Source organism: Mastigoproctus giganteus, chromosome 7 (assembly GCF_048544385.1).
Source record: "Mastigoproctus giganteus isolate SK-2022 chromosome 7, ASM4854438v1, whole genome shotgun sequence".
In the NCBI taxonomy this organism is placed as follows: domain Eukaryota; kingdom Metazoa; phylum Arthropoda; class Arachnida; order Uropygi; family Thelyphonidae; genus Mastigoproctus; species Mastigoproctus giganteus.
The window spans coordinates 51,356,525-52,293,491 of NC_143581.1; the positions used below are offsets into that span (position 1 = coordinate 51,356,525).

At 37.8% G+C, this 936,967-nt stretch overlaps 3 protein-coding genes across 5 annotated transcripts; 1 reads left to right on the forward strand and 2 right to left on the reverse strand.

Annotated features, from left to right (window-relative positions):
* Positions 1 to 62,023: 62,023 nt before the first annotated feature.
* Positions 62,024 to 435,147, reverse strand: LOC150082890 (deubiquitinase OTUD6B-like). Of its 2 annotated transcripts, XM_090376895.1 has the most exons (11): positions 435,061 to 435,141; positions 425,686 to 425,760; positions 203,780 to 203,925; positions 178,018 to 178,137; positions 167,153 to 167,290; positions 152,794 to 152,813; positions 113,715 to 113,760; positions 105,236 to 105,344; positions 90,686 to 90,747; positions 75,320 to 75,426; positions 62,024 to 62,124 (listed from the first exon to the last, which is right to left on the reverse strand). In XM_090376895.1, the coding sequence occupies exons 2-11, from the start codon at positions 425,696 to 425,698 to the stop codon at positions 62,034 to 62,036; spliced, it is 852 nt and encodes a 283-aa protein (XP_090233021.1). In that variant the 5' UTR covers positions 425,699 to 425,760; positions 435,061 to 435,141; the 3' UTR covers positions 62,024 to 62,033. The 2 variants fall into 2 exon arrangements, with proteins under 2 accessions (XP_090233021.1, XP_090233019.1); XM_090376893.1 differs by lacking the exon at positions 425,686 to 425,760 and having other exon boundaries at positions 435,061 to 435,147.
* An 8,708-nt stretch (positions 435,148 to 443,855) lies between these two features.
* Positions 443,856 to 620,589, forward strand: eIF2beta (eukaryotic translation initiation factor 2 subunit beta). Its single transcript, XM_090377660.1, has 9 exons — positions 443,856 to 444,047; positions 469,941 to 470,121; positions 487,101 to 487,195; positions 502,483 to 502,675; positions 517,355 to 517,434; positions 540,111 to 540,259; positions 588,973 to 589,029; positions 612,329 to 612,414; positions 620,198 to 620,589. The coding sequence occupies exons 1-9, from the start codon at positions 444,030 to 444,032 to the stop codon at positions 620,371 to 620,373; spliced, it is 1,035 nt and encodes a 344-aa protein (XP_090233786.1). The 5' UTR covers positions 443,856 to 444,029; the 3' UTR covers positions 620,374 to 620,589.
* A 210-nt stretch (positions 620,590 to 620,799) lies between these two features.
* On the reverse strand, positions 620,800 to 880,787 carry Ptp61F (Protein tyrosine phosphatase 61F). 2 transcript variants are annotated; one of them, XM_090377659.1, is made up of 10 exons: positions 880,585 to 880,787; positions 817,048 to 817,144; positions 761,238 to 761,338; positions 745,865 to 745,963; positions 721,444 to 721,593; positions 688,233 to 688,442; positions 675,396 to 675,593; positions 645,361 to 645,782; positions 623,439 to 623,549; positions 620,800 to 620,943 (listed from the first exon to the last, which is right to left on the reverse strand). In XM_090377659.1, the coding sequence occupies exons 1-10, from the start codon at positions 880,639 to 880,641 to the stop codon at positions 620,886 to 620,888; spliced, it is 1,503 nt and encodes a 500-aa protein (XP_090233785.1). In that variant the 5' UTR covers positions 880,642 to 880,787; the 3' UTR covers positions 620,800 to 620,885. The 2 variants fall into 2 exon arrangements, with proteins under 2 accessions (XP_090233785.1, XP_090233784.1); XM_090377658.1 differs by lacking the exon at positions 620,800 to 620,943 and having other exon boundaries at positions 623,311 to 623,549.
* Positions 880,788 to 936,967: the final 56,180 nt, after the last annotated feature.

Consider the following 936,967-nt stretch of genomic DNA (forward strand, 5'->3'; position numbering starts at 1 on the left):
GTCATTCTAAGTACAGGTTCACATCTTTTCCGCAAAAGGATTCTGGGGTAGCTGGACTCGTGAAATTTTTACTATATCTCAAGTATTGAAACGAAGAAAACCAGTTGTGTACAGAGTACAAAACAAAACAGGCGATACGATCGAAGGTACCTTTTATGAACAACAGCTACAGCTTGTTAATATCCACGACAAGTTGCCACTCGACACATATCTTATTGAAAAAGTACTTAAGGAGCGATGTGTGGGTGGAGAGCGTCAATTGCGTGTTAAGTGGTTAGGATATCCAGCTTCCTACAACAGTTGGGTTTCGGCTAAAGATGTTCTTCTTAACCCTACCGAGTAATGCGTGTATGGATTTCCATCCCCAGAATACGCAATCTAATTTTACCATCGTCTTACCCGACACTATAGCGCTCAAAGGCAAGTGGGAGGTAGCACTTGCAGAAATACACGTACCTAAGTCATGGGACAATATTTCCGAAGGTTGGGCTGAGTTTGCAATTCTGCAGAAAGAACCGACAGTTAGGAACCCCGAGATTTACATGCTGCACGACGAGTACGAAAATTCGACTAAATTGATTGAGCATATGTGTGGTCTTAACGACAATTTAGAGTTAAAGTAGAAGAGACAGAATTCAAAGTGAGATTCACAATTCGTGTTAAAAATGGCTGTGAGTTGCGTATGACTTTACGAACTGCCAGAATTCTAGGGTTAGTCCATAAAGCATCGAGCGATATTGCTGACAAATCTAGAACTTTCAAAGGGGAGTACATTGGAAAGTGGATACCTAAAGGTAAAATAGTGTTACCATCAATAAAGCCTAACAGTGAGTGTGCTGATAGGAAGCTTGTGCTCGTACAACCGCCGACTTGTGATGTTCGCGAGCATAAAATTCATTATGGTAATTACAAGAGCGTCTCCGAAATTCTAAAGGTTATGACTTTTATAGCCCCCGAAATTAAAGGTTCTGTTAATGCACATGGTTTTGTTTCTTTCGAAATAGAAAGCAGTGTGCGTCTTCGCTTCCCTGAGACTGGACTCGGCGAGTTACTCGGTTTTGAACGTATGCCCGAGGGTTTCGAAGGAACTGCGAGATCGAAATTTCCGTGCGATATAAATAGAGGTGTTGGTTCTTACTTTGTTTATAGTGCCGTGATCGAAGATCAGCTTGTGGGTGATACGAGAGCACCTCTTTTGCGAGTAGTACCGTTCGGAAACAGTGGTGAATTCTTACATTTGGATTATTACCCTGTGCTTCTCTCAAACATTCAATCCATTTCTATTCAAATTCGCACAGACAGCGGTCAGTTATTTCCTTTCAGAGGTGGTAAAACTCTAATTAAGTTGCATTTTCGACCCCAATGAGTGCGTACGTAGAATACTACAAAGTGCAGGTGGGGGGAAATCCCTTCTTTGCAGGAGCAGCGATCCAGAGAGGCCAAGGCTTAGGTAGTATATTCAGATCTGCATTTACATTTCTCTCTCCACTTCTGAAACCCGCTGCCAAGTTCATCGGTCGCCAACTGTTGTTGGCAGGCCGTAATATGATCGATGATGTCATTTCGGGAGCACCCGTGAAACGCTCATTTATAAATCGAGCTTCTGAAGTAGGACAGGCCATTAAGCAAAACGTCCGTAGCCAGAATGGAGGCAAGCGTCGAAAAAAAAAATATCAGGACATCTTTCAATGATGGCTGAAGTCATGATGTCAGAACTAGACCTGTTTGCCCAGCCTGCTACTAATCTGTGCGTCGAACGATCTTCATACGTTATTTTCTTGCCTTTAGCACCTGTGGATACGCCTGGGCCAATAGAATTTTCCATACCGGGAACATCGGAAGAATATCTGGACCTGGGAAAAACTTATTTGCGACTCAAAGTACAGTTAACTCAAAGCGACGGAAAAGAACTACAGTCAAGTGTGGGCGTTGTCAATAACTTTTTTCACTCCATGTTTAAACATGTGGATCTTTTCGTTCAAGACAAATTAATAAATCCAAGCAGTGACACATACGCCTATAGAGCTTATTTAGAAACGCTTTTGAATTTTGACAGAGGAGCAAAAAAATCCCAACTCACTACAGAACTGTTCGTAAAAGACAATGTTTGCGATGTATCACAAATGTTTTCTCAGCCCGACAGCGGTATGAATCAACGTATAAAGTTTTTTTCGAAAACCAAAACTGTGGAACTTTTGGGCCGTCTCAGACTAGATTTGTGCCATCAGGCCAAATATATTATTAATAGTGTATAGCTCCGTCTGAGAATGGTTCGCAGTTTGCCCGAGTTCTGTCTGCTGTCTCTCGACAATACGGCGAAGATTCACATACGCGAGGCGTGTCTTTTTGTGCGTAAAGTTAAACTAAACCCCAGCATACAGCTAGCCCACATGAGTGTTCTTGAAAAACACCCCCTTGTATATCCTGTTAACAGAGTTGATGTTACTTACTTCTCAATTCCAAAAGGTATGTCAGATTCTACCAGAGACAATATATATCTAGGCCAGATTCCTGCTCGTTTAATAGTCGGTATTGTGTCCAGTGATAGTTTCAATGGCTCCCTCAAAACCAACCCCTTTAATTTTGGTCACTACAACCTGTGTTATTTACTTCTGACTGCTGATGGAATCCAACATCCTTCCGTACCGCTAACACCCGATTATAAGAACGGACATTATACCAGATCCTACATATCTCTTTTTACTTCACTAAACAAGTGGAATTCAGACTGTGGAAACGGCATATCACTCTTGGATTATACTGAAGGGAATGTGCTTTATGGTTTCGACCTGACTCCAGACAGCAACGCTGTCGGCGAACACATCAGTTCTTTACGATGAGGTGGAGTTCGACTTGAACTGAAATTTGCAGAACCTCTACCCAAAAACGTAACAGTGATCTTGTATGCCGAATTCGAAAACATTCTTTCTGTGACTAAAGACCGATCAATCCTAATTAATTATGAACACTGATCAAATTTTGAAGGTTTTAGAAGCAGACAGTGAATCGAGAAAACATCTGATCGGTGTCTGTGCCAGGGATCAATTACCGTCAAGAATATATAGAAAACCTGCACTACTAGTCATCAATACGGACTTTTCCCATATGCTAGGTACTCACTGGGTGTGCATTTTCCTAGGAAAAAACGAATGTCAATATTTCGACAGCTTTGCAAGACCGCCGACACAGGACATTGCAGATTTCCTTATCCTGAACAGTAAAAAATGGACTTATAACAAAGTGATAATTCAACATACAGAATCTATAGCTTGTGGACTACACTGTATTTTTTTTCTAACTCATAGATGTAGGGGCATTTCTATGCCAAAGATTGTAAACAAATATTATTGTAAAGATTTGTGGGCAAATGATGTAATTGCCACATTACATGTAATTCAGCATTTACTTACAAAATAAAATTTTATTTATTTTAAAAAGTGTATTTTATTTGAAAAAAAACTTACCACAACGATATCCACGTATGTTTACGTCTCAGACGGCGAGGTGAAATCAGCGCTGTATATCGGCGCTTCACCGGCTTACGGGATTTTAGCAATCCTAGCTCGGGCTGCTGTTGTTGCGCAAAGGGAATTGTGGGCAACGATGTGGCGACGGCGGTGGTTGAGGTTGATACGGCCGTCTCGATGTTGTTTGATACCGACGACGTTGCCTGTTTTGCAGCATTAGTTTTCAGACCTAAATATGCCTGTAGTATCTGAAGATACATTTTAACTTTAGACTCAGGCTGCAAATCCTGTCTTTTTAAGATTGCAGACATTTGCTCGTCTAAAGAGAGCATCTGTTTTTGTTCTGGCGGTGCAGCTACAAGCAAGAATTTGCGGAAAGATTCGCTCATCTTCGGATCAAACTTGCAATTAGTGGTGCTACTATGCTCACTAATAATGGAAACAGAGCATCTCCTTGTTGAATTATTAATTTCCGCCTGGTCTTAAATGCCACTTTTTTATCTGCTAGTGTTCTGAGCAGACGTTTTTTGCGTTGTAACTTGCTTTTCACTCTGTCTGGCAAAGGAATGCTGCCTTTGATTATGTTTTTGCATATTTCTCAGAGCGAATTTATTTGTGTGGGGTCTGAGCTCTTTAATAGAGCTGTTGCCTATTTTGGTCGAGCTTCCAACAGATACTTTATAAAGTTGCGTTTTAGACGTCTACCCATGAGGGTACATATATAATAGTAGATCCTTTGCTTGGCAATACGTGTGAGCACAGCCTGAGTATATCTGCAGTATCCTGACAAAAATCAAACAGCAAATATGAATGTGGATCTCGTGTTGCATGTTTATATATGTCGACTAAAACACATGACCTTCCGGGAAACACTTGACTAGCTAGATGTGAGATTTGTCTCGAGTCGCGAGGGTTTTTAAAAACAATCAGATAGTGCGAATTCAAGCTAATAGTGTGGAACTGAGTGCCTTGGGAGAACAGATTTTGCGTTAATAAAATAACACTCAGACTTCTGTGGTGCGATCCCTTTATAAATATTTCAGACACTATAACACTATCTTTTGCCTGGTTAATGAGATCGTCTAAAACAAGTAAATTGTTTACTGTTGGATCGAATTCGGGGATGTTTAAACCCTCCACGAACTCGATTTGTGGGTAACACCGAAACTTATCTTGAAGTTCTCAATAGCAGTAGACGATTCTTTGAGGTGGTGGCGAAATTAAATTTTCACTATTTTCTAACAGTGACAACACAAACGTTGTCTTTTCACTCTGTGTTGCTCCCGAGACTATCGCTGTGAAGGGGTGCTTGAACATTTTGTAAATGATCGTGCGCGAGTCTGGACCATGTATTTATGTGTGTTCGTGCATCGATGCGAGAGGCAGGACTAGCAACGGTAAAGACAGAAGGTGACGTCTCCAGAAAAACAAAACATTGTCCCCTTTTTAAAAAAAAAAAAACTATGAGTTATGAAAAAGGTATTCCACGACAACACGAAAAAGGATTCCCTTCATCTAAGCGCGCGTCACTTCGTGATGGGTGGGAAGGGTGCCGCGATCCCCCCGTGCGCGTGCCCATCACAACATGATGGGTGGGAGGGTGTTGCGATCCCTCCACGCCCTGGCGCCCCGCGATTCCCATCCGAGTGCCGTCACGAATGTGATGTCGGTGGGAATAGGATGGGGAAGTACGTGCCCGATCGACTTCGCCGACATCCTGAAAAAAAGGAGACGTCACCAGAGGTAGCCACTGAAAAACTGCTTAGTGTCAAAAACATGGGGATTTCACTGGGTTTTTTTTCTAATGTTGATAGTATGGTGATTAGGTGGTTATCTTTCACTATGTGTCTTGGAAATATCCATAAGGGTAAGTGCGTGTGTCGTCTCCTACCACACGTTTAGCGAAAGTAAATCCAAACCTTTTTGTTACTGAGGACTCAAGGAGACGAGAAGTACATTTGTCTCTCTGGACAGAAAGCGGTACCTCAACAGAAACATCATGTTCACCTTTTGCAGCAGCGATCATAACGTTCATGTTGACCAACTTCGCGTTTTTGGCATTAAGGGTCACACCCTTGCATTTCGTCACTGTTTTACCCCCTTGGGTGCGGAAGGAGTAAGATTTGGGACCGGTCGAGGCAAACTCAACAATGTGGTCCCCAGACAATTCGTCTGTGAGCTGACCCAGCGAGTGACCTATGGGTGGACGTTCGTCGCCCTGTTTTTGGATGCTATCAGTATCGGAATATAATAAAGATTGGCGTAGAGGGGCCATAGCTTTGTAGAGCTCTATTCGGCCATAGGAAGCGATGAAAGAGCCAATGACTGCATTTCCCCGACGGTATGGTTCCTCCGTTCTATCGATCGGGGTGAATGCAATTTGCATTATTTCCTCCAACACTAACATGGCATTGTGTATGATTTTTGTGTCATCCATAAAAATATCTACAACGCTTTCATAAGTGTTACATACTGCTGTGCTCACCCTATTAGTTCTCATTGCGAGCCGTCCCCATAAAGAATTCAAACATAATTTTGCGAGCGAGCGCTTAGCGGGGTTCGCCTTTATTTCGTGCCTATCCATAGAGATACCTTCCCTACTTTTAAATTCGGTGATGTATGCATCGGGTTCAACCCCTTTGGGCCAGCCCGACACCTCCTGTTTGATTTTCAAGAAGGTGTCTGTAGCCACTAAATAAAGACTTATGGCTCTCTTTGAAATGCCAAACTTCGTAGATGTTATCAATTTTATAACCGCTCTCAACAGCCAGGTAAAACTCAGGCGTGCACCAGATTCCCGAAAAGCTCCGATCCTCGTGATTACATGTGGGCGACATCTGCTCGGCACAAGCACTGCATAGCGGGAACACTAGCTTGCCATTGGAGCTTATTGGGAGGACGGGTAAGAACTCCTTTTCGGGCGCTGTCACCCTAGTATGAATAATACCAAAGTATGCATTGTGACTATAGTGAAAGTCGCTAAGAATGACTTCGGGGTGACCGCAAGGAAATACGCCGTATTTGCAAACCCACGGATGCAACGAACAGAAATCCACATAGTGAATCTCCTCGTTATCCGCCACCTGGTGGTAAAGTTTAAAACAGTCAACTCTACCTCCTCTGAGAGCACTACGAGGTGTAATCCATTCATGCATTATGAATGCTGAAACAAATTCTTTCATGGCAGGGTCGTTCTTCTGTTGGATGTCAAACTGGCATTCCCATATGGAAACCACATCATATCCCTGAGCCCTAATGAAGGCCTCACGGTCCATGGTTTCAGCGTATAGGGCACCCATAGGCTTGTTTCTCTGTGTCTGTATAGTACTAGGTCGAAAACACTTCTTGCACCCATGATAGTAACAACCGTAGAACTCGTAAGCAGTGCTACCACATACCCCATCTAAAAAAAAGGACCTACTCTTGCTTCCCCTCCCTGTGATCGAGCGTGTTGAATTTTAATGTTGTTCTGTTGTTCCTGCCACGAAAGCCAAGCCAACGCCTTCCTACTCTGTGTGTTACTCCCTATGTAGCCGCCAGGTGGCAGGATAGCCATTGTGTTTGGTTCTAAATAGTTTCTGGCAAAGATCCTGCTACAAGCACCGGCGATAGTAATGTCCTGACAGAAAGGATCAACTTGCGAGACTGCTATAAAGAGAGAACGGAACCTATTGCAGGAATCTCGCAAAACCCTCACGTCATCTAAGGCATAGGCCAATAGCTCACATTTCAGGTTGTAGGTATCTCGTGACTTCTCTTGGTACCATAACACGAATTCCGTACGGGTTTCTTCGCTCATGAATTCCGGTTTAAAATATTTTTGATCAGGCAAAGCTCCCACATAATCTAATGTATCTATCTTGTGGAATTCGTGAGGGAAGAAGCCCTTACGCACCTCTGGCAGCTCGAACATAGCTGGCAGTTTTCGGAGTGGAACTGTTAGAAATGAATAAGAGTCCAAGAAGACTATGTTTAACGATGCCAGAAAGATGCCCAAAATCTTCGACCCATCATAGATCGTGTGAGGAACTATGTGTTTCGCGAAAATATAAGAAAGCACAAAGTAACCGTCAAAACCACGAAGGTTGTGGGCGATTACTCGCACATTCCTATATTTTGGCTCTGTGTGTCGAAGTTTTCGGCCATCACTGCCTCGTTTCAAGGTCTCTCGGACTCCTAACAATTCATCCAAAAACTCAGCCATGCAATTTCGGCCCCAGTAAACAACAAAAGAAGCAACACAGAGCACAGCCACATGTTCGCCATCCAGCAAGACTGTTTCTGTGTCAAAGTAAACAACAGAAACATCGTGCTTCGGGTCCTCAAGTTTTTGAACAAAGCAATGTTGTGTTTTGTGCACAGTCTTACAATGGCTACAGTAGTCGGGATCGACGCATTTGTGTGCTGTATTGGTAAGAAAAGTGCACATACAAACGCTACAGCGATGCACTTCAGAGCAAGTTTTGTTTGCCCTGTGAGCGTTAATGCATGCTTCGCCTTGGAAAAACGATTACAAAAATTACACAAGAGAAGGTTGTCTTCATTATGAACGGCGACAGCTCTGCATCTATTACATTTGAAAGAGCAATTGTGGGTGTTTAATCTCTCTCGAGTAGGTCAAACTTTAAGGCAGAGGGGACAATAGTAATCACTGCCAAACAGAGCTTTCAAAGATTGCACAAGATCATAATGTCTGTCGTGACTGAGTAGAAATATCTGTTTTTGAAGTTGCGTATCGGGCCCCGATACGCAACTTCAAAACCACACTCTGCGGAAATTACCACCAGTTGGTAATCGGGGATCGCACGCTGAAACAGCTCAACTTCATTCAAGCCACAACTTTCTAAAACAACCCCTGCGATTCCATGTAAATTTGTAGCTCTGATAGTTTGCATACTATGTTTATCCTCTTGCACCTGTCTGTATGTTTTAGCATTGTCCTGATGGGCTGAAATACCAACAGCTATAGCTCGGGCAAGACATAAACTATCGGTATTGTTGATTTGAATGACAGCTTTTTTTTTTTTAAAAAATCATTCAAATTCAACATTGCCCTTTTTTATAATCTCAGAACGATTACCACCCTCCCCCCTATTCGTGATATTAATAAGAATTACGTCCAGACTCAAGTCGTCCGTTATCATAAATTCACTATTTGATTGATCGACTGCTATGAAAGCTGCCATCAGACGGTCAAACGTTAGATCCGTTAGGGGCATAAAAGGTAAATTTATGGGACTTTTTAGACTGGGGGCGTCTAAACACAGCCTAACGTGGGAATAATCGCCTTGATTGCTTAAATTGGCGATTATTTCCTCTAGCATCCGTTGAAAGTTCGAAAAAAACAGATCTCCGTTCTGCTAAATCAGCCATGTTTCTAAAGATTTAAATAAGATTTTAAATAAGGGCCGGTATAAGATTTAAAATCTTATTTAAATAAGATTTTAAATAAGGGCCGGTATTTCTGGGAAAAGCGAACTATCCCATCCTGTATCTGGTAGTTGCTCTGGAAAGCTTGTGAGCCTGCTTCTCTTTCTTCCATCTAAAATTTAAAAAAAAAACGTCGCATAAGATTTAGGGAATTTGTTTTCGTGAAAAAAAAAAAAAATCTATAGATATACTTACATCATAGTCATCAACGTTAAAACATCCAGACTGTAAAGATGAACTATCGAGCTCAGCTTCATCTATACCAGCACCTTCTAAAGTGCCGTCACGAGAGCATCCTGGATTATGCTCCACATTATCTTCGCTGTCATGCGAACATCCGGGTCGAGCCTCCACATTATCAGCACTATTAAAGACCTCGGCATTCTGAAAGAGTAACGTAAAGAAAACATAGTTACCAAACAATAATTCTATAAACATTTTTTTAAAAAAAATCAAATAAAAATTTTTCAGTAATGAAAAAAGAAATACTCACACTAGTATACACTAAGCCTTGACAGTATTCAATTTCCGCCTTCATCATCTCAGCTTCTTCATATTCTTTTTCAATCTTAACGTCATCTAGGAAGGCTGAATCGTCATCCATGGTGAGAAAAACCTCTTCGGTGTTCATAATGATTCTTTGTAAGCAGGTGTGAAATGTGGTCGTATTGACCCCTCTTTTAAAGCAAACTCGTGGATTGAAACGACACTTGACGACAACCAATCAGTGTTTAGATTCAAGAGTATGTGAATGTCACAACCAATAAGAAATTACTACAGTATGAGAGCTAAAGTTACAACCTATAGGAAACCACTATGGTATGAGAGTGAAATCCTTAATCACCAGTAAAGGTGGTGGCGGGCGTGACATCTTTGAAGGTAATCTTTGAAGCTGAGATATCTTTTGCTTTTGTCGAACTAAATTTGAACAAAGGCTTTCGGAGCGATACAGACGTTAGTTATGTGAGATTATATATCCTTTTGTATGACATGTCACAAACAGGCACATTTGAAGGTGAGTTATCTTTTTTTTCCCATCCACCCAGGAATGCTATAGAATTGTGGACAGCTGTGCAGCAAGCATTGATGGAAATACCTGTGGAATGTTTTTGTGAACTAGAAAGACTCAATGCGGACTCAATGTCTCGCCATTTGTATGACATCTCCCAAACAGGTACATTTGAAGATGATTTATCTTTTTTTTTCATACCAAATTTGAACAAAGGCTTTGGGAACGATATCAATGTTAGTTATGTGAGATTATATATCCTTTGTACGACATGTCATAAACAACCACATTTGAAGGTGAGTTACCTTTTTTTTGTCTGCTTTTACCATACCAAATTTCTTTTTGGGAGGGATACCAGCATTAGTTATGCGAGATTATATATATATCCTTTGTACGACATGTCACAAACAACCACATTTGAAGGTGAGTTATCTTTTTTGCTTTTGTCACACCAAGAAAGGTGTTGGGAGCGATACCATCGTTAGTTATGTGAGATTATATATCCTTTGTACGACATGTTTCTACCTGCTCCTGACACGTCACGAGTTTATGAGCCAATAACCAAGCGACAAGATTCTAAACACATGATGTTATAGCCACTGGATCACATTTACAGTTTGGAGCTTTCTCAGTGTGGTTGCTTTTCCCAAAATGTCTCGCCATGAAATCTTTGAAGACATAAGAAAACCTAATGTAACTTTCTACAGACGTTTGAGTCACAGTAGCACAGTTCGTGTTTATTGCCACGAATTCGAGCCACATGTTGCGATCGAGACAGCTAATACGCATATGATGTTATCGAGAAGACAATGGGATGAATTCAAAGACAAAATGGATGATATCTTACTTTCCGTAAGAGCTAGATCTAAAGATGAAATACAGCTACATGGACTCCGAATCATTACCGATGGTGGCGTTTGTGATTTCTATTGGAAGCAATTCTCACTAGCAGCAGAAAGACGAATGACTCTACACCTTTCTGAACTTGAAAGTATATCTACTAGAATCATAGACATAGATTCTTTTCTTCAACGTCTAGAAGACGAAAAACCTGCATTTCTGTTAATGCACGCTGTTATATTGGAACATCTTGACTGTGTTAGAGAGCGTATAAAGAATGACCTGTTTATCCCTTCTATCGATGTTTCGTTTAACGATGTCTATGCGTATTACGTTAGAAACGCTGAACCATCTACAAGTGTTAAAATTTTTTCTGCTAAGTGTTTGAAAGAAGGTGTAGTTACTGAGTGCAACTATTATGGTTTGTACAATGCTGTAATTTCAATGATCGAAGAACTTCAAACTGCTTACACTGCGACATATACGAAGTGTTCTGATCAAAGCAATGTACATATGTAAGTGTTTGTGTTAATTTTTTTGTGATTAGCAACTACTTCTGTAAAACTTATCAATAAAAACATATCTATTTGAAAAAAAATATTGTCTGTCTTTTTTCCTTAGAAAAGAGAAATTAAGTTTTAATTTTCCATTAATCAATAACCTTTTTTAAAAAACAAAAATTGAGAAGTTACTTTTAGGAATGAAAATGATTTCAAATATAGATTAAAAAAAAAGTTGCAGACAGAAAACAGAAGATGGCATCAGCGTTTTACTTTTCAGGTTTTTTTTTCCAGGATAGAAAGACTCTAAGCATCAGGATACAATTTCAACTTGCAGAGGAAACATCATAAATAGTTATGGGTAAAAATATATACATATAAATTTAACCATCAAAAAAAAAAAACATAACATTAAACATATAAAATGAAATAAAAATACTTAATTTTCAGATTTTCAACTTGCAGAATGGATCGGAAGATGGCGACAAAGTTTCTTGGTTGTTTCAAGTGTCATGACAGTCTCCGTGCTTTTGGTAAAAAAATTTAAACATCAAAGTAACTTAAAAATAAAATCTCTAATTTAAGCTTTCAGAATGGCTCAACAGATGGCGACACATCCTGCAAAGCTATGGAAATATATTTAAAACGTTAAAGTCATAGCTATTGAGAAAATATATTTAAACGCCTTAAATAAAATCTTTAATTTCAGCTTTCAGAATGTTTCAACAGATGGCACCACAGTTTTCTGGGTCTTCCTTTGTCATGGCAATCTCCGTGCACGAACTGTTGTGGCCCCCAAGTACCTGCATGTGGGAAAAAAAAATATATATTTAAACATCTTAAATAAAATCTTTAATTTCAGCTTTCAGAATGCTTCAACAGATGGCGCCACAGTTTTCTAGGTCTTCCTTTGTCATGGCAATCTCCGTGCGTGAACTGTTGTGGCCCCCAAGTACCCGTATGTTGGGAAAAATATATATATATTTAAACATCTTAAATAATATCTTTAATTTCAGCTTTCAGAATGCTTCAACAGATGGAGCCACAGTTTTCTAGGTCTTCCTTTGTCTTGGCAATCTCCGTGCGTGAACTGTTGTGGCTCCCAAGTACTCGTATGTGGGAAAACAAAATATATATTTAAACATCTTAAATAAAGTCTTTAATTTCAGCTTTCAGAATGCTTCAACAGATGGCGCCACACTTTTCTAGGTCTTCCATTGTCACGGCAATCTCCGGGCACGAACTGTTGTGGCCCCCAAGTACCCGTATGTTAGTCGAAGTCTAGAGTGCCCAAGTTTTTACAGCCAAATCCTTTGTTCTTGGGGATCTGCTGTTCAGTGTGTGTGTGTGTGTGCATGCGCGAGCCCACAATTCATTGCGCACCTTCCAACGCTACCTTGAAAACCAACGCGGCAAAAAACAGACGATTTCTATGGCATCAACCGACCAGAAATCACCGGCAGACACAGAGCCGTACAGAGCCGCGAGACCAATCAGCTGAGCCTTTTCCACCCAGTATGGGGAGGACGCTGACGATACCACTGTGCTACTCGGGTAGACACAGGCAATTTACAGATAAAATAAATATATAGGTAGATGTAATCATTGACGGGTGATCCTAATACACCACAATTTTTTTGTGGTGTATTAGGATCACATTTTTTCGGCCATTATGAGTCTCGCGCTAGTCATCGAGGAGATAAAGCATGCCGTGGTGAGCAGTGCTTGATTGTTTTGGAGGAAGGCAGTACCAAATAATCCATGTTTAGATTTTTTTTTTTTTTTTAAGATAGCATTTTCCAACATGGACCAGAAGAAACTAGAAGTAAGTGTTCATGCCTGCAGTTGAAGCGTCACAGGTAAATGGCTATTATAATATTAGCCTATTTACATATGTGTGACCGTTTATGTTGCGTCCCGATCACCGTATCACTAGCGATAGTGATTGTGCAGTAACCGCCTACTATTTTGTCCATACTCAGAACTGTGGAAATAATAGAATTATTATTATTATAAATCTGCACGGTAGCACAGTGATATTGTCACAGTCCTCTCCACACCAAGTGGAAAAAAATGGTTTCAAATCCCATCGATGAAGCGAGGAACATTAATGGACTTTTTTCACTCCGTGGCTGAGTTAGTCGGTCTCAGGCATATACAGCAAGTTCCTCCCCCCCAGAAACTGTGGTTTTTTTCATCCAGCAAATCAGGCAAATCGAGAAGAGAACACACGCAATTTAGAGACATAATACAATACCTCAGGGGCTCACATTTGGTGAGTATGGGCTTTGCACACCCAGGGTCCTGAGCTGGATACCATCATTCTTCTCTATCTTGGTGATTCCCTTCTACTTTTGACTCTCTTCGGGTAATTCGGGAATTTTTTTTTTTTTTTTTTGGCTGGTTCAGCATAAACCGCAGACTTCCTTCCACAATATTAACTAATAATAACCATAAACGGGTACATGCAAACATTTACACATAATAATTTGATTAGCATTATAAAGGGTGAAAGAGGGTTTATCTATCATATAGAGTACATTAATATACTTTACTATGGGATTTTACAAGAAAATTAAAATAGTTCTCCTTGTTATAGTAACCCCAGGGGCTCGCATCTGGTAAGTATGGCTTGGCCCACCCAGGGTCCTGAGCTGGTTATCACCATTCTTCTCTTTCTCTTTCTTGGTGATTCCCTTCTAGTTCCCTATCTCTCTCTCTGTCAGGGTAACCTGGGCAATTTTTTTTTTTTTTTTTGGCTGGCGCAGCATAAGCCTCAGGCTTCCTTGCACCATACAGCTAATTATAAGAATAATAAAATAATTCCAAAATCTTCCATCCGCCCACAAATTTAAACGCTAATATCTCTAGTTATTCTATGAATTTTACAATACCTTTACTATCCCTGGACACCTCTCAATGTCTCTTAACAGCTTATAATTTATTTAAGATACAGAAATTCCAAACAAACGCAAAAAAAAAAAAAAAACGCGCGAAAGTACGTAAGATGCCGATTTTTAAACCGAAAAAAAAAAAAAAAAGCACTAGAAACAGACAGCGAACGCGAAACGTGGTAAAGTACTCCCGCAGGCGAAACTAATGATGAAATAGAAAACCAAAAAACTGCCTACCTTGGCCTCTTAGAGCTGAGGGAAACTGAAAGCTAAAAACTCAAGAAACAATTGAAATGCAAGAAATCCTGGGCAAAGAAATTGCAGAAAAGCTGGCCTCTATTGCAAATATAAAGTGAAATTTTATTTGAAATTGAATCGAAATTATGACTCAGATTGGAGCAGCAAAGCAAAAGGCCCAAGCTAATGGGAGTTCTGTGGCTCAGGGAAGAACTGAGGGTGGGGGGGGAGAGACAGTTGTTCTCTGAATCACAGCCTTTTGAAATGTACTGCTTGTTTGATGTTTGTAGACATGTATAGTATCTTCTGTATAGCAGCTCCAGGAACATAAGTTCATCTCCGTCCTGTTACTTTGTGATAATACAAAACTCTGTAGAGCGGCCAGAAACATGTAGTGTTATGTTTGTGTATATTATGTGTTATTGTGTTGTTTAGTTGTTTCTGGCTTCTTTGCCACCGGGCAGGCGATATCCTGGAAAGCGTGCCCGGTGCCCGTCTACACCACGAGGAGGTGGGCCACAACTAGCTATTTCAAGTGGAGATACACCATTACAATCTTTGTCTGCCCTAAAGAGGGCAAAGTCTCGCACCCACTGGAGATAGTGCTATACCAGTGGGTGCCAGCAAATTCCCGGTACCCACAGCTACCCAAACGTAGGGTATCAGCATAGAGAAAAAAATTAATAAATAAAATCATAATTTAAAAAAAAAATAAATAAAACAAAAAAAGTTAGTTAAAAAGAAGAAAAAAGTAAATTAAAATAAACTAAGATAAAAATTTATAGATGAGTAGAAAAAAATTAAATTAAATTAAAAATAAATAAAATAGTATTAAAAAACAAAAGAAGTAAAATAAAAAAAATATATATATATATTATTTACTATATACTAAAATAAAAATATATATATATTATTTACTATATACTAAAATAAAAAAAAATATACATATTAAAAAATAAATAAATAAAATATATTTAAAAAAATAAATAAAATATATTAAAAAATAAATAAATAAAATAAAAAGAAAAGAGAAAAAAAATATACAAATAAATTTAAAAGAAAAAAAAAATAAAACTGAAATGTCTAAGATTGGACAAATCCAGCACCCATTGGAGGCAATGCAATACCAGTCGGTGCCAGCAATCATCGGGTTGCCCGGGCCTGAGGGGATAAAAGTTAAAAAAACAAAAAAAAACTGGATCTATGTGATCTTCTAAGAGCTATTCAACTAGAAACAGTATTCAACTTGACAATATTTTACCTTTGCAAGACACCGCTCACCATTGAGGCTGACATTATTGAAGGTGCTGGAGGCACCGCAGGAGGTGAAGCTGAAGCAGGATTGGCCAACAGAAGTTTTCTTCTAGCATATAAATCAGAAGCAAATTGGTGTAGGATTCCAAGGTGTGAGGCAGATTCTACTAGATGTTTTACGTTGCCAGGTGAGGTGTTGGTTCCAGTCTTCCAGTTGGAGACAAAGGCAAGAATCGGTATTGCTTATTCTGAACTGAAAGAGTTTGGAGTTGAAAGAGTCTTGTCCAGTTATGATAAATGATGTGTAGAGGTTTGGAGAGAACCATAGGGAATTTTTCTTGTTGGCAGTAAAGGAGACGTCTGGTCTAAATTTACATGTAGTTCTGCCTTTAGGGGTTGTATTCCAGAGATCTTGCCAAATTTTTGTTAAAGCAGACCAAATCCGGGTTTTTTTTTCAGCTTTGGTGTCTACAAGGACATCATTCTATATTCCATTTAATTCCATGGAGATCTTGATGTTATTGGAAGTAGCAGAAGGCACGATGTAAAATGTGCAAGTCCAGAGGTAATACTCCAGCTATGACCTTCAGGGCATCAGTTGAGGCAGTTCTGCAGGTACGGAGCATTGTAACAATCATGGATCTTTGCAAGGAGAGTAGTTTTGATTTCAGTTTGACGTTCCTAGTTCTGCCATACCAAACCGGAGCAGCATAGGTTGCAATAGGTTGTAATATAAGAGAAGAACTCTTGAGTCCAAGCCCACAGTCGGTTCTTGTAATCCGAAAAACAGCCATAGTAAATTTCTTGATTTTATCTATTAGGTGGTTTACGTGGAGAATAAAATTGAGTCTATCACCAATGATCACACCTAGATGTTTTAAGTGCTTGACATATAGTATTTGCTTCCTAGCTATTTTCAAGATAGGAGGATGATGGATATTTAGTTGACCTTTAAAGATCACGAACCGGGTTTTGGATGGAGATATTTTAAGTTTGTTGAGAGTTGCGTATTTAATGAGATCGTTTAAAATCAAGCAGCTCTTTCTTGAATTTGTTGCCTGAGAAGACGATGACAAGGTCATCAGCATATGAGAATGATGTTTGTGGATAATCAGGAATGGGCCATGATATTGCCAAAGGGAATGTCTTTGTGTCCGCGCGATGTAAGGATTGTGAGGAAATCAGGAGCCAAACACAGCGTTGTTATGTGCCTATATGAGAGCATGAAGAACAGGGTGGATGGCCTCGAAGGACTTATATTGAAGGGTCCATCAAGCTCTCAGCTCCCAACATCAACGCCAGAGCTTGCACTTGACACCACGAAACGCAACGGCAACCCCCAAGGCAGAATGCGCTGGTCCCAAAGGAACTAGTTGTTGTCAGTTATTCGATTGTCAGGGAAGTGGGGAACATATTGCGCAAAAAGGATAGGTGCAGCAGGACAAGGGTATGTCTGCCAGAGGAAAACGTTGATAACGTTGTAGAGCAAATATCATCTTTAAGGGGCATAAAATGTGATATTGTTGTACACGTTGGCACGAATGACATTAATAGTAGGAGACCGGCGGAATTACTTAAAAAGTACAAGTCAAAGTTGAAAAAAAGCTGAGTTAGGGTTGAATTTCAGTGTCTGCAATTCTGCTCAGACACGATAAACTGACCGGAAATTGACAAACTAGTCAGGATAATACATCAGGAGCTAGCGAGGAAATACCAGTTGACCAAAGAAAGTGTCCCATACCAAGTACGAACCCCAGGCAGTACTAGAGACCCGAACCCACAAGCTGTACTGGGACCGCGCCATAATAACGGATAAGACCATCCCGCACAACAGACCGGACATAACCCTTGTGGACAAGATGGAAAAGTCTACCTACCTGATTGACATAGCAGTGCCCAAAACTAGCAATGTCCCGAAAACCCATGAGGAAAAAATTAGGAAGTACACGAACCTGAGACATGAAGTCAAGGAGATGTGGCATATGCAAGAAGTATCGACTATCCCGATCATCGTGTCAACCACCGGTATGGTGCCAAAGACTCTACATAGCTGCCTAGTAGCAATAGGTCTCATAGAGAACACCAACAACGAACTCCAGGAAGTCGCAATCCTAAACACCTGTAGGACAGTCAGATTAACTCGAGTAACAGTAACACCAGACATTAATACCACCCTGTGTACTTGGTATCAGTACCCGTCACGGAGTTGAATCCCCCAACCAGGGAGAAATAATATAAGAACAACAACAATAATAATTATATCCAGGCCACTCCTATGAGAAGATACAGGTGAATACCTGACTGGTCCTTAAATTTTGCACACCAGTGTGGTTAAGAAACTCATAAAATCCAAGGAAGTACAGCCAGTCGACATGCCTGGACAGTGCAGTGTCGAGTCAGTTTGGTGCGACATAACCACTGGGCAAGCAAAATTAAAAGTAGGAGTGTGTAATAGGCCTAATGACTCTGATGAGTATAAAAAATAACTGTACAGAGAAATAGAGTGGGCCAGCAAATCAGAGTATCTGATAATGGCGGATTTTACCTTCCCAAATATTGACTGGAATTTGTGGGGAAGTCACTCGCACACTAGAAAGGCTTTTGTGGATTTAGTGGATGATTGTTTTCTACTGCAGGATTTTTGTGCCGCAGTTAGAGGGAGTAATACTCTTGATTTGATTATCAGCAATGATTCTTCACGCATTAAGAATCTGCAGATAAAGGAACCACTAGGTAGCAGTGATCACAGTGTGCTGATGTGGGATTTTCTCGAGAGGTAGCCACCGTTAAGGGAAGGTTTTTTTGGTAAAGGTGACTACAATGGTCTGAGAAATTATTATTATTATTATTATTAGCCGTATGGTGCAAGGAAGCCCGAGGGTTATGCTGTAAGAAGGAAGCAATCACCAAAAAACAAAAAAAAAGAAGAATGATGATGTTAACAACAGCAAATTCAAAGTGGGAAGAATTCAAAGAATTAACCTTGGAAGCTAAAAACAAAAGAAAAACTTATTATTTTAGGCCACCCGAATAATTCATTTCATCCGGTGCTGTGTCTCAGTCTGTTAATGCATGTGTTCTCTGGTCGGTTTGTCTGAAAGTGAATAGCCCTAGGAAAACCAGAAACAATGGTGTCCTAATTGAAGCAGCCGCTAAAGAGGATATAGAAACGATACAGGGACATCCTGAAATCGAAAAACTAGGATTACAAGCTGAAAAGCCAAAGGATAGAAACCCCAATAACATTATAATTTATCTTTAACATGCCTGAGACCACTTCCATGAGAGAAGTTCATGATGGACTTTTATTATAAAATTTCAGTGAGCAATTAACATTGGATGAAATGGCTATGGAAATTTAGAATCAAACAACAAATACAAAAAATGGCCAATTAAATGCAATTGTGGGACTTTCTCCAATGGCATGGACAATACAATCAAGCTTAAAGCAGAGGGAAATAATATAAATATCCTGGTAATCCAAGTCACATACTCATCAGGGTAGAGTTCACGGATACCCAAGAACAGTGGTCGGCAACCAGTGGTCCGTGAGAGAATTTTGGTGGTCCGGGAGTAATCTGAATATATTTGCAATTTTTGTGTTTATTGAAATGTTTCATTATATTCTGATTCTACTTTTTTGCAATTTTCGCCTTATTACGTTGCATGTTTATAAAAGACTTAGTACAATCTCCGGTATTAGCGATGCTTTTATTGTAAAAAAAATATAGAAAACTATTTCTAATCGATGGCCTAGCCTGGACACGGCGCGGTTCGCAGTTCTTAGGTAAGTGACCAGTGATATTTTTATTTTAACTGTGCACAGTGTGATATTTAAAGGCATCAAAGAGCTTGAGTTTGATAACTATCTTATTTCTTGTTTGGTTTTAGATTCAAATAAAATAACTCCAATGAGTGAGAAAAAACAAGCAAGCATTTTGCGTTTCTTAGGTAATACATCGCGTTGTCACGAGTTGATTAATGAATCAGAGCCTCCGCGGCCACCGTCTTGCGGTGGCTGCGGAGGACATTAGAACTGGAGGCGGAGAGAAGAAAAAGTTCAAAGTTTCAAGAAAATATGATGCGTACTACTTGAAGTTTGGATTTATTCAAGAACCTGGAAGTGAACTGGATCCACGGCCGTTTTGTATCATATGTTCTGAGCGTTTATCCAATGATGCCATGAAATCTTCGAAACTTGGCAGGCACTTGCAGTCAAAACACCCAGATTTAGCTAAAAAGCCAGATGAATACTTCCAAAGGATGCGTAAAAATTTGCAAAAGCAAAAAAGTTCATTAGCAACAATGATTGTTGAGAATAAGACCTTAGTAAAATCTTATTTAATAGCACTTAAAATCGCGAGATGTAAAAAGCCGTATACAATTGGAGAAGAATTAATTAAGCCTTGCTTGTTACAAGCCTGTGAAGAGGTTTTGGGGAAACAGGCTGTTCCAAAACTGAAAGGAATTCCTATGTCTGCTAACACTGTGAAGCGCAGAATTGAGGACATTACCGAAGATATTGAAAATCAAGTGATTGCACTTGTGAAAAATTCTACGTTTTATTCAACTGGACGAATCAACAGACATAACTGACATGGCAGTTCTTCTTTGTTTTGTGAGGTTTGATTGCCAAGGAGAATTAAAGGAAGAACTCCTCTGTTCGCTAATCTTGTAGGGTAGACCAAGAGGCTCTGAAATTTTCAATGCACTTAATGGTTATTTCCTGAGAAACAGTATTGAATGGAAGAAATGTGTTGGGATATGCACAGACGGTGCCGCAAGCATGACTGGACATCGTTCAGAAGTTGTTTCAAAAGTGAAAGACCTTGGACACCCAGACATCTTGTTTACTTATTATATTATACATCGTGAGCAACTTGTGGAGAAAAGATTATCTCCAGAACTGCACGAAGTATTCTCTGATGTAATTAAAATTGTAAACGAAATTCGCCACAAAGCGCTCAATTCTCGAATATTTGAGGCACTTTGTGAAGAAATGGGCTCTCAGCATACTCATGTTCTTCTTCACGCTGAGGTGAGATGGCTGTCGAGGGGCAAAGTACTAATCTGATTGTTCGACCTGCGCCACGAAGTCAAAGTTTTTCTTCCAGCAGCAAAATAATTCGAAGTTCTATGATCTCTTGTCCGACAATGATTGGCTAGCCAAGCTTGTATACCTGGCAGATTTTTTTCTCTGTTAAACGAACTGAACACGTCCTTGCAAGGACAGCTTACGGACGTGTTCACACTTCAAGGCAAAATCAATGCATTTCAAAGGAAGATATTGCTGTGGGAAACGCGGTTGGCTGAAGAAGATCTGCAAATGTTCCCAAATTTTGATGATTATATGAAACAGGAGGATGTCAACCAACAGGTAATAACTCTTGTTCGATTGCACTTACAGTCGCTCACTGACTCTTTTGGTCGTTATTACCCAAAGGAAGAGGACCTCAGACACGGAAATACGTGGATAATTTTCGGCGAAAATCAAGGATAGTAATTTGAGCATGAAATAAAAAGCTAGCCTAATCGATCTATCATCCGACGACAGTCTCAAAGGTAAATACCACTCGTCCCTAACAAGATCTCATTTTTGGCTTTCCGCATAAAGTGAGTACAGAGTGCTGAGTGAAAAGGGCATCAACATTTTAATTCCATTCGCCACGAAGTCAAAGTTTTTCTTCCAGCAGCAAAATAATTCGAAGTTCTATGATCTCTTGTCCGACAATGATTGGCTAGCCAAGCTTGTATACCTGGCAGATTTTTTTCTCTGTTAAACGAACTGAACACGTCCTTGCAAGGACAGCTTACGGACGTGTTCACACTTCAAGGCAAAATCAATGCATTTCAAAGGAAGATATTGCTGTGGGAAACGCGGTTGGCTGAAGAAGATCTGCAAATGTTCCCAAATTTTGATGATTATATGAAACAGGAGGATGTCAACCAACAGGTAATAACTCTTGTTCGATTGCACTTACAGTCGCTCACTGACTCTTTTGGTCGTTATTACCCAAAGGAAGAGGACCTCAGACACGGAAATACGTGGATAATTTTCGGCGAAAATCAAGGATAGTAATTTGAGCATGAAATAAAAAGCTAGCCTAATCGATCTATCATCCGACGACAGTCTCAAAGGTAAATACCACTCGTCCCTAACAAGATCTCATTTTTGGCTTTCCGCATAAAGTGAGTACAGAGTGCTGAGTGAAAAGGGCATCAACATTTTAATTCCATTCGCAACTACATATATGTGTGAAAAGACATTTTCATCAGTTATGGCAATTACCGCTGTCGGCTAGAAATACAAACGACTCTCCGTGTTGCAGTAACGTCATTGGAGCCAAGAATCCAACGACTTATTTCAAACAAGCAGCAACAAATGTCACACTGATTATATTGCTATAATTAATTCTTTACACACCTCTATGTCGAGGTGCACTTGATAATTGTTAATATTAATTGTTTCTGTTAATTATTTTTTTAATAAAATGAAATTTAAAATGTTTTTTCTTTTTGCATTTTTCATAATGAATATATCTGCGTTTATTTATTATACTTTTTTATCATTATAAGGCCATTATATTATTAATTATATTAACATTAATGATATCCAATTTTTTGGATATCATTAATGGCTAGCCAAGCTTGTATACCTGGCAGATATTTTTTCTCTGTTAAACGAGCTGAACACGTCCTTGCAAGGACAGCATTTCATATTTAGGGTACCATTTCATATTTAGAATGTTGCTTTTATGGAAAAAAAATTATGCTCTTTCCCATTAACTACAGCTTGTTGATTATTCGCATCTGGTACTTCTATTTGATTAGTCCTAGGGCATTTCACCCGTCTTCTCATTTCCAATCTTGCTTCTCTTCATTGTTTTTTTGTCCGTCTTCATAGTCGTAGAGTCTCGTTTCGGCAATTGGATCTCTGCTCTAATACTTCATTAGCATTTCTTCTACATTTTCTCAAAGTTATCACACACTATTCAACCATTTTTACACTTCTTGAAACTTAGAACGGTTTATTAAAATTGAAGACAGATAAAATAAAGAGTTAAAATAAATACACATCGATAGCTTTCAGGAAGAGGTTGCCTTTCTCAGTCGAAAAACGTTAGTATAAAAATTAATAAAGAATGCCTGGTTTGGTTATCATGCAAGATGAACCGAATGAACGGGTGCTGGCAACAATTAGCAGTTGGAAAATTTGGGAAGCATGCCTAAGCATGTTATATACTGTATACAGGGTGTCTCAAAAATATTGGTACAAACGTCTAGGGGAGGTAGGTAACGTCTAAAGGAATGTGAATCGCATAGGAACCCATAACGGGAAACATCACCGTAAATTGGTAGACTGCGCTGTTTATCAGTTCACAAGAGGGAAAATTTCCGGTTTACTCATTGCCGCACGAAGAGCATGCATCGATATACGAACTGTGAGCTGGCAGACATACACCTAATGTATGGATTAGCAGAAGGCAATGGACGAGCCGCTCAACGAATTTATGGAGAATGCTTCCCAGACAGACATGTACCAGACCACCGTTTGTTTGTGCGAGTGCATCAAAATTTGTGCGATTATGGGTCATTTAGAGGTAACAGGAGTAGTACGGGCAGACCACATTTGACGCGAACTCCCACCATGGAAGAAAGTGTGTTGAATGTCTTCCAGAATAATCCTACCAGCACACATGCCGTTGCCTCTGCCTTAGGATTGTCTCGTTGCAGTGTACAGCATGTCTGGCATGACGATTCCTTACACACCTTTCATCTCCAAAGGGTTCAGTTACTGCTCCCCCAAGATCTTCCTGCACGTGTGGCTTTTGCACAGTGGTTTCTCCAAGAAAGTGTTCAAGACTTGAATTTTTCATCCTGTTTTGTTCATGGATGAGGCTTATTTCACTCGGGAAGGCTTATTCAATCAGCAAAATGCTCATGTGTGGGCTCACGACAATCTACACGGTGTGCACCCCCATGCGGCACATCACTTCGCAGTAAATGTGTGGGCAGGTATGGTCGGTGACTGCTTAGTCGGCCCATACCTGTTACCATCCCGCATGAACTCCGCTAAATATCAGGTCTGTCTTGAACAAGTTCTACCAGTGTTACTTGACGATGTTCCAGCAAATGTGAGACACATTTGGTTTCAACATGATGGGGCGCCTGCCCATTATGGAAGGTGTGTTCATGACCATTTGAACAGGCATTTTGGGCATCGATGGATTGGCTGTGGTGGACCCGTTGCTTGGCCCCCTTGCTCACCTGATTTATCGAGCCTTGATTTCTTTCTGTGGGGGGGTCCTGAAATCTATCATGTATGAATCGCCTGTGCAGATGGTAATGGATCTCGTGGCGAGACTAGTCTGTGCTGCTGCTACTGTCAAACTCCAGGTACGTTCGACCGTGTCCGGCAATCCATGCTGCGTCGGTGTCACACATGCATCGCGTCTCATGGTGGAACCTTCAAACATCTGTTGTAACATCATGAAATGCATCCATCTCGTACTCCATTGTTAATATTATATTAAATAAATGTTTGACACTAATTACTGTCTTGTGTTTTCTGCTTCTTTTGCCTCTGCTACTACTTTCCCGTGACGTTTCCGGTTATGGGTTCCTATGCGATTCACATTCCTTTATATGTTACCTACCTCCCCTAAACGTTTGTACCAATATTTTTGAGACACCCTGTATATATTACTGCAATGCTTATAATCAGAGACCGACTGGCCATAACACTTACCGGGGAAACCCCGGTGGGCCGGAAGCCAGTGTGATTTTCATTTCTACACTCTGACGTCCGATAAATTTATTTTTTGAATAATATATGAAAACAAAATGTACAAAAATCATAGGAAAAATATCGATCTTCCTTATCCACAGTAATATGAGCCAAGTTGTTTGGAAATGTTTTGTTTGCCTGTATAGTATTCACATCAATGCTGTTAGAGTTCATTTGATATTTATATATATACACCGATGAGCCAAAACATTATGACCACCTACCTAATATGACGTTGGTCCTCCACGTGCAGCCAAAACAGCTCGTACCCGGCGAGGCACGGATGCTACAAGATTTCTAAATGTCTTGTGGTATCTGGTACCAACACGTAACCAGCAGATCCTTTCTCCTGTAAGGTCCATGGTTGAGACGTTGCAGATTCGAGTTTCTGTTGAAACACAAACCACAGATGCTCTATGGGATTGATGTCTGGGGAATTTGGGGGCAATACCTGGAAGTCTTCATTTTCCGTGAACCAGTCTCGCACAATCCGGGAGGTGTGGCATGGCACATTATCCTGCTGAAAGACCTCACAACCAGAGGCGAAGACTGTTGCCATGAAAGGGTGTACCTGGTCAGCAATGATGTTTAGGTAAAGTGTACTTAGGGTCAAACGGTGCCAGGGGTTTCCCCATCTCCTCGTAGTTTGCTTTTTGTGGTGATACAGTTAGCTCTAAAGGTGTATGGACCTTGGAGTGTGTGGTGTCATCTACAGTTGTTCTTCTGGCCATTTAGCCGCCAGGCCCCTGCTGAGACCTGACGTTGATCCAGTTTCGTCCTGTGGAGGCAGACCATGTATCCAGTCGTTTGCATTTACTGTGACAGGTTCTGCCACCTATTTTTCTGAGATTTCAGTGGAAAGGACCTAAAAAAAATTTTTTTCGTATTGTAAGTAGATCACATACACATTTCCAGGTTTGAAGGGGTTGCTTTTGCGAATTTAATCGAGGAGCGGGCAAAATAATTTTGAGAAGCTAGAATGTTGTTGTGGGTCTTGTGCTGGTGTACAGATAGAGAGGAGATTGAAGGCTTGGGGGAATAGCTAGGAAGGACTGGGGTCAATAGAGTAGACAACCCCAGTATATGTCAGTGGGGCATGTTCATGCCCAGTGGCAGAATAAAGAAAATTCGTGCACTAGGCAAGAATCTCATTTCGGGACCCAACTTTTAGAAATTGTAATGGAGGATACAATTGAATGGGTTAAAAAATGTCTTCTATTACTAAATATAAAAATACAGGTCTTGTATTATGTTTAAAGCTAAAAGGAGTCCTCAGCCTATAAAAATATATACTTTAATTCAAAATCTAAAAATAGAGGATATTTTCATTGCAATGGAGGACATTATTAGGCTAATTGACGACTGTCATGCACAAAGGAGGACGGCTGGCAACCCTACCAGTTCAAATTCAAATTCGGTCCTGCTTTGTTCGATTCACTGGATTATTGATTATCTAGTTGAGAAGTTTCATCCTGAAAAGAAGATGTCTTTGAGATGAAAATGAGCATGACTGTTGCGAGGGTTCTGTTGTTAAAAAATTTAAGTTTTTCAGTTGTTTTGCTCCTTTGTCTTTTTCGGCGGATTTTTTTTTCATTTCATACTTCCACTTAAATGTTTATACATTTTGTATATAAGGCTTACACTGAAAGAAAATAAAATAAAATGTAATCTTGAATTGAACTGTCAAAAGTGACAACTGTGGTATCAACTGGGTCAAGTTAAATAAACTTACATTTAGAGTACTTCAAAAATTACAAATCCGGAAAGTTGATATTGTTTACTTGAAATTCACTAAAAATTGTTGTTGAAGGTGCCAACTTAAATCAAATAGTTCATACCAACGTACAACAGAGGCATTGATTAACTAAATCTACCTAATCAATGTGTGACTAGCACTATCTGGTGAATCATTGTGTAAACATTATAAATTTATTTTAAATAAAATAATGAAAAAAATTATAATAAAATCGTTTTACAGGCCCTAGGCCACCCCTGCTCCAACAGAAACATGTGGGGGAGGCAGCAAGAGGACGGTCGCCTCTCCAGGGGAGGAAGGAAAGTTTGCCTGGCAAGGGAGCCGGCACAGGTCGACGTATGACCCGGCAACTGCATGATCGGTTGAGTCAGATCCTTTGTTGGTTCCGAGTTTGTCCAATCCAGGTGTAGGTTCCTGTCTGTGGTTTTCACTTAGCAGCAGGACAGGTCCCTTAGTCAGGTCAGGAATTGTGGGTATTCAGTCCAGTCTGTGGTTAGTTATGTCTCTGTCTGGAGTCATTGTGGTTAGTTGTCGGATTCTGGGTCCATTTGTTGGATCTGAGTTTGTAGAGTCTGGGTGTAGGATCCTGTCCGCAGTTGTCACTTAGCACCAGGACAGGTCTGTGGTTACAGGTGTTTGGTCCAGTCCGTGGTTACTTAAGTTTATGTTTGGGTCGAAGTCTTTAGTTGTTGGATCCTGGGTTTTTCCCATCCATGGTTTGTTTATAGCAGCGTTACTACTGAAATTGTCCATTCCTATGGTTGAGTCAACATGTTCCGTTCATTGTTTCTTCCTGGGAAGCAGCCCGTTTGTGGATTGTCTTCATGGTGACAGTCCATGCACCTTATTTGGTTGCAAAGTCATATATTGTGGCTATGGGGCCAGAAGAGTATGCCTTCTGTCAAAAAGATCTTGTGCAAAGTTTGCAGTGCTTTGTAGCTGTGCTCCTCTTGATTCTCTGGTACATAATGTAATTCCCTAATTAGTTGGCATCAGAGGTCTTTATAAAGCCTGCAGTGATGCATTCAATGCTCCCACCTTTCCACAAAGCCACAATGACAGAGGGGAGTGTTGCTCAGTCCAAAGGATATCAGTTTGAATCTGATGGTGCCATGGCCAGTTAGAAGGTCAGCAATCCTGTTGAGAGCCAGCTTGGGGATTTCAGGTATACGGCTGAGACAGTTGGGAGGAATTTTTGTGTTATTTGTCCTTTTGTTAAATTTTGCTACTGTGTTTTCCAGGTTTGCTGGAGATTTAGTCTTCTTTTCTCTATTTTCGGGTCACTGGTTATATTTAGTGTGAAATTAAGGCAGGTATCTGGTACACCTTTGGAAAGGCTGTAGAGGAATCCACTGCATATCACTTCCAGGTTCAAGGGAAGGGCACTGGTGAGCTTGCAACACAGTGAGCACACATGCACGAGAGTGCATGTGTGTATTCACTGTGTTGCAAGCTCGTGACATAGTCAGCAAGATGGTTTCTATATGGTTTCTAGTCTTCTTTTATTAGTTGTGGTGGTTGCTTTCTTGTCGAAGATCCCCGAGGCATATAGGATAACTGGCAGGAAGACAATTTTGTGAAAAAGAGCAAGGGTTTTCTTTGTTTTGTTTTTCTTTATTGGTTTTTAGGAGCACTAGCAACTAAGGCCATATTGCTCCGGGATATGTGGTGGTCATTCCTTGACCTTTCCGCATCCTCCGTATTTGGTGGTGACGGGCTCGAACCCCGGTCTAATCAAAAAGCGTGTGCTACTCACTGCTGCTCCTTCCCACCTGGCTACGGAGGCGCCTTGGGTTTTCTTCTTTATGCCCCAAGCCTAGCAGGTGATTCTAGCAAATGGTGACGAGCATGGGCGTCCACAGAAAATTTTTCGTGGGGGGGGCAAAGCTTGGAGACAAATAATTACATCAACAAATTTTTATTTAATTTTTTTTGTTTTTTTTTTTCACCAGTAGGTTACAGAATACAGTATTAATCACTAGAAGAACACATACATAATGTACATAAATTTCTCAATCACTGCAAGGCTCAAGGGGTAGAATTTTTTTCAGCCTGGTCTGTACTTGTTAACAGGAGAGACTGCTTCTACACTGATGAGATACACTTAAATAGAAAGGGTGCAAGAATATTTGCTGATGCTATCGAGGCAGTGTTAGGTGGGTCGGAAAACTACTAGCTTGGGGGGAATACAAGGACTAATAGATTAACAGTAGCCACTGGCAGGGGTGAAAGTGATTCTTGCACTGCTTCTATTGGAATGAGCAGAAGCCTGGAAAACAAGATGCAGGATATTTCAGACTGCTGGGAGTCATTGCAGTACAAGTAAACACATGAGTTGTGTGAGGGTAGCTAAGAATAGGAACAGGTGCAAGTATACCAATGCTAGGAGTTTGGTAAATAAATTTGATGAATTTAAGGTATTGCTCAAAGGATCAAAGTTTTTTTTTTTTTGATTTGGTAGTTGTTGGCGCATCGGCTTCTGTGGCCATATTGCACCTCCCAAGGTTTTTGCAGTACTTTGATCCAAGTCCGAGGCGGGAATCGAACCCGCGACCTTTGGGTTGCCGGGAAGGTACTTTACCCACTCGGCTAGCCCGGTCGGCGGATCAAAGGTGGATATTGTTGAGATAACACAGACATGGTGTTACACAGATATAAGGAATGCAGAACTGGAATTTGGGGAGTACAATGTGTACAGAAAGCATAGACATAATAGAAAGGGAGGAGGGGTTATGCTATTAGTTAAGAAACACATAAGATCCAAGGAAGTGAAGCCAGTCGACATCGCTGGACAGTGCAGTGTCGAGTCAGTTTGGTGTGACATAAGCATTGGGAGATCAAATTTGAAAGTAGGAGTGTGCTATAGGCCTAATGACTCTGATGAGTATAATAAGAAACTGTACAGGGAAATAGAGTGGGCCAGTAAATAAGAGAGTCTTATGATGGGGGAATTTTAATTTCCCAGATATTGACTGGAATTTGTTGGTTGGTCACTCACACACTAGCAAGACTTTTGGGGATTTATTGGATGATTGTTTTCTATGTTAGCATGTTTGGGAGGCAACTAGAGGCAGTAATACTCTATCTGATTATCAGTAGTGATTCTTCATGCATTAAAAATCTGCAGATAAAGGAACCACTAGGTGGCAGTGATCAGTGTGCTGAAGTGGGATTTACTCAAAGAGGTAACTACCATCAGGGGTAAAGGGAACAGCTTTTGCTTTCGTAAAGGCAACTATGATGGTCTGAGACAGTATTTAAATTCTATACAGTGGGACCAACTAATGATGTTACCAACAGCAAATTCAAAATGGGAAGCATTCAAAGAAATTATCTTGGAAGCTACTAGGCTTTACATGCCAACTAAGAAATATTGTTCAAGGTTTAGGCCTAAATGGATGTCAGATGAACTAATAAGACATATGGCAGAGAAGAAAAATGCATGGGATACATATAAATTAACATGTGACACAGAAGCCTATGATAGATATAAGTTGATCTGTAACCAAGTAATAAAGGAGGTTAGGTAGGCGAAGGCAGATTACGAGAAATGTTTGGCAAAGGCTGCAAATTAAAACAGCAAAGAGTTCTTTACTTATGTAAACTCTAGAAGGAAGGGGATGAATCAGATTGGTCAACTTGATATCGATGGTTCAACTGTTGATGTTCCTGCTCAGGTAGCTAACAAACTAAATGAATATTGTGCATCGACATTCACACATGAGGAGTTATTCAGCGAGGGGAATGCCAGAGGTGTATTCAACTCTGGCAGTAAGCTGGATAATCTTGGACTAACTGAGAGTAAAGTGCAGAAGAAATTGATGAAGATAAACACAAGAAAGGCACCTGGGGTGGATATGATCTATCCAGTTATATTAAAGTAGGCAGCAAAGGAAGTAAGCAAACTCTTTGCCATAATTATGAGAGCTTCCTTGGACTCAGGGGAGGTACCCATAGACAGGAGTTGTGCAAATGTGACCCCAATTCACAAAGGATGATAAAAGTCTGACACAAGTAATTATAGACCTGTGAGTTTAACTTCTGTTCCAGGAAAATTAATGGAGGCACTGGTTAAAAAACTGCATGATAATCTAGATAAGAATTCAGTTATAGCTCGGAGACAACATGTTTTTGTTAAGGGAAAGTCTTGCCTGACCAATTTGATTGGATACTATGATGCAGTCAGAAAAGAACTGGATGCAGGGAATAACTTTGATATTATATACTTGGATCTTAGAAAGGCTTTTGATACTGTTGGACATGGAAGACTGCTGCACAAATTGGAGCAGTGTGGCATTGGAGGCAAATTGCTGTTATGGATAAAGGGGTGGTTGAGTGGGAGAAGACAGAGAGTGGTAATCTATGGACACTGCTCATCGTGGACTAATGTTATTAGTGGAGTCCCTCAGGGTTCAGTGTTGGGTTCATTATTGTTTTCTGTATTTATAAATAATATTGATGATGGTATATCAAGCTTAATGTCCAAGTTTGCAGATGATACAATGGTTGGCAGGGTTGTTAAAGACAGTACTGACGCTGTGCTGCTGCAACAGGATCTGGAAAGGTTGAGCAGATGGGCTGAGAAGTGGCAAATCAATCTTAACATTGACAAATGTAAAGTACTACATATGGAAAACAGCAACTCCAGAGCAATGTATCAACTCTGTGGTACTACACTGACAGTGGTAGAGAATGAAAAGGACCTGGGAATAATTGTGTAGGCAGATATGAAGTTTTCTGAGCAGTGCAGATGGACTGCAAGAGCAGCTCATGGTGTCTTGTGAATGATATACAGGAATTTTTCTAGCAGGTTGGTTGGTTGGTTTGGTTTTTAATGGCGCATTGGCAGCTAAGGCCATAATGCGCCAAGACAAATTTAAAATGTTATTAAACAATTTGGTAGCAAAGGCTACCACGTCAAACAATTAATTATTATGTTTAAAAAGGTATAAAAGTAAAAGCATAAAACTTAGATCTTTGTATAAACATTAATAATTTGTAAAAAGTTAAAAACGTCAGACATATTGTCTCTGTCACATATTATCTGACTGAGTGTAAATGGCTCAGTCAAATTATTAAAATCAGTAAAACACAAGCGTCGTGCTTCAATAAAAACAGGACATTCTACAAAAATGTGACTGACGGTTAAAATAACATTACGTATCTCGCACATAGGTGGGTCATCCGCCCTCAGCAAGTAGGAATGGGTTAGATGACTATAACCGATGCGGAGCCGAGCAAGAACAACTTCCTCTCTTCGGACCCTGCGTAGACTGGACTGCCATTGCGCAATTACAGGCTTAATGCGATGTAATTTATTTGTTACCTGTCCGTGCCAAGAATCTTGCCATTGGGAGAGTAATTTAGAACGTATTATTTGCCTGTAGTCTGTATAGGGGACTGACAGGCAATGATTATCCAGGGAAATGGCTGATTTAGCAGCGGCATCAGCCGATTCATTTCCCCGGATCCCAGTGTGGCTTGGGATCCAGCAAAAGCGAATATCATATTCCAATTCTATGAGAGAAAAAAGAATCTGCCGGATCCTGGACAGGATCGGATGAGGGTTAAAACTCACCGATACCAGAGCCTGTAACGCGCTTGATGAATCGCAATAAATCATATACCTCTGGTAGTCGCGATTTTTAATGTGATCTAGGGCTGATTGTATTGCATGCAACTCAGCAGTATAGATGCTAGTTTCTTAGCATTAGCATTAGCATTTAGCATTAGTAGAGGCATTTGATGCAAGAAAGCAAGCTTATGCAGCATCAGCCAAGAAAAAAAAAAAAAAAAAAAAAAAACCCACTTCCACTTCACCCCTCTGTTCGTTCAAAATACCTGTCCAGCTGAGCCTTAAACCTATTTAGGCTATCAACCTCCACCACAAGGGATGGAAGTCTGTTCCACCAACCAACCACCCGCTGGCTAAAGGCAAATTTCCGCACGTCTATCCTACATCTGTCTTTCCTCAATCTGAATTTATGCCCTCTCAGGTGATTTTTCTGAGCTAGAGGAAGAATCCCATCAGCATTGAGCATGCTTAAACCATTCAAGGCTTTATACACCTCTATCAGATCACCTCGCTGGTGCCTAGCCTCCAGACACTGTAATTTGCAAAATTTAAGCCTTTCTTCGTAAGAGCACCCCTTTGTTCCATTCACTAATCTTGTTGCCCTTCTCTGTACTCGTTCCAGCAGCTCTACATCCTTCTTGAAATGAGGCCTCCAGACCTGTATACAGTACTCTAGGTGTGGCCTGACCATCGCCTTATACAATGGAATAATCACATCCTTATCCCTGCTGGAAAAATTCCTGTATATCATTGACAATACTCCATGAGCTACTCTTGCAGCCCGTCTGCACTGCTCAGAGAACTTCATATCTGCCTGCACAATCACCCCCAACTCCCTTTCATTCTCTACCACTGTCAGTGTAGTACCACAGAGTTGATACGTTGCTCTGGGGTTGCTGTTTCCCATGTGTAGTACTTTACATTTATCAATGTTAAACTTCATTTGCCACCTCTCAGCCCATCTGCTCAACCTTTCCAGATCCTGTTGAAACAGCATAGTGTCAGTAGTGTACTTGACAACCCTGCCAACCTTTGTATCGTCTGCAAACTTGGACATTAAGCCCGATATACCATCATCAATATCATTTATAAATACAGAAAACAATAATGGACCCAACACTGAGCCCTGAGGGACTCCACTAATAACATCAGTCCACGATGAGCAGTGTCCATTGATTACCACTCTCTGTCTTCTCCCCCTCAACCACCCCTTTATCCATAGCAGCAATTTGCCTCCAATGTCACACTGCTCCAATTTGTGTAGCAGTCTTCCATGTGCAACAGTATCAAAAGCCTTTCTAAGATCCAAGTATATAATATCAAAGTTATTCCCTGCATCCAGTTCTTTTGTGACTGCATCATAGTATCCAATCAAGTTGGTCAGGCAAGACTTCCCCTTAACAAAACCATGCTGTGTCTGAGCTATAACTGAAGTCTTGTCTAAATGATCCTGCAGTGCTTCTTTAACCAGTGCCTCCATTAATTTTCCTGGAACAGAAGTTAAGCTCACAGGTCTATAATTACTTGTGTCAGCCTTTGATCCTCCTTTGTGAATTGGGGTCACATTTGCACATTTCCAGTCTATGGGTACCTCCCCTGAGTCCAAGGAAGCTCTCATAATTATGGCTAAGGGTTTGCTTACTTCCTTTGCTGCCTCCTTTAATATAACTGGATAGATCCCATCCACCCCGGGTGCCTTTCTTGTGTTTATCTTCAACAGTTTCTCCTCCACTTTACTCCCAGTTATTTCAAGATTCTGTAGCTTAGTGCTAGAGTTGAATACACCTCTGGCATTCCCCTCGCTGAATAACTCCTCATGTGTGAATGTCGATGCAAAATATTCATTTAGTTTGTTAGCTACCTGAGCAGGATCATCAACACTTGACCCATCAATATCAAGTGGACCAATCTGATTCATCCCCTTCCTTCTAGAGTTTTACATAAGTAAAGAACTCTTTGCTGTTTTTCTTTGCATCCCTTGCCAAGGATTTCTCGTAATCTGCGTTCGCCTGCCTAACCTCCTTTGTAACTTGGTTGCATATCAACTTGTATCTATCATAGGCTTCTGCGTCATGTGTTAATTTGTATGTATCCCATGCATTTTTCTTCTCTGCCATATGCCTCATTAGTTCATCTGACATCCATTTTGGCCTAAACCTTGAACAATATTTCTTAGTTGGTATGTAAAGCCTAGTAGCTTCCAAGATAAGTTCTTTGAATGCTTCCCATTTTGAATTTGCTGTTGGTAACATCAGTTGGTCCCACTCTATAGAATTTAAATACTGTCTCAGTCCATCGTAGTCGCCTTTACGGAAGCAATAACCCTTCCCTTTACCCCTAATGGTAGTTACCTCTTGGAGTAAATCCCACTTCAGCACACTGTGATCACTGCGACCTAGTGGTTCATTTATCTGCAGATTCTTAATGCATGAAGAATCACTGCTGATAATCAAATCAAGAGTATTACTCCCTCTAGTTGCCTCCCGAACATGCTGATGTAGAAAACAATCATCCAATAAATCCACAAAAGTCCTGCTAGTGTGTGAGTAACCAGCCCCCAAATTCCAGTCAATATCTGGGAAATTAAAATCTCCCATTATAAGACACTCTGATTTACTGGCCCATTCTATTTCCCTGTACAGTTCCTTATTATACTCATCAGAGTCATTTGGCCTATAGCACACTCCTACTCTCAATTTTGATCTCCCAATGTTTATGTCACACCAAACAGACTCCACACTGCACTGTCCAGCGATGTCGACTGGCTTCACTTCCTTGGTTTTTATGTGTTTCTTAACTAATAACATAACCCCTCCTCCCTTCCTATCCTGTCTATCCTTTCTGTAGACGTTGTACTCCCCAAATTGCAGTTCTGCATCCCTTATATCTGTGTGACACCACGTCTCTGATATCCCAACTGTATCTGCCTTCAATGTTTTGAGCAATACCTCAAATTCATCAAATTTATTTACTAAACTCCTAGCATTGGTGTACACGCAATTATACCTGCACCTGTTTCTATTCTTAGCTACCCTAACACAACCCATGTGTTTACGTGTACCGCAATGGCTCCCAGCAGTCTCTGAAATACCATGCATCTTGTTTTTCAGGCTTCTCATTCTAATAGAAGCAGTGCAAGAATCTCTTTCACCTCTGCCAGTGGCTACTGTCAATCTATTGGTCTCTGTCTCCCCCCAAGCTAGCAGTTTTCCGACCCACCTAACACTGCCTCTGGTGGGATCTTATAGGATAATGTTTTGTGAGGGAACACAACAGCAGATCCCACATGACATTCTAACTTTGAGCCATCTGTATAGATTGGCAGAAAGTCAGAATACTGCTGTCTATGTGATGCAAAGAGTTGCTGGTAGACAGATGGCGGTGTCGTAGCCTTCTCCCAGATCTTAAGGGAGAAGTCGCAAGTTGGAAAATAAGCATGCCAGGGTGGAAAGAATTGCCTTGGTGACTGGGCAACGTTGTCTACCGTCAAGTTTAGCTCATTCAGCAGCCCTTGAATGCGAATACCAAAAGGTTTGTTGGCAGTCCGACGGGTGTTGTAGAGGTTTTCCCAGCACGGCTCAAAAACGGATGGCCACGTGGGATGATCGTGCAGGGATTTTAATTTGAAGGCGTACTGTAAGGACAACTGCTTACGTCGAAGAGACAGAGATGGTTCATTTGCTTCAACATAAAGGCTTTGGACAGGAGATGTGCGAAATGCTCCAGTGGCTGTCCGGATGGTGGATTGGATCTAACCACCAAAGTGCACTATCTCTAGCAGAACCATAAACCTGAGACCCATAGTCGAGTTTGGAACGGACAAGTGCTCGGTAAAGGCGAAGAAGGGTAGAACGATCTGCGCCCCATGAAGTTGACGAAAGGGCACGAAGGATGTTAAGCCCTTTGACACATCTTGTCCTCAGCTGACGAATGTGTTGTAAAAATGTCAGCTTTTTGTCGAAAATAAGTCCAAGGAATTTGAATTCTGCTACAACTGGGATGTTATTTTGCCCAAGCCTTAAATCCGGTTCAGGATGAAGATTACGTTTGCGACAGAAGTAGACACAAACAGTCTTCTGTGATTAAAATCTGAACCCATTAGCCAATGACCAAGATGTAAGGTGGTCAATGGCTTTCTGCAGTTGCCTTTCAATGACCCTCATATTGCATGAATTACAAAATATAGCAAAGTCGTCTACATAGAGGGCATTGTTTACAGTGGGTGGAAGTTGTTCTGCGATAGAGTTTATTTTGATTGCGAAAAGCGTAACACTTAGAACGGATCCTTGTGGGACTACCCCTTCCTGAGAGAAAACTCGAGAGAGGGTGGATCCTAAACGGACTTGGAATTGGCGATTCGAAAGAAAGTTTTTAATAAAAACAGGAAGGTTACCTCTAAGATCAAAATTATAGAGATCTTTTAAAATTCCAAATCGCCAGGCTGTGTCGTACGCTTTTTCAATATCAAAGAAAACTGCTGCCAAATGCTCGGATTTAATAAAAGCATCACGAATGGACGTTTCCAATCGGATTAAATGATCCAGAGTGGATCGATTTCTTCGGAAGCCGCACTGTGTCCTGGAAAGCAGACCATTCGTTTCTAAATACCATACGAGGCGTGCATTAACCATTCTTTCCAGGACTTTGCACAAACAGCTTGTCTGAGCAATCGGACGATAGTTACTTGGATTGCTAGGATCCTTTCCTGGTTTTGGGAAGGCAAGAACGATTGCCTTCCGCCAGGAATCCGGAAATTGTTTATTAAGAAAAATTCTGTTAAACAGAATTAAAAGGTGATCCTTACATTGTGGTGTGAGGTGTTTTACCATTTCGTAGTGGATGTCATCGGGCCCCACAGCACTTACGTGCGTGAGAAAGAGTGCAGCATTTATCTCCTCCTGTAAAAAGGGCTTGTTATATGATTCAAGCCCTTTTGAATAGAAGTTCAGTGGGTTTTCTCACTTTTCTTTTTCAGGACCAAAAACTCTGCAGGAAAAGATGTTATTGCCGAGATTTTTGCAAATGTTTTCCCTAGAGTATTTTCAACTGCAATTCGGTCTGCAATTGGACATCCATTGTGTTCAAGGATCACTGAAGGGCATGGTGGATATTTTCCCTTCATTTTCTGGATCTTATCCCAGACTACTTTTGAGCTAGCAGCCTGAGTTATGGAAGATGTAAAACGAATCCAAGATTTCCTTTGGCTCTGATGTCGTACATAACGCGCTTTCGCACGTGCACGTTTAAATGTTATTAAATTTTCAGTTGTGGGATATCGGCGGAATATCCCCCAGGCTTTGTTTTGTGCTTTTTTTGCTGCTGTGCATTCGGAATTCCACCAAGGTTTCGGAAATAGTGGGAACCGGCTAGATGATTTTGGGATTGCAATTGCAGCTGCTTGGACAATTGTTTCTGTGACGTACACGACTGAATCATTGATTGGCACCTGACTGACTGTAGCGATGTCAATATTTGCCAGATGTTGAAAGGCATTCCAGTCAGCCTGATCAAGCTTCCACCGTGGTAAACTAAATGGAAGACACGGTCTACCACTAGTTAGGGTGATTATCACGGGGAAGTGATCGCTTCCATATGGGTTCTCTACCTCCCAAGCAAGTGAAGGAAGGAGAGAAGGGGAGCAGATAGAAAGATCAATGGCAGAGAAAGTACGGGTAGGCATGTGGAAGTAGGTGTTTGTTCCCACATTTAGGAGGGAGAGATCATTGTCAGTGAGCATATGCTCTATGACTCATCCCCTTCCATTGATGTCAGCACTACCCCACAGAGTGTTATGTCCATTGAAATTCCCAAGAATTAAACAAGGGGAAGGCAATTGCATAAGATCATCAAGGTCTTTCTGGGGGATGTCAATCCCAGGTGGCAAATAAACAGAGCTGACAGTTAATAAGAACCCCACTGTAAGGCGAATTGCTACAGCTTCAATGCTAGTTGTAAGCTGCAAAGGCTGAAATGGGATCTGGTTGCCGACGAGGATTGCGACTCCTCCGTGGGCAGGACCATCCACAATTCTATCCTTACGAATGATGGTAATGTTATGCATGGTGGGGTCATCATTTGCCTTTAAATAAGTCTCCTGTATGCAAAAGCAAACTGGTTTGTGCTTTTGCAGGAGTGCCTTGATGTCGTCAGTATTTTGCCGGAATCCACGACAACTCCACTATAGGAATTTAGCCATTATTTGGACTTGGTGGGTCCACCATCAGGCGGCTTCCGAGGTGCTGAGGGCTTAATTTTGTCAGTCTTGGATTTATCTTTCCTGGGGAAGTATGGACGCTGTCCTGTGTCCATTTCTTCCTCAGCGAAGAGTTCCAAAACTGACTCATCATGTACCTCCTTCTGCTCGACATCCATGTTACTTACCCTTTCTTCTTTTCTTTTGCTTTTGTTACTTGTGGAGCATTAGGAGGTACCGATATAGGAGTGGCAGCTAATTGGTCCTTCTGTGCAGGTTTTTGGGAGCTTAAAAGATAACGTGCAATGGGAGTAAATGATTCTTTTGGAGGGACGGACATGTCCGTCTGAGTCCCAATCGAACACCTCCCTGCTACCTTCTGGGCGTAGGTAGGTTTTTTGATGTTAAGAGGTTTCACTGCTTTTCGTGCCTCCTGGTATGATATGTTTAGCTCTGCCTTCAGCAGTTGAATTTCTTTTTCTTCTTTCCACCTCTGGCATGCCCTTGAATAGGCCGGATGTTCTCCCTCACAGTTAATGCAGGTGGGTTTAGTGGCTGAACATGCTGTTGTTTCGTGGTCCTTTGCACCGCACCGTGTGCATGCAAGGACTCCACGGCAGGCCATTTGAGAATGTCCATACTTCTGACATTTAAAACACCGTAAAGGGTTCGGAATGTATGGACGTACTGGACAGTTGATGTATCCAGCTTTAATCTCATCAGGAGGTTTGGGAGAGTTAAAAGTCAGGATAACACTCCTGGTTTTAACAATTTTTCAATCCCTTCGCGCAGTGATTCTCTTGACGGCAGTAACTCCCTGTGGTTTTAATTCGGAGCAGATTTCCTCCTCGGTGACGTCGAGAAGGTCCCACTCTGAAATGACACCTCTCGATGAATTTAGTGTTCTGTGTGGTGTCACTGTTATGGGTATACCTCCGATTGATGTTACTCGGAGTAGATGTTCAGACTGCCTGTCATTTTTTGTTTCAATCAAGAGGTCCCCAGAACGGAGCCTCTTCACTGACTTGGGTGTACCTGCTAACCCATCCAACCCTTTTTGTATAAAAAAGGGCGACATTTTACCAATCGGTGTTTCGTTGGTGGAATGCATTATTAAGAACCTTGGGACAGGCTCTGATGGTAGTCCGGTTCGCTGCCTCTTTGTAGCAATAATGCTATCTGCCTCTCCGTCATTATTTTCAGATAGGGACCGGGTTGGGGCCCCTGAAGGAATATGTTTATCAGGATTCATGAAGTTTTTTAAATTGTTCAGTGCCCGGGCTTCCCACCCACCATGGAGCCCAAAGGGACGCCCACTACCCGGCATGCAATAAATGCGCTCGGGAGTGGAACGCCAGGGCTACCCAGACACTATACCCGCACCGCCGCCAGCCTGAATCCTGTCCCTAGGACCACGAGGGTAGGGGCGTGGCATTGACACGGTTGACCCTCGCAGGCAAGCCTACTAGCCAATTGATCCTAGCCGGGCCTTCCAGGACTACCCATCTTGTCGAAGCAGGGGCCAAAGTGGTGTATTGAAGCTGGGCCCCTCAACCACCAGGATCCCCCTTTCCGAATTTCCACGGGTCGCAGCGCACGGCAAACACACCGGATTCCATTGATGTAAGCCTGGAACCTGGGCTGTGGGCGTTGGATCCCAGTGATGCTAGTCTGGAAGTCCAGCAGCGTCACTGGGAGGTCCCCTCACCAAGTACAGGTGCCACGTCGAGGGGTTTTCTAGCAGGAATAAGGTGATTATTCAGTTGTATAAGGCAATGGTCAGGCCACGCCTTGAGTACTGTATACAGGTCTGGAGGCCTCGTTTCAAGAAGGATGTAGAGCTACTGGAACGAGTACAAAGACAACAAAATTAGTGAAGGGAACAAAGTGTTATTCTTACGAAGAAAGGCTTAAGTTTTGCAAATTACAGTGTCTGGAGAATAGGCACTGGCAAGGTGATTTGCTAGAGGTGTATAAAGCCTTGAATGGTTTGAGCATGCTGAATGCTGATGGGATTCTTCCTCTTGCTCAGAATAATCACCTGAGAGGGCATAAATTCAAATTTAGGAAAGACAGATGTAGAATAGATGTTCTATTCTACATCGGGTAGTTATTTGGTGGAACAGACTTCCATCCCTTGTTGTGGAAGTTTATAGCCTAAATAAATTTAAAGCTCAGCTGGACAAGTATTTCGAACGAACGGAGGGGTGAAGTGGAAGTGTTTTTATTTATTTATTTTTTTTTTTTAGGCTGATGCTGCATAAGCTTGCTTTCTTGCATCATATGCCTCTACTAATGCTAATGCTTCTATTGAGGACAACCCAGCGAAATTTCTTTTCTGTGGTCAGTTTTACGGCATTTCCCTTTACTTTTATTTGGGGGAGGGTCACCTGCTGTTCAGGGTTTCCAGCAGCAGGATCGAGCTTATCGTAGCGGATATCTTCAGGTTATTTTTTCAGCTCATTGTTGTAGGGTGGCAATCGCCCGGTTTGTTGTTTGACAGCTGTGCCCTGGAGTTATCCGCCAGCATCAGGACAAGGTCGTCTGCCTATGCCTGGGAGGCTGCATTTCTGAGTTTGAGGTATTTGTCCAGGAAAAATGTTCCAGAGCAGTAGGCACAGGACATAGCTCTGTGGCCATCTTCTTTAGATATGTCTGGTTATTATACAGTAAGGAGCGATGTCTTTTACAGATGTGTTGCACAGGTAAGTGCTGATGCAAATATATAGATTACTTGGGAGTTTGGCCTCATGGCACCTGCTGAGGATGCTTGGCCACCAGAGGGTGTGAAACATCCTGTCAGAGTCAACCGCGATGCTAAGAAAGCATTTGCGGTCTGTGTTTGTTGCAGTGTTGATTCTGACTTGTAAGGCATCGGTGGTGGAATATCCTTTTCGTAATCCAAATTGTTTGGGTGACACTAGGCCCGTGTTTGTGTAGTTCTCTATCCTGTTTTGCAGGAGATGTTCAAGAAGCTTGCTGAGAACTGTCAGGAGAGCTATCGGGTGATAGGACCCTGGGAGGTCATGCCTCTTTGTGGGATTCTTCAAGATTAGCCGAAGTGTAGCCACCCTCCAACTGCACGGAAAGTAGCCTTCTTTGAGACATTTGTTATATAGTTTCAATATTTCCTCTGGGATGGTGTCCACTGTTTTGTTAATGATGTTTAGGTAGGTGGTAGATGCCAGAGTGCCCGGCACAGGGATGACTAGACCCAGGGTATCCCAGGAGAACATCAAAGCATGACACCACTGCCATTGGCTTCTTTTCGTCCCAGTGCATCCAGGTGCCATTCCTTTCACAGGTAAACGATGCACATGTACCCGGCCATCCACATGGTGCAACAGGAAACATAATTCATCGGACCAGATGACTCCCCCAGTCAATCAAGGTCCAGTTTTGATGCTCGTGTGCCCATTGCAGGCGGTCGCCACTGAACCATGGTTAGCATGGGCACTTGGAGTGGCATGCGGCTTTGCAGTCCCATTTTCAGCAGGGTTTGATGTACTGTGTTGCGACACATTATTCCGTCACAGGCATTCCAATTACCGGCGAAATGCCACAGTCACCCTTCTGTTGCCATGTATCCTCCAGGAGAGCCTTCGCTCACCTCAATCATCGATGAGCCATGGTTGCCCAACACATTGCTGGCGGTTCATTGATTTTCCCAACTCTGACCACTTTCGGTAGGTACTAACAACAGCTGAATGAGCATTCCACCAGCTGTGCCGTTTCGATATGCTCTGATCCAGTTGTCTGGCTATTACAATTTGGCCTTTGTTAAACTCTTAAGTCCAATGTCTTTCCCATTTGAAGAACGAAAGTAACACTGATTAATGCAGTTCAGTATCAAGTGTTTTTATACCGTGTCCTGACCCGGGCATACACCATAGTTCACCTACAGTTGCTTCGATTTGCATAACAACTCGCTGGTCATGATGTTTTGCCTCATCGGTGTATATCTCTGTGGATGAAATCCAATAAAAGATTCCACCTGATATACCTAACTGCTATAAATATCTTCCCAAAGGGTAAAATGTGCAATTAATGGAAATATGTGAAATCATGCAAATGGCAATCATGACAACCAAACATACATTTTCTATATTTACGTGTACAAACTGAAATGAAAAGTTAAAAGTAATAGAATTATGTACTGTAAATCAGCAAAATAAGTCCTCAACATTGTTGTTCCTCCTTGAGTTGCAATTACAGCCTTGCAACAATCTGGCATAGATTTAATCAAGTTCTGGATATACAGTTGCCCAATTTCGTGGTACCACCCTTAACAATGTGCTCCTGCAGCTCAATTTTACTTGTTTTAGACATTATGTTCCAGCAATTTTCGATAGGGTTCAAATCTGACCTTTGCTGGGCTAGTCCAACACTGTAATGCCAACATTTCAGTGTTTGACTGGCCCAGCAATGAGATATGACTGCACCTAAAGGGAGAAAAATGAGGGAAACTTTGGTGTAAGTATATTTTAAGTCTTGTGAGACAAGAAGACAAACTTATCATTAAATTTACCATATGGCAAGGCGCTGTCCTGTTGAAAAATGCAGTTTTGGATGTCTGTGTGGTGAACCTTAATAACGGGTTTCAGGCACTCCTCCAAGATAGCAGTGTAGGTTTCTGCATTCACCATTCTGTTAATAAACTTAATTCACCCCACCCGATTGCTTGTTATGCACCCCCAGACCATCTGACTGGTAGGGAAATTTACACTCAGCATTATGCAGTCAGGATGATATGCCTCCAATTTTCATCTTCTGACATCGCTTCCCATCTGAGCCATGCAGGTTGAATTTCGATTGGTCAGAAAAGATGAGTGTCCATTGCTCTTTTTTCCATAAAACATGCGTTTTAGCCCAAGCCAGTCACTTCTTCCTCATTTGTTGGGTCAACAAAGGCTTCTTATTTCATATGGCTTTCGGAATGTGGCAGACCACATTCCGAAAGCCGTGTCCGGATAGTTTGTGCACTTGTTTCAACACCAGAGGCCATCTCAAAGTCCAGTTTCAGATCAGAATCACTAGCTTAACAATTACGAAGGCATAGCCATTCAAATATTGATCTTGAGAAGGCGTAGTCACTCTCTTATGGCCTGATCCAGATCTTCTCTTCACATCACCAGTTCCACACTTTAATTTCAGCACCAGGTATACTGTTGGTTGGTTGCAGATTATTTTATCAGCAAAAGCATGCATTCAAAATACTTCCTGGGACACAGCAACGGCTACACCTTTTTTTTCTTGATGTCAACGGAACATATGGATCCATGCTTACAGTTCTGCAAAACAGGATACTAATGAGCGTATATACCCTTCCAATGCTGTATTTATAGAAACGGCTGATGCAATACCTTTGCTTTGTGACAAACAACATAACTGTAATGAAACAATAACTTGTTTCACTACAAATGTTACTTTTTTTTTCAAGGTGATGCAGTTTATTAGTCCACCACTGTAGACTAACTTGTGCATTGAGGGATTAATTATACATATGAGGGATTAACACTCTTGATCTGATTATCAGAGATTGTGATAATTCATGCATTAAGAATTTACAGGAAAAGCTAGGTGGCAGTGATCGCAGTGTACTGATGTGGGATTTACTTAAAGACGTAACTACCATCAAGGCTAAAGGGAAAGGTTTCTGCTTTTGTAAAGGTGACTACAGCGGTCTCAGAGATTTTTAAGTTCTATTCAGTGGGACCAACTGATGATGTCATCAAAAGCAAATTCTAAATGGTACGTATTCAAGGAAGTAATTTTGGAAGCTACTAGGCTTTTTGTTCCAACTAAGAATTATTGTTCTAGGTTTAGGCCCAAACGGATGTTAGATGAACTAATGTGACTTGTGGCAGAGAAGAAAAAGGCATGGAATGCATAAAAATTACCAGGCGACACAGAAGCATATGATAGATATAAGCTAGTCTGTAATCAAGTCACAAAGGAAGTTATGCAAGCAATGGCAGATTACAAGAAACCTTTGGCAAAGAAAAACAACAAAGAATTGTGTACTTACATAAACTCTAAAACGACGAGGATGAATCAGATTGATCCTCTTGGTAACAATGGTTTTACTGAAGATGATCATTCTCTGATAGCTGCCAAACTAAATGAGTAGTTTAGCATTAGCATTAGTTGAGGCATATGATGCAAGATAGCAAGCTTATACAGCATCACCCAAGGAAAAAAACCCTTCCCATTTCATCCATCCGGTCACTCAGGATGGATGAAATGGGATATTTGTCTAGTTCAGCCATAAATTTATTTAAGCTATCAACTTGCACAACAACAGATGGCAGTCAGCAATCAACTACCCCTTGGCTAAAGGAAAATTCTGCACATCTATTCTACAACTGTCTTTCCTAAATTTGAATCTATGCCCCCTCAGGTTCTTAATCTGAGCAAACGGAAGTATCCCGTCAGCATTGAGCTTGCTCAAACCATTCAAGGCCTTATACACATCAATCAGATCACCTCGCAAGTGTCTAGTGTCCAGATGCTGCAATTTGCAAAATTTAAACCTTTCTTCATAAGAGCAACCCATTGTTTTCTCACCAATCTTGTTGCCCTTCTCTGTATTCTTCTAGCAACTCTACATCTTTTCTAAAATGAGGCCTCCAGACCTGTGTCAAGGTGTGACCTGACCACTGCCTTATACAAAGGGATAAACACCTTGTTTGTTTCTAGCAAAATTCCTATATATTATAGAAATAACTTCATTACCTGCTCTGGCAGCCCATCTGCACTACTCAGAGGACTTCCTATCTGACTGCACAATTACCCCCAGGTCATTTTCATTCTCCTCCTTTCTGAGTGTGTACCAACTGTGTGTATACATTGTTCAAATGCAAAGTATTCCATTGCTACTTATATGGAATACTTTGCATTTGTCAATGTTAAACTTCAGTTGCCACTTCTGTCCATCTGTCTAACTTTTCTAGATCTTGTTTCAGTAGCATACTATCTTTAGTGTCATCAACAACCCTGTCAACCTTCGTATCATCTGTAAACTTGGACATTAAGTCTGATTTACCTTCATCAACATCATTGATAAATACATAAAACAAAAATGGGCCCAGCAGTGAACCATGGGGACTCCACTAACAACATTAGTCCATGTAAAGCAGTGTCCATTTATTACCACTCTCTGCCATCTCCCACTCAACCATTCCTTTATCCATTGCAGTGACTTGCCCCTAATGCCATACCGCTTCAATTTGTACAGCAGTCTTCCATGTGCAACAGTATCAAAAGCTTTCCTGAAATCCAATATATGATATCAAAATTACTTTTTGCATCCAGTTGCTTTGTGACAAAATCGTAGTATCCAATCGAAGTGATTAGACAAGACTTCCCCTTAACAAACCCATGCCGTGTCTAAACTAGAACTGCAGTCTTGTCTAAATGATCCTGCAGTGCATCTTTAACCAGTGTGTCCATTACGATGGAACAGAATTTAAACTAACAGGTCTGTAATTACTTGTGTCACCTTTTGATCCCCCTTTGTGAATTGGGCATACATTAACACATCTCAAGGACATGGGGACCTCCTGTGTCCAAGGATGCTCTCATGATCACGGCTGAGGGTTTGCTTACTTCCCTTGCTGCCTCCATTATAACTGGACAGATCTGCCCCAGGTGTCTTTTTTTTTTTTAATCTCCTACACATTGCTCACAGTTATTACAAAATCACTTAGATCCCTGTTAGAGACTGATAAACTTCTGGCATTTCCCTCTTTGAACAACTCCTGATGTGTGAATGTAGATGCAAAATGCTCATTCAGTTTATCAGCTACTTCAGCAGGATCATCAATAGTAGAACCATCTATATTAACTGGATCAATCTGATTCATCTCCTTCCTTCTAGGGTTTACATAAGTAAAGAACTATTTTCTGTTTTTCTTTGCATCTTTTTTCCAAAGATTTCTTGTAATCTGCCTTTGCCTGCCTAACCTGCTTTGCAACTTGATTACAGACAAGCTTATATCTGTCATAGGCTTCTGTGTCTTCTGATAAAGAGGTGGCAAAGGAAGAAAGCAAACCCTTAAAAGGAAGTTTAGCCATAATTATGAGAGCATCCTTGGACTCAGGGGAAGTCCCCACGGACTGGAGATGTACAAATGTATCTCTAATTCACAAAGTGGGATCAAAGGGTGACACAAGTAATTACAGATCTGTTAGTTTGATTTCTGTTCAGGGAAAATAATGGAGTCACTGATTAAAGTATTGCAGAATCATCTAGAGAAGACAGCAGTAATAATTCAGACTCAGCCTGGGTTTGTTAAGGGGAAGTCTAGTCTGACCTATTTGGCTAGTTACTCTGACGTGTTCACAAAGGAACTGGTTGAAAAAAATAAATAAATATATCATATACTTGAATTTCAGGAAAGCTTTTGATAATGTTACACATGTAAGTCTACTGTACAAACTGGATCAGTATGGCATTAAGGGCAAGTTGCTACAATGGATAAAAGGATGGTTGAGTGAGAGAAGACACAGTGGTAATCAATGGATATGCTCTACGTGGAATAATATTATTAGTGGTGTCCCTCTAGGTTCGGTGTTTGGCCCATTGTTGTTTTGCATTTTTATCAATTATATTGATGAAAGTATATCAAGCTTAATGTCAAAGTTTGCAGATGATACAAAGGTTGCCATGGTTGGTAATAACAGTAGTGACAATATGCTGCTGCAACAGGATCTGGAAAATTTGGGCAGATGGACTGAGAAGTGGCAACTGAAGTTTAACATTGACAAATGCAAAGTATGGGTAGCAGTAACCCCAGGGAAATGTACCAACCGGGTGGTGTTGCACTCAGTAGGTAGTGGAGAATGAAAAATACCTGAGGGTAATTGTGCAGTCAGATATGAAGTTTTCTGAGCAGTACAGACGGGCTGCCAGAGCATGTCATGGGGTCTTATCAGTGATACACAGGAATTTTGCGAGCAGGGATAAGGAGGTGATTATCTCCTTGTACAAGACAGTTCTCAGGCCGCACCTTGAGAACTGTGTACAGGTCTGGATGACTCATTTTGGGAAGGATGTAGAGTTGCTAGAACGAGTACTAAGAAGGGCAACAAGACTGGTGAGGAGAACAAATGAGTGCTCTTATGAAGAAAGGCTTAAGTTCTGCAAATTCAGCTTGTGGAGACTAGGCACTTGTGAGGCCTGTGATTGAGGTGTATAAAGCCTTGAATAGATTGAGCAGGCTCAATGCTAATGGAATTCTTCCTGTTGCTCAGAATACAAACCTGAGGGGGCACAGATTCAAACTGAGGAAAGACAGTTGTAGAACAAATGTGCAGAAATTTGCTTTTAGCGAGTGGGAAGGTGATTGGTGGAACAAACTTGATAGCTTAAATAAAGTCAGGGCAGAACTAGGCAAACATTCAGAATGAATGGATGGGTGAAATGGGAAGGTTTTTTTTGGCTGATGCTGTTATCAGCTTGCTTTCTTGCATCACGTCTCTTCTAATGCTAATACGTGTCACCAACTGGACTGACAACATCTGACTGTACACTACCAGGGCCCCGGAGGCGACGCTGGGCAATGTTTTATTTTTGCTGATACTGTGCCATTTAGCTTGTGCGAGACATAAGTTATTGATTGCATTCTAGGCAAATAATACTAAGCGTCTAAGGCTCACACCTCCTCGTGGTCCGGGGCGGGCAGGTAGGGGTGATACCCCTACCTGGCGAAGTTGAGCCACACAGATCAAAGGGGGCGTAGGTCTCGTTAATTTTCTCAAGAGGGGGGTGTTTAAATTTTCTTCCTCTTGAGGTGTGTTAGAGCATTTCCGTGCCCTTTGGCACAGTTTGCCTTTTTTGGCACAAATTTGTGAGTCGATCCTCTGGGACCTTTGTCCGTTAAACTTGGGCAAAGTGTTTTAGACGCATTTATTAAATAGATTTTCTAAGTGCAATTTTAATATTCCATTTTGACAATTGGATTGTGGCTCCTTGTTTGCTTACATTGATTGTATATTTGTAAATAGTTACTGACTCTGTTGTTAGATTTCAGTTTTTAATTGTAAATAAGGAGTTTTATATTATACACTATGTCTTCCTCATCTTCAAGTGAGGAGGATTTGATAAGGATGGATGATCAAGAAGTGCAACCAGTTGTGAAAGTTATTACTGAAAGTGAACGACAAGACTTGACAAAGGAAACTTTTTCTTCAGCCCAGGAACTAGTGGAACAGGATATTTTCATTGGAAAAACTTTACAGAGAACACCGGTAAAGACAAGATCAACATCATTACCAGGTACTTCCCAATCTTTGCAAAAAGGAAGTAAAAGTAAAAAGTCTAAAAAATTGGAAGATAAACAAGAATTAAGTGATGGTGAAAAACATAAGAAGAGAAAACAAAAGAACAGTGTAAGTGAACGGCCGAGTATGGAAGGTTTTGATTACGTTAGAGAAATAAGGAGTGAATTAAGCTCGTTTTTATGGAATGAGCAAAGTAAAGTTCCTATTGCAGTGATAAGAATTATACTGGAAAAATGGGATAAACTGGAACAAAAGGCGCAAGAAGTGTATCTTGAAAATGTTCTACTGAAGGAGAAAGTAAAAAGAAAGCAGGAAAAACAAAGTTATTCTACTATTGTGAAAAATAAACTTGAAGATACGGTGTCAAAGGTTATGATCATAAAAGCAATAACAGATAAACATAAAACGAGTGAAGATGTTAAAGTGGATATTTTAAAAGAAATAAGGCCGATGTTATCAAATCTTAAAGTTCGGAATTTAAAACCAATAAGAGATAGGGGAGTACTGGTAGAAGCTGAGACAAATAATGATTTGATAAAATTAAAATCGTGTTCCAAAATTCAGGATTTGGGATTAAAGTATATTGTGCCTAAACCTGTGTATCCAAGGATTGTATTATTTGATGTGGAAAAGGATGTAGAAAAAGAAGAATTGTTGCAGCAACTGTGGGTGAAAAATTTCAAAGATTGTGATATAAGTGAAAAGATGTTTAATGAAAATATTGAGATTTTAACTGTTAATAGGAATAAGAATACGCAGTTGAATAATTGGATTTTACAGTTATCTCCTATATTATGGAATAGTGTTAAGGATAGAGTAAGATTATTTGTGAGATGGATGGCTTACAAATTTAAGGAGATATACTCAATTACTCAATGTTATAAATGTCTTGCTTTTGGCCATGTTGCAAAGTACTGTCGGAGAGAGATGCGGTGTGGTCACTGTTCTAAAGAACATTTGTTTAAAGATTGTCCAAATAGAGGGAAACAGCCAAAGTGTTGTAATTGTAAAGGGAAGAATGAAGATACTGCTCATGCTGCCGTGGATAAAAAGTGTATTGAGTATCAAAGGGCCTTAGATATTCATAAAAGAAAAATTAATTATGGATAAATATATTAAAATTTTGCAATTAAATGCACAAAGGGCTAAGGCAGTTGCATTGCAAATAAATCATATAATGGAATGTGAAGATTTCTCGGTAGCTCTCTTGCAGGAGCCATATGTAATTAAAGGTAAAGTAGCAGGTTATCCTATTAGATATAGAGTTGTTTCTAAAGGTGATAATCCAAAGACGGCTATAATAATTAGAGATCCTGAAGTGGTTGTAACACAAGTGTTATCCTTGTGTGACGAAAAACATGTTTGTTGTGAAATTATAGGGAAATGTGGTAAGTTGTATGTTGTTACAATATATTGTCAGCCATCAGAGGGAATGGAACAACATATAAAGTATTTAGATAAATTATATGAATTAGTTGGCTCTTGTAATGTGGTGGTTGCCTTGGACTCTAATGCTTGTTCTCCATTGTGGGGTAGTGATGTATCCGATGAAAGAGGAGTGATGCTGGAGGAATTCATTGCTGCCTCAGGTGTAGAGGTGTTAAATGTGACAGGACATGCTCCTACTTATTCCACGGTACATGGTCAGTGATGTATTGATTTAACTTTGGCAACTACCTCTATTGTGGATAGTATTAGAAATTGGAAAGTGATAGAACATCATACCACTAGTGATCATAATAGCATCTCTTTTTCCTGTGTTATAAAAGATTCAGTAAGAATACTGAATGATATTGATAGATTTATGGATAAAACTGCAAAGTGGCCAAAGTTTGAGCAGGTATTTTTGAGTAGTATCAATGAAATAAATTGGGTAGGCCTGACATCAAATGATTATGTTAAACAATTAACTGTTATTTTAATAGATGCATGTTCTTGTAGTATGAAGAAAAGGTATTTTGATTTGGTAGTTGTTGGCGCATCGGCTTCTGTGGCCATATTGCACCTCCCAAGGTTTTTGCAGTACTTTGATCCAAGCCCGAGGCGGGAATCGAACCCGCGACCTTTGGGTTGCCGGGCAGGTACTTTACCCACTCGGCTAGCCCGGTCGGCAAGAAAAGGTATAAGGTTAATAGGCCAGTATTCTGGTGGAGTACTGAATTATCTGAAAAAAGGAGAGAAACATTTTGTTTAAGAAGAAAGTTCCAGGCTGTAAGAAGAAACGGAGATTTAGATTTGTGTGAGATGTATAAAAATATGTATAAAGCTTGTCGTAAAGAATATGTTACAGCTATCTGTAAAGCTAAACAGAATAAGTGGAGGGAATATGTGAGCAAACAAGGATCTAGGGATCCATGGAATTCCATTTTTAAATTATTAACTAATAAAAGAAGCCTATCGGAAATAATGAGTACTATCGGCAATGAAAATAGTCAAACATTAACTTGGGAAGAATCAGTGAACAGGATATTGGACGATCTCTTTCCAGATGAAAATGAAAAAGTCAATGATTTAGAAATAGATGGTCAGAATTTTATCGTGACACCAGAAGAACAGTTTACATTAGAAGAACTGACAACGGCCATGGGCCAGGCGAAGGATGGTAGATCGCCGGGCCTAGACAAAATAGAAGTATTGGTGATGAAAAGATCTTTTCAAATGGCTCCAGAGTTATACTTAAATCTGTATAATCGATGTTTAGAAGAGGGTGCCTTTCCGGATGAGTGGAAGAGAGCACAGATAAAATTACTTATAAAAGGGACAGATCGTATGCTTAACGAAACTGGTACATATCGTCCAATCGCTCTCCTCTCCGTTTTGGGTAAGATATATGAAAGATTATGTATGAACCGTCTTATGATGAGATATGAAACAAGAAATATGTTATCACAAAACCAATAATGTTTTAAGAAAGACTCATCAACTGAAGATGCGGTATATAGATTGCTTCAAGCGGTGGAGGACAGTGAGGAACGGTATTGTTTAGGTATATTTATTGATTTTAAAGGTGCTTTCGACCACTTATGCTGGGATGGCATCATGTCTAGAATTAAAGAAGTATGTAAGACAAAATTATATAAAGTGTTTAGAAACTACTTTTCCAATAGGGTTGTAGTAGTTAAAACTAGATATACAGAGATAATTAGGAAAGTTGTTAAAGGATGTCCACAAGGCTCGGTGATAGGCCCCTTTGCGTGGAACATGGTCTTTGATGAATATTTAAATGAAGAAATGGCTGGAGTCACAAAAATAGCTTATGCTGACGACTTGGTAATGATGGTTCAAGGAAATTCCAGATCTTCCATAGAAAGTAAAGCAGAAGAAGCTTTGACTACATTGGAAATATGGACAAAGAAACATAAATTGCAGGTTTCAAAGGAAAAGACGGTTCAGATGTTGCTTAAGGGAAGACCAAGCATGAATAGAGCTCCTACTGTACGGCTGATGGGGAGTGCCGTTCGATATGCACGAGTAACGAAATATCTTTGTTTAATGATTGAAGAACGTTTGTTCTTTACAGAACACGTTAAGTATTTAAAAGTCAAAATTAAAACCTTATATGCCAAGCTCCGGAGGGTGATTAGAAGAGATTGGGGCATAAAAGGTAGAGGCCTCAATCTGTTATACGATTGTTTGTTTTCACCTATAATGTGTTATGCTGCCGGGGCTTGGGTTCATAGGATTGGGAATAAGATTATTAAAAAACACCTAGTACAAGCACAAAGATTTGCATTACTAGGGATTACTCGGGCATGTCGGACGGTGTCCACAGAAGCCTTGCAGGTAATATCAGGTAGGTTGCCAGTCCAGTATATAGTGTTAATAGCTGGAGTAGGATATCTTACTAAACGGAATATTAGGAAGACGATAGTAAGAATAAGAACTTGTCCAGAACCAGATAAAATTTATACAAGAGCAGATGTTAAGTGAAAAGAATAGAGTTTTAGAAGAAGTTAAAATAAGATGGCAAATAGAATGGGAAACATCTGAAAAAGGACGACAGACCTTTATGTTTTTGCCGAAAATAAATATAATTGATACTAAAAGAAAGACTTGGCAACAGTTTGGTCTTTGTTCTATGTTTCTGTTAACTGGACATGGATTGGCATTGAAACTCTTTCAGCTTGGACTTAAAGAAAATGGGTTATGTAAATGTGGAGAGCTTGAGACATCTGAGCATGTTATGCTTGACTGCAATTATTATGTTGACTTCAGAACGGAATTGGAACTATCAATTGGCTATCTGGAGAAGGAGAGACTCCATGTCATGTTCACTGATAAAAGACTATTTACTTATTTTAATAAGTACATTTTGGAAGTATTTAAAAGGAGATTTAGATTGCTGGGTAGTAGAGGCACGCCTCCAAGTGGCAGGGATGTCAACTCATCCAATTAGGATCAATGATAGAAAATCAAAGTTGATTCTCCTTGCATGAGGCTAAGTGGCCAGATAGGAATTATTTGTTTGGTTATTATTATTTATTTATTTATACTAACAAAATTGAATTCTAAAAGTTAGGAAAAATCCCATTCTCTGATTTTACCGCGGATAGGCCACGGCCTAGGGAGCGGATTTGGCGAATGGAGGTTAAAATGGTAATGTACACTACCAGGGGAATACCACTGCCAAAACCTCTTCGCAAACTTGCACTATAAGAAATGAAGAATTAGAATTTGGGGAGTAGAATTTGTACAAAAAGGATAGACAGGATACGGAGGGAGAGAAGAGGGGTTATTCTGTTAGTTAAGAAACACAAAAATCTAACGAAATGCATTGAGTTGACATGGTTGGACAGTGAAATGTTGAGTCTGTTTGGTGTTATTTAAGCAATGGGAAAGCAAAATTGAGAGTAGGAGTGTTATAGGCCAAATGACTGACGAGTACAACGAACAACCGTAGAGAGAAAGAGAGTGGCCAGCAAATGAGATTGCCTAATAATAGGGGATTTTAACTTCCCGGCATATAAACTGGAACTTGTGCCTTGGTCACTCCACACTACAAAGAATTTTGTGTATTTATTGGATGACTGTTTTCTAAAGCAGCATGTTGAAGAGGCAACTAGTGGGAGTAATACCTTTGATCTGATTATCAGCAGTGATTATTTATGTATTAAGAATCTGCAGATAAATGAACCAGTAGGTGGTAGTGATCATAGTGTACTTATGGGGAATTTACTTAAAGATGTAACTACCATAAGGGGGAAAAGGGAAGAGTTTTTTGCTTTCATAGAGGTGACTAGTGGTCTCAGACGGTTTTTAAATTCTATACAGTTTGTGATCAAATTATGATGTTACCCTCAGTAAATTCTAAATGGGAAGCATTCAAGAAAGTTATCTTGGAAGCTACTAGGCTTTAGGTTTAGGCCTAAATGTATGTCAGATGGACTAATGAAACTCGTGTCAAAGAAGAAATGTGCTGGCATGCATATAAATTATCTGGAGACACAGAAGCCTATGGTAGATATAAACTAGTCTGTATTCAAGTGACAAAGGGAGGTTAGGTAAGCAAAGGCAGATTATGAGAAATATTTGCCAAAGGAAGCAATGAAAGTAGCACAGACTTCTTTACTGTTGCTGGTGGCCAACAAATTGAATGAGTATTTTGCATCTACATTCACACCTGAGGAGTTATTAAGGGAGGAGAATACCAGATGTTTATCAAACTCTAAAAGGGAGCTAAAGGATTTTGTAATAACTGAGAGCAAAGTGAAGGAGAAATTGTGAAGTTAAACATAAGAAAGACACACGGGGTGTATGGGATATATCCAGTTACATGGGTGCCTGCATTATATATGGTGCACATGGGAATAAATTTTTTGTTCACAAAATTTTCAAATAGATGCAATATCTTATGTTTCAATAAATTAATGAAAATATTAAAAATTGTTATTACTTTGAAATCTGGTGCACTCGCAGCATGTTGCCGGCACTCATGTTCAGTTATATTAAAGGTGGTAGCAAAGGAAGTAAGCAAACCCTTAGCCATAATTATGAGAGCTTCCTTGGACTCAGGGGAGGTCCCCATGTACTGGAGATGTGCTAATGTATCACCAATTCACAAAGGGGGATCAAAAGGTGACATGAGTAATTACAGACCCGTTAGTTTAACTTCTGTTCCATGGAAAATAATGGAGACACTGGTTAAAGATGAACTGCAGGATCACCTAGATAAGACCGCAGTTATAGTTTAGACAAAAGCATGGGTTTGTTAAGGGGAAGTCTTGTCTGACCAATTAGATTAGATACTAAGATGTGGTCACAAAGGAACTGGATGCAAAAAATAATTTTGATATTACATATTTTGATTTTAGGAAAGCTTTGATACAGCATTAGCATGAGCATTAGGAGAGGAATACGTTACAAGAAAGCAAGGTTATGCAGCATCAGCCAAAAAAAAAAAAAAAAAATGCTTTGCTTTCACCCCTCCGTTTGTTCCAAATACCTGTCCAGCTCAGTCTTAAATTTATTTAGGCTACCAACTTCCACAAAAAGGGATGGCAGTCTTTTCCACCAATCAACCACCCGCTGGCTAAAGGCAAACTTCCGCACATCTATCCTACAATTGTCTTTCCTCAATTTGAACTTATGCCCTCTCAGGCGATTATTCGTAGCAAGAGGAAAAATCCCATCAGCATTGAGCATGCTCAAACCATTTAAGGCTTTATATACCTCAATCAGATCACCTTGCAGGTGCCTAGTCTCCAAGCACTGTAATCTGCAAAACCTAAGCCTTTCTTCGTAAGAGCAACCCTTTGTTCCATTCTCTAATCTTGCTGCACTTCTCTGTACTTGTTCCAGCAGCTCTACATCCTCCTTAAAATGAGGCCTCCAGACCTGTATACAGTACTCAAGGCATGGCCTGACCATTGCCTTATACAAGGGGATAATCACCTCTTTATCCTTGCTAGAAAAATTCCTGAATATCATTGACAAGACACCATGAGCTACTCATGCAGACAGTCTGCACCACTGAGAAAACTTCATATCTGCCTGCACAATTACTCCCAGGTCCTTTTCATTCTCTACCACTGTTAGTGTAGTACCAGAGAGTTGATACATTGCTCTGGGGTTATTGCTTCCCATATGTAGTACTTTACATTTGTCAATGTTAAACTTCATTTGCCCCCTCTCAGCCCATCTGCTCAACTTTTCTAGATCCTGTTGCAGCAGCGTACTGTCATTAGTGTCCTTAACAACCCTACCAACCTTCGTATTGTCTGCAAGCTTGGACATTAAGCCTGATATACCATCATAAATATCATTATATTGAAAAAGGCCTCTGAGGTTGGGCAAATTCATATTTTAGCATTAAATCAGCTGACACACCAGCCATGAGAATAAGTATTTACTGTAACTAAAATATTTACATATTAAAATAAAATAATTATTTACAAAAACTGCTATTATATTAAATTAAATTATATACATGTAAAAAAACATTAAAACTATGATAAAATCCTTGAGATAAAATTCACTAAAATAAACCAAAAAATTAATATAATAGCAGTTTTTGTAAATATTTATTTTAATATGTAAATATTTTAGTTACAGTAAATACTTATTCTTATGGTTGGTGTGTGAGCTGATTTAATGCTAAAATAAATATCATTTATAAATACAAAAAACAAGAATGGACCCAACACTGAACCCTGAGTGACTCCATTAATAACATTAGTCCACGAAGAGTAGTGTTCATTGATTACTACTCTGTCTTTTCCACTCAACCCTCCCTTTATCCATAGCAGCAATTTGCCTCCAATTCCACACTATTCCAAGTTGTGCAGCAGTCTTCCATGTGCAACAGTATCAAAAGCCTTTCTAAGATCCAAAAATATGATATCAAAGTTATTCCCTGCTTCCAGTTGCTTTGTGACCACATCATAGTGTCCAGTCATATTGGTCAGAGAAGACTTCCCCTTAACAAAATCATGCTGTGTCCGAGCTATAACTGGTCTTGTCTAAATGATCCTGCAGTGCTTCTTTTTAACCAGTGCCTCCATTAATTTCCCTGGAACAGAAGTTAAACTAACATGTCTATAATGACTTATAGTAGTAGTAGCAGTCTCCCTTTGATCCACCTTTCTGAATTGTGGTAACATTTGGACATCTCCAGTCCATGGGTATCTGTGTGACGCCACGTCTCTGATATTCCAACAATATCTGCCTTTGATGTTTTGAGAAATTCATCAAATTTATTTACCAAACTCCTAGCATTGGTGTACACACAAGCATACATGCACCTGTTCCTATTCTTCACTACGCAAACACAACCCATGTGTTTACTTGTACTGCAATGACTCCCAGCAGTCTCTAAATTCCCCTGCATCTTGTTTTCCAGGCTGCTGCTGATTTCAATAGAACCAGTGCAAGAATCACATTCACCTCTGCCAGCAGCTACTGTTGATCTATTAGCCCATGTATCCCCCCAATCTAGCAGTTTTCTGATCCACCTAACACTGCCTCGATAGCATCAGCAAATATTCTTATACCCTTCCTATTTAAGTGTATCTCATCAGTGTAGAAGCAGTCTCTCCTGTTAACAAGCAAAGACCAGCCTGAGAAAATTTCTACCCCTTCAGCCTTGCAGAATCTCTCCAGGGTCGAAGTGATCGACAAGGCTCTCATTATATACTCCCTCCTATCGTGTCTAGGTAGAATTGCAGACACTTTCAAATTCAATCCTAATTCATGGCTTTTTTTCAACAGTGACCTGTATTTGTTAAATAATTCTGCCAGTCTCCTACTCTTAATATCATTAGTGCTGCACATGTCGTTCAATGGAATGCATATTCTGTGAATGGCAAGATATTGCAAGATCACCAGCATAAAGATAGATTTTTACATTACCCAAAATGTTCTGTGCTAAATTGTTTATCCTAAGAGCAAAGAGTGTTGCGCTGAGTACCGATCCTGTGGTACACCTTTTCTTTGGACAAGAGCTTGCGAAACAACATTACGATAACTCACTTGAAAAGTTCTATTTTTACAGTAACTGTCTATGATCATTGGGAGTCGACCTCTGAGTCCTATGGCCTACAGGTCTTGCAGAATACCATAGTGCCAGGTGGTGTCAAAGGTTTTTTCAATATCCAGACACCATGACAAGATGTTCTTTTTGAATATAGGTGTTCCGTATGTTACACTCAGCTTTCATCATAAGGACTAATGTGGATCGGTTTTTGCGGAAGCTGTATTGATTACAACTGATGACTGAGTGGGATTCTACATACCGTACAAGTCTATTGTGTACCATCTTTTCCAATGTCTTGCCCAGGCAGCTGGTAAGGGATATCGGTCTATAGTTGCATGGATTCGTCTGGTCTTTTCCTGGTTTTGGAAAAGATAGCACTGTTGAATGACACCATGAGCGAGGATAGCAGCTTTCGTAGAAGATCCGATTCAGAAAATGCAATAGGGAATTTAATGCCTTTTTTTGTCTAGGCATTGCAACATGATGTAATAAAGATTATCAGGACCTGATGCCCCATTTGTTGATTTGTTTAGAACATCCTGTAGCTCCAACATTGTAAAGGCTTGATTATACAGGAGTGGTAGATAGTCTTGTGCTAAAATTTAACTTGCCTTGTTCAGTTCTCCTTTTATGTTGCTGAAAAGATGGTTCGTATGCGGATATATATCTGAAATTTGTGCAAAAGTTTCTGCCAGAGCATTAGCTATTTCAACTGGAGATGATAAGTCTTGTCCATTCCATCTCAGTATTGGAGAGGGTGCTGGAAGAAATCTACCATTCAGATTTTTTTATTTTATTCTAGTTATTCTGCTCTTTGTGTTCTTCGTTATAGTAAAGGCAAACTGAATCCAAGAATCTTTTATTGCCTTTTTCCTTAAGAATCGCTTTAAGGTTTTTGAAATTTATAAGGTTCTCAGTAGTTGGATTTACGAAACAGGTTCCATGCCCTTCCTCTTTTTTTGGCAAGTTGACACGCATCACTCCACGAAAGATTGGCATGTTTAAAAGAACCAGTACGGATTTTTGGTATGGCCTTGTTTGGGGTATTTAGAATCTGAGATGTGATGTGTGGCATCATCGATGGATTGGAATTTGATAATTTCATCATTAAATGAAGATACTTGAAGCAAATAACTTCCAACAGCCTTGGAAAATTTCCATTTTAAGCTGGAATTATTTGCCTGAGGGATTCTAGTTGTTTGGATTTCACAAATTATTGGATAATGGTCACTGTTTAGTGGATTGTCCAGAGTTGTCCAGCAGATGAGTGGATACAATGTTGGAGAGCAGATTGTTAAGTCTATAGCTGTAGTTGTTCTAGTGGAGAAATGAATGTAAGTATCAGCACCAGTATTCAACAGTGTTAGATTATGTTTGTCAAGCAGCGATTCCTGAACTTTTCCTCATCTGTCTGTATGTGGGGAGCCCAGATTGGGTGGTATGCATTAAAATCTCAAAAACCCAAAATGGAGGAGGGATCTGTAGCAGAAGTTCTTCTAGGTCATTATAAGTATATTCTTTGTTTGGTGATAGGTAGATGGAAACTACTGTTAACATGATTCCTAAGGAGACACTTACTGCTACTGCTTCTAAGGAAGTCTGCAGTGAATGTGTTTAGTAGGGACTCTTGAGTTTGCATCCCCTTGACAGACGGTCTGAGAGTGCCCAAACTTTTGACACTTATAACACCTGATGGGATTAGGAATGTAGGGTCTTGTATGGCAATTGAGATAGCTGGCTTTAATACCCAATGGTAAATTTGGTGTGCCAAACGTAAGGATGTTCCACATGGGAACAAGCTGACCATCTTTTCTGTTCATAATCTGCTTAGCATGTGTGACTTTTTGTTCTTTTAACACTTGGACTAGTTCATCTTCTGTGACATTGATCAAATCCCACTCAGTGATGACTCCTTTGGAGACATTTAGCATTGCATGTGGGGTAACTTGCACAGGAATACTGCCAAAGGTTGAGAGGTTCAGCAGAGTCTCTGTTTGCTTACGACTCACACTTTCAGTTAGTAAATCAAAGTCTTTTCACCATCTTAGGTGAACCTGCTGAGCTTTCCAAACATTTCTGTATCAGAAATGGGGAGTGTGCGCTCATCAATTTGTTTGACAAGGAGTGGAAGATAAGGAAAGATGGACATTCCTTCTGCAATATGTCAGTATGCAGTCTTTTCAACTGTGATGTGCCATGGTCATTATCATTTAATTTAGGACATGGTGAGCATCGAGGCTCAATTGGAGGAAAATGGCAAATTCCATGTTTGTTCCTTTTAGCCCCGGGAGAGAGGCTTTCTTCTCCCAGATTACCGGCCCCGCCACGTGGAGGCAGGGGTGGTGCCACCAGTGACCAAGCGATTAGAGATTACTGTGTTATGTAGGTTAGTTCTATATGCAAGAAGAAGAAAGGTACCTTTCCTTTCTTTTTACAAAGCTTACTTCTTTATTTAGAAGAGAGAAAATAAATAACTTTATAACTAAATTCTCGAAATTTCTCTGAAAACTGTTAATTCTGGAGAAGGCGCTTTGAAATTCACTTTTAGATTTGCTTTGATCACTTGCTTGGCACTTGGGGCCTTAACAATTTGTAATTATATATATATATATATATATATATATATATATATATATATATATATATACACAGCAAACTCTCGATTTACTGGGATCAGATTAAATGGACACTTCAAATCGGGGAAAAAGAAAAAAAAAAAAAAACGACCAGAAATAAAATTCAAGTAATAACTAGAATAGGTTTAAACAGATGTTTTGCAAGTCGTAAATAAGCGACAAGAAGTGGCGTTATGTCGTCAATGGGAGATTACCGTACCTATTATTTTGCAACCTCCGCTGTCTTCACACCCTCTGCTCAAAAAAAAAAAAAATAATAATAATAAATAAAAAAGTAAACAAAAAAGAGATCAAATGTTTAGTTTGTTTTAGTGCTTTGCATTGATTGTTGTGTTCTGTTGCACCGCAAAAGGAAAAATTTTATTTTGCTATTTATGTGAGGGATGTCACATTTTTTTTTTTTTTTTTTTTGTTTAGAAATCGCAAAAATGATGGGTAAATGCAAGACTTGTGCTTTCAATTAAACAAAAACTTGAAATTATTCAAGTTTGAAAACAGTGCATCCGTTAATTAAATGTCTAAAAAACCATTATAATATGTTGGTGACCAAACTATGCGCAAAACTGTAAAAAATAAAGGGAAGCTATCAGATTTAAAATCGACATCATAAAAAATAAAGGGAAGCGACTGGACACGCGGTAAGTTTATTCGTTTTTTATCTATCGCCATATTCAAGGCCAGATTTACACATAAGCTAAACAAGCTACAGCTTAGGGCCTCACATTACAAGGGGCCTCACTCCATCTTAATAAAATCCTTTTTTTTTTTTTTTTTTAATTTTGTCACAGGTGAACTGTAAGAGAGAAGGGTCTCATACATGTTATAGCTTAGGGCCACAACAAGTTTAAATCCGGCCCTAGCCATACTTTTTACGTTGGTTGCTGAACATTTTTCGATACAGAAAGTCCCCAGACATCAATCCCATCGAGCATCTGGGGTTTGTGTTGGAACAGCAACTCTGATTTGTGGCTTCTCAACCACAAATTATGTTTACTTTACAGGAGTTAAAGGATCTGCTGGTTACATGTTGGTACTAGATACCACAAGACACATTTAGAAATCTTGTAGCGTCCATGCCTCACCGAGTATGAGCTGTTTTGGCTGCATGGGGAGGACCAACATCATATTATGTAGGTAGGTGGTCAGAATGTTTTGGCTCATCAGTGTAGATCTGCAGAAATTTGTCTTTAGCCAGCAGGTGGTTGATTGCTGAAACAAACTTTCACCTGCTGTTGTGGAAGTTGACAGCTTAAATAAATTCAAGGCAGAACTAGACAAATGTTTGGAGTGAATAGATGGATGAAATTGGAAGGTTTTTTTTTTTTTTTTTTTTTTTTTTTTTGGCTGATGCTGCATAAGCTTGCTTTCTTGCATCATATGCCTCTATTAATGCTAATGTGGCACCAGAGGAATAGGGAATGGTATGTTGCAATACACACTACAGCATCTTGAGTTGCAGTCTTTTAATATTTGATACATCTAGTAGATGTCATCGTGGCACTATGTGAGTTCTCATCATATTCATGGTACCGCAAAAGGTATCATGGAACTATCTCTCTCTTTAACGTTGACATGTAACAACTGCAACAGAAAAGAGGTACACACAACTTGTCTTGATCACCAATAGACATTCCAAAATGGGCTTTATATTTACTCACAACTTGGTGCCACCAATGAAGTTTTGCTTCACCTGCTTCAGACCTATATAATATCCACAGTCATAGCAAAAAAAAAAAGTCTCAGGATAACTTGTACCTTCATTTGGTAGCCACGGTTACCTGCGAGACACTTAATATACATATTCATCAGGCTATTATACACCAAAGTAATTGTATGAATTTATGTAGTTATAAATGTTGGAAAAAACATAAAACCTTCATTGCTACCAAAAGAATGATACCTGAGAAAAGCCAATGACACTGCTGGATTTAGCACACGAAACAGATATAAGAAACATTTAAATATAAACAACTCTTTGTTACATAGCGTAATATATTTTAATTATAGATGAATATATAAATAAAACCATAAGCTAATAAAGCAGTTTATTTCTTCACTTCCTGACCAAAGCAATGTTTTTCATTTAAAACCACAAATTTTTCAATACATTGATTAAATAATCCAGTTTCACATTATAAAACTGATTAACAATCCATTACTTAATTCACTTTATTCTTTAGTACTCGAATAACAGACTTATCATAATACATCTTCAGAAGTTTTTTCCAGTAAACTGTGAGGTACTACTGAATTGTAATGCTCACCCAGTCCATATGCATGTCTGTGATAGCTGCAAACAAAGTATAGTTCTCATTAGGTGCAAAATATATAAACTGCAATCTCATTAAACTTGTAATAAAATTTTCAAAAAAATGAGATAAAATTATATAAATTCTTACATACATACATACATACATACATACATACATACATACATACATACATACATAAGTCAGATAAAATTTGCATAGATGGAGGTGAAAAATACACAAAGTGCCAAGGACTAGAAGGGTAAGGATAGCAGAAAAAAGAAGTATAGTAGGTTTGTAAAAGGTGAAAGAATGTTAATATCTTAAAAGTTAAGATGAATTAAGAAAATTATGAGCTGAATTGCAAAGCCAATTAGAGGTAAGGGAGATGTAGAGTAAAATGATTGATACCAAATGATTAAACAAAATAAAGTAAAAATAAAAAGTGGTAGAGCCGTCATCAGATATGGGTGGGCAAATTTAGTTATAAGTTGAAAACAGGGATAGCAAAAATGCAAAATCTGATGTCAGCAGAAGTAAATATTGATACATGGTCCGGTATTTCATCAGGGGACTACACCTGACCATACATCAGGAACTGCATTTCTATACTTGTCCATAAAAGTGCAAGAGAGGTGAGATACAGCCAAAAAAGTAAAAAGAATAAAATTAGCAGTTTCTCTTACAGTATGGACAAGGTAGTCCCAATGATATGAAAATTATTAAGGTAAAAATAAGGATAAAGCAAAAATAAAATATAATTATGTGTTTTCAGAGTGGGAAAAAAGGTTTTTGAATTATATGTGGATTTTTAAGTAAATCTGGAAAATATATTGGTGTTGGAATTTTGTAAAAATTAGAGGAATTAAAATTATTTAGAACAAGCATATGGTATAGGGTGAGGTATTAAATTGAGGATGGGGAAGAGATAAAGGAGTGGTTAAATAAAGAAGAAAAACAGCGACAGAATGAGGATAGTTGGAATGTTCGTATTACCCTTGTATTGCACTAATAGTTTTATGAATGGGAAAAAAGTAGAAGTGAAAAGGTAATAGCCTACACTGAGTAGAATTAGCACACTCTTTGGTGAAATAGACGGCTAAATACAGTTGATCTGTCAACCTGCAATAGACCATAATCTACCATGCTGGTCCAGTGTGGGTTGGCAGATTGAATGTATTTAATAGTCAGGGGCTTGAACCCCAGTCTACTCAAAGAGCATATTCTATTTGACCACTTGGCTATGGAGGCCACACACACATTATATAATTAATAATGGGTTGTAGTGATAAAATGAAAACATAATAATAATAATATATAATAATGGATTATAGAACTGGGACACTGCTAGTGACAGTAAAAATGCCCAGCAACCATAATGAGATATAGGCAAATGAATTAGATAGTGTATGGGTAGGAGTGCTGACCTGACAGGTTTAGCTACAATGAAAAAAATTAAAAAATTAAAAGTGCCTGAAATATAAAAGCAGTTTACCTAAAAAATTATAAAATTTAAAAAAAATATATATAAATGGTACTTAATGCTGCAGGTCCTAAGATTTTAATTATGTCAACAAGGGCCAGCAGCCAAAACCAAAGGAAACATAGTAATAAGCAAGGCCTCTGTTTCTGTTATGATATATATGTGGCAGACAGAAAAAGCAAGCAAACGTATACATCATAGCTGACCCGACAGAGACAAAAAAGAAAAAGAAATAAAAAACAAAAAAATATTATAATAATAAAATAAGTAAAATGCAAAATTAAGCTAAAACCAAATGATTCCAGTTAAAGAAAAAATTAATGAATAGCACTCTCGACCACTCAGCTGCACAATTATGGTAGCTCGTGTCATGCAGCATCTTGTGCACTATACTAGTGCTGACATGTGTTCCATTTGTCTCATTGAGGGTCTGGTCAGTGCTGCTTGAACTTGAGAAAAGAACAGTAGAAGGCTCAAAGACTATTGACCTGAATTCTTTTTAACAGTTTAAGATGCTGAAATGAACAGTGTAATTGACCTTGTAGTTATTTATCATCATGTTCCTTTGTAAACAGGATAACATTATTGGACAATTTATGTAGTTACTTGTGACCATACTGCTATTTGTCTTCATCTCATATTGACCTCATAAGATCAGTGGCTCGTTGTGTCATGTTTGGTCTTATTCATGTCATATGGCTCACTGTGCCATGTCCTTGTCTTGTGGTTCCTTGTGCCACAAATTATATTTCTGACTAGTTCTAATATGTGATGTGATTTACTGCCTGGACATTTTATATGTTCATTTCACTTTATGAGATTCTAATTCATATGCTTTTGAACCGGTATATCACCTGTATATAATATAATATGTACGAATGTATACCAGATTTGCCAGTTTCTGGCTAGGGGCTGCTTGTTAATAAAAATGTAAAAAAAAAATGTAATGTGTGTGTGACCGCTCAGGTGATAATGTCATGAATTCCAAGGTTTGTTTGTTAGTTATTTGGTTTTTAGGAGCATTAGCAACTAAGACCATATTGCTCCGGGATATGCTGTGGTCATTCCCAGACCTTTCCACATCCTCTGTATTTGGTGGTGACAGGATCGAACCCTGGTCTAATCAAGAAGCGTGTGCTGCGCACTGCTGCTCCTTCCCACCTGGCTACGGAGGCACCTTGAATTCCAAGGAGATGATATGATTCTTTAAAGGCCTTCTCTGTCATCTTTGGAGGTTTATCAAGTTGTTTTGTGACAGCTTTAGCACCAGTCTGTTTCCATTTGTGGAACACATCACTAATTGTCAACATAGGTAACTTCACTGCCATTGAATTTCCTTGTACAGACTGATTGCTTATGTGGCACCCTATTATCATTTTGTGCTAGAAGTCTGTTAACTTTGTCAGTTACCACATCTTGCATTCACAACTATACCATAGTCTCCTTGAAGGCCTACAAACATATTTATAGTAATGTTTGACATGTGGTGCTTGGATAGAACATTACCAACTATCAAAGGAGGGGTGTCTAGATAGTAATGGTAGGACAGTGTATATAATCAGGCAAGGTGACCAATTTACTGTACAGAGAAAGTTTTCTTGGCCATCAACACTGTTTTTAATCATGTTTTTGCAATCACTGGAGTAATAATCCTTATAAAAATCACAAGTTAAGTTTTTAGTTTCATTTAAAGATAGTTTTTCACACTGACTTAATATGTATACAATATAAGAATATTATATTATGCAGGTAATTCCCGACTTTACGAGTTCATTCGTTTCTAGTGTATGCTCCGTAAAGCGAAAACTAGTAAAGCAGGAATTTATTTCCCATAGACACAATGTTAAAAACAGTGGTTACATTCTCAACAATGAAATTTGACTATAATATTGTTAAATAAAGGCCAATGAAACAGTAGTTTATGCTTAAACAATGAATTATTTAAAGAAAGTAATGAAAACAAAGCCTTTAAAAATCAAGAAAATGATAATAATAAAGAAATTATTCACGTGATACAAACGTTAAAGAATGTTTATTCTTCAACATCACTGACTAAATGCACACTCGTTCAATGACAGTCATCATCATATCTTTTCTTTATAAATTTCACGATAGCAACGTTTAACGTCAGTGTGGTAACTGCTTTATGTTATGCAAGTTCAGGCAGTCATGAGCTTCTCATCTGCCTGAACAAACAAGATGCATGCACAGTACTACTGTATTGTATAGTTACAGTTTGTAGTTTGAAATGCTGTTGTATTTATGAAAGTTTAGCATTTATTTATTGCAATTAATTTTAATATTTTCAATTTTGTTGATACTTGAAAGAAGAAAAAAAAAAACCCACTGGGAACTCTTAAAGCGGAAATTGCCTGTGTAAGTAAATATAATATAATATAATAGAATAAATAAAATAATATAATAGCATAGAATATTATATAAGTAAATGTGTAAAATATTTAATTTAGAAAGTTTCATTTCTGCATTCAATTTTGTTGTTACTCTATTTAAAGAAAGACAGTATTTCCATTAAAACTGATAAATGTGGATTAGTCAGAAAGCAATGCCTCCTAATTTTTATTTCATGCATTTTAGAAGATACATGTAAAAATTAAGTAGTACGTAGCCACAAAATTGACGATTTCTTCATCAATGTTATAGTATTTTTTAAAAAAGTTCCTGTCTCATTGAACAGTTTTAAAGTTAGTATTAGTATTAACAGTGTCAAAGGATGCAAAAAAGCAAAATGATACATCATCAGTCAAAAAAATAAAATTAATTAAATAAAAAAACTCCCATTTCATATATCCATCCTTCCCCAATGAGATGTCTACTTCTTCCTTGAATTTATTCAAACTATCCACTTCCACAACAATGCATGGGAACTTGTTCAAGCAATCAAATTTGGCTGAAGGCAAATTTCAGCATATCTATTCTGCAACCATCCTTCCTCAAATTCAATTTATGCCCCCTCAAGTGCATAGTCTGAGCAAGGGGAAGAATCCCATCATAATTTAGTTTACTAAAGCCATTCAAAGCCTTAAACATCTCAATCATATCAACCTGCAGGTGCTTTGTCTCCAGACTCTATAATTAGCAGAACCAAAGAATTTCTTAGTAAGAGCACTCCTTTTTTTGTTCCCCTTCCCCAATCTCGTTGCCCTACTCTGCACTTGTTCTGGCAGATCTAAATCCTTCCTGCAGTCAGACCTCCAGACAATACTCAAGATTCAGCCTAATTATAGGCCTAATGACTGATGAGTACAACGAAAAATTGTGCAGAGAAATAGTGGGCCAGTAAATCAGAATGTCTTGTAATGAGGGGTTTTAACTTTCCAGATATTGACTGGAACTTGTGGATTGGTCACTCACATGCTAGCAATACTTTTGTGGATTTAGAGGATTGTTTTCTACAGCAACATGTTCGAGAGACAACCAGAGGGACTAATAATAGTCTTGATCTGATTATCAGCAGTGATTATTCATGCATTAAGAATTTGCAGATAAAGGAAACACAAGGTGACAGTGATCACAGTGTACTGATGTGGGATTTACTTAAAGATGTAACTACCATCACGGGTAAAGGGAACGGTTTTTACTTTCGTAAAGGTGACAACAGTGTTCTCAGACAGTTTTTAAATTCTATACAGTGGAATCAACTGATGATGTTAAAAACAAGGCCTTCAAGGAATTAGTCTTGTAAGCTACTAGGCTTTTCATACCAACTCAGAAATACTGTTCAAGATTTAGACCTAAATGGATTTCAGATGAAGTAATGAGGCATGTGGCAGAAAAGAAAATTGCATGGGATGCATATAAATCATCAGGAGACACAAAAGCCTATGGTAGATATAAGCTAATCTATAATCAAGTCACAAAGGAGGTTAGGCAAGTGTAGGCTAATTACGAGAAATCCTTGTCAAAAGATGCAAATAAAAACAACAAAGACTTCTTTACTTATGTAAACTCTAGAAGGAAGGGACGAATCAGATTGGTCCACTTGATATTGATGGTTCGACTGTTGATGATCCTACTCAGGTAGCTGATAAATCGAACAATTATTTTGCATCTACATAGCTGTCAGTTGCAGGCTCCGAAAAAAACGATAAGTGTTTGCCTTTTTATTTACATAATTGTTATTTTATGTTGTACTTAATATGTAGTCTTATAGTTACGCTGGTTATTTTTATTTTAATTTAGATAAACAGTTTTTGTAGATATACTTAATACTTAATAACCGTTATTTCATTCGAATCTTGCAGCCATTGTTTTTGTATATAGTGGTAGGGAATTCAAATTTTTAATTGAGGTAGTTAGGTAGCTCTAACGTATAATTTATAGAGTATTACGCTTCACTGTTTCTATTAGATAGCGTAGTTTTGACATTTAATTAATTTAATTTATTGATTTTATTAAATTAAAGTATCATGCCCCAAACTAGAGTAGCAAAGCAACGGGCTCAAAGTGGCAGGAGTGCTGTGACTCGGGGTAGAACTGGGGGGGGGGGGGGTTCTCCAACGCATCACAGCCTAAAAAAAAAATTAGCAACTTGTGAAATGTTTGCCGAACTCTCTGGAACGGAACATGACATTGCCATGGGGGATGTCTTTGTGTGTGTGTGTGTGTGTGTGTGCAATGTAAGGAATGTAAGGAAATCAGGCGACAACTAAGCGTGGCAAAGGTTGATGACGTTGTAGAGCGGATATCATCTTTTAAGGGCACAAAAGGTGATATAGTTGTACACGATGGCACTAATGATATCAAGAGTAGGAGACCGGCAGAATTGCTTAACAAGTACAGGTCACTGTTGAAAAAAAGCCATGAAATAGGGTTGAATTTGAAACTGTCTGCAATTCTGCCCAGACACGATAGGAGGGAGTATATGATGAGAGCCTTGTCGATCAATTTGGCCCTGGAAAGATTGTGCAAGGCTCAAGGGGTAGAATTTTTTTCAGCCTGGACTGTACTTGTTAACAGGAGAGATTGCTTCTACAGGGATGGGATACACTTAAATAGAAAGGGTGCAAGAATATTTGCTGATGCTATCGAGGCAGTGTTAGGTGGGTCGGAAAACTGCTAGCTTGGAGGGATACAAAGACGAATAGATTAACAGTAGCCACTGGCAGAGGTGAAAGACATTCTTGCACTGCTTCTATTGGAATGAGCAGAAGCCTGAAAAACAAGATTCAGGATATTTCAGAGACTGCTGGGAGTCACTGCGGTACAAGTAAACACATGGGTTGTGTTAGGGTAGCTAAGAATAGAAATAGGTGCATGTATACTTGCGTGTACACCAATGCTAGGAGTTTAGTAAATAAATTTGATGAATTTGAGGTATTGCTCAAAACATCAAAGGCAGATATTGTTAGGATATCAGAGACTTGGTGTCACACAGATATAAGGAATGCAGAACTGGAATTTGGGGAGTACAACGTCTACAGAAAGGATAGACTGGATAGGAAGGGAGGAGGGGTTATGCTATTAGTTAAGAAATACATAAAATCCAAGGAAGTGAAGCCAGTGGACATCGCTGGACAGTGCAGTGTCGAGTCAGTTTGGTGTGACATAAGCATTGGGAGATCAAAATTGAGAGTAGGAGTGTGCTATAGGCCAAATGACTCTGATGAGTATAATAAGAAACTGTACAGGGAAATACAGTGGGCCAGTAAATCAGAGAGTCTTATAATGGGAGATTTTAATTTCCCAGATATTGACTGGAGTTTGGGGGCTGGTCACTCACACACTACCAAGGCTTTTGTGGATTTATTGGATAATTGTTTTCTACACCAGCATGTTCGGGAGGCAACTAGAGGGACGAATACTCTTGATTTGATTATCAGCAGTGACTCTTCATGCATTAAGAATCTGCAGATAAATGTACCACTAGGTGGCAGTGATCACAGTGTGCTGAAGTGGGATTTACTCAAAGAGGTAACTACCATTAGGTGTAAAGGGAAGGGTTATTGCTTTCGTAAAGGCGACTATGATGGACTGAGACAGTATTTAAATTCTATACAGTGGGACCAACTGATGATGTTACCAACAGCAAATGCAAAATGGGAAGCATTCAAAGAACTTATCTTGGAAGCTACTAGCCTTTACATACCAACTAAGAAATATTGTTCAAGGTTTAGGCGTAAATGGATGTCAGATGAACTGATGAGGCATATGGCAGAGAAGAAACATGCATGGGATAACATACGAATTAACACATGACACAGAAGCCTATGATAGATACAAGTTGATCTGTAACCAAGTTACAAAGGAGGTTAGGCAGGCGAAGGCAGAGTACGAGAAATCTGATGATCCTGCTCAGGTAGCTAACAAACTAAATGAATATTTTGCATCGACATTCACACATGAAGAGTTATTTAGTGAGGGGAAAGCCAGGGGTGTATTCAACTCTAGCAGTAAGCTAGAGAATCTTGTAATAACTGAGAGTAAAGTGGAGGAGAAACTGTTGAAGATAAACACAAGAAAGGCACCTGGGGTGGATGGGATCTATCCAGTTATATTAAAGGAGGCAGCAGAGGAAGTAAGCAAATCCTTAGCCATAATTATGAGAGCTTCCTTGGACTCAGGGGAAGTACCCGCAGACTGGAGATGTGCAAATGTGACCCCAATTCACAAAATTCATTTGGTTTGTTAGCACTGCAGGATCATTTAGACAAGACTTCAGTTATAGCTCGGACACAGCATGGTTTTGTTAAGGGGAAGTCTTGCCTGACCAATTTGATTGGATATTATGATGCAGTCACAAAGGAACTGGATGCAGGGAATAACTTTGATATTATATACTTGGATCTTAGAAAGGCTTTTGATACTGTTGCACATGGAAGACTTTTGCACAAATTGGAGCAGTGTGACATTGGAGGCAAATTGCTGCTGTGGATAAAGGGGAGAAGACAGAGAGTGGTAATCAATGGACACTGCTCATCGTGGACTAATGTTATTAGTGGAGTCCCTCAGGGCTCAGTGTTGGGTCCATTATTGTTTTCTGTATTCATAAATGATATTGATGATGGTATATCAAGCTTAATGTCGAAGTTTGCAGATGATACAAAGGTAGGCAGGGTTGTCAAGGACACTACTGACACTATGCTGCTGCAACAGGATCTGGAAAGGTTGAGCAGATGGGCTGAGAGGTGGCAAATGAAGTTTAACATTGACAAATGTAAAGTACTACACATGGGATACAGCAACCCCAGAGCAACGTATCAACTCTGTGGTACTACACTGACAGTGGTAGAGAATGAAAGGGACCTGGGGGTGGTTGTGCAGGCGGGCTGCAAGAGTAGCTCATGGTGTATTGTCAATGATATATAGGAATTTTTCTAGCAGGGATAAGGAGGTGATTATTCCCTTGTATAAGGCAATGGTCAGGCCACACCTAGAGTACTGTATACAGGTCTGGAGGCCTCATTTCAAGAAGGATGTAGAGCTGCTGGAACGAGTACAGAGAAGGGCAACAAGATTAGTGAATGGAACAAAGGGGTGCTCTTACGAAGAAAGGCTTAATTTTGCAAATTACAGTGTCTGGAGACTAGGCACCAGCGAGGTGAACTGATAGAGGTGTATAAAGCATTGAATGGTTTGAGGATGCTCAATTCTGATGGGATTCTTCCTCTCGCTCAGAATAATCACTTGAGAGGGCATAAATTCAAATTGAGGAAAGACAGATGTAGGATAGACGTGCGGAAATTTGCCTTTAGCCAGCGAGTGGTTGGTTGGTGGAACAGACTTCCATCCCTTGTCATGGAAGTTGATAGCCTAAATAAGTTTAAGGCTCAGCTGGACAGGTATTTTGAACGAACAGAGGGGTGAAGTGGAAGCGGTTTTTTTTTTTTTTTTGGCTGATGCTGCATAAGCTTGCTTTCTTGCATCAAATGCCTCTACTAATGCTAACTTAGTTGATTTCAACCCTTCTAAAACTCAGTCTTGTCTTATATCTCGCAAAAAGGAGTCTTCTGCTCCTATGCTTATCTTTAGTGACACTCCGATTTCTAAGCAAAATGATATATCTCTTTTGGAGATTACCTTGACTTCTAATCTCTCTTGGCACAAGCACATTACAAATATTGCTTCCTCTGCATCTAAAAAACTTGGTTTTTTCTTTCACTCTCGGCATTACTTTTTTTCAAAACAGCTGCTCACTCTGTATAAATCGCAAATCTGCTCTGCCATGGAATATTGTTCTCACATCTGGGGCGGTGCTCCCAAAACCTCTCTCAGGCTTCTTGATTCCATTCAGAAGAGGGCAGTTAGGTTAATTTATGATTCATCTCTAACAGAGTCTCTCCATTAGCTCTCTCATAGACATACTGTTTCTGCTGCATGCCTCTTCTAGAGATACTTCCATGGGCACTGTTCTTCTGAATTGGCTTCTATAATTCCTGCTCTCTCTTTCAAAATGGTCCAAACACGTGCTGCCACCAGCCAACATCCATTTACTGTCCAACTTCGAACTCATAGAACCAACTTTTCATCTTCCTCATTTATTCATTCAACTGCCGTTTTCTGGAACAACCTTCCTTCATATGTATTTCCTGAAAATTACAGTCTACAGAAGTTCAAGTCCAATGTCAACAAATATCTTCTTTTGTCTTCTCAACCTCCAATCCAACCATGGTACTAAGTACTATAGGTTCTAATACCTCTTGTGTTTGGGGTTTACATAAAAAAATTAAAAAAAAAAAAAAAAAAAATTGAAGGATGCTCTCATATTTATGCCTAAGGGTTTTCTTTTTTCTTTTGCTGCCTCCTTGTTTCTCTTTTTAATGTTTATCAACAATTTCTCTTCCACTTTCCTTTCAGTTATCGCAAAGTCATTTAGCTCACAGTTGGAGTTTTATAAACTTCTGACATTCCTTCCCATAAAGAATTCCTCGTGTATGAATATATATGCAAAATATGTATTCAGCCTGTCAGCAACCTGAGCAGGGTCATCAACAGTTAACCTATTAACATCAAGTGGCCCAATGTGATTCAAACACTTTCTTCTACTGTTAATATAAACATAGAAGTCTCTGCTGGATTTCTTGGCATTCTTTGCCATAGTCTTCTCATAATCTGCCTCAGCTTGCCTAACCTCCTTTATGACTTGATTACAGACTAATTCATATCTATCACAGGCTTCTGTATTGCCTCATAATTTATATGCATCCCATGCACTTTTCTTCTCTGTCATGTGTCTCACTAGTTCATCTGACATCCATTTAGCCTTTAACAGTATTTCTTCAATGGTATGAAAAGGCTAGTAGGTTTTATGATTATTTCCCTCAATACTTCCCATTTAGCATTTGCTGCTGGTAACATTATCAGTTGGTCCCACTGCATAAAATTTAAAGTTGTTAGAAACCACTGTAGTCACTCTTACAAAAGCCTTTCCCTTTACCCTTGATAGTAGTTATGTCATTAATTAAATTCCATATTAATACAATGTGATCGCTCCACTGGGTCTTTTACCTGCATATTCTTAATGCATATAGAATCACTACTGATAACCAGATCAAAAGTATTGCTTCTTCTTGTTGCCTCTCTAACATGCTGCTGTAAAAAAAAGTTATCCACGAAATCTACAAAAGTCTTGCTAGTGTGTGAGTGACCAAGCCACAAATTCCAGTCAATATATGGAAAGTTAAAATCACCCATTATAAGACATTCAGTTTTATTTGGCCCACTCTATTTCCTTGTATAGTCGTTTTGTATACTCATCACAGTCAGGCCTATAACACACTACTACTCTCAATTTTGTTTTCCCAGTGCTTATATCACACCAAACTGACTGAACATTGCACTGGTCACCCATGTTGACTGAATGCACTGCCTTAGATTTAATATGCTTCTTAACTAAGTGCATAACTACATATATGGGAGGAAAGACAGGACAGGAGAAGTTGAGGGGTTATCTCCATCCCTCCTGTCCTATCTTTCCTCCTGTACACATTGTACTCCCCATATTCAAATTCAGCATCACTTATGTCTGAGTGACATAATGTCTCTGCTATCTTTATAATGTCTGCATTTTATGACTTAATTAGTAAGTTAAATTCATCAAGTTTATTTAAAATGCTCCTAGCATTAATGTACATGCAAGTATGCATGCAGATTTTCTTACTCTTAATTACCCTTATACAGTCCATGTATTCACTTGTTCCACGATGATCCACAGCAAAGCCCGAAATCCCTGACACCTTGGTTTCCAGGCTGCTGCTACTGCATTTTCCAATAGAAGCAGTGAAAGCATCATCTTCACACCTCTGCCTGCAGCACTGGTTAATCTATTATTCTGTGTATTCCCCCCCAAGCGAGCAGTTTCCCGACCCACCTATAGCTGCCTTGATAGCATCAGCAAATATTCTTGCATCCCTTCTATTCAAGTGTATCCCATCTCTATAAAAACAGTCTCACCTCTTAAAATACAGACTATGTTGAGAAAAATTGTACCCCATGAGCTTTGCATATTCTCTTCAGGGCTGAATTGATTGACAAAGACTCTCAACAGGTACTCTCTCCTATTATGCCTGGGAAGAATTGCAAACAGTTGCAAATTCAATCCTAACTCGCGATTTTTTCTCAACATTGCCCTGTACTTGTTAACATCATTAGTGCAAACATATATAACAATATCACTTTTTGTACCCTTAAAAGGTGTCCTTAAAAGGTACCCTTAAAAATCTGTCCTATTCCACCTATCCTTCTACCCCAATATATTTCCTGTTTCCTCAACAACAGAGTCACTGACAATTACCACCTCCTGTGGGACCAGTGCATTCTGCCTTGGAGATTGCACCGCGTACCTGATGCACAAGTGTGAACCCTGGCATTGAGTTGGGCAGCTGAGAGCTTGATGGGCCCCATTTTAATTCCTTAGAGAGCATCTACCCTACTCTTCAAACTCTCATAAATGCCCATCAGAATGCTGATGGGCATTTATTCTCACCTAATTTCTTTACACTCTGCACGAAACACACACAAAGACATCCCTCTTGGCTGTATCATGACAATGTTCAACACTGTACAAATTGCATATTTTTTAGGCTTTGATTCATAAGAGAATCGCCCTCTTCATTTCTCCCCCAAGGCACAACACTCTTGCTACTTTGTGACTGTTGCTTTGCTGCTCTAGTGTGGGGCATGATTTCTGTTTAAATACAATTTAATTGATCAACAATGAACATTAATAAAATCGTGTTTAGCAATTTTTTTGAGTATTAATGTTTAAAAATGTTGATCCATCCAATCCAAAATCTTTGGAATTGTCATTGATTCTGATATAACTTGCTAATGCACCAATAAAACCCAACCAACCAACCATCTGATATAACATGTGCCTGTTGGTAAACTTTCTCCAAATACTAAGCCTAACAACTATGGGGACTAAAATTACTAAAACATAAGAACTAAGTAATAAGATATCTGCTGTTCATTTGCAACCCAAACATAGTGTGTAAAAGACCATTTAATATTTGCTCTCTGAAATATCCTTTAGACTCAACATTTAGTAACAAAAATATTTCTGGACTAACTGGTTCATTATTGTTTATCAATTATTACAGATTTTTTTAATGTCAATTTTGGCCAGAATAAGATGGCACACAGAAAACTTATAGGGAAAAAATATCTTCCCGAGAAACATTGTATTAAACGAGCATTTTTTAAATAAAAACTGATCTACTGCTTTTTTACCCCTCTTACTGACTCCTTCAAAGAAATATGAATATTTTACAGTGATTCTCACAATAAGCATGTACCTGAGCAACAAAGAATTGGTTTTATATTCCAGTCCAGTTTTGATATTAGACCCATCTGCTTGCAATACTTCAATAGGAACCTGATATATACGTGATAATGCTTGAAGCTGGAAAGGTAGAAGAAAAAATTACATTTAAGATCTGTACTTTGATATTTTTTCCAATAAAAACTTTTATAGAATATGTTTTAGTTATTATTTCAAAATTTATCTTCCCTCCAAAATGATTTTTTTTAAGCATTTCATGGTTATACAAAATAACGCTGCTGACATTTTGGCTTTGATAATCTTTATCTTAGCTCAAACATCTAATTATGCTGAATAATAATAAAAAGATATTAGTTTATTGATTAGTTTACCAGCATATAAAAGATATACATATGAATATTTTATGAATGCAAAAAAAGGCTTCTTCCATGGAAAGACAAAGGAGTGAATATATCATATCAAATTAACTAATAATGAGTCAGCACTATTTTTAGTGACTTAAAAAAATTATTAGTAAGTCACTAAAGATCTTCAGATTGAATTTTTGGGACAAATTTTGCTAAAGGTAGAGGGAAAGCAAAGGTGAGCCAGAAGCAGGGTATACATTAAATAATATATATTTTGTATTATATTTATAAGGTAATTTTTTTTGTCCGTTGCAAGAAGAAATGAAGTTTTATACGCAACATGGCTAAAATAACATACCAGGGCAGAATTCATATAGCAAAACTTTAACCCCTTCCCAGAACATTTTTTTCCTGAAAATGTGCCATAACAGATTGACTTTTTTTATTTTACATATTAAAAGTATGCATCATGCAAATACTCATTGTATAGTTTTTTTTGTGTTTTTTTATAAATTTTTTAGTAGAAAATACATGAGTAATTAACCAATTTCGGCTATCCCAAGTTATCTCGTGTATGCCAAAGAGTGTGCAAATCATACAGATTTTTTAAATAAATTAGTGATTGAGCTAAAAGGAAGAGAAAAACACACACAAAAAAAGGTATTCCATAAAATAAGTGGCATTTCATGAAAAACAAACAGTAATTTTACTTGGTGTGGTAGGTCTTGAAGAAAGAAGTGATGCAAAGGCCAATTTCACATGTTTCACACGCCGACTGGGCTAACCAGGTAGGTAAAGTGACTGCCTGGCAACCCAAAGGTCGCAGTTTCGATTCCCACCTCAAGCTTGGATCACAGTAAAATGCAAAAACTTTGGGAGGTGCAATATGGCCATAGGAGCTGATGCACCAACAACTAACAAAAAATGTTTCACACATGTAGCATGTCTCATTTCAAATTTTCTTGCCATCTCTGTTCCACTTTTTGGAGCATACCTGACAAGTTCTAGTTGGAAAGTTCTTCTTCTTCTCAGTTGGTGGAATATCAATGGGGTAATGGCCTGGTGAATAGCGAGTTGAGTGGGATATTGAGGATGGTCTCCCTTTCTAACTGGTGGAATTTGCGGGTGATATTTCTTGATAAGTTCATCAAACAGGTCCAATCTGAAATTGAAGGGTGAAAGAGCTTTTTGGCCATCTGAAATCGTGGCTTTATACAGTAGAAATGAATTCCACACAGCTAGGTCTATTAGGTGAAAGAAAACCTTCCTGTAGTATTTTTTAATGTTTCCTGGGCAGGGGATAGTTTGCCAAATGCTGATCAACTTTATCTACACTTCCCATGGAAAAGTTATAGTCACAAACTACTTTGGGTCTCTTCACTACTCCTGTTCAAGTTTCTATTTCTTCCTGAGAAGGATTATGGACTGCAGATAACAACAATACATCCTTTTTATCTTTCCAACGTAAAGCCATGACTTTCCCTCTTTGAAAAGCAGCAACCTCTTGCCTTTTCAGCTTTTCCTTCTTCAGCATTTTGGGCATTTCCTTTCTGTTTAGTCTCACTGTACCATAAATATCAGTTTCTTTGTGATGAGAATATCAGCTAATTCGGGATTGGTATAATAATTGTCAACTGTGAGGCAATATCCTTTTCCAAACAGAGACTTCATGAGAGTCAAAACCACTTGCGTAGACATTGGAAGACCAATAAATTCTGGATCCATTTCTGTACCTTTTCCTACATATATTATGAAAGTTCAAACATAGTCACTTTCGGATTCACACAGCATATAATACTTTATGCCAAACCTTGAGTCTTCAATGGTATGTACTGCACCCAACCGAGTCTTCCTTTGTACAGCATCAAGCTTTCATCTATTGTTATGTCTCTTTTAGGAACATACTTCTAAATTTATTTTCTAAGAAGCAATAGACATCATAAATCTTGTTTAGTTGTGGATTTGGGTGTGTATTTGCATCATATGATTCATTATCTGAGAAATGAAGGTACTGTTTTATCTTTTTATAATGCCTAAGACCCATCGTAGTTCCAAACACTAGTGTCTCAAGTAATGGCTTTTTTTGACCAGTGCATATATTCTTCAGGCTTTTTCACAATACCTTGCAACATTTTCAGAGCAAAAAATACCCTTAATTCAGCATGCATCATTGCAGTCCAACTAGAATCATGAGTACCACTTTGTTCTGCAAATTTATTAGTCTCAGAGCATACTAGATTGATTAGTTCTTCATCAAAAAAGTCTATGGGAGTCATTTCATCTGTATTGCTTTCAATGCACAAACCTGGCTGTACAGAAAATGGAAATCTTGGAGGTGGCGTGGGAAGGTCTTCAGTGCAGACCTTTTGAACCACTGTCTAGCATCTAAAACACTGACATCACCATCTTCTTCATATCTGAATCAAAACTTGAAACAGATTCATCAGAATCGGATTCACCAGAAGTTCAAATTCACTATACGAATCGTCACTAATCCCTTCTTCACTACTCATTATATAAATAAATTTAAAAAATCAAGTGGAATGCACAAACAGTAACCTCCCCCCATAAGCAATAATTTTGAACTAACTACATTTGATATTGCTGTAAAATATAAGTAAAATGAAAGACAGTCGTCTGTTGCCGGGTATAAGAAAATCCCAAGAAATCTTGGAGTTCACTTGGAGAAATCTCGGGATAAATTTCTTGAGTAATTTTATATGGCTAATGCAAAATTATCCAGATAAATGCCCGAGAAAATACATTTTAGTCCTAAATTTGGAGGTATTATCGTTTGCTTTTATCCCACGATATCTCGTGTAGTTCCAAATAACTTTTAAAACTAAAAACGAGATATCTCAGGATAATCCATGAAGGGATTAATACAAATTTTCAAGTATAAAGAATTCTGACATTATCATCTCAAGCACACTGTCTATCAAACAATTAAGTGCCATGAGGAGGAAGGAGTGCTACTAATCTTCCTAGAAGTGGAAGTCCAATTCAGGAAGGCTACATAAGCAAGCTCTGGATCAAATTCCCAAAAATCCACAAGAAGCTTTTCGTGTCAGCTATAAATACTCCAAATATCAGAAGCAAGAAGAATTTTAAAATATTCAAGTGACAAAATTTATATTCAAAAATTGCATTATGTACAGGGTGGCCATATTTTGAAAATTGGTAAGTGGGTCAACCTGAAACAAAATGTGTAGCATAGCATTTTTTCCTTCAAAAAGTAAAAGAAAAATATAAAATTACAATTAAAATACATTTTTTTAAAAAATCAATCAATCACAGTATTTATTTATTATATGATTGTTGTTAATATGTATTTATCCTATATAAACTGTAATATTATTTATAACAGTTATTTTAAAAATAGTGAAGAAGACTACTTTTACTTTATATATTTTTCTTTAGATTTCGCTAGTTTAAATTTCTTCTCCTTCTGAAGATTTAAAAAGTTCTTAAATTCTGAACAGGACATGTTATAGTTTTCCTTATCCAAAAGTGCAGCTTCTAAATTTTCTAGATGGTTTCTCTCTTTTTGCCAAACAGTTTTCATTAAGCTGAAAACTCTTTCTGATGAAGTATTTGAATGTGGAATGCTTAATATGGAACTTACAATTATTAGAAGTAATTTTTAACTCATCCATTAGATTCCAATAAGCATTAATTAAAAATATGTAAAATCAATAAATTAACAGTTTTTTTCCTCTCTTATTGAGACAAATGATGGTATTATCAAGAAGTGGGACTTGAAGTTCTATTGGGACAATTCTGGCCATACTGGGATGGGTGGCCACCCTGATTATGTACTTTAATAAGGATGATCAAGATAGGAGAGTTAAATTGCAGAAAACTCTTCAGATATGCAAAAATAATAAAAATTTGTACAATGAAATTTTTTAGTCAAATTTTTGTAGGCAAATGAGGCAATTTTTTTAGAATTAATGGACATCTTAACTGACTAGTTGTATTTACTGAGTCACCAAGAACCACAATATCTCTGAGGGAATTGTTGGATAATTTTTTTTTAAATGAAAATGTTACTATTTACTAATATTATAAGATTTTGCTTATCCTATAACTGCAAGAAAAGACCTTTTTCATGAATGGTGTTCCTGTACTCAGTCAGATAAGTCCTAAATTAAAAATTTTCCAACAGGCATCAGAGTTTTGTTGAGTAGCAGCTTGATAGAACTATGTCGTCCAAGTTAGCAATTTAACCCCCGCAGAAATTTTTCTGTGGAATTTTTTGAAGTCCAAACCTGTGACATCATTTTAGAACGCATTAGAACCCACTAGTTGTGTCCTCAATCATCTACATTCATTGGCATTGCATCTCACTTATGGGGGATTTCAATCTGCCTACTCATATGGCCAACCTCTAATTCTTCTTTCACAACTTGCATGCATGCACTAGTCTTTGGTTAGTCAATAGTCTCCCCAATAGAGTTCACAAAACCAACTGGACCTCCTCATTGCCTTCATGCCTTGCACTACTGAGGAGATGAGGAGGATAAAATGAGGAGATGAGTCACCCTCATCTCCTTATTTTATCAAAAATAAAAATTCTTGAGAGTGGACAGTTCTAGACTTGTGGAACCCCAATTTGAATGCCAGTTTCAAGTTAAAGCAAGAGTTGCACACGGCTTAAACATGTTCTCAAGGTATACAGGGTAGAACTGCATATTCCAGAGTTCCCACAGAGGTTAATCACCTTATGTCAAGTGCAATAACAATTTATTTTGATAACACTCTGCACAGAGGAAAAACTGCTTACTGTCATGCTGACCAAGATTATCCTGCAAGATTGGATTCCAATCAATGGTTCAATCACATCAGATTCAACACGAGTGCTGAACAGCAATCTACATTCTCTTTACCATCATGTGAATCTCAGGCTGATCCACTAACATCATTGGTCATTACCAAGGATCAGCTTATTGCTGCAATCAATTCCATTTCAGTCTCCAGTACTGCCAGTGATGATGAAGTCACACAATTCTTATTAAGATAACTCAGCCCTTATACATCATCATTAATCCTTTGGTATCATAAATACCTTGGTATCATAAATATATTCTTTTATTCATTTCTTTATTTCATATCTAAGTTTGAATTTTTTTACTTGCAGTGTGGGCTCCTTTACCTTGATGTTGGGATCTACCCTACTAATCTTCTGTGTCACTTCCCATAAAACTCCTGTCCTTGTGACTGTGAAGAGTTAAAATTGTTAACTACAGTAGAGCATCATTAATCCAAACTAATTGGGACCAGAAGTAGTCCTGACTTCTGATTTGACTGGATTTTTGAACTTATCAAAAATACTGTTCTTCAAGCTAAAAAAAAAAAAAAAAAGTTTAGTAATTTTAGAAATAAAAACACTAGCTTTAAAATCTGAGAGACCACTTAATTTTTTTGTTAAAATCCAGTGCCTTTTTCACAAACAAAGATCTCGTTATGGTTTCTCCTAAACTCTGTCTCTGTGTAAACAACAAATAAACAGCATCTTCAAGGGATGGATCATTAGCTAGCTGTTCTCGTAGTTTTTCTTTTCTTTGCACCATCTCAATCAAGTTTCGATGTGAACTTTAAAATGTTTTCCTTGTTCAAAAAATATTTCTTGACTAAATGTTTAAGAGTAGGAAAGAAGTTGTTTATGCATGGGTATGGCACTTCCATCATTTCTACTACCCAGGTAGTATATGAATGCATCGTTTATTCATATCTCATACTGTGAACATCTTCACGAGTTTCCTAGGTATTGAACTACTTCGAATAAGTAACACTTCTCTGGTAGAGAAGACTGTTACTTATTCTCAGATGGGCACTACCACCCAGGCGGTAGGTGGGCAGGTACCCTGTTGCAATAGTGACAACCCAGTTATAAAGTATAACTCCACAATATGAGAGATGCTTATTGGTAAAAAAAAAAAAAGGTAAAGTGCAGCCATTATCAACCCACTGCAGTATGGAAGTCTCCTCAACAATTCATGCTGAGGGAAATGGACCATAATCTGCCATGCTGGTCCAGTGCTGGTTGGCAGATCGATCGTATTTAGCAGTCAGGGGCTTGAACCCAGGTCAAAGAGTGTGTGCTACTGCAATCCCGCTCATGACCACTCAGCTACGGAGGCCGTCTTGCTTGATGGTGTGCATGGTTTAATCGAAAAATATTTCTTGACAATGTCTAGAAAGAGGTTGTTTATGCATGGGTTTGACACTTCTATGATTTCTACTACTCAGGTAGTATGAATGCTTCTCTACCAGAGAAGTGTTACTTATTCGAAGTATTGCAATACCTAGGCAACTCGTTGTGCAGGTGTTAACAATATGAGATATGAATAAATGATGCATTCTTACTACCTGGGTAGTAGAAATGATGGAACTGCCATACACATGCATAAACAACCTCTGTTTTCCTTGTTGTTTTTAATGTCTGTTATGGTTGACTTTTTAATCTTGTAAACTTTTGCTAATGAAGGCCCACTTTCTCCCTTTGAAAATCTGTTTAAAATCTCAATCTTGGATTCAATTGTTAAAAATTTCTATTTCCTTTTAAAAGACAAAGAAAACAACAGTATGGTGAAATAAAATTCTGTTCAGAACCTTTTTACTCCATATCTCACTTGCACGTATCATGATAGTTGCAATTTCTGTGTGCTTTGTTTGATTGACGCTGATCTTTTTTTTACTGATTTAGATTTTACAACCCAAAAAAAAAAAGTCAGTGAACAGAAATATTAGATTACAAAGTGTGTAGAATAACAAATTACAAAGCGTTGTGTTGTGTTTAGTTAGTACCGTATGTATATTAACCTCTTCCCGGAACATTTTTTTTCGGAAAATGTGCTGTAATGGATCGACTTTTTTTATTTTATAGATTAAAAGTATGCATCATGCGAATACTCATTGTATAGTTTTTTTTGTGTTTCTATTAAATTTTTTGTAGAAAATACATGGGAGTAATTAACCCATCTCCGCCATGGACGGTCCCAAGCCCGGCTGCGAAAGGAGGAGGGTGGTCATCCTGCCGAAATGACCAGAACTGGGAAACCGGGGAAACTAGGCAAGAAACCGTATGAAATTCGGAACAAGCTCTTACAACAATGTTACCGCATCCAGGGTAGCCGATGCGCCAGCACTGGGGACCCAGTGTACTGGTGTGAAGTGGACCACTGGCCACAGAACAAGCTCTTATAACAATGTTACCGCATCCGGGGTAGCCGATGCGCCAGCACTGGGGACCCAGGGTGCTGGTGTGAAGTGGATCACTGGCCACAGCAATAAGCTTACTACGCCGAAAAGGACAATTAACATTGGCGAATGGAATGTTCGAACGGGGCACCATGTTGGACAAAAGGAAATCATTGCCCAAGAACTACTTAGGTGCAAGATATCAATCGCAGCATTATCCGAATTAAGGCTCACCAGGTCTGGAACGATGATCATCCAACCACCAGCACCTAACGAAGCGGTTATGCTATTCTACTCTGGTGGTGAGAAACGAGAAGCAGGAGTGGGCTTTATGGTCGATGCTCAGGCCACCGGTAGTGTGATCGCTTTCCAACCAATATCAGACTGCCTGGCAGTCCTTACTGTCAAGGGCACCATCAAGACCCATATTATCTCCGCCTATGCGCCAACTGAGACTAGCCTGGACCCAACCAAGAATGACTTCTACAACCAGCTCCAACATACGCTGGATTCAATTCTGCAGACAGAAGCGATCATCCTCGCAGGGGACTTTAATGCCCACATTGGCATGGACAGATCTGGTTGGGAAACAACAATGGGCAAGTTTGGCCATGGGAAGATCAATGACAACGGACTACGTTTGTTGTCCTTTGCCGCATCTAACAACCTGATCATTGGAAACAGCCATTTCCAGCACCCTCAAAAACATCAACTTACATTACATGGCGAAATCCATCTGGCAAGGACTCAGCAATCCTGGACTACATTTTGATCGATGCCAAATTTCGCTCATCACTCATGGACGTTCGTGCCACGAGGGGACCTGATTGCGGATCTGATCACTACCTCATCCGGGCTAAGGTGCAGCTCAAATTACGGCATGCAAAAAGATCATCTCGGTCAGCCAAGCTGGACTGGAGGCAGCTAATGAATGCTGCCAACAAACAGGCATATCAGATCGCCCTATCCAACCGCTTCGAGATGCTGGCCGTGCCCGAGGATATAAATGAAGAAGAAAAGCAGATCTCTGATGCCATCCTGGAATGTGCCAAGCCCCTATGTCCACCTGCCCGATGTCGAACGCAACCATGGATATCAGACGAGTGCCTCGACCTCGTGGACAAACGGAAACAGGCAAAGTTGGTCGACTTTGAACGGTACCGGCAGCTAAACCGAGAAGTCCGACAAAGAATGACAGCAGAAAGAGAAGCATACTGGAACCAAGTGGCAGACGATCTTGAAGTGGCGGCATCCAAGAACGAGTACCGCACTCTATACCGCACCCTCAGATGTCTGAGTGGAAAGACCAAATTGACTAGTGACAACATCAAGAATGCTGATGGGACCTTCGTGCGATCACCATCCGAACGCCTGCAACAGTGGAGTGAATTCTTCAAAGCTTTGTATAATCACGACCCACCTCAGGGACCGCCAGCAACAGCACCCCTGAGGTCTTCATGGTCGATGTTGAACCTACAGTAGAAGAAGTGAAAGCAGCCATACAATCCCTGAAGAATGGCAGGGCACCAGGAGTGGACCAAGTCACCACAGAAGCGATCAAAGCTGGGGGAGATGTACTGCTTCGCCGACTACACTCGCTCCTCAAAACCATCTGGTGCACTGAACAAATTCCGCTAACATGGAGGAAAGCCATTATCGTACCGATCCACAAGAAAGGTGATAACCGGGACTGCAAGAACTACCGTGGCATCAGCCTCCTTTCCATCATCGGAAAGGTCTTTATGAAGATCATCCAGTCAAGACTGCAAAAACATCGCGAGCAAACTAGTCGAGAAGAACAGGCAGGATTTAGACCAGGGTGAGGATGCTGTGATCAAATCTTTGCCATTCGTCAGCTGATGGAGGAGAGGATCCGGTGTGGACAGCGAACCGTCATTGTTTTCATTGACTTTAAGTCTGCTTTCGACTGTGTCCACCGGCCTGCCTTATGGAAACTACTAGAGGTTGAACATATACCTCGAAAAGTCATCACACTCCTCCAAACTGCATACAGCGGTTTAACCAGCCAGGTGCGCATCCAGAACGATTTATCTGAGGAATTTACCATCCAAACTGGAGTCCGCCAAGGGGATGTAGCCTCCCCGTTGCTTTTCAACATCGTGGTCGACGCCATTATGAGGCAAGCATTCAGAAACAGACAGGGCATACAATATGACAAGGATCACTATGTGACTGACCTGATGTTTGCTGATGATAGTGCTATCCTTGCCAGTAACGACGCTGAAGCCACGGACATCCTCTACGACATTGCCCACATTGCACGGCCATACGGTTTGAAGATCAATGCTGGTAAAACAAAGGCCCTGACAACAGATGGGTCGCAAGCCACCATCTATCTCAAAGGCGTCCAGATCGAGCAAGTGCAGGACTTTAAATACCTTGGGTCGCTGGTCCAGGAGAAGAAAGTTGCATCCACCATGGAAATCCACAGCAGAATTGGACAGGCGGCCACTGCGTTCGCCTCGCTCAAATGGTGTCTGTGGAAGAGGACCAACATTTCCACAAAGACTAAAATCCGACTCTTCCGGACTTTGATCCTGCCCATTCTTCTTTACGGATCGGAAACATGGATTTGTCTCAAGTTAGATTTGAACAAACTTGAGGTATTCCAAATGCGATGCCTGCGGCAGATCTTGGGCATCTCTCTTCGCGACCGCATCATTAATGATACCATCCGTGCCAGATGCCAACAGCAACCAACCATTGCCGACCAAATCCAGAAGCAAAGGCTTAGATGGTTTGGCCACGTATGTAGAATGGGCACGAACAGAATACCATCCACACTCATTTGGAGACAACGACCCACCCAATGGAGCATCCAACGGATCGCGCCTAAGAAAACGTGGACCAAGCAAGTGGGAAATGACTTGAAGAGCCGACGTCTTGACCTTAACCAGGCCAGGACTGACGCCATGGATCGTAAGGTATGGAAGAACATCACAGAGCAAGTCCGAAACCCTGCGGCACCTACAGCAGCATACTGGTTGCGTGGCCAACCGCCTCCCCCAGCTGCCAGCTAAGGACCAAAGAAGAAGAAGAATTAACCCATTTGGGCTATCCCGAGTTATCTCTTGTACGCCAAAAAGTGTGCAAATTATACAGATTTTTTAAAATAAATTAACGCTTGAGCTAAAAGAAAGGAACAGAAACTCTTCATTACTCATTATATAAATAAATTTAAAAAATCAAGTGGAACGCACATGCAGTAACCTCCTGCCACAAGCAATAATCGTGAACTAACTACATTCTGACACACAGTTGCCCCAAGTGGATAGGCAAAGTAAGCATCACTTACAGGCAGCAGTGCAAGAGGGTGGCGAAATATTTTTCGAAATTGTTTTTGTGAATTATTTTTATAGGTTCAGTATTCTGCATTTAGGATGGCAAATTATATTTTGTTTACTGGCGGCACAGGAACGCACGCTACCGTTCTTACATTGCTGTATGACATAAGTAAAATGAAAGCCAGTCGTCTGCTGCCAGGTGTAAAAAAATCCTGAGAAATCTCGGGATTTAACAGTCTGTCTAATACAAAATTAGCCAGATAAATGCCCGAGAAAATGTTTCAGTCGTAAATTTGGGGATATTATTGTTTGCTTCGGGTATTATTGTATCCCGAGATATTTCATGTAGTTCCAAATAACTTTTTGAACTAAAAAAGAGATCTCGGGATAATCCATGAAGAGGTTAATTAAAGCTATGTACATAAATTTTTATTTTTCTGACCTGTGGATAATATTCTTGCAATTTTCACGTATCATTTAATTTTGTTAATTGGCGAGGGAAAAAAATGGCGTAAATTTGTGCTTTATATCTTCATTTTTATAGCCTGTGGATAATATTCCTCTGATTTTTGTTGTTTAATAGAATTAAAAATCAATTTGCAAACATGATAACAATAACCAGTGCTTACTGTAATTAATTTAAGGCACCAGCATAAAAAAAATAAATGCTGGCTCATTCGATTATTGATGTTTAGAATTATTGACATGCGGATTTTTGCCACCCTACTGCACTGTATATGGTATTTAGCAATTTAACTGTTGTCCAAATTTCGCCTAATTTAGGGTGGATGATCTGCCCGCCCACTCCTTTTTCCCTCAATTCTGACCTCTACTTCTCTTACTAGTGCCTCCTTTCAACAAAAAAAAAAAAAAAAAAAAAATTGTTTTTGCCTGCGCTTCCTCTGTCAGGAAGCTCAGGTGACCCAGGCAGAGGCCAGCCATAGTATAAAGGGCAGCTTGGCTCACCTCGCAGTGGTGGTGGTGGCAGGCAACGCAGGGTCCCATCAGGGGGCCCAGTGGCCAAGAAGCCAGAGGCACAACTGAACATAATGCTATTCTGACACAAATCAGACATTACACTTTTCTGGCTTTTTCACAGATTCTGTACTACTTCACAAAGTACTATGGTGCAGATGTCGGAAACCACCAGTGGCACCATCCACAAAACACTATGTCGCCCAGGTCTAAACCTTACATTCCTGCTGGCAGGCCACGGAAGCATCAACTTCATGCTGTTTGCTCTTAGGCTCTCTGACACTCAGAATTGCTCCTATGGCCTCCCAGAAACAGTGTCTCACATAATCTTTGATTGTCATCTCTACCTGGACATCAGAACTGAAATACATCTGGAAACAAATATCTACAGCTTGGAAGAAGCATCACAGGTGGTCTCCAGTAAAGAGACATTCATGACAGTCACCAATTTTGCGGACAAAGTTTTCAAGAGAAGATGCAGGATACTGCACTTAACACCCAACTGAAGAAAACTGCTACCCCATTCACCTGCTGTACAACTACTTTCTACTTCTCAAATTCTTTGTGGGGATGCCTCAACTCTATCTCTCCACTCTACCTACCATGTATTCCCACACTCATACACCACTTCTCCCTTCTGTAATGCATGCTCCTTTCAGGAGGGTGGGAGGCCCAGGGGGAGGCTGCTCTCCAGAGGAACCTCTTCCTGGGCATAATGTCAGTGCACTGTGTACAACCTGGCACACCTCCTCATAGCTAGGAATGGGAGGCAGGGGGCAGTGAACAAACTCTTTCTCTGCCCCATGCCTGTGAAGATGCCAGGAGCTGACAAACAACACTCACCAGAACCAGTTTCTCAGTAACGCACATGCTCTTTTCACCCGTGCCACAGATGAAAGACACGATGACTTCCCACAATGATAACATGATCTCAACTTCCTGTATCCCCTATTATCCTGGCATATCGTAATGCCTCTCTAAAATTCTACACACCCAACAGGTAAAATGTTTACAGCTACCAGGTAGAAAACTGCGATCTCTCCTCTTGAGAGTGAAAATGGTGATCCCCTCCCTGTGTTACAGAGTGGCTCAGCGTATCGCATTTACTGCCATGGCTGTGGTGGTTGTTACATTGGGGAATCTAACAGAAGACTCCGAGACCAGATCTCAGAGCAAAAGAGAGCAATCTGGTCTGCTGATTCGGAGCAATCGTCGGCCGCAGAGCATTATTGGTCATCTCAGCACAATCTTGACCCACTCCAAGACATCGAAGTCATCAACCACATGCGAAATTACTACCAATGATTGTGGCTAGAATCACTCCACATATCACATTGCCATGGTGCTTTAAACTTTAATAAAGGGGCACATATTCATTCTATTATGGAGGCAGTTATCCTCCAGCGTGATGAATGTTGGCCCGCACCCCATGTACGTTCTTTGCACTGCAATCACAGCCAAATATGTCTAACTCCAACCAGTAATTGTTGCTTGCACTCGTGCCATGCTTTATCTCACATGACCACAACCAGGCAGTCTTTGTTTTCGTTCTAACGTATATTCAGCTGATGAAGAGTCTTCTTAACTTGAAAGCTTTTGTACTAATTTGTTTGTTTTTGCTTTAGTTTACCTTATTAAAGGATTCTACCTACAACATATTTGTTTTCTGTTTGTCTGGAGTAAACAGTAATTTTAACCTTAAGGCTAAATAAACTAATTTTTAAAAATCCACCTGATATAAGAGTGGCTATTTAGAGAAAAATTTCACCACATAATGCCATTTTCTAATTATGTCATAATGTTACTGGAAAAAACGATTAAAAACAAATAAAGAAAACATTAAAATTAAGAATGCAGAAAAGGGTCAATGGCGAATGCTGAAAGATTAGGACCCACTGAAAGGGCCACAGACTTGTAATGATTGAGGACTTATTTAGAATGCAACAGAGGAACTATCAGCAATTCCAAAAGATGTCTAGTAGAAAACAATTCAGAAGTTGTGAATTGTTGGAAATAGTGTATACAGTGTCAAGAAAACTACTTTGAAGGAGATCCATCTGAATAACAGATAAGTATAATCATTTTCAAAATACTAGTTCTGTCCCAGAAATTTTTAATAACATCTCATTGTATACATAAATTCAGTTTAGAGGATTTTGTAGACTTATATGCTTCTTGACTTAACTAATTTTCTCATTTCTGTTGTGGTTTGAATTTGGTTTAGTTGATATTACAATATACTGTCCCTTGTTTACATAGTATAAAGGATACGGCTATTCAATCAGTTGCCTTCTGCATTGATTTGATGTTTTTGAAATACTACATTTCAACAGATATTATTTACGCATGTAAATAATATCTGTTGAATATCTGTATGTGTGCAATAAATAATGAGAAATAATAAAAATATAATGATAAAGGGACGTGATAATCCCATTATATAAGGTTTTTGTTAGACCACGCTTCGAATACTGTGTTCAAGTATGGAGACCACACCTAAAGAAAGACATCGAGCTTCTTGAAAGGGTGTAAAGACGGGTAACTCGCCTGTTGAGATTGACAAAAGGGCATCATTAGGAAGAAAGACTTCGAATATGTGGGTTGCAGAGTTTGGAAACTAGACACCTTAGAGGAGATTTGATTGAGGTGTTTAAAGCTCTGAGAGGCATCAGTAAAATGAATGAGTACGAAATTTTCAAGATTATAAATGATGCTAAAACTAGGGAACATAAATTCAAGTTACGGGGGGGAAATGCTTAGATTGGACTGCAGGAAGTTTTATTTTAGCCAGTGAGTTATAAATTACTGGAATAAGTTGCCTACATGGGTGGTAGAGGCTGACAGTTTGGGGAAATTCAAAGGTCATCTGGATAGTACCTTCGGGTCAGGGAAGTGCATAGGATGATAGGTTTAATTTCCTTTTCTTTTATTAATGAATTATTTATTTTATTATTTTTTTTATCATTGTTTTACTCATTTTTTTTTTTGGCTGGTGCAGCATAAGCCATAGGCTTTCTTGCACCATGCAGCCATTACTAATACTAAATGATATTTAGTGCAAACAATGTCTAGTGTGTGCATGCATATGTATATTGCACTAAATAATTTAGAGTAACACACACACACACACTAGACATTATTTCATAAGATATTACAAGTGAGTGTACATTAAATAATATTCAGTATACACATACTAAATAATTTTTATCTTTATTCCAAACTATTCGCATTTAGCATGTTATGTGTGAGAGCATACATATAATCCAGTGGAACTCACACGACTGTGACAAATTAACTGACAACATAAATTAATACAAAATGTTACATCTTATAAACCAACAGAGGGCACTCAGGACTTAAATGGGGCAGATAACAAAATAAGCAGTATGAAAAATTACTAAGATTAAAAATTCTGTACTTCAATATAATGCTATTGAAAAAAAATAACTATGGTATAACAATTTTAGCAAGAGAAACAGCAAGAATATGAAGATTCACATACATATTACTGCAAATGGTAAAAACATAGTTATGGTTTTTCAAAAATACCTCAGCATGTCCACCCCATACCGGTGTAGTGGCGACATCATTGCAGTATTCTCTGAATTCATCTGTAACACCATAAAAGTGAAAAAGATTAATATTAAAATGAAATGGTTTTACAATGCCAATGGTCACTTAAAATATAATGAAAACAGATTGAGCAAAATGAATCCATTTTATTTTAGATATTTAATTATGAATGAGCCACCATTTTAATTATATATGGGTGGGGGATGTGAAAAGTTTTTAGTCCATTACAGATTGCAAAAGTTTTCATGAAAAACAATACTGCCAATCTGTGCTGTGAATTTTCTTTTGTGTTCATGGAAATTTTCAGGTTTGTAACTATATTCTTCTTCTTTACATAGGGCATTGAAGTGTGGAAGGTGAATGAAGATGGCGAATGTTGAAAGAATCAAGCACCATGAAATCATTGGGTACCTTCATTTAAAGGGAACATCGCCAAAATAAATTCATGAAGACATGCAGCAAACATTAGGGGAATCTTGTCCCTTCATACGCCATGGTCAAAAAGCTGAGTTACAGAATTTAAATGTGAACAAGACAGTGTTGAAGATGCATCCTGCAGTGGGAGGCCTGTTACTGTGTCAACACCAGAAATTGCAGATGCCATTTATGACCTGACCATGCAAAGACCACAGAATAACATTTAAACACATTGAGACAACATTTAACATCTCCCACGAGTGAGTTCACGATACTGTTATGAATGTTTTAGGAATGAAGAAGGGTTCTTCGAGGTAGGTCCTTAAAGCATCAAATGCAGATCAGAAGTGCGAAAGAGTGAGGTGTTGTCACGAGACTGTGCAGCATTTTGAAGCTAACAAAGCTCAGTTTTGGGGAAGGTATGTCATATCATCTGATTATGCCCATCAGTAATTTCAAGTGCTATAAGTAAATGGTAGTCTTAATTCACAAAATAGAACAAACTTCTGTAACTGTTTAGTTTGAGCGATGTTGTTACCAGAGATAGATATGGGCAAGTCCTCCACAGTGAATTTTTTATAGCAGAGGGCTCTGTACATTAGTATTTTTATGAAATTTTGAAAGAAATTAAAAAAAAAAAAAAAAAAAAACACCTCTTTTAAAGCAAAATGTTAAATTTTTCTTATTTCCACTTTATTTCCCAATTCTTGAGAAAAATTACTGTCAAAAATAAAATCAGAATTAAAAAAATCATTAAAAAAATTTAAAAATAAAATCTATCATTGCTATTTTATGCAGTGTACATGTATTTATATTTACTTGATATGATTTTATCAAATTCTGGATCTGAATTCCATGGAAACTCTTCAATTTCAGTTTTAGTAAGCCCAAATCAGACAACTGTGGTCAACGGTTGTAACTTTCGCAATTTTCAGTAATTTTCATGCTGGCATCTATAGGATGTCTGAAAATTCTGGGACCAATGGGATTTATATTACATATGCTTACTCTCATTTATGATATGTGTTCAACGTGTCCACCCTGATTCTATATGCATTTTCTCAGCCGGTGCACCATGTTTTTTTGGATTCTTTTCAGCACATCAACAGCACACAAGTCTTGGTAAATTTAAATTTCTTCACCAGTTTCCCAACTGTGCTGCGTGTTATTGGATTCCTTTCAGGATATCTAGCATTAAAAACTCATTTGCCACTTTCCTCGGGGTCCACCCCTGATGACCACTAAGAAGGACTATCTCCATCCTTTCATATCCTGTATTAATTCCATTTTTCACCTGCAAAGAAAAACATTTTTACCATTGGTTCCAGACTTTTCAGACACCCTGTAATATAAATTGTGTCTACAATTAGTTTAACATGGATTACGGATGGCAGCACGTACTATAAAAATTTTGGAAGGGGTGGGGGTATGTATATGGATCTACATTTCAACCTTCAAAATGTAGATCTTTGTACATTCCCCCCCCCCCACATGAAGAAAGTTAATCTTCTTCAAATGTTAACCATGCATTATTAGAAGAAGCATTATTTTTAACCAAATGCTGTAATGGTCTGTTTTCACTGCTCTTTCATCATATAGCAGGCAGTTATTTGTGAATCTGATGACTTGTGTGAAATGTATCTGAACTGACATGTGGCATAAAGATAAAACTTTGATTATTTTAATATAGCAAAAATTTGTACAAAAGCTATGTTAGATAATGAAAAAACAAGTAGTAGGTTGATTTCACAGGTCAATAATGCTAAGCCAAGGATGCAATGACCTAAAAATATTTCATACTATATAAAAACAGACAACTCTGTTTTATATTTAACACATTGAAAGTTTCATGGGGTTACACTAGGTGGTGAAAAGCAATTATATGAAACAATGCAGGCCACAAAATCTTCATTTGAATTTAAAATGTTATCACCTTTTTATTATATCAATAAAGACAATTTAATAATTTCTTCTCCCCCTCCCCATGTATGGCACATGAAAATTATTAAAATTTGGCTTCAGCTTATTTTTGGCGTGCAAACTGGAAAAGCTGCTTTACCATCACTGTCATAGGTAAATTACACTGGCCAATAAAAAAAAAAAAAAAAAAAAAAATGTTTTTGCTTTTGCAATTCCAGAGGAAAAATTACAGATTCTAAAGAATGATCTGCTGATTCCAAAAATATGTCTGTAACACATCTTCAGATTACATGGTTAACAACAGCATGCCACGCAAAGAGGAAAAGAATAGGCTTCAGAACCACTCACCCGGATCTGGCAACGTCGTCAGAGTGAAACCACCAAAGGCTGTATCACCAAAAAATTCATCCAGGACCTGGGGAAAATATTCCCACAAACACCCACTTCGAGTCCTCTATTAACTGCTACATGTCCTTGGCATCAAACCCATCTTATCCTATGGATCAGGGTGTTATTTCGAATTTAAACACATACTATTTAGGCAAATTTGCTGAGGCATCATCTACAGTAGTAAGAGACTTTTGGAAATCTTACAATATTTACAAAGCCATCTTAAACATTAATAAGGCTTGGGCGGAAATTACTGAAAGTTGTTTAAATGGCGCATGGAAGAAAATATGCCCATGGCACATAAAAGGCTTCGAAGGATTTGAAAAAGACGAATCATATGAAGAGGTTACAGATAAGATTGTAAAGGTTGCAGGGCTACTTCAGTTGGAGGTTGATGCCAAAGACATGGAGAAGTTAATAGAGGAAGAAGAGAAGGAATTATCTAACGAAGAACTTATTGACAGGCAGCTATAGTGAAAGGAGAAAATGCTGACGAAGCTCAAGATGAACCAAATGAGGAGTCGAGATGCTTTATCACAAGAGAGATGGCAATGTCATTTCGTGAAATTACATCGGCAATGGCGAGGTTTGAGAAGATGGATCCCGACAGTGAATGATCCTTAAAAGTAAACAGAGGGGTGAATGATATGCTTGCTACAAAGAAATCTATGATGAAAAGAAAAAAGCCACCGTCGAGTCATCCATTAATGTGTTCTTTTGTAAGGTTGAGCGACCAACCCCTTCTAAATATCCACAGCCCTCAACCTCCACAGTGGCGTACTTATCAGCTGAAGATGTCAATTCTGGCAATGATGTTCGAGAGGTAAAACTTACTGACATGATGCCTCCTGTCTCCTCTCTTTTATTTAAATTTATAATTTTGAAATTTTTTTAAATTGCGTGCTTTTGTAATTTTTCCTGTGCACGAGATAAAAAATTTAATAAATATAATAAATAATTCTATTCACATGTTCGTCGAACATTTCTTTTTTGATTCAATCAATTCAACAAGAACAGTTGTGAGTGCTGCACAAGCATGGGGGAAATTCCGACTTACGTTGCGTTCCGCGGAACACAACCCTTATGTAAGTTCGGGTGTTCCTGTACCTGTAAAGCAGTAGAAGCCAAGAACACACACACACACACACACACACACACACACACACACACACACACACACACACACACACACAGTCCCGAAGACCTGCAATAGTCTGTGGTGGAGGATCCAAACGCTGTATCTGTTGATCCATGTAATCAATCCCAAAGATATTCTATGGGATTCATATTGAGTGAATTTGGCAGCCAAATTAGCACCTGGAAGTCAGTTTTGTATTCAATAAGCTGCTTTAGAACAATACTGGCAACTTGGTAGGGCACATTATCCTGCTGGAACACACCTGTACATCTGGGAAGACAGTTGCCACGAAGGGATGTACCTGATCAGCCACAATGGACAGATAGTATTTGGCATTCAGAGTGTGCAGTTTAGGGATATGAGGGCTCCAAGAGATTTCAGGACAACATCCCCTATACCAAAACACTGTTGCCATACTTTCCATCTACCGTCCAAACATGATTTGTTGGAAAAGGCAATATTTTCCAGTCAACAATGGCCCAATGATGCCATTCCGATGCAAACTTTAGGTGTTGTTAGAAAAAAGGTGGCTGTAAGCATGTGTACTTTTACTGAGCACCTACAGAGGCCCATATACAGAGGAAGGCTTGTTGGATTGTAGTTTTGCAATCACTGCTGATGGTTCCCTGGATAAAGTTTGTGGTCAACCGTGCCACTGTTTTGTGTCTATCAGCACTCTGTAAACAACCCAAAATATTCACAGTTTCTATAATACTGCCACCCTTCAACCAGGATCTGACAATCAAACTTTTTTGAAGACCGTCAGACCACACTACATTTATTGTTCTCACCATGATATATGTATTACCAGGCAGGGAGGAATGGCTGACTAGTAAAATGCATGGGTGATCATAATGTTTTGACTGGAGAGAGTGTGTGTATACACCATTAAGAAAATATAGCATGAGAAGGATGCTAAGATAAATGAAAAATGAGCTGGCCAGTTTAAAAGAACAAAAAAGATGGCATGGCAAGTTACAGAGATATAAACAAGTATTGAAGCCTACAACAGCTATAAGATAATTTGTAATAGTACTGCAAAAAAGATTATGCTGGCAAAGTCTCTAATGATGAGAAATAATTAGCTAACAGAGCAAAGAATGTAAACAGACAGTTTTCATCTTTACATTCATATATAAAGATGGGTGAGATACTGCAACAAGATATAGAAAAATTAGGTAAATGGGCTGAGAAGTGAAAACTGAAGTTTAATACTGCAAAATGCAAGGTACTGCATATGAGTAGCAGTAATCCCAGAATTAATGTATCAACTGTGTGGTATTACATTAAACATAGTAGAGAAAGAATAAGATGTAGGGGTAATTGTGCAGACAGACATTAAATTCTCTAAGCAGTGCAGACAGGCTGCTATGACAGCTCACTGGCTTTTGTCAATGATATATAGGAATTTTGTTAATAGGGATAAGAGGTAATTATTCTGCTGTATATGGTAATGGCAATGCTGCACCTTGTCTATTGCATAGTTTGGAAGCCTCATTTCAGGAAGGATGTGGATCTGTTGGAGTGGGTGCAGAGAAGAGCAAAAAGATTACTCTTGCCAAGAAAGAATTCAGTTCTGAAAATTATAGAACTGAAGTATTGCAGTGTCTGGAAAGTAGGCACCTGTGAGCAGATTTGGTTCATACTTAACATGTTTGCTGCCACTAAATGTGAGATAACCCATTCAGTGTGCTTAAATTTGATGGCATATACCCAGTAATTTTCAGGAAGGCCACTAGGAAGTGTATGAACCATTCAAGTTAATTATTATCACATTAGCCATATGGTGCAAGGAAGCCTGAGGCTTTTGCTGCACCAGCCAAAAAAAAAAATTCTGAGTTACCCTGAGAGAGAGAGAGAGAGAGAGAGAGAGAGAGAGAGAGAGAGAGAGAGAGAGAGAGAGAGAGAGAGAGAGAGAGAGAGAGAGAGAGAGAGAGAGAGAGAAGATGGTAACTACAGACCAGTTAGTCTGACTTCAATGGTGGGAAAAATCTTAGAAGCAATGATTAAGAGTGCAATCCAGGGACATTTAGACAGATATGGCATACTGAATAACACAACATAGTTTTGTTAAGTGAAAATCATGTTTAACTATCTGGTGAGCTATTTTTGGCACAGTTACTCATGAGCTGGATGTAGGGAACAATTTCAACACAGTTTATTTGGATTTTAGCAAGGCATTTGACCCAATCCCTCATGAGAGGTTATTGTATAAGCTGGAACATGTTGGGATTACCGGAAAAAAGCTCTAAGATGGATTGCCAGGTGGCTGCAAGGCAGAAGGTTGTGATTAATGGATATTTTTCAGATTAGTGTAAAGTTAGAAGTAGGACCCTAAGGATTACTTTTGGGACCACTGTTGTTTTTGATTTTCATAAATGACATCGATGATGGGATTCAAGGCTTGATGTCAAAATTTGCAGATAACAAAGATTGGTAGAGTAGTTAATGATTAGTACCAAGCAGTGCTCCTTCAGAATGACTCGAACAGGCTACAAAAATGGCAGCTATGTTTTAATGCAGCAAAATTCAAGGATCTTACACTTGGGGAATAGTAACCCCAAAATAAATTATACACTTGGTGGGGTTGAATTAAAAACAGCAGAGGAAGAAAGGGATATGGGAGTCATAATATGAACAGATATGAAGTTTACTGAAGTGTAAACAGGAAGCCAGAAAAGCCAATGGTGTCCTATAGATGATTTATCAAACATCCTGTAGAGATATGGAGGTCATCATCCCACTGCATAAGGCAATTGTAAAACCAGATTTATAATACTGTGTTCAAGTAAGGCGACCTCATTTGAAAAAAGACATTGAGCTTTTTGCAAGATTCCAAAGACAGGCAACTAACATAGTGAGTTTGGCAAAAGGGCAAACGTATGAGGGAAGGCTCTGAATACGTTGGCCACAGAGCTTGGCGACCAGGCACCTCAGAGGTGACCTGATCGAGGTTTTTCTAAAGCTCTCTGTGCAGAGTTAGTAAAATGAATGAAAGCAGAATTTACACTGTCATACAGAATTTCAGAAATTGGGGGAAAAAATTCAAATTACAGGGGAAGAGGTTTAGACAAGATTGTAGGAAGTTTTCTTTTAGCCAGCGAGCTTGTTGATTGCTGAAACAGGTTGCCTTCACAGGTGCTTGAGTCTGACAGTTTGAATAAATTCAAAGGTCAACTGGATAGTTACCTATGTGAGCAGGAAAGCAAATAATTTGTATTTTCTTACCTATTCGTTTTTTTTTTTTTTTTTTTTGTTGGCCAGTGCAGCAAAAGCCTGTGGCTTCCTTGCTATTATTACCACTACCATTACTATAATTTTGTAATGTTCAAGAAAAAAATTAATATTCCAATTTATCTGGCTTTCCGAAAATTTATATATAATGGTTGAAAATTAAAAGTTTGGAATTTGTTGCCAAAATGAACATTTACTTTTGTGCTGTGATATAAATCAGAACAATTTTAAAAACTTCTATAAAATGTTTATTCATGTACATAAACTAATATCAACAAAAGCAAAAAAAAAACAAATAAAACTGTGTGTTAAGTCTATAAACCAGCGGTTCCCAACCTTTTTTGACTGGGGAATCCCTTTCAAAATAATATTTTTTATTGCGAACCCCTTTCAACGTAAAATGTTTTTTTTTAGCGAACCCCTTTCAACATAATATTTTTAAAGCGAACCACTAAGCCTATATTATCTGAAATCGTACAACATTTCTGAATTTTTATTACAAAATATTTCCAGTACTACGTTTTTATAAGCGACATAGCATAGTAATAATTTTTATTATTAAGTATCATTTATACTTTGTAAAGCAGTTATTAATCTGTCCAAACTAGATTTCGAACAGGCTAAGAGTAGAAAACTTGCTTCATGTCCAATTATAGCCGACCATTCTGGTCTCTTGTCAAAACTATTGGCTGCAATTTTTGCCCATCTCTGTTCCTACTTCTGTCAAAACTAGATGGATCTGTTGCCACATCAGCCAAAGATAAAGTTGACCTGCTGGCATCCTATTTGTTTCCAACTCATGTATTGATGATCTTGGTAAATCCCCTCAAACCATTCCCAGTACACTCCATTCAATGCCTCTTGTAGTCTTTATTCAAAAGGATATCAGAAGGATTTTGATGAATCTGATGCTAAAAAAGATCCAGGTCCTGACAGTATTTCTCCACTTGTTCTCAAAACCTGAGCTCCTGAACTTATCTCTGTTCTTTGCTGCCTTTTTCAGTTTCTTATTCCAAAGGTGTTTTTCCTTCTGCTTGGAAATTTGCTCATATCCAGCCAGTTCCTAAAAAGGGTGACAAATCCCTCCCATCCAATTATCGTCCCATTGCAATTACTTCTACTTTTCTAAAGTAATGGAGAAATCAATTAACTGCCAACTCTTAAATATCTAGAAACATTCTGTCTGATCAACGATTGCCAGTATGGATTCCGTCAGTGTCGATCCACTGGTGATATTCTGGCTTATGTTACCTATTTATGGACAAATTCAATGGAAAATTTGGATGAAATATAAGCAGTTGCTCTTGACATCTCAAAGGTTGTTGTTATTTGGTTTTTAGGAGCATTAGCAACTAAGGCCATATTGCTCCGGGGATATGCAGTGGTCATTCCCTGACTTTTCCGGATCCTCCGTATTTGGTGGTCACGGGCTCGAACCCCGGTCTAATCAAGAAGCGTATGCTATGCACTACTGCTCCTGTCCACCTGGCTATGGAGGCGCCCATCTCAAACGCTTTCGATCGTGTTTGTCATAAAGGTCTAAATAAGCTTCCATCTTATGGTTTGCCTTATATCCAGTTTTATCTCTGACTGCTCACTGGTTAATGGTAGATGTCTCTTTGTCTTCTAACTATTCCACTTATACTGGTGTTCCCCAAGATTCAGTTCTTTTCCTCTTGTATATTATTAACTTTCTTTCATTGTCCGGAAATCCTATCAATAGTTTTGCTGATGATAGCACATTGCATTCCACCTTCCAATTTGAGAAACCTTGCCTTGCTCAAACAGCTTCAACTTCTTGAATATCCACTTCCACTACCATTTCCTTAAATGCTGATATCCAGTGGGACAAAGATAACTTAACTTAATTTCAATCCTTCTGAAACTCAGTCCTGTCTTATATCTCGCAAAAAGGATTCTTCTGCTCCTATGTTTATCTTCAATGACACTCTGATTTCTAGGCAAGATCTTGGGGATTACCCTGACTTCTAATCTCTCCTGGCATAAAGCACATTACAAATATTGCTTCCTCTGCATATAAAAAAAAATTGTTTTTCTCTTTTTCTCTTGGCGTTACTTTTCTTCCAAACTGTTGTTGACTCTGTAGAAATCGCAAATCTGGCCTACCATGTAATATTGTTCCCACATCTGGGGCGGTGTCTCCCAAAATCTTTCAGGCTTCTAGATTCCATTCAAAAGAGGGCAGTCAGGTTAGTTAATGTCTCATCTCTAACAAAAAAAAAAAAAATTTGATATTAGGGTCACCCGTAAATGATTACATCTACCCATATATTTATTGTGTCTGAAACGGACTAACTCATGCACGGAGTGAAAAAAGCCCATTAAAATTCCTGGCATCATCGACGGAATTTGAACCCGGGCCTTTTCCACCCGGTGTGGGGAGAACAGTAAAGATACCACTATTCTACCGTGCAACAGTTTCATCTCTAACAGAGTATCTCCACTCTCTATCTCATAGACCTTTCTATAGATACTTCCACGGGCACTGTTCTTCTGAATTGGCTTCTATAATTTCCACTCTCTCTTTGAAAACAATCTGAACACGTGCCGCAACCAGTCAACATCCTTTACTTCTTCCTCATTTATTCATTCAATTTACATTTTCTGAAACAACCTTCCTTCTTATGTATTTTCCGAAAATTACAAATCAACAGAAGTTCAAGTCTAATGTCAACGAATATCTTCTTTCAACTTTCAACCCATGCACAGTACTATAGGTTCTAAAAAAAAAAACAAAAAAAGTACCTGTACATAACAATGGTCCTTGAGAATTAAAAACAAAATTAGTATGGAAAACATTTATTTAACATGATATACTGTAAGATAGTGAACTAATTATAAGGAATTGTGGGACGTGGTTTTTTTTTTGGCAATTCTTTACTTTTTATTTAATTTGATTTTACTTTATTGTTTATTATTAGTTATATTTTGTAGTTTACAATATGTAAATCTAATTTACCTATGTAAATTTACATTATAAATTTAAATTTACCTATATCTAAGCAGATGCCATTATAGAATTTTTAGTGCGAACCCCCTGGAACACTTGCAAACTCCTGGCACACTTTTGCAAACCACCGGTTGGGAACCGCTGCTATAAACAAATGCCAAGCATTACTGCAAACCATTCATCAGAGTGTAAATACTAGGTAAGTATTAATTTCACGTGCCTTTATGTACCTTTAATTTCACTGAATTTGTTAAAATTTCATTGAATTCATTAATTTCATGTGCCTTTACATTTACAGCACTCGGTGGCTCACTATTCGAGAAAGGCCGCTTGTATGTGTTATAGCACAGCATTTGGGTGCATTTTGAATGAGTAAGCTAAATGTTGGTGGCATCCATACTCTTGCTCAGAGAATGCAGACAAGAGGGATATAAATTTAAACTGAAGAGGAATGGTTGAAGGAGAGATGTGCAGAAATTTATTTTCAACTGGAACTTGACTGTTGGAACCAACTTTTATCTAAGGTTCTGTTGAAGTTGGTAGTTTGAATAAATTGAAAGGGGAATTAGACATAATATAATATCTGTACTTGTTGCTACTGAGCATGGTGGACAGTGGATTGAGTGCTAGACAGAACCATAGTGGGCTCAGGGCATCTCCCTAGAAGATTCCTCCTCTGATTGGTATTTGTCTGGTCATTATGTTCTCAACCTTGATGGTGGTCCTCCATTTTTCCATGGTTGCTTCTAAGAAGTGTGTCAGTGTCGGGTTGACTTTATAAACCTTCAGTGTTTCTATCAGCTAGCTATGGGGCAAGGAGTTGAAGGCCTTGAAACAGCTGACGTAGGCCATGTACAGGTTACAGTGCTTCTTGTAGGCCTGCTCCATAACTTTGACATCAATATCAATTTCCCCTGAGCAGCAGAAGGATCTGCCAGCAGATCCTTCTGCTGCTCAGCTATGATGTTCTAGCTCTCCAAGTGGTTTGATATCTTCTTGGTTATGCAGTTGGTCAGGATCTTGTATATTGTTGGGCATCAAGTAATTGGTCTGTATTTTGCTGGGTTTGTGTCAGGGTACCTTATCATCTGGGCAAACTGCTCTGCTATGTGCCTGTGCATGCAGCTGAACTTCTTGCAACAGTAGTTATTATTATTATTAGCTACATGGTGCAAAGAAGCCTGAGGCTTATGCTGCACCAGCCAAAAAAAAAAAAAAAAAAAATTCCCAAGTTACCCTGAGAGAGAGAGAGAGAGAGAGAGAGAGAGAGAGAGAGAGAGAGAGAGAGAGAGAGAGAGAGTGTCAAAGGTAGAAGGGAATCACCAAGAAAGAGAAGAATGATGATATCCAGTTGTGGGACTTCCTGATCGACAGTTGTACTTCTTTCTCCCGAATCTCCCATTCTGTAATCTCTTGTAAATCCTTAGTTTTCTTCAGCTCTAGGTCTATCCAGTGGACATGGCCATCATGGCTAATTTTGCTGCTCCACAGGTTGCCCCATAACTCCTTGAGTGCCTTTTGGTGGGGTGTCCATTGCTCTCCTTCTCCTCTTGTCTGATTTTCCTGTAGAAGGCTTTTTGGTTTTCATCAACATTATATCCTGTTATCTGTTTCTTCTGGGCACTCTCCCTGTAACAGGGAATTCTCTTGGTGAGTACCAGAAATTTCTCGCTTCTGGTACTCCACTGAATTAGCTGCATGGAAATCCTTCAGTGCTGTTATTAGTGGGTTTTTAAGGAATAAAAAAGTAAAGAACAAAAAAGAGTTGATAGAAGAATTGTTGCTGAAGATACACTTCTTACATTTAAACCTGGACTTCTTTCAGACAACTTGAGATCTGTCAGTGACAAGAGGGGGAATGATTCCACAAAGATATCCACACTATTATTATTAGCCATATGGTGCAAGGAAGCCTGAGGCTTATGCTGCACCAGCCAAAAAAAATTCCCGAGTTACCCTGTGTGTGTGTGTGAGAGAGAGAGAGAGTCAGAAGGAGAAAGGAATCACCAAGAAAGGGAAGAATGATGATATCCAGCTCAGGACCCTGGGTGTGACAAGCCCATACTCAACAGATGTGAGCCCCTGGGGATGTATGAAGCAGAGGTATCAAGGACGATGGGATCCAGCAATGATGGGTGACTATTGCTGATAAGGAGGACCATGCTGCTCATAAATGAAAAAATAACTGTAAGTAGTACGATTTCGTATATTTGCCTCTACTTTTGCAGGTTAATTGTTTACTTAAATCCAATAGGTGTTTATAAAGTTTTGGAAAAAAGGAGCACGAAACTATAACATGAAAACATGGTGTGCTATGAATGTTCTACTGTCATTTTCGTTTCCAGCACATGCAATTTAGTCAAAATCAATTGATTTCGTTCATGTTACCAAAAAAAGTTTAAAATCGTTGGCTGGTGTTATAATTCTATAAAAAAAATTCTGTAAAAAATGTCCTTTTAGGCAGTCTGCCTGTAAAATGTTCAAATTAGCAATTCCACTTTTGACAAAAAAATTTTGTATATTTTTGTTTTCTTTCTGAAATGTGTTTTGAATGAATTTTGTGTATGAAAGTATGAATGTATTTTGTGTACTGGCGAGTATGGGATTGGCACACCCAGGGTCCTGAGCTGGGTATCATCATTCTTCTCGTTCTTGGTGATTTCCTTCTACTTTTTTCTTTCTCTCAGGGTAACTCGGGAATTTTTTTTTTTTGGCTGGTACAGCATAAGCCTCAGGCTTCCTTGCACAATATGGCTAATAATAATAAGTCATATCACTTTTCCTGCCATATGAAATATTACATCAGCATAAGCTGCAATATGCACATTACTTCCTTTTTCTGATTTCAAAACACAGAAATACACTGGTATATTCATGGGCATCTGCAGAGAGGGAAAAACGGGGCACTTGCCCCGTTTTTCTGCTGAGACTTAATCTACTCTCTTCAGTAAAGAGTACCTTTAGTTAAGATTTTGTGGTTGAAACCTTTTGAAATAGTGTTGGTCCTTAAGTTTTGCACACCAGTGTATTTATTTATTTTTTCCTTATCAGTTAAAAAAAGAAAGATTGCTGTACTAATGCTGAATAAGAAACTAATTACAAAATATTTTCCAGGTAACTTTAATTTTTTGTGTGATGCTGTAACTGGTTATGAGAGATGGATATAATTGGTTGGGCTATTATTCATTATTGCCACGTTCCTTCATCCAATAAGATTTATTTTATAATATAATGTTGTCAATGGTTTGACACCTGTACCAAGAATCCATTGTATTGTATCTTTATAAAAGTCAGTCCAATTCTTGCTAGATACAGACCATAGCAATCATAAAACTAAGAACTTGTAGTTTAACCACAATGCCATTAGACTGATCTGGAAAACACTAGGTATTAAAGTATTACTGTAAAAGATGGATTTCTGAGTCAACACAGTGATTGTTTGTCAAATCTAGGCAAAACTATTGATAAGTCTGTACATATTACTACTATACAGCAATTGTAAAAATTATATTCTACAGTAACCTATACCTAACCAATAACCTAAATTATGAAAAAAATACAGAAAAATAAACTTAAATAGTTGTCATGCTGTTAATAATATTTTTGATGTAACAGAAAACAACATACAATGTATAAAAAATTCACTTTAAGAAAATATGTACACCAAACACATTCAACTTATGTATGTACTAGGTGTTTCAATTAAAATGTGCCCGGGTCTATATTACTTATTTTTAGTTTTAGGCTATTTGTTATTACAATAGTGAAATTATAGTAACCTTATTTGTTATCCGGACCTCTTTTGCCACATTTTGCTGGAATGTTTGAATTTGATGTTAAAATTGAACTAAGTATTACCATTTAGATTTTATTATTTCTAAATTAAAATATTGCCTAATAAACTGCTTTTTTTTTCAATGTAACCCAATTTTATTTGAATTAAAAAACAAAACAAACACAATGGTTGTGCAATGTTCACCCTTCAGTACACACACACACACACACACACACTGAGCTGTAATCAGGTAGCTGCAAAACAAAGACTAGGAAAAAGTGCACATGCATCACTTCTTCTCATGTTACAACTGTTTTTATTTTTTTTTTCAAATAAAAATTGGTTACTGTTCATTTCTGAAGTACAGAGATAATGTTTTTAGACTAGGCCAAAGATGGGAAACAACTTTACAATTGTGAGAGGAAAAAAAAAAAGTCAAAATCATCAAACAAAATTTTAATTTAAAAATTGGAAAATCTAAATGGTAATACTTGATGCAATTTCAAAGTCAAATTCAAGAATTTTAGTCCAAATATGACAAAATAGGTCCAGATAACAAATAGCCTAAATCTTAATTTAAGCAAGATAGACCCTGGTGCCTTTTATTTGAAATACCCTATATTTGTATCATATTTCTAACAAAATTATCTATAATGATAAAAATAACTTATACAAACTTACCCAATGTCATAACTTCTCCAGTTTTCAAGCTTGTCAGAAAGGGAATGAAATCATCACAGTGATTTAGCATATATTCAGCTGTCTGTTCACGTATGCTTTTGATACTACACTAGAATTGAAATTTAAAATAATGGAAATAACTTGAAATAAATGAAGAATTTAATTTATCTAGGATTTATGCACATATTTTACGTTCACACAATTTTCTATTCTTTAATCAATACTGATGTTCAAAAGCTAAGGACAAATGCAAAATCATGAATACAACAACCCATGTGGAAAGTTAGTTTAAAAAAGGTTAAGCACGAATTCAGCATTCTGACAGGCTTCTATGAGAACTTGAAGAATAGGTTTGATGCCTTAGAAGGATTAAAAGAGAGGGGCCCATCAAGCGCTTAGCTACCCAGCCCAAAGCTGGAGCTCATGGTCCAGCATCAGATAACACAATCCTATCCGTCACGGTAGATATCCCTGATCCCACATGAAGTAGCTACAGTTGGTGACTTGAGTGTCAGGGAAAAGGGAAATATATATTGGAAAAAGGACAGGTGGAATAGGGCCAGGGGTATGCCTGCCAGGCTCTAAAGTTGATGATTACAGAGCTTGTTGTTATTGTTATTTGGTTTTTAGGAGCATTTAGCAACTAAGGGATATGCGGTGGTCATTTCCTGACCTTTCCACATCCTCCGTATTTGGTAGTCACGGGATCAAACCCCAGTCTGATCAAGAAGCGTGTGCTCCTGCCCACCTGGCTACGGAGGCGCCGATTACAGAGCATCTTTTAAGGGCACAGAAGGTGATACTGTTGTACATGTTGGTACTAAGAATATTAAGAAATCTAAGGATTTCCTTAGCAAGTACAGGGCAATATAAGGATAAAGTTGCAAGTCAGGACTAAATTTGAAAGTGTCTTAATTCTGCCTGGACAGAATATATGGGGTAGAATTTTTCACAGCATGGTCTGTGTTTGTTAACAGGAGAGATGTTTTTAAAGCGACGGGATACACTTAAATAGAAGGATGCAAAGAATATTTGCTGATGCTATGGAGGCAGTATTAGGTGGGTTGGAAAACTGCTAGCTGGGGGAGGGAGGGGGGGAATCATACACTAATAGATTATGAAACAACGGGGATTACCTCTATTTTCGATATAGGAAGCTTCTTTTCCAACCAACTCTCCTAGTCCAGTGCGCTAATAATTCTTTGGGAAGGCGATATCAATTTTACAAAACAAGTGGGACATCTTCCCCACTGTCAGAACCGTAGTGTTCAGACCCCTCGGTCTCAACATTGAGCGCTCAAGACTTCTATCTTCAAACACCATACCTCTGGCAGCAAGGAAACCATTACGTGGATTGACATAAAATTAAATTTAGAAGGTCTAAACCGCTTAATAAATATGGACTGATTATTTTCTTTGGTCCTGTAGCTTGACATTAGAATTAAATTTAGGGGTCTAAAAAGTTTAATGGATATGGGGAGATTATTCTCTACATTCCTTAAGTCAGACTAGAACTTTCCAGGGCGTCACGTTCACAGGAATAGAGCAACTCACAATTAATCCAAAACTTTTGTCTTATGTTGTAGTGTTTGTTCTTCATGCATGCATATAAGTGACCAATCTGCAGACAATAGGAATGGTCTATGGATATTGATTGAAGTTTCATGTAGTTCAATCTTCAATCAATAGGCCATTCCTATTGTCCGATGAACTGTTTTTTGGTAATTCATTCCACGACCTCGGAAGTTCAAATCTTCACTATATAACTACCTAAAAGGTCTCTTTTATAGTTTAAACTGTATTAGTTACCGATTAAACGCATATTCTTTCATCGTTATCATATGTTATAAGAACCAATTTTGAACGGCTTTGTGATATTTTTCTAAAGCACATTTCTGGAAGTCACGACCATAAAACAATAAAAACAATTTGCACTTTCTGGTTTATTGGGCTTTTCTGTTACTGCAAGCAATTATAAATGGGTAGTAAATGCGATGTTATTGCATTTGTGAAAATACCGATAGCGGGAATTGTGTGGGTTTTTACGTTATCATGGTGAAATGTGTTTGCCCTTTACTGAAATCTTCAATCGTATAAAAAACAAATTTTCAGAATCTTCTCTTCATTCCTTTTTTTTCTAAGCTTGTAAACTTGTTACTCTGCGCAAATTGTGTTAGTTGCAATTTGTGCGTTCCGTTAAAAAATGCTTATGCACGCTATTGAAATTTATAAAGAAAAGAGAAGATTATCTTGAAAATAAACACCTCTTGAAGCATTTCTGAAGAAGACTAACTCCTTGTGCAACAAACCAACGAGTGCTGAGCCAATAATGAGTAATCAACGAGTGTGCATTTAGTCGATGATGATGATGATGAAGAAGAATAAACATTCTTTAACATTTGTGTCATAAATAATTTCTCTATTATTATAATTTGCTTGATTTTACAGGCTACATTTTCATTTCTTTGGATAAATCAATCATTGTTTAAACAAACTAATCAGCTAACTAATTTCATTGTTGATAATGTAACCCCTATTTTTAACGTTATGTCTATGGGAAATAAATTCCCGCTTTACGAACGCGCACTAGGAACAAAATAACTCTTAAAGTCCAGAACTACCTGTATATTATCTTCCAATGCAGGCACAAGTAACCTGTATGAAAATATTGCACAGTCAGAAGATTTTATTCAATCCAGGCACAAGGAACTTGTAGCATGCAATATAATACAACTTATGGAAGCAGGCCAAAGCAGCAAGCACAAGGAACGTGTGATATCTCCAATTTATCTGTGGGTATCAGCCATCATCCACAGATAATTTATCCAGGGATACTGACTGTCATCCATAGTTAAAGTTCCACAGGTGAATAATTTTGTCCCTCCAAAGCACTGTCCTCAGGAGTGGACATCCTCAGTATATAAAGAACAGAGTACCACACATCCTAGCTACTACCAGTCATAATGCTTAAATGACAATCTATGTTCAATATATACAATTATATAGTTATAAAAGATGTGTAAATGTTCAGCAAGGAGCCAAAGGGTCCTTAGCCAGCAGCAGATGCTCCTAAGGTATACTGAGACTCTCCACTAACATGTCTGTTATGAATCACTGTAGCAGATTTTCCCTAAGCAGTTCTGGGTATGAATAGGAAATTCTATTCATGATCTGTGAACATTGCAATTGGGTCTGAGAACACTGTTCCAAAAAAGAGAATACATGACTTCTAAAGATCACCACCAACAGTTCTTTGAAACACCGAATAGAATAGCTTCTGACTTGTGTAGGGTTGCTTCACAACCAGGGAACAGGCTATTGGGACATGGTAGCTAACCTACCAATTCTGCCCTTAGGTCCTGATATTCCTCACATTTACTGAGTATATGTTGACAAGTTTCTGTCTCCCCCACGATGGCAAGATACCCAACTCGTACAGCATATATCAGTCTGTGATCGGTCAGCAAAAATGTTAGGGAGACAGTGTAAACCATTTCATATTCAAATAAAAATTCCTTACATTCCTCACTTGTGGAAAGAATCTAAATATAATTCTTCCTTTGTCACATTGTGTCCAGTGCTCCTGCCATTTATCCACTAGTCTCTCCTATACAAACAAATTTTATTTTTTTAAATCTGAGGTGAGATCCAACCTGATGTCTTCAAAAGATTCCATGATAGCTCACAAGAAGAAACAGCACAATACTAAATACAGGAAACCCTTGATTAGTGCGGTTAATGAATCCTTGAAATATACCGCACATATTAAAACCGCACTAATCAAACTTAAGAAACAATGGGAATAATTATAATGAATCCTTGAAAATTATAAAAACATATTTTTTTTACTCAATACGTACCTATAATGCACTGCATAATTCTTAAATTATTAAGGAATAAATTTAAACAAAGATAGTATGATTTAAATTTTATTTTTTGCAAAAAAACGTATCTAACTTCGATTGAACAGTGGTAGCTTTCTTCCTTTCCTCCATGATTTTGCGATAACAATCAATTTGCTTATCTAATCCTCGACGAACGTTCATGCTTCTCTCTGCATCTGGATCAATCTCTAGTATGAGTTCTTTTGCTTTTTCAAGTGTATTAAATAGTTCAAGTTTTTTGAATGAAATTTCTTTGGGAGCAAATTGCTTTTCTTCTGCTTCATTTTCGTCTTCTTCCTCGTATGCACGTTGATGCTCAATTTCAAGAAGATCGTCGTTACTTAAATCTTTTGAATGCGATTCCAATAATTCTCTAACGTTTTCTGAATCTACTTCCTCAAAGCCGAGGTCTTTTCCAATTGTAGTAATTTCATCAATAACTTTGTTGACAGGATTAATGAAACCGCAAAGATCACTTGTGCATTCAGGCAAAAGATTCTGCCAGACTGCTCTCATGCAGCTGTTCGTCATTTCTTCCCACGATTTGTGTATATTCTCAACTGCTTCTTTAATATCGTGTTTTTTCCAAAATTCATCGAGAGTGATTGCGTTATCTCCAGTTGTAGCTTGAATTGCCTGAGCAAAAGTTCGTCTCAAATAATATGCTTTGAATGTAGAAATAACTCCTTGGTCCATTGGCTGGAGTAAAGAAGTCGTATTTCGTGGTAGAAATATAACCTTCACATTGTTATTTAAATCAGTGAGTGAGGTAGGATGCCCAGGGGCATTATCTAAAATTAAAAGAACTTTGAAATCTAAATTATTTGCCTTGCAGTATTTTTCGACTGCAGGACAAAAATGCATAGTGAACCATTCTTCAAACAACTGCTTTGTCACCCAAGCCCTTTTATTTGATTTCCAAATTACTGGAAGGGATTGCTTGTTACAGCCTTTTAACACTCTTGGGTTCATTGTACGATAAATTAGCATTGGTTTCAATTTGCAATCTCCTTCAGCGTTACCTCCAAGTAGAAGTGTTAATCTATCTTTGGATGCTTTATGACCTGGTGCGGTTGCTTCTTTTCTTGCCAAAAAATGTTCTTGTTGGCATTTTTTTTCCATAAAAGGCCAGTTTCGTCGACATTGAAAATCTGACGATAATCATACCCATTTTCTTCAATTATTTTCTTCAGTTCAATGGGATATTTAGCTGCTGCATCTTTATCGGCACTGGCTGCTTCACCTGTTAATTTAATATTTTTTATGCCAGATCGAGCTTTGAAATTTTCTAGCCAGCCTTTACTAGCCGAGAATGTTGAAGTATTCCCTTGATATTTGTTTTCTTTTAATGAAGAAAAAAGGCTCAAAGCTTTAATCTTGATGTTATTTCCATCAATAGGAATGCGTTTCTGATTACAATCTTCTAACCAAATAAAAAGCAAATCTTCCATTTCAATCATTAATGGACTTCTATTCCTAGTGCATTGCATATTTAAAGATGCAGATGCCATTTTGCCTTTTTCCCGATACTCATCTGCTTTGTTCAAAACGGCGCGTATGGTTGACTCACCAAAGCCTAGTGCCCTACCTATGTTTGCTTCACTTTCGCCATTATCAAATCTCTTAATGATGTCAAGTTTAGTATCCAAAGTGATGAATTTTCGTTTATTACCCTTTTTCCTGTCCATAGCTATGAAAGGTAATTTAAAAAAAAATTTGTTTTGGTAGGATGAGCGATAAGCCTACCGCACTTCTACACTCGTCGAGGATTGCTGAGGAACTGCCCTGCGACTAGTGAGAACTTTACGGAGCACTTTCCCACAGCTTTCATACAAGATGAAATATTAGCGCCAGATCCTCGCTAAACGCTACACAAGAATCACTAAAACTGAACAAATTGTGAAAAATCAGAGCGAAAATAATACAGAATCAAACATACATCATGTACTACTTAAACTACATTAATTGTACTTTTAGCATGATGTAATATCTGTGTTAACGTTAAAATTATACAAGAATATGAGTTACCAGAGAAAATTTCAATTTCAGAGTGGTATGGGGTGCTGCTGTCGAGCGTTTCGGAGTCGATTCCCATGCATTTAAGTTGGAAGACCCTGGTGAGTGCGTGTCACGTATTTGCCGCTTCAGGCGCCGTTGTGAGTTGCCAAGCACCGCAAGAAAAAAACAGCGCACTAATCAAATTTGATAACGCATATATTAAGGGGATAGTATCAAAAAAATTTTGCGCACTAATTAAAACCGCATTAATCAAGGGTTTCCTGTACTAAATACAAACCAATTGGGAGTTTTCCCGAGAGTACCTATAATGTCGGAGAAAAAACTGTTCTGTTTCTTGCTAAGTTCAGAAGCATTACCCATTGTATCAAATTCAATCTTATTTTCATCATAACATGATCTACATGCCCTAAACCAATTACCAGCACCATAAGTGGCTAAAGGGACAAACATGTAATCATATAGCAGGTTTAACACTTTTCCTTTGATGGCCCAATTCACTCATGTGATTCTGGTAATCACGCTAACAAATTTCTTCACTTTCTCTGAGATATCATCCAAGTGCAGAAGAAATTTCAGTGATCTATCTGAAATGACACTCAGATATTTATGTTCACTTGTTGCTTGCAATCTCATCTCATGTATGCACACCACTGGAGCCTTGCACTGTTTACATAAGTGAAAGAGCCTTTGGTACTTTTCTTTGCCAGAGACTTCTTGAAATCTACTTTAGCATGCCTAAACTACTTTGTGACTTGATTGCAGACTAGTTTATATCTACCACAGGTTTCTATATCACCTGATAATTTATATGCATTCCATACATTTTTATTTGCAACCACAAGTCTTGTTCATCTGGCATCCAGTTAGGTGTATGCTTTGAATGGTATCTCTTAGTTGATAGAAAAAGCCTAGTAGTTTCTACAATAGACATCCACAAATGGTTTCCATGTAGAATTTTCTGTTGGTAACTTCATCAATTGGTCCCACTGCATAGAATATAAAATCTGTTTGATACTGTTGTAGTCACCCTTACAAAAGCCATCTCTCTTGTATTTGACAGTAGTTACATCTTTAAGTAAATTCCACATCAATACATAGTGATCACTGCCACCTAGTGAGACCTTTTAATCTGCAAATTCTTAATGCAAGAAGGGTATTGGCAAGAGAGGTATTGCTTTCTCCTGTTGTCTCTCTAACGTGCTGGTGTAGGAAACAATCAACCAATAAATCCACAAAAGACTTGCTACTGTGTGAGTGACCAACCCACACAGTAGAAGGGTCCATTCAATATTTGGAAAATTAAAGTTCTCCATTATCAGACATTCCGATTTACTAGCTCACTCTGTATGTCTGTACCACTGTTTATATACTCATCATCACAATCATTAATCCTATAACACACACCTACCCTCAGTTTTGTTTTCCCAGTGCTTATACTGCACCAAACTGACTCAACATTGCACTAGCTACCATTTCAACTGGATGCACTGCCTTAGATTTTGTGCTTCTTAACTAAGAGCATAACTCCACCATCCCACCATCCTGTCTGTCCCTTCTGTACACATTGTATTCCCCATATTCAAATTCTGAATGCCTTATATCTGCGTGAATAGGTATCTCCAAGTCCCTGATATCCTTACAATGTCTGTATTTGTTGATTTGATCAACACTTGAAATTCAAAAAATTTATTTAGTACGTACACTAATGCTCCTAAGCATTAGTGTACATATAGGTATACCAGCAACTTTTTTTACTCTTAGTTAGACACAACTTAGTCCTAACACAGCCCACATATTTACTTGTTCCACAAGGACCCCTAGCACATCTTAAATTTTCCAATTCCTTGCTTTCCAGGCTGCTGCTTTAGTAAATAAATTTTGTGATAATAAAGTGTAATAAAAAACTAATCAAATAAAAATTCTAAAAGAGAATGTTAAAAAAAAAATAAAATAAGCTGATTGGCAGAAACTATAAGCACATGGCACTTATAATAGATGCAGAGTTAGAATTTTATGATATAAAAATCTAACTCTGCAAGAGGAAGAATCCCATTAGCATTGAGCTTGATTAATGCTAATGGGATTCTTCCTGTTGCTCAGATCACTCCCCCCATGAGGGGGCATAAATTCAAATTGAGGAAAGACGATTATAGAATAGATGTGCAGAAATTCACCTTTCCAGTGGGTGGTTGATAGTTGGAACAAACTTTCATCTGTTGTAGTGAATGGATGGATGATGAAAAGGGAAGGGTGTTTTTTTTTTTTTTTTCCCCCTTTTGGCTGATGCTATATAAGCTTGCTTTCTTGCATCATGTGCCCTACTAATGGTAAAAGCCATTTTTTTTTTTTTTTTTGGGATACACTATGTTTCATTATAGTATCATAATACCATTTAAAATATATATACAAAAACTTCCTGGTATTCTATTTGTAGTTAAACCACTTTCTCAGTAAATGTAACATGGTCATCTTTCATTTATGAAATGAGCTCCAAGCTATATAAAAACTAATATTCATTTATTAAGTTTTAAGTAATCCTAGAAATATATAATTTTTTAATCAAAAATATCCCTTACCTCAATGTTTTGCACCTTCAACTGATGCTGAATGGCTCTGTACATGCTGTAATTAGAGTGTTAAAAAAAAGTACAGCATATTAACTTTTCTGCCTGCTCCTGTTTTGTTTTGGTCAGCATGTCATAATGAACAGATGTTTTCATCTGTTCATTATAATTCACTAGCCAAGGAATTGATTGCAGATGAGTTTAATGATTTTTAAATTGCTAGTTGGAAATTTTTAATCTGACTTCTAAATTTATCATATACACAAATGGGAAGTGAAATCTAAATAGAAATGAGGGGAGGAGAGAAATGGAACAAGAACTGGAATTAAAAATTAAATAAAAATTATATGATAAAGAAATGCAATTTCATTAGCTATTTAAGCCATATCAAATAATATCATTTCATTTTAAAAAATTTCATTTGAAATTTTAAAAGCCCTTTAGAGGACAGTGGCAGAATAAAAAGAAAATTGTTGTAGACACTGACCACATAAAGACAATAACCAGATATAAAAACTTAAAAAGCCTGTTGGGAGAGCATGTTTCTGTCTATCTGCAAGCTTGAAATTTATTAACAGCAAAACTAAATTTTTAAATGCAAAATTTTAAAAATGAAAAGTCAGCCTGAGAGAGAGAGAGAGAGAAGAACAGCTAACAATTTCAGAAGGGAACAACTCTTAAGAGCTTGTTGAGATGGTATTTCTCTTTTACCAGTTAAAAGTTTATCACAAACTGTAATGTTAAATTTAGAGAAAGGATAAAAATAAAGTTCACTTAATAAAATGCTGATGGAAGTTATGCATCATGCATAAAAGTATGAAAATACTTGTGAATAAATAAAATGGGAATTCAACTGCTGAAGGCTCATCTCCTCAGGCAAACTTACAAGACACAATGACCAGAGAAACACCCATAGCCAAGAAGAATGAGTAAAAAAAAAAAAAAAAAAAAAAAAAAAAAGCAGAAATATGAATACTCATTAACAAAGTGCCTCTGGTGAGGCAGTTTTTAATGAGTATTAGCATCATTTGTAATAGTATTAGCATCATTTGCCATTACTGCTGACAATAAATAACAATTATGCTTCAGACTTCTTATAGTAAAAGCTGCCACATAATCACTAAAATATAAATTGATTAAAATAATATTGCAATTTGTGAGAATGATACAATTCAGTTCTTCTTTCTTACAAATTGTAATAAACTGTGATGAAATTCAATCATAATTTTGAAATGTGATGATATAATAGATGGAAAAAAAAAAAAAAATGCTAGGAAGAAAAACTGCTTAAACCAGGCAAAAGTGTAGGAAGTAATGAAGAGTTTGTCTATTTAAGCAATTTTTCTATCTATTTATATATACAGTAGAACACTGATTATCCGAACCACCCCCCCCCCCAATTACAGTATCTACTTTTTAGAACACTGGTTGTTATGCTGAAATACAAAGTATTACTCTTGATGCTTAATGAATTAGTTTCCAATTATTTATTCAAAGATATATGAAGTACAGCATAGAAAGTCTTAATTTGTCATTACAGGAGTTAAAAATCAAATGTTGGCTTTAGCTACTGTATGGACCCAGGACTATCTCCTGTGATCCTGATGTGTCATTGTCTGTTGTGAGTGAAGGCATATGGTGAGGGGGGGACGGTTAGCTTTCACTCAGTCTGCTGTGAGCCACTGCAGTGTGAGGTTATTGCAGGCATTTTGTTTCTATTCACACAATGTTTGCGCGTTTGTTCATGACTATTTCAAAATGAAATACTGTTTCATTTTGCTTTTTAAATTTAATACAGCTGCCCCTTTGTGTTTTTGGACTGGTTTAGCCAAGATTTTATTCCAAGTGTGAAGAAGCATCGAGCAAATGAGGGTAAAGCTGGTAAAGTTTTGCTTATTATCAATAATGCACCATCCCATTGTCTTCTTGAAAAACAGAATTCAATTGACGAGAACTTCATTGTCAGGGTTTTACAGCCAATGTTTCAGCCCTGCTGCAGCAAATGGATCAAGGTGTTATTGAAAAACTAAAAAAGATGTACAAACAAACAAGTCTTGTGTTGCTTGATGCTACCAGAGGGAGATGAAGAGAGTGTGGTTAAGTTTCAAAGAAGCTCAACATTAGGGATTGTTGCTACATGTTAGCAGAAGCCTGGAACATGTCAGAGGGAAATCTGAAAAAGGAATGGCATAAACTTTGGGGTACTGCTGAATAGATGGTCATACGTGTAAGATTTGAATGAAGACATAGGTGACATTGTAACTTTATTTCATGGGATTCCCAGGTTTTCAGAGTGTGGGTAAGACGATGCAGGGGCATGGTTAAACAACGATGCTGATGATCCTGGTTATCATGTTTTAGCAGAAGAAATTGTTTCATTAGTCCAGGATGAAAAACATGCTGACTTTAACCAAGGTGAGTCTGATGATGAAGAAAAAAAAGGAAGCGGGGAGTGAGCCCACTCAAGTGGAGGCCTTCACTGCACTAAAACTGCAATGGCATGGTGGTGAGCAACAGTCTGAATGCAGTTCTGGGGAGATAATTCTATTAAAGAGGATGAGAGGCTTGCTGCGAAAAAAAGACAATCTTGCATGGTTCGAAGAAAAATTCAAGATTACATATTTTAAAATAAACCTTCCTAAGATTCATTATACTCTTATTTGTGTGTAATTACTTGTGTTTGTTTATTTCTGTTTATGTAAAAAAAGTGTGATTTGTAGTTCAAACCATGTAAAACAATTAGGTAAGTTCAAAATAAATATTATTATTAATATTTATTTGCCTAACACTTAGGTGGAAGGGGGGGCCAGGAGTGATGCTGTCGAGGTGGTCAACTGATGCTGTCGAGGCGGTATTGGGTGGGTCTGAGGGCTACTAGCTTCAGGGGGATGCAGGAACTGATGGATTGGCAGTGGCCGCTGGCGGGGGTGAGGGTGATTCTTGCACTGCTTCTATTGAAGTGGGCGGTGGCCTCGAGAGCAGGATGCAGGGTGTTTCAGGGACTGCTGGGAGTGATTGCAGTACAAGTAAGCACATGGGTTGTGTTAAGATAGCTAAGAATAGAAACAGGTGCATGTTTTGAGCAATACCTCAAATTTGATGAATTTGAGGTATTGCTCAAAACATCAAAGGCAGATATTGTTGGGATATCAGAGACGTGGTGTCACACATATACATAAGGAATGCAGAACTGGAATTTGGGGAGTTCAATGTGTACAGGGACGATATACAGGATAGGAAGGAAGGAGGGGTTATGCTATTAGTAAAGAAACACAAAATCCAAGGAAGTGAAGCCAGTTGACATCGCTGGACAGTGCAGTGTTGAGTCAGTTTGGTGTAACATAAGCATTGGAAGATCAAAATTGAGAATAGGAGTGTGTTATAGGCCTAATGACTCTGATGAGTATAATAAGAAACTGTACAGAGAAATAGAGTGAGCCAGTAAATCAGAGTCTTATATTGAGGGATTTTAATTTCCCAGATATTGACTGGAATTTGCTGGTTGGTTACTCATACTCTAGCAAGGCTTTTGTGAATTTATTGGATGATTGTTTTCTACATCAGCATGTTCGGGAGGCAACTAGAGGGAGTAATACTCTTGATCTGATTAACAGTCTTCATGCATTCTTCATACAGTCTTCATGCATTAAGAATCTGCAGATAAAGGAACCACTAGGTATCAGTGATCACAGTGTGCTGAAGTGGGATTTACTTAGAGGTAACTACAATAAGGGTAATGGGAAGGGTTTTTGCTTTCGTAAAGTCAACTACGGTGGTCTGAGACAGTATTTAAATTCTATACGGTGGGACAAACTGATGATGTTACCAACAACAAATTCAAAATGGAAAGCATTCAAAGGATTTATCTTGGAAGCTACTAGGCTTTACATACCAACCAAGAAATATTGTTCAAGGTTTAGGCTAAATGGATATCCGATGAACTAATAAGACATATGGCAGAGAAGAAAAATGCATGGGATACATATAAATTAATAGTTGACATGGAAGTCTATGATAGATATAAGCTGATCTGCAACCAAGTCACAAAAGAGATTAGGCAGGCAAAGGCAGATTACGAGAAATCTTTGGCAAAGGATGCAAAGAAAAACAGCAAAGAGTTCTTTACCTATGTAAATTCTAGAAGGAAAGGGATGAATCAGATTGGTCCACTGGATACTGATGGTTCAACTGTTGATGATCCTACTCAGTTGGCTAACCAACTAAATGAGTATTTTGCATCTACATTCACACATGAGCAGTTATTCAGAGAAGGGAATGCCAGAGGTGAATTAAACTCTGTCAGTGAGCTAGATGATTTTGTAATAACTGAGAGGAATGTGGAGGACAAATTGTTGAAGATAAACATAAAAAAGGCATCCCGGGTGGATGGGATATATCCAGTTATATTAAAGGAGGCAGCAAAGGAAGTAAGCAAACCTTTAGCCATAGTTATGAGAGCTTCTTTGGATTCATGGGAGTTACCCATGTATGCAGATATTGCAAATGTGACCCCAATTCACAAAGGACGATAAGTAATTACAGACCTGTTAGTTTAAATTCTGGTCCAGGAAAATTAATGGAGGCATTGGTTAAAAAAGCACTGCAGAATCATCTAGACAAGACTTCAGTTATAGCTCGGACACAGCATGGTTTTGTTAAGGGAAAGTCTTGCCTGCCCAATTTGATTGGATACAATGATGTAGTAACAAAGGAACTGGATGCAGGGAATACCTTTGATATCATATATTTGGATCTTAGAAAGGCTTTTGATACTACTGAACAAATTGGAGCAGTGTGGCATTGGAGGCAAACTGCTGCTATGGATAAAGGGATAGTTGAGTGGGAGAAGACAGAGTGGTAATCAATGGACACTGCTCATCGTGGACTAATGTTATTAGTGGAGTCCCTCAAGGTTCAGTGTTGGGTCCATTATAGTTTTCTTTATTTATAAATGATATTGATGATGGTATATCAAGTTTAATGTCCAATTTTGTAGATGATATGAAGGTTGGCAGGGTTGATAAGGACACTAATGACAGTATGCTGTTGCAACAGGATCTAGAAAAGTTCAGCAGATGGGCTGAGAGGTGGCAACTGAAGTTTAACATTGATAAATATAAAGTACTACATATGGGAGACAGTAACCCCAGAGTGACGTATCAACTCTGTGGTACTTCACTGACAGTGGTAGAGAACGAACAGGACCTGTGGGTAATTGTGCAGGCAGATATGAAATTTTCTGAGCAATGCAGACGGTCTGCAAGAGTAGCTCATGGTGTCTTGTCAATAATAAACAGGAATTTTTCTATCAAGGATAAGGAGGTGATTATCCCCTTGTATAAGACAATGGTCAGGCCACACCTTGACTACTGTATACAGTTCTGGAGGCCTCATTTTAAGAAGGATGTAGAGCTGTTGGAATGAGTACAGAGGAGGGCAACAAGATTAGTGAATGGAACAAAGGGTTGCTCTTAGGACGAGAGGCTTAAGTTTTGTAAATTACTGTGTCTGGAGACTAGGCACCTGCAGGTGAGATGATTGAAGTTTTTAAGGCTTTGAATGGATTGATCAAGCACAATGCTGATGGGATTATTCCTGTTTCTGAGACTACACACACATGAGGTGGCACAAATTCAAACCATGAAGGACGATTGTAGAATAGATGTGCAAAAGTTTGCCTTTAGCCAGTGGATGGTTGATTTCTGAAACAAACTTAGTTCTGTTGTTGTGGAAGTTGATAGTTTAAATAAATTCAAGGAAGAATTAGGCAAACTATTGGAGGGAATGAATAGATAAATGGGACGCTTTTTTTTTTTTTTTTTCTGTTTAAGCTTGCTTTCTTGCATCATTTGCCACTGCAAATGCAGTAGTATCGTATTTTCAGATCTCATGTATATCACTGCACACCAAATGTGAGATAAATCTGCAAATGGAAGTAATAATGTCAAATATGTGTTTTAATTTTTTAATAATATTTATGTAAATAATATGCATAAATATATGCACATAATTGAAATTTTGCATGCTTAATGGTCATTTAAACTGGGGGAAAAAAAAAAAAGGAACAAACAGACCATTGTTTATATTTTATGTCTAAAATGTCATTTTTTAATTGTGAGCAGAGTTAACATTTTTTTGTTTTTTAACATACAATAATTCAATATTTCAATCCTCTAGGAAAAGATGAAATATTGGTATTGTCGAAGCAGAATTTAAAAAAATCTGAAATTTTCAGAAATTAAAAAGTAAGTTGGTCATCTGTCGGGTAACCAACACAGAATTTTCTTAATTTTCAGCAGAATTATTTTATTTTAAATAAAAGGTGAAAAAAATTTTTTTAAATATTTGTTTTATTATTAAAAATAAAAAATAACATATAATTAATACTGAAATCCATCAAGAAAAGATGAAATAATGTTATTGTAGTAGCAGAATTGAAAAAAAAAAAAAAAAAAACCCCAAAACTTTTTCCAGAATTTAAAAAGAAAGTTGGTCGCCAATCACATTTCCTGATAAGTGAACAACTGCAGTCTTTAGAAACTAGGCTTGTGCATGGTGAACTACTGTGTGCAAGGCTTTAAAAGGGTTATGTAAACTAAATGCTTAAGGTATCTTTACGTTTTCACAGATGAAATACACAAAGGGGCAAAAGTTTAAACTGGAAAAGGTTGGTTGCAGAATAGGTGTGTAGAAATTTGCATTCAGGCAAAGAGTAATCAATTGTTGAATAAACTTCCAACTAATATTGCAGAGGTGGATAGTATTTAGGAGAGGTCTGGACAAATTGTTTAAAGTAATGGGAGATTAAGTTTTTTTTTTTTTGATAAATCTAATATCAATATTGAAAGTGCTGGAAGCAATGAAGCTTGAAATACTGAGGGCATGATCACATTAACTTGAAAAATGCTGAAATAGAAAAAACGCAAAAGGTTTATACTATTAAATAAGGCAAAATTAGACAAATACAAAAAAAATGTAAAACAGGATGTCATGCATCTGGCTGACAGAAGCTAGATCACATCAATGATTTGATTCTTTTCTTTCTTAAGAATTCAAATATTTTATAGCACCTTTTACTATAAGAAGTCCGAAGCAGAGTTGTCTTTATTATCATCAGAGTATTTATATATGTGTTCCCCCCCACTCATTCTTCTTGGCTATAAGTGTTTCAAGCATGTGCTTCTTTGCCAGTAGTCATGCACATATTATATTCACTCAACTCAACTTCTTGCAGGGTTGAGAGATCATCAAAACACTTATGGTTTATCTTTGGCAGCTCATTAGCTGTTTTGCTTTGTAGCTTTGCCCAAAGAGATGAGCCCTCAACACCGAAATTCTCATTTTGCTTCATCATTTTATCATTATTTTCATTTTCTTTTGTATATAGTGCACAACTTCCATCAGCATTTTATAAGGTGAACGTTATTTTTTTATCCTTGTTCTAAATTTAGAATTTCAGTTTGAGATATACTGTAAACTGATAAAAGATACATAACAATCTCAACAAGCACTTTTAGAATTTTCACATTTGAAAATTCCCCCTAGTCATTCTTCTGTACTTCATTCTTTTATATATTGGGAGACCCATTTGATTATTTCTCTAATATGTGGAGTTTTGTTTTCCGCAAATTTAGCATTGTTATTGTTCATAAACTGTGAACTGGCAGACAGAGACATACCATCTCAGTTCTATATCTGGCATCTATTAGAATTTCCCATCTTTATTTTACCTTTTTTATTTATTTTATTTTCTTATAGCTAATTTTAAACAAAAATTTAAAAAAGAATAATTCAAATTTGCCACATAAATGAAAAACAAAAAAAAAATCATAAATAAATTTTCCACTATATATCATGCTTAAGGTCAATATGTGAAGTGTGATGAATTTCAGCAGAGTCCAGATTTTCAGAAAACAGCAAATTAACAAATCCAGTGGGAGTAGCATACTGTCTTTACTGTTGTAAACAACCCTGCCAACCTTTATATCATCTGCAAACTTGGACATTAAACCTGATGTACCTTCATCAATATCATTGATAAATATACAAAACAACAATGGGCCCAACACCATACCCTGGGGAACTCCACTAATAACATTTGTCCACGAACAGCAGTGTCCACTGATTACCACACTGTCATCTCCCACTCAATCATCCCTTTATCCATTGTAGCAACTTACCCTTAAATGCCATATCTCTCCAATTTGTACAGCAGTCTTTCATGAGCAACAGTATCAAAAGCTTTCCTGAAATCCAAGTATATGATTTCAAAATTATTTTTGGCATTCAGTTCTTTTGTGACCACATCATAGTATCCAATCAAATTGGTCAGACAAGACCACCCTTTAACAAACCCATGCTATATCTTAACGCAGTCTTGTCTAGATGATCCTGCAATGCTTCTTTAACCCGTGATTACATTATTTTCCCTGGAACACAAGTTAAACTAACAGGTTAGTAGTTACTTGTGTCACGTTTTGAACCCCTTTTGTAAATTGGTGATACATTTGCACACCTCCAGTCCATGGGGATCTCCCCTGAGTCCAAGGAAGCTCTCATAATTATGGCTAAGTGTTTGCTTACTTCCTTTGCTACCTCCTTTAATATAACTGAATAGATCCTGTCCACCCCAGGTGCCTTCCTTAGGTTCAACTTCCACAATTTCTCCTCCACTTTGCTCTCAGTTATTACAAAACCACAAAGCTCCCTGTTAGAGTTTGATAAACTTCTGGCATTCCCCTTATTGAATAACTCCTCATGTGTGAATGTAGATGCAAAATACTTATTCAGTTTATCAACTATCTGTGCATGATCATCAATAGTCAACCCCTCTACGTTAAGTGGTCCAATCTGATTCATCCCTTTCCTTCTAGAGTTTACATAAGTAAAGAATTCTTTGCTGTTTTTCTTTGCATTCTTTGGCAAAGATTCCTCATAATCTGTCTTTGCCTGCCTAAAACTCCTTTGTGACTTGAATACAGACTAGTTTATACCTGCACATAGGCTTCTGTGTCACCTGATACTTTATATGCATCCCATACATTCTTCTTCTCTGCCACGAGCCTCATTAATTCATCTGACATCCTTTTAGGCCTAAACCTTGAACAGTATTTCGTAGTTGGAATGAAAAATCTAGTAGCGCTTCCAAAATTAAGTCCCTGAAGAGACTTAATTTTGATGTTGCCAACATTGAATTCAGAATTCAATGTTGGTAACATCATCAGATGATCCCACTCTACAGAATTTAAAAACTGTCTGAGACCTCTGTAGTCATCTTTACGAAAGCAAAAGCCCTTCTCTTTAGCCTTGATGGTAGTTGTACCTTTAAGTAATTCCCACATCATACATTCTGATCACTCTCACCTAGTTGTTCCCTTATCTGCAAATTCTTAATGCATGAATAATCACTGCTGATAATCAGACCAAGAGTATTACTCCCTCTGGTTGTCTCTCGAACATGTTGCTATAGAAAAAAGTCATCCAGTAAATCCACAAAAGTTTTGCTAGTGTGTGAGTGACCAACCACAAGTTCCAGTCAATATCTGGAAAGTTAAAATTCCCCATTATAAGACATTCTGATTTACTAGCACTATTTCTCTGCACAATTGCTCATTATACTCATCAGATTCACACACACACCTACACTCATTTCTTCCTTTCCCAATGCTTATTTCACACCAAACAGACTCAACACTGCATTGTCCACTAACATCAACTGGATACACTTCCTTAGATTTTATGTTTCTTAACTAACAGCATAACACCTCCTCCCTTTCTGACCTGTTTATTCTTCCTTTACACATTGTACTCCCCAAATAGGCACCTCCGTAGCCAGGTGGGAAGGATTAGCAGTGTGTAACACACGCTTCTTGATTAGATTGGGGTTCGAACCCATCACCACTAAATACGGAGGATGCGGAAAGGTCAGGGAATGACCACTGCATATCCTGGAGCAATATGGCCTTAGTTGATAATGCTCCTAAAAAAAAAAAACCGCCCCAAATTCCAATTTTGCACTGCTTATATCTGTGACACCACGTCTCTGATATCCCAACAATATCTGCCTTTGATGTCTTGACTAGCACTTCAAGCTCATCAAATTTATCAATTATACTCCTAGCATTGATGTACATGCAAGTATACATGCACCTGTTCTTACTCTTAGTTACCCTAACACAGCCCATGTACTTACTTGTTCCACTATGACTCCCAGCAATCCTGGAAATCTCCATTACCTTGCTTTCGGGATGCTGCTCATTCTAATAGGAACAGTGCAAGAATCACTTTTGCCTCTACCTGTGGCCACTGTTAACCTTTTAGGCTGTGTTTCCCCCCAAAGCTAGCAAGTTTCTGACCCACCTAACTCTGCCTCGATAGCATCAAGAAATATTCTTGCACCCTTTCTATTTAAGTGTACCCCATCCCTGCGGAAGCAGTCTCTCCTGTCAACAAGCACAGACCACACTGAGAAAAATTCTATCCCATGAGCCTTGCACAATCTCTCCAGGGCCAACTGATCGACAAGGCTCTCATCATATACTCCATGCTATCGTGTCTGGACAAAATTGCAGACACTTTCGCATTCAACCCTAACTTTTCATGACTTTCTTTCAACATTGACCTGTATTTGTTGAGTAAATCTGCAGATCTCTTACTCTTAATGTCATTAGTTCCAACGTGTACAACATCGCCTTTTGTGCGCTTAAAAGATGGTTTCTGCTCTACGTCATAAACTTTTGCTCCTTGCAGACATACCCTGGTCCTGTTCCACCTATTCTTCTTTCCCTGTCTCCCTGACAGTAAATAGTCCCTTTGGGATGAGCACATTCTGCCTTGGAGATTGCCTCTGTTTTGCCTGATGCATAGGAGTGAGCTCTGTTGTTGAGCTGGGCAGCTGAGAGCTTGATGGGCCCCTCATTAATTTCTTTGTGGGCATTTACCCTACACCTCAAGCTCTCATAGAGGCTCATCAGAAAGTTGAGTTGGCGCCTAATTTCTTGACACTCTAGACACCTAGCACACACAAACGCATCCTCCTTGGCTAGATCATGTCCTGTTTTAGAAAGGTCAGCAAACATTTCACATTTCGCACATTTTTTTGAGACTGATGTGTTGGGAATCGCCCCCCCATTTCTCCCCCAAATCACAGCACTCTCGCTAGTCTATGATCTTTGCTTTGCAGCTCTAGTCTGGTTCATGATTTCTGTTTAAATACAATTTAATTAATAACAAATTTTAATAAGATTAATTTTTTTTTGATTAATTGATAATACTATAATAAGCTAACAGATTCCCAATACAGTGCTTCGTATTATGCTATCTAGTTTTACTTTATACCTTACTCTGTCAGTTTGAGATATATACAAGTTAAGCTATTTCTTATTGACTACAATATGGCGGCTAGTTTAACAACATTGGCGCCAACACTGGGAGTCGCAACTTCCAACTATCACTGGTTAAATTCAAAATAAGAAACTAACGAACGCTACTAAACCTATTTAATATCTCTGCAAAACACAATGTACTATATTAATTAATGAAGAATAAAGTAAAAATTTAAAAATACTTATCCTTTTACAGCAGCCAAAAATCCATTGACTGTTCTGTTCTGCAACCCAAGTGTCCTCCTATTGTACCTGTGTGGTGTCATGTACTGTTGTTCATCTGGTCATTTAGCCGCTGGATCCCTACTGAGTCCCACATTGTCCCACTTGTCAGACCAGGAAACCCACTAGTTTTAGTTGTACTCTGGTGGGTCCTGCCACCTAATTTCCTGAGATTTCAGTGGCTAGGACCTAAAAAAAAAAAAAAAATTCATGTGCTCATGAGGAATGGGAGGATTGATTTTAGATAGTTTAATTTAGATTGTGTAGGGCATTCACTTGAGTCCAGGTAGAGTGGGGAGGGAGACTGAAGACTGGGAGAAGGAAGGTAGAGAGACATGGAGCTGATAGGGAAGTCAGCTCCAGTTTACAGTGTGGCATGCCCATGCCACACCAGACAGTAAGAATGGGGGGTGGCGGGGTCGACAGCAGAACCGTCACCTCCCCCACCTGCCAGGGAGGGATGGAAAAGGTGAGCCAGGCAAGGAAGCTGGCTCAGGTCACCAACAGGGTGCTGTGTGCAGAGACAGTGATTTGTTCACGTGGCATTTGGTATAGACCAGTAGGATTGATTCCCTTCCAGGATTTAAGTTTGGGTTCTCTGATGTCCATGCGGACCAAGTTTGGCTGCCTACTTGGAGGTCGCTCATGGGAGCTGGGTCCTGTCCTCTCAAATCAGATTTTGGCGTCCATAGAATATTATGTAGAGGGATGCTCTTCGCTTTTGGTGTACACTATGTCTGTAGGTCAGGACTGAGTATTCAAGAACCAAGTCGGGTCCATTTGATGCTGGAAATGTAGGATCAATAAGTCCAGATCCATAGATTTGTAAGGTTCTCCCCGACACTCTTCTTGTGACACGTGTTCCATTTGGTTATCCTTAGTGATGAGTTGGCATATTTTATGGCCCAAACCCAAGTCTGGTGTTGATGGAATTGTAAGTTTCCACTTGGTCATGGAGCTTTCAGGTTCGGGGTGCATGGAGTACTACATTTGTCCTTGTTCTTGGTTTACAGGCAGTGGAAGGGTTAGTTGTCTAGCGTGTAGGCTCTGGGAAAATTCAGTTAAGGCTTTGTAGGTGGCGCTCCTGGTCTTTAGGGTTGCAATGCACTTGCGTCATCAGCTGGGCACTTGGGTCGTCATACAGTTCACACTCGTACATCTGGTGGTCCCAGGTCTCAGGGGAGCCACAGACACACACACGGTTGTTTGAGATTCCAAGGAGATGAAGCTTGTGACGGATCGCTCCGTGTCCTGTAAGGAGGTAGGTTGTTGTTGTTGTTATTGTTATTTTTGGCGCAAGGGCTGCTCAGGCCATATTGCGCCAAGGAGGTAGGTGAAATGCAGTCTGGGGCAAAACCATGTCAGAAATTTTGGGCACACTTGCTCTAGATTTGGAAGGAACTTTAGCATGACTTCCCCCTTGTCAGTTTGTCCAGTGCTGTTGCCAGATCGATCGCAGGCAGATTTGAAGCTTGGTCTTCTCGGCTTTCCGATTAATTGTCGGATCTATTGTGTAGTCCAGGTATGTTGTAACCTTTCCCCATCAAAGTTACTGCTGGATGCCTGTGCAGGTCACCTCGAGGTCGAGGGGGAGAGCCCCTGCAATCACTTGCAGTGCATGGGTCGACACTGTTTTGCATGCTCGGGTGAGGGTCAATAGGATGGGTTTATGTATAATATCAAGCCGTCAGCGATTTACCGCGGTTGAGGCCTTGTGGTACCAGGTGGCAGAGGCATATGTGATTGTCGGGATGATTGCTGCTTTAAAGAGGATCATCAGGGTGCACCTTTTCAGCCCCCAGTCTCGGCGTGTAACTCTGGAGAGCATGGCTGCATAATTTTTAATCTTATTCTGTTCATACTTTAGGTCTGGAGTGAATGACCAGTTCCAATTCAGAATAACTCCAAAGTATTTCAGTTCAGTAATTAGCTTGACCGTCCTGTCATGGATTCTAATCTGTGGTGGTCTGGTTGGGATTAACTAGCCCTTCAATAGGATAGACTGAGTTTTGGTGGGCAAAATAGTGAGACGGTGCCTATCTGTCCATTCTTGGAATTTGGTTAGAGCTGTATTTGCATGAATTTCCATTTGGGCTCTTGAGTATAGGGTTAGGACCAGGGAAAGGTCATCAGCATATGCTGGTGCTTGTAAGTTCCCTAGGTTGAGGTGGAGAAACTCATCCAAGACAGTTTCACAGGAGAGGACCCAATACAGAGTCCTGCAGGCATTCCCGTTGTACTTGGCACTCAACCTTGAAGTAGGAGGCCTGAACCAAGACCCTTCTTCTGCTCGAGTAGCTTTTTATGCAGCTGTAAAGATTTATCAGCAGATGATCTGTCCTTAGTCTGGCGAGAACACTCGGCCACCAAAGGGAATCGAACGCCCCTGCAAAGTCGATAGAGATGAGGAGTATACATTTCTGTGGACAGTTTTCTGCCTTGTTCAGGATGCGCTTCAGTGGGTGCAGGGTGGCTTTTCCCGACTTGAAATCATATTGCCCATTTGCAGGTAGATTTGCTGTAGAGTAGTATATTTCGATTCTCTGTTTGAGCAGTTGTTCTAGAACTTTACTGAGCACAGAGCAATTAGTCAGTAGGATTCCAGTATGTGTGGCTGTTTAGTCAGATTTTTGAGGATTAGTTTTAGGCTAGCAACTTTTCAATCTGAGGGGACGTGCCAGAGCGGAGACAGTGGTTATACAGTTCCAAGAGCAGGTCCGGGATAAATTCAGCCACCTTCTTGACCAGTTCTGGCTCAAGCATGGCAAGTCCAGGGGGGAAGGGGTCTTTTTTTCTGATAGTTTGGAGTTCTAGTTGAGTAAAGGAATCCTCCACTTGGGAGGGGGGGGGATTGGTAAGCCTCATTGGCCTGGCATATCTGTTGTTGTTCATGGGTATTGTCTCCTTCTACAGGTTTGAAATTGGCATTTAAAATATTACTGATGGTATCCTGCCAGTTGTTGGTCATGATGTCTTGGGGGGTGATGGTGGAGGGTACCACCTCTCTCCTGGGCAGCTTATTTGTAGTTATTCGGTAGATGATGCTCCATGGGCTCGAGTTGCCCACAGTGGAGACCAGATGCTCCCATGACAGCTTTTTCCGCTGGCTGACCATTGCGTGTATGTGTTTCTGGCCTCCTTTAACTGTTGCCTGAGGAACTTCACCTCACAGCAGGGCCAAGTTCCCTGGCTCTTTGTAAGGCGTGTCTCTCCTGATTTATGGTTCTCCTGAGCAGATTGCGCTCTAGCGACCACAATGGGATAGTGACGGGCATCGGGATCCTCTTCTTGATTGTTTGATTGGCTGCAATGCAATTTGCACAGAGGGACCATTTCCTCTGTTGGGGCAGTTTCCAAAGTTGTGCCCTTTCTCAGCACAGTGTCCGCAGATTGCCTCCTGCTGAGCACATGTGTGGGTGGTATTGGTGACCACATGTTGGTGTTGATCCGGGGTCTGGTTCTGTAGTTGGTTTGTTGTAAGATTGTGTGCATTGTTGACAATGGCCACTTTGAATGCATCCCAGTTTGCTTTGTTACCTGCGTACCTGTTCCGTTTGAGGCTGTTTATCAGAGCTTGGTAGAGTGATCTCTGCATGGTAAAGGTGATGGCCCTGTGGTCAGAGCTGGTCCAGTCTGTCAAGTGGCTGGCAAGGATTCTGGTTCCTATAGTGGCATCGAGGGTGGCCTCCCATAGGGTTGAGCTGAATGTGGGAAGGTTGTTAGGATGATTAATAACAACAAAACTGCTCTTTGCGAGGAACTCCTCCAATATGCTGACCGTTTCTAGAGCCTCTGCGCTGCAAAATCTCGCTTTGCCATAGTGACGAGCGGCAGTTGAGGTAAGCAGAGACAAGAATTTTTGCTCCCGACAGCTCAGTTTGGATGTTGTGAGTATTGAATTGCTGGAAGGATGTCCTCCCCCCCATATGACAGTATAGTGAAATTGCATAGAGTTCCCCCAAGGAGGAGACAATGTGTGCACAGGAGGCACAACTCGGAGCACACGTGCGAGCACCTTGGACCACTAGGAGCACAGGTGTGAGATCCTGGTGACATTTATATCTGGATTGCTGACCACCACAGAAGCCCCGGGGATCGTGCCATCCACCTGGACAATCTTGTAGTTAGGTAGATATCTCCGGACGGCACCCGCACAGGTGTAGGGTTCCTGTAGCAGGAGGATATCAAGGTTTTCCTCCTCAGCCTTCTGTCTGCTCTGTTCAGTTACAGCAATTGCTTGCTGTGCGTTAAATTGTAGGAATTTGATGCAACTAGTGTTATATCTTTTAGGGAGAGTCCCCATAATGGATTCTTAGTTGTTGGGAGCATCTTGCTTTAATATAAGCAGGGCATTTGTTGTCTCTGGTTGAATGTGTGTGTGGGGAAGCTTTTGCCACTTGCAATTTGCACAGAGTGGACCATTTCCTCTGTTGGGGCAGTTTCCAAAGTTGTGCCCTTTCTCAGCACAGTGTCCGCAGATTGCCTCCTGTTGAGCACATGTGTGGGTGGTATGGCCAAATCGGCAACACCAGAAGCACAGCAATTCTGCCCAGACACGATAGGAGGGAGTATACGATGAGAGCCCTGTCGATCAATTTGGCCCTGGAAAGATTGTGCAAGGCTCGAGGGGTAGATTTTTTTCACCATGGTCTGTACTTGTTAACAAGAGAGACTGCTTCTACAGGGATGGGATACACTTAAATAGAAAGGGTGTATGAATGTTTGCTGATGCTATCGAGGCAGTGTTAGGTGAGTCGGAAAACTGCTAGACTGGGGGGGATACAAGGACTAATAGATTAACAGTAGCCACTGGCAGAGGTGAAAGTGATTCTTGCACTGCTTCTATTGGAACGAGCAGCAGCCTGGAAAATAAGATGCAGGATATTTCAGAGACTGCTGGGAGTCATTGGGGTACAAGTAAAACATGGGTTGTGTTAGGGTAGCTAAGAAAAAGAACAGGTGCATGTATACTTGCGTGTACACCAATGCTAGGAGTTTGGGAAATAAATTTGATGAATTTGAGGTATTGCTAAAAGCATCAAAGGCGGATATTGTTGGGATATCAGAGACATGGTGTCACACAGATATAAGTAATGCAGAACTGGAATTTGCAGAGTACAATGCCTACAGAAAGGAAGGAGGGGTTATGCTATTAGTTAAGAAACACAAAATCCAAGGAAGTGAAGCCAGTCGACATCGCTGGACAGTGCCGTGTTGAGTCAGTTTGGTGTGACATAAGCATTGGGAGATCAAAATCGAGAGTAGGAGTGTGCTATAGGTCTAATGACTCTGATGAGTATAATAAGAAACTGTAAAGAGAAATAGAGTGGGCCAGTAAATCACAGTCTTATAATGGGGGATTTTAATTTCCCAGATATTGACTGGAATTTGTGGGTTGGTCACTCACACACTAGCAAGGCTTTTATGGATTTATTGGATGATTGTTTTCTAAATCAGCATGTTCGGGAGGCAACTAGAGGGAGCAATACTCTTGATTTGATTATCAGTAGTGATTCTTCATGCATTAAGAATCTGCACAGGAACCACTAGGTGGCAGTGATCACAGTGTGCTGAAGTGGGATTTACTCAAGGAGGTAACTATCATCAGGGGTAAAGGGAAGGGTTATTGCTTTCATAAAGGCAACTATGATGTTCTGAGACAGTATTTAAATTCTATACAGTGGGACCAACTGATGATGTTACCAACAGCAAACTCAAAATGGGAAGCATTCAAAGAACTTATCTTGGAATGCTACTAGGCTTTACATACCAACTAAGAAATACTGTTCAAGGTTCAGGCCTAAATGGATGTCAGATGAACTAATAAGACATATGACAGAGAAGAAAAATGCATGGGATACATATAAATTAACACGTGACACAGAAGCCTATGATGGATATAAGTTGATCTGTTACCAAGTAACAAAGGAGGTTAGGTAGGCGAAGGCAGATTACGAGAAATGTTTGGCAAAGGATGCAAATTAGAACAGCAAAGAGTTCTTTACTTATGTAAACTCTAGAAGGACGGGGATGAATCAGATTGGTCAACTAGATATCGATGGTTCAACTCTTGACGTTCCTGCTCAGGTGGCTAACAAACTAAATGAATATTGTCCATCGAAATTCACACATGAGGATTGCCATAGATGAAGTAAACACTGGCAGTGAGCTAGATGATCTGGTAATAATTGAGAGTAAAGTGGAGGAGAAATTGTTGAAGATAAATTCAAGAAAGGCACCTGGGGTGGAGGGGATCTATCCAGTTATATTAAAGGAAGTAGCAAAGGAAGTAAGCAAACCTTTAGCCATAATTATGAGAGCTTCTTTGGACTCAGGGGAGGTACCCATAGACTGGAGATGTGCAAATGTGACCCCAACTCACAAAGGAGGATCAAAGGCTGACACAAGTAATTATAGACCTGTGAGTTTAACTTCTGTTCCTGGAAAATTAATGGAGGCACTGGTTAAAGAAGCACTACAGGATCATCTAAACAAGACTTAAGTTATAGCTTGGACACGGCATGGTTTTGTTAAGGGAAGTCTTGCCTGACCAATTTTATTAGATACTATGATGCAGTCACAAAAGAACTGGATGCAGGGAATAACTTTGATATTATATATTTGGATCTTAGAAAGGCTTTTGATACTGCTGCACAAATTGGAGCAGTGTGGCATTGGTGGCAAATTGTTGCTATGGATAAAGGGATGGTTGAGTGGCAGAAGACAGAGTTGTAATTAATGGACACTGCTCCTCGTGGACTAATATTATTAGTGGAGTCCCTCAGGGTTCAGTGTTGGGTCCATGGTTGTTTTTTGTATCTATAAATAATATTGATGATGGTATATCAAGCTTAATGTCCAAGTTTGCAGACGATACAAAGGTTGGCAGGGTTGTTAAGGAGGCTACTGATGCTATGCTGCTGCAACAGGATCTAGAAAGGTTGAGCAGATGGGCTGAGAGGTGGCAAATGAAGTTTAACATTGACAAATGTAAAGTACTACATATGGGAAACAGCAACCTCAGAGCAACGTATCAACTCTGTGGTACTACACTGACAGTGGTAGAGAATGAAAAGGACGTGGGGGTAATTGTGCAGGCAGATATGAAGTTCTCTGAGCAGTACAGACAGGCGAAAGAGTAGCTCATGGTGTTTTATCAATGATGTACAGGAATGGTTCTAGCAGGGATTGGGAGGTGATTATTCCCTTGTATAAGGCAATGGTCAGGCCGCACCTTGAGTACTGTATACAGGTCTGGAGGCCTCATTTCAAGAAGGATGTAGAGCTGCTGGAACGCGTACAAAGAAGGGCAACAAGGTTAGTGAACGGAATGAAGGGTTGCTCTTACAAAGAAAGGCTTAAGTTTTGCAAATTACAGTGTCTGGAGACTAGGCACCGACGAGGTGATCTGATAGAGGTGTACAAAGCCTTGAATGGTTTGAGCATGCTCAATGCTGATGGGATACTGCCTCTTGCTCAGAATAATCACCTGAGAGGGCATAAATTCAAATTGAGGAAAGACAGATGTAGGATAGATGTGTGGAAATTTGCCTTTAGCCAGCTGGTAGTTGTTTGGTGGAACAGACTTCCATCCCTTGTTGTGGAAGTTGATAGCCTAAATAAATATAAGGCGCAGCTGGACAGGTATTTCGAATGGACGGAGTGGTGAAGTGGAAGTTTTTTTTTTTTTTTTGGCTGATGCTGCATAAGCTTGCTTTCTTGCATCATATGCCTCTACTAATGCTAATGTGCACCCTGAAGTGATGTGAGCTCCAGTTTATGTAGATTCTCTCTTGTTTTGTTATGAGTTTCCATACATCATGGACCAGTCTGACCACCCAGTCAGTTAGGTTGTCTTTCCTGCTCTTAGTTTGGTGCTTGGGCATTAGTAGAGTTGTATGGTCTCTATTGGGTAAGTCTTGTTGGAGTTTGCATATATATATCTCCTCACTTATGGCAGTAGGGGTCAGGTCTTTGTCAATATCGAATATGACAATGGTTGGTCCTTTTTCTCTGGGCAGCTCAGCAGACAGTCCAAGCAACGGAATCTTGGAGTTATTGATGAGATCTGCATCACTTTTGGTTTTGGTCTCAATTACGACCCCTGTGTTTCAGGTCTTCCTAATGGCTCTGATTTTAGCCATTCTAAACTCTTGAGTTAGGGAGTCAATGACCTTTTTCTTGACCTCTTCACTAGTTTTAAGAGTGTCAGTGGTAGGTTTAAGAACCACAAGGTGTGGTGTAGGGAGCAGTGTCTTCCTGGGTGCTGGATTGGTAGTGGTGACAGTTGTAAGGTGTATTTAGTGTCAGACGACATCAGGGGTTTCCCCCATCTCCGTGTTGCTTTCATTGTGGATGTACCAGTTTGCTGGAAATGCCAGAGGTTTAAAAGTGTATGGATATTGTATATGTGTAGTGTCATGTACCGTTGTTCATCTGGTCGATTAGCTGCTGGACCCCTACTGAGGCCCAACGTCGCCCCACCTTTGCCCCGTGGAGGCAGACCAGGAACCCAGTAGTTTTAGTTTCACTCTGGCAGGTCCTGCCACCTAATTTCCTGAGATTTCAGAGGCAAGGACCTGAAAAAAAAAAAAAAAAAAAAAAATGTGCGTGCTCTTTTATATGCACGTACGTACAGACAGATACATATATCCATCATCGTCGGTTTGATGATCGTTAGGTGATGGTGATAATGCTTGCTTAATAAAGGCCAAAAGAATGGGCGAACGGGAATTTTGACATAAGATTTTGTGTGTGGGACATTCGCTAGCATAAAGATAGAGTGGGTGGGAGACTGAAGGCTGGGGGGGGTTAAGGCAGAAATATGGGCATGATAGAGTAGGCAATCCCAGAAGTCAGTAAGGCAGGCTCATGCTTGACTAGGAGAAAGTAGGGGCACTGGGGGGGGTGTCCCACCACTGGCGCAGGGGAGGGGAACGGAAAGGCACCAGGCAAGGGATCCCGGTGTGATCGCCAACAAGCGTCTGCAGGAAAACTATACAATGACCCTGTTGGTGGTGTCCAATCTGTTGTCATGTCCGAGTTGTCATCCGTCGGACCTAGGTCGCATCCATGTTAGTCTTTTACCTTAGTGTGGCATATTTCCTAATCTTTCCAGTTCTAAGGAATGTGTGTTGTTCACATAGACCCAGCTGGTGGGGTGTCTAAGTTTGGAAGTCATCTCCATTTGTCTTTCATGGGACATGGGTCCCGTCCATGTTAGTCTATTTTGGTATAGTTTGTTTCCTGAGTTTTCTAATTCTTGGGGGTGGATCATTTCTGGTGTCCCAGTCCAAGCGAGCTGAAGAACAGATGTTCTTTGGTTATAATGGTAGTGAGTTGTGGGGGCTGCCGCCATTTGGTTTCTCCTTCTCCTCCTCCTCGCGAACAGTGTCTGTGCATAATCCGAGAAGGCTTGATACTCCTCCTCCATGTCTAGGTGATGTTCTTGTCCCTGTGGTAAGTAGTGGATTCTGGTGAGTAAAACATCAAGTAGGTCTTCATAGAGCCTGCAGTCATAGGTGCTGCCAGCTCTCCAGTCCCCCACCAGTGCAAGTTGGATCAACCTGAATCCCAAGTAAACAGAGTTTGCATTAATCACTCCATGTCCAGTTAAGAGGTACGTTACTTGTAGACCTGGGGAGAACTACTTGGGCGAGGTTGGGTAGTTTTGTTCAATATTGGGTAGAAATTTCTTTGTGATCTCTCCCTTTTGAGAGTTGCTCCACCTTTCCTGCCATGCCTGCTGCAGGTGAGCTTGTATCCTCTTTTCCACATTTCTGTTGCTGGTTAGGTCAATAGTGAACCCCAGAAAAGTCTGTGGGGTACCTTTGTCTAGGTAGTACAGTAGGCCGCATTGTATGATTTCTAAGTCCAGCAAGAGAGTGCCTGTGGGCACTTGCAGGGCATGGGTGTTCACCGTGCGGCAAGCGCGAGTGATGGTTAGGAGGATGGATCTGTGAATTTGGTCTGTGATACGTCTGTTTACTGCTGTTGTAGTTTTTTGAAACCATGCGCTGGATGCGTAGGTGACGATCAGAGTGAAGATAGTTTTGTAGAACAGTTTGAGGACTCGCTTTTTCAAGCCCCATTCTTTACGCGTGACCCTGGCAACCATGGCTGCGTAGCGTCTTATTTTTTTACGGAGATATTTCAGATGGTCCTGAAATGACAGGTTTTGGTCCAATATCACGCCTAGGTATTTCAGTTGGTTGGAGAATTTGATTGTTTCCTGCCCAATTGTTATTTGTGGATGCTGCCTAAGATCATGGCATCCCTTTAGTAGGATGGAGTTTGTTTTTGTGGGGGATATTTTGAGTTGATTTCTGTTTGGCCATTCTTGGAGAGTGGTCAGGGCCTGATTTGCGAGGACCTCTAACGCGGTTCTCGAGTTTGCCTGTATCGTCAGAATGAGATCGTCTGCAAATGCCTGAAATTGTACTTCATGGAGATCGATGTTAAGAAAGGTGTCCAAGACAATATTCCACAGTAGTGGGCCAAGGACCAAACCTTGAGGGCAGCCCCGATGGACATGCCTGGAGAGTGTGCCATAGGGGGCAGTGACTTCGATGGTTCTGTTGCTTAGGTAACTTTTGATGGTGTTATAGAGGTTTTCCGGCATGTTGGCTTCACACAGCCTCGCCAGGATGCTTGGCCACCAAAGTGAGTCGAATGCCCCAGTGAAGTCCACGGCTATCACTAGGAAGTACTTTGTATTACATCTGTTTACCTTAGTCAGGAGTTAAGGCTTCCACGACAGAGGTTCCCTTTCTGAAGCCGAATTGGTTTGCCGAGGCCAGGCCTGCCTCATCATCATAGTAATGTTGGATCTGTGTGCAAAGTAGTCGTTCAAATAGCTTACTGATAACTGTCAAAAGTGCAATGGGCTGGTAGGAGACCGGAAGGTGTGGTGGCTTTGTTGGATTCTTTAGGATGAGTTTAACGTTTGCCATCTTCCAGGAAGTCGGGAAGGTACCTTCTCTGAGACAGGGGTTATATGGGTTTAATAGTAAGTTCGGAGCGTACTCTGTTTTTTTGATAATTTCGGGTTCCAGAAGGTCCGGTCCAGGGCATCTATTTCCCTTTATTAGGTCTGCTGCATTACTGATCTCTTCCATGGTGAAAGGGTGCTCTTTTGTTGCCATTTGATGAGTCTCGTTGGCCTGGCAAACTAGGCTCTGTTCTGTTGTCATTGTTTGTATCTCTGGATGAAAGGCAGCATCAAGGATATTGTTGATGGTGTGTTCCCAAGTGATAGTCAAGTATCCTTCAGGTGTTTTTGTGGCTTCAACTACTTCCCCTCAGGGGAGTTTGTTGGTGACAAGCTTGTATACAAATCCCCAAGGGTCCTTGTTTCCAGTGGTGGAGACCAGGCACTCCCAGGATTGGTTTTTGCTTTCTCTAATTTGTGTTGTATAGGCGTTTTCTTGCCTCTTTGTAGCTCTGTTGTAGGGTTTCAATTTCCGCCATTGGCCAGGAGCACCTGGCTCGCTGGAAGGCCTTTCTTCTTTCCTGTGCCTCCTTCCTGAGTTGCTGGAGGTTTTGATTCCACCAGGGCACTTCCCCTGGTGTTGAATTTTTGTTCCTGATGGCTGTGTCACTGGCTTGTTTTATGATTTCACTCGTTTTAATTTGGAGGATTCTTAGAATTCTCTCTTTCGTTGTTGTATGATATTTCGTAGGGTGGTCTGGAAGAGTTCCCAGTCTGCCTTTGCTATGGCATATCTATGGGCGGTTTGTCTGTTCACAGGTACTGAGGCCAGTGATTTGTTTAGACTGAACGTAATGGCGCAATGATCAGACGTTGTCCAGGCCTCATGGACGGTCCAATTGGAAATGTTGTTGGCAGCATTCCTCATTGCCATGGTGACGTCTATAGTGGCCTCCCATAATGTGTTGCAGAATGTAGGCAGATTATTGGGTAAGTTTAGTACAGTTAATGTTGAGGTTGCCAGGAACTCTTCCAACTTGGTCCCGTTTCTGGTACCCTGTCTATCTGGGGTATGGCTGTGCCACATTGTGGTGGCAGGTCTGGTCTTCAGCACTTCAGAATATGTCGGGGCATGCTGTGGCATTTGTCTTGCCCCGCATTCTGCATCTTGTGAAAGATGGTGACAATCTGCAATCTCAGGCTTGAGGATATCCTATTGGGATTCTCCTTGAAAATGGTTTCAAGGGCCATTTTCAGAAAGAGTTTTCTCGTATACAGAGCCCTCTGGTATGGTATGGTCCAGGGATGGTTACTGTTGTTTGTCATCATTTGTTTCTTTTTGCGATGCAGTGGCTTCTGTCTGGTCCAACCCGAGATAGTGTTTCCCTTTCCGATTCGGGAACCACTTGCTTGCGGGTTTTCTGCTTGGTTGAGGGGTCCCAGGTTTCTCTATTTCCTCTGATTGGTCAATAATGATGGGGTCGTCATTTTGTGTCTCAGTCAGGGGATCTGTGCGCTTGTCTAATTTCCCCCTCCATTTCTGTGGATTCCGGATTACCGGTTCTGTTCGGTTAATTGGGTTTACAATGTTGGAGTCAGATAGTTTGCTCAAAATGATGGCGATTGATGTCAACCACAAGTTCGTGGGTATATTTGGAGGCACATAGTGGCCTGTGGAAGTTTTGGGTGTTTCCCCACAGCACTTTGGTGGTGGTGGGGGGGGACACCAGATATAAAAATTCCCCTAGAAGGACGGGACTACTTTTTCCGGGAGGTATCTAATGGCAGCGAAGTTGTTGGTGGCATTAAAATTTCTGGTAGAAGCACAGGTGCGAAGATAGCCTCTCTCCATGGACAGTTTATAGTGGGGGGGAACATTAAAGTCATATTTCTTTGATGATATTGTTCAGTAAAAGCACAGATTGATGGAGCATAATAACTGCTCAGTTTGCACTAGTTGGGGCACTTCCCCAGTCAAGGAGTTAGGTGGAAACGCAGCCGCTGCGTTATATCGGTGGCCGATATAAAGCAAACAATTTTGATGGTGGTATGGTTATCTCTGCTTGTGTTCTGATCGTACACTTTCCAGAAATTTTCTGAGCATATGACAGCTAGATGCATTTATTGGGTGGATGTGTTTTTTGGCCTCTTGATGACAGATGTTCAGCTCTGTTTTCAAAATTTTTGAATTTCATTTTCTTCCTTCCATTGCTGGCATCCTTGAGAGCATGCAAGGTGTTTCTTCTTGGCAATTTGTACAAATTGGCTTTGAAGCTGGGCATTCCTTGCTCTCGTGGTCTTTGGAACCACATCAAGCACAGACAAGGTTGCCACGACAGGCTGTTTGTGAGTGCCTATACTTTTGGCATTTAAAAAAACCTCAGTGGATTTGGAATGTACATCCTTACTTAAGTAGGCTGCCTTGATGTAACTTGGAGGTCGTGGAGTATTGAATGTAAGAGAAGAATTTGAGTGGGAATGAGGTTCCCATCCTTGAGCATTGATATTCACTTGACAGGTGTCACAGCTTGATGTTTTATTTCAGAGCAGATCTCTTCTTCAGACATTTAGAAGATTCCACTCTGATACGACACCACACGAAGAATTTGGAGTTTTATGGGGGGTTTACAGTGATGGGTATTCCCACTATGGATGTGACTTTCCAAATTTGTTGTACATGTTTGGCACATGACGATTCCACTAAAACATCCCCAAATTGTAGCATTTTCACAGATTTTGAAGATCCTGTCAACCCGTCTAATCCTTTCTGGACGAAGAAGGGTGACATTTTCTCTATTTCCTGTTCTCCAGTAGAATGAATAATGAGGAAAAGTTGGGGTCATTGATGGTTTCATATCCTCAGTTCTAGGTCTTCTTATACAAGTGTTGTCTGTATCATCTAAGTTATTCGGTAGAGCCTTGAATTTAAAATTCCCCTTCTTTTTCTGTGGCCCAAGAAGAAGAGGGATTTTAAATACTCATAGGGGAAAAAATATATTTTTGATGCCCTAAGTACCCACCATTGAGCTCTATGAGGGGATGCTCATCAAATAGCAGGTACTGCATATGCAAATGGGATCCCAAGTTCACTTAGAGCAGTGGTCGCCAAATTGGTTGATATCGACCCCCAGGGGTTGATATAACATTGTTAGGAGTCGATTCGGGCTCAGGGGTTGATAGAAAAATATAAGAGATCATTGTACGGGTAATATTTAATTTGGTTAACTTGGATTAGCTCCATCCTGAATGACAATGCAATTAAGAGTGAATCGTGGGAACCGTGACATGAATAGGAACTGTAAGATGGAGCAAGGTCATGAAAATAGTTACGGAGGCCAATCAAGTAGGCCAAAATGACGTATTTACCAATAAATGGATGTTGGTGGTTCCCGCCCAGCTGGTGCAGCGGGAGCGAGATTGCAACACATGCACGGTTGCTTATTTACTTACACGTATTCGATCCCAGTCTCATTTTTGCACATACAAGTGAGCGTTAATGTTCTGAAATTCATCAACATACATATTATAATTCAATCGTTATTTATTCACGAACTAAACTTCTCTATGTTGAAGAGTTGAGCAGGGCTGGTAGTTTTGTACATCCTATAGAAATACGTGAGTAGGTATATTATTTAGACTTATTACTTTTGCTTACTGACTATTTTGTTACAACCACAGTAACCACAATGGCAGCTTCAGATTCTAAAAAGAAATGCAGACAATATTCGTTAGAATATTTGAAACTTGGGTTTATTGCTTCATTAATAAATGAAACGAGGCCTATATGTCTTCTTTGTGAAAAAACTTTTAGTAACAATGCAATGAAACCAGCAAAAATGAAAGATCATCTTCAAAGACTCCATCCCGATATGAAAGATAAAAAGATCTTGACTTTTTTTTAAAGAACTGAAAGAGAAATACACACATTGACCAACTATAAAATCATTTATGAAAGCACCTGCCGAAGCTGACAATAAACAAGGATTAACAGCCTCCTACAATATTTCTTTTAATATAGCGAAAAAAGGAAAACCATATAGGACATTGTTATACCCGCAATCAAAGAAGTAATTGAAATAATAATGAAAAAAGATTCTGGCCCTGTTTTAAAATGCTTACCATTGAGTGTGAATACCGTGAAAAGACGTATTGGTGAAATGGCTACTGAAGATGTAGAAAAAACTGCAGTATCAGAACTCAAAAATAGTAAGTTCTCCATCCAACTTGATGAATCTACATTCGATAGTTCTTCTATTCTTATGGCTTATGTAAGATATTATAGTAAAACCAAACATCAAATTATTGACGAATTTTTATTTGGAAAATATCTTGAAAGTGATGGAACGGGGTTGACAATTTTTCAGCGATTGGAGGAATATTTAAATAAGTATGATATTTATACAATAAACACTAACTATAAAATAAACAATTTAAAAACTCACATAAGCGTCTTTTTTGCTTGTCCTATTATAATTACGTAATAGTAAAGTAGAGGGAGTCGATAAAAAGTCAAGAAACTCTTGAAGGGGTCGACGGTCAAAGAAGTTTGGCAACCCCTGACTTAGAGCATCATATCCACACATCCAATATGTCTTGATCCTGTCTGGAACCAAAGGGAAAGAGACTTACTGGAATGAAGTTTCCCGTAGCAGTAAGAACTACCTGCTGAGTGATGCCAGTTAGGCTGGTCCAGGACCTCCTGTCTTGTGAAAGCAGGGGCCAAAGTGGTGTATTAGGGATGGGCTCCCTCATCCACCAGAAACCCCCTTTCTTAATTTCACGGGTTGCGGTGCATGGCTGCACATACCAGATTCCAATGAGTTAACTCTGGAACCAAGGTATGGGCACTGAACCCAAGTGATACTAATCTAGAAGCCCATCAGCATCACTGGTCAGTTTCCTCACCATGTACAGGTGCCTCTCAGTGTCCATGATACATGCTGAAGCAAGTCTCATGAACACTGCCTCTCTGCTGGGGTATTCATGCAAAACAATGTCCACAGCATAGCAAGATAATGCAAAACAATGTCCAAAGCATAGCAATGGAAGGTGAAAACAAATGTACAGTATAACAGTGGTGTGCAAAGGGATATATTAGAATGCACAAAACATTGGACCCTGTCATAGAAGGGGTATAGCAGTAGGCACCCTAACTGGGTTTCACTTATCAGCTAAAAAAAAAAAGCTATGGGCACAGTGACACTAGACATTTAAGAAATGGAAAAGGGAAAGGTTGCTTGGTCCCTATGCTTGGTTCCAATTGTTACATGCTGACAGCAGCAACCAGGGTATGGTGATAGCAACACAAATCAAAGGACCCATCTTCAAGGCATTAACACTAAGCTAGTGGTGGAAAACCTGATGGTGTAGCAAGTGTATTCATGACAGTTTCCTGAAACAAGAAGAATCCATGCTAGGAACAGCACATGCCTTAGGCACTCAATCTAGTTGAGAATACTCAATCTAGTATGCCCCCTTCATCATCCTGTTGGAAATAACTATTATTAGATGGATGAACTACGAGCAAGGAACACACTTGGATTGGCAACGATGTTCAAGTATGCTGTATTATTTGGGATTGATTCTCCGGCACCCAATAAGGTAAATGCAGAATGTGATTAAGCCTAATGGACCACAATCACTGTAAAATGCTTTCAGCATCTTGTGGAATATATGATCTGCTGATTTAAGATGGTTCTGAATGTTACTTGATGCTACATCAGTTGTTGTTGTGCTGAGAATTTTTTGGCACAAGGGTCTCCTGGGCCATACATTGTGCCTGTTCACTATTAACTTATGACTAAATATTTTATATTATAGTTATCAGAGACGATTATATATATTTATGCGTGTCAAGTATTGAAACAGAGCTTTGAAATGTGCACAATTGCCAAGTATATGTTGTAAAGTTATAGATTCCTGAAAGTTAGCTAGAGAGGGAAAACTGGATTTCCGGATACTTGAATATTGAGGACACTATGAGAATATATTTGATTGTTAATTGGGATTGCCAGAAGGAACATTGAGGAGGATTCTCTCCCCTAAGCAAGAACAGACGAGTTATATATATGAATGACCAATTCAGAGTCTTGCCAAAATGACTTCTTCTCGCCTGATTCTCATGAAACTAGAGGTTCTTTTTTTAATCTGGAATAGTCTGTTATTGATTTGAGTTGCCACAGTTCAGCCCATTGATTCCAACATGCTGTTCTAATAATGGATCTATAATCAGTGTATAGCACTTTTTGATGGCAGAAAGATCTATTATCAGGATGTTTAGCAGCACAATCTGCACTTTCATTACCTGGGATGCCAACATGACCAGGGATCCAACAGAATGTGACCATTGGAAATTGGGGATGATGAGTTTAAGTACAGCTTGTATAATGTATTTAGGAAGGATAGGGTAGATAGAAGGGGTGGTGGGGTAATGCTTCTTATCAGAAGCAGCCTGAGTGCGACGATAGCTTTCCCGGATTCAGACATTTCACATGCTAGTATAGAGTCTGTATGGTGTGAGATAGTTGGAAACAAAAAGGTATAATGCGAGTAGGAGTAATCTATAGATTAGGTGATTGTGAAGATTATGACAAAAACCTCTACATGCAAATGGAATGGGCAAGTAAGCGTCAATGCCTTATTATGGGTGATTTCAATTTGCCTCTAATTGATTAGAGTAAATGGGAAGGAAACTCGACATGGGGAACAAAATTTTTAAATCAACTAGATGACTGTTATTTGTATCAACATGTCAGGGAAAGTACTAGAGAAAAGAATATCCTAGACCTCATCATCACACATGAATCAGATGACATAACAGGGCTGACAGTAGAGGAACCAGTAGCAGGAAGTGACCACGGAGTTCTACGGTGGATGATGACGAGAGAGGTAGCAGAAGTAAAAGGCAAAGGAATGGGTTTTAATTTCAGAAAAGGAAATTACAATGCCTTAAGGTACTACATGGCCTCTATTAACCGGGTAGATATCGTGCAAAAAATGAATACATTTGAACTGTGGTAGGCTTTTAAAACATTAATCACAGATGCCTTGAATGCATATACAGGGTGTTTCAGTTAAACGTTTCAGAACTTCTAAGGGGAGTAGGGTACATCCTGACAACTCAAAATCATATAGCAATGTGGGGTCGGAAATGCTTTCCTGAAGCGGTGTTGTACACAGAAGCACCATAAAGAAAACAGACGGTAAGTGAGAAATCGTTTTAATAATACATGAAAAGAGGCAAAAAGGTACATGGATTAAACTAAGTGTTCGAAGTTTCTTCCACGGGCTACAATGCACGCCTCACATCTCCGACGCATGGACATCCGAACATTCTGGAATACTCCAGGCAAATTTCTTCGGCAGCTACTGCGATTCTTGCAACCAGCTCCTCAGCATTGTCAACAGGGGTGTCATAAACTAGCGATTTCATATGACCCCAGAAATAAAAATCAAGACATAATTGGTCGGGTGACCGAGCAGGCCCAAGCACGGGACCACCACGTCCGATCCACTGTTGACCAAATGTGACATCCAGGTAGTTACGAACATCTCCGCTATAATGGGCAGGGGCTCCATCGTGTTGGAACCACATTGTCTGTTGCGTCGATGCAGAAATCTGTTCATCTCTCAAAAGTTGTGGCAATACTTGCTGCAGAAAGATCAAGTAGATAGGTCCGGTTAGACGACACGGTAACAGGTAAGGTCCGATGAGGTGATCTCCCACAATACCGGCCCATACATTGACCGAAAATCGAATCTGTGCTGCACGACGTCGTATTGCATGCAGGTTCTCGACCGCCCAGATATGGTCGTTATGCGTGTTGAAAATTCCTTCCCTTGTGAAGGATGCCTCATCGGAAAACAACACTTCAGCAGGAAAAAGGGATTTGTAGCACATTTTCCAAGGTACCACTGTGCGAAAGCAATACGAGGTGAATAATCCTCCGGTTCCTGTGTCTGGACACGCTGCACGTGAAACGGATGCATGTCTTGTTCTCGGAGAATCCTCCAGACGCTGCAATGGGAAACCCCGACTGCGTTTGCTAGACTTCGTGTACTCGTTCTTGGATTCCCCTGTACATGCTGCAGCACATTCTGTACGACGGCTGGAGTCCGTGCTGTTCTTACCCTGTCCCTGTCAGCTCTTTCAAATGAACTTTTCTCAGCTAACCTCTGGTGCAGTCTTGCAAAGAAATTACGACTGGGAATACGCCTCATCGGATATCGTTCCGCATACAAATGCTGTGCGGCTGGCTCACTACAATTTGCAGCCCTGTACGCCAAATGCATATCGGCTAACTCTGCGTTCGTGTAATCATCCATCCTACTAACTTGGCGTTCTTGTTCAAGAAATTCGAAATTCGCCTGGAGTATTCCAGAATGTTCGGATGTCCATGCGTCGGAGATGTGAGGTGTGCATTGTAGCCCGTGGAAGAAACTTCGAACACTTACTTTAATCCATGTACCTTTTGCTTCTTTTCATGTATTATTAAAACGATTTCTCACTTACGGTCTCTTTTCTTTATGGTGCTTCTGTGTACAACACCGCTTCAGGAAAGCATTTCCGACCCCACATTGCTATATGATTTCGAGTTGTCAGGATGTACCCTACCCCTCTTAGAAGTTCTGAAACGTTTAACTGAAACACCCTGTATACCATTAAAAAAAAAAATACTCCACGAGTAGGGTTCCAAGTTGGATAAATAGTGATGTTGCCACATTACTTGAGCAGAAAAAGGTGGCATGGAAAGGTTACAGAGAAATAAAAAGCACTGAAGCCTATAACAGCTACAAGGTGATGTGTAATAGAGCCACAGAAAAGATTCGACAGGCAAAGGCAGATTATGAGAAATCACTAGCAAACAGAGCAAAGAGGGGGAGATAAGGACTTCTTCACATATATAAATGCCAAGAAGAGCAGGACAAACCAAATCGGACCTTTACGTAAGGGAAAAATAAGGGAAACGTAAGGGACAGTATTAAATACACCAGCTGCCGTTGCAGATGAACTCAACAGTTATTTTGCATCGATATTTACAAATGAAAAACCTTTTGTGGCAATGGGAAATTGTGGGAGCGAAGTTAAAAAAATATGTAATTAATGATATTGAAATTTCGCAAGATTATTTAATGAAAAAACTTTCGAGCCTACAGACCAGGAAGATTCCTGCAGTTGATGGAATATACCCTATAATCTTAAGGGAGGCGGCTAGCAAGTGCATTGAACCATTGAGGCTAATTATGCGAGCATCACTAGACTCTGGGGAGATTCCCTTGGATTGGAAACGTGCAAATGTATCTCACATACATAAGGGTGGCTCTAAAAGTGAAGTTGGAAATTATCGACCTGTCAGTCTGACTTCAGGAGTAGGGAAAATCATGGAGGCAATGATCAATGGTGGAATTCAGGATCATTTGAATCGAATGGAAATTCTCAAGGATCCTCAGCATGGTTTTGTAAAGGGAAAATCATGTTTAACAAATCTGGTACGGTATTTCAAAAGGGTCACTCACGAGCTGGATTTAGAGAATAATTTTGACATTGTTTATTTAGATTTCAGCAAAGCTTTTGACTCAGTCCCACATGAGCGGTTGCTTTATAAGCTGGAACATGTTGGACTCACGGGGAAAATCCTTAGATGGATAGAAGGATGGCTTCAGGGCAGGAAGCAGAGGGTTGTGATAAAAGGCTATTTCCTCAGATTGGGTTGATGTAAGAAGTGGGGTTCCCCAAGGATCAGTATTAGGACCACTGTTGTTTTTAATTTTCATAAACGACATCGATGAAGGGATAGAGGCCGTGATGTCTAAATTTGCAGATGATGTTAAAATTGGTAGAGTAGTTAATGATCACTGTCAAGCTGAGCTTCTTCAAAGAGACCTAGCACCTGATGGGATTTGGGATGTATGGTCGGACACGGCAATGCAAATAGCCTGCTTTCACAGACGTTAGTAAGCTAGGAGTGTTAAAAGTGAGAATTATGCTCCTTGTTGGAACAAGATTACCATATTTTTGAGTCAATTCTCCTTGCATGGATGACCTTTTGTTTGTGAAGCTCTTTGATGATTCCCTCCTCTGACACATTTAATAAATCCCATTCCATTATTACTCCCTTAGAGGGGTTTAGGATGGTATGGGGAGTAACTTTTATTAATTGTCCTGCAAATGTTGTGAGCTTTAATAGCTTAACAGAATGTTGAGGTTGGGTAATCTCAACCAAAAGATCACCAGACTGGAGTCGCCTAACTGTTTTAGGTGAACCTGCTGCAGTCTCAATGCACTTTTTCACAAGGAATGGTGATAATATACTCACAGGTTGGTCAGATAATGAATGTAATATGAGAAAAGCTGGTATCTCCTCATCTTCAGGGGTTGTTTTCAACCTCTTCGGTTGAGAAAAGTCCTTATCTGTGTGATTTGTCTCTATTCTTGAGCACGATGGCTCTAAAAGGTAGAAACATTATGTTATCCATCTTTGCTCCTTTCAGCCCTGGGAGAGTGGATTTCTTCTCCCAGGTTACTGGCCCCATGGCAGGGCCGGTAACCTGGGAGAAGAAATCCACTAGCAGGAGCAGCGCTGCTAGAGTGACCAAGCGGTATGTAAGTTAGTGTTAGTTTAAACAAAAAAAGAAAGGCTATTTAACTTTCTGAAACTAGCTTACAATTTGTAAGACTATGTTATTTATTAAATAAAGTGCAAAAAATTTTTAAACTAAAGAACTGTGGCCTGGAGTAAGTAAATGCTCTATGATTCACTTGATCACTATAATGCTTGGCACCCGGGGCCACTACATCAGTGTTCCTAAACAAGTTTATTAAAATTCCTTTAACAAACTCACCACTCAATGAATGTTTTTTTTTGTTTTTTTTATGTGAACCCCAAACACGAGAGGTATTAGAACCTATAGTACTTAGTACCGTGCTTGGGTTGGAGGTTGAGAAGACGAAAGAAGATATTTGTTAACATTGGACTTGAAATTCTGTAGATTGTAATTTTCAGGAAATTCGTATGAAGGAAGGTTGTTCCAGAAAACGGCAGTTGAATGAATAATTGAGGAAGATGAAAGGTTGGTTCTGTGGGTTTGAAGTTGGACAGTAAATGGATGTTGGTTGGTGGCGGCACGTGTTCTGACTGTTTTGAAAGAGAGATTGGTAATTATAGAAGCCAATTCAGAAGAACAGTGCCCATGGAAGTATCTGTAGAAGAGGCATGCAGCATAAACAGTACGTCTATGAGAAAGCGAGTGGAGAGACTCTGTTAGAGATGAATAATTAATTAACCTAACTGCCCTCTTCTGAATGGAATCAAGAAGCCTGAGAGAGGTTTTGGGGGCACCACCCCAGATGTGGGAACAATATTCCATGGCAGGGCGGATTTGCGATTTATACAGAGTGAGCAGCTGTTTGGAAAAAAAGTAACGCCGACAGCGAAAGAGAAGACCAAGTTTTTTAGATGCAGAGAAAGCAATATTTGTAATGTGCTTGTGCCAAGAGAGATTAGAAGTCAGGGTAATCCCCAAAAGAGATATATCGTTTTGCCTAGAAATCGGAGTGTCACTAAAGATAAGCATAGGAGCAGAAGAATCCTTTTTGCGAGATATAAGACAAGACTGAGTTTTAGAAGGGTTGAAACCAACTAAGTTGTCTTTGCTCCACTGGAGAATTATCTGGAGATCGGAATTTAAGGAATTGGTAATGGATATTTAAAATAAATAAATAAATAAATTTTCTGTTTATACTCCGGGACGACCAAACGGTCAGAGGAGTTCACAAGATAGACAGAATACAAGACACAGCACCGTATTCAGCAGTCACGGGCTTGAACCCCGGTCACTCAAGGCACGTGTACTTATGCACCCGCACGCCTGACCACTAGGCTACGGCGGCCTCTAATTTGAGAAGTTGAAGCTGATTGAGCAGGGCAAGGTTTCTCGAAATGGAAAGTGGAATGCAGTGTGCTATATTCGGCAAAACTATGGAGAGGATTTCCAGTCAATGGAAAACGATCACTAATATACTAGAGAAAAAGAGTGGGAGAAAGAAGTGAACCTTGCGAGAAGCCAGCATTAGTGGAGAAGTTAAAAGACAGAGAGCCATCTACCATCAATCTCAGTGAGTGATCAGAGAGAAAACTGGATAACCAATTATAAAAACAGTTGGCAAACCATAAGATGGAAGCTTGTTTAGAAGACCTTTATGCCAAACACAATCGAAAGCCTTTGAGATGTAAAATAGCAACTGCTTGTGTTTCACCAAACTTTTCCATTGAATTTGTCCATAAATGAGTATAATAAGCCAGAATATCACCAGTGGATCGACACTGACAGAATCCATACTGGCGATCGTTTATCAGACAGAAGGTTTCTAGGTAGTTTAAGAGTTGGCGGTTAATTGATTTCTCCATTACTTTAGAAAGAGTAGAAAGTAATTGCAATAATTGGATAAGAGGGATTTGTCACCCTTTTTAGGAACTGGCTGGATATGAGCAAATTTCCAAGCAAAAGGGTTTTTACCTTTGGAATAAGAAAGTGAAAAAAGGCGGCAAAGAATAGGAGTAAGTTAAGGAGCACAGGTTTTGAGAACAAGTGGAGAAATACCATCAGGACCTGGAGCTTTCTTAGCATCAAGATTCATCAAAATCCTTCTGACATCCTTTTGATGTGAGAACACAGGAGGCATTGAATGGAGCGTGTTGGGAATGGTGGGAGGTGTTTTACCGAGATCATTAATACATGAGTTGGAAGAGAAATGGGATGCTAGCAGGTCAGCTTTATCCTTGGATGAATTGACAACAGAACCGTCTGGTTTGGACAGAGGTGGGAGCAACGACGGGCAAAAGTTGCGGCCAATAGCTTTGGCAAGAGACCAGAATGCTCGGCTACCATTAGGTCAAGAAGCAAGTTTTCTACTCTTAGTCTGTTCAAAATCTAGTTGGACTGATTAATAATTGCTTTACAATTGTTGCTAGCTTTGGTGTAGTAAGAAAATGAAACTGAAGAATTAGAAACAACCCAATTACAATATGCACCATTCTTCTCTTGAACAGCCTTAGCACATTTATTGGAAAACCAAGGTTTAGATAAAGGAAGAGATTTTAAAGTGGAGTGTGGGATAAAGAATTCCATTCCTGCAAGAATAATTTCACTGACACGATCTGAGCAAAAGTTGACATCAGAAGTTTTGAAACAGTAATCAGACCAAGGGAAAAGAAGAAAAGAAGTCTCACAGGTCATCCCATTTTCCATTCTTTTTATGCCAAACAACAAGAGGGTGGGAATAGCCATGAGATAAAGGTTCCATTGGAGAAGAGATAATCACCAAGTTGTGATCTGAGGTGCCTAAAGGACCACTCACTTTGACCGTGTACTTAGAAGGGTTGTTTGTGAGAAAAAGATCAAGTGTGTTGGCTGTATGATTAGAATTGTCCGGTATTCTTGTAGGTAAATGAACAATCTGTGCTAGGTGATTAGTAATTGCAAAAGCCTCAGTCTCGACCTGCTGGGTCAGTGTGACTAGAAAAGAGAAATCAGCTGGAGTTGTGAACTTTAAAATCACTAAGAAAAATTACCTTACTGTTAGGAAAGTTTAACTGCAGAAAGTCAAGTTGCAAAGAGAGGAAATCAAAGAGTTCCAAGTGATTAGTGGAGTTGGGAGAACGGTAGAGACAACAGATGAATTTGACACAATGAGGCAGAGAGATTTTAAGCCAGAGAAGATCAAAGAGAGGAGATTCCAAATTGCCAAGTCTCTGACAGGGAATATCAGAACGGACATATGCACAAGTACCACCTTTGAGGCGAAAGGAATCATACAGCGAATAATTTGGGCATCTGAGATGAGCAGTAGTTGAATCAACCGATAACTGAGATTCTGTCAGAAAAAGTACATGGGGTTTGGCAGACTGCAAGTGGAAATGGACATCGTTGAGATTAGAACTGAGACCACGTATATTTGTGAAATAAATTAAGAAGTGCTTGGGAGGTTTAGATCTTTTCGCAGATAAGCTTGCTCTATTATAGTTTGACAATTCATGGTGTATTCAATAGTAAGAAAAAGTGGGTGGGACATGCTGTATGAAGTAATGTAATTTTTGGATATGGCGTACATGTGGTAAGAATATACCCAGATCCTTGACATAATGTGGCCTCGACAATGCTCCCCGCATACACACTACTTGGACTCCCTCCAGTCACTATCTGGTAGAATAGAGGTAGCAAGATTATATACTAGCTGATCCGGAAGCCTCCTAGAGAGTTACCAATAGGTTCGGTCCAGTGTACTAACTAGCGGCCGGCCTGCGAACACCGTTTTAGAGCTGTACCCTCGAAATGTAAGGAATATTGGATCTCGCCACGACATTCATCATAACCTCAAAAGTCATCAGTCATACTGCATGATGGAAGAGAAAGGGAAGGGTTGATTGGAACTTAGCTCTAGAGACTAGCCATGGGTTCCACCACTTTAAGCCTCCAATAAGCAAAGTGGTGGTATTTCATCGGTTGATGAGTCATCTACCACCTAGTGGTTCACACCTGGGTGGTCACCCACCATGTACTTGTGCATGGAAGTTATACCCAGGATTACTAACAGTCCCACCATCGTGAAGGTGCAAGCAGAGGATTTGGCTGTCACACACCGTCCGGACTTCGCCGAAATTGGGTCTACTTGACTTGAGTGTCACCCGAATATCAGTTCCATCAGCGTTTTAGACTCCCAGGTAGCAAGTACAGCTTGTCTGGCATATCTGAGAGAATGTCTGTGACAAACTCAAGGACCATCTGATATTCCTTCTGAGATGCTTCTAATATAGTCTACTCTTTCTGATATTCTTTGGCTGAAAATATCTTTAACACATTCTGTCAAATTCATTTGCTGTTTCTATCACTCTCCCAATGTGACAAATCACACAAAATTCAACTTTCTCTAGTGATGCTTTCCTAACATTTAAGTAGGTTTATTGGTTATTTTAATGTGCATAACTTCAGCTAGTTTCAATTTTCTATGTACAATCTGAGGAGCAGGCAGAGATGTTGAAGCTTTAGCTGCTGCTAATGACTATATGCAATTTGTTACTTTAGCTACTAAAATATCATATAATCCCAGTCGCAGAACTAATACTCTTGATTTTTGCTCTAACAACTATTCAAATTATACATTTCATCTGAGGTACCTAAAAGTAGCTTAGATGAAAATTTGATTGCAATTTCTTCTCCATAGGAGCCTCTCACCCACGACTATTATCAGAATAGTCATTGCCATTTGGCACTGCAATAATGAAAAAGTGAATAAAGTGTGGTTTTGCTTCCTCTTTAAGAGGTTAGTTTCAAATGACCAGATCCTAATAGACTGTGTCATAAAAATTATTCTTGTAAGCACAAAATCCCTTATTCCTCATTCTCTTCTACACTCTTGTCAACTAAGTTAAACCATAATTTTCTATAAATATAGTAAGAACGTTTTCTACCTATGATAAAGCTTTCAACAGTTACTGATAAATCAAAACTTGATTTTGTAAAGTCCAAGGGTAGGAAACTTGCATCTTGTCAAAATAGTAGTCAGGTGTCTACTGGTCTCTTTCCAAACTTATTGGCTGCAACTTCTCTCCATTCATATTTCCTCCATCCATATTTCCACAAAAGGTAAAAACTTATCAGCATCTAACTTTCCTCAAATTCTTGAGTTGGGAGTCTTATTAAATCACCACTTATCACCTATCATATGAACACAATGTCTACTTGGTTTTCTGAACAGAAAGAGATTGGAAGAATCTGGAAGTTGTTGTTGTTAACAGGGTTTAATGGCACAAGAACTTCTCCAGCCATATTGCACCTGTCCATTATATACTGGTAGGAAATGATATAGGAATAAATTAAATGTGATCATATAGGTAAATTCATTTTAAGTAATTAGAATTCAGTCAAGTTGGCATTGTTTCCCATCAACTGATGCAGTGTTAATGGTTGAGATAAAGTTGACAAATATTTGAAGGCTACAGTCCTACAGTGTGGTAATGAGGACAGTTGATAAGGATGTGTTTTATGGTTGACAAGGCATGGCAGTGTACACACTGTCACTTTTTGATGCATGCCTTTTCTACACTTGATACCATTCTTCTGAATTAGCATCTGTATTTCTCTCCTCTTCTTAAAAACCAATCTGAACATGTAGTTCATCAGATAGTTAGCATTCATTCACAGGTCAACTCTAAACACACTGGACAACTTTTCTTTTTCTTCATTTATCCCTTCTACTTCTGTTCTTTGGAGCAATATTTCTTCCTATGCATTTTTAGATGTCTACAGCTTCCAATAACTTTAGAGTTTGGGGTTACCAATGAAAAAAAAAAGTATTTGGTTATCAGTTTAATTTATTACCTATACAGCACTTTAATTCAAGTTAATTCTATTAATCCTTAACTCAAAAGTTTATTCTTGAATTTGAAAATAAAAAAATCTTTAATTTTTATCATTTTACGCTTTTGAAAAATCTATCATGGATAATCATAGAAAGAGCAAGCAAAAGCAAAAGCAGAAAAAAATGTCTTGTACTTACCAATCTCCATCTGATGGTATCTAAGAAGGGGAGAAAAACTTTTAATTTTATTACACTTTGCAACTTATTAAAACAGTACATTATCTCTAAAAAAAAATAGTAATGAGAAAATAATATCTCTAAAATAAACTATGCTACACAAGTTTATATGTACAAAGGGTACTAGGAAAGTTTTGCAATACAGCTTTGTTTATTTAATTTTTTCAAAGTAATTTCCTCTACATTCAATACACCTCTCCATCCTCCGAAACCAATCTTTAAACCAGTTCTGCCAAGTTTCACTAGGGAGTAAAGCACACTCGTTGTCCCAAGCCCGCAGAAGGTCCTCATCACTGGAAAACCGCCTCCCTTTTAGCGTCATTTTCACATGCGGGAACAGTGCAAAGTCGCAGGGAGCAAGGTCTGGACTGTAGGGAGGGTGCTCGAGAAGTTTCAGTCCTGTCGTGGTCAAATATTCGGTGCAGGCTTTGGCGTGGTGAGCTGCAGCATTATCGTGATGGAGGTACCAGGTGTCCATTCTTGACTTTGGCCGCAGGTTCTTCATAGATCCAATTACTTTAGGCAGGCATTGTTCAGTATACCACTTAGCTGTGACTGTCTTCTGCGTGTCCAAAACGACACGTTCCACAATTCCACTCGATTTGAAAAATACAGCTATCATTTTCTTCTTTACAGATCGGGATTTTCTGACAATTACGGGTGTGTCGTCATCATCAAAGACCCAAACTTTGTTTTGAGCCTTGGTCGGCAGATCGTAATAGTACAGCCAAGTCTCGTCACCTGTCACGATGTTGTTCACATACCGAGATTGTCCCTTATCAAACTTTTTTAACATCTCCCGGCACCAAGTCACACGTCGTGTCATCTGCTCTTCAGTCAGTTGATGCGGCACCCAGAGAGAACAAAGTTTCTTCACGTGCAAATGATCTTGCAGAATCGAACGAATTGCTGGTGCATTTAGGCCCAAAGTATCCTCTATCTGTTGGTAGGTCACTCGCCTGTTTTCGTCAAGCATTTTCCTCACAGCAGTAACGTTTTCCTCCGTAACTGACGTTCGTGGCCTTCCCGGCCTCTCAGAATCCTCCAGAGTGAAATTTCCCCTTTGGAATTCTCTATACCACCTGAATATCGTTGTACGATGTGGACAATCATCATCTAGTGCAAGAGTCATTTCTTCTAAGCACTGGTCTATGGTTAAACCACGCACGAAATTATACCGCAAAACTGTCCTTATCTCATTTCGTGACCACGATGCCATCGCAAGCACTTTACACTCTCACTACTAATGAATAACTGAGCCCATCGACTTGGCGCGGCGGCTACTATGCACGTATGAACATGTCACAACATGCAGCAACAAGCAGCTTCCTGTGATTCATTGTTGCGTCATATTGCAAAACTTTCCTAGTACCCTTTGTACAGCAGAGTGCTAACCCTTGCAGGCTAATTGAGCATTTCTCCACAACTTTCAACCACAGCAATAAACATTTTAAAAATGAATAAAAAAATGCAGTCAAAATACAAAAGAGTACTCCTTCTAGTAAAACCATAATACAAAGTTTAGGCTTAGAGTCCAAGCCAGAATAAAAGTGGTGCAAAATATGAATAGTTTTGAAGCCTTTCGCATGCATTTTAAGGAGACTAACTATAACTCAATCGAAAGGAGCATGAACAGCCCATCAGTTCTCCCAGCAGATCTATTTAATAAGACAAAATAATCACTTACCTGAGCCTTTATGTTACTTTATGATATTATATATTATGTTGGAAACAGTGAGTAATATTACTATATGAATATTTAGTTCTGTGAAACAAACCTGGGGTAATACTTTCTGGAATTCCCTAATATGCTGTACTGCCAACATATTTTACACATATAGCAACACTACTGGCATCTGAGTAGAACAGTTTGTTTATTTATTTATTTCAATATAAATCAAAAATTTAATATGCTATCTAGATGAGAATAAAATACGAATTTAGAAAAAAATGAAAGCATGCACTCTTTGAGTGGACCAGGATTCAAGCCTGTGACTGCTAAATACGATTATCGTTTACATTAATGATTTGTTATAAACTCTACTGACCTGGTGGTCATGCCGGAGTATAAACAAGAACAATTTGAAGTATAAGTTTGAAATCATCAAATGCAGACATTATAGGAATATCGGAAACATTATAGACATTATAGGAATATCATCATTCTGACAGAGCAGAAGCAGATTTGAGTATGTGATGACTATAACATAAAGGACAGATTGGACAAGCAGTGGGCAGAGGTTATGCTCTTAGTTAAGCTTCTTATAGAATCTGTAGCACAGATTCTAAAACAATACACTCAATTGAAATGCTGAGTCAGATTGGTGAGACAAAAACTGGGAAAAACAAAAATGAAAGTAGAAGCATACTGCAGGCCAATTAGAGCGTGACAAGTATAACTAGAGTTGCCAGATGTCGTTTATTTCAAAGGACAATCCTTTATTTTAGCCAAACTGTCCATGTCCTTTATTGAAACGAGAAAGGATGCAATTTGTCCTTAATTTTCATTTCTCAATGCCTGTGCCTTGTAATGGCAGCGGCATATGCTTCGGACCCCTCATGCACAGGGACCCCCCAAACTGATAAAAAATTACAATTTCATTTCGAAGCTTTAACAGGGGATATGTTAAAAACCCCCTCAAATGTAAAATCTGCCACTGAGAAATGAATCATAAAGAGATAATCCTAACCTATTCTAGCCTCTCCAGCTCATACATGTAGTTTCATGAACACCACGCACTTAACTTCATACTTCTCGATGAAATCATATATTTTTTTGAAAAAGCATAAAAACTTGCACCCGTGTGGCCATGATCTAATTTTCACGAAAATTGTGCGACTGGTAGATAATAAAATTATAGGTATCGGCAAAATCACTTTTTATAATATGGAGTTCAATGGCATTGTTTAAACTGTTTTTCCTATAACTTTACAAAGAAACATTTATCATTTCATTTATATGGTTATAGGCACCTACATATTTCATGTTATATACAAACATTTTTTTTATCTATCAAAAATGGAATTTCCTCCAAAAAAGGAGGTTTTATTCTTATAACAAAAATTGGGAGCAAGAACACGAATGGCTAGCTTCAACAAATGATCCTCATGACGCAAGATGTCTCCTATGCAGAAATGTATTTAAAGTTGGTTATATGGGCATCTTAGCAATTACTCAAGCTCATAAACCGGCAAATTCTTCAAATCTTGATAGGTTTCTTGTGAAAAAGAATACGAAAGAAGAGGATTCAACTGCAGCTGAAATAACTCATATTTATTATTCAATTAAGCATCACCATTCTTATAACTTATTAGATTGTAGCATGAAATTGAACCATAAACTTTACAATGATTCAAAAATTGCACCAAACTGCCATGTCCTTTATTGAAACACGAAAGGATGCAATTTGTCCTTAATTTTCATTTTTCATGTGGAAGAACTAAATCTGCTGCCATTGTTTGTAATGCTTTAGGTAAAAAAGCATTGTAAATTGTTTTGGATGATTTAAAACATCATGATCTAACATTATTTTTTTGTTTACAGATTGATGCTTCTAATAGAAATGAAAATGTTTCGTCAAATCAGTACTTCAACAAAGGACATGGTCCTACAAACTACTTAGTTGATCTTTTTGAAAATGCTGATGAAAGTGCAGATGGATTGCAATTTAGGAGTAATAAATCCTTATTCCAAAATATTAAGAAATTAAATTAAGATGTAATTAAAGAAAACTGCATGCTCACATTATTCATAATTTAGCTAAATATGCTTTTGGTAATTTATATTGTCTTGAAAATATATGGTCACTATTGTCTTGGAAATATATGGTCAATATTGCCTTGGAAATATATGGTCAATATTGCCTTGGAAATATATGGTCATTTTTCTGTTTCAGATAAAAGAAGGGATAACCTTAAAGAATTTCATGAGTTTTCCAAAACAGAGTTTAAGGAAATTTTAAGGCATGTACCAACTACATGGCTTTCTTTACAACCATGTAAAGAACGAAGAACGAATTTTGCTTTCATGGAGGACTTTGAGCTTTTATTTCGTAAGCAAACCAAAAGACTTCTAAACAGCTTTTAAAATCCTTCAAATTAATGAAAATTCAACAGCGGTCCCTATAATTATAAAATTATATTTTATTTTCTCAATGTATGCGATCGAAATAATTTGCAAAGAAATAAGAGCTTGAAAAGAATGAAACATGTGTAGTGATACTTTTTATATAATGAATGATCTAAAAAATTCACTGAAGATTCACGTGAATGTCTTGATCAAGAATTTTTTGGGTATCAAGTTCATCAGCATTTTCAGAAATTAGATCCTGTAGTTAAAAGCACAGTGATGAATAATTTCAAAGCATTTTATAATACTGCATTGAAATATTTAGGAAAGAAATTTAACTGTAATAAAAATACCACTTTTTTGAAACTCAGCAAATTAAGCTTTAAAAATGGTTTTCCTAACTATGACTCATTTGTTGAAGTAGCAAAATATTTTAAATTAATAGAAAAACTAAAGTTGGATATGAATGATTTATTTGATGAGATTTCAGTACTGAAAACAAATTATGAAACTGTGTCAAATTTAAAACTTGTTTGAGTACTTCAAGTCAATGGCATTTAATTTTGAATTGTTGATTTTAAGCTTTCAAGTGTTTTCAAGGTCATCGCGTAAGTTTTTTCAGTGCCCGGGACTTCAGCAAATTCAGAAAGGATTTTTAGCATAATGAACTCAAAATGAAGGGATGGGCGAAATAGATTATCATTATTATAGAGCCACATGGTGCAAGGAAGTCTGAGGCTTTTGCTGCACCACGTAAAAAAAAAAAAAATTCTGAGTTACCAAGAGAGAAGTAAATCATCAAAAAAGAGAAGAATGATGATATCCAGCCTCAGGACACTGGGTGTGCCAAGCCCAAACTCACACCAGATGTGAGTCCCTAAGGTTGAATGTTCAGTTTCACTCATAAAAAGTGAACTAATGATCGACTTCAATTTTAAAGATAATTGGTAGATTTTTCTGAGAAAATTAAAAATGATCCTGAAGTTCTTAAGGCTGCTCGAAGTAGTACAAAATATGTTCAATATGAATGATTTTTAGCTATTAAACTAGGATATTTTATTTTTTGCTTTTTTCCACCTACCTAAAATTACTTTAGCTTGATGTTAATTAATACACCAGACTTGTATTAAAATATCTGGATCAATTCATGCTTTTTATATCATCCATATCGTTCATTATACTTATATATCAATCTATATCCTTCCCCATGGAAAACCAAAATCTAAAAAATATAAACAAAATGTTTAATTATAACTAAAAAAAAAAATCATTCAATTTTCCTTTTTTGGGGTGGGAAGGGGTGGTGGAGTGAGATTTGGAGAGTGGTAGCATTAATTATATTTGAGTGTCCTTTAATCCAATCATAGAAATCTGGCAACCCTAAGTATAACCTACAAGTGGATCAGAATCAGAACTTTAATACCACCACGCTCTTATCAGGTGATCATCAACTGTTGCCTCTCTGTGCATCACACAAGTTGTCGCCCCAAACGTGTCTTCAATACTGTTGCATTAATCCTCGAATACGGCTGGGTACTGGACGATTTGTTCTCTGTGAGATTCCAACTTTTTGTGCAGTATGTGTTGTATAAGACTAATAAGCCCTGTAACTGTGTGAATAGTCCAGATGACTTCTGTTACATATGTGGAGAAGTCATATTAGCTTCAAGAAAGCATCCCTTAACTCAAGCCATAAAAAAAGGCCACTTCTTGTACTTTGGGTACAAGAAGTGGACAAGAACTAGGCTCACACATATGCTGCACTACCTGTTCACCAAAATGCAACATGTGGGTGAATCGAAAGAGACGTTTTATGCCTTTTGCAGTGCCCATGATATGGAGGGAGCCAACAAATGATGTCACAGACTATTACTTCTGTATGGTGCCTCCTATTAGAAATGGGATGACAAAGAAGAAAAAGTTGACAGTGACATACTCAAATATACAATCTGCAATTCATCCTGTGCCACACAATGAAGTTGACAGTGACATACTCAAATATACAATCTGCAATTCATCCTGTGCCACACAATGAAGTACTACCTATTCCTGAACGACACGACCATTTTTCTGTACACTCTGATGAAGATACTGAAACATCAACTTGATATACATGAAGTACAGCAGCCATCTACATCAAGGGATCCACCATCTTGTCCAAACCTTTATCCATTTGATCCACATAAGATCACAGAAAGTGAGCTTAATGATCTCATCAGGATCTCGAACTATCGAAGAATAAGGCAAAACTTTTGGCCTTCAGGTTACAACAGTGGAATCTTCTAGAACATTCTGTGAAAGTGACAACATTTCATATTCAAAATAAAGACTATGATAAATTCTACCAAACAGAAGATGAACTCAGTATTTGTAAGGATGTTATTGGTCTAATGGCAGCAATGAACATGGGGCACATTCCTGAAGAATGGTGACTATTTACAGATGCTTCTAAGGTTAGCCTTAAAGGATGTGTTATTACACAAGGGAAACATGCTGCCTTCAATACCTCTTGCATATGCCATCCACAAAAAAGAAAAAAAGCAAACATGGAGAACATCCTCTTAACCACTATCAGAAGCTATTTTTTTTTCGTTTTTTTTTTTTTAGAAGCATTAGCGACTAAGGCCATATTGCGCCGGGGATATGCGGTGGTCATTCCCTGACCGTTCCGCATCCTCCGTATTTGGTGGTCACTGGCTCGAACCCCGGTCTAATCAAGAAGCGTGTGCTATGCTTTGTTGTTTGTTATTTGGTTTTTAGGAGCATTAGCAACTAAGGCCATATTGCTCCAGAGATATGTGGTGGTCATTCCACTGACCTTTCCGCATCCGCCGTATCTGGTGGTTATGGGTTCGAACCCCAGTCTAATCAGTGTGCTACGCACTGCTGCTGCCTACAGAGTACTATCAGAAGTATGAGTGCCCAGATATGTGGTGATTTAAAGGTAATCACCATTTTATTATTTTATTTTTTTATGAAAACCCCAAACAGGAGAGATATTAGAACCTATAGTAATTAGTACTGTGCTTGGGTTGGGAGGTTGAGAAAATGAAAGAAGACATTTGTTGACATTAGACTTGAACTTCTGCAGACTGTAATTCTCAGGAAATATGTATGAAGGAAGGTTGTTCCAGAAAACGGCAGTTGAATGAATAAACAAGGAAGATGAAAAGTTGATTCTGTGAGTTTGAAGTTGGACAGTAAATGGATGTTGACTGGTGGCGGCACGTGTTCAGACTATTTTTGAAAGAGAGAGTGGAAATTATAGAAGCCAATTCAGAAGAACAGTGCCCATGGAAGTATCTGTAGAAAAGGCATGCATCAGAAACAGTACGTCTATGAGAGAGCAAGTGGAGAGACTCAGTTAGAGAGGAGTCATTAATTAACCTAACTGCCCTCTTCTGAATGGAATCTAGAAGCCTGAGAGAGGTTTTGGATGCACCAACCCAGTTGTGGGAACAATATTCTATGGTAGGGTGGATTGGCAATTTGTACAGAGTAAACAGCTATTTTGAAGGAAAGTAACGCCGAGAACGAAAGAGAAAACCAAGTTTTTTAGATGCAGAGGAAGAAATATTTGTAATGTGCTTGTGCCAAGAGAGATTAGAAGTCAGGGTAATCCCCAAAAAGGTGCCTCCGTAGCCAGGTGGGAAGGAGCAGCAGTGCGTAGCACATGCTTCTTGATTAGACCAGGGTTCGAGCCCATCACCACTAAATACAGAGGATGCAGAGAGGTCAGGGAATGACCACCGCATATTCTCGGAGCAATATGGCCTTAGTTGCTAATGCTCCTAAAAACCAAATAACAATAACAACAAATCTCCAAAAGAGATATATCATTTTGCCTAGAAATTAGAGTGTCACCAAAGATAAGCATAGGAGCAGAAGAATCCTTTTTGCGAGATATAAGACAAGGCTGAGTTTTAGAAGGATTGAAATCAACTAAGTTCTCTTTGCCCCACTGGAGAATTATCTGGAGATCGGCATTTAAGGAATTGGTAGTGGATATTTGAGAAGTTGAAGCTGATTGAGCAGGGCAAGGTTTCTCAAAATGGAAAGTGGAATGCAGTGTGCTATAATCGGCAAAACTATGGTGAGGATTTCCAGTCAATGGAAAAAGATCATTAATATACAAGAGAAAAAGAGTGGGGGAAAGAACTGAACCTTGAGAGATGCCAGCATTAGTGTAGAAGTTAGAAAACAGAGAGCCATCTACCATCACCCTCAGTGAGTGATCAGAGAGAAAACTGGATAACCAATTATAAAAAGTCAGAAAAAGTACATGGGGTTTAGCAGACTACAAGTGGAAATGGACGTCGTTGAGATTAGAACTGAGACCACGTATATTTGTGAAATGAACTAGGAAGCGTTTGGGAGGCTTAGATCTTTTCGCAGATAAGCTTACTCTATTTGTTTGACAATTCATGGTGTATTCAATAGTAAGAAAAAGTGGGGGGGGGGCAAGCTATATGAAGTAATGAAATTTTTGGATATGGCATACACATGGTAAGAATATACCGAGATCCTTGACATAACGTGGCCTCGTCAATGCCCCCCCCCCCCCCGCATACACACTACTCAGACTCCCTCCAGCCACTATCTGGCAGAGTAGAGGTAGCAAGATTATACACTAGCTGATCCGGAAGCCTCCTAAAGAGTTACAAATAGGTTCGGTCCAGTGTACTAACTAGCGGCCAGCCCGTGAACACCGTTTTAGAGCTGTAACCTCGAAATGTAAGGAAGATTGGATCTTGCCATGATGTTAGCATTTAGCATTAGCATTAGTAGAGGCATTTGATGCAAGAAAGCAAGCTTATGCAGCATCACCAAAAAAAAAAAAAAAAAACCACTTCCACTTCACCCCTCTGTTCGTTCAAAATACCTGTCCAGCTGAGCCTTAAACTTATTTAGGCTATCAACCTCCACCACAAGGGATGGAAGTCTGTTCCACCAACCAACCACCCGCTGGCTAAAGGCAAATTTCCGCACGTCTATCCTACATCTGTCTTTCCTCAAATTGAATTTATGCCCTCTCAGGTGATTATTCTGAGCTAGAGGAAGAATCCCATCAGCATTGAGCATGCTTAAACCATTCAAGGCTTTATACACCTCTATCAGATCACCTCGCTGGTGCCTAGTCTCCAGACACTGTAATTTGCAAAACTTAAGCCTTTCTTCGTAAGAGCACCCCTTTGTTCCATTCACTAATCTTGTTGCCCTTCTCTGTACTCGTTCCAGCAGCTCTACATCCTTCTTGAAATGAGGCCTCCAGACCTGTATACAGTACTCTAGGTGTGGCCTGACCATCGCCTTATACAATGGAATAATCACCTCCTTATCCCTGCTGGAAAAATTCCTGTATATCATTGACAATACTCCATGAGCTACTCTTGCAGCCCGTCTGCACTGCTCAGAGAACTTCATATCTGCCTGCACAACCACCCCCAAGTCCCTTTCATTCTCTACCACTGTCAGTGTTGTACCACAGAGTTGATACGTTGCTCTGGGGTTGCTGTTTCCCATGTGTAGTACTTTACATTTATCAATGTTAAACTTCATTTGCCACCTCTCAGCCCATCTGCTCAACCTTTCCAGATCCTGTTGCAGCAGCATAGTGTCAGTAGTGTCCTTGACAACCCTGCCAACCTTTGTATCGTCTGCAAACTTGGACATTAATCCCGATATACCATCATCAATATCATTTATAAATACAGAAAACAATAATGGACCCAACACTGAGCCCTGAGGGACTCCACTAATAACATCAGTCCACGATGAGCAGTGTCCATTGATTACCACTCTCTGTCTTCTCCCCCTCAACCACCCCTTTATCATATGTTCATCATAACCTCAAAAGTCTTCAGTCATACTGCATGTGGAAGAGGTGGGGAAGGGTTGAGCAGAACTTAGCTCTGGAGACTAAACATGGGTTCCACCACTTCAAGCCTCCAATAAGCAAAGTAGTGGCATTGCACCGGTTGATGAGAGTCATCTACCACCTAGTATTGTCTGGTAACACAGAGGGGCAGCATTCCTCCATGTGGTGTGGGCGCCTACAGTGTGCTTGTGCATGGAGGTTATACTCAGGATTACTAATAGTCCCACCAACGTGAAGGTGCAAGCAGAGGATCTGGCTGTCACAGACCGCCCAGACTTTACTGAAATTGGGTCCACTTGACTTGAATGCCACCCGAATATCAGTTCCACCAGCATTTTTGACTCCCAAAGACAAGCTGTACTTGCTACAGAAAAGCTGTAGCAAGTACAGCTTGTCTGTAGCTGAACCTCTGGTAGATCCAAATAAAGTTTTGCTTCCACCATTCCAGATCAAACTGGAGCTCATGAAAAATTTTGTGACGGCTTTGGAAGTGAATGGTCCTGCATTTACATACTTTAAAGAGAAATTCCCAAGATTTAGTACAGAAAAATTAAGGCAGGCATTTTCTTTGGTCCACAAATAAGGCAACTTTTCAAATATGAACAGTTAGAATGTGCCCATAGTGATAGCAAGAAATCAGTGTGGAAAGCCTTTTGAAATGTTTCAACTGGTTTATTAGGAAATGTTAAAGCTGGCAACTACAGGCAGTTTGTGGAAGATCTCATTACTTCTTATGAAAAATTGGGGTACAGCATGTCATTGTTGAAACCTAGATTTCTTTCCGCCAAACTGCGGTGCCATCAGCGATGAAATGGTGAGTGCTTCTATCAGACATCACAGTGATGAAACAAAGATACAAAAGCAAATGGAGTGCCACCACGTTAGCCGATTATTGTTAGATGGTGAAAAGGGATGCTCCCAAAGATGAATACAAGCGTATAACGAAAAGGTCACGTGTTTGACACGTATGTTCGTGGGAGTGATAGGTATATTCGTAACTACATCTTACTTCCATATAAATAAAAAATACCTTGTATAAATATAAAAAAACTACTTTTTTTGAAAACAAGAACCAATCTTCCATTTTCAGAACTTTTTCTGTGTTTAGCACCCCAAAATCTATAAAGTAAACTTACTTTCATGCCCGTAACAAGATATGACCCAAAATTTGTTCAATGTTATCGGCAATGAATCTTCATATATTAATATTTTCAGTGGTAGGTATGTAGCACTACAGTTTTCATGTGGAGGCCTGGGAAATATGTACACAGATCTACATTTCAAGGTGTCACTCCATACATACTGCCATATCTTATCTTCATTTCCAACTAATTACAAACAGTTTATTTGGGCTTACAAAAGCTGAAACTGAAGAACTTCTGTGGAATACACATCTAGAATTTGATAAAACTAAATATACCACTTATGTTAACAAACTCAAGGTAATGGAAAATGAAAAAGACCCAAGAGTAATTGCACAATTCAACATTAAGTTTGCTATGCAATATAGATAAGCTAGTAGGATAAATCATTGGATTCTCATCAAAGATATACAAGAATTTTGCCAGCAGGGAGAAAAGTGATTATCCCATTGTATAAGGCAATGGTTAGGACACACCTGGAGTATTGCACACGGATTTGGAAGACTCATTTTAAGCAGGATATGGATCTGTTTGATTGGGTACAGAGCAGATTAAAAAGATTAGGTATTGGAAATTGGTGAAAATAATAAGCACTTAAATCTGCATGGAGTGTAATCTGTCTTTAATTTCTTAAAGAATTACAGATTATTTTCAGACGTTTGTAAAGACAGCAGAACTGGTAAATTATAGTGACTAGGACTGAAGTTTTTTTGAAATCCCATTGGTAATGGAAGCACAAGGCGTGGAAACTTGAATAAAATTTTATTTGGTTATATCATATTTATGTTCTTTAATTCTTTTGAATAATCTTCTACCAGTTCATCTAATGTATGATTTCTGGTAATCTTTGCATAAAGAAGAATAATCTCTTGTTAAAGAAGCATAATAAGTCTCTCTTAACAGAAATATACAGAAACTAACAGACACCATAGCTATTATAAAGTTTAATACCAATCAGTCCGTGAACACAAAAATAGACATTCTAAAAAATATTTTAACATATGTATAAATATACATATTTTCAAAAGCAGAGTATTAGAGCCGATAAAAAACAAAAATAAGAACCATATAAGTATAACTTGAAAAAACAACCTCCATCCCCCCTTAAAACATAATCTTGAACCCACCCACACAATTAAGATGCTCACAAAGATTAGCAACCAAACAGTTATCCAATCCTACAATGGTCAAATCCCCTCATCCTCAGTGATAAACTATGATTAGAACCCGAAGACTTTAACTGGAATTTTAATTCAAAACATTCTTTGTTTGAGAGTACAGTACAGAAAATATAAATATAATGAATTGTAAACGACTCTCTTGACATATGAGGCTAATGGTATCATAAGGACAGCATTACAACAGTGTAAGTATTCATAGTTATCCATTTACTTAAAGTTAATTTATTTAATTTCGATTATTAATCAAAATTATTTTAATTTTAATTAAAATTATTAAATTAAGTTTTAAATCATTTTTAAAATTATAAATAATTATTTAAAACTTAAAATTTAATGTTCACATGATATTTGCTAACTAATTCAAGACTAAACCTTAACAAGTAAGAAATGTGTAATCAAATTAACAAGTTTATGTAAATCAAGTCACCATAATTTACCAGTTCTGCTATCTTTACTGTCACTAAAGAAGTGGTACAGGAAGTACCATGAAACGTCTGATAATAATCTGTAATTCTTTAAGAAATTAAAGGCAGATTACACTCCATGGGCAGTTTAAGTACTCATTATTTCACCACTTTCCAGTTCTTGATATACCTGCATACCACACTGCTAAAAGAATATTTAAGATTAGATATGTTTCTCAAGAAAGAAGCAAGTCCCACAAATTACAGCATCTTGAAACTAAGCATCTGCAGGGCGATCTTATTGAAATGCTGATGGCATCCTCATTCTTTCTTGGATGACACACATGAAGGAACACAGTCCTTTTGTTTGTGAACATTATATGATACACTGTGCTGCCACTTTATTAGGTACACCTACCTAGTAGCGTGTTGAGCCTCCTTTAGCCTTCAAAACAGCCTGAATTCATCTAGGCATGGATTAAACAAGATGCTGAAAATGTGCAGAAATGGAGTACGATGCAGACATGAGTGTGTTATGCAGATCCTTGAGATTCGACAGAGGTATAGGCCTGCAGCGAACAGCCCTTTCCAGCTCATCCCAAAGATGTTCAATAGGATTGAGATCCGTGGACTGAGCGGGCCACTGCAGCAAAGAAAAGTCATTGTCATGTTCCTGGAACTATTCCATAGTGATTTGGGCTTTGCGCACCGGCACATTATCCTGCTGGAAGTAACCATCTGACTGAGGATAAACTGTCAACATGAACGGATGCACTTGGTCAGCAACGATGTTTAGGTATGATGTGGCATTCACACGAATTTATGAGTATCAATGGACCCAACGTGTGCCAAGAAAACATTCCCCACCACCTTTCACAGTAGTTGTCAGACATGACAGGTCCATGGATTCATGTTGTTTTTGCCAAATTCTGAGTCTTCCATCAACATGATTCATGAGGAACTTCGACTCATCAGACCAAGCAACTGTTTTCCAATCCCCGATAGTCCAGTGCTGGTGTTGCTGTGCCCACAGGAGGCGTGCTCTCTTATTCTTCATTGATAACAAAGGTAAGCGATGTGGCCTTCAGCTGTTGTAGCCCAGTCATGATAAAGTGCAACTAGTGGTCTGTTGCAATATTTTGTTTCACGCCCCAAGGTTGTATTCTGACATGATGTGCGGCATTGTGGCCCGTCTGTTTGCTTGCACAATTCTAGCCATCCTCCTCTGACCTCTCTCATCAACAGGCGATTTTCTTCCATAGGAGTGCCATTGGAGGATGGCATTCTGTTTGCTGTACCATTCTCGACATACCCTTGAAACTGTGGTGCATGAAAAGTTCAAGAGAAGTGTCGTTTCAGAGATGCTTTGTCCAGCACGTCTTGCATCTACTACCACGCCACGATCAAAGTCCGTTAGATCACTCCTTTTCCCCATTCTTGCTACGGTTTGTATGCTTAACTGTTACTAGAAAGGTTGTTCTGCTGCTTTTATATCCAAAACTGTGGTCATGTGATTTGCAATGTTGTCGGACAGACCATTAGTGTGCACAGCAGAGGTGTACCTAATAAAGTGGCACACAGTGTACATCATAGTTATTTTGGAAAAAAATAAATAAATAAAAAAAAATAAGAAAAAACCTGCTCACTTCATATATTGCAAGATCTCTTTTTGACAGAATTACTTTAAATTTCTCAGCTTCTGTATTTCTAGCCCCTTTCAAATTTTCAATTTCCATCTGTGCTATGAGCTGATCTCGTTCTTTTTCTTTAACGGCTTTTTTTTCCTTGAAAAATCAAAACAACAAAAAAGTAACAATATTAAACGAAGTTTTAAGATGCATTCCTTACAAAAAACATGCTTCTGATATAAAAGCATACCTCCTCTCTTTCACACACACACAAACCTATTTCAATTGTAAGAAAATTCTATAAAACACAATATTCGTAACTTCGGCGGCAGCATTATCTTACTCCACAAAACTAAAATACTACTACTGCTATTATCCCACAACTACTACCAGCACTGAGTAGATAAATCAGTAGCATCTGGAAAGTATCATGGGACTGTCCCCACATGTATTAGTCAGGGAGAAAAATTAACATGATCAGCTGGCTTCTCCCTTCTGTATGTGAAATTAATGAGATCACAAAATCTGCCAAAAGCCCTCAATATTGTACTTTCATTTGGTTTATTACTTACCTTATTTATCCAAATCATGACTTTAAAGAGTTATTTACTTTGTAGGTTATTTCCATTAAGAGATAATTACACTGGAAATGTTACCTTTATTAATAGCATCATGTTCAAGAACCTTTCTTAGTTTCTTGGTCGCCTGCATCACTACTTGCAATTATCAGGATGAGCAGGAAGGTAAGAGGAGCAAAATGATACTAATGGACTGAATGACTCCTCATTGGTTGATCAGAGGTTCCATTAACTCAACCTACCCTCAAAAGATCACTTCTCTTGAAATCACATGCAATGATTTTAATCACTGAGCAAAAAAAAAAAAAAAATCAATGTCTTTTATATTTATTATAAGAAATACGCATTTAGTCAAAGCTTAATAAAGAGATGGCAATCACATCAATAATCCGTTGTAGTTATGATTCATAAAACAGTAGTATGAGAAATCATTGGTTAAACTAAAAACAGTGTTTAAAAATCGTGTTAAGGAAGCGTGGTTTCAAAAGAGTAATTGAAAAACTTAGCCTAGAGGAGGAGGGGTGCACCATATCATCTTTTAGTTGTCTGAAATTATTTGAAACTAAAAAAGGATTAAGGCCAATAGTCAAGAACGACTGACTTTCGATGGTTCATCTTCAGTTGGCAATAAAAAGAAGAGTGAAAGGGTTGCTGTAGATCTTAAGTATCCGAAATTTTGTGCTGGACATGTGGTAATTTTTTAATTCACACGGTAGACAGGGTAACCGGATTCCAAATGGTAGACAGGGTAACCGGAAGTTTTGTGTTTAAGACATCAAGATCAGTGTTGAGACAATACCATTCTATTATAAGGGTTTCGTTTAGAAGGAGTTTGTAACTTGAATTTAATTTGACAATGGTTGTTGCGGAATCAACTGAGGGGTTGTGGTTAGGAGTGTGTACATGTTGAGACAGTTCAGTATTTCCTTGCTGTATCCAAAAAATATGGACGTGGTAGTAGGCACGTGTGTTTGTGATGGTAGGTGATCCAGATTTATTAGTAGTGCTCCCGACGTAGCATGCGTTACAGTCGGGTTGACATTTGATTAAATGAACTATGTTGTTGATGTCTTTAGTGTCATAAATGTGGGTTTCTTTATATTTATTAAAAAGGGGCTCCTAACTTATTATTGGTAGAAAAAAAATTATAGAGATATTAGTGTTAGTGAAGATAAGACATAATCGTCTAGCGGTTTGGCAGTAGTAAGGGAGAACAACGCGAATGTTGGATGGGTTGGGTTTTTTAAAACTGGGTATAGAAACACTTAAACTACTAATCTTATTTTTAACAGTTGAAATAAGTTGTTGGATCAGTTTGATGGGATATTTTCTGGTTGTAAATTTTTCAGTCAGATATTTAAGCTCTAAAGATAGATCATCCTGTGATTGGCAGTACTTGACGGCATTAAAAACTTGGTTGTAAAGAACTGAATTCTTTAACTAAGGGGGCGATGTGAGAGAAAATGTAGGTATTGGCCTGTGTTGGTTTTTTCCTGTAGATTTTCATCTTAAGCCTGTTATTTTGTTTATATATGGTTAAATTAAGAAAATTGATTGCGTTATTAGTTTCTAGTTCAAGGTGCGTTTTTAATTTTGGGTGTACTGAATTAAAACTGGTAAAAAGATCGCTGATGGTGTTTTGGTCTCCAATTATTAGAATGTTGTCTGCATACTGGATGTAAAGTTTAATATTTGCTGGAAAAGGTTGAAGAGTCTGGTGTTTGACCGTGGCAAGGTATATCTCAGATAAGGGTGCTGAGATACCTAGGCCCGTAGCGAGTCCGAAATTCTGTTCATATACTTGGTCTTGAAAATAGAAGTGTCGAGCTTCTAATTAGTACAGTAACGAGCTCCAGAAGGCTGTCAATGTTAAGAGAAGTCAGATTCGCTAAGGTATTGTCCAAAGTTAAAAGGTTGCATAGGGCCTGTAAAATGAAATCGAGGTTTACATTAGTGTATAGGGACACTGCATCAAAGGAAGCCAGTAAATTGCTCCGGAATAACGTGATAAGGCTTATGTGTTCCAACGCTTGGCATGTGTTGTAGATCCGGAATTTAGAAAATTTCATGATGGGAGAAATGATCTTGACCAGGAAGGAAGATAAATTTGCGAAGGTGGATTTGCTATAGGAAACAATCGGGCATAAAGGGTGGTCTGGTTTATGGAGCTTAATAACACCAAACATATGGGGTAAGATGTTGTTACGGATACCTATTTGTTTTAAGGTGTGTAAATTTATTTCATGATTTGCTCATAGCCTTCTAAGCAGGGTATTTAACTTGTTTTTCAGCTTTGAACTGGTGTAATTATTGTCAATTTTATAAGTTTGGGAGTCAGAAAGAACTTGTTGTATTTTATTAATGTAGTCCTGTTTATCCAGAATAACGATGGTGTCGCCTTTGTCGGCTTTTTGGATAATAACATTGGGATTATTTCTTAACTTACATATATTAATTTGTTGCTGTTTAGACATATTAGACTGGGATGTAAGACTAGTGTTTACAACAGTGTTTGTTTCATGGAAAATGCAGTTTTTATCTGGATGATTCCTGAGTTTAGTTTGTAGTTCTGTTATACAATTTTCTATAGGATAGTATTTACTTTTAACTGCAAAATTGAAACAATACTCGAGGCTATAGAGTTCAGAGGGAGGGAACGTTTGGGATGAAATATTAATGATGGAAGGTGTGCAAGGTTTGTGGTGTACTTGAGCAAGCTTATTCCATTTCTTCAAATGCTTTTGGCTGACTTGATAGGTTGCTGCATTGATACGTATGTTGTTTAAATCAACAAACTCAATCCACTCTGTTGGGGTCATGCTCCTTTTTAAATTATATTTTAGGTAACGTATGTGGTGTCACAGTTTATGTTTGTTGTGAAACCTGTTCCGTAATTCTTCTTTAATGATAGCTAAAGAAAATTGATGAGTAAGGTGTGGATATTTACTACAAACAAGCTTGGAGGATACATGGGTGAATTTAGGAATTCTGTTGTGCGAGAGGCATTTCTGAAGAAACAAAATAAGCAGTTTGGACACGAAATATTTTACAATAGTTTTTGTGAACAGAAACTGTCTATTGACTGTGTCCGCATTCATTATTAGGTTTGGGAATAGGCAGTCCGGATGAGGTGTATTAGATCAACGTTAAAATATCATAATTAATGACCATAAAAGAGTTAGCAAAAGCTTAAGATGCCGAAGTTCATGACAAAAAATATGACAAGGAACAGGTTTTACAACAAACAAACTATTACACCACATACATTACCTAAAATATAATTTAAAAAGGAGCATGACCCCAACAGAGTGGATTGAGTTTGTTGATTTAAACAACATACGTATCAACGCAGCAACCTATCAAGTCAGCCAAAAGCATTTGAAGAAATGGAATAAGCTTGCTCAAGTACACCACAAACCTTGCACACCTTCCATCATTAATATTTCATCCCAAACGTTCCCTCCCTCTGAACTCTATGGCCTCGAGTATTGTTTCAATTTTGCAGTTAAAAGTAAATACTATCCTATAGAAAATTGTATAACAGAACTACAAACTAAACTCAGGAATCATCCAGATAAAAACTGCATTTTCTATGAAACAAACACTGTTGTAAACACTAGTCTTACATCCCAGTCTAATATGTCTAAACAGCAACAAATTAATATATGTAAGTTAAGAAATAATCCCAATGTTATTATCCAAAAAGCCGACAAAGGCAAACACCATCGTTATTCTGGATAAACAGGACTACGATAATAAAATACAAGTTCTTTCTGACTCCCAAACTTATAAAATTGACAATAATTACACCAGTTCAAAGCTGAAAAACAAGTTAAATACCCTGCTTAGAAGGCTATGAACAAATCAGGAAATAAATTTACACACCTTACAACAAATAGGTATCCGTAACAACATCTTACCCCATATGTTTATGTTATTAAGCTCCATAAACCAGACCACCCTTTATGCCCGATTGTTTCCTATAGCAAATCCACCTTCGCAAATTTATCTTCCTTCCTGGTCAAGATCATTTCTCCCCTCATGAAATTTTCTAAATTCTGGATCTACAACACATACCAAGCGTCTGAACACATAAGTCCTATCATGTTATCCTGGAGTAATTTACTGGCTTTCTTTGATGTAGTGTCCCATTCCACAGGCTTCCTTCTGTTATAGCGTGCCTGCTTGTCTATATAATGTTCTCTGTGAATTACTCGGCTTCTGACAAGGCTGGACGCTAATATGTATTTCCAGAAGACCTGGGTTTCAAATGATAGTCCAGTAGTTGGATTAGGAAAAAAATCTTACGCCCTCAAGCCCACTCAGACTTAAATAAGAGTAAACCCGCAGCATCAAGATCGCGTTGTGATTAACTCAAAGGTTCTCCTTAAGTTGAACTTTGAGCCCGCATAACTCAAAGTCTACTCAATAAATTATGTGTAACAGAATTGTCACAAGGCAAAATGATCAACAAAACAAGATTTATTAAACATATAAGTCATATACATGAGTACATTTGAACTGGTCAAAGCTTTAGAATAATTGGTATGTGGTTACTTGGTAAATTAACTGAATAACAAGCGTTAGCAGTATTAGAATTTTGGAATGTTTTTCATGTGCTTTTCCACTATTTCTCTTGCGAAAATTCACAATCACTGATGACAGTCATGTCATACAACTGTTCCATTATTAGAATAAGAATACATCTGTCAACCTAACAATTACAGTGAGTATTATAACAACTAATTGGTCAGGTCGCGTTAACTGTTAAATTCTAACTATGTAAAGTAGATACACATATGTCAGAATGATTTTTATGAGAAGAGAGGTCAGTGTGTGTGTGAATTTAAGGCAAGGGAAAATTATAATTAACTTCTAATGGTTGAGTTTGTTTGTTTCAGAAAAAGGCTAATCACTTACCGACAAAATGCCTTTCTTCCTCGGCGCTCCTTGGTATTACCGTTTGATCCATAATTACGACTTTGGGCTACCATCCTCGATTTTCTTTCTCGGCTGATCTTCTACTCTCACACTTCACTACTTTCGGCACTAGAAAAACTCTACCAGATAGTGGAAAAACCTCTTGTAAATCTTCAACTGTTTTCTAAGTCTCTCAGATCTCACTCTGACTTTTCCAACACTGAATCCCACAAAATCTATGTTAAGACTGGCAAGCCCTCTCAGTTTCTTTTCCCTTTCCCTATAAATACCTCTACATTTCCCCTACCTATTCTGACCTCACGGGTCAATAATGTGGGGCAAGGAGCTAACTTGGGGACTGTCGACTTTGGAATTTGACGCAACTGAAAATGATATATATTAAATACATACAGGAAATCTCATATTTTTGTAAGGTAGTTTCTTTTGTTTTGCAATTGCGGCCATTGAACATAAATCAATACACTCATACGAACAGAATTTTAGAATGACAGTCATTGACTTTATTAGTTTCGATCTGGTAAGGAATTATGTCTCATGTTCTAATTTCTCACTGTGTTCTGTCACAAGTCGCAATCTGCTCTTTTCGTTCCTGAGGCAATCACGTGTCGCTGCCCGCCTGCCTGCTATCGGGAGGGGGAGTGATGTCACTAATTGATCCGGGCACAACGCGGTGTATCGTTTCAACAACTTCCCCATAGGGCGGCGACTGACTGCTGCTACGAAATCGAAAGTTAAACGGCATTCATTCCGTCAGATTAGTTGTATAGACCGTGGAAAAAAGTATAGGACACTTTGAAGAATAAATGCTTCTTAAAAGCAGGTGAAAGGGATAAAAAAAATGATGGCATTTTTTAACACTTTAACAGTCCCTATACACTAATGTAGCCCTCGATTTCACTTTACAGGGCACACGCAACCTTTTAACTTTGGACAATACCTTAGCGAATCGGACTTCTCTCAACATTGACAGCATTCTGGAGCTCATTACAGTACTAATTAAAGCTAGACACACCATTTTCAAGACCAAGTATATCAACAGAATTCCGGACTCGCTATGGGCCTAGGTATCTCAGTGCCCTTATCTGAGATATACCTTGCCATGGTCAAACATCAGACCTTTCAACCTTTTCCGGAAAATATTAAACTTTACATCCGATAGGCAGATGACGTTCTAATAATCTGAGACCAAAACACCATCAACGATCTTTTTACCAGTTTTAATTCAGTACACCCAAAATTAAAAACACACCTTAGAACTAGAAACTAATAACGCAATCAATTTTCTTAATTTAACCATATACAGTAATACCCCGACTTACGCTACCCTGACTTACGCAATTCTTGATTTTTTCGTTTGGCAACGCTGCCGCCCACTATCTTCAAGGTCGTTTTTCATATGTTATCGATATACGGTGCGACGGCGGAGAATGAGAGTGAAAGATGAACAAAATTCAGCTTTGCTGCTTTTATGTCTTTTATATCAGTGAAGGGGAAACACATTTCACCATAATAACGTAAAAACCAACACAATTCTAGCTATCGGTATAATCGCAAATGCAATTAGATCGAGTTTACTACCAGTTTATAACAGATTTCACTAGCAGAAACCAACTGGATTTTTATTGTTTTATGGTAGTAACCCCTAGAAATGTGAGGTGTTAATAGCGTATCTCTGCCTTTATGGTGTTGTTTATTCAGTTGCTACATGCGCGCAGCTTTGTTTATGCGTATCAAGCGTGCCTCCTCGTTTTGTAATTGTGCTTTATTCCCTAAAAATGAGTAAAATACTTAATTAAAAGGAGTGAAAAGGAAGCGTCCTGGTGAAGACACTGCAGATTCAGAGAGAAAAAGAAAAGCAATTATCGATAAACAGAGGCGGACTGGGTCAAAAAGTCTTACCCGGGAAAATTTATAGTGGCCTCATGCTATGGTTTATGGCCAAAATCACACTGGCCCACCGGGGTTTCCCCGGTAAGGCTTATGGCCAGTCCGCCTCTGTCGATAGAGAAAAAATATGAAATTGTGAAACGTTTTGAGCGAAATGAAAGACCATGCGATATTGCACGTGCTACAGGCCTAAATGAAGCAACGGCGGAAAGCACATACAATTGCAAACTTGACAGGTTGAAAATTGAAAAGGGCTCAATTGTAAAGGGCTTAAAAATTTTAGAAAACATAGACTCCAATGAAGAACGCGTTATAGCTACAAAGCAAGGAATAAAAAAATTATTAGCTTGCTACGAAGAAATTCTGCGTGAAAAAAAGAATGCGCTGTGTCGGATGCGAAAAAAAGAATGCGCTTGCGAATTTGTTAGATTTTATGAAGCCATCGACATCGAAATAACTTTTTAACGTAAGTCATTTGTTTTTTTAATACATATTTTGTATTAATATGTATAAAGAACTGCAATTTTATTAATATTTTTCTTCCAAACTAGTGTTTTTGTTAGTCCTTGGTCCCAATTAAGCAAAATTTATATGTATTTATATGCAAAGTTGTACCCCGACTTACGCGAATTCGACTTACGCGATTTTCGTCGGACCCACCTATCGCGTAACTTCGGGGTATTACTGTATAAACAAAATAAGACTTAAGACAAAAATCTACATGAAAAAAACCAACATAGGCCAATACTTACATTTTCTCTCCCATCACCCCCTCAGTGTAAAGAAATCAGTTCTTTACAACCAAGTTTTTAATGCCTTCAAGTACTGACAATCACAGTATGATCTATCTTTCGAGCTTAAATATCTCAGATTAGTAGTTTAAGTGTTTCTAAACCCAGTTGTAAAAAATCCAACCTGTCCAACATTCTTTAGCATTAGCAGAGGCATATGATGCAAGAAAGCAAGCTTATACAGCATCAGCCAAAAAAAAAAAAAAAAACCTTCCACTTCACCTCTCCGTTCGTTCGAAATACCTGTCCAACTGGTCCTTAAATTTATTTAGGCTATCAACCTCCACAACAAGGGATGGAAGTCTGTTCCACCAACCAACTACCCGCTGGCTAAAGGCAATTTTCCGCACATCTATCCTACATCTGTCTTTCCTCAATTTGAATTTATGCCCTCGCAGGTGATTATTTTGAGCAAGAGGAAGAATCCCATCAGCATTGAGCATGCTCAAACCATTCAAGATACCTCCACTTATCGTGAAGTAGATCCGGCACTGTTTACCAATTTGGTCAATCAATACAATAAAATGTTAACCACGTATTGAAAAAACAACTACATTACTATGGTTCAGTTAAAGGAATTGAAGTCCAGAACATACAATATTCCTGCACTTTTCGGTCATGTAAAATTACACAAAACTGGATTTCCTATTCGACCTATTGTTTCCTACAGGAACTCTGCATTTTCATCCTTAGCCACACATGTATATAACATTATAAAACCCTTTAAACAGGTAATATAATTTGGGATTAAGAACTACGATACATTATTTAATAATCTTAAAGACTGTAGACTCGACGACTATGACAATTTATTCTCAATAGATGTTACCTCGTTATATACGAATGTAAACGTTGAATACACATTAGATATTTGGGATATGTTAAATAAAAAAACTCGACACCGATTAATTATACGAAGCTAATTAAGGAAATTTTTCACTTAATTAAACTGTTAGTTAAGGCCAACTACATCACCTTTCGAGACAAGGTGTACAAACAAATTTTTGGATTACAAATGAGCCCGAGTGGCTTAATGTCAGAGATCTATCTCTCAACGATTTAGCATATACATTTGACACCTTTTCGACCCCGTATCACATACTATGGGAGGTATTTAAACGATGTTCGAGTTATTACCGATAGTAGTACTATCCAAGACATTTTACATTCGTTTAATAATATTCATTCTAGACTCAAATTTACATTGGAAAGGGAGGATACGGATACAAAGTCATTAAACTTTCTAAATTTCACGCTTACCCGGCACTCAAATAAAATACAATTTAGCATCTATCGAAGACCTACAAGCAACGGTATGCTTCTACATTATAATAGCTATCACCCGTTCACCTACAAAAGATCGATTATCTTTAATCAATTTCTAAATGCCTATAAATATTCAACGACGGATCTGCTTTGGACTCAGAAATACAGATATTAACTAGCAGATTCTTAAACAGGGGTTATTCCATTACCACAATAAACTGAATTAGGGTACAGGCTAAGGATAGGATACAAAATACTGTACCAATCAACAATAGTAATATCAAAAAATACTTTATTTCTGTCCCATATGTTGAACAGTGGCACAAACAGCTTAACAGATTCTTTAAAGATACCGAATTTAAAATTGTAGCTAGGCCAATATGGAAGTTACACATTATACTGAACAATCGCTCAGTTCTTTCGAAGTTCGCAACACAAATTAATGACCTGGTATACAACATTTCTTGCGGTGATTGCGACTCGTATTACCAAGGTTCGACGCGATTTTCTCTTAATATTAGTGTAAATCAACATGAAGCCTCAGTTCGTGCTTCTCGTTCAGCAGCATCAGAATTAGCCTTTCATGCCATTAACGAAAAACATACTTTTTTTTATTTAACGAGGCCAAAATACTTAATGTTCAACGCAATTATACACGACTATTAATTGCAGAAACCGTTGAAATTAAATTACACGAGACTTCTGCTAATGTTCGGCAGCCATATTTGATCTCTGATGCGTGGACCTTTAAGCGCATGTGCGAAGACAAATAATCACTATTTAAGTTTCAGGTTTAACCTGATTCGGTAATTTTCATTCCTGTGATCACGACATACGGTCGAAAAGCGTTGTCAGCTTCAGGAAGGAAATCGTTTTGAATATTTTCGTTAGATTCATTTAATTGCATTAATTTGATTTTTAATTGTTTTAAATCGATTTGAATTGTGTTAAATTGATTATTTAATTATTTATATTTTACTCTAATGTACCGGTAAGTTGTCGATTTTTTCGTTTTAATTTCTGGAGGTTATCATACGGAAGTTTTCTACGTACTATATTGAGGTAAACTCCTCTTATTATTTTACTAATATTATTATCAACTTAGAACATATTCAGTATTACAGCTCCAGCTCTGATTCATACTATCTAGTTAAAAATATATGTGGAGTGTGTTTTTTCAACTTTGAAATTTAAAACATTTCATTTTTCACATAAATGGTTTTTCTAACCTATAAAAAAATTCTCTTTTTTTTTAAATTTACACCAAACTTTGAGAATTAACTAGGTGGCAGTCCTAGTTTCCAATCACAGGACAAAAATATATCTATACCTTTATCTGAGAGTTAAAAATCGAATGATTATTAGTTCAACTAAATCAATGCACTGTACCCTATACACTAGGCAATATTAATTGACATACCCTTCGTTTCTGCGCCTTAGTAAGTCTTGGCAAACTTTCCTGAAGTGGAATCTTACTTTCATTATCAACTTTCATATCAGTGGCAGTAACAGTGCTGAGCTGTCTTTCAATAATTTCTACCTAAAAGGGAATTAAGGCTGAATTAATTTTTTATAAAAACTCATCCAAATATAAAGTGGAAAATGATTGCAAATTATAAAAATTTCCAACAAAGCAATATTTGAGAATTCAAAAACAATTTTTTAAGCAACTAAAGTAAACTTAGCAATATAAGTAAATAAGTTACTACATGACATTTTTCATTAATTAATTCAAGCATAATCTTATTTATTAATAAAGCAGTGTCAGAAAGTAGAGATTTTCCTCACCACCAGGCTGCCAAGTTGTCATTAGTAGGTAGCCACTGAACCTACAGTGATGGTACCAGAGTTTCCCCAGACTCTGAATAAACTTTAATCAGAGTGATTATTATACAATATAAAAATATTTCATGCTCTTCTAATCCAACTGGTAAATAGTAAAATATAGTATTACAGAATTTAATGTTTCCCCCGCCCCATAACATTATAGAAACTTCAGTGACATTCTAGTTTAATGGATAATCAGATTTAATAGACAAGCCTCCTCTCTCAGATTCTGTTAAATCAAGATTTATTGTATACATTTTTTTTTAAATATTTTGTACTACTTCACCAGGCCTGAAGATGAAATTAAGTAAAATCTTGAAACACAGCCAATACTACATTAAGTTTAGATATGGCAGTGATCAACTACAGTATTTCAATAAATTGACTTAATTCATAACACATGGCATGAGTGCTTTCCCATTAGTTTAATCTTTTGCAAGATTAAAGATTAAATTTTACAGGATAAGTGATAAGCCACATATCACAGCCCCCTTAAAATAATTAACATAAGGGTTGTTCCACTAAAACATATCTGGGTAGAGTCAGACACTAGAAAATTTACAGGTTGACTTTCCCTTCCCAATCTGTAGACCACTAACAGCAAGATCTAACAAATATATGACTGAAAAATTAACTTCCTATCGTACATTATTCTGAAATTTATCAACAAGTGCTGGATAAGAGGATTTAAATAAATATGTATTGGTGTTTGTTGTTGCTTTGGGTATTTTTGGCTCTGACTACTTTAGTTACAGTTTTCTGGTTAATATGATTTACCATGTGTTTGCTGTATCATGGTATTTACACACACACGCACAGTAAAAGTGGCATGTGAACTACACACTACAGTGTAGTGTTCAAATGCCAATTTGAATTTTCTTAATGCTGAAAGATCTGGAATAAGTCACAGGGAGAACTCTGCTCTTTTCATATAACCCAGGGTCCTAAGCTGGATATCATCATTATTCCTTTTCTTGCTTTCTTGGTGATTCCCTTCTACTTCTGACTCTGACTCTCTCTCTCAGGGTAATGCGGGAATTTTTTTTTGGCTGGTGCCGCATAAGACTCAGGCTTCCTTGCACGATATGGCTAATAATAATAAATTATTAGCCGTATCGTGCAAAAAACAAATTTATGTTTACATCATAACTACTTTTATAAATTTAAAAAATTTATGTCATGTACCCCAAAATAAAACAACTCATTACATTATGGTTTCAAATAAATCACAGGTTGAATTATGCCCACCTCAGAGTACACTGTGTAATGCACAGTTCATAATTTTATAAAGTTATGTTAATTTTATTTTATAAAATTAAGTTAAACTGTAAATGCAGTGTCCTGTTCCATTGTTCAATATAGCAGTGTTTAAACCAGCTATAATGTACTTGACTTGAGACATTTTGGAAATAATGTCAAAAAATGTAGGCTCTAAAAGATGGAAGATGCCAGTTTTAAAGAGAACAGGTTTTTTTTTTTTTTTTAAAGTTAACATCTAATGAGGAGAAAATGTTTGCTTTAGCTGGTCAGATTTTTTCAGCTTTTTTTTCTGTGGATGTGTGCATTTTTAGGTGTATTGATAAGGAAACTTTTTTTTTTTAAACTTAAGTATTATTATTTTCTCAGGTTAGTATATTTTTGTCTTATTGTTTGAACATATTCTCCATGTTTCCTTTTTCTTTACATGTTCTTCCCCCTCCATATCACTTTTTTCCCCTACTGGCCGGTCTTAAACAGAAGAAAAGAAAATTTAATTTTTTCTTTTTTTTTAGTTCTAACATTGTTGCTAAAATATCAGAGTAAGGTGATCCATTGGTCCCAACACAGCTGAACTGAGGGTTTTGTAAATGCCAGCTTTGATTTTTTAAAGTTGAAAAAAAAAAAAAAAAAAAATTTTTTTGTTTGTACTGATGTACATATTGGGAAAAAAAAAAATTTAGATTTCATGTTGATTTAAAAAGTCACACGGTTGATTTAAAAAGTCACACCGTTTTCTAGTCACACTGATCCAGCAGGTCGAGATGCTGAGGCTTTTGCAATTACTAATCACCTAGCACAGATTGTTCATTTACCTACAAGAATACCGGACAATCCTAATCATACAGCCAATACGCTTGATCTTTTTCTCACAAACAACCCTTCTAAGTACACGGTCGAAGTGAGAGGTCCTTTAGGCACTTCAGATCACAACTTGGTGATTGTCTCTTCTCCAATGGAACCTTTATCTCATGGCTATTCCCAACCTCGTGTTGTTTGGCATTACAAGAATGCAAAATGGGTTGACCTGCGAGACTTCTTTTCTTCTTTTCCTTGGTCAGATTACTGTTTCAAAACTTCTGATGTCAACGTTTGCTCAGATCGTGTTAATGAAATTATTCTTGAAGGAATGGAATCCTTTATCCCACACTCCACTTTAAAATCTCGCCCTTTATCTAAACCTTGGTTTTCCAATAAATGTGCTAAGGCTGTCCAAGAGAAGAACGTTGCATATCGTAATTGGCTGTTCCTAATTCTTCAGATTCATTTTCTACCTACACCAAAGCTCGCAACAATTGTAAAGCAGTTATTAATCAGTCCAAACTAGAGTTTGAACAGGCTAAGAGTAGAAAACTTGCTTCTTGCCCTAATGGTAGCCGAGCATTCTGGTCTCTTGCCAAAGCTATTGGCCGCAACTTTTGCCCATCTCTGCTCCCACCTCTGTCCAAACCAGATGGTTCTGTTGTCACTTCAGATAAGGATAAAGCTGACCTGCTAGCATCCCATTTTTCTTCCAGCTCATGTATTAATGATCTTGGTAAAGCACTTCCCACCATTCCCAACACGCTCCATTCAATGCCTCCTGTGGTCTTCCGTCAAAAGGATATTAGAAGGATTTTGATGAATCTTGATGCTAAGAAAGCTCCAGGTCTCGATGGTATTTCTCCACTTGTTCTCAAAACCTGTGCTCCTGAACTTACTCCTATTCTTTGCCGCTTTTTTCACTTTCTTATTCCAAACGCGTTTTTCCTTCTGCTTGGAAATTTGCTCATATCCAGCCAGTTCCTAAAAAGGGTGACAAATCCCTCCCATCCAATTATCGTCCCATTGCAATTACTTCTACTCTTTCTAAAGTAATGGAGAAATCGATTAACCGCCAACTCTTAAACCACCTAGAAACCTTCCGTATGATCAATGATCGCCAGTATGGATTCCGTCAGTGTCGATCCACTGGTGATATTCTGGCTTATGTTACCCATTTATGGACTAATTCAATGGAAAGGTTCGGTGAAACACAAGTAGTTGCTCTTGACATCTCAAAGGCTTTTGATCGTGTTTGGCATAAAGGTCTTCTAAACAAGCTTCCATCTTATGGTTTGCCAACTGTTTTTAGTAATTGGTTATCCAGTTTTCTCACTGATCGCTCACTGAGGGTGATGGTAGATGGTTCTCTGTCTTCTAACTTCTCCACTAATGCCGGTGTCCCCCAAGGTTCAGTTCTTTCCCCCACTCTTTTCCTCTTGTATATCAATGACCTTCTTCCATGGACTGGAAATCCTATCCATAGTTTTGCCGATGATAGCACATTGCATTCAACTTTCCATTTTGAGAAACCTTGTCCTGCTCAATCAGCTTTAACCTCTCGAAAATCTGCTACCAATTCCTTAAATGCCGATCTTCAGGTAATTCTCCAGTGGGGCAAAGACAACTTAGTTGATTTCAACCCTTCTAAAACTCAGTCTTGTCTTATATCTCGCAAAAAGGATTCTTCTGCTCCTATGCTTATCTTTAGTGACACTCCGATTTCTAGGCAAAATGATATATCTCTTTTGGGGATTACCCTGACTTCTAATCTCTCTTGGCACAAGCACATTACAAATATTGCTTCCTCTGAATCTAAAAAACTTGGTTTTCTCTTTCGCTCTCTGCGTTATTTTTCTTCCAAACAGCTGCTCACTCTGTATAAATCGCAAATCTGCCCTGCCATGGAATATTGTTCCCACATCTGGGGTGGTGCCCCCAAAACCTCTCTCAGGCTTCTTGATTCCATTCAGAAGAGGGCAATTAGGTTAATTAATGATTCATCTCTAACAGAGTTTCTCCGCTCGCTTTTGCATAGATGCACTGTTTCTGCTGCATGCCTCTTCTACAGATACTTCCATGGGCACTGTTCTTCTGAACTGGCTTCTATAATTCCCGCTCTCTCTTTCAAAACAGTCCGAACACGTGCCGCCACCAGCCAACATCCATTTACTGTCCAACTTCAAACCCACAGAACCAAATTTTCATCTTCCTCATTTATTCATTCAACTGCCATTTTCTGGAACAACCTTCCTTCATATGTATTTCCTGAAAATTACAATCTACAGAAGTTCAAGTCCAATGTCAACAAATATCTTCTTTCGTCTTCTCAACCTTCAACCCAAGCACGGTACTAAGTACTATAGGTTCTGATACCTCTAGTGTTTGGGGTTCACATAAAAAAAAAAAAAAATTAACACAGGATTAGTGATTTATTTGCTATATCACAATGATCTATAGAAATTTTCTTTCACATAATTAAGGTTTGTTATTTTACATTTAATGTACATACTTCATGTAAACTTACCGACAACAGGAGACCTTTGTCATTTTTGTAAATAGTGCATATGCAAAGTCCAAGCAAAATGTTTGAGTGAAACCGTATCCTGAAATTGTTGGTCATAGCAAGCTATGGCTTATCACATGTTCATTGGCTCACCTTGACATAACAAAGTATGAATCACTTGTTTATCTGCAGTCATTTAGGGTGTACTGAACAGAGAATGTTTTATGTGTTTCATCACATTTTAAAATGAGTGATTTTACTGAGCAACAAAATTGCATCAAATCTATATGGCTGATATATGTAATGCAAAACAAAAACAACTATGTTGTTTTTGTTTTGCATTACATTTGATATTCACAGGCAAAGTTCAAAGACAGCGAGGAACTGCATTTGACATAAACCCCATCATGAAGAACAATTTATGAATTCACAGAGAATGAGACATACAGTACTGTGCAAGATTTATGCAAGCAATGATCTGGGAGGTCCTGCTAATCAGTGAGTGAGGAAAATTCTGATATGGTGTGGCAGTACTCTACATGATCAAACGAAAATTTGTAAGGTGAGCTGTTAAGTGAGATAGAGTTAGCAGAACAAGTGCAGACCACATTCTCAAAAGAGCTCAGTGAAAATTTTTAATGTACCAGATTGCTACATGATATGATCAATGATTACCAAGTTGAGCTTTTATGAATGGTTTAATGATGCAAAATTTTTGAAAGGTTGTTTGATTGGTTGCTGTAATGTTAAAATTGAAGAGTACAGTGACCCAATATAATTATGTGTATTGTTCCCTAAAAATTCAAACAATCATATAGAGAAGGTAGTAAATTTACCAGGAGTTTCAGTCTGGTGTGGTGTCTCGTCCAGCAAAATTGTTAGCATATTTTTTGAAGGAACATTACTAGTGATATGTGTACCTCCACATGCTTAAATGTTTCCAATGTGCCTGCCAATCATCATGAGCTGTTTGGGGATGAAATGATTTACTACCAACATGATGAGGCAGTCCTACATTATCAGATAATCCCTTATATGGATTAACTCATTGTATGTATATATATACGGACTATCTCAGTATATATGATATCACTGACATAGTGAGAAATAGTGTAGCATTACCGGTTACATGCACTAGATGCTTAATATTAAAATTAAACTACAAGTAACAAAATGTATAAGGCAAACTGAATAGTTACTACCAACAGGATGGGGCACTCCTACATTATCATCATGATGTCAAGTCCTATCTTGGTAATCACCCTAGGGTCCTGAGCTGGATATCTTCATTCTTTTCTTTCTTGGTGATTCTCTCTCTCTCTCTCTCTCTCTCTCTCTCTCTCTCTCTCTCTCTCTCTCTCTCTCTCTCTCTCTCTCTCTCTCTCTCTCTCTCTCAGGGTAACTTGGGAATTTTTTTGGCTGGTGCAGCATAAGCCTCAGGCTTCCTTGCGCCATATAGCTAGTAATAATAATTTCACAGACTAGTGGGAGGCTGATAAGTGTTGGCTATCCCCCATGTTCAAATGATATAATTCAATCTGACCTCTACTTGTGGAGCTACCTGAAAGTTGTAGTGTACAGCAGCCACACTTCAAAAATTCAAGGATGAATTAAAAAAACATGTGAAGCTATCCCAGCCTTAATCCTTAGTACATCCTTTGACTTAGGCTCAAATGATGAATACAAGTTTCACTGCAAGTCACAATATGAGGAAGAACAGCCTCATTTTCAAATGAATAGTGATTTTTTTGGTAATTGGAAAATTCTGAGTCTTCAATCCTTATGATCCGTCAGCATTCTCGGTACGAACCTTGCATGTTTTTCAGAAATTAGTTTTTCAGAAATTAAGCTTATTATGAATGAAATAAACTGTCTCTACGCTTGATGATAACATCTCTGAAATTTGTTCATTAGGCACATATTAATTTTTCGAAAATCATTTGTTTGATTAGATCCCAATGCTGTTGAATGGAGACTTCAACTGGTCTGCCTGGGAGATGTTCATCATTTCAGTGATCCATGCAAGAAATGCCACACTACATTACATTCAACTGTAGATGTTTATGGGTAAAACACTTTCATAATTCCCAAAATTCTGATTACACTATATTGTCAAACCAAATTACAATCTTTAAGTGGAACTGTCACCATGAAAACAACTGTTGTGTACAAACCGCTATAAAACACATCTTCACTGCAATTCAGATTCTACAGACAGCATCTGAATTGCAGTGATGTCAGGGTATGATAAAATTCTCTCTATTTCTAAAATTATGACATTTATACCTTTACTTATTGAATCACACACATATATATTTGTAGTTTTGTTTTGCTATCAATTTTATCACATTGACAAAATTTATCTTAGTCTATTACAGGTCACCTCAGCTACTCCAGCTAGAAGATCATATCAAAATTATAGTTCACTATCTTAGAAAATGCTTAACGTGCACAGCTGGGTAAGTATTATATGTATTTCCTGAGCAAATTAGAGTGTTATACAGATTTTCAGATTACATTAATGTGTTTAATGTTAGCTTAAATTTAAGTGTTTTACGTTAGTTGTATATAAGATAGCGAGTTGAAAATTTTATTATTTTTATTCTTATATTTATTTTATAATTTTTGCAATTAACCTTATCTGTAACCAGTAGCTACAGAAACCACACTATAAATTAAAATCATAACAGTTAACTCAGAAAAAGTAAATATATTTCTAGTGTATCCCATAACAACAGATTAACAAATGCTGTACTGAAAACAATAAGGCGGTCCTTGCAGAACCTGAAACTCAAGCATATAAGAGACGTGCTGACACTAGTCACAAATGAGTAACTGGTATGACTGGTGTAGTAGAACAAAACTATCATCTCAGTGTTGGTATGTACATTTTGTACTGTTTAAAATTAAAGCCCAATTTATACACTGATATTTTTATAGTAGAAATTTGAACATAAAAATGTTTTGTTATTTTACACAGTCTTTAATTTATGATTAATTTGATATCCTGGAAATAATCATTTGAGACATGTTTAGAGGAACTTTCTTAGTTATAGTTGAAGAATATGCTCCTATATTTGTTCAAGTTTGAAATTTGCAATTTTGAAAGACCTCGTACATAAGTGTGTGCATGTGTGTAAGTACATACAGTCAAAGCTCTTTATAGCGACCCTCTTTTTAACATCACAGAATGTTAAAACCACCATGTGGGGTCTCAGCCATAAACCTAATGCTATTTCTCATAAACATAGTGCTATTTTACATTCATTATAATGAACTTGAAAGATGAACAAATTCTCATAGTGACCCAAAAATTTCCAGCACTCTTATCTTGTTTTTATTACAACATTCACATTTCGAAATGAAAGAACACTAATTTACTGAAGCTAATGACCAGCTTTCAGGTTGACTGTGAGAAATGCAAATTTTTTGGCATATCAAAATCAACTTTCAACTAGAAGTTCATTTCATTATACAGAATGCATTGATTCAATATGGCACATGGAAAGTAGTTAGCTTTGCTAATCACAAAAAAATTAAGCTTTTACAAGTCATAGACAATAGAATGTTCTAAACATCACTAAACAGTTCAGCCTTCCCACACTGTTCACCATTCTGAAAGTAAAAAAAAAAAAAAACTGAAAGAGAAATCTGCTGCACAAGGTAGAATCACAATACGAAAGGTGAAGTATATGTATTTGAAAAGGTACTCTTGGAATGACTAATGGTGTTGCATAGAAAAAAACATTTAAAAACTAATGCAGAATCATTTGAACAAGGAATAAATATTGAAGATTAAGTCTTCAAATGGATGCTTCAGAAATTTAATACTCATTGTGGGTTTATGTGCAACAAAAGTGCAGCCACTTACACTGACATTATGAAGGAATGACATGAAAATTGTTTAAAAATGTTTTGTCAATATATGACAGGAACGACATCTTCAATGCTGAAGAAATGACAGTTTTTTTTTTAGTGCTACCAGATAAGACGCATATTTAAAGGTGAGAATAAAGTGGCAGAAAAAAGGCAAAACAACAGATTACCATTCTCATAGTGGCAAACATGTCTGGCAATGTGAATATTCCTTTCTTAATCATTGAGAAAGCCTAGAAACCATTGCCTATTACATATTCAGTAAACCAAAAGGCTTGTATGTCATCAAAAATCTAAAGAGACTTAGATTGCAAGCCAAGCAAGCAGGAAGAATAGAAAAAAAAGGGTCTATGGTGAAAAATGGCTTGAATGGCCTACATGTTGAGTACCTGCCATCTAATATGACAGTTCTTCAACCATTTGATCAAGGTGTAATCTAGTTCTTTAAGAAAACTATCAAAGAATGCTATTAAACAAAATTACGCTGTCTCAAAAGCAAACACAATATGAAATCAATGTGCTGCAGGAAATGTAATTATGTGTCAAAAACAGGATGAGGTTGATGAAAAAGTGATCACCAACTCTGCTTCAAGAATGCTGGATTTGTTATTTTGAATGATGCAGTGACAATGCTTTGTGTGCTTCTTCTTCCATTAAACATGAAGAAAAGCTCAATAAAGTGAAAAAAAAAAAAAAATTGGAGATTATTAGCCATATGGTGGTGCAAGGAAGCCTGAGGCTTATGTTGCACCAGCCAAAAAAAATACCCAAGTTACCCTGAGAGAGAGAGAGAGAGAGAGAGATATATTGGCAGAAATAGAAAGGAATCACCAAGAAAGAGAAGAATGATTATATCCAGCTCAGGACCCTGGGTATGCCAAGCCCATACTCACCAGATGTAGGAGCCCCTGGGGTAATGTGCTTCATTGCCCAAACTTAGAGAGAAAAGTGTTTTGAAGACTAGACTGAAGTGGTTGAAGACACTGCATGTTTCAAGATATGTAAAAATGAAGAGAGTTCAATGCAGACATAATGGAACCTGAAATTTGCAGTGATGAAGAAGAGGAACATACTGTAGTTGAGCAAAACATTTCACTGATAGAAGATTAGAACTTGACATTGCTTTTTTTAAAAGAACTGGCCGACTTTGAACAAAATTAACTGCTATCATATGCCTTCATAATTCACTTTAAAAACATGCTCTGGCACTGAAACGGCAGGTTTTAAAAGACAGCTTTAAAATATACAACTAACTCCTCTGTCTATGGTTAAACTTTTATCAGGGGCAGCTTGTTGGTAGGCACTGAGGAACTGCAGCACCCCCAGCTTTTTAAATCTAAATATACAGTCAACTGAGTTGCATGAAATTTTGTGAAGAACAACGCAACGTAATGAATATTTTTATTAACAGGTACCACATATAGTATAATCATCCTCTATTTCCAATAATCAAAAAAATAAACATACTGCTTTATTTAATACAAGTATTAAACAGAGCCTGGGCCATACAGGCCCAACCATAGCCTAAGGCCTTTGGTTCATGGGAAAACAACTATTTACAATAAACATTTCAATAATAAATGAATAAAAACACAAAATCGTTTTCAACTTTTAAATTTAACCGTTGGCAAAACTGTGCACTACACAGTTCCACATTTTGCTTCTAGTGGTTGGGTCAATGCCTGGTCATTGGGTTGCCAATATGCAATTTTTAGAGGTGACAAAATGAGTCAAAGGAATTGCGAAGTGAGCAGTGCCGATTTGATCGTTCACCATGAAGGGTGTGTTGCCACAATGTCGGTATCTTATTGATATTTGCAGGATTTGCCCGAATTCTCATTAAGTAAATTATATCAGTGTTAAGTCAATATTGCACATTCAACAGTGTAATTATGTATTTACAGCTGAATTGCAAATTGAGCTTGAACTTCCTAAGTTGAAGTTATGTTAAGTAGTTGTTATTTGGTTTTTAGGAGCATTAGCAACTAAGGCCATATTGCTCTGGTGATATGCAGTGGTCATTTCCTGACCTTTCCGCATCCTCCATATTTGGTGGCTCATGGGCTTGAACCCTGGTCTAATCAAGAAGCTTGTGCTATGCACTGCTGCTCCTGCCCACCTGGCTATTGAGGTGCCAGTTATGTTAAGAGGAGATAAGTAATACATTATTTCTACAACAGGCGGTTTTGTGAAATTGATTCAATCATTGCCTCCATGCTTCTCCATGAAGTAAGTCACGTGACAGTAAATATTCTTGGTGAACTTACGAAATTCATAAAAATTCTTTTGACCATTTCGATGACGTACTTCTGAGCCCGAACGCTACCATTCAACATTAAAAAGAATAAAAAAAATTTTAAGGAGCACTATGAATCAGGATAGGCTGGATGCTCAAGTAATGCTTTCAACAGAGAAAAGCTTGGTCAACAGGGCACCAAACTTGAATGAAAAAGTTATTAATCTATTTTCAACAAATAAAAACCAAAGAATGGATTTTATTTTAAATAAAATTTCAAGATTAACCAAGTCTGTTAATGGCAAGTGTCCAGTTAATGTTTTGTAGTAATTTTAACTTGCTTATTATTATTACTATCTATGGCTACATATCTTATAACCACGGCAATTTAATGTAACTTTAAGAAGCAGCACTCCCATACAGAGTCACGAGCCGCCACTGACTTTGATATGTATGCACATGTATACAGTAATTACTGTACAATATGTAATTTACAAATTAATCTTACTGCACCATATAATCAATTAAAAATGTACAGTCTTCATTTTATTGTTTAATACTGTAGTACATATTCTGAATTGTATTATAGGATTACATTAACCTCCACTGGTAGCACCTACATTTGTAGAAAAAATAGTGGTGGGGCACCTGACAGGTGTTCATTTTCTTTTTAATTTTTGGAAAATGAGTTTTTTTTTTTTTTAAATTAAACTTCAAGAACAATGCCAATATTTCATCTTTTCTTAATGGATTGAAATGCTTCTATTAGACATAAATTAGATTCACCCATTTCTTAATCTCTTTCATTTTCCAATTTAAATGACTTATTGCACATTTGTGTATATATATTTCTACTTACTATGTATATAAATATTATTAAAAAATAAAAATAACTCATTTTGTATATTTGATACTATTTTTACTTAGATTTTTTGGCTTATTGCAAACTTTATTTCAAATTTAATGCCCTTCAGAGTGTGCAAAATTTGAAATTCCATATGTCACTTCCCTCAGAGTTGTGGCCACTTTGAGAGAATGCTGGGTTTCACATTATCATCTCTATGCTACTGGGAGAGGAAACCAAGTAAACTGGAAATTTAACAAATACAGCATCAGCAGATGTCAGGTACCATGACATTCTTCAAGCAAAATCCAAATACAGTAAATTCTGCAAAACTTGGCACTCTAAAATCCAAAAATATTAAGACAGCAATCCAGAATGCATATCAATGATAACATTTGTCTTTTAAGGATCCATGCAAAAAAGTGTGACATTTCTTTCTTTATAAGATGCTTGCAGGACTAGTTCATCCTTTAATCTGATTTCACAGTCAGCAGGATTTAAACTTAAATAATTTAATAGTCTTAATTCTCACTGAACAAACCTGCCTTTGTAATGAGTAGACCTAGTCTGGCATTACTTTCAAGCAGATGATCTCCAAAAGGCTAACTGGTCATCTGTTTAAAAGATGAGATTGCCATGACATCCTGTTTCAGGACTAACTGGTCCCTCAACATATAGTAGGTGTAAAGAACACTGTTCCACATTTTGCCACTTTCATATAAATAGTTTTTAAAGTTGCAGTATAGCTAAAGTTATCTGTTGAAAGTTGTGCAATATCAGGGCGACTCGTTACAAATTCATGTTTGTTCCACTGTGGGAGAATTAAAACTATTGCATTATTCATGCAGTTTAAATTCTTCTGAATCCAAAAATAAATGAAAGGACAAGGTAATCACTATAAATGTTTTAACAAGGATACGTTCATTTGTTTGTTTAACGCTTATTGAAATTTGCTCCTCTAAAACTGCTCAGTCACTAGGTATACTTCTTTAAGATTAAGAAAATTTTAAAATCCAGTACCTCTCAATCACCAAGAAATGGAATAAATTTGGAAAAAAAAAAAAAAAAAGTGGCACAAAAGTCTTTGCCGATATCACATGGGAAGGCAAATACAGGAAAATTATGAAACATCTTTAAAGCCATAATCAGAGATGCCACATATGCATATATAACATTAGCACAACATAGCACATGGAAGATGTCAAGATGGATGAATAATTAGTTAGCCAGTTTAATTGTTGTTCTGATCGAGGGTTTTTTGGCACAAGGGCTTCCTGGGCCATATTGTGCCTGCTTATGATTTACTTATATTTGAATCTTTTATATTATGGCTTTCAGAGACAGTTATATAAATTTATGGGTTTCAATTATTCAAACAGTTCTTTTCTCCTGAAACTAGAAGTCCACAGCTGAGGTTCTTTTTTAATCTGGAATAGTTTATTATTAATTTGGGTTTGCCACAGTTCAGACCACTGATTTCTACATGCTGTTTTGACAATGGATGTATAATCTGTGTATGGCACTTTCAGATGGCAGAAAGAACCACTGTCAGGTTGTATAGCAGCATGATCGGCACATTCATTACCTCAAATGCTGACATGACAGGAATCCAGCAGAAGGTGACCATTTCGGTTGATGATTCATATTGATCTAAGCGAGATGCGATCTGTTTCAGAATGGGACAGACTGAACGGCAATGACCGAACTTAATGAATCTATGTATATCAGCGCTTGCTTGAAATGCTGCTTACTTATATTATCTAGAGCTAATTTTATTGCATACAATTCTCTGGTATAGATACTGCATTCGGGAGGAAGAGACACAGTTATTAAAAAGGTAGAAGAAACTGCTGCAGCACCTACAGCTTCATCATAGAAAATTTGAGCAGATGGGCTGAGAGGTGGCGAATGAAGTTTAACATTGACAAATGTAAAGTACTATATTTAGGAAGCAGTAATGCCAGAGTAATGGTATCAACTCTGTGGTACTACAATGATAGCAGTAGAGAATGAAAAGGACCTGGAGGTAATTGTGCAGGCAGATATGAAGTTTTCTGAGCAGTGCACACATATATGAAGTTTTCAGAGAAGTGCAGATGGTCTGCAAGAGTATCTCATGGAAAAATTAAGTTGATTATCTAGATATAAACACAATAAATGAAAATTGCGGGTAAGAGGAATCCGTTTACAATGATATACAGGAATTTTTCTAGCAGGGATAAGGAGGTGATTATCCCCGCGTATAGGGTCAGGCCACATCTTCAGTACTGTATACAGGTCTGGAGGCCTCATTTTAAGAAGAATGTGGAGCTGCTGGAATGAGTACAGAGAAGTGCACAACAAGATTGGTGAATGGAACAAAGGGTTGCTCTTACAAAGAAAGGCTTAAGTTTTGCAGATTACAGTGTTTGGAGACTAGGCAGCTGAGAGGTGATCTGATTGAGGTGTATAAAGCCTTGAACGGTTTGAGCATGCTCAATGCTGATTGGATTCTTCCTCTTGCTCAGAATAATCACCTGAGAGGGCATAAATTCAAATTGAGGAAAGACAGTTGTAGAATAGATGTTCGAAAGTTTGCCTTTAGCCAGCAGGCAGTTGATTGGTGGAACAGACTTCCATCTTTTGTTATGGAAGTTGATAGCCTTAAGTAAATTTAAGGCTGAGCCGGACAGGTATTTGGAACGAATGGAGGGGTGAAATTGGAGATTTTTTTTGGCTGATGCCGCATAAGCTTGCTTTCTTGCATCATGTGCCTCTACTAATGCTAATCTGATTTGGAGCAATCAGTATAAAAAACTAGTTTCTCTGAGATTTCTAAGGTGTGGGCTTCATGCAGCTGCCATAAGTTGTTGTTTAGCAGGGAGCCTTTTCCCCATCTCAGAAAGAAATTATCACAACGAGGTGAGAACTGAATCCAGGGTAGTTCAGGAGGCGCAACATCTTCGAGGATATGCTGCAGGTTAATAATGTTCCAACTGATAATGAACTCTTGCAATTGAAGATCTGCAGGGCAGTTTTCATTAGGTTTATGGCAGTATAGCATTACATACTGGGGATCAAACAGGTATTCTCAGCTGGAATGAGATGAAATACATTTTAATTTTTGCAGCATATTTACATAGTAAGGATTTTTGTCTGTGGACCAGAGATGTTCTGACGTCTCCCATGGCTATCATTAGGGCACTATGCAGAACAGTATTCTGCATAATGCCCAATGCCCTAAGGGGGGAGGCATAAATTCAAACTGAGGGTTGCAGGAGAGATTGTGAAATATAAGGCGGTACTGTCTTATATTTCACAAAAAGGTCCTGAGTTTTAGAAGGATTGTAATCAACTAAGTTATCTTTGCCTGACTGGAGAATACCTTGAGATCAGCATTTAAGGAACTGATAGTAGATACTCAAAAAGTTGAAACTGTTTATGCAGGACAAAATGACAAATTTCTCAAACTGGAGGGTGAAATGCAATGCGCTATCATCAGCAAAATTCTGAGTAGGATTTCCAGTCAATGCAAAAAAGTCATTAATATACCTCTGAAAATTCAAGAGCAAATGTTTAAATTTCTGTTTATACTCTGAGATGACCACACAGTCAGAGGAGTTCACAAGAGAGAGAGAGAGAGAGAGAGAGAGAGAGAGAGAGAGAGAGAGAGAGAGAGAGAGAGAGAGAACAAGAAACAGCACTGAATTTAGCAGTTGCAGGCTAGAACCCCAGCCACTCAAGGCAAGCGTACTTACGTACCCTAGTGCCTGACCACTTGGCTATGGCGGTACTTGAGTTTCACGAAACTTTTCCATTCAATTTGTCCACAGATGGATAACATAAGCCAGAATATAATCAATGGATCGACACTGATGGAATCCATATTGATGACCATTGATCAGATGGAAGGTTTCTAGATAGTTTAAGAGTTGGCGGTTAATTGATTTCTCCATTACTTTAGAAAGAGCAGAAGTAAGTACAATGGGGTGATAAGTGGATGGAAGGGATTTGTCATCTTTTTTGGGAAATGGCTGGATATGAGTGAATTTCCAAACGGAAGGGGAAACTTCTTTGGAATAAGAAAGTGAAAAAAGGCAACAGGAGTATAGGTTTTGAGAACAAGTGGAGAAATACCATCAGAACCTGGAGCATTCTTAGCATTGATATTGTTCTAATTCCTTCTGACATCCATTTTATGGAAGACCACAGGAGGCTTTGAATGAAGTGTACTGGGAATGGTGGGAGGTGGTGTACCAAGATCATCAATACACGAGCTGGAAGAAAAATAGGATTCCAATCATCTGATTTTGACAGATGGTGGGAACACAGATGGGCAAAAGTTAGCACCAATATCTTCGGAAAGAGACCAGAATGCTTGACTACCATTTGGACAAGAAACAAGTTTTCTATTCTTAGCCTGTTCAAAATCTAGTTTAGACTGATGCTAACTGCTTTGCAATAGTTGCGAGCTTTGTTGTAGGCAAAGATCATCAATACACGAGTTGGAAGAAAAATAAGATTCCAACCATCTGATTTTGACAGATGGTGGGAACACAGATGGGCAAAAGTTGGCACCAATAGCTTCAGCAAGAGACCAGAATGCTTGACTACCATGTGGACAAGAAACAAGTTTTCTATTCTTAGCCTGTTCAAAATCTAGTTTAGACTGATGCTATCTGCTTTCCAATAGTTGCCAGCTTTATTGTAGGCAGAAAATGAACCTGTTGATTGGGATAAACAACCTATTACAATATGCAGCATTCTTATCTTGAACAGTCTTAGCACATTTATTGGAAAACCAAGGTGTAGATAAAGGACAAGATTCTAAGAAGTGTGGAATAAAAGATTTCACACCTACAATAAATAATTTCATTGACATGATCTGAGCAAACATTAACATTAGATTTGAAACAGTAATCCAACCAAAGAAAACAATAAGAGAAATCTCGAAGGTTATCCCATTTTCAATTCTTAATGCCACACAATGTGAGGTTGTGAATGTGAATGGCCATGAGAAAAAGCCTCCATTGGAGAAGAGACCATCACCAAATTGTGATTTGAGATGCCAAGAGGACCGGTCACCTTGACTGAGTACTTAGAAGGGTTGTTTGTGAGAAAAAAGATCAAGCATGTTGGTTACATGGTTAGGATTGTCTGGTATTCTGGCAGGTAAAAGAACAGCCTGTGCGAGGCCATTAGTAATTGCAAAAGCCTCAGCATCTCGACTTGCTGGGTCTGTGTGACTAGAAAATGGAAGACAGCTGGTGTTGTAAACATTAAAATTACCAAGGAAAATTACCTCACTATTAGGAAAGTTGGACTGGAGAAAGTCAAGTTGCAAAGAGAGGAAGTCAAAGAGTTCCAAGTGATTAGTATAGTTGGAAGAATGATAGAGGCAACAGATGAAGCTGATAGAACGTGGTAGGGAGATTTTAAGCCAGGGAATATTGAAAAGGAGATTCCAAATTACTGTCTCTGGCTGGTAATGTCAAAACGAACATAGGCATAAGTACCACCTTTGAAGCAAAAGGAAGCACACAGTGAATAATTCAGTTAACTGAGATGAGCAGTAGTTGGATCAACTGATAATTGGGCTTCTGTCAGAAAAAGGACATGGCATTTGTAAGTTAAAATGGACACCACTGAGATTAGAACTGAGATCACGTATATTTATAAAATGTACAAGGTAGTGTTTGGGAGGTTTAGATCTTTTCATAGATAAGTTTGTTCTATCATTTTGACAATTCATGTGTATTCAGAAGTAAGAAAAGGTGGCAAGGACATGTTGTACGAAGTAACAAAATTTTTGCATATGGCACACATATGGCAAGAATATACCTAGCTCCTGGGGCTCACATCTGGTGAGTATGGGATTGGCACACCCAGGGTCCTGAGTGGACATAATTATTATCATCATCATTCTTCTCTTTCTTGGTGATTCCCTTCTACTTCTGACTCGCTCTCTCAGGATAACTCAATTTTTTTTTTTTTTGGCTGGTGCAGCAAAGGCGTTAGGCTTCCTTGCACCATTTGGCTAACAATAATAATAATAATAATAATAATAAGAAGAAGAAGATTGACATAGCAGTACCCAACACTGGCAAACTGCAGGAAACCCATGGGAAAAAAATCAGGAAGTATACGAACCTAAGACAGGAGATCAAAGAGATCTGGCATATGCAACAAGTTACAACCATCCCAATCCTCGTGTCAACCACAGATATGGTGCCAAAGATCCTACATAACAGCCTAGCAGCAATAGGTCTCCCAGCAAACACCTGCAAAGAACTCCAAAAATTCGCAATCCTTAACACCTGTAGGATAGTCAGTGTTCCTCGACCAACAGTAACACCGAACAAAACAACCACCCTGTGTACTTGGTGGCAATACCAGTCAATTTGGTATTATTGGGTGTAACCCCCAATCAGGGAGAAATAATATAATAATAATAACAACATGGTCTCAACAATGTCCCTCCACCTGCATACACACTACTCTGACTCCCTCCAATCATTATCTGGCAGAGTAGAGGCAGCAAGTGGAAGAATGCCATTAATATTCAACTTACTCAATCTATTCAAGGCTTTAAACACTCAATGAGATATCCTGCAGGTGCCTAGTCTCAACACACTGCAATTTTGCAGAACTGAAACGTTTCTAGGTAAGAGCACCATTACGTTCCCTGTACTAGTCTGGTTGCCCTTCTCTGCACTCATTCCAGCATATCTACATTCTTCCAAAAGCGAGGCCTCCAGACTTGTATACAGTACTCACGTTGCGGCCTAATCATGGTTTTTTACAAGGGGATAATCACCTCTTTATGCCTGCTAGCAAAGTTTCTGCATATGATTGACAAAACCATGAGCAGACCTGGTAACATGTCTGCACTGCTCAGAGAATTTCATGTCTCACTGCACAATTATCCCCATGTTTTTTTCATTGTCAACTATCCTGATTGTAGTACTACAGAGTTGATAAGTTATTCTGAGGTTACTGCTACCCATATGTACTACCTCACATTTTTCAATATTAAACTCCAACTGCCAGTTCTGAACCCATGCACCCAATTTTCCAAGATCTTATTCCAGTAGTGCACCCTGATGACTGCCATTAACCACTCTGCCAACCTTTGTATCATCTGCAAACTTAACACATTAAATCTGATATACCAGTAATAATATCATTGATAAATACTGAAAACAACAATGGACCCAGTACTGAACCCCAGGGAACTCCACTAATAACATCAGTCCATAAACAGCAGTTCCCATTGATAACTACTCTCTTCTTCCACTTAACCATCCCTTTATCCATAGCAGTAACCTGCCCTTAATGCCACATTGCTACAGTTTGTACAGCAGTCTATTATGTTGCATCAGTATCAAAAGCCTTCCTGAAATCCAAGTACAGTCAGTGCTCGTATAACATGTGTTTACACTACACGAATTTGATCATACATGACTTATAAATAGGGAGAACAATATCGTATATAACACAAACCGAATTCGCTTATGCACGATTCGCCTTTGTGTTTACAAGAAACAGCAGTCGAATGCAGAATCACCCCAACTGAACGCAACATGATAGGAATGAAGAGAAGATTCTGAAAATGTATTTATGTTTTTTATATCAGTGAAGGAAAACACATTTCACCATAATAACGTAAAAAACCTACACAATTCCAGCTATCGGTATTATAGCAAATGCAATTAGATCGAGTTTACTACCAAGTTTATAACATATTCCACTAGCAGGAACATAACTGGAAATTGTTTTATGGTAGTAACCCCCAGAAATGTGCTTTAGTAAAATGTGAGCTAGTGAGGTGTTCATAAAGTGTCTCTGACTTTATGGTGTTGTTTATTCAGTTGCTACATGCGCGCAGCTTTGTTTATGTGTATCAAGCGTGCCTCCTCATTTTGTAATTGTGCTTTATTCCCTAAAATAAGTAAAATACTTAAAAAGGTGTGAAAAGGAAGTGTCCTGGTGAAGACACTACAGATTCAGAGAGAAAAAGAAAAGCAATATCGATAAACAGGGGCGGACTGGGTCAAAAATTCTTAGCTGGGAAAATTTTCAGTGGCCTCATACCAGCGTTTATAGCCAAAATCACACCTGCCTCCGGCCCACCGGGGTTTCCCTGGCACGGCTTATGGCCAGTCCGCCTCTGCTGATAGAGAAAAATATGAAATGGTGAAACGCTTTGAGCGAAATGAAAGACCATGTGATACTGCACGTGCTACAGGTATAAATGAGGCAACGCCGAGAATTACAAAGAATGCAGAGAAAATAACTTTCACAGCAGGAACAACTCAAAGTGTAATTAAAATCCATTAGATTAAGACAAAGAATTGGAAGAGATGGAACGGCTGTCATCTGTTTGGATAGAAAATAAAACAAAAAACAAGTTTGCTTACGATAGAAGCAAAAGCATTAGCAATATTTTATTACGTAATAGTCATAATAAAATACTTATGTATTTTATCACGATAATTTATTGTGTTTGGTAATGTTTTGGTTACAAATGTGTGTTCAATCTTGGGTGGTCAGCACCTAACCATATTTTTCCCATAGGGCTTGTTGTTTATATTGCACAATTTTGCATTGCACGAGGGTTTCTAGGAACACAACTATCATGCTATACGAGGACTGACTGTATATGATTTTAAAATTATTTTTTACATCCAGTTGCTTGGTCGCTGTATCGCAGTAACTTATCTGATTTGTTTGACAAGACCACCCGATAAGCGTGGATTTTGCCTGTCCAGATGGTTCTGCATTACTTCTTTTAATCAGCGATTCCATTACTTTCTCTGGAACGGATGTTAAGCTAACAACTCTGTAATTACGTCACCTTCTGATCTCCCTTTATGAATTGGAGATACTTTTGCACATCTCCAGTCCATAGGAACCTTCCATGTATCCAAGGATGCTCTCATATTTATGACTAAGGGTTTTGCTTACTTCCTTTGTTGCCTCCCTTAATATAATTAGATAGTTCCCATCCACCCCAGGTGCCTTTTTTATGTCCATCTTCAACAATTTCTCCTTCACTTTCCTTTCAGTTATCACAAAGTCATTTAGCTCCTCATTAGTTTTATAAACTTCCTTCCCTAAAGAATTCCTGGTGTGTGAATGTAGTTGCAAAATACATATTCAATTTGTTTGCAAGGAGAGCAGGGTCAAACAGGTAACCCATAGACATTAAATAGCCTAATGTGATTTGATCCATTTATTTTATTGTTAATATAAGTATAGAATTCTGTGCTGTGTTTTTTCGAATTCTTTGTCAGAAACTTCTCATAATCTACCTTATCTTGCCTAACCTCCTTTTTGATTTGATTACAGACTAGTTTATACCTATAATAGTCTTAGGCATCAACTGATAATTTATATGCATTCCATGCATTTTTCTTCTCTTCCACAAGTCTCATTAGTTCATCTGACATCCATTTGTCTAAAGCATTGATCAGAATTTCTTAGTTGGCATGAAAAGTCCAGTACTTTCTACAATGATATCACCGAATGCTACCCATTTAGAATTTGCTGCTGATAACATCAGTTGGTCTAAATGCATAGAATTTAAAAACCGCCTGAGACCACTGTAGTCACCCTTACGAAAGCAAAGGCCTTTCCCTTAACCCCAACATTATTTAAAATTTCACATTAGTACACTGTGATCGCTGCCATCCAATGTGACTTTGACCTGCAGATTCTTAATACATGATGAATGACTGCTGATAACCAGATCAAGAGTATTTCTTCTTCTTGTTGTTGCCTTTCTGACATTCTGCTGTAGAAAACAGTCATCCAAGAAATACACAAAAGTCTATTGTGTGAATGACTAACCGATAAATTCCAGTAACATGTGGAAAGTTAAAATCCCCCATCATGAGACATTCTGATTTGTTGGCCCAATCTATTTCTCTGTACAGCTGTTTATTATATGCAATAGACGCAGTCATTAGCCCTATAACACACTCCTACTCTCAATTTTGTTTTTCCAGTTAATATCACACTAAACTGACTCAAAATTGAACTTGTCAACAGTGTCAATTGGATGCATTGCCTTAGATTTAATATGCTTCTTAACTAATAGCATAACCCATCCATTTCTCCTGTGCTCTCTGTCCTAGATTTCTCCCTTTCCCTGTATTGTCTCCTTGACATACACTGTACTCCCCATATTCAATTTCATCATCATTAATGTCGAAGTGATACCATGTTTCTACTATTCCTACAATGTCTGCATTTGATGACTTAATCAGTACTTCAAATTCATCAAATTTATTTACAATGCTCCTAGCACTAGTGTACATGCACATGTTCTTACTCTTAGTCACAGCCCATGTATTTATTTGTTTCATGATGACCCACAGCACAGCCTGAAGTCCCAGACACCGTGCTTTCCAGGCTGCTGCATGTACCAATAGTAACAGTGCAAGAATCACTTTTGCCTCTGCCTGCGGCTCCAGTTAAGCTATTAGTCTGTGTATCCTCTCCTCCGCAAAGTAGCAGTTTTCTGACCCACCTATGCATCAGCAAATATTTTTGCACCCTTTCTATTCAAGTGTATCCCATCTCTGTAAAAACAAACAGTCTCTCCTGTTAACAAGCACAGACCACTTTGAGAAAAATTCTATCCTAACAGCCTTGCACAATCTCTCCAGGGCCGAACTGATTGACAAGGCTCTCAACATATACTCCCTCCTATAGTGTCTGGGCAGGATTGCAGACATATTTAAATTCAATCACAAATAGCGAATTTTTCCCACACTCTTCAAACAGGCCTCTGAGGTTGGGTATATTCATACTGTAGTTTTTAGTGTTTTGCACCAACCTTGCGTAGAAATAAAAATAAAAACACCAAGGAAACTGAACTGTGTTTATAATAAATTACAATAACCTGTATTTACAATAAATTTAACTTTACAATAAACTATACATATGAATTATTAAAATCTGCTACATTACAATCAATAAAATGCATTAAAATATACTAGATTAAAAGCGATAAAAATCGTAGCTTTCAAAGGCTCCAGCCTTCTTCTTCAGCGGTGTTTTCTTGTTCTGCAGTACATCTTTAAATATCAGTAGGTTAATGGTACTCCTCACGTGTTTTCATTCACACGTGTTCCGTTCTCTTGCGTTGTGGAACCGGAAGTGGCTCGAGCGGAAGTCATACGGAACCGTTCATCCCTTCTGAGATCGACAGCTAAAGACTAGGGTATATAGGAAGTCCATGTGTAAAGGGCAGTATTCGCATTACAGCTCAGCTCAGACCAACCATCATAGGAACAGTGTGATAAGAACTTTAGTTGATAGAGCAAAATCACATTGCAGTACCTCCGATGATAGAAAGTTAGAGTATGAACGGGTCACGACGGATCTTGCAAAATGTGGTTACCCCCAGAGGATTATAGAGAAATATGTTAAAGGAAATCAGAGGAGAGGCGAGCCTTTTACACCAATAGCCACTGCATACATTCCCTACTATCCGGGTTTGACTGATCATATAGCTAGAATACTAAGAAAATACCAGACACGTTGTGTGCAGCTTCCAGGGCGGAGGCTGCACACAATCGTGTCTCAGGTTAAAGACCCCATTCAAAAAGAGAACACAAGTGGGGTCGTATATAGCATTAGATGCCCGGATTGTGGGGAATGTTATGTAGGGGAAACAAAACGCCGTCTTAAAGATCGTCTGGGGGAACACACTAAGGCAATAAGAAATGCGGAATATGGCAAGTCCGCCGTGGCCGAGCATTTTTGGGAGAAGCAACACCAGATCTCCCCGGACGATGCTATCATCACCGATCGGGCGCATAAGTTCTGGGACCGTAAGTGGCTCGAGAGTTTGCGGATTTGTTCTACAATTAACATTAATAGAGACAGAGGTACGCGGATTCATCCCATCTTTGAGACCACTATCCTCAGAAGGGATGAACGGTTCCGTATGACTTCCGCTCGAGCCACTTCCGGTTCCACAATGCAAGAGAACGGAACACGTGTGAATGAAAACACGTGAGGAGTACCATTAACCTACTGATATTTAAAGATGTACTGCAGAACAGGAAAACACCGCTGAAGAAGAAGGCTGGAGCCTTTGAAAGCTACGATTTTTATCGCTTTTAATCTAGTATATTTTAATGCATTTTATTGATTGTAATGTAGCAGATTTTAATAATTCATATGTATAGTTTATTGTAAAGTTAAATTTATTGTAAATACAGGTTATTGTAATTTATTATAAACACAGTTCAGTTTCCTTGGTGTTTTTATTTTTATTTCTACGCAAGGTTGGTGCAAAACACTAAAAACTACAGTATTTTCCCACACTGCCCTGCACTTGTTAAGTAAGTCCTCAGATCTCCTATTCTTGATATCCTTAGTACACAATTAGTGTACAGCGACATCATTTTTGGTGCCCTTATAAGATGATATCTGCTCTACATCATCTACTTTTGGCACGGGCAGACATATACTGGTATAGACGTATTCCACCTATCATTCTTGCACAACATATTTCCCTGACAATAGTGTCTCCGACAATAACCACCTCCTGTAGGAATAGTGTATTCTGTCTTGGGGATTGCCGCTCTGTTGTCTGATACACAAGTATGAGCTCTGGCATTGAGTTGGGTAGCTGAAAGCTTGATGGGCTCCTATTTTATTTCCTTTGAGGGCATCTACCCTACTCTTTAAACTCTAATAAATGCCCATCAAAACACAAAGTTGGCACCTAATATATTCACACTCCTTGCACCTAGCATGCAAAAAGAAATCCCCTTTGGCTGGATTATGTTCTGTTCCAGATAAACATTTTACAAATTGCACATTTTGTTGGGCTGTTATACGTTTGAGAATCACTCCTTTCGGTTCTCCCCCAAGACACAGCACTCTAGCTACTTTGTGCTGCTCTATCCTGGGACATGATTTCCATCTAAATACAATTTAATTGATTAAAAATGAAAATTAATAAATTTAATTGATTAACTAACAATACTACACTAGGCTAATAGATTTCTAAATGCAGTGATAAGTATTATGCTATTGAGTTTTACGTTATACCTTATGCTATCAGGTTCAAGATATACGTTACAATCGCAGCATTAAATTAATTACATCCTTACTAAAATGTAATATTCCTTAGCTAAGCACAAAAATATATATGCCCAACAAGTGATTCAAACCTTTGAGCTACTTATATATCACAATTAAAACCCTGCTATTCCACTGGACTACTTGTTATGTGCTACGATATTCGCACCGTCACTTACCAAATCATCACTAGCCAAATTTAAAAATAAGCTAATGAATGTGACTAAGACCATTTAAAATTTTTGTAAAACACAATTTAGTATGTTAGTTAATCAAAAAAGGTGGTAAAAATTTCCAAAAAACCTATCGTTGCCACGAGCTTAAAATTCTGCATCCTGACACTTATCATACATGACTTGTATAATAATAATAATAAAATAAAAAAATAACATTTTAAAAATAATAATAAAAAAAAAAAAAAAAACTGTTGCAAAGAAGCCCTAATGCATATACTGTTGTTGTTGTTATTTGGTTTTTAGGAGCATTAGCAACTAAGGCCATATTGCTCCGGGATATGCGGTGGTCATTCCCTGAATGACCTTTCCGCATCCTCCGTATTTGGTGGTGACGGGCTCGAACCCCGGTCTAATCAAGAAGCGTGTGCTACGCACTGCTGCTCCTTCCCACCTGGCTACGGAGGCGCCAATGCATATACTACCAAATCAGAACCTGAAATGTCTCACGGTGGTATATTCTTAGTAATAATGTGTGAAATTATTAAACTGATATAAGCGAAAAAAAATTTTACACACCTGAGTATTGCTGTGCTGTAATTCAGCTAACTCATTTTCTTGCTTAGCATGTAGCTCTGCTTCTAGTTTTGCAATTTCAGCAACAATTTCCCTCTTTTTCCTTTTGTCTCCCTTTGGTATACTGTGTTTTAGACTTTGAATTTTAGCTACAGATAAACATCAAAAAAACAAGGAAAATGGGCATATATATAAAATGCTGTGCCCAAGAATAAGGGAGAGAGAGAAAAAAAAAAAAAAAAAAAAAAAACTTAACTATATTATCAGTAGTATCAAAAATGCCAATGAAATATGTAATGAAACCATTACATAATTAAATAATTACAGCTTACCAACAGGTCAAATTCCATACTTAGTTCACAAGAGTACCATAAAAATATTAATAAAATAATTAATAATAATAAAAGTAAACAAATATATAAAATTATTAATATTAAAAAATTATACAAGCATTAAAAATTATATTTAAGAATCAAGCATAAAAATATTGTTCATAAAAATAGTCTGGATAATATATTATTAATAATACAGGCATACAACGGTTCTCCAGATCTGAGTAATTATGTATGTCCTTTAGTAATTCATGTATAATGATTTAAAAATATGATATCCATTTTTCACAAACACATTCAACAACCTTGCATATTATAAATAAATTTCTTTCTGTTTATACTCTAGAACAGCCATGTAGTATCAGAGCAGTTTACAAGGACAAAGGGCAAGAACAAGGTGAGAACATCATCGCTCTATTTAGCAGTCACATGAAGAGAACCATGGTCAATTTAATCATCTGTAGTACTGTTCCCTTGAAGTTCTCTATTTAGGCCATGGTTCTTTGATTTACTAGATTTTTTTTTTATCCACAATACACTATTGTGGATTTTGAAATGGAACAATAAAATAATATCTTTGATCCGAGGTGGATGAGCTGATTTTCGTATTTTTTAAAAAATGAAGCCACTTTTGAAAATTTTAAGCAGAGGATAGTGAGTATTAAACTTGCCAGGAACTAATGCAGCTACTGAATGTTTTTTTTTTTTTAATAGTGAATAAAATTACGACCACTGAAAGGAAGCAATTACAGTGAAAACTGTTACCGTATAATTTTACACTTTAACATGTATTCTAATTATATATTCACAAATCTGGGACTCCCCATTATAAACAATGTTCCTGATTTGCTTTGCAGAAGATCCGGTCAGCAAAAACATTCCCAGAATTTTTTCACATGCAATTTTCACACACATATATATAAGTCCCAAAGGTAAAGAAGACATTATTATTAGCCATATGGTGCAAGGAAGCCTGAGGCTTTTGCTGCACTAGCCACAAAAAAAAAACAAAAAAAAAACATTGAGTTTCCCTGAGAGAGAGAGAGAGAGAACAAGAGTCAGAAGTAAAAGGGAATCACCAAGAAAGAGAAGATTGATGATATTCAGCTCAGGACACTGGGTGTGCCAATCCCATACTCACCAGATGTGAGACCCTGGGGTTGCATATAAGTTTTTTTTTTTTTTTTTTAATGCAAACCCCAAACACTGGAGGCATTAGAACATATAGTACTTAGTACTGTGCTTGGGTTGGAGGTTGAGAAGACGAAAGAAGATATTTGTTGACATTAGACTTCTGTAGACTGTAATTTTCAGAAAATACGTATGAAGGAAGGTTGTTCCAAAAAATGGCAGTTGAATGAATAAATGAGGAAGATGAAAAGTTGGTTCTGTGAGTTTGATGTTGCACAGTAAATGGATGTTGGCGGCACATGTTTGGACTATTTTGAAAGAGAGAGAGAGAGGGAATTATAGAAGCCAATTCATAAGAACAGTACCCATGGAAGTATCTGTAGAAGAGGCATGCAGCAGAAACAGTACGTCTATGAGACAGCGAGTGGAGAGACTCTGTTAGAGATGAATCATTAATTATCCTAACTGCCCTCTTCTGAATGGAATCAAGAAGGCTGAGAGAGGTTTTGGGGGCACCACCCCAGATGTGGGAACAATATTCCATGGCAAGGCGGATTTGCGATTTATACAGAGTGAGCAGCTGTTTGGAAAAAAAGTAACGCTGACAGCGAAAACCAAGTTTTTTTAGATGCAGAGGAAGCAATATTTGTAATGTGCTTGTGCAAGAGAGATTAGAAGTCACGGTGATCCCCAAAAGAGATATCATTTTGCCTAGAAATCGGAGTATCACTAAAGATAAGCATAGGAGCAGAAGAATCCCTTTGGCGAGATATAAGACAAGACTGAGTTTTAGAAGGGTTGAAATCAACTAAGTTGTCTTTGCCCCAATGGAGAATTACCTGAAGATTGGCATTTAAGGAATTGGTAGCAGATTTTCAAGAGGTTGAAGCTGATTGAGCACAAGGTTTCTCAAAATGGAAAGTGGAATGCAATGTGCTATCATCGGCAAAACTATGGATAGGATTTCCATTCAATGGAAGAAGGTCATTAATATACAAGAAGAAAAGAGTGGGGGGAAAGAACTGAACCTTGGGGAACACCGGCATTAGTGGAGAAGTTAGAAGACAGAGAGCCATCTACCATCACCCTCAGTGAGTGATCAGAGAGAAAACTTGATAACCAATTACTAAAAACAGTTGGCAAACCATAAGATGGAAGCTTGTTTAGAAGACTTATGCCAAACACGATCGAAAGCCTTTGAGATGTCAAGAGCAACTTGTGTTTCACCGAACCTTTCCATTGAATTAGTCCATAAATGGGTAACATAAGCCAGAATATCAACACTGACGGAATCCATACTGGCAATCGTTGATCAGACCGAAGGTTTCTAGGCAGTTTAAGAGTTGGCGGTTAATTGATTTCTCCATTACTTTAGAAAGAGTAGAAGTAATTGCAACTGGACGATAATTGGATGGGAGGGATTTGTCACCCTTTTAAGGAACTGGCTGGATATGAGCAAATTTCCAAACAGACGGAGAAACACCTTTAGAATAAAAAAGTGAAAAAAGGTGGCAAAGAATAGGAGTAAGTTAAGGAGCACAGGTTTTGAGAACAAGTGGAGAAATACCATCGGAACCTGGAGCTTTCTTAGCATCAAGAATCGTCAAAATCCTTCTGACATCCTTTTGACGGAAGACAACAGGAGGCATTGAATGGAGCGTATTGGAAATGGTGGGAGGTGTTTTACCAAGATCATTAATACATGAGATGGAAGAAAAATGGGATGCTAGCAGGTCAGCTTTATCCGTGGCTGAAGTGACAACAGAACCATCTGGTTTGGACAGAGGTTGGAGCAGAGATGGGCAAAAGTTGCGGCCAATAGCTTTGTCAAGAGACCAGAATTCTTGGCTACCATTAGGGAAAGAAGCAAGTTTTCTACTCTTAGCCTGTTCAAACTCTAGTTTCGACTGATTAATAACTGCCTTACAATTGTTGCGAGCTTTGGTGTAGACAGAAAATGAAACTGGAGAATTAGAAACAAGCCAATTACGATATGCAACATTCTTCTCTTGAACAGCCTTAGCACATTTATTGGAAAACCAAGGTTTAGATAAAGGACGAGATTTTAAAGTGGAGTGTGGGATAAAGGATTCCATTCCTGCAAGAATAATTTCACTCACACGATCTGAGCAAACATTGACATCAGAAATTTTGAAATAGTGATCCGACCAAGGAAAAGAAGTCTTGCAGGTCATCCCATTTTGGATGACCAAATGCCAAACAACGAGGTTGGGAATAACCATGAGATAAAGGTCCCATTGTAGAAGAGACAAACACCAAGTTGTGATCTGAAGTGCCTAAAGGACATCTCACTTCGACCGTGTACTTAGAAGGGTTGTTTGTGAGAAAAAGATCAAGCCTATTGGCTTGATGATTAGGATTGTTCGGTATCCTTGTAGGTAAATGAACAATCTGTGTAAGGTCATTAGTAATTGCAAAAGCCTCACCATCTCTGCCAGCTGGGGCGGTGTGACTAGAAAACAGAAGCCAGCTGGAGTAGTGAACATTGAAACCAACAAGGAAAATTATCTCACAGTTAGGAAAGTTGGACTGGAGAAAGTCAAGTTGCAAAGAGAGGAAGTGAAAGAGCTCCAAGTGATTAGTGGAGTTGAGAGAACGGTAGAGACAACAAATGAATTTGACACAATGAGGTAGAGAGATTTTAAGCCAGAGAAGATCAAAGAGAGGAGATTCCAAATTGCCAAGTCTCTGATAGGGAATATCAGAACGGACATATGCACACATACCACCTTTCAGGTGAAAGGAATCATACAGCAAATAATTTGGGCATCTGAGATGAGTAGCAGTTGAATCAACCGATAACTGAGATTCTGTCAGGAAAAGTACATGGGGTTTGGCAGACTGCAAGTGGAAATGGACATTGTTAAGATTAGAATTGAGACCACGTATATTTGTGAAATGAATTAAGCAGTGCTTGGGAGGTTTAGATCTTTTCGCAGATAAGCTTGCTCTATTAGTTTGACAATTCATGATGTATTCAATAGTAAGAAAAAGAGGGTGGGACATGCTGTATGAAGTAATGAAATTTTTGGATATAGCATACACATGGTAAGAATATACCCAGATCCTTGACATAATGTGGCCTCGACAATGCTCCCCGCATACACACTACTTGGACTCCCTCCAGTCACTATCTGGCAGAGTAGAGGTAGCAAGATTATACACTAGCTGATCTGGAAGCCTCCTAGAGAGTTACCAATAGGTTCGGTCCGGTGTACTAACTAGCACCCAGCCTGCGAACGCTGTTTTAGAGCTGTACCCTCGAAATGTAAGGAATACTGGATCCCACCACGATGTTCATCATAACCTCAAAAGTCATCAATCATACTGCATGATGGAAAAGATAGGGAAGGGTTGACCGGAACTTAGCTCTAGAGACTAAACATGGGTTCCACCACTTCAAGCCTCCAATAAGCAAAGTGGTGGTAACATAGAGGGGCGGCATTCCTCCATGTGATGTGGGCGCCACACCTCGACCCCTGCTTACGTTGGTTCACATCTGGGCAGTCACCCACCATGCACTTGTGCATGGAGGTTATACCCAGGATTACTAATAGTCCCACCATCGTGAAGGTGCAAGCATGTCACAGACCGTCCGGACTTTGGCAAAATTGGGTCCACTTGACTTTAGTGTCACCCAAATATCAGTTCCATCAAGTAAGTCTCCCTTCCTCTTCCAAATAATTGTCTCCCATTGATCAATGGCACTTGTGTGCCATTGATCCTGCCTTTCATTTCTTATTGATCAGTTAAGTCCTTATTTCAATGACTTTAAGAATAATATTTAATGTTAGTTAGTACTTAATGTTTAATATGTTATGTTCCTTAAGTGAGAATTACAGGTCACTGATGAAAAAAAGCCGTGAATTAGGGTTGAAATTGAAAGTGTCTGCAATTCTGCCCAGACACGATAGGAGGGAGTATATGATGAGACCCCTGTCAATCAATTCGGCCCTGGAAAGATTGTGCAGGGCTCAAGGGGTAGAATTTTTTTCAGCCTGGTCTGTACTTGTTAACAGGAGAGACTGCTTCTACAGGGATGGGATACACTTAAATAGAAAGGGTGCAAGAATGTTTGCTGATGCTATCGAGGCAATGTTAGGTGGGTCGGAAAACTGCTAGATTGGGGGGATACAAGGACTAATAGATTAACAGTAGCCACTGGCAGAGGTGAAAGTGATTCTTGCACTGCTTCTATTGGAATGAGCCGCAGCCTGGAAAATAAGATGCAGGATATTTCAGAGACTGCTGGGAATCATTGGGGTACAAGTAAACACATGGGTTGTGTTAGGGTAGCTAAGAAAAAGAACAGGTGCATGTATACTTGTGTGTACACCAATGCTAGGAGTTTAGTAAATAAATTTGATGAATTTGAGGTATTGCTCAAAACATCAAAGGCAGATATTGTGGGGATTTCAGAGACGTGGTGTCACACAGATATAAGAAATGCAGAACTGGAATTTGGGGAGTACAATGTCTACAGAAAGGATAGACAGGATAGGAAGGGAGGAGGGGTTATGCTATTAGTTAAAAAACACATAAAATCCAAGGAAGTGAAGCCAGTCGACATCGCTGGACAGTGCAGTGTCGAGTCAGTTTGGTGTGACATAAGCATTGGGAGATCAAAATTGAGAGTAGGAGTGTGCTATAGGCCTAATGACTCTGATGAGTATAATAAGAAACTGTTCGGAGAAATAGAGTGGGCCAGTAAATCAGAGAGTCTTATAATGGGGGATTTTAATTTCCCAGATATTGACTGGAATTTGGGGGCTGGTCACTCACACAGTAGCAAGGCTTTTGTGGATTTATTGGATGATTGTTTTCTACATCAGCATGTTCGGGAGGCAACTAGAGGGAGTAATACTCTTGATTTGATTATCAGTAGTGATTCTTCATGCATTAAGAATCTGCAGATAAATGAACCACTTGGTGGCAGTGATCACAGTGTGCTGAAGTGGGAGTTACTCAAAGAGGTAACTACCATTAGGGGTAAAGGGAAGGGGTATTGCTTTCGTAAAGGCGACTACAATGGACTGAGACAGTATTTAAATTCTATACAGTGGGATCGACTGATGATATTGCCAACAGCAAATTCAAAATGGGAAGCATTTAAAGAACTTATCGTGGAAGCTACTAGGCTTTACATACCAACTAAGAAATATTGTTCAAGGTTTAGGCCTAAATGGTTGTCAGATGAACTAATGAGGCATATGGCAGAGAAGAAAAATGCATGGGATACATACAAATTAACACGTGACACGGACGCCTATGATAGATACAAGTTGATCTGTAACCAAGTTACAAAGGAGGTTAGGCAGGCGAAGGCAGATTACGAGAGATCCTTGGCAAGGGATGCAAAGAAAAACAGCAAAGAGTTCTTTACTTATGTAAACTCTAGAAGGAAGGGGATGAATCAGATTGGTCCACTTGAGATCGATGGGTCAACTGTTGATGACCCTGCTCGGGTAGCTAACAAACTAAATGAATATTTTGCATCGACATTCACACATGAGGAGTTATTCAGCGAGGGGAATGCCAGAGGTGTATTCAACTCTAGCAGTAAGCTAGAGAATCTTGTAATAACTGAGAGCAAAGTGGAGGAGAAATTGTTGAAGATAAACACAAGAAAGGCACCTGGGGTGGATGGGATCTATCCAGTTATATTAAAGGAGGCAGCAAAGGAGGTAAGCAAACCCTTAGCCATAATTATGAGAGCTTCCTTGGGACTCAGGGGAGGTACCCATTGACTGGAGATGTGCAAATGTGACCCCAATTCACAAAGGGGGATCAAAGGCTGACACAAGTAATTATAGACCTGTGAGTTTAACTTCTGTTCCCGGAAAATTAATGGAGGCACTGGTGAAAGAAGCACTGCAGGATCATCTAGACAAGCCTTCAGTTATAGCTCGGACACAGCATGGTTTTGTTAAGGGAAAGTCTTGCCTGACCAATTTGATTGGATACTATGATGCAGTCACAAAAGAACTGGATGCAGGGAATAACTTTGATATTATATACTTGGATCTTAGAAAGGCTTTTGATACTGTTGCACATGGAAGACTGCTGCACAAATTGGAGCAGTGTGGCATTGGAGGCAAGTTGCTGCTATGGATAAAGGGGTGGTTGAGGGGGAGAAGACAGAGAGTGGTAATCAATGGACACTGCTCATCGTGGACTAATGTTATTAGTGGAGTCCCTCAGGGTTCAGTATTGGGGCCTTTATTGTTTTCTGTATTTATAAATGATATTGATGATGGTATATCAGGCTTAATGTCCAAGTTTGCAGACGATACGAAGGTTGGCAGGGTTGTCAAAGACACTACTGACACAATGTGCTGCAACAGGATTTGGAAAGGTTGAGCAGATGGGCTTCGAGGTGGCAAATGAAGTTTAACATTGACAAATGTAAAGTACTACATATGGGAAACAGCAACCCCAGAGCAACGTATCAACTCTGTGGTACTACACTGACAGTGGTAGAGAATGAAAGGGACCTGGGGGTGGTGGTGCAGGCAGATATGAAGTTCTCTGAGCAGTGCAGACGAGCTGCAAGAGTAGCTCATGGTGTATTGTCAATGATATATAGGAATTTTTCTAGCAGGGATAAGGAGGTGATTATTCCCTTGTATAAGGCAATGGTCAGGCCACACCTAGAGTACTGTATACAGGCCTGGAGGCCTCATTTCAGGAAGGATGTAGAGCTGCTGGAACGAGTACAGAGAAGGGCAACTAGATTGGTGAATGGGACAAAGGGGTTCTCTTACGAAGAAAGGCTTAAATTTTGCAAATTACAGTGTCTGGAAACTAGGCACCAGCGGGGTGATCTGATAGAGGTGTACAAAGCCTTGAATGGTTTGAGCATGCTCAATGCTGATGGGATTCTTCCTCTAGCTCAGAAAAATCACCTGAGAGGGCATAAATTCAAATTGAGGAAAGACAGATGTAGGATAGATGTGCGGAAATTTGCCTTTAGCCAGCGGGTGGTTGGTGGGTGGAACAGACTTCCATCCCTTGTCGTGGAAGTTGATAGCCTAAATAAGTTTAAGGCTCAGCTGGACAGGTATTTCGAACGAACAGAGGGGTGAAGTGGAAGTGGTTATTTTTATTTATTTATGTTACTTTTTTTTTTTTTTTTTTTTGGCTGATGCTGCATAAGCTTGCTTTCTTGCATCAAATGCCTCTACTAATGCTAATGCTAATTAAATTTGTCTGAGAAAATTAAAACAACTTCAAATTTTAAAGTTAAAATTTTAAAACAACTTCAGAAAACAACAATGCACCCATCACTGAACCTAGGGCTACTCTACTAATAACATTAGTCCACGAAGAGCAGTGTCCATTAATTACCACTGTCTGTCTTGTTCCACTCAACGATCCTTGTATCCATTGCAGCAACTTGCCCTTGATTAGACCGGGGTTCGAGCCCGTCACCACCAAATACGGAGGACGCGGAAAGGTCAAGGGAATTTCCATTGCATATTCCCGGAGCAATATGGCCTTAGTTGCTAATGCTCCTAAAAACCAAATAACAAACAAACAACTTGCCCTTAATGCCATACTGTTCCAGTTTGTACAGCAGTCTTCCATGTGCAACAGTATCAAAAGCTTTCCTAAAATCCAAGTATATGATATCAAAATTATTTTTTTCATCCAGTTTCTTTGTGGCCACATCACAGTATCCAATCAAATTGGTCAGACAAGACTTCCCGTTAACAAACCATGCTGTCTTTGAACTGTAACTGCAGTCTTGTCTAGATGACCTTGCATTTCTTCTTTAACCAGTGACTCCATTATTTTCCCTGGAATCAACATGGCTGTAATTACTGTGTCACCCTTTGATCTCCCTTTGTGAATTGGGAACACATTTGCACATCTCCAATTCATGGAGACCTCCCCTGACTCCAAAGAAGTTTTCAAAATTATGTAAATTATAAAATTAAAAATTAAATTATATTTCTTAATTATGTATAATTTTATCCTTCAGTGTAAATTTAATTTTTTTTAAATTATTTCTTACTACTGCTAAATGAATATGGCTGGGCCCATTATTTTTAATATTTATTAATGATAAAGTTTGCAGATGGTGCAAAGGGCACAGGAAGGTTAATGACAGTAACCAGTATATGTTACTACTAGATCTTAAAAAGACTATGTAGGTGGGTTCAGAAGTGGCATTTGAATTTTATTATTGACAAATGCAAGGTATTTCTTATGGACAGTAGTAATCTCAGATCTTCTTAACTGTGTGGAACCACACTCGCGTTAGTGGAGTGTGATACCTTGGGGTAACTGTGCAGTCAGATATAAAGTTCTCCAAACAACGCAGACAGGCTACTAGGGCTGGTCATTTGGTGTGCGTTCCGTGCACCGATAATAATAAGTGAATTTTTCCAGCAGATATGGAGGTGATTATCCTGTTGCATGAGGCAACAGTTAGGACACAGCTTGTGTACTCCATACAGGCTGGAAGTTTTATTCGAGGAAGGATGTGAATCTGTTGGAATGGGTGCAGAGGGCAACAAGATTAGCGAGGGGAACAAAAGGGTGCTTTTACAAAGGCTTCAGTTCTACAAACTGCAGGATCTGGAGAGAAGTCACATGCAATGAGATCTGAATGAGGTGTTTAAGGCTTTGAATGGACTAGGCAAGCTGCATCTGGATGGCATTCTTCCTGTTGCTCAAGCAGCACACATGAGGGGGACATCAACTCAACTTGAGGAAGGATGGTGGGAGTATAGCTGTGCAGAAATTTTCATTCCACCAGCAGGTAGTTGATTGTTGGAACAAACTTCCACCTGGTGTTGTAGAAGTGAGTAGTGTGAATAAATTTAAGGACAGTTTGGAAAGTTATTGGAAGAAATGGACTAATAACGGTGGGGTTTTTTTTTTTGCTGAGGCTGTATACAGTTTTCTTACTTGCATTATATTATTGCCAATAATGAAGTCTACAAGTACTAGTAAGCTACAAAAAAGTTCAGTGTAGTTTGTCATTTTTAATATTGTTTGTTTTTTCCAAACTAGTCAGACTTTATTATTTATTTATTTTTTTTACTCCTATGCTGATGATGTTTACTATTACAATTTCTTTCAAAATTGCCGATATTTTGTTGGTCTCTTTACAGGTGACACTCTTAACTGATGAATTTTTGATTTGTTTCTTATTTTTAAATCAATTATACAACAATTCACTTGTGTTGAATTCCTCATACTGAATCAACATCTGGTTGAGGAAAATACCTGAATTTGAATATAAGAGATGTTCTCAAGCCATCTCTTACATTCAAATCCAAAGACAGTTCAATGAAATAGATCTGAGTCTCAAGGAGAATAAACTGTTTTGCTTGACAATATGTAAGGTAGGTGGACACACAGGAACTCCACCACTTACGTATGGGTTATGTTCCGTGGAACACTATGTAAGTCGGAATCTGTCCCATGCTTGTGCAGCACTCGCAACTGTGCTCGTTGAATTGATTGAATCAAAAAAGAAATGTTTGACGAACATGTAATTAGAATTATTTATTGTATTTATTCAATTTTTTTTATCATATGCGCAGGAAAAATTATAAAAGCTTGAAATTTCAAAATTATAAAATTACAAAAAGAGAGGAGACAGGCATAACGTCAGTAAGTTTTACCTCTTGAGTATCGTTGCCAGAATCAACATCTTCAGCTGATAAGTACGCCACTGTGCAGGTTTAGAAGGGGTTAGCCACTCAACCTGACAAAAGAACATTAATGGATGACTGGATGGTGGGTTTTTTCTTTTCATAGTAGATTTCTTTGTAGCAAGCAAGCATATCATTTACCCCTCTGTTAACTTTTAAGAATGGTTTGCTGTCAGGTTCATTCATCTCAAACCTAGCCATTGCCAATGCAATTTTACATAATGCCATTGCCATCTCTGGTGGTGAAGTGTCTCAGCTCCTCATTTGGTTCACCTTGAGCTTAGTCGGCATTTTCTTCTTTCACTATCGCTGCCTGCAAGTGAATAAGTTTTTCGATAGTAATTCCTTCTCTTCTTCCTCCATTAACTCCCCCACGTCTTTGGCATCAACCTCCAACTGAAGTAGCTCTGCAACCTTTACAATCTTATCTGTAACCTCTTCATATGATTCGTCTTTTTCAAATTCCTCCGAGGCCTTTTATGTGCCATTTAAACAACTTTTAGTAATTTCTGCCTTATTAATGTTTAAGATGGTGTGGTAAATATTGTAAGATTTCGAAAAAGTCTCTTAACATAAAATTTTTCCCATTGTCTGCTGCAGACAATGCCTGATCAAATGTTATGCATAAATAGTATGCTTTTAATGTTGTTGTTGTTATTTGGTTTTTAGGAGCATTAGCAACTAAGGCCATATTGCTCCGTGGATATGCAGTGGTCATTCCCTGACCTTTCCGTATCCTCCGTATTTGGTGGTCACGGGCTCGAACCCTGGTCTAATCAAGAAGCGTGTGCTACACACTGCTGCTCCTGCCTGCCTGGCTATGGAAGCGCCCTATGCTTTTAAATTCGATATAACAAGCTGATTCACAAGTTGGATGAGTGAAGTCTTATTTGGCGGTAGAAATTATTCTCACATTCGAATTGAAATCATCTAAATGTGTAGAATGTCCAGGAGCATTATTTAATAGAAGCAAATACTTGAAAGGAACGTCATTGTCTTCACAATATTTTTCAACCTCAGGAATGAAGCAGCATTTAAACCAATCTTCAAAGAGAGATACTGTTATCCATGGTCTCTGGTTCGATCGGAAATGCATGGGTTGGGTAGCTTTATTGATGCCCTTAAATGCACGAGGATTTCCAGAATAGTACATAAGCAGTGGTTTTAATCTGTAATCTCCCACTACATTAGCCCCAAGCAAGAGTGTGGCTCTATCTTTTGACGCCTTGAATTCTGGAATTGTATTTTCCTCTTTGGCAATTTATGTTTGATCCGGCATTTTTGCCCAATACAGAGCAGCCTCGTCAACGTTAAAAATTTGCTGCATTGAATAGCCACCTTCATCAATAATTTTTTCCAACACATCACAAAATTTCTCTACAGCTGCTGAATCGACACTGGTGACTCCACCGCATACTTTAACATTGTGGAAACCAGCACGATGCTTGAACCTATTAAACCACCCATTACTTCCCACAAACTTGCATTGGGGTTTGCCGTACTTATCCTTAATATCTTTATAAATACTTGCTGCTTTTGCTTGAATGGTCATTAGACTCAGGGGCACTCACTTCTCAATCTGATTTTCCATCCATATTATTAACAGCTGTTCCATCTTCGATATGGCACCTGAATGCTGTTTTGTGATCACTGTTGATCCAAGTGCGTTGATCCTTTGACATGTTCTTTTATACATGCAATGTCCTTTAAAACAGTATTCACTGTTGAAGCAACGAGACCTAATTCTCCTGCAGTAAATGAAAAACTTTGTCCTGCATCGTACTTCGTAATCATTTTCATCTTCATTTCTAAATCAATTTTCTTTTGTTTCCTGGCACTACCACCACTTGCACTTTTCGTTGATCCCTTTCCCTTCATCATTGTAATACATATCTAGAATGAAGAGCAGTTTCTGAAAATTTGTTTTTTGTATGATTGAAGATTTCAGTGAAGGGGAACACATTTCACCATAACAGCGTAAAAACCCACACAATTGCAGTTATCGGTATTATCGAAAATGCATTAAGATAGTTTACTACCTGTTTATAATTAGATGCACTAACAGAAAAGCCCAATAAACCAGAAACTGCTAATTGTTTTTGTTTTTTTTTTTTTGGTTGTGACTTCCAGAAATGTGCTTTAGAAAAATATCACAAAGGCGTTCAAAATTGATTCTTATAACAGGAGCATGTGATAACGATGATTGTTTGTTTTGTTTGAGTTTATTGGCGCATCAGCAACTGAGGCTATAATGCGCCAAATACAGGTCATATGTAAAAAATTAAAATATTCAGTGACCTAAGTAGTTAGGCCACCATGTCCAGATGTATAATAGCAAAGATATAAAAAATAAACCAATAAAGACGTAACAATAACATAAATTTTATATACAATTAAAAACTTTTATTGATTTAAAATAACTAAAAACAGCAGACACGTTGTCATTGTCGGATAAAATCTGACTGAGTGTATAAGGCTCAGCCAGATGATTAAAAGCGGTAGAACGAGTGCTGCTAAAATCTGGACAGTCAATTAAAAGGTGTCTGATCGTTAACATTGTGCCACAGGACACACACATAGGAGGGCCATCAGCCCTCAATGATAACGATGAAAGGGCAGTGCAATTTCCATTATAAATATGATCTTTTAGAGAGATAAATAGTTTAGTTATATAGCAAAACGTTCAACTTACAAGGAATTGGAACGAATTAAAAAAAAAAAAAAAAAAAAAAAAAAGCAGTGTGTTCTTGGGTTCACATTACAATATTTTCATGATACTTCTATTTATTCCTACGGGATGCAAATTATGTTTCCACAATTGTTTTAAGTTTGCACCGGCCACGAAAAACTTACGTAAAGTCGAATTTCTGTAAGTCGAGTATTACGTAAGTTGGGGAGTTCCTGTATTTAATTTCTGTGGTTGTGCTGGCTAGAGAAGATTTGGTTCTAGAACAGTAATCTGGTCCTCCATAAGTATATGAAGTACACAATAAATCTCTAGTGCTGAATTCATCTTACTGAAATAAATCAAAATCACGTTGAGGAAACTATGTTCTCCAGGTATCTCTTATACTCAAATCTGAAGATGGTTCTGTTGAAAATCATTCTGACCATAATGGATAATAACCTATTTTGCCCAACAGTATGGACATTAACTTCTGGAGCTGTGTTGGTTGGAGCAACACAAGTTTTGGATCAAGAGTGGATCTGCCACAGCTGACCCCCTTTGATTTCCAGATTGTGAGGCTTGATGCATATTTTGTAAACACTATAATTAAAATTATAATTATTCTAAAAATTAAGCTACTTTTCTGGATCAACAGAACTCTATACATTATGGGCTTTATTGATTTTACAGAATTGGAATTTTTCAAGATTACTGTATGTGCACTGTTGTTGTTAAATGTGAAAATTAATTTTATTTTATAAAATAAAACTACATAGCGTAATACAAAGCACTCAAATTAGGAATCTTTTAGCTTAATTTATCAATTAATTAAAATATTATTAATCATATTAAATTTCATTGTTAATTAAATTGTATTTAAATGGAAATCATGACCCAGACTAGAGATGCATAGCAAAGATCAGAGTAGCGAAAGTGCTATGACTCGGGGGAGAAACGAAGTGGACAATTCTCCAATAAGTCAGTATCAAAAAATGTGCGAAATGTTTGCTGACCTTTCTAAAACAGGACATGATCTAGCCAAGGAGGATGCCTTAATGTGTGCTAGGTGTCTACAGTGTCAAGAAATTAGGTACCAACTCAATGTTCTGATGGGCGTCTATTAAATCTTGAGGTATAGGGCAAATGCCCTCGAAGAAATTAATGAGGGACCCATCAAGCTCTCAGCTCCCAGCTCAATGGCAGAGCTCACTCCTGTGCGTCAGGCAACAGATAAGAAACCTCCAAGGCAGGATGTGCTGGTCCCAAAGGAACTAGTTATTGTTGGTGAATCTATTGTCATGGAGACAGGGAATATACTATGCAAGAAAGATAGGTGGAACAGGCCCAAGGTATGTCTGGCAGGGGCAAAAGCTGATGATGTTGTAGAGCAGATATCATCTTTTAAGGGCTGAAAAGGTGATATTGTTGTACACGTCGGAACTAATGACATTAAGAGTAAGATATCTGCAGATTTACTCAACGAGTAAATCTGCAGATATCTTACTCTTAGAAAAAAATAGAAAAAAAGTTGAAAGTTAAGGTTGAATGTAAAAGAGACTGCAATTCTGCCCAGACACAATAGGAGGGAGTATACAGGGTGTTTCAGTTAAACGTTTCAGAACTTCTAAGAGGGGTAGGGTACATCCTGACAACTCGAAATCATATAGCAATGTGGGGTCGGAAATGCTTTCCTGAAGCGGTGTTGTACACAGAAGCACCATAAAGAAAAGAGACCGTAAGTGAGAAATCGTTTTAATAATACATGAAAAGAAGCAAAAAGGTACATGGATTAAAGTAAGTGTTCGAAGTTTCTTCCACGGGCTACAATGCACGCCTCACATCTCCGACGCATGGACATCCAAACATTCTGGAATACTCCAGGCGAATTTCTTCGGCAGCTACTGCGATTCTTGCAACCAGCTCCTCAGCATTGTCAACAGGGGTGTCATAAACTAGCGATTTCATATGACCCCAGAAATAAAAATCAAGACATGATAGGTCGGGTGACCGAGCAGGCCAACGCACGGGACCACCACGTCCGATCCACTGTTGACCAAATGTGACATCCAGGTAGTTACGAACATCTCCGCTATAATGGGCAGGGGCTCCATCGTGTTGGAACCACATTGTCTGTTGCGTTGATGCAGAAATCTGTTCATCTCTCAAAAGTTGTGGCAATACTTGCTGCAGAAAGATCAAGTAGATAGGTCCGGTTAGACGACACGGTAACAGGTAAGGTCCGATGAGGTGATCTCCCATAATACCGGCCCATACATTGACCGAAAATCAAATCTGTGCTGCACGACGTCGTATTGCATGCGGGTTCTCGACCGCCCAGATATGGTCGTTATGCGTGTTGAAAATTCCTTCCCTTGTGAAGGATGCCTCATCGGAAAACAACACTTCAGCAGGAAAAAGGGATTTGTAGCACATTTTCCAAGGTACCACTGTGTGAAAGCAATACGAGGTGCATAATCCTCCGGTTGCTGTGTCTGGACACGCTGCACGTGAAACGGATGCATGTCTTGTTCTCGGAGAATCCTCCAGATGCTGCAATGGGAAACCCCGATTGCGTTTGCTAGACTTCGTGTACTCGTTCTTGGATTCCCCTGTAGCTGGTTGCAAGAATCGCAGTAGCTGCCGAAGAAATTCGAAATTCGCCTGGAGTATTCCAGAATGTTCGGATGTCCATGCGTCGGAGATGTGAGGCGTGCATTGTAGCCCGTGGAAGAAACTTCAAACACTTACTTTAATCCATGTACCTTTTGCTTCTTTTCGTGTATTATTAAAAACAATTTCTCACTTACTGTCTCTTTTCTTTATGGTGCTTCTGTGTACAACACTGCTTCAGAAAAGCATTTCCGACCCCACATTGCTATATGATTTCGAGTTGTCAGGATGTACCCTACCCCTCTTAGAAGTTCTGAAACGTTTAACCGAAACACCCTGTATGACGAAAGCTTTGTCGATCAATTCAGCCCGGGAGAGATTGGGGCAGAATTTTTTTCAGTCTGGTCTTTGCTTGTTGACAGGAGAATCTGTTTCTACAGGGATGGAGTACACTTAAGTAGAAAGGGCGCAAGAATATTTGTTGATGCTATCGAGGCAGTGTTAGTTGGGACAAAAAATTGCTAGCCTGGGGGGATACACAGACTATTATTAGATACATGGTGCAAGGAAGCCTGAGGCTTATGATGCATCAGCAAAAAAAAAAAAAAAAATCCCGATTCACCCCAAGAAAGAGAGAAGGATAATGATATTTAAGCTCAGGAACCTGGATGTGCCAAGCCCAAACTCACCAGACTAAAGGGTTAAGAGTGGCCACAGGCAGAGGCAAAAGTGATTCTTGCACTGCTTCTACTGGAATGAGCAGCAGCATGGAAAGCAGGGCAATGAATATTTCCAGGACTGTTGGGAGTCACAGTGGAACAAATAAATACGTGGGCTGAGTTAGGGTAACTAAGAGTAAAAAAAAGAGGTGCATGTATATTTGCTGCTGTTTTTATTTGGTTTTTAGGAGCATTAGCAACTAAGGCCATATTGCTCCGGGATATGCAGTGGTCATTCTCCGACCTTTCTGCATCCTCCGTATTTGGTAGCTCATGGGCTCGAACCCCAGTGTAATCAAGAAGCCTGTGCTACGCACTGCTGCTGCTGCACACATCTGTCTACGGAGGTGGCATGTATATTTGCACCTCTTAGCATTGGTGTACGTGGCCCAATGCTAGGAGGATAGTTAAAAAATTTGATGAGCTTGAAGTGCTAGTCAAGACATCAAAGGCAGATATTGTAGTGATAACAGAGACGTGGTTTCACACAGACATAAGCAGTGCAGAATTGGAATTTGGGGAGTACAATATGTACAGAAAGGATAGACAAGACAAGAAGGGAGGAGGGGTCATGCTGTTAGTTAAGAAACTAAATCTAAGGAAGTGCATCCAATTGATGTTGGTGGACAATGCAATGCTGAGTCTGTTTGGTGTGACATAAGCACTGGAAAAGGGAAATTGAGAGTGGTGTGTGTTATGGGCCTAATGAATCTGATGAGTATAATGAGCAAAGAAACAGAGTGGGCCAGTAAATAATATTTTGATTTGATTTTTAATGGCACATTGGCAGCTAAGGTCATAATGTGCCAAGTCAAATTTAAAAGGCTACTAAACATTTTGGTAGCCTAGGCTACCACATCAAGCAATTAACTATTATGTAAAAAAAAGGTATAAAGTAAAAGCATATAAAGTATAAAACTTAGATCTTTGTATACAAATTAATAGATTGTAAAAAGTTAAAAATGTCGGACATATTGTCTCTGTCACCTATTATCTGACTGAGTGTAAATGGTTCAGTCAAATTATTAAAAGCGGTAAAACACAAGCATCATGCTTCTATAAAAACAGGACATTCTATAAAAAGATGACGGATGGTTAAAATAACGTTACACATCTTGCACATAGGTGGGTCATCCGCCCTCAGCAAATAGGAATGTGTTAGATGACTGTGACCTATGCGGAGCCGAGCAAGAACAGCTTCCTCTCTTCGAACCTTGGGTAGACTGGACTGCCATTGTGTGATAACAGGCTTAATGTGATGTAGTTTATTTATAGCCTGTCTGTGCCAAGAATCTTGCCATTGGGAATATAATTTAGAGCATATTATTTGCCTGTAGTCTGTATAGGGGACTGACAGGCAATGATTATCCAGGGAAATGGCTGATTTGGCAGCAGTATCAGCTAATTCATTTCCCCGGATCCCAATGTGGCTTGGGATCCAGAAAGTGAATACCAAATTCTAATTCCATGAGAGAAAAAAAGAATCTACCGGATCCTGGACAGGATCAGATGAGGGTTCACCTCACCGATACTAAAGCCTGTAACACGCTTAATGAATCACAATAAATCATATCTTTGGTAGTCATGATTTTTAATGTGATCTATTTTTAATGTGAAACTAGCATTTATACTGCAGAGTTGCACGCAACTCTGCAGTATAAATGCTAGTTTCTTGTGGGATCTTATTGGATAACGTTTTGTGAGGGAACACAACAGCAGATCCCACATAACATTCTAATTTTTGAGCCATCTGTACAGACTGGAAGAAAGTCAGAATACTGCTGTCTATGTGATGCAAAGATTTGCTGGTAGACAGATGGTGGTGTAGTAGCCTTCTCCCATATCTTAAGGGAGAAGTCACAAGTTGGAAAATAGGCATGCCAGGGTGGAAGGAATTGCCTGGGTGACTGGGCAACGTTGTCTACCATCATGTCTAGTTCATTCAACAGTCCTTGAATCCGAATACCAAAAGGTTTGTTGGCAATCCGATGGGTGTTGTAGAGGTTTTCCCAGCATGGCTCAAAAACAGATGCCCATGTGGGATGATCGGGCAGGGATTTTAATTTGAAGGCATACTGTAAGGACAACTGCTTATGTCGAAGAGCTAGAGACGGTTCATTTGCTTCAACGTAAAGGCTTTGGACACGAGATGTGCAAAATGCTCCAGTGGCTCTCCGGATGGTGTATTGGATCTAACCACCGAAGTACACTATCTCTAACAGAATTACAAACCCTAGACCCATAATCGAGTTTGGAACGGACAAGTGCTCGGTAAAGACAAAGAAGGGTAATACGATCTACACCCCACGAAGTTGTTAAGCCCTTTAACACATCTTGTCCTAAGCTGACGAATATGTTGTAAAAATGTCAGCTTGTCAAAAATAAGTCCAAGGAATTTGAATTATGCTACAATTGGGATGTTGTTTTGCCCAAGCCTTAATTCTGGGTCAGGATGAAGATTACGTTTGCGACAGAAGTATACACAAACAGTCTTCTGTGATTAAAATCTGAACCCATTAGCCAAAGACCAAGCTGTAAGATGATCAATGGTTTTCTGCAGTTGCCTTTCAATGACCCTCATATTGCATGAATGACAAAATATAGCAAAATCGTCAACACAGAGGGCATTGTTTACTGTGGGTGGAAGCTGTTCTGTGATAGTTTATTTTGATTGTGAAAAGCATGACACTTAAGAATGGATCCTTGTGGGACTCCCTTTCCTGAGAGAACACTCGCAAGAGGGTGGATCCTAAAGACTTGAAATTGGCGATTCAAAAGAAAGTTTTTAATAAAAAGGGGAAGGTTACCTCTAAAACCAAAGTTATAGAAGTCTTTTAATATTCCAAATCACCAGGCTGTGTCGTACGCTTTTTCAATATCAAAGAAAACTGCTACCAGATGCTCGGATTTAATAAAAGCATCACGAATGGACGTTTACAATCGGATTAAATGATCCAGAGTGGATCTATTTCTTTGGAAGCCGCACCGAGTCCTGGAAAGCTGACCATTTATTTCCAAATACCATACAAGGTGTGCATTAACCATTCTTTCCAGGACTTTGCACAAACAGCTTGTCAGAGCGATAGGACGATAGCTACTTGGATTTCTAGGATCCTTTCCTGGTTTTGGGAAAGCAAGAACGATAGTCTTTCATCAGGAATTCGGAAATTGTTAATAAAAATTCTGTTAAACAGAATTAAAAGGTGATCCTTAAATTGTGGTGAGAGATGTTTTAACATTCCATAGTGGATGTCATCAGGCCCCACAGCACTTGCATGCGTGAGAAAGAGTGCTGCATTTAACGCTTCCTGTGAAAAGGGCTTGTTATATGATTCAAGCCCTTTTGAATAGAAGTTCAATGGGTTTTCTCACTTTTCTTTTTCAGGGCCAAAAACTCTGCAGGAAAAGATGTTATTGCCGAGATTTTTGCAAATGTTTCCCCTAGAGTATTTTCAACTGCAATTGGACATCCATTGTGCTCGAGGATCACTGAAGGGCATGGTGGATATTTTCCCTTCATTTTCTGGATCGTATCCCAGACTACTTTTGAGCTGGCAGCCCGAGTTATGGACAAATGTAAAACGAATCCAAGATTTCCTTTGGCTCTGACGTTGTACACAATGCGCTTTCGCACGCACACATTTAACACGTTCGCTGCCGGTCATGGGTCAGCATGCTATCGTCAATAGCGCGGCACAGAAGGAGGAGACTGTCGCTAGAAGCCAACAGTGTTTCCATAACGAAAAAGCTTGAAAATTGGTAATAAGGGATTGTTAGGTATACCATATCAATATTCAACTGTCGTATAAGCAGTTTCCAAAAGATTTTTTGATTCACGAGCCAGCGCGTGATAGGCACTGGAGGTCAAATTTGGCTTTAAATGCCACATCACGCGCTGGCACGTGACACAAAAACATAATATAGTATGTAAATAAAACAAAAAACATGGTAACATTAAGAAATAAGTTTTATTTCATACCGAACCAATACAGATTACAAATACTATGTGTAAGAATGTTACTTATGTATAATGTTCGCACAATCTAAGCAATAGCCGGGTGATCCTTCACAAACACTGCAGATATAGATTGTATCCTTACATTTCCCTTCGGAATAGCAACGTTTGCATTGCTTCCTCAATATCTTTCCACCTTTTCTTTCTTCCCGTGGTTTGAGCACATGTTCCAGTTCAGGTTGCAGCAAAGACTCGGATTTTGTGAAACGAAACTGTTTCATCGATGTTATGTCATTTTCCCACATGACGTTTTCCAACTTACCGGAATCCTGCAGTGGAAGTGTAGCCTCTTCCACAATATCTTCATCTACACTTTCCGAATCGTCCTTTAAAATCTTCGTCATCGTCGTAACTGATGTCACTGGGATATACGTCAGATAAATCCTCCAACACATTTTTGCAATTTCTTCATCTGTAAGGGATTTTTTATATTGCACTTTTCTTCTTTTTGGGCACGACTGGCCTGCTAAACTGTCACCTGCACAACTCAGATTACAAGGCTTTTCTGCACGTCACGTAACAAAATGTTCAACACCACATACAACTACATATAGTTTACACCCTTTACTTGATGCCGAAACAAATATACACAGCAGAAACACAATGCCAACTGAAGTTGACAACTTCATACAAAAGTCTAATGAATCCCACGCCCACACGTGATTGGCTACTGGGTAATGATGCCACATCCCGTGCCTGAGTGATTGGCTCTTCAATACTGTTGCGACATCACGCACTGGTGCGTGATCGGCAGCAAATGTGTTAAATGTTATTAAATTTTCAGTCATGGGATATCGGCAGAATATCTCCCAGGCTTTGTTTTGTGCTTTTTTTGCTGCTGTGCATTCTGAATTCCACCAAGGTTTGGGAAATAATAGGAAGCAGCTGGATGATTTTGGGATTGCAATTGCAGCTGCTTGGAAAATTGTTTCTGTGACATACATGACTGCTTCATTGATTGGTTCCTGACTGACTGTAGTGATGTCAAGATTTGCCAAAAGTTGAAAGGCATTCCACTCAGCCTGATTAATCTTCCACTGCAGTAAACTAAATGGTAGACAAGGTCTACCACTAGTTAGGGTGGTTATCACTTCCATATGAGTTTTCTTCTACCTCCCAAGTAAGTGAAGGAAGGAGAGAAGGGGAGCAGGTAGAAAGATCAATGGCAGAGAATATATGGGTAGGCATGTGGAAGAAGGTGTTTGTTCCCACATTTAGGAGGGAGAGGTCAGTGGAAACCAAGGGACCCCTATATTGGAGAAGCTGAAGTTAAAAATCTTCCAATTATGATGTTATCAGTTCTTTTAACAATAAGCAAGTCTTATAAAAAATATTATTAATATGAAATTTTAATAAAGGAGTAAAAGAAAAAGATTTGAAAAACAGATGAGTCAAATCAATAACTTGCTACAAAACTTAATGCACAGTAATATATCTGTTTCAAAAAAGCCTGAAATGAAAATGATATAATTTAAGCTGGTGACATTTACATAAAAATCACAAGAATATAGAAGTAATTTATCTTCAATGAAAACTTGAATTTTCAGTAGAAAAATTTTTTTTCAAAGTTATTTTCTATGACAGCTGGGTAATCGAAGTGGCTTCACCATGAAAATGAGCAAAAAAAAAAAAAAAAAAAAAAACTGACTGTACAAACAGGCAAAAATGAATTGTGTTGCAGCCCATGTATTATATAAAGATGTTTCCTATTTGACTTGAAATTAAGTTTTCATATTCTGTGAGACTTATAATAAATCTAAAGAATTGATTACTGTTAACAATGAATTCTATTCAAAAAGGACCAGTCAGTTTAAATGAAAAGTGAACACCTAACAGTGCAATATTTTATTGCAATTAGATATTACATAATGTAAAAAATGTCAGGACATTAATATGAAAAAATGTATACTTTCAAGATACTTTAAAAACATTATGAAATGTGCAAAAATTACATTAAGCCAAACTATTTGACAACAATTGAATTTGACAGCTATTCATAACGATTGATATTGCAATTAATTTTACTTTCTCCAGTATCATGTCAACAATAAATACGTACATAAAAATTAATTTATTGTACATGATATCTGTATTGCAGCATTTAACAAAGTTGGAAATTTTTTTCACTGGGAAGGGGGGGGGATAAGCTGTATTAACATTTATGCCCAGGTATGTCAAGTATACAGTAACCATGGCATAACTAAATATTATTTTTGAAACATTTCTTTTAAAATTATTTGATAACTGAAGTCCACTGATAGTAATATTTAACACTTAACTATCACAATGTAGTCTCTCCAACCAGGCAGGACCTATTTAAATTTGTTGCTTGTACCGGTTTTACATTACTCAGTCATGAATACTTTATCTTTTTTTTTTACCATCTGGTCACCAGTATTCTTTAAAATTTGTAACCTGCTGATATTGTTTATTTTTGTGTAAATAATTTTTGAATTCTGCTTGCAGTCTGACAGAATACATTGTACTATTTACATAATTTTTGAGCATAATAATTAAGGTATAATTAATTTTTTAATTTGAACCAATTTTTTCATATTACATGTATTTCTGTTCTTCCATTTTTTCACAAACTGGTAATATATAATCTTTTAGGTTTCAATAAAACTGGTACAATTTCATAATATTTAATTTGTTTTGTCTTATCTAAAACTTTCCATAAAACAAAAAAAAAATTAAAGTTTTCTACAAAAGTCATTTTATAGAAGTTAATACAATTTTATATAGTTGAAAATATATTACTGTTTCACAAGAAAAATTTTTTTTTTAACAAAAACTGCATCAGTTGGAAAAAAACTATAGCAGTCTGTGAGAAGATTTCTATACTGCTAACACAACAAAAGCAATATAATAGTTAAGGGCTATAACTAAAAAAAAAAACTGTCCACTTTTGTATTTTATACTTTAAGATTAGGCCTTTGATATAATAAATGATTTCATTAAAAATTTTCTGGCATAATAAACAATGATTAGTTAACATATAATAAATATCCATTTTATTAAAAGATAAAATATCTTTTATTCAATCAGCAAATGATCGCAAAGGCTGTCAATGTTATACAGCAACACTACACACAATTTTAACAGCAGTGCAGCCTTTTAATAAAATACTGTACTATAATTTTCCATCTGTAGAATTTGTGTTTTTCTTCAAAGTGCAACATTTTTTTAAAAATCGCAATCAAAATTTCGGCTGACTATTGTATCACTGATATACAAAGGGGGTTGGAGTTCAAAAAAGATTTGTATTTACCCAGAAGTTGTTGTAATAGTTTTTTTTTTTTTTTATACCTTGAAGAATTCAAGATTAAGATAATCTCTACAGCAACCTGAAAAATTTTTGGTTTTGATTTGAGTTAATTTTTTTCTTTGTAGTGCTGAATGAAGAAGTGTTACAATGGATAAAGTGGAATACAGATCAGTGATTTGGTTCATTCTTCCTTCTGCAAGAGAAAACAATCGAAACAATTCACGAAGAAATGGTCACTTTTTATAGGGAGAAGACTACCCAGGTTACAGTGCTGTTGTTGGACACTGGTATAAACAATTCAAATTTGGAAGAACCCCAGTGCATAATGAAGAAATACTAGGATGCCCATCACCTGCTGTAACAGAAGAGTGTTGCAAAAATTTAAGCACTAATTCCGGAAAATCTCCATACTAGCATCAAAGAACTAGTTGAAAAGTTCCAAAATAGTGTAGGGTCTGTGGAGATCATCATCCATCAACAGTTGCATACGAGTAAAGTGTCTGCTAGATGGGTTACCAGACTTCTTACCCCATACCAAGAAGAATGAAAAGGCACAATGTGCATATGAAATGTTGTCAATATGCTAAGTAAAACTAAATATTGCTGTATCTTGCATATTCTCCACAGCCTTTCTTTTCTTTGTGGTCCTTTCTTTGTAGAAAACTTTACTGCTGATGATTTCTGCTGCCAAGTCATGGTTTGAAGGGCAGTCAGGAGACTTCTACAAAACTGTCCTGCAGAAGTATATTAAGAGGTGGCAAAAATGTGTCATTTGTCTGGTGACTATGTTGACAAAGTGTAATCCATGTTTGCTACAACCTTCTATCACAACTACTTCTAGGTGAATACAAATCTTTTTAGAACCCCCATGTATGTTATTTCATCAGGACTTCTCAATTAAACAGACTTTGTTATTCAAAAATAACACTGTTTATAATAAATACTATTTTAGAAATTCTAAAACAGACATTTAATGAATATGTTAGTAGGAAATTCTAAAGATTTCTTGAATTAAATGAGTGAACGCATCACTATAACTTTTTAATGATCAGAGCTATAAGATTTTAATGACCAGTGAACACATCACCATAACTTTTCAATGACCTATGATTGTGGGTGTTGTGACTGAGGCACCTGTCTCCTATGCAGGACCAGAAGAAATTAAACAATTAAGGGATTTAATGGATTTAATTTTATATAAGTTCATATGATACAGTTAGTTGGAGAGGTGCACTTCCGAGTAACTGTCTCAGGTATAGAAATAGCTCACCAGCTGCTGATAATGTTGTGTTATCAAGCTTCACACAAAAAAAAAAAAAAATTCACATGATAATATTCAGTAATTTCCTAAACAAATTTACATAATATAAAAATTTGCCCTATCACTACTCTTCTGACAATAACTGTTTTAATAAATAGCAAACTTGCTAAAGTAAAATTAATGCATTTCTAAAGTGAACAGAAACAAAACCATCACCAATTTCAAACTTACTTAGTGACACATTACAGTAGTACAATACTTCTAAGGCAAAACTTTTCAAAAACATTATCTGCTAAATTTTAACACACATGAAGTACTGATACATAATGAAACCAACACCATTTACAGAAAAATTAATTAATATAATACAGTCAGAGCTGCAAAAAAAAAAAAAAAAAACAACCTATTTATCCATTCTCTACTTAATATTTTTGCATTCTTTTCTTCTTAGGTGGAATCAGCATTATCTCAAGGTTATGAGATTGCTGCCAGATGTATTACATTCTCCTATGATTGTTGAATCACATATGGCCCTCTCACTCAAATATACTAATGCATATTATGTACTATGTTTTAGAAAATATAGGGATAATTAAAGTATCCCTATTCAGAAATGTTTGGAGTGGTATCTAATGGTCAGTGATATCTAATATCTAACAGACTGAAATAAAATTTGGTGTATGTGTAATCCACAACACAGGGGAAAAAGAATGGCAGAAAAAAAAAAATTTGCACATCATCCACAACAAGGGAAGAAATGAGAAAAAAAGGTGTTGCTAATGGGTATCAACAAAAAACATGTTCAATGTACGTGTATGCCATCAGCAAACATGTTCCATGTGAGTCACAGTGCTTTCAACAGCCAATGGTAACACATCAAGGGTGACAGCAGTTGCATGGAAAGAAAGTCTACCTTTCAGGTTGGTGGGGTACAGACTATATCACTGTAAACTGGTTGTGTCCAACCTACAGCCCGCTGGCTGGATCCAGCCAGTGAATAATTTTTTTTTATGGTCCATGCGGAAAGTGAACTAAAACAGCATCGATCTCCACTGAGGGTACAGACATGCAAGCGTCCAGCTCTACTGTATCAAACATGTACATGTAGTTCAGTGCAATCATATGTACGCTAAATACAGTTATGTATTTTGATATAGCTTGTTTCATTGCATTGAATTAATTTGTATTGAATTAAAAAAAAAAAATCATTCTTAAAAATGTTCCAAAAGGGGAAAATCGGTTTTGAGTGTCATGTTTTTGATCCAAGCTGAACTGAAGCCTATTTCTTCATTGTTTACCACGAAAAAGCGGCGTGTTTGGTGTGTCAGGAGACTGTGTGAGTTTTTAAAGAAAATAACACTGATTCCAATCAAATCTTATGATCGACATAAAGGAGTGCTGCAAAACAAGTGTTCAAAGTTACAAAACGAATTAAGAAAACAACAAAACATACTGAAAATGTATCAAGAAATTTATCGGCTGTATGTGCCAGCTATCAAGATTTTCTAGATCTTGTTACATATTTGATTGCTTTTGAAAGTAAACCGTTCAATGATAGTGAATTCATTAAACGTTTGTTAAAAGTTGGAGAAGAAATTTGTCCAGAGAAACCAACAATGATACAAGACATTAGTTTGTCACAAACAATTATGCGAAATGTAGAAGATATTGGAAAGAATTTATTCGAACAACTTTTTGAAAACATAAAACAAATGAAATATTTTAGTGTGGCACTGGATGACAATACTTGTGTAAATGACACAGCCCAAGTCCTCATCTCCATACATGGAATTAATGATAATTTTGTGACTGGTCAGTTGAAGATTTAGCTGATCTCCAGAGTACACGCGGAACAACTACAGGTGAAAATCTTTTTGAAAATTTTTGCCAATCTATGGAAAAGTTAGGATTAAATATTAAAAACCTGGTAGGAGTTGCAACTGGTGGTGCAAAAAATATGATTGGTAAAAACAGTGGGCTTATGGGTAGAATAACCAAGAAAATGATAGATATCGGAGCTAAAACTTTGACTGGAATTCAATGCATCAAGAAGCTCTCTGTGGGAAAGTATTGGATTGCCAACAAGTTATTAATGTGGCTGTTGAAAAAAGGAAACCAATAAAACAACTATCAAATATGAAGTGGCTGTTTGATCTTGCAATTCATACATATATTTCTAGTCATTTAAATGTTCTCAATTTAAAACTACAAGGTAAAGAAAAATTGGTCTGATTTGTTTTGTGACATCAAATCATTTCAGAATAAGTTATTATTTAAATTCCAGTTAAGCAAGACAATTTAGTTCATTTTTAATGTTGAACTGAGCTAAAGGAGAAACATTTCCAAAGAATCGTTGCCCTTCATTATTATGATTACTTTTTAACAAGTTTGAAAGTCAATTTTCTGATAAAAAAGCTTTTGTTTAAGAACCCATTTACTTCTGTGGCTGAAAACTACAATCCCAGATTGCAACTTTAAATTACTGATGTTCAAGGCAAAATATGATTCAAAAATAAGTATACAGACTGCAAAAATAAACTATTTGAATTCTACAAGGTTTTCCCATCTTAAGATTTTCCACTAATAAAAGAAAATACCATGAAAATGGCTACTTAATTTGGATCAAAGTATGTTTACAAGCAGATTTTTTCATTCATAAAATCAAATAAATATTTAAAAAGAAACAGAATAACAGATGAGTATTTTTTTTTTTATGAAACCCCAAACACGAGAGGTATTAGAACCTATAGTACCGTGCATGGGTTGAAGGTTGAGAAGACATTTGTTGACATTTTGACACATTATGTGTCAAACTTTTGAAGTTGGACAGTAAATGGATGGTTGGTGGAGGCACATGTTCAGACTGTTTTCAAAGAGAGAGTGGGAATTATAGAAGCCAATTCAGAAGAATAGTGCCCATGGAAGTATCTGTAGAAAAGGAATGCAGCAGAAACAGTACGTCTATGAGACAGCGAGCGGAGAGAGACTGTTAGAGATGAGTCATTAATTAATCTAGATGCCCTCTTCTGAATGGAATCTAGAAGCCTGAGAGGTTTTGGGGGGGCACTGCCTCAGATGTGGGAATAATATTCCATGGTAGGGCAGATTTACAATTTATACAGAGTGAACAGCTGTTTGGAAGAAAAGTAATGCCGAGAGCGAAAGAGAAGACCAAGTTTTTTAGATGCAGAGAAAGCAATATTTGTAATGTGGTTGAGCCAAGAAGGATTAGAAGTCAGGATAATCCCCAAAAGAGATATCATCTTACTTAGAAATTGGAGTGTCACCAAAGGTAAGCATAGGAGCAGAAGAATCCTTTTTGTGAGATATAAGACAGGACTGAATTTTAGGATTGAAATCAACAAAGTTGTCTTTGCCCCACTGGAGAATTACCTGGATATCGGCATTTAAGGAATTCATTGCGGCTATTCGAGAAGTTGATTGAGCAGGGCAAGGTTTCTCAAACTAGAAAGTGGAATGCAATGTGCTATCATTAGCAAAACTATGGATAGGATTTTGAATCAATGAAAGAAGGTCATTAATATACAAGAGGAAAAGAACTGAACCTTGGAGGACACCAGCATTAGTAGTGAAGTTAGAAGACAGAGAGCCATGTTCCATCACCCTGCGTGAGTGGTTAGAGAGAAAACTGGATAACCAATTATAAAAACAGTTGGCAAACCATAAGATGGAAGTTTGTTTAGAAGATCTTTATGCCAAACACGAATGAAAGCCTTTGAGATGTCAAGAGCAACTGCTTGTGTTTTACCGAACTTTTCCATTGAATACGTCCATAAATTGGTAACATAGGCCAGAATATCACCAGCGGATCGACACTGACAGAATCCATACTGACAATCGTTGATCAGATGGAAGGTTTCTAGAGAGTTTAAGAGTTGACGGTTAAGTGATTTCTCCATTACTTTAGAAAGAGTAGAAGTAATTGGATGGATGGGATTTGTCACCCTTTTTAGGAACTGGCTGGATATGAGCAAATTTCCAAGCAGAAGGAAAAACACCTTTGGAATAAGAAAATGAATAAAGGTGGCATAGAACAAGATTAAGTTCAGAAGCACAGGTTTTGAGAACAAGTGGATAAATACCATTAGGACCTGGAGCTCTATCAAGAAATACCATCAGAGCATAATCTTCATTATGTATTGAGATTGGCATCACAAATTTGCAACCAAATTTTGAACAATTTTTTTAAAATATCCAGTCTCAATCATCTCATTAAATGTTAAGTTTTGTCCAGTAAATGTTATTTTGTATTGTACTTAATAAAATTCAGTTTATCATTATATTTATTTATCTTAATATTGAAATGAAGTGATGCTTTTTCAGGTTGTAAATTTTCTAAAATGAGCATTTAAAAACAAAAGTAAAGTTATTTTTTATAAACAAAAGTAAAGTATTTAAAAAAAAAACATAAGTCAGTCATATTTTTATAATTTTAATAAAATCTAAAAAAATAAATCACTGACAGATTTGTTGCACATAAAATTGCTGGGAATTTGCATATTTTTATATATAGCTTGAAAAGAAAACACGGTAACATGAAAATAGAAACTTCCTTTTATGAGTAAAAAGATATAGAAAATGTGACAATTTTTTCTTGAATCGCTCTGTGCGGCTCGCGAAACAAATCTAACTTTGAATGCAGCCCCCATATGGGAAAAGATTGGACACCACTGCTGTACACCATGCTTTTTCAGTACCCCCACAGCCACAAATCATATGGGGTAAATTCAGATGAACGGGACAGCCATGATGTTGGCCAAGAGCAACCGATCGTTTTGTCACTGGTTATTGTTGTGATGGAATTTTACGACACATAGGCTACCAGGGCCATATTGTGTCTTTCAAATGGTTAGTATGAAATACTAACTTTATTGTAATAGGTATTACATTTTATGATATATATCTATACAGTTTAGGAAGGTAAACAGTTCTGTTTTATTATGATCATCTTCGAGAATCTGGATTAATGATAATGATGAGTGTGAATTGGCAATGATTTAAAGGTGTTTGAACAGATATTTAAAAACTGGGGACAGTCTACTAATAAATGACAAACAGTCAGTTGTACATGACATGAGCATTGCAGAGCACTGTCATTCATTAATAGATACATTCATTCAACTCACCTTCAGCAAGTCCACCTCCTAAGCCTAGGCTTATATTTGGATTATGCTTCTTCAGTGATATTATCTTAAGCTGTTCTTAAAAATATATTATAATAATAAAAAATTACTATTTAAAATTCAACATCACAACACATCTTAGGAGAGCACCAATCCTCTTAGCCGCAGCCAAGGAGGATATAGTGTTAGCTATCGTCGTCTTACATATCCTAATTGGCTGTGTTACTGTCCCCAGCCACGAAGAGGCGGGAATGTGAGTATGCCCAATTCTTAGGCTTCCTAAAATTATTTCATTTCGCCTGTTTTTTCGGAAGCTGGAGAGCCACAGCTTTGGTTCTGATTTTATTTACTGGAGTTTGTTTCCTGGATAACCTTTCCAGATTAGTGACCAGCTATTATAACATGCTTTACAGATAATGAGTTTGTTTTCAAGTTCCATATACAGATATGGAACTTGAAGTTTGCAAAATAGTAGTTTCTGGTTGTTTGGCTGCAAGATCTGCTCTTTCATTGCCAGTTATTCCAGAATGTCCTAGGATCCAGCAGAATGTCACAGTTTGGTTCACCTCATTACAAGCAAGTAACTTGGATTCTGTCACTGGTGAAATACCATCAAAACATCGAGAAATGTGAGATGGTGCTCCATCCCACAGGAACAACATGAATTCCAAGCACTACCACTGATGTTATCTAAATGTGATGAAATGCAATGAAGCAGGTCAGCATATTTTGAGCCATCAGACCTTTGAAAGAAGCAAATGACAAGCCCCTCAAGGTTGAATATCCTCAAAGGAGAAAGCAGTATAGCCACGCCAAAAAGTTACTTTCAGAGGGTGTAACAGAACTAAGTGTACCACAAGAGGACTTTCCAATGTACAAATGTGGCAGTTACAGAAACTTGTGTTCAGAGTGAAGTGGGCCTTGCATCTCCAGAGCATATTCCACTACCACTGATCATCCATCTGCATGCTAGTCAGGAGTATTAGCATCAGCAGTGGCAAATGATTCAAGAAAGCAAGCTTATACAGCATCAGCCCCCCCCCCAAAAAAAACCCTATTTCACCTATCCATCCCTCCAATAGTTTGTCTAGTTCTTCCTACAATTTATTCAAACTATCCACTTCCACAACAACAGATGGAAGCTTGTTCCTGCAGAAAACCAGTTGCTGGAACAAGAAGGCAAGGCAAGAAAACTTCTGCATGTCTGTTCTATAACCATCCTTCCTTAATTTGAATTTATGTCACCTCATGTGCATAGCCTGAGTAAAAAGGAAGAATCCCATTAGCACTGAGTTTCCTCAATGGCATTCAAAGCCTTAAACATATCATCAGATCACCTCACAGGTGCCAAGTTTTCAGATGCAAGAATTTGCAGAACTAAAGCTTTTCTTGGTAAGTGCACCCTTTCTTCCTCTCATTAATCTCATTGCTCTTCTCTGTACCCATTCCAACAGCTCTGCATCCTTAGCATTAGTAGAAGCATATGAAGCAAGAAAACACACTTAAACAGCATCATCTAAAAAAGCCTCTCTTGGTAAGAGCACCCCTTTCTTCCTCTCACCAATCTTGTTGCCCTTCTCTGTACTCGTTCTAGCAGCTCTACCTCCTCCCTAAAATGAGGCCTTCAGACCTGTAAGCAGTACTCAAGGTGTGGCCTGACCATTGCCTTATACTAGGAGTGGCCTACTTAATTTGTGATGCGATCTACTTTTTTCCTTCAAAAATGTGCCAAGATCTACCATCTCAAAAATTACATTGCACAAATCGAGGGATGACTGTATATTTAAAATTCATTGTGATCGACAGAAATTAAATTCACGATCAACTCTCTGACCACCTCTGCCTTATAAAAAGGGATAATCACCTGCGGCTAAGGTAAAGAAAGCCTGCACGAGAATGACGAGAAACATCAGATAACTTACGCGGAAAATTAGTTTCCCAGCACTGGACTCTTAGCGCTGCTTGCTCAGTAAACAGATGGTTAGTGTTATCGGTCTGGAGCAGAAATCGAGAAGGATATATTGATTGACAGGTAGGCATGGCAAACGATAAAATGATTGGTGGTGGGCACAACAGACGACAAGCTATGTGTAATCATTGGTTGGCATTATGATGTGTATTTACCAGTAAAGAATGGTGCATAATAGTTTTGAAATGAACGGTGAACAGGTAATAGTAACAATGAATCTTTTAAAGATGGAAGAAATTTATAAGGAAAATAAAACATTGCTTGTTTTTTTGATGAAAACTAAATTGATAAGACCGAAATTGCACTGTTTTCAGTGCAATGATTATTTTGAACTAATTGAATCACAAACAGAGTCATGTGGAAGTTGTGGTGTTGTAAAAAATGTTCTCTGCGAGTTTCTTTATTGAAACAGTTTTATGGAAAATACAAAACTTTCATTGAAAAAGATAACGTACATTATATACTTTTGGTCAGCGTACACGCCAGTAACTACAGATTCCATCTGGAGATTTCGAAAGTGACAGCAATTCAGTTTCATCAGAAACTAAGAGATATTTCCAAATTGCAGTTGATAAAAAACCCATTAAGTTGGGTGGATCGGGGAAAATTGTAGAAGTAGACGAAACTGTATTGGTAAAACCAAAACATCACAGAGGACAAAATTTAATTGCTAAGAAGAAATGGGTGTTTGGTGCATTCAAAAGAGAATCTAAATTCTTCTTCATGAAATTGATAAGAAAGCGGAAAGCAAAGACTCTTTTGTGCATTATTAGAAAAGTAGTGAAGAAAAATACTACCATCATAACAGATGAATGGCATGCATATAGCCGTATTACGGCCTTAGAAAAAAAGAATTACAAACATTTAACGGTGAAACACAGGGAACATTTTGTAGATCCAGATACAGGAGCACATACAAATAATATCGAAACCCAGTGGAAGAAACTAAAAAGTGTAACTAAAAGAGTAAATGGCAGCTGTAAACATGTTGATGGGTCACATCAATGAATATATGTGGTATCAAATTTATGAAGATACTTTTCACAATATTTGTTACTCAAATTGCAAATAACTATTCAGGTCCAACTGTATGATCTGTACTCACGAATTTTTTTTCTCAGAAAGTTTTGTTCTGTTCATTTTTATGTTCTTCATTATGATTTTTTTTTCCTCATTATTGAAAGCAGATTTTTGGAATTGAGTTTTTACTGTATTATTGATTTATGTTTGGTTATGAAAAAAAGGAAAAGGTTTTTGTTTTTCATTGTATTTCATAACCTGAGCTTAAATGGTAGATTAGGAAATAAAAGAAAAGGTTTCCTTCTATTTCACGACCTACACTTAAACGTTAGGGTGGGAAATAATAGAAAAAGATTCTTTATATATATATATATATATATATATATATATATGGAATAGCTATTAAGGTGCTGATTGACATTATGATACGTGTGTATCCGCACAAGTTTTTATTTTTAAAGATGTGTGTATCTTTAAAAATACGTGTATCTTTAAAAATAAAAAAAACTTCTTTCTCATTAATACATTCATAAAAAAATTTATTTTTTTATGAATGTATTTCTAAATATGACTGATTCTAAAGAAAATAGGTTAGGTTGCCCCCTCCAATTTGGGAGGGGGGTTCAAGTGCCCATGGGATAAAAGTTGAGGTAACCTGACCTTTTTTCACCATTACGAAATACTGTAATGGTGAAAAAAGGTTAGGGCTTGTGCGATTAGGACAAGTTAACATTAGTGCTGCTAAAGTGAAACTAAACCAATGTTATCGTGTGTTGTGTTCGTGCACCAATCAGCACATTGTTTGCCACGCCTACCTGTCAATCAATATATTGTTCTCGACTTTGCTCCAGACCGATAACACCTACCGTCTGTTTACCAAATGAGCAGTGCTAGAGTACTGTATCAGAAAACTAATTTTCTGCATAAGTTATGACGCTTCTCGTCGTTCTTGTGCAGGCTTTCTTTACCTTTGCCTCACCTGCTTGTCTCTGCTAGCAAAATTCCTATATATCATTGATAAAACTCCATGACCTGCTCTGGCAGCTCATCTGCACTGTTCAGAGAATTTCATATCTGACTGCACAATTATCCCCAAGTCTTTTACATTCTCCACCTGTCTGAGTGCAGTACCACACAGTTTGTACGTTTCACTTGGGTTACTGCTACCCATATGCAGCACTTTGCATTTGTCAATGTTAAACTTCAGTTGCCACTTCTCAGCCCATCTGCCTAACTTTTCTAGATCCTGTTGCAGTAGCATACAGTTTTTACTGTCATTAACAACCCTGCCAACCTTTGTATCATCTACAAACTTGGACATTAAGCCTGATACACCTTCATCGATATCATTGATAAATATACAAAACAACGGGCCCAGCACCGAACCGTGGGGGACTCTGCTAATAACATTAGTCCATGTAGAGATGTGTCCAATTATTACCACTCTCTGCTGTGTCCCACTCAACCATCCCTTTATCCATTGCAGCAACTTGCCCTTAATGCCATACCGCTCCAATTTGTACAGCAGTCTTCCATGTGCAACAGTATTAAGAAGCTTTCCTGAAATCGAAGTATATGATATCAAAATTATTTTTTGCATCCAGTTCCTTTGTAACCACATCTTGGTATCCAATCAAATTGGTCAGACAAGACTTCCCCTTAGCAAACCCATGCTGTGTCTGATCTATTAATGCAGTCTTGTCTAGGTGATCCTGCATCACTTCTTTTACCAGTGAGTCCATTTTCCCCAGAACAAAAGTTAAACTAACAGGTGTATAATTATTTGTGCCACACACTTTCAGCTTTTGTGTTTTGTTAATATAATAGTTTTAGTATAGTAAAGTAGTGATAAATGATGCTGTAAGTAAGCAAACTTGAATAGCATTGTAGGGGGGGGGGGACTAAACACCATAGTTCCCTCTAATTTTTTTTCTCAGTGCACAATATGATTGTGTGCTAATTTTTTTTACTTCTTTAAAGTTTTTATTATTTTCAAATTTAATTTTTCATCATATGATTACCATAATTAATGGTGACCAGAACATTGGGGATATAATTAATGATTAAAATCATTAATGATAATAATTTTGTGTGACTTTTACATGCAAAATTGAAAAAATAAACAATTTAATAACATAATTATGAAAATAAAACTGGCTTTAAGAAAATGATTCTTGACAGTTTTAACAAATTTTATAAACTACAGAGTGAACATTTGGAAAATAATCCTCATATTCCTCATATATATCCTTTCACTGACAGCAACACAACTTCTAATTGTTGGGGGTTATGAGGTACAATTTATGCAAAAAATGATTTATCTGAATTGTCTGTGTTGTGGTTCTCCTGAATTTTCCTGCATATAAACAGATATAAAACAATTTGTATTCCAGTAACACAAATGTATGAACTATTCATGATGAGTCCCTGGCAGGCTGGAACCTGGATATAGCCATGTTTGGTGCATTCTAAAATGTAGTTCATGCTAAAAAAAAAAATTTTAGTATGCTGCACTTCCAAAACTGCTGTGTGGCTGTGAAGCTTAGAGAAACCCTGCTAACCACTTCAGATTATCCACTCTAATAAACTATCAAGTGTACAAGTTAGTGCAATTGCATCATTTCTGTACGTAGCCCTTTCAGGAGTTAGGTTAGTGAGAATGATTGGTCTGCACAATGCTATTATTCAGCAATAGAATATAATAACTATCTTCTTTACGTGTAACTGTTATGTTTATAAATTAGCATCATTAAGTATATCTCATTTTGTGATGTAGTTGGCTACGTACAGAACCGATGCAATTGCACTAACTTGTACGCTAGATAACTCCCTACGTAACCTGAGGCTTTAGCCCTAACCTATACTGTAATCTAAATTACTCCACACCATCAGGCATATCTCATATTGCGGAGTTATACTTCGAAACAGGGTTGTCATCATTGCAACACCAGGGTACCTGCCCACCCAATGATGAGAAGCCAATAAGCTCGGAAACGATGCTGTATAGGTGATGGTATCCGCTGAGAATACGTAACAATAGTCTTCTCCTATGATGAAGCGTTACTTATTCGAGGTAGTGCAATATCATGAAAACTCATTGTGAATACCTTCACAATGAGATATACTTAATGATGCCAATATATAACTACTTAAGTAGTTCGCTATGTACAGAAATGATGCAATTGCACTAACTAGCACACTAGTTAACATCCTAAGTAACCTGAGACTTTAGCCCTAACCTATACTGTCTACTGCTTTAAATTTATTCAAACTGCCCACTTCCCAAAACACAAGGGGGAAAGTTTATTCTGACAATCAATTACTCTTGTACTAAAAGCAATTTTTACACATCTATCCTGCAACCATCCTTTTTTAATTTAAATTTACGTTCCCTATATGTGTTGCCTGAGAAACAGCAAGGATACCATTGGCATTTAGTTCACTCAATCCATTTACAGACAAACACATTAATCAGGTCCTCCTTGCAGGCTCCTAGTTTCCAGGTGGGTGTTGCAATTTGCAGAACTGAAGCCTTTCTTGGAGAAAATACCCTTATGTGTATCCTTTACTAATAAATTTGCTCTTCCCTGCACCTGTTCCAACAAATCTGCATCATTCCCAAAATTAGGTTTCAAGACTTGTATGCAGTATTCAGGATGTGGACTAATGCTTGCTCTATTAGTTTGTTGTCAAACTAATAGAGCAAGCTTACCTGCAAAAAGATCTAAACCTCCCAAGGACTTCCTAATTCATTTCACAAATATACGTGGTCTCAATTCTAATCTCAACTATGTCCATTTCCACTTGCAGTCTGCCAAACCCCATGTACTTTTTCTGACAGAATCTCAGTTATCGGTTGATTCATCTACTGCTCATCTCAGATGCCCAAATTATTCACTGTATGATTCCTTTCGCCTCAAAGGTGGTACTTGTGCATATGTCCATTCTGATATTCCCTGTCAGAGACTTGGCAATTTGGAATCTCCTCTCTTTGATCTTCTCTGGCTTAAAATCTCTCTACCTCATTGTGTCAAATTCATCTGTTGTCTTTACCATTCTCCCAACTCCACTAATCACTTGGAGCTCTTTGACTTCCTCTTTGCAAGCTGACTTTCTCCAGTCCAACTTTCCTAACAGTGAAGCAATTTTCTTTGGTGATTTTAATGTTCACAACTCCAGCTGGCTTCCGTTTTCTAGTCACACCGACCCAGCAGGTCAAGATGCTGAGGCTTTAGCAATTACTAATGACCTAGCACAGATTGTTCATTTACCTACAAGAATACTGGATAGTCCTAATCATAGAGCCAATACGCTTGATCTTTTTCTCATAAACAACCCTTCTAAGTACACGGTCGAAGTGAGAGGTCCTTTAGGCACTTCAGATCACAACTTGGTGATTGTCTCTTCTCCAATGGAACCTTTATCTCATGGCTATTCCCAACCACGTGTTGTTTGGCATTACAAGAATGCCAAATGGGATGACCTGCGAGACTTCTTTTCTTTGGTCGGATTACTGTTTCAAAACTTCTGATGTCAACGTTTGCTCAGCTCGTGTCAGTGAAATTTTTCTTGCAGGAATGGAATCCCTTATCCCACACTCCACTTTAAAATCTCATCCTTTATCTAAATCTTGGTTTTCCAATAAATGTGCTAAGGCTGTCCAAGAGAAGAATGTTGCATATCGTAATTGGCTTGTTTCTAATTCTTCAGTTTCATTTTCTGCCTACACCAAAGCCCGCAACAGTTGTAAAGCAGTTATTAATCAGTCCAAACTAGAGTTTGAACAGGCTAAGAGTAGAAAATTTGCTTTTTGCCCTAATGGTAGCCGAGCATTCTGGTCTCTTGCCAAAGCTATTGGCCGCAACGTTTGCCCATCTTTGTTCCCACCTCTGTCCAAACCAGATGGTTCTGTTGCCACTTCAGCCAAGGATAAAGCTGACCTGCTAGCATCCCATTTTTCTTCCATCTCATGTATTAATGATCTTGGTAAAACACCTCCCACCATTCCCAACACACTCCAATCAATGCCTCCTGTGGTCTTCTGTCCACAGGATATCAGAAGGATTTTGATGAATCTTGATGCTAAGAAAGCTCCAGGTCCTGATGGTATTTCTCCACTTGTTCTCAAACAAGTTCATCTCTAACCTAACCTGAACTTACTCCTATTCTTTGCCGCTTTTTTCACTTTCTTATTCCAAAGGAATAAGAAAGCTTCTGCTTGGAAATTTGCTCATATCCAACCAGTTCCTAAAAAGGGTGACAAATCCCTCACATCCAATTATCGTCCAATTGCAATTACTTCTACTCTTTCTAAAGTAATGGAGAAATCAATTAACCGCCAACTCTTAAAAGACCTAGAAACCTTCAGTCTGATCAACGATCGCCAGTATGGATTCCGTCAGTGTCGATCCACTGGGGATATTCTGGCTTATGTTACCCATTTATGGACTAATTCAATGGAAAGGTTCAGTGAAACACAAGTAGTTGCTCTTGACACCTCAAAGGCTTTTGATCATGTTTGGCATAAAGGTCTTCTAAACAAGCTTCCATCTTATGGTTTGCCAACTGTTTTTAGTAATTGGTTATCCAGTTTTCTCACTGATCGCACACTGAGGGTGATGGTAGATGGCTGTCTTCTAACTTCTCCACTAATGCCAGTGTCCCCCAAGGTTCATTTCTTTCTCCCACTCTTTTCCTCTTGTATATCAATGACCTTCTTCCATTGACTGGAAATCCTATCCATAGTTTTGCCGATGATAGCACATTACATTCAACTTTCCATTTTGAGAAACCTTGTCCTGTTCAATCAGCTTCAACTTCTCGAAAATCTGCTACCGATTCCTTAAATGCCGATCTTCAGGTAATTCTCCAGTGGGGCAAAGTCAACTTAGTTGATTTCAACCCTTCTAAAACTCAGTCTTGTCTTATATCTCGCAAAAAGGATTCTTCTGCTCCTATGCTTATCTTTAGTGACACTCCGATTTCTAGGCAAAATGATATATCTCTTTTGGGGATTACCCTGACTTCTAATCTCTCTTGGCACAAGCACATTACAAATATTGCTTCCTCTGCATCTAAAAATCTTGGTTTTCTCTTTCGCTCTCTGCGTTATTTTTCTTCCAAACAGCTGCTCACTCTGTATAAATCGCAAATTTGCCCTGCCATGGAATATTATTCCCACATGTGGGGTGGTGCCGGCAAAACCTCTCTCAGGCTTCTTGATTCCATTCAGAAGAGGGCAGTTAGGTTAATTAATGATTCATCTCTAACAGAGTCTCTCCACTCGCTGTCTCATAGACGTACTGTTTCTGCTGCATGCCTCTTCTACAGATACTTCCATGGGCACTGTTCTTCTGAATTGGCTTCTATAATTCCTGCTCTCTTTCAAAACAGTCCAAACACATGCCACCACTAGCCAACATCCATTTACTGTCCAACTTCAAACCCACAGAACCAACTTTTCATCTTCCTCATTTATTCATTCAACTGCCGTTTTCTGGAACAACCTTCCTTCATACATATTTCCTGAAAATTACAATCTACAGAAGTCCAATGTCAACAAATCTTCTTTCGTCTTCTTAACCTCAAACCCAAGCACGGTACTAAGTATTATAGGTTCTAATACTTCTCGTGTTTGGGGTTTACATAAAAAAAAAAAACCACTGCCGTGTACAAAGCGATAATCACCCTACTTGTCCCTGCAGGCAAAATTCCTGTCATTGAGAAAACCCCATGAGCTGTCGTAGCAGCCAATCTACACTGCTCAAGAACTTCAATGCCAGATGGTGCAATTTACCCATAGTCCTCTTGTTCAATTGAGTGGTAAAACCTTGAATGTGATACAACCCAACTGATGTTATCCTGGGATTACTGCTACCCATATGCAGTACCTTTCATTTATCAAATTTAAACATGAACTGCCACTTCTCAGTCCATCTACCTAATTTTTCTATGTCTTGTTGCAGTCATATGTTTTGAATCCTGTCACTGACCATCCTGCCAACTTTTGTATCATTTGAAAACTTAGACAATAAGTTTGATATCCCCTCATCGATATTATTAATAAATACTGGAAACAGTAAGGGGCCCAGCACTGAACCCTGAGGAACATCAGTAATAAAATTAGCACAAGAAAGGCATTGCCTATTTATAACCATCCTGTCTTCTGCCAATCAAGCATGCCTTTATCTATAATACTAACTTACCTCTAATGCCACGCTGCTTCAATATGTACAGTAATCTTTCAATTGGTACACATTCAAAAGATTCCATGAAATCTAAGTACATTACATCAAAGTAGATGTAACAAATCTGTTACATCTACTAACACAAGTTCTCACAAGAGGACTTTTGTTAAAAGATACAAATCTACTATATTCCTGACTTCTAATTTCTCATGGCATAAGCACAAATATTGCTTCTCCTGCATCTAAAAATTTGGGTTTTCTCTTTCACTCTCGGCATTACTTTTCTTCCCAATATGAGATATACTTAATGATGCCAATATCACTCTGTGCAAATTGCAAATCCAGCCTACCCATGGAATACTGTTCCCTTATCTGGGGCAGTGCCTCTAAAACCTCTCTCAAGCTTCTAGGTTCCATTCAAATGAGGGAAGTTAATTACTTAATTAGATTAATTAATGACCCATATCTAACAAAGTCTTTCCATTCTATATCATAGACATTCTGCTTCTATAGATGCTTCCACGGGCACTGTTCGGCTTCTATAATTCCCACTCTCTTCCTATCCAGTACAAAGATGTGTAGTCAGTATCTTTTTACTGTCCAACTTCTAACACATAGAACCAACTTTTCTTCATCCTAATTTATTCCTTCAACTTCCATTTTCTGGAATAGCCTCCCTTCACACATATTTCCTGAAAATTATGGTCTACAAAAATTCATATGTAATGTCAACAAGTATCTTTTTTTCATCTTCTCAACTTTCAACCCATGCATGGTAATAAGTAGTATAGATTGTAATACCTTTGTGACTGGGGTTTTCATTAAAAAAAAAAAAAAAAACAGTAAGGGGCCATATATACTGGGTGGACCACATATCAGTTTACTGATAAGTAAATTATCAAAAATTTACCTAAAGTTTCTGTAATTTGTTTCAATATCATAAATAGCATCACATAAACAAAATATTAATAAAGTAATATGGACATGAACTACAAATTATAAATTACTGTACAAATGAACAAGTTGGGGCAAAGCATCGTTTTAGTTCTTAGAAAATCACCAAGTAGGTGTACATTACTGTACAAATTATTCCTCAGCAAAATGACATATGGCTCAACATGCATATTACAGAACTACCACCGAATCAACTCAGAAATTAAATTTTGGGCTAATAATTTCTTATAAATAACAATGCCACCTTTATGTAGTCCAGATTAGTATTCATAAAATGTATTCATATGATATATCAATTAAAATAATGAATTTATACAGATGAAAAATGATACCATATTATAATCATTAATGAATAATGGAGGGGAGAAATTTATAAATTATTAACACTTTTGCTCCCAGCTTTTCCAACCGTGGTTTTAACCAGGGACTTTTTTTTTCTCACTATAACTGAATTACTCAGCCCGTGGTAAAGGATGCTTCAAAAAATTGGATATTTTTGTGAAATGTGAACTGTGATCCTATCTAGGATCACAGTTTGAACATTTTAACCTTTTGTAAGAAACACAACATCACATTTATGATGTGGCATTGAAAGAGCATCCCTCTGCAGGTGGAGGAACATTGGTACAACATGTACTGACACAAGGAACTGGCAGTCTTTAAATGTATCTTCATGGAAATGTCTTCAAGAAAGCATTTCTTCAGTAAGGCCTCTAATACTCATAACCAATTTGCAAAATCCAGGGTTTGAGGGTGGGGGAGGGGTGAAACACTGCAAACTGATGAAAATGATTACTTTAAGCATTAGTAGAGACATATGATGCAAGAAAGCAAACTTATATAGCATCAGACAAATAAATAATTAAATAAATAGAAAACTTTACGATTTCACCCATTCATTTGCTCCAAGTGTTTGTCTAGTTCTGCCTTGGAACTTATTTAAGTTGTCAATCTACGCTATAACAGATGGAAGTATCAACCACCTAAAGGTGGTTGATACTTTCAGCCTTTTAAGATGCACTGTTTGCTTGATGTTTGCGGAGCAATCGGGTACAGGACATGATACTGCCATGGGGGATGTCTTTGTCTGTGCACGATGCAAGGAGTGCAAGGAAATTAGGCGACAACTCAGCGTTGTTATGGGCCTATATGAGACCTTGAAGGACAGGGTGGATGCCCTCAAAGGAAATAAATTGTGGGGCCCATCAAGCTCTCAGCTGCCCACATCAACGCCAGAGCTTGCACTTGGTCATCTTGCAACGCAGAGGCAGCCCCCAAGGCAGAATGCGCTGGTCCCAGAGGAACTAGTAGTTGTTGGTGACTATTGTCAGGGAAACGGGGAACATGCTTTGTAAAAAGGAGAGATGGAACAGGACGAGGGTATGTCTGCCAGGTGCGAAGGTTGATGACATTGTAGAGCGGATATCATCTTTTAAGGGCACAAAAGGTGATATAGTTGTACATGTTGGCACTAATGATATTAAGAGTAGGAGACCGGCGGAATTACTTAACAAGTATAGGTCACTGTTGAAAAAAAGCCGTGAAGTAGGGTTCAATTTGAAAGAGTCTGCAATTCTGCCCAGACACGATAGGAGGGAGTATATGATAAGAACCTTGTCGATCAATTCGGCACTGGAAAGATTGTGCAAGGCTCAAGGGGTAGAATATTTTTCAGCCTAGACTGTACTTGTTAACAGGAGAGATTGCTTCTACAGGGATGGGATAACACTTAAATAGAAAGGGTGCAAGAATATTTGCTGATGCTATCAAGGCAGTGTTAACTGCTAGCTTGGGGGGGGAGACAAAGACTAATAGATTAACAGTAGCCACTGGCAGAAGTGAAAGAGATTCTTGCACTGCTTCTATTGGGATGAGCAGAAGCCTGAAAAACAAGATGCAGGATATTTCAGAGACTGCTGGAAGTCATTGCGGTACAAGTAAACACATGGGTTGTGTTAGGGTAGCTAAGAATAGAAACAGGTACATGTATACTTGCGTGTACACCAATGCTAGGAGTTTAGTAAATAAATTTGATGAATTTGAGGTATTGCTCAAAACATCAAAGGCAGATATTGTTAGGATATCAGAGATATCAGATATATAAGGAATGCAGAACTGGAATTTGGGGAGTACAACGTCTACATAAAGGATAGACAGAATAGGAAGGGAGAGGGGTTATGCTATTAGTTAAAAAACACATAAAATCCAAGGAAGTGAAGCCAGTCGACATCGATGGACAGGGCAGTGTCGAGTCAGTTTGGTGTGACATAAGCATAGGCAAATCAAAACTGAGAGTAGGAGTGTGCTATAGGCCTAATGACTCTGATGAGTATAATAAGATACTGTACAGGGAAATAGAATGGGCCAGTAAATCAGAGAGTCTTATAATGCGGGATTTTAATTTCCCAGATATTGACTGGAATTTGTGGGTCGGTCATTCACACACTAGCAAGGCTTTTGTGGATTTATTGGATGATTGTTTTCTACACCAGCATCTTCGGGAAGCAACTAGAGGGAGTAATACTCTTGATCTGATTATCAGTAGTGATTCTTCATGCATTAAGAATCTGCAGATAAAGGAACCACTAGGTGGCAGTGATCACAGTGTGCTGAAGTGGGATTTACTCAAAGAGGTAACTACCATCAGAGGTAAAGGGAAGGGTTTTTGTTTTCGTAAAGGCGACTATGATGGTCTGAGACAGTATTTAAATTCTATACAGTGGGACCAACTGATGATGTTACCAACAGCAAACTCAAAATGGGAAGCATTCAAGGAACTAATCTTGGAGGCTACCAGGCTTTACATACCAACTAAGAAATATTGTTCAAGGTTTAGGCCTAAATGGTTGTCAGATGAACTAATGAGACATATGGCAGAGAAGAAAAATGCATGGGATACATACAAATTAATGGGTGACATGGAAGCCTATGATAGATATAAGTTGGTCTGTGACCAAGTCACAAAGGAGATTAGGCAGGCAAAGGCAGATTATGAGAAATCCTTGGCAAAGGATGCAAAGAAAAACAGAAAAGAGTTCTTTACCTATTTAAACTCAAGAAGGAAAGGGATGAATCAGATTAGTCCACTGGATGTTGATGGTTCAACAGTTGAGGATCCTGCTAAGGTGGCTAACAATCTAAACTAGTATTTTGCATCTACATTCACACGAGGAGTTATTCAGGAAGGGGAATGTCGTAGGTGAAGTAAACATTGGCAGTGAGCTAGATGATTTTCTAATAACTGAGAGGAAAGTGGAGGAGAAATTGTTCAGGATAAACATAAAAAAGGCACCCGGGGTGGATGGGATCGATCCTGTTATATTAAAGGAGGCAGCAAAGGACGTAAGCAAACCCCTAGCCATAATTATGCGAGCTTCTTTGGACTCAGGGGAGGTACCCATAGACTGGAGATGTGCAAATGTAACCCCAATTCACAAAGGAGGATCAAAGGCTGACAAGTAATTATAGACCTGTTAGTTTAACTTCGGTTCCAGAAAAATTAATGGAGGCACTGGTTAAAGAAGCACTGCAGGATCATCTGGACAACACTTCAGTTATAGCTCGGACACAGCATGGTTTTGTTAAGGGAAAGTCTTGCCTGACCAATTTGATTGGATACTATGATGCAGTCACAAAAGAACTGAATGCAGGGAATAACTTTGATATGATATACTTGGATCTTAGAAAGGCTTTTGATACTGTTACACATGGAAGGCAGCTGCACAAATTGGAGCAGTGTGGCACTGGAGGCAAATTGCTGCTATGGATTAAGGGGTGGTTGAGGGGGAGAAGACAAAGAGTGGTAATCAATGGACACTGCTCATCGTGGACTAATGTTATCAGTGGAGTTCCTCAGGGTTCAGTGTTGGGTCCATTGCTGTTTTCTGTATTTATAAATTATATTGATGATGGTATATCAAGCTTAATGTCCAAGTTTGCAGACGATACAAAGGTTGGCAGGGTTGTTAAAGACACTACTGACGCGATGCTGCTGCAACAGGATCTGGAAAGGTTGAGCAGATGGGCTGAGAGGTGGCAAATGAAGTTTAACATTGACAAATGTAAAGTACTACATATGGGAAACAGTAACCCCAGATCAACGTATCAACTCTGTGGTACTAAGCTGACAGTGGTAGAGAATGAAAAGGACCTGGGGGTAATTGTGCAGGCAGATATGAAGTTCTCTGAGCAGTGCAGAAGAGCTGCAAGAGTAGCTCATGTTGTCTTGTCAATGATATACAGGAATTTTTCTAGCAGGGATAGGGATGTGATTATTCCCTTGTATAAGGCATTGGTCAGGCCACACCTTGAGTACTGTATACAGGTCTGGAGGCCTCATTTCAAGAAGGATGTAGAGCTGCTGGAACGAGTACAGAGAAGGGCAACAAGATTAGTGAATGGAACAAAGGGTTGCTCTTATGAAGAAAGGCTTAAGTTTTGCAAATTACAGAGTCTGGAGACTAGGCATTGGCAAGGTGATCTGATACAGGTGTATAAGGCTTTGAATGGCTTGAGCATGCTCAATGCCGATGGGATTCTTCCTCTTGCTCAGAATAATCACCTGAGAGGGCATAAATTCAAATTGAGGAAGGACGGATGTCGGATAGATGTGCAGAAATTTGCCTTTAGCCAGCGGGCAGTTGGTTTGTGGAATAGACTTCCACTTGTTGAAGTTGATAGCCTAAGCAAATTTAAGGTTCAGCTGGACAGGTATTTCGAACGAACGGAGGGGTGAAATGGGAGTAGTGGTTGTGGTTTTTTTTTTTGGCTGTTGCTGAATAAGCTTGCTTTCTTGCATCATATGCCTCTACTAATGCTAAAGGCAAATTTCCGCACATATACTCTACAATTGTCTTTCCTCGATTTAAATTTATGTAACTCAGGTAAGTAATCTGAGTAAGAGGAACAATCCCATTATCATTGAGCTTGCACAAACCATTCAAGACCTTATACACCTCACAGGTGCGTAGCTTCCAGATGCTGCAATTTGCAGAACTTAAGCCTTTCTTCGTAACAGCAACATTTTGTTCCATTCACCAATCTCATTACCCTTCTCTGTACTTATTCCAGCAGCTCTACATCCTTCCTAAAATGAGGTCTCCACACCAGCATGCAATACTCAAGGTGTGACCTGACCATTGCCTTATAAAAGGGGACAATCACCTCCTAGCAAAATTCCTGTATATCACTGACAAGACACCATGAGCGTCACTTGCATCCTGTCTGCACTATTCAGAAAACTTCATATCTCACTGCACAATTACTCCCAGGTCCTTTTCATACTCCACCACGATGAATGTAGTAATACACAGTTGGTATGTTTCTCTGGGGTTACTGCTATCCAAATACAGTACTTTAGATTTGTCAATGTTGAACTTCAGTTGCCACCTCTCAGCCCATATGCTTAACTTCTTTTCTAGATACTGTTGCAGTAGAGTACTGTCATTAACAACCCTGCTAACCTTCGTATCATCTGTAAACTTGGACATTAACCCTGATATACTTCCATCAATATCATTGATAAATACAGAAAACAGCAAGCAGTCCAACACCGAACCATGGGAGACTGAACTAATAACTTAAGTCCACGAAGAGCAGTGTCCACTCATTACCACTCTGTCTTCTCCCACTCAACCATCCCTTTATCCATAGAAGCAATGTGCCCTTAATGCCATACTGCTTCAACCTGTATAGTAGTCTTTCAAATATAAGAGCATCAAAAGCTTTCCTAAAATTCAAGTATATGATAAAATTTTTTTGCATCCAGTTCCTTTTTGACTACATCATAGTATTCAATCAATTTTTTCAGACAAGACTTCCCTAATCAAACAAATGCATGCTGTGTATGAACTATAACTGCTATCTTGTCTAGATGAACCTGCACTGCTTCTTTCACCAGTGACTCTATTAGTTTCCCTGGATCATAAGTTAAACTAACAGGTCTATAATTACTTGGGTCACCCTCTGATCCCTTTTGTGAATGGGGGACACATCTGCAAGGGAGGTCCTCATGGACTGGAGATGTGTTCAGTACGTGAGGACCTCTGTTGAGTTCAAGGAAGCATTCATAATTATGGCTAGGGGTTTCCTTACTTCCTTTGCTGCCTCCTTTAATATAACTGGATAGATCCCATCCGCCCTACGTACCTTTCTTAGGTTCAACAATTTCTCCATCACTCTGCTCAGTTATTACAAAATCATTTAGCTCTCTCCTAGAGTCTGATAAGCTTGTGGCCTCCACTTCCCTACAGACTTTCTCATGCATGAATGTAGATACAAAATACTCATTCAGTTTGTCAGTTACCTCATCAGGATCATCAACAATTGACCCCTCGATATCAAGTGGACAAATCTTATTCATCTCCTTCCTTGTAAAGTTTATGTAAGTAAAGAAAGTCTTTGCTGTTTTTCTTAGCATCCTTTGCCAAATATCTCATAATCTGCCTTCACTCGTCTCACCTCCTTTGTGTCTGATTACAGACTAGCTTATATCTACCATAGTCTTCTATGTCACCTGATAATTTATATGCATTCCTGCATTTTTCTTCTCTGCCATAAGTCATTTCATCTGCCATCCATTTAGGCCTAAATCTTGAACAGTATTTCTTAGTTGGTATGAAAAGCCTAGTAGCTTCCAAGATTACTTACTTGAATGCTTCCCATTTATAATTTTCTTCGGTAACATTATCAGTTGGTACTATTGTATAGAATTTAAAAACCATCTGAGACCACTGTAGTCCCAAATGGTTTTTATATGAAATATCGTTACGTAAATCCCACATCAGTACACTATGATCACACTACCACCTAGTGGTTCCTTTATCTGCAGATTATTAATGCATGAAGAATCACTGCTGATAATCAGATCAAGAGTATTACTCCCTCTGGTTGCCTCTTGAATACGCTGCTGTAGAAAACAATCATCCAATAAATCCACAAAAGCCTTGCTAGTGTGCAAATGTTCAACCCACAAGTTCTAGTCAATCCTCAATTAGAAGACTATCTGATTTATTGGCCCACTCTTTCTGTGTACAGCTATTGATTGTACGCATCAGCGTCATTAGGCTTATAATGCTCTCCTACTCTCAATTTTGCTTTCCCAGTGCTTATGTCATACCAAACTGACTCAACATTGTACTGTCCAACCATATCAGCTGAATGCACTTGCTTAGATTTTATGTTTTTTTTTTAACTAAGACAATAACCCCTCCTCTCTTCCTATCCCGCCTATTCTTTCTGTACACACTGTACTCCCCAAATTCCAATTCTGCATTTCTTATATCTGTGCTACACGTCTCTGATATCCCAACAATATCAGCCTTTGATGTCTTGACCAGCACCTCAAATTTATTTACTATACTCCTGGTATTGGTGTACATTTAAGTATATATGCACCTGTTCTTACTCTTAGTTATCCTAACACAGACTATGTATTTACTCGTTCCATGACTTCCAGCAGTCCTGGAAATCCCCAGCATCTTGCTTTCCAGATTGCTGTTCATTCCAATAGAAGCAGTACAAGAATCACTTTTACTTCTACCTGCAGCTACTGTTAATCTATCAGTCTATTGAATCCCCAAAGCTAGCAGTTTTCCGATCCACCTAACACTGCCTCAACAGCATCATCAAATATTCTTGAACCCTTTCTATTTAAATTCCTATTTCTTCAGTATCAGTCAAGTGTGGTGAATTATTCCAGTGTGTTCTGTCACATTGGGTCACAAAGTTGTATTTCAGCCTTTTAGAAGCATTCATAAGCTACTGTTCATGGATTGACAATGAAACATACAGTTCAAAAATATGTATGTTTGTGTATATTTTATTGATTTTTTTTAAACTTTATATTCTTAAATTTGTGTGAGTATATTATTGTTTTCATGTGTGTTTTTACAGTTGCAAAGTGGAGGAGAAATTGTTGAAGTTAAACATAAGAAAGGCACCTCAGGTGCCTGGGATCTATCCAGTTATATTAAAGGAGGCGGCAATGCAACTGACAAACCCTTAGCCATAATTATGAGAGCATCCTTGGACTCAGGGGAGGTCCACACGGACTGGAGATGTGCAAATGTATCCCCAATTCACAAAGTGGGATCGAAGGGTGACATGAGTAATTACAGACCAGTTTAACTTCTGTTCCGGGTAAAATAATGGATTCACTAGTTAAAGATGCATTGCAGGATCATCTAGACAAGACTGCAGCAATAATTCAGACACAGGATGGGTTTGTTAAGGGAAAGTCTTGTCTGACAAATTTGATAGGATATTATGATGTGGTTACAAAGGAACTGGATGCAAAAAATAATTTTGATATCATATATTTGGATTTCAGGAAAGCTTTTGACACTGTTGTGCACGTAAGACTATTGTACAAATTAAAGTAGAATGGTATTAAGGGTAAGATGATACAATGGATAAAAGGATGGTTGAGTGGGAGAAGACAGAGGGTGGTAATTAATGGGTGCTGCTCTTTGTGGACTAATGTTATTAGTGCAGTCCCACAGAGTTCGTGTTGGGTCCTCTGTTTTGTATATTTATCAATGATATTGATGAAGGTATATCAGGCTTAGTGTTGAAGTTTGCAGATGATACAAAGGTTGGCAGGGTTGTTAATGACAGTAATAGCAGTGTGCTACTGCAACAGGAGCTAGATAATTTGGGCAGATGGGCTAAGAAGTGGCAACTGAAGTTTAACCTTGACAAATGCAAAGTACTGCATATGGGTAGAAGTAAGCCCAGAGAAAACGTACCAACTGTGTGTTACTACACTTAAGGTAGTAGAAAATGAAAGACTTGGGAGTAATTGTGCAGTCATATATGAAGTTTTCTGAGCAATGCAGACAGGCTGGGCAGGTCATGGGGTTTTGTCAATGATATATAGGAATTTTGCTAGCAGGGAGAAGGTGGTGATTGTCCCTCTGTATAAGGCAATCGTCAGGCCACGCCTTGAGTACTGCGTACAGGTCTGGCGGCCTCATTTTAGGAAGGATGTAGATTTGCTTGAGTGTGTACAGAGAAGGGCAACAAGATTGGTGACAGGAATGAAGGAATCCTGTTACCAAAAGTTCTGCAAATTGCAGTGGCTGGAGACTAGGCACCTGCACGGTGATCTGATTGAGGTGTATAAGGCCTTGAATGGGTTGAGCACGCTGAGTTCTGATGGGATCCTTCCACTTGTTCAGATTATGAACCTGAGGGGGCATAAATTCAAATTAAGAAAAGACTGATGTAGAATAGATGTGCAGAAATAAATTTGCCTTTAGCCAGCGGGTGGTTAATTTCTCGAACAAACTTCCATCTGTCGTGGAAGTTAATAGGTTAAATAAATTTAAGGAGGAACTGGACAGGCATTTGGAGGGAATGGTGTGATTTTTTTTATTTTGGCTGATTCTGCATAAGCTCATACACTTGCTTTCTTGCATCACATGCCACTACTACACTCTTCAAATTCCATAACTTTTTTATGAAGCCTGCCACTGGTCAATTTACTACCAATGGTACTCATCATATAGATGGTGGGAGGTGTCCATAATAGTTCTGAGTTATGCTTCCTCCATGACAATTTTCAAATATTTTTATTTCCACAAATGCAACAGTGCTACCAAATATTCCTAATAGTGGTGAAATATGCATTATGAAATCTCTAAGAACTGCAAAATTTTTGGTGTGTATGCTTTTTTTATGGTATTTTATTATTTTTTTTAAATTTCGTCTAGCTATTATTTTATGCAATAAAAGTAAAACAATAACACTGAGTTGCTTTGTATTCTAAATTAACTTATAAAAATTATCTACACAAAGTTAGAGCTTCAAAATAACATGACTAAAGTTTAGATGGGAGGAGTCAGATTACAGTAGAGTCATACACCTATTTCAGTGTAAGAAACACTAGTGGTAATGCAGTCGGAGGAAGTGTTCCAGGGAATCATTAAGCTTTAATCATCATGGAGTAGAAAAAAATAAATAAATAATAAAAAAATCCACATTATCTTAATTGTGGGTTGGGGTATTAACCCTTTAAAATTGGGAGTTTACTGAAAATCTTGTTTGATGCAAATTTTTTAGTAAAACAGGAGAAGGGAGAATTTGATTTATGGGTTGTGGCTAGTGATCATGTATTAGCTAGGGAAAAAAAAAAAGTGCTAAAATAAATTATGAAATAAAATATAGATTGCACATATTGAACAAAAAAAAAAGTGAAAATAAAGTAAGGTGGTGAAGATAAAAAAGGTACCTCACAGTTCTGAGAAAGCAATCTTATAGAATCTATAGGGAGCAACCTGGATGATTACTTTTAAAAAGACTATTGAGGCCCTTATTATATAAATTACTTTATATAAAAGGCCAAAAAAATAAATAAAATAAAAAATAGATATAAATTTTGGTAAGCCAAAAAGATAATCAATTAAGCTATATAATTTTTATATATTTTGAGCTAAAAAATTAGAATATACAGAATACATTATACTAAGATGGCTTTCTTGCATCATGTGCCCTTGATAATGCTAAAATGAAACAACCAAAAACAAGATGTTGATGCCAGCCAAGGGTTGAGCATTTATAGTAATTTAGAAAGAAATTATTGGGCATATGATTATTGTAAGGAGTGAAAAATAAAAATTATATAGAATGAGGTAAATTACTTAAGCAAGATAAGGTGCAAAAGGTAAAATAATAAAGCAATTCCTGAGATCTCTCAAGCACTGTTGCACACATGCTTCTGGAATACTGAGAGTGTTGCTAGTGGCATGCTCCATTATAATTCCCTTTACAATTAATTTTACCTCACTATATAATTTTTCTTTTCCTTCCTTGCAATCATATAATGCCTTTAATTTCTGCCCTTCTAAATTACCTTAATGTTCACCTCTCGGGTGAGTCAACAATGTCTTTGTATCATCTCAAATATTTTTAGGTTTACCTTGAAGTTCTTTACAGAAGTTCCATTGTATTTATTATTTCACTTCAATGTGATTTAATTTTTACCACTGAAATCAGTTTCATTTATTTTGTTTAGTCAGTGTGGCAAGGATTTTATTATCAATCATTTCTGTCATATTTATAAGCAGAAATTTTGAATCTGATATTAAAAATTGGACTCTGTAGTATTACCATTTAGATTTTAGGATTACAAAATTTATATTTTGCTTAAAAAATAAGCAGGTGAATAAGAGTTGGAACAAACTTCCATCCGTTATAGTGGAGGTCAACAACTTAAATAAGTAAGACGGAACTAGGCAAACATTTGACATTAATGGATGGGTAAAATGGGAAAGGATTTTTTCCCCCCTCTCACAATGGGAAATGTTTCCCATCCTCAGTTCAGCCTAAAAACATCATTGGTATACTTCTGTGTTTTCATAATAGATTATGAAAACAACTGATTTTATTTAAATTAAAAAACAAACCCACAGCAGTTATGTGTATAACAATTACAAGAATAATTATGTGTTGTGCTCCCCATATTACAATTGTTGTGTTTTTCCCCCTTCAAGTAAAGTCATTTATATACATTTTAGAATGTACACTGATGAAATATTAAGACTAAACATATGAGGAACAACTTTTGCAGTCGGAAAGTTGTTCCTCATTCTAATTTTACCTAAAAACACAATTTATTAGGCAAAACTTAAATTTAGACATACTGAAATCTAAATGGTAATATTTATTCAAATTTTAATATCAAATTCAACAAAAAAATCTGACAACAAATAGACTAAATCTAAAAATACAAGTGACGAATCTGATGCCTTTTAATTTCAACACCCTGAAACAATAATAGCTGAATACGTAAAACTACCTTATATTTCAAGAGCTCTGTGGCACCTTCTTCTAAAGTAAACACAAATTGTTTTCAATGCTGAGCCAAATTTTGGCTCAGCACCAAAAACAAATATTCAAGGTATTTAAAGCCGTGAATAGATATACAATGTGCATCAAGAATGAATATCATATTAGTTAAAATATGCAATTTACTTAAAATCTGTAATTCACTTAACTATTAATACAAAATGTCTCTGTTTATGTAAAGAATAATTTGGTATATGCATTTAATAATATAAATGCTTAAGATGTATTATTTTTTTTATTATTTGCTTTTTGTAACTTTTGATAAAATAAATGTAGTCATTTTTTTCAGTACTTTAGTTTAGTGGAAGAATTTGCTGATTCCATTTAAAAGATTTTTTAGCTTTCATATTTCAAAGATAGCAACACAATTGGTTATATAGTGTGCAAAATCATGCATTTGAAATATGCAAAGCTGAAAGCTGGAATGAAAACAGTGTCACTGTGGTTACAGTGCATTATCCAGATCTTTTTTTCTAATAGCAACTTCTAGAACATTGGAAGAGAAATTTGAATTTAAGGAAATGATGAATACTGTATGTTGGTGATTTACATAAAAATGAACAAACCTCATTTTAGCTCTTCTTAAAATAAGTAAAGTACAGCCTGAAAAAAAAACAGTATATTTACTGTAATATTTCAGCTGTTATGCCACCCTTTGACTAACAGATAGAAACTTTTGATGTCACTGGTATATGCCTGTGACTTCCATTTCCCTCTTTTTCTATGCTCATATTTCACCTTTCGCTCTGGCATTAGCATAGGCATATGATGCAAGAAAGCAAGCTTATTCAGCATCAGCCAAAAAAAAAAAGCCACTACCCCCATTTCACCCCTCCGTTCATTCGAAATACCTGTCCAGCTGAGCCTTAAATTTGTTTAGGCTATCAACTTCAACAACAAGTGATGGAAGTCTATTCCACAAATTAACTGCCCGCTGGCTAAAAGCAAATTTTCGCACATCTATCCGACATCCGTCCTTCCTCAATTTGAATTTATGCCCTCTCAGGTGATTATTCTGAGCAAGAGGAAGAATCCCATCGGCATTGAGCATGCTCAAGCCATTCAAAGCCTTATACAGATGAGCCAGATAAGCTGGCAAAAGTCTGATGTCTCTGAAAGACACCAGTGACTTCAGACATTTGTTCCTGTAAGCCAAGGGCTAACGACATAACAGCACACAACATAATGGTAAATGTACTAGTTTCTCTGAACTTCTTTACTTATTTTAAAAAGAATTAACTTGGTTTTTAATTTTTATGTGCACACAAGAGAATAAAAGTAGTGATGTTATACAAAGCATATATTATTAGGAGAAAGGCATTAACTGCACCACTATATAAAAAAGGGAAATAAAACTGCTTAATACAAATTTCACTACTTAGTATATCAGTACAAGTAATTTCTATACCTAGGAAGAAACTTTAATGAGGATAGAAGACTAGGAGGATAAAAAAGACAGAATAAGAAAAGAGTTCATTTGGAGAAAAAGAGAAGTTAGCAAAAGGGCCAAGGGCTGTTCATTATGCAACTGGTTTTTCTTATTGAACTAGGAGATGAGTAAAAAAAAAAAAATTAAAGGGATTCTTCCAAAATTTAAATTTTCTGCAATGACAATTTAAAGAAAATAATAAATAAAGTGAATCTTTTGCTTCCATCTGTTAACAGATGGAAAAAATTGCAAGAACATATATAAATGAGAAAATCCTTGGGATAAGAAAGGTTAGTAGTATTTAGTTAGTGGCAAATGATACAAGAAAGGAAAGCAAGCTTATATAGAATCATCAAAAAAAAAAAAAATTTCCCACATCTGTTGTCCATCCCTTCCAATAGTTTGTCTAGTTATTTGCATTTATTCCAACTATCCATTTCCATAACAAGATGGAAGTTTGTTCCAACAATGAACCATCCACTGGCTGAAGGTACACCACACATCTATACTGCCGCCATCCTTCAATTTGAACTTATGTCCCTTCATGTGTGTGTGAGCAAGAGGAAGAATGCCATTAACACCAAGCTTGCTCAACCCTTTCAACACCTCACTTTAAACACCTCCCAGATGCCTAGTCTTCAGACAACACTATTGCAGAACTGAAGCTTTTCATGATAAGAGCACCAAGGGCACAGCAGGAGTGAATGCTTCCCCTATCATAAATTTTGTCCTACTTGGCATCTTCTTCCCAAGCTCCCAATGAATCCATTTTTCATCCTTTAACATCTGAAGATATTTCAATAATGACATAGTAATTTTTTTAGCTTATGCTTAGCAATTTATTACTTGATGAAAGCCCATAATGTGAAAGTTTTGCAATAAAATAACCTATTCTGGTACAATTTTTTTTTAAAATAATGTCCTTTAAATAAAAGTTACATTTCTTATTGGTTAATAGACTTATTTTCTTACAGTCTTTGCTGATAAATCCTTGAAACGTATCTTCGGATGCCAATTTTTTTTTTTTTTTTTATTTACAAATATGCCAGGCCAGGGAGCAACTAGTAGCATTTAGCAATAGTGCTGAGTATTATTCAATTCACAACGATAACATAAAATCCAATAGCTTGGCAGCACTGGACCCTGCCTATTATTGACTTATTCTCTAAATATTAGATGAATCTGACATTATTTTAGTATTTATTTATTTTTTGCAATTATTTAAAGATAATGAAATTTATCAAAAGCTGTAAAATAGAAAAAGTAGCATAAAAGAGAAATTTTTCAAAAAAAAGTTTTATATCTGAATGCAACTGGGATTTTTATCATCCACATTTTTGTTTATAAAATATATATAATAACAAAAATGGAATAAAAAAAGGGGGTGATAATTTATGGGCAATGCTCATATTTTGCTTTTTCTTTTCCGGATAGCAGCAGTTTCACTACCAGACTTGCGCTTAAAAAAAGATGGATAAACAAGACAGAAAACCAACTAATTGAACCAACAAAGACTACAATAAAGGATAAAAGTAGTGACAATAGCATGGGTACAGTAAGTAAAGTTATTGTAAAAAAAAATGCACGTTATCAGAGTGAGAGAGAGGAAGAAAGTAAAAGATAGCAAAGCATGGAAAAAAATATCAAAGATTGGACACTTTTTTTTGCACCTCTTTACTTTCTCTGAACCAGTAGTGTTGGAATACAGCCCAACAATGTACAGGAGTTTAAGCAGTCACTTAATGAGTTGGACACAGTTACTGTTAATGAAATGGGTGGAGGAAGTGGTCACAACTTGTGCAGGAAGAGCCCCGAGTCTCACCAAACTCATGAGTAGCCTTGCCCTTAACCCACCTGTGCATGAGCACCAGCCTGATGTGAACCCTGAACACATGTCAGTGAAGCTGAGGTGCCAGAAGCAGATGTTCTACAGATTAAAGATCATAATCATCAGAATGTGAGAATTGCATCTATAAGTCTTAAGTCCGTTTAATACAGAAGTAAGGTTTCCTACTGATCCACATCTCTTCTGTGAGAAAACCGTAACGCCTGAGTGGAGAAGAGCTGTACTTGAGCTTGGCCTATGCCAGCCAGGCCATACTAACAACTTCAGAGATTTCCCAAAAGGTTTAAATGGGCAGCATTGCAGTGCCAACTGATATAAGAGAAAAACATTAAATGGTACCAAAGGAGAACATGAACTCAAGCGACACTAGATAGTGTATTCACTGAGAGCTGGCCACATGTTTTGTTTTGCATGTTTGCTAATCGATCTGATTCATGGAGCAATCCCAAAACTGGTTGCAAATCTTTCAAAGGCGTTGATAAGATTGAAAAACATTAAAAAAGCATCAGTCACAAAAACGCAGAGAAAGAGCTTTTTTGGACCAAATTTCAATTATTTAAAGACAAAACAGTAGTAGGCTGCAGAAAAAAAGGAGACAGAAAAGAACAGGATGATACTTAAACGAATTACAGATGTTATACTGTACTTGGCAAAGCAAACTCCAGCTTTTCGTGGGCACCGTGAATATGGCAGGTTAAGCTCACTTGATATCAATGAGCGCAACTTTTTGGAACTAATTAAACTACTTGCTAAGCATAATTCTGTTTTAGAGCAGCATTTCTTGCTAACTGACCGTAATGTCACATATCTAAGCATAGAAGTACAAAATGATCTGATACAATCTCTAGCTGCTGAGCTGAACAAAGATAAGTTCTGAAATAAAACATGCCAAATACAATGCAGCAATTGCGGTTTCCACGATAGATATTAGTAGAGTACATCAGTTTTCTTTGTCATTATGCTATGTGACAGAGACAGTGTAGGGAAATTTGTTCGGTTTTTAGAGTTTGAGTTTTAGAGCAAAAATTTTTTACAAATTGCTTCGCTCTGCTTTATCAGAACTATATATTCCTATAGAAATGTGCCATGGTCAGTCATGTGATGGTGCCAGCACAATGTCAGGTGAACTATCAGGGCTCCAAGAAGTTACACCTTCTGTACTGTTTTTGCATTGCTGTGCACATAATTTAAACTTGGTTTTAATTGATTCAGTTAACTGTAACATTCAAGCCAAACTATTTTTTTGGAACTCTATTTATACTTACTTTTCAGGTAATTTGCCAAGATTAACAGTTCTTAAAAAAGAGTAACGTAAGAGCCTGAAATGTTTTTCTGACACTAGGTGGGCATCTAGAAAGGCAGCAGTAGAATCAGTTTTTCAAAATTTATCTGCATTGGTTACTGCCTTGAAGAAAATTGCTGCTGGTCAATTGAAAAGCTGTATTCCTAAGCAGTTAGCAGAAGCAACAGGGATTTTGACAACACTGCAGCACACACATATGAATTTTTTGTTCTGATTGTATTCTGGAAACAATTATTAAATAAAGCTTTTCAGTTGTCATCCTATTTACAGAGGAGTTCAATAGATATGGTTACTGCTGCAATATTTATTCAAAGTTTTGAAGTGTATCTGGCAGAATTTAGAAGCAACTATGATAATAAATTAAAAGAACTGGAGGAAGAAGCAACTGCTCTTGCTCAGAAATGTACTAACAATTACATATAAACAGCAAAGAATGCGCAAGAAAAAGGGGTATCATGAAGAACTTGCTCAAGATGAAGGCCCAAGGGATACCAGAAAAGAAATTTGTGAAACTTTTTTGGTATCACTAGATTCCATTATAAACAGTACTAAGAGTAGATTTGAAAAGTTTAAAGATTTAGCTACAAAAAAGTTGGCCCCAAATATTTTGAAGAAGATGATAATTTATGCACAATTGAATTTTTGGCAAATGAATACCCACAAGACATTGATTGTAAAAATGAACTTGTGCAGGAGTTTTTGTCATTTAGAAATCTTTGTAGAGAAATGTTGGGCAGCAAGTATTCAAGTGACAATGAACTGACCATAAACAATGTACTGAAGTTCTTAATTGCAAATGATTTTTTGTGTGCTATCTACCCCAATCTTTCAACGATGCATCAAATTTACATGACACTGCCCACATTCTTTCAGCAGACTTAAGCTTGTTAAGTCACATTTGAGATCAACTATGGCAGAAGAAAGGTTGTCAGGTCTTGCTCTGTTGTCCATTAAAAGATTCATGGCTAATGACATTGATCATGAGACTAATAAACCACTTTGCAAGAATGAAACCTAGACAAAAGAGGCTGTTGTGAACTTGTAAATAATGCTGTTATGCTGCCTAAGGCAAGCTGTAGTTATAATTCAATTTATGATAAGCTAGATAATTGATTTAAGGTCAATTTATTTATCTGAGTCAATGATTCATATATTTTGTATTCAGTCTTTTAAATTACGTGTACACAGGTGAATTGGTTTAAGGCAGTGGACGGCTTTCTCCTAACAAAGAGAAGATTTACAAGAATACTTTTCAAATATCATTTGTACAGCTACATCCTTTAATTTGATTACTTTGCATAAATGAAACTTTGATGCAAAAAATTTTAAATTAATAGGAAATTACTAATCTTTAACCAGCGACTCCATTATTTTCCCCGGAACAGAAGGTTAAACTAACTGGTCTGTAATTATTTTAAAATTTTAAAGAAATTTTGAATTACGTGTACACATGTGAATTGGTTTAAGGCAGTGGACGGCTTTCTGCTAATAAAGAGAAGAGTTACAAGACATTACTTTTCAAATATCATTTGAATAGATACATCCTTTAATTTGATTACTTTGAATAAATGAAACTTTGATGCAAAAAAGTTTAAATAATAGGAAATTACTAATCCTGATGTATGTTTTGTAAGTTTACATTTAATAAAGCATTAAATAAGATTATATTGTATTTGTATCCTTCACTACACTAGTAATAACCAGTAAGTAAGATTACCAATTTAAAGGCTTTTATTCACCAAAACCTAATGGCTTACAGGCTCTCATATGAAATAAATTATTTTTTCATAATTTTCTTAACTGAAATAGTGGAATGAAAACTATTAAAAAAAAAAAATGACATTCAAGCAAGCAATTGGCACTTATTTTATCCCTTTGTTCCTCCTCGCTTCAAAACCTGGCTACATCCATTGAACCCTTTGTTACCCTTCTCTGCACCCTAAAATGAGGCATTCAGACCTGGATGCAGTACTCAATAGAGTACCTAACTACTGCCTTGTACAATAGGATAATCACCTCCTTATCCTTGCTATCAAAATTACTATATATATATCATTGACAAAACCCCTATGAGCATTAACAACAGCTAATTTGCACTGTTCAGAGAACTTTTATCTGGCTGCACAATTATCCCCAGGTCTTTTTCATTTTCCACACCTTGAGTGTAGTACCATACTTGTTACTTTAATCTGAGATTACTACTACCCATATGCAGTACCTTGCATTTGCAGAATGGCTGAGAAATGGTAACTTCAATTTCCATTTCTGAGCGCATCTGCCTATTTTTTTTTTTTTTTTTAGATCTCGTTGCAGCATACCTTGATTACTGTCATTAATCAACCCTGCCAACCTTTGTAACATCAGTAAACTTAGACATTAAACTTAGTATACCTCTATCACTAATAGATATAAAAAACAACAATGGGATCAAGATTGACCTATGGGGACTCCACAAAAAAAAAAAAAAAAAAAAAGCAGTGTCCATTGATAAACACTGTCTTCTCTCATTTATATGTACCAGTAACTTGCCCTTAATACCACATTCCTCCAATTTCTATAGCAGTCCTTTACGTGCAACAGTATCAAAAAGGTTGAGAAAATGGAGATTAGCTAAACAAATAATTAGAGACCAGTTAGTTTAACTTCTGTTCTGGGGAAATAATGGAGTCGCTGGTTAAAGATGCATTGCAGGATCATCTGGACAAGACTGCAATAATAATTCAGACACAGCATGAATTTGTTAAGGGAAAGTCTTGTCTGATAAATTTGATTGGATACTATGATGTGTTTACAAAGGAAGATGACTTTCATCAACCGGTGAAATACCACCACTTTGCTTATTGGAGGCTTGAAGTGGTGAAACCCATGTTTAGTCTCTAGAGCAAAGTTTCCAGCATCCCCCTCTCCCCCATACTTCTCCTTCAACCCATGCACGGTACTATAGGTTTTGATACCTTTCGAGTTTTCATAAAAAAAAAAAAAAAAAAACTGGATGCAAAAAAAATAATTTTGATATCATATAACTTGGATTTCAGGAAAGCTTTTGACACTGTTGCACATGAAAGGCTGCTGTACAGATTGGGAGGAGTATGGTATTAAGGGCAAGTTGCTACAATGGATAAAAGGATGGTGGAGTGGGAGAAGACAGAGTGGTAATCAGTAGATGCTGCTCTTTGTGGACCAATGTTATTAGTGGAATCCCCCAGGGTTTGGTGTTGGGCCCACTGTTGTTTTGTATCTTTATCAGTGATATTGATGAAGGTATATCAGGCTTAATGTCAAAGTTTGCAGATAATACAAAGGTTGGCAGGGTTGTTAATGACAGTATGCTACTGCAAAAGGATCTAGAAAAGTTGGGCTGGTGGGTTGAGAAGTAGCAACTGAAGTTTAACATTGACAAATGCAAATTACTACACATGGGTAGAAGTAACCCCAGAGTAATGTACCAACTATGTGGTACTACACTTAGGGTGGTAGAAAATGAAAAAGACCTGGGAGTTATTGTGCAGTCAGATATGAAGTTTTCTGAGCAGTGCAGACAGACTACCAGAGTAGGTCATGAGGTATTGCCAGAGATATACAAGAATTTTGATAGTAGGGAAAAGGAGGTGATTATCTCTTTGTAGAAGGCAATGGGCAGGCCACGTTCTGAGTACAGGTCTGGAGGCCTCATTTTAAGAAGGATGTAGAGTTGCTTGAGTGAGTACAGAGAAAGAAAAACAAGATTGGCAAGGGAAACTAAGGGGTGCTCTTACGAAGAAAAGCTTAAGTTTTTCAAATTGCAGTGTCTGGAGACTATGCACCTGCAAGGTGATCTGATTGAGGTGTATAAGGCCTTGAATGGGTTGAGCAGGCTCAATTCTGATGGGATTCTTCCTCAGATTACAAACCTGAGGGGGCAAAAATTCAAATTTAGGAAAGACGGTTATAGAATAAATGTATGGAAATTTGCCTTTAGCCAGTGGGTTGTTGATTGCTGGAACAAACTTCCATCTGTAGTTGTGGAAGTTGATAGATTAAATAAATTCAGGGAAGAATTGGACAAATGTTTTGAGGGAATGGATGCGTGAAATGTTTTTGGGTTTTTTTTTGTGTGATGCTACACAAGCTTGCTTTCTTGCATCATATGCCTCTACTAATCAAAACAAAAATGAATGACAACAGGATTACAGGCAAAGCATGAGGACGGTGAATTTCTGGTACGAGACAAACATTACAGGAAAGAGGCCTTACTCTTATTTGGATTAAAAATGCAGCAGAAAATAGGGTAGCACATAGGAAAAGGGGAAACAGAAGTCTAATGGTCCAGGACTGATTTGTACTACCATAGTAGCCAGAACACCCACTGGATAAACTAAATGAGGAATCTATGGAAAAATGTCCACAGTAAAAATACCAACAAGAACGAGGGTGAATAGGTAAACATGTCTACATAAATGAAATAATAATATAGCTCACACATAACAATGGTATGTTCCATAAAATGATATCGAAACTTCCGATGGTTGTTAATTATGATTTTTAGTTGAATGATATAAAATAATATAATAAATGAATAATATAAAGCTCTAAAATAATATGATATCAAAAGATTTAAACAAGTAGACCATTCTTGAGCTTACTGAGCTACGATTATTTAATATTACGAAAGAGTTGTTAAGAAAAAGTGAATAACTGAAAACAGGGCCAGTCCGACAATTCAGAGGACCAGGGTACAAGAATTAAGTTTGGTCCAGCTGTTCTTCTTACCAGTTCCTAGGGTACTCCCAGTTGGGATTTTGAATGTGGATACTAATGATCAGTTTGTAAAGATTTTAAATTTTATCTTTAAATTTGGTATTAGGCAGAAAAGAAGTGTGGAGAGAAGTATATTAAAAGGTGTTTAGTTTTTTTTAAAAAGTGTTAGGTTCAGAGAAGCAGTTCATTATCAATTATGAAAGAAATAATCATGACCCTGAACTGAGACTTTTAGAGTCACAGAAAATGTCTACAATGGCAAAGGCAATCCAAATGTTCAAGATGCAATGTTAAAGTGAATAGACAAACAGTTTTCTTCAATTTCTGAGAAATTTTCACCCTTACATGTCATTTTTTCTTTAATGGACTGCATTACTTATTGTATGTAAATTTTATCGTGAATAAATATCACCTTCCCTGTTTTCGTGCATATTATTCAAAAATAATAATGAATCTATCAAAAATACATCATTTACTACCATTAAAACTATTGGCAGATACAGATAACATGGGTAAATTCACTAAATGACTACAGACAAGAAACACATAATTCCAAGCTTCACAGAATCAGCCAGGTTTCTAAGTTAGCATTACTACAAACCTAGTAGTGCATGACCACATAGGTCCTTTCAAACAATGCAATAACTATGGGAAACCGATCAATTAAAAAAAAGGAAAAGAAAAATCAACACGAAGTAAAAATTTTCTATATTTAGGAATGTACAGAAGATTTATGCAAACTTGAACAGTATTCAAAAGCCATAAACATTTCAAAACCTCAAATCTGCAAAGCAATATAGATTCCAGATTATATTCTAATTTTGTGATGTCATTTTATGAAGGCCTTTACTGTAACATTTACAGTTGCAAGAAGGTATATATCTCAACTTCATATTCAGCCCTTATATATATATTATTCTTTTGTATTATAATTCTTTTGTATTATCATTCTATTGTTTCTTAATCTGTCTTTTGTGCATCGTTAATGCCATTGTTATTGCCATGTTGGCCAATTGAACATTATACGTGCCAGTGTATATACGTTTACAATAGTTCGATTTTCTTAATTGTTTTATACACATAGGTATTGGCGTTAATACAATACTGGTCTTTAAGTTAGCCTAGTCTCGGTTATCTTAAATTCACATGGCCTATACATTTAGAAACTTATTGTTTAAAAAAAAAAAAATCGAAAAAATTAAGAAAATCGAACTATTGTAAACGTGTGTGTGTATATATATATATATATATATATTGCCTTTTGACAATATTAGTTAACTGACCGTAGCTTGCCATACAGGATGTTTCTATAGTATGGGCAACAATTTCAGAGATATACTCTAAGATGCAAAAGTAGAAAAAAAAAATAGTAAATAAAAACATGACTCTGATTCCGAACAATTTGAATGTTAAAATGGCTGAATGCTAAAAATCTTTAAAATAATAAAAAATAAATATGAATAAGCAATGCACTTACTATGAATAAACATTTTACTATGTATTTACAAGTCACCCCCCCCCCCAACTGAAAAGGTCCTAAATCCTAACCTGGCCCATCCCCCCCAACAATACTGGTAAGGATCAAACTTTAATTTTTGTGCACTGGTTGTCCGAATTGTCAGACTAGCCTTGCCTTCTTTCATTTATTTACTTATATTCTAAAATAACATTATTTTAGAATATTAATTCATTTATTATAATATTATTATTGAAAAATTAGCTGATTAACCACCTCCTTGAAGTTTGTCTTTTTGTTTCATTAAGCACCCCATTTATGTGTATTGCTCTATATATATATATATATATATATATATATATATACACATATATATATATATACACACACACACAAACTAAAAATAGTATAAAATAAAAACTCACACCAGTAGCAAGGCAAAACTGTAGAGTGAAAATAATAAACATAATAATCAAACCTATCACCAATGGGGAGGGAAGAGAAAGGTAATTTAGAAAATCTACATAATAAATGAATAAAAGAAATCAATTAAATTTAGATGTCAATTACATAAATTTAACATTGAATTTATGTAATTTAACATTGAATTTATGTCATTGACATCTAAATTTAATTGATTTCTTTTATTCATTTATTATGTAGATTTTCTAAATTAATTTGGAGTTTCTGCTACAATATTTTTAGTCTTGTTACTTTTTTCTCTTCCCTCCCCGTTGGTTTGATTATTATGTTTATTATTTTTGCTCTACGGTTTTGCCATGCTACTGGCATGAGTTTTTATTTAAAATTTATTTTTAGTACTACAGGTTGACCATCACTAATCCGGAAGCGATGGGACCTGTGGGGTGCCAGATTAGTTTGCCGGATCACCAGTGGTTATTTTAGCACATACATTTTACCCAACAGCTAACTTCTACCTTTAACACGTTGACTGCCAAGCTAGTTAAGAAAAAAAAAATTCCCCAGAGCCCAAAAAATATTTAGGAAATAATTTGATTAGTAAAAAAAAAAAAAGTTTTTTTTTTTTTATGTCGCATATATGTGGCCAAAGTGACCACATATGTTGGTTACTTTATTCTTGAGATGCCATGTCGGCCCCATACGTGTAATGCTATTACGGCATACATATGAAAGTCGTTGGTGATTAGTTTATTGCATGCACGGCGAGCACTGCAATAAAATTAATTACGATAAAATAAACTCCAACATCGCAATAAGTTTGTCAGTATTGTTAGAGATTTTGTGAAAACAAGTTCGTTAGCGCGCTGTATTATCCATCATATGTTGGGTTTTTCCTCAAGTTTGTATAACTGTTGTTAAAAAAAAAAAAAAAATCTAAAAAGAAAATTACTAAGATAAGAGGAACTAAGAGAAATTGCTGGAATTTACAATTAGGCAGAGCTAAACTTCTCACAGACACACCACTGTCGAGTTTTTTCAGAAGTTCAACTTTATCTGTTATGGATAATGTACAGTGTTTGCGCTTTACACCACGAGAGGCACTTCCTTTATGCATTGGAACCATGGCTGGGGCTAAATGTGAGCGAAGGTTATAATAATAAATGCAGAAAAACAAGTGGGAATGGCTTGTCAGTATTTACGCCAACAGCTGATGGTGCAACCAATGCCACCAAAACAGTAGCGGGAAGTCGGTGTGCCAACTTCGGAAATTTGAAATTACATTCGCGAAAATTAGGTCCGAATTAGTGATGGTTGACCTGTATTTTTAGATTGTATTAGTTATATTTCAAGCATCCTGTAGAGGAATATGCATTTTGCTGCCTCTGATGTTTGCTTATTTCCTTCATTTTTATTATTTTCTTTCACTACTACCGTTTTCAACTATTGTTCATTATTCAAATATATATCTTATTTTTATAATATTATGGGGAAGATTATAGTAAGATAATCATATTAAGACATACTTAGATAGAAAACGCATTGGATAATATAATGGACAAAAGGATAATTTATACAGAAGAGGATAATACACAAAGGTCAATGAGCATTATGCAGTTTTTTAAAAATCTTTTAATGTATTATAGTTTAAATAATTCAATTTATTTAACCTCTAAATGCTATTATATGTTATATTACACCAAATTATATTATAGATTATTCAAACTCAAATTTATATTATTACACCAAATTATATTGTTTATTCAACCTAAAAATTGATTTCACCTTAGTGCATGTTGATCATCACAGAAACAGAGAACCCCTTATTGATATTTTACTTTCAATTTGGTGGCTGACCCCAGACGAAGTCACCTAGATTGTGGGTAAGCAAAGAGAAGTTTTATATATTATCCTTTTGTATATTCTATTATCCGACACAATATAATAGCGTAGCTTAATTTAATTTATTTTAGTACTCACCTTTTTACAATCTGCATTGATGTTAGAATAAAATGGATGATAATTTTAAATTTAAGTTAGGATTTAAAAATAGAATTAAAATATGCGCAAGGAAGTAGAAGTGCACGTCTTCGTCCTTGGTTGTCAATGTTGAAATTGGAACAATTGAAGTTATATGGTTGAAAACAGAAGGCCAATAGCCGTAACAGGTGGCTTTCGTTTTACACGTCTTCAGTTGCAATGGTAGAATGAGAGTGAACGAGTGTATTTAAGAAGTTCCCGTGATGCTCCTGGATACACATGGGAATCTCAGGTGCATGAGATTCAAGACCGGTGCTATGTTATAGGGTAGTTTGGAATTTAATACTTGGAGAGTGGAATGGCGGCGAAACCATTCTATGACTAGGGCTTCATATTGGAAAATTTTAAAACTGGATTTTAATTTGATAATAGGAATAGCTGAATCTACTAAGGGGGTGGGATTGACATGTGTTGCTAATTCGATATTGGACTGTCCCGTCCTAAAGCTATTGTAGTGGTAGTACGCAGGTGTGTTTGATGTTTTGATAGAACCGCATTTTGTGGTGGTGCTACCAATGTAGCAAGCATTAGTTATGTTGATATTTTATTAAGTAGACAATATTATTCGTGTCACTAATGTGACAATTTTGTGTATTGTTTATATGAGTTGAATAATGAACCTAGTTTATTATAAAATGAGAATGTAAGGGTGATATCGGTACCTTTGAATAAACTGCGGCATTGATTGGCAAAATTACTATGGTAAGGGAGGATAATACATACGTAAATTATCATTGGAAATGTGTTTGGGTGGGTTGTTAATATTATTTTGGACTATGATAATAGTTTGTTTGATTAATTGAATAGGATATTTCCTAGATATGAATTTACTTGTAAGATATTGAAGTAGTTCATTATTAAGGTCGTAATGTGTGGAACTGTATTTTATAGCATTGTAAATTTGATTGTAAAGGACTGCTTTTTTTGTGGTAAGGGGATGATGCGATTCAAAGTAAGTATTTTTTTCTGAAAATTCTTGTTCCTAGTTTTGTATCGCTTCTGTATATAGTGAGGTGTAGAAAATTAATTTGTCCATTTTCTTCTAATTTCAGGGTATATTTTAATCTATTAATTCCTAGTTTTGTATCGCTAGGAAAATTCTGACAAGAATTTTCAGAAAAAATACTCGCACTTTGAATCGCATCATCCCCTTAACACAAAAAAAGCAGTCCTTTACAATCAAATTTACAATGCTATAAAATACAGTTCCACACATTACGACCTTAATAATGAACTTCAATATCTTACAAGTAAATTCATATCTAAGAAATATCCTATTCAATTAATCAAACAAACTATTATCGTAGTCCAAAATAATATTAACAACCAACCCAAACACATTTCCAATAATAATTCACGTATTATCCTCCCTTACCATAGTAATTTTGACAATTAATTCCCCCGTTTATTCAAAGGTACCGATATCACCCTTACAATAAACTAGGTTCATTATTCAACTCATATAAAGACACACAAAATTACCACATTAGTGACATGAATAATATTGTCTACTTAATAAAATGTCAACATAACTGTAATGCTTGCTGCATTGGTAGCACCACCACAAATACGGTTCTATCAAACACACCGGCACACTACCAGTACAATAGCTTTAGGACGGGACAGTCCAATATCGAATTAGCAACACATGTTCACAACCACACCCCCTTAGTAGATTCACCCATTCCTATTATCAAATTAAAATCCAGTTTTAAAATTTTCCAATACGAAGCCCTAGTTATAGAATGGTTTCGCCGTCATTCCACTCTCCAAGTATTAAATTCCAAACTACCCTATAACATAGCACTGGTCTGGAATATCATGCACCTAAGATTCCCACGTGTATCCAGGAGCATCACGGGAACTTCTTAAATACACGTTCACTCTCATTCTACCATTTCCAACTGAAGACGTGTAAAACGAAAGCCACTTGTTATGGCTATTGGCCTTCTGTTTTCAACCATATAACTCCAATTTCAACATTGACATGTAAGGACGAAGACGTGCACTTCTGCTTCCTTGCGCATATTTTATTTCTGTTTTTAAATCCTAACTTATTCACGCTAACTTAAATTTAAAATTATTAACCATTTTATTCTAACATCAATGCAGATTATAAAAAGGTGAGTACCATAATAAATTAAATTAAGCTACGCTATTATACTGTGACAGTTATAAATGGTACTTTAAGGGATATACAATTTTCGAATTGACATTGTATTATCCTTAATATGATTATCTTACTCTAACCTCCCCCATAATATTATAAGAATACGATATACAACACACTATGGACATTGTGCACCAACTGCAAGTGCATTAGCCCATGAATTCAGTTTATTAATGTTACTGTATTAATAAATACCTTCAATACTACTTATTTAATATACAGTAGACTCTAGATTTTCCGGAATAGATGGAAAAAAAATTATTCCCGGTTAATCCGAAAATACAGTAAGTCCCCGAGATACGTTCCAGGACTTCCTACGCAAGCCGAGATTTGCGTAACTCGGGAATGACTAATAAAATATTGCTGCTATATCCCTGATATGCCAAAATTACAAAAACCACATAATATACTCAGACGAATGAAGAAAAATAGTTACATATTTTTAATTAATTCGATTAAAAACTTTATCTGGGAACAGCAATGAAGTAACCGGAGTGGCACATAAGAAATGAAAACATAAAAGGAAGAAAAAACGCATCTTTTTGTACTGTAAAAACTTATGTATTTATTATAGTTGACCCTCATTGCCGACTGCTCTCGTATTCTGTCTTTCTCCTTTGTGTTTACCATTGCCACTGAGAAATCTGAATTCCGCGCGATAACATATGGACATTTTCGTACAACCTTATTTTAATTTTCTGACCCAACTCGTTCGCTTTCCTTTTCTTGATTGACTTACTAGTACCGCTGTCACTTATTCTTTTAGTCAGCACCATGATAACGGTCAAAACGAAATTTTCTGGAAAAAACTTCACGGGGTTAGGGCAAAAACTCACTATCACACCACACTTTACTAAAGCACATTTCTGGCATAAAACAATTTGAACTTTCCGGGTTACTGGGCTTTTCTGTTGTAAATGGGTATGAAGCTCGATCTTATAGCATTTGCGATAATACCAATAGCAGGAATTCTGTGAGTTGTTACATTATGGTGAAATGTGTGTCACCTTCTCTTAAAATCTTCAGTCATTTAAAAAAATTATAAATGGCTGAATATAAGTCCAAAGCTACGTAAGTCGGGGACTTGCTGTATCGAAAAATGTTCAGCAACCTACGTGAAAAGTATGGCGATAGATCACATGTCCAATACAATGCTTACCTTTACTTTTTACAATGCCAGGTATGGTTAAATCACCAACATTATAATAGTTCTTTAGAGATTTAACAGATGCATCGTTTTCAAACTTCTGAATAATTTCAAGTTTTTGTTTAAATGAAAGCACTCTTACGTTTGCCCATCATTTTTGGGATTTCTAAACAAAAAAGAAAAAAAAAAATTACATCCCTGACATGCATAACGAAACAAAATTTGTCCTTTTGCGGTGCGATGGAATACAACAATTGATGCAAGGCACTATAACAAACTAAACATATGGTTTTTTTTTGACATGAATACGTCCTTAAATTCAGAACAGTACTAGGGGGTATGGGACGAAAAGTTGAGTGTAACGAAATCATTCGATGGTTGAAGGAATAAAGATTCATCAGTGACCTTCAGATAGCGACCTCCCCCCACCACTTCACACAGGTGGGGGTCCGCCATTTTTTTTTTTTTTTTTTTTTTGTACGATCCGCGGCGCTTCGGAAACTTCGCACTCAGTCATGGTATGACGCTCGTTTTAGTGTCAATCAACAGCTCTCGTCAATATCTATCGGTTCAATGTGAAATAATTAAATTTCAACACAGTGTTGGTAAAGACAATGTGGATTGAAGTTGAAAATTTTTGAAATTTCACAATGTCCGCCTATACTTGCCGGAAAGGAAAGCGAGCCAGAAATATGTCTAATGCATACAACGGGAAAGAGCAGCTCGTCAGCTTTCCAATAATACCCCAATGTCTGGGTCGGAATGAATAAGGAAGTATCGGGAGCGAAAAAAAAGTGGAAGCGATGCAACGCGCGGCTCACAGTGCTAGCACTTCGGTGCAAGAACCCATGGATGTAAATGATGTGATTATGCCACCACTTCGGAAGTTGGATTGGACGAAATGGATGTGGATTTCGCAAGATCAGTGACAACTGGAGGTCAGCGAGTGAGCGTTTCGAGAGAACGTTTGTGAACAATCCATTAGGTCATAAATGTGATGTGTGTGGCAGACCATGGTTTCTGCGAAAGCCAGTGAAGTCAAAACACATGTTACTGCTCCATAACACATTCCCGTGCGAAGCGGTTGCAAATTTCAAGTTGAGCAGTGCTTGCAGAAAATCATTGGACAGCAATAAGATTCAAAACTTGTCGCAATTGAACGGTTTCAAGTATCCACCAAAATCCAGCAGACTGCCACTATTGGACCCGATCGGTGCATGGCTGATTTCACCACGTCTGCCATTCATGCAGATTCGAAGGCTTCGTTATGAGGGCAACTACAGCATAAAGAACTTGATACACAAATCTACATATTTGAATGGCTTCGTGAAGAAATCTGTCGTAAAGGTTTGGCTTCGTTACTTGGTGAATCAACCATTGTACAAACATTACAATAAACTGGGAAGCATTCGACGACAGCGAGGTGATGGAGAGCAACAGCCCCATTGAATCAATGGAGCCAAATTGGATGCCGGAGTCGGCACCGAATCAGGCTCCATCGTTTCATTCAGCAATAGAATGTTGTATCTATCGATCCCTGCTGCAATACTCGAAAATCATAAAGAAAATAATCCCAGTATCGAGCCAGACCTGCATATGCTGATCATCATCACCGGTGACTTCAATGTCGATGTGTCACAAAACCGATCACTCTAGGACTTTATGCAACACAAGTTTAACCTCACTTGCGTTCAGACCACGCTCGATAACACTTGTATAGATCTGACTTTCGCCAGAAACTTTAATGTATCTTGTCTACCCTTTGTATCTTATTTCTCTTATCATAGACCTATGATATATAAAATTTTAATCAATTAAACTTGTTTTCATTTATTTACACTTCCCAACATATATATAATCTGCTGTCGTGACGTATTCACGTAAAACCCCTCCGGCCGTGCTCTGACACAGCCACACCAGATTTTTTTTTTTTTTTGAGCGGTAGGTGTGCTGACAGCGGGGTCTGAAGACAGAGTTGGAAGATAATAGGCACACTAATCTCGTAATGACGACTTATAACGAAGCTTCGTCACTTATTTTCGGCTTGCCAAACATCTATTTATACCTATTCTATTTATTACTTGAATTTTATGATTTCTAGTTGGTTTTTTTTTTTTTTTTTTAATTTGGAATCTTTAAGTGTTCCGGTAAATCGAGAGTCTGCTATATATAATTTTTCTTTTTTTTTTTTTTTTTTTATTCGTGTGAACATTTATCTGTGCACCCTTATTCTCTTTAAATACTGGGTATTTTTACCCAGTACCCTATCCAGGATTTGGATAATGATGCTGAATTTTTTTTAGCATGCATTGACTGTGAATAATGAAAGACAATAAATTCATGCACTACCGCAAACATTTCTTTTATAATTCAAAGTGTTAAATAAGTGTTGAAGTGTTAATTTGGAATATGGGGCATTTCAGAAATCTGTACCACCTATTCAAATTTTATATAACTTGATAAAAGTAGTAGTGGGTGTGCTGTACTGTACGTGTATGCAGTTTTTTAAACAACATAAAGGTTTGTTTCAGCTGTATAACTCTGCTTCAACTTATGAATTAAAGCAGTAATTTTAAAAGAAAGAAATTAACAGTAGTGTACTGACATAAAGTTCTAAATATTAATGAATAAATAACTTTATATAATACAAACAAAGTATTCAATCAAATATTTTTAAAAAAACAATTACTTTATGATATCAATTAGTCCAAAATTCTAAATTTACATCCAGCTATTGAGGAAAACAGATTTGAATATAAATCTGGTAAATATTTGTGCACTAAAAACACATGAAAAAAGCAAAATTCCAAGATTAAAAAAAAATTTAGAAACTGAAAGGTTCTTATCTTTTATATAAATGCTTTTCTACTTCATATAACTTAGAGTAAAACACTGCAGGAATATAAATAAGCCATAACATATCAATAACCAATTCTTCACAAAAAATTCTTCACTTTTGTTAATTCATGACACTGTATTCTACTCATACAAAACTTAACCGTAAGCTGCCAGTAACAACACTGGGGGAAGGGCCTCTGTACACTATGTTCTATTTCAAAAACTATAAATCCAATTGTAATGTGTAACAGTTTTCATATAATCTAAAATGATGCATATATATAAATATAAAATACATGTGTATGGGCATTACGGGATTATTTGTGTGACTGTGTGTGCACACTAGGGCTTGCATAAAACCGAGAAATTTCAAAACCGAGTTTATCCGAAGTTTACTCTTAAAACCAGTTTTAAAACGATTTTCTCAGACTTAGGGAAAATAATTAAAAGCTTATAACACAGGTATTTATTTTATCTTGGGTAGATTGTACAACTCGTAATCAAATCTTTTAAACAAAATCTATCACCTCTTATAGTAAAAAAAATTAAAATGCTCCAAAAAAGTAACCAGCTTGAAATTATACAAAATTACAAATTGTATTCAAATCCTTTGAATAAAAACTATCTTCTCGTATAGTAAACAAACAAATAATAAGCCCTATAATAATAATAATAAATAAATAAAAATAATCTGAAAAAAAATAGCTTGGGGAAATTACTATTTATTGCTCAGTTTTTTTCTGAAAATGATCCCATAAAAAACACAGTATATTAAGAATTTTTCCTGATAGACTTGACCTTTTTGTGTTAAAGAGACCAGTTATCGAAAACACTGTCTCAGATTGGACACTTGTTGGTCAGCAGTGCTCTATAAACTTTCTCCAGCTTTTCACTTCTACTGCTAGTTGCCTCCAAAATTTAAATTCTTTGCTGATTTCCAATTCACTCTGATATTTTGAAGGCTCTTCGGTTAATCTTTTTATTACATTATCATACTCTCGCATGAGTATATCTCCAACATCGGAACTAGACGAGTCTTTGTTTTCTTCTAAAAGAACAGTTCGTTTATTTTCAGCTTCTTCATTCAACGCTAAGACTCCTTCGGAATATTTTGCAAATAATCTTTGATAAATCTCTTCAGCATGCTTTTTCAAAACTTGCTTACTTGGAAAATCAAAAGTTCTTGAACCGGAATCTTCTTTCCTAAACTTTTTGGGGTTGTGTAGATAGCTCAGCAAAGCCACAGTTTGGCAATTTTGTCTTGCATTGTAACGCTGCAAAAGGCTTTGGTGAAACTTTAAAGCAAATGGGTTTTCTGCTGTATCAAGCTTAGCAAGCAGAAATTCTATTGAAGACTCTGCTTTAAGTAAGTCTGTATCTTCTGAGGTTATAGCCTTCAGAATCATTTCAACTGGTTGCAAAGTTTCACATAGCAATTCAAGTGTTTTCCAGTCATCGTCAGACACAGCTTCAGTTGGCAGTACTGCACATAGAGCATTTGGAATGCAATTTTTCAATTTCAAAAATCTCTCAATCATATAGACTGTGCTATCCCATCTAGTCTTGCAATCTAATATAAGTTTATATTCTTTCCCATTAAATTTTGCTTTAACAAAATTTAGTAATGTCATTTTTGGTAGGCGATTTTCGAAAAGGCTTGCAAATTTTTGTGACTTTGTTAATAGTTTGTGCAACATTGGCCATTGGATTGAAGAAAGTTTCAAAATTTTCACGAAAGAATTTTTTTATTTATTTACTTGCAATTTTTTTACCCCAATTAAATCTATTGTATTTTCAAAATTACATAAAAGCTAAAAACTTTCTACGATTGAAATTTTATGCAATATTTTTATGCAATATTCAGCGAATCTGTTTCTAGTGAGTAACCATCAATAAGGCGCGTTCCATAACTTGCCTGGCGAACAAGACAGATGGAACGGAGAAATGGTGAGCATTTTCTTTAACGCTATCACTCCAACTCACTGAGTCGTAAATGAGTACACCTGCATCGTGCCATGATACAGGTGGGAAGATAAAAGGTGCCCCTCCTAGATTTGGGCCACTTTCCCATGAGATTCTTACCTAAACAAAAAATAAAATGAAAAACATGTTTAAAACATAAAGCAGTTGAACGATCCAGACAAACGAACAAACAAAAGACAATGTGCGTAACAAAAAACTATATTCGAGGGCTAACTAAGAAAACATTCGAATTCGGTTTTAGAAGCTCGGTTTCGGATTTAAGAATTCAATATGAAAACCGGTTTGCAAGCCCTAGTGCACACAGATTCTTCTGTTTGGTTTTCCTCTTAAGAAGTTATATTTGTATAAAATTGATTCATCTGTGAATCAAACATTTTAGAGAATTCAAACCTACTCACTGAATCTGTGCTAATCCAGGAAATACAGCATTAACATAGCTATTGTATAATATTGTGAAATGTCATTAAAGAACTACTTGCAGTGTATTGTATAACAGTCTGACTCCTAAAAAAAGAATTCTTCCAGTAGTGATGACTTGTCTTAAGGCAACTTGAATGCTGACCAGACATACCTATATGCACTGTGTTCAGGTGAACCAGAATTCATGCAGATCATTCATGGATGTGTCAATTCCAAGAAATAAAAATTATGTATGATACAGTATTTATGTTTCTATGGTGTTTACCACTGCTCAATTTTGTGCACAGTTTTTTTTTTTTTTTTTTTTAAATTCACATGAGTTACTTGAAATGGCAAACTTCAGCTATCCTAATTTTATATACAAAAATATTTCACACATTTGAAGTTAATTTTAGTAAATTAATCAAGTACAACAATATCTTTCTGGGGATTATCACTTGCATTACTTGAATTATCACTTGTATTATCAGCAGGACTAGCTAGAACGCTGTCTAAAAGTTTATCCGGAAGAACATTAAAGCATTTATCATAGTCCCTTTCAGTAACTCTTAATTCTGCCAGCAAATTTTTTTGTTCTTGTGCTAATTCTTGATATGCTTTCTTTCTAAACAGATAGTGCCGCTGATTTTCTCTTGTTGGTCCTTCATTTTCACCAAATCCCAAAGCAGCAACCTTTGATAAAAAATGCCGTGCAAACCCACATGTGTACTTTGGTCTTTTAGATTCTTCAGCAGCTGGAGAAGTTTGAGGTGGATCTGGGGTTAATTTTAGCTGAACACACCTTGATGGTGTCAATTCAAAGATGTGATGAGTAAGAAGTCTTCGAATTTGTGATCTGTATGTATTGACAAACTCTTCGTCCGATCCCCAATCAGCATATTGTGGCTGCTGCTGCTGTTGACCATTCTGTTGTGGTGAAGAGATGCTGACCATGGCATCATTAGCTGGTGATGGCGAATTCAAAGCAGATGGCATGATTGGAGAATTCAATGTTGACTTTGATGCTGGGGAATTCAATGGCAGTTTTGATGTTGGTGAATTCAATGGCAGTTTTGGAATTGAGCAATTCATTGCTGCTGATGTCACTGGTGATGAATTAGATGCTAATAAACCTTCGTTATCTGGAATGGATGATATATTTTTGTGGGGAGCAGAACAAGAAGGATGTGACTCAGAAACAACAGACACAGACAATGATGATGGTAAATTAAAATCATAAGGCAAACCATTGTCATCTGATTTACCAGTAACTGCTGAGAGTGTTATTTCTTTTCTACGAACTGGTAATCCAGCTGATCTTACACTAACAATACTTGGTAGTTCACCAGAAGGTGAGCTTTCACTAATCCGTCTTATACTTACAGCTTGATTTGGAATATTTGATGACCCTTCGTTTCTGTGCTCATTGGATACATTATATCTTAGAACAGGTCTTCTTGGCATTACTGCATTATTTACAGCATTTGGGGAAGGTGGGACAGCATGTCTTATTGGTGAAGAATTTGCAGGATTAATTCTTGGTGGAGTAGTTACAACTGTTGATGAAACAGCTGGACGAGAAGTTAATACTGGTTCTACAACAGTACTTTCAAGTAATGACAGTCTCTGTTCTAAAACAAAATTCAATATTTGCCTTGCATGCCACACAGTATTAGCTGTAATTTCTATATTCCATGTAAGTGGGTCTAAAGTTAAATTCCAATTCACAGTTTCGATGATGTTTTCAAGCACATGCAAAACACAACATAACCTCCCTAAATAACGTAAAGTATTCTTAAAAGTTTTGCACTGTGCATTTTTTCGTGCAGCAAATCTTGCTACTTCAGAAAACTCATCATGAAATTGACCAAACTTATATCGTGCCTCTGGGCTTAATTTGTAAATTATTTGAGAAGAAGAATGAAGTTCATATATTCCCTGAAGAACTCTTTTGAGATTCAAAGATGATGACTCAGAAGGAAACTGATTGAACTTGAAGTATTTTTCTTCAGAACATATAGTTAAAAAGCATTCCCTGAGAAGAGAAGAGAATGAGTTATTTTTCATATAGAGTTGATGCAATGTTGATGGCTGAGAAAATGCAGCAAAATTTACACAGGTTTTAGTCAGCAGCTCAGCATTGGCTTTTGAAGTTATCCATGAGGATCCATCATGTAATTTAAACATGACCTGAACATCTGTGGAGGATGGTAAAATTTCACGCAACATTTGAATGTTACTATAAAGTCCAACTGCATGTCCTCGGCTAGCAATCAAAACTTCATGCAATTCTTCAGTTTTAAAAAAGTCTATAACAAATTTGCTGGAATTTGACACTTCTGCATTCTCAGGGAGCACTTCATCACTGCAGTTTTTTTTCACTTCGTGTTGAACTTGCAGCAATACCTGGCGCATATATTCAATGACATCAATTCTTTGTAGTGTAATTGGTGTGACAATCAATGTCCAGAGAATTGGTGGTTCGTGCCATTCAGCAGCTAATTCTAAATAAGTATCCACTCCCATACAAGATGTGCAACATGTCAAAAGAGAAAAAAAGAAACACTTCTCACTGCAACCCAGAGAAGATGCATAAGATGCCACAAACTGATATACTGCAGTTGAACATACTTGATTTAAACTGAAGGGAACTGATAGAGCTTTCCTGAAGCGCTTCATAAACTCCATTGAATTGGCACTTGAAAAGGTAGATTCAGAATCAGCAGCTCCTGAGGAAGTAAGAAAATGTATTATTGAAAAGATTAAGCTCAGATAAGAGCTTCAGCCTGTGTACCTATTCCTTTAAAATTGCATAGGCTTCCTACCTTCCCAGTTTGACAACGAAAAAACTGAGGTCCGTAATTAGTTCCCTTACGTATGACACCTCATAAACAGTATGTCTCAAAAAGATGTGCACACATTTTAGGAAATAAATGAAATTAATTACAATCCTCAGAAATTTTATTATTTGGTGTGTACAGAAAGCAACAGTTTGTTGCACATGGTTACCTAGTATAGATGTTCAAATTGGCAAACAACTGAATGACAAACATTTCTTCAATCTAACTAATGGGTTAGATTAGCATGCTGGTTTAATTTCATCCTTTTAGTTGAAGTGTGGCTGGTTTTCTATCATATACTGTTTTGTGGAAGTGGATAGCTTGAATAAATTCAAGGCAGAACTAAAACTGTTGGAAGAGATGGATAAGTGAAATGAGAAGTTTTTTTTTTTTTTTTGGCTGATGCTACATAAGCTTGCTTTCTTGTATAATTTGCCACTACTAATACTAATCCTTCAGGTAGGACCACAAGAATGGTGAAACTGAGTGGTGTTAAAGCAAGATAATGTGGGAGATACTCAATACTTCATTGTTAGACTATCCAATTATCTGCCAGTCTACAAAATGATTATCTAGATAGAGCCCCAACATCATGACAATTTCTTGGTGGTACCCTGTCCTACTAGCAGCAAACCATTTCATCCCCATACAACTCATAAATGGCAGGTACAATGCATACTTAAGCATGTGGAGATACATATCAATGGAAACTGTCCAAAAAAAAAAAAAGTTCAACAGTTCCCCTGGATGAGAGAACATGACTAGACTAACTCCTGGTAAATTCATACCTTCCTTACATGACAATTTGCATTATCAGGGGGACCAATGCACAATTATGTTAAGTCCACTGAGCTTGAACATTTCCTCATCTGACCAAACAACATTATCTGAAAAGCTTGCATCTCATTCATCTTAACCATTCATAAAACTCAGCTTGGTGATTGAGATCATCGTCACTCATATCATGCAGCAATACTGGCACATAAGATTTCTGCTCAGCTCTTCTGAGAATGCAGCATTCACTTGCTCTGCTGATTCCAGTCTCACAATCAGACTACCTTACAGACTTTCGTGGTGATTGAGCAAATCACTAGAACAGCCCAGAGGTTTTCCTCACCTGTTGATTAGTGGGATCTGCTGAATCATTACTTGCAAGCACAAATCTTGTCCAGTACTATACGTCTCAAATTTACCATGAATTCTTGAAATTATTCTTCACAATATAGTTTTCAGGCAAATTCACATCTCCACTAGCTTTGAGCTTCATACTCATTCTCAGATTTCCAGTATAGTTTTAAAATTGTTTTGTACTGTTCAAACATGAAACATCCAGCCACCATGTTGTTTACACTAAAGCATTAATTTAAATCATTTTACTTTTGTTTTAACAACCTTTACAGCAAAACATACTAATCAAAGATGAAAAAATTTAAGTTTAAACTACAAATAAGTGATTTAAATATTTAAGATGAAAATGTGTGTACACCTTTTTAAGACACTAGATAGAGGATTTTCTTTCATTCTCAGAACAATGATAAAATTCTTAACAACTTAATTCAATATATTTATTTAAATGCAAGAATAATATTATGCCTGTTACAATACTATTTGTGCTATTTAAAGATTTGAAATATATCTGAACTGATAAAGTATGAACTGTACACCTAAATATAAAGATCTCTTTGAAATTGCTTTTCTTCAAAATCATAACAAAACTATAGCTTTAAATCTCAACAATACTTTGAGAATTTCTCTCATACTGAATTAAAGGTATGAAAAAGTAGGATTTCCTTTTTCCCTTAGGTATTTGGGACTGGAAAGGTTTAAACTGTCTAGTAAATGTGAATCCTAATGCTCACAGCAGAATAACTTTGAGATTTACTTTTAAATAAATAGCATTAAAAAAAGGTTTATCTGACAATTATTTAAAGGATGAATTATTAATATGAAAGCCTCTACTGGCCATCCCATTTATTGGCCTTTCATCATATAGCAGGTGGCCTCTAATGACAATTTCCTGATTAAACAAACCAGTAATAACAAAATTGTTTTATATGTACTGCCATGTGTTATGTGAAGTTATAACTTTGAAATTATAAAATAATTAATGACATAAGTTAGTGTTATTTCATCATTTTAATATGTAGCAATCTACTAAAGTAGTACAACCCCAGGGGCTAACATCTGGTGAGTATGGGCTTGGCACAACCAGTGTCCTGAGCTATATATCATCATTCTTCTCTTTCTTGGCAATTCCCTTCTACTTTTGATTCTCTCTCAGAGTAACTCAGGAATTTTTTTTTTTTGGCAGGTGCAGCATAAGGCTCAGGCTTCCTTGCACCATATAGCTAATAATAATTGGCATAATTTAAGTATATCTCATATTGTGAAAACCTTCACATAGAGTTGCCATGGTATTGTACTATCTCGAATAAGTGATGCTTCACCAATGGAGAAGACTACTGTTACTTAATCTTAGCGGATACCACAACGCAGAAGGCAATCTTTGAAGCTTGTTGGCTTCTCCTTGGTGGGTGGGCAGGTACCCTGGTGTTCCAATGATGACAACCCAGTTATGAAGTATAACTCCAAAATATGAGAGATGCCTGACAGTGTTCAATTGGTTTTCAAACTGAAAACCTTTTAGGGCTAAAGCCTCGTTTTGCGAGCAAGTTTACTGACATATAAGTTAGTGCATATTGCATCATTTTAATATGCAGCAACCTACTAAAGTAGAAAATAATTGGCATCATTTAAGTATAACTCATTGTGAAGGTATTTGTGATCACTGTGAATACCTTCACAATGAGTTGGCATGACATTGAACTAGCTCGAATAAGTAACGCTTCACCAATGGAGAAGACTATTGTTAAACATGTATGCAACATAAGGCTTTAGTTGTAAAAGGTTTAAGTCTGATAACCAGTTGCACACCATAAGGTATCTCTCATATTGTGGAGTTATACTTCACAACTGGATTGTCGTCATTGCAACACCACAGTATCTGCCCACCCACCGAGGAGAAGCCAACAAGCTTCAAAACAGTGCTGTCTGGGTGGTGGTATCCATTGAGAAGTAACAATAGTCTTCTCCATTGGTGAAGCATCACTTATTCGAGGTAGTGCAATATCATAGCAACTCAGGAAGGTATTCAACTATATGAGATATACTTAAATAATGCCAATTATGTACTAATTTAGTAGGTTACTGCATATTAAAATGATGCAATAGCACAATATATGATACATCAATACACTTGCTCTCAACTCGAGGCTTTAGTCCTAAAAGGTTTTCAGTAAAATAATTAGTCATTTTGGCCTTTCAGGATTATGAAAAGTAGGACTCCTTCATTCTCATGTGTTTTTGCGGCCAGCAGAATTTCAACTGACAAGAAAATGCAATGGTTTGCATGTTCCCACCAGAATGAATTTTATATTACTACCAGTTGCCTTGTATTAACATAAAGTTGGTACTACGCAACTTGTAAACAAATAGCAACACTGAAAGGTTTATCTGCCATTTATTTAAATGATGAGACTATGCTATTATATAGCCTATTTCTGGGTCTTAATTGTCCCTCTGATAGCAGTTTTTGCTGGTGACAATTCCCTAACAAAACAATGGTAATGATTGTTTGATGTGAGCTGATATGTGGTATAGGATACTCTTATGTTTCATAGTTTTGAAAGGTCACAATGGTTAATACTACTGCAGCCTTTATTCAATATGAAATTCAGAAAATGCCACACTTTTTACCTTCAGAAATAATTCAGAATAATTGTCCCTGCAGCAAAAACGAATCCCAGTTTAATGACTGAATAACATGCCTCACTGCACGCATATCCATTGTTTAAACTCTGTTGAAGAAGAGACACGGTTGTCTGGAAAGCTCCAAAGTATTCATAATTAAAGATATTTACTGGATTTACACTTATCTTATTTAAGAAATAATTCAATTAAACTCCTTTACAATGTCTAGTACATCAATTTTTCACTGCTAAATCCATGAATTGTTATAATCAACATTGGAAGGAACTAAAAGCGTCACAAATCTATAAATAAACAAATGATAAAAAATATTTTCTGCATTCCAAAGGCATATTGAAATTTGCGCATATAACAGGTGAGACATTCAATCTTACAACTGGTCTCTCATTACTACAGTTTTGGCAATTTTCCGCTTCAGAGAGAGAGAGAGAGAGAGAGACTTCAAGAGGGGGAGGTCATTAATTACCGGACTGCCCCCTTATGAATGGAATCTAGAAGCGTGAGAGAAGATTTGGGACACCACTTCCAGATGTGGAAACAATATTTCACGGCAGCAAAGGTTTGAGATTTGTATAGTGTGAGTAGTTGTCCAGACAAAAAGTAACATTGAGAGCAAAAAAGAAGAGTTTTTTTTTTGATGCAGAGGAAACAATATTTATGATGTGCTTAGGACAAGAGAAATTAGCATCAAAATTCAAGGCATATGATTGCAAGAAAGCAAGCTTATACAGAATCAACCAAAAAAAAAAATTTCACCCATCCATTCAGTCCAAAATTTTGTACAGTTCTTCCTTGAATTTATTTAAGCTATCCTCCACTTCCACAACAACAGTTGGAGGTTTAGTTGCAGTAATAAACCACCCACTTGCCAAAGGAAATTTCTGCACATTTATTCTAAAACTGGCTTTCTCAATTTGAATTTATTCCCTCTCGACTGCATAATTTGAGCAAGCTCAATGCCATCAGCATTGAACTTGCTCAAACCATTCAAGGCCTTATACAACTCAATCAGATCACCTTGCAGGTGCCTAGTCTCTAGACACTGCAATTTGCAGAACTTAAATCTTTCTTCATAAGAGTACCCTTTTGTCTCCCTCACCAATTCTGTTGCCCTTTTCTGTACTCATTTCAGGAGCTATACATCCATTCTAAAATGAGGTTTCCAGACCTATGTGCAGTACTCAAGTTGTGGCCTGACTACTGCCTTATACAAGGGGACAATCACCTCCTTATCCCTGCTAGCAAAATTCCTGTATATCAGGGGTGGCCAACTTAAATTTTTTTTTTGTTTTTTTTTTTTCCCAAAAGCAGCCACGATCTACCATCTCAAAAATTTCATTGCACATGGTTAAAAAAGTTAATCAACACAAATTGAAAATGTTTATAAATTTTAAAATTAAATACAATTCAGAATTCTTATTTTAAATTCATAAGTTTTTAATTTATGTGAAGTTTGTGTCTTAATGTCATCTGCCAAGCTTTGAAAATTAGGGATATACTGTGACAAGGCAAACAGTAAAGAATCTTCCTTACGCAAGGCCATAAGAGTAGAGTGAATCTTCATCTTTGTTTGTTTCAAATATGAAAAGGCCAATTCACATCAATATATGGAACCAAAACAGGAATTAAAAGTTCACTGCATTTTTTTTTACATTTGGCTACTTTTCTTGGCAAAACATATTTCCAAGTCTTTTTCTGATCATATAGCTTTTAGGGAGATATCGCAATGTAATAAAAGTAACCCTCGTATAACACAGAGTTAGGTTCCTATAAAACGTTGTGTTGTGCGAAACAGTGTTATACAAAACTAAGAAAAACTACAAAAGCTAACAAAAATACACCATTCTGGATTTTGTAGATCTTCTGCTTTCTTTAAAAAAATCAGTAATCTGGTTTTGTTTCTTTTTGCTTGATAAATCTTTGTGAATTTTGTCGTATGGAACTAAGCATTTTTGAATCTCCCTCTTCAACTTTGGGCTTCTTTCATTCAAGAATCTGCATTCAAAAAATAAGATTCTAATTGCTCAGCTAGTAACTTAAATAGTAATAACCGAAACATCTTACCTTACAAACTGTAATACTTATATGTGAGATTGTGCGTTCATTTAATTTTCTTCCTCTTCATCGCTGCTAAGCACAATCTCATCTGCAGCATCTAGGTTTCATATACCTTGTCTCTTTAAAAGCGACGAACTGCACTCTTTGAAGACACATATTTTGTATGGTCTCAAACAAGCAGAAGTGCAATAGAACAGAACCTAACTCAGGGATCTCCAAACAAAATATAGCAGACCCTCGCTACGTGAAAATCAGAATATTTTTCCAGATAGCAAAATAAAAATAAATTTAAGCTTACATACATAGCTTAATCAATACTTCTGTTCACTGACTTTTTTTTTTTGTTGTAAAATTTAAAACTGTAAAAATGATAAGCAATTAATAACAAAGAACACGGCATGCACAAGTGGCAGCAAACAGGATACAGAGTAATGAGTTTCTGAAAATTTATTTATGTTTTTATATGATTGAATATTTCATGGAAGAGAAAACACATTTCACCATAATAATGTGAACGTGAAAACCCACAGAATTCCAGCTATCGGTACTATAGCAAATGCAAGAAGATTGAGTTTACAACCCATTTATAATTGATTACACTAACAGAAAAGACCAATAAACTGGAAAGTGCAAATTGATTTTATTGTTTTATGGTAGTGACCTCCAGAAATGTGCTTTAGAAAAATATCATGACGGTGATAATGAGCAGCAGCCTAGAGAGCAAGTTGCTGGGGACTTCAAGAGCTGCTGGGAGCCATCATGGAATATATTAGGGTAACTAAGAGAAAGGTCAAGTGCATGCATACTTCCATGTACACTTAGGCTAGATATAAAGTATATAAAATTGATGAATTTCAAGTGCCAATCAAAACATCAAAAGCAGTTAAGTGTTGAGATATCAGAGACATGGTGTCACACAGATATAAGCAGTGCAGAATCGGAATTTGCAGAGTACAATGTGGACAGACAGGGTAAGAAGGGAGGAGGAGGGGTTATGCTGTTACTTAAGAAACAAAATCTAACAAAGTGCATCCAGTTGACACGGGTACACAGGTGGACAGTGCAATGTTGAGTCTGTTAAGTGTGACATAAACACTGGGAAATGATAGTAGGAGTATGTTATAGGCCTAATGACTCCGATAACTACAATGACCAGTTGTGCAGAGAAATAGGATGGGCCAGTAAATCAGAGTGTCTTGTAATGGGGGATTTTAAATTTCCAAATATTGAGTAGAACTTGTGGGTTGGTCACTCAAAGGCTAACAAAGCTTTTGTGGATTTATTGGATGATTGTTTTCTACAGCAACATCGAAGGGCAACCAGAAGGAGTAATACCATTGATTTGATTATCAGCAATGTTTATTCATGCATTATGAATTTGCAGATAAAGGAACCACTAGGTGACATTGATCACAGTGTACTGATGTGGGATTTACTCAAAGATGTAACTACCATGAAGAGTAAAGGAAAGGGTTTTTGTTTTCGAAATTCTATGCAGCAGGATCAACTGATCGTGTTACCAAAGGGGAATTCTAAATGGGAAGCCTTCAGGGACTTAATCTTGGAGCCTACTAGGCTTTTCATACCAAATAAGAAATACCGTTCAAGGTTCAGGCCTAAATGGATGTCAGTTGTTGTTGTTATTTGGTTTTTAAGAGCAAAACAACTAAGGTCATATTGCTCCAGGGATATGCATGGTCATTCCCTGACCTTTCCGAATCCTCCATATTTGGTGGCGCCTCTAGCCAGGTGGGCAGGAGCAGCAGTGCATAGCACACACTTCTTGATTAGACCGGGGTTCGAGCCCGTGACCACCAAATATGGAGGATGCGGAAAGGTCAGGGAATGACCACCGCATATATACCCGAAGCAATATGGCCTTAGTTGCTAATGCTCCTAAAAACCAAATAACAAACAAATCATATTTGGTGGCTCACGGGCTCGAACCCGTCTAATCACGAAGTGTGTGCTACGCACTGCTGCTCCTGGTTTTGGAGGCACCAATGGATGTCGGATGAATTAATGAGACTTGGGACAGAGAAGAAAAATGCATAGGATGCATATAAATTATCAGGCAACACTATGGCAGATATAGGCTAGTCCGTAATCAAGTCACAAATGAGGTTAGACAGATTATGAGAAATCTTTGACAAAGGACAAAAAGAAAAACAGCAAAGAGTTCATTACTTATGTAAACTCTAGAAGGAAGGGGATGAACCAGACTGGTCCACTTAACTTAGATGGTTCGACTATTGATGATCCTGCTCAAGTAGCTGATAAACTGAATGAGTATTTTGCATCTACATTCACACATGAGGAGTTATTCAAGGAGGGGAATGTCAGAAATTTATCAAATTCCAACACAGAGATAAAGTGATTTTGTAATAACAAAGAGCAGAGTGGAGGAGAAATTGTTGAAGTTAAACATAAAAAAGGCATCTGGGATCTATCCAGTAAGAAAGGAGGAGGCAGCAAGGGAAGTAAGGAAACCCTTAGCCATAATTATGAGGGCATCCTTAGAGTCAGGGGAGGTCTCCATGCACTGGATATGTGCAAATGTATCCCCACTTCACAAAGAAGGTTCAAAGGGTGACAAATAATTATAGACCTGTAAGTTTAAATTCTGTTCCAGGGAAAATAATGGAGTCACTGTTTAAAGAGGGGCTACAGGATCACCTAGTAAGACAGCAGTAATAGTTCAGACACAGCATGAGTTTGTTAAAGGGAAGTCTTGTCTGGCCAAATTTGATTGAATACTATGATGTGGTAACAAAGGAACTGGATGCAAAAAATAATTTTGATATCATATACTTGGATTTCAGGAAAGCTTTCGATATTATTGCACACGGAAGACTGCTGTACAAACTGGACCGGTACGGCATTAAGGGCAAGTTACTACAATGGATAAAGGAATGAGTTGAGCGGGAGATGGCAGAGAGTGTTAATAAATGGACACTGCTCTACGTGGACTAATGTTATTAGCAGAGTTCCCCAGGTTTCAGTGCTAGGCCCATTGTTGTTTTGTGTATTTATCAATGATATTGATGAAGGTATATCAAAGCTTATGTCCAAGTGTGCAGATGATACAAAGGTTGGCAGGGTTGTTAATGACGGTAAAGATATTATGCTACTGCAACAGGATCTGGAAAATTTAGGCAGAGGGGCTGAGAAGGAGCAACTGAAGTTTAACATTGACAAATGCAAAGTACAACATGGGTAGCAGTAACCAAAGAGGCATTAGCATCACTCCCATTTCAACCCTCTGTTTGTTCGAAATACCTGTCCAGCTGAGGCTTAAATTTATTTATTTATTTAGGCTATCAACTTCCACAACAAGGGATGGAAGTCTGTTCCACCAACCAACTACCCGCTGGCTAAAGGCAAATTTCCGCACGTCTATCCTACATGTGTCTTTCCTCAATTTTAATTTATGCCCTCTCAGGTGATTATTCTGAGCAAGAGGAAGAATCCCATCTGCATCGAGCATGCTCAAACCATTCAAGGCTTTATACACCTCTATCAGATCACCTCGCCGGTGCCTAGTCTCCAGATACTGTAATTGGCAAAACTTAAGCCTTTCTTCTTAAGAGCAACCCTTTGTTCCATTCATTAATCGTATTGCCCTTCTCTGTACTCGTTTCAGCAGCTCTACATCCTTCTTGAAATGAGGCCTCCAGACCTGTATACAGTACTCATGGTGTGGCCTGACCATTACCTTATACAAGGGAATAATCACCTCCTTATAGCTGCTAGAAAAATTCCTGTATATCACTGACAAGACACCATGAGCTTCTCTTGCAGCCTGTCTGCACTGCTCAGAGAAGTTCATATCTGCCTGCACAATAACCCCCACATCCTTTTCATTCTCTACCACTCTCAGTCTAGTACCACAGAGTTGATACGTTGCTCTGGGGTTACCGTTCCCCATATGTAGTACTTTACATTTGTCAATGTTAAACTTCATTGGCCACCTCTCACCCGTCTGCTCAACCTTTCCAGATCCTGTTGTAGTAGCATAATGTCAGTAGTGTCCTTGCCAATCTTTGTATCATCTCCAAACTTGAACATTAAGCTAGATATACCATCATCAGTATCATTTATAAATACAGAAAACAACAATGGACTCAACACTGAACCCTGAGGGACTCCACTAATAACATTAGTCCACAATGAGCAGTGTCCATTGATTACCACTCTGTCTTCTCCCCCTCAACCATCCCTTTATGCACAGCAGCAATTTGCCTCCAATGCCACACTGCTCCAATTTGTGCAGCAGTCTTCCATGTGCAACAGTATCAAAAGCCTTTCTAAGATCCAAATATATAATATCAGTTACTCCCTGCATCCAGTTATTTTGTAATCATAGTATCCAATCAAATTGGTCAGGCATGACTTTCCCTTAACGAAACCATGCCGTGTCCGAGCTATAACTGAAGTCTTGTCTAGATGATCCTGCAGTGCTTCTTTAACCAGTGCCTCCATTAATTTTCCTGGAACAGAAGTTAAACTCACAGGTCTATCATTACATGTGTCAGCCTTTGATCCTCCTTTGTGAATTGTTGTCACATTTGTACATCTCCAGTCTATGGGTACCTGACCTGAGTCCAAAGAAGCTCTCATAATTATGGCTAAGGGCTTGCTTATTTCCTTTGCTGCCTCCTTTAATATAACTGGATAAATCCAATCCACACAGGGTGCCTTTTTTTTTATGTTTATCCTCTACAATTTCTCCTCCACTTTCCTACTTCACCTCTAGCATTCCCCTTCCTGACTAACTCCTCATGTGTGAATGTAGATGCAAAATACTCATTTAGTTTGTTAGCCACCTGAGCAGGATCATCAACAGTTGAACTGTCAATATCCAGTGGACCAATCTGATTCATCCTTTTCCTTCTAGAGTTTACATAGGTAAAGAACTCTTTTCTGTTTTTCTTTGCATTCTTTGCCAAGGATTTCTCATAATCTGCTTTTGCTTGCCTAATCTTCTTTTTGACTTGGTTACAGACCAGCTTATATCGATCATAGGCTTCCATGTCACCCATTAATTTATATGTATCAAATGCATTTTTCTTCTCTGCCATATGTCTTTGTTGGGATATAAAGCCCAGTAGCTTTCAAGATAAATTATTTGAATGCTTCCCATTTTGAATTTGCTGTTGGTAACATCATCAGTTAGTCGCACTGTATAGGGCACCTCTGTAGCCAGGTGAGCAGGAGCAGCAGCAGCAGTGCGTAGCACACGCTTCTTGATTAGACCGGGGGTTCGAGCCCGTGACCACCAAATACAGAGGATGCGAAAAGGTCAGGGAATGACCACCGCATATCCTTGGAGGAATATGGCCTTAGTTGCTAACGCTCCTAAAAACCAAATAAAAAACAAAACAAACAAACCACTGTATAGAATTTAAATATTGTCTCAGACCATCGTAGTTGCCTTTACGAAAGCAAAAATCCTTCCCTTTACCCCTGATGGTAGTTACCTCTTTGAATAAATCCCACTTCAGCACACTCTGATCACTGCCACCTAGTGGTTCCTTTATCTGCAGATTCTTAATGCATGAAGAATCGCTACTGATAATCAGATCAAGAGTATTACTCCCTCTAGTTGCCTCCCGAACATGCTGATGTAGAAAACAATCATCCAATAAATCCACAAAAGCCTTGCTAGTGTGTGTGTGAGTGACCAACCCACAAATTGTAGTCAATATCTGGGAAATTGAAATCCCCCATTATAAGACTCTGATTTACTGGCCGACTATTTCCCTGTACAGTTTCTTATTATACTCATCAGAGTCATTATGCCTATAGCACACTCCCACTCTTGATTTTGATCTCCAAATGCTTATGTCACACCAAACTGTCTTGACACTGCACTGTCCAGCGATGTCGGCTGGCTTCACTTCCTTGGATTTTGTGTGTTTCTTAACTAATAGCATAACCCCTCCTACCTATCCTGTCAATCCTTTCTATAGAGCCATACTGTTCCTTCTTGACTTGGTTCCACTGAGAAACAACAGAGCAAGGCCAACTGACTTCATTAGATTCTCTTCGAGAAACGTCAATTGGGAAGCATATGACAGCTCCATAGAACTGGACTTTCCAAATACAGACCCATCACAGATGTCCTCGCTAAATGCAGGGGACTTGACCACCTTTATCCAGCACTCCATACTCAGAGCCTCATACAGGTCCTCAAGGAAGGTGTTTTGCCCATGGTGGACCCGGGAACTCACCATCCTTCATAAGTCAGTCCACACTGAGTGCAGGAACTACCAGCGACACCGTGATTGGCCAGCTCCTGAGGTTGAACGCCTTCATAGGGATTATATCGCCAAAAAGAATGAGTATACCAAGGCAATTGCAGCCAGAAAGAGAGAAACTTGGGCAAATTTCGTAAAAGAAACCAACCGTTCAAATCCATGGGGCCTGGCATATAAGATCTAGAGAGAGAATACCTTCTCCCAGAAATATTCAACACTGTTTCAGTAGACGCTCAGGAAACTAAGTGTTGGCAGGATTCTGCCAACCTTATTCTAGACAAACTGTTTCCACCTGATGACATCTCTGACGATCACCCAGAACATTCAGCAATTATATAGCAAAAGAGCAAGCGAACCCATTCTCACTAGAAGAACTGGGAGCAGTCCTTAAAAACATTAATGCCAAAAAGTGTCCAGGCCTTGACCTAATAGAATACATCTTTATCATTTGCTTTCACACACTGCGGCCTCACCATCTATTCCTTCTCTTCAATAAATGCTTGGATGCTTCCCAAAAGAATGGACATTTGCTCTCATTCGCCTCATCAAGAAGCCTCACAAACCACCAACAGACCCCCGCAGCTTCCGGCCTATTGCCCTGCTGGCTAACCTTGGTAAGGTTCTCGAGTGACTCATGGCTCTCAGGGTTGTCTCCATGCTACAAATGCATGATTTGGTCACACCATGCCAGTATGGCTTCACCTGTGGAAGGTCGTGTGAAGAAGCTCTTTTCGATTTGGTCTTACATATTGAAAGTTCTGAAGAAAAATTCGAATTGATCATCTTCATAGACTTCGAGGGAGCCTTCAACACTGTCTGGTGGGATAGGGCCTAGGCACGTCTTTGAACTGCTGCTTGCCCCCGGCAATTATACAGCCTCTTCCAGAATTATTTTTCCAACCGAGCAGTTATTCTCAAGTCAAAATTCCAGCAAATCACCAGATCAGTAAATTGAGGTTATTCCCAAGGGTCAGTCCTGGGACCCCGCATTTGGAATATAGTCCTCCAAGACTGGCTCTCCTGCACCTTCAGGAATGCGAAAATTGTGGCCTTCGCTGATGATCTCGCAGTGGTGGTGTCAGGGCATTCACAGAAGGCCATTGAAGTAAACGCAAACTAGGTCCTCGACGATCTCTTATCTTGGGCCGCACTTAATAAGTTGTATATCAACCCAACAAAAACTAAAACAATGATATTCAAGAATAGACTGGATCTCAGGCACCCACCCCAGGTAAAGATATTTAATGCTCAACTGCCAATCGTCACCGAAACCAAGGTACTTGGGGTGATTATTGACCACAAACTCAGCTTTCTCCCACATCTTGTTAATCTAAGAAACAAACTTAAGAGATTCTCAGGAACCATCATACGCATCTCTAAAAATGATTGGGGACTCTCCAAAAGGTCCCTGCAGTATTACAACGCAGTATTTTTACCAATTGTGACCTACGCAGCCGGAGCCTGGTTCCATCGGGTAACTCTTGTAAAGATGTGAGAGAAGCTTGGAACCATCCAGAGGTCAATGTTAATGGCAATCTGCCGAGTGTGTAGAACAGTCTCCCCTCCTGCCATTCAGGTCATTGCGGGAGCACTTCCGCTCGATCTATATGTCATCTTCCGAGGATTGTGCTTCCGAATTACAAGAAATATCCCAACAAGGATCCTCGACATTGAGGTTAATCTGGATGCAGACCCCAAGGCTGAGATGACCCATTGCTACAACGAGCTCTTCAACATTTGGCCAACTCGATGGCATAACTCAACACTGGGCATTTTCACAAGAAGATTCCTACCTGATGTAACCTACGCTGCTACTAAATCTGTAGTCTTGGTTTACCCCTTCACTAGAAACGTCATACCTAATTACCAGACACGGATCCATGAATGAAAAATTACACCATCTGGTTCAACACCCAACAGATCTCTGCCATTCTGGAGCCAAGGAGAACTGGTGGAATGTACTATTCGGGTGCATCACGTATGCTGATCTGAGACACAACCTTGTCAGCTGTACACAGATCTCTGGCGAGCATCTAGAGCTCTTCCTACAGAACCCTAGCAATCTCCCTGCACTGCAAATCTACTCAGCTGAAGTCTTTAAGCACAGACGACGGATTAACAGGCCCCCAGTGGCAAACATCGATGACCCAGCACTGAACTGAAACCGATCATGTATTTCCCCCTCCTCGTCGTGCTACATGGGCTGTGCAGCTTGTTTCTGCGGCCTGTGTGCAGGACGGGAAAACACCATCTCTCTCTCTCCCTTTTTATTTTTTCTCTTTTTTTATTATTATTTTTTTTTCCCCCCATCTTTTCTTTTCTCGTTCTACAATCAGTCACATGGCCTTTTTTTTTCTCTTTTCTTTTGTGTTCTTAAGTGTTGCTTTTTTTTTTAATATTATTTTTGTTTTGTTTCGCATTCTACAGTAATATCACATTTTATTTTATTTATTTTTTATTTTTTTCCCCTCTCTCCTTATTGCGTTCTTCAGGGTTGCTGTCATACTGTTGGGTTTTTTTTTTAGTTTTTTTTTAATTCTTTGCACCACGGAAAAATCAAAAAAATATATATTTGTATTTTTTTTCTTTCTTTTCTTTTCACCGTGGGAAAATCTAAATTTTCTCTTTTTTTTTTCCTCTCCTCTGCAGTTGGGCCCCTTGAGGAATCTGGCCCACCTTTTGGCAACATCAGGTGGATCAGAGTCTCGTATTGAGACAGTACATGTTTAGCTGGGATTGGCCCATCTTCCTGTGGTGTGGAAGAGTACCCAGAATCATCTGTCCAGGTGACTGATGCTTCTGGGTAGCTAAGTGGCCAGAACATAACAACAGAACACACGCAAAATACACACAAACCTCCATCACACACATATCTGGCCCATTTGTAGTGATACTGTTCTTCACAGAGATACGAGGCGGAGTTGAACTAACATTCTAGGAGCCGCCCCTTACAAAAACACATGTACACATTGTACTCTCTAAATTCCAGTCCAGCATTACTTATATCTGTGTGACACCACGTCTGATATCCCAACAATATCTGCCTTTGATGTTTTGAGCAATACCTCAAATTCATCAAATTTATTTACCAAACTCCTAGCATTGGTGTACACGCAAGTATACATGCACCTGTTCCTATTCTTAGCTACCCTAATACAACCCATGTGTTTACTTGTACCACAATGACTCCCAGCAGTCTCTGAAGTACCTTGCATCTTGTTTTCCAGGCTGCTCCTTATTCCAATAGAAGCAGTGCAAGAATCACTTTCACCTCTGCCAGTGGCTATTGTTAATCTATTAGTCCTTGTATTCCCCCCCAAAGCTAGCAGTTTTCCGACCCACCTAACAGTGCCACGATAGCATCAGCAAATATTCTTGTACCCTTTCTATTTAAGTATATACCATCCCTGTAGAAGCAGTCTCTCCTGTTAACAAGTACAGACCAGGCTGAAAAAAATTCTACCCCTTTAGCCTTGCGCAATCTTTCCAGGGCCGAATAGATCAACAATGCTCTCATCATATACTCCCTCCTATCGTGTCTGGGCAGAATTGCAGACACTTTCAAATTCAACCCTAATTCACGGCTTTTTTTTTTCAATAGTGACCTGTACTTGTTAAGTAATTCTGCCGATCTCCTACTCTTAATATCATTAGTGCCAACGTGCACAACAATATCACTTTTGTGCCCTTAAAAGATTGATATCCGCTCTACAACTTCATCAACCTTTGCCCCTGGCAGACATACCCTGGTCCTGTTCCACCTATACTTTTTACATTTCATGTTCCCCTGACAATAGAGTCACCAACAACTACTAGTTCCTGTGGGACCAGCGCATTCTGCCTTGGGAGTTGCCGCTGTGTTGCGTGATGTTCAAGTGCAAGCTCTGGCGTTGATTTGGGCAGCTGAGAGCTTGATGGCTCCTCAATATAGATCCTTTGAGGGCATCCACCCTGTCCTTCAAGCTCTCATATAGGCCCATAACAATGCTGAGTTATCACCTGATTTCCTTACATTGCGTACACACACACACACATCCCCCATGGCAATATCATGTCCCATACCCGATTGTCCACAAACATCATGCAAGCAGTGCATTTTAAAAGGCTGTGATTCAGAGGGCAACTGCCCCCCTGAGTTCTGGTCTGAGTCATGATTTCGATTTAATTTCAATACAAAATTATAACCCTATATATCTATATATATTTCAGTATCGAGTATTATCTAAGAGTTCCGTTTATAACTTCCGTATCAAGTTATGTATTAATTAATTATGTTACGTTTGTAAAATCCAAGTCGTTATATGTATTTAGTTAAAAAGTACAATTTAATTGACAATGAAGTTTAACAAGATTAATAGATTTTACTGATTAATTGCCAATATTATATAATATACTAAGCTAACGCTATCTAGTTCGGGATATACCATTATATCGTATAACAATGGCGGCAAGTTATGAACGGTAAATCTACAGACACTTAAGTATTAAATTAACTTCAAATATCGCTGTCTCAATTCAGAATAAACCAAGGCTCTTGACAAGGTCTATAAGCTACTTATAGAAAATATTTTAATATAACAATTGGTCAATAAAGCGACTAAATATGGCCTTGTACAACTGTGTGGAACTACACGCAGGAAGGTGAAGAATGAAAAAAGACCTGGAGATAATTCTGCAGTCAAATATGAAGTTCTCTGAACAGTGCAGACGGGATGCCAGAGGTCATGGAGTTTTGTCAATGATATAAAGGAATTTTGATATTAGCATTAGCATTAGTAGAGGCCTATGATGCAAGAAAGCAAGCTTATTCAGCATCAGCCAAAAAAAAAAAAAAAAAAACACACCACTCCCATTTCACCCCTCCGTTCGTTCGAAGTACCTGTCCAGTTGAGCTTTAAATTTGTTTAGGCTATCAACTTCAACAACAAGTGATGGAAGTCGGTTCCACTAACCAACCACCTGTTGGCCAAAGGCAAATTTCCGCACATCTATCCGACATCCGTCCTTCCTCAATTTGAATTTATGCCCTCTGAGGTGATTATTCTGAGCAAGATGAAGAATCCCATTGGCACTGAGCATGCTCAAACCATTCAAAGCCTTATACACCTGTATCAGATCACCTCGCCAGTGCCTAGTCTCCAGACTCTGTAATTTGCAAAACTTAAGCCTTTCTTCGTAAGAGCAACCCTTTGTTCCATTCACTAATCTTGTTGCCCTTCTCAGTACCCATTCCAGCAGCTCTACATCCTTCTTGAAATGAGGCCTCCAGACCTGTATACAGTACTGAAGATGTGGCCTAACCATTGCCTTATACAAGGGAATAATCACCTCCTTATCCCTGCTAGAAAAATTCCTGTATATCATTGACAAGACACCATGAGCTACTCTTGCAGCTCTTCTGCACTGCTCAGAGAACTTCATATCTGCTTGCACAATTACCCCCAGGTCCTTTTCATTCTCCACCACTGTCAGTGTAGTACCGCAGAGTTGATACGTTGCTCTGGGGTTACTGATTCCCATATGTAGTACTTTACGTTTGTCAATGTCAAACTTCATTTGCCACCTCTCAGCCCATCTGTTCAACCATTCCAGATCCTGTTGCAGCAGCATAGCGTCAGTAGTGTCCTTAACAACCCTGCCAACCTTTGTATCATCTGCAAACTTGGACATTAAACTTGATATCCCATCATCAATATCATTCATAAACACCGAAAACAACAACGGACCCAACACTGAACCCTGAGGCACAACATGGTACTACTTCAACGTGGACTAATAACATTAGTCCATGTTGAGCAGTGTCCATTGATTACCACTCTGTCTTCTGCCACTCAACCATCCCCTTATCCATAGCAGCAATTTGCCTCCAATGCCACACTGCTCCAATTTGTGCAGCAGTCTTCCATGTGCAACAGTATCAAAAGCCTTTCTAAGATCCAAATATATAATATCAAAGTTATTCCCTGCATCCAGTTCTTTTGTGACTACATCATAGTATCCAATCAAATTGGTCAGGCAAGACCTGCCCTTAACAAAACCATGCTGCGTCTGAGCTATAACTGAATTCTTGTCTAGTTGATCCTGCAGTGCTTCTTTAACCAGTGCCTCCATTAATTTTCCTGGAACCGAAGTTAAACTAACAGGTCTCTAATTACTTGTCAGCCTTTGATCCTCCTTCGTGAATTGGGGTTACATTTGCACATCTCCAGTCTATGGGTACCTCCCCTGAGTCCAAAGAAGCTCTCATAATTATGGCTAGGGGTTTGCTTACTTCCTTTAATATAACTGGATAGATCCCATCCACCCCAGGTGCCTTTTTTATGTTTATCCTCAACAATCTCTCCTCCACTTTCCTCTCAGTTATTACAAAATCATCCAGCTCACTGCCAATGTTTACTTTACCTACATCATTCTCCTTCCTGAATAACTCCTCATGCGTGAATGTAGATGCAAAATACTCATTTAGATTCTTAGCCACCTGAGCAGGTTCCTCAACTGTTGAACCATCAATATCCAGTGGACCAATCTGATTCATCCCTTTCCTTCTTGAGTTTAAATATGTAAAGAACTCTTTTCTGTTTTTCTTTGCATCCTTTGCCAAGGATTTTTCGTAGTCTGCCTTTGCCTGCCTAATCTCCTTTGACTTGGTTACAGACCAACTTATATCTATCATAGGCTTCCATGTCACCCATTAATTTGTATGTATCCCATGCATTTTTCTTCTCCGCCACATGTCTCATTAGTTCATCTGACAACCATTTAGGCCTAAACCTTGAACAATATTTCTTAGTTGGTATGTAAAGCCTGGTAGCCTCCAAGATTAGTTCCTTGAATGCTTCCCATTTTGAGTTTGCTGTTGGTAACATCATCAGTTGGTCCCACTGTATAGAATTTAAATACTGTCTCAGACCATCATAGTCGCCTTTACGAAAACAAAAACCCTTCCCTTTACCTCTGATGGTAGTTACCTCCTTGAGTAAATCCCACTTCAACACACTGTGATCACTGCCACCTAGTGGTTCATTTTTCTGCAGATTCTTAATGCATGAAGAATCACTACTGATAATCAAATCAAGAGTATTGCTCCCTCTTGTTGCCTCACGAACATGCTGATGTAGAAAACAATCATCCAATAAATCCACAAAATCCTTGCTAGTGTGTGAGTGACCAACCAACAAATTCCAGTCAATATCTGGGAGATTAAAATCCCCCATTATAAGACTCTCTGATTTACTGGCTCACTCTATTTCCCTGTACAATATCTTATTATACTCATCAGAGTCATTAGGCCTATAGCACACTCCTACTCTCAATTTTGATTTCCCTATGCTTATGTCACACCAAACTGACTCGACACTGCCCTGTCCATCGATGTTGACTGGCTTCACTTCCTTGGACTTTATGTGTTTCTTAATTAATAGCATAACCCCTCCTCCCCTCCTGTCCTGTCTATCCTTTCTATACACATTGTATTCCCCAAATTCCAGTTCCGCATTACTTATATCTGTGTGACACCACGTCTCTGATATCCCAACAATATCTGCCTTTGATGTTTTGAGCAATACCTCAAATTCATCAAATTTATTTACCAAACTCCTAGCATTGGTGTACACGCAGGTATACATGCACCTTTCTATTCTTAGCTACCCTAACACAACCCATGTGTTTACTTGTACCACAATGACTCCCAGCAGTCTCTGAAATATCCTGCATCTTGTTTTTCAGGCTTCTGCTCATTTCAATAGAAGCAGTGCAAGAATCACTTCCACCTCTGCCAGTGGCTACTGTTAATCTATGAGTCCTTGTATCCCCCCCCAACTAGCAGTTTTCCAACCCACCTAACACTGCCTCAACAGCATCAGCAAAAATTCTTGCACCCTTTCTATTTAAGTGTATCCCATCCCTGTAGAAGCAATCTCTCCTGTTAACAAGTACAGTCCAGGCTGAAAAAAATTCTACCCCTTGAGCCTTGCACAATCCCTGCAGGGTCGAATTGATCGACAAGGCGTACTGTATACAGGTCTAAAGACCTCAATTTTAGGAAAGATGTAGAGTTACTAGAACGAGTACAGAGAAGTGGAACAAGATTGTCGAGAGGAACAAAGGGTTGCGCTTATGTAGAAAGGCTTAAATTCTGCAAATTGCAGCAGCTGGAGGCTAGGCACCTGTGACGTGATCTGATTGCAGTGTATAAGGCCTTGAATGGTTTGAGCAGGCTCAAAGCTGACACAATACTTCCGCTTGCTCAGATTAAGAACTGAAGGGGCATAGATTCAAAATGAGGAAAGACAGTTGTAGAATAGATGTGTGCAAGTTTGCCTTTGGCCAGCGGGCGGTTGATTGCTGGAATAGACGTCCATCTGTTGTGGAAGTTGTTAGCTTAAATAAATTTAAGGCTGAACTAGACAAACATTTGGAGTGACTGGATAGGTGAAATGGGAAGGGTTTTTTTTTTTTTTTTTTTTTTTGGCTGATGCTGTATAAGCTTGCTTACTTGCATCATATGGTTCAACTAATTCTAACTAGTGAGTCAACAGCAGGAATTCACAAAAGGGAATGAAAACGTTCATTTTTTACAGCTAACATAATAGCAGGGTTTTCCCAGCACAAATTCTCAAACCGTGTTAGAGCGAAACCTTGTTGTAGAAGTACCATGTTGTACGAGGATTGCTGAAATTTATCAATCGTGTTAGAGCGAAACCATGTTGTAAAAGTACCATGTTGTGCGAGGATTGCACAACATGGTACTACTTCTAATTTATCAATCGCGTTAGAGCGAAACCATGTTGTAGAAGTACCGTGTTATATTGGGGGTTGCCTGTACTGAAGATCTCAGGATCAGTAAATGATAATCTACAAATGGAAGCATACTGGTTTTCTGAAAATATCATGATATAACCCAGAAAACCTCTGAAGCTGATGAAATGTGATAGGAGAGTCCTACAAAGCATCGTCGGCTCAAAATGCAGGTCAACGTTGTTGCAGGTCAACATACAGGCCATCAGTGTGATGACTGGAACACATGTCAGCACTAGTACAGTGAGGTGAAGGATATGAATTATCAGTGTCATGCAGCCACCCACAAGCCACTAATCATACTAATTAATGGCAGCTGCCATCTAGCTTGGTGTAAGGTTCACCATTCTCAGACTGCCGATAAAGGGAATGCTGTGCTTTGGAGTGATGTGTCATTGTACATGGTTTACCTGCTGAGGGTTGTGGGTGGTATAGAGGCCAGGAAAAATTTACCCACCATACTGTATCATCCTTACAATGAAGTTTGACAGAGGCAGCATAATGGTCTGGGGCTGTTTTCCATGGCTTTTCCAGGGACCATTGGTTATTTTAGACAAAACATGAATGCTGAGGTCTATTTAGACATCCTGGACAAATAATGTCTTACCTACACATTAGATATTTTCCGGAAGTAATAGGACATATTGGAAGAGACCAGGTTCATTAACACAAATATGAAAATTGGCAGGGCAACTGGTCCAGATTAAATTTCTTCTTAACTGTTTAAGAAAGTTAAACTTAACAAGGAATTTAATTGTTTCCTTCAAGTTATGTTTGTCATTTGGTTTTTAGGAGCATTAGCAACTAAGGCCATATTGCTCCAGGATAAGCGGTGGTCGTTCCCTGACCTTTCCGCATCCTCCGTATTTGGTGGTCACAGGCTCGAACCCCGGTCTAATCAAGAAGCGTGTGCTATGCACTGCTGCTCCTGCCCACCCAACTACGGAGGCACCTGTCCTTCAAGGGATTGACTAATATTGTTACATAGAGGGCAAGGCTTCAGAGTAGATGAATCACTAATAACCATATCTAAGAAACCCAAAGCATACTAGGTATAGAACAATCAGCTTACTGAACCGTGTCCGCAAAATCCTTGTTAAAACAATACACAACAGAATTTATTCAAAAGTGAATTTCATTAGAAATACCCAATTTAAATTTGCAACAGGAATTGGAACAAGAGAAGCTATTTCACACAATGTTCAGAAGGCATATGAAAGAACTGTCCTACTCTTACTGTTCTTTGTAGACTAAAAATAGGTATTTGAAAAGATCATGGAAACTACTAATTGAAATCCTATATAACACAGGATTTCAATTAGTTTGCCATACCTTGGGTTGAGAAATGGAGAAACATTTGACTGAGGTCAGAAGTGCAACACAAGGTCCTAACACCAATTCTCCATAATTTATATACAGAAAAAAATAATATAAGAAACTCTGGATGAGATTAGTATTAATTTAACACTTCACCAGCTTCCCTTACTCATATAGTAATCAGTATCTTTGTGTGTGTGTGTGTGTGTGTGTGTGTGTGTGTGTGTGTGTGTGTGTGTGTGTGTGTGTGTGTGTGTGTGTGTGTGTGTGTGTGGGCACATTACATTATGTTGATACTACATTTATTACCTTTGTACAGTTGGCAAAACACTCAAGACATGTTTAGATTAGTTAAACAAAAGCTTTTTATCAGCATTCAAAAAAAGCTGAAGGTGTCAAAAAAGCAAGCATAGTACACAGCATAGTGTTCAAGTTTTCAACTTACTCTTGATTTTTAAGGAGTCCTTATGTGCTGTAATGTAATAACTAGATTGTATGTATAGCTTAGCTTAATTTTCAGTACTCACCTCATAGTACTTAGGTAGTGGAAAGTTTTACCACATACATAGTGGTTATAGGATTCTAATAACTTACAGGGATTATGGGTTTAAACTAAGTTATGGGCTATAAAAATTTTCCTAAGAAAGGAAAGTGCACCTTCCATTCTATGGTTGCCTAATTAAATTAAATTAAATTAAGAAAAAAGTAAAATAGAAGCTAATAGCCTTGTTTAGACTCTTCATTCAGTGCTTGCGGGAGTGAAGCATAGTATTGTGCCTTTGTTATCTTCAATATTTTTATTTAAAATTGTAGGTGATATAAATTCCTACTAATTAATATTTATTACTCTTAATATGGCTAAGATGAAATCAAATGTATGGAATTATTTTGCTCGAAAGAGCAAAGATGAAGCACAATGTTCGAAATGTCAGAAGATAATGAAATCGTCTGGAGGATCTACATCATCTTTGATGTTGCATTTAAAGAAAATGCGTCAGATTGACATTAAACAAGATAACAGTGAACCTCCCGTAAAAATGGTAAGAACATTAGAAAACTTTATCGTTAAAAAATCTATGGAAGAAGAGATTTCAAAATTAGCTGCTTTAGATGGATTTTCTTTTAATTCAATTGCCAAGAGTGAGTTTATACAATCAAGCCTTCACCTTCAGAGAAATAAATACGATAAATTACCACCAGCCTCAGTGAATGGAATTAAAAATATGGTTCTGAATTATTATAAAACTAAGAAAGAACTCGTTCAGCATTTCAAAAATTCATTGGTTTTGGGTGCATGGTATTCATTGACTCTAGACGAATATACATGTATAGAAAATAACAGGTATATGAATATAAATGTGCATTCAAAAGACAATCATTGGTCGTTAGGTCTTATTGAGATTAATGGTTCACTTGATAGCAGAAGAACTGAGCAAATTGTGAATGGACACTTGAAGGAATTTGGTTTGACCTTGGATGAGGATATTGTTGCCTGCACCACCGATGGAGCAGCAATGATGATTAAGTTTGCCATTACGCCTAATCATCAACAATGTATAGCCCATTGTATACATCTGTCACTTACAGATGTACTTTATGAAAAAGCAATCAATCATGGTGCCACAGTCTCTGAGTCTCCCAAAGACGATGAAGAAAATGAAAATAATGAAGAAAGTAGTGATGATCAAGTTGAAGAAAGACAGCAAGGCATGCTTTATCAAACCGACTTTACCAATGAGCTCATTTATTTCTTCAATCCAATGGCCAATATTGCACAAACTATTAACAAAGTCAGAAAAATTTGCAAGCTTTTTCGAAAATTGCCTACCAAAAATGACATATTACAAAATTTTGTTAAACCAAATTTAATGGGAAAGAATATAAACTTAAAAAACTTATATTAGATTGCAAGACTAGATGGGATAGCACATTCTATATGATTGAGAGATTTTTGAAATTGAAAAACTGCATTCCAAATGCTCTGTGTAGTACTGTCAACTGAAGCTGTGTCTGACGATGAATGGAAAACACTTGAATTGCTATGTGAAACTTTGCGACCAGTTGAAATGATTCTGAAGGCTATAACCTCAGAAGATACAGACTTACTTAAAGCAGAGTCTTCAATAGAATTTCTGCTTGCTAAGCTTGATACAGCAGAAAACCCATTTGCTTTAAAGTTTCACCAAAGCCTTTTGCAGCGTTACAATGCAAGACAAAATTGCCAAACTGTGGCTTTGCTGAGCTATCTACACAACCCCAAAAAGTTTAGGAAAGAAGATTCCGGTTCAAGAACTTTTGATTTTTCAAGTAAGCAAGTTATGAAAAAGCATGCTGAAGAGATTTATCAGAGATTATTTGCAAAACATTCCAAAGGAGTCTTAGCGTTGAATGAAGAAACTGCAAATAAACTAACTGTTCTTTTAGAAGAAAACAAAGACTCTTCCAATGTTGGAGATACACTCGTGCGAGAGTATGATAGTGTAATAAAGAGATTAACTGAAGAGCCTTCAAAATATCAGAGTGAATCGGAAATCAGCAAAGAATTTAAAATATTGGAGGCAACTAGCAGTAGAAGTGAAAAGCTGGAGAAAGTTTTTATAGAGCACTGCTGACCATTAAACCAACAAGTGTCCAATCTGAGAGAGTGTTTTCGATCACTGGTCTCTTTAACACGAAAATAAGGTCAAGTCTATCAGGAAAAATGCTTAATATACTGTGTTTTTTTAAAGGATCATTTTCAGAAAAAAGCTGAGCAATAAATTGTAAAGTAATTTCCCCAAGATGTTTTTTTTCACATTATTTCTATTTATTTATTATTATTGGGCTTATTATTTTCTTGTTTACTATACGAGAAGATTGTTTTGATTCAAAGGATTTGAATACAATTTGTAATTTTGTATAATCTCTAGCTGGTTACTTTTTTGGAGAATTTTAATTTTTTTATTTTTTTTACTATAAGAGGTGAAAAAAATTTTTAAAAGATTTGATTACAATTTGTACAATCTACCCAAGATAAAATAAATACCTGTGTTATACGCTTGTAATTATTTTCCCTAAGTCTGAGAACTTCGGTTAAACTCAGTTTTGAAATTTCTCGTTTTTATGCAAGCCCTAGTGCCTACTCTCAAGTCACTGCAATTTACAGAACTTAAGCCTTTCTTGGTAAGAGCACCCCTTTGTTCCCTCACCAATCTTGTTGCCCTTCTTTGTACTCTTTCTAGCAACACTACATCCTTTCTGAAATGAGGCCTCCAGATGTGTGCACAGTACTCTAGGTATGGCCTGACCATTGCCTTCAACATCAGGATAATGACCTCCCTGTCCCTGCTAGCAAAACTCCTATATATCATTGACAAGACTCCATGATCTGCCTTGGCAGCCCATCTGCACTGCTCAGAAAACTTCATATTTGACTACGCAATTACCCCAGTTCTTTTTCACTTTCCACTTCCGAGTGTAGTGCCACACAGTTGGTACATTTCTCTTCAGTTATCGCTACCCATATGCAGTACTTTGCAGTTGTCAATGTTAAACTTCAGTTGCCACTTTTCAGCCCATTTGACCAACTTATCTAGACCCAGTTGGAGTACAATACTGTCTTTACAGTTGTTAACAACCATGTCAACCTTTGTATCATCTGCAAAACTGGGCATTATTCCTGATATACCTTCATCAATATCAATGATGGGCCCAGCACCGAACCCTGGGGAACACCACTAATAACATTTGTCCACGAAGGGCAGAGTTCATTGATTACCACTCTCTGTCGTCTCCCATTCAACCATTCCTTTATCCATTGTAGCAACTTACCCTTAATGCCATACATCTCCAATTTGTACAGCAGTTATCCATGTGCAACAGTATCAAAAGCTTTCCTGAAATCCAAGTACAGCAGGCCCTCGTTATAAGGGGGTTCGGTTTACGCTGATTTGCTATAATGCTGTTCTTATATTATAACCCATATCTGACTATTACACTGTTACAAATCGCTATAATTCTCTTTTACCAGCGTACAGATTGCTTTTTTGCCATATTTAACAAAAACGTTTCATCTGATGCAGTCGATAGCTTGAAAATGAATAGTTAAACAGCATTAAAATGTTTCCCGCTCTCAGTGAAATTTTCTTGCATGCTAATTTAATTACAGTACAGTGACTTGTTACGTATTCAGATATCAACATTTTAAAAAATGATCAAGTATATTGCTTGTAATATTTGCGTTATATGCATTTCTCCGAAGTCTAGTCATCATTCAGTACAGTATTAGACATCATGCGTAACGGACAGTTTACTGGAACGGTGTATCATAATTAATGTAACCAACACAGTTACATATTCAAAGAGTTTAATAATGGTGGATAAGAATGAAAAAGCACCATCTGGATGCAGTACGAGACTACAAATGTAAGAAAAAGAATGAATTTAAAAATTAAATTAGTCGTTTTTAAGCGAATCAATTCCGGTCAACGACAAGCGGATGTGTGCCATAATTTAGAACGGGCAAGTTTAACTGTAAGAACAATTATAAAAAATTAAGAATTAAACTTAGCAGCAGGGAAGACAGCTGTCCACTGCAAGCAACTAGGGCTAGGTCGGCTATTAGGATTGAAATGGAAAGACTAACTAATTTTATTGGAGATAATATCCAATGAAGAATTCAGTAAGTTAAATATTATTAAAAAGATGGAGAAAGATTAGCCTATAATGACGATCTGAAGAAAATTCACCTAAAAAAAAAATGTTTAACCATTTAAAACTAGTAAGGGCTGGTTGAATAGATTTAAAATTCACAAGTGCAGATCAAGGAGCCGAAACTTTCAAAAAAGAACTTGTTAAAATTATTGAAGAGGGGTATTATGTGTTGAACTTCTCAACGAGTTTTTAACGTAGGTGAAGCAGGACTTTTTTTGGAAACGAATGCATAAAAGAAGTTTCATATTGAAAAAAAACATGCCAGGTTTCAAAGTGGCAAAGGATGGTTGACTTTATTGTTGGGTGTTAATACTACAAGAGGTTTTAATTTAAAACCCCTTTTAGTTTATCAGGAAGAGGGCCAAAGTACAACCCAAAATCAACACATTTTTCATGATTAAATTAATCAATTAAATTAAATCAATTAAAATCATGATTAATTGGAATTAAGTTTAATTTTGATACGTAAGTAGTTACCACATAAATATATACTTATGTAATGCAAAATATTTTTATTCAAATATTTGTACAAATATTTGAATATTAAATATTTTGACCTAACATTTGTTCATCTTTTTTAATACCGTTTATTATTGATTAGGAAATATCCTATGGCACCAACCGCATCTCACAAATACATATGTTACCATATGGTAATGTGGCGCTCGCTTAGCGGAGATTCACTTAGCGCCGACCAGGCTAGCCGAGTGGGTAAAGTACCTGCCCGGCAACCCAAAGGTCGCGGGTTCAATTCCCGCCTCGGGTTTGGATCAAAGTACTGCAAAAACCTTGGGAGGTGCAATATGGCCACAGAAGCCGATGCGCCAACTACCAAATCAAAAAAAAAAAAAAAAAAATTCACTTAGCGCACTATTTTTCTGGAACGAATTATCAGTGTTAAGCGGATAAGGTTTACCTGTATATAATATCAAAATTATTTTTGACATTCAGTTCCTTTGTGACCGCATCATAGTATCCAATCAAATTGGTCAGACAAGACTTCCCTTCAACAAACCCATGCTGTGTCTTAACTGCATGTCTTATTACTGCAGTCTTGTTTCGACGATCCTGCAATGCTTCTTTAACCAGTGACTCCATTATTTTCCCCGGAATAAAAGTTAAACTAACATGTCTATAGTTACTTTTGTCACCTTTTGAACCCCTTTGTGAATTGGTGATACATTTGTAGACCTCCAGTACATGGGGACTTCCCCTGAGTCCAAGGAAGCTCTCATAATTATGGGTAAGGGTTTGCTTACTTCCCTTGCTGCCTACTTCCTTATAACTGGATAGATTCCATCTGTTCCAGGTGCCTTTTTTTGTTTAACTTCAACAATTTCTCCTCCATTTTGCTCTCAGTTATTACAAAATCGCTTAGCTCCCTGTTAGAGTTTGATAAACTTCTGGTATTCGCCTCCTTGAATAACTACTCATATGTGAATATAGATGCAAAATGTTCATTCAGTTTATCAGCTACTTGAGCAGGATCATCAATAGTCGAACCAACTATGTTAAGTGGACCAATCTGATTCATCCCCTTCCTTAGAATTTACATAAATAAAGAACTCTTTGGTGTTTTTCTTTGCATCCTTTGCCACAGATTTCTCGTAATCTACATTCGCCTGCCTGCCTAACCTCCTTTGTGACTTGATTACAGACTATTTTATACATGCCATAGGCTTCTGTGTTGTGTGATAATTTATATGCATCCCATGCATTTTTCTTCTCTGCCACAAGCTTCCTTCATCTAACATTCATTTGGGCCTGAACCTTGAACAGTATTTCTTAGTTGGTATGAAAAGCCTAGTAGCCTCCAAGATTAAGTCCCTGAAGCCTTCCAATTTAGAATTCACCATTGGAAACATCATCAGTTGATCCCACTGTATAGAATTTAAAAACTGTCTGAGACCAATTTAGTCACCTTTATGAAAACAAAAACCTTTCCCTTTACCGTTGATGGTAGTTACATCTTTATATAAATCCCACATCAGCACACTGTGAGCACTGTCATCTAGTGGTTCCTTTATCTGCAAATTCTTAATGCATGAATAATCACTGCTGATAATCAGATCAAGGGTATTCCACCCTCTGGCTGCACCTCGAACATGTTACTGTAAATCCAATAAATCCACAAAAGTCTTGCTAGCATGCGATTGACCAACCCACAAGTTCCAGTCAATATTTAGAAAGTTAAAATCCCCCATTACAAGGTATTCTGGTTTACTGGCCCATTTTATTTCTCTGCAGAACTGTTCATTGTACTCATCAGAGTCATTAGGCCTATAACATACTCCTACTCTCACTTTCCCTTTCCCAGTGTTTATGTCACACCAAACAGACTCAACATTGCACTGCCTAGCCGTGTCAACTGGTTGCACTTCCTTAGATTTTGTGTTTCTTAACTAACAGCATAACCCCTCCTACCCTTTCTGCACACATTGTACTCCCTAAATTCCAATTGATCAATGCTCAGTGAAGAATTTCCTAGTGTCCACAGTACACCATTAAGGACAGATGCATCAGCTGCATCGGCAGTCACGATCACAGTGACCAACACTCAAATCAAATCCTGCTTTTGTGGAAGCAGTTTTTAATTGTAGAGAGCCTCACTGCGTTCCATATTGCACTAACCAAGATTATAGCTTGTAGTACAACTATACTTTTGCAAAATTTTGAATTTTTTTCTTTATCAAGTTTTGAAATCAGGTGTTAAAGAATGCATTTATTATTATTAGCCGTATGGTGCAAGGAACCCTGAGGCTTTTGCTACAGCCAAAAAAAAAAAAAAAAAAAAAAATTCAGTGTTACCCTGAGATCGAGAGAGAAGTAGAAGGGAATCACAAAGAAAGAGAAAAATTATGATATCCAACTCCAGAACCTGGGTGTGCCAAGCCTATACTTAAACTGGGTTGTCAATATTTCACTTTAAGTTTGCAATATTCTTTGATCTAGTTAGTGGTTGAGAAGTGGATATAATGGTGGGTGGGGAAAAAAAACACCATTTCAGCATTAGTCAGTTTAATGTGTGGGTGAAATGTGGCATTATCAAGAAATAAATTAACTTTTCTATTCTGGCTTCTATTCTATCAGTCTTTTATCCAACTAGATCAGCTATTCTGTCATTATCTCCTTAGTCATCCAAGTCTCATTGTTTGATTTCCAATGTACATTGAGTTTGCTTAAATCTAAACTTTTAAAACATCTTGTTTTCATAGATTTGACTATAACAAGAGGTATTTCAGGCATGTCCATCCTGCCTATACACAAAAGCACAGTTAGATGTTCCTAGCACATTTCCTCTCTATGGCACATTATTTTTTCTGTAACTGCACAAAAAAACAAAGGACCCACTTCATCAGCATTCAATATGTTTCCTGGTAAGTATACAACAAGTAATGACAGCAGCCTTTTCCCCCCATCGGCAACGGTTTCCAAATTAACATCAGGACACTCTCTATATCTCAATGTTTCCTTTAAAGGAAATGCTGTGATGTCTACAGAACTTGCCTAACCAGCCATTAGATGCTTTTAAAGTCAATGGTGCCAATTTCTTTAGCAATTTCTAAAGTTTTCGTTTGAATCTAGACCCAGAGATGGGAATGTTTTGACTGCATACCCAACTAAACAACTCAAATGTCAATTTATCCATCAAAGTACCTTTGCCATAAGAAAATGTATGGTACTGCTTTCCATTTCTCCAACACTGTTTTAACAAGGTTTCTTGATTCTTAATAATAATTGTTCCAATTTTGAAAGACTTCAGCAGCAGCTTTTTTTTTTTTTTTTCCCCCTATAATATTCTATTACTTCTACTTTTTCTTTAAAAGTTAACTGCTTTTGAAATATAGTGCAGTACAGTAAGAGTAACTGTAAATTCTTACCTGGGCCAGGAACTGCACAGAATTTCACAATCATCCAGAACCTGTCCACTTGAAATTGACTACAGTACTGTAACAACTACACATGCTGAGGAAACAAAACCATGCCTTACAGAATAGATAGATGGCAATGGCAGATAAGCAAGTCGGTTTTCACACTTTGAAGATCTAGACATACCATGTTTAGTGGTGATAGACTACAGAGCAGTTTTAATCAAAGTATCTGATTAAGTTTGGCTGACAGCTTTATTAATGTAGCATGCACTTTATAGAGGACTCTAATGCAAATGCATTAGAGTCGGTTTGTAGAGTGTTAATTTTTTTTAAAGAAATTTATTGTACAGTACTGTACTGTTTTACAACTGTATTCTCACATTCACACTAAAACTCTCCCCTTTCTCTCCCAGAAACAGCACGTCTCTCACATTTATGATTTATTGCCTTGCCAAGTGATGTTACATGCCAGTGGATCCACTTCAGGCAGTCAAAACAAAGTCTGTAAATTCTATATCACCAGTGGTGACCATATTATTAGCCATATGGTGCAGCAGCCAAAAAAAAAAAATTTCTGAACTAGCGAGAGAGAGAGAGAGAGAGAGAGAGATAAAAGGGAATCACCAAGGAAGAGAAGAATGATGATATCCAGCTCAGAACCCTGGGTGAGCCAAGCTCATACTCACCAGATGTGAGCCCCTGGGTAGCATTAATAATATATTCTGCAATCTATTCCGTAAGTAATTCGTTACTTTCAGAAGTCTAATTAGTGTCAGTTCTGTAATGACCATGATGTTCACTTGCCTCTTCATTGCTAAATGAAGAGGCAAGTGAACATCAAGAAAAAAGACACGTGAATGTCTTTTTCATGTGAGTCACCAAGAGTGAACGTGTTCATACAAAATGTTACCACTGAAAAAAATTTCCCAGCAGTGGACACTGCTGGGAAGTTGAAACTCAAGACGGCCAGCTATCAAAGTGCCTGCATCTGTGCTAGTGCCCACTTTGGAGAGGTCACTTAACATGTAATTTCAAATATGTATGGCCGGGACTAAGCTTGGGTGACCACAAGAGGTGGTGTCTGTTGAAGAATATTTCACTGTAGCAGCAAATGATTCAAAGAAGTAAGCTTATATAGCATCAGCTGAAAAAAAAAAACGCTTTCTACATGTAATAATTTATCTTATTCTTCCTTAAATTATTATTTATTAAAACTATTCACTCTTTCACAACACTAGATGGAAGTGTGTTCCAACAATCAACTATCTGCTAGCTGAAAACAGACTTCCACATATGCAGCATCCTACAACATATGCATCACTGGATTAGAAATGCTACTAAAATGAATGTTCACATTTAGTGGACAACCAATTAAGGAAATTGTGTGGTGGATAGAAGTACAAGTGAGTGAAAAGAACATCTTCCTGTTCACTTGACTCAACTAGCCTTCCAGAATAGATAGAAGGGATTCTGGGATCCAATAATTTACATATTACTAATATGTACTAAAATTACCAGTCTAAATGCCAACTAAAAATTTTGAAAATCAGTAACTACAGTGATTTCTTACGCATGTTTAAATTACACATTTAAAATAATGAGCATCAACCATATTTACAGAAAGTGCCGCAAGAGGGTGTACATACCCAAACAGATATTCAACTTCGACAAAACAGGTTTACATTGGAAACAAATGCCTGATCACACTTATATTTCCATTGCTTAAAAGACTGTGCCTGGCTTTAAGGCTGCAAAAGATCGGCTAATGGTCTTTCCCGGCCAGATTACGACCCACCAAACTTCTGTTTGATGGGTCGTAATCTGGTCTGATGTGTGGAGGGTCTAATAATCTGGTCTAATATGGAGGGTGGTCATAAACTGAAACCTGTGTGCATTTACCACTATCGAAACCTTCGCGATCTTAAAGGTTACAACAGGTCGTACCTGCCTGTGTATACTGGTACTCAAACCCTAAAGGGTAGGCGACTGCTGTTATTTTCAGAAGTTATTTTGGATCTAGTTACAATCAAAATTCAGAAGTGTATTGCAAGGCAGAAGAATTCCATTCAACATTTTACTTATTCTTGATAATGCCACAAGCCATTGACCCATTATTTCTGATGTCTGTTCCAATATCAAGGTTGTTTTTTTTTCCCGGCAAATACAAACTCAGTACTCCAGCCTATGGACCAATATGTGATTAAATCTTTTAAGGTTCAGTATTTAAAGTGCATTCTGGCTGATCTAATTAACAAGACTGACCATGAACAGATGAGTATGCAGCAATATTGGCAAGCCTTCAATATATCAAATGCTTTAAAATTCATTGATGATGCGTGGAGTGAAGTTCCACATAACTGTATCCAAAATTCAAGGCATAAGTTATGTCCAGACCTTAAAAATTCCTTCAAAGGCTCTGATACCAATGAAGACTATGCACGAACTAAAGACAAATGCATGAAACTCTGAAAAAGAGAGGGTTCCCTGAAGTGAAGGCAACTGATTTTGATAACTTAAATGATTCGCATCATCAAGAATTGTCAAATGAAGATCTGTTTGCTCTGGAGCAGCATCACATTCAAGAGGTGGCGGCAGCCAGCAAAAGCCCAGAAATTAAAGATGAATGAAAGCATTGAATCTTACAGATGAAGGCCTAAATCTGTTAGCTCATGAAGACCCTAATCTTGAACAATGCCCAAAGTGCAAAGTAAAGTTATGCTAGAACTTGATTACTACTATGGGCTGTTGCGTGAGAAAAGTCAACATGCAAAGCAACTAATTGTGGATTCCTTTATCAAGCACTCAAGGGAGCAGTCGAGTGAATCCTCCACCTCCTGGGTTAGCAAAACACTCCCATCTATCTGGTAAAAATCCAAGGGAATGGAATCTGACCATGATGATCCCTCTCATCAATCTGCCTAAGGCCACCCTCCACCCCATTCTCTCTCAATTGTTGTTTGTGTGTTGTACTATATTTGTTGGGTATAGTGAACATACTTTTTCTTACTGTACAAAAAAAAAATCAAAATAATAATACAGGTCGACCATCACTAATATGACAGCGTTGGGACTTGTGGGGTGCCAGATTAGTGAGTTTGTCGGATCACCGGTGGTTATTTTAGCACATACAGTTTGCCCAGCAGCTAACCACCTCCTCCTACCTTTAACACGTTGACTAGCTAGTTTAAGAAAAAAATTCCCCAGGGGCCAAAAAATATTTAGCAAGTAATTTGATTAGTAATTCTAAAATAAATATTGTAATGAGTCAATAAGTCAGTATTGTTGTCGGTTTTTCGCTTAAAATATTAAAAAAAAAAAAAAAAAGTTTTTTTTATGTCACATATATGTGGCCAACGTGGTCACATATGTTGGTTACTTTATTTCTTGAGAAGCCGTATAGGGTACATACATGTGACGCTTTTACGGCATACATATGAAGGTCATTTGCGATTAGTTCATTGCACGCGTGGCGAGCACTACAATAAAATAAACTCTCAAACATCGCAATAAGTTAGTATTGTTAGAGATTTTGTGAAAACAAGTTCGGTAGGGTGCTGTATTATCCATCATATTGTGTTCTGTTATTCCGCAAGTTTGTACAAGTGTGCTGTAAAAAAAAAAACTAAAAAGGAATGGCTAAAAGAAAATTACTAAAATAAGTGGAACTGAGAGAGATTGCTGGAATTTACAATTAAGCAGAGTTAAACTTCTCACAGACACATTGCTGTCAAGTTTTTTTCAGAAGTTCAACGTTATCTATTATGGACAACATATGGTGTTTGCACTTTCCATCATGAGAGGCACTTCCTTTATCATTGGAACCATGGCTGGGGCTAAATGTGAGCAGGTTATAATAATAAATGTAGAAAAACAAGTGGGAATGGCTTGCCAGTGTTTTCACACTGATGAGTTCGTGCCAACAGCTGATGCTCCAACCAATGCCACCTAAACAGTAGCAACAAGTTGGTGCACCGACCCAGGAAATTTGAAACTATGTTCACGGAAATTATGTCCAAATTAGCGGTGGAACCAGATTACCAGTGGCCAGATTAGTGATGGTCAACCTGTAATAATAAATAAGTAAATCAATAAAGATGAATGAATCTCTTTGGTTGCTCATTATTTTCTTTAGAGTGCCTAGTCTTCTAACCAAAGAAAACAAATAGTATGTACTGGTAGGGATAACTTAACTAGATGCGAGAGTTACTCTCATAGGCCTATAATGGCTTTTTTTTTTTTTTTTAAATTATTATTTATGTTACGTGTTAATTTAAATTGCACGAGACATTCTGGAATGTAACCCTCACGTAAATTAAGAGGTCACTGTATATATATTATGCCACACTTTTCCATATGTAAATATCAAAGAGAGTGGCATATACAAATATATAGTATATAAATATATAGTATATTCAATTTAACAAAAAAGGCAAAAAAAAAAAAAAATTTTTTTTTTCTAAAAAACTGAATCCAATAAATATCACATGAGCATTTATGCTCAACATACAAAGGGTACTAGGAAAGTTTTGCAATACAGCTTTGTTTATTTAATTTTTTCAAAGTAATTTCCTCTACATTCAATACACCTCTCCATCCTCCGAAACCAATCTTTAAACCAGTTCTGCCAAGTTTCACTAGGGAGTAAAGCACACTCGTTGTCCCAAGCCTGTAGAAGGTCCTCAATCAATGGAAAACCGCCTCCCTTTTAGCTTCATTTTCACATGCGGGAACAGTGCAAAGTCGCAGGGAGCAAGGTCTGGACTGTAGGGAGGGTGCTCGAGAAGTTTCAGTCCTGTCGTGGTCAAATATTCGGTGCAGGCTTTGGCGCGGTGAGCTGGAGCATTATTGTGATGGAGGTACCAGGTGTCCATTCTTGACTTTGGCCGCAGGTTCTTCATAGATCCAATGACTTTAGGCAGGCATTGTTCAGTATACCACTTAGCTGTGACTGTCTTCTGCGTGTCCAAAACAACACGTTCCACAATTCCACTCGATTTGAAAAATACAGCTATCATTTTCTTCTTTACAGATCGGGATTTTCTGACAATTACGGGTGTGTCGTCATCATCAAAGACCCAAACTTTGTTTTGAGCCTTGGTCGGCAGATCGTAATAGTACAGCCAAGTCTAGTCACCTGTCACGATGTTGTTCACATACCGAGATTGTCCCTTATCAAACTTTTTTAACATCTCCCGGCACCAAGTCACACGTCGTGTCATCTGCTCTTCAGTCAGTTGATGCGGCACCCAGAGAGAACAGTTTCTTCACGTGCAAATGATCTTGCAGAATCGAACAAATTGCTGGTGCATTTAGGCCCAAAGCATCCTCTATCTGTTGGTAGGTCAGTCGCCTGTTTTCGTCAAGCATTTTCCTCACAGCAGTAACGTTTTCCTCCATAACTGACGTTCGTGGCCTTCCCAGCCTCTCAGAATCCTCCAGAGTGAAATTTCCCCTTTGGAATTCTCTATACCACCTGAATATCGTTGTACGATGTGGACAATCATCATCTAGTGCAAGAGTCATTTCTTCTAAGCACTGGTCTATGGTTAAACCACGCACGAAATTATACCGCAAAACTGTCCTTATCTCATTTCGTGACCATGATGCCATCGCAAGCACTTTACACTCTCACTACTAATGAATAACTGAGCCCATCGACTTGGCGCAGCGGCTACTATGCATGTATGAACATGTCTCAACATTTTTTTTTTTTTTTTTTGGATGGTGTTGCATAAGCTTGCATTATTTGCCACTACTAATATCTCACACTAACACCTTGTTGATTTGATGCCAAAATGAATCTAAGCAGTTCTGAGAGCTAAAGAGGGTCTTTAGCCCTTAGAAGCCTACCTCAGAACTTTCCCCTCAGACATCACTATTAGTATATACCTTTGTAAATTCCTCAGTAAAGTATGTTTGTGGATGGCTAAATGATTTTTATGGGTATTACAGATGTCTGAATATAAAGCCTGAATATTTTACTGATTTTACAGTAAAAAAACAGAACAACTTTACAGTCAAAAGTTTTTAAGGTCAATCTATACACTCAGTATAAATTCCTAAACCTGAATTAAAAGTACTTGCTTAGAATCAGAAATACATGAATCAATATCAACCTAATTGCAATTTATATTTACAAGTATTATTTTTAGTGTGCAGCAGCATTTTCACTATGGGACCAGAATCAACATCTGTGTCTCTTCTATACTTGAATAAAAATTTATTACATACAGGGAACCCTCGCCAAGTGCGGGGGTAACGTTCTGACCAAAGTCCATGCAGGTGAGTCCACATTCAGAGGGGTACTGTTGTTATGGAAAAACAGAGGTTAGGTTCTGAAAATTTTTATGTAGAAAATTAAAACCATAATCTGTGTTACAAATCGTACAAAATATTTTTAAAAGAAATTAATAATTTCACTTTATAAATTAAAATGTATTCCAACTAAAAACATAAAATATACAGAAGTAATATTTTTCTATGCAGATTTTTGCTGGAATGGGGGTTTTAAAAATGAATGACGAGACTGACTTCCTCCATAATTTCTCATCTCCGATTCCATTGATCCAAATGAGTGACGAGTTCATGCCTCTGATGTAAATGTAAAGGGCCCCTTGTTAACAAAAAACAAGATGAAAGAAAACTAAACCCCAAAAAAATAAATTAAATTATGAAAGCAACAAAAACTTAATCAGATATACTTCCATTATGGAATCGAAATGAATTCCTACATAAATTTAAAATAAAACTGCATGCTGAAGAAAGTGAAATAATGAAATAAAACTTTTAACTGAACAGGACTTACCAACACATATGTTATTGTTATTTTTGGTTTTTAGGAGCATTAGCAACTAAGGCCATATTGCTCCGGGGATATGCGGTGGTCATTCCCTGACCTTTCCGCATCCTCCATATTTGGTGGTCACGGGCTTGAACCCCAGTCTAATCAAGAAGCATGTGCTACGCACTGCTGCTCCTGCCCACCTGGCTATGGAGGCACCCAACACATATGAAGAAACGTTCAATTGATGAAACTGCTAGCAGAAGGTGAACATGCCTTTGAAGTTGATTTACTTACAAAATTCATAAATTTTGTCTGTCGCTGTTTTGTCATGATCTTTCTCATTTTCAACATAAGAAACCATAATATCGTCAATGGCTCTCTTAATTTTTGTACTCCTATGAAAGGTTGGATCTTCCTGCATAACCTTCTCCTTCAGGAACTCAGCTGCTTTTGGAATCTCTGATATACCCATGTTTATCAGTTCAGGTTTCTTCTGCTCTTCATTTTCTTCTTCTTCTTCACAAACATCTTTATTCGAGTCTAGTAGTCCTTCTTACGCCTCATTTTTAAAATTCTCCTGATGGGAATGAATATGTTCTAAAATTTCTTCCTACTCTATATCACTAAATCCCTCGCCTCCAATAATGTTTGAAAGTTTAATAATTTTCTCAACTTCTTTCTGAATAATACTGAAGTCTTGTGAGTCACTCCCTGTTTCAGAGAGTAGTTTCTTCGAACAGGTCTTAAAAGTTGAGTTCTTCATTTCAGTCCATGACTGTTCAATTATTTCAGTACCTGTTAGTATTATCAATTCAGCTCAACATTGGCACACGTTTTTATATGGAAATTTTTCAATTTTATCAACAAGATTTACCAAGCTGCTGCTTAGATAATAAGATTTAAAAGTGGAAATGATACCTTGGTCCAGGGGCTGTAAAATTTATGTTGTGTTAGGAGGAAGAAACAAAATTTTACATCTGGATTACAATCGAGAAGTGACACTGGGTGACTTGGAGCACAGTCTAAGATAAGGAGCACCTTGAATGATAAATTCTTATTTTTCTTTAGAACTATCCGTGTATATACACAATACATGTATTCTGTTCGTAGTAGTGAACTACAAAGTAGTGTAAAAGGCATCAATTTTATAGCATCTCATATCAACTACCTTCACAACAAGTTACCATGATATTGCCTACCTCAAGTAACAATAGTCTTCACCAATGGAGAAGACTATTGTTACCTATTCTCGGAAGATACCACCACCCAAACTGCACCGTGTGAAAAATGGTATGGGATAAAATGCTGTGTTATCTGCATATTGTCCCTATTAGACATAGGAAAGCAAAAAAGGCATAGGAAAGTGATAGTAGGAGAGGAAAAATAAATGCCAACGAAAGAGAAAAGGGACAGCTACTCCTTGCACTCACTCACTAAATTAAGCCACTCATAAATTCCCTGAATAGGCAGTGCTTCCCGATTAGGGAAGACTGTTGTTACCCATTTGCAGTAACGAGGGCCCCATCAAGACCCCTTCCCAGATATCACCATCTCAAGGCTAATTGGCCTATCCCCAGTGGGTGGGTGGCTTCCTGTTGCAATCATGCCAACCCAGTTGTGAAGTATAATCTCACAATATGAGATACCAAATGGTGTACATAGTAATAGTACTAGGAAAATAAATGCACAGGACGTAATAAACTACAAATTTGAAATTCACTATGGAACTGCCAGGGTATATACATAATATTTCATTTGTTGCAGTGAACTACAACAGTAGTGTAAAAGGCATTGATTTAATTGTATCTAATATTGTGAAGGTAGTCACAATATGAGACAATTAAATCGATGCCTTTTACACAACACCAGGGTACCTACCCACTCACAGAAGATAAGCCTTGAAACGGTGCCATCTGTGGTACTGCCCACCCACCGATGAAAAGCCAATAAGCTTCGAAATGGTGCCATCTGGGAAGGGGGGGGTCTCGACGAGGCCCTCATTACTGGGAATAGGTAACAACAGTGTTCCCTAATTGGGAAGCGTTGCCTATTCAGGGAATTTATGAGTAGTTCAGCGAGTGAGCAGGATGAGTAAATGTCTCTTTCCTCTTTTGACGGCATTTCTTCTTCTCCTACTATCACTTTTCTACACCTTTTTGCTTTCCTAAAGTCTAATAGGGACAGCATGTGGATAACACAGTGTTTTACTCCATGCCATTTTTCAAACTGTGCCGTCTGGGTGGTGGTATCCTCCGAGAATAAATAACAATACTGTAGTCTTCTCCATTGATGAAGCATTACTTATTCGAGGTAGTACAATATCATGGTAACTCGTTGTTGAAGGTAGTCACAATAGGAGATACAATTAAATCTATGCCTTTTACACTACTGTTGTAGTTCACTACTACGAACAAAATATTGTGTATATTGTGTACACTGGCAGATCTGTGGTGAATTTCATATTTGTAGTTTAATATGTCCTGTGCATTTATTTTTCTAGTACTATTCTTATTTTTTAGATATCCTTCAACTTCAGGTAAGAAACAATGCTCAATCCAGTTACTAAATAGTGAGCCGGTCATCCATGCTTTTCTGTTTGATTGCCAGTAAACAGGAAGAAAGGATTTATTTTTGCCTTTCAAAGCCCTTGGGTTTCTAAACGATACACTAATAAAGGCTTGCATTTATAATTACCAGAACTGTTACTACAAAATAGGAGAGTAATTCTGTCCTTTGACACTTTGAATCCAGGTGCAATTCATTTGTACCTGGATTCAAAACTGCCAGTGTTCACAAACTCCTTCTTTGGATAAATGTGTCCTGTCAGGCATTTTTTTCCAATAGAGTCCAGTTTCATCACAGTTAAAAATCTGATCTGCCATGTATCCTCCCTCTTCTATTATATTTTTCAATTCAGGTAAAAAATTTTCCACTGCCTCCACATTAATATTGTGCAGATTTGCTCTTTTTTTAAATCTATCGAACCATCTCTTGGATGCACTGAAACTTAATTCACCATTTGCACTACCAGCATGAGACAATGTGATGATAAATATGTATGTATAAGGCAACGGTCAGGCCACACCTTGAGTACTGTATGCAGGTCTGGAGCCCTCATTTCAAGAAGGATGCAGAGCTGCTGGAACGAGTACAGAGAAGGGCAACAAGATTAGTGAATGGAACAAAGGGTTGCTCTTATGAAGAAAGGCTTAAGTTTTGCAAATTACAGTGTCTGGAGACTAGGCACCAGCGAGGTGATCTGATAGAGGTGTATAAAGCCTTGAATGGTTTGAGCATGCTCAATGCTGATGGGATTCTTCCTCTTGCTCAGAATAATCACCTGAGAGGGCATAAATTCAAATTGAGAAAAGACAGATGTAGGATAGATGTGTGGAAATTTGCCTTTAGCTAGCAGGTAGTTGGTGGAACATACTTCCATCCCTTGTTGTGAAGGTTGATAGCCTAAATAAATTTAAGGCTCGGCTGGACAGGTATTTCGAACGAACGAAGGGGTGAAGTGGAAATTTTTTTTTTTTTTTTTTTTTTGGCTGATGCTACATAAGCTTGCTTTCTTGCATCATATGCCTATGCTAATACATTGAGCCTTGCACCTGATCATATTAAAACTGGGGGGCACATTTCTATTCCTTTGCTCTTCGATCCAAACATTCAATAACTGTTCCATTTTTTAAATAAGTGTATCATGTCAACTAACAAAAGTGTATTTTGCATTGCAGAGTTTGTTGCCAATCTAATGCTTGCTTTTTTGTCTTTACCTTTTTAACTGTTCATATTGATGATTCATTACACTCATTCTTTAGCTAAAGATGCATACATTCTTCCTTGCTCTAATTTCCCCAAAATAATCATTTTCTCATGCAATGACAGAATTTTTCTGTATTTTTCTTCCTGGAATCACTTTCACATGTAGAGGCACACTTTGAAGCCATTATTTTAGAGTTACTATTGAAATTAAATGTAAATTCACTCAATGACAAAATACACACAATGAAGTCGCTTTTCACTTAACTCGGAAACTCATACTGAAATTGTCACTAGCAAAGATTCAAGCTGACTAAGGGGTCGTTCAAGTATTAATTAATGCTGTTTCTGAGAACTACTGAGTTGAAAGATACATAACGAAAAATATAGTAGACTTTCAGAATAACGACATCTTCAGGAATTCAAGGGGCCATTATTTCAATTTTTCCGTTATCTAGAACATTTTATTTTAAATACATTTAATGCAGAAATAATGAAGATAAAAATAAGAAATAGAGATTAAGAATGCAATTTTATTAACTGCATATAAAAAAAAAAAAAAAAAAACATGTTGACGATCCAATGTTATATTCTGCCATTAATAAACTCCTGCTTCTATCTCATTCTATTTTCTTTATTATATCAAGTTTAGTCTGCACGAGTAACAGTGGTATTGTCACCATCCTCTCCACACCGGATAGAAAAGGCCCAGGTTTGAATCCCATCAATGATGCACTGCCATAAAAGGGCTTTTTTCACTCCCCGGCCATGTTAATGGGTCTCAGGCATAGATAGCAAGGTTTTAACCCCAGAAACTAAGGGTTTTTGTCCAGCAAAACATGCAAATCGACCAGAGAACACATGCAATTTACACACACAATACACATAGGTATATGAATTAAGTTTGTCACTAACTTTAATGTTTTTGTTTGTCACTGAGCTTTAATGTTGTTCATCATATCTATCTTCTCTATATGAGGTTTATTAATTGTTAAGAGTCATATTGAGGGGTTTTTAATTTAAAATAAATGTATAATCCATGATATTAGTACAGAATTCACTTTCAAAATGGCAAACATAAACAAATACAGTAATCACAAGACTTGCCGTTTTCTTTTTTCAGTACTGCAAGACATCTGTGCTGTATTTAAACATCTGATATCACTGTGCTATTAGCTCAAATGTTCCTTTATTTGGGGTACTGTTATTTCGACAGTCTACTGTACATTGTAATAAAAAATTTATTTATTTATTTGCCTGATTGCTAGTTACAATCGTCCCCCTTGTATGTCGTGCAAGCTAGAGGGGTATACAGGTAACCCCCGTATAACACAGTAGTTTGGTTTCTACAAAATCTCGTGCAATGCAAAACTGTGTTATACAGGACTAAGAACCAGTACAAAAAGGGGGGGTTACTTTCCAAAAGCTAACAAAAGTACACAACTTTTTTTATAACTATCGGAAACTTAATTTTTATATAGTAGTAATAACTTAATATTTTAACTTTATTTTTATAATAGTAGTAACTTAAATAGTAATAACTGAACAAACTGTGATACTTATATGTGAGATAATGTACCTTCATTTAATTTTCTTCCTCTTCATCGCTGCTAAGCACAATCTCTTCTGCAGCAACCAGATATCGTGTACCTTCTGCTCTCTTTAAAAGTAGTGAACTGCACCCTTCAAAGTCAATTTTTTATGGTCTCCAATAAGTAGAAGTTCAATAACACAGAACCTAACCCAGGGATCTCTCAACAAAACAGTGGATACCCCGCTTTAAAAATATAAAGCACAAATTTAACTCTATTACCTTACCAATTAACAAAGTTAAATGACGTGAAAATCAAAAGAATATTTTCCGGTTAGCAAAGTAAAAATAAATTTATGCTTACATACATGGCTTAATTAATTAATATGTACATACTAATTGATATTTCTGTTCACTGATTTTTTTTTTTTTTTTGGTTGTAAAATTTAAAACTAAAAATTATAAGCAATTAATACCAAAGAACATGACACGCACAAGTTGCAACAAACACGATATACGTTCGAGTTTACTATCCATTTAATAATTAGATTACACTAATAGAAAAGCCCAATAAAACGGAAAGTGCAAATTGTTTTATGGTAGTGACCTCCAGAAATGTGCTTAACAAAAAAATCTCAAAGGCAATAACAACTAGCGAGTCAACACTGAGGATTCACAAAAAGGAATGGAAATGTTGAAAATCACATCTAACATAATAGCAGGGTTTTATCAGCACAAAATTTGAAAAATACCATGTTATGCAAGATTTCCTGCAATTCTCAAACCATGTTAGAGCGAAACTGTATTACCTAAGTACTGTCTTGTACGAAGATTGCCGCAATTTATCAATCTTGTTAGAGTGAAACCATGTTGTAGAAGTACCATGTTATACAGAGGTTGCCTGTATTTATAATGCAGAGTCTAAATTTATAAAAAGATTTACAGTTTAGAAATAAAGGAAAAAGATATTTATATAAAAAATTTGTTCTTCATTTCTGGGTGTCTTCATAGAGGAGCATTTGCAACACTAAAACTTTATTAACTTCGCACCTGAATTCTGTGATGACAGCATAACTCAGAGTAACTAGAAGATGGAGGGTTCCAGCTAACTAGTGTTGTGACTCAGTTGTCTGCTGATAGGTAGTCTTTCTGTAGGCCTTACTGGAGCATAGTTTTTCGCAATTAAATAGAAACCAGTTCAGGCTTTCTATGGTATTTAGTGGGAACATCCTATTTATACTTTACAAGGAGATTAGATTGGAGCGAAATGTCCTAATTTGCAGACTGTGTGATTGTTTCTGACTTGGTGTGTGAGATAATGCCTGTTAGTATGGTACATCATATCTACCTATAGTTTGACCAGGATATGAATATTTGTCCTAATAACAAACATCCAGGGTGTCCACTCCATATTTGCATACAAATTGCTTTTGAAGACAGTGAAGGGGAATTGGAAAATCTTGTTTAGCCACCTAAGTGTCCAATATTCTAGGTTAAGGAAGGTTTCAACGTTCATTCTAGGACCAAATGACTGAAGTGTATAGGGCAACTGGGGCAAAATACCTAACAATGTATTCCTTCACCAGATGAACATTTTGAATCCCAGTCAATTCTTGTCTTGAGCACCAGATGTTTTTCCTTGTGGTAGTGAAATGCTCAATGAAGGATAATTTGTTGTCCCAGGTAATTCTCAGATCCTTGTGACGTTCAATTTTTTTGATGGGTATTTAACAGTATGTGCGTTTTCATGTTTTTTATGCTTTCTAGAGAAGGACATCTGGGCAGTTTTAAGTGGGTTAATTTTGAGCCCAATCGAGGCAAGGAAGTTGGCCAGATTAGTTAATTGCCATGTGACTTGTAGAGCGACGTTATGCTATCATTATTGCTGGATGGGAAGAACATTTTCAGGTCATCCGTATACGCTAGGATGTTATTGCAGGTTGAGCAAAAAGGTTCAAGGGCTGTGGCGAATAGTGTCACAGAGAGCACCCCTCCTTGGGAAACTCCACTATTTAGTGTGTAATTGAAGTTAAAATCTTCATGCTTTACTATTATGAGCCACTCTGTAAGTAATTCTTGCCGTAGTGTGAGTAAGTTTCCTGTAATGTATCGGTGAGATTCCAGGAAGTGGAGGAGGATATTACCTGACGAATGTCATAAGTGGCTTTGATGTCCAGGAATAGGACATCCATCTGGCTTTTACTGTGCAGGGTGGTTTGGATCCTGCAACTTGTCTCTAAGAGGTTAGTTCTAGTTTACCTGTTTTGATGACTGAGTGAAGATAAGATGGACAAAACATTGATTATTCATTTGCTTGATTATGGATTTCTTAAAAATTTTAAAAATATTGCATCCTATGGAAATAGGCCTGTAAGTACAACATAGAGAGTAGTAAAAGAGTAAGACATTAGTAGAGCGTAGAAAAAATAAGTACAATGTAGAGAGGCTAAATTTTGACTGAGTGCGAAACTGCAGAGTGCCACAAGCTGTCTCTGATAACAAAGTCGATGACACTATTTTTTAAATCGTGCTAAGGCAACTACATACTATGTAATAAGGTAGCACAGCTGAGTCAGATACACCGTGCCAAAGAGAACCTTGGGCCGCGTACAGCAGGATCCATGTCACAGGGTGAAGCAGCACTCAGTGGGGGGGGGGCACCGGTATATATATTTCTACACCAATATGTATTGCTACTCTCCTTTTATAACATAAGAATTTGTTCATCTTCATTAGAAAAAAATAGTTCAGGAAATTTATCAGGAAGTGTGTTCAAGCATTATTTCTTGGAAAGTTTGTCAATTTCTTTATAGCAATACTTCCATGTTGAAACAATGCCTACTGAGAAACTGATTAGCAGTACAACACAGTACTATACAGGCAATGAGGAATGGCTTAATTACATAAAATCTCTCACACATGCATAGCACCAATAAGAGTGATGTCATATTATATTTGTGCTTGTAGGTTTTTGGTTTTGTGTCCTACATAAGGGAGAGCTAAATACACTGTTTTCTTTACAATTTGTGTAGTGCAATAAAATGTCACAATGTAAACTTTTAAAAGAAAGAGTAGAAATAATTGAACTGAAAATTAGACAGTTCTTAATTAGCATTAGTAGAGGCATATGATGCAAGAAAGCAAGCTTATGCAACATCAGCCAAAAAAAAAAAAAACTCACTTCCACTTCACCCCTCTGTTCGTTCAAAATACCCGTCCAGCCGAGCCTTAAACTTATTTAGGCTATCAACCTCCACGACAAGGGATGGAAGTCTGTTCCACCAACCAACCACCCACTGGCTAAAGGCAAATTTCCGCATGTCTATCCTACATCTGTCTTTCCTCAATTTGAATTTATGCCCTCTCAGGTGATTTTTCTGAGCAAGAGGAAGAATCCCATCAGCATTGAGCATGCTCAAACCATTCAAGGCTTTGTACACCTCTATCAGATCACCTCGCTGGTGCCTAGTCTCCAGACATTGTAATTTGCAAAACTTAAGCCTTTCTTCGTAAGAGCAACCCTTTGTTCCATTCACTAATCTTGTTGCCCTTCTCTGTACTCGTTCCAGCAGCTCTACATCCTTCTTGAAATGAGGCCTCCAGACCTGTATACAGTACTCTAGGTGTGGCCTGACCATTGCCTTATACAAGGGAATAATCACCTCCTTATCCCTGCTGGAAAAATTCCTGTATATCATTGACAATACTCCATGAGCTACTCTTGCAGCCCGTCTGCAGTGCTCAGAGAACTTCATATCTGCCTGCACAACCACCCACAAGTCCCTTTCATTCTCTACCACTGTCAGTGTAGTACCACAGAGTTGATACGTTGCCCTGTAATGTTGCTGTTTCCCATGTGTAGTACTTTACATTTGTCAATGTTAAACTTCATTTGCCACCTCTCAGCCCATCTGCTCAACCTTTCCAGATCCTGTTGCAGCAGCATAGTGTCAGTAGTGTCCTTGCCAACATTTGTATCGTCTGCAAACTTGGACATTAAGCTTGATATACCATCATCAATATCATTTATAAATACAGAAAACAATAATGGACCCAACACTGAGCCCTGAGGGACTCCACTAATAACATTAGTCCACGATGAGCAGTGTCCATTGATTACCACTCTCTGTCTTCTCCCCCTCAACCACCCCTTTATCCATAGCAGCAATTTGCCTCCAATGTCACACTGCTCCAATTTGTGTACCAGTCTTCCATGTGCAACAGTATCAAAAGCCTTTCTAAGATCCAAGTATATAATATCAAAGCTATTCCCTGCATCCAGTTCTTTTGTGACTGCATCATAGTATCCAATCAAATTGGTCAGGCAAGACTTCCCCTTAACAAAACCATGCTGGGTCCGAGCTATAACTGAAGTCTTGTCTAAATGATCCTGCAGTGCCTCTTTAACCAGTGCCTCCATTAATTTTCCTGGAACAGAAGTTAAGCTCACAGGTCTATAATTACTTGTGTCAGCCTTTGATCCTCCTTTATGAATTGGGGTCACATTTGCACATTTCCAGTCTATGGGTACCTCCCCTGAGTCCAAGGAAGCTCTCATAATTATGGCTAAGGGTTTGCTTACTTCCTTTGCTGCCTCCTTTAATATAACTGGATAGATCCCATCCACCCCGGGTGCCTTTCTTGTGTTTATCTTCAACAATTTCTCCTCCACTTTACTCCCAGTGCTAGAGTTGAATACACCTCTGGCATTCCCCTCGCTGAATAACTCCTCATGTGTGAATGTCGATGCAAAATATTCATTTAGTTTGTTAGCTACCTGAGCAGGATCATCAACAGTTGACCCATCAATATCAAGTGGACCAATCTGATTCATCCCCTTCCTTCTAGAGTTTACATAAGTAAAGAACTCTTTGCTGTTTTTCTTTGCATCCCTTGCCAAGGATTTCTCGTAATGTGCCTTCGCCTGCCTAACCTCCTTTGTAACTTGGTTGCATATCAACTTGTATCTATCCTAGGTTTGTGTCATGTGTTAATTTGTAAGTATCCCATGCATTTTTCGTCTCTGCCATATGCCTCATTAATTCATCTGACATCCATTTTGGCCTAAACCTTGAACAATTTCTTAGTTGGTATGTAAAGCCTAGTAGCTTCCAAGATAAGTTCTTTGAATGCTTCCTATTTTGAATTTGCCGTTGGTAACATCATCAGTTGGTCCCACTGTATAGAATTTAAATACTGTCTCAGTCCATCGTAGTCGCCTTTACGGAAGCAATAACCTTTCCCTTTACTCCTAATGGTAGTTACCTCTTTGAGTAAATCCCACTTCAGCACACTGATCACTGCCACCTAGTGGTTCATTTATCTGCAGATTCTTAATGCATGAAGAATCACTGCTGATAATCAAATCAAGAGTATTACTCCCTCTAATTGCCTCCCGAACATGCTGATGTAGAAAACAATCTTCCAAAAAATCCACAAAGCCCTGCTAGTGTGTGAGTGACCAGCCCCCAAATTCCAGTCAATATCTGGGAAATTAAAATCTCCCATTATAAGCCTGTCTGATTTACTGGCCCACTCTATTACCCTGTACAGTTTCTTATTATACTCATCAGAGTCGTTAGGCCTATAGCACACTCCTACTCTCAATTTTGATCTCCCAATGCTTATGTCACACCAAACTGACTCAACACTGCACTGTCCAGCGATGTCGACTGGCTTCACTTCCGTGGTTTTTATGTGTTTCTTAACTAATAGCATAACCCCTCCCCCTTCCTATCCTGTCTATCCTTTCTGTAGACGTTGTACACCCCAAATTCCAGTTCTGCATCCCTTATATCTGTGTGACACCACGTCTCTGATATCCCAACAATATCTGCCTTTGATGTTTTGAGCAATACCTCAAATTCATCAAATTTATTTACTAAACTCCTAGCATTGGTGTACACGCAAGTATACCTGCACCTGTTTCTATTCTTGGCTACCCTAACACAACCCATGTGTTTACTTGTACCGCAATGGCTCCCAGCAGTCTCTGAAATATCATGCATCTTGTTTTTCAGGCTTCTGCTCATTCTGATAGAAGCAGTGCAAGAATCTCTTTCACCTCTGCCAGTGGCTACTGTCAATCTATCCAAGATCAGATCCAAATATATAATATCAAAGTTATTTCCTGCATCCAGTTCTTTTGTGACTGCATCATATTATCCAATCAAATTGGTCAGGCAAGACTTTCCCTTAACAAAACCATGCTGTGTCCGAGCTATAACTGAAGTCTTGTCTAGATGATCCTGCAGTGCTTCTTTAACCAGTGCCTCCATTAATTTTTCTGGAACAGAAGTTAAACTCACAGGTCTATAATTATTTGTGTCAGCCTTTGATCCTCCTTTGTGAATTGGGGTCATATTTGCACATTTCCAGTGTATGGGTACCTCCTCTGAGTCCAAAGAAGCTCTCATAATTATGGCTAAGGATTTACTTACTTCATTTGCTGCCTCCTTTAATATAACTGGATAGATCCCATCCACCCAGGGTGCCTTTTTTGTGTTTATTCTCAACAATTTGTCCATCACTTTCCTCTCAGTTATTAAAAATCATCTAGCTCACTGCCTGAGTTACTTCACCTCTGGCATTTCCCCTTCCTGAATAACTCCTCATGTGTGAATGTAGATGCAAAATACTTGTTTAGTTTGTTAACCACCTGAGCAGGATCCTGAACTGTTGAACCATCAATATCCAGTGGACCAATCTGATTCATCCCTTTCCCTCTAGAGTTTACATAGGTAAAGAACTCTTTTCTGTTTTTCTTTGCATCCTTTACCAAGGATTTCTCATAATCTGCCTTTGCCTGCCTAACCTCCTTTGTGACTTGGTTACAGACCAGCTTATATCTAGGCTGGTATGTAACCAAGGCTTCCATGTCACCCATTAATTTATATGTATCCCATGCATTTTTCTTCTCTGCCATATGTCTCAATAGTTCATCTGACATCCATTTAGGCCTAAACCTTGAACAATATGTCTTAGTTGGTATGTAAAGCCTAGTAGCTTCCAAGATAAGTTCTTTGAATGCTTCCCATTTTGAATTTTCTGTTGGTAACATCAGTTGGTCCCACTGTATAGAATTTAAATATTGTCTCAGACCATCATAGTCGCCTTTACGAAAGCAAAAACCCTTCCCTTTACCCCTGATGGTAGTTACTGAGTAAATTCCTCTTCAGCACACTGTGATCACTGCCACCTAGTGGTTCACTTATCTGCAGATAAGGGAACCACTAGGTGGCTGTGATCTTAATGCATGAAGAATCACTACTGATAATCAAATCAGAAGTATTACTCCCTCTAGTTGTCTCCTGAACATGCTGATGTAGAAAACAATCATCCAATAAATCCACAAAAGCTTTTCTAGTGTGTGAGTGACCAACCCACAAATTCCAGTCAGTCAGTATCTGGGAAATTAAAATCCCCCATTATAAGACTGATTTATTGGCCCACTCTATTTCCCTGTACATTTTCTTATTATACTCGTCAGAGTCATTACGCCTATAGCACACTCCTACTCTCAATTTTGATCTCCCAATGCTTATGTCACACCAAACTGACTCGACACTGCACTGTCCAGCAATGTCGACTGGCTTCACTTCCTTGGATTTTATGTATTTCTTAACTAATAGCATAACCCCTTCTCCCTTCCTGTCTATCCTTTCTGTACACATTGTACTCCCCAAATTCCAGTTATGCATTCCTTATATCTGTGTGACACCATGTCTTTGATATCCCAACAATATCTGCCTTTGATGTTTTGAGCAATACCTCAAATTCATCAAATTTATTTACCAAACTCCTAGCATTGGTGTACACGCAAGTATACATGCACCTGTTACTATTCTTAGCTACTCTAACACAACCCATGTGTTTACTTGTACCGCAATGACTCCCAGCAGTCTCTGAAGTATCCTGCATTTTGTTTTCCAGGCTGCTGCTCATTCCAATAGAAGCAGTGCAAGAATCTGCATAATGCAGATTTTACTGTATACAGTACATACCACTATGCAAGATGTGAAAGATGACTATAAAATATTTAGTGGGAAGGTCCATGTACATCGTGAACATATGGTTTAAGCATGGATTTTCATGATAAAATATAAGCCATCTTATATGATAGTTTTGTACAGTTTTTGTCATACAGTGTTTTCTATATGGAACTCTTGCAACATTTTACAAAGTACTACACAGAATACATCTACAAAGTACTCCACAGAATACATCTAAACTCTTTAATTTCTGCTTTTAACTCTTGAATGATATGAGAATTGCCATAGTAGACATGGTCTTAAAAAAATTCCACATAGAAATGAATTGCAGGAGTTAAGATCTAGTAACAAGTTAGGTAATGTACAGTACACATTACGGGTGGGTTAGATTTTTTCCCCTAAATGAACTGATTTTTTTTTTTTTTTTTTTTCAGTGATTAACAGAAGTGAAAAGTAAACAATAACTAAAAGTAAATAATAAATAATAATTATCTTCTTATCAATTAATTACTAAGAAAACTTCACAAAACGTTTAATAAAACTTTATGGTTCTACATTCTTCGAACTTAGTTGTTCTGCTTAATTATGATTGTTATTACATTATATACTATTTTTTTTTTTTTTAAGTTTTTTTCTTTTTCTCTCTCTATATCCATCCTCTGACGAGGTACCATGTTCACAAGTTTCACATAACAATACACAAAGCACGTACAGACTATCTACACCTAAGGCCTGATGTAGCCAAGTGGTCAGGAGCAAGAGTGCACAGCACACGTTCCTTGAGTGGACTGGGGTTCAAGCCCATGATTACTAAATATGATAAATATTTGTATTGACAATTTATTGTCAACTCTACTGGCTTGGTTTTCGTTCCAGAGTATAAACAGAAAATTTAATTTAATTTTTAACAATACTGCATTAAATCATGTTTAATCTATGAATTTCTTTTTCCCCACAAACTCTGTGGAAAGAAGAAATGAGCTGAATTTCTCTTTGTTCAATATTAATGATATTTGGGATGGTTCAACAAATCTTTCTAAAAGAACTAAATATAAAATTTCATGAAAATCCATCCACTGGAAGCCAAGTTGTTAGATGCTGATGGACAAACAGATAGATGGATTGAGATAGTGAAGACAATATGCACTTATGCATATAAATATGTGAACACATCAAAAATGGTGACCATGACTGGAAATGTGCAAATGGGACCCCAATTCACAAAGGAGGATCAAAGGCTGACACAAGTAATTATAGACCTGTGAGCTTAACTTCTGTTCCAGGAAAATTAATGGAGGCACTGGTTAAAGAAGCACTGCAGGATCATTTAGACAAGACTTCAGTTATAGCTCAGACACAGCATGGTTTTGTTAAGGGGAAGTCTTGCCTGACCAACTTGATTGGATACTATGATGCAGTCACAAAAGAACTGGATGCAGGGAATAACTTTGATATTATATACTTGGATCTTAGAAAGGCTTTTGATACTGTTGCACATGGAAGACTGCTACACAAATTGGAGCAGTGTGACATTGGAGGCAAATTGCTGCTATGGATAAAGGGGTGGTTGAGGGGGAGAAGACAGAGAGTGGTAATCAATGGACACTGCTCATCGTGGACTAATGTTATTAGTGGAGTCCCTCAGGGCTCAGTGTTGGGTCCATTATTGTTTTCTGTATTTATAAATGATATTGATGATGGTATATCAAGCTTAATGTCCAAGTTTGCAGACGATACAAATGTTGGCAAGGACACTACTGACACTATGCTGCTGCAACAGGATCTGGAAATGTTGAGCAGATGGGCTGAGAGGTGGCAAATGAAGTTTAACATTGACAAAAATGTAAAGTACTACACATGGGAAACAGCAACCCCAGAGCAACGTATCAACTCTGTGGTACTACACTGACAGTGGTAAAGAATGAAAGGGACTTGGGGGTGGTTGTGCACGCAGATATGAAGTTCTCTGAGCAGTGCAGACGGGCTGCAAGAGTAGCTCATGGAGTATTGTCAATGATATACAGGAATTTTTCCAGCAGGGATAAGGAGGTGATTATTCCATTGTATAAGACAATGGTCAGGCCACACCTAGAGTACTGTATACAGGTGTGGAGGCCTCATTTCAAGAAGGATGTAGAGCTGCTGGAACGAGTACAGAGAAGGGCAACAAGATTAGTGAATGGAACAAAGGGTTGCTCTTACGAAGAAAGGCTTAAGTTTTGCAAATTACAGTGTCTGGAGACTAGGCACCAGCGAGGTGATCTGATAGAGGTGTATAAAGCCTTGAATGGTTTGAGCATGCTCAATGCTGATGGGATTCTTCCTCTAGCTCAGAATAATCATCTGAGAGGGCATAAATTCAAATTGAGGAAAGACAGATGTAGGATAGACGTGCGGAAATTTGCCTTTAGCCAGCGGGTGGTTGGTTTGTGGAACAGACTTCCATCCCTTGTGGTGGAGGTTGATAGCCTAAATAAGTTTAAGGCTCAGCTGGACAGGTATTTTGAACGAACAGAGGGGTGAAGTGGAAGTGGGTTTTTTTTTTTTTTTTTTTTTGGCTGATGCTGCATAAGCTTGCTTTCTTGCATCAAATGCCTCTACTAATGCTAATGACCAAATGCACTCAAAATTTTCTAGAAAGTGATTCAACAAAGCATATTATCAGAATTTTCGTGAAGAAAATTCCAAACCACATTTGATATATGGCAATGTGCATGTTCAAGAAGACTTGTACATTCATTCTGACACAATTATTTGTTATTTTCAATTTTTATTGGTCAGGTTTGTAAAGTAATCAGCTGGTTAAGTAGGTAATTAAAAACAGAACACTGGTTAAACAATGGTCAGTTAATTGCAACTCTACTATATGTACATGACCAGTGCATTTGATTTTTTCCTAAACAAAGGGATTTTAGCATTCTAAATGCCCATTAATTGGTAAATATATTAAAAGTGCTACTATGTGCTTTTTTGCGGCAATTATCTTTCTTTCCACGAACCAGAAGCATTTGACCTTCAGAGCTGCATTTCTTTATCCAAAGCGAAGCTGAAATATTTAAGAAGTGTCTGAAAGAATACAATATTTTTCAAAAGTTTTATTTAAATTAAATGCTGGCCTTTTAAGAGTTAGTTAAGAGCCAAAAGGATGTTTAACATGTAGCAGCAAGAATACAATGGAGACATGTATTAAGATATGTGAAGCTGAACTGAGTGAATTATATTCGGTGACTCTCTCTCTCCCTGGTTTTATACATAACCATGGTGATTTTTATTTCTGCTTTAAGAACAAAGAGACATATCTGTAAACATGACTAAAATTACCATTACTGACCCACTTGACAAAATGTCATATAGGCATTAATGTACTCCTAAGAAAAGGCATAATATTATTCTTGCACTGGTCAAACAAAATGTATCAAAATTTTCAATACAAAAAAATGAAAATATGGATATGCATGTGTGTGTTTATCTACACACACATGCATGCTAACACACAGTACATAGATGGCCCATGTTACAGTAAAATAATCCTTGGGAAGTAAGAGCCTACACTAAGAAATTACATAAGACACAATCTAAGTAAAATGAACATGAATAACAACTGATATATTGTAAATTAAAGTGCATACTATCACTTTCCAAAGCTATTTTGATAGGAAAGGACAGTGATTTCCAACAATAAATTTTAAAAAATTTCATTAGAAGATCAATACAAATTTATCAAAATTATTTCAAAATATATTCTACATGTATATAAATCATGTAAGTTCAGAATTATCTCTGAAGAAATAATTCTGCACAATCTTTTTCTCTGTATCTCTCTCTTTTTATATATTTCAATTATTTTCTGAATTAATTTAATATAATTAATTTGTTATTTGATGATATTACAGTTATAAATGAAAAGAGATTAATTTCCATTTATTCTGGCATACTTTCTTTAAAAATACATATGTAACAGCTCAGTAATTACAACTGTAATTCCTTTCACTTTCTGGACTTTTAAGAAAAGCCAGAAAAGTGAATAATGTTAGGGAAGCAATTATTATCAGGTTTTCTATAATAATAATTCATGATGAAAACTAATTAATTATATATCATTTATGGCGTTGCCCATAAAGCAACTGACTGAACAGCCACTGGTGATTCAAAGATGCTGAGCCAATCATCATTCTGTCATAACAGTGTCAATTTTACCATATTTATTTTTTATTTCTTTCCATAGTATATTAAAATTTTATCATCATTCTTTGTTTGTATCTATATAAACAGCTGTTTAGATATTTAGAAATTTCCTATTTATCTGAAAATAAATCTCTAAGAAATCTCTAAAAAGAATCTCTAAACAATTATTTATACAGATGCTGTCCTAAAAGTACAATTATGTTGTATAGATGTATCTTTAGTTTTATTATTGGCAGTCAGCACTCATTAAACAGTTACCGCCTTAGAGTGTATTAAGCCACAATTTTCCCTACCCTGATGTTCAGATTCGGGGAAAACAAATTAAAAATCTAAATTCATTCGTTACTGATATTTTTAATAGTCAGGCAGCCTGTTGTTTTAAGTGTTAAAGTGTACTGTGGTTGAAACTATATAGAAATAACTAATTGTAAGGTAAATTCCTAAAAAAAAATTAGATAAGGTTTTATAAAGGCAAAATAAATTTTCAGCTGGCTTATGAGTTTAAGCAAAAAATTAAAAAAATGGTTTAGTAAAATATTATATTTAAAAAAGTCATTTACTTCTTAAGTTAATTTATTTAACCTTAAGAAACCTGGTATTAGAGTTTCTTAAATCTGAAATATCTCTTTAAATGATTTGATTTACAAAAATCACTGTTATTACAAAAGTAATTAAGAACTCTGTTATCTACAACTTTTATTAAAATTTTTTTTTTTCTAACTCTTGGTTTATCAAATTTTTTGCCATAGTAGACATGATTGTCGTATAGAAAACATAACTGTAAGGGAAGTTGTTAAACACAGATTTTTTTTTTTTTTTAAATCAATACAGCCTTTAATTATTTAAAATATTTTAATCCTTTAGATATCAGATGCCAGAAAAAGATTGTCAGGGACCTCATATAAAAAAAAAATTAGGAAAGGAAGAAAAGCTTAATAATTTTACCACCACAATTACTAATTTTTTTGAGCCAAGGTTGACACTTTCAACAAGTATTGTGAAAGTTCAAGTGCAACAGTATCAAACCTAAGCAGTGAAGATAAAGACATAGTAGAGGTGATCAACAATCACAAACTTCAGACAATATTTTCTTAGAATCATCGTCCATTTCTTCACTTACCACTTCTAATGTACATAACGGTATAGATGGCAATATTACAGATAACCTAAGTTTACATGATGAAAACAATTTAAATGATCCAGGTGTATGGCCTGAAATTATATAGTAAAATAGAGCCTATTCAAATCTAAAATTTAATTTTCCACTGGATGACAATAACAGATATTTTCTACAATTTATTTTATAAGAAAATTAATAAAAATTGGTTAATATATTAAAAGTTTAAAAATTCTGTACATTGTTTTCTTGTAAACTTTTTAATAATAATGTAAAGTTTTTAATAATAATGTAAACTCATTTAATCATACTGATATTTACAATGATTGGAGACATTTGTCATGAAATTTAGAAAGATATAAATAACGTATTTGGCATTTGAAAAGTTTCAAATAATGGGTTGATTTAAAAAAGCCAATAAAGAATTGTTGATGCATTCAATGAAAATACAATAAATCTAGAAAAAAATTGTAAATCTTTCACAGAAAGAATTATTCACGTAGTTATATATTTAGCAGGGCAAAATTTAGTGTTCAGGAGTTACACTAATAAGATGCATGAAGATAGGAATGGAATTTTTTTTAAATTAATGAAAACAAATATCTCAGCAGCCTGACAATGTTTTGGTTGAACATATATGCTGCATAGAAAATAATAAAAATTGCATGCCGCATTATTTAAGGTAATATAATACAAAAAAAAAAAAAAAAAAAAAATGGGGGCTTAGAGGGGAACAGGCATTCTGTGGGTTATCAGACACTCAGTCTAAAACACTGATGGAGCCAATATCTTTCTATTTTAGAAGATTTAGGAGAAGTCCAGTTGGCCTGCCTCCCTAAAATCCACTCGTGCACACCTTCTCGATAGTAAGCCCTGTTATGTCACTTAGGTGGCAACGAACGTTTAGAGTGGTTCTCTTCAAGACGCCTGGTCAGTGTGAAGAGGAAAAGATCAAACCCTAGCACATGATAGCACGACAAAACAAATGGCCCTCAGTCCCCAGCACCTTTCACTCCCCCTCTTATGGCAGCAAGAGGATCAGAGTGGAAGCAGAGGGTGCTAAGAATCTCTGGATGCAACCAGGCTGCCATGAACAGAAAATGAACTTGGCCTGTTACAACATAAGATCGCTCATCGGTGAAGACAGGATATTAGAGCTGGAAAAGGAATTAGAAAATGTAAATTGGAATATCATCAGTTTGGCTGAAACAAGAAGAAATGAATCACTTATAAGATTATCAAGTGTAAATCTGCTGTACACCAACGGAAACAGTGAAAGGCGCAAAAGTGGAGTTGGCTTTCTGGTCCATAAAGATTTTAAAAATAACATTTTGGAATTCAAAAGTACATCACCAAGGGTGTCAAGACTACTACTCAGGATTTCTAAGAGGTATAAGCTAAAGGTTATAATGATTTATGCACAAACATCGAGCCATGATGATGAAGAGGTTGAAGAAATGTACACTGAAATTGAGAGTCTTCTAGATGAACAGAAAACTCACTACACTATCATTATGGGGGACTTCAATGCTAAGGTTGGAAAGAGACAAAACAGTGCAGAAAGGGGAACTACAGAAAATTTTGGAATTGGTGAAAGAAATGAAAGAGGTGAAAGACTTGTGGAATTTGCAGCATCTCGAGGAATGTCAGTAATGAACACTTTTTTCAAGAAAAGCGTGAACAGAAAGTGGACATGGAAAAGCCCAAACGGATTAACAACTAATGAAATCGACTCCATCCTCACTAAAGAAGATATATTGTGAATGATGTTACCATCCTGAACAAGGTAAATGTTGGAAGTGGTCACAGAATGGTAAGATGCACACTTGATATAGATGTAAGTAAAGAAAGGAAAAAAAACTCACTCAAGTAAATAATATGAAGTAAATAATATAATTGAGATAACAGAAGAGGAGAAGAAGCAGTATGTACTGGAACTTAAGAACAAGTTTGAGCTTCTGCAGATTGTTCAGGACCAAGATATCAAAGTGAATATTACAACTTTCTGAAAGTGATAAAGCACAAGAAACCTATAAGTAAAAATAAATCCAAATAAAAAAAATTAACCAAGAAACACTTGTCATGATGAACCGAAGACAACAAATGAAGAGCTAGATAAACACTGACAAGGAGAAAATTGAGTATGAGTTATGCAAAGCCATTAGAAAAAGACTCAGAGAGGACATAAGAATTAACACAAGAAAAGCAAAAGAAGCAATAAGGGAAAACAAAGGACTTAAATCAGCAGCCATGAGCAGTAATACAGAAAGACAAATGACACTGAAACTGAAGAATAACGATGGTGTACTTATAAATTGCAGAAGACTACTATAGAGAATTACACAAGGAGCGAGGGAATGATGCTAGCAGTGGGGAAGATGGATCGCAAATTAGTAACACATACGACATACCAGATATTCTTCCTAATGACGTTGAACATGCATTGAAGAAAATGAACAACAAGAAAGCCCCGGGGAAGATGAAGTTACTGTAGAGTTGTTAAAATTGGGAGGAAGAGACATGACACAAATACTGGCAAGATTCTTCACAAAATGCATTAGAAAAGGTGTGATGCCTAAGGAGTGGAATAATGCAAGCACAGTTTTGCTGCATAAGAAAGGAGATAAATCAAAAATTGGAAATTAGACCAATTAGCGTCTTATCCCACATCTACAAGTTGTTCACAAGGGTCATTACTAACAGATTAGAAAGAATACTTGATGAGAATCAACCAACAGAGCAAGCTTACTTTAGGACAGGATTCTCAACTATGGATCACCTTCACGTAATATCACAACTAATGGAGAAAGCAAATGAATATAAAACACCATTATGCCTGGCATTTGTGGATTATGAAAAGGCTTTTGACTCCATACAGCATAATGCAATGTTTTGGGCACTCAAAATACAAGGCATAGATACCCCATATATTATGATTTTGAAGAAAATATATGAGAACGCTACCTCTTTTATTAGACTAGACAAAGACAGTAGCAAATTTAAAATTGAGAAAGGAGGTCGACAAGGAGACAATATTTCCGAAGTTGTTTGCTGCCCATGAGGATGCTTTCAGAAGATTAGACTTGTCACAGAAAGGAGTCAATGTGAATGGAAAGTACCTAAACCATTTATGATTTGCAGATGACATTGTGATCATGGCTTATGATCACAATCCCAAAGAATTAGAAGAAAATCTTAATCAGTTATGCAAAGTTAGTAAGGATTTTGGACTAAAGATGAATATGGCTAAAACAAAAGTAATGATGAATAAGTATGCCACAGAAAGGGATATAATGATTGAAGGAGCAGTAATTGAAAAGGTGGAGTCATATACTTATCTGGGACAAGTCATTAGCTGTAATAATGATAAATGGCTGGAAGTCATGAGAAGAATAAATTTTGGATGGATAGCATTCAGAAAATATAGTCACATACTGAGCAGCAATATCCCAATTTGTCTGAAACTTAAAATAATGAACCAACGTATACTCCTCACCATGACTTATGGAAGTAAAATTTGGGCACTCACCAAAAGAATGGAAGAAAAGCTGAAAACTACACAGCAAAGAATGGAATGAATTATATTGGGAATCAGACTGTTAGATAAGAAGAGAAACACATGGATTACCCAGCAAACTCAAGTAAAGGACATTCTTATCAAAACTAAAGAACTAAAATGGGCTTGGGCAGGACACACAGCTCAAAGATATGATGACAGATGGACTAAGAAAATAACAGAATGGTACCCAAGAGGAGCTATAAGAAAACCTGGAAGAATACGATGGAGATGGACAGATGAAATTCATGAGTTTGTGGGTAGTAAATGGATGGCCATTGCACAAAACAGAAGGAACTGGAAATTTGATGGAGTGGCCTTCATCCTGCAGTGGATTGAAAATCACTGACGATGATGAATACAAAATTAAATAATTTTTCTAATTGCCAAAAAAAGATTCAATAACTGCTAAAAACATCAAAATGTTTTTCAATTATACTACATTGAACTCCTGACAAGCCACAAAAAACAGATAACAATAGCTGTTTGATTTGTACATTTGAATGACGATACAAAAAAAATTAAATTGGGGAACATGTTTGGGGTTTTTGTCCAATAATGGATACAATGGCTGGGGGATCGACAACAATTTTGTTAGATTATTTGAAAAACAATAATATTAAGGACTGATGTAGTCAAGTGGTCGAGAGCGAGAGTGCAGTAGCACATGCTCTTTGAGTGGACCGGGGTTCAAGCCCGGTCCACTCAAACTACTGACTGCTAAATACAATTAATGTTGGTATTGATAATTTATTGTAAACTCCACTGACCTGATGGTCATGCCAGAGTATAAACAATAACTTTTTTTCTTTTCTTTTTTTTTTTAACATTAATGATGTGTATGGCCAAGGCTATGTAATGGTAAGACTAAAATAATGGGGTGAACATGAGAGGCAAACATAATAACTTCAAAAAAAAATTTTTGAATTTAAAGTTGTAAAGTTGATACCTTATTTTGAATTTAAATAAGGTATCAGGCATTTGAAAATTTTCAAATAATGGGTTGATTTAAAAAAGCCAATAAAAAACAGTTGATGCATTCAATGAAAATACAATAAATCTAGAAAAAAATTGTAAATCTGTCACAGAAAGAATTATTCAAGTAGTTACATATTTAGCAGGGCAAAATTTAGTGTTCAGGAGTTACACTAATAAGATGCATGAAGATAGGAATGGAATTTTTTTTAAATTAATGAAAACAAATATCTCAGGAGCCTGACAATGTTTGGTTGAACATGTATTAGTATTAGTAACGGCCGCATGGTGCAAGAAAGCCCATGGCTTATGCTGCACCAGCCAAAAAAAAAAAAAAAAAAAATCCGAACAAAACAATGATAAAAACAAAAAATAAATAAATAACTAAATAATAAATAAAAAGGAAATTAAACCTATCATCCTATGCGCTTCCCTTACCCGAAAGTACTATCCAGATGACCTTTGAATTTCCCCAAACTGTCGGCCTCTACCACCCATGAAGGCAACTTATTCCAGTAATTTATAACTCGCTGGCTAAAATAAAACTTCCTGCAGTCCAATCTAAACATTTTCCCCCGTAACTTGAATTTATGTCCCCTAGTTCTAGCATCATTTATAATCTTGAAAATTTTGTCCTCATTCATTTTACTGATGCCTCTCAGAGCCTTAAACACCTCAATCAAATCTCCTCTAAGGTGTCTAGTTTCCAAACTCTGCAACCCACATATTCGAAGTCTTTCTTCATAAGGACGCCCATTTGCCGATCTCACCAGGCGAGTTACCCTTCTTTGCACCCTTTCAAGAAGCTCGATGTCTTTCTTTAGGTGCGGTCTCCATACTTGAACACAGTATTCCAAGTGTGGTCTAACATAAGCCTTATATAATGGGATTATCACGTCCCTATCGCTACTTGCAAAAGTTCGATAGATCATCGATAGGACACCATGGGCCTTCCTTGCAACCTGTTTACAATGCTCAGAGAATTTCATGTCTGACCGTATCGTAACACCCAAGTCCCTTTCCTCCAGTACTGGGTTTAGTTGAACTCCACCAAGTGAATAAGTTTTTTTGGGATTACTGTTTCCCAGGTGTAATACCTTACACTTTGTTGGATTAAAGCACAGCTGCCATTTTTCTGACCATTCCTGAAGTCTATCTAGGTCTCTCTGAAGAAGCTCAGCTTGACAGTGATCATTAACTACTCTACCAATTTTAACATCATCTGCAAATTTAGACATCACGCCCTCTATCCCTTCATCAATGTCGTTTATGAAAATTAAAAACAACAGTGGTCCTAATACTGATCCTTGGGGAACCCCACTTCTTACATCAACCCAATCTGAGGAATAGCCATTTATCATAACCCTCTGCCTCCTGCCCTGAAGCCATCCTTCTATCCATCTAAGGATTTTCCCAGTGATTCCAACCTGTTCCAGCTTATAAAGCAACCGCTCATGTGGGACTGAGTCAAAAGCTTTGCTGAAATCTAAATAAACAATGTCGAAATTATTCCCTAAATCCAGCTCGTGAGTGACCCTTTCGAAATAGCGAACCAGATTTGTTAAACATGATTTTCCCTTTACGAAACCATGCTCAGTATCCTTGAGAATTTCAATTCGATCCAAATGATCCTGAATTCCACCCTTGCTCATTACCTCCATGATTTTCCCTACTACTGAAGTCAGACTGACAGGTCGATAATTTCCAACTTCACTTTTAGAGCCACCCTTATGTATGGGAGCCACCCTTATATATGCCACATAGAAAATAATAAAAATTGCATGCCGCATTATTTAAGGTAATATAATACAAAAAAAAAAAAAAAAAATGGGGGCTTAGAGGGGAACAGGCATTCTGTGGGTTATCAGACACTCAGTCTAAAACACTGATGGATCCAATATCTTTCTATTTTAGAAGATTTAGGAGAAGTCCGGTTGGCCTGGCTCCCTAAAATCCACTCATGCACACCTCGATAGTAAGCCATGTTATGTCACTTAGGTGGCAACGAATGTGGGGTGAACATGAGAGGCAAACAAAAATAAAGTTGTAAAGTTGATACCTTATTTTGAATTTAAATAAGGCATCAGGCATTTGAAAATTTTCAAATAATGTGTTGATTTAAAAAAGCCAATAAAGAACTAAAAAACAGTTGATGCATTCAATGAAAATACAATAAATCTAGAAAAAAATTGTAAATCTGTCACAGAATGAATTATTCATGTAATTATATATTTAGCAGGGCAAAATTTAGTTCTTGTGCATTGCAGATAGGAATTCCTATCTCCAGCGCACAAGTTAAATTTAGTAGCAAATGATGATGCAAAAGTTTTTCCAAAGGTTACAAACTTCAGTGTTGTGTCAGAAATATATAATTTTTTTTTGGCATCACCTGCTTGCAAACTTTAAAGAAACAGTATCAACTATTAAACCACTTCCTGAGACTAAATGGGAAAATAGGGTTGATGCAATTAAAGTATTAAGATACAATTTAGACATAATATATGATGCATTATTTTTTTTATATAATGATTCTTTTAGGGATAGCAACACAAAAATTTTAGCACAAACTTGAAAAGAAAAAAGTCAAGCCCTATAAATTTGTTCTATTGTAATTTGGTACAATATTTAGTCAAAAATAAATGTTGTTAGTAAATTAATTCAGAAAAGCAATGCAATTATACCATAACTTAATTCAGAAAAGCAATGCAGTTATACCATAACTTAGTAAATTATTTCAAGGAATTGAGATCAGATGAAGGTTTTAAAAGAAAATGCTGGATGAGGCTAAGAGAACTGCTGAAGAAATAAATTGTGAAACAATATTTCCGAGTATTGGAATAGTAAGACCACAAAATAAAATAAGAATGTTTTCTTATGAAAGTACAAATGAGAGTATTCACTTGCTGGAAATATATTATAAAATAAACTATTTTTCTATTTTGGATACAACAATATATAAAAAAGAATGGTTTGAACAGCTGAACATGCATAATGAGAGTTTGTTTTCTGTCCAACTTGAATTTTTTACAAAAAAGATAGTAGAGTCAAAAATGAAATATTGTAAAGATTTGGAAATTAAATTATCAGGCAATACAATAAAAGACAATGACATAAATGCCATAAATTTGTGTGACAAAACTGAAATTATTCTAACTTACACTAAGACTGGTATGAATCCATTAACTGCTTTAGAATATATATTTGTAAATGATCTCATAAATATGTTTCCAAATATTTTCAGAGCTCTTATTTTCAGAATCTTACTGACTGCCTGTAAGAGTGGCAAAGATCTTCTGGGGAAAGATATTTTTCCAAATTAAAAATCATTTAAGATCAACTATGAAACAGAAAAGGCTATCCAATTTAGGCATAATCAGTACTGAAAGTAAACTTCTTCCAGTTGGGATGTTACAAATCTCGTTAATGTATTTGCAATAAGAAAATCTTGAAAATAAAATATGATGTATGTGAACAATTGATTTGGTCTTGGTACGCTACATATGTAGTTGAGAAAGCTAGTTTTTTTTTATAATATGTATAAGGGAGCTAATTATTCATAATTAAGCTTATTATGTTTTTGTTTTGCTAAAAGTATTAAAGAAAGCTTATTTTTATATTCACTGTTACTATCATTATTAAAATAATAAATTTTTAAAAATTTTGACTGTGGCTTTTTTTTTTTAGGTGTAATTGGTACAAGGGACAAATTTTAACTAGCACCCTGGTGGCAACAAATACCCTTGAAACATCCCTGCTTATAATTATAACTAACAACTAGAGAACAATATGAGAAAACAGAAAAAAGACATCTTTAAAATTTTAAAACTGCAGTAAACTGTTGACCTGTTTGAATTATATAAATTATTAATGTTTATAGAGGGGTATAAAGTTGCTAACATAGCATATCATTCGCAAGGTGTATTAAGTATGTATATCTGTTTAAACAAGACTATTTTTTGTATATCGTTACTAAGAAAGAAATACATTTCTTTCGGGTTTAGTTAACATGGTATTATTTTTTCAATGATTGATATATAATTCAAATTCAGCGGAAAATTGTGGAGAAGGGGATATGGACAACAGCACGTATTGCATTCTCACTGAGTATCCACATGCTAGTCAAAGAACTTTCAGCTCCAGAGAAGTGAGTTTTTGAAAAATGTTTACCTTTTATTGACCTAATTACAATATTAAATCGTATTCGATATATAGCTTTATTGTCCTAGTCACGTTCATTAGTTTATTTTTAAAAGTAGCTACAGATTTTGTAGGTTACTACTTAATATATGTAGAACTTTTGTATCAGAAATTTGATGTGAATATGGCTTGTTTGTTTGTTTGTTAGGAGCATTAGCAACTAAGGCCATATTGCTCCGGGGATATGCGGTAGTCATTCCCTGACCTTTCTGCATCCTCCATATTTGGTGGTCATGGGCTCGAACCCCGGTCTAATCAAGAAGCGTGTGCTACGCACTGCTGCTCCTGCCCACCTAGCTACAGAGGCACCAATGTGAATATGGCATCTCATAACTTTGTACTGTAGCAGCAAATAGGTATCTAGAAAGTTTGAATCACGTTGGCATTAGCAAAAAATTTCTATTATAATTAACTTAACTTTACAAGTGTAACGGCATAGCATAAACTTCAAAACATAATAAGCTTGGTAATGTAGTATATATTTAACAACATAAACTTGATAGTGTAATACATATTATTACTGCATAATGGGAGCATAGTGTTATTACTGCAATTAAGTACAAGTTACCCTCATATAACACAGTAGTTAGGTTCCTATAAAATGTTGTGTTGTGCGAAACCGTGTTATACTGGACTAAGAAAAAGTACAAAAAGGAGGTTACATTCCAAAAGCTAACAAAAATACACTATTCTAGATTTTTTTTTTTTTTTTTTTAGGAGCATTAGCAACTAAGGCCATATTGCTCCGTGATGTGCGGTGGTCATTCCCTGACCTTTCCGCATCCTCCGTATTTAGTGGTGACGGGCTCGAACCCTGGTCTAATCAAGAAGCCTGTGCTACGCACTGCTGCTCCTTCCCACCTGGCTACAGAGGCGCCTGATATTCTAGATTTTGTGTATCTTCTGCTCTCTTTAAAAAATCAGTAATCTGGTTTTGTTTGCTTTTGTTTGACAAATCTTTGTGAATTTCATTGTATGGAACTAAGCTTTTTTGAAGCTCCCTTTTGAATTTTGGCCTCTTTTCATTCAAGAATCCGCTTTCAAAAAATAAGATTCTAATTGCTCGGCTAACTTTATGCCTTCCCATATGCTTTTTAGTGTAAAATTTGTAAGTTTAGAATTTTCATCTGCACTATCATCCTCTGAATTGATTTGGTTTTACTTTTGATGGCATTTCCACCAAATCCACTTTGTCAGCTTCCTTTCCTACCAGTAGTTCTTGATTGTCTTCAGTAATTGTATCTTTTTAAATTTTTTTAGGAGCATTGGCGACTAAGGCCATATTGCTCTGCATATATGATCTATAAATTACAGGAAATCCTTGATTAGTGCGGTTAATGAATCCTTGAAATATACCGCACATATTAAAACCGCACTAATCAAACTTAAGAAACAATGGAAATAATTATAATGAATCCTTGAAAATTATGAAATTGTAAAAACATTTTTTCTTACTCAATAGATACCTATAATGCACTGCATAGTTCTTAAATTATTAAGGAATAAATTTAAAAAAAGATAGTATGATTTAAATTTTATTTTTTGCAAAAAAAACTTATCTAACTTCAATTGAACAGTGGTAGTTTTCTTCCTTTCCTCTATGATTTTGCGATAACAATCAATTTGCTTATCTAACCCTCGACGAACGTTCATACTTCTCTCTGCATCTGGATCAATCTTTAGTATGAGTTCTTTTGCTTTTTAAAGTGTATTAAATAGTTCAAGTTTTTTGAATGAAATTTCTTTGGGAGCAAATTGCTTTTCTTCTGCTTTATTTTCGTCTTCCTCGTATGCATGTTGATGCTCAATTTCAAGAAGATCGTCATTACTTAAGTCTTTTGAATGCGATTCCAATAATTCCCTAACGTTTTCTGAATGTACTTCCTCAAAGCCGAGGTCTTTTCCAATTGTAGTAATTTCATCAATAACTTTGTTGACAGGATTAATGAAATCGCAAAAATCATTTGCGCATTCAGGCAAAAGATTCTGCCAGACTGCTCTCATGCAGCTGTTCGTCATTTCTTCCCACGATTTGTGTATGTTCTCAACTGCTTCTCTAATATTAATAATAAAAGAATAAAAGAATAGGAGTTATTCTTTTATTTCAAACAAGCAAATTTCAATTTCAGAGTGGTATGGGGTGCTGCTGTCAAGCGTTTTGGAGTCGATTCCCATTCATTTAAGTTAGAAGACCCTGGTGAGTGCGTGTCACGTATCTGCCGCCGTTGTGAGTTGCCAAGCACCACAAAAAAAAAAAAACAGCGCACTAACCAAATTTGATAACGCATATATTAAGGGGATAGTATCAAAAAAATTTTGCGCACTAATTAAAACTGCATTGTTCAAAACCGCATTAATCAATGGTTTCCTGTACATGTCCCGAGGTCGACTTTCTGTTTTGATGGACGAAAAAACTGTTTCCGGGAGAAAAAACCATGCTACCATCGCCTGAGCCCAACTAACTGAGTCATGTTGTGAAAAAGACCCATAAAAATTTCCCCCATCATCAACAGGATTTGAACTCAGGTCTTTTCCACCCGGTGTGGGGTGGAGGGCAATTCTATCAACTGTGCTACCCACAAGGGCTTCAGTAGTCATATCATCAAAACCTTCCCCTCCTACTGACGTAGCAAGTTCTATTATCGCACCGATTCTGTTTTCTGCCGGTTCGACCACATTTCTTGAATGAACTGACTCTGGCCATACGTTTTTCCACGTGCATTTAACGTTGACGATTTTACTTCTTTGAGTGATAAAGCTAAGATTCTGATACAGTTCACAATTGAGAAATGCTTCCATGATTCCATTACTTCAATAGATTGGGAATCAATTTTTTCCAAAATCTATTGTAACGATTTTCTGATGTAATGAGTTTTAAACGTGGATATAATGCCTTGATCTAATGGCTGAATGAAAGAAGTTGTATTAACCTGGTACAACTGTGGTGGTAGAAACAAAACCTCAACGTTTGGATGACTTAAATCTTTTGGATGGCCTGGCGTGCTATCCAATAGTAATAAAAATTTGAAATCTAGATTTTTCCACAAGTTCAATAGCAATAATAAAATATGGGTATTTCTCAATAATTTTTTTTTGACTAGCGAGTCAACAGTAGGGATTGAAAAATTAAATCCAACTTACAGTAATAGCAGGGTTTTCCCCGTACAAAAGCTCAAAAATACTCTGTTATGCGAGGTTTACCGAAATTCTCTAACCGTGTTAGAGCTAAACTGTGTTGTAGAAGTACCATGCTATGCTGGGGTTGCCTATATATTACTTTAGTGTAGTATTCCCAATTAAACTGCATTTGAACAGAAATTATGCCTCAGACAAGAGCAGCAAAGTAAAGGGCTCAAAGCAATGGAAGTACTGGTTCAGGTGAGAACTGAGAGGGGTGGTTGTCCTCCGAATAATGGTCTCACAAGATGTACTGAGTGTTTGATGTTTATGGATCTGTCTGAATTAGGACATGACACTGCCAAAGGGAATGTCTTTTATGTGTCTTTTGTGTGTCCGATGTAAACAGTGTGATGATATTCTACATCAACTCAGCATTCTGATTGGCTCTTATGAGAGCTTGAGGAATAGGGTAGATGTCCTCAAAGATCAAACTCTTGGCTGCTGACAGAGCTTGCACTTGTGCATCAGGCAACAAAGCAGCAATCCCAAAGCACAATGTCTTGTCCCCACAGAAGGTAGCTATTGTTAGTGACTCTATCGTCAGGGGAAACGGGAAATATACTGTGCAAAAAGGATAAGTGAAATATGACCAGGGTATGTTTGCCAGGAGCAAAAGTTGATGACATTGTAGAGCACATGGAGTAATGAGTCTGAGTACTTACTTAACACATCAAGAGCAATGTTCAGGAAAAGTCACAAGTTAGAGTTAAATTTGAAAGTCCCTACAATTCTAAAACATGATAGGAGGGAGTATGTGATGAGAGCCTTGTCAATCAATTCCACCCTGGAAAGACTGCACAAGACTCATGAGGTAGAATGTGGACTGTGCTTGTTAACACGGGAAATAGAATCTACAGGGATAGGATACACTTAAATAAAGAAAAGGGTGCAAGAATATTTACTGATGATCTCAAGACAATGTTAGGTGGGTCAGAAAACTGATAGATTAGGGGGAAGGAATATACAAACTAATTGATTAACAACAGCCACAGGCAGAAGCAAAAATAAAAATGAGCTGTTTAGGTCAACTACGAGCAAGAACAGGTTCAAGTATACATGCGAAAACACCAAAGAACAGAGCATAGTAAATAAATTTGATGAATTTGAAGGGCTGATCAAATCGCCAAATGCAGGACACTGTTAGGATATCAGACACAATATTGTTCAGATGTAAGGAATTTGGAATTTAAATATGGGCAGTACAATGTGTACAGAAGAGACAGACAGGATGGTGGGGGGGGGGAGTGCGAGTTATGATCTTATTTAAGAAACACAGGAAATCTAAGGGAGTGCATCAGTTGACATGGTGGCCAGTGCAAAGTTGAGTCAATTTGGTACAGCATAAGCACTGGGAAAACAAAAATAAGTGCACGAGTTTGTTATAGGCCTAATGTTTGTGATGTTAAGTATAATGAACAGAGTGTTCATACAGAGTGGGCCAGTAAATCAGAATGTCTGATAATGGAGGATTTTAGCTTTCCAGATATTGACTGCAACTTGTGGCTTGGTTACTCTCATATTAGCAAGGTTTTTGTAGCAATATTTATTGGATGACTTTTCTACAGCGGGTCACAGAGGCAACAAGAGAGAGTAAAACTCTATCTGATTATCAGCATTGATTCTTCATGCGTTAAGAATCTGCAGATAAAAGAACCACTAGGTGGCAACGATCACAGTGCATTGTTGTGGTATTTACTTAAAGATGTAACTACTATTGAGGGGGTAAAGCAAAGGTTTTTTGCTTTCATAAAGCAGACTAGAGTGTTCTCATTCTTTAAATCCTGTACAGTGGTATCAACTAATTAGCATTAACATTAGTAGAGGCATTTGATGCAAGAAAGCAAGCTTATGCAGCATCAGCCAAAAAAAAAAATAAATAAAAAATAACCACTTCCACTTCAACCCTCTGTTCGTTCGAAATACCTGTCCAGCTGAGCCTTTAAATTATTTAGGCTATCATTTCCACGACAAGGGATGGAATCTATTCCACCAACCAACCACCCACCCGCTGGCTAAAGGCAAATTTCCTCACGTCTATCCTACATCTGTCTTTTCTCAATTTGAATTTATGCCCTCTCCGTTGATTATTCTGAGCAAGAGGAAGAATCCCATCAGCATTGAGCATGCTCAAACCATTCAAGGCTTTATACACCTCTATCGGATCACCTCGCTGGTGCCTAGTCTCCAGACACTGTAATTTGCAAAACTTAAGCCTTTCTTCGTAAGAGCACCCCTTTGTTCCATTCACTAATCTTGTTGTCCTTCTCTGTACTCGTTCCAGCATCTCTACATCCTTCTTGAAATGAGGCCTCCAGACCTGTATACAGTACTCTAGGTGTCGTCTGACCATTGCCTTATACAAGGGCATAATCACCTCCTTATCGCTGCTAGAAAAATTCATATATATCATTGACAATACACCATGAGCTATTCTTGCAGCCTGTCTGCACTGCTCAGAAAATTTCATATCTGCCTGCACAACCACCCCAGGTCCCTTTCATTCTCTACCACTATCAGTGTAGTACCACAGAGTTGATACGTTGCCCTGTAATGTTGCTGTTTCCCATATGTAGTACTTTACATTTGTCAATGTTAAACTTCATTTGTCACCTCTCAGCCCATCTGCTCAACCTTTCCAGATCCTGTTGCAGTAGTATAGTGTCAGTAGTGTCCTTGACAACCCTGCCAACCTTCGTATCTTCTGCGAACTTGGACATTAAGCTTGATATACCATCATCAATATCATTTATAAATACAGAAAACAATAATGGACCCAATACTGAACCCTTAGGGACTCCACTAATAACATTAGTCCACGATGAGCAGTGTCCATTGATTAGCACTCTCTGTCTTCTCCCCCTCAACCACCCCTTTATCCATAGCAGCAATTTTTTGCCTCCAATGCAACACTGCTCCAATTTGTGCAGCAGTCTTCCATGTGCAACAGTATCAAAAGCCTTCTAAGATCCAAGTATATAATATCAAAATTATTCCCTGCATCCAGTTCTTTTGTGACTGCATCATATTATCCAATCAAATTGGTCAGGCAAGACTTCCCCTTAACAAAACCATGCTGTGTCTGAGCTATAACTGAAGTCTTGCCTAGATGATCCTGCAGTGCTTCTTTAACCAGTGCCTCCATTAATTTTCCAGGAATAGAAGTTAAACTAACAGGTCTATAATTACTTGTGTCGCCCTTTGATCCTCCTTTGTGAATTAGGGTCACATTTGCACATCTCTAGTCCATGGGTACTTCCCCTGAGTCCAAGGAAGCTCTTATAGTTATGGCTAAGGGTTTGCTTACTTCCTTTGCTGCCTCCTTTAATATAACTGGATAGATCCCATCCACCCCAGGTGCCTTTCTTGTATTTATCTTCAACAATTTCTCCTCCACTTTACTCTCAGTTATTACAAGATTCTCTAGCTTACTGCCACAGTTGAATACACCTCTGGCATTCCCCTCGCTGAATAACTCGTCATGTGTGAATATCGATGCAAAATATTCATTCAGTTTGTTAGCTACCTGAGCAGGATCATCAACAGTTGACCCATCGATATCAAGTGGTCCAATCTGATTCATCCCCTTTCTTCTAGAGTTTACATAAGTAAAGAACTCTTTGCTGTTTTTCTTTGCATCCCTTGCCAAAGATTTCTCGTAATCTGCCTTCGCCTGCCTAACCTCCTTTGTAACTTGGTCACAGATCAACTTGTATCTATCATGGGCTTCTGTGTCACGTGTTAATTTGTATGTATCCCATGCAATTTTCTTCTCTGCCATATGTCTCATTAGTTCATTTGACATCCACTTAGGCCTAAACCTTGAACAATATTTCTTAGTTGGTATGTAAAGCCTAGTAGCTTCCAAGATAAGTTCTTTGAATGCTTCCCATTTTGAATTTGCTGTTGGTAACATCATCAGTTGGTCCCACTGTATAGAATTTAAATACTGTCTCAGTCCATCGTAGTCGCCTTTACGGAAGCAATAACCCTTCCCTTTACCCCTAATGGTAGTTACCTCTTCATCACACTGTGATCACTGCCACCTAGTGGTTCATTTATCTGCAGATTCTTAATGCATGAAGAATCACTGCTGATAATCAAATCAAGAGTATTACTCCCTCTAGTTGCCTCCCAAACATGCTGATGTAGAAAACAATCATCCAATAAATCCACAAAAGCCCTGCTAGTGTGTGAGTGACCAGCCCCCAAATTCCAGTCAATATCTGGGAAATTAAAATCCCCCATTATAAGACTCTGAGTTACTGGCCCACTCTATTTCCCCGTACAGTTTCTTATTATACTCATCAGAGTCATTAGGCCTATAGCACACTCCTACTCTCAATTTTGATCTCCCAATGCTTATGTCACACCAAACTGACTCAACACTGCACTGTCCAGCAATGTTGACTGGCTTCACTTCCTTGGATTTTATGTATTTCTTAACTAATAGCATAACCCCTCCTCCCTTCCTATCCTGTCTATCCTTTCTGCAGACATTGTACTCTCCAAATTCCAGTTCTGCATTCCTTATATCTGTGTGACACCACGTCTCTGAAATCCCCACAATATCTGCCTTTGATGTTTTGAGCAATACCTCAAATTCATCAAATTTATTTAATAAACTCCTAACATTGGTGTACACGCAAGTATACATGCACCTGTTCTTTTTCTTAGCTACACTAACACAACCTATGTGTTTATTCGTACCCCAATGATTCCCAGCAGTCTCTGAAATATCCTGCATCTTATTTTCCAGGCTGCGGCTCATTCCAATAGAAGCAGTGCAAGAATCACTTTCACCTCTGCCAGTGGCTACTGTTAATCTATTAGTCCTTGTATCCCCCCAATCTAGCAGTTTTCCAACCCACCTAACACTGCCTCGATAGCATCAGCAAACATTCTTGCATCCTTTCTATTTAAGTGTATCCCATCCCTGTAGAAGCAGTCTCTCCTGTTAACAAGTACAGACCAGGCTGAAAAACATTCTACCCCTTGAGCCTTGCACAATCTTTCCAGGGCCGAATTGATCATCAGGGCTCTCATCATATACTCCCTCCTATCATGTCTGGGCAGAATTGCAGACAGTTTCAAATTCAACCCTAATTCACGGCTTTTTTTCGAACAGTGACCTATACTTGTTAAGTAATTCCGTCGGTCTCCTACTCTTAATATCATTATTGCCAACACGTACAACTATATTACCTTTTGTGCCCTTAAAAGATGATATCCGCTCTACAATGTCATCAATCTTTGCCCCTGGCAATAGAGTCACCAACAACTACTAGTTCCTTTGGGATCAGCGCATTCTGCCTTGGGGGCTGCCGCTGTGTTGCGTGATGACCAAGTGCAAGCTCTGGCATTGGTGTGGGCAGCTGAGAGCTTGATGGGCTCCTCACTTTTAATGATTCGAGGGCATCCACCCTGTCCTTCAAGCTCTCATATAGGCCCATAACAATGCTGAGTTGTCGCCTGATTTCCTTACACTCCTTGCATCGCGCGCACACACACAAAGACATCCCTCATGGCGGTATCATGTCCATACCCGACTGCTCCACAAACATCAAGCAAGTAGTGCATTTTAATAGGCTGTGATTCAGAGGGCAACTGCCCCCCTCAGTTCTCCCCTGAGCCACAGCACTCCCATTATCTTGAGCCTTTTGCTTTGCTGCTCTGGTCTGAGTCATGATTTCGATTTAATTTCGATAAAATTTCAATTTCAGTACAAAATTAAAACCCTAAACTTATATCCCAACACAGTTATAACGCTATATTTATGTTTCAGTATCAAGTGTTATCTACGAAATCCCTTTATATAACTTCCGTATCAAGTTAAGCATTAATTATTTATTTTTTACTAATTATTTATGTTACGTAACCCAAGTCGTATATGTATAGTTAATATGTATAGTTAAAAGTACAATTTAATTGACAGTGAAGGTCAACAAGATTAATTATCTGATTAATTGACAATATTATGTACTATACTATACTATATTAAGCTTATGCTATCTATTTCGAGATATTTTGTATCGCGTAACAATGGCGGCTATTTACGAACGGTAAACACGTGGATTTGATACCCTTTCCGACACTAAGTAATACCTACAAAATCTCTATCTAAGTTACTTTAATCTAAGTATCGTAAATAGGAATATAAAGCTACTCTAGAAAATAAGTTAATATGCCAATTTAAGCTAATAAAGCAGAAAATAAATCAGAAAAAACTTCTCTGTTCAAGGAGCGGCAAAAAAAGCGGTAATGATATTACCAACAATAAATTCTAAATGGGAAGCATTCAGGGAAATAATCATAGAAGCTACCAGGCTTTTCATACCAACTAAGAAATACAGTTTAAGGCTTAGACCTAAATAGATGTCAGATGAACTGTTGAGACACATGACAGAGAAGTAAAATGCATGGGATGTACACAAATTATCAGGTGCTACAGTAGCCTATGGTAGATATAAACTAGTCTGCAATCAAGTCACAAAGGAGGTTAGTCAAGCCAAAGCAGATTAACAGAAGTGTCTGGCAAATAAAGCCAAGAAAAGCAGCAAAGTCTTCTTTATTTATATTAATAGTAGAAGGAAGGGGCTGAATCGCATTGGACCACTTCACTTCAATGGTTTAACTGTTGATGAACCTGCTCAGGCTGCTGACAGGCTGAACAGGTATTTTGCATCTACAATTACACATGAGGAATGCTTTAGGGAAAGGGATTGCAAAAATTTATCAAACTCTAACAGGGAGCTAAATGCTTCTATGAAAACTAAGAGGAACGGGAAAGAGAAATTGTTGAAGTTAAACAGGAAAGACACTTGGGGTGGATGAGATCAATTCAGTCATATTGAGGGAGGCAGCAAAGGAGGTAAGCAAACCCTTAACCATAATTATGAGAGCATGGATTAAGGACTGTGGACTGGAGATGTGTGAATATATCCCCAGTTCACAAAGAGGTATCAATGAGTGCAGTGACATGAGTAACTTTCAGAACTTTTGTTGTGGGGGAAAATAATGGAGTCACTGGTAATGCAGGGCCATCTAGACAGGAGTGAAGTTATACTTCAGTCACAGCACGGGTTTGTTAAGGAGAGATCTTGTCTGCAAAATCAGATTGGATTCTATGATGCACTAACTAATGAACTGGATGCAAGAAATAATTCTGATATCATGTAGGATGTTGCAGAATAAATGTGTGGAAGTTTGCCTTTAGACAATGGCAAACTTCCACACATGGTTATTTACTGGATAGTTGTGGAAGTGGGTAGCTTGAATAAATTCAGGGAAAAAGTAGACAAACTACTGGAGGAGATGGATAGGTGTTTTTTTTTTTCTTTTTGGGCTAATGCTGTATAAGGTTGCTCTCTTGCATCATTTGCCACCATTAATATTAACACAAACAGAGATAATCATGTTACAATTAGTATTAGAACCTAAGATAACAATATGAATGACCAAAAACAAACCTGAAAGTAAATGCTGAAATGCAACATTTTGCAGCATAGTCTCTCCACTTTTTTTTTTAATATACATCACATAACATTGTCGACTGTTGAATCAGACTGTTGTTCAATATAATGTAAATCTATATCTAGGATGTTTCTGGTGGTTATATGAGAAATTTTTTGCTTCGGATTTGATTAATTCTATTTTTCTTATTTAGATTTATATGACTTCACATAAAAATCTAAATATGATTTCACATATATGACTTCTATAGCAAATAAAACTTAATTTTCTAACAAATCAGTAACAATTTGTTTAAAAACATGTCTTCTTGCCATAAATCTTTGGTCCTTTCAATTTTCCTGAAATCAATTAATAAGCTATGTTGTTCATTATTTTCTTGTAGTTCAGGAATTTCCTTAGTTGTCAACCACAAGCCAAACATTCATTAAATATTGAATATCTTTTCTCCAAGATTTAGTAAATGTTGAACTTTGAATTTTGTTCCATGCTAGTGTTATATTATAAACACATCTTTTAAATATTCTACAACAGTGGTTTTCAACCGGGGTGCTGCAACAACATTCTAGGGGTGCCATGTAATTTGGGTTTAAGTTACTTAAACTTAATATTATTTATTTTTTTTAAAATTTATATATTCATTTCATTATAGAAAGGTGTACAGAATCCATTGTACCGTATATTTTTAATTTTGGGGTGATCTATAATTGATGTTTATTTAGTACCTCTATATAAAGAATAAAATCATTATATAAGTATATATAATTTGTATTATAAATTGTAATTTTTTTTATAATTATATTATAATAATAACTATCATATAACATATTTTTTAAATATTATATATATATATATATATATATATATATAGAGAGAGAGAGAGAGAGAGAGAGAGAGAGAGAGACAAATATATTATTATCAGTGTATTAGGTGGAGGTGCTGAACTGTCAAGTGTAATTACCTTAAGGTACAACATAAAAATAAATGATAGTACCTAAAGCCGTTGGTCCTAGGACTTTTAACTACTTCGTCAGTGGGATCGGCAGCAAAAATCATAGGAGCCACCGCAATAAGCCGGGTCTCTTTCTGTTATGATGTAAACGTTAAAAAGTATGTGTACATATACATCATAGCCGACCAGATAGAGACCAAAAGGAAGGATTAAAATTAAAGAATATATAAAATATATAAAAAATAAAAATAAATAAAAAAGGTAAAGCTAAAATAATGCCAGTAGAATTATGTAAAAAGAAAAAATTAATGAAACCCAAAAGAAGGCAAAATAAAAAAACTTACTGTGTGCATGGACAGGAAATCATTGAATTAGCTGAGTGCCATCGGAGACCAAAGAAGAAAACAGGAAGTTCATTGGTAATACACTGATAAAAATATATTTGTCTATATTTCATTATGCTTGCCAGTTTTTTCTGCTATAACTAGTAGTACCCCAGAACCATAACCCAGTTGAATAATTTTTAATTTTAATTTTTTAATACCTTTTCTTGTTTGCTAACAACTTTCAATAATTTAATTATATTTTTATCAATATTATATACAGTCGATTCCAGTTATTTGGGACACATCAGGACTAGTGCATTTTGGCCTGATTAAGCAGCTACCCCAATTATCCAAAGTTTCACGTAAATAGTTAAAAATACAATGTAACCCCCCCCCCCCTTTACAATTAGTTCACTGTACAATCATATCACACTACAACGAACTTACCATAGTAAAGTACTGTTCGCTATATAATGTGTAATAAGCGCCGGTCATTGTGTTCACGTTTGTGAATTGAATTTTAATTCTATTAAACAGCAATTCTAATTAGAGAAAATAGGAGGAATATTATCCACAGGCTATAAAAGTAAAGATATATTAAGCACAAATTTAGCCTTTATTATCTTACCAATTAAAAAATTAAATGATGGTGAAAATTGGAAGAATATACGTGATAATGGAATAATTAATATGTACTGTAATATGTACATACGAACTAGTTGACATTTCTGTTCACTGACATTTGTGGGTGGGGGTTAAAATTTAAAACAGTAAAAAGATAAGCAATCAATAACAAAAAACACAGCACACACAAATTGCAAGTAATACGGTATGAGCAAGTGAGAACAGAGTAACCAGCCACGAAGCTTTAAATATAGGAATGAATAGAAGATTCTAAAAATTAATTTTTTTATATGATTGAAGATTCCATGGAAGTGTAAACACATTTCACCATAATAACCCACAGAATTCTAACTGTCGATATTATCACAAATTCAATAAGATCGACTTTATCCGTTTATGATAGATTTCACTAACAGAAAAGCCCAATAAACAGGTGACTGCTAATTGTTTTATGGTTGTGACCTCCAGAAATCTGACCAAACCACGTGTACGGTCGGAGACAATCATAGGGTAATCTCCAGTGCAGCGGTCTCCTGCCCCAATTAAACGCCATGTTGTCCTAATTAAGCGAAGTAAACCCTGCCTATTTTCTCGATTGGGTTCTGTTTTTTAAGATTTTCCCCAAATAAACGGCTGCTCCAATTAACCGGTGGCCCAAATAACCGGAATCTACTGTATATATATAGTCCAGTCACATTATTATAACCACCTACCTAATATCCAGAATATGCACCTTTCGCAGCATGCACCGCAGCCAGCCACCGTTGGAGGGTCTCGATAAGTCTGTGGAAGGTCGCAACAGGTATCTGTGACCATGCAAACTGCAGTGCATCCCGGAGTTCCTGTAGGTTCCTTGGTGGAGGATTCATCCATCTGATGTGTCGATCGAGGTGGTCCCATAGATTTTTAATTGGGTTAAGGTACATGGAATTCGGTGGCCAAGGGAGTAGCTTGAAGTCTTCGTCATGCTCCTCAAACCACTCACGGACAATTCTGACGACATGACATGCCGCATTGTCGTGCTGATAGATACCATCACCCCCCAGGGAATACAGTCAACATGTACAGGTGTACCCAATCAGCGACGATCGATAGGTAACCATTTGAGTTCAGGGTGCCCTCCAGAGGTATCAGCAGACTCAAGCCATGCCATGAAAACATTCCCCAGACCATAACGCCTCCACACCAGGCTGCCTTCTGCCAACAATCGTGTCCAGGTGTCTGTTCTCAAAGGTTTCACACCTAATATGCCACCGTCCATCCACTCGGAGGAGCAGAAACCATGACTCATTGGAGAAGGCCACCCATTGCCACTCGGCCGGGGTCCAGTGTCAGTATCGCTGTACAAACTAATGGTTTTGTTTGCGATGAACGACCGTCAGCATGGATGCTGTCGCCAAGCGTCTGCTCCGGAGCCCAATTCACAACAGGATTCGCTGCACTGTCGTGTTGGAGACATTTCTGGTGGCTCCACGGTTCATTTGGATGGTCAGTTGAGCAACAGTACCAAGCCTATCAGTCCTGACCAACCATTTCAGCCGATGTTCATCTCTGGGATCAATGGCACATGGGGCTCCACAATTTGCATGTCTGGTCATTAAGACTGTCCCATTCATCCAGTCTTGATACACTTTCACCACTGCAGCATGTGAATATTTCACAAAGTCCACTGTTTCAGAAATGCTGGCACCCCTAGCCTGATAGCCGATGATCATGCCTTTTTCCAGGTCTGATAGGTCGCGTGTGTTGCCCATAACAGAGGTGTTGCTGTGTTTGGATGCCAAACATCAAGCCTTATATGCTTGCAGTGTGTGATCTTAACACATGCGCTGTATGATTCACTAGGCATCTGTGATGTCTCCATTGGGGGGTGGTCGTAATATTGTGACTGGACTCTGTGTGTATATATATATACACACACACACACACACACACAGCCACAACACACGGAGAATCGGATTATTAAAAGGTCGAAAACCACTGTGTTAGGTATTTCTTTTGGCCTAGGGGTGCTGTAAAAAAATTACCAGTACACTAGGGGCGCCGTGAACCGAGAAAGTTTGGGAACCTCTGTTCTATAAGAACAGATCTATATGTGTCTTCTATTTTTTCCAAAATTGAATTCAAAAGGTTTTTGCCTGTCATCTCTTTTAACATTCTAGAACAGCTGGACGCTTTGATTCATAAGGATGTTACATTCAGTGATGTTACCTTACATTAAAAACACTTCCTTTATGCCTTTTCTTTAACTGACATGTGAAGGAGTGTAATCTCAAAACTGAACAGCCATTTCAGGCAATTTTATTTTCTTCAAGTGATTCCCTACACTAAAAAAAAGGTACAAATTCATGAAAAAGCCATTCTTTAAATACAGTAATGTCCATCCATGTTAATTTTTGTGAATGACAGTAAACCATCAAAGATGAACAATTTATTTTTTAAAAGCATTATTAAAGCATATTTTTAAAAGGATTAGTTGATTTATCAACAATAAAAAGTGGTAATTTGGGAGTTCTAGTTAACTCAGGTTCTGCACTTTTTTTGGCAACCTTTTTTGTAGGTAACATCTTATAATTTAGACATTTTGTCTATGTTGTAGAGTTGTTCTAAATAAATTTTTCTCTGTTGATAACTGACCCTAAATTGTCTGTAAATTTCTGAACAGTAGGCTTATCAATGGATAATCTCTTCCCACTAATACTCAATACATGACTTTTCTAATGTCCAAACCATCCATCACTTGCTGAAAAACCTTCTCCACCATTAATTTTTTTGATGTAAAAAGCCAAAGCCTTTTCTTTGATGCTGCTTTTATGAGTCTGAACTGATTGGAATTACATATAGCAATCATAATACATTGTTGACTATCCTCTAATTCTGGTCAGGTTTAACCCCAGGGGCTCTCATCTGGTGAGTACGAGCTTGGCACACCCAGGGTCCTGAGCTGGATATCATCATCATTCTTCTCTTTCTTGTTGATTCCCTTCTAGTTCTGACTTTTATTCTCTCTCTCTCTCTCTCTCTCTCTCTCTCTCAGGGTAATTCAGAAATTTTTTTTTTTTTTTTTTTTTTTGGCTGCTGCAGTATAAGCCTCAGGCTTCCTTGCACTATATGGCTAATAATTATAATAATAATAAAAAAAGTGGAGCAAGAACACATATCATTGTGAAATAAAACTGAGAGCAAAATCCTTCTAGTTCTTAATTTTTTTCAAACTTTTTACAGTAGTCTCACCCACACCTAATTCAACAGCAGTATTTTTATAGACTCTCCTTTATCAAGTTTTTCCAGAGCATCCAACTTAATTTCAAAGAAACTACTCTTGTTTTCCAATCCACATATCCTTAAATAATATTAATTATATTACATACCGTAATTACAATAACAAATACTTTTACTGATGCACACAATCTGGAACAAACACACAACTGTCCTGTCAGAAAGTAAAAACCTCAACAGGCAGGCATGGTGAACTACACTAGCTCCAAACATACTGGATTGGTGCACATGTTCCAGTTATACTACATACTGTGATTATTCAGTGTAGTATGAATAATCTACAAAAGTAGATTATTCATACTACACTGAATAATGTAGAAGTGGATAATCAAACAGTATGTTTTAGGCAATAGTTATTTTATTTCTACAATATCAATTATTCAATTACATAATTGTTCATATGTAGCATAATATTCAATTACATAATTACATACAATGGCAGACAAAAAAACTGCATCACTTTAAAAAAAGAAACATTTGTAGTGAAACATATAAGATATTGTTTTGCTTTGCGACAAACAAAACAGTCATGTTGTTTGTCGCAAAGCAAAGGTATTGTGTTAGATAAGGCTTCTATTGCATCATACAGTAATTGCAAGGTAATGCATCAGCCATTTATATAAATACGGCATTTGAAGGGTATACATGCTCATTAGTATCCTGTTTTGTGGAGGTGTAAGCATGGCACCATATGTTCAGTTGACACCAAGAAAAAAAAGCATAGCTGTTACTCTGTCCCAGGAAGGGCTTTCTACACATTCAATCGCTGATAAAATAGGCTGCCAACCAGTCAACAGTATACCAGGTGCTGAAATTAAAGCATGAAACCGGTGATGTGAAGAGAAAACCTGGATCAGGCTGTAAGAGGGTGACTACGCCTTACCAAGGTCGATATTTGAGACGGCTATGCCTTTGTAATCGCCATGCTAGTGCTCCTGATCTAAAACTGGACTTTGAGATGGCCTCTGGTTTTCTGGTTTGAAACAAGTGCACGAACTATCCAAAGAAGGGTTTCGAATGTAGTCTGCATACCTATTGGCCCAAGAAGAAGCCTTTCTTTACCCAACAAATGAGGAAGAAGTGACTTGCTTGGGCTAAAATGCATGTTTCGTGGACAAAAGAGCAATGGGACACTGACAACTCTACCATTAGATGGTAGATTCGTCTTTTCTGACGAATCGAAATTCAACCTGCATAGCTTGGGTGGGAAGTGATATGTCAGAAGATAAAAATTGGAGGCATACCATACTGACTGCATAACACAGATTGTAAAGTTCCCCGCCCGTCAGATGATCTGGGGATTTTTTATTTATTTTTTTATGAAAACTTCAAACATGAGAGGTATTAGAACCTATAGTACTATGTACCATGCATGGGTTGGAGGTTGAGAAGAGGAAAGAATGATATTTGTTGACATCAGACTTGAACTTCTGTAGACTGTAATTTTCAGGAAATATGTATAAAGGAAGGTTGTTCCAGAAAACAGCAGATGAATGAATAAACAAGGAAGATGGAAAGTTGGTTCTGTGAGTTTGAAGTTGGACAGTAAATGGATGTTGGCTGGTGGCGGCATGTGTTCGGACTGTTTTGAAAGAGAGAGCGAGAATTATAGAAGCTAATTCAGAAGAGCAGTGCTCATGGAAGTATCTGTAAAAAAGGCATACAGCAGAAACAGTATGTCAATGAGACAGAGAGCGGAGACACTGTTGGAAAGGAGTCATTAATTAACCTAACTGCCCTCTTCTGAATGGAATCTAGAAGCCTGAGAGAGATTTTGGGGGCACTGCCCCAGATGTGGGAACAATATTCTATGGTAGGGCAGATTTCCAATTTGTACAGAATGAACAGCTGTTTGGAAGAAAAGTAATGCTGAGAGCAAAGGAGAAAACCAAGTTTTTTAAATGCAGAGGATGCATAACAAGCAAAGAGTAAAGGGGCGAATTAAGTTTATTCATGGAATGGTGAATGCAGAAACCTACACTGCTATCTTGCAGGAGTGCCCGAAACTCATTATTAGGGATCACCACACAGACATCCGAAACTGCATTTTTCAACTGGACTCAGCACCTGCCACACAGCAAAATTGGTAAGTTTTATGCTATTTAGATTTAATGAGTTTGTCTTCTTGTCTCACAAGGCTTAAAACATACTTACACCAATGTTTTCCCTCGTATTTCTTCCTTAAGAGTCATAGCTCATAAATGCTGGCATTACAGTGTTGGACTGATTTCAGTTTGAACCCAATTGAAAATTGCTGGTACATAATGTCGTCTAAAATTGCTCAGAAGAAGCCAACAAGTAAGATTCAGCTGCAGGAGAGCATTGTAAGGGTGGTACCACGAAATTGGGCAACCGTATATCCAGAAGTTGATTAACTTTATGCCAGATCGTTGCAAAGCAATAATTGCAGCTCTAGGAGGAACAACAAAATATTCAGGACCTTATTTTGCTGATTTACTGTACATAATACTATTATGTTAAATTGTCATTTCAGTATGTACATGTAAATACAATAAAATGTATGTTTGGTTGTCATGATTTCTCATATTTCTATTAATTATGCATTTTTCCCTTTGGGAAGATATTTATGGCAATTAGGTATATTAGGTGGAGTCTTTTTATTGGATTTCATTCACAGAGATATATATCCTATTTAACAAATCATTTCGAACCATTTCTGTAACCCACAATGCAGTGCAAAATTCACAAGTGATCCAGTTTTTTTTTGTCTGCCACTGTACATCTCTTAAATTTTTGCTGTTTTACTGACTTAAATTGGCATATTAATTTATTTTCTAGAAGTAGCTTTATATTCCTAGTTACGATACTTAGTTTAATTTGAACTTCGATAGAGATTTTGCAAGTTATTACTTAGTATTGGTAAGAGTATCCAATCCACGTGTGTTTTACAAGTTTTTGCAGCTCTGGAGAAAGCTAAGTTTTTATTTATATTTAGCAGTTTTGCGGAGAAATCATTGATAGGACATGATATTACCAAGGGGAATGTCTTTGTGTGTACGCGATGTAAGGAGTGTGAGGAAATCAGGCGACAATTGATTTCTCATATTGACATAATTGTGATATTAAATTATTTTCTATAAGTAGCTTATAGACCCAGTCAAGCTCCTTGGTTTATTTTGAATTTAGATAGCGCAATTTTGAAAGTTAGTTAATACTTAATGTCCGCAGATTTACCGTTCGTAACTTGCTGGTATTGTTATTCGATGCAACGAATAAAAATACCAGCAAGGTATTGTTAAGGTAAAACTAGATATCTATTCAACAGTACAGTACAGCACAGCACAGCATAATCAATTAATCAGTAAAATTTATTAATCTTGTTAAACTTCATTGTCAATTAAATTGTACTTTTTTAACTAAATACACATAACTTAGATTTTACATATGTAACATTATTAATTAATACATATAGCTCGATAGGAGATATGGAAGTTATATTACGAAACTAGGAGATAATACTAGATACTGAAAAAAAAAAAAAAATATATATATATATAGTGTTATAACTGCATTGGGATATAAGTTTAGAGTTATAATTTTGTATTGAAATTGAATCAAAACCATGACTCAAACGAGAGCAGCAAAGCAAATGGCTCAAGCTAATGGGAGTGCTGTAGCTCAGGGGAGGGCGGTTGTCCTCGGAATCACAGCCTTTTAAAATGTACTGCTTGTTTCAAGTTTGTGGAGAAATCATTGATAGGACATGATATTGCCAAGGGGAATGTCTTTGGGCGTGCGCAATGTAAGGAAATCAGGCGACAACACAACATTGTTATAGGTCTATATGAGAGCTTGAAGGACAGGGTGGATGCCCTCGAAGGATCTAAATTCAAGGTCCCATCAAGCCTCAGCTGCCCACATCAATGCCAGAGCTTGTATTTGAACATCACGCAACACAGCGGCAACCCCAAACGCAGAATGTGCTGGTCCCACAGGAACTAGTAGTTGTCGCTGACTCTATTGTCAGGGAAACGGGGAACATACTGTACAAAAAGAATAGGTGGAACAGGACCAGGGTATGTCTGCCAGGAGCAAAGGTTGATGACGTTGCAGTGCAGATATCATCTTTTAAGGGCACAAAAGGTGATATTGTTGTACATGTTGCCACTAATGATATTAAGAGTAGAAGATCGGCGGAATTCCTTAACAAGTACAGATCACTGTTGAAAAAAAGCCGTGAATTAGGGTTGAATTTGAAAGTGCCTGCAATTCTGCCCAGACACGATAGGAGGGAGTATATGATGAGAGCCTTGATGATCAATTCAGCCATGGAGAGATTGTGCAAGACTCAACGGTTAGAATTTCTCTCCAGCCTGGTCTCGGTTTGTTAACAGGAGAGACTGCTTCTACAGGGATGGGATACACTTAAATAGAAAGGGTGCAAGAATATTAGCTGATGCTATTGAGGCAGTGTTAGGTGGGTCAGAAAACTGCTAGCTTGGGGGAGGATACATGAATTAATAGATTAATGGCAGCCGCTGGTAGAGATTAAAGTGATTCTTGCACTGCTTCTATTAGAATGTTTTGTTGTTATTTGGTTTTTAGGTGCATTAGCAACTAAGGCCATATTGCTCCAGGGATATGCGGTGTCATTCCCGCATCCTCCGTATTTGGTGGTCACGGGCTCGAACCCCACCTGGCTACGGAGGCGCCTTTTATATTGGAATGAGCAGAATCCTGGAAAACAGGATGAAGTGAATTTCAGAGACTACAGGGAGTCACTGCGGTACAAGTAAACACACTGGCTGTGTTAGCATAGCTAAGAATAGGAACAGGTGCATGTATACTTGCGTGTACACCAATTCTAAGAGTTTTGTAAATAAATATAAATTTGATGAATTTGAGGTGTTGGTCAAAACATCAAAGGCATATATTTTTGGGATATCAGAGACATAGCGTCACACAGATATAAGGAATGCAGAAATGGAATTTGGGGGGGGGAGGTACAATGTGTACAGAAAGGATAGACAGGACAGGAAGGGAGGAGGGGTTATGCTATTAGTTAAGAAACACACAAAATCCAAGGAAGTGAAGCCAGTCGACATCGCTGGACAGTGCAGAGTCGAGTCAGTTTGGTATGACATAAGCACTGGGAAATCAAAATTGAGAGTAGGAGTGTGTTATAGGTCAAATGACTCTGATGAGTATAATAAACCACCGTACAGGGAAACAGAGTGGACCAGTAAATCAGAGAATCTTGTAATGGGGGATTTTAATTTTTAGATATTTACGGGAATTTGTGGGTTTGTCACTCACACACTAGCAAAGCTTTTGTGGATTTATTGGATGATCGTTTTTGACAGCAGCATATTCGGGAGGCAACTAGAGGGAGTAATACACTTGATCTGATTATCAGTAGTGATTCTTCATGCATTAAGAATTTACAGATAAAGGAACCACTAGGTGGCAGTGATCACAGTGTGCTGAAGTGTGGGGGCTCACATCTGGTGAGTATGGGCTTGGCAAACCCAGGGTCCTGAGCTGGATATCATCATTCTTCTCTTTTTTTTTTGGTGATGCCTTTCTCTTTCTCTCTCTCTCTCTCTCTCACACACACACACACACCACACACAGGGGGTAACTCGGGAATTTTTTTTTTTTTTTTTTTTTGGTTAGTGAAGCATAAGCCTCAGGCTTCCTTGTACCATATTGCTAATAATAATAATAAGTGGGATTTACTCAAAGAGGTAACTACCATCAGGGGTAAAGGGGAAGGGTTTTGCTTTCGTAAAGGCGACTACGGATGTCTGAGACAGTATTTAAATTTTATACGGTGGGACCAACTGATGACGTTACCAACAGCAAATTCAAAATGATAAGCCTTCAAAGAATTAATCTTGGAGGCTACTAGGCTTTTCATACCAACTAAGAAATATTATTATTATTATTATTAGCCATATGGTACAAGGAAGCCTGAGGCTTATGCTGCACCAGCCAAAAAAAAAAAAAAAAAAGTTACCATGAGAGAGAGAAAAGCAGAAAGGAATCACCAAGAAAGAGAAGAATGATGATATCCAGCTCAGGACCTGGGGTTTGCCAAGCCCGTACTCACCAGATGTGAGCCCCCGGGGTTGTTTAAGTTTTAGACCTAAATGGATGTCACATGAACTAATGAGACATGTGGCAGAGAAGAAAAATGTGTGGGATACATATAAATTAATGGGTAACACGAAGTCTATGATAGATATAAGCTGGTCTGTAACCAAGTCACAAAGGAGGTTAGGCAAGCAAAGGCAGGCAGGTTACGAGAAATCTTTGGCAAAGGATGCAAAGAAAAACAGCAAAAAGTTTTTTACTTATGTAAACTCTAGAAGGAAGGAGATGAATCAAATTGGTCCACTGGATATTGATGGTTCAACTGTTGATGATCCTCCTCAGGTAGCTAACAAACTAAATGAATATTTTGCATCTACATTCACACATGAGAAGTTATTCACGGAAGGGAATGCCAGAGGTGATAAACTCTTGCAGTGAGCTAGATGATTTTGTAATAACTGAGAACAAAGTGGAGGAGAAATTGTTGAAGATAAACATAAAGGCACCAGGGGTGGATGGGATCTATCCAATTATATTAAAGGAGGCAGCAAAGGAAGTAAGCAAACCCTGAGCCATAATTATGAGAGCTTCCTTAGACACAGGAGAGGTACCCATGGACTGGAGTTGTGGAAATGTGACTCCAATTCACAAAGGAGGATCAAAGGGCGACACAAATAATTATAGACCTGTTAGTTTAACTTTAGTTCCAGGGAAATTAATGGAGGCACTGGTTAAAGAAACACTGCAGGATCGTCTACACAAGACTTCAGTTATAGCTTGGACAAAGCATGGTTTTGTTAAAGGGAAGTCTTGTCTGACCAATTTGATTGGATACTATGATGTGGTCACAAAGGAACTGGATACAGGGAATAACTTTGATATCATATATTCGGATCTTAGAAAGGATTTTGATACTTTGCACATGGAAGACTGCTCCACAATTTGGAGCAGTGTGGCGCTGGAGGCAAATTGCTGCTATGGATAAAGGGATGGTTGAGTGGGAGAAGACAGAGTGGTAATCAATGGACACTGTTCTTTGTGGACTAATGTTATTAGTGGAATCCCTCTATGTGTTCAGGGTTGGGTCCATTGTTGTTTTCTGTATTTATTAATGATACTGATGATGGTATATCAGGCTTAATGTCCAAGTTTGCAGATGATACGAAAGTTGACAGGGTTGTTAACGCTGCAGCAACAGAATCTATAAAAGTTGAGCAGATGGGCTGAGTGGTAGCAACTGAAGTTTAACATTGACAAATGTATAGTACTGCATATGGGAAGCAGTAACCCCCAGGGTAATGTATCAACTGTGTGGTACTACACTGACAGTGGTAGAGAATGGACCTGGGGGTAATTGTGCAGGCAGATATGAAGTTTTCTTAGCAGTGCAGACGGTCTGCAAGAGTAGATCGTGGTGTCTTGTCAATGATATATAGGAATTTTTCTAGCAAGGATAAGGAGGTGATTATCTCCTTAAAGAAGGCAATGGTCAGGCCGTGTCTTGAGTACTGTATACAGGTCTGGAGGCCTCATTTAGTAAGGCAACAAGATTAGTGAATGGAAAAAGGGTTGCTCTTACAAAGAAAGGCTTAAGTTTTGCAAATTACAGTGTCTGGACACTAGGCACCTGGGAGGTGATCTGATTGAGGTGTATAAAGCCTTGAATAGTTTGAGCATGCTCAATGCTAATGGGATTCTGCCTCTTGCTCAGAATAATCACCTGAGAGGGTATAAATTCAAATTGAGGAAAGACAGTTTTAGGATAGATGTGTGGAAGTTTGCCTTTAGTGAGCGGGTGGTTGACTGCTGGAACAAACTTCCATCTGTCATTGTAGAAGTTGATAGCTTAAATAGATTCAAGGCAGAACTAGACAAACATCTGGAGCAAGTAGATTGATGAAATTAATTTTTTTTTTTTTTTTTTTTTTTTTTGGCTGATGCTATATAAGCCTGCTTTCTTGCATCATGTGCCTTCACTGATGCTAATCTCTTCTATCATGCAGTATGATTGGTGTCTTTTGAGGCTATGATGAACATCCTGGCAAGATTCAATCTTCCTTACATTACATGGTAGATGGCTGTCTTCTTTGTGGGAGAAAGAACTGAACCTTGGGTTCAGTTCTTTCTCCCACTCTTTTCTTCCTATATATATTAATAACTTTCTTCCATTTGACCATAAATCCTATCCATAGTTTTTCCGATGATAGTACATTGCATTCGACCTTCCAGTTTCAGAAACCTTGCCCTGCACAAACAGCTTTAACTTCTTGAATATCCACTACCAATTGCTTAAATGCTGCTCTCCATGTAATTCTCCAAGGGGGAAAGATAACAATTGATTTCAATGCTTTTAAAACTCGGTCCTGTCTTATATCTCACAAAAAGGATTCTTCTGCTCCTATGCTTATCTTCAATGACACTCTTATTTCTATGCAAGATCCCCAACAGAGATAGAAATCTCTGTTGGGGATTATCCTGACAATCTCTCTTGACATATGCACCTTACAAATACCATTTCCTCTGCATCTAAAAAACTGAGCTTTCTCTTTCGTCCTTGGGATTACTTTTCTTCCAAACAGCTGTTCACTGTGTACAAATCGCAAATCCACCCTACTATGGAATTCTGTTCCCACATATGGGATGGTGCTCCTAAAACCTCTCTCAGGCTTGTAGATTCCATTCAAAAGAGGGCAGTTATGTTAATTAATGACTCATCTCTAATTCTCTCCATCCTCTATCTCTAGACATTCTGTTTCTGCTGCATATCTTTTCTATAGATACTTCCATGGACAATGTTCTGAATTGGCTTCTATAATTCCCGCTCTCTCTTAAAAAACTAGTCCAAACATATGCTGCAACCAGTCAACATCCTTTTACTGTCCAACTTAAAACTCACAGAACAAACTTTTCTTCTTCCTCATTTATTCATTCAACTTCCATTTTCTGGAACAACCTTCCTTCACACATATTTCCTGAAAATTATAACCTTCAGAAATTCAAGTCTAATGTCAACAAGTAAGAAAGGCTTCAGTTCTGCGAACTGCAGCATCTGGAAACAAGGCACCTGCAAGGTGATATCATTGATATCTTTAAGGCTTTAAAAGGAAATTTTATGCCCAATGCTCATCAAATCCTTCCTCTTGTTCAGACTATACACATGATGGGACGTAAATTTAAACTGAGGAAGGTTGTTGTTGTTATTTGGATTTTAGGAGCATTAGCAACTAAGGCCATATTGCTCCGGGGATATGCGGTGGTCATTCCCTGACCTTTCCGCATCCTCCATATTTGGTGGGCACTGGCTCGAACCCTTGTCTAATCAAGAAGCGTGTACTACGCATTGCTGCTTCTGCCCACGTGGCTACGGAGGCGCCCAAAACTGAGGAAGGATGGTGGTAGGATATTTGTGTGTAGATTTGTCGAAGACAGTAGGTAGTTGACTGCTCGAACAAACTTCCTACTGCTGTTGTGAAAACACAAAGTTGGAATAAATTCAAGGAAGAACTAGATTAACTATTAGAGGGGACTGATAGGTGAAATGGGAAGTTCAGTTTTTTTTTTTTTGTTTGTTTTTTTTTTTTGCTGATGCTGTATATGCATACTTTATTGCATTATTTACACGTATTAATACTAATACCAATTTGGAAAGGGTAGAGGTAAGGGCAATAGGATGATAATTATAATGGTGAGATTTGTCGAACTGACTGAATGTGAGCAAACTTGGAATAAAAAGCGTAAAAGAGCAAAACAGAATAGGTGCAAGCTCATAAGCATAGGTTGTGAGAATAACTGAAAAATTCCCATCAAGATCTAGAGCTTTCTTAGCATCAAGATTGTTCAGAATTCTGAGCTTCTGTACAAAGATCATATGGGTTTATGAGTAGAATGTACTGCTCATAACCCCATATGATCTTTGGTATGGAAGGTGGCCTATGAATGTTGTCATTACATGAGTTTGAAGAAAATCAGGATGTCAGTAAGTAGCACAATCTTTAGGTGAGTATGCAAGGAAACCATCTGGATTTAACAGATGGGAGTATAGATGGATATAAGTTGTACCCGATAGCTCTACCAAGACACAAGAATGTTAAACACCCTTTTTGACAAGAAACAAGTTTATACTCTTAGCCTGTTCAAAACTGAGTTTGGACTGATTAATAACAGTATTACAAATTTTGAAAGCTTTAGTGCAGGCAGAAAAAGAAACTGGAGATTTTGAATCAAGCCAACTGTGATACGCTAGCATTCTTAGCTTGAACAGCCTCAGCACAATTATAGGAAAATCAAGTTTTAAATTTGGAATGAGGAATAAAGAATTTCATCCCTACAAGAATAATTTCACTGTCATGATCTTGAGCACAAACTGAGATCAGAAGATTAAAAAAAGGGTATTACAACAAAGGAATGGAAGAACACAAATCATGCAAATCATCTAATTTTGCAATCTTGTCCACTGGTGTTTTTCCTTCTGCTTGGAAATTTGCTTGTATCCAGCCAGTTCATAAAACAGATGACAAATCTCTCCCATCCAATTATCCTGTTTCACTTACTTCTACTCTGATTAGGAGTTGACATTCAACTCCTAAACTATCTCAAAACCTTCTATCTGATCAATGATCACCAATATAAATTCCGTCAGCATCGATCCACTGGTGATATTTTGACCTATGTTACTCACCTATGAGCACATTCAATGAAAAAGTTTAGTGAAACTCAAGCAGCGACACTTCATATTTTTAGGGATTTTGATTGTATTTCGCATAAAGGACTTCTTAACAAGCTTCCACCTTACTGATTTCCAACTGCTTTTTGGAAATGGGAATCCAGTTTGCTATCTGAGAGTGACAGTAAATAGCTTCTCCACTAATGCTATTGTTCCCAAAGGTTGAGATCTTTCTCCCACTCTTTTCCTCTTGCATATTAATGACCTTCTTCCACTGACTAGAAATCCTATCCATACTTTTACTAATGATAACATTTTGAATTTCACCATTCAGTTTGAGAAACTTTGGCCTACACAGTTTCAACTTCTCAAATATCCACCACCATTTCCTTAAATGCTGATCACCAGGAAATTCTCCAATGGGGTGATGATAACTTAGTTCATTCCAATTCTTCTATAACTCAATCCTGTCTTATATTTTGCAAAAAAGGAGTCTATAGATCCCATGCTTATTTTTAATGACAGATTTCTATACAAGGTAACATATCTCTATCAAGGATTACCCTGACTTCTCATCTCTCTTGGCATAAGTATATATCACAAATATTGCTTCCTCTGCATCTAAAAAAGTGGGCTTTCTCTTTCGCCCTCAGTATTAACTTTCTTCTAAACAATACTCTGTACAAATCTCAAATCTGCTGTACCATGGAATACTCTTCCCACATCTGGTGTTGGTGCACTCAAATCCTTTCTGAGGCATCCAGACTCCATTCAAAAGATGGGAGTTGGGTTAATTAATGATCCATCTCTTATGCAGTCTCCACTCTGTCTCATAGATGTTTCTGCCACATGCTTTTCTTCGTATATACAAAGGGTACTAGGAAAGTTCTGCAATATGACGCAACAATGAATCACAGGAAGCTGCTTGTTGCTGCATGTTGAGACATGTTCATACGTGCATAGTAGCCACCGCGCCAAGTCAATGGGCTCAGTTATTCATTAGTAGTGAGAGTGTAAAGCGCTTGAGATGGCATCGTGGTCACGAAATGAGATAAGGACAGTTTTGCGGTATAATTTCGTGCGTGGTTTAACCATAGACCAGTGCTTAGAAGAAATGACTCTTGCACTAGATGATGATTGTCCACATCGTACAATGATATTCAGGTGGTATAGAGAATTCCAAAGGGGAAATTTCACTCTGGAGGATTCTGAGAGGCTGGGAAGGCCACGAACGTCAGTTACGGAGGAAAACGTTACTGCTGTGAGGAAAATGCTTGACGAAAACAGGCGACTGACCTACCAACAGATAGAGGATACTTTGGGCCTAAATGCACCAGTAATTCGTTCGATTCTGCAAGATCATTTGCACGTGAAGAAACTTTGTTCTCTCTGGGTGCCGCATCAACTGACTGAAGAGCAGATGACACGACGTGTGACTTGGTGCCGGGAGATGTTAAAAAAGTTTGATAAGGGACAATCTCGGTATGTAAACAACATCGTGACAGGTGATGAGACTTGGCTGTACTATTACGATCTGCCGACCAAGGCTCAAAACAAAGTTTGGGTCTTTGATGATGACGACACACCCGTAATTTTCAGAAAATCCCGATCTGTAAAGAAGAAAATGATAGCTGTATTTTTCAAATCGAGTGGAATTGTGGAACGTGTCGTTTTGGACACGCAGAAGACAGTCACAGCTAAGTGGTATACTGAACAATGCCTGCATAAAGTCATTGGATCTATGAAGAACCTGCGGCCAAAGGACACGCAGAAGACAGTCACAGCTAAGTGGTATACTGAACAATGCCTGCATAAAGTCATTGGATCTATGAAGAACCTGCGGCCAAAGTCAAGAATGGACACCTGGTACCTCCATCACAATAATGCTCCAGCTCACCGCGCCAAAGCCTGCACCGAATATTTGACCACGACAGGACTGAAACTTCTCAAGCACCCTCCCTACAGTCCAGACCTTGCTCCCTGCGACTTTGCACTGTTCCCGCATGTGAAAATGAAGCTAAAAGGGAGGCGGTTTTCCAGTGATGAGGACCTTCTACGGGCTTGGGACAACGAGTGTGCTTTACTCCCTAGTGAAACTTGGCAGAACTGGTTTAAAGATTGGTTTCGGAGGATGGAGAGGTGTATTGAATGTAGAGGAAATTACTTTGAAAAAATTAAATAAACAAAGCTGTATTGCAAAACTTTCCTAGTACCCTTTGTATATATTTCCTTCATATATTTCCATGGGCACCATTCTTCTGAACTGGCTTCATGAATCCCCTCCTCTTCCATAGCAGTCCAAGTATGTGCTGCAACTAGTCAACATCCATTTACTGTCCAACTCACAGAACCAACTTTTCTTCTTCCTCATTTATCTTTTCAACGTGAGCTTTCTGAAACAACCAACGTTCACATGCATTTCCTGAATATTACAATCTACAGAAATTCAAGTCTAATGTTAACAAGTATCTTTTCTGTCTTTCCAACCTTCAACCCACGTATGGTAGTAAGTACTATAGGTTCTAATAGCATTTGTGTTTGGGATTAAAAAAAATTAACAAGTTGTAATGAAATCATTAATAATTGCAAAAGCTTCAGCCTTTTTAACAAGCTGGATACACATATTTTGATATTCTTCAATTTGGTGTAAAGTCAGAATTGGACTCCCCACGGATCATTCTTGGACAACTGTTGTTCTGATTTTCATAAATGACACTGACGAAGGGATAAACGGGACCAAGTCAAAATTTGCAAATGACGTAAAGATTGGGAGAGTTGTTAATGATTAATGACAAGCAGCACCCCTTCAGGATAACTTGAACAGGCTTCAAGAATGGTCAGAAGAGTGACAACTCTATTTTAATGCAGTATAATGTAAGGTTTTACACTTGGGAAATAGCAACCCAAGATAACTTTATACACTTGGAGGGGTAAAAGTAAAAACAGTAGAGGAAAAAATAAATCTGGGACTTATGATTTATCAAACAATACTATGTAGAGATAGAGAGAGATCATAATTCCACTGTACAAGGCAATTGTAAGACCACATTTGGAACACTATGTCCAAGCATGGAGATCTCACCTAAAAAAAGACACTGAGCTTCTTAAAAGGATCTAAAGATGGACTACTTCCACAGGATAGCAAATACCATGTGCTGGTCCCCCATGAGGTAGTTACTGTCGGTGACTATTATCAGGGAAATGGGAAATATATTGTGCAAGAAGGATAGGTGGAATAGGACCAGGGTATTTCTCCCAGGGGCAAAAGTAGATGATGTAGAGCAGATACCATCTTTCAGGGATACAAATTTTCTAAGTATGGTCTGTGTTTTTTAAAAGGAGAGACTGTTTTTACAGGAATGTGATACACTTAAATAGAAAGGATGCAAGAATAATTTCTGATGATATCGAGGCAGTGTTAGGCGATTTGGAAATCTTCTAGCCTGGGGGATATGCAGACTAATATATTAACATTAGCCGTAGGCAAAAGTGAAAGAAATACTTACACTGCTTCTATTGGAACACAACACAGGCAGAAAGCAAGGTGTTGGGAATTTCATGCCCACCTGCTGTGAATCATCATGGAACAATTAAATACATGCGCGGACTTAGGAGGAACTAAGAATAAGAACATGTTGTATACTTGCATGTACACTAATGTTAGGTGCATTGTAAATAAATTTGATGAATCCGAAGTACTGATTAATTCATCAAATGCAGACATAGTAGGGACAGCGGAAACCCCTGAGTAACATAACAACTATGCAGTACTACACTCTGGGTAGTGGAGAATGAAAATGACCTGGGGGTAATTGTGCAGTCAGATATGAATTTTTCTGAGCAGTGCAGATGGGCTGCAAGAGTAGCTCATGGGGTTTTGTTAATGATATATAGGAATTTTGCTAGCAGGGATATAAGGAGATGATTATCCCCTTGTATAAGGAAATGATCAGGCCACACCTTGAGTACTGCATACAGGTCTTGAGTCCTGTATTCAGTACAGGACAAAGATGTACAATTACTTGAATGAGTACAAAGAAGGGCAACGGGATCAGTGAGTGGAACAAATGGTTGCTGTTACCAAGAAAGGCTTAAATTCTGCAAACTGCAGCATCTGGGGACTAGGCACTTGTGAGGTGATCTGATTGAGGTTTATAAGATCTTGAATGGTTTGAGCAAGCCCAATGCTGATGGGTTTCTTTCACTTCCTCAGATTCCACACCTGATGGGACATAAATTCATACTGAGGAAAGACAGTTGTAGAATATATATGCGGAAATTTGCCTTTAGCCAGTGGGTGGTTGATTGCCGGAACAAACTTCCATCTGTCATTGCAGAAGTTGACAGCTTAAATAAATTCAAGGCTTAACTAGACAAATGAGGAAAAGTGGAGTGAACAGATTGGTGAAACAGGAAGGGTTTTTTTTTTTCCCTGATGCTACATAAGCTTGCTTTATTGCATCATATGCCTCTAGTAATGCTAATAAGCAATGCAATTTGAATATGACAAGTACAATTTATCTAGGCAGAAGTGGTAGTGGGGGGGGGGTTATGCTTTAAATTAATAAGCATATTAAATCTTAGGTAATGCATTCAGTCAACATGGATGGTGAGTGCAATGCTGAGCCAATTTGGTGTGATATAAGCACTGGGAATGGACATGTCATGTCCTTTGTTTTAAAGCCTGTCGCTGTCACTGGAGGGAATAAAGCTTCCCAAAGACAGCAAAACAGAAAAAAATAAAACTGAGAAATGATAATCATCATATTACTTTTTATACTTGCAATGAAATATAACCCTGTTCCATTATTTTATTGTTGCAATAGGCTCAGTATCGGAGGTTTATCAGTTTGAGTAGACTTACGCCAGTTAGCTTTATCACAATGTTCATGAGGATTAAAGGAAGACTGAATTAACAGTTGAGTAGAAATACAGTATATATATATATTATTATTTTTTTTTTTTTCTCTAAATATCTTGTAAATTTAATTTCTGTAATTTTATGAATTTAACTTTAGTAATTTTGTTAAGTTATTTTCTATTAATACTTTGGAAATTTAATTTGACCCTTTCCTAAAACTAATTCTGCTAAGTTAAATTCTTTTCAGTATTATGTAAGGTTAAATTTAAGTTCAGTTGCAGATAAAGTTTTGATGATTGCTTAATTACCGTAATATTTTGTCAGTTTAATTTTTACCTTAATGGTTGTTATAAGATCCACTTCAAACACTTCATCCAAGGATAACATGACTGGGGCTAGCATGTGACAGGCTACACAAGTACATTACTTGTATAGCTTGTCACATGCATTCCAAGGTTGTCTAGCAGATAATCCTAGTTCTACTGTTGATTCTCTTCTTTGATCCTGATTGCAAAACGTACCGGCTACAAAACCTGGTGCATTACTATATGAATGTGAGTGACTGAAGAAATAGGCAAGTGAGAAGAATAAAACTGGGAACTAGTCAGAGATCCAAGTATCTAGTAACCTACCAGGTGAATGCATCTCAAGTCAGAGCTCAGAACAGAACAGTCAAATTTAATTTTTTTTTTTTTTTTGTTGTTGTTGTTAGTTGTTGGCGCATCAGCTTCTGTGGCCATAATGTACCTCCCAAAGTTTTTGCATTTTACTCTGATCCAAGTCCGAGGCGGGATTCGAACCCGCGACCTTTGGGTTGCCAGGCAGGCACTTTACCCAACTAGCTAGCCTAGTCAGCTAGATTTTTTTTTTTTTTTTTTTTTATGTAAACCCCAAACACGAGAGGTATTAGAACCTATATTATTTACTACCGTGCTTGGGGTGGAGGTTGAGAAGATGAAAGAAGATATTTGTTGACATTGGACTTGAACTTCTGTAGATTGTAATTTTCAGAAAATACGTATGAAGGAAGGTTGTTCCAGAAAACGGCAGTTAAATGAATAAATGAGGAAGATGAAAAGTTGGTTCTGTGGATTTGAAGTTGGACAGTAAATGGATGTTGGCTGGTGGCGGCACATGTTCGGACTGTTTTGAAGGCGAAAGGAATCATACAGCAAATAATTTGGGTATCTGAGATGAGCAGTAGTTGAATCAACTGATAACTGAGATTCTGTCAGAAAAAGTACATGGGGTTTGGCAGACTGCAAGTGAAAATGGACATCGTTGAGATTAGAATTGAGACCACGTATATTTGTGAAATGAATTAGGAAGTCCTTGGGAGGTTTAGATCTTTTTGCAGATAAGCTTGCTCTATTAGTTTGACAATTCATGGTGTATTCAATAGTAAGAAAAAGTGGGTGGGACATGCTGTATGAAGTAATGAAATTTTTGGATATGACATACACGTGGTAAGAATAAACCCAGATCCTTGACATAATGTGGCCTCGACAATGCTCCCCGCATACACACTACTTGGACTCCCTCCGGTCACTATCTGGCAGAGTAGAGGTAGCAAGATTATACACTAGCTGATCCGGAAGCCTCCTAGAGAGTTACCAATAGGTTCGGTCCAGTGTACTAACTAGCAGCCGGCCTGCGAACACTGTTTTAGAGCTGTACCCTCGAAATGTAAGGAATATTGGATCTTGCCACAACGTTCTTCATAACCTCAAAAGTCATCAATCATACTGCTTGATGGAAGAGATAGGGAAGGGCTGACCGGAACTTAGCGCTAGAGACTAAACATGGGTTCCACCACTTCAAGCCTCCAATAAGCAAAGTGGTGGTATTTCACCGGTTGATGAGAGTCATCTACCACCTAGTACTGCCTGGTAACATAGAGGGGCGGCGTTCTTCCATGTGGTGTGGGCGCCATATCTCGACCCCTGCTTACATTGGTTCACACCTGGGTGGTCACCCACCATGTACTTGTGCATGGAGGTTATACCCAGGATTACTAACAGTCCCACCATCGTGAAGGTACAAGCGGAGGATTTGGCTGTCACAGACCATCTGGACTTCACCGAAATTGGGCCACTTGACTTGAGTGTCATCCGAATATCAGTTCCATCAGTGTTTTAGACTCCCAGGTAGCAAGTACAGCTTGTCTGGCATATCTGAGAGAATGTCTGTGACAACCTCAAGGAAGAACAGAATAGTGAAATGCATTCTGATCTAGTTCAAGGTGATTTAGTTTTATTGAAAGGCTCCATTATCAGGAAATGGGTAACATTTTTTTGTGAAAAGGATAGGTGGACTAGACCAGGATGATCCTTGAGGCTTGTCACAGACATTCTTCCAGATATGATAACTAGGGCTTGTAGTCTAAAATGCTGATGGAACTGTTATGCAGGTCCCAATTGTGAGTCAAGTAAATTTTTCACCAAAGTCCAGTCATTTTGCAAAAAAAAAAATAATAAAATAAAATTCTCTGCTTGCACCTTCACATTGATAGAACTGTTAGTAACCTTAGGTATACCCTTATGTGCAAAGCACGAAACACTTGACCTAATATAGAGGAGGTGACCATCCAGGTGTGAACCAATGTAAGTAGGGGCTCAGATATGACACCCACATCACACTCCTCTGTGGCACCAGTTAACACTAAGTAGTAGATGACTCGAATTCATTGCAACACTATGACTTTGCTTCTTGGTAGCTTGAAGTGGTGACACCTAGGTTTAGTCTCCAAAGGTAAAGGTATGGCATGCCATCTCTTCCAACATATGGTATGAGCAATGTCTTTTGAGATTATAATGGAGCATCATAGTAAGATCCAATATCAGCCAGGGTATAATTTCTCTGCCTCTACAATGCTGGCTAGTGATTGCAGAAAGTCTGAGTAGCATGTATACAGAGGTTGTTGTTGAAATCACAATATATCAAGAAGCTGGGTATATTTTTGTTGTATATACTTTATCCACTGAATGCTGTTGTTGTTGTTAGGTTTGTTGGTGCATCAGCAACTGTGGCTATAATGCACTGATTTCTGACTAGTATATCTTTGCTGTTGATGCTGATTCTGATAAAAATTTAAACAAGGTGATATTTATCAATTGATTTTAGGAAAACAAAAACGTCATCCATATCTTGACGATCTTCCAGAATATTACGTAGTGTTAATTGATTGCAATTTTTGGAAAGTAAGGAGAAAGCAGTTTTTCGTTCTCTTAGATATAGCGGGCATTCGATAACGATATGCTTTACAGTGAGTGGACATGAACAGTTACTGCATTGTGGGGCATCTTCCTTTCTTAATAGATAACTGTGAGTGAGGTATGTGTGACCTATGCGCAGTCGTGCTAGTACAGTTTCTTCTTTTCTATTTCCTCTCAGACTGGAGCGCCACTGTTTGGGTTCTTTCTTTATTTCAAAAAGTTTATTATTTGTTTCTTTTTCCCATATATGTTTCCACTGTTCTTTAGAGGTCTGCTGTATAATGGATTTATAGTCAACATAAGGTGTCTTGAAATTGTAAGAAATAGGATTTGAAGCATTTTTGGCAGCTAAATCTGCCTGTTCATTTCCTGGGATTCCAGAGTGACTCCACTGAATGCGTCATTAATAATAAAACAAACAGAACAAAGTTATCTGAAAAAAAGATCTGAACCTCCCAAATACTTCCTCATTAATTTCACAAATATACATGGTATCAGTTCAATCACAATGAAGTCCATTTCCACTTACAGTCTGCCAAGCCCCATTTGCTTTTTCTGACAGAATTCCAATTATTGGTTACCTCAACCACTGCGCTACTATTATGTTTTCTGCTTCACTTAATCCATTAATAAATTATGCCAAAGTCTTGGGGATGTCAGTTTTCCTTGTGGACACTAGACTCAACATCCCTGTAATCATTTCTGAAGCGATTTCTTTGAATATAGTAAAGAAGCACTTATAGTTGCATACTGCTCTACTTGCACTGACTATCTTAAGAACTGTTTTAGGCATTTGCCATTCAATTTTTTTAGAACTGTGAGAAATTATTGATGGATTCCCACAATAAAAATGGACTGGCTTCCCACAGCCAAGAAGACAATGCACCACAAAAACAACTATATTCTTTGGTGATGATGGTGGTGCTGCTGCTTAGTAAATCTTGAGGAAAAACCATTCTGGATATCTTTAATGGTTTTAATTCATAGTCACTGTTCAAAACTTAAACATACATGGAGATGTCCAATGAACTATCAAGGCTCATGGCAGAGAAAAAATATGCACGGAACACATATAAATTAACAGGTGACACATAAGCCTATGGTAGATATAAACTAGTTTGTAACCAAGTCTCAAATGATGTGAGACGAGCTAAGGCAAATTATGAGAAACATTTGGCAAAGGATGCAAAGAAAAATAGCAAAGACTTCTTTTCTTATGTAGAATAGAATCTTTAATTGTAGCAATGATAGACATACAATTAGTCCCGTCACGGCATGGTGGTGCCAGGGGTTAACTAGAAGGACGGGGATGAATTACATTATTCCATTTGATATTGATGAAAGAGAAATTGCTAAGTTAAATATAAGAAAGGTGCCTGGGGTGACAGAAAAGGAGGTAAGCAAACCCTTAGCCATAATTATGAGAGCATCTTTGGATTCAGGGGAAGAACCATGGACTGGAGTTGTGCAAATGTATCCCCCAATTCACAAAGGAGGATCAAAGAGTGACACGAGTAATTACAGACCTGTTAGCTTAACTTCAGTTCAGGGGAAAATAATGGAATCAATGGTTAAAGACAATGCAGGACTATCCAGACAGAAGTGCAGTTATACTTCAGTCACAGCACAAGTTTGTCATGTCATGATCTTGTATGAGCAATTTGATTGGTCATACAAGATCATGATACTATGAGGAAGACACAAATGAATGGGATGCAAAAAATAATTTTGATATCATATACTTGAATTTCAGAAAAGATTCTGAAACCATTGCACAGAATAGACTGCTGCACAAATTGGAAAAGAGTGGCATTAAGGGCAAGTTACTGTTATGATAAAGGAATAGTTGAGTGGGTGAAGACAGTTGTTATCAATGAACACTGCTCTTCGTGGACCAATGTTATTAGTGAAGTCACCCAAGGGTTTGGCTGTGGGCCCATTATTGTTTTCTGTATTTAGTAATGATATTGATGAAAGTATATCAGACTTAATATCAAAGTCTGCAGGGTAGTTAAAGACAGTAATTACAGAAAAAAAAAAAAAAAAAGTTATGATGGCATGCTGCTGCAGCAAGATCTAAAAAAATTAGGCAGTTGGGCTGAGAAATGGCAATTGAAGTTTAACATTGACAAATACAAAGTACTGCATAAGGGTAAAATTAATTCCAGATTAACATAAAAACTGTTTGATACTACACTAAAGGTAGTGGATAATGAAAAAAAATCCTGGGAGTAATTGTGCTGTCCTGACAAGCTGCCAGGACAGCACATGGGGTTTTGTCAATGATATACAGGAATTTTGCTAGCAGGGAGAAGGAGGTGTTTATTCCACTATATAAGCAGTAGTCAAGCCACATCTTGAGTACTGCATACAGGTCTAGAGGTCTCACTATGGGAAGAATGTAGGGCTGCTGGATGGGTACCAAGAAAGGCAATGAGACTGTGATGAGTACAAAGAGATGCTCTTATCAAGAAAAGCTTTAGTTCTGCAAATCGAAGGATCTAGTGGGTAGCTGATTGCTGGAAAAAACTTCCATCTGATGTGAAAGTGAACAGTTTGAATAAATTTAAGGAAAAAGAAATTGAAAGGTTTCTTTTCTTTATTGCTGGTGCTACATAAGCTTACTCTCTTACATTATTTGCCACTACTAATACCAAGTCTATTCACAAATTTCCTGCTAAATGCTCAGTAAATGGAGAAACTTGGTTAACAACATTCAATATTCCAAATTCCAAAACAGCAAAATACAAACAGGAATAAATGAAGAACACGGGTGCTAAGTCAATACAACAATGTTCCACAAAAACAATGAAGGAAACTTGATGAAATGCATATGAACACTATCACATCACTGATGACAAAACTGTACATTTCAACAAAATCTAAAGGTATTCTACTAACCAGCCATTTTACAAATTTCTCTGAACTGTCATAACGTAATGAAACATTTAATTTTAGATTATGAAACCATTGCCAATGTATAATACAACGAACTTCTGAATGTGTATATTTGTATGGCCATTTGAGGACTATCAACTAAACAAAGAATACCCCCAATAGCAAATAAATGCACTTTGTTTAAAAAAAAAAAAAAAAAAAAAAACCTTTGAATATGTTTGTTACACATTCATAAGTCTGCACCATAAAACTGATACCTTACTTCATAATAGCTGGATATTGTCTTACACCATTATTAAGCACAAATTGACAATTCATGACAATCTAGTTATATCACACTCTGGCAAACATGTTTCGACTTTCACACAGAGCTATGATGGAAACTAGTAAGTCTCACACACCACTTAGAAAATGTTTAACAGTGCTGAGGTAATATTGTACATAGAGGAACATAAGTTAAACAGTCTATCACAAATAAAACATCTCCAATCAAAATTAGAAAGTTCAAGTGAGACTACAAATTATTTTTACAATGACATAATATCCCACATAGAGTAAAAAAAAAAGAGTAAATGTTAGTTCATTAGTTTAGAAATAAAAGTTAGAAGAGTAAAATAGTTTGATATTAAGAGGAAAAACAGACACATATACCACATACTTGTGTGCACACCAATGCTAGGAGCATAGTAAATGAATTTGAAGTACTCGTCAAGTAGTAAAATGTTAACGTTGTGGGGTTAGCATTAGTAGAGGCATTTGATGCAAGAAAGCAAGCTTATGCAGCATCAGCCAAAAAAAAAAAAAAAACCCACTTCCACTTCACCCCTCTGTTCGTTCAAAATACCTGTCCAGCTGAGCCTTAAACTTATTTAGGCTATCAACCTCCACCACAAGGGATGGCAGTCTGTTCCACCAACCAACCACCCACTGGCTAAAGGCAAATTTCCGCACGTCTATCCTACATCTGTCTTTCCTCAATTTGAACTTATGCCCTCTCAGGTGATTTTTCTGAGCTAGAGGAAGAATCCCATCAGCATTGAGCATGCTTAAACCATTCAAGGCTTTATACACCTCTATCAGATCACCTCGCTGGTGCCTAGTCTCCAGACACAGTAATTTGCAAAACTTAAGCCTTTCTTCGTAAGAGCACCCCTTTGTTCCATTCACTAATCTTGTTGCCCTTCTCTGTACTCGTTCCAGCAGCTCTACATCCTTCTTGAAATGAGGCCTCCAGACCTGTACTAGGTGTGGCCTGACCATTGCCTTATACAATGGAATAATCACCTCCTTATCCCTGCTGGAAAAATTCCTGTATATCATTGACAGTACTCCATGAGCTACTCTTGCAGCCCGTCTGCACTGCTCAGAGAACTTCATATCTGCCTGCACAACCACCCCCAAGTCCCTTTCATTCTCTACCACTGTCAGTGTAGTACCACAGAGTTGATACATTGCCCTGTAATGTTGCTGTTTCCCATGTGTAGTACTTTACATTTCTCAATGTTAAACTTCATTTGCCACCTCTCAGCCCATCTGCTCAACCTTTCCAGATCCTGCTGCAGCAGCATAGTGTCAGTAGTGTCCTTGACAACCCTGCCAACTTTTGTATCGTTTGCAAACTTGGACATTAAGCTTGATATACCATCATCAATATCATTTATAAATACAGAAAACAATAATGGACCCAACACTGAGCCCTGAGGGACTCCACTAATAACATTAGTCCACGATGAGCAGTGTCCATTGATTACCACTCTCTGTCTTCTCCCCCTCAACCACCCCTTTATCCATAGCAGCAATTTGCCTCCAGCGCCACACTGCTCCAAATTGTGGAACAGTCTTCCATGTGGAACAGTATCAAAATCCTTTCTAAGATCCGAATATATGATATCAAAGTTATTCCCTGTATCCAGTTCCTTTGTGACCACATCATAGTATCCAATCAAATTGGTCAGACAAGACTTCCCTTTAACAAAACCATGCTTTGTCCAAGCTATAACTGAAGTCTTGTGTAGACGATCCTGCAGTGCTTCTTTAACCAGTGCCTCCATTAATTTTCCTGGAACAGAAGTTAAGCTCACAGGTCTATAATTACTTGTGTCAGCCTTTGATCCTCCTTTGTGAATTGGGGTCACATTTGCACATTTCCAGTCTATGGGTACCTCCCCTGAGTCCAAGGAAGCTCTCATAATTATGGCTAAGGGTTTGCTTACTTCCTTTGCTGCCTCCTTTAATATAACTGGATAGATCCCATCCACCCCGGGTGCCTTTCTTGTGTTTATCTTCAACAGTTTCTCCTCCACTTTACTCCCAGTTATTTCAAGATTCTGTAGCTTACTGCTAGAGTTGAATACACCTCTGGCATTCCCCTTGCTGAATAACTCCTCATGTGTGAATGTCGATGCAAAATATTCATTTAGTTTGTTAGCTACCTGAGCAGGATCATCAACAGTTGACCCATCAATATCAAGTGGACCAATCTGATTCATCCCCTTCCTTCTAGAGTTTACATAAGTAAAGAACTCTTTGCTGTTTTTCTTTGCATCCCTTGCCAAGGATTTCTCGTAATCTGCCTTCGCCTGCCTAACCTCCTTTGTAACTTGGTTGCAGATCAACTTGTATCTATCATAGACTTCTGTGTCATGTGTTAATTTGTAAGTATCCCATGCATTTTTCTTCTCTGCCATATGCCTCATTAGTTCATCTGACATCCATTTTGGCCTAAACCTTGAACAATATTTCTTAGTTGGTATGTAAAGCCTAGTAGCTTCCAAGATAAGTTCTTTGAATGCTTCCCATTTTGAATTTGCTGTTGGTAACATCATCAGTTGGTCCCACTGTATAGAATGTAAATACTGTCTCAGTCCATCGTAGTCGCCTTTACGGAAGCAATAACCCTTCCCTTTACCCCTAATGGTAGTTACCTCTTTCAGTAAATCCCACTTCAGCACACTGTGATCACTGCCACCTAGTGGTTCATTTATCTGCAGATTCTTAATGCATGAAGAATCACTGCTGATAATCAAATCAAGAGTATTGCTCCCTCTAGTTGCCTCCCGAACATGCTGATGTAGAAAACAATCATCCAATAAATCCACAAAAGCCCTGCTAGTGTGTGAGTAACCAGCCCCCAAATTCCAGTCAATATCTGGGAAATTAAAATCTCCCATTATAAGACTCTCTGATTTACTGGCCCACTCTATTTCCCTGTACAGTTCCTTATTATACTCATCAGAGTCATTAGGCCTATAGCACACTCCTACTCTCAATTTTGATCTCCCAATGCTTATGTCACACCAAACTGACTCAACACTGCACTGTCCAGCGATGTCGACTGGCTTCACTTCCTTGGTTTTTATGTGTTTCTTAACTAATAGCATAACCCCTCCCCCCTTCCTATCCTGTCTATCCTTTCTGTAGACGTTGTACTCCCCAAATTGCATTTCTGCATCCCTTATATCTGTGTGACACCACGTCTCTGATATCCCAACAATATCTGCCTTTGATGTTTTGAGCAATACCTCAAATTCATCAAATTTATTTACTAAACTCCTAGCATTGGTGTACACGCAAGTATACCTGCACCTGTTTCTATTCTTAGCTACCCTAACACAACCCATGTGTTTACTTGTACCGCAATGGCTCCCAGCAGTCTCTGAAATACCATGCATCTTGTTTTTCAGGCTTCTGCTCATTCTAATAGAAGCAGTGGAAGAATCTTTCACCTCTGCCAGTGGCTACTGTCAATCTATTGGTCTTTGTCTCCCCCCAAGCTAGCAGTTTTCTGACCCACCTAACACTGCCTCGATAGCATCAGCAAATATTCTTGCACCCTTTCTATTTAAGTGTATCCCATCCCTGTAGAAGCAATCTCTCCTGTTAACAAGTACAGTCCAGGCTGAAAAAAATTCTACCCCTTGAGCCTTGCACAATCTTTCCAGGGCCGAATTGATCGACAAGGCTCTCATCATATACTCCCTCCTATCGTGTCTGGGCAGAATTGCAGACACTTTCAAATTCAACCCTAATTCTCGGCTTTTGTTCAACAGTGACCTGTACTTGTTAAGTAATTCTGCCGGTCTCCTACTCTTAATATTATTAGTGCCAATGTGTACAACTATATCACCTTTTGTGCCCTTATAGGAAGTGATGTGTCAATGGGATGAATATGGGAGGTACAATTTTAAATTCCAAAACAAAACAACAAAAACCTTTTCACATCACCTGTCCATCCCCTTCAAACAGTCTGTCTAGTTCTCCCTTGAATTTATTCAAACTACTGACATTCACACACAACAACAGATGGAAGTGTGTTCCAATGATCAATTAACTGCTGGCTGAAGGCAAACTTCTGCACATCTATCCTGCAATCATTCTTCCTCAATTTTAATTTATGTCCCCTCATGTTTGTAGTCTGAGCAAGACTTACTCAATCCATTCAAAGCTTTAAACATTAAACAACTCAATCAGAACACTTTGCAGGTTCCTATTCTCCAGATGTTGCAATTTGTAGAACTGTAGCCTTTCTTGGTAAGAGCACCCTTCTGTTCTCCTCACCAATCTTGTTGCCTTTGCACCCATATTATTTTATTAAAGGACCTACATCCTTCTTAAATAAAAGACTCTAGACTTGTATGCAGTACACAAGATGTGGGCTAACCATCCATATACAATGGGATAATCAACTCCATATTCCTGCTAGCAAAATTCCTATATATCATTAACAAAGCCCCCATGCACTGTCCTGGCAGGTCACAAACTTCCTTTGTGATTTGACTGCAGACTAGTTTATATTTACCACAGGCTTCTGTGTAAACAGAGCTCATTCTTGTGCACCAGGCAACACAGTGGCAATCTCCAAGGCAGAATGCTCTGGTCCCGCAGGAGTTAATTATTGTTGGTGACTCTATTGTCAGGGAGATGGGTAATATATTGTGTAAAAAGGATAGGTGGAATAGGACCAGGGTATGTCTGCCAGGAGCAAAAGGAACATTTCACTGGATATCACCAGTGACTCACTTTTTCTATTCCCAGTTTGAAGATGGATGTTGTTCGAGTTGGATGTATTGCGTATTTACGTATAGTGTTGATTGTGAGTAGAAAGAAAAAACAATGATGGTGGATTCATCCAGCAAATTCAAACAGGTTAAAAAAAAGTTTTATATTATGTTTGAAACACACAGGAAGTCTCCTGAGAAATTTTTTTTTTTATTTTACAAAATGTCAATACAGAGTTTTGATGAGCTTCTAATATTAATTAGTGGGGGAAAAAAAAAAAAAAAAAGCAAAATTTGATAATACTGATGTGGAAATCAATACCGATGTTTCCATCTATGCTTTATGTGCTGTACCAACAGGCCAACTCCCACTAACTGAAATATTTTTGATATGTTGTTTTCTTTGTTTGTAAAATTATTTTATTTCTACCAGCTATTCTTAATCAGAGATTAAGGTATTTGTAAGACTTGGTGTCTTACAGAATTACTTTCAGTAACATAAAGGGTAACTTCCTCTTTGATTTTACCACACAGGACTTTTCAGAAAAAAACACCTATGTTCCTGTATTTCCACCACTTGATATTATTTCCAGATGGAATATTTACGAGTCCTTTCCATCCTTTTGAAGCAGAAAACATTTTTTTTTTTTTATCAAATGAGCATTGCAGTGTTATCAGTTTTACACCAGTTTTTCCCATTTCCAGTGTGGCTTCCAATAGATGAATTTTTTCGATTTTGTGACAGTAGATGCAATACACATTGAAGAAAGGAAGTATGATCTTTTCGTTTTTCAAAAACAATTCATTGCAATTCTTTCGGTGATGTTTTTTTATGCCAAGAAACAACTGCATGCATTATTTTTTTATTATTATTTTATTTTCTCCTTTATCACGCTGGCAACGACTCTGTACTTTGCGGCTTACTGCGTGCTTTCATTGCTTTCACAATTCTTTTCAAAAATGAAAGACGTTGAAGTTATGTTTGAAACGAAAGATTCAAAATTCGTTTGGGAAGAAGACAGAGACTGCACATGATTCTCATTTGTTAACGCCGACATTATAATTGTACTGTTGCAGTGGATATTCTTCTTATTTAATAATAACAAGGTTCTTTATTAACTTAAATTATGTACATTTGTGAATCCGTACATAGATAACCCAGAATCTACCAATAAATTGTCACTGCAAGTGAACAAACTTGTATTTCATCAACTAATGAAACAGTACAAAAATAGAAGTAATATTTACAATAAATTAAAGGTTCAGAACTGAGCTTTCTGATTCTTCTCATCATTACATATAGTTCAACCCAATTCAGAAACATTTATTTTCCAATTTCAATACAACACTCTGCCTTTATTTCTTTGTTGGAGTAGTCTTTTAATGGCTTGTACAAGGGAGGCCTCCTGTCCACCTCACAAATAAACTCCTCTGTGTCAACCGTATAATAAACAAACTAATTAAGGCCAACCACCCCATGCACGGGGAGAAAGTTTCCTCAGGCTATGCAAATGCCAAGGCGTACATGCTTGTAACGCATCAGAAGGCGTTTTGCGCCAGCTAACGTCATCATATGCGGGGTTCGAAGTGCCCATCTAGTTTGCATGCCTTTACCATCTGCTTCCTGTAGAGCTGGGCATTGGAAGGCGTCGCTGATGCCACGCTTCAAGTGCTCGTCTAGTATAGACCTAAGAGTAGGAGATCTACAGATTTACTTAACAAGTATAGGTCAATGCTGAAAAAAAGTCGTGAATTAGGATTAAATTTGAAAGTGTCTGCAATTCTTCCCGGACATGATAGGAGGGAGTATATCATGAGAGCCTTGTCGATCAATTCAGCCCTGGAACGACTGTACAAGGCTCATGGGGTAGAATTTTTCTCAGCATGGTCTGTGCTTATTAACAGGAGAGACTGCTTCTTCTACAGGGATGGGATACACTTAAATGAAGGGGCGCAAGAGTGTTTGCTGATACTATCGAAGCAGCATTAGGTGGGTTAGAAAACTGCTAGCTTGGGGGGGGGGGGATTCACAGATTAAAAGTTTAAGAGGTGAATGTGATTCTTGCACTGCATCTATTAGAATGAGCAATGGCCTGGAGGGTAGGGTGCCAGGGGTTTCAGGAACAGGTGGGAGTCATCATTAAACAAATAAATACATGGGCTGTGTTAGGGTAACTAAGAATAAGAATAGGTGCATGTATACTTCCATTTACACCAATGCTAAAAGTATTGTAAATAAATTTGATGAATTTGAAGTGCTAGTAAAGACATCAAAGGCAGTTATTGTTGGGATATCAGAGACATGGTATCACGCAGATATTAGGAAGGCAGAATTATAATTTGAGGAATACAATATGTACAGAAAGGATACACAGGATAGGAAGTGAGTAGGAGTTATGCTGTTATTCAAGAAAAACATAAAATCTAAGTAAGTGCATTCAGTTGACATAGATGGACAGTGCAATGGTGGGTGAGTCTGGCGTCACATAAGCAATGGGAAATCAAAATTTAGAGGAGTGTGTTATAAGCGTAATGACTCTAGCGAGTAAAACAAACAATTGTACAGAGAAATAGAATGAGGTAGTAAATCAAATTGTGTTATAATAGCGGATTATACCTTCCCAGATATTGACTGGAACTTTTGGGATGGTCACTCAACGCACTAGCACGACTTTTGTGGATTTATTGGATGATTGTTTTCTGCAGCAGCATGTTCGAGAGGCAATCAGAGAGTGTAATAGTCTTGATCTGGTTATCATAAGTGATTATTTGTGCATTAAGAATTTGCAAGATAAAACAACCAATAGGTGGCAGTGATCACAGTGTACTGATTTGGGATTTACTTAAAGATATAATTACCATCAGGGTTAAAGGGAAGGGTTTTTGCTTCGATAAAGGTGACTACAGTGATCTCAGACAGTTTTTAAATTCTGTACAGTGGGACCAACTGATGATGTTACCAACATTAAATTCTAAGTGGGAAGCATTCATGGAACTAATCATGGAAGCTACTGGGCTTTTCATACCAATTAAGAAATATTGTTCACGGTCTAGGCTTAAATGGATGTCAGATGAACTAATGAGACTTGTGGCAGAGAAGAAAATGCACGGGATGCATATAAATTATCAGGCGACACAGAAGCCTATGGCATATATAAGCAAGTCTGTAATCAAGTCATAAAGAGATTAAGTAAGCGAAGGCAGATTACGAGAAATCTTTGGCAAAGGATGCTAAAACAACAAGGACTACTTTACTTATATAAACTTTAGAGGGAGGGGAATGAATCAGATTGGTCCACTTGATATCGATGGTTCAACTGTTGATGATCCTGCTCAGATAGCTGTAATCTGAATGAGTATTTTGGATCTACATTCACACGATGAGTTATTAAGGGAAGAAAATGCCGGAAGTTTATCAAACTGTAACAGTGTACAGTCAGTCCTCGTATAGCACGATAGTTGTGTTCCTAGAAACCCTCGTGCAATGCAAAATCATGTAATATAAACAACAGGCCCTATGGGAAAAATAGGGTTAGGTGCCAACCACCCAAGACTGAACACACATTTGTAACCAAAACATTACCAAACACAATAATTAAAATCGTAATAAAATACGTAAGTATTTTATTACGACTAGTATGTAATAAAATATTGGTAATGCGTTTGCTTCTATCGTAAGCAAACTTGTTTTTTGTTTGATTTTCTATCCAAACAGATGACAGCCGTTCCATCTCTTCCAATTCTTTGTGTCTTAATCTAATGGATTTTAATTACACTTTGAGTTGTTCCTTCTATGAAAGTTGTTTTTATTTTCTCTGCATTCTTTGTAATTCTCGGCGTTGCCTCATTTAGGTCTGTAGCACATGCAATATAACATGGTCTTTCGTTTCGGTCAAAGCGTTTCACGATTTCATATTTTTTCTCTATCGACAGAGGCGGACTGGCCATAAGCCTTACCGGGGAAACCCTGGTGGGCCGGTGTGATTTTGGCCATAAACCACAGTATGAGGCCAATATAAATTTTCCCGGGTAAGAATTTTTGACCCAGTCCCCCTCTGTTTATCGATGCAGTATTGCTTTTCTTTTTCTCTGAATCTGCAGTGTCTTCACCAGGATGCTTCCTTTTCACACCTTTTAAGTATTTTACTCATTTTTAGGGAATAAAGCACAATTACAAAACAAGGATACACACGCTTGATACACATAAACAAAGCTGCGCGCGTGTAGCAACTGAATAAACAACACCACAAAGGCAGAGATACACTATTAATACCTCACATTTTAATAAATGCACATTTCTAGGGGTTACTACCATAAAACAATAAAAACAATTTCCAGTTGCATTTCTGCTAGTTTTTTTTTTTTAGGAGCATTACCAACTAAGGCCATTTTGCTCCGGGATATGCGGTGGTCATTCCCTGACCTTTCCGCATCCTCCGTATTTGGTGGTGATGTGCTCGAACCCCTGTCTAATCAAGAACCATGTGCTACGCACTGCTGCTCCTTCCCACCTGGCTACAGAGGCGCCTACATTTCTGCTAGTGGAATCTGCTATAAACTGGTAGTAAACTCGATCTAATTACATTTATGATTATACCGATAGCTGGAATTGTGTTGGTTTTTACGTTATTATGGTGAAATGTGTTTCCCCTTCACTGATATAAAAAACAAATACATTTTCAGAATCTTCTCTTCATTCCTATCGTGTTGCGTTCAATTGGGGTGATTCCGCCTTCGACTGCCATTTCTTGTAAACACAAAGGCGAATCGTGCATAAGCGAATTCGGTTCGTGTTATATAAGATATCATTCCCCTATTTATAAATCGTGCATGATCGAATTCGTGTAATGTAAACACGTGTTATACGAGGACTGACTGTACTTAATGATTTTGTAATAAATGAGAGCAAAGTGGAGGAGAAATTGTTGAAGTTAAACATAAGAAAGGCACTTCGGGTGGATGGGATCTATCCAGTTATATTAAAGGAGGCAGAAAAGGAAGTAAGCAAAACCATAGCCATAATTATGGAGAGCATCCTTGGAGTCAGGGAAGTCTCCACAGACTGGAGATGTGCAAATGTATGCCCAATTCACAAAGGGGGATCTAAGGCTGAAACGAGTAATTACAGACCAGTTAGTTTAACTTCTGTTCCAGAGAAAATAATGGAGTCACTGACTAAAGATGCATTATAGGATCATCTAAAGAAGACTGCAGTAATAATTCAGACACAGCCTGGGTTTGTTAAGGGAAAGTCTTGTTTGACAAATCTGATTGGGTACTATGATCACAAAGATTTGCTAGTTACAAAGGAACTGGATGCAAAAAACAATTTTGATATCATATACTTGGATTTCAGGAAAATTTTTGACACTGTTGTGCATGGAAGACTACTGTACAAATTGGAGAAGTATGGTATTAAGAGTAAGTTGCTATGATGGATAAAAAGGGTGGCGAGTGGGAGATGACAGAGAGTGGTAATCGATGGATGCTGCTCTTCATGGGCTAATGTTATTAGTGGGGTCCCCAAGGGTTCGGTGTTGGTCCCACTGTTGTTTTATATATTTCTCAATGATATTGATGAAGGTATATCAGGCTTACTGTCGAGGTTTGCAGATGATACAAAGGTAGACAGGGTTGTTAATGACAGTAATGGACGTGTGCTACTGCGACAGAATCTCTAAAATTTGGGCAGATGGACTGAGAGGTGGCAACTGAAGTTTAACATTGACAAATGCAAAGTACTGCATATGGGTAGAAATAACCCCAGAGAAGCATACCAACTGTGTGGTACTACACTTAGGATGGTAGAAAATAAAAAGGATCTGGGAGTAACTGTGCAGTCAGATATGAAGTTTTCTGAGAAATGCAGACGGGCTGCCAGAGCAGGTCATGGGGTATTGTCAATGATATACACAAATTTTGCTAGTAAGGAAATGGAGGTGTTTATCCCTTTTTATAAAGCAATGGTCAGGTTACGCCTTGCATACTGTATACAGGTCTGGAGGTCTCATTGGGGAAAGATATAGAGTTGCTTGAGTGTGTACAATAAAGGCAACAAGATTGGTGAGGGGAACGAAGGGGTCCTCATACCAAGAAAGGTGATCTGACTGAGGTGTATAAGGCATTTAATGGGTTGAGCATGCTGAATTCTGATGGGATTCTTCCACTTGCTCAGATTACAAACCTGAGAGAGGGGCATAAATTCAAATTGAGGAAAGACAGTTGTACAACAGATGTGCAGAAATTTGCCTTTAGCCAGTGGGTGGTCATTTTCTGCAACAAACTTCCATCTGTCGTTGTGGAAGTTGATAGCTTAAATAAATTCAAGGAGACACAGGACAAAGTTTCAGAGGGAATGGATGTGCGAAATTGTTTTATTATTATTGGATTTTTTTTTTTTTTTTTTTTTTGGCTGATGCTACATAAGCTCATATGCTTGCTTTCTTGCATCAGATTCCTCTACTATTATTACTATTTATATGCATCCTTGCACTTTTCTTCTCTGCCACACATCTCATTAGTTCATCTGATATCCATTTAGCTCTAAGTCTTGAATGGTATTTCTCAGTTTTTATAAAAAGTCTATCTGCTTCTATGAATGCTTCCCATTTTGAATTTGCTATTGGTAACGTCGGTTGGTTCTAATGCATAGAATTTAAAACCAGTCCGAACCACTGTAGTCCCCTTTAAGAAATCAAAAGCTCATCCCTTTATTCTTGATTGGTAGCTACATCTTTAAGAAAATACCATATCAATACACTGTAATCACTGCCAGCTAGTGATTCTTTTAACTGCTGATTCTTAATGCAGGAAGATTTGCTGCTGATAATCAGATCAGCAATGTTGTTTTCCCATTTTCTCTCTCTAACATGCTGATTTAAAAAACAATCTTCAATAAATTCACAAAAGTCCAGATACTGTGTGGGTAACCAACTCACAAGTTCCAGTCAATATCTGAGAAGTTAAAATCCCCATTATAAGACATTCTGATTTACTAGCCCACTATTTGTCCATACAGTTGTTTATTATACTAGTCACACTCAGTAGACTTTAGAACACACTCCTACTCTTATTTTTGTTTTCAAAGTGCTTATGTTACCCAAAACTGACTCAACATTGCACTGCCCATTCATATCAATTCGATGCGCTTCAGATTTTTTATGATTTTTAACTAAGAGAATATCCCCCCCTCCTGTCTAATCTGTCCTTTCTATATATATTGTACTCTCTATACCGAAATTCTGTATCCCTTACATCTGAGTGATACTATCCCTAAAACATCTGCATTCTGTGATATAACCAGTACCTCAAACTCATCAAATTTATTTACTGTGCTCCTAGCATTTGTGTACACGCAAATATATGTGTAACTGCTTTTATGCTTAGTTACCTAACACAACCCATGTATTTTTTGTTCCATGATATTTGGTTTGGTATAAGATTTTTCTGGTTGTTGTTCGGTTTAACGACACAAGGGCTACTAAGGCCAAATTGTGTCTCTTCAGCGTTAATTGACAAAAAGCATATTGTTAGAGAAATTACATTATATGCTTCCGTACAAACCAATATGTTTTAGATATAATAAAAGTTCTTCAATATTTGCTTCATTTCCTAAGATGCGAGATAAATCAGGTGATATATTCAATTTAGAGAGAGACTGAAAATTGTTTGACCGGATGGTTGAATGTAAGGGACAATCAACCAGGAAATGACGGACTGTAAGTTGCGTCTGACAGGATGGGCACTGGGGACTGTAAGTTGCGTCTGACAGGATGGGCTTTCACCCAATAATAGAAAGAGATGTGTATGGTGAGTGTGTCCAATTCTGAGTCTTGCCAGTACCACTTCCTCTCATCTGTTTCTTCGGAAGCCAGACAGCAACAGCTTTGGATCTTTTTTTATCTGGTAAAGTTTATTGTTAGGGTCACTTTTCCAGGTCTGTGACCATTTATTGTAGCAGACTTTGCGTAAGACAGACTTAAAATCAGAGAAAGGAACCTGAGGATGTTGTGAGAGAGCGGGTTAAGGATGTTGCGAGAGAGCGGGTTAAGGATGTTTAGCGGCAAAGTCGGCACTTTCATTTCCCGGAATGCCTGAATGGCCAGGAATCCAGCAAAAACTAATTGACCGATTGGACACACTGCAAGCAAATAGCTGGGAATAAATCTGTTTCAATGTAGGGTGAGAAATGGAGGAATTCTTCCTTATGGCAGAGACAGCACTAAGAGAATCTGTGTAAATTATGGCAGATGAGATGGAAAGCTCAATTACCTTACTAAGCGCCAACTTAATGGCATATAATTCAGCTGTGAAGACGCTGCAAGCAAGCGGTAGTGTGGCTGAAATTGTACATAAAGGAAAAACTGCCACAGCACCTACCATACTCTCAGTTTTTGAACTATCGGTATAAATTTTACAGGCATGGTTGTCCGTAGCATGAGTTGAATGTAACTGTCTGATGTTGCAGGAAGGTATATTTTTCCCCCACTGGAGGAAGTATGTATCTTGAGAGACAGACACATATGTCCAAGGAGCAACAAGTGTAGTTGTGTCTTGGAAGATTTCATTTAATTCGACGTTCCAAGTCTGAACAAGCTCTCTGATCCTGAGAGAGGCAGGTCTATTTTCATTTGACTTGCTCTCATAGAAGATATCCCAACGAGTATTATAGAGATACTCCCAACTTGGGTGCGATGGTAGACTCTGGATCTTAGCAGCGTAGTGAAGCAGTAGTGTTTTTCTACGCAGGTGTAATGGAGGATCATGCGCTTCAATATATAGACTTTGGATCGGAGAAGTCCTGAAAGCTCCCAACGCAGTCCTCAGAGCACTGTGATGGATCATATTTAGCCGTTTTAAAGTAGTGCTCCTGGCAGAGTCATACACTGGACAACCATAATCTAGCCTTGAATGGATTAAACTTCTATAAAGATGCAGCAAAGTACACCGATCAGCTCCCCATGACATAGATGATACCGAACGAAGTATATTCAAATGCTTTAAACAAGAAGTTCTCAAATAAGTGATGTGAGCTTGGAAATTTAGTTTGCGGTCTAATAGTAGTCCAAGAAATTTAACGGTAATAACGAGAGGGATTGGAGTATTGTTTATTTGTAATTCAGGTTCAGGATGGAGAGCTCACTTCTTGCAAAAGTGAGTGACAGTGCATTTATTTTCTGACAGTCTGTAACCGTTCCGTGAAGTCCAGGATTCTATTTTGGTTATGGCAAGTTGTAGCTGCCGTTCAATGGTATTCATACTTTGAGATTGACAGGAAATGGTAAGATCATCTGCATACATATAAGTTTGAACAGTTTTTGGGATATCTCGTGTCATGCTGCTAACTCGGATTGAAAACAGTGTTGGACTGAGTATTGATCACTGCGGGACTCCCTCTTCCTGAATGTGAGATGTAGAGAGGACGTTTTTGTATCGGACTTGAAAAGAGCACCATTGCAGGAAATTCTGAATTATTTCTGGCAAATGACCCCTAAGCCCCAGATGGTAAAGGTCCATAATAATACTATGCCGCCATGTAGTGTCAAATGCCTTTTCAAGATCTAAATTTACCATGACTAGATGTTGTTTCATGACAAAGGCATTTCGGATATGAGACTCGGCTTTAATGAGCGCATCTAGGGTTGATCTATTTTTTCGAAAGCCATATTGGTGATCTGGAAGGAGATTCTCTGACTCCAGGATGTAAGTGAGCCTAGTATGACCCATGCAGCTTGTAAGAGATATTGGCCTGTAGTTTTCAACTCAGGAATGATTTTTTCCTGGTTTTGGTAAGGCGATAATGAACGAATGGCGCCATGAAGATGGATAGGCATTTTCAGAGTAGATCCGATTGTAAAAAATTAATAGGGTTCTCAAGTCTTCTCCAAGTAAATCCTTTAACATAATGTAATTAACTTCATCTGGACCTGCAGCACTATTGGAAGATCTGTTTAATGATTCTTGAAGTTCTATTAACGTAAACGGTTGGTTGTACGGGAATGAACGGCGCGTGGAGAAGTTAATTTTATACCGTTCTGCACCTGCTTTGATTTTCTGGAAGGTGGAGGCATAGGTGGCAGAAGCTGATATTTTTGCAAATGATTCTGCTAATGCATTTGCAACTTCTTCGGGAGTAGAAATGTCTTTCCCTTTCCAATGAAGTATCGGAGAGGGCAGCCGAGCAAATTTGCCATTTAGTGCCTGTATTCTTTTCCAGATCACTTGTGTGTCCGTGTCTTTGGTAATAGTGGAGGCAAAAGCAATCCATGAATCCCGTTTCGCTTTCCACCTAACTTGTCTAGCTTTTGCTTTTAGTCTTTTAAAAGCAATTAGGTTACTAGTGGTGGGATACTTGCGGAAATGATTCCAGGCACGGTTTTTATCCTGTTTGGCAATTAAACAATCTGTATTCCACCAGTTATTTCTGTGTTTTCGATATGGTGTGGATTTTGGAATGGAGGCCTTAGCTGCAGTCAGAATCTGATTGGTTATGTAAGTGTTGACATCATCAATATGTTGCCTTTGAACATAAAATCTGTCTAAGCGTATCTGGGCAGAATAGCCACCCCAGTTTGCCTTTTTAAACTGCCAAGTGGATCGTTGGTCAGGATTTGAAGTTACCCCTGTTTGTAGCGAGCAAATAATTGGAAAGTGATCACTGTTGAAGGGATCGGTTAATACCGACCATGTCATGATTGGAAATATGGATGGTGAACAAATTGACAAGTCTATTGCGGAAGCAGATCCGGTTGCTAAGTGGATGTAGGTAGAAGATCCAGAATTTAATAAATTAAGATCATTATTATGCATGAATTCCTCCATCAATTTGCCTCTTATATCCATTGTGGCCGATCCCCACAATGGATGGTGTACATTAAAGTCACCAAAAAGACAAATTGGAGTTGGGAGTTGTGCAATGAGGTTGTCAAGTTCTGAAAGCAGAAGTGGGGCAGATGACGGAATATAAATGGAAACAATGGTAAATGACATACCAACTGCAAGGCGAGCTGCCACAGCTTCTAGGGTAGTTCTCAATTGGATCGGCTTGGATGGTATGTTAGCGTTAACAAGAATAGCAACTCCTCCACGTGCAGGTGATACCGAGTTCCTATCTCGTCTGTAAATGGTATAACTTGAAAATTTTGGCAAAACTTGGGGTGACAAGAACGTTTCCTGTAAGCATACACCTATGGGATTAAATTGAGCTATTAAATCTCTTACGTCATCAGAATGAGTGCTTAGTCCTCTGCAATTCCATTGTATGATCTTATTCATTATTTAGGTTTACCTGAGGGTGATTCATCTGACTGTTTTCTGTACGTGGGACATTTTTTCCGGTCCTTTTTTGAGAATGTGGGGCGTCCAGTATCCATGGTGTCATCTGCATGGAGTTCTAGAATAGGTTCCTCATTGTCTAGCAGCTCATCTACATCCATGCTTTTGGAGGGAGATTCCGTTTTTTTAGAGACTGATTCAGATTTTAATTGTTATTTTCCAACTGGGACTAATGAGGTATGAGTAGGAATGCTGATTGGAGTATTTGTGGCTTCGCTAGTTCTTTTTGGAGGATTATCTTTCTTTGAGGTTGAAAGCGTAGATTTGAGCCAGTTCGCTAGAGAGGTGTTAGGTGGAACTGATACATCTGTTTGAGCTGCAGTAGAAACGAAGTTCCGAGCGCAAGCTGCATAGGAACGACTACTAGGCAGGGTCGACATAACTTGTCTACGTGCCTCAGGAAAGGTGACTTTATTTTCTGTTTTGTACTTTTGAATTTTCTTTCCTGTAATCCATAGCTCACATGTTTTGGAAAAAGCTGGGTGGCTTTCTTTGCAGTTTGGACAAACAGGGGTTTTGACAGAGCAATCCGCTTGAGTGTGATCTTTAGAGCCGCAGATGGGGACATATGGCCTCACCTCTACATGCCTGCTGCGAATGCCCGTATTTCTGGCATTTGAAGCAGCGAACGGGATTCGGGATAAATGGTCTTATACGACAATCCAAATAGCCAGCTTTAATTGAGGATGGTAAGTCTGGCGTACTGAATGTTAAGATGATCGATCTCGTTGGAGTGAGATTTCCATCTTTTTTAGTCATAATCCGTTTCACATTTGTAACTTTTTGACTACTTAGTTCTTGAAGTAGCTCTTCTTCGGAGACTGTAATTAGGTCCCACTCACTGATTACACCCTTTGATGAATTTAAGGTTCTGTGTGGAGTAATTGATACTGTCAGCCCACAAAATGATGTTGTGTTTAAGAGCCGCTCAGAATGTTTAGCGGTGGCAGTTTCAATGAGGAGATTTCCGGATTGTAGTCTTTTCACCATTTTTGGTGATCCAGTAATTGATTCCAAATATTTTTGAATCAAGAATGGTGACAATTTTCCTACAGGTTGGGAGGATAAGGAATGAATCAACAAGAAATTTGGTAATTCATCGTGGCATTCAGGTTCCCTTCTAAGCCTTTTGGGCTGGTTGGTGTCACGGTCGTTGTCAGGAATTTCTGACCTTGAGCTTGATGGCTCTAAAGGTGGATAATTAGTCGTATCCATGTTAGCTCCTTTTGGCCCTGGGAGTATATTTTTACCACCCAGATTACCGGCCCCACCATGGGGAGGCAGGAGCAGTGCCGCTTGTGGCCAAGCGTATAGGTTAGTACAATTAGTAAGACTAATTTAATTAAAGAAAAAGGTTCTTTCCTTCTTCTGGGCTCTCTTCTTAGTGCTTTTAAGAAAAAGGGCTACTTAACGAAAAAGTTTAATAATCAAGGGAGAAAACAAAAGAGAACCTAGTCACTTAGAGGAAAACGCTTTTCAATCGCACGAGAATCGCTTGGCCACGGAAACGCTTGGCCACGGAAACGCTTGGCACCCAGGACCGATTTTTCTGGTGAATTAGCAACAACGGCTATTATGCACCATGACAAGCTCCATGAAAACCCCCAGCAGGCTTTGTAATCCCAACAACTTTCTCTCCAGACTGCTGCACGTTCCAATAGAAGCAGCACAATAATGACTTTCACCTCTGCCAACAGGTGTAGTTAATCTACTGTAGAGGAACTCCCTGACTTACATAATACTGAACTTAACGGAAATTCGACTTTACCTAAGTTTTTGCTGGCCAGTGCGAACTGAAAAAAATATGGAAACGTACTATGCATCTGTAGGGATAAATGAAGGTATTGTGAAAAAATCGTAATGTGAACCCAATAACATATTGTCGTTTTTTTTTTTTTTCTTTTTTTGTAATTCGTTCCAAGTCCTTGGAAGTTGAAATTTTCGCTACATAAGTGAGCTATTTATCTCTCTAACAGGTCATTTTTATAATGGAAATTGCACTATACTTTCATCCAGGGCTTTTTTTGTGATGGTACGCAACGGTACAGAGTACCGGCACCTTTTTTACAGGGTGCCAGCACGGGTGACACGCCTGGCATGCAGTCTGTGTCAGCCATGCCAGCTGCCTCCATCTACTAAGGAGATCACGTGACAATGGGCGGAGTCAGCACCCGTCAATCATGGCCGTATCGCTAGCAGTCTGGAAGGGGTATCCGTTTCTTAATAAATGTGTGTTAATAAAATTAATGGTTGAGATTCAGTATCGGATATAGTGTACCAACTGCTAGCGATACGGCCGTGATTGACGGGTGCTGACTCCACCCAGTGTCACGTGATCCTTAACAGACGGAAGCAGCTGGCATGGCTGACACCCACTGCGTGCTAGCACGGAATTTTTCTTGATAGCAAAGAATGAGTACTGGCACCTATTTTTTTACAAAAAAGCACTGCTTTCATCGTTATCATATGTTCGGTTATAAGAATCAATTTCGAACACCTTTGTGATATTTTTCTAAAACACATTTCTAGAAGTCACGACCAAAGAACAATAAAAACAATTTGCAATTTCCAGTTTATTGGGTTTTTCCGTTAGTCTATCAGTTATAAATAGGTAGTAAACTCGATCTTACTGCATTTGCAATAATACCGATAGCTGCAATTATGTAGGTTTTTACGTTATTATGGTGAAATGTGTTCCCCTTCACTGAAATCTTCAATTATATAAAAAACTAATTTTCAGAAACTTTTCTTCGTTCCTGTTTACGTATTACAATGATGAAGGAAAGTGACCAACAAAACGTGCAAGTGGTGGTAGTGCCAGGAAATGAAACAAAATTGATTTAGAAATGAAGATGAAAATGATTAAGAAGTACGAAGCAGGACAAAGTTTGTCATCTACTGCAAGGGAATTAAGCCTCGCTGCTTCAACTGTGAATACTATTTTAAGGGACAGTGTGCATATAAAAGAACATGTCAAAGGATCAACACATTTAAGATCAAACAGTGATCACAAAACAGTGTTCAGGTGCTATATTGAAGATGGAACAGCTGTTAATAATATGGATGGAAAAACAGATTTAGAAGCGAGTGCCCCTGAGTCTAATGACCATTCAAGCAAAAGCAACAAGTATTTATGAAGATATTAAGGATAAGTACAGTGAACCCAAGTTCGTGGCAAGCAAAGGGTGGTTTAATGGGTTCAAGCATCGCGCTGGTTTCCACAATATTAAAGTATGCAGTGAAGTCACCAGTGCCGATTATGCAGCTGCAGAGAAATTTTGTGATGTGTTGGAAAAAATTATTGATGAAGGCGGCTATTCAACTCAGCAAATTTTTAACATTGATGAGCCTGCTCTGTATTGGAAAAAAATGCCATATCGAACATACATTGCCAAAGAGGAAAAGACAATGCCAGGTTTCAAGGCTTCAAAAGATGGGACCATGCTCTTGCTTGGGGCTAATGCAGTGGGAGATTACACATTAATACAACTGCTTGTTCTGGAAATCCTCGTGCATTTAAGGGCATCAATAAAGCCACCCTACCCATGCATTTTCAAGTGAACCAGACAGCATGGATAACAATATCTCTCTTTGAGGATTGGTTCAAATGCTGCTTCGTTCCCGAGGTTGAAAAATATTGTAAAGACAACGATGTTCCTTTCAAGAATTTGCTTATATTAGATAATGCTGCTGGACATCCTACACATCTAGATGATTTCAATTCGAACATAAGAGTCATATTTCTACCGCAAAACACGACTTCGCTCATCTAACCTTTGAATCAGGGTGTCATTTTGAATTTAAAATCATGCTATTTACGCATAAAAAAAATAAATAACTATTATTTTTAGGCCACTCGAATAATTAAATTCATCTGCCGTGCTGTGTCTCTTATGTCTGTTAATTGCACGTGTTCTATGGTTGATTTGTCTGTTTTGCAGGACAAAAAACTCCAGTTTCTGGGGGGAAAACCTTGCTGTCTATGCCTGAGACCGACTAACTCAGCAACAGAATGAAAATAGCCCATTCAATGGGATTCGAACGAGTCTTCTTTTCCACCTGGTGTAGGGAGGATGGTGACAATACAACTGTGCTACCTGCGCAGACACTATTTACGCACAACATTTGCTCAGGCATTGTTTGCAATAGATGGTGAGAAAAATTTAACACTAAGAGACTTTTGAAAATCTAAAAATATTTACCATGCCATCTTAAATGTTAATACGGCCCGGGGCAGAAATTACTAAAAGTTGTTTAAATGACGCATGGAAGAAAATATGCCCACGGCACGTAAAAGGCTTCAAAGGATTTGAAAAAGATGGATTATATGATGAGATTCATATATATATTCATATGAATATATGAAAATATATATGAAAAAATATATGAATATATATTCATATCTTCATTATATGAAGAGATTATATGGAGATTGATGCCAAAGATGTGAAGGAGTTAATGGAGGAAGAAGAAAAGGAATTATCTAACGAAGAACTTATTGACTTGAGGCAGTGATAGTGAAAGAAGAAAATGCTGACAACGCTCAAGATGAACCAAATGAGGAGCTGAGATGCTTCATCAGAGAGAGATGGCAATGGCATTTTGTGGAACTGAATCGACAATGGCGATGTTTAAGATGGATCCTGACAGCAAACGATTCTTAAAAGTTAAGAGGGGTGAATGATACACTTGCTTGCTACAAAGAAATCTATGATGAAAAGAAAAAAGCCACTGTCCAGTCACCCGTTAATATGTTCTTTCATAAAATTGAGCGGCCGACCCCTTCTAAATCTCTACAGCCCTCAACCTCCGCAGCGGCGTCACACTTAAAGAGGGAATATGAATTACACTACCAAGTTTATGTTATTATACTATACACTATACAGTTACACTTGTAATGTTATATATTAGTTAAAAACCCTTCTAAAAATGCTAACTGACACTTGTGAAACTACCAAAGAGAATTTGAAACAGTGATATGGACATACCACTATTTCACATTCTATGTAATAAGTAGGTGTATACCAGCCTGCGTTCTGTCAAAAAAGGAGGTTAGGCAAACTAAGGCAAATAACAAGGAATGCAAAGAAAGGTAAGAAAGACTTCTTTACTTATGTAAATACTAGCAGGAAGGGAATGATTCTCACTGGTCCAATAGATATGAATGTTTTAACTGCTGCTGATGATCATGCTTGGGTTTCTCACAAATTGAATTGGTATTTTGCACCTATATTCACATTTGAAGAAAATTTTAGGGATAAGGATACCAGAAGTGTATCAATTCTAATAAGGAGCTAAATAAATATGTGATAAGTGAGAGCAAAGTGGAAGAGAAATTGTGGAAGCTAAATGTAAAAAACACAGCTAGAGAGGATGGAAAGTATCTAATTATATTGAGAGGCAACAAAAGAGGTAAGCAAATGTTTAGCCATAATCATGGGAGTATCCTTGGATTCTGGGATTAAGGAACCCTCAATTCACAAAGAGGGGATCAAAAGGTGACAAAACCTCTTAGTTTGATTTCTTTTCCAAGGAAAGTAGTGGATTCACTGTTCAAAGAAGTAATATAGGATCATCTAGACAGAAATGCTACAGTCACAGCATGGATTTGTTCAAGGGGATATCTTGTCTCACCATGATCAGATATTATGACTCAGTAACAAATCTGGATGCAAAAAAAATAATTTTAATATCATATATACATATAATAGATTTCAAAAAAGCTTTTGATACTGTTGCATATAAAAGACTGCTATATAAATTAGAGCAGTGCAACATTAAGGGTAAGCTACTGCTATGGATAAAGGGATAGTTTTGTGGAAGAAAACAGAGTGCTTTTCAATGGAATTACTGTTCTTGGACTACTGTCAGGATGGGTTTACTTAATGCTGGGGCCACTGCTGTTTTCTATAAATACAGTGACTATAAAAAACTATATAAAAATATATAAATATTACATAAAAATATACTATATAAATATAGAATATTTATTAATGATATTGATGAAGGCTTAATATCTAAGTCTGCATACGATACAAAATACTGGTAGGTAATCAGTAAGTAATCAGAGTATGCTAATGTAACAAGTTCTAAAAAAAATTAGGCAGATGGGCACAGCACCAACAAATGAAGTTTAACAATGACAAATGCAAGGTATACATATGAATATGCAATCACAGATTTACAAAAACTGTGTAGTACCACAGTCATTGTAGTGGAGAATGAAAATTTGCCCAGGGCAGCAGTTCCCAAACTGTGCACCACGGCACTCCAGGGTGCCGCACCGAAATCACAGGAGTGCTGCGGGATATTTTAAATTTTCAAGGGAAACACAGTGATCTGTCGGACACCACCTGAACTACTAGCTCAAGGTAGTTCGCAGTTTCAATATTACTTATTAAGTTGTTTGGACATAACTACTTAATGAACGGAACTATTAGGTATTTCTTATGACCTACAGGTGCCGTGAAAAAATTATTGAGATACTAAGAGCGCCGTGAACCGAGAAAGTTCAGGAACCTCTGGCCTAGGGTATAACTGTGCTGTGCAGTCAGATATGAAGTTCTGAGCAGTGCAGACAGGGTGCCACAGCTCATGGGATTTTTTCAATTGATATAAACAAATTTTGTCAGCAGGGATAAGAAGATGATTAACTCACTGTATGAGGCAATTGACAGGCCACATCTTGAATACTGCAGACGTCTGGAAGCCTCATTTTAGGAAGGATCTGGATCTGTTGGAATGAGTGCATAGAAGAGTAGAGACCAATGAAGAGAACAAACAGGCACTGGTTCTGCAAACTGCACAGTAAAAATTTGATTGAGATGCAAAGGCTTTGAATGGATTGGGGATGGAATTTTGATGAGGGTACAAATTCAAAATGGGGAAGAATGGTTGCAAGACAGATATTAGCATTAGAAGAGGCATTTGATGCAAGAAAGCAAGCTTATGCAGCATCAGCCAAAAATAAAAAATAAATAAATAAATAAAAAATAACCACTTCCGCTTCACCCTTCTGTTCGTTCGAAACACCTGTCCAGCTGAGCCTTAAACTTATTTAGGCTATCAACTTCCACGACAAGGGATGGAAGTCTGTTCCACCAACCAACCACCCGCTGGCTAAAGGCAAATTTCCGCACGTCTATCCTACATCTGTCTTTCCTCAATTTGAATTTATGCCCTCTCAGGTGATTTTTCTGAGCTAGAGGAAGAATCCCATCAGCATTGAGCATGCTCAAACCATTCAAGGCTTTATACACCTCTATCAGATCACCTCGCCGGTGCCTAGTCTCCAGACACTGTAATTTGCAAAACTTAAGCCTTTCTTCGTAAGAGCACCCCTTTGTTCCATGCACTAATCTTCTTGCCCTTCTCTTGACTCGTTCCAGCATCTCTCCATCCTTCTTGAAATGAAGACTCCAGACCTGTATACAGTACTCTAGGTGTGGTCTGAACATTGCCTTATACAAGGGAATAATCACCTCCTTATCCCTGCTACAAAAATTCCTATATATCATCGACAATACACCATGAGCTACTCTTGCCGCCCGTCTGCACTGCTCAGAAATCTTCATATCTGCCTGCACAACCACCCCCAGGTCCCTTTCATTCTCTACCACTGTCAGTGTAGTACCACAGAGTTCATATGTTGATCTGGGGTTGCTGTTTCCCCATATGTAGTACTTTACATTTGTCAATGTTAAACTTCATTTGCCACCTCGAAGTCCATCTGCTCAACCTTTCCAGATCCTGTTGCAGTAGCATAGTGTCAGTAGTGTCCTTGACAACCCTGCCAACCTTCGTATCGTCTGCAAACTTGGACATTAAGCTTGATATACCATAATCAATATCATTTATAAATACAGAAAACAGTAATGGACCCAATACTGAACCCTGAGGGACTCCACTAATAACATTAGTCCATGATGAGCAGTGTCCATTGATTACCACTCTCTGTCTTCTCCCCCTCAACCACCCCTTTATCCATAGCAGCAATTTGCCTCCAATGCCACACTGCTCCAATTTGTGCAGCAGTCTTCCATGTGCAACAGTATCAAAAGCCTTTCTAAGATCCAAGTATATAATATCAAATTATTCCCTGCATCCAGTTCTTTTGTGACTGCATCATAGTATCCAATCAAATTGGTCAGGCAAGACTTCCCCTTAACAAAACCATGCTGTGTCTGAACTATAACTGAAGTCTTGTCTAGATGATCCTGCAGTGCTTCTTTAACCAGTGCCTCGATTAATTTTCCAGGAAAAGAAGTTAAACTAACAGGTCTATAATTACTTGTGTCGCCCTTTGATCCTCCTTTGTGAATTGTGGTCACATTTGCACATCTCCAGTCCATGGGTACTTCCCCTGAGTCCAAGGAAGCTCTCATAATTATGGCTAAGGGTTTGCTTACTTCCTTTGCTGCCTCCTTTAATATAACTGGATAGATCCCATCCACCCCAGGTGCCTTTCTTGTATTTATCTTCAACAATTTCTCCTCCACTTTACTCTCAGTTATTACAAGATTCTCTAGCTTACTGCCAGAGTTGAATACACCTCTGGCATTCCCCTTGCTGAATAACTCCTCATGTGTGAATGTCGATGCAAAATATTCATTCAGTTTGTTAGCTACCTGAGCAGGATCATCAACATTTGACCAATCGATATCAAGTGGACCAATCTGATTCATCCCCTTTCTTCTAGAGTTTACATTTTTTTTTTTTTTTTTTTTATGTGAACCCCAAACACGAGAGGTATTAGAACCTATAGTACTTAGTACCGTGCTTGGGTTGGAGGTTGAGAAGACGAAAGAAGATATTTGTTGACATTGGACTTGAACTTCTGTAGATTGTAATTTTCAGGAAATACGTATGAAGGAAGGTTGTTCCAGAAAACGGCAGTTGAATGAATAAATGAGGAAGATGAAAAGTTGGTTCTGTGGGTTTGAAGTTGGACAGTAAATGGATGTTGGCTGGTGGCGGCACGTGTTCGGACTGTTTTGAAAGAGAGAGCGGGAATTATAGAAGCCAATTCAAAAGAACAGTGCCCATGGAAGTATCTGTAAAAGAGGCAAGCAGCAGAAACAGTGCGTCTATGAGAAAGCGAGTGGAGAGACTCTGTTAGAGATGAGTCATTAATTAACCTAACTGCCCTCTTCTGAATGGAATCAAGAAGCCTGAGAGAGGTTTTGGAGGCACCACCCCAAATGTGGGAACAATATTCCATGGCAGGGCGGATTTGCGATTTATATAGAGTGAGGAGCTGTTTGAAAGAAAAGTAACGCCGAGAGCGAAAGAGAAAACCAAGTTTTTTAGATGCAGAGGAAGCAATATTAGTAATGTGCTTGTGCCAAGAGAGATTAGAAGTCAGGGTAATCCCCAAAAGAGATATATCCTTTTGCCTAGAAATTGGAATGTCACTAAAGATAAGCATAGGAGCAGAAGAATCCTTTTTACGAGATATAAGACAAGACTGAGTTTTAGAAGGGTTGAAATCAACTAAGTTGTCTTTGCCCCACTGGAGAATTACCTGAAGATCGGCATTTAAGGAATTGGTAGCAGATTTTCGAGAAGTTGAAGCTGATTGAGCAGGACAAGGTTTCTCAAAACGGAAAGTTGAATGCAATGTGCTATCATCGGCAAAACTATGGATAGGATTTCCAATCAATGGAAGAAGGTCATTGATATACAAGAGGAAAAGAGTGGGGGAAAGAACTGAACCTTGGGGGACACCGGCATTAGTGGAGAAGTTAGAAGACAGAGAGCCATCTACCATCACCCTCAGTGAGCGATCAGAGAGAAAACTGGATAACCAATTACTAAAAACAGTTGGCAAACCATAAGATGGAAGCTTGTTTAGAAGACCTTTATGCCAAACACGATCAAAAGCCTTTGAGATGTCAAGAGCAACTACTTGTGTTTCACCGAACCTTTCCATTGAAGTAGTCCATAAATGGGTAACATAAGCCAGGATATCACCAGTGGATCGACACTGGCGGAATCCATACTGGTGATCGTTGATCAGACGGAAGGTTTCTAGGTAGTTTAAGAGTTGGCGGTTAATTGATTTCTCCATTACTTTAGAAAGAGTAGAAGTAATTGCAATGGGACGATAATTGGATGGGAGGGATTTGTCACCCTTTTTAGGAACTGGCTGGATATGAGCAAATTTCCAAGCAGAAGGAAAAACACCTTTGGAATAAGAAAGTGAAAAAAGGCGGCAAAGAATAGGAGTAAGTTCAGGAGCACAGATTTTGAGAATAAGTGGAGAAATACCATCAGGACCTGGAGCTTTCTTAGCATCAAGATTCATCAAAATCCTTCTGATATCCTTTTGACGGAAGACCACAGGAGGCATTGAATGGACCGTGTTGGGAATGGTGGGAGGTGTTTTACCAAGTTCATTAATACATGAGCTGGAAGAAAAATGGGATGCTAGCAGGTCAGCTTTATCCTTGGCTGAAGTGACAACAGAACCATCTTGTTTGGACAGAGGTGGAAGCAGAGATGGGCAAAAGTTGCGGCCAATAGCTTTGGCAAGAGACCAGAATGCTCGACTACCATTAGGGAAGAAGCAAGTTTTCTACTCTTAGCCTGTTCAAACTCTAGTTTGGACTGATTAATAACTGCTTTACAATTGTTGCGAGCTTTGGTGTAGGCAGAAAATGAAACTGAAGAATTAGAAACAAGCCAATTACGATATGCAACATTCTTCTCTTGAACAGCCTTAGCACATTTATTGGAAAACCAAGGTTTAGATAAAGGATGAGATTTTAAAGTGGAGTGTGGGATAAAGGATTCCATTCCTGCAAGAATAATTTCACTGACTCGATCTGAGCAAACATTGACATCAGAAGTTTTGAAACAGTAATCCGACCAAGGAAAAGAAGAAAAGAAATCTCGCAGGTCATCCCATTTTGCATTCTTGTAATGCCAAACAACACGAGGTTGGGAATAGCCATGAGATAAAAGTTCCACTGGAGAAGAGACAATCACCAAGTTGTGATCTGAAGTGCCTAAAGGACCTCTCACTTCGACCGTGTACTTAGAAGGGTTGTTTGTGAGAAAAAGATCAAGCGTATTGGCTGTATGATTCGGATTGTCCGGTATTCTTGTAGGTAAATGAACAATCTGTGCTAGGTCATTAGTAATTGCAAAAGCCTCAGCATCTCGACCTGCTGGGTCGGTGTGACTAGAAAACGGAAGCCAGCTGGAGTTATGAACATTAAAATCACCAAGGAAAATTACCTCACTGTTAGGAAAGTTGGACTGGAGAAAGTCAAGTTGCAACGAGAGGAAGTCAAAGAGCTCCAAGTGATTAGTGGAGTTGGGAGAACGGTAGAGACAACAGATGAATTTGACACAATGAGGTAGAGAGATTTTAAGCCAGAGAAGATCAAAGAGAGGAGATTCCAAATTGCCAAGTCTCTGACAGGGAATATCAGAACGGACATATGCACAAGTACCACCTTTGAGGCGAAAGGAATCATACAGTGAATAATTTGGGTATCTGAGATGAGCAGTAGTTGAATCAACCGATAACTGAGATTCTGTCAGAAAAAGTACATGTGGTTTGGCAGACTGCAAGTGGAAATGGACATCGTTGAGATTAGAATTGAGACCACGTATATTTGTGAAATGAATTAGGAAGTCCTTGGGAGGTTTAGACTTTTTGCAGATAAGCTTGTTCTATTAGTTTGACAATTCATGGTGTATTCAATAGTAAGAAAAAGTGGGTGGGACATGCTGTATGAAGTAATGAAATTTTTGGATATGGCGTACATGTGGTAAGAATATACCCAGATCCTTGACATAATGTGGCCTCGACAATGCTCCCCGCATACACACTACTCGGACTCCCAGGCGCCTCCGTAGCCAGGTGGGAAGGAGCAGCAGTGCGTAGCACATGCTTCTTGATTAGACCGGGGTTCGAGCCCGTCACCACCAAATACGGAGGATGCGGAAAGGTCAGGGAATGACCACCGCATATCCCGGAGCAATATGGCCTTAAGTTGCTAATGCTCCTAAAAACTAAATAACAAACAACAAACTCGGACTCCCTCCAGTCACTATCTGGCAGAGTAGAGGTAGCAAGATTATACACTAGCTGATCCGGAAGCCTCCTAGAGAGTTACCAATAGGTTCGGTCCGGTGTACTAACAGCGGCCGGCCTGCGAAAACCGTTTTAGAGCTGTACCCTCGAAATGTAAGGAATATTGGATCTCGCCACGACGTTCATCATAACCTCAAAAGTCATCAATCATACTGCATGATGGAAGAGATAGGGAAGGGTTGACCGGAACTTAGTTCTAGAGACTAAACATGGGTTCCACCACTTCAAGCCTCCAATAAGCAAAGTGGTGGTATTTCACCGGTTGATGAGAGTCATCTACCACCTAGTACTGCCTGGTAACATAGAGGGGCGGCATTCCTCCATGTGGTGTGGCCGCCACACCTCGACCCCTGCTTACGTTGGTTCACACCTGGGTGGTCACCCACCATGTGCTTGTGCATGGAGGTTATACCCAGGATTACTAACAGTCCCACCATCATGAAGGTGCAAGCAGAGGATTTGGCTGTCACAGACCGTCCGGACTTCGCCGAAATTGGGTCCACTTGACTTGAGTGTCACCCGAATATCAGTTCCATCAGCGTTTTAGACTCCCAGGTAGCAAGTACAGCTTGTCTGGCATATCTGAGAGAATGTCTGTGACAACCTCAAGGACCAAATAAGTAAAGAACTCTTTGCTGTTTTTCCCTTGCCAAAGATTTCTCGTAATCTGCCTTCGCCTGCCTAACCTCTTTTGTAACTTGGTTACAGATCAACTTGTATCTATCATAGGCTTCTGTGTCACGTGTTAATTTGTATGTATCCCATGCATTTTTCTTCTCTGCCATATGTCTCATTAGTTCATCTGACATCTACTTAGGCCTAAACCTTGAACAATATTTCTTAGTTGGTATGTAAAGCCTAGAAGCCTCCAAGTTCTTTGAATGCTTCCCATTTTGAATTTGCTGTTGGTAACATCATCAGTTGGTCCCACTGTATAGAATTTAAATACTGTCTCAGTCCATCGTAGTCGCCTTTACGAAAGCAATAACCCTTCCCTTTACTCCTAATGGTAGTTACCTCTTTGAGTAAATCCCAGTTCAGCACACTGTGATCACTGCCACCTAGTGGTTCATTTACCTGCAGATTCTTAATGCATGAAGAATCACTACTGATAATCAAATCAAGTGTATTACTCCCTCTAGTTGCCTCCCGAATGTGCTGATGTAGAAAACAATCATCCAATAAATCCACAAAAGCCTTGCTAGTATGTGAGTGACTAGACCCCAAATTCCAGTCAATATCTGGGAAATTAAATCCTCCATTATAAGACTCTCTGATTTACTGGCCCACTCTATTTCCCCGTACAGTTTCGTATTATACTCATCAGAGTCATTAGGCCTATAGCACACTCCTACTCTCAATTTTGATCTCCCAATGCTTATGTCACACCAAACTGACTCGACACTGCACTGTCCAACAATGTCGACTGGCTTCACTTCCTTGGATTTTATGTATTTCTTAACTAATAGCATAACCCCTTCTCCCTTCCTATCCTGTCTATCCTTTCTGTAGACATTGTACTCCCCAAATTCCAGTTCTGCATTCCTTATATCTGTGTGACACCACGTCTCTGAAATCCCCACAATATCTGCCTTTGATGTTTTGAGCAATACCTGAAATTCATCAAATTTATTTTCTAAACTCCTAGCATTGGTGTACACGCAAGTATACATGCACCTGTTCTTTTTCTTAGCTACCCTAACACAACCTATGTGTTTATTTGTACCCCAATGATTCCCAGCAGTCTCTGAAATATCCTGCATCTTATTTTCCAGGCTGCGGCTCATTCCAATAGAAGCAGTGCAAGAATCACTTTCACCTCTGCCAGTGGCTACTGTTAATCTATTAGTCCTTTTATCCCCCCAATCTAGCAGTTTTCCGACCCACCTAACACTGCCTCGATAGTATCAGCAAACATTCTTGCACCCTTTCTATTTAAGTGTATCCCATCCCTTAGAAGCAGTCTCTCCTGTTAACAATGCAGATAATGTTAAATATGCAGAAATTTGCCTTCAGCAGGTAACTGATTGTTGAAACAAACTCCATCTGGTGTTGTAGAAGTGGTCATTTTGAATAAATTGAACGAAGAACTAGCAAACTATCAGAGGGGAAAACTATTAAAGGGCATACAGACGCAAGGTGATCGTCCAAAGAACAAGCTATAAAATCTTTGTTCTTACAAATAACAAAAGTTCAAGAAGTCTTAATTAATATTAAAGATACGTCTGCAAATGTGGAAACTATTAGTATTGCTCAAAGTCTGCTTGTACAAATAGACTATCCATTTTTATGTACACAATCAATATTATGTTGTGGAATAAAATTCTTCATAATACTGACTGTGTGAAAAAAGCATAGCAAGCTAAAATGTATTGCATATGTTACTCTTAACAATTAATAAGAGGATTGATAAAAAAAATCTTGAAGAAATACAGGAAAGTATATTGCAAGATATTTTCAGATATGCTGTTACCACAGAAGGAAAAATGAGTATACCAGCTACATTTTTCCAGAAGAAAGAAAAAAAGAATGATACTTTATGAATATTCAGATGATTTCAATTTAAATGCCGAACAACAATTTTGTATTGAAAGTAAATAAGTTTTGCATGTTCTTATCAATGACTTAAAGCACTATATTTGGAAAACCGAATACTATTTCTTCAGTATTCAATACTGAATACTGAAGAAAGTGTTGTTTTCTATTTGTAACTCCACTCGCATTAATTAATAAACCTGACTTGCAAAAGGTTGCTTTACACCCTGCATTTATATTCAACAAACAGCCCTCTTGGGTAGCACAGTTGGTAGGATCACCGTCATCCTCTCCTCACCAGGTGGAGAAGACCTGAGTTCAAATCCCGTCAATGACGTGAGCAATTTTTATTGTCCTTTCTCATTTCATGGCTGAGTTAGACGTCTCAGCCAATGGTAGCATTGTTTTTTTCCCGAAAAGCTCGAGTTTTTCATCCAGCAGACAGAAAATCGACCTCAGAACACACGCAATTTATAGACAATATACACAGAGCAATGTGGCCTTAGTTGCCAATGCTCCTAAAATCCAATAACAACAACAAGGATTTAAATGCGTCAGATATTTCAACAGAAAATTAAAGTTTCAAAAATCATGTTTTACCAAATTTGCACGATCCAGGGGCTCACATCTGGTGAGTATGGGCTTGGCACACCCAGGGTCCTGAGCTGGATATCGTCATTCTTCTCTTTCTTGGTGATTCCTTTCTACTACTTCTCTCTCTCTCTCTCTCTCTCTCTCTCTCTCTCTCTCACTCTCACTCACAGGGTAACTCAGGAATTTTTTTTGGCTGGTGCAGCATAAGCCTCAGGCTTCCTTGCACAATATGGCTAATAATAAAAAAAAAAAATAAAATAAAATCTATAACCCCTTTTCAACTTCTCCAATTCATTCATGAGTATTGTCTAATAGAACCTTATCCAAGCATAGAAATAGATTTAGGAATTTTTCTTACCCTGCTTGTATCAGAAGCTTCTTGTCACTAAACTTGTTACTAGACTGTGATCATTGTCGCCTAGTGGTCCATTATCTGCAAGTTCCTAATGCATGAGTCATCACTGCTGATAATCAGATCAAGAGTATTACCCCCTCTGGTTGCCCCTCGAACATGTTGCCATAGAAAACAATCCTCCAATAAATCCACAAAAGTCTTGCTAGTGTGCGAGTGACCAACTCACAAAAGTTAAAATCCCCCATTATAAGACATTCTGATTTACTGGCCCACTCTATTTCGTTGCACAATTGTTTGCTGTACTCATCAGAGTCCTTAGGCCTATAACACACTCCTACTTTCATTTTCCCTTTTCCAGTGTTTATATCACACCAAACTGACTCAACATTGTACTGTCCACCCAGGATCCGGAAAAGTTGTCCCCCGCATTTCGCCCCCGGCACATTTCGCCCCCAGTAGATAATGAATAGGCTATAGAAATGTAAATAATACACCTAATTTTTTATTAATTCTAATTTATTTTGTTTTAATAGAATGAATCAATCAAAGGTAATCAATCATAGAATAAATGCACATTATTATTGATTACCTTTGATTGATTCATTCTATTAAAACAAAATTTTGATTTAATAGAATGAATCAATCAAAGGTAATCAATTATCTTTTGATTCTAGCAGAAATTGCAGCATACTTCTTGTTCCATCAGAAAACCACTCCTGCGTACGCGCCAATAACTGAAGATTGTTGCTAGTGGAAAAAATAAGCATGCGACCCGGGAGTAGTTCGTCCTGAGAATCATACATTAAAAATTGTTTAATAGATTTAATAATTGAGCTATTAAGTGCTCGATAATTCCTATATTCTATTATATTATAAATCAACAGGGATTACCTTTATTTTAGATATAGGAAGCTTCTTTTCCAACTCTCCTAGTCCAACTTGCTAATAATTCTTGATGATGGCGATATCAATTTTGCAAAACAGGTGGGACATCTTCCCCACTATCAGAACTGTAGTGTTCAGACCATGCGGTCTCAACAATGAGCGCTCAAGACTTCTGTTTCAAACACCATACCTCTGGCAGCAAGGAAACCGTTACGTGGATTGGCATAAAATTAGATTTTTGAAGGTCTAAACTGTTTAATAAATATGGACCGATTATTTCTTTTGGTCCTGTAGCTGGACTTTAGAGTTAAATTTACGGGTCTACTCATTATCTACTGGGGGCGAAATGCGGGGGGGGGGCACTTTTCCGTAAACCGTCCACCAATGTCAACTGGATGCACTTAGATTTTATGTGTTTCTTAACTAACGGCATAACCCCTCCTCCCTTCCTACCATGTCTATCCTTTCTGTACACATTGTATTCCCCAAATTCCAATTCTTATATTAAGGTAAGCCTCTTCAATTAATTAAATCAAGTGAGAGTGCAGATGACAATAATAATGGCATCATAATTGTAAAAACTATATGTATCCATCAGTAGGCAGTAAACATACCTCAAAATATGGGCACATATGGGAAGTTATAAAACTGGTGGTCTTTCATTTGGGCATGCACCACAAAGGAACATTATTCATGATAACCCTGGGCCAACTCCTTATGCAAGATAAAATGTGTGTATGGATTTTGTGGCAAGTGTGTTTTGTTTATTTGTAGTCATGTCAATAATAAAACACATAGAACTGCACTAAAATCAAAGCATGAAGACAACTAAAGGATAACAATCCTTTAGTTGTTTTGTGCTTCCAACTTGACACTTTCATCACTGTACTTTTAGCTCATGATGCATATGGCAATAGAAATTTAGAACTGGTTAGTTTGTGGTTTGTAATATATGGGAGCCTCAATTTTTTAAAGATACAATGTCATGTAACAACTTTTGTGAAATTAAATAGTTCACAAGATTCAACATACATTTCTCAAAAAAGGTGAATCTAGGAAGTGATAATTTTGCTTTAGCTTCAAAAAAAAATGTGCAAATTTATTTCCAACTGTGATATATACCTGGAGCAAACATTACAATAGATGAGCAACTATTTCCAATTGAAGCTAGATGCTGATTCACCCAATATAAGGGCAAAAAAAAAAACAAATTTGGTATAAAGTTTTTGGTTGGTAGCTGACACAACTTCAAATTATTTACTCAGTGGCTTTCCTTATTTAGGGAAAGACAACATATGTCCAGCTAGTCAACCACTTTCTGAATATGTCATCCTAAAACTAATAGAACCATTTTTGAATTGAGGGAGAAATGTAACCACTGATAACTTCTTTACCAGTTTTGAACTAGCAAAGAAATTGGTCCAAAAAAAATACTACTCTAGTGGGAACTGTGAATCATGCTCGTGAAGACTTTCCAACGTTCATAAACAACAAGAAGAAGGCAGAATTATGTTCCACTTCAGTTTTCAAACTTGACAAATTATCAGGCCAAAGCAATAAAAATGTCATAATCTTTAGCACTTCATACAAGTGTTACAATAAATAATGGTACAAAGAAGAAGCCTGCACAGTATCATATTACAATGAAACAAAGTACAGGTTGATGTTTTAGACCAAATGGCTACAAAATATTTAACAAAAACAGGTTCATGCAGATGAGTTCATATTGTTTAAAATATATTAGACCTTGCAGTAATCAATGCTTGGATTATTTATAAAGAAGTGGCAGGGAGAGTTATGAAGAGAAGAGATTTTACGTTAATCTAGCTGAAGAAAGATAAAAATATTTAGATTCATAGAAACCAGGGCTCAAATTAGTAACAATAGCAGCCAGGTCAAACCTCTCAAAAGGTATCAATGCCAAAGTGGGCGATGCAAACAAACAAAACTACAGAAATATGTACTGTGTAAAAAAGTATGTTAGCATTAGCATTAGTAGAGGCATTTGATGCAAGAAAGCAAGCTTATGCAGCATCAGCCAAAAAAAAAAAAAAAAACCCACTTCCACTTCACCCCTCTGTTCGTTCAAAATACCTGTCCAGCTGAGCCTTAAACTTATTTAGGCTATCAACCTCCACCACAAGGGATGGAAGTCTGTTCCACCAACCAACCACCCGCTGGCTAAAGGCAAATTTCCACACGTCTATCCTACATCTGTCTTTCCTCAATTTGAATTTATGCCCTCTCAGGTGATTTTTCTGAGCTAGAGGAAGAATCCCATCAGCATTGAGCATGCTTAAACCATTCAAGGCTTTATACACCTCTATTAGATCACCTCGCTGGTGCCTAGTCTCCAGACACTGTAATTTGCAAAACTTAAGCCTTTCTTCGTAAGAGCACCCCTTTGTTCCATTCACTAATCTTGTTGCCCTTCTCTGTACTCGTTCCAGCAGCTCTACATCCTTCTTGAAATGAGGCCTCCAGACCTGTATACAGTACTCTAGGTGTGGCCTGACCATTGCCTTATACAATGGAATAATCACCTCCTTATCCCTGCTGGAAAAATTCCTGTATATCATTGACAATACTCCATGAGCTACTCTTGCAGCCCGTCTGCACTGCTCAGAGAACTTCATATCTGCCTGCACAACCACCCCCAAGTCCCTTTCATTCTCTACCACTGTAAGTGTAGTACCACAGAGTTGATACGTTGCTCTGGGGTTGCTGTTTCCCATGTGTAGTACTTTACATTTGTCAATGTTAAACTTCATTTGCCACCTCTCAGCCCATCTGCTCAACCTATGCAGATGTATGCAGAAAGTGTACAGGAACTGTTGAAAAACCTGTCATTTGTTTAAATTATGCATACTAATTTTTAAACTTCAGTTTATTTGAACACAAAAAAGTTTTTTGTTCAAATTTTTGTTATCAGAAATATTACTTTTATGTGTATTACCATAAGCACAACACTATGAACTATTGCTAGTTACTTTATATCAATGCTTATAATAAAATATTGAAGACAACTTAAAAGCCTATTTTATGCACAGCAGTCAAAATGACCAGCAATGACGATTTCAGCTATTTTTTCTTAGCTGGTGGTTCTAGTGTTAAAAAACACCATGTTTTTTCTCATTTTATTTTCAAAAACAAATTCTGCAAAAAAAAAAATTCAGTCAAAAAATATTAACATAATATCTATTAGATTTCCCACTTAAAAGAATGTTAAGTGCACAAAATCTCAAACATGCACATAATATTTCTACTTATTATGTACATAAAAGTTGTTTTAAAAAAATTAAAAATGAATATATATATTGTACTATTAGTTAATTGCATTTTCAGATTTCAAAATTTAGTTCAAATCTGTTATGCTGTGAAGTCCAAAAACTGAAAATTATACATGCTTCTACCCACAGAGTAGTAGAGTGAACGTCTCATGTTCTTGGCTTTCTCATTTGAAAAGAATAACAAGCATTAGCATGGGCACATGGCCGCAAGAAAGCAAGCTTATATAGCATCAGCCAAAAAACAAACTTTCAAGAACAACTCATATAAGACTGCAGATATTGTTAAAGGTAGTGGGAGATGAAAAAGAAGTAATAATGAGCTGTGCACAAATGCTACATTGTGAAATTTATAACTTGGTAGCATTGGTAATGTCCTTACACTGTGATTTTCAAATATTTGCAAACGGATTGGTGAGGAACCCAACAGGTTCTCACACTCAATTACTCAATCTATATTTAGGAAGGTGGTGGTAGTAGTAGTGGCATGTGAGGCAAGAAAGCAAGTGTATGAGCTTATGCAGCATCAGCCAAAAAAAAAAATTTCACACAACCATTCCCTCTAAATGTTTGTCCAGTTCCTCCTTAAATTTATTTAACCTATCAACTTACACAACGACAGATGGAAGTTTGTTCCAGCAATTAACCACCAGCCGGCTAAAGTCAAATTTCTGCACATCTATTCTACATCTGTCTTTCCTTAATTAATAAGGAAAGACAGAGGTAAAAAAGTTTTGCAACTTGAATTTATGGCCCTTTAGGTTCGTAATCTGAACAAGTGGAAGAATCCCATCAGAATTCAGCGTGCTCAACCCATTCAAGGCCTTATACACCTCAATCAAATCACCGTACAGGTGCCTAGTCTCAGCTGCTGCAATTTGCAGCATTTAAGCCTCTCTTGGTAAGAGGATCCCTTCATTCCCCTCACCAATCTTGTTGCCCTTCTCTGTACACGCTCAAGAAAACCTACATTTTCTAAAATGAGGCCTCCAGACCTGTATGCAATACTGAAGGCGTGGCCTAACCATTGCCTTATACAGAGTGACAATCACCTCCTTATCTCTGCTAGCAAAATTCGTGTATATCATTGACAATACCCCATGACCTGCTCTGGCAGCCTGTCTGCATTGCTCAGAAAACTTCATATCTGACTGCACAATTATTCCCAGGTCTTTTTCATTTTCTACCACCATAAGTGTAGTACCACACAGTTGGTACATTTCTCTGGGGTTACTTCTACCCATATGCAGTACTTTGCATTTGTCAAGGTTAAACTTCAGTTGTCACTTCTCAGCCCACCTGCCCAAATTTTCTAGATCCTGTTGCAGTAGCACACTTCCATTATTGTCATTAACAGCCCTGCCAACCTTTGTATCACTGCAAACTTCGACACTAAGCCTGATATACCTTTTTTTTTTTTATGTAAACTCCAAACACGAGAGGTATTAGAACCTATAGTACTTAGTACCGTGCTTGTGCTGGAGGTTGAGAAGACGAAAGAAGATATTTGTTGACCTTGGACTTCTATAGACTGTAATTTTCAGGAAATACGTATGAAGGAAGGTTGTTCCAGAAAACAACAGTTGAATGAATAAACGAAGAAGATGAAAAGTTGGTTCTGTGAGTTTGAAGTTGGACAGTAAATGGATGTTGGCTGGTGGCGGCACGTGTTCGGACTCTTGAAAGAGAGAGAGAGAGAGGGAGCGGGAATTACAGAAGCCAATTCAGAAGAACAGTGCCCATGGAAGTATCTGTAGAAGAGGCTCTGTTAGAGATGAATCATTAATTAAACTAACTGCCATCTTCTGAATGGAGTCAAGCCTGAGAGAGGTGTTTTGGGGACACCAGCCCAGATGTGGGAACAATATACCATAGCAGGGCAGATTTACAATTTATACAGAGTGAGCAACTGTTTGGAAGAAAAGTAACGCCGAGAGCGAAAGAGAAAACCAATTTTTTAGATGCAGGGGAAGCAATATTTGTAATGTGGTTGTGCCAAGAGAAATTAGAAGTCAGGGTAATCCTCAAAAGAGATATATATCATTTTGCCTAGAAATCGGAGTGTCACCTAAGATAAGCATAGGAGCAGAAGAATCCTTTTTTGCAAGATATAAGACAAGACTGAGTTTTAGAAGGATTGAAATCAACTAAGTTGTCTTTGCCCCACTTGAGATTGGCATTTAAGGAATTGGTAGTGGATATTCAAGAAGTTGAAGCTGATTGAGCAGGGCAAGGTTTCTCAAAATGGAAAGTGGAATGCAGTGTGCTATCATCGGCAAAACTATGGATAGGATTTCCAGTCAAAGGAAGAAGGTTATTAATATACAAGAGGAAAAGAGTAGGGGAAAGAAGTGAACCTTAGGGGACAACAGCATTAGTGGAGAAGTTAGAAGACAGAGAGCCAGCTACCCTCACCCTCAGTGAGCAATCAGAGAGAAAACTGGATAACCAATTAAAAAACAGTTGGCAAACCATAAGATGGAAGCTTGTTTAGAAGACCTTTATGCCAAACACAATCAAAAGCCTTTGAGATGTCAAGAGCAACTACTTATGTTTTACTGAACCTTTCCATTGAATAAGTTCATAAATGGATAACATAAGCCAGAACATCACCAGTGGATCAACACTGACGGAATCCATACTGGTGATCGATCATCAGACAGAAGGTGTCTAGGTAGTTTAAGAGTTGGCGGTTAATTGATTTCTCCATTACTTTAGAAAGAGTAGAAGTAATTGCAATGGGACGATAATTGGATGGGAGGGATTTTAGGAACTGCTGGATATGAGCAAATTTCCAAGCAGAAGGAAAAACACTTTTGGAATAAGAAAGTGAAAAAAGGTGGCAAATAATAGGAGTAAGTTCAGGAGCACAGGTTTTGAGAACAAGTGGAGAAATACCATCGGGACTTGGAGCTTTCTTAGCATCAAGATTCGTCAAAATCCTTCTGACATCCTTTTGACTGAAGACCACAGGAGGCATTGAATGGAGCGTGTTGGGAATGCTGGGAGGTGTTTTATCAAGATCATTAATATGTGAGTTGGAAGAAAAATGGGATGCTAGCAGGTCAGCTTTATCCTTGGCCGAAGTGACAACAGAGCCATCTAGTTTGAACAGAGGTGGAAGCAGAAATGGGCAAAAGTTGTGGCCAATAGCTTTGGCAAGGGACCAGAATGCTTGGCCACCATTAGGGCAAGAAGCAAGTTTTCTACTCTTAGCCTGTTCAAACTCTAGTTTGGACTGATTAATAACTGCTTTACAATTATTGTGAGCTTTGGTGTAGGCAGAAAATGAGATTGAAGAATTACAAACAAGCCAATTACGATATGCAACATTCTTCTCTTGAAGAGCCTTAGCACATTTATTAGAAAACCAAGGTTTAGATAAAGGACGAGATTTTAAAGTGGAGTGTGGGATAAAGGATTCCATTCCTGTAAGAATAATTTCACTGACTCGATCTGAGCAAACATTAACATCAGAAGTTTTGAAACAGTAATCTGACCACGGAAAAGAAGTCTCACAGGTCATCCCATTTTGCATTCTTGTAATGCCAAACAACACGAGGTTGGAAATAGCCATGAGATAAAGGTTCCATTGGAGAAGAGACAATCACCAAGTTGTGATCTGAAGTGCCTAAAGGACCTCTCACTTCAACCTTGTACTTAGAAGGGCTGTTTGTGAGAAAAAGATCAAGTGTGTTGGCTGTATGATTAGGATTGTCTGGTATACTTGTAGGTAAATGAACAATCTGTGCAAGGTCATTAGTAATTGCAAAAGCCTCAGCATCTCGACCTGCTGAGTCAGTGTGACTAGAAAACGGAAGCCAGCTGGAGTTGTGAACATTAAAATCACCAAGGAAAATTACTTCACTGTAAGGAAAGTTGGACTGGAGAAAGTCAAGCTGCAGAGAGAGGAAGTCAAAGAGCTCCAAGTGATTAGTGGAGTTGGAAGAATGGTAGAGACAACAGATGAATTTTACACAATGATGTAGAGAGATTTTAAACTAGAGAAGATCAAAGAGAGGAGATTCCAAATTGCCAAATCTCTGACAGGGAATATCAGAATGGACACGTGCACAAGTACCACCTTTGAGGCGAAAGGAATCATACAGCGAATAATTTGGGCATCTGAAATGAGCAGTAGTTGAATCAACTGATAAATGAGATTCTGTCAGAAAAAGTACATGGGGTTGGGCAGACTGCAAGTGGAAATGGACATTGTTAAGATTAGAATTGATCAATATCACTACCTTCATCAATATCATTGATAAATATACAAAACAACAGTGGACCCAACACCGAACCCTATGAGATTCCACTAATAACATTAGTCCACGAAGAGCAGCACCCATTGATTACTACCCTCTGTCTTCTCCCACTCAACCATCCTTTTATCCATTGTAGCAATTATGTAAGTATAATTGTTATGTTAATGGTTTTCAAGTATAACTTATATTCTGGTGTATTTTGTCTGTGGAAGTGTTCAGAAAGTTATCATTAACAATTTTAAGGCACTCTGTATGAAGCTGTTGTTGACTTCAGTTCTTGAATGGTTAGAATATTGACTGCAACTGAATTTTCCTAAACTGTAAATGTATTGGATAATGTGAGATGCACAAGATAAAGTTAACCAAGAAATAAATGTTTCAGCAAAGCCAGTTTTGCAGTTAACCTTACATTTACAGTATAGCACCTGAAAGATGCAACTTTTTAAAATTTTTCTTTTTCGTTTTTTATTTTTTAAATTAAATCAAATCCCTCCCCATGTACTTGGTTATACAATATTTTCTGTTATCATTTTGATATACTATGAATAATGAGCCATACATTTTCTGTTTGGCATCTAATGGACATCAAAAGCATCTAGCATTCTTCAAGGCAATTATCATTTTCACATGGCATCTGTGAGATGCAAGCTTTATGGCAATTTAGACAGGTGTCTAAATTGCCATAAAACTTTGATTTTACCAGCTAAATGCAATAAACAAAATAAATAGCTAACAAAAATACAAACATTCACGTTGCATTTGCCAGATACCATCTGAGCATCTGGGTTTCAATCCAGGAGATCAATGGCAGGAGATAAATTCTAAAAAATACAATAAAAACTATTATTATTATTAGTTGGTTTCTCTCATTTATTTCCGTGCAATATTTTTAATTGAGTTTAGCAAATCATAATTAATATATCACCATTTTCACTTCAGTAAAGAAGCTAAAAATTAATATTTTAAAATTAGAGCAAAAAGGAGTAACAGATGCCATACGAGTCTTTGTTAAATTGAGGATGCGACCAATGGAAAATTAAATATAGTTTTGTACTACACAAAAAGGAAAGTGGTGAAGTGGTATTTTGTTATATGAAAATAACAATTCACTTCCAGAAACTACTGCATACCATCCCCACCCCAATGGTATACAGTAGATTCTGAAAGTGAATCGTTACGGTATCACTACCCCAATAGAAAAACTTATCAAAGAATTTTTAAGGCAGTCTACAAGAAGCTGTTGTTAACTTACTGCTTGAATGATTAGACAATATCCAGTCTTAATGAATTTTCAAGATAGTATAAATGTACTAGTAAGGCAAGGGGATTGTAGATGCACAAGATAGTTATTAACTTTTGCATCTTTAATATGCTGTTGTTTTTTGGACAAAGACCAAGAAACAAGTATAGATGTTTCACAGAAGCAGGTTTCATAGTTAAATATTGCTCTGTACTAAACTTAACTCAAAGTGACTGTGTGTTACCTGACAGGTGACCCTGGAAAATAATGATCCTGTGTTAACTAGTTATTAAAAATCTGTATATTTTTCCACCTTCATAAATACAGACATACTTTTTACTGCAATCATCTCCGAAGTGATTTTCATGAAGTAATTGAGTGTGAGAACCTGTAAAGTGCCCCTACCACCTTATGCAACTATTGGTGCAGCTGGTCACCTGTCAGGTGGCCCGCCACAAAGTTTTGAGCTGAATATATATTTATAGTTTCAGGTTACTTGTTCTTACTGTCCCACTAGTTTAATAAAAAATCTAATCTTACCCTAGTTGCTTTTGAAAGATCTATTATTATTTTTATAATAGCAAACATGAGAAGACAAAAACCAAAATTCTCTCAAGATGGCTGCTACTCTTGCAGAAAGCAACATAAGTACTATAGGCTAAACTCTGGTGCACTATGAAGTGTGCGAAAATTAAAATAAATTTTGAAAATTGAAATGAATACATCTATATAATATATAGATGTATTCATTTATATAATAGAAATCATTTATATAATATATATAAATTATTAATTTTTTGAAAGTATTTAAACACACCATACACAGAAATATATGCACATGTTTAAAATTTAATGAGCTTAATGGTGTTTACAACAGGAAAAATGAGTTTAATAGATTCATGTTTATATTTTATGTTTAAAATGTTTTTTTTTGTTTTCATCAGAATTATTTATTATTATTTTTTTGAAAATAAAAGATGTAAAAAACAGCATTTTTGAAATATTTAATTTTTTATTAAAAAATAAAGTTATATACAGTAAATATCACTATACATTAAGAAAGGATAAAATATATATACTGTCAGCAAATTTAAAAAACTCCAAATTTTTTTCCATAAATTTAAAAGAATGTTCGTTTCTTTTAAATTTGTTTAGCAGCTCACAACCCTGTTTGCTACAATTTGGGTTGCCACCATCACCACCAAGTTATATCACCAAATATCTGAAAAAAAAACTGATTTTCATGTAGAACTTATATCACCGTGCAGTATCACTTCCAGGGAACATATTAACATTGATATTCTGGTATTTTCAAGAATCAGTGAAGAGGATGTAATATTATGTATTAGATTATTTGAACAAAGAAAGCAAACTGAAAGCTGAAGAACAGAACAAAGGATTAAAAATATTTAATCCTTTTATTTTAAAATAAATATTACTGTTAGTAATACAGTGGATTCCAGTTATTTGGGCCACCGGTTAATCGGGGCAGCTGTTTATTTGGAACAAATCTTAAAAAACAGAACCCAATCAAGAAAATAGCCAGGGTTTACTTCGCTTAATTGGGACAACATGCTGTTTAGTCAAGGCAGGAGACTGCAGCACTTTTTTTTTTTTTGTAGTTGTTGGCGCATCGGCTTCTGTGGCCATAGTGCACCTCCCAAGGTTTTTGCAGTACTTTGATCCAAGCCCGAGGCAGGATTCGAACCCGCGACCTTTGGGTTGCCAGGCAGGCACTTTACAAACCTGGCTAGCCCGGTCGACGCTGCAGCACTGGAGATTACCCTATGATTGTCTCCGACCGTACCACCTAGTTCGGTCGGATTTCTGGAAGTCACAACCATAAAACAATTAGCAGTCACCTGTTTATCGGGCTTTTTTTAGTGCAATTTTTGATGAACGGATAGTAAACTCGAACTTATTGAATTTGCAATAATTCTTTGCCGCCTTTTTTCACTTTCTTATTCCAAAGGTGTTTTACCTTCTGCTTGGAAATTTGCTCATATCCAGCTAGTTCCTAAAAAGGGTGACAAGTCCCTCCCATCCAATTATCGTGCCATTGCAGTTACTTCTACTCTTTCTAAAGTAATGGAGAAATCAATTAACCGCCAACTCTTAAACTACCTATAAACCTTCTGTCTGATCAATGATCGCCAGTATGGATTCCGTCAGTGTCGATCCACTAGTTATGTTACCTATTTATGGACAAATTCAGTGGAAAGTTTTGGTTGTTGTTGTTGTTTGGTTTTTAGGAGCATTAGCAACTAAGGCCATATTGCTCCGGGATGTGCGGTGGTCATTCCCTGACCTTTCCACATCCTCCGTATTTGGCGGTGACGGGCTCGAACCCCGGTCTAATCAAGAAGCGTGTGCTACGCACCGCTGCTCCTCTCCACTTGGCTACGGAGGCGCCTAGGAAAGTTTTGGTGAAAAGTTTGAGATATCAAGAGCAATTGCATAAAGCAATTGCTCTTGATATCTCAAAGGCTTTCGACAGTGTTTGGCATAAAGGTCTTCTAAATAAGCTTCCATCTTATGGTTTGCCAACTGTTTTCTCTCTGATTGCTCGGTGAGGGTAGCTGGCTCTCTGTCTTCTAACTTCTCCACTAATGCTGTTGTCCCCTAAGGTTCACTTCTTTCCCCCACTCTTTTCCTCTTGTATATTAATAACCTTCTTCCTTTGACTGGAAATCCTATCCATAGTTTTGCCGATGATAGCACACTGCATTCCACTTTCCATTTTGAGAAACCTTGCCCTGCTCAATCAGCTTCAACTTCTTGAATATCCACTACCAATTCCTTAAATGCCAATCTCAAGTGGGGCAAAGACAACTTAGTTGATTTCAATCCTTCTAAAACTCAGTCTTGTCTTATATCTTGCAAAAAAGGATTCTTCTGCTCCTATGCTTATCTTAGGTGACACTCCGATTTCTAGGCAAAATGATATATCTCTTTTGAGGATTACCCTGACTTCTAATTTCTCTTGGCACAACCACATTACAAATATTACTTCCTCTGCATCTAAAAAACTTGATTTTCTCTTTCACTCTCTGCGTTACTTTTCTTCCAAATAGCTGTTCACTCTGTACAAATCGAAAATCTGCCCTACCATGGAATATTGTTCCCACATCTGGGGTGGTGACCCCAAAACCTCACTCAGGCTTCTTGATTCCGTTCAGAAGAGGGCAGTTAGGTTAATTAATGACTCCTCTCTAACAGAGTCTCTCCACTCTCTGTCTCATTGACGTACTGTTTCTGCTGAATGCCTTTTCTACAGATACTTCCATGGGCACTGTTCTTCTGAATTGGCTTCTATAATTCCCACTCTCTTTCAAAACAGTCCGAACATGTGCCACCACCAGCCAAAATCCATTTACTGTCCAACTTCAAACTCACAGAACCAACTTTTCATCTTCCTCATTTATTCATTCAACTGCTGTTTTCTGGAACAACCTTCCTTCATACCTATTTCCTGAAAATTACAGGCTACAAAAGTTCAAGTCTAACGTCAACAAATATATTCTTTCGTCTTCTCAACCTCCAACCCAAGCACAGTATAAGTACTATAGGTTCTAATACCTCTCGTGTTTGGTGTTTTCATTAAAAAAAAATATATATATATATATATATACCAACAGCTGGAATTGTGTCGGTATTTCAACTTAAAATTTAAAAATTCAATTTAAAAGGAGAATTCCCTTGCTCGGTATACTGCATGTTGTGCACATAATCTTAATTTGGTAGGCGTACATGCAAACAGCATTAATGCAGATATTGTCACATTTTTCAGAACTATACAGTCATTGTCCAATTTCTTCTCTTCATCCACTAGCAGATGGGAAAAACTATCATCGGTCATAAAAATCAGCCTGAAGAGACATACCGATACAAGATGGTGTTCAAAAGTAAATGCCATTTTCCGTGCCATATATGGACAACTCAAAGAAATTATTTTAATATTAGACCAAATGAAAGATGATTATTTACTTGGTGACACATTATCTCTTGCCTGTCAAATGAGTAGTTACAAGTTTATTGCGTTTTTAAGCCTGTGGAATTTGATACTGGAAAGGATAAATAGAGTCAACGTATCACTGCAAAAAAAAGATCAGGATATTTATCGATCATCCATATTAATTAAAGGACTTGTAGATTATTTTAAAGATCTAAGAAATAATGAAATTTATAATGTTTTTACTAAAATCGAGGAAACTTGCAAAAAAATGAAAACAGCACGAGTTGAAAAGAGGAAGGTAAAAAGAAAGAAAATGTCAGATGTGTATGCTGAAGATGAATCGTCGAACTTCGATGGAATAAAAATTTCTTGTTTTTCAATAATTGATTCCATTATAATGCAGTTAAATGAAAGATCTGAATGTCTAAAGATGGCAGAAGACTTTCATTTTTTGACTGGCAAAGCGTTCCATTCAATGACAAATGAGGATTTAAAAACTAAAGCTATTTTACTATCAGAAAAATACCCTGAAATTAACCAAGACCAATTTAAAATTGAAATTAAATGCTTTAAACACCAAATAATTGAAATATTAGAAAACAAAAATCCCGGTACAATATACCACTTAGATATTTTGAATGTATTGGCTAAATGGGAGTTGCAAGAAACCTATCCAAATATTGAAAGGGCTCTTAAAATATCCCTTACAGTGCCAACAACAGTAGGCACTGCAGAAAGAAGTTTTAGCAAGTTAAAACTTGTTAAGAATTATTTGAGATCAACATCAGGACACATCACATCTATGTCTCCTTTCAATTGAACATGAAATTGCTAGCAAAATAGACTTCAATGAAATTATCACAAATTTTGCTAACACTAAAGCAAGAAAAATTAAACTTTGATGTAAGTTAATAATTTTATGTTACTATATAATAACTTTATGTACCTATCCATATAAATCTGTGATTTTATGTATTTCTTCCTCTAGAAGTATTTCTTCTGTATTATTTTGTTATTAAATAAGAGAAGTTTATTTGTTTTACATTATATATGTATACACATATAACCAACTTCTCCGTATGTAGGACAGGTAATCGGACAGGTTTTATGGGTCCCACTGAGTTGCAGATGGTAATCTCTTAATTCGGGTGTAGCAACAGCACTATTGCTTGCTTGAAGGCCATGGGTGCGAACAATGTTTACCCGGTTAAGTCTGGTAATGCAGTAGTTACATGGAAAATTTTCGTTTCCATAAAATGAAGAAATAAAAAAATTCGGTAAAGATTAAAATTCTATTTAGCGAAGTCTAAAAAAATTCGTACAGTCGGTAAAAAGAAAACATTTATCTCTATATAGAAAAATTCGCTATAAAGAAGTTGATTAAACAGAGGTCCGACTGTACTTATTATTTATTCTGATTTTAACAATTATCAAAAAAGGTGCTTAGCCACGAATTTACCAAGGGTACCGAAAACCTGGCTACGCCTCTGGGTACAGGTATATTTGACTTACTAGAGGAGGCATCCGTAAACGAGTGGTCAGGAGCGAGAATGCAGTAGCACACGTTCCTTGAGTAGACCGAGGTTCTGCCCCATCAGTTGGCAGATCGACTGCTAAATATTTAGCAGTCGATCTGCCAACCCTTACTGGACCAGTGTGGCAGATTATGGTTCATTCTCCTCAACATGATTTGTTGAGGAGGCTTTCATCCTGTAGTGGATCGAAAATGGCTGCAGTTTACCTTTTTTTTTTTTTTTTTAGAGGTATACTTACTCCATATACCTCTACATTTTACATAGAAAATCGTGCGGGGGTGGGCGAGCAAAGCAAGCAGGGGGCGAAGACCACTAGTATTTATTAAAATATTTATTTTGAATGTTGATTTATAAAAGTATTAATATTAAATTTATTAAAATCTAAAAATATACGATAATTTTTTAATTATATAATATAATTTATATGTACAAACATAATTCTTTTGTAAGTAAAATATAACCTTTACCTCATTGTTTCTTTTCTAATTAACTTTTTAATTTATACTTTTTATTGGTTGTGATTTTGTAAATTTTGTTGTCAATAATTATATTACTTTTGTTATTAATTATCATTAGATGAAAAAAGTACGACAAAATATATATTGAGGGGGACACAAAATTGCCATTGATGCCCTAGGAATGCCCCTGGTGCTATTAAAATACAAATAATAATAAAATAATTTTTAAATATTTTTTTAAAGGAAGATTTTTCCACCTGGGAGGTAGGGTGTGCTTGCCAAATATTTAGGAAGACAAGATCGTTTGTTTTGAGCAATCCCTGTAGAGCAGCAATCAATATACAGTAGACTCTCGTTTTTCCAGGACAGATGGTAAAAAAAATTTCCCGGATAATTGATTTCCCGGTTAATCTAAAAATACAGTAAATCCCCGACATACGTAAGAGATACATTCCAGGAATTCTTACGTAGTCGAGTTTTACATAACTCGGGAATCACAAATAAAATATTGATACTATATCCCTAATATGCCAAAATTTTAAAAACCATATAATATCCTCAGAAGTAAAATAGTTATATATTTTTAATCAGTTCAATTAAAAACTTTATCTGGGGACAGCGATGAAGTAACCAGAGTGGCACATAAAAAAAGAAAACATAAAAGGAAGAAAAAATGCATGATTTTGTACTGTCTATTGTCTATGGTGTTTTTACGCTGATATTATATAGTTTTCATACTGTAAAAACAAATTTGTATTTCATAGGCTTGGTTATTATAGTTGACTTCATTGGTGCTGATCACTTCACCGCTTCTCGTATTCTGTCTTTCTCCTTTATTGTGTTCACTGTTGCAACTGACAAATCTGAATTTCATACGATACTTGTTAATGTTTGGCCATTTTCGTACATCCTTATTATTTTAATTTTCTGATCCAAATCGATTGATTTCCTTTTCTTGATAGATTTACTAGTACCGCTGCCACTTATTCACTTAGTCTGCACCATGATAACAGTCAAAATTAAATTTTCTGAAAAGAACTTCCCAGGGTTAAGGCAAAAACTCACTATTATCACCTCACGCGAGCATACATTTTACTAAAGCACATTTCTGGAGGTCACTGCCATAAAACAATAAAAACAATTTGCACTTTCCGGGTTATTGGGCTTTTCTGTTAGTGCAATTCATTATAATTGGGTAGTAAACTCAATCTTCTTGCATTTACAATGATACTGATAGCTAGAATTCTATGGGTTGTTACGTTATTATGGTGAAATGTGTGTGTCCCCTTCACTGAAATCTTTAGTCATAAAAAATATGTAAATAGCATAATGTAAGTCTGAAGCTACATAAGTCGGGGACTTACCGTATCGAAGAATGTTTGGCAACCTACATAAAAAGTATGGCGATAGATAAAAAACGAAAAAAACTTACCACGCACTACTTGCGTGTCCAATATGCAAGTAGTGCGTATTGGATATGCATTTATTTTTTACGATGTTGATTTTAAATCTAATAGCTTCCCTTTATTTTTTACAATGTCGCATATGGTTTGGTCACCAACGTTATTACGGTTCATTAGAGATTTAACGGATGCGCCATTTTCAAACTTTTGAATAATTTCAAGTTTTTGTTTAATTGAAAGCACAACTCTGATCAATAGTATATCTGCACGCACACTTGAATTACATAGTAGTAATCTAAGACAGGACTAATCAAATTTTTGTATGATAAGATTTCCTTTTATTTAGTACTAGGAAGGCTAAACTCTTGCGTTTGCCCATCATTTTCGCGATTTCTAAACAAAAAAATAATAATAATAAAAAAGTTACTATAAAAAAAAATCCGACATAAATAACGAAACAAAATTTGTCCTTTTGCGGTGCGACAGAACACAACAATCAACAAGACGAACTAAAACAAACTAAACATTCGGTCCTTTTTTTTTTTTTTTGAGGGGCGGGTGTGAAGACAGCAGTGGTTGCAAGATACACAAATCTCCCAATGCAGCCTTATAACGCCGCTGTTTACGACTTTGCTTGCAAAACATCAGTTTATACCTATTCTAGTTATTACTTGAATTTTATGATTTCTGGTTGATTTTTTATTTGAAATTTTGAAGTTTCCCGATTATTCCGATCCCGGTATATCGAGTCTGCCGTACCTCTATTTGGCACGAATACACCTTTTCCTCAATTGGCCACATCACTTTACTCCCACTTGGTGCGAGTAATGGGGCGCCCTTTTCCTCGCACCAAATGGGAGTAAAGGCGAAGTCTAAGTTTCCTACCAATGATCCTACCAATATCATCAAGCCCGAATAAAATGTAATTTATTATTTTTTTTTTTTTAATTTATGTGGTTCTCACTTAGAGAACCACTTAAATTCGAGGCCCCTGCCCTGCGGACAAACTTTTGATTTAATTCAACAAAACGTTTTCCTCCTGCCCACATCATAAGTTATCATAAAAGCTTCTTTGAAGCACTCATATTCTTGGATAAAATTACACAACTTAAGTAACTATGCTTGCAACAGTTTTTTTTTTTTTTTTTATATTATTCAAATCGGCGAATACCACAATTGTTATCGTTACCGAAATCGAAGTTAATCGGGTGTTACGAGTTCATTGCTGAAGTTTTACTACTAGAATACAGGCAATGAATAAGCCAGGTAATTACAAAATTAGATACAACATAACTGATATATTAACCCCGCTTGAAATATTCTACAAGTGATTAACAATGTTCAATTTCACAATACCGTTCGTAACACGAGTGCTTATACTGTATCTAAAGAAAACAATCCAAACTATATTTCTGCTCCAACTAATTGTGCAAATCACACAAGTTTGAACTTGTTACACAATAAGCGACGTTACTGGTCTATATTTGAAAACAAAAATTAATTGCATATGAAAATTTAACATAAACGTACCTTGCAAATCTTTTCTTTCTTTTCTATGAACTTGGAAAAGTCTAGCACCGGCATTTAGCTCTTGAACTTCATCATCTTCCGCCATCTTTAAACTATGGATATTAATATCTGACAGTTATATTGGTGGCTCCATCTACTAGACTTTTTCAGCAATATGCATCGGGGTCGAGCGAAGGAGAGTGTAACACTGTAACGAGGAAGAAACACATCAAACTATTATCACGTAATGTGAATGTACTGTGATGTGAATGTGGCTGTATTATGAAAACTGTGAAATCTGTCGTAGAACACACATTATTATCACGTCATGTTACATACAACCCCAGGGGCTCACATCTGGTGAGTATGGGCTTGGCACACCCAGGGTTCTCAGCTGGATATCATCATTCTTCTCTTCTTGGTGATTTACTTCTACTTTTCTCTCTCTTTGGGTAAGTTGGAAATTTTTTTTTTAGGTTGGAGCAGCATAAGCCTCAGGCTTCCTTGCACTATATGGCTAATAATAATAATAATATGTGTTGTTCCCTTTTGGAAAAGCTCAACGAAAATTAATTGCCACAGTTCACTCTTTTCAGATTTTGAAGAAGATTTAGAAAAGTTTTAGTTTCCAGTTAGGTTTCAGTTCGAAACTTAACTGGAACCACAGAGTACTACAATATCTTACTGCTATGTGACTGGAACAGTGATCGATGCGTGTGACGCCATCTGGCATAAATTGGGATCCATTGCAATGCCAGAACTCTGTGGCCAGAACCAAGCAAAGAGCTTTGGAAAAAGTCAGCAATTAAATACAAGGAACTATGGAATTTCACAAACTGCATTGCAGCCATAGATGGAAAACATAAATATTCAATTCCCAATTAATCCAGTCTCAACCTTTTACAATTATAAAGGAGCTCATTCTATTGAGCTGTTAGCACTTGTAAATCCTGAATATAAATTTATTGCAATTGATGTAGGTTCATATGCCAGAAATAGTGATTTAAGTGTTTTTTCAAACTCAAATTTTGGCAAAAAAAAAACTCGAGTCCAATCAAAACTCTCTCTCGAGGTAATTAAGAATTTTTTTTTTACATTTAAACAACATTCACAAAGGAGGATCAAAGGCTGACACAAGTAATTATAGACCTGTGAGCTTAACTTCTGTTCCAGGAAAATTAATGGAGGCACTGGTTAAAGAAGCACTGCAGGATCGTCTACACAAGACTTCAGTTATAGCTTGGACAAAGCATGGTTTTGTTAAAGGGAAGTCTTGTCTGACCAATTTGATTGGATACTATGATGTGGTCACAAAGGAACTGGATACAGGGAATAACTTTGATATCATATATTCGGATCTTAGAAAGGATTTTGATACTGTTCCACATGGAAGACTGTTCCACAATTTGGAGCAGTGTGGCGCTGGAGGCAAATTGCTGCTATGGATAAAGGGGTGGTTGAGGGGGAGAAGACAGAGAGTGGTAATCAATGGACACTGCTCATCGTGGACTAATGTTATTAGTGGAGTCCCTCAGGGCTGGGTCCATTATTGTTTTCTGTATTTATAAATGATATTGATGATGGTATATCAAGCTTAATGTCCAAGTTTGCAAACGATACAAAGGTAGGCAGGGTTGTCAAGGACACTACTGACACTATGCTGCTGCAACAGGATCTGGAAAGGTTGAGCAGATGGGCTGAGAGGTGGCAAATGAAGTTTAACATTGACAAATGTAAAGTACTACACATGGGAAACAGCAACATTACAGGGCAACGTATCAACTCTGTGGTACTACACTGACAGTGGTAGAGAATGAAAGGGACTTGGGGGTGGTTGTGCAGGCAGATATGAAGTTCTCTGAGCAGTGCAGACGGGCTGCAAGAGTAGCTCATGGAGTATTGTCAATGATATACAGGAATTTTTCCAGCAGGGATAAGGAGGTGATTATTCCCTTGTATAAGGCAATGGTCAGGCCACACCTAGAGTACTGTATACAGGTCTGGAGGCCTCATTTCAAGAAGGATGTAGAGCTGCTGGAACGAGTACAGAGAAGGGCAACAAGATTAGTGAATGGAACAAAGGGATGCTCTTACGAAGAAAGGCTTAAGTTTTGCAAATTACAGTGTCTGGAGACTAGGCACCAGCGATGTGATCTGATAGAGGTGTATAAAGCCTTGAATGGTTTGAGCATGCTCAATGCTGATGGGATTCCTCCTCTAGCTCAGAATAATCACCTGAGAGGGCATAAATTCAAATTGAGGAAAGACAGATGTAGAATAGACGTGCGGAAATTTGCCTTTAGCCAGCGGGTGGTTGGTTGGTGGAACAGACTTCCATCCCGTGTAGTGGAGGTTGATAGCCTAAATAAGTTTAAGGCTCAGCTGGACAAGTATTTTGAACGAACAGAGGGGTGAAGTCGTTTTTTTTTTTTTTTTTGGCTGATGCTGCATAAGCTTGCTTTCTTGCATCAAATGCCTCTACTAATGCTAATGCTAATGACTAAAATAATTATGCAATTAAAATTTGCTTATTAATAAAATTTCTGTTTATGCTCCGGGACGACCACACGGTCAGAGGAGTTAACAAGATACAGAGAATACGAGAAACAGCACTGTGTTTAGTAGACACGAGTTTGAATCTCGCTCATTGAAAGTGAGTGTTCTTGTGCACCCATTGCTTGACCACTAGGCTACAGCGACCGATATTCGGGTACATATACCATGTAAATTTATTGTTAAATTAATGAATATATGTAACAATGTATAAAGTCATAAGGTAATTTGTAAATAACAAATGTAAGGCTTCATGCTGCTGCTGTTGTGATTAGTAAAGAAAATAAAACCCAACTAAATTCACAATAATTTCCTATTATAGTACAAGAAAATATACATTATGTAAGTCATTTACACTAAATTTAAGATGTTTATTAATTAATTATAATCATACACCTGAATATAGCCAATATAAAAGTATACTCTTAAATTTAACTGTCATTTCGAAATCTTTTGTTTCTTACTGCATATGTTCATCTAGATAATTTGTAATTTAATACTATACAGCACCTCGTGCAATCTCACTTTTTCTATCAACATCTCTTCCATTTTCCTCTGCTCACGCTATCACACTCCGCGAAATTTCTGTTTCGAACAGAAAAATGAGCTCTTGAAAACGTGAGTTGGCCAACAACATCACTCGATGTCATGTACGAGATTACGTATATGTACTAGATTACGGTTGACCGGAATATAATAATTTGAATCGAATGATAGCAGTGTGTCTCCTACCAATACAACTAAATGTGAAATATGGCTCTCACAAATTTGACGTTTGACATGTTTTTCTCGCTCACGTGACGAGATAGTGTGTTTCTACTACACTGGTGTCCTAAACTTAATGTCCAAAACTATTTTAAAGGTTACAACCACAAAAGCAAACGAAACAGCCTGTTGCGATTTGCATAACTGTGGCCGTTCAGTAGAAAGCTGGTGCACATGCAAAAAGGATGACTTTACCCGGGGTCGAAGAGCGAGGAGTGTGGCTGCAGAGTTCGGTATCGCCAATAGCTTCGTCTCACGTGCATTGTCGACCATCAGATACATGTTCAAACGAATAGTTGTGGTCGTCCACGAAAAACAAAGCCCAATGATGATCGCTATATACTCCTACAGGCCAAGATGGACCGACACCAGACAGCAGGATCCATTGCACACCAGCTGAATAGGATGAAGGATATCGCGAATTGCTGTCGCCAGGAAACTCCACAATGGTGGACTGTTTGCCCGATGGCCAGTACGCTTTGTCCCTATAACACCTGCCCATCGGAAACACCGTTTACAGTGAAGCATCGAACGCAAGGACTGGACAGCAGTGAAATGGGGTAAGGTACGCTTTACTGATGAGAGGAGATTCAAACTCAGCAGAGATAATCTCTGCTGAATTTGAATCTACGCTGAATCGACGTCAGCTAATCTGGCGCGAGGTTGGCACACGGGATCACCCCGCAAACATCACTGACAGGGATTGAGGTGTTCTCGTCTGGGGAGGCGTTCCCCTGGATGGACGAACACAAGGCCAGATACAGTACTGGAAGGTGGTACTGTAACCGGTGCACGCTAATGTACTGAGGAAATCCTTCCCCGTGTGAACCTGTTCCGAGGTGCCATTAGCCCCGCGTTCGTGTTTATGGATGGTAAGGCCACACCCCATCGCACTGGAGCTGTTGATATGCTTTTGGAACGTGAGTGCATCGTTAGTATGGATTGGCCTGCCCGTTCCGCGAGCTAAATCACATCGAACACATATGAACGCTTGGGGGAGATGCCTATTGGCACGTCCACACCCAACAGAAAATGTTTACCAGATGAAGACGTGCTGAAAGAGGAATGGACGATCTTACAGCAAGACCTTATTACTATTATTGTTATTCTTGTTGCTCTTATATTATTTCTCCCTGATTGGGGGATTCCACTCCATGACGGGTACTGCGACCAAGTCCACAGAGTGGTTGTTATGTCTGGTGTTACTGTTGGTCGAGGAACTTTCTGAGTATCCAACAGGTGTTTAGGATTGCCACTATCTGGAGTTCCTTTTGGTGTTCGCTGGGAAACTTACTGCTAATAGGCTGTTATGTAGTGGTGTTTGGCACCATACCTGTGATTATTATCATTGTTGTTGCTCTTATATTATTTCTCCCTGATTGGGGGATTCCACTCCGTGACGGGTACTGCTACCAAGTACACAGGGTGATTGTAATGTTTGGTGTCACAGTCGGTGGGGGAACACTCTGACTGTCCTACAGGTGTTAAGGATTGCGACATTCTGAAGTTCCATGTAGGTGTTGTCTGGGAGACCTATTGCTGCTACGCTGCTATGTAGAGTCTTTGGTACCATACCGGTGTTTGACAAGATGATTGGGATGGTGATACGTCTTGCATATGCCACATCTCATTGACCTCATGTCTCAGGTTCGTGTACTGCCTAATTAAGCATAAAACTTCCTCGCTTCACTGATAGGTTTCGAACCATTTAGCATTAGCATTAGTAAAGGCATTTGATGCAAGAAAGCAAACTTATGCAGCATCAGCCAAAAAAATAAAAAAATAAATAAAAAATAACCACTTCCACTTCACCCTTCTGTTCGTTCGAAATACCTGCCCAGCTGAGCCTTAAACTTATTTAGGCTACCAACTTCCACGACAAGGGATAGAAGTCTATTCAACCAACCAACCACCCCCTGGTTAAAGGCAAATTTCCTCACGTCTATCCTACATCTGCCTTTTCTCAATTTGAATTTATGCCCTCTCAGGTGATTATTCTGAGCAAGAGGAAGAATCCCATCAGCATTGAGCATGCTCAAAACATTCAAGGCTTTATACACCTCTATCAGATCACCTCGCTGGTGCCTAGTCCCCAGACACTGTAATTTGCAAAACTTAAGCCTTTCGTCGTAAGAGCACCCCTTTGTTCCATTCACTAATCTTGTTGCCCTTCTCTGTATTCGTTCCAGCAGCTCTACATCCTTCTTGAAATGAGGCCTCCAGACTTGTATACAGTACTCAAGGTGTGGCCTGACCATTGCCTTATACAAGGGAATAATCACCTCCTCATCCCTTCTAGAAAAATTCTTATACATCATCGACAATACACCATGAGCTACACTTGCAGCCCGTCTGCACTGTCAGAAAACTTCATATCTACCTGAACAACCACCCCCAGGTCCCTTTCATTCTCTACCACTGTCAGTGTAGTACCACAGAGTCGATACGTTACTCTGAGATTACTGCTTCCCATATGCAGTACTTTACATTTGTCAATGTTAAACTTCATTTGCCACCTCTCAGCCCATCTGCTCAACCTTTCCAGATCCTGTTGAAGTAGCATAGTGTCAGTAGTGTCCTTGACAACCCTGCCAACCTTCGTATCGTCTGAAAACTTGGACATTAAGCTTGATATACCATCATCGATATCATTTATAAATACAGAAAATAATAATGGACCCAATACTGAACCCTTCGGGACCCCACTAATAACATTAGTCCACGATGAGCAGTGTCCATTGATTACTCCTCTCTGTCTTCTCGCCCTCAACCACCCCTTTATCCATGGCAGCAATTTGCCTCCAATGCCACACTGCTCCAATTTGTGCAGCAGTCTTCCATGTGCAACAGTATCAAAAGCCTTTCTAAGATCGAAGTATATAATATCAAAGTTATTCCCTGCATCCAGTTCTTTTGTGACTGCATCATAGTATCCAATCAAATTGGTCAGGCAAGACTTCCCCTTAACAAAACCATGCTGTGTCTGAGCTATAACTGAAGTCTTGTCCAGATGATCCTGCAGTGCTTCTTTAACCAGTGCCTCCATTAATTTTCCAGGAAAAGAAGTTAAGCAAACAGGTCTATAATTGCTTGTGTCGCCATTTGATCCTCCTTTGTGAATTGTGGTCACATTTGCACATCTCCAGTCCATGGGTACTTCCCCTGAGTCCAAGGAAGCTCTCATAATTATGGCTAAGGGTTTGCTTACTTCCTTTGCTGCCTCCTTTAATATAACTGGATAGATCCCATCCACCCCAGGTGCCTTACTTGTATTTATCTTGAACAATTTCTCCTCCACTTTACTCGCAGTTATTACAAGATTCTCTAGCTTACTGCCAGAGTTGAATACACCTCTGGCATTCCCCTCGCTGAATAACTCCTCATGTGTGAATGGCGATGCAAAATATTCATTCAGTTTGTTAGCTACCTGAGCAGGATCATCAACATTTGACCCATCGATATCAAGTGGACCAATCTGATTCATCCTCTTTCTTCTAGAGTTTACATAAGTAAAGAACTCTTTGCTGTTTTTCTTTGCACCTTTGCCAAAGATTTCTCGTAATCTGCCTTCGCCTGCCTAACCTCCTTTGTAACTTGGTCACAGATCAACTTGTATGTATCATAGGCTTCTGTGTCACGTGTTAATTTGTATGTATCCTATGCAATTTTCTTCTCTGACATATGTCTCATTAGTTCATCTGACCTCCACTTAGGCCTAAACCTTGAACAATATTTCTTAGTTGGCATGTAAAGCCTAGTAGCTTCCAAGATAAGTTCTTTGAATGCTTCCCATTTTGAATTTCTTTTGGTAACATCATCAGTTGGTCCCACTGTATAGAATTTAAATACTGTCCCAGACCGCCGTAGTTGCCTTTACGAAAGCAATATCCCTTTCCTTTACCCCAATGGTAGTTACCTCTTTGAGTAAACCCCACTTCAGCACACTGTTATTACTTTTTCTTGTCGGATACCACCACATCGACGCACCGTTTCGAAGATTATTGGCTTCTCATGGGCGTGTAGGCAGGTACAACACCAAGTAAAGTGTAAAGCGTATTGATATCTAGCGGCACCAGGGGTTTCTCCAATCTCCAGGAGGAGGCAAAATAACACTAAACGCCAGCCTCTTGGATGCACTTCTTGTCTGGGATAATGGATCCATTACCTGATAGTAACTGTTGATATTGGCGACCTGAACGGGGCACTCTAATCTAGTTCACTTTTAATCCCCATCCCTTGGGAGGGGGGAGAGGACGGTTTCCATCCCTTCCCCTCATTTCTCCTGGCGGGGTTTGTCCCCACTGACCACGTTGGTGTTGTCTGCCCTATCATCCCAAGTTTCTACATGTGCCCCCTCTCCTTCAGACTCTACCCCTACTCTTACTTGTCACATTACAATTTTTTTACTTTATTTATTTATTTATATTTTTTTCATTATTATTATTATATATTTTCATTATTATTATTTTATTATTATTATTATATATATATATTTTTTATTATTACTTTATTTTATTTTTTTAGGCCATTGCCATGAAATTTTCAGAAATTTGGTGGCAGGGCCTGCCAGAGTACTTAAGCGACCCCTCTACTTCCTGAGGTGCTTCCTAGGGGCTAAGTGTGACAATGGGGGTCCCACTGAGGGCCCAATGGCTAAATGGTCAGAAGAACAACATATCACGACCGTACACAACGCTAACACATACACATTACACTTTTTAAACCTCTGGCATTCACAGAGTGCGGTGATACACAGAGTACACAATGCGGAGATGGGGAAACCCCTGCGGCAGTTAGACATCGAACGCTTTACACTTTACACGTTTCTACACTAAACCAGGTACAGATAGATACCACCACCCAGACGTCACCAATTGACAATACATAGTACCAGGGTACTGTGACGTCTGAGTGGTGGTATGCGCCGAGAATAAGTAACAATAGTCTTGTCCATTGGTGAAGCGTTATTTATTCAAGGTAGTTCAATATCATGGAAACTCGCTGTGAAGGTGTTCAACACATCAGATATAATTAAATGATGCCAATTGTTAGCTACTAGTTTGCTGCTTACTAAAATGATGCATTTGAACTAACCTGTTCATCATAATTATATATATTTTTATTATCGAATTAATTATAATATTATTTAAATTATAAGCACTGTAATTTATAAAAAGTAGTTATTAAATTGTCAATGAGATGGAACTTTTATAAAAGAGAGAGAGAGTGAGAGTTATAATATTTTTGATTTATACCTTATTTTGAAAACTTCAATTGTAATTTTTTTTTAAATAAATTTTAAATTCGGTTAGTCTGTTTTTATATACAGTTGGTTCTCTCGGACTGAGTTCGCACTCGTCGTACCCTAGTTACACCTATGCTTGTTAGTATTTTACTATATAATTGGGCGTGATTTCGGCTTTAACCTGCTTGTAATAAATTGGGGAAAAATTGATATTATGCCAGTACAGTATACGATTCCTTCACTATTACTGTTCGTATGCGTTGCCTGATGCAATTTTGTTTAGTTTGAAGTATTTTTTCTTTAAGGTGTTAAAAGGAATGTGCTTATTGTTATAATTTAAATGGTAGATTTCAAGCAACGTATAGATTTTGTAATTCCGTATTTCAGTGGCCCATAATTCTTTTAATTTCTTAACAGTGTTTTCGCAATGGCTGAAGATGAAGCGGTAAGTGAATATATATGCCGCACATATGGATTAGTCCAATTTATTCTTTTCATTTTTATGTTATGACTTCCATGATTTGTTTTGCCAGTAAATTATGATTTATACTTGATGCTGTGTGTCAGACGCTTATTCAAAAAAAAAAAAAAAACAACCCTTTATGACAGTGGATAGTGTATAATAATAAATATGGCATACGCTGGGTTATGAAGGATAAGTATGCAATTACTGAGTAGCCAGTTCATTAGCTAGTAGTAGTAGTAGTGGCACATGATGCAAGAAAGCAAGTGTAGGAGCTTATGCAGCATCAGCCAAAAAAAAAAAAAAAAAAAAAATCACACCATTCCCTCCAAATGCCTGTCCAGTTCCTCCTTAAATTTATTTAACCTATCAACTTCCACAACGACAGATGGAAGTTTGTTCCAGCAATTAACCACCCGCTGGCTAAAGGCAAATTTCCGCACATCTATTCTACATCTGTCCTTTCTTAATTTGAACTTATGTCCCCGTAGGTTGGTAATCTGAACAAGTGGAAGGATCCCATCAGAATTCAACGTGCTCAACCCATTCAAGGCCTTATAGACCTCAATCAGATCACCGCGCAGGTGCCTAGTCTCCAGCCACTGCAATTTGCAGAACTTAAGCCTCTCTTGGTAAGAGAATCCCTTCATTCCCCTCACCAATCGTGTTGCTCTTCTCTGTACACGCTCAAGCAAATCTACATCCTTCCTAAAATGAGGCCTCCAGACCTGTACGCAGTACTCAAGGCGTGGCCTGACCATTGCCTTATACAGAGGGACAATCACCTCCTTTTCCCTGCTAGCAAAATTCCTATATATCATTGACAAAACCCCATGACCCGCCCTAGCAGCCTGTCTGCACTGCTCAGAAAACTTCATATCTGATTCCACAATTACTCCCAGGTCTTTTTCATTTTCTACCACCTTAAGTGTAGTACCACACAGTTGGTACGTGTCTCTGGGGTTACTTCTACCCATATGCAGTACTTTGCATTTGTCAAGGTTGAACTTCAGTTGCCACTTCTTAGCCCATCTGCCCAAATTATCTAGATCCTGTTGCAGTACTGCCATTACTGTCATTAACAACCCTGCCAACCTTTGTGTCATCTGCAAACTTCGACATTAAGCCTGATATACCTTCATCAATATCATTGATAAATACACAAAACAACAGTGGACCCAACACCGAACCCTGTGGGACTCCACTAATAACATTAGTCCATGAAGAGCAGCACCCATTGATTACCACCCTCTGTCTTCTCCCACTTAACCATCCTTTTATCCATTGTAGCAACTTACCCTTAATACCATTCTGCTCCAATTTGTACAGTAGTCTTTCATGCGCAACAGTGTCAAAAGCTTTCCTGAAATCCAAGTATATGATATCAAAATTATTTTTTGCATCCAGTTCCTTTGTGACCACATCATAATAACCAATCAAATTTGTCAGACAAGACTTTCCCTTAACAAACCCATGCTGTGTTTGAATTTCATTTCGAGTTTCAGTTACCAGTATTCTTCGGTGATATACTTTATTTTTAATCTTTTCGAATTATTTTCCTCCCTAGACTTACAAATCAAGCATATCTAAATTTATTGAATTATTTAGATATTCAATGGTAATATAACCTTTCTTGCCTACTTGATATATCATCGACTTAAGTGTTGATGATCCTGCTCAGGTTGCAGACAAACCAAATGGATATTTTGCATCTACATTCACACGTGAGAAATATGTGAATGTAGATGCAAGATACATTCACACATGAAGAATTCTTTAGGAAAGGTGATGTGAGAAGTTTATCATATTCTAACAGAGATAAATGATTTTGTTGTAACCGAAAGAAAAGTGGAAGAGAGATTGTTGAAGCTAAACATAAAAAAAAAAAAAAAAAATTATCTGGGGTGGATGGGATATATCCAGTGATATTAAAGTAGTAGTAGTGGCATGTGATGCAAGAAAGCAAGTGTATGAGCTTATGCAGCATGAGCCAAAAAAAAGAAAAGAAAAGGAAGTAAGTAAACCCTTAGCCATAATGAGAACATCTTTGGATTCTGAGTAGATTAGTGTGCACTGAAAGAAGATTAAGTGTTAACCAGTAAAAACAATTTAATTACAAATAGATACAGAATACCTTAGATTAAATAGATACTGTAGCTTTCGAGACAAATCGTGTCTCTTTTTCCACAGTACTTAACCTGCAAAGACTGTGACAGCTGCTACATAGGAGAGACTTGGAGACGTCTTCAAGACCGCCTTGCAGAACACGACAGAGCAATTTGCCTTGCTGAGACCAACCAGTCCGCAATCGCAGAGCACTTCTGGGCTACCCACCACAACCTCAATCCCAAGTGAGACTATGAAATAATAGACCACTCCCAGCACTTTCGCCACCGCTTCTGGTTAGAGTCACTCAATATATTGAACAATTTGAGAGCCATGAACCGCTGCAAAAGCATGAGACTACACCCCATCTTGGAGACAACCATTTTATGCCTAGACAAACGCTGGAGAAAAACTGTGCATGTCCATGCAGCAACAGTAAACACCAGATTAATGATTGAATGACGTGCCTTCACACGTCTCACTGCACGCATATCTGTGTCCGTTAAGTTCAAATTCTGTTGAAAAAGAGACATGATTTATCTCGAAAGCTACAGTATAAACAATTTAATTACAAATAGATACAGAATATCTTAGATTAAACTGTATCTATTTGTAATTAAATTGTTTTTACTGGTTAACACTTAATCTTCTTTCACCATGGATCCTAGTACAACAGGCCCATTTGTCCTCATGCACTGAAGATGTACAAATGTATCCCTAATTCTCAGAGGGGGAAATCAAAGGGAGATGAGTAATTACAGACCTGTCAGTTTGACATCTCTTCCAGGGAAATGATGGGAGTCACTGATGATTATTATTATTACTCTTATATTATTTCTCCCTGATTGGGAGTTCCACCTCATGATGGGTATTGTTACCAAGTACACAGGGTTGTTGTCATGTCTGGTGTTACTGTTGATTAAGGAACTCTGACTATCCTACAGGTGTTCAGGATTGCAACTTTCTGGAGTTCCTTGTAGGTGTTCGCCGGGAGACCTATTGCTGCTAGGCAGTTATGTAGGGTCTGGCACCATACGTGTGGTTGACACGATGATCGAGATGGTCATAACTTGTTGCATATGCCACATCTCTTTGATCTCCTGTCTTAGGTTGGTGTACTTCCTGATTTTCCCCTCCCGGGTTTTCTGCAGGTTGCCAGTGTTGGGTACTGCTATGTCAATCAGATAGGTAGCATTTTCTTTCTTGTCTACAAGGGTTATGTCCGGTCTGTTGTGTGGGATTGTCTTATGCATTATTATGGCGTGGTCCTGGTACAGTTCGTACTATAAGTATGAACCTGGGGTTCGTTCTTGTAGTACGGTACAATTTCTTCGATCAACTGGTATTTACTTGCTAGCTTCTGATGTGAATTATCTTGGCTACCTGGTCATGTCTATGAGTGTACTCAGTCTGGATGATTGCTTTGCACCCCCGTGGTGATGTGTTGGATAATTTCTGAGGCTAGGTGGCATCATCAACGTGTCATTGGACACTCCGGATTCCTTGGCGATGTATTTTCTATAGTTCTTGGTGTTGATTACTTGGTCTTAGATGGCAAGCATGACTCCTTCAATCTCAGGTAAGTGTCCTGCTCGTGAGCCATGCATTGGAAGCAATTTTATTTATGTGATCGTGATGGAGGTCATTGTGGTGTCTGCCCTGGAGAGTGTCTTCTCTGCCCATCTTTCTAGCTTCGTTTCTTGTACCGTCTGGGTGGGAAGGGTTTCCTCGCTTAGATTGAGAGGGGGTATACCACTTATCTATCTTCCTTATGTCCTGGTGGAGCACTGCTGTGTGTTTCTGGAAGTAATCCTCCAGGTTAGCAGTCGCTGTTTTCTGCTGCCCGATGAGGTCTATCAGGCCCCTTCCTCCTTCTTTCTGAGCAATTGTTAGTCTCTCCACGGCTGATTTCGAGTAGTGTTGGCAGTTCTTGGTCATCATTGTCCTTGTTGTTCTCATGATATTCTCCAGCTCGGTGTTAGTCCAATCTATGACCCTGAAGGAGTGTGTTAGCACTGGGACTGCATTATTATTATTATTATTAGTCATATGGTGCAACAAATCCTGAGGCTTATGCTGAACCAGCAAAAAAAAATTTGAGTACCCTAAGAGAGAAAGAGAGAGATAAAAGTAGGAGGGGAATCACCAAAAGAGAGAAGAATGATGATATCCTGCTCAGGACCCTGGGTGTGCCAAGCCATACCCACCAGATGCGAGCCCTTGGAGTAAAGAAGTAATGCAGAACTATCTAGATAGGAATGTCATTATATGGTAGTCACAGCATGGATTTGTTAAGGGACAGTCTTGTCAAACTAGCCTGATTGGATACTATGACACAGTAACAAAGGAACTGAATGCAAAAAATAATTTTGACATCGTATACTTAGATTTCAGAAAAGCTTTTGATACTGTTGCACATAAAAGACTGTTATATAAATTGGAACAGTGTGGCATTAAGGGCAATTTGTTGCTATGGATAAAGGGATGGTTGAACGGGAAAAGACAGTGGTTATTATTATTAGCCATATGGTGCGAGGAAGCCTGTGGTTTATACTACACCAGACAGAAAAAAATTCTGAATTACCCTGAGAGACGTAGAAAAGAATCACCAAGAAAGAGAAGAATGATGATATCCAGCTCAGGACCCTGGGTGTTCCAAGCCCATACTTACCAGACGAGCTCCTTTTTTGTGGGCTAGTATTATTAGTGGGTCTTCTGGTTTAGTGATAGACCCATTGTTTTTCTATATTTATTAATGATATTGATGAAGGTATATCAGGCTTAATGTATAAGTTTGCAGATGATGCAAAGGTTGATAGAGTGGTTAATGGCAGTAATAAAGGTATACTATTGCAACAAGATATATAAAAATTAGGTAAATGGGTTTAGATATGGTAATTGAAATTTAACATTGACAAATGCAATGTAATACATATGGGTAGCAGTAATTCCAGATTAACCTGTCAACTGTATAGTACTCAGGGTAGTTGAAAATGAATCTGCCTAGACAGCTCATGGGATTTTGTCAGTGATATACAGGAACTTTGCCAGCAGGGATAACATGGTGATTATCTCATTGTAAAAGGCAGTGGTTAGTCATATCTTGAGTGCTCCATACAGGTTTGGAAGCCTCATTTTAGGATGTCAGTTTGCTGGAATGGTGCAGAGAATGGTAATAAGCTTGGTTAGGGGAGGGGGAGGAACACTTACCAAGAAAGGCTTCAGTTCTGCAAATTGTAGTTTCTGGAGACTAGCCACATGTGAGGTGCTTAAGGATTTGAATGGACTGACCAAGCTCAATGCTGATATTATTCTTCCTCTTGCTCAGACTGTGTACATGAGGGGACATAAATTCAAAATGAGGAAGGTTGATTGCAGCATAGATGTGCAGAAGTTTGCTTTCAGCCAGCAGATGGTTTATTATTGGAATCAAATTCCATCTATTGTTGTGGAATTTGGTAGTTTGAATAAATTCAGGGAAGGACTAGAAGAATTACTGGAAGGGATGGATCAGCTGATGTGGAAATTTTTTTTTAGCTGATGCTGTATAAGCTTGCTTTCTTGCATCATTTGCCACTATTAATACTAGTTTTAAATGGTTGTTTTTTTAGCAATTCAAGTTTTAAACTAACATAATGTTTATATAGCAGAAATATTAGCTAAAGTATGTATTCTCAAAGTGAATAGGATTCTTGATTTAGTACAAAATTTGCTATTATGGGTTGGTTTAATATTGATATATAGTTTTTTTTTTGGTTAGTCTTTATAATCTGGTACCCCTTCTGATCAATCATTGCAAGTAGCAGTGATTCACAGGACCAGTCCCTCCCACCCTTTGCTTTTTATTAGTGTTAGCGATTCCACCCACACCGTTTTTTTTAAATCAGAAAAATCCTGTTAATTACTGCTACTTGCAATGGTTGATGGGAAGGAATATCAGATTGTAAAGACTAACCACAACCATTATCGGGACTGATTTGACTATCTAATTATTGAAGAGTTAAATAAAGCTTTAAGTTAATTTGAATGCTCAATATTGTATCCTACTAAAATTATATATTTGCTATGCTTCTGAGCCCCACAAGGTTTCACTGTGGTGTTTGCTATTCATACTTGAATTGATTACTGCAGAATCAGTACAGATGGGTAGACCAGAAAAAATTTTGAGATAATAGACATGAGTAGACACTACCATCTCAGTAATGGTAGTAGTTTGGTTGCTGATTCTAATAATTTTTCAAATGATAAAAATACAAATTTTGTATTTTATTTTTTTTCAGTTTTGACTACATAAAATTTTGTTTGAAATGCATATGGGGAAATTATTCTCATATCTAAGTTTTAGTTGAGAAATATAATCATTTGTGTTAAAGTGAAAAGAGAAGTGCTGTTTTGATATAGTAAACTCAGATTATTTCACTGTTTACTTCCAGTGTTTAAGCATTGGCATCTGATATTTGTAATGTATTGGTTTAATTTCCTCAATGTTGGTGGAGTACAGAGAGAGCTGCCAAAATTTGCTTGATGTTTTGAAGGTTAAGAGATTGTGATTAACAACAGGAACCAGGATGTGTTGCTAGAATGACAGGGACCAGTTTGTTTCAAGGATTTCAATCCCTGATTTTGATGTCACTTTTTTTTTATAATATGCCATATGTCTGTTACTGAAATGATTTTGCAGGCAATTACTTTAGTAACTTTGCACTGGTAAAAATGCAATTAATCATACGATGGACAATTGAACGTGAAACTGTGACTTACCTTTGGCGAAGGGAAGAGGGAGTAGTGGAGACTGTGCCCGCTCATTGCTTTCCCCCTCTTCTTGCCTGCATGTTACTGAGATGTCATGCGACATCACAATATGTCGGACCGGGGTTCGAGCCCGTCACCACCAAATACGGAGGATGCGGAAAGGTCAGGGAATGACCACCGCATATCCCCGGAGCAATATGGCCTTAGTTGCTAATGCTCTTAAAAACCAAACAACAAACAAACAATATGTCGGAGCTGAAATGAAGAAAAACGGAAAAATGGCAATTTTTTTAAGCAACTAACAAAAATTAACACCACTTAAGCCACTGATTCTTCTCACCCGTACATTACTAGATGATTTCGCATGCATTAACAATGAGAATTGCTTTTGCATGTCAACAGAAAAGCTTTTTTTCTTCTTTTTTTTTTTTTTTTTTTTTTGTTGGGGGCTACCGCTCCCAAACTCCCGCTTTTGTGGCCATACATTACTAGGCAATTTCAAACAATGAGAATTGCTCATTCACGTCAAGAGAAATGACTTTTTTTTCTTGTGGCTACTGCCCCTAGACCCCCGCTTTTATGTGGACTGCTGTCCCCACATCCTCAATACTATAAAGAGAACCTGATACTAACAACTCATACAGTTACTGCGAAAAAAAATTAAATCATCAAGAAACAACTTGAAAACAAAAAAAACTCGCTTCATCAGTCCTCGAATTCTGGCTGGTTTCGTCAAACAACCACACTGAAAAAACTTATTCCGAAGTTATCAAATTCATACTCATACACCATTTAATTACAGTCTTACATCCCTTTGCAAACCATGAACATGGAATAGCAGTAACCTGACAGGATAGCAGCACGACGATGACTAAACAACAACATGAAAATTTTTCGCATTTCCCACATGGAAATCAACTTATCTTTCAACTTTATGGCTTCAACAGACTATCTATCAAGTTTAAACTGATATATCAACTTTAAGGTTTCACGGTCACATTCAATATTCAAACACAAAGAAAGAACCAGAAACACAAAATTATATGTACAGTGACATTAATTAATGACCTACCAGTCAAAACTAAGCACCTCCCCCTCAGTGACACAAACAGAAAACCACATAATTTCACATTTAGTTGTCCATTGTATGCTTACATGGAAGAGTCCAAATGGATTAACTACTAATGAAATCGACTTCATCCTCACTAACAGAAGATATATTGTGAATGATGTTACTGTCCTGAATAAGGTAAATGTTGGAAGTGATCACAGAATGGTAAGATGTACACTTGATATAGATAAAGGAAAGGAAAAAACTGACTCGAGTAAATAATACAAAGGTCTTTGAGATAACAGAAGAGGAGAAAAAGCAGTATGTACTGGAACTTAAGAAAAAGTATGAGCTTCTGCAGAGTGCTGAGGACCAAGATATCGACGAGGAATATTACAACTTTTTGAAAGTGATAAAGCCCAAGAAACCTATAGGGAAAAAGAAATCCAAAGAAGAAAAAATTAGTCAAGAAACACTTGTCATGATGAACCGAAGACGACAAATGAAAAGCAAGAAAAACACTGATAGGGAGAAAATTGAGTATACTGAGTTATGCAAAGCCATTAGAAAGAGACTCAGAGAGGACATAAGAAGATTTAACACAAGAAAAGTAGAACAAGCATTAAGAGAAAACAAAGGAATTAAATCAGCAGCCATGAGCAGTAATACAGAAAGACAAATGATACTGAAACTGAAGAATAGCGATGGTGTACTTATAAACAGCAGAGAAGGCATAATTCAAATAGCAGAAGACTACTATAGAGAATTATACAAGGAGCAGGGGAATGATGCCAGCAGTGGAGAAGATGGATTGCAAAGTAGCAACACATACGACATACCCAATATTCTTCCTGATGAGGTAGAACATGCATTGAAGAAAATGAAGAATCAGAAAGCCCCGGGGGAAGATGAAGTTACTGTAGAGTTGTTAAAATTGGGAGGAAGAGACATAACACAAAAACTGGCAAGGTCTTCACAAAGTGCATTAGAAAAGGTGTGACACCTAAGCAGTGGAATAATGCAATCATAGTTTTTCTGCATAAGAAAGGAGATAAATCAGAAATTGGAAATTATAGACCAATTAGCTTGCTATCCCACATCTACAAGTTGTTCACAAGGGTCATTACTAACAGATTAGAAAGAATACTTGATGAGAATCAACCGAAAGAGCAAGCTGGCTTTAGGACAGAATTCTCAACTATGGATCACCTTCACGTAATATCACAGCTAATGGAGAAAGCAAATGAATATAAAACACCATTATGCCTGGCATTTGTGGATTATGAAAAGGCATTTGACTCCATACAGCATAAGGCAATGTTTCGGGCACTGGAAAGACAAGGCATTGATACCCCATATATTATGATTTTGAAGAAAATATATGAGTGCTACCTCCTTTATTAGACTAGACAAAGACAGTAGCAAATTTAAAATCGAGAAAGGAGTTCGACAAGGAAACACAATATCTCCGAAGCTGTTTACTGCTGCCCTTGAGGAAGCTTTCAGAAGATTAGACTGGTCGCAGAAAGGAGTCAATGTGAACGGAGAGTACCTAAACCATTTACGATTTGCAGATGACATTGTGGTCATTAGCCATGATCCCAACGAATTAGAGGAAAATCTTAATCAGTTATGCACAGCTAGTAAGGATTTTGGACTAAAGATGAATATGGCTAAAACAAAAGTAATGATGAACAAGTATGCCACAGAAAGGGAAATAATGATTGAAGGAGCAGTAATTGAAAAGGTGGAGTCATATACTTATCTGGGACAAGTCATTAGCTGTAATAATGATAAATGGCTGGAAGTCAAGAGAAGAATAAATTTTGGATGGATAGCATTCAGGAAATATAGTCACATACTGAAGAGCAATATCCCAGTTTGTCTGAAACGTAAAATAATGAATCAATGTATACTCCCCACCATGACTTATGGAAGTGAAACTTGGGCACTCACCAAAAGAATGGAAGAGAAGCTGAGAACTACACAGCGAAGAATGGAACGAATCATATTGGGAATCAGACTGTTAGATAAGAAGAGAAACACATGGATTAGGCAACAAACTGAAGTAAAGGACATTCTGATCAAAACTAAAGAACTAAAATGGTCTTGGGCAGGACACATAGCTCAAAGACATGATGACAGATGGACTAAGAAAATAACAGAATGGTATCCAAGAGGAGCTAGAAGAAAACCTGGAAGACAAAGGCAGAGATGGATAGATGAAATTCATGAGTTTGTGGGTAGTAAATGGATGGCCAGTGCTCAAAACAGAAGGAACTGGAAAGTTGCTGGAGAGGCCTTCATCCTGCAGTGGATTGAAAATGGCTGATGATGATGTATGCTTAACTGCATTTTAGCCCTTTGTGCCCGAGTTTTTTCTCATTTTCATATTTTAACCAATAACTTAAGGAGATAAAAGAATAAGGAATTTTAAGAAAAGAAGGGTAAAAAAACATTGTTGAACATAATTCAATATCTTTTGCACCTCCACTCTGTTGAAGAAATTTTATATTACAATAAGACAATGAACTGAAGCACAGGTCTTAAGCTGTGCAGGGACTTTCTAGCCAATAAACAGCAGGAGGGGGAATTGGAAATTATGGTGTGGCCACCCCAGTCGCCTGGGTTAAATCTAATAGAGCTTTTATGGAATCATCTAGACCAGTGGTGTCCAACCTATGATTTGATCGCTTTTGAAAGTAAACCGTTCAGTGATGGTGAATTTGTTAAAAGTTGTGGAAGAAATTTGTCTGGAGAAATGAACAATGATATAAGACATTAGTTTGTCTTGACAAACAATTATGCGAATTCGAACAACTTTTGGAAAACATAAAACAAATGAAATATTTTGGTGTGGCACTGGATGACAATACTAATGTAAATGACAGCCTAACTCGTTAATTTTCATATGTGGAATTAATGATTTTTTTGTACCAGTTGAAGATTTAGCTGATCTATAGAGTATGTGCAGAACAACTATAGGTGAAAATATTTGCCAATCTATTGAAAAGTTAGGATTAAATATTTTAAAAACCTGGTAGGAATCACAACTGGCAATGCAAAAAATATGATTGGGCTTATGGGTAGAATAACCAAGAAAATGATAGATATCCGATTGGAATTCACTGCATTGTGCATCAAGAAGCTCTTTATGAGAAAGTATTGGATCTCCAACGCATTATGAATGTGGTTATTTCAACTGTAAATTTTACAAGATCACATGGCCTTAATGTGGCTTTTAAAACATCACCGAATGTTACCAACACAGAAAAAGGGAAACCAATAAAACAACTATCTAATACGGAGTGGCTGTTTGACCTTGCAATTTATACATACATTTCAAAACTATAAGGGAAAGGAAAATTGGTCTGATTTGTTTGGTGACATCAAATCATTTTCAGAATAAGTTGCTGTTATTTAAATTCCAGTTGAGCAAGACAATTGAGCAAGCTTCCGTGTCACCTGTTAATTTATATGTATCCCATGCATTTTTCTTCCAGATGCCCTCCCAGTCGATTATTCTGAGCAAGAGGAAGAATCCCATCAGTGTTGAGCATGCTCAAACCATTCAAAGCTTTATAAACCTCAATCAGATCACCTCTCAGGTGCCTAGTTTCCAGACACTGTAATTTGGAATACTTAAGCTTTGGTTCTAACATCCATTTAGACCTAAACCTTGAACAATATTTCTTAGTTGGTATGAAAAGCCTAGTAGCTTCCAAGATTAGTTCTTTAAATGCTTCCCATTTTGAATTGTGCAATCAGATGTGAAGTTCTCCTAGCAGTGTAGACAAGCTTTCAGAAGAGTTAATGTGGTTTTGTCAGTGAAATACAGGAATTTTGCTATCAGGAATAAGCAGGTGATTGTATAAGGCAATGGTTAGGACACATTGAGTACTGCATACAGGTCTGGAAGCCTTATTTTAGGAAGGACATGAATCTGTTGGAATGAGTGCAACAAGACTGGTGAGGAGAACAAAGGGTTCTTTTATCAGGAGAGGGTTCAATTTTGAAAATTTCAGCATCTGGAGACTAAGGCATCTGCAAAGAGATCTGATTGAAGCGTTGAAGACTTTGAATGGATTGAGTAAGCTCATTGCTGATGGAATCCTTCTTGCTCAGACTAAACACAATTCAGCATAAATTCAAATCGAGGATGGATTGTTGCAGGTCAGATGTGTGTGGATCTGCCTTCAGCTAGAGGGTAGTTGATTGTTAGAACAAACTCCCATCTGGTGTTGTAGAGGTGGGTAGTTAAATTAAATTTGAGGAAGAGCTAGATAAACTGTTGGAATGGACGATTAAAATGGTAAGTGTTGGCTTTTTTTTTCTGATGCCGTATAAGCTTGCATCGTTTGCCACTACTAATGTTTAATGTTAGAACTAGTTAAAACTAGTTTAAAACTAGTTAATGTTAAAACTAACCTTACCAACTGGGCTAAGATTAACAAACTGCACATCAATCCTCACAAGACAAATATGATGATTTTTAAAACTAAACTGGATCTTCGGCGGCCCCCTCAGGTGAAGATAGATGGAATACGGCTCCCCCTGGTGACACAGACCAGGGTCCTTGGGGTCGTTATTGATCACCGGCTATCCTTCTTACCACACTTGCAACATTTATATGCCAAAATCAGAAAATTCTCTGCCTCAATTATCAGAATTTCCCGAAGTGACTGGGGTCTCTCTAAGCGTACCTTACAGTTATACTATAAAGCTGTTTTCTTACCTATCGCCACGTATGCTGCAGGAGCATGGTTTCACAGAGCAACCAATTGCAAAATCAAACAGAAGCTTAACTCCATCCAGAGAAGCATTATTCTTGCTACCCATCATGCTTGTAGAACTGTGTCAACTGCAGCATTGCAAGTAATATCTGGAAACATCCCCCTGGATCTATTCCTTATCTATAGAGGACTTGCCTACCGCCTGAAGAAAAGAATCCCAACTGAAATACTGGATATTGAACTCAACCTGAACAGTGATACCAAACAGGAAAGAGCTCGTTGCTATAACGAGCTAATCAATTTCTGGCAGACAAGATGGGACACGACCACAAAAGGCGTTGTTACGAAAAAATTTATACCGGATGTCACATTCGCAACCAGCAAAGCGGTCAACAAGTGGTTCTCAGTCAGCATGGAGACATCCTTTCTGGTCACTGGACATGGATCTCTCAACCAGAAACTCCACCAACTAGGTCTACTAAATACTGACCTCTGTTTTTGTGGGTCTGTCGAGAGTTGGGAACATCTACTCTTTGAATGTACTATCTACGAGGACCATAGACAACAACTCCAGGCAGCAATTTTGGGATTTTCTCCTGACCAAGCAGAACTCCTTGTCCATTCCAAAAGGAACTTAGGTGCACTACAGCACTTTGTGGCAGAGGTATTCAAGCGTAGAAGGAGGATCATCCTAGAAGCTTCTGCAATTCAATAACTAGTTATTTATTTTTATTATTTTTTACTCTCTCTCTTCTTCTCATAATCTGCTAGCATTAGTAAACTAGTGCTAGCAGATTATGATCTAGCACTCGCCTGATAGCCTTTTCCTATCCACCCTGTGTGGGATAATTATTTAAAAAAAAAAAAAAAAAGAAAAAAAAATCCCTCTTTATTTTTTATTTATTTGTTATTTTTTTTCCCTTTAACATCATTCTGCTTGCTGACATCCTGGCTCTATTCCTTTCCTTGACCAGGTTGTGGGATTTAAATCTTTTTTTTTTTCCTTCGGGTTCTGACCTGGGCTGGGGCTCCCCAGACCAGGAAAACTCCTCTCTCACACTAATTTTTTTTTTTTTTTTTTAAGTTTATTTTTTTATTTTATTTTATTTTTTTATTATTATTTATTTATTTATTTATTTATTTATTATTTATTTGTTTGCATTGTTGTTCTAGCTATCCATCCTGGATTGGGACTTCCCTGGGCCGGAACAGTCCTTCTCCTCTTTACTCCTTCCCTCTCTTCATCTTATACAAGTTTTTCTTTCTTCCCTGGGAACTCTTTCCCCAGGGAGGAGGGCGTGCCCTTCTTCTGCTAGGGACGAGTACCTGGAGGAATCGTCCAGGTGATCACTCCTTCCAGGTAGCCAATAGGCCAAAACACAACATCATGCTACAGAACACACACACACATAAGCTCACAAACAGTTTTTCTTTCCTATCACTTTCTCCCGTGCGGGATGAAAAGCTTTTCCTTTTTTTTTTTTTTTTTTTCTCTCTCTCCCTTCCTTTTCATCTATCTTCATCCAATCTGGGATATTCCTGTGTGGATTTGGTTTGAAAAAAAAGAAAAAAAAAAAAAATATATATTATTTATTTTTATAAGACACACACCGGCCTTACCTTTACAGAGTTTATAAAAACTGAACAGAGCAACGAGGCGGAGATGAACTTCTGTTCTAGGAGCCGCCCATACAAAAACATAAAAATACTAATGTTTAATATATTTTAGTTATTAAATGATTTTGAAACTACTTAGAAAAGGAAATAATGCAACAAAAAACAAAATTATCCAGACAAACTGTTACCCAAATATTTCAAAAAATAAAAATATTTATTATATGTTTAGCTTTAATATTTTTATAATTAAAGTAAATAATTAATTAAATAGCAGGCTATACCTTCATTATCTGAACAATTTATGAAAAAAATCAAATGCTTCTGAAATGTAATGCGCTGTATCAACTTGTTTTTATGTTCTATAAATGGAAAATGAAGTCTTATGTTTATATTTACTGGCATATTTATTGTTATTCTTCTAAATTCCTATTTTCTGTGGGACATTAAGTAAACACTACTTTTCTGGAACATATCCCTTGCAGTTAGCAAGGGATTACTGTACTCTGATAATAGTGTGTCATGACGACAAATGCACTGTTTGTTGCACTTGAACTGTCAAGAGCAGTTCCATTTAAAGTTCTTCCCTTATAGTCCCTGTAATGTTTTATATGAATTTCAGCATCCATGCATGCAATGAATTTCTCATGGAGTTTTCTAGTTTTAAGTAATTTTTTCTTTTCACACATTAAAAAATGTTTGTCATCTTGTTCAGTTTGTGAGGGTTTAATTAATTTAAATTGGTAATGAAAGAGCTATCTGTTGAAAAACCTTGTGTAAGAAAAAATAAGCTATAAAAAGATATTTTTATTGTTTAATTAGGGGAGGGAATCATAATACAACTTATATGTGTATGCGCACACTGCATATATACTTGAAACTTTTTATAACAACCCTGTTTTTAACATCACAGCATGTTATAACGATTTATGCTATAGGTCCTGGGTTATTTCCCATAAACCTAATGCTATTTACCTTTCATTCTGATGTTGAAAGATGAATGAATTCTCTATAATGACCCAAAAATTTCCACCATCCTATCTTGTTTTTTCTTTATTACAATTTTTCAAGGAAAAATTAATTAAAAATTTTCCTCTAGGTGGAAATCTTAAAAACTAGAGATGACTCATTTGTGCATCTGATGAATATTGAAGATTAAGTCTTCAGATGGAATAGTTTTAGAAATTTGAGACTTGTCATGGACTATCTTCAAAAAAAGTGTATGGTGAAAGTGCAGTCTTCAACACTGTGAAGGAATGGAAAAAGAATTGTTTAAAAAATGTTTGGTTGACATACGATCAGAAAAGTATCTTTAATGTTGATAAAACTGAACTTTTTTTTTAAAAATTTCTGCTTGATAAAATACTTTCACTTAAGAGTGAGAAATGTATTGAGAGAGAAAAAAAAGGCAAAACAATGTATTACCATTTTCCTTGTAGCAAACATGTTTGGCACATAGAAGCTCTCTCTCTCTAATCAGTGGGAAAGCCCATGAGTAATGATGCTCTAAAGGTATGAAGACATTTTCGACTGTGTATCAATGAAACCAAAAGGCTCCTGAATGTCATCAAAAATCTATATAGGATGGATATTGTGCTGTATCTCAAAAGCAAAAACGATGCAAAATGATGAGATATGCTGCAGGCAATGTATTTATATGTTTCATCATGGGATGAGATGGATGAAAAAGTGATTAGCAACTTTCCAACATGCTGGACTTCGTTACCTTGATTGATGTAACGACTGAAGCTTGCATTCTTCTTCCTCTATTAATTGCATAGAATGGTCTGATAGTAGTGAAGAAATATTTGAAGATATGCCTAATTGCCTATCTTAGAGGGGAAATGTGTTTTAAAGACTGCATGGAAGTAGATGTGGGCATATTTCAGAATATTGATTAATTGCGGATGTAATGGAACCCGAAATATGTAGTGGTGAAGGTGAGGAGTTTACTGTGGTTGAGCAAGAAACTTTATAGAAAAATCCAACAAGGATTAGAACTCATTTTTTTCAAGTGCAGTCTAACAGTGAAAGTGATTGAACTGGTGTGTTATCCTGTTGAGAAGGAGTGCTAATTCAAGTAGTGCAATACCTAGGCAACTATCAAGTATGTCATGTTAAAAAAAGCTCTTTCTGTTTTGTGCTAAAAACTTTGATTGGTATTTTTGACTTAGCAATACTGAGGCAACTGGTACACACACACACACACACACACACACACACACACACACACACACACACTGTGTTTTAATTAGAAATGTATCACGGTATTAAAGGTGCGTATGAAGAAAATCCTTTCATTTCTTGGCGCACTATGGCCATAGTTCCCGATGCGCCTAATAAATCCTGAAACAAACAAACAAACCTTTCATTTCTTCTCCATATGGAAACTGCAAAAGATGAACTTTTAAGTCCACTGTCATAATTTTCCTTGAAGTTTGTTACACATCATCTATATACTATCTTTTGTCTTACTTTTAATATAATAATTATAAAAGTCCAGTGATTTGGTAACTTCAGTTTTCACACATCATTCAACATGTCTGTATAAAGTTTCAGAGACTGCTGGGAATCATTGGGGTACAAGTAAACACATGGGTTGTGTTAGGGTAGCTAAGAAAAAGAACAGGTGCATGTATACTTGTGTGTACACCAATGCTAGGAGTTTAGTAAATAAATTTGATGAATTTGAGGTATTGCTCAAAACATCAAAGGCAGATATTGTGGGGATTTCAGAGACGTGGTGTCACACAGATATAAGAAATGCAGAACTGGAATTTGGGGAGTACAATGTCTACAGAAAGGATAGACAGGATAGGAAGGGAGGAGGGGTTATGCTATTAGTTAAAAAACACATAAAATCCAAGGAAGTGAAGCCAGTCGACATCGCTGGACAGTGCAGTGTCGAGTCAGTTTGGTGTGACATAAGCATTGGGAGATCAAAATTGAGAGTAGGAGTGTGCTATAGGCCTAATGACTCTGATGAGTATAATAAGAAACTGTTCGGAGAAATAGAGTGGGCCAGTAAATCAGAGAGTCTTATAATGGGGGATTTTAATTTCCCAGATATTGACTGGAATTTGGGGGCTGGTCACTCACACAGTAGCAAGGCTTTTGTGGATTTATTGGATGATTGTTTTCTACATCAGCATGTTCGGGAGGCAACTAGAGGGAGTAATACTCTTGATTTGATTATCAGTAGTGATTCTTCATGCATTAAGAATCTGCAGATAAATGAACCACTTGGTGGCAGTGATCACAGTGTGCTGAAGTGGGAGTTACTCAAAGAGGTAACTACCATTAGGGGTAAAGGGAAGGGGTATTGCTTTCGTAAAGGCGACTACAATGGACTGAGACAGTATTTAAATTCTATACAGTGGGATCAACTGATGATATTGCCAACAGCAAATTCAAAATGGGAAGCATTCAAAGAACTTATCGTGGAAGCTACTAGGCTTTACATACCAACTAAGAAATATTGTTCAAGGTTTAGGCTTAAATGGTTGTCAGATGAACTAATGAGGCATATGGCAGAGAAGAAAAATGCATGGGATACATACAAATTAACACGTGACACGGACGCCTATGATAGATACAAGTTGATCTGTAACCAAGTTACAAAGGAGGTTAGGCAGGCGAAGGCAGATTACGAGAGATCCTTGGCAAGGGATGCGAAGAAAAACAGCAAAGAGTTCTTTACTTATGTAAACTCTAGAAGGAAGGGGATGAATCAGATTGGTCCACTTGAGATCGATGGGTCAACTGTTGATGACCCTGCTCGGGTAGCTAACAAACTAAATGAATATTTTGCATCGACATTCACACATGAGGAGTTATTCAGCGAGGGGAATGCCAGAGGTGTATTCAACTCTAGCAGTAAGCTAGAGAATCTTGTAATAACTGAGAGCAAAGTGGAGGAGAAATTGTTGAAGATAAACACAAGAAAGGCACCTGGGGTGGATGGGATCTATCCAGTTATATTAAAGGAGGCAGCAAAGGAGGTAAGCAAACCCTTAGCCATAATTATGAGAGCTTCCTTGGACTCAGGGGAGGTACCCATTGACTGGAGATGTGCAAATGTGACCCCAATTCACAAAGGGGGATCAAAGGCTGACACAAGTAATTATAGACCTGTGAGTTTAACTTCTGTTCCCGGAAAATTAATGGAGGCACTGGTGAAAGAAGCACTGCAGGATCATCTAGACAAGACTTCAGTTATAGCTAGGACACAGCATGGTTTTGTTAAGGGGAAGTCTTGCCTGACCAATTTGATTGGATACTATGATGCAGTCACAAAAGAACTGGATGCAGGGAATAACTTTGATATTATATACTTTGATCTTAGAAAGGCTTTTGATACTGTTGCACATGGAAGACTGCTGCACAAATTGGAGCAGTGTGGCATTGGAGGCAAGTTGCTGCTATGGATAAAGGGGTGGTTGAGGGGGAGAAGACAGAGAGTGGTAATCAATGGACACTGCTCATCGTGGACTAATGTTATTAGTGGAGTCCCTCAGGGTTCAGTATTGGGGCCTTTATTGTTTTCTGTATTTATAAATGATATTGATGATGGTATATCAGGCTTAATGTCCAAGTTTGCAGACGATACGAAGGTTGGCAGGGTTGTCAAGGACACTACTGACACTATGCTGCTGCAACAGGATTTGGAAAGGTTGAGCAGATGGGCTTCGAGGTGGCAAATGAAGTTTAACATTGACAAATGTAAAGTACTACATATGGGAAACAGCAACCCCAGAGCAACGTATCAACTCTGTGGTACTACACTGACAGTGGTAGAGAATGAAAGGGACCTGGGGGTGGTGGTGCAGGCAGATATGAAGTTCTCTGAGCAGTGCAGACGAGCTGCAAGAGTAGCTCATGGTGTATTGTCAATGATATATAGGAATTTTTCTAGCAGGGATAAGGAGGTGATTATTCCCTTGTATAAGGCAATGGTCAGGCCACACCTAGAGTACTGTATACAGGCCTGGAGGCCTCATTTCAGGAAGGATGTAGAGCTGCTGGAACGAGTACAGAGAAGGGCAACTAGATTGGTGAATGGGACAAAGGGGTTCTCTTACGAAGAAAGGCTTAAGTTTTGCAAATTACAGTGTCTGGAAACTAGGCACCAGCGGGGTGATCTGATAGAGGTGTACAAAGCCTTGAATGGTTTGAGCATGCTCAATGCTGATGGGATTCTTCCTCTAGCTCAGAAAAATCACCTGAGAGGGCATAAATTCAAATTGAGGAAAGACAGATGTAGGATAGATGTGCGGAAATTTGCCTTTAGCCAGCGGGTGGTTGGTGGGTGGAACAGACTTCCATCCCTTGTCGTGGAAGTTGATAGCCTAAATAAGTTTAAGGCTCAGCTGGACAGGTATTTCGAACGAACAGAGGGGTGAAGTGGAAGTGGTTATTTTTATTTATTTATGTTACTTTTTTTTTTTTTTTTGGCTGATGCTGCATAAGCTTGCTTTCTTGCATCAAATGCCTCTACTAATGCTAATGCTAAAAGTGATTATAATATTTTTTTGGCTATAATACAATAGCTAACATGACTTGTATCAGCATATGTTATAAGTACCAAGTGAAGATTCCAACAAAGCCTATAATGTTGCCATCCACCTTGTGACGTCAAAGAATAATGTAAGTAGCACATGACCTTCATATTATGGTGGCCTTGCTGTATAACTGAATCAACACCTTCATGGATAGAATGAAAATAATGAAGACAAGATATCAACAGATATTTTGGTATTTTGGGGGACTGATAAAAAAAAGAGCTGTAGTTGAGCCTCAGTTCTTGGCACGTTTTCTTGGAATGTGCTTGAATGGATTAGCAGGACACTTTAGTAGTGCATACATTGTGGCATCTGCAGACAAACTACTTTTACATGTGTAGAACTCATACTGAATTGAATTGGAGAGAAGAACAAACATATTACTACTAACAACTCATGACTTCATTGCACAAACTGAAGGCCTCCACTTCCAGAAGCAGAGCCATGATACTGAAATTTAAACTTAGCATGAATTAGCATTAGCAGAGGCATACGATGCAAGAAAGCAAGCTTATACAGCATCAGCCAAAAAAAAAAAAAAAACCCTTCCCATTTCACCAATCCATTCACTCCAAAAGTTTCTCTAGTTCAGCCATGAGTTTAATTAAGCTGTCAACTTCCACAACGGCAGATGGAGGTCTGTTCCAGCAATCAACCATCCGCTGGCTAAAGGCAAATTTCCACACATCTATTGTACAACTGTCTTTCCTCAATTTTGAATTTGTCCCCTCAAGTGTGGAATCTGATCAACAGAAAGAATCCCATCAGCATTCAGCTAGTGCAAACCATTCAAGGCCTTATACATCCCAATCAGATCACTTCACAGGTGCCTAGTCTCCAGATGTTGCAATTTGCAGAACCTAAGCCTTTCTTGGTAAGAGCACCCTTTATTCCACTCAACAATCTCGTTGCCCTTATCTGTATTTGTTCTAGCAGCTCTACATCATTTCCTAAAATGATGTAGAGCTGCTACAAGGTGTGGTTTGACCTTTACTCAAGGTGTGGTTTGACCATTGCCTGATACAAGGGGATAATCACCTCCTTATCCCTGCTAGCAAAATTCCTATATATCAATGATCAGACCAGACCCCATGAGCTACTCTTGCAGCCTGTCTGCACTACTCAGAAAACTTCATATCTGACTGCACAATTACCCGGGGTCTTTTTCATTCTCTGCTACTCTGTGGTTACTGCCACCCATATGCAGTATTTTGCATTTGTCAATGTTAAACTTCAGTTACCACCTCTTAGCCCATCTGCTCAACTTTTCTAGATCCTGTTGCCATAGCGTACCATCCTTGCTGTAATTAACAATCCACCCACCTTTGTATCATCTGCAAACTTGGACCTTAAGCCTGATATACCTTCATCAATATCATTGATGAATACAGAAAACTAAAATGGGCCTAACACAGACCCCTGTGGGACTCCACTAATAACATTAGTCCACAAATAGCAGTATCCATTGATTACCACTCTGTCTTCTCCCACTTAACCATCCATTTATCCATAGTAGCAACTTGCCCTTAATGCCATACAGCTCCAACTTGTACTGTAGTCTTCCATCTGCAACAGTATCAAAAGCTTTCCTAAAATCCAACTATATGATATCAAAATTATTTTTTGCATCCACTTTTGTGACCACATGCTATCTAATCAAAGTAGTCAGATAAGACGTCCCCTTAACAAACCCATGCTGTGTCTGAACTATAACTGCAGTCTTGTCTAGATGATCCTGTATCATGTCTTTAACCAGTGACTTAATTATTTTCCCCAGAACAGAAGTTAAACTAACAGTTATATAATTATTTGTATCACCCTTTGCATCCCCTTTGTGAATTGGGGATACCTTTGCACATTTCCAGTCTGTGGGGATCTCCACTGAGTCCAAGGATGCCTTCATAATCATGGCTAAGGGCCAGCTTACTTCCTTTGCTGCCTCTTTTAATATAACTGGATGGATCCCATCCACTCCATGTGCCTTATGTTTAACTTCAACAATTTCTCCTCCACTTTGCTCTCAGTTATTACAGAATCATTTAATTCCCTGTTAGAATTTGATAAGCTTCTGGCCTCCACTTCCCTACAGAATTCCTCACGTGTGAATGTAGATGCAAAATACTTATTCAGCGTGTCAGCTACTGGAGCAGAATCATTAACAACAGAACCATTGATATCAAGTGGACCAATGTGATCCATCTTCCTTCTAGGGTTTACATAGTAAAGAAGCCTTTACTGTTTTTCTTTGTACCCTTTGCCAAAGATTTCTCATCTGTCTTTGTTCCCTAACCTCCTTTGTGACTTGATTACACACTATTTTATATCTACCATAGGTGTCTCTGTCTCCTGATAATTTACATGCATCCCATGCATTTTGTTCTCTGCCACAAGTCTCATTAGTTCATCTGCCATCCATTTAGGCCTAAACCTTGAACAGTATTTCTCAGTCGGCATGAAAAGCCTAGTAGCTTCCAAAATTAATTCTTTGAATGCTTCCCATTTAGAATTTGCTGTTGGTATCATCATCATCATCAGTTGATCACACTGTATAGAATTTAAAAACTATCTGAGACCACTGTAGTCACCTTTATGAAAACAAAACCCTTCCCTTTACCCTTGATGGTAATTACATCTTTAAGTAAATCCCACATCAATACACTGTGATCACTGTCACCTAGTGGTTCCTTTATCTGCAAATTCTTAATGCATGAATAATCACTGCTGTTAATCAGATCATGAGTATTACTCCCTCTAATTGCCTCTCGAACATGCTGCTGTAGAACACAATCATCCAATAAATCCACAAAAAACCTTCCTAGTGTGTGAGTGACCAATCCACAAATTCCAGTCAATATCTGGGAAATTAAAATACCCCTTTATAAGACACTCTGATTTACTGGCCCACTCTATTTCTCTGCATAACTGTTTGTTGTACTCATCAGTCATTAGGCCTATAACACACTCCTACTCTCATTTTCCCTTTCCCACTGTTTATGTCAAACCAAACACTCAACATCACACTGTCCACCCATGTCAACTGGCTGTATTTCCTTGAATTTTGTGTTTCTTAACTAACATAATCCCTCCTCCCTTCCTATCCTGTCTATCTTTTCTGTGCACATTGTACTCCTCAAATTCCAATTCTACACTGCTTATATCTGTGCGATACCATGGCTTTAATATCCCAACATTACTGCCTTTGATGTCTTGATCATCACTTCAAATTCATCAAATTTATTTACTATACTTCTAGCATTGGTGTACATGCACCTGTTGTTACTCATAGTTACTCTAATACAGCCCATGTCTTTACTTGTTTCGTGATGACTTTCAGCAGCTCTTGAAATCCTCAGCAACTTACTCTCTAGGCTGCCGCTCGATACAATAGAAGCAGTGCAAGTATCACTTTCGCCTCTCTCTGCAGCTGCTGTTAATCTTTTAGTCTGTGAATCTCCCCCCAAGCTAGCAGTTTTCTGACCCACCAAACACTGCCTGGATAGGACAGCAAAATATTCTTGCACGCTTTCTATTTAAGTGTATCCCATTCCTGTAGAAGCAGTCTCTCCTGTTAGCAAGCACAGACCATGCTGAAAAAAATTCTATGCCTTGAGCCTTGCACAATCTCTCCAGGGCCGAATTGATTGACAAGGCTTTCATCATATACTCCCTCCTATTGTGTGTGGGCAGAATTGCAGATACTTTCAAATTTAATCCTAACTTGCGACTTTTTTTCAGCATTGACCTGTACTTGTTAAGTATATCTTCCAATATGTACAAGAGTATCACCTTTTGTGCCCTTAAAAGATATCTGCCCTACAACTTCATCAACCTTTGCCCTTGGCAGACATACCCTGGATCTGTTCCACCTATCCTTTTTGCATAATATATTCCCCATCTCTCTGACAACAAACAAACGACAATAACTAGTTCCTGTGGGACCAGCGCATTCTGCCTTGGATATTCCTGCTGTTCCCTGATGCACAGCAGTGAGCTTTGGCGTTGAGTTGGGCAGCTGAGAGATTGATGGGCCCCTCATATTAATTTCTTCATGTGCATCTACTCTGCACCTCAAGCTCTCAGATGCCCATCAGAACACTGAGTTGGCGCCTAATTTATGCGCAGCCTCTGCACCTAGCACACACACACACACACACACAAAGACCCTCCTTTGCCAGATCATGTCCTGTTCTAGAAATTTCTGCAATCATTTCACACACTTTTTTAGACTGTGATGCATTGGAAATTGATCGCACCCTTTGGTTCTCCCCTGAGCCACAGCACTTCTGTTACTTTGTGCCTGTTGCTTTGCTGCTCTAATCTGGGTCATGATTCCGTTTAAGTATAGTTTAATAAGATTGATAAATTTTGTTGATTAATTGATGAACTATACTAATCTAACAGATTTCTAATACAATGCTACTTATTTTGCTGTCTAATTATGTTAAACCTTATGCTACGAAGTTTGGGATTTACGTTATGCTATTCTGTATCGTATAATATTGGTGGCAAGTTACGAACGGTAAAATCTATGGACACTAAGGATTAACTTTCAAAATCCCTATCTAAATTCAAAATGAACATGGAGCTTGACTAGAGCTATAAAGCTACTTATAGAAAATAATTTAGTATAACAATAAGTCAATAAAACGACTAAATATAAATAAAAATTCTCTGTTCGCCGGAGCTACAAAAATCTTGGCTAACACGAGAATACCCTTGTACCCAACGAAATTGGTTGCCTATAGTCAAATACTGCCAGTAACCTCTCCGCTGAAACATCTTCGCATCATCCTTAATAAGCTTCTCTTAAAGCTAAGCATTAAGCACACCAAAGAAGCTGAATAGTGAAGTGATTCACTGCATTACACTGATTGTATGTGTTACCAAAAGAGACTAGTGCCTTAAGGGGAACAAGAAACTGGATCTGCTTTACAAGAGTATTTATTCCATTGTCATGTACAGTGCTAGCATCTGGTCCATAGAGTTGCAGTAGAAAGGCTTCTTGAACAGTCTCAGTGACTTGTGCTTCTGCAATCTCAAGGGCATATATAGCACTGTCTCAGTGGCAGCCCTGTTGCTACTGACTGGAAATCATATACTGTGATTTGTCATACCAAAGAAAGAAAATTGAGTAGCATAAACTTTGAGTATTCAAACAAATAGTTGCCATGAATTAAACCAAGATCTAGAAATCTAAATGGGACACTACTCTGAATGGCAAGGCCATCAAATGTTACATTCCTGACATATGATTTGTTTGGACATCTGCAAAGACATGGATCTGCCTGAGCCTAATTTCATGTTCATGGGCTCAGCTCATTTAACCATAAATTACTTGCAGTTCGGATTGCTACCCTCTTTACCTGAACCTATTGAGCAAAAGACTGGACTCGCAATTTGTGTGCTGAGTGCTCCAACTGCCATGATGTCCACAGTGTACTTCCCAGAGATGAAGAATACATGTTCCTTTGAACTGAGTCGGTCTTCACCAGCTACATCCAGTATCAGAACCAGAGCAGACATGGAAAGTATCAACAAATCACCAAAGGTAACAGAAGAATAGAGCAGCTCACTCTCTCTACTGAATCGAATCCCCCTTCCCAATCTTTTTATTTATTTATTCATTATTACTATTTTTTTAAGTGGATGAGATTACATTTTGGGTAATGTTCAAATGGAGAGGCATATTATCAGGGAGGGGATATCTTATGAATCTCAAATATATCTCTCTGGGACAGAATTTGTTGAACCCCATCCTCTGTTTTTAATACTCTATAGATTCCCTGGTTTTTTTATGGTGTAATTTACCATGAGTGACTGTCTCCCCCCCTCCCCCCCAATAGATTCATGGTGCACACAAGGAAAGGGTACTGCAAAGACATGAGAAACAAACAGTAAATGACTTATCTTTAAAAAATTCTTGTAGGATATCGATGAGTACAAAAAGAATTTTTTTTATGTAAATTTTTTTTCTCATACTGATGATATAATTTTGGTTGTGTTTTGTGTATAAATTGATAGTCTGCAGTATTATTATTATTTATTTATTTACTTTTAGATTTTTGATCCATCTTTGAAAAAGAAGAAAAAGAAAAAGAAGACTCCTTTTGATATAAGTGCCCTGGAAGATGGCAGTACTCATGTTGATATTTCTGAGTCTCAGGTTGATAATGAAGCTGATCATATAAGGGAAGAAAATGAAATTAGTGAAGAGAAAGAGGGCAAAGAAAGAGATGAAGGTATAATTGATAAGCCTTAAATTTTTTTTTAATAACTTGAGTAGAATATTGCTGTGCTTCTACCAGTAATAAGAAAACATTTTATATATATCCTTATAGGTAGTGTGACTGCAGTTGATGTTTTTCCACACTATCTAGAAAAAGTGCTAGAGTTCAAATCCTGTGTGAAAATTTTATGGGATTTTGTTACACTGACTACAAGTCAGTTGGTCTCAGATGAGAGTTTCATCACCCCTCCCCTCCATTCTCTTGCAAATACATCAAATATGGATTTAATTTGATAATTACATCCAGTGGAAAGACCACCCTGCATCATTTAAATTGCAGTAATTAAAATAAACACTGCCAATTTAATAAGAGTGATGCATTTTTTTTTTTTTTTTTTTTTCTGTGTAATATGAAAATAGCCTTCATTTGGCATATTTTGCCATAATTTTCAAGTTTTTCCCAGTGGAGGATGTCTTCCCCCCTGTCAAATTTTGACTTAACTTGGGCATGAAGCTTTACCAAATTAAAATTGGTTGCATTCTTGGGAAGATTGGGAACAGCTGACCTACTGTAATGGAGTCTGGGAGGTTAAGGCAAGAGCCTCCTAATTCAAAGGTTTGAGCTTACTTGTGGACTCTGGTATTTTTAAATTTTTTATTGTTTTAATTTTTATTTAATTTTGTGTTTTCTGTTATTTGTTTTCTTTGTTCATAAAATTTTTAAACCAATTTTTCATTGTAAAAATGTTGCAACATTGTTTTGTAGTGACTATTTTTGTTATTAGATTCTTTCCAGTTTTGCAAATACAGGCAACTCTCAGTTTACGAACGAGTTCCGTTCCCAGACGTTCATTATATGTTTTGTTTGGTATGTGTATCTTTCATTCCTGAGCTTTTACAATACGTATCGTATAAATTAGCAATTAGCAGCCATTTTAAAGGATTAAAACCGTGTACTAATCATTGAATGGTCTATACAATACGTTTTATTATAATGTATGCGTTATTGTATACGATAAGTAACATAAAATAAAAAGGAATAAAAAAAACAAGATATCTTACTTTAATTTTAATTAAAAACATAGAGTTACAAAATAGAAATAAAGAAAATGAGTACATAACATGATATATGTACTGTACTGTACAGTACATACATATGTATTCAACTTTTATTTGTCAGTATCTTCATCAGAGTTCAATATTTTCCACATAAGTGACACTAGGTGCAGATGAGGTAGATGGAAGGGCATCTGATAATGAAGAAACAGCTGGGTTTTCCACTTTTTTAAAATAAGTTTTTATAGAAGATTGCACAGTTAGTCTTCCCCCCCCCAAAAAAAAATTTTACTGTAGCATGCTAGACAGTCATAAATGCCTCTTTTCACTTTTGTAATTCTTTCTATATTTGTGTCTTCTTCTTTAATGATTGCCAACCCCTCAGAAATTGATTTAAAAGCTGCAGCCATTTTCTGCCTTGTAAATGTTCTGGGAAGCTGTGGAATATCAGGTTCTTCCGCTTCTTCAGAATTTAGATGTGTCTCTATTTCAGTTATTTCATCGGTTGTTAATTCCTCAAAATGCGAGTCCAAAAGCTCCCTCAGGTTAGTCACATCAAGGACGAGGGTTCATTTTATTGCCGAGTTCAACAATTTCCTGATAATTATTATAATAAATACATTTTTTAAAAGTATATTTGTTTAAATCTTACAATTATGTTCACTCTACGTTTGGCATTTCATTTTATAAGGAACTCTATCTATTGGCGACTTTAAAAAAATTTGAAAGATTGTGACGTTTGTTATAGCGCATGTTCGTAAATCGAACGTTCATAAACCGAGAGTTGCCTGTGTACTTTATTTTTTGCATGGCCTTTTTAAATGTAAAAGTAATTAAAATACAGTATTTCACTTTTTTAGGCATGTTAGCATATATGCATAATGTGCCTGTTTTCACCTGTATGTCTGCATGTATGTAGCAGCTTGGCTCCCAATGGACAGATTTTCATGAATTTATATTTGGGGCTTTTAAAAAGGTTTTTAAAGCCATTCCAAATTTTCCTTAAAATTGGACCAATAGAAATACAGCTATTATTATATATTTTTTTATTTTCTGTTTTTTTTCCCTTCCCCATCATTCAATAATTTTAATCGCAGTGGATGAATTGTCATCAAATTTTATATTTGGTTCTTTTAGAAAGATATGTAGAGCCATTCCAGATTTTATTAAAATCACATAGCCACCACAAATTTCATTTAAAATCAGAGCAGAAGAAATCCAGCAAGTGTTATTTATTACTTTTTTCATATGTGTCACGTAAGCTAATCTGTATACTGTAGCTGAAACACTAGATATTATGTTTGTTGCCTGCACTGGTTGGAGGAATGAATGGGCAATGTGTTGAATGCATATAAACAAGATTTTCTTAGCTTGTGCATAAAAGTAATTGCTTTTTTGCTTGTTTTTTCTGTTATAAATCATGAATTATTACTATTTAGTTACACGTTTGAAATATAAGCATTATGTACATTAACTTATTTGTTTTTATGGTGAATTAGTGTTGAACTGAATATGAATCAAAAAAAAAATAATGATAAATAAATAATGGTAAAATAAATATAGAGTAAACCCTCACTTTCAGACCTCAATTCAATGGGCTTTGGATTTAAAGACAAAAAAAAAAAAAAAAAATACTGGCACCAGAGTGTATTTATGAGATGGGAAACTGGGAGCTCAGAAGTCATGGTACCCAACAGCAAGTGTCCCAGTCTGTTTATGGATAAACTTGCTCATATAATGCATGTTTCTTTATTACAGCCTCATTTACAGTGTATCATCATAGCCCATAAGAAAGCACGTGCATCTAAGTGTTGTGCCGAAATTTAAACTGCTCTAGAAGTTTGACTCTGGTTTGTGTGTTTTTTGCATCTGTGAGGAATACAATATAAAAAGAAGAAAGTTTCAGATATTGTAAAAGGAAGGCGAAGCTTAAAGAGTCTGACTGTGAAGCATCAACAGTATCTCAACTTAGGCTTCTTAGCTCCAGTTTTGAACAAAGTTCTTCCAGGCACCACTACAGCTATGGCAAATTATTTAGAACTAATTATGCATTCCGTATTAACCAATAAAGTAAAGGTAAATAAAATCTTGTTTTTTATTGTTTAACTTTATTTCAGTGTTTCTAATACATATACAAAGTAAATCTTTTAATTTTCAATTATGTGGTGGTACGAATAATCTCAAAGAATTTTTGATTTAACAGACATTTGTCTCTAACTAGCATCCCTTCCCCTTATTAGTCTATAAGATCGAGGGTTTACTGTATAGAAAATTATAAGCAAGAAATATATTTGGATAGATGAGTTATCTACAACCCTTGTAGTAATAGACTTTTTCACCTTAACACCTAGCCCAAGAGACCAATACCAGTAAGTGAACTACAAGGTGATTTAAAATCACAACAGAAATTATAAGTGTTAATTTATCATTGATAGCTTCATGGAATTTGAATCTTACAGCTACATTAGCAATATTTGTCATCCCTAGGTTTTCAACAGTTTTTATTATATGTTAGCTTTCAGTTACTAACCATTAGTGAAGGCAGCACATTGTTTTCCCAGGTACAGAACATGTTTATAATTGGACATTCATGATTTCTGGATTATTTTTTTTTTCAGATTACTTAAAAGGAGTACCATACATTACCATCTTCACAAGAATTAAAACTCAATATCAACAGAATTTCAACAATTAAATCAAATTCTAGGTCAGGTCTCGTCCAACATGATGATGAATAGAGTTTGTACTTATATTTGGGGAAGGACACTTTCAACATTTATTACAGCCTCTGTTATAACTGTTTATAATAATAATTGAAATAAAACTGTAAGTATAATATGAGTTGCTTATTTATTTAATCACCCTGTACAAGTAGTGAGAAGAAGCAAGGCAGATCTTACTCTTTCTTCTTGGCAGTTTCTGAATATGAAGTTATATTGCTTGGTCATTGTGCTTTATTTAAGGAGTACTTAGTCCATCAGCAGACATATGACCAAGTTTGAAATAAATGGGAGATGAAATAGTAGTAGTAATGGAGAAGCTCTCCATAGCCGAGAGGTCAGGAGCGGGAGTGCAGTAGCACATGCTCTTTGAGTAGACCGGGGTTCAAGCCCCTGACTGCTGAATACGGTCGATCTGCCAACCCGCACTGGACCAGCGTGGCAGATTATGGTCCGTTTCCCTCAGCATGAATTGTTGAGGAGGCTTCCATCCTGCGGTGGGTTGATAATGGCTGCACTTTACTTTTTTTTTTTTTTTTTTTTTTTTTAGTAATGGAGGCATGTGATGCAAGAAAGCAAAGTGTATGAGCTTATGTAGCATCAGCCAAAAAAAAAACCTCTCATTTCACCCATCCATTCACTCCAAATGCCTGTCTAGCTCAGCCTTAAATTTATTTAAGCTGTCAACTTCCACAACCAGAGATGGAAGTCTTCACGTCGATTGTACCACTGTCTTTCCTCAATTTGAATTTATGCCCCCTCAGGTTTTTAATCTGAGCAAGTGGAAGAATCCCATCAGAATTCAGCGTGCTCAACCCATTCAAGGCCTTATACTCCTCAATCAGATCACCTTGCAGGTGCCTAGTCTCCAGCCACTGTAGTTTGCAGAACTTAAGCCTTTCTTGGTAAGAGGACTCCCTTCGTTCCCATCACCAATCTTGTCCTTTTCTATACATGCTCAAGCAACTCTACATTCTTCCTAAAATGAGACCTCCAGACCTGTACGCAGTATTCAAGGCATGGCCTGACCATTGCCTTATACAAAGGGATAATTACCTCCTTTTCCCTGCTAGCAAAATTCCTGTATATCATAGACAAAACCCCATGACCTGCTCTGGCAGCCTGTCTACATTTTTCAGAATACAGTTGGTCCTCGTATAACACGTGTTTACATTACACAAATTTGATCATACACGATTTATAAATAGGGGAACGATATCTTATATAACATGAACCGAATTCGCTTATGCACGATTCGCCTTTGTGTTTACAAGAAATGGCAGTCGAACGCGGAATCACCCCAACCGAACGCAACACGATAGGAATGAAGAAGATTCTGAAAATGTATTTATGTTTCTTATATCAGTGAAGGGGAAACACATTTCACCATAATAACGTAAAAACCAACACAATTCCAGCTATCGATATAATCGCAAATGCAATTAGATTGAGTTTACTACCAGTTTATAACAGATTCCACTAGCAGAAACGAAAATGTGGGGTGTTAATAGTGTATCTCGGCCTTTACAGTGTTGTTTATTCAGTTGCTATACGCACGCAGCTTTGTTTATGTGTATCAAGCGTGCCTCCTCGTTTTGTAATTGCATTTATTCCCTAAAAATTAGTAAAATACTTAAAAGGTGTGAAAAGGAAGCGTCCTGGCGAAGACACTGCAGATTCAGAGAGAGAAAAAAAAACCAATATCGATAAACAGAGAAAAAAATGGGTCAAAAATTCTTACCCGGGAAAATTTATAGTGGTCTCATACTGCGGTTTATGGCCAAAATCACATCGGCCTCTGGCCCACCAGGATTTCCCGGGTAAGGCTTATGGCCAGTCCGCCTCTGTCGATAGAGAAAAAAATATGAAATTGTGAAACGCTTTGAGCGAAATGAAAGACCGTGTGATATTGCACGTGCTACAGACCTAAATGAGGCAACGCCGAGAATTACAAAGAATGCGGAGAAAATAAAAACAACTTTCATAGCAGGAACAACTCAAAGTGTAATAAAATCCATTACATTAAGACAAGAATTGGAAGAGATGGAACGGCTGTCATCTATTTGGATAGAAAATCAAACAAAAAACAAGTTTGCTTACGATAGAAGCGAAAGCATTAGCAATATTTTATTATGTAATAGTCGTAATAAAATACGTAAGTATTTTATTATGACTATTTTATTTAATATAATTTTTTTGTATTAAAAATACTTTATTATAATACTGTATAATAAAAAATACTTATTATTTATTATATTATAATAAAAAAATATATATTTTTTATTACGTATTTTAATCGTTATAAAATACGTAAGTATTTTATAACGATTAAAATTACCCGATTATTTATTGTGTTTGGTAATGTTTTGGTTCCAAATGTGTGTTCAGTCTTGGGTTGTCGGCACCTAACCCCACTTTTCCCATAGGGCCTGTTGTTTATATTGCACGATTTTGCATTGCACGAGGGTTTCTAGGAACGCAACTATTGTGCTATACGAGGACAGACTGTACTTCATATCTGACTGCACTTCCAGGCCTTTTTCATTTTCTACCACTCTGAGTGTAGTACCAAAGGAACGTGCCACACAGTTGGTACATTCCTTTGGGGTTACTTCTACCCATATGCAGTACTTTGCATTTATCAATGTTAAACTTCAGTTGCCACTTCTCAGCCCATCTATCCAAATGATTGTGAATTCCACTGTCAAATAAACAACAAACAGATTGGTGTTATACAGTATAATGGTTATAAAAATTGCGTGTCTACGTTATTTAAAAAATGCAATAAGGTGTAATTAGTATTTTTCCTAAGGCCAAATGTTGAGTTGATCAGTTGATCCCTTTGTTCAGAGTATTATAACTAATATACAGTCAGCGATCACTGAATTATGACCACCACCATCCTTACTGGACTATGTTGCATAGCTTGCAATATAAAAATCAAACAGGCATCATATGCTAGAACAAAGGTTATTTTGTGTCTGGCTGTCAGGCAAAGTTATAAAAAAACAGTTATGGGATGTAGTATGGAGTTTCAAAAGGGCATGATTATGGGAGCTCGTGTGTCGCACACTACCATGTTGGAAGTGGCATGTCTTGTTGGTTGCTCAGAGCCCAATATTGTTAAAGTGCACAAAGAATGGTGTTGAAGGTCAGACCACCTCCTGCTGACAGAACTATAAAAGATTACGCAAGGTTGCACAGGATGTTCGTGGTAAGCGAAGGGTACAGCAGCAGAGCTCAGTGACAGGTCACTGTGTCACAGTTGACATTGTAATACAATATGTGGAATGCAAGACCAATATCCCAAATGATTATGTACTGCACACTCATATATATGGTGTTCTACAGCAGACTATCAAAGAGATCTCCTCTTGTCATTGCTGATCATTGTCAGTGGCAAATTGTCATCTATTCCAACACTGTGGTAAGCCTTGCAGGCAGCATGGCTGCAGATCCCTTTGGATGTCTTCTTACATCTAGTAGAGTCAGTGGTTAAGTGAATAGTGGCTGTTACCTATGGGAGTGGTCCAACACGATATTGGGTAGGTGGTCATAATTCAGTGTATATATGTATCTGGGATATATGTATGTATTTATCTTGTCAACAATCATGTGACTATCGCTGGCAGAATCAGTAATGGTTACTCTTCCCCCCTGCCTGTCAATTAGATTACCTAATGTGCAATATTAAAATATCATAGTCATTGCAGCATTAATTATATACAGAAAAAACCATCTTATATTCTGTATCATTTGCATTGATGGCAACTTTAAGAAGTTTATACCCATAGATTAACTTTAAAAGGCTTATATTGGTAGATACCACATACTATATCAATTTCCTTGAAATTCTGTTACAATTACTCACTACTATATGCAGTTCATTCAGAACTTGCTATAGCACTTTGCATTTCTTGATATCCTACCCTCCCCTAGGATTGTGCTCTTTTCCCCTTCTATTCACTACGTGCACTTCTGGGGGAGTTGCCTATTAGTAGATGTTTTGGTGCCTGGGGTTCCCTGTTGTGGGGAAAAAAATTTAATGCTCCTCAATTCTATTTTACAGTCAATTGCAATTCACAATGCTTGTCTTCAAAGGTGTGCTGTTTGATTTAAATTGGCTTTTAACTGTTATTGTAATTAATGAGAAAACAGCCAAATTGCCAGATAAACAGGAAATGCTGTAAACTTTGAAATTTTGAAAGTGTCTGTTTTTTTGCCTCAAAAGTTCTTTCTCACGTCCATAAGGTAATTTACATTTCTATGTTAATTTTCTGTAGCCATTTGTACTGGCAGAAGTTTCCTATGTTCATGGCATATTAATTAAAATGCTATGATCAGTGCTATAGGCTGAAAATACATCTAAGTGGTCACTGCACCTTTTTCTTGCATATTACAAAAATATGCACTTTATACATCCTCCCACCTGATGGTATTATGGAAAAGAGAGTACCCATTCAAGGGTTCTAATTAAATGAAATTTATTGAAGTGTTCTCATAAAAATTCTCTTTAGGAACTGTTGTTTCATGATGGGAAGTTGCTGCACAGTAGCATCTCTCAGCAGTGCTGTTTTGAGTTTACTTTTTTTGTTTCCAGTCATTTCTGGTTTATATATGGTTTGTTGTGCAGTTTGTGCCCAATTGATTTATTTTAGTTTACTGGGTAGTTTCAATTTTTTTTTTTTTTTTTTTTTTTTAACGGCCTCAAAGAGATAAAGTGAGTCAGCTAGTGCTAATAACACACACAAAAAGAGTGAGAAGCTATCAAAAGTACTTGTCATTGGAAACTAAATTGGACATTCTAAAAAGACTAGGTTTGGGAGAGCTCTAGATTTATGCTATTTTAGTGGTTTTGAACAATCTGAAAATTAATGGTATCACAAGCTGTTATTGTAAATAATGTAAATAAAGTATACATACAAAGGTCTGTAATTTGAGGGTAATATTTCTGTCATTTTGGCATATGTGTTTCTGTTACGTAGAGAAATAGTACTTTGAAATCAGACAGAAATTAGTCACTTCCGACCATTAGCCAACCGTTAGAATTATTTACATTATATCATATGGATAAATCTCCAATTAATGCAGATTTACTTAGCACCCTGGTTTTATGACTCCAGTTAAGAGTGTTAACACTGTAGTGGAACACTATTAGGAGTAAAGCTCACTGAAGAAGGAACATATGATAGGTTGTTTTTCCCCTTTTTCCCTAAAAAAAAAATAATAATAATAACTGTTTGCTATGAATGCTGTACACTTTTTTCCCCTTAAGCACAAACAAAAGTAGTTACAAATGTTTTAAGATTCACATAATTTTTGGCAGTTTGTGATACATGTATATCATTTTCGCAAAACAATTCCATTTGAGTAATGCAACTTTTTTTTTTTGTCCTGTGGGCAATGTGGGGTTGGACACGTGTTTTTGCAATTTATAATAAGTCTTCCAGTAAATGAATTTCCTTGAAATTTTGTTATTGGATGCAAAACACACTAAAAAAAGAAATGTATGTATGTACAGTATATATTTTACTTTTTTTCTATTCTTGCAAAGAAACAGTTAAATGCAGTTGCATTTCATGCCCTCACTGACTTCTGTTCGGCCACTGTTTCCCAGGATAATTGCACAAACAGGCTTTGTTTTATGAAATTTTTGTACTATTACAGAATTTTAGGCCTACTTGGTGGCTTCTTTTTAAACAGTGTTCCAAATTTGCACATAACAGAAATGACAGACTGCAGCTTGTGGAACCAATGTAGCGATGCACTTTCTTGGGGTTGGTAAATTCCACTGTGATTACAGTATTGTTGCCATTTACTGTAGACTCACTTTTTTGGTTGGTAAATAACTGGAAGATATCCTTTAGTGGTTTCAGATTTATATAAAGGTATCACAAGTAATTTTGGGTTTGTGAAGAAGATTTGGGGATGTTGAAAATCCTCATAGGTTACTGGTTAAAATTATCTCTGCAGTCAGGTTGGTAAATTTCTTTTTTTTTTTTTTTTTTTAAAGAAATGTATTATAGCAACTATTATAGTAATGTATTATAAACTTAACTAAACTTAACTGTTCTCCACACTTTTTTTTTTTTTTTTTCTTTTCTTTTCTTGTTTACATATCACAAACAGAATTCTGTATACAGACTTGCTACAGTATTTTATATATATATATATATATATATATAAAATTCTGGAAACAGCATTTCTCAGTTAAGCCATTTTATTGCCTTGCTGAGTGATACACAACAGTGGAGGTAAATCAAACATTTTTATTTTAGAAAAAACAAGTTTGTAAAAATTCCTTACTAGCAGTGGTGAATGTATTAAAGAATATTGTGCCATGTGCTCTATGAGTAATCCATGACAATCTCAAATTTAATTTTCTCTCTCTCTCTCTAAGAGATATTGAGGAAAAATGCACACGTGAGAAAGAAGTAATGACAGGACAGAGTAGTCTGAATAAACATTTGTTAAGAAACAGTGAAAATCAGTTATTGTTTGTACAATAATAGATTATTTATTCATGTAAATAATCTTAATGCCTGACCTGAATGTTGCCCACAAATATGGAGTTGTTTATTCTTGGTGGAATCCCAAGGCTTATATTTTAGTTTTACTCTGTTTTATTAGTAATTAGAATTTACTTTTAAAACCATGATTAAAATATTAATGGAAATATACAGTAAACTTTCTAAAAATGGTACTATACAATCTGGAATTCTTTAAAATCTGGCATATTTTTACAAAAAAAAGAAAAAATAAATAAATTACAAACCAGAAATATTAAAAAAGTAAGCTGGCATTTGTCTTTAAGAATCTGCAGAAAAGAATATTTCTTTCTTTATAAGATGCTAGCAGAATTATCTTGTCCTTTAATCTGTTTTTGTAGCAGGCATAATTTAAACTGCACAAATAATGTAATGGCTTAATTCTCACAGAACAAACTTGCTTTGCAACAAGTTGTTTTGGTATTGCTATAGTATCAAACATATGGTCTCTCCAAAAGGCATTAGTCAACCATTAGAATTATTTACATTATATCATATGGATAAATCTCCAATTAATGCAGATTTACTTAGCACCCTGGTTTTATGACTCCAGTTAAGAGTTTTAACTCTTCACTCTCCAGTTAAGAGTGGGACACTATACTTAGGAGTAAAGCACACTGAAGAAGGAACGTATAATAGCTTTTTCCCCCCTTTTTCCTTTAAAAAAAAAAAAAAAAAAGTTTATGAATTCTGTACACTTTTTTCCCCTTAAGCACAAACAAAAGTAGTTACACTTTTTAGAGGATGGGTGTGTGGCAACTGGGAACAATTGCAGGTGTTGTATTGCTTTACTAGTGTGAAAGTTTTGATTTAGAGGGCTGTTGGCTCTTTTATTTGTTTAAAAAATGAGACTGCTATGATAGCCTAATCAACATGATATTTCTTTCCTTATAAGATGCTTGCAGAGTTACCGTGTCCTTTAATCTGTTTTTGTAGCTTGTTGTTTGTTTGTTATTTGGTTTTTAGGAGCATTAGCAACTAAGGCCATATTGCTCTGGGGATATGCGGTGGTCATTCCCTGACCTTTCCGCGTCCTGATCAAGAAGCGTGCTACGCACTGCTGCTCCTGCCCATCTGGCTACGGAGGCGCCCGTTTTTGTAGCAAGCAGAATTTAAACTATGCAGATAATGCATTATTATTAACATTATCACAAAAAACCACTCATTAGATAGTGGGTGGTCTTTGCTGATAACATGCAGACAAAGTAGTTACAAGAGTTGTTTGATGTGAGCTGCGATGCAGTATGCAAAATCAGTTTTCAGAATTGTAATATAGCTAAAGCTATCTGTTGAATGAATTACCAGAGAAATTTATTATAAAGGCAACTTTGTTCTTCTGTCAGGATTAAGTCCATTGCATTATCCATGCAGTTTAAATCTTGCTCGATGCAAAAGTTGTAGGATTTGTAAATGTTTACAGATGTAAATAAGTTCAGCTGTTTGTGCTTAATCTCTATTAAATGTGATCTAGAACTGTTCAACCACTAGCTATACCTAGTATACTTCTTTAAAATCTGGAAAAATTTTAAAATCCAGCATATCTCAATCCTCGTGGTTCCAGATTTTACAGATTTTATTACAAGGTCTTCTTTTATACCCATAAAGAAACCATAAAATATAGTTTAAATCTCATTTATTTATTTTTGAGAGGTATGCCAAGTGATTATCAAATAATAGGAACAATCTCATTATGACAGACATCTAACAAATGTGAATGCATAATTGTTAAAATTAGTCTTCCATTCTTAACATTTTATTCCTTTTCTTATAGCTTAATAAACTTCATTGTCTGATCAAAGTTTGTTTCCCTTTAACTAAGAGTTTTGTTATTGCTAATTTGGTTCAGTTTTCTTTTGTTCATGTCTAAAAGAGATAACTGGTTTACACCTTTTTACAAAATTAAAGTAATCTTTTAATAATGCAAATTTTTAATAAGTTAATAATGCTCAAAAACATATACAATTCATATCCAATCTGCATTTTAACTAAGCCAAAATAATAAATATTCAGGTTGCTAATTAAGAAACTAAAATTCATACTCTTACTTCATACATTTATAAGTTCCATATAGAAATATTTTTATCTTATCAAAATTCAGATACATATGTGTCTGTTAAGATAGAGACATATAATGTCATTAGGTAAACAATTAATATAATAACAAATTTCAAGTCTCAGGATTGTTCCTTATGGTTAAGATTCACAATAGCTTCTCACTAACAGTGTTCCCTGAAGAACTCCATCACATTGCAAGATAAAAACACATGAAAAAAAGAAGTTTATGTTATTTTACATAGCTTCTGCTTAATATATGGGAAAATGTATGAAGGAATGTGTATGTACACTTAATATTTATTTAACTTTCTAAATTACCAGCATCCATAATATAATGCATGAATAAACAAGCAGTATTCTGAATTTATCATCCTTGTCAATGCTCAGTCCTTTAAGAACACAATTATCAAAAAAAAAAAAAAACACCTAATAGTACACACATTTTCCTTTTAACTGGCAACTAAAATAAACAAATATAATTATTTCATTCTAAACTGTTAACAGCTTGGTAAGGTCTTTAAACAAAGTTTTCCATTGAGATTTCCCTAAATTTTTTTCCAGGGTTCAAGTGGTTAATCACACTGTGGTCATTATCATTTTAACACAACTAAATAACATAAACAAACAATACAAAAAATTAAGAATCAAAAATTTTTAATTTCTTCAAATTTTAACATAAATTAATTTCAGAATGTATACTTTTTTTTGGGAGAAAACAACTAATTAGTAAAACATGCCATTTCATCAAGAAACAACAAAAAATCCTTTGCTTTTAGTAAAAACATAAGCCAAATATCATTTAATGAAAGTATTCCAGTTTACCTTCAAAATAGAGTTTAGAGTTTATAGAGTTTACAGAGTTTATAGAGTTTACCTTCAAAAGAAAATTCTTCCTGCTTCCACTCAAGAGAAACAATAAAGTGGCTTACATTTTCTTCATTTTTTAGAAAAATCAACAACAGTGTATTTGTGCTTTCATCAGATCATATTTTCAAATCTTCATTATGTAACAATAAACACTTTTTGTACAAGAGACCGAGACCTTTTCCAAGGAAAGAAATCATCACACCAAAATAAAAGTGATCTTGTGCATATTCAAAGCACAAACAGAAACCAATATCAACTTTTATACAAAACTTATGAGGACCGGTTTCGTCAACCTAACTTCCAGTTATTATTACCTCTACTAAATATTAGGCGCCTCCGTAGCCAGGTGGGCAGGAGCAGCAGTGCATAGCACACGCTTCTTGATTAGACCGGGGTTCGAGCCTGTGACCACCAAATACGGAGGATGCGGAAAGGTCAGGGAATGACCATCGCATATCCCTGGAGCAATATGGCCTTAGTTGCTAATGCTCCTAAAAACAAATAACAACAACTAAATATTATTCTGACATAACAATGTTTGTAGCTACTCTTCTCAACAATTATCTAGATTCTAAAAATTCTAGCTCTCTTTCTTAACTTAATGTTTAAAGTTGCCAGCTGTAATATTCTAAACAGCGATGCATTCCAGTTGTGGCATACAGGAAAACATATTCAGCAAGTCATGAATATAGCTCTTTTAGTTTTGCAGCAGCCATTATTTGTTTCTCTGTGTAGTGTAGTTAACAAAGAGTTGTGTAATCAGGGTGCCCATATTTTGAAAATTGGTAAGTGGGACAACTTGAAACAAAATGTATGGTATAGCGTTTTTTTCATTCAAAAAATAAAATAAAAATCTAAAATTACAATTAAAATACATTTTTTTGTCAATCAATCATAGTATTCATTTGTCATATGATCGTTGTTAATATGTAATTTGTCCTATATAAGTTATTATATTATTTATAACAGTTATTTAAAAAATAGCGAGGAAGACTATTTTTACTTTATATATTTTTCTTTAGGTTTTGCTAGTTTTAAAATTTCTTCTCCTTCCAAAGATTTAAAAAAGTTTTTAAATTCTGAACAGGGCATGTTATAGTTTTCTTTCACCATAAGTTTGGCTTCTAAATTTTCTAATAAAAGATGGTTTCTGTCTTTCTGCTAAGCAATTTTCATTAAGCTGAAAACTTTGATGAAGCATTTGAATGTGGAATGTTTCATATTGAGCTTACAATTTGAAACAAATTATTTGGGAAATTTTGAGAAAAATCTCACCCATTTTTTTATTAACATGCATTTTCTTTTCTTCGTTACTCGGTGACGAACAAAATGCTTTTTTGTTCGTCACCGAGCTGTATAAACTGGAGAAATGCCACATTTCTCTAGTTTATACAGCAGTTTTATGTGTAACAGTAGCAAAAGCCTTCCTGAAATCAAAGTATGTGATTTTAAAATAATTTTTTTTTGCATCCAGTTTCTTGGTCACTGCATCATAGTAACCTATCAGGTTGGTTAGACAAGACTGCCCCTTAACAAATGCATGCTGTGACTGCAGTGCAATTCCATTCTTCTCCGGATGGTCCTGTATTACTTCTTTAACAAGTGATGCCATTGTTTTCCCTAGAACTAATTATGGCTAAGGGTTTCCTTTGCTGCCTCCTTTAGTATAATTGGATAGCTCCCATCCATCCCAGGTGTCTTTTTTAAAGTTCATATTCAAAAGTTGTCACACCTTTATATTATATAAATTTCCATTCCCAGAGCCAATCCAGAGCAATAAATTCTGATATTTATTGCTCTGAATTGTATCAATTATAGGTATGTTTGTTATAATATCAAATCTTCAAATCTGTGTGTTTAGCGCTGAAATTATGACTTGACTAGAATCCTATCTTTTTCTTTTGAAGGAATCATTTAAAAATTATTGTACAATTATATAGTATTGTGTTTATACTTATACTTCATACCCTCTTTTTTGCATCTTTACCACTGTGGTGCAGTATCTTTTCAATGTCAGGGTGTTGTCAACATGCGGCTTGTGAGCCGCATGCAGCTCTTTGAACATGTAACTTCAGCTCTAACTTTTAGCTCACATGAAGCACAATTTGAAATGAAGTTAGAGGACTTAAAATTCAAGGACATGTGGAGTGCAAGACTAAAACTGAAATTGAGGATTTGGAGAGGCAAAAGGCTGCCCTTGCAATTCTACACAAATGGATGGTGATAGATGAATTGAAAATGCAAGGCCAAATTATGTTCGATGTGTGGAGTAGCTTACCGGACAAGTATATAAATTTGAAAATATTTGCGTTTGGGCTTCTCAATTTTTGGTTTGATTTATTTCTGTGGGCAAATATTTTCGAACATGAACTATATTAAAAGTAAATCAAGAAATCATCTGAACAATGCGATTCTCTCAGCATGTTTAAAGATGAAAATTACGGCATACTCGCCTGATGTTGAGAGACTTGCTCAAGAAGTTCAGCAGCAAAATTTACATTAATTCATATGTAATTGGACGTTTGTTACTTTTTTTTTTTCAGTATTAATGAATAATATTTCGAAATATATTTTTTTTAATAAAACACCTTCCCACTCTATTCCATTTCTTAAACCCCCCCCCCCTCCTCCCCCCAGCTTGAGCTGAGGTGTGGCTCTTTGGATTTTCTTTTTTTTTTTTTAATTAGATCAAAAATGGCTCTTCCCTCAAAAAAAAAAAGGTTGGCGACCCCTGTAGAGCCTTACTTATTTCTAAACTTTCACTTTAGTTTTACTTTCCCTGTGGTATGAAATCAGAACAAGACTGATATATGTGGCATAAGCTGAATTCTCTTCCACTTTCCTTTCAGTTATCACAAAGTCATTTATCTTGTAGTTGGAGTTGGATAAACTTCTTACATCCCCTCCTGTAAAGTGTTTGTCATGTGTGAACGTAGATGCAAAATATCTATTCAGCTTGTCAGCAACCTGAACAGGATCATCCACATCAAGTGGACCAATGTTGTTCAAACCCTTCCTTCTACTGTTAATGTAAAGAAGTCTTTGCTGCTTTTCTTGGCATTCTTTGCCTGAGACTTCACATACTTTGCTTTGCTTGCCAAACCTCCTTTGTGACTTGATTGTATGCTAGTTTATATCTACCATTCTGTATTACTTGATAATTTATATGCATCCCATGCACTTTTTTTTCTCTGCTACCTGTCTCAATAGTTCATCTGACATCCGTTTTGGTCTGTCTTGAACAGTATTTCTTCGTTGGTATGAAAAGCCTCGTAGCTTCTTTGATCACTTCCCTGATTGCTTCACATTTAGAATTTGCTGTCATCAGTTGATCTCACTGCATAGAATTTAAAAACTGTCTGAGATCACTGTAGTCACCCTTATGAAAATAAACGCCTCTCCCTTTACCCTTGATAGTAGCTATGTGTTGAATTCCATATTAGTAGAATTCATGCTTTTCTTTGTTAAAAGGGTTATTCGTCTCTTTAACATAACACATTTTGGTGTGAATTTACAATTATTTATTATATATATATTCTCTGACAAAACAATATATTCTTTTTCAGAGAATATATTCCATTTTCATCTGTATGTCCTTGATTTATTAACTTCTTCAAAAACAGTTCTCACTTGGAACGTTTTAACTACAGATTAGCTCTTGCCAGCCTCTCTGTAAGTTTCTCAAGCAATCTTATAGTGTTCCCTATAATTATTTTTTAACTAATAACTGTGAATTCTTTCAATAGATCCAGCTCTTGATTTAGATGACTTTTCTGGTTTAAAAAAAAAGAAGAAAAAGAAGAAGCCTTTTAGTTTAGAAGAACTAGAAACTGCTTTACCAGTAAGTAAAAAACATTACTTCCACAGGTGAAAAATGTACAGTATTGCATTTTATTTAGCATGCACCAATGGTTAACTCTCTAGGTTTTGATTTCAGGAAATTTTATGTAGAAACCTTTTTAGCTGATTTTTCCTGAACTTTTAATGTATCTAATCAAACTTGATATAAAGTTTATAGCTAAATCATGTATTTTTTTTTTTTTTTTTTTTGTTTTTGTTTTTTTTTATAATATGAACACCCTATACACGAGAGGTATTAGAACCTATAGTACTTAGTATGGTGCATGGGTTGAAGGTTAAGAAGATATTTGTTGACATTTGACTTGATTATAATTGAATATCCACCACCAGTTCCTTAACTGCTGAACTCCAGGCAGTTCTCCAATGGGACAATTATATTTTAACTAATAACTATAAATATTTTCAGTAGATCCAGCTCTTGATTTAGATGACTTTGCTGGTTAAAAAAAAAAAAAGAGAAGAAGCAGTTCAGCTTAGAAGAACTAGAAACTGGGATTGAACTTAGTTAATTTCAACCCTTCTAAAACTCAGTCCTGTCATATATCATAAAAAGGAGACTACTGCTCCTATGCTTATCTTTGATGCCACTCACATCTCTGTTAGGTATTATCCTGACTTTGGTAAGTCAGGATAATACCTTTTGGTACGCACGTCACAAATATTGCTTTCTCGTCATCTAAAACATTGGGATTTTCTCTTTTGCTCTTGGCATTACTTTTCTTCTAAACATCTACTCACACTACAAAATTTAAATCTGCCTTACCATGGAATATTGTTCCCACATCTGGGGTTGGTGCACCCAAAGCCTCTCTCTGGCTTCTAGACTTCTTTCAGAAGAGGGCAGTCAGGTTAATTAATGACCCATCTTTTGCACAGTCTCTCCACTCTCTGTCTCATAGATGTTCTGTTTCTGCTGCATGCCCTTTCTATAGCTTATTGGTGCTGTTCTTCTAAAATGGCATCTATAGTTTCCCCTTCTCTCTTCCAAAGTGTGAAAACTTGCCACAACCAGTCAGTATACATTTACTGTTCAATTTCAGACTCACAGAACCAACTTTTCTTCTTCCTGATTTATCCCATCAATTTCTGTTTTCTGGAAGAACTTTCCTTCACACATTTCCTGAAAATTACAATTCAAGTTTAATGTCAACAGGTATCGTCTGTCTTGTCATGCTTCAACCCACACACACAGTATTAAGTGCTATGGGTTCTAATACCTTTCTTATTTGGGGTTTTAATTTAAAAAAAAAAAAAAAAGTTTCATTTGTTTGCAGAGAGATTAAGATGTACATTCCTGCCTAAAAGTTTGGAATCACAGTGTATGACAACAGTGAGAAAACGACCGGTGGTCGTGGAAGTGTATGGACGCATCTACACGAAGCTCCACTTGATGTAAACGGCGGACGATGATATTGCGCGATCTTCGATTTAGGCAAGTATTACAACATGGATTTTTCAGGTTTGAAGAGGTATCACAGATGAAGGTAAGTAAATTAGGTCGGGCAAGAACAGTTTTTGTGATAGTATTTGCCTATTTTAGCTCAGCACGATCGCTACAGCTTCAGCGGTAGCGAGCCCACTGGCATAGCCACTGATTTGAGTACATCTCAAAAGTCCAAAAATTTTGAATATATTATACTTCAAACTGCTTGTGATAAGGTTATTTTGTATAGAAAAATAAAATACTACTGACAGAATTAACTTATACTTAGTTTATAAGATAGTTTTCTTTATCTACAGGCGTTTCCTGCCAAATCAGAAATCGCGATTTTCTGGAAAATCGCGATTTCTGATTTCTAGTGGGGCTACACTGGAAATAAGTACCTCAAACCACTACTTAAAATGTCAGAAATTGACTTATTACTACGAAAGTGAATTTAATGCAGAAATTATGGCTGAAAAATCAAATAATGACAAAATTCTGGACAAAGACTTAAGACTCCTCTGAAAATGAAGCTAGAGTGCTCAGGGAGAAAGCCCCTGTTAATGAGGAAAATGGTAATGAAATGGATAGCTAGCCTCCTCAGTATTAAGAATGCCCTACTTAATGGGCGGGAAAGGAAAAAATTAAGAAACTAAAAAATTCCAGCGATGCAACAAAAGACAGAAGAAGAAATAAAACTAGCCTACCTAATAAATTTGACTGACCCTATCAAACAGGCAAAGGAAACCAGAGTGTATCTAGAAGAATATATGCACAAGCAAACCAACAGGATTACTTCTGCAATTAGGCTACAGATAGTGAACTATTGGTCACTGCTTGAGCAGCGCCTGATTGAATTAAACACAGAGAACCAAGTGTTGAAATCAAAATTAGAGGTTACAACTGAGGAGAAGAACAACTATAAAACAACGAACACATTAACCTATGCCAAATGTGCAAAGGTTAATGCCAAACAGGACATAACTAAAGCAAAACAAATAGCTACTAAGCAACCTAATATAAACAAGGAAAGCAACATAATTATTCTGAAAGCAAAAAGTGACTCTACCCATAAACCCAGTGAGGCAGTTAAGGACACAGTGGTAACAAAGTTGAGGCCTCATCTGAGAGAAATAAAGATGAACAACATACGGAAAATCAGGAATAATGGAGTCCTGATCGAGGTAGCAAGCAAAGAAGATCTAAGAAAAATAGAAAAACATCCTGAGATAGAAAAACTGGGCTTGCTCCCTGAAAAACCAAAAAGGAAAAACCCTTATATTATAATCTTTGATGTACCTGTGTCAGTAATAGAAAAAGAATTCATGATGGATATCTACTTCAAAAACTTTAACAATGAAATGACAATAGATGAATTTGCTGCTGAATTCCTGCTGAAAAGAGCAACAAAAAACAAAAGGAATGGACAACTCAACATAATTGCAGAAATTACACCAAAAATTTGGAAGGTATTGCAGAGAATCTATGCTGGCTGGACCAGTCATAGATTTAGGGAACACTTCCCTATCCAAAGTTTCTTTAACTGCCATAAATATGGTCACATTGCCAGAGACTGCAGTCAGAAAGAACCTGTTTTTGGTCACTGTGCAGTAACTGGCCATTATTACGAAAATTGCAAAAATAAGTCTCAGCAGCCAAAATGTGCTACCTGCAAGGCAGCAATGGCTGACTGACTATACACGTAGTATCAGGGATGATAAATGCCCCAGTTATAAAAAAAAAATGGCAAAACTTATTCTATCTAGGACCAACTATGCGCCAGATTGAAAACGTAAATGTGACTAGGGCTCTAAATCTCGTCTAGTTGAATGCTCAAAGAGCAAGAGCTATTGTAGATCTGATCAAACTAAAATTGGAATAAAATAATATAGATATCTTGGTACTCCAGGAACCCTACACACATATGGGTAGGGTTCAGGGATACCAAGAGGCTATAAAATAATAGAATACACCTCAGGTGTCCCTTCTACAGCAATAGTAGTTAAAAATACTGACCTTACAGTCACAAAGGTGGGTCACCTCTGCTCCCCAGTGTGAGTGTGTGTGTGCCCATATCACCAGTGCTGTAGGACAGTTTTACATTATTTCAGTATATTCCAGACCAGGTGAAGATATAAATTCAACTATTGAATATCTACAAGTAGTCACAAACTTGCTACCTACTGAAAATATCATAGTGTGTGCTGATGTCAACCGCCGGTCAGCCTTACAGCATAGCCGTACGGAAGACAGAGCAGGCACACAGAACGGCCAGATACTTTCAGACTATATAGCCACCTCACCCTTTCAAGTGCTAAACCAACCAAATAACTTCCTAACTTTTGGCAGTACCATGTGGGAGAGTGACATTGATGTTACTCTTGCCACCAATTCAATAGCTTATAAAATCACAGACTGGTGTGTCCAGCCAGCCTGGACCACATCAGATCACAGAGCCATTTTCTTCGAACTAAACAGGCAATTACAAACAACCTAACACTACCTGTTGGATATCAAAAGGTATAACCTTAAAAAAGGCAAACGGGCAGATTTTTGCAGAACATACAGCAGCTGAGCTGCAAAAACAGGAAAATGAGTGGTCTAGATTAGGCAACTGTAGCCCGGATGAGCAAACACTGACTATGACAAGCATTTTAACAAAAACAGCAACCCTGTCTATCCCACGGAAAAAACCGAGGAAGCAGACAGTTCCCTGGTGGTGCCCTGAACTGACTATACTCAGAAGTAGGGTACACCAGGCGAGGAGACATTTTCAAAGAGCCAGAACATCTTGCCCAAAATTGAGGTGGATGCACTGAGAGATGTCTCGGGAATCAGTACACAGCCCTCATAAGAGACAAGAAAAAGGAATGCTGCAGGCACTTGGTGGGAACTACTGAAAACAATAACCCTTGGGGAGTTGTCTACAGAATAGTGACCAACAAGCTGCCAAGAGGAGATGTCTTAGAAACTACTGTCAAACCAAATGGAACCCCAGCCCTGTGTTGGGTGGATTCTGTAAATAACATCCTAGACAGTATCATTCAGACTGAAACTGGGAATCATTCCCCCCACCCAGCTAGACATTATAAAAGAAAACACTGAATATCACAATGCCAATATTGAACCTCTGTTCACTATACAAGACTAAGAAATAGCACTATCTAAAACCAAAAACAATAAATGCCCAGGTTTTGACCTCTTAGAGGTTGAGATTATTAAAAAATTACCGGAAATAGTGCCAGATAAATTAATAGCACTATATAATAACTGTATGACAGAAGGTATATTCCCAAAAATATGAAAACAAGCTGTGTTAAGATTAATTCTCAAAAACCCTGAAAAACCCCAAATCATATAGACCAGTGCTTCTCAAAGTGGGCGATATCGCCCCCTGGGGGCATTTGAATTATCCATGGGGACGTTAGGCATGAAAGGGGGCGACAGGGAGCACCATCAATGATTGGCCATTAGAAGGGTTTTATGACTTATTTAAAAAATGCTGTGCCAAATATTATTACTGTTCATTGTGTCATTCACTGTCAGCATTTAGTTGCGAAAAAACTTGGTGATCAACTGCACAATTCTCTACAAACTGTTATTACTGCTATAAACAAAATTAAAGCACATTCTTTGAATGATCGTATATTTCAAAAGCTTTGTGATCAAACAGTGAAGATTTTGAACGATTGTTATTTCACTCCGAGGTTCGGTGGCTGTCAAAAGGCAACTGTCTCAACAGATTTTATGAACTCTTTGATACTGTTGTCGAGTTTTTTGAAGATAGGAACAATGACCTTAGTAATGACCTCAAGAAAATGAAAGCTGATATTGCTTATCTTGCAGATTTATTTACTAGATTCGACTCAATGAACTTACATTTACAAGGACAAGATGTAACTCTTATTAAGGCAAAAACTCAAATTTCAGCATTTATTTCAAAATTAAAGCTTTTTATGCGCAACATGGATGACGTGAATTGTATCAATTTCCAAATCTGTTGGAAATAGAGAAAAAAGAAAAAATAGCTGATGAAACTAACTTTTTGTAATCATCTAGAAATGTTGCACAGAGATATGCAGGAAAGGTTCGAAGATCTCCTTAATTTGAAAATTCCAGATTGGGTTATAAATCCTTTTTTAAATAATGACGATGGTGAACATTTTGCAGAAGAATTGATTGAGTTACAAAATGAAGTTGAACTGAAGCCAAAATTTCAAAATTCATATCAGGAATTTTGGTTACAAAAGAAAATCCCTGACCATTATCCTGCATTGTGGGGAATTGTAAAAAAATTACTTATTTCTTTTCCAACATTATATCTAGTCGAAACCAGTTTCAGTGCTGTATCTCAATTGCTGACAAAACAAATAAATTGGCTGGATGTTGTTAAACGTGGTTATTTACGACTTCTACTTAGATATTAAACCTAATATTGATTAGCTAATAAATCTCCATATAATTAACTATTTCCATTAATATCATGACTTATTTATGTAATTAACTTTAATTTTTATGACTTAATTTAAGTGACTATAACTGACTTTATTTATCTAGTTGTAATTTTTTAAGAAGATGGAATAAAGTGCAGTAAATAGTTTTCTTTATAATTCACACACATACATGCAGGGCCGCATTTATGTTTTTGGAGGCAAACAGATAAATATTCATTTCAGTTATTTAGCTTCACTTTATATTGGTGGGCTAAAAAAAACCCTGGCAAGGGCTTTTTTTTAGGGGGGGAGGACAGTGATCCAAAAAAGTTTGAGAAGCACTACTGATATAGACCAATAGCCCTACTTTCCTGTACTAGGGAAAATATATGAAAGACTAATATATAGCAGATTAGCTCAATATTACACAGAAGCAGGTTTGCATTCCAACAATCAGTACGGTTTTAAGCAGGGCAATTCTACGGAGGATGCCATGCACCACCTATTGACAACAGTTAAAAACACAGAGGAGAAATATATGCTGGCAATCTCCATTGACTTTGCTGGGGCATTTGACTCACTCTGGTGGCCTAGTGTCCTTAGGAGACTTTGCCAGGCAAATGCCCCACAAAACCTCTATAAGGTAATAAACAGGTACCTTACAGACAGAAATGTCTCAGTACACACAAGGTTCCAGGAATTAACATGTCCTGTGAATAAAGGTTGCCCACAGGGTCAATCCTTGGCCCTTTCTTTTGGAACATTGTTCTGGATGAATTTCTGGCCTTGGATCTGGTCCCCGTGGAAAGCCTGGCCTTTGCAGATGACATGATTTTCCTTGTAAAAGGTAACTCACGAGTGGTTGTAGAGCAAAGATCAAATGCCGCCCTCTTGCAGCTGCAGGAGTGGGCACAAATGCACATGCTCAAAATATCGCCTGAAAAAACCAAACAAATACTTCTAAAAGGCAATTTGGACATGAAGAAGACTTCCACAAATCAAAATTAACACAACCACTATAAAAATGGTAACAACTAAAATATCTTGGAGTGGTCTTTGATTCAAAATTAACTTTTTACCCCCATTTGAGCTACTTGGCAAAGAAAGTGAGAAATCATGCAGGTATGATTGCCAGGATCAGTCGAGCAGACTGGGGACTCAAAAGAAAGACCCTGGCAATCATATACCGTGCAATGTCCCTACCTGTTATCACCTATGGAGCCGGTGCGTGGTTCATCCGCTCGGCCATAGTAAGAAATAGGAATAAATTAGAATCGATACAAAGGACAATACTACTCACTATTACCAGAGCATGTCGCACAGTAAGCACACCTGCACTACAGTTGCTGGCCGGAACTCTCTCACTTTACCTGGAAGTAGGCAAAAGAGGCTTATATTATAGATTTAAAAAGGGCATATCCACAGAATTTCTGGGGATAGCCCTTAATACAACCAACACCTTCAATGATGAAAGAAAAAGAATAGCCATAAAGCTCCATGAGCTATGGCAAACAAAGTGGGAGCAGGAAACCAGAGGTCTGGTTACCAAACGGTTTCTGCCACAGGTGTCATTGGTTAGCCCAAAGCCACCTAAGTGGTATGCCCCTGGACTTTTTACAACATTTATATTGACAGGTCACATCTCCCTAAAGGCGAAACTAACCTCCTTAGGCCTGACTGATGACCCAAACTGCACCTATGGCGAAAGTGAAGACTGGGCACATATTCTATATGAATGTATAATATATGACATCCCCAAAACAGAGCTAATAGCACAGATTGGTCCCCTTCCCAGGGGAGAAGAACATCTGTTCATCATAGAAGAGCAAAATTATAAAGCTTTTACATCTTTCACACAGAAAGTATTCGAAATGCGCAGAGCAATCCAAAGAATGGCAATTCAGCCCCCCCAACAATTAAACAATAATCAGTAGTAAAATTGGCCAAGTTTCCCACCACGCCCAGACAATGACTTAAAAACTGTTAGGATAGCAGTATTCTGTGCCCTGACAGAAACCTGACATGACAAAACTCCCCAGGGCTCTGTCGTGTGTGGGCACCTCCGTAGCCAGGTGGGAAGGAGCAGCAGTGCGTAGCACACGCTTCTTGATTAGACCGGGGTTCGAGCCCGTCACCACCAAATACAGAGGATGGTGGAAAGGTCAGGGAATGACCACCACATATTCCCGGAGCAATATAGCCTTAGCTGCTAATGCTCCTAAAAACCAAATAATAAATAACAAACCTGCCATGTGTAAGAACCTGGGCCCCCACACCAAATAAGTAACCATGTAGGGGAGGGAGATGTACAGGCAGCCAGGGAAGCAGGTTAACTGAAAAATATCAGTAAGCTAGTAGCAAGGGGATGCAATGTAGAATGAAAGAAGAATGAATGAATGAGAATGAAAGATAGAATGAATAGGCTGGGCACTGAGTGAACTAGGAATTATGGTAAAAGGGAATAAATGGCAGTTTTGGTGAAAGAAAGAGTGACCTAGCATGAGGGAAAGAGAGAGTGAATGGGAATGAGTGGAAGAGCAAATGTAATTGGCTGAAAGAATACAAAGTTAAAAATAACTTACATTACTTTATATATACTGTACTAACAAACATTTACTAACCACATAAACACTCACTGCATTCTCCCTTGGCCTGCAAAAAAAAAAACAAAAAAAAAACTTGCAGCTAGGCCTGCACCACAACTGAAGAATAACAGTAAGTTGAGGTGCCCAGAGAGTGCAGTGCAGAAATAAGAGTTGAATAAATGAGATGAGAACTAGAAGAATGAATAAAAGTGTAAGCGTGTGAGAAAAAGAACACAAACCATAAATGCTACAGTTAAGTACACACTAACCCTAGTTTTAATTAATATTTAAATTTACACTGCACATCATTGCATCCCCTCCTGGTGTGTGAGAAAAAGATGAATGAGTTGAGTGGAAAAAAAAACAAAAAAAAAAACATATATATATATATATATATATATGTGTATGTATATACAGTAATACCCCGACTTACCCGAACTCGGAGTTACGCGGTTCTTGATTTTTTCGTTTGGCAACACTGCCGCCCACTATCTTCAAGGTTGTTTTTCATATTTATCGATATACGGTGCGACGGCGGAGAGTGAGAGCAAAAGATGAACAAAATTCAACTTTGCTGCACGTGAGCTGCACACATATACAAGAATTTGTATTCCACCTGTCATATTTATATGTGTGCGTTCGAATTTGGGCTGAACTTTTGTCGGAAATTACATCGTTTTCACAAGAGAAATGGATCGCGTCGTTCGAGCCGTATACAGTCAGTCCTCGAATAACACGTGTTTACACTACATGAATTCGATCATACACTATTTATAAATACGGTAATGATATCTTATAATATAACACGAACCGAATTCGCTCATGCACGATTCGCCTTTGTGTTTACAAGAAATGGCAGTCGAACGCAACACGATAGGAATGAAGAAAAGATTCTGAAAATGTATTTGTTTTTTATATCAGTGAAGGGGAAACACATTTCACCATAATAACGTAAAAACCAACACAATTCCAGCTATTGGTATGCAATTAGATCGAGTTTACTACAGTTTATAACAGATTTCACTAGCAGAAACGCAACTGGATTTTTATTGTTTTATAGTAGCAACCCCTAGAAATGTGAGGTGTTAATAGTGTAGTGCTGCCTTTATGGTGTTGTTTATTCAGTTGCTACATGGGCGCAGCTTTGTTTATGTGTATCAAGCGTGCCTCCTCATTTTGTAATTGTGCTTTATTCCCTAAAAATGAGTAAAATACTTAAAAGGTGTGAAAAGGAAGCGTACTGGTGAAGACACTGCAGATTCAGAGAGAAAAAGAAAAGCAATATCGATAAACAGAGGCGGACTGGGTCAAAAATTCTTACCCCGGAAAATTTATAGTGGCCTCATACTATGCTATGGCCAAAATCACACCGACCCACCGGGGTTTCCCCGGTGGGTCGGTGTGGTCACCGACTTATGGCCTTAAGGCTTATGGCCAGTCCGCCTCTGTCGATAGAGAAAAAATATGAAATTGTGAAACGCTTTGAGCGAAATGAAAGACCATGTGATATTACACGTGATAAAGGCCTAAATGAGGCAACGGCGAAAAGCACATGACAATTGCAAACTTGACAGAAGGTCTCAGCTCAGTTGAAAAGGGCTTAAAAATTTTAGAAAACATAGACTCCAACGAAGAACGCGTTATAGTTACAAAGCAAGGAATAAAAAAATTATTAGCTTGCTAAGAAGAAATTCTGCGTGAAAAAAAGAAGGCGCTGTGTCGTCAGACGAATTTGTTAGATTTTATGAAGCCATCAACATCGAAATAACTTTTTTACGGAAGTCATTTATTTTTTTAATACATATTTTGTATTAATATGTATAAAGAACTGCAATTTTAGTAATATTTTTCTTCTAAACTAGTGTTTTTGTTAGTCCTTGGTCCCAATTAAACAAAATTATATGTATTTATATGCAAAGTTGTACCCCAACACGCGAATTCGACTTAAGTGATTTTCGTTGGACCCAGCTATCACGTAACTTTGGGGTATTACTGTATATATATATATATATATATATATATATATACAGTAATACCCCGAAGTTACGCGATAGGTGGGTCCGACGAAAATCGCGTAAGTCGAATTCGCGTAAGTCGGGGTACAACTTTGCATATAAATACATATAAATTTTGCTTAATTGGGACCAAGGACTAACAAAAACACTAGTTTAGAAGAAAAATATTAATAAAATTGCAGTTCTTTATACATATTAATACAAAATATGTATTAAAAAAACAAATGACTTACGTTAAAAAGTTATTTCGATGTCGATGGCTTCATAAAATCTAACAAATTCGTCTGATGACACAGCGCGTTCTTTTTTTCACGCAGAATTTCTTAGTAGCAAGCTAATAATTTTTTTATTCCTTGCTTTGTAGCTATAACGCGTTCTTCGTTGGAGTCTATGTTTTCTAAAATTTTTAAGCCCTTTACAATTGAGCCCTTTTCAATTTTCAACCTGTCAAGTTTGCAATTGTCATGTGCTTTTCGCCGTTGCTTCATTTAGGCCTGTAGCACGTGCAATATCACATGGTCTTTCATTTCGCTCAAAGCGTTTCACAATTTCATATTTTTTCTCTATCAACAGAGGCGGACTGGCCATAAGCCTTACCGGGGAAACCCCGGTGGGCCAGTGTGATTTTGGCCATAAACCATAGTGTGAGGCCACTATAAATTTTCCCGGGTAAGAATTTTTGATCCAGTCCGCCTCTGTTTATCGATAATTGCTTTTCTTTTTCTCTCTGAATCTGCAGTGTCTTCACCAGGACGCTTCCTTTTCACACCTTTTAATTAAGTATTTTACTCATTTTTAGGGAATAAAGCACAATTACAAAACGAGGAGGCACGCTTGATACGCATAAACAAAGCTGCGCGCATGTAGCAACTGAATAAACAACACCATAAAGGCAGAGATACACTATTAACACCTGACATTTCTAGGGGTTACTACCATAAAACAATAAAAATCCAGTTGCGTTTCTGCTAGTGAAATCTGTTATAAACTGGTAGTAAACTCGATCTAATTGCATTTGCGATTATACCGATAGCTGGAATTGTGTTGGTTTTTGCGTTATTATGGTGAAATGTGTTTCCCCTTCACTGATATAAAAAACATAAAAGCAGCAAAGTTGAATTTTGTTCATCTTTCGCTCTCAATCTCCGCCGTCGCACCGTATATCGATAACATATGAAAAACGACCTTGAAGATAGTGGGCGGCAGCGTTGCCAAACGAAAAAATCAAGAACCGCGTAACTCCGAGTTCGCGTAAGTCGGGGTAGCGTAAGTCGGGGTATTACTGTATATATATATCTGATAATTCAAAATAAAAAAAAAATAAAAACATAAGCCAGTAGTATGGCAAAAAATGTAGAGCGAAAAATTAACATAAAAATAACATAAAATAAAATAAACCAAACAAGAAAGGGAAGTAAAAGTAATAAGACATAAACAGTAACCGATTGTACCCTATATAATTTAGCACTTTAAATCCAATTAATAAAACTGATTTCAAATTTAAAATAATGCCAATTATTATATGATTTAGCGGTACCCCCCCCCCTCAAAGGTACCAGTTCCAAAAAACGTGAAATATCACCACAACAGTGCCAAAATAATAGACTGACCATTGTGCCCCATATCAACAGGACCACGAGGCCAATAATGGTCATGGAATCACTGCATTTCAATCGCCATACAAATCGTCGCAAAGGCGAAAAGATCGAAGAACCCAACCACCCATTCCTCCTCCTCCGATCGGAGGAGGAATGGGTGGTTGGGTTCTTCACATCCTATGGACTTCAAATTTTAATCACGAATTTTGATTTTGAGGTGAGTTCTGCTATAATAAGCCATTGCTGAATGAATTAATTATAATTCCACGAAACATGAGATTCAGCTTTGTGTAAACTTCAAGAAATGTCACTGAAAATTAAAGCCATCTGCTGGGAGATAGCAGTAGACTGCTGGAGGATGGGTGTGTGGCAGCTGGGAACAGTTGCAGGTGTTTTATTGCTTTACTAGTGTGAAAGTTTTGATTTTGAGGGCTGTTGGCTCTTAAGTGCTAGCAATTCTCTTTTTGCTATGGCCATCTCAGTACAAGCAGTGCAACATCAGAATCCAAAGCAAATTGATGAGCAGATAATTAATTGAAGTCATTCAGAAAAGCATAGAGACTTGAGAATGAACCCCCAATTTTTTTGGTTCACTTTCAATGTCATCATTAAAGATGAGTGAGGTTGTTCAGTAGTAGAACTCAGTCAGTTCATTTACTCAATAACTTACTAAAATGTAGTTGAATTCTGTGTGGTATCCAATAAATTTTTCAATTTCCCATCAAACTTTATGTAGCGGTAAGGCTCTGTTACTTCAGAATTCATTCTAAATAATAATAATAATAATATAGACTTGAATTCCCTTTCCTACACGTCTTCAAACAACATTTAGGTCACATTTTCAGCCTCCTCAACACCATCCAAGCTAACTTCATTTGCTATGTTTCTTTGTATTTTCTGAGCTGAGCTCTTCCCATCCAAAGTAATTTTGATTAAAACTAGACTATAGCTTTCTACAAGATCCACCCACATTTTATGTCTTACCTTATTTCCATGTGCTGCATCTACCATTCATGAACATTTTGGGCTTACTTAAAAGGGACCATTAAAGTGAAATAATTTAATGAATCAAATATTCAATAACTTGAATTTTTCTGTTTATACTCCGGGACGGCCACAGAGGAGTTCACAAGGTACATGGAATACGAGAAACAGCACTGTATTTAGCAGTTACAGGCTTGAACCCTGGTCACTCAAAGCACATGTACTTATGCACCCTTGTACCTGACCACTTGGCTGTAAATTTTACTAAAATATAGTTGAATTATATGTGTTATCCAATAAAAAATTTTGAGGTTAGGTTTGAGGTAGTGGTAAGGGTCTGTTACTTCAGGGTTCATTCTAAGTGATAATAATCTAGACTTGAATTTCTCTTCCCCACACATCTTCACACATTTAAGTCAAATCTGTAGCCTCCTCAACATCATCCAAGCTAGTTTCTTTTGCAATCTTCACTATGTGCCTTTGTATCTACTGAGCTGACCTCTTCCAATCCAAAGTACTTTTGGTTAAAACTAGGCCATACTTTTCTACAAGATCCACTCACATCTTTCATGTCTTAACTTATTTCCGTGTGCAGCATCATCCATTCACGAGTATTTTTAGCTTACTTTAAAAGGACTATTAAAGTGAAATCATTTAATGAATCAAGCATCCTGAAGAAGTAAAAATCATATATGTACAGTACTTTCTACTTATGAATAAAGATTTATTTTTGCTTCACTGCTATTCAGTGGGGCACACTTTTTAATATTTGTGCAAAATTGTTTTTAAAGTGTCACTGTAACAAGGTGAGCAATGCAAACCAAATATTGTTGGTAATTTTCCAGTGCCATTATAATGAAATGTCATTAAGCAAGGTAAATCTGTACTACTTATGGCATGTTATTTAGCATGAATCTTACAGTAACCAGATTACTAGTCCTATATATATTTTTTCTAATTTTTGGAGTAACTAATGCTAAAGAGGACAGATTGATATGCTTACAGCCAAAGTGTGAAACAGTGATCTCTGTATATTACGTAGTTATTATAAATCAAAATAGTACATTAATTCAAACTGCATTCATTGATTGTAGTTTTGAATTGCTGTCTCATCCCCTTTATTCTTCAGATTTAGCACCTCATTCTTCTTTATGCTTAGATCAGAGGTTGCCAAACTTTTATACTTTGAGCCTCATTAAATTTTTTCATAAATTTTCTCGTGTCCCCCCCCTCCCAAGTTCCAGAATGTGTAAATAAACCGATTCGACAAAATTTAGCTATTAATAAACATACTTTTATAAATTAATATGTACTTCAGTACATTTAATCTCAAATGCTTTTCATTGAAAAAAAAAGAAGAAAGTAGCCCGTTTGTGGAAAAACATACAGTACAAGAAATTTCACACAATGGCATGTGAGATAAGTTTTGTAAGTCATAAGTAATAAAAGACCAGTTTCAAAATGCTAGAAATTTAATTTTATATAAAAAAAAGCCTTTGTTATATAGTAGCCATGTGGCCATTCATGTTCCAGTTTGGTGCAACCACAGGTTAGTTAAGCTAAAATCTAAAAGAATGTCTTTCACTAGTGTTCTAAACATTAACTCAGATATCTTCACATTCATACCCTGTTTCCTTATTTCTTTCATCTCTTTACAGCAGTGGTTTTCAACCTTTTTTTTTTTAATAATGGCACCCCTAAGTAATTTATTTTATTTTGCGGCACCCCTACTCAATTTACTCAATATATAATATTAAAAAATATATATGCTATATGATATTTATTACAATAATATAATTATAAAAATTACATTTCATAATACAAATTTTATATATATATATATATATATACAGTATATAATTTTATTCTTTATATAGAGGTAAACATCAATTATAGATCACCACAAAATTAAAAAGATACTGTATACCTTTTTTATAATGAAATAAACATATAAATTAAAAAATAATAAGTTTAAGTAACTTAAACTCAAATTACGTGGCATCCCTGGAATGTTGTTGCAGCACACCGGTTGAAAACCACTGCTTTACAGTATGATTGATAATTTGTAACATGGTTACAATTTACCAATAAAAAAGATCAGTAACCAACTTAATAAAGAAATAGTTTACTGTGTTTAATAAATTGGATAACTGTTCTCAAAACTTTATTTCTTTAATAATTTTGAATTGGATTTTCATTTCTTTATTTATTTGTTTTATAAACTAATAGGAGCCAGAACCAAAAGAAGAAATGCCTGTTTCATTTGGAGACGAGCATGACGGTGAAGATGGAGGAGCCATGGATGATGATTTGGATTTCAATCTTCCAAAGAAAAAAAAGAAAAAGAAGAAGTTTAATATTGATGAGCTAGAATCTGAACCTATTCTCTTGGATGAAGAAGATGAAAATGAACCAAAATTTGGTAATACTTTATTTACTTTTATATTCCTATTTAATCCTGTTTTCATACTGCCAGCTACCAATACTACATATACAAGTATGCACTACATATACAAGCCCAGTATATACTGGGCTTGTACAAAGGGTACTAGGAAAGTTTTGCAATACAGCTTTGTTTATTTAATTTTTTCAAAGTAATTTCCTCTACATTCAATACACCTCTCCATCCTCCGAAACCAATCTTTAAACCAGTTCTGCCAAGTTTCACTAGGGAGTAAAGCACACTCGTTGTCCCAAGCCCGTAGAAGGTCCTCATCACTGGAAAACCGCCTCCCTTTTAGCTTCATTTTCACATGCGGGAACAGTGCAAAGTTGCAGGGAGCAAGGTCTGGACTGTAGGGGGGGGGTGCTCCAGAAGTTTCAGTCCTGTCGTGGTCAAATATTCGGTGCAGGCTTTGGCGCGGTGAGCTGGAGCATTTTCGTGATGGAGGTACCAGGTGCCCATTCTTGACTTTGGCCGCACGTTCTTCATAGATCCAATGACTTTAGGCAGGCATTGTTCAGTATACCACTTAGCTGTGACTGTCTTCTGCGTGTCCAAAACGGCACGTTCCACAATTCCACTCGATTTGAAAAATACAGCTATCATTTTCTTCTTTACAGATCGGGATTTTCTGACAATTACGGGTGTGTCGTCATCATTAAAGACCCAAACTTTGTTTTGAGCCTTGGTCGGCAGATCGTAATAGTACAGCCAAGTCTCGTCACCTGTCACGATGTTGTTCACATACCGAGATTGTCCCTTATCAAACTTTTTTAACATCTCCCGGCACCAAGTCACACGTCGTGTCATCTGCTCTTCAGTCAGTTGATGCGGCACCCAGAGAGAACAAAGTTTCTTCACATGCAAATAATCTTGCAGAATCGAACGAATTGCTGGTGCATTTAGGCCCAAAGTATCCTCTATCTGTTGGTAGGTCACTCGCCTGTTTTCGTCAAGCATTTTCCTCACAGCAGTAACGTTTTCTTCCGTAACTGACATTCGTGGCCTTCCCGGCCTCTCAGAATCCTCCAGAGTGAAATTTCCCCTTTGGAATTCTCTATACCACCTGAATATCGTTGTACGATGTGGACAATCATCATCTAGTGCAAGAGTCATTTCTTCTAAGCACTGGTCTATGGTTAAACCACGCACGAAATTATACCGCGAAACTGTCCTTATCTCATTTCGTGACCACGATGCCATCGCAAGCACTTTACACTCTCACTACTAATGAATAACTGAGCCCATCGACTTGGCGCAGCGGCTACTATGCACGTATGAACATGTCTCAACATGCAGCAACAAGCAGCTTCCTGTGATTCATTGTTGCGTCATATTGCAAAACTTTCCTAGTACCCTTTGTATATGTAGTGCATGCTGGGCAAATTTCAAGACAATTCATATATAAATATACTTGGAGTGGTCTTGGAAAAATAGTAGATCTAATTACATACTCATAAAAAGGCTAAACTGTAAATATTGCAAAGTACCTGTTCAATTGTCTGCCACTTCTGCTGGATTTTCTCTTACTTTTCCATTTCAATCAAGTGAGGGTGGGGGCCTGTCTGATTCAGTCTCGTCTTTTTTGTATTCATGTATAATTCCTTATCTTCATTTTTAGCTCTCTTTGTTGGCAATTTCTTGTATTCAACTTTTGCCCTTTACCCAATCAGAGGTTTTGTTACCTACTTGCTTATAATAGTTATAATTCAGGGTTTCATGATTATTTATAACTGTTTCACTTTTTCATTTTGCTCAACTAAATCCAGAATCTCTCTTGTCGTAATTTTGAATTTTTATTTTATGAGACTTCTCTACTGGAATGAATGTGTTTTTTGGCTTCCAAAATAAATCTCTTGAATGCTTCCCATGTCCAGCAGCATATAGTTGTCTCTCCAGTTCCTTCAGTCAAGTTATGTATGGAACAACTTTTCTTTCATGTTCCTCTGTTTGAATCCTTTACTAGGTGATATTCCACTTTGTGATTAATTTAATCAAACAACTTTAGCATGAAAGAAATAACTTATTTATATTCTCAGTAACTTATATACATAAATAAAAATTAGAGTATGCAGTGTTGAAACATGTTTGTGCGTGTACTTGTTTTACACACACACACACACACACACACACACACACACACACACTATAATGTAGATGGGCCTGTTTACTTAATTTACCATATTTTTTTGTGTACACACTTGGCTAAAAGGTACGAATTATTAAAAGTGCTATTCCCTTTACATTTTATATATTCTGTTGACACATCTCTGTAATGTGCTTCTGTTTTATTAATCTTTTTTGAAATTTATTTGGAAATAAATGAGAAATTTTATTTTATCAGGATCAGGATAACTGATGACACCAACACCACTACATAAATATCAAAAAAAAAATAATAATAATAATGTATTTAGTCGAAAAGGCTAAACGGCAATATTGTATGCACTTATTAAAAAACTTTCAGAATTCTCACTTTCTTCTAAAATATGCAAGAGAATGCCAGAATCTCTTCACTCCAGCCACAACAGAAGACCCTCGTACACTTCTTTCACTTTTAGGCAATAAAACAAATGTCTGAAGCATTTTTACCTTTCTCAAAATGATTAATGTATAGCACCTCCTTTAACTAGTTAAAAACTAACTTTGCTAGTACAATTTTTTGCAATTATCTCTATCTGACAGGAAATAGCATAAATACTTGCCATATGTATGGTGCACTATGGCCATAGTGGCCAATGCACCTAATAAATCCCTAAACCAACAACAACAGCCTCACTTTCTTCTAATGATCCTATGTAATAACAACTTCATAAAGGAGTATGTTAACTTCATAACACTACCATTTTCATTGCAGTTTATTGTTATGTAGTATGGGGGCTGGTCTTTGAGTGTGTTGGGGGGGAGTGTAATGCACCCTGGCTCTGGGCTGAAAATGACCCCAAATCCCAAGAGGTTGCACCTCTCAATGTAAACAAAGAAAACTACCCCCCCCCAAATTTGGGCTTTATACATGAACTCTTGTACTACTACTGGCCCTGTGTGTAGCTATTAAAAATGTTACAGTTCAGTTCTAGAATCAAAGATATTCAAATTCTAATGTATGCCATTGTGAATTGTTTGTTTGGCATAATTAACATATATCTCCAAATAGGCTTAAAAGGCTGGGACAATTCATATTGAGCAATTAGACTTCACACCAGCCAGTATTTAAATAAACAAATTTCAATACTGCAACTAAAACACTTTATTTACAATAAAATAAAATAAAAAGTATAAAAATGTAAATATAAGCTAAAACTGATGTGGTTTAATTTACAATAAAATAAAATGTGAAATAATATACTAAAATACCGTAACAACTGTAGCTTTTGGAGATGGCGATCTCCTTTCTCAACAGCATAATTCTGCTGTGCAGCACATCCTTAAATAGCAGATCCATGGCACTCGTCACATGGTTCCTCAGGAATATGGTTGGAATTTCCCATTTTCGCACCAGAACCGGAAATGGCTTGGGAGAGCACTAGCTGAAACCGTTCATCTCGTCCAATAACAACAGTTTCAAAGAGGGGATGTAAGCGTACACCCCTGTCTCTATTAATGGTATTGCTAGCTGCCCCAATACGTAAACTCTCAAGCCATTTACGGTCCCAGAACCCCTGTGCGTGATCCGTGATGACCACATCCTCAGGGGAAATTTGATGTTGCTTCTCCCAGAAGTGTTCTGCCAAGGCAGACTTCCCGTAATTTGCGGACTTTATTGCATTTATATGCTCCCCCAGACGGTCTTTCAGTCGTTGCCCCATCTCACCCACATAACACACCCCACAATCCTGCCATTTAATTTCGTATACCATCCCACTGTTGGCTTCTTTCGTTATGGGGTCTTTAACACGGGATATCACTGTGTGCAACCTCCGTCCCGGGAGTTGCACACAGTGTATCTGACACCCCCGAATTATTCGTGCAATGTGGTCTGAAAGGCCCGGATAGTAGGGAATGTATGCAGTGCTCACAGGAGTGAACGGCTCATTACGGGTGGACTCTGCTCCTCTAATAAATCTGTCCAACACCCTCTGGGGGTAGCCGCATTTCTTGAGGTCTGCTGTGACACGAATAATTTCATTATCTTTATCCTCGGAGGTGGTACAGTGGGATCACACTCTGTCTATTAAAGCCTTGACAACACTATCCTTGTGTTGGCTGGCTTGTGCAGAGGTATAATGGGTATATTGATCCTGGCACATGGGCTTTCTGAACACCTTTGTCTTGAGCCTACAACCATCCCTAATTACCAAAACATCAAGGAATGGTAGGATCCCCTCTGCTTCCACCTCCAAAGTAAATTTGATAAAAGGGGAGAAGCTATTAAGTACATCAAGTACCTGATCCTCCCTCCCCTTTTGTATAATGGCGAATGTGTCATCAACAAATCTTTTCCATTTGGGCATGGGAAATTCCAAACCCTCAAAAATTCTGACTTCCAATTCTTCCATAGCTAAGTGGGCCACTATGGCACTAATGGGGGAACCCATGGCTGTGCCATGGACCTGCCTATACATGACGTCTTGGAAAACCATGGTGGTGCTGGATAAACAAAAATCCACACCTTCACAAATTTCATTAATACTTAGAGGAGACCTAGTACTTAACAATACATCCTTTTCTAATGCCATTCTAACACATTGGACTCCAAATTTGATAGGGATACAAGTGAACAGTGATGTAACATCGAAAGAAAGAAATCATAATTTCATCTTCTCATATAGTCTGTCCTTTTATAAAATCCACAAACTCTTTGCTATTCTTGATGACAAAGTTGGAAAGTCCTACTATGGATGCGATCAACTTAGCTAGGTACCTTGATAGAGCGTACGTGGCACTATTTACGAATGATACAATTGGCCTGAGTGGTATGCCCACTTTATGTATCTTAAGGAGCCCGTAGAATCGGGGTAAGCATCCTTTTCTAATGCCATTCTAACACATTGGACTCCAAATTTGGAGTCCAATGTGTTAGATTGGCATTAGAAAAGGATGTATTGTTAAGTACTACGTTTCCCTCTAAGTATTAATGATATTTGTGAAGGTGTGGATTTTTGTTTATCCACATACGATGGTTTTCCAAGACGTCATGTATAGGCAGGTCCATGGCACGGCCATGGGTTCCCCCATTAGTGCCATAGTGGCCAACTTAGCTATGGAAGAATTGGAAGTCAGAATTTTTGAGGGTTTGGAATTTCCCATGCACAAATGGAAAAGATTTGTTGATGACACATTCACATTATACAAAAGGGGAGGGAAGATCAGGTACTTGATGTACTTAATAGCTTCTCCCCTTTTATCAAATTTACTTTGGAGGTGGAAGCAGAGGGGATCCTACCATTCCTTGACGTTTTGGTAATTAGGGATGGTTGTAGGCTCAAGACAAAGGTGTTTAGAAAGCCCATGTGCCGGGATCAATATACCCATTATACCTCTGCACAAGCCAGCCAACACAAGGATAGTGTTGTCAAGGCTTTAATAGATAGGGTGTGATCCCACTGTACCACCTCCGAGGATATAGATAATGAAATTATTCGTGTCACAGCAGACCTCAAGAAATGCGGCTACCCCCAGAGGGTGTTGGACAGATTTATTAGAGGAGCAGAGTCCACCCGTAATGAGCCGTTCACTCCTGTGAGCACTGCATACATTCCCTACTATCCGGGCCTTTCAGACCACATTGCACGGATAATTCAGGGGTGTCAGATACACTGTGTGCAACTCCCGGGACGGAGGTTGCACACAGTGATATCCCGTGTCAAAGACCCCATAACGAAAGAAGCCAACAGTGGGATGGTATAGGAAATTAAATGGCAGGATTGTGGGGTGTGTTATGTGGGTGAGATGAGGCAACGACTGAAAGACCATCTGGGGGAGCATATAAATGCAATAAAGTCCGCAAATTACGGGATGTCTGCCGTGGCAGAACACTTCTGGGAGAAGCAACATCAAATTTCCCCTGAGGATGTGGTCATCACGGATCATGCACAGGGGTTCTGGGACCGTAAATGGCTTGAGAGTTTACGTATTGGGGCAGCTAGCAATACCATTAATAGAGACAGGGGTGTACGCTTACATCCCCTCTTTGAAACCGTTGTTATTGGACGAGATGAACGGTTTCAGCTAGCCTCTCCCAAGCCATTTCCGGTTCTGGTGCGAAAATGGGAAATTCCAACCATATTCCTGAGGAACCATGTGACGAGTGCCGTGGATCTGCTATTTAAGGATGTGCTGCACAGCAGAATTATGCTGTCGAGAAAGGAGATCGCCATCTCCAAAAGCTACAGTTGTTACGGTATTTTAGTATATTATTTCACATTTTATTTTATTGTAAATTAAACCACATCAGTTTTAGCTTATATTTACATTTTTATACTTTTTATTTTATTTTATTGTAAATAAAGTGTTTTAGTTGCAGTATTGAAATTTGTTTATTTAAATACCGGCTGGTGTGAAGTCTAATTGCTCAATATAATTAACATATGTGAAGACTCTTCTCAGTCTACTTTGTACTACAAATTAGCAAAGTCTTTCAGTGAGTAGATTGTGTGGTACACTGACACTTGGTTTAAACGTTTTTTTCCCCACTCCCTAATATTAAGTGTTACTTGAGATATCGCTCAAGTAACACTTAATTTTATGCATATACAGAAAAGTAATAAAACTGATGAAAAACTTTAGCCTGCCCTGAAAGCTATATTATACATCCATACTTCTATTACGAAAAAAATTGTCGCATGCATAAATTATCTGATAAGAGACTTGTAAGACCAGGTTTTCACAGTGTTGGCTAATCTTAGGCAAATACTATTTTAGGCCTTGCAGTGATGGTACTTGCTTAAAAGTAGTGCTTTTTGTGGCAAGTCATGGGTGTATATCATAGTTATTAACCTTGAGTATTTTAACCATATTGTTCACTTATGGGAGTTTAAAATCTGCTAACCACCAATTGTTTAGAAGGACAAGGTCCTTGTTTTATTACTGATTTTGCCTTCCCAAATAATTTGAATTGTCAAGGAAAGTTTACTTTTCCTTTTTATTTTGCTCTTGACTTACAAATATTGCTTTTTGTCCACAGCATTTTTGAGCATTTTCTGCCATGCCAAATGCACTTTACCATTTTGCTATGGTTTTTTTTTTTTTTTTTTTTTGTAAACCCCAAACATGAGAGGTATTAGAACCTATAGTACTTAGTACCATGCTTGGGTTGGAGGTTGAGAAGACAAAAGAAGATATTTGTTGACATTGGACTTGGGGACATGGTTCCTTTAATGCCAAACTTTCGACCTTCGGAATAAAAGAATCACCACTATGCCACTGCGGTGAAAATCAGACATGGACACATTTGATGCATGAATGCCCCCTCTTTGATGATATAAGATGTCACTTTATAACAAAAATATGTTTCAACCCGAAGGATCGGGAACACCTTGTACTGTGGGAGGAGGAGTACTATAAAGCCCTCTCGAAATTTGTGCATGAACTGTTCAGCAGACTATGAGCATTACCACAACTTCCCTAAACTCGACACTGGAACTCTGACAACTGAAACGGACAACAATGACTAGGACTTTACTGGATGAGATCTATACCCCTTAGTGACACCATCCCACACTGACATCCTGATTATTGGAACAGCAGTGGATGGGATCCTATCCCAACACTGACCAACTAATGGATTGTACACTGTCACGGACCTGATGAAGCCACAGCTTTGCTGCATACACGCCATGTTAGTGATCTGAGCCGGCTCCCTTGTTCGGCCCTTTCTTCTCCCTTACCCTGGCGGGGGAAAGGCAATGGCTTTCCTGTCTCCTCCCCTCCTTGCCGACCCCACTCTTCCCTCTGGTGGGGTATGGGCATGCCCCACTGATTCCACCTGGGGTCATCTTCCCTATTGACCCTATTCTTCTGTATTTATCCCCCCAGTCTTCATTCTCCATACCCAACTCTATCTGTATGCAAGCGAATGCCCCACACGCCAAAAATAACCATGTATAAATTACGCTGTTCGCCCACCATTTTGGCTTTTCCAATTCTAGCGCAATATTCCCATGCAATTTTTTTTTTTTTTACGGTCCTAGCCACTGAAATCCCAGTAAACTAGGTGGCAGGACCTGCCAGAGTGCAAATTTAAACTAGTGGTTACCTGGTCTGCCTCCACGGGGCGAAGTGCGGGCAATGTTGGGTCTCAGCTGGGGTCCAGCGGCTAAATGGCCAGAAGAACAACGGTACATAACATAACACTCACATGATCCACACACTTTTTAAATCTCTGGCTTTCCCAGTGAACTGGTACACTCACAATGAAGGCAACGCGGAGATGGGGGAAACCCCTGGTGCCGTTAGACACTTAACACACTTTGCACTTGATAAAGGACATCTTTATCAAACAATTCGACAAATTACGTCCGACTGCTCTTCCGACTGTATTCAACAAATGTCTCAATGGAAGCACATTCCCTGTTATCTGGAAGACAGCTCTTCTTAAACTAATTCCTAAACCTTCAATCACCCAAAGTGGCAAGTCCTTCCATCCTATAGCTCTGTTATCACATTTGTAGACTGTAATTTTCAGGAAATACGTGTGAAGGAAGGTTGTTCCAGAAAACGGAGTTGAATGAATAAACAAGGAAGATGAAAAGTTGGTTCTATGAGTTTGAAGTTGGACAGTAAATGGATGTTGGCTGGTGGCGGCACATGTTCAGACTGTTTTGAAAGAGAGAGCAGGAATTATAGAAGCCAATTCAGAAGAACAGTGCCCATGGAAGTATCTGTAGAAGAGGCATGCAGCAGAAACAGTATGTCTATGAGACAGCGAGTGGAGAGACTCTGTTAGAGATGAATCATTAATTAACCTAACTGCCCTCTTCTGAATGGAATCAAGAAGCCTGAGAGAGGTCTTGGAGGCCCCACCCCAGGTGTGGGAACAATATTCCATGGCAGGGCGGATTTGCAATTTATACAGAGTGAGCAGCTGTTTGGAAGAAATGTAACGCTGAGAAAAAGAGAAAACCAAGTTTTTTAGATGCAGAGGAAACAATATTTGTAATGTGCTTGGGCCAAGAGAGATTAGAAGTTGGGGTAATCCCAAAAGAGATATATCATTTTACCTAGAAATCGGAGTGTCACTCAAGATAAGCATAGGAGCAGAAGAATCCTTTTTGCGAAATATAAGACAAGGCTGAGTTTTAGAAGGGTTGAAATCAACTAAGTTGTCTTTGCCCCACTGGAGAAATTACCTGAAGATCGGCATTTAAGGAATTGGTAGCAGATTTTCGAGAAGTTGAAGCTGATTGAACAGGGCAAGGTTTCTCAAAATGGAAAGTGGAATGTGATGTGCTATCATCGGCAAACCTATGGATAGGGTTTCCAGTCAATGGAAGGTCATTAATGTACAAGAGGAAAAGAGTGCGGGAAAGAACTGAACCTTGGGGGACACCAGCATTAGTGGAGAAGTTAGAAGACAGAGAGCCATCTACCATCACCCTCAGTGAGCGATCAGAGAGAAAACTGGATAACCAATTACTAAAAACAGTTGGAAAACCATAAGATGGAAGCTTGTTTAGAAGACCTTTGTGCCAAACACGATCAAAAGCCTTTGATATGTCAAGAGCAACTACTTGTGTTTCACAGAACCTTTCCATTGAATTAGTCCATAAAAGGGTTACATAAGCCAGAACATCAACAGTGGATCGATACTTACGGAATCCATACTGGCGATCGTTGATCAGACGGAAGTTTTCTAGGTAGTTTAAGAGTTGGCGGTTAATTGATTTCTCCATTACTTTAGAAAGAGTAGAAGTAATTGCAATGGTACAATAATTGGATGAGACGGATCTTAGGAACACCCTTTTTAGGAACTGCTGGATAGGAGCAAATTTCCAAGCAGAAAGAAAAACACCTGTGGAATAAGATAGTAAAAAAAAGGCGGCAAAGAATAGGAGTAAGTTCAGGAGCACAGGTTTTGAGAACAAGTGGAGAAATACCATCGGGACCTGGAGCTTTCTTAGCATCAAGATTCGTCAAAATCCTTCTGACATCCTTTTGACGGAAGACCACAGAAGGCATTGAATGGAACGTGTTGGAAATGGTGGGAGGTGTTTTACCAATATCATTAATACATGAGTTGGAAGAAAAATGGGATGCTAGCAGGTCAGCTTTATCCTTGGCTGAAGTGACAACAGAACCATCTGGTTTGTACAGAGGTGGGAGCAGAGATGGGCAAAAGTTGCGGCCAATAGCTTTGGCAAGGGACCAGAATTCTCGGCTACCATTAGGGCAAGAAGCAAGTTTTCTACTCTTAGCCTGTTCAAACTCTAGTTTGGACTGATTAATAACTGCTTTGCAATTGTTGCGAGCTTTGGTGTAGGCAGAAAATGAGACTGAAAAATTAGAAACAAGCCAATTACGATATGCAACATTGTTCTCTTGAACAGCCTTAGCACATTTATTGGAAAACCAAGGTTTAGATAAGGGATGAAATTTTAAAGTGGAGTGTGGGATAAAGGATTCCATTCCTGCAAGAATAATTTCACTGACATGATCTGAGCAAACGTTGACATCAGAAGTTTTGAAACAGTAATCCGACCAAGGAAAAGAAGAAAAGAAGTCTCGCAGGTCATCCCATTTTGCATTCTTGTAATGCCAAACAACACAAGGTTGGAAATAGCCATGAGATAAAGGTTCCATTGGAGAAGAGACAATCACCAAGTTGTGATCTGAAGTACCTAAAGGACTTCTCACTTCGACCGTGCACTTAGAAGGGCTGTTTGTGAGGAAAGGATCAAGCATGTTGGCTGTATGATTAGGATTGGCCGGTATTCTTGTAGTTAAATGAACAATCTGTGCAAGGTCATTAGTAATTGCAAAAGCCTCGACCTGCTGGGTCAGTGTGACTAGAAAATGGAAGCCAGCTGGAGTTGTGAACATTAAAATCACCAAAGAAAATTACCTCACTGTTAGGAAAGTTGGACTGGAGAAAGTCAAGTTGCAAAGAGAGGAAGTTAAAAAGCTCCAAGTGATTAATGGAGTTGGGAGAATGGTAGAGACAGCAGATGAATTTTACCGAATGAGGTAGAGAGATTTTAAGCCAGAGAAGATCAAAGAGAGTGGATTCCAAATTGCCAAGTCTCTGACAGGGAATATCAGAACGGACATATGCATAAGTACCACCTGTGAGGCAGAAGGAATCATACAGTGAATAATTTGGGCATCTGAGGTGAGCAGTAGTTGAATCAACTGATAACTGAGATTCTGTCAGAAAAAGTACATGGGGTTTGGCAGACTGCAAGTGGAAATGGACATCGTTAAGATTAGAATTGACACCACGTATATTTGTGAAATGAATTAGGAAGTGCTTGGGAGGTTTAGATCTTTTCGCATATAAGCTTGCTCTATTAGTTTGACAATTCATGGTGTATTCAATAGTAAGAAAAAGTGGATGGTACATGCTGTATGAAGTAATGAAATTTTCGGATATGGCGTACACATGGTAAGAATATACCCAGATCCTTGACATAACATGGCCTCGTGCAGTGCTTCCCGGATGCACACTACTAGGACTCCCTCCAGTCAATATCTAGCAGAGTAGAGGTAGCAAGATTATACACTAGCTGATCCGGAAGCCTCCTAGAGAGTTACCAATAGGTCCAGTCCGGTATACTAACTAGTGGCCGGCCTGCGAACACCGTTTTAGAGCTGTACCCTTGAAATGTAAGGAATATTTGATCTCGCCACGATGTTCATCATAACCTCAAAAGTCATCAATCATACTGCATGATGGAAGAGATAGGGAAGAGTTGACCAGAACTTAGCTCTAGAGAATAAATATGGGTTTCACCACTTCAAGCCTCCAATAAGCAAAGTGGTGGTGGTGTTGCACCGGTTGATGAGTCATCTACCACCTAGTACTGCCTGGTAACATAGAGGGCCGGCATTCCTCCATGTGGTGTGGGTGCCACACCTCAACCCCTGCTTATGTTGGTTCACACCTGGGTTGTCACTCACCATGTATTTGTGCAGGGAGGATATACCCAGGATTACTAACAGTCCCACCATCTTGAAGGTGCAAGCAGAGGATTTGGCTGTCACAGACCATCCGGACTTTGCCGAAATTGGGTCCACTTGACTTGAGTGTCACCCGAATATCAGTTCCATCAGCATTTTAGACTCGCAGATAGCAAGTGCAGCTTGTCTGGCATATCTGAGAGAATGTCTGTGACAGCCTCAAGGATCAATGTGTAATAAGTACTTATGGAATTCTGAGTTTACTGCTATGAAATTTGGTTGTGATTTATAAAATAGGGAGTATAATTTATACAGTATGCAGAGGAAATTGTTTCGCAAGATTGAATCATCAGAAGCAAGTAATTTCTAATTTTTGTTTTGCTCTGTTCTTGCTCTACTGCTTAGGAACTTAATTGAAATAGCTCCCCATTTACTGGTGAACACTAGTACTGCCTGGTAACATATAGGTCATCTTTGATATGAGCTTGAATGTTCTGTAGTGAAGTGAATTTAAGTGTACTCCTATTTTACAACAAATTATTGCAGTTCATTTTGCATTAAAAGAATTGCTGTAATCAACTGTCAGCAGTTTATTGAAATGAAGACTTTTAAAGCTTGTAGAACTAATATCTTAGTACATAGGCAATCAGCACAGTCCTTTTCTTTTAAAATGAGCATAGATTACCTTGAATGAGTAAATGGCAGTCGTGCTTAGCTGGAGGCTAACCAGTATTCATCTTTATTCCATTAACAGGGCTACATTAAACATAAATACAATCAGACATGACATAGACATATCCTCTGAGTTCACTTGCGAAAAGATGTGGCAAACCCATGGAAGCAGTTTCTTTCTCCTGTGTATGGATCTCCATGCACTAATTGATCATTCACCAAGTAATAGCATTATAGGTGCCACTTTGTGTACAGAACTAAAGGTGTGTAATGCATCACAGCTGAGATCGACATGCCTATCCTGCATCCTTCATCAGCTATGAGAACGTCATCAGATCTAGCAGATCTGATGATGATGAATCCCATCAGCATTGAGTCTGCTCAGTGCTAATGGGATTCTTCCTGTTGCCCTGATTACGACCCTCGGGGGGCAGGGGGTTATAAATTCAAATTGAGGAAAGAAAGTTGTAGAATAGATTTGCAGAAATTTGCCTTTAGCCAGCGTGTAGTTGATTGCTGGAACAAATTCCATCTGTTGTGGAAGTTGAAAGCTTAAATAAATTCAGGGAAGAACTGGACAAATTTCTGGGGCGAGTGATGGGTGAAATTGGAATTTTTTTTCTTTGGCTGATGCTGTATAAGCTTGCTTTCTTGCATCATATGCCTCTACTAATGCTAAATGATATTCTGATGATATTTGTTAAGGAATCTTGGCTAAACTTCTTATCTATTTTGACAGAGTCACTCTTGATCCCATATATAGTTGTCAAGTTCGTGTTAAAAGTGAAAGATACTCGACATTTTCTTTTTGGTGCCCACTGGTCCTGGAAATGATTATCAAGATAGGTGCTATGAAATCACAATGATAACATGGGGTGTCATTCAATCCTGTTAGTAAACCACATTATTCCCATACAGTTCATAAATGGCAGGCACACAGTGGATACATTAAGTATGTGGGGGTACATATTAGTAACTGTCCCTTCAAAACAGTACACAAATACCCCTGAATGAGACACCACAGCATACTGTAACTCCCAGTAAATTGCCTGCCTTTTTTACACGAATGTTTGGGTTATCAGGGAACCAGTACGTACGTACACACACACACACACACACACACACACACACACACACACACACACACACACACACACACACACACACACACACACACAGTTCTAACAGTTCACTGTACCAGTATGTGACTATTGCCTGATCTGACTAAACAACCTTGTCTGAAAATCTTGCATCCTCATACATCTTTGATTTAAACTATTCACAAAAATCAAGTTAATGATCAGGATCATCATCATTCATAACACAGCAGTCTTGGCACATAAGGTTTCTACTGTTCTGTTGAGCATGCAGAGTACACTTCCATTCTAACAAGCTATTCACCTTACAGTTTGTAGTGATCACGGAAATCACTGCAATACCATGCCAAAATTTTCTTCACATATTGATAGTGGTGTCTCTCAGATTTTTACTCGTACAAATCTTGTATGACTCAAATTTATCATGAATTTTTGAAATTGTTCTTCATACTGATGATGGGGCAGATTCATGTCTTTGCTGTCTTTAAACTTCAGAGTGATTCTCTGATTTTTAGTGTCACTTTAAAATTTCTTTTTGTTGTTCGAATTTCAAATATCCAGCTAACGGGTATTTGTTTTATCTTTTATCAGCAAAACACTAATCAAAGATGAAAATAATATTTAAAGTTCTACTAGAAACATATCATTAAATACTTAAGATTAAAGTGTGGGTACGGCTTTTGGAGACAAAGAAAATCTGTATTCTAATAAATGTATTTCTAAGTACATAATAAATACTGCTGCTTGTATTATTTTTGCATGCACGAATCCAAAAAAGATTAATATATCTAAAATGAAATTAAGTAAATAGAAAATTTAAATTATTCTTTTTCAGAAGATGAAAGTGAAATCAAACCAATGATAATAACATCAGGAACCTGGGCTGGTACAGATAGAGATTACACATATGATGAGGTAAGTAAATTAACCTAGTTTCATGGATAACAAGTTTTAATTACAAAAATAATTAACCTGTCACATAGCTTTTTGTCTTTAAGGGTAAATCAGAGAATAAATTAATGTTCATTAATAATCTCTGTAATATAATATTCCTTTTTTAAGTAATATGACATAAACCTTTTAATTAATTATTTTTGTATTGCAAAAATGAGTCGTATATTTTCTCCGTATGATGGTTAATTTAGGATATTGACATACGTAGAATGTAATTCACAGCTTTAATGTTTGAATAACCTGTTCTGCAAAGAACTGACTTAATCACTCGCTCACTCACAAAAATGTGTATTGAGTGACCATTTTATTAGGTACACCTATAGAACTGATTAGTGAAGCATACAATAAAAAAAAAAAGCTTGATTAAGATGTAGGATATTTGAATGTTACATGTTTCAAAGATGGATATGACATCATTCGGGATTGTGAATAATAAATTAAAGCCTGAAATAACATATTGATGGTATAGTCCAGGGGTGTGAAACCTTTTTACATTTGAAGGCCATATTTTATTTAACTAAGATACTATCCCAGTTCTCGTGTGATCACCAAAATTAAGCAACTCCCATTTCACTGCACCGTTCATTCCAAATAACTGTCGAGCTCAGCCTAAAATCTATTTAGGCTATTAACTTCCACAACAAAGGATGGAAGTCTGTTCCACCAACCAACTACCCGCTGGCTAAAGGCAAACTTCCGCACATCTATCCTATATCTGCCTTTCCTCAATTTGAATTTATGCCCTCTCAGGTGATTATTCTGAGCAAGTAGAAGAATCCCATCAGCATTGAGCATGCTGAAACCATTCAAGGCTTTATACACCTCAATCACATCACATCGCAGGTGCCTAGTCTCCAGACACTGTAATTTGCAAAACTTAAGCCTTTCTTCGTAAGAGCAACCCTTCATTCCATTCACTAATCTTGTTGCCCTTCTCTTTACTCATTCCAACAGCTGTACATCCTTCTTAAAATGAGGTCTCGAGACCTGTATACAGTACTCATGGTGTGGTCTGCCATTGCCATGGCAATGGTGTGGTCTGCCATTGCCATGGATAAGGAGGTGATTATCCCCTTATACAAGGGGATAATCACCTCCTTATCCCTGCTAGAAAAATTCCTGTATATCATTGACAAGACACCGTGAGCTACTCTTGCAGACCATCTGCACTGCTCAGAGAAGTTTATATCTGACTGCACACAATTACCCCCAGGTCTTTTTCATCTCCACCTCCCTAAGTGTAGTACCATACAGTTGGTACGATACTCTGGGGTTACTGCTTCGCATATGTAGTACTTACCATTTGTCAATGTTAAACTTCATTTGCCACCTCTCGGCATACTGTCATTAGTGTCCTTAACAACCCTGCCAACCTTCATATCGTCTGCAAACTTGGACATTAAGCTTGATATACCATCATCAATATCATTCATAAATACAGAGAACAACAATGGACTGAAGCCTGAGGCACTCTACTAATAACATTAGTCCATGATGAACAGTGTCCATTGATTACCACTCTGTCTTCTCCCACTCAACCATTCCTTTATCAATGGTAGCAATTTAAGTCCAATGCCACAGTGCTCAAATTTGTTCAGCAGTCTTCCATGTGGAACAGTATCAAAAGCCTTTCTAAGATCCAAATATACAAAGGGTACTAGGAAAGTTTTGCAATACAGCTTTGTTTATTTAATTTTTTCAAAGTAATTTCCTCTACATTCAGTACACCTCTCCATCCTCCGAAACCAATCTTTAAACCAGTTCTGCCAAGTTTCACTAGGGAGTAAAGCACACTCGTTGTCCCAAGCCCGTAGAAGGACCTCATCACTGGAAAACCGCCTCCCTTTTAGCTTCATTTTCACATGCGGGAACAGTGCAAAGTCGCAGGGAGCAAGGTCTGGACTGTAGGGAGGGTGGTCCAGAAGTTTCAGTCCTGTCGTGGTCAAATATTCGGTGCAGGCTTTACCGCGGTGAGCTGCAGCATTATCGTGATGGAGGTACCAGGTGTCCATTCTTGACTTTGGACGCAGGTTCTTCATAGATCCAATGACTTTAGGCGGGCATTGTTCAGTATACCACTTAGCTGTGACTGTCTTCTGCGTGTCCAAAACGACACGTTCCACAATTCCACTCGATTTGAAAAATACAGATATCATTTTCTTCTTTACAGATCGGGATTTTCTGACAATTACGGGTGTGTCGTCATCATCAAAAACCCAAACTTTGTTTTGAGCCTTGGTCGGCAGATCGTAATAGTACAGCCAAGTCTCGTCACCTGTCACGATGTTGTTCACATACCGAGATTGTCCCTTATCAAACTTTTTTAACATCTCCCGGCACCAAGTCACACATCGTGTCATCTGCTCTTCAGTCAGTTGATGCGGCACCCAGAGAGAACAAAGTTTCTTCACGTGCAAATGATCTTGCAGAATCGAACGAATTGCTGGTGCATTTAGGCCCAAAGTATCCTCTATCTGTTGGTAGGTCACTCGCCTGTTTTCGTCAAGAATTTTCCTCACAGCAGTAACGTTTTCCTCCGTAACTGATGTTCGTGGCCTTCCCGGCCTCTCAGAATCCTCCAGAGTGAAATTTCCCCTTTGGAATTCTCTATACCACCTGAATATCGTTGTACGATGTGGACAATCATCATCTAGTGCAAGAGTCATTTCTTCTAAGCACTGGTCTATGGTTAAACCACGCATGAAATTATACTGCAAAACTGTCCTTATCTCATTTCGTGACCACGATGCCATCGCAAGCACTTTACACTCTCACTACTAATGAATAAACCTGCCAGAGCAAATTGTTGTGATACTGGATACACCCGGCTAGCCTCCACGTGGCAGGGTATGGGGAACGTCGGGCCCCACTAGGGGCCTGGCGGCCAATAAGCCGGATAAACAATGGGCACAACATATCACACTGCACAGACACGACCCACACATTTTCAAGTCTCTGGCTTGGCAGTGTACTGTCCTCGATACAGCGAAACACACGCGGAGATGGGAGAAATCCCAGGTGCCGTCTGACACGAACATACCTTACTAATGAATAACTGAGCCCATCGACTTGGCGCGGCGGCTACTATGCACGTATGAACATGTCTCAACATGCAGCAACAAGCAGCTTCCTGTGATTCATTGTTGCGTCATATTGCAAAACTTTCCTAGTACCCTTTGTATGATATCAAAGTTATGCCCTGCATCCAGTTCCTTTGTGACCACATCATAGTATCCATCAAATTGGTCAGGCAAGACTTTCCCTTAACAAAACCATGCTTTGTCCGAGCTATAACTGAAATCTTGTCTTGATGATTCTGCAGTGCTTCTTTAACCAGTGCCTCCATTAATTTTCCTGGAACAGAAGTTAAACTAACAGGTCTATAATTACTTGTGCCGCCCTTTGATCCTCCTTTCTGAATTGTGGTCACATTTGCACATCTTCAGTCCATGGGTACCTCCCCTGAGTCCATAGAAGCTCTCATAATTATGGCTAAGTGTTTGCTTACTTCCTTTGCTGCCTCCTTTAATATAACTGGATAGATCCCATCCATCCCGGATGCCTTTTTCAATTCCTACTGTTAGTTCACACTCTCCCTATATATATATATATATATATATATATATCTTGTTCAAATTTTCAATCGTTAATAAAATACTTTTTATTCATCCACTCAAGTTCAAATAAATTTTTTTAAACTTGTAGTGGATGACACTTGATGTTAATACAGTTTTTTCAAATATGAATTCATTAATTAAATTTAATTAATTTTAGTTTTATATGGGTGAAAAAAAATTTCTCTTATATAAGATATTTAGCAGCATATAAATTTAGAAATAAATACAGTCAGTGGCGAAGCGTGTAGATCGCTGGAAAAAAATTTCTTTTTCAGATTCTTTTTTCATTCTGGGTTCTAGTCTCAGTCAAGGAGGGAACAAAATGGAAAATGAAACATGTGAATAAAAATAATAGTCCAACACCATATATAGAAAGGAAAATGGAAAATTGCAAGGAAATTCGCTTTCTGTTTTGCCACTTAATATTGTGATTCTGTCATATGTATATACATATTTATATTAATTGTAATTATTTAATAAAAAGTAACTAAAATAAAATTTTTCTTTGTTGACTTAAGTAGGAATTGACTTTAAAAATTTTTTTTTATATTACTTGTTTATGTTTATCTTCAACAATTTCTCCTCCACTTTCCTCTCAGGTATTACAAAATCATCTAGCTGATTGCCAGACTTAAATTCACCTCTGGCATTCCCCTCCCTGAATAACTCCACATGTGTAAATGTAGATGCAAAATACTCATTTAGTTTGTTAGCCACCTGAGCAGGATCATCAACAGTTGAACTGTCAGTATCCAGTGGACCAATCTGATTTATCCCTTTCTTTCTAGAGTTAGGTAAAGAACTCTGCTGTTTTTCTTTGCATCCTTTGCCAAAGATTTCTCATAATCTGCCTTTGCCTGCCTAATCTCCTTTGTGACTTGGTTACAGACCAGCTTCCATGTCACCCATTAATTTATAGGTATCCCATGCATTTTTCCTCTCTACCTTATGTCTCATTATCTGACATCCATTTAGCCCTAAACCTTGAACAATTTTCTTAGTTGGTATGTAAACCTAGTAGTTTCCAAGATAAATTCTTTGAATGCTTCCCATTTTGAATTTGCTGTTGGTCCCACTGTATAGAATTTAAATACTGTCCCAGACTACCGTAATTGCCTTTACGAAAGCAAAAACCCTTCCCTTTACCCCTGATGGTATTTACCTCTTTGAGTAAATCCCACTTCAGCACACTGTGATCACTGCCACCTAGTGGTTCCCTTATCTGCAGATAAGGGAACCACTAGGTGGCAGTGATCTTAATGCATGAAGAATCACTACTGATAATCAAATCAAGAGTATTACTCCCTCTAGTTGCCTCCCGAACATGCTGATGTAGAAAACAATCATCCAATAAATCCACAAAAGCCTTGCTAGTGTGTGAGTGACCAGCCCCAAAATTCCAGTCAATATCTGGGAAATTAAAATTCCCCATTATAAGACTCTCTGATTTACTGGCCCACTCTAATTCCCTGTACAGTTTCTTATTATACTCATCAGAGTCATTAGGCCTAAAACACACTCCTACTCCCAATGCTTAAAGTAAAGTGCAGCCATTATCAACCCACTGCACGATGGAAGCCTCCTCAACAATTCATGCTGAGGGAAATGGACCATAATCTGCCACGCTGGTTCAGTGTGGGTTGGCAGATCGACATATTCAGCAGTCAGGGGCTTGAACACCGGTCTACTCAAAGAGCGTTTGCTACTGCACTCCCGCTCCTGCCCACTCAGCTACAGAGGCCGGTTCCTAATGATTATGTCACACCAAACTGACTCAACACTGCACTGTCCGGTGATGTTGACTGGCTTCACTTCCTTGGATTTTATGTGTTTCTTAACTAATAGCATAACCCCTCCTCCCTTCCTATCCTGTCTATCCATCCTGTACACATTGTACTCCCCAAATACCAGTTCTGCATTCCTTATATCTGTGTGACACCACGTCTCTGATATCCCCACAATATCTGCCTTTGATGTTTTGAGCAATACCTCAAATTCATCAAATTTATTTAATAAACTCCTAACATTGGTGTACACGCAAGTATACATGCACCTGTTCTTTTTCTTAGCTACACTAACACAACCTATGTGTTTATTCGTACCCCAATGATTCCCAGCAGTCTCTGAAATATCCTGCATCTTATTTTCCAGGCTGCGGCTCATTCCAATAGAAGCAGTGCAAGAATCACTTTCACCTCTGCCAGTGGCTACTGTTAATCTATTAGTCCTTGTATCCCCCCAATCTAGCAGTTTTCCAACCCACCTAACACTGCCTCGATAGCATCAGCAAACATTCTTGCCTCCTTTCTATTTAAGTGTATCCCATCCCTGTAGAAGCAGTCTCTCCTGTTAACAAGTACAGACCAGGCTGAAAAAAATTCTAACCCTTGAGCCTTGCACAATCTTTCCAAGGCTGAATTGATCGACAAGGCTCTCATCATATACTCCCTCCTATCATGTCTGGGCAGAATTGCAGACACTTTCAAATTCAAACCTAATTCACGGCTTTTTTTTTCAACAGTGTCTTGTACTTGTTAGGTAATTCCACCGGTGTCCTACTCTTAATATCATTAGTGGCAACATGTACAACAATATCACCTTGTGTGCCTTTAAAAGATGATATCCGCTCTATAACGTCAACAACCTTTGCTCCTGGCAGACATGCCCTGGTCCTGTTCCACCTATCCTTTTTACATAACGTGTTCCACGTTTCCCTGACAATAGTCACCAACTACTAGTTCCTGTGGGACCAGCGCATTCTGCCTTGGAGGTTGCCGCTGTGTTGCATGATGATCAAGGGAAAGCTCTGGCGTTGGATGTGGGCATCTGAGAGCTTGATGGTCCCCTCAATTTAGATTCTTCGATGGCATCCACCCTGTCCTTTAAGCTCTCATATAGGCCCATAACAACGCTGAGTTTTTGCCTGATTTCCTCACACTCCTTACATTGTGCCCACACAAAGACACATGACATGGTATTCCCCTTGGCAATATCATGTCCCGTATCTGATTGTCAAGCAATCATTGTATTTTAAAAGGCTGTGATTCAGAGTGCAACTGCCACCCTCAGTTCTTCCCTGAGCCACAGCACTCCCATTAGCTTGAGCCTTTGGTTTGCTGCTCTGGTCTGAGTCATGATTTCGATTCAATTTAAATACAAAATTATAACCCTAAACTTGTATCCCTATGCAGTTATATAACACTATATATCTATATATATATTTTTTTTCAGTATCGAGTATTATCTCTGAGTTCCGTTATAACTTCTATATCCAGTTATATATTAATTAATTATGTTACTTAATTAATTAATTTGTAAAATCTAAGTCGTTATGTATATAGTTAAAAAGTGCAATTTAATTAACAATGAAGTTTAACAAGGTTAATAAATTTTACTGATTAATTGATAATATTATATACTATACTGTACTAAGCTAACGTTATCTAGTTCGGGATATTATGTATCGTATAACAATGGCGGCAAGTTACGAATGGTAAATGTATGGTCACTTAAGTATTAATTAACTTCTAAAATCTCGCTGTCTCAATTCAGAATAAACCAAGGATCTTGACTAGGTCTATAAGCTACTTATAGAAAATAATTTAATATAACAATTAGTCAATAAAGCAGCTAAATATACAGTAAACCCCCGCTATTCGTGGTATCTGTATTCGCGGTTTCGCGTATTCGCGATCGCCGATTTAATATAAAATGAAACCTAAAAAATGTGAATTTTAAAGCGCCGTGAATATTTTCCGCCATAAAAAACACATGGGAGTGGCTAAAATTATCTTTCCCGGTCAAAACAGCGCTCAGTGGGTGGGGGGAGAGGGGTGGCAAAATCGCGAGCGTGAATGTTTCTCGCTAATCCTTGTTCAATATGTGTTATGCGCTTGTTATGGAAGGTTTCGTCGTTTGCTTTTAATTTATATGCTTATAAATTGAATAAATTTATCAATTTATAAATTGATATGCTTACAAAAGTGATAAATCTACCGTTTTGCGGTGAAAAACAGACTTTTTCGAGTGTGTTAACGGAAGAAAGTGACTGTTGTGGACAAGTTCTTTCTAACCCCTACAAAAATATCACTACGAATAACAAGAGAAATGTGAAAATATCAAAGAAGGTGATGACATTAGCGAATAAAATTGAGTTATTAGATAAAATTTCTAATTCCTCAGTGGCAAAACATTATAAAATCAATGAGTCAACGGTACGATCAATCAAGAAATCGGAAGAAAAAATCTGCCGTAGTGTCCGTGAAAACGCGCTAATTGCTTCAAAAATTTGCTCTGTAACTCGTGATGTTAAATTAGAAAAAATGGAAAAAGCTTTAAATCTGTGGATAGAAGACCGAACTCAAAATAAAATTCCGTTAAATTCACTCATCATTCGTGAAAACGCAAAACTCCTTATCAACGCTTTAGCGAAACTGGTGATAGCACTGGCGGGATAGGTTTTTTAGCTAGCAAAGACGCTGGTTTGAAAGATTTGTTTGAAATTTCTAATAAATATTACATTTAATATTAAATTGTTTCTTATTTTCATTTCGATGCCATATGCTTGCATTTCACTATGTACTGTCTATGTATATAGTCATATTATGAAGGTACATATAATACATACATAGACAAAATTTTAGACTAGTTTTTCTTATATATTTCATACTTTGGAACGGAACCCCTTTATTACTATGGGAGCCATAACTCAGTATTCGCGTTTTCAGTATTCGCGGCATTTCTGAGGAACGTAATCCCCGCGAATAGCGAGGGTTACCTGTAGTTAAAAAGTTTTCCATTTGCTGGAGCTGCAAAACTTGTAAAACACGTGGATTGGATACGCTTACTGATACTAAGTAATAACCTACAAAATCTCTATCTAAGTTAAAATTTAAACTAAGTATCGTAACTGGGAATATAAAGCTACTCTAGAAAATAAGTTAATATGCCAATTTAAGTTAATAAAACAGAAAAACTTCTATTTTCGGAGCCGTATAAACTTCGCCTGCGCAAGGCTACTCTCGTTCCCAAAATGTTTACATTTTGGGAACGAGAGTAGCCTTGCGCAGCCTATTTACAAAATATGAATTTGTAAATTCATTACAAATTCATAATTTGCAATGAATTTTTACTATGAGGTAATACTCTTAATAAGACTGCATGCTTACAAATCATTAAGCATTTGAAAGAGATGCAGTCAGAAGGAAAAGACCTAGAATGCAAATAATTGTTTGTTTATGTTAACACTAGAAGAAAAGGGATGAATCACATTGGCCCACTAGATGTGAATAGGATAACTGTTGATGAACCTGTTTCAGGATACTGACAAACTGAATACATATTTTGCATATACATTTGCTTGTGAAGAAGCTTTTAGGGATGGGAATACCAGAAGTGCACTAAGTTATAATTAGGCACTAATTGATTTTGTGATAACTGGGAAAAAAGTGAAATGGAAACATATATAGAATATTCTTTAGCTAAACAGTGAACATACAATAAAATGAAACAGGAATCCAAAACAATGTAGTAGTATTGTTTAAAAGTACATATGCTTTAAAGGATACACAACAGTCCTAGATACGAGTCAGTCTGTAAAGATTAGCATATAAGTCAACATGCTAGGTGGGAAAACAAAAAATAAATAAAGTAAGAACTGTCTATCTCCCACCTTTCTTTTAAAAAAATTAAAATATATAAAATAATTTTTTAAAATAAACTATGCACCATTACAAACTACCACTGAAATTCATTAGACCATATATATACATTTTTACACTAGTTATTTACACCATTACAGCAGATGCATTTCAATTTTTTTTTTACAGTATTATGATTTCTCTGATTGTGCCTTTGTACTTTTCAGATGTTTGATTTTTTTTTTTTTTTTTTTTTTTTTTAATACTCCGGCACGACATCCAAGTCAGAGTTTACAATAAATCGTCAATACAAATATTTATTGTATTTAGTAGTCACGGGCTTGAACCCCAGTCACTCAAGGAACGCGTGCTATGCATTCTCGCTCATGACCTCGCTCGGCTACGTCAGGCCCATTTCTGAGTTTCAATCAGATTTGTTTTGCTATCTATTGATATTTGCTTGTTGATTTATATTATTTTAATTTTCTGTAACTGGTGCTTCAGAATTATCTGTTTATCTTGATTGTAAACATTTCCTTCAAGGTTAACTTCTATATTAATATCTTGAGATGCAGATATAAAGAGATGTTAAAAATTCTCTATAGTGTCTTAATGTTTTTCTCTTCCATATATGAAGAGAGAGAATCATTATAATCAAGGTCAAGCTCTGTTTTTGAATGAGTCAGTTTCATGCCTTAAAAGGAATTTGTAATGAACAGCCAGAAATAACGTTGGTGTCATTGGCAACACAATATTTATATTTGCTGAATAAATCGTCTTATCTTCTAAATAAATTCTCCCTTAGTTTCTCAGTTATAGTATTAATATTAGCAATGGTCACATGGTGCAAGGAAGCCTGTGGCTTATGCTGCACCAGCCAAAAAAAAGAAGAAAATTTTTTAAAAAATAATTAATAAAAGAAAAGGAAATAGACAACCTATGCCAACTTATACCAAATCATGAACCTTAATTGCCCAACATGTCTGGTTCTATTTATGTATGCACTATTTCTCTCACCAGTTGTTTCACTTACATGTTTGACTATTTCATTTATCAGTCTGAATTTTTATGTTAGCTCCTGCAGATGTTCATCAATATCAGTCTAAAATTCTACCTCCTTGCATCCAGTCTCTAGTCTACAATGCTCAGAGATCATTGTAGACTGGTTGCAAGGAGGGCCCATGGTGTCCTATCGATGATTTATCAAACAATCACTAGTAGAGATAAGGACGTCATCTCTACGTCCTCTCTACATAGAGATAAGGACGTCATAACCCTCTATATAAGGCTATTGTTAGACCACACTTGGATTGCTGTGTTCAAGTATGGAGACCACACCTAAAGAAAGACATGGTGCTTCTTGACAGGGTTCAAAGACGGGTAAATCGCCTGGTGAGATCGGCAAAAGGGTGTCCTTATGAAGAAAGACTTTGAATGTGTGGATTGCAGATCTTGGAAACTAGGCACCTTAGAGGAGACTTGATTGAGGTATTTAAGGCTCTGAGAAGCATAAGCAAAATGAATAAGGAAGAAATTTTAATGGTTATAAATGATTCTAGAACTAGGGGCCATAATTTCAAGTTATGGGGGGAGTCGTTTAGACTGGATTGCAGGAAATTTTATTTTAGCCAGCGAGATATAAATTACTGGAATAAGTTACCTACCTGGGTGGTAGAGGCTGACAGTCAGAGGATATTTAAAGGTCAGCTGGATGATTACCTAAGGGAGGAGGGAAATGCATAGGTTGTCCATTTCCTTTTCACTTATTAATTTTTATTATTATATATATTTTCAATTTTCTTATTATTAATTTGTTTTATTATTATTTTTTTTATTTTATTATTATGTTTTTTTTTTTTTTTTTTTGGCTGGTGCAGCATAAGCCATGGGTTCCTTGCACTGTGTGGCCATTACTAATAATAATACTAATCATCATAGCCTGGTTCCAAGTTAATGTTACATCTGATGGCATTGATGTATCATGTCCATACAGTATAAAGAATGTCCTTTCTCGGACACTAGAATGTAATGCCGAGTTTTAAGAAAAGTTACATAAGAATAAAAATTTATCCCAAGAGGTAACCATTTCTTTCACTACTTTAGCTAGAATTCCTTTAATAGTCTTATTCGGGTGCTCGACAAGACCATTACATTGGGCTTGCAGCTGGTTGTAAAAATTTTCGTAATGATTTAATAGCTTACAAATTTGAATTAATTCTGAGACAAATTTTGTCCCTCTGCCTGAAATAAGAATCTGCTGACTATTATGTCTACAGATAATTGATGGTAACAAAAAGCATCTGCCACTGTTCCAGCATTTTAGTTTTCTGAAAGGTACTAATTCCCTCCATCATTAAAACATGTCCACAAACACATTTCATTTGTTGCCATTTTCCATCTGAAAGTACAGCAAATACATTTGGAAGGTCTCCTTCCATCATTTTGTTGGAAGGGGACCTATCATATTCTGAAGAGAATAGCTTGGACTGCTTGAATAGGGCCTTGCATATGAATTGTGCTCTGATTTGCAAGTATGGCATTTTTGAATAAATGTTATAACATTTGCTAGAGTAGGCCAGAAAAATCTTTCTACTACTCTATCAGTTGTATTCTCTGCACCAGGATGACCTGCTATATCTTCATTGTGATAGTGCTCAGCCGAGTCCACAGTCTCGTAGATTTTGGTGCAACTGCTTGATCAGCTAGTCTACTTTTAGCATTAGCATTAGTAGAGGCATTTGATGCAAGAAAGCAAGCTTATGCAGCATCAGCCAAAAAAAAAAAAAAAAAAAAAACCACTTCCACTTCACCCCTCTGTTCGTTCAAAATACCTGTCCAGCTGAGCCTTAAACTTATTTAGGTTATCAACCTCCACGACAAGGGATGGAAGTCTGTTCCACCAACCAACCACCCGCTGGCTAAAGGCAAATTTCCGCACGTCTATCCTACATCTGTCTTTCCTCAATTTGAATTTATGCCCTCTCAGGTGATTATTCTGAGCTAGAGGAAGAATCCCATCAGCATTGAGCATGCTCAAACCATTCAAGGCTTTATACACCTCTATCAGATCACCTCGCTGGTGCCTAGTCTCCAGACACTGTAATTTGCAAAACTTAAGCCTTTCTTCGTAAGAGCACCCCTTTGTTCCATTCACTAATCTTGTTGCCCTTCTCTGTACTCGTTCCAGCAGCTCTACATCCTTCTTGAAATGAGGCCTCCAGACCTGTATACAGTACTCTAGGTGTGGCCTGACCATTGCCTTATACAAGGGAATAATCACCACCTTATCCCTGGTGGAAAAATTCCTGTATATCATTGACAATACTCCATGAGCTACTCTTGCAGCCCCGTCTGCACTGCTCAGAGAATTTCATATCTGCCTGCACAACCACCCCCAAGTCCCTTTCATTCTCTACCACTGTCAGTGTAGTACCACAGAGTTGATACGTCAGTGTTAAACTTCATTTGCCACCTCTCAGCCCATCTGCTCAACCTTTCCAGATCCTGTTGCAGCAGCATAGTGTCAGTAGTGTCCTTGACAACCCTGCCAACCTTTGTATTGTCTGCAAACTTGGACATTAAGCTTGATATACCATCATCAATATCATTTATAAATACAGAAAACAATAATGGACCCAACACTGAGCCCTGAGGGACTCCACTAATAACATTAGTCCACGATGAGCAGTGTCCATTGATTACCACTCTCTGTCTTCTCCCCCTCAACCACCCCTTTATCCATAGCAGCAATTTGCCTCCAATGCCACACTGCTCCAATTTGTGTAGCAGTCTTCCATGTGAAACAGTATCAAAAGCCTTTCTAAGATCCAAGTATATAATATCAAAGCTAATCCCTGCATCCAGTTCTTTTGTGACTGCATTATAGTATCCAATCAAATTGGTCAGGCAAGACTTCCCCTTAACAAAACCATGCTGTGTCCGAGCTATAACTGAAGTCTTGTCTAAATGATCCTGCAGTGCTTCTTTAACCAGTACCTCCATTAATTTTCCTTGAACAGAAGTTAAGCTCACAGGTCTATAATTACTTGTGTCAGCCTTTGATCCTCCTTTGTGAATTGGGCCGACCGGGCTAGCCGAGTGGGTAAAGTACCTGCCCGGCAACCCAAAGGTCGCGGGTTCGATTCCCGCCTCGGGCTTGGATCAAAGTACTACAAAAACCTTGGGAGGTGCAATATGGCCACAGAAGCCAATGCGCCAACAACTACCAAATCAAATCATTTGTGAATTGGGGTCACATTTGCACATTTTCAGTCTATGGGTACCTCCCCTGAGTTCAAGGAAGCTCTCATAATTATGGCTAAGGGTTTGCTTACTTCCTTTGCTGCCTCCTTTAATATAACTGGATAGATCCCATCCACCCCGGGTGCCTTTCTTGTGTTTATCTTCAACAATTTCTCCTCCACTTTACTCCCAGTTATTTCAAGATTCTGTTGCTTACTGCTACAGTTGAATACACCTCTGGCACCGATTTATAAATACATGATATAAATGTGTGCCATGACATTTACTCAGCAACCACTCTTAGAAAATAAAATATATATTCTCTGACAAAGCATACAATATATATATTGTGTGTGCATTGTCACTGGTTATATATATATATTAATCAGTGATTGGCTTCTAAGAGTACTGCTAAACTTATAGTGACTTATAAGTCATATGGCATTCCTTTAAAAGGACTTTTTTCACTACCACTTCTTTCTAAAGTGCTCCAACTTTAGATTCCAATTTCCTGATCAGTAAGAATATGTCCTACCTGCTTTCTTTTTCATTTTGATAAAACTTTGCATTCTAGAGAGAGAGAGAGAGAGAGAGAGAGAGAGAGTCCAGGGAAAACAAAATTTGTTACAAAGTATTCCAAGTTGCAACAGGCATTGGAAAGAGGAGTCTACAAAGAGTTCAATGTTCAAGTCAATATACAGGATGGGAAAACATTGCATACAGGTGTATAAGTCTCATTTTAGGAAGAATATGGATCTGTTGGAATGGGTGCAGAGAAGGACAATGAAATTAGTGAGGGTCACAAAAGTCTTCAGTTCTGCATATTGCAGGTCTGGAAACTAGTGACTTTTGTTTTAAGGTTCGGACTGGATTGATTAAGCTAAATATTTTGGCATCCTTATTCTAGCTCAGACAACACACATAAGGAAGAACAAATTTAAATTGAGTTAAATTTGTAGGATAGATGAGTAGAAATTTGCTTTCAGCTACCAGGTAGTTGATTCTTGGAATAAACTTCAATCTGTTGTTTCTTAGGTGGTTTGAATAAGTTTAAGGAAGAATTAGACAAATTATTATAGAACATACACAGGTGTGGGGGGGGGGGCATGGCCAGTGCTATAATTTTTATTTTTTATTTTATTTTTTTATGTGAACCCCAAAGACGACAGGTATTAGAACCTATATTACTTACTACCGTGCTACGGTTGGAGGTTCAGAAGACGAAAGAAGATATTTCTTGACATTGGACTTGAACTTCTGTAGATTGTAATTTTCAGGAAATACATATCAAGGATGGTTGTTCCAGAAAACGGCAGTTGAATGAATAAATGAGGAAGATGAAAAGTTGGTTCTGTGGGTTTGAAGTTGGACAGTAAATGGATGTTAGCTGGTGGTGGCATGTGTTCGGACTGTTTTGAAAGAGAGAGCGGGAATTATAGAAGCCAATTCAGAAGAACAGTGCCCATGGAAGTATCTGTAGAAGAGGCATGCAGCAGAAACAGTACGTCTATGAGAAAGCGAGTGGAGAGACTCTGTTAGAGATGAATCATTAATTAACCTAACTGCCCTCTTCTGAATGGAATCAAGAAGCCTGAGAGAGGTTTTGGGGGCACCACCCCAGATGTGGGAACAATATTCCATGGCAGGGCGGATTTGCGATTTATACAGAGTGAGCAACTGTTTGGAAGAAAAGTAACAAAGAGCGAAAGAGGAAACCAAGTTTTTTAGATGCAGAGGAAGCAATATTTGTAATGTGCTTGTGCCAAGAGAGATTAGAAGTCGGTAATCCCCAAAAGAGATATATCATTTTGCGTAGAAATCGGAGTGTCAGTAAAGATAAGCATAGGAGCAGAAGAATCCTTATTGCGAGATATAAGACAAGACTGAGTTTTAGAAGGGTTGGAATCAACTAAGTTGTCTTTGCCCCACTGGAGAATTACCTGAAGATCAGCATTTAAGGAATTGGTAGCAGATTTTCGAGAAGTTGAAGCTGATTGAGCAGGACAAGGTTTCTCAAAATGAAAAGTAGAATGCAATGTGCTATCATCAGCAAAACTGTGGATAGGATTTCCAGTCAATGGAAGAAGGTCATTAATATACAAGAGGAAAAGAGTGGGAGGAAAGAACTGAACCCTGGGGGACACCGGCATTAGTGGAGAAGTTAGAAGACGGAGAGCCATCTACCATCACCCTCAGTGAGCGATCAGAGAGAAAACTGGATAACCAATTACTAAAAACAGTTGGCAAACCATAAGATGGAAGCTTGTTTAGAAGACCTTTATGCCAAACACGATCAAAAGCCTTTGAGATGTCAAGAGCAACTACTTGTGTTTCACTGAACCTTTCCATTGAATTAGTCCATAAATGGGTAACATAAGCCAGAATATCACCAGTGGATCGACATTGACAGAATCCATACTGGCGATCGTTGATCAGACGGAAGGTTTCTAGGTAGTTTAAGAGTTGGCGGTTAATTGATTTCTCCATTACTTTAGAAAGAGTAGAAATAATTGCAATGGGACGATAATTGGATGGGAGGGATTTGTCACCCTTTTTAGGAACTGGCTGGATATAACCAAATTTCCAAGCAGAAGGAAAAATACCTTTGGAATAAAAAAGTAAAAAAAAGGCGGCAAAGAATAGGAGTAAGTTCAGGAGCAGAGGTTTTGAGAACAAGTGGAGAAATACCCTCCGGACCTGGAGCTTTCTTAGCATCAAGATTCGTCAAAATCCTTTTGACGAAAGAACACAGGAGGCATTGAATGGAGTGTGTTGGGAATGGTGGGAGGTGTTTTACCAAGATCATTAATACATGAGCTGGAAGAAAAGTGGGATGCTTAGCAGGTCAGCTTTATCCTTGGCTGAAGTGACAACAGAACCAATGCTTGGGTTGGAGGTTGAGAAGACGAAAGAAGATATTTGTTGCCATTGGACTTGAACTTCTATAGACTGTAATTTTCAGGAAATACATATGAAGGAAGGTTGTTCCAGAAAACGGCAGTTGAATGAGTAAACAAGGAAGCTGAAAAGTTGGTTCTGTGAGTTTGAAGTTGGACAGTAAACGTGTTGGGAATGTTGGGAAGTGTTTTACTAAGATCATTAATACATGAGCTGGAAGAAAAGTGGGATGCTTAGCAGGTCAGCTTTATCCTTGGCTGAAGTGACAACAGAACCATCTGGTTTGGACAGAGTTGGGAGCAGAGATGAGCAAAAGTTGCGGCAAATAGCTTTGGCAAGAGACCAGAATGCTCAGCTACCATTAGGGCAAGAACCAAGTTTTCTACTCTTAGCCTGTTCAAACTCTAGTTTGGACTGATTAATAACTGCTTTACAATTGTTGCGAGCTTTGGTGTAGGCAGAAAATGAAACTGAAAAATTAGAAACAAGCCAATTACGATATGCAACATTCTTCTCTTGAACAGCCTTAGCACATTTATTGGAAAACCAAGGTTTAGATAAAGGACAAGATTTTAAAGTGGAATGTGGGATAAAGGATTCCATTCCTGCAAGAATAATTTCACTGACACGATCTGAGCAAACGTTGACATTAGAAGTTTTGAAACAATAATCCAACCAAGGAAAAGAAGAAAAGAAGTCTCACAGGTCATCCCATTTTGCATTCTTGTAATGCCAAACAACACGAGGTTGGGAATAGCCATGAGATAAAGGTTCCATTGGAGAAGAGACAATCACCAAGTTGTGATCTGAAGTACCTAAAGGACTTCTCACTTCGACCGTGTACTTAGAAGGGCTGTTTGTGAGAAAAGGATCAAGCATGTTGGCTGTATGATTAGGATTGTCCGGTATTCTTGTAGGTAAATGAACAATCTGTGCTATGTCATTAGTAATTGCAAAAGCCTCAGCATGTCGACCTGCTGGGTCAGTGTGACTAGAAAACGGAAGCCAGCTGGAGTTGTGAACATTAAAATCACCAAGGAAAATTACCTCACTGTTAGGAAAGTTGGACTGGAGAAAGTCAAGTTGCAAAGAGAGGAAGTCAAAGAGCTCCAAGTGATTAGTGGAGTTGGGAGAATGGTAGAGACAACAGATGAATTTTTCCGAATGAGGTAGAGAGATTTTAAGCCAGAGAAGATCAAAGAGAGGAGATTCCAAATTGCCATGTCTCTGACAGGGAATATCAGAACGGACATATGCACAAGTACCACCTTTGAGGCAAAAGGAATCATACAGTGAATAATTTGGACATAAGAGATGAGCAGTAGTTGAATCAACCGATAACTGAGATTCTGTCAGAAAAAGTACATGGGGTTTGGCAGACTGCAAGTGGAAATGGACATCGTTGAGATTAGAACTGAGACCACGTATATTTGTGAAATGAATTAGGAAGTGCTTGGGAGGTTTAGATCTTTTCGCAGGTAAGCTTGCTTTATTAATTTGACAATTCATGGTGTATTCAATAGTAAGAAAAAGTGGGTGGGACATGCTGTATGAAGTAATGAAATTTTTGGATATGGTGTACATGTGGTAAGAATATACCCAGTTCCTTGACATAACGTGGCCTCGAGAATGCTCCCCGCCTACACACTACTCGGACTCCCTCCAGTCACTATCTGGCAGAGTAGAGGTAGCAAGATTATACACTAGCTGATCCGGAAGCCTCCTAGAGAGTTACCAATAGGTTCGGTCCAGTGTACTAACTAGCTGCCGGCCTGCGAACACCGTTTTAGAGCTGTACCCTCGAAGTGTAAGGAATATTGGATCTCACCACGACGTTCATCATAACCTCAAAAGTCATCAATCATACTGCATGAAGGAAGAGTTGACCGGAACTTAGCTCTAGAGACTAAACATGGGTTCCACCACTTCAAGCCTCCAATATAAGCTTGCTACTTATCATCACTTGCCAATACTAATCCATGGACAAGAAAAAATCAGAAATTTGTCCATAACAGTGCTTCTGCTTATTATGCAACTCCAGATACCTTTATGAACATTCTTTATAGTCTTACAGTTAAAGAACATCCCTGCTTATTCATCTGATCTTGTGCCATGATATTTATTTTTTTTGAAACTTTGAAACACATTAAAAGTACAACATTTTTCCTTTTGAAACAAAAGTTATCAGCTATGACAAATGCAGCCAAGGAACCTTTGAAAAACAATTTTGAAGAAGCTTTTTAGTGATTATATAACTAATGGAAATAATGATGAGTGGAGGGCATATCTTTAGAACTGCTGCAGTGTGGGCCGCACTACATCCAATGGTCTGAGTCTGAACCAGGAATATCAGCCCAACACCATGATCCACATCTGCTGAATTTCATTGTGAGCACAATTTACTGCAGTGCCGACATTTCCCAAACATTCTTTTCAGTCACACTCAACCTGAAAAGAGTGTATTTTGTAACTTGTAGCGCCATAGTACAGTCAGTCCTCGTATAGCACAATAGTTGTGTTCCTAGGAACCATCGTGCAATATAAATACAGTCGGTCCTCGTATAACACGTGTTTGCATTACACGAATTCGATCATACACGATTTATAAATAGGGGAACGTTATCTTATATAACACGAACCGAATTCGCTTATACACGATTCGCCTTTGTGTTTACAAGAAATGGCAGTCGAACGCGGAATCACCCCAACTGAACGCAACACGATAGGAATGAAGGAGATTCTGAAAATGTATTTATGTGTTTTATATCAGTGAAGGGGAAACACATTTCGCCATAATAACGTAAAAACCAACATAATTCCAGCTATTGATATAATCGCAAATGCAATTAGATCGAGTTTACTACCAGTTTATAACAGATTCCACTAGTAGAAACGCAACTGGAAAATGTTTTTATTGTTTTATGGTAGTAACCCCTAGAAATGTGCTTTAGTAAAATGTGAGGTGTTAATAGTGTATCTCTGCCTTTACAGTGTTGTTTATTCAGTTGCTACACGCGCGTGCGCAGCTTTGTTTATGTGTATCAAGCGTGCCTCCTCGTTTTGTAATTGTGCTTTATTCCCTAAAAATGAGTAAAATACTTAAAAGGTGTGAAAAGGAAGCGTCCTGGCGAAGACACTGCAGATTCAGAGAGAGAAAAAAACAATATGGATAAACAGAGGCGGAGTCAAAAATTCTTACCCGGGAAAATTTATAGTGGCCTCATACTACGGTTTATGGCCAAAATCACACGGGCCTCCGGCCCACCGTGGTTTCCCCCGTAAGGCTTATGGTCATTCCGCTTCTGTCGATTGAGAAAAAATATGAGATTGTGAAACGCTTTGAGCGAAATGAAAGACCATGTGATATTGCACGTGCTACAGACCTAAATGAGGCAACGCCGAGAATTACAAAGAATGCAGAGAAAATAAAAACTTTCATAGCGGGAACAACTCAGTGTAATTAAAATCCATTAGATTAAGACACAAAGAATTGGAAGAGATGGAACGGCTGTCATCTCTTTGGATAGAAAATCAAACAAAAAGCAAGTTTGCTTACGATAGAAGCAAAAGCATTAGCAATATTTTATTACGACTTACGTATTACGTATTATGAAATACGTAAGTATTTTATTACGACTATTTTATTTAATATAATAATTTTTTTACGAATAAAATACGTATTTTGTTCGTATAAAATACTTCTTTAGTATTAAAAAATACTAAAAATACTTTATTATAATATAATATTATTTTTATTACGTATTTTAATCGTTATAAAATACGTAAGTATTTTATAACGATTAAATACGATAAAATACGTAAGTATTTTATAACGATTAAAATTACCTGATTATTTATTGTGTTTGGTAATGGTTTGGTTCCAAATGTGTGTTCAATCTTGGGTGGTCAGCACCTAACCCCACTTTTCCCATAGGGCCTGTTGTTTATATTGCACGATTTTGCATTGCACGAGGGTTTCTAGGAACGCAACTATCGTGCTATTCGAGGACAGACTGTAATGCCTTATGGGAAAAATAAGGTTAGGTGCCGACCACTCCAGATTGAACACACATTTGTAACCAAAAAATTACCAAACACAATAAATAATCGTAATAAAATACTTACCCATTTTATTATGACTATCACGTAATAAAATATTGCTAATGCTTTTTCTTCTATTGTAAGCTAATTTGTTCTTTGTTTGATTTTTTTTTATCTAAACAGATGACAGTAGTTCCATCTCTTACAATTTTTTGTGTCTTGATCTAATGGATTTTATTACACTTTGAGTTGTTTTTATTTTCTCTGCATTCTTTCTAATTCTCGGCATTGCCTCATTTAGGCCTGTAGCACATGCAATATCACATGGTCTTTCATTTCACTCAAAGTGTTTCACAGTTTCATATTTTTTCTCTATCAACAGAGGCGGACCGGCCATAAGCCTTTCCGGGGAAACCCCGGTGGGCCGGAGGCCAGTGTGATTTTTGCTAAAAATTCTAGTATGAGGCCGCTACAAATTTCCCGGGTAAGAATTTTTGACCCAGTCTGCCTCTGTATCGATATTGCTTTTCTCTTTCTCTCTGAATCTGTAGTGTCTTCACCAGGACTCTTCCTTTTCACACCTTTTAAGTATTTTACTCATTTTTAGAGAATAAAGCACAATTACAAAATGAGGAGGCACGGTTGATACACATAAACAAAGCTGCGTATGTGTAGCAACTGAATAAACAACACTGTAAAGGCAGAGATGCACTATAGACACCTCACTAGCTCACATTTTACCAAAGCACATTTCTGGGAATTACTACCATAAAATAATAAAAACAATTTCCAGTTGCGTTTCTGCTAGTGCCAGAGTTTACTACCTGTTATAAACTCAGTCTAATTGCATTTGCGAAAATACCGATAGCTGGAATTGTGTGGGCTTTTACGTTATTATGGTGAAATGTGTTTCCCCTTCACTGATATAAATACATTTTCTGAATCTTCTCTTCATTCCTATCGTGTTGCATTCAGTTGGGGTGATTCTGCGTTCAACTGCTATTTCTTGTAAACACAGGCGAATCTTGCATAAGCGAATTCAGTTTGTGTTATACACTATATCGTTCCCTATTTATAAATTGTGTATGGTTGTATTTGTGTAGTGTAAACACGTTATACGAGGACTGACTGTACCTAGTTCTGTTTGAGGATGATGGGTTAGGCACCATTGCAAATAACTGAAAGTTTCTGATTCATGGAGAGCACCAGCTCTCCTATGGAAAACTCATGGCATCCCCCCCCCCCACAACTGTGGATACTCTTTTAGACATTTAGAACTCCAGATGATGCAAGCACTAAGTTCTATTGCAGTAAGTTGCTTATGGTGTCTCAACTGTTTTAAAACTCCATACGCAGCTTGCAAAAACTTAGGCTAGTTGCTTTCCATGCACTTTTAAAGTTGTTTTTTTTTTTTTTTTTGAAACATATCATTCTCTGCATTGGGAGGGTGTGTCTAAATATTTTTGATATGGTAGTGTGTGTATACATATAATATGATATATATATTAATACGTTTAATATGGACATGTTTTTATAATATTTTGTTTAATGACATTCATAAAATTAGTACTGTCTGAATGGCCTAAGATCATACAATCATAATTAGTAAATTACATGGCACTTCATAAATTAATTACATGGCACTTTGAATGCTTCAAGTGGTGGGAACTTTATGTTGGAGATCCCTTCGCATGTGAGGAGTGACAAATGACTTGCTCTTTAATAAAACCTTCCTCTCATTCTTCCATATTCCTATAGGTCGCCTTCTCCTTTCTTCCCTTACCAATTGTATCTATTCCTCCTCTTCTGAATATCATCTCTTTTCCATTTAAACATTCTTTCGTAGGAGGTTCATTTATCCTTCCTAGGTGAATGAGGGATTTGGTACCTAATCATGGGTACAGCAGTGATGAGGTATGATCATCCTCTTCCTGGTAGCAAGCTGGCTAGTAAACAACAGAATTGCATAACCCAGTGCTGTGCATGATGGAATTCACTGACACTGTGATCTTCATAGGAGCATCTTATAGGTGGTGAAGGAAACTTTGGGTGCTGCTTACATATGTACATATCTAAATGGTGCTTAATCAGAAAAGTGCTTTTCATTGATTTTTTATAATTTATAGTTAATCGTTCTTTTTTGTAATATAGAAATGCATTCAGGACCTTTAAAAAAAATTATAAATTTTTTATTTGTCAGTTGTTACAACGTGTATTTAGTATAATGAGAGAGAAAAATCCTGATATGGTTGCTGGAGAGAAAAGAAGATTTGTTATGAGGCCTCCTCAGGTTCTGAGAGTTGGAACAAAGAAAACTTCTTTTGCTAATTTCTTAGAAATATGCAAAATGTAAGTGGTAACTGCTGAATTCATATTTGCTTAATGTTTTATTTAAATATAATAGAAAATTCCTTTTTTATTGTGAATTTTTAACTAATGCTATCATTTCTAAAGTGTGAGCTTTTATGTAGGAGTAGCCTTAAAATATGTGATCATATCAGAAGTTATTGATCAGAGATACTGCTCTTAATGGCTCTTAAGCACCATTGATTAATCCGGTTAGCTGCTAACCAGACTGGAAAAATCTGGACCTGGACTAATTTTCACTGCAGTGGTTTCTGAGTAATTTTTTACGGTTTTAACAGTAATGCCATGCATTTGTCAGGTTCCTTCCTAGAATCTTTTAACTATTTGAAAAGTTGAAGAGCATTTTAAATATTTATTTATTAAAAAGTTTTTACATCAGGTATTGCAATCCATTAAGAAATATTTGGTATTGTTTAGGCAGAATTCAAAAAAGCACAAAACTTTTTCCAGAAATTAAAGAAAGTTGGGCACTTGTTAGGTCCCTGCTATCATGCTTGCTGCAAATGATGGCACCATGACTGCTGGATTAGAAGCATTGACTGTTGTTAGAATATCTATTAATATACATATGAGTAATACAGTCTGGCTTAACTTTACGAAATTCATAACTTACAATCTGTTTGAGTTCTGTGAAACCAGAACAACTTGGTAAATGTTGGATAAATTTAATTTATTTTTTATATGAAGTCTGGCTTTATATAAGATTTACTATGACTTATGATGCATCCCACAGAAAGTAAATTGTTGCCATTATTATTTAAATAACACATTAGCAGCTAAGGTCCTAATTTTGCTCCATGCATTATGTCTGTACAAGTGTATGTTCAGTCTGATTTTCTTGTGCAGGCTGAAAAACCTGGAATAACCATATTTCTCTGCATGAGATAGGATAATTGCATCTCTGGATGAAGAGACCTCTGCAAACGAGCGACAAGTGGCAAAATCATTATGCTCTCATGGAGGATAGAAAAAAAATTTAATGTTAGTTGAGCTGTTTTACTTTAATTCATACAGTGTTATTAGTGAAATCCCTCATGGTTGGTTCAGTGATGGGATCTTACTATTTTCAATATTTATTAATAGTATTGATGAAATCAAGCTTGTCTCAATTTGTAGTTAAGGCAAAGGTTGGCAGAGTGGATAATGGCAGGAATAAACACTTTATACAGTCAGTCCTCGTATAGCATGATAGTTGTGTTCCTAGACACCCTTGTGCAATGTCAAATCGTGCAATATAAACAACAGGCCCTATGGGAAAAATAGGGTTAGGTGCCGACCACCCAAGATAACCAAAACATTACCAAACACAATAAATAATCGTAAAAAAATACGTAAGTATTTTATTACGACTGTTACGTAATAAAATATTGCAATGCTTTTGCTTCTATCATAAGCAAACTTGTTTTTTGTTTGATTTTCTATCTAAACAGATGACAGCTGGTCCATCTCTTCCAATTCTTTGTGTCTTAATCTAATGGATTTTAATTACACTTTGAGTTGTTCCTGCTATAAAAGTTGTTTTTATTTTCTCTGCATTCTTTGTAATTCTCGGCGTTGCCTCATTTAGGTCTGTAGCACGTGCAATATCACATGGGCTTTCATTTTGCTCAAAGCGTTTCACAATTTCATATTTTTTTCTATATCGACAGATGCGGACTGGCTATAAGCCTTCCCGGTGAGCCGGAGGCCGGCGTGATTTTGGCCCTAAACACTAGTATGAGGTCACTACATATTTTCCGGGTAAGAATTTTTGATCCAGTCCGCCTCTGTTTATCGATATTGCTTTTATTTTTCTCTCTGAATCTGCAGTATCTTCACCAGGATGCTTCCTTTTCACACCTTTTAAGTATTTTACTCATTTTTAGGGAATAAAGCACAATTACAAAACGAGGAGGCACACTTGATACACATAAACAAAGCTGCGTGTGTTTAGCAACTGAATAAACAACACCGTAAAGGCAGAGATTCACCTCACATTTTACTAAAGCACATTTCTAGGAGTTACTACTATAAAACAATAAAAACAATTTTCAGTTGCGTTTCTGCTAGTGGAATCTCTTATAAACTGGTAGTAAAGTTTATCTAATTGCATTTTCGATTATACTGATAGCTGGAATTGTGTTGGTTTTTACGTTATTATGGTGAAATGTGTTTCCCCTTCACTTATATAAAAAACAAATATATTTTCAGAATCTTCTCTTCATTCCTATCATGTTGCGTTCGATTGGGGTGATTCTGCATTCGACTGCCATTTCTTGTAAACACAAAGGCGAATCGTGCATAAGCGAATTCGGTTCATGTTATATAAGATATCGTTCCCCTATTTATAAATCGTGTATGATCAAATTTGTGTAATGTAAACACGTGTTATACGAGGACTGACTGTACTGTAAAAGACCCAGAAATATTGGACAAATGAGTTAAGTGGCAGTTGAGTTTAACAACTGCAAGGACTACATATGGGCAGAAATAATTCTATACCGACTGGGTGGTACCGCAATTAATGTGAAGGAAAATGAGGGAGACTAATTGTACGGTCTGACGTGAAGTTCTCTGAGCAGTGCCGAGCTTACTCTTTTAGAGATATTGCTTTGCTAAAAAATTAATAATTAATCTTTTAGCAAAACAATATAATCCCTTAAAATAAATGCCAAATCTGGCAGTTGAATTAAAAACAGTAGAGGAGGAAATGGATTTGGGAGTTATGATGTCGTTGGGCATAAAGTCCTCCAAACATTGCAAGTCAGATGACAAAGAAGACCCATAGTGTCCTATTGATGATTTATTGAACGTTTGCATGTAGAGATAGAGGTCACAATCCCATTGTATAATACAATTGTAAGCTCACACTTGAAATATACTGTGACCAAGTATGAGACCATGTTTAATAGAAAGATAGAGGTTGAAAGGGTCCAAAGATGGCATAATCCTTGGTGAGATCTGCAAAAAAGTGCTTGTATGATAAAAGACTTTGAATATGTTGGCTACAAAGCTTTGTAGCTTAGAGGTACAAAGCTCTACCAGATACCTTACGGAGGACCTGATTGAGGTTTGTAAGGCTGTGAAAGGGGATAGCAAAATGGTGAAGACAAAAATTTTCACTTTTATGAATGACTTCCAGGACTAGGGCCATAAATTCAAATTATATGAAAAGAGATTTAGACTAGATTGGCAAATGTTTTTTAAATTCTGTTTAATTTGCCAATGTCATGTCTCACGAAAACAGTTATTTTGAATAACACTGCAGATAAAACTATACTGCAAATTATGAATAAAATATTTATTCTTAAGTTATAAATAAGAATAAGTGAATAATTTATTATTCTTAATAGAATAAATTTCATTTCGAATAACAAAATTATTTTTATTTATGAATAAAATTCTCATTTGTTTTTAATGAATTTTGCTCAACACTGACTTGCACCACTGATAACAGCAGCAACTGTTACATGTGTCATCTTCATAGTTGAAATTCCAAACAGTATTAATAGAATCTGTTTAAAATCATACAGCTTGAAGTCCATTTTTGCACTTCTTTTTCCTGAAATTGTTTTCTCCACTATCTAGTGTAGGAAGAAAATACTGAAGTTACATAGAAGGCTCAGCTTTTAAGACTTCATGTAAAAATTAAATAATATTGTAATTTAATATTATTATTATTTTTTTCAGTTTCAGTTTATAATTTAATTATAAACTGAAAGGGAGAAGGGTACCATGAAAAAAAAAATTTGTTCCAAAATTTGCTGATAGGGGATAATATGGCATTGTACAAGAGGAAAGACATGACAAAGTACCGACAAATAAATAATTACAAATTTTTTTGTGCTCTTTGCAAAACAACAGAAATAAACTGAATTGCAGTAAAGTTTTAAATCCAAACTAAAAACAAGATGCCTAAAAGAGCAGAAAATTTGTATAAATCTGAGTTAATTTAATTTTCCTAGCAGCAGAGAGCTATAAAGGGAAAAAGCGAACATTGCAAGCGTATCTGTAAGTTTACTGTTAACAATGTGTCTCACTCTGCCTGATCGTGCTTTAATTGCAAAGTTCTATGTTGTTGTCTGCGTTTTCATTTCTTGCATTTTGCAGAAATTAGCATTGCATTCTAGCGAGCAAACATTCGCCGCCCATCTGCAGTCGGGAGCTGCCACCGGCAGTCCACATGGGGCCACTCTGCCCTCCATTGCCGGTAGGAGAAAGACCGTCAGTCTCTTCTCTCATAAATCCCTCCATCTCCAACTTGAAAGGAGTGCACTGGTCGAAGAAGGCGGCAGTGCCCACCCACTGCCCTCTCATGACATCCTCGAGGGCTGCTCTGATCACAGGAGTAAGGCGAACTCCCATCTACGGGCATTAAAGAGAGCATTCTAGCGCCAGCCTGTTTCTTTTGTCTTCGGGTGTCTCTGTTTACGACTGCCCTGTGGCTGGGAAGGCATTAAGAGTCAGTCTGACAGTGTCAGTGGTGCGATCACTTCACAGCAACCCCTATGATCATTCTGCAGGTTCACCTACGGAAACCTTGTTACAACTTTTACTTCCTCTAAACGATGAAGTTTGCTCATCTTTCAGGCACAACATGGTGGCCACCCCGAACACCAGTCTGAAGACCTCACTAAATCATTCAATCGGCAGTAGCAATGGGCAGGCACATAATCAACAAGAGCTTATGATTCGTGCTTACTGAGAATGGATGCAATGCAGCAGCTGCTCTGCATGAATTTAGACACTATATGAACTTACGTCAAGGTCCTTTATCAGCTGTGGCAGTTAGGAGGATGATTAACAAATTTGAGGAAACTGGGTCCTTTGTTGTTAAGCCTGGAAGAGAAAAGAAACCTGTTTCACCTCGGGTAGCAGAGGAAGTTGCAGCGCCTGTCATCGACCAATCCATGGATACAGCTGCTGGAATCAGTAGCAGCGCATGGGAGTAGCAAGGCATTTGGATGTCCCATATTCCACTGTGGAAAAATTCTTTGGAAACTAATCTACTATTATCCATACAAGATCAGTCTCCAGCAGCAGCTGCAAAGAGATGATCCTGAAACACGAATGGCATTTGCTCTAACATTTTCAGCCAGAATGGAAGTGGACGATGCCTGGCCATGGAACATTCTTTGGAGAGATGAGGCCCATTTATTCATCCTAATTATCTGCTCTGTGGTTCTTTCCACTTTAAAGGCAATATCTATTGATAAGTCCCTTTGATATATCTTTCAGGAAATTCCCGATCTGGAATCTTATATTTTTAATTTCTTTATCTCAAAAATCTCTTTACTTTCTGTAAAATTTTTGCTAAGGACAAAATTTTCTTCTAGATTATTAATGGTCGCAACAACAACGAGCTTCAATTTTTTTTTCTTTTATGGACACATCTTGGACATGTGGAGTTTTTTGCTGTTACCAATGCCCCTCGCCATTTGTTCCTTTACACGCTAGAATACGAGGCAGTCCATCTATATGCTTAACAGTCTTGATCTTTCCCTAATGAATGATCTTTCAAAGTATACATAATTAATGTTAGTTGTCTTGAGATCACAACTTGGCAATGATTGCTTCACCAGGGTCCTGTGGCCATTCTCAAGTCACTTTGATTTTCCATTAGTAGAGTAAATAGAATTATGTGTTCTCTTTTTCTTAGTTGACCTATTTTAAACCTCCTTTTCAGCAATGTTTATATTTTTGTTTATTTAAATTAAATTTCTTTTTGCAACTTTCTTTGATCCTAAGTACAGGTAACCCTCATATAACACAGTAGTTGGGTTCCTATAAAATGTTGTGTTGTGTGAAACTTTGTTATATGGGACTAAGAAAAAGTACCAAAAGGGGGGGGTTACGTTCCAAAAGCTAGCAAAAATACACTATTTTACACACCATTCTAGATTTCGTGTATCTTCTACTCTTTAAAAATCAGTAATCTGGGTTTGTTTGCTTTTGCTTGATAAATCTTTGTGAATTTCATCGTATGGAATTAAGCATTTTTGAAGCTCATTTTTGAACTTTAGGCTCCTTTCATTCAAGAATCTGTATTCCAAAAATAAGACTCTAATTGCTCAACTAACTTTATGCCTTCCCGTATGCTTTTTAGTGTAAAATTTGGAAGTTCAGTATTTTCATCTATGCTATCATCCTCTGATTTGGCTATTGAAATTACGAAGCTTTAAAAATAGGAATGAAGAGAAGATTATGAAAATTATTTTTTTTATATGATTGAAGATTCCATAGAAGTGTAAACACCACCAAATACGGAGGATGTGGAAAGGTCAGGAAATGACCACCGCATATCCCGGAGCAATATGGCCTTAGTTGCTAATGCTCCTAAAAACCAAATAACAAACAAACAAACAAGTGTAAACACATTTTACCATAATAACCCACAGAATTCCAGCTGTCGCTATTATCGCAAATTCAATAAGATCGAGTTTACTATCAGTTTATGACAGATTTCACTAACACAAAAGCCCAATAAACAGGTGACTGCTAATTGTTTTTATTGTTGTGACCCCCAGAAATCTGACTGAACTACATGGTATGGTCGGAGACAATCGTAGACATCTTCAATGCTGCGGTGTCCTGCCCCAATTAAACGGCATTTTGTCCCAATTAAGCAAAGTAAACCCTGGCTATTTTCTCGATTGGATTATGTTTTTAAAGATTTGCCCCAAATAAATGGCTGCCCTGATTAACCGGAATCCACTGTGTCTATATATATATATATATATATATATATATATATATACACACACACACACACACACAGTCCATTCCGGTTATTTGGGACACATCGGGACTAGTGCACTTAGGCGCCTCCGTAGCCAGGTGGGAAGGAGCAGCAGTGCGTAGCGCACGCTTCTTGATTAGACCGGGGTTTGAGCCCGTCACCACCAAATACGGAGGATGCGGAAAGGTCAAGGAATGACCACCGCATATCCCGGAGCAATATGGCCTTAGTTGCTAATGCTCCTAAAAAAAAAAAAAAAAAAAAAAAAAACCAACCAATAACTAGTGCACTTTGGCCCGATTAAGCGGCTGCCCCAATTATCTGAAGTTTCATGTAAATAGTTAAAAATACAACATACCCCCCCTTTACAATTAGTTCACTGTACAATCAAATCACGTTACGACGAACTCACCACAGTAAAGTACCGTTCACTATACGATGTGTAGTAAGCGCCGGTCATTGTGATCACGTTTGTGAATTGAATTTTAATTCTTTTAAACATTTTCTAATTAGGGAAAATAGGAGGAATATTATCCACAGGCTATAAAAGCAAAGATATATTAAGCACAAATTTACTCTTTATTACTTTACAAATTAAAAAATTAAATGATACGTGAAAATCGGAAGAATATACATGATAATCAGAATAATTAATACGTACTGTAATATGTACATACTGGTTGACATTTCTGTTTACTGATCTTTGTGGGTGGGGGTTAAAATTTAAAACAGTAAAAAGATAAGCAATCAATAACAAAGAACATGGCACACACAAATTGCAAGTAACATGATACGTGCAAGTGAGAATCGAGTAACGAGTTACAAAGCTTTAAAAATAGGAATGAAGTGATCTGAAAATTAATTTTTTTTTATATGATTGAAGATTTCATGGAAGTGTAAATACATTTCACCATAAAAACCCACAGAATTCCAGCTGTCGGTATTATCGCAAATTCAGTAAGATCGAGTTTACTGTCCGTTTATGATAGATTGCACTAACAGAAAAGCCCAATAAACAGGTGACTGCTAGTTGTTTTTATTGTTTTATGGTTGTGACCTCCAGAATTTCGATCGAACCACGTGGTACCGTCGGAGACAATCGTAGAGTAATCTCAAGTGCTGCGGTCTCCTGCCCCAATTAAGCAAAGTAAACCCTGGCTATTTTCTCGATTGGTTTCTGTTTTTTTAAGATTTGCCCCAAATAAACGGCTGCCCCGATTAACATGGCCCAAATAACCTGATTCCATTGTATATACAGTCGAACTTCCCTATAACGAATTCGATAAATCCAGCGAAAAAATTTGTTATAGAGAAATATCTTTTTTTATTAGAAATTGTTATTTAATTAGAAAATGAAAATGAATCTAAATTTATTTTTAATGTATTTTATTTCAAAAATACTTTGTTAAATTACATTTACACAATTTTTGCCGGTAAGTATCACAAATTAAAAAAATCTGTAATTTTCGTTTGCACAGTACAATTAAAAAATGTCTGATTCTCAAAGAAAACCTCACATTTGTTCAGAGCATTAAAACCATTATCAGGAACATTTTCACAAAAACTGTAGACCCATACGGACCGTTTTAAAAGCGTGAATCATTTTTTCGCTAGTCGGCTTTTCTATGGGTTGTTCTGATGCATCTTCAGTGTCATCGTTAATTTCTTTGTGATCATGGTCACGTCTAACACTGTTCAGCAGTATTTCATCTTCATTTGGATGTTCTGTTGTAGTCAGGCGCCTCCGTAGCCAGGTGGGAAGGAGCAGCAGTGTGTAGCACACGCTTCTTGATTAGACCGGGGTTTGAGCCCGTCACCACCAAATACAGAGGATGCGGAACGGTCAGGGAATGACCACCGCATATTCCGGAACAATATGGCCTTAGTTGCTAATGCTCCTGAAAACCAAATAACAATCTGTTGTAGTCAGATCTTGATCTACATAAACATTAACTATCCAGTGTTATTTCATTTTCGATGTTTCTGGACGATTCTAATAATGTCCAAAAGTTTTTCAGTTGTGAAAGGGGCAGTTCATCTTGTTTGTCCAGTTGTTGTTCGACTTCTGTATTCAATGCAAATCCCGCTTTCGAAAAACAATTTTGAATAGTGTATTCAGTGACATCGTTTGTCTAAACTTTTGCCAGTTCACAGATGCAATCTCTAAGGTTAATTGTAACCTCCAAGTTTATATTTTCTGATAACGCATTGACAATCTTCATTATTATTCTCTTTTGGTGATGAAATTTAAAATTTTTAATAATGCCCTGGTCCATTGGCTGGAGTTTTGACGTCATATTTGGCGGTAAAAACAACACCGTCACACTTTTAAGTTTGGCAGAAATACTGGCAGGATGTGCCGGACAGTTGTCAGTTACCAACACGATTTTCCTTTTTTCTTTTGTTATACGCTTGTCTAGTTTTAATATCCAGTCTTCAAAGGTATCACTTGAAATCATGCTTTTTTATTAAAGGTGTAGTGAACTTCCAAAGATTTTATGCCTCTAAAACATGGTGGGTTTTTTCATTTTCCGGTGACTAAAAGTCTTAATTTTTCACTTCCTGTCATATTTGCTCTAACTAGCACAGTGATTCTTTCTTTGCTTTCTGCCAAAGCATTTATCATACTTAAAAGCAAATGTTCTGTTCGGTAAACATTTAAAGAATAAACCCATTTCGTCAGCATTAAAAACATCCTTAGGTTCATATTCTTCCAAAATCTTTAAGGTATTGTTTCTTGAACTTGCAATCTTTTTCGCTTACATTAATACTTTCCCCACAAATAACCTTTTTCACAGTTCTGTGGCACTTCTTAAATTTATCTAGCCACCTAGTGCTCGCATTAAATTCTGTATGTCCAAGGGACTGTGCAAATTTCAGAGCTTGTTGCTTAATTATTGGACCCAATATTGGTGTATTCTTTTCACGTATCATTTGCACCCGTTTTAGAACAGCTTTATCAACATCTTCGTATATACACAACTTAATTCTCTTCTTGTCTGCTCCTCCTTCAATTGCATTTAAAATTGACTCTCAATTTTTTAAAATCGTAGATAAGCTGCTTGCAGGTATGCCATATTTCTCCACAACATCTTTTTTCTGAAAACCCTGGTCAATATCATGAAGAATCTTTACTTTATCATTAATACTTAAACAATTTCTCTGCAACTTAAATTACTCTACTGCAGCTCTTGCCGATACACACACCGCAAACTTCGCTGCACTGGCCATATAGTGAATTGTTAGTACCACCTTCTCAATGACATTCGCTTGCCAATTCAAGAGTATCACGTGACCTTTCCTATCAATCACTTTGAAAAAATATACGACTTTGTGAATTTCTTTTATTGTGCTTTCATTCATATGTACACGAAAGAAAATTTAACGGTTAATGTATGCTGTATGTTACTTTTCAGGAAAAAAAAAAATACAAGAGCATATAACCTATGTGATTGATGACAAATTGTTCTAAAAGAATGAAATTAAAAAAAAAAACAAAAAACAAATTCATGAAAACCATCTACTGGAAGTCCAGTTAGATGAGAACGGGCATATCATATAATGATTGACAGGAAGGTCACATGGTACCATTGAGGTGAGAAGCGAATGTCACTCAGAAGGCGTTACTAAAATCCGATTATGATAGTAATCGGATTTACAATTATGTGGTAAACCTTTAGTGTGCTGCAGCCGCAGCACACTAAAGGTTTACCACAGCGAATTTCGTTTTCCCGTAACGTGTGGAATATAATAATATTCCCACACGTCACAGTTTCCAAATCACCAGCCTTATTTTCTGACAGCATAGAAGCTCACAACACTTTCAAACAAGTTAATTAATATAAACTTTATTTGAAAAGATTAAGAGCTGGAGAAAACATGCTTCTTGTTCAAAATGGTAGTTGAGCTTCTGGCCTCTTCTCAGGGTTATTGGAGGTGATTTTTGTAATCTTAATTCTACTGTTATTTACATCTGGTACTTCTGTTGCATTTTCATCTAAGGAGAAAGTTGATTCATTAGCATCTTATGTTTCCTCTAATTCTTGCATCAATGACTATAATATAAATCTTCTGCAATTCTGAACAATCTGTTCACTGGCTCCATTGGTCTTCTGCCAGGAGGCACTGAATGGATAGTCTTGATAATATTTCTCCACTTGTTTCTTAAAATCTGTGCTCCCGATTTAACTCCTGTTTGTGTTAACTTTTACCCTTTCTTATTTCATTGGTATTTTTTCTGCCACATGGAAATTTGTCCATATTCAGCAATTGCCTAAAATGGATGACAGAACTCTATTCCAGTTTTCATCCCATTTCATTTAGCTCAACTCTTCCAAAGTCCAAGGAGGTGAAAAGTTTGTGGCCCCTGAGTATGAAAGGGTATTGGTGCAGTGTTACAAATTTCAGTATTTAACGCTTCAAACAGTAACCCACCAAATTTCACGTAGTTTCAGTAAGCCCTTTTTTTTTTAATTACAAGTCCTGAAGCTAACAAAGTTGTGTGAACGAGGAAAGATGGGCAAAATCAACCACAGTGCAGTCATCCAATATTTGGGGAAAGAGGGACCAATGAAAACGGCAATACATGTGGATATGGTTACAACATTAGCATTAGCATTAGTAGAGACATTTGATGCAAGAAAGCAAGCTTATGCAGCATCAGCCAAAAAAAAAAAAAAAAAAAAACCCACTTCCACTTCACCCCTCTGTTCGTTCAAAATACCTGTCCAGCTGAGCCTTAAACTTATTTAGGCTATCAACCTCCACCACAAGGGATGGAAGTCTGTTCCACCAACCAACCACCTGCTGGCTAAAGGCAAATTTCCGCACGTCTATCCTACATCTGTCTTTCCTCAATTTGAATTTATGCCCTCTCAGGTGATTTTTCTGAGCTAGAGGAAGAATCCCATCAGCATTGAGCATGCTTAAACCATTCAAGGCTTTATACACCTCTATCAGATCACCTCGCTGGTGCCTAGTCTCCAGACACTGTAATTTGCAAAACTTAAGCCTTTCTTCGTAAGAGCACCCCTTTGTTCCATTCACTAATCTTGTTGCCCTTCTCTGTACTCGTTCCAGCAGCTCTACATCCTTCTTGAAATGAGGTCTCCAGACCTGTATACAGTACTCTAGGTGTGGCCTGACCATCGCCTTATACAATGGAATAATCACCTCCTTATCCCTGCTGGAAAAATTCCTGTATATCATTGACAATACTCCATGAGCTACTCTTGCAGCCCATCTGCACTGCTCAGAGAACTTCATATCTACCTGCACAACCACCCCCAAGTCCCTTTCATTCTCTACCACTGTCAGTGTAGTACCACAGAGTTGATACGTTGCTCTGGGGTTGCTGTTTCCCATGTGTAGTACTTTACCTTTATCAATGTTAAACTTCATTTGCCACCTCTCAGCCCATCTGCTCAACCTTTCCAGATCCTGTTGCAGCAGCATAGTGTCAGTAGTGTCCTTGACAACCCTGCCAACCTTTGTATCGTCTGCAAACTTGGACATTAAGCCCGATATACCATCATCAATATCATTTATAAATACAGAAAACAATAATGGACCCAACACTGAGCCCTGAGGGACTCCACTAATAACATCAGTCCACGATGAGCAGTGTTTATTGATTACCACTCTCTGTCTTCTCCCCCTCAACCATCCCTTTATCCATAGCAGCAATTTGCCTCCAATGTCACACTGCTCCAATTTGTGTAGCAGTCTTCCATGTGCAACAGTATCAAAAGCCTTTCTAAGATCCAAGTATATGATATCAAAGTTATTCCCTGCATCCAGTTCTTTTGTGACTGCATCATAGTATCCAATCAAGTTGGTCAGGCAAGACTTCCCCTTAACAAAACCATGCTGTGTCTGAGCTATAACTGAAGTCTTGTCTAAATGATCCTGCAGTGCTTCTTTAACCAGTGCCTTCATTAATTTTCCTAGAACAGAAGGTAAGCTCACAGGTCTATAATTACTTGTGTCAGCCTTTGATCCTCCTTTGTGAATTGGGGTCACATTTGCACATTTCCAGTCTATGGGTACCTCCCCTGAGTCCAAGGAAGCTCTCATAATTATGGCTAAAGGTTTGCTTACTTCCTTTGCTGCCTCCTTTAATATAACTGGATAGATCCCATCCACCCCGGGTGCCTTTCTTGTGTTTATCTTCAACAGTTTCTCCTCCACTTTACTCCCAGTTATTTCAAGATTCTGTAGCTTACTGCTAGAGTTGAATACACCTCTGGCATTCCCCTCGCTGAATAACTCCTCATGTGTGAATGTCGATGCAAAATATTCATTTAGTTTGTTAGCTACCTGAGCAGGATCATCAACACTTGACCCATCAATATCAAGTGGACCAATCTGATTCATCCCCTTCCTTCTAGAGTTTACATAAGTAAAGAACTCTTTGCTGTTTTTCTTTGCATCCCTTGCCAAGGATTTCTCGTAATCTGCCTTCGCCTGCCTAACCTCCTTTGTAACTTGGTTGCATTTCAACTTGTATCTATCATAGGCTTCTGTGTCATGTGTTAATTTGTATGTATCCCATGCATTTTTCTTCTCTGCCATATGCCTCATTAGTTCATCTGACATCCATTTTGGCCTAAACCTTGAACAATATTTCTTAGTTGGTATGTAAAGCCTAGTAGCTTCCAAGATAAGTTCTTTGAATGCTTCCCATTTTGAATTTGCTGTTGGTAACATCATCAGTTGGTCCCACTGTATAGAATTTAAATACTGTCTCAGTCCATCGTAGTCGCCTTTACGGAAGCAATAACCCTTCCCTTTACCCCTAATGGTAGTTACCTCTTTGAGTAAATCCCACTTCAGCACACTGTGATCACTGCCACCTAGTGGTTCATTTATCTGCAGATTCTTAATGCATGAAGAATCACTGCTGATAATCAAATCAAGAGTATTACTCCCTCTAGTTGCCTCCCGAACATGCTGATGTAGAAAACAATCATCCAATAAATCCACAAAAGTCCTGCTAGTGTGTGAGTAACCAGCCCCCAAATTCCAGTCAATATCTGGTAAATTAAAATCTCCCATTATAAGACACTCTGATTCACATTGGGGAGGATACCTCTTGCATAGTTAATAAGTGGGCAGCAGAATTTAAGTGAGGGAGAGAGAGTCTAGAACATAGGTTCCCAAAGTGGGTGGTACCGCCCCCAGTGGGCGTTGAAGCCTTCTAGGGGGGCGATAGTGGGTTCAGAAGCAATTGGGGGGCATTCAGGCAGTCTAGGGGTCGGTGGCTCCTTATCTGTATTTTTATCTCCTCATGGTCCAGTGGACCCAGTTCAAAGGTCAACTAATAAATTCTATAATTTTTACTCTATGGACACAGCTGAAATTCACTATAGGTGAAGCCAGAACTGTTTTCTTCGATTTTCCCACTTCAATTTTCAAAACCTTCTATTGAATTTCACGCAAATGACAAAAATGTGACATTGTGTGTATTTTTTTAGGCCTTTTTCTGTTATTTTTCTAAACCCACCCTAAATAGCCTAGGGCCTTTGAAACGCAAGCTACTGTGAGTTGACACAAGAAGCAATAAAGCGAAACAGTAGCAACAAATGTTTTTGAAAGGTGTATATTTTTGCTGTTAGGAATAAGTTTCATTACAATCATCAGTCAAAAGTGTGATAGATAAGTGGAGTCATACAAAGTGTAAATTAAATCTTTTATTTTGTGATTATTGTTGCAAATTTTATTACTTCATTATGTCTGAATCTAAGAAGAAATGTCGACAGTACAGTATTGAGTATTTGAAATATGGCTTTATTCAGTCTCCTATGAACCAATTATTACCTGTGCTTGATTTGCCAAAAAGTATTTTCAAATGAAGCAATGAAGCCTTCTAGGCTACAAGAGCATTTGACTAAAATGCATGCTGACGAAAAGGATAAAGATTTGTCCTATTTTCAAGTACTAGAAGAAAAATATTTTAAACGTCCAACTATATCAAAACTTTTTGCATCGTCCACTAAACAAGATAATGACGGATTACAAGCTTCTTATAATATTTCATTATTAATCGCAAAAGTGGGAAAACCACACACAATTGGTGAGGAATTAATCTTGCCGGCAGTAAAAGAAGTAATAAACACTGTGCTTCATAAGCTAGCATCAGATATCATTAGGAAAATTCCTTTGAGCAATAATTCAGTGCAAAGAAGAATTGATGAAATGGCTGAAGACTTTGAAAAATCATTGTGCGATTATTTGAAGACATGCCAATTTTCCATTCAACTCGATGAATCAACTCTCCCAAATAATGAAGCACTACTCTTATCATATGTACAATTCATAAAAGAAGAAAAAGTTTGTCAAGAATTATTATTTGCCAAAAATTTGGAAGCGGATACAAAAGGAAAATCTATATTTAATACCATGAATAAGTTTTTTCAAGAGAAAGACATTCCTATTCGTAATATTTTGTCTGCTGCTACTGATGGTGCTCCAGCAATGACAGGGTGCCACAAAGGTTTCATAGCGCATTTGAAACAAGTAGTAACAAATGTACTCACTATACATTGTGTTCTTCATCGTCAACATTTGGTTGCGAAGAATTTAAGTGAACACTTGCATACGTCACTCCATTACGTTATTAGAGCAGTCAACAAGATTAGAAGCAATTCATTGAGTGACAGATTGTTTAGCCAACTTTGTAGTGAAAACGATGAAGATTTCAATCGTTTGCTGCTTCACACAGAAGTTCCGTTGGCTTTCAAAAGGTATTTGTCTGAATCGATTTTACAATTTGTTTGATTCAATATGAGAGTTCCTAGAAAACAGAGACGACGGATTGCAGGCCAACCTGATTACAACCAAAAATGGCATCGCTTATTTTACAGACCTCTATAAAATATTTAATGAAGTCAATCTACAATTACAAGGTGATGAATGGAATTTAATTAAAACAAAAAACGTTACTGCTGCTTTTGTGGGGAAACTTCTTCTGTTCAAGCAGAATCTAGGCCGAGGGGAATATAGCCACTTTTCAAATTTATCAGCAGTGTCTCTCAAAAAGGAAGATTTACTTACATACTGCCAACACTTGGAGATTCTCCATGCTGATTTTAATGAGCGATTCAAGGATATTCTAAACATGAATATACCAAATTGGGTTCTAGATCCTTTCTCACATGTTAACACAGCAGGATCATCAAATTTAGAAGAGGAACTCATAGAACTCACAACAAATGAAGAACTAAAAATAAAATTCAAAAGTGGATACCAAGAGTTCTGGCTTTAGAAATCAATACTGACACTGTACTCTGGATTATGGGAAATAGTGGAGAAATTTTTGATTGCATTTCCATCTTGTTATTTGGCTGAGCATGGGTTTAGTGCTGTAGCGAATTTTCTATCTAAGAAAAGGAACTGATTGCATATAACCGAGCGTGGCGATTTATGACTGTTTTTAATGAAAGTTGAACCCGATATTAACAAACTTTTAAAAATGCATCAGGCTTATCCTTCACATTAATTTGTTATTTTTTCTTTGTATTTTCACTTTGTAAGTTTGAAATAAACAATTTTCTAATACATTTGATGGTGTTTTAATTATTACAATAAGATTCTTACTAATGTAATACAATCTCCTAATATGTATTCCGAATTTTCATATTTAAACTATTGTATGAAACTGTGCATAATGTTATTCCAGCATACACTCTACAATCTTTACATATGGGCTATGTTTCATCAAAATCGGAATAGCAATAACTGTGTTCGAGATGAAGCACATATTGGTCACTACTTTTTCAATAATTTAACGGCATAAGCAGTAATGTATCATTATTTGCTATTTACGTCGAAAATATCAAACAGCTTGAATGCTGAAAACTGTTATAATGGGGGCGCTACAAAATTTGTCTTGCAAAGTGGGCGGTGGCCCGAAAAAGTTTGGGAACCTATCGTCTAGAAGATAACCGATGCAGTGGAAGATCTGCAATGTCCGTCACTCCAGAAGTTATTGACAGTGTGCATCATCTGATGAGCATCTCATCTGAACATATGTATCACCTATCAACGGATGCTCTTGCTATAAAAAAGTTGTCAGCATGATGGGTCCCAAAGTTTTTGACAGTGAATCAAAACCTCACAAAGTTGTAAAGTCAGGTGAATATTTGCATGGTTTTCAAGCATATCCAGCAAATTTCCTAGCAAGGTTTGTGATCATGGATGAGGCATAGGTCCATTACAGTCCAAATAGTGGAAACAGCTCTTCTTCCCCTTCAAAGGAAGCCAAATTAATTTCTTCTGCTGGAAAGGTGATGACATCAGTTTTTTGGGATGATGATGGAGCGTTGCTAATGGATCACATTGAGAAAGGCCACATAGTCACAGGGGTATATTAGCAGACCTTGTGAGGCATTTCTGTGGCAACATAAAAAGACAAAAGCCAAGGCAAAGGAGTCTTATTCCACCAAGACTGCATTTGTTCACAAGTCTCTCATTGCCATGGCTACACTGTACGAGTGTGGAAAAAAATCAACCAGAAATCATAAAATTTAAGTAATAACTAGAATAGGTATAAACAGATGTTTTACAAGTCGTCATTGTGAAATTAGTGTCTATTTTCTTGCAACTGCCACTCAAAAAAAAAAAAAAAAAAAAGACCAAATACAGGCATACCTCGATTAACGAATAGGATGCGTTCCACGAAATTACTTCGTTAAGCGAAACTTCGTTTTCAGAGGTAAAAATACTATGGCCAGAATAGGGATACGTTCCTACGTAAAGAAAATGAAAAGCTTTTTTTCGAACAAAGAAAAGTTTTATTAAATAAACAGTCAACTTACATACAAAGTGAAATCACATTTTAAAATATGAGGTTAAAGTCGATTGTTTATGCTTTTTTTCTCTTTCATAATTGCCTATACGGAGTTATTGCATTTAACACTGATCGCTTAACAATAACACTTCTTCCTAAATCAGGATCATTTTCACTAAAAAAATTTAAAACATTTTCAATATCATTTAAGCACCTTTTTAAATCTTTGGTTGTTAACACTTTTTCGGCAGGAACTTCTTTAACTTCGCATTCATTATCTTTGTCTTCGTTGCTAACAAGGCTTTCTAAATCTTCCACTGAAAAACCATCATCTTCTACATTCAATAAATTTCTAACATCCTCTTCATCGACATTTTCGAAACCTATTGATTGAGCCATCTGGATAACTTCATTTCTAATTTCTTGGATGTTATTTTCTTCTTCTAGTACAACTTCTGGCCATATTTTGCGCCAAACTCCATTTAAGCATTTCTTAGTGACTTCTTTCCAAGAACTATCAATGCTTTCTTGCGTTTTTAATGGTGTAGTTTTTCCAAAAAGCTTTAACTGTCATTTCCTCTTTATCCTCTAGTTCAGTTAAATTGCTTAAAGTTCGACGCAGATAATAAGCTTTAAATGATGCTATTACTCCCTGATCCAATGGTTGAATCAGGGAAGTTGTGGTTGCTGGAAGAAACACAACTTTGACAGGAATGCATGTGTCCAATGTGTTAAGATCAGTAGGATGTCCCGGAGCATTGTCTAACAACAAAAGAGCTTTTTCTTCAAAGTTGTTTTTTTGACAATATGTACTGTTTTACTCCAGGACAAAAGTGGTTAACAAACCAATCAGTAAATAACTCCTTGGTAACCCACGCTTTTCTATTTGCTTTCCATATTACAGGTAAATTCATTTTTATGTTACCTTTTAACGCCCTTGGATTTTCTGAATGGTAAACTAATAACGATTTTAATTTATAATCGCCAGAGGCATTTGATCCAAAGAGTAACGTTAAACGGTCTTTGGCTGCTTTGAACCCAGCAGCTGATTTTTCTTCAATAGAAATGAAGCTTTTTGTTGGTAGCCGTTTCCAGAACAAACCGCTTTCGTCAACATAACACCAAATTTGGTGGAAAATTTTCACGTTTAATTGTTTCCTTTAGTTTTTCTGGAAACTTATTTGCAGCTTCAACATCTGCACTTGCAGTTTCTCCTGTTAATTTTACACTATGAATCCTGGCCCGTTTTTTAAATTTCTCGAACCAACCACGAGAAGCCCCAAATGTTTCCGTAATTTCTTCAGTTTGTTTAGATTTCAGGTGATTAAACAAAAATGGAATATTTTTTATGTTAAATGGGGCTTGAAATTGCGGACTTCGTTATAGCGAGGCTTCGTTATCAGAGGTAACGTTAACCGAGGTATGCCTGTATTTTGTTTGTTTTAGTGCGTCGTATTGATTGTTGCATTCCATCACACTGCTAAAGGACAAATTTTGTTTGTCGGAATTTTTTTTTTTATAGTAACTAATTTTTTTTTTATTTTTTTTGTTTAGAAATTGCAAAAATGATGGGCAAATGCAAGAGTTGTGCTTTCAATTAAACAAAAACTGGAAATTATTCAAAAGTTTGAAAATGATGCATCCGTTAATTAAATCTAATGAACTATTATAATGTTGGTGACCAAACCATATGTGACATTGTAAAAAATAAAGGTAAGCTGTTTCCATTTAAAATCGACACGTAAAAAATAAATGTGTATCCAATACGCACTACTCGAGTATTGGACTTGTGGTAGTGCATGGTAAGTTTTTTTTCATTTTTTGTCTATCGCCATATTTTTTATGTAGGTTGCTGAACATTTTTTGATACAGTAAGTCCCCAACTTGCGTAGCTTCGGACTTATGTTACGTTATTTATATATATTTTTTATATGACTGAAGATTTCAGTGAAGGGGTCACACATTTCACCATAATAATGTAAAAACCCACAGAATTCCAGTTATCGGTATTATCGCAAATGCAAGAAGATAGAGTTTACTACCCGTTTATAATAGATTGCACTGACAGAAAAGCCGAGTAACCTAGAAAGTGCAAACTGTTTTTATTGTTTTATGGCAATGACCTCCAGAAATGTGCTTTAGTAAAATGTAAGCTTGCATGGGGTGATGATAGTGAGTTTTCGCCTTAACCCTGTGAAGTTCTTTTCAGAAAACTTAATTTTGACTTATCGTGGTGCCGACTAACAGAATAAGTGACAGTGGTACTACTAAATCTACCAAGAAAAGGAAAGCGATCAATTTGGATTAGAAAATTAAAATAATAATGATGTATGAAAATGGCCAAACATTAATAGGTATCGTACAGAATTCAGATTTGTCAGTGGCAATGGTGAACACAATAATAAAGTAGAAAGACAATATGAGAAGCGGTGAAGCGATTGGCACCAATGAAGTTAACTATAATAACCAAGGCTACGAAATACAAATCAGTTTTTACAGTACAATAACGTGCGTTTTTTTCCTTCCTTTTATGTTTTCTTTTCTTATGTGCCACTCTGGCTACTTCACTGCTGTCCCCAGATAAAGTTTTTAATTGAACTAATTAAAAATATATAACTATTTTTCTTCATTTTTCTGAGGACATTATGTGGTTTTTGTAATTTTGGCTTATCAGGGATATAGTAGCAATATTTTATTAGTAATTTCTGAGTTAGTTACGTAAAACTCAACTTACGTAAGAAGTCCTGGAACGTATCTCTTACGTATGTTGGGGACTTACTGTATTTTTGGATTATCCGGAAACTTTTTTTTTACCATCTATCCCGGAAAATCAAGAGTTTACTGTATTAAAAAAATACTTGGCTGTCATCCATTTCCTCACTGACAGTGATATCATTGCTGCAGTGAATGCATTCCTGGAGGCCCAAGAGAAAATTTCCTTCACAGCTGGAATCAGTGCAGTGTATTGACTCCAAAGGGGACTATGTTGAAAAGTAACGTTACCAGACTCCTCAGGTAGACTCTTCATACTTAGCTATGAACTTTTCAAACATCACTTGTAATGGAGAAACCCATCAACTGCCAACTGTTACACTATCTTGAAACCCTCCATACAATAAATGATCACCAATATAAATTCTGCTAGTGTCAATCTGCTGCTGACATTTTTACTTATGTTGCTCATCTTTGGATAGATTCCATAGAGACGTAATAACTCAGACATTACTCTACATTTCTAAGGCTTTCATTGATGTTTGGAATAAAGGCCTTTGCAAATATGATTCAATATATCTTGGTTATTTCATCTTCTGCTTTTTTATTCCCATTATTCACTTGTCAGCATTAGTGTCTGCTTTCTGATTTTTTCAGTTGAGTTGCTACTTTTCTCCCTTACTTTTAACTGCATGTGATGGCTGGTGATTCTGTCTTCTTATTTTTCATTCACTCTTTCCTCCTTTATATTATTGATCGTCTCCCATTGACTGAATTTTGGAATACTCTCTATCCCAGTTTTTTAAATCAGTAGTATCATCATCAGTAATTCAGTCTTGTGAGTGGTCAGTTCCTCTGATGAGCTGTTTCCATCTTTTTCTCTCCTGTGCCATTTGTCTTAGTTCCTCAAAGTTTTGAAATCCTGCTTCGTCCAGCAGCATCCAAATGAAGGTCTTTTTTGGTCTACCCCCTAGGGCATTTTCCCTCCCTAGTCCCCTCTATTGCATCTAGAAGCAGTCCACCATGTCGAATCACGTGGCCCACCCAATTATTCTAGTTGATCTTATTCTACCTAAAATTTTCCTTTGTTCTTGGACACATCTTAATACTTCCAAGTTTGACACTTTTTCAGTCCATTTAATTTTTTCCATCCTGTGCCAGCACCATATCTCAATGGCCTCAAGTCTCTTTTTTAGAATCCATATCTCTGTTGCATATAAGCCACTGTCTAATTTCTTGAGACATCTTCTTCTGTGTAATCAAGGACAGTTTATTCTTGAAAGATTGTTTTGCCTTTGCAATTCTGGATTTAATCTCAGTTTGACATGAAATGTCCTGTGCAAATAACTGCCCAGATACCTCTAAAGTCCTCTACCTGTTCTATTCTTACTCCATCAATCTCAATTTGGAAGGGAATTAACCTTTCACCAATCATCATTGCCTTTGTTTTCATAACGTTTATCTTCATTCCATACTTCAGCATTTTCTTATTTAGTCTTTTGATCATTTTTTTTCAGCATAGTAAGGCAACCTGCTAGTATGGTCTGATCATCTGCAAACTTAATAGCCTGTACGTACTTTTCACCTAGTTTAATCCCCCACTTCCTATTCCTAAGTGCCTACTTTATTATCACTTCGGCAAAAGCATCGAACAAACCAGGTGAAAGTAAGCATCCCTGTTTTATTCCCTTTTTAACTTTAGCTTTTTCTGTTAGTTCTCCCCTCACTCTTATCACTGCATTTTGTCTTCTATATAAGTCATAGATCAGTCCAATAATCTTCTTGCATCCAATTTTCTCAAGCAATGATTACTCTATCAAACGCCTTCTCGTAATCCACAAAACACACAGAGGTTTCTTCCCATGTTATACACTTTCTCACCCAACACTCAACGTTCCAATAGCATCTCTTGTCGACCTGCCTCTGTGAAAACCACTGTGAGTCATCCAGAAATTGTTGAATATGACTCTCCATACGAACTTTTGATAACTTTCAGCAGAATCTTGGATGCATGGGTAATAAGATTTATAGTTATGTAGTCTTGGCACACTGTTGATGACATCTTTTTTTGGGTATGAGGATTGATTGATGTGCAGAAATCCTCCGACCAATACTCATCCCTGTATATCATCTTATCAGTTCAAATAAGGCTTTCTTCAGATTTTCTCCACTGTATTAAGAGTGCCTCCATAACCAGGTGGGCAGGAGCAGCAGTGCATAGCACATGCTTCTTGATTAGGCCGTGGTTCAAGCCCGTGACCACCAAATACGGAGGATGCGAAAAGGTCAGGGAATGACCACTGCATATCCCCGGAGCAATATAGCCTAAGTTGCTAATGCTCCTAAAAACCAAATAACAACAACAACCACTGTATTAAAGCTCATCAGGTATGTTGTCAATTCCTGGTGCCTTGTTATTGCTAAGGGACTTTAAGGCTGTGTTGAATTCATCTTTAGATATTTCCTCCTCCATGTTGTCTTGTTTGGATTCCGCTATTCTTTCTTGTTAATTCTCTGATTTTTTTTTATGCACCAAGTTCACCCAGCCTTGTTGTTCAAGCGGTTCAATCTCTTGACAGTTCTTTACCCACCACTGTTCTTTAGCCTTCCTACATTCCCTATCAATTTCATTCTTAAATCTACGATAGTCTCTTTGATAATTTTTTTGGCCTTTTGGTCCCCTCCTCTCAAGAATCCATTTTTTGCAGTAAAATATCTGTGATCCAAGGCTTCCTCCTAATTTTTTCAATCTTACCCAGAGCTACCGATGCAGCTTTACAAGACATCTCGTTGATTAAAGACCAATTTTGCTCTAGATCGTTCGTAGTCTCCTCAGCAGCAATAACATTGGTCAGATCTTGAAACACATTTTTTGCACTCTCCTGCCTAAATTTCTCAATGTTCCATCTCATGAATGATTTCCTTTTATTCAGGCACTTCAATTTTAGTTGCACATTTATCTTCACAAGTGAGTGGTCTGAATCTCCGTCCGCTCCTGGATAGGACATTGCTTTCTTCACTTGGTTACGGTATCTCTGTTTAACTAAGATGTAATCAATTTGGTACCTTTGTGAGTCGTCGGGATTCTTCCCTGTATATCTTCTGCGGAGTGGTGCCTTAAACCACGTATTTGATACCAGTAGACTCTATTGTGTACAAAACTCCAGTAATCATTGACCTCTTGTGTTTCTCATACCCAGACCAAAATTCCCCACAGTCTTTTCTTCCTTTTTCTCTCCAACCACCGCATTCCAATCCCCCATAATTATCACATTGTCTCTTGACCTGGTTTTCTGTATTAATTACTCCAACTGTTCATGTCTCCTCAACTAATTCGTCAGCACTATCTGAGGTTGGCATATAAACTTGTATAATTACCATGTCAATTGGATTTGCTGCAAATCTGACCATGGTAAGTCTGTGTCCCAACGATTACACATCTACTAGTGCTCTCATGAATCTTCTTGTTGTAATTATTGCCACCCCCCCTGTCCACCACTACTTCCAGAGTGCACAACTTTGTAGTCTCCACTTACAAATTTGCCCACTTCACTCCATCTTGTCTCTGCCACTCCAAACACATCTTTGTGCATTTCTCTCCTGGAAATTCCTGATACTTCCCCTTCCGGGCCTGACATCAGCATTTTGTTCTGCTACAATGATTTCGTAGCTGCCAGATCCTTCCTTCAGACATATCTAGCTCGCTCATCATAAGATTACTAGGGATATGCTTTTTTTTTACAGGGTAGTTTCCCTTCCCTGTCCCGTTTATTTTTATATATATATATATTCAAATAGTGTGTGTGTGTGTACACACGCAAGTATTATTCAATTAGCTTTGCACTATTTAATTTTTATTTTATTTTATTTTTTAATCTTCAGTGAGGTGGTGCTATTGTCCCTCTTCCTCTCTCAATCTTTAGCTAAGCATGTCAAAATATTAATGATTTTTGAATTTTCTTAAACATATTTTCATGGTGGTTCATACAGGCTTTCTTCACTTGGTTATGGCATCTCTGTTTAACTAAGATGTAATCAATTTGATACCTTTGTAAGTTGCCAGAATTCTTTCATGTATATCTTCTGCAGACTGAAGATAGGCAAAAACCACGTATTTGCTACCATTAGGCTCTCTTCTGTACAAAACTCCAGTAAGCATTGACCTCTTGTGATTTCTTGTACTTTCTGATCTTCCTTAGCATAGGTGCAGCACATCACAAAAAAAAAAAAAAAAAAAAGTCCCAACGAATGAATAAATTAAATTATAGCCAGATAAAATGTTAAGTATTTATGCTATGCTGTATCATAGGCAAACAGTCAACTGACTGTTAGAACTAAGAATGTTCCAAAAAAACACGTCTATAAGTAGTTAAATAATACCTGATATGGTGCAAAAAGACTCAACCCTAACTATAATGCAACTCGTTAACAAGGTGGTCACTAAGAAAATCAATTAACTCTTCTTAATATCACATTTTCAACATTAAATCCAGGAGCACATAGTAACTGCATTAAGCATAGACAGTGGCCAGTAGCACCATTATCTAATATAAGTATACAGTATATTAATCCATAGTTTTGCAGTGAGAGTGTATCAAATTTCAAATATCTGCCACCAGTTTCCTAAATGCTGATCTCTATATCTGTTTCTTCACTGTGATGAAGCAACTTTTTCTTATCTGTAATTTTTATTTCAATAACAACCTACCTTCTGATCTTCCTTATCATATGCACATCACATGTATTGCTTTTTCTGCATTAAAAAAAAAAAAAAAAAAAAAGTTTTCTGCTTTGCTCTTGCTGTTTTCCTTCTAAATAGTTACCAGCCGTACAGTTGTATGGAATATATTTTCCATATTTAAGATGATTCCCCAAAACCTAAGCTCCTATACTGTATCCAAAAGTGGGTAGCTAGGTTAATTGACAATTCCACACTTAAAACTCACTGAATTTCCTATAACACAGACCTCCCAGTTTTTTACAGTTTTCCTTTTCTGTAGATATTTCCATGGATACTGTTCTTCTAAAGTAGCATCTATAATTCTACCCTTTTTTCCACTACACTCCAAACATATGTTTCAATTATTTAACACCCGTACTAAACTAACCTAACTTTTTCTCATTTACTGCTACTTCTGTTCAATCTATAGAAATTTGTGTTCATTGTTAACACTAATTGCTGTCTTCTCAGGTTTCAGCCTTACATGGTACTAGAGTACCTATCAGTTGTACTGCCTTTCATGTGTGTGGTCACCATTTAAAAAAAAAAAAAAAAAACACATGACTACCTATCTAATTTTGTGTTGGGCTGCTTTCTGCTGTGACAACTGCATGTATCTGATGTGGCATTAACTACACAAGACTGGAAAGTATCCACAGGTATCCTGGACAGAAAGACATACTGGAGTTTTGCAATGGAGTGAGGCAGTGGTGTGGGACTGACGAATGCTGAATTTCACCACAAATGTTTGATAGGATTGATGTCAAGGGAATTTGGTGGCCCACAAAATGCTTGGACACGATCCTCCATCTTTTCCTGCAAAATGCAAGCCTCGTGTTGTCTTGTTGAAAGAGTTCAGTCCAATCTGGATACAGTCATCATGTAGGACAAAACTTGATCCAAAAGAATGCAGGATCTGGTGGTGAGGGTGTGTTCAGCAGGGACAAGGTCACCCAATAATGTCAATGAAAATGTCCCTTGAACATATTACTGCTGCCAGTTTTCATTCAACCATGCAGTTTGATTGCAGTTTTTTCATCTGCTCACCGTTCAGTGCTCACCTGTCCATTGGCGTAATTGAGCTGGAACCTTTGTTCATCATACCAGGTGACTCTTTTGCCACTTGTCCAGTATCTGGGAACAGTGCTCCCATGCACACTGCAGGCAGAGGTATTGATGACAGTTGGTAAATATGGGCACATGAACAGGTCCCCTACTTCCATAGTATAGCATGCTCTGAAGCATTTCTCTGCACACCCTGGTTGTCTCTGTACCTTTTGAATCAACAACAGCTCTAATTTCAGTCACCCTCTTGAATTATGTGATGGCATTTCGATTCATATCTATAGATAGCCTTTTGATTAGGCCACAACTAGGGATTGGCAGCATTCATATTTTGACTCCGAGGTTGCGACTTTATTTCAAAAGCTCTACTGATGTTTCTTCAAGTGAATATGCAATTACACTCAATCATGTTGAAAGATTACCTGGTTCAACATTGTCTTTCGCAAGGTCAAGGACATTTTCCAACATTGGCATAATTGAGCTGGAACCTTGGTTCATCATACCAGGTGACTCTTTGCCACTTGTCCAGTGTCTGGGAACAGTGTTCCCATGCACTGTTCACAGAGCAGTGAACTCTATTTGCAGATTCAGTAACAAATTGTCCTTTAATAATTCCTTTAAAAAAAATTCCAATTATGAAAGCCTATTTACTTTGATGCACACAATACAGTTAGCCTGAAAATAAAAGTTATAACTGCTTGTTACCATAAAACATAGTCTCTCTTTTTTGGTTATATTCAAGTCGGGCAAATACATCGGCAATAACCAGTGAACTGTTTTCAGGTTATAAGGGGTGAATTTTCAGGTTCTTCTCCAGTGTTTTAAGTACCAATGTCTTGGATATTTGCAACTGTCTTTATACCTTTTGAACTGCTTTCTTCTAAAGATGGAATTGATAATTTCATCTTTGTCAAGCAAATATTTACAACGGACTATCTATTTAGGTGGCATTTTCATTTTTTGATAGTAACATATCCACACCATTCAAACTTCAATAACAATTTTGAGGATTGGATTGGGCAAGAACCTTTATTCTTCTATTATCTTTGAGAACAGTTATAACATTATTACTGTTTTAATATCAGCTGACAAGAAAAATGGATTTTTCCATCAGTTTTTTTAACTACAATTCTACTTATTTATCTCTTGTTCCTTATATGTCAATCATAGCAGCATATGATGTTCACCTTGAAAGTGTTTTTAGCAATATGCATACCAGATAATTTGCATCGTATAACTTGATGCGCCAGAAGGGACCTTATCGAATTGGGATAAAATAAATGTATAACATTGCTGCTGATACTGACTAAACAAGGAATGACATTAGAAAAGTCAACTGAGGTGGTATGTCTCTATATGCTGACAGAATTTGACAACTAAATGCTAAATTTAAGAAGGTAAAATAAAGTCTGCCTATAGGTGAAGTACTAAAGTACAAAGGGAGAGAGGAAGAAATTATTAGATGTGATACATTCCAAAATGTTAGTGAGACTGTATGTTTCCTTTATGAACCTAAAGCTATTACAAGCTGAAATGATGAATTTAGATAACATTAAGTTGGTAAAGGAGACTTGCCAGCATTTCAGTTTTTCACAACTGAAACTTTCTTCCAGTCATCCTTTGTAGTTTAATACCTCATAGGCAGACTTTATTTTATATTTTACTTTCTTAATAGAGGAATTAATAGTAGTTGACTTTTATGTAATGATATATATGCATTGGTTAGCACATAAATAAATCATTTATCAAAGGTTTTCATTTTTGGCAAAATTAAATAGTTTATTGGTTTCATAAAATAGATACACTCAGTAAAAGATACCACCCCGATTTTTTGATATCTTGACCTTGATTTAACTGTATTTCAGTTAAACCTTTTATTTGGAGGGGGGGGGGGGGCAATTCATTGGTTTTTTGGTCCATTGGTATAAATTGTTCATTTTCACATACTCAACAAATTGGTTTCCTTTTCCTTATGATAGATTATTCAAGGTATTTAGATTCTGCCTTCCAATATTCATCTCAAGTTGGTTTCTGGATCCTCACTCAGTGGGAAGGGCATTCATATAATCACCAAACCAAACCTCCGACAATCGGGTAAAATCTTTACAGAAAACCCTTTCATCACCAGATCTTGGAAGGTTATTCTCGCATGCCACAAGTAAAGTTCTCATATTTCACTGACGGCTTACTCCAGTTCATTCAGCATTGGTAAGTCTAGAAGTTCTGCTCTGAGTCACTCAGGTTAGCAATCCTATATCATACAGATATATAATTTTAAGAGTAGCATCACATACTCAACAAATTGGTTTCCGTTTCCTTCTGACAGGTTATTCAAGGTATTTAGATTCTGCCTTCCAATATTCATCTCAAGTTGGTTTGTGGATCCTCACTCAGTGGGAAGGGCATTCATATAATCACCAAACCAAACCTCCGACAATCGGGTAAAATCTTTACAGAAAACCCTTTCATCACCAGATCTTGGAAGGTTATTCTCACATGCCACAAGTAAAGTTCTCATATTTCACTGACAGCTTACTCCAGTTCATTCAACATTGGTAAGTCTAGAAGTTCTGCTCTGAGTCACTCAGCTTAGCAATCCTATATCATACAGATATATAATTTTAACAGCAGCAACTTTATTTGACATTCTGCTTTTTGCCTTCAAATTTCTGGGTAGTGAATATCTTTCAGTTAGCCTTTGAAGTTTCATATTATAATTTTAAAAATTTCAGGCTTGATAACAAAGTAGTACAGTATTGATCTTCATCTTTTATTTTATTTTTTCTGTTGTTTCTTGGTTTCTCATCCTTTTCTTTCATTCGTTCTTTGTAGAATATATTATGACCTCCAGAGTGAGGTTGAAATACTCTTAAAGAATAAGGCATTGAAGTGTTTTATGGGGAGTAATGGCCTCTGTAGTGGAGTGGTCAAGAGCGGGAGTGTAGTAGCACACACTCTTTGAGTAGACTGGGGTTCAAGCCCCTGACTGCTAAATACGGTCGATCTGCCAACCCGCACTGGACCAGCATGGCAGATTATGGTCCATTTCCCTCAGCATGAATTGTTGAGGAGGCTTCCATTCTGCAGTGGGTTGATAATGGCTGTAGTTTACCTTTTTTTACCTGTTTTTTGAAACAAATAAATTGTTTGTTTTTGCCAAAAATGTGGAATTTGTTAAGCTATTACTGTATTTTAAAACTTTAATAGTGAGAACATTATGCCTTTTGCACAATATTTAAAATGATAAGAATAAATTTCAAACACTTAAAAAGAGAATTACAGCATTTGGCTTCTTTCCAATAATGTCAATAACTAATGTATGGTTAGTACAAAGCATCAGCTTGTATGTTTCAAGCAAACTGCGTTTACCTGCCTGCCTAAACTACCGAAGAGACAGTGATCTCTGAACTAGTCCATTGGGGTGTTGGTGGTGGTAGCAGCAATCAACTGAGAATAAATAGCAGTATTATTCTGTTTCTGGAAACTGCTGCTTTTTGGAGGGCATGAGTAGGGTAAGCTAACATGAACATCCCCCCCCCCTTGTTCATAATTTTTTTTTTTATTATTATTATTCAAACTTAGTTTTCTCTAATTTATGCTGTGTAAAACCTAACACTTTGTATTGCATTAACTGTATTATTACTGTTTGAAAAAGACTTTCCAAATGCTGCATTTTTTTCCCCCCCAACAAACATTGCTGTTTGTAATTTATTTTTATTACTTTTAGATCTTGTGAAAAAAGGCATACCATGTGTTAATGTTTTGTTAGTCTTAACAAAATAAATTGCACATTTTTGGCAAAAATAAATATTTTATTGGTTTGTTTATTGTTTAGAATTGTTTTTGTGTGAACATTTTAGAGGTGTATTCTGAATGGATAGCTCTGCTGTTATTGTAACCCCTGTAAACCTTACTCTTAACTTACTGGTTCACAAGTTATAGCTGTCTGTTAGAATTCAGTTATCACTGAATTCCAACAGGCAGCTAAGAACTATTTACTCTTAACTGAACTGGTCAGTTAAGAGTAAATATACAGGAGTTAGAAGATCAACAGAGGTATTCATTTAGAATTCATCTGATTTTAAAATAAAAACAATGCCAGCCAATAAACAAACGAGTAAAGTATTTATATTTTGCAAGAAATGTGTAATTTCTTATTATATTAAGACAAGTTAAATTCTTTCCATACTGGCTGGAATGTTGACATATTTTAGCTTGTTTTAAAAAATAACTGATTTTATAAGCATTGAAAAACATATGTAATATCATAAATATAACAGTATAATTCTCAGATTAAATTTAGTTTGCTGTCTACAAATAATGTCTACAATTCCAGCCTTTGGTCAACACCTATGAAAGTATTTGACATAAAATACTGGCATAGTGTTAAATGTTCTTTTCCTGATTATTCAAAACTTGGTAGATTCACTTTTGATCATTTATCATTTCTGTATATCAGCAGTTCTACAGAGATGCTGTATGTTATATGTGTGCAAAAAATTTTATTAAATATTATGGTATGTACATCCACAGAGAAGGCTGTACCAAGCTTTTGATTTTAAACATGAAAGAGAGCAAAATACAGTAATAAAGAAGTTTTATAGCCGATGAACTAAATATTTGCATTATTATTTACATCTGTCAGGCACAAAAGAATGTTGGCATGCTTTAGGCTTAACACTTGTAAGTATTTGCCCAGATAGTGAATATTAGAAATTAGACAATTATGTGGTTATTGAAAATGGATTAGAACAAAAACTATTAAGATTGAATATAATAAAGGCATGAGGGACTGATTTATCCACTGATATTAAAAGGAGTAGGATGCATCTCTGAACTTGGTGAATTTTCAGGAGATTTCAAAGGAATCTTCAATTTACTAAGGTTTTTAGAATTGACATTAGCAGTGGCAAGAAAACAAGCCTATACAGTATCAGCCAAAAAAAAAAAAAAAAAAACACCTCCCATTTCACCTGTTCATTCCCTCCAATATTTTGTCTAGTTCATTCTTGTATTTATTTAAGCTATCAACTTCCACAACAACATATGAAAGTTTGTTCTGACAATCAACCGCCCACTGGCTAAAGGCAAACTTCTGCTCATCTATTCTGCAACCATTCTTCCTCAATTTGATTTTTGTGCCCCCTCATGTGTGGTCTGAGCAAGAGGAAGAATCCCACCAGCATTGAGTTTCTCAGTCCATTTAAAGTCCTCAAACACTTAAACAGATCACCTTGCAGGTGCCTAGTCTCCAGAGGCTGCATTTTGCAGAACTGAAGCCTTTCTTGGTAGGAGCACCCTTTTTTTCCACTCCCCAATCTAGTTAACCTTCTCTTTATTTGTTCAAGCAGCTTCACATCCTTCCTAAATGAGGCCTTCTGTAGACCTGTACGCAACACTCAAAATGCTGCCTTATATAATAAGATAATACCTCCTAATCCCTAGTAAAATTCCTGTATATCATTGACAAAAGCCCATGAGCCACCCTGACAGCCTGTCTGCATTGCTCACAACATGGTTACCTCCAAAGGCATTATTATTTTCTCCTACACAGTTATTACAATACTCCGGGGTTACTGCTACGGAAATGCAGTATTTCACGTTTATTAATGTTAAACTTCAATTACCATTTCTCAGCTCATTTGCTAGATACTGTTGAAGTAGCATACTCTCATTACTGTGATTAAACACACTGCCAACCTCTTTATCATCTGCAACCTTGGACAATAAGCCTGATGTGCTATACCTTCATCAATATCATTGATAAATATAGAAAACAATAATGGGCACAACACCAATCCTTGGGGGACTCTACTAATAACATTAGTCCACAAAGAGCAGTGTCCATTGATTACCACTTTCTGTCTTCTCCCATTCAACTCTCACTTTATCAATAGCAGCAACTTGCCCTTAATGCAGCAACTGCTCCATTTTGTACAGCATTCTTTTACATGCAACAGTATCAGAAGCTTTCCTGTAAACCAATACTTTCCAGAAAATATAATATCAAAATTATTTTTTGCATCCAGTTTCTTTAAGACTACATCATAGTATCCAATCAAATCGGTCAAACAAGATTTCCCCTTAACCAGCCCATGCTGTATCTGAATTATAATTGCAGACTTGTTTAGATGATCCAACATTACTTCTTTTACCAGTGACTCCATTATTTTCCTTGGAACAGAAGTTAAACTAACAGGTCAGTAATTAATCGCGTTACCCTTTGTGAATTCGGGATACATTTGCACATCTCCAGTCCATGGGACCACCCCTGAATCCAAGGATGCACTCATAATTGTGGCTAATTGTTTGCTTACTTTCATCACTGCCTCCCTTAATATAATTGGATAAATCCCACCCATCCCAGATGCCTTTCTTATGTTTAACTTCAACAATTTCTCTTCCACTTTCCTTTCAGTTTTTACAAAATTGTTTAGCTCCCTGTTAGAGTTAGATAAACTTCCGGCATCCCCTTCCCTAAAGAATTCCTTATGTGTGAGGATAGATGCAAAATACTCATTCAGTTTGTCAGCAACTTGAGCAGGATCATCAATTGTAATCTGCCTTCACTTGCCTGACTCTTTTGTGACTTGATTACAGATGAGTTTATATCTACCATAGGCTTCTGTGTCGATCGATAATTTATATGCTTCCCATGCATTTTTCTTCTTTGCCACGAGCCTCATTAATTCATCTGACATCCATTTAGTCATATACCTTGAAGGTATTTCTTAGTTTATATGAAAAGCCTAGTAGCCTCCAAGATTAAGTCCCTGAAGGCTTCCCATTTAGAATTCACCATTGGTATCATCATCAGTTAATCCCACTGTGTAGAATTTAAAAACTATCTGAGACCACTGTAGTTGCCTTTACAAAAGCAAAAACCCCTCCCTTAACTCTTGATAGTAGTTACATCTTCAAGTAAATCCCAAACCAATACTGCTGATAATCAGATCAAGAATATTACTCCTTGTATAAAACAGTCATCCAATAAATCCATAATAGTTTTGGAAGTGTGTGAGTGACCAGCCCACAAGTTCCAGTCAATATCTGGAAAGTTAAAATCCCCCATTATAAGATATTCTGATTAGCTGGCCCACTCTTCCTCTGAATTGTTATTAGTTGTACTCATCAGATTCATTAGACCTATAACACAGACCTTGATTGTCACGTCAACCGTATATGGCTGACATATATGGTTGATGTGACAATCAAGTCGGAGTGCTGACGATTATGGGAATTTACTACATTATTTTTGAAAAGCATGGCCCCTGGTAATACATCTGATGAATTTTGCTTGGCTCTATGGCAAAAATTAAGTGAGTAACTGCTGATTATTTTTTATATGAATTTTACAATTACAAAATTATGTAGATTTGTGGTGTTGACATGAAAGGCTGATGGTACAGTTTGGGCAACAAGTACAAATCTTTTTGTTTGTTTTTCTAGAAAGAAGGGGAAAAGAGTTTTTACTCTTTCCTCTTCTTTCTAGCAGCAGATCTTCCTTCAGACTCTTTTAATTTTGTATAAAAAAAAAAAAAAACACTTGTTCTTCTACCACTTTATCCCCTTTCTTAGAATTGTGACATGAAACTATTAGTCAGACAGATCAATGCCTGCTTTATCTTTATTATTAGCTAGAATAGGAAATGGTTTTTGTTTGGCTTCTTTTCATCTTTCTTTACTGGAGCAGGGTTCATCAACCATTTCTGGGACATGCTTTGTTGACATTAAAACATTTATTTTAGAATTACTGATCAAATTATTTACTAAATATTTTTGGCCCCAAGGGGAAAATTTTTTTTAAACTAGCTTGGATGTCAACGTGTTAAAGGAGAGTAAGGCTTATTATTAGCCATATGGTGCAAGGAAGCCTGAGGCTTATGCTGCACTAGTCAAAAAAAAATTCTGAATTACCCTGAGAGAGAGAGAGAGAGAGAGAGAGAGAGAGAGAGAGAGAGAGAAGTAGAAGGGAATCACCAAGAAAGAGAAAAAAAATGATATCCAGTTCAGGACCCTGGGTGTGCCAAGCCCATACTCACCAGATGTGAGTCCCTGGGGGTGTTGATGGCATATACCCTGTAAATTTGAAGAAGAGCACGAAGGTGTATTCAACCTATGAGGATAATTATGAGGGCATCTTTGGACTCAGGAGGAGAGATTCCTTTGGATTGGAGAAGGACCAATGTATTACCAATACATAAAGGCAGTTATAGGAGTGAAGTTGGTAACTACAGACCAGTTAGTCTGACTTCAGTGGCAAAATCTTAGAGGCAGTGTGCAATCCAGGGACGTTTAGAGAGATATGGCATTCATTCTGAAGAACACACAATATGGCTTTGTTAATAGTAAATCATGTTTAACTAACTTAGCAGGCAACTTAGACACAGTAACCCATGAGCTGGCTTTAGGGAATAATTTCAATATAGTTTATTTGGATTTTAGCGAAGTGTTTGACTCAGTTCCTCATGAGAGGTTATTGTACAAGCTTGAACAGGTTGGGCTTACAGGTAAGATTCTAAGATGTATTGCTGGGTGGCTGCAGGGCAGAAGGCAGAGGGTTGTGATTAATGGATATTCTTCAGATTAGTGTAACGTCAGGAGTGGGGTCCCTCTTGGATAGGTTCTTGGACCACCTTATTTTCATAAATGACATTGGTGAAGGGATAGGTGTGATGTCAGACTTTGCAGATGACACATAAAAGTTGGTAGAGTCGTTAATGATCAGTACAAAGTAGCACTCCTTCAGGATGACCTAAACAGACTTCAAAGATGGTCAGAGTGGCAGGTATGCTTTAAAGCTGCTAAATACAAGGTCTTATACTTGAGGAATAGCAACCCACAAATAAATTATACGCTTGGTGGGATTGAAAACAGTGGAGGAAGAATGAGATCTGGGAGTTGCTATCCGGGGAAATAAAGTTTTCTGAACAGTGCAAGCATGCAGCCAGGAAAGCCCATGGTATCCTATCAGTGATTTATCAAATGCTATCCTGTAGAGATAGGGCGGTCATAATCCCACTGTATAAGGCAATTGTAAGCCCACATTTGGATACTGTGTTCAAGTATGGAGACATCATCTGAAAAAAAAGACATTGAGCTTCTTGAAAGGGTCAGAAGATGGGCAACTCGAATGGTGAGATCGACAGAAGGATGACTATGAGGAAAGACTGTGACTATGTGGGGTATAGAGCTTGTCAACCAGGCACCTCAGAGGTGACTTGATTGAGGTTTATAAGGCTCTGAGAGGGATTAGTAAAATGAATGAAGGTGGAATTCTAATTGTTTTAAAGAATCTCAGAACTGGAGGCTATAAATTCAACTTACGGACTTGAGGTTTAGATTAGATTACATTGTAGGAAGTTTTCTTTTAGCCAGTGAGTCGGTGATAGCTGGAACAAGTTTTCCTTGCACATAAACTACCTGCAAGGACAACTTGCAGTTGAGGCTGGCAGTTTGAATAAATTCAAAGGTAAGCTGGATACTTGCCTGCATGAGGAGGGAAGCATATAATTTGTGTTTTCTTATCTATTTGTTTTTTTTTTTTTTTTTTTTTTTTTTTGTACCAGTGCAGAAAAAGCCTGTGGTTTCCTTGCACTATATGACTATTACTAACACACTCCTACTCTCATTTTTTTCTTTCCTGTGCTTGCTTATGTCACACCAAATTGACTCAACATTGCACTGGCCACCCATGTCAACTGGATGTGCTGCCTTAGATTTTATGCTTTTTAACTAAGAGCATAACCCTTTCCCCTTCCATCCTGTTTGGCCTTTCTGTATACATTCTACTTCCCGTATTCAAATTCTGCATCTCTTATGAGTGATACTACATTTCTGAAATCCCAACAATTGTTCCAAGTGGAAAGTGGGTAATTATAGATCTGTAATTTTAACTTTTGTGGCAGGGAAAAATATTCTTACTCATGGAATCCATGATTAAAGATGTTTTGCTGGAGCATCTGAACAGGAATGGAATTGTACAAAAATAACATGTCTAACTTACATGCTATTATGAGATTGTCAAAATGAATTTTTTTTTTGTGTGTCCCCTTGTATCAGGGTGGCTCCTAGGCATAAGCCCATCTCCACCTAGTTCATCTGTGATGCTGCAGAATTTCTGCAAAATGGGCCTGATAAAAGTATTAGTGTGTCAGTATTGTTTGGTGTGCAGTTCGAGATTTCAGGACACTTTGTCACCAGGGTGCAGCCAACATCTGGGCAGCTGCTGCCTGGTGCCCATCCCTAGGCACAAGGAGGCAGCTCAGGTCTCCTATTCTCTGTTAGTGCTGTAATGCATAAATCCCCACTCCCACCAGAAGTAGTGCAATACCAGTGGGTGCTGTCAAAAAGAACTGGATGTCAAAGTTTGCAGATGTTATCAAGGTTGGCAGAGTGACAGAAATCAGTGTATCATGCTATAACAAGACCTAAAAGTATTAGCCAGATGGACTGATAAGTGGAAATTTATATTTGATATAAATTTCCACTTATCAGTCCATCTATATTTGAAAAATGCAAGGTAATCCCAGAATATTATGGGAGGCAGTAATCCCAGAAAAACATCCCAGTTGGGTTATACTGCACTCAAGATAGCAGAGAAAGAAAAAGGCCTTGGGGTAATTGTTCAGTCTGCCGTTAAGTATTCGAGCAGTGTAGGCAGGCTGCTAGGTCAGCTGATGGTGTTCTGGCAATGATATGCAGTAATTTTGCCATGGGGACAAGGAACTATTCGTCCTGTTGTATAAGGTAATGGTTAGGCTGCATCTTGAGTACTGCATACAGGTTTGGAAGCCTGGTTTTTGGAAGGATGTGTTACGTGTTGGTAGTATAGGGAAGAGCAACAAGATTAGTAAATGACATGAGTACTCTTACCATAAAAGACATCATTTCTGCAAATTACAGTATCTGGAAACTAGAGACCTGCAGGGAGACTGATTGAAATATTTAAGGCCTTTAATGAATTGAGTAAATTAAATGCAGATGGCACCCTAACTCTTGCTTGGATGACACACGATGGAATACATAAATTGGGGAAAAAAAAAAAAAAAAAAAGGATGGTTGTGGGATGGATGTGCAAAAATTTAGTTTAATCGAGAGAGTGATTGATTGTGGGAGCAAATTTCCAGCTGGTGTTGTTGAGGTGCATCATTTGAATAAATTTAAGAAAGAATTACACGAATTATTTGGGTAGGGGAATGAACAAATGAGGTGGATAGCATTTTTTTTTTTTTTTTCGCTGATGCTATATAAGCTTGCTTCCTTGCAATCACTTGTTAATACTGATAATAAAAGTAATTTTGGCATTCTATATTTTGACTTGCTTAAGAATTTGGATGCTGTTCTACAGGAACATCTTTTGAATTGTTTGAAAAGTGGATAATAAGTTGTTTAAATAATGTGAGCCAGAATTGTTATAAATGGCTGTTACTTTGAGTGAGCAGGGATCAGGGTTCATTCCTGGATTTCTTATTGTGGCTGATATTCGTTAATGGCATTCAAGAAAGAATACCAAATTTGATGTTCATGTTTGGTACAAAGGTTGGGAGGGGTGGTAAGTGATAGTAACCAGGGCATACTATTTCATCAAGCCAGGAACCTTTTTTGATCCTTGAGGAGGATGTCTTCCTTTAATGAATTCCTGTGAATGAAAGACAGGAAATTCCTGAACAGTCTTGAACTTGCAGTTGCAATTTTCCCTGTCTACATGTGTAATCTGGGGATATTAGAAATAAATTCTAGCTAAAAATTTTTATAGATGACTTGTTCTTCACCATATCAGATTGTTCCGTCTTTTTTCAAAATTTGTTTTAGCCTGTTGCCTTCATAACCTGAACAAAAGTTTTCAGGTAATATTCCTTAATCCTGGAATGACTGCATCCAGAAAAAGTTGCATCGGTTTGCTTTAGTATAAAGTAGACCATTCACTGTTTTATTAATTAATAGGCTAGAAATAATTTAAAATTGTTCACTTTGTAACATCATTATTTATTTTATCATTGTAATGAATACAACTGTGAATGCTTTTAAACTGAAAATATATTTTAGATATTTTTAAATGAAAATGCCTTTTGGCACACTTTGCATAAAGTGCATCTACTTGTGTAACTATCTTCAAGCAGACATGTCAAAAACATGTTATGAAGCAGATGTATATGGCCTTAGATGCTAGTGTGTTATATAAATTATAATAACAGCAAGAAATCCTAAAAAAGATTAGTAAGTTATGGCTTACTGATATTCATAGAGCACTCCCATCTGACGTGATGATTTTGTTGTGAATATCATATCTTCTAATTATAAACTTGTAGAGTTGTACATCACCTCTGTGACCACTAAATATGGAGGATGCGGAAAGGTCAGGGAATGACCACCGCATATCCTTGGAGCAATATGGCCTTAGTTGCTAATGCTCCTAAAAACCAAACAAACAACAACATCACCTCTGTATAGTGATTGAAGTATTTTAATTGTTCTAAATATGTAGCTTTAATGTTCTAATCACATAGGTTGGCTTTTTTTTTTTTGTAGTTTTCTGGAAGAAATTAGAAAGGATTGTTATTTAAAATTGTTATAACATTGCATGTAATAGGGGGAAAAAAATCTGGTAATAGCATGCATTGCTATACTTTTACCTCTTAGAACCTTGCCTTAAACAAAAGTGGCAAGGCAAAAAGTGGTAATGCTTTTGCCCTTACTGCTTTGAGCAGGAGCCAAAGTAGTGGATGCCTGGCTATGGTAGTTCTATTGCAAATCATAGCTACATTTGTTGTGATAATTTTGGCCTTTTTGTGGAGTTAATCTGTAGTGAGGCATGATATGGCCAAGGGGAAATCTGTGCTTTTGTTGCAGAGTATAATGGTTTTATATGAGGGCTTGAAGAAAGAAATTAAAAAGAGGGACATTCAAGCTGAGCTGACCAGGAAATGCTGGATGCTGCACTCGTGCAACAGAAGACAGTATGATCCTTCACTGTAGCATGTGAAGGATCATACTGTCCTACCTTCTGTGGGACCATGTGCTGGTCCCACAGAAGATAGGGTGAATCTATTGTCAGAGAAATGGGAAATAAAATTTGGTTTATTGCTCTATAATATCATCAACAAAAGTTGATGATATTATAGAGCAATTGTCATAATTTAAGGACACAAAAGGTGATAAAGGTGGTACGTGATATGTGATGCTAAAGAGAAAAGGTCACGAGTTAGGATTAAATTTGAAACTGTGCGATTCTGCACAGAACATGATTTGGTTGTTACGAAACTGTGATGAGTTTGTCAATCATTTCAGCCCAGGGTCCTCTGCCTGTAAACTGAAGACTATTTACAGTCTCTCCAGTTTAAAGGGATAAAATGCACTTAACTTCAAAGGAAGCCAGAATATTTGCTGATACTTTTAAGCAGTGTTAGGTGGATTGGAAAATGGGCACAGACTACTAGATCAACAGCAGCCACAAGTAAAGGTGTAAGTGGTCCTTGCACTGCTTCTATTGGAACATGCAGCATGTGGCAAGAAGGTTGTCAGGGATTACATGGGCTGTGTTAAGTTTATTAAGAGTAAAAAACAGGTGTATGTATTCTTCCATAGACACTAATGCTAGTAGCATAGTAAATAAATTTGAAGTATGGTTAAGTCATCAAATGCAGTCATAGGGATATCAGAGATATAGTGTAACTCAGACATAAGAGATGCAGAATTTTTGGGGAGTATAACATGTACAGTATCAGCAAATATTCTGGCTTCCCTTGCAGTTAAGTGCATTTTATCCCTTTAAATCTTACTCTGATTGTCAAGTGGCACCAGGTATCCCACCCTCCAAACTCTTGTGTTTGTATTCTCAGTACAAACTCTGCAAAGGCCAGAGATAGTTGAGTTTTAGTGTTGGCCTACATAGTATAGTGTTAGCCATTCACTGCCCATAGTATTACCCATTCACTGCCCTGAGGAGGCAAGTCCAATGTAGTAGGGAACAGAAAGGTATATGGTTGTGTGAACCCTGAGCTGCTTGCTGGGGGGGGAGACCCTCGGGAAAGTGAAAAGGGGAATGAGATGACAGGGGAAGGGGAGAAACAGATGAAGATAAAGAAGGTGGATGATAGGAAGATTCCACCTGGAAATGGGAAGTTAAAGGGCTAGAGAGACACTCCTGTGGGAGGAGACCATCCTCCACAGGTAGAAACTGTCAAGAACAGAAAGATTTTTTGTTGGGAGTGGGGGAAGGGAAAGAGGGATTGTAGGGGAATAAAGTCGTAGGGCCAGGGGAAGAAGATAACACTGCGGACATGCAGTGCTTATCTGTTAGTAATCCCACACCATGCCTCAGATCAGGGGACATGATGTTAACAAGACAGGGACGTTTCCTAATAATTTGCCCCACTGAAACAAATGGGGGGGGACTGTTAGAACAACACACTCACATGCACTCAGCCCAATTGCACACCTGTCATAATTACATTTACACAGTCACACTTTTTTTTTAATCTATTTAGGAGCAGAACGAATAATAGCACATAACAGAACACTCCCCCACATATATGTCATCTTACCTTCATCATTATACAGACAGACAGAACACAGGTGCCACCTAAATATAACAACCACCAAGACATCACATGTTACTTTTTGAAGTGAAACTTCTTTAGGCATGGCCCAGGCAGTTTTCACATGGAAGTAACTTGTGTCCGTGGATTAACAAAAATCACCATGAAAATGCGACGCAAAATGATTCAACGCCCCCACCATTGTACCAAGCGTGAGTAATGTAGCAGCTTACATAGCATCAGCACATGACGTAATCAGTACCCCTACAGTGCACTGGTGCATTGTTGTGAAGTAGTAGTACACCTATGGAAAGTTTTTCATGGCATTTTTCTTTTATGACAACCCTTAGGTTGTACCAGTAGAGATGCATATGACTAACCAGTGACTGTCTGCTTGTGTTCCAAGTAGTAAATATATAAAATTCCCTCAGCATCCCAAAAATGATGGCCATAATTTTTCCAGCTGAAGTTTGTGTCTGAAATTTTTTGGGTTGGGGGAGAATCCTTGTGCTTCCATTGCATTGATTCTTGCTTGATATCAGTGATGAGCCCATGTTTCATCACCCACAACAATTCTGGAGATGAAAGTCTGAATTGCTTCTGTTGAGGGGTCAGAAATCTGGGGACTCACCTTGCACCAACCTTAGTCATCCCCAAACGTTTATGGAGTATGGTTATAACTGTTACTCAGATATGTCACATTTCCTAGAGATTTGGGACACCTTTAAACATCTCTCATGCAGCACAAGTTTCCACAGCCTGGCACATTTCTGGAGTGGTTGCTTGTCACAGGCATTCGTGGTCGTGGATTATCTTCGGTGGACCCTACCCCACTTTAATTGGTTTCACCTGGTACTCTGAAGGCACACTATTGCCATACTCAGCCACCATTCTTTCATGAATGGCCTTTGGCCCATTTCCTTCTTTGGAGAGAAACTTGATGACTGAACAATGCTCTAATTTCAGCAAATCCATAATTTGATACAGATGTCATTTTTCTGTTACGGTAGCACAACCTGAAAACATAATGGGATCAAAATTAGTATAATTCAAATTGAGATATGGAGGAATATGATAAATCATGACTCATTGAAATATAACAATGGGAATTACCTTAGGTAGATAATTAGCAAACCCTTAGCCATAATTATGAAATCTTTCTTAGATGCAGGAGAGGCCCCCATGGATTGGAGGTGTGCAAATGTATCCCCAATTCAAAAAGTGGTTTAAAAAGGTGACACAAGTAGCTATAGACCTGTTAGTTTAACTTGTGTTGTGGGGAAAATAATGGAGTCACTGGTTAAAGAAACATTGCAGGATCATCTTGACTAGACTGCAATAGAAGTTAAGACACAGCATGGATTTGTTAAAGGGAGGTCTTGTCTGACCAATTTGATTGGATACTGTGATGTGGTCACAAAGGAACTGGATGCAAAAAATAATTTTGATATATACTTTGATTTCAGGAAAGCTTTTGATACTGTTGCACATGGAAGACTGCTGTACAAATTGGAGCAGTATGGCATTAAGGGCAAGTTGCTACAATGGATAAAGGGATGGTTGAGTGGGAGAAGACAGAGTGGTAATAAATGGACGCTGCTCTTCATGGACTAATGTTATTAGTGGAGTTCCCCAGGGTTATGAAGTTCATTATTGTTTTGTGTATTCATCATGATATTGATGAGGGTATATCAGGCCTATTGTCCAAGTTTGCAGATGATACAAAGGTTGGCAGTGTTGTTAATGACAGTAAGGACAGTATGCTACTGCAAATGGATCTAGATAAGTTGGGCAAATGGGCTGAGAAGTGGCAACAGAAATTTAACATCGGCAAATTCAAAGTACTGCATATGGGTAGCAGTAATCCAAGAGAAACGTACCAACTGTGTGGTACCAAACTCAGGGAAGTGGAGAGTGAAAAAACCTGAGGGTAATTGTGCAGTCAGATATGAAGTTTGCTGAGCAGTGCAGATGGGCTACCAGAGCAGGTCATGGAGTCTTGTCAATGATATATAGGAATTTTGCTAGCAGGGACAAGGAGGTGATTATCCCATTGTATAAGGCAATGGTCAGGCCTCATTTTAGGAAGGATGTAGAGTTGCAAGTAAAGTTACAAAGAAGGGCAACAAGATTGGTGAGGGGAACAAAGGGGTACTCTTACTTAGATTGGCTTATGTTCTGCAAATTGCAGTGGCTGGCCTGGCACATGCAAGGTGATCTGATTAAGGTGTATAAGGCCTTGAAGGGGTTGAGCAAGCTCAGTGCTAATGGGATTCTTCCTCTTGCTCAGATTAAGAACCCGAGGGGGGGGGGCATAGATTAAAACTGAGGAAAGACAGTTGTAGAATAGATGTGCGGAAATTTGTGTTTTATAGAACAAACTTCTATCTATCGTTGTGGAAGTTGATAGCCTAAATAAATTTAAGGCTGAGCAAGATGAGCATTTTGAGTGAATAGATGAGTGAAATAGGAGATTTTTTTTTTTTGGCCAATGCTGCATATGCTTGCTTTTCTTGCATTGTGTGCCTTTTCTAATACTAATGTTAATTCATTGAATGCCTCTCATATATGTAGTCAGTCCCAGTCATTTTAAATAAGATGTTTGTTATTTGGTTTTTAGGAGCATTAGCAACTAAGGCTATATTGCTCCAGGACATGCGGTGGTCATTCCATGACCTTTCCACATCCTCCATATTTGGTGGTCGTTTTAAATAAGAGAACATGATGATATTTGTTGCTCTATGCCAGTGGTTCATTTGTGTGTGTAAATGTGCTTTTTTTTTTTTTTTTTTGTTGTTTTTTATAAATTTTTCCGCCCTATTGTATGGGCTAGTCTATTATTGTTGATATGTTTTATAAATGGAAAGTGAAGTTTACTGTGTTTTTTATAAATTTTGCCATATTTGTCTTCCTTAGCCCTCTATTTTCTATGGGATCTTTGTCTTGCTGAACAAAATAGTTTTCAGGAATGTATCTCAGACAGTTGGCAAAAGATTGTTGTACTCAATGCAGTACAACCACATTGGTTTTAATTCTAATAAATTCTTTAAATTTTTTGTTTTTAGTGGTAACAGCATAGATGTTATTGTTTCACGCTCATTGCCATTATTTTCTATTAATTTTATATATTAAATTCAAATTTTAATTCCCTTTTCTAGTTTTGACCTTAACATGAAATAATTTACTTGATGTATTATACAGTGGTAAATGAATATTTGTGAAGAGTCTGTAGATAATTGAAACTGTAGTGCTTGAAATATGGGGATGGTATGGCATCATAATGTTATTTCAGTGGTTACCTCTTTAGTTTTGAAATCAGTTAACAGTGTTAATATATATATATAAATAATAGCTTAAAAATTAAGAAAATATAAATAAATAAATATTAAGCTATCATTAGAGGCAGCAAAATGCACATCTGACCATCATGCTCCATATCAACAGTGGCCCACAAGGCTAATAATGGTCATGGAATGACCATTATTAAAGGGGAAAAGATCAAAGATTTGTATTGCGATTGAAATGCAGCGATTCCATGACTATTATTAGCCTTGTGGTCCTCTGTCGATATGGGGCATGGTGGTCTGTCTATTATTTTGATATTTTGTTTTCTCCTTTCTTCTTTTAACCCCATTTTTGGTGATATTTCATGTTTTTCGGAACTGGTACCTTACGAGGGGGATACTGCTAAATTATCATATAATTGGCATTGTTTTAAATTTTATATCGGTTTTATTAATTTGATTTAATGTGCGAAATTATATAGGGGATTTTCGGCTACTGTTTGTGTCTTATTACCTTTACTTCCCATTCCCTGTTGGTTTATTTTGTTTTACGTTATTTTTATGTTAAATTTTCGCTCTACAGTTTTTGCCATACTACTGGCTTATGTTTTATTGTATTTTGTTTTATTTTGAATTATTGGATATATATATATATATATATATATTTTTTTTATTTTATTTTTTTTTTTTTTTGTAAATTTCCCAATTTCTCACTCTTTGTTATTTTCCTTTTCTTTATGCTTAAATCTCTCTTTTCAGGGTTGCTGAAGGGATGGGTATTAGAAACTTGTGTTACCTGACTAGATACACATTTGTTATTTCATTCCTACATTTTTGCCTTATAATTGTTGTTTTGCTACTTTCTAAGCTATAAAAGTGCTCAAGGTACAGAAAGTACTATTTTTTATAATTTACTACGGTTATACATCTTATGTTTACTGGCAGAAATCTATAAGCTATGGAAATTGCATATTGCAGTTAGTGCATAGTATCATTTCACTATTTGCTATAATTTGAAACAAACTGAAGTTTGCAAGAGGGAAGCACTCCAAAAATGAATAATGAAAATCAAATATAAGTACTTGAACCTGTTTAAAATGGAAACACAAGCATTTTTTCTGGCAGATACTAGGTGTGATCAAAAAGTTTAGGACCTGAACTGGTAAATAAAGAAGATACCCTGATTATATTTTTGAAACATCTGGAAGAGAAATATTCCTGGTAGTTTCTTTTGGAATTGCTAATAATTCCTGTGTCATTTTCTGAATAATTTCTCAATCTTTGCAAATCTATGACCTTTCAAGGGGACTTTAAATACCCAAAAAATGCTATTTCTATTTGGTATTACAGATTGGGGACCACAGTGATGGAGTGCTTCACAAGAAATTGTTGAATAGAAATTGCAGATTGTCTTGTGGTGTTCATGATGCAAGTTTTAATTTCTTCAAAGCCCACTTTCCTGACCATTTTCTCTGAACAGCTTCACAAAATTACCATAGAATTGTTTTGTAGTATTCCTGGTTCATTGTTTGACCATGTAGAACAAATTCATAATGAACAATAATACCCTGTGAGTAAAAAATATCATGATCTTCACGTTTGATTGAATTTTTTATTTTCTTTTTTCAGGAAATTGGAAAGGACCATTTGTTTCTTGGTCACAGCCATACACCCACAATCTGTTGCCAGTATGATGGAAGATACAAATGTGGGTCAACTAGTAGCAAGTTGACAAAGATCTTAACATAAAAGAACTTGCTGTTCTCTGTGATCATCAGCGAGGATGTGAGGCACAAACTTGGCTAAAATGCATCTCGTTCTCAAATTTTGTGTTAAAATTGATTGACATATTCATAAGAAATACTCAATTCAATAGCAACTTTGCTAATAGTGAAATGTTACTCACTCCTAATCAGATCACAAACACACAAGTTATTGAATAATATAGCCTTAGTTGCTAATGGTGACCAGAGTGAGGATCATCTTCAATTGACAAGCAGTCCTCTTTATACTTTGTGAACCACTAAAAAGTCTTTGAACAATGGAGAGCATATTCTTTGAAAGTGTTTTTAACATTCTGTGGGTTTCTCTTGCACTTTTCCATAATTTGATACAAATTTTTTGCAGATTTGCTACTCAGTAAAATCACTTATTTTAAACTGCAACGAAACAAATAAAACACCTTCAATGCAAGCTGAATTCGGACTGACTACAGGTAAATGGGTGATTAATGTGTTACTATGTCCAGATAAGTCACCAGGTGTCGCAACTCATTATGACTGTTCAATTTGAAGATGCAAAGTCAGTTCCTAAACTTTTTGTCACACCTTATATTTATCCTCCATGGCAGCATAATGGGTTTGTTACTTGTCATTGATTTGGAGAGTTCTGGGTTTGAATCTCATTGGAAATTGGAGGAATTCTCTTTGGACTAACTGTAGCTTTGATTGAAGATCTCTGGCGTCTCCGTAGCCAGGTGGGAAGGAGCAGCAGTGCGTAGCACACGCTTCTTGATTAGACCTGGGTTCGAGCCCGTCACCACCAAATACGGAGGATGCGGAAAGGTCAGAGAATGACCACCGCATATTCCAAAGCAATATGGCCTTAGTTGCTAATGCTCCTAAAAAAACCAAAAAAAAAAAAAGATTGAAGATCTCTTCAGTCAAGGCATGGTAATCCCAAGCTAGTCTTGGGTGGAGGTTTGGGTTTCCCTTTGTTACTTAGTTTTTTTTTTTGTTACTTAGCCTGCACGATACTCATACTGTCCCCCCTCACACACACACTTGAACAAAATACACAATGAAGACCATATATGGTACTTCATGAACCATCACACTGTGACAAAAGTAATTGATATTCCATGGAACCAAAAGTCTAAACAACATACAAGTGACAAGAATAGTGTGCATAAGTTGTTACTTATTAATATTGTCCATTAATTGTCTATTGCTGTTCAGTAATACTTACTATTACATTGATTGCACCTCGGGTTCTTTATTACTATCTTTATCATTCAAAGCAGTTCTTTGCGTCTTGAGCTATTTTTAGGCAAAAAATAAGTTATTTAATTTTTATATATATTGTTTATAATTATACTGTTTGCAAAGTGAACTATGAATAAGTAGTGAAAAACCCTACCTAGAGGAAGAACTGAAATGGAACATGCTATTCAGTTTCATTCGACTGTTCTCTGAAGAGTAGGTGATTATGCTACCTAACTGCTTTTATAATTACCAGAGTAATTTCCATAATTTGATACAGTAGAACCTGTAATTTTTCAGTAGAACCCGGATAAGTTTTTCCAAGGGACTGGAGGTCTAGAACTTATGTGGGAAAATGACCTAAGGGTATGAAATATTAACTACACAAATAAAAATGAAAATATACACATGCATAGGTAAAAGATCATTTTTAAGTACTTCAGAATTTATAAATATTTTACTCTACCTATGGGAAGCATTTTTAAACTGATGATTTCTAATTGCTTAAACTCATTACCAAGTTGGAAGAATGAGCTCCTTTGGAGTTTCAACACACCTTAAAAGGTCACAATTACAATAAGACAGAGCAACAGTCCACTAAATAATTCAGAACTGTTCACAACCATCAGAACTTAACTCTTAATATGGTTGACATATCCAATCATGGATATCGATAAAGACAATTGCAATATGTCACTTCCATTATATTAAATTGTTTATACAAAAAAGGTTTTAGTGCTGAAAGCCTCAGACTACAGAAAATTCACTAATCGAACAAGTTCGTAGTAAACCACCGAAGTAGGTGATATGGCATCGTTTCTGTTATGTCTCATATTGTGAAAGCCTTCACAAAGAGTTGCCCTGAAATTGCACTACCTATTCTTGGCAGATACCACCACTCCATCACCCCTGGGTGGTTGTGGTATCCACCAAGAATAAGTTGTGCAATTTCAGGGCAACTAGTTGTTGAAGGCTTTCACAGTATGAGACATAACAGAAACGATGCCATTTCTACCTACTTTGGTGGTTTATTATGAACTAAAATGATGCTTGACACTAACTTGTTTGATTACCAAATGTTTATATTGTTTTATATTAAAAATAAATAATTTCTATATTTAAAAAATGTATTAAGTGGGAAAATGTCATTATAATAATACACTGTGTTGTTTATCACAAACTTTTTATGCGGAAAAACCTTTTCCCCGGGGAAATTCTTAAGCAGGAAAATGATACATTACAACATATAGAGTTGAAATTGGGACTTAAGAAATCAAACCTGGTACAGGGGAAAACTTATGCAGGAATTTCTGATCCAGGTTCTACTGTATTTGTTTTGCACAATAATAGTATAATTAGCCCAAACTTGGAACTATTTTAATGACAAAGTTACTATGAGATTAAATTGTGTTCACAATATGCATTAAGTGGCCACTTTATAACATATACACCATCATCCAAGCAATGCTTACTCTGCTCTGCCAGAGGATTCCTTGGAAGATGTGGTGCAATATGCCTCTATACCAGGCTGTAGAAAGTATTTAGTGTGATATGAAGGATATGTGTGGATGTGCATGTCCAAAGTCACTGTCATACTGTCTTCAAGTACAGAGTGATAGTTGACGCAAGGCATGTTGGTGCAGTTCTCACAGCCACTGTCAAGTTGCTAGGTATTCATGTGCAGCAGTGTCTAGTGCACCAAGAATAGTCCAACTAGAAAACATCCGGCCAATAGAGGCCGGATGTTTTCTAGTTGGACTATTATTAGGTGATGCACCTAATAAAATAGCCATTCAGTATATGTCAAATGCTAATTATTACAAAAATATAGATTAAAAATCGGTCACTTTTTTTCATTACAATAGTGTTTATTTTTTTACTTTTAGGTTACATAGGCAGCCACGACATCTACAGGCCTTTTTGTTAGCTGAATTGGGAACAAGGTAACATCAAAGGAGCATAATGTTGTTTCTAGATGTGATTTATATATAATATATACTATTAAAAATATGCATAGAAGTATTTTAGGACTGCTCAGGTACATGTGGCTTTCTGTTTTTCACCATTTTCACATAGTCAAATGTGAAAGTACTCACGTTACATTGATAATGTAATGTGAGTACAGTAAACTGCAATAGATAGTGATTGATAGTTTCATGATACATTATTCTGCCAAACAAACACATCTTTTTGTAGCTTCAAATTAGAAATAAAAATATTAACCTGTCTCCATTTTGCCAACCTAATTGCATGTAAGTTTCATTATGATAATTCAGGTTATGGAATGCCAGAACTACAAGATTATTGATTGTGACTGTTTCAGAGTCACTGGAAAACTTTGCTACTAGTATGAATTGGCTATGTGACCTAAGCTGATTTGAACATGATATTTTTCCAAGAACTGAGTCATGCAGTAAATTATAAGAAGAAAATGGGCAACTCATTTGTGACTGGCAATAACAAGCTCCAGCAATATGTAAAATATGTTGGGAGTGAACTCCTGTAAACTTACGGTTCTGAGCTTGACTCGGTATAGCTCTTTTGTTTGCTGTTGTAGTGTATCAGCAAATGTATATCTTGGTATATCATAAAGTGTAGTATATTGCTATTGCTCCTTCTAACAACTGATGTTAAGAAACTGGCTTTTACTGCCACTTTCTTTGATAACAATAAACTTGGTAACCCAGATCTTTAATTTCAAATAGGTTCAACTTTTTTTATATTTGTTATTTTTTCTGTTATTAAAGTGCCATTTTTATAAATTTCAAGTGTTCTAAAAGCCACTCTTACAGTTTAATCCAAGAGTGTTAATTTTCAATATAATGCGCGCACATATTATTATTATTTATTTTTTTTTTTTTATGCCACTGAATGAACTCCTTTCCTTCCTTTTTTTTTTTTTTTCTTTCTTTTTCTTGGCAACTTTATTGAGTTCACATTGTCACTCTGGATTGGTAGCTAGAATGGGTGACTTCTAGCTGTCAGTCTTGATTAATTATAGCCAACAACAATTAACTTCAGCCTGCAACACGCAGTTATGAGATCTGTTGCAAAGTTTTCTGTAATGGTTAAAAGGGTCACTTTTGATACTGTTATGTTTTTACTCCCTCATCTAACTTATCTTGATAAAATTGTTACTCCACTAAGGTTAAGAAAATGGATAAATTAATAAAATTTATTTCTAATTTGCAATTAAAAGAACACAGTGTACTGACTTGGCAGTCTAATGTTTTATAAAACTTATGAAGTGTCACCTGCAGTTAATCATGCCGGTAGTTGGACTATCGACGAACCCAAGAGAAAATACCAAAGAGTGATGTGCTGCATATCATTGTATCTGTGCACAGTTTTCAAAAAACACACATGTGTAATTACACCTGCATATTAAGCTCTGAAACATAGCATGCTTTTGTTGTAGGTAGGTCATTAATAGAGGCGAAATTGAACATCCTGCCTTCCTGTGCATTTTAACACCCAACAATCAGTGAATTGATGGTTTAGTGTTTAAGCAATGTGTTTTGTGTCATGTAAAGTAAAATTTATTTGATAGCTAGCACAAATTTATTTTATGGTCTAATATTTATTTTATTTTATGGATTAATAGGGAGAAGGGATGCCAGTTATTGGCAAATGTTACATTAAATGTAGTTATATTAAATGAGGCAGCAAAAGAAGTAAGCAGACCCTTAGCCATAATTATGAAAGGTTCCTTGGATTCAGGGAAGGTCCCCTTGGACTGGAGATGTGCAAATGTGTTCCCAATTCACAAAGGGGGATCAAAGGGTGACACGAGTAATTACAGACCAGTTAGTTTGACTTCTGTTCCAGGGAAAATAATGGAGTCACTCTTTAAGGAAGCAATGCAGGATCATCTAGACAACACTGTAGTTATAGTTCAGACACAGCATGGGTTCGTTAAGGGGACGTCTTGTCTGACAAATTGATTGGATATTATGATGTGGTCCCAAAGGAATTGGATGCAAAGAATAATTTTGATATCATATACTTGGATTTTAGGAAAGATTTTGATACCGTAGCACATGGAAGACTACTGTACAGATTGGAGCAGTATGGCATTAAGGGCAAGTTGCTACAATGGATAAAAGGATGGTTGAGTGAGGGAAGACAGAGTGGTCATCACTGGACACTGCTCTTCATGGACTAATATTATTAGTGGAGTCCCCCAGGGTGTACGGTGTTGGGCCTATTGTTGTTTTCAGCGTTTATCAGTGATATTGATGAAGGTATATCAGGGTTAATGTCTAAGTTTGCAGACGATATGAAGGTACGCTACTGCAGCAGGATCTGGAAAAGTTGAGCAGATGGGATAAGAGGTGGCAAATTAAGTTTAACATTGCGAAATGTAAAGTACTGCATATGGGTAGCAGTAACCCCCGGAGTAACGTATCAACTGGGCAGTACTATCCTCAGGGTAGTGGAGAATTGTGTACTCAGGGTAATTGTGCAGGCAGATATGAAGTTTTCTGAGCAGTGCAGATGGTCTGCAAGAATATATCTAATGGCATCTTGTCAATGATATATAGGAATTTTTCTAGCAGGGATAAGGAGCTGATTATCCCCTTGTATGAGGCAATGATCAGACCACACCTTGAGTATTCTATACAGGTCTGGAGGCCTCATTTTAAGAAAGATGTAGAGCTGCTTGAACAAGTACAGAGAAGGGCAATGAGATTAGTGAGTGGAAGAAAGGGTTGGTGTTACCAAGAAAGGCTTAACTTCTGCAAATTGCAGCTTCTGGAGACTAGGCGCCTGCAAGGTTATCTAATTGAGGTGCATGAGGCAGTATTTCTCAACCTATATGCCTCAGCACATTAGTGTGCCGTGAATATGCTTTGGTTTTTCCGCAAAAAATGCAAATAAAAAAATTAATAAATCCAAGTTTTATAATAAAAATTAATTCAAATAAAAAATTTGTTTATTTAAGTTGCACCAATCCCACCCCTTCCATTGGTCAATGAGACATCACATTTTGATTCCTAGTAGTAGATCTGTTCACCTTTATTCAGCCATTCTTATCAATTGAGAGACTCTCCTAGGCACCCTACAGTTGTATAAGTGCAACTTGTAAGCAGCATAGTAAGAAATTTCCTTTGTGTTTCAAAAGTACTTTTTGTGTTTTTATATCGCTAAAACGTCATATTCAGTTAATTCGTATAGAACAGGTATTAATACATTCTAGAAGTAACTTTAATTTGTTTAGAAATTATTAGCAATGGATAAATATTTAGTGAAAGGAAATGAGAAGAGGCAAAAACAACAAGCTTGGAGAAAATGACAAAAACGAGCAACCATCAACATCAAAAAAGAAAACATGTTGTCATAAATATGACGGTTATTTGGTGATGGGATTTTTGTATACTAATACCCAAGATTGTCCTCTACCTTTATGCTTGGCATGTGGTTTAAAATTGTCGAATGAATCAATGGTGCTAGTAAATTGCAGTATCATTTACACGAGAATTTATTGCCCAAAACTATGGAATATTTTAAGATTGCAGGGCTCTACTAGAAAAGAAGGTACAGAATTTTATAGTAAGGCTAAAATATCTGATAAAGCTTAAGAAGCCTTTTGAGTAGCCAAACTGTTGGCAAAAAGGGGTCGGGGGGGGGGGGGGAAATCTCGCCTAATTGCAGAAAGTCTGGTTTTACTAAAATGCCAGGTAATCAGAAGTATTTTGGGAGAGGAAGCTGAAAAAAAAACGACAGTACCACTTTCGAACAACACAATTAGCAGGTGTATAAAAGAAATGGCTGATGATATTGAATGACAATTTAATCGAAATATTAATAATTTGGGTGACTGTTTGCATTGCAAGTAGATAATTGTACAGATATTAGCAGGAAAGTTCAATTAATAGCATTTGTCAGATTTATCGAAAATGACAATTATTTTTTTTTGTTGTTGTAAAAAACTCACCGAAAGAACAACCAGCCAAGATATTTTCAAAGTAAATATCTTGGAATATTTACTTCAAATAGTTTAAAATGTAAGAAATGTATTCATTGGGAGTTAAGTTATGCTGTGCAAATCAACATGAAAATATGTTTATGGTAAGGAAACGTTGCATACTTTATGGTTTAGTAGAAAATTATTTTAAAATATATTTGACATAATTAGGTGGGAATACTGGACATTAATTAGACATTGAAGAAGGAAGAAGAGGGTTAATAGCGTCACCTTATGAATAAATTCGTTGACTGAAGATATAATAACTACTTGTGTGAATCTAATGAATAATATATATCTGTTTATGTACATAAATGACCTCTGAAAACCAGGCGGAAAACAGTTGTAATCAGCCTTCTGCACTAAGCGGGGCTCTGTTGTACACCTTTCCTCTTCAAGAGGATCTGATGGGATGCATGATGATTAAAGCCAGCCATGTGGTAGGCAATGGCCTACCACCACATTATCTGATGCCATAGAGACCATAACAAAACCAACTCCAAAAACTGCTGTTAAAGGAAGACCTGCAACTAGGTGGAAGGATGGGATCAGTGAACTTTTGGGCATTACATTTTGCGATGCCACTTGTATAGCACATGATCGATGCAGTTGAAGGAATTTGTTGGTGGCCACAACAGCTCCTCGGGGGAACTATGTGACTGGAAGAAGAAGAATGGTGTATTATGGAAGTCATGTGTCAGCATTTGCACTGACAGTGCTCCCGCAATGACAGCACTAAAAGGATTTGTAAACTCAATAAAAAAAAAGAATTCAAATATTATTCAACACACTATTTTATACACAGAGATGTTCTAGTAGCAAAGACAGTTGTACCCGATTTAAAATTTGTACTTGATCAAGCTGCTAAAACAGTCAATTATATCAAAACTAGACCACAGAAATACGTATTTTCAGAAAGTTATGTGAGGAACTGGAGCCTCATCATTTTTATTTAATAATGAACACTGAGCTTTGGTGACTATCAAAAGAAAACGTACTTATGCATATGTATGAGTTGCATGAGGAAATGCTCATTTTTTTTTCACTGGAGTAATCAGAATTTTGTGATTATTTAAATGATGAAATTTGGTGCTGCTAATTAGCTTTTCTAGAAGATTTATTTGTGCAGCTTAATAAATTAAATAATGCAAGGCCCTTAGGAAAATTTATTCACATCTACTGACAAGTTGTTCGCCTCTAAAGAAGAGTTGAGTATATGGAAAAAATATGTAAATCTAAAAAATTTAGAAATGTTTCCCTTGACTGTCAAAACCAATTATACTAAAATAATTAATGTAATAAGCGAAACATCACAGCTGTTAAAAGACAAAAAATGAGCAATACTTTCCATCTCTTGATACCAAAAAATATTTGTGGGTAGAGACCTATTTGCAACAAGAAACCTTCCAACATTAGAACTTAATCTGCGAGAGTAAGAATTGGCTGAGATCTGTAGTGACCAGTTGCTGGAAATTCACTTTAATAACACTAATATTAGCAAATTTGGAACAATCCAAAATGAATATCCACGAATTTCCAAAAAGGCAATTAGAATTTTTTTGCCATTTTCCACTTCCTAATTGTGCGAAACAGGGTTTCCACTTTAAACGAGATTAAACAAAAAGAGAGAGAGAGAGAGAGAGGGAGAGAGAGACTAAAGTCAGTAGAAGAGGAGATGAGAGTAAGCCTATCCACAATAAACCCTCATATAAAAAAACTGTGCCTCCCATCAAACCCAACCATCTCACTGAGTAAAATGTTATACTTGTATATTTGTTTGTTTTTATATAATTATGGTAATTTTTTTTAATATTTTCTTTTAAATTTCATGCAATTCATGTATGTTCAAAAAAGAACATCAAAGCATTTAAAACAAATAATAAATGTATTGTTAATTATACCCAACATAAATAACTTCCAGTTTGTGAATATATATATATATATATATATTTTTTTATTATTTATAATATGTATAGATTTTTATAACATGAGTATAACAGTGATTGTAGTGCCACAAGATTTTAGTGTCTTTAAAGGTGTTCCGCAACAACGAAAGGGTTGAGAAACACTGGTATAGGGCCTAGAATGGATTGAGCAAGCTCAGTGCTAATGGGATTCCTCCTCTTGCTCAGACTACTCACCTGAGGAGGCATAAATTCAAATTGAAGAAAGACAATTGTAGAATAGATGTGTGGAAATTCACCTTTAGTCAGCGGGTGGTTCATAGTTGAAACAAACTTTCATCTGTCGTAGTGGAATTCAGCAACTTAAATACGTTCAAGGCAGAACTAGACAAACATTTGGAGTGAATGTAATGGTGAAATGGGAAGGATTTTTTTTTTTTGCTGATGCTATATAAGCTTGCTTTCTTGCATCATATACCATGCTAATGCTAAATGTCTGTCGGACTGCAAGCTCCCACCCCGAACCAATTGTATCCCCATAATTGACAATTTAAACAGTTATTTGCTGTGTATGTTAATTAGAAACACTGAAATAAAATTAAGCAAGGAAAAAAAACAAGCTTTTATTTACCTTTACTTAGTTGATATATAGTACATAGCAGATAATAATTTACTGTGATGTTCAGTGGTGCCTGGAAAAACTTTATTCCAAGTCAGAGAGTATGGCATATATTATAAGTCATACTTCTAAAACTTATCCTTGCTTGTTACAATATATAACAGTTTGTTTTTTCATGGCATATTTGTCACAGATGTGGGACATGCATTGCACACACACACACACACACACACTAGTCTAATTTCTCAATGAGTTCCTGGCTTCCCTATCTCTTGAGAATTCTCAGACTTCACTTTGTGGCCGGTCATATTTTTTTTAGTCATAAAATCTTAATGTGCTATAGTCTTTGCACACTAAATTAAGGTGTTAATAGACTGGCTACCAATAAATATTGCTTAATTTTTTTTTTTTTTTTTTTTTTCCTTATCTGAACAAATGCACACTAAATTGATATTTTAAAAAAACTTCCCAGAGAGCCATTAGTATTGTGTTTCATAGAGTTTGTGAGATAATATGTTAGACTCCCAAATCAGATGCTTATAACTTGGCCATTCATAAATATTGCCCATTGAATTTTTTTGCCACCAAATAACTATAAAAACACTAATATTAAAATATCTTATTCGTAATGGTAATAATTATATAAAAACTTGTTTCCTAACTGGTCAAGTTTGCATGCTTAGTGGACTGATTTTTGAACACATTACATAAAGACTTATAGTTCAGTTACAACTAGAGAATAATAATTGAAATACATGCTCGAATTATAAACTCTGTCTTCACTCATTTTGATCCAGTCTCAGTCTAACCCCCACTACTACTTATTCTAAAAGAGAGAGAGAGAGAGAGAGATAGAAATCAAGATAATCCCTAATTAGGTATATGATTATATCTAGTAATCTGAGTGTCATTGATGAAGAGCAGAGGACCAATAGATACTTTCTGGCAAGAAATAAGGCAGGACTGACTTTTAAAAAAGATTGAATTTAACTAAAGTTTTCTTTGTTATATAATTACCTGGACATCAATTCCTTGAACTTCTCAGGAGATGCCTATAAACTATAATTTATACCAATACAAATGCATTTTAATAACATGAGTTTATTATGTGGTACATAATACAACCACTCCCCGAATTATGTAAGGGTTGCGTTCTGTGGAATTTCCCTAAATGCTTATGCAGAGCACCGGGGTTCGAGCCCATGAGCCACAAAATACGGAGGATGCGGAAAGGTCAGGGAATGAACACCGCATATCCCCGTAGCAATATGGCCTTAGTTGCTAATGCTCCTAAAAACCAAATAACAACAACAACAGCTTATGCAGCACTCGCAAATTTAATTGAAGCAAAAAAGATGTGTGACAAACATGTAAATAGAATTATTTATTCAATTTTTTTTTATCTCATGCTTAGGAAAAATTACAATTTCAAAATTATAAAAAGAGAGAGGACACAGGCATAATGTCAGTAAGTTTTACCTTTCAAGGATTGCCAGAATTAAATCTCCAGCTGATATGCATGCCGCTGCAGAAGTTGAGGGCTGTAGAGATTTAGAAGGGGTTTTTCCAACATATCACAAAATTTCTTTGCAGCTGCAGAATCAGCATTGGTGACTTCACTGCATACGTTAATGTTTTGGAAACCAGCACGATGCTTGAACCTATTAAACTACCCGTTGCTTGCCACGAACTTGGCTTGGGGTTCGCTGTACTAATCCTTGATATCTTCATAAATAATTTTTGCTTTTGCTTAAATGACCATTGGACCCAGGGGCTCTTGCTTTGAATCTGATTTTCCATCCATATTAATAGCTTTTCCATCTTTGATATAGCACCTGAACGCTGTTTTGTGATCACTGTTGATCTTAAATGCATTGATCCTTTAACATGTTCTTTTATATGCACCCTGCCCCCTAAAATAGTATTCACTGTTGAAGCAGCGAGACCTAATTCCATGCAATAGATGACAAACTTTGTCCTGCTTCATAATTCTTAATTAATCGTCCTCATTTCTAAATCAATTTTGTTTTGTTTCCTAACAGTGCACCTTCCATTAGTCCTTTGTAATAAGTAAATAGGAATGAAGAGAAGATTCTGAAAATTTGTTTTTTATATGATTGAAGATTTCAGTGAAGGGGAACTCGTTTCACCATAATACCATGATCTAAAAACCCACAGAATTCCAGTTATCGGTATTATCGCAAATGCAATGTGATCGAGTTTACAACTTGTTTATAATAGACTGTGCTAACAGAAAAACCCAATAAACCGGAAAGTGGAAATTGTGTTTATTATTTTATGGCAATTACCTTCAGAAATGTGTTTTAGAAAAAAATCACAAAGGCGTTCAAAATTGATTCTTATAATGGAACATATAACGATGAAAGTGTAGTGCAATTTCCATTATAAAAATGACCTTTTAGAAAGACAAATAGCTTAATTATATATCGAAAATTTCAACTTCCAAGGTCTTGGAATGAATTACCAAAAAAAATAAAAATAAAAAAAAAATGTATTATTAGGTTCACATTGCAATGTTTTCATGATACCTCTTTTTATTTCTACGGGATGCAAAATATGTTTCCACAATTTTTTTTAAGTTTGCACCGGCTGGCAAAAACTTACGTAAAGTCGAATTTACGTAAGTTGAGTATTACGTAAGCCAGGGAGTGGCTGTATATGATATCAAAATCATTTTTTTCATCCAGTTCCTTTGACTGCATTGTAATATCGCATCCCTGGTAGAGGTATCACTCAGACATAAAGATGCAGAAGGCTAAGAGTGTAGAAGTGTTTAGGGTGGTAGAGGCCATCGGGAGAAAATTGAGGGCAGCTATCATGGCCCTGGGGAAGAGAGGTTAAAGTCTTATGGCCAGAGTGCTCTAAGTGAAGGTACAGGCCACTGACCGTTCAGCCTAACAGAAGGAAACAGCATGGAATCATTAGGGCATTGGGGGTCTTCGAAGGTAGGTTTGAACATGTAATCAGGTACACAAGTAACCCTAACACTGATACAGTTGCATCCCTCATTATTTGTTCATCATTCACACCTTGCACTCCAGACAAAGCCACCTGAATAAAAACATAAAACATCACACAATTTTTTAATTTATATAATAGACAGGGCACGCAACGTTCACTTGGTCATTGCAAAGTTTACACACATGACCAATTCATTCATTCTACAAATTACATCTCATCCTGCAAGGAAATATATATATATATATACAGTGAAACTTCCCTTTAACGGACAGCCATGGGGACTGAAAATCTGTCCGTTAGAGAGGAGTGTCTGCTAACAAGAAGTCTGAGGGAGAGAAAAAAAAAAAAGAAAGAAAGAAAAATCGTTAAACATTTAATGTAAAATTAAATTAAAATATATACAGATTTTGAACAATATTTTTGTAAATAAAATACAATTACATACACAAGAGATAAAGAAAAATCGTTAAACGTTTAATGTAAAATTAAATTATATACAGATTTTGCACAACATTTTTGTAAATAATATACATACAATTGTGCTATGAATATTATGACTTTATCTTAAGAAAAATACATACAGTAATCACTTATTTTCTTCTGCACCTTCTTCCGGCTGATAATTTTGTTTTCAACATTTGTTTGGAGTGAAGAAACCATCGAAAGTCCTTCAGTATCTTCTTCAGCGGCGAAAAACATTTTTAAAATTGATTTGTACGAGCGCTTCTTCTATTTTCATCGGTGGTTCGTCGTTAATATGTTCTTCGACAGAATGACCTCCTTCCATTTCTTCATCCTCATGAGGAACTTCTTGAAAAATATCGATGATAATGTTGTTGATATCTAGAGCACCATCTTCTGTCGTTAGGTTCGAGTCTATATCTTTGTAGCCAGGGTCACTTGTAACTGAAGTATCGTACATTATCAATAGATGTTGAAGTTCTTGTTCTTCTTGGTGCTCCACATTGCTGTTCACAATTTCAATTTTTGCGTTTGAGAAGCCAGACTTTACAAAACGGTTCACGACAGTTTGTTTTCTAATTGCGTTTACTGAAGCGGAAATCCATTGAATCGCATCTAGGATGCTGAGTTTCTTTGCAAGGTCACTCGCACATGTTACATCGTTCATGTTTGCAATGAGATGTCTTAAAACACGTTTTCTGTAGTGAAGTTTAAATTTTTTTATTATCCCTTGATCCAAGGGCTGACACTCTGCAGATGTGTTTGGTGGCAGAAAAACGATTTGAATGTTAGACAATTCAATGTGCGGGTGAGATGCAGCATTATCCATGAAAAGAATAATTTTTCTGTTTTGACGAATCGTGTTTTGGTTAAAGTGACTTATCCATTCGCTCATGATATCTTGTGTCATCCACGCTTTTTTTATTAGACTTCCAGTCAACATTCAAAAGATTCAACTTTATGCCCTTGAAACAACGAGGATTTTGTGGTTTTCCTATAACAAGAGGTTGTTCAAAGTCTCCCGGCATATTTGTACACAATTGTACAGTCAAGCGTTCCTTAGAAATGTTTCCGCCCTGGCACTTTTCGTTTTTTAGACTCATTGTTTTTTCAGGAAGAGCTTTAAAAAACAACCCTGTTTCGTCACAGTTGTAAATATCCTTAGCTTCAAAATAATGACATAAATCTTCCAATTTGACGGTCCACTCTGTTACAACCCCAGTATCAACAGATCCACCTTCACCACTTACGATTTTCCAAGAAATTTTATGCTGAGTTTTGAACTTGTCTAGCCATCCCGCAGAAGCTTTGAAATCATTTACTCCCATAGATTTTGCAACCTCCAAAGCCTTTTCCCTAATAATAGGCCCATTAATGGGAATTTTTTTAGCACGTTCGCGACAAAACTACTCATACGTAACATTGTCAATTTGAAGTCCAACAGTTTTCGGGAATGATTTTTGGACCTGATCATTTCCGTGTTGCCAAAATTGTTTGAGCAGTTCATTTGTTTTCTTTAGGATGTCGCTTACCTGCGTCTTCCCGATTTTGAATTTTGCAGCGAGATTGCGAACGCTATTTTTTCGCCGATCATATGCATTAATGAGTTCGACTTTATCTTTTAAAGTTAAATGTTTGCGAGAAGACGTGCACTTCACACGACACTGAAAACTGAAACTGAAAAGGCGAAAGGCCGACCATATTCCCCCTCCCCTCCCTGCACACACCGAATTCATCAGAAGTTTTACACGTGCCTTAAAATTCTTGAAAAAGGGTTTAGAACCGCAACGTAAACCTTGATTAAATTCAGAGAATAGGAAATAGAAAATAAACACACGATTGAGGCAATACGTGGAAGAGACATTCCTAGAAAAAGGGCCGTGAGCTTGCCCGCTGTCCGTTATGGGGAGATCAAATTAAGTGCTAATCTAAACGAAACAGTGCAGATTGCCTGTCCGCGTCCATTACAGAGAATGTCTGCTAGACAGAAGCTGCAAACACGTTAAAACCAATGGAGGTGAGTTGGGGAATTTGAAAATGTCCGTTGTAGAGAGATGTCCGTTAACTAGAGGTGTCCGTTAGGAGAAGTTTCACTGTATATATATATATATATATATCCAATATTTTAAATTAAATAAAATAAAACATAAGCCAGTAGTATGGCAAAAACTGTAGAGCAAAAATTAACATAAAAATAACCCAAATAAACAAACAAATGAAAAGAATTAATTATTTATTTATTTATTCACTTTATTATAATTTAACTTATGTTAATATTTAATATAATTCAATGATAGTACACACACACACACACACACACAGTAGATTCCGGTTATTTGGGCCACCAGTTAATCGGGGCAGCCGTTTATTTGGAACAAATCTTAAAAACCAGAACCCAATTGAGAAAATAGCCAGGGTTTACTTCGCTTAATTGCGACAAAATGCCGTTTAATCGGGGCAGGAGACCGCAGCACTGGAGATTACCTATGATTGTCTCCATTGTACCACGTAGTTCGGTCGGATTTCTGGAGGTCACAACCATAAAACAATAAAAACAATTAGCAGTCACCTGTTTATTGGGCTTTTCTGTTAGTGCAATCTATCATAAACGGATAAAATCGATCTTATTGAATTTTTGATAATACAGACAGTTGGAATTCTGTGGGTTATTATGGTAAAATGTGTTTACACTTCCATGGAATCTTCAATCATATAAATCTTCTCTTCATTCTTATTTTTAAAGCTTTGTAACTCGTTACTCCATTCCCACTTGCACGTATTGTGTTACTTGCAGTTTGTGTGTGCCGTGTTTTTTGATATTGATTGCTTATCTTTTTACTGTTTTAAATTTTAACCCCTACCCACAAATGTCAGTGAACAGAAATGTCAACTAGTTTAGTTAGTATATACATATTACAGTACATATTAATTATATCACGTATATTCTTCCGAATTTCACGTATCATTTAATTTTTTAATTGGTAAGGTAATAAAAGGGTAAATTTGTGCTTAATATATCTTTACTTTTATAGCCTGTGGATAATGTTCCTGCTATTTTTGCTAATTAGAATCGCTCTTTAATAGAATTAAAATTCAATTCACAAATGTGATCACAATGACGGGCGCTTACTGCACATTGTATAGTGAACGGTACTTTACTATGGTGAGTTTGTCGTAACCTGATTTGATTGTACAGTGAACTAATTGTAAAGGGAAGGAACATTGTATTTTTAACTATTTACATGAAACTTCGGATAATTGGGGCAGCTGCTTAATCGGGCCAAAATGCACTAGTCCTGATGTGTCCCAAATAACCAGAATTGACTGTATATATATTTTATTATTTTTTACGTAGAGAAAGGATATCTTTGTATACTCCGTGTTGCAGTACAAACTCTGTAAAGGCCAGAAATCGTATTAGTCTGGTTTTCCTGCAGCCATTTAGCCATAGGGCCCCTAGTGGGACCCCATGTGGCCTATTCACCACTGTGGGGAGGTAAGTTAGGTGTAGTAGGAAATAAAGGTCTCTGGTGAGGGGGGCAAACCCTGAACCATACCTGAGCTTGCCAGGGAAGAGAATGGGGGAGACAGATGAAGAGGAAAGGAACAGATGGGGACATCCCCGTGGAAGGAGCCAATCCTTCGCAGGGGGACTGTTTAAAACAGGAAAAGATTTGTGGTGGTAGAGCCAATCAGGAAAAGGTTGGGATGGGAGGTGGGGATCATAGGGGAGTAAACTCGTAGAGCCAGTGCACTCTATGGGGGGGAGGGTTGGAGATTACACTGTAGAAATGCTTCTCTGTTAGTAATCCCACACTGGCCAGGCCAGTTGATGTCATGCCACAGAAGAAGAGACATGTCTGCAGGATAGTTGGGTTTCCTGGTAGATTGCCACCATTGCAGTCTAATTTGGAAGGGCCCGTGTGTTATTCTAACATGCACTCAGCCCAATTTCACGCCTGTCATACTTACAATTACTCTTTTACATGTATTTAGGGGCAGACTGAATAGCAGCATATAACAATCTCTCACATATTTATCATCTTACTTTCATCATCATACAGACAGCAGGGCTCAGGTGCCACCTAAATATAATACCAAAACATCATATATATACAGTGGAACTTCTCTATTACAAACTTCCATTTAACGAATTACTCTATATTACGAATTTTTTCGCAAAACATTGCACCTTGAAACGAAATTACATGTAAAATTAACCCCATATAACGAAGTGTTAGTCTCTCTATAATGAATTTTTAAAAAAATTAGTAAAAGCATTTTTGAAGATGTTCAAGCATTTACTGCTAAACAAACACTCAAATATACTGCCTCCTTCCTTCCGAAATTGCACATTAGCATCTGGAATTAAATAATCATCGTTTTAGTGAACACTTGTGGCCATTGACGCCCATAGGAGGGTCTTTATTTCATTTTTGTTACAGTTATTAAACCAAATGGCTTTTCTTAAAAGTGGTCATAAACTTTACAATAAATAGGGTAGATTTGTAAATTGATGTTGGCTCAGGGGAAAACAAAGTTCGCTGCGGTAAACCTTTAGCATATTGCGGCGGCAATACATAGAATACTATGCTACCATAGTCGGTTTTTAGTAATGCCTACTGAGTGACATTCGCTTCTCACCTCAATTGTACCACGTTACCTTCATGTCAATCATTATATGATATGGCTGTTCTTGTCTAACTGGACTCCCAGTAGGTGGTTTTCGTGATTTTTTTTTTTTTTTTTTTTTTAAATTTCGTTCGGCATCAATCACATAGGCTATATGCTCTTGTATTTTTTTTTTTTTTTCTGAAAAGTAACATACAGCATACGTTAATCATAAATTTTCTTTCGTCTATATATGAATGGAAGGAATAAAAGAAATTCACAAAGTCGTATATTTCTTCAAAGTGAGTGATACTGTTGAATTGGTAAGCGAACGTCATTGAGTAGGCGGTACTAACAATTCACTATATGGTCAGCGCAGCAAAGTTTGCGGTGTATGTATCGGCAAGAGCCAGTAGAGTAATTTTTACAATTACGGAAACAATGTCGGAGAGAAAGTGTTTAAGTATTAATGATAAAGCAAAGATTGTTACGACATAGACCAGGGTTTTAAGAAAAAAGATGTTGTGGAGAAATATGGCATATCTGCAAGCAGTTTGTCTAAGATTTTAAAAAAATCAAGAATCAATTTTAAATGCAATTGAAGGAGGAGCAGACAAGAAGTGAATTAAGTTGTGTGTATATACGAAGATGTTGATAAAGCTGTTCTAAAATGGGTGCAAATGATACATGAAAAGAATATCCCAATATCGGGCCTAATAATTAAGCAACAAGCTCTGAAATTTGCACAGTCCCTTGGACATACAGAATTTAATGCGAGCACTGGGTGGCTAGATAAATTTAAGAAGTGCCACAGAATTGCGGAAAAGGTTATTTGCTGAGAAAATGTTAATGTAAGAGAAGAAGATTGCAACAATTGGAGGAACAATACCTTAAAGAAGATTTTGGAAGAGTATGAGCATAAGGATGTTTCTAATGCTGACGAAATGGGTTTATTCTTTAAATGTTTACTGAATAGAACACTTGCTTTTAAGGATGATAAATGTTTTGGCTGAAAACAAAGCAAAGAAAGAATCACTGTGCTAGTTGGAGCAAATATGACAGGAAGTGAAAAATTAAGACTTTTAGTCATCGGAATATCAAAAAACCCAAGATGTTTTAGAGGCACACAATCTTTGGAAGTTAACTACACCTTTTAATAAAAAAGCATGGATGACAAGTGATATTTTTGAAGAATGGATATTAAAACTAGACAAGCATATAACAAAAGAAAAAAAAGGAAAATTGTGTTGGTAACTGACAACTGTCCGGCACATTCTGCCAGTATTTCTGCCAAACTTAAAAGTGCGAAGTTGTTTTTACCACCAAACATAACGTCAAAACTCCAGTCAACGGACCAAGGCATTATTAAAAATTTTAAATTTCATTATCGAAAGAGAATAATGATTGTCAATTCGTTATCAGAAAATAGAAACTTTTAATTGTACTGTGCAACCTTAGAGATTGCATCTCTGAACTGGCAAAAGTTTGGACAAACGATATCACTGAATATACTATTCAAAATTGTTTTTCGAAAGCGGGATTTGCATTGAATACAGAAGTCGAACAAAGACTGGACGAACTGCCCCTTTCACAACTGAAAAACTTTTGGACATTATTAGAATCTTCCGGAAACATCAAAAATGAAATAACACTGGATAGTTATGTTTATGTAGATCGCAGCAGAACATCCAAATGAAGATGAAATACTGCTGAACAGTGTTAAACGCAACCATGATCATGAAGAAATTAACGATTCGTATGGGTTGTTTGGTTGGTTTTTTTTTTTTTAGGAGCATTAGCAACTAAGGCCATATTGCTCCGGGATATGCGGTGGTCATTCCCTGACCTTTCCGCATCTGGTGGTGACGGTCTCGAACCCCGGTCTAATCAAGAAGCGTGTGCTACGCACTGCTGCTTCTTCCCACCTGGCTATGGAGGCGCCGGTTCGTATGGGTCTACAGTTTTGTGAAAATGTTCCTGATAATGTTTTTAATGCTCTGAACAAATGTGAGGTTTTCTTTGAGAATCAGACAATTTTTTAATTGTACTGTGCAAACGAAAATTACAGATTTTTTTTTAAATTTGTGATACTTACCGGCGAAAATTGTGTAAACGTAATTTAAATAAGTATGTTTCTGAAATAAAATCATTAAAAATAAATGTAGATTCATTTTCATTTTTCTAATTAGATAATTTCTAATAAAAAAGATTCTCTGTATAACGAATTTTTTCGCTGGATTTATCGAATTCGTTATAGGGAAGTTCGACTGTATATATATATATATATATATTTTTTTTTTTTTTAAATACAGGCAGTTCATGCTTTACGAGTTTTTTCTTCTTCAAAGTATCAGTTATCAACAAAATCGAAAATATGAACATTAATTTCAAAAAATAATGTTAAACATTCATAAATACCGCATTTCAAGCCACGCATGTAGCTATACAATACAGTGTACCCAACTTTATGATATTAATCCATTCCAGAGACACCATCGTTTTGTGAAAATATCGCAATGTGAACCTAATGACACATTGTGTGTGTGTTTTTTTTTTTTTTTTGGTAATTCGTTCCACGATCTGGGAAGTTGAAATTTTTGCTATAGACTGTCTAAAAGGTCATTTTTATAGTGCAAATTGTATTAGTTACCAATTCAAATCACTAAAATGCACTACGCTTTCATCGTAATCATACGTTCTGTTATAAGAACTAATTTTGAACGTCTTTGGGACATTTTTCTAAAGCACATTTCTGGAGGTCATGACCATAAAACAAAAACAATTTGCACTTTCTGATTGCAAGCAATTATAAACGGGTAGTAAACTTGATGTTATTGCATTTGTGAAAATACCAATAGCTGGAATTGTGTGGTTTTTTGTGTTACTATGGTGAAATGTGTTTCCCTTTACTGAAATCTTCAATCGTATAAAAAACAAATTTTCAGAATCTTCTGTTCATTCCTTTTTTTTAAGCTTTGTAAACTTGATACTCCGCACGAATTGTGTTAGTTGCAATTTGTGCGTTCTGTTAAAAAATGCTTATGCATCTATTGAAATTTATAAATAAAATAGAAGATTATCTTGGAAACAAACACCTCTTGAAGCATTTCTAAAGAAGACGACTCCTTGTGCCACAAACCAACGAGTGCCGAGCCAGTAATAGGTCATGAATGAGTGTGCATTTAGTAGAGGATGAAGAATAAACATTCTTTAAAATTTGTAAGTCATAAATAATTTCTTTGTTATTATAATTTGCTTGATTTTACAGGCTACATTTTAATTTCTTTGGATAAATCAATCATTGTTTAAACTATGTACAAGTTATTTCAACTGCATCATATTAGTACACAGCCAATTCTAGATTAGCAAATTATTTGCAAAAGCGGCATTGTTTAAGTCATATCTCATATTGTGAATACCTTCACGACAAGTTGCCACGACATTGCACTACTTCAAATAAGTAACGCTTCACCTAAAGGAGAAGACTGTTGTTACTTATTCTCAGTGGATACCACCACCACCCAGACGGCACCGTTTCAGGGCTATTTGGCCCTTCTTCGGTGGGTGGGTAGGTACCCAACTGATGTAATGATGGCAAAACAGTTACGAAGTATAACTCCACAATATGAGAGATGCCTGATGGTGTATAAGATGAATTAAGACTATAAAGCATTAAGGGCTTATGGCTCAGGCTGCAAGAGAGTTAGACTATGTACAAGTTAGTGCAACTGCATCATATTAGTAAACAGCCAATTCTAGATTAGCAAATTATTTGCAAAAGCAGCATCGTTTAAGTGAGAAAATGTATCACCAATTCACGAAGGAGGTTCAAAAGATGACATAAGTAACTCCAGACCTGTTAGTTTAACTTGTGTTCTGAGGAAAATAATGGAATCACTGGTTAAAGAAGCATTGCAGAATCATCTAGACAAGACTGCTGTAATAGCTAAGACAGAGCATGGGTTTGTCAAAGGGAGGTCTTGTCTGACCAATTTGATTGCTTACTATGATGTGGTCCCAAAGGAACTGAATGCCAAAAATAATTTTGATATCATATACTTGGATTTCAGGAAAGCTTTTGATACTGTTGCACGTGGAAGACTGCTGTACAAATTGGAAAGGTATGGCATCAAGGGTAAGCTGCTACAATGGATGAAGGGATGGTTGTGAGAGACAACAGAGAGTGGTAATTATTGGACACTGCTCTTCCTGGACAAATGTTATTAGTGGAATTTCCCAGGGTTCGGTATTGGGCCCATTGTTGTTTTGTATATTTATCAATGATATTGATGAAGGTATATCAGGTTTGAAGTCCAAGTTTGCAGATGATACAAAGGTTGGCAGGGTTGTTAACGACAATAATGACCGTATGCTACTCCAACTGGATCTAGATAAGTTGGGAAAATGGGCGGAGAAGTGGCAACTGGAGTTTAACATTAACAAATGCAAAGTACTGCATATGGGTAGCAATAACCGAAGAGAAACATACCAACTGGGTGGTATTACACTCAGGAAAGTGGAAAAAGACCTGGGGGTAATTGTGCAGCCAAATGTGAAGTTTGCTGAGCAGTGCAGGTCATGGAGTGTGCCAGTGCAGGCCACACCTGGAGTACTGTGTACAGGTCTGGAGGCCTCATTTTAGGAAGGATGTAGAGTTGCTAGAACGAGTACAAAGAAGGGCAACAAGATTGGTGAGGGGAACAAACGGGCGCTCTTACCAAGAAAGGCTTAACTTCTGCAAATTGCAGTGCCTTGAGAGTAGGCACCTGCGAGGTGATCTGATTGAGGTGTATAAGGCCTAATGGGTGGAGGAAGCTGAATGCTGATGGGATTCTTCGTCTTGCTCAGACTAAGAACCTGAGGGGGGGGCACAGTTTCAAATTGAGGAAAGATAGTTGTAGAATAGATGTACGGAAATTTGCCTTTAGCCAGCGGGTAGTTGATTGGTGGAACAGGCTTTCATCTTTTCTTGTGGAAGCTAATAGCCTAAATAAATCTAAGGCTGAGCTTGAGCTGAATAGGCACTTGGAACGAATGGAGGGATGAGATGGGAAGGGTTTTTTTTGCATAAGCTTGCTTTCTTGCATCGTATGCCTCTACCAATGCTAATGCTCTTAGTTAAGAAGCACATAAAAGCTACGGTAGTGCATCCATTTGAAATGGGTGGCCAGTGCAACGTTGAGTCAGTTTGGTATTACATAAGCGCTGAGAAAGCAAAATTGAGAGTGTGAGTGTGTAATTGGCCTAATGATTCTGATGAGTACAATAAACAACTGAACAGAGAAATAGAGTGGGCCAGTAAATTATGTCTAACAATGGGGGGGTTTTAACTTTCCAAATTTTTGACTGGAACTTGTGTGTTGGTTACTTCCAGACTAGCAAGACTTTTTCTGGATTTATTGGATGACTGATGTTTGTGTAATGGTTTACTGAAATGTGTATTCTGTAAAGAAAGAATACTGTCAGTCATTTAAGGTGACAAATTCAGCTGAGAGCTATATGAGGGCTGTTCCGAAAATACGCGGACTGGCAACACTGCTTTGTTGCTATGGAAATGAGTGACAAGTTTTTGGTCTAGGAATGTTCCCCACATTTTCTTAGTTTGTGCAAGCTTATCACGTATTCATTTTTGTGTTCTTTATAACAATTTATGTTAAGTGTGTTTTATGATGGGGATGAGAAAGATATTTCATTAATTATTAGACAAAGAATCACAATTGAATTTTGTGTAAAGGAGGCAAAAGTGGTTTTTGAATAAATTAATCACATGCGATGAGTCCTGGATTAAACATTTTGATCCCGAGTCCAAACAGCAGTCAAATGGAAACACCACAATTCACCGCCTCCAAAAAAATTGATGTTGACTTTATTTTTTGATGCCTGCAGAATAATACTACAGCACTGGGTTCCTGAGAAAAAAACTCAAAGGAGAAATTCGCAAAAAAAGACCGGAACTGCTTGTTTGTTTGTTATTTGGTTTTTAGGAGCATTAGCAACTAAGGCCATGTTGCTCCGGGATATGCGGTGGTCATTCCCTGACCTTTCCGCATCCTCCGTATTTGGTGGTGACGGGCTCGAACCCCGGTCTAATCAAGAAGCGTGTGCTGCGCACTGCTGCTTCTTCCCACCTGGCTACCGAGGCGCCCCGGAACTGCTTAATCGGGAATGGTTTCTTCTTCAAGATAACACTAGGCCACGTGTCGCACAACCAGTCCAGATCTTCAAATCTTGCACCATGCGATTTCTGGGCTTTCTCGGGACTCAAAAATGAGCTGAGAGGAAAACATTTAACACAAATGATGTGGTTGTTGTTTTGGATTTTAGGAGCATTAGCAACTAAGGCCATATTGCTCCAGGGATATGCGTTGGTCATTCCCTTACCTTTCCGCATCCTCCGTATTTGGTGGTCACAGGCTCGAACCCCCGTCTAATCAAGAAGCGTGTGCTATGCACTGCTGTTCCTGCCCACCTGACTACAGAGGTGCCACAAATGATGAAGTCAAATCTGCCACATCCGCTATCCTGCAACACCTTTCAGAAAATGGGCTGCAGCACTTTTCAGAAACTAGTGAAATGCTGTATAAGGTGTATAGAATGTGAAAGATGCTATTTTAAAAGGGAGACCCATATCAACCTCCCAAGTGACTCAGACTCAGAGCAATGATCTGTCTGTGTTTTCGGAACAGCCCTCATACATTTAATTTAATTTAATATGATATTTAATTTAATGTATTTTGTTATTTGTGTCCAAAAAATACACGTTATCTGGCAGTCTTATAGTGTCAGTCTAATTCTTGTTCAGTTCTTGAAATTGATCACAGGGAAATTAACAAATGGAAGTTTAAACAAGAACTTGTTATTACAGCCCACCTGGGTCTTTTAGACCCAGATAAAATTTCATTGATTTCTTGCTATAATTCCTACTCTTTCCACACAGCTGAAATTCCTACTACTTACTAACAGTGTTTTTTTAATTTCCCCACTTAAAATTCCATTAATCTCCATTAGTTATTGAGAAAAAGGGAAAAAATACTGGATCAAGTATGAAAATGATATTAAGCCCTTTTAGTTTACTTCTGTTATAAGAAAGTGGGTGTGGCTTTTGCTAAACTGGCATCGGAATTTTTGACACATCAGTAGTTTGCTCAGCTAAGGCATCTGTGTGCTCTCACTTGTTTAGATTGGAAAAGAAACTACACTATAGTAGTTTCTTCACATGCAAATTAAAATAAAAGTTTGTGCTCTTCACATCGAATTGCATTAAAATATATATATATATATATATATATATTTTGACAAAATTGGGTCCACTTGACTTGAATGTCACCTGAATATCAGTTCCATCAGTGTTTTAGACTCCCAGGTAGCAAGTACAGCTTGTCTGGTGTATCTGAGAGAATGTCTGTGACAACCTCAAGGACCAAAAAGATAACAGAAGAGGAGAAAAACAGCATGTAGTGGAACTTAATAACAACCTAACATAACCTAACCTATATATGCATTATTTCTCAGACTTTTTTTAAAATTGCCAGTAGATAAATTTCCTCTCAAAAGTTTGAGGAAAATTGGGTCCACTTGACTTGAATGTCACCTGAATATCAGTTCCATCAGTGTTTTAGACTCCCAGGTAGCAAGTACAGCTTGTCTGGTGTATCTGAGAGAATGTCTGTGACAACCTCAAGGACCAAAAAGATAACAGAAGAGGAGAAAAACAGCATGTAGTGGAACTTAATAACAACCTAACATAACCTAACCTATATATGCATTATTTCTCAGACTTTTTTTAAAATTGCCAGTAGATAAATTTCCTCTCAAAAGTTTGAGGAAATTTAAACTTGTAAACTCACAAGAACTGAAACTTTAGCTGGTGCACAAAAACAAAAAAAAAGCTATTCATAATGAACTTTATTCCCTCCTCCATGTATGGTTACACAGTCTTTCTGTTATTTATATTATTTTATAACTGCTATGACTATTAATACATTTTTTTTGTGTGTGTGTGTGTGTGTGTGTGTGTGTGTGTGTGTGTGTGTGTGAGAAGTAGACAGTATTAGTAACTAGAGGGAAAAAATATTCTTAAGAAATTTTCATAAATGTCGATGTGGTTAACATCTTTTTGACCCAGTTTTTAATTTTTAATTACTTTCTTCGTCATTTTGACCCAGGTGGACTACCAGTGTAACAATTGCAGATGTAAGTACAAAAGAATTAATAGTGGTAACCTAAACAAATACTGATTGTTATTCTGGAAATCTTTTTAAGAAGCTATATGAAGGATGAAAGCCATTTTTATCACATGAAATTTAAATTATTGAATATTTTAAGGTAATCATGGTTACAAACTAAAACATAAAATCTACCCCCTCCCCGTTAGGATAATAAGATTTCAGAGTTGAAAAGCTATTTTGTTAGTTATTAATCGAATGCAGTAGGTTATGAGTTTTCTCTTTATTGAAGTTAATCAGTGAATTTGTTTATTTCACTTGGAAGAAATATTCCAGAACCACTTTCTATTTGGAAGATGGTTCTTGATAAAAAAAATTCCAGTTTGTAATTCTCCTCACAACATAGGTTTTGTTCCATATGAATAAAGAATGTAGAGTTCAAGTTATATTTCTTATTACAAAGATATTATTTTCTTAATGTCATTAATAATATATTTAAAATATCACTTGTTTATTCTTCCCCACCCCTAGTGGCTCTGTAGATGCAAATAATCAACTGATAATAAAGGGCAGGTTTCAACAAAAACAAATTGAAAATGTGCTTAGGAGATATATTAGTAAGTATATTTATTTACAGTTATTTAAACTTCATTTCCTTTTATGTACAAAAAGTATTTATTCCTATTTATACGAGTACTATCCTCAAAACAATGGTGTGTTGCCCATCCTTTCGGGTCTCCAAGTGCCAGGCCTTTACTTGTGACAAAGAGCCTATTATGTCTAAAGTTAGTTAATTTTATTTTATACACAAAATATACTCAAATGAAATAGGTTCAGAAAGAAAAGACTTTTTTTTTTTTGTGGGCTAAAACAATGAATACCACTCACTAACTTTATATAGCTGCCTGGCCACTAGGTGACAGGACTGGAAATGTGGGAGAAAATGCACTCACATCCAGGGCAAATTGAGGCAACCACACATCAAATACAACCAGCTTATTTGACCTCTCTGCACTTTCTAATATGGTCCAAATAAACCATAAGAATAAAGAAGGCAGCTTTACAACAAAAACCACACCGTTTATAGTACTAGAACACGAAAATCAGTCAAGCAATTAGTGGGTCTCAACTACTCAAGTTGTCTGTTTAATAAAGTTTTGAGACTTTAGACCTCCACATATTTTTTTTTTTTTTTTTACAACTCAAGTGGGGTGATAGCTTAGTTTAAATTGATAACACAAAACAGTAATAAAGGTAACATCCCCAGAACACTCAATTTGTTCAAGGAAGTATTTTGAATTGGGATCTCCTAACCTTCACACAAGGAGAAGTAAGAAATGTAAAGGGAGTTTGAAGAAAAAGGAGTTTTTTTAAAAGAATTTCTATCAGAAATGATGACAGTGTTATCAAAACTAGAAATATCATTTTAACATATCCCAACCTCCAGTACCCATTGAGCTGAATGCCTGAAGTATGTTTGGGAGACCATATCTCCCAAATCTGCTGTACTACTTTAGATGCTAGATCATGCTCAGACAGTTTGTAGGATAGCATCCATCTATACCACATGTGGCAATAAAGACTGCAAAAGTGAACATATGGCCTACCCCTTGATGTGTGACATCTGGAAGGCACCACATATTCAGGAGTATGCCAGATGCGAGTCAGCAGAAATGCAACGTGCATAAAAATGCTGCCAGGCAAGTCTTTCTCTCAAATGAAAGTACAGGGTTGTTAAAATTAAAGTATCCCTATGTAGAGGGCTCTGGAGCGAGTTCTAAGGCTCGTACTGAAGAGAAATTTGGACAACAGGTACAATAAAGAATGCGCTCGCCATTTATTGGGGGAGGGGGAAATTAGTTACAAAATTTGCCACTTTATGGTGCGTAACTATTTTAGTTACGATTATGCAAATAGCTTACGTCGTTTGCATAATCATAAGTTATTGCCACAGTACCACTACTCAGCTCTACTGTACTGTATAAAAGCAAAGCAGTCTCTTCAAAATCATACAATAGATGTTTACAGCAGCAATGCAGCTGTGGCTATCCCGAATCAGAAGCGCATAAGGCATGGACCTATGACTGTTTGCAAAATGATTGCGAAATTTGAAGTGACAGGACATCTTAGTCCTGTCGCTTCAAATAAGTCTCCATGTGGTAGCTTAAGTGTGCCAGCTGTTTCTCGTGAAGTGGACATGTTGTATTCCACTTTAAGGCTAGTGATGTATCAGGCGTTGCGGTACTATCCTTACAAGATGCACATGCTACAGTAGCTAAAGCATTGTGATGTAGATATTCGTTTCACATATGCATTTGTTTCTGCCGCGAATTATAGTGGATATCACTTGGCCATGGAACATCCTTTGGAGTGATGAAGCCTACTTCTGCTTAAACAGACAAGTGAATACGTACAACTGTTGCATTTGGGCAACAGAAAACTCTCGAGTTATCCAGGAGGTCCCGTTGCATTCTCCAAAAGTGACAGTGTGGTGTGGATTTATGGCCACATTCATGATTGAGCCATATTTTTTTGAACAGGTTTGCACCTGTTCCGTCACTAGACAGCGATACTATGAAATGTTGGCAAATTTCATAATACCAGAGCTACAACAATGTGGAGGCCTTCAGGATATCATATTCATTTAAGACGGTGCACCACTGTTGTCCAAAGATTGCTAAGGCAACATTTTACAGATGAACAGGTCATCAGCCATTGTTTCCAGACCTCTTGGCCACCCCTATCACCGGACCTCACCCATGCGACTTCTGGGTGTGGGGTTTTTTGAAGAACCAGGTGTATTGGGGAGGATGTCAAACTCTGGCAGTTCTGAAAGACAGCATTAGATGTCACGTGTTGGCCATTCCAGTTGACATGTTATGTTCTGCTATGGAAACTGTTGTTGACCAGAATGGAGGACACATTGAACAGTTGTAGCGCTGTTCAAGTGATTGGTATTGCCACAGTGCCATATAGTGACAAATTTTGTAACTACATTTTTTTCCCCAATAAATGGCGAGTGTATTCTTTATTGTACCTGTCGTCCAAATTTCTCTTCAGTACCAGCCTTAGAACTTGCTCCAGAGCCCTCTAATCTAGGGATACTTTTAATTTTAACAACCCTGTATGTTAATTACCTCATGCCATCCTAACTAGTTGGGGAACATTTTAAAAAAAAAAAAAAAAAAAGAGAGGATACTAGTAAAACTAAACTTGACAGGGGTAACTGTCAAGATATTCACAGCATGTCCCAATACACCTAATTCTGTTTTTACATGATAGATTCATGTAAAAAAAGACATTGTATTTATGGAAGAAAAGAATTGGTTCCGGATCTAAAAAATCAGTAAAAATAATTTTTAAAAAAACACATAAAAATATTCGTTTTAAGCTTATGTAATGAAAATGTATTAAAGTAAATTTGTATGCATATGAAATGAAAAAAATTCTTCTTGAACAAAAAAAATCTGTTTTACACATAACAAGATTTTATTCATTTTCACTTTCTGATAATAAACGGCGCATACATTTGCGTACGACTAGAATATCACTACCATCACTAGAAATGTTGTTGACATCTTCTTCCTCTATTAATGAAATTCTTTCTGTGATCTCTTGAACAAAATCAGCACTAGTCTTCTCTGGTGCTGATGTTTCACTGGTTTTACGAATGAATTCAGTTATTAATCGTTGTGTTCATGTTTTGGTTAGGCTGTTATATAATTCTCTGTAAGAGGCTGTCAACAACTTCAGTTCACGTTGAAACTTCCCAGCACATTCCTAGGGTCATGTTTGACAAAATGATTATTCTATGGCCAGTTCCAGACCTTTTATTAAATCTGCATTTAGAACAGGATAATTGGAGGTAGTCCCAAGGACAACCTCCAATATTTCATCTTCGCTTAGGGCTTTGTCGGTTAACAATTCTTCAATATCTTCAAACGATAAATCATCAAATCCTTCTCCACCAATTTTGTGTGCCATTGTAATGATGTTGGGAAATTCGGTCATATTAGGGATGATGGGATCTTTGCTTTTTACACATTGTGGCCAAACCGTTTCAACATGCATTTAAAGTTGCTGTTTTTAATTCAGTTAATGCTAATCCAACTTGATTGATACAATCCATAATTGAGAATTTCTTCCACACATCAATGACTGTTAGTGTTTCATCATTCAGTTTGTCCAAAATGTGTTGGAATGTTCATTTTATGTAGTATGTTTTAATTGTCGCAATTATACCTTGGTCTAGCAGTTTTATCAGAGATGTAGTATTAGGTGGCAGAAATAAAATTTGTACGTTTGGGCGTTCCAAGACAGGATGGCCGGGTGCATTGTCAAGAATCAGAAGAACTTTAAATTCGAGACCTTTCAAATTCATATAACGTCTGACACGAAACATTTGTTGAACCATTCTGTAAAGATAGCAGTGGTTTCAACATACGATCTCCTGAAGCGTTGGAGGAAAATAATAAGGTCACACAATCCTTAGCTACCTTAAAACCACCAGCAGTTTTCTGCGATTTGGCTACATACTTTCTGTTCGGCATTTGTTTCCAGAAGAAACCAGTTTCATCTGCATTCCACACTTGATCAGGAGTTTATCCTCCATCTTCAATAATTTTTGCAAGTTCCTGCGGGAATACTTTAGCAGCCGATTCATCTGCAGATGCAGTTTCACCTTTAATTTTTATATTATGAAGAGCATTCCTTTTAAGAAATCCTGTCATCCAACCTGTACTCGCAGAAAATTCATACTTTCTGTTTAACTGAGATGAATTGCTTGGCTCCTTTTCTTTAATCTGTCTGTAAATTCTTAGTGCTGTTTGTTTGATGGCATTTCCATCTACTGGTACTCTTTTTTGTGACTGATCTTCTATCCATATTACCAGAGCCTTTTCCATTTTTTCCTTGACAATATCTCTTGTATATGATGATGAATTAACACTTACTTTTGTTCCAGAACATACCGACTTCCTAATTGCAGCTTCATTTTTCTTAATAGTTCTTACGGTAGGTTCATGTACACCAAAATGCTTTCCTATAGACGTAGCCCCTTGTCCAGTTGCAAGACGATCTAAAATTTTAATTTTAAGTTCCAAAGAAAATCGCTTTCCTTTTCATTTTGGTAATCGGTGAATTATTCGACATTATATAAGGGCTACTGAAAAATATCTCAGTTATCATTAATAAAAAAAGGTATGAAAAATTTGTCAACTTACAATTTGACTATTGGCAAAATTAATAAATTTATATGTGCACAAATTTCACTAAAGATTCTTTCACTTTGAAATAGAGCTTACTACTAAATGTCTTCCGAAGATACAATGCACATTCTAGTGTGTCTTAAACTTAAAATGCATGACAAATTTTTTTAAACCACAGGTTTCAGGGGTGCCTTTAGAAATTAAGCAATTCCTAATTTATTAGCAAAAATGTGAACAGTCACTGATGTGTCTACATATTGTATAAATTTTATGTTTTTTTTTTTTTTTTTTTTTTTCATATTACTACTAATTAGATAGATTCCTTAGCATACTTGATATGAGAATGAGAGGTTTGTTAATAAATAAAATAAAAACTTTATTTACTGTTTAAATTTTTGAGAACTAAATCACAAAAAAAGACATACATAGATAGACATACCTTACTATCTTCTTTTTTAGATAGTGTTGTAAGAATAAAAGACAGACTGAGAAGTGTTAAGCTGCTAACTTCCATGTCTAATGTAGCTGAAACAAATGACTGTAGGGGAGTAATTGGCTACCAGTAGAGCATTTCTTAACATCTGTACTATAATACAGTACCATATATAGACTACACCAGTGCCAAAACAGCACAGTTGATAAGCAGTATTTTACAGGTTAATCTAGTGACTTTATATGGGCACTAAGCATCATTATTTTACAGAATGAATCTTATTTGTTGAAATAATGTGGCAAAGAATAATAAACAACTAATCATATTAAGCTTTTGTTAGGCTGGTGCAAGATAAAGATAGGTATTTTCACCTTATGTCATTTGTGATCTTCGAGAATAAAATTAAGAGAGAAAAAAAAAAAAACATTAACTTATGTGCAACTTAATTTTTCAGTCTTCATTTTATTCTTACCGCAGTCATCTCAAAGAAGAAATAGGGAAGTATAGTTGTGTATGTCTTTGGTGATTGTTTAGTTTTTTTTTTTTTTAATTTAATTTCTGATAGTAGAATTCATATTTAAGGTAAGTTTTCTCAAATCAAGAAAATTTAAATGGGGGTTGTGCAAGATTGAAACAGAAGCCATTTCGTTGTTAATTACAAATATCTGATCAACTCATTCTACAGTAACAAAACCTTTTTTTTTTTATATCTAAAGTGCTTGTGTCATTTCTTCCACAATATTTAAGCATAGGTTACATAAGTTTATAATATAATGACAGTCTTCCCATCTGTTCTTTTTCTGCCAACAGAAGAATTAATAACTTATGTCTTCTATCAGTTCATGCTACAATTACTGTAAAATAAAAAAAATAAATAAACTCACATAAATATCTTATATATAATTTTTTTGAAATAACCCAGAAGCTCTGCCTACACTTGACCAGTTGTCTGTCAAGCACAGGGCACCATTCTTATCGATTAAGCTGAAACAGACTGGCATTAAAGTCAGCAACTGCTTCTTCAAAACAGTTAACACATCTGCTGCCATAATGCTAACTTGCATCAAAATAAACTGTAATTTTTGTTGTCATTAAATGAGTGCTGTAAAATGAAAGGCCCATGAAATTAACAACTAGCAATATTGGTACTAAGACCCTGGGATTTTGCTTAGTGTTTGTTAATCACACTGTCTGGAGTGCTATAAAAGCTGTATACTTGGTTTAGTTTCTTATATTCTTTGCTTATATTGAAGTTATTTTATCTAGTTGAGTATTTTCCACAAGAAAAAGTAAATTGAAGAGTATACTTGCTGAATTTTAATTCTGTAGTTTATAAAAAACAAAATATCCCTAGTGTGTGGCAACTGATAAAATTTTGTGTAAAAAAGTGTTTTCCTATAAAATTTTACCCCAAAAGGTTGTTATAATGATCCACAGGATGTTGAAGCTGATGACATTGAATCAGTTTATAACATGTCATCTGATACTGAAACAATTCTGTTCAAGCAGTGCAGATTCAGAATCTCATTCAAATGATGATTCTTCACAGATGAAAACCAGAAACGCAGTGCCTACTTGTTCCAGTACTTTCTCCCCCCCCTTATCTTTGGAAGACACACACAAATGATCCTTTCAAATACCAGTGGCAGTAAATGTAACAGTATAAAATTGGTTGAGCCCCTTTTCTTAATGCTCAGTCTTGCTATTTCTTAATGTCTGAATCAGAAGTATCTCATTTCTGGGTTTAGCTAAGCTAAGAATCTTTTGATTCTTCACTTTTCTTGTATCAAATTAGCCAAAATCTGGGGCTAGTTTGATTCATAGTCTCATAAAAGATTGGTTTGACATTCCTCAAAAATGCTGTCTGGTGGATGGGATGCATCACGTTTGAGGACATTAGTCCACAGAGTAGTATTATTAGTCATTCTGTGATTTATTTTTAACCATTTCAGGCTTTAACAGCCAGTCTTATCTACATTAAAGCTTTCGGTTTCATAACAATGCATGAGGAAAAAAGCAGTGATTCATTGTTTCATCAATTGCCTAACACTTTTACCACATCTTAAGTCATACCTTTGTAATCATCTGAGGCTTCAAAATTGTATAATAGTGATCATCTACAAGATAAGTTCAATGCACACTTTAAGATCTCATTTACTGGGACCATTCAAACAGAATCTTATATTTGTTCATTTCTGAGACTACGTTTGATTTGGCTTCTGCATTGAGTTTGCTCTAATTTAAGCATAATGATTTATAATATACACCATGTGTTAGTATTTACAGAGTAACCTTCCAATATCAAGGCAAGGGATTTTAGTCAGCTGCCATTCATCGAAAATGAAGACTGGTGTCTGCTCTCGTAACTGATATCCAAGAAATCTACAGATTTTCTGATTCATCAGTCTTCAAGAATGATAGCACAGGACTGAACTACCACCTTTGTTCTTCAATCACTGTGGTCTATCTTACAAGGACTTTTAATATCATTTTTCTTTAGAGGGAATCTTATTGGGTGCAGGTGCATTACAAAGAATGATAACCCAACCAGCCAATGTGGCTTTCATTCAAGTTCACGATTTCTGAAACACTGTTACAGCAAACCTTATCCTTTTTTACTTGAGTAGGAAAAATATATATTAGGTAATTCTAGAAAGTGATATACTTTGATACTCAGATGAAAGGAGTTCTTTTCACAGCTTGGCTTTATTCAATTTTACTTTATAGAAATTTAATTAATTTTTTTTCATCCATTTGTAGAAGAATATGTGACATGCCATACGTGCCGTTCACCTGATACCATTCTCCAGAAGGATACAAGGCTGTTTTTCCTGCAGTGTGAAACATGTGGATCCCGCTGTTCTGTTACTAGCATAAAGTCAGGTTTTCAGGCGGTTACTGGGAAACGTGCAGCTATTAGAGCAAAAATTGCATAGAATTTACAATTTGTATTGAAGACTGGTTTCACCTTTGGGAATTCACAGCAGCCAGTTCTAAACTAACATCAAGTAGCGTGATAACCTTGAGTTGATCATATTATGACTTGGCTATGAATTTTAGAATACGTGAAAATGAAAGGCATAAAAGTTGAGTGGTGTTGCTTTGTCTCAATGCTTGTATTCTGGGTAAAATAAAATTAAATGTACAGTGAATTGCTTTGCTTTCAATGGTTTTTATGATAATGGGGAGCATGCTAACACATGTAAAAATGATGTTTAAAAGATCAGTGTAGTTGTATTGATACTGCAAATTTTATTAACTTACTTTTGTTATTCATTGCCAAGATAATCAGTACTGAATGTAGTTCTTTTCAGGAAGAGGCAGCCAATATTCAAACAGATAAGTTTATTTTTGTAGTATGGTAGTACAAGTACATAAAGTGGCATAATCAATCATAGTGGTGGACATCTTATAATTGTTGCAGGATAGCTCTTCCTGAAAAGACCATTCACTTCCTTGCCTTTTTAGCTGGTCTGATTTTTCTAACCCTCTCTTTTGTTCTTGACCTGTGAGAAAGAATAATCAAGCTTTCAGTGTTGTGCAATTTCTATTACATATTTTATAAGGCTGTATAACGGAACAACATTAAAAACAAGGAATATGGAGCCTGAGTTAATTTCCTGAAGATGTTGCAAAATGTTTAAGAAAACTACAGTTTTAAGAACACTAAATACATTTATTAAAAATTGCATAACATTACTAACACTTTACATATTTAACTAATTGTGACAACCATAGTTAATGCATTTTGATTGTTACAATTTTTGCATTCATTAAAATTATGAGTAGAAATTGGCATTAACATTTTTTACATGATGGCAAACAAATTTAACAGTATGTTATTGAGGATAAAAAAAAAATGAATAAGTTAATGGACTGGTAATAGTCCTTCCCCCTCCCCACCCCAGTTAGCTTATTTATTGTAACATTATATTAAGAAAATTTGATATAATAGTCCAGAAGTGCAAATGTATTGCACTGGCACTTTTGTAAATGATCAGAAACACAACACTCAACTTTGGCATAAAATGTTTTCCTTCTTTTCACTGTATTGAAGTTGTCCTCCCAATCTCCCCATAAATTTATCAATTTTATTATTTAAAATTAAACTATTCTTAAATAAAGAAAACTTCATAACCCATATCATGAAGTGTATCATATTAAGTAGAAACGAGGTATAAGAAATGCCTGTGGTATGATAAAAGAATGAATGCAATATATAATATATATATACATACATACATATATACCTCCTCCATCATACTAAATTTTACTGCTAATGTTTGCTATTAGATATATTAATGTAAAGCACTATACAATATATGGTCATAGAAATATCTTTAATGACTATTGGAATATGCAAAGTATGAACTATATACATAAAGTATGGTCAAAGAATTTCAACAGATGCCATGCTAAATTACAGAATGTGTTTGTGTAGTTATTCCAATTGTTATATTTTTACTTATTTTTTAAAAAAAATATATGAAAGATAACCTGCAATTTGCATCTAATCATTGTGAATCTATTCTATTAAACATAGCACAGTTTAAAAACAGGATGGTGGACAAGTTTGCATGTCTGTGCACAAAAAAAAAAAAAATAATAATTAAATAAAAATAAACTTTTACACAATTATTTTACATGGAAACAAAATTGCATTTTATGGCTAGTACCGCAACATGTTCTTCTGTTGATATTACATGTCTTATTTTCAACAACTATACATCTACAAAAAGTTCATGTTCAACCATAAATTGCATGAAATATCGAAGAGCACAAATAGAAAATTTCAGTCGTGTCAAAAATGTAAAACAATTGTACTCATACAATGGTTCAGATCATGTACAGTATAACACAAATCTGACCAAAATCTCCACCATATCTTAAAAAGATACAGTGATAGTAATAGAAAAATGAGTAAGTCTTACAAATTTTAAAAAACTACAGATTTTTCCCTCCAGGAACCATTAGAGGTAACACTATAAAAAAAGTAGCAGTATTTTTAAACACCAGAACTATGGACATGTATCAAAGTTCTAGATTCTTACTATTCAACTATAATGAAATAAGAATTTTTACATTCATATTACTTCACTAGAAATAAATCATATCTTCATCAGTATAAAAATTTACTGGCTGAAAAAAAAAAAATTTGCATACAAGTGAAAAAGCCCTTAATCCTGCAGAGCAACAACAATTTCATTGAAATCATCAAATAAAATCCACCTAAAACATAAGTTTTAGTTTCTATTGAACTTCGATAAGTAGAATATGTATAGGTAACAAAAGAAATTCTCTGTATCAATACTGTTTAAATCATTAATGCAAAAAACTGACTAGAAATGTGATCCCAAAAGGTAGTAAAGATTTCACTTATCTCACAGAAATAGACAATACTGTTTAGATCCCAATTAGTTGGGCCTTAAATTTTGTTCTCCAACAGTTTTACACGTAGTTAACTTTATTTTTTATGAACTTCTTCGTACTCTTCAACTTATTGAAGTTCTACTGTTAGGAAACCAAAGTAGCTTTGTTGACATATGTAGCTAATAGTATGTTTCCTAACAGAAACTAGTATACTAAGGCACAAATCTGAAGAAACCAACATTTCTGTTCTTGTATTTTAATCAATCAACATAAATGAAACCATATGTTACTGTTATTTTTCTTTTTCAGAAATAAGATTACTCTAACATGCAAATTTTAATAAAGGGCTCTTCCTCTAAAAAAAAAAAAAGAAAAAAAAGTACCTTGTTATCACAGAGTATATACTATTGAAGTTAAAACTTCAAATACTGTATCATTATTAAAGAAAAGTTTATTATAACTTAACGTATGAACTTGTCTACAATTGTGTTTAAAATGTACTGCTATGCCTGGCATATAGGGATTGTGTTTCCTAAGATAAAACACTTAACTTTTTGAATAATATCTATATACCAAGACACCTGTGCCAAGTAATAATACTAAGCCTATTGAAATATGTTTTATTAATGACCTGCGTCGCAACCATGCTTCACACTCTTGTTGCTTCAGCCGCATTTTCTGCACTGTTGCTGCAGTTTTTTCTAAACGTTCCCTACGTTGCCGCTTCCGTAATTCAGCTTCTCTGTAAAACAAGGTTTAAAATTCAAATAAATAAATTAAAATAAATACATATATAAATAAACACTTGATATAAGGTATGATTTTTGGATTAAATAGGAGTCCTCAATTTCAGCCCACAGGCCAACTGTTTTTGGTTACTGACATTTCAAAATGTTACTGTTTGTATCTGTGATGACATTATTATAACAACTTACCAATAATGTTAAATTAATAAAATTTAATAGAATGCCTAAAACTGCAGTAGAACAAATAAGGTTTTTTTTTTTTTTAACATACCATAATTTTTGCATTAAATATGGGAAATACTGTTAAATGCACAGGCTGTGTGGAATCAAAAATACTTCAACACATTTTTATCTTATTCAAGTTTTTTTTTTTTTTTTTTTAACTTAAAAATTCAAGGTTCAAAAAATTTACATGAGAGGAACTGAAAAAAATTACCTAGGAAAATATATTTTTTTTAAAAATGGAGTCAAAATGATTACTCCCACCCATCCATGGATACGCAACATTGCTTTATCAGATCATCTCATCAGCAGCATCATAATACATAGAATGTTTCTAAGGTAGCAGAAAATATATGAGGATGTCAGAAGAACACATTAGGCATATAGGATACATTGTGACCATTGGGAACCTACAGTTCTAATTTTTTACATGGAGTAAATTAAATACTTTCAATCATTTGAATCAAGCACTAACAACACGATAAAAGATATGCAACAGCATTTACCTTCTGTTATGTCGTTTGTCTTGTTCGCTTTCTTTGAATAACCTTGTGTACTGTGGTTTCCATTTGCTTTTTTGTTAATTTTATTTCGAAGAATACAGGTAAGCTCAGCTGTCTTATGGCTAGCCAGAGGGAAAAAAGAAAGATAAACTAATACAACTACAACTGGTTGCTCTTTAACCTATGATGATATGCCAATATATCAGAATGCCAGGAATCCTTGTGAAAAAAAAATGTGATTTAGCCTGCAAGTGGAAGAGATTGTTTGTGGGGGGGGGAGACCTTATTTTCTTAGAGATGTTCCTTAATTTATGCCTGGTTGGTATTGCACTGATGGCCCTCGTCAGATCAGGAGATTTGTGCTGTAATGAATTTATAAAAGAGAGTGTAACATTTGCTTCCTTTAGTAGTTGTAAAAGTTTAATTTTTAAGTCATACATCTGGGTCATGGAGATTGTAAATGGATATCTCATCTCAATATTAACCTTCATTAAGGTTATCAAGTGAGTAATTAATTTGAGCTCAGTTGATTTAATGACACTGATAACTAGATTGAATGGTGATAAGCGATTGTAGATGCCATTAAATTATTTTCCTCGTGACTGATCCTGTCAGTGGATTTCATGAGACTGGCTGGAGAGCTGCTGCAGAAATTATTACATTCCTCCTTATGTAATTCCTTTGGTGGTTGAGACAATGGTGGCTTTAATGTTCAGTGTGAAAATGAAAATCTAAGTATAATAGATAGCTACTGTTGGGTTTATCTTGAAATAATAATTCAGTATTTTGGGCATTTGTTTTAGGTTCAGGTTGTCAAATGCCGACAATCTTTGGGTTTTCTGATAAAGAAGCATATAACTGTTGTTGAGGGAGAGATTGTTTTTTATCAGCATATCTTCAAAGGTGAGCTTAAGGACTTAATTACCTCTGATAAAAGAGGAATCAAATTTGTGAATTCCTAGTGCATGAAGAGTTTGAAGCTCTAGAGAAAGTAATCTATGTTTGAGAAGAGGAAGGTTAATCATGTTGAATAAGATTTTCTTTTTTCTTTTTTTTTTTTTTTTTTTTGTTGGAAGTGATCTGTGCTAAGATTTCATTAATTGCATCATTAGGGTGGGATAGATTGTTAAGATTAAAGATGTCATTGATGTCAATCCTTTCAAAATTTTCAGATGATGAAGTCATTTTTTTAAATGGTTATTTTCCACCACCTTTGTGCTCTGTATGAGAAATGACATAGAGAATGTAGTTAATCTGATGGTTATCACCCAGTTCAGATTCAGTTAGCACTGAAAGAACAATAAACAATTTGTATTTTATGCTCCTAACATACGGCATATCTTTGTATTAATTCCAATGTGTTTGATGTTTGTAGGATGCTGGTAGCAATATATCAACCACATTTTCTCCCCTGAGTCTAAGTAACTTCTGAAGTGGCAAGGTTAAAAAAAAAAAAACCATAATAAACCATTACTACTAGAATATCTTCTGGCCACATTTCATGATCTCAGTAGTGTTGCTTGTCACTAGCAGTTTCTACCAAAACTTGCATACGTTGGGTGTTTAGCTTTTGAGTTTGGTGGCTGTTCCTGAAATACTGTTCAATAATGTCAGGTGTGTGAATGACTTATATGTTGCAACTATCTTTTCTTTTTTGTAAGGTTTTGGTGAGCTATGCAAAGACATCACTGTCTTTGCATAGCTCACCATTATACAGGTATCAAACAAATATTAACAGCACAGCTAAGCTACTGACATCAGTGTTCTTATCGAGTTGCAAGGTAAAATAAATTCAAGCATAACAGTATAGCCTAATATGTTACGTATAACACAAACTTGGTAGCATTGCTGTGTAACTGGTATTTCAATAAGATCATTTGAATTTTAATTATATATAGTTTGTAATGTAAACTGCATAGCGAACAGGTGTATAGCTTACTACTGCATTACATATATTTGTTTATTGAATTTGAACAAACACCATGACTCAGACTAGAGCAGCAAATCAAAGGGCTCAAGCTAGTGAGAGTGATTTGGCTCTCTAGGGAAGAACTGGGGGGAGCAGTTGTCCTCCAAATTCTCCTTATGAGATGTATGGCTTGTCTGAAGCTTGCAGAGCTACCAGGAATAGGACATGATATTGCCAATGGGATGGCTTTGTGTGTGCTCAATGTAAGGAGTGCAAGGACATTAGGCACCAACTCAGCATTGTGGTAGGCTTTTATGACACTTTAAAAAGAGGATGGATGCTTTTGAAGGAATTAAACTGGGAGCCCATCAAGCTCTCAGCTGCCCACATCAATGCCAGAGCTTGCACTTGATTATCAAGCAACACAGTGACAACTCCCAAGGGAGAATGCAATGGTCCCACAAGAGTTAGTCATTGGTGGCTCTAATGTCAGGGAAACAGGAGCAGGGTATGACTACAAGGGGGAAAAGTTGATGTTGCACAGCAGATATCTTTTAAGGGCACAAAATGTGATATTGTTGTACACATTGGCACCAATGACATTAGGAGTAGGAGATCCACACTTAACTAGTACAGGCCTGTTTGTTATTTGGTTTTTAGGAGCATTAGAAACTAAGGGCATATTGCTCTGGGGATATGTGGTGGTCATTTCCTGACCTTTCCGCATCCTCCGTATTTGGTGGTCATGGGCTCGAACAACAGTCTAATCAAGAAGCGTGTGCTATGTACTGCTGCTCATGCTCACCTGGCTACGGAGGTGCCTTAAGTACATGGCAGTGTTGAAAAAAGTCACCACGAGTTAGGGTTAAATTTGAAAGTGTGCAATTCACAACAGGAGGGTGTATATGATGAGAGATGTCAATCGATTTGGCCCTGGAAAGATTGTGCAAGGCTCATGAGGTAGTATTTTTCCAGGCTTGGCCTGTGCTTAACAGGAGAGACTGCCTCTACAGGGATGGGATATTAATTTTTTTTTTTTTTTTTTTTTTGTTATTAGTTGTTGGCACATCAGCTTCTGTGGCCATAATGCACCTCCCAATGTTTTTGCGCTACTCTGATCCAATCCCGAGGCAGGATTTGAACCCGCGACCTTTGGGTTTCCAGGCTGCATTTTTTAATGTCACCCAGCTAGCCTGGTCGGCGGATACACAGAAAGTGTGCAAGAATATTTGCCAATGCTATCAAGGCAGTGTTAGGTGGATCGAAAAACTGCTCGCTTCGGAGGAAACGGACTAATACATTAATAATAGTGGCAAGCAGAGTGAAAGTAATTCTTGCACTGCTTCTGTTGGAATAATCAGCAGCCTTGAAAGCAAGGTGCTGAGGATTTCAATAACTGTTGGAAATCATCATGCATGTATACTGGCATATACACCAATGCTAGGAGCATAATAAATAAACTTGACCAATTAGAAGTGCTGGTCAAGACGTCAAATGCAGACATTGTTGGGATTTCAGAGATGTGGTGTCACTCAAATATAAGGGATGCAGAATTTGAATATGGAGAGTACAATGTATACAGAAAGGACTGTTAAGCGCCACTGGGGGTTTCCACAATTTCGCATAGTAATTCTGTGACAAATACATGACTGTAAAAGTTAATGTTAGTTTTTTTTTTTTTTTTAAGGAGCATTAGCAACTAAGGCCATATTGCTCCAAGATGTGCGGTGGTCATTCCCTGACCTTTCCGCATCCTCCGTATTTGGTGGTGACGGGCTCGAACCCCGGTCTAATCAAGAAGCGTGTGCTACGTACTGCTGCTCCTTCCCACCTGGCTACGGAGGCGCCCGTTAATGTTAGTCTGTTGTTCATCCGGCCTTTTAGTTTAGTGGCCCGTGGGACACCACCAACCCCTAATTACCATACTTTGCCATGGGAAGTCGGACCAGGTCAGTAGGGAGAAATATACTCTGGCAGGGTGAACCCTGGCATTGCCTAAGCTTACCAAAGCCTGAGGGGGGGGGGGAGCAGTAGCCAAGGTGCCTGCTTGAATGGAATGAAGTGACAGTGGGTACACAGGGAGGAGGCCCATGGTGAGTGAATAGATGTGATGGTATTAGCCACCAGGCAAAAGGTTAGGTAGGAACCACACAAGTTGGGAGCAGGGATCCATATGGTTGTAGGCCACCTCTCTGAATGAAGTGATCCCACTCTGACCTGGACCAGCCAAACAGTCAGCATAAGCTCCCAATGCCATTTGCAGGGACTCACTTGGCCATCAGCCTTGTCTGGTGATGAGAGCTGAAAGAAATGTGCAATTTGTTCCATTCACACTTTTTATTTTTTTAAATATTTTGTGCTTTTCATATATTTCATTTTTATGTATTGCATATTTATTAAGCTTTTTTCGTTCCTTTTAATATATATTTCCTCCCCCCCCCCTTTTTATTATTATCAGCATTCTTCATTATCACTCACGTGGGGGGAAGGTGCTGTTATGTAATATAAATTTTAAAAAAAGTTTTTATAAACAAAATCTCTTGTGTAGCGCTCTTCCCCGAAAATAGTAGTAGTAGCAGGTGATGCAAGAAAGCAAGTGTATGAGCTTATGCAGCATCAGATAAAAAAAAAAAATAATAAAATCACACCATTCCCTCCAAATGCCTGTCCAGTTCCTCCATAAATTTATTTAATCTATCAACTTCCACGACAGATGGAAGCTTGTTCCAGCAATCCCACTGGCTAAAGGCAAATTTCCGCACATCTATTCTACATCTGTCTTTTCTTAATTTGAATTTATGCCACCTTAGGTTCGTAATCTGAACAAGTGGAAGGATTCCATCAGAATTCAGCGTGCTGAACCCATTCAAGGCCTTATACACCTCAATCAGATCACTGTGTAGGTACCTAGTCTCCAGCCACTGCAATTTGCAGAACTTAAGCCTCTCTTGGTAAGAGGATCCCTTCATTCCCCTCACCAATCTTGTTGCCCTTCTCTGTACACGCTCAAGCAAATCTACATCCTTCCAAAAATGAGGTCTCCAGACCCGGACGCAGTACCCAAGGCGCGGCCTGACCTTGCCTTATACAGAGGGACAATCACAACCATCTCCCCCAGCTAGCAAAATTCCTATATATCATTGACAAAACCCCATGACCTGCCTGGCAGCCTGTCTGCACTGCTCAGAAAACTTCATATCTGACTGCCCAGGTCTTTTTCATTTTCTACCACTCTATGTGTAGTACCACACAGTTGGTACGTTTCTCTGGGGTTACTTCTACCCATATGCAGTACTTTGCATTTGTCAAGGTTAAACTTCAGTTGCCACTTCTTAGCCCATCTGCCCAAATTATCTAGATCCTGTTACAGTAGCACACTGTCATTACTGTTATTAACAACCCTTGAGTACTGCGTACAGGTCTGGAGGCATCATTTTAGGAAGGATGTAGATTTACTTGAGCGTGTACAGAGAAGAGCAACAAGATTGGTGAGGGGAATGAAGGGATCCTCTTACCAAGAGAGGCTTAAGTTCTGCAAATTGCAGTGGTTGGAGACTAGGCACCTGCATGGTGATCTGATTGTGGTGTATAAGGGTTTGGAATGGGTTCAGCACGCTAAATTCTGATGGGATCCTTCCACTAGTTCAGATTACGAACCTAAGGAGGCATAAATTCAAATTAAGAAAGGACAGATGTAGAATAGATGTGAGGAAATTTGCCTTTAGCCAGTGGGTGGTTAATTGCTGGAACAAACTTCCATCTGTCGTGGAAGTTGATAGGTGGTTGAATAAATTTAAGGAGGAACTGGACAGGCATTTGGAGGGAATGGTGTGATATATACATATATTTTTTTTTTGGCTGAGGCTGCACAAGCTCATACACTTGCTTTCTTGCATCACATGCCACTACTACTATCTCCTTTGTGACCTGATTACAGGCTAGCTTAATCTGCCATAGGCTTCTGAGTCACTTGATAATTTATATGCATCCCATGCATTTTTCTTCTCTGTCACGAGTCTCATTAGTTCATTCGATAACCATTTAGGCCTAAACCTAGAACAATATTTCTTAATAGGTAGAAACTTTTAGTAGCATCCACGATTAATTCCTTGAATGCTTCCCACTTAGAATTTACTGTTGGTAACATCGTCAGTTGGTCCCACTGTACAGAATTTAAAAACTGTCTGAGACCGCTGTACTCACCTTTACGAAAGCAAAAACCCTTTCCTTTACCCCTGATGGTAATTATATCTTTAAGTAAATTCCACATCAGTACACTGTGATCACTGCCACCTAGTGGTTCCTTTATCTGCAAATTCTTAATACACGAATGATCACTGCTGATAACCAGATCAAGAGTATTTATTACCCTCTCTGGTTGCCTCTCGATCATGCTGCTGGAGAAAACAATCATCCAATAAATCCACAAAAGTCTTACTAGTGTGTGAGTGACCAACCCACAAGTTCCAGTCAATATCTGGGAAGTTAAAATCCCCCATTATAAGACATTCTGATTTACTGGCCCACTCTATTTCTCTGTACAACTGTTCATTGTACTCATTCGAGTCATTAGGCCTATAACAATAAGTGCTACTTTATTTTCACTTTTGCAGTGCTTATGTCACACCAAACTGACTCAACAGTGCACTGTTCATCTATATCAACTGGATGCACTTCTTTTGATTTTGTTTTTCTTAATTAACAGCATAACACCTCCTCCCTTCCTATCCTTTCTGTACACATTGTACTCCCCAAATTTCAGTTCTGCATTCCTTATATCTGTGTGACACCACGTCTCTGCTATCCCTACAATATCTGCCTTTGATGTCTTGACCAACACTTCAGATTTATCAAATTTATTTACTATACTTCTAGCATTGGTATACATGCAAGTATACATGTTCCTATTCTTATTATTAGTTACCCTAACACATCCCATTTACCCACCTGTTTCACGATGATTGCCATCAGTCCCTGAAGTCCCCAGCATCCCTCACTCCAGGTCGCTACTTATTCTCACCTTCACCTCTGCCTGCGGCTACTTTTAACCTTTTAGCCTGTGACTCCCCCCCCCAAGCTAGCAGTTTTCTGACCCACCTAACACTGCCTCGATAGCATCAGCAAAGGACATGGTTAGTTCATAAACTGGCTCCTAATCCGATATGGGCAGTCAAAAAAGCTGTTGTCCATTTAAGTTGTTGTTGTTGTAAGCTCTTGTCCATTTAAGTTGCTGTTGTCACACCATTTAAGTAATTTTATTCTTAATAATAGAAGTAAATAATAAAATAATTAAGTACAGTCGAACTTGGTTATAACGAGCACAGAAATAACAAGGTCATGGCTGTAATGAGCAAAAAGACATCACCTTAATTTACACATAATCCCATATAAACACCCACTGTTATAACAAGTATACTACACTGATATAGTGTACAAATTTTGGTAACTATGCAAACATTCTTAACTGCTCGAGTAGTCGAAAAAACCCAATTCTTGGAATAGATGAAAATGAAATGGACAACAGCTTTTTTGACTGCCCACATCGGATTAGGGGCAAGATTGTGACCTAACCTTGTCCTTTCGGGGACGAGGGCTATACAATAGTGCATTGTCGTTCCGCTTGTAATTTCTATGGTTGCATTATCCTATTTAGAGACTGCCTTGTATTCACTGAACCATAAATTTATTTCGGGATTTCTAAGAATTTGGAAATGACAATTATTTGTATACAGATCACTTTATGGTCATTTTAAAGTAAAATCAGTTAGAAACCCTTTCTTTGGAAACGTCTACTAACAGTCTCTCGATTCCGAAAAAGTCAAAATTATTTGCGAGTTAGAACATGGTAGAAAAAATGTTGAAGAGTGTAAAAAGTTTTCTTTGTCCCCCTTCAACAGTATTAACATTGTGGAAAAAAATATGATTCCATATCAGAACTGGAAAAGAACATAACCAAATTAAAAAAAAAAAAATTTAGAAAGTGCAAGGTTACAAACATCAATGAAGCATTGCTTCAATGGTTTACCACACAAAGAACTGCTGGATTTTCAAAAAACGGCTCAAGTGGAAAAACTTGCCAAACAATTTGGACTCTATGACTTTGTATGTAACAGGAGTTGGCTGAATCAATTTAAAAACTGACATAACATCCTTTAGGCAAAAATTAGTGGATAATCTCAATCTGCAGATCCAATAATGGTAAATGAACGGATTGACCATGTTTGGGCAGAAATCAGGAAACACTTCAATGATGAAGACATCTACAACACTGATAAAACAGGAAATAGTGTTTATTATTAATTAGCATTGTTTTTAATTTCAGAGAAATAAACTGTGTTTTGTATTAAGTATATTGTAGTTTATACAAGCATATTAATACAAATATGTAGGTACAGTCAGTTCTGCTATAATGCGGTACATGTGTTCCTAAAAATCTCCGAGTTATGGTATTTCACACATTAAAAACAACAGGGCTTATGGGAAAAATAGGGATGGGGGCAGAGCTCAAAAAAAAAAAAAAAAAAAAAAAAAAAGTTCAGTCTGGTAAGTAAAACACTAAAAAAAAGTTAAAAACCCAATAATATTGCTAATACAAGTTTAAATGCCTTAAATTGCTAACACAGATTTATATAGCACTTTACCTTGACAAGACATGAAGTCTGCTTTGCTTGATTGATATTTCTGTTCACTGACATTTTTTTTTATTGTAAAATTTAAAAAATTAAAAAATATAAGCAACCAATAATGACGAACATGGGGTGCACAAATTGCATAAGTGAGACAAGTTTACGAAGCTTAAAAAATAAGATTGAAGAAAAAATTCTGAAAATTTGTTTTTTATATGATTGAAGATTTCATGGAAGGGGAAACACGTCACCATAATAATGTAAAAACCTACGAATTCCAGCTAATGCAATAAGATCGAGTTTACTACCCATTTATAATTAGATTGCATTAACTGAAAAACCGAATAAATTGGGAACTGCAAATTGTTTTATGGTAGTGACCTCCAGAAATGTGCTTCTCTGGTCACGTTATCGCTCCTCACAAAATTTCTGTTTGAACTGAAAACATGAGTCGGCCTACAATATCACATGTTATCTTTGTGAATAGAATGAATGACAACAGTGTGCCTCTGACCAATACAACTACAGTACATAGGAAATACAGCTCTTACACATTTGACATTTTTTAAGCTTTGTAAACTTGTATATATTGCTGTGCAGGTTGCTACGTTCAGCCCGGTGCTGGATTTTGTATTCACCTGGTGTTACTCACAGACAAAATCGTGTTATACTCGCATTTGTTCCCTAATATATCAGTTGCATTGCAAAAATGTGCATTATAGCAGAACTGACTGTATATACTAATATTATTTTTTCTCTATAATATTTCTTTTGTTTTTTTGAATCTATCTTTTTATCAAGTTATTGAGAATTCACTGATATAGTGAGTAATGGTTATAATGATGAAATTTTGTCAGTCCCTTGATGCTCATTATAACCAAGTTCTACTATAGTAGGACAAATGAATTAAATATACAAGCATACTGTATGTGTCAGGTAGCTTATATATCTATTCAACTTCATGCCAAGTCCCATAGTCAATTCAGGGGTAAGTCGAGTCATGCAAAGGCTCCAAGGAGCTGTCCATATAAGAGAACTCCTTAGAGCTATATATTTTTGTCAGTATGGTGGGGATCACTCACGGTGCTATTTCATATAGATTTCCTATTGGTATCTATATTCCTATATAGATTACCTATTGATGATTTCCTATCAGAGGATTCTCGAGTTGGCTGTATTTAGAGTTTTGGAGTTTACTCTGTGAATAGACAGTCTCAGCAAATATTTATGACTGGTAAAGTTTGGATTGCCTGTTGCTCAGCAGTTCTGATTTGAAAGACTTCCTGTGAGTATTGTGCTAAGACATATGTCACTTCTGTAAAGCAACACAAAGCATTTCTGGGACTCATATCTACTGTACATCTGTATTAAAAATAGATGTAGGAAAAAAGATGAACGATAGGGGAAAAAAGCGAAAAAATTGGCTATATATTTGCTTCAATATATTTAGTATTCCACTGCCTAGTAATTTTTGCAAACAGGACTCGTCAGTGAACAATTACTGTAAACATCCAGTTTCTACCCTGTAATTACAAACAGGATGTAAACATCCTGTTTGTAATTAGTGAAATACCGCTACCTCTAGAGGGGAATATGGCTATCATTTGTCAAGTGCGGTACATTAATTACAAAGTAAAGTTTTCTAAACAACAGCACATGACAACCTTTCATAAACTAGAAGTTACATTTAGGATAGCAAAAATGGCTAATGGGCTAAACTAGACAAAAAAAAAAAAAAAAAAACATGAACTAACAAATAATTTACGGAGAAATTATGTGACTTCATTTCAGCACTAAGATAGCCAGACAGGTTGGTTTTGATTCAGTTTTCTCAAAACACTAAATCCTAGGACATCAGAAATAAATACATGATAAAATCAGTAAAATTTCACAATTAGCTGATAAATATTTTACTAAAAACTAAGCACACAAAAATCTGCCATTTTGAATGAAGTGCCTGACGCACACCCCCAGTTCAGAACACGGACATAGATGAATTGGTTTTATGTTTGCTATGCTTTCTGTATGAAAGAATCTACATATATGAAGGATGAGCATAGCTTAAGTTCAGGTAAGGTTGGTGGAAGATCAGAAAGAGGTGAGTTAAAATTTGATGAAGGAAGGAAGTATGGCATCTTTTAATAGATATTGCTGTGGATTTTAATAGATATTGCTGTGTGCTTTTAATAGATATTGATTCAATTGCTGTGGATTTCTTCATTACATGGAAATTGCAACAGAGATTGTAGAAAGACTTGTGACATGGGCCAGAACATGTAATTTGATGGCATAGACAGGTCTCACATTTGATTTGCTAGGCATTTTAAAATGCTAGCAAAAAAGCAGAAATATATGATATTTATTGCACATAGAATAGCAAGCATAAGAGAATACTTACTGTAGGTAGTGTGGATGACCTGCACAGGAAGTGGTTGCAGAACAGTGGAGGATATCACTCCAATTACAACAGGGAAGCACTTGCGTGATGTGACCTTTATGGGCTACCTTCAATGATAAACAATGGATACCTTCAATGGGAAAAAAAATCACACAGCTTTGGCTGCTGGAGATAAATTTCTTCATTTTGTTTAATTGTCAGAATTAGGAAGAACCTATTAGATTATGCATACTGAGTAGCTTGAAAGGAATAGATTCATGTAAAATTTCCTTCCCTAAATGGACTAAAACCAATGAAATGTGACTTAAATTACAGAGGACTAAATCTGATGACTAATGCTCATTTTCACTGTCCCCTTCCCTAAATTCAAATGGTGGCAGGAAGTCGAAAGTAAGGTTCTACAAAATCAGATATGATGACCACAGTTTATCCAAAGATGGTCTCTGCTCATAGAGAAACATTTTATCACCAAATATATTACAACAGTGATAGAGAAGGGTCAGATCAAGTAAAAAAGATGCATTCTCCACTGTAAACCTGAAGAGATGGCAGTTATGCATAATGACGATGTCATAGAAATGTCATAACAGCCTGAGGCGTTCTTGGAATTATATTTTGAATTCTAACTTCCTTCTGTTAGATGAGCATCAAATGAAATGGAACTGGTGGAGCAGCAGTTACATATTAAACAAACTCTGACAAGTCTATTTTAAAGAAGAGGTTAGAAGTGATGAGAAAAGCAATATGAGCATTTTTTTTTTTTTTATGTAAACCCCAAACACGAGAGGTAAGAACCTACAGTACTTAGTACCGTGCTTGGGTTGGAGGTTGAGAAGACGAAAGAAGATATTTGTTGACATTGGAATTGAACTTCTGTAAACTGTAATTTTCGGGAAATACGTATGAAGGAAGGTTGTTCCAGAAAACGGCAATTGAATGAATAAATGAGGAAGATGAAAAGCTGGTTCTGTGAGTTTGGAGTTGGACAGTAAACTGATGTTGGCTGGTGGCAGCATGTGTTCGGAATGTTTTGAAAGAGAGAGCAGGAATTATAGAAGCCAATTCAGAAGAACAGTGCCCATGGAAGTATCTGTAGAAGAGGCATGCAGCAGAAACAGTACGTCTATGAGACAGCGAGTGGAGAGACTTTGTTAAAGATGAATCAAATAATTAACCTAACTGCCCTCTTCTGAATGGAATCAAGAAGCCTGAGAGAGGTTTTGGCGACACCGCCCCAGATGTGGGCACAATATTCCATGGTAGGGCGGATTTGCGATTTATACAGAGTGAGCAGCTGTTTGGAAGAAAACAGCGAATAATTTGGGCATCTGAGATGAGCAGTAGTTGAATCAACCAATAACTGAGATTCTGTCAGAAAAGGTACATGGGGTTTGGCAGACTGCAAGTGGAAATGGACATCGTTGAGATTAGAACTGAGACCACGTATATTTGTGAAATGAATTAGGAAGTGCTTGGGAGGTTTAGATCTTTTCGCAGGTAAGCTTGCTCTATTAGTTTGACAATTCATAGTGTATTCAATAGTAAGAAAAAGTGGGTGGGACATGCTGTATGAAGTAACGAAATTTTTGGATATGGTGTACATGTGGTAAGAATATACCCAGTTCCTTGACATAACGTGGCCTCGACAATGTTCCCCGCATACACACTACTCGGACTCCCTCCAGTCACTATCTGGCAGAGTACAGGTAGCAAGATTATACACTAGCTGATCTGGAAGCATCCCAGAGAGTTACCAATAGGTTCAGTCCAGTGTACTAACTAGCGGCCGGCCTGCGAACACCATTTTAGAGCTGTACCCTCAAAATGTAAGGAATATTGGATCTCGCCGCGATGTTCATCATAACCTCAAAAGTCATCAATCATACTGCATGATGGAAGAGATAGGGAAGGGTTGATGGGAACTTAGCTCTAGAGACTAAACATGGGTTCCAACACTTCAAGCCTCCAATAAGCAAAGTGGTGGTATTGCACTGGTTGATGAGAGCCATCAACCACCTAGTACTGCCTGGTAATATAGAGGGGTGGCATTCCTCCATGTGGTGTGGACGCCACACCTCGACCCTTGCTTACGTTGGTTCACACCATATAACGGAAGAGGAGCTTGTGAAAGAACTGCAAAATCAAAAGGTCATTCAAGCTAAAAGAATTGACTCATAGGGATGTCAATCTCATTCCAACACGACGGATATGACAATTTAGATAAAGCTGGTTATCTAAATTGTCATATCCGTCCCTGTATTCCAAATCCAATACGCTGTTATTATAAGTGACAAAAATTCAGACGCTCATGTCGAGGAAAAAATGTAATGCCCAAAATGTGGTTCCCAAAACATGCTCAAACAGATTACACTGCAGCATCTCCAATTTGCCCAAGTTGCAAGCGGGATCATCCTGCACATTTGAAAAACTGCGATTTATGGAAGCTTGGAAAAATAATACAGAAATATAAAGTTGAACATAAGGGGACTTGATCAAGAAGCCAGACAACAAATAGGGAAAGATAATCTAGCACGTACATATGCTAGTGTTATAAAGAAATGTCGCTCGGTTGCGACTCTAACCAATGACTCAATTCCACCTAACAAATTGCTTGCTGAATGGGCTAGAGCTATGCTTTTAGTTCCTCAGCCATTTGTGAAGCAAAACTGAAAAGTACAATAAGTGTTCACTAGTGAGTGGCACTCTGTAAAATAAATAAGAAAACACAAGAAACAAAATGCAAATTTAGATATCATCGATTTGACGAATCAACAAATTCGTCAATTGCCGGATTTGATGTTTAACACATTTGCTGCATCAATGTGTGTAAGCAATCAGTGGTACCCAAAGTGCCATATCACCTGTGGGTGGTCATTCTTAAGCAATCAATACACAAGTGGCATAAAAGTAAAGGCACGTGAACTTCCCAATTCTGTTGGCACAGTGATTGAACTCTGGGCTGCTTCTTCTTGATGTTCTGTGTTCAATTTGAACATTGGAAACATTTTCCAGCCAACTCTGTTTCTTGCTTTGTGAAATAGATCTTGTGTCGTAAGACCCCTGTCCATTCTTTGATCAAGCCACTTTTCTCTTTGTCTTCCTTTTGTTCTTTTGCCTTTAATCTTCCCTTGTAGGATTAGTCTCTGCAGGTCATATTGTCAGCCTCTTATAATATGCCTGAGGTAGGCAGTCTTTCTCTTTGCAATTGTAATTAGTAGTGTCCTTGTGGTCCTTGCCCTCTTAAGAACCCGCTCACTGGTGACCCGATCTGTCTACAGAATTTTGAGCGTCCACATCTCAAAGGCTTCCAGTTTCCTGATTTCCGCCTTCTGCATGACCCAGGTCTTATATCGATATAGGAGAGTGCTCCATGTGTAGCATTTGGCCATTCGATATCTTTTCTAGAAATTCAGTTTTGGGTCACAGAGGAAGTTCTTAAATACCTCTTTGGCCATACCAATTCTACTTCTAATTTCTGTGCCTTGGTCATTATTATTTATAAAGGTCTTCCCTAGATATTTAAAGCTACTCACTTGTTCGATGGGGAAATTGCCACATTGTATTTTGATTCCAGGCAAGGTGTTTTTGTTTATGACTATAGTTTTGGTCTTTTTGTCCTTAATTGTTAAGCCTACCTGTTCGCTCGCTGTTACCACTTTGTCGAGGAGTGTTTGTAGCTTTTCCTCTGATGTTGCTGTTGTTATTTGGTTTTTAGGAGCATTAGCAACTAAGGCCATATTGCTCCGGGAATATGCAGTGGTCATTCCCTGACCTTTCCACATCCTCTGTATTTGGTGGTGACGGGCTCGAACCCCAGTCTAATCAAGAAGCATGTGCTACGCACTGCTGCTCCTTCCCACCTGGCTACGGAGGCGCCCAGTGATGTTGCGATGAGAGCAGTATCGTCTGTGTATTGCAGGTTACTGATAACTAACCGTTAACAGTAATTCCTTCTTTAGAATCTTGTATTAGATCTATAATGGTTTCAGCATAGAGATTGTAAAGCATATGAGACAACACACATCCTTGCCTCACTCCTTTTTGGATTTGTACCCAGTCTTTGTTTTCTCCCTCTACAGTGATTGCCGCTTCTTGCTCAAGGTATAGTAACCATAGTATCCTTATTATTGATGTTTAGATTGTTCCAAGCAATGGAATGCTTTGTCAATGTCAATGAAGCAGACAGGCAGGTTCTGCTGGTGTTCAATTGCTCTTTCTGCCAGTCATTCAAAATGTCATTCAGTGTAAATATTGCTTCTCTTATGCCGCCACCCCCCTTTTTTAAAACCCATCTGATCTTTTTCTATTTGTTCTTGAATCTTGCCTTCAATTCTGTGTAGAATCATCTTGAAGAGGGCTTTCATGGAATGGCTTATTGTGCAGTGATCTGCACATTTTTGCTGCTCTTGCCTTTTTTGGTATGAGAATAAAGATGGATCTCAGAAAGTCAAGGGGTAGTTTCCCTCCACTGAGGTTAGATATTATTGAAAATATGGAGGAGCTGATGTTTTCCTCTTGTTCTGAGGCATTTGAGCATTTCGGCTGGGATTTTATTAATGCCAGTTACTTTGTTATTGTTCATTGACTTAATCACTTGCTCCAGTTCTTCCATTAGAAAGTCTTGATATTCGCCTTCTGTTTGGGTGTTGTCATTTCCTAGTTGTCTGTCATCCTCGCAGTATAGTTCCCTCAGATATTCTTGTCACCTATTTTTTTTCTGTTGCTTGGCCACAATTTCCCTGTTGTTTTTATCCAGATGTGGCCTCTTGCACAGTCTTTCCTGATATTGTATAGTTCCTTCACTTCTTTGTGGATATTCAATCCTTTTACATCTCTCCTCCATCCATGTCTGTTCTGTCTTCCTTATTTCTGTTTTAATCAAAATGTCATATATCTGATGATATTTTTCTACATCTTTGCTCTTATAAAGCTTTTCCTGTGCTCCATTAGATCTAGTATCTTGCTTGTCATCCATTGCTGTTTCTTTTGGACCTGTCCAAAAATTGCATTTGCAGCATCTGTCATATTCTTGAACAATGTCCACTCAGATTCTGGATCTCTATCTAGTAGATTGAAATTACTATCCTCCATTCACTCTTCGGCTGTACTTGTGAAATTTTTCACATATACAGGCCAGCTATGTTTTTCTTTGTCCTTTCTTCAGTTCCTTACCCTTGATTGTCTTTAATTTTATAACCAGCTTCCCTATTAGCAGGCAGTGGACTGAGCCGATATCAGCTCCAGGACAGGTTTTGATGCTTTTAATTATATTTCGGAATCTTTGGTTGGGCATCATCATTGGGCCTTCCAATTGTGTATTGATCTTTGTGGTGGTAGCCTGGACCAGGTGTTCATAATGACCATTTCGTGCTCTTGACAGAAATCAACTAGTGCATCTCTCATTTCATTGCTTGTTCCCAAAAGTCCGAAAAGGCCAACAGTGTTGCCAACCCTGCCTGTTCCCACTTTGACACTGAAATCTCCTATAACTACATTGATTCCTTTTCATTTGGCCCAGTTTAGGATGTACTTGAAGTCTTCTAGGAAATCTTGATATTCTTCATCAGGTATAACAACATTGGTGCATAAACCTGTATGATGTTAAGCGGTATTGGAAGAGTATTAAATGAACTCTGGGCTATTAGCATAAATAATTTGTTTTGTTTATAGCTTGGTGCACATTTGTGTTGAGGTTTGTTTACGTACACTGAATAAGCTTTCAATAAAATTTTTAACTTTGTTCCTATTTACAGCCTACCATTGTTTGGCGAATAATGGCCTTTAGCTTCCATTGCGCAGTCAAACCAACAACAACAACCTATTTACAGCTCAACCAAAGGAGCAAATGTTTGTTTTCAGCTACAAATTCCAGACTTTCACTTTTTGTTAATTATTTACGAACCATTTACTTATGAATTTTCAGAACGTTGAGGATTTTGGAATGTTGTTATTTCTCAACATTCCAAAAATCATGGCACATTTAACGGGCTCTCTCACTGTTGTTAGGGATTAATGGTTCAGGGGCTGAAGCAGCCATATTGTGCCATTTGTTTTATATATTTGTGGGAACTGATATAGGAGTTCATTAAAAGAAATTATATGGGTGAATTTGTTTTAAGTAACTGTAGAATTCTATAAAACTAGCATTGTTTCCTATGAAGTGATACAGTAGTAGTTCAGATAATGTTCACAAAAATCTGAAAGTTGCAGTTCTGTCAATCCAAAACCAAACATATGGTTTTGGATTGGATTTTATTGGCACATTAGCAACTAAGGCTATAATGTGCCTAACATATGGAAGCTACAGTAAGACCATTTTACAAATGAGGAAATAAAAAAACTCTTGAGGTAACAGATATTCAGTCAAAGGTAATTGAAGAAATTTTAAGGCAGTATGCATATGTAGAAAGGATGGGAAGAGTAGCTAAACAGATATTTTAAACAATAAATCAGTCTACTGAGTCCTGGGCACTCAGGATGAAGGGTCCATAGTCATGAATGGTCATTAGTGTAGTATCTCAAAAAGAGCTTTATGGTAACCGAAAAACGTTTCTAGTACCCTGGCTTGGCCTAAAACTGAGGAACTAACAAAAAAGTCTATTTGAGTCTTTCCAGTTGTGAATGACAAGGGTGGGAGAAGCAACTCTGACTTCTTCCTGGAGAAGCGATTATTAAAGTCTTGCGGGAGAAGCGATTGGCCAGGTGTGGGCCGTGCAAGACTCTGCAGGTGCCTCCCCACCACCGCAACACTGGATCTCTGAGTACCTCCTTGCCGGGACAACTCCAGCTTTGAAAATTGTTAAAAAATACTTCTTGTCTCAAAATTTATAAATGACCATTATAGAATTATTAATTATTTAGCAACCTTTTTGTCACCAAAAGGAGAGTTACTTAGTACAAAGAAGTGTGCTATCGAAGTTAAGTGCAATAAAAATTTTGGTTTTTAATTTTAACACAAAAAGTAAATGATAGAGTTCAATTGGAATAGTTTTCCTTGATAAGCATCGAATAATGCATAGCTACTGTGATTTTTAAATTTTTAGCTCCATTAGCAATGGAAATAGAGGGGCAGGGGACATGAAAATTACTCACATTTTCCTGTCTGGTGTCACCATTTTTAATTTTAAAAATACTTTAAAATTATATTTAAACCTACTTGTTGAGCTCTTTCCAACGGCGTATAATAAGCTATAGGTTGTCAACAACAGTTTTGTCCCCCCCACTTCTCAGACAAATTTTTGTCGACAACGATCAGTGAGGCATTATGTTGGCCCACATTATGTACATGCAAAATTTCAAGTCAATAGGTTGAGTGATTCCAGAGATACAATGCTGTGAGACAACTGAGTGACATTATAAGGGTCCTTCGTTAGACTATGGACCCTAAAAATGAATGGTGATACGCTTAAAAACAGACCAAGAGGAAGGAGGATCAATGGCAATGACCAGGCATTAAAAAGTAAGAGGGCTTCCAACAGGAAATATAGCAGAGAAAAAAGGGTAATGCTAAAGGATGATAAGAGTTTGGGACTGAATGTACTACCACAATGACTGGTACACTCACTAGACATAACAGATTAAAAAGAAAATGATAATAATTTATAGATTTTTTTTTTTTTTTTTAACCTTACAGTAATAAGAACATGTGAATATAATAATTGTTTTTCACTAACTCAAAAGTTTATAATGTAAACACTTATACAAACCATATTTGTTTTATATAATTAGTTTATCTTGAACCCAGGATTCCACAACAGGACAAAATAAAACCATACTGACATCTCAGTGCTGAACTCTGCTATTCACAGCTAATGCCACCAAGTGTAGCCAGATAATCAGTTTATTATTGAATAATATTAAGTGTTGGGATATACAGGGTGTTTCAAAAACAGCTTTACAACTTTGAAAGATTATATAAATTTGTTTAGAAGCTGGACATAATATTTTGAAATGTCAGAATGTAGCAATACACTTCAAGTGCAATGCATGTCAACTGTAGTATTCAAAACTACCACCGCGAGCGCTCTTGGGCAGTTGAAATCAAGACGGTGACTTTCACAGCTGCAGAGCGGGCTCGTTGTGTTTTGGTTCGAAGAAACAAAGTCTGCTACACAAGTTCAAAGGAAGTTTTGCACTCAGTATTGCAAGGAACCTCCCAGTAGGGCTACAATGTACATGTGGCACAAGAATTTTGTTGAGACCAGATGTTTTGTGCGGCATGCCAAGTCACCCAGTTAGCTACTTGTTCCTGACGATGTCGTGAAAAGGATTAGGGATAGTTTCTTTCAGAGTCAACAAAAGTCAACGTGACGGTGCACTTCGGGAAAGTGGTATTCCACATATGATTGTGGCGAGTGTGACGAAAACATTTACATTTAAAAGGCGTACAAATTATCCATCGAGCAACACCTTATGAATGCAGATAAGCTGGTTCATAAGGAATTCTGTATGCAAATGTTGCATCGGATTGAAGACGATGAGGGATTTCTGGACTCCGCAATTTTCAGTGATTAAAGTATGTTTCATGTCACCGGTAAGGTCAACGCCTATAATTGCAGGATTTGGAACACCGAAAATCCATGTGCCTCCCTGCAACATGTTCGTGATAGCCCAAAAGTGAATGTGTTTTGTGCCCTCAGCAAAGAAAAGTGTACGGCCCCTTCTTTTTTGTGGAGACGACCATTACCGGCATCATGTATCTAGACATGCTCCAACAGTTCCTCATTCCACAAATTGATGAAGATGACCAAGAAGGATGCATTCACTTCCAGCAAGACAGCGCACCCCCTCATTACCTTGGAGAAGTACGTGAGCCACTCATTTCCCAGGATGGTGGACTGGTTGAGGGGCACTGATAGCATGGTCACCTCATTCCCCGGATCTTACACCTATGGATTTTTTTATGGGGATTTGTTAAAGATCTAGTGTACATACCAACCTTACCTGCAAATGTCGCTGAGCTCTGAACTCAAATTACCGCCGCAGTTGCAGAAGTGACACCAAGAGATGCTACGCCACATATAGCAAGAAATTGACTACGGGTAGGATGTCTGCCACATTACAAATGGAAGTCACATTGAACCATAACTATCCGAGGTAAAACTTGAAGTGCTTTGCTACATTCTCACATTTCAAAATATTGTGTACATCCTCTAAACAAATTTATATACACTTTCAAAGTTGTAAAGCTGTTTTTGAAACACCCTGTATAAATATTTTATGTATTTTAAACATTTAGTTTGTAGCCGACCGGGCTAGCCGAGTGGGTAAAGTACCTGCCCGGCAACCCAAAGGTCGCGGGTTCGATTCCCGCCTCGGGCTTGGATCAAAGTACTGCAAAAACCTTGGGAGGTGCAATATGGCCACAGAAGCCGATGTGCCAACAACTACCAAATCAAAAAAAAAAAAAAACAATCAAAAAATCTCATTTTGTGTTGCAACATGGTCAAACAATATCATTAACTGTAGAAATTCATGTAGTGCTCTGCCAAACGTTTTGTGGAAAAACTATATGAGGAGTGAAGTGCTCCTCATATAGTTTTTCTACACTGATTAGGTCCCTCCCAAACTTTCAACCAGAACTGCTGATACACACTATCACTGATATTGCAGGTGTGGAAAATGCAACAACATACAGCTTTAAGAATGGACATTAATCTTAACTGAAAATGAACTTTTTTTCTGCTGCAACTTTTAGATACAGTGATTTTCAAGTCCATCCTATATATAATCTGCATATATTGCTGAAAATGAACAATCACTTATAATTTCTTTGTATATATAGCAAACAAAGCTAAAAGTGAAAACTTTTACTGTTAGCTATTCTGCATTCCCACCCCAACCCACAAAGAACCATTTCCACATTCTGAAAGTCAACCGTACCATGTCTAATCAATTAAAAATATTTCTTCTGTATTATCTAACCATACACTGATAATAGTTATTTCAAATTAAATCTTGCATTCAGCCAAGAATGCAATCAACGGTCTTTTAGTTATCTAACATATTCTGATTGTTCCCAGAATATGGTAGATAACTGTAAAATGACATGCGAGTGATAACATAAACAAAATCTTCACATATCATTAGAAAAATCATATTCTAAAGTCAAAGCATAAATCTAACTCTGATAAATCAAAACATACTTACATTCTTTTGTCAGATATTTCATTTATTTCAGAAGCTGAATCTGGACTACTCAGAGAATTTTCCACTGAATTGTGTATATCTTGGAAGACTTGCATGTCTTCCTTTTCACTGTCACTAAGTTTTCTTTTTCTGTTGTCACTGTCAGTTTTGTCAGAGATACTATTTTCAATTACAGAATCTGTTTCAGTTTCTGGATAAGATATTACTTCTGATGGGGACAAATCTAGATCAATTGATGGCTTTGTGCGTGGTGGTAAAGGTGGAGGTTCGTTATCTTCCACAATATTTTTATTGTTTTCTTCTATTGCTACTACTGCTTCAGAATCATCTGAGTCAATTTCTTCTATTACATCCTCATCGCCTGATTCTTCAACTTCTGATTCTTCTGATGCTCCTTCTTTCTGGTTTGTAAGCATTCGATGCTGAAATAAAGTAATTGAACTAAATAAAATGAAATTATCATTCAATAATTAGAAAATATTTTCAACTTTGTAATATATAGGTTATCTCAAAAATGCATATCCATAGTTTCATAAATCAGTAGAATAAATAATTAAGAAAATGATATTTGACCTGTGGAGAAATAACATTGACTATTAGCAAGGCACTGTTTGACAGCAGTGATGAACACAGAACTCCACAGTTCCATGTCTGAGTTCCTGAAGTGTTCTTACTATGCAGTATCTTCCACAGTTCTAAAAGCTAAAGAATTACAACTGACTGCACTTCTTTAACTTCCTAATTAAATACCAGGAGTATTTATATTTTCCCCTTCTGTTCTTTATTTGTTTAGCTGCATATATTCAAAGACAGGGATTCAAAATTCTTTCAAATTCTGTCTGGCTTACCCCCATCGCCTCTGTAGCTGAGTGGTCAGGAGCAGGATTGCAGTAGTGCACACTCTTTGAGTAGACTGGGATTCACACCCCTGACTGCTGAATATGGTTGATCTGCCAACCCGCAGTAAACCAGTATGGCAGATTATGGTCCATTTCCCTCAATGTGAATTGTTAAGGAGGCTTCCATCCAGCAGTGGATTGATAATGGCTGCAGTTTACCGTTTTTACCTCCATGGCATTGAAACCTCAATTATTGGGGGGGGGGGAGTAACCTGGTCTGATGTTTTTGAGTTTAACAACACTATGCTGCTAGGGCCATATTGTCTTTCTAATGGTGAATATGAAATATTAGCTTCATTGTAATAACTATATTTTATTATACATTCCTATACGATTTAGGAAAGTAAATAGTTCTTTTTTTATTAGGATCATCTCCCAGAATTTGCAATAAATTTATTGATGATTGTGTATTAGCAATTGATTTAAAGGTGTTTAAGTGGATATTTTGAAAGTGGGGACAGTCCACTAACAAATGGTGAATGGTCAGTTGTACACGACAAGATGTACATTGGGGAGCGTTGTCATTCGTTGATAGATATGGATGAGTGAGGTGCATATGCCCAATCCTTAGCCTTCCTAAAATTGTTTTGTCTCGTCTGCTGTCCCGGAAGCCAGAGAGCCACAACTTTGGTTCTGGTTTTATTTGGTATAGTTTGTTTCCTGCATAACCTCTCCAGATTAGTGACCAGCTATTGTAACATGCTTTTCGGATAATATGTTTATAACAGGTATATGGAGTTTGAAAAGTCTGCAAAAGAGTAGTATCTGGCTGTTTGGCTGCAAGACCTGCTCTGTTATTTCTGTTATTCCAGAATATCCTGGAATCCAGCAGAATGTCACAGTTTGGTTTGACTCATTCCAGCAAGTAATTTAGAACGCATGTTTTATTACAGGGTGAGATGTGTTCGCATTACTACTTATAGCAGAGACAGCACTGATTGAGCCACTGTATATCAAGGCAGATGAAATTAGAAGGTGAGTAATATGATCCAGGGCCAAGTTTATAGCATAAAGTTCAGCAGTGAAGATACTGCATTCGATTGGATATAAGACAGAAGTGGTGAATGATAGGAAAACTGCTGCAACATCTACTTGGGTATCAGTTTTTGATCCATCTGTATAGACTTCACATGCCTTTGAGTTAGAAAGAGAGTAAGTTGCATGTAACTGTGCGATATTGGAAGGAGATAAGATGTTCTTTCCCCATTGTTCAAAATAGTCATCATAAATTTGTAGAGATATTTGTCCAAGTTGGATCTGATGGTGTCATGTCCTGAAATATATTACCAATTTCTATATTCCGTGATTCAGCTAGTTCTTTAAGTCTAAGGGGATCAGGTCGGTTTTCATTTTGTTTGCTATTGTAAAATGACTCTGATTCGGGATTGTATAGACATCAGGGCGAGAAGGAAGACTGCGGATTTTTGAAGCATACAGGAGAAGTAATGTTTTCCTGTGGAGATGTAATGGAGGTTCATCGGCGTCGATGTAAAGACTCTGAACTGGGAAGGTTCTGAAAGTCTCTAGAGAAATTCTCAGAGCATTGTGCTGGATGGTGTTAAACCACTCGAAAGTACTTTTCCTCGCAGTCACACACTGGAGAGCCATAGTCCAAGCGGGACCTGATGAGAGTCCTATAAAGATGGATCAAGTTATGTTGATCAGCACCCTATGACACGCACCACAGAATATTCAACTTCTCCAAACAGATGGTTCGAAGATAGGCCACATGTGCTTGAAAGTTGAGTTTTCTATCTAGTACCAGGCCAAGAAAACGGACAGTGTGCCGATCTCTAGCTCAGGATCAGGATGAAGTGACCGCAATTTGCAGAAGTGAGTAGTGATGGATTTCTGCTCAGCAAGACAACATCCATTACATAAGGTCCAGGATTCTATTCTGGAAAGAGCAATTTGTAACTTTCTTTCAACAATATTCATACTTTTTAACTGACAGGATATGGTAAGGTCATCTGCATACATGTACATTTGAACAGTTTTTGGAAGATCTTCCAATATGTTGATGACCCAAATCACAAATAGGATAGCACCCAATATGGAACTCTGTGGGACACTCCCTTCTTGAATGTGAGATGCTGACAGCATATTTCGATATCGGACCTGAAAGGTGAGTAATTTTAAAAAGTTCCAAATGATTTGAGGAAGGTAGCCTCTCAGCCCCAACTGATGCATATATTTAATAATACCATGATGCCAAGTGGTATCAAATGCTTTCTCAGTATCTAGGTTCATTATCACTAGATGTTGCCTCAAGACGAAGGCATTACGTATGTTCAATTCAATTTTGACAAGTAAATCTAGGGTAGAACTGTTTTTATGGAAGCCATATTCATCATCAGAAAGAAGGTTTTGGGACTCTAGAATCCAGGTGAGCCTCTTATGTACCATCCTTGCAAAGATTTTGCCCAAACAGCTTGTCAATGATATTGGTCTGTAATTCTTAACTAGAGAAGGATCTTTGCCTGGTTTTGAGATAGCACAAATATAGGAATGATGCCATGACAGAGGATATGTATTTTCTTAGAAGATCCGTAGCCCAGTGGTAAGGCGCGTGGGTGCATAAGTACACGTGCCTTGAGTGACTGGGGTTCAAGCCCGTGACTGCAAAATACAGTGCTGTTTCTTGTATTCTGTCTATCTTGTGAACTCCTCTGACTGTTTGGTCATCCCAGAGTATAAACAGAAAATTTATTTATTTAAAAGAGAATGAGTATGTAGAGATCGGCTTCATATAGATGTTTTAGCATACTATAGTGAATGCCGTCTGGTCCTGCTGCCCTATTTGGAGATTCGCTGAAGAAATCTTTGAGCTCAGATAAAGTAAAGGGTTGTACGGAAGTAAGAGACTAGTTGAAAAATTCATTTCATGACATTCTTCATTAGATTTAATGCGTTGAAAGGAGTTCACATAAGAGGATGAGGCAGAAATGTTATAAAAGGATTCTGCTAAAGCATTTGCAATATCAGTTGGGAGGGATAGGTCATGCCCATTCCATTTTATTATCGCAGACTGCAGCAGTAGAAATTTCCCATTGAGAGCTTGTATTTTTTTCCAGATAATTTGGGTGTCAGTATTTTTGTTAACAGTTGAGGCAAAGTTAATCCAGGAGTCACGTTTTTCTTTCTTCCTAATTTGTCTTCCTATTGCTCTGAGTTTTTTGTAAGCAATTAGGTTGGTGGTAGTTGGAAATTTGCAAAACTGGCTCCAAGCACGGTTTTTTATTGTTTCGCTTTGGAGCATTCTTCATTCCACAATAGATTTTGGTGTACAAGCTTGCACTGGTCAGATTTTGGAATAGAAATTTCTGCTACAAGCAGATAATATATGGCTGGTAATGTGATCAGTTATGTCATCGATATGCTGTTTCTGTACATATAGTTTTTCAAGTAGGACACGAGTGGAATAGTTTTTCCAGTCTGCTTTATGAAAATTCAAAGAAGTAAAGCCTTTAGGACATGACACATCCTGTTTTAGAATTGAACTGATGATAGAAAAATGATCACTGTGGATTGGATCATTCAGCACTGACCATTCCATGCTTGGAAAAAGAGATGCAGAACAGATGGATAAGTCTATGGCTGATGTAGCACCTGTAGGTAGTTGAATATGAGTTAGAGAATGTAACAGTCAGGTTGTGGTTATCCAGGAACGTTTCAATTAATTAGCCTCTTGTATCCATGGTGGAAGATCCCCACAATGGGTGGTGACTGTTGAAATAACCAAGTACACAGAAAAGAGGTGGTAGTTGTGTGATAAGATTATCAAGTTCAGTCTGAGAACAAGGATAATTCGGTGGAATAAATGGATGCAAGGGTTAACGATATTCCCATTATCATCCGAACTGCTACAACTTCTAACGGGGTTTGTTATTGAAAATGTCTTGATGGTACGCTATTTTTGACATGTATAGCCACCTCTCCACGAGCAGGAGTGCTGGAATCCCCGTCTTGTCTAAACCATAGTTGCCAATGCGACTAATAAATCCCTAAACCAACAACAAACCAACAACAACTCGCCTAAACATAGTGTTCTAATTTTTTCTTGTAAATAAGGTTTCTTGTAAACCTACTGCTTTAGTTTGAATAAGTAAATCACTCAGGTCATCTTTATTACTGTGTAATCCTTTACATTGGAAGCTTTAATTACCACCCTCTGTCTTCTCCCACTCAACCATCCTTTTATCCATTGTAGCAACTTACCCTTAATACCATTAAGGGTAAGTTGCTACAATGGATAAATAAATAAATTAATTCATTTAATTAATCCTTTAATCGTGGAAGCTACTAAAAGTTTCATACCTATTAAGAAATATTGTTCAAGATTTAGGCTTAAATGGTTATCAAATGAACTAATGAGACTTGTGACAGAGAAGAAAAATGCATGGGATGCATATAAATTATCAAGCGACTCCGAAGCCTATGGCAGGTATAAGCTAGTCTGTAATCAGGTCAAAAAGGAGGTTAGGGAGACGAAGGCATATTACGAGAAATCTTTGGCAAAGGATGCTAAGAAAAACAGAAAGGATTTCTTTACTTATATAAACTCTAAAAGGAAGGGGATGAATCTGATTGGTCCACTTGATATCGATGGTTCGACTGTTGATGATCCTGCTCAGATAGCAAACAAACTGAATGAGTATTTTGCATCTACATTCACACATGAGGAGTTATTAAGGTTTGAAAATAGGAGAAGGTTATCAAATTGTAGCAGGGTGCATAATGATTTTGTAATAACTGAGAGCAAAGTGGAGGAGAAATTGTTGAAGTTAAACATAAGAAAGACACCTGGGGTGGACGGGATCTATCCAGTTATATTAAAGGAGGCGGGAAAGCAACTAAGCAAACCCTTAGGCTTAATTATGAGAGCATCCTTGGACTCAGGGGGAGGTTCGTGGACTAATGTTATTAGTGGAGTCCCACAGGGTTCGGTGTTGGGTCCACTGTTGTTTTGTATATTTATCAATGATATTGATGAAGGTATATCAGGCTTAGTGTCGAAGTTTGCAGATGATACAAAGGTTGGCAGGGTTGTTAATGACAGTGTGCTACTGCAACAGGATCTAAAAAATTTGGGCAGATGGGCTAAGAAGTGCTAACTGTTGACAGATGCAAAGTACTGCATATGGATCGAAGTAACCCCAGAGAAACGTGCCAACTGTGTGGTACTACACTTAAGGTGGTAGAAAATGAAAACGATTTGGGAGTAATTGTGCAGTCAGATATTAAGTTTTCTGAGCATTTCAGACTGGCTGCCAGGGCAGGTCATGGGGTTTTGTCAATGATATATAGGAATTTTGCTAGCAGGGAAAAGGAGGTGATTGTCCCTCTGTATAAGGCAATGGTCAAGCCACGCCTTGAGTACTGTGTACAGGTCTGTAGGCCTCATTTTTGGAAGAATGTAGATTTGCTTGAGCGTGTACAGAGAAGGGCAACAAGATTGGTGAGGGGAATGAAGGGATCCTCTTATCAAGAGAGGCTTAAGTTATGCAAATTGCAGTGGCTGGAGACTAGGCACCTGTGTGGTGATCTGATTGAGGTGTATAAGGCCTTGAATGTGTTGAGCACGCTGAATTCTGATGGGATCCTTCCACTTGTTCAGATTACGAACCTAAGGGGGCATAAATTCAAATTAAGAAAAGACAGATGTGGAATAGATGTGCGGAAATTTGCCTTTAGCCAGTGGGTGGTTAATTGCTGGAACAAACTTCCATCTGTCGTTGTGGAAGTTGATAGGTTAAAGCTCATACACTTGCTTTCTTGCATCACATGTCACCACCATACTACTACTACTACTACTATAATGAAAGTGTAGTGCATGTTAATGATTTGAATTGGTTTTTTAAATTTGATTTTATAAAATGGCTGATTCTACTAACCAGTGATCATGTTAACTGGTGCCTACTCATTTCACTTTACAATGGGCTTACAATTGTCTCCAACTAGAACATGGTGGTCCTTCTCTCAGCCAGTAGCAGCATTTGTAAACGTGTTAGCAGTATTCTAGATAAACCTAATACAATTTTCATTATAAATGTTGCCTTTTAAAGAGATAAATAGCTTAGTTATAAAGCAAAAATTTCAATTTCCAAGGTCTTGGAATGAATTACCAAAAAACAATGCGTTATTGTTTTGAAATGTGTTATTTCTGAAAAAAGAGGCCCCCCCCCCCTCTTTTTTCAGAAATTATGCCTTACCTTTTAAAAAGAAAGGGTGACCACAGTAAAACATACTGTCTTCCTCCTCCACTGCAATTAGGTTGGGGTTTTGTGTGTGTGTGTGTGTGAGTGAGTGAGTGAACAACTGCTATGTTGTTCTCACTCACTGTAGTGGGCAGGATTTATTATAAATTTTTACAACTATCTATAGGAAAATGGAGGTATAATTGTACATTAGTAGGAAATAATGGAATAATGGTAATTTTATTAATATAGTTGGGTCAAATACAATGTGGTATGACATGTGCATGTACACACACTACAAATGGGCCATAGAGAATCATAAAAATTCTCAGTTGCAGTTTTATGTTAAGAAATTACACAGAAGAGATAAGATAAAATCAGAATCATTCATGAATGATGCCATCCAGACAATAGAGTGAATTGGCCTGGTGACTTTTTTTAGTAGTAGTGCAATTAAACAAAGTTTACAAGGCAGACAAAAATCTTTGTCTTCCTTATATATGAACTTATTTACCCATCCACTCGCTCCAAATGTTTGTCTAGTTCTGCCTTGAATCTATTTAAGCTATCAACTTCTACGACAGATGGAAGATGTTGTAGAAGTTGATAGCTTAAATAGATTCAAGGCAAAACAAGACAAACATTTGGAAGAAGTGGATGGGTGAAATAAGGTTTTTATTTATTTTTTTTTTTTTTGCTGATGCTATATAAGCTTGCTTTCTTGCATCATGTGCCTTTGCTAATGCTAAAAGGCGACATGAGTAATATTATATTATTAGATGTGCAGAAATTTTTTTTTTTGCCAGCAGGCGGTTGATAGTTGGAACAAACTCCCACCTGTTCTAGTGGCGGTCAACAACTTAAATAAGTTCAAGGCAGAATTAGACAAACATTTGGAGCGAATGGATGGGTAAAATGGGAGGATTTTTTTTTTTTTTTTGTGTGTGTGTGTGTGTGTGTGTGTGTGTGTGTGTGGCTGATGCTATATAAACTTGCTTTCTTGAATAATATGCCTCTACTAATGCTAATATCTTAAAATCTCACATTATGCTTATATTATACTGTCAGATTGACTGCAACTAGCTGATGTCTCTTAGTTTACCAAACCAAATCATATACAGGGATTCAAAAATAAAGCTGGATATGAACTTGCATATTCACATTTCTTTTTTTTTATCAACAGTTGACTACCAAGCTAATATCTGCTAAAAATACAGATGAGTGCACACCTATATATTTATATACGAGGTACAAGCCAAAAAGTTTCCAGACTGGCTACATGGAGCCACAAGTAATATAGCAGTGTGCTGTTAGATATTGCTAAGTTAATTCATAGTGAGTTAGTATGGAAAGTTTGCACTAATAGGATGTCCTTTATGTAATTGGTATTTAAGTGTGTGTTGGTTTGGGTTTTATTGGCACATTAGTAACTAAGGCTATAATGATTCAAAACCAAGTCAAGGAAAAGAATGGCTAAAATATTTCAGTGACCTAAAAATTAGGTCATTATATCAAATGGTATAACAATAAAGGTATATCATTAATGTAAAAGATATATTTTTAAATAAGACTAAAAATGTTTATTAAAGATTTTAAATAATTAAAAAGTGCCAATACGTGGTTGCTGACAACTAAAAATCTGACTGAGTCTATAAGGTTCATTCAGGTGACTAAAAGATGTAAAATATAAAACACATTAATGTCAATAATATAGACACTCAGTTAAAATATGATGAATGTTAAAATGTTTTCAACAAATACGAGAGTCATCTGCCCTCAGCAAGAATAGCTGCATAAGATGACTGTGTCCTGTGTGGAGGCGAGATAGAACAACTTCCTCTCTATGATTTCTGCACAGACTAGATGCCAACGTTGGATTACAGGTGTTACCCGATACAGTTTGTTCATGACCTGCCCATGCCAAGATTGTTGCCACTGGGAGAATAATTTAGAGTGCATCCTATGCCTGTTGTCTGTATAGGGGAGCAACAGGCTATGACTGTTCTGAGATTGTGATGATCTGGCTGCAGCATCTGCCAGACCATTATCTCTGATCCCAATGTGGCTTGAGATCCAGCAGAACCAGATGCTGAATATAGATTCATAAAAAGGGTATAACTTCACCTGAATCCTGGACAGGATTGAGAGGATTGATATTCCTCATCCAGTCCAGGATTCAATCCTGAACTGGATGAGGATTATATTTCATCACTAATAGTCTGTAATGTTCTTAAAGAATCTCTGTATACCATACACCTTTGTAATTATTATTAGTTTTAATGTAGTCCAAGGCTAGCTCTAGAGCATACAACTCTGTGGTGTACATACTGCACTCAGATAATGTTATGTTATTTGGTTTTTTAGGAGCATTAGAAACTAAGGCCATATTGCTCCGGGATATGCGGTGGTCATTCCCTGACCTTTCCGCATCCTCCATATTTGGTGGTGACGGGCTCGAACCCCGGTCTAATCAAGAAGCGTGTGCTACGCACTGCTGCTCCTTCCCACCTGGCTATGGAGGCGCCTACTCAGATAATGTACCAGCTGGTAAGATTGCAGTGGATCCCATGGCCGATTCTTATTTCAAGCCATTGGTGAAGACTGGCAGAAAATCATAGATGCTGATCAATGGAAAGCAGAGTTGTAAGTAGCCAGACTGTGAAGTGATGGCTTTGACCCCATTATGAAGGGAGAAGTTTCATGGTGGAACGTGAGCATGTCAAGGCAACATTATCTACTGTCATATTAAGCTGTCTGTGCAGCTCTTGGACATGAACACCAAAAGGATAGTTGGGAGTCTGATGAGTGTTATATAGATTTTCCCATCATGACTCGAAAACAGATGTCCATATTGGGTGATCTGGTAGGGATTTCATTTTAATTGTTGTTGTTGTTTGGTTTTTAGGAGCATTAGCAACTAAGGCCATATTGCTCCGGAATATGCGGTGGTCATTCCTTGACCTTTCCGCATCCTCCATATTTGGTGGTGACGGGCTCGAACCCCGGTCTAATCAAGAAGCGTGTGGTACGCACTGCTGCTCCTTCCCACCTGGCTACGGAGACGCCATTTCATTTTAAAGATATATTTTAGAGAACCGCATTCAGAGTGAAGCAGGCGGTTTAGTTGCTTCAACATATAAACTCTGGACAGTTGATGTTTGAAATGCTCCAATAGCAATGCAGATAGCTTGGTGGTGAACTGGGTCTAGCTATCGTAGTACGCTGTTTTAGATCGGACCAGTGCATGATAGAGGCAGAGTAAAGTGCAGTGGTCTGTTCTCCAATTATTAGATGAGATTGCAGGATGGAGGTTCAGTTCTCTTGGGCATTTGGTCTGCAGTTGATGGATATGTGGAAGGAATGTCAACTTACTATTAGGCAGAAGTCGCAAGAACTTTGGCTCAGGTGCTACAGGAATAATTGTTCATGCAAGTTTTCTGGTTCAGGGTGAAGGTTACGTTTGCAACAAAAGTGGGTGCAAGTGGTCTTCTGAGATGAGCTTGAAACCATTGGCCACTGCCCAAGAGTTAACATAGTCAATGGCATGCTGCAACTGTCCTTCAATAACACTCACATGACTGTGAAAAGATGCTAAAGTCATCAATGAAGAGAACACTGTTTACAGTTGGAGGAAGATGTTCAGTTTGTTTGTTTGTTTGGGGATTTTTTTGGCGCATGGGCATCTATGGCCATAATGCGCCATACATAGGTTAGTATTTATGCTATTTCTTTATGGATCGAGAGTCAGGAAACTGATTGTTGACTAATTAAAGGAGATGGTATACATTGATTGCTTTGAGGAAGGTAAAAATCTTTGAGACATCTGTTTTATTGCCCAAAAGTGAACTAAGTGTTAGTGGGTCTTCAGTTGTGGCTGGATTGAAGTGATTCTGGCATTCTATTGCAAATTTTGAGCATTCCACAAGGATATGTTTCACTGAAAGCACTGTTTTACAGTGGTCACACTGGGGGTGAATCTCCCCTCTTAAAAGGTAACCATGAGTAATATTAGTGTGCCCTATTCGGAGACGAGCTAGTATTACCTCCTGTTGTCGAATTGCACTGAGGCTTGAAGGCCATTGCTCAAGATTTGGCTTGATACTTCGAAGCTTATTTTCAAGTTGGTTTTGACATGTTGATTGCCACTGGTACATGCATTTTTCCTGTATTATTCGTCTATAATCTTGATTTGGAACTCTCCAATGTACATCAGGTGGTAAGTCGGCCGCTTTTGCGGCATTGTCCGCTAATTCATTTCCTGGAATTCCCATATGTCCTGGGACCCAACAGAAATGTATGGTTCTTCCAAGCTCAGATAAGGTATATAAAGAGTTTGTTATTTCTTTTACGACTGGGTGGGTGGGTGATATTCATGGTGTTTTCCAGGGCTTGAAGTGCACTTAGAGAATCAGAGAAAATTATACTGTTTTCAATATTGGAGGTCTCGATATGCTTCAGTGCAACCTGAATTGCCAATAGTTTGCCAGAAAATATACTGAACTCATGTGGCAGTTGGTAGGCCAATGTTATGTCCGGGAAAACTGCGGCGATTCCAACGTGGGTGTCATTCTTTGACCCATCTGTATGAACTAGAACAAAGTTTGGAAACTGCTCCACCACTGCAAGGTACAATTGCAAGAAATTTTCTTTATGTAGTGCAGATTTATCCCATTTATGAAGGTATTTATCACATAAAGGTGGAGTAATGCTCCACGGAGCAAGGAGAAGTGGAGGGGTATTTGAGATATTATCAAAACTCAGATTATAAGTTCTTCTAGAAGATGTCTTATTCTTATACCTAATGGTCGGTTAGCAGTAGGGCAGTTATGGTATAACCTGCTGTGTTGGGGGGTGAAAAGTAATTCCCAATGGGTTCAGGCATAGATCTTATTTTATATGCATAGCGTAATATAAGTTGTTGCCTTCTGATAGAGAGAGGGGGTTCGTGAGCTTCGGCATATAGACTATGTATTGGAGACGTGCGATATGCTCCTAAAGCAATGCGTATTGCACTATGATGGAGAGGATCAAGCCAGCGAAGGACACTAGGCCTTGCTGGGCTATACACTGGTGCTCCATAGTCAAGTTTTGATCTTATTAAAGATCTGTATAGCCGTAATAAGGTAAGGCGATCAGCTCCCCACTTTGTTGCTGAGAGAACCCAGATGATATTTAATTTTTGTTGGCAGGATGTTCTTAGTCTTTTAATATGTTCCAGGAATGTAAGTTTATGATCTAAGGTGATTCCTAAGAATCGTATGCTGGGTTGAACTGCTATTGGTTGTACATTCAGTTGTAGTTCCAGGTGTGGGTGCAATTTACGTTGTCGGCAAAAATGGATGCACAACGTTTTTTGAGAACAAAGCTGAAAACCATTGGTTTGTGCCCATGTACTGATCTTATTTATTGCCCCTTGTAATTGTCTCTCGATCGTATTCATGTTTTTTGCATGGCAAGAAATACTAAGGTCATCTACAAACAGTGCCTTATCGATAGTGTTTGGAAGTTGTTCAGCAATGGTGTTTATCGCAATTATAAAGAGTGTAGCACTGAGTACAGAGCCCTGGGGAACTGCTTCTTCTTGAAAAAATAGTTCGAACAGTGAAGTTTTAAATCGAACCTGGAAAGTTCGCTTGTCTAGGAAGTTGCGTATGAAAATCGGGAGATGGCCCCGAAGTCAATGGCGATGTAATTCGCGGGGTATTCCATACTTCCACGTGGAATCATAGGCCTTGCTGATGTCAAAGCAAACCATTACATGGTGTTCCGATCTAAGGTTGTTGTTGTTGTTGATGGGGTTTTTAAGTGCAATGGCTACTTAGGCCATATTGCACTTAGAAAAGTGATTCATACTGCCTGTGTTGTTTCATGTAGAAACAGTTAGAAATGCCTGTACAGTCCTATTTGTTTTAAGAAGGAGAAGAATTCAGTGAGATTCGATTTTTCGCCTATGATATGGCTAAGTGACAAAGGTTCCTTTAAGCTTGCCAGAGAAATGAAAGACAGTATTCAAGCATTATTATATAGAGTACATTCCAGAAGTATGTGTTTGACTGTGAGTGGTGTATGGCAATGGTTACATTGAGGAGGGTCATTTCCTGACAGGAGGAACAGATGAGTTAAATGAGTATGGCCTATTCTGGCTCTGGCCAGAATTACTTCTTCTTGTCTGTTTGCAATGGGGCTGGAAGCCCATAATTTTGGTACAGGTTTAATTTGAAAGAGTTTATTATGAATTTGCGCTTGCCATTGCAGAGTCCATCGACCATTACATATACTTCGGATCTTAATTTTATAATCTATGAACGGTACTAATGAATTCGTTGTGGCTGCTCTCGATGGATGTTTGGCAGCATCATCCGCAATTTCATTTCCTGGTATTCCAGTATGGCTAGGTATCCAGCAGAAAATAACCTTTTGTTGATGTTCTCTCAGACGTATTAACTCTGTTCTAATGAGCTTTATTAGAGGGTGATTAGACGGAGAGTTGTTTTGCAAGGCTAATAAGGAACTCTGCGAGTCTGTGTATATTAAGCTCTTTTGAATTGACTTATGGAAGATATGTTCTATAGCAAGCTTTATGGCATATAATTCAGTAGAGTAACTACTGCACTCTGTTGGGAGAGATAGAGAAATGATAGTATCGGGGAGTACTACTGCTGCGCCCGTTCCACTCTCAGACTTCGATCCATCCGTATAAATTTTAATGAAGTCGGGATAACATTGAGTATGCGCTATGTGTAGCTGTTTGATATTTATATCTGATAGGGAGTGTTTACCCCATTGTTGGAAATAACTGTCACAAGATGGCATGATGACAGACCATGGAGGTTCAGGATCTATAGGATCTTGTAAGATTTTATTAAAGTGAATATCCCAATCTTCAGCTAGTTGTTTTAGCCTAATACCAGCAGGCCGAACTGACTGTGGTTTGTTTCTATACAAGGTCGTAAACTGTGGATTATAAAGTATTGACCAATTAGGATGGGTCATTTGGCTTTGGATCTTGGTTGCATAGTTCAGCAGCAACATCTTTCTCCTGATATTTAGGGGAGGTTCATGAGCTTCAACATACAAACTTTGCACTGGAGATGTTCTGAACGCACCTAGTGCTGTTCTGAGAGCTGAATGTTGAATAGGGTTGAGGCGAGATAAAGCACTCTCCCTAGCAGAGTCGAAGACAGGTGCACCGTAGTCCAGTCGTGATCTGATTATGGTTCTATATAAATGCAGCAGGCTGTAACGATCTGCTCCCCATGTTGTGGCTGTTAAGACTCTGAGTATGTTTAGTTTTCTTTGACAAGTAGTCCGGAGATGTTCAATGTGCTTTTGGAAATTTAACTTATTGTCAAAGAACAATCCTAGTAGACGAATACAATTAGTTATGGGAAGAGGATGGTTATTCAAATGCAGCTCGGGTTCCGGATGCATATTGCGTCTGGAGCAGAAGTGTATGGCAGTAGATTTCTGGCTGGATAGTCTATAACCATTTTGTGTCATCCATGTCAGGATGCGATTCATTGATATTTGAAGTTGGCGTTCAATGTAGTGCATGTTTTGAGAATGACAAGAAATTGAGAGATCATCTGCGAAAAGGTATGAATCCACAGTTTTCGGAATGAGTTCAATTATATGATTCATTCTCATTGCAAACAAGGTAGCGCTGAGAACGGACCCTTGTGGAATTCCTTCTTCTTGGATAAAGATTTTAGAGAGGATTCCCCGATAACGAACTTGGAAGGATCTCCGTTGAAGGAAATTTTGGATAAAATATGGTAAATTACCTCTCAGGCCAAGAGAATGTAGATCCTTTAAGATGCCAAATCGCCACGTGGTGTCAAAGGCTTTCTCAACGTCAAGACAGACCATTACGAGATGTTCCTTTTTGATGAAAGCATTTCTGATATTTGACTCGGCTTTGATCATGAGATCTAGTGAGGATCGGTTTTTCCGGAAACCGAATTGGTTATTATTTATCAAGTTTTGAGACTCAAGGAACCAAGTGAGACGGCGATGTATCATTTTCTCGAGAGTTTTGCTGAGACAGCTGATAAGGGATATCGGTCTGTAATTTTGAGGAGCAGAATGATCTTTACCGGGTTTTGCAATCGGTAGTACATATGAATGACTCCAGGAGCTTGGGAGAGTATGTTCAGAAAAAATTCGATTATAAAATATGAGCAGCGAAGAGAGTGACCTTTGATCCAGATTTCGGAGCATTACATAATATATCCCATCGGGGCCAGCAGCACTGTTTCTTGAGTTTGTAAGAGATTGCTGTAGCTCGAACATGGTAAATGGTTGATTATAAGATAAAGCAGAATTGTCAGTGTAATTCAGTCTGGTTTTCTCTGCAACTGTTTTACGTTTTTGGAATGATTGATCATAAGCATTACAAGAAGACAACTGAGAAAATACAATTCCCAGTGCATTTGATATATCTGTGGGATTAGAGAGTTCTTGTCCATTCCAGTTTAGTAGCGGGGTGGATAGAGGGGGAAATTTATTGTTCGAACATTTTATTTGTCTCCAGATTAATCTGATATCGGTATTTTTATTAACTGATGTGGCGAATTTAATCCAAGATTCTTTTCTTGCTTTGCGTCTGATATAGCGAGCTTTAGCTCTGATCCGTTTATAGTTAATAAGATTGGAGGTGGTAGGATATTTACGGAAAAGATTCCATGCTTTGTTTTTCTCTTTTTTTGCATTATTGCAATCTTCATTCCACCAGTAATTTATTTTTCGTCTATTTCTTGCTTGATATTGAGGAACTGCCACGGATGCAGCTGCCAGCATTTGATTTGTGATATGGTCAGTAACACTATTGATGGAACCAGACTGAATGATATCGTTGTCAAATGATATGTGCGATCTGTATTTTGCCCAGTCAGCCTTTGAAAATTTCCATTTAATTGGACTTTCTGTTGGAAAAGAATAGGATGTTTGAATTTTGCAGATTAACGGGAAGTGGTCGCTGCTATAAGGATCACTTAGAGATATCCAATCTATACTTGGAAAGAGGATTGGGGAACAGATGGAAAGGTCTATGGCAGATGTTGAGCCCGTAGGGAGGTGCACATATGTAGGAGACCCAGTATTCAGTAGTGTTAAATTCTGCCTATCGATCAACGTTTCGATCAGCTTACCTCGTCTGTCCGAGGTGGGGGAACCCCATAATGGGTGATGTGCATTAAAGTCTCCTAGTAAACAAAACGGTGATGGTAACTGCATAACAAGATCTTCAAGTTCCTGAATAGTATATTGGCGACTAGGCGGAAGATAAATGGAAACCAATGTTAGAGTAATACCATTAACAACACGCGTGGCAACGGCTTCTAAGGATGTTTGTAATGGAATACGTCTTGCGGGGATGCTTGAGTCCACGAGTATCGCTACTCCTCCATGAGGGTTATTGGAGTCAGCCCTGTCTTGTCTGAATACAGTATAATTTTTGATTGAAACTGAGACCAGAGATGTTAAATTAGTTTCTTGTAAGCACATTGCAAGAGGTTTATATTGATGAATTAATTCGTGTATATCATCTACGTTACTGCGAAGACCTCTACAATTCCATTGGATAACATGTTCCATTATTTGGTTTTGTAGGAGGAAGATGAATCTGTCTGCTTTTTATGCGTAGGTTGTTTGTGACGGTCAGATTTAGATTTTTCTTTTCTAGGAAAATTAGGGCGTCCTGAATCATTTTTATCCTCCACATCTCCATCTGCATATAATTCAAGAAAATCTTCTTGGTTGGGCATATCATCTGTATCCATGCTTGTTGGTTGTTTCACCTCCCCACTATCTGATTTATGTAATTTTTCTGCCACTGTATTGTGGGTTAGGTTTTGAGTTGGAATTGTGAGTGGCGTATTATTACTTTGGTCCACTAACTGTGATTCAGATGTAGGCTGAGTTGATAGCACTAATCGAGCCCACTCGGCGATCGATTTGTCTGGAGAGACTGACACTTCTGTCTGACATGCTACTGATTTGTAACTATGGGCAGCCGAAGCATAAGTAGTTTTTGGAATACTTGATTTTACTTGCCTTCTAGCTTCTTGAAAAGATACTTTATTTTCTGTCTTGTATTTCTGTATTTTTTTTCCTAACTTCCAAAGATCACAATCTTTGGAGTAGGCTGGATGATTGCCCTTGCAATTAGGACACTGCGGAGTTTGTGCCTTGCATTCAGATTGAGTGTGAGTTTTGCAACCGCAGTTTGGACATGTTGCATCTCCACGGCATGCTGTCTGGGAGTGGCCAAATTTTTGACATTTGTAGCATCTCAGAGGGTTCGGGATATAGGGCCGAACACGACAGTTTAAATAGCCTGCTTTGACCGAGGATGGTAGATTCGGCGAACTAAAGGTTAAAATTATGCTACGGGTTGGGACTAAGATGCCGTCTTTTCGTATCATGATTCTCTTGGCCTGAGTTACATTTTGATCTTTTAGTTCCAGAATTATTTCTTCCTCGGAAACGTTCAATAGGTCCCATTCACTGATCACTCCCTTGGAAGAATTCAGGGTGTTATGTGGAGTGACTTGAATTGGAATTCCACTTAAAGATGTAAGTTTTAACAGGAGGTCAGAGTGTCTTGGAAGAGAGGTCTCTATTAGCAAGTCACCAGATTGAAGGCGTTTCACCATTTTTGGAGATGCTGCTGCATTTACAAGGCATCGTTGTATGATGAATGGCGAAAGCTTGCTGACAGATTGTGAAGACAGAGAATGGATGATCAGGAAAGCTGGAGCTTCCTGCTTGTTTGCATCCTTTTTTAGTCTTTTCGACAATGAGAAGTCATGATCAGTTTCGTGGTTGTCATGTTGCGAGCTCTTTGGCTCTAATCGTGGGAAATCATTAGTATCCATGTTTACTCCTTTTAGCCCTGGGAGAAGGACTTTCTTCTCCCAGACTACCAGCCCCGCCACGTGGAGGCAGGAGCAGTGCCACCAGTGACCAAGCGGTTATTAAGATTAGTAGGGTGAGTTGGTATTTAATATATATACTAAAGAAGAAAGGTAGATTCCCTTTCTGGGTTCTTACGTAAGATTTTTTAAGCAAAGAACCACTTTAAGTGAACAAAACAGAAGAAAATCGCACAACAAAAATAGAACTATATCACTTTCAAAGATCACTTTATGAATCACAGGGAAAAATCGCTTGTCACTATCGCTTGGCACTCGGGGCCCCGATCTAAGGAATGCATTCCAAATGGAATTCTCTAGTCTTACTAGTATATCTAGTGTTGATCTGTTTTGTCGAATGCCGAATTGTGCAGAATGTAAGAGATTGAAATTTTCCAGGTACCATATCAGTCGATGGTTCACCATCTTTTCCAGAATTTTGCAAAGGCAACTGGTCAAGGCAATGGGTCTATAGCTAGTAGGGTTTGTCGAGTCTTTTCCTGGTTTAAGGAAGGCAAGGACTGTAGCGTGGTGCCATTGTTTAGGGAATGTGTCTCCCCGGTAGAGCCTATTGAACAGATCAAGAAGTGACTGCAGTGATTCAGCACTTAGTTCCTGTATCATCGAATAATGGATATTATCTGGTCCTACAGCGCTACGCCTAGATGTTGACAAGGCTCTATGTAGTTCGTGGATAGTGAATGGTAAGTTATATTGTTCTTCTGCTTTTGAAGAAAAGTTTAACTTTTGTTTTTCTGAATTTGCTTTGAATCTTCTGAAGGCTGGTATGTAACTTTCTGTTGCTGATGTTTTGGCAAAAGTTTCCCCTAGTATATTGGCAATTTGGGTAGGGTCAGAAATGTACTGCCCTCTCCATTCCATGATAGGCTAAGGTGTCGTTTGATATTTACCACTCATTTTCCTGATTGTTTTCCAAATTTTATGTGTGGGAGTTGCTTGATTGATGGTTGAAGTGAAGCGAATCCAAGCGGCCTTTTTATTACTGCGTCTAACATACCTCGCTCTTGCTCTAACCCATTTAAACTGAATGAGATTAGCTGTGGTTGGATAGCGCCTAAAAGTATTCCAAGCTTTATTTTGGTCTCTTTTTGCTGCACGGCATTCGTCATTCCACCATATTTTTGGGTGTTCAGGTAATTTTGAGGAGGATTTTGGTATAGCTTGCCCTGCTGCGTGTAGTATAGTTTTTTTGTGACATACTCAACGTTGACGCTTCCCTGGTTGGGGATTTTTGTATAATTTCAGGGTCCAGTTTAGCTAATTTTTTATACATCTCCCAGTCTGCTTTATCAATTAGCCACCGAGGAATTCTAGTAAGATGATAAGAGGGCTTATTTAGTAATTCAATTGTAATGGGAAAATGATCACTATGCAGTGGATCATTGTTTGCCATCCACTTTAGAGTAGGATACAAAGTTGCAGAACAGATAGACAAGTCTATTGCAGTATATGTTCCGGAAGGAAGGTGAACATAAGTAGGTGACCTGTCATTTAGAAGGAGAAGGTTGTTATCATCTAAACATTTTTCAATTAGTTTTCCTCTTTGGTCGATATTGTTGTTACCCCATAGTGTGTGATGGCCATTTAAGTCTTCCAGAATGAGGAAAGGTGTGGGGAGTTGAACTATGAGGTTGTTTAGATCGTTTTGTTGGATGGAAAAGCTTGGTGGAATATATAAGGAGCAGATTGTAATATGGATGTCAGCAGCTACACGGACCGCTATTGCCTCGAGGGGAGAGTTCAGTAAGACCTGTTTGACAGGAACATATGGGTTTGTTATAACAGCTACACCACCATGTGCAGTATTTTGATCGGTTCTATCTTTTCTAAAGATATTGTAATAAGACAGTTTTGGTGTGTCTTGAGGTTTGAAATACGTCTCTTGGAGGCAGAGACATATTGGTGTGTATTTAGAGGTAAGGTCGTACAGGTCATTAATATTGGCACGGAAACCACGACAATTCCATTGAATTATTGTGTTCATTGTTTATCTCTAGTTAGACTTTCCGAGCGTTTTCTTGGTGCTGAGGTACTCTGTCTTTCACTCTTGTTTTTATCTTTCTTTCGAAAGTAGGGCCTTTCTGTTTCCATGTCTTCTTCTACAAAAATGTGTAGGACCGGGTCATCTGGGGGTATTTCCTTAGTATCCATTTCCTGTTGGTGACCAGAAGTTACGATTTGTTTTTCTTTGCGTCCTTCGTCCGGGGAGTGGAGATTTTCGATTGGTATAGAAACTGGCGTATTGACTGCCTGAGTTTGAGTTCCATTGTACAGTGTTTTTACGTAGTTCAAGAAAGACTCTTTTGGGGGTACTGTTAGTTCAGTTTGCGATGCGGTTGATTGGAGTTTTTTGGTGATTTGAGCAAACGTAGATCTATTTGCAAAGGTTGGTGGTGAGATGTTTCGCTTTGCTTCTTGATAGGACACATTATGATTGATTTTATAAATCTGAATAAGTTTCTCAGTTTTCCAGCGATAGCATGTTCTAGCGTAAAAGCAGGATGATCTTTTTTGCAGTTTGGGCATATCGGTTGGGGAGCAGTACAGGCTTCGCAGTTGTGTTCAACTGACCCGCACTTTTCACAAGCAGAAGTTCCCCGGCAAGCTGTCTGGGAATGTCCGTACTTCTGACATCGGAAACACCGTAGTGGGTTTGGAATATAAGGTCTGACATTACAGACCAGATATCCAGCCTTAATGGATGCTGGGCGATGTGGTGTATTAAAGGTCAAAATGAGATTGCGTGTAGGAGTCAGAACTCCTTTTCTGGTGGAAATTCTCTTGACCTGTATAATGCCTTCTTCTTTAAGTTCGTCAAGCATCTCCTCTTCGGACACATCTATTAAATCCCAGTCAGAGATCACTCCTTTAGAGGTGTTCGATCTATGGGGTGTCACAGTAACTGGTATTCCAGCAAAGAGATTAATATTCAAGAGCCGCTCAGAGTGTTTACTATTAGAGGTCTCGATCAGAATATCTCCTGACCTAAGTCTTTTTACAGACTTAGGAGCTCCAGCTCTGCTTTCTAATTCCTTTTGCTCTAAATGGCGAGATTTTGCCAATTGCACTTTCACCAGTTGAGTGCATGATCAGGAAAGCTGGAGAAGGATAGATGTCAGAGTCAGTTTTCTGCCATTTTGAAGTTCCTGTAATAGAACTATCTTTCTTTTTTGATGTCTGGGGTGCATCTGGCAGCCCAGATAAGTCCGAGTTTGATTTACTCATGACGTGCTCTTTTTGGCCCCGGGAGATTATATTTTTCTCCCAGGTTACCAGCCCTGCCACGTGGAGGCAAGAGCGGTGCCACCTAGTGACCCAAGCGAAGAGAAGGTTAGTATTAACGAAAAATAAAAAAGGCGGTTAAAGAAAGGTACTTTCCTTTCTGGGTTATATAATTTCAAAGATCAATTTAATTATAATGCTCAAGGGTTAACGGACTTGCGAAACTCAGGAGAAACATATTTACAGTAAAGCGTATCAGATAATCACTATGAAAAGGCGCTGTGGTCACTAATATCGCTTGGCACTCGGCGCCAGATGTTCAGTAACAGAATTAACTTTGATAGCAAAAAGTGTAACACTTAGAACCAATCCTTGGGGGACACTTCCTCTTGTCAAAAAGGTCAAGAGAGAATGGACCCCACATGAATTTGGAATGAGCAGTTCAGTAAACAAAAAAAATTAATAAAGGCCAGATGACCCCCCCCCCATAATGCTAAGATTATAGATATCTTTTAAAATTCCAAATTTCCAAGCTGTGTCATATGCTTTTTATCATATCAAAGAAAATTGACACTAGGTGTTCGCATTTGAAGGAATGCATCTCGAATAGATGTTTCCAATATTAAATTGGCAAGTGTTGACTTGTTTCTTCGGAAGCCACATTGTACTTTGGAAAGGAGATCATTTGCTTCCAAATACCAGGAGATCATTTGCTTCCAAATGACACAGGCACTGACCAGACTTTCCAGGACCTTCCACATGCAGCTTGTCAGATCAATTTGGTGGTAATTGGTCAGAAAATTTGGATCCTTTTCTGGCTTGGGAAAGGCCTTATGACAGGAGTAAGGAAACTGGTCTTCAAAACAGATTTTGTTGAACAGACCAGACAATCCATTGATTCCAATGAAAGATGTGTCATCATCTCGTAAAAGATGTCATCTAGCCCAAAAGCACTTGCCTAGGGTTAGAGACAGTGCCATTTTTAATTCCCATTCTGTGAAAGGCTGATTGCATTCCTCCCAGTTATTTGAAGATAACTTCAAATGCTGCTTTTCACCTTTTTGTTTGTGAACAAGAATTCGAGGGGGGGGGGGTAAGATGTTTCAGCAGACACTTTCTATGAAATGTCCCCCTAGAGTATTGGCAATTGCACATAGATTATGTTCTAGGATCAATATCCCTCGGCAACACGTATCCCTCTGCCCTTCATTTTCCAGACTTTGTCCCAGATAACCTAAGGTGACGCCATTTGGTTGATGGAAGGTGCATAGTGGATCCAAGATTCTTTTCGACCCTGACATCTAATAATGTGCCTTCACAAGGGGAACATTTGAAAGCTATTACATTTTCTGTGGGGGGGGGATAACGACAGAATCTACCCCACACTTTGTTTTGCACCTCTCTTGCTGCTTTGCATTCTGCATTCCACCATGCCTTTGGAAACCATGTTGATGTTTTTTGGAATTGCAATTGCCACTGCTTGGACAATACTTTCTATGATGTACCTGACTACTTCATTAATTGGCTCCTCACTGACTGTAATGGTATTAAAGGTTGCCAGATGTCTGAAGGGGTGGGCAGGAGCAGCAGTGCGTAGCACATGCTTCTTGATTAGACCGGGGTTTGATCCCGTGACCACCAAATAGGGAGGATGCGGAAAGGTCAGGGAATGACCACCGCATATCCCAGCAGCAAAATGGCCTTAGTTGCTAATGCTCCTAATAATTCCGACTAGAAATAGCTGGGGGAAAAAAAAAAATGTCTCAAGGCATTCCACAGTTAGGGTGATCGATTTTTCAATGTGGTATCCTCGAATGGTAGCAACATCTCTCACTGCTTCTCGCACATCTCACACTGGTTATCATGGGGAAGTGATCACTTCCAAAAAGGTCTTCAACCTCTCATGCACACACTGGGAGGAGAGCACATAAAGAGACCAATCACAGTGAATGAAGGGGTAAGCATGTGGAAGGTGTTACAACTCACCCATATTTAGGAGGACTAGGTCATTGTTTTTGATCATTCAGGCCAGCCTGGGGGGATGTTGTTCCCAGGTGGCAAATATAAAGAACAAACAGCTAGGAGGAACCCTACTGTAAGATGAACTGCTATGGCCTCTAAGGTGGTGGTACATGGTGAAGCTTGGAAGGTGGGGTATGGTTGCGCACAAGGATGGCAAATCCTACATGGGTCCATCCCCAGCTCTGCCTTTACGAATAACTAGACAGTTATCCAATTAAAGGTCATCATTTGCCTTTAAATGCATCTTCTGCAAGCAAAACCAAGTTGGCTCATGCTTACAAAGAAGGGTCTTGATGTCATCATTATTTCGATGGAATCCACGGAAATTCCATTGTAAGAATTTGAATGTTACCAGAAACTTCCTTTTCAAGGTCATAAAAGATTTTTTTTTTTTTTTTTTTTTATGAAAATCCCAAACAGGAGAGGTATTAGAACCTATAATACTTAGTACCGTGCTTGGGTTGCAGGTTGAGAAGACGAAAGAAGATATTTGTTGACATTAGACTCGAACTTCTGTGGACTATGAAGCAAGGTTGTTCCAGAAAATGGCAGTTGAATGAATAAACATGGAAGATAAAAAGTTGGTCCTGTGAGTTTGAAGTTGGACAGTAAATGGATGTTGGCTGGTGGCGGCACATGGTCGGACTGTTTTGAAAGAGAGAGAGTGGGAATTATAGAAGTCAATTCAGAAAAACAGTGCCCATGGAAGTATCTGTAAAAAAGGCATGCAGAAGAAACAGTACGGCTATGAGACAGACAGTGGAGAGACTCCGTTAAAGAGGAGTTATTAATTAACCAAACTGCACTTTTCTGAATGGAATCTAGAAGCCTGAGAGAGGTTTTGGGGGCATCGCCCTAGATGTGGGAATAATATTCCATGGTAGGGCGGATTTGCGATTTGTACACAGTGAACAGCTGTTTGGAAAAAAAGTAATGCTGAGAGCGAGAGAGAGAAAACCAAGTTTTTTTTAGATGCAGAGAAGCAATATTTGTAATGTGCTTGTGCACAAGAGAGATTAGAAGTCAGGGTAATCCCCAAAAGAGATACATCATTTTGCCTAGAAATCGGAGTGTTACCTAAGATAAGCATAGAAGCAGAAGAATCCTTTTTGCGAGATACAAGACAAGACTGAGTTTTAGAAGGAATGAAATCAACTAAGTTGTCTTTGCCCCACTGGAGAATTACCCGGAGATCGGCATTTAAGGAATTGGTAGCAGATATTCGAGAAGTTGAAGCTGATTGGGCAGGGCAAGGTTTTTCAAAATGAAAAGTGGAATGCAATGTGCTATCATCGGCAAAACTATGGACAGTATTTCCAGTCAATGGAAGGTCATTAATATACAGGAGGAAAAGAGTGGGGGAGAAAAACTGAACCTTGGGGGACACCAGCATTAGTGGAGAAGTTAGAAGACAGAGAGCCATCTAACATCACCCTCAGTGAGCGATCAGAGAGAAAACTGGATAACCAATTACTAAAAACAGTTGGCAAACCATAAGATGGAAGCTTGTTTAGAAGACCTTTATGCTAAACATGATCGAAAGCCGTTGAGATGTCAAGAGCAACTGATTGCATTTCACCAAACTTTTCCATTGAATTTGTCCATAAATGGGTAACATAAGCCAGAATATCACCAGTGGATCGACACTGACGGAATCCATACTGGTGATCGTTCATCAGACTGAAGGTTTCTAGGTAGTTTAAGAGTTGGCGGTTAACTGATTTCTCCATTACTTTAGAAAGAGTAGAAGTAATTGCAATTGGACGATAATTGGATGGGAGGGATTTGTCACCCTTTTTAGGAACTGGCTGGATATGAGTAAATTTCCAAGCAGAAGGAAAAATACCTTTGGAATAAGAAAGTGAAAAAAAGGCAGCAAAGAACAGGAGTAAGTTCAGGAGCACAGGTTTTGAGAAGAAGTGGAGAAATACCATCAGGACGACTTGGAGCTTTCTTAGCATCGAGGTTCGTCAAAATCCTTCTGACATCCTTTTGACGGAAGACCACAGGAGGCATTGAATGGAGCGTGTTGGGAATGGTGGAAAGTGTTTTACAAAGATCATTAATACATGAATTGGAAGAAAAATGGGATGCTAGCAGGTCAGCTTTATCCTTGGCTGAAGTGACAACAGAGCCATCTGGTTTTGACAGGAGTGGGAGCAGAGAGGAGCAAAAGTTGCAGCCAATAGCTTTGCAAGAGACCAGAATGCTCAGCTACCATTAAGGCAAGAAGCAAGTTTTCTACTCTTAACCTGTTCAAAATCTAGTTTGGACTGATTAATAACTGCTTTACAATTGTTGCGAGCGTTTGGTGTAGGCAGAAAATGAAACTGAAGAATTAGAAACAAGTCAATTACGGTATGCAACGTTCTTCTCTTGAACATCCTTAGGACATTTATTGGAAAACCAAGGTTTAGATAAAGGACGAGATTTTAAAGTGGAGTGTGGGATAAAGGATTCCATTCCTGCAACAATAATTTCACTGACATGATCTGAGCAAACGTTGACATCAGAAGTTTTGAAACAGTAATCCGACCAAGAAAAAGAAGAAAAGAAATCTGGCAGGTCATCACATTTTGCATTCTTGTAATGCCAAACAATACGAGGTTGGGAATAGCCATGAGATAAAGGCTCCATTGGGGAAGAGACAATCACCAAGTTGTGATCAGAGGTACCTACAGGACCACTCACTTCAACACTGTACTTAGAAGTGTTGTTTGTGAGAAAAAGATCAAGCGTGTTGGCTGTATGGTCAGGATTATCTGGTATTCTTGTAGATAAATGAAAAATCTGTGCAAGGTCATTAGAAATTGCCAAAGCCTCAGCAACCCGACCAACTGGGTCAGTGTGACTAGAAAACGGAAGCCAGCTCGAGTTGTGAACATTAAAATCGCCAAGGAAAATTACCTCACTGTTAGGAAAGTTGGACTGGAGAAAGTCAAGTTGCAAAGAGAGGAAGTCAAAGTGATTAGTGGAGCTGGGAAAACAGTAGAGACAACAGATGAATCTGACACAGTGAGGTAGAAAGATTTTAGGCCAGAGAAGATCGAAGAGAGGAGATTCCAAATTACCAATTCTCTGACAAGGAATATCGGAATGGACATATGCACAAGTACCACCTTTGAGGCGAAAGGAATCATACAGTGAATAATTTGGGCAACTGAGATGAGCAGTAGCTGAATTAACCAATAACTGAGATTCTGTCAGAAAAAGTACATGGGGTTTGACAGACTGCAAATGGAAATGGACATCGTTGAGTTTAGAATTGAGACCACATATATTTGTGAAATGAACTAGGAAGTATTTGGGAGGTTTAGTTCTTTTTGCAGATAAGCTTACTCTATTAGTTTGACAATTCATGGTGTATTCAATAGTATGAAAAAGTGTGTGGGGGGGGAGGGACATGCTGTACGAAGTAATGAAATTTTTGGATATGGCGAACACACGGTAAGAATATACCCAGATCCTTGACATAACGTGTCCTTGACAATGCCCCCCCACCCCCCGTGCATATACACTACTCGGGCTCCCTCCAGTCACTATCTGGCAGAGTAGGGGTATCAAGGTTATACACTAGCTAATCCGGAAGCCTCCTAAAGAGTTACCAATAGGTTCAGTCCGGTGTACTAACTAGCAGCCGGCCTGCGAACACCGTTTTAGAGCTGTACCCTCGAAATATAAGGAAGACTGGATCTCGCCATGATGTCCATCATAACCTCAAAAGTTTACTGTTTGGGTTTTAATGGCATATAATGTGCCAAAACCTCAAAAGTCATCAGTCATACTGCATGATGGAAGAGATGGGGAAGGGTTGACCGGAACTTAGCTCTGGAGACTAAACATGGGTTGTTCCACTTCAAGCCTCCAATAAGCAAAGTGGTGGTATTGCATCGGTTGATGAGAGTCATCTACCACCTAGTATTGCCTGGTAACACAGAGTGGTGGCATTCCACATGTGGTGTGGGTGCCACACCACGACCACTGCTTACGTTGGTTCATACCTGGATGGTCACCCACAGTGTGCTTGTGCATGGAGGTTATACCCAGGATTACTAACAGTCCCAATATCCTGAAGGTGAAAGCAGAGGATTTGGCTGTCACAGACCGTCCAGACTTTGCCGAAATTGGGTCTACTTGGCTTGAATGTCACCCAAATATCAGTTCCATCAGTATTTTAGACTCCCAGGTAGCCAGTACAGCTGTCTAGCATATCTGAGAGAATGTCTGTGACATCCTCAAGGATCTGATGAAAGCTGGGTATATGGGCAACAAATTAATTTATGATACAAAGGCAGTTCTCCTAGTGGAAATGTTCATCATTTCCATATCCAAAAAAGGCAAGGCATGACAGATCAAATGCCAAGAGTAACGTGATTGTTTTCTTTGACAATAAGAGAATTGTTCATCAGTTTCTTCCGCTAGGCCAATCTGTAAATCACTGTTCTACAACGGGGTTCTAAGGTGTTATAGGGACAATGCCAAGAGAAAATGCCCAAGTCTACACAGCTTTTTCTGTTAAGAGGTTTTATCCAAGAACAATATGGCAATAATCTCTGAACCTCCCTATTCTCCTAACATGGAATCCTTTGACTTCTGGTCCCCAAAATGAAAATATGATTAAAAAGACAGATTCTAAAGTTTTTGTACTGCCATTGGTATTATCCATATAGTACAAGGAAGCCAGGTGTTTGCTGAATCACAAAAATAAAATTAAATTAAAAAACGTAGATAAAAAAATAGACAGATTATACACTTTCCTTCTAATTTAGTTAATTATCTAGTTGACCTCTGAATTTTTCCTAACTGTCAGCTTCAACTTCCTGCAGAAGTAACTTGTTCCAGTAATCGGTAATCCAGTTCCTTTTGGGCTAAAAGAAAACTTTCTACAGACTAGTTTAAACTTCTCCTGTAATTTGAATTTATGGTCACTAATTCTGGAATTCTTTATAACAGTGAAATATTTTGACTTCATTCATTTTACTAACTCATTTCAGACCCTTACAAACCTCAATCAGGACTCACCCCTCTATAATCAGTCTTTCCTTGTACAGTCATTCTTTTGATAATATCACCATGCAAGTTGCCTGTCTTTAGATTCTTTCAAGAAACTCATTGCCTTTGTTTAAAAGGGACCATACTTGGACACAGTAGCCAAAGTACAGTCTTACAACAGACGTATATAACAAGATTATGACCTCCCTATCTCTACAGGATATTGTTCGATAAATCATTGATAGGACAACATGGCTTTTCCTGACAACCTGTTTACACTGGTCAGAGAACTTCAACTCTCAGGTCTTTTTCTTCCTCTAATGTTTTTAATTCAACCAAATGCATAAGTTATTTTGGAGTTGCTATTCCCCAAATGTCACATTGCATTTTGCTGCATTAAAACATAATCGCCACTTTTCTGACCATTCTTGAAGGATGTTCAAGTCATTCTGAAGGAGCCCTGTTTGGCACTGATCATTAAAGATCCTCCAAATCTTCATATCATCTACAAATTTTGACATTACACCCTCTATCCCTTTGTCAATGTTGTTTATGAAAATCAGAAACAATAGTGGTCCAAGAACTGATCCTTGGGGACCCCCACTTCTGTGCTACACCAATCTGAAGAATATTCATTAATCACAGCCATCTGCCTTGCAGCCACCCTGCAATCCATCTTATACAGTAACTCTCATGAGGGACTAAGTCAAATGGCTTGCTAAAATCCAAATAAACTATGTCAAAATTATTCCCTACATTCAGCTCATGGGAAACCATAATAAAATAGCTTAAGATGTTAGTTAAACATGATTTTCCTTTAATAAAACCATGTGCCCTTTGGATTTCCATCTAAAATTCCAGATTGCACTCTTAATCTTGCCTCCACAATTTTCTTTACCACTGGTCAGACTTACTAGTCTGTAGTTACTGACTTCACTGTCAGAACCACCTTTATGTATTGGATATACAATGGTACTTCTACAACCCAAAGATCCAAAAGGATTCACCCAAGTCCAATGTCCACATAATTAATCTCAATGGTTCAGTGCACCCCATGGCCACATCCATCAAAATTACTGGGTATATGACATCAGCTCAAGGATCCTTACTTGCCTTTAAACTTGAAAGTTTTTTGTAATAAACAGACATCTGACATTTATATGAATAATAAGCTTTTGTTGGAAGATTTGATGATAAACAGTCATCTGTAATTTCAAAATCCCTAATTTCATGTCTCAGCCTCACTTACGCGGCAACTCATGATGAAGGGTCTTTCATCAGTAAAGACCAATGTGAAATACTTTATCAATTCATTAACAACATCAGCTGGTAATCTAAGACTTTCCCATACTGTTACACAAGGATCCTATCTGATTTGTTTTCTTCTTCTTTGTATTCACATATATGAGAAATGTGCTGTGCAGCATCATGAAACAAAGATACTTCAATCATTGAGAGAAGCACTAGGACTGATTGATGTATAAACTCTGGAGGGAACTATTTTGACATATAAGTAACATAAGTCTAACTTATTTTATTGCTCCAGTCTATAAACTTTTGGTTTGCACCTTATATTTTAATGAAGGTGGTTTTTCCTGTACCAAGGGAAATTAATAATTAACTGGGACAGAAAAACATAAAATCAGTAATTAAAATAAAAATATAACACAATTAGTTATGTTAGGTTTATTGAAATTAGCAATTTTTTACTAATGCATAAATAAACAATTCTTTCGTGCATGCATGAATACATAAAATACGTGTAGTACCTTGTGATGACGAAATGATTCTGAAGGCACATTCTTAACAGACTGCTTCTCAGCCAAGATACATTTGGCACCTTCTATGATTGCCAAATAAGAGAAGCGCAGTTGATCAGGAGTCTGTATCAAGCCCATTCTATAGCGCCTCATCTCAAGAAGAATTTCCCGAATATTTATTGAGTTTGGGTTTCCATTTTCTTTTATCTATAAAGAGGAATTCAAACAGGTTACATTTATCACTCTGTATTCTGATTTATAAAAATTTCAATAAATAAACAATCAAAATAGATTTTTTAAAATTCCTGCAAAGCAAATAAAAGCATCTCTTTGCCATTATAGGTAGAACTGTATGAAGACTCTCTATCTTCCCCTTTCAGACAATAAAGATTTACATATCTCATACTAAAAAGCATTAGCAACATTTTTCTAGAATAATTTGCTAGTACTTTGAAAAATAAGACAGTAGACAACGAGATCATGATAATGGTTCAAGATAAACAGCAACTGGCTTTTTGCAACATTTACTGGCATTTTTATTCAATTTAATATATTTCCTATATTAAAATGAATCGCCTCACTTCAGGGAATAATGGTTAATTCTAGAGGTCACATGGAAAACAAATGAATGACCTCTGGAGGAACCCAACAGTTGAAACAGTCAGTGAGAGGAAACTGCAAATGCATCTTCTTAATGAGCTTTTTCAAGAGATGAGTGATAGAACTGGGCTAAGTGTAGAAGCTACAATCATCAGATAAACACTTGATAAGCTACCACGGTTACGCAGCTGCTCTCTTGAAATGCATGCCATGCCTATCCTGGCATTGCAACTGGAAGCACTGGATATTATACCAGTAACAGAATGTGATGGTTGCATTTAGGCATGGTATATGCTCAAAGAATGGTTTCATCAAGATCATAATGAATAAAATTTGTGGTGGTAATGCAAAACTAACTTTTACACAGTTTGGACTTAATCTACCGACTATTAAAGTTTATTTTATTTTAGATCAATTGTCTTACTGTCTAAAGAGGTGACCACAGTAAAAAGTACTGTTTTCCTTCTCATCAATTAAACCACGAATGGTTTCTATCAATCAAATCATGAATGCAGCTATCTACTGTAATATTCTAAACAACTCTTATACAAATAACTGCATTGTAGCAATTTTCTGGAAAACTATATATGTATCAGCATGGTAATGCTCCATGTAGTCAATCATAGTACAACAGTGGTTTGAAGGTTTTTGCGATTTTCAAACCCAGAGCTGAATACAATTGAAAACCTGTAGGATGTTTTGGAATAACAACTAAGAGTAAGAACAATATGAACTGGTTCAAGCAGGGAAGTAGCCAACGTCAGGTTGAGTGGAGCATGATTAGTTTCCACATATCAAAAATTTGTGGAAAGTGTCTCCCCATAGGGCCACGATGCCATTAAAGCCCATAGAGATTATACTTGAAATTAAAAATTTCTTTTGCTAACCAGATATGTTTTTCTCTCTTAGTTAGCATTAGCATTAGTAGAGGCATTTGATGCAAGAAAGCAAGCTTATGCAGCATCAGCCAAAAAAAAAAAAAAAAAAAAACCACTTCCACTTCACCCCTCTATTCGTTCAAAATACCTGTCCAGCTGAGCCTTAAACTTATTTAGGCTATTAACTTCCACGACAAGGGATGGAAGTCTGTTCCACCAACCAAGCACTCACTGGCTAAAGGCAAATTTCCGCACATCTATCCTACATCTGTCTTTCCTCAATTTGAATTTATGCCCTCTCAGGTGATTATTCTGAGCAAGAGGAAGAATCCCATCAGCATTGAGCATGCTCAAACCATTCAATGCTTTATACACCTCTATCAGATCACCTCCCTGGTGCCTAGTCTCCAGACACTGTAATTTGCAAAACTTAAGCCTTTCTTCATAAGAGCACCCCTTTGTTCCATTCACTAATCTTGTTGCCCTTCTCTGTACTCTGTAGTTCACTTATACTTGTCACTTGTTCAGATTACCAACCTACGGGGACATAAGTTCAAATTAAGAAAGGACAGATGTAGAATAGATGTGCGGAAATTTGCCTTTAGCCAGCGGGTGGTTAATTGCTGGAACAAACTTCCATCTGTCGTTGTGGAAGTTGATAGGTTAAATAAATTTAAGGAGGAACTGGACAGGCATTTGGAGGGAATGGTGTGATTTTTTTTTTTTTTTTTTTGGCTGATGCTGCATAAGCTCCTACACTTGCTTTCTTGCATCATGTGCCACTACTACTACTACTACTACTACATAGTACACGACTAGAAAGAAATGAAAAAGTATATCTACAAGGGGGTGATTAAAATGTCCTAAGCCTACATGGAAAATATACATAATGATCATCAGAACCATTTTAGAAAGCACATTTTGAGAAAAAATATTTTAGTGAAATACAAATTCAAACGTGTATAATAAACAAAATGTCAGTGTAGAACTAAATTTTTACTCATCATACAACTCCAAAAACTTGCCATTACTGACAATTTGGTCTAAACTTCCACTTTCTTCAAATAGTATATAATCTTCACCATCAAGAGCATTCTGGTTCCACATTTTGTGAAAAATTAGTAACTGTGTCATGTTTTTACTCATTAACACAGCTGTGAAATTGTTGCTTGCTTCATTCAGCCCCGTTGGTGAAAAATCATTGTTTGGCTGCCTCCATATTTATTTATTTTTTTTTTTTATTATTATTATTTTTTTACTACTCCTCATCTGGTCCACTTTTCATGTATGGATTCTTTTAAGTGTTGTTAACTGAGATGTCCAGCAGTTGCAGTTGGCTAAGGCCTACTTTTTTTTTTTTTTTTTTTTTTTATGAAGACCCCCAAACACGAAAGGTATCAAAACCTATAGTACTTAGTACCGTGCATGGGTTGAAGGAGAAGTATGGGAGGGGGATGCCGGAAACTTTGCTCTACAGACTAAACATGGGTTTCACCACTTCAAGCCTCCAATAAGCAAAGTGGTGGTATTTCACCAGTTGATGAAAGTCATCTACCACCTGGAATTAAGCTAACTCCATGGTATGTGTAATGGTTACACATTAAAACGGCTAACTTTTTCCAGTAATCTGATGTTCTGAACATACTGTCTTCAACTGATACTAAAGATAACTTGTAGGTAGAAGGAATCTGTTTTGTAGAGATGGGATACATTTAAACAAAGGTGGTGCGTGAGTTTTTGCCAGTATTATTAGGATACCTTAAAGGTTCAGGGAAACTGCTAGTTTGTGGGGAACAAGGGTAATATAGATACACATTGACCTGATAATACTGGTCAAAGTAACACTTGGATATACTTCAAGAGTTCTTGTTTGTTACTGCAGCAGAATATATTAGCAAGATGTTCTGAGGGCAGACACGTTTTAAATGAGTGGGTAGCTAATGCCAGGGAAGCGAACTTAAATAACTTTAAGGGTAGTTATCTGTACAAGAAAACTAAGTCTTAATTGTTTATACAGTAATGTCAGAAGTGTCGTCAAAATTTGCTGGTTACTTGTCCTAACCAGCAGTTTGAACTGCTGGTTAGGACAAGTAACGTTGACAAAATAGGGCTTACGGAAACATGGTGCCACCCTCTTTTGTGAATTGGGGATAAATTTGCACATCTCCTGTATGTGGGGGACCTCCCCTGAGTCCAAGGATGCTCTCATAATTAAGGCCAAACATTTGCTTACTTCCTTTGCTGCCTCCTTTAATATAACTGGATAGATCCCATCTACCTCAGGTGCCTTTCCTATGTTTAACTTCAACAATTTCTCCTCCACTTTGCTCTCAGTTATTACAAAATCATTTAGCTCCCTGTTAGAGTTTAATAAGCTTCTGTCCTCCACTTCCCTACACAATTTCTTATGTGTGAATGTAGATGCAAAATACTCATTCAGTTTGTCAGCTATCTGAGCATGATCAACAACAGTCGAACCATCAATATCAAGTGGACCAACTTGATTCCTCCCCTTCCTTCTAGAGCAGCGGTTGCGAAACTGTGTTCCGTGGAACACTATGGTTCCATGCAATGTGAACAAGTATTCTGTGAAATTTGTAATGAACAATTAACAAATTAAAATAAATAAATTTTGCATATTTGTAGCATACACCACTTTTGTATCATTATAATTCTTAACATAATTTTTTTTTCGGTTATTAATATACTGGCATAGATTAATAATCAAATAGACTGCGGAACTGTTTATTTTGGTGGGCTTTTGCATAGAGAAATATGCACAGAGGTAATTAATTGACATCTACGAAAATGTAGCAAAGTAGTGATCTAATATGCCATTCATATGCAATTTATGCCTGGAGTACATGGGTTGAAGAAGAGGGGGAAGGGAACCGATATCATAACTAAACTCACTTCCTTGTATAATTTTTTTTTGATAACTATCAGTATTTTGAAATTTAATTATTAAAATAAATGACCAAGGATATGTGGTTGAAAAAAGGAACTTTAAAAGGAGAAGCAAGTACTTCTAGTACTGAAACTGTGTTCGATGAAAATGCATACAATATCGTCACACTTCAAAGTGAGGATGTACAATCGCAGCCTTTTGTTTCCCCAAAAATCCAAAGTGAGAAAACAGGAACAAACTAATGAAAGACCAAAACAAAAGTTGTTTGTTTGGTTGGTTTTTAGGAGCATTAGCAACTAAGGCCATATTGCTCTAGGATATGCGGTGGTCATTCCCTGACCTTTCCGCATCCTCCGTATTTGGTGGTGACAGGCTCAAACCCCGGTCTAATCAAGAAGCGTGTGCTATGCACTGCTGCTCCTTCCCACCTGGCTACGGAGGCGCCAAAACAAAAGTACAATGACAGTTATTTGAATTTCGGCTTTACATGTGTTGGAAATAAAGATGCTCCTGATGCACAGTGCATCGTAAGTAATAAAATATTAGAAACAGTTGTTTGGCTCCCGCTACACTTGTGTTTCGTAAGTGGTCCATAAAAATATGTGTTCTGTAAATATACTGTGAGATGAAGTGATCCATGACTAAAAAAGTTTAGGAAACGCTGTTCTAAAGTTTATATAAGTAAAAAAGTCTTTGTATCCTTTGCCAAAGATTTCTCGTAATCTGCCTTCGCTTGCCTAACCTCCTTTGTGAGGTTAAGCAAGCCAAGCCTAACCTTCTGATAATTTATGTGCATTCCATGCATTTTTCTTCTCTGCCACAAGTCTCATTAGTTCATCTGACATCCATTTAGGCCTAAAACTTGCTGTTGTTGTTATTTGGATTTTAGGAGCATTAGCAACTAAGGCCATATTGCTCCGGGGATATGCGGTGGTCATTCCCCGACCTTTCCGCATCCTCCGTATTTGGTGGTCACAGGCTCGAACCCCGGTCTAATCAAGAAGCTTGTGCTACGCACTGCTGCTCCTGCCCACCTGGCTATGGAGGCGCCTCCTAAAACTTGCACAGTATTTCTTAGTTGGTATGAAAAGCCTAGTAGTTTCCAAAATTAAATCCTTGAACGCTTCCCATTTAGAATTTGCTGTTGGTAACATCATCAATTGGTCCCACTGTATAGAATTTAAAAACTGTCTGAGCCCACTGTAGTCATGTTTACGAAAGCAAAAACCATTCCTTTTACCCCTGATGGTATCTACATCTTTAAGTAAATCCCACATAAGTACATTGTGATTACTGCCACCTAGTGGTTCTTTTATCTACAACTTCTTAATGCATGAATAATCACTGCTCATAATCAGATCAAGAGTATTACTTCCTGTGGTTGCCTGTCGAACATACTGCTGTAGAAAATAATCATCCAATAAATCCACAAAAGTTTTGCTAGTGTGTGGGATTAATAATTTATCAATTTAATTGATTAGTTTTATTAATTTTCATTCTTAATCAATTAAATATTTAAACAGAAATCCTGCCCCAGACTACAGTGGCAAAGCTAGGACACAAAATAGCAGCAATGCTGTGATTTGAAGAGTGGACCTTTCTAGAACAGAACATGATAAAGCCAAGCGGAATGTCACTGTGTGTGTGTGCGCGTGTGCGTGGTGCGTGCATTCAGTTGGTTGGTTGTTTTAGGATTTTACGGCGCATTAACATCTAAGGCTATAATGCGCCAAGTCAAGTGTGTTCAGTAAAGAGAGGGTGAAAAAATTGGGTGCCAACTGAATGTTCAGGTGGGCATTTATGAGAGCTTGAAGAGTAAGGCCTTCAAAGGAATTAAAATGGGGGACTGATCAAGCTCTCGGCTGCCCAACTCATGCCATAGCTCACACTTGTATGTCAGGCAACAAAGCAGCAATCCCCACAGCAGACTGTGCTGGTCCCACAGGAGGCAGTGATTGTTAGTGACTCTATTATCAGGGAAATGGGAAATTAGTATTAATTGAGGCAAAATGATGCAAGAAAGCAAGCTTATGCAGCATCAGCTAAAAAATAAATAAATAAAAAATTAAAAAATATAAAATCCCATTTCACCTATCCATCCCTACCAATGCTTTGTATAGTTTATCATTGAATTTAGCCAAACTATCCAACTTCCACAAAAACGGATGGAGGTTTGTTCCCTCAATCAACCACCCGTTGGCTGAAGCAAGAGTTCTCAACATTTATTCTGCATAGTGTGCATAGTATTAGGGTCAGGTGCCACCTGTGGTTTCCCACATCTGCGCTATTTATTCTGCAATCATCCTTCCTCAATTTGAATTTATGCCCCCTGGTGTGCAGTCTGAGCAGGAGGAAGAATTCCCCCAGTACTGAGTTTGCTCAAGCCATTCAAGAATTTAAACACCTGAATGAAGTAAAATGTATTGCGCAAGAAGGATAGGTGGTATAGCAACAGGGTATGTCTCCCAGAGGTAAACGATGATACTGTACAGAAGCTACTATCTTTTAAGTGCACAAAAGGAGATATTATTATACACAGTGGCACTAATGATATTAAAAGCAGGATATCTGAGGACTTGCTTAACAAGTATAGGGCAAAGTTGAGAAAACGTTGCGAGTTAGGACTGAATTTGAAAGCTTTGTCAATCAATTCCACCCTGGAGAGATTTTGCAAGGCTCGTGGCATAGAATTTTTCTCAGTGTGGAGTGTACTTGTTAGCAGGAGAAACTGTTTTTACAGGGATGGGATATTCTTAAATAGGAGTGCAAGAACATTTGCCGATGTTCAAATATGAAAGGGCAGTGAAAGGTGTATTGGAAAATTGCTAGATTTGTGGGATACACAGATTAATACATTAACTAGAGCCGCAAGCAGAAGTGAGAGTGATTCTTGCACTGCTTCTATTGGAATGTGCAGCGACCTGGACAGGTTTTTTTTTTTTTTTTTTTTGTTAGTTGTTGACGCATCAGCTTTTGTGGCCATAATGCACCTCCCAAAGTTTTTGCATTTTACTCTAATCCAAGCCCGAGGCAGGATTCAAACCCACAACCTTTGGGTTGCCACGCAGACTGGAAAGAAAGGGGTCAGGGACTTTTAAGATCTGCTGTGGGTTCTCATGAAACAAGTAAATACCTGGGCTGTGTTAGAGCATCTAAGAGTAAGAAGCACATATATACTAATGCTAAGAGCATTGTAAATAAATTTGATGAATTTGAAGTACTGATTAAGTACCAAATGCAGACATTGTAGGGATAGCAGAGACATAGTATCACTCATACTTATGCAGTGCTGAATTTGAATATGGGGAGTACAATGCATACAGAAAGGATGGGAAGCTGGGTGGGCTATGCTTGCTCTTACTTAAGAAGCATATAAATCTAAGGCAAGGCATCCAATCGACATAGGTGACCAATGCAACGTTGAGTCAGTTTGGTGTGACAGAAGCACTGGGAAAACAAAAATGATAGTTGACGTGATATAGGCCTAATGACTGTGATGAGAATACGAAAAACAGCTATACAGAGAAATAAAATGGGTCAGTAATTCAGGATGTCTTATAATAGGGGATTTTAACTTTCCATAAGATGACTGGAAATTGTGGGTTGGTCACACATACACTAGCAAGACTTTTGAGGATTTATTGGATGATTGTTTTCTACAGCAGCATGTCAAAGAAGCAACAATACTCTTGATCTGGTTATTAGCAGTGATTCTTCAAGCATTAAGAGTCTGCAGGAAAAAAGACCCGCTGGGTGGCAGTGATCACAGGGTACCAAATGTGGAATTTAATTAAAGACAAGGGCAAAGGGAAAGGCTTTTGCTTTCATAAGGGTGACTACAGTGGTCTCAGACACTTTTTAAATTCTTTGCAGTGGCACAAACTGATGATATTACCAACAGCAAATTCTAAATGGGAAGCATTTGGTGAAGTACTCAGAGAAGCTGCTAGGCCTTTCATACCAACTAAGAAGTACTATTCAAGGCTTAGACCTACATGGATGTCAGACGAAATGATGAGACTTGTAGCAGAGAAGAAAGATGAATGGTATGCACATAATTTATCAGTTGATACAGAAGCCTATGGTATATATAAATTAGTCTGCAATCAAGTAACAAAGGAGGTAGGCAAGCTAAGGTAGAATATGAGAAGGCTCTAAAAAAATGCAAAGAACACCAGCAACAGACTTCTATGCTTACATTAACAGACGAAGGAAGGGGTTGAATCACACTGGGCACCTTGTAGTCAATGGGTTAACTGTTGATGCATGTGCTTAGGTTGCTGACAAATTGAATAGATATTTTGCATCTACATTCACATAGGAGGAATAAATTGGGGAAGGTAATGCCAGAAGTTATCAAACTCTAACAGAGAATAAATGATTTGGTGATAACTGAAAAGAAAATGGAAGAGAAATTGTTGAATTTAAACATTAAAAAAAAAAAAAAAAAAAGAAAGAAAAAAAAAGGCATCTGACTGGATACTATAATGCAGTGACCAAGGAATTGGATGCAAAAAAATAATTTTGATATCACATACTTGGATTTCAGGAAGGCTTTTGAAACTGTTGCATATAAAAGAGTGATGTACAAATTGGAGCAATATGGCATTAAGGGAAAGTTACTGCTATGGATAAAGGGATGGTTGAATGGGAGATAATACAGTGTGGTTATCAATGAACAATGCTCTTCATGGACTAATGTTATTAGGAAGCCCCCAGGGTTCAGTGTTGAGTCCATTGTTGTTTTCTATATTTATTAATGATGCTCATTAAGGATTAGGCTTAAGGTCCAAGTTTGCAGATGATACAAAGGTTGGCAGGGTGGTTAATGACATCAATTGGGGTTAGCTAATGCAACAAGACCTAGAAAAATTAGGTTCATGGACTGAGAAATGGCAGTTGAAATTTAACATTGACAAATGCAGGGTAATGCATATGGGTAACGGTAATCCCAAATTAATATACTGTGTGGTACTACACTCAGGGAAGTGGAAAATTAAAATGATCTGGGGGTAACTGTCCAGTCAGATATGAAATTCTCTGAGCAGTAAAGATGGTCTGCCAGGACAGCACATCTTTACTGCTCATATTGACAAAATTTGTGTTTTGTCAATAATACACAGAAACATTCTGCTAGCAAAGATAAGGATGTTATTACCCCTGAGTACAGGGCCATGGTTAGGCCATATCCTGAGTACTGTATACGGGTCTGGAGGCCTCACTTTAGGAAGGATGTAGATCTGCTGGACCAGTGCAGAGAAGGGTAGCCAGATTTATGAAGAGACAAAAGGGTGCTTTACCAGAAATGTTTCAGTACTGCAATCTGAAGCAAAGAGACTGAGTGCCTACTGGGAGATCTGATTTGGATGTTTAAGGCCTGAAATTAATGGAGTAAGCTAAATAGTGATGGTATAGATATGCAGACGTTTGTCTTCCATCAGCAGGTGGTTGAGTGTTGGAACAAACTTCCATCTGATGTTATGGAAGTGGGTGGTTTCAATAAATTTAAGAAAGAACTAACCAAATTCTTAGAGGAGTATGGATGGGTGAAGTGTGTAGTTTATCTGAGGGGCAGAGGGATTCTTTATAAGCTTGCTTTCCTGCATCATTTGCCACTACTAATAATGATACTAATTAAAATTTGAACCTTAACTGATAACAATTTAAACTCCACTTTCCCTATTTATTTGCTATCTTTACAATCACTGATGAAGTGGTAGGAACATTAAGAAGTAGCTGTAATTTAAACCATCATTACTCCACTATAATTATCTCTATAAAGATCATTGTGTTCTGAAAACTATACCAGTCTCTTGATCCCATGTGTACCTCCTGTTGATGGTAGGATCACCCAAGCAAATAACAGAAGGGAGAGGATGTTGTAATTATCGTAGCAGTGGTGTACATTGTAGTTACTTCTTATTGGAAATAACCAGTGAAGGTAAAAACTCATTAACACATTCCCTGCCGGAACACAAAGTTCCGACAAAATGCACTGCAAATTTTGTGCCTTAACACAAATATGTGTCCATTCGAATGCAGCCAATAAATGGGCACTGTAAAAGGAAAGGCGCATGAAATGAACAACTGATCAATATCGTTACACTGACTAAACCATGGGTTATTTGCATTATGGCTGGGATTTTGCTTAGCATCAATAGCACTATCTAGAGAGTGCTATTTCATCTAGTTTAGTATTTTCCACAAAAAATGGTAAATTTTTTTGAACATTATTGAATTTTAATTCATTAGTTTAGGGGGGGGGGGGCAACCTGTTTTGAGTGAAGAGCCATTTTTGGTCTAATTAAAAAAAAAAAAAAAAAAAAGAATCCAAAGAGCCACACCTCAGCTCAAGCTGGGATGGGGGGGGGGGGATGTTAAGAAATGGAATAGAGTGGGAAAGTGTGTTTTTTTTTTTTTTTTTAAATATATTTTCTTGAAATATTATTTATTAATACTGAAAAAACGTAACAAAAATCCAATTAGATATGAATTAATGTGACTTTTGCTGATGAACTTCTTGAGCCAGTCTCTCAACATCAGGCGAATATGCTGTAATTTTCATCTTTAAACATGGTGAGAGACACATATTGTTCAGATGGTTTCTTTATTTATTTTTAATATAGTTCATGTTTGAAAATACAGTAAACCCCCGCTATTCGCGGTATCTGTATTCGCGGTTTCGCAGGAAAAAAAAACGTGAATTTTAAAGCGCCATGAACATTTTCCGCCATAAAAAAAAACATGGGCGTGGCTAAAATTATCTTTCCCGGTCAAAACAGTGCTCAGTGGGTGAGGGAGAGGGGTGACAAAATCGCGAGCGTGGATGTTTCTCACTAATCCTTGTTCAGTATGTGTTATGCACTTGTCATGGAAGGTTTCGTCGTTTGCTTTTAATTTATATGCTTATAAATTGATATGCTTAAAAAAGTGATAAATCTACCATTTTGGAGTGCAAAACAGACTTTTTTGAGGTGTTAACAGAAGAAAGTGACTTTATTGTGGACAAATTCTTTCTAATCTGTACAAAAATTTGGCTACGAATAACAAGGGAAATGTGAAAAGATCAAAGAAGGTGATGACATTAGTGAATAAAATTGAGTTACTAAACAAAATTTCTAATGGTGAAAGTGTCTCCACAGTGGCAAAACATTATAAAATCAATGAGTCAACGGTACGATCAATCAAGAAATTGGAAGAAAAAATCCGCCGTAGTGTCCGTGAAAATGTGCTAATTGCTTCAAAAATTTGCTCTGTAACTCACGATGTTAAATTAGAAAAAATGGAAAAGGCTTTAAGTGGATAGAAGACCAAACTCAAAATAAAATTCTGTTAAGTTCACTCATCACACGTGAAAAGGCAAAACTCCTTTATCAACACTTTAGCGAAACAGGTGATAGCACTGGCGGGATAAGTTTTTTAGTTAGCAAAGGCGCTGGTTTGAAAGATTTGTTTGAAATTTCTAATAAATATTACATTTAACATTAAGCTGTTTCTTATTTTCATTTCAATGCCATATGCTTGCATTTCACTATGTACTGTCTATGTACATAGTCATATTATGAAGGTACATATAATACATACATAAACAAAATTTTAGGCTAGTTTTTCTTATATATTTCATACTTTGGAATGGAACCCCTTTATTACTATGGGAGCCATAACTCAGTATTTGCGTTCTCGGTATTCACGGCATTTCTCAGGAACGTAACCTCCGCGAATAGCAGGGGTTACGTTCCTGATTTGCTTGAAGAAATACGTCGCTTGTCGTACATGTGGCTAAAAGTTAGAGCCGCCGCAGTTACATGTTCAAAGAGCCGCATGCAGCTTTCAAGCAACAAGTTGCCAACCCCTGCTTTAGTTTGTGAAAAACAAAATATCATCCTTAGTGTATGTGTCTACTGATAAAATTTTGTGCAAAATGTTTTCCTATAAAATTTTATCTTACAGGGTTGTCATAATGGATCCTCAGCCTGAAATATCAGGACTGAAAATATTAAAAATAATGTTACATTAAAGGCACATAGAAAGGACCCTTGCAAATATAAGCAGCAGTAGCAGCAAACATGTTTAAGTTATGACAGGAATATACCATGAAACATCTAATTTCCAATTGTAAAACAGATATTCAGATTTCAAGTAGGTTAAAAGTACTTCATTCCACTTTTAAGAAATTGCTACTTCTGTGCATCAGGAAAGTGTAGAAGAAATTACTGAACAAATGCTGTTCCTTGAGAATGTTTAGGGCAATATTTGTTACAATGAAATGATTTGTATTTTCGCTAGTAGTCTGTATAGCGGAATTTTACTGTAACTCAATTAATAGAAACATTAAGCCATGCATTCTAATATTTACAAAATAAAACAGATTTAAAAAAAAAATTTAATAAAACATTTACAAGTCTCAAGAGGAACAAATATTCTTAAATATAAATGCATTTAGAAAAGAACAATAATTACCAGTACAAGGCAGGAATCAACAAGGCAAAAAGTTCCTGAGCGGCCAATTCCTGCACTACAGTGGACAATAGGAGGTCCCACAGATGGATCAAGGGCACCAGACTCTCGGACGGCCATTAGGAAATTTAAAAATGCAGCAGGTGATTCTGGGACTCCAAAATCAGGCCAAGTAGTGTAATGGAAGTGTAGTACTACTCGAGATTGACCACTCTGTCAACAGAAAAGATGTTACAATAGTTATTAAGCTTATCAACACCTTAAGAATTACATTTTCATTCTTTCATTATATAGAGTACAAATATCTGGGTACAATGCTCAAGCACAAAATTTAAGACTGAATTTTGATGGAGGGCAAAGAAACTAGTAGAAAAGGCATCAAAATTCAAAATGGCAAATCAATAAATAAAAAAAAATAGTTTAAAAAAATCTGCAGGATGGTTATAAATAAATTGCATCACTTAGGAGGTCTAGTGATGCAAAATGCATAAATTGCACATAACTGAAATTCTTCAGGGGGATGTGTTCCAAAAATTTCATCTTGGGATTAAATTGGCACCATTTTCTGCTATAAAACAAGCTTAATCAAACCAAAACTGTTATGTAAGTCTATTCAGATCACAATATGGCACAGCACACAAGTTGCATGCCATGTTCATCAAACTGTTGACTATGCTGTCAATATCATGCTGAAAACACAAAACTACTGAGGCTCATGGGATCTCCTGTGGAATGTTAACATATAAAAGTGGTATTCAAAAGGTTTTGTCAAACACATACTCTAGATTTGGATACAAAGTTAAAAATAGGCATAGTAATAGGAGAGAGTCTTAGCAGTATCTGTACAAAATTTTATCAATATAACTTATTCTGTTTCTTTTTAGTAGGTGTGATTCTGAAGTCTGCTGACAATCAAACCAAAAAATGGAAAAATTTGAGCAGCAAGTGGCTATAAGATTCCTAACAAAGAGAATGTGAAATCACTTGAAAACGGCTAAATGGTCAGAGAAACAACAGAACATAACACTACACAACAAACCACTCCCCGTACACTTTTTAAATCTCTGGCCTCCACACGGTTGTGTCCATTACAAAGAATACAATGCAGAGATGGGGAAAAACACTGGTGCCATTAGACAACTAACACACTTTACTTTACTTTGCACTCATATACTTACACAAATACACTCACTTACATACATATTTATTAATACACATTCACTCACCTTCTTATATAGGATAATAAATAACATGCAAATAAACGTGTACATATAAAATAATATGATACATTAAAAATAAAATGAATTTAGTAACCTGTGACTGGGTGGGAGACATTCTAGCAGGCCAGACACATTCGAATTCAAGTCTTAATCGAGTAAGTAGTTATCAAGTAAGGCGGGGGGTTCTCACTTTATGTAGCTGATCTCCTGGTCTCAGTCTCAAAAACTCTTTGGGCAAACTCAGAGAAGGCCATGTAGCGCATGTCGTCAAAGATGAGTAATTGCTCATGAAAAGTGCCCCCCCCCCGGATTTTGTCTCTGGCACATTTCGCCCCATGCATTTTGCCTTGCACATTTCGCCCCCAGCACATTTTGCCACTGGTAGATAATGAGTAGGCTACAGAAATGTAAATACTGTACAGTCAACTCTCGATAACTCGAATTTTTATCGAAGTCCCAGCCCCTGTAGTGGAGATTCCATGTTAAACTCTCTCGATTACTCGAACTGAACCTCTGATAACTTTTCCGAACAAATTTTCAAAATGACATTCGCGTACAAATTGTCACGTAGCTTTTAAACTAATTTCTCCCCTTTTGTATGTCTTCACAGTTCTCTTTCCATTGTGAAAGGATTAACTGGAACTGTTAATCCTTTCACAATGGAAAGAATACATACTCGACCACGAGGGCAATAGTCACGTGGTTAGTGACGGACATGGGGGAGGGAACAGTGACTAATCTTATAGGAGTCTTTTCAGTAACAAGTGAATCTTGTTCTGATTTGTCTAAATTCAAACAATAAAAGTTCCTGCAACTGGCTCTCCTCACATTTCGTGGCGCAGTCGACAGCGCGCATTTGCTGTTTTCGCTGCTTCCACAGAGAAGTACGATACAGAGTGGACTCTTGCTCAATTCAAAAACGTTCCACCTGCAAAGGGCGTGTTTGGACAGAGGGTTTGGAAGGCCCAGTTGTGAAAGTTGTAACTAAACATAACCATGCAGCTCAAGCTGCAAGATCGGAAGCATTGCAATTGATTGATCAAATACGGCAACATGCAACAACCACGAACGAACAGCCACAGAAAATTGTTGCATCAGTTATTGCAGAAGCTCATACCAATGTCATTACTTCGTAAAAAGGATTCACTTAAACGAACCATTCGTCATGTTTGATGCAGCAATGGTACTCCTGCTTTACTGAGCAATCTCCAGGACCTAGTAATTCCACAAAATTATCAAGAAATTATTATCGATGGCAATGGACAACAGTTTTTAATTATATTATAAATCAACAGGGATTACCTTTATTTTAGATATAGGAAGCTTCTTTTCCAACTCTCCTAGTCCAACTCGCTAATAATTCTTGAGGATGGCGATATCAATGATTAATTGTGAGTTGCTCTATTCCTGTGAACATGACGCCCGAAAAGTTCTAGTCCGACTTAAGGAATGTAGAGAATAATCCCCCCCCCACATCCAATTTTATTAGACCCCTAAATTTAACTCTAAAGTCCAGCTACAGGACCAAAAGAAATAATCGGTCCATATTTATTAAACAGTTTAGACCTTAAAAAATCTAATTTTATGCCAATCCACGTAATGCTTTCCTTGCTGCCAGAGGTATGGTGTTTGAAGACAGACGTCTTGAGTGCTCACTGTTGAGACCGCACGGTCTGAACACTACGGTTCTGACAGTGGGGAAGATGTCCCACCTGTTTTGCAAAATTGATATCACCATCCTCAAGAATTATTAGTGAGTTGGACTAGGAGAGTTGGAAAAGAAGCTTCCTATATCTAAAATAAAGGTAATCCATGTTGATTTATAATATAATAGAATATAGGAATTATCGAGCACTTAATAGCTCTCATTATCAAATCTATTAAACAGTTTTTAATGTATGATTCTCAGGACGAACTGCTCCCGGGTCGCATGCTTATTTTTCCCACTAGTAACAATCTTCAGTTATTGGCACGTAGCCAGGTGTGGTTTTCTGATGGAACAAGAAGTATGCTGGAATTTCTACTAAAATCAAAAGAATCGTCCAAGATTTTCAAAATCGTAATGTGATTGATTAACTTAGAGGCGTTGCATACAACTTCGAGTTTTAAACAATAATAATGGGCATTTATTCTATGATTGATTACCTTTACCTTTGATTACCTTTAATTGATTCATTCTATTAAAACAAAATAAATTAGAATTAATAAAAAATTAGGTGTATTATTTACATTTCTATAGCCTATTCATTATCTACTGGGGCGAAATGTGTCGGGGGCGAAATGTGGGGGTCAACTTTTCCCGGTTGATAATTGGGGCAGTAATATAAGACATGGGTCCAATCTTCATCAGAACCACAGGTACATTTAGGATCCTGTATGAGGATAAATTTACATAGTTTTTCATTCAGAGAACCATGTTGCTGGCTGCCCAGTCCCTGTCCAAGGACTGGACAAGTCTAAAGTGTGCTAGTTGTTTGACAGCACCAGGGGTTTCTCCCATCTCCGTGTTGTATTCTTTGTAAGTGACAGAGAACTCTGTGGAGGCCACAGATTTAAAAAGGGTGGGGATTGGTCTGTTGTGTAGTATTATGTTCTGTAGTTCCTCTGACCATTTAGCCATTGGGCCCCTACTGGGACCCACTTTTGCCCACACTTTGCCACGAGGAGGCAGGTCAAGCACCCAGTGGATTATTTAAGTACTCTGGCAGGCTCCACCACCTAATTTCCAATGATTTCAGTGGCAGGGCCTATATATAAAAAAGGAGCAAACACTAGAATTTGGCCAAAAGAGATTTACAAGAAAGTGGTAGAATTCAGACGTTGATTAGAATTTGGCGGCATTGTTAGGGAGTTTACTCGGTCAATTTAGTTAAAGTGGGGGTTTTTTTTTTTTTGATTTGGTAGTTGTTGGCGCATCAGCTTCTGTGGCCATATTGCACCTCCCAAGGTTTTTGCAGTACTTTGATCCAAGCCCGAGGCGGGAATTGAACCCGCGACCTTTGGGTTGCCGGGCAGGTACTTTACCCACTCGGCTAGCCCGGTCGGCAGTTAGAGTGGGGGGGGGGGGGGAGACTGAAGACTGGGAGAAAAACAGGTAGAAGGATGGGGACGATAGAGTAGGCATCCCCAAAGAGGTCAGTGGAGACAAGATCCACCAGGCAAAGTATGGGGGAGGAGACAGAGACTTGTCTCCTCCCTCCCCTGCCTGGGGATGGGGTTTTAAATGGAACTGGGTTGGGTTATAGTAATCTGTTCAGATCATCAAATGGTGTGCCGGCATCAAAGCCGCAGTATGCCTTCGTCAGTGATGGTTGTCAGGTCCATGTAGTGTCGAATCCAGTAGGAAGGTCAAACGGCCCATCCCACTATGAGGGTGGGATATGTTAGCTGGCAGTGGGGAACCCACCAGGCGAAGGGTTGGAAGAGACATTTACGATATTCACATTCTGCATTCCCACTCTACTTGCATTCAATTTTTCCCCCTGCCGTTATATATATATATATATATATATATATATATAACGTTATATATATATATATATATATAACCTATCTCCAATAATTCAAAATAAAACAAAATAAAACATAAGCCAATAGTATGGCAAAAACTGTAGAGCGACAATTAACATAAAAATAATGTAAAATAAAATAAACCAACAGGGAGGGGGAAGTAAAGGTAATAAGACATAAACAGTAGCCAATAGTCCTCTATATAATTTAGCACTTTAAATCCAATTAATAAAACCGATATAAAATTTAAAATAATGCCAATTATAATATAATTTAGCGGTACCCCCCCCCTCGAAGGTACCAGTTCGGAAAAATGTGAAATATCACCAAAAAGGGGTTAAAAGTACTACTAAGAGAAAAACAAAATATATGAAAATGATAGACTGACCATTATGCCCCATATCAACAGAGGACCACGAGGCCAATAATGGTCATGGAATCGCTGCATTTCAATCGCTATACAAATCGTCGCAAAGGCAAAAAGATCGAAGAACCAAACCACCCATTCCTCCTCCGATTGATTCACAAATGCAGAGGATTTGCATGGCGGTGGTCCTTATGCAGCGAGAAATAATTTATAGAACCAACAGCACTCTAGAGCAGAGCCACACCATTGACATAATGTAAGCTTAGCCAGCTTATATAAAAGAAAAGAATAGATGGCGGCAGATTTTATATAAGCTGGCTAAACTTACATTATGTCAGTGATGTGGCTCTGCTCTAGAGTGCTGTCTGTTCTATAAATTATTTCTCGCTGCATAAGGACTCTTGCTTTCTGCACTGCACTCTCTCAGCACCTCAACTTACTGTCATTCTTCAACTGTGGTGCAGGCCTAGCCACAAGTTTTTGCAGGACAGGGGAGAAGGCAGTGATAGTATTTGTGTTGTTAGTAAATTTTTGTTAATATATATTAAGTAATGTAAGTTTTCATTAACTTTGTATTCTTTCTGCCAGTTACATTTGCTCTTCCACTCATCTCCATTTACTCTCGCTTTCCCTCATGTTGGGTCACTCTTTCACCAAAACTGCCATTCATTCCAATTTACCATAATTCCTAATTCACTCTTTCACCCAGTGCCCAGCCCATTCATTCTCCTTCTTTCATTCCATACTGCATCCCCTTTCTACTAGCTTAATGATATTTTTCAGCTAATCTGCTTCCCTGGCTGCATATACATCTCCCTCCTTGACACGGTTACTTATTTAGTGTGGGGTCCAAGGTTCCTACACATGGCAGGGTAATCTTGGGGATATGCAGATCAATCCAGTTTTGTCATGTCAGGTTTCTGTCAGGGTGCAGAATACTGTTATCCCGACAGTTTTTAAGTCATCGCCTGGGCATGGTGGGAAACATGGGCTATTTTAACTATTCATTATTGATTAATTGCTGAGGGGCTGAATTGCCATTCTTTGGATAATTCTGTGCATTTCAGATAATTTCTGTGTAAAGGCTTTATCATTTTCCTCTTCTATGATGAACAGATGTTTTTCTCTCCTGGGAAGGAGGCCAATCTGTGCTATTAGCTGTGTTCTGGGAATGTCATAAATTATACAATCATATAGAATGTGTGGCCAATCTTCACTCTCACTACAATGCTGTTTGGGTCATCAGCCAGCCTCAAGGAGGTTAGTTTCACCTTTAGGGAGCCGTAACCTGTCAATATAAATGTTGTAAAATATTTATATCTAATGTCAACAAGTATCTTCTTTCATCTTCTCAATCTTCAATCTATGCGCAGTACTAAGTATAGTACACTACCCAACATGATTTTTACCTCCAGCAAATCAATGGTTGTTTCTGGTCAAGTTTTATGTATAGAACTGAAAATCAATCGTAAAAATTTCCTATCATGTCTCAGTTTTAAGATATAGATAGATAACTGGATTCTGTACAAAGATATCATTACTGTTTGAAATATAATTTTTAAACTTATTAACTTTTGGTTGGTTTTGTTTCTTGGGCTAAAAGTTAAGCAAGTACATTATTACTGTTCTTGCAATATAGTATACAGTCAGTCCACGTATAGCATGATAGTTGTGTTCCTAGAAACCCTCGTGCAATATAAACAACAAGCCCTGTGGGAAAAATAGGGTTAGGTGCCGACAACCCAAGATTGAAACACACATTTGTAACCAAAACATTACCAGATACAAAAAATTATCGTAATAAAATACGTAAGTATTTTATTACGACTATTACGTAATAAAATATTGCTAATGCTTCTGCTTCTATCATAAGCAAACTTGTTTTTTGTTTGATTTTCTATCCAAACAGATGACAGCCATTCCATCTCTTCCAATTCTTTGTGTATTAATATAATGGATTTTAATTACACTTTGAGTTGTTCCTGCTATGAAAGTTGTTTTTATTTTCTCTGCATTCTTTGTAATTCTCGGCATTGCCTCATTTTACCCCAGGGGCTCACATCTGGTGAGTATGGGCTTGGCACACCCAGGTTCCTGAGCTGGATATCATCATTCTTCTCTTTCTTGGTGATTCCTTTCTACTTCTCTCTCTCTCTCTCTCTCTCTCAGGGTAATAGGAAATTTTTTTTTTTTTTTTTTGGCCGGTGCAGCATAAGCCTCAGGCTTCCTTGCACCACATGGCTATTAATAATGATAATGAATGATAATTTAGGCCTGTAGAGCATGCAATATCACATGGTCTTTCATTTCGCTCAAAGCATTTCACAATTTCATATTTTTTTCTCTATCGACAGAAGTGGACTGGCCATAAGCCTTATCGGGGAAACCCCAGTGGGCCAGAAGCCGGTGTGATTTTGGCCATAAACGCTAGTATGAGGCCACTACCAATTTCCCCGGGTAAGAATTTTTGACCCAGTCCGCCTCTGTTTATTGATACTGCTTTTCTTTTTCTCTCTGAATCTGTAGTGTCTTCACCAGGATAGTTCCTTTTCACACTTTTTAGGTATTTTACTCATTTTTAGGGAATAAAGCACAATTAACACACTCGAAAAAATCTGTTTTACACTGCAAAATGGTAGATTTATCACTTTTGTAAGCATATCAATTTATAAATTGATAAATTTATTCAGTTTATAAGCATATAAATTAAAAGCAAACGACGAAACCTTCCATGACAAGCGCATAACACATACTAAACAAGGATTAGCGAGAAACATCTACGCTCGCGATTTTGTCACCCCTCTCCCCCCACCCACTGAGCGCTGTTTTGACCGGGAAAGATAATTTTAGCCACGCCCATGTTTTTTTATGGCGGAAAATGTTCACGGTGCTTTAAAATTCACATTTTTTTAGGTTTCATTTTATATTAAATCAGAGACCGCGAATACGTGAAACTGCGAATAGCGAAGGTTTACTGTATTTTGCAATGGAAAACAACGTGTGTCTACAAAGACGTCATTAGTCTTATGCACGAACTGAACATTGATCACAATACCTCTGAATGGTGTTTGTTCATTGATGCATTAAAGCTAAGTTTGAAAGCAGTATTGCTTCATAGTGGAAATACTTTACCATCAATTCTTCTTGTTCATGCTGTTGACCTGAAAGAAATTTATGATAGTATGTCCCAGATTCTTGCTGTACATTACAATGACTATGGTTGAAATATGTGGTGATCTCAAAGTGATTGGACTGCTTGTTGGGTTGTAAGGTGGTTTCACTAAATACTGTTGTTTCCTGTGTTTGTGGGATAGTCGTGCAACAGCCAAACACTATGTCGTACAACACTGGGACAAGAGAGATGAATATATTCCCAGCAAAAGCAATGTAAAGTATGTTCCATTTGATCCACAAAAGGTTTTCTTCCCCCTTTACACAACAAGCTTGGACTGATTACGAATTTCACTAAGGATAAAGAAAGCAGAGGATTCGCATATTTACTGGATATGTTTCCAAATTTATCTCATGCAAAGCTGAAGGAAGGAATTTTCAATCCTCAAATAAGAAAGCTCCTAAAAGATGAAGAATTTCAAAGAAACCTGAATGATGTTGAACTAGCTGCATGGAGATCTTTCAAGGCTGTGGTACATGGATTCCTCGGAAAGAGAACTATGAGCAACTGGTGACAAACTTGCTGAAATGTTACAAGAACACAGGGTGCTGAATGTCATCAAAAATGCATTTCCTTCATTCCCATCTGGATTTCTTTCCTGAAAACTTAGATGTCAGTGATGAACAAGGAGAGCACTTCCACCAGAACATATATGCAATGGAAAAACGATACCAAAGTCACTGGGACTCTACCACTATGGGAGATTAATGTTGGTTCCTTAGATGGGAAAGCAATCTGGAGTATAAAAGGAAATCATTGACTGGGAAACATGTCTAAGTAACATATATTGTGTGTAATAATTACAACCATGTATGCTGGTATTGTATAAAAACAAGGAATTTAAAAAATGTGTATATCTTTTGATGTAGATGGGATAGAAGTAAAAGAGTGATATTTTCATAATCAAGACATTAATTTTGTTCAGAATAACCAACTTTTGTTCCAGAGGTACAACGAAAAAAGTTTTTGTCAGTAGTGCTATAGGTTCTAATATCTCTAAGTATTTGGGGATTCTCATCTACTTGTTTTTTTTGTCAGAGCAGCAAAAGCTTGTGGCTTCCTTGCACTATAGGGCAAATACTATTACTACTATGAATCTTTAACACTGGTTTCATTAAAATCAGTTAAAACAAAGAAGTTATGATAATTTAAAAAAAGGGAGTGACTTTTAAGATGGTTCTAAGAGTGAAGATTCAAAGTTTTTATTAAAGTTTTGTGGGCTCCAGGATTTCCCCTATCTGCCTCTAAAAGGTAACAATATACATAGCATACAATTTAAAGCAACTATAGACAATGATGATGATACATAAAGGCTATTTACAATGGTAACGATAATGATACAAAATAAACACTGGACTTTGGAGTCCAGCAGACTGATTAGTACATCAGGTAAGAGAATCCAAAAACGGAAACAGTCTACAAACCAGCCAAAGTTTTCAGTCCCAAACAACCAGCTGATTGTTACAAAGATTTATACTTCAAAAGAATAGTTACAATTTCTGGTTTCCAAAACAATAGAAAGAGCCCTAAACCTTTCCATCTAAAGTTCAAAAAACCCAGTAAAATCTTTCCTACCAACCGACAGACGGCAGTATTTTTCTATCAATTAACATAAGTTAGTATTTTACTGTATAACAATAAGTTAGTATTTTACTGAACATCAGGAGTAAGAATTCTTTCCCTCTGTTTAAACATTTTCTCCGCATAGGTGGAGAAGGCAGCATAATACTCAGGATAGGTAACTAGAGCACGCGCTTCTTGATTAGACCAGGGTTCGAGCCCGTCACCACCAAATACGGAAGATGCGGAAAGGTCAGGGAATGACCACCGTATATCCCGGAGCAATATGGCCTTAGTTCCTAATGCTCCAAAAAAAAAAAAAACTAAATAACAAATAGATAACTAATGTTGTCAGTTCTGAGCAAATGAATTCATTTGTGAGTAGTTGAAAGTCCAGTCTTAAATCATCATACTGTGGACAATGAAAGATGAGGTACTCAACAGTTTCTTGAGCACCACAACTGCAGGGAGGAGTGTTACTTAATCTGAATGAGAACAATTTAGAGTTAAGACTGCCATGACCGGTATATAGAAACATAACATATAAGCCAGGATTGAACCAGTCCATTTTCTTATCATAATCAGCAACCTCGGGAAAAAACCTAAAGGTCTCCCTACCCAAGGTAGAAGTAGACCAAGTATTTTGCCATGCTATACAACATTCATTTCTCATTCTTTTAATGTCTACATTTTCTTGTCAATATTATAAGTAAAACCATTTACAATTGTAGGGACATTTTTTCTTCTACAATATAAAAGATAGTGTAACATTACTTCATATCAGATTGGCAATCGATGACTGAGGACCTGGAGAGCAACTGTAAAGACAGTTCGACAAGCTCTGCTTACAGCGAGAATAAAAAATCTTGGCGCTTGAGTAAGATATTTTTGAACGAGGGAATTACCAATTCTATATCCCCAGGCCCCAGCCACATAACACACAATGGGTATAAATATACAAGAGTATTATAATTTAATAGAAGATTTCTTTACACCAAAAGTACTCTTGGTGATTTTAATAATTTTATAGGTCATAGCTTTTATTTTCTGAAGTACATATTTTGCATGATAATTAAAATTAAGACGATCATCCAAATAAATTCCTAAGTATTTATGCTGCTTAGTACTCCTAATCATTTCTTCATTTAGCTTAATAACAGGTGGTCTATTCACGTCAAGGAAGCCCTTTATAGTAACATTTGTTTTGTTTTATTAGTCGAGATTTGAAGTTTATATTGTTTGACACCAGATATTCAAGTCCACAAGAACTTCATTTGCCCTGTGCTCAAGCTCCCAGCGGGAATTACCAAAAATCAGAATAACAAGGTCATCTGCTTAAGCGAGCTGAAGGATGTCGTCATGAACAACCAAAAGCCATCCATCAAGGACCGTGTTCCAGCACACAGGGCCAAGAACAGGGCCCTGAGGGAAACCTCTGGTTACAGATCTTGTGACAGAACAAAAATCTGAAGTGACTGTGATGCTGCGAGAATCAAAATAATTCGAAAGGAGGCAGTAAATGGGAGCAGGGACCCCGGCCTCTCTGGGACACTTGGCCACAAAACAGCGTCGAATGGCCCTTTGAAGTCAACAAAGAGACAGAGGACATATTTAGAAGTGGAATTTTTAACAGTATTCAGAACCCATCAAATAGCATCAACAGAATACCTTCCGTGGGTAAAGCCAAACTGAAGTGAAAAATAGTAATTTAGAAAACAAGAGACAATTATTTTTCTAGGACTTTACCAAGGATGGACAGTAGAGCAATGGGCCTGTAAGAAGCCGGATCATTGGAGGGTTTGTCAAAGGACTTAAGCAGAAGTTGAAGTCTAACCTGTTTCCAAGGCAACGGGAATAACCCCAAAGACAGATTTAATATTATTAATGGGCAATTTTTCCAAAATGTTTTAAGAATGGAAACCTCAAAGAGGTCCTGTCCAGGACACTTTCCATCCCTTAAGGTTGAGATAGCAGATTCCAGCTCAATATCCGAAAATGGAGCCTCGGCGCAGAGCCCTTGGTATGATAAATGATCTAATCTCATTGTAGTTTGGATGGTGTTTTCACAGGAGGCAGTGTCCTCATGTAGCAACCCATCCAAAATGGCATTAATTGACAAGCTCCAGTCGAGGGTTCCATTACCATTCCTTGCCCAGGCGAGTTTTTTCTCTTGGTAGATGGTATTGAAATAACTCCTATTGGATTTATATAACTCACCAAGTCTATCAATCTCATCCCTGGGCCTGTTAGCTCTCTTTGCTCTCTGAAAATTACAACGAGCATTTTGTAAGTTTCTTCTGAGAATAGTGAAATTTGGGGTCCACCATGGAACACAATTAATTTTTCATTTTTTCTTTTTTAGAGTGGTCTCACAGACCGTCTTTTGAATCTCTTGGACCTTGGTAACCTGCATATCAACAGGAAGAGAGCCAAGCTGGATGATTATTTCTTCAGAAGTAAGCTCACTAACCTTTACATCAAAGCTATTCCAATCAACGTTTTGTTTTAAACTGCGGGAAGTCAAAACAGCACCTGATAGCCCTAGGATTGTTGCTATTACTGATCGTAAAGGTGATGACATTGTGATCACTCGAGCACCACAACGCATGGCTAAGCCAGCTGGAAATGCCATTACCAAGAGCAGAGTTTGAAAGGGTAATGTCAATATAGGATTGACCAAGAGACGAAACGAAAATTGGCAGATGTCCTGGGGTATTCCACAGAGTGAGATTATTGGACTAGATAAGCTCTTCCAAGAGTTTCCCCTTGGAATCTGTAGTAGGGCTATTCCAAAGTCGAGAGTGGGCATTAGAATCCATCATAAAAATGATGGATGCTAAATGATGGAAACACCCAAAAATTATTCAAATCATAATTATTTATTTAAACTTTTAACGATTAGTACATTATTTCTATAAACTTTTCACATCATTACCTTAAGATATTTACCTGATATAAATTTGTCTATAATGTCTCTGATGTTTTTATATCTTTTAGTACATCTTATTCTATTGGCATAATGGCCAATCCATTAATTCAAATTGTTGCTTGTGAATATGTTTTAACAATTTTGATTGTTAAAAAACTCCCGTCTCTCGGCGCAACTGTAATTGGCAATGTTAATAATATCTGAAGATAAATGGTGATGTTGGCATATAATTCAACTTAATTTTTTCTTGAATAAATGTCAATAATTCTAAGAAACCATAATTTTTTCATTTTAAAACATGCTGTAAAGATTGGATTTCTTGACATAACTCTTTGACATCAATGTCGCTGCTCCCGTCTTCACCATTAAAATTCCATCAAGGTGCTGACATTTCGTTTCTATCGCATTTCCAAATAAATTCATTAAGTTTTCTGATTTCAGAATAAGATGAAAAGCCAAGAATATTTCATTCATCTAATCAAATCTTTCTTGCAAGCTAAATGATAGCTACATCAATCATTATATTAAAATAATTCCGTTTCAAACCTTTTTGGTTGTTGTTGTTATTATTTGGTTTTTAGGAGCATTAGCAACTAAGGCCATATTGCTCCGGGGATATGTGGTGGTCATTCCCTGACATGACCTTTCTGCATCCTTCGTATTTGGTGGTCACAGGCTAGAACCCCGGTCTAATCAAGAAGTATGTGCTACACACTGCTGCTCCTGTCCACCTGGCTACGGAGGTGCCGCCTTTTCGGTTGGATTAGTAGAGCATTCATCTGATGAGGGAAACTAGCACTTCTGGTAACTCTGACAGTACTTCAAACTTAGTTGCAATGTCTATAGCTTTATCAGTACACAATTTAAATCCCAATGTTCTAAATTCGTTTAGTTGACTAAGAGCATCTTCTATCAATATAATTTCAGTGTTCATATCAATTCTACTACTTTGCATGGCTTTATTACTTTATTTATAATGCTCAATATTTCATACCAAACAACTATGGTTATAATAAATTTAAAAGAAGTAATTTCTGTTAACAAACCTTGTATTTCAGACTGCAGTTTTGCATCTTTTCCTTTTCCTTTCCTTTGGATTTCATTTAACACAGTTGTAATATCCCATAACTGATACCGTACTGCTCCAACAGATTTTATCTTTCCTTCCCATCTTGTTTCTGGTAGAGACTTCACAATTTTTACATGCCTTTTTTTAACTTCTTTAACTTGGCGAAGCAGCACAAATTGCATATAACCTTTGTAATGTTATTAAAAATAATTCTGAAGTTGTTGAAGAACATGCTGCATCAGATACAACTAAATTTAAATTATGAATGACACATGGAACATCAAAAGATCTTATATTTTCTTGTAAAATTCTTGCTTGTACTCTATTTGTCCCAAAAAAATGTTCAATATTTTGTTCAAATAATTTTTCGTTGCTTCCTCTCAGTGTCAAATTTCGTGAAGCAAAAAATTTAATTATCTCAATTACTCGCTCCAAAATCATTCTCCAGTTTTTTTTTTTTTTTTTGATTTCTCTATCAAATTTTGATTTACAACATCCATAATTTTATTGAAATTTAGCCAGAGCTCTAATTCCTTTGCATGCATATTTTATGACTTTGAGATTTCTCATGCAAGCTTAAAACATCTTGTGAATGATGCCAAGGACAGAACCCAGTAGTTTTAAAGTGAATATTTGCATAACAGAATAATTTTCAGCAAAAGCAGAAAATGCCGTCCTTACTGGTTGAGGTTATCAGGGAAAGCATTTCTCAGAAACCTGAGTGACATGCTCTTTATAATACCAGTAATGGGAGGAGTGTTAGAGTAATAAATTAACACAGACATGGTGTCTCTTGGTATTCTACATACTGATGTACTTAGTCCACTGCTCATGTCAATACTAATATTCAGGAAGAAAATAGTTCTGAGTTTTTAATTTTGATGGAAAATTTCATGGCCCCTTGTAATCATCAACACTAATGACAAAACCTTGCACGACCCAGATGTTAGAATCAATATCTCCAACAAGAGATATACTGACATTTATTTAAAGATATAACTATAAATTACCAATTACTCCATTATTTTACCTGGAACATTGCAAGATCACCAAGATAAGACTTTTTTTTTTTTTTTTTAATGTAAACCCCAAACACGAGAGGTATTAGAACCTATAGTACTTAGTACTGTGCTTGGGTTGGAGGTTGAGAAGACGAAAGAAGATATTTGTTGCCATTGGACTTGAACTTCTATAGACTGTAATTTTCAGGAAATACATATGAAGGAAGGTTGTTCCAGAAAACGGCAGTTGAATGAGTAAACAAGGAAGCTGAAAAGTTGGTTCTGTGAGTTTGAAGTTGGACAGAAGTTGGACAGTAAACGTGTTGGGAATGTTGGGAAGTGTTTTACTAAGATCATTAATACATGAGTTGGAAGAAAAATGGGATGCTAGCAGGTTAGCTTTATCCTTGGCTAAAGTGACAACAGAACCATCTGGTTTGGACAGAGGTGGGAGCAGAGATAGGCAAAAGTTGCGGCCAATAGCTTTGGCAAGGGACCAGAATGTTCGGCTACCATTAGGGCAAGAAGCAAGTTTTCTACTCTTAGCCTGTTCAAACTCTAGTTTGGATTGATTAATAACTGCTTTAAAATTGTTGCGAGCTTTGGTGTAGGCAGAAAATGAAACTGAAGAATTAGAAACAAGCCAATTACGATATGCAACATTCTTCTCTTAAACAGCCTTAGCACATTTATTGGAAAACCAAGGTTTAGATAAAGGACGAGATTTTAAAGTAGAGTGTGGGATAAAGGATTCCATTCCTGCATGAATAATTTCACTGACATGATCTGAGCAAACGTTGACATCAGAAGTTCTGAAACAGTAATCTGACCAAAGAAAAGAAATCTCATAGGTCATCCCATTTTGCATTCTTGTGATGCCAAACAACATGAGGTTGGGAATAGCCATGAGATAAAGGCTCCACTGGAGAAGAGACAGTCACCAAGTTGTGATCTGAAATGCCTAAAGGACCTCTCACTTCGACCGTGTACTTAGAAGGGTTGTTTGTGAGAAAAAGATCAAGCGTGTTGGCTGTATAGTTAGGATTGTCCGGTATTCTTGTAGGTAAATGAAAAATCTGTGCAAGGTCATTAGAAATTGCCAAAGCCTCAGCATCTCAACCAGCAGGGTTGGTGTGACTAGAAAACGGAAGCCAGCTCGAGTTGTGAACATTAAAATCGCCAAGGAAAATTACCTCACTGTTAGGAAAGTTGGACTGGAGAAAGTCAAGTTGCAAAGAGAGGAAGTCAAAAAGCTCCAAGTGATTAGTGGAGTTGGGACAATGGTAGAGACAACAGATGAATTTTACACAATGAGGTAGAGAGATTTTAAGCCAGAGAAGATCAAAGAGAGTAGATTCCAAATTGCCAAGTCTCTGACAGGGAATATCAGAACGGACATATACACAGGTACCATCTTTGATGCGAAAGGAATCATACAGCGAATAATTTGGGCATCTCAGATGAGCAGTAGTTGAATCAACCGATAACTGAGATTCTGTCAGAAAAAGTACATGGGGTTTGGCAGACTGCAAGTGGAAATGGACATCGTTAAGATTAGAATTGAGACCGCGTATATTTGTGAAATGAATTAGGAAGTATTGGGAGATTTAGATCTTTTCGCAGATAAGCTTGCTCTATTAGTTTGACAATTCATGGTGTATTCAATAGTAAGAAAAAGTGTGTGTGTGGGGGGGGGGGACATGCTGTATGAAGTAATGAAATTTTTGGATATGGCATACACATGGTAAGAATATACTCAGATCCTTGACATAACCTGGCCTCGACAACACTCCCCACACACAAACTACTCGGACTCCCTCCAATCACTATTTAGCAGAGTAGAGGTAGCAAGATTATACACTAGCTGATCCGGAAGCCTCCTAGAGAGTTACCAATAGATTCGGTCCAGTGTACTAACTAGCAGCCGGCCTGCCAACACCGTTTTAGAGCTGTACCCTCGAAATGTAAGGAATATTGGATCTCGCCACGATGTTCATCATAACTTCAAAAGTCATCAATCATACTGCATGATGGAAGAGATGGGGAAGGGTTGACCGGAACTTAGCTCTAGAGACTAAACATGGGTTCCACCACTTCAAACCTTCAATAAGCAAAGTGGTGGTATTGCACCGGTTGATGAGAGTCAACCACCACCTAGTACTGCCTGGTAACATAGAGGGGCGGCATTCCTCAATGTGGTGTGGGTGCCACACCTCGACCCCTGCTTACGTTGGTTCACACCTGGGTGATCACCCACTATGTACTTGTGCACGGAGATTATACCCAGGATTACTAACAGTCCCACCATAGTGAAGATGCAAGCAGAGGATTTGGCTGTCACAGACCGTCCGGACTTCACCGAAATTGGGTCCATTTGACTTGAATGTCACCCGAATATCAGTTCCATCAGCGTTTTAGACTCCCAGGTAGCAAGTGCAGCTTGTCTGGCATATCTGAGAGAATGTCTGCGACAACCTCAAGGACCTGCAGCAATAATTCAAACACAGCATGGGTTTGTTAAGGGAAAGTCTTGTCTGACAAATTTGATTGGATATTATGATGTGGTTACAAAGGAACTGGATGCAAAAAATAATTTTGATATCATACATTTGGAAAGCTTTTGACACTGTAGTGCATGGAAGACTACTGTACAAATTGGAGCAGGATGCTATTAAGAGTAAGTTGCTACAATGGATAAAAGGATAGTTGAGTGGTAATCAATGGACACTGCTCTTCGTTGACTAATGTTATCAGTGAAGTCTGCCAAGGTTCAGTGTTGTTTTCTGTATTCATTAATGATATCGATGATGGTATATCAGGCTTAATGTCCAAGTTCGCAGATGATACAAAGGTGGGCAGGGTTGTTAATGACACTAATGACAGTATGCTGCTGCAACAGGATCTAGAAATGTTGAGCAGATGGGCTGAGAAAAGGCAACTGAAGTTTAACATAGACAAATGTAAAGTAGTGCATATGGGAAGCAGTAACCTCAGAGTAACGTATAAACTGTGTGGTACTACACTGACAGTTGTAGAGAGTGAAAAAGACCTGGGGATAATTGTGCAGGCAGATATGAAGTTTTCTGAGCAGTGCAGATGGTCTGCAAGAAAAGCTTTTGGTGCCTTGTCAATGATACATTGACAAGGCACCAAATGGCAGGAATTTTGCTAGCAGGGAAAAGGAAGTGATTGTCCCTCTGTATAAGGCAATGGTCAGGCCACACCTTGAGTACTGCATACAGGTCTGGAGGCCTCATTTTAGGAAGGATGTAGATTTGCTTCAGTGTGTACAGAGAAGGGCAACAAGATTGGTGAGGGGAATGAAGAGAGGCTTAAGTTCAGCAAATTGCAGCGGCTGGAGACTAGGTACCTGCGAGGTGATCTGATTGAGGTGTATAAGGCCTTGAATGGGTTGAGCACGCTGAATTCTGATGGGATTCTTCCACTTGTTCAGATTACGAACCTAAGGGAGCATAAATTCAAATTGAGGAAAGACAGATGTAGAATAGATGTGCAGAAATTTGCCTTCAGCCAGCGGGTGGTTGATTGCTGGAACAAACTTCCATCTGTCGTTGTAGAAGTTGATAGGTTAAATAAATTTAAGGAGGAACTGGACAAACATTTAGAGGAAATGGTTGTGTGAATTTTTTTTGGCTGATGCTGAATAAGCTCATATGCTTGCTTTCTTGCATCACATGCTACTATTTACACTACCGCTATCAAGGGTAAAGGAAAGGCAAGGAACTTTTTATAGACAATTTTTATATTCTTTTCAGTGATACCAACTGATGATATTACTGATTACTTCCAGTAAACTCTTAATGAGAAGCATCCAGAGAAGTAGTCAGAAAAAGTAATCTACTACACTCTTCATACCAACTAAGAGATACTGTTCAAGATTTATACTTAAATGGATGTGATATAAACTGATGAGATTAGTGGCAGAAAATAAAAATTAATGGAATAATTATAAATTATCCTGAGACACATAAAACAACAATAAGTATAAACTAACATCCAATCAAGTCACTAAGACAAGCATAGGCAGATTATGAGAAGTCTGAGAAAAAATGCAAAAAAAGGAGCAAAAAATGGAAATACTTTGCTTATGTTAACAATTGAGGGAAAGACATGACCCACATCAGCTCACTATATGAAGGGCATAACTCCTGTCAATCCTGTTCAGATTGCTGACATACTGAATAAAGGGGGATCAAAAGACATAAGTAATTATAGACCTGTTAGCTTAACGTCTATTCCAGGGAAAATAAAGGAATCACCATTTGAAGAATACAGGACCATCTGGACAGGCATGCAGTTATAGTGCAATCACAGCATGGATTTTTTTAATGGGTGGTCTTGTCTAAACAATCTGATAGGTTATTATGACTCAGTAATCAAGGAACTGGATGTAAAAATAATTCTTATATCATATACAGTCGAACTTGCTTATAAAAAAGCATGATGGGACCGACAAAATTTCCTTGTTATAACCATTACTCACTATATCAGTGATGAGTTAAATCTACCTCCTATTTTTTTTTTTACTTCTCAGTAACTTGATAAAAAGATAGATTCAAAAAACAAAAGAAATATTAGACAGAAAGAAATAATATTAGTATATACCTACATATTATTTGTATTAATATGTTTGTATTCAGTTTTTAAATCGATCCAGGAAACCATTGTTACATACAAAATCATTTAGATAGTATGAATCAGAGCTGTAATACTCAATATGTTCTACGTTGATAATAATATTTGTAAATTTATAAGAGGAGTTTACCTCAATATAGTACGTGGAACACTTCCGTATGATACCCTCCAGAAATTAAAACGGAAAAAACGAAAAAATCGACAACTTACCGGTACATTAAAGTAAAATATAAATAATTAAAGTAAAATATAAATAATTAAATAATCAATTTAACACAATTCAAAATCAATTCAAAACAATTAAAATTCAAATTAACGCAATTAAAAGAATCTAACGAAAATATTCAAAACGATTTTCCTTCCTGAAGCTGACAATGCTTTTCGACCGACTGTCGTGATCACAGGAATGAAAATTATCGAAACAGGCTAAACCTGCAACTTAAATAGTGATTATGTGTCTTCGCGCATGCGCGTAAAGGTCCACGCATCGGAGATCAAATATGGCCGCCGAACATTAACAGAATTCTCGTGTAATTTAATTTCAACGGTTTCTGCAATTAATAGTCGCGTATAATTACGTTGAACGTTAAGTATTTTGGCCTCGTTAAATAAAAAAGTATGTTTTTCGTTAATGGCATGAAAGGCTAATTCTGACGCTGCTGAACGAGAAGCACGAACAGAGGCTTCGTGTTGATTTACACGGATATTAAGAGAAAACTGCGTGGAACCCTGATAAGACGAGTCGCAATCACCGCAAGAAATGTTGTATACTAGATCATTAATTTGTGTTGCGAACGCCGAAAGAACCGAGCGATTGTTCAGTATAGTGTGTAACTTCCGTATAGGCCTAGCTATAATTTTAAATTCGGTATCTTTAAAGAATCTGTTAAGCTGTTTGTGCCACTGTTCAACATATGGGACAGAAATAAAGTATTTTTTGATATTACTATTGTTGATTGGTGCAGTATTTTGTATCCTATCCTTAGCTTGTACCCTAATTCGATTTATTGTGTTAATGGGATAACCCCTGTTCAAGAATCTGCTAGTTAATATTTGTATTTCTGAGTCTAAAGCAGAATCCGTCGTTGAATATTTATAGGCATTTAGAAATTGATTAAAGATAATCGATCTTTTGTAGGTGAACGGGTGGTAGCTATTATAATGTAGAAGCATACCGGTGTTAGTGGGTTTTCGATAGATGCTAAATTGTATTTTGTTCGAGTCCCGGGTAAGCGTGAAATTTAGAAAGTTTAATGACTTAGTATCCGTATCTTCCCTTTCCAATGTAAATTTGAGTCTAGAATGAATATTGTTAAACGAATGTAAAATATCTTGGATAGTACTACTATCGGTAATAACTAGAACATCGTCTAAATACCTCCCATAGTATGTGATACGGGGACGAAAAGGTGTCAAATGTATCTGCTCAATCGTTGAGAGATAGATCTCTGACATTAAGCCACTCAGGCTCAAACCCATTGGTAATCCAAAAATTTGTTTGTACACCTTGTCTCGAAAGGTGATGTAGTTAGCCTCAACTAATAGTTTAATTAAGTGAAAAATCTCCTTTATAGGCAGCTTCGTATAATTAATCGGTGTCGAGTTTTTATTTAACATATCCCAAATAATATCTAATGTGTATTCAACGTTTACATTCGTATATAATGATGTAACATCTAATGAGAATAAATTGTCATTGTCGCCGAGTCTACAGTCTTTAAGATTATTAAATAATGTATCGTAATTCTTAATCCCAAATTGTATAACCTGTCTAAAAGGTTTTATAATGTTATATACATGTGTGGCTAAGGCTGAAAATGCCGAGTTCCTGTAGGAAACAATAGGTCGAATCGGAAATCCAGGCTTGTGTAATTTTACCTGACCAAAAAGTGCAGGAATATTGTATGTTCTGGACTTCAATTCCTTCAACTGAACCATAGTAATGTAGTCGTTTTTACGATATGTGGTTAACGTTTTATTGTATTGATTTACCAAATTGGTAAACAGTGTCGGGTCCACTTCACAATAAGTGGAGCTATCAGATACAACTGAATCTAACTTATTAATATAATCATGTTTATCTAGTATTACCACTGTATCTCCTTTATCTGCCCTCTGTATAATAATGTCCTTATTTTCTCGAAGTTCTCGTAAAGCTGAACTGTCATGTGTATTCAATTTAGGAAGTCGTGTTTCTTTTATGTTATTCACTACTTGGTTAACTTGTTGAATAAATACATCTTTTTGTGGAACACTACGAAGTCCAAATTCAAAATCAATTACGCATTGTTTTTTTGGCAGCTTTCGAGGTGGAAAATTATAATTTAATCCTTTGGATAAAAGTGAAATCTGGTCCTGCGATAGTGTACACGAGGAAAGATTTGTAACCTGTTGATATGTCGGTTCGTTGGATACTGGGTGAGGGGGTGTTCGTGAACTAGCCGACATATTCTGTGGTAGTGCGTTATGTGTCTGTGGGGGGGATGTCACCCAACTCGTGTGAACTTGGTCGCAAGCTCGCGACAATGTGTTAGAATTCGTATGAACGTGTCTTGAACTATTCGATAATGTTTGCAACTTATTAACGTGTCTGTTTTTTATTTCTGAGGCTTGTGCTACCCGTCGCAAATCTATGGAGGTCTTCAATACAGACCAATCGTTCGGATGTAGATAATTTTTTAATTTATCGCGAAGCTTCCTAACCTGGGAAAGGTATTTTTGTTTATCCGAATATCGAGATTTTAAGGCAAGCTTAACAATATTACGTGATGTCGCCAGTGATAGTTGTTTTATGCCTGAAATTTTTTGATTTAAATTCACCCTGGCAAACTTCGGAACGATGTTGTTTTGAAGGCAATATTTTAGGAAAGAAATATGGTAACTTTGGGCCGAGTACCTTAGTGTAGATTTAATGTAATTTTGTACCAAGCCATTCAAAAAATCTCCCATAATTGTGTGTATCGATTGTATACTACTGGAGAGACCGGAAGTGAATGAAATAGTCAATAAGAGTATGAAAATTAATTAGATAGTATGAATCAGAGCTGTAATACTCAATATGTTCTACGTTGATAATAATATTAGTAAATTTATAAGAGGAGTTTACCTCAATATAGTACGTGGAACACTTCCGTATGATACCCTCCAGAAATTAAAACGGAAAAAACGAAAAAATCGACAACTTACCGGTACATTAAAGTAAAATATAAATAATTAAAGTAAAATATAAATAATTAAATAATCAATTTAACACAATTCAAAATCAATTCAAAACAATTAAAATTCAAATTAACGCAATTAAAAGAATCTAACGAAAATATTCAAAACGATTTTCCTTCCTGAAGCTGACAATGCTTTTCGACCGACTGTCGTGATCACAGGAATGAAAATTATCGAAACAGGCTAAACCTGCAACTTAAATAGTGATTATGTGTCTTCGCGCATGCGCGTAAAGGTCCACGCATCGGAGATCAAATATGGCCGCCGAACATTAACAGAATTCTCGTGTAATTTAATTTCAACGGTTTCTGCAATTAATAGTCGCGTATAATTACGTTGAACGTTAAGTATTTTGGCCTCGTTAAATAAAAAAGTATGTTTTTCGTTAATGGCATGAAAGGCTAATTCTGACGCTGCTGAACGAGAAGCACGAACAGAGGCTTCGTGTTGATTTACACGGATATTAAGAGAAAACCGCGTGGAACCCTGATAAGACGAGTCGCAATCACCGCAAGAAATGTTGTATACTAGATCATTAATTTGTGTTGCGAACGCCGAAAGAACCGAGCGATTGTTCAGTATAGTGTGTAACTTCCGTATAGGCCTAGCTATAATTTTAAATTCGGTATCTTTAAAGAATCTGTTAAGCTGTTTGTGCCACTGTTCAACATATGGGACAGAAATAAAGTATTTTTTGATATTACTATTGTTGATGGTGCAGTATTTTGTATCCTATCCTTAGCTTGTACCCTAATTCGATTTATTGTGTTAATGGGATAACCCCTGTTCAAGAATCTGCTAGTTAATATTTGTATTTCTGAGTCTAAAGCAGAATATATTATTATCAACGTAGAACATATTGAGTATTACAGCTCTGATTCATACTATCTAATTAATTTTCATACTCTTATTGACTATTTCATTCACTTCCGGTCTCTCCAGTAGTATACAATCGATACACACAATTATGGGAGATTTTTTGAATGGCTTGGTACAAAATTACATTAAATCTACACTAAGGTACTCGGCCCAAAGTTACCATATTTCTTTCCTAAAATATTGCCTTCAAAACAACATCGTTCCGAAGTTTGCCAGGGTGAATTTAAATCAAAAAATTTCAGGCATAAAACAACTATCACTGGCGACATCACGTAATATTGTTAAGCTTGCCTTAAAATCTCGATATTCGGATAAACAAAAATACCTTTCCCAGGTTAGGAAGCTTCGCGATAAATTAAAAAATTATCTACATCCGAACGATTGGTCTGTATTGAAGACCTCCATAGATTTGCGACGGGTAGCACAAGCCTCAGAAATAAAAAACAGACACGTTAATAAGTTGCAAACATTATCGAATAGTTCAAGACACGTTCATACGAATTCTAACACATTGTCGCGAGCTTGCGACCAAGTTCACACGAGTTGGGTGACATCCCCCCCACAGACACATAACGCACTACCACAGAATATGTCGGCTAGTTCACGAACACCCCCTCACCCAGTATCCAACGAACCGACATATCAACAGGTTACAAATCTTTCCTCGTGTACACTATCGCAGGACCAGATTTCACTTTTATCCAAAGGATTAAATTATAATTTTCCACCTCGAAAGCTGCCAAAAAAACAATGCGTAATTGATTTTGAATTTGGACTTCGTAGTGTTCCACAAAAAGATGTATTTATTCAACAAGTTAACCAAGTAGTGAATAACATAAAAGAAACACGACTTCCTAAATTGAATACACATGACAGTTCAGCTTTACGAGAACTTCGAGAAAATAAGGACATTATTATACAGAGGGCAGATAAAGGAGATACAGTGGTAATACTAGATAAACATGATTATATTAATAAGTTAGATTCAGTTGTATCTGATAGCTCCACTTATTGTGAAGTGGACCCGACACTGTTTACCAATTTGGTAAATCAATACAATAAAACGTTAACCACATATCGTAAAAACGACTACATTACTATGGTTCAGTTGAAGGAATTGAAGTCCAGAACATACAATATTCCTGCACTTTTTGGTCAGGTAAAATTACACAAGCCTGGATTTCCGATTCGACCTATTGTTTCCTACAGGAACTCGGCATTTTCAGCCTTAGCCACACATGTATATAACATTATAAAACCTTTTAGACAGGTTATACAATTTGGGATTAAGAATTACGATACATTATTTAATAATCTTAAAGACTGTAGACTCGGCGACAATGACAATTTATTCTCATTAGATGTTACATCATTATATACGAATGTAAACGTTGAATACACATTAGATATTATTTGGGATATGTTAAATAAAAACTCGACACCGATTAATTATACGAAGCTGCCTATAAAGGAGATTTTTCACTTAATTAAACTATTAGTTGAGGCTAACTACATCACCTTTCGAGACAAGGTGTACAAACAAATTTTTGGATTACCAATGGGTTTGAGCCTGAGTGGCTTAATGTCAGAGATCTATCTCTCAACGATTGAGCAGATACATTTGACACCTTTTCGTCCCCGTATCACATACTATGGGAGGTATTTAGACGATGTTCTAGTTATTACCGATAGTAGTACTATCCAAGATATTTTACATTCGTTTAACAATATTCATTCTAGACTCAAATTTACATTGGAAAGGGAAGATACGGATACTAAGTCATTAAACTTTCTAAATTTCACGCTTACCCGGGACTCGAACAAAATACAATTTAGCATCTATCGAAAACCCACTAACACCGGTATGCTTCTACATTATAATAGCTACCACCCGTTCACCTACAAAAGATCGATTATCTTTAATCAATTTCTAAATGCCTATAAATATTCAACGACGGATTCTGCTTTAGACTCAGAAATACAAATATTAACTAGCAGATTCTTGAACAGGGGTTATCCCATTAACACAATAAATCGAATTAGGGTACAAGCTAAGGATAGGATACAAAATACTGCACCTATCAACAATAGTAATATCAAAAAATACTTTATTTCTGTCCCATATGTTGAACAGTGGCACAAACAGCTTAACAGATTCTTTAAAGATACCGAATTTAAAATTATAGCTAGGCCTATACGGAAGTTACACACTATACTGAACAATCGCTCGGTTCTTTCGGCGTTCGCAACACAAATTAATGATCTAGTATACAACATTTCTTGCGGTGATTGCGACTCGTCTTATCAGGGTTCCACGCGGTTTTCTCTTAATATCCGTGTAAATCAACACGAAGCCTCTGTTCGTGCTTCTCGTTCAGCAGCGTCAGAATTAGCCTTTCATGCCATTAACGAAAAACATACTTTTTTATTTAACGAGGCCAAAATACTTAACGTTCAACGTAATTATACGCGACTATTAATTGCAGAAACCGTTGAAATTAAATTACACGAGAATTCTGTTAATGTTCGGCGGCCATATTTGATCTCCGATGCGTGGACCTTTACGCGCATGCGCGAAGACACAATCACTATTTAAGTTGCAGGTTTAGCCTGTTTCGATAATTTTCATTCCTGTGATCACGACAGTCGGTCGAAAAGCATTGTCAGCTTCAGGAAGGAAAATCGTTTTGAATATTTTCGTTAGATTCTTTTAATTGCGTTAATTTGAATTTTAATTGTTTTGAATTGATTTTGAATTGTGTTAAATTGATTATTTAATTATTTATATTTTACTTTAATTATTTATATTTTACTTTAATGTACCGGTAAGTTGTCGATTTTTTCGTTTTTTCCGTTTTAATTTCTGGAGGGTATCATACGGAAGTGTTCCACGTACTATATTGAGGTAAACTCCTCTTATAAATATACAAAATCATTGCATCCAGATTGTTTAGCAAATTTTTCTGCTTGAGCCTTCACGATCGGACTGTCTATTGAATGAAAATCCAGCACTTCTTTGTGTAGTGAACCACTGAAGCAATGCTACATCGACATTTGTAACCACACACTTTCTAATTTTTTTTTTTCAGTTATGTTCTTTTCCAGTGCCAATATGTAAACATATTTATTCTTCCACAATGTCGATACTGTTGAAGAGAACAAAGAAAATTTTTTGCACATTTCAACATATTTTGCACCATGTTCTAAGTCACGAATAATTTTGACTCTTTTGCGAATCGAGAGACACTTTCTTTTGTTAGTAAAAATTTTTTCAAAGGAAGGGTTTGTTTCTAATTGATTTTACTTTAAAATGACAGTAACGTGATCTGCACATAAAGTTCTTAGAAGTCCTGAAATAAATTTATGGTTCAGTGAATATAAGACAATATGTAAATAGGGTAATGTGACAAGCAGAACGCCAATGCACTATTGTACAGTCCCCGTCCCCAAAAGGACAAGGTCATAAAGAGACCGCTAATCTGATGTGGGTAGTCATAAAAGCTGTCGCCCTTTTCATTTTTGTCTATTCCAAGAATTGGGTTTTTTCGATTACCTGAGAAATTAAGAATTTTTGCACAGTTACCAAAATTTGTAAGGTATATCCATGTAGTATGCTCGTTATAACAGTGAGTGATTTACTGCTAAAGATAAATTGATGATTAAGTGGAAGAAGACAGTGATTATCAATGAGCACTGCTCTTCGTGGACTAATGTTATTGTGGAGTTCCTCTGGGTTCAGTGCAGAGCCCATTGTTGTGTCAAATACAGGCATACCTCGAATAACGAATAGGATGCGTTCCACGAAATTACTTCGTTAAGCGAAACTTCGTTTTCAGAGGTAAAAATACTATGGCCAGAATAGGGATACATTCCTAGGTAAAGAACATGAAAAGCTTTTTTTTCGAACAAAGAAAAGTTTTTATTAAATAAACAGTTAACTTACATACAAAGTGAAATCAAATTTTAAAATATGAGTCTAAAGTTGATTGTTTATGCTCTTTTTCTCTTTCATTTAACAATTGCCTATACAGAGTTATTGCATTTAACACTGATCGCTTAACAATAACACTTCTTCCTAAATCAGAATCATTTTCACTAAAAAAATTTAAAACATTTTCAATGTCATTTAAGCACCTTTTTAAATCTTTGGTTGTTAACACTTTTTCGGCAGGAACTTCTTTAACTTCGTCTTCATTATCTTTGTCTTCGTTGCTAACAAGGTTTTCTAAATCTTCCACTGAAAAACCATCATCTTCTGCATTCAATAAATTTCTAACATCCTCTTCATCGACATTTTCGAAACCTATTGATTGAGCCATCTGGATAACTTCATTTCTAATTTCTTGGATGTTATTTTCTTCTTCTAGTACAACTTCTGGCCATATTTTGCACCAAATTCCATCTAAGCATTTCTTAGTGACTTCTTTCCAAGAACTATCAATGTTTTCAATTGCGTTTTTAATGGTGTAGTTTTTCCAAAAAGTTTTAACTGTCATTTCCTCTTTATCCTCTAGTTCAGTTAAACTGCTTAATGTTCGACGCAGATCCAACTGTTTTCTTTTTTTTTTTGTCCTCGCCCTTTTCCAATTTTTATATGTGAGGTCAGCGTTTGTAGTGTTTTGGCATGAATTTTTTTTTACGGCTGGATGCCCTTCCTTACGCCAACCCTAACCCTTTTACTCGGGCTGGGAAAACTTTTCTTGCCCATTTAAGTATTCTTAAATAGAAAAGCTTTAAATGATGCTATTACTCCCTGATCAAATGGTTGAATCAGGGAAGTTGTGTTTGCTGGAAGAAACACAACTTTGACAGGAATGCATGTGTCCAACGTGTTAAGATCAGTAGGATGTCCCGGAGCATTGTCTAACAACAAAAGAGCTTTTTCTTCAAAGTTGTTTTTTTTTTGACAATACCGTTTTACTTCAGGACAAAAGTGGTTAACAAACCAATCAGTAAATAACTCCTTGGTAACCCACGCTTTTCTATTTGCTTTCCATATTACAGGTAAATTCATTTTTATGTTACCTTTTAATGCCCTCGGATTTTCTGAATGGTAAACTAATAACAGTTTTAATTTATAATCGCCAGAGGCATTTGATCCAAAGAGTAACGTTAAACGGTCTTTGGCTGCTTTGAACCCAGCAGCTGATTTTTCTTCAATTGTTGGTAGCCATTTCCAGAACAAACCGCTTTCGTCAACATTGAACACCAATGGAAAATTTTCACGTTCAATTATTTCCTTTAGTTTTTCTGGAAACTTTGCAGCTTCTCCTGTTAATTTTACACTACGAATCCTGGTCCGTTTTTAAATTTCTCGAACCAACCACGAGAAGCCCCAAAGGTTTCCGTAATTTCTTCAGTTTGTTTAGATTTCAGGTGATTAAACTGGAATATATATTTTTTAATGTTAAATGGGGCTTGAAATTGCCACTTCATTATATCGAAGCTTAGTTATCAGAGATATGCCTGTATTTATCAATGATGATGATGGTATATGAGGCTTAATACATAAATTTGCAGTTGATACAAAGGTTGGCAGGGTGGTTTAATGACAGTAATCAGGGTGAGCTACAGCAACAAGATCTAGCAAAATTGGGTTGATCAGCTGAGAACAGGCTGTTGAACTTTAACATTGACAAATGCAAGGTAGTGCATATGGGTAGCAGTAACCCCAAAGTAACTTAACTGTGTGGTGAGGCCTCCGTAGCCAAGTGGTCATGAGCGGGAGTGCAGTAGCACACACTCCTTGAGTAAACCGAGGTTCGACTAGGCACCTGCAGGGAGATCTGATTGAGATGTTTAAAGCCTTGGATGGATTGAGTAAGCTAAATTTTAATAGCATTCTTCCACTTGCTGGCGCGCGCGCATGTACGACACACACACACACACACACACACACAAGGGGGCATAAACTGAAGTTCAGGAAGGATGGTTGCGCAGGATAGATGTGGAGTGGTCAAAGAAATATTACAGAATCGTCCTGACAGCATGCAGTTAAATGAAAATCAGAACACAAATCTGTTTTGGGATGATCTCAACTAACAATCTGACAATATCTCCCTGTTAAAATGACTCAGTAAAAAATTTTTAATTATATTTCAGTAAAGCTTCTGACACTGTTCCTCATGAAAGATTGTTGTAAAAATTGGAGCAATGTGGCATTAGGGGCAAGTTACTGATGTGGATAAAGGGAAGATAGTGTGGTTATAAATAGGCACTCCTCTTTGTAAATTAATGTTATTAGTAGGGTACATTGTGGTTCTGCATTGGGTCACTTACTGTTTTCAATATTTATTAATGATACTGATGAAAGCACATCAAGGTTATTGTCTAAGTTTATGGATGATACAGAGACCAGCAAATTGGTTAATGACAAGAATAAAGGTATACTACTAAGATGCATTAAGGGCTTATGCCTCAGGCTGCACGAGAATTAGACTATGTACAAGATAGTGCAAATGCCTCATATTAGTACACAGCTAAACTCTGAATTATCCAATTTTTGCAAAGGTGGCATCGTTTAAGTTATATCTCATATTGTGAATACCTTCACAACGAGTTCCCATGATATTGCACTACTTCGAATAAGTAATGCGTCACCAAAGGAGAAGACTGTTGTTACTTATTCTCAGTAGAAACCACCACCAAGCCAGCACCATTTCAGGGCAATATATTTGGCCCTTCTTCGGTGGGTGGGTGGGTGGGTAGGTACCCTAGTGATATAATGATGGCAAGACGGTTATGAAGTATAACTCCACAATATGAGAGATGCTTGATGGTGTATAAGATGAATTAAGACTAAGGTGCATTAAGGACTTATGCCTCAGGCTGCAGGTGGTATCCATTGAGAATAAGGAACAACAGTCTTCTCCTTTAGTGGTGTTACTTATTCGAAGTAGTGCAATGTAATGGCAACTCGCTGTGAAGGTATTTACAATATGAGATATAATTTAAACGATGCCGCCTTTGCAAATTCAGAGTTTAGCTGTTTACTAATATGATGCATTTGCACTAACTTGTATGTAGTCTAATTCTCTTGCAGCCTGAGGCATAAGCTTAATGCACCTTAATCTTAATTCATCTTATACACCATCAGGCATCTTTCATATTGTGGAGTTATACTTCATAACTGTTTTGCCAACATTACATCACTAGGGTACCCACCCACTCACCAAAGAAGGACCAAATAGCCTTGAAGCAGTGCCGTATGGGTGGTGGTATCTGATGAGAATAAGGAACAACAGTCTTCTCCTTTAGTGAAGTGTTATTTATTCAAAGTAGTGCAATATCATGGCAACTCGCTGTGAAGGTATTCACAATATGAGATATAACTTAAACAATGCTGCTTTTGCAAAAAAATGCTAATTCAGAGTTTAGCCATGTACTAATATGATGCATTTGCACTACCGTGTACATAGGTATATTACTGTAAAATGACCTAGAAAAATTAGACAGATAGGCAAAGAAGTGGTAATTGAGGTTTAAAATTTGTAATCAGCAGAGTGCTAAATGACAGAAATCAAGGCAATCAGACAGGAAATCATTGTAAGAAGACAAAAATTGGAAAATTGGGCTGAAAAGTTGCAATTGAAGTTCTAACACTGATAAATGCAAGGTATTGCATATCGGTAGTAATAATCACAAAATAACATAGCAATTGGGTGGTACCACACTCGAGGGGTGTAGAATGGAAAAAAAAAAAAAAAAAACTCTAGATAATGTGACCCCAATCCACAAAGGAGGATCAAAGGGAGACACAGGTAATTACAGACCTGTTAGTTTGACTTCTGTTCCAGGGAAATTAATGGAGGCACTGGTTAAAGAAGCATTGCAGGATCATCTAGACAAGACTTCAGTTATAGCTTGGACACAGCATGGGTTTGTTAAGGGGAAGTCTTGTCTGACCAATTGGATACTATGATGTCGCAAAGGAACTGGATGCAAAGAATAATTTTGATATTATATATTTGGATCTTAGAAAGGCTTTTGATACTGTTGCACATAGAAGACTGCTGCACAAATTGGAGCAGTGTGGCATTGGAGGCAAATTGCTGCTATGGATAAAGGGATGGTTGAGTGAGAGAAGACAGAGAGTGGTAATCAATGGACACTGCCCTTCGTGGACTAATGTTATTAGTGGAGTTCCTCAGGGTTCAGTGTTGGGTCCATTGTTGTTTTCTGTATTTATAAATGATATTGATGATGGTATATCAAGCTTACTGTCCAAGTTTGCAGACGATACAAAGGTTGGCAGGGTTGTTAAGGACACTACTGATGCTATGCTGCTGCAATAGGATATGGAAAAGTTGAGCAGATGGACTGAGAGGTGGCAAATGAAGTTTAATATTGGCAAATGTAAAGTACTACATATGGGAAACAGTAACCCCAGAGCAACATATCAACTCTTTCCTACAATGACAGTGGTAGAGAATGAAAAGGACCTGGGGGTAATTGTGCAGGCAGATATGAAGTTCTCTGAGCAGTGCAGATGGGCTGCACGAGTAGCTCATGGTGTCTTTTCAATGATATACAGGAATTTTTCTAACAGGGATAAGGAGGTGATTATTTCCTTGTATAAGGCAATGGTTAGGCCACACCTTGAGTACTGTATACAGGTCTGGAGGCCTCATTTCAAGAAGGATGTAGAGCTGCTGGAACAAGTACAGAGAAAGGCAACAAGATTAGTAAATGGAACAAAGGGTTGCTCTTATGAAGAAAGGCTTAAGTTTTGCAAATTACAGTGTCTGGAGACTAAGCACCGGCGAGGTGATCTGATAGAGGTGTATAAAGCCTTGAATGGTTTGAGCATGCTCAATGCCGATAGGATTCTTCCTCTTGCTGAGAATAATCACCTAAGAGGGCAAAAATTCAAATTGAGGAAAGACAGACGTAGGATAGATGTGCGGAAATTTGCCTTTAGCCAGCGGGTAGTTGGGTGATGGAACAGACTTCCATCCATTGTTATGGAAGTTGATAGCCTAAATAAATTTAAGGCTCAGCTGGACAGGTATTTCGAACGAACGGAGGGGTAAAATGGAAGTGGTTTTTTTTTTTTTTTTTTTCATTGCTTTCTTGCATCATATGCCTCTGCTAATGCTAATGCTAAAACATCTGGTTTGGTTAATGTATTGTTAAATTGATTAAATTAATCTAAATATGAAAGGGGGAAAAAATCTGAATAGTGTGTTTATTTATTATACTGTTTTATCCCTGTGTCCAACTTTTCTTTCTTCTTATTTATTTTATTTTTTGTTCCTAGAGCTTAAAGAACATCTATGGAGCTACAGAAATAATACTAATGAAGAAGGTAAAGCAGCCATGGATAGACGGATGGCCTCTCAACTGAAGAATTTTAGCTTAATGGCATAAAAAAATTGATAAGCACTGGAGGAGATGTAATGAAATAGGTGGAGCATATGTAAAAAAATGATATATCAAATTAAAGACAAATTTTTTTGTTATTTGTGACTTTTTGATTTCTCTTCCCTTCAAAATTTATGCAATAAGAAGCATTACTTTTCTGTTTGCTCTTAAACTATTTGGCACTTTACGAAATGTTTCACAAAAAAAAAAAAAAAAGCTACAAGAAATATAAAACAGCAATTCCAGAAAAAAAAAGTAAACATGCTTACTTCAATATCAGTAAGAAGGAGTTCCCTGACAGTATAATATGATGCTTCATTCTCTAACAGGTACGTTACCTTTAAACCAACATCAGTAAACGTTAAATCACTGTCTCCTCCCTTCTCATTACCTAGAGGCCAATACTGATGACATTTCACCTATAAACAAAATGTTAAACAATTTTAAAACAATATCTGGAATTTAATTATTAATGCTTTATCAAACTGTTTTCAAAACTCCTATTAAATCATGACTTAAAAGATTGCTTTAAATGTTTGTGTATGATATATCTAATGCGATACAGGAGATTAACTGTCAGAGTTGTTATGGTAGAAATTGATCATTGAACATATCCTCAATACTGTATTCAAATCTGGAACCCTCTTTTCTGAAAAGAAACTACATACCTGAAACAGAAGGAGCAAGGCTAGTTGTGCAGGGCATCTATAAACAAGATTCCCCCGCACATGAGGATCCTATTGCCTTATAGTGCTAAAACATTAAAAGGACAGAGCAATTGTAAACTGAAGGGTATATTTCTGCTTTCTTTAAGATCGTACAAACAAGAGGCCATTGTAATCAAATTAAGGAAAAATAACTGTTGATCAAATGCACTTTTTCAAAGCCATCAGCTTTTGTAACAAGCTAATACGAGTTAAATGGAGAGCGTGCATTGTAAAATCGGAGTAAGACAGGGAGGGCAGATACACCAAAGGATGATATAAATAAAATATGAAGCTGGGGAGATTTTTTTTATTATGGTGGACACTATATAAACTTTGCCTCATTACATCATTCTGCCATTTGAATACCATTAAAATATTATTGCAATCATGATATTAAAACAGCAGAATAAGTCAGAACTGTAATTCAATCATAACAAGTATTATTAATATTACTAGTAGCAGTGGCATATGATTAAAGAAGGCGAGGTTACACAGCATCAGCTAAAAAAATAACACTTCCAATTTCACCTTTCCACCCCTAACAGTTTATCTAATTCTTTGAATTTATGCAAACTGCCAACCTCCATAAAACCAGATGGCAGTTTGTTCCAACAATCAACTATCCTCTGGCTGAAGGCAAATTTATGCACATCCGACCTGCAATCATCCTCAATCTGATATATGCCCCTTTGTGTGTAATCTGAGCAACAGGAAGGATTCCATCATCACTGAGCTAGACTCAATCCATTCAAGGCCCTAACCACCTCAATGAAATCTTGTAGGTCCCTAGCCTACAGACACTGCAATCTACAAAACTAAAGCCTTTCCTGGTAGGAGCATCCTTCTCTTCTCACAAATTTCATCTAGTTGTTCTTCTCTGCACACCTGTTCCAACAGATCAAAGTCCTTCCTATAATGAGGTTTACAGGCCTGTATGCAGTATTCAAAACACAGCCTAACCATTACTGCATACAATGGCATAACCAACCTCTTATCTCTGCTGGCAAAATTCCTATATAGCATTGATAAAAAAACCACAAACTGTTCTGTTAGCCTGCTTGCACAACTCAGAGAACTTCAGATCTGAGTGTATAATTAGCTCTAGATCATTTTCCCTGACATGAGTGGGGTACTTGGTATTAATCTAGAATTATTGCATTTGTCAATATTATACTTCAATATCTGCTCTTGGCTCCAACTTCTCAGCCCATTGCCCAATTTGTCTAGATCTTGTTGCAGATGCCTACCCTGATTACTGTGATTAATGACTCTGTCAAGCTTTGTAACATCTGCAAACTCAGACATTGAACCTGATTTGCCTTCTTCAATATTATCAATAAATATGGAAAAAAACAATGGGCCCAGCAGCAAAATGTGGGGGACTCTGCTAATAACATTAGTCCAAGAAGAGCAATGTCCACTGATACTCACTCTGTGAGTTCTTCCAGTGAAAAATCCCAGCTCCATAGCAGCAACTTGACATTATTGCCACAATGCTCCAGTTCACATGTGCAAAAGTTTCAAAAGCTTTTCTGAAATCTAAGTACAGCCACTCCCCAACTTACGTAATACTCGACTTACAGAAATTCGACTTTAAGTTTTTGCAAACTTTAAAAAAAAAAAATTGTGGAAATGTATTTTGCATCCTGTAGAAATACATGGAGGTATCGTGAAAATATCATGTGAACCCAATAACACTTTTTTTTTTTTTTTTTGCTAATTCGTCCCAAGACCCTGGAAGTTGAAATTTTCACTATATAACTAAGCTATTTATCTCTCTAAAAGGTCATTTTTATAATGAAAATTGCACTACACTTTCATTGTTATATGTTTTGTTATAAGAATGAATTTTGAACACCTTTGTGATATTTTTCTAAAACACATTTCTGGAGGTCACTACCATAAAAAAATAAAAACAATTTGCACTTTCCGGTTTATTGGGCTTTTCTGTTAGTGCAATCTATTATAAAGGGGTAGTAAACTCGATCTTACTGCAGTTATTAATAATACCGATAACTGAAATTCTGTGGGTTTTTACGTTACGGTATTATGGTGAAATTAGTTCCCTTCACTGAAATCTTCAATCATATAAAAAACAAACAAATTTTCAGAATCTTCTCTTCATTCCTATTTACTTGTTATAATGGTGAAGGGAAAGGGACCAACGGAAAATGAAAGTGCTGGCAGTGCTAGAAAACGAAACAAAATTAATTTAGAAATGAAGATGATTAATTAAGAATTACAAAGCAGGACAAAGTTTGTCATTTATTGCACGGAATTAGGTCTCGCTGCTTAAAAAGTGAATAAGATTTTAAGGGATAGTGTGCATATAAAAGAACATGCTAAAGGATCAATGCATTTAAGATCAACAGCGATCATAAAACAGCGTTTAGGTGCTATATCGAAGATGGAAAAGCTATTAATAATATGGATGGAAAATCAGATTCGGAAGCAAGTGCCCCTGAGTCCAATGGCCATTCCAGCAAATGCAAGAAATATTTATGAAGACATCAAGAAGTACAGCAAACCCCAAGCCAAGTTCACGGCAAGCAAAGGTTGGTTTTATAGGTGCTGGTTTCCGAAACATTAAAGTATGCAGTAAAGTCACCGGTGCTGATTCTGCAGATGCAGAGAAATTTTGTGATGTGTTGGAAAAAAAACCCTTCTAAATCCCCACAGCCCTCAATTTCTGCAGTGGCATGCTTTGGAGAGTTAATTCTGGCAACGATGCTCGAAAGGTAAAACTTGCTGACGTTATACCTGTCTCCTCTCTCTTTTTGTAATTTTATAATTTTTGTAATGTTTGCTGGGCATGAGATAAAAAAATTGAAAAAATAATTCTATTTACATGTTCGTCGACCACTTCTTTTTTGCTTCAATCAAATTTGCGAGTGCTGCATAAGCATTTAGGGAAATTCCAACTTACACAGAGTTTTGTGGAATGCAACCCTTACATAAGTCGGGAAGTGGCTGTATATGATGTGAAAATTATTTTTTGCATCCTTTGATGCTCTGTCATTAGTATTAGTAGTGGCAAATAATGCAAGAAAACAAGCTTATACAGCATCAGCAAAAAAATAAAAAAATTACCAATTCACCTATCCCTCCCCTCCAATAGTTTGAATAGCTCTTCCTTAAATTAATTCAACCTATCTATTTCCACAACGACAGAGAGCAGTAGTAGTAATGGCAAATGATGAAAGAAAGCAAATTTATATATAAATATTATATATTTAGCAAATATCAGCCACTGATCCTTGCTTTACTATTTTTATTTTACTTTTCGTCACTTTTGCTGTTTATTTTTCGATTTAATTTGGATAATATTATACATTTATAGATATATATTGCAGAACCGAAGTCATTCTAGGTAAGAGCACCCTTTTGTTTCCTTCACCAATCTGGTTGCCCTTCTCTGCATCCATTCCAGCAGATCTACATAATTTGGATAATATTATACATTTATAGATATATATTGCAGAACCGAAGTCATTCTAGGTAAGAGCACCTTTTGTTTCCTTCACCAATCTGGTTGCCCTTCTCTGCATCCATTCCAGCAGATCTACATACTTCCTAAAGTGAGACCTGTATACAGTACTGAAGATGCAACCTAACTATGGCCGTATACAAAGGGATAATCACCTCCTTATCCCTGCTAGCAAAGTTTCTGTACATCATTTGTCAAAACCCCTTGAGCTGTCCTGGAACCATGTCTGCACTGCTCAGAGAATTATGTCTTACAGCACAATTACCTCAGGTCTTTTTCATTTTCATCTACCAAGTGTAGTACCACACAGTTAAGTTACTCAGAGGTTACTGATACCCACATGCAGTACCTTAAACTTCGATGTTAAACTTCAACTGTCATCTCTCAGCCCATCGACCCAGTTTTCCTAGACCTTGTTGCCGTAGCTCACCCTGATTACTGTCATTAACTACCCTGTCAACCTTGGTATCACCTGCAAACTTAGACATTAAGCTTGATATACCTTCATCAATATCATTGATAAATATTGAAAACAACAATGGTTCCAGCACTGAACCCAGGGGAACTCCGCTAATAACATTAGTCCACAAAGAGCAGCGCCTGTCGATAACCAATAGATATAAGTTTGTTCCGGCAATCAACTACCCACTAGCTAAAGGCAAACTTCAACACATCTATTCTGCAACCATCCATCCTCAATTTGAATTTAGACTAGGCCCCTCATGTGCTAGTCTAAGCAAGGAGAAAGAATCCATCAACGCCTTTCAATGCCTTAAACACCTCAATCAGATCCATTTGAAGGTGTCTAGTCTCCAGATGCTGCAATTTGCGAGGATGCGGAAAGGTCAAGGAATGACCACTGCACATCCCCGGAGCAATATGGCCTTAGTTGCTAATGCTCCTAAAAACCAAATAACAAACAAACAACCTGTTACAACAGCTCGACATCCTTCCTTAATGCCTCCAGACTTGTATGTAGTACTCAAGATGCAGCCAGACCACTGCCTTATACCAGTGGTGTCCAACCTTTTCCCATACAGGGGCCATATTCAAAGTTAGATTTGATTCTCAGGCGACACTGAGTGATTCGAGTAAAATTAGTGTGTTATGTTTTCCATATCTTGTTACATGTAAAAGGTAAGTTTCTAGTTTCATGTTACCATTTCAGACTATATATAAAAAATGCAAATTCTAAACACTTTTATGTGCAACAAATCTATGCCAGTGATTTATTTTTTAGATTTTATTAAAATTATAAAAAAATACCTTACTTTTGCTTTTAAATGCTCCCTTTACAAAATTAACAATCTGAAAAGGATCACTCCTTTTCAGTATTAAGATGAATAAATAAATATAATGATACACCTAAAATTTAAAATATTCAAAATTTTTTTAAGCACAATACACAATAACATTTACTGAAAAAAACTTATTTAATGAGATGATTGAGGCTGACTGTTTTTAGACAGCTGTTTAAAATTTTGTTGAAAATATTTTGCAATTCTCAATACGGAACGAAGATGCTCAACCTGTTATTGTTTCTTTTTTAATATTTATTTGATTTCATGCGTGAAAAAATTTGCTCGCAAACATACACTGGTGTTCAAAGAAAGTGCATCACCTAGGAATTTCACATTTATAAACCTTTTTAGCGATGGTATGTTACATTAATGACTAGCATCACAAAAGATATTTATTAGTAGTTAAGGCAAAGCTAAGTAATATTTGACAGGTGCTCTCAAAATATTCCAAAATGAGCATTTGCAATCTTCATATAACAGTTTTGGTAAACATGACAATTATGGCTGAAATGTTATCAGAAGCCCTCAATTTGCTTCAGTTTATCATTTTAAATGGAAAACAAAATGAAAAGTTCACCAAGTGCAAACTTTATATTTAGTTGAACTGCCTCTAGCCCTGATGACAGCAGCACACCATCGAGGCATTGACAAGATCAATTTCTGAAGATAATCAACTGATAGTTGGTGGTTTCAAACACGAATTATGGCTTCCTGAAGTTCACTAAGGGTCTTCAACAGTTTCTTTCTGGCAACCACAGATTCCACACGATGCCAACAGTTCTCTATAGGATTCAGGACTGGGCTGTTTCCTGGCCAGCTAAGAGTTGTAATGGACCGTTCTTCCAACAATTTTTTTCACCTGTAACAAATGTAAACACATTACTGTCGAACCTCTAATGCAGAAATGAAGCTAAACTAACTACAGAAGTGCATACTTACACTTTTTGCCCGATGACAAGGAGCAGAGTCGTCCTGAAAGATGCATTTACTTGGCAAGTTGAAATGGTCTCTAATGGTTGGCAGAAATTTGCCTTCCAATATAGCCAGGTATCCATTGGCATTTACAGAACTGTTTATAAACTGCAGGTGACCTACTCCGCGATACGAAATGCACCCCGATATCATTTGGCTGGTAGGGAATTTCACTCTAGACACCATACAGTCTGGATGGTATTCTTCATTTGTCTATGGCAAATCATTTGTTGAATTTCTTCTCATCCGAGAAAATAACTGACTTCCACTGCTTGGGGGTCCATTTGACATGCTCCTTACACCAAATTAATTGGGCCCTTTTCATTTTTTGTGTTAGGAAGGGCTTCTTCTTAGGACAATGGGCTACAAGTCTATTTTTGAAGAGGCGTCTTCTGACTGTTACTGCACTTGCTACCACTCCTGTGTGTTCTCCCCATTCTCTTTTCAGCTCAGACGAAGAAGCTTTACAGTTTTTAAGGATAAGTGCTTCAAAACGCAGTCCTGTTTTGGCGTAGATACTCGTTTGCTGCCGGTTCCATTTTTCCTATCAGCAGAACCAGTATTCTTGAGTTTGGAAAGAAATCTACTCACTGTTGTCTGATTACAAGACACTCTATAAGCAATATGACGGGAAGAACATCCTTCCTCACTTAAAGCAACAATAGCACTCTTTCTTTGTGGCATCAACTGCACGTTAACCCGCCATCCTGACACAAGCAAGGAATGACTGCAACTCTTGCAGAGCGTGCTTATATAGCTGAAAGTAATAGCTGATGCAATATCATGTCATCACCTACATGTGTCAATCTTATCTGATGCAATCTGTAAGAAATAGTAGTAGTAGTAGTAGTGGCATGTGATGCAAGAAAGCAAGTGTATGAGCTTATGCAGCATCAGCCAAAAATATTGCCATATACTTATGTTATTCGGACGACAATTACAATTTTAAGGGATGATGCACTTTCTTTGAACACCAGTGTATGTTGATCTGCACAAAGTAGCCATTTTCATGGTAGCACAGGCCGTATAAAAATTATTTGCAGGCCAGATATGGCCCCACGGGCATAGGTTGGACACCGTTGCCCTATACAATGGAATAATCAACATCCCTATTCCTGCTAGCAAAATTTCTGCATATCACTGGCAAAACCCCATGAGCTGTCTGCAGTGCTCAGAGAATGTCATATCTGAGACTGCACAATTACTCCCAGGTCTTTTTTAATTTTCCACCACCCTGAGTGTCGTCTGATTAAAAGACACTCTATAAGCAATATGACAGGAAGAACATCCTTCCTCACTTAAAGCAACAATAGCACTCCTTCTTCGTGGCATCAACTGCACATAACCCACCATCCTGACACAAGGAAGGAATGACTGCATCCTTCGCTTGTAAAAAACGCATGTAATTACACCTTCGGAAATCTTGCAACTTGCATCTCTTTTCTGAAGGTAAGGTTTTGATTCCAAGGCAAACAGAACTTCGATTCTTTGACCCTTTTCTGTAATGCGAAATATGTCAGTTAGTTTGTCTGAATTTAAGTACTTCCACACAGTTGGTATTTTACTCTGGAATTAGTACTACCCATATGCAATACTTTGCCTTTGTCACTGTTAAACTACAATTGCCATTTCTCAGTCCATCTGTCTAATATTTCATATACCATCGTTACTGTCATTAACCACCTTACCAACCTTCGTATCATCTGCAAACTTAGACATTAAACTTGACACCTTCGTTAATATCATTAATAAATACAGAAAACAGCAATGGGTCAAGCACCAAAACCTGGGGAACTCCATTAGATAATACTACGATGATCAGGTACTATGACTATAAAGTCATAGTACCCAATCAGGTTTATCTGACAAGATTGCCCAATAACAAATCCATGCTGACTGTAGTATAACTGCATTTCTGTCCAAATGGTCCTGCAATACTCCTTTAACCAGTGACTTCATTATTTTCTCTATAACAGAGTCAAGCTAACAGGTGTGTAATTAATCATATCTCTGTTTGATTCCCCTTTGTGAACTGGGGATACATTTGCACCCCTTTTCTGTTTGATACCCCTTTGTGAACTGGGGATACATTTGCACCCCCCCTCCGGTCCATAGAGCAGAGGTTCCCAAACTTTTTTGGTTCACAGCGCCCTCAGTGTCCCAGTAATTTTTTCAAGGCACCCCTAGGCCAAAAGAAATACCTAACACAGTGGTTTTCGACCTTTTAATATATACCTATATAATAATTTTATTCTTTATATAGAGGTACTAAACTATGTATCAGAAACACATAGCTATATCTGAATAAATCAGAATATTAGTAAAACGGCATCGTTTTAAGTTATATCTCATATTGTGAATACCTTCACAACGAGTTGCCATGATATTGCACTACTTCGAATAAGTAACGCTTCACCTAAGGAGAAGACTAATGTTACTTATTCTCAGATGGATACCACCACCCAGACAGCACCGTTTCAGGGCTATTTGGCCCTTCTTCGGAGGGTGGGTAGGTACCCAAGTGATGCAATGAGATATAACTTAAAACGATGCCGTTTTACTAATATTCTGATTTATTCAGATATAGCTATGTATTTCTGATGCGTTTGCACTATATTTATACATAGTCTAGACTCCTTCATAGCTTGAGGCTTATGCCCTAAACGCTTGAGTCTACATACATTATACACCATCAGGCATCTCTCATATTGTGGAGTTATACTTCATAACTGTTTTGCCATCATTGCATCACTTGGGTACCTACCCACCCACCGAAGAAGGGCCAAATAGCCCTGAAACGGTGCTGTCTGGGTGGTGGTATCCATCTGAGAATAAGTAACATTAGTCTTCTCCTTAGGTGAAGCATTACTTATTCGAAGTAGTGCAATATCATGGCAACTCGTTGTGAAGGTATTCACAATATGAGATATAACTTAAAACGATGCCGTTTTACTAATATTCTGATTTATTCAGATATAGCTATGTATTTCTGATGCGTTTGCACTATATTTATACATAGTCTAGACTCGTTCATAGCTTGAGGCTTATGCCCTAAACGCTTGAGAATAGAGGTACTAAATAAAGATCAATTATAGATCACCACAAAATTAAAAAGATACGGTACATCTTTTTATAATGAAATAAATGTACGAATTTAAAAAAAATAATAAAATAATAATAATAACTTTAAGTAACTTAAACTGATTTTACACAGCACCCCAAGAATGTTGTTGCAGCACCCCGGTTGAAAACCACTGCCACAGAGCCTTCCCCTGAATCCAGGGATGTTCTCATAATCATAGCTAAAGGTTTCCTCACCTCTTTTGCTGTCTCTTTAATATAACTGGATAGACCCCATCCACCAAGGTGAATTTTTTATGTTTAGCTTCAATTTCTCCTCCACTATCCTCTCAGTTATCACAAAATTATTCAGCTCTCTGCCAGAATTTTTCTAACTTCTGGCATCCCCATACCTTCTCTATCACCTGATAATTCATGTGCATCCTATGCATTTTTGTTCACTGCCACAAGTCTCATCATTTTAACTGACATCCACTTAGGTCTATGCCTCGAACTGTATCACTTTGTTGGTATAAAAGGCTAGTGGCTTCTATAACATTCCTGAATGCTTCCCATTTAGAATTTGCCATTGGAAATTTCATCAGTTGGTCCCACTGCACTGAAATTTAAAAACTGTCTGAGACCACTGTAGTCACCCTTATGAAAGCAAAAGTCTTTTCCTTTACCCTTGTTAGTAGTTATGTCTAACTGTAAAGTGCACATTAGTACACTGCCACCCAGTGGGTCTTTTACCTGTAAATTCTTAATGTTTGAAGAATCACTGCTGATAACCAGATCAAGAATACTGCTTCCTCTTGTTACCTCTCTAACATGCTGCTGTCATTATACTCATCACAAGGTCCATAACGGACTCCTACCCTCTTTGCTTGCCCAGTGCTTATGTCATACCAAACGGACTGAACATTGCACTAGCCACCCACTTCCACTGAATGCACTAAGATTTCATATGCTTCTTAACTAAGAACATAACTACTCCTGCCTTTTCTGTCCTATATCTATATATTGCACTCAGTTATGTACAGTTTTTTGTTGTACTCATCACAGTCATTTGGCCTATAACACACTCCTATCCTTATTTGTTTTACCAGTGCTGATATAACATCAAAATGACCCATCACTGAACGGGCAACCCCAAGTCCACTGAGTACACCAACTTATATTTTATGTGCTTCTTAATTAAGAACATAATCCCTCCCCCCACATCCTGTCTACACATTGTGCTCCCCATATTCAAATTCTGAATTCCTTATACCTGTGTAACACCATGTCTCTGAAATTCCAACATTGTCTGCATTTGATGATTTGATCACTACTTCAAATTCATAAAATTTTTTAATATACTCCTATCATTAGTGTACATACAAGTACACCTGGAACTCTTTCTATTGTTGGTAAGCCTTACCAAGCCTATATTTGCTTGTTCCTTTCTTGTTTTGAGGACTCCCAGTAGATCTTGAAACCCCCAACACCAATCTGTAATCAATCTGCCACTACTTTTTAAAAAAATTTTAAAACTGCTATATCCTCCTCTCCATCAATCATTTATACTCAGTGTATGTAGACGTCATTGTGATAGTGTCTATATATTCAAATTATCACTAGTACATACCCACTTTCCAGAGACAGTTCCAGAAACTGTCACCAGAATGCTCTGATTTTTAAAATATATCCCAGAGAAGTGGATCACAAGAAATGCAATTCTTCATATACAGATGTACAACCAGAAATCCATAAATTAATACCTGCAGTGGGAAAAATCAAGATTTTTATAAGGGAGAAAAGCAATAGATATAGAAGTTACAGATGTAAAGCAGGAGGGAAGAATAACAAATGGTTCCCCTTAGTCTGAGGGGGAGGGGATAGGGAAAGAGTAAGAGAGTATAGGTGAGAAAGGGATATAGCTTGAAATCACTTTGATTACTGCCACCTGCAGCAATCAAAAATGATCACTACCTCTTCTTTTCCTCTGTGTAATTTCACTACCTGAAAATATTTCTGAAAACAACATTCTATTCGCTGCACATTGTTCTTATGCTTATCTTTTGCAAATGTCTAATTACATCATGTCTCTCACTACTTTAAATTGAAAAATCTTGCCTGTACACATGGCACAAATCAAACATTTTACAATACACAGAAAATCTGTGTATGTACTCTTAACCACCACTTCACATTTCATTAGCATCCTAATGAACACTGCTAAATCAAATTTAGCTTCACATTAGATATGCAAAAGAGAGAGGAAAAAAGATTTAACATTACATCTAGCACAGATGTATAACTATAACTTTTACTGTGACATATCTATCACATGTGCCACATATCTTATGCAAATTAGACAAGCACACCTGATGGGCAATTCGCTAATTAGAAATGAAGGATTATAAATTATGCAGAAATAAACAAAACTATTTTTAAAATTACAAATTTAATAAAGAAGCTGTAGTTCTATTTTTCCATTAAAAAATGAGAAAAACTATAATAGGATGGAAGTCGTGAGGGATCAAAAAAATGGAATCATAATTCTGGAAAGCTGGCATATATATAGAAAGAAGAGAAGAAAGAAAATTACCTAAACAGACACGCTACCCATCATAGTGCCAATACACTCAGTTTTCACTCCATTGGGCCTTCCTGGAAAAACAAGCCTTTCTTATAACACTGTTTTATAAGACAGGCAAATTGAATCTCACAATCCCACAAGGAGTGTTATTGTTGGATGTTGTGACTTATCACTTCATGATATTGCTGACAGCTATTGGTATTGGTATTGGTGTTTCTGGGCACAAGGGGGTCAAAATGTGCCTATTCCTATGACATGTTTTTATATAAAAATTCGGTCCGATTTGTCATCATAGAAAATCATATATTCTTATCTGCTTAAGAAAGGTAAATAGTTCATTTAAATTCACATTGTTTCCAATAATATGGGCGAGTGATAGAGGCTCTTTCAGTCTTGACAGTGAAAGGAAAGTATTTGTTCGGAAATAGGAATAGTGCTTACAAACAAAGAGTATATGCTTGACAGTAAGTGGAAAAGTACAATTCGTGCATTAAGCTGACAGCTATACTATCCAAAAATGAGTGATGTTATCATGAAATGGAAGAGTGATGGTCTTACCCCCCATCCAGCAATGAGCAGGAAGACCAGAGGAGCTCACTCCTTGTTACTGGGGAAGGGACAGGGAAGATACTCTGAAGGGTAGTATGACAATCTTGCCAAATATCACCACAAAACATAAACCAGAAGTTTAAGGTAGCAACAGGAATTGGTTGAGGTCTATATGAGCACACCACATATGGAGCTCCACAGCCTCTGTTTTCATGGAAGTGGTGGCACATTCACCAAACATCCCAAATGCAATCAACAGCTTTGCCCAGGGACTCACATCTGGGTATGGGCTTGGCACACCCAAGGTCCTGAGCTGGATATCATCATTCTTCTCTTTCTTGGTGATTCCCTTCAACTCTCTCTCTCTCTCTCTCAGGATAACTCGGGAATTTTTTTGGCTGATGCAGCATAAGCCTCAGGCTCCTTTGCACTATGTAGCTATTATTATTAATAATAATAATAATATGATATAAGGAATGCCACAATTGGCCCATTACAATCATATGGGACAGGTGAGGAGGAGGACGCCTGAAGAACATATGTTGTGGGAGTATATTGTGCCAACAATGAAGTTCAGAGAAGGTGAGATTACGATGAGGGCTGTTTCTCGTGGTAGGCATAAGACTTTTGATGAATGTGAAGGTGGGTGCTGCCATTTGTGGTTCCGTGAATGTGTAGGGAACTATGAAAGGCAACACCTACCTACACTTTTTGGATAATTCCATACTCTCTACAATAATGTGACAGTTCAATAATACAGACCACCCATATTTGTTTCTACAAGATAATGCCCCATGCCATACTGCCAGTACTATGGTCCATAAACACAAATGTACAAAAAATGTGGAACAGGTGCGGAGTCCCAATTTGAAGCACATGGAATGAAGTGGAATATCAATTAAGGGTGAGACAAACATGTCTCACATTGGTACCTCAACCAGCTGCTCTATTGGAGAACAAACAGAGGACTATACCCACTACACCTAAGTCTACTATTTGTTGGTAGAGAGTATATTCAAGAGTGCAATGGGTGTCACAGCTGCAAAAAGACGACTGACGTGCTATTAAAGTGAATGGCAGTGAAGCCATTGTGAAAGTGATGTGTATCTGGATACTTTTTTGGAGGATAGTGTATTCACAGTAAGAAAACTGTAATAGGCTGAAGCATTAGAAAGTGGGTTGAAAATGTAAAGTCAGTCTTAGTAGAAGGGATTACTACGGCTAGGAACAAATGTCTCACAGGAAACAGAACAGAATGGAAGAAAATTGCAAATGAAAAGCTGATGGGTCCAGAAGGCTATATCTCTACTATCACAGTAATCTGCACACCCTTTCGGTATAACAGATTTAGATGCTGATGATGATATTCCATTTTCAATGAAGACAGAACATTTTTATCTCTCATCTCTGTTCTGAGATCTGATCCAAAACTACTGTAATATACACAAAATTCCTAATTTGTTCCAATTTTTGGTTATTTAGTCTACACTCTAAATATGTTTTCTTTCCTGTCCTAACCTTAGCTTTTGTGAAAATAATCTGTCAACCTCTCTTTAATTAATTCAGAACTTCTTTAAAATCTTGCACACAATTATTTAGCAGGACAATATCACCTGAATATAATAACAATCCAATTTTTACATCTCCCACACTAAACTCTGTCAGTAACTTACACTCTTTTATTAAAAGAGCATAAAAATTATAAAAAGAAGTGGAAATATTGTGTAGTCTGTAGCCCTGCTTCACTAGGTTTAATCTAAAAACTTTTTTCCACTGCCTTCTTCAATGCTCGATACAGCGTTTTCTGATTTTTATACAAACTTTTTATTCCCTTTAAAATATTATCCATAATGGTATTTTTTATAAAGTTGGAAAGAGCAGATTTCCAGGTACTTTATTATTTGCTTTTTTCAAGAACAACAAATCCTATATTCAGTTTGTTGTTATGATCTTATGACTTTTCTATAATTTGTCTTAGGGGAAATATTGATGTTATGTTAGTTATGTTATATTCTGGAACAACCATACAGATCAGTTTACAATTAATCACATGACAAGAATGTTATCATTAAATTTCAACTGGTATATAATACAGACACCATGAATATTTAAATGGCTTACTGATTGCTACCCACAGGTGGAAAAGAATATTTCCTTTTTTTATTAATAAAACTGCAAGTGATGTCAACAGTTTGGACCTACTCTGGGATTCCATTCTGAACCCTTCTGAGACAGAAGAGCACAGCACTTTTACAGTGTAGCTGTAAAAGTGCTGTGTGTAATTTTACTATCACCTCTGGGATTCCCTAAAAATGGAATCCCAGAGGTGATAGTAAAATTACAAACCTCAGAAATTATTATTATTCGGCATATAAAGAAGCAATAGTTTGTGGCACATGGTGAACTAGTGCAAATATTCAAATGGTCCAACATTTGCTTCTAGGCACTGCTCACAGAAGTGAACTAAATTACAAATGTTCTAAGACATAACTGCTGGAATAGTGTCACACACTATCCCAGCAGTTATGTCTGGGATAGTGTCACACAATAATTTAATTTCATCCTTTAATTGCTGAAGTGTGACTGGGTTTCTGCTATACACTACATCTTTGGGTAGCTCCACAAGCAGAAGTCAAGCAGGACACCACTTCATCCCCATACATCTCATAAAAGGCAGGCACAATGAATATATTAAGCATTTGATCTACCACATCTTTGTAGGCACAAATGTCACACAGTACCATACATCACAAATTTACCAAGAATTCTTGAAATTTTTCATAGCAATGATGATTTTCTGAAAATTCACAATGATTTTCAGTATCACTTTAAAATTGTTTATTGCTTCACCATCAAACGTCCAACCAACATGATGTTCACACTTTGCATCATGAATAAGAAAAACTAATACCATCATTTAAGAGGAAACCATACTAATCGAAGACAAAAAAGTCCTTCCTTGAATTTATTCAAGCTACCCACTTCTACAAAACTGGATGGAAATTTGTTCCAACAATCAATACATGCTGGCTGAAGGCAGACTTCCATATATCTATCTAGCAACCATTGTATATTCTATCTGGCAACCTCATTCGACATACATGTTCCCTCATGTACGTAGCCTAAACAAGAAGAAGAATGCCATCAACACAGCTTACTCAGTCCATTTAAGTCCTTAAACACCTCAATCAGATGTCCTCGCAGGTGCATAGTCTCCAGTTGCTACAATTTGCAAAACTGAAGCCTTTCCTGGAAAGAGCACTCTTCTCTTTCTCACTAATCCCATCTAGTTCTTCTCTGCACCTGTTTCAACAAATCCACATCCTCCCCAAAATGAGGCTTCAGAACCTGTACGCAGCATTCAAGTTATGGGCAATCCATTTCCATATACAATAGCATAAAAACCTCCTTATTCCTCTTGGTAAAATTCCTGTATATCATTGACAAAACCCCACGAGCTGTCCTAGCAGCCTGTATGCACTGTTCTGAAAACTTCATATATGACTGCACAATTATCGGCAAGTCTTTTTTATTCTCTAATGCTTTGAGTGTGTCTGGTATGTTAATCTAGGATTAATGTACCAGCCACACTACTTACAATATGGGATACCATGCATTTGTCAATGTTAAACTTCAATTGCCACTTCTAAGCCCATTTGCCTAATTTTTCTAGAACTTGTTGCACTAGCATACCTTTATTACTGTCATTAACCATCCTGCCAACCTCTGTATCATCTTCAAACTTAGAAATTAGGTCTGATGTAACTTCGTTAATATCATTAATAAATATAGAAAAGAACAATGGGATCCAGCACTGAATCCTGGAGGGCCCACTAATAACATTAGTCCATGATGAGCGGTGTCCATTAATAACCCCCCTTATTATTAGGATCAAAATAAAGAGGGGTTATTAATCCCACTCACCCATCCATCCCTTTATCCATAGCAGAAACTGGTCCTTAATGCTACAATGCTCCAATCTGTACAGCAGTCTTTTATGTGCAACAGTATCAAAAGCTTTCCTGAAATTAAGTATATGATGTCAAAATAATTTTTTGAATTCATTTCCTTTGTCACTGCATCATACATCCAGTCAGATTTTTCAGACAAGATTGCCACTTAACAAATCCATGCTGTGACTGTAGTATAACTGCATTTCTGTCTAGATGGTGTTGCATTACTTCTTTCACCAGAATCTCCATTATTCCCTGGAATCTCACATTATCCTTTGATCCAACTTTGTGAATTGGGGAAACATTCACATTACCAGTCCTTACCTCCTAAATCCAAGAATGCTCTCTAATTCTGGCTAAAGGTTTGATTACCTCTTTTCCTGCATTCCTTAAAATAACTGAAGAGATCCCAACCATTTAACAAATATATGCTGTGACTGTGGGTGCCTTATTTACAATTAGCTTCAACACTTTCTCTTCCACTTTCCTTTCAGTTAACATAAAATCATTTAGTTCACTGTTAGAATTTCATAAATTTCTCTCATGTATTCACCCTTAAAAAATCTCTTGTGTGTGTATGTGTGAATGTAGATATAAAATACCTATTCAATTTATCAGTAAGCAACCTGAGCAGAATCATCCCCTTCCTTCTAGTGTTTATATAAGTAAAGAAGTCTTTGCTAGTTTTCTTTGATTTCTTGACAGCGACTTCTTGTAACCTGCCTTGGCTTGCCTAACCTATAACACTGCTCATGCATTTTAATTCTCTATCATAAGTCTGATCAGTTCATGTGACATCCATTTAGGTCGAAGCCAATAACAGTATTTATTAGATGATATAAAGAGAGTAATATATTCTAGGATTACCTCCCCAAATGCTTTGCATTTAGAACATGTTGTTGGTAATCTGTCAGTTGGTCTCACTGCAGAAAATTTAAAACCCGTCTGAGACCACTGTAGTCACTTTTATAAAAGTAAAAACCCTTCTCTTAGCCCATGACATTAGTTACATCTTGAAGTAAATCACTTATCAATAAACTATTATTGCTGCCAACTAGTGGGTCTTAAAAGATCCACTAGTTGGCAGCAAACTTGTTCTCCATATCTATATCTTATCCAAAATATCCCGAATGATTCTTCTTTGGCACTTTTCCATATATCTCTGCTTTTCTGCATTTTTCTTCATATTACAATTAAATTAAATTTAATTTAAAATAAATTAATTTTGTAAATACAGCAGGCCCCCGTTATAACGCGGTTTGCTTTACGCTGATTCGTTATATTATTGATTGATTCCATTCAGAAGAGGGCAGTTAGGTTAATCCTTCTTGATTCCATTCAGAAGAGGGCAGTTAGGTTAATTAATGATTCATCTCTAACAGAGTCTCTCCACTCGCTGTCTCATAGAGGTACTGTTTCTGCTGCATGCCTCTTCTGCAGATACTTCCATGGGCACTGTTCTTCTGAATTGGCTTCTATAATTCCCACTCTCTTTCAAAACAGTCCGAACACGTGCTGCCACCAGCCAACATCCATTTACTGTCCAACTTCAAACTCACAGAACCAACTTTTCATCTTCCTCGTTTATTCATTCAACTGCTGTTTTCTGGAACAACCTTCCTTCATACGTATTTCCTGAAAATTACAGTCTACAGAAGTTCAAGTCCAATGTCAACAAATATCTTCTTTCGTCTTCTCAACCTCCAACCCAAGCACAGTACTAAGTACTATAGGTTCTAATACATCTCGTGTTTGGGGTTTACATTAAAAAAAAAAATAATAAAAATAAAAAAAAAAAAAAGGTAAATATTATTAAAAAAAAAAAAAACAAGAGAGGAAGAAAGAGATTAGTCGATATGATGATCTAAAAAAAAACTCACCTAAAAAAAAAAGTGGAACCATTTAAAACTAGTAAGGGCTGGTTGAATAGATTTAAAATCCAGGGAGAAGCCGCAGGTGCAGATCAAGGAGACGAAACTTTCAAAAAAGAACTTGTCAAAATTATTGAAGAGGGGTATTATGTGTTATACTTCTCAACAAGTTTTTAACATAGATGAAGCAGGACTTTTATGGAAACGAATGCCTAAAATAAGTTTCATATTGAAAGAAGAAAAAAACATGCCAGGTTTGAAAGCGGCGAAGGATCGGTTGACTTTATTGTTAGGTGGTAACGCTGTGGGGGATTTAAAATTAATACCCCTTTTAGTCTAAGATGCATTTAGGGCTAAAGCCTCAAGCTGCGAGCAAATTTAGAATATGTATATATTAAGTGCAATAGCATCATTAATACACAGCCATTTCTGAATAAACAGAATATTTATAAGGCGGCATCATTTTAAGTTATATCTCACAGTGTGAATACCTTCACAATGAGTTGCCATGATATTGCACAACTTCGAATAAGTAACGCTTCACCTAAGGAGAAGACTAACGTTGCTTATGTGGTACCTATCTGAGAATAAGTAACATTAGTCTTCTCCTTGGGTGAAGCGCTACTTATTCGAAGTAGTGCAATATCACGGCAACTCATTGTGAAGGTATTCACAATGAGTTGAAATGATGCTGCCTTATAAGAATTCTGTTTATGCAGAAATGGCTGTGTATTAATGATGCAATTGCACTTAATATATACATAGTCTACCCCTTTTAGTTTATTTGGTTGTTGTTGTTGTATTTGGGTTTTCTGGCACATGGGCCTCTTGGGCCATATTGTGCCTGTTCGATATTTGCTTATCACAAAGTTTATTTGGAAGAGGGCCAAAGTTCAACTCAAAATTGACACAATTTTCATGATTAAATTCATCAATTAAATTAACTCAATTTAGATCAATTAAATTCATGATTTTAATTGAAATTTTAAGTTTAATTTTGATACGTAAGCAGTTACCACATAATTATATACGTATGTAATGCAGAATATTTTATATGTACAAATATTTGAATATTAAATATTTTGACAGACATTTGTGCATCTTTTCACTACCATTTATTATTGATTAGGAAATATCCTATGGCACCAACCACAACTCACAAATACATATGTTACCTTATGGGAATGCGACGCTCGCTTAGCGCGGATTCACTTAGCGCTCTGTTTTTCCGGAACCAATTATCAGCGTTAAGCGGGGGTCACCTGTAAAACTATTATTTATTAGTTTTATTTGCCAAATATTTCTTATATTTTTCTTTTCTGTAATTCTTTCTTTACTTTCTATGGTCCACGGTATACTGACTTTCTTGTCTTTATAAGTCATCTCCTCCACATTATTTCCTTTGCTGTTTCCAACCATAGTTCTGTTCAATTTTTGTCACTTTTAATCATATGTACTGTTAGCATCAGAAATGCCATATAACTTTTTAAGCAAAAAGGTTTCTTGACGGCAAACAGAAGGTTTTTCATTAAATTACTAAGAAAAATAAAAAAACATATTTGGAATTATCATGCAATATTTAGATTAGCCTAAACACTTTTTTTCCCTCCCACATGAATGTACTACTGCAACTACAGCAAGTATTTTTTTGTTTGCTAGGAAACCGCTGCTGCTTGTGCACAAAATTTTTTCTTAAAACAATTAAAGGAATTAACAATTGAAACTGATGAGATAAATATTAAAAGAATAGAAGAATAAGAATATCCACCCTCACCACAAGAAGCTTCACTCCACAGAACTTCACTCTAGTGGCACAACTACTATCTGTAATCCAAGCAGACCACAGAAGGACATCCTGCTAGCATATGTAGATACATCAAAATTAATGAACTAAAAATAAGAAAGGAAGGATAAGAGAGACAACAGATGTTATTTCCTCAGTGAGCATTTACACCTGTAAATCATCAAAAGATAGTATTTCCATAGTGAACTACTGAAGAGCAGCCAAGCATCCACCAGCGCTCCGATACGACCTATGACTGAAGAAAATACAAACTTATGAACTTCAATACAGTAAGCCATCTATAGTTAACATGGGAAAATAAAACTACAAAATGCAAATGCTGATGTCAACCAGAGGTAATTTGACTAACCCAAATAAATCAAAATATGCAAAATTAAAATATACAAAAATTTTCTTCTGTTTGATGAATTTTATTCTTCTATTCTTTTAATTTTTACTTCACTAATTTGAGTTCAATTAATTCCTTTATTGATTTTTAGATTTTTGTTTGCACACAGGTAACAGGGGCTTCCTACCAAACAAAAATAATACCTGCTGTTGATAATAAAATAATATATTGAGTTTTTTTATTTTTATTCATTTTAACACTTTTTATACCTCTTATTTTTGGCACTAATTATTATTTGTAATTGGAACCGACTATCATCAGTACAAGGTAACAGTTAGTTCCAATTTCAAATTCTCTATTCATATACTGTTATCTTCAACTATTATTATTTATTCTGTTTTGTAGCCAAATAGTCTCATTCCAAGCCAGCAATATCTGCTAGAAGGGTGTTCTTTGGTATACAATTTATGATAAAATTACATGATTTTAAGTAAATAAAAGCACATCAGATGTGCTAAAAAAGAAACAATGAACTGTACACTATTTGCAATGATGCTAAAAATAATGTATACATTTATATTTGAATTGTTAAGTTCATAAAATAGACAAGGGTCCTGAAATTGTCATTTATGAAAAATCAAGGTCAGCATTTTCAGGTGGTAGAAGCAGCATAGTCATAACTTCGCAGAGCAAGAAGGTGATATTGGTCTTCCTTTTTGCACCTTGAGGTTCATTACAGTTTACAACTGGTGTTTTAAAGTACATGAATTGCCAGTTGAAAGGAAATGTCCATGGTGACAGGAGCTCTAGTACTGAGCTGGAGTTCCGCCCAGTGGTTGCTTTCTTGTGCTTAGTAAAAATTTATACATGGATATATTAGTACCATCAAATGATGTGCAAGAAAGCAGACTTATAAAGCATCATACATAAAAAAAAAAAAAAAAACCTTCCCACATCACCTGTCCCTTCCCTCCAAAAAAGTTTGTCTAGTCCTTCCTAGAATTTATTCAAAATGCCCACTTCCACAACAACAGGTGGAAGTTTGTTCCAACAATCAACCACCCAATAGCTAGAAACCTATTGCACATCTTAAACCATCCTTACTCAATTAGATTACATCACATACTCAATCAGATGTAATCTGATTGAGTATGAATTATTACTGCAGTGTTGTCTAGATGATCCTGCAATGCTTCTTTAACCAGTGGCTCCATTATTTTCCCCGGAACAGAAGTTAAACTAACAGATTACATCAAAGGAAATTTGCCTTTAGCCAGCAGGTAGCTGATTGCTGGAACAAACTTCCATCTGTCCTTGTGAAAGTTGAGAGCTTAAATAAATTCAAGGAGAAACTGGATAAACTTTTACAGGGAATGGATGTGTGAATAGATTTTTTTTTTTTTTTTTTTTTTTTTTGGCTGCAAGCCTTTCTTGGTAAGACCACCCTTTTGTTCCCCTCACCAATCTCGTTCTCTGCATCCATTCCAGCAGCTCTACATGCCACACTGCTGCAATTACTACAGCAGTATTTTATGTGTAACAGTATCAAAAGCTTTCCTGAAATCCAAATATATGATATAAAAATTATTTTTGCACCCTTTTTGTTCCTTTGTTACAAGATCACAGTATCCAATCAGATTGGTCAGAACAAGATCAACCCTTAACAAATCATTGCTGTGACTACAGTATAACTGCATTCCTGTCTAGATGGTCCTGCATTACTTCTTTAACAAGTGAAGCCATTATTTTACCTGGAACAGAAGTCAAGCTAACAAGTCTGTAATTACTCATGTCACCTTCTAATCTCCCTTTGTGAATTGGGGATAGAGTAACACATATCCGGTCCACAGGGTCCCTCCCCCCTCCAAATCCAAAGATGCTCTGCTGCCTCCCTTAATATAATTGGATAGATCCCATCCACCCCAGGCACCGTATTTTGTTAATACTTCAACAATTTATCTTCCATTTTTCTCTCAGTTATCATAAAATCATTTGGCTCTCTGTTAGATTTTGATGAACATCTAGCATTCTCTTTCCTAAAGAAGTCTTCCTGTGTGAATGCATATGCAAAATGCCTACTCAGTTTGTCAGAAATCTGAGCAAGATCTACAGTTACACAAGAGATATGAAGTGGTCATGCGATTCAACCGCTTCCTTTTACTGTTAATATAAGTATAGAAGCCTTTGCTGCTTTTCTTTGCATTCTTTGCCAGAGACTTCTTGTAATCTGCTTTAGCTTGCTTAACCTCCTTTGTGACTTCATTACAGACTAGTTTATATCTACCATAGGCTTCTGCATCACATTATATGCATCCTATGCATTTTATCCTCTCTGCCACAAGCCTTATCAGTTCATCTGATATCCATTTTAGTCTAAGCTAGAATGGTATGTCTTAGTTGTAAGAAAAGCCTAGTTGCTTCTACGATTTCTTCCCTGAATGCTTCCCATTAGGAATTTGCTGTTGTTAACATCATCAAATGGCCCCACTGTAGCAAATTTAAAAACTGTCTGAGACCACTACAGTCACCCTTATGAAAGCAAAAGCCCTTGCTTTTACCCTTGTTAGTAGTTTAATAGGTGTCCTTCACTGGTTTTTTTTCTGTACATTTTTATCTGACAAGAATCTCTCCGGGCCTATCATAAGAGAGTTGAAGATAACTTATAGTGGTGGCTAGGAACACTCTTCAGTCCATCAATATTATTCAGTTAAAATCTCAGTGATAGGTGCAAACTGGATTGAGACTTTCCCGCTGTGCATGAGCCAAACACAATGGTGTCCAGATTTGGTCAGTCCATTCTTTTAGTGCAGAAAAGTGCCAGAGTATGCAGGTGCTTCCCTACAACTTTTCTAAACAGCATAATGTAGAAACTATGCTTCTCCCTCAAGGATGTTCTGTGAATGGAATCTTATTTCCTGGAACTGGCTTTAAGAAGGATGGCAGATAGACTAAATGGTACTTGTAACCCCTCATAGCCGCATCATTTTCATGTATGTCACCGTGTTGTTACTGCGCAACACATTCAATTGTTGCTGTTATTGATATGGGGGTTTGGTGGTGCATAAGCTACTTTGGCTATAATGCCTTAATAGTTGTAAGGAATAACTCATGTCAAATCTTGTAATAGTTTCAACCATAGATTTTTACCTTGTTGATCCTGGGTAATCCAAAATGCTAACAATGCACATTTATCACATTTAATTTTTTTGAATTTAAATTGTAACTATTTTCCCATTTTGCTTTGTTTCCACAATTCCCCACACTTTTACATGTGATGTTTCTTGTGTTTTCGCATGTGCCTGCTACTTGTTGCTAGCACTGCTTATCTTTAGCAATGAACGTGCTAAGAAAAAGTAATATCTAAGGAGCAACATAGGTTATTATCGTTAAGAGTTACAATATTGGATCAGCTGTTCATTGAGTTTTAATGCTGTGTAAAATCTTTTAATGTCTACTACAATGTGGATCTGACTGCCTTCAGCAAAAGAATATTAATTTTTTTAATCTTCTTTTCTGAAGTTTAATGTTTTTTTTTTTTTTGTTTTGTATCAGAATATTATTAATGATTAATAAAGATAGTGGTTTTCAAATCATGTTTGTTGTTGTTATTTGGTTTTTAGGAGCATTAGCAACTAAGGCCATATTGCTCCGGGGATATGTGGTGTTAATTTCCTGACCTTTCCGCATCCTCCGTATTTGGTGGTCACGGGCTCAAACCCCAGTCTAATCAAGAAACGTGTGCTACACACTGCTGCTCCTGCCCACCTGGCTACGGAGGCGCCCTTCAGATCATGTAATGAAAGGTAATTCAGAACAGTCTAACAACTATGCACTTTTGTAAAAATATTAAATTCGACTAACCCCTTTTCATTGGATATATTTTAACTGTTAATATAACCATAAATTTAAAGCTTTTTTTTTTTTCCCCCCCCCCCGTCCAAAAATGCCCAGTGGATAATCCAAAGGGGTCCAAAATTGATTATCCACCCCATCAAGCTTTTCTTTAGGTTTCGCCTAATTTCATTATAGAATTTATCACAGAACCAAAACCAATATAAAACAATTACAACTCACTGTGTTTTTCTCAATTACTCTGTTGAGCATAAGAACAGCCTTGGATTTTTGCTCCCACACCATCAGCCAAAAGTGTCCTGTTGTCACTGGTAATGGACCCTAAAAACAATAAGTATTAATTACTATAACATACTGCATGCTATTTGTTGGTATGCCTTTAAATATACACTGAATGGCCAGTTTATCAGGTACACTAATGACAGCAATGCCTTTAGTTCTTTGATCAGCTCAAGCTGTTGGGGGGCTTGTCTCCACGAGCAATTTGTTCCACCTTCATGTAAGACTAGATTGAGATCTGATGACCGAACATGCTAATGAAATACAGTAAAGTCACCAACATGCTTCTAAAACTTTTCCCAAAAAATTCATGCTTTGTGACATGGTACATTATTGTGGTGAAAGTAGCTATTAGCAGATGAAGAGCCTACGATCAAGAAGAGGTGAATGTGATCAACAATTGTTCAAGTGGGCTGTAGCATTTATATGTTAATTCAAAGCCATCAGGGAATCCAATGTGTGCCATAAAAATAATCCAATCCACTACCAGCCTGCAGTGTTGACATATGGCACAACAGGTCTACTGACGGTTGTTTGCTCTCATCAACCTGTTCTGATGCTGTCAGCATGAAACAAATGAAACCACAACTCAGACCAAGTAACCTATTTCTATTCTTAAAATGTTCAGTGTAGTACTAGTTGTAGCGGCAAATGATGCAGGAAAGCAAGCTTATTTAGCAACAGTCAAAAAAAAAAAAAAAAATTTACACACTTCTTCCATCCATACCATCCATTCCCACAACAGATGGAAGCCGTTCCAACCAACTACTGGCTGAAGGAACTTCTGCACATCTATCCTGCAACCATCCTTCCTCAACTTAAATTTATGTCCCCTCATATATATAGCCTCAACAAAACAAAGAATGCCATTCATATTCAGCTTATACAATCCATTCAAGGCCTTAAACCCCTTAATCAGATCACCTCACGTATGCCTAGTCTCCAGAACCTGCAACTTGTAGAACGGAAGCATTTCTAGTTAAGAACACCCTTCTGTTACCTTCACCAATCTTGTAGTTCTCCTTCGCACCCATTCCAACATATCAACATTCTTTCTAAAGTGAGGTCTCCAGACCTATATACAATACTAAAGATGCGGCCTAACCATGGCCTTGAACAAAGGGGTAATCACCTCTTTACCCCTGATGGCAAAGTCTCTGTATATCACTGACAAAACCCCATGAGCCATTGTGGCAGCATATCTGCACTGCGAATACCCCCCAGATATTTTTCATTTTCCACTAACCTGAGTGTACTTCCATGCAGTAATCCCAGAGTAACTTGATAAGTTACTCTGGGATTACTGCTACCCATATCCAGCACCTTGCATTTGTAGATGTTAAAATTCAACTGCCATTTCTCAGTCTAATAACCCAATTTTACTAGATCTTGTTATAGTAGCTCATCTTGATTACTGCTGTTAACCACCCCACCAACTTTTGTATCGTCTGCAAACTTTGTTTTGACATTAAGCCTAATATATCTTCAATATCATTAATAAATATTTAAAACAACAGGCCAAGAACAAACCTTGGGGTTTGTTCTTGGCCTGTTGTTCTTGGACTAATGTTATTAGTCTCTGTTGGACTAATGTTATTAGTACAACAGAGTTATAACTAATGTTATAACAGAACTAATGTTATTAGTCCAAGAAGAACAGTGCCTATTGATAACCACTGTCTTCTTCCTCTTAACCATCCCTTTATTCATAGCAGTAACTTGCCCTTAATGCCATATTGCTCCAGTTTACACAGCAGATGGTCCTGCTTTAAGGTCCAGCAGTCTTTTATGTGCAACAGTATCAAAAGCCTTCCTGATATCTAAGTATATGATATCAAAACTATTTTTTGCAACCAGTTCCTTGGTTGCTGCAACCTATCAGATTGGTTAGACCAGCATTTCCCAAACTGTGTTCCGTGATAAATCGTAATTAATAATTTAAAAAAAAAAATAAAATAATAATAAATTTCGCATATTTGTAGCAATACACCACTTTTGTATCATTGTAATATTTAAGATAATTTTTTTTAGTTATTAATATACTGGCATAGTCTAATAATCAAATAGACTGCCGAACACTTTATTTTGGTGGGTTTTGCATAGAGAAGTATGCATAGAGGTAATGACACCTACGAAAAAGTAGCAACGTGGTGATCTAGTATGTAATTTAACCTGGAGTACATGGGTTGAAGGAAAGGAGGAAGTAAACCGATATCATAAATAAAAACTCACTTTCTTGTATAAATTTTTTTTGATAATTATTAGTATTTCGAAATATTATTATTAAAATATGTGACCACAGATTCATGGTTGAAAAAAGGAACTTTAAAATGAGAAAGTACTTCTAGTAGTACAACTGTGGTCGATGAAAACGAACACAATATTGTCACACTTCAAAGTGAGGATGAACAATCGTAGCCTTTTGTTCCCCAAAAACTGAAAAAACAGAAACCAACTAATAAAAAATACCAAAATGAAAGCATGATGACAGTTATTTGAATTCAGCTTTACATGTGTTGGAAAGAAAGATGCTCCTGATGCACAGTGCATCATATGTAATAAAATATTAGCAAACAGTTCTTTGGCTCCTGCTAAAATTGTGTTTCGTAAGTATTCCATGAATATGTTGTGAGATGAAAAGTCTTCCGTGACTAAAAAAGTTTGGGACACACTGGGTTAGACTACCCATTAACAAATCCATTCCTGTCCAGATGGGCCTGCATTACTTCTTTAACTGGTGATGCCATTATTTTCCCCTGGAACAGGTGTTAAGCAAACAGGTCTGTAATTACTTGTGTCAACTTTTGATCCCCTTTATGAATTGGGGATACATTCACAATCTCCAGTGCATAGGGACCACCTCTGAATTCAAGGTTGCTCTCATAATAATGGCTAAAGAGTTGATTACCTGCTTTGGATAGATCCCATCCACCTTTTTCATGTTCAGCATCAACAATTCCTCTTCCACTTTCCTTTCAGTTATCACAGTCATTTATCACCCCACTGGAGTTTGATAAACTTCTGCCATTCCCTACCCTAAAGAATTCCTCATGTGTGAAAGCAGATACAAAATACCTATTCAATTTTTCAGCAACCTGAGCAGGGTCAACAGTTAATCCACTGACATCAAATGGCCAAATATGATTCAATCCCTTCCTTCTACTATTAATATAAGCATAGAAGTCTTTGCTGCTTTTCTTTGATTTCTTTACCAGAGACTTCTCATAATTTGCCTTAGTTTTTGCCTAACCTCCTTTTGGCTTGATTATAGACTAATTTATATCTACCATAGGTTTCCGAATCACCTGATAATTTATATGCATTCCATGTACTTTTCTTCTCTGCCACTTGTCTCAATCGTTCACCTAACGTCCATTTAGGTCCAAGCCTTGAACAGTATTTCTTCTTTGGTATGAAAAGACTAGTAGCTTCTATGATTATTACCCTGAATGCTTCCCATTTAGAATATGCTGTTGGTAACATCATCAGTTGGTCCCACTGTATACCCTTGGCTGCCTTTGTTTAGCTGATAACAGCGGAAGAACCTAGTGAGGTCATATGTTGCTGTACTCCATCCATGACAGGGTTCAGTATACTGAACTTTCAATATCCCTTTGAACACTGCTATTGTACTGCACATCATCTGACGTACAATGACCCATCTGTTAGGCTGCACAATTCTTTTCATCTTCCACTGACCTCTCACAACAAGTTGTATCCGGCCGCAGGATTGGCTTCTCGATGCTTTATAGTAGTTTGACAACTCAAGATACTGTTATGCACAAACACCATAGTAGAGTGGCAGTGTGGATTACATCTGCATCAGCACATTACACTGATTGGCACCTCCGTAGCCAGGTGGGCAGGAGCAGCAGTGCGTAGCACACGCTTCTTGATTAGACCGGGGTTCAAACCCATGACCACCAAATATGGAGGATGTGGAAAGGTCAGGGAATGACCACCGCATATCCCCGGAGCAATATGGCCTTAGTTGCTAATGCTGCTAAAAAAAACCAAATAATAATAATATTACGCTGATTACCATAACAAATGCAAATGTTCACTAAGATTGTGCTGCTGACCCATTCTCTCAGTGAATTACACACACACAAAATCCTTGAATATCTTCTTTATATGGACATGTGACACCAAGCATGTCAAAAATGTAGGCAGGAAAGTCAGCTTCCCCAGGCCCACATATTGCGAAGGGACCCAGAATTAGAGTCCAGGTCTGCTATGGAAAAGGGCAGTTTTTTTTTCAGGGGCCCAATACTGACTCTTGATGCCCTTGTATGATACTATGACAGAGCAGTTGAAATTCCTGGATAATGGTGATATATCTAATAAACTGGCCACTCAGCATAGAGTACCATATGATAAAATAGATTTAAAAATAAAAACATAGGCATATACCACCAAGGTTGACACAGACAGTGGTGACATTATATCATAAAAAATAATTAATAATACAATGCATACACACACAGATTCTAAATTATGCTGACAAAATTATATGGTTAGTTAAATGCAGAATATCAATTTAGTTTGTCAACAAGCTGAGCAGGATCATCAATATATGAGCAGACCAGTGTGCTGGTCATTCATATGAGCAGACCAGTGTGAATCATCCCTTTCTTTCTAGAAAAGGATGAATCACACTGAGAGAGGAAGGGGAATCACTTTGTTGTGCTAAAATTTCATTCTAATAAATATCAGTGAAAATGAAATAAATAAATTTGCTGTTTATACTACAGGCCAACCACGTGGTCAGAGGAGTTCACAAGAAACAACATCCCATTTAGCAGTCCCCATTCTTGAACCACAGCCATGTGTACGTTTATAATAAATAAATAAATATAACAATTGATTTATTTTACTCAAAATCAACTTTAAAATCAATAATAAATTTAATAATATCTCACAAAATACATGTAACTATAAAAGGAAAAATATTTTGTACAGAAGGTATCGTTGAGAGCATATTTTATTTATTTATATAAATTCCAGACTCTAAGAAATATGATACAGTAGTATAACTTATTTTATCTATATTTTTATGGGAGTTCAACTTTAGGGCAATCGAAAATGTGGGGGTTCAACTTACATCAATTCAGGTTCTCTTTCTATAAACTGAGTGAACTGCTTATGTGAATGTAAGTAAAAAGCCTGAAATCATGAAAACACAAGGCTTATTTTGTTATTGCTTCCAATTTGCCCTTCATAAGTTTTCTTTGAGGATTTTTTAAAAATTTATTCTACAAAATAAACAGAAAAAAGAGAAAGGTACCAAAAAAACATGTACTGAAATTCATAATCACACATCATTTAATTTATTTTTTGGTGAAATGGTGCCAAAATGCTGTACATTTGCATGCTAGTGGAGGGGGAGAGGGATGTAATTCATTCAAAAATGTGAAAAATGTAGAGGGCATAGTATTCAGTTCTTTCGGTGCATTTTTTAAAATTTTCATATTTTTCTTAAAGCAAAGATGCTCATAACCATATTTACAATTTGGCTACCCAGTGCTGTTCATAATTTCCGAAAAAAAAAAACATTTCTTCTCTACTAAACCAGCACACTTAGACAATATGGATTTGAAAATAATTTGTCATACTGAATTTTTTGCAAAAACTATTTCATTCAAACAAGGCTTAGAAAACATTACTAATATGTCAGCAAGGACAAAAATAATTTTTTTACAGTGAAAATTTCATTAAAACGGTTCATTGCAATGGGATTTTACTGCCTAAGAATTCAAAAAAACCAAAAGCAAAAAAGAAAATTAATCTGCCACAGGAGGCACCACCATCTGCTAAAATTCAGGTCACTGATGGGGTACAGATTACACTGTACAGATTACATTGTACAGATAACAGGGAGAAAAAAAAAAAAGCATTTTTTTTTTTCTCCCTGTTAAAATTCATGGTGATTCTTGTAGATTTGACTTTGCTGAATTCAAATATGGAAAACATATCAATGTAACACCTATTTAAAGGAGAAAGGATTAAAGTCAAAAACTAACTCTAGTAAAAAAGATTTCATATATTTTAAGAAAATGTTACATACAGTACAAAACATTGAACAAAGGGTCTATTAACCTTTTAACTATTAAAAAAATAGTTTAACTGATAACAAAACACTTATTTTGTCATTTTTTGCCTTTTATAATCATCTATTGGTGTCTCCCGTAAGAGATTCCAACAATAGTCTGAAAACATATTTGGACTCCATTTTCCCTGGTATCTTTTTTCCATTTGAGAAATATCTTGGTGAAATCTTTCACAGTGTTTATCAGAGACTGCTCCCAAGTTTTCAGGAAAAATGTCTAAATGGAAATATACAAAATGAAGCTTTAACGACATGTTGCATCCCAATTCTCTGTACATTAAAATTAGCTCATCCACAATTTCACTGTAATTTTGTGATTCCTCATTGCCTAACAAGTTGTGGAAGATGTTTTCAAATGCCTTCCAGGTTATTTCTATAGCAGTATTTTTAGAAAATTCCTCATCTTGGAATAACAGTTTCATTTGAGGACCCACAAGAATTCCCTCTTTTATCTTTGTGATTCAAAGAAACTTTTGCCTCAAACATCCTTCCCCTTTTTTATCCATATTTTCGCAAATATTTTTATCAAACCTAGTTTGATGTGCAATGGAGGTAATTTTTTTTTTTTTTTTTTTTTTTTTTTTTTTGGGTAGTTGTTGGCGCATCGGCATCTGTGGCCATAATGCATCTCCCAAGGTTTTTGCAGTACTCTGATCCAAGCCCGAGGCGGGATTTGAACCCGCGACCTTTGGGTTGCTAGGCAGATACTTTACCCACCCGGCTGGCCCGGTTGGCAGAGGTAAATTGATTTTTGACTTATCCACCAAAGGAGGGTGTGCTACATTTTTCTGGCCTGGTATAGCATTAAATTTTAGTTTCTGAACAGTCTGGCCATTTAATTACCCTGTAGTGGCAATTCTTTGCTCGGCTCTCCCACTCTCATAAAAAGCAACCCTATTTAGTGTATCAACCTTACAACCCAGTCAGCAATGTTACTACTTGTAGGTCAGCACAGATATTCCATTTGTATTCTTCATAGCATATTTTTTTGCAAAAGAACTTGTAGGTTCTTGTATGTTTCCTTCATGTGAATTGCATGGGCCAATGGTATAGACGGATACTTATTTCCATTATGGAGTAAAACTGCTTTCAGACTGACCTTGAATGAATCAATGAAAAGCCTCCACTGCTCGGTGCCGTGCTCCAGATGTAACTCTTTTATTAATTCCTGGACATTGTTACAATAAACCAAAGCACCATCCATGGAGTAATAGGTCATTATGTCAGATTGTCTCTGGCATCACAGCTTCAGCAGTGGAATCTTGGTTTTTGAGTGGTCCAAATCTCTGACAAAATCATTCAATTCTGCCTGAGTGATTAGACGTGGCTTTGCAGTAATAAGGGTTGAAAAGTCTGGATCTGTACTTGTTCTGGGTTCTGCATATTCTGGAGATTCCTTTTCCGATCTTGAAGCAGAGTCAAGTCCATAAGTTTCTGGTGGCTTTGGCATCGTATCATTCTGAAAAACCAACCTTAGAGCAGAAGGTATGTTGAGTTATTCTACTTTATGCTTGGATTTGGGGGTAAAAAACTTGGGAGTAATTGTGCAGTAAGATATGAAGTTTTTTGAGAAGTGCAAACAGGCTGCCAGAGCAGCTCATGGGGTCTTGTCAATGATTATCCCTTTGCATAAGGCAGTGGTCATGCCACACCTTAAGTACTGCAAACAGGTCAGGAGGCCTCATTTTAAGAAGGATGTAGAGCTGCCAGAACAAGTACAGAGAAGGGCAACAAAATTGGTGATGGGGACAAAGGGTTGCTCTTACCAAGAAAAGGCTTAAATTCTGCAAACTGCAGTCTAGAGGCTAGGCACAGGAGAGGTGATCTGACTGAGGTGCATAAGGTCTTGAATGGTTTGAACAGGTTCAATGCTAATGGGATTCTTCCTCCTGCTCAGATTATGCACCTTCGGGAGCAAAAATTCAAATCGAGGAAAAACAGTTGTAGAATAGATGTGTGGAAATTTGCCTTTAGCCTGTGAGTGGTTTATTGCTGGAACAAAATTCCATCTGTCGCTGTGAAAATTGACAGCTTAAATAAATTCAAGGAATAACTGGACAAACTTTTGGAGCGAATGGATGGGTGACATGGGAAGGGTTTTTTTTTTTTCTGGCTGGCACTGTATATAGCTTGCTTTCTTTGCATTATATGCATCTACTAATGCTAATGATAATTTTCCAGAAAAACTAGAAATATTGGTTATGCAAAAGTAACAATCATTTATGTGGTTCCCACCATATCATCAGAACAGCAAAAGGCAGTGAATTATGACTACCTCTCTAAGCCAGCCTTTTAATGTCCTTCAACATCAGCTATAGGAAATCTTTGGAGCCCATACTTTATCTTAATCTATGATCTTACATCCAAAATACAGTTCATAGGTTTTTCTCACAATTTGTGACAGTGGCTTCCACTGCAATTTTAATACCAGTTCTCCATAAATGTAGCAAAAGCTACCAGACTTATTTTGGCAAGATTGCAACATATTTCTTGTGCGGTTGAGGTAAGTACACATTACACAATTAAGAAATTGTAGATTTTTAATTTAGGCACAGTTCACGATTTACACTTATGCACACAACACTTGTTTACAAACACTAATTCACTAAAAACCACTTGTTCAGTATGTTCACCACTCGCTCTCCATAACACTTTTTGAAATATGAAAGTGCCTAGTGACTAGGAATGCTTGCTTGCTGCAGAACCCACTTGTACATATATCGGTAAGAAGTTTCTAGAAGGCTCAGAATGTTTCTAGAGAACTCTGCTGAAAGTTCTAGAACCTTCCAAAAACCCCCACCTTACACATAACAGTATTCTAGAACATTTCAGAACATTCTCAAATGTTGTAGAAAGCTCCCGAATGTTCTAGGAAAAAAATAATAATAAATTGATAAAATAGATGGAAATGATGATTAAACCAACTACAGGTCTTGGTTTTAAGACCTGTAGTTTTCAGTCATTAACCTATGATATTTGAAAACTGAGGGTGATGATAACTTTTTAAGCACATATCTGAGTTTTTGAACATATTTCCTATGAGAATCTGTTGAAATTATTTCAGGGAGGAAATTGATGCCGATCAGTGTTATCCTTAAACCATATGTTTAAATGGCAGATTTCCAGGTACTGGCCATACATTTTTTCAGGATGAATGATATTATGTTTCCGTAATTTCTATAATTTGTCTTGGTACAAATATTTGATTGGAAACCCCCCCCCCCAGCCTAAAATCGGACTAAGCTTTCCCCAAGGTAAGATCCAACAATACTTCTAAGTCTCTTCTCTAAGATACTTGCACTCTTTTTACTGGGCATACTAAAGTGTGTAATTCCTCTGTAATTTAGCATTCAGCTTTATTTCCTATTTTATACATTGATAGAATTAATTACCCGCTCCAAACTTCTGGAGCTTTTTCTTGTTACTTTATACTTTCCATAAACTTTTCTACCTCAACAGTGGAGACATTAAATCTCTTCCTCTGCTTCAGCTATAAATCATTTGATATCTTAACATATCCTTTTAAAAGAGCCAAATTTAAAATTTCATAAAAATCCATCCCTGATAGTCAAGTTATTAGATGAAGATAAACAGACAGACAGATAGAAAGGGTGAAAAGAACAAACACTTTTTGCATATAATATGAGAGGGGTATCAAAAAGTTCATAGCGTGACCCAAATAAAATATCAGTAGGAAGATGTCGTTTTTAATATAAGTTGTCTATATATTCAATAACTAACATGTGAAATTTCATTCCCATAGGTGATCGTACACCCGAGATGGAGCCCGGAAACTGTGGAAGGATGCTATGGTTGACAAAGTGTGGAGTATCAAGTAGTGATCAAGTTCCTGCATTTGCAGGGCAAGAAAGCTCAGGAAATTGACGAAGAAATGAACGCTGTGTATTGGCAGAATTGTCCATCCTATCACACTGTAAAAGAGTGGAAAAGCAAGTTCCGGTGCGGTTGTACAAGTGTCTTTGACGAGCCAAGAGAAGGAAGGCCATCAACATCCACAGACAGTAAGACGGTTACAAAGTTTGAGCAGCTGGTGCTGAGTGACTGAAGTGTGACAATTCATTTCATCGCAAATACAGTGGGAATTAGTTATGGGTCTGTCCACAGCATTTTACTTGACCATCTGCACATGTCTAAGGTCTCCGCATGATGGGTTCCAAGATTGCTGATGCCTTTGCAGAAGCAATGTCGAATGCAATGTTCTCGCCAACTATTGGATTTGTGTGATGCAGATACTGAGAACCTTTTTTGATTGAATGTTGACAAATGATGAGTGCTGGGTGTACCAGTATGATCTGGAAACTAAAGAGATGTCAAAGCAGTGGAAGCACACCTCCTCCCCACCTCCCAAAAAGGTAAAGACCGCTCCATCAGCGATGCTTTTAAGGAGAAAAAAAGGCATAGAATGTTATCCAAAGGTGCCCGTCATCTGTCAGATAATGCACCGGCTCACACGGCCGTTGCCACCACCAACTTTTTTGCCCAGCGCGGCAAAAAAAGTTGGCAGTGGCAATGGTCATATGAGCAGGTGCATTGTGCAGCCGCATTTGCACAACGCTCCACATGATGTAGACGGCGGACGGTGATTGTAGGACGACTCAGCTGGATTGTGTATTTTCCTCTAGCACTTAACATGGATCCCTTAATTCTTAAGGTAACCATAGATGAAGAGAAATAATTTATTTGAAGTAAGAGTTTGTTCTTGATAGTTCACATATATATTTTTGTGTTTTTGAGCATATTTCTGCATGGTGCGATCACTATAGCGCTAGCGATCTTACTGTCAGAACCCTTGATTTGCCTATGTCTCAAGGGCCCAAAATTCTTAACTATATTAGACAGAAAACAAGTTATATCAAGGTTATCTTTAATGGGGAATCTAGATCTAATAATAGATTTAAAATATTTTTAGTTTTTAAAATAGTTTCTTTGTTCAAGGCGATTTTCCCGCCAAAACCGGAAAATCCCATTACTTGGGTTATAACAGGTCTAATTTTGAACAGACACATTAAATTATTTCTCCAAATGGAAAAAAAAAACAATATAATATGGGCAGAATGACTGAAAAGGATCTAAATATGGACGAAAAAATGCAGAAACCAGGAGACAACCCTGACTTAAATATAGAAGATATCCCAAACTCAGATGTCAGTTTTAATGGAAAGAACCCCCAACAATAATGAGCAAATAAATAACAAAGGCACTGAAGCATGTCCCTCAGGCCCCCTTGGTATGAAAAGGGCAAGAAAAGGGAGAAATCAAACAGAAAATAAAGAGTACAAAGAAAAAGATAGCAATGAAAGTACAGAGAACAAAACAGAAGAGGAAATAAGGTTTGAAACCATTAACCAGATTCAAGACCCAATCAAACAAATTAAAGAGTTAAAACTATACCTAGAAGACTTTCTCCACAAGCAAATAAATAGAATAACGTCTGCAACAAGACTACAGATAGTCAAACTGCTGGACAGTCTTGGAGTAGAGTCATAGTGTTCAACACAGAAAACAGAGTTTTAAAAACCAAAGTGGAAACTGTGACAGAAGAAAAAAATAATTATAAAGACATCAACACATTAAGTTATGCGCAAACATCCAGAAATAAAGAAACAAACATTGTTATACTAAAAGCAATGTCTGACTCAGCCCACAAATCCAATGAGGCTGTCAAAGAAACAGTGATGACAGAGCACTAAGTGAATCCGCACTAAGCAAGCGCCGCATTCCCATAAGGTAACATATGTATTTGTGAGTTGCGGTCGGTGCCATAGGACATTTCCTAATCAATAATAAACGGTAGCGAAAAGATGCACAAATGTCGGTCAAAATATTTAATATTCAAATATTTGTACATATAAAATATTCTGCATTACATACGTATATAATTATGTGGTAACTACTTATGTATCAAAATTAAACTTAAAATTCCAATTAAAATCCAATTAATTGATCTAATTTGATTTTAACTGATTTAATTTAATTGATGAATTTAATCATGAAAATTGTGTCGATTTTGGGTTGAACTTTGGCCCTCTTCCAAATAAACTAAAAGGGGTATTAATTTTAAATCCCCTGCAGCATTACCACCTAACAATAAAGTCAACCAATCCTTCACTGCTTTGAAACCTGGCATGTTTTTTTTCTTCTTTCAATGTGAAACTTCTTTTAGGCATTCGTTTTTCCATAAAAGTCCTGCTTCGTCTATGTTAAAAACTTGTTGAGAAGTATAACACATAATATTCCTCTTCAATAATTTTTAAGTTCTTTTTTGAAAGTTTTGGCTCTTTTTTTTTTTTTTTTAGGTCAGTTTTCTTCAGATATTGGCTAATCTCTTTCTCTCTCTCTCTCTCTATAATATTTAACTTAACTGAATTCTGCATTGGATATTATCTTCAATAAAATTAGTTCAAGTCTTTCCATTTCAATCCTAATAGCCGGCCTAGCCCTAGTTGCTTGCAGTGGAACAGCTATCTTTCCCGCTGCAAAAATTAATTCTTTATTTTTTTTATAATTGTTCTTACAGTTAAACTTGCAAGTCCTAAATTATGGCACACATCCGCTTGTTGTTGATGGGAATCGATTTGCTTCAAAACATCTAATTTAATTTTCAGATTCAGTCTTTTTCTTACATTTATAGCCTCCGTACTGCACCCAGATGTTGCTTTTTCATTCTTATCAGCCATTATTAACTCTTCGAAAATGTAACTGCGTTGGTTGCATTAATTACGATACAACCTTCGAGTAAACTGTCCGTTATGCACGATGTCTAATACTGTACTGAGTGATGACTAGACTTCGGATAAATGCATATAATGCAAATATTACAAACAATATACTTGATCATTTTTTTAAATGTTGATCTCGAAATTATGTAACAAGTCACTTACTGCAATTAAATTAGCGTGCGAGAAAATTTCACTGAGCGTGGGAAAATTTATCAAGTCAGCGTGGGAAACGTTTTAATGCTGTTTTGCTAATTCATTTTCAAGCTATCAACTCCATAAAATGAAACAATTTCGTTAAATACGCCAAAAATGCAATCTGTAAAAGAGCTTTATAGTGATCTGTGTCAGTGTTATAGTCAGATACAGGTTATAATATAAGAACAGCGTTATAGTGAATCAGCGTAAAGCTGTTGTTGTTGTTATTTGGTATTTAGGAGCATTAGCAACTAAGGCCATATTGCTCCGAGGATATAGGTAGTCATTCCCTGACCTTTCCGCATCCTCCGTATTTGGTGGTTATGGGCTCGAACCCCGGTCTAATCAAGAAGTGTGTGCTACGCACTGCCACTCCTGCCCACGGAGGCGCCCAGCGTAAAGCGAGCCGCGTTATAACGGGGTCCTGCTGTATACAATTACTTTCTATTTTTATTTCTCTATAAATATTCCTTTTGCCAAATACCTTCTATATCTAGAAGTCATAATTTTGTTTCAAGGATTACAATAAAGCTCTAAAAGTATGTAATAAAACTTACAATATGGAAAGCAGTCACTACTTTTCCTACAATATATTATTAGATTCCTACTTTTTTTTTTTTTTTTTTTGTTAGTTGTTGGCGCATCGGTTTCTGTGGCCATAATGCACCGCCCAAGGTTTTTGCACTACTCTGATCCAAGCCCGAGGTGGGATTCAAACCCGTGACCTTTGGGTTGCCAGGCTGGCACTTTACCCACCCAGCTAGCCCGGTCAGCTAGATTCCTACCCAGCAAGGTCCGATTTGAAAGTAAAAATAGGACTTCGTTAAACTGCTTTATACAGGCTGTATATTTTTCAAAATCCTGTACCAGATTATTACACAGAATTAAAACAACACTAGCAGTACCCCTTGAAAAAAATTTTGCAAGGAGTACTGCTAGTGTTGCAAATTTCTCTAGCTGACCTAAAGAAATGTAGTCCATGTTTGGTCGTGAGCAGGTAAGCCAGTACACGTTGAATCCTTTCTCATTTCTTATTTCTGTAAAATAAAACTATTCTTTCTTTTAAGGTAGGCAGCACTATTAAGAGAAAATTGGCCCATTCTGTAAAATTAAACTAATCTAATTTTTTACTATTTGGAATTTTTATATTTTCCCATGTTTCTGCACACCTAGGAAGAAATATCTTCAATTTTAGGCCAAATCAGTTAGGCCTATCATACGTAATGGCTACAGCTAGCTGTACCCATTGCAAAAATTTTAGAATTGGTAACAGAGTTTTTCTATAACTGTCCTAAAGAAATGTAGTACCTGTGTAGTATCAATATATATGGATAAATGTATTGAGGATCGGTCTTTCAAAATGATCCTGAATACATTTGTAAAAACATGAAAAGGCATGTTTCTCCTTTGCCGCAAGGTATGTTCAACACGAGCAGTCAGAGTAGCATTCTGACTGTGACATTCTTCTAAATCCTTAAATTACTTACCTTAAATAACCTCAAAACAAAAACAACAAATTAACTAATAAGTTGATAACAATAATGATAAAATGATGAGTTCTGAATGTATTAAACGTAACAAATGGCAATTAATGTATGAGCTCATGTGCACAAAGTGGGAGTATATAGTGAGCTGTGATGGAATCCTAACGATTAGTTCTTTCTTATAAGGTAGACAGCACTAGTAGAGAATTTCGCAATTGGTTGCAGAGTTTTATTATAATTATTTTATTTTATTATTTTTTTATTTTTTCAGAACGAAGGACACAATTGTGCAAACGTGCAAATTGTTAATCAGAAAAAATGCCGTATCAACTTAGACAACTATTTGTTTAACAGTTAACATCATTCTGCAGCTCCGTCTATGAAGTGAATGTTGAAATATTCTCGTTTTTAGTACAAAACTGGCCCGATCCATAAAATAAAACTATTCAGAATTTTTAAATTTTAACAACTTTGTGCATACCCAGGAAGAAATATCTTCAATTTGAGACCATTTGCAGTCCAATAGGTTAAGCCTTTCGTTCACACTGATGGAGTAAAGAAAACATCTTCCATATTAAATATATAGATGATATGGAAATTACTCCTAAAATGAGGATAATTAATTCAACAAAAAGATTATGATATTTCAAAACTTCATACTAGAAAGCAACAAAATTTTCAAAAATTACCTATGCACAAAGCAAGGGAAAAAATGCATTCAAATTAAAAAAAAAAAAAAAAAAAAAAAAAGAATCAAATGCATTTGGAATTCCAAATTATTCAGTTACCTGTGTAAGTATATAGGCACGATCTGCAGCAGGAACTCTGACAAGACTAGCATTGATATAGTCCTTGTCTCCTCTTTCCAACCGTACCCTACTATGATCATCTGAAATTAAATGTTAAAATATCAGATTAATAATGGAATTTAAATTTCAAACCTTTTTACAATTCAATATTTTTAATATACCAGACATACGTGATCATATGGTAAAGCAATGTTGGGATTAGGAAATCTCAATCTCAATCTCTCTCTCTCTCTGTATTCCACCCTTTTAAGATATCTATGTTTCTATCAATACACATAACCAAAGAAATAAATGTTACCTAACTAGATATTGAGTGTAGATTTCTATACAAAAGAACCATGGCAAACTAACGGAATGAATATAATTTCCATTCAAAATAAACATAAAATTAATACAAGTATTCCTCAACATGAACTTTCCTCATAAGCAATTTCTAACATATAGTAGATATCACTTCCGACATACAAGCTCAGGATAGATAACCCAGCTCTAAATACACTTTTCTTCTTGTGTAATCCTATAAAATCTTAGGACATGAGTTACACCCTAAAATTTTACATGGGCCTCTGCCCCACATTTCATGTCTCTTCTCAACAAGTTAGGCCACATCTTAAAAAGAAAAGGTGTGTGTGTGTGTGTACGTGTGTGTGTGTTTTGATGTGTGACTGACACACCTGAATACAATATATGTGACTCTCAACTTATGAAAAGCACGTGTTCCTGAAATCAAGCAACAGATGTGTTATAATGGAGCTTCCATTCCAAAAGAATCAAGTAAAAAAATAATTTAAAATCTTTAATTATGGTATAAAGTTTTTAAGTTTTTACACTCGAGTACTATGTATTTTAAACATTTAAAATGTACATTTGTCATAAAATATGACACTGCACAACAAATTTTGATTTTTCCCCTCACAAAATACATATTGCCAAGCATCCACAGACTTAGCACAGAATGCACAGGTTACACTTATTAGAACTTTTAATGAAATTTTAACAAGTATTAAAATAAACAGTGTAAAAACTTAGTAATTTTTTCGTTAGCTTTTTTATTTATTTATTTATTATTATTATTATTATTTTATTTTTTGTAATAATCAGAAGTCTCTCTGATCAATGTCCAGCTATAGTCTGCAAGCATACTCAGCTTCCATCTTTCCTTGGTAAAGTTTCTCCACTAATGTGTTAATTGTGAACTGGGAAACCAATTCCAGTCCCTAAATAGGAATGGAGAAAGAATATTTTCAGAGACATACTGAAACTGAAATTCCAGTAGGCTTGTAATAAATTCTTAATCAAGGTTTTATAGTTGTCTGATCTGTTGTTGCACAAAAAATGTTCACGAACTTTCCAAAAGGATTTCTGAGTTACCAGTTCCAAAAGATTTAACACTTTAAAAATATTCAACTTTCAGCACACTCTCTGATATGCAGCCCTATGAATACTACTCCATTGATTCTGGCACCACTAATGCATGGAAGCAAATTTTAAATAATAAAATCCCCATTCCTATCTACAGCTTTTAACAAATTCTTTATTAGATCTAAGTATACTTTAAGTGGTAGAAAAAATATATTTGTTCTACCTACTAATCACAGATATTTTTTCTTTCCAGGTACAAGATCCATGCAAAGGGGAGCCAAAACTTAGTTTTGTCTCAACGGTTCAAAAAGTAATGATGGGGCTTTTTTTTATTTTTGGTTTTTTTTTTTTTTTTTTTTTTTTTATGAAAATCCCAAACACGAAACGTATTAGAACCTATAGCACTTAGTACCATGCATCAGTTGATGATAAAGAAGACCGAAAATACTTGTTGACATCAGACTTGAATCTGGGGACTAGTTTTCAGGAAATATATGCAAAGGAAGATTGTCCAATAAACAGAAGCTGTACAGATAAATGAAGAACAGCTGATTGTGCAAGTTTGCAGTTTTACAGTATGTGGATGTTCTTTTTTTTGGTAGTTGTTGGCACATCGGCTTCTGTGGCCATAGTGAACCTCTCAAGGTTTTTGCAGTACTTTGATCCAAACCCGAGGCGGGATTCGAACCCGCGACCTTTGGGTTGCCAGGCAGGCACTTTACCCACCTGGCTAGCCCGGTCGGCTGTGGATGTTCACTGGCTGCGGCATGTATTTGGACTGGTTTGTAAGAGAAAGGGGGAATTACAGAAGCCAGTTCAGAAGAATGGTACCCATGGAAGTAACTATAAAAAAATGCATGCAGCAGAAAAGGAACATCTACACAACAGACAGTGGAGAGGCTTTGTAAGAGATGGATCATTAATTAACTTGACTGCCTTCTTTTGAATGGAGTCTAAAAATCTGAGAGAAGTTTTGGAGGCACTCTCCCAGGCGTGAGAACAATATTCCATAGTAGAACAGATTTGAGATTTGTATAGAGTTAAGTAGTTGTTTAGAAGAAAAGTAGCACCAATTGTGAAGTTTTATACTCTCAGCCTGTTCAAAATCTAGTTTGGATTCATTAGCTACTTTACAATTGTTGCAAGCTTCAGTGTAGGCAGATAGTGAACCTGAAGATTTTGAGGTGAGTCTATTGTGCCATGCAACATACTTATCATGAACAGACATAGCAGACTTATTGGAAAACCAAGATTTAGATAAAGTATATATGTTAAGGTGGAGTGTGCAACAAAGGATTTCCTTCCTAAGAGAATAATATCACTGATATGATCTGTATAAACATTAACAACAGAAGATATAAAACAGCAATCCAACCAAGGAAAAGAAGAACAGAAATTTTGCCATCCATCCCATTTTGCATTCTTGTAATGCCAAACAACACAAGACTAAGAATGGCCACGAGAGAAAGGCTCCAGTGGAGAAGAGACCATCACCAAGTCGTGATCTGAGGTGCCTAGAGAACCACACACCTCAACTGTATACTTGGAATGGTTGAGAAAAAAAATATCAAGAATCTTAGCTATGTGGTAATTTCCTGTATTCTGATAGGTAAATAAACAATCTATATGAGGCCATTAGTATCTTGACTGGCTGGGTCCCTGTGACTAGAAAACTGAAGCCAGCTGGAGTTGTGAACATTAAAATTATTAAGGAAAATTACCTCACTATTAGGAAAGTCTAGTTTCAAAGAAAGGAAGTCAGAGTTTCAAATTATTAGTGGAGTTGGGAGAATGATAGTGGTAAGAGATGAAAATGTAAGGATGACTGATCTCTCCATAATTCCCAATCATAACCTCAGACCTTTTGAGGTTATGATGAGAATTACTCTAGAGGCTAAACATGGATTTCACCACTTCAAGCCTCCAATAAGCAAAGCTGTGTACTGCACTGGTTGATGAGCCAGCATACTGCCCTCGTTTATCTACCACTTAATTCTGCCTGGTGACAAAGAGCAGTGGTATTCCTCTGTGTAGTGTGAATGCCACCAATGATAGAATGGGGTAGACTGATTTTAAGTTAGAGAAGATTGAAAAGAGGAGATTCCAAATTACCAAGTCCTTGACAGGGAACATCAGAACAAACATTTGCCACCTTTGAAGCGAAAGAAATTATACAACAAATAATTAGACCAACTGAGATGAGCAACAGTTGCACCAACCAATAATTGGGATTCTATCAGAAAAAGTGAGGTTTAGCTCTAAGTGGAAATGGACCATCATGAAGATTGGAACCAAGACCATGTATATTTGTCGAATGAATAAGGAAATTTTTGGGAAGTACAGATCTTTTAGTAGATAAGTTTGTTCTATTAGTTTGACTATTCACGATGCATTCAGTAAATAAAGTGCAGTGGGGGAGATGTAGGAAGCAATGAAATGTTTGGATATGACATACACATAGCAAGCATATACCCAGCTCTTTGACAGTCCTCCCTGCATACACACTGCTCAGACTGCCTCCAGTGACTAGCTAGTAGAATAGAGGCACCAAGATTATACACTATCTGATCCAGATGCCTCCTAGAAAGTTAACAACAGGTTCAGTCAGTTTATTTAGGAAAAGGAAAAGAAGAAAGAAAGAAGAAAAGAAGAACAGAACAGCCAGGCTACAAAAACTTTTGTAGAGACTAAGCATGGATTTCACCACATCAAGCCTCCAATAAGCAAAGCCATGTACTGCACTGGTTGATGTGCCAGCATACTGCACCTAACATACTGGAGTTCATCTACCACCTAATTCTGCCTGGTGACAAAGAGCAGTGGTATTCCTGTGTAATGTGAATGCCACACCTTTACCTCTGCTTACTCTGGTTCACATCTGGGCAGTTGCCTCCAGTATATTAGGTGCAGTTTTTCAGAACTTGCAGTGGGGGTGAAAGATATCCAGGGTCACTCACAGGCCCACTATTATGATAGTGCAAGCAGGGGACAGTTATTGCAGAATGACTCACTTCACAGAAATTAGGTGTCCACTTGAATATCAGTTCCACCAGCATTTTCGATTTCCATTTAGCAAGCCCCAGCTTGTCATAACCTAAGAGAATGTCTGTGGCAAGTCCCAGGGACCAAAATACAGCCAGATCATAGACCTAAAAGAATCCTCATAACTTTAAAATCTTTGCAGATTCATTTCTTATATTTATCATATCATTTTAGACTTAATTTTAAAAAGATGATGATAAACCTCCATTGTCTGGTTTATGTTCTTTTCCAAGAGCATCAAACACTCCGTCAACATCATCAGTAGCAAAGTGAATGAAGAGCCCATATATTAGGTGCAATGTGTCTACTTGTTAAAATATGAAGAAAACTCTTTTTTGTCATTTACAAAATATAGATAGTTTAATCTTTTTTGCAGCCAATTCCATTCCTTCAGCCTAGATCCCAAAAGCTCTGCCTATGCCTTAGATAGATTTAAATCATGCACAAGATCATTTAATTTACATTGAGTTATAAGATGGCACTTTATTTGGGCTGGGCATTCACATTCTGATTCAGAGATTATGTGTCTATTTCCACTTGGTCATTTCAATTTCCTTTTCTAATGACCAGATATCTGGACAAAGTTAAATGGTAGTTTGCATTGCGACTAATTGGTTTAATGGTTGATGGAATATTTGGTTACTTTTTTTTTCTGTCCTTCCCCTTCTGCCCTTCAATTTTAGTTATATGAAAACCGCAGTCACCGATATGACTGGTTGACTCCCTCTACACCATGGAAACAGTGAACAGCAGACTGGTAGAAACTTTTGGTAGAAACTTTACTTTTTAAACAGTCTCTGAGAGGCAAAGTAAGTAAAGGCTTCAATGAGGTTCTTAACATTCAAAGTCTTTGTGGGAGGATCTTTAATGATTTTATAATCATCTTGATCTTCAGGTGTCACAACATTTGCTTTGCATGACAAACAGATCTTCACTGGACACAGTGCTCTGAATCAATACATCCACATCTCAAGTGCTGTCTTCCAAGTGCAGATTATTTGGTAGAAATCAAATCAAATTTGTGGCAGCTTTGTGTGTGTGTGGGGGGGGGGGGAAGTACCCTCACTCAAAAACTCAAAACCTTCAAAATTTGTAATTAACTCTGGATATAGCTGCTTCAACAAATATTTGTTAACTCCTTTATCTCAGCCCATGAGTTTCCAATATTGTTGACTGCATCCAGATATTTTAACCTTTCCATAATTTCTTGTCCTTTCCAGGGCGAAGCAACTTGTAAACCACACATGATGTGGGATAAACAATTATTATGTAATTAACACAATTAAACAAACAGGTGCATTGTATCAAAATTCAGACAGAATGCAAGACTATGACTGCATTTTATTTTTTTGAAAATATTTCTGAATTTCTAACACAATTAATGATGCACATCGGGGGAAAAAAAAAAAAAAAAAAAAAAAACACTGATTACGGAACACTAAAGCTGACGTGTCACTCTGAGAGAGAATTTTTTATTTTAAAAAATGGCATCTACAGAAGTGGCAGGTCAGGTGCACCTGACAGACAGTAAAAGTCACCTGCTGCACTGCCACAAAACAGTAGTGTGAGCCTCCTTGTGCCCGGATGCAACTTTCTCCACCTTCACCATACCAGGACAGGTTTCTTTTTCCAAAATAATCCTGTCTTGACAAGAACAATTTTGGCACTCTTTCACAAATTCTAGTGTGGCTTGTTTATCAGTACCAGATACTCCAGTCAATCTAATATTGCATATAACGTAGGACAACTTAGTTCTATTTTCTCAAACTAACCATTTGCTTGAATTAATATCTAGGGCAATAGCAGCACTTTCACCAAAATGTTTTTTTTTTTTTTTTCCAATCATACTCAAAACCTTATCTGGAATGATTAAAGGACTTGATGCAACACTTTTTTGAAGTTGAATCTCAATCCATAATTTTAAAGAACCTTCTTGACATAACTGTCAACTGCATATTTCCAGCATTTTATACACAGGCTTTAATTTTATCCCTTCCTTTGCAACTGACTAATTCTCTAAGCATTGAATTGAAGCTAAAGATTCACCACATTCGGCATACCTAATCACAGCCACTCCCCAATTAACGTAAGGGTTGTGTTCCACGGAACTCTACGTAAGTCGGAATTTCCCCCGATGCTTATGCAGCACTCGCAACTGTGCTCGCTGAATTGATTCAGTCAAAAAAAAAATAATAAAAAATGTTCGATGAACATGTGAATAGAATTGTATTTTTGTATTTATTTAATTTTTTATCTCATGCGCAGGAAAAATTACAAAAGTGTGCAATTTAAAAAATTTCAAAATTATAAAATTACAAAAAAAAGAGGAAACAGGCATAACGTCAGTAAGTTTTACTTCTCAAGCATTGTTGAGAAAATTGACGTTTTCAGCTGATAAGCACACCGCTGCGGAGGTTGAGGGCTGTGGAGATTTAGAAGGGGTCGGCTGCTCAACCTTACGAAAGAACATATTAATGGATGACTGGACAGTAGCTTTTTTCTTTTTATCATAGATTTCTTTGTAACAAGCAAGCATGTCATTCACCCCTCTGTTAACTTTTAAGAATCGTTCACTGTCAGGATCCATCTTCTCACACCTCGACATTGTCGATGCAATTTCACGAAATGCCATTGCCATCTTTCTGTTGATGAAGCATCTCGGCTCCCCATTTGGTTCGTCTTGAGCTTTGTCAGCATTTTCTTCTTTCACTATCGCTGAATGTAATCATTTAAGTTCTTTGTTAGATAATTCCTTCTCTTCTTCCTCTATTAACTCCTCCATGTCTTTGGCAACAACCTCCAACTGAAGTAGCTCTGCATCCTTTACAATCTTATCTGTAACCTCTTCATATGATTAGACTTTTTTAAACCCTTCGAAGTCTTTTACGTGCTGTGGGCATGTTTTCTTCCATGTGCCATTTAAACAACTTTTAGTAATTTTGGTCAAGGCCTTATTAATGTTTAAGATGGTGTGGTAAATATTGTAAGATTTCAAAAAAGTCTCTTATTGTAAAATTTTTATCACCGTCTCTACTGCAGACAATGCCTGAGCAAATGTTGTGTGTAAATAGTATGCTTTTAAATTCGAAATAACATCCTTATCCTTAGGTTGGATGAGTAAAGTCGTGTTTGGCGGCAGAGATATGACTCTCACTTTCAAATTGAAATTATCTAGTTGTGTAAGATGGATGTCAGATGAACTAATGAGGCATATGGCAGAGAAGAAAAATGCATGGGATACTTACAAATTAACACATGACACAGAAGCCTATGATAGATACAAGTTGATATGCAACCAAGTTACAAAGGAGGTTAGGCAGGCGAAGGCAGATTACGAGAAATCCTTGGCAAGGGATGCAAAGAAAAACAGCAAAGAGTTCTTTACTTATGTAAACTCTAGAAGGAAAGGGATGAATCAGATTGGTCCACTTGATATTGATGGGTCAAGTGTTGATGATCCTGCTCAGGTGGCTAACAAACTAAATGAATATTTTGCATCGACATTCACACATGAGGAGTTATTCAGCGAGGGGAATGCCAGAGGTGTATTCATCTCTAGCAGTAAGTTACAGAATCTTGAAATAACTGGGAGTAAAGTGGAGGAGAAACTGTTGAAGATAAACACAAGAAAGGCACCCGGGGTGGATGGGATCTATCCAGTTATATTAAAGGAGGCAGCAAAGGAAGTAAGCAAACCCTTAGCCATAATTATGAGAGCTTCCTTGGACTCAGGGGAGGTACCCATAGACTGGAAATGTGCAAATGTGACCCCAATTCACAAAGGAGGATCAAAGGCTGACACAAGTAATTATAGACCTGTGAGCTTGACTTCTGTTCCAGGAAAATTAATGGAGGCACTGGTTAAAGACGCACTGCAGGATCATTTAGACAAGACTTCAGTTATAGCTCAGACACAGCATGGTTTTGTTAAGGGGAAGTCTTGCCTGACCAACTTGATTGGATACTATGATGCAGTCACAAAAGAACTGGATGCAGGGAATAACTTTGATATTATATACTTGGATCTTAGAAAGGCTTTTGATACTGTTGCACATGGAAGACTACTACACAAATTGGAGCAGTGTGACATTGGAGGCAAATTGCTGCTATGGATAAAGGGGTGGTTGAGGGGGAGAAGACAGAGAGTGGTAATCTATGGACACTGCTCATCGTGGACTGATGTTATTAGTGGAGTCCCTCAGGGCTCAGTGTTGGGTCCATTATTGTTTTCTGTATTTATAAATGATATTGATGATGGTATATCGGGATTAATGTCCAAGTTTGCAGACGATACAAAGGTTGGCAGGGTTGTCAAGGACACTACTGACACTATGCTTCTGCAACAGGATCTGGAAAGGTTGAGCAGATGGGCTGAGAGGTGGCAAATGAAGTTTAACATTGACAAATGTAAAGTACTACACATGGGAAACAGCAACCCCAGAGCAACGTATCAACTCTATGGTACAACACTGACAGTGGTAGAGAATGAAAGGGACTTGGGGGGTGGTTGTGCAGGCAGATATGAAGTTCTCTGAGCAGTGCAGACGGGCTGCAAGAGTAGCTCATGGAGTATTGTCAATGATATACAGGAATTTTTCCAGCAGGGATAAGGAGGTGATTATTCCATTGTATAAGGCGATGGTCAGGCCACACCTAGAGTACTGTATACAGGTCTGGAGGCCTCATTTCAAGAAGGATGTAGAGCTGCTGGAACGAGTACAGAGAAGGGCAACAAGATTAGTGAATGGAACAAAGGGGTGCTCTTACGAAGAAAGGCTTAAGTTTTGCAAATTACAGTGTCTGGAGACTAGGCACCAGCGAGGTGATCTGATAGAGGTGTATAAAGCCTTGAATGGTTTAAGCATGCTCAATGCTGATGGGATTCTTCCTCTAGCTCAGAATAATCACCTGAGAGGGCATAAATTCAAATTGAGGAAAGACAGATGTAGGATAGACGTGCGGAAATTTGCCTTTAGCCAGCGGGTGGTTGGTTGGTGGAACAGACTTCCATCCCTTGTGGTGGAGGTTGATAGCCTAAATAAGTTTAAGGCTCAGCTGGACAGGTATTTTGAACGAACAGAGGGGTGAAGTGGAAGTGGTTTTTTTTTTTTTTTTTTTTGGCTGATGCTGCATAAGCTTGCTTTCTTGCATCAAATGCCTCTACTAATGCTAATGCTAGTGTACGATGTCCAGGAGCATTAGCTAATAGAAGCAAAATCTTGAAAGGAATGTCGTTGTCTTTACAATACTTTTCAACCTCAGGAATAAAGCAGCATTTAAAACAATCCACAAAGAGGGATATTGTTATCCGTGCTCTCTGGTTCGACTGGAAAAGCATGGGTAGGGTGGCTTTATTGATGCCCTTAAATGCACAAGGATTTCCAGAATGGTACACAAGCAGTGGTATTAATCTGTAATTTCCCGCTGCATTAGCCCCAAGCAAGAGTGTGGCCCTATCTTTTGAAGCCTTGAAACCTAGCATTGTCTTTTCCTCTTTGGCAATGTATGTTCGATCCGGCATTTTTTTCAATAAAGAGCAGTCTTGTCAATGTTAAAAATTTGCTGCATTGAATAGTCACCTTCATCAATAATTTTTTCCAACACATCAAAAAATTTCTCTGCAGCTGCAGAATCGGCACTGGTGACTTCACCACATACTTTAATGTTTTGGAAACCAGCACAATGCTTGAACCTATAAAACCACCCTTTGATTGCCACGAACTTGGCTTGGGGTTTGCCATACTTATCCTTAATATCTTCATAAATATTTCTTGCTTTTTCTGGAATGGTCATTGGACTCAGACACTTGCTTCTGAATCTGATTTTCCATCCATAATATTAACAGCTTTTCCATCTTCGATATAGCACCTAAACGCTATTGATCTTAAGTGCGTTAATCCTTGGACATGTTCTTTTATATGTGCACTGTCCTTTAAAATAGTATTCACTGTTGAAGTAGCGAGCCCTAATTCCCTTGAAACAGATGACAAACTTTGTCCTGCTTCGTACTTCTTAATCATTTTCATCTTCATTTCTAAATCAATTTTATTTCGTTTCCTGGCAGTACCACCACTTGCACTTTCCATTGGTACCTTCCCTTCATCATTGTAATATGTAAACAGGAATGAAGAGAAGTTTCTGAAAATTTGTTTTTTTATATGATTGAAGATTTCAGTGAAGGGGAACATATTTCACCATAATACCGTAACGTAAAAACCCACAGAATTCCAGTTATCGGTATTATCACAAATGCAGTAAGATCAAGTTTACTACCCATTTATAATAGATTGCACTAACAGAAAATCCCAATAAACCAGAAAGTGCAAATCCCAGAAACATGCTTTAGAAAAATATAACAATGGCATTCAAAATTCATTCTTATAACGGGAAAATATAATAACGATGAAAGTTTAGTGAAATTTCCATTATAAACATGACTTTTTAGAGAGATAAATAGCTTAGTAATATAGCGAAATTTTCAACTTCCAAGGACTTGGAACGAATTAAAAAAAAAAAAAAAAAAAATCAATATGTTATCCCTACAGATGCAAAATACGTTTACATATTTTTTACAGTTTGCACCAGCCGGCAAAAACTTACGTAAAGTCGAATTTGCGTAAGTAAAGTATTACGTAAGTGGGGGCGTTCCTGTATGTCAAGCTTTTCCACAACTGTATTAAAGTTTATGATATCTGCATTTCTTAGCTACACTATTAACAGAACTTTAATTTTTCCTTTTCCCACTCATTAGTATAAATTAATAAGGGAAAAATGCACTAAAATTATTAAATAAATGCACAAACAAGTACTGTTGTACAAAATAAGCTGGTGATCCTACCGAAACTGCTGGCATAAGGCTGTGCAAAATGCAATGATTCGCAAAGTATGTTTGTCAGTTCTTCAATGGTCAAAAGACAGAGAATTGAATTAGAAAAGTGATTAACTCCATGAACATATAATGTCGAAAAGAACAAGTTGCACAACTTGAGTGTCCAAAAGTCAAGGGCTACCCTATATTCTAAGTGGTCTCATCATGACTGTCTCTTATGGTGAGGTATAATGACATCCTTTCCCCTACTTGCAAAAGTTTGAAAAATCATTGATAAGGCACAATGTGTCTACTTGTTAATTTGACTACTTGTTTATGCTGCATGGTAATGTTTATATCATTATCATAGCTACTAAATCTTTATTGTCCTGAACCATCTTTGACTCCTCCCTTTATATAACAGTCATGATATCCATGGCAAAGCATTTGAAGTGAAACTTGTAGCAACCATTCCCAAAGAATTAATTTTACAAAATGTGACAGAACTAATTTTTTAAAATATTTCTGTAATTAAATTAAAATATTAAAAATACATTACAGAAACTAAGCAGATAACAAAAATTAAGTTGCTACTGAGACTTATGAATTTAACCCAGCAGTGGTGGAAGTGCCCAAAAAGCAAAAACAGTGGTGGGTCACCTGAGAGGTGTCCAACTTTATTTTCACCATTGGAAGAAGTTTTGGATTTTTTTTAAAATTCTTCATAAACAATGCCAATATTTCCTCTTTTCTTAATGGATTGCAGTACTTGTTGCAGTACTTGCAGTAAAATTTTAAAAAACATACTGAGTTTTGCACCTTTTATTAAAAAAAAAAAAATTTAATTCTGCTAAAAATTGCAAAAAACGTTTCAAACATAAAACAGAAACTCCATCTCTATTCTCTTCCATTTTCTAATTTAAAAGACTGTTAAGTGCATGAAATTTGAAAAAATGTACATGTCCATATATTTGTGCTTATTACATAATTTGGCATGTTTCCCAACATGCTAAATTTAATTTAACTATGTATCTATATTCCTACAGTGTTATCAGGTTTTACTTTCCATCTTTACTATGTGTAACCAGTAATAAATCTTTCAAAAACAACTGGGGTAAGAATGTACTAGTTGGAGAAGGAAAAGAAAAAAAAAAAAAAAGTACCCCGAAACTAAGCACTCTGGATATGTTCACTATCATTTATCAGTAAATCTGGTCCCATGCATGAGATAGTGTTCATTCTCTCTCTCTCTCTCTCATTTGGTGTGTGTGTGTAACTAAAAACAAAATGCAGCATTAGTGCTTGTCCGATATCACTCTACAAGCAAAAATCCAAAAAGTTGAAAGATGGTGGCAGGTCACTTGACAGGTTCCCACACAATTTCTGTATGAAAACTGTAAAAGAAAAAAAAAAATCACTTTAGAAATTATTACAGTAAAAGTTTGACTATATTTGGGGAGGGAGAAAAAATTTCAGATTTTTTATCATTGATTAGCGGTTAAAATGGGAACTTTATTTTCGATGGCCCCCACCTGTCAAGCGACCCATTGCTACCACTGGGTTAAACTTACAAAATACAAAAAGAGAATATCTTATAGGAACTGACTTTACAAAAGGTAAGAATTAAGTTAACTTTTATATTTTCACTTTGATTCACACTAATTCTGTAATTGTTTTTGTTTTATTTACACAGTTTCATACATCACATGCTCACAAGCACTTATCAGCAATTCTAGTCCTATGGCCAAGATACTGTGCTCATTCTCTCTCTCTCTCTCAATTGGCGTGTGTGTGTGTGTGTGTGTGTGTGTGTGTGCGCACGCCCATGCGCATGAGATATGTATGTTTATTTGTTTCCCTTATACACTCATTTAGGGGATTCACTATTTCACTCCATCAGATTCATTGATTCTCTCAATCAGAATCATTCATTTTCCCATTCACTTGGGAGAACCCAAGTGAATGGGAAATCACATTAGTATGCCTCATGCTTTCTATCACTTGTGTGCTCTCATTCAGATGCTTTCAAGAGATAGCAATTCATTCATTCAGCAGACACAAATTATTCATATTCATTCTCTCATTCTCACTGAGGTTTTTTTTTGGGGGGGGGGTAATGATAGTATAGCAAACCTTGAATATTCACAGGTTATATCTTTGTGCAGGCAGTCTTCTGCTGTTTATAGTTTAAATTATTCATGGGTAGTTACTTTACAAGCTTATGTTACATTTCCAACACATCTATAGTGGCACTGGATTGGGATCTCATCATAACATGTCAGCGTACATCCACTAATAGTTGCAAGAATTCTCTATAAGATGGAGAGGACTCCTTATATATCAGTTAGCAATTGCTAGAAAAAGTACCTTGGCTGTATAACAAATATAAAGGAAAATCTTCAGATGAAATCAAATCAACTTGAAATGTGTGATGGAGAAAGCTGATGTCTAATGTAGTGAGAACCTGAAAAACATCTCATCAGCAGAAGAGCTGTAGAGGGCTATGAGTTTGCACGTGTAGAGGATAGAGGAGAGGGTTTTAAAAATATTAAAAAAAGAGAAGTGAAAGCAGAGAGGTATTGGTATTGGTGTTTAAAGGCACAAGGGCAGCTAAGGCCAAAATGTGCCAGGTCCTACATTATTATTCTAAGGTAATATAATATGTTCTATTTTGGCATCATAGGAATTCATATATATGTATTTCCTTCAGAAATGTATAGAGTGTAGCTAGGTCAGCACTATTGCCAATCATATGGTTAAGCGATAACGGTTCTTGTAGTTGTGATTGAGAGTGGAAAATTCTTCTGAAAGGAGAATAGTGAGGACAATCTAAAAGTATATGCTTGACTGTAAGCGGTAATGAACAATGCGTGCATCGAGGTGGGTCATCCCCCATGAGTAGAAACATATGGGTTAGATGAGTATGTCCAATCCTTAGTCTTGCTAGAACAACTTCTTCCTGTCTATTTTGTCTAAAGCTGGAAATCCATAACGCAGGTTCTTTTTTGATTTGGAGCAACTTGTTATTACTTTGTGCCTTCCATATTTCTGTCCACTGAAACATATAGACTTTTTTTATATGCTTCAAATAATCTCTATATGGTACTTTATAATTTGCTGGTGTTGTACTGTTTGGATTTTTGGCTGCCTGATCTGCTCTCTCATTGCCTAAGATACCAGAATGCCCTGGGATCCAGCAGAATTTCACTTTATGATTCCTACTTCGTAGGTGGTTTAAGTAGCAAATGATTTGTTTTTCGATTGGTTGTGATATTGAAAACTGATTACCCAAAGCAGACACTGCACTCAATGAATCAGTGTATATTATACTGCTAGTATTATGGATAGTGTTAATATTCTGTAAGGCTAGTTTAATTGCATATAACTCAGCAGTGTAACTGCTACATTCAACTGGTAGTGATATGGAGACTGTAAAAAATGGAAAGACAGCTGCGGCACCAACTGTAGAATCTGTTTTTGAGCCATCTGTATATATTTGGTGGCTTTGTATATTGTTGAGGGCATGTTCTTTATGTAGTTGTTTGATATTTTCATTTGCCAGGGAGTTCTTTCCCCATTGCTGAAAGTGCGGATCACAGTGAGGGAGATTTACAGACCAGGGTGGATCAGGAATATCGCTTTCTTTAAGTATGTTATCAAAATCAATATTCCAGGTGTGAAGCAAATCTTTTAGTCTCATGCCAGTTCGTCTATTTTCATTCGGTTTACTGTTATAGAACGTTGTTCACTCAGGGTTGGAAAGCAATGGTCGAATGGGATGGTCTGGAAGGCTCTGAATTTTAGCTGCATAATTTAGAAGCAACATTTTCCTTCGAAGGTGAAGTGGAGGTTCGTGTGCCTCTACATACAGACTCCGAACAGGGGATGTTCTAAATGCGCCAAGAGCAGTTCGAAGGGCACTGTGTTGGATGGTATTAAGTCCGATTAATGCGCTTTTCCTAGCTGAATCATATACAATAGCACCGTAGTCTAAACGAGATCTGATAATAGCACGATACAAATGTAATAGAGTATCTATCAGCTCCCCATGTCATAGCAGAAATGGACCTAAGTATATTAAGTTTCTTTAGACAGACAGTTCAGAGGTATGTGATATGTGAAACAAAGGTCAGTTTGGTGTCCAATATTAGGCCTAAAAAACGGAAATTACTGGTGAGAGGGATAAAATGGTTTTTTAATCTGAGTTCTGGGTGTAGCTTACGTTTTTTGCAAAAGTGAACTGCAATTGTTTTTTGATCTGATAAACGATATCCATTTTGCATTGCCCATGCCTCCAACTTATTTATAGAGAGTTGCAGCTGTCTTTCAATGGTATGTATATTTTTGGAACGGCAAGATATAGTTAGATCATCAGCATACATATATAGTTCTACAGTATTTGGGATGTTGTGTGTTATGGTGTTCAGTCTAAGTGAAAAAAGGGTAGAGCTCAGTACTGATCCTTGCGGGATACCTTCTTCTTGAGTGTAGGACCGGGAAAGTACAGATTGATAGCGGACCTGAAAGGTTCTGTGTTGAAGAAAATTTTTAACGAATTCTGGTAAGTGCCCTCGCAATCCTATGGAATGAAGCTCTCTCAATATGCCGTATCTCCAGGTAGTGTCGAAAGCCTTTTCTATATCGAGACTTACCATTACAAGATGTTCATTTTTGACGCATTGCGGATGTTGTTCTCGGCTTTCACCATTAGATCTAAAGTGGATCTGTTTTGTCGGAAACCAAACTGATTGTTGTTCATCAGTTCTTTAGTTTCAAGAGCCCAGGTAAGCCGTCTGTGTATCATTCTTTCTAGGATTTTACTTAGGCAGCTAGTTAGAGAAATAGGTCGGTAATTTTCTGGAAATGTGTGATCTTTTCCTAGTTTAGGAAAGGCCAAAATGATGGAATGATGCCAGGAAGATGGATATGTACCCTCAAGAAAAATCCGATTATAGAACATTAATAGTAAATTCAAGGCTGTACTGTTTATATGTTTCAGCATTACATAATATATACCATCAGGTCCAGCTGCACTGTTAGGTGATCTCTTTAATGCTGTTTGCAGTTCAAATAGGTTAATAGGTTGATTATAGCCAATATATTGGGAAGTATGGAATTTTATTTTGTACCTTTCTGCTGAAGCTTTGATTTTAAGAAAAGCGTTGCTATGTGCTGACGTGGCAGATGTTTGGTAAAAGTTCTCTGCAAGGACGTTAGCTATTTCTTGACAAGAAGAAATTTCCTGTCCATTTTTGATTAAGATGGGAGAAGGAAGAGGTGGATATTTCCCATTTAATTGCCGAATTTTTTTCCAGATGAGACGACTGCTAGTATCCTTTGTAATAGTGGAGGCAAACTGTATCCACGATTCCTTTTTGGCTTTTCTTCTAACTTGCCTAGCTTTTGACTTTAGCCTTTTATACTGAATTAGGTTGTTGGTAGTTGGGAACTTCCGGAACAGGTTCCAAGCTTTATTTTTTTCCTTTTTGGCATTGGTACAAGCTTCATTCCACCAGTGTTTAAGGTTTTTGTGTTTAAATGTGGAGGCTTGAGGTATTGCTTCGGAGGCAGTGGTCAGTATTTGTCTGGTAATATGCTCTGTGGCATCATCAATGGATTGTAGTTTGATCAATTGGCTATCAAAAGAAAGACTGGTTGAAAACTTTTTCCAGTCTGCTCTGGAGAATTTCCATTTTGAGCGATTATCAGGATATGATGTTTGAAGCGTTTGGATTCTGCATATGATTTGAAAGTGATCACTGTTGTGTGGGTCGTTTAATACTGTCCATTCTATACTGGGCAGTGGAATGAAGCTTGTAATATGGGGGAACAGAGTGTTAAATCAATTGCTGACATAGATCCAGTGGGAAGGTGAGTATAAGTATTTTCACCAGTGTTCAGTAATGTTAGATTCAGTTGGTCTAGTATCGTCTCGATCAAGTGTCCTCTACTGTCCATGTGGTCTGATCCCCACAATGGATGATGCGCGTTGAAATCACCAAAGATACAAAAAGGTGGTGGTATCTGTCTTATAAGGTCTTCTAGTTCTTTAAACGTGCACATCTTGTTAGGTGGAAAGTACAGAGATACTAGAGTTAGAATTTGCCCAACTGATACACGTACGGCAATGGCTTCTAAGTGGGTTTGAAGTGGAATGTTTCTAGATGGTATTTTACAGTCAACTAGAATCGCGACGCCTCCACGTGCGGATAATGAGGAGTTTATCTTTTCTGTAAAAAGTAAAATTTCTGATTGATGGAGTGACTTGTGGAGTTAGATTAGTCTCTTGTATGCAAACGGCTATAGGACCATATCGGGAGATTAAATCATAGATGTCATCGGTATTGCTGCGTAAACTTCTACAATTCCATTGAACAATGTTCTGCATTATCGGGGTTTGAGGAGGGAAGGCGAGTCTGTCTGTTTCTTGTGAGTGGGTTGCTTTTGACGGTCGTATTTCATTTTATCTTTTCTAGGAAAATTGGGACGTCCGGAATCTGTACCCTCTTCTACGTCATCAGTTTGACCTGATGAAAATCCAGTCTCCATATCATCTTCTGCATGAAGATCAAGTACTGTTTCATCGTGTGTAGTTATATTTTCAGAGTCCATTCTATTTGAGTTTGCCTTTTGTGATTCAGTGGCTTGTTGCCTTCGTGATTTATTTGACATTTAATTCCATTGAACAATGTTCTGCATTATCGGGGTTTGAGGAGGGAAGGCGAGTCTGTCTGTTTCTTGTGAGTGGGTTGCTTTTGACGGTCGTATTTCATTTTATCTTTTCTAGGAAAATTGGGACGTCCGGAATCTGTACCCTCTTCTACGTCATCAGTTTGACCTGATGAAAATCCAGTCTCCATATCATCTTCTGCATGAAGATCAAGTACTGTTTCATCGTGTGTAGTTATATTTTCAGAGTCCATTCTATTTGAGTTTGCCTTTTGTGATTCAGTGGCTTGTTGCCTTCGTGATTTATTTGACATTTTATCACATGATTTTATTTTAGGCGGAACTGTGATAGGGGTATTGCTTATTTCATTAACTACAACGGGTTTGCTGGTAGGTTGAGGTGTTGATAGCACAGATCATGCCCATTCTGCAATGGATGTATTGGGCGGAATTGATACATCAGTTTGGGTTGAAACAGCTTGGCATTTTAGTGTAATGGCAGCATACGTGGTTTTTGGGATAGTTGACTTTATTTGCTTTCTTGCTTCTTGATATGTGACCTTATTCTCAGTCTTGTACTTTTGTATTCTTTTTTCAATTTTCCAGAGTTCGCATGATTTTGAGTATGCTGGATGGTCATTCTTGCAATTTGGACATTCCGGAGCCTTTGCAGTGCACTCTGTTTGTGAATGGTTTTTTGACCCGCAGTTAGGACAAGTATTTTCGCCTCTACATGTTGTTTGGAAGTGACCAAACTTTTGGCACTTGAAACATCTTAAAGGGTTTGGAATGTATGGGCGGATACGGCAGTTTAGGTAGCCTGCTTTAACTGAGGTCGGCAAATTTGGTGTACTAAAGGTCAGTATAATATTACGTGTGGGAACAAGTTTGTCATCCTTCTTTATCATAATTCTTCTTGCTTGAGTTACTTTCTGTTCTGCTAATTCCACGACTATCTCCTCTTCAGTTACGTTCAACAAATCCCACTCGCTTATTACTCCTTTTGAGGAGTTCAAGGTGTTATGTGGTGAGACTTTGATTGGGATTCTGCTTATAGATGTCATTTTTAATAAAAATTCTGAATGCCTTGCTTGAGTGGTCTCAATTAAGAGATCTCCTGAATGGAGCCTTTTCACCATTTCTGGTGTACCTGCTGCATTCTCCAGACATCTCTGGATGGCAAAGGGAGAGAGTCTGCTTAGCGGCTGAGTCGATAAAGAATGTACAATCAGAAAAGCTGGTGGTTCTGATTTGTTACAGTCTTTTTTCATTCTTTTTGCCAGATTGGAATCGTCTTCCATTCTTCGAGTCTCAGTATGTTGAGAGCCTGTCGGCTCTAGTGGTGGACATGTATCACAGTCCATTGTTGCTCCTTTTAGCCCTGGGAGTGAGCGCTTTTCTTCCCAGACTTCCAGCCCCACCACGTGGAGGCAGGAGCGGTGCCACCTAGTGGCCAAGCGGTTGGAGAGGTTAGTTTGTTAGTGCAAAAAATTAATAAATATACTAGGAAAAGAAAGGTACTTTTCCCTTCTGGGTTCTTTCTTAGGATCTGTTAAGTACAGAACCACTTACAAAGAAATGAGTATGAGAAAAGCACTGGAAAGAAAATATAACAAAATCACTGGGAAAGAGCACTATATATCGCTTTGGAAAATCGCTTGGACACTATCGCTTGGCACTCGGAGCCGAAAGCAGAGAGGAAGAAGACAGGGAATAAGCCTCTGCTGTTGCTTAAAGGCACTAAGGCCCTGAATAACAGTGTTTGAAATGGACACTTTGATGGGGAGATCTACAGAAACTTACAAAGCAAGACAAAACAAATGTCCACAATGAATTTTATAAAAATAAAACACCCCAACTGCAGGCTCTTGTGAGTTAGCATCCTGTAATGATCTACAGAACACCCTCTCTAATCCATCACTGTATAACTGTCACACTCTTCTTTTAAATATTGCCATCATCAATGATTTTTTTTTTTTTTCTTCATTTCATTGTTTGCATTTTACGTTTTTATCACATAAAACATATTCATAGTGTTTCTATTTATTTCTGTTATAATAAAAGCATGGTTACTGCATGTTACAGTAGAGTCCTGATTAACCGAGGTTCCGCATTATCCGAGGTGAACTGTCGAAAAGTTGTATATACTTTGTCATCAAGTACAAGATTTGATTTGATTATGATTTTATTGGTGCATTAGCATCTAAGGCTATTATGCACCATAAACGACAAGAGTATGTAGTTCAGTACAGAGCGAGAACTCACACCAGTGGACTGTTGAGCCGTGCTGATCTTTTACATATGTTGATTTCGTGACTTTTTACTCTCTAATTTAAAATATTAAATTTTTTTTTTTCATTGTGAACACTATGAGTGGAAAACAGAAGTGCGTTGTTGTGTCTTTAGATATGAAGTTGAATGCAATCAAATGCTTGGATCAAAGAGAAACAATAAAAAAAGTGGCTAGTGACTTAGGGTGTTGGTGAAATGACTGTAGGGGAATGGAGGAGAAAGAGCGGAAATTGAAAAATGGTGTTCACAAACAGCATCTGTATGTGACAGGCGCTTCCATAGCCAGGTGGGAAGGAGCAGCAGCGCGTAGCACACGCTTCTTGATTAGACCGGGGTTCGAGCCCATCATCACCAAATATGGAGGATGCGGAAAAGTCAGGAAATGACCACCGCATATTCCCGGAGCAATATGGCCTTAGTTGCTAATGCTCCTAAAAACCAAAATAACAACTGTATGTGACAATGAAAATTTAAATAGAAAACAATGAAAAATGGAGAATTTGAACAAACTTCCGAAGCTCTCGTTTTGTGGTTCACACAGATGAGAGACAAAGGCCTGTTTCTGGAAAGATTTTACAGGCTAAGGCCTTAGAATTTCTTAAGCATTTTAATGAAGGGCAAGAACAATTTAGCACAAGTATTGGTTGGGTTGGTTGGATCGCTAGAAAAAAAGATTTGGAATTAGAAATCTGAACATCCCTGGGGGAAAATTATCTGCTAGTACAGAAGAAATAGCAACATCTCCTGTTACATTATCAAAAATTATTCAAGAAGAAAATTTGAATTTGGATAAAATTTACATCCAAAATACTTGCAGCTAAAAAGAAAAATCAGCTCCTGGTTATAAATGAAGCAAGGAGAGAATGACAGTACTGGCATGTGTTCAAATTCATTGGGGGTTGGGGGGGGGGGACTTAGGATTAAACTAACTCTCATTGGAAGGTCAAATAATCCCCCCCCCAGCTTTAAAAATTGTAAAATGTTTGTCTGTTAACTACATAATCAAAACAATGTATAGATTGATTCAAGTTCGTTTAAAACATGGTTTCTTGTAGAATTTGTCTCTAGCACAAAAAATATTTGAACGAAAAGAAACTTCCCCATAAAGCAGTTTTAATTTTAGACAATGCTCCATCCTGACGAAAGTGAACTAGTTTTTGCTCTGTCAGAGCAAAAAACAGAGCTAGTCAGAGCTCTGCTTATACCATCTAATGTGACATCCCTTCTTCAACCTCTAGATCAAGGTGTTTTGGAAACTTTGAAATGCAGTTATAGGCAACGTCTCTAAAAACATCTGCTTCAAAATCTTGAATCAGGCACCAGTGTTGTTGAGAATCTTAAAAAAATAAACATCAAGGAAGTTATTTACTGGTTGGCAGAGCACGGAATGATGTTAAAACATCTACTCTTATTGAAACCTGGAAAAAATATTTTTATGCTCCCAAAATGAAGCCAACAAGAACAAGATGGCAAATGAAGATGAAAGAGATAAGAAACCCTTTTAGAACTAGCCAATAACCTTCCTGTTTCAGACTCTCTTAATAAAGAGGATATTATAGTTGACAAATTCTGATGAACAGCTGTAAATGACTGATGACGTGATCGTAAAGCTTGTTGATGAAAAGATGAAAGTGAATATGATGATGAAGTGCACAGAAACTACAAAAAAAATGACACACACGGAAAGTCTAAATGCTACTGTGTCGGTGCCTCCATAGCCAGGTGGGCAGGAGCAGCAGTGCATAGCACACGCTTCTTGATTAGACCAGGGTTCGAGCCCGTGACCACCAAATATGGAGGATGCGGAAAGGTCAGGGAGTGACCACCACATATCCCCGGAGCAATATGGCCTTAGTTGCTAATGCTCCTAAAAATCAAACAACAACAACAACAGCTATTGTGTCAGCTTTACATTATATTGTACAGCAGGAGGATACCATGCCCGCCGATGTTTCATTACTTAGGCGCCTAAAAAATATAGCAGCTAAAACGCAAGGAGCTTCTATGAAACAGAAATCCATTTAGGAATTTTTTATATGATATTAAGGTGTAGTGTAAATGACTGTTAAGTGTACATTTTTCTTGTCTATGACTTGTAATTTTTATACATGTACTTTTTTTTTTTTTTTTTTTTTCCCTTTAATTTTTGTAATAAAACAGTTGTAAATAAAATTAAGTGTTTTATTGTATAATTTAAAAGTCATTGTGTTCAATAAGTAGGTCTAACCTAAAATAGAGTGTACATCATCACATTAATGTATTCAAATCCAGTTTATTTAATGATAATTTACCAAACCTTCTACTATGTTATCGGAGTTTTTGATTATCCTCGGCACAGTAAACATTACCTCAGATAATCTGAGATAATCTTTTGACTTCCATTACAAAGGTCCACCTAACTCCTTTTTCTCCTTAAGGCAGTGAATATTTGATATTCACTGCCCCTGATATTCACATAAATTCTCAGGAATTTATCCTCTGAAAAAATTGAGGATTTACTGTATTTCCACTTTTCTTGGAATGAACTACCATTTTGCTGTTATGTGTGAACAGTTTAATGAAAAAGTGACTTCCAAATTACACATCTTTCGATTAGACTGTGAAATGCATTTTGTTCTTTCAGGAAGTACATGAGGGACCTGGTAGTCCTCACTGACTTTTGAAATCCACATAAGAAGTCCTTCATCACAATATGTGGTCCTGTCACTTGTTGCTCGTTTAAAGCTGTATGGGTTCAAATCTCATTTGAGATTGGGATTATTCATAAAGGCCCAAATATCAAGGCCGTAGTTAGCTGATCTCAAGTGGAGTGAGTATTGTTTCTCAGCGAGCTACCACAAGTTTATCAGCCCTCACAATATGCAAATCAGCCTATGAACATATACTTGTACAGACAATACACATAGCACAATATAGCCTTAGACGTTAATGTGCTATATAAATGACAGTGATAACAATATAAAACAGCTTAGACTTTTGCTGTCTTTTAAAAAATAAGACTCTACTGTTTCTGAGGGTGTTTCATGCTTCCTGTGAGAAATAATTTTTAGAGATTTAATATAGTTCTACAGAATTTAAAGATTTTTCTGGCAAACTTAAAAATTCTAATTTTGCATTTACTTAAATAGTAAATAAAACACACACACACACACACACACACACACACACACACACTACAAAATGAATAGGCGCCTCCGTAGCCAGGTGGGAAGGAGCAGCAGTGCGTAGCACACGCTTCTTGATTAGACCGGGGTTCGAGCCCGTCACCACCAAATACGGAGGATGCAGAAAGGTCAGGGAATGACCACTGCATATTCCAGGAGCAATATGGCCTTAGTTGCTAATGCTCCTAAAAACCAAATAACATAACATAACATAACAAAATGAAAAATAGAAAACTGCTGCCACACTGATAAATGTAAGATACTCTTACATTACTTAACCTTGGAGTACAGACACAACTATGGATAATGGTCAATTCCAATGCAATAAAAATGCTTCTTACATAAAAACCAACCTTTCAATTCTGCCATAACCAAAGTACTTTACAGGAATATTGTGAGGTCAAAAAAACCTTGTGAGTGGTCAAAAAAATCTTGTTAGGTGGTCAAAAAAATCGGTATATGATTTTATGCAAGCATGCTACTAATACTACCACAATTGGTGATAAAAGCAATTTCAAATGGTATGTTTGTGTCAGACAGCACCTGGAATTAAACTTTAGTAATGAGATATGTCTTTTTTTTTTGTCGTTGTAGCACTCTAAAAGAAACTTATTTTTATTTTAAGTTAGTGGGTAATCGTTCCTAAGCTTTCTTGGCTAACTGTAACTTTTCAGAGAAAGTCCATCCATTCATTCATTCATTCATTGTGTAATTAAATCCATCTCTCGAGAATGACCAGTTAGATAGAACTGACAAATGTGCTTTAGGTTTCACCTTATCATTTTCTGACCTGCGATGTGAGCCAAGCTCGTTTCCTGTTCTGATGCTAATTGATTGGGAAAAGTGTTAAATTACTGAAACATTTTTTTCCAAAGCCATAATGATGTCTGTAGTTTTAGCAATTTGCTGAAGCAGCTTATCATGAATTAAAACATTCACTTAAATTGCAAACAGTGGCTCAAAATAACAAAATACCACTTATTTCACCTTAATAATGTTTTTAAAAACCAATGAGCAACACTTAACAGTAGTCTCATGCTTCTAATATAATGTTGTAATAATGAACAATCATAATGAACAGTTCAATCAGCATAGCAAGTTATGTAACTAGTACCAAACCATATATCAACCAGTTTGGTACTGGTTGATATATTGGTACAGCAGTTGTGGCCTGAATAAACTTGTATGGCAGAGAACATCACTAATTATTCACTTTTTGGAATTGGATTTTTTTCCATGCCTTTCAGTGTCATCTGATCTAGTTCTACTAGCATAGATGACAAAAATAAGCTGAAAAAGAATAACAAAACATTATATAAAAAATATATAATAATGAGTGCCACTGGAGAGGAGAGGGAAAAAAAAATAAAAGAAAAGAAAAATTAAAACTGACTAAAATTAATAAATAGGTTCATTGATATTATAAAAAGATAAATACTTCCCAGTTCCACTTAGTTTTCAACACTAGATGTGGCTGACAATACCATAAAACAAATTTTTATTTCATCAAATGAAAAAAAAAAAAAAAAAAAAAAACTTTTCTTATAGCATAAACTATTTGTCAATGGTTTGTCACCACTGACTTACATATTGCTGATTCCAAATTTCAGTTGTCCAATTAACTATCCTCTGTCAATGGGTCTCCAATAGTTTGATTATATGGTATACCTTTAAAACATTAATTACACAAGCCTTGAATGCTTATATAACATTAAAAAAAAAAAACTCCATGAGGAGTTTTTTTTATTATTATTATTATAATAATTCATCATTATAATTCACTATTCATCCATGTTGGATGAATAATGAAGTTGCTTGATTACTTGAGCAGAAAAAGACAACATGGAAAAGTTACAGAGCAATAAAAAGTATTGAAGCCTATAACAGCTACAAACTGATGTGTAATAGTGCCACAGAAAAGGTTAGGCTGGCAAAGGTAGATTATGAGAAATTGCTGGAAAAGAGAGCAAAGAAGGGGGGGAAAAGGAATTCTTCGCATATATAAATGCAAAGAAGAGAAGGACAAACCAGATCAAATCCTTATGTAATGGACGTCGGATAGTACAGAGTGGGTCTCAGTAAATAGTACAAAAGAAAAAAGGCGATGCTTAGAACTGATGCATGGCTACACAAAATTTAATTATGGCTGTCAGATGCACACAAATTGCAATTACTGATAGACCAAAAACCATGTCCATGTCTTAAATATAACATCTAGCAAATGACCTCCATCGGCGTCGATGCATTTCTGCAAGAGCTCCCTCAAGCTCCTCATGACGTCCTGAATCATTTCGTGGGGAATGGCCTCAATCTCTTCTCAGATTGCTATCTTCAAATCCCCAATACTGTGTACTCGCTGGGGGAAAACCATCTTTGAGATATCCACAAAGAAAAAAAGTCTCGGGCCATCAGGTCTGGAGACTTAGCCAGCCATGGGACATCACCAAATCGTGAGATCAGTCGACGTGGAAAGAACTGCTTCAGCTTAGCCATCGTGGTACGGGCTGTGTGGGCTGTAGCTCCAAATCTTGCTGAAACCATGTCGTGTGGAGAATACCTTTTCTCCGTACTTCTGAAATGAAAAAGTTCTCAATCATGTTCCCATACCGCTTGGCGTTAACAGTCACTGTGTTCTTCATTGTCTTCAAAAAAAATACGGCCCCACAATGCCTGTGGAAAATCCGATAACACACCACACAATGACCTCTGGGCTACTGTGAGGTTTTTCATGAAGAAGGTGTGGGTTGCTGTCTGCCCAGTAACGGAAGTTTTGCTTCTTCACAAACCCGTTAAGATGAACATTCGCCTCATCAGACATAACCAGAGAAGTGAAAATTAACTCATCCTGCACCAATATCTCAAGGAATTTTGTGCAGTCTAGTCTGCTCGCTTAATCTGCTGACTGCAGCTGTTGAATTTGCAATTTGTACGGTTGGAACTTTAAATCAAATTTCACAATCCGATGTAGGGAACTGCAACACATTAGCATTGGCACGTGATACAAGAAAGCAAGTTTATATAGCATCAGTCAAAAAAAAAAAAAAAAAACACCCTTATTTCTCCCATCCACTCACTCCAAACGTTTGTCAAGTTCTGCCTTGAATCTATTTAAGCAATCAACTTCTACAACAGATGGAAGTTTGTTCCAGCAATCAACCACCCACTGGCTAAATGCAAATTTCCGCACATCTATCCTACAACTGTCTTTCCTCAATTTGAATTTATGCCCTTTCAGGCGATTATTCTGAGCATGCTAAAACCATTCAAGGCTTTATACACCTCAATCAGATCACCTCGCAGGTGCCTAGTCTCCAGACACTGTAATTTTCAAAATTTAAGCCTTTCTTTGTAAGAGCAACCATTTGTCCCATTCACTAATCTTGTTGCAATTCTCTCTACTCGTTCCAACAGCTCTACATCCTTCCTAAAATGAGGCCTCCAGACCTGTATACAGTACTCAAGGTGTGGCCTGACCATTGCCTTATACAAGTGGATAATCACTTCCTTATCCCTGCGAGAAAAAATCCTGTATATGATTGACAAGACGCCATGAGCTACTCTTGCAGACCGTCTGCACAATTACCCCCAGGTCCTTTTCATTCTCTACCACTGTCAGTGTAGTACCACAGAGTTGATACGTTACTACAGGGTTACTGCTTCCCATATGTAGTACTTTACATTTGTCAATGTTAAACTTCATTTGCCACCTCTCAGACCATCTGCTCAACTTTTCTGGATCCTGTTGCAGCAGCATACTGTCATTAGTGTAATTAACAATTAGTGCCAACCGTCATATCGTCTCTGCAAACTTGGACATTAAGTCTGATATACCATCATCAATATCATTTAAAAATACAGAAAACAACAATGGATCCAACACTGAACCCTGGTGTACTCCACTAATATCATTAGTCCACAAAGAGCAGTGTCCACTGATTACCACTCTCTGTCTTCTCCCACTCAACCATCCCTTTATCCACAGCAGTAACTTGCCTCCAATGCCACACTGCTCCAATTTGTGCAGCAGTCTTCCATGTGCAACAGTATCAAAGGCCTTTCTAAGATCCAAATATATGATATAAAATTATTTTTGGCATTCAGTTCTTTTGTGACCACATCATAGTATCCAATCATATTGGTCAGACAAGACCACCCTTTAACAAACCCATGCTTTGTCTTACCTATTAATACAGTCTTGTCTAGATGATCCTGCAATGCTTCTTTAACCAGTGATTGTGTTATTTTCATCAGAACATAAGTTAAACTAACAGGTCTGTAGTTACTTGTATCACCTTTTGAACCCCCTTTGTGAACTGGTAATACATTTGCACACCTCCAGTCCATGAGGACCTCCCCTGAGTCCAAAGAAGCTCTCATAATTATGGCTAAGGGTTTGCTTACTTCCTTTGCTGCCTCCTTTAATTTAACTGGATAGATCCCGTCCACCACAGGTGCTTCCTTATGTTTAACTTCAACAATTTCTCCTCCACTTTGCTCTGCATTATTACAAAATCACTTAGCTCCCTGTTAGTGATTGATAAACTTCTGTCACTCCCCTCATTGAATAACTCCTCATGTGTGAATGTAGATGCAAAATACTCATTCAGTTTATCAGCTACCTGTAAATGATCATCAATAGTCAACCCATCTATGTTAAGTGGTCCAATCTGAATCGTCCCTTTCCTTCTACAATTTACTTAAGTAAAGAACTCTTTGCTGTTTTTCTTTGCATCCTTTGCCAAAGATTTTTTGTAATCTTCCTTCGCCTGCCTAACCTCCTTTGTGACTTGATTACAGACCAGCTTATATCCCACCGTATAGAATTTAAATACTGTGTCAGACCACCGTAGTCAGTCACCTTTATGAAAGCAAAAACCCTTCCCTTTACCCTTGATGGTAGTTACCTCTCTGAGTAAATCCCACTTCAGCACACTGATCACTGCCACCTAGTGGTTCCTTTATCTGCAGATTCTTAATGCATGAAGAATCACTACTGATAATTAGATCAAGAGTATTACTCCCTCTAGTTGCCACCCGAACATGCTGCTGTAGAAAACAATCATCCAATAAATCCACAAAAGCCTTGCTAGTGTGCGAGTGACCAAACCACAAATTCCAGTCAATCTCTGGGAAATTAAAATCCCCCATTATAAGATACTCTGATTTACTGGCCCACTCTATTTCTCTGCACAATTGCTCATTATACTCATCAGATTCATTAGGCCTATAACACACCCCTACTCTAATTTTTCCTTTCCCAGTGCTTATGTTACACAAAACAGACTCAACATTGCATTGTCCTCCAACATCAACTGAATGCACTTCCTTAGATTTTATGTATTTCTTAACTAACAGCATAACTAGTGGTGAACTATAGTGGGCCAGCATGGGCTCACGAGAGCCCATTGTTATTTTTTTTTTAAATTTGCAAGCCCATTGTTGAGACGATCATTTATTTTACAAATGAAAGCTGAAGCTATGGTAGGGTAAGCTGGGCCCCATTCCCAATATTTTAATGGCACAATCGATTGGTTATGTATTTTAAAATTGCTTCATTTTTGATTTAATTACAGTCGGACCTCTGTTTAACGAACTTCTTTAGTGTGAATTTTTTTGATTCCATTTGGTAATTCCATTTAAAATGGTTTTCATTGAATGAAGAAAATTTCCATGTAATGAACAGATTAGGAGAAACAACTTTGTATGCATTGTTTTCACCTCTGGCCTTTAGGCAATTTAGATAATTAGAAAGTGCGAATTAAGGGTTAAAGGGATTACAGTTTCACAATGTTAGTCATGTCCGTAAAACCTATGCAGTCACGTACCGAAAAGTCGCACTAGTCAATATGCTTTCCATAGCCAGACAGAGGATTATAGCCTGTAATCAACCTGTGTTGTGGTTTCCCTTTACTCCGACAAATGGGCATATGTTTTTCGGAGAAGTGAGTGATCCACACCTTCCAGTAAATTTCTCCTGTCTATGTTGACACGTTCACAATAGCTGAATATCTGTGTGCTTCTGACATTTTGCACTGTATTCAAAGAACTAGTGAGAGTAGCAATGTGGGGGGGGGAGGATTAAGGCAACTAAGATATTATATAAACTTTACAAAGATGGAATGTTGGCAGATTTTGAAACTATGTCTAGCCCTTCACTGTGTAGAAAATGTTCTAAAATATAATGGCATACAGACAATAATTAAAAAAAAAAACAAAAAAAAAAAAACCGTATACATATCACCACTCTCCAAAAATCTAGCACGAATTAAGGATGGTTGCTAAAGGACTTGATGTGGAAACTATAAAGATCTGTCGTGTGTTTGGGCCACGATGAGCAGCTTGTAGCAATTGTGGGTTGGAGGAATTTGCCCGCTTTGTGCAAACATTTTGAATAAGGAGTTAAATGTTCTAGATTATTAAATCGACTTTTCAATTTGTAATTTCTTAAACATTTAGCAAAAATGATCGACATCCTGCAGGAGCTCTCTTATCTTTCAGAAGTTTTACAGAATGACAATGGTAAAAAGCAGATAAATTAATTACTCGAACTATCAATGCTATTGTTAATTTGAAAAATTCTGAAGGAAATAATGAAGCTAAAATCGAGAGCATGCTGAAGTGGAAAGAATTTGAAAGAATCAAAATTGAAAGTAAAAAAATTACCTTCTGACAAGTTATTAATGCAACTGAGTGATTGTAAATTAAATAAAGAAAATAATAAATAAATAAATAAATAAATTTTCTGTTTATACTCCGGCACGACAACCAAGTCAGTAGAGTTTACAATAAATCGTCAATACAAATATTTATCGTATTTAGTAGTCACGGGCTTGAACCCCGGTCCACTCAAGGAACGCGTGCTATGCACTCTCGCTCCTGACCACTGGGCTAATGATACCACTGAAAGAAATTTTAAACGTATGCTACCTGAAATCGTTGAATGTGAAAGAACTTTCGTCTCGGTGGCAAGATGGTGAAAACCGAATAAGAAATTAAAGTTTTCTGATAAAATATGAAATAAAAATTAATGACTTTAGAGATTTTGTCAAGGACAGTTTATCTTTAAAATCGAGTGAAATTAGCTTTTCAATTAAGAATCCAAAAAAATCTTTAAAACCATTGCGATTAGCAGTGCTGAAGCTGAGTGAACTTTCAGCGTAATGAATAATATTGTGTAAATTAAACACGTTGCAGATTATGATGACTATACATCTAAATGGAAAACCATTGATTCAATTTGATCTGGATTGTTACATCAAATAATTCCTTTGTAATCATTGCTCAGCTATTGAGCAAAGCAGAAGATCAACAACAAATATTAACAAAGAAGTAAATTCTATATGGCAATTTTTAGAATAAATTTTTCTTGAATATTTTGTGAAATAATTTTTTTTTCATGTAATCTGTGATTTTTTGTGTACTTTTTCTAGAAAGTTTGTTTTTTATGTAATATTTGTTTTTATATTGTGGAATGTTTTGTGATAGTTTTATGTTATTTGTGATATGGGAAATATTTCATGTTATTTTTTATTCACAATATTAAAATTTTATCATGAAAAAAATGTATCCATTATATTTCCCTAGTTGTTTAAAAAAAGATGAATAAAAATGTTGAGCATGTGCCAAGCACGCACAGTAGATGGTTTATGCGAAACATCCTTCGCGTTTCTTTTAGGTATTTTGATTTGTATATGTCGATTACGAAATAAAAGAGCTTTTTTACTGTAAATATTTTATTGATCATTCACAGATTTTCATAATTTCTGGAAGTCAAGATACAATGGATTTATGATTACTAAAGTAAGAGATGTATATTTTGAGTGCAATGTATCTAAATACCTCTGTAAAATAGCACCGACTGACGTACCGATCTTGTAATTGAAGCAACACATGCAGCTGTTAGGGGAACCTAACAATGGAATGTAACGAAAATGCGAGACGAAAAAAGAAATTGTTGACAAATACTTGTATTGTTACAATCATACTTACTGCAGTAGTAACTTCAGGAAGCATGATTATGATTGCAACATCATACTATTCAAAAATTCTAAAAAGTTAGAACTCCAGACAGTGTCGTATCCAGTTATCATTGTAAGGCGAGGCATGACGACCAGGTTTTTAAGGAGTTTTTCTTTTTCTTTTTTTAGATAGACGTAGGAACGTTTTACACATTCACTTATACGCTTGGTTAAGGGGCTAATAAGCCGCATCTGTCCCCCCCCCCCTAAATCTGTCTGACTCGAGTTATCATACCAGTCACAAAAAATGCGTCACGTGCTCTAATCACACTACTAGTAGTGCAAGCGTGGGAAGCACCTCGGGCGGAAGCTGCAGATGACTTCACTTCCATGACCGATCAAATTTACTCAGTAGAAAGTCACAAAAACTGTGAGCCCATTGTTAAAATATTCACAGCTCATCACTGAGCATAATCCCTCCTCCCTTCCTGTCTTGTCTATCCTTTCTGTACACATTGTACTCCCCAAATTCCAATTCTGCACTGCTTATATCTGTGTGACACCACGTCTCTGATATCCCAACAATATCTGACTTTGATGTCTTGACTAGCACTTCAAGCTCATCGAATTTATCAACTATACTCCTAGCATTGGTGTACATGCAAGTATACAAGCACCTGTTTCTAATCTTATTTACCGTAACACAGCCCATGTATTTACTTGTTCCACTATGATTCCCAGCAGTCCTGGAAATCCCCATTGCCTTGCTTTCCAGGCTGCTGCTCAATTGCATTTCAATAGAAGCAGTGCAAGAATCACTTCCACCTCTGCCAGCTACTGTTAATCTATTAGTCCGTGTATCCCCCAAGCTAGCAGTTTTCTGACCCACCAACACTGCCTCAATAGCATCAGCAAATATTCTTGCACCCTTTCTATTTAAGTGTATCCCATCCCTGTAGAAGCAGTCTCTCCTGTTAACAAGCACAGACCAGACTGAGAAAAATTCTACCCCTCGAGCCTTGCACAATCTCTCCAGGGCCGAACTGATCGACAAGGCTCCCATCATATACTCCCTCCTATCGTGTCTGAGCAGAATTTCAGAACTCAAATTCAGCCCTAACTCACGACTTTTTTTCAGCATTGACTTGTACTTGTTAAGTGATGCCGCTGGTCTCCTACTCTTAATATCATTAGTACCAACGTGTACAACAATATTACCCTTTGTGCCCTTAAAAGATGATATCTGCTCTACAACGTCATCAACCTTTGCCCCTGGCACACCATCCTGTTCCATCTATCCTTTTTGCACAATATGTTCCCCATTTCCCTCACAATAGAGTCACCTACAACACCTAGTTCCTTTGGGACCAATGCATTCTGCCTTGGGGGTTGCCACTGTGTTGCGTGATGTACAAGTGCAAGCTCTGGCATTGATGTGGGCAGCTGAGAGCTTGATGGGCCCCTCAATTTAAATCCTTCGAGGGCATCCACCCTGTCCATCAAGCTCTCATATAAGCCCATAACAATACTGAGTTGGCACCTGATTTCCTTACACTCCTTACATCGCGCACACACACACACACAAAGACATTCCCCTTGGCAATATCATGTCCCGTTCCTGACTGCTCCACAAACATCAAACAAGCAGTGCATTTCAATAGACTGTGATTCAGAGGACAATCGCCCCCCTCAGTTCTCCCCTGGGCCACAGCACTTCCATTAGTTTGAGCCTTTTGCTTTGCTGCTCTGGTCTGAGTCATGATTTCTATTCAAGTGCAATAAAATTCCAATACAAAATATAACCCTAAACTTATATTCCAAAGCAGTTATAACACTATATATATGTATTCAGTATGGAATATTATCTCCGAGTTACGTTTTTTGTGACTTTCTTATCCCCTGTCAACTTATATGTATTAATTTATGATGTTACGTCTGTAAAAACTAGGTCGCTATATTTATTCAGTTAAAAAGGTACAATTCAACTGACAATGAAATTTAATAAGATTAATAAATTTTACTAATTAATTGATACTACTATACTCACTATCTAGTTTTCCATTAAACCTTATGCTATCTAGTTCGGTGCACACATTGTATCGTATAACAATGGCGGCAAGTTACGAACAGTAAATCTACGGACACGAGGTATTATTTACTTTCCAAATCACACTATCTAAATTCAAAATAAACCACGGAGCTTGACTAGGTCTATAAGCTACTTAGAAAATAATTTAATCTAACAATTAAGTTAATAAAGCGGCTAAATATAATTAAAAACTTAGCATTCGCAGAAGCTGCAAAACTTATCCAACACATGGATTTAATACCCTTACCAATATTAAGTAATAACCTACAAAATCTCTATCTAAGTTCAAATTAAACTACAGTATTGTTACTAGGAATATAAAGCAACTCTAGAAAATAAATTAACACGCCAATTTAAGTCAATAAAAAAACCAAAAACTTCTCTATTAGCTGGAGCCGTAAAAAGGCTGGAGCCTTATAAACATATAATAAGGATTTCAATAATAACATGTCCTTGCATGGCGACGAACTGATCACTGGGGACTTTGCTGCAGAGCCTCATGGACTCGTTAGACATTGTCAGGTGTACACACTGTCTTTTGGGGCCCCCTCATGCTTCTTATCAGTGACTGAACCCGTTTGTCGCCACCGATTCACCCACCTTGATATTGTCCTGTCAGAAACACAGAAATGGAAGTCATTTCCACAGCACAACTCACGCTGCAAGGCTATAACACTCTTCTCACGCACATGGGCCTCTACAGCCTGAATACACACCTACACCAGCCAATGACTCGTGGCAAGCTAAATGGCATACTTTTGTGTTCTGGTTGGGCAAGACAGGTGGCACCACGACACTTTCCTATCTGCACAGCTGCCATGAGTTATTGTACTATTTACTGAGACCCACCCTGTATTAGATACCCCATCTGAAGTCGCAGATGAACTCAACAGTTACTTTGCATCGATATTTATCGATATCCTTGTGAGATCGGCAAAAGGGCATCCATATGAGGAAAGACTTCGAATATGTTGGTTGCAGAGCTTGGAAACTAGGCACCTTAGAGGAGACTTGATTGAGGTGATTAAAGCTCTGAAAGGGGCATAAGTAAAATGAATGAGGACGAAATTTTCAGTTATAAATGATTCTAGAATTAGGGACCATAATTTCAAGTTATGGAGGGAGGTGTTTAGACTGGATTGCAAGAAGTTTTATTTTAGTCAGTGAGTTATAAATTACTGGAATAAGTTACCTACAACCCCAGGGGCTCACGTCTGGTGAGTATGGGCTTGGCATACCCAGGGTATTGAGTTGGATATCATCATTCTTCTCTTTCTTGGCGATTCCCTTCTACTTCTGTCTGTCTGACTCACTCTCTCTCTCTCTCTCTCTCTCTCTCTCTCTCTCTCTCTCTCTCTCTCTCTCTCTCTCTCCCCGGGTGATTCAGAATTTTTTTTTTTTTTTGGCTGGTGCAGCATAAGCTGCACACTTCCTTGCACTATATGGCTAATAATAATAAAAAATAATAACATGGGTGGTAGAGGTTGACAATTTGGGGAAATTCAAAGGTCAGCTGGATAATTACCTATGGGAGGAGGGAAACACATAGGTTGTCTATTTCCTTTTCTCTTATTATTTTTTTTATTATTATTATTTTATTTTTATTCTTATTATTTTTAATTTTTTTTTTTTTTGTTATTTTATTTTATTATTTTTTTGGCTGGTGCAGCATAAGCCATAGGCTTCCTTGCACCATGTGGCCATTACTAATACTAATACACCCACATCTTGTAAATGAATCTCATGCACAAAAGCCAAATAAAGAAAACTCCATACCTTCGCTTTGGTGGGAGAACTTGTTTTTTTAAACTACTCCCTCTACTGTCTGAGTTTCATGCTCACCACCCGCTTTTCATAGCTAAAGTGATTGTGCTTTGAAGAACAGTAACAATCTAAGCATTTCAACCTGTGTGGAATGTTATCTGTCTTTAATTTCTTAAAGAACTAGAGATTACCGTGAGACATTTTGTAGTGATTCCTGTGCCACTTCTTCAGTGACTTGAAAGACAGCTAAAAACAGGTATATATGCTAATAATTAAATTATACAGAGTTTTTTTTATTAATTTTGAGCAAACAATCTTATGTATACATTTATTTACTTAAATTGATAAACTCATTAATATAAACAAATTCAATATTAATTAATAGAAAAATTTTAATAGTTAATTGATTAATATTTATAGAATGAGTGTGATAAATATCTAAAAAATATAAAATACCAAAAAATTATAATAATAAAAATCAACTTATCTGAACTGCTGCCCCTATTACAATTTATGTATGCTGTCATTTATCATTATTATTTAAATTTAGTATTTTTTATTTATCGACATCTAGCCCACAATATTAATCAATTAACTACAGTTGAAGCTCTTTATAGTGACTTTCTTCTTTTACATTCCAACAAGTTATAACTTCCTATGTGGTTGGTTCCAGCCAATTTCTCATTAGCCTAATGCTCTTTTACATTCAGTATAATGATCTTTAAAATAAAAGGATTTCTCTATAATGATTAGAAATTTCTACCTCTTAATCTGAATTTTAACATTTTTGTTACAATATTCACATTTAACAATAACAGAATGCTTCAAATATATTGAAGTAATTGACAAGGTTGCAGCCTGACCATGAGAAATCTGTTAAGATTTCCCACACTTTTCTTGCAGTGCAGTGTAATGTAGTGTAGTGTAGTGTAGTGTGTTTAGTGTCAAACAGCACCAGAGGTTTCCCCCAACTCCATTTTTCTTGCAGCGTGGTAATGAAATGAACAATGGCTAGAAGTTAATTTTATTAGAGTGTATGTTAACTAGTATGTCTCCAAGAGAGTAGATAGCTTTGCCAATCGCAGATAAAATTAGGATTTTGCAAGCAGTAAATAATGGTATGCCTTCTAAGATTGACATCACCAAACAGCTCAGCATTCCTAAGAGTTCTCTGTTCACTATTCTAAAAGAACAGAAAAAAAATTTAAAGTTTAGAGTAATCTGCTGAACTGGGTAGGATTCGAGCTTCAAAGGTGAAGTATCCAGATCTTGAAAAGGCATTTTCGGAATGGTTAATGATGATGCGTGCAAAAAACATTCCAGTAGATGGTAATCTTTCAGAAGCTAAGGCTGAATTGTTTGAGCATCAAATGGATATTGAAGAATTTAAAAGTTCAGATGGATGGTTCCAGATATGTAAGACTCATCATGGCCTGCCTTTCAAAAAAGTGTGTGGTGAAAGAACAGCTGTGGACATTGATGCTACAAAGGAATGGAAGGAAAATTGTTTAAAAAATATTTTGCTTACATGCAATCACAATGACATCTTCAATGCTGATGAAACTGGACTCTTTTTTTTAAATTGCTACTGGATAAAACACATTTAAAAATGAGAAATGTAGTGGCAAAAAAAAAAAAAAAAAAGCCAAACAACGGATTACCGTTCTCCTAGCAGCAAATGTATCTGGCACAGAGAATGCTGGTGCTGCAGTACTCTCTGTGTTGCATGTCTGGCACAGAGAATCATTGAGGAAAGCCAAGAAGCCTCAATGCTTTAAAGGTTTGATGACATTGCAAATCTACAAAGAATGGATCAGACTTAGATCGCAGGATGAGTGAGAAGAATAGAAAAATTCTGCTGTTTGTGGATAATTGCGCCCCTCATTGTCAAGTAAACTACCTACATGCAATCACTGTCGAGTATCTACACCAAATATGATATCAGTTCTTCAGCCACTTGATCAAGGTGTAATCCAGTGTTTTAAGGAAACTACCGAAAATGCTATTAAACAAAATTGTGCTATATCTTGAAATCAAAATTCAATGCAAAATCGACATCCTGCAGGCAATGTGTTTCAGCATGGGATGAAGTTGATGAAAAAGTGATTGCCAACTGCTTCAGACATGCTAGATTTACCACTTTGAATGATGCAATTCATGAAGTTTCTCATGCTTCTTCCTCTATTAATTGCAAAGAACAGTCCAATAATACGGAAGAAATATTCGAGCATGTGCTGCATCACCTAAACTTACAGGAAAACTTAAGCTTAAAAGATTATGCAGAAGCGAGTGCAAATAAAGAGGTACTCATTGCAGATGCAATGGAATCTTCTGAAATTTGTAGTGATCAAGATGAGGAACCTACTGTAGTTGAATAAAATGTTTCAGTTAAAGATGCTTATCGAGGATTAGAACTTGCACGTCAATTTTTTCAAGCACAGCCTAACTGCAAAAGTGAAATAACTGCTATCGTGCAACTTCATATTTTCAAAACATGCTGTACTATTGAAACAGCGTGTTTTAACAGATTATTTTATATTAAAGTATGAAACAATTCTCTTGTGAAAGGTATGTAGCCTATGTAGTGAAATTTACAATTTAATTGTAACCTTACTGCACTGTACAATTAATGCAAAATTTACAATCAATTTTCTTCTTTAATACTGTAGTAGATATTATAAATATCTGCCTTTGTCTTGGCCACCACTTCAAATTCATCAAACTTTATTTACTATACTCCTAGCACTGGTGTACATGCACTTGTTCTTACTCTTAGTTACCCTACTAACACAGCCCATGTATTTACTTGTTTCATGATGACTCCTAGCAGTTCCTAGAATCCCCAGTAAGTTCTAGGATGCTGCTCATTCCAATAGAAATGGTGCAAGACTCACTTCAACCTACACAGAGGAAGTGATTCTTGCACCACTTCTATTGTCAGTCTGAATCGCCCCCCAAAGCTAACAGTTTTCAGACCCACCTAAAATGTTCAGTCCACCCATGGGATGGAGTTCTTTTGGGAGTTAATTTGGCATGGTGTAGTAATTCCACAAATGTAATTTATTTTTTTAAACACAGTGCAACTTGGTTATGACAGTCATAACCAAGGCATTCCTTTATAAGCCGCCTTGCATTTTTCTACCCCCCATTTAGAAAAACATAATTTCCACTGTGTGCTAATTATGCTTTCGTGTAGTGACAAGAAACTTTAAAAGAAGTGGATCCTTGTATTTGCAGTATGCTTTATAAACACAGCATCAACAGAAGTTTTCATTGAAATGTTAATTGTATAGTTGGAAGAAAAGGTATAATGAGAGTGGAAGTAATCTACAGATGCAGAAGATTTTGAAGAGTATGATGAGATTCTCTACATGCAGATGGAATCGGCAAGCAAGTATGAATGTCTTATTAGGGGTGACTTCAATCTGCTTCTAATTGATTGGAATAAGTGGGAGGGGAAACTCACCATGGGGAATAAAGATTTTAAATAAACTAGATTATTTGTACCAGCATGGTAGGAATATTCTTAAACTCAGCATTACTCGTGAAACAGATGACATCCCAGGGCTAAAAATACAGGAACAATTTGTAGGTAGTGATTGTGCAATCATTAGTTGGAAGATGAAGAAAGATGTTACAATAGTTAAAGGCACAGGATTTAATTTTAGAAGAGGGGGCTATGACAGTTTAAGGTGCTATATGGTATCTATTAATTGGGTGGATTGCAGAGGGAGGATGAATACATTTAAAGCAATAATCACAGAAGCCATGAAGCATATATACCATTAAGAAAATATTTCACAAGGAGGATGCCGAAATGGATGAATATGGAGCTGACTGGTCTGATAGAGTAGAAAAAGATAGCATGGGAAAGTTACAGAATGATGAAAAGTTCTGAAGCCTACAACAACTACAAGTTGATCTGTAATAGTACTACATATAAGGTTAGGAAGATCAAGGCTGCATATCAGAAAGCCGTTGAATGAAAATTAAATCCTGTTTTCATCAGAGATGAAAACAGGATTTAATTTTAGAAAAGGGGGACTATGACAGTTTAAGGCACTTTATGGCATCTGTTAATTGGGCAGGTTGCAGAGAGAGGATGATTACATTAAAATTATGGAATACCTTTAAAGCAAAAATCACAGAAGCCATGAACGCATACATACCTTTAAGAAAATATTACAGGAGGAAGAGGATGCCGAAATGGATGAGTGGAGCTGGCTGATTAAATAGAGCAGAAAAAGATGGCATGGGACAGTTACAGAGTGATGAAAAGTACTGAAGCCTACAGCAGGTACAAGTTGATCTGTACGTGCCACAATTAAAGGTTGGGGAGGCAAAGGCTGCGTATGAGAAAGAACTGGCTAGGAGAACTAAGAATGGGCACAAGAAATTTTTTGTGTATGTGAATACAAAGAATGAAACAAATCGGATGAGACTCTTGTGTGCTGGGTGTGGGAGAGTCTTAGATAATCCTGCTGATGTTGCTGATGAAGTGAATAGGTACTTTACATCAGGCTTCACTGATGAACAACCCTTTATGCTGAAGAGCTGGTGTGCAAGTGAGTTTGAGTCATATGAAATTAGTGATTCCAGAATTACTGATGGTTGTTTATTAGAAAAAATTCTGAGCATAATGGCAAGTAAGGCTCCTTGAGTTGATGACATATATTCAGTAACTGTGAGGGAGATGGCCAAAGAGTGTGTTAAGCCAGTGAGATTAATTATGAGGTCATCATTGAACTTAGGAGAGCTTTCTTTGGATTGGAGAAGTGTCAATGTATCGGGAATACATAAAGGTGGTGCTAAGGGCGAAGTCGGTACTACTGACTGTTTAGTCTGACTTTAGTGGTAGGGAAAGTCTTAGAAGTGATGATTGAGTGCCATTCAGAATAACAAACAGCATGGTTTTGTTAAGGGAAAATCATGTTTAACTAATATAGTAAGCTATTTTGACAGAGTTTGTCCATGAGGCATATCTGAGAGAATGTCACTGACATTCTCTCAGGTATGCCAATCTGTGCTTGCTACCTGGGAGTCTAAAATGCAGATGGAACTGATATTTGGGTGAACTCAGGTCAAGTGGACCTAATTTTGGCAAAGTCTGGTTGGTCCATGACAGCAAAATTCTCTGCTTGCACATGTTAGTGGGACTGTTAATAACTCTGAGTATAACCCCCATGTACAAGTCCTGAAATATGGCATCTAGTATACTGGAGGTGACCACTCAGGTACAAACCAATGTAAGCAGAGGTTGAAGTGGGGTGCCCACACCACAGGGACGAATGCTGCCCCTCTGTGTTACCAGGTAATACTAGGTGGTAAATGATTCTCATCAACCAGTGCAATACAATCACTTTGGTATTGCACTGGTTGATGAGGAGACTAAACCCATGTTTAATCTCCAGAGCAAAGCTCGAGCAAACCCTCTCCTATCTCTTCCATCATGCAGTATGACTGATGCCTTTTGAGGTTATGAGAGACATAATGGCAAGTTTCAATCTTGTATACATTTCTAGGGTACGGGTGCTAGATAATCAACTGGATTGAACCTATTGGTAACTCTCTAGAAGGCTTTAACAAGTCCATGCTTTGATTGACTTATAGCCAGGGCTTAAAAATGAAAAGTTTACAAAACAGCATTTGTCAGGATAATATGTGTTGAAGGCAGTTAACACATACATAACATCATTGATACATAGGATAAAACTTTCTAATTCATCATATGTATCAGTAGTGTGCATGTCAGTATAATTTTGGGCTCATGCTATGCCCTGCACTTTGGATTATCACCACATTGGAGAAATGAATGGTATTATTAGAAAGATCTTCTGAAGGAGCACCCATGGTAAAATTTTTATTTTCTATGGCAAGGTTGCAGAGCTATCACAGTCATTATTTAATGCTTTTATCTATGGGTTGGGCTTGTTAGTTGCCATACACAAGGCATTAGAGAGGCAGCCTGCTATTTCTTGGCTTGCAACTGACTGCGTTGGGCACCCTGTGTTATTTATTTTTCAATCTTTTCGGTGATGTGCTTCTTTTTAAAATTAGAATTGTATTTACTAAGTTATGGCTACCCTGTAAACAATACTTATTGTTCACCACCACATTGGAACTCCTTTTGTTCAAATAATAACTACTGTGTGGTCCATGAAATTTCCCTCTGAGCATCTTAAAACTCATACCAATAGAATAGGCACCACTGAAATCCCCATAAGGACTCTTCTATGGGTTATATCAAAAATACACCTAGATCTCTACTCCCCTCCTAAGCTCGTGCTCAACACTGTTGTATGGTGAGCTTGCAAACTTTGCAAACATCTAGATGGAAAACACTGCCACTATTTGCTGAAGGGTGTAAACCCCCCCACCCACTTAAATTTTTTGTAACCGTCTCCGCCACTATCGACGACGCGGCTGGTTGAAGTCGTTGAACATCAAATGCTCCAATACCTCAGTCAACAGGAGCAGTGGATGTCGAGTCCAACCTATCATCGAAACAGCAATCCTAACTATTGACAAACACTGGCAACGTCCACATGCATCACAGCCACAGGCTTCAACATCCAACAATTAATCACGCACTACACGTACAAGAATGGCAGTACACGCCCTCATGCTCCATTCTTAACTGTCAGTTTGACTGAGGAAAGTTGACAAAACAACCGAAAGCTTTTCGTTTGTATTTATCTAATCTAATATATGTATATTTCCTATAATTAAACTTGTCACAATCTATTTTGTATCCGTTTTCGCTCTGAGTTACAGTAATTTTGATAATAATGAATCCAGAGTGCACAGGCCTCTTCAATCATAGTCTTCATCTTTGTTTCGTGACAAATATTTCAGATATAGAAATTTTTCTTTCATTTTGCGTTGACGTTGGTCTAATTGTTAAAAGTGCTTCCAAAGGCATCTTCAAGTTGGACGTTAGGATACATGTTGCTTCATATAAGCTTGTTTCCTTTTTTAACGATGAAAACATTTTGTCTGCTTGCAGTGATTTTGGTTTTGCTGTTGAAATCTATATTGCTTTTGCTAATTCAGATTTTAGATCAGTTTCTGATTTCATGTCGGAGTATTCCACAACAACATTCACATCTTCTTCTCTTTCCATTTCTTCTGTTAAAGCGCGTTTTTCCTTTAAAAAGTCTTTCCATTATGTGTTTTTTGCTTGATTCTGCTAATCGAGCTATTTCATTCTTGTTTGCCAAAAGGGATGTCCGACAAACTGAAGCTTATGAGCAAGGGAAAAAATGAATGGAATGATTATAAATTGTCAAGGGATACAGTCCTACAATAAAAACCCTTCCCTTTACCCCTGACTACCATCAGAGGTAAAGGGAAGGGTTTTTTTCTTTCATAAAGGTGACTACAGCGCTGTCAGAGATTTTCTTGAAATAATTTCAAGAAAATCTCTGGCATATATATTTCTGAAATAATCTTGGAAGCTACTAGGCTTTTCATACCAATTAAGATATACTGTTCGATGTTTAGACCTAAATGGATGTCAGACAACCTATTGAGACTAGTGGCAGAGAAGAAAAATGTATGGGATGGATATAAATTATCAGGAGACACAGATACCTATGGTAGAAATAAGATAGTCTGTAATCAAGTCACAAGGGACATTAGGCAAGCAAAGGCAGATTATGAGAAATCTTTGGCAAACGATGAAAAGAAAAACAGTAAAGAATTCTATACTAATGTAAACTCTAGAAGGAAGGGGATGAATCAGGTTGGTCCACTTGACATTGATGGTTCAATTGCTGATGCACCTGCTCAGATAGTGACAAACTGAATGAGTATTTTGCATCTACATTCACAGATGAAGAGTTATTCAAGAGGGTGAATGCCAGAAGGTAATCAAACTATACCAGGGAGCTAAATGATTTTGTAATAATTGAGAGCAAAGGGGAGAAGAAATTGTTGAAACTGAACATAAGAAAGACACCTGGGGTGGATGGGATCTATCCAGTTATATTAAAGGAAGCTGCAAAGGAAGTTAGCAAACCCTAAGCAATAATTATGAAAGCTTCCTTGGATTCAGGGGAGGTCCCCATGGACTGGAGATGTGCAAATATGTCCTCAATTCACAAAGGGGTATCAAAGGGTGACATAAGTAATTACGGACCTGTTAGTTTAACATTTGTTCCAGGGAAATTAATGGATGCACTAGTTAAGGAAGCAATTCAGGATCATCTAGAACAACACTGCAGTTATAGTTCAGACAGAGCATGGGTTTGTTAAGGGGAAGTCTTGTTTGACTAATTTGATTGGATACTATGATGTGGTCATAAAGGAACTGGATGCAAATAATAATTTTGATATCATATACATGGATTTTAAGAAAGCTTTTGATACTGTGACCATTGGAAGACTACTGTACAAATTGGAGCAGTATGGCATTAAGGGCAAGTTGCTACAATGGATAAAAGGATTGTTGAGTGGGAGAAGACAGTGTGGGAGAAGGGAGTATAATCAACGGACACTGCCCTTCGTGGACTAGTGTTATTAGAGGAGTCCCCCTAAGGTTCGGTGTTGGGCCCATTGTTTTCTGTATTTATCAATGATTTTGATGAAGGCTTATCAGGGTTAATGTCTAAGTTTGCAGACGATATGAAGATAGGCAGGGTTGTTAATGACAGTAATGATAGCATGCAACTGGAAGAGGATCCAGTAAAGTTGATCAAATGGGCTGAGAGGTGGCAACTGAAGTTTAACATCAACAAATGTAAAGTACTGCATATGGGTAGCAGTATCCCAGAGTAATGTATCAACTGGGTCATACTAGATTCAGGGTAGTGGAGAATGAAAAGGACCTGCAGGTAATTTAGCAGCCAGAAGATTTATGAGCAGTACAGACAGACTGCAAGAGTAACTCATGGTGTCTGTCAATGATATATAGGAATTTTGCTAGTAGGGATAAGAAAGTGATTGTCCCCTTGTATAAGGCAATGGTGTCAGGCCACACCTTGAGTACTGCTTACAGGCCTGGAGGCCTCATTTTAGGAAAGATGTAGAGCTGCTGGAATGAGTACAGAGAAGGGAAACAAGATTGGTGAGAGGAATGAAAAGGTGGTCTTACCAAAAAAGGCTTAAGTTCTGCAAATTGCAGCAACTGAAGACTAGGCACCTGCAAGGTGATCTGATTGAGGTGTATAAGGCCTTGAATGGGTTGAGCAGGATCAATTCTGATGGTATTCTTCCTCTTGCTCAGATTACTCAGATGAGGGGGAATAAATTCAAATTGAGCAAAGACAGTTATGGAATAGATGTGTGGAAATTTGCCTTTAGCCAGTGGACTGTTGATAGTTGGAACAAACTTTCATCTGTTGTAGTGGAGGTCAACAACATTAAATAAGTTTAAGGCAGAACTAGACAAACATTTGGAGTGAATGGATGGGTGAAAAGGGAAGGGTTTTATTTTATTTATTTTATTTTTTTTTTGGCTGATGCTATATAAGCTTGCTTTTTTGTATCATATGCCTCTACCAATGCTAATGCTAAATATTTTGCATCTACTGCACACATGATATTTTCAGAGATAAGGTTTGGAGTTAAATGATTTAATATTAATAGAAAGCAGAAATTATAGAGAAATTGCTGCAGCTAAATGTGAACAAAGTAGTAGTAATTGTAGAGGCATGTGTTGCAAGAAAGCAAGCTTATGTAGCATCAGCCAAAAAAAAAATTAAAAAAACTCATTTTACACATCCATTCCCTCTAAACGTTTGTCCAGTTCCTCCTTGAATTTATTTAAGCTATCAACTTCCACAACTATATATGGAAGTTTGTTCCAGCAATCAACTAAACACTGGCTAAAGGCAAATTTCCACACGTCTATATGAATTTATGCCCTTCTGAGGTCCATAAGCTGAGCAAGAGGAAGAATACCATCAGAATTGAGCCTACTCAACCCATTCAAAGCCTTATACACCTCAATCAGATCACTTTGCAGGTGCCTAGTTTCCAGACATGGCAATTTGCAGAACTTAAGCTTTTTGGTAACACCACCCTTTCGTTCCCCTCGCCAATCTTGTTGCCCTTCACTGTACTCGCTCAGACAACTCTACATCTTTCCCAAAATGAAGCCTCCAGACTTCCATGCAATACTCAAGGTGTGGCCTGACCATTGCCTCATACAAAAGGATAATCACCTTCTTTTCCCTGGTAGCAAAATTCCTGTATATCACTGATAATTCCCATGACCTGCTCTTTCAGCTTGTCTGCACTGCTCAGAAAACTTCATATTTGACTGCACAATTTCTCCCAGGTCTTTTTCATTTTCTACCACCCTAAATGTAGTACCACACAGTTGGTACATTACTCTCGGGTTACTTCTACCCATATGCAGTACTTTGCATTTGTCAATATTAAACTTCTTCTTGCAGATGAGCCAAGAGGTTGCCACTTCTTGGCTATCTGCCCAAATATTTTAGATCCTGCTGCAGTAGCACACTACCATTACTTCATTAACAACCCTGCCAACCTTTGCATCATCTGCAAACTTGAATATTAAGCCTGATACACCTTCATTAATATCATTGATAAATATACAAAACAACAGTGGGCCGAACAACGAACTCTGGATGACTTCACTAATAACATTAGTCCACGAAGAGCAATGTCCACCGATTACCATTCTCTGTCTTCCCCCACTGAACTACCCTTTTATTCCTTGTAGCATCCTACCCTTAATACCATACTGCTCCAGTTTGTACAGTAATCTTCAATGTGCAAAAGTGTCAAAAGCTTTTCTGAAATTCAAGTACAATAATACCTCACTTAACAAAGTAGATGTGTTCCAGTACTTTAGTTCATTATCTGAGATAGAAATACCATAGCAAAAATATGAATATGTTCTTACACTTAAAAAATAGGTAGAAATTGTTTAAAATAAATTTATTTGAAATGAGAACATACATATATTATAAAAATGTTAAAGAAAACGTCACAAGAGTCAAGTAAAACAGTAAACTTAAAAACTATTATGAAAATTAACACAAAGCAACACTAGTGCTCACACTTGACTTTTTCAAAAATGCATCTAGGGTCGACTGTCTTGCTTTTTTCTTAAGATCACATAGCATCTCACTATAACAAGTTAAAGCATTTAAAACGGATCTCTTCACAATGCAGCTTCATTAAACAATTAGACAAGGTCTGTGTTGTTAATATCCTCTCTGGAAGAACCTCTTCCTCATTTTCTGAACTGTTTCCTTGTTGCTCCGTTAACTCTTGGAGTTCCTCATTTGTTAGCGTATCACCAAGGCTACTTAATAAATCCTGAATGTCAACTTCTGCAAAGCTGAATTGCATGTGCCATTTGAATAACTTCTGTGCTCATTGCAGGAATTTCACATTCTACTCCATTAAGTTCTGTAACAACACTGGACCATATTTGTTGCCAAACACTATTAAGACACTGATCTGTCACTTCGTCCCAGGCTTCTTTGATATTGCTGATTGCTTTCATAATGTTGTAATTTTTCCAGAAATCATTGATCGACTGTTGTGTTTCATCATTAGCCTCAATCAGTTGACTAAAAGTGCATCTGAAATGGTAGGCTTTAAAGGCTGCTATAAGGCCCTGATCCATTGGTTGTAGCAGCAAAGTTGTGTTTGGCAGGAGAAATAACTCTTCAACAGTATGCATGTTTGAAGTGAGCCAAGATTTGAAGGATGACCTGGTGCATTGTCCAGTAGTAAAAGTGCCTTCAGTTGAAAATTATATTTTTCACAATAATGTTGGAAAGCAGAACAAAAATAGTTGACAAACCAATCAGTAAACAAGTCCATTGTCAGGCAGGCCTTTCTATTCAATTTTCATATTACCAAAAAATTAGGTTTGGAGAATCCTTTCATAGCTCCAGGCGTTTCAGAATGACAAACAAGCATTGGTTTTAGCTTCATTTCCCCAGATGCATTTGCACCCAACAACAGTGTTAATCAGCCCTTGGCTGCTATAAACCCAGAAGCTCTTTTCTCATCTCGGGAGATGAAAGTTTTGGAAGGCAAGTGTTTCCAGAATAGGCCGCTTTCATCCACATTGAATACAAAATTCTGAGAGTATTTTCCTCGTTTTAGTATGGCTTGCAGTTGTGCAGAAAATTATACTGCTGCCTAGATGTAGGCACTTGCAGCCTCGTCCTTCAGTTTAGCACTATGAATTCTTGCACATTTTTTGAATTTCTCAAACCAATCACAGCAAACCACAAAAGTCTCGGTGGTTTCCTCAGCTTCCTGGGCCTTTAAATGGTTAAATTAAGTTTAATGCTCTGTGTTGAATTATCGGCTGGGTTACTGGCATATGACACTGTGTCATGTCATTTACCCAAACATATTTTCCATGTTGTAATGTTTTCTATAATGCTACTACATGCATGTGTTCATTTGGACGCAGTAATATCACTACAATTTAGCACAGACTGCTTAACTTTATCCGCTTGATTTAAACTTGTTTTGAAAGTTGATTGTGTTACGTGGCATTTCTTTTCTCCAGCTTCTATCCTCCATATAATCTGCATTTTGGTTTCTAAAGATATTGTTTTGTGTTTTCATGACATATCTGACCCCAGGGACTCACATCTGGTGAGTATGGGCTTGGCACACCCAGGGTCTTGAGATGGATATCATTATTCTTTTCTTTCTTGGTGATTCTTTTCTACCCCTCTCTCTCTCTCTCTCTCTCAGGGTAACTTGGTAATTTTTTTTTGGCTGGTGCAGCATAAGCCTCACGCTTCCTTGTACCATATGGCTGATAATAATAATAATACTGGAAAATTATTATATAATTACGTATTTAATAAAATATATTTAAACAACTACCATAGGTACACACGATATCAATGACAATTAACCACTGCTCAGTGTATCATGAAGTGAGTTCTAGGTACGTCAAAAATCCCTACAACAAACTTCTGCAAGCAACGCAGAGTGTTTTTTTGCCAACTTCGTCATAAAGGAGCTTTGTCACCAGAGGATTCATTAACCAAGGTATTAGGGCATATGATATCGAAATTATTTTTTGCATCCAGTTCCTTTGTAACCACATCATAGTATCCAATCAGATTTGTCAGACAAGACTTTCCCTTAACAAACCCATGCTGTGTCTGAATCATTACTGCAGTCTTGTCTAGATGATCCAGCAATGCATCTTTAACCAGTGACCCCTTTATTTTTCCCCAGATCAGAAGTTAAACTAACTGGTCTGTAATTACTCGTGTCATTCTTAGATCCCCTTTGTGAACTGGGGATACATTTGTACATCACCAATCAATGGGGACTTTCCGAGTCCAAGGATGATCTCATAATTATGGCTAAGGGTTTGCTTATTTCCTTTGACGGTTCCTTTAAAATAACTGGATAGATCCCATCCACCCCAGGTGCCTTTCTTATGTTTAACCAACAATTTCTCCTCCACTTTGCTCTCAGTTATTACAAAATCATTAAGCACCCTCATACAGTTTTATAAATTTCTGGTATTTTCCTACTTTAATAACTGCTCATGTGTGAATGCAGATGCAAAATACTCATTCAGATTATCAGCTATCTGATCAGGATCATCAACAGTCAAACCATGGACATCAAGTGAACCAATCTGATTCATCCCCTTCCTTCTTGAGTTTATATAACTAAAGAAGTTCTTGCTGTTTTTCTTACCATCCTTTGCCAAAGATTTCTCGTAATCTGCCTTCGCTTGCCTATTTGTGACTTGATTACAGACTAGCTTATATCTATCATATGTTTCTGTGTCGCTTGATAATTTATATGCACCCCATGCATTTTTCTTCTCTGCCACAACTCTCATTACTTCATCTGACATCCATTTAGGTCTAAACCTTGAACAATATTTCTTAATCAGAATAAAAAGGCTAGTAGCTTCCACGATTACTTCCTTGAATGCTTCGCATTTAGAATTTGCTGCTGGTAACATCATCAGTTGGTCCCACTGTATAGAATTTGAAAACTGTCTGAGACCACTGCAGTCACCTTTATGAAAGCAAAAAGCCTTGCCTTCACCCGTGATTATAGTAATATCTTTAAGTAAATCCCACATCAGTACACTGTGATCACTGCCGCCCAGTGGTTCCTTTATCTGCAAATTCTTAATGCACAAATAATCACTGCTGATAACCAGATCAAGAGGATTGTTTTCTCTGATTGCCTCTCTAACGTGTTGCTATAAAAAACAATCATCCAATAAATCCACAAACATCTTGGTAGTGCGTGAGTGACCAACCCACAAGTTCCAGTCAATATCTTGAAAGTTAAAATTCTCCATTATTAGTCAATCTGATTTACTGGACCAATCTGTATCTCTGTAAATTTGTTCGTTGTACTCATCAGTCACTTCAGTAATAACACACTCCTAATCTCATTTTTGCTTTCCCAGTGCTTATGTCACACCAAACTGACTCAACAATACACCAACCATCAATGTGTTTCTTAACTAACAACATAATCCCTCCTCCCTTCCTATCCTGTCTATCCTTTCTGAACATAACGTACTCCCCAAATCAGTGTGACACCATGTCTCTGATATCTCGACAATATTTGCCTTTGATGTCTTGACCAGCACTTCAAATTTATTTACTATACTCCTAGCATTGGTGTACATGCAAGTATACATACACCTGTTCTTACTCTTAGTTATTCTAACACAGCCCATGTATTTACTTGTTTCATGACTCCCAGCAGTTCCTCAATTCCCCAGCAACTTGCTTTCTGGGCTGCTACTCACTCTAATAGAAGCAATGCAAGCATCACTTGCACTGCTTAAGGATTTTGTAATAACTGAGAGCAAAGTGTAGGAGAAATTGTTGAAGTTAAATATAAGAAAGGCACCTGGGGTGAATGGGATCTATCCAGTTATATTAAAGGAGGTGGCAAAGGAAATAAGCAAACCCTTAGCCATAATTGTGAGAGCATCCTTGGACTCAGGGGAAAGTCCCCACGGACTGGAGATGTGCAAATATATCCCCAATTCACAAATGGGGATTGAAGGGTGACATGAGTAATTACAGACCAGTTAGTTTAACTTCTGTTCCGGGTAAAATAATGGAGTCACTGGTTAAAGACACATTGCAGGATCAACTAGACAAGAGTGCAGTAATAATTCAGACACAGCATGGGTTTTATTAAGGGAAAGTCTTGTCTGACAAATTTTATTGGATATTATGATATGGTTACAAAGGAACTGGATGCAAAAAATAATTTTGATATCATATACTTGGGTTTCAGGAAAGCTTTGGACACTGTTGCGCATGGAAGACTACTGTACAAATTGGAGCAGAATGGTATTAAGGGTAAGTTGTTACAATAGATAAAAGGATGGTTGAGTAGGAGAAGACAGAGGGTGGTAATCAATGGGTGCTGCTCTTCGTGGACTAATATTATTAGTGGAGTCCCACAGGATCCCGTGTTGGGTCCACTGTTGTTTTGTTTATTTATCAATGATATTTTGATGAAGGTATATCAAGGCTTAGTGTCGAAGTTTGCAGCTGATACAAAGGTTGGCAGGGTTGTTAATGACAGTAATGGCAGTGTGCTACTGCAACAGGATCTAGAAAATTTGGGCAGATGGGCTGAGAAGTAGCAACTGAAGTTTAACCTTGACAAATGCAAAGTACTGCATATGGGTAGAAGTAACCCCACAGAAACGTACTGGTACTACACTTAAGTTGGTAGAAAATGAAAAAGACCTGGGAGTAATTGTGCAGTCAAATATGAAGTTTTCTGAGCAATGCAGACAGGCTGCCAGGAGAGGTCTTGGGGTTTTGTCAATGATATATAGGAATTTTGCTAGCAGGGAAAAAGAGGTGATTGTCCCTCTGTATAAGGCAAGGTCAGACCATGACTTGAGTACTGCGTACAGATTTGGAGGCCTCATTTTAGGAAGGATGTAGATTTGCTTGAGCATGTACAGAGAAGGGTAACAAGATGGTGAGGAGAATGAAAGGATCCTCTTACCAAGAGAGGCTTAAGTTCTGCAAATTGCAGCGGCTGGAGATAGGCACCTGTGAGGTGATCTGATTGAGGTGTATAAGGCCTTGAATGGGTTGAGCACACTGAATTCGGATGGGATTCTTCCACTTGTTCAGATTATGAACCTAAGGGGGCATAAATTCAAATTGAGGAAAGACAGATGTAGAATAGATGTGCGGAAATTTGCCTTTAGCCAGCAGGTGGTTAATTGCTGGAACAAACTTCTATCTGTCGTTGTGGAAGTTGATAGGTTGAATAAATTTAAGGAGGAACTGGACAGGCATTTGGACGGAATGGTGTGATTTTTTTTTTTTTTTTTTTGGCTGATGCTGCATAAGCTCATACACTTGCTTTCTTGCATCACACCACCACCACTACTACTACTACTACTACATCCTCCATGGCTAGATCATGTCCTGTTCTAGAGAGGCCTGCAAACATGTCACACTTTGCACATGTTTTTAGACTGTGATACGTTGAAGAATTGCCACCTCCGGTTCTCCCGTGAACCACAGCACTTCTGCTACTTTGTGCACGTTGCATTGCTGCTCTAGTCTGGGGCATGATTCCCATTTAAATGCAATTTAATTAACAATAAAAATTAATAAGGTTTATAAATTTAACTGAATAACTGATAATACTATACTAAGCTAACTGATTCCTAATACAGTGCTATTAGCCTTAGCAGTAGAAGAGGCATATGATGCAAGAAAGCAAGTTATACAGCATCGGCCAAAAAAAAAAAAAAAAAAACCATCTCATTTCACCCATCCACTCACTCCAAAAAAATGTTTGTCTAATTCTGACTTGAATTTATTTAAGCTGTCAATGTCTACCGACAACAGATGGAAGTTTGTTCCAACAATCAACTACACGCTGGCTAAAGGCAAACTTCTGCACATCTATTCTACGACTGTCTTTCCTCAATTAGAATTTATGTCCCCTCGGGCGACTAATCTGGGCAAGAGGCAGAATTCCATCAGCATTCAGCTTGCTCAAAGGCCTTATACACCTCAATCAGATCACATCACAAGTGCCTAGTCACCAGACATTGTAATTTGCAAATCTTAAGCCTTTCTTTGTAAGAGCAACTCTTTATTCCATTCACTAATCTTGTTACCCATCACTGTACTCATTCCAGCAGTGCTACATCCTTCCTAAAATGAGGCCTCCAGACCTGTACGCAGTACTCAAGGTGTGGCCTGACCACTGCCTTGTACAAAGGGATAATCACCTCCTTATCCGTGTTAGAAAAATTCCTATATATCATTGACAAGACACTATGTATTACGCTATCAAGTTTTACGTTATACCTTACGCTATCAAGTTCGAGATATACTTTACGCTATTCCGTATTGATCTAATATACTACAACAATGGCGGAAAGTTTCGAACGGTACTAGTTTTACCGATACTTAGTAATAACCTACAAAATCTCTATCTAAATTCAGCACACGCTTCTTGATTAGACCGGAGTTCGAGCCCATCACCACCAAATATGGAGAATGCGGAAAGGTCATGGAATGACCACCGTATATCCCGGAGCAATATGGCCTTAGTTGTTAATGCTCCTAAAAAAAAAAAAAAAAAAAACCAAACCTCTATCTAAATTCAAAATAAACTAAGTATCGTTTATTTTGAATTTTCGTAACTAGGAATATAAAGCTACTTCTATAAAATAAATTAAGCCAATTAAGTCAATAAAACAGCAAAAATTTAAGAAAAGCTTCTCTAAAAGTGGAGCCGTAAAAACTTCGCCTGCCCGGAGCTACTCTTGTCCCTGAGCAACATTGAGCAATCTTGGGAATAACTCCAAGTGAGAGGTTTGATCAGTGAGGAAATTGTTGTTAATGATGTCATAGTGGCTGAATATCCGAGCGACTCAAACATTGGAATGTATTTAAAGAACTAGTGACAATATCAATGATGAATTGGATGAAAATGAGGACAATGGCAATATTAAACTTTCCAAAAAAGAAATGTTGGTAGCATTTGAAAATTTGTGTTGAGGCCTTCAGGGAAGAAAATGCAATAGAAAATATATTTGAGTGTTTAAACCAATTGGAACTTTTTATCAACGGTGTACAGTAGAATCCAGTGTGCAACAAAAAAATAACTAAATATTTTATGACATAATTCTTAAAAATTTACTAATATATTGTGTGCATTATGTAAGTAGTCATTTCTTAATACGTAAGTATTAATAAATTAATTGTTTTAAAATGTTAGGAAATTTATTCATTCCCACTTATTTCTGATTTATTTTACTATACTTCTGAATTTACAGTATTTTTCACAGTTGAAAAGGTCATATTTCTTTATAAAGAAATTTCTGTTTAAAGAATTTTTTCAAGGGAACAATCGATTTCATTATACAGAATGTCCGCCTGTATATATACGTGCTTTAGCATTAAGTTTTTTAAAATTAATAAAGCTGCCAGTTGTTGGTACTAATGAGCAGATTTAATTATTTATTCTGTGTTTTTTGGCATGATAATGCTTATTTCTAGATACTGGCATATCTGCAAGGACTAGCAAAAGTTTGAGATATAGCATGGGTTGTAACTGTTATTATTTGTGTTGTAATGTGATCAATAACATCATTAACAGACTGGCTTTTAATGACTTGATTGTCAAAGGAAATAGCAATGGTAAATATATTGTAATACGCCTTGAAGAATTTACATTTTATGTAAACTGTGTTTTGTCTGTTTGTGAGGTCTATCTGTTTGTAGTACACAGATAACAGAGTAATTATTATTATTCCATTGTTAAACCTCAATTTCCACTTCTCATCCCAACTGCCTAATTCATGTAGCTCTTGCTGCTGTAGTATGCCTTGATTCTATCTTGATCCTGTCAACCATTGTATTGTCTGCAAACTTAGATAATAAGCTTGACATGCCTTCATCAATATCATTAATAAATACTGTGAATAGTAAGGGACCCCAGCATTAAACCCCGAGTGACTCCACTAATAACATTAGTCTGAGAAGAGCAGTGCTCATGTATAACCATCCTCTGTCTTCTGCCACTCAGCCAACCCTTTATCCATAGCAGTAACTTTCCCCTAATGCCACACTACTCCAATTTGTACAGCAGTCTTGCATGTGGAACAGTGTCAAAAGCTTTACTGAAATCTAAACATATGTCAAAATTATTATTTCCATCCAGTTATTTTGTTTATTGCATGTTAGTAACTAATCAAATTGGTCAGAAAGGATTCTTCCTCCTTAACAAACCCATGCTGTGATTTTCATATAATTCCCATTCCTGTTAAAGTGATCCCGCAAATACTTCTTTAAACACTGACTCCATTATTTTCCCTGGAAAGGAAGTCAAATCTACAGGTCTATAATTGCTCACAATGCCCTCAGATCCCCCTCCCCGATGAATATGAAGATGCATTTACACACCTCCAATTCTGTCAGAACTTGCCTTAAATGCAAGGATGCCCTTATAAGGCCAAGAATTTGCTAATCTCTTTTTGCAGCTTTTTTTTTTTTTTTAAATATAACTGGATAGATTTCATTGCCTTATTTACTTTTAACTTGAGCAATTTCTCTTCCACCTTCTATCATTTGAAAGAGAAATTCGATTCTTTCAGTTATAACAAAATCATTTAGCTCCCAGTTATAACCTGGTGTACTTCTGGTGTTCCCAATCTTTAAAACTTCTTCATGCATGAATGTAGGTGCAAAATATATATTTAGTTTGTCAGCAACTCAAAGAGAATCATCAATAGTTATGCCACTAATATCTAGTGGACTAATGTTGCTCATCCCTTTCATTAACATAAATAAAAAATTCTTTGCATTCTTAGCCAAGGATTTCTCATAATCTGCTTCAGCTTGGCAAGCCACCTTAGCTACTTCTTGCAGACTAGTTTGTACTTGCTGTAGGATTCCATGTTCCCTGCTAATCTGTAATCATCCCACGCATTTTATTTTTATGCCACTAGTCTCATCAGTTCATCTGACATCTAGTTAATTCTGAACCACAAATGTCTTAATTGATATAAAATTCTTAATAACTTCTATGATTACTTCCTTGAATGCTTCCCATTTAGAATTTGCCATTGGTAACATCAACAGAGGGTCCCACAAAAGAAAACTAGAAAAATGGACTTCATATATAATTTTCTGTTCGGTGATGAACTTCAATATTACAAAGTGTAAAAATAGGCCCTTAAAATCTATATACACAAGTTTTTTATTAAACATTATTTCTGTGAATCACTGCTAAATTAGAAACTGGTTTAACGATACACATCTGATCATGCTACTAGAGATAGTTGTGTTGTAACCTCTGTGTAATGTTAACTTATATTAATTTTTATCACATTTATATAGCTCATACATTCAACAGTTTGTGCAATCATTGTCATAATAAGCAATTCTAAATAATGTAATAAGAAATTATATATTACACAGGAGTAACAAGACAGTGTGTACTTTGTATTTCCTTATCATTCAGAGTGACAAAAACAAGTGTGTAAGTAGACCAAATGCACATGAATTAATATTTATTTAGTGATTCAAATTTTTAAAATGAAGTTATCAATTTAAATTCATTAAACATTCAGCAATTGGTGTTCACCATTAATTATAGCAATTAAAGTGTTCGTGGTACCAAATATACTTACATGGATTAACATCTCTATAACGATTCAAGTTTTTATTTTCTGCTTTTTTAGCTTCCTTAAAAGTATAGTTATAATTGTTAGACTCACTTCTTATTTGCTAAGAGGAAGGAAAAAAAAAAAAAGAATTACAATAAAAAAGAAATCTATTTTTATATATGCATATAATAATATAAATTACTGAAATGCCCAAAATATTATATTTCTAACAAATAAATAAAAGTTAATAAACCTCATGATAAATGTCTTAATTTGTTGCCAAGTTAAATTCTGCCATGGAATCACTCCAAGAAATCATTCCTGGCAGAATTTTTTTAGCAACAATTTCTAGGAATGAATTATATATATTAAGATCCCAGGAAGTTATTTAACTTTACATTATCCTTATTCCCTTCGATTCACTTCCTAGTTTGCTCTACTTTCATTCCTGGTAATCCCAATGAAAAACATTAAAATCCTGACAGGTAGAAGCAATATCTGCAAAAAGTGGACAATATTACTAAAAATAAAATGCCAAACACCTTCAGTATAATCAAGCCAATAAAGGCAACCGTTTTCGAGAATTTATGCACAAAAAATTAATATATTCTGCTTTATACAGATTACAAATACTGATATCATTCATGTGAAGTTGTGATCCTCAAGAAACAAAAACTGCAATACCTTTTTTTCTATTAAACAATAAGTATTTACTACATGCAATTTTTCTGCATAAACTGTGATTACTAGTTCAAATATATGTGGTTTATACACAGAGTGAACTTAAACATAAAAAAAGTTTTAAAAGATTCACCTGCCTGCTTTGTGAAAGATAACAAGATAATTCATGAAGCAGGAATGTTTGTAAGGATAATAAAAATCACGGACAATCTGCAATTTTAATTCTGACTCACACAGATGCCAGTTTTTTTTTTTTTTAAATAAAACATTATAAAGCCTAATTGCTGTATAATATCTCCAGTTATCACACACGCATTAAGCTATATAGTACCCTCCCAAAAGTAACTCAACACCTATTTTCATAGTCCAGTTCAGTTGACCTTTAGATAAATAAGTAAACTCAAACCAATATATACAGGTATATGGACTGAGCTGACTGACCTTGAGAAGGGTGATATTAATAACAAAAAGTATCAAAATGATGCAAGGCAAGCTTATGCAGAATCAGTAATAAACTAAACACACACACATTTATCCATTCCTTATAATCATTTGCCTAATCCTCCTTTAAATTTATTTCAAACTACTCACTTCCACAAATCAGATGGAAGTTTGTTCCAATAATCGATTACTCTCTAGCTGAAAGCAAACTTTCACATATCTACCTTTCCAATTTAAATTTATTGTCCCTTTTGTGTGTGCCATCCAAAAAAGATAAAGATGCATCAGCATTTAGTCTAGTTAACCTATTTAAAGCAGCATTAAAAAACAGTTTACATGAGAGTGTAAAACACAAAACTTAATATGCATATATACATATATTTCTGCTTATTATATGTAAAAATAGTTTAATATAGTTTTAATAGTTTTTAATAGTTTTATATATATATATATATGTTATTTGCTTTTGAAACTGTTGCACATGGAAGACCACTGTACAAATTGGAGCAGTATGGCATTAATGGCAAGTTGCTAGAATGGATAAAAGGATGGTTGAGTGGGAGAAGACAGAAAGACAGAGAGTGGTAATCAATGGACACTGCCCTTTGTGGACTAATGTTATTAGTGGTGTCCCCAGGGTTCAGTGTTGGGCCCATTGTTGTTTTGTATATTTATCAATGCTATTAATGAAGGTATATTCAAGCTTAATGTCAAAATTTGCAGATGATACAAATGTTGACAGGGTTGTTAATAACAGTAATGACAGTATGTTGTTGCAACAGGATCTGTAAAAGTTGGGCAGATGGGCTGAGAAGTGACAACTGAAGTTTAACATTGACAAATGCAAAGTACTGAAAAAGGGTAGCAGTAACCCCAGAGATGGTTTATGTACCAACATCAAGCCATGATGATGAAGAGGTTGAAGAAATGTACACCGAAATTGAGTCTTCTAGATAAGCAGAAAACCCACTACACTATCATTATGGGGGACTTCAATGCTAAGGTTGGAAAGAGAAAACAGCACAGAAAGGGGAACTATAGGAAATTTTGGATTTGGTGAAAGAAATGAAAGAAGTAAGACTTGTGGAATTTGCAGAAACTCGAGGAATGTCAGTAATGAACACTTTTCAAGAAAAGGGTGAACAGAAAGTGGACATGGAAGAGCTCAAATGGATTAACAACTAATGAAATTGACTTCATCCTCACTAACAGGAGATATATCGTGAATGATGTCACTGTCCTGAACAAGGTCAACGTTGGAAGTGATCACAGAATCATATAGATGTAAGAAAAGAAAGGAAAAAACTGACTGAAGTAAATAATATGAAGGTCTTTGAGATAACAGAAGAGGAGAAAAAGCTGTATGTAATGGAACTTAAGTTTGAGCAGACTGCAGACTTTTGAGAACCAAGATATCGACGAGGAATATTACAGCTTTCTGAAAGTGATAAAGCCCAAGAAACCTATAAGTAAAAATAAATCCAAAGAAAAAATTCGTCAAGAAACACTTGTGATGATGAACCGAAGACGACAAATAAAGAGCAAGACCCCCTCCTTGTCTCTGCTAACAAGGTTCTTGTATATCATTGACAAAACACCACCAGCTTAAGTCCCAGCAACCTGTTCACAACTCATAGAATAAAAAAGCCCTAGTTCTTTTTATTTCATTCTCATGAGTATGATCACCACTCAATTCACATGTTATTCCAATTACTACACAAATGCAGTGCCTTGCATATATCACTCTTAAACCTAAATTATCACTTTTCACTTATACAAATCTTGTTAAAGAGGAATGATGCAGTTAATGAAAATAATCAGGGTGTGCTCTGATTACTCTTGTTAACAACCCTGTCAACCTAAACATGATAAGCCTTCCCCCATATCATTAATAAATATCAAAAACAGTAATGGACCCAGCAACAAATCCTGAGAGACTTCACTAATAACATTACTCCATGAAGAGCAGTGGCTATTAAATTAATAACCACTCGTGGTCTAGTGTAACTGAATCATCCTTTATCTATGTAACAGATAAACATAAACCTGCCCCTTCCTACATAATCTGGGATGGGCAAGTCACACCACTTCATTTTTGATATTATTCTGCATGAGAGACTGCTATACAAATTGGAATGCCAAACTATTATGGATAAAAGGATGGCTAAGTGGCAAGAGGCTGATAGTAAATAAATAGGCACTGATCTTCTTAGGACTAATGTTATTAGTCGAGTCATCAGTGCTGGGCCCACTGCTATTTTCTATATTTATTAATGATACAGATTAAGGCACATCAGACTTAATGTCTAAGTTTGCAGATGATACAAAGGCTAGTGTGGTGGTTAATGACAGTAGTCAGAGTATGCTACTGCAACAAGATCTACAACAATAAGGCAGATAGGCACAGAAATGGCAAATCAAGTTTAACACTGACAAATGCAAGTTACTGTAGCAGTAATTTCCGAATAACATACCAATTGTATGTTACTACACTCAAGGTAGTGGAAAATGAAAAAAGATCTGGGATAATTGTAGTTAAACATGAAGTCTGTCAAGAGTGTTGATGGGCTGCTAAGATGGTTCATGAAGTTTTGTCAGTGATATTCAGGAACTTTATTGGTAGGGAGTGATCTGATTGTCCTGTTGTATAGAGCAAGGTTTGGGCCATGTCTCAAGTACTGCATACAGATCGGGAGGCCTCAGTTTGGGAGGGATGGCAATCTGCTGTTAGGTAGACAAGAGTAATGAGATTGGTGAAGGGAATGAGTGGGTACTCTTACTGAGAAATACATCACTAATGCACCTGGAAACTAGGGACCTGCAAGTCTGTATAAGGTGTTTATGGCTCTGAATGGATAGATTAAGCTAAATGTTGATGGCTTTTCTAGCTCAGACAACACACATAAGCGGCACAAATGTAAATTCAGGAAAGATGGTTGCAGAATACAATGTGCAGAAATCAATTACACACTAGCTGAAAGCAAGTGGGTAGTTGATTGCTGGTACAACTTCCATCTGGTTGTGGAAATGGTATTTTGAATAAATTTAAGGAAGAATTAGACAAATTATTAGAGGGGATGGACAGGTGAAGTGAGAAGATTTTTTTTTTTGGCGATGCTATATAAGCTTGCTTCCTTGCATCATTTGTCACTATTAATAACCTGCCACTGCCTAGAAAAATAGGAATGGAAAGTCACACTATTCCAAATTTTACTGCAGTTGTTCACACACCAGTAGTTTTCAGCAAAACTTTACTGTAACATAAGTATATGATGTCAAAATTAGTTTTTACATCCAATTCTTTTGTGACTACTTTACAGTTCCTAATCAGCTTGGTCAGAAAAGATCTTCTCTTAAATCCGTGCTGTGGTTGCTTTATAACTGTCTTCCTGTCAAGATGATACTGCATTAGTTCTTTAAAGAGAGACTCCATTATTTTCCTTGCCACAAAAAGTCAAGCTAAGCGGTCTGCAATTAACCACTTATTATTATTGGATATCACATTTTGGACTTGTCAATTAGTTCAACTACTGACAGCCAAAACCATCCAAAGTCAACTGTCAAGGACTCTGAATGGTGTAGGAAAGGCACGGGAAGACCTCAAAGAAGCATACCGGTGTTTGTTGGTTTAATATAGATGTTAAATTGGATTTTCGGCTCACTGTTTCTTATAGAAACTCAGCATTTTCATTTTTAGCCACACACGTATATAGTATTATAAAACCCTTTAAACAGGCAATACAATTTGGGATAAAAAAACTGCGATACATTATTTAATAACCTTAAAGACTGTAGACTCTGTGATAACGATAATTTATTATATACGAATATAAACGTTGGATACACATTAGGTATTTTTTGGGATATGTTAAATAATAACTCTATACCGATTAATTATACAAAGCTTCCTATTAAGGAAATTTTTCACTTAATTAAAATTTTAGTTGAGGCCAACTATATCATCTTTTGAGACAAAGTATACAAACAAATCTTTGGTTTGCCAATGGGACTGAGTCTAAGTGGCTTAATATCAGAGGTCTATCGCTCAACAATTGAGCTTATACACTTGACACCTTTTCTACACCGTATCACATACTATGGGCTACTGCATGTACCAATGTTCTGGTTATTGCTGATAGTAGCACTATTCAATACATTTTACATTCATTTAATAATATTCATCCTAGAATTTCACATTGAAAAGGGAAAATACAGATACTAAGTCAATAAATTTCTCTAAATTTCACACTTACACAGGATGCGAATAAAATCCAATTTAACATCTATTGTAAACCAACAAACACTGGTATGCATCTACATTATAACAGCTATTATCCATTCACCTACAAAAAAGATCTATTATCTTTAATCAGTTTCTCAATGCCAATAAATATTCAACAACGGAATCTGCTTTAGACTCAGAAATACAGATATATTAACCAGCAGTTTCATAAACAGGGGTTACCCTCTTGCTACAGTAAACCAAATTAGGGTACAAAGGATAGGATACAAAAAATTACACCAACCAACAATGGTAACATCAAAAATTACTTTATTTCTGTCCCATATGTTGAACAGTGGCACAAGCAGCTTAGCAGATTCTTTAAAGATAACGAATTTAAGACTGTGGCCAGACCAATACGGAAATTACAAGCTATATTGAACAATCGCTCAGTCCTTTCCTCTTTTGTGACACAAATAAATGATTTGGTATACATTTCTTGCAGTGATTGCGACTTATCTTACCAAAGATCTACATGAGTCCCGCTGAATATTTGAGTAAAACAGCATGAGTCCTCAGTGTGTGTTTCTCGTTCTGCAGCATCAGAATTAGCCTTACATGCCGTTAATGAAGACCATACATTTTTATTTAATGAGGCCAAAATACTTATTATTATTATTAGCCACATGGTGCAAGGAAGCCTGAGGCTTATGCTGCACTAGCCGAAATAAAAATTTCTGAATTACCCTGGGGGGAGAAAGAGAGAGAGAGATAGAAGTAAAAAGGAATCACCAAGAAAGAGAAGAATGATGATATCCAGCTCAGGACCCTGGGTGTGCCAAGCTCATACTCACCAAATGTGAGCAGCTGAAGTTAGTGTCCAATGTAATTATACAAGACTTAATTGCAAAAACCATAGATATTAAATGAAATGAGAATTTTATTAATGTTTGCCATCCATATCTAATCTCCAATTTGTGGTCATTTGTGTGCATGTGCAAAGACAAATAATTGCAGCCTTTCACGCACATGCACGAGGACAAATAATCTCTCTACTTAAGATTGAAGCTCACATACTCCGTAATTTCCATTCCTGTGATCACGACATATGGTCTGCTTCAGGAAGGAAAATCTTTTTTCAAAATTTACGTTAAACTTTTGTAATTAATTTTAATTACAAAAGTTTTAATTAAATTTTGTATTGTTTTCAATTGATTTTTTACTGTAATCATTTTGCATTAATCTTTTATTTGTTTTAATTTCTAGAGAGTATCATACAAAAGTGTTCTAAGTATCGTATTGAAGTAAATTTCTCTTATTCTTCTACAAATGTATATCAATGTATCACTGGATACACTGATATTAATGATAATAAGAACAGCAATTTGAAGATTTTCTTAACAGGTACAGATTAAAATTAAAACTGTCTGGAATTTTAGCCAAACATGATGAGCCTTGTCGATCAGTTTGGTCCCGGAGATACAGCGCAAAGCTCATGATGTAGAATATTCTCAGCATAGTGTGCCCTTTTTTAAAAGATTTTTATAGAGATGGGATGTATTTAAATAGAAGAGGTGCAAAAATGTTTGCTGACACTATTGAGATAATGTTAGATGGGTTTGAAAATAACCAATTTTGGTGGAGGGTTACACAGACTAATAGATTGTAACAGCAGCTACAAGCAGAGGTAAAATTGGTTCTTTTTTTTTGCATCAATTGGTACATGCAGTAGTCTAAAAAAAAAAAAAAAAAAGGTGTAGGGAATTAGAAACCCAATGTGGGTCATGGGACAAGCAACAATATTAGCATAGTTTGTCTAGTTCTTCCTTGAATTTATTTAAGCTATCAACTTCCACAACAAATGGAAGTTTGTTCCAGCAATCAGACACCCGCTGGCTAAAGGCAAACTTCCGCACGTCTATTCTGCAACTGTTCTTCCTCAATTTGAATTTTTGTCCCCTTGTGTGTAGTTGAGCAAGAGGAAGAATCCCATCAGCATTGAGCATGCTCAATCCATTCAAAGCCTTTAACATCTCAATCAGATCACCTTGCAGTACCACACAGTTGGTACATTACTTTGGGGGTTACTGCTACCCATATGCAGTACTTTGCATTTGTCAATGTTAAACTTCAATTGCCATTTCTCAGCCCATCTGCCTAACTTTTCTACATCCTGTTGCAGTAGCATACTGTTGTTCCTGTCATTAATCCTGCCAACCTTTGTATCATCTGCAAACTTAGACATTAAGTCTGATATGCCTTCAGCAACCGGAGCAATATGGCCTTAGTTGCTAATGCTCCTAAAAACCAAAAAACGACAAACAGCCTTCAGCAATATCATTGAAAAGCATAGAAAACAACAATGGGCCCAAAACTGAACCCTAAGGGAGTCCACTAATAACATTAGACCAAGTAGAGCAGTGTCCATTGATTACCATTGTCTCTCTTTTCCCACTCAATCATCCCTTTATCCATAGCAGCAACTTACCCTTAATGCTGCTCCAATTTGTACAACAATCATATGTGCAACAGTATCAAAAGCTTTCCTGAAATCCAAATATATGATATAAAGATTATTTTTTGCACCCAGTAACCACATCATGGTGTACAAAAGAATTGGTTAGATAAGATTTTCCCTTAACAAACCCATGCTGTGTCTGATGTATAATTGCAGCCTAATATGCAGCAGAATATTAGGCTGCAATTATACAGACACAGCATGGGTTTTTATTATTATTAGCCATATGGTTCAAGGAAGCAAGCTTATGCAGCATCAGCCAAAAAAATAAATAAATAAATAAAAAATAACCACTTCCACTTCACCCCTCTGTTCGTTCGAAATACCTGTCCAGCTGAGCCTTAAACTTTATTTAGGCTATCAACTTCCACGACAAGGGATGGAAGTCTGTTCCACCAACCAACCACCCGCTGGCTAAATATGGACTATGTTAGGAATATTAAGAGCAAAAAATGCACATATATTTGTTTATACAGTAAACCCCTGCTATTCGCGGTATCTGTATTCGCGGTTTCGTGTATTCGCGATCGCTGATTTAAAATAAAAAATGAAACCTAAAAAAAATGTGAATTTTAAAGGGCCATGAATATTTTCCGCCATAAAAAAACATGGGCGTGGCTAAAATTATCTTTCCCAGTCAAAACAGCGTTCAGTGGGTGGGGGGAGAGGGGTGACAAAATCGCGAGCGTGGATGTTTCTCGCTAATCCTTGTTCAGTATGTGTTATGCGCTTGTCATGGAAAGTGTGGTCGTTTGCTTTTAATTTATATACTTATAAATTGAATAAATTTATCAATTTATAAATTGATATGCTTACAAAAGTGATAAATCTACAGTTTTGCAGTGTGAAACGAAAGTTTTACACTGCAAAACGGTAGATTTATCGGTAGTTTTACACTGTTTCGAGTGTGTTAACGGAAGAAAGTGCCTTTATTGTGGACAAGTTCTTTTTTACCCGTACACAAATATGGCTACGAATAACAAGGGAAATGTGAAAATATCAAAGAAGATGATTAAATTAGCGAATAAAATTGAGTTATTAGACAATTTCTAATGGTGAAAGTGTCTCTTCAGTAGCAAAACATTATAAAATCAATGAGTCAACGGTACGATCAATCAAAAAATCGGAAGAAAAAAATCCGCCGTAGTGTCCATGAAAACACTAATTGCTTCAAACATTTGCTCTGTAACTCGTGAAGTTAAATTAGAAAAAATGGAAAAATCTTTAAATCTGTGGATAGAAGACCGAACTCAAAATAAAATTCCGTTAAGTTCACTCATCATTCGTGAAAAGGCAAAACTCCTTTATCAACATTTTAGCGAAACTGGTGATAGCACTGGCGGGATAAGTTTTTTTGCTAGCAAAGGCACTGGTTTGAAAGATTTATTTGAAATTTCTAATAAATATTACATTTAATATTAAATTGTTTCTTATTTTCATTTTGATGCCATATGCTTGCATTTCACTATGTACTGTCTATGTACAGTCATATTATGAATGTACATATAATACATACATAGACAAAATTTTAGACTAGTTTTTCTTATATATTTCATACTTTGGAATGGAACCCCTTTATTACTATGGGAGCCATAACTCAGTATTCGCGTTTTCGGTATTCGCAACATTTCTCAGGAACGTAACCCCCGCGAATAGTAGGGGTTTACTGTACACTATTGCTAGAAGTATAATAAATAAATCTGATGAATATGAATTACTGTTCAAGTCATCAAATATGGACATATTGATATCTAAAACATGGTGTGTAAATAAAGGATATTTATTTTATTTTGTACACAATTCCAGCTTAGTAAAGACAAACATTCTGTGTACCGTGTGAAGTACTATACATGGTAGAGGCCATAAAAAGACCAGGGTATGATTCTTGAAGAAGCATAGAGAATCTAAGGCAGAGAACCTAGTTGATGTGGGCGGCCCGCTGTACTGTACAGTCAATTTGATGTGATGTAAGTACTTAAAAAAAAATAAATAAATAAAAATGAAATGTATCTGCTGAAAGCACCCTCAAGTTCAGTACATGTTACTTCTTTCTGACGCTAGCAGATGTATTTAAATTAAAAATATTTAATGACAATGAGTCACTGTTTACATGGGTTTCATAGATTTAAACAATAAATACTGTACAAATAACCCCAGGGGGCTCACATCTGGTGAGTATGGGGCTTGGCAAACCCAGGGTCCTGAACTGGATATCATCATTCTTCTCTTTCTTGGTGATTCCTTTCTTCTTCTTCTTCTCTCTCTCTCTCTCTCTCTCTCTCTCTCTCTCTCTCTCTCTCTCTCTCTCTCTCTCTCTCTCTCTGTAACTCAGGAATTTTTTTTTTGGCTGGTGCAGCATAAGCCTCAGGCTTCCTTGAACCATATGGCTAATAATAATAACTGAAATAAAAAATACTTAAAATTGATATAAATAAAATATGATATAATATTATTATACAATTTAAATACAGTTAGTCCCCGAGTTACGTAACTTCAGACTTACGTAAATTTTTTTGGCAAAATCATAAAGATACTTTCAGTATAATTTTTAATGAAGTTAAATGAAGTAACAATAAGTATAAGTTTTTATTTTCATTCCATTACAAACTATGTTGGATAATAACCTGCAGTGTAACTAGAATCTAGGTAAATAACTAGAGTTAACATTTCATTTTCTGCTTTAAAAATTCTGAAGAAATATTCGACAATATGTTTGAGCTAGATGAACTAAGTTGAAGCACTTCAGAGAAACCCCCCATGGACTGTGTCCCATCTGCTATTTCTTCGGAGAAGTACACTCTAGCCCTTCATCTCTAAATCCTTCCCTTCTGGATTATAGAGTCAGTTCAGTTTTGTTTGAGAGAGAAGTAGGAGCTTTTGTTTGCATTTTGTGTGTAATATTTGTTACATGTCTGGTTATTGTGGTGATGTTGAAATTCACGTTGTCCAACAAATTTTCAAAGACTTCATGTTAAACTATCATCGTGTAGTGCGTGCTTCATTCGCATATAGTAAGCTGTGACAGCATCTTTTGTAACTTAACCCTGTGAAGATCTTTACAAAAAATTTCATTTTGACTGTTATCACGGTGCCACCTAAGAGAATAAGTGAAAGCAGTACTACTTCACTGTGATCCCCAGATAGTTTTTAATTTTCTTTTTTTTATGTAAACCCCAAACACGAGAAGTACTGGAACCTATAGTACTTAGTACAGTGGTTGGGTTGGAGGTTGAGGTTGGTTGTTTTGTTGTTTATTGGCGCATTGACAACGGAGATCATAGTGCGCCACGGAGGTTGAGAAGACGAAAGAAGATATTTGTTGACATTAGACTTGAACTTCTGTAGACTATAATTTTCAGGAAATATGTACGAAGGAAGGTTGTTCCAGAAAACGGCAGTTGAATGAATAAACGAGGAAGATGAAAAGTTGGTTCTGTGAGTTTGAAGTTTAACAGTAAATGGATATTGGCTGGTGGCGGCATGTGTTCGAACTCTATTTTGAAAGAGAGAACGGGAATTATAGAAGCCAATTCAGAAGAACAGTGCCCATGGAAGTATCCGTAGAAGAGGCATGCAGGAGAAACAGTACATCTATGAGACAGTGAGTGGAGAGACTCTGTTAGAGATAAATCATTAGTTAACCTAACTGCCCTCTTCTGAATGGAATCAAGCAACCTGAGAGAGGTTTTGGGGGCACCACCCCAAATGTGGGAACGATATTCCATGGTAGGGCGGATTTGTGATTTGTACAGAGTGAACAGCTGTTTGGAAGAAAAGTAACGCCGAGAGCGAAAGAGAAAACCAAGTTTTTTAGATGCAGAGGAAGCAATATTTGTAATGTGCTTGTGTCAAGAGAGATTAGAAGTCAGGATAATCCCCCAAAGAGATATATCATTTTGCCTAGAAATCGGAGTGTTACCAAAGATAAGCATAGGAGCAGAAGAATCCTTTTTGCGAGATATAAGACAAGAATGAGTTTTAGAAGGATTGAAATCAACTAAGTGGTCTTTGCCCCACTGGAGAATTACCTGGAGATCGGCATTTAAGGAATTGGCAGCAGATTTTCGAGAAGTTGAAGCTGATTGAGCAGAACAAGGTTTCTTAAAATGGAAAGTGGAATGCAATGTGCTATCATCGGCAAAACTATGGATAGGATTTCCAGTCAATGGAAAAAGGTCATTAATATACAAGAGGAAAAGAGTGGGGGGAAAGAACTGAACCTTGGGGGACACTGGCATTAGTGGAAAAGTTAGAAGACAGAGAGCCATCTACCATCACCCTCAATGAGCGATCAGAGAGAAAACTGGATAACCAATTACAAAAAACAGTTAGCAAACCATAAGATGGAAGTTTGTTTAGAAGACCTTTATGCCAAACACGATCAAAAGTCTTTGAGACGTCAAGAGCAACTGCTTGTGTTTCACCGAGCTTTTCAATTGAATTAGTCCATAAATGGGTAACATAAGCCAGAATATCACCAGTGGATCGACACTGACGGAATTCATACTGTTGATCGTTGATCAGATGGAAGGTTTCTAGATAGTTTAAGAGTTGGCGGTTAATTGATTTCGCCATTAGTTTAGAAAGAGTATTTAGAAATTGAAATGGGATGATAAATGGATGGGTGGGATTGTCTCCCTTTTTAGGAACTGGCTGGATATGAGCAAATTTCCAAGCAGAAGGAAAAACACCTTGAAAGTGAAAAAAGGCAGCAAAGAAGTGGAGTAAGTTCAGGAGCACAGGTTTTGAGAACAAGTGAAGAAATACCATCAGGACCTGGAGCTTCCTTAGCATCAAGATTCGTCAAAATCCTTCTGACATCCTTTTGACGGAAGACCACAGGAGGCATTGACATGTGCCAATGCCTCCTGTGGTCTTCACAAGGTGCATGTGCTACGCACTGCCGCTCCTGTCCCCCTGGCTACGGAGGCGCCTTGTCGGGGACAGACTGTACTGATATATATATATATATATATATTTTTTTTTTTTTTTTTTTTTTAAGATATATATTTTAAGCCAGAGAAGATTGAAAAGAGGAGATCCCAAATTAGCAAGTCTTTGAGAGGGAATATCAGAGTGGACATATGCATAGGTACTACTTTGGAAGTGAAAGGAATTGTAGAGTGAGCAATCAGGGCAGTGGTTGTGGCACCCAATAACTGGGATTCTACAGGAAAAGTTAAGTGGGCCTAAGAAGACTATATGTAGAAATGGACATTATTGAGAAAGTTCCTCATGAATTTGTGAAATTCATGAGGAAGTTTATTTTGGAGGTATAGATCCTTTCACAGATATTTGTTCATTAGTTTGACTATTAATGATGAATTCAGTAAATAAAGTGGGGGAGGAGCAGACGTATGAAGTAATCCAAATTTTTGGATACACGGACACTGCAAGAATATACCCAGCTCTTTGACATAATATGGCCTCGACAACATCCACCCTCTGTGTACACACTACTCTGACTCTCTGTACCCATTCACTGGCAGAGCAGAAGAGCAAGGTTATACACTAGCTGATCCGGATGCCTCCTAGAGAGTTTCCAATAGGGTCAGTCCAGTGGACATATATAAAACCATTTTAGAACTGTATTCTCGAAATGTAAGGAAGATTGCATCTAGCCATGATTCCCATCATAACCTCAAAACACATCAATCATAGTGCTTGACAGAGGAGACAAGGTATTCCAGAGTTTTGCTCTGGGGACTAAACATGGGTTTAACCACTTCAATCCTCCAATAAACAAAGAGTGGTGCTGCACTGGTTGATAACAGTCATCTTCCATCTATATTTCTAGTGACACACAGGGGTAGCATTCATGGAGGCATCCACAAACAACAGCGGGGTTTGTTTGTGGTTGCCTCCAGTAGTACATGATATGAATGTATGATATACAGGGTAAGTCAAAATTATGTAAACACTTATATGGAAAAAACATTTATTGTAATCAACATTAACTGAAATCACCGTTTATCAATGTTAATCAACATTTATTGTATTTTATATGTGGAATATTATGTACATTCCATATTTAATTGTAAACATAATTTTGACATACCTTGTAGCATGTAGTGGAATATTAAACTTACATACTTTTGGCAATCCTTTAAATTTCACTAGATGACACCTTGATACATGCAATTTTCAGTACTGTTTTGCTTTAGTTTCTACCTCAAAAACGTTTTTGCTTTCATTGTCACAAAATCACCTATTGAGGAGACAGCTCATCTTAGTTTCTAAGCTAACTAGAGGGTTATGCCTGACCATCTTATATGTTATTTTTATTCAACAGAGATGCTCACTTGAAAAAAATGAACATTTACTGTGGAAAACCATTAATCGACAGAGAGAGGGGGAACTTGTATTCATGCTATCTGTGATTTCTCATAATCTCCCTTACCTAGCCAACACCCTTCACAACCTTGCAGATTAGTTTGCATCTAGCCATGCTAATTTATAATCATCCCATACATTTTTCTTCTCTACCACTAATCTCACCAGTTAATCTGATATCCATTTAGGTCTAAAGCATCAACTATATCTCTCAGCTGATGTAAAAAGCTTTGTAGCTTCAATGATTACTTCCCTGAATGCTTCCTATGCTTCCATTTAGAATTTTACAGTAGAATTTACAGTTGTGTCTATGCTTCCATTTAGAATTTACTGTCGGTAACAGCATCAGTTGATCCCAATGAAAGGAATGTAAAAACTGTTGTAGACCGCTGAAGTCGTCTTTAGAAAAGCAAAATACCCACTCCTTACCCTTAACAATAGTCATATTGTTAAGTATATCCCACATGAATATATTATGATCACTGCCACCTAGTGGTTCCTTTATCTGGATATTCTTAATGAATAGATTCATTGCTGCTAAAAATCACTGCTTTCTCTTGTTGCCTCTCTAACATGCTGCTGCAGCAGAAAACAGTCATCCAATAAATCCAGAAAATTTATGCTGTGTGAATACCAACCCACAAATTACACTTAACATATAGAAAGTTAGTCCCCCATTATAAGACATTCTGTTCTACTGACCCATTCTACCTGTCTGTGCAGCTGATCATTATACTCATCAGTCATTTGGACTACAGCAGGACGCCTCCGTAGCCAGGTGGGCAGGAGCGGCAGTGCGTAGCACACACTTCTTGATTAGACCGGGGTTCGAGCCCGTGACCGCCAAATACGGAAGATGCAGAAAGGTCAGGGAATGACCACCGCATATCCCAGAGCAATATGGCCTTAGTTGCTAAAGCTCCTAAAAACCAAATAACAATGACTACAGCGGACTTCTAATCTCATTTTAGTTTTCCCAATGTTTATCATTGTTGTTGTTGTAGTAGGGTTTTAGTGCATCAGCAACCAAGACCATATTGCACCACATATATTGTCTGTAAATTGTGTGTTCTTGATCGATTTGTTTGATGAAAAACAAGTTTCCAGGATAAAAAAAAAAAAAATCATACTACCTCCGTCTGAAACCGACTAACAGCCACGTTGTGAAAAAGACACATAAAAATTCCTCACATCATCGACAGGATTCAAACTCTTATTTTCCACCCAGTACAGTGGGGCTTCGACTTACGATACATCAACATCCAATATTCTCAGGAACCGATATACCTGCCATACGATTTCTTATTTTGAGGACCGATGATATTTGCAGGTACGATGACTTTCCGATATAGCTGGAATGATACATGGGCGGAAATTTTCATCTTTCATCATCATCACTCGTACGATTGTTCTCAACAAATTAGCGTCTTTGTTATCATTCAACAATGTTATTGTTCGATGTGTGGTGCACTCGTACGATTGTTTCAGATCTATGACGATCTGAAACTTAAGGCTCCATCAACCAATGGCAGTGCTGTGCGCTTTGAAGACTTTAAAGTCAGCAGAAGCTGGTTCGAGCACTTCAATAAAAGGGCGAATATCAAAAGTGTTGAAAGGCATGGGGAGGCATCCAGTGCTGATAAAAAAAGCAGCTGAAATTGAATTCCAAGAGTTTGTTGAGCAGGAGAGTTATCTTCACCAACAGGATTTTAACACTGGGGAAGCCGACCTCTTTCAGAAGCGAATGTCCAGAACGTACATCACTAAGGATGAGGCTAGTTTACCTGGGCATAAGCCTATGAAACATAGGCTCACTTTCCTGTTGGGTGTCAATGCCTCTTGAGATTTTAAGCTGAAGCCTTTGCTTGTGTATGTCACTCTAACACCCCCAGAGTATTTAAACAACAAAAGGCCAACAAAGGCATGCTGAGAGTGTTTTGGCACAGTAACAAGAAGGCCTGGGTTAGAGTATACTGTATGTCTTCAGTGAATGGGAGCTTGGAGTTTTCTGTTCTTCAGTGAAGAGAAAAATAAGCTTCCTATGTAGGAACTGCTCCTGCTGGATAATGCGAGGGGCCATAATCTCAAACTTGTTCAATCTTGAGTCACAATTTGATTTTGTTCAATTCAAATTTTTGTCACCCAACGCCACTTGGCTTGACTTTGAACAGGTAAAGAAACTGTCCAAAGTCAAGCAAAAGACTAAAAAGACACCTGATGCTTGATACAGTCTCCCCAACACCACCACTACACCACCATTGATTTCATCAGCTCTGCACTTCAAGACTTAGGTAAATGCTAATTTATTGGTTGTTTTTTATTTTAAGATGTTTTAACTATTTATTAAATAATCTTTATAAAACACTCATTTTTAATGTAAAAATTAACTATAACATGTAAGAAATACCTATTTTATGTATAGTTGAGGAACGAATTACAGGAAATCAATGTATTATTGGTTTCAACTTACAATATTTTCAACATACAATGGGTTTTGTGGAATGAATTACCATTGGATGTTGGGGCCCCACTGTATAGGGAGGATGGTAATTATACCAACTGTGATACCTGTAGGTCTGCAGTGCTTACACCACACCAAACTGACTCAGCATTGCACTGGCCACAGACTTCATTTCAGCACACTACCTTAGATTCAATGTAGTAGTAGTAGTAGTAGCATGTGATGCAAGAAAGCAAGTGTATGAGCTTATGCAGCATCAGCCAAAAAAAAAAAAATCACACCATTCCCTCCAAATGCCTGTCCAGTTCCTCCTTAAATTTATTCAACCTATCAACTTCCACGACAGATGGAAGTTTGTTATCGCAATTAACCACCCGCCCGCTGGCTAAAGGCAAATTTCTGCACATCTATTCTACATCTGTCTTTTCTTAATTTGAATTTATGCCCCCTTAGGTTCGTAATCTGAACAAGTGGAAGGATCCCATCAGAATTCAGCATGCTCAACCCATTCAAGGCCATCTCAACCAAGACCATCACACCTCCCCATCTCCTGTTGTTCCTTTACCCACCATATTCAAATTACACATGGCTTGTGTCTGAGTGGTACCATGTTTCCAATAACCCTACCATTTGCATTTGTTAACAAATGCTTCAAATTCATCAGATTTGTTTACAATACTCTTAGCATTAGCACGGAAGCAAGTATACATGTACCCGTTTTTGCTTATAGTAAACGTGACACAACCCTCGTATTTGCTTCTCACATGATGATCCTGTCCCCAACAGGCCTTGTAATCTCAGATACCTCACTTTTCAGGCTGATGTATCTTCCAATAAAAGCAGTGCAAGAATCACTTTCACCTCTGTCTGCAGCTGCTATTAATCTATTAATCTGTGCATCTCTCCCCAGACTAGCAGTTTTCTTATCCGCCTAACACTGTTTCCATATAGCATCCGTAAATATTTTTGCACCCCTTATATTTAAGCACATATCCAGTCTCTGTAAAAAGTCTCTCCTGTTAATAACCACAGACCATCCAAAGTAAAATTCTACCCCACAAAGCTCTCATCATGTACTCCTTCCTATTGTGTCTATGCAGAATTGAAGATACTTTCAAATTTATTCCTAACTCAAGACTTTTTCCCAGAATTGCTCTGTACTTGTCAAACAATTATCCTGTGATTCATGACAGGTCTCTAGAGATCTGCAAATGTCTCTTTTATTCACAAAGGACAGAATCAAATAACGAAGTGAATAATTACAGACTTCTAAGCTTGATTTGTGTTCCAGGAATTACCTGGAACACAAATCTTCAAATTCAAATTAAAATTGACTTCATTAATAATGAAGTCAATGGTTATTATGCAGAATCATCTTGACAGGAATACAGTTATATTAGTTAATTAAAGCATAGATTTCTTAAGGGGAGATCATGAATGAGCAATCTAATTAACTATTATGAAACTGTAACAAAGGAACTAGATGCAAAAATAATTTTGACATCATATACTTAGATTTTATTTTATGGCTGTTTTTTACAGCTCCAGCAAATAGAAGTTTTTCTTAAATTTTTACCATTTTATTGACTAAATTGGCATATTAATTTATTTTCTAGAAGTAGCGTTATATTCCTAGTTACAATACTTAGTTTATTTTGAACTTAAAGATTTTGTGGGTTATTACTTAGTATCGGTAAAACCTGTACCATTTGAAACTTGCTGCCACTGTGTAGTATCGATACGGAATAGCATTACGTATATCTTGAACTTGATAGCGTAAGGCATAACGTAAAACTAGATAGCGTAATACGTAGCACTATAGTAGGAATCTGTTAGCTTGGTATAGTATTGGCAATTAATCAATTCAATTTATAAATCCTTTTAATTTTTATTGTTAACTAAACTGAATTTAAACGGAAATCATGCCCCAGACTAGAACAGCACTTGCGCAAAGTAGCGAAAGTGCTGTGGCTCACGGGTAGACCATAGGGGATGATTCTCCAATGCATCACAGTCTTAAAAAACGTGCAAAATGTGACATGTTTGCAGATCTCTCTCTCTCGAACATGACATGGAGGATGTCTTTGGGTGTGCTAGGTGCAGAGAATGTGAAGACATTAGGTGCCAACTCAGCATTCTGATGGGTGTCTATGAGAGCTTGAAGAGGAAGGTGGATGCCCTCAATGGAATTAAAATGTGGGGCCCATCATGTTCTCAGCTGCCCAACTCAACGCCAGAGCACACTCATGCACTAGGCAACAGAGCAGCAACCTTCAGGGCAGAATGCACTGGTCCCACAGAGGCTAGTTATTGTTGGTGATTCAATTATTATTATTATTACTAGCCATATGGTGCAAGGAAGCCAGAGGCCTTTGCTGCACCAGCCAAAAAAAAAATTTCCAAGTTACCCTGAGAGAGAAAAGTAGAAGGGAATCACCAAGAAAGAGAAGAATGATGATATCCAGCTCAGGACCCTGAGTGTGCCAAGCCCATACTCACCAGATGTGAGCACCTGGGTTTAATTGTCAGGGAAACACGAAATATATTGTTCAAAAAGGACCAGGGTATGTCTGTCAGGGGCAAAAGTTGATGTAGGGCAGATATCTTTTAAGGACACAAAAGATGATATCATTGTACACGTTCGCATTAATGACATTAAGTGAAGGAGATCTTAAGGATTTACTAAGCAAGTACAGGTCAATGCTGAAAAAAAGTCGCTAGTTAAGGTTAAATTTAAAAGTGTCTGTAATCCTGCCCTGACATGATGATAAGAGGGAGTATATGATGAGAGCTTTGTCAATTAATTCATCACTGGAGAGAATATGCAGGGCTCATGGGGTAGAATTTTTCTCAGCGTGGTCTGTGCTTGTTAACAGGAGAGATTGCTTCTACACAGATGAGATACACTTAAATAGAAAGGGTGCAAGAATATTTGCTGATGCTATCGGGCCATTGTTAGGTGGGTTGGAAAATTTCTAGCTTGCCCCCTCTGTCAATCCCCCCATTCACAGACTAATAGGTTTACAGTAGCCGCAGGCAGAGGTGGAAATGATTCCTGCACTGTTTCTATTGGAATGAGCAGCAGCCCAGAAAGCCAGTTGCTGGAGATTTCAGGAACTGCTGGGGATTACAAAACAAGTAAATACATGGGCTGTGTTAGAGAGCAAGTGCATGTATACTTGCATTTACACCAATGCTAGGAGTATAATAAGCAAATTTGATATATCTGAAGTGCTGGTTAAGACATCCAAGGCAGATATTGTTGGGATATCAGAGACTTGGTACCACTCAGATATAAGAGTTGATGAATTGGAATTTGGGGAGTACAATGTATACAGAAAGGATAGACAGAATAGGAAGGGAGGAGGGGTTATGCTGTTAGTTAAGAAACACAAAATCTAAGGAAGTGCATCCAACTGATGTTGGTGGACAATGCAGTGTTGAGTTTGTTTGGTGTGACATAAGCACTGGGAAAGCAAAAATGAGGGTATTAGGAGTTTGGAGGGGACAGACGTGTTCAAAGCCGCTAAGTGGATTTTTCTTATTTATTGATTTGAAATTATTGTTTTTCTAAAACTTTTGATTTAAATTTAGCAGTATAGCATTATTTTGGGATTTTCTGATTAATTTGGTGTATTTATTCTTTACTCGGCCTTGCAATTGCATAAAAGTATCGGTAAGAGTATACACGTGTTACAAGTCGCAACTCCGCTGAAAGAGAAGTTTTTTTTTTAGCCATATTCAGCCGCTTATTGAATATTTTTTACATCAAATTATTTTTTGTAAGTAGCTTATAGACCTAGTAAAGATCGTTAGTTTATTCTGAATTGAGACAGCGAGATTTGAAAGTTAATTAATACTTAAGTGTCCATAGATTACCGTTCGTAACTTCCGCCTTTGTCTTACGATTGTCATATATCGAACCTAGATAGCGTTAGTATAGTATAGGTTATAATATTTTCAGTGATCGGTAAAATCTATTAAACTTCTTGAACTTCGTTGGCATTTAAATTGTACTTTTAACTAAATACATATACCGACTTAGATTACAAACTTAACATAATTAATTAATACATAACTGATACGGAAGTTATATAAAGGGAACTCGGAGATAATTAATACTTGACACTAAAAAATATATATCCCGTTATAACTGTGTTGGGAGATAATTTAGGGTTATAAACTGAAATTGAAATTTTATTTAAATTAAAAGAAACATGACTCAGACCAGAGCAGCAAAACAAAAGGCTCAAGCTAATGGAAGTGCTGTGGCTCAGAGGAGAACTGAAGGGGGCAGTTGCCTTCTGAATCACAGCCTTCTAAAATGCACAGCTTGCATGATGTTTGTGGAGCATTCAGGTATGGGACATGATATTGCCATGGGGGATGTCTTTGTGTGTGCGCGATGCAAGGAGTGTATCGAAATCAGGCAGTCTTGTCTTATGGGCCTATATGAGAGCTTGAAGGACAGGGTGGATGCCCTCGAAGGAACTAAATTGAGGGGCCCATCAAGCTCTCAGCTGCCCACATCAACGCCAAAGCTTGCACTTGGTCGTCGCACAACACAGCGGCAACCCCCAAGGCAGAATGCGCTGGTCCCAAAGGAACTAGTAGTTGTTGGTGACTCTATTGTCAGGGAAACGGGGAACATGCTTTGTAAAAAGGATAGGTGGAACAGGACCAGGGTATGTCTGCCAGGGGCAAAGGTTGGTGACGTTGTAGAGCAGATATCATCTTTTAAGGGCACAAAAGGTGATATAGTTGTACACGTTGGCACTAATGATATCAAGAGTAGGAGACGGGCAGAATTGCTTAACAAGTACAGGTCACTGTTGAAAAAAAGCCGTGAAATAGGGTTGAATTTGAAAGTGTCTGCAATTCTGCCCAGACACGATAGGAGGGAGTATATGATGAGAGCCTTGTCGATCAATTCGGCCCTGGAAAGACTCTGCAAGGCTCAAGGGGTAGAATTTTTTTCAGCCTGGACTGTACTTGTTAACAGGAGAGATTGCTTCTACAGGGATGGGATACACTTAAATAGAAAGGGTGCAAGAATATTTGCTGATGCTATCGAGGCAGTGTTAGGTGGGTCGGAAAACTGCTAGCTTGGGGGGAGACAAAGACGAATAGATTAACAGTAGCCACTGGCAGAGGTGAAAGAGATTCTTGCAGTGCTTCTATTGGAATGAGCAGAAGCCTGAAAAACAGGATGCAGAATATTTCAGAGACTGCCGGGAGCCATTGCGGTACAAGTAAACACATGGGTTGTGTTAGGGTAGCTAAGAATAGAAATAGGTGCATGTATACTTGCGTGTACACCAATGCTAGGAGTTTAGTAAATAAATTTGATGAATTTGAGGTATTGCTCAAAACATCAAAGGCAGATATTGTTGGGATATCAGAGACATGGTGTCACACAGATATAAGGAATGCAGAACTGGAATTTGGGGAGTACAATGTCTACAGAAAGGATAGACTGGATAGGAAGGGAGGAGGGGTTATGCTATTAGTTAAGAAATACATAAAATCCAAGGAAGTGAAACCAGTGGACATCGCTGGACAGTGCAGTGTCGAGTCAGTTTGGTGTGACTTAAGCATTGGGAGATCAAAATTGAGAGTAGGAGTATGCTATAGGCCTAATGACTCTGATGAGTATAATAAGATACTGTACAGGGAAATAGAGTGGGCCAGTAAATCAGAGAGTCTTATAATGGGAGATTTTAATTTCCCAGATATTGACTGGAATTTGGGGGCTGGTCACTCACACACTAGCAAGGCTTTTGTGGATTTATTGGATGATTGTTTTCTACATCAGCATGTTGAGGAGGCAACTAGAGGGAAGAATACTCTTGATTTGATTATCAGCAGTGATTCTTCATGCATTAAGAATCTGCAGATAAATGAACCACTAGGTGGCAGTGATCACAGTGTGCTGAAGTGGGATTTACTCAAAGAGGTAACTAACATTAGGGGTAAAGGGAAGGGTTATTGCTTTCGTAAAGGCGACTACGATGGACTGAGACAGTATTTAAATTCTATACAGTGGGACCAACTGATGATGTTACCAACAGCAAATGCAAAATGGGAAGCATTCAAAGAACTTATCTTGGAAGCTACTAGGCTATACATACCAACTAAGAAATATTGTTCAAGGTTTAGGCCTAAATGGATGTCAGATGAAATGATGAGGCATATGGCAGAGAAGAAACATGCATGGGATAACATACGAATTAACACATGACACAGAAGCCTATGATAGATACAGGTTGATCTGTAACCAAGTTACAAAGGAGGTTAAGCAGGCGAAGGCAGTTTACAAGAAATCTTTGGCAAGGGATGCAAAGAAAAACAGCAAAGAGTTCTTTACTTATGTAAACTCTAGAAGGAAGGGGATGAATCAGATTGGTCCACTTGATATCGATGGGTCAACTGTTGATGATCCTGCTCAGGTAGCTAACAAACTAAATGAATATTTTGCATTGACATTCACACATGAGGAGTTATTTAGCGGGGGGAAAGCCAGAGGTGTATTCAACTCTAGCAGTAAGCTAGAGAATCTTGTAATAACTGAGAGTAAAGTGGAGGATAAATTGTTGAAGATAAACACAAGAAAGGCACCCGGGGTGGATGGGATCTATCCAGTTATATTAAAGAAAGCAGCAAAGGAAGTAAGCAAACCCTTAGCCATAATTATGAGAGCTTCCTTGGACTCAGGGGAGGTACCCACAGACTGGAGATGTGCAAATGTCACCCCAATTCACAAAGGAGGATCAAAGGCTGACACAAGTAATTATAGACCTGTGAGTTTAACTTCTGTTCCAGGAAAATTAATGGACGCACTAGTTAAAGAAGCACTTCAGGATCATCTAGACAAGACTTCAGCTATAGCTCGGACACATCATGGTTTTGTAAAGGGGAAGTCTTACCTGACCAATTTGATTGGATACTATGATGCAGTCACAAAGGAACTGGATGCAGGGAATAACTTTGATATTATATACTTGGATCTTAGAAAGGCTTTTGATACTGTTGCACATGGAAGACTGCTGCACAAATTGGAGCAGTGTGGCATTGGAGGCAAATTGCTGCTGTGGATAAAGGAGTGGCTGAGGGGGAGAAGACAGAGAGTGGTAATCAATGGACACTGCTCGTTGTGGACTAATGTTATTAGTGGAGTCCCTCAGGGCTCAGTGTTGGGTCTATTATTGTTTTCTGTATTCATAAATGATATTGATGAGGGTATATCAAGCTTAATGTCGAAGTTTGCAGACGATACAAAGGTAGGCAGGGTTGTCAAGGACACCACTGACACTATGCTGCTGCAACAGGATCTGGAAAGGTTGAGCAGATGGGCTGAGAGGTGGCAAATGAAGTTTAACATTGACAAATGTAAAGTACTACACATGGGAAACAGCAACCCCAGAGCAACGTATCAACTCTGTGGTACTACACTGACAGTGGTAGAGAATGAAAGGGACCTGGGGGTGGTTGTGCAGGCAAATATGAACTTCTCTGAGCAGTGCAGATGGGCTGCAAGAGTAGCTCATGGTGTATTGTCAATGATATATAGGAATTTTTCTAGCAGGGATAAGGAGGTGATTATTCCCTTGTATAAGGCAATGGTCAGGCCACACCTAGATGATGTATACAGGTTTGGAGGCCTCATTTCAAGAAGGATGTAGAGCTGCTGGAACGAGTACAGAGAAGGGCAACAAGATTAGTGAATGGAACAAAGGGGTGCTCTTATGAAGAAAGGCTTAAGGTTTGCGAATTACAGTGTCTGGAGACTAGGCACCAGCGAGGTGATCTGATAGAGGTGTATAAAGCCTTGAATGGTTTGAGCATGCTCAATGCTGATGGGATTCTTCCTCTCGCTCAGAATAATCACCTGAGAGGGCATAAATTCAAATTGAGGAAAGACAGATGCAGGATAGACGTGCGGAAATTTGCCTTTAGCCAGAGGGTGGTTGGTTGGTGGAACAGACTTCCATCCCTTGTCGTGGAAGTTGATAGCCTAAATAAGTTTAAGGCTCAGCTGGCCAGATATTTTGAACGAACAGAGGGGTGAAGTGGAAGTTGGTTTTTTTTTTTTTTTTTTTTTGGCTGATGCTGCATAAGCTTGCTTTCTTGCATCAAATGCCTCTCCTAATGCTATAGGCCTAATGACTCTGATGAGTACAATGAACAATTATACAGAGAAATAGTGTGGGCCAGTAAATCAGTCTTATAATGGGGAATTTTAACTTCCCAGAAATAGACTGGAACTTGTGAGTTGGTCACACGCACAATAACAAGGCTTTTGTGGATTTATTGAATGATTGTTTTCTACAAGCAGCGTGTTAGAGAAGCAACAAGGGGAGCAACACTCTTGATCTGATTATCAGCAGTGATTATTCATGTATTAAGAATTTACAGATAAACTGGATCAAAGCACTAGGTAGCAGTGATCACAGTGTACTGATGTAGGATTTACTTAAAGATATTACTATAATCACGGGTAAAGGCAAGGCTTTTTGCTTCCGTAAAGGTGACTACAGTGGTCTCAGACAGTTTTTAAATTCTATACAGTGGGACCAATTGATGATGTTACCAGCAGCAAATTCTAAATGCGAAGCATTCAAGGAAGTAATCGTGGAAGCTACTAGGCTTTTTATTCTGATTAAGAAATATTGTTCAAGGTTTAGGCCTAAATGGATGTCAGATGATGTTGTTTGTTGTTGTTTGGTTTTTAGGAGCATTAGCAACTAAGGCCATATTGCTCCAGGATATGCGGTGGTCATTCCTTAACCTTTCCGCATCCTCCGTATTTGGTGGTGACGGGCTCGAACCCCGGTCTAATCAAGAAGCGTGTGCTACGCACTGCTGCTCCTTCCCACCTGGCTACGGAGGCGCCGATGTCAGATGAACTAATGAAACTTGTGGCAAAGAAAAATGCATGGGATGCACATAAATTGTCAGGCAACACAGAAGCCTATGGTAGATGCAAGCAAGTCTGTAATCCAGTCAAAAAGATGGTTAGGCAAGCGAATGCAAATTATGAAAAATCTTTGGCAAAAGATGCAAAGAAAAACAGCAAAGACTTCTTTACTTTTATGAACTTTAAAAGGCAGGGGTTGAATCAGATTGGTCCACTCAATATCAATGGTTTGACTGTAGATGATCATTCTCAGATAGCTGCCAAAATAAATGAGTATTTTGCATCTACATTCACACGTGAGGAGTTATTCAAGGAGGATAAGGCCAGATGTTTGATATACAGGATGAACTCTAACAGGGTGGATCAATGATATTTTAATAACTGAGAGCAAAGTGGAGGAGAAACTGTTGAAGTTAAATATAAGAAAGGCACATGGGGTGGATGGGATCTATCTGGTTATATTAAAGGAGACAGCAAAGGAAGTAAGCAAACCCTTAGCCATATTTATGAGAGCATCCTTGGACTCAGGGGAAGTCCCCATGGACTAGAGATGTGCAAATGTATCTCCAATTCGCAAAGGGGATCAAAAGGTGACACAAGTAATGACAGACCTGATAGTTTGACATCTGTTCCAAGGAAAATAATGGAGTCACTGGTTAAAGAAGCATTGCAGGATCATTTAGACAAGACTGCAGAAATAATCCAGACACAGCATGGATTTGTCAAGGGGAAGTCTTGTCTGACCAATTTGATTGAATGTGATCACAAAGGAAATTGATGCAAAAAATAATTATGTTATCATATACTTGGATTTCAGGAAAGCTTTTGATACTGTTGGACATGGAATCCTACTGTAGAAATTGGAGCAGTATGGCATTAAGGGCAAGTTGCTACAATGGATAAAACGATGGTTCAGTGGGAGAAGACAAAAAGTGGTTATCAATGGACACAGCTCTTCATGGACTAATGTTATTAGTGGAGTCCCTCAGGATTCAGTGTTGGGCCCATTATTGTTTTGTATATTTATCAATGATATTGATGATGGTATATCAAGCTTAATGTCAAAGTTTACAGACAATATAAAGGTTGGCAAGGTTGTTAATAACATTAATGACAGTTTGCTGCTGCAACAGGATCTGGAAAAGTTGGGCAGATGGGCTGAAAAGTGGCAACTGAAGTTTATCGTTGACAAATGCAAAGTAATGCATGTGGGTAGCAGTAACCCTAGAGAAATGTACCAATTTTTGGTGATGTTACACTCCGGGTAGTGGAGAAAGAAAGAGACCTTGGGGTAATTGTGTAGTCAGATATGTAGTTTTCTGAGCAGTGCAGACAGACTGCCAGTGTAGGTCATGGGGTCTTGTCAATGATATACAGGAATTTTGAGAGCAGGGATAAGGAGGTAATTATCCCCTTGTATAAGGCAATGGTTAGGCCACATCTTGAGTACTGCATACAGGTCTGGAAGCCTCATTTTAGGAAGGATGTAGAGTTGCTAGAACAAGTACAGAGAAGGCAACAAGACTGGTGAAGGGAACAAAGGGGTGCTCTTATGAAGAAAGGTTTAAGTTGTACAAATTGCAGCTTCTGGAGACTAGGCAACTGCGAGGCGATCTGATTGAGGTGTATAAGGCCTTGAATGGGTTGGGCAGGCTTAATGCTGATGGTATTCTTCCTCTTGCTCAGATTACAAACCTGAGGGGGGGGGGCATAGATTCAAACTGAGGAAAGACAGCTGTAGAATAGATGTGTGGACGTTTGCCTTTAGCCAGTGGGTAGTTGATTGCTGGAATAAAATTCCATTTGTTGTTGTGGAAGTTGATAGCTTAAATAAATTCAAGGCAGAATTATACAAACATTTGGATTGACTGGATCAATGAAATGGGAAGGGGTTTTTTTTTTTTGGTTGATGCTGTATAAGCTTGCTTTCTCATGTGCCTCTACTAATGCTAATTTCAGTAAAGCTTTTCATGCTTCGCTGTCTCACAGAAAAGACTACCATACAAACTGGAGCAGTGTGGTATTAGGAAGCAAGTGACTGCTACAGATAAAGGGATGGTTGAGTGGCTCAAGACAGAAAGTTGGGGATATTAATGGGCACTGCTCTTCGTGGACTAATGTTATTAGTGTAGTTCTCGGTTGGTGTTCAGTGTTGAATCCAATACTGTTTTCAATATTCAGGTTGAAAAAATTGTAAAAACAGTAAAAACAGTATAGAAACTTGATACTGATGAAGGCATATTTAGCTTCAGTCTGTTTGTTGATGATACAAAGGTTGGCAGGATAATTAATTAATGACAGGAATCAATGCTTACTACTGCCACACTACTTAGAAAAAATTAAGCAGATTGGCTGAAAAGTCACATTTGAGGTATAAAACTGATAAATGCAAAGCACTGCATATGGGTACAGTAAACTCAGAACAACATACCAACTGAATGGTACCATATTCAAGGTGGTGAAAAAGCCTGTGGATTATTGTAGAGCATGATATGAATTTGTCTGAGCAGTGCACACAAGCTACTAGGGCAATTCATGGGGATTGATATACAGAAATTTTGCCAGCAGAGACAAGAAGGTGACAATGTGGTGCCGCCATCTTGAATCCTTTACGAATTTTTGGTTACTTGGGATCTACTGAACTCTAAATTATGAGAGGTATTAAATTAAGGGGCTTGACAAGAAGTCTCTTGTCCTATTTCATCTTTCTTCTGCCATTATTTTTCCAGATGTGGCTACATAGAGCCATTTCTCCATAGTTTAACATAAGATTTCATCCATCACAATTTCCAAGTAATTGCAACTTTTAAAAACTAAGATTATCATCTTGAGGAGCCCCTTAAATTCACCCCATGACAAAACTTTCACCATGTTCCAATTTGTTGCTGCAGAGTTAATAACACCAGAAGTTTTCCTCTCTCCTCCATATATAGTAACTCTATGAGAAAATAGCATAAGCTCTCTGGACTTATAACTTTGTGAAAAGGACCTCAAAATTTACAAAAATCCTATCTATTTCCTGTCATCCCCCAACACTTGCAAAATCAGCAGTATTTTACAAAGTAAAACTGAAGGAAGTCCTGCCCATAAATAACTCTATGGGAAATTAGTGCATGTTGTTTGGATCTATAATTTTGACAGGTGCTTCAAATCTCAACTTATTATTGGACAGAGACATAAATGTCACCACTGTGTTTGCCAACCCTGAAATGCCTCTCTCCTTGGAAATGGTCTGGGATATAAAGGCCAATTTTCAACCAGACTGCTCCCTCCCCTCTGAAAATACCCACTTTTAGTCTAACTCTTCACCAAATTTCTTTTCAGTGACAAATCCACCTACAGAGAGACCATCTTATCATCGCTCTGCTTGTTCGGAGTGGTCCTTTCAAACCAAGCTGGGGCAATCTCAATTATCTGGACTGACTTCAATGGTCTAAATTCTTCACCACAACAAATAGTGACTATGAAGCAGAGAAGACCAAACTCACGGATGCAATAAATAGAGCTAGTCTACCCTGAAAACTATGATGTACATCCCACACCCTCAAACAAGTAAGCACACTAAAATGCATCCACATTCTACCTTCCCCACACCTACCAGCAGTGGAGGAAATTACTGTGCATGATGGATACTCTTCCTAAGCCACCCCACAGTGATGAGGAACTCAACATTCCCAATAGTAACAGTGTCTCAAGTTCTGCTCATCAACTCTTTTCAGCACACAAATTAATAAGATAACAAGGGCTGTTTGTTATTTGGTTTTTAGGAGCATTAGCAACTAAGGCCATATTGCTCTGGGGATATGCGGTGGTCATTCCCTGACCTTTCTGCATCCTCCGTATTTTGTAGTCACGGGCTCAAATCCCTGTCTAATCAAGAAGCGTGTGCTACGCACTGCTGTTCCTGCCCACCTGGCTACGGAAGCACCGATAACAAGGGCAGCCTATTACTACCAAGTGCTCAATCATCTCTTTTAATATCCTTGCTACTCCAGTTTTTAGGCCTACCAGAGTAATTATTAACATTAACGGCCAGACAGGTTCCATGTGCTTTCCCGTTATTCAGAAGAAACTGCCGAATGTTGTAGCTTGTAGTGTCCTCTTCCAATGCTGACATTGGGATCAAGCTGCTTTCAATTTTACAATAATTTTACAATTTTTTCAACTTTTTTATTATTACAAAAGGTCATCACACCCACGCTCACCTGTTTTATTGAGCCTTGATTTCTTTCAGTGGGGGCCATCAAATCTATTGTGTATGAATCGCCTGTGGAGACGGAAATGGATCTCGTGGCAAGACTCGTCTGCACTACTGCTACTGTCAAAGAAATTCCAGCTGTGTTCGACCATGTCCGCCAATCCATGCTGTGTCGGTGTCATGCATACATCGCGTCTCATGGTGGAACCTCCAGGCATCTGTTGTAACATCATGAAATGCATCCATCTCGTACTCCATTGTTAATATTATGCCAAATAAATGTTTGCCACTAATTACTGTCCTATGTCATTTCTGCTTCTTGTGCCCCTGCTACTACTTCCCCCATGACGTTTCCGGTTATGGGTTCCTATGCGGTTCACATTCCTTTAGATGTTACCTACCTCCCCTAAACATTTGTACCAATATTTTTGAGACACGCTGTATAACATAGGTATAACTTAAACTTGCTTATTTAATAGGTATCACTGCAGAATTTAAATGGAAATCATGCCTCAGACCAGAAAGGCAAAGCGACAGGCTCAAAGTGGCAGGAGTGCTGTGTACAGAAAAAAACTGCAGGAAGCAGTTAGCCTAAGAATCACAGACTTACAAAATGTGCTACTTGCTTAATGTTTGCAGTTCTATCTAGAAAGGGACATGATACGAGTCAAGGGGATCTGTATGTTTGGTGCAAAAATTGTGAAGAAATTAGGAACAAATTCAGCATTCTGATGGGCATTTATGAGAAAGTGAAGAATAGGGTGAATAACTTCAAAGGAATTGAAATGGTAGTCCATCAAGATCTCAGCTGCCCTAATGTCAAAGTTTACACTCATGCATCAGTCAAGTATGCCCAAATTGCAAGGCAGAATGTACTAGTCCACAAGAGGTAATTATTAACAAATGTCCAGGTATGGACCTCCTGGAGGGGGAGATAATCAAAAAGTTCTCAAATCTTTATTTGAACAAATTGTTATAAGTTTTTAATAACTGTCTAAGAGATGGTGTATTTCCATCTCCCTGGAAGGATGCACTGCTCAACACTATCCTAAAATCTCCAACCAAGCCAAACAGTTCACCTACTTCATATAGACCTATTGCATTGCTTCCTGGTCTTGGTAAACTTTATGAGAAGCTTTTAGCCATGTGGATTGCTATCTACCAAACAAGTAATATTGGCATTTATAACAAACAATATGGTTTCACTCCTGGTATAGATACTAAAGATGAGCTTCACTCTTTAGTTCGCAATGTTCGGGAATCAAATTATAAATATACCCTAGGAATTTTTGTAGACTTTGCTGGCACCTTTGATTCCATTAGTTGGGACAGTGTACCGATGATGTTGCGTATGACTAAATGTTCTTTTAATATTTTCTCTATAATTAAGATTACTTTAGGGATCAATTACGCGTCATGTCACTTGAGACTGTCCGCAGGGATCTGTCTTTGGTCCTTTAATGTGGAACTTGGTTTTGGAAGATTGGCTCAAGAGAGAATTTGATCACTCACACACAATAGCTTATGCAGATGATATGGTAATACTAGGTACTTGAGGTTGTCACAGACATTCTCTCAGATATGCCAGACAAGCTGTACTTGCCTGGGAGTCTAAAACGCTGATGGAACTGATATTCGGGTGACACTCAAGTCAAGTGGACCCAATTTCGGCGAAGTCCAGACGGTCTGTGACAGCCAAATCCTCTGCTTGCACCTTCACGATTGTGGGACTGTTAGTAATCCTGGGTATAACCTCCATGCACAAGTACATGGTGGGTGACCACCCAGGTGTGAACCAACGTAAATAGGGGTCGAGGTGTGGCGCCCACACCACATGGAGGAACGCTGCCCCTCTATGTTACCAGGCAGTACTAGGTGGTAGATGACTCTCATCAACCGGTGAAATACCACCACTTTGCTTATTGGAGGTTTGAAGTGGTGAAACCCATGTTTAGTCTCTAGAGTTAAGTTCTGGTCAACCCTTCCCTATCACTTCCATCATGCAGTATGATTGATGACTTTTGAGGTTATGATGAACGTCGTGGCGAGATCCAATATTTCTTACATTTCGAGGGTACAGCTCTAAAACGGTGTTCGCAGGCTGGCCGCTAGTTAGTACACCAGACCGGACTGGACCGAACCTATTGGTAACTCTCTAGGAGACTTCTGGATCAGCTAGTGTACAATCTTGCTACCTCTACTCTGCCAGATAGCGACTGGAAGGAGTGTGTATGTGGGGAGCATTGTCGAGGCCACGTTATGTCAATGATCTGGGTATATTCTTACCACGCGTAAGCCATATTCAAAAATTTCATTACTTCATACAGCATGTCCCATCCACTTTTTCTTACTATTGAATACACCATGAATTGTCAAACTAATACAGCAAGCTTATCTGCGAAAAGATCTAAACCTCCCAAGCACTTCCTAATTCATTTCACAAATATACGTGGTCTCAATTCTAATCTCAACGATGTCCATTTCCGCTTGCAGTCTGCCAAACCCCATGTACTTTTTCTGACAGAATCTCAGTTATCGGTTGATTCAACTACTGCTCATCACAGATGCCCAAATTATTCGCTGTATGATTCCTTTCGCCTCAAAGGTGGTACTTGTGCATATGTCCGTTCTGATATTCCCTGTCAGAGACTTGGCAATTTGGAATCTCCTCTGATCTTCTCTGGCTTAAAATCTCTCTACCTCATTGTGTCAAATTCATCTGTTGTCTCTACCATTCTCCCAACTCCACTAATCACTTGGAGCTCTTTGACTTCCTCTCTTTGCAACTTGACTTTCTCCAGTCCAACTTTCCTAACAGTGAGATAATTTTCCTTGATGATTTTAATGTTCACAACTCCAGCTGGCATCCGTTTTCTAGTCACACCAACCCAGCAGTTCGAGATGCTGAGGCTTTTGCAATTACTAATGACCTAGCACAGATTGTTCATTTACCTACAAGAATACCGGACAATCCTAATCATACAGCTTGATCTTTTTCTCACAAACAACCCTTCTAAGTACACGGTCGAAGTGAGACGTCCTTTAGGCACTTCAGATCACAACTTGGTGATTGTCTCTTCTCCAATGAAACCTTTATCTCGAGGCTATTCCCAACCTCGTGTTGTTTGGCATTACAAGAATGCAAAATGGGATGACCTGCGAGACTTCTTTTCTTCTTTTCCTTGGTCGGATTACTGTTTCAAAACTTCTGATGTCAACGTTTGCTCAGATCGTGTCAGTGAAATTATTCTTGCATGAATGGAATCTTTTATCCCACACTCCACTTTAAAATCTCGTCCTTTATCTAAACCTTGGTTTTCCAATAAATGTGCTAAGGTTGTTCAAGAGAAGAATGTTGCATATCGTAATTGGCTTGTTTCTAATTCTTCAGTTTCATTTTCTGCCTACACCAAAGCTTGCAACAATTGTAAAGCAGTTATTAATCAGTCCAAACTAGAGTTTGAACAGGCTAAGAGTAGAAAACTTGCTTCTTCCCTAATGGTAGTCGAGCATTCTGGTCTCTTGCCAAAGCTATTGGCCGCAACTTTTGCCCATTTCTGCTCCCACCTCTGTCCAAACCAGATGGTTCTGTTGCCACTTTAGCCAAGGATAAAGCTGATCTGCTAGCATCCCATTTTACTTCCAGCTCATGTATTAATGATCTTGGTAAAACACCTCCCGCCATTCCCAACACGTTCCATTCAATGCCTCCTGTGGTCTTCTGTCAAAAGGATGTCAGAAGGATTTTGACGAATCTTGATGCTAAGAAAACTCCAGGTCCTGATGGTATTTCTCCACTTGTTCTCAAAACCTGTGCTCCTGAACTTACTCCTATTCTTTGCCACCTTTTTTTACTATCTTATTCCAAAGGTGTTTTTCTTTCTGCTTGGAAATTTTCTCCTATCCAGCAGTTCCTAAAAAGGGTGTTCCTAAGATCCGTCTCATCCAATTATCGTCCAATTGCAATTACTTCTACTCTTTCTAAAGTAATGGAGAAATCAATTAACTGCCAACTCTTAAACTACCTAGAAACCTTCTGTCTGATCAACGATCGCCAGTATGGATTCCGTCAGTGTCGATCCACTGGTGATATTCTGGCTTATGTTACCCATTTATGGACTAATTCAATGGAAAGGTTCGGTGAAACACAAGTAGTTGCTCTTGACATCTCAAAGGCTTTTGATCGTGTTTGGCATAAAGGTCTTCTAAACAAGCTTCCATCTTATGGTTTGCCAACTGTTTTTAGTAATTGGTTATCCAGTTTTCTCTCTGTTTGCTCACTGAGGGTGATAGTAGATGGCTCTCTGTCTTCTAACTTCTCCACTAATGCCGGTGTCCCTCAAGGTTCCGTTCTTTCCCTCACTCTTTTCCTCTTGTATATTAATGACCCTCTTCCATTGACTGGAAATCCTATCCATAGTTTTGCCAATGATAGCACATTGCATTCCCCTTTCCGTTTTGAGAAACCTTGTCCTGCTCAATCGACTTCAACTTTTCGAAAATCTACTACCAATTCCTTAAATGCCGATCTTCGGGTAATTCTCCAGTGGGACAAAGACAACTTAGTTGATTTCAACCCTTCTAAAACTCAATCTTGTCTTATATCTCGCAAAAAGGATTCTTCTGCTCCTATGCTCATCTTTAGTGACACTCCGATTTCTAGGCAAAATGATATATCTCTTTTGGGGATTACCCTGACTTCTAATCTCTCTTGGCACAAGCACATTACAAATATTGCTTCCTCTGCATCTAAAAAACTTGGCTTTCTCTTTCGATCTCGGCGTTACTTTTCTTCCAAACAGCTGCTCACTCTGTATAAATCGCAAATCCGCCCTACCATGGAATATTGTTCCCACATCTGGAGTGGTGCCCCCAAAACCTCTCTCAGGCTTCTTGATTCCATTCAGAAGAGGGCAGTTAGGTTAATTAATGATTCATCTCTAACAGTCTCTCCACTCACTTTCTCATAGATGTACTGTTTCTGCTGCATGCCTCTTCTACAGATACTTCCATGGGCACTGTTCTTCTGAATTGGCTTCTATAATTCCCGCTCTCTCTTTCAAAAGTCCGAACACGTACCGCCACCAGCCAACATCCATTTACTGTCCAACTTCAAACCCACAGAACCAACTGTTCATCTTCCTCATTTATTCACTCAACTGCCGTTTTCTGGAACAACCTTCCTTCATACGTATTTCCTGAAAATTACAATCTACAGAAGTTCAAGTCCAATGTCAACAAATATCTTCTTTCGTCTTCTCAACCTCCAACCCAAGCACGGTACTAAGTACTATAGGTTTTAATACCTCTCGTGTTTGGGGTTCACATAAAAAAAAAAAAAAAAAACTTGTGCACGGGAATTCCACAAAAGGAGCTTGAAATGAGGTCTGATTGCATATTGAAAGAATTATGCAAATGGTGTAAGTTACATAGGTTGACAATCGCTACATCCAAAACTAAAATCACGATATTGAAGGGTAAATTGGCTCTCAGTAGACCTCCGCTCATAAAGTTGAATGATATTTCCTTACAACAGGTATTAATGATTAAATACTTGGGAATATGTACTGCTAGTGGCTCGAACTTTATCTTGCATATTAACTCACATATATATCAGAGAAGGTGAAGAAATTTATTGCAATGATCTCAAGAATAATGCAGGTGGAATGGGGGATAAAGGAAAAAGCACTCCATTTGATTTATGATTGTATTTTTCTGCCGATTGTTATGTATGGTGCATTAATCTGGGTTGGCCATGCAATCAAAGTAAGCAACGCCATAAAGCTCTATTCTATACATCGAGTTATGTTACTCAAAATGGTTATAGCCTGCAGAACGATTTCCATAGAAGCTTTGCAAGTGTTAACTGGCAAAATGCACTGGATTTCTAGTTAGTGTTTAGAAGCCTATCCTTTTACTTGAGAACAGGTATAAAATCTGAGTTGCTGGACATCGAAATTAACACTTTAAATGACTTGAAAAACGAAAAGAAGAGGATTTGATGGCTCCTTTTACAAAAATGGCAAAAGAGATAGAATTGTTCAAAAAAAAGGTAGAATAACATTCAAATTTTTCCCTTATGTTAATGGTGTGAATTATATTAAACCGATCTGGTTAGTACCAAAATCTACGTTGTACATTCTTACTAACAGGTCATGAATCTTTTTTTGCTAAACTGAATAGTCTTGGAATCACAGCAAGATGCAACTGTACATACAGATCTGGAGGCCTCATTTTAGGAAGGATGTAGATTTGCTTGAGCATGTACAGAGAAGGGCAACAAGATTGGTGAGGGGAATGAAGGGATCTTCTTACCAAGAGAGGCTTAAGTTTTGCAAATTGCAGCGGCTGAAATTTGCAAAACTTAAGCTAGGCACCTATAAGGTGTTGTTGTTATTTGGTTTTTAGGAGCATTAGCAACAAAGCCATATTGCTCCGGGGATATGCGGTGGTCATTTGCTGACCTTTCCGCATCCTCCGTATTTAGTGGTGACGGGCTCAAACCCCGGTCTAATCAAGAAGTGTGTGCTACGCACTGCTGCTCCTTCCCACCTGGCTACGGAGGCGCCTGATTGAGGTGCATAAGACCTTGAATGGATTGAGCACGCTGTATTCTGATGGGATTCTTCCACTTGTTCAGATTACGAACCTAAGGGGGCATAAATTCCAATTGAGGAAAGACAGATGTAGAATAGACGTGCGGAAATTTGCCTTTAGCCAGCGGGTGGTTAATTGCTGAAACAAACTTCCATCTGTCGTTGTGGAAGTTGATAGGTTAAATAAATTTAAGGAGGAACTGGACAAACATTTAGAGGGAATTGTTTTGTAAATTTTTTCTTTTTTTTTTTGGCTGATGCTGGATCATACACTTGCTTTCTTGCATCACATGCCACTACTACTACGTGTGGTGATCTGGAAATGTGGGAATTTTGTGTTTAATTGTTTGGAATACGCCGATTTGTGTTTGGATTTACTGAATAATGTTCATAATTGTAACTCGTCTGGCGGATGGGACTGAGCCAGTACTTATTAAAACAAGGAAAAATTTTATTGCCTTTCAAAATTTTGCAAATTCAGTTTTCGTGAGAAGGAATATACTTTTGCAATTGGAAGAGTTAAGGTTAAATAATGGATGAATTGGTAGACTGTATCCTCTTCTTTACATGGAACAGTATGTTATTTTTTATACAGGAACAGAGAAAATTCTTTGCAGAGGTGGACAGGATGTTGGTACTCTGTTTCCTTAATGGGTGAGTGTCCACTCCTGCTACTGGCAACACAGTTGGCAAGAAGCCATAGTTGTTTTTCTTGGATTTGATCCCGCAATAACAAATTCTTCCAGTTGGTTTTGCTGGTTAATATGAGTAACTTCTGTTGAGCTCTCTCAGTGCTGGTAGATTGGCTGTTCGTTGAACTCTATCTTTTAGAGATTACCAGTGATGATCAGTCTCTAGGATGTGATGCTTGTGCTCATCTGTGGACAGTGACTCTTCATCGGTTTCTGCTGTAGCCTACTTTTCGAGGTTGTGCTGTAGCTGAGGAGATGACCATAAAAACACAGTATAGTTAATTTGTAATGTGAATGTGAAATTTGTATTGTTAATAACTGTATACTGTACTATACCATTTCTATATGTATGGCAGATCTGTCAGGTTTTTCTTGGCTAGGGCCCCTTTACTCAATAAATGAAATGGAAAAAAAAAAAAAAAAAGGTAGTTATTGTGACTATTGTCTGGAAAATGAGAAATATGTTGTGCAAAAAAGGATAGGTGGAATAGGACCAGGGCAAGTATGCCATGGGCAAAAGTATATGACACTGTACAGTAGATATCAAGGGCACAAAAAGTGATGTTATTGTTATTTTTGGCGCAAGGGCTGCTCAGGCCATATTGCGCCTATTGGTGATGTGGAAGATACTCATGATGACTGTTCAGTCAGAAACAATCATATAAGTTTATCCATTTAATAAATGAGAAAAATTCTGTGGGGTTGGCATCATTACCTATGATATGACAGAGCTTCAAAGATTCTTTAAGATTAAGAAGAAAACTGAAAGAGAGTTACCGGGCATGCGAGTATAAGGTGTGCCGACTGGGCTAGCCGGGTGGGTAAAGTGCCTGCCTGGCAACCCAAAGGTCACGGGTTCGAATCCCGCCTCAGGTTTGGATCAAAGTAGAAAATGCAAAACCTTGGGAGGTGCAATATGGCCACAGACGCCGATGCGCCAACAACTAACAAAATAAAATAAAATAAAAAAGTATAAGGTGCATTCAACAAGAATGTGCTTCATTGTGAATTGAGAATTGCAGTATGTACACTGAGGAGGATCATTGCCTGGGAGGAGAAATAGATGGGTAATTTGACTACGACCAATTCTTGCTCTGGCTAGGATTACTTCTTCCTTTCTGTTTTCCCGGAAGCTAGAAGCCCATAACTGCGGATCTGGTTTTATTTGAAAGAGCTTGTTATCTGTTTTAGTTTGTCCATTGTTCCTTACATATTCTTTGTATATTGTGTCCATTGTTCCTTACATATTCTTTGTATATTAGATTTGTAGTCAGCATATGGAACGAGAGAACATGATGAATCTGAATTAGAAGGATGTTTGGCAGTATAGTCTGCACATTCATTTCCAGATATCCAAGTGTGGCCTGGGATCCAGCAAAAGATAACTACTAGCTGGCATTCCTGAGTATGTATCAACATACATCGTATAGTTTTTATTAGAGAATTCTTTGGTGAGGAGGTGTTTTGTAAGGCTATAAGTGTACTCTGCGAGTCCATATACATTATACTCTTTTTGATAGACAGATGGAGAATATTTTTTAGGGCAAGCTTGAAGGCGAATAACTCAGCTGTATAACTGCTGCATTAGGTGGGAAGTGATACAGAGATGGTGTTAAAAGGGAAAACTGCTGCAGCACCTACACCACTATCACACTTTGATCCATCGGTATATATTTTTGTAAAAAGAGGATAATTCTGTGTGAGCAGTATGGAGTTGTTGTATATTGATATTTGCAAGGGAATGTTTTCCCCAGTTTAGGAAGCAATTGTTGTAGGATGGTTTAATATAGGCCCATGAGGCGACTGAACAGGTTGGATCTTGGAGGACTTTTTCGAGATGTACATTCCAAGTTTCTGATAGTGCCTGTAATCTGATACCAGTAGGTTGAACTGCACTGGGTTTATTTCTACAGAAAATTTTAAACTGTGGATCACTAAGTATAGGCCAAATTGGGTGGGTAGGCATGCTTCAAATTTTAGCTGCATAATTCAGAAGTAACACCTTTCTTCTGAGACAGAGTGGAACTTCATGGGCTTCAATATAAAGCTTTGTACTGGCGATGTCCTATATGCTCTTGTAGCAATCCTGAGGGCAGAATGTTGAATAGGTGCAAGGCATGTTAGCATGCTTTCCCTGGCAGTCATAGACTGGGGCACAATAATCAAGATCAGAGCTAATTCGAGTTCTATACAATTGAAGCAGGATATAGTGGTCTGCACCCCATGTTGTCGAAGAAAGAACTGAGTATATTCGTTTTTTTCTGGCAAGTAGTCTGCAGATATTTGACATGTTCTAAGAAATTAAGCTTACTATCAAAAATTAGGCCGAGGAGGCGAATACTTTTCATGACTGTTATAGGATGATTCGTTAAGTGTAGCTCTGGGTCAGGATGCATCTTTCGTTTGTTACAAAAATGAATGACACTAGATTTCTGATGTGATGGTCGGTATCCATTCTGTGTCATCCACAGTTCAATATTGTTAAGAGAGATTTGTAGTTGCCTTTCGATGAAGTTCATATTCTGTGAACTGCAGAAATCAGTCAGGTCATTGGCATAGAGATAGGTGTTTACAAGGTCGGGTATGCATTTGGTTATGTTATTTATTCTTATTGCAAATAAGGTAGAACTCAGAGCTGAGCCTTGTGGGACTCCTTGTATATAGATTTGCGAGAGGACTTGCCAATAGCAGACTTGAAAAGTTCTATGCTGAAAGAAGTTTTGTATGAAATATGGTTTTGGTTGGTTTGGTTGTTTTTTAGGAGCATTAGCAACTAAGGCCATATTGCTCCAGGATATGCAGTGGTCATTCCCTGACCTTTCCACATCCTCCATATTTGGTGGTAATGGGCTTGAACCCCGGTCTAATTTGGAATATGGTAAATGGCCTCTCAGGTCAAAGGAATGAAGATCTCTCAAGATGCCAAAATGACAAGTGGTGCCAAAGGCCTTCTCTATGTCAAGGCATACCATAACGAGATGCTCATTTCGGATAAACGCATTCCTAATGTTTGGTTCAGCTTTGACCATGAAATCCAGGGATGATCGATTTTTCCTGAAACCAAATTGGCTATCAGAGATTAGATATTTGGAGTCAAGATACCAGGTCAGTCAGCGGTGTATCATTTTTTCCAGGGTTTTACTCAAGCAGCTGGTAAGAGAAATAGGTCTATAGTTGTGAGAGATAGTGATCTTTCCCTGGTTTGGGAATTGCCAGTACATAGGAGTGATGCCAGCATGCGGGGAATGAATGTTCAGCGAAAATAAGATTGCAGAAAGTCAGCAGCAAGGATAATGCTTTATCTAAGTGTTTAAGTATTATATAATACACTCCGTCTGGACCGGCAGCACTGTTCTTTTAAGGTATATATAGCTTCTTGAAGTTCAATCATAGTAAGAGGCTGATTGTATGATAGGCACGATTTGGTTTTGAAGTTCAATCGAGATTTTTCAGCTGAAGCTTTAATCTTCTGAAATTACTGGTCGTATGCAGTCAAATGTGAGAATACAGAGCCTAAAGCATTTGCAATTTCTACAAATGTTTTAGTTGAAAATTGGGGAGGACAGAGGAGGAAATTTGCCATTTAGTTGTTTTATTTTTCTCCATATTATTATAGAATCTGTATTTTTATTAACTGAATTTGCAAATCGGACCCAGGAGTCTTTTGTTTTTCTTCCTGATATGGCGAGCCTTGGCTCTAAGTTTTTTATAATTTATAAGATTATTGGTAGTAGGATTCTTGCGAAATACATTCCAGGCTCGGTTTTTTCTTCTTTTCTGGCACTCTTACAATCCTCATTCCACCAATAATTTATGGATCTATGGAAGCTTGTCTATGACTGTGGGATGGCAATAGACGCAGCTGCTAGGATTTGTTTAGTGATATGGTTGGCGACTATGTCAATTGGACAAGATTCAATGATCTGATTATCAAAGGATACATGATAAGTATATTCTGCCCAATCAGCCTTGGAAAATTTCCATTTCATGCAGTTTTCTGAAGTCACAGAGTGTGAAGTTTGATATTTACAGATTAGTACATAGTGGTCACTGTTGAGTGGATCATCCAGAGCTGTCCACTCAACACAAGAAAAGAGGATCGGAGAGCAGATAGATCTACTGAGGACACAGTTCCTGTTGGGAGATGGATGAGTTGGTGAACCAGTATTTAGGATGGTTAAATTCTGCCTGTCAATGAGCATTTCAATAAGTTGTCCCCGTCCATCTGCACTGGGAGAGCCCCCACATTGGATGGTGTCCATTGAAGTCACCCAATAAACAGAAAGGGGTTGGCAACTGCAAAATTAAATCTTCTAGTTCATGAATAGTGAAAGGCTGACTGGGCGGCAGATAGACAGAAACAAGTGTTATAGTGACTCCAATTGCTATTCGCATAGCAACAGCGTCAATAGAGGTTTGCAAAGGAATACGTCTTCAAAGGACTCATGAATCTATGAGAATAGCAACCCCACTGTGAGCTTTATTTGTAACCGGTCTATCTTCTCTGAAAAGAGAATAATTTTTGATCAAGAGACCTTAGGAGTTAAATATGTCTCCTGTAAACAGATGACAACTGGATTATGACGTTTAATTTTTTCCTGGATGTCATCAATATTGCTATGCAAGCCTCTGCAATTCCATTGGACTACGTTGTTCATTGCTTAGATTTAGATGAAGGAGCTGAGTCTGTCTGTTTTTTTAAAAGTCTGTTTGAGGCAGTCACTTTTAATTTTATCTCTTTTTGAGAAAATTGGTCTCATGTCTATTTCATCCTCTGGATGGATCTCCAGAATGGTTTCTGTTTCATCTTGACTGGGGATTTCATTGGTATCCATAAGGATGAAGTCAACTGGCTGTTTGCTAATGGAATCTGGCTTCTCTGTTTGAATGGGTCTTACAGGGGCTGCATGGGCAGCAGGTGATATGGTGACTGGTGTGTTGTTAGTCCTGCTTGAAATATGTTGCTTTGATAATTGTGGTACAGAAGAAAGCAAGGATCGAGCCCATTCAGAAATGGAGATGTTTGATGGAATTGATGTATCAGTTTGGATTGATACTGAATGAAATTTTTAGAGGCTTCAGCATATATGTATGTCTAGGCATCTGTAGATGCAATTGCTTTCATGCTTCTGGGAACGAGACTTTCTTTTCTATTTTGTATTTCGGTATTTTTTTTTGTATTTCCACTGTTCACAATTTTTGGAGAAGGCTGGATGGTTGCCTTTACAGTTGGGACAAAGCGAAGGCTGGGCATTACAGTCAGCTTGGGTATGCTCTTTCGATCCACAGTTTGGGCATATTGAGTCACCTCAACAGACTGTTTGTGAGTGTCCAAATTTCTGACACACACAACATCTTATTGGGTTTGGAATATATGGGCGAATGCAGCAATGCAAATACCCTGATTTCACTGACGAAGGTAGGTTGGGTGAGCTGAATGTTAGTATGACGCTCCGAGTCGGAATTAGCTCGCCATCTTTTTTCATCATGATTCTTTTGGCTTGTGTGACTTTTTGATCCTGCAGTTTGTTTGTTTATTTGGTTTTTAGGAGCATTAGCAACTAAGGCCATATTGCTCCAGGATATGCGGTGGTCATTCCCTGACCTTTCCGCATCCTCCGTATTTGGTGGTGACGGGCTTGAACCCCGGTCTAATCAAGAAGAGTGTGCTACCCACTGCTGCTGCTCCTTCCCACCTGACTACGGAGGCACCTGATCCTGCAGTTCCTGAACAATTTCTTCCTCTGAAACATTCATTAAATCCCATTCTGAAATTACTCCTTTGGATGTATTTAGTGTGGCATGTGGGGACACCTTGACTAGAATTCCACCAAATGAGTTGAGTCTAAGTAGAGACTCAGAATGTTTAGAGCTGGTGGTCTCTACAAGCAGGTCGCCAGATTTTAGTCATCTCACCATTTTCGGGGAACTAGCTACGTTCTCAAGACATTTCTGAATGAGAAATGGTGATAGATTGCCTAAGGGTTGGTTTGTCAGTGAATGAAGAATCAGAAAACTTGGGTATTCAATTTAAGGAGCATCCATCTTCAGTCTCTTTGGATTGGTAGAGTCAATATCAGGTTGATGCAAATCAGTATGATTCGGATTTGCAATCTTAATCAGGGGGAAATTGTCATATTCCGGGTTTTGCTCCTTTTGGCCCTGGGGTTTGCTTTACCACCCAGGTTTCCGGCCCTGCCATGGGGAGGCCGGAGCAGTGCCACTAGGTGACCAAATGGCTGAATTATTTGGTTAGTACTGTTAGAAATAGAAACAGAAAGGTGGCCTTCCTTTCTGGGACTTGGCCTACTTCTTGTAGTGCGAAAATGCTACAGTAATTTATAAATAAAGAGAACAGTAGTTGGAACGAAATATAATCTATTCAAAGGCTCTTTGGATATAACACTTTTTGTAATGCACAGAAATCGCTTGGCATCCGGCGCCACAAAAAGTGATATTGTTGTATACATTAGTACTAATTATGTTTATTGAAAGAGACCTAAGGACACACTTAACAAGTACAGGGTGTGTTAGGAAAAAGTTGCAAGTCAGGAAGTCAGAAGTAAATTTGAAAGTTTGAAATTCTGCCCAAAAACATGATAGGAGGGAGTATATGTTGAGAGCTTTGTCAATCAATTCAGCCCAGGCCTCGCTGTGCAAGGATCATGATGTAAGAATTTTCTCAGCCTGGTCTATACTTTTTAACAGGAGAGACTGTTTTTACAGGGATGAGATACACTTAAATAGAAGGAGTACAAGAATATTTCCTGATGATATAAAGACATTGTTAGGCGAGTTAGAAAACTTATAGCTTTGGTGGGAGGGTGATACAAGATAAACAGACAAATAGATTAACTACAGCAGCAGGCATGAACGTGATTCTTCCACTGCTTCTACTGGGACATGCAGAAGCCTGAAAAGTAAGGTGTCAAGGATTTAAAATCCTCCCTGGGTCCTCACATGGAACAAGTAAATGTATGGGCTGTATTAAGGTGACTAAGAGTGAAAAAACTCAGATATACTTGCATGTACACTAATGCTGAAGTATGGTAAAAAAATTTGATGATTATGATGAAGTACTGATTAAGTCATCAAATGCAGACACTGAAGAATTACCTGAGACATTGTGTCACGCACATATAAGGAATATAGAATTAGAATTAGGGAATAATAAATGTATACAGAAAACAAACACTGCAGGACGGTAGTTATGCTTAGTGGCAGTACATCCAGTCAACATGGATGGATAGTGTCAGTTGAGTCAGTTTGGTGTAAAAAAATCTGGTAAAATAAAAATGAGAGTAAGAGTGTGATTAGCATTAGTAGAGGCATATGATGCAAGAAAGCAAGCTTATACAGCAACAGCCAAAAAAAATCCCATTTCACCCATCCATTCACTCAAGACGTTTGTGAATGTGGGCTAGGCACATATTCTTCTGGATATCGTCATTCTTCTCTTTCTTAGTGATTCTCTCTCTCTTTCTCTCTCTCGGGAATTTTTTTTTTTTTTTTGGATAGTGCAGCATAAGCCTTAGGCTTCCTTGAACCATATAGCCAATAATAATAATTTGCAGAACTTAGGCTTTCTTGGTAAGAGCAACCCTTTGTTTCCCTCACCAATCTCGTTGCCCTTCTTTGTACTCGTTCCAGCAGTTCTACATCCTTCCTAAAATGAGGCCTCCAGACCTGTATGCAGTATTCAAGGTGTGGCCCGACCATTGCCTTATATAAACGAATAATCACCTTATAAATTCCTGTATATCATTGACAAAACCCCATGAGCTGCTCTGGCAGCCTGTCTACACTGCTCAGAAAACCTTATATCTGACTGCACAATTACCCCCAGGTATTTTTCATTCTCCACTACCCAAGTGTTGTACCTCACAGTTGGTATGTCACTCTGGAGTTACTGCTACCCATATGCAGCACTCTGCATTTTTGTGTTATAAGCATAATGACTGTTATAACAAACAACTATACAAAAGGTTAGAGTGGTACAGTAAATCAATGTCACATAACTGGTAATTTTAACTTTCCACATATTGATTGAACTTGTAGGTTTGTCATCTGCACACTAGAAAGGTTTCTGTGGATTTATTGGATCACTGTTTCCTATAACAGCATGTTAGTGAAGCAACAAGAGGAAACAATACTCTTAATCTGATTATCAGCAGCAATTCTTCATGCATTAAGAATCAGGTCTTAGACAGTTTCTAAATTCTATACAGTGGCATGTACTGATGATGTTACCAACAGAAAATTCTAAATGTAAACATTCAGGAAAGTAATCATAGAAGTTATTAGGTATTCATACTGACTAAGAAATACTTTTCAAGGCTTAAAACCAAATGAATATCAGATAATGAGACTTGCAGCACAAAAGAAAAATGCATGGATGGATAAAAATCATCAGGTGATACAGAAGCCTATGGTAGATATAAACTAGTCTGCAATCAAGTCACAGAGGAGGTTAGGCAACCCAATGCAGATTACAATTAGTCTCTAGCACAGAATGCCAAACAGTAGATTTTTATTTTGTTATTTAGTTTTTTTAGGAGCATTAGCAACTATGGCCATATTGCTCTGGGAATATGCGGTGGTCATTCCCTGACCTTTCCGCATCCTCCGTATTTGGTGGTGACGGGCTCGAACCTTGGTCTGATCAAGAAGCATGTGCTATGCACTGCTGCTCCTTCCCACCTGGCTACAGAGGCACCCCCAAACAGTAGAAGGAAAGGGTTGAATTGTGTTGGTCCACTTCATATCGATGGTTTAACTGTTGATAATCCTGCTCAGGTTATTGACAGGCTGAAAAGGTATTTTCTACTACATTCACCCATCAAGAAGTTTATCAAACTAACAGGGAACTAAATGATTTTGTGATAACTAAGAAGAAAGTGAAAGCGAAATTGAAGTTAAACAAAAAAAAAGCACCTGGGGAGGAATATCCAATTATATTAAGGGAGGCAGCAAAGAAATTAAGTAAACCACATAATTTTGAGAGCATCTTTGGATTCAGAGGAGGTCCCTCCAAACTGATATGAGAATGTATCCCAATTCACAAAAGGAAATCAAAAGGTAATATGAGTAATTATAGACCTCTTAGCTTAACTTCTGTTCCAGGAAAAATAACAGTCACTGGTTAAAGAAGTAATGTTGTTGTTGGGTTTAACGACACATAGGCTGCTAGGGCCATATTGTGTCTTTCTAATGTAAATATGAAATAATAACTATATTTTATGATATATTCCTATACGGTTTAGGAAAGTAAATAGTTCTTTTTTATTAGGATCATCTCCCAGAATCTGCATTAAATTTATTGATGTCTGCATATTAGCAATTGATTTAAAAGTGTCTAAGCGGATGTTTTGAAAGTGGGGACAGTCCACTAACAAATGGCGAATGGTCAGTTGTACTTGACATGATGTACATTGGAGAGCACTGTCATTAGTTAATAGATACAGGTGAGTGAGATGAGTATACCCAATCCTGAGCGTTCCTAAAATTGTTTCTTCTCGTCTGCTTTTCTGGAAGCTGGAGAGCCACAGCTTTGGTTCTGGTTTTATTTGGTATAGTTTGTTTGGTTTTGTTTCCTGGATAACATCTCCAGATTAGTGACCAGCTATTGTAACATGCTTTACAGATAATATGTTTATAATCAGTATATGGAGTTTGAAAAGTCTGCAAAAGAGTAGTATCTGGTTGTTTGGCTGCAAGATCTGCTCTTTCATTTCCTTTCTTCTAGTAGTAGTAGTAGTAGTAGTAGTGGCATGTGATGCAAGAAAGCAAGTGTATGAGCTTATGCAGCATCAGCCAAAAAAAAAAAAAACACACACACCATTCCCTCCAAATGCCTGTCCAGTTCCTCCTTAAATTTATTCAACCTATCAACTTCCACAACGACAGATGGAAGTTTGTTCCAGCAATTAACCATCTGCTGGCTAAAGGCAAATTTCCGCACATCTATTCCACATCTGTCCTTTCTTAATTTGAATTTATGCCCCTTTAGGTTCATAATCTGAACAAGTGGAAGGATCCACTTGTTCATAAATGTAACGGTAAAGTTGTTCTTTACCGTTACATTCATGTCATTGTTAAATATTAGAATAGCAGATTTAGGGCTGTTTTCTGAAGACTGAATAATCCTTGCCCTTAATGGAATACCCGTTACCTTAGACAATCAGTCTAATACCTCAGACAATCAGTGTAGTAGTAGAAATACAGTTTTAGGAGCATCGGCAACTAAGACCATATTGCTGTGTGTATACTGTCTGTGGTCGATTTTCTGTTGCTGGACGAAACACCCGAGAATCCGAGAGAAAAAAATACCCAACACTCCCCTGAGACCAACTAACTCAGCCACATTGTGAAAAAACTCCATAAAAATTCCTCACGTCATCGACGGGACTCAAACTCAGGTCTTTTCCACCCAGTGTGGAGAGGGCGGCAATTATTATTATTAGCCATACAGTGCAAGGAAGCCCGAGGCCGATACTGCACCAACCAAAAAAAAAAATTCTGAATTATCCCGAGAGAGAGAAAGAGAGAGAGAGGAATCACCAAGAAAGAGAAGAACGACGACATCCAGCTGAGGACCCTGGGTGTGGCAAGCCCCTGGGGTTCAATCAACTGTGCTACCCACAAGGGCAACACTGAATGACATCTCTGTTTAACATAATGTGGTCCTTGTCTACATAATATGTTGTAATTTTGTTCAACTACTGCGACTTTCCGTCCATAACTGCTCTTAATTGCTCAGAATTCTACTTCAGAATTTTTATATTATTGACTTCTACTGTCTTGACTCGTGCATTGTTATATATTTTGGCCTTTTTATCCATTATTGGTATTCACTTTTGACAACTCACAGCTTTGCAGTACAGTACTCCGGACACATTGGATCTCTAATAGAATGATTACTATCCCTTTTTCTTCTTTTGCAGTTTTATTCATTTTGCTGGTTGATCTTTATTCAGGCAGTCAGTGTAAATATGCCCATTCTTAGTGCAGTTACCGCAGGATACAGTTTTATGAAGAAAGCTTTGAGCTGTGTGCCCATTTCCAAACATTTGAAACATTTTGACACAACAGTAAACTTTCCGATTTATGCGCTGATAAATTCTATCCCAGATGACCTGGGATAGCAGGAAGGAAAACCAAACTATGAGCAGAATGTCACAGTTTGGTTTGACTCATTACACACAAGTAATTTAGAATGGATTTGTTTTATTACAGGGTGAGAGGAGTTGGTATTACTATTTATGGCAGAGACAACACTGAGTGAGTAAGTGTATATTAAGGCAGATGAAATTAGAAGTTGAGTAATGTGATCTAGAGCCAAGTTAATAGAATAAAGCTCAGCAGTGAAGATACTGCATTCTACAGGTAATGAGACAGGAGTGGTGAATGATGGAAAGATTGCCGCAGCGCCTACTTGGGTCTCAGTTTTTGATCCCTCTGTATAGATCTTACAGGCCTCTGTTTCATGTAACTGTGCGATATTGAAGGGAGACAAGGTGTTCTTTCCCCACTGTTGGAAATAGTCATCGTAAATTGCAGGGATATTTGTCCACGGTGGATCAGGCGGTGTTATGTCCTGATATATATTGCCAATTTCAATATTCCACGTTTCAGTTAGTTCTTTAAGTCTAAGTGCAGCAGGTCTGTTTTCATTTGGTTTACTGTTGTAAAATGAGTCCCATTCAGTATTGTACAGACATCTCCAATTAGGGTGAGAGGGAAGACTGCAGATTTTTGCAGCATATATCAAAAGCAATGTTTTCCTCCGAAGATGTAAGGGAGGTTCTTGGGCTTCAATGTAAAGGCTCTGGACTGGGGAGATTCTGAAAGCCTCTAAAGAAACTCGAAGGGCACTGTGCTGGATTGTATTTAATCACTCTAAAGTACTCTCCCTCACAGAGTCCTACGCTGGAGAACCGTAGTCCAAACGAGACCTGATGAGAGATCTATAAATATGGATAAGCATATGCTGATCAGCACTCCATAACATGGATGACACACACCGAAGGATATTCAATTTCTTCGAGCAGATGGTTCGAAGATAGGCCACATGTGCTTGAAAGTTCAGTTTTCTATCTAGTATCAGGCCAAGAAAACGGATGGTGTTAACAAGAGGAACCGACACATTTTTTATCTTTAACTCAGGATCAGGATGAAATGACCAGAGTTTGCAGAAATGAGTGGTAGTGGATTTCTGTTCGGCAAGATGGTATCCACTGCGTAAAGTCCACAATTCTATTCTGTTTAGAGTAATTTGTAACTGTCTTTCGATAGTATTCATATTTTGTGATTGGCACGATATAGTGAGGTCATCTGCATACATATATACTTCAATAGTTTTTGAAAGATCTTCCAGTATATTGTTGACCCTAATTGCAAATAGGGTTGGACTCAGTATGGAATCCTGTGGGACACCCACTTCTTGAATGTGAGATGTTGATAGGAAGTTTTAATATCTGACTTGAAAGGTATGTTAACTTTAAAAAGTTCTGAATAATTTGAGGGAGATAGCCTCTCAACCCTAACTGATGCATATCTTTGATAATACAATGACACCATGTGGTGTCAAATGCTTTCTGAATATCCAGGAGGTTGACCATAACTAAATGTCTCCTGATGAAGGCGTTACGTATATTGGATTCAATTTTGACAAGTAAATCTAGGGTGGACCTGTTTTTGCAGAAGCCATATTGGTGATCAGAAAGCAGATTTTGGGAGTCTAGAATCCAGGCGAGCCTTTTATGCATCATCCTTTCGAAGATCTTGTCCAAACAGAATTCAGAATTACAGACCAATATCATTGGTCTGTAATTCTGGTCTGTAATTCTGAACTAGAGAGGTATCTTTTCCCGGTTTTGGTATTGTACAAATATAGGAATGATGCCATGAGAGAGGATATGGGGTTCAATCAACTGTGCTACCCACAAGGGCAACACTGAATGACATCTCTGTTTAACATAATGTGGTCCTTGTCTACATAATATGTTGTAATTTTGTTCAACTACTGCGACTTTCCGTCCATAACTGCTCTTAATTGTTCAGAATTCTACTTCAGAATTTTTATATTATTGACTTCTACTGTCTTGACTCGTGCATTGTTATATATTTTGGCCTTTTTATCCATTATTGGTTTTCTGAGAAGATCCTGTTATAAAATAGCAATAGTGTGTACAGATCAGCTTCACACAGATGTTTAAGCATTCTATAGTGAATGCCATCTGGTCCTGGTGCACTATTTGTAGATTAACTCAAGGATTCTTTGAGTTCAGCTATAGTAAAGGGTTGGTTATATGGAAGTGGGAGATTAGTTGAAAAATTCAATTTTTTACATTTTTCATTAGTTTTAATTCTCTGAAAAGCAGTCACATAAGTGGTAGAGGCGGAAGTATTATAGAAAGATTCTGCTAAAGCATTTGCGATGTCAGTAGGAGAGGATAGGTCCTGCCCATTCCACTGTATTATTGGAGACTGTAACAGTAGAAATTTTCCATTGAGAGCTTGTATTTTTTTCCAGATAATCCGAGTGTCAGTATTTTTGTTAATAGTTGAGGCGAAGTTAATCCAGCTTTTTTCCTAATTTGTCTTGCTTTGGCTCTAAGTTTTTTGAAAACTATAAGGTTGATGGTAGTGGGGAGTTTGCTAAATTGGTTCCAAGCATGGTTTTTTTTCTACTTTCGCTATGGAACAATCTTGATTCCACCACTGGTTTTGGTGTACCCGCTTGCTCTGGTTAGATTTTGGAATGGAAATTTCGGCTGCCGATAATATATGGCTGGTAATGTGTTTGGTTACATCATCAGTATGCTGTTGCTGTACATACTGTTTGTTGAGTAGGACACAAGTAGAGTAGTTTTTCCAGTCTGCTTTGTGGAAATTCCAAGATGTATGGGCTTTAGGGCATGATACGACCTGTGTTTGAATTCAGCTGATGATGGGAAAATGGTCACTGTGGAATGCATCATTCAACACCAACCATTCCATACTTGGAAAAAGAAATGCTGAACAGATGGATAAGTCTATAGCAGATGTTGTACCTGTAGGTAATTGAACATGAGTTGGAGAGCCAGTGTTTAATACAGTCAGATTATGGTTATCTAGGAATGTTTCAATTAATTGGCCTCTCTTATCCATAGTGGAGGATCCTCACAATGGATGGTGACCGTTGAAATCACCGAGTAAACAGACAGGAGGTGGCAGTTGTGTTAAAAGGTTGTCAAGTTCAGTCTGGGAACAAGGATAATTAGGTGGTATATACACAGATGCAAGAGTTAATGACATTCCCATTGCCATCCGAACTGCTATAACTTCTAGGGAGGTTTCTAGTTGGAGATGTCTTGATGGTATGGTAGTTTTGACAAGAATACCTACCCCTCCATGAAAAGAAGAGTCAGAATCCCTGTCTTGCCTAAACATAGTATGCCGACCGGGCTAGCCGGGTGGGTAAAGTGCCTGCCTAGCAACCCAAAGGTCGTGGGTTCGAAACCCGCCTCGGGCTTGAATCAAAGTACTGCAAAAACCTTGGGAGGTGCATTATGGCCACAGAAGCTGATGCGCCAACTACCAAATAAAAAAAATAAAAAAAATAAAAAATAAAAAACATAGTATAGTTTTTGAATTTGAGTGAAACTTTTGGTGATAAAAATGTTTCCTGTAAGCATACTCCTAATGCGTTAGTTTGTATGAGTAAATCATTCAGGTCATCTATATTACTGCATAATCCTCTGCAGTTCCATTGTAGGAATTTGTTCATCCATTGGGTTTATTTGAGGAAGATTGATCTGACTGTTTTTTCTGGGGTTTCTGTCTGTTTTGTTTTGATTTTTTCATTTCTGGGAAAGGCTGGGCGTCCTGTGTCCATGGTATCATTGGCATGTAATTCTAGTACTGTGTCTTCGTCCTCTGACCGAACCTCCATTTCCATGTTGCTATAGCATGGTTTCATTGTCTTTTGATTTTCAATACTAACAGATTTTGTTCTTTCAGGCAAGTTTGAGATGGCATCAGTTGGGATACTGATTGGAGTGTTGCTGGTTTCATTAACTGTAGATTTTTTATTGCACGTTAGCATAGTTTTGGCCCAGGTGGCAAATGAAATGTTTGATTCTATGGAGACATCTGTTTGAGTTGCAATTGACTGGCTGTTTTTAGTGACCGATGCATATGATCAGCTAGGCATGGTTAACAGTATTTGCTTCCTTGCTTCAGAGTATGTGACTTTATGCTCCACCTTATATTTCTGGATTTGTTTGCCTGTTTTCCAAATGTCACATGCTTTAGAAAATGCAGGATGACTTCCTTTACAGTTAGGGCAAGTAGGAGTGGAAGCTGTACAGGCTCCTTGGGAATGCTCCTTAGAGCCACAAACAGGCTCTAAGGAGCTCTTTGTGTCATTTGCAAACAGGACATCTGTTTGCAAATGACACAAAGGTTGGCAGGGTGGTTAATGACAGTAATCAAAGTAAGCTACTGCAACAAGATCTAAAAATAAAATTAGGCAGATGGGCTGAGAAATGGCATTAGAAGTTTAACATTGGCAAATGCAAGATACTGAATATGGGTAGCAGTAATACCAGATTAATGTACTATATAACTATGTGGTACTATTCTCAGGGTAGTAGAAAATGAAAAATACCTAAGGGTAACTGTGCAATCAGATATGAAGTTTTCTATGCAGTGCAGACAGGCTGCCAGGGCAGCTCATGGGGTTTTGTCAATGATATAGAGAAATTCTGATATCACAGGGATAAGGAAATGATTATTCCATTATATACGGCAATGTTAGGCTGTATCTTGAGTACTATATACAGTTCTGGAGGCTTCATTTAATGGAAGATGTAGGTCTGCTGGAATGGGTGCAAAGAAGGGCAACAAGATTACTGGGGGGGGGGGGGGAGTCTTACCAAGAAAGGCTTCAGTAACCAATGGAAACTGTTATTTCTGAAAATTGTGCATCTGGAGACTAGGCATATGCAAGAATATCTGGTTGGGGGGTGTTTAAAGTTTTGAATGGACTGAGCAAGCTCAAGAATACACACATGAGGATGCATAAATATACAACTTCACACTGTTGTTGTGAAAGTGGGTAGTTTGAATAAATTCAAGGAAGAACTAGAGAAACTATTGGAGAGGATGGACAAGTGATGTGAAGTTATTTATTTTATTTTATTTTTTTTTTTTTGGCTGGTGCTTTATAAGCTTGCTTTCTTGCATCATTTGGCATTACTATTGCTAATACTATTCAGTTTTTTGCTTGAAGGGTAGCATGATACCAGACAAACACTGAAGCTGTGTTTGTTTAAAGTTTTGGGTTACTTTTTTTTTTTCTTCTCTCACTCGTTCAATAACATTTACATTCTTATCCTAGGTTGTTTTTGAAAGATTTATTATAGTTTTCAAAGCATAAAGACAATTATATCAAACTCAATATTCTTTTCTAATAACTGCTATACTGCAGGAAGCAAGATACGTAGTTTCAAATTTAACTCACTGTGAGGCAGATCAAATTTGAAATAAATCTGAAAATTTAGTTGTTGTTTTTAATTTCTTAACAATACTTATATACATAATAAGCAGAAATATGCACATGCCCATGTGCACATATTCGCATCTGTGCGCAACAGTATCAAAAGCTTTCCTGAAATCCAAGTACAGTATATGTTATTAAAATTATTTTTTGCATCCAGTTTTTTTTTTTTTTTTCAACACTATTTTCTAGACCATAATGCACACTTTTTTCTTGTAAAACATCGCCACCTGTGTCTTTTGGTCCAAAGGTATATTATGTGCATGCAGCGATTTTAACTATAGTGGCGCCTAGAGAAAATATGGACAAAACATGAAGATGGCTTTCTGAAAAACCTGCCTTCTTTTGAGTGTGCCCATTTCAGTTCACATGTATCAGAGGTAACAAAAAGAATGGTTGCCAAATTAAATGTTGGATTAGCTGTATCTCCATAGGTCTTAACCAACAGCTACTGGCCATCTCAATTAAGAAACCCTTTAAATCATTCATGCATGAGAGGGATGGATTAACTTGATGGAAGCACCAAATCATGATTTTTACAAAAACAGGATGACTGAAGTGATCAATTTCAGAAACGTGCAAATGGTGAAAACATGAGAGTAAATTAAACAAGAGACAGCTGCCATTTTTCAAGAAATTTGGAGTCAATAAAACCCAGTTGTCACTGAAATCTTACACTCTGAAAAATGTGAACATTCAATCTATAATGAGTGTGTGGCAGTAGCGCGAATTTTTGTTTACTAAGACAAATAAAAGTTTCATTCTACAACTGACATTTTTTTTTATTTAGCACTTGGAAATTTGTTTCAAATATACATAATAAAGCATTTTTTTCCTCAAAATATGTATTCTAAAACATGGGTATATCCTTATGATTTGGAAAATAATACAATAATTGACTGTTTTTTCTAATAGCTGTACTCCACTTTTAAAAAATTACACTTCACACACTGATCATCACCACAATAATCATAGCGTATTGATGCAGGATTCATTTAAAAATATAACTACTGTTAAGGTAAATGGAAGGATTTTGTTTTTTTCAAAAGGGATTACAATGGTTTTAGACAGTTTTTAACATCTTTTCAGTAGGACAAAAATGATACTGTTAACAACTGCAAATGGAGAAGTGCTCAAGGAGGTAATCATACAAGCTACTAAGCTTTTTATAAAAACTAAAGGATAGTGTTCAAGGTTTAGAACTGATGAAACTAGTGGCAGCAAAGTAAAATGCATGAGATGATGAAAAAATTACCAGAGGACACAAAAGCCTGCAATATGTAAAAATATCTACAATCAGGCTAGTTTATACTAGCCTGATTGCAGACTAGTTTTACATAGTAGGGATACCAGAAGTATACCTAATTCTAACTGGGAGTTAAATGATTTACGATAACTGAAATGAAGGTGGAGGAAAAACCATTACTACTAAAAGCAAACAAGGCACCTGGGGTTGAAAGAGCCGACCAGGCTAGCCGGGGTGGGTAAAGTGCCTGACTGGCAACCCAAAGGTCGTGGGTTTGATTCCCACCTCGGGCTTGGATCAAAGTACTGCAAAAACCTTGGGAGGTACATTATGGCCACAGAAGCCTATGTGCCAACAACTACAAAAAAAAAAAAAAAGGGGGCTGAAAGAATCTATACAATTATATTAAAAGCAGCAGCAGCAGAGGAGATAAGCAAATCCATAATTATAAGAACATAATTGAATTTGGGGATGTCTCTACAGCCTGAGGATGTGCAAATGCCTATCCTACTCGCAAAGTGGATCAGAGGGTGAAATGAGTAATTACAGACCTGTATTTAAGAAAAAATTAGTCTACTGTTAAAGAAGTAATGCACAATCATCTTCAACTCAGTGACAATCACAGCATGGATAAGATAAGGGAAGATCCTATCTGATTAGCTACTATGAGGTAGCCACATTCTATCTGATTAGCTACTATGAGTTCCAGTCAAACCTTCCCCATTTCTTCCACCATGCAATATGACTGATGTCTTTTGAGGTTATGATGGACATCATGGCGAGATCCAAACTTCCTTACATTTCGAGGGTAGAGCTCTAAAACGGTGTTCGCAGGGCGGCGGCTAGTTAGTACAGCGGACTGAACCTATTGGTAACTCTTTAGATTTGATTTTTTTTTTTGATTTGGTAGTTGTTGGCGCATCGGCTTCTGTGGCCATATTGCACCTCCCAAGGTTTTTGCAGTACTTTGATCCAAGCCCGAGGTGGGAATCGAACCCGCGACCTTTGGGTTGCCGGGCAGGTACTTTTACCCACTCGGCTAGCCCGGTCGGCAACTCTTTAGAAGGCTTCTGGATCAGCTAGTGTATAATCTTGCTACCTCTACTTTGCCAGATAGTGACTGGAAGGAGTCTGAGTAGTGTGTATGCAGGGGGCATTGTCGAGGCCACATTATGTCAAGGATCTGGGTATATGCTTACCATGTGTATGCCATATCCAAAAATTTCATTACTTCATACAGCATGTCCCTCCCACTTTTCTTACTATCAAATACACCATGAATTAGCAAACTAATAGAGCAAGCTTATCTGCAAAAAGATCTAAACCTCCCAAGCACTTCCTAATTCATTTCACAAATATACATGGTCTCAATTCTAATCTCAACGATGTCCATTTCCGCTTGCAGTCTGCCAAACCCCATGTACTTTTTCTGACAGAATCTCAGTTATCGGTTGATTCAACCACTGTTCATCTCAATTGCCCAAATTATTTGCTGTATGATTCCTTTCATATCAAAGGTGGTAATTGTGCACATGTCCATTCCGATATTACCTTTCAGAGACTTGGTAATTGGGAATCTCCTCTTTTTGACCTTCTCTGGCTTAAAATCTCTCTACCTCATTCTATCAAATTCATCTGTTGTCTCTACCTTTCTCCCAACTACACAAATCACTTGGAACTCTTTGACTTCCTCTCTTTGCAACTTGACTTTCTCCAGTCCAACTTTCCTAACAGTGAGGTAATTTTCCTTGGTGATTTTAATGTTCACAACTCCAGCTGGCTTCCGTTTTCTAGTCACACCGACCCAGCAGGTCGAGGTGCTGAGGCTTTGGCAATTACTAATGACCTAGCACAGATTGTTCATTTACCTACAAGAATACCGGACAATCCTAATCATACAGCCAACACACTTGATCTTTTTCTCACAAGCAACCCTTCTAAGTACACGGTCGAAGTGAGTAATTCTTTAGGCACATCAGATCATAACTTGGTGATTGTCTCTTCTCCAATGGAGCCTTTATCTCGTGGCTATTCCCAACCTCGTGTTGTTTGGCATTACAAGAATGCAAAATTGGATGACCAGCAAGATTTCTTTTCTTCTTTTTCTTAGTCGGATTACTGTTTCAAAACTTCTGATGTCAACGTTTGCTCATATCGTGTCATTGAAATTATTCTTGTAGGAATGGAATCCTTTATTCCACACTCCACTTTAAAATCTCGTCCAATATCTAAACCTTGGTTTTCCAATAAATGTGCTAAGGCTGTTCATGAGATGAATGTTGCATATTGTAATTGGCTTGTTTCCAATTCTTCAGTTTCATTTTCTGCCTACACCAAAGCTTACAACAATTGTAAAGCAGTTATTAATCAGTCCAAACTAGATTTTGAACAGGTTAAGAGTAGAAAACTTGCTTCTTGGCCTAATGGTAGCCAAGCATTCTGGTCTCTTGCCAGAGCTATTAGCGGCAACTTTTGCCCATCTCTGCTCCCACCTCTGTCAAAAACCAGATGGTTCTATTGTCACTTCAGCCAAGGATAAAGCTGACCTGCTAGTATCCCATTTTTCTTCCAACTCATGTATTAATGATGTTGGTAAAACACCTCCCACCATTCCCAACATGCTCCATTCAATGCCTCCTGTGGTCTTCCATCAAAAGGATGTCAGAAGGATTTTGACAAATTTTGATGCTAAGAAAACTCCAGGTCCTGATGGTATTTCTCCACTTGTTCTTAAAATCCGCACTCCTGAACTTACTCTTGTTCTTTGCTGCCTTTTTTCACTTTCCTATTCCAAAGGTGTTTCCTTCTGCTTGTAAATTCACTAATAGAATATTGTTCCCACATCTGGGGCAGTGCCCCCAAAACCTCTCTCAGGCTTCTGAATTCCATTCAGTAGAGGGCAGTTAGGTTAATTAATAACATCTCTAACAGTCTCTCCACTTGCTATCTCATAGACATACTATTTCTGCTGCATGACTTTTCTACAGATACTTCCACGGGCACTGTTCTTCCGAATTGGCTACTATAATTCCCGTGCTCTCTCTTTCAAAACAGTCCGAACAAGTGCCGTCACCAGCCAACATCCATTTACTGTCCAACTTCGAACTCACAGAACAACTTTTCATTTTCCTCCTTGTTTATTCATTCAACTGCTGTTTTCTGGAACAACCTTCCTTCATACGTATTTCCTGAAAATTACAATCTACAGAAGTTCAAGTCTACTGTCAGCAAATATCTTCTTTCGTCTTCTCGACCCCAAGCACGGTACTAAGTACTATAGGTTCTAATATCTCTCGTGTTTGGGGTTTTCATAAAAAAAAAAAAAAAACTGTATACAAAAATAATTTAAGTCTATACTTAGATTCCAGTAAAGCTTTCGACACTTCTACATAAATGACTGCTCTGTAAACCAGTGCCATGGAGGTAAGTTACAGTTATGAATAAAATGATCGAAAATGGCAAGGGGCAGAAGGCTAGTGTGCTCCTCCCCTACAATTTTTCCGCATGCTTTCTTGGCATTGAAAAAAAACGAGGTCATAAATTTTCATGTACAAAGGGTACTAGGAAAGTGTTGCAATACAGCTTTGTTTATTTAATTTTTTCAAAGTAATTTCCTCTACATTCAATACACCTCTCCATCCTCCGAAACCAATCTTTAAACCAGTTCTGCCAAGTTTCACTAGGGAGTAAAGCACACTCGTTGTCCCAAGCCCGTAGAAGGTCCTCATCACTGGAAAACCGCCTCCCTTTTAGCTTCATTTTCACATGCGGGAACAGTGCAAAGTCGCAGGGAGCAAGGTCTCGACTGTAGGGAGGGTGCTCGAGAAGTTTCAGTCCTGTCGTGGTCAAATATTCGGTGCAGTCTTTGGCGCGGTGAGCTGGAGCATTTTCGTGATGGAGGTACCAGGTGTCCATTCTTGACTTTGGTCGCAGGTTCTCCATAGATCCAATGACTTTAGGCAGGCATTGTTCAGTATACCACTTAGCTATGACTGTCTTCTGCGTGTCCAAAACGACACATTCCACAATTCCACTCGATTTGAAAAATACAGCTATCATTTTCTTCTTTACAGATCGGGATTTTCTGACAATTACGGGTGTGTCGTCATCATCAAAGCCCCAAACTTTGTTTTGAGCCTTGGTCGGCAGATCGTAATAGTACAGCCAAGTCTCGTCACCTGTCACGATGTTGTTCACATACCGAGATTGTCCCTTATCAAACTTTTTTAACATCTCCCGGCACCAAGTCACACGTCGTGTCATCTGCTCTTCAGTCAGTTGATGCGGCACCCGGAGAGAACAAAGTTTCTTCACATGCAAATGATCTTGCAGAATCGAACGAATTGCTGGTGCATTTAGGCCCAAAGTATCCTCTATCTGTTGGTAGGTCACTCGCCTGTTTTCGTCAAGCATTTTCCTCACAGCAGTAACGTTTTCCTCCGTAACTGACGTTCGTGGCCTTCCCGGCCTCTCAGAATCCTCCAGAGTGAAATTTCCCCTTTGGAATTCTCTATACCACCTGAATATCGTTGTACGATGTGGACAATCATCATCTAGTGCATGAGTCATTTCTTCTAAGCACTGGTCTATGGTTAAACCACGCACAAAATTATACCGCAAAACTGTCCTTATCTCATTTCGTGAGCACGATGCCATCGCAAGCACTTTACACTCTCACTACTAATGAATAACTGAGCCCATCGACTTGGCGCGGCGGCTACTATGCACGTATGAACATGTCTCAACATGCAGCTTCCTGTGATTCATTGTTGCGTCATATTGCAAAACTTTCCTAGTACCCTTTGTAGCATCAGAAAAACATATGACTTCATTGGAGAGACCTACAAAGACAGGCACAATGTTCAAATCTGCTATATAATCTGAGCTAGCAGCAATGTGTGCTAACTCAGGTAATCTCTATAATACAAAAAGTTTCTAAAAAAAACTTACATATTTGATAAATCACATATGGTAATTTTTATAAAAATAGTAACCTCTCTGAGATTATTCCTACTAAGTTACAAAAAAGGAAAATTCCTTGGGATTAGTCCTATGAAAATGGTAATTCTTCAATAGTACAGTATATGATCAAATCTATACCTGTAAATTCATTCAAATAACATGACATATCATGCCAACACATTAGAATAAGTAATGACAGCAAAGCATATAGCTGTATTATTTACATTTTCTTCATAGTTTTACTGAAAAAAAAATAATAATAAACAAAAGCACGCTGTTTGCCCAGAATGTCGAAAATGGAAAGGGCGAGGTAAGGAAAGTGAAATTTATTCACTTAAAACAACTGTGCTCAACAAGATATGTATGGGCATTCTCAGCATGCATCCTTTTCATTTATACATTTTCAGTTTGGTGCAAGTCAAAATACATAAGACTTTCAAATTTGCTCAAGGTACTTTAGTTCTTGCTTTAACACAGCAACAAAGCACATGGAAGGTAACCTTGAGTACTGTATACAGGTCTGGAGGCCGAATTTTAAGAAAGATATAGAGCTGTTGGACCAAGTACAGAGATGGGCAACAAGATTAGTGAATGGAACGAAGGGTTGCTCTTACAAAGAAAAGCTTAAGTTTTGCAGATTACAGTGTCTGGAGACTAGGCACCTACAAGGTGATCTGATTGAGGTGTAAAAAGCATTGAATGGCATGCTCAATGCTGATTGGATTCTTCCTCTTGCTCAGAATAATCGCCTGAGAGGGGTAAAATTCAAATTGAGGAAAGACAGTTGTAGGATAGATGTGCGGAAGTTTGCCTTTAGCCAGCGGGTAGTTGATAGGTGAAAGAGACTTCCATCTTTTGTTGTGGAAGTTGATAGCCTAAATAAATTTAAGGCTGAGCTGGACAGGTATTTGGAACAAAACGGAGAGGTGAAATGGGAGGGGGTTTTTTTTTGTTTTTTTTTTTTTTTTTGGTTGATGCTGTATAAGCTTGCATGAATTGTTGAGGAGGCTTCCATCCTGCAGTGGGTTGATAATGGCTGCAATTTACTTTTACTTTAAGCTTGCTTTCTTGCATCATATGCCTCTACTAATGCTAATGCTCACAGAACATGCATGGTGAAAGCAACTGATGATATTCATTAGCATTAGCAGAGGCATATGATGCAAAGGAAGCAAGCTTATACAGCATCAGCCAAAAAAAAAATCCACTTCCACTTCACCCCTCCGTTCGTTCGAAATACCTGTCCAGCTGAGCCTTAAATTTATTTAGGCTATCAACTTCCACGACCAGGGATGGAAGCCTGTTCCACCACCCAACTACCCGCTGGCTAAAGGCAAATTTCTGCACGTCTATCCTACATCTGTCTTTCCTCAATTTGAATTTATGCCCTCTCAGGTGATTATTCTGAGCAACAGGAAAAATCCCATCAGCATTGAGCATGCTCAAACCATTCGAGACTTTATACACCTATATCAGATCACCTCGCTGGTGCCTAGTCTCCAGACACTGTAATTTACAAAACTTAAGCCTTTCTTCGTAAGAGTACCCCTTTGTTCCATTCACTAATCTTGTTGCCCTTCTCCGTACTCGTTCCAGCAGCTCTACATCCTTCTTGAAATGAGGCCTCCAGACCTGTATACAGTACTCAAGGTGTGGCCTGACAATTGCCTTATACAAGGGAATAATCACCTCCTTATCCCTGCTAGAAAAATATTAATTCCATTTCTTTGTATTAAACTGTATTTTCTCTATTGTATAATTTGATGTTTAAAATTGTACTGTAGCTAATTATAATATGTTGAATTAAATTATATTTTTATTAATTGTAATACAATATGAATTGCATTATTTTATTTAATTGCAGCTAATATTCTACTATAAATTATAACTTTTCTAAAATAAAAGATAAAATATAACAACAAAAAACAGAATAAAAATTAAACTATAAAACCCAGAGTTCTGTCTACTGAGTATAGGCCAGAGCCTATTTTCACATCAGGTGAATCACAAAACTTAAGCATTTTTTTTACCTGAAACAATATTCCACCATTACTGCTAGTTGCTAGTTTCAAAAACATGTTTTAGAAACAAGCATTGTTATGCAATTAGCAGATTCATAAAGGGCACTAAAAAAAAAAAAAGTCTGGATGAGAATTTCACATGAACAATGTTCATATACAAGTGTAGACAAGTGAAATTCAAATACAAATGTAGGCAAGCAGAATTACATCAATTGTGGCATAAAAATAAACTCCACCCTACACTCAATAATAAAAAATTACACAATTCGGTAAAAAAAATAAAAAAAAGAAAAGCACCAATAACTTATAGTCCCCAATACATAGTAATTCTGTACAGTGACTTCGTTCTCTACGCAATCAACATGCACTTAAAAATATTTAACTATACAAAAACAATGTTTGATACTAACTGATATATTTTAATCATGTACCAGAAATTATTTTTATTTTGTTTACTTTAGAAACATCTACACATGTCTATAATTTGAAGTTCGATTCTAAGTGAAAAATTTTGCAAAAATTAAGTTCTGTGACCACGAAATGCAGTAAACAGTTACTGATAAAGCTGAATGGGAATGTATCAAAAAGCATCTGAATGAACAATATTTTTCCGTTATTCTGTTTGAGAAATAAAGACAAGATTTAACTTAAAGTGCTTCAATTTCTTTAATTATAGACCTTACTGTACTTTTGATTTATGTTCACATTCACTTACTCCAAAAGTACTGTCACCAGTGGTGTGGTGAGGTTGGGAACAATAATGTGATGGATGGGCTTGCAGTCACTTATCGTGACAAAATGTCACGATAAGTGACATGTGTCTCATAGTCAGAGAGCAGTCAATTTTTAGGGGGGGGGGAGAGATCCTGAGCCTCGTGTACAGACTGAGGGACAGTTCATTAAGTGTGTAGCAAGTTTAGTGTTGCACGGCATTACAAGCCAATTAGACAGTTCAGAGTAAGCTGACACATAGGATATAGGTCAGAATGACCCAAGCTCCAGTAAAAGAAAAAGATATCATCATTCGAAAAAAAAGAGAGAGTAACTCTATGCGTGAATTTGAGTCCATGTTTTTTCGCACAAAATGAAAACAATAAAAGTCACTTGTCAGTCCCCTGACACTGCAGGCGGGGTTGAGACATTTTTCAAATAATGATTTAAACACTAATTTGATGCTAGTTTTTATTCTAAGAAATGTCATTTTTAAAGTAAAATATGTTAGTAAAAAATGACAAAACTGCAGATTGTACCGCGTCTAAAGTAACCAAGCCAAATTACATAAAACAATTAATTAATGCAACAAAACTTGGCCGGTTTAACACAAGCACCGTAAAATTACATACCCAAGGAAATGCCATTTGTCGTCATAAATTCGGCTCTAATAAGAACATTTACAATTTTCCTTTTAGTACCTGAGTAAATTCAAGCTAAGCGTTGTTAATACAGAATTGATACTAATATATAAAATAGGCATGGAGTGAAAAGCAATTTGCTGTTATAGCGCGCCTCGCTTAAAAGTACTAAATGAAATAACTGAATTATGTGTGAATAAAATCACAATGCCAAACAAAATATACCTAAAACAGTGTATAAATGTAATAAGAAGATAAGGGTATATATGTTTTAGTAACTTTATTAATCATTTTTTATACCTTCTTATACTGAGATTTTGCATTTCCTATCAAATGAAAAAATGGCTAAATTATGACAAGGACAGGTCCAGCACCCACCTGATAAACCAGTACCCAAGCGTTCCTACTGTCAATATCTAGGAACTCTTCTTCCATGATTGTATTTATTTCATGTACTCTTCATTATAAACAGCCATTGACGACTCTTAAACAACGATAACAGTTGTATACGTGTAGCTTTTGTTTACTTCTGCTCAAGGAGGCATGAAAGCACCCTTTCTTTACGTATTGTCCTCTCTAAAGTCAACGGAAGTGGGCAGCAATGCCATCTTGTGTTGATAAAACAAAGCACACATTTCGAAACGATGATAATAGTGTAAAGAATCGGCCGTTAATCATCACTGGATATCAATTAGTTCAGTTCTGTTGAATTTACAAGAAAGTGCCAGGAGTTCACACTTGTAGAAAACTAAAGAGTTCACAAATATCCCGGAGATTTGGTTTTAAAAATTATTCTTATTTTGAAAATTTCCACTTGAAAATGGGCCCGTATTGGGGAACATGAAAATTCAATACTTCCAACACCAAAACAAAAAAATAAATAAATAAAAAATATACACAAGTGTATATACACAGCTTTTGTGGATTTATTGGATGATTGTTTTCTACATCAGCATGTTCGGGAGGCAACTAGAGGGAGTAATACTCTTGATTTGATTATCAGCAGTGATTCTTCATGCATTAAGAATCTGCAGATAAATGAACCACTAGGTGGCAGTGATCACAGTGTGCTCAAGTGGGATTTACTCAAAGAGGTAACTACCATTAGGGGTAAAGGGAAGGGTTATTGCTTCCGTAAAGGCGACTGCGATGGACTGAGACAGTATTTAAATTCTATACAGTGGGACCAACTGATGATGTTACCAACAGCAAATTCAAAATGGGAAGCATTCAAAGAACTTATCTTGGAAGCTACTAGGCTTTACATACCAACTAAGAAATATTGTTCAAGGTTTAGGCCAAAATGGATGTCAGATGAACTAATGAGACATATGGCAGAGAAGAAACATGCATGGGATAACATACGAATTAACACATGACACAGAAGCCTATGATAGATACAAGTTGATATGCAACCAAGTTACAAAGGAGGTTAGGCAGGCGAAGGCAGATTACGAGAAATCCTTGGCAAGGGACGCAAAGAAAAACAGCAAAGAGTTCTTTACTTATGTAAACTCTAGAAGGAAGGGGATGAATCAGATTGGTCCACTTGATATTGATGGGTCAACTGTTGATGATCCTGCTCAGGTAGCTAACAAACTAAATGAATATTTTGCATCGACATTCACGCATGAGGAGTTATTCAGCGAGGGGAATGCCAGAGGTGTATTCAACTCTAGCAGTAAGCTACAGAATCTTGAAATAACTGGGAGTAAAGTGGGGGAGAAATTGTTGAGGATAAACACAAGAAAGGAACCGGGGTGGATGGGAACTATCCAGTTATATTAAAGGAGGCAGCAAAGTAAGTAAGCAAACGCTTGAACATAATTATGAGAGCTTCCTTGGACTCAGGGAAGGTACCCATGGACTGGAGATGTGCAAATGTGACCCCAATTCACAAAGGATGATCAAAGGCTGACACAAGTAATTATAGACCTGTGAACTTAACTTCTGTTCCAGAAAAATTAATGGAGGCACTGGTTAAAGAAGCACTGCAGGATCATTTAGACAAGACTTCAGTTATAGCTCGGACACAGCATGGTTTTGTTAAGGGGAAGTCTTGCCTGACCAATTTGATTGGATACTATGACGCAGTTACAAAAGAACTGGATGCAGGGAATAGCTTTGATATTATATACTTGGATCTTAGAAAGGCTTTTGATACTGTTGCACATGGAAGACTGCTACACAAATTGGAGCAGTGTGGCATTGGAGGCAAATTGCTGCTATGGATAAAGGGGTGGTTCAGGGGGAGAAGACAGAGAGTGGTAATCAATGGACACTGCTCATCGTGGACTAATGTTATTAGTGGAGTCCCTCAGGGCTCAGTGTTGGGTCCATTATTGTTTTCTGTATTTATAAATGATATTGATGATGGTATATCAAGCTTAATGTCCAAGTTTGCAGAAAATACAAAGGTTGGCAGGGTTGTCAAGGACAATACTAACACTATGCTGCTGCAACAGGATCTGGAAAGGTTGAGCAGATGGGCTGAGAGGTGGCAAATGAAGTTTAACATTGACAAATATAAAGTACTACACATGGGAAACAGCAACCCCAGAGCAACGTATCAACTCTGTGGTACTACACTGACAGTGGTAGAGAATGAAAGGGACTTGGGGGTGGTTGTGCAGGCAGATATGAAGTTCTGTGAGCAGTGCAGACGGGCTGCAAGAGTAGCTCATGGAGTATTGTCAATGATATACAGGAACTTTTCCAGCAGGGATAAGGAGGTGATTATTCCATTGTATAAGGCGATGGTCAGGCCACACCTAGAATACTGTATACAGGTCTGGAAGCCTCATTTCAAGAAGGATGTAGAGCTGCTGGAACGAGTACAGAGAAGGGCAACAAGATTAGTGAATGGAACAAAGGGGTACTCTTACGAAGAAAGGCTTAAGTTTTGCAAATTACAGTGTCTGGAGACTAGGCACCAGCGAGGTGATCTGATAGAGGTGTATAAAGCCATGAATGGTTTTAGCATGCTCAATGCTGATGGGATTCTTCCTCTAGCTCAGAATAATCACCTGAGAGGGCATAAATTCAAATTGAAGAAAGACATGTGTAGGATAGACGTGCGGAAATTTGCCTTTAGCCAGCGGGTGGATGGTTGGTGGAACAGACTTCCATCCCTTGTCGTGGAGGTTGATAGCCTAAATAAGTTTAAGGCTCAGCTGGACAGGTATTTTGAACGAAGAGAGGGGTGAAGTGGAAGTGGGTTTTTTTTTTTGTTTTTTTGGCTGTTGCAGCATAAGCTTGCTTTCTTGCATCAAATGCCTCTACTAATGCTAATGCTAAAATTCTAAAAGTGAATCGTGAAGGATTTGCAGTAATATTTTCACCCGGTAATGTCAAAATACGCTTGCATATACACCATGTGGACAGAAATCATGGGATACCCACCTTTCACGGAATAAGGGCAGTCATACGGCAGGGCATTCAGTCCACTAGTTCAAGAAAGGATTCCACAGGTATTTCCATCCATGCTTCCTGCACCACTGTATATAATTCGGTCGCATTCCTGGGTGGAGGCTGGGCGGCATCACAGTGTTTTCGTCACCCTCCTCCCCACACCAGGTGGAAACGGCCTGGGTTCGAATCCTGCCTTGGTGGAAGCGAACGCGGCTTCATTACGCTAGGAGACCGATATAATAATAATAATAAAGAAATTTCGCGAAAGTTGCTCCATTGAAATTACCTTCCCCAAGGTCGAATTGACGGCTGAGGTGGGTTGTAGCGCCATCTGGTGTCACTCGCGAGAACTAAAAAACACACTGGACATAAGCCGAAGCTAAACAAGTCCACCTCCATAAATGGATCATGTAGCAGAGGAATATTAATCATACTGCATCGAGTGTGGCGCAGGATAAAGTCACTCGCGTTCAGCCCTTAGACAGAGGGATCAGTTCGAAAAGTTGGAGACGGTCTTCCGAGCAAGACAGTGAAGCAAGTGGCGCTGTCCCCCATATGGCTACCACAAGAGAAGGGCAAGACCATCCAGCCCCACCAACTGGAAGTGCTTCCTGCGCAAGTGACCACCCAGGAAGGAGGAAGACACCAACGCATGAAGTGGAGCATCGAAATGAATACATATATCATCCGAACATACTGTGAAATAACTAGGCTAGAGACTGATATGGCAATGTGCAGGTTGCGAATAGATATCAAGTGGTTGGAAGGATTCCCAGATATTCAGATCACAGATCACCGAACAGCGATTAGCGGACCAAAGAAAGACCATCGTCACGAAGAACGTAATAGCTCCTGCTATCTTGGAAAAAATCAAACAGAATGTGAGCAATCAACTACAAACAAAGAATATGGTCATTGTCAATATGGAACCAGAGGAGGAACAGCATACTACGGAACCAGAGCAGGGAGAGCAAGAAGAAATAAAGTGAGTGAAATAAACAAACAGAGTAGCTGAAGTGGAAAGAGAAGAAGTCATAATATCAAGAATAGAAAGCAAGTGAAATAAGGCTCTAACAAAATTCGAACGAATAGACCCCAAAAGATCCCACGTGATACCTAAGCAGAGTCCAAATAAAATCCTGTGGGGAGTAACAGACCACCATAATCGTCAAATAATACCACATTACCTTGACAATAATTGTGCAATGTTTGCGGCTATCCATACAGCCGTATACACTAGGATTAATGGAAAAGAAACGAGCAACCAGCAGCAGAAGAACGAATAACAAAAGGAACCGCCAGCTTCGGAAAGAAGACAGAAGAATTAAGTGTCAAGCTAGGTCAGTTGATCCACTACCAACAGAAGTAAGAAATTGATTGGAAAGGTGAAGAGCATCCTCAGGAGAGACAGCGTCCACATAGTAACATACATTGTGCTGCCACTTTATTAGGTACACCCCTGCTGTGCACACAAATGATTTGTCCCACAACATTGCAAGTCACATGACCACAGTTTTGGATATAAATGCAGCAGAACAATCTTTATAGTATCAGTTAGGTGTACAAACCGTAGCAAGAATGGTGAAAAGGAATGATCTAACGGACTTCGGACGTGGCATGGTAGAAGGTGCAAGACGTACTGGACAAAGAATCTCTGAAACGGCAGTTCTCTTGACATTTTCACACACCACAATTTCAAGAGTATATCGAGAATGATGCGACGAACAAAAAACATCCTCACAACGGCCCTCCTGTGTAAGAAAATCGCTTGTTGATGAGAGAAGTCAGAGGATGATGGCTAAAATTGTGCAAGCAAACAGACCGGACAAAATGTCGCACATCACATCAGAATACAACCTTGGTGCGCAGAACAAAATATCGCAACAGACCACTAGCCGCACTTAGCATTAGCATTAGTAGAGGCATTTGATGCAAGAAAGCAAGCTTATGCAGCATCAGCCAAAAAAAATAAAGTAAAATAAATAAATAAAAAATAACCACTTCCACTTCACCCCTCTGTTCGTTCGAAATACCTGTCCAGCTGAGCCTTAAACTTATTTAGGCTCTCAACTTCCACGACAAGGGATGGAAGTCTGTTCCACCTACCAACCACCCGCTGGCTAAAGGCAAATTTCCGCACATCTATCCTACATCTGTTTTTCCTCAATTTGAATTTATGCCCTCTCAGGTGATTATTCTGATCAAGAGGAAAAATCCCATCAGCATTGAGCATGCTCAAACCATTCAAGGCTTTGTACACCTCTATCAGATCACCTCGCTGGTGCCTAATCTCCAGACAATGTAATTCGCAAACCTTAAGCCTTTCTTCGTAAGTGCACCCCTTTGTTCCATTCACTAATCTTGTTGCCCTTCTCTGAACTCTTTCCAGCAGCTCTGCATCCTTCTTGAAATGAGACCTCAAGGCCTGTATACAGTACTCTAGGTGTGGTCTGACTATTGCCTTCTACAAGGGAATAATCACCTCCTTATCCCTGCTAGAAAATTTCCTATATATCATTGACAATACACCATGAGCTACTCTTGCAGCCCGTCTGCACTGCTCAGAAAACTTCATATCTGCCTGCACAACCACCCCTAGTCCCTTTCATTCTCTACCACTGTCAGTGTAGTACCACAGAGTTGATACTTTGCTCTGGGGTTGCTGTTTCCCATATGTAGTACTTTACATTTGTCAATGTTAAACTTCATTTGCCACCTCTCAGCCCATCTGCTCAACCTTTCCAGATCCTGTTGCAGCAGCATAGTGTCAGTAGTGCCCTTGACAAACCTGCCAACCTTCGTATCGTCTGCAAACTTCGACATTAAGCTTGATATACCATCATCAATATCATTTATAAATACAGAAAACAATAAAGGACCCAATACTGAACCCTGAGGGACTCCACTAATAACATTAGTCCACGATGAGCAGTGTCCATTGATTACCACTCTCTGTCTTCTCCCCCTCAAACACCCCTTTATCCATAGCAGCAATTTGCCTCCAATGCAACACTACTCCAATTTGTGTAGCAGTCTTCCATGTGCAACAGTATCAAAAGCATTTCTAAGATCCAAGTATATAATACCAAAGTTATTCCCTGCATCCAGTTCTTTTGTGACTGCATCATAGTATCCAATCAAATTGGTCAGGTAAGACTTCCCCTTAACAAAACCATGATATGTCCGAGCTATAATTGAAGTCTCGTCTAGATGATCCTGCAATGCTTCTTTAACCAGTGCCTCCATTAATTTTCCGGGAACAGAAGTTAAACACACAGGTCTATAATTACTTGTGTCAGCCTTTGATCCTCCTTTGTGAATTGGGGTCACATTTGCACATCTCCAGTCCATGGGTACCTCCCCTGAGAGTCCAAGGAAGCTCTCATAATTATAGCTAAGTGTTTGCTTACTTCCTTTGCTACTTCCTTTAATATAACTGGATAGATCCCATCCACCCCGGGTGCCTTTCTTGTGTTTATCTTCAACAATTTCTCCTCCATTTTACTCTCAGTTATTACAAGATTCTCCAGCTTACTGCCAGAGTTGAATACACCTCTGGCATTCCCCTCGCTGAATAACTCCTCATGTGTGAATGTCGATGCAAAATATTCATTTAGTTTGTTAGCTACCTGAGTAGGATCATCAACAGTTGACCCATCGATATCAAGTGGACCAATCTGATTCATCCCCCTTCCTTCTAGAGTTTACATAAGTAAAGAACTCTTTGCTGTTTTTCTTCGCATCCCTTGCCAAGGATTTCTCGTAATCTGCCTTCGCCTGCCTAGCCTCCTTTGTAACTTGGTTACAGGTCAACTTGTATCTATCATAGGCTTCTGTGTCACGTGTTAATTTGTATGTATCCCATGAATTTTTCTTCTCTGCTATATGCCTCATTAGTTCATCTGACATCCATTTTGGCCTAAACCTTGAACAATATTTCTTAGTTGGTATGTAAAGCCTAGTAGCTTCCAAGATAAGTTCTTTGAATGCTTCCCATTTTGAATTTGCTGTTGGTAACATCATCAGTTGATCCCACTGTATAGAATTTAAATACTGTCTCAGTCCATCGTAGTCGCCTTTACGAAAGCAATACCCTTCCCTTTACCCCTAATGGTAGTTACCTCTTTGAGTAAATCCCACTTCAGAACACTGTGATCACTGCCACCTAGTGGTTCATTTATCTGCAGATTCTTAATGCATGAAGAATCACTACTGATAATCAAATCAAGAGTATTACTCCCTCTAGTTGCCTCCCGAACATGCTGATGTAGAAAACAATCATCCAATAAATTCACAAAAGCCTTGCTAGTGTGTGAGTGACCAGCCCCAAATTCCAGTCAATAGCTGGGAAATTAAAATCCCCATTATAAGACTCTCTGATTTACTGCCCCACTCTATTTCTCTGTACAGTTTCTTATTATACTCATCAGAGTCATTAGGCCTATAGCACACTCCTACTCTCAATTTTGATCTCCCAATGCTTATGTCACACCAAACTGACTCGACACTGCACTGTCCAGCGATGTCGACTGGCTTCACTTCCTTGGATTTTATGTGTTTCTTAACTAATGGCATAACCCCTCCTCCCTTCCTATCCTGTCTATCCTTTCTGTAGACATTGTACTCCCCAAATTCCAGTTCTGCATTCCTTATTTCTGTGTGACACCACGTGTCTGATATCCCAACAATATCTGCCTTTGATGTTTTGAGCAATACCTCAAATTCATCAAATTTATTTACTAAACTCCTAGCATTGGTGTACACGCAAGTATACATGCACCTGCTCTTCCTCTTAGCCACCCTAACACAACCCATGTGTTCACTTGTACCCCCATGATTTCCAGCAGTCTCTGAAATAATATGCATCTTATTTTCCAGGCTGCTGCTCATTCCAATAGAAGCAGTGCAAGAATCACTTTTTCCTCTGCCAATGGCTACTGTTAATCTATTAGTCCTCGTATCCCCCCAATATAGCAGTTTTCCGACCCACCTAACACTGCCTCGATAGCATCAGCAAACATTCTTGCACACTTTCTATTTAAGTGTATCCCATCCCTTTAGAAGCAGTCTCTCCTGTTAACAAGTACAGACCAAGCTGAAAAAAATTGTACCCCTTGAGCCCTGCACAATCTTTCCAGGGCCAACAAGGCTCTCATCATATACTCCCTCCTATCGTGTCTGGGTAGAATTGCAGACACTTTCAAATTCAAATCACTTTGTCGTGATTGCGCTACAACAGCCAACTGCCACATCGTGTACCTTTGTTATCAATGAAGAACAAGAGAGCACGCCTCCTGTAGGCACAGCAACACAGCACTGGACTATCGAGGATTGGAAAACAGTTGCTTGGGCTGACTATTTGAAGTTCCTGGTGCATCATGTTGATGGAAGGCTCAGAATTTAGCGAAAACAACATGAATCCATGGACTGTCATGTCTGACGAATACTACGCAAGGTGGTTGGGGCAGTGTTATGGTGTGGAGAATGTTCTTTTGGCACTCGTCGGGTCCACTGTTACCCATAGATTCACGTCTGAATGCCACGTCGTATCTAAACATCAATCCTGACCAAGTGCATTAGTTCACGTTGACAGTTAATCCTCAGTCAGATTGTGTCTTCCAGCAGGATAATGCGCCGGTGCATAAAGCCCGAATCACTATGGAATGGTTCTAGAAACATGACAATGAATTTTCTTTGCTGCATTGGCCTGATCAGTCCGTGGATCTCAATCCTATTGACATTTTTAGGATGAGCTGGAAAGGGCTGTTTGCTGCAGGCCTACACCTCCATCAAATCTCAAGGAACTGCGCGACACACCCATTTCTCCATGTTATTCCATTCCTACACAACGTTTTCAGCATCTTGTTCAATCCATGCCGAGACGAATTCAGACTGTTTTGAAGGTTCAAGGAAGCTCAACATGCTAATAGGTAGGTGCACCTAATAAAGTGGCAGCACAGTGTAGTGACATAGTGTTTTTTGATAAGCAGCACAACTCCTCATTTGGATCTCTTGTCAAGGCCAGACAGCATATGTTAGTGTGTGTTCGTGTTTGCTTAGTGTGTCTTATGTTGTTCGTCTGGCCGATTAGCCTAGAATCCATGAAGCACCACAGACCGCTAGTTACCGTCACTGGCACTGGGATCCGGACCAGGTACGTAGGAAGAGAACTCGGGCTGGCCAACCCCGGGGTACGCCTGAGCCTCCCAGGGAGGGGGCCAAAAAATTTTAAATAGGAGAAGGGGTGAGAGACTGAGGAGAAGAAAGAAAGTAAGCAAAAGAAAGGAAGCGAGGTCGGGTGGGCTTCCCTCCAAAGGAGGTAGCCCACCAGACCTCAGGAACAGGAGAAAAGATTGTGATGTCAGGTAACCCACAAAGGCAGGTCGCCTAATGGTATGACCCTGCATTTGATAAGCCAAATGCCAGTCCCACTCTCAGAGGAGTATTTATGTGAGTTCTTAGTCTGCAAGACAGTGTCCACAAACTATTACCATATTTGCTTGACTAAAACCAAACTATTATATATAGGCCGCCCAAATAATTAAATTCATCTGCCGTGCTGTGTCTTATGTCTGCGCGCGGGTAGAGCAGTGGTATCGTCACCGTCCTCCCCCACACCGGGTGGAAAAGGCCCGGGTTCGAATCCCATCGATGACACGAGAAACTTTAATGGGCTTTTTTCACTCCGTGGCTGAGTTAGTCGGTCTCAGGCATGGATAGCAAGGTTCTTTCCCCAGAAGCTGGGGTTTTTCGTCCAGCAAACAGACAAATCAACCAGAGAACATACGCAATTAACAGACATAAGACACAGCACGGCAGATGAATATAATATAATAGTTTTTTTGTGTGTGTGTGTGTGTGTGTTATGTCTGTTAATTGCATGTGTACTGTGGTGGATTGGTCTATTTGGACGAAAAACCCCAGTTTCTGGGAAAAATACCTTGCTATCTACGCCTGAGACCGACTAAACACAGCAAACATGAGACCAAAATCAGAGAATAGGAGAACACTTGGACACACTGAAGCAGAACCTCCTCGCAATCAGCAAGAGACTATGCTGATACAAAGAGAACTTCCAGAGGAAAATAAACAATCGAATCTTCCGTCAGGACCAAAGATCCTTCTAAAGAAAACTGGGAAAAGATTGAGAAAACAGGAAACGGACCACCTGAGAAGAAAAATCAAGGAGTTCTGGAGACATATCTGGAGCAGTGAAGTAAGACATAACAGCCGAGCCCCCTGAATAGAAGTAGAACGCAAGAAAATCAAGGACGTACAAGAGATGAGAGAGCGCGAGATTTGTGAAGGAGTAGTTAATCAGGAATACCCACAAATGGCGAACTCTAGGAATTGATAACATCCACAACTACTGGTACAAGAAGCTCACTTGCACAATAAGCACTTAGCAGAGCAGTTCCCAGAATGATAAGGCCCCCCGGAGACAGTCCCGTAGTTTTTCACTGAAGGAGTCACATATCTGAAGCCTAAAGACGAAGATACAAACAACCCGGCGAAACATAGGCCAATCACCTGCCTCCCAACAATGTACAAGATCTTGGCCAGCTGCATAACCAAGAGAAGTCAGACCACTTAGAGAATCAGAACATAATGGCCGAACAGAAGAAAGAATGCAAGCGGAGGAGCAAAGGCTGCAAGGAGCAATTAACTATAGATGCCACAGTTATGGAGCAAGCCTACAAGAAGCACCGCAACCTGTACATGGCCTACATCGAGTACCGCAAGGGCTTCGACTCCGTACCTCATAGCTGGCTAATAGAAACCTTGAAGATCTACAAGGTCGATAGTGACAAACTTCCTAGGAGTAATAATGGCGAAATGGGAGTACCACCATTAAGGCCGAAAACATCACAACCAGACCAATCCCCATCAGAAGAGGAATCTTTCAGGGAGATGCTCAGAGCGCACTTTGGTTCTGTCTAGCACTCAACCGCTAGCACTTAATCCACAATGCTTAACGTCAGCAAGTATGGATATAACCTCAAAGAAGGCAGAAAGAACTTATACACCCTCACCCACCTGGTGTACATGGATGAAATCAAGCTCTACGCGGCAACCGAGAAGCAACTCCAGCAACTACTCCCGATCACCGAGGGAAGGATATTCAGCAAAGACATCAGGATTAATTTGGTCTAGACGAATGCAAGACCCACACTGCACAAGGCAAATAAGTCAGCTGAAATTACAAGCTGCTGACTGATAAAGAGATCGAAGCTATCACAGAAGGAGAGACCTACAAATACCTAGGGATGATGCAGGCTTAGCAGGTAGAGCACAAGGAGATCAAGAAGTGCCTGATCGAAAAATATCGTCAGAGACTGTGAAGCCAGCTGCTGAAAGCAAAATTGAACTTAGGGAACACAGATAAAGACATAAAAATCTATGCAGCTCGAGTGCTAACATACTCCTTTGGGGTCATAGACTGGACTTACACTGAGCTAGAAGACATCATACGAAAGACAAGAACAATAACGACCAAGAGCCGCCAACACCACCCGAAGTCAACAGTGGAGAGACTAACAATAGCTCGGAAATAGGAAGGAAGGGGCCTGATACACCAAGATAGAGCAACAGAAAACAGCAAACGTTCACCTGAAGGATTACTTCGAGAACAAAACAGCACCATTCCACCAGGCCATAAGGAAGATAGATTCAAACTAAGCGAGGAGTCCCCTCCCGTCCAGATGGCACAAGAAACGAAGCTAGAAAGATGGACAAAGAAGGCACTCCAAGGGCAGACACTACAATAACCTCCATCAATATCACATCGATAACATTGCTTCCAATACATGGCTCACAAGCGGGACGCTCTTCCCCGAGCCTGAAGGATTCATGCTGGCCATCCAAGACCAGGTAATCAACACCAGAAACTAGTACATCGCAAAGGAGCCAGGAATGTCAGTTGAACCATGTCGATGATGCCGCCTGGTCTCAAAAACGATCTAACACATCATCGCGGGGTGCAAGGTGATCACCAAGACTGAGTACACTCATAGACCCAGGGACTCACATCTGATGAGAATGGGCTTGGTACACCCAGGGTCCTGAGCTGGATATCATCGTTCTTCTCTTTCATGGTGATTCCCCCCCCCCCTCTCTCTCTCTCTCTCTCTCTCTCTCTCTCTCTCTCTCTCTCTCTCTCTCTCTCTCTCTCTCAGGGTAATAGGGAATTTTTTTTTTGGCCCATGCAGCATAAGCCTCAGGCTCCCTTCAACCATATGGCTAATAATAATAATAATAATAACAAAATATACACGTCCAGGTAGCCAGGATAATACATCAGAAGCCGGGAGGAAATACCAGTTGACCAAAGAAAGTGTACGATACTAGAAGTACAAACCCCAGGCAGTACTAGGGACCCCAACCCACAAGCTGTACTGGGACCGCACCATAATAACGGATAAGACCATCCCGCATAATATAGAAAAGGCTACTACCTGATTTACAAAGCGGAACCCAACACTGGCAACCTGCAGAAAACCCAAGAGGAAAAATTTAGGAAGTACACGAACTTGAGACATGAAGTCAAGGAGATGTGGCATATGCAACAAGTAACGACAATCCCGATCATCGTGTCAACCACCGGTACAGTGCCAAAGACCCTACATAGCAGCAATGGGTCTCCCAGAGAACACCTACAAGGAACTCCAAAAAGTCGCAATCCTGAACACCTGTAGGATAGTCATAGAGTTCCTCGACCAACAGTAACACTAGATATTACAACCACTCTGTGTACTTGGTAGCAGTACCCATCACGGAGTGCAATACCCCAATCAGGGAGAAATAATATAAGAGAAATAATAATAATAATAATTCCTGAGTGGAGGATCGAAAGCTCGAACGGACCTTTCTATAGCATCCGAAATATTATTATTATTATTATTATTATTATTATTATTATTATTATTATTATTATTATTATTACAAACTTGGTTGCATGATAATAAATTAGCACTCAACTTTGAAAAACCAAACTTTTTGGTAATTAGACCTCCTTATGAAAGACCTCCTTGGACATTCATCCCTCTATTAAATTACATAAACATGAATGCCTACATGATCAGAATTTCCAGAATTGCAAATGTCTAACTGTGGAAGAAGTTTCAAATCATTGTTACCTTGGGTTATGGATTGACTACAGTTTTAGTTGGGCAATGCATTGTTAGACCGAGAGTTTCAGGATCTCTCAATAATCAGGCAGAATCTATTCTCTGATAAATAGCTAATGCAGTGTCTTGGGATATTTTAAACTTTATTAAAAACAACGCCTCTTTAAAACTCTTCGGTCTACCCAAAATAAATCATTCAATTGTTGCAAATTATATCTCGGGAATCTGTGGGATAAGATCATAAAACTATATTCATTCGAAACCTATGTTGTAATACAATAAGAGAGCAGAAACTTATTTTCAAAGGAGAGTGAGTCTACAGACCAATATTGCTTTTCCCCATCGCCCTAGTTCAACAAACCAGAACATCTCCTCTTTCACGCCCACGATGGTACTAGAAGGGGATTTATTGCTACAGCGTGGGGGGGACGTTCAGTTGTCCCTGCAAAATGGACATTCCACGATGATTCTATCACTGTGACGTAGAACAAGATAATGTTAGTATATAAGAGATGAGAGGCACCAAGAAAGGGGAGAAGGAGACACTTTTTAGCTTTTCCAACAGAGAGACTGGCAGGAGAGTGGAACGTCTCGCCGTCGAAAGTCCAGGGTCCAAACGATGTGAAGGGAAGATTCTGCAGTCGTGTTTCGCTCCAGCCTAAAGAACGGCCGAGGAGAAATGAAGACAAAAAGGAAGCATGGCTCAGGAGACCACACCCTAGTTTCTACCGGAGGAGAGGAGGTCCCACCGGCTGTCCTGAAGCAAGAGATTTAACTGGTAAGCCCTTATCTCATTTGTGCGAATGTAAGCTTAGAATATGACACAAACAGATACCATTTCAATGCTTCCTTCCTAAATATTTAACCTTTGTGAATTTGATAATAAAATGGGAATTTCTCCTAGAGTAGTTGGTACACAGAATCGTACAGCAAAGTGCTGGGGAGATAAGAACCAAGAGGGGATGAACCTGTTCACGTTAGAACAGGTTCATCCCCTCTTGGTTCAGGAAGTAAGACGGCCTAAAGGTGATGAGCACATCAAAAGTACTTTGCCCAAGGTTCTCCTGTTCCAACCGTTCTTGTTCTATGTTGAAGTGTTTGTGAATTGAATTGTTGTAGCTTGTAAATCTAGAACCAAATAATAAGTCTATTGAAGGAATAGTTCCAGTGATACCAGAATCCAGTATGTTGTAAGCAAATACCAGATCCTTGTTCTGAACAGAAACCTAGAAGCTTATATACACACATAATTTTAACTTCTACACAAACCCACTAGATGGAATGTAAATCTGTATGCATGTTTTCTTTTGTGATAATAAATATTTTTATGTGTTACACAATGTCTCATTCTCTCTGCCGGTAATCAAATACACCAGTTCAAACCAGTTCGAACTCAGGAGGGGTCATGGCGGGGGATCGAGTTTGACATCCTGTGTTCACTCGATCTTTTAAACACAACGCGAATTCAATGCTGCAGCGATTGGGTGCTAGAAAAGCATTTAATAGCCAAGAGCACAGATTTTGTCCTAGCCCGACGATCATCTCATTTAGAACAATTATCATAGGAAAAGTAATACGGCCGTAAGTCGAGGGGAATAAACACAAAAAGAGAGCAAGACAGGAAGAAAGAGAGAGCCCTGACAGCATATAACAAATTTGTACAAAAAAAATGAGATTTTATGTGTACATTTTTTACTACATTAAGAATAAGTTAAATCTTAGAACAAAAGTTACCTTATATCATGCATTAGTGGACTCCCAACTCAATTATTTAGTAAATGTATGGGCACGAGCAAATATAACTGAAATAAGGGTAATAAACAACTTAATTAACAGGATTTTGAGACTTTTAATTCGGACAAACTTCTGGAATGACCTGAATAAGAGAAGGCAATTTTTGTTGAAATATAAAATACTTTATCCAGTTCAAAAACTGAAGTTAAATTTAATCTTGATAAATCTTAACACTATTTTTGAAGACTCGAATCTGCAAAGAAATGTCTCTCATAATTTAAGGAACCCAAAAACAATTTGCCTCACCTAGGGTGCTAAATAGATTTAGAGATAGGCATACAATGAATATAATAAACAACTTGTTGGCTAGTGTAGATTTCAGGCTCAGGAGAAATTATTCTAGCTTCAAATTAAAATTCTTAATAAGAACATTTTTGACACTCAATGATACAGTAGATTATAATTGCTATCTCTGTTTGCAGTGCGGAATGTACTATGTGTTGATTTCATTATCTTTTCTGTTAGATAACAAATTTGTATGCAAAAACTGTTGTAAATGAAGAATTACAACTTGTTGTCAAGAAATTTACTTTTCTTAACAAGTTCATTTATTGTAAACAAATTCTCTTGATAAAAATAAATTGTATTGTATTGTAAAAAATAAAAAATTGTATTGTATTATTATTATTATTGCTCTTATATTATTTCGCCGTGATTGGGTCTTCCACCTCGTGACGGGTATTGCTACCAAGTACACAGGGGTGGTTGTTGTTATGTCGCTAATGTTACTGTTGGTTTAGGAACTCTCTGACTATCCTACAGGTGTTCAGGATTGCGACTTTCTAGAGTTCCTTGTAGGTGTTCGCTGGGAAACCTATTGCTGCTAGGCTTGACTCTTAATTTTTCTATCTTCTTCAGAAGTCTTCTTTCCCACGTTGGCGGTTCCTTCTGTTTTCGGTTCTTCTTCTGTTGGTCTCTCGCTTCTCTTCCATTAATCCTCGTGGCTGCTACTGCAACACAATACACAGCTGTGTGGATGGCCTCCAGTGTTGCACCATTGCTGTCGAGGTAAAGCGGTATTATGTGCCGATTCAGGTGGTCTGTGACTCTCCACAAGTTCTGTTCGGCCTCTGCTTGGCTAGCACGTGAGTCTTTGTGGGGTCCATTCCTTCGAATTCTGTTAGGGCCTTCTTCCACTATTCTGAATATCATGACCTCGTCCTCTATTCTGGATATCATGACCTCGTCTGTTTCCACTTCAGCTGCCGCGGGTTGTATTTCCTCTTGCTCTTCCTCCTCTGGTTCGGTGGTGGTATGTTCTTCCTCCTCTGGTTGCATATTCTTTATCGTTTGTAGTTGATCGCTCACGTCCTGCTTAATTTTTTCCAAGATTGCAGGAGCTATTAGGTCCTTCTCTGGTCCGCTCGGCTTTTGCTGCTCGGTGACCTGAATATCCGGGAATCATTCCAGCCTCTTGGAATGTAGTCTCGCCCTGTAAGTTATAATATCGGCCTCCAGCTTCGTTATTTCGTAGTATGCTTGCATGATGTACATATTCATTTCGATGCTCCACTTCATGCGTTAGCGTTTTCTCCCTTCCTGGGTGGTAACTAGTGCAGTTGCGCAGGAAGCACTTCCAGTTGGTGGGGCTGGATGGTCTTGCCCTTCTCTTGTGGTAGCCATATGGAGGGCCAGCCCGAACAAAAGCGGGCTCGTTGCAAAGTTGACTTGCGGGGCCTTGATACAAATTTAATACAACAAAATAATTTATTGCATTTTGATATATATTACATGCACAAATTGGTTTAGTAAGGATTACATGAAAATGATAAATAATTAAATTATTTTAATAAAATTAACATTTCAATCACAAAAAAATCTTTAATAAATCAAATACGAAAAATAATTGCTTCATATACCTATAAAATACAATTTGGTATGCGACTTAATCGAATAAGGTCACAATATGTGATTTTTGTTTCATTTTCTTACATGTTTTGTTATAGCAAATTCGTTGATGATATCATCATAATTTAGTTTTTTGGCTATTTCGGATTCGATAGATAAAATGGCTAAGGAGGTAAATCCTTGACTAATGCTAGATCTCAAGTAATTTTTTATTATTTTCAATCTTGAGAAAGATCTTTCTGCAGATGCGACAGTAATTGGTAAGGTTAATATAATTTTCAGAACAGTAACAAAATTTGGATACAATTCAAATAAATTATTTTTCAGTAAATATTATGATCCTGGAAGGCAAAACTCGACGACAAATTTTGATTTCATTAAATAAATCAATGCAATCAATATCGTCTTGCAAGGTCGCATTTAAGTCTTTGCAACATTTAAGAAGATCGTTTTCAGTCAGTTTTTGAATATTATCCGAATTATATAAAAAACGATATGATGTCTCATGTTCGTGATAAATTTCGAATCTTTTCTTAAAAGAAATAATAGCACTATCGATTATGACTAGAAAATATTGAATTCTGAAATATTCTTCGCCTGATGAAATAGGCTGATCGGTCCTTCATAACAAAATTGCTTTGTTTTTCGTCCAGTTCTTTGATTCTTAAATTCAGATGTCACTTGTAATTCTTTAGCTATTTCCTTTGCAGTTTATAAAGAAGATTTGAATCCCGATTCACGATACCGTTCAAAAAAATTTAAAAGGCCTTTTAAATGTGCATTTGCAGTACCGATATCTATATTTGAATTTTGAAATATCTTGCTCACAATATTTACTTCATTCAGTATGTCATACCAAATGACCAAACTTAATAAAAATTCAAATGAAGTAAGTTTATTTTCGATTGATTGGATTTCGGATTTCGTTTTCATGTCACTGGCATGTTCATAAAGGTATTTCAAAGCTAGAGAAAATTGTGGTACTTGGTATCTCACAGATTTCACACTTTCGAGGCGACATTCCCACCTCGTTTCCGACAGTGGTTTTGTAGTAAGATGTTTGACATGCTCTTTTAATATATCCCAACGTATCACAGAACTTGCACAAAAATATTATATATGCTTTGTAAAGTCCCAAAAATGAATTTGCAAGAGAAGATGATTTTGAAATGTCGCCAAGAACTAAATTCAAATTATGACTTCCGCAGGGCATATACTGGGCTTTGGAATTCTTTTGCAGGATAAGTGCTTGCACGCCTTTATATAAACCTCTAATATTAGCTCCGTTATCGTACTCCTGTCCTCGACAGTTCCCTAAATCTAATTCCACCTTTTCTAATGTGCTTTCAATTTTGGCTGATAACCCTTTTCCTGTCGAGTCTTTTACTGTTTCAAAACAAATAAATCGTTCTTGTATACCCGCATCACTTTCAGAGTTATCTACATTAACATATCTTAAAATAACAGATAATTGTTCTTGATGGCTTACGTCTGGAGTGCAATCTAATAAAACTGTGAAATAGTTAGCTTTCTTAACTGTATTTATTATTTCCTTTTAGCTTTTTTAGCCAAAGCAGAAATCAGTTCATTGTATTCTATGAGATAAAAAGGAACGCGATGCTAATTCTACACATCAATCCAAATGTTGTTTCATGATTTGGTCAAATCTTGCAAGTAATTCTGAGACCTAAGAAATTACCGTTGTGCAGTTTATATAAAGTATCGCTACTGCCCCTGAACGCCAAATTATGCTCTAATAAATATAAAATTGCAACCACTATACGTTCACAAACACATTTTAAACGCTGTGTTTCGTTTTTAATTATTTTTTCATGTTCCTTGTCAATAGTGTTTCCAAGTTTCATATTCTTTTCAAGTTGTAACAATTTGTACATAGCTTGTAAACGATATTCTGATCTTTCGTGACTTTGTAATCGCGAACTTAAATGTACCCAATCGTTAAGTCCAGTTAAACACAGAGAAGTGGTATTTGAAGAGAATAACTTACACGCATAACACAATGTGGAATCTTTGTACTTTGAGTAGAGTAACCACCTCCGTTCTTGACGTTCCCCATTCGTTAATTTTTTTAAATAATAATTTTCAGAAAAACTTCTGTTATTTTTATCTTGCGGAAAATCGTAGTTTTTTACTTGTGTCACGCCATTTTGTATGACAACCATTCTAAATTTATCAGTTATAATTTCGGGCCAAGTACCAGGATCATTGATATGGACATTTTCGTCTTCGTCGCTTTGTTGATTCTCTTGAAGCTGCGGTCCTCGGAATAATTCATCTTGTTCTTTGGTCGACGCTGACAAAAACTCCTCCGTCTGTACGTTTCCCTCTGCTTCATGATTATCTTCTCGTTCTACAGTTTTCTTATCATCGCTTTCCTCTTCATTAGGACGAGAGCTGGCTTTATGATGATCAGGATCGTTTTCGTGGATGTCGCGCGGCGTAATTTCATTGCCGCGAGTTTGATCTTCCAGTAACTGTGAATTATGCGTTTCTTCAGTTTGTTGCACATTTTCGGTTTTTAAAAATTTTGCAAGGGAGTTCCTCTGTTTTTCCGTAATTTCTTCTCTTCTTCAATTTATCAGAGCCACACATATACTTTCTTCCTGCATCTCTGTCTCTACTAGTCATGTTGCGAAATAGATACGAATATGTTATTTATTTTCACACCTCACGAATAGCGATAAAAACGTACGATGCACGATATTCCCCACTTATTTGTGGGGAATATTTATTCAATAATTTCAAATGAAACTCCAATAAATAATAATTATTATATAATTATTATTTTTATTTGTAGGCTTCGATCAGCCTAATTGTTTATAAGGTCTCTAAGAGACTCAATAATATTGCAGTAGTCTAGATTAGGATCAAATGGCCTAATGAAATGAGTAAATGGCCTTCTAAAGAGGCTTAAAATGAATAGCCTAGTCGGTGGTATATAGAGCCTTTAGAGTACGATAACTATGCAAACGCTGGCAACATATAATCGTATGTCTGAGCGACTTGTAAGGAGAGATATTTTAAATATATTTGAAAGAAAATATATTTTTCCGTGTTCTTTGGAGAATTCTTGGCGGGCCTTCAGATAATGTTAATAACATGATTATTAACATTTTATTTCTTATGTATATTAAAAATATGGCCATTTTATGGCGATGTCGCTAGATTTTGCGACAGTATTAAAACAAAAAAAAAAAAACGAAACCATTTTTATTTTGCAAAATCAGACAGCGGCGCGGGGCCTTCAGAAACGCGGGGACTTGGGCGCTCGCACCGTTCGCACCCTCCTCGGGCCGGCCTTGGCCATATGGGACACAGCACCAGTCGCTCCACTGTCTTCCTAGGAACCCTCTCTGATTTTTCGAACCGACCCCTCTACATAAGGCCTGAACGCGAGTGACTTTATCTTGTGCCACACTTGATGCAGTATGATTAATATTTCTCTGCGACACCATCCATTATTGGAGTGAACCAGTTTAGCTTCGGCTTATGTCCAGTGGTAGTTCTCGAGAGTGACGCCAGACTGCGCCACAATCTGCCTCGGCCGATACTCCGACCTTGGGGTAGGTAGGTCATTTGGAGAAACTTTCTACCGGTATCCCAGAGTGATGGAGCCGCGTTCGCTTCCGCCAAGGCGGTACTCGAACCCGGGTCCATCCGGCTGGTAGTAAAGTGTCGTAACCACTGGGCCATCGCGCCCCTTTATTATTATTATTATTATTATCATCACCATCATCATCATCCATATGAGACTTATGCTGCACCAGCCAAAAAAAATTAATGAGTTACCCTGAGAGAGAGAGAGGAGAATCACCAAGAATGATAATATCCAGCTCAGGACTCTGGGTCTGTCAAGCCCATACTCACCAGATGTGAACCCCCTGAGGTTATACTTAGTGGTGAGCTGGCTGTGAATATTTTAACAATGGGTTCGCAGTTTTGCCTCCTTTTTGATGACTACAGCGGATGACGTCACTTCCGTGACGTCATCCGCTGTAGGCTTCCGCCAGAGGCGCTTCCAATGTTCAGACTACTAGTCTGCGCGGAGCACTCACTAGATTAGAGCGCGTGATGCCTTTTTCGTGACCGGTATGATATCTCCAGTCAGCCTGGTCAACCCAAGCACAGTACTAAGTACTATAGGTTCTAATACCTCTCGTGTTTGGGGTTCACATAAAAAAAAAAAAAAATCAAAATACCTAAAAGAAACGCGAAGGATTCACATAAAACCATCTATCACTTTTTTATTGGTCTCTCTCTTTTTTTAACAACTAAGGAAATATAATGGATACATTTTTTTTCATGATAAAATTTTAATACTTCGAAAATAACACGAAATATAAAAACAAATATTAACATGAAAAACACTCTTCTAGAAAAGGTACACAAAAATCACAGATTACATGAAAAAAATTATTATACAAATATTCAAGAAAAATTTATTCTGAAAATTGCCATATGCAATTTACTTTATATTTGTTGCCCATCTTCTGCTTTGCTCAATAGCTGAGCGATGATTTGACGTAACGATCCGGATCAAATTGAAGCAATGGTTTTCCATTTAGATGTATGGTCATCATAATCTGCAACGTATTCAATTGTCACAATATTATTCATTTATGCTGAAATCTCGCTCAGCTTGAGCACTATTAATAGCAATGGTTTAAAAGATATTTCTGGCTTTCTTAATTGAAGAGGGAATTTCACTCGATTTTAAAGATAAACTGTCTTCTACAAAATCTCTAAAACCATTAAATTTTAATTTCATATTTTATCAGAAAACTTAAATTTCTTATTCGTTTTTCACCGTCTTGCCACGGAGACGAAAGTTCTTTCATATTCCACGATTCCAGGTAGCATATGTTTAAAATTTCTTTCAGTTCTTCATCGTCATTATTTTCTTTATTTAATTTTAAATTACTCTGTTGCATTAAAACTTATCCTTCATAAACTGTCACGAGGTAATTTTTTAAATGTGTTCTTATTTTTCATTCCTTCAAATTCTTTCAACTTCAACATGCTCTCAATTTTAGCTTCATAATTTCCTTCAGAATTTTTTAAATTAACGTAGCATTGATAGTTAAGATAATTAATTCATCTGCTTTTACTATAGTGATTCTGCGACTTTCTAAAGCTTCTGAAAAGTAAGAGAGCTCGTGCAGGATGTCGATCATTAGTGCTAAATCGTTAAGAAATTCCAGATTGAAAAGTCGGTTTAATAATCCAGAATATTTAACTTTCTGATTCAAAGTGTCTGCACAAAGCGGGATAATCCCTCCAATCCTCAATTGCCGTCCCCAAGCTATAAGCTTCCCATTGTGGTCCGAACGAATCCCGGATTCCATTTTCTTGTTATTATTATAATTATATTAATTAAGTAAAACCCCAGATCAGTGATTGACAAGTGTCATTCACTGCTTTCCCCTTTCAGTGTCCTCCTACGTTGATATGCCTAGAGTGTTTTCCCCCCACTTGACGATGTTTTTAAATCGGGAACTGGTTTACCGATTTTAACACAGCTGGATATTTGGTATGTTGAGGGTCTAGTGGCTCCTGGGATTTCTCCAATCTCCGCGGTGTTCTCTGTATCGAGTGACAGTACCGTGAAGCCAGAGATTTAAAGTGTGTGGATCGTGTATAATCTGAACATATAACCTACACCTTATAGAGATGAGACTAATATAACAATTAAGTCAATAAAATGACTAAATATATATGGAAACTTCGCCTTCGCCAGAGCTACAAAAATTTTGGCCAATGTGGTAGTGACCTCAGGAGGCAGCAAAAGAAGAAAGTAAACACTTATCCATAATTATGAGAGCTTCCTTGGACTGAAGGGAGCTCCCCATTAACTGGAGAAGTGCAAATGTATCCCCATTCACAAAATGGGTTTAAAAGGTGACACAAGTAATTATAGACCTGTGAGTTTCACTTGTGTTCCAGAGAAAATAACGGAGTCACTGGTTAAAGAAGCATTGCAGAATCATCTAGACAAGACTGCAGTAATAGTTAAGACACAGCGTGATTTCGTTGAAGTGAGGTCTTCTCTGACCAATTTGATTGGATACTATGATGTTCTCACAAATGAACTAGATGCAAAAAATTATTTTGATATTATATACTTGGATTTTAGGAAAGCTTTTGATACTGTTGTACATGGAAGACTGCTGTACAAATTGAAGCAGTATGGCATTAAGAGCAGGTTGCTACAATGGACAAAGGGATGTTGAGTGGGAGACGACAAAGAATGGTAATCAATGGATACTGCTCTTCGTGGAGTAATGTTATTAGTGGAGTTTCCTGGTGTTCGGTGCTGGAACCATTGTTGTTTTGTGCATACATCAATGACATTGATGAAAGTACATCGGGCTTAATGTCCAAGTGTTCAGATGATACAAAGGTTGGCAGGGTTGTTAACGACAGTACAGAATGGCTGCAACATGATCTAGATAAGTTGGGCAAATGGGCTGAGAAGTGGCAACTGAATTTTAACATTGACAAATGCAAAGTACTGCATATGGGTAGCAGTAATCCAAGAGAATCGAACCAACTGTGTGGTACTATACTCAGGGAATTGGAGAATGAAAAAGATCTGGAGGTATTTATTCAGTCAGATATGAAGTTCAGTGAGCAGTGCAATTGGGCTGTCATAGCAGGTCATGGAGTTTTGTCAATGATATATTGGAATTTTGCTAGCAGGGACAAGGAGGTGATTATCCCGTTGTACAAGGCAATGGTGTGGCAACAGATTGAATAGTGTGTATAGGTCTGGAGGCCTCATTTTAGGATGTAGTGTTGCTAGAACGAGTACAAAGCTGGGCAGCAAGATTGGTGAGGGGAAGAAAGGGGTGCTCTTACCAAGAAAGGCTTAAGTTCTGCAAATTGCAGCGTCTGGAGACTAGGCACCTGGAAATTCACCTGTAAAATATTTTACAGGTGAATTTCCAGATGCCTAATCTGATTTCTACTGTTTTGACACATGCATTCATAAATCTATTATCCATTATTGGTGTTCAATTTTTACAACTTTTCAGTTTTGCAGTACCACGGATAATTTGAAACTATAATGAAATTATTACAGTATCTCTTCCTTCTTTTACAAGTTATACATTTTGTTAGTTGATCTTTATTCAATCAGTGTAAACATTCTCATTCTTAGCACAGTGTCCGCAGGACACTGTTTTATGAAGGCAGTTTTGAGCTATGTGCCCATAACCCAAACATTTAAAACATTTTGACACAATAGCAAACCCACGAAATTTATGCGCTGAAAAACCCAAATCTTGATTTATGACACATTTATACAACCTGGGGGAAAGTCCTATCACCTAATTAGTTTGATTTTATTTATTTCAATGACTTAAATCTAAACGTTACTTCTTGTGTAACTTGTTCCACAGGGGTTCGTCTGACATCATTCTTCAAATGGAGATTAGGGCAATCAACTCCTACTATTATTATATAATATGCAATGTGCACAATAAGGTTTCCGGGCAAGTTTATTCATTAATAGTGATGTTCCTGAAAACGTCTGTGTTTTTTATGATCGACTAGTGGTTTATATATTAGGACAACAATCTCGTGTTCTCATGATCTATTCTGAAACGTGGAGAATAGATTAGCATTTTTAGCATTAGTAGAGGCATTTGATGCAAGAAAGCAAGCTTATGCAGCATCAGCCAAAAAAAAAAAAAAAAAAAAACCACTTCCACTTCACCCCTCTGTTCGTTCAAAATACCTGTCCAGCTGAGCCTTAAACTTATTTAGGCTATCAACCTCCACCACAAGGGATGGAAGTCTGTTCCACCAACCAACCACCCGCTGGCTAAAGGCAAATTTCCGCACGTCTATCCTACATCTATCTTTCCTCAATTTGAATTTATGCCCTCTCAGGTGATTTTTCTGAGCTAGAGGAAGAATCCCATCAGCATTGAGCATGCTTAAACCATTCAAGGCTTTATACACCTCTATCAGATCACCTCGCTGGTGCCTAGTCTCCAGACACTGTAATTTGCAAAACTTAAGCCTTTCTTCGTAAGAGCACCCCTTTGTTCCATTCACTAATCTTGTTGCCCTTCTCTGTACTCGTTCCAGCAGTTCTACATCCTTCTTGAAATGAGGCCTCCAGACCTGTATACAGTACTCTAGGTGTGGCCTGACCATTGCCTTATACAATGGAATAATCACCTCCTTATCCCTGCTGGAAAAAGTCCTGTATATCATTGACAATACTCCATGAGCTACTCTTGCAGCCCGTCTGCACTGCTCAGAGAACTTCATATCTGCCTGCACAACCACCCCCAAGTCCCTTTCATTCTCTACCACTGTCAGTGTAGTACCACAGAGTTGATACGTTGCTCTAGGGTTGCTGTTTCCCATGTGTAGTACTTTACATTTGTCAATGTTAAACTTCATTTGCCACCTCTCAGCCCATCTGCTCAACCTTTCCAGATCCTGTTGCAGCAGCATAGTGTCAGTAGTGTCCTTGACAACCCTGCCAACCTTTGTATCGTCTGCAAACTTGGACATTAAGCCCGATATACCATCATCAATATCATTTATGAATACAGAAAACAATAATGGACCCAACACTGAGCCCTGAGGGACTCCACTAATAACATCAGTCTACGATGAGCAGTGTCCATTGATTACCACTCTCTGTCTTCTCCCCCTCAACCACCCCTTTATCCATAGCAGCAATTTGCCTCCAATGTCACACTGCTCCAATTTGTGTAGCAGTCTTCCATGTGCAACAGTATCAAAAGCCTTTCTAAGATCCAAGTATATAATATCAAAGTTATTCCCTGCATCCAGTTCTTTTGTGACTGCATCATAGTATCCAATCAAGTTGGCCAGGCAAGACTTCCCCTTAACAAAACCATGCTGTGTCTGAGCTATAACTGAAGTCTTGTCTAAATGATCCTGCAGTGCTTCTTTAACCAGTGCCTCCATTAATTTTCCTGGAACAGAAGTTAAGCTCACAGGTCTATAATTACTTGTATCAGCCTTTGATCCTCCTTTGTGAATTGGGGTCACATTTGCACATTTCCAGTCTATGGGTACCTCCCCTGAGTCCAAGGACGCTCTCATAATTATGGCTAAGGGTTTGCTTACTTCCTTTGCTGCCTCCTTTAATATAACTGGACAGATCCCAGATTCGCAACATCAAAATCGGCGTTGTGTTTATTCACTCTGAAATCCTATAAGTTGTTCCTCAGAATGCCTCAGAACTATGGCTCTTTTACTATAAAACTCGTGCTGTGGGTAACATGTAGCAAGAGAATGGCTAAGAGGCAAGGATGATTAAACAAAACATGGGTTATTAACTCTATCATACAAATATGTGTAAAATGATATGGTTATATACTTTTATATGATTATATAAGAGCTCTATTTCTTATCAAAAGAATAAAACGATATATTATAAGGCTAAATGATACATGTGTACAAACTTGTCTGTGTTCTTCATGTGACTTCAGTTGGCACTGCTGCCCGTACTCTCTGAAGCCAACAATCATCCTCCAGTTCGAGTACCTGGGTGTATGTGTAAGTGTACTATACAGGTTTAACAGACATAACTTATGGTATTCCATTAATACAAATGGATCTTGCTAATCTTAAACTAATTTCTAAGTGTTATAAGATAGACGCTACCTTAGTGAGTGTTCCTACGAGGAGGGTTTTTTCTCAGTGGACCCTATTAAATAAAGAGTAATGTATTAACGTCCGACATTTTCATTCTATTAACTATCGTGTTGTAAATATAGGGTGAAACTTAACAGAATAAACTTTGCAATATTCAGGGATAGATGTCGAGGAATAGGAGCCAGCAGCAAAACATTCTCAAGACGTTTTTGACGAGATAGCCTCAAGAAAAAGAAGTGCTTCGCTCAGGACAAGACTCTCTTCGTCTCTTTGTCTCTCTCTGGTTTTCTCCCTGTATCTTTCTCCCTTCTCTCTCTCTCTGTCTTCCTTTGTTTGCCTCCTCTCTGTCTCCGATCTGCATATATATATGTTCCCCCGTCTTAAACTCCGATCTGCATATACAGGGTGATTCACTACCAGTGCGACAAACTTGCAGGAGGTGTAGGGGGCACAAAGACGAATCGGAATCACATAGCATTGCAAGGTCCGAAATGCCTTCGTCATGCGGTAGAGGACGTTGAACGGGAGGTCGCGTGAACAGCGATCCCGCTGGAAGTCAGCATTTGCGAACCGGTTCCCGAGGCAGTAGGATGGACGAGTATTCAAACGTTGAACTGGCCGACATGCACCTCGCGTATGAAGCTGCGGACTGTAACAGGCGCACCGCTCTGAGCTTGTACCAGGAACGTTTCCCGCACAGGAGTGCTCCTCATCATACGATTTTCGACCGTGTGCACAGAAGGTTTCGTGAGACTGGTTGTTTCACGAGAGGTACCATGAATCGAGAGCGAACGACGAGGACGCCAGACAATGAGGAGAATGTCCTACGTCTTGCAGAAGGCAATGCGAGTACGAGTACTCGAGCGATAGGCCAACGATTGGGTATTTCCCAATCTACTGTATGGAGGATACTGTCAACAAACCAAATGAGTTCATACCATCTGCAACGCGTCCAATCATTGGAGCCTGCGGATTATTCACTCCCCAGGACTTCTGCTACTTGGTTTCTTCAAAAGAAACGGTTCGCAAATGCTGACTTCCAGCGGGATCGCTGTTCACGCGACCTCCCGTTCAACGTCCTCTACCGCATGACGAAAGCATTTAGGACCCTGCAATGCTATGTGATTGCGATTCGTCTTTGTGCCCCCTACACCTCCTGTAAGTTTGTCGCACTGGTAGTGAATCACCCTCTATATAAGTTCCTCTTTCTCCTCATAAATTCCATTTTTACTGTGTCAGGTCTCCAAAAGGCTAATTTCGTGGAGAAATGAAAATCCCAGGGACTGCTATTTTGGAGACCTGACACAGTAAAAATGGAATTTATGAGGAGAAAGAGGAACTTCACATCTGCATGGGACGGCATTTCCAGACTGCCCAGCGGTAGTCACTAGATCTAAAGTCCGTTCGTTCCTACACAAGGAATTTCCAGACAACAATCACCCCGTAGTTATAAGGTTCAGATTTCACCCTGAAGTATGCTTCTTAATTGTCATTACTCTCTTTTCTCCGACGAAAGCCATATACTTTCTCACCGTTTTATTAATATTATATCCTCGATGTTCGCCCGATCCGATCGATTAACGATCTTTTGCTTTGAATCAGCTGGACTCATAAAGATGGAAGTGTTTGAACTGCTGTTTTCCCTAGTGCTGCGCCAATGGGCGTACGCTAAAAAAAGAAACAGCCTTCTACACGTAGTGAATATCTCACTACAAGTACAGCAGCGACAAAAATTATAAGCTAACTAGGCGAAGTGATAGTCCTTAAAGGCAAACGAAAAGTCAAAATGAAGACATTTTTAAAAACTTCTACTTTTTGAAAACCATACCCCTTGAAATTTTTATAAAACCGATATTCAGTTATTTCTTCTGTAGAAATCGCCCTTAATATGTAGTACAGAGTGTCCCAAAAAGGTGTAACCAATTTTAAATGTTTGTAACAAATGTAATTTTTATGATAAACACAAAACCTGGGCTAAATCTGAGAAAAACAGTTGAAGTTTTTACTGACATTCAACATGTGCACCACTTGTCATACAAACAATATCTAATCGGTAATAAAGTTCCTCCCATGTTTTTTCAAGGATGTCACGCTTAATCATGGTAATTCCATTTCTAATCCTGGGTATTACAAATGGAATTACCATGATTAAGCGTGACATCCTATTAAGTCTGCGATGTCTGCAACAGGGGTCTTGTAGACTACATCTTTGATGAATCCCCATAAGAAGAAATCACAAGGGATAAATCGGATGAACGTGGTGGTCACGCAATGGGATCATCACGCCCAAGAAACGTGTCATCAAGAGACCTCCTCACACTCAAAGCCCAATGTGGGGGCAATCCATCCTGTTGGAAAATAACTCTATTTGGCAGTTCATCCAATTGAGGATACACATAAAGCTCAAGCATGTCCTGGTAATTATCCACTCTCACAGTCGCTTCTTGAAAAAAACAAACGGTCCAATAGCACGATCAACCATGATGCCACACCACACATTCATCCTTGGGGCTATCTCGCTGATACTCCGGCGCGCAATGTGAGTTTTCAGTCCCCCAAATTCTGACATTTTGTTTATTCACCTTTCCCGAAACATGAAATGTGCACTCGTCCGTGAAACAAATCCGTGTCTTTACAACTGGTTCCATTTTCTCCAAATGTTTGTATTGCTCATTTAAAATTGGTTACACCTTTTTGTTCGTGTTACAAGTGGTGCACATGTTGAATGTCAGTAAAAACTTCAACTGTTTTTTTCACATTTAGCGCAGGTTTTGTGTTTCTATCATTAAAATTACATTCGTTACAACCATTTAAAATTGGTTACACCTTTTTTGGGACACCCTGTATATCAAGATTGTAGGATCGTTTAACTTCGATCTATCACAATTTATCCTTGCAGTGGACACAGTTTCCGATATGGGAAGTTTGTCTTTACCTTCTTGATTTTCCATTTCTAATAACACACCTTTATTTCTTATCACTCTCATACTCCTAATCTGAACATCCTTATATTCGCTTTTAAGTGTACGCTCAGCAGTTTCTTTTATCTCCTTACTATTTTGTATTTCAGAATCCTATGCGAACTTTCATAATAATAACATTCTGTTTCCTGCTAGCAAGAGTTCCAATTTCTTTTTCCTGTACAAACTCCTCATTTTTTGAAATGACTTGACCAATCTGTGCTTCCTCGGTGTTATTTGTTTTAACTTTCTCAGTATATGTCGCAGTTTGCTTAGTCAAAGGATGACCCCTAACTATGTCGTCAATTTACGAAGCTTTCGCTTGCAACTCTTGCATTTTTTCTTTTAATCTTTCGTTATTTACTATTAGAGCTGTCGCAATTGTTTCTATCTATCCATTTGTCCAGCATAAAATTTAATGTTGATTTAGTCACTTTGTCGCTTTCATTAGTCATATAGACAACCACTTGTTTTTTCAGCTTTATTACTAGATCATAAATAGAAGTGGCATTATCATATCCGTTCTGTTGTTCAGAATTATTATTACATGCAATTATTTCACTTTCTCTGACAACACCTATTTCTCTTTATGAATCACCTTCAAATGCATAATCTATATAGTCCTCCAACCCTATTTCTTCATCTAATTCTGTTTCATGTACATCACTAATTTGCGTTTCTGCATCTATTACCTTATGATCAAAGTGTACTATCAAGTCTTAGGCTTAATACCTGGCTGGTTATAGTCTACTGTCTGTTCAAAAGTTTCTCCTGGACCACTTAATTCTCCTGTCTGCTCTACGCTTTTAGGAGTATATTGACTATTTTGCTAATTTCTAGTAATAGATGGTATCTTTGAATCTCTTCCTCTTAACGTTTTTATTATCTATTTTTCTTGGGATCTCTGTCTGTTAGGTTAATTTGGAGCTTCTCAATAGCACTGGGGGTAGCGGGGAAACCCGGAACCTCTCCTCCCTTTATATATATTAGACACCCTTTTTACCTTGATTTTTACTTTCCATAATGTTTTACTCCACATATATCTTACTTAGAGGCTTAGAGGGGAACAGGTATCCTGTGTGTTATCAGACACTCAGCCTAAAATACTGATGGATCCAATATCTCTCTATTACAGAAGATTTAGGAGAAGTCCGGTTGGCCTGCCTCCCTAAAATCCACTCATGCACACCTTCTCGATGGTAAGCCCTGTTACGTCACTTAGGTGGAAACGAACGTGTAGAGTGGTTCTCTTCAAGACGCCTGGTCAGCGTGAAGAGGAAAAGACCAAACCCTCCAGCAATGAGAGCACAACAATACAAATGGCCCTCAGTCCCCAGCAGCTTTCACTCTCCCTCTTACGGCAGCGAGAGGATCAGAGTGGAAGCAGAGGGTGCTAAGAATCTCTGGGTACGACCAGGCTGCCATGCACGGAAATTGAACTTGGCCTGTTATAACGTACGATCACTCATCGGTAAAGACAGGATATTAGAGCTGGAAAAGGAATTAAAATGTGAATTGGAATATCATCGGTTTGGCTGAAACAAGAAGAAGAAATGAATCACTTATAAGTTTATCAAGTGGAAATCTGCTGTACACCAATGGAAACAGTGAAAGGAGTGAAGGTGGAGTTGGGTTTCTGGTGCATAAAGATTTTAAAAACAACATTTTGGAATTCAAAAGTACATCACCAAGGGCGTCAAGGCTAATATTCAAGATTTCTAAGAGGTACAAGCTAAAGATTATAATGATTTATGCAACAACATCGAGCCACGATGATGAAGAGGTTGAAGAAATGTACACTGAAATTGAGAGTCTTCTAGATGAGAAGAAAACCCACTACACTATTATTATGGGGGACTTCAATGTTAAGGTTGGAAAAAGGCCAAACAGCGCAGAAAGAGGAACTATAGGAAGTTTTGGAATTGGTGAAAGAAATAAAAGAGGTGAAAGACTTGTGGAATTTGCAGAATCTCAAGGACTGTCATTAATGAACACTTTTTTCAAGAAAAGGGTGAACAGAAAGTGGACATGGAAAAGTCTAAATGGATTAACAACTAATGAAATCGACTTCATCCTCACTAACAGAAGATATATTGTGAATGATGTTACCGTCCTGAATAAGGTAAATGTTGGAAGTGATCACAGAATGGTAAGATGTACACTTGATATAGATGTAGGAAAGGAAAGGAAAAAACTGACTCGAGTAAATAATACAAAGGTCTTTGAGATAACAGAAGAGGAGAAAAAGCAGTATGTACTGGAACTTAAGAACAAGTTTGAACTTCTGCAGACTGCTCAGGACCAAGATATCGACGAGGAATATTACAACTTTTTGAAAGTGATAAAGCCCAAGAAACCTACAGGGAAACAGAAATCCAAAGAAGAAAAAATTAGCCAAGAAACACTTATCATGATGAACCAAAGACGACAAATGAAGAGCAAGAAAAACACTGACAGGGAGAAAATTGAGTATACTGAGTTATGCAAAGCCATTAGAAAGAGACTCAGAGAGGACATAAGAAGATTTAACACAAGAAAAGTAGAACAAGCATTAAGGGAAAACAAAGGATTTAAATCAGCAGCCATGAGCATAATACAGAAAGACAAATGATACTGAAACTGAAGAATAGCGATGGTGTACTTATAAACAGCAGAGAAGGCATAATTCAAATAGCAGAAGACTACTATAGAGAATTATACAAGGAGCGAGGGAATGATACCAGCAGTGGGGAACATGGATTGCAAAGTAGCAACACATACGACATACCCGATATTCTTCCTGATGAGGTAGAACATGCATTGAAGAAAATGAAGAATCGGAAAGCCCCGGGGGAAGATGAAGTTACTGTAGAGTTGTTAAAATTGGGAGGAAGAGACATAACACAAAAACTGGCAAGGCTCTTCACAAAGTGCATTAGAAAAGGTGTGATGCCTAAGCAGTGGAATAATGCAATCATAGTTTTGCTGCATAAGAAAGGAGATAAATCAGAAATTGGAAATTATAGACCAATTAGCTTGTTATCCCATATCTACAAGTTGTTCACAAGGGTCATTACTAACAGATTATAAAGAATACTTGATGGGAATCAACCGAAAGAGCAAGCTGGCTTTAGGACAGGATTCTCAACTATGGATCATCTTCACGTAATATCACAGCTAATGGAGAAAGCAAATGAATATAAAACACCATTATGCCTGGCATTTGTGGATTATGAAAAGGCATTTGACTCCATACAGCATAAGGCAATGTTTCGGGCACTGGAAAGACAAGGCATAGATACTCCATATATTATGATTTTGAAGAAAATATATGAGAGTGCTACATCCTTTATTAGACTACACAAAGACAGTAGCAAATTTAAAATCGAGAAAGGAGTTCGATAAGGAGACACAATATCTCCGAAGCTGTTTACTGCTGCCCTTGAGGAAGCTTTCAGAAGATTAGACTGGTCGCAGAAAGGAGTCAATGTGAACAGAGAGTACCTAAACCATTTACGATTTGCAGATGACATTATGGTCATAAGCCAAGATCCCAAAGAATTAGAGGAAAATCTTAATCAGTTATGCACAGTTAGTAAGGATTTTGGACTAAAGATGAATATGGCTAAAACAAAAGTAATGATGAACAAGTATGCAACGGAAAGGGAAATAATGATTGAAGGAGCAGTAATTGAAAAGGTGGAGTCATATACTTATCTGGGACAAGTTATTAGCTGTAATAATGATAAATGGCTGGAAGTCAAGAGAAGAATAAATGTTGAATGGATAGCATTCAGGAAATATAGTCACACACTGAAGAGCAATATCGCAGTTTGTCTGAAACGTAAAATAATGAATCAATGTATACTCCCCACCATGACTTATTGAAGTGAAACTTGGGCAATCACCAAAAGAATGGAAGAGAAGCTAAGAACTGTACAGCGAAGAATGGAACGAATTATATTGGGAATCAGACTGTTAGATAAGAAGAGAAATACATAGATTAGGCAGCAAACTCAAGTAAAGGACATTCTTATCAAAACTAAAGAACTAAAATGGTCTTGGGCAGGACACATAGCTCGAAGACATGATGACAGATGGACTAAGAAAATAATAGAATGGTACCCAAGAGGAGCTAGAAGAAAACCTGGAAGAGAAAGGCGGAGATGGATAGATGAAATTCATGAGTTTTTGAGTAGTAAATGGATGGCCAGTGCTCAAAACAGAAGGAACTGGAAAGTTGCTGGAGAGGCCTTCATCCTGCAGTAGATTGAAAATGGCTGATGATGATGATGATGATGATGATCAGCTAAAGTTACGTTTTAGTAACTGAATTCTTAGTTTCTTCAACAAAATTTCCGATTTATTTACAGCTAATTGTTTATTATGAGACTGTTTAAATATCAGTAGCAGTAGTAGTGGCATGTGATGCAAGAAAGCAAGTGTATGAGCTTATGCGGCATCAGCCAAAAAAAAAAAAAAAAATCACACCATTCCCTCCAAATGCCAGTCCAGTTCCTCCTTAAATTTATTCAACCTATCAACTTCCACGACAGATGGGAGTTTGTTCCAGCAATTAACCACCCGCTGGCTAAAGGCAAATTCCTGTACTTAATTTACCTTGTTCACTTCATCCGCCAAAATTATAACACAAACGTAACCGTTACTGTATATCAGCTATATTAAACCAGGCAAGTGGTAACATCATTTATTTTTAAATTGTACCACTCCAACTAATTATTATATTTTCATCTAAATTTTATAGATTCAAAGAATTCTTTCTATATTAGTACTGTACAGTCACAAACCAATTAATCTCAATAAATCGAAGATATACTCTATAGCTCACAGAAACACTTCCACACTCACTCACTACTCTCCACATCAAAAACGTACGACAGGTCTCTTCCCCCTTCCACAGCCAATATCGAGGAGACACTACACTTTGATCTGAGCCAAAAGGCCGAAAAGCGATAATATAGAGGCGACGGCCCACCAAGAGGATTAGGCAAAATGGGGTTAGGGAAGGGGCTAGAGAGTCAGAGGGGCAGGTGCCCCTGTGAGAGCGACAATGGCCAAGCTCTCTGTGCGAAGATACCACATTCTAAATAGGGGGCCAGCATGTATTCTACCCATGAAGGGTTAGCAATGTAGCGTCCATTGCGTAGAGTGTCCTGCACGTCAGTACCCTACACCAGTATGTCAGCAAGGGATGAGAGGTATTCAGGTTTGCTCCACAGTAGTGAGTTTGGCAAGCTTTGTGGTGAAAGCCTGGGAAAAGCAAGTAAAGGCAAGCATGGGAAAAGCGAGTAAAGGCAAGCATGGGAAAAGCGAGTAAAGGCAAGCATGGGAAAAGCGAGTAAAGGCAACATGAGGCATTGTCCTTTAGTAGATCTTGCTCCTGGTTACAGTGAATTCCTTGGAGCTGGAAAGGCATTTGGAACGAAAGGAGGGGTGAAATGGGAGCGGTTTTGTTTTTTGTTTTTTTGGCTGATGATGCATAAGCTTGCTTTCTTGCCTCGTATGCCTCTACTAATGCTAATTCTAATGCTGATTTCTGTGAACAGTTGTAACCGGTGGTTTCCATAGAATGGGTACTCATACACTGGGACGGCACTAGATTAGTCGCCAACGACTGGCGCCATAGGCAAATCATGAAGTCAGTGCCCCCAAAACTCCAAGGGAAATATAGGCTGAGGGCAGTACTGGGCCCTAGGCGACTCCCTAGTTTGCCTAATGATAGCACCGACCCTGCTCATACATACTTTCAGCCTGCATTTCGTTACCTGCTCATACTTTCAGCCGGCATTTCGTTACCTGCTCATACTTTCAGCCTGCATTTCGTTACCCATAGAATTGAGTAATTGCTAGAATGAACTGTGTCCTGTTAGTAAAAGGTTGTTTGTAATCCAAATGAGTATCAAGTAGGAGAAATGGGAAAGGTGAAACTGACTGAAGGAATGAATTTCTTGGTTATTTCTCCTTTGAGGGTTGTATTCTAGGATTCCTGCCAGAAGCGATGTAGATGTTCTGAGATTCGTATTCTTTCCTGTTTCTGGTTGTTTGTTAGATCCAGTTGGTGGTTTAGTAGCTGGGTTGGTATGCCTTTTTTTCAGCCGATGGAAGAGGCCTCTTTTGGCAACTTTAAGGCATAAGGGCTTATACCCCGCAATGATTTGGAGTGCATGGGTGCTGACAGTGTGGCATGTCCTGGTTACCAACAGTAGACATAAATCGTTGTATGAGTGACACTTGCGTTTGTTTCACTCCAGTGCAGCTTTGGTTGAAACACACCAGATTGAAGCACAATAAATAATCGGATTATAGACTGCTTTGTAGATTAGGGAGAAGACTTTAGCTTTATGCCCCAATCTGCTCTGCTGATTCTTCTAATGATGGCTGCATATTTCTGTATTTTAGTTGCAAGGTATTTCAGGTGAGGATGAAATGTTAGCTTGGCATCAATGTAGAGGCCTAAGTACTTAATTTCCTCAAAGAGGCATATTGAGATATTGTTTATCTTCATGACCGGAGGTCTGTGTAACGGAAGTTCCCCTTTCAGAAGGATTTATTTTGCCATTTCACCAGAAATAGTAAGTTGAATAGTGGGCCGGCTCTGGAGAAGTCCCAATGTTTCATTGGCCTTATCCTCCAGGGCAGCTCTATAGTGTGAATGTACGACAAGATCAAGGTCGTCGGCAAAAGCTGAGCCCCCAAAGTCCATCTCCAGGAACTGGTTCAGGACAATTGACCATAAAAAAAGGTCCTAGGCCAGAGCCGTAGGGAAAACCACCGGCGAGACGTATGATCTAATACTGTTCTAGAGGTTGCTGGATATTTCAGCCTGTTAGAGTCTTCGAAGGAAGCTGGGCCACCACAGCCAATTGAAGGCACCAGAGAAGTCAATCATAATAGCCGAGGAATATATTTTTTTCTGTCTGCATGGCCTGAGCAATGAATTTGTGGATGGCATCGTGAAGCCAAATTGGTGTTGGGGCGCAAGTTGTTTATTGACTTATCAGTTGTTGAGTCGGTAGAGTAGGAGCCATTACTGGAGTTTTGCTAAGACGGATAAAACTGCAATTATTCTGTATGAAGCTGTGGTGGTTTTTCGGGATTTTTGAGGATCAATTTGAGCGTAGCTATTTTCCAAGAAGCGAGGAAGGTTCCATTGGCCAGATATCTGTAGAAAAGGTAAGCAGGGTGGTGGGGTTTGTTCAGCAAATTTCTTAATGACATCTACACCCAGGAAGTTACATCCAGGTGTTTTCCCTTCCTTTGTTTTGGCCACGGTCATGTTCAATTCTAAGACTGTGAATGGTTGCTTGCTGGTTCCTGATCTGTAAGCTGCATTGCTGGCACCGATCTGTTGTTGTTCTGGGGATATTTGCCGGTCTACAGTCAGGTTTATGGAGTCCAAAACGTTGTTCAGTGAGTCTGTCCAGCAGTAAGCAGAGGTCTATTCAGGTTTGAAGGTTTCTTCCATGATTTTCCTCTGGATAATCTGTTAGTAACAATTTGGAAGACAATTCCTCAAGGGTCATTGTTTCTAGAGGTGGCCGCCAAGGTCAGCTATGATGATTCTTGCATCTGCATATTTTCTGATTATAGTTATTGTGCATCACACGGTAGGCCTTACGCACAGCATCAACTCTTCGAGGAGAGAGGTCAACTCGGGCCTATTGGAACATTTTCCAGGCATGGTGAACTCAGTTCCTCAAGTCACGAAGGCTGGCATTCCACCACAGAACAGTGTTCATATATAGTTTTATTTGGGGAATAGATCCGTGACAGTCTCTTATTATGATCTTTGTTATCTTACTTAAACAATCCCCAGGACAGTAGGTATCAGGAAGATGTTCATCTGGGAGGCCCCTAGTTAATTCACTGTGGAAATGTTGCCAGTTTGCTGTGTCGGTGCATTATCGTACTATGTCATGTGGGATAGGAGGGGAAGTGTTCCACAGAGTGAACCAGAGAGAGAATGTGACCGCTCTGCTGTCTAATGTAATCCAAGGTTCCTGCACTGTCCAACTGGTTAAATTGTTTGCAATATCCACTGTAGCTATAACGTCTATGTGCTTTCCCAGTGGGAGCTGCTAAAGGTAGACAATTGATCTGGCCGATTCAATACTCTTAGGCAGAACGTATTCCTCGGGTCATGGACTCTCTCATCACAGTTGTCTGGTGTACTGTTCCAGAGCAGCCTCTATGAGTGAAATCGCAATGGCAATGTCATCATCGGGACTGCTGTAGAGCAAGAGAAGGTAGAGGGATCCAAGCGGAGTTAGGATTTGTGCACAGGCACTAAAGCTGTACAGTGGTGTGATCTTGATCGCAGTGATCTCTGGGCTTCTAACAATGACAGCAGCCCATGCATGGTCAGCTGTATAGTGTTAATTGTAATGCAGCACCAGGGTATCCCCCAACTCTGTATTAGGCAATGTAATGAATACAAAACGTATTAAAGGCCAGGTTTATGTGGGTTAAATGTAAAGTGTGTTTAGGGTCAAACAGCACCAGGGGTTTCCCCCATGATCACCGCGTTGTGTTCATTGTGAGTGTACTAGTTCACTGGAAATACCAGATTTAAAAGTGTGCAGATATTGTATTTGTGTAGTGTCATGTACCGTTGTTTTTCTTGTCGTTTAGCAGCAGGACCCCTGCTGAGGCCCAACATCGCCCCCTACTTTTCCCCCGTGGAGGCAGACCAGGAAACACCAGTAGACTAAGATTTACTCTGGGAGGTCCTGCTGCTTAATTTCCTGAGATTTCGGTGGCTAGGACCTTAAAAAAAAAGAAAAGAAAGGGAATAATCGCGTAGTGGGGACAGCGTTAGGATTTGAAAGGCCAGAAATATTAATGGGTGAATGTAATTTAGATGAATGTAATTTGGTTTGGAAAGTGTGAGGCATTCGCTTGCATCATATAGAATGGGGAGATAGACAGAAATATTGGAGTCAACAGGCAAGACGACTCCAGATTTCGATCGGGTATGCCCAGGTCCCACCAGAAGGGAAAATGGGGGTGGCGAGGAGGGTAGGAAACACAAGGACCGTCTACTTCCCCCCCTGCTGGGGAAAGGGAAGGAAAGGTAGGCTAGGCAAGGGCGCTGGCTCAGACCGCCAACATGGCTCGTGTCATCAGTCGGTGGAAGGTCACTCATGGGACAGTATCTTGCTTCTTGTACTCACTACAGTTGAAGCTGTCGGTAGTGTAGTCTGTTTGCGGGCAGTTTATGCCGTTCGGGGTTATGTTGGTATCAGGTCCGTGCCGTGGTTTGCCATAGTTTATGCATGGTAGACTCTTTACGGCTGCAGTTGTGGTTGTGGGAACATCCTTTTTCTTGTAAAGAGATCTTGTGCGAACTGGGTGAAAGCATTGTACGTGTCTTCTTCAGTTATGAGTCGGCAGTGCAGGTCTTCGTACAGTTGGCAGTCATACATTATGTCTCCATGTTTCCTGTTGGCCACAATGGCATAAGGGGTGTCGCTGTCCGAATCCTTGGAGTTTGTCTCTTATAGCGCTGTGTCCAGTTAGCAGATAGGTAAAACGTAGTCCGGGAGAGAGCCAAGGTGGATAATTTGGGAGTACTAGTTGTATATTGGCTATAAATTTTCTTGTAATTTCAACCTCGCTTGATGCTTGCCAGCAGTTTTGCCAAACCTGCTGAAGGTATATGGAGAGACGTTTCTGTTCTGATTGGGAGTTGTTTGCAAAGTCCACAATGAAGTCCAAGTGGGTAGTTTCTCGTCCTTTGGAGAGTTGGTATACTAGACCACGGTACGTAATCTCAAGGTTGAGGAGTCCCCGTTAGAGACTGGAGCACATATGTGCTTATGGTGTTGCAAGCTCTTGCGATTGTGAGTAGAATGTACTGCTGCGTGGTTTCCAATTTTCTTCTGTTAACGGCGGTGTTAGCTTTCCAGAACCACACGCTGTCAGCATACATAATGGCAGGCAGGAAGAGTTTTGTAGAATAATTTGAGGGTTCTCCTTCGCAGGCCCTGCGGACAACCCTCTCAAGTAGGGAAGAGTATCCTCTAATTATTCTTTGAATGTAGGATCAGGTAGGGCGTTAATGAAAGGGTCTTGTCCAATATGACACCGAGGTGTTTTAGTTCCTTTGTGAGCTTTATGGTGGTTCCATGAATGCGGATTTGAGGTTTCCTTTCAGTAGTATTGAAATGGTTTTGGTAGAGGATATGCGGAGGTTATTATTGTTGGCCCACTCCTGTAGGACACTATTGGCATGGATGGCTGAAGCTTTCAGCATGGCTCTTGAATCCTCCCTCAGTACCAGGACCAAGTCATCTGCATACGCCTGGGATGTGACGCGGCCAAGGTCCAGAAAGCCCTCGAGGACCATAATCCAGAGGAGCGGTCCCAAGACTGAGTCCTGAGAGCAGCCTCTGAAAATCTGTCTAGTAATGGAACAGTATGGGGTCTCAACGGCGACCGATCTGTTAGTGAGGTACGTCCTTATGCATTGGAAGGGGACTGCGGGGATGTTGGCCTTCCGGAGTCAACGGAGGACGCTTGGCCACCACAAGGTGTCAAATGCCCCAGAAAAATCTATTACCAGAAGGTATTTTTGGTTAGTTGTCTCTGCAGTTCTAGTAATGTTTTCCAGGGCGTCCTGGGTGGAGCAGCCCTGCCCGAAACCGAACTGATTTTGTGACTGAAGACCTGAAGCCGAGTAGTGTTTCAATTCTGTCTCAGGTGTCCAAAGAGGTTACTTAACACAGAGAAAGAAGCTCTATTGGTCGGTATGACTCCGGGAGGTCCTGTTTCTTGTTTGGATTTTTGAGGATAAGGCACAGCCTGGCAGCCCTCCAGAAAGTATCCCTCCTTGAGGCAGTGGTTAAATAGGTTAAGTATCACCTCGGGAATGGTCTCGATGGCCTTCTTAACAATATTGGGCCCCAAGAGGTGGGCACCAGGTGATTTCTTGTTTCGTAGCTTCCTAGCGGCGATATCAAGTTGTTCTAGTGAGTGGCTCTTTCATGTTGGTTGTGGAATAGGTATCATTATCCTGGCATAATGATATTTGTTCTGGAGTAGATTGGGTGAGGTGTCCTCGGAACATGCTGTCCAAAACATTGTTTATGGTCTTCTGTGACGCCTTGGTGTAAGTCCCTTGTGGCATCCTGGTTGTGGGAATGACTTCTCCCCTCGGGAGTTTATTTGTTGTAACTTTGTATACGACCCCCCAGGGGTTGTCGTTACCCATTGTAGAGACTAGTTACTCCCAACAGTGCTGCTTCCGCCGACGGATCAGGGCAGTATACTGGTTTCTTGCTTTGTGATATTGCTCTCAGAGCTGGCCTACTTCTGCTGCAGGGCAGGAACGTCGTGCTTGCGGGAATAGCTTTTTCCTTCTATTAGCTTCATGTCTAAGCAGCTGTAGATGCACGCACCACCAGGAGACAGCCTCGGGAGTAGGATTTTTTTCTTTTAATGCAGTGGTTTGCCGCCATGGTGATGAGGCTCACTACAGCCGCTTGATGTTAGTTAGGGTTTAATTCCTCTGAAGAGCTTGGGTTGGTTCGCTTAGTGTCGTCTGGAATAATGGCTAATCCGCCCACTTTTTGTATGGTATATCTCTGTTGGGTTTGTGAAACAGATTTTTGTCTGGCTATGATGAGGTGGAGTTTGAAAGTTATGATCCTATGGTCCGACGTGGTCCAGCATTCCCTGACCATCCACGTAGAGAGGTGGCTGGCCAGAGATCATGAGGCCAATGTAATGTCGATCGTGGATTCCCACATCAACTGGAAAAGGTGGTAGGTTTGTTCTGGAATTCAGTGAGAATATTCTGCAGGTACCTGTTAGCTGGGAGGATTTCCCCCCTGGATGGCAGTACAGCGAGACTGCATATAACTCACCAATTCGAGTGATAATGTGGGGGTAAGCAGCCCATGATGTACAATAGCTGGGGATTTTAGTGACTGTGATGTCTAGGTTTCTGACTATTATGCATGCCGGGGGGGGGGGTCTCTGTTGTCCTGTACAATTTTGTAAGCCAGGGAATATCCTCTTACTTCATTGCTGTGTACGTATGGCTCTTCGATAAGGAGAATGTCAAAATTTTCTTCATTTGCTTTTTTGGTAAGTTGTCCAGCTACTACTTTTGATCGCTGTGCATTGTTGTACAAAATTGACCCTGTTGAGATTGTATGGTTTAAGGCGTATGGCCATAATTAATTCTCATTTGATACGCACCCTTAGCTTTGCAGTAGACAGGGCACTTGTTGTCCTTAAGTGAGTGCTCCGCTGGCAGCTTCTGTGATTTGCAATTGACAGATTGGTGGTTCCACCTTTTTTGGGGCATGTGCCGAACTCATGGTCCCTCTCTGTGCACTGGCCACAAGTGTGTGTGGTGTGCCCAAAACGGCAGCACTGGTAACACTTGGGGACAAACATGTGCTCCTTAATGTGGTGGCTGCCCAACTGTATGAAGATTTTGGCTGTTTGGTTGATGGTTTTCCATGCCTCAGGTGAGTTCCACTACCCAGTTTGTGTTACCTCCTGTCCTGGACTTTGTTTGATACTTAGGAGTTATCAAAGTGGCTGGTTCCATTTCTGGATGCTGATGCTAGAGGTTTCTGGTGTACAGTTCCTCTTGCAGTGCCTCTGGCGTTAGGTCTTTGTTGGTGTTAAAGATTACAATGCTGGAGCCCTTTCTTTTAGGGGCTGCAGCTTCCAGGCCGAGTGCCTGAATCTTTGGATTGTTCAGAATTTTGTTAGCATCTTCTTTAGTTTGCGTTTCAATAATAACACCTGTATTCCGTGTCTTATGGACAGATTTTATCTTTGTAGTTTTTAGGTTCTGTAAGGTTTTTTTTTATGGTTTGCTTGACATCTTCTGGTGTGATGCTCCTCAGTTGAGGTTGGTTTGAGAATGACCAGATGCACCATCAGCAAGAGAATCTTGCATTTGGTTGTAGTTGTGGTTTTTGAGATATGGTATCCGGAGCAGTGGCCCTCAGCGCTTGGGCATATGTGGCATTTGTTTTGCCCCACAATGTAGGCCTGGAGTTTTGCGTTTGCTCGTTTACTCTCGAGGTAGGCCTCCACCAGGAGCGTGTCCAGTTTATTCTAAAGGGTGACTATTTGTGCCCTTACCCTAGTAGTAACTCTATTTGTCTATTCTTTGAAAATGTTTTCAAAAGCTGTTTTTAGTAGTGACTTTTCATATATTGTACCCTTGGCAGCATAGGATTCAGTTTGGCTCCTCCTCGCTAGCCTCCGTTGACGTGGAATTCTCTGGTGTGTCCTTTAATTCGGTTTGGGAACTTTTCCTATTCCAATTTCAGGATCATTGGCTTCATGTTCCTTTTCTTTCCACTGTGAGAAACCCCAGAATCCTCGTGTTAGTTTAGTATCGTGACAGTCATTGTTTTGGGTCTGCAGCAGTCTTTGGATTTCCCTCCATTTTAGCAATATTCGAATAAACAAGACTATTCGGTTTATCGGGATTGTTTTGTTCCTGTTAGGTAGCGCTTTGAGAGTTATGGAAAAAGCCCACCACAAATTCGTAGTTGTAGCAGAATGCTGGTAGTAGGCCTTTAAATATTTGGGCTAACCCCTACTGTCCATAGGTGGGGGGGGAACAACCAGGTTTAAAGATAGCTCCAGTCCGGACTACTTTCTAAAGGGCGTTTCTATTCAGGTGACAATTTTAAGCTTGGCTTTATTACTGCACGTATAGAAGTGATGACACGTTCTGTCCATGGTAAGTCTATGGCAGAAAGGAGGGGGGAACACTAAAGTCATTGTTCTTTGTATTAAACTCATACAACACGTTAAAATTTTTGGGACAGAATTTCTGTCCAAAGTCACACTGTTTGGGACACCTCCCCAATCAAGTGCCAGATAGAAACGTGGCAGCCGCGCAATAACGGCTACCTCTCTATCTATAGCCGTCATCAACCACATGGCGATCATGCAGTCTGGCAACAAAGAATACAGATAATGACGTTTATATCTGGAAAAACACCCAATAAAATACCAAACATTTCTCACCAAGGGACTCCTGTACTGTTTATCTTCTTGAGAGAACACACTGTAAATTTTAAACTATAGTTAAAACACATTTTTTACAAAAAATTTACGGAGCGATGAATCGTACGTCTGATCACAACGGTGGCGATCCTTTATGAAGGTTAGTGAGTGTTTGTTATTCATGCAGCCTCAGCCTAGTGGCTTGTGTTTTCACACATAAACTTCTAATTTAGTCCACCACCAGGAGGCAGGCCAGGCAGTAGGAGTATGAAAGCACTGGTGGCACAAATCATGTGGTAGCTAAAGCTACAGACAAGGAGACCAGTAAAAAAAGGTGAAAATGAAAGACAGGAATGTGGGGGGGGGGTTAAGGTGGTAGAGTGAAAGAGGAGGTGGTAAAAAAGACACCCACCTGGTTGGAAGAGGGACAAAAAATTCAAATTATTCTATTAGGGCCACCCCCATAATTTCTTACATATACCCGTGTAAAAGTATTGTCTGTAAATTGTGTGTTCTCTGGTTGATTTGCCCGTTTTGCTGGACAAAAAAAAAACTAACTCAGCTGCGGAGCGAAAATGCCCATTAGAGTACATCACATCATTGACCAAGTTCGATCCCGGGCCTTTTCCACCCGGTGTAGGGAGGAGTGATGATACCACTGTGCTACCTGCGCAGACATGAAGGGGGGGGACAGATGGGAACCAGTAGGTCAGGATGCCTATCCTGGTTTGGAATGGGATATATTTGACAGTGGGGGTGACTCAGCAAGTGAGAACAGCCAACCCAGGTTGAGTGAGGCCATAGCAAAAGGGATCCCTATGTTGGAGCACATTTTAGTGCTCTATCCCACACTGGCCAGTGTCATATGTACTGCCAAAAATTTTATATGCACCCACTCCTGTGAAAGGACATCAAGCTTTGCTTGCATCCTTGAAATTTCTATATGGAGATATAGGACCACTGACTCCATCTTGCTAAACACTGTGATGACATCAGCCCTTGTTTCTTCAATAATTATGTTCGACTGCTTTGCCATGTACTTTTCAAGTGAACCTCATATGGTTAGCATCATTGCTTAGTCAGCTCTGGGAGTTTCCTCCAATTTCCATCTAGCTATGTGATGGTTACATACACTGTAAAGGCTAAATTTATGTAGGTTATGGAGTGTTTGTGCGGTTTTTTTTTTTTTTTTTGGTAGTTGTTGGCGCATCGGCTTTTGTGGCCATAATGCACCTCCCAAGGTGTTTGCAGTACTTTGATCCAAGCCTGAGGCAGGATTCGAACCCATGACCTTTGGGTTGTCAGGCAGGCACTTTACCCACCCGGCTAGCCCGGTCGGCGTTTGTGCGGTATTGGTGTGAGTTATGTTGGTTGTGTTGTACATCCGACCTCTTGGTCTAGGGGCTGTTTTGACAGCAAACCTCTAGTTTACCTCCAGCGCCACGAGCAGGCGAGCTGGGCTGTAGGGAGTGTGAAGCACTGGCGGGGCAAACCACGAGGTAGCAAAGGCTACAAGTAGGGAAAGACCAGTAAAAAAAAATTTGGGAAGAAATAGTGGGGGGGATAAAGTGGTAGAAGGATAAAGGGGAGAAGTAGTTGACGCACATGCCTAATTGAAGGGGCAGACAGCAAATGGACCTCCTAGGACAGTAAGGCCATTGTTCCAGGGGCGGGAGGTGGAAGTTGGCAGTGGGGTAACCCACCAGGCGAGGGTGGAAGGGTGCCACACAGGCTGTGGAGAGGGGGGAAGGAGGGAACAACCACCCCTGGTGGTAGGAGTGAAAGATTATTGGAAAAGAGATCCCTAGGTTCGAGTGCCTGTAAAGGGCTCTGTCACACATTGGCCAGTGTCAGTATCCCACACGACAGCGGCTAGAGCCATGGCCTGGGATATGCTTGGATGGGAATGGGGCCATAATGGTCCCTATTTTTTTTTTTTTTTTTTTTTGATTTGGTAGTTGTTGGCGCATCGGCTTCTGTGGCCATATTGCACCTCCCAAGGTTTTTGCAGTACTTTGATCCAAGCCATACCGGAAACCGAACCCGCGACCTTTGGGTTGCCGGGCAGGTACTTTACCCACTTGGCTAACCCGGTCGGCTAATGGTCCCTATGTCCATCAGTCTGTCAATTTAGCTGGATAGGAGAAATGCAATTTATTACATCAATCACTCAGCTTTCATTCATTTTGTATGATTTTTTCTTATATTTAACTTTTAAGAGTTTTTTTTTTTTTTTTGTGCTATAAGATTTTTTTTCCATGTATTCATTAATTTTCATGCACTGGGGGGGGGGGATGCAATGGCATGTAGTGTAGTTTAACTTAAAATAGGAGTATACATAGAATATAGATTAATAACTACCCATTACCTAGATAAATGACTTATATTATTACAAACATATAAATGTGTACTCTTTCACTCACACACATACTTCCATTCATTTCACACACTCAGTTTCTTTCTTTCTGCACTGCATCCCCGGGCACCTCAGGTTACTATTATTCTTCAGCTGAGGTGCAGCCCAGCTGCATGACTTACACAGCAGGGGTAAACCTAATACCAATAAGACACAATTTATTAATGAATATATCCATACTAAGTATATCATTAAAATATATTTCTTGGTATGTAAAGACTAGTAGCTTCAAAGATTAAATCTTTGAATGCCTCCCATTTTGAATTTGCTCTTGGTAACATCTTTATATGGTGGAACCAACTGATGATATTACCAACAGCAAATTCGAAATGGGAGGCATTCAAAGAATTAATCTTGGAAGCTACTAGGCTTTACATACCAACTAAGAAATACTGTTCAAGGTTTAGGCCTAAATGGATGTCAGATGAACTAATGAGACATGTGGCAGAGAAGAAAAATGCATGGGATACATATGAATTAGTGGGTGACATGGCAGCCTATGATAGATATAAGCTGGTCTGTAACGAACTCACAAAGGAGATTAGGCAGGCGGAAAAGGCAGATGAGAAATATTTGGCAAAGGATGCAAAGGAAAACAGCAAAGAATTCTTTACCTATGTAAACTCTAGAAGGAAAGGGATGAATAAGATTGGTCCACTGGATATTGATGCTTCAACTGTTGATGATCCTGCTCAGGTGGCAAACAATCTAAATGAGTATTTTGCATCTACATTCACACATGAGGTGTTATTCAGGGAGGGGAATGCTAGAGATGATTTAAACTCTGGCAGCGAGCTAGACGATTTTGTAATAACTGAGAGAAAAGTGGAGGAGAAATTAGCATTAGCAAGGGCACATGATGCAAGAAAGGAAGCTTATATAGCATCAGCCAAAAAAGAAAAAAAAAAAAACCCTTATTTCAGCCATCCCCTCGCTCCAAATGTTTGTTAAGTTCTGCTTTGAATCTATTTAAGCTGTCAACTTCTACAATCACAGATGGAAGTTTGTTCCAAAATTCAACCATCCGCTGGCTAAAGGCAAACCTCCACATGTCTATCCTACAATCGCCTTTCTTCAATTTGAATTTATGCCCACTCGTGATTATTCTGGGCAACAGGAAGAATCCCATCAGCATTGAGCATGCTCAAACCATTCAAGGCTTTATATACCTCTATCAGATCACCTCGCCAGTGCCTAGTCTCCAGCCACTGTAATTTGCAAAACTAAAGCCTCTTTGTAAGAGCAACCCTTTGTTCTGTTCACTAATCTTGTTGCACTTCTCTGTACTCGTTCCAACAGCTCTACATCCTTCTTGAAATGAGGCCTCCAGACCTGTATACAGTACTCAAAGTGTGGCCTGACCATTGCATTATACAAGGGGATAATCACCTTCTTATCCCTGCTAGAAAAATTCCTGTATATCATTGACAAGACACCATGAGATACTCTTGTAGACCATCTGCACTACTCAGAAAACTTCATATGAGCCTGCACAATTACCCCCAGGTCCTTTTCATTCTCTACCACTGTCAGTGTGGTACCACAGAGTTGATATGTTACTCTGTGATTACTGTTTCCCATATGTAGTACTTTACATTTGTAAATGTTAAACTTTATTTGCCACCTCTCAGCCCATATACTCAACTTTTCTAGATCCTGTTGCAGCAGTGTACTATCATTAGTGTCATTAACAACCCTGCCAACCTTCGTATCATCTGCAAACTTGGATACTAAGCCTGATATAACATCATCAATATCATTTATAAATACAGAAAACAATAATGGACCCAACACCGAACCCTGAGGGACTCCACTAATAACATTATTCCACGAAGAGCAGTGTCCATTAATGACCACTCTCAGTCTTCTCCCACTCACACATCCTTTTATCCATAGCAGCAATTTGCCTCCAATGCCACACTGCTCCAATTTGTGCTGCAGTCTTCCATGTGCAACAGTATCAAAAGCCTTTCTAATTTCCAAATATATGATATCAAACTTATTCCCTGCATCCAGTTCCTTTGTGACTACATAATATTATCCAATAAAATTAGTCAGACAAGACTTCCACTTAACAAACCCAAGCTGTGTCCGAGCTATAACTGAAGTCTTGTCTAGATGATCCTGCAATACTTCTTTAACCAGTGCCTCCGTTAATTTCCCTGAAACAGAAGTTAAACTAACAGGTCTGTAATTACCTGTGTCTCCCTTTGATCCTCCTTTGTGGATTGGGGTCACATTTGCACATCTCCAGTTCATGGGAACTCCCCCCCCCCCCAAGTCCAGGGAAGCTCTCAGAATTATGGCTAAGGGTTTGCTTATTTCCTTTGCCACCTCCTTTAATATAACTGGATAGATTCCATCCAATCCAGGTGCCTTTCTTATGTTTATCTTCAACAATTTCTCCTCCATTTTACTCTCAGTTATTACAAGATTATCTAGCTTACTGCCAGAGTTGAATACACCGCTGGCATTCCCCTCCCCGAATAACTCCTCATGTGTGAATGTCAATGCAAATACTCATTTAGTTTGTTAGCTACCTGAGAAGGATCATCAACAGTTGAACCATCGATATCAAGTCGAGCAATCTGATTCATTATCTTCCTTCTAGAGTTTACATAAGTAAAGAACTCTTTGCTGTTTTTCTTTGCATCCTTTGCCAAAGATTTCTCGTAATCTGCCTAACCTCCTTTGTAACTTGGTTACAGACCAGCTTATATGCATCATAGGCTTGTGTGTCACATGTTAATTTATATGTATCCGATGCATTTTTCTTCTGTCACATGTCTAATCAGTTCATCTGACATCCATTTAGGCATAAATCTTGAACAATATTCCTTTGTTGGTATGAAAAGCCTAGTAGCCTCGAAGATAAATTCTTTGAATGCTTCCTATTTTGAATTTGCTGTTGGTAACATCATCAAGTTGGTCCCACCGTATAGAATTTAAATACTGTCTCAGATCACCATAGTCACCTTTACGAAAGCAAAAACCCTTCCCTTTACCCTTGATGGCAGTTACCTCTTTGAGTAAATCCTACTTCAGCACACTGTGATCACTGGCACCTAGTGGTTCCTTTATCTGCAGATTTTTGATGCATGAAGAATCACTATTGATAATCAGATTAAGAGTATTGCTCCCTCTAGATGCCTCCCGAACATACTGATGTAGAAAACAATCATCCAATAAATCCACAAAAGTCTTGCTAGCGTGCGAGCGACCAACCCACAAATTCCTGTCAATCTCTGGGAAATTAAAATCCCCCATTATAAGACACTCTGATTTACTAGCCCACTCTGTTTCTCTGCACAATTGCTCCTTATACCCATCACAATCATTTGGCCTATAACACCAGACTCAACATTGCATTTTCCACCAACATCAAATGGATGCACTTCTTTAGATTTTGTGTTTCCTAACTAACAGTATAACCCCCTCCTCCCTTTCTGTACACATTGAACTCCCCAAATTGCAGTTCTGCACTGCTTATGTCTGTGTGACAAGGGAGTACAATGTGTACAGAAAGGATAGACAGGATAGGAAGGGAGGAGGGGTTATGCTATTAATTAAGAAACACATAAAATCCAAGGAAGTGAAGCCAGTCGACATCGCTGGACAGTGCAGTGTCGAGTCAGTTTGGTGTGACATAAGCATTGGGAGATCAAAATTGAGAGTAGGAGTGTGCTATAGGCCTAATGACTCTGATGAGTATAATAAGAAACTGTTCGGAGAAATAGAGTGGGCCAGTAAATCAGAGAGTCTTATAATGGGGGATTTTAATTTCCCAGATATTGACTGGAATTTGGGGGCTGGTCACTCACACAGTAGCAAGGCTTTTGTGGATTTATTGGATGATTGTTTTCTACATCAGCATGTTCGGGAGGCAACTAGAGGGAGTAATACTCTTGATTTGATTATCAGTAGTGATTCTTCATGCATTCAGAATCTGCAGATAAATGAACCACTTGGTGGCAGTGATCACAGTGTGCTGAAGTGGGAGTTACTCAAAGAGGTAACTACCATTAGGGGTAAAGGGAAGGGGTATTGCTTTCGTAAAGGCGACTACAATGGACTGAGACAGTATTTAAATTCTATACAGTGGGATCAACTGATGATATTGCCAACAGCAAATTCAAAATGGGAAGCATTCAAAGAACTTATCGTGGAAGCTACTAGGCTTTACATACCAACTAAGAAATATTGTTCAAGGTTTAGGCCTAAATGGTTGTCAGATGAACTAATGAGGCATATGGCAGAGAAGAAAAATGCATGGGATACATACAAATTAACACGTGACACGGATGCCTATGATAGATACAAGTTGATCTGTAACCAAGTTACAAAGGAGGTTAGGCAGGCGAAGGCAGATTACGAGAGATCCTTGGCAAGGGATGCGAAGAAAAACAGCAAAGAGTTCTTTACTTATGTAAACTCTAGAAGGAAGGGGATGAATCAGATTGGTCCACTTGAGATCGATGGGTCAACTGTTGATGACCCTGCTCGGGTAGCTAACAAACTAAATGAATATTTTGCATCGACATTCACACATGAGGAGTTATTCAGCGAGGGGAATGCCAGAGGTGTATTCAACTCTAGCAGTAAGCTAGAGAATCTTGTAATAACTGAGAGCAAAGTGGAGGAGAAATTGTTGAAGATAAACACAAGAAAGGCACCTGGGGTGGATGGGATCTATCCAGTTATATTAAAGGAGGCAGCAAAGGAGGTAAGCAAACCCTTAGCCATAATTATGAGAGCTTCCTTGGACTCAGGGGAGGTACCCATTGACTGGAGATGTGCAAATGTGACCCCAATTCACAAAGGGGGATCAAAGGCTGACACAAGTAATTATAGACCTGTGAGTTTAACTTCTGTTCCCGGAAAATTAATGGAGGCACTGGTGAAAGAAGCACTGCAGGATCATCTAGACAAGACTTCAGTTATAGCTAGGACACAGCATGGTTTTGTTAAGGGGAAGTCTTGCCTGACCAATTTGATTGGATACTATGATGCAGTCACAAAAGAACTGGATGCAGGGAATAACTTTGATATTATATACTTGGATCTTAGAAAGGCTTTTGATACTGTTGCACATGGAAGACTGCTGCACAAATTGGAGCAGTGTGGCATTGGAGGCAAGTTGCTGCTATGGATAAAGGGGTGGTTGAGGGGGAGAAGACAGAGAGTGGTAATCAATGGACACTGCTCATCGTGGACTAATGTTATTAGTGGAGTCCCTCAGGGTTCAGTATTGGGGCCTTTATTGTTTTCTGTATTTATAAATGATATTGATGATGGTATATCAGGCTTAATGTCCAAGTTTGCAGACGATACAAAGGTTGGCAGGGTTGTCAAGGACACTACTGACACTATGCTGCTGCAACAGGATTTGGAAAGGTTGAGCAGATGGGCTTCGAGGTGGCAAATGAAGTTTAACATTGACAAATGTAAAGTACTACATATGGGAAACAGCAACCCCAGAGCAACGTATCAACTCTGTGGTACTACACTGACAGTGGTAGAGAATGAAAGGGACCTGGGGGTGGTGGTGCAGGCAGATATGAAGTTCTCTGAGCAGTGCAGACGAGCTGCAAGAGTAGCTCATGGTGTATTGTCAATGATATATAGAAATTTTTCTAGCAGGGATAAGGAGGTGATTATTCCCTTGTATAAGGCAATGGTCAGGCCACACCTAGAGTACTGTATACAGGCCTGGAGGCCTCATTTCAGGAAGGATGTAGAGCTGCTGGAACGAGTACAGAGAAGGGCAACTAGATTGGTGAATGGGACAAAGGGGTTCTCTTACGAAGAAAGGCTTAAGTTTTGCAAATTACAGTGTCTGGAAACTAGGCACCAGCGGGGTGATCTGATAGAGGTGTACAAAGCCTTGAATGGTTTGAGCATGCTCAATGCTGATGGGATTCTTCCTCTAGCTCAGAAAAATCACCTGAGAGGGCATAAATTCAAATTGAGGAAAGACAGATGTAGGATAGATGTGCGGAAATTTGCCTTTAGCCAGCGGGTGGTTGGTGGGTGGAACAGACTTCCATCCCTTGTCGTGGAAGTTGATAGCCTAAATAAGTTTAAGGCTCAGCTGGACAGGTATTTCGAACGAACAGAGGGGTGAAGTGGAAGTGGTTATTTTTATTTATTTATGTTACTTTTTTTTTTTTTTTTTTTTTTTTTTGGCTGATGCTGCATAAGCTTGCTTTCTTGCATCAGATGCCTCTACTAATGCTAATGCTAATGCTAATGTCTCTGATATCCCAACAATATCTGCCTTTGATGTCTTGACTAACACTTCATGCTCATCGAATTTATTAACTATACTCCTAGCATTGATGTACCTGCAAGTATACATGCACCTATTTCTACTCTTAGTTACCCTAACACAGCCCATGTATTTACTTGTTCCACTATGATTCCCAGCAGTCCTGGAAATCCCCATTGCCTTGCTTTCCAGGCTGCTGCTCAATTGCATTTCAATAGAAGCAGTGCAAGAATCACATTCCTCCTCTGCCAGTGGCTACTGTTAATCTATTAGTCCGTGTATCTCCCCCCCCCCCCAAGCTAGCAGTTTTCCGACCCATCTAACTCTGCTTCAATAGCATCAGGAAATATTCTTGCACCCTTTCAATTTAAGTGCATCCCATCCCTATAGAAGCAGTCTCTCCTTTTAACAAGCACAGACGAGGCTAAGAAAAATTCTACCCCTTGAGCCTTGCACAATCTCTCCAGGGCCGAATTGATCGACAAGGCTCTCATCATATACTCCCTCCTATCGTGTCTTTGTAGAATTGCAGAGACTTTGAAATTCAACCCTAACTCACGGCTTTTTTTCAGCACTGACTTGTACTTGTTAGGTAATTCCTTCGGTCTCCTACTCTTAATATCATTAGTGCCAACGTGTACGACAATACTGTATCACCCTTTATGCCCTTAAAAGATTATATCTGCTCTACAATGTCATAAACCTTTGCCACTGGCAGACATACCCTGGTCCTGTTCCATCTATCCTTTTTGCACAATATGTTCTCTGTTTCCCTCACAATAGAGTCACCTATCACAACTAGTTCCTTTGGGACCAGCGCATTCTGCCTTGGGGTTTGCCGCTGTGTTGCTTGATGTTCAAATTCTGGCAATGATGTGGGCAGCTGAGAGCTTGATGGGCCCCTCAATTTAAATCCTTTGAGGGAATCCACCCTGTCCATCAAGCTCTCATATAAGCCCATAACAATGCTGAGTTGGTGCCTGATTTCCTCACACTCCTTACATCGCGCACACACACAAAGACCATGTGGGTGCGCAATATCATGTCCCGTTCCTGACTGTTTCACAAACATCAAACAAGCAGTGCATTTCAATAGACTGTTATTCAGAGGACAACTTCACCCCTCAGTTCTCCCCCGAGCCACAGCACTTCCATTAGTTTGAGCCTTTTGCTTTGCTGCTCTGGTCTGATTTATTTTCTATTCAAGTTCAATAAAATTCCAATACAAAATATAACCCTAAACTTATATCCCAATGCAGTTATACCACTATATATATATATATATATATATATATGTGTGTATGTATGTATTTCGGTATCGAATGTTACCTCCGAGTTATGTATGTATTTCGGTATCGAATGTTACCTCCGAGTTACGTTATATGACTTTCTTATCCTCTGTAAACTTATATGTATTAATTTATGCTGTTACGTTTATAAAAACTAGGTCGCTATAATTTATTTAGTTAAAGTACAATTCAATTTACAATGAAATTTAACAAGATTAATAAATTTTACTGATTAATTGATACTACTATACTCGCTATCTAGTTTTGCATTAGACCTCACACTACCTAGTTAGATGCACATGTATCAAATAACAATGGTGGCAAGTTACGAACGGTTAATCTACTGACATGAGATATTATTTAATTTCCCAAACGCGCTATCTAAATTCAAAATAAACCATGGAGCTTGACTAGGTCTATAAACTACTTATAGAAATAATTTTATCTAACAATTAAGTCAATAATGTGGCTAACTATAATTAAAAACTTTGTGTTCGCAGGAGCTGCAAAACCTGTTCAACACGTGGATTTGATACTCTTACCGACAATAAGTAATAATCTACCAAATCTCTTATAAATACAGAAAACAACAATGGGGCCAACACTGAACCCTATGGGACTCCACTAATAACATTAGTCCACAAAGAGCAGTGTTCATTTATTACCACTCTGTTTCACCCACACAACCATCCTTTTATCCAGCGTTTCTCAAACTGCGTTCCGCGGAACACTAGTGTTCTGTGAGATGTGAACAAAAAATCATAATTAATAATTCAAAAAATAAAATAAATTTTGCATATTTGTAGTGTACACCACTTTTGTATCATTATAATATTTAACAATTTTTTTCGGTTATTAATATACTGGCATAGACTAATAATCAAATAGACCGCGGAAAACTATTTTGGCGGGCTTTGCATAGAGAATTATGCATATAGGTAATGACACCTACTAAAAAGAAGCAGTGTGGTGACCTAGTATGCCATTCGCATGCGATTTAGTCTGGGGAACATGGGTTGAAAGACAGGAGGAATGAACTGATATCATAACTAAACCTACTTCCTTGTATAAATTTTTTTTTATAATTATTAGTATTTCGAAATATTATTATTAAAATATGTGAACATAGATTTGTTGTTGTAAAAAGGAACTGTAAAACGAGAAGCAAAGTACTTCTAGTAGTGCAACTGTGGTCAATGAAAACGAACACAATATCGTCACACTTCAAAGTGAGGATGAACAATCGCGGCCTTTTGTTCTCCAAAACTCCAAAGTGAAAAAACAGGAACCAACTAATAAAAGAGCAAAACGAAAGTATAACAGTTATTTGATTTTCGGCTTTACGTGTTGGAAATATAAATGCTGCCGATGCACAGTGCATCATATGTAATAAAATATTACGAAATAGTTCTTTGAATCCCACTAAACTTGTGTTTCATAAGTGTTCCGTGAATATGTTGTGAGATGAAAAGTGTTCTGTGACTAAAAATGTTTGGGAAACGCTGCTTTTATCCATTGTAGCAACTTGCTCTTAATGCCATTCTGTTCTAATTTTACAACAGTCTTCCATATACAACAGTATCAAAAGCTTTCCTAAAATCCAAGTATACAATATCAAAATTATTTTTTGCATCCAGTTCCTCTGTGACCACATAATAGTATCCAATCAAATTGGTCAGACAGGACTTCCCCTCAACAAACCCACGCTGTGTCTGAACACTTACTGCAGCCTAAGAGATGTGCAAATATATTCCCAATTTACAAATGGAATTCAAAAAGTATGAGTAATTACACCTGTTAGCTTAACTTCTGCTCTAGGGAAGGGAAAAAAACAAAGGAGTCTGGTTAAATAAGTAATGCAGTACCATCTAAATAGCATTTATACTTCAGTCACTGTATGGATTTAAGGGAAAATCTTTAAATCAATTTAATTGAATACTGTGATCCAGTAACAAAGGAACTGGTTATTAAAAATATAATTTTAATATACCATATACTTGGATTTCAGGAAGGTTACTGCTTTGGATAAAGGGATGGTTCAGTGAGAGAAGACAAAGTGGTTATCAATGAACACTGCTCTTCATGGACTAATATTCTTAGTGGAGTTCCTGTGGGTTCAGTTCTGAGCCCATTTTTGTTTTCTATATTTATTAATGATATTGAGGAAAGTATATTTATCATGCTCGGTGTCAAAGTTTTCAGATAATAAAAAGGTTGGCAGAGTGTTTAATGACAGAGATTAGGGTAAACTACTGGAACAGGATCTAAAAAAATTAGATGGGCTGAAAAATGGTAGTTCAAATTTAACATTGGAAAATGCGAGGTACTGCACATGGGTAACAGTAATCCCAGATTATTTACCAACTGTGTGGTATACACTCATTGTAGTGGAAACTGAGAAAGACCTGTGCGAAATTATGTAGTCAGATATAAAGTTCTCACATGGGGTTTTTCAATAATATAAAGGAGCAGTGCTAGCAGGGATAAAGGGGAGATTATCCCATTGCACAGGGCAATGATTAGGTTGCACCTTAAGTATTGCATACAGACTGGAGGTCTCATTTTAGGAAGGATGTAGAACTGCTTGTCCATAAATTGCACATATTCTGATAGTGTAATTGTTTCTCATGCTGAAAAACCAGTTTTTCAGCATGAGATTTTTTGATGAACTTATAAATCACATCCTCTTCATGATTGTGACTAACTCAGCAATAGAAGTAAACCCCAGAAGTAAAAGTAACTAGCAATGTGCACCTTTTTATATAATATATGCCACTATTATTTTCACCAAGACAAGCCTATACAATTTATTTCAGTCTGCTGCAACAGACTGAGAAATGGTAAAATTCTAAAGTGAACTTTGTAGTCAGAAATAACTGAAGCTCTTTTTTTCGTAACAAAAACTTATTTCTTAAACATTTATATTGTTCCATACTTCATATCTTAATGAAGTAGTTGTACAAACAGCTGAGATGTCGAAGAGGATACAAAAAATC

What these genes read in the sequence shown, in the direction of transcription:
- LOC150082890 (XM_090376893.1), bottom strand. Translation starts at nt 435,145, where the DNA reads ATGGCGGAAGATGATGAAGTTCAAGAGCTAAATGCCGGTGCTAGACTT. An exon ending in ATACCATCAGATGGAGATTG is followed by an intron (nt 113,761 to 152,793) that starts GTAAGTACAAGA and finishes CTCTAATTACAG; the next exon opens with CATGTACAGAGCCATTCAGC. An exon ending in TGGAGAAGTTATGACATTGG is followed by an intron (nt 90,748 to 105,235) that starts GTAAGTTTGTAT and finishes ATGGTGTTACAG; the next exon opens with ATGAATTCAGAGAATACTGC.
- eIF2beta (XM_090377660.1), top strand. An exon ending in AACTAGAAACTGCTTTACCA is followed by an intron (nt 487,196 to 502,482) that starts GTAAGTAAAAAA and finishes ATAAACTAATAG; the next exon opens with GAGCCAGAACCAAAAGAAGA. An exon ending in TGAAAATGAACCAAAATTTG is followed by an intron (nt 502,676 to 517,354) that starts GTAATACTTTAT and finishes ATTCTTTTTCAG; the next exon opens with AAGATGAAAGTGAAATCAAA.
- Ptp61F (XM_090377658.1), bottom strand. Translation starts at nt 880,641, where the DNA reads ATGGAAGAAGAGTTCCTAGATATTGACAGTAGGAACGCTTGGGTACTG. An exon ending in TCCTTCTTACTGATATTGAA is followed by an intron (nt 688,443 to 721,443) that starts GTAAGCATGTTT and finishes TTCTGTTGACAG; the next exon opens with AGTGGTCAATCTCGAGTAGT. An exon ending in TTGATTCCTGCCTTGTACTG is followed by an intron (nt 675,594 to 688,232) that starts GTAATTATTGTT and finishes TCCTCTTTATAG; the next exon opens with ATAAAAGAAAATGGAAACCC.